Genomic DNA, 1109440 nt, shown 5'->3' with positions numbered 1-1109440 from the left:
TGATTTACTTTCTCAGAACTCCTTGTGCTTCCAGGATTGGAAATTTCATGTTGTTGTTTTTTTTTTCTTAGCCATTATTTTGGTGAATGATCCGTGTGCAGTTGAAATAAAATATGCAGTCTGACATGTGTTGTAATGTTCTATACATGTCAGCTAGATCAAGTTGTTTGATAATGTTGTCCAGTTATTCAATGATTACTAATGTTTCTATTTTTTCTCTCAATTTTTGAGAAGAGTATTAATCTCCAACTATAATTGTAGATAGATCTATTTTTCCTCTTAGTTTTGTCAGTGTTTTGAAATTGTTAGGTGCATATACACTAAAGACTTTTATGTCCTTTTTATAAACTGACCCTTTATATTATAAGTAAATACTTTTTATCTGCAAATTATTGTAACCCAAAGTCTAATAGGTCTATGTCTTATATAAATCAATGTTCTCATTATTAGTGTTTACATGCTATTTTTTTTCATCCATTTACTTTTAACCTGATTGTGTTATATTTAAAGTACATTTCTTTCCAACAGGATGTAGTTGAGATTTGATCTTGCTTGGGACAACCTATCTGTCATTTGAAATTGATCCAAAAGGTGTAACCAGTTTACCAGCCAGATGATAATCTTTTTATTTGGTGATTAGGAATTTGAGACTAGGAGAGAGAAAGTGACTTGGTCAAGATCACACAGCTAGTAATCGCAGGTATGAGAATAGATTTAGGTACATGATGCTCAACTCTGTGGTAATCTTGTTGCTACACAGACCTTGTCTCATTGTCTTCATTGATATTGGAGGGTTTCCTAGTTTCTCCACTTCTGATTTTCAAAGTTGTGTTTCAACATCATGGTCAGTAGGATGAAAGCCATTGTTCTGGATTCATGGAAAGCCTTTGGTTTTGCCTGCTTTAGTGACTTGTTCAGGATATTCAGTCCTTAGTATTAAGCAACTCCTCTTTCAGCTTCAAAGATTTTGGATAACTCCAAAACCTTTGTAGTATAAAACCATGCAGTTCAAAGGCCAAGTGTTCCTTTAAAGGAAGGAGAAAAGTCTACCCAGATGCACACTTGGCCCTTGACCTCTTTTGATGTTTCTCCTTTGAAAATGCAGATCCTATTGATTTTTCAGCCCTTCCATACTGAAAGGGCTGCAGAAATTTCTCTCAAATCCTCCATTTCTTTCTGCATCTATTTAAAATGAAAGAAAAAAAAACACTTTAAAAATCTTTCCTGAATGAGGTGTTTGCTATTTTTTTGTTAAAGGTTGTCATCATGGATATAAAAACTGTTGCCTGCCTTTTTGAAGTTGAAATTATGAATTGTTCAGAAATTAAGAAAGTTCACTTTCTAATTTACTTAAATTTGCATTTACTGTATCTGAGCTACAGTATTCACCTCCAGGTGAATATCAGCTATACATACACGTGAGATTCAACTGATACACCATATAGTCTTAGAGCTCAATCTTAGTGGAGAGACATCTCCTTTCTACTTTTGTCTTTGACTATTCAGTAGCCATTTGATCTTGGGCAAGTAACTTCACTTGGGTTAGTAACTTAATTCTTTGTCTCAGTAGCCACACCTGTTAAATAAAATGTTTGACATTTCCTGTCTGAGATTTCGTTCTTCAGCTGTATTTTATTGCTAAATGTTTAAAGAGCAGCACTTTTTTTGTATAACTATTTTTGTGCAACATATAAAACTGCAAATTTTGCCCCAATCTGAAATTATAAACATCCCAGAATCTCCTGTATACGTTAGCACGTAGTCTCTCCTAAACTCAACACATTGTTTTCATTATTTTTATACCATTGCTCAACTAACTTTGGGAATTTGGGGAGGGATACCTCATACAGATCAATGTGCATGCTTTTCAGAAAACATACTTCATTTTCTTTGTGTCATTGGCCTTTCCTAATCATGTCAGCAATGTACATGTAGACTATGCTACTGCAGTGGTGGGGCAGGAGTCAGTGCCACAGATAGTTTACTGATGGCAACATTGTCTGCATGAAATGGAATCTGCTAAGGGTGGGGGAAAAAAATCATGTCCTTCAAAATAATGCCTTATTTGGGAGAGTGTTCATGGTGAGCTTTGAAGTAAACTTTGATTTGAAACTTGGCTGCCATGAATTAGCTTTACATCCAAGGAATAGAGACTTGACTAACTTGACCAAGCTTTCATTTCTTTATATCCAAATAGGAATAACAGAATCTAATCCTGCATATTTGCTATGTGGTTAAATGACTTAATGTATGGTGAAGCACATCTTATGTCTGGTATATAGGTCACTTTCAAATGTTCATTCTTTTTTTTGTTGTTACCCCTTTAAAAAGTCACACATGGCTGTAGTCATCAATTATGATTCTCAAAAAGTTTTTTTTTAACATATGAATTACTGCTTCAGGCTATCTAGTTCCTTCTCTTGAAGCAGTGTCATAGGATTCATAACTATGAGAGAGAAATCTGCCCGGAATATGTGAAGGGAATTTGGAGGACATATTGGGAACTGCATGGATCTCAGTTATAGGAAATATTACCCAACATGACGGGGACTGAAAAGAAGCAGGTAGCGCCCACTCCTTTTTTTCCCCTGTCTTTTTCTGGGCTATCTGTGCTTCCATCTCTATTTCTCTTTGAGATTGCTCTATTCTTTTATTTACAGATCCGAGTTGGACACAACTTTATTTCCTTCTTGAGTTGCACATTTCTTTTCTATGACATAGCACTTTTCCATTTTTTTCCTACCTGACTTCATTTTCTCAGTATTGTCTTGCTGCTTTCTTTTCCTCTGCCAGACCTGCATGTTTATATGTACTAAGGGCTTGGGTCTCACCCCTGTTATTCTCCAAACACATGTTTTCCCAGGACGGTTTGATCTACTGCGTTGTTCATTACCTCTCAGATTGTTTTCTGCCCTCCCCAGTCTCTGAGCTCCAAGCCAACATAACCAACCTCATACTTGATATATGCAGATGAATGTCTAATAGGTCCCTCGAGTTGAACAGGCCAAAACAGAATTCTTGGTCCCCCAATCTCCTCCCATCAACTCTGTTTCTTGCTTGTAATTCAGAGAACCCAGTTTCTCAAAAGCCAGAGAATCATTCTTATTTATTTCTTCCCTTTACCATCACATGAAACTCACCAGCAATTTCTAATGAAAACAAATGTAATCTGAAGCCATTTTTACCTTTCTGTTTCTACTCTGGTCACCTATATGGGCAAAATTATCATCTGTCCCCTAAACTTTTACCATGCCTCTATTAATTTGTCTTCATATAGCTATTGCTGTCCCCTTAACAAAATTCACCCTCCATGTTTCTTACTAGAGGGATAGTTTTAAGATTGAAAACCTTCTCCGATCATTCCCCTGCTTAAAACTCTTCAGTTGTCTCTTATTACATTGAGAATAATGGCTAAGTTTTTTTTATGCTAGCACATCAGGCCCTACCTGATAAGATTTCTGTGACTTCTATAACCTAAAATGAATGGTGTCTTTCCTTTCTTCACTATAATGCTCTGGACACCTTCCGGGCTTTCATTTTATTCCTTTATTTCTCTTTTATTATTTTTAAAATAGGCAACACTCTTGAAAGCATCAAGGCATTTGTATTTTGTCTCTGGCTCAAGTCCCCACCCCATGGATCTTTGCAGAGCTGTCTTTTCATATTATGAGACCATTACCAGAAAACTCAGAAGAATCAACTAAAATGGTAAAGCTTAGCCAAAGGAGTTGTGTAAGGGTATGAGAGCATGAATGCAATTACTGAGTTTATTTTTAATATTCTTACTTTGAAAATATAAATGTAAAAATACAATTATGTCAATGATAAATGTAATCCAAAATTAAAAACAAGCAGAAGTCACTAGCAATACACAATGGGAAATGGAAATTAAAAAGCAATTTCAGGGACTTCTACTTACAGACATGATGGAGTAAGAAAGACCAGATTCCTTCTTGCTTTAAATAATAAGAAAATAGATAAAACATATAAAACAATGGTTTGCATACAATCATTGGAAAACGTAGTACAGGAATGTGATCCCAGAGCAAAGAGAAGAAGCCGAAGAGAGTCTATCAGCCTGCAGAGAGTTTCCAAGTAATAACACAGGAGACAGAATTCAAGAGGCCAGTAAGGCAGGTATTTGTTGAGGCAGAACACCAGAGAAGATGGAATTCATAGAGGGCATTCTGGTAATTTGCAGAAGCATCCCCTCTTGTTTTTGGCAGAGTACTGGTTTTAGAGTGTATGAAAGGGAACTCGGTAAGGGCAGCGATATAATTTTTGGGAAGCAGTTTAATAATGCTAGGAGCTCCTTGCAAGCTGGGAATATTTTCTGTTCTATTGAGTTTGGAAAGGCCTCCTTATACATGGGCATTGGTTCAAGTCCTCGCATAGTTACAACTTCAGTATTTGGGATAAGTTAGCCTTAGAGCAGAGGCTGCCTTAAGATCTGTCCCAACAAAGCTTAAATGCAAGCCTTAATAGATTAAACTGTTTCAGAGTAACTTAACTGAGTACTAGAAAAATTCTCATAATGTTTAAAGGAATAATAAAAAATTACCAGGTCAGGTGCAGTGGCACACACTTGTAGTCTTGGGAACTTGGGAGGCTGAAGCTGGGGGTCTTTTTATTATTATTTTTTAAGGTAGGGTCTCATGCTGTTGCCCAGGTTAGAGTGCAGTGGTGCAATCATGGCTCACTGCAGACTCAACCTCCCAGGCTCAGGTGATCCTCCCACCTTCGTCTCACAAGTAGCCAGGATAATAGGCACATTGCTATCATGCCTAATTTTTAAAATTTATTGTGGAGACAAGTATTGCTTTGTTGCCCATGGTGGTCTTAAATTCCTGGCCTCAAGTGATCCTCCCATCTCAGTCTCGCAAAGTGTTGCAATTACAGGCATGAGCCACCCCTCCTGGTCACTGGGGGATCTTTTGAACCCAGAAATTTGAGACCAGCCTGGGAAACATAGTGAGACCCTATCTCAATTTTAAAGAAATATCAGACATCCAAAGTAACAGGAAAATATAACTCCCAGCCATAAGAAACACTCAGCAGAAACAGACCCAGGTATAACAGATAACAAAATTAGCAGGCAAGAGTGTGAAAATACCTATTAGAAAGTATGATTCATATATTCAAAAAAAAACCAGAAAAATGTAAATAAGTTAAATATATACTTATCATATGACATCAATCCTACTCATCTACAAGATAAGTGAAAATTTATGTTGACATGAAAATCTGTACTCAAATGTTCAGTGACTCCATTGTAATAGCCAAAAAACCTGGTAACAATGCAAATATACATCAACTTGTAAATGAATAAGTAAACTCTGGCATACCTATACAATGGCATAGTACTCAGCAATTACAAGGAACATAATATGATACATGCAACAGCATGGATGAATCTCAAACTGATCATCTCAATGAAATAAGCCATTTCAAAAGGCTACCTATTGTACAATTTTGTCTATGAATTCAGAAAAAGAAAAAATGAAACAAAAAATACCTTATGGGAACACAAGTGGGATCAGTGGTTACCAGGAGCTGGGGGCAGGGCAGGGCTTAACCATAAGGGAGCCAAGAGGGGTTTATTGTGATGGAACTAGTCTATGGATTTTGATAATCCTATGATTATACCTTTGCCAAATGTAAATGGAATCCAAAAAAAGGTAAACTTTATGTAAACGGTATATCGTTAAATTTGATTTTGAAAAATACTGAAAATATCAAGTATTGATAAAAATATGGAGCAACTGGATCTCTTACTTCTGCAGGGAGTGCGTTAATAGCTACTTTGGGGAAAAAGGGAACATTTCTTTTTCTTTTTTTTTTTTAAGTTCCAGGAAAAATATGCAGATTTGTTACATAGGTAAATGTGTGCCATGGTGGTTTGCTGTACCTATCAACTCATCACCCAGGTATGAAGCCCAGCATGCATTAGCTACTTATCCTGATGTTCTCCCTCTTCCAACCTCACAGCCCCCAGTGTGTGTTGATCCCCTCCTTGTGTCCACGTGTTCTCATTGTTCAACTCCCACTTACAAGTGAGAATATGTGGTGTTTGGTTTTCTGTTCCTGCGTTACTTTGCTGAGGATAATGGCTTCCAGCTCTATCCATGCCCCCTGCAAAGGAGATGATCTCATTCCTTCTTATGGCTGCATAGAATTCCGTGGTATATATGTACCATATTTTCTGTATCCAGTCTATCATTGATGGGCATTTGGGTTGATTCCATGTCTTTGCTATTGTCAGTAGTGCTGCAATGAACAGACATATGCATGTATCTTTATAATAGAATGATTTCTATTTCTTTGGGTATATACCCAGTAATGGGATTGCTGGGTCAAATGCTATTTCTGGTTCTAGATCTTTGAGGAATCACCACATTTTCTTCCACAATGGTTGATGAAGGGGTGGCCTGCCCCTCCACATCTGTGGGTATTTCTAGTCGGGTGGGATGAGAGACTGAGAAAAGAAATAAGACACAAAGACAAAGGATAGAGAAACAACAGTGGGCCCAGGGGACCGACACTCAGCACACCAAGGATCTGCACCGGCCTCTGAGTTCCCTCAGTTTTTATTGATTATTATTTTCATTATTTCAGCAAAAAGGAATGTAGTAGGACAGCAGGGTGATAATAAGGAAAAGGTCAGCAAAAAACATGTGAGCAAAAGAATCTATGTCATAATTAAGTTCAAGGGAAGATACTATGCCTGGATGTGCACGTAGGCCAGATTTATGTTTCTCTCCACCCAAACATCTCAGTGGAGTAAATAATAACAAGGCAGCATTACTGCAAACATATCTCACCTCCCACCATAGGGCGGTATTTCTCTCATCTCAGAAATGAACAAATGTACAATCAGGTTTTATACCGAGACATTCGGTTCCCAGGGGCAGGCAGGAGACAGTGGCCTTCCTCTATCTCAACTGCAAGAGGCTTTCCTCTTTTACTAATCCACCTCAGCACAGACCCTTTACGGGTGTCAGGCTGGGGGGCGGTCAGGTCTTTCTCATCCCACGAGGCCATATTTCAGACTATCACATGGGTAGAAACCTTGGACAATACCCCGCTTTCAAGGGCAGAGGTCCCTGTGGCTTTCTGCAGTGCATTGTGTCCATGGTTTATTGAGACTAGAGAATGGTGATGACTTTTACCAAGCATACTGCTTGTAAACATTTTGTTAACAAGGCACGTCCTGCATAGCCCTAGATCCCTTAAACCTTGATTTCATACAACACATGTTTTTGTGAGCTCCAGATTGGATGAAAATAGTTGGGTCAAAGTGGCTGGGGCAAAGCTACAAATTAACAACATCTCAGCAAAGCAATTGTTTAAAGTACAAGTCTTTTTCAAAATGGAGTCTCTTATGTCTTCCCTTTCTACATAGACACAGTAACAGTCTGATCTCTTTCTTTTCCCTACAGGTTGAACTATTTCACTTGCCCACCAAAAGTATAAAAGTGTTCCTATTTCTCCACAGCCTCACCAACATCATTGTTTCTTGACTTTTTAATAATCACCATTCTGACTGGCATGAGATGATATCTCATTGTGGTTTGATTTGCATTTCTCTAATGATCAGGGATGTTGAACTTTTTTTCATGTTTTTTGGCCACATAAATGTCTTCTGAGAAGTGTCTGTTCATGTCTGAAAAAGGGAACACTTCTTATGAAGCTGCACATAAGCCTACCATAAAACCCCACACTCCCACATATAGGTATTAGTCCAACTGAATAAAAACATATATTCAAACAGAGACACTTATATGTAAACATTTATAAACTTATCCATAAAAACAAAGCAAAGTACACACACACACACACACGCACACACACACACAAACACGCACCAAAAACAACCCAAAACTAAGAAATCTCAGATGTTCACCACCTGGTAAATACACTGTCAAATAGCTATACAATAAAATACTACTAGTTAAGATACATTAACTGCTAATATAGGAACAATATGGATGATACTGAAGGGTGCCTGCCATAAGTTATATACAGTCGTACATATTGTACAGCTTTCTATATAAAAATATCTAGAAACTATAGAGCCTAACAAAAGATCAAAGTGGGGAAGGATGGAGTGTGCCTGCAAAGGAGCATGGGTGACCTTGGGTAATGAAATTAGTCTGTGTTTTGATTATGGTAGTGGTTTCAGGAGTGTTTTTATTTATTTGTTAAAACATATCAAATGAGTGAATTTCATTGGGTTTTATTTTCAAATTATATCCAATGTTGATTTAGAAAATATAAGCAATTAGAGCTAACTGTATAATAAACAGAAAAAACTTATATTGAATAACTTTAAATCAACTATATCACAAATTAATAGTATATTTTTAAGGTCTCTAAACTTAAAAACAAACTAGAATATATGAGCAAATGAATCCAAGTATATACAATATATCCATAAAGAGCTAGTTCAAATGATTTTGATGTATTACTGATTGCATCCTTGGTGAGAAATATTCTAAAGAGAAAAATAACTGCACAATTATTTAAACAACACGAGGTAAATTTAATTTTAGGAATAATGTTGGTTTTGCTATCTAGAAGCTGCTATATTTAAGCTACAAAGTAAATAAACAATTATGTTATTATAATTAAAAACCATGATTTCCAATGCAAGAGAAATGCAATACAAGTATAAAATGTTAAGTCAAATTATGCACTAAAAATTTACTTGTCTCAGTATAAACTTTATAATTTTTATTTTTTTCTTTAATTTTTTATTATACTTTAAGTTCTAGGGTACATGTGCATAACGTGCTGTCTTGTCGCATAGGTATACATGTGCCATGCTGGTTCACTGCACCCATCATCTCGTCATTTACATTAGGCATTTCTCCCAGTGCTATCCCTCCCCCAGCCCTCCAGCCCCTGACAGGCACTGGTGTGCGATATTCTCCGCTCCATGTCCAAGTGTTCCCATTGTTCAACTCCTACCTATGAGTGAGAACATGCGGTGTCTGGTTTGCTCAGAATGATGGTTTCCAGCTTCATCCACATCCCTACAAAGGACATGAACTCATCCTTTTTTATGGCTGGATGGTATTCCATGGTGTATATGTACCATATTTTCTTAATCCAGTCTATCATTGATGGACATTTGGGTTGGTTCCAAGTCTTTGCTATTGTGAATAGTGCCGCAGTAAACATACATGTGTCTTTATAGTAGCATGATTTATAATCCTTTGGGTATATATCCAGTAATGGGATCGCGGCATCAAATGGTATTTCTAGTTCTACATCCTTGAGGAATCGCCACACTGTCTTCCACAATGGTGGAACTAATTTACACTCACACCAACAGTGTAAAAGTGCTCATATTTCTCCATATCCTCTCCAGCACCCGTTGTTTCCTGACTTTTTAATGATCGTCATGCTAACTGGCATGAGATGGTATCACATTGTGGTTTTGATTTGCATTTCTCTGATGACCAGTGATGATGAGCATTCTTTCATGTGTCTGTTGGCTGCATAAATGTCTTCTTTTGAGAAGGGTCTGTTCATATCTTTTGCCCACGTTTTGATGGGGTTGTTTGGTTTTTTGTCTTGTAAATTTGTTTTTCTTTGTAGATTCTAGATATTAGCCCTTTGTCAGATGGGTAGATTGCAAAAATTTTCTCCCATTCTGTAGGTTGCCTGTTCACTCTGATGGTAGTTTCTTTTGCTGTACAGAAGCTATTTAGTTTAATTAGATCCCATTTGTCCATTCTGGCTTTTGCTGCTCTTGCTTTTGGTGTTTTAGTCATGAAGTCCTTGCCCATGCCTATGGCCTGAATGGTATTGCCTAGGTTTTCTTCTAGGCTTTTATGGTTTTAAGTCTTCCATTTAGGTCTTTAATCCATCTTGAATTAATTTTTCTGTAAGGAAGGGATCCAGTTTCAGCTTTCTACGTATGGCTAGCCAGTTTTCCCAGCACCATTTATTAAATAGGGAATCCTTTCCCCATTTCTTGTTTTTGTCAGGTTTGTCAAAGATCAGATGGTTGCAGATGTGTGGCGTTATTTCTGAGGACTCTGTTCTGTTCCGTTGGTCTATATCTCTGTTTTGGTACCAGTGCCATGCTGTTTTGGTTACTGTATCCTTGTAGTATAGTTTGAAGTCAGGTAGCATGATGCCTCTATCTTTGTTATTTTGGCTTAGGATTTTCTTGGCAATGTGGGCTCTTTTTTGGTTCCATATGAACTCTAAAGTAGTTTTTTTCCAATTTTGTGAAGAAAGTCATTGGTAGCTTGATGGGGATGGCATTGAATCTATAAATTACCTTGGGCAGTATGGCCATTTTCATGATATTGATTCTTCCTATCCATGAGCATGGAATGTTCTTCCATTTGTTTTTGTCCTCTCTCATTTCGTTAAGCAGTGGTTTGTAGTTCTTCTTGAAGAGGTCCTTCACATCCCTTGGTATTTTATTCTCTTTGAAGCAGTTGTGAATGGGGGTTCACTAATGATTTGGGTCTCTGTCTATTATTGGTCTATAGGAATGCTTGTGATTTTTGCACATTGATTTTGTATCCTGAGACTTTGCTGAAGTTGCTTATCAGCTTAAAGAGATCTTGGGCTGAGTTGATGGAGTTTTCTAAATATACAATCATGCCATCTGCAAACAGGGACAATTTGACTTCCTCTTTTCATAATTGAATACCCTTTATTTCTTTCTCTTGCCTGATTGCCCTGTCCAGAACTTCCAACACTGTGTTGAATAGGACTGGTGAGAGAGGACATCCCTGTCTTGTGCCAGTTTTCAAAGGGAATGCTTCCAGTTTTTGACCATTCAGTATGATATTGGCTGTGGGTTTGTCATAAATAGCTCTTATTATTTTGAGATACATTCCATCAATACATAGTTATTGAGAGTTTTTAGCATGAAAGGCTGCTGAATTTTGTCAAAGGCCTTTTCTGCATCTACTGAGATAATCATGTGGTTTTTGTCGTTGGTTCTGTTTATGTGATAGATTATGTTTATTGATTTGCATATGTTGAACCAGTCTTGCATTCCAGGGATGAAGCTGACTGGATCTTGGTGGATATGCTTTTTGATGTGCTGCTGCATTTAGTTTGCCAGTATTTTGAGGATTTTTGCGTCGATGTTCATCAGGGATATTGGTCTGAAATTCTCTTCTTCTTCTTTTTTTTTTTGTGTGTGTGTGTGTGTGTGTGTGTGTGTGTGTGTGTGTGTGTGTGTGTCTCTGCCAGGCTTTGGTATCAGGATGATTCTGGCCTCATAAAATGAGGTAGGGAGGATTCCCTCTTTTTCTATTGATTGGAATAGTTTTAGAAGGAATGGTACCAACTCCTCTTTGTACCTCTGGTAGAATTCAGCTGTGAATCCCTCTGGTTCTGGACTTTTTTTGGTTGGTAGGATATTAATGATTGCCTCAATTTCAGAGCCTGTTATTGGTCTATTCAGAGATTCAACTTCTTCCTGGTTTAGTCTTGTGAGGGTGAGTATGTCCAGGAATTTATCCATTTCTTCTAGATTTTCTAGGTTATTTGCATAGAGGTGTTTATAGTATTCTCTGATGGTAGTTTGTATTTCTGTGGGATCGGTGGTGATATCCCCTTCGTCATTTTTTATTGCATCTATTTAACTTTTCTCTCCTCTTTATTAGTCTTGCTAGCGATCTATCAATTTTGTTGATCTTTTCGAAAAATGAGCTCCTGGATTCGCCAATTTTTTTGAAGGGTTTGTCACTATCTCCTTCGGTTCTGCTCTGATCTTAGTTATTTCTTGTCTTCTGCTAGCTTTTGAATTTGTTTGCTCTTGCTTCTCTACTTCTTTTAATTGTGATGTTAGGGTGTCAATTTTAGATCCTTCCTGCTTTCTCTTGTGGGCATTTAGTGCTGTAAATTTCCCTCTACACATTGCTTTAAATGTGTCCCAGAGATTCTGGTACGTTGTGTCTTTGTTCTCATTGGTTTCAAAGAACATCTTTATGTCTGCCTTCATTTCATCATGTACCCAGTAGTCATTCAGGAGCAGGTTGTTCAGTTTCCATGTAGTTGTGTGGTTTTGAGTGAGTTTCTTAATCCTGATTTCTAATATGATTGCACTGTGGTCTGAGAGACAGTTCGTTGTGATTTCTGTTATTTTACATTTGCTGAGGAGTGCTTTACTTCCAATTATGTGGTCAATTTTAGAATAAGTGTGATGTGGTATTGAGAAGAATACATATTCTGTTGATTTGGGGTGGAGAGTTCTGTAGAACTTTCTTAGGTCCACTTGGTGCAGAGCTGAGTTCCAGTCCTGGATATCCTTGTTAACCTTCTGCCTCGTTGTTCTGTCTAATATTGACAGTGGGTATTAAAGTCTCCCATTATTATTGTGTGGGAGTCTACATCTCTTTGTAGGTCTCTGAGGACTTGCTTTATGAATCTGGGTGCTCCTGTGTTGGATGCACATATATTTAGGATACTTAGCTCTTCTTGGTGAATTGAACCCTTTACCATTATATAATGGCCTTCTTTGTCTCTTTTGATCTTTGTTGGTTTAAAGTCTGTTTTATCAGAGACCAGGATTGCAACCCCTGCTTTTTTTGCTTTCCATTTACTTGCTAGATCTTTCTCCATCCCTTTATTTTGAGCCTATGTGTGTGTCTTTGCACATGAGATAGGTCTCCTGAATACAGCACATGGATGGGTGTTGACTCTTTATCAAGACCCATCTTTGCCAGTCTGTGTCTTTTAATTGGGCATTTAGCCCATGTACATTGAAGGTTAATATTGTTATGTGTGTATTTGATCCTGTCATTATGATGTTAGCTGGTTATTTTGCCCGTTAATTTATGCAGTTTCTTCATAGCATCAATGATCTTCACAATTTGGCATATTTTTGCAGTGGCTGGTATTGGTTGTTCCTTTCCATGTTTAATGCTTCCTTTAGGAGCTCTTGTAAGGCGGGCTTACTGGTGACAAAAATCTCTCAGCATTTGTTTGTCTGTAAAGGATTTTATTTCTCCTTCACTTATGGGGCTTATTTTGGCTGGATATGAAATTCTGGGTTGAAAATTCTTTACTTTAAGCATGTTGAATATTGGCCCCCACTCTCTTCTGGCTTGTAGGCTGTCTGTGGAGAGATCTGCTGTTAGTCTGATGGGCTTCCCTTTGTGGGTAACCCAACCTTTCTCTCTGGCTGCCCCTAACAGTTTTTCCTTCATTTCAACTTTGGTGAATCTGACAATTATGTGTCTTGGGGTTGCTGTTCTCAAGGAGTATCTTGGTAGTGTTCTCGTATTTCCTGAATTTGAATGTTGGCCTGGATTTCCTGAATTTGAATGTTGAATAGGAAGCTAGGTTGGGGAAGTTCTCCTGGATAATACCCTGAAGAGTGTTTTCCAACTTGGCTCCATTCTCCCCATCACTTTCAGGTATACCCATCAAACATAGATTTGGTTTTTTCACATAGTCCCATATTTCTTGGAGGCTTTGTTCATTTCTTTTTACTCTTGTTTTCTCTAAACTTGTCTTCTCACTTTATTTCATTCATTTGATCTTCAATCATGGATATCCTTTCTTCCACTTGATCGAGTCAGCTATTGAAGCTTGTGCATGCATCACGACGTTCTCGTGCCATGGTTTTCAGGTCCATCAGGTAATTTAAGGTCTTCTCTACACTGTTTATTCTAGTTAGCCATTCTTCTAACCTTTTTTCAAGGTTTTTAGCTTCCTTGCAATGGTTAGAACACGCTCCTTTAGCTCGGAGAAGTTTGTTATTACTGGCTTTCTGAACCCTACTTCTGTCAACTTGTCAGTCATTCTCCATCCAGCTTTGTTCCATTGCTGGTGAGGAGCTGCGATCCTTTGGAGGAGAAGAGGCACTCTGTTTTTTAGAGCTTTCAGCTTTTCTGCTCTGGTTTCTCTCCATCTTTGTGGTTTTATCTACCTTTGGTCTTTGATGTTGGTGACCTACAGATGGGGTTTTGGTGTGGATGTCCTTTTAGTTGATGTCGATGCTATTTCTTTCTGTTGTTAGTTTTCCTTCTAACAGTCAGGTCCCTCCGCTCTGGTCTGTTGGAGTTTGCTGGAGGTCCACTCCAGACCCTGTTTGCCTGGGTATCACCAGCGGAGGCTGCAGAACAGCAAATATCGCAGAACAGCAAATATAGCTGCCTGATCCTTCCTCTGGAAGCTTTGTCCCAGAGGGACACCTACTTGTATGACTTGTCTGTCAGCCCCTATTGGGAGGTGCCTCCCAGTTAGGCTACATGGGGGCCAGGGACCCACTTGAGGAGGCAGCCTGTCTGTTCTCAGATTTCCATTGCTGTGCTGAGAGAACCACTGCTCTCTTCAGAGCTGTCAGACAGGGATGTTTAAGTCTGCAGAAGTTTCTGCTGCCTTTTGTTCAGCTATGCTCTGCCCACAGAGGTGGAGTCTATAGAGGCAGTAGGCCTTGCTGTACTGTGGTGGGCTCTGCCCAGTTCGAGCTTCCCTGTGGCTTTGTTTACCTACTCAAGCCTCAGCAATGGCAGATGCCCCTCCCCCAGCCAGACTGCAGCCTTGCAGGTTGATCTCAGACTGCTGTGCTAGCAGTGAGCAAGGCTCCATGGGTGTGGCATCTGCTGAGCCAGGCACGGGAGAGAATTTCCTGGTCTGCCAGTTGCTAAGATCTTGGGAAAAGTGCAGTATTTGGGTAAGAGTGTCCTATTTTTCCAGGTACAGTCTGTCATGGCTTTCCTTGGCCAGGAAAGGGAAATCTCCTGACCCCTGTGCTTCCTGGGTGAGGCGACACCCCGCCCTGCTTCAGCTTGTCCTCCATAGGCTGCACCTACTGTCCAACCAGTCCCAATTAAATGAACCAGGTGCCTCAGTTGGAAATGCAGAAATCACCCGTCTTCTGAGTCGATCATGCTGGGAGCTGCAGTCCAGAGCTGTTCTTATTTGGCCATCTTGGAATGGAAAAAAAAACTTTACCATTTTTATAAGATAAATATCTTAGATTCACATTGAGAAAACCAAGAAATAGCTTCCCAGGACCAGTGATCACTCCTGACATTTAGATTTTGTTCTCTACATATCATTTATCATGAAAAGAATTTGGATTCAAAGAAATGGCTGATTTTCAGGTGTGATGAAGAAAATGCCCTGGGTGTTGGGATATTCTGTTGTTCTAGAGAGCAAAGAATACTTAAAGACTAATATGGTCACTTAAAAAGGCACAGTCAGTTTGAAGGTGCTCATAATATCCACAGTTGTTATAATCCAAATCACAGTAAGAATGACTATAATTGATTAAAGCATAATTACTGTAAGGCCTCTGAGCCCAAGCTAAACCATCATATCCCCTGTGACCTGCACATATACATCCAGGTGGCCTGAAGCAACTGAAAGTCCACAAAAGAAGTGAAAATAGCTTTAACTGATGACGTTCCACCATTGTGATTTGTTTCTGCCCCACCCTAACTGATCAATGTTCTTCGTAATCTCCCCGACCCTTAAGAAGGTTCTTTGTAATCTCCCGCACCCTTAAGAAGGTTCTTTGTAATTCTCCCCACCCTTGAGAATGTACTCTGTGAGATCCACCCCCTGCCCACAAAACATTGCTCCTAACTCCACCGCCTATCCCAAAACCTATAAGAACTAATGATAATCCCACCACCCTTTGCTGACTCCTTTTTTGGACTCAGCCTGCCTGCACCCAGGTGAAATAAACAACCTTGTTGCTCACACAAAGCCTGTTGGTGGACTCTCTTCACACGGACATGCGTGACAACTACTATATAAAATCCATGAGCTCATAGTTATTCTCATAAAAGCAATCCACATTAAAAGCAAATAATGACAATTTCAGGAGGTCAAGACCATCCTGGCTAACACAGTGAAACTTCATCTCTAATAAAAGTACAAAAAATTAGCTGGGCGTGATGGCGGGCACCTGTACTCCCAGCTACTTGGGAGGCTGAGGCAGGAGAATGGCATGAACCCAGTAGGTGAAGCTTGCAGTGAGCTGAGATTGTGCGACGGCGTTCCAGCCTGGGCAACAGAGCAAGGCTCCATTAAAAAAAAAAAAACAAAAATACAAAACAAACAAGACAACAGGCAAATAATGACAGTTTAAAAATCCATCAGGGATTTAAAGGCAGAGGTAAGTATCTGCCTTTTCTCTGCAAACTGCATGACAGGGTGATCAAATAACCCCATTTGATGAGAGAAGGCTCTTTTTTGATTTTTGTTTTTAACAGCAGACTGTTGGCTAATAAACATAGAAGAAATAAAGGCATTAGAAAAATTGCTCCTTTGAATTCTTTAATGGAATAACTGAGTCAGTCAAAGATCATCAACTGGCCGGGTGCAATGGCTCACGCCTGTAATCCCAGCACTTTGGGGAACTGAGGTGGGAGAATTATGAGGTCAAGAGATTGAGACCATCCTGACCAATATGGTGAAACCCTGTCTCTACTAAAATACAAAAAATTAGCTGGGAGTGGTGGTGGGTGCCTATAGCCCCAGTTGCTCGGGAGGCTGAGGCATGGGAATCCCTTGAATCCAGGAGGCGGAAGTTGCAGTGAACCAAGATCATGCCCCTGCACTCCAGCCTGATAAGAGAGCAGGACTCCATCTCCAAAAACAAAAACAAACAAAACCAAAAACAAACAAACAAAAAATTAAACCATTTCAATGAAAGACTGATAAAGAATTGGATAGTTGTGTGGTGTCATACTATCTCTCCATATGTAATACTTTCTGCTTTCAAGTCAGGAAATGTTACTTGTTAAAGGCAGGATCAGTCTGTGACACCTTAACCTGGAAGGTTTAAGGTTGATGGAGGAGCATTTGAATGTGATATGCTTTATGAGGTGATATAACATGAAGTGCACAGAATTACCTATCAAATAGTCTTTCCAAAAATTTTTAACTTGAGTCAAATCAAGCTGCCATACCTAACTTCCAGTGTATATAAAATACAGAAGAAAGAACAGGTTAAATGGTACCATGGGAAACCACTGGGCAAATTCAAAGCTAGCCCAGTATTTTAACTAGTCAGTATCATGGGGAGAAAAGACAGTAGCAGGATTCTTGAAGAACAAAAGGTATAACCTGTTGTAAAGATTGGATCTTATTTGGATCCTTGAACAGAGTGGTTATAAAATATTTGGAGGGAACTACTAGATTGAATATGGTGTGAGAATTTGACACTGAGAAATTATCAATTGAGTCCCACGTGTTAATAGAACCGTAATTATGTGGGGAAATACCCTTGTCTAAGATTACAGAATTTAAGGAGTAAAATATCTGTAAATTGCTTTAAAATATTTAATAAAAATAGGAACGTACATAGCAAAATATTCTATTTTCCTGAATCTTTGAAAATTTTCTTAATAAAAAGTTGAAAATTACACTTATAACCTCAGAACTTTTCTGATTACCCTATCCATTACCCTGTCACATCACCTTATTTTCTTTATGGCACTAATCAAGATTATAAAATTTTTTATTTACTGAAGATTCTGACACCCCCCACTAAGAATGTTAGCTTGATCAGGGAAGGGATCTACTGTCACTAGTCACCAATGTTGTCCTAATAATGGTACCTGACACATAGTCATTTTAAAAATATTAAATAGAACAAATAACTATGACTAAGTAAGTTAGAAGATGATAAAATGCCAATAACAGTAAGACACAAGAATTAAACTGTAGTAATTAGGCAGTGAGAGGTCTCTGAAGATTTTCAGCAGGGCAGTGACATAATCCAAATTAGAACATGATTTTTTCACCCCTCCAGAGATTTTCCAATCATTGATCCAGGTGCTTTGCATAGGAAACATGGCAGGTAAGCAGCAAGTCTTCATGAATTTCCATCATGGCTTTGCAACAGACAAGTAATATTTTATGGGGCCATTTAACATTGTGTAGCAATTCATGTACCCATAACCCATGCAAATACCAAACTGAAAGGGACTTTTGCATTGCTGATTGAAAAGTTGATGTAAGAAACAAGTTTCAGTTCAAAATAAAAAACCCAGGTAGATTTTTTGAAGTTGTTTGTGAGTAGTTCTAGTCCTTTGAGATAGCTTCTCAATTTTTTACATTTTGTACAATTTTGTTCTCAATTGTGAAATGCCATGTACTCTTACCTCCAGTCCCACCACAAGGTATTTTTAGCTCTTTCAATGATTCTTCTGAATACCCATAACTAATTCTGTTTTGGAGTGAGTGCAAACTGTCTTCCTGCTCCCTTTAATTTCTCTTCTGAGTCTCCACCCTGTATATTCCTTGCCTGAGATGGTCGACATGAGCAGCAAACCACCAGGGAAGGGAAGGATACTATAGACTAGAGTTGGAAAAAACAATCTCCTTAATTTGCACTTTTAAATTGAGATGGGATAAATATTCCAATTTATTTCTGTAAAGCAAATCACTCTAATAGTTGTATAAAATAACTACTTAATTATGCTCAAAATGTGTGCAGATCAAGAATTTGAACAGAGTACAATAGGGAAGGCTAGTCCATGTTCTACATACCTCATCTGGAGCCTCAACTGAGAAGGCTTAACGGCTTGGTTATGGAACCATCTGGAAGTTTTCTCATTTACCTATGAAATCTGGGATGACTCAACAGCTCACCTCAGCTGGAACACTATTAAACACAGTGCCCACATGTGACCTCCTCAATTTCTTGGGCTTTTCCACAGCATGATAGTATATGTGTGGTTAGACTTCTGACACAGTAGCTCAGGACTCCGAGTGTTCCAGTGACCAGGGTAGAAGCTGCATGACTTAGGCACACGGCGTCACTTCCACTGTGCTATATAGTTGAAGCAATTTAAGTCTGCCCAGATTCAAGGGGAAGAGAGTTGAACTCTTAGTGGGAGGAGTCAAATTTGCAATCATGTTTTGCAACTGCTGTGACTGGAGAAATGGTATACAACCAGAAATACTACCCTGGAATGACTACTTAAAATGAGCACGGTTGTTCTGTTTCATGCAGATTTGCCATGAGGCAAAGCAAACTTGAAACGGAGCTGTCTTCAGAAAGTTTTAGTCCTTCTAGCCCTAGTTCCTATTCTGTTGATTCCTTATCATGCAGTGAAGAATAGTATATAAATTGTATCATGCTAACAGCATAACTAAGAAAATTTTCTAATTACAAATGAGGATGCAACAAATTCTGTATTGACAAAAGTTGTTAATGGATCATTTGATCCAATGACTAATGGATAATGGTTCTTCTCAGCTCTATTCTCATCTTTGAACTCACTTTCTTTAAGACATTTAGAATCAATTATAACAGCTCACATAACCTGGTATTTTGCTACACATGGTTCAATCATGATGCCTCTACTCTTGGCCGTTGGCCTCAAGAAGCATGGACAGTAAACAGGAACTTTTCAAATGGTACCAACAGTCCAGCCTAGTAAGTTAATTATTGAACAGTCACTACCTAATGCTGTAGATGTGTGCAGTTTGACAAGGCTGTTATAACGTCCAACCCTTTCAGGAAAGTAATTCTGTAAGGAAATTGCCTGCAATAGAAGTTATGGGACTCAGCTGGGTGACAGCCATGTCATGGCAATCAATACAAGAACAAAAAAAATCAAATATTAATGAAAGATGGATTTGTTCAGGCACAGGATTGGTAATTTTTTGTAAATGACATTTTACTTCCACTGTCTGTTTCCAGGGAAGGCTGAGTATAATCTCACTGACACTAAACTCAAGGTGACATTTCTCATTTCAATTATTTCCTAGTGTCTTCCTCCTTCTTTTTCTCCCACATCTTGTCAAGAACTGCAGGCAACATAATGAAATACTCCATCAACTATGGAGTCTAGGGTCTGAAGAAGCAGGAGAGAGTTTTGTTGTGCTTTCTGAATGTAGAATACATCCTAATTTGAAAGCCAGTGTGAGGCTTGGTGGAGGATCTTGGCTTCAGAAAAAAATTATCAGGATAATTTGAAAGAAGTCTGAATATTTAACAAGTTCACTGTGAATTACATATAAGTTGGCAGATTTCAAGTTAAGAATCATAGGGATGGCTATAATAATACTAGCTGAGACTTATTGAGCAATTATGCTGGATAGATAAAATCTCTTATTCTCTAAATAAACAGTGGCCATTTTTAATCATGTTTATGGGATCTGCCAAAATTTTGCTTTTGATTCTTTGTTCTACGTAACGTAGAAACAGCCAGAGAAAAAGTATGAAGGGGGAAAAGGCAATAGGAGTAATTATTTGATGTTTCTTAGGCAACATCTTGTTAAATAATTTCTGAATTGACTGTTTTGACTCAGCTGAACAATTATTAAGTAACTGTGTTGAAGGACTGTCTAAAGGAATTGAGGTGGTTGATTCCATTAAAACAAGTAGACGCCACCAACCTTTAGAAACATAGAATACTTGCCAGTTATTGCTATTTCTTTCTCCCTTCCTTTCTTTCTTTTTCCCTTTCTTTCTTTCTTTCTCCCTTTCTTTCTTCCTCTCTCTTTCTTTCTTTCTCTCTCTCTTTCTTTCTTCCTTTCTTTCTTTCTTTCTTCCTTTCTTTCTTTCTCCCTTCCTTTCGCTTTCTCTTCCTGAGTGTGGTAGAGAATGAATAATGGCTCATCGAAGATACTCACATTGTAATCTCTGGACCTGTGGATATGTTACCTTTCCTGGCAAATGGGACTTTGCAGATGTGATTTAATTAAGAATCTTGACATGTAGAGATTATCCTGAATTATTGAGGCAGGCCCATTGTAGTCACAATGTAACCAAAATGCAAGTTCATTGGCTCACTGCTTGCAGAATCCAATTGACAAGAATGAGGTCTGGTATAAAGAAGTAGCACAGGCTTCCTGCCGTAAGGGTGCCACCTTCCTTTTGGAGCAGAAGGCAGGTGCTTTTAAAAAGGGAGGTGGCATGAATGGCACATAGGAGAGGGAATGAAGAGGTGAGGATCCCTGTGACTTGCTTTGGTGCCTTATCTCCTGGGTGCTCAAGCTGGCACCATCCAGGCAAAACTAAGTTGTACTTTTGGTTGTAAATTGACTATTGTCTTTTCAAGGCAATCTCCTGGTGGGAGAGAGTTCTGCTGTGGAGCTTTTAAGTAAGCACAGTTAGATAAGCTTGTCCTGTAGGGAGTGTCTGGTGAGATGAAGGTAAAAGGTTATAATTGCATTTCTAAAGAGCTAAGTAGGAAGTCAGGAAGAGGAGAAAAAGGAAAGAGAAAAGAGAGCAAAAAATAAAACTAGCTCTTAGAAAACTGGAGTTACTTGATTACAACAAGTGTTCTTGTAAAAGCGAGGCAGGAGAGTCAGAGTTCAAGAAAGGGGAGAGTAGAAGAGGAATGGGTGGAATGGGCTATTGCAAGAAGCCAAGGGATGTGGGTGGCTTCTAGAAGCTGGACAAGGCAAGGAGCAGGGTCTCCCTTACAGCTCCAGAAGGAATGCAGCCCTGCCAACAGCTTGGTTTTAGCTATGACAGCCACTTTCAGACTTCTGACCTATAGAATTGCAAGATAAATCTATTCTCTCTTAAGCCTCCAAGTTTGTAGCAATTAGAGAATTACTAATACAATTTCAGTATCCTCCCTTCTCTTTCCTAGCCTACACCCTCTGCTCTCCTTCCTCTTCCTTCCCACTTACTCTTGCTCTCTTCCTTCTACCAAAATTTCTTAAAATATATACTAGTGGAAAAAAACAGCTAAGACCCAAACCTTTGTATGTAAATGAAGCAGAGTATTTAGACAATAAAAAGTCAGGAAGTATTACATTCTGCAGATGCTTTGAAGGGAATGAACAGTGGGGAGAGAAAATAGAGATTGTGCTTGCTTTATTTACATGGTAGTTTGTGAAGATCTTGTTAAGGAGGTGACATTTATGTGACAGTGTCAACAGTGAGAAGGAGCTACATACGAAGGAGCTATGAGTGGGTGGAATGGGCTGAGTAGAGGGTGTTGATCATCTGTCTTGAGAATCAAGGCCAATATGAATCAGGAAAGAGTAGGCAATGGGGTTCAGGATGCTTTCTAGGAGTGAGACTCAGTCTTGTTAATCTCTCTTTTAACCTTAGTAAGTGTAAAAGTCTCTCTCTCTCTCCTACACAGGATTTCAACATTAAGCTCAAGCTACCAAAATTCTTTTTCCTCAAGAAATGGAGGAGGTTTGATTAGACTGGCCCCATGTTCCATTCTACATTGGATAATAATGTCTAGTAACATAAAGGTCTAAGAGCAGCAGTGGAAAGCTGACTTGGCTGGCTTGGCTTTGAACTTCACTGTTAAGAAGGCTTTGGCTGCTAAGCATGGCCTCTTATCTCTCACACACTGTATGGTTAGGGGCTCAGTGGATGGTGCAGGTTATCTTTCTATTCTCTTTCTGTGTTTGAATTTTTTTGTTTTTAATTGTGTTTGAACTTCTTAATAGAACAATCTCCAGAGGGTTCACTTTCTCTTGATGAGAGTTTTTATTCCAATATCGTACTAGGTAAGGGTTCTGATGCCATTTCTTATTCTCTTCTCCACCTCAGGTCTTTTTTTTTTTTTTTTAAGACAGTGTCTTACTCTGTCACCTAGGCTGGAGTGCAGTGGCACCATCTCAGCTCACCGCACACTCTGCCTCCCGGGTTCAAGTGATTCTCATGCCTCAGCCTCCAGAGTATCTGGGATTACAGGCACACACCACCACACCTGGCTAATTTTTATATTTTTAGTAGAGATGGGGTTTTACTATGTTGGCCAGGCTGGTTTTGAACTCTTGACCTCAAGTGATCCACCCGCCTTTAAGTGCTGGGATTGCAGGAGCCACAGTGCCTGGACTTCACCTCGGTTCTTAATTTTACACCATAAAGGGAGATTTGAGGGGATCATGGATAATTTAGGTCACTGAATGTTTTCCTTTGTATTATTCAATTAATTGTAACCAACAGGCACTTTGAGTTGAGTTACATGGATAATAATTGCCTTCTTACTGCTGTTGTTTAATCCTATATTCCAGATTTTGACTTATGGTTAGAACAGATAGCAAGGTATTACATATAAATCATAAAAGAACTAGAATAACCATTGAAACTAAATCGGGTCATTTACAATGTAACTTTGCATTAATGCATAATTGCTTCATTTCTCTTATTATTAGTTTTGAAATTGTCCTGTCTTATAGTTGAATTGTCAGCCTCACCACCCACTTACTCCTTGACTTTTCCTGTTCACTCCAACTTCTTTCTCAAAGGTCTAGGATGCTCTCCTAGTAATAAAATTCAGTAATGTTCCATCCCTTAATTCTCATCATTTGTCTTACATGTGACATTACAGACATCCTTTTCTTCTTAAAATATTTTCTGCCAATAGCTTCTCTAATGCTTTGCTATTGTTTTGTGTTTACTTTTCTGGATTTTCTTCTTCATCTTTGTATGTTCCTTGTCTGGCTCTTCTTTCATCCTTAAATATAAGGATTCTTCTAGGATCTATCTTTGATTGTATTTTTATACCTTTGACCTACCAATTTCATAATATGGCATTTCTTTGGATATACCACATTGACACTTCTTATCTCCAATCTTAAGTCTCAATGGGGCTGCATTTCTAGCTGCCTGTAATACATTTCTACATCCAAAAGTCCTTCCGGTGCCTGTTAGGGGCTTGCAAAACCTCTTTCCATTTAGCCTTAAAGTGGATCTAGCCCTCTAAGCAGGCTATTCCATGTCGCAGGTTTGTGACTCTTCATGTGTACCTTAGGAGAGCCATGTGGCTTAAATTTTAGGGCTCCAAGCACCATGGCCTGGAAGCTTCATCTCTGGAAGCTTCTACAGTTTTCTCTATACTAAATTCTGCAAAATCACTGAAAATGATTGCAGGAGTTGTCCAATGAGAGTCAGACAGAAGCATATAGGTATTATGACATTCTGGGTACACACAAGAAATATATCATTTTACTCCCAAGGCGGGGAGCAATTTTATCTGGGCCCACCCTTGATAGGATTTTTTCTTTCTTTCCCTGCTTCATCTTCCCAAGCCACTTCCAGTGAGAGGCAGACTGTGTAGACATAAGAGAAGTCACACAATGCTCCTTTATCTCCTCTTTTCCTGTATCTTCCATTATGAATGAAGGAAATTGGAGTTTGCTGGAATGTGGTACATGATAACTTGGCCTTTATAGACATTATCCCATGGAACACAAATGGTCAGTCATACATTGGGTCTCTAACCATGCACTGCTTTAACTCACTATTCCTCTAAATAAATTAATGCTTTTATTTCCCAATAGACTCTCCAAGTGCATTTTATATTGTTGTCAGTGGAATCATTGACCATCCAACCAATTTCTCAAGCTGTGAATAGTAAAGCTGTCTATGTTCTCATTAGCATGTGATTGAAATACCATCACTGTGAGATAAGACTCTGTCTAAACTGAAGTCATGATTGTGGGAATGGAGAGGGAGGGACAAGTGCAGAAAATAAATTAAATGATAAACTTAATGAGACTTGAGAGTTCATTATGAAGAAAGGGTGAAGGAGAGGGTGGAGTTGGATAGCAATGATATTTAACAGTCATTGAACTTTTACGTACGTGCTGGGCATTATTCCAACTTCTACCCATATTATCTTCATTAAGGAATTGTAGATAGGTTAATGTTGAAGTTTTAACCTGAACCAGCTAGTGGTAAAAGTCAGTGCCACTCAAAAGAAGGTCCATAAATCAATGTAGGTCCATAAACTGTTTGCATTGATCCATGACATAATGAGCACAGAAACTGAAAGTAAGCATTAGAAATGTTTATGGCAAGTTGATGGAGTGACTTTATGTCTGTTGAATGTAATAGTAAAAATGTTTTATATTTTATGCTTTTGCTTTTGTATTTTAAGTTCCATGTCATTCATTTTTATGGCATTTCACACATGTATCTGTTATGTTTATATGCATATGATGTTCTGACAGGAAACGTGACACCTCTGGATCAGAGAACAGATGATTTATTACTCAGAGTATCTTGGCACAGTTCTCTCAGCCTTAGTCCTTTTTGGATGATACAATGAGAACAGGGGAAGAACCCTGAAATTAAGAGATTTAGAGCTTACATAGAGTGACTGGAATATTGGCCTATCCTCCCCCTCTAGGGAGAGAGAAACCTTTACTCTGGAATATAAACATGCTCCAGGGAGGCAAGAGGAATGTGGTCCATAGCTTCCCTAGCCTGGAATATAAGTCAGTGGTTCTAGGAGAGGTAAATCTCTATCTCTCCAGAGAAATATACTATCTTCAGCTTCCAATATGTACATTCCACTAAATCATCTTTTATTTAAGCTTACCAGTTTGCAGAAAGTTCAGACAAAATATAAATGTGAAAATATTTATGGAGAAGAAGCTCCTAAGAGTATATAAAAAAAGTCCTGTTCCAAAGTAGTTTGAGGAGCATTAGAGTAAGTGGCAGAAGAAAATCAAGATGTGAAGCTCAGTTTTGCTGAGGGGCAGGGTGAAGAGTTTGATTTAGATGACATTTCCTAGAAAGGTAGCCCTAGTGCTGAGAAGAGAGCAAAGACAGACTTTTACAAGTCATCCTTAGAATGACATTTAAGACCAGAATGAGTAGAAGATACCTCTAATATACAGAAGAAGAAAGAGAAGAATGTTAAAGAAGCAAAACTTGGATAAGCATTGGGGTTAATGGCAAATGGGGGGATTTTAAGAGGAGTGCCCAGAAGAGGTTAGGGTGGGCATCTAGATAAAGCCAAGGAAGGTTCAAAGAAAAACTGTGGTGTAGCGATTGTCAGGGGCCTGGGAGCAGTCCATTGCCTTTAGCCGGAAGACTCCTCACCAGATACTTTAAGATACCGGCCGGGGACAGTGGCTCACGCCTGTAATCCCAGCACTTTGGGAGGCTGAGTCGGGTGGATCACAAGGTCAGGAGTTCGAGGCCAGCCTGGCCAAGATGGTGAAACCCTTTCTCTACTAAAAATACAAAAATTAGCCAGGCGTGGTGGTAGGTGCCTGTAATTCCAGGTACTTGGGAGGCTGAGTGAGGCAAGAGAATAGTTTGAACCCAGGAGGTGGAAGTTCCAGTGAGTCATAATCACGCCACTGCACTCTAGCCTGGGCGACAGAGCTAGACTCCGTCTAAAAAAAAAAAGGTACCAATTGCAATTCCTTCAGCCCATTTCATGAAGTCCTCTCGTTTTTGAATGCTATTAATAATCCTTTTGAAAACCAAATGCCTGCCAGAACTAGCTCTCAAATTAGTTTCCTTTGGTTAACATTTGAAAACCTGGAGCTTTCTCATAAAATTTTACATTTTTGGTTTCTCTCTCTGAGAAAAGAAAGATCCATCACACTGAATCTGGATTTCTCATTAGATAAGATTTCTGTTATCCACAGTTTCATTACCTCTAAAATATTCACTCTCTCTGGCCTTGAACCTGAATGACTTTTGCCATAGGATAAGCATCATGTTTTCTTTCATGCTGACTTTACTTATATATGTGATTTACCTGGCAGCTTTAATTCATACTGTATTTTTTCTTAGAAATTTTCCCTTTAGGCCCAGCATGGTGGCTTATGCCTGTAATCCTAGCACTTTGGGAGGCCAAGGTGGGCAGATCACAAGGTCAAGAGATTGAGACCATTCTGGCCAATGTGGTGAAACTGATCTCTACTAAAAATACAAAAATTAGCTGGGCATGGTGGTGCATACCTGTAGTCACAGCTACTTGGGAGGCTGAGGCAGGAGAATCGCTTGAACCCAGGAGGCAGAGGTTGCAGTGAGCCGAGATCGCGCCATTGCATTCCAGCCTGGGCGACAGAGCAAGACTCCATCTCAAAAAAAAAAAAAAAAAAAGAATTTTTTCTTTTAACATACACATTAGTATCTTTGGAAGTATCCAAAACAGTTTAATGCCAGAAATTGATCTAGCAGTGACTTGAAAGGGCTAAGGTTTAAATCTCAGCAATAACACACCCCAGTTCTGACAGACAGGGTGGTATGTCACTAGAACTGGTAGCTTCTGCTCAGAGTGGCGAGTTATTTCTGGAAAGTGGTTGCCTAGCCAGATGTCTTTGTTTTTTTCTTTTGCTCTTTTGCATCTAGGGGAAACCATGTAATTTGTGCTGGGCAATAAAATGTGTGAGGCAGTCATGTGTGTCACATCATAACCTAGGAAGTCTAAAAATTAGGTTTGTTTTCTCCACACTCAATGCTTAGCTGTGGTGGTCTCATAGGCCATATTTGACATATGACCTTTAGCTTCATAAAGTACACCAAACATGCATCTCTGCGTCATTGCTTGCAAAAGAGCTACACAAAAGGGATGGAGTTTGCATGACCTGGAATATTTGAAATGGACCTCATTGGAGAAAGAAATACATGTTTAGTATGTTAAGTCACAGATTTTAGGATTGTCTCATACTGCAGTGAGCCTCTTGACTAAAATGCCAGTTATGACCTTGGATGAGTTAATTTACCTCAGTGCCTCTGTTTCCTCATCTGTGAAATTGAGAGGAAAAGGCAGGATACCTCATAGAGCTGTGAAGATTAAATGGGGTGATTTGTATGAAACATTTAGAAGAGTGCTTGCCAGAGTGTAGGCATTCAAAAAGCCTTGGCTGTTGCCATTCATGTCTGCCATTATTTCTGCTTCATTACTGTAGCCAAAGATGGTCTTTATAGAAATGGGACTCATTCTAATTCTTCCCAAAATGTGGTCAGACCATACAGCCAAATTAGGCAAAGCCTAACATTTCCCTTTAGAAATCTAAGTAGATATTTCCCCCAAGGAAGTAGAAAACTTTGTATTTTTAACTTGCCACAAGAATCTAGGTAATTGGATAGGATTTGAGATGGCCATCCTCTTTACATTCCTTACTTTCTGTTGGGTTGAGTCTATCTAACCACCAAACTGATGATGGCCAATGGGGAAAAATATGGCAGAGTCCGATGAAAATAGATGAAGCCAATTGTTATTCTCACTGTTTGGCAGGGACATCACCATGGTGAGAAATGGCCATTGTGTTGCCTAACTCAAATCTGATCCTCCTGTGCCAGGCACCTGTGTTTATGGGATAGGGAAACTCAGTGCAGAGAACTCTTCTCACTGGGATGACTGACTGAGGGTTTGGGCATCCTTGACTCTGGGGCTTGTAAAGTGTCATCTTGTCTCACACATTCTATCCTCCTGCCATCCTGGACAGTTCCCATGGTCCCCACAGGTATTGGCAGAGATGGAGCCAGGGGACAGCCCTTCATGAAGCTTTGTGCAGCTGGAATGCCCTCCTGTGATATGAGAAGACATGGGGAAAGAAGACGATGGGGACATTTAGAGCTACTTCTAGAAACTCCAACAGCTTGTAGGAATCTATCTCATAGGATAAAACCTACCCATTTTTCCCTAGTTAGGCTGAGTCAGGACTGTGATTATTCGAGCACTGATACCCCTTAACTGACTCAACCCTTCTCTCTCCTTCAGGTTGATTTGAATCCATGTTTCTTCTTAAGTGAATGTGCTTTTCCTTGCCTTAATTTAATTAAAAATCAACCCTGGCTTTACATAAGCTCATATGGAACTCATAACTGGTCAACGTATCCATCACTCCATTTGTGATTTGCTTATTTATTAAAGGACCCTGAGGAGTGCTCCTGGGCTGGTCAGTCAGCCTCGGAGCCCTGGCCCCAGCAAGCCCCCTGTGTCCTCTACCAACCCTCACACTAGTTTCCCCGCAGATGGCAGCTCTAGAAGACGCCTGTCAGCACTGGGAAGGAAACCAAGTAGATAATCAGGAAACCATACGTTCACCAGGAATGGGTATTTGGAGTGTAGCAAGTTCAATTTGCCAGATAATTTGCTTCCCACACTCAGCCTTACCTACAGCACAATGAAAGACATTTCAATTTAAATTGCTTCCCAGCTCCAATCGGCATTAATTTAATAATATATATTCAACAGTTATAAACACTTCAAATGGCTAGAAAATGTGAACAGATTCACGTGTTTATGCTGATATTGATGCCTAAATATATTTATTGGTGATGGCAATGGAAATGTTTTTCCTTTTAATTCCCCCCTCCCAAAAAGGAATATGAAATCACTTGCAAGCTGCTAAGGGATTTACATACTGTCTGGGTTGGGAGAGCTTTCAGCTACTTTGCTTTGCATTTCTGTGTGTTCACTAAGGTTTTGTCTGTTGGCCTTCACTCTGATGAATTTCTTCTCTGGTCAGGACACAGACTTTCCTCTTCTAGTTGGTCTAAAGTAACTCAGCTCAACCCACAAGGGTGCTTTTTCTTCCTTCTTTGTGGAATAAGGGAAGCTGTGGAGCTTTAGAACATTTTTACCACCTAGACAAGAGGGCCACACAATAGCCCTTAAGACAAAGAGAACATCCTGGAATAGACTGCAGGATTGTCAGAACTGGGGAAGATATCCTGGAGGCTGCACCTCTCATGTTGCAAATGGAGAAACTGAGGAAAGGAGCCTGGCTTAGAATGTTAGGCGAAGCGAGGACCAGAATTCAGGCTTCCGGAATCTAAGACAGCAGACATCCCCAAATACAGCTGTCACTCAGGTAAAAAAAAACAAAAAACAAACAAACAAACAAAAAAACAGAAAAAAGAATGCATGTGCAACTAGGGTGGCCTTTTTTTTTTTCTTTTTAAGCCAGGCTTAGAACAGTTTTGTTCAAAGAAAATAGTATAGCAGCTGAAAAAATAACTAGATTTGAGGATTTAATACAAAAGCTAATGGTAGTAATAATGGTGGAGGGAACTATACATTCATTGTCAAAGTATATTTTTCAAAAAGTTAAAAACATGATCCTGATACAAATATATAAACGTGTCAGTTTCAGTTCATCGATAAGGGAACAAATGAGATGATAAAGCTGGTTGCAAAAGTATTTGAAGAATCAGGAATTTATAGAAATTTTTAAAATGTGAGCATACATTTGCTTGGTTACATAAAAAACTGGTTAATATTTCACAGAGCAATAAAACTTAAAACCCTGACGTTTGGGGACATCTCTTTTACTAGACATAAATCAACAAATTAACATGTAAGTTCACACTGTCTGGGCTCCTGTCAAATACTAAATAGCTATGTCAAACGTGGGTACAGGCTTCTACAGAATTAAATAATCCTTGAGTAAACCTTTTAGGCGAAACCTCAGTATGTTATTGATTAAAGATGCCCCCTTCTTCATCCCACACCTACATCCTCGGCACCTTATTTCCAGGTGTTGGGTGATTATCAAAGCAGATTTCAAAGTTTTGGATCATAATTGCAATAGGACTGTATAATTACAGTATCTCTCATACCAAAAACTGCCTCCCCAGTCCCATGTATGTCATTCGTCTTTCTTTACTTTCTTTACTTTCTTTACTTCTCTGGACTTAAATCTTTCCTGCTTTATCTCACTGGGTCCTATCTCTGCCTCCTTCCAACTCAGTAGCTCTTTCTCTTTCCAATGTTATACTCTTACAGGATCCTTAGACTTTTAAAATTGCACCTGTTCTGGATCTTTCTAGTGATCATAAGGTCAACAACTGTCATGCTAAAAACAATTTTGTGGTAAAGGTGAACAGTAGGGTCAGACCTAAAAAGCAAACACAAATTTTGGGAGCTGGGGGAAGAAGGAAACAGTGGGGAAGAAGTTAACGATATGCAAGCATTAGATACCTTATTGCATTAACTATTTTATACCAACACAATTCCCACCCAGTAATGAGCCTCTCAGAAATGCAAGATTCTGGGAAGGATGCAAGATTTGGCTTTCCTGGGCCAATGTACTGATTCAGGATAGTATCAATCCTTCCCTCTCAGTGATATACCTTCTTGAATTATCCCTGTACTTAAAATCACTTTGAAAATTCTTAGCTTTCCAGAGTAGTTTTTTGAGCAGATTTTCTTTTACCACTCAGGTTTCATGGATTTATAGTTATTATTAACATTTGGCCCACTTATACAGGCACACAAATGTCAACGGCAAAAGCAAGTCCTAATATTTTTTAAAAAGGGGTTTTGAAGATGACATTTCTTTGGATTTCTTTCAGGATTGAAGACATGGAGTGCATTTGCTGGGTGTAAATAATTAAAGACATCTCTGCTTTCAATTGGAGTCAGTAAGTGCAGAATTTGTTTATTTTTAAAATAGATCAAAGAAGTGGAAGAGGGTGTGAGGCTTGAGGTTGGAAAACCTGGGTTGTCATCTGGAGAGACTCATAGGTAGCTCTGTGGGCTTTGCAGGCCCAAGAGAGGAAGTGATCATTTCCTTGAGTCACGCAGGGAATAAGTGATTGAAATTCTGTGTGTGTGAAGTAGATGGAAAGATGGGGGCGTTATGGAAACCCACTCTCCTGTTTCTCAGTGCATCATTTCTTTGAGTATTGCACGTTATCTCTGGAAAAGGAATATCAAGGATTCTCCTGAACTTTATATTTTTAATAAACTTAAAAGATATGGTAGTCCCCCATCATTAAGAGAGCTGTGTTTTGACTGATTTGCAAAAGCTGTAGGAGTAGGCAATGGCTATGACCTCTAAACATTCAAATACACAGTCTGCTGGAGGCCACTACCCAGTCCCTCTCCTTGTTAATCCTGATACCTGCCCCCTATGCCAAGAAAATGATGGTTTTGAGCAAGGGGACTAGAAAGAAGTTCATGGGCTCATTTCAGTCCATGAGTTTCCTAGACTGGATACCGTATTCTGGGTATATTATCAGGAGTCTCCCCACCCTTGGGATGTCCAGCCCCCCAGCAGGTTAATTCATTTAGAGAAGTTGTGGGGAGGGAATGTTGAAGTGCTCACTGATGCACCCACGGTCTCTGCAGCCTACATTCCTCATCCCCCCCATAGCAGTCAACACTGATAAGTGTGTTTTGTATTTCCTAAAAGGACCCTGCATATCCCTCAGAGGTACAAGTTATTGGGATTGTGATTCTGGGGATTTGCTGAGCTCAAAGAAGTGAGGCTCATATCTGAGCTCCATAATGGTGAAACCCACCTCTGTTCTGTGTTTTCTGCTATCTGATAACTTCTTTCATACTGGAGATTCTGCTGGCTCTTGACAAAATTTTGGTACAAATGGCATGAAGTAACCTCCCATCTCTGTGTTGCAACTATTAACGCATATAAGATGCATAGGCCACTAGAATTTGTACAGATCAGCACATCATGGCTTGGGGGAGCATGTCTGTGGTCTTTGAGATTTCTCTTGAAAGTTGAGTGGAAGCTGTCACATAGAGTAACATTTTTCAAACTGTGATAAATGGTCTTTTTGTTTTAAAAATTTCTAGTCCACTATAGGCTAACACTCTTATAAGACAAAAACACAAAAATCTATGCAAAGTACAAGTTCCTTATTTTTAGTAGGCATAAAATCGTTCTTTCAATCTCTATAAATTCTGATTTTTTTCCCTCAATGTCAGTACTTGCTGCAGACCAGTAATAAACAACTTATAGGCCAGCACAATGGCCCACACTTGGAGAAGCTCTTGTTGAGAGAGTATGTAGGAAGGTTCCATCTTTTTTACAGTGTAGGGGAAAGGTTGCCTAAAAGTCGTAAAGCCCTCTACCCTTCTCATTCCCTCCAAGGGTTAGGACCCATATACATAGAGTCTATCCTATGCAACTAGTGTGTAGAAAGATATTGTTTATAAACATGAAATCGAGCTTGAAGTTTCTTGGATTCTCTTGGAATCTTTCATAAGAACAAAAAGTGGTTTCACCATCCAGAGAACCTTTATTTTAAGTTACCGATTACAATCCTTCTGGAGAACCTGATTCTTTTTTTTTCATAGCCTAATTTCCATTACCTTAAATTACCTTACCCAGGACAAATGGCTTAGGTCTGAGCATTGAAGCATCAGTTTAGTGGCCACTTAAATGAAGGAAGTGGGAATGATTTAAGTCAGCATGTGTTTTCCAAACATGCAATGTAAGAAGGCTGCAAACAAGTAAGTGTTATTTAAAATGTAAAGAGATCTGTGTAGAAGCCAGGCACTTTGAAATGGAAATAAAAAAGCCAAAGACCTCAGCTGGGTGCTTCAGATAACAACTCAAATATTACATGAAAGAGGGAAGAAGGAAGACGAAAAGGGAGAAGCAGGATTCTGAAACTTTGCAATAGCTGATGTCCTTTGAAGGAGATGGATTTGAGGGGTCAATACTAATCTTTAGAATCAGAAGCATTTGCACTGTTAACTGTATCAGAATCACTTAAATTCTTTTGTTACTCTAATGAGCACTTCCTTGATGGTTAAAATATTGTATCATAGCATTAACTAAGTGCATTTGCCCTTAACCTGAAATTAGTGAGTAGTCAAGAAGATTGTAACTGGCTTGGTATAGAATTGGGGGAGATTTACTTCTGAGGCCTGCTGGAACTATGTAGACCTATTAAATGGAAAGATAATGCCATTGTGTGAAAAACTCACACAAAAGAAACTATCACAAAGATGAAGTTGTACAAGGAGGTTTTGGGGATTATCAGAGAATTATGTAGATTCACAAATTGCAAAAGTGTTGATCTTTATCTAACTAGCTATACTGAAATGGGAGAGCTCCCTGACCCCCCTCAGAGGACGTGTGACAGGGGTGTGGCTTGTTGCTGCTCAAACCCCTTACAGGAGGGGGAGCATGCAGACAGACAGGTGAAGGAGCCTAAGTGGGCGTGTGTTACACTGTGCTCTTTTAGGCTTACTGTCTGTGAATGGCTTAAATGTTACCCAGCTCAGTGGACCCTCTGCCTTTTTGCTAGGGTAGGGGGCCAGTGTGACAGTATTCTGTATCCCGAGTTCTTGTCCGGTATACCAGAAGAATCAGGTCACACACAGACTTGAATGATGGTGAATGCTGGGTTTTATTGGGTGGTGGAGGTGGCTCTCAGTGGGAGGGATGGGGAGCTGGACAGGGGATGGATTGGGAAGATTATCTTCCCCTGGAGTTTGGCCATCCAGCAACTGATTCTCTGACCATCCCCAGCTGAACTCCTCCTGACGTTCAGACGCTCCTTCTCTGCCATGCCATTCTTCTGTTCATCTGCTCGTCTGCTCATCTTCTCCTTCTGAAGTCTAGAGTTTGGGGTTTATATGGGTACAGAATATGGGGCATGGTAGGCCAAAGGCAACTTTTTGGGCATGTAAACCGGAATGCCTGATCTAATTTAGGGCTGCAGGTTTCCAGGCTTGAGGGTGGGGTCTTTGTCAGGGAACCCACCCTCTTCTACCCAGTATTTCCCTGTCTCCTGTCCATATCAATACTTAGCAAGACTTATTAGTACTGAAATACCTGATGCCTGCCTTTTTGATGCCCTGACCACACATAACTTATTCTATACTTAGACAAATGATGTGATGGAAATCATGCTATAAAATACTTTATCAGAATGAAAAGAAGTCGCAGTTGTTACTTTTACTGGGCATCAGAATCGCCCAAAAGGCTTATCAGTAATGTAGATTCCAGGGTGCAAAACCCCAGATATTTTGCGTCATCAGATGTGGGGCAACATAGACTGCCTTTCTAAGCATACCAGCTGGGTTTGACACAAGTGGCTCCTGGAACACACTTTCAAAATTCATGCAACTTCCTCACTGTATGAATGAAGAAATAGAAACTCCTTGGCTGTATGACCTTGGTGAGGCCACTTAAACTCTGAGGCAGAACCAAGATTGGAACTCAAGGATTCTGTCCCACCCCCATGCTGCCTTATAATTACCTGGATCTGCAGCTAACCTGTATTTCTGTGCAATGCCTTTGAAGCAAACACATCTTTCTCAATTTACAATTGGAAGGGTTTGTCCTAACCAAGGGTGACAAAAACAAGTCAAATGTTTAGTATGTCATTGAGGCTGCTTTTAAAATTCAGCTTTAGATTTTTATCATGGTGACTGCCTTGTATCTCCATAACCTCAGACACACCCTGAGGATAGAGGGTGCAGACAACCTTTCTTTTCTTGCTCCACAGGGGGGAATCTATTAATCACAAGGGGAAGTAGAGCTAGAGAGCTCTTACTAGCTCAGTTACCAACACGTAAATGAAGGCTCAAAATTAAAGCAACTATCTTCTGTGTCATCCCAACAGCAGCTTTCTGATACCAGCTGGAGTCTTACAGTTCAATTCCCTTCAGACAGTAACTACCCAGAGCTAGCACAGACCCCACAGGTTGAAGGGCTGAGTCCCACAAGACCACCCCTACTTCACATGCCAGCTCTCAATCCCAAATGCCCCCAAGCCCTCTGCACTTCTGCCCAGCTGGTGACAAATTTGGAAGTTTTCATGAAATTACGCCGTCAGGTTTGATAATTTGCTACAACAGCTCACAGAAGTCAAGAAACAACTGTAGTTATGATAACAGTTTTATTATAAAGGGTACAACTCAGGGAAAGCCAAGTGGAAGAGACGCAAAGGGTAAGATACGAGGCTGAGGGAGAGGCTCAGCACTTCCATGCCCTCTCCAGGTGTGCCAGCCTTGCAAACACATGTGGTCACCAAGAGGGACATTCTACAAGCCTTAGTTTTCTGAATTTTTATTGAGGTTTCATAATGTAAATGTGATTTTTGAAGTGACTGGCCATATGATGGAACTCAATTTCCAGTTTGTCTTTCATCCCCATCGACTAGAGGATAGGGTTGATAGTTCCCACTCTCTAAACATGTTTGGACTTTCTGTGACTAGCACTCATCCTGAAGCAATTGAGGGAGCCTTGCCATGAGTCATCTCATCAGCATAAATGCAGGTATGGTCTAAGTGTCTCATTGTAAATCACAAAAGATATTCCTACTGCTGAGGAAATTCCAAAGGAGTTAGGAGCTCTGTGCCAGGAACACTGGGACAAAGACCAAATATATATTTTTATTACACTACATCTTTCAATTGTATTTTAAATATATACTGTTGTCAGAGAGGGCTATTTGTCTTATTGGCTAATCTGTAGCTTTGTGCAAAGACATATTTACTATCTGGGTCTGGATTGTGATACGTAAGAATATTAGAAAGGATTATGTATGTAGTTTGCATTTCTTGTATTAAAAATGATGAGAAACAAGATGGCTTTATAGATCTTGTAACTGCCTAAATGCTATTATGTTATGTAAGGGAGAATAGATTTATATAGTATAGGACCTTGTTAGGAATATTAGGCTGTGGTAATAAGTAACATCCAAATGGCACTTCAGTTTATAATGTACTTTCATGAGCATCATAATCAACTGCTAACATTTATTGAACACATCCTTGGGTCAGATTCTGTACGAAGTGTTTATATGCATAATAACTCGAGCTTCTATGCTTCATAACTCTATTAGGTAGGCACCATTACTATCCCGATTTTGCTAATGAGGAAACCAATGTGCATACCAGGTTAAAAAACTTGTTCAAGGTCACAAATTAGCATCACAACTTGAACCTTCGTTGATTTGACCCAGAGCTGTAAACCATAGTTGCAATGCCTATACTATAACCAGAAAGTAGAAAGCAGAGGAGTGAATCCCAAACTAATAGCAAGAGTAGATTCTAGTCTTTGTTACAGAGACTTTCTATTTGACCTTGAGTTTCTGAACCTCTGATTTCTCTTTTCACTTTGTTGGGCCGGGCACAGGTTGAGGTAGATGCTCTCTGGCACTTTGAGTTTGTCATTGGTGATCTGATGCCTGAGTTTGGCTTCTGCTCTGGTTTTGGGGGTGATAGGGTAGCAGCATTGTTGTCTGGGTTAAATACTCGGGATTTATTGTCTCACAACCATGGAAAACTAGAATGCAGACACACAAGAGTGAGGTTCAGAGCAGAAATGTAATAGGCAAAAGAAAGAGAAAAGCTCTCTTGCTACAGAAAGGGGTCTCAGAGAAAATGGGTTGCCACTTCCGCAGTGAAGTGTAGAAGGTTTTATAGGTGAGCTTGAGGAGACGGTGTCTGATTTATATAGAGCATGAAAGATTGGTCGGACCAGGTGTGTCATTTGCATAGTGCGTGAAAATCTGGCCACCCCCACTCTAATCTTTTATCATGCAGATGGGTTCTCTACCTAGCGAGCTCCATGTTGCCTGTTTCTTACTGTACATGTGGTGACAAAGAAAAGAGAAGATGGAGTCTCCATGTTGAACATGCCTGTCTTCCAGGTAGCCCTTTTCTATTGGCACAGCTGCCGGCATTCCCCCATGCAAGCTTTCAGCTTGCTTTTCTATGTCTGTAGCTTGATTTTTCAGGCTGCTCTTTGTTAGAAAAGAAATGATTTTGGGGCTGCCTTTTGTTAAAAGGGAAATTCCACTGAGGAGTCTGTTGTCCTCCCTATCTGCCTCAATAATTTCTTTTTAGCTCCTGTATCAGTAACAGTTTATAAGTCTGAGAACTTGGAGGGTGAGGGGTAGGTTCCCTGAGAAACTCTAGAACCAGTACCCTATCTCCCTTAATGCCATAATTTCTAGTCCCAACATACTCTGCGCCAATATTTTTATTTTCTCTGCTTCTCTCTGAATACAGATGAAGACCATTTCATAGAGCCATATAGGCAATGTAAATGCACATTTCAAAATAAAGAGAGTCCTCGGACAAGACCTTCTAAACCCATAGACTCAATATCAGTTTTGATTTTTCACTGATGGTTGACATCTAGGGCATTTGGGCTTCTGTTTTTCCCTCCTGCTCATACAGAGCACTGGACTAGTTCACATAGATCTTAGGTTTTACTTTCTTGCTCTCTTTTACCAAGAGGCTTGATCTTGGGCAAGTAGCTTAGCTAATTTTAACCTCAATTTCTTCATGTGTCAAATGATAATAACATCAACCTCAAGGGATTACCAGGAGGATAAAATGAAAGAGCCTGCTAAAATAAATGATGACTTAAATCTGGCTTGACCCTTTTCAGAATGATGCTTTACAACCTCCTTCCCCCATTCTCCTAAGCCCATAAGCGGGAATATGCAGGGGGTCTTGGGCAGCCTGCTGGACTGAGGGGGCCCTGTGCTTGCTCCTGCCTCTTTTATTTCCAAACCTTCCCACACACATCTCTGCAGAATCCTATTTATAGATGGAAAGGAATATTCTTGAGAGTAGGTAGATAATTCCTCCTCTTCGGTTCAGAAGCAGACTTATTTCCGTTGTGGAAAGCTTTCCCCAGTGCCTTAAATGGCCTTGGGATTAAGAAGAAGCTCTCAGGGGCCCTGATGAAATATGACCCTGAATCGCCCATCCTTATGGTGGATGTGACCTCTAAGGAGAGCCTCAGGGACAGTACATGAACCTATGTGGACTTCTAGGACTCCAACACCCTCACAGGGAACTTTTTACCACAGCAGATAAGAGAAAGCCCAGATCCCCTTACTAAAGAAGGACCGATGCCTCTCCATAAGGCAGCGTGGTCTATCAAGTATTTGAACTCTGACAGACTCCCTGGATTCAAGTCCTGGCACTGCACTTGGGCCACTTACTTCACTTCCCTGTGCCTCAGTTTCTCATCTGTATGATGCTGATAATGGTAGCTCCCTCATAGAGTGCCAATGAAAATGTCTGACATGTATTAAACAACGTGTGTTTTTGCTACTAAATATTTACACTAACTTAAAGAAGGTAACCTATTTCCCTATTACTCTTGATACTTCAATAATAGTAACATTATCAAGAGTCAGAAAATTACAGCAAAGTGGAGTTTGTACAAGCTTTATTTGAGTTTCTCAAAGATGTTATAAAAGATGATTCTGGATGATATGAGCATAGACTTTGTTTTTCTTAATTTTGAATTTACTGTACATGGAAAAATAATATATCTAGTCCATGAGTTCATGGGTTTGCTCTGGACGAGGCCAAAGACTGGTGATGGGAATATAAGGCCCAATTCGAGTGAGGAACCGGAAGAGTTTCCTTTGGAGAATTTCAGGTTGTGAGATGTTCTTGATGGGAATTTATGGCTCTGTAAGTGCTTAGAAATCCTGTCATGCAAGATGCATCAGAGCCATGAATTTTCATTGACTTGTAATGAGATTACAGAGTTTGAAAAGTACTTTGAGAAGAAAAATGCCATCTTTATAGCTTAATATTAATCTTAGTTTTTGTTTCTGTTTTTTTTTTTTTTTTCCTTTGGGCAGTGTTTCAATGACACTAAACAGATTCTTTTCCCGAGACTAGTTCTCAATTTGCTTAACGGTGAAAACACCTAAGTAGAATCCCCTTCATTGTTGATAAAATCCTATTTCTGAGGATAAACTGTCATTTCAAAGGGAAAAATAATGCAGGCATGATTGACTGAAGGACACAGAACAGCTTGGTGCAGTGTCAGCCACATTCACTACTTGCTTTCTACCCATTTCCCGGAGGATGGCCCACCGGTGGGCTTGCTGTGATGTGCTGGAGGAAGAGCTGCCAAGAAAATTCATCGGTTGTCTGTTCTGGGGGCTGTGATATAAATATGGAGAGCATGAGGTTGACAGGAGACCTAAGTTCTCTTTCCAGTTCTGTCCCTTTCTAACTGTCTGACCTTGGGAGAGCCACTCAAATCTCCTAGGTGTCCATGCATAAGTAGGAGGTAGAGCTAGCACAGAGTTCAGAGGCATCCACATGTTGGGTCTTGGATGGTAGAGTTTTTTTTTTTTTTTTTTTTCCCTGTGCGGTGCTTCAGATAAGATGAAATGTCACATGAGACATCTGGAAGCTTTGCCTCTGTTTGAAACTTGGAAGATCCTATGACCTTGGTCCTACTCAGCAAAACCCCACTAGTGCTGAGTAGCTGTTGCTCACTTTAGATACCGTATCCTTGGTCACCACCATTCCCGTTGACTCACATAATTCAGGTGCCACATCAACTTGGCCTCCTTGGTCATGTGTGTTTGTGACTTCCAGAACTCTTTTTTGATTGATCAAATGTCTTTGTTTCTACCTTCCTGGTTGCTTCAAGAATAGACTGAGTTTGCCAGATAAGAAGTTTCTGGATAAATAAAACACTTGTATTAACTTTTCACAATTTTTCCATATACATAATACTGGTCTTCATAACTACGCCTATTTAAGATAAATTCAATTAGGTTTAGTATACTTTAAAAAAATCTGTAATTTTTATGATGTTGGAGTTTCCGCTTTAAAATGATTGTTTTGATATAACTTTGAAATAAGATCCAAGTTTCTTTTATTTTCTTAAATTATCAAAGGAATCAGAAATAACTTACAGAAAATGGTGGGGCGGGGGTTGGGGGAAGCGCTGGAGCTCACTGTTATTTGCTAATGTATTGCATTCCTGCTCTCTGTCTTCAGGGAGCCTAGGAAAATATAATTGTTGGGAAAAAAGAGCATCAGGTAGGAGAAAAACCTAACAGATTAAGAAAAATAAAATGAGAAGCACTGATTTAGTAATAGGATATTATAACAATATTACTATATAACATCTGTGCTTCTCATTTTATATAATTATATGCTGTATATTTTATATAGTTATAGATAATAGAGGGTTATTTTTAATCTTAATTGTAACAGGAAGCAAATATGGCATCTACCATGATTTTAACTCATTTCAAGGTTCTGAAATTTGAGCAATATACTATGTTATATAATTTTCTTTCAGAAATATCTTTAACTGTTTTAGAATTTAGAAGAAGAGAGTTTAATATTTGCCAAACTCCATATGTGGTACAAATTTGTCTCAACTTCATATTTGACTTTAGTAACCCAATACAACGCTCTTGGAGTCAGTACTGCTGGGTGGAGAAAATCACTGGAGTGGGTGTCAGATTAGACCTATTAAAACCCTAGCTGTACATACATGCTAGGGTCACAGAGACAGTTCTTAAGGTGCATTGAGCCTCAGTCTCCTCCTTTGTAAAAAGGGATAATATTGGGACTTACAAAGAAAGTTATGAAAACCAAATAAAACAATTCCCCTAAATCACTTAGCATAGTGTCTAGCATTAAAAAAAAAATCACCATAGATGTTTTTAGTTTGGGCCCAGAAAATAATTATTAGGACTTGTATACTACTTCAATCCTCACAAGTTTTAAGAAATCATCTTGTTCTATTTAAATATATACTTTGACTATTTTTAAGCAACAAATGATATCTGTTCATGATTAGTGCTTTTTCCCACCAGCAGTGCATCATCAAAATTTGTGAGCAGATGTAGGTTACATTTATCCTCACACCTGAACTAGGTTTTATTTAATACCCCCCACCTATTGTAGAAGTGAAATATTTTGCAGACACCCACTGCCAAATAACAGGTGCTGAGCTGCCTGATCCCACCTAGCTGTTATAATATCCAAGTGGCAAGGTCAGGAACGAGAGGCAGGCAGGATGCTTCTTCTGTTGAGGTTGTTGGTGAGATTGCCTCTTATACTGGGGAGCCCTTAGGCAGTGGTGTGATATTGTGTAGGCAAAAGACCTGCTGGGCTGCGTCTTCCACCGGCCATCTGGTTGTTATGGTGCCTTATTATTTGGCATAATCCCAGTCTTCTGGATTGTTGGGAAGAATTAAGCGCAGGAAGATCAGTATGCTATAGGTATGCAAATTGCTAACATCCTAAATCCAAAAAATGAGATGTCCTTTAAGAAATGAAAATTTAGCATGATGTTGCTCTTCAGGCTTACAAAGAGCACTTAGAAGTAAAGCTTGCAGAGAAAACTCAGAAAACAGCAAAGCCCATAAAATTCACTCTAGTGCAAATCAACGCTTTTAACTTCAGCCTTTTAAGTTACTCCTTCGTTTCTTATACAATTGGATTCCTAACTTGCTTAAAGAAGAAGAAAAAAGCGACAGTGAAACATCTATAGAGGCAAAGGGAACCATTCCCTCTTGGTTTTCATTCAAAGGAAGGCCACATATTTAAATATTTCCTGTTTTGGTAGAATTATTGAAGGTATTTCTTTATATTTTATTTGTTCGTTCTTTTGTTTTAACCTTTCTTTATGCTTTGTTTTAATTGTACTTATTATAGGTATCCTATAGCTAGCTATTATTCCATCCTTAACAAAAGGATGCAATAAAATGGCTAGTCAACATGATAGTGATTTTTTGTTCATATGTTTATTTTTGCATTTTTCAAACTTTGCATTCATAAGATTGATTAGTACTTTTTATTATCTACTAATATGGAATTTTAACTAGAGTGTATATTTTGCTAATGCTTTTATATTTTAAGTCATATTTAACCTGCTTAAAAACTTTTTCCAAGTTTTTATTTTGAAAATTTGTTAGACATATAGTATAGTTGAAAGAATTTATAATGCACATCTGTATATTCTCTACCTAGATTCTACAATTAACTTTTTATTGTACTTGCTCTATCAATGAATATATTCTCTTATGAAAGTTTATTTGCTACTGTTTGCAATGGTGCTTAAACATTTTTCCAACTAAAAGAAAAAGTGCATTCAGGCTTTTATAATTTCTACCCAAAAAGCGGTGGTTGGGTCACTGGCAAGATGGCTGAATAGGAACAGATCTGGTCTGCAGCTCCCAGCAAGATCAATGCAGAAGGCGGGTGACTTCTGCATTTCCAACTGAGGTATCTGGCTCATCTCATTGGGACTGGTTAGACAGTGGGGGCAGCCCACGGAGGGTGAGCTGAAGCAGGGTGGGGTGTCACCTCACCTGGGAAGTGCAAGGGGTCAGGGAACTCCCTCCCCCAGCCAAAGGAAGTCATGAGGGACTGTGCCATGAGGAATGGTGCATTCCAGCCCAGATACTATGCTTTTCCCACAGTCTTCACAACCTGCAGACCAGAAGATTCCCTCAGATGCCTATGCCACCAGGGCCCTGGGTTTCAAGTGCAAAACTGGGCAGCTGTTTGGGCAAACACAGAGCTAGCTGCAGGAGGTTTTTTTCATACCCCAGTGGCACCGGGGATGCCAGCTAGACAGAATCGTTTACTCCCCTGAGATGGGGGCTGAAGCCAGGGAGCCAAGTGGTCTAGCTCAGTGGATCCCATCCCCACGAAGCCCAACAAGCTCAGATCCACTGGCTTGGAATTCTCATGGCCAGCACAGCAATCTGAAGTTGACCTGGGATGCTGGAGCTTGGTGGGGGCAAGGGGCATCCGCCATTACTGAGGCTTGAGTAGGCAGTTTTCCCTTCACAGTGTAAACAAAGCCCCCAGGGAAGTTCAAACTGGGTGGAGCCCACAACAGCTTGGCAAAGCCACTGTCGCCAGACTGCCTCTCTAGATTCCTTCTCTCTGAAACAAAGGCAGTAGCCACAGTCAGGGGCTTATAGATAAAACTCCCATCTCCCTGGGACAGAGCACTTGGGGGAAGGGGCAGCTGTGGGCACAGCTTCAGCAGACTGAAACGTTCCTGCCAGCTGGCTCTGAAGAGAGCAGCAGATTTTTCAGCACAGCATTTGAGCTCTACTAAGGGACAGACTGCCTCGTCAAGTTGGTCACTGACCCTTGTGCCTCCTGACTGGGAGACACCTCCCAGCAGGAGTCAACAGATACTTCATACAGGAAAGTTTCAGCTGGCATCTGGTGAGTGCCCCTCTGGGATAAAGCTTCCAGAGGAAGGAACAGGCAGCAATCTTTGCTGTTCTGCAGCCTCCATTGGTGATACCCAGGTAAACAGGGTCTGGAGTGGACCTCCAGCAATCTCCAGCAGACCTGAGGCAGAGGGGGCCTGACTGTTAGAAAGAAAAATAACAAACAGCAAGGAATAGCATCAGTGTGAACAAAAAGGACATCCACAGAAGAACTCCATCCCAAGGTCACCAACATCAAAGACCAAAGGTAGATCAATCCACAAAGATTGAGGAAAAACCAGCATAAAAAGACTGAAAATTCCAAAAACACAGAACTTCTCTTTTACTTCAAAGGATCACAACTCCTTGCCAGCAAGGGAACAAAACTGGATGGAGAATAAGTTTGATGAATTGACAGAAGTAGGCTTCAGAGTGGGTAATGACAAATTTCTCCGAGCTAAAGGAACATGTTCTAACCTAATGCAAGGAAGCTAAGATCATTGGAAAAAGGTTAGACAAATTTCTAACTAGAATAACCAGTTTAGAGAAGAAAACAAATGAGCTGACGGAGCTGAAAAACACAGCACAAGAACTTTGCGAAGCATACACAAGTATCAATAGCTGAATCGATTATGTGGAAGAAAGGATATCAGAGATTGAAGATCAACTTAATGAAATAAAGCAAGATGACAAGATTAGAGAAAAAAAGAATGAAAAAGAATGAACAAAGCCTCCAAGAAATATGGGACTTTGTGAAAAGACCAAATCTACATCTGATTGGTGTACCTGAAAGTGACGGGGAGAATGGAACAAAGTTGGAAAACACTCTGCAGGATATTGTCCAGGAGAACTTCCCCAATCTAGCAAGGCAGGCCAACATTCAAATTTAGGAAATACACAGAACACCACAAAGAGATACTCCTCAAGAAGAGCAACCCCAAGACACATAATTGTCAGATTCACCAAGGTTGAGATGAAGAAAAAAATGTTAAGAGTAGCCAGAGAGAAAGGTCAGGTTACCCACAAAAGGAAGCCCATCAGACTAACTGTGGATCTCTGCAGAAACCCTACAAGCCAGAAGAGAGAGGGGGACAATATTCAATATTCTTAAAAGAACTTTCTACTCAGAATTTCATATTTAGCCAAACTAAGCTTCTTAAGTGAAGGAGAAATGAAATTCTTTACAGACAAGCAAATGCTGAGAGATTTTGTCACCACCAGGCCTGCCTTAGAAGAGCTCCTGAAGGAAGCACTAAATATGGAAAGGAACAACTGGTACCAGCCACTGCAAAAACATATTAGATTGTAAAGACCATCGACACTATGAAGAAACTGCATCAACTAGCAGGCAAAATAACCAGCTATCCTCATAATGATAGGATCATATTCACACATAACAATACTTACCTTAAATGTAAATGGGCTAAATGCCCCAATTAAAAGACACAGACTGGCAAAGAAGGGTCTTGATAAAGAGTCAAGACCCATCAGTGTGCTGTATTCAGGAAACCTATCTCATGCAAAGACACACATAGGCTCAAACTAAAGGGATGGAGGAATACTTACAAAGCAAACGGAAAGCAAAAAAAAAAAAAAAAAAAAAAACAGGGGTTGCAATCCTAGTCTCTGATAAAACAGACTTTAAACCAACAAAGATCAAAAAAGACAAAGAAGAGCATTACATAATGGTAAAGGGATCAATTCAAGAAGAGCTAATTATCCTAAATGTATATGTACCCAATACAGGAGCACCCAGATTCATAAAGCAGGTTCTTAGAGACCTACAAAAAGACTTAGACTCCCACACAATAATAGTGGGAGATTTAACACGCCACTGTCAATATTAGATCAACAAGACAGAAAATTAATAAGGATATTCAGGACTTGAATTCAGCTCTGGACCAAGCAGACATCTACAAAACTCTCCACCCCAAATCAACAGAATATACATTCTTCTCAGCACCACATCACACTTATTCTAAAATTGACCACATAATTGGAAGTAAAACACTCCTCAGAAAATGCAAAAGAACGGAAATCATAACAGTTTCTCAGACCACAGTGCAATCAAATTAGAACTCAGGATTAAGAAACTCACTCAAAACTGCACAACTACATGGAAACTGAACAACCGGCTCCTCAGTGACTACTGGGTAAATAACAAAATTAAGGCAGGAATAAATAGGTCCTTTGAAACAGTGAGAATGAAGACACAATGTAGCAGAATCTCTGAGACACAGCTAAAGTAGTGTTCAGAGGGAATTTTTTTTTTTTTGAGGCAGAGCCTCACTCTGTCATCCAGACTGGAGTGCAGTTGTGCAATCGCAGCTCACTGCAACCTCTGCCTCCCAGATTCAAGTGATTCTCCTGCCTCAGCCTCCTAAGTAGCTGGGACTAATAGGCACCCACCAACACACCCGGCTAATGTTTTGTATTTTTAGTAGAGACGGGGTTTCACAGTGTTAGCCAGAATGGTCTCGATCTCCTGACCTCGTTATCCGCCTGCTTAGGCCTTCCAAAGTGCTGGGATTACAGGCGTGAGCCACCGTGCCCATCCTAGAGGAAAATTTACAGCACTAAATGCCCACAGGAGAAAGCGGGAAAGATCTAGAATCGACACCCTCACATCAAAATTAAAAGAACTAGAGAAGTAAGAGCAAACAAATTCAGAAGCTAGCAGAAGACAAGAAATAACTAAGAGCAGAACTGAAGGAGATAGAGACACGAAAAGCCCTTAAAAAAAATCAATGAATCCAGGAGCTGGTTTTTTTTTAAAAGATCAACAAAATAGACTGCCAGCCAGAAAAACAAAGAAGAAAAGAGAGAAGAATCAAATAGACACAATAAAAAATGATGAAGGGGATATCGCCACTGATCCCCCAGAAATACAAACTGCCATCAGAGAATACTATAAACATCTCTACACAAATAAGCTAGAAAATCTAGAAGAAATGGATAAATTCCTGGACACATACACCCTCCCAAGACTAAACCAGGAAGAAGTTGAATACCTGAATAGACCAATAATAAGTTCTGAAATTGAGGCAGTAATTTTTTGGTTGGCCTACCAGCCAAAAAAAGCCCAGGACCGGACGGATTCACAGCTGAATTGTATGAAAGGTACAAAGAAGAGCTTGTAACATTCCTTCTGAAACTATTCCAAACAATAGAAAAAAAGGTATTCCTCCTTAACTCATTTTATGAGGCCAGCATCATCCTGATACCAAAACCTGGCAGAGATACAACCAAAACAGAAAATTTCAGGCCAATATCCCTGAGGAATATCAATGCGAAAATCCTCAATAAAATACTGGCAAACCAAATGCAGCAGCACATCAAAAAGCTTATTCACCACAATTAAGTCGGCTTCATCCCTGGGATGCAAGGCTGGTTTAACATATGCAAATCAATAAACGTAATCCATCACATAAACAGGACCAACAAATAAAACCACATGAATATCTCAATAGATGCAGAATAGGCCTTTGATAAAATTCACCCCTTCATGCTAAAAACTCTCAATAAACTAGGTATTGATGGAATGTATCTCAAAATAATAGCTATTTATGACAGACCCACAGCCAATATACTGAATGGACAAAAGCTGGAAGCATTCCCTTTGAAAACTGGCACAAGACAAGGATGCCCTCTCTCCCCACTCCTACTCAACATAGTGTTGGAAGTTCTGGCCAGGGCAATCAGGCAAGAGAAAGAAATAAAGGGTATTCAAATGGAAGAGAGGAAGTCAAATTGTCTCTGTTTCCAGATGACATGACTGTATTTTTAGAAAACTCCATCATCTCAGCCCAAAATATGCTTAAGCTGATAAGCAACTTCAGCAAAGTCTCAGGATGCAACATCAGTGTGCAAAAATCACAAGCATTCCTATACACCAATAGTAGACAAATGGAGAGCCAAATTATGAGTGGACTCCCATTCACAATTGCTACAAAGAGAATAAAATACCTAGGAATCCAACTTACAAGGGATGTGAAGGACCTCTTCAAGGAGAACTACAAACCACTTCTCAAGGAAATAAGAGAGGACACAAACAAATGGAAAAACATTCCATACTCATGGATAGGAAGAATCAATATCATGAAAATGGCCATACTGCCTAAAGTAATTGATAGATTCAATGCTATCCCCATCAAGCTACCATTGACTTCCTTCACAGAATTGGAAAAAACTGCTTTAAATTTCATCTGGAACCAAAAACAAGCCCGTATAGACATGACAATCCTAAGCAAAAAGAACAAAGCTTGAGGCATCACGCTACCTGTCTTCAAACTATACTACAAGGCTACAGTAACCAAAACAGCATGATACTGGTATCAAAACAGAGGTAGAGACCAATGGAACAGAACAGAGGCCTCAGAAATAACACTACACATCTACAACCATCTGATCTTTGACAAACCTGACAAAAGCAAATGGGGAAAGGATACCCTATTTAATAAATGGTGTTGGTAAAACTGGCTAGCCATAGGCAGAAAACTGAAACTGGATCCCTTCCTTTACCTTATACAAAAATTAACTCAAAACGGATTAAAGACTTAAACATAAGACCTAAAACCATAAAAACCCTAGAAGAAAACCTAGGCAATACCATTCAGGATATAGGCATGGGCAAAGACTTCATGTCCAAAACACCAAAAGCAATGGTAACAAAAGCCAAATTGACAAATTAGTTCAACCATTGTGGAAGACAGTGTGGTGATTCCTCAAGGATCTAGAGCCAGAAATACCATTTGACCCAGCAATTCCATTACAGGGTATAACCAAAGGATTATAAATCATTCTACTGTAAAGACACATGCACACTTATGTTTATTGTGGCACTATACTTAGCGAAAATGTATTGTACTTGGGTGGATATTTAGCTTGATTCTATATCTTTGCTTTTGTGAATAGTGCTGTAATAAACATGCAAGTACAGGTATTCCTTTGATACATTGATGATTTGATTCCCTTTGGGTATATTCCCAGTAGCGAGATTGCTGAATCAAATGCTAATTCTGTTTTTAGGATTTTTAAGAAATCTTCATACTGTTTTCCATAGTGGCTATATGAGTTTACATTCCCACCAAGAGTTCCCTTTTCTCCACATTTTCGCCAACATCTGTTATTTTGTCTTTTTAATAATAGTCACTCTGAATAGTGTTCAGTGGTTTTGATTGGCATTTCTCTGATTAATGATGTATTGCACATTTTTTATGCACCACTTTTAAATGTTTTTTTTTTCCTGGTGAGTTGACTTCCTTGTGTATTCTGAATATTAGTCCCTGTCTAATAAATAGTTTGCAAACGTTTTCTCTCATTCAACAGGTTGTTACTTTACTCTGTTATTTCTTTAGCTGTGCAGAAGCTTTTTAGTTTTATTCCAATTTGCCTACTTTGGTTTTAGTTGTCTGTGCATTTGAGGTCTTAGTCATAAATTATTTATCTAGGCTAATGTCCAGGAGAGTTTTTTCCCTAAGTTTTCTTCTAGTATTTTTATAGTTTCAGGTCTTACATTTAACTGGTCAATCCGTTTTGAGGTGATCTTTGTATATGGTAAGAAATAGTGGTTCAGTTTCATTCTTCTGTATGTGGCTGTCCAACTGTCACAGCATCATTTATTGAATAGTTTCCTTTCCCCAATTGCCAAAGTATAAATTCTTGTCAGCTTTGTCAAATACTAGTTGACTAAATATATGGCTTTATTTCTGGCTTCTCTATTCAGTTCCATTGGTCTATGCATCTATTTTTATACCAATAACATGCATTTTGGTTACTCCAGCCTTATAATATATTTCAAAGTCAGATAGTTTGATGTCTCTAGTTCAGTTCATTTTCTTCAGGCTTGCTTTGGCAATTTGGGCTCTTTTTAGTGCCATATGAATTTTAGGATTGATTTTTCTAGTTCTGTAAAGAATGAGATTGGCATTTTCATAGGGATTGCATTGAATCTGTAGATTGATTTGGGCAATATGGTGGTTTTAACAATATTAAATTCTTCTGATGCATGAGTGTAAGATGTTTTTCCATTTGTTTACTTTATCTTCCATTTCTTTCATCAGTGCTTTATACTATTCCTTGTAGGGATCTCTCACCTCCTTTGTTAAATTCATTTAGAGGTATTTTGTTTTTTGTCACTATTGTAAATGAAATGGCCTTCTTAGCTCCTTTCTTGGCTAGGTTACTATTGTATAGAAGCACTACTGATTTTTGTGCATTGATTTTGTATACTGCAACATTACCAGATATATCAAATCTGAGAGGTTTTTGGGGGAGTTATTAGGTTTTTCAAGATGTAAGATTATATCATCAGAAAAGAGATAATTTTATTTCATGTTTGCCAATGTGGATGCCTTTTCTTTCTCTTGTCTGATTGCTCTGTCTAGGACTTTCAGTACTATGTTAGATAGGAGGAGAGAAAGTGGACATCCTTGCCTTGTTCCAGTTCTTAGAGAAAAGGCTTTCAACTTTTTCAACATTTTTCAAATGTATTTTGTATTCTATGAATTCTTCAGTTCCAGAATTTCTGTTTGGTTCTTACAAAAAATCTATCTCTTTGATGAGTTTTTTTTTTTTTTTGGATTTTCCAGAATTATCTTGTAGCTTACTGAGCTTCTTAAAATCAATATTTTGAATTATTTGGGATTTTGAAGACTTCTTTTGATTAAGATCTATTGCTGGAGAATAATTGCATTTTTCTGGAGATGTCATATTTCTTTGCTTTTTCATGTTTCCTGTGTCCATATGTTGATATCAGTTCAACTGGTCTAACGGTTACTTCTTCCTAGTTTTGAATTTACTTTTGTAGTAGAGCACTTTCCTGAAGACATATCTTTGGTGTTGGTTGGGTAGGGAACTTTTTGATTCTCTGTGTGTGCAGTAGTGTAGCCTCTGTATGATTTATTTGGGTGTAAACAGTGTTCATGCTTTCTGTGAGTTTTTCTCACAAGGTTAGGGTGCAGTAATTGGTAGAGGCTATGGTGAAGCTACACTGGAGACTAGAGAGAAAAGCGGGCCAGTTATCAGCCCTCAGTGGCAGCAGCAGTTGGCTGAGCATGACTATCTTTGTTCCCTACATTGGTGAACACTGGCACTTGGATTGGCAGTTACTGGCAGGTGAATTATTGGGCCTCCACGTGGTTTGCTTATATGTGAGTAGTGGCAACAGTGGGCCAGGCAATTGAGCAGGTTCTTGGGTTTCTGAGCAGCCAGTGTGATGTAAGCAAGATCAGTAGCAGTGGTGGGAGGACCCTTTGAGTGATGTGGGTTGGTATTGGCAGTGGCTGTGGTGTGGGGTTGCAGTCACCACTCATAGCCCCAGACAGTTAGCCCACTGGCTCACCCATCCCAGCCTCTAGCAGCTGCAGGAGCTGGTGTGCACAGAGACAAGAGGGCGTTCCATTCTTTACTTAAGACCAAGCACAGAGGCTGCTCCGCTCATGGGAGGGGATTTCACTCTTTACATGCAAAGCCTAGAACAGAGCTTCTGCTGTTGGTGGTGGCAGGGTCACTTCTCATAGCTCCAGACAGGGAGCTCTTTAACTCTGCAAAGTGCATATCTTGGTTTCCTTTGTCCCAGAAGCTCACCTTGTTGGTGCACTGGACTATACCTTACTGAAGGATTATTACTCCCTGTGGGCTAGAGAAGCAGCCCCCAATCATTTTGGAACCAAGGACTGGACTGGTTTTAATGGAACACAGTTTTTTCACAGGCTGGGGGTGGAGTGGTTTGGGGATGAAACCATTCTACCTCGGATCATCAGGCATTTGCTGGATTCTCATAAGGAATATGCAACCTAGATGCCTTGCATGCACAATTCACAATAGGGTTTGTGCTCCTACGAGAATCTAATCTGACAGGAGGTGGAGCTCAAGCAGCAATGTGAGTGATGGGGAGTGGCTATAAATACAGACGACACTTTGTTCCCTTGCCTGTTATTCATCTCCTGCTGTGCAGTCCAGTTCCTAACAGGCCAGGATCTGGGCTATGCGGCCCAGTTCCTAACAGGCCAGTACCAGTCCACAGCCAGGAGTTTGGGGACAACTGTGCTAGAGAACTGGGGACCCTGTAGCAACTTTGGGTACGGCCAACACTATGCTGCTAAAGCCATCCCAGTAGATGCTGGGGAATGTCAGTGGGAACTCCCATTGTGTGGAGATACAGAGGCTGTGTTTCCCAGAACAAGATGTAGTCCAGTGACAGCAGTGCTCCTAAAATAGTGTCCTGCCACAGTTGCTCAGGTCTCAGGGTGGGGGTGAGTGGCTCAGGATAAGTTCCCTCTCTGATACAATCCTCTCATGGGGTCTCCAAATCACCACCCAAACTAGTGTCAGGGTTCACGTGGGTAGAGGAACTCTCCTGTGGTACAGTGCATAGCAGCGTATGGCAGAGATGTGGACCACCAAAGCGTTCTCACTTACGCTCTCCTTGCAATACTTTAGTATCTCTGGACTCCCAGGCTGAGCTGAATGCTCACTTTCTTTTTCTCTGCCTCAGGTATTTCCTGTAAGTTCTCTGTTATACTTTATTGTGCACTCCTAAATGTTCTATTTGAGGTATGACTGTCTATTTATAATTTTGATTCTTCTTTCTGGAGAAGGTATCTCATGTTTCTAGTCCGCCATCTTGGACCAGAATCCTCATGGTGCATTTCTTCAATGTTTTCCTGCATATCCTTGCTTACAGCACATCAAATTGTTTGATGTTTCCTGATGCCTTGTCTGTGTGTAACATTCAGTCAAACATTCTACTGATAATAAACTTAAAGACAGCAACTGCTACTAATGCTTACCAAATGCTTCTTTCAAACAAGCCTCTGTTCTCAGTGCTTTATTGTGTAAGGATTAAATGAATTAATATAACAACTATATATGGCAAGTGTGAATAATATTGTGCTACAGATGAAACAAGCACAGAATGATTAAGTCAATACCCTAGGGTCTTATAGCTAGAAGTGGTAACACCGGTATTCACACCCAGACAGCTGGACTTCAGGACATGTTTTAAGACTGGGGCCTCCATCTCACATGCAGAGACATACATAGGCTCAAAATAAAGGGATGGAGAAAGATCTACCAAGTGGAAAGCAAAAAACAAAGAAACAAACAAACAAAAAACAGGGGTTGCAATCCTAGTCTCTGATAAAACAGACTTTAAACCAAAAAAGATCAAAAGAGATAAAGAAGCCCATTACATAATGGTAAAGGGATCAATTCAACAAGAAGAGCTAACTATCCTAAATACATATGTACCCAATACAGGACCACCCAGATTCATAAAGCAAGTCCGTAGAGACCTACAAAGAGACTTAGACTCCCACATAATAACAGGAGATTTTAACACCCCACTGTCAATATTAGACAGATCAATGAGACAGAAGGTTAACAAGGATATCCAGGACTGGAACTCAGCTCTGCACCAAGCGGACCTAATAGATATCTACAGAATTCTCCACCCCAAATCAACAGAATATACATTCTTCTCAGCACCACATTGCTCTTATTCCAAAATTGACCACACAGTTGGAAGTAAAGCACTCCTCAACAAATGTGAAAGAACAGAAATCATAACAAACCGTCTCTCAGACCACAGTGCAATCAAATTAGAACTTAAGATTAAGAAACTCAATCAAAACAGCACAACTACATGGAAACTGAACAGCCTGCTCCAGAATGACTACTGGCTTAATAACAAAATGAAGGCAGAAATAAAGATGTTCTTTGAAACCAATGAGAACAAAGACACAATGTACCAGAATCTCTGGGACACATTTAAAGCAGTGTGTAGAGGGAAATTTATAGCACTAAATGCCCACAAGAGAAAGCAGGAAAGATCTAAAATCAACACCCTAACATCACAATTAAAAGAACTAGAGAAGCAAGAGCAAACATACTCAAAAGCTAGCAGAAGGCAAGAAATAACTAAGATCAAAGCAGAACTGAAGGAGATAGAGACACAAAAAACCCTTCAAAAAATCAATGAATCCAGGAACTGGTTTTTGAAAAGATCAACAAAATTGATAGACTGCTAGCAAGATTAATAAAGAAGAAAAGAGAGAAGAATCAAATAGATGCAATAAAAAATGATAAAGGGGATATCACCACTGATCCCAGAGAAATACAAACTACCATCAGAGAATACTATAAACACCTGTACATAAATAAACTAGAAAACCTAGAAGAAATGGATAAATTCCTGGACACATACACCCACCCAAGACTAAACCAGGAAGAAGTTGAATCACTAAATAGACCAATAACAGGCTCTGAAATTGAAGCAATAATTAATATCCTACCAACCAAAAAAAGTCCAGGACCAGATGGATTCACAGCCGAATTCTACCAGAGGTATAAAGAGGAGCTGGTACCATTCCTTCTGAAACTATTGCAATCAATAGAAAAAGAGGGAATCCTCCCTAACTCATTTTATGAGGCCAGCATCATCCTGACACCAAAGCCTGGCAGAGACACAACAACAAAAAAGAGAATTTCAGACCAATATCCCTGATGAACATCAATGCAAAAATCCTCAATAAAATACTGGCAAACCAAATGCAGCAGCACATCAAAAAGCTTATCCACCACAATCAAGTCAGCTTCATCCCTGGAATACAAGGCTGGTTCAACATGCATAAATCAATAAATGTAATGCATCACATAAACAGACCCAATGACAAAAATAATGTGATTATTTCAATAGATGCAGAAAAGGCCTTTGACAAAATTCAACAATCTTCATGCTAAAAACTCTCAATAAACTAGGTATTGATGGAATGTATCTCAAAATAATAAGAGCCATTTATGACAGACCCACAGCCAATATCATACTGAATGGGCAAAAACTGGAAGCATTCCCTTTGAAAACTGGCACAAGATAGGGATGCCCTCTCTCACCACTCCTGTTCAACATAGTGTTAGAAGTTCTGGCAAGTGCAATCAGGCAAGAGAAAGAAATAAAGGGTATTCAATTAGGAAAAGAGGAAATCAAATTGTCCCTGTTTACAGATGGCATGATGGTATATTTAGAAAACTCCATCAACTCAGCCCAAGATCTCCTTAAGCTGAAAGCAACTTCAGCAAAGTCTCAGGGTACAAAAATCAATGTGAAAAAATTACAAACATTCCTATACACCAATAATAGACAGAGACCCAAATCATGAGTGAAACCCCATTCACAATTGCTTCAAAAAGAATGAAATACCTAGGAATACAACTTACAGGGGATGTGAAGGACTTCTTCAAGGAGAACTACAAACCACTGCTCAACAAAATAAAAGAGGACAGAAACAAATGAAAGAACATTCCATGCTCATGGATAGGAAGAATCAATATCATGAAAGTGGCCATACTGCCCAAAGTAATTGATAGATTCAATGCCATCCCCATCAAGCTACCAGTGACTTTCTTGGGAAAAACTACTTTAAAGTTCATATGGAACTGAAAAGAGCCCACATTGCCAAGACAATACTAAGCAAAAAGAACAAAGCTGGAGGCATCATGCTACCTGACGTCAAACTGTACTACAAGGCTACAGTAGCCAAAACAGCATGGTACTAGTACCAAAACAGAGATATAGACCAATGGAACAGAACAGAGGCCTCAGAAATAACAGCACACATCTACAACCATCTGGTGTTTGACAAACCTGACAAAAACAAGCAATGGGGAAAGGATTCCCTATTTAATAAATGGTGCTTGGAAAACTGGCTAGCCATACATAGAAAGCTGAAACTGGATCCCTTCTTTATACCTTATACAAAATTAATTCAATATGGATTAAAGACTTAAGTTTTAGACATAAAACCATAAAAACCCTAGAAGAAAACATAGGCAATATCATTCAGGATATAGGCATGGGCAAGGCCTTCATGACTAAAACACCAAAAGCAATGGTAACAAAAACCAAAATTGACAAATGGGATCTAATTAAACTAAAGAGCTTCTGCACAGCAAAAGAAACTACCATCAGAGTGAACAGGCGACCTACAGAATGGGAGAAAATTTTTGCAATCTGCCCATCTGACAAAGGGTAATATCTGGAATCTACAAAGAACTTAAACAAATTTACAAGAAAAAATCAACCTCATGAAAAAGTAGGCAAAGGACGTGAACACTTTTCAAAAAAAGACATTTATGCAGCCAACAGACACATGAAAAAATGCTCATCATCACTGGTCATCAGAGAAATGCTAATCAAAACCACAGTGAGATACCATCTCACACCAGTTACAATGGCAATCATTAAAAAGTCAGGAAACAACAGGTGCTGGAGAGGATGTGGAGAAATAGGAAAGCTTTTACACTGTTGATGGGAGTGTAAACTAGTTCAACTATTTTGGAAGACAGTGTGGTGATTCCTCAAGGATCTAGAACTAGAAATACCATTTGACCCAGCCATCCCATTACTAGGTATATACCCAAAGGATTATAAATCATGTTACTGTAAAGACACATGCACACATATGTTTATTGTGGCACTATTCACAATAGCAAAGACTTGGAACCAACCCAAATGTCCAACAATGATAGACTGGATTAAGAAAATGTGGCACATATACACCATGGAATACTTTGCAGCCATAAAAAGATGAGTTCATGTCCTTTGTAGGGACATGGATGAAGCTGGAAACCATCATTCTCAGCAAACTATCACAAGGACAGAAAACCAAACACCGCATGTTCTCACTCATAATGGGAATTCAACAATGAGAACACTTGGACACAGGGCAGGGAACATCACATCACACACCGGGGCCGGTCGTGGAGTGGGGAAATTGGGGAGGGATAGCATTAGGAGAAATACCTAATGTAAATGACGAGTTAATGGGTGCAGCAAGCCAACACGGCACATGTATACATATGTAACAAACCTGCACGTTGTGCATATGTACCCTAAAACATAAAGTATAATTAAAAAAAAAAATAGGGCCTCAGCTACCTTATTGCCACTTCCTCAGTATCTAGCATGGCTCCAAGCACATAGTAGGAACTTGATTAATAGTTAATAAATGAGTGATGGTTTGGGGAAGAGTGTCCAAGTCATCAGAATTTACATACAAAAAAATTACTGCACACTATGCCTGGTACCTTCTTGTGTTACCAGGCTGCTAGGTAAAACATTCTTAAGCACCAGATACTATGGTTTCCTCTTGCTTCCTCCAAAAGCACATATTGTCCCATAGGAAACCGGGCAACTCTAATGGTGTGCTGGCACTCTTTTCCCTACCAAAATAATACTCTTATTGGAAAATCAATGAATCCAACTTTGATTTAATGAATCCTAAAAGGGATCCTCTTAGAAGGCTTTTGGATAGTACCTAGAGTCAATGGGAAGGTTTGCAAAACAGGCCATAACCAAGACATACTGGGAAAACAGATTATGCATTTGATCCCTCTAACTGACCAGTGTGTTCGTTCACTTAAATCTGCTGTTGCTGGCATCTTCTCTATTGACCTTTGTCCACCATAAGATACTCATGTGACTGAATCATCAAAAGATTTTTTAACCTCCTGTTGCCATTACCCTGAAAATCTTTATTGGAGATAAATATTTATGTCTATATGGATATTTATGTCTATCTCTATGATTTTTTAACATTCATTGTCTTGTTAAAGCACATATGATTGGCTACCATATTTCTCATGACTACCCTGCCCTAGTCCAACTCTCCCACATCCCACCTGCCACTGTTTTAAGATTCTCCAAATAAAGAAAAATAATCTGGATGCCTGATCATCCCACTCTATCCCCACCAAAATATGTAGGTGGAGACCATGCATTCTCTAACTTTGCAAAGAGAAAATGGTGAATTGAAAGAAATTTTACACTGCTACCAATTCTCAATTCTCCAGGTATTTGGTTTGGAACAGTCCATTCAGAGTGACATGGTCTTGTACTGTAATAAATGCTCCTGTCATTATTACTTGTATATTAAATAGCTCTTATGTGTTAGACATGACTCTAGATGCTTGGTGGAAAGGAAAGATGGTGTCCCTGTTTCCATGGAGTTTATATCGACCAATGGACAATAAAGTTCACTGTTAACTTCATTAGCCATCAGAAATCAAACAGGCTTATTAGAGAGCAGTTAAACCTCTCTCAGTGGAATGTAGAAGGTTCTGAAATTCAGAAGACTGGTTTAACAAAATACAATTCATTATTTTTTGTTTAAAAAGATCAAGAGAGAAAGTTATTAGATTTAGTCAAAGACTCTAGAAGCTCATTTTTGGCTAGTTTGCCTTGAGGGAAGTAGCTCACTATCTTCTTAGCAGGCTAAAAGCCATCACGGCAGATGGTCCTCAGCTGCATGTGCCAGCCACAGAACATGTGCCTGGTGTGTTTGAATATGGTCTTGCTCTGGTCTAAGCAGCAGTATATCCAGGTAGAATATTTTCTGGTGCTCTCCAACAGAGGATGGGGATAAGGAAGAGCCCATGGGAGTAGGTCCAGAAGTAGTTTTCTCTCATTTCTGGTCCTCTGCAAGTAGGCTCATGACTTGGCAAGCTCGAGGCAGAATGAAGGGATAAACAGAATCCAAGAAGCCCATGGCAATTGCAGAGCCCAGGACACAGCATCTGCTAGGCATATTTATTGGCAATGGATCTTCTGACTGTCCCTGCATCTCTGATATCTGTCTCACCTGAGGTCTAGCTAAGCATTTAAATCTCAAACCACTGTACAGTCATTGTTTATGCCTGACAACTCAGCATTACCACGCAGCTTCTGTTTAAAACCTAGCCTCTTGCCTATTCCACTGGACCTGTACTACAAGACTTAATTTAATAATAAATTAAACTATTATTTTTCTCTATAATATTATTGACTGCTTCTGATTCTGATTTCAGTCTCAATTGTTCTTGTTTGATTTAAGCTCTTCACTTAAGTACACTGAACTTCAGTGTCCACATCTATAAAATTGGAAGAAAAAAGCCTTTCTCATTGGCCATTGAGAAGATGGAAAGTATGCATAAAAGCATTTGTAAATGATAAACTGCTTTCCAAATATTCATGTTGCAACTATTATTATTATTACTATTATTTGAGACGGAGTCTCGCTCTGTTGCCCAGGCTGGAGTGCAGTTGCGGATTCTGCTCACTGCAAGCTCCGTCCCCCCTGGTTCATGCCATTCTCCTGCCTCAGCCTCCCAAGTAGCTGGGACTACAGGCACCCGCCACCACGCCTGGCTAAATTTTTGTATTTTTAGTAGAGACAGGGTTTCACAGTGTTCACCAGGATGGGCTCGATCTCCTGACCTCATGATCCGCCCGCCTCGGCCTCCCAAAGTGCTGGGATTACATGTGTGACCCACTGTGCCCAGCCTGTTATTGTTAATTATATGATGAAGGTGATATTTAGAAATGACATGACTAAAGGAGACTGTTTAGGTGAAAAAAAAAAAAAAAACAGGGCTCTAAGGTATGTATGCATCTGAGCTAGTTTTCTTTTCTGTAATATGGGGATGTTGATATCTAGGCCATTCTGAGTGACATGATTACTCAGAGGTTGCAGGGTTTATATGTGAGTATTAGATGAGATTATGGTTAAAACTAGCCATACCTGTCTACTCTCATTTCAACTCTGTCTCTGGACAGGAGTCACTTAACCTCTCAGACTTCTTTTTCTCATTTATTTATTTTTATTTCAATAGATTTTGGGGGGAACAGGTGGTGTTTGGTTACATGAATAAGTTTTTTAGTGGTGATTTCTGAAATTTTGGTGCACCCATCACCTGAGCAGTATACCTTGTACCCAGGGTGTGGTCCTTTATCCCTAACCCCCCTCCCACCTTCCCCCTGAGTCCCCAAAGTCCATTGTATCAGTCTTATGCCTTTGCATCCTCATAGCTTAGCTCCCACTTAAGAGTGAGAACATACGATGTTTGGTTTTCCATTCCTGAGTTACTACACTTAGAATAATGGTCTCCAATTCCACCCAGATTGCTGCAAATGCCATTATTTCATTCCTTTATATCGCTGACTAGTATTCCATGGTATGCATATAACACATTTTTTTTATCCACCTGTTGATTGATGGACATTTGGGATGGTTTCATATTTTTGCAATTGCAAATTGCACTGCTATAAATATGCATGTACAAGTTGTTCTTCATACAATGACTTCTTTTCTTCTGGGTAGATACCCAAGATTGGGATTACTGGATCAAATGGTATATCTACTTTTAGCTCTTTAAGGAATCTCCACGCTGTTTTCCATAGTGGTTGTACCAGTTTATCTTCTCACCAACCATGTAAAAATGTTTCCTTTTCATCATATACCTGCCAACATCAATTATTTTTTCATTTTTTGACTCCGGCCATTCTTTCAGGAGTGCAGTGGTATTGTAATAGCGTTTTGATTTGTATTTCCCTGATAATTAGTGATGTTAAGCATTTTTCATATGTTTCTTGGCCATTTGTTTATCTTCTTTTGAGAATTATCTATTCATGTCCTTAGCTCACTTTTTGATGGATTTGTTTGTTTTTTTCTTGCTGATATGAGTTACTGTAGATTCTGGATATTAGTCCTTTGCTGGATGCAAAGATTTTCTTCCACTCTGTGGGTTGTCTGTTTACTTTGCTGATTATTTATTTTTCTGTGTAGAAGCTTTTTAATTTAATCAACTCCCATCTATTTATCTTTGTTTTTGTTGCATTTGCTTTTGGGTTCTTGGTCATGAAGTCTTTGCCTAAGCCAATGTCTAGAAGGGATTTTTCTGATGTTGCCTTCTAGAATTGTTATGGTTTCAAGTCTTAGATTTAAGTATTTGATTCATCTTGAGTTGACCTTTGTAAAGGGTGAGAGATGAGGATCCAGTTTCATTCTTCTACATGTGGCTTGACAATTATCCCAACACCATTTGTTGAATAGGGTGTCCTTTCCCCACTTTGTTTTTGTTTGCTTTGTGGAAGAACAGTTGACTGTAAGTATTTTGCATTAATTTCTGGGTTCTGTATTCTGTTCCATTGATCAATATGCCTCTTTTCATACCAGTACCATGCTGGCTTGGTGACTATGTCCTTATAGTTTGAAGTTGGATAATGTAATGCCTCCAAATGTGTTCTTTTTGCTTAGTCTTGCTTTGGCTATGTGGGCTTATTCTTGGTTCCATATGAATTTTAGGATTGTTTTTTCTAGTTATGTGAAGAATGATGGTAGTATTTTGATGGGAATTGTATTGAATTTGTAGATTGCTTGTGGCAGTATGGTCATTTTCACCATATTGATGCTACCCATTCATGAGCATGAGATGTGTTTCCATTTGTTTGTGTCATCTATGTTTTCTTTAGTTTTTTTTGGTTTTGTTTTTGTTTTTCTTTGAGATGGAGTCTCACTCTGTCACCCAGGCTGGAGTGCAGTGGCACAATCTCGTCTCACTGCAACCTCCACCTCCGGGGTTCAAGCAATTCTCCTGCCTCAGCCTCCTCAGTAGCTGGGATTACAGGTGTGTGCCAACACACCTGGCTAATTTTTGTATATTTATTAGAGACAGGATTTCACCATGTTGGCCAGGCTGATCTTGAATTCCTGACCTCAGGTGACCCACCTGCCTCAGCCTCCCAAAGTGCTGGGATTACAGGCATGAGCCACCATGCCTGGCCATCAACTATGTTTTCTTTCAGCAGTATTTTGTAGTTGTCCTTGTAGAGATCTTTCACCTCCTTGGTTAAGTATATTCCTAACTTTTTTTTTTTTTGGATGCCCTTTATTTCTTTGTCTTGTCTAGTTGCTCTGGCTAGGACTTCCAGCACTATGTTGAATAGAAGTGGTGAAAGTGGGCTTCCTTGTCTTGTTCCAATTGTCATGGGGAATGCTTTCAACTTTGTCCCATTCAATGTAATGTTGGCTGTGAGTTTGTCGGTTTGTCATAGATGGCTTTTGTTACCTTAAGGTATGTCCCTTCTATGCTGATTTTGCTGAGGGTTTTATTAATAAAGGAATGCTGGATTTTGTCAAATGCTTTTCCTATGTCTGTTGCGATCATGTGATTTTTGTTTTTAATTGTGTTTGACATTTGACTTGCAGTTGTAAAACCATCCTTGCATCCCTGGTATGAAACCCACTTGATCATGGTGGATTATCTTTTTTGATATGCTGTTGGATTTGGTTAGCTAGCATTTTGTTGAGAATTTTTGCATCTATGTTCATCATGGACATTAGTCTATAGTATTCTTTTTTATGATATGTCCTTTCCTGGTTTTGATATTAGGGTGATGCTGGTTTCATAGAATGATGTAGGGAGGATTCCCTCTTTCTCTTTTGGAATAGTGTCAATAGGACTGGTACCAATTCTTCTTTGACTGTCTGATAGAATTCAGCTGTGAATCCATCTGGTCCTGGACTTTTTGTTGTTGGTAACTTAATTACCATTTCAACCTCACTGCTTGTTGGTCTGTTCATAGTTTCTATTTCTTCCTGGTTTAATCAAGGAGGGTTGTGTATTTCCAGGAATTTACCCATCCCCCCTAGGTTTTCTAGTCTATGTGTGCAAAGGTATTCATAGTAGCTTTGAATGATCTTTTATATCTCTGTGATATCAGTTGTATTAATATTTCCCTTTTGCTTTCTAATTGAGCTTATTTTAGTCTTCTCTCTTCTTTTCTTGGTTAATCTTGCTATTGATCTATCAATTTTATTTTATCTTTTAAAAGAACCAGCTTTTTGTTTCATTTATCTTTTGTATTGTTTTCTTTTTGTTTCAATTTCATTTAGTTCTGCTCTGATCTTGGTTATTTTCTTCTGCTGTTTTTTTTTTTCTAGTTTCTTTAGCTCCTTGAGGTGTGACCTTAGATTGTCTGTGTGTGCTCTTTCAGACTTTTTGATGTAGGCATTTAATGCTGTGAACTTTCCTGTTAGCACCACTTTTGCTGTATCCCAGAGGTTTTGATAGGTTGTGTCACTATTATCGTTCAGTTCAAAGAATTTTTAAATTTCCTTCTTGATTTCATTGTTGACCCAATGATCACTCAGGATCAGGTTATTTAATATCCATGTATTTGCCTGGTTTTGAGGGTTTGTTCTGGAGTTTATTTACAATTTTATTTCACTGTGGTCTGAGAGTTCTCAATATAATTTTCATTTTCTTAAATTTGTTGAGACTTGTTTTGTGACCTCTCATATGGTTTATCTTGGAGAATGTTCCATGTGCTGATGAATAGAATGTATATTCTGTAGTAGTTGGGTAGAATGTTATGTAAATATTTTTTAAGTTTATTTGTTCTAGGGTACAGTTTCCACTGTTTCTTTATTGACTTTCTGTCTTGATGACCTGTCTAGGTGCTGTCCGTGGAGTACTATTTTTGTGTTGCTATTCATCTCATTTCTTAGGTATAGTAGTAATTGTTTTATAAATTTGGGAGTTCCAGTGTTAGGTGCATATATATTTAGAATTGTGATATTATCCAGTTGGTCAAATTCTTTTATCATTATATAATGTCCCTCTTTGTCTTTTAAAACTGCTTCTGCTTTAATGTTTGTTTTGTCTGATATGAGAATAGCTACTCCTTCTCACTTTTAGTGTCCATTTTCATGGAATAACTTTTTCCAACTTTTACCTTAAGTTTTTGTGAGCCTTTATGTGTTGGGTGAGTCTCTTGAAGACAGCAGATACTTGGTTGGTGAGTTCTTATCCATTCTGCCATTCTGTATCTTTTAAGTGCAGCATCTAGGCCATTTACATTCAATATTAGTATTGAGATATGAGGTACTATTCTATTCATCAAGCTGTTTGTTGCCTTAATACCCTGGTTTTTTTTTTTTTTCACTGTGTTATTGTATTATAGGGCCTGTGAGATTTATACTTAAAGGATATTCTATTTTGGTTTATTTCAAGGATTCATTTCAAGATTTACAGTTCCTTTTAGCCATTCTTATAGTGTTGGCTTGGTAGTGGCAAATTCTCTCAGCATGTTTGATAAAGACTGTATCTTTCCTTCATTTATGAAGCTTAGTTTTGCTGAATACAAAATTCTTGGCTGATAACACGGAGGGTAAAGATAGGACCCCAGTCCTTTCTAGCTTGTATGGTTTCTGCTGAGAAATCTGCTGTTAATTTGATAGGTTTTACTTTGTAGGCTACCTGATGCTTTTGCCTCATAGCTCTAAATATTCTTTCCTTTGCCTTGACTTTAGGTAACCTGATGACTATGTTCCTAGGTGATCTTTTTGGAATAAATTTCCCAGGTGTTCTTTGAGCTTCTTGTATTTGAATGTCTAGACCTCTAGCAAGACCAGAGGTTTTCTCGATTATTGCCTCAAATATGTTTTCCAAACTTTTAGATTTCTCTTCTCCCTTGGGAACATCAATTTTTCTTAGGTGTGGTTGTTTGACATAATCCCAAATTTTTTGGAGGCTTTATTAAATTTTTTAAATTATTTTTTCAAAATTCTTCTTTCTTTGTCTGTGTCATGATGGGTTAATTCAAAAGCCCTGTCTTTGAGCTCTGAAGTTCTTTCTTCTACTTGTTCAGTTCTATTGCTGAGACTTTCCAGTGCATTTTGCATTTCTCTATGTGTGTCCTTGATTTCCAAAAGTTGTAATTGTTTTTTATTTATGCTGTCTATTTCACTGGAGATTTTTCCATTCACATCCTGTATCATTTTTTTGATTTCTTAAAGTTGGACTTCACCTTTCTCTGGTGCCACCTTGATTGGCTTAATAATCAACCTTCTGAATTTTTTTTCTGGCAATTCGGAGATTTCATCTTGGTTTGATCCATTGCTAGTGAGCTAGTGTGATCTTTTGGGGATGTTGAAGAACCTTGTTTTTTTTTCATATTACCAGAATTGTTTTTCTGGTTCCTTCTCATTTGGGTAGACTATGTCAGAGGGAAGATCTGGAACTCAAGGGCTGCTGTTCAGATTCTTGTGTCCCATGGGGGTGCTCCCTTGACCTGGTGCTCTCCCCTTTGCCCTAGGGATGGGGCTTCCTGAGAGCCAAACTGCAGTGATTGTTAGTTCTCTTCTGGATCTAGCCACCCAGTGGAGCTACTGGGCTTTGGGCTGGTTCTGGGGAGTACCTATAAAGAGTCTTTTGATGTGATTCATCTTCAGGTCTCTCAGCTTTGGATACCAACACCTACTCTGGTGGAGGTAGCAGGAGAATGAAGTGGACTCTGTGAGAGTCCTTGGTTGTATTTTTATATGTGTTGGTTTTTGTATTTTCATGTGTGTTGCTTTTGTGTTGGCTGGCCTCCAGGAAGGAGGTAGCACTTTCAAGAGCACATCAGCTGTGATTGTATAAGGAGGATACAAGCTTGCCCTAGGGTCACCCTTGGATAAGTATTCAGGTTTCTCAGGCAGTGGGCAGGGTCATAGAGCTCCCAAAAGATTATGTTCTTTGTATTCTGGCTACCAGGGTGAGTAGAGAAAGACCATCAAGTGGGAGCAGGGTTAGGCATGTCTGAGCTCAGTCTCTCTTGGGCAGGGCTTGCTGTGGCTGCTGTGGCAGATTGGGGTGTGGTTCACAGGCCAGTGCAGTTATGTTCCTTGGGGGATTATGGCTGTCTGTTCTGCATCACACAGGTTGCCAGGGAAATGGGGGAAAGATGGCAGCCACAGACCTCACCCACCTCCCACTCAGCCCATGGCCTGAAAGGCCAGTTTCACTCCCACCATGCCCCCAGCCCCACCCAAAAGCACTGAGTTTATTTCTAGGCAGCTGATGAGCAGGACCGAGAACTTGCCCCAGGCTACAAGCCTCCCAGCTGAGAAAGCAAGGGGACTCACAGTTCCTTGGCTGCCCATGGAGCCTGCAGTGGCAATCAACTGTCTTCAACGCATCTGTGGATTCTCTCAGCTTTCCTGGTATGTTCCTGGGATAGTTCTTGGAGAAAAGTTAGCAATGTGGGTCTCCACATGCTGCTCTGTCCCTCTGAGTAGGAGCTGCAAGTTCATCCTGCTTCCTGTCTATCACTCTCTCCTCTTTTTCTCATTTTAACAAGGAGGAAGAGCAGAATATCTATTTTTAATCGCTGTTGAAAGAACTAACCAAGATAACTCACAGAATATGTCTGGCCTAGAATAAAATTTTAATAAATATAAAGTATGTTTACCCTTCATTTTTGTTTATCAGAGGGAAAAACATTCCCAGAGTTTTCTGAGTGATCATAGCAGAGGTAGGCATATAACCTCATCTTATTTTTTAACTTTTATTTTAGTTTTGGAGTACATGTGCAGGTTTGTTATATAGGTGAATTATGTGTTGTCAGGATTTGGTGTACAGAGCATGTCATCACCCCAGTAATAAGCATAGTATCCAATAGGTAGGTTTTCCTTACCCTCTTCCCAAACACTAGGCACAGTGTCTGTTGTTCCCTTATTTATGTCCATGTGTACAGAATGTTTAGTTCCCACTTGTAAGTAAAGCATGTGGTATTTGGTTTTCTTTCCCTGTGTTAATTCACTTAGGAAAATGGCCTAGAGCTCCATCCATGTTGCTGAAAAGGACATGATCTCATTCTTTTTTATGGCTGTGTAGCATTCCTTGATGTATATGTACCACATTTTTTTAAATCTAGTCTACAATTGATGGGCATTTAAGTTGATTCCATGTCTTTGTTATTGTGAATAGTGCTGCAGTGAACATACACGTGGATGTATGTTTATGGTAGAATGATTTATAACCCTTGGGGTATATACCCAACAATAGGATTATTGGGTCAGATGGTAATTCTAAGTTCTTTGAGAAATTGTGACACTGCTTTCCACAATGGCTGAACTAATTTTCATTCCCACCAGCAGTGTAGAAAGTGTTCCCCTTTCTCCACAACCTTGACAGCATCTGTTATTTTTTGACTTTTTAGTAATAGCCATTCTGACTAGTGTTTGATGGTATCTTATTGGGGGTTTGACTTGTATTTCTCTCTGTGGAAGATCAGATGGTTGTAGGGGTGTGGCATTAGTTCTGGGCTATTAGTCTATGTGTCTGTTTCTGTACCAGGACCATGCTGTTCTGGTTATACTACAACCTTGTAGTATAGTTTAAAATCATGTAACATGATACCTCCAGCTTTTTTGTTTTTGCACTATTTGAGTTCTCTCTCGCTCTCTTTTATTTTTTTGTTCTGCATGAATCTTAAAATAGTTCTGTGAGGAAAGTCATTTTTAGTTTGATGGAAATAGTATTAAATCTTTAAATTGCTTAGGGAAGTGTGGCCATTTTAACAATTTTGATTCTTCCTATCCACAAGCATGAACTGTTTTTTCACTTGTTTGTGTCATCTTTGATTTCTTTGAATAGTGTTTTGTAATTCTTGTTGGAGAGATCTTTCACTTCCTTAGTTAGCTGCATTTCTAGGTATTCTTTTTGTGGCTACAGTGAATGGGATTTTGCTTTTCATTTGGCTTTCAGGTTGAATGTTGTTGTATGGGAATGCTACTATTTTTTGTACATTGATTTTTTTTTTGTATCCTCAAACTTTGCTGAAGTTGTTAGATCAAGGAGTTTTTGGGCAGAGACTATGGGGTTTTCTAGGTATAAAATCATATCATCTGCAAACAGGTAGTTTACCTTCATCTCTTCTTATTTGGATGCCCTTTATTTTTCTCTTGCCTCATTGTTCTGGCCAGAACTTCCAGTACTATGTTGAACAGAAGTGAGGAGGGTGGGCATTCTTGTCTTGTTGTGGTTCTCAAGGGGACTGCTGTGAGCTTTTACCCATTTAGTATGACGTTGGCTGTGGGTTTATCATAGACAGCTCTTATTATTTTGAGATATGTTCCTTCAATGCCTAGTTGCTGAGTGTTTTTAACCCTTTGAATTTTATCGAAGGCCTTTTATGCATCTATTGAGATGATCATGTCCTTTTTTTCTGTTTATGAGTCATATTTATTGATTTGTGTGTTTGAACCAACCTTGCATCCCAGGATTAAAACCAACTCGACTGTGGTGGAATAGCTTTTTGATGTGCTGCTGAATTTGGTTTGCTGGTATTTCAATGAGGATTTTTGCATTTGTGTTCATCAAGGATATTGGCCTAAAGTTTTCTTTTTTGTTGTTGTGTCTCTACCAGGTATTGGTGTCAGGATGATGCTGTCCTCATAGAATGGGTTAGGGAGGAATCCCTCCTTTTCAATTTTTGGAATAGTTTTAGTAAATCTAGTATCAGCTTTGCTTTGTACAGCTAGTGAAATTTGGCTGTAATTTTCTCTGGTCCTGGGCTTTTTATTATTGGTAGCTTTCTATTACTGACTCAATTTTGAAACTCATTATTAGTCTGTTCAGGGATTCAGTTTCTTCCTGGTTCAATCTTGGGAGGGTGTATGTTTCCAGGAATTTATCCATTTCTTCTAGGTTTTCTAGTGTGCATGCATAGAGGTATTCATGGTAGTCCCTTAGGGTTTTTAATTTTTTTAATTTCTCTGTGGTTGTTGGTAATGTCCCCTCTGTCACTTCTGGTTGTGTTTATTTGGAATCTCTCTTTTTTCTTTATTAGTCTAGCTAGCAGTCTGCCAAATCTTATGCATTCTTTCAAAAATACATAGAAATTCTTTCATTGATCTTTTTGATGGTTTTTCACATCTCAATTTCCTTCAGTTCAACTCTGTTTTTGGTTATTTTCTGCTGCTGTCTTTGGGGTTGGTTTACTCTTGTTTCTTTAGTTCCTCTAGGTGTGATGTTAGGTTGTTAATTTGAGATCTTTCCAATTTTATTATGTGAGCATTTAGTGCTATGAACAACCCTTTTAACATGGCTTTAGCTGTGGCCCAGAGATCCTGGTATATTGTTCCTTTTTTCTTATTAGTTTCAAAAAGCTTCTTGATTTCTGCCTTAATTTCATTGTTTACCTAAATGTGATTCTAGTGCAACTTGTTTAATTTTCATGTAATTGTATGGTTTTTAATCATTTATTATTTATTTCTATTTTATTGTGCTGTAGTCCAAGAATGTAGATGGTTTGATCTCACTTTTTAAAAATTTGCTGAGGATTGTTTTATGGCTGATTGTGTTGTCAATTTTAGAGTATGTGCCATGTGAAAATGAGAAGAATGTATATATTCTATTGCTTGGGGATGGAGAGGTCTGTAGATGTCTGTTGGGCTCATTTGATCAAATATCAAGTTCAGGTCCTGGATATCTTTGTTAGATCATCAAGGCAGAAAACTAATACTGTCAGTTGGGCATTGAAGTCTCCCACTATTATTGATTGATTACCTAAGTCTCTTTGTGGGCCTCTAAGAACTTTATGAATCTGGATGCTCCTGTGTTGGTGCATATATATTTAGGACAGTTAGATCTTCTTGTTGAATGGAACCCTTTACCATTATGTAATGCCCTTCTTTGCTTTTATTGTTTGTTATTGGTTTAAAATCTGTCCTGTCTGAAATTAGAAACCTCTGTTTTTTTCTGGTTTTCATTGGCTTGGTAGATTTTTCTCCATCCCTTTAGTTTGAGCCTATGGCTGTCATTGCAAGTGAGATGGGTTTCTTGTAGACCGCACATGGTTGTGTCTTGCTTCTTTATCCAACTTTCCATTATGTGACTTTTAATTAGGACATTTAACCCATTTACATTCAAAGTTAATATTGTGTAGGTGTGAATCTGTCATTGTGTTGTTAGCTGGTTATTCTGCAGAATTGATTGTGTGGTTACTTTATAGTATCAATGGTCTATGTACTTAAGTGTGTTTTTGTGGTGGCTGATAATCATCTTTCCTTTCCATATTTAGCACTCCCTTTAGGACCTCTTGTAAGGACAGTCTAGTGGTAATAAATTCTGTATACTTGGCTGAAAAGGATCATGTTTCTTTGTTTTTGAAGCTTAGTTTGGCTGAATATGAAATGCTTGGTTGGAATTTCTTTTCTTTAATAATGCTGAATATAGGCCCCAATCTCTTCTGGCTTATAGGGTTTTTGCTGAAAGGTCCACTGTTAGCCTCATGAGGTTTCTTTTGTAGATGACATGCCCTTTGTCTCTAGCTGCCTTTAACATTTTTTCTTTCATTTCGACTTAGAGAATCTGATGACTGTATGTCTTGGGGATGGTTACCTTATATAGTACCACACAGGGATTCTTTGCATTTTCTAGATTTGAGTGTTGGCTTCTCTAGCAAGGTTGGGGAAATTTTGGGAGATGATATCCTCAAATATGTTTTGCAAGTTGTTTGCTTTCTCTCTCTCTCTTTCAGGGATGCCAGTGTGTCATAGATTTGGTCTCTTCACCTAATCTCATATTTCTTGGTGGATTTATTCATTCCTTATTTTTTATTTTTGTCTGAGTCATTTCAGAGAACCAATCTTTAAGCTCTAAGATTCTTTCCTCAGATTGGTGGTTCTGTTGTTAATACTGCAGTTGTATTATGCAATTCTTAAGTGAGTTTTTCAGCTCTGTCAGATCAGTTTCTTTTTGTTCTTAAAATGACTATTTCATCTTTTATCTTTTGCATTGTTTTATGGTATTCCTTAGATTCCTTGCATTGGGTTTTGATTTTCTCCAGAATGTCGATCTTTATTCCTATTCATATTCTGAATTCTATTTCTGACATTTCAGCCATTTCAGTCTGAGTAAGAACCATTTTTGGTGAAGTAGTACAATAATTTGGAGGTCAGAAGACACTCTGGCTTTTTGAGTTGCCAGAGCTCTTGTGCTGGTTTACTCTTATCTGTGTAGGGCTGATGTTCCTTCAGTCTTTGAAATTGCTTTCCTATGAATGGATCTTGCTTTTATCTTCTTTCGTGCCCTTGGGGGTTTGATTATGATATAAGGTGAGTTCAGTCAACTGGCTTCAATTCTAGTCTGTTCCTGGGTCTTGGAGGAGTCCTCTGATTCCTATCTCCAGGCCACTGTTTTCTGTTTTTTTGTTTGTTTATTTGTTTGTTTTGGTGGGAGGGGGGTTGTTCTGGTCCACAGGGCTCCCTCAGGTTAGGGGCCACAGTTGGTAGATGGGCTATATCCTTGCCAGGTCAGTGCTAATCTGTTGTCCAAGTGCTTTCCGGGGAATACAGGGTTGTGCCTGCCCAGAGTTCAGGCAGAAGTAGAATTATGGAAGCTCTAGCAGTTGTAGTTTGCCTGGCTATCAGCGGCAGATGTGGTTGGGGGTTGCCCTCCCTGCTGTCCAGTTGCTTCTTGGGACACAGGAGGCTGCACCCACCTGTTGAGTTCACATAAAATTGGGACCACTAGGCTGGGAGCTCTAGCAGACATTGTCTGCTTGGCTACCAGTGGCAGGGGTAGGTGGCCTCACCCACCCTGCTATCTGAGCATTTCTCAGAGCCACCGGATAAATGTATCATCTGGCAGAATCCACACAGCAGCGGTACCATTAGGCTAGAAGTTCTGGCAAGTTTTGCCTGCCTGGCTACCAGTGTGTAGGGGTCTCCTACCTTGCCACCCAGGAACTTCCTGGGACAACAGGAGCCTGTGGCTGCCAGCTGAGTTCAGGCCAAAGTAGGACAGCTGGGCTGGAAGCTGGCACCAATCTTTTCTGGTAAGGGAATGGGGTGGAGCAATCCTGTTGTTCCCAGGCACTATGATTACAGACTCTAGTGAGGCTGTGTTGCCAGTGCTGGTCTACTCTGGGGCCCAAGGCTTGTAGAGATTTCCTTGAACTTAAGAGTTGCCCTCACAGAATGTCCAGATGGCTCTCTACCCCAGTCTAGAAGGAAGGCTGCAGGAGGGATAGGGGGAATCTCTCATTCCCAGGAGAGGTTCCCAGACAGGTCCCTGTGGAGAGTTCATTCACTCACCCTTTCCTGCTTTTGAGAGGTACTCCCAGCTCTGCACTAAACTAATACAAGCTGGTTTCCAGCCTCACTCCTCTCTGCTCTCTCTGTTCCCCTGCTGCCTTGATGGAACCCGATGTAGTTTCTCAGATGACTGGCCTTGCAGGGCCAATGTTCGCCAGCCCTCTTGTTTCTTCTCTGTGAGAGTGGCATACATAACTGCTTCTAGTTCACCACCTTGGCCTAACCCCCACCTCATCTTTCTCCTTCCCAATTTTTTCTTTCTTTCTTTTTTTTTAATTTTTTTTTCTTTTATGAGATGAAGTCAGACTGTCACCCAGGCTGGGGTGCAGTGGTACAATCTCAGCTCACTGCAGCCTCTACCTCCTGGGTTCAAACGATTCTCCCACCTCAGTGTTCTTGAGTAGCTGGGAATACAGGTGTGCACCACCACACCCAGCTAATTTTTGTAGTTTTAGTAGAGACGGGGTTTTGCCATGTTTCCCAGGATGGTCTTGAACTTCTGAGCTCAAGAGATCTCCCGACCTCGGCCTCCCAAAGTACCGGGACTGCAGGTATGAGTCACTATGCCCAGCCCTTCCTTTCCAAACTTCATAGAAATGACCTATCCCTAGTAAGCTGTTTACAGATAGAAATAACAGCTCTCAGCATTATTAACAAATTATTTTAAGGTAAACTCCATGAAGGGAGAACAATTAGATGTAAAAATAAAAATGGGCTGTTTGTCTATTTCACCACTATTTTTCCATACTCTTTCTGAATAACTGATAAATTATCTTGCTGTGTTTGAGCATTAGACTTAGACATTTGTGATTAGAAAACCCCTCAACTAGTCATATATAACCAACCCTGAGTTCTGGCATTTTTCACAGGTTACTATTGGCACTTTCATTTTCTTGTGTAAATAAACCCAAGGCAATTAAATGACATCTCCCTCTATCAGCTTAAAACAGGATGAAAGGCATGATTCAATAACTTCCTCCCTATACCCAGGCTCCACACAATTTCCTGTTGCTATTTTGTGAAGAGACTTTGATGTGGTTTGGTTCTATGTTTCCACCCAAATCTCATCTCAAATTGTAATCCCCCACATGTTGAGGGAGGGACCTGGTGGGAGGTGATTAGATGATGGGGGTGGATTTGCCTCGTGCTGTTATCATGACAGTGAATGACTTCTCATGAGATCTGATAGTTTCAAAGTGTGGCACTTCCCCGCTTGCTTTCTCTCTCTCCTGCCACCATGTAAGAAGATGCTTGCTTCTCCTTTGCCTTCTGCCATGATTGTAAGTTTCAGGAAGTCCCTCTAGCCAAGCGGAACTGTGAGTCAATTAAATCTCTTTTCTTTATAAATGACCCAGTCTCAGGTCACTTATAGCAGTGTGAAAACAGACTAATACAGACTTCTTAAACAATCTATTTTTTGTCATTTGTTCACCCACCACCCCATGCATCTTCATAACAAGTACCCTGTTCTTAAATACCCACATATCACAAATTTACTGCTTAAACATTGTTTTCTTTCAAGTTCCATGTGATTTATTTCTACAAAAGTGATAGGATTTATGAATCTTTATTTTTTGAAATAAGTGCAATTTAAGAGAAAAATGAAAAGAAAACCACATTTTTTGAACCATCTGAGAATAAGCTACATGTGATGTTTCCTGGAATATGTTGAATATTTCAGCCTATATTCTCCATGAACATTCTCTTTGTTTATAGAATAATCATAGAATTACCATCAAAATCAAGAAATTAACATTACTACATTACTAACAGCCATTCAAGTTTTGCCAAATATCCCAGCAATGTCTTTTATAGCCAAAGGAATAAATAAGAGTCACATTTGGCCCACAGTTTCATATTATTTTAGGCTCTTTCAATTTGGAATAGTTCCTAGTCTTTCCTTGAAACTTTTTGAAGAGTGTAGGAGAGTTATTTTTTAAAGAAAGTCCTTCAAGTTTATCTGATGTTTATTTCATGATTGAATTCAGGCTATGCCTGTTTGGCAGGAATATCACACAAATGACTCCACATTCTTCTTGCATCTTATCAGGGAGTGCATGATTTCAATGTGACTCATCAATAATGATATTCACTCTAATCACTTAAGGTAGTGTTTGCCAGGTTTCTTTACTATAATGTTTTTTCCCTTGCGTATTTAATAAATACAATCATTCTTCAGCAACCTTGGGTGACTGGCTCCAGGACCACCTGTGAATACCAAAATCCACTGATACTCAATTCCCTAACATAAAATAGTGGAGTGTTTGCTCATAAGAAGCTTGTCCAACCGGTGGCCCAGGATGGCTTTGAATGCATCCCAACAAAAATTCATACACTTTCTTAAAACATTGAATTTGTTTGCAATTTTTTGAAATTTTTTAGCTCATCAGTTATCATTAGTGTTAATATATTTTATGTGTGGCCCAAGACAATTATTCTTCCAATATGGCCCAGGGAAATCCAAAGTTTGGACACTCCTGGCTTATAAGCTGTACATATCTTCCTATATACTTTAAATCATATTTAGATTACTTATAATAGCTAATATGTCAAGGCTATATAAAATAATCATATTGTATTGCTTAGGGAATAATGACAATATTTTAAAAGTTTGTATGTGTTTAGTACAAATGCAACCCTCCATTTTTTTCCTGAATATTTTCAACTTGTGGTCGGTCGAATACACAAACGTGGAACCTAGGGATCCAGAGAACTGACTGTGTTTGGGAAAATATATTGAGACTATGTAAATACCCTGTTACCCATCAACCTTTTACCAACTACCACTGGCATTCATTTCTACATTAGTTAGAATTCAACTCTGAGGTAGTTGGTTTTTTCCCTTAGTTTTTTAATGTATTAACTTTCTTATATCCATATAGACTCATGGATTCCAATTTTATTTTCAGTTGATTATAAACCATTACTATAATTTACTTTGATGCTCAGATTGTCCCAGATTTGGTCAATGGGCATCACTTTGTTAGATGCAGTGCCTGACATGACTCCACCATTCTTTGAACACATCCTTACACTCTGTCATAGCAAGACGTTTCAGATTCTTTGTGTACTTTTCCTGTCCCAGGTCTAGAATTAACTCTATCTAAGAAATGCTGGTTCTTTTTAGCAAATAATTGTTTTAATAAACCAAGATATAAGTGTAAGGTATGCTTATTGCTATCGGGTTCTCCTGGTGGACAGAATTTGTACGTGGATATGTGTGTGAATACCCACATTAACGTCCATATTTCCCTATCTTTCTAATCTATCAAACCACGAGTTAATATTATTCAGTTCCAATCTAACAACACAGTGTTCATTCTAGTTTTTTCTCTGTTTGTAACTCCCTTCTTCAACAGTGAGAAACCTGGCTGCTTTGATCCTCTCCTCTATTTTCTTAACTTAGTCTTCCTTTTTGGAGCCAGTCTTCCAAATCTTCTGGAGCACCACCTTTCTCACTTCCTTCGCACAGGCTTTGATCCTAATAACTTTCTAAAGAAAAGACAGAAAGGTAGGCAGGCTAGCTGGCTTCTAGTGCATTTGTATGTCAGTATTTTGAAGCACTGCACTGTGGCAGATTTGACTGTATATATACATCTGGCTCTTTCCATCTCTTTTTTACTTCCATGCTATGATTGGGGTAGAAGAACCTTATAGTATCTTCTTCCCTTTTCCTTCTTGATATTGGCTTTTGGGTTTATACCATGCATGAGTCATTTCTTGGGAATCTAATGTTGCTCTCTTCTTTGATATGCGGACATTCCTGAGAAGGGTTTCCTTTATGCAGTATCTCATTCCATTTTCATGTCATAGATCTTATGATATTGCAACATCCCTCTTAAAACATTTAATAACTGCTCATTTAGGGTTTTCAAAGTTTTCTCTTAGAAGCAGGTGTTCTTTTTCAAATGACATCACAGGTGGAGGACCAATTTAAAACAAAGTCCTTTTCATAGCAAGGCAGTCTTTCATACCATTCTATGAAAACTGCCATCTATGTGAAAAAACTTTTTGCTTTTAAATTGGTCCGCAGTTGCCTGTAATTTGTTTAATCTTAAAAATTGGCTCACAACACACTTGTATCATTAGGTCTATACACGGCCTGCATTCATTCATTTATCTACTCATTTATTGCTTTTTAAAAATGATTAAGCACCTACAAACTCACCACCCTAAACAAAAGCTAACACAGTAACCTACATTAACCTCAGTCTCTTACCCCACTACATCCTTCTATTATTCCCAACCTAAAAAGTCGCTATCCCGAATCTTATGCTTGTCAATTGTTTGCCTTATTTTTAATAGCTTTAATGATTCTATATGCACTATTATAAAGTATTCTTTTATTGTAATTGCTTTTAACTTTATTAAACAAGGTATATAACTTTATTCAGTTAATATTATGTAGCTAAGATTCATCCAGCTTATTGTATATCACTGATTCATTTGTTTTGACTGCTACATAATATTCTATTGGGTGAATACATCACAATTTAGTCTGCCATTGAGAGGTGTTTGACTTATTTCTAGCCTTTTCTCTTGTAAGCAGTGCTTGTATAAACATTTGTAGTGTCTCCTCTTGTAAATGTGCAAGCATGTGCTGGGTACTTACTTAGGCATGCAATTGCCAAGCCATAAGATATATAACTAGTCTAGTTTAGTACAAGGTTTCTCAAACTTGGCACTGCTGAAATTTGGGGCAGATAATTCTTTGTCCCGGGGGCTGTTGTGTGCAGCATAGGGTGTTTAGCTGAATGGCTGGTCTCTATACACTTGGTGCTGATAGTACCACCTCCGAGTTGTGACAACCAGAAATGACTCCAGACATTGCCAAATATCCTGAGGCAGGGGGTACACAAATCACATCTGGCTCAGAAACACTACTTTAAAGAATAAAACTGAGGCAATTACAAAGTGGTTGTATCAGCTGATACACTTGCCAGGAATGTGAGTGTATCCTATGTATCTTTATTCTCTGTGACACTTAGTTTTGCCAGACTTCTGAATTTTTGTCAATATTCTTTAGCATGACAATTTATATTCCTAATCCTATGCTGTAATTAGTCAACTGTTCTTCTTTGATTCAACTAACTCAATATACTTATTTATTTATTCATCCTGCAAATATTTGAGTAGAAATGTCATGTCCAGTACTGGATAGGTGTGAGATAAAGTAATAGCAGAAGGCAATGCATGCCTCTTCTCTTACAGCTTGCACAACAGTGGGTGAAATGAGCATTAATCCATTTATCATCCTGTTCAATAGAAAGGGATGAATATCTAGTGCTGAAGACCTGTAATGGGGGAATTTGACCCAGACAGCAAAATCAGGAGCTCACAAGAGAATGGAAGAGCATGAGTGTTTCTGGTAGGTGAGAGTGAGGGGGATTATTTTATGAGGTCTTACAGGAGATGGAGGGTCAGACTATGTAGGGCCTTGTGTGTCAAATTAAGGAGTTTGGATGTTAGCATAAGAGACATGAGAGGCCTTTGTGTTAGTCTGCTCAGGCTGCCATAACAGAATACCACAGACTATCACAAATAATGGAAATTTATTTTCTTACAGTTCTCGGGGCAGGAAGTCCAAGGTCACCATGTTGGCATGGTTGGTTTCTGATGATGGTTTTCTTTCTCCTGGCTTGTAAATGGCTCTCTTCTTGCTGTGTCTTCACAAGGCCTTTCCTCTATGTGCACATACTCCTGGTATCTTCTTATTCTTCTTATAAGGACAGCAGTCCCTGTTGGATTAGGCCCCCACCCTGATGAACTGTTTAGCCTGAATCACCTCCTTCAAGTTCCTGTCTCCAAATACAGTCACATTGGGGATTGGGGCTTAAATACATGAATGACTTCATTCATTTTTAAAATTTATTCGCTCACTAATTTATTCATTTAATAATTCAGTCATTCAGTATCTACTAGGTAATGAACACACTTCTAGGTGCTGGGAATATGGCAGAGAAAAAAAAACTGATAAAAATTCCTGCCCTTGGGGGACAAACCAGGCCCCAAACCTGAGCAATGGTCTGTTAATGATGCCCAGTTCCAGATGGGTGAGGTTAGTAGCTTCCTCATTCTTTTATGCAGAATTTGAGAAGAAATAGGAAGGGATATGAGAACAGAGGGGTGGTGGTCATGATTTTGGAAGGAAAAGAATGCAGATTTTGGAGACAGAAAGATGTGGAAAGTGCATCTGTCCTCAGAAGTCATCACACAGGGCAAAAAGAACATGGTACCTGCCTACGGAGTGACTTTAGTGAGATGAACTGTTTCCCTGTCCTCTGGTATTGAAGACACTAATCTATAAAAAGAGGCCAGTCTAGCTGATACCTAAGGCACTCCACCTCTTACAATTCTTCCCGTGATGCCGTGAACTACGGAAAATAGGCATATATAAACCCTTGCATTATGTGACAAGAGCCTAGGAATCCTAGATAGTCATTAGTTACACTAAATTTAAATATTTACTTCCAAATAGCCAAACCAAGCTCACTTTCTTGATCGGTCCCCCCTCCTCAGTCCTTCTCAGTTAGAATAAAAGTCAGATGAGAGTTGATTAAATATCTAACATTAAAACACTTAGGCTTAAAAAATCCTCCTGCAATGATGTAATAAACAAGACAGGATGTATTTGAAATTCACTGAAGCATAAAACTAAATTAAGTAGATAAGTGCATATTTTTAATTTGAAGCTACGTAAAGACTGCTATTTAGGCATTAATTCTTAAACAAAGGGCTGCTGTCAGGGTCCTAAGATAAATAGCATATGTTCAGAGGTAAAAGGAAGCCCCAAATTAGACAAATTTAAACAATCTAGACTGCTCAAAGAAGACATAAATATGCATTTGCCTGCATTCCCTGGGAAGTGAAATGAATGCCTGCAAGCTCTGAATAAAGAATGTTGACATTCTCTATCCATTCATGTTAACTCAGATGTAATTTAATGCTTCACCCCTCATAGTATAAATGTCCCCATCTGTTTATTTACTCACTAATGTTGATTTCAAAATAATTCCTTCAAAAAATAAATAAAACAGGAAGCATTCTTTATAATAATTTAGGGGGAAAATCTTTTCATGAGTAAAATATATACCAGAAATAACAGATTTTTATGACTCTCTTTGTTGATGTTGAACTGGCGTTGGGGATCTGTACTGTAGCATCTTATTAACATAGTTTTTCTACTTGACATTAATCACTGGGGATTGGTGCACTTCCCCAAACTGACCTTCCTACCCCCAGAAACATGATTATTTCAGAGAAGATACTGATACCTCACAGATTGACTCTGTGGGTGATAAGGCTAAGATCATTTTGTGAAAAGTAATTAGGAAGTCCAAGTTCTTGCAGATCATAAAATCTACTTATGCTGATTGAGCAGAAACAAAATTACCACAGAGAATTAGGTAGCTTACCAAATTTTCTGGAGGACCAGGAATCAAGCTGAGATCTATGTAACCAAGAACATGTGGTCAAGAGAAATGCCCAACCATCGTATGAAATGTTCTGAATGAAACCCCACTCCTGACATTCATGTCACTTGGTACCAGTGATGTTGAGACTTCTTCCTGAACTGCCCCTGGAAGAGCTCTCCATCTTTCTCATCATGCTTGGCCAAAGCTCTACTCTCTCTTTGCGGACACCTCCCTGTAAGGCTCATACTGAACTTCCAAGTATCCTGGAGGTGTGTGTCTGTCTTGTGGCCCATTGGCTACCCATATAATTCTCTGCAGGGGAGACTGGGAAATGCAGTCCTCTCTGTTCAGGAAGGTGTTTCTGACTAGAGTAGGAGCCATAGGTGCCTACCTGCCACAAGGGAGTAGTTTCAGCATGCTGTTCACCTATTCTCAGACCTTCCTCCATCTTCAGGACCTCTTTCCAAAATCAAAAAACTAGTCAAGGGAAAAGGAAGAAATTCAGTGATGTTGAGTTTTATGGTACCTAATATACTTTGGGGGCATTTCTAAATGCATGAATAGTGTAGGTAAAATGCTAACTTCTTAGAACTCACCAGTTCTAGACTCAAATATGTCCCTTTCTAGCTACTGGTATTTGACATCCATTTATTCAACAAATATTTGAGATATTTTGCCAGGAATCACCATTAGACATATACAAATGAACATAAGTTTGTGTGTACTGATAGAGTGAATAAGTAATTTTGTATCACTGTGATGTGTGTTAAAGCCTAGAATAAGTTTGATGGCATAGAGCTATGCAGGAGATAAAGTTTGTGCAGGTTTTGAGTTGTGGGAAAGATTTTCTGATTCTGCTGGAAGTTATATCTAAGCTGCAAAAAACCCAGGTGCCAATGTTCAACAGAAGCTAAGCAAGGATGGGCTTTGGTACATACTATGGCTCTCTCAGAGAGTAGAAGAGAGGGTCCCAAGAGATTGGAAATAGTATATACAGATGCCTGCCCAATGTTGAGAAAAAGAATGTTTCGGGGAAGGGCCAGCACTTCCATGTGGCTGGTGTGCAGTGGGCTAGGGTGTCAGGAAATGAGTCTGGCAAGGCAGTAGGTTCAGTTCAGAAGGGACCTTTGTGTGTCAGGCTATAGAGTTCATTCTATATCAACTATTTAGCTTCTTCTGGAGCTAACTTTCATATTAGTTACAACACTCAATTCAACCAGCTTAAAAAGCAAAAACAGAACAAAGAGAATTTATTATATAGGTTGGAAAAGATACTAAGATATCTCATAGAATCTGAGGATGAAGTTTAGTAAGCAACCTTTGGAACTGGAGCTGGGATTCAGGATCTCTAGGATAGTTCTTATCTGCCCCCCACCCCCCAAACACTTCCTCTTTTCTCTCTCACTCTCATCTCTATTTGTTCCTACCTGGCTTCATTCTAAAGACAGGCTTCCTTCACATGAAACATTAGATCACATCTACCATCCTGGAACTCAAATTTCCCAGCTTAGAAACGCTATAGAAAAGAGTACCTCTTTCACTCTTTTCTCTGTAAACTGCATTTCAATCCCAGGCAAGCACTCTGATGGATCCTACTTGAGTTATATGCCCATCTAGTTCAATCACTGCTACCAGGAGATGGCCAACATCAAGTAGCTCTACCTGGATCACATGTCTTCCTTGGGGATGTGTGGGTGCAGTATTTTATGACTGACTGCTCCGTTAAAGCCATATTTTATAGTTTCTCTCTTGGTGGGTAATGTGTCTGTCAATAGTTCTGTATTTACATTCTCAAAGTGTATCATCCCCATCAGACTTTAATGGAGTACCTGTAATGCTTGTACAAGATATTAACTCTGAGAAGATTATACATTTTTCTAATCCATTAAGATCAAGTTTGGCCATTTGACTTGTGGTACCTTTTTCTGTGGAAGAATTATAATTTTTTACTTCATTGATATCATATTTGGATCAAGAAAGAAATCTTGACTGTTGAAAGCCATTGGGATTTGGTAGTTTGTTACAGCAGCATAACTAAGCCTAAGTTGACTGACAGAGACAACTTCTTTTTTCAAACCTTTCTTTATTAAACTCATAGAATAACATTGTTGGCTCTGCTGTCCAGACCTTGAACCAATCACTATCATTGGAAAGTAGCAGAAAATAATCGGCCAGCTCAGGAGGACACATGTAGATTCCTTTCACCAATGAGGAAAGCTTTAGTTGTGGGTGGGAGGTGGAAGGTGCTCTATTGACAGGAGCAGAACTTTATTGATTGAGGAGGGAAGTTATAAGATTCTTAATGGGAAAGGAAGCATTGGTGGCTAAATTCAAGTATCCTCTAGAAGTTCTTCCTTTCTCATATTTAAAATTCCAGGCCGGGCACGGTGGGTCATGCCTGTAATCCCAGCACTTTGGGAGGGTGAGGTGGGTGGATCACCCAAGGTCAGGAGTTTGAGACCAGCCTGGCCAACATGGCAAAACCCCCTCTCTACTAAAAGTACAAAAATTAGCCCAGCGTGGTGGCGGGCACCTGTAATCTGAGCTACTCAGGAGGCTGAGGCAGGAGAATAGCTTGAGCCCGGGAGGCAGAGGTTTCAGTGAGCTGAGATCGTGCCACTGCACTCCAGCCTGGGTGACAAGAGCAAGACCCATCTCAAAAATTCCAAAAACTTCTCACCTTTACCTCTGAGTTGCTAGTTTCTCTCTACCTGTTCACAAAGGGTCATGAACAGATTGTCACTGAAAAGGTTTTTTTGGGAATAGAAAGATAAATACTATTTTGTTTGGGGTTGGCCTATCCTGTGTTAAAAAGGCAAAAGTTCACTTGTTCGTTCTCTTTCAGGAGGCCAGAGCTATCCTACGTTTCACTTTCTGATTTATATCAAAGACTAAGTGACTGTTTCATCTTCTTTTATAAACAGGATCTCCATTCCCCATTTCAGTTCCCGGAAGGCTTGATAAAAGATAAAGCTTCGACCTCAAAAAATAAAAAAAATAAAAATTTTAAAAAGCTGTGGATTCCTCCCATCACCTTCATAAATATAACCCTGCTTTGTACCCTGTCCCGAGTGTGCCGTTACTTTGAGGAAGCCCTGAGACTGGGCCCACCTTGAGGAGGGAGTGTGTGCTATCAGCATATTTATGACCACCTTGCCTCTGTGGCAAACATTCCTTCAAACAATTGTGCTTTATAGAAGACTGCCAGACTGATGTGGGGCCACTAGTTTATGCTGGCATTTGTGGTCAGGGAGAAATTGTATGCTAACCCTATTGAAAACACCATTTTTAATGGCCCTTGTGACATAGGACTAAATGAACATCAACTGCTATTTTATATCATTGGAGCCTTAAGTCTAACAAATGCATTTTCTCGGGAGCCGCCTTTGGGATTTTAAATCTGAGTTGGATTATTGTTGGTAAAATGTAAATTTAGACTTTTTTCCTGCAATTTAGTCCAATATATACAAGATAGGTCTGTTTTCCTAGCAGGGTCAAGCCTATTCTTAAGCAGAGGCAATTGAATGGCATAGAGTCCTTACTACCTTCCTATATGTAGTCTGGAGCTTGCTCCTCTTAGAGCCAGGCAGGCCCACAAGTGCTTACAGAAGGGATGGGATGGAACACTTAAAAGATGGCATTATATTTTCTATTCTTACTGATGTTTATGTTCAATCCATATGGGAGCTAAATTTTTTCTTGGGCTGTGCCATATTTCAACTTATTTATCTTCCTTGGAGATCACAAATGTGGTGAGACACGTTTTTACTTGTGCGCAATGGAAAATAGTCTTAATAATTCCATGTACTTTATTTTATACATAAGGAAACTAAGGCCTAGAGGGAGGAAGTATCTGAGTGAGGTAGATCTGTGACTTAGCAATGGTGGAGCTGGTGTAGGTATCCAGTTATTTTGTCTCTTCTTTCTCCTGAACCAACATTCCCCAAAGAGCGGGGTTCCCAGTACTGGTAATCCTGTGGATTTAGAGAGTTCCATGCCAAAAGAGGCATTTTCTTTTCAGTTCTTTTCAGCCTTTCAGACTCCACTAAGAATGATCTTAGTTCACGGTCATACTTTATCCTTTTGTGAATATTTTCCAATCTTCATATAACAGAGACGGTGAGATTCATTAAATTCTGCTAGTTAAACAATATAGCTTTGTTTCTATTTATTCTCAGGTATGTTCTCTGTATAGGTGATACTGCTTTTTATTTTCGATAGCTATATAATGCTATTGAAATTTTAAAATACAAATAAGTATTTATTTTAAAATAAGATTTTTAAAATAAATAAGATAAATTTTATTTATCTTAAAATAAAGCAAGTTGATTTAAAGAAAAACATTAAGAAGTAGAGGTAGCCTGAAAATGTGGTATGGTAACAATTTAGTTTCCTCAGGGCTCAAGTTTAGGAAACACAGAGTGTTAACTATATTGCTCTTCAAATAGACTTCATAAATAATTGGCTATTAGTCCTTACCATTATGTATATCTATATATAGCTATAAAGATATATAGATATATTAAAACTTTTTCAGGCCAGCCCCAATTTTTTTCCTGATTGGATGAGTTTCATCCAGGCTTTGCTGCTTTGCATGGCAACCTTAAGGCAACTCACATATGTAATGTGAAACTTCAAGCAAATACATAAGCAAGAAAACCAACAAAGAAGCCCAATAACCTTGGTATATGATGGTTTTGCCTACTTAAAAGCATGTGCATGCTCATTGAAATGTAGAGAAAAGAAAATTTTGTGAGAACTTTGTTTCCCAAGATCTGCATTTGTATAACTTTAGGCCTGCCACCTCTTAGTACCTCCCTCATCAGATGGTTCCATTGTGAAGGATGACTGAAATGAATGATGTTCCCAGTATGAAACTCTGCCTGACTTCCTGAAGCTTTCAGTAATACTTACTCATCCCCCAGGAAATAAGGAGCTGCTCATCTGCGTTTGATAAGAACGGAGTTTTAGGTTGGCCCGTGTGATGGTGGCAGCACCAAGGTACAATTTTTTTTTTTTTTTTTTTGAGACGAAGTTTCATTCTTGTCACCCAGGCTGGAGTGCAATGGCACAATCTCAGCTCACTGTAATCTCTGCCTCCTGGGTTCAAGCGATTCTCCTCCCTCAGCCTCCCAAGTAGCTGGGAGTACAAATGCCCACCACCACACCTGGCTAATTTTTTTTTTTTTTTTTGGTATTTTTACTAGAGACAGGGTTTCACCATGTTGGCCAGGCTGGTCTCAAACTCCTGACCTCAGGTGATCCACCTGCCTCAGCCTCCCAAAGTGCTGAGATTATAGGCATGAGCCACCGCGCCTGGCCAAGGTACAATTTCTAATAAAGCCTATGTAGCTATAATTTCTGGAGTGCTTTACTGGTCACCATGCTCAAAGGTGAGCACTTGGCATATGTTGTCTTGCATAATCCTCTCAATGTATTTATGAGACCTCTATTCTTATTTTACAGCAGTGGAAATCAAGGATCCTCTTACTCATACTGTCTCTCCTTTTTTTTCCCCCCAAAAAACCATATTGTTACACTTAGATCATGACTACCATTCCTAGATTCTGTCCTAGGAATTTACCCATGACCCACATATGGGCTTTCACTAAATAGTTTATTAAACACTTGCTAAGTGCAAGTGGGCTGGGGAAACAGAGACAAATCCTGAAACCAAACTCTCAGAGACGACTCTGCTGTTCCAAGACACAGGAAAATAAACAGATCCATCACAATCCCGCTTGGGTATAATTTAACAAAGGAAGCCAAATTTGAACTTGATCTTGAGAGAAGATAGTGGATCAGGTAAAGAGAAAAGGACAAGCAGCAAAAGTACAAATTGACTTTGTGTCCAACAGCCACAATCATGCTGATAACAGCTATTTGTTGATTGTCTACTACTCTTCTAACCTGGCACTAGGTACATCACATTCTTTACCTCATTTAAGACTTGAACTACTATGGGGTAATATGTTAGCCCAGTGTGCATTGCTATAAAGGAATACCTGAGGTTGAATAATTTATAAAGAAAAGTTTATTTGGCTCACGGTTCTACAGGCTGTACAAGCATGGCACCAGCCTCTGCTTGGCTTCTGGTGAGGCCTCAGGAAGCTTTTACTCATGGAAGAAGGTAGAGAGGGAACAGGGATGTTACACGGTGAAAGAGGGGGCAAGAGGGAGAAGAGGCGGTCCCAGTTGCCTTTAAACAATCTGATAGGCTCTGAACTCATTACCATGAAAAGGCCACCAAACCATCATGACGGATCCCCAACCATGACCCAAATACCCCCTACCAGGTTCCACCTCCAACACTGGGGATCACATTTTAACATAGGATTTGGAGGGGACAAATACCCAGGCCATATCAGGTAGCTAGTAGCACACCCAACTTTTGAAGAGGAAAGTGAGGATTAATTAAGATAATCCAAAGGTGTCCTTTCAAAAGGGAGACACATGTGGGTGGCATCAAGAAGCTAAAATCTGTGTCACTAGACAGTTGATATGACTGAATGGGAATAGCTTCTGGAATCCTATATTGAGAGGTGTGGTGAGGCTGCATCCAGTTCTCTAGAAAGGGATGTCATAATTAATTACTCTCAGTTTGGGGAGTGAAGAGTAACAGCGTAAATGGTATATGATCCCAGAGAAAAATGACACCATGAATGGCTCATGCAAGAACCATGAGGAACAAACCTCCCATGAGAAGTTGGAAGAACAGAACCTCCCATGAGCTAACACCCCTTTCAGGCCTGACCATTTCATGCCCACATTTCTCTTCATCCACCAGCAAATCCCCCTGCCCTCCATCTTCCTTCTCCAATGCATTCTCCATATCTCCACTAGCTCATTCTTTCAAAAGTACTGCTTTGGCCAGGCACAGTGGCTCATGCCTGTAATCCCAGCACTTTGGGAGGCTGAGGTAGGTGGATCACTTGAGGCTGGGAGTTCGAGACCAGCCTGGCCAACATAGCAAAACCCCATCTCTACTAAATAGTAAAGTACAAAAATTAGCCATGCACACAGTGGCACATGCCTGTAATCCTAGCTATTTGGGAGGCTGAGGCAGGAGAATCATTTGAACCCAGGAGTCGGAGGTTGCAGTGAGCTGAAATCATGCCACTGCACTCTAGCCTGGGCAACAGAGTGAGACTTCATCTCAAAACAAAAAAAGTACTGTTTTGACCATTTCCCTTCCCATTGTCTAAAACCTGGACTTCAATCTTATGAAATGAACCTGTGGCCCTCTTTTCTTTCACTGTGAAATGTAGTTCTCTAGTACGTTCTTCAGACTTGGCTGCTTCTGAACATCTTCCCCCAACCACCCCAGTCACCATAGAAACACCAAGTCAAGCCTTATAAAAATCATTATCTAATTTTGTCTTATTTCTAAAGAGGAGCTTTTGGTTGCACTTTGTCTTGATGTGACAGACATTATAACCTGTGATTGAATGTCTGATCATTTTATACTTACAGTCCTCGAAGGTGATTTCTGTGATATTGGCAAAGATAGTGAATTAATTTCCATTCATTAGTCAGGAATCTTATGAACTGTATCTTTCTGACTAACATCAACAAAATGAGCTGCCCACCTCTGAGGGGGTGGCCTTTGCTGTCCTGTTCTGCCCCGGTACAGCATAGGTAAATCTATCTAACTGAGAGGGGCATTACAAGGAACAAGCTGGCTCACAGATTAAAGCGACAGTCTCCAAAGAGCTTTGTCAGTAATACATGAGATATTCTGATCTCCCTCTGTGCATCTCCTGTGTCTTTATCCTTATTTGATTCCTGCCCTGGTCACTTGCTTGTTTCCTCAGTTCCTTCTCTTGTGCATTCCCCCAGCTTCATTATAAGGGACCTGACCCTTCAAGCTACCCTTTCAGCTTTGTGGCCGCTGACTGCCTTCTTGTCAGCAAGAAGATAGATACCAGCCAAAGATAGAACTAGCAGGATGTAGAAGGACAGGAAAGGAGAAGCCATGGTATTTTTTCCTTTTTCTCTCTCACTGCGTAGGGCAGAACTTGCAGCAACAGCTGCTCAGATACCTTGGTTCCATCTCCCACCAGCCAGTCGCTCCCTCTAAGGGTTGATGCCTTCCAAGCTCCAGTGTGATTTCTAGAGCCCACTGGAGATGCCCACTCCTTGACTCCTCTAACACAGTTACTTCCTTTGTCTCTGCAGTCCTAGATCTAGTGATGGCTTCCTCCAGATGCTGATCTGTAGATCACAATCCCTTTCTGTGTCTGTTCTTCTTGCTCTGCAAAACATCACAGTATCCTTGTATAAAATTCTTTCTACCGTTACTTGGGTGGGTTTTGCTTTCCTGCCTGGATTTCCTGATGAATACAGTTTCAGGTTCAGGAGGAGGAAAAATGGACTCTGAACACTTAATTGACCACCTGTAACCCCATCAATATCCAATCCAAAGTCCAGACATGTCTGGTGTGGTATGATATCACACAACATTGGATTTATGACTAAATCCAATTATAGTCCATTTCTCATACCCTAAAAATGGGCCTGGAAAAAAATTGGTTGTATTAATGGTCCAAATAAAAATGTGTACATATACAAATAGTATGGGAGAAAATTTTTAAAATTTTGGCAAGAAGACCTGTAAATTTTTATCTCATTTTATAGCAGGCATTAAGACCCTGCAAAGGCAATGCTGGTCTCATGCATCATCTATTTCTAGAAAGAAGCATCAGGCTAAGCACAAGGTGATACAAAATATTCTCTTTGAGTAGATGATATAGTTCTGCATGTCATTACTTGTCTACCTGTAACCCTCAGGTGTCACAATAATGGAACTTCAATGATAGCTTTGAAACAGAAAGATAAACTTAAATGACATATTCCATTTGAGAGAAGAGAGGGACATCCTTGATTTTCTAGTAAGAGTCTTTCATCCTACATTTTAACATATAATTCATGACACTCCTGAATGTCTTCTTAATTTTTTATACCAATTTGGCTTTACAGGTGCTAGCTGACATTTATTAGGCAGTATTAGTTAGCATCTTCCTTGGTGCAATTGTTCAGTTTTATTCATCCCTTGTGAATGAAATATAACTGTATGCATATATTTTTTGATACGGTGAGCATGTGTAGTTTGCCAGCCTCTGTGCCAGCTCTGAAATGAATCAAATGCTTACTCTCAGTGAACAGTCTGTATTCTGGACATTTTGTTCTTGTCGCCAAAACATTCATTCTCCATCGAACAGTACATTGTTACCACAACACTTTACTTTTCCTTCATAAACATGTTAACAGCATTTTTGAGGGGTCTAAGTTATTTTCCCAGGGTAAGCACCAGAATCTGGGTTCGAGTGATCATCAAATTAGAGAGGTTCATCAAGTCCTCCATATGGCATAGCCAGGAAGTGTTCTTTAATCCTCGGACTTTTTAAAGGTAATGAAAGGACTAGTTGCAAGTGACCAAACCCTTAGCAACTATTGCCATGCATTATGTGATTATGATAATTATTTAGCTGTTCAAGAAACAACACTTTTACAATTTCCTTTTCAATAAAAGGTGGGGAAAACCTTTGGCATACACCAGTCAAACTATCTTGGCCAGATTTTTGTTTTCCATTGTTGTCCCCCTGCTGCTCCTTCACTGTGACATCACACCATCCTTGCCCTGTCTTCCATTCAGGAGCTACATTCTTGACTTGTAACCCTCCCCACTTTTTTTTTCTTCTTAAAAAAAAGTGATACATGTAGAGAAAGTGCAGGTTTGTTACATAGGAATATGTGTGCCAAGGTGGTTTGCTGCACCTATTGACCTATCCTCTAAGTTCACTCCCCTCACCCCCAACCCCCCAAAAGGCCCTGGTGTATGTCGTTCCCCTCTCTCTGTCCATGAGTTCTCATTGTTCAACCCCACTTATGAGCGAGAACATGTGGTGTTTGGTTTTCTGTTCCTGTGTTAGTTTGCTGAGGATAATGGCTTCCATCTTCATCCATGTCCCTGCAAAGGATATGAACTCATTCCTTTTTATGGCTGCATAGTATTCCATGGTATATATGTACCACATTTTCTTTATCCAGTCTATCATTGATGGGCATTTGGGTTGGTTCCATGTCTGTGCTATTGTAAAGAGTGCTGGAAGAAACATACGTGTGCATGTGTCTTTACAGTAGAATGATTTATATTCCTTTGGGTATATACCCAGTAATGGGATTGATGGGTCAAATGGTATTTCTGGTTCTAGATCCTTGAGGAATCACCATACTGTCTTCCACAGTGGCAACCCCCCTTTCTTAATCTCTGATTATTTATTTGCTCATGGCTCATTTTAAAGCAAATATTCTACTGGTTTATATTGCTAGAAAGGTTTGGTTTTCTCCAGTTGTATCCTGAGAAGTGCTCCCCAGTATGTACATATTCTGTGGAAATGGCTTCTCTTTCATTTTTTAACCTTGATTTTTAATTTTATTTTTATGTTTCTTAATACAATATTGGATATATTTCAGGTATATAACATCTTTTATTGTATACATAGTGAAATTAACATATCCATAATCTCACATAATTACCTGTTTTTTTGTGGTAAAAGTACCTTGATATGGTTTGGCTGTTGTCCCTACTCAAACCTCATCTTGAATTGTAGCTCCCATAATTCCCACATGTTGTTGGGGGCACCTGGTGGGAGATATTTGAATCATGGGGGTGGTTTCCCCCATACTGTTCTCGTGGTATTGAATAAGTCTCATGAGATCTGATAGTCTTATAAAGGGTTTCCCCTTTCGCCTGGCTCTCATTCTCTTTTGCCTGCTGCCATGTAAGACGTGTCTTCTGCCTTCCACCATGATTGTGAGGCCTCCCCAGCCATGTGGAGCTGTGAGTCCATTAAACCTCTTTTTCCTTATAAATTACCCATTCCAGGGTATGTCTTTATCAGCAGCATGAGAACAGACTAATACATACCTAAAATCTACTTTTATCAAATTTTTAGTGTACATTATTAATTGTAGTGTTCATGCTGTATGTTAAATCTTTAGGTTTATTTACCTCATAAAACTGAAACTTTGTATTCTTTTTTTTCTCCACGTGTATTAGGGTTCTCTAAAGGGACAGAACTAACAGGATAGATGTATATATAAAGGGGAGTTTATTAAGGAGTACTGACTCACATGATCACAAGATGAGGTCCTACAATAGGCCGTTTGCAAACTGAGTAGCAAGGAAGCCAGTCTGAGTCCCAGTGCTGAAGAACTTGAAGTCCGATGTTCGAGGGCAGGAAGCATCCAGCATGGGAGAAAGATGTAGGCCAGAAGACTAAACCAGTCTAGTCTGTTCATGTTCTTCTGCCTGCTTTTATTCTGGCCGTGCTGGTAGCTGGTTAGATTGTGCCACCCAGATTGAGGGTGGGTCTGCCTTTCCTGGTCCACTGACTCAAATGTTAATCTCCTTTGGCAACAGCCTCACAGACATACCCAGGAACAATACTTTGCATCCTTCAAGCCAATCAAGTTGTCATTCAATATTAACCATCACAGCACACCCCTACCCCATGAGTTGTTCAAGATACCCACATTAAAGGAATGGTTATGCACCCATTTATTGTGGTGAAAAGAGTAAGATGAAATTGGGTCTAAGCTGCAAATGTATTTCCCCCCTCACTGGGCAAAAGCAAGAGCACCAGTAAACACCTGACATATTATCCTATCTGGTGGCTGTAATTTACTGTAACCATTGCATGCCCATCACAGATCCACATGTGTTGATAATGGCACTACCTGGAGTTGGCTTGAAATTGGATCTGGGCTGCAAATGTGTTAATCCCCTCACTGGGCAAAAGCAAGAGCACTAGGGAAAACATGACATATTATCATCCTATCTGGAGGCTGAAATGTACTGCAAGTATTGCATACCTATCAAAGATCCGCATGTATTGATAATGGCACTGCCTGGAGTTGGCTACCCTGCAGTCCTGGTGCCCGGTGTCTTTTATACCACACATGGACTTATAATCAAGTGTGTGTTTGCATGCCCATACGTGTGTATATATATGTATACACACATATGTATGTAATATTTATATATATACAGACACATATATAGAAAGATTTTCTGATATTTACCAAGGTTTACTCATTTGTGATGGTTACAGAAAATTAGCAATTTGGCCCACAAATATGTACTATATATATTAAGCATCTGCTTTGTGCCAGGCTTTGCTATAGGTGATAGGGCCAGGCAGGGGACAGATGAGTCCCTCTTTTCATGGAGCTTACATTAATGTGCATGTGAATCAGCCTAATCTTGGAGAAATACAGGGCAGGTTGATGGGACTATGTTTGGTGTACTTTTAGTGGAAGCAAAAAGATGTGTTTACAACGTTAAATAGAAATGTAAAGAAAAGTTGTGGGAATTAGGACTGAACTGATTGGTTGCGAGTAGATTTTGAAGAGTCTTGAATGGTGTGAGAATCATTGGAGGTTCTCTATTTTTAAATTGTTATTAAAAGTATCAGTATTTTTAATATAACAAGTCATGGAAATTGTAACATAGGCATTTTCTTGCTCTTAGATTGAAATTAGCAGATCATTTTGACAGCTGTCTAAGTAACTACATTTTATTCTTGAACAATAGCATATGCATCGATTTAGGTATATTGGCATAACATGAATATTTGTGGTTTTGCATTTCAGGTATATGTTCAAATAGGCAGAGTTCTATATTAATTTGTCATCGGTAAAACAATTTGTTTTATGGTTGATCTTCCTGGAAATACCACTATAGACTTAATTTATTTTTAAATGAGACTTAAAAAAGAACCCCAAAACTGACATAATTTTGATAGAAAAATAAATGTATTCTTGTGGAATGATCTATTTTTTTCCAAGACCATTAACTAGGCAGTCAAGGCAGATTATTGATATATGATTATATGAGATATTGATATATGAAGCATGAATTTAACTGTCAATAAAACTTAAAACTGTCAATATCAGGATAGTAAAATAAAAAATCTAGGTACTTTCTCCTGCAAACTCTGCTTGTCAAAGGTTTATGAGCAGGAGAGTGACCTATTCTAAGCTCTCTCTTCCACATGATAGTACTTCAAATATTTGAGAATGACTGTCATCTGTCTTCAAAGCTGTAATGTCAAACTGAAACACACACACAGATTCACAAATTTAATCACTACTGCTTTGACTTACATATCCAAGACACCACATCATTAACATAGGTCATTGAATATTATCTGTTGAGATATTGGCCTTGCCAATGGATTTTTGTCCTCCACAGATGCTTCTCTCTACACATTTCTAGAATAGTCTAGTACTGTGAAATCTCAACCTAATTTCAGGTTTTCACCTTGTTCATAGGTTTCTTATGGATGAAGTACATTGGTTATGCTTTTGAATAACCATAATTTGCAGCAGAGGCATAAAATCTGTTTGGCAGGTTAAAAGTATCTGGAGAGCACTAAGACGCTAGTCCCTAACTGTGGAGGACTGAGAAGCAGTTATAAATGAGCAAACATAGACGTTCCAAACAGGAGCAAGTAATGCTAATCAAGAAATATAAATACCAGCTTGTTTTGGTGAGAGCCTGATTGATTTCTCCCCAGTCGCACAGAGGCAATTGGCCTGCAGTTTTCACACTGTATTTGGTTTGAATTGTTGAAGAAAAATAAAGTTGTTCATTGATTAGCATTTGAAAACCCAATTAGTACTTAGTTTGCTTGAAAGACAAAAGAAGTGCATGGTGTCAGAACCAGATATAAGCATTTCCAGGACTAACAAGCTCTCCAGGACTAATAAACTGGCCCTAAAATAAGGAAGAAACAGTATTCAAACGTGAACTTGATTTCAGCCAGATCTCCAGGGCCTGAGTTCACACTGGGGGCCAATTGTTGACTCTTTTCACCATATGGCTGTGCAGTTGATGCACTATGCCTGTGTCTTTGGGAAACACAACAGTTTTTTATTTGTTTTTATTATGACATATTTTTCTACAACACCCTTTGTCCCCTAGTCCCTATCTCAGTAGAACACTAGAGAGAAAATTACCATGAATGTGGAAAAAACCCGGAAATCAGTTTCTAAAATATAACACGTGAACACTAGTTCCAAGAGATTAAAAAGTTACGTGAAGGAGAGTTTGTAAACAACTGAATTTGAGAAATACTGGGTTAGATGTAGCTTACTAGAGAGCTTTGCTCAAATGCTTATAGAGAGCCCTTAATATGTTAATGTAAATGGTGGCTCTCAAAAAGAATTTAGGGTTTTCCAAAACATTCGAAGCTTCTTAGAATGCATGTGCCAAACATCTTATGGACCAGTGTTGCTAGGAAGCTGCTTTGGGTAATGCTGTAATATATCCCTGGATAATTTTAACTTGCCATGAAAAGTCTGGGAATGGGTAAAATGGACTGCCTTCTAGTTTATTTTCCTTCTCCTGGTCCTGTCTGTCTATCCATCTGTGCATCCATACATCCATTCATGCATTCATCCATCCATACGTCTATCCATCCAACAAATTTTGTTCAATGAACTATGAGAGACCCTGCGCAAAGGGTTGAAGTGACTTATTGTGGGGGTAGAGAAGAGGTAAAAGAAAGTTAGAAAACAAAACTGGGCCTAATCTTGATGGTATTCAGGACTTCTCTTTTGCAGAATCTGCCTGGTTATATACAACTTTTGTTGCCTGAGAATGTTAACATGTTTTTGTTGCTGTTGTTGTTGTTTAGATTTAGATTAGAGGTACCTTCCTGCAAGCACTACTGGCAGTGGAACTCTGAGTTGGGTGGGCCTGGAGGGTGGGCAGCCAGGGACTACCTCTCGTCTCAGTGGTGTTCGATAAGCAATTTAAGAGCCAGATCCTGGGGGTCTGAAAGTGATGAAAACCCAGCCCTTGCCCAAATAACAGAGCCTGAGGCTTTCTATTGCCCAGCAAGTTGAACTCAGCAGGGAAGTGAAAAGGTGTCAGAGAGAAACTCAGGGCATAAGTTCCCAGCATTTATTATTGTTTATCTGTGCATGTCAGATAAGAGTACAGTGGCTGGAGCCCCTTACCCTGTCCATGTGAGCAAGAACTGCATGTAAGGGTGACAAAGGAATGAATTTCCATATCCATTAGAAAACTCAGCTCCCAGATAGCAAACCCTGAAAAGAGACATGCATATTGATTCTTGAAATGAAATATTTTCAAGCTGACAGTTTGGTAGCAATAAACGTGAAAGTGAGGACTGAAGACTTGCAAAATGCAATACATTTGAAACTTCATTGTTATGAGCTTTAATCAGTAAATAGGGATCTTTCAAACTGGCCCAAACCTGAACCCAATTGTCCAATCTAGGGGCTAAAGCAAAACTTCCCCATATTCACCCAAAGCCTGGTTACCCAAAGACAGCTCTACTCTGCCTCAAGAATGAGAAGAGTGGGACCCTCGTGTACCAGGATCATCATCTCCTGTAAAAACAACATACTCCCTCTAGAATCAATTGTGTTTTGTCATTACTTTTTTGATTAGGTTTTTATAACTTGAGCTGTGTATGTTAATCAAATTAGCGCTCTCCAAAGAGTTTGGCTCTTGCTGAGCAGTTAACACTTCTGTGTCCTGCTGAGATTTGGAGGAAATGCCATCTTCTGAGGCCCAATGAGTGCTGGGGAGAAGGCAGCTCCAAAGGTTTCCAAATCAGGACAAATCTGACTCCAGGGTTTCGGTCTTGCAGATAGCACAGTGACTATGACCTCTTCAGTATTTTAACGTGTTCAGAGCCCCAGGACCCCATATGGCATCTTGAAGTGGGTAATTGCCTACTTGCTGTTTTTGCAGGGTTACCAAGAAAACTACCTTTGCCCCTCCACAAATCCGCTGGCTGACTCACATTCAATTGTCTTATCTTCAGTATTCTCACTCAAGGCTTTGGTCCTAGTGAACGTGAATATGCGCCATGGCTTTGGATGGAAACCTACTTATCAGTTCTTTACACTATAGTGTAAATGTGCTTCATAACACTTCTCCATGTCAGTGAACCCTCATTTGAAAAGTACATATTGATCTGTGCCAAGATACCTTAATAGGCACCTGGGGTTATGTAAAGAACCAAACAAATGTGCCCCCTGACTTCATAGGCCCTTCTATTTCAATGCTTTCATGATCCTTTAAAACCAGTCAGCAAACTAGAACCTCTGGGTCAAGTCCAGATGGCTTCTGTTTTTCTAATTGAATTTTACTGGAGCATAGCCAGAATAATACAAAACAAAACCATTTGTTGTGTATTTTTATGGCTGCTTTTGCAATGCAACAGTAGAGTTGAATCATGACAGAAAGCATAGTGCCCGCACAGCGTAATTTATTTATATAATATTTGGCCCTTTACAGAAAAAGTTTTCCAACTCCTGCTTAACGTTCCAGGTCTGGTAGCCCCATCCCAAAGTTTTTTGAATGAGTAGATCCACAGGTGTGTATCTGTTGGCATGCATACAACCTCATGCCTGCAGACCACCTCCACTGCACATGTTCTTTCTGTGCAGTGGTTCTCTGAATTCTCCATGACTGCCTTTGATTTTTCCTTCAGCAGCTTCTCCTCCCTAGCCCTCTACTTTCTAGGGTGAATGTTCCCCAGCAGCCTGTTGTCTGTCTTCCACAATTCTCCTTGGCACTTCATATGTCATCTTCTATCCTCCTGGCATTAAACTATTCCTTGGTGATCTCTCATAACTGCACATTTAACCCTCTTCTCAGAATTGCCTCCCTACACTTCTGGTTACCTAGATCAGAGGGTCCTCTGAGCTCTTAGTATGTCTGAAACCAATTCATCATCATTTCCCTCAAGCCAACTCACACTCTAGACTTTCCAATTTTCTGTTATTGGTAACATCAGTCTCCCACGTTGAGATCTCAGTCATTAATAATAATGATCATATTTGTTTCATATTTTACCTCCTGGTCCTGAAAAACAAATATAGCTTCAAACAGAATTTAACTAAAAATAATGAAGGGCAAAACTTTGTAAAATGTTCACAAAGCTTACCTGATATACAGACCTTTTTAAAAAGTTTTTTCCTAAGGAAGAAACAAGGAGGAAAGGAAATTGACCTTGAACAGGCACCTACAATGAGCTTGATGCTGTGCCAGCCACTTTTTCTACAAAATACCCATAATCCTTCCAATAATGCTTTGATAATTTTTATCATTTAATGAGAAAGCCAAGTCTCAGAGATTAAGTTACCTTGCCAAGTATCACATAGCTAGTGAATCATGGTACTACTATCCAGATCTAACTTTTATTTCTCATCCTCTTGTGGCATATAAAACACACATTCTAATCATGAAAAATATCTTGGTTTTATTGAATTTGTATATTGACTTGGTTTTTGCTACATTTTCTTTTTAAAAATATATATCAACCAAAACTGACTAAATTCAGTTAGCAGTGACTGTAATTTTAAGTATTTGTGTCCCTCACTTGTTCTCCACTAAGAAGTGATGATGATGATGATGATGATGATGATAACAGTTGACTTTTATTGAATGATACACTGTGTAGGCACCCTGCCAACCACATTATATGGATGCTTAATTTCTATTTTCATTTTTATCCTGTAATGCTGGCTCTTTTGATCAAGTGGAGTATGAACATGAGGGCTGATAGGCTTTAGTCTTTAACTTTGTTATCTGTTAAAGAAAGATATGCTGTTATGTGTTTATCAACTAACACTTTTTTTTGGAGGGAGGGCAACTTGTAGCACTTACCAACTTCTATGGTATAAATATTCCCAACATGGCTAATTTCCAGCTATAACTATAATATCACTGGTTCACAGTAAACCTCAAAATTTAACAATCTGCTCTTAGGATCCTGCCTTAACTGGCTCTGCACCACACCAGAGATATGTATTATAATGACTTATTAGGGAAATTTATTAATTTGCTTAGTGATTCAATATGCTAGGTGAGACAGAATATGCTTCAGTGTCATGTAGTTGGGTAATATTGGGGTGAACTGAGTTGGTTAGTCATGGAGTGAACAGTGGGAGACTTTTACAGAGGTAGAAAGGGTGTCCCAGGTGCAGAGTCATGAGTCAGTGGGAGATGTTTAGGAGACAGTAAGATCATACTGACCTAGAATAGAGAATGGCTTGGGAAGAAGAGTCTACAAAGAAGCCCATTCAACAGAAGAACATGTCATTCAGGGTCTTAAATGGGTGAGTGGCTGAGACCTTCAGCTTCTCTGGTTGGACTATGGAAGAGGTAGTGATATCCACCCAGGGCAAGCCCCTCTGAGCGTTGGCCTTTTATGTTTTCCTGTCGATCACTTTGAGTGCTCAGATTTGCAGCATCGCTTTCAACCAAAATCTTCATTTTTCACAGGGTTGCTTTTTATACACGTGAATAATACCCATTTGAAATTAAGACAAAAAGTTTTTAAAGATTCTCAGTGCCTCAAATTTCAAACAAAACAAATCCCTAAGTTTATTTTTTTAATGTGGTTTTAAAATTTTAAAGCCATCAGGCCACAGAAAATATAAATCATGTTAATGTTATTATCCCATGGGTGTGCCACTTGAGCCATTGAAGTGGAAAGAACCCATTTTCCTTTGTTGGAATTCTATGTATCACACTGTGGTTTATAGGCTCTGAATATTCTGCAAGCAATAATGATGTTTAAGTTAAAACTGCAGCAACTGTTAACATGGTCTTTGTTTTATGTAATAACAATGTCATATATGTGGTAGTATTCATTTCAGCATTAGACGATACATCCATAGAACTAGCAACCCTGGCCTGGAAGTTGAATTTGATAAATCAATATGCCATGGTGTTACCTGAAGAGCAAACAGTCTGCACAGTATAAGAGATGATGCTTAAAAAAAAACAATGCAATAAACATACATGTGCATGTGTCTTTACAGCAGCCTGATTTATAATCCTTTGGGTATATACCCAGTAATGGGATGGCTGGGTCAATATTGTGGCACTATTCACAATAGCAAAGACTTGGAACCAACCCAAATGTCCAACAATGATAGACTGGATTAAGAAAATGTGGCACATATACACCATGGAATACTATGCAGCCATAAAAAATGATGAGTTCATGTCCTTTGTAGGGACATGGATGAAGCTGGAAGCCATCATTCTCAGCCAACTATTGCACGGACAAAAAACCAAACACTGCATGTTCTCACTCATAGGTGGGAATTGAACAATGAGAACACATGGGCACAGGAAGGGGAACATCACACATGGGGGCCTGTTGTGGGGTGGGGGGACGGGGGAGGGGGGAGGGATAGCATTAGGAGATATACCTAATGTTAAATGATGAGTTACTGGGTGCAGCCCACCAACATGGCACATGTATACGTATGTAACTAACCTACACGTTGTGCACATGTACCCTAAAACTTGAAGTATAATTAAAAAAAAACCCACAAAAACAGAATTGGACAAGAAAGCAATCACGGTTACAGATTTATGCTCTGGGAAAATGTATGCCTAATTTTACCTATTTAAACTATTATTTAATAACAAATATTAATTTTGAATTAGAGTTGTAGATTATGTGAGATCCTGGGGAATGCATGGCTCATGTTGTGACCGCCACATAGTTTTGTCAAGTGGCGGTGCTGTGCCTCATAGGGACCACTCTGTTATTCAGTAGGAATTTTGGAGCTTTCCCCCAGGTTGCCTCTCTGCCGAGGAGAAGCTAATAAATGCGTGGCTCTATAATCCTTGCATATAAAACTCAGATGTCTATTATGAAAATGTTCATGGACTGTGACCATTCATTCTCTTCCTAAGATAGGTTTCTTGCATAGATCCTCTGATACAAAGTTGTCTGCAAGGTGCTAGGGAAGAGCTGGGCTTCACACACAGTTTGCAAGCACCTGCTGTGAATCCAATGCTACTTCACCCAACTGTGCTTCATGCTGGGAGAGACCAGTAGACAGCAAGACATTGTAAGGAATCTTCTCTCCCTCTTTGAACTCCTGGCACTCTTAATTATTTAAGGCACATTGTTCTGGCTTGTTAAGAGCTATTAAAAAACAAAGAATTACCACTGCCCCAGACTGGGTGATAAACTCTTTGAGGACAAGGAACCATTCATGTGTGAGTCTTTTTATCTGATCCAGCATTTAGCATGACGCCTACTCAAATACTGACTACCTGATTTTTTTTTTCTATTAGACATTATCCCCAACAGGATTGCTTACTGATACTTTTACTTCTTTACTTAAAAAATATTTCTTTAATAAAAAATCCAGATGCAAAGTTGATTATTATGAAACATTTTTTAGAGATTTAACCTCAGTTGCTAGCCATGCAGATTTATATAGACATCTAACCTATTTACAAATGGACCTGTTTACTCATTTGTAAAGTAAGGTGATAAAGCTTAGTATTGTATGAGAGGCTAGTTGGTCTCTAGAGTTACCCTGTGGAGCTCCATCTGCTCAACATTTTTCTGGCCATGAGGATATGGAAGGCATTCTAAAAAACACCGCAGACGATGTGGAGCTGGAAGGTGTGGATAATGTTGGAATGATAAAAGCAGAAGACAAAAAGATTGTGGCAGCTTGGAACAATGGGTTCAACATGCAAATTCTTCCTCTAAATATAAAGCCTTTAATGTCAAGCCTTCTATAATGGTGTGAAATGATTAAGAACAAGACAGGAAGTTCTGTCTTGTCCTTAGTAGTTTCAGAACAAGCATCAAAATAGCATCAATTGGTAAGACTTGGAAAAATTAGGCTACAAAGTCAAGGTGTAATAGGACTTCAACAAAAACTTCACTTCTGTGAGGACATCAGATCAAGGGCATAGGATGTGACCAGATCAAGTTAATCTCTCTGAGACTGAGTTCTTCACCTCTAAAGTACAGATGGGCATAATAGCCACAATTTTGTAACTATCTCCTATGAATCCTAAACACCTGCTAAGCACTCTGCTTTGCTTATTTCAGTAATCTTCACAAAAGTTCTGTGAGAGATAAATGCTAAAAAAAAAAAATGTCCATTTTATAGATGAAGAAACTGAGGCTTAGATTATTTAGGTAATTGCCCAATACCACACAGGTAGAGTTTGGACAAATGTCCAGCTCCTTCTGACCTCAAAGCCTCAGCTATGAAGTACTATTCTCCATCACATTTCTCCATACTGTTTAAAGCATAGAAGGATAAATGTGACCATACATTCCTGGCATATGGGGCCTTGTGTGCAAGTGTAAAGTCATTGCTAATATTCTTCACTTGTGCTCATTCCTCTCTCCTTCCATCCTCCACCATAATGACAGAATTCCAACCAAGCATGTACCTCTGGGGATTATTCTGAGTCTTCAAGGATAGAACCTTCTCACACACAGGAGCAATCTTTGCATGGCTTCGTCTACCAAGCTTAATTTCTCTTCCTACTTCAACACACATCATTTGCACCCAGCTATGTCGGAGACTAGCTAATTATTCAACAATAGCAGCAATACTTACCTCTACATGTTCATATTCAGGGGTTGCTGAAAACATTTGTGAAGGGTTTGAATTTGTGTCGCTGAATACATCCCATGGAGGAAGCTAAAACCTCTCTGCCAAAAGCCAAGTAAATAACCTCAAGAGAAAATAATTTGTTAATACCATGTCAAAGATACAGTTTGAGTCATAGGCAGCATCAATGTCCCTACAAAGTAGACCTGCTTAACTTTGAGGAGTATAAACTCTGTTCTTTTAAGAATTTTTGGCACTACTGATTTCGGAGAATTGATGAGATTGGTTTCCTCAAAAGAAGTGTAGTATCTGAGTGTCTGAAACAAACTTATCAGCTGCTATATTCCAAAGAAGGCCAAAATCTCTCTTACTCTGTCTTACCCTGTGGAGCTCCATCTCTTCCATCTGGTTTTAAAAAAAAGTCACAGCCACAGGTTTGTCCCAAATCCTACCTCAGTAGCATCTACCACTAAGGGAAGGGCGCATATGATGAGAGTGTATCCAGGAGTGAACTGGTCACTGTTAGAAACATCAGCAGAGCCACACCCTCTTGACAAAATGATCTTCCTCCAACTGCAAGAGATGTGCCTCCACCAGTAGCTCCCAAGAGCTACTGGAATCAAACATAGGGATAAATCAGAGTTTACGTCCTTCGGAAGATTGAGTGCTGCAAGACTTCCCTGTCCAGAGGTTGAAAAAAAATATTATTATTCCAAACATGGAAAAATTCCTATCTAATGCACATAAGGCAAATAATTTTTTAAAAAATAAAACAAAGTTATTAACAAATGAAAAAGAAACTGTCTTTCTATATACCTTAAAAAGACTATGGGAAAAGAGCAAACTGTTAGCAAGGGTTTCCTCTATGTTCAGAGATTGTAGGCAGTTTAAGATAGCTTTTCCTTATTTTTATTTTCCAGATTGTCTGCAATAAGAAAACATTCTTTTATAGTCACAAAATACAAATGTATTTTTAAAAATAAAGTCTGACGGTAATAAAACAAACTGCTGTACTTATGCCTACCTACAGAGGACCAAGGAAGTGCCCACAAGTGACACGAACACATTGGGCCTCTATGTATCCACTCTCTGAACCAGTGCTGCCTTTTGAGCAGGAAAAAGCCTTCACAAGGATGGCTGTGCCTGTGTGTGTGAAGTCACCTGTCAAAAGGTACTTAACAGTGAAGATATCTTTCTGTCTTTTGGAATACTATGGAGGCTGTCAACTGCTGCTGAGGAAATCTATTCACATTTATTCTTTTTTTTAAATAAATCATGACAATTTTTAAGGAAGAAGATTAGTAGGCTTTAAAGAAGAGATGCTAAAATTTCACAGTGTACCTAGTTTGGATGGTGGTAGAGAAATATCATTGAGATGCTGCTGCCGTTACAAATGAGTGAGATGAACCTCTCCCAAGAATGTTATGTTGATGGAGCAGGATACTTGGTACTGTATTACAGAAAACAAAGACCTTTTGTTGGGCAGCTCGTAGTCTGAGAAGTTAAACATGAAGAAAACTGCATTAAAATCGGATAGTTGCTGTGTGGGATAACAGTTGGCACTTAGTTCACAGAGCACGGTGACTTATTTGATCCCTCAACTTGCTTATCCCATTGACAGTTTACAACACAATGTTAGGAATTCGTAAAATTCCTAAGATTTTACGAATGATTTTTGAAATGTATTACCCCCATCCTATACAAACTTGAGGGGCCTGGAGTTATTACTGTCCCCATTTTACAGCTGAGAAGAATGACACAAAGGCATTTAGTCCTTGGCCCCGAATCACCCAGCTGATTAACATTGAAAGGAGGATATGAATTCAGGCTTTTCTCACTTCAGAATCTGCACTCTGTGCTATCTGCCTCCAGCTGAGAGAAGGGAAGTTTCTAGAGGAAAAGGGGCGTTCAAGGGCTTAGTATGCCTCCTCTCGAGGTCAGTCTGGTGAAGAAGAGCATAAACTTGAATCTGTCTTACTGTCTTTGACACATGCCCCTTCTGGAATGTTTGCAGTTTGGAGGAAGAAAGAATGCATTTGCTTCAGACTGAAATTGCCTGAAGGTTTGTGGCTTTTTTTTTTGTTAATTCTTAGCTTTATTACATTTCAGAAACAGACCAGATAGAAAAAAAAAAAAAAGGAGGGAAAGACAGAAAATCTAACTGTTGTTGTTTCCTATTCTAAATTAGAGTAAATCTTGCCATTGGCAGCTGATTAAGCACCTCCCAGGTTCCTCTCTTGATGCACAGATGAGAAATCAATGTCCAGCAGGAATTCCTCATGATGTTCTTTATGGGTTTTTAGCACAAGTACTCAGAGTGACCTTTCCTGCATTTTCTTCACTGACTTGCTCATTGCCTGCTATGGGACCTCCAGGCTTCTCTGCACAGCATGCATGCAGCAGGTCCAACTGCTGTTCTTACCTCAGCTCTGACTTCTCCCAGTGCATGTGGTAGATCCATCAGTCTCTGTGGCTTTGCTTGTGCCCTTTGCAGACGTGTCCACATGGCCATGTAGCACCTATCTTTCTCAATCTTTCTCCATTATCACCTCTATCCCCCATGGTAGCTTTTCTAGTGGAAATTTTAAGTTTTGTTTGATTGCCTCCTTTTGTGAGATGTGGAAAACACAGCAGGTGTTACAGATAAGAGCATGGAGAACTTACTGATAAAATGATCACTGAGGTATTATTGAATATATTTGGGATGAGTGGGGAAGTATGCTTGGATTTATAACTTTATGTGGAATGTGGATCATCTTATTCTAGTCGGTATAACCTAGACTTAAGATTTTCTTTCTTTCTTTCTTTTTCTTTTTCTTTTTTTTTTTTTTTTTCTTTTTCTGAGATGGAATCTCAGTCTGTCACCGAGGCTGGAATGGAGTAGCACAATCTTGGCTCACTACAACCTCTGCCTCCTGGGTTCGAGCGATTCTCATGCCTCAGCCTCCTGAGTAGCTGGGATTACAGGTGCACACCATCATGCCTGGCTAATTTTTGTATTTTTAGTAGAGATGCGGTTTCATCATGTTGGCCATGCTGGTCTTGAACTCCTGACCTCAAGTGATCCATCCACCTCAGCCTCCCAAAGTCCTGTGATTACAGGCGTGAACCACCATGCCTGGCCCAAGAACTTTTTGATATCTACATTATTTTTTCAGCTATATTTTCTTAGGTTTGTACATTAAACTCAACAATTGAAGTTCCATAAACTTAAAGCAGATTCTAAGAAGAAACAAGATCTAAGAAAATGAAAGAAAAATAAAACCTCTGCTTCTGATGCAAGAATAGTCTTAGGAAGGAGGAATCAATGTCTCCTCCAAATATAGATTTGGGTTAGTTTTTGTTTTCATTGGTTTTTATATGGCATGGTGTTAAGTGTATAATCTGATTTGTATCCATGCATTTGATGAAACCGATTAAAATATGTGGTCCTTAAGTTTTCTTGTTAAGGGTTTCTATGGATTGGGGGCATAAACTACTAAGGATATCTATGGAAACAGATTATATAACACTAACTCACATTGCAATATCATTTTTTTCAATTCTCTTTCCATATTTCTAATTGCTTTAAGAGGCAAGACTCTGATGCTAATATTTCTTTAACAACTTTAAGACTCAATCTTTTTGTAGCCAAGAGAGCCAGCCTCAAGCTCTCTTTAGTGAGCAAAACATTTGACTGTAAATTGATAAAGTTCATTCATTTTCATTTTTAAATAATTACCCATTGTGGCCTTTGATACTGGTTTTCCACTTATAACAGTGATGTAAAGTTTCCTTTTGAAAACATTTGTGGCAATTTGTGAGGTGAATTAAAGAAAAATATTGAGCCAATAATATAGTTGCTTAATAGATGTGGCAAAAATTGGACAGTGGTTCATGAGTGGATAAAGTTTGAGCTGGTCTAGGAAAGGTAGGGATTGTTCACTTAATCATTTCCCATATTATCCCTGAAAATCCCCCTCCTTGGACATCTCAAAGCACATGTCATATACACCATTCCCCAGAATTATATTTTGTTGTCTTGTATGTTAATTACATACACATGTGCATACTCATTGAGAACAGAAATTGTCTTTTCCTTGATTGTCTCATCCACTCAGGATCCATTAGTCACCAAGAAGGGTACTTTTACAGGCAGAACTAAGCCCTCTCATCTGTAGCCTCTCCCTCCTTGGCCATGGCTCATTGTCACTCAATGCCATGCTCTTATGCCATCCTGAACTAGATAAGAGGGACTCTGAAAACTTTCAGCACACTGACTTCTATATAGGGTGGAGTTCTGAATCTATTTGACCCAGGGCAACACTAAAAATAGAGATGCTATAGTAGAGAGAGTTGGGACCAGTTCAATCCAAATTGGCAGAATTGATTGTTGCTGTGAATAGACTAGGGGATGACAGTTTCTTGTGACAATTGAGTGTACCTATAAAATAAGTCCATGTTTAAAAAATGTGATGTTGAATAGTACTAGGATGGGATGAATCATGAAGTTGTATTTGCCACCAAAGGTTAAGTGATTAGTCAGTTTATTGACACTTGCCTCTGCTTTATATTAAAATTGTATCTTCTGGGTCTTGAGTAATTTTTTAGTAAAATTATTGATCAACGTCAGATATAAACCAGAATCTTGGACTCATAGAATCAGAACTAGATAAATACCAAACTATAATCCCATTGATGTTCTGGATTAATGGGTGGGAATAAAAAGGCCCAGCAATGCGAAGTGACCCATCTTGTATCACACAACTAGTTGTCAGCAGTAGTAGTGGCAGAACTTGAACTGGGGACTCTCCTCCCAACATGATATTCTTTCTTCTACCCTTACATTGTTATTACACAGATCACTATGTTTTAGTACATTTCTGCTTCAATTTATTTTATTTCAAATTCAATTTATCTTTATCTTACAGCATGTAATCTAGCAACTTGCTACTCTAAGGATGGTCTCCAGATCTGTCAGAATCAGCATTGCCTGGGAGATTTTTTTAAATTGCAGAATCTTGAGCTCTACCTTCTGAATCAGAATTTGCATTTTTTTTAACAAGATCTCCGGATGATTTGTATCATATTAAAGGTTGAAAAGTACTTTTAAATTATTTCCTGTAAGTCAAAAAAGTGTTCTGAACTGAATGAGAAAGGTGAGCAACCTTTAGCTCCATGGTTCTCAAATTTTATTGTACGTAAGATAAACGAGGGTAAATTTGAAGTGTAGATTGCTGAGTATATCGTTCCCACAGATTCTATTTCGTGTCCAGAATGAACACAGATGGAATGATTTTAACAAGATGTACAAGTGGTTTTGATGCAAGTGGTCTTTGAAAACTTCGTTTTTACTCCTTCTTAGTTGAGTGTTTATAAATGACCATTATTGCTTTGAAATGAATGCCTGGAACACATTTATAACACAGTTATCAAGACTAGAATAGACCTTTAAGATTCTGGGACAAATGCCTGAAACAATTAGATTAATAAAACATGGTATGTAAACTATTCTGGATAATGTTCCTGGTAGAGTATCATTGTACTTCCCCAAAGAAGTTGAGAGGCTATATAAGCTGTATAAACCTAGTTGAAACTACATAAATGGGAATTTATGTAGTCTAAGATAGCTTTGAGCTGGCTGGGTCCAGTTCAAGATTCTCAGAACACTCATCTTCCAATCATCCCCCAGTTCTGCTGCTCTATGTTGTTTTCCTTTCTCTTCTGCTGTAGAGATGTGTTTTCGTTTAAGTGGAAAAGAAGATTGCAAACACCAGTTTCACATTTTTCAGTCTTTTTTTTTCTTTTTTTTTTTTTTTGAGATGGAGTCTCATTCTGCTGCCCAGGCTGGAGTGCAATGGTGGTATCTTGGCTCACTGCAACCTCTGCTTCCCAGGTTCAAGCGATTCTCCTGTCTCAGCCTCCAGAATAGCTGGAATTACAAGCGCCCACTACCACACCCAACTAATTTTTTTTTTTTTTTTAAGTAGAGACAGGGTTTTGCCATGTTGGCCAGGCTGGTCTCAAACTCCTGACCTCAGGTGATTCACCCATCTCTGCCTCCCAAAGTGCTGGGATTACAGGCGTGAGCCACCATGCCCGACCTTCAGTCTTCATCAGCTCTGATCCAAAACACAAATCCTGGGGAATGTTTCTGATTAGCCTTCCTTGGATCACATGTTTATTTCTGGACTTCAAAGGCCAGAGAAAATGTATACTATTATGGTCCATGCTATACCACCTGTGGCCAGTCTGATGCTTGGAAGCTCTAACCAGAACTACATGTTTTCTGAATTGAAAGAAGCAATAGGCAGAAAAATAAAAGATGTCATCAAAACTTGAAATAGCATCAGTGCTTTGGAAACAACCTAAGTGTACACTAGTAGGGGAATCAGACAAGGATGATACGTACCTGGGTTGGAATGTTCTTCAGATGTTAGAACTGATGGCTATGAAGAAAGTGTAATAAAGTAATTAAAAAAAATTTTGATATCATGTAAAATGAGAAAAAACAGATCTCAAAATTGTGTTCTCCATGATGTAATAGAAATGTGTATGCCAGCAGGGTGTGGTGGCTCACGCCTGTAATCCCAGCACTTTGGGAAGCCAAGGCAGGCAGATTACTTGAGACCAGGAGTTCGAGACCAGCCTGGCCAACATGGTGAAACCTGTCTCTACCAAAATTACAAAAAATTAAATGGGCGTGGTTGTGCATGCCTGTAATCCCAGCTACTCGGGAGGATGAGGCACGAGAATCGCTTGAATCCGGGAGGTGGAGGTTGCAGTGAGCCGAGATCACGCCACTGCACTCCAGCCTGACAACAGAGAGAGACTCTGTCTCAAAAAAAAAAAAAAAAGTGTTTTTTTCCAGGCTTGACTTCATGGTTTTCAAGATCTAAGTTAGGATTGCTGCATCTTTTGACTGCCGCTGCAGAGGAGATAAGAAAGTGCCCATAATTGATGAAAGAAATGAGCCAAGTTCATGGACGCGTAGACCATCATAATTCATGTTGTTAACTCTTATAAGGCAAGTTGTTTCATATTGATAGACATGAGTAGATTTACAGCAGCCTTGTTCATCACTTCCAATGCGTGTTGTCCTAAGTACCATCATTTAACTTGAGAATGGAGAGTCTGTGGATAGACTGGAGCTGGTGGTATTTTCCCCAGTTGATGGGACAGTCCCTTTCGACTTCATGGTCCTGCAAAATATGGTTCTGTACCCTCTCTGGCAACTGGCAGTTTTGTTTCATACTAAGTAAATAGGACTACTTACTTTGTCTAGAGACTGCTTTCTTCAAGCTGCAAACAGAAGCCTTTTATGTCTCAGGAAATCCAAGTCCTAGTTTCACCAGGCCACTGACTGGCTGTGTGATCTTGGGGCTAGCTTACAACCTCACAGTGTTTGTATCTGCTGTGTTTAAAAAAGAGAGAGTGAGTCAAGGTACAGATTCATGGCTTGTGAGATCCCTTTCAGCTTTAATAAGCCATGAATCTACAAAATCTATGAATATGCACTGATTTCCCTGGAGCTGTGCAACATATGGTTCATATCCAGGGCATTGTTACAGCATGCTTACTGGCTTTTCCACAATGGGTCTTAGAGTGTCAGTGACTCCATGTTTATATTTCACACTATGATTAGATTGTAAGGGCACAAGTCCAATCCTGGTCAATGAACGTTGGGCTGAGTTTAGCTTGCAATCCACTCTGACCTCTAAATATTTCTCCAACCTGACCCATTTACTCAAAACTGGTCATCCTCCACCTTTACTCATTGTGATTTGCAACATGCAGTCTATTTCAGTGTATCTGGGAAGCATCATTTTGCCTTATTATTCAAGATTACTTTTAATTCCAGTCTTTTAATCTAAGCCCATACTTACAAAAATAGTGAAGGACTGGGTTTTCGGTTGTTTTTGTTTCAATTTTCAATCTATTATGGACCTATACTTATGAAATCTTGCATTTGGATATTGTAGCGGTGCCAAATTGCTATAAATCTTTCTAAATGCTTCCTCTCAACTTTGTGTATTTTCTACTTATACACATGGGTCTGTTGTTGGATTCTCTAATTCTATTCTGCTGGTATGTACCGATATTACACTGTCATCATTACTTTAGTTTTATTATGAGGCTTAAGATCTGCTAAGGCAAGCTCCCTCTCCTCCTAGCCAATCTTTTTCAGGAATAATCAGTTTTTTCTTGTTTTTGTCTCATCTGTGTAAAATGTAGAATTAGCATGTCAAGTTTCACAAAGAATCTTGATATGATTTACACTGGAATTTAATTCTTTATCAATTTGAGGAGAGTTTTGATATTTTTAATGTTTTCTTATCTATAAACATAGTTAATTTTCTAGTTAGTGAAACTTTCATAAAGTTTTATTTTTCTCCTTTAACATGCCCATGCATGTATGTTGTTTATTCTTAGATCACTTATGATTTCATTGCTATTACAAATGCTATATTTATAAAAGTTGTTAGAAAATACACTAATATTTTTGTGGAAATTTAATGAGTTTGTAATTGATTTCGGTAAATTAATTTTACATCCAACTCTGCCCAATTCATCTTCAAATAAAACAACTTTTCCCTAGGTGCTTTATTCATATAGTTGTTTTTTGTGAATAATAACAATCTGTTTCTTCCCAATCTTGGTATTTAAATTTATTTTCTCATTGCAAGTGTGTTAAAATACTGTTGTAGTGTTGGGTGGTGACTCATGTCTGTAATCCCAGCACTTTGGGAGGCTGAGGTAGAAGGATCGCTTGAGTCCAGGAGTTCAAGAATAGCCTGGGTAGCATAGTGAGACCCCGTCTCTATTTTTAAATAAATAAATTTGTATTAGTTGTCTAGGGTTGCCATCGATAATTTTGCCTCTATCTTTACATGACCTTCTCATTCTCTGCCTTCTCCTTCTCTGATAAGGATGCCAGTCGTTAGATTTAGGGACCACTCCAAATCCTGGATGATTCCATCTTGAGATCCTTAACTAATTACATCTGCAAAGACCCTATTTCTAAGTAAGGCCACATTCTGAGGTTCTGGGTAGACATGCATATTAGGAGGTATTATTCAGTCCGCTTACCAAGAATAACTTAAGATGAAAAATAAGAGGGTTTGGAGTGGGCATCCTTATCTTACTCATAAATCTTTTATTTTTATGTTATTTGTTTTTGTTTTTGACGGGACCATCACAGGTCACTGGAGCCTCAACCTCCTGGGCTGAAGCCATCCTCCTTCAGCCCGAGAGGATCTGAAGAGTATCTTAAGAATTCTGATCAGAGTTTACCACAGTTTAATTGGTAGCATTTTTTTTCTTTCTTTGTTGTATATTTTGTAAGTGGTACCTTAGATTTGACATAATACAGTTAGTTTTTCTGTAAATTTAGTAGATCAAGAAGTCCCCTTCTGTATTTCTTTTAATGATTGTTTTGTTTTCCCTTTTTAATCATGAGTAGATGTTGAGTTTTATTGAATGTTTTTCTCTTCTCCTTTTGAGGTTATGTGATTTTTCTCCGTTGGTTTGTTAATAGAGTAAAATTCATTAATAAACATTTTGATTTTAAACTAGCTTTGCATTCCTTTGGTAAGCCCCATTTGGTTGTAATGTATTACCTTTTTTTTTTTTTTCTCCGAGATGGAGTCTTTCTCTCCCAGGCTGGAGTGCAGTGGCGTGATCTCGGCTCACTGCAACCTCCGCCTCCCAGGTTTTAAGCAATTCTCTTGCCTCAGCTTCCGGAGTAGCTGGAATTACAGGTGCACACCACCATGCCCAGCTAATTTTTGTATTTTTAGTAGAGATGGAGTTTCACCATCTTGGCCAGGCTGGTCTCGAGCTCTTGACCTCGTGATCTGCCTGCCTCGGCCTCCCAAAGTGCTGGGATTACAAGCGTGTGCCACTGCACCTGGCCCATATTACTTTTTTACAGGCATTGTTGGCTTCTTTCTTGCCAATTAAAAAAGAGCTTTGCAACTCGTTCTTGAATGATATTGGCTTATACTTTTTCTTCATCTTGTTATTAATGACTGATTTTGCAATCAAGATCATACTACTAAAAGTAATTGATGGGATTTTCCCTTTTTATTCTTTGAAAAGTTTTGTATAGCATTGAGATTATTGATCTATTGACTTTCATTAGAACTTGCCTATGAAACAATCTGGGCGTGTGTGTGTGTGTGTGTGTAGTGAAGATGTTTAAATATTTGTTCAATTTTTGTAACAGATGAACTGTTGAGATTGTGTTTTCCTTTTTAATTTGGTTTTGTTAAATAGATTATGTCTTTTTTTGGTTTTCAAATTTGTTAACATCGAATTGGTCATAGGACTTGTGTAAGATTCCTGCTGTGTCTCTAGTGATGCCTCTGGTGGTTCCTGATTTAGTTGTTCATTTTAATTCATTTATTTACTTTTCGGGACAGTTTAACTTTGGTTTGTCTGCTACTTCACATCTTAACTGACTCCATGAAGGTTTAGCTCATTGGTATTACCTCCTCCTTTTTCCTTCTGTTTTGTTTTTGGTTATGCTAATAGCTACTTGTATAATTTTAAATAATATAAATATTTTACTTTTTTAGTTTTTGTTCTCTCACCTTTTGAGAGGGGTGATTTGAGACAATAGTCCTTTCTTATGTCCTTCACGTAGCTACTTACAGGTTAGTTGTCCAGTCCACCAACAATAACTATCTGTGTTCCCCTATCTTTTGTCTCTTTTAAAAGTACTCCAGATACAGCTAATGTGCAATGAAGGTTTCTACTTATTCAGAAGCAGGTTAAATAGAATCTCATTTTCAGCAACTCACTAGTTGTATGTCACAGATCGAGTTTCACCTCTTCAGGCCGTTTCCTCATCTGTAAAATGAGAATACAGCTAATTTTACACGTTTCTTGTAAGACTAAAATTAGGTGACAATTACAATACCCTTCGTAGAATAGGTGCTCAAAAAATGTTATTCCTCTACCTACTATAATATAATTTCTGCTATTACAACAGGCTAACATTTGTTTGACAGTAAAAATTGATCATGCACATTTTTTAACAGTACTTATTTAGTAAGTAGTCTAAATTTGTAGGAGTGAGTAAAGAGAGGTGTTTTCTCTGCCTATGCATATATATTTTATGTAGCAAAGGAAAAATTGTCAAAAATCTAAATAGCTCTATTACATATTTTGTAATCTTTTCCTTTAAGAATCATAGATTATAATATCTTTTGTATCACAGATGCCTTTGAGAATGAAGTAAAATCCATGGACACTATCTCTGTCAAAATGCAAATGTATACATTCTTTCACATACAGTTCTATATTTGATATCTGGAAGTTAGAAATACTTTGAAGAATATCCATGAAAGGAGGAGTAAGAATCCCTGTTTTTGGAAGTAACAATTTTCTTTAAGGTTATCAGAATGTCATATTTTTGACAACACCAATGTTCTCATTCCACACAGACTAATATATCCTGAGTTAGAAGATGAGTTTGAAATGGACAGGTAGATTTTTTTGACATTGTTATTCCTCATGGTGTCAGTCATCATGACCCTGAAAAGAAACTGGAAACAGGGAAACAGCTTATGAGCTTAGACAGAATGTGAAGACATTTTTCAACTCTTAGGATGTTCTAAAGAATGTGTCCCTTGTGAAGACCCAATAAATCTTAAATTGAATGCATTTAAAACTTTCAAAACTCTTCTTCTATTTTCCCTTCACTTTGAAATCCATGTTATCCTGGTATGACTTTGTATGAAAGCAGTATCTAAGTGAGGACTGTGCTCAGTATGTCAATAAATAAGTGCAGAATGTCCTTTATTTCTGTTTTAAAAACAAATTGGTTTTTGTTAGACAAACACATGTACATACATACAAAACAGAGAACGAAAATTGATAATGACACACATGTTGGCCTAATGCTCAGAAATAGAAAAAGTCTGAATCCAAAATGTTCTCAAATAGCTAAAACAATGAGGTATATACAATAATGTAAAATGCAGAAGAAATAGATTTGAAGCCTTGAATTTGTCTTTAAAAATGATAAATAACTGTAATATATTAATAGCTCCCGCTTTATAAGGTGGTGATTAAGATAATACATATAGATATCTGTAGCAAAGTACCTGGTGTGTAGACTCATCAAGAATGTTACTAATTCCTCTTATTAAGAAAATATTTATTTATAAATCACTAGGCTGTAGTTCCTCTTGCTGCTGCTTTTGTAAAATGAATAGTGAAAATAATTGTGCTGGAGAAGTGGTTAACCTTCTCAAGTGAGAAGGTTTGTTTCCTAGAATTTGATAGAATTCTGTTTGTTTTCTAGAATTTGATAGAACCATCTACTTATGAAAAATTATTTGCTATCTAGAAAAAATTCACATGAAGTAGTTATGAGCACAAATTATAGGCTTGTTTCATCTTTAAGGATGACTGGAGATAGGATCAAATCTCAGAATCTTCAAAGGCAAAATTAGGCTTAGTAGTGGCAGTCCTAAGTGTGGGCACAGGAAGATTGGCTGTTGGGGGAGGTGGAGGGGATAGGAAAGGACATACTTAACAAAAACAACCACTGATTTACAACTATCCTTTTTGCAATCCAGGAAACTTACAAGATTTAAAAAAATCTCATTCATGAAGGACTTAAATAAATGGTGGGCAGAAAGTCCTGCATTAAGAACAAAGTCCATTCCTAGTCACTAGATTGATCTGGTGTGCAAGCTGACATTCTTATAGCACTGTTAGGCATTTGTATTCTAAATTTATTAAGGCAAGTCCCTAAAGATGTTTACTCAGGGACTCCCTTAAAAGAATCAATGGTTATTATTGTGTAGTAGATAAGATGACAAACTCTGATTTCAGAACCAAAATCTAATCTTGAACTTTCATTTGGTAGCTGGATGCCTTTAGGTCAGTAGTTTAACATTCTCCAAGTCTGTTTCCTCATCTGAAAATGGGGATTATAAGATCCCTGACTTTATAGGTTTCTATAAGCATTAAATGTGGTTCTATATGTTTAGTGCACATAGCACAGTGTATTAATCTGTTTTCATACTGCTATAAAGAGATACCTTAAGACTGGGTAATTTATAAATAAAAGAGGTTTATTTGGCTCATGGTTCTGCAGGCTGTACAGGAAGCTTAGCAGCTTCTGCTCAGCTTCTGGGGATGCCTCAGGGAGCTTTCAATCACGGCAGAAGGCAAAAGGAGGAGAAAGGAGCTTCACTTGGCTGGAGCCAGGAGGAAGGGGGGAAAGGGAGGCAGGGGCAGTGCTACACACTTGTAAACAACCAGATCTCAAGATTACTCATTATTAGGAGAACAGCACAGAGAGGATGGTGATAACCCATTCATAAGAACTCTGTCCTGGGGATCCAATAACCTCCCACTAGGCCCGACTTCTCACACTGGGGACTACACTTTGACTTGAGATTTGGGCAGGGACACAGATTCAAACCATATCACACAGTATGTAGTACATAAAAAGCACATAGTATATCTTAGTTGCTATGGTTGTTGACACTGTTGTTGATTATTTTGACTTTAATGAATCCTTAGACCTCAAGGAAAGTAGTTGAGAAAAAAAGTAGAAGGGAAGATAGGTCGTAAAGGAGTAAATATACTTATTCAGAGATATCTAAACAAGCAAACAGGAGCATTGCGTACATGAATTACTACATACAGAAAGTGAAGTGCTCAAGTGAAAAAATAAATGAGGTGAGAAAATTCATAGTCATTTCTTGAAGTAGGTGGGAGAAAGTGAGGAACATTTCAACTTCTCAGAAGGTAGCACTGGATGCCTTTCCAGGAGTAGCATCACCATGGACAACCCACAACATTTCACCATTCATTTGCTTTTATCAGAACCACTTGAAAAAGTCATAACTGTATAATTATGGTGGCTGTAATAAACATTTTAATGCCTTCGAGATGTGTGCAATGGTATTTTCCAAAGGTCATTTCTCTGTTATCTTAAGAGGTAAACATAGGAAGATATATTGGAATACATAAATGATTCACTAACTCTCAAAAGAGAGTTGAAAAAAATATTTATATTGGTTATTTGCCATCCATTTAATACTAAAGCAAGTTACATTTATCTCACACTTCCCATGTTAAACATTTAAAATATTCCTATGTGTGCGATTTTTCTTAGCAGTGATACCGGGCGGGGGGGGGTGGGGGTAGGGTAAGAACCAGCTGATATGAGGTATCTCTGCACCTTGATACCATACTTGCGGAGCAACTGTCTCCTATATTTTACAAATATAAGTGTATGCTGTTATTATAGTAAACTTCTATACTGGTTCACAGATTGCTATGCCTGCTAGACCCAGAACCTAGTAGAAAATAGCTTGACCTTAAAAGAATAGTGCTTTAGGATAGTGAGAAAATAATAAAATAGGAATCATAGACGGTAGCATTGGGGCAATAATAGTCACTTTTGCCTCCCATACAGGACACACTTTGTCCAAAATCAATCATAAATTGACACATGAAGTAATTCAATCAATATTTATTGAGCAGCCAGTATGATATGTATAATCAATATACACGAATTATGTGGATAAATCATGTATATTGAAACATTATCCTTGTGTTTAAGTGTCACATAATGTAGTGGTGGTGACAACGTTATAAGCAGAAATTATGGAACACTAAGGAATGTGTAGTGACAGAGATGGGCACAGAGTATATCAGGAGTAGGAACATCTAATTTGTCCTGAAGTGGTCAAAGGTAGTTGCACAGTGGAGAGGAAGCCCAGAAATGATATTCAGTGCACATTGTTAGGGTTACCTGTTGTTTACAGATATATACATAATGGTGCATATCTGCCTATGCCACATGAAACTTGAAATAATTTGAATATCACAGACTAAATTTTATGGACTAAATCTTAAAGAACTTTGAGTAAGATTTAGTCAGGTTAAAAAAAAGTGGTGGAGTAGAAAGGCATTTCAAGCCAAGGAAATGGAGTGAGCAAAGGCTCAGAGCCAGGGACAGCAAGAGTGAGTACAGAGAATTATAAATCATTCTTACTGAAGATTGAAGAATTAGATTCAGATGATAAGGTTGCTAACATAGTCAGGGCAAGACGATGGATGTCCTTGCGAGCCATTGCCTCTGGTGTCGTTTCCCGAGTTTATGCTATTTCATTGATGCCAAGTCCATATGAACTGTTTTGACCAGTAAGAATGTGAGCAAGAAGTGAGGTGTGCCAAATCTGGGTGGAAAATTAAGAGCCATTGTGTAGTCCTGTCATTGCTCTTTTTTATATGCATCAAATCAGAAGGCAACCCATGATTAACATACATGTGAATAAGAAAGAAATGTTTGCTGTTGTAAGCCACTGAGATTTGTGGTGCCATTTGTCAATATAGCAAAAGTTGATCTAAGCTGATTATTATAAATTATTATAGTAATATTAGAGTATTAGACTCTATTGGGCAATGTAGAGATTGTTTCAATTATACTTTTTTTTTTTTTGAGAGGGGGACCAAGTTTCATTCTGTTGCCCAGGCTGGAGTCCAGTGGTGCGATCCCGGCTCACTGCAACCTCCACCTCCTGGGTTCGAGCAATCCTCCTGCCTCAGCCCCCCGAGTAGCTGGAATTATAGGCATGCACCAGCATGCCCAGCTAATTTTGTATATTTAGTAGAGACGGGGTTTCCCCACATTAGCCAGGCTGATCTCGAACTCCCAACCTCTGGTGATCCGCCCACCTCAGCCTCCCAAAGTGCTGGGATTACAGGCTTGAGCCACCATGCCCGGCCATATCTATTATACTTTTATTGAGATATAGCAATGTGCAGAATTTGAGTGTCCAGACTGAGGAATTATGCAGAAAGCGTATTTATATGATGTCCATCCTGGTTTAAATAAAAAGTGGAATGTTTCCAGAAGTCTGTAAATTCTACACACACCCTCCCCTTTACATTAACCACCTGTTCCCTAAGGATAACCATTGTCCTAACTTCTATGTTATAGACTAATTTCAACTTTCTATAAATATAAAACTTAGATTATCTACTCTCTGGATACTTTCACAAACATTTGTGAGATTTAGGTCTATTTCATGTAGGGCACATTGTTCATTTTATTCATATACGGTTTTTCATTTTATTAATGTATCACATTTATGCTACTATTCACGATTGTTTCTAGTTGTAATTATTTAAAATAGTGCTGTTATGAATATCCTTATTTGATTTTGGATGAATTTATGTAGGCATTTCTATTGTGAATATACTAAGGAGTATCATACAGTATGCCTATCTTCAACTTCAGTAGATACGGCAAAATAATTTTCCCAAGTGGTTGTACAAATTTCATTCCCATGAGCAATGTGTGAGAGTTCGAGTGGCTCTATAGTTGCCAATAGTTGGCATTGTTCATTTATTTTATTTTTAGGCAGTCTGGTTGTCATGCAATGATATCTTTTTTTTTTTTTCATTTCTCTGACGACTAATAAGTTTAAGGATCTCGTTAGCTCTTTAGTTGCCATTTGGATATCTACTTTTGTGCCATCTATTGTTCATTTTATTAGGTGTAATATTGTTCTTATTGCTCCTAAGAATTTTGGACATATTCTTGATATGATATCTTCATCAAGATGTATTAAAAACACCTTTCATTTTCTCTTTGGCTTGGCTTTTTACTCTCAATATGTTTTTGATAAGTATAAGTTCTTAACATTAATGTAGGAAAGTTTATCTACTTTTTTTCTGGATGACTATTGCCTTCTGTGTCCTGTGTAAGACATCTATCTTTGCCAAACGCATCAAAGAAACATGTATATATTACAACTCATCTTGAATTAACTTTTGCATATGGAGATTGAAAACTATCAATCAATATTTTTTATTTCCATAAGAATATCCAGTTGACTCAGTCATATTTGTCTAAAGTTCCATCCTTTTTCCACATCTCTATATCAGTGTTACTTCTGTCATAAATTGAACCTATCGATATGTATGGATTTATTCTTAATGGCTTGTACAAATTCTATTGTATCTAAATTACTGAAGCTATATAAGTCTAGTTATCAGTTAGTAAAAATCACCAGCTTTATTCTTGAAAATGGTTTTGAATCATCTTGGCCTTCTGCCTATCCACTAATGGAGTCACCTTTTCAATCTGCATACACAATCACACTCTGCCAAAATTTGATGGTAATTGCATTGTAACAATATACCAGCTTGAGAATCGATATGACAGTAGTGACTGTTTCAGTCAATAAACATGATGTGGCATAACCCTCCATTTATTTAGATATTTAAATCTCTTTATGTTTTACTTTTTGATTCGGTTTAATTTGGTTTGGCTTTCTATGTAGAGACTGCATATCTTAAATTCATTCGTAGTTATTTGATTAAAAAGCTTTATGGTATTAAAAGTTCTATATTTTTGTTGCTGGTATATAGAAATTATACACACACACACACACACATACTCTCTTGCCTTCAACAACCTTGCTAAATTCCATTATTCCGCAAGTTTATTTTTAGTGTCTCAAAATTTCTAGGTACACAAGGCTATTATCTCCAAATAATGATGATTTTACCAATTTTTAAACTTTTTAATTGGAAATAATTTTAAACTTACAGAGAAATTGGAATAATGAGTGCAAACAATAATTCTTTTTGTATAAATTCATTTCTTGTTAATACTTTATCCTATTTTATTTGCTCAGTTGTTCTCTGTCTCCCTTTCTCCAATATGGGCATGTTTCTTTCTAATCAAACTGAGAGTAAGTTGCACACATAATGGGTTTTTACCCCCAGGTTCAGTGCATATTTCCCAAGAGTAGGCATTATTGTCTTATATAACCACAGTGTAATTATCATCTTTAGTTAACTTAACATTGACAGAATATTTTAATTTACCAAATGATTTCAGTTTTGTTGATTGAACCAACTATGTTATTTGTAACAGTTGATTTTCCCTTCTAGTATAAGATGCTACATAAAATGAGAAATATTTTTGATTTCCCTGTCTCATTAGTCTTTTATGTGGAATATTTCCATAGAATTTCTTTGTCTTTTAGAACACTGACATTTTTGAAGACTGTATAGTTCCTGTTTTTTGGTAATAGGATTTTTGGCTTGCTTACGTTTTCTCATGATGAGATTCATGTTACATGAGGGAAGTTGTATCCTCAGAGCATCATATCAGGGGGCACACGGTGTTCATCTGCCTCTTGCTGGTGATGTTAACTTTATCACTTTGCCAAGGAATCCAATGTCTCTACTCTATAATGGTTATTTCTTCCCTTTTAACTAATAAGCATACTTTAGGGAGACACATTAAGGCCATTCAAAGTATCTGTTTCTTGTCACAAATTTTCCCTGGGGTCTATCCATTGATTTTTGCCTAAACCAGGCTTTCCTATGAAAACTGCAAAATGATAACTTTAACTTAGCATTGTCTCTGTATTTGCCAGTTGGTACTGAACATTCTAGTGTATGAAAGATCCCTTCTTCCTCCTTTTTAATTTATGTATTTAGGCGTTATCATTATGGACTTGAAGATTCCCATTCTCTCATTGGCTTAAAATATATTAGAGTATTTCATTATTTTGATGCTCAAATTATCCCAAATTTGGTCAGGGGATATCTGAAAGCTGTATTTTAAGTTCCTCCTATCCTGTAATGTTTTCTCTGTACATCCACAAGCTTGCTATGTGGCAAACAAGAAGGGGAACTCTGTTGGATTTCTTCTCTACTTATAGGTAGTTATTATCAAGACATCTTTTTAGTAAAATTGAAGGCAAAGCCCATGTGTGGTTTGTGTTCTCCTTGACTTTAAGATTCATTATGGAAGGGTGTAAGGCTGTTTCCAAATCAAGTTGCTGCCATTTTCTACAAATTTGTGTGTCCAACATTTGAAATATTTCCAGTAGTTTTATTTTTCAAGTTTAATCTATTTATTTTCTTACTATACTATATTTCAAATAACATTGTTAACTAAAAATGATATTAGATGCCTTCATCTCATTTCTTTCACAACCTCGATAAAGAAGATGTGCGCCAGACATGGTGGCCCACACCTGTATTCCCAGCACTTTGGAAGGATGAGGTGGGAAGATTGCTTGAGACCAGGAGTTTGAGGTTGCTGTGTGCCAAGAACATGCCACCACACTCCAGCCTGGGTGACAGAACAAGACTCTATCTCTTAAAGAAAAAAAATGGATAAGAAAGATGTAAATATTTCTTCATTAATTATAAAGTATCTTGTAGGCTTTTGCTATATAATCATAATTAGATCAAGGAGATATACTATCCAATGAAGCAGTTATTTGAACACTGGAGTTTAATTTTGATAGGGGTTTTTGTTGTATATTTGTTTTTAATTTTCTGATGTAATCTCTTTTCTATACATAGGTCTATTCAGATAGTCTGTTTCATGTGTCAATTTTAGCAAACTATTTTTTTCTAAGATTTTGTCTTTTAATAAAAAAAGTTTTTTTCAGTCATTTCTGATTATCTTTGTAATATCATTAGGATCCATAGTGGTATATCCCTTCTAATGTCTGTAGTTAATAATTCTTCCTTTTTTCTTCTATTGATACATAATAGTTATGGGACACATGTAAGTGTCACATGCATAGAATACGTAATGGTCAAGTCAGAGTATTTCAGATGTACGACACTGAGTATTTATTCCTATGTTTTGATATCAAGTTCTCTCTTCTAGTTACTTTGAAATGTACAAAATATTTTTGCTAAGTATATTTATTCTAAACTCGTGAAACTATTTATTCTGTTTCATTGCATGTTTGTCCACATTAATCTACCTCTCTTTATGCCCCTACCCACCCATCCTTCCCAGTTTCTGGTATATATCATTCAATTCTTTATGTCCATCTGATCAAGGTTTTTAGCTAACACATATGGATAAGAACATGCAGTATCTATTTCTGTGCCTCACTTATTTCACTTAATGAGCTCCAGTTCTATCGATGTTGCTGCAAATAATGTGATTTCATTCTTTTATAGGGGCGAATAGTATTTTGTTGTGTATTTCACATTTTCTATCTGTTAATAGACACTTATGTTGATTTCATATATTTGCTATTATGAATAGTGTTATGATAAACTTGTGTGTGTAGATATCCCTTTTTGATACACTGATTGCTTTTTCATTGGATAAATACCCAGTAGTGGGAATGCAGGATCACATGGTAGTTATATTTTTAATTTTTTGAGAAACCACCATGCTATATTCCATAGTGGTTATACTAATTTACATTTCTACTTACAGTATATGGGTTCCCTTTTCTCTGCATCCTTATGAGCATCTGTTACTTTTTGTCTTTTTAATAGCCATTCTAACTGGAGTACATTATCTCATTGCGGTTTTAATTTGCATTTCCCTGGTGATTAGTAATGTTGATCTTTTTTCACATATCTGGTTGGCCATTTGTGTATCATCTTCTGAGAAATGTCTATTCATGTTCTTTGCCCATTTTTAATGGGATTATTTACTTTTTTATTGTTGAGTTCTTTGTATATTTATATTAGTCCTTTCGCAGATGAATAGTTTGCAAATATTTTCTCTCATTCCAGAGGTGTTCTCGTTATTCTGATTATTTCTTTTGCTGTAAAGAAGTATTTCAGTTTAATATAGTTTCATTTGTCTGTTTTTGCTTTTGTTGCCTATGCTTTTAATTCTTAGCCATAACATTTTTGTCTAGACTAGTGTCCTGAAGAATTTTCCCTGTTTTCTTCCAGTAGTTTTATCATTTATGTCATTAATCTATGTTGAGTTGATTTTTGTATATGGTGACATATAGAGATAGAGTCTGGTTTTATTCTTCTACATTGGTTATTCGGTTTTCCCGGTACCATTTATGGAAACAGGTGTCCTTTCTCCAACATATACACTCGGCAGCTTTGATGAAAATCAGTTGGCTGTGAACATAGGGGTTTATCTTTCAGTTATATATTCTATTCCATAAGTCTGTGTTATTTTTATACCAATACCAGGCTGTTTTGGTTACTATAGATTTGTAGTAAGCTTTGAAGTCAGGTAGTATGATGTCCCCCGCTTTGTTTTTTCGCTCAGAGTTGCTTTAGCTATTCTTGCTCTTTTTTGGTTACAAACACATTTTGTAATTATTTCTTCTATTTCTGTAAAAATGATGCTGGTATTTTGATAGGGACTACCTTGAATCTGTGGATTGCTCTGAGCAATATAGTAATTTTAATAATATTAACTATTTCAGTCCACAAACACGGGATGTCTTTCCATTGTTTGTATTATCTTCAGTTCCTTCATCAGGATTTTTTTTTGTTTGCTTGTTTGTTCTTTTTTGATTTTGTTTTTTGTTTTTTGTTTTTTTCAGAAGTCTTTCACCTTCCTGGTTAAATTTCTTTCTATGTATTTTCTTTCATAGTTAGGGTAAATGGAATTACCTTCTTGATTTTTTAAATATAGTTTGTTTTTCATGTATAGAATCACAACTGATTGTTGTATGTAGATTTTTGCATCCTGCAACTTTACTGAATATTTATCAGGTCTAAGAGGGATTTTTGAAAGGTTTTTATGTTTTTCTATATATAATACCATTTTCCCTCCACACAGGGATAATTTGACTTCCTCCCTTCTGATGTAAGGCTGTTTATTTCTTTCCCTTGACTGTTTACTCTGGGCCAGTACTTCCGGAAATATGTTTAATAAAAGTGGTGACAGTGAGCATCCTTTTCTTGTTCCAGTTCTTAGGAGAAAAGCTTTCAGTTTTTCCTCAGTAAGTATGATGTTAGCTGTGGGTTTGTCATATATGGCCTTTATTGTGTTGAGGTACTTTCCTTCTATACCTAATTTATTGAGAGTTGTATTATAAAATGATGGTGAATTTTGTTACTTTTTTGCATTCATTTATATAATTCTGTGGTTTTACTGGCCTCACAGAATGAGTTAGAAAGAGTTCCTTCTACTTTGTTTTTTGGGAATAGCCTGAGATGAACTGGTATGTATTCTTTTTTAAAGGTATAGTAGAATTCATTGGTGACATTTTCCAGTCCTGGACACTTATTTTTTCGGAGAGTTTTTATTACCGACTCAGTCTTGTTATAGGTCTGTCTGTGTTTTCTTGTTTTTTATTGGTTCAATCTTGGTAAATTATATATATCCAAGAATTCATCCATTTTCTCTAGGTTTTCCAACTTATTGGCATATAGTTGTTCATTGTGGTTTCTAATGATTCTTTGTATTTCTTTCATATTTATTGTGGCATTTCCTGTTGTGTTTCTATTTACATTTTCTCACTTTTATTCTTATTAGTCTAGGTAGTAGTTTATTGGTTTGGTTTATCTTTCCAAAAAAATCTTTTTTCCTTGATTTTTGTACTTTTTTGTTCTCAGTTTTGTTTCTGCCCTGATCTTTATTATTTATTTCATTTTACTAATCTTGAGTTTGGTTTGTTTTTGTTTTCCTAGTTCCTTGAGATGCAGCATTGACTTTTTTATATGAAGTCTTTCTAGTTTTTTGAGGTAGGCATCTATTGCTATAAAATTGGCTCTTCAATACTGCTTTTGCTCTGACCCATAGTTTTTGGCATGTTGTATTACATTTATTTCAAGGAATTATTAACTTCCATTCTTAGTTTTTACTTTCAACCATTGGTCACTTAGGAGCATGTTGTTTAACTTCCATGAATAGTATTTGTATAGTTTTGAATGTTTCTCTTGGTATTTTTAGTTTTATTCCATTGTGGTCAGATAAAATACTTGATTTTTTAAAAATTTTTGAGGCTTGTTTTATATCTGAGCATATGATCAATGCTGGAGAATGTTTCATGTGCTGATGAAAAACAAATGTGTATTCTGCAGCTGGTGGGGAAAATGCTCTGTAAATGTCTGTTAGTTCTGTTCTCTGGTGCAGTTTAAGGCTGATTTTTGTTGTTGTTGTTGTTGATTTACTGTCTAGATGATTTGTCCAATGCTGAAAGTGTGAGCTCAAAAAATAAATAATTGGCTGTGTGCAGGGGCTCACGCCTGTAATCCCAACACTTTGGGAGGCCGAGGCGAGCAGATCACAGGGTCAGGAGTTTGAGACCAGCCTGGACAACATAGAGAAACTCCTTCTCTACTAAAAATACAAAAAAAAAAAAAAAAAAAAAGGGCTGGGCATGGTGGCGGGCCCCTGTAATCCCAGTTACTTGAGATGCTGAGGCAGGAGAATTTCTTGAAACTGGGAGGCAGAGGTTGCAGTGAGCCAAGATTGTGCCACCGCACTCCAGCCCAGTTGACGGTGTGAGACTCCATCTCAAAAGTAATTAATTAATTAATTTAAAAGGCCAGACATGGTGGCAAATGACTGTAATCCCAGCATGTTGGAAGGGTGAGGTGGGAGGATTACTCGAGCTCAGGAGTTCGAGACCAGCCTGTAAAACATGATGAAACCCTATCTCTATAAAAAATATAAAAATTAGCCAGACATGGTGGTACGTGCCTGCAGTCCCAGCTACTTGGGAGGCTGAGGTGGGAGGATTGCCTGAGCCTGGGAGGTTGAGGCTACAGTTAGCCAAAATCCAAAATTATACCACTGCACTACAGCTTGGGTGACAGAGTGAGACTCTGTCTCAAAAAAACAAAACAAAACAAAACAAAACAAACAAACAAAAACGTTGAAGTACCCAAATATTATTATATTGAGGTATATTTATATTTCTCCCTTTAGGTCTTATAATATTTGCTTTATATACCTGGGTGCTCCAATGTTGAATAAACATATATTTATACTTGTTATATTCTCTTGTGAGTTGATCCATTTACTATTATATCATTATATAATGTCCTTCTCTGGCTCTTTTTAACAGTTCTTGACTTTAAGTCTGTATTGTCTGATACAAACATAGCTACTCCTGGTGGCTTTCGGTTTCTATTTGCATAGAATGTATTGTCCATCCCTTCACTTTCAATCTGTGTGTCTTTACAGGTAAGGTTAGTTTTTTATAGGTAACATATAGTTATGTTTTTTTATCTATTCAGCCAATTTATATCTTTTAAATGAAGAGTGTAATCCGCTTACATTCAAGGTTATTATTGATAGGTGAGGACTTACTCCTGGTGTTTTATTGACTGTTTTCTGGTTGTTTAGGTATATCATTTTTTCCTTAAGTCCTATCTTCTTGTTTATTTTTGCAGTTGGGTGGTTTTCTGTAGTGATAAGGATTCTTTCTCTTTCTTCTTTTTGTGTATCAGTTCTACCAGTGAGTTTTATAGTTTTACATGTTTTTATGATGGTGGTTACCATCTTATCACTTCCAGATGAAAGAATCTTTTGAGCATTTCTTATAAGGCTGATTTAGTCATGATTAATTTCTTTTGTTTTTGCTCATCTGTGAAAAAATTTATTTTCCCTTCATTTCTGAAGGATAACTTTGCTTGGTATAATATTCTTGTCTTGCCACTTTTGTTTTTATTTATCTTTCAGTACTTTAAATATATCATCCCATTCTCTCTGGGCCTGTAAGCTTTCTGCTGAGAAATCTGCTGTTAGTCTAATTGGGATTTCTTGATATTTGATATGACACTTTTCTATGGCTGTTTTCAGAATTCTTTCCTTGTTTTTCGACAATCTGACTATAATGTCATTTGGAGAGGACCTCTTTGGGTCAAATTTATTTGGGGAGTCTTTGAGCTTCCTAGATCTGGATGTTCATATCTGTCCTACAACTTAAAGTTTTCAGTTATTTTATTAAATATGATTTCTATACCTTTTCCCTCTTCTTCTGGATAACCCACAGTGTGAATTTCTGTATGCTTTATTGTATTTCCTATATCCTGTATGCATTCCGTATTATTTTTCCTCTTTTCTTGTTTGCTTGTGTTTTTTTCAAAGACTTGTCTTCAAGTTTAGAAATTATGTCTTCAACTCGATCTATTCTGTTGTGGAAGGTCTCACTTGTATTTTTTATTTCCTTCACTGAATTCTTCAACTCTAGGATTTCTGCTTGGTTCTTATTATATCTCTTTCTTTTATTGAATTTCTCATTCAAATCATAAACTATTTTCCTGATTTCGTTGAATTTTCTATCTCTATTCTCTGCTATCCCAGTGTTTTCTTAGGATTATTTTTAATTATTTTTCTGGCATTTAGTATATCTCCTTTTCACTGAAATCTATTACTGGAGAATTGTATTCCTTTGGAGGTGTCCTGGTTCTTTAGTTTTTCATGTTTAATTTGTTCCTACATTGACTTCTACACATTGGGTAGGACATCTGCCTCTTCCAGTTTTATGAAATAGATTTTGTAGGGAAAGACTTCATATAGATGGATCTTGGGGTGTTGATTTGGTGGAGCGTGTTTGCTTTGGTTCTAAGTGGATGTAATAGTATATCTTCATGTAGTATCTTCAGCTGTAATTTGTGCTAGTGACATTTGTGAGTGTCTCAGTGGCCTAGGCTGAGAGATTTTGTGGTGGTGATGGTGTAGCTTTCCTGGAAGAATTATTTTCTGTGTTTTTCAGGTCAGGGGCACATGTGTGCACAGTGTGGGTTGGCCAACTTGGGGTCTGGCTTGCTGGGGTTAGGATCATAGGACTGTTCTCTGACGAGGGGCATGGGTATGTGGTTGTTCAGCAGGCCTAGGGGTCCACTTGCCAGGGGTGATTCACAGGGATGATTTTCAGGACGAGGACATGGGTGTACAGCTATTTGGCTGGCCTGGGATCATGTCTGTTGGAGTCAGCCCATGGGGTTGTTTCTCAGGACTGAGATGAAGGTGCATTTCTGTTTGGTTGGCTGGGGGCATGTCTGATGGGGACAGCCCACAAAGCTGTTTCTCAAGCCCTAATTGCAGGCACAGGGCCTTGGGCAGGCCAGGGGTATGCCCCTGGTGGGACAGCTGGGTGACATAGAGCTGTTTCTCAGGGGCTGGGGGGCACAGAGGCTGTGCCAGTCTGGGGCATATCAGCTGCTTAGTGACTCAAGAAACATTCCTGCTTTGGGGAGAGCACACAGTGGTTCAGCTGGCTCAAGGCAGGTTCACCTGCCAAACTGTTTCCCTGGCTGGAAGTGTGGGTGACATAGATTAGCTTCCCTGCTGTGCAAAATCAGAGTCACAGCTGGTCGTGGGTCCAGGTTTCACACAGCTGGGGTTGTGGCTTTCATCCACCTGTGTAGGATTGGTAGAATGAAGATGGAGGCCGCCTTACGCACAGTGTTGGAGAGGTGCGGTGGCTACTTGCCCCCCAGAGGAGAGTGCGTTCTAGAAGTGGATCTCATCTCAAGGTCACACCATATTGTAGCAGCTTGGCTCACAGGGGATGGGTAGGGAGTGGGAGTGCACACCTTGTGCTACTAACCCAGAGCAATACAGCTTTGTGAATTCCTAGCAACTCCCGTAAACTGGGTCCAGAGCGCATGAGGACTGTGTGATTCTTGTGCACTATAGGAACCGTAAGTGTTTACAGTGACAATGGGGGCTGGTGAGGGTCTTCTGATTAACTATTCTCTGCAACAGGAAGTCTCTCTTGACTCTGGGTAGATTTGATCTGGATGGGAGAGGCAGGATTGTAGGATCTGGGTGCCTCCACATTGTCTTCCTGGCTTCTGATCACCACAGGTGAATTTCCACTTTCCCACTGTACTCCAGCACCCTCCCTTCAGCACTCCAGTCAAATCTTAACTGTTTATTCATCGTCTTGGTCCTTTCTTGTGTGAGGAAAATGAGAGCCGAGGATCTCTAGTCACTCATATTTCTGATGTCCTATATTCTGTATTTTTGAAGGATGCTTTTGTGAGGTACACAGTTCTAGTTTGGCAGTTATTTACTTTCACCTCTTTTAACATAATCTTTGAAGATCTTTGCTTTTTGATTTCTGGAATCCCTGTTCAGAATTCATTTATCTTTTTTCATGTATTTTTTTATATTGTTTCTCTATTGAAGGTGATATATTGGCACTAGTATTTTAAGATTTTTCTTTGGTTTTTTTTTTGTTTGTTTGTTTGTTTATTTCCAGAATCTTTACTATGAGGTCCCAAAGTATAGTTTTCTATATCTTTATCAGCTTAATGGTTGTAGTGATTGCTACAATCATTCTTCATTCTTTTTTTACACTTTCTGTAAACCCTAATAGCATATAATTTTTTTTTTGCTAAATCCCTTATGTATTTTATATTTTTATTTGTTAAAAAGCTTTTTGCTTTAGTCTTTATTTTCTATTCATCGATCTTCTAATTTACATATTCTCTCTTCAGCTTTATCAAATCTAATTTCAGTTATTGTATTTTTAATTCCATGATTTCCATTTGAACCTTTTAAATAGATTACAGTTTTTTCCTGAAATTCCTCCTCATATCTTCTAACTATCAGGCATCAGTTATTTTCAGATACCTGATAGCTCCAATATCTGAGTCTCCTGTGAGTCTTTTTTTATATATAGCTATTTACTTTATTATCCTATTGACTATTCAACATTTAGTCTTGATTACTAGTAAGTTAAATAATATACATTTTTAAAACTTTTTATTTAATTTCAGATTTTTTGTATGAAGAATTGTAGAGATAATTTAATGGTCTGATAAGGTTATCTTCTTTGAGATAAGATTGAATTTTGTTTCTGTCAGTTGGGAGAATTGATTTAGTTTGATAAAGCTGGAAGCAGAGCTGTATATCACTTGTTTATGTGACACTATCAGATTATCATTTTGGAAAAGATAAGGCTGGCTAAATTTGTGGTATAAGGTGAGACCCAAATCAGCTAGAAGCATTCACAGATAGTCACATTGCATTTTAATTCATTAGCAGTGTTTTTCATTAAAACAAGGATTTTAAACCCTTCATAAGGTGAATTTTTTGTGTGTGATTCAGCATCCTCTTATTTTAATAAATCTTGAGACTTTAGATTTTCTTAAGTGAGACACACTTGTTATTTCTCTACCTCTTCTTGGTACCATTAGAGATTTAAAAATCTTTTTGAGTTTAAGAGGAGAACCTGATTTAAAGCAACAAAACCCACTCAAGCCTGTGAAAATATTGGAGAACCACATGACTTTCTTTTTTCAAATCAAGTGTTCCAAGAAAGATCCATTTTTAAAAGATGATTTGCTGACACTTCAGATCTTGAATCCAAGGTGCTGATTCATGCAGTTTGAAGTTCAGGGAATTGCTTAAAGTTATAGCTTCCTAGGAAATAATCATGTTGATGTCAGAGGAAGTTTGTAGAGCTATGAAGAATTGTAATTACATAGTCTACTGCTAGGTACCACAGTCTGATAGATAAGGGGCAGATTTAACAATGGTGCGGACAGCTGAGCTGTTATCGATGTTTTGTTTTTAAAGCTAGCAATGATGTATCTTGTGCTATACCTTCAATCTAAACCCACATAAATAAGAAATTGCTGAGGTGAGAAGAGGACACAGAGCCAAGAGGTGAGAAGAAAATGTGATCACCTATTTAAAACTACAAGACAAAAGTGCATCACTGATAGCTGGAATCAGTTATTGAGCTAATCTTGCCATATTAGATATTTGTAGTAAACTTTACAGGTTCCTGGGATGCTTTTTTCAAAAAAGCCAATACATAATATTGTTATATTATTAAGTTATACTTTAATCAATCAAAAATATAATCTTTGAGAAATTTCTGAATAATTCCCTGGATATAACACCTACCTAAATGCTTTAAAAATATCAAATATATAATATTTTTTTCTATTCTAAGGCACATAGTTTTCCATATTTTTGTCATCTCTTAAATTATTACATGTATTTATATCTGCTGTGATCTGAATTCACATATTGAAAACTTATCACCAATATGATATTAGAAGGTGGGGAATTTGGGAGATTTGACCCTGAGGGCAGAGACCTCATGAATGGGAATAGAGCCCTTACAGAAGAGACCCCTGAGAGCTGCCTTGCCCTTTCCACTATGTGAGGACACAGTGAGAAGACGACAAAGAGCAAGGAAGACACCTGATCTGTTGGCATCTTGCTCTTAAACTTCCTAGCCTCCAGTACTGTGAGAAATAAATTTGTTGTATGTAAGTCACCCAGTTTATGGTATTTTTTTTATAGCAGCCTGGGTGAACTAAGACAGTGTCTGTTCTGTAATTCTTTGGAAACAAAAGCTGTGAAATAAATTCTGCCCCACCAATGGAACAAATCGATATAGTATAAGAATAAGAGGGAAGCTTTGAGTTCTGCCCTTTAAAAATCATTTAATTTTGTTCATGAACCATTAGGTTGATTATCTTGTTAGGACTTTTAAGTTCAATAAATTTTTATTTTATTAAAAAGTTTGTACACAAAAATGCGCAAAGGAATGCATGTGTCACTCACCAACAAGCAGTTAAATGACTATTTTCCAATATTTTCTTTACAGCTATTTTATGAAGTAAAACTTTACAAATACAGCTATTCTTTCCATTATTTCTCCCTTTTTTGCTTCCCTAGATAGAACCTATTAAGGTTGGTGACCATAAATTATATATAAAATCAAATGAATTTTATATATTGTGTATATTACATAAACAGTATATTATTGTACTTTTACTACAGGCAGGTAGCTGTGCACAAGATATTGTATTATGTTGCATAGCTTAAAATTATGTAAATGGTATGATGCTATATGCAACTTGTTCTTCCATTTTATTTTTGAGATTGGTTCATGTAGATGCATGTATCTCATTAATTTATTGCCACATAAGATTGAATTTATGAATAAGCCTGTTTATTTTTATCTTCCCCTAATCATGGGCAATTAAGATCATTTACAATTTTTGATGTTTCAAACATTGTAATGAATATACTTTCACAGGTCTCCTTATGAACATTTGCAAGAGCTTCTCTAGGCTATTTACCTAGAGATAGAATTCAATTAGAAATTGCTTAACATGCTCTCTAAAGCGGTTGTGTAAATTCTCACTCATATCACTGTGAGATTTCTCATTTCCTTACATATTCACCAATGCATGGCTTACCAATATAAGAAGCTTTCAAGACCCCCGCCCTGCTTTCCCCATGACCAACGATCAGAATGACATTTCTAAACATAAAAAGTGGAAGAAACAAAGCCATATTCTTTAATTTTTATGTATTAACAGAAGACCACTTCTTTTCCCAAGCACTCTTTCCTGGTTGGAAACGCAACATCACATCTCTCATTGTTCGACAAATAGGCATTGCTGGCCTTCGTTCTGCCTGATAACACAATTTATCTCTGTAGTCATAAGAAATATTCTATCTGGAAATATATTTAGCCAGCGATTCCCCAAACATACAGTTTATAAGAATAGTCTAAAGAAATTTCCTCTGAAAAATAAATTCCACCTGGGAAATGATACTTGCTATATCCTTCTTCTTAAATTTAACAAAGACTCTGATAAGTCCCACAGTATGAAAACCTATCTTATTTAACCCAACATTTCTCAAATTAAAAAAAAAAAAAATCTAACCCCTGCTAATAGAAACACACTAAAAGACACTAATCTAACCTCCTCTGGCTGGCGTGAGCACAGAATTGAATATTAGAAACCTGGACTTAAATCCAGACTTCACCATGTTTTTTCAGTTTTCTTTTTTTAACTTTAAAAAAATTGACAAATAATAATTGTACTTATTCCTGGGGTACATAATGATGTTTCAGTGTAATTAGCCTATCCATCATCTGATTTATTGTTCCTTTGTGTTGGGAACACTCATTGTCCTCCTAGCTATTTGAAACTTATTGTTAACTACAGTCACCCTACAGCGGTATACAACGCTGGAGCTTATTCTTCCAATCTAGCAGCAGTATTGTATCCTTTAACAAATCTCTCCCTATTCTCCCCTTCTCCCTACCCTCAGACTTGACCATTTTTTGGTCCTTTAATCTTAGGCAGGTTATTGACTGTTCATGAAACTCAGTTTTCTGATCCATAAAGTGAACACCAAGTTGTCTTTACCAGTTAGGGGAACTAAGGTTCTACACAAGGCACCTAGAATAACCTGGCACATAATAGACACTCAGTACATGCAGAATTATCTCTATTTTCAACTTTCTGAGATAGCCTTGTGCATTTTGCTCTACATTGTGCAAAGTGGTCATTTCATTCTCTAAAACTACTTTTCTCATGCATGCACAGGCTGTCTCCTGTAAGTTAGCCAGGACTTAGAAAATCATAATGGGTTCATGATTATATAGACCTTGGTCACAAAAGCCTTAATTTTTTCAACCTGTCCTAGCAGGACAGACCTCAGGCTTTCCTGATTACAATTTAGCTTCTGAAGACTTTTTTTTGACTTTTTTATGGGTTGCTTGATCTGCAGCATTAAGGACTGCATTCAGTATTTAATCATTATACGATATTTTTCAAAGTCTCATCAGATAATAAAACTAAAATATTCCTGCTCTAATCCTTTCATTCCCATAACTCTCAAGAAGAAACTGAAGTTCAAACAAGTTAAATGAGAACATTTTAATAAGGAAATGGTATCTCATAACAGTTCCATGCCCAATAGCTGATTGCATGGGCCTTTGACTCAATCTTGATTTAAATATCAGCCCTTCACACGTGTGACCCTAGATGGGTTACTTAAACTCTCATAGCCTCGATTTCCTTATATGTAAAATGGGGAAATCAATGTATGGACTCCAGTTTTTGCTGCAAGGAATGGATCAGGTAATGCAGCATCAGGCATGTCAAGGATGCTTAACGGATATGTGTTACCCTATTGGAAGTGCTTAACTTGGGGTGGCCTCCCTGTGCTCCAGATGTCTGTTGAATTCCTATTGCTTTCAGACCCTTGAGTTCAAGTTCTGTATCTATAATGCTAGTTGAACGAACAAATCTGGCGGGGGTTTTGGAACAGAACTGATGATGTTGCATTTAAGTTAGAAGTGTGTTGTGGTAATTATCATAAAGCTTATCCTGATGTCAATAAGGCTTATTCTCAAAATAGGAGGAGGAATGCATTTGATAAGAATGATCATCAGAGCACTGCATTACCATGTGTAAAACAGCTGCAATTTATTGAGCATCTGCTATAGCCAGGCACTGTGCTAGAAAGTTTATTAGATTAGAAGTATTGTTCCCCATGGTTTTATAGAAATTAGGGGAAAAAAATCTCAGCACAAGACACTGTAATAGGGTAGGAGGGAGGGGTTAGTAATTCCAACACTACTGCATCTTAGTATTTATTCAGTGCTTGTTATTTGACTGTTATTATGATTAATATCTAACATACTTTATGAAATCTATTAATAATACCCAACACAACCTAAGTTATTACAGACGGGGAAACTGAGGACTAGACTGGTTGAGCAGTTGTCCAATGTCATGCTGATGCTAGCATTTGAACCCAGTTCCCTCTGACATGACAGAGGCAGCTGCCTCCTGAGAGTCCTTGAAATATGGCATCCACAGCCTTGATGCTTTTTTCTTTGTCCTGCCTTGAGCACTCAGTCCTATGAACTTGGAAAGGGGATTCTATTTACCCCATCAATTCAGAGACATACATCTTTCCCACATTTAACCTCTCCCAAATCAGTATGTGATTCAGTGCCTCCTGTCACCCCCACCCACACACACACCTGGTATATAAAATAGCAGTGCCTCTAGCATATTAGATCCAAAGAAATTTAGTAACTCATTAATCCTTATGTCAATCCTTTGAGAAGTACATATTATTATCCCCAATCTGAAATATGGAAACTCAGACATAGAGATGCCAGTGAGCTTCCCAAGGACAAACAGTCAATGAGAAGTAAGGTCAGGATTCCAACTCAGGCAGCTGAATTAGAAAGTCCCAGCTCTCACCAATACAACTGCAATACCTACAACATAGTGTTAATAATGTACAAATTAAAATTCATCAATGATAAGAACCAAATCTTTAAAGCTCGGCAGTTACATGCTATCTTGGTTTGAGCTCTGATTAACATCCCCCTTCTCTTCCTACCAAATACTTCCACTATGTCATCTTAAGACTGTGGAAGATTAACAAGTGCATGAAACACATTGAGTCTCAGAAGGTACAACTGGGAATTGAGTTCTTCTCTATCCATAATGTGATGGCAAATTTTCTGTCTTCACCAGTGATTAATTTATAATAATGGGGTCCACTGTCATTTCCTGCTTTAGATATTTCAGTTTAAGAAACCAATGGAGTGAATATTGCTTGCAAAAGAGATTCAGAACAGCCTTCAAGGGTTGAAACACAAATCTTGAAGACACTCCGGAGAATTTCCAAGGGTGATAAATGTCAAAACTCAGCATCTGTTAATGAGGACAAAAGGAAAGGTTATAATTTATTGTAAGGTCTTTGATGCTTCCTTTTTGTTAGGAACTTCTTGGCTTTAAACAACTGATCAAGACAACGAGGCAGAGGGAGCATATGGCAGAATAGAATGTAATCATGTCAGCAACTACTGTTGAAATGACCACTTGTAGGAGCCATCTTGCTTATAAGAATGCTCATTAACTCATATGATTTATTGAGATAATACTTTGGACCATAGCCATTTGTGAGGTCTTTAATTTTTTTTTCCTCTTATTTTGGGTAGCCTATTGTTTCCATTTTCTTAGCTATTTACAAACAAAAGTTAAAATACCAGTTGTATGTTATTACAGTAAGAGTAACATCACAATGTTTGTGATTGTTTTTTCAATTGTTTTGTTACTTTGTACCTCATGGTAGATTTTATTAATGCTGCATAGAGTTCCTTGAGATATTATGTTAGCTACAGACATAGTATATATTTTTTAGCTTTTAAAACTCTAATAAACTGCCCTAAAACTTAATGACTTTGAAACAATACCTATTTATTTAGTTCATGGCTCGGCAAATTGACAATTTGGGCTAGCCTTTGCTGGGTAGTTATTCTGGTCTCAGTTGAGTTCACTTATGTACCTGTGGTCTATTGTTGGGTTTGACCAGGGACTGGCTTATCTTAGATGGCCTCAACTGTAATAGCTCACCTCTGTTCCATGGGGTCTCTCAGGTTCTAGCAGGTTAGCCTGCAGTCTTCACATGGCAACTGAGCCAGTTTCTAAGATACCGAGTGGAAGCTTGTAAGCTTTTTTAGGCTTGTGCTCAGAACTGTAAAAAAATGTCATTTCCATCCCATTGTTTTGGCTAGAACAAGTCACAGTGCCAGCCCATATTCAAAAGGAAGGTAAATAGACTCCATTTTAATTGGTAGAGCTTCAAACACACATTCGCCAAAAAACAGGGATATAGGGAGATAGAGTCAAATGGCCATTTTTGCATTGTACCACACTTAACCTTTCATTTGTCCTATTCTTTCTTGGTACCATTCATGCATTTATTCTACCAGACAACCTACCATGAGATTTGTGTGTGTTGAGCAGAGGGAGTGGTAGGGAGGAAGGGTTGAAAAACATAAAGACAAGTTTCTCAAATGGACAACCCTTTCTACAATGCCTTGCTACCTGATGGTGTCAATGATTACATGATCACTACAAGTAATTCTATCTTAAATTCAACCTTTTCCTTCAACCTACCAGCGTAGCTAACAGAGTGTAGAAAAGCACTGTTTCAAAACGTAATTGGCACCCTATGGAAGATGAGTTCTTAACATGGCAAAGGAATTGGGGCCCATGAGATGTGAAGGGCAGTTGAAGGAACCTAGGAGCTAGTAGTTCAGGGAAAAGAGGTCTCAGGGTAAACACAGATATCCCAAGACATAAATTAGGCAAGGTGTAAATTGGTTTTATTTGGTCCCGAAATACTGAGCTAGTACCAAGTATCAGAAATAACAAGAGTCAGGCTTCGGCTTATTATACTGAGTGTTTACTTTAAACAATTAGTATTTTATAGAACTGAAAAGGATGGAACCGGCATTAGTTAATATCATGATAAGCCTGGAGACAGATTGATCTGGGCTCAAGTCTTTGTGCTTCTTAGGTGTGATATTGGTCATGCCGATTAACATCCATTATCTTTAAAATGGGCCTAATAACTGTTTGTACCTTCTAGTATTATTATGAGGACTCAGTGATTATGTATATGGAAATCCTCATTGTAGTCATTGGCAACATAAGTGCTCAATAATGCTTAATAGTTAACAAAAATATCTACATACCTAAAATTGACTAAAGCCTCTTCAAACAATGCACAGTAAGTGAAGTACCAGGCAGTCAACAATACTAGCACTTTCGTGCTTCCTGGGCAAATGACATCTGTCTATGTTATTGGAGATTTTCTCCTACACTGTTACAATTGCCCCTGGCAATTCAATAAAAATCTGCTTTCCTTTCCATCTATAAAAATACATTATTATTATTTTGGTCCAAGTCTAATTATTATGGACTGAACTGTATTTCCTCTTGTTGGAGTAATCGATAATTCCTAGTGTGCAAAGATATATACTACCAACCCTGACTTTATATTTAAAAAATCATTATTTTAATGATCATAACATTTTCTTCCTTTTTGCCAACATCATTCTTCACCAAACCATTGCTTTAGGTGACTTATAAAAATCAATTCAAGGGAGAGAATGCAGTGTCTGTAGGAGGGCAGAGTAATGGTGGATAGTGCCCAAAGCAACGGCTTCTGATTACCAATCTGCTAGAGTGGGCCTTGGGATGGAAACAGATTATTCAGCCAATGGCTGCCTTATCAGTTTGTTTGTAAATTGGGGCTATTTGAGTCACAGGACATTGCAGAGCTTCAGCTGTGCTCTTAATGTGCTTGGGGGACTTGGATGAAAGATGCTAATAGCATTACTAGGCAGGCCAGGGCATGTGAGTGATCACCTGCTGACTTTTGTTAATGTAGGCCAGCAATCAGGAGAATTCAGTTGCAGGAAAAAATCCATTTCCTGAATCCAGCCTACTCTGCTTAAAGAAAACTCCTGTGAAAATTTTCACTTCATACCAGCCAGAAAAATACCATAGCAAGACTTTGAATAACAGCTGCTATTCTGGGGTGTGTGTGTGTGTGTGTGTGTGTGTGTGTGTGTGTGTGTGTGTGTGTGTATCTTATATACATATATACACATTACATATATATGTGTGTGTGTGTATATATGAAAAATAGAGTGGTCGTCAATTTACAAGACATGCTACAAAAAGAGCATAATTGTTATATTGTCCTAAAGGTTGCTTATAAGAAATAACACTCAAGTTGAATTGCTTGAATAACAGCAGCCAAAAGCTTGGATTTTATAAGTGTAGTCTTAGTTCTAAGGCTGCACACCAGTGAGAGCCACACTGATACTGCTGCACTGACCAAAGTGGTATCCTCTAGCCATAGATAGCCACTGAGCACTTGAATGTGGTATTTCAAATTGAGATATACCTTTATGCATATAATGTATGCTAGATTTTGTAGATATAGCACAAAGCAAGATGGCAAAATATCTCACTAATTTTCTTATGTTAATATTGAAGTGACACTATTTTGAATATATTAGGTTAAATAAAATACTTATTATATTTCAATAGTTTCTTTTTTTAAAAAAAATATGGTTACCAGAAGATGTAAAATTACATATTTGGTTTGCATTAGTGACTCATGTTTGATTTCTGTGACACGGTGCTGGGCTAGAGCTTCATTACTCAATAAAGGGTCCTCAGACCAGTGGTCTCAGCATCCCCTGGGAGCTTATTAGAAATGTAGACACTCAGGCCCTGCTTCAGACCTATTGAATCAGAATCTTCATTTTAATAAGATCACTGGTTGATTCGTAAGCACGCATGTGAGAATCACTGGGTCAGAGTGTAGTGGGGCTGGTGTCAATTGAGAAGAGAGGGCCTCTTGAGCATCAGTCTCTGTGTCCTGGCTTCCTTTGCAATGTCATTCTTACTTCCAGTTTCTTCCAAGTATGTCCAGCCTTGTCCACAGAGATCTTCCATGAAACCCTGTTCACGATTTTATGATGTAAATCAATGGGAAAAAAATGAGGCTCAAGTAGCAGAAAATGAACCTTATGGCCAACTTTTAAAGAGTAGCTCTTTCAGAAAGCAGAATTGTTCTGTTGCTGATTTTGACTTGCTTTTTCGGGATTGTCCTGTTTGGTGGCTATCCAAATAAGGCAGGGCCCAGGTATCCTTCTTCATCCCTTTCATCTTTTGAGTTTCAACTCATGTCTAAAAGGCCTTCCCTGACCACACCTTCCCTTTCCCGCTACCCCGTCACTTCACATCCCATTAACCTGCCTTAGCTTTAAAGCACTTCTCTCTTGCTGAAATTCTTATTATTTCTTTACATGCTCGCCTTCTTTGTCTACTAGAATAGAAGTTTCATGAGGTCAAGGGCTTTTTCTTGCTCACCCCTGCAACGACTCCTGACGCTACCCCAACTTAGGGCATAGCTTACGGGTATAGTCCCCATAAACTGTCCTCCCTTCAGATACCAGCTGCAAGTTTGGGGGTCCCCAGGCCACTTCACTTCTGACCAGCTGACCCCAAATTTGGGGGTTCCCACTATCCCCTCAGGTTTGACACTGCTAAAATGGCTTGTAGTAACCGTAGCACTTTCCTGCGTTCTACGACGGTTGTGTTACAGCAAAAGGATACAAATTAGAACCAGCCAAAACAGACACATGAGTAAAGTCTGGGAGAATCCCAAATGTGAAGCTTCTGTTTCATCAGGAACATGTCACCCTCATGTCATATCAATGTGTGACAACACTCAATAGAATATTGCCAACTAGGGAAGTTCCCTTGAGCTTTAGTGTCCAGAGATTTTATTGAGGTTTTCTTATGTAGGCATGATGAATTCAATCAGTGGTGGTGAGATTCAACTTAGTCTTTAACCCCTTTCTTCCTTACAGCCTCCAGGTTTACTGATATTACATGGCTCAAAGCCCCAGTCTGCCTGTCACTCCCATCCTGATTCATCTCCTTAGCTTAAACTATCTAGAGGCCCACTGCAAGTCACCTTGTTAGCATAAAGACAGGCTCACCATGAACAACAAAGATCCTTCTGTCACTTAGGAAAGTTCAAGGATTTAACCTTCTTCCCAGGAATTGGGAACAAAAGCCATTGCCAAACAAATATTTTCTTGCATAAGAACCTCTCTATACCAGATGCCTATAACAGTGTCTGACAGATAGTGGGCACCCGTCAAATATTTAGATAAATGAGTTCACAGTGTCTAGCAGTGCTTTTCACTAAATGAGTGCTCAGTAAAATTCTGTTGGTAGAATGAGTATGCTCTTAACTCTTACAGTTAGACATACTGTCTTAGAGTCAGACCAAAGATTCAGTCTTCTTAGCAAGTAGTCTTCTAATGCCTCACAGAGATGCAGATTATTAAACAGAATTAACTACAATAACAGAGGCTAAGTATATAAATCTTTTACTACTTCTTTTAATGCCAGTACCATGTTAATGGAGGGAAATCAGCTCTATAAAGTGACTGCAGACTGGTATTTGAGCCTTTTTCTTCTGTAATTAATTATTGACAGTTTACGCTCATTACACACTTTCAGGGAGAAAAACACCACCAATAATTAATGTTTCAAGGAAACTCCCACAGATGAACCTTTTTTGATGAATATTTTGTTGTCCTCAAAAACAACATTGCTGTGTCAATAAATAGTTGCCGTTACTTTTTTGATGCGCAAATTATTGGTTGGAATTGCTAAAATGCTGACTCTGTCAGTAGAAGCATTAAGGGCAGATGGGAAAACAAGAGTTTTCAGTTGAAACAGGATTAAGCCAGGCATGATATTGAATCTGTGGCCTCATGAAGGTTCAGAACCCTCTGTGATTTCTGTGAAAGGAAAGGGAGTCTACAGAAAATAAGAGTGGATTTGGAATCAGGGCAAGGGCAGGATGCAAGGAGAGTCACAGCCATGTGGTTTGGGGAGCAACCTCCTACTGCTTGTTACTCTAGATCAAACCTATGATGAAGTTCAGGAAAAATAAACAGTTGAGTCCTTTTGTGTTTATAAATTTAAACCTTGTTTTAGCACCTGTTATCTAAGCGACTTGGAGTCAGCTACTTAAACTCCTGACACTGGTTTCCTCATCTGAAAAATGGGGAAAATAATTCCTATCTGAAAAAAGCCTCTGCCTGGCAGGACTGTGGTGAGAGTTCAATAGGCTGTACACGTGGTGTTCTTAAACAGCGTGTGGCACAGAGCTGCAGCTCCATAAACATCATCTCTCTCCTTTTTGATCTGCAAATTTTCTCATGTCTGGATTCTGATGGTAGAACTCAGCAGGACTTGGTGACACTTGGTGAGATGTGGATGGTGAACAATTCCCTAGAAAATTTTCTGCTTCAGACCCTTTTTTGCCTAGCAATGTTTCTTCTCTATATCCATTCTTCATCAAGCCTAGCATAAGATATTCAGGTTTACCTGTTTCTTCACATCTTTATTTTTTTATGAAGGTTCCTGTGTCACATAAAAATTGTATTAGATAAATGTGTATGCTTTTCTCTTACGAATCTATCTTTTGTTACAGGGGCTTCAGCCATGAAACTAGAATGGGTAGAATGGAAGCTCTTTTTCCTCCTCTGTAGTAGCTAATACTGGTCCACGGTGAGCTTTCCAGTGGTAGCATTAACCACCAAAAAAGGACATCATAACTGTGTTCACATTGGCTTATGCCAGTTCTCAAAAGCAGTGCTGAGAATGGGAAGGCTAACTGTGGAGGAGTTAACCTCGAGGAATCAAGATGCTGTGGTCAAGGTAGAGGGGGCACGAGGGAGGGGAGCGTGGCTGTTGGTCCCAGAATAGAGAATAGCACACCATGATGGACAAGGATGGTGGAGGCTGAAAGAAGTTTAGAATTGTGTAGAAAGTGAAGCTTTGCAAGAAGGGAGCAAGATTGGGGCCAGTAAGGGTGTGCATAGGTCAGGCTCACTGTAAGACAAATATCAAGTAAGACTTCAGTGGGCCCCAGAACTACATCAGGAGAATTTAGTTTATCTGGGGAGGAATCAGAAAAGCAGGATAGTGAGCAACCCTCCAGCCCTCCTTAATAATGGCACTTGATTATTGAAGGGATTTGTAGGACATGAAGCAGGGAACACAGAGTTTGGACCTTTACTAGAGCTCAGATTCAAGGTGAGACTCGTGTTCATGGGAAATGGTAGAGACTCAGTTATTATCTCTGTGTTGCCAGATCATAATAGATATTTATGTTGAGCCATTGAGCAAGGCCTCTTAAATCCCTCTCTGGCTATTGATCATATTAGTCAACAGGAACCAAGGGGACCAAGGGGACCAAGGGGTAAAGCCATTAGGTGGATTCTAGTGAGAACCTGTTTCCAGTTGCTTTTCATCCATGGATATCTCATGGCGTGGCTTGGTAATTTACTGGGATTTCAGTTTGTTTTCTCTCCCTGTGTCATCCTTCTTCTTAATGGACTTTTTAATAATTTTTTTGTGTTAAACATTATGTTGCTGACATAATAACATATATTACATGCTAGTATGTTCTCTTTGGGGCTTTTGTTTTCCTAAAGTTTCAAAGGGAACATATGAGCATGTAATGTATGTTATTATTTCAGTAACATAATTCAAAAAAAATTAGGTATGATCAAGGGAGATGCAAGCTAAGAGGATAGATGTTCCCAGAGAGAGGAGAGAATAGGAGTCTGCTATGCTTATGGGCCTTGAGGACCCACGACCTGCTCCCTGACACTGCTCTGAGGAGATATACAAGTCTCCACAATGAAGAAAATTTGGAATAAGCAAAAAAGAGTTCTGGGTGACTGCAAAGGGAAACAATGCATATAATTGTCCAGGTTATATGATTCCAGACTTTGATTGCTTTTGAGCTATTTTCCAAGTTGTAGATGATTAATAGTAATGCAAAAACTTTTCTATATGCATGCAAATAAGTTCTGTCCAGTGGGAGATCTATTGACTTCTCTTCCCATCCCTGCATCTATTTGTAAATTCACTTCAAAATTCCCTTGCTCTATATAAATGTATGCTTCTTTGACTTCTCCTTTGAACTTGTAACAGCTTCCCAATCACCTCGTTAATAATGGATTAAATACAATCTTTAACATGCCTTCATTTTATATCAGTTTAATTGGTAAATTCATGATTTTACCTTGTCTTAAATGTATTATTTAACAGGATGGTGGCATGATACAGCTAGTGTGTTTAGGTGGTATCCCACAAGGGAGGCTGTTCCTGTTTCAACCTTACTTCACCCACTTGCATGTCATGTTCTTTGGGATTATATCTAATTTTCCCCAACAATTACATGCAAGGAGTAGCTTACCTCTTTCCTTACAACCTAACTACCAGAGAGAATGGTTAATGACAACCAGTCCCAAAGAGACTATGCCACATGTACAAGTGTTGTAGGAAGACAGACTCAAGAAGCAATAGCCAGTTTCTAGAAACTCCGTGAAGTACTCACTTGGTGAAGCACCTTGCAAGATAGTTTCACATTGAAGCAGATGAACCAATATTCTCAAAGCTGGATCAATTGGCCTTTTGGTTGAATTTGATGATGTCTTAGTCCATTTGTGTTGCTATAAAGGAACATCTGAGGCTAATTAACAAAACAGAAGTTTATTTGGCTCTTGATTTTGCTGGTGAAAAGATCAGGCATGTGGTGAAAGCCCCAGCTACTTTGACGGAAGATGAAGAGGAGTCAGCCAGTGCAGAGATCACAAAGTGAGAGAGAAAGCAACGGAGAGGGGAGATGTCAGGGCTTCTAACAACCTGCTCTTGTGGGAACTCACAGAGTGAACACTCACTCATTGCCATGAAGATAGCACCATGTCATTCATGAGGAATGTGACCCAAACACCTCCCATTAGGCCCCATCTTCAACACTGGGGAACAGATTTCAACATGAGGTTTGAGACAGACAAATGTCCAAATGACAGCACGTGGCAAGAAGAAGGGACATAGGAACATATAGATTATTCTAACCTAGGATATTTCTCCAAAGTTAAACTACTGGGCTCACCGTATCCTTACACATTGCTCATTGAGGGCAGAAGTTCTCATTCAGTCTCTCTAGCCTCATGTGTTCTAGCACTACTCATTTCACCAAAAGTTACAACTTTCATACCCTATGCTACTTCTCAAACCCTTTATTGCCAATTTAGTTAGAGAGATTTGAAGCCCTTCCCATGGCTGCCCCTGGAGAGTGATGTCCTGCTCCTTCATATATTGATGATCTGTCTGTAAGGTATACAATAAAATGAATTGGCACACCCATATGCATATCACTTTGAACTGATGTCTGTTAAGATAAATTTCTGAAAGATTTTTTAACAGGAGAGTGGTATGATGTGTACTTTAGGGCAACGTTTGTGCTACCTCGATGCCCCCATGAATCTACTGAGGTTTTTATTAAAATACGTAATTGGATTCAGCAGTCCTGAAGTGGAGCCTGATATTTTGCAATTCTAGCAAACTTTCAGATGCTACTGATGTTTCTGGTACGTGGAGCACACTTTTGAATACTAAGAGTTTAGAATAGGGATCTGCAAACTTCTCTGGAAAGGTCCAGATAGTAAATATTTCCAGATTCGTGGATCATATCGTTTCTGTTGTTACTGCCTGCCGTTATAGCGTGAAAGCAGCATTAGACAATATGTAAATGAATGGACATGACTACGTTCCAACACAATTAAAAAAAAAACAAAAAAAAAACATGGGCAGAAGGCTGGATTCAGCCTGCAGGCCATAGTTTGTCAATCACTGGTTTAGAAATATCATTCTGTATGTAAATGAATTGGAAGGATGGCATGGGGATTGGAGACAGGTAGCCTACTTAAGAGGAAGGAAACGCTAATAAATACTTACAGACTAAGGCAGAAAGATGGGAAATAGAAAGTGAAAGGAGAATTGATAGGACTTGACAGGGATGGACAAAATATACAGAGTTGACATCAATCTTAGATGATTTTGGGGTCCTCAAGTAATAAAGCATGAATTTTCCTGGGCACATTTTTGGGGGATCAGTTTTTGGTCTGTTGCTTCCAGGATTTGACAGCTTCTCTTACTGATGTTGTTCTAGATTTACGAAAACCCAGAGAGCTTTATGCTCCCATGAATGACACAGAATTGGAAAATGTTTAATATGAGGTTTCAGGAGAAAAAAATCATTTCAATTATGTTATCTTTGTACTGTAATATAAACAGATTTGTTTTCTACATTAACTGCAGTTTTTAGAGTTCAACGATTTATGGAAGATTTTAAATAACAGAGGTCTTCTGTTTAGGGACTTCTGGTAGGTGATAAGGTATATTCAAAAGAAGCATGAAGTATTTATTGTGCTTCTGTAGTAGGTGCTTATGATTAAAAAGATGAACTTTACAGACATGCCCCAAACTTGAGAAATTTAGTATCTTTGTGTGGAGTGAGTATAAGGCAACCATCCTCAAGTCGAATAATAGAAGGACTGACTTAGGTTGCAATGCAGTGTTTCTCCAATTGAGTCTCACTGAATACTAGTCCTGAAGTTAAAAATTTAGGAAACACTGCTACCTACTTCAAATTTCAATTAAAAAAAATGACATAATTCTCCATGCTTGAATACTACCATCTACCCCATGAAAATTAAAAATCCCATAATATTTAACTTCCATTTTTTTTCAGATTTTCCCAATAAGTCCTTTAAAATCTTATAGTTTGTGTATTTTAAAATAAGTATCTTGTCAAATTTCACGTATTATATCTGGTTGTTACGTCTTTTTAGTGCAGTGTTCTCAGAAGTTAATCACTGGACCAGCAGCATCAGCATCTTCTGGAAACTTATTAGAAATACAAATTCTCGAATTCTACCCTAGATCTACTGAATCAGAAACTCTGGAGACTCAGCCAAGCATCTGTGGTTTAACAAGCCCTCCAGCTGACTCGGAAGCTAAAGTTTGAGAAACACTGCTTTAGTGCAATCTTGACTCCTAGTCTCAGCTGCTTAATAGAATTACCTAGAGTTATTTTAAGAAGACCCAGTATCAGGTGTATACCAGGCCAGTTAGACTAGAATCTCTGAGTGTGAAACTCAGGCATGCATCAGTCTTTTTTCTTTCTTTCTTTCTTTCTTTCTTTCTTTCTTTCTTTCTTTCTTTCTTTCTTTCTTTCTTTCTTTCTTTCTTTCTTTCTTTCTTTCTTTTCGAGACGAATTTTTGCTCTGTCGCCCACGCTGGAGTGCAGTGGCGCAATCTCGGCTCACTGCAACCTCTGTCTCCTGGTTCAAGAGATTGTCCCGCCTCAGCCTCCCGAGTAGCTGGGATTACAGGCACATGCCAATGCATCTGGCTAATTTTTTGTATTTTTAGTAGAGACGGAGTTTCACCATGTTGGCCAGGCTGGTCTTGAACTCCTGACCTCAGGTGATCTGCCCTCCTTGGCCTTCCAAAGTGCTGGGTACTTCTAAAGCACCCTAGGTGCTTTCACTACACAGCCAAGACTGAAGACCCTTGCCTAGTTTTTGTTAACCTTGAACTGTCCTCCTCCCCTTTCATGGAATCACATTGACATTTATCTTGCTAATTATCTTGTAGAAGGACCCATAATGTGTATTTGTTTGATCATATGCCTCGTTTTTGTACCCTATTGGGAATTACGTATCTCTTCTAGTGCCTTTCCGAAATAGATCTGGGCTTGAATATGCCTTGCAAGTAAAATAGATCATCTTCCCTCCATCTCTTTGTATATTTTTTTCCAACCAAGTGCGTCTCCTCTCTGCCACCTATTTGTTCCATCTTGCTAGGTCAGATTATTACCACTTTAGCTTTCAATTCTGTGTTTCATTTCCAAGTTGGTTTTTTTGTGGAACATGTCTTGCGAATTTTGCCCTTTCTAGGTTTTATCAGGTATCTCCTGATAGTGTACACTCGTCTGTTTCACTTACCTTATTCTTCTATTCCAAGCTGTGTTTTATTAGAGGATTTGTTTTCAATATCATCTGGCCATCCTGTGTATAAAGTGGAGTCTTTGTTCTCACAGGTTTTTGTATTTTCCTTTTTTTCTCCAGCTGGTCGGTACAGATTCGCTGAGATGCCCACTCTCAAAACTGTTTCTGGAGCATCTGTCCTGACAGTCACACTGAATTTCTTTTTGTTCAGGTTTGCAGGACAAAGCTGTTTAGAGTTAATATGTTTCTACATTCTCACAGGTCTCAGCAGTTGACCCACTTTTTTCCAACCTAAGTTGGAACAACTCTGCAATATTATATGATGCATGCCACCTGCCTATGAAAGTAAATCAAAGCATCATTCTATCATTTCATATCCACTATAATAAAGGTGGTTGAATGTAATGAAAAGGGAAATCAGAGCCTTTGATGCCTCATGTGCTGACAGAGTGAGTAAGCCAAAAAAAGTGAGTTTTTTTATTCTTTCATAGTAATAATCAGCAGCATTAAAGGATAATTTTCACACACCAAGATGTAAAATCATGAGTCTCTTACAGATATAAAATGAACACGTGTTAAAGATTTTACTTAACTCATTAGTAATGAGGAAATCAGAAAGATACTATAACAGGTTCACAGGAGAAGTCTAAGAAGCACAAAAGGATATAGTGTACAGGAGGTTGAAATGAATGTGCAAATGGATGCCAGACTGTTTCTTCCCCCAGTGGGAAAAGGGTTGAAGTTAACTGAACCCTCTAACAGATGTAATTTATTTGTAAATCTATAGACAAATTTCTTTGGGATTATTTTTAGTTATTTATAACTTAGAGTTGTAACAGAGCTCTATGGAAATGAAAGGCTAGAAGCAGATAATTTAGAAAAGTATGCTCTAAACATTGTTTGGTAGTCCATGGCAGATAACCCAGTAATTGTTTTTATATTTTCAAATGTCTTCCCAGTGACGGCATTTGTAAGAAACTTGATGGCTTTCGAAGCAGTTTGAAATAGATGCTTTTGACCACTGCTTCAACCTAATCAGATACTTTAGTGGCATCTCCTTATAAGTTACCTCAGGGAGGTGAGTGATGAGCACAGCTACCATGGTGCCAGGCACAGGATCGGTGCTCAGAAATTCGTAGTTGTCGTTATAATAGAGACAGTGTTGAGTAGGGGTTAAGAGTGAGGACTTTAAAATCATTTTGTAGATTGTACCTTATTCCTCTCATGTGTACAATGGTGACAATAATAATACCAATCTCTTAGAGTTGTTAAAAGCAGTACGTGAGTTAATTTGCATGAAGTACAGAGAATACTGTGTACACTGTGGCCCTGAAGCCATGTGAAGAGCGTGGGGAGCCTTAGCAGAGTTGGCGCCAGGGCTAGAGAAGCACGGAGGGTGAGTCCTGGGTTGCATGAGTCCCTACCACATCTACCCATCAAGCTGGAGGTCAGTGGATGTCATTGTGATGGAATGAAAGCCTGCTTTTTTCCTGACTTGTAGAACTCTGTTGCCTGTTTAATCAGAGTTTTGGGACCAGGGAACAGATATATTTTCTTTTTCCAGGAGAGGGTGCGATTGTGCATGGACAATGGCAGAATACGTTTGTAGGGTAGGAAAGGTTTGATTGATGCCTTCTCTCACCTACCGTAAGAGTCATGGCCAGCACTCCTATAACAGAAAACAGGTTAACGTGAGAAAAGCGTAACAAATTTATGTAACCAAAGTTTTTACATGGCATGTCTTAAAAACCCCAAGACTCAGTGAAAACCATCTATTTTTATGCTTAAGTTCAGTGTATAAAGGACACCCAGGTAGAAATGTGATTAGACAAAAATGGAATGTTCTAGTGGTAATAGACTGAAAGGACCCAGCAAGCCCATCTGTTCAGATTCATCTTGACCTCTCTGCACAGTATTCCTCACCCTCCAGCATGGAGCACAGCCCCTCTGGGAATGAGGTCTTAGGATCTACTGTCAGACAAGGTGGGTCAGAGAATTTCTTTATGGTCAGCTCCTACACAGAAAGATAGGGGTAGGTTAGAGTATAATTTCTAGTTTCTATGACTCACCATGGGGAAGAGAAATTCCAGTATCTATGACCTACCTTAGTAGAGAAAGGAGAGCAGGAGAAGGTCACAAAGAGACTGCTCTGAGGCCCTTTCAATCTTTCAATCTTTGAGGCCCTTTCAGTCTTTGAATTCAACATATTCCGCACAAACAGGAGATCCTGGGTTTGAAGAAAAGGAAACAAAGGATGCCAAAGGATGCCAAACTGCCATACTCTGGAGTATCATTTTCGAAGCCCCAGCATCTCACGGTATCAGTGCTGAGCCTTAAACTCAGTGTGTGTTTGATTCCAAAGCCTGTGTGTGTCTCCCAATCATATCCTAGCAACTCATTTGTTTTTTTTCCTTCAGGCTCCCTTTTACTTTTGAGCATTCAGATTTTTAGCATTTTATCCTAATTCTTTGTTCCTTTATCCACACATCCATCCATAATTTCAACCAAAATATTTTGTGGTTAGCTTGCTGTGTGCCAGGCGCTGAGCCTGTAATGGTGCCTGTGAGCGGACAGGGACCCGACCCTGATGAACCTTCTAGCCGAGGGAATGAGAGACAAAGTAAGTAAACAGATGGATGAAAGGGTCACAGACTGTACTTAGTGTGATGAAGGAAGGAAACAAGAGGTTGAGATAGGGAAGGAGTGGTGAAGGAACACTTAAGAGTAGCCAGTAAAGGTATCTTTGAGGAGGTAAAAGCTGAAATGAGACTTAAAGGATGTGAAGTGATGTCCATGGAGGCCTGGAAAATAGTTACATAGGCCAAGGGAATAGCAAGTGCTAAGGCCCTGAGGCAGGAACCAGCTTGGCACCTTTGAGGAGCAGGAAAGTGGCCAGTGTGGCCTGGGAGTTGGAGTCAGGCAAGAGAGACAGGGTTGGAGATTTAGATAGGCGTCAGATCTTGCCGTGCCATGGAGGAAAATTTGAATTTGAACTTATGTTAACACATGACATCTATTGTAAGACCAACAACATGTCATGATAAGAATTTATTATGCCTACTATATGCCTATCATGCAACCAGATACTTCTCACAAATCATGTCATTTTCTCCCCCAACTTTGAGAGGTAGAGATTTTGAGTTGTCTTACAGCATCTGTTTACTCTTACATTTATAGAGCAGGTTCCCTTTTCTTGAGGCAAAATGCTAGACCCTAGAAAGATGATCCCTATTCTTAGGGAGCACACAGTTTAATAAAAACATCTGGTAACCAAGGGTCATGCTAGTAGCTCTATGCCCTGGCTTCAGCTTTTAGCCACTCTGGGCTTCTCTTTACTCCAGTGGGGAAGTAATAATTTCCCCATTGCAGGTGATGGTGAAGATGAGAAGAGTCAACAGGCAACAAGTGCCTAGGCCAGGTAGAGGCTCACTCACTGGGGGATATTAGGAAAATCTTGATGGTGCTCTGATTGAAGCCTGCTCACAGTGCACATGGCCAGTGAGAGATGGCAAGATCCTCTGGGAAAGAAGAGACAGGAAAGGAAAGGCTTGGAAGAGGAGAGGGAACTGAATCTTGAAAGAACAGTGGCCATTCCCGAGGCAGACAAGGAGGAGGATGACAAAAATTCTATTTCTATCAAGCCTAATGCGAGATAGTCCTTATCATGAAAATTAAGTGTGAGGAACAAATGCACCTGTGATTTTGGTAAAAAGGGGCTACACATCGTAATTTAATGTCTAAAATTTGGACACTACTTTGTAAAAGTACTACTTACCCGTCACTGTTCTGCATGTAGTTTTAACCAAGATGAGAATCATGTAATAAATATAAGCTGATTCAAAGGCTTTGTTTCCCAAAATGTAGCACTATCTTTTCTTTCAGTAAAATAAATAAAGCATATGTCAACTTGCCCTCTAGTGACAATATTTTGTATTTCACTCAGGTTCAGAAAATAAGCTGCACATTAGCTCCTCCAACAATGTGATTTTCTTTTTAAAAGACAGAGGCTCATCCTGTATAGATAATACTCTATAATAAAGAAGTAGAAAACAGTAACCTCTGGGAAGTATCTTTGTGGTAGCCTATTGTGGTCACTTCTAGGCTGCTTACTCATGAAACTTTGGGCAAATTACTGAGCAAGTAACTTTGAGCAAGTTACTCAGGGATATGGTCTCCTCACCTCTGAAACGAGTTAGCCAGAATGCTGTGTATTTACTTCTCTTTTTTCTCTTTTATGCCTGCTAGAATGCAAGAATGCAAGCTTTGTGAGCACAGATCACAGGGATTTTGTTTTCTACTGATCCCCTAGTGCACAGAACAGGCTGGGCTTGTAGCTGGCACACAATGCATGTGATGTAAGAAAAATGAACAATGACAAGTATGAATATTGAAAATCATGAGTTATGGAAATTGCTGGAGTGTGGTCAAGCAGTTAGTGGATGCTTTACTAAATGATGACGTCCTGTCTTCCCTGGCTCTTGTCACTTGTGTTTTTTCAATTTTATATCAGTTAGATTTATTTCCCTTTGGGCCGTTTGTTTTGTTTTGCTGTTTTTTGTGGTTGTTTTTGTTGTTGTTTTGTTAAACTATCGTGAGCCGAAATTTGAAAGAGACACAGAAGAGGGAGTCAAGGATGAGGCTGGGTTTTTTTTTTTTTAGGTTTGAAAAACAGTTTGCTGACCTTTCCTTCTAGTTGATGACATTTCAAATTTAACCCATTCCACTAGACTATTTTTCTTCATGATGTGCTTTTGTACTAAATTATACACACATGCTAGATTCCGGAAATCTACTAAATCTGTCTCATGGCTGTTTACTGGTCAGTGTCCCTTAATTCGGCAACACCCTGGGTTTTTAGGAAGGATAATCACTTTTTTTTTTTTTTCTTTTTAGTCACTCCGTTCATAAGTGTTTTGTTCCTTTCACCACAGGTTTATTACTCACTTCTACTTTGAAAAGCAGGACCTGGGAGGCTGTAGAGATGAAAGAAATGCAATAACACTTTTGCTTGCTAATGGATGAACATGTTGCTACTTAGAGTTGAAAAGGCATCATTTTCAAGTGCTTTTTAGGGATGTTCATGCTATGGTGTAAAGGGGAGTGAAGAGAGGAAGAGAGCAGCTCTTCACGTGTTTTTTACAGGTCTTAAGTGTCCAAATCCTTCCTTACACAGTAACACCCCTGGAGAGAAGAGAATGTGTCTCTTAAGTTTCTACCCAACATCTAAAAACCCTTAGAGTTCTATCAATTTGGAAATGATGGTGAAAAGATATACTTTGAGAAGTAGTGGTGAAGAATGGATATTGATTTATCCTTTTGATCCATGACGGTCTCCAGCTCCGAAACAAGTAATGATTCCCAGTGGGTACAAGATGAAGTCCAAACTTCTTAACCTTGAATTTAGAGGCTTTTGTGAACAAGCACCAAATCTTTTTGACCCCCTCTTCTAAAACTCCCTCAATGATGTTCTGCTCAAATTATTCTCCCTCACTGACCTCTAGCTAGGCTCTGTGTTTTAGAATTTTAATTACATTTATTGGTCAGGGACGGATCATTTTAATTGTTGGAAAAGAAATCTAAAAAGTACAAAACAGAAGATGACATTCATAATTCTGCTATTTGGAATTAATCTTTGTTGGTAGTTAGCCAATCACTTCCTGTTTTTTAAAATACATAAGTCTATGTATAATTTCTACGGTTATAGTTTTTTTAATTACAAAAATGATATAGAAGATAGATAATCCAAAAGAGAAGACTATGAAAGATAAACTAAAGTTTTGTTTAATTACTGTTTCCAATCCTGATTCCCTCTCACGTTCCCCTGAAACAGCCCCTGTATTAGTATTGTTGTATATTTTTCCAGTTCATGTTTAGAGTACATAATTGATGACATTATTCTGTGTTTATTTTGGCTCACATAGATCGTGTCATAATGTGTGTATCTTTCCATAATTTGCTTTTTTTACTCCAAATCTGTTTAAATGTCTAGAACCAGCTTGCGCAACCCATAACCCATGGGCTGCGTGCAGCCCAGGATGGCTTTGAATGCAGCCCAACACAAATTTGTAAACTTTCTTAAAACATTGAGATTTTATGTGACGTTTTTCTTTATTTAGCTCATCAGCTATTGTTAGTGTTAGTGTATTTTCTGTGTGGTCCAAGACAATTCTTCTTCCAGTGTGGCCCAGAGAAGCCAAAAGATTGGACACTCCTTCTCTATAATTATTACTGACCATTGTAAGTTCTGTTTATCCATTTGCCTACTGACAGGTATTTGGGCTGTTTCCACATTTTTGCAAAGCTGCAGAAAAAATGAATGTGATGATTTTTATGCAGATGTGCAAATACTTCTACAGTATGCATTGAAGTGGTATTGCAGGGTCACGGTGTCTGCACATCTCAGTGTTCATGGATGTCGCTAAATTTTCCTGTCACTTTGCTAGCTTACATGCCCATATAGAGTGGGCTGAGGGAGAGACTTCTCAGGCTGTTCCTTCTTTATTCCCTCACATTTCCCCAGCCTAGAATTTCCTTCATTCTTCTCTCTTGTGGAAACTGTCTGTTTTGCAAGATTCAATAGAGATAACATTTGTTGTATATTCCTCTCACTTGACATTAACTCTAGATTTTGACTATTTTTATTTTACTTGTTTATGTCTCTGTCCAGGTGAGTAACTAAGCTTAGAAAGCACACAGGCTGCATGTTCCTTTGTATTCCATAGTGCCTAGCCTAGTCTCTTACCCATGGTGAGTGCCAAGTATAGCAAAGTCTGGTGTTGCTTGAAATTCAGGTTTATAGCCAGTTGAAATGTGAACATCCAATATAGTGAAAATTATTCTCAATTTTAAAAAATGCCTGTAATATTTTGTATCTAAATTAGCCACTTGGCACTTTTTTCCTGCAGCATTGCATTTAGTCAATGCAGTTAATTAACGCATAAAGGTGATAGACCTTATGTATGATAAATATGTCCTGTAATTTTTAAACACATTTCACATATATTCCTAATACACCTATTAGGAGAGGCATGCAGGAAATGTAACTGATAGCACATACAGCAGACAAACACCCATCTTGTCCTCCTGTAGAGATACTTACGCTTGCTGACTGGAGGAGAAGGAATCACTTGAACTATCTAAATTGCAAAGTCCCATTTTTTGCCTCTACATCCCAACACACATACACACACACACACACACACACACACACACACACATTCCTGTACTCAGTATGCTTTCTGATGTTGCCTCCCTGATCAGCACCACAACACGGGCAAACACACTTCTGCCTCCTCCTCCCTGCCCGATCTCTTTGCTCCCAATGAGAGAGAAGGAGGAGACTGAATCAAGCAAGCATGGCAATAGTGCAGCTCTTCTGTAATTAATATCCTAACTCCCTGGGACTTAATGGAAATAATTTGGTCACAAACACCTTTTTTAAGATACAGTGTCCTGCTATGTTGCCCAGGATGGTCTTGAACTCCTAGGCTCAGGTGATCCTCCTACCTTGGCCTCCTGAGTAGCTGGAACTAAAGGTACATGACTTTCTATCACCTTTTTAAAGGCCATTTTTCACTTGCTGTTGTAGGGACCATTTTCTGTGAAAGCCCCAGGAAGCAGCCTTGGTGAGGTGTTAGTGATGGAGGAAAAAAGTGTCCTGAACAAGAATAGGAATGTTCTTCTGTGCTTCCTGAACTCATAGTCCCAACTTATCCACACAGTATGGGAGAGATTGGTCATTGATTGTTTTAAAATGTTGATTTTTATTTTAGTATGGCAAGACCAGGAGATCATGAGATAACTGCTATTGAAAAGATAGCTCCTTACCCACAGATCCCAAGAGGAAGAGCACACCACACCAAACGAGCCACATGGGAAAGTACCAAGGTCTTTCAGGAGACAGGGGAGACTGAAGGGAAAATGGGGGCGAGAGCTTTTACTGTAATTTCCATGGGAAGGAATGGGCAAGACTAGGTATGCAGGATTAGGATTGGCTAGTGTGGATAATTCCACTGGGCTGTGGAGTGTAGGGGTTGTCTCTAGTTTTCTGGTACCTGGCCCTGGGGTGATTAGAGTCAGGGAATAGTGGCCTAGAGTGTGAAAGCCTAATCAAGGAGGTGGTGGGGATGTGGGTTGTGGATTGGTTGGTTTGCACATGACAGGCAAACTTCCAAGTGAGCTGTTTGCTATTTCTAGGAATTGTCTAACCCTGGGAGAGGCTAGTCCTCAAAGGTCAGTAAGGCCCCAGATGTCAAGGCATCAGAATACAGAAAAAAAAATCAATGATGTTCTCTAGGGGATATTTCCCTAGCTGTGACTTGGTCTCAGGAACCCACGTATTGTGTTTTTTGCCCTTCTGTGAATAATATAAGTTGTTCAACAAATGAGCAGTGTAAAATGCCACAAACTGGGTATCAATAATGGAGATATAGAGGCATGGCTAAGAGGGCAGGCAAAGACCCTGATAGCTACATAGGTTCTGCAGGTCTGTTCCTCCCCCAAGATGCCTTCCTTCTATACTTAACTATCAGAAACTTCACAAACCTCTCTGTTTTCATCCAAATTATTACGATTTCTAGACAGTTATTTTTGTTTTTATGAAAAGAGATGGCACACTAAAATTAGGAATGAAATCAGAGACATTACTTCCAATTCTACAGTAATTATAGGATGAAGAGGAAATTTTATGAAAAATTTGATGCTAACATATTAGACCATTTAGACAAAATAGACAAATTTCTTGAAATATACAAATCACCGAAAACATCTCAAGAGAAAACAAATCTATTCGTACTCATATCAAGTAAAGAAATTAAAAAAAAAAAAAACTTTTTGCAAATAGAAGTCTAGGCTCAGATTGCTTCCCTGGTGAATTCTGTCAAACATTTAAGAGAAAATAATACTAATTATATGCAAACATTTTCAGAAAAAGAAAAAGGAAACACTCCTCAATTAATTTTATGATGCCTGTATTGCCGTGAAATTAAAACTGGACACAAAAGTTCTTAACAAAATTAGAAAATCAAGTCCAGAAATATATATAAAAAACGTTTACCATGACCAAATGAGTTTATCTCAGGAGTTCAATGTTGGTGTAACATTTGAAAATCAATTAATGTAATATACCTTATAGATAGACTAAAGGACAAAATGCCATGTCAATACATGTAACAAAACACTTGAAAAAATCTTATTCATGATAAGAGAAAAAAATTCTAAACAATCTTAGAAGGAAACTTCCTCAACCTGATAAAGGGTATCTATGAAAAGACTGCAGCTAATATCATTTTTAATTATGAAAAACGAATCCTTCGCCTTTGATTAGAAACCAAACAAAGCTGTCCTCTCTCATGACTTCTACTCAACAATGTACAGGAGGCTCTAGTCAGTGCAAAAAAGCAAGAAAATAAATTAAAGCCATGCAGATGGCAAATTTAGAAACTATCAGTATTTGTAGATGACCTAATCTTGCATGTAAAAAATACTAAGAAATCTATAAAATTCCTGTAGTTAATAGTTACGTTTAGTAAGATAGCAGGATTCAAAATAAATAAACAAAAATCAGTTATATTTCTACATACTAAAAAAAGTCTGAAAATAAAACTAAGAAAACAGTTCAATTCACAATAATATAAACAAGGATAAAATAAACAAGAACAAATTTAACAAAATACATGCAAGACCTATACAGTGAAAATTATAAAACATTGCAGAAGAAAGTTAAGATTTAAATAGAGAGACATATCACATTTATGGATTGAAATACTCGATATCATTAAGATGGCATTTCTCAAATTTGTCACTAGATTCAATACAGTATCTATCAAAATCCTAACAGGCTATTTCTGACTATGGTAAGTTTTGGTTACATTTAATAGGTGTTCTGTAGGGACTTTTTTTTTTTTTTTTTTTTTTTGGAGACAGAGTCTCTATCACCGAGGCTGGAGTGCAGTGGCACAATCTTTGCTCACTGCAACCTCTGCTTCCCTGGTTCAAGGAATTCTCACGCTTCAGCCTCCCAAGTAGCTAGGACTACAGGTGCCTGCCACCCTGCCTAGCTAGTTTTTTTATTTTTTATTTTTTAGTGGAGAGGGGGTTTTGCCATGCTGGCCAGGCTGTTCTCAAACTCCTGGGCCTCAAGTGATCCTCCCACCTCGGCCTTCCAAAGTGCTGGAATTACAGGTGTGAGCCACCATGTCTCTATGGGCCCTTTTAATGCATGGATTCAAATGTTCTTATCTCTGGAAAAGTTTCTTGTAGCTTTAAATATTCATTGGGTCCCCAATCTTCATTATGTTTTCTATTTCAAGCTCAATTTAAGTATTTTTCAGCTGCTTATAACTTCATATTTTTTTCTCAGCACATTACCTAGTCTCCTCCTCTCAAATATTCCTGCTATGTAGAGCTGGCTAGAAGAATTACGGATCAGTCACTGATATTTCTTGGTTTCATTTGTGTTATTTCTCACTGGTAAATGATTATCCCAAAGAAAGCGTCCAGGAAACTGGAGATGGCATTTATAATCTTTTTTGACTGTATTAGTCAGCTTGGGCTACCATAACAAAATACCACAGACTAGGCGGTAGGAATTTATTGTCTAACAGTTTTGGAGGCAGGGAGTCCTAGATCAAGGTGTTGGCAGGGATGGTTTCTCCTGAAACCTCTCTCTCTGGCTGGCAGACAACCACCGTCTCCCTGCGTCCTCACCTAGACCTTTTCCCTGTGTGAGTTCCCTGGTGTCTCTTCCTCTTCTTATGAGGACACAACTTCTACTGGATTAAGGTTTCATCCTTACGACCTCATGTAACCTTAATTACCCATTAAAACTTAAATCTCCAAATCTAGTCACATTGCGGGTTAGGGACTCAACATATAAGTTTCGGAGGAAGACAGTTCAGTCCATAACACTGAAGATAACTGTTTTCTAATGAAAGCCTCAGTGTATTCATGACTCCTCTTTTGTGATCAATGGAGCCTTCAGCTGGCTCTCCTTCCCTTGTTATTCCATATAAGGGCGCCTTAGGTTTTCCTTAAGTAGCTAACATTCTGCTCTTATTATGATTGTGTGTCAGGTATTGCTTGAAACATTATCAATATCCCAATATATTAAATCATTTGTTACCATGGTTTCGATTTCTAGCATTTCCTTTAGATTTGTTTCTTTCCTTTTTTTTTTTTTTTTTTTTTTTTTGAGACAGAGTCTCTGTCTGTCACCTAGGCTGGAGTACAGTGGCACTATCTCGGTTCACTGCAACATCCACCTCCTGGGTTCAAGTGAGCACATTCAGCTAATTTTTCTAATTTTAATAGAGACTTTTTAGTAGAGACATTTCATCATATGGGCCAGGCTGGTCTTGAACTCCTGACTCCTAATCTGCCCGACTCAGCCTCCCAAGGAGCTGGGATTAGAGGTGTGAGCAACCATGCCCAGCTTCCTTTGGAGTTTTTCCTTAGCTTTTCCATCTCTGTTTTCATTCCCCATCTGTTCTTACATGTTATTTACTTTTTTCATTGGGGCCCTGTGTTAGTCTATCCATGATGCTATAAAAATGAAGACTGGGTAATTTGTAAACAATATTTATTTCCCACAGTTCTGGGCCTGAAAAGTCCAAGATCAAGGTACCAGGAGGTTCAATGTCTGCTGTGGGCTGCTCTCTCTGCTTCAAGATGTGTTGTTGAATGCTGTGTCCCTTGGAAGGGATAAATGCTGTGTCCTCATGTAGCAGAAGAGATGGAAGGGCAAAAAAAGGCCGAATGCTGTGTGAAGCCTCTTTTATAAGGGCCTTAATGACATGTAGGAGGGAGAAGCTCTCATGACCTAATTACTTCCTAAAGGCCCTACCCCTTAATACTATTACACTGAAGATTAAGTTTTAACATTAATTTTGGAGGGGACAAAACATTTAAACCTTAATAGGCCCTTACCATATGAATCACAGTTATTTTAAATTTCCTGTGTCACACAGACATTTGATTCTGAGGCTTGCTTTGTCTCTTAAGACTTTTGTTATTGTTGTTGTTTGTTTGTTGGCATGCCTTGTAATTTTTTTCCTGAAAGTCAGATACATTGTATCGAGTACTAGGAATTAAGGTAAACAGGCTTTAGAGTGAGATTTCATGTTAATCTGGCTAGGAGTTAGGCTGTATTTAATCTTTTTTGTTAACTATAAATGCGAGAGGCTTGACATTCCTCTTGAGATGCCTTTGTTTCTGTCTTCCCTATTGACTTTGAGACTCCTTACATTTACCACCTCAGACAGAGTCGGCACGGTACTCTATTTACCTGTAATATGGGAGACCTGTTGAGGCAGTGGTAAGGTGTGGGGAAGTAGAAGGTTTTTTAGCCTTCTGATTAAATCTCAGTCTTTTAGTAAGCCTGACACTCAGGGGTGTGACAGTAACAGAAGTCTCTCTAGCACTTCTGCCCCCATCCTGTACCCCTTCCCTGGCTGCAGTATTCTAAATGAATTTCCTTGCAGCCCTGACCCATGTTGACTACGTTATTTACTCCTTTTGATGAAACAGGATGGCTAGATGATACTTAACATGAAAGAAATGCCTTCTCCAAGCTGAGATAAAGCCTCCAAAAACTTTTCTGCTGTAGGGAAGGCCTTTCCTATGGATTTCATAATGGTTACTCTTCTCCTGCTTCTGTTGGAGCTCAGAGAAGAGCTTTCTTGGATCTTTAGCTTGAGAATCTCATAGGGTCCCTGGAAATAAAGTCCAGAAAGGTGCTTTCTGCCAACCCAGACTGCAGCCCTCAAGCAATTAAAAACACAAAAGAAATTTTCACACAAAAATGTCTAGGTTCAGATAGTTTCACTGGTGAATTCTGTCAAGGAAGAAATAATACCAATCCTACACAAACTCTTCAAAAAAAAATGAAGAACACTTCCCAACTTACTTTTTTTTTTGAAATGGAGTCTCACTGTGTCGCCCAGGCTGGAGTGCAGTGGCACGATCTTGGCTCACTGCAACCTCTGCCTTCTGGGTTCAAGCAATTCTCCTGCTTCAGTCTCCCCGAGTAGCTGAGACTGCAGGCATGCGCCACCACGCCCAGCTAATTCTTTTTTGTATTTTTAGTAGAGATGAAGTTTCACCATGTTGGCCAGCCTAATCTCGAACTCTTGACCTCAGGTGATCTACCTGCCTCAGTCTCCCAAGGTGCTGGGATTACAGGCGTGAGTCACTGCACCCAGCCCCCCAGATTTTTTTTTGTAATGCCAGGATCATTGTGATATATGCTAGTCCACAGTCGACCTCTAGCCATTAATCAACATGACCATTTGAGTGTTTCTACCAGTTTGTGTCTCCGTGGACTCCTGCTCCAGACAGGCAGATCTTAGCTGTGATCCACTATGTGAACCTGACTCGCTGGATTTCAGGATGGTAGTTTGCTCTGTGACCTCCGTTTTCCAACAGGTCCAAAATAGGACACTAATTTTCCATATATCTAGCTTTCTCCTGTTAGAAAGATGGAAATGTTGACTTCCAAGTTCTTTTCATATCAAAGTTGAAACTGGGAACCCACATATACTTTTTAGTCCTCTAACCCAAGAAGGTAGATAATGTTACTATCCCCGTTTTACGACTTGTGAAAACTGAGTGCAGAGAGATTGGGATTTTGCCCATGATGGTGAGAGGTGAAGCCAGCTAGACTTCTGGGTCAGGTAGAGACTTGGAGGACTTTTTTGTCTTACAAGAGGATTGTAAAATGGACCAATCAGCACTCTGTAAAATGGACCAAAATGCATCAATCAGCACTCTGTAGCTAGGATTGTAAAATGCACCAATCAGCGCTCTGGCTAGCTGGAGGTTTGTAAAATGCACCAATCAGCACTCTGAAAAAATGCACCAACCAGTTCTCTGTGGCTAGCCAGAGGTTTGTAACATGGACCAATCAGCACTCTATAAAATGGACCAATCAGCGCTCTGTAAAATGGACCAATCAGCACTCTGCAAAATGGACCAATCAGCAGGACGTGGGTGGGGACAAATAAGAGAATAAAAGCTGGCAACCCCAGCCAGCAGCAGCAACCCGCTTGGGTCCTGTTTTAGGTTGTGGAAGGTTTGTTCTTTGCTCTTGCAATAAATCTTGCTGCTGCTCACTCTTTGGATCCATGCCATCTTTAAGAGCTGCAATACTCACCATGAAGGTCTGTGGCTCCATTCTTGAAGTCAGCGAGACCACAAACCCACCAGAAGCAACAGACTCCAGACACAATGGCACAATGGTCAGTGGTAGAGTCAGGCTTTAGATTAATTAAATTTATTTCCTTTTACTAAGTACCCCAAATACATTTCCTGTTTTCTATGCACTAGATTAACTGCATTAATTCTTCCTGTGGTCATTAATGCCTAGTCAATGCTGTTTTCTAGTGAGCATTAAATATAATGTTTTTAAGTCACTTAACCCAGTACCTGACACAAAGTAAGTGATCAATAAATAATGGAAGTGCTGTCTATTGCTCCTATTATATCATTTATTCCTCACAGTGACTCTAGGAGATAGAGTTCTCTGCCTGCCATTTATAGGAGAGGTACCACCTCCAGGGTCTATTAGAATTGGGCTGAGATGTACCCTAGGCATCGCAATTTTTAAAAGCTGCTCAGAAACTTCAAATGGGAAGCTAAAATGCAGAAGCACAGCTCTAAAAGGTATGTTGATCACCTCATCCCATTGGTGCCATGAGGAAGGAAGGACTAATCTTGCCAGATTTATTTATTTTTTTCCAAAACAGAAGCTGAAAATTTGAGTCACAGTGAGAAATTTCCTAACTTAAGATTGTCTCAAACCTTATTTTTAACAACACATAGAATTATGGAAGCTCAATATGGGACCGATACTTGGCAAGCAATGTATTTGAAGTTAAGTTGTGGAGAACCAGTCGGCTCCCTGATTAGAACAGTGGTTCTCAAAGCGTGGAACATGGACCAACAGCATCAGGGTCACCGGGGAGGTTGTTAGAAAGGGAAATACTCAGATCCCAGCCCAGACCCGCTGAAACAGACACTCCCACTCCGGAAGTGAGGCCCAGAGCTTGCATTTCCATCAGCCGTCTAGGTAATGCTGATGCCCACTGAAGTTTGAGAACCACTGGATTTTTTATCATGTATCATTTTATCATGTTCTTCTTGCCTCCATAGTAGTAGAGGAAACCAATGAAAGAACATAATAGTCATCACAGCATCAAACTTCAACTGAGGTACGAGTTTGTGGAAATACAGAGTTTCAGGAGAGACAGATCCTCCCCTTTAAATCCAGTTTGAAATCGAAGGCAGAGAAAGCTGTACTTTGTGGCACTTTGTTTTGTTCAGATCCCACCTCTGCTATTTGCATCTCAAAAAACCTATTAAATCAGCCCAGTGCAAGATCTGCAGGAAGCACCCTACCATTTCAGCAACTTGAACTACAAAGGGAAGGGAAGGTGCATGACTATGGTTAGAGCAGGGAAGATTATTTATGCTATAAAGGAGGTGAGCCATGGAAAGTGTTTACAAGCTGAGTCATAAAATATTTTAAAAGATAAGTGATATGGAAATGTGTATGCCAGACTCCATAGTTTCAGTATATTCATTTCTCAGGTTAAACACACACACATACACAAGATCACGCTTACACAAATACACATATGCATTCATATAAATATATGGTGTGTGTAAAATGCACGTGTGTGTGGGGGGGGAAGCATATGGAATATGCTATAAGAACTATGAGCAGTTATGTAAACTCTTCAAGACAGAAAATGTTTCAGGGTACAGAATAAGAGTGCTGACAAAATCTCAAAATCAGGCTAGCATGTGAATTGAGAGGCTTGACAAGAGCACATTGCCATTGGCTGCTTACAGCCAGAGTGCAGTATTGCATAGTAGTTGACATTGGGTGCTTTGGATTCAGACATCCAGGATTTACCTCTTGCTTCTCTTTGAAGGGTATTTGAGTTTGGAACAGGTAACTTAACTACGTCATTGGTAAAACTAGACTAATATGAAGTTTTTGAAACTGTGTGTGTGTGTGTTTGTGTGTTTATGTGTTCATGGTAGCAGCCACTAGTTAGCACTTACAGGGAAAAAAACTTACTGAGTGCCTGTATATCAGACACGGTGCTAAGCATTGGGGATACTGCTTGCAATCGCTTATTCAGGAAAGACAGAGGCTAGGCAAAGCATTATAGGTATACAGAGTGTTTTTAAAAAGTGAGGCTGCTGTGGGATTGCAATAGGAAAATAAATCAGAGTCTGAAAGTGACTTAAACCTTAGCAAACAGTATTGGAAGGTAAATGAGAAATGCTAGGTGAGTTGCTCTCTACCTTTGGTGAGTGGCAGAATCTCCTGGAATATTTGTTAGAAATGCAAAGGACTGACTTCCTGCAGTGCAAGTGCCCACACCTCCAGCTGCTAACTCCTGACAATGACTCATCTAAGAAGGCAACAGGATTATTGAGGTGTTGGAGCTGATAAGAATCTTAGCTGTGGTGGTGGGTACACAAACCTACTCAGATGAAAACATTCTAGATCATGAAACACACATGCACACATACACGTTAGGACAAATACAACTGGAAAAATCTGAATAAGAGCTTAAAAAGGAATCCTGTGGGCAGATCTTCTTCCTGGAGATTTGGGAGTTAGAGTGGAGTGGAGATGGGGTATCATATTTTTTAATATCCCAGGTCATTCTAATATTGATCCAGAGTTGAGAGCCATTGTGAAGAGTAATGGAAAGCCACAGTAAGGTTTAACCAGGGATGTGGCTTGATCACATTTTCGTTTGAACATCACTCTGGGTATAATGAGAAAATGGAATACAGAGCAAGAACAAGGAAGGAACTAGGAGGCCATTAAGGTAATCCAGGGAGTGCTGATGTCTTGCAAAAGCAAAATGAGGGTAGGGATAGATACGTGGTTTTTAAATTTTATGACTGACACGATCTAGTAATTGACTGGCATAAGACTGCAGAAGAAGAGTTTTTGAGACCCACGTGTTCTGACACTCCAGAGGAGACTGGAAGTTAAAGGAGAACGATTCTGAAGTTAAAAGTGAAGCTTAATTAATCAATGAGAAACAGAATCAAAAAAACTCATTTGAGTCTGTGACTTGCAAAGTCCAGAATCAAAGGAAAGGGACAAGGATGCGCCACTGAGGCCTGAACTCTACAGCCAGAGGCCAAGACAAGTGTTTTAGGGGACTTAGAATGTGACTAGGGAGTCTTGATCCTATAGCTTTCCCTAAAATCAACAAGAAGAGGACACAGCATGGTGAAAATACTCTATTAGTGTGGCTTCTTAAGAGGTATGGTGCCCAGAGGAATGGAAGGAGGATAAATTAGAAGAGGGAAACTGAAAGTAATGAGAACTGCAAGGAGGATGATTATAATAGCAAGGTGTGGAGTCATTACAGGCCAGAATTAGAGGGATAGCAGTGACTGGAAGGAAGGGGGTAATTACAAGTGGAATTATAAGGGAAAAATCAACAGGACCAGATGGCTGATTGAAAGTGGGGAGCCATAGGAAGGAGGCCAAGAGCCAAAAGGACATAGAACCATGGCAAGAGCACAGAAAAACAGGAAGCAGGGTAGGAGTAGGTTTGGTAGGACAATAGAAGAGTTTGGTTTGTGATGTGTTAGTTGGAGGTGATGGTGGGGGAGAGACATGGAAGTGCCCATTCAGGATGACAGCTAGAGAGAGGAGGCATGGGGTGGTGGCTAAAGGGTGTCCTCAGGGCAATGGCCAAGCACAAGAAGCGCCCAGGTTGAACACGGTGTTTGCTCCTTGTATTCAGTGTTGGTGTAGCACAACATGAACTAGAGGAGGCTCGATTCACCAAGGTTAACAAAGATGAGGCTTTGCTAGCAGACTTCTGAGCAGTTGCAGGATGGCAGATGCTGAGGCAAACAAAATCAGAGGTGGTCATTTGCAGTGGAGGTCTTCCATGAATACATTAGGGCAAAGGCCGAAGAACTCCGGATACCCATTAGAAGTGGCAGGGGAGGGGGCTGGCTTACGCTGCTTCTGCTACCCACCCTTACTCATTACTGCAAATCACAAGTTTTGGTGTTCAAGTTCAGGGGTTGACAGAGGACTGCCGATATGCCAAATCCAGCTCACCCTGTGTTTTTGGTAAATTGTTCTTGGAACACAGCTGTGCCTGCTCATTTACATATTGTGTGTGGCTACTTTTATGCTACAATAGAAGTTGAAGAGAGGTGACAGAGACCATATTAGCCACAAAACCTAAAACATTTACTATCTGGCCCTTTGTGGAAGATGTTTGCTAGCCTCTCCTCTAGTTCATTGGTGTCCCCTCCAGTATGTGGCTTAGAGAGTCTTCAACATTACCAATCACCTCCGCCATCAGTTACCCCAGTACTATATTCATCTGTTCATTCCTGCCCACCAGATTATTTGCCTATATTAAGGATGTCCAATCTTTTGGCTTTCCTGGGCCACGCTGGAAGAAGAATTGTCTTGGGCCATACATAAAATACATTAACAGTAGCTGATGAGCTAAAAAAAAAAAAAAAAAAAACTGGTCAAGAAATCTCATATTGTTTTAAGAAAGTTTACGAATTTGTGTTAGGCCACATTCAAAGCTGTCCCAGGCTGCATATGGCCTGTGGGCCATGGGTTGAACAACCTTCTTGTATACAATCTTATTTAAAATTTTATGCAGACTAAGTCCCTCAACCTGTGTGCATGGAACAAGTGGCTGCCCCTCAGCCTTCACTCGTGTTTTCCCTACTTGGGTGGGATTGATCCTGTGACCTTTCCATTGTTACTAATTTAGAGTCAGCTCTTTTTTTTTATTATTAGACTTTAAGTTTTAGGGTACATGTGCACACCTGCAGTTTTGGTACGTATGTATACATGTGCCATGTTGGTGTGTTGCACCAATTAACTCATCATTTAACATGAGGTATATCTCCTAAGGCTATCCCTAGCCCCTCCCCCCACCCCACAACAGGCCCCCATGTGTGATGTTCCCCTTCCTGTGCCCGTGTGTTCTCATTGTTCAATTCCCACCTATGAGTGAGAACATGCGGTGTTTGGTTTTTTGTCCTTGCGATAGTTTGCTGAGAATGATGATTTCCAGCTTCATCCATGTCCCTACAAAGGACATGAACTCATCCTTCTTTATGGCTGCATAGTATGCCACGGTGTATGTATGCCACATTTTCTTAATGCAGTCTATCATTGTTGGACATTTGGGTTGGTTCCAAGTCTTTGCTATTGTGAATAGTGCCGCAATAAACATAACATGTGCATGTGTCTTTATAGCAGCATGATTTATAATCCTTTGGGTATATACCCAGTAATGGGATGGCTGGGTCAAATGGTATTTCTAGTTCTAGATCCCTCAGGAATCGCCACACTGACTTCCACAATGGTTGAACTAGTTTACAGTCCCACCAACAGTGTCAAAGTGTTCCTATTTCCCCACATCCTCTCCAGCACCTGTTGTTTCCTGACTGTTTAATGATCACCATTCTAACTGGTGTGAGATGGTATCTCATTGTGGTTTTGATTTGCATTTCTCTGATGGCCAGTGATGATGAGCATTTTTTCATGTGTCCTTTGGCTGCATAAATGTCTTCTTTTGAGAAGTGCCTGTTCATATCCTTTGCCCACTTTTTGATGGGGTTGTTTGTTTTTTTCTTGTAAATTTGTTTGAGTTCATTGTAGATTCTGGATATTAGCCCTTTGTCAGATGAGTAGATTGCAAAAATTTTCTCCCATTCTCTAGGTTGCCTGTTCACTCTGATGGTAGTTTCTTTTGCTGTGCAGAAGCTCTTTCATTTAATTAGATCCCATTTGTCAATTTTGTCTTCTGTTGCCATTGCTTTTGGTGTTTTAGACATGAAGTCCTTGCCCATGCCTATGTCCTGAATGGTATTGCCTAGGTTTTCTTCTAGGGTTTTTATGGTTTTAGGTCTAACATTTAAGTCTTTAATCCATATTGAATTAATTTTTGTATAAGGTGTAAGTAAGGGATCCAGTTTCAGCGTTCTACATATGACTAGCCAGTTTTCCTAGCACCATTTATTAAATAGGGAATCCTTTTCCCATTTCTTGTTTTTGTCAGGTTTGTCAAAGATCAGATAGTTGTAGATATTTGGCATTATTTCTGAGGGCTCTGTTCTGTTCCATTGGTCTATATCTCTGTTTTGGTCCCAGTACCATGCTGTTTTGGTTACTGTAGCCTTGTTGTATAGTTTGAAGTCAGGTAGCGTGATGCCTCCAGCTTTGTTCTTTTGGCTTAGGATTGACTTGGCAATGCGGGCTCTTTTTTGGTTCCATGTGAACTTTAAAGTAGTTTTTTTCCAATTCTGTGAAGAAAGTCATTGGTGGCTTTATGGGGATGGCATTGAATCTATAAATTACCTTGGGCCGTATGGCCGTTTTCACGGTATTGATTCTTCCTACCCATGAGCATGGAATGTTGTTCTACTTGTAACCTCTTTTATTTCATTGAGCAGTGGCTTGTAGTTCTCCTTGAAGAGGTCCTTCACATCCCTTGTAAGTTGGATTCCTAGGTATTTTATTCTCTTTGAAGCAATTGTGAATGGGAATTCACTCATGATTTGGCTCTCTGTGTGTCTGTTATTGGTGTATAAGAATGCTTGTGATTTTTGCACATTGATTTTGTATTCTGAGACTTTGCTGAAGTTGCTTATCAGCTTAAGGAGATTTTGGGCTGAGATGATGGGGTTTTCTAGATATACAATCATGTCGTCTGCAAACAGGGACAATTTGACTTCCTCTTTTCCTAATTGCATACCCTTTATTTCCTTCTCCTGCCTAATTGCCCTGGCCAGAACTTCCAACACTGTGTTGAATAGGAGTGGTGAGAGAGGGCATCCCTGTCTTGTGCCAGTTTTCAAAGGGAATGCTTCCAGTTTTTGCCCATTCAGTATGATATTGGCTGTGGGTTTGTTATAGATAGCTCTTATTATTTTGAGATACGTCCCATCAATACGTAATTTATTAAGAGTTTTCAGCATGAAGGGTTGTTGAATTTTGTCAAAGGCCTTCAAGACTAATAAAGAAGAAAAGACAGAAGAATCAAATAGATGCAATAAAAAATGATAAAGGTTATATCACCACTGATCCCACAGAAATACAAACTACCATCAGAGAATATTATAAATACCTCTATGCAAATAAACTAGAAAATCTAGAAGAAATGGATAAATTCCTCGACACATACACCCTCCCAAGACTAAACCAGGAAGAATTTGAATCTCTGAATAGACCAATAACAGGCTCTGAAATTGAGGCAATAATTAATAGCTTACCAACCAAAAAAAGTCAGGACCAGACAGATTCACAGCCAAATTCTACCAGAGGTACAAGGAGGAGCTGGTCCCACTTCTTCTGAAACTATTCCAATCAACAGAAAAAGAGGGAATCCTCCCTAACTCATTTTATGAGGCCAGCATCATCCTGATACCAAAGCCTGACAGAGACACAACAAAAGAGAATTTTAGACCAATATCCCTGATGAACATCGATGCAAAAATCCTCAATAAAATACTGTGAAACCAAATCCAGCAGCACATCAAAAAGCTTATCCACCATGATCAAGTGGGCTTCATTCCTGGGATGCAAGGCTGGTTCATCATACGCAAATCAATAATGCTAATCCAGCATATAAACAGAGCCAAAGACAAAAACCACATGATTATCTCAATAGAGTCAGCTCTTGACGCTTCAGGGTGAAGTTCTGTTTGAGGAGAGTAGAGAAACATTCTCTCTTCCCATGTATGTGCATATCAAAGGGTTTAGCCCCAGGAGCTGCTGAGAGAGCCCAGACTGAGAAGTGGGGAGGAAAGCACCAAAAGAATGTTAGGGAGATGGAGCCATGATTCCTAAACCATCAGAAACCTCAGATCAACCTGAATCCTGCCCAGCCTCTGGGCTTCATGGTTTTGGTTATGTGAACAAATAACATCCTTCATCATTTCATTCAGTTTGGACTGGGTATCCAGCAACAGGCCACATAATATTGAAACCACCTTTGCAAAATTATAACTGACAAAGTTATGACAGTGAAAGAAATCAGACCTAACCAACTCCATTTTGCTTCTAACCTTAAACTGTCCTTGTTTATTACCGGACATAGGCCGAACTAACTTTGGGAAGGAAATCAGTTTATGGTTTGACTCTGAAAGAAAATTGGTAAGAGTCCTTTCCTGAAAAGACCCCCTTCTTGCCTGGGGACGTGTCTGCCTTTGCAGGACTAACAAATTAGCTACAAGATTAGAAATTACAGTTTAGGGGTCATGGAGCCTCTGGCTCCAAGTGTCTGAACCTTCCCAAATTTCTCCTAGAGATAACATCACTATTGTAAAACCTAAGATCAGTGCTTGAGATAGTTTGCAGACCCTGCACTCAATGGATCAGCTGACACCACCCAGACCAGTAATCTGGCTCAATCATTTATGCCATCCCACCCAGAAACAGAAGATAGCAAGAAAAACTCACTTTGACCCCCTCTATGATTCCATCTCCAGCCTGATCAGTCAGTACTCTCTGCTTCCCAAGCCCCTACCCACCAATGTGTCTTTAAAAACTCTGATGCCCAAATACTCAGGAGACTGATTTGAGTAATAATAAAACTCCGGTCTCCTGCACAGCCGGTTCTGTGTGAATTACTGTTTCTCCCTTGCAATTCCCCTGTGTTGATAAATCAGCTCTGTCTAGGCAGTGGGCAAAGTGAACCCACTGGGCAGTTAAAATGAGTCTTAAATGACTAACATGGAAACATCTAACATAGATACATCTCAGTTTACCTTAGTGATGCCACTGGGGGAGCCCCATCCCCTCACCAGTGCCTAGTGGGGGATCTCGTAAGAGCCCTCCTCACAGTGCTTTTCCTGGGCTCAGCCCTCTACCAGCTGCTTTGGCCTCCATCCGTGCATGTCGCTCAGAATTGCTTGTGGCCTCTGTGCCACAGTGGGGTTTATTTTGGTCAATGCATGGATGTTCCTCCTGCAGATTGGTCTTATTGGACAGCTTAGCAACAGCCTTCACTGTTCAGGTACTTGGTCCTTTCGTCCAATTAAAATATCTTTGGTAAGTATCCTTTGGTTCTAAGGAGCAGCAACTGACACTGGCAGTTTTCAGGAAACAGAAAGGCTTTATTATGGAAGGATACTGGGTAGCTCATATGATGGACAGAAAAGCTGGATCATCACTACAGCTTGGAAAGGGCAGGATTCTGGAAGCTCTCAAGAATTAGTAAGCAAGAATTAAAGACATACTATTTAGGATCCAGATGTTGAAGCCACCCCAGCCTTCTTGTTCCCTTGTGTGTCTGCTCAAAATTCAAACTCCCAAAGGAAGAGAGGCCTTGGGTTACATATGAAGGCAGAGCTTTGATGGATAAACTCTCCTAAATCGTTTGTAGTGGAGGAAGGATGGTTAGCCAAAAGAAATTTTGCCATGACTACCAAAAGAAGGGAGGAGGAGGATGCACAGGAAAAGAACTGTCGGTAATAAAACTCTGCCTGATTGCACAGGGGCCACGTTCAGGGACACTTTGGTCACTTAAATCAGCATTTCTCAAACTTTAATATGCCTCAGGATGTCCTGGAGGGCTCATCACAACACAGATGCCTGGGCTTCTCACTTCCATTCTGATGCAGTTGCCCTGGGGTGAGAGCCTGAGATTCTGCATTTCTAGAAATTTATTAAAATGATACTGATATGGCTAGTCAGAGGCGCAGACTTTGAGACTCACTGTCTTGTACACATTGTATTCTTTTTCAGAATTTTAGTTAAAAAAACTTCCTAGGAATAATGCATCAGTGTTTGTGCTTGGAAGAAATTTAAGCTCTCTTCCTTGTTGTAGCTAAACAGTTTTTAACTCCATCTTTTACTTGTTAGTGGTAGTGGGTGGGTGTCTTTTAAATTTTCTTGGACTATACCTCACCTAATCTTTTTGAGAAGATGCCTTTGTTTTTACTCAGCTTTAAGGTCCGTGTCAAAACCTATGATGAAAATCAAGTCCTCGGGTGTGTTGAAGTCTATCCATTTTGACAGCTACAGTCAAACTCCAAATAACTTCAGAGGACTGAGGGAATTTGTTCCTGAAAATAGTTTGGCAGGTGCTTATTCTCTTGAAAAAAAAAGTCTTAACGTCTGAAAAATATCTCTTAACCATACAGATTATTTGCCATTGCTCATAGAAAGAGGGAAAGTAAGTTAATTTGAAAGTGCTGCAAATTTTAGTGAATCTCTAATAGATTGCTTGATTATAGAAGATATTTATGGCGCAGGAAGGATTGCTGAAGGTGCTCTGGTGACATCATCTTTTTAAAGATAATGTCCAGAGAGGGAAAGTAACTTGTGTTAGTTTGTTTTGCATTGCTATAAATTACCTGACTGGATAATTTATAAAGAAAAGTGGTTTACTTGGCTCAGGGTTCTGCAGGCTACCCAGGAAGCATGATGCTGGCATGTGCTTCTGATGAGGTCTCAGGAAGCATACAGTCACAGCAGAAGGCTGGAGAACAGCAGACATGTCACATGGTGAGAATGGAAGGAAAAAGGAGAGTGGAAGGTGCCGGGCTGCTTTAAACAACCAGCTGTCACCTGAACCCACAGAGCAAGAACTCACTCGTTACCACGGGGAGTGCACCAAGCTATTTATGAAGGATCCACCCGCCATGACCTTAATACTTCCCACCAGGTCCCACCTTTAACATTGGGGAATCACATTTCAACATGAGGTTCGGTGGGGCAAATATCTAGACAACATCATAACTTGACCAAAGATCACAGTAAAGGTCAGAAGTACAACAGGATTTCACATCCCTGGTTCCCAGCTTTGACGATGATGGTGGAACAACAACGGTGGTGTGATCACTGTCGCCACTATTAGCATTCTTATGGGGCACAATAGCAGTGGTAGTTCTGCTCTGAGTCATTTCTGACATCAGCCTGTGGAGTCAGCATTACTATGCCATTTTACTAACGAGGACATAGAGAAGCAAAGAGAAACTTGCCCCCAGATTACAAACATCAAGGAGATGGGATCCAAATTAAAGTTCATCAGCCTCCAAAATTTGTTTCCTGTATTTCTACACAATCCCTGATGAATTTGGCTAATTGTATGAACCATATCTTATTGTAGTAATATAATGGCTTATAATGTGGTGACATTTTTTTCTCCTCTGAACAAAATAAAGTGACATTTTAAAACCAAATAACAAGAATTGGCCTCTGCAGGATAATCACATCACATTGGCATATTTACTTTTAAAAGTAAATTATGTTTTATGGTGGTTGTTAAGTTAATGAAATTATCATACTACCAACTAAGTGGATTTTATTATCATAGGCTTTGCGCAGGGCACCTGAGCCTTGACTGGTGCCCAAGGAAATAACTGATTGCCAAGAGGGAATTTGAGCCCTGAGGCCTGAGTCGCCTCAGTAGCTGGATGCTTGCATGCAACTGGTGCTAATTACCTCATTCAAGCAGGTGTTCTGTGTTGCTTTTAAACTTTCTAGCTCGGTATTTTAATTCAGGGAATTTCCATCTTTATATTACTTCACCGTCATATAGGAATGCTTTACATATATACATATATATATGTATATATGTATATATGTGTGTATATATATATGTATATATGTATATATGTGTATATATATATATGTGTATATATATATATATGTATATATGTATATATATATATATATTTCTATGTGAGGCCAGTGCTGAGAAACACCATAAAGGATGTTTTAGGCTGGGCGTGGTGGCTCATGCCTGTAATCCCAGCACTTTGGGAGTCTGAGGTGGGCAGATCACGAGGTCAGGAGTTCGATACCAGTCTGGCCAACATAATGAAACCCTGTCTCTACTAAAAATACAAAAAATTAGCCAGGTGTTGTGGTGTGCACCTGTAATCCCAGCTACTCAAGAGGCTGAGGCAGGAGGATCACTTGAACCCTGGAGGCGGAGGTTGCAGTGAGCCAAGATTGTGCCACTGCACTCCAGCCTGGGTGACAGAGCGAGACTCTGTCTCAAAAAAAAAAAAAAATGCTTTTAGCAATGACATATTTGAAGTCCTGCGCCCTGGATTATGGTCCTGTTGGCAGCAGGCAAGTTAACAGTTTCTTACTTGAATAAGCAGCTGGGGAATTTAACATATTGTCGTGAAGTTTTTATTTCCCCCTCTGTGCATCCATTTCTATTTTTTCTTATCACCCGGTCCACATTCACTTGACCATCTTTAGGAAAAAGGACTACATAGTATAGATTGGGAATGTAAAGTAGACACAGTCAGACGGTAGTTATTGGGTGGGGGAACCCCAGGAAAGTTAAAACATTGTTTCTTAATTTGTTGGAGAGCAGCTGCTTCTAAATTACTAGGAGCCCTGGTTAAATTGCAGATTCCTGGGCTCTACTCCAGATTTACTAAATTAGAATTTCTAGGAAGGGGGCCTGGGGAGCTATATTTTTTAAATGCTGTAAAGGTAGTTCTTATACATACTAAGTTGTGAGAATGGAATATAGCAAGACATAAGTTTCTATTGCTGTGTGCATGTTCCTATGTTGAAAGAGGGAAAGTAAGAAAAGCACACAGGTATATTCAGCTCACAAAATGTTCCATTCATATGTATCATGTGTTATGTATTTGCACATACACATTACTCACACATGCATCTGCATGCATACACAAGTGTGTATTTATATCTATGTATAGATATACACACTTTTTTTTTTTTTTTTTTGAAACAGTCTCACTCTGTTGCTCAGGCTGGAGTGCAATGGTGTGATTTCGGCTCACTGCAACCTCTGCCTCCTGGCTTCAAGTGATTCTCCTGCCTCAGCCTCCCAAGTAGCTGGAATTACAGGCATCCGCCACCACGCCTGGCTAATTTTTGTATTTTTAGTAGAGATGGGGTTTCACCATGTTGGCCAGCTGGTCTCTAACTCCTGACCTCAGGTGATCCACCCGCCTTGGCCTCCCAAAGTGCTGGGATTACAGGTGTGAGCCACTGCGTCCGGCCACAACTATCTTTTCAAAAGGCCTCACCTCATTGCATCACCACATATATATATAGTTCTCTACTTCCTTTTCATTATTTGAGATTATTTTGTTTTTTTTTCCTGACTTGCTCTATAAGGATATAAAGGTATTAAGGATAGTCTCTAGCTTGTTTGCTGATAAACTTCCAGTGCCTAAAACAGTGTCTGGCTGATAGCAGACACTCAGAAAATACTTATTGAATCAATAAATGCTTTCATTTAGGCATCCCTGGCAGATTCAGCTTCCTAATTCTGTATTCATGTGGCTTACATTGAATTTACTCATGTGGGGTCTATAATGGGAGCTAATGGGAGGTTTTCATCTAGTATGCATATTGGGTTGCTAAGAAATGCCAGTTTGGAAGCCAGGTGTGGTGGTGCACACCTGTAGTCCGAGCTACTTAGGAGGTTGAGGCGGGAAGATTACTTGAGTCCAGGAGTTTAAGGCTGCGGTGAGCTTTGATCGCGCCACTGCACTCCAGTCTGGGAGACAGGGTGAGATCCTGTCTCAAAGAATGTGTATGTGTGTGTATATATGATATATGATATATGATATATATATATATATATATATATAAAATATAATACCTATATAAAAGAAATGCCACTTTGGGAAACGAAGTAGGCTACCCTCAATGCACAAAGTCTTAACTGAAACATATGTGCTTACCTAGTATCCCAAGTGGGTCCTGCCGTATTTTGTTTTAATCCCAAATTCTGCTGCATTGGCTTCTGTTGATTTTTCAGAGGTTGAGAAAATGTTTAAAAGATGTTAAATCCAGAGCTTTATGTGTTCCAAGAAACTCATTGTCAGTGATACTATGTCCAAATATTATATTATTTGTTTTCTGTGCATTGAGCAGAAAATCTCATGGCATGGCTTATCCTTGGCAAGTACATTAAATACTGGTCTGATTAAGCCCTTTTCTGCTGGCTACACATGTCTGACAGTGTGTCTCTTCTCTGGGATACATGACTCTCTCGCCTTCTCTTCCCAATCTTTCTTCTTCCAGACCTGAGATAGTATAATGGTTGAGGACCTGCACTTTACTTTGGAAGCTGATTTCCAGAGTTGACATAGGCATTCCACTGCTTACTCTCTGACCTCAGGCAAATGACTTAGCATTTCTGTGCTCCAGTGGGGTAAGAGTACCTACCTTATACGAATATTATAAAAATAATCTAATATATGTAAATCTCCTGAACTAGAGACTAGGAATATAGTAAATACTATGTAAGTATTAACTGGTGATATTATTTTTATTGACATTCCTTATCAGTCTTATTCCTGGAGAATAATTTGGTCAGAATTGGAAAATCAATCTTAGAATCTAAAGTTGATGATCACATTCCTATAGTGGGGCCATTAATCATGATTAATTTTAATAGTGATAATAATTACATTTGCTGTCTGCTTATCCTCTAATAGACTGGGGGCTGAAGTGCTTTATATTTCTACCTACTTGATCCTTTTCACAATCCCCTGAGGTAGGCAGGATTCTTGTTCTTTTACATATGAGACAGTCAAGGCTCAGATGGGCTAAAGAACCTTGTCCAAGTTCACCCAGACAGTAAGACAGGATTCCGACCTAGGCAGTCTGACTCAATACACCACCCAATCCTACCTACTTCTGACTACCCATAATGGAAATAAAATATATTAAGGTAGAAACTACCTCACATAAGAGACCCGTCTTACTGACGATTCTGTTTCTGTAGAATGCTGATTGTTTACCTTTACATAGGACTTTGCAGTTTGTGAAATGTTTCCCCATGTGCAATGTCATTTACTCCAGTCCTCACAGCAGTATAGGAAGTAAATGAGTCCACATTTTCAAAACAGAAGGAACTGAGGGCGGGAGAAACTCAGTCACTTAATTCCCCAGCCAGCAAGTGATAACATTTTGACCGTCATCTGGAGGCCCTACCTCCAAGCCCTGCCCTCCTTTGATGATGATGTGCTATGCTAATATGCTACCCGTGGCTATTTTATTTGAATTTCTTTTCCAATCTGTGAGATCAGGAGCATATGCTGGAATACAGTTTTATAATTAGGACAGCAGGCATTCTTAAAATGCATATAGGCTTAAAATATCACTCTAGAGGGGGGTTTAACCTACTGAGAAGTACAAAATATTTTGAGATACTTTAGATAACATGTTGTCTTTATCTAGCTAGCATTTTATAGAGGTCCATTTTAAAATCTGTTAATGAAGTAAAATCATTAACTAGCTCCTAAGTCTATTTCTTGGTTGTCACAGTCTAATTTCGTATGCTGCAAAGACATGTTTTCTCAAAGGCTGGTTAAAATAGACTTTAGGTGGGAAAAAATTAAGATAACTTGTTAGGATATGGTACTAAACACATTTCTTAGTATCTTTAAGAGCCTTTCCTACGTTAACGTGTGCTATGATGCTCTAGGAAGAAAATGTATGGCCTCACAAGTTTACTAGACCATAAAAATCCCTAGGATGGGGATTGGCAAACTGTAGTGTGTGGGCCAAATCCAGTCTGATGCCTGTTTTTGTTTAGTCTGTGAGCTGAACAAAATAACTTTATTATCTAATCAGTTTAGTTAAACAAACAATATACAACAGACTGTATATGGTCAATAAAACCTAGCATATGTACTGTGTGGCCTTTCATTGAAAAAGTGTGTCAAACTGAACTCTATCCTGGAATGACAATATCATCACCGTTGCCCCCATCATGCTAGTTAGACTCTAAAGTGGCCATCCATCCACCCTCTCTTAAACATGCATGTGAATCTTCCATCAACAGGTGGTGGCTATCCTCTCACCCCTTCAATCTGGGCTGGCCTGTATGTTCTTTGACAAAGTAGAAGAGTGACACTGTGGCAGTTTTGGATGTAGCCATAAAGAAACTACAGTTTTCACCTTGGTTTGTTGTCATTCTTAGTCACCATGTGAAAATGTCACTTGGCCAAGAGCAGCTAAAATCTACTTAGGCAACAGAAAGCCCTGGTACAATACAATTTGATTAACTCTGCTACATATCTGCTATTTTATATCTTTTAACCTATATCTCCCCATTTCCTCTCCCTGCCCTCTACCTATAGTAACCACCATTTCATTCTCTGTGAATTTGAGCTTTCTAAAAAATATTCTTGTTGCAAAAAATAAGTAACTATGTAAGATGATAAATGTGTTAATCTGTTTCACTCTAGTAACCATTTTACTATATGTGTGTATATATACATAACATTATGTTACAAACTTCAATTATACACAATAGTTTTTTAAGGCTATTGGAGAGGGAGAATAGCCTGGACCAACCCAGCCTTCCAGCCATTCCCGTCAATGTACCACCTGTATTAGTGAAACTAGCCTAGACCTTAAAGACCAGTGCAGATGCCAAAAGGTATCACCCAACTGGTCCTGCCTGAACAGACCTCCACGATTGTGAGATATGATAAATAAGTTGATATTTAAAGATACTAAGTTTGGGCATAATTTATTACATAGCAATAATTGAAGCAATCCTTATGTTCCTTCTCATCATTGGCTTCATCATCATTTTGCAGAGAATCTCTAGGGCTAGTATCCGATGGCACTCACTTTGAGAAAAATCTGATTTTGAGAGTACAGTGGTGCTGTCTTCAAAATTTGGTGTTTTTATTAATTTACATAGACTATTCCATGAAAGGTCTAAATTGGTGTAGGTTGGCCTAGTAATAGTCATTTTGTCAAATACCATCTTATGCAGGGGACTGTGTCAGATGTGATACACCTGCAGAGATAAGATAGCAGCCCAAACATCTGAACCCCTTCATCTCATATCTCCAACCATTTCTTATATCCTCAAAGTGGAGGATTTCAAAAAGTGAAACCTCTGCTATCTAGCTGTAGTACAATCTCTTTAGGGGGTTACAAGATCACAACATCAGGAGAAAAAAGGTCTCTACATATGCACCAAAGCCCAGCACATTACAGATGTTCAATGATAGTATCATGTGGAGGTTAATTTCAAATTCAGAAAAGCATCTTCCTTCACTCCTAGATGGTTGATATTTTCTCCCATAGCTGACAATTCTGCTACATAAGCCCTGCATAAGCCACAAGGTACGCTGATGGCTTGCTTCAGCTTGTCACACTCCTGATTACAAATCTTTAGCATCCCCACTGTTGGAGAACCTCTCATTTCTCCAGCTGTGCACATGTGCCCCCTACAATCTAGCCGCAGCTTATTTCCCCATCTGCTGCCTAAAAAGTGTCATTGAATTTTTTATTATTCCTAAAATGCACCATGTCCTCTCATAACTCCATGGCTTTGCACATGCTATTCCCTCTTCCCCGAATGCAGGTCCTGCTTTACCACCTAATCTATGTCTTCTCACCAAGGCACTACCATCTCCTACTCCATCTTGAAAGTTTTTCAGACTCCCCTGGGGGAAGTCTGTCTAGCTATTTATGTATACCTCTGTTATACTTCTGTTACAGTGTTTACCACAGTTGGTTAAACTTTATTTTCCAGATGTAAACTTTGCTTTTCTAGGCTCTAATTTTTTTTATCTGTGAAATGGGTATCCTATGACTTGCCTGCAGGCTTGTTGTGAGAATTAAACCTGATGTAATATATATTTAAGCACCTAGCAACTGCTAAGGAAAAGGCCCTTTATAAATCTTTGCTGTCTTTACTTTCTATTTATGGATGACAATCTTTCCCTTCCCCACCTCCTCCATCACACTCTGAGCTGCTCCGGAGTAGGCAAGACACCTTTGGTATTGTCCTATCCATAGTGCCTGGCAAAGACCACGTGCTTGGTAGGTAGGTGTTGAATGTATTGTCCCTTCTAGTCTTTTTACTTATCCTGACTGGTTACTGTATTTTGTTTAGGACAGCCAGCTACTTGTGGAGGAAAGTATTTAAAGAGGAAAAAAAAAAAAACCCACACTAAGTGCCTTCCATTTAGTTTGGGGGCATTATAATATAGGGAAAACACCGTGGCAGATGTGGTCATTTGTCCTTCACCATTGGTGGCAACCATGCACAACACCATTTTGGCTGTAAGTTTTTTCCTGTTGGAGGGTCAAAGACAAATCTGGGCTCAGTCCGAATTCCCAAAAATGATTCAGTGCACTCCTTACATTGGAAAAGCAACTGTGAAGACATTTGACACTCACATTGTTTGCAGGAGTCCAATTGAAGGATCTTCATTGTGATTTATCCTTTCTTGTTGTATCACTCCTTCCTACACAGGGTATATATTAGAACAATAGATGGAGGTTCAGCTTCATTTAGATGTTCTTGCCTTCCCTACTAATTGATTTTGAACTTTGTCTGGTTTCTTAATGTAACTTATTGTAAATTCAGCTGAGGTTTTAATCATGAAATTTTGTTCTTCATTGTCTTGTGAAATGACTTGGAACAAACACCAGGAGAGTCACCTGGTGCCAGTTGGCTCTGTGGGCAGAAGGCAGATAGTTAGCCTGGGCTTTCTGGTCCCTCAGCATCCTTCGGAGTAGATGGGTGGTTGGGCTGGAGAGCAGGGGGGTGAGTCAGGTGGCTGTGCAAAAGCAGAAGGACCTACTCTTTGTTGCTTTCCCTTTTCTCACAGGGCCAGAGACAAAATTGTTTGAACTCCAAGCAGCCTCAGCTTAGGTGGCATAAGTGTAAGTCAGCGCTAGGAGACACCAGCAGCAAAGCACCAGGAAACCTGGGCCAAAGTATTCTGCAGCAGGGAGACCCATTAAAGCAAGATGGATGCTTGAGGGGCTGCAGTCCCACGAGAAGTTGAATGTGGCCATGGCCCCTCCAGTTAAGGTAGGGTAGCGAACATCCCAAAGAGCTTGTTGCCAAGGATCTCAGAGAAGGGACCTGGGGTCATTCACTGGAGAATCCTGTTTGTCTCCATATGAATTTCTGTTGTTGTACTCCTCCATTTGTATATATAAATCCAAAACAAGTGAGTCTCTAAAAATCTGATCCTGTAAACACTTTCCACAAGAGCCAGAGTTTAAATAGCTTGTATACAGGTGAATACAAGTGAGAATTTTAATATTTTAAAGCTGAACAGGTACCACAAAGGGTAGGTGTAATGGAGATGAATTTGCAGGAGAAACTCCAATTTTTAAAGTCCTCTCTCCAATTTTCTTGTTTTTAGATTTCACTGTCCATGGTTATTGTATTGCCTTCAATTTCTATGATGTTGACAGGATAGTTAATCAATATGGATTTCTGAGTTCATATATTATAAAGTAGGATATTATTTGTAGTAGTAGAGCATATACAGTTACATCACTTACTGACATCTGTAACTAAGCTAAGGCACTGTCAGGAAAAGAGTGTTAACTGTAAATGTAGTACCCAGGAGCAGAAGGGATTGGTGCTTGGCCCATGTTCTCTGGGCCCTGGCATCATAGTTGTGATGGTTAATATTGAGTGTCAACTTGATTAGATTGAAGGATGCAAAGTACTGTTCTTGAGTACGTCTGTGAGGGTGTTGCCAAAGGAGATTAACATTTGAGTCAGTGGACAGGGAGAGGCAGACCCACCCTCAATATGGGTGGTCACCATGTAATCACCTGCCAGCATGGCTAGAATAAAGTAGGCAGAGGAACGTGGAAAGAGCAGACTCACTGAGTCATCTGGCCATCATCTTTCTCCCATGCTGGATGCTTCCTGCCCTCAAACATCGGACTGCAAGTTCTTCAGCTGTTGGACACTTGAACTCACACCAGTGGTTTCCCAGGGGCTCTCAGGCCTTCAGCCACAGACTGAAGGCTGCACTGTTGGCTTCCCTATTTTTGAGGTTTTGGGACTCGAACTGGCTTCCTTGCTCCTCAGCTTGCAGACGGCCTATTGTGGGACGTCACCTTGTGATCATGTGAGTCAATTCTCCTAATAAACTCTCCTTCTTGTATACATCTATCCTATTAGTTCTGTCCCTCTAGAGTACCCTGACTAATACAATAGTGTTTTCTGCCTAACTTCAACTTCATATGTCAGCATCTGCTTCTCTGCATAAAGAATTTTTTTCTACTGGGCAAGCCCATTCTGCGTCTGTGCATGGCAGACTGACGCAGTAGAAAATTAATGCGTCCTAAGAGAAGCTCTCAATAAATAAGTGGCAGAGACTCCCTTGCCTCTGGTGGGATATTTTTGAGGTACAAATCTATGTGGTTCTCAGAGATTGTAAATGAGATTATGCTCCATTAACTCCCAGTGGTAAGCTTCTTGACAACACCCTCTGTTTTCTGGCTGCTCTTGTTTGTTTCATCTCTCCCTTTACTACTGGTGTTTCATGAGATTCCCTCCTAACTAAACTATTAGTTTTCTTATTATTTCCTGAGGGTCTGGCTCTGAGAGAAACCAAACCAAGACATACTTAGTGAAAAATTATATTTAGGAGCCCATGTGCCTTGAAAGAGAGTCTAGAAGCTAAAAAAATTGAATGGAGTGGTCCCATGAAAAGACAAATTGACTGAAATACCAACCTTAGGAGGAAATCTAGGAACATGGACTGATGGTCCCAATGCACCCCAAATATACCCAATTGTGAAGAGAAGAGAAACTGGAATTACTCAAATGGAGCAGCTTTGCAGATAGATTCCTTTCTAGGATCTGGTTCACAGCCTATAAAGTCTGGATCTTTTATGTCCCCTAGTGTTGGGAGTGGCTGGGAAAACAGATTGCTTTCCCAGCATTAAGAAGGCTCAGAGCTACCCCAGAGCTTGTGCATTCTTTCTTATTCCTCTTCTCCTCTTGTTTTCAAGTCACATATGGTAGTGGAAGAAAAGTACAACAAACCACTTCTAAAGAGACTACATGGCCACTATTGGAAAAAGTTAAATAACACTACTTGTATTTTGGCATTTGAACCTAATAATAGGGATACAGAATTACAGAAACTCAGTTTTAGGAGGGATCTAGAGGCTCTTCCAGCCCAAAGCCTCATGTTGTACATTCATGCCTCTCTGATGGACTGTTACATACTAGGTAATTATTAAATATTCTCTAAGTGTCTATTTGAAGTAATTAAGTGTCCTTCTGACAAGCTTGAACACAGTCCATAACTGAGAGTTGGCTCCCTTCCAGGACAATGGTCTCCATCCCCACATATAGTAATCAGCAATCTTTCCTTTTGCTCCCCTGTGGTTTCAATTAATTCATCCTAATTCTACTACTTAAGATCCTAAACAAGAGAATTCAGTACAGCTCCATCCTTCGGTGGCATCCCTTTTAATCTGTTCTCTAAGAAACACATCCACTAATCTTTTAGTTGTTCATCAGGTGATCTGCTCATGAATCATTTTTGCCACATCTCTCTGAATATATCTCTCCATACTTAACTGCCCTTAAAGTATAGCTCCAGGTATTAAGTAGAGTGGAAAAGGCCAAGAATGATTCTGGGGCTCTGGATTAAAGGTGATGGAACTATTCACAGGGAGAGAGAACACTGAAGGAAGACCAAGTCTAGGCATTACTTTGATTAGTTTGGTTTTGGAGAGGTTGAATTTGAGATGTCTTGGAGAGATCCAAGAAGAAATATGACAGATGTATTTGGATATATTAATATCCAAGGTCTCAACTGAAGAGAGACATTTATAAATCATCTGCAAATAGGTGATAATAAGTATGATAATTGAGGAATACAGTATATAAGAGTGAGAAGAGCAGAGGCCCTTAGACCAGGCCTTGGTGAAATCTTACATTTATTTTCTGGGCAGAGAAAAATGAATTTATTTTTAAAATGAGAAACATCAGCCAGAGAAGTAGAAGGAACTCCATGAGATTTCTATATCATAGCAACTAAATTAAAAGATTATTTTAAAAATAAGGGACTGAGGCTGGGAGTGGTGGCTAATGCCTGTAATCCCAGCACTTCGGGAGGCTGGGGTGGGCAGATCATGAAGTCAAGAAATTGAGACCATCCTGGCCAACATGGTAAAACCCTGTCTCTACTAAAAATACAAAGATTAGCTGGGTGTGGTGGTGCGTGCCTGTAGTCTCAGCTACTTGGGAGGCTGAGGCAGGAGAATCGCTTGAACTCAAGAGGCAGAGGTTACAGTGAGCTGAGATCGTGCCATTGCACTCCAGCCTGGTGACAGAGTGAGACTCCATCTCAAAAAAAAAAAAAAAAAAAAAAAAAAAAAAAAAAAAAAAAAAAACAAGAAAGGGACTGATAAGTACTAATGAATATCCCTGAGAAACCAAGTTAGAGCTTCAAAGAATGCCCTTTGAATTTAGTGGTAAGGAAGTATTTGATCAGTTAAGCAAGGTCATTCTAGGAAGTGAATAAAAAAGTCCAAGCTTCAGTGTTTATGTATGTAAACTACTGGAGTTCTAAAACTGGCTCTAAAATCAGATCCCACAGAGAACTTTTCTGGATATTCAGACCATGGCAACACCATTTGAATAAAAATGCAAAGTGCTATGATTTCTTCAAAGGCAAGGAGGCTTTTGTTAATTATGAATTCTGGTGAGTTTAGGAATTTATAAATTTTCTAGCTAATTTCCCAAATCATGTTAGTCATTCCTTTGCTCAAAAGCCTCCTAAGCATCCCTTTTGATTATGATACAGCTTCATTTTATATAGATTTTGTAAGCTGCTGCTCACCTTTCTTGCCTTATTCACAGTAGTTCCCCAGATCCCCTCTATGGAGCCATACCACACTTTCTTATGACCCCATGCATTTGCTCTTCTATTCCTTTTGCAAGGCACTCATGTATTAGTCTGTTCTCATGCTGCTAATAAAGACATTCCTGAGACTGGGTAATTTACAAAGGAAAAAGATTTAATTGAGTCACAGTTCCACATGGCTTGGGAGGCCTCACAATCATGGCAGAAGGTAAAGGAGGAACAAAGTCATGTCTTACATGGCAGCAGGCAAGAGAGCTTATGCAGGGGAACTCCCCTTTTATAAAACCATCAGATCTCATGATATTTATCCACTATCATGAGAACAGCATGGGAAAAACCACCCCCATGATTCAGTTACCTCCCACCGGGTCCCTACCATGATACATGGGGATTATGGGAACTGCAATTCAAGATTTGAGTGGGGACTCAGCCAAACCATATCAATATGTATTAGTTTTTGCATTGCTGCTGTAACAAATTGCCATACATTTAATGCTTAAAATTATACAAACTTGTTATCTCACAGTTCTGTAGATGAGAAGTCTAGATACACTATACCACAACTGGGTCCTCAGTTTAGAGACTCACAAGGCTAAAATTGAGGCATTGGAAAGGGTCCATTTATTTCTGGAGACTCTGGGAATGAATCACCTCCAAGTTCATCCAGGTGGTTAGTCAACTTCTGCCTCTTAGAGTTGCAGGGCTGAGATCTTCATTTTCTTGTCGGCTTTCAGCTGGAGATGAGCTTTTGCTCCCAGATGCTGCCCAGATTCTTTCTCATGCTTTTCGTGCCCCCCTACCCCAGTCACCCAAAAATGTCAGCTTGAGCCCCTCTCTGGCTTCAAATCTGTCTAACTTCTTCTCCCTTCTCTCGTGGAGTCAAGCCAAAGAAAAGCTCTCTGCTTTTAAGGGCTTTTACGGCTAAATTAGGCTATCCAAGGTAATCTAAAATAATATCTCTATTTAAAGATCTATAGCCTTAAAAAATTTACAACACCCCTTTTGACAAGTTGGGTGACATTTGCAAGTTTTAGAGATTCGGGCATGGGTATATGGTTGGTGAGATGATTCTGCCTACCATAGCATGCCTTTCTTCCTCTTTCTCCCCTCATGTGCACCGACATAGCCTTCAAGTCCTAGCAGAAATGCCACTTCCCCTATATTTAAATTTCTACTGCTATCCCCACCTCCAGGAAGAACCCGTTGCTCCCTATGTGCGTCTCCTCAAACCTTTGGCCATACTTTCAATTTTATCTTATTGTATTATTCTTAAGAGTGCATTTGATCTACTGCTAGGCTATCAATGTTTTGAGGACAGAGAAAATGACTCATTTGTCTCCACACCTTAGTGCATCAGACTGGGTTCTGTGAGATGTGTGGGGAATCTTGGATGTTACTTCTTCATCTTTCTATTGTTCTCTGTCTTTTCTGTCTCCCTTCTTCCTGTGACTCCTAATTAAGCACAACTATGAAAATGCCTCTCTTCATACGCCCAGAAGGTATAAATCTGAGTGTTGAGTTTCCTTCTTGGATTTTTATTCAGCCCAGTATTTCATTCCATCTCAAATTCCCTGTAAGTCAAGTGACAGAGAATCAGGATCTGCAAATCACCATTGAGTAAGCTGTTGAATAAGGTGATTGTCCTTCTAACAACTACTTGCAATGGGTATAGGCTTTCCCTCCTCCTCCTTTTAGGTTAGGAAACTCAATCATGAACAGGTAAGGAGGTTTCCTGACCTCATGAGATATAGGTGAGAAAATAGGTGCTCTGAATCGAGGCTCCAGGCTTCTGGGTCCGTGACTCTTTTTTCTATCTATAGTACTTCAGCATGCATTATTTTCCTATTACTCTCTTAGCCTCAAAAAAGGCTCCATTCAAGTGCTCCCTGTCATGTTTGTCACTGTATCAGCCAAGTGTGAAGTTTGGACTTGCCTTCTGTCATCCTTCTTTCCCAGCTGGGCCTCATGACTTCTGGATTCATTGATCCAGGTCCTACCTCTCCATCCCAGCAGAGACTTTTAGATACGTCTGGTTTATTATGGTCTCCACACCTTGGTGCGTCGGACTGGGCTCTGTAAGATGTGTGAGGAATCTCAGATTTTAGGACAGAGTTTGCCAGAAGTGCAAGGCATGCACACCATCCATGCAAGGGCTTGCTAGGTCTCCTTGGAGAAAAAAGCCCTGGAAATGACCCAGAGCATTCTATACACACAAATGTCTCAGGGAGAGGGAAAAAAGGAAAAGAGTAAAAGAGAAAGGAGCAGATTTTGCCTTGTGTTATTAGGCAGCAAACTCCTGTTTGAGTCTAGAAGGAGAATGATGCCTTGAGTCTGTCATAAAAGTTTCATTATCACTTCAATTCTAAACGTCCTTTATCATAGACAACCTTGGGAAGGGTGTGTTTTTGTTTTGTTTTGTTTTGTTTGTTTGTTTGGTTGGGTTTTTTTTGCTTTTAACTTTCTTTTAATATAAGTAACAAATTTTCAGTTTTTTTAAGGCTATTGTTTTCAAATTTGATTAAGTTGTCCTTGAACTTATGTGCAAATTTAGTCATCATCTACATAGCATATTATATTTTCGTGGAATTTTATATCTGTTGGGCACCCTTTCTTCACTCCGTTTGGGGAAGTACTAGTGTAGTTTGCTTGGTTTCTCACTCTCACAGCCTATTGGTATTTTTCACATCAAGTTGTATGGGATGTAACACTTAAAAATTGCCTCAGAAATTGCATTAACTGGTATTTATGGCGTTAAAGGGAGAGATTAAATTTTTCCATTTTTTAATATAATTTTGCAATGAGTACAACCGACGGGATACAGTATTCATGAGTGCAAAGCCTCCTCCAGATAAATACAAAAATCCTATTGACTATACTGTGATTAGGAAGAACAGGAACCAGAAGTTTATAAATTCGATGCTTACCGAAGCAAGTTCTAAAATTTCTTTTTTGCTGCATATGCTCATTTTTGTGTGCAGTTGTCCACTATGGAAGAATCGGAATGCACAATGGGGAGGTAGAAGACTGATTCTTAGATCTGGTCTGTCACTAACTAGATGTCTAGGGCCTAGGGCTGGGGACATACAAATTGTTAGTGACAGAACCAGAATTAGGTTCTTTTGAGTCATAGGGAAAATGCATAAACTTTAGTGGGGGTTGGACCAAACCAGGGGTCTTGAATACTTACTGTAGTAGTCTTTTATTTCCCTGTCTTTAGTCTCTTCTTTTAATCTATCCTTTCTTCAAAGTAAATCTAATACATGCAGAATCTGTGAGCTGTTATTCATGGAACTCAATCCTTTTGCTTTTGGAAGGGTTTTTAAATCATATCCGACTTGCATCTTTGCCCCAGCACTACCGGGGCTTCTGGCTGAGGAGCCAAGACAGCTTTTGTGTATGAAATGAAGGTGACTTGGATTAGGAGAGTGTGGCTGACCCATGGCTCTGCGAGTCTCTTCACACTGCCCAGGGCACTGCCACAGGCAGGGACTCTGTGCACATGGATGAAAAGAAGCCAGCCTGCTGGACTACCCAAGGAACCAGAAGGCTTTTGTGCAGTTGGATGCCTTCCAGAAACTTGGTGACATGAAAGGATGAAACATTACCTCTTGAAGAAATAGCAGCTGTTAACATAACTTGGTGGGGAGTGAGGGTAACACAGGGGAGAGCACCAGCTGGAGCTGGTAGAGCAAAGTTGTGACCTTAGCATTCCTGATTCCCCCTCCCTTATAGAGATGCCCACCCAGATATCACCCTATGTGCTACATTAGAAATCCATTTCTTCTTGTGTCATATTCCAGATGTTATCTCTTGATGTACAGCTTCTCAGAACACCCCCAGATTCTTGAGCAAGTATCATCTGTCTCCTAACGGCTATGGTGGAATATGACACTTGATTTGGAGTTAGGCAGACCTGATTTTGAAGCCCCAGCTCTGCCATATCCCTAAGCATGGTTTTGAACCTGTTTCCTAGTTTCTTCATTTATAAGGGGAAGAAATGATAACCATGAGAGTGATCATAGCAGAAGATACCATTCATTAAATGATTACTTGATGCAAGGAATTGTATTAAGCAGAGTACAGAGGTTTTCATTTACTTCATTAAAACAAAATCTGTGTCACAGTAGATGGCATTACCTGCATTTTGCAGATGGAAAAACTTGAGGTTTACTATACTTAAGTAATGTAAGTATTACTTAAATTAAACTATTTAGGCAGCCTAAATAGTGGCAAAGCAACAACTGAAAGCCAGTGCCGTCTGAGTTTGGTTGTTGTGTGAGTTTCCTGGGGCTGCCTTACCAGAGTACCACAAACAGTGTGGCTCAAACATGAGAAATTTATCACCTTGCAATTCTGGGGACTAGAAGTCTAAAATCTGGCCCATGCTCCCTCTAAAATATGTGGGGGAGAATCCTTGGTCTTTCTTAGTTTTTAGGGTTTGCAGATAATCTTTGGGTTCATTGGCTTATTGATGCATAATTCCAGTCTCTGATGCTATCACTGCATCACTGCATGCCCACCCTCTCCTTTTGTGTCCAAATTTTTCTCTTCTTTTGAAGACATGAGTCATATTGGATTAAGGGTCCATTCTACCCTAGTATTACTTCTTTTTAGGTAATTTTACCTGCAACAATCCTGTTTTCAAATAGGGTTCCGTTCTGAGGTGCTGGGACTTAGGACTCCATATCTTTTTGAGAGACATAGTTCTTAAGAGTACAGCCTCTTGAAATGAGTGCTTGCAGGGTTGCCATGAGGAAGAAATGAAGTAATGGATGTAAAGTACCTGGTAAGCAGCAGAACTCAGGAAATGCTAATTTTTCCATTAAGATTATCTTAGGAGATAATGCCTTAATCCAAAATATATATTCAAAAGGTAGGAATTGGAGGCATGGTGGCTGGCCAATAGGGAAACATTTTTGGACATGGAGATTTTTGATCCCCTTAAAATGTAATGGCATGAGGAAGGAATGACCTATTTGATCTTTCTTTCATCTGAGTAGTTTAAGACACTGTAACTATTGAGTGCAAGCGCATTTCTTCTGTTGTCTTCAGAAACTCTCTTTGGAAAGTTAAAAAGAGGAAAAACAAAGATATGATCAATTTTGTTTGACCATGTGATAAAGTGGAGATGTAGACATTCCAACAAAAGGGAACATGTAAAAGCCAAGAATGTGTGTGACCAGTTTAAGCATGAAGTCATGGCCAAGGAAACATGGTCCAGCCATCAAAAGGTAATTTCAAAGTAAATTATTCTCCTGAGTTTCTAAATTATCGTGAAGGAAAGAAAGAGTCCATTGCATTATTTCCTAGAATCTCCTTCCATTTTCCATTTATTTCCCTCATGCCCCAAGCCCCCTTGCTCCTTTCTTTTCTAAACTCCATCATCACTTCCTCCCCAGGAGCTAGCCTGATGCCTCTTGTTCCTTCACTGCTGCCTCTCTGGTTTTGTCACTTTCTCTTGATTCTTCAGTTTCTACATCACAGACTCTCAAACAGCCAACCTAACAGTGACAGAGCCCTAAGTAAAAGTCCTGGATGATAAGAAACAAATTAGTCAAAATCCACAAGCCTTTTGAGTCAGCAGAAGGAAAGGGCGTGGGGGAAATAATTGCAGTTGTATCAGGGGACCCACCCCCGATAATTCAACGTGAGTCCTTTTCTATTTTCCCTAAGTGTCGGCCAGTCTGAGAAATAAAGGGAAAGAGTACAAAAGAGAGAAATTTTAAAGCTGGGTGTCTGGGGGAGACATCACATGTCAGCAGGTTCTGTGATGCCCCCTGAGCCGTGAAACCAGCAAGTTTTTATTAGTGATTTTCAAAAGGGGAGGGAGTGTACGAATAGGGTGTGGGTCACAGAGATCACATGCTTCACAAGGTAAAATATCACAAGGCAAATGGAGGCAGGGTGAGATCACAGGACCGAGGTGAAATTAAAATTGCTAATGAAGTTTTGGGCACACATTGTCATTGATAACATTTTATCAGGAGACAGGGTTTGAGAGCAGACAACCAGTCTGACCAAAATTTATTAGGCAGGAATTTCTTCGTCCTAATAAGCCTGGGAGAGCTACAGGAGACCAGGGCTTATTTCATCCCTTATCAACTACCGTAAAAGACAGACGTCCCCAGAGCGGCCATTTTAGAGGCCTACCCATAGGCATGCATTCTCTTTCTCAGGGATGTTCCTTACTGAGAAAACTCAGTTCCTTACTGAGTAGAATATCAGCGATATTTCTACTATTTGCTTTTGAAAGAAGAGAAATATGGCCCTGTTCTGCCTGGCCCACAGGCAGCCAGACTTTAAGGTTATCTCCCTTGTTCCCTGAACATTGCTGTTATCCTGTTCTTTTTTCAAGGTGCCCAGATTTCATATTGTTTAAACAATTTGTGCAGTTAACGCAATCATCACAGCGTCCTGAGGCGACATTCATCCTGAGCTTATGAAGATGACGGGATTAAGAGGTTAAAGTAAAGACAGGCATAGGAAATCACAAGAGTATTAATTGGGGAAGTGATAAGTGTCCATCAAATCTTCACAATTTATGTTCAGAGATTGCAGTAAAGACAGGCATAAGAAAATATAAAAGTATTAATTTGGGGAACTAGTAAATGTCCATTAAATCTTCACAATTTATGTTCTTCTGCCATGGCTTCAGCTGGTCCCTCCGTTCGGGGTCCCTGACTTCCCGCAACACAGTTGCTTTGCTTCCTCATATATAATAGGGAAATATCCTGGGCTGCAGACAGTGTTCAACTTGATTCATGTATCTGCCTTGCTCATTTGCCAGGAGGCTGGAAATAGAGGCATCTGTGGAGCATCAATTTGGTGGCCATTGGCATATTTTCTCTATGCAAGGCACTGTGCTAATCACTGAGGATGTCCAGAGACTTTGTATACTAGCATCACTGTTGTCAAGGTCTGAGGCTTGAGGGCACAGTGAGTTCCCTGAGCCTCCTGGATGTGCCAGCCCTTAGAGCCAGCTCAGAGCAGCATGACTCAGAAGCAACTATTGAGGTCAGTTGCAGCACTCTACCTAAGATTCAGAATGTAACATGAAGGGATGTTCTTTAGGTTTGTGCCACAGGGTCTTAAGTGAAGTCAGAGACTTCATGAATTGCAAATTTATGAATGACACAAGTTTTGAAGGAATTGTAAAATTATTAGATTCTAGAATCAGTTTTTAAAATGATTTCTACTGGCTGGAAAACAGGTTCAATGTCAGAAGATTAAATTCAAGAGGGATGAGTATAATTTCTTGAGTATAAGCCCAAAGAAAATTCTAACTACCAAGTCCAAGAATGAGGGTAGAAGACATAATTTGGAAGCATCCAAGGGAACAGTGACACGGAGTTTCTATTTGCTGTTGGTCCACTGAAATTCCTTCATCAGGGTTATGCAGAACAAATGTAAACGTTATCTGGGATGTTGTTGGTGCTCACAGAATGGACCAGCTCCTTCCAGAGTATTTTGTTTAGTTCCCTTTGTTGTGCTTGAAGAGAAACACGTAAAAAGCTGAGCTTGTTTGGTGGAGAGCATTCTAAGTAAGTGGTAGAGACAAAACCGTCTGTGTGGAGAGAGGATGTCTTGGCCCAAGAATAAAAGACCGTCTGATGGTTGGTCCAGGGTCATGAAGTCTGGCTTGATGCAAATTCAAAGTGAAGAATTAGTACCAATAGGAGATGATCTAGTAAAAGTAGACTTTAGCTTAGAGAGCAATGGTTTAAATGCAACCTCTATATCAACAAAGATTTTTCTGCCAACTCAGTGTGTCAGAAGCCTGTTTCTCTGCCTGTTGAAGCGTCATGTTCTCCCCAGAAGGTGTAGACTCACTCCTGTTTGGTTTCTGACAATTCACTTATGAGGCCTTGGTGTACATAAGATACTTTACTGGAGACCTAAAAAGATGAAGAAGTTTAAAGCACACAATTAAAAAATAATACTTGAAGTTCGGTGCTCTATTTCCCTCTTCCAAGTACTCCTCAGTCACTTCCGTGGGTCAGGATCTAGTACCCCACCCAGTTGCTCAATCTCCCTCTCTCCCCTGCTTCCCTTTTCTCTGTCCCCTGTCTCTTCCATGTAGAGATAGCTGGTGGTGTCTCTTCTTGTCTTATTTCTCGCCAGTCCTTGTGCACAGGATCTCGCCTGCCTCCTCAGGTGCGGCGCTTCTCAAGATTTTCCTAAAAAGAACATGACTTCCCTATAAGGATCGCTGGTGTGAGCCATCATACTAATCCATTGTTTCACCCATTCCATTTACAAGTCGAATTCTGTGAAAGTGAATTGAGCTGCTTCAGGAAGTTCCAGCTTCCTCAAAGGGGGACTGATGAGAAGAGCTTGTACATCACCTGAGTGACCACCCATCCAGAATCTGGTAGGTGTGCCTCAAGGTTCCATTGAATGGTGGGACTCAGGTGGTCTCCAAAATGACCCTTAGTCCTGACAGACCATTATTCTTTAATTTAGGTCTAAGTTATGAGTGACTGATCATTGCTTTGTGTGGACCATAAGGCAACTTGGTGGGGGCCACTGTTACATTGATTAGGATTATTCGTTCAACAGGTATTCATTGAGCCTTCCCATGAGCCTTTTATGGTTCTTGTAATGCTATAGTGTAAAATATTTTCTCATGGAAAATAAGGCCTGTGTGTCCTCTTATTTTACAAAACAACATATTGCATAGGAGGGATTCACATGGGGCTTTCGGAAAGACCCATGGCGGAAGTTTGGTGGGAAAGAAACTTACTTCACAGGAGCCAGGCTTATGTGACTTTTGGCATTGTTCATTGTGGTCATGTGTTTCCAGACTCCCCTATTCTTTCCTAGTGAGACATGGGATTAAGACCACTCTGGCCAAAATTTCTGTTTTATATCCTGTTTGTACTGCGCTCTGTGGTGACTTAGTGATCATTCAAGTTGTATCATTGTCAGTAACATTCACAGAGCCCATAGGTTGGTAGAATTGACATAGGTTGGTAGCCCATAGGTTGGTGGAATTGACAATGTCATCTTAGGAACCTCCCCCATGCAGAAATTACAAACACAATAGATTAATTCTCCCCCTTTAGAAACATGGCATATGTAGCCTGTTGATGACACAATTCCCAGAAGAAGTTGTTGGAGTACACTGTATTAAAGGAATGTAGTGAGGTGAAATGACAAACAAAAATGATAAATAGCCCTTTTGTTTCAGGTAGGCAAAGCATAACCAAATAGTTAATCTTTACGTTCCTAGCATGTAATAATGGCAGTGTTGTTTGACTGAAAAAAAGAGAGGTGGTAACCTCAGAAGGAGAAGTGGCTTTTTAAAGGTATATCAGTTGGGCTTTGGTGTGAAAATTCCTCTAGGTATTTTAGTAGGAAAAGATTTAATCCAAGGGCTTAGGTGCTTACAAACTTATGTGCTGGGCTACAGGAGTGGTTTTAGACTGTGACCCAAGAAAGATACCCTCACTATGAACCAGTGAACTGTAGGTGAGGGGCCTTTCACATTCATGGCCCCCTTCCTGGGTTCTGGGAGGTGTCCTGGCAGTTTTCTATTGAAAGTGTATATATATATATTTTTTTGCTTATAGAGAATTATACAAGTAAGCATTAGGCCAGGAAACTATGGCTTGGACCTTGCTCCAGGACAATAAAGAGTCAGTCATCTTGCTGCTATGTCTGGAGCCACAACTGAAGTTAGGAGCTTAAGATATCTCCTCCATAGTAACTAGGACACAGAAATGAAGTCTCCAGAACTAAAGAGTGTCCTCTGCTGCTATTAAGGCTGGCTCTTGGCCCCCAAGAAGGAGAAGAATGGACACTAAAAAGCTGCTTACAGATAACTTTGTGATCCCATGGCCTTACTTTCTAGGAGAAAAGACAAACAGAGCAGAAAAACAGCTGCACTTTCTTTTCCTTTTATCACTTTCAAATGACTGCTTCCCAGGTAAGAAGCAATACTAGAGATGAATATATAGTTATTCCAGCTTTCCTTTGGTTGGTTTTGCAAGGTATGTTATTTTCCATTTGTATTGGTTTCCTAAGGCTGCTATAACAAATTGACACAAACTTGGTAACTTAACACAGCACACGTATTTTCTGACAGTTCTGAAGTCTGAAATCACAGAGTTGAAAAATCAAGGTGTTGGCCTGGCTATGTTCCCTTCAGAGGCTCTAGGGGAGAATTGGGTCCTTGCCTCTTCTGGCTCCTACTGGCTGCCAGCATTTGACTTGTGGCTGCATCACTCCAATCTCTGTCACCATGGTCACACTGCCTCCTCTTCATCTGTCTATACACAGCAAATGTCCCTCAGCCATCCTCTTATAAAGACACATGTGATGGCATTTGTGGCATATCACGGAATGATGTGGTTTGGCTGTATCCTCACCCAAATCTCATCTTGACTTGTAGCTCTTGTAGCTCCCATAATTCCCACATGTTGTGGAAGGGACCTGGTGAGAAATAATTGAATCATGGTGGCATTTTCCCCCATACTGCTCTTGTAGTAGTGAATACGTCTCAAACAGATCTGTTGGTTTTATAAGGGGACATCCCTTTTGCTTTGTTCTCATTCTGTTTGCCTGCTGCCATGTAAGACATGCCTTTCACCTTCCATCATGATTGTGAGGCCTTCCCAGCCATGTGGAACTGAGTCCATTCAACCTCTTTCTCTTTATAAATGTTATATATAAAGTTTTGGTGCCACTAAATAAATAGCGCTCAAATATAAAATTTTCCTTTTAATTCTCAGCAACGCAAGTTACTTCTATAGAAGGGTGGGCCCTTATAGATGGAGCAATGGTGAGCACACACTTGGACAAGGGAGGGGAAGGGGTTCTCATCCCTGATGCACGTGGCCCTGCTGCTGTGTTGTTCTCCTGTTGGCTAGGGTTAGACCGCACAGGCTAAACTAATTCCGATTGGCTAATTTAAAGAGAGTGATGGGGTGAGTGCATTGGCGGGAGTCAGGGCAGAGCAGGTAGCAGGTAATCGGAATGAGTTAGGGTAGAGCAGGTGATCAGAATGAGTCAGGGTGGAGTAGGTAACAGAAAAAGGTTGCTTTACAAGGAAGTTAAGTTTAAAAGTAGAAGACAAATAATTGAACATACTGACATATTAATCCTTTGAAAAGAAATTTGAACTCATATCTAACATATATTACCCACTTTTGGGTATGTCTTTATCAGCAGCATGAAAACAGACAAATACGTAAAGACACATGTGATAGCATTTATAGCCCACCCAGATAATCTAAGATAATTTCCCCATTTTAAGAGCTTTAATTTACTCACATCTGCACAGACACCTTTTGCAAATAAGATAACATTTACAGATTCCAGGATTAGGACCTGATATCTTTGCAGCCATTGTTCAACCTATCACACCATTCTTTTATTTGTAGCCATTCTGTGCCCTGTATTTAAGGACCATCTCTTGCAAGCAACTTAAAGTTGTTTTTTTTTTAAAAAAAAAAAAACTGACCATCTCTTCTTTTAATTGTCATACTTAACTCATTTACATTTACCAAAATTACTGATTTACTTAGGTTTAAGCCAACCATCATACTAATTGTTTTTTGTCCTCCCATTTTATTTTTCCCTTCTCTTTTCTTGCCTTCTTTTGGATAAATAAAATATTTTTTATTATCTACCACACTTCCCAAAGTTCTATATGTGTGCTTTTAAATTATGATAACTAATTTGCATCCAGAGTCTTAGCTGCAAAGTCATCTGGGAAATGTATCATTTAACTTTTCCACCCAGAGGAAACATGGAATGTAGTTGAGAGACATTTCACAGCAGCCAACACACGTAGTGAGTGAACAGTGCTGTGACTTTTCCCACTTACCCCTCATTGCATAGCATGGGTCCCACTGTGTGTTTACAAGCTTTCCAGTACAGAATACACAGCTTGGGGGACTTAGATGGATACCTATAAGCCCAGGCATTGAACTTAGTGATAGATAGACAGAAGCATCATGATATCTTTGTATTTTCATAATTCTTCAGTAGTTTGCAGTGTGAAATGAACTGGGAAAATGATTGCGTGGCTTCTGTTTTGATTTCGAAGGACTGTCAAAAAGTCTAGCAAGGTGATTAAAAATGAGAACAGAGATCAGTAAAACAAATGTAAAACTCTTTCAATCAGTAGATGATCTACACAAAGACTGAGGTCTAGGCATCTGCTTGGATGAGGATAAAAATACAATTTCTTTATCATATCTTTAGTTCTGCCTCCATTTTGGATGAAAACATATCACCTCGATTTAGGATTATACCTAATTTTAATTTTGGTTATAAAGCAGATGAGAGTGGATTGCAGCAGGGAGTGGCAGAATTAGATCCATGCTCAGTTCTGTTCCAATACAGTTTGGCACAGAAATCACAGCCTGAAATGGAACATCTCATTGTGATTCCTCATGTGCTAGCAATAGAAGCTGAATAGAAAATTTGCCTTAAAATACAATCCAGAATGGGAGTGAATGTGGGACAGTTGCTGCTACCCACAGAGCGGGCAGGCTTCTGAAACAACCTAATGATCTATGCAACATGGATTGGAGTGGTCCTTGCCAACCCTGATGTTTTCCTGTGCTGAGTTTTAGTTAAACAACTCTGGGGATAGTATACATTTAAGCAGCCTTCCAAAGACAGCTCTGTGGAAAATACCCTGCCCAGACCATCCGCTCTGTGGAATTCTCATTGAGATTTCCTTCAGAGTCCACACATGAGCCTTCCTTTCTTTGCCCTCTGTTTAAACACTTAAATTCTGGGCAAGTTTTCCAGAATTTAATAAGTTGTTTAGAGATCTCCAAGGTTTTTCTTATTGGCATCAGTGACTGTGCTGAGTCCTTGTTACCTGCCAGTTTAAAGAAGTTGCTAGGCAGGAAAAGTTTATATGACATCTCCTGGGATATTAGTTTGAGAGTTTTCTCAGCCAAGATGCATTTTCAGTAACTTCTGTTATCTACTCTATAGTTGGAAGCAGCCGACATTCAGAAGGGGCTAGGCAATGTGCTTGGGGCCAAAAAATTATAAGGATTGTGCAAGAAGGGTGTCCCTTCCTGAATAAAAATATAAAGCCTCAGGAAGAGGGAGGTCTGTAGCTTTTTTTAATGTTTTTTGCTTGGATCGTGGGTGTGAAGTCTGGAAGTGCAGCAGTCATTTCATGAATCTGAGGATGAAAGTCACATGCATCAAAGGGAGAGCAAAGCAGGAAAATAAAAATAATCCAGGTTCTTGACATCTTCCTTAACCAGCTGCAATAGACCTCAACTGTTTGCAGACTTTACCTTGTTTCAGAAAAATAAATCGCTATATGTTCACTGAGTTTTCTGTTGCTTGCAGTCAAATGCAATCCTATTTGATACACTTTAATATTTTAAACTTCTTTTCCTATTTTTACTCTCCCATGTGGATACTTCCTCAATAACAGCTCCTCACCCAGTTTTCCCCTACACATCCCACCTGCCATCCCCACACTGACCCACTGACATAGCCATCTCCAACCCTGTAACACCCAATGTTTAAAATTTTTAACATCATCATGTGTGTCCGGTATATATTATTTCAATTACATGATTCCTTTAAAAACATGGGCTGAAAAATATAATTCATTTAAAATGAAGGTATTTCTGTGTAACTCCAAATATGCCTGAAAAAAAAAAATAGCTCGTTGGAGGTTGAATTTTTTTCTCCCTAAGATTTCAAAATAAAATTTTGAAGCATGTAAAAGTAGAAAAACTATACGGTGAATACTCATACATTACACACAATTTCCACAGTTTACATTTCACTGTATTCGTGTTACTGCATGACTCTCACTTAAGCTATCATCACTGGAGAGTTGATCGTCTAAGTGCCACTTGCAATGGATGGGTAGAACTTCATGTTTGTAAGTATTAAGGAATCTTTCAGAAGTATTTGGAGCTCTGCCTTCCAGAGATACATACTTGGACTTGTTTAGATGTAAGACCACTGAGCTTGGGGAAAAACATTACTTTCCTACCCCTTTGAGAACACTGTTTTCAAAGTGTGATCCTTCCTGAACAGGATCAACAATAGGAACTTGCTAAAATGCAAATGTTGGGTTCCATTCCACTGCTACTGAATCAGAAGCACTGTGCATGGGCCCAGCAACTTGTCTTTGAACAAGCCTTCTATCTTAGTCCATTTGGGCTGCAATAATGAAAAACAGTAGACTAGTTAGCTTATAAACAACAGAAATTTATTTCTTACAGTTCTGGAGACTGGGCAGTCTAAGATCATGACATTAGCAGATTTGGTGTCTGGTGAGGGCTCACTTTGTGGCTTAAGAAGTTACCTTCTCTCTGTGTCCTTATGTAGTAAAAGGGCCAAGACAGCTCTCTGGGGCCTCTTTTATAAGGTCATAATCCCAATCATGAAAGCACTCCCCTCATGACCTAATCACTTTCCAAAAGGCCCCATGTCCTAATACCATCACCCTGGGAATTAGGATTTCAACATATTAATTTGGGGAAAACACAGATAATCCAAGGGGATTCTGATATTCCTTAAAGGCTGAGTATTAGAAATCATCTGCACCATGGTAGGTGGTTGGAGGTAAATGGATGGCTTGTATTACCCATTCCTTCTATAATTAATAGTCTTTGATATATGCTACACAATTTTTTCCCTATAAACATCATCATGTCAGATAGCTTGTTAACATAATAAGAAAAAGACAGTGCAATCCTATTGGTTCCACTGGATTCTCTGCCTGTGTGGCTTTTGTAGATCAGGTACACCCCTATTGCAAAATCTTCCTGGATATTGATTATCTTCATTAGTGTAATTGATCTGGTTGTCTGCATAAAATGTAAGGCAACAGGCTGGTAAATATATCAACCACTTCCTCTGAATTGCAGATGAGCTGGGGACAGGTGTGGCCTTATTTTCCACATATGACAATTTAGGGGGAATTCCTGCTTGTATATCATTTGTCATTTTTACTTTTGAGCCACTGTGCAAAGAGGGTGAGAAAATGAACAGGATGTAATTCCAGGATATGGTAACATTTAGATTCCAGTTATTCGAATGTCAGAAATCTTGGTCTGAAAGCTTTTTGTTCCAAATAAATATACATACACCCTAGTGAGTCATGCATGTCATTGTCAATGTGAATGAGAATTTTCAGAAGGACAACACATAGATGAGCATGGGGAAATGAGAAGTATTAAGAAATCTTTGAGAAAAATTTATGCCCATATCTGCAAGTTCTCTCCAGAGACATAGACATAAACTTGTTCACATATGAAAGCCCTGGGCTTAATTTTGACCTATCCTAAATTTTTTCCATTCATGAGAAAAAGAAAAAGGTCTATTATTAGGTTAGTGCAAAAGTAATTGCTGCTCTTGCCATTTTTCTCTTTCGTGGAGAAAAGCTATAGCTTTCATTATTCATGGCTTCTTTAAAAGTAATGGCATTACTTTCATTACAAGTAATGGCAAAAGCAGCAATTACTTTTGCACCAAACTAATATGTCAGAATGGGATAATTGAAGGAGTCCAGGTTAGGGGGACCAACCATTGCAGTGTGCCCAGGATTGGGGGATTACTAAAAAGCTGGACTTTCACTACCCAAGCCAGGAGAATCCCAGTTAAAACTAGAATGTAGGTCACCTTTGTGAGGGTCAGAGGAGGAGCCTGATGTACATAACAATGGATGTTTCCTGGATCTTTCATTTCTCTATGGTAGGTTATTGCTGCAGACCTGAGGTCCTGCCAGTAGCCTGGATGTCTGACCTTAATTTTTTTTAACACTTATTTTCAATTCAGGGATACAATTTCAGGTTTGTCACGTATGTAAACTTATGTTGTGGGGGCTTACTGTACAGATTATTTCACCATCCAAGTATTAAGCCTAGTACCTGATATTTTTTCTGATCCTCTTCCTCCTCTCACCCTCCAAGAGGCCCCAGTGTATGTTGTTCCTCTCTACGTGTCCATTTATTTTATCATTTAGCTCCCACTTGTAAGTGAGAGCATGTTAACACTTGGTTTTCTGTTCCTGTGTTAGTTCACTAGGAATGATGGCCTCCAACTCCATCCATGTCCCTGAAAAGGACACGATCTCCTCTTTTATGGCTATTTAGTATTCCTTGGTGTATATATACCACATTTTCTTTATCCAGTCTATCACTGATGGGCATTTGGGTTGATTCCATGTCTTTGCTATTGTGAATAGTGCTGCAGTGAACATACATATGCATGTCTCTTTATAATGGAATAATTTATATTCCTTTGGGTATTTACCCAGTAATGGGATTGCCGGGTCGAATGGTATTGCTGTCTTTAGGTCTCTGAGGAATCACCACACTGTCTTCCACAATGGCTGAACTAATTTGCAATCTCAACAACAGTGTATAAGTGTTCCTTTTTCTCCACAATCTCATAATTTTAATCTTTTAGGGATCACCAGATAGAAGCACAGGATTCATGTTTCTATATAGGACAAAGCAGAATGTCAGGCTAATGAAACAGAAAGGACTGAGGCTTATAAAGGGTCATAATTTTCTCTTTCATGGAGAAAAGCTATAGCTTTCACTATTCATGGCTTCTTAATCATGAGAGTGAAAATGATACTAAAGATAAAATAGGTCCAGGTGATCTGCCTATTGTTGACCTGGTGACTCTGATACTCTTTCATAAATACACATAGACTCCTTCGAGCAACCCTCCCCCACGCCCCCAGAGCTTCTGGGATGCCTTAGAAAAGAGAGTTTATTTTGATTTGCAAGTCCTACATTCAAGCTTTGACTCTTCTACTTACAAGCTGTAAATCTAGGGGGATTGGCATAATTAACTCCAGTGTTCCTCAGTTTTCTCTTCTGATCAAATGGGAATAGAACCACATTTTTAACAGAATTGATGAGACAGAGACAGTGGCTGTGATGGAGATTTGTTAACTCTTAAGTCATTTATAGGAGAATGGCTCAGTAAATGATCCAAGAAGCACAATAATCATTATTTATAGATGTAGAGGAGGAAAATGAGAATCTTAGTTGTAATTATTATGTATGTATTTTGTGTGTTGCCTCAAAGGCATTTGAGGTAGACATTTCTTATGCGAAGGACTGTCATGATTGGTCCACACACACTCGCACTCTTTATGTTTTAATAATATAATTAGAACTTGCTAACCTATCCCCAGCCCAAGAACTATAATAGTACCAGTAATTCATATCTGTCTATGTACTTCTTTCTTATACCATCTTCTTTTTTTTCCCAAGAGATAACTATGCTCCTGAATTTTATAGACAGTCTTTTAGGACTTACAGATAGTCTTTTAGGAAATCCAATTGATAGTACTGGATTTCACCCAATACTATGTTACTATGATTTATACAATGATTGCATTGTTCCACTGCTGCATAGTATTCTATTGTATGACTGCACTGTGGCTTATCCATTTTCCTGTCAATGAATTTTGGGCTGTTTGCAGGTTTTTGTCATTATGAACAGTACTACTGCAAATACACTCATACATGTCTGCTGGGGCACTTAGAAAAAGCATCTCTTGGGTCAATATTGAGCAGGAGAGCTGAGTTGCTGGGACTTAGAGAACATGAATGTTCAACTTTATGAGATGGAAATTGTTTGCCAGTGGTGGTACTAATGAATACTCAGATAAGCACTATATGACATTCCTTTGACTTTATTTATTTATTTGAGATGGAGCTTGCTCTGTTACCCAGGCTAGAGTGCAGTGATGCGATCTTGGCTCACTGCAACCTTTGCCTCCTGGATTCCAGAGATTTTTCCACCTCAGCGTCTCAAGTAGCTGGGATTACAAGCAAGTGCCACCAAACCCAGCTAATTTTTTTTGTGTGTGTTTTAATAGATACAGAGTTTCCCTATGTCGGCCCGGCTAGTCTTGAACTGCTGGCCTCAAGTGATCTCCTTGGCCTCCCAAAGTGCTGGGATTACAGGTGTGAGCCACTGTGCCTGGTCTCTTTTTTTTTTTTTTTTTTTTTTTTTTAACATTGCCAGTTAAACTAGTATCAAATACTCTTTTACTGTGGTCTTGATTTACATTTCCCTGATTTCTAATGAAGTTGAGCATCTCTTTATATGTTCATTGATCATATAATTTCCTTTTCTGTGAAGTGCCTGTCCTTTTTTCTATTGAGTTATTTGTCTTTATCTTCCCGATTTGTAGGGGATATACACATATGTATTTCTAATATTTTATTTGCATATGTGTGTGTGTGTGTATGTGTGCATTCCATATACACACATAGTGTCTTTTTAGCCTGGGGGGTGCTATAACAAGGTGCATAAACAGGGTGACTTATAAACAACAGAAATTTATTTTTCACAGTTCTAGAGACAGTTAGTCTGCCATTAGGCTGTCGACATGGAGGGGTTCTGGTGAGGACCTCTTCCCAGATGCAGACTGCCTACTTATTGTACCCTCACATGGCAGAGAGCAGAACAGAGCAAGCAAGCTCTGTGATATCTAAAGGACCCTCATGACTGCATCTAATCCTAATCATGTCCCAGACAACCTGCCTCCTAATAACATCACGTTGGAGGGTAGAGGTTCAACACATGAATTTTAGGCGGGCATACATATTCAGTCCATATATATACACATATATATATACATATATATATATACACACACACACACACACACACACACACATATGCAACACACACTCCTAAAGCATATGTTCCATGAGCATATGTATGTTTAGTCCTAGCATATATCCCTAATGTAATCCTTTATTGATAGAGGTATTGCAAATATCTCCTGTATTAGTCCATTTTCATATGGCTGTAAAGAAATACCTGAGGCTGGGTAATTTATGAAGGAAAGAGGTTTAATTGATTCACGGTTCTGAATGACTCGGGGGCCTCAGGAAACTTACAATCATGGCAGAAGGCAATCATGGCAGAAGCAAGCTTGGAGCTTCTCATATGGTGGCAGGAGAAAAAAGAGTCAACAGAGAAGAACCCCTTATAAAACCATTAGATCTCGTGAGAACTCACTATCATGAGAACAGCATGGGGGAACTGCCCCCATGATCCAATCACCTCCCACCAGGTTCCTCCCTTCACACGTGGGAATTATGAGGATTACAATTCGAGATGAGATTCGGGTGGGGACACAGCCAAACTATATCATCTTCTCATGGGTTGTATCTTTATTTCCACTTTCTCCAAAATGTTTTTTGATGAACACTAGCCTTGATTTTAATGTAATCAAAATTTTCTGTTGTTTTGGAGTAAATAATAATTTAATGGAGTAAATAATAATTCATAATTGCGTAAACCATTTTGTATATTTCTTTCATGCTTTTTCTTGGCATGTATATGTGCATTTATGTAGTTGAGATCATCTTGAAAATAACTGAGCACTTCTCTATAACATTCATTCTTCTGAATCACTTTCAGTGCTGTTTAATAGTCAATCTTAGTATAATTATTATGTTCTGTCCACACATTTGCTTCTCTTGTAAAAAAAAATCTTATTTCATTCTGGTTAGGGGTTTATTACTTTATATATGTTGTCTGTGATTGCTGTTCTTGGGCAAATAAGAAATCATGTTCTGGGCATTCTAATTTAGTGATTAATAGTATAGAGTTCTGGGCCAATGATATATGAGTTCAAATTCCAGCTTTGCCATTTATCAACTGTGTGACATGAAAATTATTATGCCAATCTGTCCTTTTATTAAAATTAGGATAATAGTCCCCAAATAGAGCTGTTTTCTTTCAGGTTTAAATGGGGTGATGGATATGAATTGTTTGGCACAGTGCTGAGTACATTTGTCTCTATACTGTCTCTATGAACCAAATGTCTGGGTAGTTCCGAAGGCAGCTCTGCCCCATTGGCTCAAAGACCAGTCTGATTTGCCTGACCCAATTTTACTTAGTTATAAATGTTCACTGGGAGGATGGCCATTACTAAGATGCACTCGGTCATTGTTCAGCTCAATAGCCAGATGCAGATTTTGCAGGAGAGCCCTGTTTGTTAGAAGAACAAGGTTAAAAAAATATGCCAATTACTCCAACAATGGATGCTGCTAGCTGGCTGGCTGACTCAAAGTTAGAATAATTGCTCCCTAGGAAAACACTAGTTCCCTTTCTCATAGTGAATAGTTTTCTGCAGTTGAGAGACAAAGCAATTTCTCAACTATGGAGCCAGGTGTGTAGACAGCTGGGGATTTGCCTGCTTGGATCTTCATATCTTTTTGGAGCCCTCAGGATGGTGGGCTAAAGCATAAAGTAATAGCAAACAAAATAAAGCATTGGAACATCCAAGTTTTTTAAATAGAAGTGAGGGCACAGTAGAGAGAAGTGAGGGCACAGTAGAGAAACAGAAGAAATACAGTAAGGAAAGTACAACTCTGAGTTGGAGTGTTCTTCAGTGGATCTGATTGTGCATCTTGCAGCAGTAACCTCTGGATAAAAGTGGAGAATGTGAGAAATGCTGCCCATGTCCTTTAGAATGCCAGCTCCCCTATGGCAGGGGATTTGGTTTCTTATGTAACCGCTGTGTCTTCAGGGATGAAGAATGGTGCCTGGTATATTGTAAGTGCTCAACACATTTGTTGATTAAATATCCTTCCACTGTCTGTTATTATACCCAAGGGCCAGTTAAGAGAAAATAATTGCTTTTCTGAATCTTACTTGAGCCAGCAAGGAGGACCTAGAGAGGAGGAATCTTGGAGGAAAAGATCAATGTCATCAGAGCTCCTTAGCCAGGGGATAGTGGCCTGGACATAGCCAAATGGACAGGTGATGCTTTGGAGAGACAGATTTCAAAAAGGCAAAAGTAACTTTCTTAATGAACTTGAGACCAGAAGCAGGAAGATGGCAGAGCCAAGGGAAAGAGAAGGCACATAGGAGTAGAATTCTCAATCTCTAGTCATGACCCCAGGGAAGAAGAGCAGAGAAATAATTTAAAGAGATAAATGTGAATACATAGCAAACTTTCCATGGAACCACATCCTACAAAAGCTGGTGGGTGGTGGGTGGTAAATGCAGACTCCTGTGAAACAGTGACGAGAGACTACAGGGGTAGTATCAGGAAGCCTAAAGTCCCGGAGTGGAGGTTTGCAAGATGTTTGAGTCAATGAAAGTACTAGGTTTGGGTTTTGGTTTTCTTTTTTTTTTTTCTTGATTTTTTAAACCTTGTGTGCAAGGTAGATGTTGGAAGAGCAGTTTGGTTGCTTGGATTTTTCCAAAGTATGGTCTATGGACCACAAGCAGCATCACCATCATCTGGGAGATTGTTAGGAATGCAAATTATCAGCCCCATCCTAGACCAATTGAGTCAAACTCTGGGAATGGGACCAACACTGTATTGTTATCAACCCCCTGGGAAATCTTAATGCTCACTGAAGTTTGAGACCCACTCGTGTGGAATATTAATCCTCATCCCTCTACACATTACAATCACCTGGGAAGCTTTCAGAGAAAAAAATGTCCTGGCCTTATCCCAGACCAATTAAATGGATTCTTTGGAGTAAGGTCTAGCCATAGGTATATTTTAAAACTTCAAGGTGAATCTAATGTACAATCTAGGTCAAAAGCCAAACTCTAGTTCGGGGAGAAGCAGTGTGATCATCCCCGGAGAGCTTACTAAAAATGCAAAATCCCGGGCCCTTCTTGCTGCATCAGAATCTACATTTTTACCAAGATCTCCAGGTAATTCACAGACACATTAAAGTTTCAAAAGCATTTGTATAGATAAAAGTTATAGGGAAGAAATTAGAATTTGTATTTTCCCTCCACCTTCTCTTTATTGGTGGATTTACTGACTTCTTTTAAAGAGGAAAGGTACTAGACAGGAAAAGGAAAGACAAACTCAATGGTGTATAAGTCACAAAGCAGTGAAGGTTCCAGGTCAAAGAAAGGCAAGTAGCAGGTAGAGCACATGAAAGAGAGAACTGGGTGCTCTGTACAACTGACTTAGTCACTGGAATTGCCTACAGCTCTTTGGCCATTACTCACATTACCAGATAGCTAAGCAATATGCAAACAAAATAAACGCACCAGGTAAAATTCAGAGCCAGCAACCAATTTGTGATTTCAGGCATTGGTAAGTTTGTAAGTATGAAGATAAGTCCTTTCCCCTTCAGAAGTCTTGGAGAATGGGAGCTTTGCTCAGTCTGGAGGTGGGTACAAGACTTCAAAGGGGAAAGGCCTTGGGAATAATCTATGAACTTGATTTGATTCTCTGGCAGGATTCCAGTGAAGAGTATCAGGCAGATTATCCTGTCAACACTTGGAGAGAATAAAAGGGAACCCTGAGCCTTTCAAGGTTAATTGATAATATTATTGGTCTGATTTCTTCCCGTTTGTGATGGAAAATCAGAGAAATGTTGTAGATACCAGTGTCTTCATTTTCACAACGCATGATAGATGCCCCTTGTCTTGGCATATTTTACTATTATTATGTGCAAAAGAAAATAATAGACTGGTTGTTCCTGTAGTATTTTGGGTATTGTAAATGGCAAAATAACTAAACCTATACTTATCTAATGATGATGAATGCACCAAAGTCACTGGTCTCTGGTAGAAACTTCCAGGGCCCTATTCTAGGCACCATCATTTTCCAGAATGTTATCAGTACCTTAGCTGATGATTGGCAAGGTGGGTTTATCACTGGAACAGAGGTTGGAAGAGTAGAAAGTATATATGCATATTAGGATCTAAACAGACACTGCAGACAGAGCATGATAAAGCAAATTTTACAAGAGGATAAATTATAAAGGGAAAATGTCAAATGGAGAATGATATGGCAGTAACAATTGGCAGAGGGATTGTGGGATTTTAGTCCATTGGATCCTGGTTGTTTTGTTTGTACAGCTGCCAAGTGCACTGATGGATACCTTAGGCTGCCTTAACTGTGTTCACAGCAATAGAGTGATTCTTCTCTCTACATGGGGCTCCAGTTCCTGCCTCCAACATGCTTTACATTATTATGTTCAGTCTAGATTAGCACACATTGAAAGCAAAGCTAGCATTCTGGAACAAGTCCATATAGAGTCAGCTGGTTAACGAAAGTACTTGAATTCATGTCCTACTGCCATTGTAGAGGTGAATATACAGAGAATCCCAGGGATGCATGGATTACCTGATACTGCAGAGCTAGTAAGTAGTGGAGCTTAGTGCTCTAACGCAGGCATTCTCATCCTGAATCCAGTGCCTTCCTACTGTAACACCTCCCTGTCCTCTCCCTTCTTCCTTCAGATGAAAGTGTTTGTGATTCAGCATATCTATCAAGTTCCCACTGCACTTCTCAAGAAGTTCATTTTCCAATTAAAAGAAACCCCATCCAACAGCAGTAGCTTCTCCCTTACTACTGAGGCTGAGTGTAAAATGTGTACACCTTTTCTTTCCTCTTGGTTACCTGAGTCTTGTTGGCCCTTAATGTCCCAACTCTAGTCCTTCCTGATGTGGGGCTGGCTACAACTATTTGGCAGCACAGGCTCCCTCAGCCCTCCTTCGATATTCTTGAGCTCTTTCACTTCATCTATTCATTCTTGCTTGCACTGATTTATTTGTAAATATTTATGGAGTGCCTACTACTTGTGTTACAGGTAGTTAGACAGGCATGGGCTGAAGGAGAGGGGGCAGGAGAGGGCTTTCCCCCGACCTACCAGGAATAATGTCAGGCAATTATCAGGTTATGGTTCAATAGGTATCACATTGCCTCTCTAAAAATGATAATTTGGTAGCCAGCCGGCACCAGGGAAAGACTTATCTCCTGAAGGTCCGCAGCTGTCACAGTAAAGTGTTAATTAAATGCAGACACCAGGGAGAGGCAACTTCCCAGGCATGCAAATTAAAAGACAAAATGTTGGAGTATAACCTTCTGAGGGCACTCCACCAGAAAAGGGAAGAAAGCCTCAGAAGGGCATGCATACAACTTTCTAACCCAGTGCACATGCTCACTTCCCGTGGGCAAAGAGGGCACTGTGCATACAGGGAGCCCATCTTAAGGGAAGAATTATGGGAAAGGGTCTCAAGACACTGGGAGTGGGTCATCCAGGTTAAAGGCTGCACTTGACCTTCATGGTGTCTTTTTCCAAGTGTACTTTCCTTTCTTTCCTGCTCTAAAGCTTTTAAAAATAAATGTCCATTTCTGCTCTGAAAGTTGTCTTGGTCTCTTTCTCTACCTTATGCCCCTTAGTCGAATTCTTTATTCTGAGGAGGTAAGAACTGAGGTTGCTGCAGACATGTATGAATTTGCTGCTGGTAATTCAGATACCTTCCACCCCTAACACTTGTCAAGCATTGTTGTAAGTGCTAGGATATTACGGTGAGCAAAACAGAATATCTGATCTCCTGGTGAATACTGCAGAAGGAGGCTGATGAAAACAAGAAAGCAAATCTGAAAAGTCAGATAATCATAAGTGTTGTAAAGAAAAATGAAGCAGGTTAATGGATTCACTGGGGGGCTGGGTGGAGGACTGTACTTTTAGATATGGTCAGGAAAGACCTTAGACATGATGTTTTAGCAGAAACTGGAAATAAATGAGGATTTAGAATCATGCAGCTATTTCGGGGAGAGTGTGTTAGGAAGAGAATCATGAAATGCCAAGACTTTGAGGTGGGGTATACCTGGTACAGGTGAAGAGCAAGGAGACCTGCATACCTGAGGGAAGTGAGTATTCATTGTGCTGCCTGGTATTGATAATGTTACCCAATCTATCTGTTCTATGGCTACAGCCACACCTTAACTACTGGGTTGGAGATTAGCATTGTGGAAGATGATTAGAACTGCATTTTGAGGACTAAATAAATTGATATATAAGGTATACATTGTAATATATGTAGTATGCATAAAGTATGTAAAGTATATTATATATATGAGTAACAATTTCTTAAAAATTGTGCTGCAAAAGTTTTACTTTTTATCATTGTCGCTATCCAGATCATTATCTCAATTTGCCCCTGGGAATCCAGAGGAAAAGCAAAGGTCTTTGAAAGTAGCTCTTTCCAATTCTAGATGGAATTGCTTTTGCTACTTCCCTGAATGCATGGTTGTACATTTGAGTACTCGGGAAAGACTCTTACATAATTTCTTTTGAAAGAAATGATTTCTACCACATGCCACAACACAGTCTGGCTTGCCCATGTACTTTTTAAGTTTCTCTTTCCATGTCTGGAATGGAAAGCATAGCACACTTGATTTTATTTTTAAAAGAAAATATAGCAACCATGATGATGTTGATGCTGGTGGTCATAGCCATGTGGTCATAATAGCTAACATGTATGGAGAGTTAGCCATTTGCCAGGCACTGTTGTTATGTCCTACGCATGGATTTTCTCTTAGCCCTCATAACACTATGAGACTGGTAGCACGATTAACCTGTCATCTGCCTGAGGAAATGGAGAATTCAGAATGTTTATGTAACTTCTCCAAGGAGAGTTAGCAGGAGGAGGAGCCAGGTTTTATACCACTTTGGCCTTATGACTTGGAAATGTGGATCACCCAAAACTCATTTCTGCTTTGATTTGTATTTTCCTATGGTCTACTGGTTGAAGGGTATTTAAGGAGTAGGGAAAAATGGGGAAATACATTTGATTTTCTTTAGTCGGATATTGAAAAGAAATAATTTCTAGTGTCTCTAAGCACATTGCTTGGGCTGTGGGAGCTAAGGCACAGTAGGAAGAGTTCTGCAGATGCCAAAGATGAGATGCAGGTATGAGTTTTATTAGTCACAGCAGAAAATAAGTCACAGTTAGCTCCACCATAGAACCTTTAAATACATTTTACTGTTTGGGGCCCGGCCCTGAGTACTAGGAACCAATGTTCCCCTCTGCAAGTAGACAATCTTCTGAGTTCCTGATGGGCCAAGGTGCTATGAATTCATCCTGATGATACTTCCTGCAGTTGAGTTTTGAGAATCCCAAGTCTTAATCTCACTACTGATAATATGGCCACCATATTTGTTTGCAAATACAAAGACAACATAGTAGCTATTTTTACTTATGTCCTTTGGATAAATTTTGCAGAAATATTTATCTCTTCACTAAATTGCCCCCAGACTATTATTTGCTTAAGCTAATATTTCCTCTTCCCTTCCCACTTGCTGAGTAGACATCTGGAGTTATCAGGTCTCAACTTCAATTACGAAGAAAAAAATTGCATGGACTTTGTGATAGGACTTTTTCTATGAGACAACATAGCACCTCTGGGTTTTTAATATGCCTTTCAGAAATGGCTGTAGTCGTGAGCTAAAGCATGTTACTTGAAAAAGTTGGGCTGTCCATATGGCTCTCTAACTTAGGACTTTATGAAATAAACTGTAACTAATGGGAAAAACAACTAAAAATATTTATTGCAGAAAATAAAAAAGTTAACCAAAGTATTTTATTGATACATTCTTGGACAATATCACAGAATTGAAAGAGAATGGAAAGAGGGAATTTTTCAGCAAGGGTTGTTTTTTTCCACTAAATTGGCACATAAGCAGCAAGATTAACGAAAGTACTTATTACAAACAGTAAAAAACATACATGCTTTTTTTCCTAAAGTCCTTATCACACTGATCAGTCAAAGGGGGCATGAACAAAACCTCAAGACATGAAAAATCCATATTCTTTCCTTCAAACAGCTTAATAATTATTAAAATTATTGCAAAATATTCATATACCCTAATTAAAAATAACAAAAGAGAACACAAATACAAATATTGAACATAATAAACATGTACTGTAAAATACATTACTGGCATGCATTCCAAAGATCAAGACCTCTATTCAGTTCAGCCAATACCTTCCTTTTATGTAACCTATCATATACCAAAGATAGGTGGGGCATACTTTCTCAGCACAGTTTTTGGTCTTTAAACATCTTTTTTGTCTTAAAAAAAAAAACATGATGTGCAGTGGTACTATAATCGTAATTATACAGTCATGTACAGATGTACTTGTTTTAGTCTGCCAAGATTGCTTTAAAATTTTAATTGTTTTAAAATTTTTCCAAATATTCCACCGTCTGAGAGAATAGGGCTCTATGAAAACAAGGCATTCGAAAACAAACAGTGAACCGAGGTACGACATCAGATGGCAAAGTGCAAAGGTCCTCACAAACTGTACAGAAAATTTCAAAACCTTGCAACCTAGAAGTACATACGTAATAAGACAGGTCAGCCCCAAAACGGTCCTGTGGCTCTCAGTGGTCCATTCTAAAGAGCCAGGGCGGGACTTGAGTTTCAACACTCCCTTTGGTAGGGAAGGTCCACAATTGCAGCCGAGTTGGCAGTGCTGATGTCAGTGACTTATTAAGCCCAGATAAAGTAAGGATATTTCATAAAGCAGCTGTTTAGGTCGCTTGGATCCTCTAACACTGGTCTCCCGGCCGGGGAAGCTCCTCCGGTGATGGGAAGCGGGTAGGACCAAAGAGTCCTATGCCAGGTTGGGTGACAAAATAACTGAGGGTCTTCCTCCTCCATGGTTCCATGGAATGGAACAGGTTAGATAACCAGGTTATTATAACTGACATACTTCTTTTTTGCAGCAGGGCCTGAAAGAAAAATTAGAAAGTGTCAGTTGCAGTAATAACCCTGTTTGCAAAGGTAGAAATAGAATTAGAACTTTTCACTTGAGGTGCAAAGTCAAAGTGAGGTGATACAGCTCTGAAGAACACACACAGACAACTTTGGATTCCTCTGACTCTAAGGCTTTGGCCACCAAAATCTGTGGTTCCCAGTGATTCTCAAATCAATTGCGTTCTCTTCTCTGAGATGTCTCCAGCTTCCCTCTTTATACTCTATTAATAAATTTATCAGTGGTTGTTATGCTTTCTAATCAATCAACCCTTAACTTAAAGGGTTCACTCACACTGTGGTATATTTCGTTGTGTGCTCTTCTCACAGACCTTTTAATAATAACTGGCCTTTGCTTGGAAAAGGTCTGTCCTGGGTCACTGACATTAGTTGAGGTTGAATGCAGATTAGGTCAGAGTGTCTTCTTTAGTGCTGATTCACACAATCAAAAGACTACAGATTGACTTGTATAGTGTTAACTGTAAGTTATAAATGGTCATTTGCAGAACTATTTCCATTAAGATGTAAAGCTCACTTAAACCTGTCAGGTGTCTGACACATACACACTCTACATTTGTTTTCCCTAAATGTAGAAATTATTTTTCTACTTGGTACAGTGATTTCAGGACTCACCTTCACTCACTCACTCAGGCAGTAAATATGTATCTACTGTATTGCAGCCACAGGGCTAGGCACTGAAGACCAGCCAATGAGCACAGCAGATTTCATGTCCTCATGCTGGAAACAAAGACACCAGGATCCCAGAGTGTGCCTTTGGTTTAGGTTCTAGTCCTCAATACCAAGTCATACTGTTGCAATGATGTGATATATTCTTTATTCACTAAATCTTGGTAGTTTTGCATCAGTTTCTATTGGGCACAGAGTAACTTTTGTGTAGCATTTACTGATGGCTTATTTTGCTTACTGTTTTTAGATTCTAAATAGAAGTGTTCACTCAAGACAGAGAAATGTCAAGAGCTCTTCAAGAACTCTTAAGCAGGGATTCATATACAATTTTGGAGGAACGGAGAAGTCATATTAACATACTGAGAGTTTGTATTTAAACTTTGAATAATACAAGTAGTACGTTACAGGTACATACATGATTATAGATCTTACACAGGGTACTGTACACTATACAACAAGCCTGGTCTTCTTTTCTGGATTAAAAATTGGGATTCTCTGACAAACTTTGACTTGAAGCCTCATTTTTGTTTGAAACTTATTTCTATATTAAACCATACTGAATTTATTAACTAAAATACAAAAAGGTAAATAAGAATAGAATTTTATGAAATTCAGGGCCTCCTGGAAAATCTGGTGATGAGAACTGAGTCACCGTATGTCCTCATTTGATGAACACATGGCCTCAATAATGCCCAAATCTTCCAGGAAGTTTCCCATTATCCCAGTGTTGTCTTCAACAATACGCTTGGTTTGGGTACAAGGAGGAAAACTTTCAAAAGATGTTTCTTGACTCTGAATCTTATTTTCAGTGTCATAGCTAGAAGATCTCAGCTGACAGTTGCAAGCAATAGTCACAGCTTGCCTTGTCAAATATCAACACACTAATTATCCTCAGGACAAAAGAAGGGGAAAAAAAAAAAAAAAGAAAACCCAGAAGCTTGTACTGACCTAAATACCTGAGACCACCTTTACTGTGTGATTAATTAAGACTGTTTTCTGTAGCATAACTGTCTAGTAAAAACAAAAATGAATTTCCTTAAATTGATTACTATAAAACACTAATTTCTCAGGAAGAGTTTTTACCAAAAGAATAAGTAGGTTAGAAAATATGATCCCCAAATTGTAAAGCTGAGCATTGGCTGGGATTAAGTTAAAATCACGATGAGGTTATGTTTAAAAAAATTGGATATAAAAATAATGGCATTCCGTTGATGCTTTACTTAGATTATCTTCTTGTGTTCTCTGTGGCCTTGAGATGAGCACTGTTTATGATCTCCATTTTACATAGGAGGGGTCTGAGGCTCAGAGGAACAAGCAATCCAGAACTAGGCTGCCTGATGGTTGAATCTTTATTTCTGTCTCCATGCTATAATAGGAAGACAATACTGCAGTTGGACTCACCTGACCTGGGTTCTGATTCAGCTCTGTCACTTACTTGAATGTGACCTTGCCCAGTGTCTTGATAATGAACTCGTTGTAGCCTTTGTAAAATTGGGAGAGGCCGGGTATGGTTGCTCATGCCTGTCATCCCAGCACTTTGGGAGGCCGAGACGGGTGGATCATCAGAGGTCAGAAGTTTAAGACCAGCCTGGTCAACATGGTGAAACCCCATCTCTACTAAATATACATAAAATTAGCCAGGCGTGGTGGCGGGCGCCTGTAATCCCAGCTACTCGGGAGGCTGAGGCAGGAGAATCACTTGAACCCGTGAGGCAGAGGTTGCAGTGAGCTGAGATTGCACCATTGCGCTCCAGCCTGCACAACAAGAGCGAAACTTTGTGTCAAAAAAAAAAAAAAAAAAAAATTGGGAGAATAATTTTTACCTGGTGCACTGTTGATATCACCAATGTACAAAATACCCGTTTCTCATCTGGGAATATAATGTATAAATGTATTTTTAAATTACAGAGTTCTATGCAAATGATAAGGCTTAGTACATGCTTTCTTTGCAGAATTGCTAGGAACATTGCCCCAAAATTATAATGAAGTTTATGCAGGTCCTAGAAGGGCAATTTGTGTACTTTTCACAGCAATGTCCAATGTATTAGGTTTATTTTTAAACCATTCTAGTCCTGTGAGTAAATAAAATAAGTGCCTGTGGTGTCTGATAATTCCATTTATTTCACTAGAAATGTAGTTTATGGTCAGGAAAGAAAATTACTGAGCTCAAAATAGTTGCGCAATGAAGCACTTGCTAAGGAAATATACTTTTTATTTTAAAATAGTATGTTTTTCTCTTATAAAGTTACAGATTTTAAAGAATAATAGTATATGGCATTGTCCCTATTAACTTTTTAAAGTTATATCTACTTATCTACATAAGTAGTTCTCAAAACAAGGTATCCTGAAGAGTCAATGTTTACAGTGAGGTAGTGTTAAGAATACTGGTTTATGAAATGAATTATTAATACACCATTGCTACTTAAGAAAGGTAAGATATTCCAACTCATTCTTGATGTCTTGTCAAAATCAACACTCAATTTGACATTAACTTTATTGAGCTTCTTACTTTATCTTTGCTTTTCTCTGAGCTTTTTTGTCTTACAAAAATTTCATTCCTCAAAGTGCATTCTATGGAACACGCGTAACCCAGATTCAAGGAAGTGAAGAAAAATATAGAAAAGAGAGCCTCATAGATATTATGTTGAGAAACACTGAATAAGTGATATTAAACAGTACTCTTTCCTGTTGCCACCCCATATTTAATTTCTTTATATTTTAAGTGATAAGAAATACTGTAGCTTATTAACTATATACCATGTGTTCTCCTCAGCTCTTTTTGAAGAATGTGTGTATAGATGTGTATGTGAATAAGAACATACATGAAGTGATTTAAACATCCAAAAAGGATAAAAACAAAATATAACAAAATATTATATAAGCCCTGAATATAACACTTTGACATACTGACATCTTGATTCAGGTGCCCCTCCATCCACTCATAGGAAATAAGATGCAATCAAAGCCCTTTACACTCCATGTTCTTCCCCATCCCCCCATAGTATCTACTATCCTGAACTTGGGATGTGTGCTCTTGCTACTACAGTGTTGTCCATAAACTATAGCTATATGGATTTCTGTGTTTTAAGTTGTGCAAATTATTCCTTGCATATCCACTTGAAATCTGGTTTCATATAACATTGTGTTTTTAAGATTTACTTACATTGATTTAATAATCATAGTAACTATATAGCTTTCTATATATTAATGTTAGCATAACAGATTTTCTGTAACTCTTTTCCTATTGATAGACTCTGCTTTCTAATGTTTTTGAAATAAGCAATGCTGCAGTAGATGATACCTACAAAACAATATTTTTAACAAAGTTGAATGACAATGCTATAGGGCAGGATAAAACATTTGTCATGTATTTAACTGACAAAAGATTGATATCTAAATTTTTTTAACTTATGCAAAGGAATAAATAAGAAACAATCTAATTTTTAAAAACATAGATTCAAGATGAATAGACAATTTGTAGATGAAGAAATCAAATAAATGAAAATTGTTCAACCTCATCAACTAGAGAAGTGGAAATTAAAACATTAATAAGATAGCATTTAATGCCTGTACCATTACAAAAGAAAAAATGAACTAATACCAAGCATTGGTGGGTGTGAAAAAGTGAGAACTCTCAGACAACACTAAGGTATAAATATAAGTTGGTAAATTTATATGGGAGAGCCATTTGGAAATATCTAGAAAACCTAAAGCTATGCATACCACTGAATCAGCAATTTCACTTCTAGATCTAGACCTGAGATACTTTCATATGTACACATAGACATGCTTAGGATTTCAAAAGCCTTTAATATAATAATTTTCTGTGTGATTCTCCAAGAAAAAATTCTCTTACAGAGGCTAGGCACATAAAGGTGCAAAGTGAGCCAGGTGTAAGATATTAAGGAAGGATACAGACCATAGTGAACTAGAAATCACCTGCCCCATCTAAAAGGCATAATTATGTGGGATGTTACCACAATAGGACTTTATAGTACATTTTTTGAGGAGGAGCTTGACTGTATAATTTTATGTAAAAGTTCATTTTTTCACTCAGCCATCTAACAAATATTTATTGAGCATGTATTATGTGTTGGGCTATATTCTGAGCATTAGAAATACCTCAGTTTTCAATAAAAGTTTTAAGAGCATATTAAAACCATTTAGCAAATCAAAAAAGAAATAGAGACCAGAGGCTAGATAGCATCTCTAGGCTGCTTGTTTTCAACTCTGTAATCCTGTCTGCACCCTCTCCTGCTCCCCTTTTTAGTGGATCATTTTGCATTATGTAAGAACATACTTTTGGAAGTACATGGGGATATTTCTTAAACCTTAACCCTGCCTATCACTTTAGTCATTTGTAAATCTCACCAAACTTCTGCATGTTGGATTATTGCCTGATACAACTTTGTCCAAACTAACTTTTGTATGAAACCATTCAAAGCACTGTCTGTGCCTCTTCCCCCACCAACTCTGCCAACTAATGCTTCCCTATTAAACATGATTCACAGTTGTTGTTTACTTATAACTATTTCAACTGGGAGGGATTCTTTATATTATGGTTTGCAGTTACTAAAATAAAAAGAAGTACTTTTTTTTGTAATTACTTCTGTAGTCAATGGCCTGTTTCCTGCCTGTTCATTTCATTAGTAAATTGCCCTTAGCCCATCACTAAATAGCAAAAGAGTAGATGTTCTCTTCAACATCTCAATTCTCATTTGAGACTTCAAGAAAGCTACTAAACTTCCTGTATCTTACAAAGAAGAAGCAATTCATTTTATAATGATCTCTCTTAAATCCTTTTTTAAATTTACTACTCAGTTTAGCACATTCCTCAACTTGAGAAGATACAAAGCTAAAGAATGAAGAACATGACTACCAAAAAAATGGAGACATTCCCAATTATACCAGTTCAATTCTGAACTATAAAACAATGGAGACTTTCTCCATCTCCCAGGAGAATGTGAGGCTATTGCTCATATGTTTGGTACCTGGATTTGTTGACACAAGAAACTTGGCAGGGGTAAAAACATGATCAGTCAGAAAAATAACTCAGTATTTCAAATCACCATAATTTCCAATCCAGTGGCAAAAACTCCCAAATCTGGATTTCTGTTGACTACTCAGCCATTCATCTAACAAAATATTACTTAACACATATTAAACACCAGGAACTTTACTACATGCTAACATTGAAAGCAGACATGGGAATCTGTAAGCTGTTCACTTTAACATTTACTCACTTCTCATTCATTGTATATTCACATTTTTTAACAAATATATTAAAGCTGCCATGTGTCATCAGCAAGGGATTGGCATATCCTTTTTTTCTACTCAGTGAGATGAAGATAAAGCATGAATTTATAAACTAAACTCACATTGAGAGGAAACCCCCCCCCCGCCCCTGCCAAAGCAAATTGGCACCCCTTCCTAATGGTGAATAAGGGAGGTAGGTCAGTGGATGGTGAGGCAGCAAACCTGTTACCATATTTGGAGAAAATAGTGATCCACTTCAAGAGAATGGAGAAGCATCAGCCTAGATAACCTTAGAGAAAATGTGTGAAGTGTTTGCCCCATTTGTGCCAGGAACAGGGAAATGAGTCAGATACAATCTTTATTGTTATAGAACTTATAATGCAAAAAAACTATTACATATCTGTGATGAGTGCTTAAAGATATTTTACAAAGACTAATTTTGTCTTGGAAGAGGATGTACTGTGCTAAGCCTGGGAAGGCTTTTCAGTGGAAGGGGCATTGATTTGGACCATGCAGTGTGAGACAATTTAAGAAGAGGGCAGGGCAATATAAAGGTATACTTTGTTTCCAAAGGTGCGTGGAGAGGAGGGTCAGACAGTGCTGGAAGTCAAGGCTGGAAAGGTAGGCAGGGCCACATAAATTACTTCAATAAATAAAACTTCAATAAACCTGCAGATTGTCATAACAAATTCAGGGTAGTGTCAGAGGCATTTGAACCAGGGCAACTCCATCTTGAATAGGGACTGGGTAAAATAAGGCTGAGACCTTCTGAGCTGCATTCCCAGGAGGTTAAGGTACTCTAATGATAGAGGCAGGAGGCAGAGAAATGGCTAGGCAGATAGGGAAGGGTCCCCGGAAAATCTGACCCACCCCACAAGTGTTTACAACAGATGTTTTGTGCAGACAAGGGGGCAGTGGACTGGAGGCCCACATGCACTGGGGGAATGGGGTGGAGCCACCAGAAACAAACATCTTATTCAGGGGAAGAGCCTGGCATCTTTGGCTCCTGTGTGGTGACCCTGGTATTCAGTTTGTGAGGTGGAAACCTGCTTGCAGGATCCCTGTCTTTGCTGAGAGCTTTCCTTTCGCTTAATAAATTCTGCCCTCCTCACTCTTCAGTGTGTTCATGTGCCTAATTCTTCCTGGTTGTGAGATAAGAACCTGGATTTAACTGAAATAAGGAGTAAAAATCCTACATCACTACTTAGGATGACTACTCAGCCTAAGTCACAGGATGAGAGAGGAGGTTGGCACAAGATACAGGTCATAAAGACCTTGCTGATAAAATAGCATGCAGTAAGGCCAAATCCCACCAAAACAAAGACAGTGATGAAAGTGACCTCTGGTCATCCTCGCTGCTACCCTCCCACCAGTTTACAAATGCCATAGCCACATCAGGAGGTTACTCTATATGGTCTAAAAAGGGGAGGAATGAATAATCCACTCCTTGTTTAGCAGATAGTTAAGAAATAACCATAAAAATGGGCAACCAGCGGCCCTTGGGGTGCTCTGCCTATGGAATAGCCATTCTTTATTTTACTTTCTTAATAAACTTGCTTTCGCTTTGCACTGTGGACTAACCCTGAATTCTTTCTTCTGCAAGAGCCAAGAACCCTTTCTTGGGGTCTGGATCAGAGAGTACCAGTACCAGTGTGGTTCAGTAACAGTACCAGAAACAGAAGAATGAACAAGTCAGAATGTCTATGATTATTTAGCTTTCTAATGAACGTTCTCATAAAAAGCCTTTAATGCTAAAGCAGTCGTACTTGAGAAGCCACAGGGAAATATTCACAGTTTTGAAGAGGATCCTCACACTAGTTTTTCCCTCTCGGTAATGTCCTTCTTTGCCTTTTTTCCTTAACTGGTTTCCTGTTCTTTGCTCTGGTTGGTTTTAGTTTCTAGTCACTTGCTCCAAGTGGCCTTCCTATCCCTCCAGACAAGTGAGATGTTCCTGCTGCACCCTCTCATGACCTCTCTACTATTCCCTCCTCATACACAACCAGGGTGAAGCACTAATTTCTCATGTGTGTTTCTGACATTAGAACTTTAAGTATCAGGATGGCAGAGACAGTTTTTTTCTAGTGCTTGGGAAGTGTGCAATGTATAGTTGGCACTCAATATTTTTGGGATGTGTTACCATAGAGAAGCCTTTTGTAATTGCCCTTCCTGCCCACTGCATAAAGAAAGACCACAGCATTGTCATAGAGAAAGAGCTTAATACGGGAGGCTGAGGCAGGAGAATGGCGTGAACCTGGGAGGCGGAGCTTGCAGTGAGCCAAGATCACGCCACTGCACTCCAGCCTGGGCGACAAAGCGAGACTCTGTCTCAAACAAAAAAAAGCTTAATAGACACGAGGCCGGCCATACCACGTGGAAGATGGAGTTTGCACTCATATTATCTCGTTCAAAGCTCACAAGTTAGGGGTTTTTCAAAGACAGTTTAAGGGAAGGGGTGGGAGTGGCCAGGTAACAGATGCTTGCTGCTGATTGGTTGGGACAGAGATGAAATAGTGGGCCAAAGCTGTCTTCCTGAGGACTAAATTGCTTCTGGGTGGGGCCACAAGAGTGGGGGCGCTGGCGATCCACGGGGAGCCATGAGTGTCAGACATGCAAAACAAACAGAAAAGCTATCTCAAAAGGCCAGTCTACAATTGTGGTGTTATTTGCAGGTGTAATTGGGGAAATTGCATGTCTTAGAATCTCTGGAATAATGGCTGACAATCATGCATGTCTGAGCCTTAGCAGGACTCAGCCTCCTCTCCCTCTCCTCCTCCTAGCCTGGTGGCCTCCCTTTAGCTTTACAAAAGTGGTTGAGTTTTGGGCAAGGCCTATTATCATTTAAATTGTAGCCTAAATGTCTTCCAAAGTTAGCTTGGCCCAATAGCCCAGCAATAATTAAGGGAAAGACAAGATGGGGGTTGAGTTAGCTCGCTTACTGTTAGAATTTTCTCACTGATATAACTTTTGCAAATGCAGTTTCACTTTGCTCTCTGAAGTCATTGTCAGCTCTAGGAGGGTCTTAGAGATGAATAGAACAAAAGAAAAATATGTGGGAACTTCATGAGCTTTGCCATCCTTTTTTTCCATCCCTTTTTTCAGTATTCTCCTATGGGTTACTGTATTTAAAGCTAACCCTTATTATAACTCATCAGATTTCCTTTGTAACTTTTCAGCCACAGCATTCTTTTTTTCCCCCTCTTTTTGCATCTAAACATGGCCAAAACAGCCTGGCTAAATTGAGAAATCAATTTTCAGTTCTGTCATGAAAAGAGTACATGAACGTTCTAGTGTCTCTTAAAAAAAAAAACAAAAGAAAAAACTAATTTGTACTTTAAGATGTAAAGCATCAAACAGAGGTTTACGTCGTTCTTAAATGGCATATTTGAAACAAACAGACAAAGTCTCTGTCTTAAAACATCTTTAAGCTTGGCTAAGTTAAAATCTAGGTACTTTGATGGTGTATATGTTTTACTTTGGAAAAAAATAGATATGCATTAAATTACCACATCAGATTTCTACTTTTTCTTATGCACTTTGGGCACTGAAAAGCTTTTGTGCATTTTATAATTTCAATATATTATAGATGCAAGCAATCTGGAGCATATTATGAATGCAGTGCAATCATACATCAAAGATCGAAGCTGTGAACCAAAGTCTGTCTTAAGGCTAATGTTACAAACAAGGCAATAGTGACAAAATAGCAGCAGAGTAGTACTTAGTGTTCCTGGATGAAAAGCTCCTGCTGAAATCCAGGTCTTGCTATTTTTGGATAAGACATTCATAGTCTCTTCATTCATTCCTTTATACATTTATTGAACTTTTACTAAGAACTCACAGTGTACTAGTATAGCCTGGCTATAAACCAGTGGCACAGAAGCAAGGAAAAATAGTCCATATCCTCGAACAGTTTCTGGTTCAGTACAATTCAACATGTATCTGTTGAGCACCTACTATTTGTCAGATACTGTTTTAGGCAATAGGGATGTAGCCATGTTACTGTGCAGGTTCAGTCCCTGCTTTCACAGAGCTTAAATTCTACTTGGAAAGACAGATCTTAAAACAAACAAACAAACAAACAAAAAAACAGGCCAGGTGCAGTGGCTCACGCTTGTAATCCCAGCACTTTGGGAGGCCAAGGTGGGCGGATCACAAGGTCAAGAGATTGAGACCATCCTGGCCAACATGGTGAAACCCTGTATCTACTAAAAATACAAAAATTAGCCAGGTGTGGTGGTGGGCGCCTGTAATCCCAGCACTTTGGGAGGCCAAGGTGGGCAGATCATAAGGTCAACAGATCGAAACCAGCCTGTCCAACATGGTGAAACCCTGTCTCTACTAAAAATACAAAAATTAGCCAGGTGTGATGGTGGGCGCCTGCAATCCCAGCTACTTGGGAGACTGAGGCAGGAGAATTGCTTGAACCCAGGAGGTGGAGGTTTCAGTGAGCTGAGATCGTGCCACTGTACTCCAGCCTGGGCGACAGAGCAAGACTTCATCTCAAAAAAAAAAAAAAAAAAAAAAAGCCGGAGGTGGTGGCATGCACCTGTAATCCCAGCTACTCAGGAGGCTGACGCAGGAGAATCCCTTGAACCCAGGAGGCGGAGGTTGCAGTGAGCCGAGATTGCGCCATTGCACTCCAGCCTGGCAACAGAGTGAGACTCCGTCTCAAAAACAAAAAACAAAAGTAGATGCAGCCAATTCTCTTTATTCACGGCACTTATATTCTATAAAATCACCACAAACACTGAATTACTGAATACTGAACCACTGCTTCTAGAGCAAAATACAGCGTTAGTTACCTATACCCCTCCAGTCACAACATAACCTTATTTTGTGTATATGTTTGGTTAAAAACACTTTATTATTACATATTGTTGACTCAGTAATATTGAAATCAGAGCTGACAAATGCCTGTAAAAAGCGTCTCTAACACATGTACTTTCTCCTGAAGGCTGACACATCATAGCCTTCTTGCACTTAGGAATATGACACAGCACTTTAGTAATATGTATAGGAGTTATTTTAAACTGCAAAACCACCAACCAAAAGTACAGGTGTTAAATAGTCTGAGAAAAGGACACGTTCAAATATGAGAGCTGAAACCAGAAGGTAGGGCATCACCCTTTTTGACCTCAGCTGCAAATGCGTGCATTGGGTGATTCAAATAGTTTGGTGCACTGTATATTCCTGTGAATGACTGTGAAAACGCCATAAGTATTGATGTTGGGGTTACCAATCAATTTCAGCGTGTGGGTGAATTTGCAAATATAAAATTTACTGATACTGAGAATCAACTGTATTACAATGTCATGGAATCCCCAAAACTATGGGGAAAAAAAAAAAAAAAAAGCCTGAGGGCATTATGCTGAGGTTGCTGTCCAAGGTGCAGAGAGGATGACTTGTTTCTTACTTATCTCCATAGGTAGGAGGTGCCAATTACAAGAAAGAAGACCAGCTAGGAATTGATGGAATAATTAGCACTATGTGTTAGTGGAATTCCAAGTCAGTACTACAGTGGGATTCTAAACGAACAAGCAAATAGAGATGCCGCTGCTTTCACCAACACCATGTGGTGTGGCAGACCAGTTCTTCCTAACAGTCACACAGACAGGCCTCCATAGCACTCCAGTTATACAGGCAAACTTCCACAGCATCTGCCTTCACATTAAGTTAATAATTAAACCTAGGGAAATTGATGCCCTGGCACCAAAGCCAGAAATGAAACATGTTCCATAAGAGCCTTGCTCAGGCTTCTCCTGAAACCTGGGGTAAGTCAAGATAATAAAGATAGTCCTGTGCTCCTTGGGACCCATCTTGGGTTGAGTAAATTTCTGGGGGGTTTGAAGTAACTTTCCATACCCAAATTGTAGGTAAGATAAGATAGAAGTAATCACTCCAGTACCAGGGCCCTCATAGGTCAAGTAGATTTAGGGGATAATTCTGGCCTCTTACCTTTCAGTTACAACAAAATTAATCAGGCATAGAGATCGGCAAGTATGTTACTACATGTAGGTATATAGTTTGAAACATATATAAGCACTGGAAAAACTTTACAATTGTGAGTTGGTCTGGTGAATTATCTCTGACCTTCTCCCTTTACCTGGTTACAGACATAAACTCTCTTCTTTTCCAGTTTGTCTGCATCTTGTTATTGGGCCACAAGAACACACAGCCAGACCCGGTTCGGTCTGGGAACAATGTCCTCTTATGAAAGCATCCTTGAGGCTGGAGCTACTTTTTCTTTTCTTTGTTTTTAATGTGAGAAGGGTACGTGTGTGCCATCACAGTCAAGTCCTGTTAAGTTCAGTGGCTTCTTGTTTTGACTGCGGATCTCAGAGGACCAAGAGGGCTCAAAGGAGAGGAAACCAGAAAGATTCCTGGCTAGGAAAAGAGAAGAGATGAAGGGAAACTTAACTATTTTTTCCTTTCTTGGAATCCAACTAGGCTTAGCCTGACAGGCAAAAGACAGAATCGCAGAGCTGCAGCTCTGTCTAGGATTAAAGATGGCTAGAATGTCCCAAGGACTGTGTATGTTGGGATCTTGGCCATGGGAGATGGAAAGGTTGGGACCTAGGATAGATAGGAGAAGTGAGACAAAGCTCGACCAATATAAAACAAATATCTACTAAGTTTTAAGCACAGGTTGCTGGGGATACAGAGGGAGTAAGATGTCTTTGTCCTCAAAGATTTAACAGACCAGAAGCCTATGTGGTTAAATTGGGTCGGCATTGACTGTGAAGCTTGAGAATGTAAGTCACTTCTCATACATAGGCTTCTCGTGTGTATGAAGCTGACCAGCTCACACTCAGACTGGGACATAATGTGTCAGTCTCAACACTAGAACTCTGGAGTTACAGTTCCTTTTGTGTTCTGCTTATATTTCATATACATTTGTTAATTTATTTAATAGCAACTCCTCTGAGTCAAAGAAACTAAAATTAAAACACCAGTGAATTTCAGGGTGTCTTATTGTTTTTTGTTTTAATGTGAACAATAATCATTTTTAAAAATTTAGTCAATCTATGATTTAGTACAAGCAACATGCATTTGAAAAGCAGTATGTATTAAGAATGTGAAAAAAGGACCCTGTTAACTGCATTAAGATGTTCATGATGATGTACAATATAATTTGCAATTTTAAATAACCCAAATGCCTAACATTAAAGGGTGATTAAATTCTAATACATTCTTTTGATGGGGCATTTTAAACCTGTCAAAGGTGATAATGATGATTAAGATTATGGAGCAACATAGAAAATGCTTATGTGCTATATTGTTAATAATATTTAGTACAAAAGGACATGTTTGAAAATTGTGAGTATTCTGTAATTAAAACTGCATCAAAAATATGAAAGAAAATAAATCAAAATTTTAAAAGCCATAAGAAAACTGGTGACCTTTTCAAATATTTCAACGCTGTAAAAGACAAAACAAAATGTGATGAGACTGTTTTAGATTACCGGAGACTGAAGAAACAAAAAGATTAAAAATGCATGATCCTTGATTACAACATAGATTTTTTTTTTAAAGGAAACAGCCATGTTGGGAAAATCGTATCTTGACTTTATAGTAAATAATAATACATCAATATTAAATTTATTGGATGAGAAATGATATTGAGGTTTTGTAGAACAAAGTTGTTCTTAGGAGGTACATGCTGAATTATTCAGGAGTATTACAGTCATGATGTGTGCAACTTGCTTATAAACAGCTAATGGGGAAAACCTATATATATATATATATATATATATATATATATATATATATATATATATATAGAGGGAGAGAGAGACGGAGAAAATGAATATGGCAACATGTTAGTGAGTGGTGATTACATATTGTTGGTCCTCATTTCAATGTATTCGTAAGTTTTAAACTTTTCAAAATAAAATGTAGGGAGAAATGATTTATAAAGCTCTATTAGGGTAGTTGAATTAAATGTTTTTTACATTTTACTTTGTACATTTTACTTTTTAAGCTACATTTTCTATAATGCTATCTTTTTATATTGAAAGTAAATTAGTTATTTTTAACAACAAGATATAGGTAGATGACAGTGACCGTCTCTCAGGCCTGAGTAGCCACATCCCTTTTCTTCTTTTTCAAGGGTCTCTTTAGGATGAAGGGAATTTCTTGTTCTGCCAGTTTTGTCCTGTGAGCTCCTGCAAAATAGTCTCTGAAGAGGCCTCTAAGGGGTGACTCTCCTACGCAATCTAATACCCCCATTTTGTCTTCTGTCATATTTTTTGTTAGATTGACCAATAATTTAAAACCACTGTTATAGATTCTGACTCATTATTAATTACAAAATGACCCTTTCTTCCAGGCTTTTGGGAAAATAGCCCTAAGAATTTTGTCTAGTCTTCATTTTTCCCCCACACAATGTGTACCTACCTTATGTAATAAATGGCCTCCTAAAATATTTCCTGAGGCATTCATATGTTGAATACACCTATGAGAGACTTCTCCCCCTAACGTTGGAGTGGAATTTTTTTTTCAATAAAGTATCTCTATTTAGCTGTTTTATAACTTTAGCTTTTAAACTATGTAAATCATGATGTCATGTCCTAGAAGGAGAAAGTGCTGGAATGGATTGATAATGTCTGTTGAAAGTAGAAAGTGGACAGCCCCAGCCAGGTAATGGACTAATCTGGACTAAGTCATGCATCTCTCAATGCACTGGAACTTGTCAGCTTATCCTCAGAAGAAACCCCGGTGGGAACACCTGTCTACAGAGGGTTGGCTTCCCTCCCACAGAGGAGTATCATTGAGATGCAGTGATAAGTAGAAGCGAAAATGTAAACACCATGCCCTGGGTCAGAAGGATAATGCCTATGACCTTTCCTGGCTCTTCCAAACCAAGGCCTTTACTTCTGTGTGTGTGTGTGTGCCTGTGTGATGTCTCAGGAGTTGATTTATTCAAAGGATGGAGAAAATATAGAAATGGAAGGAAGAAGTGGGGAAAGAATTCTGAGTCTGGCCCCAAAGCTCATACAGAGTTACTTCTACATAAAACCCAGGCCAAAAGTATCCACAGGAGAGGAAAAGAGGCTGTGGAGGCAGTGATACCCTCTAACTATCTGTTCCAGAATTTTTTTTCCCAAGATATTCCCAAAGATGGCTGTTTCTCTTTCTTCAGGATTAAATTTCTCTTCCTTGGAGAGGCCCTCCTTCATCCCCTCTGTGAAACAGCACTTGCCAACCCCCAGTTGCTCCCTAGTTAACTACAGCTTATTTTTTGTCATATCACTGTCACTCTCGAAGTGTTCCAATTTGTTTATATTTCAATGTATTTTCTTGTCTGCCCTCTGGAATGTAAACTGCTCATGTCTTGATGAAAATTATATCCACAGGACTTAGAACTGTGTATTATTGCTTGAAGCTAGGAGTTTGAGAATAGCATGGGCACTAAAGTAAGACCCCATCTCTGTAAAAAATAAAAAAAAAATAATAATAAAACAACAGCTGGGCCTGGTGTCAAGCGCCTGTGGTCCCAGCTACTTGGGGAAGCTGAGGCAGGAGGATCGAGTGAGCTCAGGGATTCAAGGCTGCAGTGAGTGAGCTATGATTGTGCCACTGCACTCTAGCCTGGCAACAGAGTGAGACCCTGTCTCTAAAGAAACAAAAAGACAAAAATAATGGAATGGGTAAATGGTGAGAGGTCCTTGGTTTGGGATTAGTAGGAAATAATGACAAACAGGCCCCAACTCAACGTTCTGACTTGTATTCCTTAAAACTGGTGCCTTTGACTGTATGCTTTCAGCTGGTATTTTCACCTTCTTTTTGAGATAGATGCAAAGTGGTGAGGAAACTGACAGTGTTGTCCTTATCTGCTTCCATGAGTAGGAACAGCCTCTGATCCTCCTAGCTGTTGAGCAGTTCTTCTAGTTACCTAATCGGGAAAAAGTAGTTATTTATTGCAGGGAATAATGAAGAGTATCTAAACTTATTGAATGTGGGAAATAGAAAAGGGACTGTATTCTGACAAAGTATGGATGGAACAGGTCCCTAAGAATTCCATGCCTGAATTAGGAGAGTGGCTTCTACTGAATAAATGAAAGAGTACACTAGAAATCGGTTATGGCTGTGGATGTTTCAAGCATGGTGAGTTGAGGGAAGAAATTGAGGGCATCTGTGGCATGGGCCTCACTAACCAAAATGTCCTTGCTTCATTGTTGCTTTCTCATGGATAGGGAATTTGAGTGGTTAATACAGGCAGGCATGGTTCCGTATTACAGGCAGGCATGGTTCTGGGCACCTATGGCTGATCAGAGCAACACAGCCTGTGCCCAGACATATCAGGCTCACAACAGCTCCGTATTTTCCATCTTCACTATTCTCTGTGGACGTGCTTTCTGTTGTCTTCGTTTCTCATGCACACTGCCAGTCCGTTGCTTTGAAGCTAGCTTAGAATCCAGGTAGGAGATGGTGGATGGATACTGGCTCTCCAACAAGTATATTAGATTCAAGGAGTTTCAGACTACTTAAATTATTTTAGGGATATATATCAAGTTCCTTATTTTTTATTAAAAAAATGTTTTTGGGGTGGGGTGCTCTCACTCTGTTGCCCAGGCTGGAGTGCAGTGGCCCAATTATAGCTCACTGCAACCTCAAACTCCTGGGTTCTAGCCATTCCACCACAGCTTCCCAAATAGCTGGGACTACAGGTGCACGCCACCATGCCTGACTCATTTTTAAATTTGTTGTAGAGATGGGGGTCTTATTATGTTACCGAGGCTCGTGTTGAAATCTTGGCCTCAAGTCATCCTCCCATGTCAGCCTCCCAAAGTGCTGGGATTACTGGTGTGAGCCAAGTGTGCCATTGTGCCCTACCTAAATTCCTTATTTCAGATTGATGGGGTTATAGCCTTTCCTTAAACACATTCTGCTTGCTGTGGTGATGTCTAGTGGACCTGCACACACTGTCCATTCCTGTTTGCACTTAGACCAGACAACTTGTGATGTAATTTGAGGGGATCTAACAAGAGCCTGGAATTCCCATCACTAGAATTTAGCAGGGGTCTTACAGAGGTGAGCACTTAGCTGGAAGGTGTTGAGTCTGGAGAGACTAGATTGAGGAAGCTCAGGAGTTCCTTCCATTAGGAGCAATAAAGGGATCTCGAAGATGAGAGCACAAGCTGGGTATTAAGTGATGTCAGAGAATTACTGTTAATTAGGTTGGACATGATAATGGTATTATGATTATGTTGGAGAATTGCTGTATTTTGTGATAAGCTAAAATAATTTGGAGTACTGGTGTCTGTAGGTAACTCTAAAATGTTTAAAGACAAAAATACATAGGTATAGATGAAGCAAACATGGTAAAACCTTAACAGTTAAATCTTTGTGGTGGATGATACTACTGTTCTTTCTACTTTTCTGAATGTTTGAAGTCTTATGATAAAAAAATTTGAAGCCTCCTGTCTCCAAAGCAAAATTTATGCTTCACAACTTTTCTGGAGCTTGTCTCACTTTTATCTCCTAACATCTACCACCAAGAATTAATACTGTCAAGTCAGTCTTCTCTATGTATTTCAGAGTGCCACTGCACTCCAGCCTGGGTGACAGAGTGAGACCCTGTCTCTAATTCAGGAGTGATCATCAAAATAGCCACCAGCATGAAAAACAGAGCAGTGGGAAAAACACAAGGGGCCGGGCGTGGTGGCTCACACCTGTAATCCCAACATTTTGGGAGGCCGAGGTGGTGGATCACTTGAGCTCAGGAGTTTGAGACCAGCCTGGCCAACGTGGTGAACCCCTGTCTCTACTAAAATTACAAAACTTAGCCGGGCATGGTGGTACATGGCTGTGGTCCCAGCTACTCGGGAGTCTAAGGCAGAACAATCTCTTAAATCCAGGAGGCAGAGATTGCAGTGAGCTGAGATCGCCACTGCACTTCAGCCTAGGCAACAGAGCAAGACTGTCTCAAAAAAAAAAAAAAAAGACACAAGGATTGTCACCATTCAGCTGTATGACCCTGGCCAAGTTACTTTATCTCTTCATGCCTTGATTTTCTCATCTGAAAAATGGACAAAGTAATAGTACTATAGTATAACAACTCTAAGGTTTTTCTAAGGATTGAAGGAGTTACTGTATTTAACGAACTAGAACAGGACTTGGTAAAATTTGTACTCAATATATTTTAGCTATGCTTAATCTTCTGAATGCATATGGAAAATTTCTCTGCACACACATATAACACTGATACGTGTTTTCAAGTACTTTTCTCTCGACAGAAAGGGGTCCTTCCAAAGCAGGTCAGCCTGCCTATAAAATGAAACTAAATTCGTTGTTTGGTTTTTTGACACTGTTAGGGTGCCAGCAACTGTCCTTGAGAGGTTTAAGGAGATGTCAGAGCACCTAGTACATTCCATCCATTGATTGAAAAAGGAATCTGTCAAATGTTTGTCAACATATTTCCACTTCCATCCACGCATACTGTCATCATTAGCCACTGTTCCACCTCTGTGAAAGTGTGACCTCGAAATCTTGTGCTTTGAGAGGTTGTATGATTCAAGTGGACTCAAAGGGGAAAGCAGGGAATTGCCAAAAATGACAGTTTCTTATTCTATAGAATAGTATTGTGTGTGCACATAATCAATGGCCCCGCTAGTCTTGCATACAACCATGTCAACTCTGTGCAATACTGGAACTGGGAATCATTGAGTTTGAGAACCTCATTGTAGTGATGTGACACCATTTGCAAAATCAGTCACTGGAGACTATAAATGAGCATTTATTTATATATTTTATTCATTTTGGTTTAATAAATTGGATATCTACTGATTAGTGCTAGAAGAATGTCAGTTAGGTTAGCTGAAGTAAGTTTATTTATTCACTACTCAATTTTGCAGTGAAGAATTGATCTATGTCTGCACTGATCAAGTGAAGACTGGGAGAACTACCAAGCTGATGCTGTCAAAAAGACTACAACCAAAGCTATCCATGCACATCTCTGGCGTATGTCTGTACATACACATTGAGCCCATATGGCCCAGGTTGGTTATCAAACAGACTCAGCAGTTATCACTGAGAATCCCACATTCCCCCAGAAACGTTATGTATCCAACACCCAAAACAACTTGTTACATCTCAAAGAGGGGTCTACCTTATACAATTTGACCAAAAACTGAAAACTGTGTGGGATGAATCTTTATGAAAAAACCAATATTGCCAAAATAAGGAATACCAACAAAATTTTCTCTTGATAGTTTTTGTTCCTAGAAATTAAGAGGTTAAATATGGATCCTGTTAAGAACTTAAGCATGAGTCCTAGATGATGCAATAAACAGTACAAACACTTGTGCTCTGAATGTAGTAGCATCTGTTGAGCATTTACTATGTGCTAGAAATAGTGCTAAGCATTTCATATTCATGGGCCCTTTTAATCCTTCCAGCAAGCTCTATGAAGTAGGTACCAGCATTATCTCTACTTTACCAAAGTAGATCTGAGGCTAAGAGAGGTTAAGGAACACATCCAGTGCAATTTCAGATATCCCCGCCTTTTCTGAATCATGGTTTTGGTAAGACAAGAGAGGGCTATGAGAGGAGGGGCTGACATCAGGAGCCAGAGGTAATTCTCATTCAACAAACATTTTCCAGCTGTCTACTATGTGCCAGACATGGCTGGATAGTAAGTACCAAAAAGTTATGGACAACATCATTGTTGCTCAGTTCTTTTTATCTTTAGCACCTATCACCTCTTGATTTCTTTTCTGAAATTCTATCTCCCCAGCTTCCATGAATGTTCAAGTTGTTGCAGGAAGCTGCAAATGCTGTAAAGTGCTCAGGGAGCACTCATTCAGGGGAATTGTTAGCACGGATATTTGGATTCTGGGAGACTGAGGAGCCCCCTTTTAGGCAGTGATACCCCCTGGCAGCAAAGCCTGGCAGGTAAGATTCCACTATTCAACATCACCTTCCTTCTTCCTGAGGGGACCAGTGCAGGACACGCTTTGAAACATAAATGCAGGATTTGTTTGGGCTTGGAGGGAAGATCTGAAATAAAGAATGTAATCACAGGCCAATTTTACATTTCTCTTGAAATTTTGAGAAATGGTTATGGCTGGAGGAAAAAAAAAAGTTGAAGATTGCCTAACTTTTACATTCCTCAAAAAAAGGAGATGGTATTGCCCAGGTCACAATGTGAGAGGCAGTATGAAGTCATAGTTAAGGTGAGGCTGCTCATGTCAAAGTTCCTGGATTTAAATCCCAGCTTTGCTGTGATCTTGTGAGAGATTGTCAAGTTTCAGGTTTCTTGCCTTTAAACTGTCTATAAGATGAGGAAAATGATAATAGTGATTGTTGGGAGGATCCAGTGTGATGCTGTATGTGAAGTGTGTAGCACAGTGCTGGACATTTAAGAATATACTCTTATTATGACCATCATCACCACCACCACTACTACAACCATTATCTTCATTTACTTTATGATTCCACCATCATAATTATTATCAAAAGCTAGTCATCTGTATGAGACAATGAAATTCAGAAGGGTGACCGTATAAAAACTCAACTGGAAGTCCTTGTTTTATAGGCTGAACTCCTTTTGTAGGTTATCATTTCTGTGTGTGTGTGTGTGTGTGTGTGTGTGTGTGTGTGTGTGTGTGTGTTGCCCAGTGGTGCAATCTTGGCTCACTGCAAGCTCCGCCTCTCAGGTTTATGCCATTCTCCTGTCTCAGCCTCCCGAGTAGCTGGGACTACATGTGCCTGCCACCACGCCAGGCTAATTTTTTGCACTTTTAGTAGAGATGGGGTTTCACTGTGTTAGCCAGGATGGTCTCGATCTCCTGACCTCATGATCCGCCAGCCTCGGCCTCCCAAAGTGCTGGGATTACAGGCATGAGCCACCGCGCCCAGCTGTAGGTTACCATTTCAACATGAAATTGATGCAAGACATGGGATTGCCAGCCTTTGCTATTCCTTACTAGAGAGGTCTAAACTCTGAAATTGATCTTCAATACAATCCCTTAGGCCTTTAGTGAGGAGCTTTCCAAAACTGTGATAGTATGTAAGAAGACTATATTTTTGCAAAGAAAACGCAGGGGCACAATTAGATAGTAGATCTTCATATCACTTCAGAGAATGGCCATCTATCTCTAGATTATTGAGTTTGGATAAAGAAATATTTTACTTTTGGAGACACTTCCAGTTTTTGGTGGCAGCAACATGGATAATTCTTAATATCCAGGCTGTCTAGGACAAGCAGGGTTGTTGTGTTACTAGGGAGAAAAACACTGTATTTTCTGACAAGTACTTCCAAATAGCGTTCCCTGGGGTAGTCACCATACCCTTGGGTCTGTCACCTCAAGCCATCATAAAATTCACACCATTACCACAACCACCCATCTCATTGGGAGAATGAGGTAAAATATCAGGCAATAAATATTTACCAAATCTCCAATATGAATCATACCAGGTTCTAGTGCTGTGATAGATGCACAAACATATGAGACATTGCACCAGCCTTCAAGAGACTTCTAAGCTGGGACAAGAACTAAACCACTTATGAATATACCAAAGTCTCCAATGTCAGCAAGATCATCACCAAAGACCCTGCTGTTCTAGAGGCAGTGACGTCTGAAAAATCAGTCCTGCATGACCTTATGCCCAGGGAGTTGTTTCCTGAAGCAGACCTGGAGGCCAATATGTCAACCACCTCCCAACTAGGAAGTCTAGACTGTTGACTTGGCAGATGGTCTTTGGATAAGTCTCCTCCCCAGGTAGGCCTGGTCTTCTGACTGGGTGGCTTCTGGCTTTTTAAATTTCTATTTTTATGTCTGATTGTACTCTTGGTGTGCTGTGGGTGAGGTGTCTCAATTTCCAACTCCCTGCTATCTAAGTGAATAATTTTCTCTTTTTTGGCTATATTCTATTAATGCCGTATTTCCAAGTCTGAGCTCTCCTGGAGGCAGGGATTATTTTTCTGCAGTCTTTTTAGTGTTGCCTGGGTTCAAGGCCTTCTCTTTTGTTATACCTAAACCCTTTATAAACAGTCAGTGAGTTATAGGGTTCATTTGTTTATTGTGAGAAAAATATACAGGGGAAGGAAGAATGGGATGAAGCTGGACTGTTCTCAAGGACTATTTAAAATGGGAAGGGAAGGGATTATATTGCATGGTTGATGAAAGAGCGTTTGCTTAACAATAGTGATGGTTAACATTTACAGAGCGTGTCCTATGCTCAGACATGGTACTAAGTGCTATGCACAGACTGCCTCATCAACTCCCTGAGAAGATGCTTTCATTCTCCCATTTTGCAGATGGGAAAAGAGAGGCACAGAGAGGTTAAGTATAACTCCCAAGGCCCCAGGGTTGGCTGAGCTAGGCCATCTGACTCCAGAGTTCATGTGAACCCTGCAAACCTCTTCTTTTAATAGGCGATGTCACTCTTGCTAGTCCGCATCATCTTGGAAAATGGAAATATTGTAAGGCAGAAGGGTGAAGGAACTGAGCAGATTTAATGACATGTAAGGTCCTTTCTTCTGAAATGTACTACCATACCTCTGATGCCACAGTGAGTGATTCTGATAACACACAGGTATGGGTTTGAAAAGCAGAGAACAGAGTTTGTCCATAGTAAGCATCTCTGGCAGAATTGTCTATCTTGAATACTCTCTCCTTCCTCCCTGCCTCTGAAAGATCTCATACTGGGGCATAGAATCTCATTTCTGTCTAGTACTGGAGACTCTCCCTTCCTGTTGCTGGTGGGCCATTGCACCTGGCTAAGCTAGAGGTTGCCAACAGATATCAAGAAACAAAGACATATCAGTTGATGGGACAGGAGTTTGATTTATCTTTGGCCACTTTGTATTTGAATCCAGGTTTCCGTTTAGCTGGTTATAATTTCTAATTTCTGCTTTCAAAATAGTATATCCATTGCCTCCCTAAGGACCAGCTCACAGAGATGATGTATTTGAAAGCCCTGTGGCAGGATGGCTGACTCTGTTTTCTGGTGGAGAAAAAATATATACCAGCATTTTCTAGACCTTCCGCAACCACCTGTGCAATTTTTTTTTTAAATCAACCTGATTTTAGCTTTCTAAAACTTCAGTCAGCAATAGGGTTGTGCTGTGGTTCTGTCTACTGGAAAATAACTTTGTGTGATTTAATTTTTTTTAAGAAGTAAGTTTTGGAAGTCTTTTCTGTCTGTTTTTTGGTGATTTCAAAATGAAAACTAAAATTGACCCATCTATAATTCATCCATTTTTAGATGGGAAAGAAGAAAGTGTGTCAAAATCACCATTTTGAAAAAAAAGGAAGGGAAAAACTATCTAGTTTGAAGAAATTAAGACAATCCCAGGAAGATGTGCAGTATTCTATCCTTCCACACTTACAGTCTTTGTACAATTAGCACCAGTGGTCAGAAAAGTGAACCAGAGGCCCTTTCAGAATTCCCACCTGAGCAAAAATAGATAACACTCAGCCTGCCTCATCAAGTAAACAGAGTACAGTGATATATTTTTGAAAATAAGGATTTCAATCCTGTGAAATGAAACAAAGGGAGGATTCAGGTAACCCCAGGTCAACCAGAAAATTCAATAAATCTCAAGCACACAATTTCCCTTGCTCACTACTTAATCAAAATGTTATTGGAATTGGTTTGCATGAATCTGCTTACTTTTCAACTGACTGTACTGATGTCCTGTAAATACAGCCCAAATGTCAATTTCTGTAACAGAGCCAACCATAAAAACAAAATCAATCAGCAGCATCATTCAACCCATGGGAGTAGGATGTCCAAATGTTAGGTATTCAGGCTAGACTGGGGCTGTTAATTTCATTCTATTTTTGCATCCTCTGTGACACTGTATGAAAAAACTCAGTCACTGTTTTGTCCATGCCATATTTTCTTTCTCATAGAAACCTATAGATGCTTTCCCATTTGTTAATATATGCCCCTGGCTTTGAAATGTTGACAAGTACTAAATATTGGTATCACTTTTGCTGGAAATAGTATTGGATAATGTTCAATTTACAAACTCTAATCTATATTCTGAAAAGTATTATTTTCCCTGTAGGCAGAAAGAAAGGGAAATGAGGGCACTAATTGTATCCCAGCCCTTAGGTTGTGGAACAAGTTAGTTATGGAACGAGTGTGGGGAATTGCTGGCCAAAGGAGTAGATGCTTTAGAATGGATTGTAAGAAGGAGACAGCTTGTGTGCCATTAGCAGAATGCAAATGGACATGGATACATCCATCCCATATGTCTCTGAACTAGGAAAACACCCCCCCACAGCATGATTAGAAAGCTCTCTATTGGCCAAAGCTCCAGACCTTTGAATTAGATGTTGGGTTTTCTCAGATACCCCTGCATTCAAGACAGGTGATAGGTTCCTTGGGAGAGGAGAGCCTGGTGGTGCAGGAGAGGAGGCTGGTAAGGAATTAGAAGGGGGTGAGAATAACACTGGGGAGGAGAACCTGGCTTGGGTTAGGGAAGGGCTGCTGAATCCCTGCAGCCTCTTTTTAGGAGGAGGTGGAAATGAGCAGAGTGGGAGAAGAGACAAATACCTGCAGTAGCAAGTGAAGAAGAAATAGGAAGGAGACAAATGATTCAAAAACTAAAGAAGGCTGAATTGGAAACCTTTATGTTGCACTTATTTCTCTCTGTGTATGCCAGATACATGAGTGGAGTGTTCATATGTGAGATTCAGGAACCCAAGTGTGCGGGGTCTGAATCCCTGTTCTGTGATTTACTGTGTGACTTTGGCAGGCTGGTTAAACTCTCTGTACTATTCAATAAGAGTTTGTTTAGCTCTTTAATAAGAACAACAATGGAACCTACTTAGTGGTTCTGAGGATTATATAAGTAAAGTACTTAGTAAACACAGACACTTAGTAGACATTTAGTAAGCACTCACTATTAGTATGTCAGTCCTTAGTAAATATATGTTACCATCTCTTTCCTCCATTGCTTTATTTGTTTTGAGACAGGGTCATGCTATGGCGTGGAGTGCAGTGGCATGATGGTCGCTCACTAAAGCCTTGAACTCCTGGGTTCAAGTGATCCTTTTGCCTCAGCCTCCTAAGTAGTTGGGACTACAGGCACATGTCACCATGTCTGACTAAATTTTTATTCATTTATTTTTTATTTTTGTAGAGATGGGGTCTTGCTATGTTGACCAGGCTGGTTTTGAACTCTTGGCCTCAAGTAATCCTCCACCCTTGCCCCCCTGAAGTATTGGGATTGCAGGTGTGAGCCACTGCACCCAGCCACCATTGCTTTCCTTTTGTCATAGATAGAGTAGAAGATGTGATACAGATAATTTCCTATTGGGTCATGCAGTGAGAATTCCTTCAATCCTTACTAAAGCTGAAAGTGAGAAGAATCGGCTATTTATCTCCCAAATCGAAGGCATGTCTATGTTCCTGCAAGAGCCTTGAATGCCATGATTTTGGCAAGGAGAAGCCTTGGTTCAGCCATTGCTTTGGCTGGGAAGAGAAGCTACCAGATGGGTGACTGTTCATTGCCATTGGCATGAGAACAAGATCAATTTAGCATTTTGCACCTGCAAACCTTCATAGGTGGGAACAAAGCTATGTTCCAGTTCAACACTGTTGCACCAATAGACCTCTGGTTTTTGATGGTGTCCTTTGGTCTCGCAAGGAAATGGACTCTGTTACAGGACCCAAACTGTTCTTGGATAGAGGATTTATCCACAGAGGAAATTACGTGCTGGTGGGCTCTTGGCTGGTACAACCAGGCTGCTGAGTAGATATATGCACACAAAGTCAGCATTAGGCAGATTGGGAGAGCAAACTTGTGCCAAAGAGCATGTTTCAAACTGTAATGTGTAGAGGAATCACCTGGGGATCTTGCTAGAATGCAGATTCTGACTCAATCTGCAATGGAACCTAAGTGAATGCATTTCTAACAAGCCCCTGGTGACAATGATGCTGCTGGTCGACAATCCAAACATTCAATGTAGCAAGGTAATAGGGGACATTTCTAGAAATTCACGTCTTTGTCAAGTTCTGTTTATCACTCTTGGCCTTGTTGGCACACACACAGTTTAGAAGATAACTGGCACTTTTCACATGACTGTTTAAATCTGGGAAGTTGAGATAACTGAAGAGACCCAGTTGGATTTTATTCTTTGTTTTGAGATATGGAAAGAGTTGCCTCAGTTGTCCTACTCTTTACTAGATATGTGTGAAAAGGCCTTGTGCAAATATCTCCTCCCCCAGTTTGATTTGTTTAATAAAGCCTTCAGGTTAATTCCAAGCCTTCTGGATGGCACAGCTCTGTAGAGTGTTTTGTTCTCCATCCCAGTTTCTTTCACTAGATAACCTTGGCAATACATATTCATTGAAATGGGATTTTAAAAACTCAAAAACAAAAACAGAAATGCATGCTTAGCTGAGATTGGTTTTGCCTTTCAATTTTGCATCACAAGGCCTGATGCAAGTGGCTCTCTCTGCTTACTTTCAGTAAAGAAGAGACTCTGCGGATGGCTCTTAGGAATGCCCTTGTTTTTGTTCCCATCAGCTACTTAACTAAATGTGTGTTTCCACTTCCCAGGCAATGAGTGGGTGGATGTCTCAAGGCAAACTCTACCCATTGCTTTAAAAAAAAAAAAAAAAAAAAAAAAAAAAAGAAAGCATCCGTGGCTCTTCCAATTGAGAGCATCCCAGGAGCAAATTCTGTTTTATACCTTTCTTTCTGTTGCAGTTTTACAATTATTATGCTGTTAACATGCATTATTCAAATAATTTTTTTTGGTACTAATCCTTGAACTACTCTCTGAGCTGGCTATTATTTTCCCTGTTTTAAGATGAGAAAACTCAAATTCTGATCAGAGAACTCATTCAAGGGTGCTGTAGAAAGTGGAGGTAGAACCTGGATTTACACTCATATCTGCTCTAGAGCTCCGAACTCTTAATACTACTTGGAGTTTGACAGGGGCCACATTATAGATTGGATTGTGTCCCCTGAAAAGATATAGTGAAATCCTGGCCAGGCACGGTGGCTCACACCTGTAATCTCAGCACTTTGGGAGACTGAGGCGGGTGGGATCACTTGAGGTCAGGAGTTCGAGACCAGCCTGGCCAACGTGGTCAAACTCCATCTCTACTAAAAATATGAAAATTAGCCAGGCATGGTAGTGGGTGCCTGTAATCTCAGCTACTCAGGAGGTTGAGGAAGAAGAATCGCTTGAACCTGGAGGCAGAGGTTGCAGTGAGCCAAGATCTCACCACTCCACTGCACTCCAGCCTGGGTGACAAAGCAAGATTGTCTCAAAAAAAAAAAAAAAAAAAAAAAAAAAACAAAACAAAATTCGAATCCTCTCTATCTGTGAATATGACCTTATTCAGAAGTCGGATCTTTGCAGATATAACCAAGTTAGAATGAAATCATACTGGATGAGGGTGGGCCCTAATCTAGTGATTGGCATCCTTATAAGAAGAAGAAAACTTGGACACAGGCAGGTAGACACAGAGGGGGAAGGCCACATGAATGAAGACAGAAGCAGAGATGGGAATGATGGAGCTACAAGTCAAGAATCACCTGGGGCTGCCAGAAGCTGAAAGAACATGAAGGACCTCTACTACAGGCTTCAGAGGAGGCATGGCCCTGCTGCCACCTTGATTTCAGACTTCTAGCCTTCAGAACTATATCCAGTTCATTATACTTTCTTTAGGTAACACAGGGAAAGTAACATAGGCCAGGATTATACACTTGAAACTTTGCTAAGTGTGTAGATCTTAGCTTAAGTGTTCTTACCACAAAACAAAACAAACAAACAAAAAAAAGAACAAAGAAAAAATAAAAATCAAAACCAAATACTTAACAAAGGTGAGATTTAAGGAAACCAGTGGTGGTGGGGCCTGTTATTAAGTGAAAAGGTACTTAGATCTACTGTAATTCAGGAAAGAGGGAAGGAAAGAAAATTTAGATGTGAGGGTGGGAGGAGAGGGAAGGATCCAACAAAAAAGTGCAAGGGTAAGAGAGAGAAGGAGAGGGAGGAGGAAGAGAGAGAGAAAGTCATCTTTCCACAATAGGCCTTTGGGCTGGGTGCAGCTGAGGATGCCACCAGGTCAGAGCCCCAGCACAGTCCTACAGCCCCCACCCAACCTATGTTAACAGTGTATCTATGGCATATACTTCATAGGCCTTATTCATATCATACACATTATGAGAAAGGTGTGGTTTACTTTCATTCATTTTTATAATTGTGAAAAGTGAGGCCTAGAAAGGTTTACTTGCTCAAAGCCTCCCAAATGGCAGAAGATGGAGCTGGGTCCCTTCTGTCTGGCACTTCCCTCCACTGCCGCTGGCACGGGGAACAGGAAGGCATGCCCCGCTAAGGAGATTGAGTTTCTCCTGGAGTGCTCATAAGTCAAAGACAAAAGAGCTGTGATGGGTACAGCGCAGTCTGCTGTGGCTCAGTCATATGTCATGATGACAGAAATGCTCATTTTATGACAGTCACTAACTGCAAAAATCTTGAAATATCTTCTTGGGCTATTCATTGGTTTAGTTACAGTGTAGCTCAAGTGGGTACAGAAAGAACAGGAGGTAAGCCGACTGTGTTTGTGCTCACTGTTTTGGGAGCATATGAAACACCTTGGAGTGGCTTGTCAGTTTCTGCTCTTCACAGACATTTCCCCTTTGGAAGGAGCTGATCTTTGAAAGGCGCCAATGGTGCCGCGTGTGTAACACACAGGCGAGGCATCGAGAGAACTAAAAGAACGCGGATAGGGAGTCATGGCCCAAGATCGGTGGTTGATTCATTGATTCAGAGTACAAAGCTTTGGTGCCGTCCGAGTTCCAGGCAGCATGCCTTTGAGAAATGCTATAACGGGAGTTAGAGGTGGCTTAGGTCATGTTACAGTCTTGATTACGAGACTCCAATGGCTTCCCTTTAATCTTTGAAACAGAGACTGAATTCTTCTCACTGCCAGCTTCTCACTGGACCAGTGGACCAGTTTCTAACTGCAATTCTGACCTCATTCTGTTCCACTTTCCTGCTCGCTCACTACACTAGCCTCCTTGCCATTTGGGTGCCCACTAAATCTGTACCTGCCTCAGGGCCTTTGAACTTGCTGTACGTGAATCATATCTTCACTGCCTGAAATACCTTCCCAGGTATCTTCCCATGGTTTGTGCCTTCTCATCATTTAGTCTCATCTCAAATGTCACTTCCTTGGGGACATCTTATCTAAAATAGCAACCCCCAGCCACACTCTATCTTGATATACTGCCCTTATGATTTTCTGCATACATATTCTTTATCTTTCTTTTTCATTAAAACATAAGTGCCACTTGGGTAAAGATTTATCGTGGATACCACTGTGTCTAATACTTAGGGACAACTTGCCAATGATGGGTTGAATAAATGAAACAGAGCAACCAGAAAAACAGTGTGACAGAGGCAGTTTCAGGGCTGTGGGAGTACATAGGAGGGACATTCCTGTCTTAGGCAGTTAAGATCAGAGACATGCCCAGAAAACGTGACTCTAAGCGAAGTGCTGAAGGCAACGTGAGGTTGAGACAGGTGAAAAAGGTGGGGAGGATCTTGGCAGAGACAGTGGTACATTTGCAGGGATAAATGCTATTTCACATGATGGGGTGAAGATTATGGCATTGAGAATTGGGGAGATAAGACTAGGGCAAGATCTTTCAAGAGTTTTATACCCTGTGCTGATGAGTTTGGGTCAATATATTCTACACAGTGAAGGAAAGAGCCCAGCATCTTCTGGCTTGTGAAGTTTACCGGGGAAGGACTAATGCCCCAACTTTGCTCCACCCTGTCATTTCTTAGGTAGAAGCTGAGAAATGAGTGTCAGTGGAGACAGACAATCAGGCTGTATTTTCAGAAATACTCAGTGGAGCCTCAGATTTATCCTCTGGTATGGGGCTCAGGTTGGTTTCCTGATAATGCTCCTTTTACACCATCTGGCAAGGTTCCAGGAATGTGAGTGACAAGGCAAAACAAGGCACCCTGAAATTACCTATAATGAAAATGACTGGTAATCTCCAGCGATTACTGTGTTTGTGAGTGACAGGGCTGCACTTTGTGCAAAATCTTTTGCTACAGCAAAAACAGGTCCCGTGGCATTTTCATGTTGAGGTTTTTGGGGTTTTGTTTTTAAGGAAAATAGCTTCAGATCTTTTGCATTACGCATTCTTTTGCCTTCATAATGAGTCTGATTACAGATATCTAATGTACTTTTTGAAGAGATATGTAAGTCTTTAAAAATATAAACCCAAGTTAAAATGAAAGCAATAGTATAATTCTTATACTATTAAGAACAGTATACCTTTTATAGTATTGTTTATATATAATAATATATACACACATAATATACATACTTATGCATAGTACTTATGTACTATATTTATAATCCCAAGAAGTGGGGCAGCATTCAGATTCCAGAAGTCCCACCCATGACCTGTCCGAATTCTTGGAGCAACCACAAGTCACAGGAAAAAAGGGAGCTTGGGTCAGGAGGGCGCCTAATGTGCATTCCAAGGCTGACGTATGGGGAATGAAAGGTGGACCTGGGTAGCCTAATCATCTGTCTCCACTGGCACTCATTGTCTTCTGTGGAAGGCAGCTTCCTGTAATGGAGATAAGGAGTCTAGAAATAATCGGGCACATTCTCTGCTCCCCAACTCCAGAAACACAAGTTCTTCCAAACCAATGCAAGGAGTTTTGGGCTGTGTTTATTTTTCCTTGAGTTTGAGAACACTGAACTGCTTATTGAAAGCAGAAATCTTCACACTTGTTTGGAAATCTTACTCAAATGAGTCCTACTGGGAAACCCAAAATATACAACGAATGATGGGGAACTTGTGGTTGACACAGAGAGGAGGAGCCCACTGAGCCACCCACATCCCCTCACTCTCTGAGGCTCCACTTTCTGTATTCTGAAAATACAGCCTGATTGTCTGTCTCCACTGACACTCATTTCTCAGCTTCTACCTAAGAAATGACAGAGTGGAGCAAAGTTGGGGCATTAGTCCTGCCCCAGTAAACTTCACAAACCAGAAGATGCTGGGCTCTTTCCTTCACTGTGTAGAATATATTGACCCAAACTCTCTGTTCCAAACTATGCCATTTTTCTATCAAAGTTTGTAAACAAGAAATACATGCATGCATACACACAATTTTAAAATTATATGTAACATATTTTATAGAATTATATTCTTATATTTGTTTATACATTGTTTAATTTTGACTAAAACATAAATGCCACATGAGTAAGGATTTATCATGGATACTATCCTGTCTAATACTTAGGGACCGCTTGCTGAAGATGGGTTCAATAAGTGAAATAGGACAACCACAAAAAAGTTGAGATTTTTTCAGAGGATGGATGTTGACTTTGACTACAGAGGTGGTGGAAGGAAGTGGTAGGAGATAAACAATGTATCGGGTAAAAGCAACAAGACCTGGTGATTGAATTGACTTTCAATTCCACTTTTCTAGTCTTCAAAGTCTCAGTTGTGTGTGCATACACACAATTTTTAAATTATATATAATACATATATTCTATATTTCTATTTTTATATTTGTTTATATTTATGTATAAATTACATTTATTTTTTCTGATAAAGAAATTCCACCCTAACCCCAAGCCAACTCACATCTCATCGGAGGTACTTCCCTGGGATCCTACCCGGCTGCTGGGAGAGCTAGGGAAGATCAACCGTAGGATGTTGGGATGTCATGCTATTACGAGTGACTGGTTTCCAACCTCTACTACTGCCTTCAAACTCTTTCTGTCCCTCTTCCTGGAAAACTCCTTTGCTCTTATGAATGAAAGTTTAGGCTCGCTCTTCAAACCCTATTACCTTCCTGTCCCTGTACCTGTATAAAGTTAAATGCACCTTATACTTTATGTTGTCCAACAGACCATGACCTTCCTCTCTGGCAACCCCCGATCACTTCAAGACATGGATCAGACGTCACCTCTCTCAGGAAGCCTCCTCTGACTGCCTTAGGCAGAATGAGGACTTTTCTTCTTGTGCCTACAGCACTCTGTGCTTTCTGTGCAACCGGCCAGTCTACCACATTTGTGATTTTTTTTTTTTGCCATGTTTGCTTTTCTATACTATTATTTGATGATTGTTTTCTGTATATTAACCTTACATCAACTCATATTTTTAAGGAAACTAGGCTTTACTCTATATAACAAAGTACATGAAAGCACGTGTTCAAAAATAAAATAAATGAGACAAAAACCTCACAAAGCCAAAACCTAGCTAGATGGTGTTGGGACTGAAGGTTTGAAAGTAAAAAGAGAAAAAAAAAAGATTTGGAGAGGCAAATAAAATGACAGAAACCAGTTTATATCCTGTAAAATCCTATAATTATAGGAAATTAACCAAGATGAGTGTTCCATGATATTCCCAATTTTATAAGCACTCAAAATTCAGTCTCTGAGTTTGGAAGTTAAAAAAAGGCTTGCTTTATAGGGCATGGGAAGTAAAAAAAAAAAAAAAAAAAAAAAATTGAAAGCTTCACAGCAATATGTTCTATTGTGGTACCACAAAAGTGAACTCTGATAAGAATGAAGTTAAATGGCAAATGGGGCAAACTATGAGCATACAGCACAGTAAGTAGACATGTGCAATGGTTCTGGCTTGGCCAGAGAGGCCATAGTTAAAGAAAAGACAAAGGGAGCTTGGAATTTTTGTGGCAGAGACAGCGAGTAGTAGACTAGTTCCTGGGGCTGTTTTGGAGGCATCTGGCCTAAGAGATTTTGGAAATTTCTGGTGATCCTAAAGGCTCCACCATCTTCTGGTGTTTTGTAAATAGTATTTTCATTTTCCTTTAAAATAAATGGTTTAATTATTAAAAAAAATAGATGCCAGGCCAATGACTGTGCCCACTTAACATGGTGCTCTTGGTGATTGTGCTGTCACTTAAGCATTATTCAAGTGGCGGCCTCCATGGAAACTGCCCGATTGTAATTAATGGCAAAGCACACGTGGGCAGTCATGCTAAACAGGAAGTCATCCTGCCTCTCAGTTCCCTTGTGACTTTTCCTCAGATACAGGAAGGGAAGGCCTTAGAATCTGGCCCATTAACTGACTCAGTGGGCAAGAAATGACTAAACCAAGAAACTCAGACTATGGAGAAAGGTTAAAATGCTGAAATGTAGCCCAACTTCCTTTTTTGTCAGTCTTCTCAAGAAATGCATTTTTCTCCTAGTTGGTCACAGGAAGTAGGATTTTTGAAGCTAGCAAGGGAGGAAAGATAGAGAAAGCCGTTTTCTATCTAAGAGGTGCAAAACTTACTTCTGCGCAAGGTAGAATGTAACCTCAGTTAATTTAAGCTGCTTATTATGAGAAAAGTAGCATATTTTTCTATAAGCTTATACTCTCATTTCAATGCAGTATTGATTTTTAACTTCATTTCCACTACTAGTCACATAAATCATTTTTTTTGATGTTACTGGTATATTATACATAAAGAATTTAACCTTTCCCAAAGAGAGGTCTGGCTCCTTGGAGACGATCTTTGCTGGTCTGGGTGCCTCCTCCTAGCCAGATAGTGACCATGCGATTTAGGGTGGTGGTTGGTCATGCAAAAAATACCACATTGTGAGTTATGGCAGAGGCTTTGGGTCACATGGTGTCAGTCAAACTAAAGACTGAGTTCAACCACATAGGCAATTAATCAGTCATGCAAACATAATGGAGCACCAGTAAACATTCAGAACACTGAGGCCCAGTGAGCTTCCCTGATTAGCAATACTCTGCATATTGTCACACAAAGATACAGGAAAGTAACATGTCTATGACTGCATGTGGACAGGACTCCACATTTGACACTTCGCTTGGACCCTGTCCCATGCACTTCCCTTGGTAGATTTTAATCTATATCCTTTCCCTGTAGTAAATTGTATTGTTAGTATAACAGCTTTCATTGAATTTTCGGAGTCCTTCTAAGCAAATTACCAAAACTTAGGGTAGTTTCGAAAAATCTTCCCTCCAAACTTGCAGTTGGGGATGGTCTTAGGGAGTGTTCCTTTTAAAGTTTGCAGCTTGCCTAAATTCTTCACACACATACAAACTACAACATTCTGCATAGGGTCATACATATAATATATAGACAGATAGAGATATCTTTGTAAAGATCTCAAAATAATTGGCCTTGTGTATTGGAGAAATTTCACTCTACTCCATAGTATGGATAAGTGATCAAAAATACAATCAAGTGAATTTGGGCAATATGGCTCTATAAAGATGCAATCAACCTACTTGTTTTTTCTATGTCTAGGGCTATAGAAGTCAATCTGAGTATGTAGGTAAGCTCTGAAGTTCAAGTCAGTGGGATTTATTATGGGTGGTGAAGTGGAATTGAAAGTTAATTCATCTCCAGTGTTGTTGTTTTTACCTCTGATACATTGTCTCCTTCCACTTCTTTCCTGCTCTACCACCACCTCTGTACTCAAAGCCAACATTGATACCTCAACTTATGAAATATTTCCAAGCTGAATTGTTCCATGTGGCAGCTAGAGTGATTTATTTTAGATACATAATTTAGATCATGGTACTCTTTATCTTCTTACCTTCTGTGATTAAAACTCTTAAATGTCCTCCCAATGCTCTTAGAATAAAGTCAAAACATTCCTGAACTGGTCTGCAAATATTGGTGCCACTTGATGTATATTAATTTCCCAGGCTTTTTCTTGAACCACACTTCCTGAGGCTCTCTTATCTCTAGTCACACTGGCCTTTCTTCGATCTTTTACATTTACCATACTCCCAAAGCATGGCCATTGCACAAGTTCTCTTTGCCTAGCTTTCCCATCCATTTTGTGTTTATTAATGCCTACACATTGTTCACACAAACCTTTAAGAAAGCTGCTTTTGATCTCTGTAGCTTTGTTTCATAATTCCCTCTACTTCTTATTCAGAGGTTTTTCACAGTTGCAGTTTTGTATTTGTTATCAATTGGTAACCTGTGTCCCTAGCTGGAATGAGTGGTTTGGATTTGGGTGGATCCATAGTCCTGCACTTTTCACAATGACCTCATGCCATTTTGATGCAGGTAGGCTTCAGACTGGACTTTGTTTAGATAATGATTGTGGGGTAGGATGCTAGCAGCTGCCACTCTGAAATTTTAATTCGAATGAGTAATTGTAGAGTAAACATTGCCACCCAGAATAATCATTTGTATCTAAGAAGTTCTTTCAGATGTTTTGTGCCCTGGTTGATTTGTCCTGAACGTTTCTTTCAAAAAGGCCTTCACATTCAAGGATGACATGGGTAGGAGAGTTGGCCAAGGTGAAGCTATTTTGGGCTTCAGGGCTTCAGAAATGTGTAGAGTATATGAGATACTCTAGAGGGATCACCCTCTAGACCTTGGCACAGCAAGTCAAGACCTGGGGGGTAATCTTGCTTATCATGTCTAGCCAGCACAAGCCTTGTCTGGAGTCTTGAAGGCTTCTCGAACAGAGAAGGAACTGGTGATTTGTCCCAGGTTTTCTATAGTTAAGCGAACAATTAATGATATCCAGCTCTTGCCATTCTGCCGTAAAGCATGGCCAAGGAGGTTCTCTATCCACCTGAACATGAGGTTCAGTACATATGTTCCACTGCCCAGGGTGGACAAGAGCCCTGTGGAGCTCCAGGATATGCCCAGAGAGCCAGGCATTTGGGGACATCAGGGAAAGATGGCTGGATGGGCATTCTGGCAGGTCTAGGTCCAGCTGCCAGTCCATATATTTGTGTTCACGTATATATTGAATACTTCTTTCTATTGTAACTGATGTACCCTTTTGGTAGCATCCTGGCTAGCTGCATGACAACAGTGCAGTGTATTCAACAAATTAAAATATCGTTATTTTAAAAACTTAAAGCTTGGATAGGATTAAAAATTAATTCATATTATCAAAAGACATTTTAATATTACATTTTTTTCAATAAAAGAGAAGCTATTGGATTGTTCAAATATAAATTCAACTGTTACACATTTCTGAATTATAGAAAAAAATACTCTCAAACTTTTTATCATTCACTCAGTGTTTTTCATTTATGTTCTCTATAAAGAATTTGAAGAGAGTATCATCAAAAAGTCTTGACCAGGAATTTTTTTATAACTCTTTTATGCATATAAATTGATGTGAAATAGCTGTTCATGAAAGCAAGCCTGAGTTTTATTTTAAAACGTTGAAAATACTAGGTTTTGAAGTTTGATACAAAATAAACATTCAACCGCTTTAAAACTTTTGAATTTAGTAATCATACTTAAATAACAAGTGATTTTTTTCAGCAAGCTTTACATACATTTCCCTAAATCCTCTCCAGTTTACCCAGTGTGCTTTACCAATGTTATCATGTTTTATATGCACTAAGACATGAAAAATCACTGTTTGAATGGATGCATAGAATGGACAATCTATTAAGTCTATTTTGTGTGCTGGTCAATGGAACCCAGCAGAAATGATGGATGGGTTTAGAAATTGGCTGCAAGGAACAAGGGCTTCTTATTTTGGAGACAAGATAGTATGAAGGGACAGTTTCATTCTGACAACAGCTTATAGGTAATCATTTTTGAAAATGAATTTTGTATGTGGCCTCAAGATACAGAACTTGGTGCAAGCTTTATGAAAAGCCATGTGAACTTAGTAACTTACACAGTCTCTCTAAGCCTCCATTTCTGCAGGTATCAAATGTATATTATAACAACTAGCTCAAGGATAATTGTCAAGCATGAATGAATTATCTTTGTAAAATGCTCAGTATAGCACCTATGCCTAGTAAGCAAATGGGAAAGACTGGGCCAGATGGTAGTAGTTTCCCTATCACTAGAAGTATTCAAGCATATTATGGAAGATCACATTTTTAGATTGGCACAATTAAAATAAAATCTTTAATAACCCTAAGATCCCCTGTATAGCTGAAACTCCCGGATTGGAAGTGGCAGAGCCATCTCTAGAATAAACACCACAGCCCAGGGTGTAGGCCATCCACCAGATTAAAAAAAAAAGTCTTAATGTGAAATCTTTCAATGAACCCTCATAAGAATTTTTTAGTAAGAACATCGATGAGGACCCTTGTCTTTCTTAAGAAAGAACTTACAGTAGCATGCATCGGACTTACTTGGGGGGGTTGTTAAAACACAGATTAATGGATCTAAACCCCAGAGTTTCTGATTCAGCAGGTCTGGAGTGGGGTCCCAAAATTTGCATTATTAATAAGTTTCTAGACATTGCCGATGCTTCTGGTCCTAAGATCAGAGTGGAGAACATTAGAGCAATGCTACATTGCAGCAATGCTTCTCAGTTCTAGCTGACATTAGATTCACCTGGGGAGATATTTAAACTTATAGCTATATGGAAACTTACCCTAAACCAATTACATAGAATCCTGGGTGACAGATCCCAGGCACGGGTGTATGTTAAAAGGTGTCCAAGTGATTCAGATGAGCAGTCAGTACTGAGAACCATAGAGATAGAATATCCATATTTTAGCTAGTGATCATCTTGCTACTAGATCCTAATGTTGGATTAATTTTTTCATTAGTTTTTGTTATGACTATCTCCTCTGTATTTCAGTGTATTTTTTAAAATGTCATAGTGACATTTGAAAAAAGTGTTTTTGTACTCTGAGACTGTTCCAATAAGTTGCATCCCATCCTCTTCCTAATTATTCAAGAGCTGACTTACTGTTCGCAATTAGATGAAAATCTGTAGCCTGTAATTAGGATCAGTATATATGACAGTGCAAATGGAGTTTGAATATTTTATTATTTACGTGTTTAAGTGTTTCAAATCATTGTACTTATAAGAATAACTTAAAGCATCTTTTAAGTGAAATTATAACTTGCAGTATATTTTGTTTTCTAAGACAGAAACACCTTTAGATAACAATAGCCAATTGAATTGCATCAAGTTTTCATATTTAAATTTTAGTGTAGTTATATAATGGCTCTTTGAAGCCAGATTAAAATGTTTATGACTAGTGGACTCATATCTGCCATAGGGGTTAGGTTTTTAAATCAGCATGCATGGCAAAGGTTGTACATAGTCAAAATTTTCTTTCAGAATCCTTTAAATCTACATTATCCAGACTGTGCTCCAAAGACCAGCAACATGGGCATCACCCAGGAGACTGTGAAAAATGTGGAGTCTCCACAACTTACTGAATCTACACCCACAGTCTAACAAGATTCTTGGGTGATGGTATGGACATTAAAATTTGAGAAGCATTGCCTTAAATTATTCATTAATCACTAAGGCCTGAGACTTCAGTAGCTGAAGAGCCCACAATTATTTACTCAGTTTCTCTTTGCAGTTTTGTTGAGGCTTCATTTTTCCTTCTGAAGTGGGGGCCTGCCTCTAGGTTGAAGAAGGAAAGTAGGAAGAAGAATTTTTTTCTTTACTTCCTTCCCTGCTCCCTCCCTTTTCTTCTATATAGACTTCATGTGGTCCAATGCATGTTAGCTGAAAATGCATGCATTGAAACTCCATTGTATTTTATATGATAGTGTAAAAAATGGATTGCCTATCTACCATAGGCTTGGTGACGAAGATGCAATGGCAAAGAGGAAACAACGGTTCCCACTGTCATGGAGCTTAGTGTCTAAAAATGTCTAATTGAAGATCATCAGTGATTAGCAGGCTTTCAATGCATGAAGGATACTGTGTTCTGTTGAACTTAGTGTTCAGTTTCCAAATCTCTAGTGAAGAACATCTTCTCTTAGGAATCCCTGTGAACTGACCATCCACAGGGAGTTTTCTGAGTGAAGCTCCTACCATCCTACCACCCGTTTAATTACCCTCCTTCAATTCTTACTGAGGCCTGAAGGGATGACTTGAAATAAAGGCAGCTGGGCATGGTGGCTCACACCTGTAATCCCGCACTTTGGGGGGCCGAGGCGAGTGGATCACGAGGTCAGGAGATCGAGACCATCCTGGCTAACATGGTGAAACCCTGTCTCTACTAAAACATACAACAAAAATCACCTGGGTGTGGTGGTGTGCGCCTGTAGTCCCAGCTACTCAGGAGGCTGAGGCAGGAGAATGGCATGAACCCAGGAGACGGAGCTTGTAGTGAGCCGAGATCGTGCCACTGCACTTCAGCCTGTGTGACAGAGTGAGATTCCGTCTCAAAAAAAAAAAAAAAAAAAATGCAACCACAGGTATCTTCTGTATGAGCTTCCAAAACCAGGCCTCCAGTGGCCAAGGAGAATTAATGGCATTGGGAAAGAAAAGCATCTTTGGAGACAGACTGGGCAGCCTGCCAACAAGGTCCCCTGTATCGTTATGCCAGAGCTTCTCACTCATGCCCAATCCCAAGCATGTCTCAGGATGCTGGCGGTGCCAATTCCACATCATATATCGGCAGTCTCCAAATATTCTAAACAATTTCATGCATCTGTTCCCCTGGGGGAAAGGGTAAAAAGGGCTTCATTTTTCACTGCCCTCATAGGATTTTATTGATTCCACCTTCTGGATGCTTGCTTTCTGTTAACAACTGTCTTGAAGAAGAAAGCTTTTCACTTATGAAGGGAAGGAAAGAATGACCTGTGAGATGAGGACTGATCACCTAATCCTATGATCTGAATTTCTTTCTTACCTCTTAAAACTATTTACATTCCTGCCAGCTGCTGGCTGTCCTTAAAATGCCGCAAGATACTTGTAAGTGTCCTTTTTTTCCCTAACAATGCGTGGCAGATGTTTGGGGTTTCATGTCTTTCAATGCCTTTCATCAGTGCAGAAACTGCATTTCCTGGTGGCTGTTATCCCCATACAATGGCTGTTGTATAATGATTTATTGTGTTTAATCAGAAATTACAACTTGCTTCTGAATAAAGGGAACAAAGCACATATTACAGGATATTTATGACTAAATCTATTTACTATTTATGAAGAATCTAAAAGCTTAGCAATCTCCTTCAAAGACAAACTGTCAAGCTTGAAAAAATCTCCAGCTGTTTGAGATTTCAAATCCTTAGCAGAATGACCGATCTAGACTGAGGCACTCTATTTGAGTATCTTTTTTAAAACAAAGCTGTTGAAGACAGTTTTCTCTGTTATGTATTTTCTTTACTACAATGCAAGCTAAGAGCTTGGTGGCGTTCCCAGGAGAACTGCTGATGCTGAGATGCTTGGATCCTACAATTCCAGCTTCCACTGTCCTTCTGGCTGTCATTGAGACCAGAGAGATGTGTTGTTGGGAGAGGGAGGCAGGTTTCTGACTTGAGTTCAGGGACATCCACTGAGTCGCGGGGATGTGCCCTTGTTGAAAGCAGGTTGTTGTCTTATCTGAATACAGAAGAAATTTCTGAGAGGTTCCAAAGGAGATCTGATCTCCCAAAAGTCCTAGATGATTCTGCTAAATGCTAGTTGAGAAGGGACACCAATTTCTGAGTATCAGCTATGTATCAGATCACATCCTGGGACGTTAGCTTGTGCCATCTCACCCAGTCTTGAAATAACTTGCTTACAGAGGGTACTGTATCCCTGTGTTGACAGACGAGGCAGCTTAGATGGGAAGATGTTTGTTTCAGAGTTATGCCAGGTCCAACTCCAGAGCCTGTAACTCTGACCCTAGACTGGCTCTCCAGTCAAAGATGCCTCACTTCTTCTGGGATCAGATAACTTTTGTTAGGCAATCAGGTTATTTTTTTAAAGAAAAACTTGTATCTTCAAAACTATAAAGTTGGTTAGAAGCTTGGAACTGCACTAGATTCAAAATGCTCATAGCAGTCTTATAAAGAGGGCTAAGAAAATAATTCTTTGTAATCCTTCCCAATGACATGATAAAAAAAACCCAGTAGGAGCCAAAATAAGTAGCAGAAAAGAAAAAAAATTCGCTAATTTTTGAAAATGGATGAATTTTATGATTAGATCAGTGTTGTCTACTCACCAACAGAGGTGCAGTTCAAATTAGATCCATTCGAACCATACATTTTCAAATTTAAAAAATTGTTTCATAAAAGTAACTTGTTTGTTATAGAATTTAGAAAGTACATAGGCTTTTCCTTTCCTGATTATAAGAACTACTCTAAATACATATCCCCTGGTTTGAAATGTGTATGTAGAGAGTTGAAGGAAGAATACTTCTATTTTTTCCCATTGTCACCAACTGTCTAGTAAATATTCCTGTAGAGATGTCCTCTCTAAAGTTTATGTAATTATGTTCACATTTACAGGTGACCTGGGGTCTGATGACAGAGCTTTTTCAGAAAACTAGGTAGTCAGTTTTTCCCTAGATGTAGAATCTTTCTTACCTGAAATCAAACTTTGAGTTTTGAACTTTCAGGTCAGGATTGACTGTAACCCAGAGACCACTAAGGTCAACTTTTGCACTGTTCTGAGAGATTACCCTTTGCCATCTGTAGCTTTGAGATTTTTGAGCATAGATTTTTATAAAGTCTGCAGATATATCCTGTTCCTAAGCTAAGATGCCGAAAGCATGTAGGGTCTCTGACAATACTTCCCGCCCCAGTGTTTCTGCATATTATCTTTTCTGCTACTCCTTGGTTGTAAAACCTCAATTGACATCTTTCTCTATATAGAGTACATTCCCATAGCTTTCAGAAGAGAATTTGGGAATATTCACAGCTAAGTTCTAGTTGTTTTTTCTGCTCTTCTCCAGGCTTACCCATCATGTAGTAGCCCGGGGGTACTTAACTGAGAGTAATTGTGCCCTCAGAAAACATTAGGCAATTTCTGGCGATGTCTTTGATGGTCAGCATTGGGGTGGAAGTCAAAGATGTTGCTAAACATCCTCAGATGCAGAGGACAGCCCACTGCAACAAGAATTGTCCAGGCCCACATGTCAGTAGTGCCATGGTTGAAAAGGCCTGTGGTTTAGCTGTACTGGAAAACAGACCTTCCACAAACACACCATGTATTTACCTACCACTGGGAGGTAGTCCATTGGTTAGAGCATGATCTCTGGGCCCAAATGGCCTGGGCTTATCTCCAAGATCCTCTACTTATCAGCTGTGTGACTTAGAGAAAATTATTTAAAATATCTGTACCTCAGTTTGCTTATCTGTAAAAGGAGCCTAATGATGTCTATCACATACAGTTGTATAATTAAATGAGCTAATACATATTAAGTACACAGAATAGTGGCTGGTGCATGGGAAGAACCCAATATGTGCCACACAGCATGGCTGCCACTGCTGCTGCCACTTTATGCATTTGGACTTTATTGAGGACGATCCCTCTGCCCAGAACACTATCTCCCATATTGCCTCATCTTTAAGCCATAGTCAGACTTTCCCCTTGCAAATGGCCCCCTTCAGTCCTCTTTACATACATCTGGCATAAGTCAATGTATAATGCCTGGCAAAGAGTAATTTGTTCTCCTTTCTCCTTTTAATTGCAAACTCTTGGAGGAGCTACGGCTTGCTCTATCTCAGCCTTCCATGCAGAGTCCCTAACAAGAGTAACCACTCTGTAAATTAATAGCAAACTTTTCTTTCTTTTCAGACTTAATATAACCTTTTTAGTAAACCTCACAAGACGATTTGTTCGAACACAAGAAGCCTGGTTTTAAATTGGGCATTTGCAGTGTCTTTATAACCCCTACAGTAATGGTGGAACCTCCTTAATAGTTGGCACTGAAAGCCAAAAGCTGAGTGAAAGTGCAGAGTGGAATGCTGTCTCCTCCCTCAGACACAAGACAGACACTCATCTTCAGCTATGCCAGCCTTCTGGCCTTGGGGAGATATGCACCATGAACTGCTATGTAGCGCTAATAATTCACTCCTCCTTTTAAAGCTGTCTGTCTTGATTGATTTTCCATTCTGGCTTGAGCTAGATAAGGTGACAAGTGGCGACTCACTGCTCATCATCTATGAGTAGAAGAAACTAAAATGATTTTGTACACTGCATTGTAAATCTGAATCTTCTATCATGAGATAACTTTTGTTGTTCTCTCCTTGGCTTAAAATTAAATTTTTTAGTTCAAAAATATTACAGCTCTTTAATGAAGAAATGCTGAGGTATAAAGGGATCAGAACGGGTTCTAAAACTTCTGTCACTAATACCTTGGATCATTTTCTTAGCCTCTCTGAGCCTTACTTCAGGCTTTCTATAAATGAGGATAATGACACCTACCTCAGTGAGATACCCTGAAGATAAAAAAAAGATGCTGAATTTGCAAGCACATAATAAAACAAAACTATAAAATGTTACATAAGGGCAAGTTGATTACAATAGTTAATTGATGATGATGTAATTTTTAAAAATTAGGTATATTTTTCTTTTTTGCCTATTTTATACTTCTGGACACAAACTCATTGATGCTATTTTATTGAGAAGATTGAGAAGTCAATATTTTTAAAAATGTATAGCTTGTATGCAAGTTCATAGAAAGAAAGACATGGTTCTTTCTTTCTCAATCCCTTATCTGGCCATTTAACAGCTTGAGTTCTGTCTGGAATGAGCACCTGAGATGCTGAGGGAGGTTTATCTTTAGCTGTAGTGTACTCAACCCGATTGATAGAACTGGCCTGGAACTGGGATTAAATATCTTTTGCTGGCTCTTCTTACTAGCTTTCCATGCTAGTTTTAAATAAAAGCTCTCCCAATATATAAATTGACAGCAGAAACTCCTCTAGCTAATGTAAAACATTATTAACTGTTCACGATTCACATAAAACTTCTGATCGCTGAAAAATAGCCATCTTCAGTCCTTTGCCTGTACTGTTTTTTCCTTCTGAAACATTTACAAAGCAACTGTCAGACAATGTTGCCAAGGGCTAACCATGCACAGAAAAAAATAAGACACGTCAATTTGACTTTTTAGAAAAAGAGAATTTTCCAGCTGACAACCGAATCTCAAAGTTGGCCAATCCAAGTGAAAAGTGCTTGGAAGTGTTCTGTTTAAGGTTGGGTGAAGCCTCTGTTCATATCCTTGAATATTTAATTTGGCTTTTCTGTTACTAAGGAAACATGGCATGATGAGTGAATATGCACATTACTTCCATTTGGGTGGTGACTAAGAAAACCATCCTCCCTTAGATACAGGGCCTTACTGTAGTCATTATCCATGTACTGACCACAAACAAACTTGCCATCTTGCCTCCTTTTCAAGAATTAGGTTCAACTATAGAATGAATGAATAGAAAGCATTAAACATAGCTTGTGAAAGGAATTGGGGAAACCTTCTCAACTAAGAGAACATCATTTCTGGCAAACTATTTTTGTTAGCTCACAATATATGTCGTACACTCTACAATGTAAATGGCTTTTTACTAGAAGCTACAAAAGAAATGGGTCCAAACACTCCTGAGAGACCTATAGACAATTCTCATAAGCAATGGGGAGTATTAAGAACAACAGGAACTCTTCTGTAAAGGACGTTCTTATCCCTCTTTTTACCTTCTCTAAGCTGTGGCTCAGTGCTATTTAATTTTTTGTGATAATGGAAATCTTCTCTAACTTTGTGGTCCAATATGGGAGCTGCTAGCTACATGTGCCTGTTGAGAACCTGAAATCTAACTAGTGCAACTGAGAAGCCGAATGTTTAAGATTATTTAATTCTCATTAATTTAAATAGCCACAGGTATCCAGTGGCTACTGTATGGATTGACAACTATATGTCAGTTGATGATAGTCATTAAGGAGAAACAACAAATTATTTAGCATTCTATTTTATGCCAATCACTGTTTTAAGCATCATGTCATATATATTAACTAATCTAATCCTAATAACTGCCCCATGCGGTAGTTACTAAGATTATACCAATTTTACAGATGAGAAAACTGATGTGCAGAGTAGGCAACATGGCCACATCACAATCTGGAGAACGACAAAGTTGGATTTAGAATCCAGGTATATGGGCTCCAGCATCTTAAGTCTTAACCTGGGCACTAGACTGCTTCTCCACAAGATCATGGCTGATTTATTAACAGCAACAGTTATGGAAGACTATCCTGACCATTTTCACTACTTGATTGGGCAGAAACGCATAGAAAGCATAAATGAAGATTTAAAAATCATAATCTCTTTGAGGACTTCAGGGCTAAAAAAAAATGTAGACTTCCTCGGCTGAGTGCCTTGAAATGATTGCATAAGATGTATCAACACACTTTGCCTACAAAAGGCCAGGCCTTGTGGCTGACTGAGTGCAGAAAAAAGGAATATTGACCCAGCTTCTTATTGAGTGTTGTCATGGAGATTCAGCTTTAAACAAAGGTGATGCTATGTTTTTCTGCTCCAGTAACAGAGCTCAGCAATTAACTTCAGCTTTATTTAGTCTGCAACACCAGTCTGGAGAGTCTCTTGAGAGAGGACCTTGACATAGCTTCTCACAGTGCTAGCCTACAGAGGGGTGACTTCTTGGGGACATGGTAGATGCCACTTGTGCAATAAACCCAAATAACTTTTCAAAAATCAATCATTTTAATACCATGAAAAACACTTTGCTCTGTAAGTGATCACCATCACTTCAATGCCGTATTGCATGTGTTTCTTATCAAGGACAATTTAAAAAATAAGACTGTTTCCCAAACCTGGATGTGCATCAGAATCACTGGGAAGCTTGTTAAATACAGGTGACCTTTTGATGCCCACCAGGTTAGGGGAACAAATGATTTAAATTAGACCGAAGTATAAACTGAAATGTACTTTAGAAGGTTTGTTTTTGGCAAATTTTCTGCCATACATAGGACTTTTTAAAATTGGTCATTGGTGTTTCCTTAAATATCTGAGTACTAACAGGTACTAATTTTTAAACCATGATGGTGAAAATGTTGAATGTATTTATGCCTAGAGTCAGGAAACATGCGTTGTGTTATGAAATTAAATGAAAACTGAGTGTGTTTAAATGTGATTTCCCAGATAGCTCATTTGACAATACAGTGAAATTTTGGCTTTAAGGCATCATTGCTCCAAAAATGATCAGTACTAAATAGGTTGAAGACAAGACAGGAGATGTGTTGATATTTCAAGATGTAAAATCCTGCAGGTTGTTCCAAACAAAAATTAGATGCAGATGGATTGCTTGACATTCTTAAACTTTATTATGTGTGGTACAGGATGACAATGGGTACAAGAGACCAAATAGAAGAATATCAGATGGGAATCTCCAAAATCCTTTCCTAGAGGAAACAGAAACAGAAAATCCAGTTAATTTGAGATGACGCCATCACAACACTGATGGTTAACATTTGAACGGCTGTTGTGCCAAATTCTGATCTAAGCCCTTTACCTTTATTTATTTCTCACTACTACCATATGAGGTTCTATTTTGCAGATGAGGAAATTTAGACACAGAGAGATGATCTTTTCTAAAGAGTCAGCATTTTCTTGCTTGGCATTAATGATAAAGTTTCACCTACTGATCCCTTATTTGATTTTCTTTTCCTGTAAATGGGAATGGGTCAGAACCCCCCATGAATGCTACTCTTCCTGCATTCTTGACCCAGAAAAAACTGAGAATCCAGTACTCAGAAAGAGACTGGCTTTTCAGTATTGCATCACAGTAGAACAATAGATCACAGTAGGGATCTCTTCATCATTTGGTACCATGGATGTCTTCCTTACATAAAGCTCCTAGACAATATTCTAGTGGGCCATGATCTCAAGACATCTTTAGTGCAATTTCCTTAATTATGTTGGACTTTTAAGAGGATGTTGCTGGCATGTGATGAGAACTACCCCCGACTAAACTCATGCAAACAGGATAAGGTCTCTTTCACTCATCATTAAGTTCATTGGTGGGCTGGGTAGCAAAGCTTCCTTAGGACACTTAGAAGGACAGATACTTGCCTCAGACAATCGCTTGACTAGATGCCAGTGCAGATGGTCAGTAGCAGTTGCACTTCTCACCTGAATAAAAACAACAGCTCAAGTCTCAGTCTGGACTTTGGCAAACCACAGGAAATTAAATGCAAATGAAATTTGCAAACATGACAAAAATGAGGGAAAGAGGAATTAAGGTCCAAGAACAAAAATGTAGCATTTTTCATACTAACCCTAGGAGGCCAGCTTAATCAAATTTTCAGCTCAGACTGATAATGACCCTGGTGGCCAGTTTCTTTATAGGGCTTTGCTATGGCAAAAGCAGAGAGAGGAGCAGGTGATGAGGGGGTGGGGGGAATTAGCTTTTCACATTTTTGTTCCAGGAAATTGCCATTTTTTAATGTTAGCAAATCTTCTGAGTTTAATTACCTTTGCTCATGTTTCCATGCCAAACTTGATTACCTTAAGCAGAGGTGAGTCTTTTTATAACCATCTGTATATGAAGACTCATCGTTTGAACTCTGAATGGCTAAACTTCACTCAGGATGACCAGTAGATGTCAAATATGATCATCAATGGATTTCAATGAATTCTGAGAATTAAACATTTCCGTTCTAGCAGACCATGTTCTTTGTATAACAGGAAGTACAGTATTTAAATTTTTAGACCATCAAAAAAAATCCAAGAGGAAGTGAAATTATATCCAGTGGTCTTTGCAATATCGAAAAGAAAAAAAAAAAAAGAAAGAAAGAAAGATGCATCTCACTCCACAGTGGCCCTGAAGTTAGATTATGTTTCCCTCCTTGAAACCCTGGAGGACCTATCTAATCTTTAGCAAACTGAGGGCCTCTAGAATCAACTTACGAGAAGAAGAAATGATGATGAGATGGATGATGTAGACTGAGACATTTTACCCTATTCAATCCCATTTCAGAAAAATTCATTAGAAAGACCTCTGGTCATGAGACCTGAGTACAGGTGTCTACTCTGCCACTCATTGGTGTGTGTTACTAGAAAGTTAATTCACTGCTCTAAGTCAGTTTTGCCACCTGTCAATAAGACCTGCTTCAATGGATAGTTGAGTACATTCTAAACTTTGCAGCAATAGTGAAAATATGGTGAAAATTTCTAATATTATTATTAAATTGTTGCAAATGATCATGATAGGCCCTTTGAAGACTGAGATGAATGAGTCTGGCCCCCCAGGGTGGTCCCATATTTAATATAAGTGCAATAAAAGCCAAACTTCCAAGTATCAAGGAAGATCTCTGAGAAGTTTTGTTAATTGATTTTTTGGTAGGATCCCAGCTTCTGAAGGAAACCAAATGTGTTTTCATGAGCTAAAATTAAGGGAATCTGTTCCACTCAGTCATCATTCTATCACTCAAGACATACCCCAGAACTATTATTTGTACTTAAAATGCTCTTCAGCTTGCCAGCCGGCCAGGAGCTACCTGTCGAAGTTAATCACATGTAGTGGTTCATATATCAGGTGGTATGAGCCTATCTGTCCCATAGCAGCTTTGCTGAGTGACTGATAGCCTTCTCTCTCAATTTCACCAAGCCAAAAGACTACTAATGATGCATCAAAAGGCCACAGTAAACTATCTTGAAAATAGAGATTGTTGTACCTAGAGAAAAGGTTGCCTGACTTTATTGGCAATCCTAGATATCATGACTTCCAACTCTGAGAGTTTATGATAGACAAAAATGTAACGAAAACAAAAAAGAGAAAGGAAAGCCAGTTAAAATAAAACACAGGGCCGGCCACAGTGGCTCACACCTGTAATCCCAGCACTTTGGGAGGCTGAGGTGGGCGGATCATGAGGTCAGGAGTTCGAGACCAGCCTGACAAACATGGTGAAACCCCATATCCACTAAAAATACAAAAATTAGCCAGGCATGGTGGCACATGCCTGTAATCCCAGCTACTCGGGAGGCTGAGGCAGGAGAATCACTTGAACCCAGGAGGCAGACGTTGCAGTGAGCGGAGATCATGCCATTGCACTCCTGGCTGGGTGACAGGGCGAGCCTCCATCTCAAATAAATAAATAAACAAAACAGAATAAAAAAACCAGATGAGCAGAGACCAACAATGTTATCTTATGTACCCTGACATATGCACAGTCAGCCCTTCAAAACAGGGCTTTCATATACAGAATCTCATGCCACCTCCATGGTACCTCATCAAGATTAGCTTATTTCCATCTTATTAAAGAGGAAACTGAGGATTGAAACTTATCCACAATCAGAGATCCATTAAGTGATGAAGCTTATGCTACCCCAAGTATCAGAGCCAGGATGGGACTCCCAGTCCAGTTTTTCTTTTTCTTGACCAGAGAAAAAGATAGCACATGCCAGGTTATAACCAATACTTGGACCAACACTTACAGAAAATGGAGTTGCTGATCCATGTCATGTTTTCCTAAGTGTTGGGTCAGCTCAAGAAGAACAAGCTTTGGAAATGTTATCTCAATCCTCTTTGTGCAAGCTGAGGTCCTCAGAGGTTACTATGAAAAAGGGCAGAGATATAAAGGGAATTGAAAACTAATCTTCAACTTGAAAAAAAACATGAGAATAGTCATTTAGATCATAGAGAGAAATAATGATTACCTTTGATTCCTAGAGAAAGTTAATTTAAAGTGTAATCCAAGTTCCACTGTACAGCCAAAAAAAAAAATCTGCAAAGTTGAGATACATCTTTAGTAGATGGAAACGAGTCACAAGGGTCACCTCTCTTGAATATTGGGAAGATGCTCATTCACAATGATTGGGGGAAAGAAAGATTTTGGAGATTAACTGACCTTGGTTTAGGATACACAGTGTTTTTTAAATACAAATGATATTTGGTATCATGATAAAGACAAAATCTGTCCTGAATGACAGTCTCTAAGGAAATGCACTCAACAGTCAGAAAACCACCAATTTGATTGCTTATGTTTTTGTGTTTACCAAATTAGAATCTATAACTATTTAAAGCAAGTCCTTAGGATCCATGTCCAGTGGAATCTTTCAAGTTCATGTGCACTTTGAAAGTATAGATATCTGTGGCCCATGAAATAAAATAGGCATAAAACTTCGTTGGTTTATAAATGGGTTTAGCACAAGAAAAGAAATTAATTACACAAGCTGAGATGTGGCACTGACACCCATTTCAGGAGCTGTACATTACAACTACACCATATTTTTGAAACCTGTGACATCACGTTTATACATTGTATTTTTAGGGTGGGCTTTGTGACCTTAGAGGCTTTATCTGGAAGAATATAATTTCACCTGCTGAGGCTGTAGACTTATTATTGTTTTTATTTTTATAATATTTATTATTATTGCTAACAAATATTCACTTATAAATGTTTCCCGTGCATCTACCGAGTTCTAGGTAACAGGAGCCTTTGGTATGGGAAGTATTGTGCGCTACTCATTCCAAGCACATTTTCTCACAGCCTAGTACTTACTAGCCTTTGTACTTAAAGGCACAAAGACGAAGGAAACTCAGTCTTTCTACCCTCAGGCTGCTTCCTGCATTTCATTCCCGAAAACGGTATGCTTCAAAGCCCAATAGCCTCACGTAACTGCTTTCTAGTACCAGAACATGTCACATTCTCTTGTACTGCAGGTTCTTTGTGTATACTTTCCCCTACCTTGAGTGCCTTTCCGTTTATGGCTGCCTGGAGCCCTTTATCTTTTAAGAGCAACTCAAGCAAAACATCCCGGGTGATGGTCTCCACCTGTAGCTTGGTGACACTTGGCACATACCTTGAGGAAGAGCCCTTGTCACCTTTGAGTCTATTACTTACCTTTGAGTCTTCCATCAGATCTGAGCTCCCTGAAGGCATTGTCCCCTCCTGTCCCCCACTCCTAGTCAGTTCATGGATGGCCTAGAGGAGAGGTGCTTGGCAAATATTTCTTTGATTGACCCAATTTAAGGATACTCAGTAAAAAATCTTGACCAGATAGGGCAGTGCAATGCATATATGTAAAACTTGACATAGTTTTTGTGACTTTGAGATATGATGTGTACATTTCTTTTATGCAAGGAATGAGAGAAGTAGTAGCCATGTAAACATTCATCCAGTTCTTTAAGTTGAACTTAAGACGGCAGTTGCAGAACCAAGACGGCAGATATTAATTGGATTTTGAAGATATGCTGAGATATCAAGCCTTGGCGAGAGAAATGATGGTGTCTCACAGACCTCTTAGGCAGAGAGAAATATGCCAAAAAGATTTATAGCTGCATTTATTCCCAAGGTGATTTAGTGTCAAAGGTCAGATAACATATATTCTTTGCTGTATTTATACTGTTTCAAAGTGAATTTTAAGTGGAGGTGGTCTCCAGTTACAGCAGAGATAACACATTGAATGTTAAAGAGGGAGAGTCCCAACATGATACGAAAACTTGCACTGCACAGTTCCAAAAAGCTTAAAATTGCCAAATAATCCCATTCATTACAATAAACCAATATGATTTTTATAATATCATTCAATAATGGATGTCAATAATACAATTCATGTGTTTGGCATTCTCGCAAGGCTTAATTATACTCTCAAAGTTTTTTCATCCAAATACCATCCTAGGGTGTGAAAATTTACCTCCTAACAAAACTTATTTCCTGACCCAGTCATGGTGATGATGCCAGATTAATTGTGCTTTTTATTTTGTACCTAATTGCATTTCGACATAAATGTCATTAGGTTGATAACACTTTGCAGAGTTTTAAAATTTATAAATATTCATGTAAAGGATGCAGAAAGTATTGATTCTGCTGATGCCTGGCTGAGAGTGTTTGTCACCTGAGAGTGCTTTTAAACAGTGGCATGTTACAGAATGCATTTTCAAACCAGGCTTAGGTTATGTTCCATCTGAATTTGAACCTACTTCCTTCAAATCCCTGTAAGCAAATATTTGATTTGCTGTAAACAGTGTGGCTTTGTTGGAACATGATGCCTGACACTAAGTTTTAATAGCACAGTAATATGAAAATTTACTCTTGAATCTGTGGTTTTCTTTTTACTGTCTTGTCTCCCCAAAAGCAATCACTTAGAAATGGATTTGAACGCATAACCTTAAGAGACTTCTTTCATTGCCCTCCCAAGTTTACTAGTCCCATTACTGACCTGAACAAGTAAATCACGTGTTCCTTGAGTTAATGTAACTTAAACCAACTTATATCCCCAATTATTTTGAAGCAGTTCTACAAAATGTTTATCATTAATGTTTAAAGTCACATTTAAATTGGTCAGAAAAGGGAACCAAATATAATTATTATTTGTATTTGGAATACCATTGCGAAAATAAAGATGGGAAGAAATAGAATAATAAACTAATAAAAGCCCTATGATATTGACATAGGAAACAGACCAGTCCACATTATTAAGCAATTATTCCCCTCTCATGATGTGACCTCATTGCTTTATCTCATCAAAATCTTTGAAGTAAGACAATTCTAGCTACAAGTTTGAATTTACTTCTAATCTGTATATCCTAAAAGTGTTTTTTAACCAAAAGATTGACTTAAAATATTTTCATCTGACTCCCTTTAAACCCAAAGGCGTCAACTTAGACAGGAGCAAAAGGATTTTTAATGGATTGAGATTAAATCTATCATTTTTACCCAGGAAAATTCCTTCTTATTTATTCTCAGTCAGTCTCACGTAAAAAGACTATTAAAGTGTTGAGCTCCAGTGTTTTGACTAGCACTTGTACTACAAAAAAAACTTGAAATCTCACGGGAATACAGTTACATATTCACTGGGAGAAAGAATGGCCTATTTAAAAACTAGGACAGATCATGTTGATAGGGAAAAAGGAAATAACTATGTGAACAATATACCCTAAATTAAAGACCGAGTTACTGGCATCCATCTAAAGTCAACAGAAAATGTCATTACTCTTTGGAAGTACTCTTATGCTGTTTTACCATACTAAATGGATAAAAGAGAGAGAGAGAAAGATTTTATTTATATTCGGAATACTATTACACAAACAAGGATGGGAAGAACCAGAACAGTGATCTGATAAAAGTCCCATGTTATCAGTGTAGGAAAGAGAAAGGCCAGTCTACATCATTAAGCAATATTTTTCCCCTCCTGCGGTATGACCTCACTGCTTACTCTCTTGGAATCTCTCTAGAGACAGGTCTCTCTATTATATGAGTACAATAGGAGGTTCAGAGAAAATCAAAAGAGAACATTTTACTCAAAGCCACCACATGACTTTAATAACTTATTCCATGTTCTCTACTGCATATTTTTCCATAGTTTGGAATGCCCTGTTCCACGTGGATGAGGATGCTTGCCATAGCAAGTGTTGTTTTCCACTGTCGTGTAATATTGCTTAGGCTGAAACAGCGTGATGATAATATCCTTTCAGAGTATATTTTCTTTAGTGAGAGCCTAAAGCAATATAAAAGCATCTGTGGTGAATCCATTATTATTCTTATGCCAGCCCACTCATGTGGCCAGTTCACACATCACACAATACATCATTTTCTCTAATCTATTTATTTGAACACCTTTGGCATTTATTGGTATTTCTTGGGTATAACCAATGTTCAAACTAATCTTTAGACCCTTGTGGTCTTTCATTGACCCTTTTTCTGCTTTTGTGTGATGACTTGATGACTAAAGTTGGTTCAGTGTTTCTCAAAGGCAGAACTATGAGCCACAAATCATCATCAACATATTATCAATCCCGGCCAGTAAACCGATTTATTTTCTGCAGAGAAGGAACCAAGACAACTTTGAATTACAGATGGAAAGGCCATTTGTTGCTATTTCAATGGATACTTTTTTAGGAATGTGTACACTTCTTTGAATGTATTTACTAAAAATAAATTAGAACAAACAATTTACTAGGTCTGCATTTACTAAGCATCCCCCTTCTCTCCTTGTAGGTTTTCCACACTGCCTTCTAAGCCCACAGTAGGAAAACATACATTGAGAAATACTGAGAAATAGTTTTTCACCACTGGTAGTTTTAAAGTAGAGCATGTGTCGGAATGACCAGCAACAGTTCTCTGCAATTACTGGCTAGCTGTTCAGGAAGACAAATGTGTATATACTCATAAACGTGTTCCTTAGAAAATTAAGCAGGCATATGACCAATGGCAGCTGCTGGCACTAAGCTTATCAAATCGATCATCTTTGAAAATTCATTTCTTCCTATAGATATATTTTCAGGTAATCATGCACAGTTTCCATGGAAACATTTCTAATTCTCATTGGAGACAAGAACACATAAATAAATAAGAATTAGATTGTTTTCTTACCTTTGGGAAAGCAGTCAAAAGCTATACTGTTGGTGGGATAGTGTACCAAGTAACAGACTTTTGTACACTCTTTCTTACTGGTGGTATACAGTCTACAGGAAAAGTAAATATATAGGTATGTATAAAATAAATGTGCACACAATATTACTTTTTATTATTATTATTTTCCTTTTGGGAAAAGGCTGCGATAGAGACCATACACATCATGCCCACTCTTTTGGTGGGTTCAATATCCTTTGGTAGACCAGGTCACCTCAATTCAGGTACCTCTGAACATGGGAGTACTGGTGCCTCTTGAGTTAAGGGAGTTGGGTTTTACTTGCTTGAGTTAGAACAGCTGAGGGAACCAGCCCAAACATAATTTATCTATCTGCTCAGAGCATTATTTTCTTCTTCTTGCCAGCCCTTTTTTCTCACCCTAGTCCAGTCATGCTGTCCAGCCTGTGTGGTTAGTCCAAGAGGATGAAACAAGTAACATAATGTTGAGAATGTTAGGGATCCAAACAAATGGAGAAGCAAAACAAAACAAGAACCATAACAAATTAACACAGCACAGAAGTGTGTTCTAGAATTTTCTAGGCACCATTATTTGTGTAGAGTTTTGGTGCCCACATCCATTTTCCAGCAGTCTGAATTCTTTTTCTTTCTTTTTTTTTTTTTAAATAACATACCTCCTTATATTGACAGTCCTAGTTTATGTAACAAATTTATTTTGTTGAGAACAGCACAAGTTGTTATTTATGTATTTTCCTTATTGTAGATGCAAATATGGTAGCACAAGAAAAACACCATCAGAATACAATTCCATATCTTATTTTGTATTTCAGGTACAAATTGTTATTCTTCTAACATGTGGTTCATCATACAATGTGTTAATTGGCTTAAACCAGTCTTTTAGGTAGTCTATGTCCAGTCTCTATCCCAGAGTGAGTTCATCAGTCATACATCTCCACATCCAAAAAAAAGGGTGTGTCCCTCGCTGTCCACCCGCCTGCCATCTCTAGTTGCTGCTGACCTGCCAGAGTAAACTCTCTATATCTAGCTAAGGTCCTTGAAGTATTTCTCTGCACGGCTTGCGGGCATTAGCTTAGAAAATGGATGGTAGCTTAAGAGAAAGGTAGCTTAGGGCCAGGCCTCTCTTCACTGTGATCTTTTACTAAAGAAAGCATGAGAGCCAAAGACAATTTACAGAACATCTTCTGGTTGATACCAGTCCAGGTGAAGAAGGCTGCAGTTCTTATCCGCCCATCCCAATAAAGCCATGCTGCCTCTTAGTTAATATTATCCATCCAACTTGAAAAGGATCGTCATGGCCATCAATAAGCCATAGCCCAAGCACAACCATGGCATCTTGTTTATCTGGCATCTACAAGTTTGCCATGAACATACATCTGCCAAGTGAACTGTAGAAAGTACAGGGAAACATGCCAAATTCAGGATGCAGGTGGGAGAAACAGTTTGAGGTGCCCTTCTTCTTAGACAGGAATGTGAGAAGGCATCATCATGGCCAGATATAAAGCTATTCAAACGAGGCCAGGTTCTTTTACACTTTTAGCAATGGAAGTCTTATTTGCATAAATAAAATTTAGTAAGTAGCTGAGCTACAGCCCTATGCCCTCTGAGCTTGCTATTTTTCAATCTAAGTGCAGAGACTAGCAAGCATTGGCCCAACTCTGAATATCTAATATGCCAGCAGTGCGCAGATAAATTGAAATTTTGAGATTTACTTTTTGTTTATTCCACACATAATGGAGTTTTTCTTTCATACAATGGACTGTTAGCTAAGGAAGCAAACTAAGAGGATAATTATATTTCTTGAGGAAAAAATATGGTAGTATAAATGTCTTCCCATATTAAGTCAGCAAGCAAATTCATTTTTATGTAGACATGTAGCTGCAGTGTGGAGTTGGATGAGTAGAAGCATGCATGCACCAGATGGCAAACTGCAGTGATGGAGCAGAGCTGTTAAAAGTGAAAACACTGAAGATTGAAATACATTGAGACTAAGTGTTTAGAGCAACAATGAATAAGAGGACATTTCTGTTCCACTATTTACTTTGTAGCTCATAGTGTAAACTCTACTTCCTCTCAGACACCCTCCCTCAGAAAATATTGTACAGAATTTGCCCACTGGAGAGACAAATTCCTTTTTCAAGTGCATGAGCTACGTTTTTGTTTGTTTTTAACCAGTCAGCTTAAATTCAGAAAATAATGTCATTTATCTCTGTTACAAAAGTTAAGATATTAGAGATAATTTTAGCTATATTTGGCATTAAACAGAATATTATAATGTTACCTAGTATAGCATAGTCATATCTGTTTTTATTAATTGAATTTTTCACTATCGTTCTTTTCCTATATACATGCATTTTTGCATTGCTGCGGACTGGTTTTTCAAATGTCATTGCTGTCTATGATGTTACTTTTTCCCTATTAGTGGCTCGTTTTGAGATCATTTTAAATGACTATTTGTATGTTTGTCTCATCTCAAATGTTTTATTTCTTTGAGTTTTGACTTTGTCCTAGATCAGTATCAATGCTAAAACTTTGGGAGCTATATCCAATGTGGACTCAAATTGAGTTTCCTAGAATAAAATCCTTGTCAATTTCTAGAGCTACACTGTCCAATACAGTAGCCTCAGTCAAAAGTGTGTGCTTAAATTTAAATACAATGTAAATAAAGTTTACTTAATTAAAAACTAAGTAAAATAACAAATGTATTTCTTCAGTTGAGTAGCTATATTTCAAATGTTCAATAGCCACATGTGCTAGTGCTTACTCTATTAGACAGCACACACATAAAACATGATCGTCACTGCAGAAAGTACTGTTGGACAGCTTTTGTGCAGATAAGCTCTTTGGATTCTTTTTTGGGACTTTTGAGAGTTGGGTCATCAGAAACCCCAATGTTTGGAGGTACATGAATCTCCTCCTATGGTTTAGCCAATATCTAGTTAAGTTTTCATGGTGTTTTAGGGTGTGTCTACACAATAACCAAAGAGCTAAAGCAATTTAAAAAAATCTTTCCAGCTGGTGGTGAGAAAAAGACTCTATTTTATTTTATTTTTCTGAATTGTTTACCTTGGCTCTATGTAGACACTAGAACAACAACAAAGACCCAGTGAAACTTTTGCAAGGAAAGAGATACCAAATGAAATCATTGGAATACAATTTTTAAATTAATCAAATGAGGCCTCTACCTGGGCAGCCTTCTTTGAGCTCAGGTTACTCCTGTCTTTGTAGACAAAACAAGCAATAATACGTTACAGTATGTTTAAAGAATCTCCCACCAAACATCATTATATTCTGCATATACAAATGATATTACCAAATAAGGAAACCAAAAGCATAGTTCCTGCATTGGAATTTCGACATGCCATTCATATTCTAAGAAACAGAGGAGCAAAGAGGAACAAGCGTGGGTTGAAGAGTCAGACCTGGGCTTTAGTCCAACCTCTGCTGTTAACCACATGTGTGGCTTTGATAATGTTACTTAATCTTGGGAAGCCAAGGTTTCCTCAGTAAAATAAGAATAACAATATCTATTCTATAGATCTACTGTGAGGAGTAAGTGGGACATTCCACACAAAGCATTCCGCATAATGCCTATTTCAATGAGTACCTTATGCAAGCATTAGCATTAATGTCAGTGTTAGCATTTTAACAACCAATGTCATACCCAAAAAAGCCTCAACAAGGATTGCACCTCATCATTAAATAGCAACAGTAGTAATGTTTTTTGAAAGTTAACAATTCTTAAGTAGCATAGTATTGAATTGTCTAAACTCAAAACTTCTAATTTCGTCTTTTTCCCCAGTAAATATAGCCCTCCAATTATGTTTTCTGCTTATTGACTTTGAACAGTATCTAGTTAAATGTGTGTGTGTGTGTGTGTGTGTGTGTGTGTGTACAAAAATAAAGCTGTTATTGGAATATTTGCAAGAAAAGGTTTTATGAAATGCAAATTTGACAAGACAACCTATAATAAAAAGCCACTAATTATAAATATACATATATGTTTATCAATACAGGTATAGGTATAATAGATGCACACATATGTTCATATAAATTCTTCTCTTTTTTTTCTTTTTCTTTTTTTTTTTTTTTTTTTTGAGATGGAGTTTTGCTCTTGTTGCCCAGGCTGGAGTGCAATGGCACGATCTCAGCTCACTGCAACCTCTGCCCTCCTGGGTTCAAGCGATTCTCCTGCCTCAGCCTCCCAAGTAGCTGGGATTACAGGCACGCGCAACCATGCCCGGCTAATTTTGTATTTTTAGTAGAGACGGGGTTTCTCCATGTTGGTCAGGCTGGTCACCAACTCCTAACCTCAGGTGATCCGCCCACCTCGTCCTCCCAAAGTGCTGGGATTACAGGCGTGAGCCACCACGCCCAGCCATAAATTCTTCTTTTGAGGATTGAGTTTTATCTACCCTGTGGTGTTTAATCTACACTTAACTGCATCTTTTTAGCTACTATATCTTAATAAATTATGCTGAAACTTATTTCTAAGCAAAGCTTTTTGCCTCTTCAGGAAGGGAAAGACGTTGACATTTAGTTGATATAGTATTTTCTCAATATAGTATTTTGTGATACACTTATGACATAGTTATTATCTCTTTTATACATAATTATGTTGAGTTTTAGAAAAGCTCAGTGATTCTTAATGCCACATGGCTGGTAAATGGAGTGGTTTACATTTGAACCCAGGTATGTCTCAACCCAAAGCCTCTTCCTACATCACACTGAATGCCACAGCAAGTCACCATCCACTTGCCCTCCTCTCAATTGGCCACTTGCTCTGGAGACACAACAGAGCCTATATCATTCATTCTGTTCCTCCCTTCTCAGTATGTTCCTTTAGACTTGTCCTAGGACTTCTGTCACAAAGTCAAACTGGAGCCCACAATGTTGTTAATTAACCTTGTTACTTTGTCTACATATTTTCAAAGTATTTCACGACATTCACTCAACTATTCATAAATAGAGACAGGCCAAAATCACAGTTCTTTGTGTAGTGTTTGTCAGGATCAAACCCAGTTGGCTTCTTGGTTTTTATTAAAGATATCTCTCTTATTTGCAGAGCAAAAAGGATTTCTTCAAGAGTACTTAAAATTGAGACTTCCTTCTATTTGGCATTAAGCATTTGACACCAAGATCAGCTTCTAACTGAAATACAGTATGTCGTGAATGACTTAATGGATAACCTGAAATCCCTTCTGCCTTAAACAACAGGAAGTATCACAAATATTTGAATCTGCCTCATTCTAAATGCAACTAGCCAAAATATTCCTGGAAAACAAATCTTAAAACTAGTATTTTAAATCTGAAATTTACTCTTACCACCATATTGTTAGTAAAGTTAGCAATTGGGAATTCTAAGCATTTAACCTTTGAGCTGGTCTTGTGTTACTTACAAAGTGATAGCTATATGCCCATTTTACCTGGGGACATTTGCATGCATGACTAAAGGCTCCTAGAGTTTTGCAGATATGCCATATAATAGCATCTTAAATCCAATGTTTTTTTTCCTTGATTTCTTCCCTAAGGTTTGTCTTGCATAGAATAAAACTCTTCTCCAGTGGTATGGTAGATATGTTTTTCCCCACAGTATGATGCCGTTATCATGGTAGTGTCTGGCCCTGTGTACCTGGATTTGACAACTTTTTCCAATATTTTATATGTTTCTAGAAGACCTGATTAGTACAAAATAACTTTTTCAACATTCACATGCTAGAGGAAAAAAGTTTCGCTTCCAAAATCCTAATTAATTCCCACCGATACAGTTCATTAAGTATGGAAGTTTCCCTGACAAAAAGTTGTTGCCTTAGCAGGAAGGGTGCAAGAAAAGAACAACCTGATAGGTGCATTTGTCAGTTGGAGGATTCAGTACCAGAGGACAAGAAGCAAGGGAAGGGGGAGGCTTCACACTTCTGAAGCAGAGCCTCCAAAAGCTTCTTTCCAACAAGGAACAAAAAGAAAATGGTGGCAGGAATGAGTCAAACTCAAAAGAGCAGAAGCTGGCATTCACCAAGGCAACCCAGCCCATAAGACAAGAACGATCACAGTATTTCTCCAGAGAGGCAAGCACACCCCACATCTTCTAGAGCTTCCTGATGCAGGGTGGGAAGATGAAAGAAACGGAGAGTTACTTACTGTTTGGGTCTACGTTTTCACAGAGCTCGGTCTTTGCCTCACCGTTGGGTCTGTCACTGGGTTTGTGTGACAGCCTCGATGACATGGTGGCTGCTGTGACTACCGCCTTGAAGCTTCGCTTCCGTTTCTGGACATTGAGTTCAGGGTGGAAAATGATGATGTACACTTTCGGCATGTATAGCATCCCCAGCGCCACTGATGCACTTAGGTTCATGGAGATTGTAAGCGTGGTAGTTTGTATGTAGAGCTAGGAGACACAACACACAAGGCACTATTACAAATAAAATGACTGCAGTAGGGGTCTGAACACTTAAAGCGATGTCAAGAACGACTATGGCTAGGAGATAAAGCAATCTTCAGGGCATTTTGATAAATAAAGGAAAGCACAATAACTCTGCACAGTTATTGGAGAGCATATGCATGTATTAATTGATTGAATGCTATTGGGTCAATCCATGCACATGCTTGCCCTACAGAAGTCTCTTATATTAAAGTTCAGAGTAAACCTTTAATCATATTTGAAGGACTTCTAATTGAAGTGGCAGCTAAATATAAAGACATGAAGACCATAGAAATCTGTAATCTTGATTAAGGTGTGGTTAGGTTTTATCTTTCATACATGTAAAAGAGGGTTCACACTCCATGATTTCTTCCTACATTGAGATTCTGGGGCCTTTTGAGAAGTCTTTATCTTAATGTATGTCTCTTTTTATATTGTTTTCTAGAAAGGCACGCCTTTTCCCTATCTGCTGAATAGTGAGTTGACTTTCTCTGAAAACTAAGATCTTCTTGCTTAATTCTGTCTTATAAAACACAAGTGACAAGTGAACAAGATCTAGTGATGTTGGCTTGTCTACTCTATATTGTCAAATTACTAATGAGATGCAACGCCTTATTCTGGAGTTGTGTTATTTGCAGTTTGGATGGTTTGTGCTTGCCTACTGTTTTAGACTAATTGTCCACTATTTCCCAACTCCCTGACCCCCTGATCCCCTGTCTTGCCTTCCCAGGGTTCCGTCCATTTGGGCTGTCCTTTAGATCATGAATGAACTGTACTCATTCAATCACAGAACTTTTCTCCATGCCCCTTTTCTTTATTTTTGTTTTCCTACGTATGGAACGTTCCTCCTTTTCTTCTTAGCATGCCCATCCCAGGCTGCCCGCACTCACAGCCTCAAGTCTAGGCCAGCTTCTTTACTGATACACTCTCAAAGGACTTCTTTAGATCATTTGTCTCTGTTGTAATTATGCACTCAGTATCTTGATCATTTTTCTGCCCATTTTCCTGCTAGGCCTTAAGTTCCATGAAGGCAGGATCTGTCTTTCTGGGACATTATTATTGTCTGCAAAGAAGGCACTTGATAAACATACAATGGATAGGCTCATGTGTTTGTCTAATGGACACCTTTTTCCTACCTATAACTCACTGGTTAAACAGCCTATCGCTATACAAAAATTTCCATCAGACATATTGGCTGCCTGGACATTTCTGATCTTAATTCTTCAAACAGAGGCCCTAGTGAAATCAAAGACAACTTTGCCATCTCGTCTGGAAATAATACAGTTTTCTAGCCAACATTAATTTGAATATGTATGTCTCCAAACGGTTAAAAGGAGCTACCAGCTGCTGACTATAATACATAATGAATGTAACATAGAAAGACAAAACAATGTTGAATTAATGACTCTTTAAAGTGTAAATTAGTTCATATTTTTAAAGTTCATATTTCCCTACTAGCATACCTTTAGACTTTTAATGTCATTCCACCTTGCCAGCCTACACTGTTCAAGAAAGGCTTTACATGGTCACAGGGCTTTATAGACATAGACAATTTTTGTCACCACTGTCACCGTACTTATGAGAGATTTGCAAACCATGGCTTAGTTCAAAAAGGAAAAGGATGTCAACAAACCTATGGGATCTTAGGTTTTGTTTCTGTTTCTCTGCTTATGAGTGAATTTTGCAGTTGATGAAATTATTCAGACTTCTTGTTTTATTATTTATAATTATAAATTATACATGCATATATGCTTATGTATATTTGTATGTGTGTACACATATGTTTTCTTTTTTCAACTTTTAGATTCAGGGGTACATGTGCAGGTTTATTACATGGGTATATTGCATGATGCTGAGGTTTGGGGTATGAATAATTCCACACTCAGGTACTGAAGATAGTACCTAATATTTATTTTTTCAACCCTTGCCCACTCTTCTATTAGGCCCCAGTGTCTACTGTCATCTTTATCTCCATGACTACCCAATGTTAAGCTGCACCTTATAAGTAAGAACATGAGGTATTTGATTTTCTGTTTCTGTGTTAATTCACCTAGAAAAATGGCCTACAGTTCAACATGGTTTGTTCTTTTTTATGGATGCATAATATTTCATGGTATATATGTACCACATTTTCTTTATCCAGCCCACTGTCGATGCACCTAGGTTGATTCCATGTCTTTGCTATTGTGAAAAGTGCTGTGAGTACATGCGTCTTTTGGTGGAACAATTTGTTGTCTTTTGACTATGTACCCAGTAACATACATACTTTTTCTTAACAAAGACTACTTAGCAATTTAGGACTCTACAACTATCATGTTTATTTTATGAAGTGTTTAGTTTCATCATTTTTAAACTAGAGACCATCAAGACTTTGATTTTCATTTAAAAAATTTTGCAGTCTCTGGTGACACTTCGAAAGTATGTGAAAACTGAAATAAACTTCACTAATCATATTTTTTCTACAGCCCCTCCATCCCTGAATCCTCTTGACATAGCACAGTGGATAAGAATGCAGATTCTAGAGCTAGTCTATCTGAGTTCAATTCCCATTTACTAGTTTTGTGACCTTGGACAAATTACTTCTCCTCAGCTTCGGTATCTGCAAAATGAGCATAAAAATAGTACCTACCTCATAATGTTGTCTTGCTTGATGGTTAAATAAGTATTTGTAAAGTGTTTAGTGTAGGGCCTAGCACATAGTATTAATAAGTAATATGTAAGTTTTTTTTTTTTTTTTTTTTTTTTTTTTTTTTAAAGACAGAGTCTCCCTCTATTGCCCAGGTTGGAGAGCAGTGGTGCGATCTCAGCTCACTGCAACCTCTGCCTCACGGGTTCAAGCGAGTCTCCTGCCTCAGTCTGCTGAGTAGCTGGGACTACAGGCACGTGCCACCGCGCCCGGCTAATTTTTTTGTATTTTTAGTAGAGACGGGGTTTCACCGTGTTAGCCAGGATGGTCTTGATCTCCTGACCTCGTGATCCTCCTGCCTCGGCCTCCCAAAGTGCTGGGATTACAGGCGTGAGCCACCATGCCCAGCCTTATTTTTTAATAAGTACAGTCATGCATCACTTAATGACAGAAATGTGTTCTAAGAAATGCATTATTAGGTAATTTGTTATTGTGCAACCATCATAATGTACTGACACAAATCTTGGTGGCATAGTCTACTAAAGTCCTAGGCTAAACGGTTTAACCTATTGCTCCTAGGCTACAAACCTTTACAGCATGTTACAATACTGAATACTGTGGGCAATTGTAACACAGTGGTATTTATGTATCTAAATATAGTTAAACATAGGCTCACACCTGTAATCCTAGCACTTTGGGAGGCCGAGGCGGGCAGATCACCTGAGGTCAGGCATTCAAGACCAGCCTGGCCAACATGGCAAAACCCCACCAGGTGTGGTGGCGGGTGCCTGTAATCCCAGTAACTCAGGAGGCTGAGCCAAGAGAATCACTTGAATCTGGGAGGCACAGGTTGCAGAGAGCGGAGATCACATCACTGCATTCCCAGCCTGGGAGACAGAGTGAGACTCCATCTCAAAAATAATTAATTAATTAATTAATTAAAACAAAGAATAAGCATGATAAAAATATAATCTGTTTATCAAAATGTCATTATGTGGCACATGACTATATGTAGGTATGAAGGCTAAGAAGGCTTCAGTCCACAGAGATCTCAGAGGTATTGGTCCCCAGGGACCTGCTCCCACTAAGCCTAGCAGGGAAGCTAGGCTACTGACTCTTTGGCTTTTGGTGAGGTAGGAGGCTCACACTGAAGTTATGAGTTTTCACCCCACCATCTTCTTTAGTACATTCTTTAGTAAATTCTAGCATATCTATATTTAGTCCCATGGTTATTATTTTACCTGATGCTTATTGTATAATGCACTGCCCTGTTTAAGGTTAGGTATTTCACATCACTTTCCTTTATTTGTAACCCAGGAGGCGGAGTTTGCACTGAGCCAAGATCACGATCACGCCACTGCACTCCAGCCTGGGCGACAAAAAAAAAAGTCCGATGTGCAGAACCCATAGCTATAACTATTCTCTCTGTCTTTCAGTTTTCTGAACTGTAAAATCAAAATCATAATAGTTTGTACCTCATGTGGTCATTACGAAGAAGTAACCAATTAATATATGAAAATGGTTTAGCAGAAAGCCTGGAAAATAAGTACCCAGGAAATGTTATCTGTTAATATTTATTTTCTGCCAGGTTAGGTTTCTGGGGTTTAGATCTAAGGATACGGCTTTCACTGTAACCACTTTATATATTTTAAACTCTTTATGTATAGGTTGTTGATTAAGTAATAGTGTTTATAAAGCCCACTCCTATTCATGTCTAGTCAGATAGAAATGTACCAGCAAATATTCTATTAAAGTGCATAAATATGTGGTGAATTCAATGCCAGGCAAAGCTCAGTTGAACATGCTCCATGCCATTTTCTCATCTTGGCCTAAATAGTTCATTGTTGGATAAAATATGAATGCATATCACAAGATGCCTTTATTGCCTTATAAGATCATATAACATTTAGTGCTAACTGAGTTCCGTGTCTAATTTTCAATTGCTAGGATGTTAAGAAATTTGAAAACTTGTTACATAGTGCTCACAACCAACTCTGGAATTTGCCAGCTCTCCTGTGTAGGTTTCAAAATCAGTTTAATTGAAGAATATTCTGATAGATTTCAAGGAAAGCTGTTAATAGTTGTAATAATGATGGGTCTTCAACTTTGAAAACCAGAATATTCTCAGTACTGTTCAAAAACACAAAAGGAAGTCAAGAAAAATAATTCACAGGGCACAGGGATAGATATAAGACTAGAACTATCAGGAAAAACCCAATTTCACATTTTTGAGAAATCATCTTATTACTATTGATGTCTTTAATAATTCCATAAAAATGATGTAACAATATATGAATACTAATGAATCACCACTTTTATCTATATAAAAATTTAATTTACTCAGAAAAGTGTTATGCGGCTATTTCGTGGTGTCAAACCATTGGTTTAGGGGATGTTAATGCTTGACCATGTTTGGCAAATCACTGTTAGCTGTAGTTTTCAGATAGGCTGTATATGAAAAACCTTACTCTTCCACTACTTGTACAGTCATCCATTTATGGGTTTACCTATTTTTTAGTTTTGGTACTTTTATCTTTTTAAATCTGATCAAACTTAAAGCACACTAAGTTCGCCATTTTTATTGAGATACAAGTGCCTGGACTGGCGTATGTGCTGTGCACACAAGGGTGACACGCCAGGCATGCTTCCCGCCATCAGAAAGCTCCATTCTAGTTGCAGGAGGAAGGCAAGAAAGACATCTGTTGCACAACATGGTGACTATAATTAATAACAATGCATTCTATATTTGCAAATTGCTAAGAGAGCCATTTTTAAGTTTCCTTACCACACACACAAAAATATGTGAGATAAATGAGTATGTTAATTAGCTTGATTTAGCCATCCCATAATGTATACATATTATACAATTTGTATTTGTCAATTAAAAAATAAATATTCATCCGGGCACTGTAGCTCACTCCTGTAATCCCAGCACTTTGGAAGGCCGAGGCAGGCAGATCACCTGAGGTCAGGAGTTCAAGACCAGCCTGGCCAATGTGGCAAAACCCCATCTCTATTAAAAATACAACGGTTAGCTAGGTGGGGTGGTGGGTGCCTGTAATCCCAGCTACTCGGGAGGCTGAGGCAGGAGAATTGCTTGAATCCAGAAGGCAGAGGTTGCAGTGAGCCAAGATCGCGTCACTGTATTCCAGCCTGGGTGACAAGAGTGAAACCCCATCTCAAAAAAAAAAAAGAAAAAAATTCAACTACTAAAGAATTCATGATGCATTATTTGCCCACAAAATCATTTCTTCATAGTGTATATTGTCTCTTGCTTTTCCTTCCTCTGCTCACTGCTCTGCCCCTGATACTATTGTTATATTTGATGCTCAATCCACAGGCATCCTCTGCATAAACCATTCCCCATCTCCCCAGTCAGGATAATTCCTTTATTTGCCCCTTTCTGAAGTTATGGCTCATACAGTACTTAACCTGGTCTGCTTAGGAGAGGTCAGTGTGTGCTGTGTAGTTGCTTTGAAACTGCAAATTCATCCTGAAGAAATTGATCTATTAGGAAGCAATTTGAGTATACCACAAAGTTCATGTTTGTAAACATGTGATTTCTTCTGCAAGAAACACTAGGTGAACACGGTAAGCTGCTGCTTGCAGAAGTCAGCTATGTGGGAATACACAAAATGCACACTCACACCCATGATTCCAGCATCTGCCTGTAAGCCTGCCTCTTCCACAGTTTTACAATCAACCTCCTGCAGCAATCCTGCTGGCATCCACTTCCATGAAAAAAATTTCAGGTCACTTTTTATCAGGTAAAGTGATACATTTATTGTAGTATTCATGGGTTTCTTAGCTATTAAACATATGTAAAATCATGCCACTATTTTTATTAGGTTCTGGTCTTTTTTTTTTTTTTTAACTGTCACTGATGATGTTTCTTAGTGTTGTATCTCTAACCCGGTTTCCTGTAAGTCCTGTGTTTTTTCATGGGAAACTTTTGAATGGCAAGGTGACCTTTTAAGAACCTATGTCATGTTACAGAAGAAATGACTGGAAAATAAACACGATGTCTGCTGCAGAGTATGCACTTATGAAATTCTGGTGAATCAGAAAGTTCGACACTTGAAGCAAGTATTAGGTATGATCAATATTCTTGGCATTTAGCACTGTTTCAAGAAAAGCTATTATTTGTAGTCTATTAGTAGCATTTTTTCTATTTGTGTGCTTCTGTTTCCTCATTACTGGAGCGAGGATGACAGTAATACCTATCTCATAACGCTGTTGGGATCAAATGATGGTCTCTGTAAATACACAGAACAGTTACTAGCATGTAACAACCACTCATCAAGGATGTTAGAGTTATTGATTTATTTATTGGCTATAACATGAAATAATTTATTTTCTACACTGTTATTTTTCATTCAATCTTAATACATTTTAAAATGATTTTCTTCTTATGAAATCCACTGAAAAACAACAGCCTGTTTTAGGGGGAACATCTCGTTTAGTTTGCTTCCATTTTGTTTGAAAGTATATTCAAGGCTGGGCGCGGTGGCTCACACCTGTAATCCCAGCACTTTGGGAGGCCGAGGCAGGCGGATCATGAGGTCAGGAGATCGAGACCACGGTGAAACCCCATCTCTACTAAAAAATACAAAAAAAATTAGCCGGGCGCCATAGCGGGCGCCTGTAGTCCCAGCTACTTGGGAGGCTGAGGCAGGAGAATGGCATGAACCCAGGAGGCGGAGCTTGCAGTGAGCTGAGATTGCACCACTGCACTCCAGCCTGGGTGACAGAGCGAGACTCCGTCTCAAAAAAAAAAAAAAAAAAAAAGTATATTAAAACTCCTATTTCATCTGTCATTGACTATTTTATGAGAAATAAACCAGTTTTGTATGTTCCCAGGTGACAGTTGAGAATTAAGACAAAAAGGCTTTAATGGAGTCTATGGATGGGATCAGAGAAGTTTCACAATTCTTATGAAATCCCAGTGACTATGTAATAAAAATGAAAAATGTAGCCAATGTTGTCACAGTAAAGAGGAAGGGTACATTATTATCTGACAGATGTTTGAAACATTCACATTATTACATTGCAATGAAAGTTCCTGGCAGTTAAGACCAGTGTTTTCTGTCTTCACTACCTGTAACCATTGCTTCCTAATTGGAGTGCTCACATATTTGTGAAGTAAATGTCACATAGCTGAGAATGAGACAGAATGTTTGCAATTGGGATTCTTTCAGCCATCCTGAAGGTCAGTACTCTGAGGGTTTTTGCTAAAGTATGAAATAATACATGATGATGGAAGAACCCAGTATATAATGGAAAAAAAAAATACTGTTTCCCTCCCCCCGGGGCAGGGGAGGGAGTTTGCATCCTTTAGAAAGAGGATTCAAGGGAGGAAAAATATTTTTGTTGTTAAAACTGATTTCAGACTTTGGCCTTGGATTATTAGTGGGTGACTTTGGGCAAGTTTCTTTACCTCAGGCAAATGATAAAATCAAGATTCAATGCCAAGAAGTTTGTTACTAGAATGTCTGATATAAACTCCTACCTCATTTACCATTACCACAAAGACTTCCTCACAGTTCTGAATATGAAAAGAAATCATGTGTAAAGAGTAGGTAACACAGTCCCTGTCACATACTGGTGCCAGAAATTGCAAGTGTCATTATTAGATGGCCTCATACTCTGCAGATAATTTTTATGCTATTCTACTTAGATCTCTTAACTTTGAATAGATGCCAGATAGACAGATAGAGATACACTCACACACCAAATAGCGTGGGACAGGCATCTGGTCATAGAATTATAAATAATGGAGGCAACTAGATGAGTATTGGACAAGACCTAGTTTCACTGTGTTTTGTTTTTCTCATTTAACATCTCCAGGCAGACATGATATTAAGGCTACACACAACTGCATTCTTTATTTGGATAGACGTAAGGCGAGCGCTCCAGGTGAATGCAAATCAGTTTCTGGAGCATGAGATAAGTGATTATGTTCATGCTTGGAATCACCTGCATCTCAGTGCTGTGCTCTCCTGACTGGAAGCCTGATGCAGTGTCTATTCCCAAATAGTGTAATCAGAGAAATGCTGTTATTCCAATTGACCACATCCTTGGAAAAGTTTAGAGTTCATCCCCAACCCATGCCATCCTAATAAGCTGCAGACCGTCTTGGTGGCCAAGTCTTCCAGGAAAGTCACTACTGATTTTGCTGGGCATGTGCAAGCACAGCCTACACATTCAGTGGTACACAGAATTTCTCTTCCCTAGCAGCTCTCTGACTCCTCAATTTTGATTTCAAGATGTTTTCCCTCTCCAATTGCAAGGTAGGAATTTTACTCTCTTATGTAGCCAATACCAGGTACTATTTGCCCTGTTGTGTTATCTAAAAGGTTATTGACCATTCCTGCTGGTTTGAGAGCACTAAAAATGTTAGATCTCTGCCTTGCAGTGATTTAATGTACAAAAGCACAGCATTTTCCCTATAGTTATCCTGGAGAGACGACTCCTGCCAGAATCCATGGGCTCCCTTTAATCCTCTGCCATATTCATCAAAACGGAACTACTAGCCTTTTTGTAGGAAGCTATGTCAGATTCTGTCTTATAATGTGAAAATGCTGTCTTGTACCTCACTGGGGAATATATTGGGTAATACACCATGAAGTTCTGTGTTACTTTACAAGTCACCCAGTAGTTTAAAGAATTAATCTGAGCTTATCAGTTTCTAAAGATGTGAAATATCCATTGTATAGTACAATGCTGTCAATCTTGCCAAATTTTAAAGTAATCTTCATAGTTCTAATGAACATAAAAAGAGAAGAATCAAGTGGAAAACACTGATGTCAAATAAATAGTTAAAAAGCAAATGTCCTAAGCATTTCTTGGGCCTATTCAACTTGTAAAGGGTTCATTAAAACTAGATCCAACAGTGTCATCGACAAGAAGACAATGTCAGATTCTCACAGAAACAAAGTATGTTCTTATCTCAGTTTTCAAAGCCATCGACAATGGCTTTCTGATGAACTTTGACAGGTTTTGATGATCGGATTCATCCCAGCCTTCTCTTTCCTCTTGTTAATACTGGCTCTTATGTTTGCTGATCTTCCTCTGTTGCTGTTGGACTGCATCTTTCCTGTCCTGCCACCAAGCTATGATAGCTCCCTTCCTGCCCTTCAGCTTCCTCTTTTCACCTTGCACTAGTCCACACTTTTCTCTGTATATGTCTTTGTTTTCCTGCCTTTCCATGATCACCACTGTGGCAACATGGTTGTGGGTAGAGGCAGGCTCCCCCATTCTCCACCCTGAGCGCCTGGCACACTGAAGCACATCTAGGTAATGTGCCGTGTGTTGTCTCTGGATGATGGGCAAATCACTTCAACAGCTGGAACCTAGGCTAGTTGAATTGCCCATTGGGGTGACTGTGCACTCAAAACCCCTCATTACGCCCCTCTGCTATTTAATGGTTTAAGCCCAAGAAGAGCAAATAATTGAAATGACACTGTTGCACTGTTGACAAAAGTGTAAACAAGTAGTCATTCAGTCCATGCCTCTAAATGGAACAGTGAGAGCTTTGAGATTGGGCAGGAAAATGATGCCCATCCTGCCAAGGCAGATGCAGTGAGAGTAAGCCTGGCCAGGCGTAGGAGCTGAGCAGTTTATGACTTTGATCTTGCCTTCCCAAGACCCATTTCCCTTTCCTCTTGTTACCAAGGTGTTGGCTGAGGGATCTAAAAAGTCCTATTTCCTGACCACTCACTCTTTAGGGCCTGTCGTCAGGCTTCTATCCCCTGACCTCCTCTGAATTTGTCTTCCACATGTTCTTCGACTCCTTGCCAGACCCTGAGAGGCAGGATTCTTCTAGGTCTCATTCTTTTCTTCTTTAAAACTCTGTCCTGCTGCATTAGCTCAAATTTCTACCACACTTTGGATGAAGATAATATTCCTTCACATGGCCCAAAGAACTCTGTGGGGTCCTCCTTCTGACTTCCCTTACCTTCTCTAAATCTCTAAAATGAGCCATGCTCCATCCATCCTTAAGCCCTTTGCACATGTTGTTCCTTCTGCCTTAGATGCTATTCCCACCCATCTTTACCTAGCTACCTCCTACTTGTCTTTCAGGACTCTGCCTTACTTCCTTGGGGAAGCCTTTTCTGGCCTTCAAGTCTAAATTATGCCCATCTTGTTTTACTCGCTTATAGGATGTATTATTTTCCTTTGTTTCACTAATCACAATTTGTGATTATTCGCTGCATATTTCTTTTATACGTGTCCCCTTGCTAGACTTAACATTCCATATGTTCTATATATTGTACAGCAAAAGATATGACAAGTGCAATAGAATTGGCGTCAAGCATGCTGGATTTGGATGCGGGCTTATGCCACTTGCTAACTGTGTCATCTCCAACATTTTATTTAATCCTGTAAGTCTGAGTTTGAATACAAAATGAAAAGTAGTAACATATAATAGGTAGAGAACCAGAATACACTGTGGGAATCAGGGATTGAGGGAGCATCTAGAAGTAATGAAATCAAAGGCATGGGCCATATTTACATTATCTTGCATCTTAGTACCTGGAGCAAGAAACAAGTTCAATGTATGTTTGATGAATGAAGTGGTCCTCACTCATTTGAGAAATCCATGCAAAATTCGAAGTCACTCAACTTCTATCTCTCAGTTCATGATGGTCCCCACAGCCACTCTGTCTTCTTTCATATTCCTAAATATGCTGTATTTCCTTCTGTCACAAGGCCTTTGCCTGTGCTTTCTTCTTCCCCTAGTATGTTCTTCTACCCCACCCAGTTTGTTATCTTCTATTCATCCTTCAGAGAGCCACTTAAGCTTCACTTTCTCAGCAAAGACTTTTCTAACCAAGACTAGGGAATACTGTTCTGTTAGGCAAGTTCTCAAAGCAACTTTTGCCTCCATATTTAAATGTGTACATGTGCGTAAAAGAGAGAGAGAGAAAGGGAGGAGGAGGAGAGAGAGTAGTGTATCTCCTCCTCCAGGAAGCATAGCTAGTTAGCTCACCATTGTATCTCCAGTGTCTGCCACTGTGGGTGGCAAATAGAGGGGACTTAATTGGTGATGTTAAATAAGGAAGTCTTGGACACACAAAGATAGAGATTCCATTTCCAATCTTTGGCTCCATGCCTGGCATAATCACAGAAAACAGAAAGGCAAAAGGTACTCGGTGGGAAGGGGAAAGAGCCTGAGGCTCCCAGGGCACACACTTTCCCTGCAGTAAGTATTTCCTAAACTGGCTCAAGAGAGGAGGAGTGGACTCTGCTGTCCTGAGGGTGGCCACCTACATTTTCTCTAACCCATCTTTGATATATTCACTAAACCATAAAGCATAATTGTCAATAATAACTCCTATAGAGCCTGTGGCAACAATGAAAATCCAACAACTCTGCCTCTTTTGTAAAGATGGGAGCTTATCTTTCAAACAGCTTGTGCTAACACCCAGGTTAGCACCTAATTGTCTCCTCACAATAGAAAAATGAAATGGTTGCCATGACAACTCAGTGATGAGTTCAGGCGTTGAAGTTTTTTTTTTTTTTTTTTGACATAAATCTGCTGACTTTGACTTAACTGAGACCCTATATGTGTTTTGTTTTTGTAATGCTAATTTCTCCTAGAGTTTTAAAGAAATTATCAATAAATATTTTTAAAACCTACCCTTCTTTAGATAGTATAAAAGTGATCTACAAAATAATTAATAAGAATGTGAGTAAATTGCTGTCTTTCCACAACTCAGATCTCTCCATAATATCTAGGACCATGTTTATAATTTAGGAAAAAAAAATTCTTAGAAAATGTTCTATTGCTTCATCTGACTTCTGAAATGAAACTATATGAAACTTTGATATAATTATTAAAAAATTGATGGATGAATTTTTTAAAATAAGTAATTTTAATGGCAATTTCTCTATTCAAGTTTAGCTTATGGGATCACCATACTTTTTGTGTGTTGGTGGTTGGAGCAGGAAGAGAAATAAAATACCGAAGTCTCCTACATAGTGTACTCAGAAATGTCTATAGGGATGTCAGGCCCACCCATCCGAGTGCCTGCAGAAGTGCCTGAAAATGTTATTCTCATTTCCATGCAACTAGATGCTTATCTTTTCTCTCTCTCTCTCTCTCTTTTTTTTTTTTAACAGACAGGGTCTCACTCTGTCACCCAGGCTGGAGTGCAGTGGTAGGATCATAGATCACTTCAGTCTTGAACTTTTGGGCTCAAGTAGTCCTCTTGTCTCAGCCTCCCAAGTAGTGCAACTACAGGCATGTGCCACCACCTCTGGCTATTTTTTTTGTTTGTTTTTTGTAGAGACAGAGTCTTGCTGTGTTGCCCAGATGACTTCAAACTCTGATGTTTATCATCTCTAGTGTAGGGATGATCATCTCCAACCTCATAGGTCTGCTGAGACAATCAAACAGGCATCTCAATGTCAAAAATAGGGCATTCGCTGTGCAACATGCCTCTCCACAAATTTTCCTTTTCTTGGGAACTATTTATCTACCTGGTTGCACAAATTGGAACCTTAAGTGTTATTCTTTAATACTTGTATTTCCCTCACTTTTTATACTTCGTATCAGGTTTGTTTTCTGGTTGGCTAATCTTACCTGTAATATAAGTAATGCAATATATAATATATGTAATAAGAAGTAATAATAATAAAATTAATAATACCGGTAATATTTCTGTAATTTGTTCCCTTCTCATCCCAATGCCCTCACCTGTCTCAGATATGTTTAACCAGTTAATAACACCTAAAGCACAAAGACCAGTGGCTACCATTTTTAAGTTCTAACGTTTTGGCCGTTATCATTGTTATTATTGTTCTAATGGACTTGCATCGTGCAGAGGATGCCATGGTAGCATCTCAACTGGTTTCGCCACATCCATTTTTTGCCTCCCTCCAAATAATTCTGCACGGAGCAACCAGAACGATCTTTGTAGAAGCTGCAAAGCAGATTATGTGGTCTGATGTAAGACATCCTTCAAAGACTTCCCATGGCCCTATAGTATCTGGCCTGGCTATGTTTTGAATTTTTTAGCTAGTCTCTCTTGAATATGACTTATCTATCCTGGCATTCTTGGGGAATCCAAACTTAATTCCAGTGAAAGGACTTAGTGTATATTATTCTCTCTGCCCAGAATATTTTCTGTTTGTTTGTTTTGCTTCAGTTCTCCTAACTCATTCTTCAGGTTCAACCTTCTTGCATTTTCTCTGATGAAGAAATGTAACTCGAATGACGACAGACACACCACCCCACCAATTTGAATTTTCTCCTTCCGTGATGCTCCCTAAGAGCAGCCTGCTCTTTTCATTCACAGTATATATAATCATCAGTAATTATCATTGCGGTCATAGATTCAGTTATCTCAAGTCCTACTCTCCCACTAGAATTTAAGCTCTGTGATGGCCAGGGGAACACCTATCAAAAATGAAGCCTTCAAAAAATAATTTTTGAATGAATAAGGAGTATAATAATTCCAAAGTATGGTGCACATATAAAAGTCCTAATGAGTAAAACGGACCCTCTTTTTGAGGTGTAAATATATAACGGGTGGATTTAGAGTCTTAAATACACATAGAGAATATACATTAAAAATCCTAAGTTTGCAGAAAGGTTACATGACTTGGGAAGAGACACAGTAATCAGGAGCAAAGCTAAGAAGAAAGTTGAGGTCTTTGGGACTCTAAAGCTCACTCTACTGCACAGATACTCACTTTCAATTAAAAACTTATTTAATGAAAGAGTAGATTGTAAAGCTGTTTAATTTTTCATTCTCCACAGTTTTAATTGCCAGTACTTGGAAAAACAAACAGCTCTAAGTATTTCTAAAGGGAACTGACAAGAAAATTCTGATTCTTTACCATGGAGTGCATATTTGCCTATGTGTTTTATATTTAAATTCATATTTCCTATTAAGAATCATGGGCAAGGCCGGGCGCGGTGGCTCACGCTTGTAATCCCAGCACTTTGGGAGGCCGAGGCGGGTGGATCACGAGGTCAGGAGATCGAGACCATCCTGGCTAACACGGTGAAACCCCGTCTCTACTAAAAATACAAAAAAAAAATTAGCCGGGTGCGGTGGCGGGCACCTGTAGTCCCAGCTACTCGGGAGGCTGAGGCAGGAGAATGGCGTGAACCCGGGAGGCGGATCTTGCAGTGAGCCGAGATTGCGCCACTGCACTCCCGCCTGGGCCACAGAGTGAGACTCCGTCTCAAAAAAAAAAAAAAAAAAAAAGAATCATGGGCAAACATTCTCCGTATGCAGTTGAAACTGTGTCCAATTCCCTTACCAAATACAACCTTTTGTCAAGAGAATGTGTCATTGCTATCTTTTCCACCAATAGTGCAAACACACCCAGGCAGATGTCCCAAATGATAAAAGGTGTGCTTGAGCAGGCAGAAAGAAAAAAGAATGAAAAATAAATAATATACAAATTAAATATAAATATTGTCTGAAACATGAACAGGTTGCAATGTCTGATTCTGCTGATGTGTGGTTATAATATGAAATTTACTAATTTGAGATCAAGAGTAGACTAAGAAAACCAGCCATAAAGCAGGAGGGAGGAGCTTAAGCCACATAAGGAAAATGAATTGGAATTATCTGAGTTTCAAGTAAGCATTGAGTGCCCCAGTATCTTTATAATTTTCTTTCTATGGTAGAGCAGAGACTACCTGTCTTTATTCATTTTCTAGCTATTTAGCTTACATATAAGATGGAATAAAAATAGAAGGCATGGGGGTTGGGGAGGGATAGCATTAGGAGAAATACCTAATGTAGATGACGGGTTGATGGGTGCAGTAAACCACCATTGCACGTGTATACCTATGTAACACACCTGCACGTTCTGCATATGTACCTTAGAACTTAAAGCATAATAAAAAAGTAGAAGACATTTGGCAATTCCAAAGCACAGACTTTGCCCATAGTAACACATGAGATACTCGGAAAGGTACCCCAGATCTCCAGTGAGAAAAGTCTGACCCCTTTACCGACATAAAGAATTGATCTGAATCATGAAATACCCATATCAGAATGAGGACAAGGAGTGGAATCCTGGGAAGTGCAGTCAAGGGGATTATGGAGAGGACAAAAGATAATTTATTCCACGATTACAACAAAAGTGGAAGCCTGAGGGGTGGCCTCAAATGAAAAGACCCAGGCATGTCCAGCAATTGAGGGAGTGAGTTGATCTTGGGGGAGGAACACTGAACTCCATAGGAAAGAGGACTCTCATCTTGGGTTGAGAATTGTGGCTGTAACCTTAAAGAAATGACCATTTTACATACCCTTGTAGATTCTGGAAAGTTTGGCAGGGTAATTATAGGGTGTCTAATAATGAACTATCCATTCTGTTTCTTCCACTGTAACCCTGTAGCACAGGCTTTGCACGCATTAGAGATGTTTGAGACAAGCTTTTCTTGTCCTGTGGTCATAAAAGCGAGTCCAAAGTTTGCATTAAGGCGCAGTGTTAACAGACATGTCTCTGGTGTAGGGATGAAACCACTGGACTCAGGTGTCAGAAATTCTAAATTCTAGTTTCCTCTTTCACTTAATATTTGTGGGAATTCGTATAAAGGCTGTTTATAAATCCTTATGTGCCAATGTATTATCTTCACCTTGCCTTTGAGTCTCAGAAGCATATGTCTTCTTTCTCAAGTTAACTTATTTCTTTTTGATAAAATCCATGGTCTCCATAACATGCCATGAATTGAAGAAAGTTAAGACACATGCTGAAGAAAATTAGAATTTTGAAATAATGTGTTAACAATGTATAACATTTATAAATGATTATATGTCAATCATTATAGGCAATTATTTATGCATGCCTTGTATAAAAAGCATGAACAATATATGAAGGAAACACAGAAGCAGTGTGTTATGAATGTTGTGCTGCACCCTCCAGAGGCATTCCACCTTGAGGACCGAGGGATCTATTGGTGCAGATGCTGGAAAGTTCACCAGCTGACAGCTCTCTTTGGGAATTGCCTTGACTAAAGAGATTTAGCTTGCTTACGTTTATGCCCCCTTCCCCTGGGCATCCTGCAAATAATGACTAGGATATACTGGTAGATAAAGGCCCAGTTCCTTGTGCCGAGTGGGACAGCTCCATAAGGCAGCTTCTGAGCTCCCTGAGCGATGCCAGCTGAGACCAGTTGAGTCTGCATCCCAGCCCAACTTCTCCATCAGCCCAATCCTGATTCTCTCCCTTCTGCCCACTGGTGCTGATACTAAGGGCGTTTCCAAATACACCTCCTGCACTTGTGTTCCCTGGGAGTTCAGCCATAATCAGAGTATCACTTAGAACCCTCATGGGCATCTCAGTTCCAATTAAAATCAAGACTATTCTAAATGTAATTTATTCTATAACTCCTCTTCCAAGCACTTACCTCAATGATCACCTGAGCACCCTACAACATTTATAGCAAGTACTAAGTCACATCAGCATCTCTCAGAAAAGACACATCCTCTCCCCAGAACTTGTTTCTGCATTCCTATGACTATGAATTGAAACATCCCCATCTTACTTTTTGTGCCTAGATACATGTAAGCATATACAATACATATATTTTCCCCAAATTTTTATTTTGAATACTTAAAAATTTTTCAGAAAATTTGACATAGGACAAAGAACATCTGTACACTCTGCATGCAGATTCACCATCTGTTCATTTCCTGCTTATTGTTTTCTCTTTACGCTTTTTGCTAAACTATTTAAAAGTCATGTACATTATAATACTTCGCACTTTATTTCTGTAAGCGTCACCTAAGAAATAGACACTTGTGCATAACCACAGTATCATTGTCACACCTAAGAAATTTAACAGTAATTTCTATCATCTAACATATGATACAAAGTCAAATTTCTCCATTTGTCCCAAAAATGTCTCATATGATTTTTCCTCAATCCAAAATACAATCAAGGTTCATACATTGCATTCGGTTATGTCTTATCAGACTTATAATTTAGAACACTCTCCCTGCCTTTGGTTTTTAAACAGATTTGTTGAAGCATGCTCAATAAACTGTGCATATTTAAAGACTAGAATCTGATACATTTTGACAGATGTACACCAGAGAAATCACTATAGTCAAGATAGTTATCAGCATCACCTCCAAAAGTTCCTTATTCCTCTTTGTATTTCTCCCTCACTCCTTTCAACCTCCCCCATAATTCGCTTTTGCTCACTGCAAATTCTTTTCTGTTTTCTAGAGTTTTATATAAATAAAATTCTATGATAACTACTATTTTTTGTCTCGCATCTTTCATTCAGCATAATTATTCTGACATTCAACCATATTATTGCATGTATCAATATTTCATTAATTTCTATTGCTGGGTAGTTTTCCATTGCAAGGATATACTATGATTTGTTTTTCCTTTCATCTGTTACAGACATTTGGGTTGCTTCCAGTTTTGGCAACTACTGTCACTAATATTCATGTGTAGGACTATATACATATTTTTCATTGGGGGGGATAAATACTTTGGAGAGGAATGGCTGGATCATGTGGTAGGTATATGCTGAACTTGTTAAAAAATTGCCAAAGTATTTTCCAAACTGATAGTAGCATTTTACATTTTTTTTTTTTTTTTTTTTTTTTTTGAGACGGAGACCTCGCTCTGTGGCCCAGGCTGGAGTGCAGTGGCACGATCTCGGCTCACTGCCAGCTCTGCCTCCCGAGTTCACCCCATTCTTCTGCCTCAGCCTTCGGAGTAGCTGGGACCACAGGCGCCCGCCACGACGCCCGGCTAATTTTTTGTATTTTTAGTAGAGACGGGGTTTCACCGTGTAAGCCAGGATGGTCTGGATCTCCTGACCTCGTGATCTGCCTGCCATGGCGTCCCAAAGTGCTGGGATTACAGGCGTGAGCCACCGCGCCCGGCCAGCATTTTATATTCTTATCAGCAGTGTATGAGAGTTTCAGTTCCTCCAAATCCCTTCTAACATTTGATATGGTCAATCTTTTTTAACTTCAGCCTTTCTAATAGGTGTGCAGGAAAATTCAATTGTGGTTTTAATTTTTGTTTTTCTAACGACTGGTGATGTTGAGAAAATTCCCTGTTGCTATTTGTGGTATCTTCTTTGGTGACATATCTGTTCAAATATTTTTGCCCAGTTGTTTTTTACTGCGTTGTTGGCCTCTTGCTAAAATTTGAGGGTTTTTTGATTCAAATATAGGCCCTTTATCAGACACATGCTTCGCAAAAAATTTTCTCCTAGTCTGTATCTTGTCTTTTCATTCACTTAACACTATCTTTTGAAAAACAGAAGTTTCTAATTTCGATGAAGTCCAGTTAATCTGTTCACGTATAAATTGTGTGTTCGGCATGATACCTAAGAAATATTTGCCTAACCCAGTGTCACGAAGATTTTCTTCTATTCTGGAAGTTTTATAGTTTAGGTTTTATGTTTAAATCTATAATCTATGTTGATTTTTATATATGGCACTAGGCATGGGTCTGTGCATGTTTGTTTATTTTGGATATTACTATTACTCTAGAATCATTTGTTGAAAAAGCTATTCTTATTCATTGTATTGCCCTTCTGCCTTTGCCAAGACCAGTTGTTCACACATTTGTGGGTTTAGTTCTGGACTCTACTCAGTTCTAATGATCTGTTTTTCTTATACTCTGTTGTTCCGATTTCTAGAGCCTTATAATAATTCTTGAAATCAGATTATATTAGCCTTCCATTTTCTTCAGAGTTGTTTTAGCTAGGTTTTCTGTATTTTTGTATAAATTTTAGAAAAAGTGTGTCAGTTTCTATAAGAAGCCTGTTGGGATTTTGATTGGTATTGATTTGAATTTATATTATAATTTGGAGAATTGATATCTTAACAATATTGAATCTTCCAAACCATCAACAAAGCATATTTCTCTATTTATTTAGGTCTACTTTAATTTATTTCACAAATATTTTATAATTTTTCATATGTATACATCTATAATATTTTGTTGTTTCTCAAGACATTTGACTTTTTGGAAGATCCCAGGCCCATGCAATGTCTTATAAAATGTCCTGCCTTCTGCATCCCTTTGTTCTTTCCTAATTAAATTCAAGTCAGATGTTTTTGCCAAGAAAGCTTCATGGGTGGTACTATAGGCATGTGAATGCATCTCCTGTCAAGAGGCACCAATTGTTAGGCTGCCCTGCTACTGGTGATGCTAAATTTGATCATGTGGTTAAAGCGGTGACTGCCAGATGTCACCATTAAAAAAATTACAGTTTACCTTTGCAACTGGGAAATAATCTAGGGCTGATACATTCAGACAAAATATATTTTGAAAAGTTAAACCATAAGGTTTTATTTAATACTTTGCTTTTTAGCTTACATCCTATATTTTATCTACCTATTTGGTTTTCATCTATTCTGTCTTGGTAAACAGAACTTCAGTTTTCTCTGTAGATTAGAAAGCAGATGCTACTACTTCCCTAACCCTCACTCCCATGAAATAATGTACCACTAGAAATAATATGCCACTAGGAAATGTTTGCCTAGCCCTAGTACCAAACGCCCAGTGATTATACTATTAATGGTGGGGTTAGTCTGAAGGAAATGTGGGATGAGCTCCCAAGAGACTAGAATAGGAAAACAAAATCCTCACCCTTTTTAAAACATCTTACCGTGTTGAAAATCCACACTCTCTTCCTATCTCAGTGAGACCTTGTTGCTGTGGAGCCAGCCAGAGTTTGATCAGTTTTATAGATTTATAAGCTATGAACCAATCTGTTTACAGGCCTTCAATCAACATTAAACAAAACCAGATGTCTCACTTACATAATGGTGTGTGCTACCTGTGAACAGATGGGGCTTCCAATGGGTGATTACTTTTTCTTTTCACACAGGATGTATTTTATAACCTATGAGGAGAATTCATATCTATTGAGATTCTACTATGTGTCAGGCTTGGTGCTGTTGATTTACATATGTGATTGCTTTAAAATAGTCTGACCATTACCGAAGTTAAAAGAGATGCCTTTAAATGATCACTGGGCCCCTACTAGATTAATCCAATGGAAGCCTCTTTCTCTTTCCCAGTAGCTCATCTCTCATAGCTATAGACCATATTTCTGTACAATAACATTCCCTCCAACTCACAGGCTATCTCCTGTACTGCATGATGCATTGTGTCCCCATCCCTCAGTGTCCTTGAAAACAGGAGTAAACCAGTATTCTGCAAATTGTATGGAAGCAGTAATATTCATTTCTGCTCATGGGGAACATTTTCAAGATTCAGTAAGTTACAGCTAATGTTCATTTCATTTGGCTTAAATCAGAGCAGGTCTTGAAGGGAGACAGCTCAACAGAAATATGAGCAATTCAGACAAACGAATATTCAGTTACTGAGTTGATAAATAGGAATTGCTTCCACTATTTTAAAACTTTGGTTTGCAGAAATCTTAAAATCTTTGTGAAAAATGCAAAGAAATCTTTGGTATATAAATTCTCAATATTATATTTATGTAAAATGATAGTATTCACCTTTCAAAAACGTTCATGTTTTATTATCTTTTTATAAATTAGAATTGCAAATGTAAAAAAAGCTGAAAAGCATATAAACAAGAAATGGGTGGAAAATTGTTGGAAGAGTTCAAAGATTCAAATTCAATATAGATCATGCATTTATAGTCACTATCTGATGATTTCATTTTATTTGGTGTTTGACATTCTGTGGACTATTCTATAAACAATGGTATGGATTTTCCTAAGATATGTTATTCCTACTTACAGAATCTTTATTCCCCCCAAATAATCCCTTTAAATTGCCTAAACAGCATTTTTCACAGAGGGTATCGTTAACTTGCTTTACATCAGCTATCTCTCTAAAAATTGACTGTGAGTCAGTTTCACTGGATTTTGTACATGCTTGCTCCTGGGAATTCTTGCTGCAGCTAGCTTTCATTAAATGTCAGAGATTGCATGAGTGGGAAAGATAAGATGAGGCAAACTAAAATTATTGCCAACTTTTATCTAGGCGAAAGGCTACCAAAAAATGGCAATGGAACCAATTTTCATTTTCCCAAAACTAAATGGTTCAAGTTTCACGCAATCATCTATTTTCCCTCTCTGACTTTTTAGAACATTCTGTACTCAAAAGCTATACAGTGAGCATTTATTTGGAGTTTTAATACTGTATGCTCTAAATTCATTAGCAGTGTATTGAATTTGTCTTATAAAATTAACCATGATATCCATCAAGACTTGATGCTTCAAAGATTCATTTAGACTTTAGAGTGTTTACATGGATGTATACACACATCCCCATTCTTCCTCCATGCAGCCATAAGGAATACCTTTTGATGCACCTAAACTTGGGAATTAAAGAGGGAATAATTCACAATAGTGTTCTTCATTCTTATCAATTCTGGTTTAGTAATTAATCTATGGTTATGGTCTTTAGTGATTCAGTAAGAGTGGAGACTCATACCCAGGAGCAGAATGCTCTCTCTAAGCCTCACTTAATTGCTTAGAGAGATTCCTGGAGAAGTGAGTGTTTCCTTTAGCTGCCAGCCTGGTCAGTATATTGAGACCAGTGCTCCAACTCTCATTGGCCAGGACTGAAACTTAAAAGCCAGCTAAAGGTCACATTTTCTTGACTTTCCCAGGAAGAGTAAGGTTTTCCCTCTATTATCATTTCCAGAATTCATAATTGATGTATCTGTTTCTGCTCCCCTCCCAGCCACCACTACACTTAACTATGAGGCTCTCCAAAAACGTGTGATTCGTTCTGAGAGCTCAACCCTTCCACATTCATGACTAGCAAAGTGATGGGGACTAAATGTTTATTTTTAAAAAATGGAAATAAATTCCTACTGGAAAAAAAAAGAAGGGAATTCTTGTTCTCTTTGCTATATTTCATAACTCTTTTCTTCTTCAGTGGTAACTAAGATTAAATGAAACTCTTTCTCCTCTTCCAATAACATGTTGTAGCTGCTTCAGTACATTTTTTGGGGTTGAATTAATTGGATTGGGTAAATAGTAACACATGCACATCACACGTGAACCCTGTCCAGATGTTCATATCAGGGTTTGTATCTGATAATACAATTTCCTTTGGTTTCTAACCAGCGTGTTATGGCATGACAGGCATGACTCAAATAATTACCATTTATCTTTTTATTTTTCCCCAATTTAGACTGTTTCTACTTAACATTTTTTTCTCACTTGGGGAATGACAATGATATTAGAAGGCAGGAACTCTAGAATAACACCACCACTACAACAAGGGTATTTTGGGTTCTGCAACAATACTCAGGTCATCATTTCTGCTGAAGAACATCGGGATTGTGGAAAATTGGCTTTTCTTTCCTAGGCACAAACTTGCCATTCTCTTGGCACTCATTTTCTAGTTATTAGTCATATGAGTGTGTAGAAAAACACTGTAGATTTTCCTCTGTTGATTTAAAAATATGTTTGTACTTCACTCAAAGTAAATACTATGTTTTCAGTAGCATAAGTGTTCAAGTGGCAATCGTCAATGTGAATTCACTTACCTCCCCCATTGCTAAGGAATTATGACCATTTTAGGATCTCATACTTCAGTTGATAAAAATATCCTGATATTTAAAGGCACAGTGTGAAAACTCCAATTATTTTATTTGTTTTTCTAGAACCTCTCTTTGACCATATTTTAAAAAGTGCTTCACTTTTCAAGTGACATTCCTGAGGTAGGTGGTAATTGACACTTTTAAGTGGGGCCATCGAGTATCTTGACTCAGGTACAAATGAATGCTGATGTTCCCAGAGAGACTTTAACCTCCCTACCCCTGGGGACATAAAACACGACCTGCTTTTCCTCTGTCTGCCACAGCACACTTTGTGTGTGTGTGTGTGTGTGTGTGTGTGTGCGCGCGCGTATATATATATATATATTTTTTTTTATTTGTTTGTTTGTTTTTTGAGACAGAGTCTTGCTCTGTCGCCCAGACTGGAGTACAGTGGCATGATCTCAGCTCACTGCAATCTCCACCTCCTGGGTTCAAGTGATTCTTCTGCCTCAGCCTCCCAAGTAGCTGGGACTACAGGTGCACGCCACCATGCCCGGCTAATATTTAATAGCTATATTTTTGGTAGAGACAGGGTTTTGCCATATTGGCCAGGCTGGTCTTGAACTTTTGACCTCGGGTGATCCACCTGCCTTGGCCTCCCAAATGCTGGGCTTACAGGAGTGAGCCATCGCGCCCAGCCAGGAAATGCACATTTAACCACACACACTCACCCACAGGTTTTGATTTATGGACAGGATAGAAAGAACATCTGAAGTAAAGATACATACCCATGCACTAGACAGAACCCCCAAAAGATCTCTCTTCAAGTTGCTATTATATGCCAAGCACAGTGCCAGATGCATTTACATTTATTATTACTCTTAATCTCCTGAAATAACATCATTATTCTCATTTTATGGGTTGGGATGCTGAGGTTCTTTGTATTATGTGAATATGATCACATAGCATGTAAGTGGTAGGACCTAGATCTTTCTTACACATGGTTCCTTCATAAAGAAATTATGAAAATGGATGCATTTATTTTGGGTTTTTCCACACGTCCAAAATTCCTGAAAAGTGCATGGGTAAACAGATTTCCATTCAGGGTGAGAAGTTTTTTCTCCAGTTAGAAGCCAAATGGTGCTCTGGGGAAGCAGAAGATCATAGGGGGTTTCTTTCCTGTTATGAAACCCTCAGCGTCTAGGAGCCATGACATTTGACAAACCTATGTGAAGGTGGTAGTAAGGGAGATAGATGCCTCACCCTCAGATCCCTCTCTATGGGCAATGCACTTTTGCAAAGATACCTCCAAGGCATATAAGTGCATTCTCAAACCAAGAAGTCATTTGGAGGCTGGCCAGTATAGTGGATTAAATAGTGACCCTCAACTTCAATCCTGAATCTTTGAAAGTGACCTTATTGGGAAAAGGGGCTTTGCAGATATGATTTGGATTCATGGTTTTAATTTGCATTTCTGGGATGGGTTTTATAACTCTAATCCTCCATAGCCATCCTAAAGGATAGAGCCACATGCTTCATCTTGTTATTGGGTGAAGAGTTGATAACTTTGAACCTTGGGTTGTTAGACATGGCTAGCTTGATGGCCAATACAAAGTTGCTCTTTCTAGCTTTGAAGATTTTGCAAGAAATTGTTTTCTCTTCTGCCACAAATTCAACTATACATCTCATTTAGGCCTTTGACAACAAGGTAAAGCAAATTCCATTTCCTGGTGGAATTTTGACATCAATTTACCTGTTTTTCTACTTTTCTTTGAAATAACCCACCACAGATGTCCCTGTGGTTGGCAGGTCACAACCAGGCCTGAGCTGGGCTTGTACTTAGCTGACTTCTCTTGTTAAAATGGGTCTGTTCACAGAACTAGAACCACGGACAATTGAGGACACCGTTAAGAGAGTCCTCATGTAAGTGCATTGACTTCCCAGTGTAAGAGGGAAAGGGAAGAGAGGAAGGTAAGAAAAAAGGGTAAATTTCCAGTCTTCTTAGGTAGTAGAGCTGATCAGAAGTAAAATATATGTGTGGGCCACCCCAAGCAATTATTTCCTAATACAGAATTGGGAGTTAAGTTATGGATAGTATTTCGTAAGAACAAAAATTTGTGGCTACTATGCTTAACATTTACTATGTATAAGACACTGTGCTTTGTATAATGTACTTTATAGAGTAGCTAATTTCAGTGCTGTGATATCAACCTCAGGTGATTCTCATTTTTTCAGATAGACCCATAGATTTAGAAGTTCACAGAGCTGATTAGTGGAGAAGCTGGGCTTCAAACCCAGAGCTTCCTAGTTCCAAAGCCTATGTCTTAAGCTCTTCACTGGACTGGAAACAGTCAAAGTAATAAAATAGAAGTGTTCTTTATGAAACAGTGCAGCAGTAGTAACAAATCCAGGAAGGACAGCTTCTGATTCCCTCCATTTGAGGAGTTTCTAGGGCCATTCATTTATAAACAAAAGACAAAGTAAGGTAGAATGGTGACTGGAGTGGGTGATGCTTTAATTATAGAGATAGCACAGGGGCTAAAGATGTCACCCAACAGAAGTGGGAGTGACAGATGAGGCTAGTTACACTGTGCTTTGTCATTGTTATGTTGAGGAGACAAGTTTACTGAAAGGACAAACTCATGTCCAGGTTCTGTGGCATTTTCACAGTATCAATTACCTTGCAACTTATTTATGAACCCTCTCTACTTGCGCAAAGGTCTTTTTCAAAGCTGTTTTGAAGGGGCTTGCCATAAGACTCTATGAGCTCAGAGAAAGAGACCAGAAATCAGCAATATAGAGGAAGTGAGGGGAGAATTTGAAGAGGAACCTAAGGTAGGACAGCTATTAGCTATCAGCATTAGGGCATGATTATAAGTTTTCTGGCAAAAAATGAGAGAAGGCAAAAGTGCTGTCACATCAAGATGATTTAAGGAAGGGGGCAAGGGAGTAGCAGGGGTGCCAGCAGGATTTGGAAGCAGCACTGGTCTTAGAACCCTGGCCCCATCTTTTAGGTGAATTATTTGTCCTGTTTCTTTCTACATCTGTAAAATGGGTGTAACTTTACCTACCCTGTCTACTCCACAGAATCAAGGTGACGCTCAAAGGAGTCAGTATTTGTGAAAGCCCTGCTCTCAGGCAGGTTTTATTTGGCCAATGCAGTCTGTAAATTCAAATTTGAATGCCTTTCTTTGGAACATGCACCATCCACTTAATATTCAGTACTCATCTCATTTTACATCCTGCTGCTTCAGGAATTTTAGCTTGTGGACTCAAAACCCTTGGTTTAATGAGACTAACCAGCCATGTAATATGAGCACATTAACCTGTTTACATCTGGTGGCCATGGAGAGACTTGAGGGGCAGGGGTTAGAGGAAGGCTGGTTCTGGGGACTGGACTTTGAGATAGCCTAAAGTGCTAGGCAAGAGTAGACATGACCCTCAGAAACAGACCTTCCTCAGAGAAATCCAATGGCTTCTCAGATCTGTTACTTTGTGGATTTCACAAGTATCTGACCCTGGACCACATCTGAACACAATATTCTTACCTGGATCTCAACATCAGAATTATACATTTTCTGAAGACTAGTAGAGAGGCTTTTAAAAAATTAATAATACTAGTCATAAATGATGCCATTTATTGAGTGCTTGTCCTAAAAGCATTTACAGTTAGGTAGAGTAAGAGGGGAGAAAGATGTAAAGCAAAAAAAAAAAAAAAAAAAAAAAAGGATATAGTATGTTACAATGGAAAGTGCTATAGAATATAACACAAAGCAGGCTAAGGAGATGCTGGAGGGCAGAGGAGTGGTTTGCGGTATTCAGTAAGAGTAGGAGCTCATTGCAAAGGGGAAATGTGAGCAATGATGTGGCGGTGAGATTGTTAGCCAGGCGGGGAGCTGGAAGCAGGACATTCCAGAGAGACCCTATGGTTCAACAGGGATGGTGAGTTCAGCCTGAACCAGGGATGTGCCTGATGTGAAAAACTCCATTGTCCTGTGGTGAGGATGAAATGGGATCATAAATGCTACATACTTAGCCCTGGTCCTTGCCTTATGGAAAGGTTTCAAAAAGAATTAGATGTTATGCATACAGCTGGTCTCAGAAAACACTCTAATTTTTAATGATCTGGGCCTTATTGTCATCTTATAATTTCTGTAAATTTACTGAAATGGGTTTTGCTTATTTTGACTGGCATGGCCAACCATAATGGGTGGTTTCAGTCAACTTAATTCCTTGTGAAAGCGTATTCCTGCAAAAGAGCCATGGGGTGCAAACTGCAGGCTGGGTGGAGTCCCATCTAGGTTCAGCACTGAGGATTTCTGATGGCTAACAACAGCCTTGTGAAGGGAGCCATGTTTGTTCCCCTCACTGGACAAATGAGGAAACTGACGCTGACAGAGGTGAAGGGATTGACTTGCCCCACTAGAAAGGGGCAGAGCTAAGCAAACACACATCTTCTACCCAGAGTCCTTCCATGAGTCTGTTTATTGAACAAATGCTCTTTGCCGGGTACTGCTCTAAACCCACCCAAAGTGGCCCTCTCTTTCCTTCTGAGAACTTTCCCTATCCCTTCTCCCCTAACCAGTCCTTGGCCTGAGCAATTAGATTCATGGAACATAAGTAGAATGACCACATGTCCCTTTTTGCCATGGACGGTCCTGTTTTTACCTGTGTCTTGGCTTGATTATTACTGGTTTCCCCCTTCACTCTCAAACATGTACCAGTTTGGAAGACTAACTTCATAGTCATTCTGGATAAAATATCTGTATACTATTCAGAACAAGCCAGCTGCCATTCACTGATTTGGTGCCTTGGTTTAAAGCATGGTTTGCTCAGGTAAATGGACTACCCTTCAGGATTGAATGTTCCATTTTTTCCCCCCAAATGTTGGTCAAAATGTCCTGTTAAGAACTTGTTCAATTCCAAAGGAATAAGAGGTAGGAGAAGGCAGGGACAATATTCAAGATATTTGCCAACCTTGGCAGGGGCTGAGAGCTTGAGCTGTATGTGTGCAGCTAGGCTTGGCTGGGGGAAGGAAGAAATTCCACTCCCCACCTCCAATCTTTCTCCTGCTGGCTGGAGCTTTTTGCTATGGACTTCGGACCACATCCATTAAGCTTCCTCCTGTCTATGAATTGCTATTTCTTCTGCAAAATGAGGGATGGGACTCTGTTATCTCAAAACCCCACAGTGCTGCTTACTTAACAATTGCAGCAAGACAGAGAAGAGGACCTCTTTGGACCAAATGTTGAGATTTAGTTGAAATTTCCTGCATGGAACTGAGCAGCAATTCTTCTCACAGAGCCAGGACTGAGGATTCTTTGCCAAGGAGATATAATGAGATGTATGTAAATAGCTCTCCCCTTCTTGTTCTTTCTGCCTTCAGCCTCCTCAATTATAGAGCAAGAGCTTTGCCAGTTTGCCCGAGTTCTAGAAATTTACCTCTTCGGTCCAGCAAAACAGGCATTAAGAAGCCTATAAATAATCATCTTATTCTCACATCTCTGCAACAGCAGGGAGGCTGGTACTGCAAACAAATGAACTGGCAGTTCATAGACAACTCAAATGAATACTGAAGGAGGAAGCTTACAGGATGCATTTGGAAGTAAAAGCAGCACTTTTTTTCCCCAAGGAGGATCAAAAGCAATTCCCCTTCACTCCCACCTATCTTGTGGCTTTAATTCTTTTCCAGGATAAGGTCCACAGCTTGGTTTCTCTCTTTGAGATGCTGATGCTAAACATGAGAAAGGAGAAAGAAACCCTTTGGGTCCCTGAACTCTGGGATCCTGTCAGTTATCAGGAGAAGACGTGAACTGTATGAACACCCTGTGCTATTTAAGCTTCATGTGTTGAATAAGAAAAAGAGGCTGCCTTCTTTCCCCACAATTTTCCTTCAAATCAAAAAGTTACAGTCAGAGCTGGGGTTTGGGGGTAGGATCAGGAGGCAGTCTTCATGATTTTTCATTAGTGCCCTCACTATAATGTTTTAAGAACCCTCTGACTCTTTCTTTTTTAGAATGAGGCAAGCCGGATGCAGTGGCTCATGCCTGTAATCCCAGCTACTCAGGAGGCTGAGGCAGGAGAATCTCTTGGAGCCAGGAGGCTAAGGTTGCAGTCAGCCGAGATTGTGCCACTGCACTCCAGCCTGGGCAACAGAGGGAGACTCCATCTCTAAATAAATAAATAAAAGCAAAATATTGTTATGGACTTTGAATTTTCTCAATCTATTCCTAGAAAATGACCTTTGCTTGCCCTCTGTAGACAGAAAGGAATTCCACACTTCATAGTGCTATTGTAATCAATAATTAACCTCATCTGAAACAGAATTAGAACCAGAGCCTCAACAGCTAACAGAATTCCTTCTGCAAGGTAAATTAAAAAACAAAAACAACACTTTTTTTACCTTTTGAACCAGCAGCAAGAATTATTTAGAAACTTCCATTTGGCCTGACACAAAGTACCATCTTTTTAGTATAGTAACTAGTAGTGGGTTCTGTACACAGTGGCTTATACACAGCATCTCACTTAATTCCTGCACAGCATAAGAGACGGGTAGATGGGTACCATTACTATCACCCGGGTTCAGATCAGAAAGGGAGGCTCAGAGGACTTACATCCTCATTCAAGGCTATAAAGCTGGGAAGGGGCAGAGCCAGAATTCATACCTGAGAGTGTTTTCACTCTGTAGCTCATGGGCTTATAGCAAGCAAGCTTTTGAGAAACACTAATGTTACTTAATAGCATTAACCTCGAAACATCATTAAGTCATTTTTTAAATCACCATATTTTCCTTGCGTAGGATAAAAGGTTTTCTTCCTTTGTGGAATAAGCTGGATATCTAGACACAAGCATTCAAATACAAATAATGTAGAAAAGAACATAAAAACAAATAAGTCACCCTATAATTAAATCCTCAAATTTTCCATTTGAAGCCTAGATAATGATGTACTGTAATTATTATAAAAATAACAATCTATTATCACCACTATGAAATTAGCTGTTATTACAGAACTCATATTGGCTTTGAACATCTCTTCTTGTTAAAGAAGTACCCCCCCGCCCAAACCTGTTTCCTATTTTTTTTTTCTTTTGCCAGCAGTAGAAATAAATTTGGGTGGAAAATTATATAGGCCATGTTATATGATTAGGAATAGTTTTAGGGAGGAGGATGGTAAATAGTTGAAGTCAGCCAACAATCATTCTTTACCTAAATATCAATAAATCCCCTGCCGAAAGACAAAGGGACTGTGTTACAAAGGTGATGATGGTGTAAAAATAGTCAACTCACGCAAGTTAGCAAGGGGGTATGTGTGACACTGTCATATATACCAGTGTTATTCATATGTCTCTGCCACGTTGAACCACTGAGCAAAAACAACAAAAAATCGCAAGAGACAAAAATAACCACTATCAACAAGAAGTCAAGAAATTTAATATTTTTTGAAACCTTCATCAAAAAGGTTTATTTTACCATCCTGGCTGAATGAAACATACAGTAACTTAAAGAAAATTTGAATTTCGGCTGGGCGCGGTGGCTCACACCTGTAATCCCAGCACTTTGCTGTAATCCCAGCACTTTGGGAGGCCGAGGCAGGAGGATCACGAGGTCAGGAGATCGGGACTATCCTGGCTAACACGGTGAAACCCCGTCTCTACTAAAAATACATAAAATTAGCCGGGCGTGGTAGTGGGTGCCTGTAGTCCCAGCTACTCGGGAGGCTGAGGCAGGAGAATGGCGTGAACCCGGGAGGCGGAGCTAGCAGTGAGCCGAGATCGCACCACTGCACTCCAGCCTGGGCAACAGAGCGAGACTCCATCTCAAAAAAAAAAAAAGAAAATCTGAATTTCATCTGAGGCTGTCATTTTCCCTGCGGCATGAACTTGGTACTATCTGGCAGACACACAGTGCTAAGGGGCCTGGGGGGAAACAATGAGTGCTTCCTTCAGTTTGCTCCTTTAACCAAAGTCTCAGGCCACTCTGACTGAAATGTAGGAGACAATGGCCTGAATATTAGCAAGCCGTACTTGACTAAATCCACTAGTCAAAAGGAACGCCACAACGTCTGACTTTCGCCAAGTCCTAGAAGACCTATTTTTGTAGTCTTACCGTGGCTGTCACCTTGGAAGACAGCACACTTTATGTAATCTTTGGCTTTGCTGCATCTGAAGTCCTTTTGATATTTTCACAACATTAGACTTCTCTGCCCAGGTCCTAGGGGAAGTTGGCCTCTTCTTGATCCTTTTTTTTTTTTTCTTTTTGAGACGGAGTATCACTCTGTCACCCAAGCTGGAGTGCAGTGGTGCAATTTCAGCTCACTGCAGCCTCCACCTCCTAGGTTCAAGCGATTCTCCTGCCTCAGCCTCCTGAGTAGCTAGGGTTACAGGCACCTGCCACCATGCCCAGCTAACTTTTTGTATTTTTTAGTAGAGATGGGGTTTTACTATGTTGGCCAGGCTGGTCTCGAACTCCTGACCTCAGGTGATCCGCCCGCCTCAGCCTCCTAAAGTGCTAGGATTACAGATGTGAGCCACTGCACCCGGCCTTGATCCTTCTTGTGTCCCAGATCTTCAAGTCTTGCTTCAATTATCAATATGTTTTTTATTTTCCTTCCCCCTCATGGCCAATTTTTTTTTTTCTTTTAAAAACATAAAAAAAAAACTATTTATAGCACTAATTAAAATAATAGCCATATTAAGAGAAAGAAGTTAAGGGGTACTCATTTCTTTCTCAGAATCTTTTTTGGGAGCCCCCAAAACTCTTAAAGAAGAATGAAAGCTTTAGATACTGCTCTGGAAGTCACTGCCACACAAATAAGTTGTGTCCTGGTTTACATCTAGGGCCTCTACTGAGCACTGGGGGCATTGTTGTAAAATGCAGTTAGGCCGAGTGAGCTTCAAAGGCAAAAGACTCTTCTCTGGTGGAAATACTCTGTTTGTAGGGCTATGTAAAAACAAACAACAACAATGAAAATACAGATAATATTAATAATGGAAGTGGATAGCATCTCAAGTAGACTTGGGCACTTTTTATTTTCTTTCCTGCTAACCTCAAATCCATTTCTCCCTTGGTCTACCCCCTCCTTTAAAAAGCAAGACCATCTGCTCAAGTGACTCTTTCCATCCTCCATTCCTCTCCCTACCCCAGCCTGTAGCACATTTGTTGTCTGTTGACTGTTGATTCCAAATCCACATCTCTTGAGTCTGCCTACTTAACCTTCACTGCCACCATCGCTAGTCACCTAGAAGACTCCTAGTGGTCTCTATTATTACTCTTGTCCCCTCTATAATTCAGAGTGATTTTTTTCTTTCTTTAAATAAAATTATGTAGCCCTCATACTTCCAACTCCCCATTGGCTTTCTATTGTATTTGCCTTAAATTCCAGCCTCCTCAATATAGTCCACTTTGCTTCTGCACAATCTGACCTTAGCCTCTTTGGGTGCCCTTGTACCTGCTCTGTCCTAGTATACCAGCCTCCTTGTAGTTTCTTCAACAATTCAGTTCCTTTCCCAGTTGAGTTAGTTGGTCAAGGTAAATGTGTTTCATTTGTGGGCAAGGTGGGCTACAGCAAAAAAGAAAGCTGCTTTCTCAGGATTGGGAAGAAAAGGGAAGTGTCTGTACCCATTCTTTGTAAGAGCAAGGCAGGGGCCACTGTGAAGCTAACCAAAGAGGAAGCCAGAGTTAAGCTCTAATTCTTTGGCTCGGAAGCATGAGGAAAAAGAGGTTTTCCAGGCTAATTTTTACTGGCTGAGGGTCCACACCCACATCCTCATACCCACACGGGTTCTTTCCTTCCATCTACGTAATCATCCATTATCTATTTAGCAAATTTCATCAAGCATGGACTACGGCCCAGCAGGATAAAATGCCAAGGGAACATTATTAGGACAGAATGGATACAAATGGATTGAACTTTGGCCCTTGACCCAGTTCACCTCTACAAGTGTACCTGGTAATGCAGCCTTGTGACACAGACCCTGTTCGTGCCTCAGCCCCTGAGAATGACCTCCAGAATACAGACTTTACATGGCTACCTGAGGAAATGCTATTCTGATTAATGAAACAGCCCAGCTGTGGAATTACTTCCTTTAGACTAGGAAAGGGTTTTTTGGCCTGAAGAGGAATTGCAATCCAGAGCCATTCATTATCATCAAAGATGCTAACTCCATCCTCCAACTTCTCATACATGCACACATATACATATAACCTTCCCCCCCAAAATCACCATGAAGCACAGGAAGGTTTGTGGCTGTCTTTTTTTGGACATGAGAAACCAGGCAAAAGCTGTTGACAAAAAATTACAAGCATATCTTTGGGCCTATGTGTACTGCATGGCACTAACAAGGACCATCAAGAAGTTCAGTATTGGACCTGACAGGACTAACTGCACCATGATGGCTTAAAAATTGACTGTGGTCAGCGGGGCATGGCGGCTCACGTCTGTAATCCAAGCACTTTGGGAGGCTGAGGCAGGTGGATCATCAGGTCAGGAGTTCGAGACCAGCCTGACCAACATGGTGAAACCCCCTCTCTACTAAAAATACAAAAAAATTAGCCGAGTGTGGTGGCATGCACCTGTAATCCCAACTACTCAGGAGGCTGAGGCAGGATAATTGCTTGAACCTGGGAGGCAGAGGCTGCAGTGAGCCGAGATTGCACCACTTTACTCCAGCCTGGGCAACAGAGTGAGACTCCATCTCAAATAATAATAATAATAATAACAATAATAATTGACTGTGGTCCACCCAGGCAAACACATTAGAAGAAGGGAAAAAACCGGCGTGACCGCCATGGTGCATGGGCCCTGCATGGACACAAGACTTCTCTTTTGCATTAGATCGTGAGCTGCTCGTTAGATTTAAGTTCAAAACCAAGAGAAAGAGAAATGAAGAGATGTAATATTCTGATAGATCTTTAAACTTGTTAATGAGGGCTTAGCAAAAAGTCCTTCTGATTAAAACAACCAAACAGACGCTCCCCAAGTAATGACAAAATAAAATAGCTTATTTATGCAAGGACTGGGTGTGATAAGTTCTGTCTCAGTGTACTCCCAGGAGACTTTGGACATGGAAAGGAAAATTGGGGTCAGATTGGGGAAGATGACCACCTGTGGGGGCTAAATGCAAAGGCTGATAGCTCAGTCGTAAACAGGTCCACAAGAGCTTATTTTCAACACTTTCTCCCAGTAGCACACAGAACCACACTGCTGCTTCCAACACTGCACTCCAGGAGCCAAGTTAAGATTTTCTGTCTTATGACTCTGTGGCTCATAGAGATTAGCTTGTCAATTAGGTTTGGTGGGTTTAGGGAGATAGGGAATGTAGGCTTTTTTCTTTTCTTTTTTTTTTTTTTTTTTTTTTTTTAAGATGGAGTCTTGCTCTGTCACCCAGGCTAGAGTGTAGTGGGGCAACCTCGGCTCACTGCAACCTCTGACTCCTGGGTTCAAGTGATTCTCATGCCTTAGCCTCCCGAGTAGCTGGGATTACAGGCGCGCACCACCACACCCAGCTAATTTTTGTATTTTTAGTAGTGACGGGGTTTCACCATGTTGGCCAGGATGGTCTCAATCTCCTGACCTTGTGGTCTGCCCGCCTTGGCCTCCCAAAGTGCTGGGATTACAGGCGTGAGCCACTGTGCCCAGCCAACTGACAGTAGAAAATTCAGCTTCTTTGAAGTTTGCTTTCCATGACCTCTTTGATCCATCTACCTCAGTTTAGGAAAATGTGAGGTATAGGGAAGTAATTAGTGGTTTCTGAGGCAAGGTCTTAGTTATTCCTCCTGTCTGGTGGTAGGCAAGGCTCATTTTGGGGAAAATGGGCAGGACAGCCAGAGCTTTTGGGTAGGGATGTGAAACCTAGTTCTTTTCCATCTCCTGTTTGCATGCTCAACACACAAGCTGAAAGGGCATCTGCAGAAAGATGTTCCTGGTCAATGAAGCTTCAAGGGCAGTCTGTGAGTCTCAGTGGAGAACCAGCCAGGAGGCTGATGGGCAGGGAGGCTCCACTAGGACCAAGCAGAGGACTCTATGCTCTGGTCCTGACCTGGAAATGGAGAGTGAAGTCAATGCAGAATTTATATAGACTGTCCAGACAGTCTGGAAAATTGCCCCTAAGACTGTAGATTACCAAAGTCTTGGGGACAACTTTCCAGATAAAGTTGGCCTTAAAAATCTATATGGAAAAATCCAGATAATTGAGGCTAAAACATTTTCTATGGTAATTTGTCAGAATAATGGTTCACATTCTTATTTTCCCCAGCTAACATTCCCAGGACTACCCTTTCAAAGACTGAGAACTGAGATACCATGTTACAGTCTTCAGCATGGTGAGGAATAAAGATTGAGGAATAACATTTTTTCCTCAGTTTCTGCATCTTTGAATTATCTGAGAGGGAATTGAATTATTTAAGTAACTTGACAGAATAAAGAAAAATCATGTTACTCTCTAACATAATATACATCAAATGGCAACCAGGAGATAACTGAGGAATTAGGCCTGTGCCGTTAAAACTAACTATTTCTGCAAATTATATTATCAGAAGGTCTGTGGTTGTAGAAATATGTTTATGCATGTCCACAACTTCCTCTCCATTCTTTTTTGTGTTCTTTTGGCATCTTGTTAATCACACACTTTAAATCATGCCATATATATATGTACAGACACACACATATATATGTACAGACACACACATATATATGTACAGACATATATATATACGTACAGACATATATATATGTACAGACATATATATATATACGTACAGACATATATATACACACACACACACACAACATGCACAGTGTTTTAAAAATTGCAGATAAATGACAAGGTAAATATATAAGTATATATAAAAATATATACATATTTTATATATGGTGTGTGTGTGTGTGTATATATATATATACATGGTGCACACACATACATACACAATCTGATGATCTTCTCTCCAAGACCACATGTAGAAAAGCAAGACCATGGAATGGCCCAGCCCCTTAGATAACCATTATTCATATCTCACATACAAAAGACATGTTAAGGGAAAGAACATGCTGCTTCTACTGTGAATGGGTAAATGGATTTTAGAAAGAAATATCCTCCTTTCTCTCCTTCTCCACATGTAAAACACTTAGGCACTGTGGGACAATAATTGTGATGATGATAGTGATATTAATAACCTCTTATTTGGATGCTTGATGATTTATAAAGTGCTTTTCTCTGACATTGTCTCTGACCCCTGCCACACAATCCTGTATTGTAGGTGTTGTTAGCCTCATTTGACATTTAAAAGAAACAAAAAGCAAGGATTTAAGATAGAGTCCCTAACCTGTTGGCCAGTGGAAAGCTTCTGACCTATACAACAATATGTACAGTGTTTTAAAAATTGTGGATAAATGACTAGCATTTTAAAGTCTCAACTTTTTATGTAAAACTCTGGATTTCCAACTTCTCTTTAAAATTCTCAAGGCCTGGCCACCTTTATTTTAGAGGAATGACTCTTTTAAAGTAGGGCATGAGTACTTCAGTTTTCCAGAGTCCCACTGTGCCCTATCACCCATTAGTGCCCTGTTTTGTTTTTTTTGTTTGTTTTTCATTGGGCTCCCTGCGTAGCCCTTGTGAATACTGAAGTTGCAACCAGTTCTCAGAAAGCGTAAGAAATATGCTTAAGATCATGCAGCCAATAAATGGCAGAAGGAGAAATTGAAGCCAGAGCTCTGGTACCAGGCTTCTGTCTCTGACAGTGGCTCTCAAAGAGAATGACTTGAATTGGATGCTGAAATCCCAAGTATGGCGTATAGGGATCTGCATGTTGAACAATCACCCAGCACGTGATGTGATTAAAATCCTTGCAGTCTGTGACAAACTGCAAAAAGCCCCGTCTTAAGGACTCAGGAGACTTGGGAATCTCCTTGATTCTCTTACTAAACTAGCCTGTCTCTCAGTGTTGAATCATCAAGTATTTGGGCACTTACAGAGTTCTGTGTTCTCTGCTTGTAGATAACAATTGTTAGGGACCATAGATCCATTCATGATCTATAAAATGAGTGCATACCATGTGCTCATTTGTTTTCATGTTCTCATACATGAGAAACAGATTTTTCTGATTTATTCATCAAATATTTACTGAATGTCTACCTTGTAATTTGCATTATGTTTGGCTGTGAGGATCAACATGCCAGTTAAGACGTGATTGTTTGAGTTCTCCAACGAATAAATTCAAGTGAGACTGAGCCTGGATTACCCCAAAAGTACTTTGATACTTCACTTACCTTGGTAAGCACAGCCTTATTTAAAGCGTGCATGGAACTCACGTGGTTAATACAGTCCCGTGACCTTATTTCTTTCCTGGTGGCCACTGTATTTAGACTTACTTGACCAAATGTCTTTTACAAAAGCAATGTAAGTATTTCATTTTCTAGGCAAGGCATGATGAAAGCAGGAACCCACTCAAAACACCAGGTTTTAACCATCAATATTTCATTTGTTTGTATGAGATTGAGAATAGTTGAAATATTTCGTCTATGAGAGTGCACGATATGCATGTCTAAATTATGTCTTACCTCTCCCTCTACCACTTTTTTTTTGAGATTCTTAGGAAAATAAAAGGCAAATACAAACTCTACCCCTCTCTAAAGTTTTGAAATTTGACTAAGTATTTGGTACTCAAAATGTAGTCCCAGGACAAGGTATGTTGGTAGCTCCGGGAAGTTTGCTAGGAATGTATATTCCTAGGCAAAAATGTACATTTACGAAGACTCTCAGGTAATTTCTATGTACACTAAAGTCAGAAAAGCAAGCCCTTGGTTAAGTTCCTTGTTAACAGTTCACTAGATGTGGTTGTTTTGGTATATAGCCTTATTTTAGAAGGACTATTAGATGCAGAAAAGCTATGCAGTAGGAAACAGGTGGTACGATGTATTTACTCACTGAATGGTCTGGAATATGTTGATTTTTTTTTTAATGACGGTTTTCCCCATCTTGATTTCAAAGTAAACATGGTAGGAGAGTGTGAGCTCATAGAAAATACCAAAACAAAACAAAACGACAATGTAGAAAATGTGATCTTAAGAATTTACAAGGATTTCTTATGTATTAGACATTAAGTCCTTGTCTTTTATATGTATTTGCAGTATTGTCCCTGTTTTTGTTTTGTTTGTAATGTTTATCAGAATTTCATGTTGTTATGTAGTCACATCATTGCGTATTATTTTCCTTATTATCTCTTCTTTTAAGATCAATAATTATTAGCCTTGGCTGTACATTAGAATCATCTGGGAGCTTTGAAAACCATTGATGCTTGGATTCTCCCCATTCTCCCCTCCCCTGGACATCCCAATTTGATTAATTTGGTGTCCTACATGGGTATAAAGATTTTCACATGTTCCCAAAGTGATGGTATTGTGCCACCAGGGTTAAAAACCACTGCCCTAGAAAGTCCTTCTCTATAGCAAGATTAGATAATATTCAGCCACAAGTGCTTCTAAATATTCCATGGTTTTATTCTTCACCTGTTTCTTAGTTTGTCATATAATATGGATTTGGATTAAACCCAGGACACATTTGAATAATATATTGTCAGTTCTTCTTTCTGTCTGTAATTCCTATTTTATCTTTTCCTTTTAGTTCCAGCAGATAATTGGTCTCAAAATTAAATTTCAGATGACTTATTACTACAATGGCAGAGGGTCAGAAAGTAACATTCCAGAAGTAAAAAGTTCTAGAGGTTTCTGGAGTCAGAGTTTTTGGAAGAAGTAGGAAGAAATTGAGTTTACTGCTTCATTTGCAAACAATCACTAGGAAATTTTTCCTTTCACTAACTAAATTGGTTAATGATTAATTTATTCAGTTTAGATTGAGTCAACAACCATCTTAACAGTAATCACCAGAGAGATAAAATGGAAACTTCTGGGGCTCTAAAACTTTACTCTTTAACAGTTGCTCTATAATTATGACACCTCTACTGAGTGGTTTGTGAATGGAAAAAATAGCTGTCAGAGGCAGACATATCTAGTGGTTAGTCATTGTCATGGCTTAGTTGAAAGTCAGAGGTCTTGACATTGCATTATATCATCTTGACTTCAGTTAGGAGACAAAGCAATTTGTCCTTTACCCAAAAATGCAGATGATATCACTCCAGAAAGCTTCACATCATTTTCATAATTTTTATAGTTTTCCAAGTCCCATTAGATTGCCACTCAGTTCTAAGACTTTACAAGCTTAAAGTAAAGTACTAGGCTATAGCTATTGCTATAAATAGTATTTCTCAGACTTTCCTTAGATTCTCTTTACACACAAACTCAAAGAGAAAATGGAATATATTTTCCTTCTATATGCTTGACTGGCATCATTCAGATTTTAAATTTTCAACATGGATCACATTCCATTATTATTGGAGAACAAGTAGAATTTTTGACATTTTAGTTTAAAATTTGTGCTTATAAAATCCACAGAATTCAGAGCATGGTAGCCAATTCCAGGCATGTGGGCATGTCAAAATGCAGAATTTCATCACACAAGGCACTGAGCCTTTGCTATTAATTCTCACAGAATATAAAGTGCCATAGATATTGCACTGTCTTTCTCTTCGCATCATGCTTAATAAACCCTCATTGCTATAGAACACCTGTCCCAGTGGCATGTAGTTTTACACAGATCATGCTATCTTGCTTCCATGTGATCTTTCTAGCTGAAGTCATCTAGTGAGCTAAGAATGAAATTGATCATTTGCCCAACATGCGTTGGTCATCAACTATATGTAAAACCCTGTGTAGGGCATTGTGGCGGATAGGAAGATAAATTAGTGTGGAACCTTGCCCAAAAGAGGTCATTTGTTAGGCAAGGATGTCTTATAAAATGTGGAAACAAAGCATTTCAGGAATACAGGGCTGTATATATACTATGACATGATTGAATCTCAAAAAATAAATTGAGTATAATTATACAGACACAAAAGAGTATATACTGAATGATTTCATTCATATGATGTTCAAGCACAAACAGAACTAATCTATGATGATCAAATCGGAATAATGGTTATCTGAAGATGGGTCCTGACTAGAAAGGGACATAAAAAACTTTCTGAGTGATGGAAATCTATATCTTGTTGTGGGCGACAGTTACATAAGTGTACACATTTGTCAAAATGTATCCCAAACACATTTAAGACTTGTACATTTCACTGCTTTATGACATATATAAAATTATATGTATACTGCATACATATATTACATGTATTTTTCATTAGTGATGCTGCTTATGTAGCATCACTAATTTAAAAAGGTAGTAGGAGTTTAAAGGAAGGAGAAATTTTAGGGAAAGTTGTAAAGACTTAAAAAAGGTGATAATATTAAAATGGGCCTTGAAGAGTGAATAACACTTAATATAGAGGAGATCTATGGGAAGAAAGAAAACAAACTAGAGAGTGTTCACTGCAGGGTCAATAACTCTGTAAGCCTTGCACTTTCAGGGCAGTTGTGAAAGGAAATACTTGCAATATATTAATGGGAGAGATAGAAGGGCAGCTTGGGGAATTACACTTAGATCATCAGGTAAATGGGAGCCAGTAAATGTTTTTGGGTAAGGGAGAAGTGTGCTTGCGGCTGCGCATGGGCAAGATGGGTCTGGCCACACTGTGTCCACAGATAACTCACAGAGAGAGAGGGGAGTGACAGAAATGTATTAAACTCTAGAGAGGTGCTGGAGTTTCTAAAGAAGCAAAATTGGTGCTGGACATATTGAATGATAGTGGAGAAATGGGGAGATGTGACACATTTAATACACACCATGTAGGATTGTCTTCGAGTTGTCTGGATGTTGGAGGTGAGGGAGACAGAGGTGGAAGGTTTTAAGTTTGGCTGTCAAGAGGGGGTCAAGCAAATTAGGAAATGGAAAATAATAACAGGTCTATGAGAGGGTGTTGGACATCCCAAATTAGAGGAAAACCTGGGAAGACAAGCACATTTTGGACACATATTCAACAGCTGGCAAAGCTGAGAAGCTCAGACCAAAAGCATTTGGGAGATTCTGCCAAATCATTAGCTCTCTCTTCCCCTTGATTTCTCTTGACTTCCAATCCTTGACTGAGCCTTTAGATACAACTAATGCAGGGAGCACACAGTAGTGGTGTCTTCGTTTCCACATTGTCTTCTTTGTGCTGTGATCCCTGTTGATATTATGACCATCTTTCAAATGCTTCAGGGCAATGCAAATGTTTCTTCTAAGAGCATACCCTGAAATGGCCTTCCATTTGGATTATGGCAACAGCCCAAACTCATGGCAACAGCATGCCAATTTCAGAAAAAATATGGACAAATCCAAACACTAGATCCATTTTTCATTTAGAAAGAAAAGAGGTGATCTTACAGGAAGGCTTTGTTGCATTAGGGTGAGTGGGTGTGACTGACAGTAGGAATGTGGAGACCTTAGTGGGCATCCCACTTTTATTATCATCAAACTGGATCTAGAGCAATCTTTTACAGTCAATGATTTAGCTTCCTCTTTCATAAAAGGGGATACTGATGTCTTCCTTAGAGAGTTATTTTGAGTATCAAGTAAATTAATTGATGTCAAAATGCATTGCAAACTAAATTACTGAGTAAAATTGAATAGTGGGTATTCTGTTTTATAATGATGCAGTCCTTATATATTATGGAGCTTCTACTTTCATCATTGGATGCATTCCCAGGACATTTCAAAGACAGATTAATCTTTGCAAAGATTAATTTATGATTCTGGAACTTGACCTTACCCTCCCCTCAAACACTGTGGGCCTATTAAAGGAAGTGTGGAAATAAATGAAGAAGAAGTAGATAATTGTTGAACTCATAACCCAGGAAGATTTTCTTTCTCCTGGATTCTTATCTGGTGTCTCAATTCTCTTGGATATGCCAGAGAGAAATTATAGAAATTATAGAACTTTGCTCAAGGGAATACTCAGTACCTGGACACTGCCGTTCCTGTTGTGGGCAAACACAGCTTACTGAGTCTGCTGAGATCGATGTCAGAATTGTCAGATCAGATTCTGTGACTGCCGCCTGTGACTAAAGAATGCCGAAGAGGCTCCTGTGGGAGAGGCTGCTCAGAAACACAGCCTGCCAGTCTGTGTCTTTGCATTTCAGTGCTAATATTGCACTAGCTGTTGCTGTCATTCTTGCATCAAGTTCACATGACTCAGTGACAGGGCAACACCATTGTTCAGGTTGACCAACCTGTCACTACGGCCAGTGGTCTGCCATGAGCGTGTCCGCAGGTAGGTGTGTTTGTGTAAAATGACTCCATGTCATGTTTCAAACAGGTGTGCCTCCTCTTTACCTAACAGGCGATAGGCTCCTGCAAAGCCATGTTGGAGAGAATTTCTGTAAACCAAATTTTATTTTTCTATTGATTTCTTCTGGAAATTTAGGAATTCTTCGTGTCTGATGGATTTTTTAATAGAGGGTTGTGCCTGGCATCTCAGGATTGCGATCCGTCCTGAATGACAACAACAAAAACATCATTTGTTCCTTTGACTCAATGGCTGGCTTGACGTGATTCATTCTTTTGTAAGGAAACATATGATCAAGCCACCTTCTAATACACATCTTTCAGGAGTTTGGATGCTGTTTAAAGTGAGCATGGTGGCTCATGTCTAAAGTCCCAACACTTTGTGAGGCCAACAAGGGAGGATCATTTGACCCCAGGAATTTAAGGTTATAGTGAGCTATGATTGTGCCACTGCACTGTAGCCTGGGTGTCAGTATGAGACTTTGTCTCTAAAATTAAATAAGTAAATAAAAAATAAAGGGGACATGTCTTCAAATTTTCTTCTTCCTAATTGCAACATCTCCCCATGCATTTCTACCAACCACTCTTTTAAAAAATGGGGCAAAAATTTAGAATGCCTCAAATCATCTGGAGTATTCTCATGCCATGACCACGAAGTTAAAGGCTATTTCCATAATAAAGAGGGAAGACCATTTCACGGTATGCTTTTTGAGGAAATAATTGCATCTTATGAAACCACTGATGTTAGTAAACAGAATGCCTGGTGTTTCTATAATTTGCCAGTAACCCTGACAGGTCTGCAACACGAGATGGGGCTTGTCATTTTGCCACCATGCAACATTGAATCTTGGGCACTGAGAGCTTTGGGCATGATCAGTTAGGGCATGAGCTGAGCTTTTACCCAGCACTCAAAACACTACAACCCTAGGGTTCTCTCTGCATCTACACCCACTTGCTTTATGGGGAAGAATTTCATACTACAAAAGTGCCTGTGATCCGAGGATTCTCTAAAGCATCTGAACATTTCTGTCTTGAATGCCAATGATCAATTACATTTTTAAAATAAAAATTCTTGAATAAGATTTATAGGAACCTGCATGGTCTATCTCCCAAGTCACTTTCCTTATGTAGACTAATAGAACTCTCCTTATTACCTGACCCTTGGAATTTTTCTACCATGTTCTCATGGAATTATTCTCAACCGATGTTCTTGTAACTTTAGAGTGAACATGTACTCATTTTTCAAACAATGACAGTGTGTGTCCAGGCACCATTAGATGCTCAGGAAAATAAATAGGACAGAGGCCCCGTCTTCATTTAGTCCGGTCGGGGAGGATAACAAGAACAGTCATTGCTGCGTCTCCATTATCTTACAATGATTCAGGGAAAGCCTGAGACCTGGGAAGTGGGGTAAGAGAAGACATTACAAAGAAATTGAGGCTCAAGTTAAATCTTGAAGAATGAGTAGAAGTTAGCCTAGTGGACACAGTTTAGGCAAAAGATAAACATGCATCAAAATGAACAACCTCTAGGTAGAATTCACCATAAACCTATTTTAAAGAAATTTCTGTTCTAAAATTGGCTAGTTTTGATAATATAACATATTTTCAAAGTGATTAATAATTTAGATGTGCTTTTTTGAAGCAAAGTAAATTAGCTTGTAAAGATTTGAAACAGCCAGCTGCAATGGCGCACACCTGTAATCTCAGTTCTTTTGGAGGCTGAGGCAGGAGGATCGCTTGAGGCCGGGAGTCTGAGACAAGCCTGGGCAACATAGTGAGACCCTATCTGTATAAAATATTCTAAAAAGTTAGCTGTTTGTGGTGGCATATGTCTGTAGTCCCAGATACTCAGGAAGGTGAGGCAGGAAGATCGCTTGAGTCCCCAGGTTTGAGGTTGCAGTGAACTATGATTGTGCCACTGCACTCTAGCCTGGGCAACACAGCAAGACCTTGTCCCTAAAAAATAAAATTATAAAAAAGATTTGCAGCCACTTTGGCTTTGGCTCAGAGAAGTGTTCGATAGAGGACTGCGGGCCTCAGATCAGTGGAACAACTCCCAACAAGGGCTGAAGTAATTATCTACTGAAGAGACTACATGCAAAGGCAACAGGGCAGACTATTGCTTTCAGTGGACAAATGGTGAATTTCATCTTAAACAAGCAAAGTGGCATCATCTTGAACAGTTAATTAAAGATGCCATTTTATTAAGGAGTTAGGTTGGTTTGACAACTCCATGCTTCAAAGTTCTTAATGAAATGGACACGTTGTTGAACATCCCTCAAGTTCTACTTGCCTTCAGCCTAAGTGTTCTTTAGTCATAGGAGAGATTTAATCCACGTTCATCTTCCAAATCCACTTTTTGAGATTTTTCAAAGTCCCATCTACTCTCTGGTAGTTATTGCCTTAAAGTTCGAAGTTCCTCATTTCTTCCTCTTACTTTTATTCCAGGAAACTATTTATAGCTGTGCTGTTCCAGATGGCGGCCATTAGCCGCATGTTGCTGTTCAAGTTTAAATTGATTAAAATTAAGTACCTCATTCTTCAGCCCCACCAATCTCACTTCAAGTGCTCAATACCCATATGAGGCTATGGCTGCCACATGAGGCAATTCAGAGGACATTTCCATCATTACAGAAAATTCTATCGGGCAGTGCTGATCCATGTACCCTGTGGTTAATACTACCTGTCCATATGTAAGAATAGGTTTTTGGTATCATTATTTGATGATCTTTGAGAAAGCCTTTATATCTTCTGTTGGCTTTTGTGGGTAAAATATTCAAAATCTGGCCAAAGTACCATAGCCTTGAAAGATCTGCGGATTTCTTTTTTCTTTTTCTTTTTCTTTTTTTTTTTTTGAGACAGAGTCTCACTCTGTCGCCCAGGCTGGAGTGCAGTGGCGCGATCTCGGCTCACTGCAAGCTCTGCCTCCCGGGTTCACGCCATTCTCCTGCCTCAGCCTCCCGAGTAGCTTGGACTACAGGCGCACACCGCCACGCCCGGCTAATTTTATGTATTTTTAGTACAGATGGTGTTTCACTCTGTTAGCTAGGATGGTCTAGATCTCCTGATCTCCTTGATCTTGTGATCCACCCGCCTCGGCCTCCCAAAGTGCTGGGGTTACAGGCGTGAGCCATGGAGCCCAGCCCTTTTTTTTTTTTTTTTTTTTTTTGGAAAAAAAGTGCAAAGTTGGATTTCCATCATTCAACCCTTAGTGGAAATTTGACAATGTGTTTAATGGTATACGCTTTCAGTTTGCAATGGGAAAAACACTTGTCAATGTTTTTGTTGCTGTTTCTTCAAGAAATAGGCTCCTAATTGAGTTAGAAAAGAATGAGATGATATGTGACAATTTAGTTGATCAACAAGCAGTTGGTCAGGGTAAATAGATGAGGAGTTTTAGCAAACTACTTGCTTTAGCTAACTTTACTAGGATAATATTAGTTACACTGTTCTGAGTTCAAACTCACTTTTGAATTACTTTATCAGCCAAGTCATCCAAGCATAATTCTGAGCATGGAAAGAAGGGAAGCAGGAAATGGACATTTGGGCGAAATACCATGTGCTAAGCACAATGTTAGAATTTCCACATATGAGATTTTATTCCAGATGAAATGAGAACTGCAATGCTTTTTGAATACTAAATTAATAGAAGCATCTTGTGAACAAAAGGAAAGCATAACACACAAGATAAATTGGGATATTTCCTCTGAAACTGCTGAACAATGTCTGTTGTTATTTGTACACCCCAAGGTCAAGGTTAAGAAAAATCCCTATCTGTTGGGATGTAATTAAGTTAATGAAAATGAGAAGTAACCAAAGAAGAAAAAAATTAAAAGATCAGCTTGAACGGGTCTGATTTGTTGACAAATCAGACATTACATACAAAGAAATTAACGGTAATGCATTGCGGGGAAGGAACATCAATGATCACTTTGGAAATTTTTGTTATTATCTTCTAAGAGGCTATTGTTCATAGCAGACAAAATGGAACCATTTTGGCTTGGAATTAGAAGCTGCAGGAGTAGTGGAGGATAGAAGGGCTTCAGTATTTAGGGCTACCCTAATTCCAGTTTAATTCCTCCCTCCTCCTAAATACCCCTGCTTGTCCACACACACCCCGCTATGCACACCAGCCCCACTCGGCTTCTTACAGTCCCAGTTTGTTCGTCTCGCTCCTATTTTCCTCTTTTGCGGCAGTGTATGTTAATGGTTAAGGTCCAGACTCTGGAAAAAAAAGTTCCTCATTTCAAACTCTGGCTCCATCACTTGCTAGCTATGTGTTTTGGGACAAGTTACTAAACTTCTCTAGTTCCTCAGTTTCTCACTATAAAGTGAGGATAATAATACCTACCTCATTATGAGCATGGAATGAGTTAGTATCATGACTAGTTCCTGGCACATGGTAAGTGCCTTAAGAGTGTCTACCATTATTAGCAAAATGTCTTCAGTAATGCTTGGCAGCACCTGGCCACAAATTCACGTTTTTGTCCTGTGATGATTATAAGAAGGTATGCCTCCTCTACTCTCGCACTGGCCCAGGCCATTTTTAGAGTTTTATACCCATTACATCCCAGCACCAAATATGTACCTTCTTCAGAGTAAGCATCAATCCACATTTGTGGATCAATGACTGCTTCGGACACATTTCCTTTAGGTTCTGTTTCTATCAAAAATATAATCATGTTTTCTTTTATGGTTCTTTAAAACTGGCTATCAACACTATACGTTATATTAAGTAAAATTATTCCATTGAAGGGATTCTTTGCTTTATGACTACTTTTTAAAGATGCACTGAAATCTTTTTTTAATGTGTAAAATAATTAAATGCAAATTTTCATTGCAAAATGCAGCTGGGAAATAGATTGTAGGATGACAGTGCTCAGGAAGACATATAGGAAGTGAAATGTGATATTTACATGTAAGAAGTTTATGCTATTGTTATGGATGAAAACAATTAAAATAACTATATTCATAACTACCTTTTTAGGGATTTGCTCCCATCATTACAATAAGGCTTCACTCAATTATCTCAGTCTTCATTAATCCACATGTAATACATTCTATTTTGATCTTCATTTTACAGATTGGAAAACAGCCCCAAGGCAATATTCAGATGGCTCTTATCACTTTGCCATTTTGATTTTGTATCATCAGCATTTCCTTTTAAATAATGGTATTTAAGATTAGATTTTCCTGCACATTAATTTCCCCATATTGATGGGGCTCTTCAACATTATTCTTTATTCCTTTACTTTTTGTGTTCCCCTAAGGGTTCTTAGTACATATGCAAACATGCAAAGCACCATCACACAAGAGACTGAGAATAGTAATGGCTACTCATGCCCACTCCATTCCATTCTCGCCAATATAGTCTCTATACCACGGGGGAAATGTAAATCAAGTCATGTATCTTTCTTGCTTGAAATTGTCCAGTGCCTTCCCAAGATACTTCTGATAAAATCCACACTCCCTATCACAGTTTCTAAGGCCCTGCATGATATGATCTTCACCTGCCTCTAGCACCTCCACTTACACAAGCCTGCATTACTGTCCTGAGTGGATCAAACTCTGTCCTCCTTCAGGGCCTGTGTATTGTTCTTTCTTTGTTCTGGAACACGCCTATATTCAGTTGTCTTCCCTTAGGCCTCCTTTTAAATATCATCCTCTTAAAGAGATTATTTCTAACCACCTAACGTATATTAGTTCCACTCTCTGACTCTCTCTCACCTATTTTCTTGTTTCCCTAGTGATACTTGTTATAAGTTACAGATACACACACAGACACACACATTCTGTTTGTTAGTTTCTCTGTATTACGGCCTAGGTCAACCCAGGGCAATTTTGACCCTATTCTCACCCTGGGGAACATTTGGCAAAGCCTGGAGGCATTTTTAGTTGACACACCCGGGAAACGGGGGTTGCTACCAGCATCTAGTAGGTGAAGACCTGGGATGTTGTTATATATCCTACAATGCACAGGATGGTTCTCCTTCCCTCCCATGAATTATCTGGAGCAAAATGTCAATAGTGCAAAAGTTGAAAAAGCCTTGTTTATTTTACCACTTCCCCCATTATACTTAAAGCTTCATGAAGGCAGGTATCTCTTCACTGGTTCCTTAAACAGCATGGTTCCAGAACCTAGAAAAGAATCTACTGAATGAATGAGTGAATGGGATAAAGGAGGAAAAATATATAAAGTAAGTAACGTCCTTAACATCTCAAGGATCTCTAGGGGCCTCAGAGTCCACCATGGCTTCCATTCTCCTGTGGTGGTCTCTGTTGAAATAAACATCCTTCTGTGCGGCTCCTGAATACTCCCTACTGCCGGGCTACTTCTACCCGAGGCACCAAGTGTCCCTCTGTTGGAATCTTTATCTTTTACAAAGATTTGCAGCAGAAACAGGCTTCCCCTAAAGTGAAACTGCAAGGCATAAAGAGAAAGTACAAAGAGCCCAGCTGGCTGACTGCCCACTGGTGGTCTGGAGCAGCAGTATCACTGGAAGGGTGATTGTACTCCTGCTGTCTGGTCCCCACAGCTGAAATGACAAATGTTCTTTGACCCTGCGGCCACGGTGTTTGGCAAGCAGTCTGCTAGGAATCAGAACACAGATCCAGAGAGGACTGAAGTGATGGCTTCACAGTAATTTTCTTTTGTTAACATCCAAGGGTTACAGTGATAATTACAGTTGGCACTTTTAAAAAGATCACATCATCATTGAAAAAATTCATCCTGTATTCACTGGGTTCATCGGGCTTAACACTTAACAGCAATGAAGATTACCAGACACAAATTTAAACTATGTAACATCCACCAAATTCCTCTGAATGCTGACTAATGCTCATTTTGTACCTACTTCCTGGGGGTCAACTGTTTTCTCCCAAATCCATTTGTCTATGATCTAGGGAAGTGTGTCACATGCTTAACGGTTTTTGAGACAGTGTCATGCTTTCCTCTGATAAAGAGATGACTTGGTTTTGCTGATAACGTTAAATGCTCTCATGGGAAACAGAGGCAGTATGATGTCACCTTCTAATGGGTCCTCAGGACAAGCCAAACCTGTCTTCCCCATTCCAAGTGATTTCCAGAAGCCCAAGTGAGAGAAAACCTTTTGGGGTAGTAGCAGTCCCTTTCCCCTTGTTATCTTTCCTCTGATCAAGGAAGAGGTGCGTCTGGCAGGGATGACAACTTAGGGGTTGAGCTCAACAGAGATACAGGTCACCACTGACACCTGAATTGACAATCACAGTCATTTGTCCATTTGCACAACATTGTTGCCAGGTGTTGAAAATACTGTGACAGCTGGGATGATTCTTTCGTCATGCTTGTTTGCATCTAATCAGACAACTCAGGGAAGATTCCTTAGCTTAATAGAATGGGCAGAAATTCTTCTTCTATCCTGTAGTCTGTCTCCTAAGGGGGCCTTCTTTCATGAGTACCCCACCACCATCACCATCCCCAGCCCAAATTATTTAACCTTGAGCTTGGAAATCATTCTTGTCATCTGAAGTTTTAATAAAAAATATATGCAGAGTATCAAACTTATGTATGGCTGAGAGCCTCAGGCTAAATTTTAGATGTCGGATTTTACTAACAATGTAACTTGCTTTAAATACCACCTCGTTTCCAACTCTGAAGAGAGCCTAGTGATTAATTCATATTAAACTACTCCAAAGCCAAAGAGGTATGTGTTACAAAATATGAAAGCAAGCTGGCTGAAAAATTTTAATTTTCCCTACTTATTAGCTATCTGTTCTGGGAATAAATCGAAGGTGCTAATTTCCTGGGTTTCAAATCTATTTTTAAATGTACTAGGCTGGGAGATTTAAAAAAAACTTGGAATGTAAAACAAGTTTCTTATCTTTGAAACAAAATTAAGAAACTTGGTTACATTTTCAGAATTGTGCTTGCTTTTAAGACACTGTGTTAGGTTTTAGACGGCAAGCTCTGGCTACCTGGTCCGTGTGATACTTAGCGTAAGGCAGTTCTTAAAGCTTTGTATCAAATTGCTATGGATGAAGTTGTCCCCATACCATTTGTATGAGGCAGCCCTAACCCCCAATGCACGTATATTTGAACATAGAGCCTATAAGGGGATCAATGGGGTCAAAAGGGTAGGGCCCTGATCCAATATGGCTGGTGTCCACATAAGAAAAGGAGGAGATACCAGAGTGCTCTCTCTTTCTGCACTGGGGAAAGGTCATGTGAGGACATAGTGAGAAGGCAGCTATTTGCAAGCCAGGAGGAGAGTCCTCACCAGAAACCAACCCTGCTGGCATCCTCATTTTGAGCTTCCAGCCTCCAAAAGTGCAAGAAAAATAAATGCCTACTGTTTAAGCCATCCAGTCTGTGATATTTTCTATGTCAGACTGAGCTGACTAATATACAACTCTACCTACCTCTTTGCTTTGGTTATATAGTACTATCTATTACAGTAAAATCTCATGTATATGATCATTTCCTTGGGCAATTTAATCTATCAGGAAAACCCAATATTAAATGATGAATACAGCTATCCCAAAGCCCATGCATTTTAAGCTGCAGCAGTCAAGTTATCTCCTTTTTTTTACAGAGCCTTCATAAATAATATTACCTGTTAGGCTATTAGAATTATTGTGCCTTTTCTAGATTATTGCAAAGTTTGAGGATGGAGTAGGTAGAGATTTGCAATATGTATCCTCATGCCTACTCTAACCAGGATAGCAGTAGAGAGTGAACAAAAACAATGAGGACCACCTAAGGCCAGTGATCTACAGGGCCAATTGTGATACGCAGCTAAGCAGTCATTGTTCAGTGTTACCTCTGCATTTTCCTGGAGGTGAGCAGTCTTATGTTCAAATACCAATATGGCTGCTGAGACCTGGGCCAAGTGCTGGGAGCTCACTAGCATTGCTTTCACTTCTTATCCTTCCACTGCAAACAGTGCCCCTCTCTCAACTCTCACCTATTCTCGGAGATGACTCTCAAATGCCTCCTCATCTAGGAAGGCTTTTTGGACTCCCAAACCTGAGTTAGACGTATAATTATTGAATTGGAAGTAACCTTAGGGATTTCTGGCCCAAATCATATTATTTTACAATGAAGAAACAAAGATAAGTGATGATGTTGGCAATATAATATAGAACCAGGACTCACAGTTCAACATGTTCTTTCTCTCAATACATTGAAATAATTACATCCAAAATAGTTTTAAATATGTAATTGAGAGAAGGCAGGAGACTAGTTTGCAATGATTGCTAAGTAAATTCCAGGCACTGAGGATACAGAGATGAATGAGAAATGGTTCCAGTTCTTTCTGAAGTCGTGACCTGGGCAAGCTGTGAAATATAATGAAGGCTGTTAGAACAAAGATTTTACCTGAGGACAGTGCTGCACTCCCCAGGCTGGGCACACAGTAGGCCCTCAGGAAAAGTGTGTCAAATCAATTAGCTACTATTAATAATATAATTAAAGTGTGTGCTACCCATTTTAAGTGGAAGAGAAGAAGACTCTAAATATCTTTATTTCTAAGAAAAAAATGCCTCAAGTTTTTTAAAGATTTTGAGAGCTGTGCTTTGAAGTTCAAAGTAAATGGTAAATTATTTTGTCTGTGAAGAGGAAAGGGGCATGAGTTTGCACGGGTGGCAGGGGATGGAGTGTCCCAGGCTGATTTGTCTCTCTTGTCTCTCACACAATTCATAGGTTGAAGTCCTAACCACTAGTACCTCACCAGAATGCCATTGTATTTGGTGACTGAAATTTTTAAAAGGTAATTGAGTTAAAATCACTAGGATGGGCCCTCATCTAATATAACTGGTAGCCTTATAAAAAGAAATTTGGACGCAGATACACATAGGAGAAAGACCACGTAAAAACACAGGTGGAGGCAGCCATCTGCAAGCCAAGGAGAGCAACCTCAGAAGAAACCAATTCTGCTAACACCTAGATCTCAGACTTCCAGCTTCCAGAACTGTGAGCAAATAAATTTCTGTTGTTTCCACCACCCAGTTCGTAATACTTTGTGAAGGCAGCCCTAGCAAACTAATATAACAAGGAAAATATACTTTGAGATTCAAGTTCAAGTGTTTTCCAGTGAACTACAATAAGCTTTCAACTCTGGCTAGTTGAGAGTTCGTGGTTTTAATACCATGCGAATGTCTGTCATGCTGACCTTTCTGCACCTACAAAGGAAAATTCCTTACCATTTTCTAGGAATATGAAATGTTACTATTTCATATAAGAGTCATTATTTCTGAAAATTTCTAACTTTAATAAGCTAATGAGAACCTCTGAAACAGGGGACATGATCTCTGTTCTACATCTGCAGAAAGATAGAGTGCTAATTTGTACTCCAGGTAACATTTTTGAGATTAATTTGCCACCTAAGGCATGAGCATGATCTCAAACATGTGCTGATCAATAAGAGGAGAAATAAAAATCACAAAGTTTCTTCTTGCTTTTGTATTTGTAAACTCAAAGTGATTTAAAAAACACATTGCTTTATAGCTCTTCCAATCTCTGTTTGCATTTTATTTGGTTTGCACCACAATACTTTTGAGTTGGAAGGAAGAATTTCCAATGTATAGATGTGGAAGCTGTGACCCAAAGCTCAACAGCCTTATTATGGCTGAATTAAGGCTTCAGTGATATTTCTTTTCTACCCAACCATCAGCCCTTTTAAGGTGGCCAAAAGAAGGCAATATAGTCATTATGTAAATGTTTCTAGAAAATGAAAAAAAAAAAAAAAGAGGTGCTCATGTAGGCTTTTGGACCTGGGCTATTGCAAACATTAATAATGTTCGGTCTTGACATGACAAAATATTTGATCTTTTTTATGGGTTGAATTGTGTTGCCCCAAATTCATATTTTAAAGTCCTAACCCCTTGTGCTACAGAATGTGACCTTATTTATAAATAGGGCCATTGAATATGTAATTGGTTAAAATGAGATGATTAGGGTGGGTCTCTAATCCACTATGGCTAGTATCCTTACACAAAGGAAAACTTTGGACACATACAGAAGGATCACCACTATGCGATGGCAGATGTTAGAGTCATGCTTTTCATAAGAAACACCAAGCATTGCTGTCTGCAGCTTGGCAGAGGCATGGCACATGCTCTTTTTCACAGCTCTCAGAAGGAGCCAACCCTGCTGACACCTGAATTTCAGACTTCCAGCCTCCAGAACTGTGAGAAAATACATTTCTGTTGTTTATGCCACCCGGTTTTGTGGTATTTTGCCACAGTAGCCCTAGCAAATGAATACAGTCTTTAGAGAGGATGCCCACATGGCGATTTCAGAGCCTACAGAGAATCGTCCAGCCTGTGACTGAGTAACTCTAGTTGCCTTCTGGACGTTTCATGTTAGAAAGTTTAATGTATCTACTTACTCCATAGAACTGCTATTTCTAGAATGGCTAGCTTCTACCCAGTAGCAATTAGTGAGCCACGTTGTCAAAGTGAGGTTCTGGGAGGGGAGGGACGAGGGCTCAGGCTGGATGACCCTCAGAGTAGGAAGTGCTGCCTGCAGGAACCAGTTCCTGATATTCTGTCTTTACCTTTTGCAGTCTGGCCTCCGGACATACTAATGTGCTAAAACAGCTCCCCCTCTCCCAGAAAAATGGCTCTCTGATGCCTAAGAACATGCCTCCCATGTTTTTGAAACAGCTCCTTTCTCAGCTATAAGGACAATCTGTAACTTGAATGTTTACTCCTTTCTTGCCTCAATGGTTGTTCTCTTTTAACTCTGAGTCCTTTCTCACCCTTTTCTGTAATTTCTCCCTTTGCTGATATCTTCAGCAAAATGCCTTGATACAAATGCCCTTCTCCAGCCATTGCCTCTCTTTAGAAGTCCTACCTTTGAACTGCACATGTTACATTTCTACTTGGATATCTCATCGTCACTGCAACCTGCACCTATAAAGCCAGGCTGTGCAGAAGTCAGGGCAGAAGCAGACAGGGAATATTCTTCTGTCCCTGATTCTTTTCAAAATTTACTTATCTTAGAGGCAGGTCTTGCTCTGTCATCCAGGCTGGAATGCAATAGCACCATCACAGCTTACTGCAGCTTCCAATTCCTGGGCTCAAAGGATCCTCCTGCCTCAGCCTCCCACGTAGCTAGGATTACAGATGGGGCCACCAAGCCCAGCCAATGTCCCTGTTTTTTGACTCATGAGTTGGGCAATTCTTAGCAAACCACTTCTGAGACTCAATTTCCCCATCTATGCAATAAGCAAATAGTGTAGAAGGGCTTGTAAAATTTTTTCATTAAAAAAATATATCCCCTGTACGAGTTGCTTGCTTTTTGTTAGCATTTCACCCTTTTTTCTTGCCCTCTAGACTGTGAACTTTAAATTATTCCCATTGCTGCTTCCTCAAGCGAATCTTGTTTGTTACTGCTTTGAAAGGCCCTTTGCATGCATTGGCCTCAACATTCCAAATGCACCACCGCATTGCTGGCCTCAGTACAATATGACAGCTACCAGAGTGTTCTAAAGAGTTTCTCTCCTTGATTCCATTACCAGCGATCTAAGGGGCCAATTGTGATACACAGCTAAGCAGTCATTGCATAGTGTGAATATTGCCTCTGCATTTTCCTGGAGGTGAGAAGTCTTGGGTTCAAATACCAACGCGGCTGCTGAGACCTGGGCCAAGTTCTGGAAGCATATTAGCATTGCTATTACTTGTTATCCTTTCACTGCCAACAGTGCCCCTCTCCCAACTCTCATTTATTCTTGGAGATGACTCTCAAATGCCGCCTCCTCCAGGAAGGCTTGATATGTGTAAACAGCTCTTTCTAAAGCTTTGCTTTCCTTTCCTGCTCAAATCCTTCTCATGTTTCCAACCAGGTAACGTCTAACCTTTGAAAAGACACAGAGGAACAGCCAGAAGCCAGGAGATTAACACTAAGCTCACCTACAGTAAAATTTCTAAGATAAACTAATGTTTATTGAACCCCTAACATGCTTCATACCCTGATTTAGGCACTTCCCATATATTATTAAATTTTCATAACAACTCGGAGATGGTAGATTTTATCAGAGTTATGACAGAAAATTATGATAACTAAATTTGTAGAATTCATAATCTGTTCTAGCATGTGCCATTACATTACAATTTTGTAGTGTCTGGGAAGGGTTGTGCATCCTGGAAGCAATATATGGGTTTTGTAAAAGTATTGGAAATTCCTGTATTATCAGGTACTTGATTATTTATATGTATGTATAATTACGTAGTTAACGCAAAGTCAAATGTAAGTGACCTGTAGTTTTGGAGTTTCTCAGTATGTTAGAGGTGCTATTATGGTTTTCTCTGTAGAATCCTACTTCAAATCCTTAACCCCTGATGTCCACATGGCATCCCTCATGCTAAGATAGCATCTTTTTGGAGAGGCCTTCCCAACTCCATGTATGAAACTGTAACCACCCCATTCTGATCCTCCAGCCTGGTTTATTTTTATTCATAAGTCATCAGCTTACCTTCTACATCATATTTTGAATGTAACCTCTAACACTATTGACTTTGGTTAATTTTTATATCTAATTCTCAAAACAACCTTATCAGATAGAAATTAGTTCCTGTATATTATAGAGGACCTAAGTTCAATGCGTTTTAGTGACTTGTGCCAATTCTAAGCTCAGTCTGATAAACTAGGCCACAGATGTTCATCCATTGTACCATATGACACTTTGAAAAGTCAACAGGCTCTACTCTCCGGAATGCTAGCCAGGTTCTTGACTGGAGCTGCACATACCCACCTAGGAAATTTTGTACATTGCCCTTCTAGGTCATGAGGTTTCCCCTTCTTTTCTCTGTAGAATAAACTCCTGTCCATCTTGTAGGACCCTCAGTTCTGTTGGGACTTGTGGATTATGTATGTTATTTTATCATAGATACTGTACTGTGTGTAATAGTTTCACTAGTGCACATCTGATTATGCTGGCAAGTTGATAACTAACACCTTGAAGGCTGAACTCCCATGTCATGCTTGGTGTCCCCTCCCATGGATGTCCTGGTTGTAGGAGATGCTTCAAGACAGATGGTTGGCCTGATCTGCAGTCAGCCAAGTGGGCAGGTTGAGCTCATCAGACAGACTCACTGGTCTCAGTGTCAAACTTCATTGCTTCTTTGTGTGCATTCAGTAAATGTGAATTTGGTGCCATTCAGCTTACATGAGTGCTGATTCAATTTCACTTTGGCCTAGCTTTATGAAAATTTTGCTAGAGGGATTCTAAGACAGCAACTGAATAAATTGCAGTATTTTGTTTGTAGTTAAAAAATTTAAGATACATGAAGCAGAGTTCATTCTCCAAAATCTTCAATGAAGAGACATTGGATTGGTAGAAGAAACTACTTATGAGGACCAGCAGTCTCTGTCCCTCTTCAATTCTGCACACTGTTCTCCTTCATTCCCTCCATGGCTGCACATCATCCTTCAGTCTCCATCCCTCTTTAATTCTGCAGACTGGTCTCCTTCATTCCTTCCATGGATGCACATCATCCTTCAGGACAGAGTCTTGAACAAGTCATCACCTCTACTTCTCGTGTGTGCCTTTATAACATGTCAACTTAGCTAGGCTGAATTATATTTCCCAGATTTCCCTTTCCTGGATGTTTCCAGTTAAGGTAGATCACAAGAAAGACTGCCACATGGCATTTGGAGAGCAGGAGTGAAGCATTCACCGTTTCTTAGTTGACGCCCATAGTTACCTTATCTTCTGGGCCTGCAACCCCCCACTTTCCCCTGGAACCTCCTTCAGCTTCTTTGACTTATAGGCAGCAGGGTGTGTGGTTAGCACCATGACATACCATCAGGGTCAGAGGAAATAACACGGACACGGGTTTCAGTCTGCCCTCATGGACTCTGGTTTGTCCATGCTCTCTTTCACTTTACATCCCTCTTCTAAACTTCACTGGCTGACTTGTGGGCTTCAAGTTCCAGTGTGAGACACCGAGGCAGCCTTACACATACTGTTTAACCAGTTCCTGCAACCACCTACAGGTTCTGCCTCCCTTACTGAACCCTAGCTAAGCCTTCTTTGGGATTTCAGCTCCATCCCTGCTTGAAAATATGTCAATTCCACCGTATTCTCTATGCCACAGTGTCACATGCCTCTCGCCTCTCCTTTATGGCACTTAACACAGTTGCAATTTTCTATTTGTGGGATTATATAAAGAACAGCTGTCTCCCCCATCTGACCACAGCTTCTTGAAATGAGGGCCATGTCTATTTCACTCATCATTGTAGCCTTCCCACATGATAATGCATCTAACTGATATCTGTAAAATGTTTGAACACTGAAAGCAGATTTGTTCACAGCCAAGGCAGTCTGTTGCATTTTGAAAGAAAAGGCATCACAACATAGAGACAATATGAAGGGAAGGCTCAGGAGTGGAGTTTTGCTTGCCTTTTTATCCCATGTGCCTACCAAAGAGTGGGTGCTTAATGCAAAAGTTTGTTGAATGACTGAACAAACTGACACATCTACTATCAACCCCTGGCTCTTTACAAACTCTGGTCTGCAGCTTTTGGGACAGGAATAGCCCTGGAATGGCGATTTGGGTAAATCATTTTGCCTTTCCAAGTCTCAGCTCCGCCATCTGAAAAATTGAGCCCGTGACAACTTTTTTCCCAGGACTGCGAATGCTGAGAGATAATGGATGTAGACGTACACTTAGAAAGTCTGATGAGGATAGAGTTGTTGTTCTAGCATTTGCCCAGATTCACAAGTAGAATTTAACAATCCCATCTTCATGTATCTCAATCCAATCTATCATATTCTTGCTACTCTTGATGTAAAGCTCACCAGGCTTTCAATGATGTCAAAACATAGCTGGCTGCCACAGTTATGCCTGTGTCAGCTTTTTCCATTATAAACTCCTATTTTCAGGATCTCAGTGTGTTAGTGGCAAATCTGTTGTTTCATCGTTTTCTGTAATTGCTGTGAGCTACCACCTCCCTCCATGTGAAATTTCATATATTTTACTGGTCATAGCAGCAACAAAAAAACATGTCCCTTTGATCACTGCTGTTGTATTTCATTTGAGGATGCATCTTAAAAATAAATTATAAAGTGGTTCTGTAACTGGATATGGGTAAGAAAGACATGTTTAGAATACACAAGCATTTCAACTCCATCGTGCGTCCCCTCCCCCAGCTGACAGGACTAATGCAAGTCACATTTTACAGGTGCATTCCGGTAGATGCTAATTTCATCCATAATTCTTTTGGCAGGGTCCACGTTTGTGTTTAATTAACTAAATGACTTGAGACATCCAATTCTTGTTGCTACTAATATATCACAATTAGTGCAAATGGTAGCCATGGAAACCACTGGCTTCATCATAATTCCTAAAACAAGCATGGCTTACTTCTGAGCCCATGAAATTCTCGACTCTCCACAGCATACATTTACGGTTATTGCTAAATTGAGATTTGGTCACTTTGGAATGTAATGTGTAGCTCCTCATTTCAAACAAATGTCATTATAAGGATTCTGCCATTTCACTGATGTTTGCCAAGTTCCAATCATTCCCATATCCCTGGTAGTTATGTTCAATCAGGGAGACATTACAGTCTATAAAAATAGGTATGAATTCATGTGGGGTGGGAAATGCATCCCGTTTCTACAGTATAAAAAGGAGGAGATGAAAATCTGTGTTGGGCTAAGACTACGACACCCTGGAAATTAATTATTCACCCCCTCCTCTATGGCAGGCTTTTCTCCCCACTCTCCTGTGGCAAGAATATTAGTTAGGTTGGTGCAAAAGTAATTGTGGTTTTTACCATCACCAGGGTCTGCTCCATCACTGGAAAAAAGAGGTACACTATTGAAATTCTGGACAAGGCTGCTCTAGCGTAACAGGCAAGAAGATGGAGCTTGGTGCTCCCAAACAAGAGTTGCTAATGGTAGTTTATAATTTGGGTCATTTTAAAGCAATTTCTGTACTCTATAACCAGACATAAAAATGAAGAGAAAAGTAACACATGCCACATCTCCACCAGCATATAAAAGTCATTTTGGAAATAAACCCACACATATGTATTTATCTATTCCACATATATAATATTGGTTCTGTGCCCAAGTGCCGCACTGCCTGGTATGGTGTAACTATAAATTAAGACTGCTTCAAATATAAAATGAGGACTGCTGTTCTTCTCATTTCACTCTCCTCAGTGTAGCTTTCTTTCTGAAAGTAATATAGCTATGGCTATAAGTCATAATTCACCAAGACATTCACTTAATATTTAATCTTTCTAAAATCCTAAAACATAACTCTCTGTCCCCAACATAAATTGTATTTAGTTGAGCAAATAGATAAAATTCTTATTTTATTTGCCAGATAAAATAGTGGACAATCCATTAAATTAAATTCCAGATAAACAATGGATGAATTTTTAGTATAAGTGTGCCCCAAATAGTGCATATTTTACACTAAAACATTTTTTATAGTTTTATTTGCTAAATCTGGCAATGGAAGCAAAATTTTTGTTCAGATAATGTTTCTTTCAGTCCTGAAACACTGCTAATGAGTCTTAACCATCTTTCTAACCATCTTTCTTATCTTCTAATTATTCATACGATTGGTGAATACTCAGCGTTCCCCAGAGGCCAGGCAAGTAAGCACATGGACAGTTAGACTTGGTAAAGAAAGTCTAAGGAGTGGTCAGGATTTTTGGTCTATATTCAGTTCACAGGCTGTCATTTCTAAAATAAGGCAAAGGCAGAATTTTAAGAAAAACGTCATTGGACTGCAGAAGTATTTTGCCAAGAGCTCTCTCAGTCATCATGCCGAATTAAGGCCAGATCCCATGACTACTGAGGAAGGTGAACTTAGAATAGAAGGCACAAAAGGTTGTGGGACTGTTGACAAAACACAAAGCTTCAATAAGCCTTCCTTGTCCCAACTTCTTTATCAGATATGCATTCCATTGGTTTCTTTAAGTCAGCCTTCAGTAAGCACCCCACACTGAATCTAGCCATAAGTAGATTTGCTTCCTTCAAAATAGATCTCTGGATACTTCCACGTTCACTGATCTTCCTCAGAAGACATGAGGAAAACAGGGCAGTTAACAACTATCCTTGCAGGACCGTCCCCTCTACAGCTTTTGAAGTCACCTCTAAAGTTTGCATTTTGTTCGAAAAATCAACTGTTAACATTCTACAGTTTAGTATATAGGCCCGGAATGTCTTGGTTTGGGCCTTTGCTTAATCCCCCGAGATGAGGCAGATCCTTCTATGCCAAGGCTGACCTTTTTCTGAAATCCGCCCATTTCTCCTTAACTTGTAAGTGTACACAGTCTGACTTGCAGCCACTGTGCTGTCCAATTTAAACATTTATTGACACCTGGCATTTGAGTAACATCCCAATTCTTCCATTTCATCAGTTAGGGCCAATTTAGTCTTCACCTTATGTTGATAACCTAAATTGTTGGCAGGAGCTGTGTCACCACTAGAGAGGAGAAACTTGTCTTCAAATTACATTTAATTACCTTCATTAAGGACTACAGCATTTCGTGACACATATTTGCAAAATGGGCCGACTAAAATAAGTCTAGTGCATCTAATTTCCTGAACATCTCAGGCTCCCTTCCTTTCCTGTCCCATCTGTGTCTATCCTTGTCCTCTCTAGCATGATGGTCAAAGGAAAAGCCACCTATACACCCTCCACAGAAAGATAGAACTATTTTCTGAAAATAAATTCTTTTTTTGATCTCCGAACCTCTGGTGATAGGCACTTTTACAAAGCATCACTCATTAAATATTTACATTCTTCTAACAGTCTAGCAGTTGGCAGTTTCTACATGCAGGTCAATGCCTAAGGTCAACAGCACTGGACCTTCTGTATTATCATCAGGAAGCAGTTGTCAGCACCTCCAGCCCACTGTAATTGTCACCCTTCAAGGTGTGTTCTCCTAAAGGAGTGAGCAGATTGAGCAATTGCTTGACAGCTTCTGGGAAAGAGATGTGCCTTTGTGTTGGCTCGTCATAAGGGGAATTTTAGGTTACAGTGAAAAGAGACTTTGCAAAAGGACATTCATCCAGACTCAGTTTAATAGAGTCCACTCTCACTCAATTTGTGATGATTGGGTTCCTTAAAGTCACAAATGGCAACAGAAAATAAACTACCATTAAACACAAATAATAACAATAATTAAAAAAACCCAAGTTGTCCTATTCCTTTTCTTTAAGCACTTTGAGAGTGGTCACATTTACTAAATGTTCATTTTGGCATTTAAGCTCATATTTTTGATTGCTTGAAATATTTTTGGCTAACTAGACACAATATTTTTCTTTTAACAAACATGTAATGGCACTTACTGAATACCATGCAAATTCCAAAGGTAAAAGAACTTACTAAATATTAACTAATTTAATGATCACACTAACCCTACCTAACATTATTTCTCCATGTTACAAATGAAGAAACTGAAGCCCAGAATGATGAAGTGGTTTACTAAAACCCCCAGCTTCTTTATGCAGGAGGAGTTTTGGCTCTTGGCTCTAAGTAAAATGAAATAAAAAATGAAAGTAATAATTATATCAGCCAACAGTTATTACGCACTTGTTTGCCTGCCTCTGAGCTAAGCCTTGTTAGCTCTTATCTTCAATAATTCTGTGCTATAGGTATTTCTAACCACTGCTCCTCCAACTGTGTATGAAAACTCTAAGGCACAAGAGGGTTTAAGAGATTTGCCCAGAGTCTAAATTTGCATCCAGGCACAAGAATCCAGGACTGGCACTTTTAATTGCAACATTTGCAGCCCCTTCCTCCACATTGTCCTGAGCTATTTATTGATTGATGGGTTGAAATTGTTTTGATTGACTTAAAAACAAACCTTATTCTTTAATAAAGGTCGACATTTGGAATAGTTTGTTGGAGAGACTTCCCCAAGTCCCCTCCAAACTCTTTCCTATCTCTGGTAAGATATTAAATGTCTTGATACTTGCGCTGTTGTTTTATTCATAAGGCTATATCAATTCTGTTCACTCTGTCTCAGAGTTTTCTGTTTCATTTATTTACCTTCCGTACTGCATTTTGCTTCCTTTCCTTGCAGGAATTCTTTGTATTTTCTTGTTTCTTTGTTTGCTAACAATATTTTTGTTGATTCTGTCGATCTTTTGCTTTATGGCTTCTGGGTTATTGTTTTACTTAGAAAGTTCTTCTGATTCCAATGCTTTTCCAAATTTGTGTTATATTTATGGGATTTTTCTCTTTACTTTTAGCTGTTTTATCTAGCTGTAGTTTCCCTTTTCTGCAAGACATGAAGTATGGGTTGAAATTTTTCTCTCTTCCATAATGGATATCTAGCACACCCAACATTATGCGTGAAAATAAGAAAAACATCTTATCCTCATGATTTGCTAAGACACTTTTATTATAAACCAAACTTTCTCATATGCATGAGTCTGTTTCTATACCATATATTCTGTCCCGTTAACCTATTTATGCCTAGTGTTTCATTATTGGAACGTTAAGCTTGTGGCAGTTATTTATATCCTACTGCTCAAGGTCATTGCCAAGGTCTGATTTTTCACACACACACAAAGAATTGCAACCTCCAGCATAAATGGGTAAAGCCATTTATCCATCCTTACACCAACATCACTAGCATTCTAATTATGCTAGCTTTGATATATCTTGCCATGCAATACAGTAAGTCACTAACACTGTTTTTTCAAACTTGTCTTTATTATTTTCTTCTTCCCGGTTAACTTTAGACTTAGTTTAATTCCATTACAATTCTTATCAGAATTACATTGAATCTACGTATTAATTTAGAGCTAGTAATCTTTCCATCCAGAAAGCACAACTTTCACTTAATTAAAAATTTTCAGGTTTTTCATCCTGAAGTCATTTATCACAGTAAAACTGAAGTAAATCTATTATCTGAGGTGGAGTTTCTTTTCATTAGTTTGTAATTTTAGGATTTTCCATTGTGATCAAAAGATTGAGGACTTTTTATATATCTTACCTACTTTTTAAGAAGTTTATTATAAATCCAAAGAAAAGATCAGCTATACATATTTGATTGTTTTAAAAAAGCAAAACATACATACAGAAAACAACTGCATGATTCACTAGTGAATGAACAAACACTTGAGGGTTGTAGCAGGAAAGCTCAGTGTGTCTGGAGTCATGAAAGATAGCTGCATAGACAATGAGGAAATTAGCTGGATCCTGATGGACCTAGGGAAAGTTTTGAGCAGTGAGTGAAACCATCTAAATATTAGTTGGACCAGACACAACATGCATTCCAGATTAGCGTCCTGAGATTTAACATTTCATGAAGGATAAGTCTAAGTTAGGTGTAGGAAGCACACGAAGCATAGATTTATGCACTTGAAATTATTCTAACGGTAAAGAAAACTTCTTTGTCGGGGGGCAGAAGGGTGCATTTAGTGTTTAAAGAATTGTGTAGTTTTCATTTAAGAAGCTTCAAAAATATGTGCGAAATGATGCCGGCAGTAAAGTCTATTAGCATGAGACATTGTTTTGTCTACTTGGAAAGGAAACTTGTTTTTTCATTTGACCTTCAAATAAAATAATTTCTAAATAGAGCATTATTGAACATGGTAATTCAGGACACTTCTCCTAGTAGCCTGCTACCTACTTCAGATCAACCTTTCTACTGAGTACAACTAGAAACCTGAATAAAATTAAAAATATATCACTATGTATCTACTTATCTACTATATATGTGTGTGTGTTTATATATGTAATACACTTATAAGTATTCAAGTATATATAAATACGTTATATGCTTATATGTAATATATACTATATATACATATACACTCATACACACATAAAACCTTCTTCAAGGCATTGAGGAGTTAACAAGACAGAAAAGAATTACAGGGAAAAGGTACCAAGCCAAAAGAAAAATCAGAGAGAGGCAAGCCTGGTATTTTGAGTAGTCCCTCCTCCTCCCCTTTCTATTTTATTTTTCCCTAAGAGCCATCTGCTTATTCTGGAAAACCTTATAAAATTCAGGCTTTGGTTTGAAACCTCAAAGGGCCATAACCTAGGAAGACTACATAGAAATATACCCACCCTCATAAAAACCAGCCTTACTCAGAAGCAGAAGTCAGTTTTCCATAGGAAAAATATTATCCACTACCTCAAATTATCCATATTCAAATTATCCATATAACCTATTTTATAAGGTATTCAAGGTGATGTGATTAAAAAGAAACGGCAACAAATTTAGAATTTAGTGTAGAGGTTTTAATGGCAGAGTAAACAGACTTCAAGAGAAAATGACCAAAACCAGAAATGTATGGAACTGTAAGGGAAAAATAAGTAAGCCATTTTAATTTACCTAAACTTCGAGTCCCAGTAGAAACTGAAAGTGGGAATGGAGAAGTAATATTTAAATAGATAATGGCTGAGAATTTCCAAAACTCATAAGAGATGATGAAAGACAGTGACACACAGATTTAAAAAGTGTTACAAACTCTAAGGGAGGAAGAATACACACATATACACACATATCATGCATATGTACATATATACTCATGTATGCATACAAAAGAAGATGAAACATTGAAAATAGGTAAAGAAAAAAAGGCATATTACTTTCAAATAAAAAAGAAACTGAATTCTCAGTAAAAACAATGTAGTCAAAGACCGCAAGATGCCACCTTTAAAATGTAACTAAATTTACAAACACTGCCCAAAGGGTATGACACAGATAGAATAAAAACTGAAGTCAGATCACAGTTCAGAGATTCAAGAGGAAATGTGGAGAGTCAGAAAGAATAAATAGGTGGGTTAATACAAATGAATCTATTTTGCAATAATACTGACTTTGGGGTTTAAAGCATATGGCACAATGACATAAAAATAAGGAAGGGGGTTGACTAAATTACTCTTTCAAAATACTAGCATTATCAGAAAATTGATGAAAGTAATAATTTTTATTAGAATTTAACTCAAGAATGCCTGTATATTGTAATTGTCAGAGTAACTAAAAAAATTGTCTAACAGGTTAATGTGGAAGAGAAAAATGAACAAATTATATATTTGCTGACTGTTTCCTTCTTGCATTCTATTGGATTGATCAAGAATAACAAACTCAAAACCAAAGTAAAATATTAAGTTTACTGACTAGATTATAAAATCAAACCCAACTATATGTTTTAAGTAGAAGAACACAGTTGAAAGGAAAATGCTAGAAAGATATTCTTCTTGAACTTGGCCATTTCCTGTAAATCCATTTGAGGAATGGGCCAAGATTGAAGATTCTGGGTTGTTCCTTGCACGTGCATTCTTCTCCAAACTACAGAGGGATGGTGACTGGAAGTGGGGGAAAAGGGCACCTCTGGGATGTTAGTGATGTTCTGATTATTTACCTGGGTGCTGTTTATCAGGATATTACAATTTATTTATTTATTTATTTAGAGACAGAGTCTCACTCTGTCACCAAAGCTGCAGTGCAGTGGCATGAACTCAGCTCACTGCAACCTCTGCCTCACGGGTTCAAGCAATTCTCCAGCCTCGGCCTCCTGAGTAGCTGCGATTACAGGTACGCACCACCATGCCCGGCTAATTTTTGTAGTTCTTAGTAGAGACGGAGTTTCACCATGTTGGCCAGGCTAGTCTCCAACTCCTTACCTCAGATGATCAGCTCGCCTTGGCCTCCCAAAGTACTAGGATTACAAGTGCGAGCCACTGCACCCAGCTGACATTTTTATTTTTAAAAAATCCAATGACTGCCTTTAGGTTCAGGCACTTTCATTCAACAACTAATTTTTAAATTAACATTTGACCCAAGTTAAACAACAGTGGTATCAAAACTTCTACTAAAAATGTTTTCGCAGAGTTTCCCTATACCACAACTTACAAGATACAGTATGTATATCTGTCAAAATATTAAAATGTGAGGTCTTGATGTCAGAAATTGAGACTTAGTATCTTTGGAAATAGTTCAGAAAAGGCTATCATAAGATGATCATCTGGAAGGGGCCTTAGAGAGGAAATTAAGGCCCAGATTATCTAACTTCCACAGGAAGGGGTCATATGTGTTCAGGAGAATGCTCAGAGATATCTTCCCTTGTTGTTAAAGCAAAATGTCAGCATTCTGAAACTTCTAGGGGAAAACAACTCTGTACGTTGGGAAGATGTGAGCATTTTCTTCTCCACTTCCCTGCCCTGGGAGAAGTGGTACCTTATGTTTATTTTTCTGAGCGTCAGGGATGAATAATGCCACATATTTAGAGTGTTCATCAAAAGCCCAGCCACCATCTGGGCTAGAATCTAGCCGCCTTTACAAATGTTTTGTCAGCTATAATTGAATCTTGTTGAAATATGCATGACATATGTACGTTAGGGCTGGAATTTTGAATGCATAGACTAAATCCTATCTAGCAGTTTGAGAACAGCTATGGAGGGAAATCTCTTATTGATAAAATAAACCAAACACTTTCACTATTTATATGTTTACTATCTAAGTAAAACCTTATTAATCTGGTAGCCACTGACCCCAAATTCATGTCCATTGAGACTAAGTGAGACAAGTAGAATTTAACTTAACTCATGAAAAGTGTTTCCCAGGAAAACTCGAAGGGTAAATATGTTGGGAGATAGTTTTTACTGTCTTTACATAACATAAATATGTTAAAAAAAAAAAGACTTGGAAACACTATATATTCATGTTGCTGATAATTATATGTTCATATTATCTGCTCATTAAAGCAGCTCATTAGTTTACTCTGCAAAAGTAATTGGTTCAAGTTACTCTGCAGAGTTGAAAGAAATGAAATCCTGCTTCTTTAAAGATAAGCAATGGATCTTTCACTGAATCTAATTGGTCCTCTTTACAAACTAATTCAAATTCATGCAGTTTTACTGAAGCTGTTTCCAAGAATTCTTTCCTTGGTGCCCAAATCACTTTTTCTCCTCTAAAATCTAATTCTTCCCAGATATTAACAAATATGGATGGCCATTTCCCAAATCTTTACTAGTTATCCTTCCAAAATTCCTTTTAACCTTCATGCTAATTCTTCCCTCTGATGCCACGCGGAGAAGTCTGAACCTCAACTTCATGCCAGCCCAGTGTTTGAACACAGCTATTAGGTCTCTTTAGCTTCCTTATCTTCTCCAAGTAAAATATATCCCATGTCCTCTGTAAGTTAGAGCTTAGTATTTTCCTGATCCGCCTAAACATGGCTGGGCACTGTAAATCCAGACCTACCCTGATTCCACTCATTCCTAGGAGGTTCAGCTCAGAGTTTCCTCCTCAAAGGCAGGGACTCATCTTTGACTTCTCCACATCTTAGCCCAGGGCCTGGCATAGGAAATACATGTTGTCCAGTGGTTTTAAGCACTTTATGACATCTCAATTTAATTCTGAACATAAACTCCAGGAAGTAGTTACTATTGTTGCCACACCTATCTTATAGATGAGACAGGGAGGTTAAAGAAAAGTGACTAAGGGCACGTAACCCAAAAGTGATGAGCTGGTATTGATGCCTTTGGAATCTGGCTCTGGCATCCATGCTCCTAACTGCTGGGCTACTTTCTAGCCATTCTACCATGCTATATTATTAATACCATGACAACAGAATTACTAACCAAGACTTTCAGAAGGGTGTGAGAAGGCATCTAGTAAAACCATAGAGATACAGGAGAAATCTGAGAGGTTAAAGGACCTCAAGGTAACAAAAGTCAGAATCAAAATTCTGGACTATTGGTTTTAAGTCCATAGCTTTTCCTATTATATTCTTCATGAGAATTGTGAATTTTTACAGATTTGTTCATAGATTCTTAAAAACATGTATGATTTTTGTATTCTCATACTATGAATTAACTTCAATGTTCCACGTCTCCAGATTTCTCTTTGCAAGATGGAGCTGTCCATTTCTACCTTTAATGGGCATATGTAGGTCACCTGGGATCTTGCTAATATGCAGATTCTGATCTGGTAGGTCTGGGTGGGGCCTGAAAGTCTGCATTTCTACAATGCTCCCAGTTGATGCTAATGCATTCAATCCATCGGGCAACTTTTATGAGCAAGAACAGAGCTATTCTAGTTGGGCTCCAGTTTCCTTATCCAGTTCTTGGGAAGCTTGACCTCAACATCACAAAGGTCCATTTCAGCTCCAGTAGGTCTATGACAGCTGTCCCTGTTTCTCTCTGGCCTCTGTCTTCTATACCTTCTTGGCTGATTGTTAGGCATGATGATGATAGGTGGCAGCAGTGGAGACAGGGAGAACGGAGGGATGACAGGTATCTTGGAGGAAGCACTTGATACAAAGCCATTTCTTGTTTCATAAGGAGTCTTCTGCATCCCCATGTTTCTTCCCTAAATTCCTTGTTTCTCACTGCACATAGTTTATTTCTCTACCAAATTATAGGCCCCTTGATACACTACGGCAACGGTTTCATATAATAATTATTAGCACTCACTATTGGCCAGGCACTGTTCCAAGGTATTTAGGGGACAGATTCCTTAAATCTTTCGCAATAATCCAAGAAGATAAGTACTATTAGCATCTCCATTTAACAGGTGAGGAATATGAGGCTCAGCAAACTTAACTAATGTGCAGAAGGTCTGAAATACTCATATACATTAGAATTAAATTGGATGTGATCCATGAGGTAAGACACAAGGCTATTCAATATATTCTCTCGCATCACAGCCTATAAATGCTACCTAAATATTTAAGGACAGACAGAATACTACTGGCTCAGCTATGCCTAGGGAACCAAAAAAAATATTATACATTAACTATCGTTTTGTTGTTATTTGTTCTTGTTTTTCAGTTGGTCAGCCCAGGATGGCCAAAGTAATGTTTTCGCTAACCACATCCTGTTGGTTGTAGTTTTTCACTCCAGTGCATAGTGTGATGACTACGGGAAAACCAAAACTAAAAACAAACATCTTTCACCTCTAAGAACATGTGGCCTTGGGTACTATCGGGAGGCCGTGGAAGCCTAAAATTTGGATATAATGCCCTGGATCATGAAAATAAGAAACAAAATCCCAAGATGCTTCCTTTGGATATACCTCATACCTAATCCATTTTGCCACCTTTGCAATAGCTGATGTTTTTCCTGGTGTACTTCTTTTTGTTAGGTGAATTATCCATGGAAAACTAAAAATTCCCTCCAAAATTGTTAAATTCTAAGTAGTGATTTCAGGGCCATAGCTACGTATTTTAATAGAAATGAAAACATAAATGAAAAATACCTTATGACACCACAGCAATTAAAAAATCCTATCTATCTGGTTGTTTCATCGAAAGAGTAATTAATTACTTTGTTTAACTAGTCTGGAACCAATGACAGCAGGGCTGCTGGCAATGCCTGGTAATGAGCTGTCACATCAATTAGTGTTGGGGGGTCCAATTACTTTAAAAAGCATCTCTATTATGGCTAATTCTTTACTCAGCAGACAATTCATGAGTGGCTTTGCACATTTTTAAAGAATTGATTCCAAGAGATAACTGGACCGCTAAGGATTAAAGTCCTATGCTGCTGTAGACTTAAAGTTTAAGTGCCTTTTAGTCCAAGGCAGTTAACCAAGAATTCTTCCAAGCGCCCTACCTTCAATAAGACAGATGCTCAAAAGTACTTGTTGAATGACCACCCCTCTTTCCAAAATGGAAAATAAGAAAGTTAAAATGTAAACATCCAGCATAGGAAGGCACTCAAGTCTGTTTAAGTAAAACCACGTCAACCAAGAACCAGCAGCAAAACCTTGGGAATCTATTTGTCAGAAGTACCCAGCTATGAATGGGATGGCTATATCCAGAACTTAATTCTGTCTGGTGTCACTTAATTCTGTCTGGTGTCACTTGTTTTATTTTTCCTTCTTTAAAGGAGTGGTTGTCAAAGTAGGTTTCTAATGTTGGCTGGTTTTACTTTAAATTTACCACTCACTCCAAGTGGGCTTCTGATGTCACTCCATGATCATACTATATTTCTAGCCCTGCATGCTTTTATTCTCTAGGTGATGATTTCATCCATCATCCACTGTCCCCTCTCCTCAAAAGCTCAACATCTCCTTCCCTGGCCTTCATTTACTCCATTTATATCTCATAGAACAGAAGTTTCTCCACCAGCTTCTAACCCCACATTCACCCACCTACCCATACCTGTGCCTGCTCTGTTTTTTCCTCCTGCTAATGTGGAGGAAAGGCTCATCTTCTGTTCCACGAGCTCTGCAAGTTTCACTTGTGGTCTAGAGCTCCTCTACTCTGCCCTGTTCAAGAATATCGTTCCAGCAATCTCCAAGCCCACCCTGCAGCAACATTTGTCCCTCTCTACTGGATATCCCTATCTATATACTAATGTGCTGTTATTTCTCCCAGCATTGAATTTCATTTATGGACCCCACTTTCCTCATGATCTAAAATGTGACTTCCCTGCTTCTCTGTAGTGTTGGATGTCTACATCATTTCTAAGAACAGTGAATTACTGACTTAAGTGCTTTTGTTCCTCATTTAGAGGCTCTATCTTTGGTCCCTGTAAATGTTCTTTCTTGCCACTTTGAGGAGTTGTATGAGGGATGCATGCAGCAGTAGAAAGTTAAGTGTATAAAATGCTACAGTAACTAAAACAGCATGATACTGGTACAAAAACAGGCACATAGACCAATGAAACAGAATAGAGAGCCCAGAAATAAGGCTGCACATGTATGACCATCTAATCTTTGACAAAGCTGACAAAAACAAGGAATGGGAAAAAGACTTCCTATTTAATAAATGGTGCTGGAATAACTGGCTAGCCACGTGCAGAAAATTGAAGCTGGACCCCTTTCTTACATCATACAGAAAAATCAACTCAAGATAGATTAATGACTTAAATGTAAAACTCCAAACTATAAAAACCCTGGAAGACAACCTAGGCATTACTATCCCGGACATAGGAACTGGCAAAGATTTAATGACAAAGACTCCGAAAGCAATCACGACAAAAGCAAAAACTGACAATTGGGACCTAATTAAACTGAAAAGCTTCTACACAGCAAAAGAAACTATCAACAGAGTAAAGAGAAAACCTACAAAATGGAAGAAAATATTTGCAAACCATGAATGTGACAAAAGTCTAATATCCAGCTCCTACAAGGAACTTAAATTTACAAGAAAAAACCCTATTATAAAGTGGACAAAGGACATGAACAGACACTTCTCAAAAGAAGACCTAAATACAACCAACAAGCATATGAAAAAAAGCTCAATATCACTGATCATTAGAGAAATGCAAATCAAAACCACAATGAGATACCATCTCACAGCAGTCAGAATGGCTATTATTAAAAAAGTCAAAAAATAACAGATGCTGGCAAGGTTGCAGGAATAAAGGAATGCTTATATACTGTTGGTGGGAGTGTAAATTAGCTCAACCTTAGTGGAAAGCGATTCCTCAAAAAGCTAAAAGTGGAATTACTACTTGACCCAGCAATCTCATTACTGGGTTTATACATGGAGGAATATAAATCATTTTACCATAAAGACACATGTACGTGAATATTCATTGCAGCACTATTCACAATAGCAAAGACATGGAGTCAACCTGAATGCCCATCAGTGACAGAGTGGATAAAGAAAATGTGGTACATACACACCATGGAATACTGTACAGCCATAAAAAAGCATGAGTCATGTCTTTTGCAGGAACATAGATGGAGCTGGAGGCTGTTATCCTTAGCAAACTGATGCTGAAACAGAAAACAGAATATGGTGTGTTCTCACTTATAAGTGGAAGCTAAATAATAAGAACTTATGAACACAAAAAAGGGAACAAAAGACACTGGGGCCTACTTGGGGGAGGGTGAGAGGAAGGAGAGGAGCAGGAAAGGTAACTATTGGTTACTGGGCTTAATACTTGGGTGATGAAATAACACACACAGCAAAGCCCTGTAACACTTGTTTATGTATGTACAAAAGTTTCACATATACCCCCAAACCTAAAAAAAAAAAAAAAAAAAAAGGAAAGTGTGCTTACGAGCTCTGTGAGTCTGCTGAAATGATGGTAGACGACAAGCTGTCCTCAATCATTCGCCCCCCGCTCCCCAGCCAATTTTCTCTGTGCAACAGTGGCTATTTACTTTGGTTACAAGATAAAATTTATGTAAGTGGTTGAGCCTAGACTTAGGGGCACTAGTTTCAGAAAAAAATGAAACTATATATATTTCCATGTTTTTTCCAAGGCCAAGAGTAGTTTTGTCCTAAGACAACAGTAATCAGTATTTTTTGCTTTTGTTTTGTTTTGGTTTTCTTTATACTCTTTAACTACTTTTTACTTTTCACATACCTTACTCTCTTGTACTATGAAAACTTATTGAAGACTCCAAAGAGGTTTTACTTCTAGGTTGTAAATGTCAGTACTCACTGTTGGAAACTGAAACAGAACCACTACAATGCTTATTGAAACTGAAACAGAACCACTACAATGCTTATTTAATGATGCCAAGGAAGATAGCAAAGATAAAAGCATTGCATATTAATAACATCTCGGTAATAGGATGAAGTTATTTCTGGCCTCAGAAACAGCCCTGAGACCTGTCCGAAAATCAAGTGTCATTTTGTTCCACATATGAAAGAGCAGAACCACAGACACAACTTGGAAAGTAAAACTCATCTGCCTTGGTTTTTATAATGCCTGAATCTGGAAATCTATAAAACCTGTTAAGATACTAGCAAAGCTTTCTCAATTTTGATGAGCTTATTTTCTTTGTTTACTGACTAATATCTTCATCTGCAATATAAAGTGTTACCATTTTTGTTGTGTGTAATCTGTCTAGATAATAAAGATTTTCTTTTCACCAGAGTGACTTCAATGCTTTACATTGACATCATTATGTCCTTGATTATTAAGAAAACAATGCCGGGTGCAGGAGGCTCACACCTGTAATTGCAGCACTTTGGGAGGTCAAGGCTGGTGAATCACCTGAGGTCAGGAGTTCGAGACCAGCCTGACCAACATGGCAAAACCCTGTCTCTACTAAAAATACAAAAATTAGCTAGGTGTGGTTGTGCACGCCTGTGATCCCAGCTACTCAGGAGGCTGAGGCAGGAGAATCGCTTTAACCCAGGAGGCAGAGGTTGCAGTGAGCCGAGATTGCGCCACTGCACACTCCAGCCTGGGTGACAAAGAGAGACCTTGTCCCCCCAAAAAGAAAAAGAAAACAAGCAAAGTTTCCTCACTTATAAAACAGATAAGGTGTTCCACAATTGTATGACTTTCTATGCTTATTTGTGTGTTTTATTGTCATATCTTAACAGTCCAAATCACCCACCTCTGATTTTTTAAAAAATTTTCCTTTCACCTAATCAGATTTTTAATGTATAAAAAACCATAAGGCTTTCAGGACATCTGTTACACCTAAAACTATCTTTGAAGTTTCATAGAGGGTTCCTGGAAAATCACAAGGATTTGTTCTTTAGTCTTATAAAAAAAAAGAGGAGCTAGAAGTCATCTGGTTCATTTGCTCTGTTACTACTATGAGTTTTATGGGAAAAGTCAAATTAGAAGAGTTGCTCAGGCTTCCCTAGATAAAATTTGCATTGAAGAATATTAATTAATGTAAATATTCAGAAATTATATTCCTTAGGGGAAGTTCCAAGAGATCTGTCACTGTCTTCACTGCACATAACGTGTTTCTATTTGTCAGAGTCTTGGTTATGCTTTGTCTGATGATACAGGCAACAACAGTATACCTCAGACATCGGTCAACATGGCCCATCAGCCAAATAATAAGGCCGATTACCTGTTTTTATAAAGTGTTATTGGAACACGGAGAAGCCCATAGATTTACATATTATCTATGGCTGCATTTGCACTACAATAGCAAAGTTCAGTAGCTGTGATGGAGATGTTATACCTCACAAGCCTAAAATATTTACTAATTGGCCTTTTACAGAAACATTTTGTTGATGCCCCATACAGTGTTATCATACATAATTTTAGTTATTATTAAAATGCTTACTTGGCTACAACCTCACTTTTAAAATTTAAATCTAGCATTTTTTAGGCCAATAGATTTCAACTGGGGATGCACATCAATGTTACCTATGGAGTTTTATAAAACGGCAGTTATCTAGAATCTACTGCAGACTTATGTAATCTCTCTACTTGACATTCTTGCTGTATTCTTAGTATGCTAGGTATATTATGCCCCAGGATTATTACGTGCTATGTATCAAGATTTTTTTCTGCTGTGAAAATTATGTTCACTATTTGTATAAATCGTATATAGCATTCCCTCTGTTCTTTGAAAATAGCCTTAATCATTATTCTAAAAGACATTTTATCAAAAACATTTTTGATTGTCTTTATTATCTCGTTTTGCATGCCACAGAAACAACTACATTTCCTTGTCAACTGGATTATTCTTGACATAAACTCTCATTAGATCTTTCACATTTGCAAATTGCCAATAATAAAATAACCACAGCCTTTTGAGTCTCTGTCATCTACAGAGAGCTTTTGTTTTTCTGTGACTCTTCCCTGAAAGCTCTGCAATCAGGTATAAACCCTCTTATGGCCCTGAGGAAAAGGATTGAATCAGAAGGCATCATCTGGGCAGTTTTTCAGATGATACCAAAATTTTCAGATTTCTTTTTAATCAAAAACTCTACTCCATGATATTGCTACCCAAAAGTCCAGTGGAGCAAGAATTAATTACCTAGGACTGAATGAACTAATGAAAGAGATTTTATTGCATTATTTGTTTGCAATATTTATTGATGTTAGCCTAATATCCTATGTTTTGATTAGATAAGGAAGCACTTTTCTATTTTCTTAAGCTTTTGATAATTCATAAAACAATTTGGTAGGCTGTTGTTGTAAACTGAAATGAGACATTTGCAAAGGACGTCTGATTTCTACTTTTACCTGGACTCTCCTACCTTCAATTCAGAAACTCTTATTGAGTCCCTTTACTTTACATGACAGAATATGTATTTGTATGGTTTCAATGTATCTGTCTTCCTTTTCTACCAGAACGTAATAGGAAATATTGGTATGCCTCCAAAGCCTTGCCTGGTATATCATATTTTAGGATGATGTTCTGTTAATCAGGTATACTAAGCCACATGTAAGAAAGTAAGATGGCCTTTTAGGAAACCTTTGCAAGAAAACTGACCAGGTACCTGGCTTTACGGGGTCTGAGCATTATGGGTATGGAATGTCATTTTCTGGCAGGTCAAGAGTGTTGAGGTAATTTGGGAACCTTGAGAAGGGAGAAATTTGCCCAAATTCATAGATAATGCAGGGGAAACCTGGTAAAATTTGTTGGGCTTGGCCTCCTGGCCTTTGAATAGCAAATGACAGAGCCCTTAAAAATCCAATCTGAGAATCCTCATGAAAACTTCCAGCAAAGCAAACTTAAGCTATCCTCTATAGTAAATGAATGCTTGTTCCACCTATGTAAATAATCAGGCTAGGCCTAAGACCAGTCTTATTTTATGATCACAAATAACCTTTTTTGAGATTATTTTTGGTCAAAAGGAGCAAGACTGTAATAAGCATAATACTAATTACTAGTATCTCCAATGGAAAGTTATGCTTTTTTTTTTTTTTAAGAACAAACCCTTCTAAGTTATCTAATCTGTTCTCTTTCATTACTTTCAACAATTTTATGACTCTGTAACTTGCGACTAATTTACAGTAATGAAAAATAAGTCCTGTCTATAGACAAAAAGATAAATTCTACCCAGTATATTTAGAAAGTCCAATTGACTTCTCTGTCCCCTATCCCAAGGCAAAAGCCAACTTTTGTGTCTATTTACACATCCATTTCAGCGTTCTTTATTCCATACAAATGTGTGCTGCTTTTATTTCTCCTTTGAATTGGCTGTAACATCCTCCTGTGTTCTCATTAAAAATTAGTTAGTTATATAATAAAATCTTAAACATGTATTAACATTTTTTAAAAATTACCTCCAAAGTTTCTTTCCAAATTGTCAAATTAACTTGAGTCTCACCTCCCCATATGATTGAAACCTATGACAAATACAACTGTAGGAGGAAAACAAACAAAACAAAAATCCTAACACTCCAGATGTTAGGAGAAAAATGATGGAAAAAATAAGTACATAAGTCATACAGTGTATTTGAAGGTGATAGTGTTATAGAGATAAATATAAGTCACCAACTCTGTGAGCTGCTGTTCTGGAAATTTAACTAGCTTGCACAATTTTTCTCTGGGATGTAACAAAACCTAGAACAATAACCCTTGGAAATCCTCAGTGCTATTTATGGCCTATCAAGGGTCCTGATCTCTGTGACTTGTCATAAAACAGTAGAAATCTGGGGTCTGGGGGTACTAAGACAACAGCAACAACTTCTTTCAATAAATTACATACTGTACCAACTAGTGATCACCTTCCTCCCCTTAGGTTACAAAAGACAGCCTCAGGCATGTGGACTTGAGTGCTTATTTGATGGACTGATTTTTTTTTCTTCATTAAATGAGTAAAGGTTTATACTTCACCATGTTTGCCTAGCTCTTTGGGAAAGAAATCTAAGCTCACTGTATCAACTGAAAATAGGCAAGTTTGATCGAAGGGCATGTATATGGGCATTAGTGCAATATTCAATGGTGGTGGCTCTAACTAACTGGGCAGAATTTATTTTTTAAGTACCGTCTACATTACATATTTGTAGGAAATCAGAGGCCTGTGATTTTCTTTACCATTTCTCCTAATAAAATGAGTTTATAAAATATGACTCATTCTGTCAGTAGATGCTTTGCCAACCAGAATAACCTACAACTTTTAAAAGCTTAACTTACCAACTCAACTCATTCCCCACATGCCAGAAAGCCTCTGGAAATAGTGTAAATGGCTAAAATAATTACTAATCAGTGGTAGTGATGGCAGAATCTCCTGATTTTATACAAGACGCATCAAAGCACAAAACTTGCAAGCTTCAAAGAATTCCTCATTGACTACCAGCCTACCTTAGAGAATTCTAACTTCCAAAAAGGTAATTTCTTCTGAAATAACTTTCTTTATTATGAAACAGTAACAGGCAAATTACCTACAATCACATCTTCATAAAGAAAGATTTCTATTCTGAGAACTACATTTTCTGGAAATCAATGGAAGGCTAATTATGCCCAAGTAGTCGCTGATGCTGAAAGCCTGGGCACAGGGGAGAGCACGGAAGAGATGTGGATTGTTTCCTCTGTGAGATGGTATCTCTCCTTTTGGTGGTAGGCATATGCATCTGTAAGTAATTACAGAGAGAAGCATTCTGACTTTCAGTTCTTTCATCTCAGTAGATGATAATCAGAGAGATGGATACTAAATTAATATGAAGAACAAAACATGAGAAAACAGAAAAGAGCTGTGTTAAATTTTGGTGTTCATTCTACAGCCTTTATTTCACAGGTTGTAAAACCTGATTCACAAGTGTCACCTGACTAGGGGAGGGATGGGGAAGCTTTCTTCAGAAGAATGGGATGCCTCTACTTTCCCTGCCTCTTCCGTGTGCAATTCCATTCCAAGGGCACCAAAGCCAGGGCTGCTCATAAGCATCATCCCTTTATTTACAAGCTCTCCCCTTATCCTGTTTTCCAAAGATAAGTGTTTGTTTAACAAACAGAATGCCTTTTTTTTTTTTTTTTTTTTTGTCCTGGTAATATGCGTTCCCTGGTGAGCCTTCCTGAAAAGTTGTTGTGCCATTCACTCTGCTGGTTTTCTTCACAACATTTCGCCCTTCCTTCTTTTCCGCATGGCTTATTGTTCATGATTCTTCCTCTCCTCGGCTGCAGAGATGGACACTGATTGATTAGTCCTATCCAATGAACACATGGCATTACCCTGGCAACTACTATTGGTCAAGGAATGACACTTCTTCCAATTCGTCTCAAGGAAACTGACAGGATAAATTTATTTCCCCATGCTTGAGAGTTAGGGTCTCTCTTTCCTATCAGACCAAAACAAAGAGGTACATGGCCCCAGTTGCTCCAGTAGCATATTTTGAGCATGAATTCTTGATGACTCCTGGAGACACTGACCACATAGAACCTGAATCCTGACTTCCTATACACGAGAACACACACATCTCCTTGGTATTCAAGCCACCCTGAGCCAGGTTTTTGTTCTTTGCAGCCCAAAACATTTTAAATAGATACAAGATTTGCTGCATCTTTTCTTCTAAGCATTGAGCCTCAGAAGGTTATGTCGAGTAACCAGATCTCTGATTGAAGGGTTATCTATTCCAATCTTGTGGAGTTTTTTTCATTTATTCATTCAACATGTACTTATTTACTACCTGAAGTTTACCAAGAACCTTGATGAACACAGCCAGATAGAACCCCTGTCTCTCTCACTTATGGTCTAATGTAGAGGTTCTTAAGGTTTGTGGTGCCAAAGACCTCTTTGGAAATGTGGTGAAAGCTGTGCACCCCTTCTTAGAATGCCTTTGGATGCATAAGACAAAATGCACAGCATTACAAAGGAAGTCAGAAGTCAGAAGGTGAATGACAGTAATCAAAATGCTTTAAGAATGTTGACAGTTATATATACATGCTTCTCTATTAATGCCTTAAATAACAAGATCAAGGCAGCAGGTTTAATAACCAGCATAATTATAATGATGAACATAAATGATATTTTGAGATAGCCACAACAAGCATAATGTGATGGGAATCTGTGAGTTTCAACATGTGCAAAGACTCCATGGCAGGGCAAATCACGGCAAGTATTAGGGATTGAAGCCTGTGTGGCTGTATCACAGAGAGTGGCAATGAGGAATATGAATAAAGTTGCACTGGTAGACATTGCTATCTATTTCTGTCTGTCTTTCTCTCTCACACACCTCCCAACCCTAAAATAACTTTAGCAAGAGATTTGCATACAAAATAGCAATAAAATAACTGTGCAAGAGAAATCACAGATGTGGCTTTTGAAATGAATGTGCCTATCCATCAATTCAGTTAAACATAAATTTCCCCAGAGATGCTGTACACTCAATTATAATAAACTTTGGTTAAGATGATATGGGCAAACTATAAGGCATTTTAACAGGTAATTTAAAGGCATACATTAAGGAAGAACTGTTAAAAATCCATTTTATGATGGGGAAACTGATGCCCAGAGAGGAGGAGAAGAACACCAGAGGGCACACAGGTAGACAGGCAGAACTTAACCGCAGCCCTGGCTCTTTAACTCTATTTCACTATACTCTGTGGCTTCTAAATACCCCGTTCAACAGCACAGGCATAACTAGGTCATTTGTGTTGCTTACCAAGAGGTTTTTATTGACAACTAAGAGCTCTAAGGAGAAATCCAAATAGAATTATCAAATTCTAAACTTGTCCCTCTGCCAGCCCCATCTCACCACCTCAACCCCTGGGATCTAAAATGAGAATTTTATTTGGTGTGTGTCTCATTTATTCCACATTTCTCTGTGATAAAGAAAATCTGTTTCCCTCTAAATTAAAATTGCTTTTTCTTCCTAACAAACACTATACCCCTGGTACACACCAGAATAAAAATAAATTGATTTTTAAGTAACCACCGAAAACAAACAAACAAAAAAACAATAAGAAACATAAAAATCATGGTGCCTCTGTGTGCCTTTTGAACAATTTAGCTATGAAAATGGATGCCTATCCTGCAGATAGCAATTGTGTCTATGATGGCAACATCTTTGGACAGTTTAGTAGCTTCAGTAAAAACTTCAGTCTCTCAGATATTTTGCAGAATGATGCTAAATGACCTGTTTGGTTCAATTGTTGCTAAGGTGATAAGATAGCTAATGAAATAAACCACTGTATCACTCAAAAAAGAGCATCTTTCAAAGGGCCTCAATAGCCTATGTCCTCACTAGTAACCCCACCCCCCACGACCGTGTACATCTGAGTCTGAAAACCAAGCGTTCCATTTTGTGCTCCCGAATCAACAGCAGGTAATTGACAGCCTTAATTAGGGCTTCATGATATCAGGTTGTCATTAAGCCACCTGATTTTCAGGAGTATAAGATTCTTTGTCAGTTAATCTTATCTGTCTTTCTGACAATCCCCCCTCCGTAATAAAGCTGTAAAATACTTTATCAGTCATATAAACACTGCCTCTTTCTGCAATGTTTTACTAGCTATAGAGTGGACATCTTTGTTTGGATGCTGAAGCAGGCACAGATGTCCCTATGTCAAGCTCTGGATATAAGACCGGAGACAAACACCTACTTCTGAAACCCACATCCCAGGTGTTAATGTGAAAACTGAATACAAATGTTTTGAGGACTAGGATTTCTCATCACTCGGGATACAGGGACTAAAGCTTAAAAATATTTCCACAATATATCATCAAGTGATCTTCTGAACCTTTTTGGGGACCTACAATAGCCAGGGTGAAGTAAATGTATTTCAGTTTTATGAAAAGAAAAGAAACAGACTAACAAAAAGATATTTAAAATTCACAGTGTTGAATTTTGTATGGCAAACATTAATTTTACAATAAAAAATCAAGAACTAAAAATAATGGAAACGTCAATATGTAAAGACATCAGGGTACTCTCAGTGCATTATGGGAAACATAATTTGCATATATCCCATTAAATGAAATCAGTTGCTGCCACTGATGACAGGCCCCTAGGAAGGTCACTGAGATAGAAGTCTCTGTTCTCAGATCTGTATAATAAAAGGGCTTAACTACATCATTTCTACAGTCTCTTCCAGTTGAAATATCTGAGTAGAAATTCTCTTTCAAGAGGAATTTATGGAGATTTAAGAAAAGGATTCAAGTCCCTTTATCCTTGCCCTTTGGTCTCATTAACTATAGATATCAAGATATCTTTATATCATTATATTCAAGCTTGTAGTCCTTCTGGAAAGAAATTCATGTGTCAAGTCATCAATGGTCCATTTTTAATCCACCAAAGTCAATTACTGATTATTTCACTATTGACGCAAACACTTATTTTTTCATCATGGAGAAGCCCTTCTGTGCTGTCAAGAAGTATCTGTACCCAGCCCACTTTGAAGTGTACCTCATTAAACACAGAATTGCCAATAGGATTTTCAAAAGCTTAAGCAAAGATGGCAATTTTTAAAAAATTAATGTTATAATTGTTCCAAGAATTATAAAGTCCTACTTTATTTTCTTATAAAGGACAACTTCAAGACCCTTGCAATCAACCCTCACAAGCAAGAGATTTCTTTCATGATAACTGATAAATATTTTAAAGAAAGTTTCTTTGCTGTATTATATGGTTCCGAGTCAGTCATTGTATCTTTGCTGGGGAGAATGCTGGATAAATGGGTTAGATATGAAAGCTGAGTCTGCCTGTGTTATCAAAGGACAGGTTGTTGGTGTCAGCGTTCACTGTGGCAAAGAGAGTGCTCACCAGATATCCATGTGCTCCTCAACCTCCCCCAGGTATTCTCTAACTGTTCCCCTGCTCCTGCAAAGCAAAGGACATGTGTCCAAATAGCACAGCTAGAGGATAGAGAAGAGCTACCCAACTTTCATGAAACTTTACTTTGTTACCCACCACTGGGATGTGGGGATTTATCTCTTACTGCCTCATACCTATGCATCTCTATATTCCTTATCTGCAATATGTCAGATTATGATGACTGAAGAAGAGTCCTAAGATCCAGAGATGCTTCTAATTTGCATGCAAATTTCACTGTTTGCCAGGAAACAAATACCTGTATCCTAGGGTCAAGGAATTTGGTCCTTTTGTCTTCCTGAGAATGAAGCTTTCCCTCATTCTCTGCTTATGGAAGTAGGAAATGTAGGAGAGAAAGTGGAAGTAGGATGAGGAGAGAAAACTGCCTCAAATGTAACAAGAGATCTGTTGTCCATCACCAACTTCCCTTATTCCTCATTTATGATGTGTCTTGGTCAACCCGGGACTATGCTATTTCCTAGCCAAGCCTTCTTGCATTCTTGGTATCTGCCAGCACTATAGGATCTATTTGTTGAAACTTGTAATTCTAACTTCTAATTGTCATCCATGGTCCTAGCAAAAAAACATACTTTAAGATCTTATCCTCATGGAAACAAACAAACCAAAAATGAGCCACACCAAGAAACAAAGGGACTCTGGATCAGAAGCCTTTTTATGTGCACTATCTAATAGATGGAAACCTCATACCCTTCACGTGCACAATGACCCCAGGATTGATGTGCTAAATCCAGTATATTTGAGTCTGGTAATGGAAGATCATGGAACAGTCTGCTGGACTGCAGGGGTCAGCAAACTATGGCCCATGGGCAATTTATAGCCGGTTTTTGTGTGGTCTACAAGCTAAGAATGGCTTCCACATTTTTAAAAGGTGCTATAGTTTGGATATTTGTCTCCTCCCAAATCTCATGTTGAAGTGTAATCCCCAGTGTGGGAGATGGGGCCTGGTGAGAGGTGTTTGGGTCACAGAGGCAGATCCCTCATGGCTTGGTGCTGTCTTTGCAATAGCTAGTGGGTTCTCACAAGATCTGGTCATTTAAAAGTGCATGGCACCTCCCCCCACTCTCTCTTTTGCTCCTCCTCCTGCCATGTGAGATGCCTACGTCCCCCTCGTCTTCCACTGTGATTGAAAACTTCCTGAGACCTCCCCAGAAGCAAATGTTGCCATGCTTCCTGGAAAGCCTACAGAACCATGAGCCAATTAAGCCTCTTTTCTTTATAAATTACCCAGTCTCAGGTATTTCTTTATAGCCGAATAATAATGGCCTAAGACAGAAAATGTCACAAAACCAAACAAGCAAACAAACAACGAGCACATCACTGTAATAATGATCTCCTCACTCTTCTGAACTTTTAAGTTTCCTCTTCTTGGAGGTTACTGTCTTCACCAGACAAACATTTAAAGGCCCCCTCCCTTGATCCTATAACCCTCTCCACCTACTACCTGGGTCCTCACAGCTGTGCATGGGCTTTACGAAATCATGACAGTAAAACCCCTTGAGAGCCTTTATTATGCTCACAGAAGCTCTCTCTCCTCCCATTCTCCCTAGCACCACTCTAGCCAGGCTTTCACTGATACCAGTCCATCAAATCACTCTTGAATTTTCCAGTAGTGACCCCATTGCTCAATTGGATGCTCTAGTACTTCTAAGCAGCATTTGAAAAACAATGGTTCATTCCCTCTTTCTCCTCACCCTTTCCTCAATCACTTTTTGGGTAACTGTTCCCTCCCATTTACCCTCTTCTCTATTATGATATTCATTTTCAGCTCCTTTGCTACTTCCTCTTCTTCCCTAGTTCAAATATTGGAGTATCTTGGGCATCATTCTTACTTTTCGATCTACAATTATGCCTACATGATCTCATCTAGTCTCCAGGTTTCCTGTATCATTTGCAGTCTGATAATTCCCAGCATCTCTCTTGAATTCCAGAATTGTGTATTCAACTCCTAGCTGACATCTTCACCACCGTTCATAAGCATCTCAGTGTTACTGTGTCCGAAGTTGCCTCTTTCCTGCCAACCTTCCCTCTCCTCTAGTCTTGCCTTTTCAGAAATAACTCTACTGTTGACACAGCTGTCCGCACAACACGTGTGGAGTCATTTGGATTTGTCCCTTTTGTTTGTACCTTATATAGCATCAATCACCAGATTCTGTCTAGCTCATCTTCACATCTCCCTAATCAAACCATTTTGCAACACCTCTAACTCATTCCTCCAGCCCAGGCTACCATGGTCTTTTGCCTTGATTACTGTAACAGTGAACAGTGCCCTGGCTTATCTTCCTGCTTCCACTTTCACCCCTAGAGTCTGTTCTTCTCCAAGACAGAGTGGTCTTTTTAAAATGTTTAGTCAGCTCATGCTCAAAATCATCCAATGACATCCCATACAATGCAAAATAAAACTGAAATTTCCCCTCATGGCCTATACAATGTCAAGGGATCAGGATCCTGCCCCCTCCTGGACTCTTTCCTGCCTGTTCACTGCAGACACAGGGTCCTCCTTACTGCTCCTCTTGCCGGTCTTACCCCTGCCTTGGCGCCTACCTGCCCTTGCATTTGCTCATCTCTGGCCTGGGCACTCTTCCCTACCCCCACCCCCAGTTATATTCATGACTCCTTCTCTTGCTTTGTTCTCTATTCAAGAATACTCCCACCTCCAAGATGGCATCCCTGACCGCCCTCTCACTCTCCTTCCCACCATATCACAGCATTTAAGCAACTGATATATTACATACTCATATTTGATTAATTTAACCACTCTCTCACTCTCCCTCCCATCATATCACAGCATTCAAGCAACTGATATATTACATACTCATATTTGAATTGTTTACTTTATCCCATAATGTACATGTTCAACAAGGATTTGACAAAAACAAGAAAGAGGAAAGTATCTAGCAGATCCTTGTAAAGGAGTTTAACCAATTATGTTTGCTTCTACATCCTTCTCATTACTACTTCAGCTCATGTATTACCTCCTCACTGAAGCCTTTCATGACTACCAACCAATCAGAAGTAGCCCTGCTCCCTCCAGTCATTCTCTATTCCCATGCACCTGTCTTTGTCTCTTCAGAGCACATATCATTATCCAAAATGATGTGTAGCTTTATCCAATTACTATGTAGATTTCATGAAGCACTAACTTTGTCAATGTTGTTCACTGTCCCCAAGGCCTAGATAGTGCCAGGCACAAAGTCGATATTTGTAAATACATATTGAATGAATGAATCAATCAATCAACAATTGACTGAATAGATCATTTCTTTGCAATAGAAAGCACAAGAGGACATAGGATAAGAAAATGAGGATTGCCTCAGAAATACACATGTACAAACACACACACACACACACACACAGAAAGGAAGACTAGGGAATAGAAGGCACTTTTACCACACCCTTCCACAATGGTGAGTTGACATTTTCAACCTTGTAAGAAGTTGGGTAACTCACCATCTGCTGGCTTCTCCTAGGCCATATATCTCTCCTTGCTCTCTGTGTGGGGGCCCTGAGCTTTAAGAAGAGCCTGCAGATGCTTTTGCAGAGGCCCAGATGGTGGTCAGGATGTGTCTGGAATCTCAAATCATCCCTGGTTGCAGCTCACCTCTGTTACCTGCTTTGATCTGAAATGCTTCTGATGGGTTTCCAGAATGAATACTGCGGAGGCCTGTCGGGAAGACAGGTTTGGAGGTTTTGCATTTTTGGAAATGCACCCTGCTGTCAGTAATGCCACGTTTGTATTTACATAGAGGATGGTGAAAAACAAATGAACTCATTAGGATGCCAAGTAAAAGGGCAATCACTCTAACCTGGGCACATGGTTAACCAAAAATATTATGTCTTGCTTGTTCCTATCCCTAGTACCTAGCAGACTGGCAGGGCTACAGGGTGCAGTTATGCAGGCAACACACCGTACAACTCCATGGGGTGGCATTCTTATAACCTATGTGAATAGCAGCCCCTGGCATTACACACTATGCAAAATACAATCTGCATGGACCTACATTTTGGCTATGATTCATGGCATCTGGACACAACAAGGTGCTGAATAAAATTTGCTGAATCAATGAGGGATTTTTTTAAAAAGCCTAGGAGGCTAATTTGCTATCTGGGAACTATCTCAGATGGCCACTGGACAGGTGAATGAGACTTGGAATAGTCACATCATTTCAGAAGAAAGGAGGAAAGAATTGGGGTCAGCAGCCTTAGGACACCACCTGTAAGATTTTCTTACTTCCTGGAAGTTGTAGACCCTTGCCTACATAATTGATTTGATAAAATGAGTTCCCCAAAGCTAGGAAAGTATGATGCTTATTTTGTGAGTAAATCACTTTCAGTGTTTTTTTTTTTCCCCCTTCTGTGGATTGTGTCAAGGGTGTAATTTTGGAAGCTCTATCAAATGTGCAGGTGCTTGGGAAACTTCTATCTGGCCTCCCTGACCCTACTCTTGCTTCTCCACAGTTTTCTTCTTACCAACAGTCCAAGTGGTCGTTCTAAAACATAAATCAGTTTCTAAAGCTTCCCATTTTTCCCTTCTTGCTCAGAATTCCAAAGCCCTACATAAATAGCCACTGGCTACCCCCACCCCATTCCATTTTCTACCTCCATCCTCTACACTCCAGCGTCTGTTTCTCACGCCACTCACACTCTCCTCTGAGCACCTTTTCCCTTGCTTTTCCTTTTGCTATTTCATTTCATGCAGGTTTGTGCTTGAAGAGCACCTCCTCCAAGAAGCCCTCCTGACCATTCACATCTAATACAGGAGTCCAGGTAAGATCTATCTCCCATCTTCCTCTACCTTTCCTATGTCTTCTTGTCATTTTCTATTTGTTTGTTTGCATATTGTCTCACTTTTCAATAGAATGTGATTTCCATGAGGGCAACGAATTTGTCTTGTTCCCCTTTCCATCCCTGGCACCTAAATATGTACCTGGCACATGGTGGCTTTTTGTAGACATTAGTGGGATGAATCAATAAATGTTTGAAACTGGAAAGTGCCAAAACCCCGCAAACTGGATATAACCACAAAATCACTGGAAAATAAGGCTATGAATATGGGGCCACTCTTTCACCATCTGCTACCTGATAAAACTGTACTTTAACGATACCAAAAGGAGAAATTTGGTGAGGCAATTGCCAGAAGCAATGATCTCATCAAAATAGTATTTTAAATGCAGAAGTATTATTGTTGAGTCAGTGCTGTATAGAAGGATGCATTTGAAAAGATACTCTAACTAGCAAGAGCATTTCCATGCATGGAATATTGTTACATTATTGTGTAATTATGTGTGGGAGCCCCATTATCTTATCCATGGAAGAGGTTACCAGTCCACTCGGGTCTTCTAAGGTTTAAACTGTTCCTAGGCTGAGTACAAGGGTAGGGTTGGTGCTTGAATTCAGTTTCCCCATGTTTTCCAACACAAACTAGCTTCTCTCCAGCAGTGGACAAATGGCATATACACAAGTCTGTTAAGGGTATGAAGGAAAGTGAAGGTTTCTCGGTTCCATATATATATTTCCTGAAGAAACTGTGGAAAAAGTATGAAGCTAGAGGAAGATGATATTAATACTGCAAATAAAAATGTGTAATCTTTACTGGTCACTTGTCAGGTAGCAGACACTGTTTTGAGTACTTTACATGAAATTAATGTATTTGGGAGGATCAGCTTGATCCTTTTGAAATCTGTCAGATCATGCTGTGCCTCCATCCAGAATCCTTAAAGGCTCTGCATGTCGTCCAGTCTGATTCTGCATGCGCTGGTGCCCTGCCACCTGTCCTCCAGGCTCATCTCCTACCATGCCCATCCTAGCTCACACTACTCTTCTAGTCATTTCCCAAATAGCCTTGACATGCTTCTGCCTCAGCACCTGCTGGTCTCTCTACCCAGAATGCTCTTCTCTTAGATCTCCTCATGGTTTGCTTCTTTATGTCTTTGTTCAAAGGTTGTCTTCTCAGTGAGCCCTGCTCTGAGCCCCTATTCCTAATTGCAGACTGTATGCCCCATCCTGGTATTTCTTCTCTTATCTGCTTTTTTTTTTATATTTGCCACAGTCTGATATTCTCCTTATATTTCATTTATTCATTTAAAGTCTGTCTCTGGCTACTAGAATGCAGACTCAGGAATTTATCTCTTTTGCTTGCTCATGCCTCTTCTGCATACACAACAGTGGCTAGGATATAGCTACACACACATATATATATATGCATATTTTCATATAGATACATACAGAATGAATTAACTCATTCAATCCTCATGAAAACCTTATGAGACAAATACTATTGTTAATCTCATTTTATAAACAAGGAAACTGAAACCCAGAAAGATCAAGTAATTTGTCCAGGGTAAAAGAATTGATCCTTTTTATTGTCCGTATCCCAGAGCATTATGTGAGTCAGGTCCTGATAAGCAACTTTCTTTTTCCCTTTCTGGCTCTGGGACCTTAGAAAAGTCACTTAACTTTTGTAAGGCTCTATTTTCTACTCTGTAAATGGGGATGATATCAGTCCCTATTTAGAGTTTGCTGTGGCGTTTCAAAGAAGTAATCTATATGAAGTGTTTGGACTGGTGATTGATACACAGAGAATGTTCAACAATTGGTGTTCTGGACTCTGATTTGCACCATCATTTTTAACAATTCTAAGTACTATATTATGTAGAAGTTCTATAATGCACTGTCACCTCCCTTTTGTTAGCTACTTACATTCTCGTGAACATTCTGGTACCTCTATCTTTGAGGAAGTTTCTAATTTCTCCCCTTTCCAAAAATCCTAGAAATGGAACTACTGGGTGAAAAGTTATTCATATTCTAAAAGCTTTTGATATACAGCATAAAACTACCCTTCTTAAAAGATTTGATCACTTTGGACATTCATTTGTAAACAATAAAAATATTCGTTTTCCCACATCCTTACCATCACTGTGTATTACTGTATTTTTTTCATCTTTACTGTTCTGAAGACTGAAAATTATATATGAGATTGGACATTTTAATATATTCATTCATAATCAATTTCAATAAATAACTTCAAAATCAATTCCTTCACTTTAGAAAGTCTTTTTTATGTTTAACAGTGGTTGGTCATCCTTGACTATTAGCTTTGTCTGCGCAATCTTCATGACATACTCCCTCAGCAAGATTGATCTCGCTCAAGGCTGTTCTTGCTATAAACCTACTTTCTTATTTTCACAGACATTAGTGTACATGGCTCTCTCTAAACAATATATTGAGGGTAGAAACTGTATCATACTCCACAACAGATTCATTCATTCCTTCTTTCATTCTTCCATCCAATCCACAGGGATTTATTGAGCACTTACTAGGTACCAGTCACTGCTTAGAGCTCTAGGGATACAAAGTAGAACTAGAGACAGAGCAGGGCCTTACCTTTAAGGTACTTTCATTTTAATGAGGAGATACAGGTACACGTGAACAAACCAGTAAGTGACATAAGTTACTGAGGAATAGGAACAAACAGAACATGACTGGGGTGGAGCTCCCTTTAGCTGGGGTAGAGGAGAGTTAAGGAAGCCATGATATGTGTCTGTAGGCTGAGCTTCGAGTGGTGAGAAGAACACAGCATGGAAAGGTCTGCGTGACAGCCTCCTATAAAGAAGGCATATCCTGAACAAAGGTCCTGGGAAGGAAATGGCCCTGGGGTTTTCAGGAGCAGAAATACTACCAGCAAGACCGAAGAAAAGTCAGCAAGGATGAGAAGAAATTGGAAATGAAGGTCAGAAAGCTAAGAAGGCAATAGATTATCTAAGGCAGGTCCGGCAAGCTTTACTGGTAAAGTTCCGGTTTATAAATATTTTTAGCTTTGCAGGTCATATAATCTCTGTCACAGCTATTCAACTCTGTCTTTGTAGCAATAAAAGCAACCATAGGCAGTACGTAGATGAATGGATGAGGCTGTGTTCCAATTAACCTTATTTATAAAAACAAGTTACTCATTGGACAGGTCCATGGGCTGTATTTTGTGATCTTGAGTTAAACCTCCTGGGCTCTAAGAAAGAGTCTGAATACTGTCGTAATTGTAATAGTGGCAGGAGGCAATGATAATAATAGTAACAATGAGAAGCTGCTGGAAGGTTTTTGAAAAAGCAAGTGATGGATCCTCACTGGTTGGGGGTCACAGGTCATGTTACAGGTACTTAAAATTGATTGTTAAATAACAGGGGGACATTCTGAACAAAAAGGAAATTATTTTAAAACTTGATCTCCTAGAATATCTAGCTCGGGGTGGTAGACACTGAAGGAATAAAGATAGTATCACTACAGGGAACAAAAACCTTTCTTAGTTGCTGTTTCAGTACATCTACTAGTCAGGTTTTTTTTAGACCTGTATGAAGGGAGGCCTTGGATCAAAAAAATCACTGTTGGTTATAAGTCAAGGAATCAATTGGAACATAAAGCTGAATGGGAGCACACAGGCACATTAGAGAGACAATTTTCAATTTCAGGCATCAGAGGACCTGTTATAGACACTGGTGCTTCTGCATCAGCTAGACTGATTGTCAGTGTCACCATTAAGAAATCATTTCCTTACATTTTCTTTTCCCAACAACTGCAGTGGGAAGCTGGATTTCTGTGGGAAAATCCAATGATGATTCCTTTCATTTCCCAAACCCCTTCATTATGATCTAAAACTCAATAAGCTTGCTTACCAATCATCCACACAGCTCTCAACCCTGGAATAATATGGGACGTCTCCTCTTACACGGCCATTTCTAGAGATTTCAGTCCAAGGACTGTGCCATTAACTTGCCTCTACTGTTTATTCACTGTTGCCATATTGTCAACAATGAAGCATCTTAAGATTCTGACCCATTCCTAGTACATTGTAACTGGGTAATGTCCAAATTTAGAAACTAATACAAAGGTTCCAAGGCCTTATAAAACACTTATCCCTATGCAGTCCACTCAGTAAAGATTTGGGAAAAAAAGATCAGCATTTAAGTTGAACCTCAGTTTATGGCAGTAGAAACATCTATGTGGTTCTTTACTCCTCAGTTAATGTCTTTAAAAACATAATGCACAAGGTACTTCCATACCTCAAGATCTGCAACATGAAAATAAAAGACAATGATCTGATTGCTGGGTTAAAACCAAGGGCTCCATTCATCTGGCATTTGGTGTAACACCAGGCAGCAGCCTTCACCTCATCAACAATGTAATTTGGCCATGATGCCTCAAACTAGTCACTTTGACAGGGAACTGGGAAGGTTACCAGAGAAACACAATGGAATTGATAGAATTGGAAGGCAGATTTCGCCAGCCTAAATATCTGGCCTTGATGCTAAAACCCAATCATTACAATCTGATCTAGGGCTTTGGGTCTGTTAGCCAGAATCTCCCAGGTGTGAACAACTGACTCCTTATATATAAATCAAGCCTTTTTTGGAAACAATCTAAGTCCTTTGCAAGTGATAAATCACTAACGTGAGATCACATCTCAGTTGAAAGTGAGGACGAAGAGCGTGCAATATGAGAAGGAAAATGGGATGTTTTGTTTCAGTCATTCATTTGTCCACCAATACATTTCTACCGATGACTTACTGAGTGTGAGTTTCCTCCTTCAGGTATATAGAGACATCGAGAGCTTCAAGGAAGTGCTAGTGTAGTGGCATGAACTTGTCTTTTACATTCCTTGCCACAGTATACCTTGCTCTATGATCTCTCTATTGACTATTTGTGACCCGTTATCTTCCCCAACACCATCATGTACATGAGACTTAGATGGGAAAATGTGGCTTTTGTTGAGTTGGGATATTCCACAGGGGCCCTCCTTGAAACCTGCAATTAGATACCTATTTATTTGAGGTTGCTCACTTCTCAGTGCTTTATGACCTGAAAACTTTATGGCCAAACCCAGCCAGGCGAACAGAGCCGAATGTGGTCCTGAGCTGGGTGGGTAGAGAGCAACCAAATGTATTATAAAAGGTAACAAGCTGAGCCATCTGAAGATGCATAACTCCACAGCAGGTGGCATGTGCCCTGAACTCTTACGCCCCAAGTGCCAGTCATTTGAGGATAGCTTTATTCATTAGGAACTGCTTGCAGTTCAACAGCCAGAGATCCATTATACTCAGAAGAAACTAGTGTTGTGGTAACGTGCTAAGAATATACCAAAACAAGGAAGGCTGTATATGGGCAGTATTTCTAGTATACGGATACTCTTCAACAACAATTCTTATGATTACCCATAATATACATCCATTATTATGGTGTTGCAGTCTCATTCCAATGTCTCATGCTTTACTTGGGGAGGGAGGGTATAGACTGAAGCTAGTGTTCAAGTTTCCACCCCACCAAACATCCCACGAAGCAGAGATGGGAGGAGAATCATATGCTGAGTTCCCATCTAACGTTCTTTGGTATAAGGGGTTCACTGGCCTCTTTCTGAAGGGGGAAGTAAAGGTACCATAGGTGACTGCCAGCTCTGATCCAACTTTTGCTCTAAGGGATTCTTCTCATTCTTCTGCACCCTTCAGGTTGTGTGCTAACCTGGGTCTAAAAATATGAGCATTAGGAAAGTCCATTTAAATCACGACTGGTAGCCAGTGCCTATCTTCCCAGGGTAAAATTTCACGTCTTAACTGTCATGCAATCCATTACTTATAAGCAATGAGTAATTTTTTAAAGCATAAGCCCAAGCGTGTCACACCACTATCCTATAAACCATTGAAACACTTCTCTCCTTGTTTAAAAAACAAAGTGCATGCTCCTTAATAGGGCACACAGGGCCTTCTGGGGCTTTGCCTCTACCCGTCTCTCCAGTGTCAGCTCTTATAGTCCCGCTAATTTATATTACAGCCTCTCCTGACAGTTCCCCCAGATATGTGACTATTTTACCTTCTGGGGACCCTCCTGCCAATGCCCAGGTAGACATATTTTGCTAAGAGGAACCTAGGGTAGAAGAATAAAGTTATCCTTTACTGAGCATTTACCATGTGGTAGAGAGTGTTTAAAGAGCTTTACTTACTCTAATTTGCACAATTGTAATATCATTACAAATATATTTCTAGGTTCAGTACTGTGCAAATAGGCCAGTTGGCATAAGGCCGCTTAATGATTACATTTCAAGAAAAAAAGAGGAAGAGGGGAGAAAGAGAAGGGTTTCTGTAAAAAGCAATTCGTAATGGGTTTATGGAGATATAATCAATATATAATAAACTATTCATGTTGAAGTATGCAAATTGATCAATTTTGACTTATATATATCTGTGAATCCACCTCCACAATCAGGAGAGTGAACACATATTACCCCCCAAATTTTCTCATGCCTCGTTGTAATTCTTCAGCCCTTCCCTGCTTATTCACAGCCAACAACTTACTTTTCTGTCACTATAGGTTAATTTGGATATTTAAAAATTGATATAAATTGAATCATACAGTATATATTCTTTTATGTCTGGGGCCTTTTAATCAGCATTATTTTGAGATTTATCCATGCTGCTCAATGCATCAATGGTCCATTGCGGTTTTTTTGAGACAGAGTCTGGCTCTGTTGCCCAGGCTGGAGTGCAGTGGTGCAATCTTGGCCCACTGCAACCTCTGCCTCCTGGGTTCAAGCACTTCTCGTGCCTCCACCTCCCAAGTAGCTGGGTTTACAGATGCACACCACCATGCCTGGCTAATTCTTGTATTTTAGGTAGAGACAGGATTTCACCATGTTGGCCAAGCTGGTCTCGAACTCCTGACCTCAAGTGATCCACCCATCTCAGCCTCCCGAAGTGCTGGAATTACAGGCGTGAGCCACTGCGCCCAGCCTGGTCCATTGCTTTTTACTGCAGAGTAATATTCCATTTTGTAGATAAACCCACCCCAGTTTGTTTATCCATTTACCTTTTCAGGAACACTTGGGTTGTTTTCAGGGTGGGGCTATTAGAAATAAAGCTACAAAAAAAAAAACCCCTCATGTACAAGTCTTTACATGAATACACTATTTCCTTTCTCTTGGGTAAAATATATAAGAGGAATGGCTGGAGCAGTATGCTAGGTATATGTTTAATTTTTAAAATACCTGCCAAGCTGTTTTCCAAAGCAGTTGTACCATGTTTTATATTCCCACTGGCAGTATATGAGTGTTCTAGTTGTTCTTTATCCTCATTAGCATCTTGCATCATCAGTCTTTTAAGTTTGTATGCTGAGCAATTTAAATATTTTCTCTTAAACCTAGAGGTAGGAATAATTAGACCCATGGTGAAGATGAAAGAAGTGAAGACCAAATAAGTTAAGTGATACATCCAGAATGTACAATGATTAGGCTCAAAGCAGTATAGGATGGTGGAGTAGAAGAAAATGCCCAAATAAACCAGCTTCTAGGACCAGAAGAAGAGAGGGTAAATGAAGTTGGAAAGAATTCACAATTGGGCCAGTATTGTGACCTATAGTCTATGGAGCCGAGAATTTGGCAGTCCCCTGACTGCCCATCAGCACACCACGCTCTGTTATGGTTTCCTGTGCTTTGAGAAAGATTCTTTCTGAAAATGAGAGATGGTCTCTGATGCTTTGAGAAAAGCTAGGGAACAGAGATGTGTCAGTTTATCCTAGTTTGAGGCCTGGGTCCCTGTGGCTGTGTCTCTCAGTGGCTGAGGTCTCAAAGCGCAAGACACCTATGGGGAAAAGTGAGCTCCAGGGAGCTCTCCACGGGAGGTGGCAGGAAGATTCAAAATCTGTTGTTGAGTCTTCCCTTTTAGCAGGAATTTCTCTTTCTGAGTATCACTCTGTTCAAACTTCCAGTGATTAAAGCCTTTCTTTTAATGTAGTAAGCTATTCCCTTATTAGTTTTAGCTCAGTTCAGTTTTATACAGGCCCTTGATATTTACCTGCTAAAGTAGCTATTCTAGCTAAAGCAAGGGTCTAAGATGGTTGAGACTCCAATTATCCTAGGTGACTGCATATGAAATTAGCTGATTCATTATGGCAGGAAGAAAAACGACTGCACCATCCCAAGCGACTAGCTAACACCAGCCTTGCAAACAGCTGGTTTCTGACAGCTGTTTAGAGAGAAACTCAGTTATCACCAAGGTCACAGCAGGCAACAGAAAGGAAATAGTTTCATAGGCTTCTGATGGGAACGTGAACAGACAAAACCAAACAGCAGAAGCAAGACCTCAACAACCAGTATGAGTTCCTGTCACAGCATGAGTGCACAAATGGCATCAGCAAAAACTATGCACTGGGACACCTCTCTCTCCTGTGTTCCAAAGCAAGGTGAAAGTTCTTACTAAGCATGCTAGAAGAGAAAATATGGAGTTTTGTTTTAAAATAAGTTTGGGTATGTGTGTAAATGTGTGTATGTTTATATGGCTGGAAGTTACCACCAGATGATTGGACAATCATTGTCTTTAGGGTGTGGGATAATGAGAGTTCTCTTTCTTTGCCTAGTTGTTGTTGATAAAATAGATTAAATAGTCGGCAATGTTATTTTCTAAATTAAACAAATTTTGAAAATTGTATTTCTATTGAAATAACAAAACAACGTAACACAAAATAAAAGATAAAGCTTACTCTACTCGCATATTTTCTTAATGCTTAAAAAGTCCAAAATAGCTTTCAAACCTGCTCCATCTTTTCCAGTCCCTTAAGCTTTCTTCAAACCAGTGCCATCTTTTGTCAAATTATTGTAATACTCAACTAGTTTTCTTACCTCTAGCTGCTTTTCGCACTCAAGCACTATTTCCAAAATTCCCATTTCAAAATACCCTATGCTCACATTTCTCCCACATTTAGAAACTTCTGCTGACTCTTCATAGGTTCAAGGAGAAAATTCAAACAGAGCCCTTCACAATTTGGCTTTGCTGCTTTTTGCCATATCTTTGCCTCTGCTATAGAGTCCAGCCCTACAAAATGAGAGGGTGGTGGCATTGCATTAAAGGAAAGACCATGCAGAATTCAACAGGCACATAAGTCAATATTTCCTCTTAAGGTAGAACAGGCATTTCAGCTTACAAGCTACAATATTTCAAATTAACTTGACCCACTATATGGAAAAGATGTGACTCTTGCCAAAAGTTAATTTGGAATTCACATTGTTCGAAAATTTGCAGATAGAATGAGGTTTCATTAATTCTGATTATAATCTCACATTTTACAAGAGTCAAAGTTGTGTAAGTGCAATCTGTCTCTTCTCTATGTGCTATGTGTTGAAAACACTGTCCCTCACTTTTTAACGAGTAATATAATTTCTTACTACATTGTCATGCCACTTTTTCTGCCTCTAAATTTCAGTCCACTTGTCATATTTTCTGTGAAGCTTAAGTGGAAGCTCCTTCTCCATGTTCCTGTCCTTCATTCTTTGTGCGACAACTATCATATTTCTCACACTTATTCAATGTTTGTTTGAAGACCTACATTGACCATTAGTGTATGAGTTCCTAATGGAAAAGAACACTGTTTTATCTCTGCATCACAGTCCTTAACAGAGTACCAAGGGCACAGTACACGCATTGTAAGTTTAATTACTGAAAGACCATGAGAAAATTTTAAACAAATCAAATAGCACAGAAGCATAAACTAATATATAGCTTCCTAAGAGAACCAGGGCTGCTCCTTGCTGTATGGCATTTGGCAATTTAACAAAAAAGATTTGTAATTGGAGACGAAACCAACAAGAATTAAAGCACACCCCAATTCCTTGACTGTTCTTTAAGTCGATTAATCTTTACGAAAACTATCATTGGTTTTCACACAATGACAGCAAACAGCTGAATGGGAAGAGGTATCAAGAATCCGAAACTAAATCAGAAATAGCAATGGATTGCAAATTCATTCCAGTTCTGATGTGTTAATAGTCCTTGCTTTAAAACTGTATTGAGAAAGATTTCAAGACTATACCAGAGTACAGAGGAAGTGTGTCATAATTGATTAGTGATGTCTGCCTTGGGCGTGGATGGAGAAACATTTATCTACCTGCCAAATTTTCTGATCCCTCTATTAGTTCTAGGCAGATTTTACTTTGTGTTCAGATTCTGAGGGGCTATCTGTTACATGCAGAAGATCAAAAATTCTTGGTCGATATTCTCAGCCCCACAAAAATACCGCTGGGGAGCACCACTGTCTACCTATTCTATTGCTATCTCTGGTCCCAAGACCAGGGACTTGGTCCTGACTTTTTAATGGTCTCTGGCCCAAGCCTTGGGACTGATGCTTCATTTAGACATTCTAATCCTTGACTTTGTCTTTGTGGATTAGTGTCTTTCTGATCTCCTGGTTCCTTGATTTCTGGACCTCCCCTTTGCTTGAAATGGCAGTTAATTGATTCCCAAAGGTTCTGAAGTTAAGAATCAAGTAAATATTTACAGGATGTCTTCTGTAAATGGGAAGAAAGTAGTAAGGCTTTTAAAAAGTATGGTTGGCATCGTGTCCACTGGCATTTTTCCAGCAAACTTGAAAAGTGAATAGTTCTATGCCGCATTCCAGACCTGTTGAAGCAGTATGGGATTATAGGGTTGGGGAGACATGCAATAATTTGTTAAATTCCTCAGGGGGTGACCATGAACACAATTTGAAGAACCACTGAGGTAAGAATCCTGAACTGGCTCAAAGTTTGCCAATAGTTGCCCCAATTTGGTCATTTAGTGACCGAAGGCTCCCGTGGAAATCAAATTACTTAAGTTTTGTAATATAACCTTGTTCTGTTATAATATGCACAGAAAAGTGGCCTGTGGGTGCCATTTTAGAGGACACAATTCTTTCTTCAAGCCACTTTCCTTTTTAGCAATTTTCTCTGCCCTTCAATTGCCTCAATCTTTTTCTTTTTCCTCTTCTCACGGTCCTCCTATCTAAAGAAACACACTTATACACAAAGGAAGACCTTTGAGAACTTATGATCCCATTCCTTGTGTATCAAGATCATTTTCCCTTTGTAGAGTCACATTGCACAAAGCATGTCTCCCTGCCTGTGTATAAAGATATGTTAACTTACCTAGAAAGCTCTTTAGGCAATAACTGGCTACAAAGCTCTAGATGAACATATCACCTATAGAATTTTTCAGATTTTGACCGGGTAGCCTGTATGTTCCCTACCTGAGGCATACTTCTTTTCCTAGATGTGCAACTCTCTGAATAGACACAACCACAAGGCAAGCTTTTGCTTTTTATAGAAAACATTCTAGTCTTCAACAGATAGTGCCAGAACAAAATAATGGTATATTATCACATCAAACTGGGCCAGCCAGCTTCTACTGTGCTATTGATGTACCAGTTTTAGTGTGTTCTTGCATCATTACGCCACCTAAATATAATTCCTGAAGCTAGAATCATTCTCTTGTGGTTAAAGTTCACCACTTCCATCCCTGGCCACATGGCAAGATGCTCATTCTAGAAGTCATGGGATTAACAATGATAAAACAAGATAGCAGTGGTCTCCCATATCCTCCTTAACAAAAGCAAAAACAAACTTCATGGGGGTTAATATTTTGCAAAAAAAAAATAAGGAAAAGAACACTGCTGTCTCTTTATGTTGTGCTTATGAATTTGACAGAAATTTTTACAGATATTCCTAGCATACTCAATATAAATTCAATTTCTTGAAACAGTAAATTGTTATTACTGAACTCACTGCCTAATCTTATTTTTCCTGTTATAATATAATTCTTTGATTTAAAACACTTAAACTGTTTGTTAGAGCTAAACAAAAATGAAAAACTTGTGATTCTGTAGGTTGCTGGCTTGGCAAAAATCCCTTCTGATGTGATCTCTTTGTTACATTTGATAATTGGCCACTTTCCACATTTTAAATGCTATAGTTTCATGTATACACGCTGGTATTTTCTCATTGGTTGTTCATGCTTCTCTAGCCATATGCCTATAAGTGGATGTGCATTTTCATGTAATAATTTACTGTTCCCATTTGGCAATTTTGTGCCTTTAATTGTGTCAATCAACCACGTAAAACTTCATAACCTATTGAGAATACACAAAGAAAATTACGTGCCTTCTAAAACTCTGGTATAAAAAGCACACTGCTTGAAAGCTTAAATTTCCCCACACTCCAATTCTACCAATACATTGTTCTCTAGAACAACTAGAATTCAATTCCTGAAACCTTGTTTCAATTTCAGGTTTTTAAATGAATGCATAAATTATACCTGTGACCTTATTGAAAAGATCCATAGTCATGACTAGAAATGAAAAATGAAATGGTAGAGACATATATTGTCAAATAGGCATTGCAATCAGACTCATCTATAAAACCATTATAATTATTTTTCCTTTTTATGTTCCCCAAGAATAAACTTACGGGAAAGGTTTTAATGTCTTCAACCTGTTGCATGAGGTATTGAGTTGTTTTAATAACAAAATAATTATTATCTCCATAGGCTTTTAAGATACTCATCATTCCCTATAAAAAGTTCAATAGTTATCAACTTACGAGCACATATTTGGGGATTTTTTTTTTCTTCTCTCTATTGTATTTTACCACTCTAACTCATATTTTACTATTCCCTTGGCCCAGGAATACACAGAAGAAATAAAATGATATTCAAGTTGGTTTCACAGACAGTAAACATAGATTATGAAATTGAAACATGCTATGCTTATTGAGCGTATATTTTAGAAGAACTTTCTCTAAAATACTTTATGACTAAAACCATAATCTGGAACCATTCATTCTCCTTGGTTTTAGAATTCTGTGTGGTTTCATGAAATATTTACTTTTTTAAAAACACAGTTCAAAATTATAGCCCCTCTGAATTACACAATTTAGGTAAAATACATCTTTTCAGCTGGAAAACTAGATGCCATTAATCCTTTGTATGATTATATGGAGAACAGAGGTAACAAAGAAAAACTAGAGTAATCTAATTCCTGGATACACAGGCTGTTGTAAATTTTTAGACATTCTAAATCAATCCCTGTTTTTCCCATTTGAGTCCCTGAATGTTTCAGAGATTTGTCCAAAGTAACGTGGAATCAGACTAGACCCCCAATGTCCTCACATCTAATCAAGCTATCCCTAAGCCCTCTTTGCAGAGTATGTCAGTTAGAACTCTAGATCCCAGTTGTACTGACCTGCCAGAGCTGCCTACATCCAGTGAAAGACACCATATCTTATCACTATCAATATATTAGGGTTGATATTACATGAAACTATAGCCACGTGGGTGAGTATAGGAGTCAGATGTATAAGAATCATGTCTAGAATCAACACCGTAGAATTGTCTAAATCAAAGATTCACAAGACTTATAACTACCTGGAAGGTGCATGTGAACTAGCAAATATGTTGGCCTCAAAGTTTCACAGCTTGATGACACTAGCTCTGCACCAAATATTGACTCTTCCTCTTTTAGAAAGTTGCATCTCTGATCTCACTGTGAATTGCTGGATGTGATTAATGTCCATCTAGTTGTAGGGAGCCTATGCTGAAATGCTAACCAAATCTTTCCTATATTCACCCACCTGGGTATATATTGTGCATATACAATTGGGCAACTCTACTCTGTTGTAAAGCTTGAGTACTAAGTGCAATGGACAGCAATAGCCTAGGTAGCCACTTGGAAGAGCGAGAGAGCATTTACACTGGTGATAGTAATGACCATCACACACTCCCACCTGGAGAAGGTACTATGCTCCTCTTTTCCTACCCCCAAAAAATATGTGGGTAAGTGGAGAAGTTGAGGAATAAATGAATATGAAGGGTTATTTTAGATAGATAATTTTATGCTAGATAATCTCTCATTACATTTAATAATTCTATAATTTAATTGATTTGAAAAGGCTACATCTGGTTGGTTTCCAGTGGAATGAACGTGGCTCAGTTTTAGACTCTTGTAGCATTGAAGCCTACTAGACCTTGAATTAGTTCTCTACTCTTGGAAATACCATTCTGCATATACGAAACTTCTTACTTTATACAATCAATTTGGTTTCAGTACTTACAAAAATGAACACATTTTTAAAAAACATATTATGATGTGCATTTTCACTTACCTTTTCCGCTGATTGAGCGGTGCCAAAAAAAATTGGAATGAAGGCAAGCCATACTATACATGTCGTGTACATAGTGAATCCAATGGGCTTGGCTTCGTTAAAATTCTCGGGTACACCCCGAGTCTTGATGGCATACACAGTACATGTGACCATGAGAAGAATGCTATATCCCAAGGAGCAAATGATTTGGAGATCTGTAATGTCACACTTGAGAACCCCTCTGGCTTGCTCAGGGTTCATTGTCTTGTGTTCATCATAGTCTATGATGATGTTGGGTGGATCAACACCAAACCAAATGAACACCCCTAGAAGCTGAACTGATATTAAACTGGAAGTGATTGCCAGTTGTGATGTTGGGCTTATGAGTCTGGGAGCTGTTACTGATTTCTTGCCCTGCTCAAATATGCGATAAATCCGATTTGTTTTCGTCAAGAGGGCTGCATAACTGATGCACATACCCAAGCCCAAGAAAACTCGCCGGAAAGAACACACTGCCACATCTGGTTTGGCAATCATCAGGAAAGTGATGATGTAGCAAAGAAAGATGCCCGTCAAAAGAACATAGCTGAGTTCCCGCCCAGATGCCCGGACAATGGGCGTGTCATTGTAGCGGATGAAAGTGGCCATGACAAAGATGGTGGCAATGATCCCCAACATTGCCAGGAAGACAGGAATCACAGCCCAGGGGGAGTGCCACTCCAGTTTGATGATGGGAATATCCTGGCATCCGGTTCGATTTTCATTGGGCCTCTGGTCATAGGGGCAATGCTGGCATGTCATCTCATCAAACTGGTACTGGTAACCATCGCAAGGCTCACAGGTCCAACAGCAAGGAGTTCCTTTCTGTGTCTTCTTTCTCTGTCCTGGCTTACATGGTAGTGTGCACACTGAGGCGGGTATCTCTCGGACTCCTTTACCCCACTGCATGTCTTCTATCTGTAACATAAGAAATAAGAAGGTGAATCAGGCAGATTCTTCAAGAGAATAGAAAAAGAACACCAGCAGCAAACAGTACTCATGGCAAGTGACATATGAGGCATGAGGTTGAATAGTTTACCCTCAGCTTGCAAGAGTTACAAGTATGATTTGAGCCCATACCATAGGATTCCAGCATCCTCACTCTTCACCATTAGAGTGTTCTCAACGTGCCAGATCTTAAGAATTCCCTGAGGCAATACAAATTCCCTCTTCCCATTCCTGACATTCTAAATATGAATATCCTGAAAAAGAACCTTAGGGGCTGTATTTATAACAAGTGCCCAAAGGATTCTTGTGAGCAGATAACTTGAGAAAAACTGGCATGCACTCTACTGTCTTCCCCCCGGGTAATAAGTATAAATGTCCCAAATCAAGTAAAAAACAAAAACAAACAAAAAACTAGGACAGTATGAAAAGCTACACTTATCTCCTTTGTTAGGTGTTTTATTTTTTAAAAATGTTCTAAAATTATTTTGGATAATACTGCAGTGCTGGCCACCTTCTCTAAAATTCTCTAAGCATTACTGTCATTTTCACTGAGAACTTTTGCAGCAATGTGAATCTACTATCACAGGGGAGAAGTGGGGCTTACTAATGAAGGCTTTAATTGTATTAGACTATTTCCTATGAATTCAGGAAGTATTTGATAAGAAAATAATATGGTCTGGAAACCATTTGGCCATCCCCCATTTGCAGATGACATTTAGACTATCCTAGAGAAGAATGTATTTGCTTAATTGAAACATTGGTTTTCTGGAGGGGAACATACCCAGCAGTGTTCTGAGAAATAATGGCATTAGAAACAACGGGAAACTTTACTGTTGGGTGGAAATCTCCTTAGAGTAGGCATCTCTCCTCTTTGCCAGCACAGCATCTGCTCTTTCTTTTCTCTTCCCCGGTATCAGTTCCTCAGATTTCTTTTCTATATGCTTTCTGTGCGGTTGAACTTACACTGAAGCTCTTGGGTTGTGCACATGACCTAGGCCTAACCAATTAGTATATTGTAGTGGTTCTCAAAATTGAGAGTGCATCACCATCATATGGACTTGTTACAATAGAGTTTGCAAGATTTTCTGATTCATTGGATCTGAGGTGTGCCCTGAGAATATGCATTTTTAACACGATCCCAGGTGATGCTGCTGAGGATTGTTCAGGAACCATGTTAGTCAACTACTGATAACATTCCAACCTCCTAGCCACAGATATTGGGTCAGAGATGGCATCATTATGTCCCAGGTCATAGAATTTAATTTCTTGACTTTTTCTGAGGTCACATAGGATAAAAATATTTGTTTTCACTGGACTCAGAGTTTCCAGGATAAAAGATGGCTAGTGCTGATGGCTAAAAGGAGGAATTTATTAGAGAAAGAAGCCAACATAGAGGGAAGCTGAGTGGAAAGACAAAGATCACTGGTGAGCTTGTTTGAGCTCCTGGATATAGCTATCCCTGAAGCAAGAATTTTCCTAGACTATGACATTATGTAAGCCAGTAAATTTATCTATGTTAAAATACTTTGAAGTTTATTGTTAATACTTGCGACCAAGAGTCCTGAGCAATATATGCATGAAATAGTTTTAGTATCCACAAGTCACAAAAGATGTACTACGTCTGCAAGTTATTATACAGAATAATTCCAATTAACAATGATGGCTGATTTTCTCCATATGTAGTTAATTGAATTTTTAATACAATTGAACTAACCAATAGATTAGAAAGATACTGGAAAGTCTGAGACATGTTTTTAAGTGCATAATTTTAAGAGATAAAGGCAAAAGAAAAATAATATATTGCATATTGGAATTTCAGTGTTGTGTTAATATACTGAATGAAATGCATAGCAGAGAGTGATTCTTTCATCAACGCTTGAATGTGAACTACATTCAAATTCTGAATTGAATGTAGCTAACTTGGAAAAATAAATGGCTCAGGAGTTAAACTTGGTAAAATAGCATAACCTTTTAATGGTTGAATTTAAACTTTAACCAGAGATCCAAGCATCTTCAGATGACTCTTATTTGCCTAAGCAGAAAGCCCAAGTCAGCACTAATAAATCACTAACTATAAAGCACAATCTTCTCTTTCTCAGTATCATCATTTTTGAGACAATAAGTCACTGGAAGCCATCCCAGAGTCATAAAATTAGGGAAATAACTTATGACAAGAGAGAAAGATCGCATTAACTTTACAAATGTCAAATTTCAAGAGTTGGAACCTAAAAGAACTGCTGGTATTAATACAAGTGTTTTCAAACATCAGAATAAAAGGTCTTACTCATGGCTACCAGGAAAGATGAACAATAACAACAACAAAAATAAATACATTCGCTTGATTTCAACATTAGTGGCTACTCACGTGCCACATAATTAAACTTTATAGGAATAAATGTAGGGCTCATACAAATATATAAACAAATTATCATCATATGTAATACTTTACAGCCAGTTTAAAATGCTGCCAACTCATTATTTTTCCCCTTGGAATAAAATAAAATACCTGGCAATGCTGCCCAGCTTTTTTTTTCTTAACTTATCCAAATATATACAGGAGCTGTAACCACGAACATCACATTGACTGATCACTTAATTTGTTTTCAATTTTCGTTTAAAGCAGGTTTCAACTCAATTTATTTGTATTTGTTAAACCAACAAAGATTCCTCCTGCTCCAGATGGACAGAAGTCTAATTTACTCCTTTTGCTAACAAAAATCATTATTGAAAATATAATCTGTGTCCCATGAAGGTACTGATTAACATTTAAATGCTCTAGTAAATGAGAATTTTGTTAATGTGATGTATATCATTTGTATATATCTATACCCACCCACACAGATACGCTGCCTTGTTTCATAAGAAACAATCAGCTGAAAATGCCCATGGACATCTATTTTAAAGGAAGATAATTATTTAACGCTATGAAAAATCAAATCTAATGTCAATTTACTTTGCAAGAAGGCTAACAGGAATGTAAATTTCAAGTTTCTCCTGAACTCCGCAACAAAACTGTTTCAGTTAGCTGGAAAGCCAGATGTAAGGTGCAGAAAGATTAAGAAAAAGACTGATGTGTTTATCATCATCTTCATTAGAAGATGCAAGTTTACATTTCTCCATAAAGATGCATTTTCCTTCTGGACATCCAAGGTTTATGGTTTTGGGGTACCTGGTCTTAGTAGGTAGCTCCTGGGGAAGGGCTGAGATCCTAGCTTTTGGCAAGAGAACAGAACTTTACATCTCCATCTCATAGCAAAAACTGACACTCTACATGGCAAATAGACTGCATAGATAAATGGATCAGTAGTTTAGGGAAAGAGCAAATTATGCAGTTCTGGTCAAAGAAAGCAAAAATAAGCTTGTTGTAGAGTCCTAGGAAAGTGTTTTTCATTCTTATACAAGAGGAACAAAGAACGAATATGCCATTGTTAACTTAAAAAAAGAAACTCAGACAGACAGGCTGTCTGGAACAAAAGATTTCATTTGGGAAGAGCAAAGGGTTGTAACCCGGGGTGTACAGCACACCCAAGGAAAATTAAGACAAAGGAAAGACACCCACACAAATCGCTTTGAAAGAAAGCTCACTGGTCTCAGAAACTCACTGCAGGAGTTGCCATTAGTTCACTGGGGGAGATAGTCATTGGTAGGCAACTGTCCTGATCTGAGGTTCTTATCTGAAATACTGCAGGCCAGAGAAAATTCCTGTGAGAAGCTCTTCTTGCTGTTTGCAAGCTATGAGCAAGACATTCAAGGATGCAAGTACGTCAGCTTCTTTGTTCTGGCCCTCACTAACTCTATTTTGGTTAGCGTTTTGACACGTGACTCTATTTTGTACTTCTCACTTCCACACTGCCTTCAGCCTTTGAACTTTGATTTGTGCATACATGATGGTTAGAGCTATAGTAGCCATTTTTCAACAAGAAAAAGACAAGGCACCTGGGCACAGTGGCTCACGCCTGTAATCCCAGCACTTTGGGAGGCTGAGGCAGGTGGATCACGAGGTCAGGAATTCAAGACCAGCCTGGCCAACATAGTGAAACCCTGCCTCTACTAACACTACAAAAATTAGCCAGGCATGGGGGTGGGCACCTGTAATCCCAGCTAGTCAGGAGGCTGAGGCAGGAGAATTGCTTGAACCCGGGAGGCGGAGATTGCAGTGAGCCATTATTGTGCCTCTGCACTCCAGCCTGGGCAACACAGCAAAACTCCATCTCAAAAAAAAAAAAAAAAGCAAGCCTAAGACACAAAGCTCACAAGCTGAGGATGGCAAAAAAATAATAAAAATAAAATAAAAATAAAGAAGACAAAAAGACAGATTAAAAAGAATTTACATCTTTGAAGGCAAAATTATGTCACCAAATTAACTAACACTAATAAAACTCTACCCTGGAATTTTGAGCGTGAAATGATAAACTGTCTTTAATGGCTAACCAATTCTCCATGGCCATCTACTAATTGCAGTCACGCATTCTATCTAATACATTTTCTCTGCATTTGGTACATGCAAACCTTCTTAGTGTGTCAGAAAAATTCACCAATAATTCAAATTCTTACGTGGATAGTAGGCAACTCTAGAAAGAAATGGAAGTTTTTCTATTTGTCTCCTGAGAATGCTCAGAAAAAGGTGTGGTAAAGTACTGAATTCAGAAAATCAGCTTTGACTCCATTGCTTCTGACTCAGACAGAAACAGAGAAAAAGCACCACCAGCTAAAGTTTTCTAGCACACATGTTGGGGGAAAAAATGGTGTCTGGCTCTAGTAGAGAGACAAAGCTACTCCGCAAGGAATGTGCAGACCTTATAATCACTGGAATTTTAAAATAAAACTAAATTAGTTGCTGTCTTACTGCCAAACACAAAAACCAAAGAGATAGAATTGTTATAAACACTGTTCAGTGCATCCATTTTTATGGAGAAGAGATCTGTTCCTTTCCCCACGCAGACACACTCTATCTAAAAGAAAATTTTATCACTTCAGGGATATTTTTCTTGGTGAAATTCCATTTGCATATTTCCAAAGCTTACTCCATAGACCAAGCTGGCTGGTGCTTTTATTGCATAATTCTCTGCAATATTATTTTTACTTGTTAGAACCTTAATAGAATCAGCTAATTTAAAAAAAAGAACTTTTTTTATTAAAATGCCATTTGTTCATTAAAATACATTTGTCCTATCTAATTGATAGAAAAAAAAGGCTTTTTAGGAAGAATTCATAGGTATGTTGAATTTTCAATACTAGGAAAGCGCCAGGTTTTGGTTCTGATGAGGAGGGGTGAGGTAGAGGAGCTAGCGAGTGCTTGGTAAGGAATTCTGCAACACCTCAAGACATTTTTAAACTCAGCCTCTATTTCTGAACATTAAGTAGCATGACTAGACAGCGAACAGAATTTAGGGACTATATTACAATAAAAAACATTGCCAATTCAGATTCCACTTATTCAAAACTTATAAAAGTCAACCTTTTTTAAATGTACTCCACATAGAAAGAATTATTATAGGTAGAAAGATTATTTATATATATATATATATATATATATATATATATATATATATATATATATATATATATTTGAGATAGAGTCTCACTCTGTCGCCCAGGCTGGGGTGCAGTGGCACAATCTCGGCTCACTGCAAGCTCCGCCTTCCAGGTTCACACCATTCTCCTGCCTCAGCCTCCTGAGTAGCTAGGACTACAGGCACCCGCCCCCATGCCTGGCTAATTTTTTTGTATTTTTTTTGTAGAGATGGGGTTTCACGGTGTTAGCCAGGATAATCTCGATCTCCTGACCTTGTGATCCGCCCGCTTCAGCCTCCCAAAGCGCTGGGATTACAGGCGTGAGCCACTGTGCCCAGCCAGCATTATTAGAATTTTTTTAACTGCAGTAGACCCTGGGCATCCATAGAAGGATCCAGAACTGTATTTCACTGCAAAGCCCCAGGGGATCCTAGATGGATGAGACTTCCCTAAGGTTTCTGAGGCTCAACTTTGAATTGAAGCAGTAATTCCTAATTTGTTTGCACATTTGAATTACTTGGGGATCTTCTAAAAATTCCAGAGCCTGTACCACACCCCAGATAAATTAAATCACAATCTCTGAGGGGCAAGAAATAGGCATTAGTGTGTTTCAAAGTTTCTCAGGTGATTTCAGTATGTGGACAAAGTTGGGAACCACTGAACTAAGATCTCCAAAAGGCTGGAATGCAGAAGAAAATCTTTGTGCTGTTAAGTGAAATAATGACTACAAAACCACTTCTCTGGTGATATGGTCTGATTGTCTCTCCACCCAAATCTCATCATGAATTGTAACTCCCACAATTCCCATGTGTCATGGGAGGAACGTGATGGGAGGTGATTGAATTATGGGGGGTGGGCTTTCCTGCACTGTTCTCATGATAGTGAATGAGTCTCATGAGATCTGATGGTTTTAAAAATGGGAGTTTCCCTGCACAAGCTCTCTCTTTGCCTGCTGCCATCCATGTAAGACATGACTTACTCCTCTTTGCATTTCACAGTCTGCCATGATTGTGAGGCCTCCCCAGTCATGTGGAACTGTGAGTCCAATAAATCTCTTTCTTTTATAAATTGCCAAGTCTCGGGTATGTCTCTATCAGTAGCATGAAAACAAACTAATACAGTAAACTGGTACCAGTAGAGAGGGGCACTGCTGAAAAGATACCTGAAAATGTGGAAGTGACTTCAGAACTGGGTAATAGGCAGAGGTTGGAACAGTTTGGAGGGCTCAGAAGAAGACAGGAAAATGTGGGAAAGTTTGGAACTCTCTAAAGACTTGTTGAATGGCTTTGATCAAAATGCTGATAATGATATGGACAATGAAATCCAGGCTAAGGAGGTGTCAGATGGAGATGAGGAACTTGTTGGGAACTGGAGCAAGGGTGATTCTTATGGTTTAGCAAAGAGACTTGGTGGCATTTTTCCGCTGCCCTAGAGATTTGTGGAACTTTGAACTTGAGAGAGATGATTTAGGGTATCTGGCAGAAGAAATTTCTAAGCAGCAAAGCATTTAAGAGGTGACTTGGGTGCTGTTAAAGGCATTCAGTTTTATAAGGAAAGCAGAGCACAGAAGCATGGAAAATCTGCAGCCTGGCAATGCAATAAAAAAGAAAATCCCATTTTCTGAGGAAAATTCCAAGCCAGCTGAAGAAATTTTCATAAGTAATGAGGAGCCAAATGTTAGTCCCTGAGACAATGGGGAAAATGTCTCCAGGGCATGTCAGAGGTCTTCTTGGCAGACCATCCCATCACAGGACTGGAGGCCTAGGTGGAAAAAGTGGTTTCATGGACCAGGGACAGGATCCCTGTGCTGTGTGAAGCATAGGAAATTGGTGCACTGCGGTCCCAGCTTTTCCAGCCATGACTAAAAAGGACCAAGGTACAGTTCAGGCCATGGCTTCAGAGGGTACAAGCCCCAAGCCTTGGGAGCTTCCATGGAGTATTGAGCCTGTGCATGCACAGAAGTCAATAACTGAGGTTTGGGAACCTCTGCCTGGATTTCAGAGGATGTATGGAAACTCCTGGATGTCCAGACAGAAGTTTGCTGCAGGGCAGGGCTCTCATGGAGAACATCTGCTAGAGCAGTGCGGAAGGGAAATGTGGGGTGAGAGCCCCCAAACAGAGTCCCTACTGAGGCACCACCTAGTGGGGCTGTGAGAAAAGGGCCACCATCCTTCAGACCCCAGAATGGTAGATCCACTGACAACTTGTATCGTGTGTGTGGAAAAGCCACAGACCCTCAATGCCAGCCCATGAAAGCAGCCAGAAGGAAGGCTGTGCCCTGCAAAGCCACAGGGGTGGAGCTGCCTAAGGCCATGGGAACCCACCTTTTGCATCAGCATGACCTGGATGTGAGACATGGAGTAAAAGGAGCTCATTTTGGAGCTTAAGATTTGACTGCCCTGCTGGATTTTGGACTTGCATGAGGCCCTCGTTTTGGCCAATTTCTCCCATGTGGAATGGCTGTATTTACCCAATGCCTGTACCCCCATTGTATCTACGAAGTAACTAACTTTTTTATTTTATTTTACAGGCTCATAAGCAGAAGGGACTTGTCTTGTCTCAGATGAGACGCTGGACTGTGGACTTTTGAGTTAATGCTGAAATGATTTAAGAACTTGGGGGACTGTTGGGAAGGCTTGATTGGTTTTGGAATGTGAGGACATGAGATTTGGGAGGGGCCAGGGGTGGAATGATATGGTTTGGCTGTATCCCCACCCAAATCTCATTTTGAATTGTAAACCCCACAATTTCCATGTGTTGTGGGAGAAACTTGGTGGGAGGTGATTGAATTATGGGGGCGGTTCTTTCCTGCGCTGTTCTTGTGATAGTGAATGAGTCTCATGAGATCTGATGGTTTTAAAAATGGAACTTCCCCTGCACAAGCTCTCTCTTTGCCTGCCACCACTGTGGCCGGAATTGGTGGGTTCTTGGTCTCACTGACTTCAAGAATGAAGCCACGGACCCTCGCGGTGAGTGTTGCAGTTCTTAAAGGCGGCGTGTCCGGAGTTTGTTCCTTCTGATATTTGGATGTGTTCAGAGTTTCTTCCTTCTGGTGGGGTTTGTGGTCTCACGGGCTCAGGAGTGAAGCTGCGGACCTTCGCGGTGAGTGTTACAGCTCTTAAGGTGGTGTGTCTGGAGTTGTTCCTTCCTCTGGTGGGTTCATGGTCTCGCTGGCTTCAGGAGTGAAGCTGTAGACCTTCATGGTGAGTGTTACAGCTCATAAAGGCAGTGTGGACCCAAAGGGTGAGGAGCAGCAAGATTTATTGCAAAGAGCGAAAGAACAAAGCTTCCACGGCGTGGAAGGGGACCTCAGCAGGTTGCCACTGCTGGCTGGGGCAGCCTGCTTTTATTCTTATCTGGCCCCACCCACATTCTGCTGACTGGTCCATTTTACAGAGAGCCCAGTGGTCTGTTTTGACAGGGTGCTGATTGGTGTGTTTACATTCCCTGAGCTAGACACAAAGGTTCTCCATGTCCCCACTAGATTAGCTAGATACAGAGTGTGGACACAAAGGTTCTCCAAGTCCCCACCAGCGGAGCTAGATACAGAGTGTCCATTGGTGCATTCACAAACCCTGAGCTAGACATAGGGTACTGATTGGTGTGTTTACAATCCCCTAGCTAGACATAAAGGTTCTCCAAGTCCCCACCAGAGTAGTTAGATACAGAGTGTAGATTGGTGCATTCACAAACCCTGAGCTAGACACAGGGTACTGATTGGTGTGTTTCTAAACCTTGAGCTAGATACAGAGTGCTGATAGGTGTATTTACAATCCCTTAGCTAGACATAAAGGTTCTCCAAGTAAGTCCCCACCAGGGTCAGGAGCCCAGCTGGCTTCATCCAGTGGATCCCACACAGGGGCGCAGGTGGAGCTGCCTGCCAGTTCCCCAATGTGCGCCCGCACTCCTCAGCCCTTGGGTGGTCGATGGGACAGGGCACCGGTGGAGCAGGGGGCGGCGCTCGTCCGGGAGGCTGGGGCCGCACAGGAGCCCATGGAGGGGGGGCGCTCAGGCATGGCGGGCTGCAGGTCCCGAGCCCTCCCCACGGGGAGGCAGCTAAGGCCCGGCAAGAAATCAAGCGCAGCGCCAGTGGGCCGGTACTGTTGGGGGACCCAGTACACCCTCCGCAACCGCTGGCCCGGGTGCTAAGCCCCTCATTGCCCAGGGCCGGCAGGGCCGGCCCGCTGCTCTGAGTGCTGGGCCGCCGAGCCCACACCCACCAAAACTCCAGCTGGCCCGCAAGCGCCGGGGGCAGCCCCGGTTCCCGCTTGCGCCTCTCCCTCCACACCTCCCTGCAAGCTAAGGGAGCCGGCTCCGGCCTTGGCCAGCCCAGAAAAGGGCTCCCACAGTGCAGCGGCAGGCTGAAGGGCTCCTCAAGTGTGGCCAGAGTGGGCGCCAAGGCCGAGGAGGCGCCGAGAGCGAGTGAGGGCTGTCAGCACGCTGTCACCTCTCACCACCTTTGTAAGACGTCACTTGCTCTTCCTTGCCTTTCACCTTTTGCCATGATTGTGAAGCCTCCTCAGCCACGTGGAAGTGTAAATCCAATAAAGCTCTTTCTTCTGTAAATTGCCCAGTGCAGGTATGTCTTTATCAGCAGTGTGAAAACAGTCTAATACATCTTGTCTTTAATTCTTGATATTGTGATGCACTATTGAGAGTACACAAGGACCCTTCTGGGGCCTGCCAGGCTCCCCAGTTCCCAAGCATGGAAATAAAGAAAAGTTCTGAGCCCCATCAAGGGAAGTTCCAGGCACCTTAGCTAGCCCTGCCACCAGCAATTAAGGAAGTGAATGAATAACTTACTAAGCAAGAAGATAACAATAATCACCCAAGTAAGTCAGGGTCATGAGATGTTTGGTTCCCTATATAAACTAAAGGTAACATATTGACATACGTTCCTGAGTTGTTTTCATAAACTGGGACACCCTGCTAGATGAAAAATGCTGACTGCTGTCATGCAGACCTCACACAAACTGGAACTGGAAAATGAATGCGGAAGTTCCAAGAATGCCCCCTCCCTCAACTCATTTTGAAAACCCTCTCACCCCTGCCCTTAAAAACCCTTGCATATAAGTCATCCTGGAGTTGTGTCTTTTTTTTTTTTTTTTTTTTTTTTTTTTTTTTTTTTTTGAGATGGAGTCTCACTCTGTCACCCAGGCTGGAGTGCTGTGGCATGATCTGGGCTCACTGCAACCTCTGCCTCCCGGGTTCAAGCAATTCTCATGCCTCAGCCTTCCCCAGTAGCTGGGATTACAGGCATGCTCCATCATGCCCAGCTAATTTTTGTATTTTTAGGAGAGATGGGTTTCACCATGTTGGCCAGGCTGGTCTCAAACTCCTGGCCTCATGCAATCCACCCACCTTGGCCTCTCAAAGTGCTAGGATTACAGGCATGAGCTCCTGCCCCTGGCCAAGTTTGGGTCTTAAAACATTTGCTGAAACTTCTCCTCACTTGGTGCCCAGCAATACACATCTTACTTTCTATGCAAATCACAATGTCATTGTTTGGCTTTGCTGCACTGGGTGGAAAGCCCCAAGTTTGGTTCAGTAACACTGCCTCTTTTTAAAAGTCTGAATGGGGCACCTAAAATGCTTAGTTATACTCTATTATGATTTAATGGGAACATACAATATTGTAGTGGAATTACAACTTTTCACAGTCAGGAGGGTCTCTAGGCTTAAGTTTCATAATGTTATTGGTTAAACAACTTAAAATGCCTACAGAAGCTGGACATATAGAGTAAACAAATGAAGTGAGTGGGTGTAAGAAACATTTTTCCCCACCCCAAACAACCAAGTCTAATGGAACACAAGTTTGTTAAATTATACATCAAGAACGGATTTCATTGTAGTTCTCCCTAAATGACCTGTATTTACTATTTTAATGCTTGCATTATCCTCAAAAACAAAAAATTATGAGGGAGGTTCTTATCTTAAATTTGCAGAATTCAAAACTCCCAGAGAAATTGAATAGTTGGCCACAAAAGTAAATCTAGGTCTGTCTTTGCGAAACCTTTCTATACCCCTAAGTAAAACAGACCCATTTTACTTGATTTCAGAACCATTTTTTTTTTCCCCCTGGAAGAATCGGGACAGCCTTACGGGAAATCTTCAGAATTTTTTTTTTTAACAACCTCTATGCCTTTTTAAAAAATACCATATATTCTTAGATTGCCAAACAATATCCATCTACTGATACCAGTTAGCTATCTTTTTTTTTATTCAGTGTCACAAATTATCCATTTCTGAAATAGTTCTGCCAGTAGAAAAGCCATCTCCTTGTAAACAATTTATTTGCTAACTGCAAATGACCTCCTATTTCTTCTCACTCTGTGATAGTTTCCTAAAAGATGTTTAACAATCAAAGATAGATATTTTTATTCCAATTATCAAATACATTTGAAAATACTTTTTTAAAAGCCTGAATTTAAGAATAATATTATAATGTAAACATAATTCATATGAATCTCTCAATGAGAAAGAATGAGTTGGGTTATTTTAAATTTATTTCAAATTAAATTTGTTCAAAACTGGACTCATATTCTGTACCAGGGGCTGACAAGCTGGCCTATGGGTCAAAACCTGTCCGTTGCCTATTCTGAAAATAAAGTTTTATTGAAACACATCCACATTCATTGATGTACATATTATTTATGGCTGCTTTTATGCTAAAACAATGGTAGAAATGAGTAGTTGGCAATGCATAGCCAGAAAAGCCTAAAGTATTTACTCTCTGATCTTTTACAAAAAAAAAAAAAAAAAAAAAAAAAAAAACAGCTGATTCAGAGCCAAAGAAAACAGAAATACAAATCCTTAGTGCATGGTGGATTTATCTATTCATAAGCCAGAAGTTAGGTGTCATCTTTGATATCTCCCTTTCCCTTAACCAAACATATTTAAATTACCAACAACTTATGTCAGTTTATGTCATGCAGGAAATTATTTATATCATCCAAAAAGCTATATGTGCAGTACTTACTGAGTTCTGGACCTGGCTGACTTGCCAGGAGCAAAACAGATAAAGGTTACTTCCTTAGAGAGTTGAATCATCCTTTCTGATCTTTGCTACCAAACCCTCTTCAGCAAATCTTTCTGTCCAGTTTCCTCACCTCCCTTTCCTGCTGGTCTTCTCCTAAGCCAATTATTGCACAACATCCAGCACAATCCTTTTAATGTGCAGGTCTAATCATGTCATCCTTTCGGTTAATATCATCAATGACTTTTCATTGCTCTCATACCTCCCATATAACTGTGCACAATTTGGCAGAGATATCCGTCAGCTGGCTTCACTCTCCTGGATTTATCTGAATTCTATGAAGTTTCCTGGCCCACAGTGGCTTTCATGTCACAATATGAAATAACCTTTAGGCTTACCTAAGTTTTGTTCAGGAAGTCCCTATACCCACTGGAATGAGCATTGTTTTATTCATAAAGATACCTCTTCACAGCACTTTGTAATTACGATTTGTAATTATGCAAAAATGAGACTCGATTAAAGTCTATTTATTTTCCCAACTAATATGTGTATGCTTCATGAGAGCACAGCCTCCATCCTCTTTGTCCACTATTGTAATTCAATATCTGGGAAGAAATGCAATTGAATTGCTGGATTAAATGGATAAATGATGGTGTCAAGGAAAGAACAGACTGACCTCTCCTTTAGAAGTGATTTTTCTATACTCAAAATTTGAGTTAAAGTGTAATTAGAAATGATGAAAGGATCCATAATTACTTTTGTGAGTCTCATCAGTTTTCTGGTCATTTAATGCATATCTATGTATATAATGAATGTTTGCAGCTTAAATGTCCTTGATATTTTCTTAAAGGAAGAAAGGGAATTAAATATGGAGCACTCAGTTACTAGGTGGAGGACAAATGAACACAATTAGCACATTATGAGACGGGAGAAAAACAAGTCATGTGCAATCTGCAGCCAAGGACAGAACATGATTTCAGTAGTCCCTGACTTCTCTGAACACTCTCCTTCAGTAAGCTTAGGTACAGCTCAAAATAGAAAGAGTATGAGTTAGGAAGTCAGGCTGTCCTGGGTTCAAAGCCTGGCTTCATCGCCTCTAGTAAGTATGGCCATAAGCAAGTAGAGGATATGGAATCTCAGTTCCCTTAGTTTATTAGGTAGGAAGACTAAATAAGATGACACGTGTAAGGAATAGCATGATGCCTGAGACATGGCAGTTACCTAAATAACGATTAATTTAAAAATATATATATATTATGGCTCCAACGGTCAATACATTTCATGCAAAGAACTTTAAGATGAATATTCCCAGTCCTCCTCTCCCTCGAGCTTCAACTTTTCCAGCTGAACATTGCCAGTATTTAATGTCATAGTGGCTTTTCAGACCCTGCAGATGTAAAGTGAACACATCAACTTCCTTTCCTTTTTCTAGATCTCTCCACACACAGTTCAGCCTGTTTTGATGGACTAGATAATAACATGAGCATTGGAATCAGATGATCACGGGTTCAAATCCTAGCAGGGTGATCTTGGCCAAGTCATTTAAGCTCTTGAAACCTCATTTTTTTCATCTGTGAAATGGAGACAGTAATAATTACCTCCTACACTTACTGAAAAAGGGCATGTATGGAAGCATGTTGTCTGACACATGGTAAAACTTGATGAGTTCTGTCTATTACAATTATTAGTGACAATACAGTCATCTTTAACTCTTTACCTTGCTCCCATTGGAGAGTAACAATTGTGAAAGTTCGTTCCTGTTTTCTCCCATAAACCCTTTTCTTCTTTGTCCCCAGTGATGACCATCTATTAAAGTCATCCGTGTTGGGTCCACTTAATTGCTCTCTCTGATTTTGGGTCTTCCCTTCCTTATTTCTTATTCCTTTACTCTGCTTTCTCTTCATAATAATGGCTGGCTTAAATTAAACATATGGATGTTGACTTCTGTGTCCATCTCCCTCCACCTGAATGTAAGCCCAGGAGGTCAGAGACCACATCAGTGGTGTTTCCTAATGTTCATCTCTACCTAAAAACAGCAGCTCACAATGACTGTTTGTCTGAAGTTGACAGAGTACCTTCTTGGAAGGCAAGTGTGAGTTTACTGCATCCTGGATTAAAAACTGAAATGTCTCCATTGCCCACGTGAGACAGTGCAGACTTTTCATTTGATTGTTCATGTCATTCCAAAGCAGACCCCCGAACCTCCACTCCAGTTTCATTGGCCTCTTCTAACAAAGGGCAGTGATTGGGCTTCCCTTTAATACCAGAGTCCCTATTTATATTATTTTATTTACACTTAACCTTTCGGCTGTCATTTTTCCCCCTAATTCTTCCGCCATTATCTTAAATGTCCCAAATCTTTCCTGATGCCTTCAAGCTGAAATGGTCTTTCTCTTGTTTGAAATCTCTTAGCATTTCATCTTTGCCATCTTTCTCTTCCCTGTACTTACACTTTGAAAAGTAGGGCCATTATCTATTTTGTTTAATCTCCTACAGAGCTGAAAAGTAATATGGAACCTGGGGCAGATTCTATCCTAAGAAAGAACTTTTAGGATTAGGATATAAAAGGATAAATCCTTAGAGGAAAAAAATGTCCTCTTTTATGCCTTTGAACACTTGTCATTCTTCTTTTGCGCTTGAGCCTTCTGTATCTGACTAGCTTTAAATATAACAAACTGTACAAAAAAGAACAATAGAAATCCTTAAATCACTGAAACTAAATCTTCTTTTCTAACCAGCTCAGCCATTCATCTTAGATTTTCACACTCAAGACAACTTGCAAATTGCTTTTCACCCACTCACCTGGGGTGAGTCATGCTCTCTGCCAGGTAAATGGAGAAGAATGGCTTACTAAGACAAGAAAGGCTTTTGATTATTTTTTCTGTTATTCCCCTACTTTCTATTTTTATAAGTTTTGAATCTCTTGTTTCCCTTTTCTGAACTAAAGGATAGAAACTGTTTTTATACAGGTTATTTAGGATAGTTATCTCACATTTCATTATAATGAAAACTAGCCCTGCAACATAATCTTTTGAGAAAAAGAAACCACTCTATCCAATACAGACACATCAGGGGAGGCAGGATGCGTATTAGTGTACTGAAGACTTTGAGATGTTTTGCTCTTAAGGAAAAATGAGGCCTCCTTGATTTAATCTAGTGCTTTCTAATCCATTTGAGTATAGAACAAACCATTCTTTTTTTTCCTGTAATATCTATCTCTCAACATTCTGTGGAATCTGTATTCTTTCAATAACACTGTAGAAAACAGTGATGTTGCTTAACTAATACTTTGGTTGGGATTCTAGCATCAACTTTCAGGCTTTCTTTGTTCTTGGGCTAGAAGAACTCGTAGGGTCATTGCAAAACTTATAGAACATGAACTGGGTTGCAAACGCTCTCAATTCTGGCTAGATCATCTTGATCGACTCACTTAACTTCTGTGAGGTCAATTAATGGAGTTACAGAAAAACCAAATATGACTCTATATTTGAGAGTATTTTAGAGGGGTAATAGTCAATTAAAACTAGTATTTTTTTTTTCTTTTTAAAAAAATATAAGGGGGAAAGTGAACTATTACTTCACTTGGGTTTTAGCTTTTTTTCCTGGCACATCGTGTCCATGCCTTTGTTCATGCACCTCCTGCTGACTGGCATACTGTTTCTCCAGCTCAAGTTAGCAAGACTGAGCCAAATACTTCCTCCTGGTGAATAGCTGGCAAGAAAAACTAAAAAGTCAACCTCTGTCTTACAGGGCAATGGGTTAATGCTTCCTACAAAAAGCCTAAATCAAAAGCGTTGTATTCAAGCATGTGCTATCCAATGATGAATTGGAGAATCAGTTCTTTAACAGATAACCTGAGGAAACAACTCAAGCAGTTGGAGTTTCAAACTCAGTTGCGAGTTCAGGGGATGTGGCAGTGACATATTTGGGTAAGAGGCTTTCTGGTATCTTTCATGTCACTTCGATGTAAGTCACCACCCACTGCCACTGAATTCTGTCCCATGCCTTGTGGAGTTTGGCAGAAGGCTGTTGAAGTGTATGTTCATTGATACTGATGTCTATTTTACATGAATATATTTAAAAATTCAATTAGACTATTTAACAACAGAATCTACTATCTCACAAACTTATAAGTCCACAAAGCTAAGAGAGAAGTGGCTTCTAAACCAAACATGCATATCTGCTTATTTTTTTGCATTGAGAAGTTAGGTCAACTTCAGAGAATTAGACAAATAGAGTGCTTATCTGATTCACATTATCTTCCAAGACTGCTGGAGGACTAAAGGGATATGAAAAGTAGCTTTTTCCTCAAACAAAAATATGCTTACACTACTAAGGGTACTACGATGTCCTGGAAGGACTTTCCATGCCAACATTCTGTAGCAGGCACAAATGGTCTCTATCCCATCCTTCTAACATCATCTTGTAATTCTCCTATCTCATAATCAAAGGCCATTCACTGAGCAGCTTCTGTGTTCCATGCACTGTATTAAACAATAAAAATACAGACATGAGAAACACCTATTTTCTTTCCCTCAATAGGATCTCAGCATCACAGTATAAATTTGTGTATAAATCACACTAAATTCAATGTAATTTAAGATGTAAGTGTGACCCAGTTGGTCCTTAAGCATCCTTTTCTAGAATATTGGAGCAGAGACTCTGAGGATGAATATGAGTGCTTTAATGAAACAAGATGGCAAAAACGCATTCAGAAACAGTGAATAGCTTGAGAAAACGCAAGAAAGCATGAATGCACTAGATTCACAGATGGTGATGAGGATGAAGGTCTGTAAGTAGTTTCAGTTGAACTGCAATATAAAGTGCAAGCAAGGGAGGAAGAAAAAATGTTGGAGACTAAGACACAGGCAGGCAACAGATTATGGAAAAACAATTTGCTCATTATTCATTCAAGGGCTATCTGCCATCTATGCAGTATGTGCCACATGATATCCATTAGGATAAAATTGTTGAACGAATTGGATAGGACTTCCTGAGCTTAGAGTAGAAGAAACGGCCAAGGCAAAAATAATATAACAAATTAATAAAATGTATTATAATAAGTGTTAAACAGGAAATAAATAATGTGCTGATAGAATTACATGAAGGCAACCATTCCAATAGAAGATGAGAGAAGTAGCAAAGGTGATTCTTAAGCTGTGATCTGAAAGGTGAAAACATGAGCATGGGAAGTAACACGGCATGTATGCAAAGATCCTGAAGCAGGAAAAGCTCCAGGTATTAGAACAGTGCTTCTCAAACTTGAATGCACCAACAAATCTAGTGTGAACCTTGTTACAATGCAGATTTGAATTCAGTTGGCCTGGAGTGGGCTTGAGACTCTGAATTTTTATCAAGCTCCCAGGTAATGTTGTTGGTCTGGGGAACAAACTTTAATAGCAGAGTGTTAGAGAAACAAAAATCAGAGAATGCATCCAGAACTCAGTGGTAAAGATAAAACACTCTGCGTGAGAGTGGAGAGAAAGAAAGGTGAGCTGAGAACTATCACACATGCCTTTGGGAAAGATATGATTATCAACAGACTTGCAATTCATTTTCCTCCACAGGGGCCGGGAGTGAGGAGGATATGGGAGCATCCTCCAGAAAAGCAGAAGAAAGGTAGCTTGATTGCATTTCCTTTTTTGTATGTAGACAGATACATTACTTACAGATCTAATTTATTATTCCAGGTTAGACCAAAAAGGAAGTAAAGACCTAGGTGTCATATGGTACTTCTATGCCTCTCCCTACTTTGCCTGTGTCTCACAATTATCTGAAACTCTGTAATTAAGGGTAAAGCCTGATAGTAGGGATTATGGATTCAGTTGTGTCCTCCTACCGCAAAGTCATAAGGTTAAATCCCTAACCCCCAATATGACTGTATTTGGAAATGTCGCCTTTAAGGAGCTGAGTAAGTTTAAATGAGGTTCATACAGGTGGGGCCCTAATCCAATAGAACTGGTGTCCACAAAAGAAGGTGAGGAGATAGGAAAGGCCATGTGGGGACAACATGAGAAGGAGGCCATCTGCAAGCCCAGAGGAGAGCCCTCACCAAATACCAATACTGATGGCACTTTGATGTTGGACATCTAACCTTCAGAACTGGGAGAAAATAAATTTCTGGGTTTAAGTCACCCAGTCGGAGGTATTCTGTTATGGCAGCCCTAGCTGATCAGTGTACTAGGTAAGACCACTGATTTGTATAAATCAGATTTGACAATCAAACTCTTTGTGTTCATTCGCCTTCGCAGAGTTGAGAAATAATACTGTAGAGTGATTGATGGCTTAAAGCAATGCTCTTTTGGCCAGGATATATATTAGAAACATGTTGGGAGACTTTGAAACACATCCATACCAAGATTCTCTCAGAAGGGTTATCATTTTATTGGTCAGTGATGGTGCCCGGGCATTGGTATGTTTCCAACCTTCCTATGTGGTTTTTATGTGCACCCAGGGCTGAGAAACAGTGGGGGAAATTATGCTTTGAAAGATACTTCTGGCCACCCTAGAGGCAGCAATAGTAGATAATGTGCTTGTAAATAAATATAGGGTACACACCTTGGCATCTGTGCTTCTCCAGACCTGACAGGTGATAAATAAGAAGCAAAGTTTCTCCTCCCTTCAGTCCTCAACATGCACACATTTCTAGAGCATCTGACTTTATCTTGGATGGGAAGCCAAGCAGCTGTCTTGGGCCACATATCTTGTTGATGCCCTCAGTGCAAGGCCCCTTGGTAATTACTCATTTCAATGAAAAAAAAAAAAAAAAGCGACTGTTAATATATGTGTGTTGTTGAAATGCACTCTCCAATCTTTCTTGCCAACCTGCATATTTCTGTAATAAGCCATTTATTCAGAGCTCAATAATTTTCTGATGTTTGATTAAACAAAATCAACACCAAAATAATTCTATTAGGGTTAATTGACATCTTCTCACAGGAAAATTAGCCACTTTGCTGGTTATGCTTTTAATAACAAGCTTCCCAGATTTCAATGGCCATATTTGAACACAATTCTTGAGAACTGCTTTGAAGATTGAATATAACCTTACAGATTGCTTTTAACAAAACAGTTACCATGTCAACAGTTCAAACAATTATTTAGCCTTATGGATAGCACTACAATATTCACAAGACTTAGCAGCTAGGATTTAACTATTAAGGCCTTATAATTAGTTTCTTAATCTAGAGCTTGAAAATGATAAGAGTTTAATGCCTAGACTATGTCAATAACTTTTAGGCAATATTATTTACTAAAATATGTGGACCCCTAATTGTCTTATTAAATATATTGGGATAAAAATGAAATTGGCATGGGCCTAGGTCAAATAAACTTTCTGAGCATAATAATGAACCATTATTATTTATTATTTTGTTCCCTTCCCTCACACTGGGATAAATTTGCTACACTTGCAGAATTCTCCTACAGCCTAGAAGCACTACATCAAATCTACAGGCCCGTCTTTTCTTTTCCTTTTTGAATACTAGGTTAGTGTTTTACTTGGAAAACTTCTTCAGAACTAAAAACTTAGCCATAGCATTTTATTTCACCGTAGTATATCAAAAAAGGATTTGCTTTTCAATAATAATTATTGAACATCCACTCTATGCCAGGTATTAAATATATACTATCTCTAATCCTCATTAAAAACTACATAAGGTAAGAATTATTCCCCTGAACTTGGAATGAGCAAACCCAGGCTCAAGCATTAAATGTAAATTTAAAAGATGCATCCAAGTCATACATCTTATAAGATTTCAAGAGATACATTGTCATATATCATGGAAAATTAGCTTCCTTTACATCCTTGCAAACAAGTTATCCAAAAGCAAATGCTTTTACCAGTTTTCTATACATGTTTTAATGCATTTATGACAACATCTTCACTAATTGCATTGCTTATGTTAATTTTAATGTCACTCCCTCCACTCTCTCTTGAGGAGAGACAGGAGGAAATAAAAGAGCTCCAAGGCATTTGAAACATCAGTGATTTAATATTGATCCTGCTTATTTCTGAGGGTCACTCCCCAAGTTGCTCAACTCAAAAGTTCTGTGGGGTGATCCTGCCTTATTTGGAAAGGCTGTCTTAAGAGAACAAGGAGGGGATTTACATTTTCGTGCCTCCATTCAGAATTTATTTTTAATAATTTTAGTTATAAATTAAGATTGTTAATGAGTTTAAGTTTTTTACAATTGCCAGGTAGGTTTTTGTTTTATACAAGCCTGTAATGAAATACATATCTTCCTTATCATCAATTGTATGTTCTTAAGCCAGTCACTACATCTTTATAATCATTTTTTGATGTGATCCATGAGGACAGTGTCTGACTTGGAAGTTGATCAGAAGGATAAACCCTGAAAATCTAAAAGCACTCAAAACATGGAGGATGATAAATACATGGCAACTTATTTTTCTTTTCTTCCTCGCTCAATACATGTTTTTCACTTGACAAATACTTTCTAATTTGAAATTAACATTAATTTCAAAATATATTCAAACTGCAAAACTACATCATGATGTTTCTTCCCAGATATGTCAATATCTCCATGTGCCATTTAGAAAATCAGAATTTTAGAGTCTATTTTAACATTTCCTCTTGTCATCTTCCATGTCTAACTCATGACCAAGTCTTACTGATTTTATCCTCTAAGCACCTAGCATAGCCACCTACATTTCTCCTTTTGCACCATTACCTCCCACAGATTGAGCCCAGTGGATTCCTAAGGCAGGCCCAGAGTCTTGGAAGACCCTCCATTCTGATCCACACACATCCACTAGATTTCATCCTCCAGACACAGCAGTCTTTCCAGAAGGCAGATCTAATCATCTAATCTAGTCATAGTAACCCTACTCTTCACTGTTTAAAATTCATCAGATGGGTTTTCATTGCTCATAAGTTAAAAACCCTAATTCTTGGCATGGCCTAAAGACCTGCTTTTTATGCCTCATGCCACATGCTGCAATCCTATGAGCATTCTCCAGAGGTTTACCATAGCTGAGCTTTACAGCCATATTCTGCTCTCTCTCATGGATGGCTTTTCTTTCTTTTGCCCAAGTTAGCTCCTCCTCCATCCTCCAGCCTTCAATGCCTCAGTCACTTCTTCAAGGATACCATTCCTAATCTCTGATTTAGGTGAAACTCCCTTAAAATGGAGTCTCATTGTCAATGATTGTCAATGATGTCAATGATGCAGTTTCATACTGTACATGAGAGAACATTAGATTATCATCTATTCTCCTTGCTAAGTGCCACGTTCAGTGAGGGCAGGGACAATGCTTTGGTTCACCAGTTGAGTCCTCATCAGTTAGTACAATGCCTGGCACCAAACAGACAACTAATAAGTATCAGTCAAATAAATACCAAAATAATGGCTATTTACAACAGAGGGTAGTAATGACCCCTCATAGCAGGTAGCATAGTTTACTATGTGCCATGCAATTTTTTGGGCACTGCAAAAATGCAGTCTCACAATGAGTCTTTGCACTAAAGAGATGTAATAATATCTCTTAAGCCCCATTTTACAGAGGTGAAAATGATGAAAACATAGAGGTTACTATGGTCTGAATGTTTATATCCCCTAAAATTCACATGCTGAAACCCAATCACCAATATGATGTTATTAGGAGGTAGAACCATTGGGGATGATTAAATAATGAGGACAAAGCCCTCATGAGTGAAATTACTGCCCTTATTACAAAAGGCCCAAGAGAGGTGCCTTGTCCTTTCTACCACGTGAGCATGCAAGGATAAGGCATCATGTATGAACTAGGAAGCCAGTCTTCACCAGACTCCAAATCTGCCAGCACCTTGATCTTGGACTTCTGTGAGAAATAAATGCCTGTTGTTTATAAGCCACTCAGTTTATGTTTAGTTACAGCACCCCAAATCAAATAAGACAGGTTAATTGAGAGTGTAATCTATGCTAATCACCTAAAATGCTGGTTCCCCTTTAAACTTTAAAGTTAAAAAATAAGTTTTACTAAGATTAGCAATGCTTTTGGCCCTTCCTATAGGGTGTCTTTTAAGTAAGTAGATATGGTGGCTTCTCACTGCATAGTGAGACAGCTATACAGATGGCAGGAGTATGAGCTGGGACTACTGCACATGCAAGCAAAAAGTTAGCAGAGTAATGACTTGAGGTGCTGCTGAGTGTTCTACTGTTATGAGTAATGTTTTATGAGTTACTCCTTAACTGTAAGCATCTGCCTTAAATATAAGTGTCAGTGGGTAAAAATATTTGCCAATTCAAGATTCCTACTGCCAAACCCAAATCCTAAAATTCAGGCAGTTGTAACAATGTTTTAATTTGCCATTGAAAGGTGCACAGAATTGTTAGGACTAAAAAGAATATTGAAGAATAGCTTGTAGTTGAACACATCATTTGACAAAAGAGAAAAACAACAACAGCTATTGCAAAATGTGAGTTAAAATGAAAATCATGTATCTACCCCATTGGAGTCCTTGTTTGTAGGCTGTCATGGGAGCCCTAAACCAGAAAGTTAGGGGAAGAGATTCTATAGAGCCAGTTAACAAAGGATCAGGTGAAATTTTACATTGAGATGGCTTGTGGGGAATAGTAACAGAACTTAGACAACAGTGTTTCAAAATTTTAAAATTCTAATTCCTTCAGATCCCACCTTATTATTACTAGTGACAGCCACAATAATAATTTAACAGTAATGGTACACTTAGAGTGAACCAATCAGACCTATACTAAATGTTGCTTAAGGGTTGTACCAGTTATTTCATTTGATTTCTCACAAGTGTCATCCACATTTTACAACTGAGAAGAATGAGACATGGAGAAACCAGGCAAATTAACCCAAAGTACCCAGCTGGTAAGGAGCAGAGTCAGGAGGAGACCCTGGCTGTCTGACTTCAGTATCTGTGCTTCTAATCTAAGTTGATTCCTGGGAGATGCCCTTTCTGACCACCCTAAGAGATCACTCTCCCTATCCACTGCCACTCTCCCTTGGGGCAGGAGGCAACTTGGGACTCTATTTTAGACATCCAGCTGAACTGCATTTCCAAGCCCATCATGTATTTATGCTGTAAGCAGTAATGACATGGGCCACTGGCAGGCCATCCATAGGACTTTGTCCATCAATATCCTGCCTTATGGCTATCAACCTGCTGATTATAGAGAAGGGAGGAGGCCCTCAAAATGGCAGCACCAACTAATGAAGAGAGTATGGATCCTTGAAAGACTGAATGGAGCCCAGGACCTACCATCCTCACACCAACCCCAATCCCTACTGTCTGCCCACACTAGACTGTGACATGAGTATGAGTGATAAATCAACTTTTATTAGGCTAAGCGGCTGATATTTAGCGGTGGATTACTTACCCTAGCTAATTTCTCACTGTTGGTTTCCTCCATAGCACTGATTACAATTACACTTGTACTTTATTGTACATTACTCATTCGATGTTGTCACATTTGCTCAACTGTAAGCTTCTAAGGGGAGTGACTGAGTCTGTTTCATCTACCACCATAGCAAGCGACTAGCAAGAGTCCAGCCTGAAGTGCCCGTGTAGCGATATTTGTTACATGATTGTTGGGAAGATGGAAGCCAATGCAACAAAGTGAATGGGCATACACAAAGAGTTTCCTCCCCAGTGTGATGTGGCTACTTTAAACAGGGTTTAGGTTCAATAATCAGGAGTGCCAGCATCTACAAGCATATTCTTAAATAAAAGCTTTAGGTTCAAGGACTGTATATATTCTTCTCCATGATAGGTATTTCTATGGAATTAGAATGCAGGACCAAATTATGTTTCTGGATCTAGCAACGTTCTACTTTGCATAGCTTCGTCATAGCTTTGCTTCATAGCTTTGCACAGAGGGTGGGGCACTAGAACGCTGCACTGAGACATGAGACCCTTTACCCCTGCCCTATGGAGCTACCCCCCATTAGTTGAGTTCTTGAAAACAAATTGGGAACTTAATCTACATTTATAATATGTCCATGTCCCTTCCTGCTATCACAGCTTCTTCAAGAAGATACAATAAATGAAAAGAAAGATTTCCTAGGTAAGAACTGATATGGGTTAGGCTTTGTGTCCCCATTCAAATCTCATATCGAATTGTAATCCCAATAATCCCCATAATCCTCACGTGTCAAGGGAGAGACCAGGTGGAGGTAAATGAATCAGAGGGTGATTTCCCCCATGCTGTTCTCAGGAGAGTAAGTACATTCTCATGAGATCTGATGGTTTTATAGGAGGCTTTTCTCCCCTTCTCTTGGCACTTTTCCTTTCTGACACCTTATGAAGAAGATGCCTTGTGCTCCCTCTTCACCTTCCACCATAATTGTAAGTCTCTTGAGGCCTCCCCAGCCATGCTGAACTGTGAGTCAATTAAGCCTCTTTCCTATATAAATTACCCAGTCTCGGGAAGTTCTTTATGGCCATATGAAAATGAACTAATACAATAAATTGGTACCAGGAATGGGGTGCTGCTATACAGACACTTGAAATTGTGGAAGCAACTTTGGAACTGGATAACAGGCAGAGGTTGGAACAGTTTGGAGGGCTCAGGAGAAGATAGGAAAATGTGGGAAAGTTTGGAACTTCCTAGAGACTTGTTGAATAGCTTTGACAAATCTGCTGACAGTGATATGGACAATGAAGTCCAGGCTCAAGTGGTCTCAGATAGAGATGAGGAACTTGTTGGGAATTGGATCAAAGGTGACCCTTGCTATGCTTTAGCAAAGAGACTGGGAGCATTTTGCCCCTGTCCTAGAGATCTGTGAAATTTTGCACTTGAGAGAGATGACTTAGAGTATCCGGAAGAAGAAATTTATAAGCAGCAAAGCATTCAAGACGTGACTTGGGTGCGCTTCAAAGCATTTGGTTCTATGCATTCAAGAGATGGTTTGGAATTGGAACTTATGTTTAAAAGGGAAGTAGAGCATAAAAGTTTGAAAAATTTGCAGCCTGATTACAAGGAAAGAGAAACCCATTTTCTGAGGAGAAATTCAAGGCAGCTGCAGAAATTTGCATAAGTAACTAGAAGCCAAATGTAAATCACCAAGACAATGTGGAAAATGTTTCCAGGGCGTGTCAGAGGTCTTCACAGCAACTTCTCCCATCACTGGCCCAGAGGCCTAAGAGGAAAAATGGTTTTCTGGGCTAGGCCCCGGGCCTCGCTGCTTTGCACAGTCTCAGGACTTGGTGCCCTGCATCCCAGCTGTGACTAAAAGGGTCCAATGTACAACTCACACTGCTGCTTCAGAGGGTGCAAGCCCCAAGCCTTGGCAGCTTCCACATGATGTTGGGCCTGCGGGTGCATGGTAGTCAAGAACTGAGGTTTGGGATCCTCCATCTAGATTTCAGAGGATATATGGAAACACCTGGAAGTCCAGGCAGAAGTTTGCTATAGGAGTGGAGCCCTCATGAATGACCTCTGCTAGGGCAGTGCAGAAGAGAAATGTGGGGTTAGAGCCCCCACACAGAGTCCCCATTGTGGCACTGCCCAGTGGAGCTGTGAGAAGAGGATCGCTGTCTTCCAGAGCCCAGAATGGTAGATCAACCAACAGTTTGCATTGTGTGCCTGGAAAAGCCACAGACACTCAACACCAGCCGATGAAAGCAACCAGGAGTGGGGCTGTACCCTACAAAGCTACAGGGGTGGAGCTGCCCAAGACTGTGAGAACCAACTTCTTGCATCAGTGTGACCTGAATGTGAGACATGGAGTCAAAAGAGATCATTCTGGAGCTTTAAGATTTGACTGCCTGGCTGGATTTCAGACTTACATGGGGCCTGTAGCCCCTTCATTTTGGCAAAAGGTTTCAAGGGAGAGATCAGGTGGAGTTAATTGAATTATGGGAGTGGTTTCTCCCATGCTGTTCTCATGATAGTGGGCAAGTTCTCATGAGATGTGATGGTTTTATAAGGGGCTCTTCCCCACTTCACTCAGCACTTCTCTTTCCTGCCACCTTGTGAAGAAGATGCCTTGCTTCCTCTTTGCCATTTGACAGTATTGTAAGTCTCCTGAAGCCTCCCCAGCCTTGCTCAGTGAGTCAATTAAACTTCTTTCCTTAATAAATTACCCAGTCTCAGGGAGTTCTTTATAGCAGTAAGAAAATGGACTAATACACGAGCCTACCATGTACCAGGCACTGTGATAATATCATTCACATTTATACTTTTATTGACTTCCCAGGCAATCCTCTGACCCAGGAAAAAATAAGAAAAATTGATATTTATAGCTCTCATTTATTGTGCAACTATTATGGACTAGGCAGAAGCATTGTCATATGTGCTTTATATATAAAAATATATATAATTTTATATATTAATATGTTATATTTATTACAACAAATATATGAAGTAAATGTCAAGAATTGTAAAGGATCTGGGATTTTACCCTACTTGTACACTAACAAGTTAGCTTGCACAGTCTCATGAATGTTGGAAGAAGACACAAGACTCCTAGGTCAGAGACAAAGGACAGTCTACTACTCACAGGAATAGCAATAGCCAGTCACATCATTTGTCTTGGTTTCCAAAGTCTCAATTCCCACAGGGTGTGAAAAAGGTCCAGATGCATGCTGTACAACCTGTAGGTTGTTTTACACGTGAAAAACCCTGAGTTTAGGAAACCTCATTATTTTATAAGGGGTCTGTATGCAAAACTCTTCAATTTTTAATGTGGGCATTATTTTTATTATCCTGAGCAGAAAACAAATTTTCCTCTGCCCCTTAAGGAGAAACTTGCCTCTATTTTCCACAGTGTGTGCTATATAAATATTCTTGGAAAGATGGAGTTTTGAAACAAAAGCTGAATTTATTATTCATAAGACATGCAGAAATTTGAAAAATTGATGGAGTATTTTTCATATTTTATAAATGTGATAACAAAGCTAAGAATCACTAAGTAATTTACCTAGTTAACTAACCCATAGGAAGATGAATGGGGATTCTAACCCTGATATTTCTAACTCTAAAACCCACATTAATATCCACTGTGAAATACTGCTTCCACATTTTATTGAGTAGGAGAGTGGGGCTTAGAGAAATTAAAGATTAAGTCAATTGAGACTGAAGGAGCATGTAAGCAAGGGAGCTGGGATTTGAGTACGCACCATCCAACTACAGATCTGGTAGTCTTGCCACACACCACAGCTATAGACCAAACACCAGCGTACCTGAGTTTGCTGGGTGATCCAGGGCATTTCAGAAAAAGCATACACAGCAAAGAAAGGTCTGGAGAAAGCAGGAAGCCCAGTTGGCTCATGTGAGGTGAGGAGGCCTCAGTGTGGTGGAAGGAGAAAATACACACACACACACACACACACACACACACACACACACACAGAGAGAGAGAGAGAGAGAGAGAGAGAGAGAAGAAAAGGGAGAAGAAAAAAAGGAAGAAGAAGAATAAGAAGGAAGAGGAGGAGAGAAAGGAAAGGAAGGAAAGAAAGGAGAGAGGGAGAGAAAGGAAGAAAGGAAGAAAGGAAGGGAGGGAGGGAGGGAGGGAGAGAGAGAGAAAAGAAAGAAAGCAAGCAAAAGGAAGAGAGAGAAAGGAAGGAAGGAGGGAGGGAGAAGGGAGGAGGGAAGGTGAAAGGGAGGAAGACAGGAAGGGAGGGAGGAGGGAGAGGAAGAAGAGGAGGGGGAGGAGGGGGTTGGGAGAGGAGGAGGAGGAGAGAAAGTGGCTAGAAATGAGTTTGGAAGTTGCTTTCTACCTTTTAGGTTTTTTTTTGGCCTCTGGGCAGTTACCCAATTCTTAAAAAATGGAAAAGCTCTCTGCACTTACATGGACAGCACTTAAATCCATTACTAAGTGGGGGTGGGGGAGCCAAGCTAAAGGACAATAACTATATTACACTATACTTTATGTAAAGAGGGGGAGGATGATGGTGGTAAAAATCCAAATTTTATTTACTTGGATATGCAAAAAGAAACTGGAAGGATATATAAAAAGAGCAGCAGTGATACTGGTGGTGTGGGTATCAGAAAGAGGACAGATGTGTTCATTTCATAGCTTTCTATACCTTCTGGTTTTTTGGACCATTTGAATACATTTCCTTTGAAATTAAATTCATAAAACACAAGCATTACAGATGCATATCTTTTCTACAAGGTCAATTTTCAGAATTGGGAAAGTTTGTCTTCTCGTATTTTCACAAGCGATTTCAAAATCTTCTGGCCTCACTGTCACTTGTGAAAACAGACCTGATTTTGCCTTTAGAAAATAGAGCATGGACTCTGGCTAGTTGCTGGATTTTCTTTTTCAGCATCTTGCCTATTTTGAAAAAGATACGGGGAGAAGTTTTTTCTTCCCATGTGGTTTTCTAGGTAACTTTTGGGAAAATCTTCCAAGTCGTAACCTATTGATGTCTTTCCTGATAATAGTTAAGGTGCTTCAGTTGCACTCATCTCTTCTCCCTCTCCCCACATACAGGCTCAGAGGTATAGTGGTAAATGTTTACAACCAGTTATCTGACAGAAAACACAAAAATAAAAACACCTTGATTTGCAGCATTTCTTGATTTCCATACTATAAACACTATGATTGATTTTAAGGTGCCTATGTGATATTATGAGGCAATGTAGCATACAATTATACAGTATTTCCACCATACAGACCCAACAGATACAAATAAACTCAGATGAAAAGAAAGCAGTAAAATGTAGTGAAATAATTAGGAAGTGATGAGTTTTAAGTATTTATTGCTTTTGCTTTTAATTTAATGTATTGAATGTAAGTTTGTATTATTTAATTTTAATAATGGTTGTTTTTATAAACTGACTCATAACATTTGTAAAATTCTAATAGTTAGCTCTCTCATAGGCTGGCATGTGATGGTAAGAGATAGGTCCAGCCTACTACTGCCAGATCCAAATCTCTCCTCAAGGATACATACTCTCTCTCTCTACTCTACTTACCAAGAAAACTTTGGGAAAACTGAGTAAGACACCCCAGACAGGTACAGTGAATAATAACCACCACCATGCATTGAGTCCTGCAGAGTTCTAGGCTCTGTGAAAAGTGTCCTGATTTTATTTAATCTTTGCATTCACTTTGAAAAGCTTCAAATATTAGTTCCACCACAAAATGCAGAGAGTGAGGCTCAAAGTTCTTAGAAAAGGGGCACACCCAGAACTGCAACCAAAGCCATACACTTGCCTCTTCCTGAATGCCCACACACTAGTGCTTCAAAATGGCTGTAGGAGATGATTTACATTGAGTTAGATAAATGGGAGGTAGTCCTAGGGGATCACAATTGGAAGAAGAACCAAAAACATCTTTAGATGGTGTAACAGATGGCTCTGCTTCCCACCCTCCCCAGAAAACACATTTTTCCTATTTCTAGAAGAGGCATTTTGCCTGAGATTTTCCATTAAAATATAGTCTGGATTTTCCCTCACAAATATTTCTTTCAGACATTGTCTTAGTCTGTTTGTGTTGCTATAGAGAAACACCTGAGGCTGGGAAATTTATAAAGAGGTTTATTTAGCCCATCATTCTGTAGGCTATACCAGAAGCAGGGCACTAGCACCTGCTTGGCTTCTGGTGAAGGCCTCAGGCTGCTTCCACTCAGGGCAGAAGGCAAAGCGGAGCTGGAGTGTGGAGAGGTCCCATGGTAAGAGAGGGAGCAAGAGAGAGACTTAGGAGGTGCCAGGTTTTTCTTAACAACCAGCTCTCATGGGACCTAATAGAGCTGACATTCACTCATTACCTAGAGGATGGCACGAAGACATTCATGAGGAACCTTCACCTATGACCCAAATGCTTCCCATTAGGCCTCACTTCCAGTGTCTGGGATCAAATTTCAACATCATATTTGGAGGAGACAAACATCCAAACTACAGCAGTTATACTCTTGGGTGCCAGCAGTGTTGGCCAACTGTTCAAGATCCAAACTTGTCCTTGCCTGCCTTGTCTTCTTTCCCCATTCATGGCCACCACTCTGCCTTTTTTGGGCTTCATTTCAGAATCCATAGTCAGTCCTCTCTCTGTTCCAAACAAGTTCTTCTGGAAAGGATCTCCAGTTAGTGAAATGATTCACTTGCTGTTGAGTCCACTGTATTTTAAATATCCAAAGGAATGACACTTCTTATGATGATAGATTAGGGGAGAATTTATTCTTTTATCTGTTTCTTTGCTTTCGTTATTTTGCTTGGCTATTTTTTCCTTTTGTACATGGGAGAGTCAGATGGGTAAAAGGATCATTTTATAGGCCACCATTATCCAAATTTTGCTACATACTGGAATTATCTGGGGATCTTTAAAAATTACTGATATCTGGCACACACCCTGACCTGGACTTTCTGATTTAATTGATAAGGTGTTGGACCTGGGCAATAGGATTTTTTTGGAAGCACCATAGCACATTCTTACGTGCCCCAAAGTTTAGCACTCTTCTAGCTATTAATAATTCACTCTTGGCCTTGCGGTGGCCCACGCCTGTAATCCCAGCACTTTGGGAGGCCGAGGCGGGCAGATCACGAGGTCAGGAGATCGAGACCATCCTGGCTAACACAGTGAAACCCCATCTCTACTAAAAATACAAAAAATTAGCCAGGCGTGGCGGCGGGCGCCTGTAGTCCCAGCTACTTGGGAGGCTGAGGCAGGAGAATGGCGTGAACCCGGGGGGTGGAGCTTGCAGTGAGGCGAGATTACGCCACTGCACTCCAGCCTGGGCGACAGAGTGAGACTCCGTCTCAAAAAAAAAAAAAAAAAAAAAAAAAAAAAAGAATTCACTCTCTGGGGGCTGTGCTGAGAAAGGCCACTGTGCCGGGGCTTTCTCATGGATCTGGCATAGGACGGGTTCATTAGTTAACACTTCAATTAATTGAATTTTCATGGAGCCCTCCCGTCCTAGTTTAGGCCTTGGGGGTTCTGTAGGATTCAGATTGCGTTCTGATTTAGTTTCCCAAGGCCTCCCTGCTTCAAAACAAAAGAAAACAAGCATCCCACCTCCCAAAAAAGAGCTGTTTACTAAATAGAGTATAACTCAACTGGCAAACAAGAATGCTTTTTCAATGGCTTATTAAGTTACTCTAACATCGGCATTTACATGCAGATAATTAATGGACCAATTACAAATTATTTGGTTTTGTTCATTAAAGCAGAACCACGATTTATTAAAGCAGGAACCAAAACAAATGCTCTTATTGTGCAAATGCTACATAGTTGTTACAGAAAAACTAGAATATGGAAACTCAGCTTGTCTGTAAGAAAAAAAAAAACTCTAGGCTTTTCTGTATCCATTCAGTGGAAAATATGACTAATTCAAAGTCAGTGTTAATTTATGAATTTAAAAACTCTTGGGAGGAATTTACATCTGCTGCATATTCTCTTGGGCAAGCCAAGGTCAGGAGAAGGCTTTGTTTTTCACTTGCTTCTCTGTAGGGCATAGCAGCCTTGACGCTGTGTTACCTGCTTCTCCTACGGCAAGTTATCTTGTTTCTGGACTGCTGAGAAGTATGAATATGAAGACTTGAATTATTCAACACAAGGTGGCTCCATTGGGTAAGTTCGGCCAGAGACTTCCTGAAACTAGCACAATTGTTTTCCTTAGTAGTCCCCATCCTACTGCCATGGTCAGGTGTCCGTAACAGAAGTCCCTGAGGGAGGGATAGATGGATGGCTATGCAATGAAGCAAATCTAGCAAAATGTTAGGCATAGAATGCAGATGGTGACTCTAGGAGCATTGACTCTACCATTCTTTCCAACTTTTCTGTGTATCTGAAAATTTTTATGATGAAATATGAGAGGATAGGGGAGTGTCCTCATTTTACCGTTTTCTGAATTTAGACTCCTTGCATATGAATTAAAAGTAATGGACACTTTTAGTATGGTTTTAATAAATTTGGGCTGAGTTAATGATAATAATAACTAATTAGTAATAACTGATAAATAATGAACCAGGCACTACACTAAGTAATTTATATACTGTATTTAATACTCACATCAAACCTGAGAAGTAAGTACTATTATTAGGAAGAAATTGAGGCTCAGAGAAGAAAATTGACTAGCCTGAGTGTCTGATTTTCAAAAGGTTAAGTTTGTTGGCCTCATTATTCTTTCTTTTAATTGTGCCTCTAGAAAAATACACAAATTTTAAGTGTATAGCTTGTGAATTATTACAAAGTGAGCACACCCATATAATCAGCACACAGATCAGGAAATAGAACCTTTCCAGACCCTCAAAATTGCCTTCTTCTTTCTCTCAATCACTACCCTCCTTGCCCCAAGTCATCTCCTTGGCTGAATTCTACCTCCATATATTCAATTTGCTAGACCTCATTCTTCTCGTGTTCACATTCCTGAGGCAAAGCTCTCTTTTTGCAAAGTAATAGGATTCTTATCACAAAGACTTTCTGGTTAAAAAACAAGCTGAATAAGCCACTACTGCATTGTGCAAGGTTGCTTTCTCTTTTGCCTACAGAGGGCTTTCAGGTAGCAGAACAAAATCACTGTAATGAGACAGAAATGGTGCCTGTGAGCAAAGGTATCATGTCTCCTTCGCTAGTGGGGCAAGCACTAGACTCTTGGAATTGTTCCGATCAAGGATGAGTTAAACCCTACATTTTAATTCTTCCTTTCATTTATTCATTCATTAAATACTTAACGTAGTACAGAGTACACAGAGTATCAGGCATTGGCCTGTGCACTCAGTGTGTCGACAGTTAGGTTAGAGATAAAAAGAGGAAAATAAATCTCTGAAATAATTTTGATCAATGCTACTGAAAGGTTTTGACAAGTTTCAGAAGTGGAAGCAAATATATATTTTCTACTTGCTCTGTAGCAGGAATAAGACTAAGCAATTTTTTTACATGACTCTGTTAATCCTCAATCCATCAATTGATTCACTCAGTCACCCATCCAATAAATACCACTGCATTTCTTATGTGCCATGTGCTAAGGATACTGTTCAAACAAGATACATATTTCCTGTTGACATATAACTTGCAGTATTAAGCATGCATTTTTTAACAAGGAGTGATAATGCCCCTAAGGGGGCAAAAATTGATTTTAGAGGTTCGAAAATTTTTAGAACTTACAATGCTTTATGCCCTTCCAAGGAATCACATTGCAGAAATTGATATACAAATTGATATCTGTGGTATTTAAATCATAAGGAGAGGGGAGAACAATTAGAGAAAAAAGTGTCAAAAATACTTAAGGGGCAGTATTGAAAAAAAGTAAAGAAATACTTGTCTAAGGAGGAAAGAGACAACATAAAAATAGCATGATTATTAGACTCAAAGAGGTACAGTAACCAATGAAAACAGGTAGCTGTGAGTCCTGTATAAGTCGAGACTTGGGAGTGATCTTAGTTTGCCACCTGAAGGGATTCTTGGAATATCAGCAACTTTGATTTACAGATGGGACATAGGGCTTAGCCAGGCTGGGAACTACCCAGGATCTCCCATCCAGTAAGTCAGAGGCAAATCTGACTTCAAACCCAGGGCCCTGCAGGTTGGGTGCTACTTTACCTCCTCCTAATTTATAATCCCGGTGCTTTGCGAGGCTGAGGAGGGAGGATGACTTGAAGCCAGGAATTTGAGACTAGATAACATAGCAAGACCTCATCTCTCAAGAAATTTAAAAATTAGCCAGGCATGGTGGTGCACACCATAGTTCCAATTACTCAAGAGGCTAAGGCAGGAGCTTCCCTTGAGCCCCGGAGTTCGAGTCTGCAGTGAGCTACCTGCCACTGCATTCCACTTGGGTGACAGAGTGAGACCCTGTCTCTTAAGAAAAAAGTAAAAATAAAATAAACCCAGGGCTCTTTCCACATGATTTACGCCTAAGCGTGAGCATGCTCTCTTTTCTTAGAAGCAGTAGTACTGGGGTCCTATCTCATTTGTCTTCTCTGGGTACCAAACAATGAACTAGGTCCCTCCTGGCTTGAAATCAATCAAGAGCTTTATGTCTAGATTTCCTGACATAATTGTGGAACTTATACAACTGCCTTTTAATAGTGAAAAGCTCTGATTAAGGAAAATCTATTTTTCTTGCCCAGGGAGTACGCTCAGACTCAGCTTTTACTGGGTCAGTATAAGCCCGGGGATGAAACTGTGCCTCTCATTTAAAGGTAACTCAAGTGCAGCACCATCCCCAGACTTGTACTTTGTTTTCTGTCCCTTGAGGCAAGCGCTCACCATGGCTACAGGTTTTCATGTTGATTTATTGCTTTGGAAAGGTCTATCTATAGAATTCTCTCCTCCTATTAAATTCTGACAAAATCTTCCTTCACAACTTCTTGCTAAGTTTTACTCCATAAAATCAGAAGTATGGATCTTTCCCAGTTCATGGACTGCCGTCTTTTCACTTCAAGGATGTGAACTATTATCTGAAAGGGGCAGGTTTCCAGGCCTGCAGCCTGGTGGCAGAATTGCTGCCAAAGCAATTAGCTGAATGCGTGGCTGGAAAGTGAAAACGTGGCCTCAGGATGATGCTGTCCTCCAGGTTTTCAGAGCAGGCACAGAAGCTGCATAAGACAGGATTGGTCCTTTGGGAACTTCCTGGCCAGCCCATCTTATATCTTTGCTTTCTGATACATTGCCAAATATTCCCCTCATTGTCATCTCCACCACCACTTGTGCCCTGGCTACTTCACCTCCTCCTAATTTACTGAGCCAAATTGGTACTGTGATGAACCCTGTTTGACAGACAATGTAATCGAGACTTAGAAGAGTCAAGTACCTTGCAGTAGGCACACAGTAAGTGGTAAAATTTAGTGCTGTCTCCTATTAACCTCTCGGCTCTAAACCAGTTATTGTAAAACTGACTCCCTAATAGGGATGTATGTTTCAGATAGGACACACCATAATTGCTTCTGGCTTATTCATTCATTCATTTGTTCATTCATTCGTCCATTCAAATAAAAACTTCTTGTGATAAGCACTATGTGACAAGCACTGTGCTGCAATTGTGGGGAACCAGAGAGTCAGGATACCAGCCCTTCATAGAGTTTATGTTTGAGGGTATGGCGAGGGTGGGAGGATGGAGAGCAGAAAGTACGCAAGTCGATAATGAAATATTTACAAACAAATTTATAATTTATTTATAACTAAAAATTGCTACGCATGGGCTGGGTGCAGTGGCTCACGCCTGTAATCCCAGAATTTTGGGAGGCCGAGGCAGGCAGATCACGAGGTCAGAAGATCAAGACCATCCTGGCCAACGTGGTGAAAACCTGTCTCTACTAAAAATACAAAAATTGGCCTGGCGTGGTGGCATGTGCCTGTAGTCCCAGCTATTTGGGAGGCTGAGGCAGGAGATTCGCTTGAACCCGGGAGGTGAAGTTTGCAGTGAGCCAAGATTGTGTGACTGCACTCCAGTCTGGCGACAGAGTGAGACTCTGTCAAAAAAAAAAAAAAAAATTGCTATGCATGAAACTCAGGGAATTAAAAAGAAAAAGAATGAAAAAGTAGAATAAAGACATGCTTAAGAAAGGGTGGAATAGAAAACACATCTCAGAGGAGGTGAAATCTTAAATTAAGACCCAAAGACAGAGAGGGAGCAGGCTATAGGAAGTCCATGGAAGTGCATTATTCCAGGCTGAGAGCAGCAGGTTTAAAGACCATGTGGTAGAAACTAACAAGGCTGCTTCAGAAACTGAGAGAAGATCAGGACAATGATGGAGCGGGGAGAAAAGCACTGGATCATAGACAGCTGAGAAGGTCTTGAGAGGTATTTGTTATGGGTTGAATTGTGTCCTGCAAAAAGACATGTTGAATTACTTACTCCCAGTACTTCAGAATGTGACTTTATTTGGAAATAGGGTATTTGCAGGAGTAATGCAGTTACAATGAGGTCATACTTCATTAGGGTAGGTTCTAATGCAATATGACTAGTGTCCTCATAAAAAGAGAAAATAGAGACAAAGAGACAGACACACAGGGAGAACGCCATAAGATGCTGGAGGCAGAGGGTGCCAGGATGCAGCTGTGAGCCAGAGAATGCCAAGGATTTTCAGCCACCCCAAAAGCTAGGAAGAGGCAAGGAAGATTTCTACCGTGAGTTTCTGATAGAGTATGGCAATGCTCTTGATTTGGGACTTCTAGCCTTGAGAATTGTGAAATAATACATGTATATGCTTTAAGCCCCTCCAATTTGTGGTACTGTGTGACAACAGCCCCAGGAAACTATTGCAGCCTTGAAGACACCAGTAAGAAATGCAGATTTCATTCTAAGTGATTGAAGGCAAGCCAAGGCAGCCAAGGGAACACTGGAGATTTGTAGTAGCTGAGATCGTCGATTGGATTAAGGTTGTCACAATACAAATGGAGAGAAAGGGCCAGTTAGGTTTTTTATGTTGGAGCCAGTTTTCTACAGAAGACAGTGGAAAACACATGTAAACTACCACTAACCCACTCACAGTCACTTTGGGTAAGTTCTTAAAACTGAAGCTTAGATTTTCTCTGTAAACTGTGAATCATACAGAGTTGCTGTAAAAATTTACTTAGTGCCTGGTACATAATTCACATCTAATAAAAATGAGCCATTCTTGCAAATATTACTACTATTTTAATCTCACTCCCACCAAAATCTAACAAAGCGTGGTATAAAATACGGCCCCAAAATCATGCCCCGAGTTGAATTTAGTATAAGTTTGGCTCCAAATTTCTATTCTTCTTACTTAAAAAAAAGTTTGAATAATATGTAATTTCTGGTATTTGACTATTTTGACTAAGAAAAATAGCATTTTTACATGGTTTCACCTAATGCCATATTACATCTGCATGCAAAAAAAAGTACACTATGAAATGAAGCATGATAAAGGTTGATCTCTAGCATATTTACACTTAATTTAAGAACCTGAATATTGCCAAACTCCTGACTTTTCCTGGCCCCCATATCACTGTAATCACCAACCCTTGGTTTTATTTTAAATATACATACTTTTTACATACAAACATATCTGTGAATTTGTTTCCAAGCTTTATTAACATATTGAATAATCTATATGTACTTCTTCAACTTGCTTTTTCTTCTAATGAATATTATGTTTTAAAGATTCATCTATGCCCTTGCCTATACCTATCATTCTTTCCTTTTTACTGCTGTGTATTATTCCAGTGTCTGAATATACTGCAAATTTGTAATGATCCATTCTTCTGCCAATGGATATCACTTGCTGGATGAATTAAATAATTTCTCAGGGAGTCTATTTTGTCTTCTTTACATATCTTTTTGTAATTGATATATAAATCACATACATCAAATCTGCCATTTTAAAAGATGTAAGTCAGTGGCTTAAAGTATTTCCAAAGTTATGCACCATCACTACTATCTAATTTTAGAACATTTCATCACTGCAAAGAAAACCCCATATTCATTAGCAGTCACTTCCCATTCTCATTTCACCTTAGTCCTGCCAACCACTAATCTACTGTCTTTATGGATTTGCCTATTTGGACATTTTATATGAATGAATTCATATATGTTTTTTGGGTATCTAGCTACTTTCACTTAGCATAATGTTTTCAAGTATAATTCCTACTGAAGCATGCATTATTGGATCATTCCTTTTTTACCATCAAGTATTTCATTGAATGAATATGCTACATTTTACTTCTTCACTCATCAGTTGATGAACAACTGGGTAATTTCCACTCTTTGGCTATTATAAATAATGGTGCTGTGAACATTTATGTCCAAGTCTTGTGTGGACATATGCTTTCAATTCTCTTGGGTAGATACCTAAGAATGGAGTTGCTGGGTCATCTGGTTATCCCATTTTTAACATTTTGAAAAAATATAAAACTGTTTCCTAAAGCAACCGTTCAATGTGGCATTCCCACAGTGACATATGTGAATTATGATTTCTCCACATTCTTGTCAATACTTGTTATAGTCTGTCTTTTGATTAAAAACATGATCTTATTTTTATAATGGAATTATAATAAAATCTATTTTGCAAAGTTATTAAAAGGAACATTTAATATAATAGAAATAAAAGTACTTTCTAAATTACTGGTTAGCCTTGTTATTACTGATGAAGTCAAGGAAAGTCCATACAGAGAGTATTTCTTTAGTGTGCCACAGACATACACACAATATTTTAATGATTCAGTAATACAAGACACCTTTGAAATTCAATTCAGTGCCAATATCATTTACAATTCCCATGAACTCTTGAAGTTAAAAGAACCCTAGTGTTTAAAGACTTTAACTCCTCCTTCTGCATTTCAGTGGTCTGCTTTTCCCAGGTTGTCTGTGATGAGTGAGAGACTTTTTTTTTTTTTTTTTTTTTTGAGACAGAGTCTTGCTCTGTCGCCCAGGCTGGAGTGCAGTGGCGCGATCTCAACTCACTGCAACCTCCACCTCCCAGGTTCAAGCAATTCCCTGCCTCAGCTTCCTGAGTAGCTGGGATTACAGGCACCTGCCACCATGCCTGGATAATTTTTGTATTTTTAGTAGAGACGGGGTTTCACCATCTTTTGCCAGGCTAGTCTTGAACTCCGGACCTCATGATCCACCCACCTCGGCCTCCCAAAGTGCTGGGATTACAGGCGTGAGCCACCACACCTGGCTGAGAGATTGGTTTTAAAGAAAGCACGGAGAACTTCAGCAAAATGTTTAGAAGAACTTCCTGATCGTCAGGTGAAAAGCACATCTTTTTCATGGAATTACGCACGCTGTTCTCGTGACATTTTTTAAGAAACTCATAAAGCCTTGCCAGAGGCTGGGGAATAAATGCTAGGATGAGGGTTTGGTGGAGAGTGGTATAGCCCACCCAGCTATTGTAGTCTCACAGTTCTCTTCTGATCTGGGTACGATAAATCACCTCAAGAGACATGGTCTATTACCTTTGGGTATTTAGAATCCCAGATCTCATCTATAAGAATCAATCATCTGAAAGTTAATTTTAGAGGTCCATGAAGAGGAACCAAATTTTGCATCATTTGGCAAAGGGACAGTTAATTTTGGTGTGGGGCTGCTGAGAGTTCCTCTCAGAAACATAAATGCACAGTGCAGTAAGAATTTGGATTTTCTCTTACTAGTTGCAGTCCAGCACGAAATCACATCCTCTCTACCAAGTCCCTATTCTGATAACCTGCTTAATAACATAAGTTTATCTGGCATCTGTTCACTTGATTTTAACAAAAACAGAAATAACAAGATCCATGATAGGTTGCACCTGCGAAACAGCCAATATGCCTTCTGAATCTTCAAAAACCGATTAAACTGTGTTTAGTTGTACATGCTTTTTATCATTTTTTTTTGGTGGCTGTGGTACAGCATATTGCTATAATACTCAGACAACTTGCAGGCACTCAGTGATGTTTACTGATTTGAATACAATTTTACTAATATTTTAAAACTGCCAACATCTCTATAAGCTTTCACCAAAAAAGACTTCTGATTACATTAAACCTTGATGTTTTTCATCCTTGTGAAAAGAGAGAGTTTTGCTGATGCAGATTCCCTGGCCTGGTATGGTTGTTTGTAGCCCAGGAGCAGGAACAGCTAAAGCAGGCCATAGACAAAGTCATGAGTATCAAAATACAGTAACGGGCCGAACATTGTGGCTCATGCCCGTAATCCCAGCACTTTGGGAGGCTGAGGCGTGCAGATCACCTGAGGTCTGGAGTTTGAGACCAGGCTGGCCAACATGGTGAAACTCCATCTCTACTAAAAAAATACAAAAATTAGCTGGGCGTGGTTGCGCACTCTTGTAATCCCAGCTTCTCAGGAGGCTGAGGCAGGAGAATCACTTGAATCTGGGAGGTAGAGGTTGCAGTGAGCTGAAATTGTGTCATTGCACTCCAGCCTGGGCAACAAAACTGAAACTTCGTCTCAAAAAATAATAATAAAAATAAAATAAAATGCAGTAACAACCTAGGCAGAAACTCCTGGTTAATCATGGAATCAGCATAAACAAGTAGATGATAAGCTCAAACCAGTTAAATTTTGGATACTGCTGCTGAGAGCATTCCTTCCAAATACTATTTTCATCTTGCCCAGACTATTCTGGTGGGGAGCGGGGAAACAAAACATAACTCAGCTGAAGCTCTATTTTTTGCTATGTTGACTCAGACTGTAGACCATATTGGCCTACATCAGTAGTTCTTACAATTTAGTGGGCCTATTAGTCAAAAGCGATAGACTTTCTCATCTGAAGATATACATCTGCATGCCTAGTTGAATAATCTACACTAAAACACTCAGTTCCTGGGTCACCTTCCCTGCCAGCCTGAGTTCCAAAGGAGAGTAAGCTTATGCATTCCATCTTTGTAGAATAGGCCCTCCTAACCCAGTGCCTGCACAGATTCTAAGTATTTTATGGAACTGACCTAAAGTCTAATCAATGTAGCAATTGTTTTGGTAAACACAACATGAAAAATAAGTGCCTGTGGACCTTTACATTGAGACTGGGATAGTAGTTAAGCCTAGTCATTTGCCTTATTGATTGACTAGTGGATAGATTTATTTTCGGAAGATTTTCTATCAAGTTCCTTGAATCTGCTATGGTAGACACCCCTGTCTATCTCAAGCCACACAATCAGACACACTAAGATTCTAAAACAGCTTCTTAATAGAACCAAAGATTCATTGTCCCTTTGCTAAAGTAGCCCTTTTGGGTTAGCCTGAGCTGAGAGTTGAGAACCGTAGTTTTAGTTAAGAGGGTAGATACCTTGAAAAGTCAATCCATCAATAAATAAATAAAAGGGAGGAAAGAAGAAGAGATTAAAATCAGGAAGTGAAGAAGAAGAGTGGGCCAAAAGAGGAGAGAGAACCCAAGCTTAGAGGTGTGTATAATCATGCTCAAGTTTACACAGCTGGCCTGGTGCTCTGTCCTCACACACTCCTCCAGACATCACCTGCAGCTCTGAAGAGCCATTCTGGTGTGTGCTGTAAACTTCTTTCCTCAAGCATCTGTGCCCCTTTCCTGATGATTTTCTCTGGCCACAGGAGCTTGTCTTGCCCATGGAAGCAACATTTCAGAAATGTTGGAAAGTTAACACCATGTATGAGTTATCTATTATTCCATAAAAATTACCCCAAGTGTTGTAACTTAACAAATATTTATTATTATCTCACACTATTTATGAGGGTGAGAAATCTGGGAGAAACATAGTCAAATGATTCTATCTCAAATTCTCTCATGAGACTGCACCTTGAAGGGCTGGTCACAGCTACAGTCACATGAATGTTGAATTGGGGCTGAAGGATCCACTTCCAAGATCACTGACTCAAGGCTGTGGGCAGGAGGCCAATATGAGCCAAATGAGCCTGTGCATTTGGCTTCCTCAATGGCAGTTGGCTGCCCCCAAGCTAGTGATCCAAGAGAGAAAACAATGTAGAAGTCATGCTGTCTGTCATAACCTAGCCTCAGCAATGACATCCTATCACCTGTGCCATATTCTGTTGGTTGCACAGACCAATCCTGATATATTAGGGGAACAGATTACACAAGGGCATAAATACCAAATATTATGAGGCAGATATTTCTGAGGGTTATCTTGTTGGCTGGCTTCCACATGTCCCCAGAATTAGTCCTTATGTAATGAGAAATAGGAGTCATTGGATTAAATACCCCAGTTTTTGTTCGTTGCTGAGACAATTCCAAGTTGCTTCCTACAAAGCCCTTCATGTAGATCCTGGTGAACTGAAGTCCCAGCTACCAATACTGGTAATAGTTATTGGTTTTCTTCTGTTGTTCATTATCTTACCATGCTTCCTGGGATTATCTAACAAACTGATAAGTGATCTCAAACTTATTCGGAAACCCAAATTAAGATAGCTAAAAAGGAGCAGACTTCAGAAACCAAGTCCCAGCATTCTGATTCCAGAGCCCATCATCTGAGCCACCACACACTTTTGGTACTAGGAGTGGGTTAAAAAGACTTACAAACATATGCCTACCATTCTTGTATGCTGTCTCCCAAGAAGCCCTATTAGAGGAGCACCAGTTTCTCTCCTGAAACATCTTGAGGAGCAGGGCTCCTATGAAACCACATGTAGGTGTTTTGAAGTTACTTCCCACCTTACGCAGATGCAGACCCCTGGACTTGTTCTTGCAGGTGGATAATGTCCTTGTGGGATGATGCTTTCCTCAGGGTGGACACAAGTATCTGCCAAGGTGCATGGTTTGACAAGTAAAACATGGGCTGGATTTAAATCCCCTTTGGACTCTGTAGCTTGGGTAACTTACACGGTATCTTTATTGAGTAAAATTCCCCAGGTATGTTTTCTGCACAATTGTATGGTTAGAGCAATATTAATTGTTGGTCTCCCTGTGCATGAAGAGTAAAGAGTCCAGCTCTTCAATGCCTGACAGAGACTCTTACTATGAAGGGAAGGAAATTAGAGCATATGGAGGTTAAGTGTTCTTCCCAATACTGCAAAGGCAGTAATTGGAAGATCTGTCAGTTGAATTATGGAGGAAGCCAGGTGAATAGAGGTGCCTCCTGTGTCTATGGTTCTGAGCTTCCCTTGGGCCTACCATGATTTCTAAGCCTTCTCCACACCCAGTAGTGGTCACCTCAGCCGGCTCCTAGGACTACTTTATAACTATATTACATTTGTTTATTAAAGCAATCAATCCTCTTGGTTATCTTCCTAATGTTCATTATTTCCCCTATCTGTTCCAGATGAAACCCTGTTATTTTTTTCTTTTTCTTTTTTCTTTTTTTTTTCAGGTATCCATCCTCCTCCAGTTGCGTCAGCCCTGTCAGGTGGGTCCTGTAAGTCAGTCATGATTGTCTCATTTCCTGAGACACTAATTGTTTGGGGGATTGGTATGTACAAGATTCTAACAAAAGACTCCCTTAAACATGCAGAGAATATTTGGGAAATATTTTCCCACTTTAAAAAGACACATAGGAAGAAATGGCAATTGATCCGTCAGTGCATAGTCATTTCTGGATGTAACACCTGATACTCCCACAAATACTCTAGCAGTAAGAGAAGTTAGCTGAAGGACACATAGCAAAACAAGAGTGGAAAAGTGGAAAGAGGGCAATAGCTCGCATGTACATTCTCATGACACTGGAATGTGGAATCAACCACCCCCCAGAACACCCTATGATGTTCCCATTATATAAGAAAATGCATTTCCTTAATAGCCGTGTTTTTCTATTGCCAAAGATTTCTCGATAGATTCACCAGCTGTGACACCCCTGGATTTCCACATATTGCATTCTGTTTTTACTTACTTGTCATATTGCCAACAACTAGATATATACTCTGTAAAGATAAGGAGTGGGTCTTCAACTATATATTCCACATAGAATTAAGGGCCCTGTTTATTATAGCTCCTGAATAAATGGAATAACCACAACGACTGAAATTTAACTCACACTTTAAAGGGACTTTTTAAGGTGAAATGAGACACTTGGATTCTGGGTGGGGCCTTGGAAATGTTATTTCTGAGTCTTAGTTTCCTCATCTAAGAAATGAGGTAGTAAAGCATAGTGGTTAAAAACACAAGATATGGAATTACCCAGACATGCGTTCAAATCCTGATCCTACAGTATTCTAAGAGGGCAAGTTTCTTCACTTCTCCATGCCACAGTTTTCTCATGTGTAGAATTAGGCAATAGTACGTATCTCAAAATGTGGTTGTAAGGCTTCAATGAGGTTGTATATTTAAAGTATTCAGCACTTTCAGCTGGGCGCCATGGCTCACGCCTGTAATCACAGCACTTTGGGAGGCTGAAGAAGGCAGATTAGTTGAGATCAGGAGTTCAAGACCAGCCTGGCCAATATGTTGAAACCCTGTCTGTACTAAAAATACAAAAATTAGCCAGGCGTGGTGGTGTGTGCCTGTGGTCCCAGCTACTCAGGGGGCTGAGGCAGGAGAATCACTTGATCCAGGAGGCAGAGGTTGTAGTGAGCCAAGATTGTGCTACTGCACTCCAGCCTTGGTAAAAGAGTGAGATTCCATCTCAAAAAAAAAAAAAAAAAAAAGTATTCAGCCCTTTCTATGCCACATTTTAAATACTCAACTGATAAATCACTAGTTGGTTTGCTGTATGAGCATGGTAAAAATGTACAACATAACATCTACCATGTGGTAGGAACGTAGTAAATCAGTAAGGAAAAAATTACTGATATGAGTCTTGGCTATGAGGCTGAGATGGCACAGCTCCTATTACCCTTTTGAATTAGGGAAAGTTGGCAGTTGAACATAGGCCATGGCATTATCTCTTACCAGTGGGAATTAAATATTGATTTCATTTTCACTTCATTGAGTCTCCTATTGATTTCAACAAGGAAGATGACAGTCAATCACTAAACAGACATTCAGTAAATATCAGGAAAGTTTGCTTTTCCTTCAGGATTGGGGTTTCCTCTGGATTGCCAGAGCCCTTTTGTGAAGCTACACAGCTTATTGGAGAGCCTGGCTTGCTCCTTGGGGCCACAGGCATAAAGATGAATTAGCCATCATAGCTGCCCTTAAGCACCTAACATCCTCTAAACACTGGTTTAGTTGTGTCCCAGAGATTCTGGTACATTGTGGTCTTTGTTTTCATTAGTTTCAAAGAACTTATTTATTTCTGCCTTAATTTCATTATTTACCCAGTAGTCATTCAGGAGCAGGTTGTTCATTTTCCATGTATTTGTGTGGTTTTGAGTGAGTTTCTTAATCGTGAGTTCTAATTTGATTGCACTGTGGTCTGAGAGAATGTTTGTGATGATTTCTGTTCTTTTGCATTTGCTGAGGAATGTTTCACTTCTAATTATGTGGTCAGCTTTAGAATAAATGCAAAGTGGTGCTGAGAAGAATGTATATTCTTTTGATGTGGGGTGGAGAGTTCTGTAGATGTCTATTCGGTCTGCTTGGTCCAGAGCTGAATTCAAGTCTGGAATATCCTTGTTAATTTTCTGTCTTGTTGATCTGTCTAATATTGACAGTGGGGTGTTAAATTCTCCATTATTGTGTGGGAGTCTAAGTCTCTTTGTTGGTCTCTAAGAACGTGCTTTATGAATCTGGGTGCTCCTGTACTGGGGGCATATGTATTTAGGATAGTCAGCTCTTCTTGTTGCATTGATCCCTTTACCATTATGTAAGTAATGCCATTCTTTGTCTTTTTTTTTTTTTTTATCTTTGTTGGTTTAAAGTCTGTTTTATCAGAGACTAGGATGGCAACCCCTGCTTTTTTTTTTTTTTTTTTTGCTTTCCCTTTGCTTGGTAAATATTCCTCCATCCCCTTATAGCACTAAATGCCCACAGGAGAAATCAGGAAAGATCTAAAATTGACACCCTAACATCACAATTAAAAGAAGTAGAGAAACAAGAGCAAACAAATTCAAAAGCTAGCAGAAGACAAGAAAAAACTAAGATCAGAGCAGAACTGAAGGAGATAGAGACACAAAAATCCCTTTAAAAAATCAATGAGCCCAGGAACTGGTTTTTTGAAAAGATTAACAAAATTGATAGACTGCTAGCCAGACTAATAAAGAAGAAAAGAGAGAAGAATCAAATAGACACAATAAAAAATAATAAAGGGGGTATCACCACTGATCCCCCAGAAATACAAACTACCATCAGAGAACACTATAAACATCTCTACGCAAATAAACTAGGAAATCTAGAAGAAATGGATAAATTCCTGGACGCATACACCCTCCAAAACTAAACCAGGAAGAAGTTGAATCCCTGAATAGACCAATAACAAGTTCTGAAATTGAGGCAGAAATTAATAACCTACCAAACAAAAAAAGCCCGACCAAACGGATTCACAGCCGAATTAATTCTACCAGAGGTACAAAGAGGAGCTGGTACCATTCCTTCTGAAACTATTCCAAACAACAGAAAAAGAGGGACTCCTCCCTAACTCATTTTATGAGGCCAGTATCATCCTGATACCAAAACCTGGAAGAGACACAACAAAAAAAGAAAATTTCAGGCCAATATCCCTGATGAACATCTATGCGAAAATCCTCAAAAAAATACTAGCAAACCAAATCCAGCAGCACGCGCAATAAACTAGGTACTGATGGAATGTATCTCAAAATAATAAGAGCTATTTATGACAAACCCATGGACAATAACATACTGAATAGGTAAAAGGTGGAAGCGTTCCCTTTGAAAATCAGCACAAGACAAGGATGCCCTCTCTCCCCACTCCTATTCAACATAGTATTGGAAGTTCTGCCCAGGGCAATCAGGTAAGAGAAAGAAATAAAGGGTATTCAAATAGGAAGAGAGGAAGTCAAATTGTCTCTGTTTGCAGATTACATGATTGTCTATTTAGAAAACCTCATCATCTCAGCCCCAAATTGACTTAAGCTGATAAGCTACTTCTGCAAAGTCTCAGGATAAAAAATCAATATGCAAAAATCACAAGCATTCCTATACACCTAAAATAGAGAGCCAAATCATGAGTGAACTCCCATTGACAATTGCTACAAGACAATTAAATACCTAGGAATACAACTTACAAGGGATGTGAAGGACCCCTTCAAGGAGAACTACAAACCTCTGCTCAAGGAAATAAGAGAGGACACAAACAAATGGAAAAACATTCCATGCTCATGGATAAGAAGAATCAATATCATGAAAATGGCCATACTGCCCAAACTAATCTATAGATTCAATGGTATCCCCATCCCGCTAATATACTACAAGGCTACAGTAACCCAAACAGCATGGTACTGGTACCAAAACAGAGATATAGACCAATGGAACAGAAAAAAAGGCCTCAGATATAATGCCACAAATCTACAACCATCTGATCTTTGACAAACCTGACAAAAACAAGCAATGGGGAAGATTCCCTGTTTAATAAATGGTGTTGGGAAAACTGGGTAGCCAGTTGCAGAAAACTGAAACTGGACCTCTTCCTTACACCTTATACAAAAATTAACTCAAGATTGATTAAAGACTTAAACATAAGACCTAAAACATAAAACCCTAGAAGAAACTGTAGGCAATACCATTTAGGACACAGGCATGGGCAAAGACTTCATGACTAAAACACCAAAAGTAATTGCAACAAAAGCCAAAATTGACAAATGGGATCTAATTAAACTAAAGGGCTTCTACACAGCAGAAGAAACTATCATCAGAGTGAACAGGCAACCTACAGAATGGGAGAAAATTTTTGTAATCTATCCATCTGACAACATCCATCTGGCTAATATCCAGAATCCACAAAGAAACAAATTTACAGGAAAAAAAAAAACAGACCCATCAAAAAATGGACAAAAGATAAGAACAGACACTCCTCAAAAGAAGGCATTTATGTGGCCAAGAAACATATGAAAAAAAGCCCATCATCACTGGTCATTAGAGAAATGCAAATCAAAACCACAATGAGCTATCATCTCATGCCAGTTAGAAAGGCGATCATTAAAAAGTCAGGAAACAATAGATGCTGGAGAGAATGTGGAGAAATAGGAACACTTTTATACCGTTGGTAGGAGAGTAAATCAGTTCAACCATTGTGGAAGACAGTGTGGCAATTCCTCAAGGATCTAGAACCAGAAATACCATTTGACCCAGCAATCCCATTGCTGAGTATAAACCCAAAGGATTATAAATCATTCTACTATAAAGACACATGCACACATTTGTTTATTGCAGCACTGTTCACAATAGCAAAGTCTTGGAACCAACCCAAATGTCCATTAATGATAGACTGGATAAAGAAAATGCGGCACATATACAACATAGGGAATACTATGCAGCCATAAAAAGGATAAGTTCATGTCCTTTGCAGTGACATGGATGAAGCTGACAACCATCATTCTCAGCAAAATAACACAGGAACAGAAAACCAAACACTGCATGTCCTCACTTATAATTGGGAGTTGAACAATGAGAACACATGGACACAGGGAGGGGAACATCACACACCGGGGCCTGTTGGGGGGTGGGGGGGATAGGGGAGGGATAGCATTAGGAGAAATACCTAATGTAGATGACAGGTTGATGGGTGCTGCAAACCACCATGGCACGTGTATACCTATGTCACAAACCTGCACGTTCTGCACATGTATCCCAAAACTTAAAAGTATAAAAAGAAATAAATAAAATGTTGAACTGACAAAAAAAAAAAAAAGAAAAGGTCCTAACAGCCAGTGGTCTCCTGATTTAAAACAACAACAACAACAACAACAGCTTATTTGTTCCCCAGGTTGAGTCTTTTGAGAATGGCCATAATTTTTCAGTCATGCCAGGAGTGGTCATTCTTAGAACAGGGCTGGTAGGGGTACCAGGATCAAGGGTTTGATTAGACATTGAGGATGGAGAGTAGAAACAATAAAAACAATATCTTAAGGCAGGTTGATGAACCTTGAGCAAAATGCAAAGGTGTTCATGCATTCAGGGAATCATACAGGCAACGGGCTAGGAACCAAGTTATGAGAACAAAGGAGAGCCTATGAAAAAGCCATGGAGCAAGAACATTTGACAATAAGTGTCCGTTAAGAGTCTATAATGTTAATGATCTTGACCCAATAGTTCTACTCTTAAGACTCTCTCCTAAACAAATAAGGAATTTCTGTCCATATAACAGACTTCCCTTGCAGTGTCTCCTTGCTATGCCAAATCCCAAAACTTGAATGGATGTGCGAATAGACAGCTGGCTTGCTAGGTGAATAGATGGATTCTTTCATTCCAAAGTGCCTCTTAAGAACCAGAAGCTATCACAAAGATTCCTTCAACAAACCTTAACTGAAACCTATCATGTGTCAGTAATTAGGCTACATACTGGAGATGTATTAATTCACTGCAATAATTATTTGATGACTAATAGGAGCTTGGCACTATTCTAGACAATAAGACGCTCATAATAAAAGGCTCTCGAACTTTACCACAAAATATTTTTGAAAGATTCTTGCAAAAATATTCAGTTTCCAGACTTCAACACCCCATTGACAATATTAGACAGATCAAGGCAGAAAACTAACAAAAAAGTTCTTAAGTTTGACACTTGACTAATTAGACCTAATAGATATCTACACAACATACTACTCAACAATTACAGAATATGCATTCTTCCCACTTGCACATGAACATACTCTAAGATTGACCATGTGCAATGTCATTAAGCAAGTCTCAATAAATTTAAAAAAACTAAATCATACCAAGCATATTCTCAGATCACAGTGGAATAAAAATAGAAATCAATACCAAAAGGCACTCTCAAAACCACACAATTACATGGAAACTAAACAATTTGTCCTGAATAAATTTTGAGTAAACAACAAAATTAGGGCAGAAATAAAAAAAAATCTTTACAAAAAATGAAAATGCAGACACAACATACCAAAATGTCTGATATGTAGCAAAAGCAGTGTTAAGAGGAAAGTTTATAGTGCTAAATGCCTACATCAAAAAGAAAGATCTCAAATTGACAATTTAGCCTTGCATCTAAAGGAACTATAAAAACAAGAACAAACTAAACACAAAGCTAGCAGAAGAAAAAAAATAACTAAAAGCAGAGCAGAATTAAATAAAACTGAGACCCCAAAAATCATACATAGGATCAATGAAGGAAAATTTGGTTCTTTGAAAGTGTAAGCAATATCAATAGACCATTAGTTGAATTAACAAAGTAAAAGGAAGACTCAAATGAGCAAAATCAGAAACAGTGAAAGTGACATTACAACCAATTCCACAGAAATACAAAAGATTCTCAGAGACTATTATGAACACCTTTATAAACACAAACAAGAAAATCTAGAGAAAATTAATAAATTCCTGGAAATACACAACCTTCCAAGATTTAATCAGGAAGAAACTGAAACCCTCAACAGACCAATAATGAGTTCTATAATTGAATTAGTAATAAAAATATCTACCAACCAAAACAACGCCCTGGACTACGTGGATTAACAGCTGAATCCCACCAGATGTACAAAGAAGAGCTGGTACCAATCCCACGGAAACTATACCACAAAATTAAGGAGGAGGGATTTCTCTCTTATTCTGTGAAACCAGTATTATGCTTATACTAAAATCAGGCAAAGATGCAACAAAAAAATAAAACAATGTGTCAGTACCCCTGATTAACATAGATGCAGCAATTCTCAACAAAATACCAGCAAAATGAAACCAGAAGCACATCAGAAAGTTAATTCAACACAATAAAGTGGGCTTTATTTCTGACATGCAAGTTTACTTCAACATACACAAGTCAATAAATGTGATTTAACACATAAACAGAATTTTAAAAAACCCATGCAATCATCTCAATAGGCACAGAAAACAAATTTGATAGCATTCAACATCTTTTCATGATAAAAGCTCTAAAAAACTAGGCATCAAAGGAACACTCCTCAAAATAATGAGTCATTTATGACAAACCCATAGCCAATATCATACTACAACAGCAACAGATAGATAGAAGTATTCCCCCTAAGAACTGGAACAAGACAAGGATGTCTACTCTCTCACTCCCATTCAATGTTAATACTGGAAGTCCTATCCAGAGCCATCAGGCAATACAAAGAAATAAAAGGCATCCAAACAGGAAAAGAGGAAAGCAAATCATTTCTCTTCACCAATGATATTATTCTATACATTGGAAACTGTAAAGACTCCATGAAAAGACTCCTAGATCCAACAAACAACTTCAGTAAAGTTTTAGGATACAAAATCAATGTAAAAAAAATCAGTAGCATTTCTATACACCAATAACATTCAAGCTGAAAGCAAAATGAAGAATATAATCCCATTTACAATAGCCACAAAAGAATAAAATACCTACAAATACTTATAACCAAGGGGGTGAAAGATCTCTAGAAAGAGAACTATAAAAAATTGCTGAAATAAATCATAGAAAACAAAAGAAATGAAAAAATGTCCCTCTTTTATGGATTGGAAGAATGGATATTGTTAAAATGTTCATGCTGCTCAAAGCAATGTACGTATTCAATGCTATTCCTATCAAATTACCAACATCATTTTTCATAGAATTAGAAAAAAGAATTCTAAAATTTTTATAGAACTAAAAAGAGCCACAACAGACAAAGAAATCTGAAGTAAAAAGAACAAAGCCAGATGAATCACATCACCTGACTTCAAACTATACTATAAGGCTACAGTAACCAAAACAACATGGTACTGTTAAGAAAAAAATGCACATAAGCCAATAAAACAATATAGAAAACTCAGAAGAAAAGCCACACACCTACAATCAACTAATCTTTGACAATGTTGATAAAAATAAACAATAGGGAAAGGACTTCCTATTCAATGAATGGTGCTGAGAAAATTACCTAACCATACGCAGGAGCATAAAACTAGACCTCTACCTCTCACCACATACAAAAATTAACTCAAGATGAGTTAAAAACTTAAATGTTAAAACCTCCAACTATAAAAATCCTGCAAGAAAACCTAGGAAATACTCTCCTGGACATCAGCCTAGGCAATGAATTTATGACTAAGTCCTCAAAAGCAAACAAAAACAAAAATTGACAGTTAAGAACTAATTAAACTAAAGAACTTTTGCACAGCAAAAGAAACCACCAATGGAGTAAACAGACAACTTACAGAATTGGAGAAAGTATTTGTAAACTATGCATTCAACAATGGACTAATATCCATAATCTATAAGAAACTTAAATCAAGGAAAAAAACATTAAAAAGTGGTCAAAGAACATGAACAGACACTTCTTAAAAGAAGGCATACAAGCAGCCAATAAGTACAGGGGAAAAAAAAGCTTTACATCACCAGTTGGCAGAGAGACACTAATCAAAACCACTATGTGATACCTTCTCATGCCAGTCAGAATGGCTGTTATTAAAAGGTCAAAAAATAACAGATGTTGGCAAGATTGCAGAGAAAAGGGAACACTTATACACTGTTGGCATGATTAGTTCAGACACTGTGGAAAGTAGTTTGGAGATTTCTCAAAGAACTAAAGATAGAATTACCATTCAACCCAGCAATCCCATTACTGGATATCTACCCAAAGAAAAATAAATCATGCTATCAAAAAGACACATGTACTCATATGTTTTTCACAGTAGCAAAGACTTAAATCACTTCTGATGCCCATTGGTGGTGGATTGGATTAAAAACTGCGGTACGTAACATATATGCCATGGAATACTATGCAGCCATAAAAAAGAACAAAATCATTTCCCTTGCAGGAACATGGATGGAGCTGAAGGCTATTATCCTAAGTGAATCAATACAGAAATAAAAAACCAAATATCACATGTTCTCACTTATAAGTGAGAGCTAAACATTGGATACACATGGACATAAAGGTGAGACCACTAGTCACCAAGGAATCAAAAAGTGGGGAGGACGAGAGGAGAAAAAGGACTGAAAAACTTCCCACTGGGTACTGTGTTCCTTATTTGGGTGATGAAATCAATAGAAATCCAAACCTCAGCATCATTCAGTATACCCTTGCAACAAACCTTCACATGTACCCCCTAAATAATTCATTCATACATACACACACATGAACATAAAAATGTAAAAACTCTGTTCCCAGCCAGGCTCTGTGATGGATACCTGCAATCCCAGCTACTTGAGAACCTGAAGCAGGTGGATCACTCGAGTCTAGGAGTTTGAAACCAGCCTGGGTAACATAGGGAGACCCCATCCCCCCAAAAACAAATCAGTTTCCTATACTCCATTCCCAAAGATTTGGATTCAGTTCACCTGGGCTGGAACCCAATACACTGTATTTTTAACACCAGAGAATTCCGACACGTGTACCACAGATTTTTTTATTTTATTATTATTATACTTTAAGTTTTAGGGTACATGTGCACAATGTCCAGGTTAGTTACATATGTATACATGTGCCATGCTGGTGTGCTGCACCCATTAACTCGTCATTTAGCATTAGGTATATCTCCTAATGCTATCCCTCCCCCCTACCCCCACCCCTCAACAGTCCCCAGAGTGTGATGTTCCCCTTCCTGTGTCCATGTGTTCTCATTGTTCAATTCCCATCTATGAGTGAGAACATGTGGTGTTTGGTTTTTTGTTCTTGTGATAGTTTACTGAGACTGATGATTTCCAATTTCATCCATGTCCCTATAAAGGACATGAACTCATCATTTTTTATGCCTGCATAGTATTCTATGGTATATATGTGCCACATTTTCTTAATCCAGTCTATCATTGTTGGACATTTGGGTTGGTTCCAAGTCTTTGCTATTGTGAATAGTGCCGCAATAAACATACGTGTGCACGTGTCTTTATAGCAGCATGATTTATAGTCCTTTGGGTATATACCCAGTAATGGGATGGCTGGGTCAAATGGTATTTCTAGTTCTAGATCCCTGAGGAATCGCCACACTGACTTCCACAATGGTTGAACTAGTTCACAGTCCCACCAACAGTGTCAAAGTGTTCCTATTTCTCCACATCCTCTCCAGCACCTGTTGTTTCCTGACTTTTTAATGATTGCCATTCTAACTGGTGTGAGATGGTATCTCATTGTGGTTTTGATTTGCATTTCTCTGATGGCCAGTGATGGTGAGCATTTTTTCATGTGTTTTTTGGCTGCATAAATTTCTTCTTTTGAGAAGTGTCTGTTCATGTCCTTTGCCCACTTTTTGATGGGGTTGTTTGTTTTTTTCTTGTAAATTTGTTTGAGTTCATTGTAGATTCTGGATATTAGCCCTTTGTCAGATGAGTAGGTTGCGAAAATTTTCTCCCATTTTGTAGGTTACCTGTTCACTCTGATGGTAGTTTCTTTTGCTGTGCAGAAGCTCTTTAGTTTAATTGGATCCCATTTGTCAATTTTGGCTTTTGTTGCCATTGCTTTTGGTGTTTTAGACATGAAGTCCTTGCCCATGCCTATGTCCTGAATGGTAATGCCTAGGTTTTCTTCTAGGGTTTTTATGGTTTTAGGTCTAACGTTTAAGTCTTTAACCCATCTGACTTTCTTTGAGGATCAGTGAATAGTGATTGAGAATATCATCTGAATTCACTTAGGGCTCATGCTGAATTCTCAGATCCAGCACCCTCCTAGCCTCCGTGATCTCTCTAGGAGCAAGATAGAAGAGGGGCTTTTTGATGCTTTTTGGAGCTTATTACCTTGAAAAAGCATTAACAACAAAACCCAGAAAACTATGTTGAGAGACTACCCATACTTACCCTCAAAGTCTTGAAATTTTATAAAGTCCTCTATTTTTCTCAAAGTCCTATTTCCTGGAATCCTTCTTCTCCCCATCCCCGCATTTCCATATCTGTCCTTAATCCCCACTATATCCCGATCCACCTATATGCTAATGCAACAGTGACCATGCCAGTCACAAAGGCAAAATTTGATGACTAGCTTTTCTAAAACGGTCTCTGTTGAGATCTTGAAGATTTCCTCCCCTTTATTAATGGCTTTTCTTGATGATATCATTGTCAGGAAAGTACATCCCTTGTAGTCTTCCCAGATTTGCTCGTTTCCCTCAAATTTAAATGATGCATACCTTAAAACAGCACATTTATTATTTAAGTGCTATTAGCCCTGGCCTTTGATCCACATGATGGAATACAGCAGGAGTGTACACTTCTACCAGCTCGGAGATGCCTGCTTACCAGTCTGCATTAAAGTCCGGCCTAGCAAAACAGAGTGCACATTGCCAGCAAAACTTACTTCCACATTCTTGTAGGTTCCGTTTGTTACAAGCAACCAGGAAGCCTGGTTTCAAGGATTAATTAGGGACATAGGGGAGAGGAAATAGGCAATTTCACTAAGGAAAAAAATTTTTCTGTATATCAATTGCCCCTTCTCCTTTTCTGATCTTTTTGTTGAAAGGCACAATGTGAGACAAATGATGATAGTACCTTATCATGGAGTCATGGGAGAATATAAGAATGCGGTAAGTTGGAGAAAAAGGAAAAGAAACGTGAATGTCTCTGTTAGCTCCGCCTGCTGTAATAAAATACCATAGACTAAATACAATAGAAATTGCTTGAACAACAGAAATTTCTTTTTCCTAGATCTGAAGGCTGAGAAGTCTAAGATCAAGGTGCTGGCCAATTCATACAGGAGTCTTCTTTCTTTCTTGAGGACAGCTGCCTTCTTGCTGCATCCTTACATGCAAAGGGAAAGAGAGAAAGAAAGGGAGAGAGGAGAAGACAGAGCACTACCTCTCTCTTGTTTCCTTGAAGAGTACCAATCCCATCATAAGGGGCACAGCTTTATTACCTCATCAAACCCTAAGTACCTCCCAAAGACCTCATCTCAAAAATAGCATACATTGGGGGTTAGGACTTTGACGTACAAATTTCAGAGACACAACTCAGTTCATAGCCATGGATTTCACAGGCCATTCTGCCACGTACCAGCCTGTGATCTTGACATGTTACTTAATTCTTTCAGTCTTCTACAAATCTGGAGAAATGAACTTGAGACGAAGTGAAAGTGTTCTGGAAGTCTTGCGATGTAGACACAGATATACCTACATCATAAATGTATGGAAAGAAATTTTCTGGCTGCCAAGTATATGTGTGGATGTGGGGAGAATGTCAGGGGGTGAAGGCATAAACTGACCTCTGGAGGTGGGGAGGAGGGCAGGTGTCATAGCTCTACAAGGCAGTAGCAATGGGTGTGTTAATGGAAACGTAAGCATAGATAAGATGGTACATATGGAAGTACAAAGGAACATCTCAAGTTCCTGGGAGAATTGTTGAAGCAGAAAAAGAAGAGCAGGAACCTTTGACTGTTGTTCCTGTTTTTAGTTTGTTCAAACTGTAGTCTTCCTCCCCCTACCCCGAGTTGATTGCGTTTGTACTTAGAAAAAAGATGTTATAGAATGACACAAGATTCAAATTACCAGATTTAGAAAGGCAAGGTCCAGTCATGTTACAATGATTTTGATCAGAAAGAGCCAGCCTATTCCACCATTTTCCCTTTATTTCCAGGTTAGACAAAGATTTCAGAGGCTACGGTCTAACACAAACCTGAATAGGCCTATGAACCTCCAAAATGAGCTGGGAGAAAGGGCAGCTGGAACCCTATATGAGTCACTTTCCAGGGTAAAGCCCAAGGGAGAATGAGATTCTGAGTTCCACACTCCAACACAGAGAAGGAACAACAGAATAGAACTGTCCATGTGGTATGTGGAGGCAGGTGGGGCTCAAGGGACTTCATCTACCTCTCTTCAATCCATTCAGAATTGGGGAGCCATAAATGATTTTGCATGCAGAAAAGTGGTGAAAGACCTTGTCCCCACTGAGTTTCTACGTGTCTACTTGGGAGGGCTACTCGGCGTTCTTTTTTTATCTAAAGAGCATAGCAGTATCTGAGAGGCAGACCTGAGAATATCCCTTGGTGAGGTTCATCAGACATGAACTCATGTCTAGAAAGAGGTATTATACATCTCCAGTATGTCATGTGGAGGGATAATGATTGTCTTAGTCCATTAGAGCTGCCATCACACAATACCATTAACTGAGTGGTAATGTAGTTCTCATAGTTCCAAAGGTTGGGAAGTCCAAAATCAAGTTGCTGGCAGATTCAGTGTCTGGTGAGAGTCTGCTTTCTGGTTCTTAGATGTTGCCTTCTCTCTGTGACTTCACATGATGGAAGGGGCAAGGGATCTTCCTTGCATCTCTTTTCTAAGGGCACTAATCACATTCACAGGGGCTTGCCTTTAGACCCAATCATCTGGCCAAAGGCCTCACCTTCTACTACCATAACCTTGGGGATTAGGATTTCCACATGTGAATTTTAAGGGGATACAAACATTTAGACCATAGCAATGACCAAGAACTGCGGTTTTACCTGGCCATGCACCAAGGCTAGGGGAACATCGAAGGCACTGGGAACCTGGGAAAAGATGGGAAGTCAGGAGAGTGGCCTGCTCAACATCAGGTTCCACCACCCAGTGAAATAGTAAGCTCAAACTACAAATATACACTTAGTCATTCAAAAATTATTTGCACACCTGAGTTTTTGAACTGATACTTCTATGCACTGCAGCTGAACAATTATTATCAGTGTGACCCATTAGGAACAATAAAACCTGGATCCTAACCCACCTACAGCTCAGAATTTGAGTTGTGGGTTGGGGAAGGTATAGTAGGCGTCAAAGGAAAATGGAAAGAATCTGGGATATGTTAGGAGAGGAAATCCTCAAGCTTTAAATGTATTGCAGGGTGTGCAGCAAGGATGTGAAAACTAGAGTTGCCTTCACAATGAAGTGTCATACTATGTATGAGCTGACAGAAGCATTTCTGATGCCCCACTCAGGAAAATACACAAGTTGGATGATCTCCCTCAGGGAAATGGGATCTATTTTAAATGGGAATCTGAATGCTACAATTACAGCTCAGTTGTCTGTGTAACAACATTATGAGTCTTAAACAAGGGCACAGTGTGAATCAGGCTCCAGGAAACCTGTCTTCTATACCCTGATCCACCTTACAAAATAAAAGGGAAATAAATAGTAGAATGTGAACTTGTGTTAGAGTCAGTTCTGAGTTTTAGGTATTTTATCATGATGAACAAAATTAAAAGTCCCATGGTGGTGTTTTTTTTTTTATTTTTTTCAGGTCTAGAGAGTCATTTGAATTTAGAACATAAAGAATCCAGAATATAGGAGAATTAAATGATGCAAGAAAGACCAGAAGTTAGGAGAATTAATAAGGGCAAGATGGGACTTTTATATGCCTAAGCTGGATACATACCTGGCTGACCACAAAAGTGGCTCTTAAACCTATTAATTCAATAAGAACTTGCCTGCCTTTTTCTTATCTTCCTGCCTTTCCTTTAGGGCTCCAGCAACCATGGATAATGAGATTACCAAGCTCTTCTGGGAAGACAATGTGTTCCAACAATGGCCCGTTCCACATGCTTTCTTTATATGAGTGACACTCCTCTTTATCCACAAGTGAGATCTATGTACCTCTCCTTTGATCTGGGTGGGGGATAAAGATTATTTCATCCAATAGTCTATGGTAGTAATGATGCTATATTGTTTTCCAAGGCTAAATCCTTGGACCGTATCTTCCACCTGTCTCTCTTGATCGCATTCTTAGGATGTGTGCCCTGAGCAACAGCAACCATGCTGTGAAGAAGCACGAACCAGCCTAGACTGATAGATGGCATACAAAGGCTCACATGGAGTGGAACTGAGGTCCCCAGCCAGCAGCCAGCAGCCAGCAGCCAGCCTCAACTACCAGCCCAGTGAGTGAATGAAGCTTCAAATGATTCTACCACTCAGCTTTTGATCCACTTCAGCTGTTGCAATGTAGCGCTAAGACAAGTTATCCCCACTAAATCCTGCCCAAATTACAGATTAATGAGCAAAACAAATTTGTCTTGTTTGAAGTTACTAAGCATCAGAACAATTCTTTTTTATACTAAAGGTAACTGTTACTGAGAAACAGGTCTCAGGTGCCTGACATTACTCACACAAAATGATATAAATCTATTTTGAGATCATCAAAAATGACTCTAATTTTGCTTCGTTGTTAACTTGGAATTATCTATGACCTCTTTAACTCCATGCCTTCTGCCCCAGTAAATTGCAAATAAATGAATGGTATTATCTGAATTGAATATTAAGGTTAACTGAGAAGTCCCATGTAACAGCAAAAGTTCTAGACACAGCCTATGTCCCAGATCAACAGACAGATTTCCAGCAGGAATGAAAATATAATGGCAAATATGTTTGGCATTTTTTTTTTTTTTAGACAGGGTCTCTCTTTGTCAACCAGCCTGGAGTGCAGTGGTGCTATCTCAGCTCACTGCAGCCTCTACCTCCTGAGTTTCAGCGATTCTCCTGCCTCAGCCTCCCAAATAGCTGGGATTACAGGCATGCACCACTACACCTGGCTAGCTAAGTATGTTTTATAGTGAAAGTAAAAGCTGTTAAGTTCTACTAAGAAATGGCTTACTTAAGCAAAAAGAGCAGTAAATATATAGTGAAAAAAACTGGGTTGATATTTTCACGCTGTCATTTTCTAGCTGAGCAAGTCACTTAACTTATCCAGGCCTCAATTTCCTCAAATGCAAAATTGAGGGGAGAATAATGCCTCATTGTCACAGTTCTTGTGAAGATTTAATTCAATGGATTAACAGACAGAAAAGTGCTCTAGATTGTTACACAAAAGAAAATAATGAATGGCAATTTTTTAAATGTTATTTTTAAAAACGACCAGCTAAATCTTAAATGTTAAAACAGCCAGCTAAATCTTAACATTAATCAGAGGTCTAGTTTTCACTTAGGAAGATTGAGGACTGATTTCATTAACCTATATTTAGAGGTATTACATGAAATTTATTTTCCATTTACTGCTAACCTTCTTACTAATTTCTATTTGAGCAGCTATGGTTTTAAATTTGTCTGGCTTCTTAAGAGTATGATCAGCTGGTGCTTGGCTGTTAGCCAAAACATAAGCTACAGGGAACAAGAGCTGGCAGCTCTGGTATTATATTTTTGATGTTTGAAAAACCCAGCCAGTTTAGAGGGTTTTTTAAAAAAGCATTTTAATATCAGTGAATTAACAGCTTAATGTCAGGAGCAAGGTAAAATCTGAGAAAGAAACCTTGATATGAAACCTTTTCCTAGGAAGAGAGGAAAGATCACAGTAACTGAAACCTTCTTATACTCTTGTTTAAAACCTATCATACCTGAATTAAATAAGGTGTCATGGCAGACAGAATGAGAAAGCTTATTCTGTGATGCTTTCTAATGCACTTTACATAAGAACCTTCAAATGGCATTAACTTGCAGCTGCCTTCACCCTGGGCTTAATTTTGCAGAACTTCCATTATCATAGTTACAATTCCCTGACGCCTTGGAAATGCTGCCAAGGCCTTCCTAGTTGAAGACATTGAAGCCGCTTGCTGAAAAAGGAATCACACCACAGCTGTGCTCTCTTGGGGCTTGTGCTCTTTTGGGAACTAAAGCCCCACAGTTCTTACAAGAGAGGTCCAGGAGCCATGCCTATGAGCTTTGACTGTCTGAGAAATGAATTATCCTCACCGTAGTGGATAGAAGCAGGAGTGGAATCTCAGCTGACTGCAGCCACCCCAACCAAGTCCTCTTTTATGACAAAATGAGTGAAACATCACACATCGACATTTTAGAGGCTACATCTGGCTTTCACCAATTAGATGTAAAGGTCCTGAGCCGCTGTAAATATGCACTTTGGGCAACAGTTCAAATTCCACCTCTGTCACATGTCAGCTGGACGAGCTTGGGAAAACTACTTAAGTTAAAATCTGGTGATAAAAGAAGTTCAGATGTATTGAATCATTATGAAGATGAACTGGGATAATCCCCAGACAGTGTTAATACCTGGCCCGGATAAGACCTAAAAGGCAATCAGCAGCTAGTATCAAAAAATAATAACTAGGGAAGCATGGTGGCTCATGCCTCTAATCCCAGCACTTTGGAAGGCCAAGACAGGTGATTGCTTGAGGTCAGGAGTTCAAGACCAACCTGGCCAACATGGTGAAAACTTGTCTCTACAAAAAAATACAAAAATTGGCTAGGTATGGTGGCAGGTGCCTGTAATCCCAGCTACTCGAGAGGCGGAGGCATGGGAATCCCTTGAACCCGGGAGGTGGAGGTTGCAGTGAGCCGAGATCATGCAACTGCACTCCAGCTGGGGTGACAGAGCGAGACTCTGTCTCAAATAATAATACTAATAATACTAATACTACTACTACTACTAATAATAATAGTAACCACTGTTATTATTACAATAATATCACACATTTGTTTATTTATACAAACATTTTCTGTTTGACAAATGTTTATTAAATGCTAATTATGTATAAAGTGAGGACAAAGCAATTTCTAAGAAATTAATACAAAATAAATGACCAAAACTTCTCTGCATCTACCTCAATTTTACCAGGAGGAGAGGAAACAGGACATTTGGGGTGTCAGTGTGATTTGCGTAGCCTTGACTTGTCCACTTTCTCCTGTTTATTACCTCGTGAACATGATTCCAAGAGAGATGCAGAGTGTGAAAGAAAGCATGCCATAGCCCTGCTTGTGAAAAGAGTATTTGAAAGATCAAGTGTGCTGAGGGGAGCGGGGCAGCAGAGAGACTGACTGTCCAGAGGGCAGGTGGGGTCTACAGGAAGGTGCATCTCAGGAACCTAGAATTACGGTACATTTATAAAAATACCACCAGTTAGATTCCTATAATAATTCACAAAGCCTTGCCAATGCAAAGAGCAAAGCTCTGACAGGCCTGATTAAACTTAAATGAAAAAATGCTAAAATGCTTGGTCATCAGCAGAAGCAGAGTCAGGTTGCAGAGGCAAATGGTGGCAATAACCTTCAAAGAACTAGCCAGTGTGCCCCATTGGTCCACATCCCTATTTGGAAAGGAACAGCAGGCTCTGATAGCTTGATGCCATTCAATGCTCCAGCTCATACCTCTAGTCCTCGCTGAATGCTCACCAAGGACCTTCAGTGATCTGGCTTCCCCTGCACTTAAGAATCTAAAGTTGCTGGTTATACCAGTTTGAATGGAAGTACCCCTGACGTTCCATTTCTCTTTAAGAATTAATGAACTAACTATTTCTTTTTTTTTTTTTTTTTTTTTTTTTTTTTGAGAGGGAGTCTCGCTCTGCCGCCCAGGCTGGAGTGCAGGGGCACGATATCGGCTCACTGCAAGCTCCACCTCCCAGGTTCACGCCATTCTCCTGCCTCAGCCCCCCAAGTAGCTGGGACTACAGGCGCACACCACCACGCCTGGCTAATTTTTTGTATTTTTAGTAGAGACAGGGTTTCACCATGTTAGCCAGGATGGTCTTGATGTACTGACCTTATGATCTGCCCGCCTCGGCTTCGGCTTCCCGAAGTGCTGGGATTACAGGCGTGAGCCACCGTGCCCAGCCCTTTTTTTTTTTTTTTTTTTTTTTTGAGATATGGTGTCAACTCTGTTGCCCAGGCTGGAGTGCAGTGGTGTGATCACACTCACTGCGGGCTCTACCTTCCAGCCTCAAGATCCTCCCACCTCAGCATCCCAAGTAGTTGAGACCACAGGCATGTACCACCATGTCAACTTAATTTTTTTATTTGTTACTATTCTTATTTATTTATTTTTTGTAGAGACAGGGTCTCCCTATGTTTCCCAGGCTCGTCTTGAACAACTGGATTCAAAGGATTCCCCTGTCTCTGTCTCCCAAAGTGCTGGGATTACAGGTGTGAGCCATCATGCTTGGCCTTACCATTTCATTTTTATATCAGCCTCATGCAAAAGTCATTGTCCCCTAGTTTACACAGCAAGAGGCACTTGGCCCTAGTTTAGTAAGATCTGTGACATAAGCCAGCCTGAGATTATGGCGTTCTAAAGTCTGAGAATCTAACCTTAGTTGTGGCTCATGGATTACTTGTGAGTCCTCAAGGTGACAGGTACCTTCCTTTGCTATACCCTAATAGCGCTATGAGATTTCCCCTTTATAAGGCTGGGGAACTGTCAAAAGGATAACCATCATAGCCAGGTTAGTTTCCTTTTTGATACTGGCTTGGTAAAACACTGACAATTTGATTTCTTGGTTTGATTTTACAACTTAATGGCTTAAAATTATAGGGCAGGAACCAGGACAGTGCTCCTCAATGGGGTGATTTCTGCCCTTGAGGGAACATGGACAATGTCTGGTGACATTTTTGATTGTCAGCTCGGGGCAGTGCTCCTGGTATTTGATAGACAGAGGCCAGGGATGCTGCCAAAGCTAAACCTGCTACAATGCACGGGGCACCTGTCTCCCTTCCTCCCTCAAACACAAAAACTATCAGGCTCAAAACGTCCGTAGTCCTGAAGTTAAGAAACTGAGTTAAGAGAAAATATTTGATGTCTTTTTTTTTTTTTTTTTGTCCTTCTACATTCAACACTGCACTTGTGTTTTAAAGGAACAGGAAACTGGCATCTCTTGGGCATTTCACGTGTGTAACAGGGGCTCTCAAGTGTATTCCTAATTCTCACAACACTCTTTGAGGTGTTTATCAATATCTCCATTTTACACATGGAAAAACCTAAGGACACAAAGGCTGAATGGCTTGCCTAAGGTCACACAGAACCAAAAGTCAAATCCAGTTCTGTTTGAAGCACTAGATGTCTTCTGTGACTCAACAGTCATAACTCGAATTCAGAAAAAAAAAAATCCAGCTAACTCCCAAACACTATTAGGTTTTAGAGAAATTAAAATCTGAGCAAAGTTTCATCGAAGCGGACTCTGGAGAATAAAATCCTGCACCTGCGCTTTATGGAAAGTATTCTACTGAGCTCCACAGTGCGTCACTGTGACACTTAGATCAAGGTCAGCCTCACAGTGGATTTATATTGCACCACGCATTGATGTATGTTAATTATTCAGTTCTGCAAATGAAATAGCCCCATAGTTTTTACAAGGCAGGTCCAAGGAGCCATGCCCATGAGCTTTAAGAGACTGTCTGAGAAATCAGTTATCCTCACTGTGGTGGATAGAAACAGGAGTGGGATTGCAGCCACCCCAAGCAAGTTGTCTTTCATGATAAAATGAGTGAAACATTCCACATGGGCATTTTAGAGCCTACATCTGGTTTTTACCAGTTAATATATCCAGAGATGACCATTTTCCTTTGACCAAACTTCTGAAAATGTAGCTTGTGTCGGAATACTCTGGTAAGCTTACTGAAGATATAGGTATTTTGAGATTCTATCCCAGAGAGTCTTGTCAGGAATTTGCAATATTAATAAGCATTTCATGTACTTTTGTTGCAATAGGTCTTAAGCCAATCTATGCTGAAAGTTACCTAGAGTGAGCATCTATCTCCAACTTTTTCTTTTTGTTCCTCTCTAGGATTTCTCAATAGGAGAATTACAGATTTTTGTATAGGATGTGTTACAATTATTTCTTAAAAGAGACAAAAAGGATATAAAAATCATACTAGTAGTCAATGTCTGAGTTCAAACTACATGCCGGGTTTTTTCTGGAAGGTTCATTCTCATTGACTCAATACTCACCACAGAACTATAAATCGGATGCCATCATGGCCCCCAGCTTACAGCTAAGGAAATAGATTAAGTCACTCAAGGTACACACAGTTAGTAGTGAAGTGATGGGTTTAGCTCTGCTAAAGTGAAATATTGCCTTTGAGGAATTTTTATACTAGTTGAAAGATAAGTCAAATATGCAAATAGCTATAGCTAGGACAGATGAAGTGCAATAAAAGAAATACTTCCTTTGCACTGGAAGTTCAAAGAAACAAAACAGAAAACATAGTGAAGTGATCAGGTAAGAGGTGGTTTTGGGTTGTCTTTGCTGATGTTCTTCTCTAATTTTTTAAAATTTTTATTATTATGGGCATATCAGAGTTATGTATATTTACAGGAAACATTATGTTTTGATAAGTGCACACAATGTGTAATGATCAAATTAGGGTAGTTAGAATACCCATCACCTCAAGCATTTATTATTTATTTGCATTAAGAATATCACAAGTCCACTCTTTTATTTTGAAACATACAATGAATTTTTGTTAACTGTTGTCATCCTATTGTGCTATCAAACACTAGATCTTATTCCTTCTATGTAACCATATTTTTATATTCATTAGCCATCCCCTCTTCTTCAATGTGGAGGAGGCAGGAATACCAATTAAGTGAGTTTAGCATAATAGATAGAAAAGAAAAAAACAGAAAAAAAAAGGTTTTATCTTGGTAACACTGTTAAAGTGCTGTAATGAATATGTATTCCTTTTTCTAAGTTTCTAAATAATGAGGACATTAATCAAGGTTCCCCTCTTCTTTGCCAATGATTTTAATCCATGCAGTAACAACTATTTTGATGGTCCACTCCTCCTGTGAAAACACCAGGAGAAAGGTGAGAGGTGGAAATTGACGACACTACTAACTGCATAGTCCTAGAGGGAAACATTTTTCAGCCTATAATTATAGGGAATCTGTTTTCTCTGCAAAAACTTTCTTAGGCTGAATTCTCCAATGTCTGTCCTGCAATACTCCTAAGAATTGAAAGCAATTCCCTACTCCCTGGGCTCATTTATTTTCTCCAGGTACTACTGCCTGGCAGCCATCTGTAACTGTAAACAATAGTTCCATTTGGGACAATTAAAATTGATTTTCTATTATGCTAAACACTTAATTGGTATTCCTGCCTTCTCCATGTTGATGAATTTTTAAAACCTGGCATTGGGTGTCTGGGCAGGGGAAAGACACCATCAGAGTCCAGACTGGTCACCTCCTTGTCTCCCCTCCTTTCCCTTCTGCACTCCCCCAAAAACGTCTGTCTTCTCCTTCTCAAAGCACCAGCTGCTAGATCCTTTCCCAAGTGTCCTCCAGGTTGGATAAAAATGTTTTCCCCAGCATTAACTAAGGGCTTTTTGAGATAAAATGACTTTATTTCATAGCTTGACATGAAGAAAGAACACCCACAAACACTTTTGCACCAATCTCTCAAATTCCCAAATGTCTCTCTAATGCTCAAAAAAAAAAAAAAAAATCTAAAACAAAAACATAAACAAGATCCCTACATATCCATTTTCTTCCAAAAAGATTTCTAAAGTACTTCTCTTTCTCTGGAACTCAAAAATGAAGAAAAAATATTTTACCATTGCACACACACACAGGGGCTCATTCTCTTTACCCACTGTGTTTGGGCTCTCCAGAAACTGCATTTCATGCAGAGAAACTTTGACTCTCACACTAGAAGGTAATTTACCAATCTCTTATCTATCTATCTATTACACTTCACTTAAAAAATAATAACTGAATTTTCATCTTTTTTCAAGCTTGGAAATCACCTATATCTCCTCATTCTGCTTAGCATGAGCCTCCTACAGAAGCAAAAGTAAAACAGGCTTGCCACTGAAACTGTTGCTCGTAGATTTTCTCATGGTCACTGAATTGTCATTTCTTTTCTTTTCTTTTCTTTTTTATTTCCAGAGACAGGGTCTCTGTCACTCAGGCTGGAGTGCAGTGGTGCAATCATATCTCACTGTAGTCTCCAATTCCTTCCTGGGTTCAAGTGATCCTCCCACCTCAGACTTCCAAGTAGCTGGGACTTCATTAGTGTGCCACCATGACTGGCTAATATTTTTTATTATTTTTGTGGAGACAGTGTCTCACTATGTGGCCCAGGCTTCTCTCAAACTACTGGCCTCAAATAATTCTCCCACCTCAGCCTCCCAAAGTGCTGAGATTACAGGCATGAGCCACTGTTCCCAGCCCTAAATGGTCATTTTTAATTTTAGGCAATAGCTCCTGAGGAAAAAGACTGGACATATGCTGCTGATATGATACCAAGACATCCTGTTCTTCATGTTCTTACACCTATTTAGACAAGCACTAATGCCTTTGTGGTCTCATTGAGAAATCTCCAGGACAGCTTTATTAAAAGGTAGTTTACCATAGTTTTGAAACTAGATTGAGAAAATCAAAATGAATCCTTAAAACAATCCCTGGGGCTCCCAGGTGTTCAGTCACTTTGGCATGAGATGGTGCATGTCTGGGTATGACCATCTTGGGCAAAACGCAGCTGAAGAGATGAGAGGTAACACTCTGATGAATGCAAACACAGTCTGTAATGAGGGGTCCACTCAATCTTGATGGCAAGCAGTCACAATGTCTGTGGTGCAGTCACAATGTCTGTGGTGCACTCACCACTGTGCAGCAGCCTCTGTATGTGACCAGGTAGCAAATGGCTTCTGTTTATCTTTGAAGGGAGAAGGGAATAGGCTCAGGTGTGATTTTACTCAGGTGTGATTTTAACTTGGCATCACTGTTCAAGTACTGTAATGAATAACTGTCCCTTTTTCTAAGTTTCTAGATAATGGGGACCTTAATCAAGGTTCCTTCCCCACAACCCCTATAGTCGAGGGCCAGGCATGTAAACTAAGTCAAGCTCCTCAGGCTCACTTTTTCTGGAATTTGGAAACTGAGTTGAATGAAATTAGGATGTGGGTAATCAGAGTCACTCTGCTGGTGACACCCCAAGTAATTAATTGTCTCTTCCTTTCTGCTACCTAGAGTCCAAGTCTTATCTTGCTTTCTTAATTCCCTAAGGAATTCTGACCACCCTAAGGTCTTGTTGCCCAGTTGGAGTCCATGTGCTAAATTAGGGATTGGCAAAGTTCTGAAAAGGACCTGGGAGTAAATATTTTAGACTTTTCTGATGTGCGTTCTCAGTCACAGTTATTCCACTCTGCCACTGCCGCGCAAACACAGCCATAGAAAATATGTAAACAAATGGGCATGGCTGTGTTCCAATAAACCTTATTTATGGACACTGGAATTTGAATTTCATATAATCTTTATGTCATGACATATTATTCTTGTTTTGATTTTTTCAACTATTTGTAAGTGTAAAAACTATTCTTAGCATGTGGGCTGCACAATGATAGACAGCAGGACAGATTTGATCTGACCTCAGAGCTATATCCTCGAGCTGACCCATCTCCTTCCAATAACTTCTTTTATTTTACCTAATCTTACCCAAGCCAATTTTTGTTGCCTGCCACCGAAGACTGACTATAATGTGTCTTGAATTTGTTTGTATCTAAAGGAGATTGGCTACAAGGTTCCCCAACACTATTCATTCCTTATTTGTTCATTCATGCATTCAATATGTGTTGAGTACCTTTTATACTCAGGGGACTGTAATAGGCACTGAGAATACAGCTGTAATTTAGGCTAATACAGTCCTGCCTTCCTGAGGGAGCTTTCTCCGCAACAGGCACAGACAATCCTGATGAGAGACAAAGGAGGGTATTTAAACAATCATCTGTGGCTATACAGAATGTTCTCTGGGGAGCCTGAATGTTCAAAAGACAAGTTCTACAGAAAAAGAAAAAGTGACAAAGTCCAAGATGGTAATAATAGGGTGACCACAAACATGTAAAAGAGGACCAGAGAAGTTTGGCTCTGAAATAAGCTGAAACTTACTGGGGGAAAGGTAGGGACTATCAAAGTGGGGGTTTAAAGCTCTAGTTTGTAGAGAAGGAAGAGGAATAAGCTATTAAAATCTAAAAACCAGTGATGTACACATGATGCACTTGGTTTAAGGCAATTTTTGTTGCTTAAAAGTAGAAACAAATAAATATTACAGATAACACTGGCTTATGTTCCAAGTTTTCCAGGTTTAGCTCTCTTTTTCCAAGATGACAGGTAATTAAAAAGGCAAAATCAGAGTTCTTACTTTTCAAGCCTTCACTGGTGATTCTATATCCTTCCTCTCCTCTGTTATTTTTTCAATCCCCTGATACTTAGATTTTGGAGGTCTGTCCTAATATTAAAAAAAAAATTTCCCCAGCTGAAAATATAAGCCTTGGCCCCGCTTGTCACGTACTCAGAGAAAATGAGTTGTGGCTGCCTTCTCTACCATGGCTTTCTAAAGTGCTACTAAAGAAACATTGTTACTGGGTTGACCCTAAGACTGTCTTTTCTAGGCTTGACTCACTTGGGTGAATGCACCTCTTCCTAGAGGAATTATAGTGAAAGTTCACTATGAAGTGGCTTATCAGATTGGATCTTACTTAGTTCCTCTTTATCTTCAGGGGATACATATATCTGCAGAGGATGTATACATACATACAATACATCTTATTAGTTCCTCCTTATCTGCAGAGGATACATTCCAAGACCCCAGTAGACGCCAGATAGTACCCATCCTATGTAGCCCCGTTAGATTCCATGTCAGGGATTGGCAAATGTCTACTATGTTTTTTCAAACTGTATGTGAATACCTAAGATGAAGTTTAATTTATAAATTAGGTGCAGAGATTAATAACAACTAATCATAAAATAGAACAATTATGACAAAATACTGTAACAAAAGTTACATAAATGTGGTCTCTCTTTTGTTCTCTCTCTCTCTCAAAATATCTTATTAGACTGTACTCACCCTCTTCTCCCTGTGATTTGTTGATATGATAACTGAGATCGTTACTAAGTGATGAATGGGTGGGTAGCATACCTGGTGTGGCACATTGGACAAAGGAATGATTCACATCCTGGGTGGGATGAAGCAGTACAGCCCAAGATTTTGCCATAATATTCAGAATATGTGCAACTTAAAACTTATTATTTCTGAAATTTTCCATGGGTCATTGAAACTTTGAAAAGTGAAACCACAGATAAGGAGAAACAACTGTCATATGGAGCAGAGAGTTCCAAACTTCTGCCTCTTCTAGTCTTCGCTTGCCAATGCAGATGGACTTAGGAATGCCTATTTCATCAAATGAAGATGGTGCTGGACTCATAGCAAGAACTCAAGAAATGCATGGTAAATAAAAATATCTTGAGCTGACTCTAATAGGACATTGATACCTTCCCAAAGTTTTTATGAATGCTGAACCTCTTATTTCATCTTCCTTAATTTTCTTGCAGGAAATGCCGTAAGAACCGTTTTTCCAAAAACAATTTTTCAATGCCCTAAAGTGAAAACAAACTAGCTTAAATGATTGCTAAAGATACCCTTGGGAATATATTCCAGACTCACCATGATATTGCTCATTAATGGAATTACACATCTGTAAGAAAATCATTCATGAGTATTTAGCAGGTCATATAACCAATTAACCTCTTTTTTATTGTGACATATATATTCATATGTGTGTGCATGTGTATATAATTATACACTAATATTATTTACTCTATAAATGTTTATTGACAAAAAATTATTTTTGTTTTTAAATATAAGGTAAAATATCACTTGAAGGAGCATGAAGAAACTTAAATTTAAGGCACAGATTGGTGCCTTCTCTCAAAAATCTCAACTATTATTTACCACTCCCTGGCTTAATCTTTATTTTCTATTTTTTCTCACATGGCTAATTATAAATCTGATTTTCACCTCTAATGGTATTTTATCACTAAACCCTAGCCCATATATTCTGGTTTTGATAGGTTCACTACAGCTATTACCCTCATCATCTCTATTCACAGAATCAACCAGCACTAAAAAATTGGCAAGTATCTGAAGAAAACTATCTAGACCAGAGCTTTCAGCACACAGACATTGAAAATGTGACTTTAGTTTTTAATTCTCCAGGTAAAAGAAACAATATTATAGATTATCTTTTTCTGCTCTCAGAAGCCACATATTTATTCTTGGAGTAAGCATAGAGGAAGAGGAGTGATTGCCCAAAGAAAAAACTCAAGGTGCAGTTATCGGAAGAATGGAAATAAGTGTTGAACAAGCAAAAGCTAACCAGAACTTGTATATATTTTCAGACCACATTAAGGCATAAAAATATGTAAGCATTCTGTCTTGTTTGAAATAAAACTGAGCCCCAAATTTTACAGTGCAAATTATTTAAAAGAGAAATAAAATACACTGAATTATAAAAATAAGCAGTATTTTATAAAAGCACAACAGCTAGAATAATCTAGTTCTTCCTCAATCATAACTACCAGTTAATAATCAACTCAGGTCTATTCACTGTGTCTTGAATATCAAAAGTTAGTAGAACTATACCTGTTCTAAAATTGGACTATGCATTAAGAGAGGACTTGGCCTCGGCTTTTATCTGCTGATAGGTTAATTGGTTTTAATTAGCTTGCATACCTTATCAGAACCAAAATAGTTTCTTTAGTCTGACAAATCTTTGGAGCATAGAGAATACTTTTTTAGAAGAAACGTTTTCCATTAGTTACAAAATGCTATAGCTTCTTTCCTTCTCAGGACTCAGTTTGACTCCCATCTGTTTACACTTCTCTATGTGGAAACAATTCCAGAAGTTTCCAAAATATATAGTTGGTATTTGCTTGTCCCAGTAGCTGTGTCCTGACCAGACACTCTGCAATAAGCCCACTGCTGTGGCTCCTCTTTCCAAGTTGTCTAGACTGGATTTTTCCCTGCCTCTTTCTCAGCCTGGTTCTCTAGGCTCAAAAGAGAAAATTCCATTTAATCCCCTTTTCTGAAATTAACCAGAGTCAATTTCTGCTGTTTACAATAAAATATCCCTATCTGAAAAGCATTTATCCAACTAATGTTTTTTAAATGCCCACAATCTGTCAGGCATTTGTGATTCACTGTTGGGTAAACAATAGGTCTATGCTTGTAGAAGCTCACACTGAAGACATAATTATAAAAATGGTGATATGAAGGCTGTCTGATAAAAGATGGTAGGTGTGAGAGCTATGGTATGTTTCTTTAAATATGGTACAGTGGTTTGAATGTTTCCCCCAAAAGCTCATGTACTGGAAACTTAATCCCTCATCTCTCACTAATGGATTAATGTTGGCTCTGCCCTCATGAGTAGATTAGTGGATTAATGAGGGTTCTGCCCTCATTCATGTTGTCTTCACAGGACAGGGTTTATTATCTGGGAAATAGATTTGTTGTAAAAATAAACTGTATCTGACTCTCCTGCTCCTGCCTTTTTGCCAAGAGCCTTTATGCCCTGACATGTTATGACACAAGAAGAAGGCCCGTATGAGGTACAGGCACCGTGTTCTTAGACTTCTCAGCCTCTAGAACTGTGGGCTAAATAAACATTTTTCCTTTATAAATTACCCAATCTGTAATTTCTTATAGCAACAGAAAACAAATTAAGACAGAAAATTCTACTAAGAAGTGGGATTGTTGGTATAACAAATACCTAGTAATGTGGACATGGCTTTGGAACTGGGTAATGGGCAGAAGCTGGAAGAATTTGGAGGAGTAGGCTAGAAAAAGTCTTTATTATCATGAATGGGGCATCAAGAGTGATTCGAGTGAAAGCTGGGAATAAGAGAAGACTAGGGAATGTCTGGACCTTAGAGATTACTTAAGTAGTTATGACTAGAATGTTGATAGAAATATGGACAGAAAAGGCTATTCTGATAAGGTCTCAGATGGAAATGAGAAAGGAGGTGTTGGAAACTGGAATTAAGACCCCCTCCTCCACCTTGTTATTAGGTAACAATGAACTGTGCCTGTGCCTGAGGGTTTTATAGAAGGCAGAATTTAAGAGTGATAAATTAGGATATCTGGTCAAAGAAAATAGCTAAGCTACAAACCATGCAGGCTGCTTAATGGCTATTTTTAACCACTTACAGTAAAATATAGAAGAAAGAGTTGATTTAAAGACAGAATTTATAATTACAAGGGAAGCAGAGTGCAAAGATTTGGAAAACTAGCAGCCTGGTGATGCGGTAGAGAATGAAACAACATGGAACCCATTGAGAAGGAAATTAGTATGGATCAAAGAAAGCCAGAGGCTATTAATCAAGACATTGGGAGAAAAACTTGGAAGACATTTTAGAGATCTTTGAGGCTGCCTTTCCCATCACAGGCCCAGACCTCCAAGAAGGCAGAATGGTTAAGGGGTTGGGCAGCTGGCAAGGGCCACCTCAGGTCTCTGCTCTCTGCATTCCAGCACATGGTGGCCTCTCCAGCTATGGCTCAAATGGTCCCAGTGCTTCAGAAGGTATAAACTATAGAAGGTATAAGTCATCGAAGGCATAAGTCACATGCCTTGGCAGTGTTCATGTGGCTCTAATTGTGCAGGCATGCAGAAAGCAAGAGCTGTGAACACATGACTTCCTCCAATTAGATTTCAAAGGATATCACAAAAGTCTAGGGGCCTAGACATAGACCACACGGTGGTTTGTCACACAAGTAGAGTTACTGCAGAGAGACCACAGTCAGCCAAAGCTGAGCTAAAATTTGGGATTGAAGTCAAAGCTGCTGCTAAGAGCTCCCTCTAGGGCAATGCCCAGTAAAGCCATAGGGTCAGGGTCACCCTCAAGACTCAAGAATTGTAGAGCCACCAGTGTGTAACACCAACCTGTGACAACTGCAGGCAAGGGACTCAGTCTGTGAGAACTGCTACATAGGCGGAGCCCTCCAAAGTCATAGGGGTGGGGCTGCCAGAAATTTTGTGGAGGAGGGGGTCCAAATCCCCACTGTGTCCTGGAGGCAACACAGAGTGAAAAATCATTCTGAAGCTTCAATGAATAATATTGTTTCTCCTGTTAGATTTTTGACTTACTTGGAACCAGTTATGCCTTTTTTCTTGCTTCCTTTCCCTCTCCTGGAATGTGAATGTTTATCTTGTGTCTGTCCCACCATTGTATTTTGAAAGTAGATAACTTGTTTTGATTTCACAAGTTCACAGCTGGAGGAAATTTGCCATGGGATGAATCATACCTTGAGTCACTCATATCTGATTTAAATGAGACTCTGGACTTTGGACTTTGAGTTGATACTGGAATGGTTAAGACTGTGGGGCTATTAGGATGGAATTAATTATTTTGCATGTAAGAAGGACATTAATTTTGGGGGCTAGAGACAGAATGCTATGGCTAAAATGTGTATTCCAAAGTTTATTTGTTGAAAATTGAATCCCTCTATTCCCATGAATGAATAAATTAATGAATTAATGAGGCTCTGCCCTCATGAATGGATTAATGTTGCTATCATGGGATTGAATTCATTATCGTGGGAGTGCCTTTATTATAAAAAGCAACCTCTTTCTGGTTCTTTTGCTCTTGCCTTTTCTTATCATGTGATGCTCTCTGCCATGTTATGGCAAGCAAGAAGGCCCTTACCAGATGCAGACACCATGCTATTGAACTTCCCAGTCTCCAGAACTGTGAGCTAAATAAACTTCTTTTCTTTATAAACTACTCGGTCTGTGGTATTCTTTTATAGTAAGAGAAAGTAAACTAAGATATATGTTGATAGAGGAATTACTCTAAGATGGGGGAGTATAATCTTAGAGCTCAGATCTATCTAAAGAGAAGGAGGCAGCTGATTGGAGAACTGAGGCATGAATATGCTACCTAGAGGGAAGAAGAAGTACAAAGAAGCAGGAAAAAGCTTGGCAATTTCAAGAAAAGTGGTTCAGCCATCTGACCTATTAATGTGCCCTGGTCTCTCCTTATTCTCGTTCTTCTCAGTCACTTGTGATAATAAAATCCTTATGAGGTAATCCTACTCCAAAAATGATATTATCTTTCTCTAAAAGTATTATACCACAAAATTTTTTATTGAGTCTCAACTTTTTTTCATACATTTGAGGCTTGTTACCCAAGATAATTTTAAATCTTTTCAGAGTTGCAAACATGTCAGATATTTTGTTTATATTCTCATATATTAGGTACATGGGTAGGTATTCTATAAAAGTGCATCTGTTGATATTCCCAGTGTCCATCCACAGAGAACAGATTATTGTTAGTTTGGTAGCATGTGAGGCAATAATGCTATAACAATGTTGCAGCATTTTGACCTATAAGTTGCCTTAGCTCTGCATTCATTAATTAAAGCAGTTAGGATGAAAATCTTTATATATCTCGTCTGGCCTGAAAAAGCTGACAGTTCAATTGGAGTTATTGGTTAAGTCCCTAAAGTTACAAGCTTTTATAATTAGCAATTGACTTCAGAGGATTTAAAAAACAACAGTGACAAACATGCCGACATTTCCAATCCCTTCTAACATACAGAAGTAATCATCTATCATACACCACATTAGCACCATCTACAGACAGTGCATGTACAGAGTGGGCGATCCACTCTGTACTGAATGATTAGAAGATACTGTTTTCAGCAGAATCGATTTGAAAAGAAGGAATAATCACCAGAGAAGTGCCAAATAGTGGGTATGCAATCTGCCTGGAATAATCCTAGAAGTCAAAAGAACTGAAATATATTGCATTTGATGTGATACATAAGGAGGACTCAGGCAAATCCTGAGAAAGTGTGTGTGTGTGTGCATGTGCGTGCACATTTTATTCTCTTGGTGGAAAGGTCACTGTCATCTAGAAAAGAGCCATTCCCTGGACTTGTTCCCATGACACTAAGAATCTGGAAAGGAGAGATATGACAGAGGAAAACAAAGAGGAGAAACATTATCTGGTCTCTCTTTTATCAGGAATTTTTAATTTTCAATAAATTTTGAAATCCTTTAGAACATGTGATTTTGCCAGAAATACTGATATGGGGGATTTTCTTGCTGCTGGGGAAGCAATCACATCATCCTATATGGTTTTCCTCTGCCCAGCTTTCTAGGCGCTCCTTGTGATTGTAAGTAGACACAGTATAGTGACAGGGACAGTCATATCCCATAGAGCAAATTACATGTATAAGTTATTACTAAGTCTATTGTATACGCAAAGAAGTGGGGCAGAAATTTAAACTGAGATTCCTAAGTCACATTTTAAAACTCAATGGAAATCATCTAGGCACTTGGACTCACAGTTTCTTATCTGTAAAATGGAATTTATCACTCTTCAGGGTTGCGTTAGAATTAAAATGATGTTGATGAATATGCAAACAACAGCAACAACATAAACTACAACCTATTATCACTAATATCCTCATCCACTTAGGAAACAGTAGCTACTTATTGACCAGTAGAGAAGGATTTTAGTGTATGCTGGTTAATTGCCAAATTACAATCCATTTTCTCTGAGTTTCTCAGGACACAGAACACACAGAACATTCTGTGGGACAGAAAAAATAGTGAATCTATTAAGTAGGGCAATCATACATCTGTGCGTGTGTGTGCACACACACACATACACACACACACGAGAATTAACATTTGCCCAGATTTTTCATCTTCGAATTATGCTTTTATTTTTTTTGCCAGTTTTGCTATTGATTTTGTTCTTAGACTTGGAAGAAATCAAAAGTTTCTGATACCCAAATGTCTCATTTTAATGTTAGGAAACTGAGACCTAGGGAGAGAAAACAGACTTATTTTGTGTCTTGTGTACTTTCAACTGGTATTGAAAATCAACTAGAAGAAGGTGTTCAATTCTAAGTGTGATATTTTTAGGAGTAATATATTAAAACAGGAATATATCCAAATATAAATGAACATAATGTTGAGGGAACTGGACACAATTCCTTTTAAGAGTTGTTGTTGTTATATGACTTATTGACTGTTTATTGTGGCAGTCACTGAGATGAGGGCTTTAATACATTTCACCCTCTGCTCTGCAAGAGTGCGATGTTAGTTCTACACTTAGGATTTTATAGATAAGGATAGTGAAGCTTAGCAAGGTGACATAGCTAAGTGAAATTTATACGCAGCAGGCAGAAGGGCCAGAATTTCAGTCCAGTTTTGATTGAGTCCAAAGCCAACTTTTTTTACAAAGTGAAAAAGAACCACTATGTAAGGCTGCATTATCCATCAAATGAGGCAATAAATTCTTGCGTAGGATAGAAAACTCAACTGCAGGTTTTATATGACATCCCTTATGCTCTTATGCTGTATGACTGTGGGACAGCAGAACCTGGATTTTCTGACACTCAGTTCCAAACTGTTTCCAATTGTTTATTTCCATTGCATTGCACAGTGCCTTGAACATAGTGCCTTGTATCAATCTGTAATTGCAAAAGCTGTTCAAATAGCTCAAATATGAAATATATGCTTCCTACAAAGAAAATGGTTATGAACAACCTATAGGAATCATGGTAAATTGTGCAGCAAAGAAATAAGTACCATAATAGGTAGCTTAGTGTAGTCGATAAGAAGTCAAGTCCTGTGTTAGAATTCTAGATGAATCAGCTGCAATCTGTGTGACCTTAAACACATAGGCTAACCTCTCCAAACCTCAGCTGTCCGTCTATAATATAAGCTGATAAAACTAGTGCCAAACTCAGATGGCTATTGTCCATTAAATGTCATGATCAAAGCATAGAGTCTGACTCACGTAGTCAATAAATGGCAGCCTTAATCATGTCATGCCTACATGACAATGGCAAAATAAATTCTTAAAAAGCAGAAGCTGCAAGTGTTCCTCAAGAATTTCAGAAACACCTGCTTTTCTGATCTTAATAAGAATATCCAAATTCCACTTTTGTGCCATGTTCAAAAGGGTGAGTTTTGATAAATTATTTGAATCATTTTCATCAAAGGCAAAAACTTAAGCCTCTGAAATGAGGATAATGATATTATCTACTTTATGGGCTTGTTTTAGAATCAGAAGAAGTAATGCATGGAACATGCTTAGACAGTATCTGGCATTATATTTTAGGTACTCAATAATAAAGTCAACACTCTATATAGTCAATAAAGATCAGCTGTTACATTAGTTATCTTTTTACTTCATTGATACTGTGCAATAAAAGCCTAAAATCCTCAGTGTCTTGCATAGATGAACATTTCTTCTCACCCTCACAGATCTGCAGTTTGACTGATTTGGTTGAGGCAGGTTGCTCAGCAGGACAACTGCTTCATGATGTGGGATATCTGGATTCGGAAGTAGGCTGCAGCCTGGGCTTGAGTCTGTACCAAGTATTTCTCATCCTCCTTGTATCCCCAGTGCACGTCTGTCACATGGTGAATGTCAGGAGAGTAGACTTCAGCCAAACTATGCCTCTGCCCTAGTCATGCTTGATAAAGGTTCACTGACCAAAAGAAGTCATGTGGCTCAACTCATGTCAGCAGGAAGTGAAGTACATCTGCCCAAGGGGCTGAGGGATGTGAGTGAAGATTTGACAAACAACAATCCAATCCATCATAGTTGGATTTCAAGTGTTCATGAGCTAGATAAACAAATTTAATCAGTATCGTCCAATATCACATGAAGTTCCCTCCAGGCCTCTGGGCAACCAAACCATTAGGAATGGAGATGACTGGATAAGGTCAGGTTCAATGCTCCTTCAAGATCTTTTCCTGCAGACCAAGTTGAAGAAACTGGCCCCCTGGCAGAAGAGCTGAATTTGGAATTCCAAGTAAAGAAAGCTACAGCTTAGGGCAATGCATTGTGAAGCAAACACCGACTCTGAATTCTTATCATCATTGAAGGGGATGACACCTCTAATACATCTCAAACAAAAATAATTTTCTTCCAAATTTGATGATGGTTGATATATGAATAGAATGCATTTGATGCAATAGACTATTTTATATACAGTGGACCAAAAGGAAGCTAAAAACCAAAGAGACAAGAGCTTTTATGAGCTTCATAGTGAATTCAAGAAGATACCTTAACCTGGTATGTCAAAACAAATTTGGAAAAATAGCTCATAAGTAATAATGTAGAGTTAAAGACAAAAAGATGCTATGGTGGAGGAGAATTAGAAAGAATGGTGTCCATGCCTGTAATCCCAGCACTTTGGGAGGCCAAGGCGGGTAGATCACAAGGTCAGGAGATTGAGACCATTCTGGCTAACACGGTGAAACCCCGTCTCCACTAAAAATACAAAAAATTAGCCGGGCGTGGTGACGGGCACCTGTAGTCCCAGCTATTTGGGAGGCTGAGGCAGGAGAATGGTGTGAATCTGGGAGGCGGAGCTTGCAGTGAGCCGAGATTGAAACACTGCACTCCAGCCTGGGCGACAGAGCAAGACTCCATCTCAAAAAAAAAAAAAAGAATGGTGTCTAGGCCAACTCTACAATTAAACTGTGAGGTTTTTGCTGGATCACTGCTTTTTCCACTTCAACAGTTTTATCTTGGGAGTGTTCAAGAGTTGAACTTTAATTGCCAACTCTGCCTTTATACTCTGTGTAATCTGGAAGCATTTTCATCTTCCGTGACCCAGTTTCCTCATCTGAAAATAAGTCCCTACTCAGAGAATTTTGTGAGAATAAACATGTAAAGCATTTAAAATAGAGCCTACCAGAAAGTAATCTCCAAGTAAACATTAGCTTTTATTGATGTCAGCAGCATTATCATCATTAAGCATTATAAATGAAGTTACTCTATCAGGGATCTCTAGATTACAGCGTTTGATGGTTTTGTAAAGGTCTGCAAATTCATTGACTATCAGGAGGCAGTATCTGTGCCATCTCCGTTTAAAACTGGGTGGGCCTTTGAGACTACCCAGAGGAACAGAACATTGTGGAAACTCCATGTATCTCCCAAGGCTAGGTTAGGAAAGGCCTGAATCTTCTGCTGGTTTCTGCTGGGACACTTTCTGGGTGCCTGCAAGTGCCAGAAAAGAAGCCCAGAGATTTTGAGGCCACCATGCAGAAAGACTATCTATGGGAAGTTAGAGATATCCAAGGCATCCCCGTTCTTCCCATCTAGACAGACATGGAGCAAAGAAGCCTTTGAGATCTCCAGTCCCAGCCACCAAGTGATTGCAACTACGTGGCAAAATCTGAGCAAGAACTGCCTAGCAGAGCCTAGTCAACTCCCAAATTTAGGGCAAAATCAGCAATTTTTAGTGTTCCCAGTCACTGTTTTCCCATTATTTGTTACATAGCAATAAATAACCAGATTGCAGCAACTCTGCACAGATGACTCTGCATTCACCCCAGTGGAAGGAGGCAGCCAAGGACAACAGAAAGTGGAGGGCTCTGGCCTCATCCGCTTTAAGTTAATCAGAACAGGTCTCTTTTACAGATTGAAATTTTATATACATTTTTATATGGGGCAAAAAACTTCTTATAGCTAAAAGGAAATGTTTGAAACCACTGAACTAGGCGATGTCTCAAATGCCTTCTAGAGATACAGTTTCATAAAAGAAATTTATGTTAAAAACACTGAGAATCTACTGCTGGTCACACACACTGATCAAGTGCTTTATGTACACTGAATCTTTAAATCCTCATCATGTCCCATCAACCTAATATCAACCAAATGTGAAATACCAGAATCCGGATTCAACCCTAGGGAATCTGGCCTCAGAGCTCACACTCCTAATTATTAGAACACAAGAGCTAAACTAAGGTATTTTGCTTAACAAGAAACAATGTTCATGCTTCTCAAGGACAGTCGTGAATGAGGGTCCAGTCTACTTGTAAGTTGAGTGTCAGCCACATGGCACAATCGGCTTTTAAAACATTGCCCAACCCAAATTACTGTGCCCAACCCAAATTACTGTCCCCAACTCTAAACCCTGTAGGGTAAATGCATTGTAGGCTATTGCCCCTTGGGAGAGGTCATTCAATAAGTCACTTTCATACATTAACTTCTCTAGTGGACAAACAATTATCTGTGGGGACTTCGATAATAAAAAAAAAGGGAGGCAAGGTTTACTTGTGGGAAATGCTAGGGAAATATTTTCTCTGAGCAAGCTATAGAACCCCAACAGGCTATTTTTGTATATACTTGAAGAGAGGATACTTCTTTTGTGTTGAAGAAACTACATGATGAGGAAATCTGGGACTAATGGAATTAGAAAAGTTCTTTGAACAAAATTTCCTTATTGATTGTTTTCAAAAGATTGGACTTCCTGGAAGAAGAATCAATAATACAATTATTATTGATTGTTAGTAATATCTGTTGAGTTCCTATCACATCCCACAATTTTAAATATATGATCTTTAATCTTTACAGTCACCCTGTGATATGGGCATTAGTATTTTCATTATGCATGAGAGGAAACTGAGGCTCAGAAAAGTTAAACCTTTGCCCAGGCTACAGAGCTAATAAATGGTGAAGTTAGGACTTAAATTCAAGAATCAGTGACTGATTTCAAATTTATGCTCTTTTCTTAGAGATACCAAGAGTGAGATTATCTCTATTTAATTATACAAATGAGGCTCATGTATATGCCAGACACCCAACTCTCCTATCTCTTCTTATTAAAGGGCACAAAAGAATTACATGAAAAAGAACATGCAGACATTCTTTGCAAAGTGGAAGTGCTAACATGTAATCTGTAAGAAAACATAAATCTGAGAGAAAAAATAAATAAATCGAGCCACGCACTGAAACCTCCCATGTTGGTAGAGACTGTAGTAAATCTAGATAATTCTAGGATCAAAACCAGTTGCTTTTGATCATGGAAGGAAGAATTCATGGAACATAATGGGTGGGCTTATACTCCATGAGAGAAGTATATGTGGTTTCCAAAACCCCATGGGAAACGTTGCCACTTTTAGTCATGGCCTAATGTGACAGCTTGGCTGTGATGTGGTCACCTCTAAAACATCTCACTGCTTATTTATTGAGATGACATAAATTGTAGGTTTACACATGACTGAAAGTAGCTCATATCCCTATCCAGGGCTCTCAGACTTCCAAAGCCTGGCCCTAATCATGATGGCCACTTCATGACCAAGAGAGCCACTTCATGACCATGCTAGACATGGCCACAAGTTCTAAATAACCTGATGGCCTTCTCTAGTGGCTGGTAAATCTTAAGTGGACAAAGCAAGGGCCAGAATTCCTATTCCTAGATTTTTCTATAGTATCTATGAGAATAGATGTATTAGTATTAACCCTATTTTTATTCTTTAATTTTTATTTTTCGATATTTTAAAACTTACATAAAAGTTGCAAAAATAATACAGAAAACTTCATATATCCTTTCACCAATTAACATTTTGTCACATTTTTTAACACATTCTCCTTCTCTGTCTCTTTCTGAGTGTGTGTGGGTATAATCACACACACATACATCTATATCTATATATTTTTATATCTATAATTATATTTTTCTTAATTCGATGCAGTTGCTTCTCTTTATCCCTTTATATTTCAGTGTATTTTTCTTGGAAACAAGGGCATTATATTATATAACCACAGTAAAGTTACTAAATCAGAAACTTCAACAGTGACACTCCATGTTAATCTACTTCCATGTTACGAATATTTTATTTGTCCCAATAATGCAATGATGTACTTCTTAGCAATTTTTTTCATTATAAGATCTAATCCAGGACTGTGTTTTGCTTTTAGATGTAATGCCTCTTCAGTCTCTTTCACTCAGGAAAAGTTTCTCAGCTTGTTTGTGTTTTTTTATGACATCATTTTTTAAAAAATATATAGGCTCATGTCTAAAAGAATCATTTGTCCCTCATTTTGACTTTGTTCTAGTGTTTTCTGATGATAAGATTACAATTAAGCATTCCTGATCAGAGCACTATGCAGGTATTCTCAGCATATCATGTCCAGAGGCTCACAGTGTCTAGTTGTCCCCATTGATAATGATAACTGAGTCAAGATGTTGTTGGGTTTCTTCACTAGGTAGATGATGTTTTACTCATGCAATGAATACATGGTCTATGGAGAGATACTTTAGCACTGCTGACTTTTGAGTACAAGATTAAAGGTCAGACCACCTCCCCACAATATACACATCAGCTGCTTACAGGTCTCTGCCCAGAAGCTTCCACATTCTACTACTGATAAGAGGGACGCAGGATGAGTTTCATGGATAAAATATTGGGCATCACTTGATAGAGGAAAAAGGTGGCCATAAAAATATGTTTTATACTTTCTCTCTGGACAAGTGGACATAGACCCATTTTTCTCAGGTCTTCCTCATTAAGCACAGCTATAAACCCTTCAGGAGGTGCAATCAAATAACTTTAAAGGGTGGTAAAAGAAGGTGATCTGTTTTGGGAACCAAGGACTAGAGGAACAGCCAAAGGGCAGGCTACTTGTGTTCCCCTATCCAACAGAAGGTGACCCAGACTCAGTATGTCTAGACTCACAACCTAGCAACAGAAGACGTTCAAGGTAGGTTTATGCTTTCCTCATGCAGGAATCCCTCTGACAACATCAAGTGAGACTAACATCTTTCAAGGAAGACCTACTGGGAATCACATCAGAAATAAGCAATCGGGAGAGGGACTTTTTTTCCTTGCTGGCCCTGAGATTCTTTTTTTCTCTTGAGAGATACTGAGATGGGCAGGGAAGGCCAAACCAGTAAGAGAGACCCAGCTGTAGCAAGAGTTTGGTCCAGGAAGCCTCTTTGTCACCACGGGTCTGAGCCTTTTCTCCCTAATCCAGGGACACTAAGAAGGGTGAGTGAGGGGCCCAGCAATAGCAAGAAGCCTGGCCCCTTTGTCCCTGAGCCTCTTTTAACTTCTTTGTCCCTGCAGGCCCATGACTGTTGTATTTCTTTCATCCATTACCTAGAGAAACCAGGGTTTGAGGAGAAATAGGAAGATACCACCACAGTGCTCCTCCACCAAGCAGGCTGACCTGGGAAACTGCTCTTCTCCTCTCTTGGGTAGCACCATCAGGAACCCATGGGAGCCTGAGCAGCAACTTATAAACAAACCTAGCAAAAATAGCTCTGCAAAGACTCCAGAAATTAAACTGCCATTGGAATGGCAGTCCACAGAAGCAGGCCAACACCCACATGCCAAATTTTAACAGTGGCTACCTCCTGCTAAAATAAAACATATATATAAGACACAATGCCTCCTAACACAATAAATAAAATTTCAAGGATGCAAGTGAAAATCACCTGTCATACTAAGAACCAAGAAAATCACAACTTGATTGAGAAAAGATAACCAACTGATGCCAATACTGAAACAAATCAGATGTTGGAATTATTTGACCAAGGTTTTAAAACAGCCATCATAAAAATGATTTAACAATTAATTATGAGTTCTCTTGGACAAATGAACAAACTGCAGACTTTCATCAAGGGAAATAATATTATGAAAAAGAACCCAGTGAAAACAATATTGCTTAAAATTACAATGATAACAATAAAAATATTGGCTGGATGGGCTCAAGAGTATAGATGACAGAGATTAGAATCTGTAAAGTAGAGGACACATCAGAACTTACCTAATGTAAAAACAGACAACAGACTGATAAAAACGAAGAGAGCTTCAGTCACCTGTGTAATAACAAAAGATTCAATATTTGTATTATCAGAATCCCAGAAGGAGAAGAGAAAGAGAGTGAAGCTAAAGGGTAGTACAAGAAATAATGGCTGGACACTTTCCAAATTTTACAGACACAAACCTATAGGCTAAAGAAGCTGAACTAATCTCCAAAAGGATAAATCTAAAGAAACATGTGAAGATATACCACAATTAAACTTCTGAAAACTAATAAAGGAAGTATCTTGAAAGCAAAGATAAATGATGCAACCTGTAGGGAACATCAATTTACTTGACAGTATATTTCCTCATTGAAACCACACAGGCTAGAAGGACAACACTTTTCAAGTTCTGAAAGAAGATAACTGCTCACTGTAAAGTCTATATCCAGCGCAACTACCCTTCAAGGATAAAGGAGACATGGAAACCTTCTAAGACAAATAATAATAATAATGTATTGCTAGTATATCTCTGAAAGAGAGCTCTTTAAACAGAAAGGAAATAACAAAAGAAGGAATCTTGGAGCATCAGGAAATAAGTAACAACAAAGTAGAAATATGGGCACATAAAATAGTCTATCATTTTTATCATAAGTTTCTAAATCACATTTGATGACTGAGACAAAATGGTAACACCATCTGACACCCAAGATAATGATATTTAAAGTGGAGAAAAGAAAGGGACCTAAATGGAAGGTTTCCAAGTTTCACAAAAATAATAAAATGTAGACTTTAGTAGACTATTAAAGGTCATGTACATATATTTTAATACCCAGAACAACTATTATGAGAAATACAGATACACTCACAAACACTGTAAATAAATCAAGATGGAATCCTAAAAAATGTTCAAGTAACACAAAGGATGACATAAAAGAAACAAAAGAGCAAGTACCAGAGAAAACTATAAATACATAATAAAATGGCAGAATAAAGCACTAATATATTAATTACCTGAAATTTAAATGGTCTAAATATGCCAATCAAAAAACAGAGCTTAGTAAAATGGATAAAAAATATGACCCACTTATATGCTACTTAAAAAATGGAAACTCACTTCAAATTCAACTTACTAGTTAGGTTGAAGGTAAACAAGATGCAAAAAGATATACCATGTAAACATTATTTTTTAAAAACAGCAAGAGTGGCTATATTAATATTTGATAAAATGGACTTCAGAGCAAAGGCAATTACTAGAGACACAGAAAAATGTTACAATAATGAGAAAAAAAAAGGATCAATCAACCAAGAAACATTATGATCTTAAATGTGTATTCACTAAAACACAGAACCTCAGAATACATGAAATAAACACCAATGGAGCTGAAAAGAATAATAGACAAATCCACAATTACAGCTGAAGAGTTCAACATTTCCTGTTCAGTATTAAACAACTAGACACAACTCAGCAAGAATATAAACAACATGAACAATATAGTCAACCAAAAAGATGTAATTGACATATACAGAATACTTCACCCAATAAGAGAAACATACACATTTTTTCCCAAGTGCTCATAGAACATTCACCATGATAGAACATGTTTATCATAAACATACTTCATCAAATTTAAAAGAAATAAAATCATGCAGAGTGCTCTAGAACAGCAATGAAATCAAACAGAAAAATCAGTAACAGGAAACAGGAAAATCTCTCAATGTGTAGCAATTAAACAATACACTTGTAAATAATTAATGAATTAAAGAAGATTCTCAAGGAAAAAAAATATCATGGAAGTGAATGAAAACCAACAACATATCAAAATTTGTGGGATGCAGCTAAAGCCCAGCTGAGAGGGATATTTATATGATTAAATGACTACATTAAAGTGAGGAAAGTTGTCAAAATAATACTCTGAGTTGCTACCTCAAGAAATGAGAAAAAGAACAGAATAAACCCAAAGCACACAGAAGAAATATTAAGAGCAGAAATCAAATGAACCGAAAATAAAGATCTATAGGAAAAAAGATCAATGAAATAAAAGGTCAGCTCTTAAAAAATATAAAATAGATAGAATTATCACAAAACTCATATAGAAAAGACATACCAAATCACCAACATCAATAATTTACTATATTGCTATAGATTCAGCGGTCATTAAAAGATAGGTAAATAGAACAACAACCAACCAACAGCTTCATTCTCATAAATACAGCAACTGAAAAGAAACACACCAATTCCCTGAAAGCCATAGACTACCTAAACTCAATCAAGATTAAGTAGACAAACTGAACAGTTCTATAACTATCAAATAAATTAAATATGCAATTAAAAACTACAAAAAAAGTGAACTTTTAGGTGCAGATGGCTTCATGGGGAAATTCTACCAAAGATATAAATAAGAATTAATACCAATTTTGCCTGTTTTAGAAAGTGGAAGACAGGGAAGCACTCCCCAACTCATTTTATGAAAGCTCGTTTTACTCTGATACTAAAACCCAGCAAAGACAGTACACAAAACAATAACCACAGACCAATATCTCTTATTAGTTTACGTAAAAAATCCTCAGCGCATATTTGTAAATGAAATCTGACAATATATAAAGAGAATTATACACCATGACTATGTGGGATTCCTTCTAGGTATGCAAGGCTGGTTCAGCATTAAAAAATAAATCAATGCAGTCTACCATATCAATAAGCCACAGAAGAAAAACCATATGATTTCATCGTCACTCCTTGGTGCCTGGGTCCTTGCCGGGTAGAACAGGGCAACGCAAGAGACTTGCTGGAAAAGGGCATGTTCTGTTATATATGTAGCAGAATCTGTGAAATGCTGCTTCTCCTTCAGGTATTTATTATATACTCACCATGTACTAAGAACCATATCCAGTGTTTCCATGCTTTATCTTATTTAATCCTTCCTATTGTCTTTTCAAATGAAGAAAACAATTCAAAGAGGAGAAAATGATTTGCCTACGGACGTACAGCTGTTGTGTAGAGGAGCTGGCATCCAACTCCAACTGCCACATGAATCACAAGCTAACATATCATCTGGTAAGTTTAAAAGCTGAAAGGACATGTAGAGTTTAAGAGGCCCACCTCCCTCACCTTGTCAATGAGAGGCGGAAGCAAAGTCCCATGGCTTCCTTCCTGGGAGCCCAGGGCAATGCCATACACACAGAATGAACAAATATTTTATGCAAATTACAAACCAGAGGATCTTACTTTTAAAGGCCAATGTCCTAATAATCTCACTATATATATATATATATATACCATCTAAATCATTTTCCTTAATATTTTATTATGCAAATAGAACTATAAGAACTAGATAAATGGAAAAGTATAAAATAATCCATCAGTTGAGAGCTCCAACAAAAAGCTAACAAATCATCTCTCTTTATTTTTTGTATTTATTTCCACTCCTGATTTATCTAACTATACCATTTTTGTAAAAATTTTTGCTCATTTGATACATTTTAACTGAATACCTAATATAAGCAAATAATTTGCTGGACTTTAGGAATATAATAAAAAGCAAAAATAGATAACCTCTACCCTCATGAAACTTAGTGATAAGTAGATTTTTATTATTATATTATAGAAATGTTTTTATTTGTATACATGATTAATTTTGAACCATCAAAACATATTCCATTCAGGTAAAACAATTTTCTTGCTTATTTGTAATGTAAAATATTTTAATTATTTTCAGATTTTTTCTATTTTAGATAATACAATTTTTTTCTTGTTTTTCTTTTGTTTTAGATTATTTATTTACCTTAAACTCCAAGGAGTAAGGCTGTGGAATTTCAAGACTCTCAGTATCTTTATGGCATTTACATATATTGCCAAGTTTATTTCTGAAATACTTGTTCATACTTTACACAGCTACCAGGAAGATATATTGAGTCTTATCATATCTGTAGCAACTTTTGGTATTTTTGAAATTTCTCAAAACTTTTTTAACAGGACTTTTTAAAATATAAACAAATATAGATCGTCTAATAGATCCTCATGTATAAGACATTCAACTTCAACAATGATTAATAGCACTTTTTGAATGATTTCTTTTATATCGAGGGGCACTAAGGGGATACCATTTTTCCCCACTCAAATCACAATAAATATGCTACAACAAGTGATATTTCAACATTATAGTTTCAGGCTAACACAAGTGCAACCATTTACTCAAGAAGTCAGTTTCCAGTTAGAGAATATCACATGGAGAACATTTGAATTGCATCCCATTCTGGATGAATCTGAAATGGTGCTATGCTTATGTATGCCCCGGGGGGAGGTTTAAAGGAGAATAATGTGTGCCTCTTCAGTTCATATATTTCAGACTGTTCTTGTGTGTAGCTCATATTTTGCCCTAAAGCCTATACATTTTGTGCTATAACTTTATTTTTAAGTGACGTTTAAGTGCCAGATGGCTATGTTACCCCAAAGGTAAAAAACACTGGGAAATAAAATGGTTCAGAAAAAAGAAAAATAATAAATTTGTATTATATTATCTTTCATGTATAACTTTTGTATACTAAATTCCAATGGGCAGTTTATCAGTTATGTAAACTTGGATTTTAAAATTCAATTGATATCTTTTCTGTTATAATTGTATAAGTGTTCGAGAATTTTTAGTTAGGATGGATTTCAGCATATTTTTGTCAGATTTTCACCTGTTAATTTTATAGGGTATATAATTTTAGAGGGTATATACATATTTTAATTAATAATATGGAGTATATAGTGTTATGCTCCATTTAATATTATATGGTATATAATATCATAAATTAATGAATCTGTTATATGTCATATATTTATTATTTATAATATGCTGTTTTCTGCTGCCTGTATTTTGTCCTGAAGGTTGTGCATTCTTTGCTATAACTTTAAGTAAAGCTTAAATTTAAGAAAGCTGTGACCTCATTATATGAATATATGAAGAGCATATATTCATACTATATATACCTAATAAATTAATCAATGTATAATATTGTATTGTAAGCAATATTATGCATACACACAAAATGATGAGTCATGCTACTGTGCAACCATATCGTCTACTTAAAGAATCTGACTAAATCACAGGAACATTACACACAAGCTACGTAGTCACCTGAAGCACCACCCTTACAGATAGATGTCATGTCTGTCATGGCTTTACAATGCAGGATGAAAGAACCAGTGTTTTGAAATGGACAGATCTGGGTCTAAATCCTAACACTGCCTCCTATTAGCTGGTCAGTACTTGTGTGAGATTTAAATTAGTATTCAGAGCTACACTTGTAAAATGGAAATAACAATGTGTATCCCAAGGATACTGTGGATACTAAATTAGATGATGTAAACTGGTTTCAACATATGGTGATATCAGTGGAGGGGGAGGAAACGGAAGGAGAAGAAAGGGATAACATTTTCTAGTTCATAAAAAAATTTTTAAAATGAAAAAGAAGAGAAAATACTTTTCTTCTGATGTGTGTATTTGGGTCATGTTGTAAAATATATTTCTTATGGTGAACCACAGTCAAATACGTTTTTAAAAATATGTATCCATAGAGGCACTTTAATACTCTGAGGAGGGTAGATGTATCTCCCTCACAGAGTGGTTATTAAATGAATTTAACCAGTTGAAGTATTCAAAGCAACACCTGCACAGGGCAGATAACCAAAAAGAGTTAAGTAAGAATTACTACTTGTTGTGGACGGTGTTGGTATTAGTGACATCTATCACCCTGTCACCATCTATGTAAAAAGTGTCATTTGATACACAGTCTATGTAGTAGTGTCTTCTTCCAAAAATAAATAAATAAATAAATAAATAAATAAGACCTTACTAGATCAGTGGTTTCCAGAATGTGGAACAAAAAATAGTGAGGAGGAGCATCTGAAATAGACAACCAACTTTTTATATGACCCATAACACTGAGTTAGTCAGCTTAATGTTGTAATAACAGAACATCCGAGGCTGGGTAATTCATAAAGAAAAGAGATAATTTCTGTCATGATTCTGGGGAGTGGGAAGTCTAAGAAGTAACACACCAGCATCTGCTTGCCTGTTGGCGGGGGCCTCATGCTGCATTACAATGTCATGGAGAAGCGGAAGATGAAGCAGGAATGTGTAAAGAGAGCAAATACGAGGGCCAGCCTTAATTTGCTCTGCAGAAATGAATTCAGTCCTGTAGAAGTGAGGACTCACTCACTCCTGTGAGACTGTTAATCCCTTCATGAGAGTAGATCCCTCATGACTCAAACGTCTTTTAAAGCACCACCTCCCAACACTGTCACATTAGGGAGCAAACTTTAACTTGAGTTTTGATGGAGACAAACCATATCCAAACCGTTGCATTCTGCCCCTTGCCCTCCACTGTGAGGAAATTCACATTCTCCTCATAGTGCAAAATACAGTTATTCCATCTGAATAGTCCCCAAAGTCTTAACATGGTCTAGCATCAACCCAAAGGGTCCAAAGTCCAGGTGTGGGCCTGTGAAATGAAAAATAAGTTATCTAATTCCAAAATATGATCATGAAACAGGCATAGGGTAAATATTCCCATTTCAAAAAGGAAAGATAGGAATAAAGAAAGGAGCAACTGGAACAAAGTAAGTCCAAAACCCAGCAGGGCAAACATTAGCTCTTAAAGCTCCAGAATAATCTTTCACTCCATGTGCCACCTTCTGGACACATTGCTACAAGTGTGGATCCCCTAGGAATCAGACAGCTCCTCCCCTGTGGCTTTGCTGGGTACAGCCCATATGGCTGCTCTCAAAGGTTAGGGTTGTACACTAGAGCCTGTGGTTTTCTCAGACTAGCATTACGGGCTGCCAAGAGCTCTACAATTCTGGGGTTGTGAGGGTGACTCTGGCTTCAGCCTCACATATCCATTCAGCATTGTTTTAGTGAAGGCTCTCTGGGGTGGCTCTGCCCCAGCCACAAGTCTCTGCCTGGGCCCCCAGTCTTCCGGATACATCCTTTGAAATTTGGACAGAAGTGCTATGCCTCCACTTCTCTTGCATTCTGCACATGTGCAGAGTTAGCACCACTTGGTAGTGAATGGCAACAAGGCCTACACTTGTGCCCTCTGGAGCAGTGGCCTGAGTCACACCTGGGACCACTTGAGCCAAGACTGAAGTGTCTTGGATGTGAGTTGGACGTGAGGAGCAGCAACTAGAGGTGGTCCTGGGCAGCAGATTCATGGAGAACATTCCAAACCTGTCCCCTGAAACCATTTTGTTCTCCTAGGTCTCTGGGCCTTTTTCCCATTGTCCTGATGCACAACAACTGAATCCCTTTTATCCATGCTAATATCTAGCAACTTGTTGCTGGGCCACACCCACCCTCAGCATTCTCTTCAGGACATGCGTTTTTACTATTTACATGGTTAAGTCTGCAAATTTTCCAAATTTTCAGACTCTGCTTTCCTTTTAATTATAAACTTTGTCTTTAAATTACTCTTTTGCTCCTGAATCTCAGCTTAAGCAGCCAAAAGTAGCCACACAGTTCCTTCTATATTTTGCTTAGAAATCTCTTCCAGAAATCCTAATTCATCACTCTTACGTTCTGCCTTCCATAAAGCCCTAGGACAGGGAGGCAATGGTGCCAAGTTCTTCACAACTGTATTTTACTTCAAATCCCAATAAGATACTCCTTATTTTTATCTAAGACTTCATTAGAATGACCTTCACTGTCTATATTCCTATCTACATTTCAGTCACCACAACTTAACTAATCTCTAAGAAGTTCCAAACTTTCCCTAGTATTCTCGTCTTCTATGTCCTCACAAGAATCTAGGCTTTTTCTAGTCTGCTCCTTCAAACTCTTTAAATCTCTGCCAGGTACCCAGTTCCAGAGCTACTTCTACATTTTCAGGCATAGCAACAACTCCACTTCCCAGCATCCATTTTCTTAGTTTCTTTGGTGTTGCTGTAGTAGAATACCTGAGGCTGCATAAATTATTTTAAAAAACAGCCTTATTTGTCTCATCATTCTGGTGGCTGGGAAGTCCAAGAAGCATGGTGCCAACATCTGCTCTGCTTCTGGGGAGGGTCTTGTGCTGTGTCAACATGGCAGAGAAGTGAAAGAAGCAGGTGTGTGCAGAGAGAACAAACTTGTGAGGCAGACTTGCTGTATAGCACCCCACTTTTCTGGCAAATAATCCAGTCCAGGAAAGCAAAAACTCACTCACTCTCCCAGTGACTGCATTAATCCCTTCATAAAGGAGTACGCTTTATGACCCAATTGCCTCTCAATGGTATCATCTCCCAACACTGCCACATTGGAGACCAAGCCTCAACAGCAAAACTTGTCCTCAGTTTTGCTGAGGACAAGTCATATTCAAATCATAGCAGAGATAGAAACAAATAAAATAGTCTTCCTACCTTTTATCACCATCATCGCCATTATCATTACCATCATTTCTTGGGAAGCAAAAACACTTAAATACAAATAAAACAAGGGGAAATAGAAGGAACCAAAAAATTATGAAAACTCATGACATTTTACTTGTTCTTTTCTACTTTTAGAGCAAAATGAAATATATTCTAAGATCAGAGTCAGTTCAAGAAGCAGTATTTAAAATCCATATTTTATCTCATCCTTTGACTCTTTGAAGAACTTTAAAGTTTATCTCAACTTCTATAAGATGTGGTATGTAAATAAATACACATTTACTGTATTTGTTTATATATGTGCCCTTACACATTCATTTATGTCTTAATATGTTAAAGGCACCTTAAGTTACAGCTTCTGTCAGCTACTTTTTAATTGCTGGGGAAAAATTCAGTATTTAAGTACTTCAACTTTTCAGCTTGACTCTTACATGTGAACAGAGTTTGTGAACATGAATTATTAATCCATGCCATTAACTTCCATGCAGTGGCATCAGCGATTCTCTTGGTTTGCTCCAAAAGATAAGCAATATAAATGTTTTCTATGGTTTCTGTAAAAGCAAAAATTAAGACAGCAGAAAGGCCCTCTGGGAAAACAAGGGCTACTGCCACAACAATTGGAAGAATCACAAATTCCTGAACTTCCTTAAGTACCTTCTGATATTTTGGGAGGATTTGATGTTTATCTTGACTTTGAGTGTGAATTTAAATCTTTTGTGTTTAAATTTCTTGAAATTAATTTTTCCAACTTATTTCAAAAGGAAAAGGTATGTATAACGTGAATGACAGAATAAAGCTATTATCAACAGATCTATCTCCCAGAAACTTAGGGACTTGTGGTATTAGAACTGATGAGGTCCCTCAACCTATTTACACTGCATACTTCTCCAACTTGATGAATCTAATAGATATGGCCAGGTACTTTCAGTAGGTGAGTTGAGAAACTCCTTAAGGAACATTTCACTGATAAGCTCTAATTCTCCTGAGTGTATGCATTAAAGACAGTTAACTTAAATGAAGGCATATTAGTTATTGACTGCTGTGTAACAAATTACCCCAACACATAGTGACTCAACAAGCACTTATCTTCTCTCATTTTCTGGAGATTAAAAATCTGGACACATTTTAGTTGGGTTCTCTGGTTCACAGTCTCTTTTATGGTTATAGTCAAGGTGTCAGTGAGGTCTAAGTTTCATTTCATGGAACAAATGGGGAAAGATTGACTTGCAAGCTCACCATGTGGTTGTTGGCAGGATATAGTTTCCCACGCCTATTGGAATAAGTGCCTCAGTTCCTTGCCATGCAGATCTCTCCATAGGGCAAGTCACAATCTGGCAGCTAACTTCTTTCAAAGCAAGCAAGAAACAGTATAAGAGAAAGCACCAAAGACAGACACCACAGTCTTTTTGTAACCTAATTTCAGAAAGGAACATCCTACCACCTTTGTCTATTTCATTTGTTAAGAATGAGTCACTAGCTTTGGCAGACACACAAAAAGAAGGGAATGCACATGGGCATGCATCCCAGGAGGTAAGGAGCACTCAACACCATTTTAGAGGCTAAATCAGAAAAGGAGTTTAATGAGGAAATTATACACACATACTAATACCAGGCACATTTTATTTTCTGTTTTATTTACTATTGTATTCCAGTTCTAAGAACTGTGCCTGGCACAAAACTGAATAAAGGAATGCATGGAGGATGTACCAAGCCATATCCCCTATCTAGCCTCCCTTTCTTTGATTATCTTTACAATCAGGGGTTTAGAGTGATGTAATTTCTACTCCATGGTTCTTACAGCTCTGAGCATTGGAAGAAACATACTCTCACACTTTATGGGTATTGACACATATTCTACTCACAGTATTGATATTATCCAGTATAAATTAATCCCCACAGTATGAAGGAATGGATTTTTAGAAGATAGCCACAGTGGAACCTTGGAAATAAGAAAATATTACTACTGGCACAAGTGAACAATTAGAAGTGGCAGAGCCTCCACTTCTCTCATTTCTTCTCCAGCCTCATTGAAGAGTATATTCTGTCCAACAAGACCTGACAAAGTCTACCAAAAAACAAACCCACGTATGTATCAGAAATTGGAGACACAGATTGCTCCACTCTTGTTAAATGCACCTTACCATAAGTCTTTATTTTATATTTACAGATTGTTTCTTTAGGAGATGCTTTCTCAGTTGTGACAACTATTCAAAACTATTCTGGAAATAAACTAATTATAGAATCAGATCTTTGAATCTTTGCATCAAAAAGTGTGAAGCCAAATTTTTTTTAACAGAAGCATATTCAATTATATTAATCTCACTAAAATATTAATAGCACTTTCAATAGTAACACATTAAGCACACTTTTTTCTTTTAATGTGATAAATCATGTAGAGTGTGTTTTCTCTTTAGTTGACAATTTTTAATGTCCATTTTGCGTGTTTTATAATATTCCTAAATAATATAGTATTCCATATACAATATATAACAATATATATAACATATATACATAGATACAGATACATAATCATATCTATCTATATCTATCTCTCATCTGGAATAATAAAACCAACTGGCCTAACTGGCTTTCTTGCAGTTGCTTTCACCCCCATAGCTCAACCTCCATCCTCAAAACCACAGATTTAACTGAGATCATATTGCTTCCCTAATTATAATCACTACACGGCTTTCTATTGTCCTTTTAATAAAACCCAAACTCTTCTCCAGGCCCAAGACAGACTGGCCTTTGTCTATCTCTGAGTTTGTGACCTGTCCTCCTACCTCCTATTCACCTTCTACTGTCAATCACATTGGCTTCTTTCACTTCCACTCCCTAGGACATGCCAGGCCTCGAGGGTTCTGCTCCTCTGTTGCTTTCTGTTCCTTCCAACAAGTTCATTCTGTCCCCAGATCAGTATGGCTGGCTTCTTGTTACCCACATGTCAAATCAACCGTCATGTTCATAAAGGAGCCTGGCCTTCCAATCCAAAGTATCCTTTGGTATCACATCACCTTATTTTGTTTTCCTCACAGCACCTATGGCTATCTCTTTATTTATTTATTAGTTTATCACTGTTTTGTACACTCAAATATTATCCTCCATATGATCAGAAACCTCATGTCCAAGGTTGCATCCTCAGTATTTACAATACAACTTGGCATAGAGTAGTTGTTCAATGAATATCCATTGGGTGAATGGATGACTCATTGGATATGCTGAAAAGATACTCATTCTTCACCTCTTGTTACTTCTTTCCTTATTTGCAAAACGGGAATTCCAGAAAAACACACAGCTTAAAATTGTTAGGAGTATTGAACAAGACCATATAAGTAATTTTAAATAGTAGGAAAATAAATGTTAGCTCTTTCTTTTCTCTCCCCAAGGAATGTGGAATTTATTTAATGTCACTTATTTTAAAATTCACCAAATGACGCAACACAGCACATGAATCCTCAGAATCAGAAGAAGCACATCCTTAGTCTTTCCCTAGAACACTTCTGAAAGCTCCTTGCTTAACCTCACCCTAGTAAAGGCAGCTCATTCTCCCACTTTTCCTACTTAAAATTTTTCTTAAAAAACCTTTATCTCTAGATCAACTTTCTTCCAGGAAAGAACAGAGTCACCCACATTTGCTATAGAGGGTCTTTCACAATAGGGCTCAGAGCTGACCTATACATACCATTGCCTCCTTTATATCTTATAGCCTCTCATACCACTTGCTTTTCCACAAATCCGGGGGCACTTTATAACTCGCTCTCTAAGGACATGCCTCCTGGCATTGTCTCCCTTCAAAAAATATACCTCACATTGACTTGCCATGTACCTCCCTAGGTCCACCAGAGTTAAATTACTGGTACCTTAATGGGACATGGTTACCTACATATCAGTTTTTCCTCCTATCTGCAGCTACACTGAGGTAGGTACCTTTCTTCAGGTTATGTCAGTTTATTTGGAAGCAATCAAGTGGCAGATTCTTTGTCTAGAGTAGGGTTAATGTCTATGGGATTGAGACGCATGTAATCAAACTTACAGGGTTTATAGGATTTGACTTGCCTGCCATGGTGTGAAATATTCATTTCTGTTTTTTGTTTTTGTTTTCGTTTTTGTTTGAGATGGAGTCTCACTCTGTCACCCAGGCTGGAGTGCAGTGGTGCCATCTCGGCTCACTGCAACCTCCGCCTCCTGGGTTCACGCCATTCTCCTGCCTCAGCCTCCCAGGTAGCTGGGACTACAGGTGTCCACAACCACACCTGGCTAATTTTTTGTATTTTTAGTAGAGACAGGGTTTCACCATGTTAGCCAGGATGGTCTCGATCTCCTGACTTTGTGATCCACTCGCCTCAGCCTCCCAAAGTGCTGGGGATTACAGGCGTGAGTCACTGCACCCGGCTGAAATACTCATTTCTAATTAGCAAAATGCTTTGACCTCTGAGGTACATTCACACCTTCTATGCTTTCTGCAGTGCACAGCAGGACAGTTTGCATCGTTGAGGACAGATGCCCAGCTACATTGAGAATATCTCTATGTTCGCTAAGAACTTTACATAGGCATTGTGTACATTTAATATCCACATTAATAGGCAAGAGTTCTTTTACTTTCCTGAGAGAGGATTCTTCCCCCAAATTATCATAAAATGTACTGAGGGCTTGGCCACACATAGCAATAAGAGTTATCATTATCCTTAAAATAATCCTGCCAGCTAGGTCTTATTTCTCCTTTCTCAGCAGAGGAAACTGAGGCCCAGAGAGGCCACATAATTTGCTTCAGGCCTAATAGTCATTATTTAACAAATCTGGAATTCAACTCAAGCTTATCTTACTTGCTGCCTACCATTTGCATCAGATTAAAGGATGCATTGAACTTGCCTTGAGAATTATGGAGGCTGATATATAAAGACTTTATTGGCCAGGTGCAGTGTTTCATGCATATAATCCCAGCACTTTGGGAGGCCGAGGCGGGAGCCCAGGAGTTCAAGAGCCCACTTGAGCACAGGAGTTCAAGACTAGCCTAGGTAACATAGGGAGATCCTGTCTCTACAAAAAAATTTAAAAAAATCAAGCATGGTGGCGCATGCCTGTAGTCCCAGCTACTTGAGAGGTTGAGGCAGGAGGATCACTTCAGCCTGGGAGATTGATGCTGCAATAAGCTGTGACCATACCACTGCATTCCAGCCTGGGTAATAGAGCAAGATCCTGTCTCAAAAAAGAAAAAAAAAAAACCAATAAAGACTTTGTATTTACAATAAAATCTTGTAGCCCAATGGCCCTGTCCGTGTTTGCCCACCCACTTGCATACTTTCATATTACTCTCCTCTAGGTACTTATGTTGGACTCTAATATACTCCCATTTTTAAATATCTCCTTTTAAATATATTTTGTTTTTCCATGGGTAAGCACTTATTTCAAGATTATTAGCTGTATGTAGCTTAATTCTCAAAGTGTGGTCCACAACTCATCTGAACGAGGTTGCTTCAATAGAATCAGAATGTTAGCGGTGGTGGTAGGCTCTGGTAACTTCCACTTCAACACGTATCCCAATGATCTGAATGTACAGCAAAGTTTGAAACCCATAGCTTGAAGCCCTACATTAAACACTAGCAATACCCACAATTCAAATCTGCAATAGTAATACTCAACAATTTAACTCTGCAATACTTACAATGAATCACTACTCACAAGTGCATGCAAAGAAAGAGATATAATATGTATAAATATTGTATACCATTTTGCTCATTTACTTTTTATTTAATGTTTAAACACACTGGTGGGGTGGATATTATGGGGCCGATGCCAGACTTTGATGGTAAATCTCAGAGTGCTTCAGTCAACTTTAACACAGTTCTAAACCCAAAGTCTCAATTTTATTCCAATTGCTTTGAGGCTAGTTTACATATAACTAACTTTCCCTTCTGCAAGTGGGGAGCTTGGTCCCTTCCTTTTTCTATATATCACTCCCCTTAAGACTTCTTTTTCCTAAGACATTGCTCTAAATCTGCATTTCTACCAGCTAGAACCTGGAAAATACATTGCAGGAGAGAAGGAAGTCCCCAACTCTTCTATCTTGAGGGGCCTAGCGGAGTTGTGCATGCTTAGTTCTTATCTTTGCCACCTAGGTAGATAATTGTGAGCATCTTTCTTGTCTGGTTAGACTCTGTGATGGATAGGACTGTCTCCCCCACTTCTTCTGTGTCTCTCAACAGCTCTGAGAACAAAGCAGTGCACACAGGAGACCTTCACTAACTGTTCTTGACTAATGACTGCATCTTTGTCTGACAAGTGCGGTATCCATTGTGCACTAAAAATGAATGAGTTGATTTAAATTAAGAAAATGTCAGGTTGTTCCTGGGGTCATATAAGTTGCCACAGTAGCAAGGTAAAAACAAGAGTTAGAGTTAGTTAACTTTTATGTGAATTTAAAAATCTTTCCAGCCTTTTTTTTCTGTTACAGATGGAGAGTCAGCATGCATAGCAGTTATGACTGTGAACTACAGAGCCAGACAAACTGGGTTTATTCACCACTCCACTTATTTATTGCCTATAAACCTTGACCAATAGCATAGTTGGGGACCTCTGGTTTCTCATCTGTAAAATGGGAATAAAAATAGCACCGACCTCATAAGTGAGCTGTGAGAGCGACCTAATAAGTAAGCTGTGAGACAGCATAGTGACTGGCATACAGTGAGTGATTAAAAAGTTAACTCTTTTCACTTATTGTTCATCAATATATATTTAGAAGGCCCTATAGGTTAGACATCAAGCAGGCTCCTTTGGATACTTTAACACAGAAACTCTGGGAGGGAAGTATCTGTAGCAGGTGCTGTCATCTGGCAGGCATTTTCTATACAGGTCAACATACTCAGCATACGTGCTAACGTGGCGCACTCTTTGCCTCTCTGCTTGAGAGTGGTCTCTTGCTATTGTTAGGTATAAGTGCTGGGGAGATAACCTCCAAGGAGTATCCCTCAAACAGTGAGGCATGAGAGTTGTAGATGAGTACCGAAGCTTCCTCACCACCATTTTGAGGCTTTTCTAGACATTCCCTGTGAGTCACCAGTGAGATGTAGCTCTAGATGCCCAGAGTGATAGCCTCCTCATCCCCATGCTCTGTCCTGGCCTCTTTCCCTTTCTTGCCTGACTCGCCTACTCCCTTACATGTTTGCCAGGATCATCTGCCAAATTCTTGCCTTGGAATCTTCTTTTGGGGAAAAGCAGACTAGGACAGTATAAATGTCCCCACTTTACATATGGGTACACTGAGGTCCAGAGACTTCCAAGCCGGACTTCTGAGGCCACACTCTTTCCATCTCTGTACTATAATTGTCTTCTGGTTCTCAGCTTATACTCTTGAGTACTATAAAGTCATGTTTAGAGTGCTCTGGGGACACTGCATAGGGACCAATTAAGAATTAGGGAAGGTTTTATGGAGTCAGTAAAACAAAAGCTAACCCGTCAAAGATGTGCAGGTGACTGCATGCCTGGGGGGAGATGGGCCAAGACAGGAATAATAACTAGTCATGTACACAAGAATGACCTTTGAGTACTAAAATGCCTTCACACTAGTTGATAGCTAGGACTACTCATCCCTCTCCAGTGTTCCCTACTGTTCTACATACCCAACCTTTCCCTGGGATGCCCATGGCCTGCCCATGATCCAGTAACTTATGGGTTAATAAGACAGGAGGCTTCAGGACCCTATTTCATCAAGAGCTGTTGACCATACTCATTGATTGCTCCCTAACTCTCACTGATTATTAAATATTTGAAATGTAATGCTCTTGGCAAAAAGAAAGAGGACTAGCAAAGATATTTGCTGATTAAATTCCATGCTTTTTTCTCTCTCCTTCCTTTGCAAAATGTTCCAGTCGTCTCTCAGCTGAAAAATAAATGTCTACTTGATACGTGGGCCAACATAAATTTTTAATGGCATGAGCAATTACCCAGTGAGTACCTTGCCCATATCACAAGAAGTGATAAAACAGAGCCCAGCGCTCAGTGGGAAAGATTTCCACCTAAGACAGCAAGAACATACGGTTTTTCAACAGGTCAGTGGGTCCCCAGATTTCCCTCCAGTTGGCATGAGAAAGACTAAGCCTGTAAATTCACGGTTCCTGAAATGTGCTGTTAGCATGAGGTTCAGTGAGCAGAAGAAAGAAAAATCCCTATAAGGAAGTCATAATCACCACAGAGAAACAAGGACAGCCAAGTTCATGTTTCAAGCTGGGAGATAGAAGGGTCATTATTGGAGCTTTTAAAAACACCTCTGGTAGAAATTCAAAAAAATCCACTCACATTGATAAAGTTATCTTATTGAACTTGCTCTTCAGGAAGAGCAGGAAGATTGGATCATGATTAAGGACAAAGACAGTGTCACTTATAACCGGTCCTTATAACATGCAATTTCAAAGGGTCTTTGATACCATGCTTTAGAACAGAAATTGACATGGACCAAGGTATGCTGAATACATGCGTGTGTGATTTTACTTTTTAACTGGAGATACAGGCTTCACAAGGAGAGAGGGAAATTAACAATCCCATGAGAAATGGCTAGAAGAAAGGGTACAAAAACATTCAAATGATATTTCAAAAGACATATTTTAAAAAGAAACATATGGTGATGTTTCTTCGCGTTGATCACATCAAAGAGAAACAACAAAAGAATAAAGACGCACATCTCAGAAAGAAACAAAGTGAGATGCAGCCCCAAAGTCTGGTACTTGGTGGAGCCTTCACTCTTGAAGAAGTCACCTAACACAACTAAATCTGTTACCTCTGGTCACATACTCATGAATGTCTTTTTGAAAATAATTATCTTGGGTAGTAATTGATCTCTGCCTATTCATTCTGGAAGCCAGTTTGCGTCAGGGTTGAAGAGCTAAGATTTCTTAAGTATACACCAGAGTTGGGAAGGGTGAGAGAGGTGTGGTTAGTGCTTCCTTAGTATCTGTCTAAAGAAGACTTTAGACAAGATGGAGCTTTAGTAAGATCTAGTAAGACTTTGGTAAGATTGAGCTGTGAGGTCCTGATGAATGAATGCACCCTAGGCAGCTGAGTATCTTGCTCTTTTGAGTGCATTTAAAAAAAAATTCCACCAGAAATGCTTTTGAAATCTCTAATAATGTCTCTTCTCTCTCAACTGTAGTTGCAAAGCTCTCTGGAAAAGAAAAGTTAGTACCAAATAAGAGATTCAAGTTTTTACCACTTTACATTTTCATTTTCAAGCATCAGTTTGATGTCTAACACTTTGCTAGGCCCTGGAAGAGACAGTGCTCTGAAGAGCTTCAGGGAAGTGGTTAAAAAATAATGTTGACCTAGCAAGATGGAAATTTCCACTAAGGGGGTTAAGGAAGAGGCAGTGCTTTTGTGAGTCTTCACAAGTAAGGTGAAATGTGTCCAGTGGCCAGTATTCAGTTTGGTGGTGGAATATTGCATTTCAGATGGTGTGTACAAGACACAGAACTGTCAGACAGAATGTGACAGATTCAAGACAGTCAGAGAGGTCTTTGAGACAGAAGTGTGGGTATGAGCAGCAGAATAAGGGCAGAGAGGTATGAGGAGAAGCAGGAGCTGGGAATGGCCATCTGATTCTGGAAGGAGGGAAAACTGGTGTGAAGTTTTGACATAGAAGAGTGACATGGTCTTATTTGTGTTTCAGAAAAAGTAGCAACAACAATAATAGTAGTCCTAGCAAATATTTATTGTATCAGCCACTGTCCTAGTCACTTTTCTTTTTTTAAATTTTTTCTTATTTTTTGAGGTGGAGTCTCGAACTGTCACCAGGCTGGAGTGAAGTAGTGTGATCTTGGCTCACTGCAACCTCTGCTTCCTGGGTTCAAGCGATTCTCCTGCCTTGGCCTCCCAAGTAGCTAAGACTACAGGCGCTTGCCACCATGCCCAGCTAATTTTTTGTATTTTTAGTAGAGACGGGTTTTCATCATGTTAGCCAGGATGGTCTTGATCTCCTGACCTTGTTATCCTCCCGCTTCAGCCTCCCAAAGTACTGGGATTACAGGCGTGAGCCACGGCGCCCAGCCCCTAGTCACTTTTCGTGTTGTTAACTCTCACAATAATCCTGTGGGTTAGGTCCCAATATTACTCCCATTTTGCAGATGGGGGGATGAAGCCTGGAGAAGGGAAGCAAGTTAACTGGTAGAACCAATAGGTGGTGAAACATGGGATTTAAACCCAGGCAGCCTGCCTCCACAGCCCATGCTTTGTAACACCCCCATATGACCTCTTCTGAAATAAGTGTCAGTCTACACGTGTGAATACTGATCTACTAATTCCTCTCCATTTTTTTCAGAAAATAAAATGTAGGCAAAGAAAGCAGATTTGACTCGGGAAATTTTCACAGAAGGATCAATAGTATTTTCTGTTTTAAAATAATCCTACCAGCCCCATAGTAGCTCCAGATGGTTTTAAAACAAATTTAAATATAGAGCAGAGACCAGTGAAAGAAGGCATTTCAACAGGGTACCTAAATCTTGAATACTCCATGATAGAAATGCCCACAATACCGGATATGCCTAATAAGATGCTTGACAGTGAAATCTGCAAGGCTTCCAGAAAATCTTCAATGGTTTTGCCATAATGTTGTCAGGTAATGACTATAAAGCAAATCAGTTAGTCTTCTGCTCAAGCCTCCTCTCGTTATAGACAATCACCTCAAGTGGTGATGACACTCATTTGTGTAACAATAACAGTGACGAGAAAGTGAAGAGCTATGAATTCCACTCCTTCTCCCCAGACTCCTGACATTGTAATCTGCCATCCTTAATTGAATCCTGTAAACGGCACTTAAAGCCAAGGTGATCTATACTGTTAATGGAAAAAAAAAATAATTATCAGGAAATATGCACACGAATCGGGTAACTGACTACCAACATCAATGATAGCTTCTTATTGAAGCATAAATGATTTCAGGGCAATTTCCAAAAGCCAGTTACCTTTCCAATGCATACCCATCAATGTGTTAAAGCTCGCTTTCAGAGTGTGATTTCAAATGGCAGGCATCAAGTTCCCTGCTAAGATAAAGGTGCTGGTTTCCTATTCAGTCATTGTGAAGGCTCCCTTACAGTATCACCACACAATAAATCAAGAACACATTTGTTATAGATGAGAAACGTAGACTTCTTTGTATTTACCCACTACATCCTTTCTGTCTTCCTTGTTCAAAGCTTGTTACTTCTTTCTCATTGTCATCCTCAGGAAGACTTTTACGTAGGGCAATTGAAAACAGGCCCCTACAACTGAATAGTTGTGTATTTGTTGAGGAGTTTGTAAGGAATCCACACCTATTGGCCAGAAAGCTGTGTTTAAATGTGGGGCTAACTTCAATATACAAGACCAGTCACCACTTTGTATTTAACAATTTACAAAATCATTCCTAAGTATACGACTGGTTATTAGTTCTATCTCTGCCTGCTTTCCTGCAGGCATATAATTGCCTATACATCTTTTAAGGAGCAGCTCTTATTTCACTTACTCTGTAAAATCTTCCCGAAACATTCCCAATTGGTCCCTACTCATGTCCCTAGAATACTGTAAACGTGACATCATGACATTCAAAATTATATGTGAACCCATCTTTTAGCAGGACAGATACTACATTTTAGGCTCCACAATCAGTCAAATGCAAGAGTTTAAGATTTAGCTTAAAAAAAACTCTGATACCACTTTTGTGCTTAGCAAAGGGAAGTTAGCTGTACAGCTGTGCAAAGATTAGCTGGAACTTGTTTCCAGGAATGGGAGACTCATTTATGTATGTGCACAACTGAGGGATCAAGGGGGACTTTTCTCATTTCAGTTGTTTTTGGTGGGGGGTTACTACTCTCAATTGTCAATTTTTTTTTTTTTTTTGAGAAAAGCTATTTGTACACATGATGCCACATAAAATGGTAGAAAGAAAGGTGGACTGATCAAAGCATGCCTAAGAATAGTAGGGTCTACTTGAGAGGACAGGGTATAGGGTAGGGGATTCCAGCTACGGTAATGAGAAAAATGAATTCTTTCAGACTAAAGCCCCTACTTAGGACATGAACACTGTAATTTCAACAGAAGAATGTTGATAGCACCAATTATGGAATTGTCTTGCTTAAGCAACAACAGTATATTAGGATGACATGGAGCTCAGTGGTTGTGCTATTTTGGTTCTGAAAGTTATAGTACAAAAGACAGATAAATTTGACTTTTTATCATGGCCATAAGTGATGACACCAAACAGCCCCTCACTAGGTGTCAGAGAACTCTGTAGAAGCTGACCCTTCACAGAGCTGGTATCATAGATTAAAAGATTCTAACTTGGTCCATATCCTCAGAACAAATCCCCTGCAATCACCCAGCTAAATAGCATGAAGGAAACTAAAACTGTCTGCACTAACAGGATTTTACTATTGTAAGAAATTCTTACCCAAGAAGATAAAGTTACAAATAATTTAATGGTTTGTTGTTGGTCCTGAAAATCCATCTATTTGAATAATCAGTCATGAAAATAAGTTACCATAGGGATAAATAGTCCCTTTTCTGAAATACTGATCACTCAACTGGGCCAAGCTCTCTAATCAAACAATGGTTTACTCAAAACAACTTGTTTCAAAATCCTCTTTGCTGTATTCACCCATACAAAACTATAACATCACAGGCTTTGCACAATTCTGATCAAACTTCCCTCATTGAAAGAAGTGCCTTAATTTAAACCCCCAAATCTTAAAAAATATCTGCCCTTGACCTCCCTTTTCTGAGATGTTACAAAAACTCTGTCAAGGTGTTTCTCTCTCTCTCTCTCTCTCTCTCTCTCTCTCTCTCTCTCTCCCTCTCGTTTTTAAGAGACAGAGTCTTGCTCTGTTGCGTAGGTTGGAGTGCAGCAGTGCAGTCATAGCTCATTGCTTTCTCGAACTCCTGGGCTCAAAGGATCTTCCTGCCCAGCCTCCTGAGTAGCTAGGACTACAAGCATGTGCCATCACACCCATCCATATTTTTATTTTTTTAAAATTTTTGTATAGATGGGGTTTTGCTTTGTTGTCCAGGCTGGTCTCAAACTCCTGGCCCCAAGTGATCCTCCTGCCTTGGCTTCCCAAAGTGCTAGGATTACAGGTGTGAGCCACTACCCTGGGCCTAGTGTTCTCTCTTACTGCAGTAAGCAATCAATGTGACTTTGTTTTATCAATAGGAAAATTTGGTAGCTTTCTCAGGAAGTCAGCAATCGAAAGTCCAAATCCCAAGCTATTAGCTACTGTGTGCTACTGCTTCATTGCCTTTCGCAGCCAGAGAATGTGAGAGCTGGGTATATACCTAGAAGTGGAACTGCTAACTCATGTGGTCACCTTATGTTTACCTTTTTGAGATACTTTTTGAGGAAACGGTCTGCACGTATGCTTTGTCATTGAAAGAGATCTAATGCAACAAAAACAAAATATTGAGGAATCTGGGGACTAAAGGAGGAATAAAAGATCATAAGTGGGGGTAGGGGGATTGAAAAACATTAGTTAGCACGACTAAGTTATTATTCCACTTTAAATGGAAGAAGTAAATGAATTCACATAAGGTGGGATCAGGAAGAGAGATGAGTGAGTAGTGTTACATTGTCCTCCTGATTTTGACCAGATTTCTGGAAGTGGTGAGTTTGTTGCCTCATCTCTCACTACCCTCTTGGGAGCTCTACTCACTTTCAGTGGATGGGGCTATGCCATCTGCAAGGACCCTGAAAAACAGCTGGAGTCAACAGTCCTCTCTCCTCAAGCTCATCTAACTCTCCTATGATGTTAGCATCACTTACTCTTCCTATTAATCTTCCATCTTGCCCTGCTACTCAGTGGGGGATTCTATATGTTTATCGTTGAATCTAGAGTTCTTTCCAAGCTTCCCAGAAATGTGAGAGAGACATTTATCAAACAGACTAGCTCAATTACAGACCAAAAGTGTTTAAGTATAAAACTTAACATTCCTATTTACACATTCATAACATTCCTATTTACACAATTATGTGAACTCTCTTAGTCCATTTTATGTTTCTATAGAGGAATATCTGAGGCTGAGTAATTTATAAATTAGAAAGATTTGGCTCATGATTGTGATATATGGAAAAATCAAGACTGGGCATGTGGCAAGAGCCTCAGGCTGCCTGCACTCATGGCAGAAGGTGATGAGAAGCCAGTGTGTGCAGAGATCACACAGTGAGAGAGGAAGCAAGAGAGAAGGAGAGGGGAGGGAGTTTTTGGGCTTTTTAACACCCAGCTCTTTTGGGAACTAATAGAGCAAAAACTCACTCACCTCCGAGGTAGGGCATGAATCCATTCATGAGGGGTTTGCACCCATGACTCAAACACCTCCCTTTAGGTCCCCCTCCCAACACCACCACACTGGGAATTAAATTGCACCATGAGGTTTGGAGGGGGCAAACATTCAAACGATAGCAGTCCCCATTTAAGAATAATGGGAATTTAATATGGATGTTACAGACTTCCCAGAAAAACAAAGTTATTAAATACAGTAAAGAACTATGGTAGGCAAAATAATCCATTCTTCTCAACTCCCCAGAAAGATGTCTATGTTCTAATTTTTGGAACCTATAAATATGTTACATTATATGGCAAAAGGGACTTTGCAGTTGGAATACGGTTACCTACCTCAAAGTAGAGAGATTATCTTGAATTATCTAGGTGGACCCAATACAATCATATGGGCCTTTCAAAGTGGAAGAGGAAGACAGGAGAATCAATGAAACAAATGCATTGACAGAAAAAAAGGCAGAAGAGACTGGATGCTCAGAGGAACTTGACCTGCCATTGCCAGCTTTGAGGACAGAGGAAAGGGGTCACAGGTCAAGGTGCCAGAAGCTGGGATCCACCCACCACTGTCAGCAGAGAAACAGGGACCTCAGTCCCAAAACCAAACAGGACTAAATTTTTCCAGCAACGTGAATGAGCAGAAATAGATTCTCCCTAAGAAAAGGGAAACAAAGAAAGAAGCATAGCCCTGGTGCCGCCTTGATATTAGTCCTGTGAGACCTATGTTGGACTTCTAACCTAAAGAACTGTGAGATAATAAACTTGTACCATTTTAAGCCACTAAATTAGCGGTAATTTTTTTTTTTACAGCAGCAATAAAAAACTAATACAAGAAACATGACCACAAATATCATATGCATTCTTGTATCAGGGAAGTTTTCACTATTCATTTTCAAAGTGTTCTTATGAGGTGGGTATTTTGCTTGATTTGACTTTATTTTATTTTACTTTTTTTAAATAAAGAAGGGAATTGCGGTTCAGGAATGTTAAATGATTTCCTCAAGCAACAAGCAGAAAAGGCAGGACTCAAACAGGGGCATTCTGACGATGCCCCACTTCATGAGAGTTTCTCCCAATTGGATGGAAGCACTTTAAATCTACTTCCTGTATTTTCATTTGAACATAACCAGGTCATTCTAGAATTTTTTGGCTTCCCAAAGCAAAAAAGTTAGGCAGATCGTACATTAGTTGACTTTCTTTCTTTTCATAATTTTGGTTTGATGATAATGAGTTGAGTCCCTCTTACAAGAGTCCAGCTCTTTAAACTCATTTATCTTGTTGTATTTCTTTTTTCATATATATTTTGCCTGAGCCCAAAATGCAGATAGTAATGGCATTCAACAATTTCCACAGAGAATCTGGAGTCTATTATTAAACATGAAGTGATTTGCTTGAATGCCCAGAATGCAAACAAGAATTTATGGAGGTTTAGGCTCTCTAATGTACATGTTTGTGGAACCATATTGATAATTATAAATATTATTAATCTTGCAGACATTCATAGAAAGAACACAGTTATACACCATTGATTCCTAGGAGAGATGCTGACAAAAGGAAAATCTCTGTTTCTTTAATTTCCAATATGTTTCTGAATACACACAAGTACATGTTTCCACACAAAAGCATTTTCTTTACTAAGGCAGTCCTCTCTTTCAGACTGCATTTATCAACCCTTTTAAGAAAGTATTATTACATATTATGGAATGTTTTGGGATATTAACGGTATTGACATATTATTGCTGATTTTTAGAAACCAATTTCCAGAGACTATCAATAAAAAGTTAAGCATACATTGAAACTAATTTCTGAATTAGTGGAAATAAGTTAGAATCTACTCTAAGTCTAGATTAGGTGAATGAAATAAAATGCTAGTGGGAGTTAGGGGGATTATGTAAGAGAGTGGTAGGAGGAGGGGGATGTGTTGTAACATAGAGAGCGCACACCTTGTATCAAGTGGAAAGCTGCTCCTTTGATTTAGCCAGCTTTTGCTGCATGGGGAGTAAGGACACATCATTGCCAGATCTGATCTTTTAAAGATAAGTCAAAAACATTCTTATGTCATTTCCTGACATTTAAAATATTGGCAAGTAATTAATTTTTGAACCACACCTGCTGTCTGTAATCAGTTTGGGGTCTCGCATCTCAAGTTAACTGACAAATGGGAAGCAGTACTTAATTTTGATTTACAAATCAAAATAACAGTACTATTTTTGATTTATAAATATATTTTGTAAAATATCACAGATTCAGAGATGCTGACAAATAAAAATAACTCTTGTTACTGTGGTGTCAGGTTAAATGCCATCTTTTCAGAGAGACCTTCCTCATCCTGGTTCACAGATATGATCAGAAACAGGCAGGGTGTGATTAGAGACCCAATCCTAAGTCCTTTCCTGTTTTGATGCTTCCTGTAATGTAGCATTAAAGTGTAGAGAAGTAGGTGGCAGATGCAACTAGCTTCAATGGTTTGATGATTAGTTAACTTTAACTTTAGCAAATAAATGGCCAATGATAACTTCAACTTCATTCCTCAAGAGCAGCAATTTCACCTCATGCTCTCAAATAGCCACTGGTAGGTGTCTAAAATAAAAAAATCAACTGAAATAAAACAAAAACTAACTCTTCTATTTCTTTCCCTCCTTTTCTTCTGACTGGCCTTAACATAACAAACACCAAAATCATCTAACTTTGCACTTGGAACAAGCTTACAGAGCACTTAGGGAACCCTTGAGGAACCTATTTGGTAAACCAAGTTCTCAAATGAATCCCTGAATCATGTAGAATTGCTAACTTGGGTAGAAGTCTGGTTGCATCCTCTGATCCATTCATCCAATAGGCACTGGGACGCTAAGTCAACAATGACCTAGTCCCTGTCCTTAAGTAATGTGTATAGTTTAACTGTTGGTCTGTTTACCTAGTTATCCTTTTAATATTTAACAAGCCATTTCTATATGCTCAGCACTACGCTTGGTGCTTGGGGGTGCAGAAAAATAACCCAGCTAAATGCTAGTAATTGACGTTTTGAGCAATTATGGATCATGTGTATTAGTCTGTTTTCACACTGCTCTAAAGAAATACCTGAGAATGGATAATTTATAAAAGAAAGAGGTTTAATTGACTCACAGTTCCACATGGCTAGGGAGGCCTCAGAAAATTCACAGTCGTGAAGGGGTAGCAAGGACCTTCTTTGTATGGTGGCAGGAGAAAGGAGTGAAAGCAGTGGAAATGCCAGACACTTACAAAAGCATCAGATCTCATGAAAACTCACTCACTACCATGAGATCAGCATGTGGGAAACCACCCCAATGACCCAATCACCTCCCTGCCTTGACATGTGGGTATTACAGATGCCCCCTCAACACATGGGGATTATAATTTAAGATGAGATTTGGGTGGGGGCACAGGCAAACCATATCATCATGGGACAAACTAAGGATGTGAAATTATTGTTATTTTTGTTGCTGTTGCGGCTAACATTTGCTGAACATTTACTACATGCCAGACACTGTTTTTAGCATGTTATATATATTATTTATTAATATGTAATGCTAACCATAACTCAGTGAAATAGGTACTACCATAAGCCTGCTTTACAGCTAGTAATGGTAGAACTGAGACTCAGATCCATTTAATCAGTTCAGCTTTAAAGCCTACTGTTCTAATTACTAACAATAAAACTATAAATTACAAGAAAAGAGCTGATAATTATGATGGGCAGAAAGGTGGTTCCACAAAAGAAGCCTTCAAGTTGAAGCTGAAGAAGTACTAGATTTTGACACCTTACATATTTTTCTCTTTGTCAACATTGCCTTGATTGCTGCTATTACATACCTCATGTAATACATTGTAAATTATGAGTATAATAAGATTTCTAAAACATTTTTACTGTTGTAATTATGAAACAATAGAGTGATTAGCAGTTTTATAGGCAGGTATAAGTCCATATTGATTTGGAAACATTTAATTGTATTAAACAGATTTTGGCAATCAACTGCTTTTCTTATGTCTTAGGTGTCTGTGACAGCCAAAATTCTAATAAGTGTGAAAGATTCAATATGGAACAAACATTACAACTTTTGAAATTAATTTGAATCACCTCAGTTTAATAAAATCTAAAAAATTTCTGCTTAATAATGGATGGCTGATTTTTTTTTCTTTTCCATCCTGGGCACACTAAAACAAAAACCAATTCTTTTTTCTTTTTTTCCATTTTTGATTACTATGGTGAATAAGATTGTAAAGAAAGAGTATGTTACATAAATTGTCTTAATTTATTGATAACTAAACAATCCAGAGAGCATTATAAATGGCTTGTGGTAAGGATTTCCTAGGGCACAAACAATATGACCTAGATCTAGTTTTTCTTTTCAAGTTTTGAGTTCTCTTCCCTGAAGCTCCTACATGGTGGCCTCAGAATGACTCCCTAGGAAGCAACCGCCTCCAAGAAGAGCATGTTGATGTCTCAGATTGGCCAGCAGACATCCAGTGATGTCTTGATTAGGGAGACGTAGTACGGGTACCCATCCCTATCACTATGGCTACAGTGATTGGCTTAAACTGAATTACTTGACTTTCCTGGACTTGGGAAACACCCAGGGCAAACCACATGGCTAAAAAGGAAAACTTGGCGCCCGGCGTGGTGGCTCACGCCTGTAATCCCAGCACTTTGGGAGGCTCAGGCGGACTGATTACAAGGTCAGCAGATCAAGACCATCCTGGCTAACACAGTGAAACCCCATCTCTACTAAAAATACAAAAAATTAGCTGGGTGTGGTGGCACGTGCCTGTAGTCCCAGATACTCAGGAGGCTGAGGCATGAGAGTCGTTTGAACCTGGGAGGCGGAGGTTGCAGTGAGCCAAGATCGCGCCACTGCACTCCAGCCCGGGCGACAGAGCGACTCCGTCTCAAAAAACAAGAAAGAGAAACTTGTGTGCCCTTCTCAGAAGGAGGAAGAGGGACTAATGGCTGCAGATAACGTCCATCATTTTAAAAAGTACAGGTTCATTATACATGATTTTATATATTAACAAAAAAATAACAAATGCCTGCTGTGTGCTAGGTACCCTGTTTACAGGCATCCAAGCAATGACTAAAACATGGATTCTACCTTCAAGGAGTTTTTAGTCTATAGGTGTGAAGTGTAAGTTTTAACAGAGAAAACAAATCACCAGAAAAAGTCAAGAAACCCCATATACCTCAGAAGATCAGAAAGTTGGTCTATCGTAACCAATGGCAGAAAATTGAGGTTTGTAGAACTTCAGTTATCCAGAAAAGAGGAAATAATATTCATTCAGTCTTCTATTTAAGAGAATATGCAGTTCACTGTAGGAAGCTGCTATTAAGAATAGTTCCTTTCTAAAAATGCTTTAATTGACATTTTGGCATATTAGAGAATTTTGGTTATCTGGAAAATTAACATTTTTAACATTTCTGAACTTCCTAATTTCAGATAAAAGATGACAAAGTAACCATCATGGTTTCTATCACACATAATATATTTTACTTACAACATCGATTTAGAATTTTTTAAGCATCCACATTCCATTTCTTGCCTTTTTCAGAAATATACTCCTACCCTAATTTTTAAATATTACTGCATTATTTATTCTAAAGCAATTCTTTTCCACTTCCTCTTGGGAACTACTACTTAACCTTCAAAAGATCCAGTTCGAATATAACTTTGTGGTGGGTGTCTCTAAACCAGTGCCTGTCTGTAGCCCTAAAATGCCATATATCTACTACAGAGCCCTTACCCTACCTAGACTGTGAACTTGGGGTGCATGGATCTGCCTCTTGTTTATTCTAATATCTCCATGAGCTATCACCTCTCCTGACACACTGCACATAGACAATCATGTTTGTTGCATTGTCCCTTCTTCTCTCCCCCAGGAAGAGTATTTCATAAAGTTTCTTGGTAGAATAGAAACCTAAGAAATTAAATTAGGGTTGTTTCTGTAGAGGTTACAATCAGAAGAGTGAATGGTTTTGTTGGTTATGATTCCCTTCCACAGAATTCTTGTTCAGCAGAAATATCCTGGTAGCTAACCATGCAGTCATCTCTTGGGCCACAGAGGAGACAGAGTGTAGTGAGGGTACATGAGACATTTTACCGCAGACAGCACACTGCTAAGCACTTAAATTCCAGAAATTGCACAGGGAACAGCAGAGCAGTCTGATCTACAGAGCTGGGATTCTAAAAACCTAAAACTCTGATTTCTTGGCTCAGAAATTCATTTGCAATTACTGACCACAGAGAAAGCCGCCCTCGAAAATTTCATTTGCTTGAGATGATGTAACTGAGAATTGAAAAAGTACCCATGAATCTTTGTGAGGAGACATACACTTTTTACTTGAAATACTTTATTTTGTTCCATTGACTAGAGGAAAGCAAACCTACAAAACCGTTTGCCCAAATTCCACTCTCACAGAACATTTAATAGAATAATTACAGCAAAAGGAACTTCAAGGGCAGGATGATGTTGGAGAGAAACCAATCATTGGATAGGGCAACTGGGCTGTGGCTCTGGGAACCCAGGTGAGAGGGGTAGGGTGCCTCTGGGTACTCTACTTAACTTTTATTTTCTTTTTTAATCCCCCTGAACACAATTCAAATTAAATCTCACAATAAAAGGTGTCAACAGGGTGACATCCTACCAAGTCCCGTTATCTCAGTAGCCACACTAATTGAATTAAACCCAGCCTCTTTTCCCCCTAAAAATGACTCCCTTCATGGTTGTCATTCGCTCTTTTAGGTCCCATGCAATACCAAGTATAAACTACTGCATCCACCTGAGCGTGCCTGTTTTTCCTAACACATCACTCTTAGCATGACAAAGTAGAATAAAGAATGCTCCCACTTAGTTCCAAGCCAAGAACAAACCCCTGATTTAGCTAGCATAAACTCAAACAAAAATCGAAAGTATATGGTTAGCCCAATTCTCTGGACAAATTAAACAGAATATTTTAAACTGAGTGCTATTTGGAGTAGACGGAATGGAATTGTGTCATTTTCTTTTCTGAGACAGAGTCTCGCACTCTCGCCAGGGCTGGAGTGCAGTGGCATGATCTCGGCTCACTGCAACCTCCGCCTCCTGGGTTCAAGCGATTATCCTGCCTCAGCCTCCCAAGTAGTTGGGATTACAGGTGTGCGCCACCATGCTCAGTTAATTTTTTTTTTTTTTTTTTTGAGACAGAGTCTTGCTCTGTCACCCAGGCTGGAGTGCAGTGGCACAATCTTGGCTCACTGTAAGCTCCACCTCCTGGGTTCATGCCATTCTCCTGCCTCAGCCTCCCGAGTAGCTGGGACTACAGGCGCCCGCCACCATGCCCGGCTAATTTTTTTGTATTTTTAGAGACGGGGTTTCACAGTGTTAGCCAGGATGGTCTTGATCTCCTGACCTCGTGATCTGCCCACCTCAGCCTCCCAAAGTGCTGGGATTACAGGCATGAGCCACTGCACCTGGCTGGAATTGTGTCATTTTCTAGGAGGTTTTCAAGGCCTTGGGTTCTCTGCTCTTCTCTTATCTCTCTTTGTAATGAATTTAAAGACCATTTATAGGTTGTTTACATTGTTTTATAATTATGATTCACAACTGTTGTCTGAGCTTCAGACCTATACCCATTTCATTTTGGCTGTAGTATATTTAAGAAGTCTCACATATATAATAATCCCAATTGGGATTCTTGATTTTCTCCCTTCTACTCCCAGCTGCCTCCCTCATCTCATGTGTTGCCATCATCCACACAGTGCCTCACGTTACATATGTATCCCATTCATTTGGCTTCATCTTCACTATCACACATGTCCCTGAGCCAGTGGTTCTCAAAGTGTCATCAACATTGCCCAATGACTTCTGATAAAAAGCAAATATTGAGGCTTCCCGCACCTCTAGTTCTTCTGAATCAGGTTATCTGAGAGCAGGGCCCGGTAATATGTGCTGTTACAAGCCCTCCAGATGGCTCTGAGGCACACTGAAGTTTGAGAACCACCTCACTTAGCTCCCCTATTCTAGCTAGACACCTGCAAAAGAATCATAATTGGTCTTTCTGCTGCTACTTTTGCCCCCTCCATTATCTTCCCAGCAGCCAAAGTAATTTTATTCCTAAATCTGATGCAGCCACTCCCTCACTTCCTTGCTTAGTACTTCTTAGTGGCTTTTAAATGCACTCAGAATAAAATGTTTAAAATGTATCATGACATACAAGGGGTTGCATGAGTATGGCTCTTACCTATTGCTCCAACATCTCCTCTTACCCTTCCTCTCATTTTCCTTGCTGATTAAATCATCATCACATCAGCCATCTGACCTGCTGGTCACTCTAGTTTTCACTTTGCTGGCTTCTCTTGTAGTAGGTCCTTCCTTTTCTACCTCCATTATCCTCTCTACCACCTTTTCCATTATCACACCTCAGAATTTCCATGTACATATCTGTTTGCTGAGTACCATGTAACTCCATCCTAGATGCTGAATTGTGAAAGAACAGGGACCACATTTGTTTCACCTCCACTGTGTACCTACACATTGACTCTTGCAGTGCTTCTAACTTGATAGGTATTTAAAACCAAAACCAAACAAACAACAAAAACTTGTTGAATAGCTAATCAAATGCAGTTCTTACAAAGGATAAAATACAAACCAAACAAATAAAAATAAAATCAGTGTTAATGTTTGTTCTTAAAATAGTGTGCTTAAGAACCCCCATGTAAGACCCCATCTGAAGTTGGTGAATGCTACTTGGGAACTCTTACGGATATTGGACAAATTATATGTGCCAGAAATTTAACAAGAGTGCAGGGTTTATGCTGGAAAAGATTAATGAACCTATTTAATCCACTGGATCTTACAATAAGCCCTGAGCACTTCACCTATGTACCATAGACCTTGATTCTCTTACCTTTATTTGAGGCTGACCCATCTTCATATCACATGGCAGCACCCAGTAAAAACACACTTTGAGTGTGTCATCCAGGTTATACTGCTTTGATTCTGCTTTTGATTACTACTCCCCCACCTTGAGTTTACCTTTTAGGTTTTTGTTTGTGTTGTTTTTATTTTCTCCTTTCACTTGCAAGTTTAGTGTGCCTTGGATTCAGAATAATCTTAGCTTCTTTTTTGATCTTGGCCGTTTGCATTTATATAAGCCATGGACGGTACCTGTTGATTCCAACCATTCCCAAATGCCAGAGCATAATCTTTTGGACCCAATTTTAGTGCCAGTTCATGTGTATGGTGCACCTCACAATGGGGAGAACTGGACAGGTGCAAGCAGATCTAGGCTAAGGCTCTGTGCAAATGAGGTAACTGGCCTGTAGTGGCTTCACGGCTCCCTATGTGAATAACCCTTTCTTCATAGAAACCATGACATAACCTTCCACTTCCCAAGAAATGGATTTGCTTCCCACACCCAAGAAGCCTTGTTCTCAATAATTCCAAAAGTGCCTCCTAAGGTATAGATTAATAAAGGCTAATGGCATAATTTGTTGCTTTACAAAGGACATTAAAGGATTTTTCTAGGAGAGAGACTGTGATGGTTAATCTCATATTCTACTTTGCCATGCAGTGCCCTGATAGTTGGTCGAATATTCTAGGTGTGTCTGTGAGGTTTCTGGATTAGATGAACATTTGAATCAGTGGGTGAGTAAAGTAAATTGCCCTCCCCAATGTGGATGAGTCTTACCCAATTATTTCAAGGCCTAAATAGAACAAAAAGGCTAAGAGAGAATTTTTGGATTGTTTTGGAGCTGGGACATTGGCTGATGGATTTGACATAATCTTGTGAAGGAAAGTGGCTGCTTACTTAGGTCACATTTTATAGAAAGTGGGAGAGGTTACAGAAATGGAAGCACTGCAATTACTCAGATAATCCCATTACAAATCTCACATAAATACACTCAAATGTCTCAAAATAATAATAAAAATATCAGTACCATCAAATAAAGAAGAAAAAGGAAGGAATGGGGGGAGGCAGAAGAAATAAAAAGTTTAACCAAGAGAAGGATCTTGTGAAATTGCTAAGTAGTAACCTGTTTGCTAAGTAACCCCAGTCTCAGATTAAATGAGATAATTCGCACAGGTCATGAATATAATGCACAAAACTCAATGCACATTTCCCATCATCGTCATCACCATCATTATTATTGGATATCAGTTCCTGCTGATGCCCACAACAAATTGCATGCTCACTTGTATATGCACACAAACATTAAACAAGAAACATTTGTATAACTGAGCAAATTAAAAGTCTGTTCATTCATCTCAACAAGGGAAGAAGAGAAGCAAGCAGAACTCACATTGAGCTGAAGTTCGTCTGTCCACTGCCCGATCAGACGGTAACCCGGGTTGCTGGTGTTTGTGGTCTGGTACTGAAAGATGTCATAACGCCCAGGTGCATCCCCGTTCTTGTTAAACATCACTGGAGTGCCAGCACTACCTAAGGAAGACAGAAAAAATGAAAGATTCTAAAGTTAAACAAGATTCCTTATATCTCTTGTACTATGGGTGACAGGCTAGAGACTTAACGAGGAGAAAGGTAGTTACTAGATATCCCCTTTAATAGGTCCCCCCAAAACGGCCCCTGCAATTCATAGGCAAGTTATCACTATGGCCTATGAATTTTAATTATAGAAGGTGGAAGACTACTTCCCCTTTTGAATAGTTTCACTGTTTCTCAATATTTCTTAAAATTTTATTCTAGTATTTTCCCCTTTCTGAGGAATAAAACCTATATGCATTAATTTTAAGAGACAGCCTTAAGTTTTATTATGCTCCTGATGATGATGCTTTTAACTATTATTTTAGTTTCCATCTAACACTAAATTTTCGTCAGTAAAGAACAATTTCAAAAACAACAAATTAATGTTAAAAGAGAAATGCAATTTAGAAAACAAGAAGTAAATAAGAAAAATGTATTTAAATGTACTTTTCTACTCATTGTATTTAAAATGTTTTTGCTGGTTATTTCTAATTTATATCATAAGCAGGTAAAAGGTTTAGCAGTGTATTTGTCAGGTATTCAGTAAATATTGGTTTCTTTCTCAATCTCTCATTTGGATCTTCCTAAAATGTCTATCTTAAGACACAACCAATTATTCTGGCAGAATTAGACTTTGGAGTGAATTTTAAAGAACGAATATATTTATTAAGCGTATATACCTATATCTATATCTGTATCTATCTGTCCATACTTAATATATAACTGTGTATGGTTGGATGAGTAAAGAATCCTTAATATTAACCACATAGAACAACTGGAAAACTATGTACAAATAATGCAAGACATGAGTTTTTGTTAGTTTCAGCAATAGTTACAAACGAATCACAAAACATTCAGTAACTGAGTTCTGTTTATTTCATGATCCTCTGGATCTAGGAAAAAATACCACTGGCCACATGATAATATGATATATGACTGCTATCTGTCTATAGGCTAATACTGGACCAATATTCCCAGCGGAAAACAATGCTCTATTTCATGCCATTTACAAACTCAAATGGTGCTTTGGCCACACACAGATTCAGCCATTGACCCAAATTGATGGCACCAAAGCAATGCTGCTCTGAGAATATCAGTACCCTCTCCCAATGTGAGCCCCAGCTTGCTGTTTGGAAAATAAAAAAAAAAATTGTTTATAGTGACAGAGAAATTAAAATTAGATATCAGTTAGAAGAGGGCAACTTTGGTGCAATGAAAAATACATTTGTCTGGGGAGCTGAAAGCATTGTTAAGTCTGGTTTTGAGGTATAAGCAAATAAAACAATGATAAAAACTATAAAAAATCATTACCATCTATTGAACACATATTTTAGCGTCATTCTTGTGTTGAGTTAGTTGTTTGTGTGGGGACGTTCTCAACATCATGGCTGCTTCCTCAAGGTTTGGCATCTTTTTTTTTTTTTTTTTTTTTTTTTTTTTTACTATTTTAAGCATACTTTTCCCTGTCTGGTTAAGATGCTGTCATAACTCTCATTTGAATATGAATATTCAAATTGCCTCGGTATCCATCTCATCCTGTCTCTGTCTTGTCACTCTTGATCTATGTATTTGAAGGCAGTCTTCATCCATTTCCTGTTTTTGGGTTCTAGACAAACAAGGCTGTATAACCTGAACCACTTGAGTGGCTTACTCTGCTCCTGGAACTACCAAGAACGGGCTTACTGAGTTCCCTTGCTTATACTCACACACTCTTCAAGTTAACAAATCCAACTCTGTCACAGGAAACATATCCAGGTAATGCCCTGATACGGTTTGGCTGTTTCCCCACTCAAATCTCATCTTGAATTGTAGCTCCCATAATTCCTATGTGTTGTGGGAGGGACCCAGTGGGACATAATTGAATCATGCGGGCAGTTTCCCCCATACTGTTCTTGTGGTAGTGAATGAGTCTCACCAGATCTGATGTCTTTAAAAGGGGTTTCCCCTTTCACTTGGCTCTCATTCTCTTTTGCCCGCCACCATGTAAAGACGTGCCTTTTGTCTTCCACCCTAATTGTGAGGCTTCCCCAGCCTCATGGAACTGTGAGTCCATTAAACCCCCTTTTCTTTATAAATTACCCAGTATTAGGCAAGTCTTTATCAGCAGTGCAGCAGTGTGAAAATGGATTAATACATGCCCTGAACCCCAATAAAGGCTTTGGCACACTGGCTCCTTCCTCCCTCTCTGCTCCCCACCTGCTGGTTAAGTGTTCATACTTAACTGGTATCTAATTTAAATTTCTCCATCACTATAAACATTTTTTTAATTTTCCAAACAGCAAGCTGGAGCTCTGGGAGTGGACACCGATCTCCTGTGAGCAACACTGCTTTGGTCCCACCAATTTGAGTCAACAGCTGAATCTGTGTGTGGCCAAAGCACCATTTCAATTTGTTTTTTTCTGTCTTTTACCTAGACACTACCCCCATAGACCACAAAGGCACCCACTTTATCATAATAGGGATCTCTTAAGCCTGCTGTGTGTAAGAATCAACACAAGTCTTTCCAGTATAGGAAGAAAATAATGACAACAAAAACATCAATAACAACAAAAGATTTTTAATATTGGCTTTCTGATTTCAACAAGTCTTGCGAGCATATAAGAAGAAGAAATAAAATCTGGATTTCACATGTTATTAGCAAAGAAATGAGAATCCTGTCAGTTTGCATGAAGACATTATTATTGAGATACTCACCTTTTTCTTTCACATTGGATACTAGCATTCATGTGCTTTACTGTAATTCTATAGCTTCTATTCATTAAACAACATGATTTGAGATTTTCATAGTCTTTGAGAGGAGAAAGGAAGAATATGGGAGGCCTGGGGCTCCAGAGGAACTCAAGTGCACCAGCTACATATTCATCAGAATGGGCCCCATCACCTAATCTTTTTCCCTTCTTGCAATCTTAGTTAGAAGAAACGGTCTTGTCACGCCCTTTCCATTCTCATTAAAGTTCCGGTTTTAAAAAAATTAAGGCAGAAGAGCTGCATACTTTATCTAAGTGATGACTTGTAATAGCACATTGTGTGGGTTTGGCCTTTTTGATGGATTCTCTAATGCAGCTGTCTTATTATTTCCAGTTTTTAATCCCCACATCTCCTTTTTAACAGCATCCATGAACTTCTTAAAACAGAATAAGAAGCATTGTGTTCAATGAACTCTATATTTTAAAAAAGTCCAGAGGAGATAAAGAATTCACCAAAGGGGAAATGATTCCCCACAGAGATGCCCACAAGGCATTAGAGCCAAGATGCAGGTACACTAGGGCAAAAGAAATAGGGTCACCTGACAAGATGGGTAACAGACAGTAAAGGACAGATAACAGATTGTACTGAAGCCCGAAATCTCCCCTACTGGATGAGAGTATCTGAGTTTCTTTCTTCTTGGACAGAGAAGGAATAGAGATTCAGATAGCCCAGATAATAAACCAGTCTTCTGCATCAACGTATTTACTAGACACATTTTCTGTTCTCATTTTACCACGCCATGCACAGATTCCAGGAACGTTGCATTTGTTCGGGTTCCTGATATCTCTTTCTGCCCAAGAAACCACTCTGAATATTAGTACTCAAAACAGTGGCAACATATATTTTGTAATTTGGTCAGAGCTCTGTGGGGACAGCAGCTCTCTGGTCCACTCATGTCAGCTGGGGCAATTCGAGGCTCTCATGTCTGACAGTTGATATTGGCTAACCGGTGGGATACTCAACTGGGGTTGTAGCCAGAATATGTGGCTACATGTGGCCCATCAGTGGGGCATCTAAGCTTCTTCCCAGCATGGTAGCCATGCTTATAGTCCAAATGTTCTAACAAAACTAGACAAAAACATTTTGCCTTAGAAGTCACAGTGCTACTTCCAAATTAGTCACAGGCTCACTCAAAGGGAGGAAAAATAAATCTCACCTCTTGATGAAGGAAAGCTAACATCATATTGCAAAAAAAGCATGTGAGATCTGCCATCTCTACAAAATATAACCTACTCCAATTTGTTTTCTAGAAACTAGTAAATTGAAGTACAGACATGCTTCAGATGAAATCCTTCTTTCTATAGCTATTATTTGAGATTTTACAATCAAGACACCAAATTACTTAAATTTATATTTGATGGGCCAACATAAAGATAACTAAAATGAATTTAGGCTTGGGACTTTGCTTTGATTTGGGATGCAGGAAAAATATCTAGGCATGATAAAAACTAAATTACCCATTTCTTTCCTCAATGCATAAGAGGAGGCTAAATACTTGATGAAACTGTATCAATGCCTTTAGGGTACGATATTATCATTTCTTAAATTGCTACTTTGGCAAATGTGAAGACCAGAATTATTAAATTATACTCTGCTATCTGGAACAGAACTCCTACCTATACAGCAAATTTTGTACTAATGTAACAGTGAAACATAATCTCAAGCTTCTTGAAACAAAGAAAAATCAATATCCTCCTAAAACATGCGATATAAAGTTTAAATTTTTCACAATGGATTGGAAAAAGACTTGAGTTCTAGATCTGTCTCTGTCCTTTGCTAGCTATGGAGTCTTGGACAAATATTTTCTTTTCTCTAGGATTTGATTTTTTAACCGAAAGTCAGAAAATTGAATGAGTAAAACATGTCAAGTTTTTTTCCCCTCTAAGCTTTGCTCCCGTAAAGTGACATAGGACCCACTGATTAAATTTAGCACAGCTTCTTTGCTTTACAAAACTTTTGAGCACTGTCATCCATGAATACTGCAGTGTCTTGGGAGCCAGAAGTCTCTGAGCTGTCATATGGAAGAAAAATATATCCTCAGAGAAAGAAGATTTTGTTGACCATAGAGTGTGATTACAATGATGACAAAAAAAAAAAGAGAGAGAGAAAATTAGCCCTTCCTGAAATTCCCATGCAACCTCAGATCTAAGAGGAGGCAGCAGGAATGATGCAGGAAGCCCTTCCTCTCAGCAACTTGAAGAATAACATTCCAGGAAGCAGATTGTGGACTTAGTTGTCCTGTGTCTCAAGTATAACATCATCGCTACCTAGCTGTATGGATTTGAATATCGTAATTCTTAAATTCCCCATGAATCAGTTTCCTTATCTGTTAAAAAAAAAAAGGAAAAAAAAATAGCATCCTAAACCATTATGAGGTTTTAAAGATAAAATAAGCCAATGCATAAAATGTTTAGCAGTTTCTGGCACACAATAACCACTTAATAAACATAAGCCCTATGGATAGCTCAGTCATTTTGGCTTGTCAACAGACAAGACCATCTAGACAAAATGGTCTATAATCATTCTCTAAAAGAAGAATCAGGGAAGAACCATCAAGAAAACTCACCTAACAAATTTTATTTTTGTCGCTAGTGTAAGAATGTTCATACATATCCATGAACCAGAATAAAAAATCCAGAAACTGACCTCAGCAAATGAAATATGATGCTTGAAAAAAATAAAATTTATATTGTTTGACTCTGGGAAAATTGGTTATACAAGTATTAGGAAATTCTGCAACATCAAGAAAAAAATACAGAAAGAACATAACTTGTAGTTGACCTTCTTTCTCTCCATCAAAATTAGGAAACTAATGATCCCCATATTGAATGTGGTGCCTCTTCATTCAGATACTAGGCAACTCCTGAAGATTGATACAATGTTGTGCGTTTTAAATGAGTTGTTATTAAGAGAAAAAAGTAAAGAGTTTTTTAAAATCATACTATATCTAAACCAGTAAGTTAACACTGATGGAATGCTACTAAAATTAATCTGTAAATGTTATTAAAATTCCTCCACCTTCCCATTAGTGTTTTTTCTAGCATAAGATTAATCAGTATTTCCCCATTACATTTGACAGTAGTACTTCCTTGGTCTCTTTGAGTCAGAAACAGTTCCTTTATCTATTATTCTCATGACCTGGACACTTTTGAAAAGTACTTGCCAGTGATTTTATAGAACATCTTTTAATTTGGATTTGTTTGATGTTTCCTTAAAATTAGATTTAAGGTAGGCTTTTTGGCAGTAAAACCTCAGAAGCGATGCTGTAAGCATGCCAGTGTATCATATCAAAAGGCACACAATGTTCATGAGTCTCATAAGTGATGATGTCCACCTTGATTACCTCTTTTACGTGCTATCTCCCAGTTTTCTCCACCACAGAGCTACTATTTTGTTTTTGGTTATTCATATGTATCTTGGTGAAAGGTACTTTGAGGGCTATGCAAATATCTTGTTTCTCATCATACTGTAACCCAATACTTTTAGCATCCCATGATTCTTGCCTAAAAAAATTACTACTTAGGTCTTTACAAAAGGGCGACTTTGTATTTCCATCTTAACTTTATTCCATCATGCTGCCTATTCTCTTGTATTTGTTTAATTAGTTCAAGTGTTTACTGATATCAGTATGGACTCATGGTTATTTATTTTATGAGTTATAATCCACTGGGGTCCCAGAGTTGGCCAATGGGATCTCTTCCAATTTGGTTTCTGTGCCCTTTCAACATGACCACTTCAGTTTTTGAGAACTTTCTTATATTCTGGTACAGCATGTCTCCAGCTTATATTGGACTTTCCCTGCCCTAGCCCTGGTCCCAACCATTTTCTAAGGGTTCTTTTAACCTTTTTAATTTAACAATGGTATTTATAAATAAGATATGTGTGCTACATGTGCTCATTTTTACCAGTGTACCATTGCTCTCAGGCCCTCTCAGGGAACAGAGCCAGGCAGAATTGGTATATATAATATACATGTAAAATTTACTTCTATATTTACCCATTGCATGTATATTAAAAACCATACATATTGTAATCCAACACAACAGGGTTCATTCTATATTTCTCTCATTCCTTGTTAGGGATTTTTATCTTGGATAATGAGAAACCTGGCTCTCATTATCCGCAATATATATAATTATTTTCTCAGTCCCATTATATACATAGATTAGCTTCAGAATTGTGAGAAAAATACAGATTTACTAGATATTGTCTAATATATGTGTACAGTTATTTTGTCTTCAGCCTTATATAGTCAGATACTATTTTCCAAAATTACTTGCATTCATTATTTCTTCCTCACCCTCCTTCACTTCAGTTACACAATTTGTTTATAATATAATTATGATTATTTGTTACTGTCTGTGTTGAATGTTGCATTGCTCATACATTCAAGTTTACTTATTTAGCTGTTGGCATGTGAAACATTAAGATGTTGTAAGAGTTGAGACTATTCAAACAGACATTATCAGAGTGTGCTTTCTCCTATGTCTTTTATCCTATTGGCCCATTTTTTCACTTATCTCTACCCACCTCTTTTAGGAAACCTATCAATTTATAAAAGAGTTTTGTACTTTGAGAAATATGTTTAAAACTTGAAATATGGTTGATGTGGCAAATTACAAATATTATCCCAATTAACTTGAGTATTGTGATGTTAGTTTATGAGAGAGAGAGAGAGAGAGAGAGAGAGAGAGAGAGAGAGTGTGTGTGTAGCTTTTCATGTATGGTTCTTGGCTCATAATTACCATAGCCCTTGTTATAATGTTGGGGCACTTTAGGCCTCAGAAAACAATTTCTCTTTCTGACCTTACCCTGCCCTCCTTTTACCAGCCCAAGGCAGCATTCTAACCTTCCTCCACCTTTTTGTTAATACGCTATCAGCCCGTCATTTTAGAAGGGTCCTGCCCCATATCCTGGAGGAAGAAATGTTGCACAGATAGACCAAGAAGGATCTGGACAGACAGGCCTCACCAGGTATTCCCGCTTAGCCTATTAGTATTAGATTATACCCTTTGTGTACAGTCACATTTCTTCGTGGTTGTCGATCATGCCTATTCCAATGAAATCTTCATAAAAGGCCCAAGAGGACAAGGTTCAGAGTTGAACACATGGAGGCTGACAGGAAAGTGAGCAAGAACTCATCTTTGTGCAGGGGAGGCCAGCACACCCCAAATCCCTGAGGACAGAAACTCCTACTCTCAGGACCCTTTCAGACTTTGCCCTAGGATCTCTTCATCTGGAGGTTTATTTGTGTCCTTTAAAATACCTTTTGTAATAAATTTAAGTAAGTGTTTTACTGAGTTTTGTGAGTTGCTCTAGCAAATTAATCAAACCTGAGGAGGAGATTGTGAAAATTCCAGTTTATAGCCGGACCATCAGAAGCCCAGACAAAACAACCTAGGGTTTGCCACTGTCATTGCAAGTGGCAAGGGGAAGAGTCTTGGGAACTAAGCCTCCAACTTGTGGGGTTTCACAGCATGCCAGATAGATCATGTAGGAATTGAAGTAGAGGACAGTCAGCTTGTGTCCACTGCAGAATTTATTGCTAGCTTGGTGTGTGGGGGAAACCTCTCCACTGACATTTGGTCACAGAAGTCTTCTGTGTGAATTCCTGTTGTGGTATGAGAGCAGAGGAAAAATGACTTCAGTTTTTCCATATTCAGAGGTACCTACAGCAACTGCTCCTTTCCCTTCCTCTTCCATCCTATACCCACCTAAATTCACCAAAGAAGAATTTGGCATAGTGCAAAAAAAAAAAAAAAATCTCTATTTCAAGAAAATGAGACCAAACCATAACCCCCAAATATATCTTAACTCATTCTTACATTCATTTGCTCATTCATGCATTGATTCAATCATTTAAAGTTTTATAATCAAGCAAGTTTTGACACATATTTTAAAGTAAATAATAATAGACATTTAAAACTTATGAAACAGAATGCCAACACTTAGGATTCCAAAAAGGATGGATTTTTGGAGACTCACCATTGAAATTAACATTGCGTATATACTTCAGCAACTTCTTGCCTCCAGCTTGCTCCATCTCTGGGCAGACACCCCGGTAGTCAGCACAGAGATCCTTGTTCATGTGGTGAAGGGCGTGAGCCATAGCATAGACTGCGTCAATCACGAACTGGACTTTACCCTCCTGCTCATAGTTGGAATCTTTTCCAATTCTCTCCTGTCCTGCACATTAAAACAAGAAACACACACACACACACACACACACACACAAATTGGCATTGAGTAGAATGTCCAAATTTAAAAGTAAACTTTCAATTATGCTTAAAGAAAACACTGCTTCGATAAATACAGTAATTCAAGCCACATTTGCCTACCACGTGATAGCCAGTTGGTATCCATATCCAGCTACCATGTTAGGTTTCTCTAATAGCTTGTAGTATTTTACTTTGTGACACCTTACATACTATTCAAAATATAGTGGTCCCTTAGAATAAAAGGATCTTTGAGATCAGAAGCTGGGTTGCCACATTCGAACCTGAAAAGCTCGCTTACTCTAGAAAGGTCAAATGGATAATGACAGAAAACAAACTAAATTCCACACCTGAATTCATTACTTTCTACACACCTATTGTACCGTCTCTGTTGCCTGTCTCGATTGTTAGTATTACTGGAGATTCAGATGCTCAGGCTAGAAACACTGATGTCCGTTTTCTTTCTCTTCCCTTTCACAATCCCAGCTCTCACATATGTAAGTCTAATGAATTCTAGCAGTCCTACCTGTGAAGTACTGAACAGTGTCAAACACTCCACCAATGGCCTCTTTATGCCTCCCACCATTTTCCATCACGTGCAATGCTCAATGTCTCCTTTCATCCATTCATTCCTCCACGTTCACCTTTGCAAACTACAGAGCTAGTCACATCATTCCTACACTAAGAGTCCCTCAATGGCTGTCTGCTGACTACAGATTAAATCCAGATCCCTTTCACTGGTCACAGTAGATATTTACCATTTTGCTCCCATCTGCCTAATAATGATAACAACTGATATTGACTAAGTGCCCACACTGTGTTGAAAGCTGTGGATGTGGGATTTTTATGTCATCATCACTTTGTGAGGTAATTTTTTTTATCCTTATGATACCAGTGGGAAAGCTGAGCCTTATAGAGGTTAAATCACCTTCCAAAGGTCATTTACAGGTAGAGCAATGATGATGGCCCAGGCTTGTCAGACCCCAAAGCCCACATTCTTTTCATTACCTGGACCCTGCCTACCCTCTCACATTTATTTTCCTTTATTCTTCCAGATAGGTGTGACTATTGTTGCTGTTAAACTATCTTTGCTCATGCTGTTTACTTTGCCAGGGAGATCCTTCCTCTTTGCTTTCACCATCATACTTAATTCCCAACTGTTTGTCACACCGAGGCGCTCAGTCGCAATTCAACATTCCCGTAAAACATTTCAAATCTTGCTTATAGCACTGTCAATATAGAATCATATTTTAATGCTCTACCAGGTGTCCAAGACATTTTTCTTGTTTTTACCTTTGGATCCCCACCATTGAACATAGCCTTTAGCATCCAGTAGATACTAAATAACACTTGTTGCATTAAATTATGCATTCATTAAGTACACGACACCAGTAGCTCTCTCTAGACCTCTTGTCCCTCTATGAAGAAGAATTATCCACAAATTGCATTTCACTTTCACAGCAATATTTTCCAAATTGTTTCCTACGGCACATTTGTGTAGTGAAGAAACAATAAGAGTTCTACAACCTCACAATAAGAGTTCTACAACCTCAACCCCTTTTCCTGCAAAACACACAAAGGGTTCCGGACAGCCACTGTGCTAAAATGTTTTAGGTTGCTTCACTGACTTTTCCAGAACATTTAACATATAACATAAAATGTAACCTCCAAGAGGGAAATTCAGAATTTCCCAAATTTACTTGAATTTGTATTTTTCCATTTCAGAGCACCATTAATATCTCATATGCCAGAGAGTTGTGTTTTATATGTATCTCATTTAAATACCAAATCAACTTTATGCTCACTGCCTGTCACGGGATCTAGGGTTTTTCAGTGTATATAGTATAGGATTTTTTTTTAAAGATAAAATTTATCATGAATTTATGCAGCTATTTCCCATTCAAATTCAGGACTACAGAGTTTTTGCTTAACCTTGACACTCTTAAATCTCTACTTCCTTTCTCTCATGAGGACAATCTTGGTTCTTAATGATACTGTTATGATTATTCATTTGCTTTATCCCATAATATACAGATAACATTCTTAGAATAACAATCATGTCTAACAGTCTAAAAAGTATAGAACAGCCTTCTGCATATGCCTGTATGTGTTTTTCATGTTCTGCCTGAGTATTTTGGGGAAGAATTTTGAGAAGTGGAGGAGTTTTGTCAAAGGGTAAATTCATGTGTATTTTTTATATATATTGGCAAATTCCACTCTAAAAGGGTTGTGTCATTTTGCTGTCCCACCAGCAATGGATTTGAATGTTTGTTTCCCTGCAACCTCAGCAACAGAGTATGCTGTCGAACTTTAATTTGTGTCAATCAGGTACGTGAGAAAGGCTACCACAGTGTATTTTTATTTGCATTTTTCTTGTTATAAAGGAAAATGAGCTTCTTTCATGTGGAAAGATGAAACTTGTTTCTTTTTTTGTAAACTGTTCATAAATAAGCCATTCTGATAAAAAGTTATTGGCCATTCTCTTCTCTTTTTAAATTTAATTAGATATATTAACTCTTTGAGATTAAGTTGCAAATATTTTTCCCAGTTTGTCATTATTCTTTTACCTCCTTTAGGTATCTTTTTCCAAATAAAAATTTATTCATTTCTTTCTAATAAAATGCATTGATTTAATTTTCTGTTAATACTTCTGGATTTTGAATCATGGTTAGAAAAAAATGAGCCCACTTCCAGAGTACAGAAGTTTTCATCCATGTTTTCTCTTAGTACTCTATAATTTTTTAAGTTAAATATTTGACTCACTTGGAACGTATTTTGTTATGCAATGTGAGAAATGAATCAAAATTTTATCTCTTACCATATAGCTATGCAGTTATTGTAATACATGACAGTTTACCTTCTCTTGCTGATTTGAGGTTCTGCCTTTACTATATGTCAAATTTCCATATGCGACTGGGTCAAATTTCTGGATATTTTAAAATCTGTTTCATGGTTTACTTTCTCTATCCATGCACCAAACTAGAGTTTCAATTATAAAGGCTTTATAACATATTTTAATAACTGACAGAGCAAGCCCCTCTGTGCCAGATTTGTTGATTTTTAAAGATTTTTCTGAATAATTTATTTCTTCCAATAAAATTTATTAACCATTATCTTCAGAAAGAAAATCTAGCAACTTGGTGGTCCATTTATTGGGTTTCTGTTGTATTTAAAAATAAACTCACCTAGAACAGAAGCCTTGCTGAAGTTGAATCTTCCTATCTGTATCTTCGTTTGCTCAAGTCTACTTTTGCTTCTCTCAATAGTGTTTAAAGTTTTTCTCACATAGGTTTTGAATGTTTCTTGCAAAGTTAGCCAAGATGTTTTATTCATTTTTGCTATTATAAGTATGGTGTTATTTTTCATGAATCATTTTACTGGTATTTCATCTATATATAAAAGCTATTTTTTGCTACGTTGTGGCTGTTTTACTGTTTTCCAACTTTCTATTATGAAAAATTTCAAACATTGAGCAATGTTAAAAGAACTTTAGAGTGAACCCACTAACTAAATTCTAACATTACCATTTTACTATATTTATTTTTTAAGGCTATTCATTTTTAATATGAATTTTATAACCTGCTACTTTATAAATTTCTCTTATTTTTTATAGAACTTAGAAAAGGCAATCTCGGAGGCATTTCGACCATTATAAAATATATACTATGAAATAGGTTCAGACTAATAATTGAGGGGACCCATTTCTAAACTACACTAATAAAGACAATCATCCTGGAGAGAATGCCTTGAAAAATAATTGCATTATTTTACATAATAAAATATTTTATTATCTGTGAAACATTGCAGGCTTTATCCCTCTCTCAGAGAGTCTCCAGGTATGTTAACATATTAAAGGCTCTGAGAAGACTTACGTATTAAATTTGTCTTTGGAGCTAATAGGACTTGAAAATGTAGCCTTATATCAACAAAATCAGAAGTGACAAGTTTATGTTTTATAAAAAGGACTTAGGCTTTATTTTCCCTAGTGTGGCAGTCACAATTATTTGCCAACCTCTGAGTCTTTGACTACTCATATACCATCCCTACTCCTCCTCTCCCAACTGAAATCTGATTCTGTTCAGATATTGGAGGCCACCAATGTGAGTAAGGATTTCTGGACTTTTCACTGAGTTAATCCTGATTTGTCTAAGCCAATCCAATCTCCTCTGCAAGAACTGGTTTAGGAACAAGGGATAGGATACAATTCTAGCCAATGAGATATAAGGAAAGAGTTTGCCATTGTGGAAGTCAGTGTGGCGATTCCTCAGGGATCTAGAACTAGAAATACCATTTGACCCAGCCATCCCATTACTGGGTATATACCCAAAGGACTATAAATCATGCTGCTATAAAGACACATGCACATGTATGTTTATTGCGGCATTATTCACAATAGCAATGACTTGGAACCAACCCAAGTGTCCAACAATGATAGACCGGATTAAGAAAATGTGGCACATATACACCATGGAATACTATGCGGCCATAAAAAATGATGAGTTCATGTCCTTTGTAGGGACATGGATGAAACTGGAAATCATCATTCTCAGTAAACTATCGCAAGGACAAAAAACCAAACACCGCATGTTCTCACTCATAGGTGGGAACTGAACAATGAGAACACATGGACACAGGAAGGGGAACATCACATTCCGGGGACTGTTGTGGGGTGGGGGGAGGGGGGAGGGATAGCATTAGGAGATATATGTAATGCTAAATGATGAGTTAATGGGTGCAGCACACCAGCATGGCACATGTATACATATGTAACTAACCTGCACATTATGCACATGTACCCTAAAACTTAAAGTATAATAATAAAATAAATAAAATAAATATTAAAAAAAAAAGAGTTTGCTGGGGAACTTCTGAGAAAGTTTATTTATTCTTACAAAGAGATTAGTCAATTGTGTCAAAAATCCCCCACACCACACCCGGCCCACGCACCCCGCAACTACTCCAGTCATTTTGTAGTCCTGAGGAGACCATAGCATACCAGTGACAAAGGATAAATTCTTGATAGGGAAGTGAAAATGCAACTGAGCTGTGAGTTAGCCAAGCTTGAAATCACCCTCCACATGGTCTTCCGAGTAATACATGAAATGGTTCACCCATTTACTAAAGCTTGATCGTCAGTATTTTCCAGGTTTATTTAACTACTACACTTCTTATTCATATACCCATTTACAAAATTCTAAGGGACTAGCATTAAACACACCCACACACACACTGAAATACAATGTTAAGAGATATTTTCAACAACATAGCTTGAAGTGGACCAAAGAAAAATCAGCTTTTTTTTCAATTAATTCTTCATTAACAGGACGTTCTTTTGATCTCTGTGATTTAATAAGACATTATTATATTCTTTATTTGGAGGAGGTTCATCCTTTTCATCACGTTTTCTAGGAAAGAGTCTGCGGTTTAGATAAAATGAGAACTCTGAAGCATTATCTTTTACCTCTCTAGTATGCAAAGCTTAACTTTTCACGTCTCCCGATTTTCTTCTCATTATTACTTTTACCCAGAGTCCAGTATTTATCTTTAAAAGGCACACTCTTTTAACCTTCTGTTGAATAAATTGTCAGTTGCATTACACAAGAATAACCCATAAATTCTTTCACTCTCAGAATTTCTAATGGTCATGCTATGGGGAAGATCTTTTCTTTGAAAGACCTGTTTAATTTGCCCATTCAGCATACTGCTCCCTCAGAATATATGCCTTAGTTAAAATGTATCAGCAAATTATTAGGATAAAAAAGATATGGAAAATGAAAGATATAATGGATTTGAAATTGTTAATATAAAAAAAAATCCTGGCCGGGCAAGGTAGCTCACGCCAGTAATCCCAGCACTTTGGGAGGCCGAAGTGGGCAGATCACCTGAGGTCAGGAGTTCAAGACCAGCCTGGCCAACATGGTGAAACCTCGTCTGTACCAAATACACAAAAATTAGCCGGGCTGTGGCGTGTGCCTGAAATCCCAGCTACTCGAGAGGCTGAGACAGGAGAATTGCCTTGAACCCAGGAGGTAGAGGCTGCAGTGAGCTGAGATCGCGCCACTACACTTCAGCCTGGGCTACAGAATGAGACTCCGTCTCAAAAAAAAAAAAAACAAAAAAAAAAAAACAAGACCAAAAACAACAACAACAAAATCGTGTTTCAAAAGGAAAACCAAAAGAAAGAGATGGAGTTATGAGAAAACAAATCAAAGATGTTTACTAATGTAGACTGAGACACACAGATGCCAGAAAGATTCAGCAGATCTGAACAACCAGCATAAGGCTTCTCATGTGGTTTTAAGGGAGTGAATAATTGAAATTTTTATTTCAAACATTAATTGAAGTGATTTGCTTTGGAAAGTCTGATCTGAAGCTGTGTACACTTGTGCTGGCAGTGCTTTTAGACTTTGCATTACACAATTTTATTGAATGTAAAGCCTCAAACTTAAATATTTCTTGAGGCTGAAGTCCTGAGTAGTAACAGCATACAATTAACTTAAATATTGATGTTTGGATCTATTGTAAGTGATAAATGCTTCAATAAATAGTAAATGAATGTATTACAAGAGCTTTGAAAAAGAGAGTCAGGGCATATTTGATTTGTGACAAACTGCTATATTCTGGGTGAAGGGGACACAGGGACAGCAGGGTGAATATCCTGGAGTGTTACAGAATGTTGCTGGGTTCTGAAAGTGCTACAGTAACCCAGCAAGCCTTATTACAAAGCTGCTGCAGCTTTGTAATATTTAAAGATAAACAGATAAATAACTCTGTCAACTGGGTATTGTTCCCCCTCAAGGGTATGCATTTCTCTGTATAAAATGAATATTAATGTGAAACTAAGATTCTGTGTTATATTGAAGTTGACTTTGGTGCATCTTTCATAGTGTCCACATTTAGAGAATCCCAGAGTAAAATCCTATGGCCTTGTGAGAATTATCAGTAGAAGCAAAGTCAGGTCTGGAATGAGCCAAAATGTCTGCAGTATTGCTGTGCCTCTATTTGCAGGTGAAGATAAGTGAGAATTGAATGTGATGAGCGACTCCTGAAAAGAATGCTGGGGTTCACAGGGGGTCACAGCACCACCCGCAGCACGTGTTAATTGCGAACTTTCTGTGCACCAGGTCCTGTGGAAGCACTTTTCATGATTTGACTTTTTAACCCTCACAGCACACTTCTGGGATAAGTACTATTAATATTATTTTCTCCATTTGTCTTCCGTTTCTTGCCTCTCTGTTACTTCATTGCCCATTATAAAAAATGAGCCAAATGGTTTCTTCCCTATCCACACAGGGAAAAGGGACAGTCTTGTCCTCCTTTAATTCTTTTCATTTTCAATATTAGTTTAGAGCCATAAGTAATCTAAAAGTTCATGCGGGCCATGATTTTTATTTACATCCTCTTATACCTACTGAATGTTTCAGCAGAATTTCCTGCAAGGAGGAAATGGATGGTTTTGACAACCACCATTGTATTCTTGCTTGACTTCCCTTTGGGTGGAAAAGTTAACGCCCAGAACAACTGACACAAGGCCAGCAGAGGAAGGAAGAAAACAACGCAGAAAGGCCAGATGACTTACCCATTGATCGTCCAGCTTAAATGACCAAAATTTGATTGCAATTGAACCATTAACATCCTAATGTTCTGCAGAAGTACTGAGTGCTCTGTTAAAGACTCAAAAAGAATTACAGCAAAGGAGAAAAACTGTCTAGCCAAAACCCATTATTTCTAAGCATTTTTCAACTAGGATGCTTCCTGGGGGGCTATTCATCTTCACTTAAAACTGTGTTTTCTTCTGCAATTCCATTTTCAATTTTCAGGTAAGTGCAAGGAAAGATACATGCAGTGAATAAATGTGTGTTGGGAGCAGGGGGTGGATGGTGGGGATATGTTTAGGTACAATGCACACAGGGACTGAGGTTGAAAGGAGGAATGTTTCAGTCTCAATGTTTACACACTCCAAACATGTGAAAGGTGTCCTGAGAGACTCCACCAAGGACTTTATGGCCAAGAGCAATTTGTTGTGGGTAATGCCAATCTGTTCAGTAAAGGTAAAAACACCGTTTGTCACTAAAACTGACATAAGAAAACTTAATATACCTTGTTACCAGACAAACAAACAAAAAGATATGGTTTCCTAAAGAAGCACAGAGATTCAGTTTCAATGTCTTACATAGATTTCCTTCTCCTAAGCTTTCTTAAGCCAAATTTCTACTTCAACAATTTTGATTGCTCCTCTTCTATAAGCCATAGAATCATTGAAAAAGTATTCTTTCTAGAACAGACTTAAAGAAATGTCTCTATAGATGCCTGTCCTCTTAGCTCATTCCTCAACCAAACCTCCTTCAATAAGGAGGTTGTACCACTCTGAAACTCTGTTTATGCCATCCCAGGAGTTGTATTCAGGTTGAACTTTCAGGACATTCATGAATCTGTTTATTCACAAATGCATTAAGAAGCCAGATGAAAAACGAATCTGTGCAATTACCATCAATCGTTGCTAAAAGCATGAGATAAAAGGATGATGTGAACTTTGCAGTGAATAGATCAGGTTGACAACACTGGAACCATAGCTTAATCTTTTTTCCTCCTCCTGTTTTGTTCTTGACATTAGCAAGTTTTTTGTTTGTTAGTTTGGAAAATGGCATTGCATACGTATGTAGGCATGTAAAAAAACAATTAACAAAAATCTTCACAAAAACATAAATTTTCAGAGTAGAAAGGAAAATGTCACCTTGTAGTCTTGCCCCTAGAATAGTCCCTCTTCTAAATATAACTACTCTCATTTCTTATGTTAATAACACACAAAATTAAGAAACAGATTCTATGTGTTTTCTAAAGTGTTGCAATACTAAATGTATACCACCAAGTGGTAGAAATTCTGTCAAATACATAACCAAATCAACACAGAAAGAGAGAGAGAGACATAAACCTGATCAAGCTCTGGATCTATGTATTAATTTACAGGAAATGCAGAAAATAAAGAAAATGTCAATCAAAAGTAAAATTCAGTTCCCAATAATAAGCTGTTTTGACAAATGGCAAGAAGTAAAAGAACGGAGGGAAACATATTTAGATTACAAAAAAATTGAGAAACATATCAAATAAAGGTGGGATGTGCAATGTATTTAGATCCTGATGTGAAAAAAAAAATTTTATAAAGACATTTATGAGAGAAGGGAGAGACTAGCTATTCCATGATGATAATGAACTATTGTCTTTTGTGTGTATTGTACATTTTTTGAGAGCAATTATATCTTAAAGTTGCATGCTGAAGTGTTTAAAATAAAACCATATGTAGAGGTTTACTTTGAATTGGCCAATGGTGAGGAAAAAAATATGTATAGGGTATCTGTAAAAATAAATTGGCCAGATTATGACAGCTGTTGGGGTTCAGTGATGGATACATGGTGATTCATTACACTACTCTTTCTGCTTTTGTGTTGGTCTGAAGGATCACATGATGCTCATGAAAATAAAAACAGAAGAGGGAGAAGACCAGAAAAAGAGAAGGAAGTAGAATAAAAAGAGGAGGAGGAGGAGGATGGAAAAGAAAATGAGGAAAATAAAAAAGAAGATCAAGATGATATAAGGGGGAAACAGGGAGGGTATGGGGGGGAGGCAAGAGAGGAGATGAAGTTAGTTGCATCTAAGGATATCTACCATGTACCAGACAGAGACACTCTACTAAAGATGAGGGATACAGATATAAATAATTATACAACATGTTGTCAGCTTTCACAGTTCTACTCAAATACTTCTGCTGAAAACCAGGGTTTCCACTCTCATGTCAAGTCTTACAGATGCTCTTGGATTAATGTGCTTCCCATGTATCTAATTAAGGGGCACACATATTGCAGAAGCTATGCTATATGGGAAGGTTCATCTAACTCCCAAGGGACTTTAGTCCCTTCCTGGATGAAACCTAGGCATGTTGTGGGGATGGAATGATTGCATCTCACTGCTACCATGCCCCTTCACCTCCTTAAGCACACAGAGAAGACATAAGGGAATTAATCTCACTTCAGAATTTGAAAGGACATTTCAGAACCATCAGTTTTATCAAAGTTTATTTTTACAAAAGTCATAATCGCAAGTTCTAGTTAGAGCAGTCAGGCAAGAGAAAGAAACAAAAGGCATCTAAATAGGAAACAAAGTCAAACTATCTCTGTTTGAAGATGCTGTGAATTCATTCCTATAAGACCCATAGTCTCAGCCCAAAAGCTCCCAGAACAATTTCAGCAAAGTTTCTGGATACAAAATCAATATATGAAAATTAGTAGCATTTCTATATACCAATAGCATCCAAACTGAGTACCAAATCAAGAATGCAATGTCATTCACAATAGCCACAAAAACTCAGGAATATAGCTAACCAGGGAGGTGAAAGATATCTAAAACAACTACAAAACACTGCTGAAAGAAATAAGAGATGACACAAACAAACAGAAAAGTATTCTATGTCCATGAATAGGAAGAATCAATATTGTTAAAATGGCCATACTGCCCAAAGCAATTTGCAAATTAAATGCTATTTCTACCCAACTACCAACTACATTCTTCACAGAATTAGAAAAAAAAAAGCTATTCTAAAAGTCATATGGAACCAAAAAGAACCCAAATAGCCAAAGCAATCCTAAGCAAAAAGAACAAAACTGAAGGCATTATATTACCCAACTTCAAGCTATACTATAAGGCTACAGTAAACAAAACAGCATGGTACTGACACAAAAACAGACACATAGACCAATGGAATAGCTTAGAGAGCCCAAAAATAAAGCTGCACACTTACAGCCATCTGATCTTTGACAAAGGTGACAAAAATGACCAATGGGAAAAGGATTCACTCAATAAATGGTGCTGGGATAACTGGTTAGCCATATGCAGAAGACTGAAACTGTACCACCTCCTTACACCATATACAAAAATTAACCCAAGATATATTAAAAACTTAAATGTAAAACTTAAAACTATACAAACTCTTTAAGAAAATTTGGAAATATCATTCTAGATATAGGCCCTGGCAAAGATTTTATGAAGATAACAAAAGCAACTGCAACAAAAATTGACAAATGTGACCTATTTATACTAAAGAGCTTCTACACAGCAAAAGAAACCATCAATGGAGTAAACAGACAACCCAAAAAATTGGAGAAAATATTTTCAATGTATGCATCCAACAAAGGTCTAATATCCAGAATCTATAATGAACTTAAATAAATTAACAAGCAAAAACCAAATAATCTTATTAAAAAGTGGGCAAAGGACACGAACAGACACTTCTTTTCAAAAGAAGACATATTCATGACCAAAACACATGAAAAAAATGCTCAACATCACTAATCATTAGAGAAATGTAAATCAAAACCATAATTAGATACCATCTCACACCAGTCAGAATGGCTATTATTAAATGGTCAGATGCTGGTGAGGTTGCAGAAAAAAAAGGAATGCTTATACACTGCTGGTGGGAATGTAAACTAGTTCAGCCACTGTGGAAAGCAGTTTGGTCATTTCTCAAAGAGCTTAAAACAGAATTACCATTTGACCAAACAATCCCATTACCGAGTATATACCCAAAGGAACATAAATTGTTCTAACATAAAGGCACATGCACACACATGTTCATGGCAGCGCTATTCACAATAGCAAAGACATGGCATTGACTTGTATTTCCATCAATGGTAGACTGGATAAAGAAAATGTAGTACATATACACCATGGAATACTGTACATCCATAAAAAAAGAATGAGATAATATCTTTTGCAGCAACAAGGATGGAACTGAAGGCCACTATTCTAAGCACACTAAAACAGGAACAGAAAACCAAACATTAAACTTTCTCACTTATAAGGGGGAGCTACACATTGAGCACACATAGACACAAAGAAGGGGACAATAGAGGCTGGGGCCTATTTGAGGCTAGAAGATGAGAACTGAAAAACTACCTGTCGGATACTACGTTTATCACCTGTGTGACAACATAATATGTACACCAAGCCCCGACGACACTCAATTTGTCTACAGAACCAAGCTGCATATGTACTCTTGAAACTAAACTCAAATTAAAATTAAAAAGCCATGATTTCACTCCATTTTATCTCTAGTTGTATGTCTTATGGGTATATTGGACTAGCTCTAGTGATTGCAACTGTAAATAGGAAGGAAAAATAGTCATCCCCAAAGAGAAACATTATTTTCTCTGTGTGACTAGATGCTGTAAGAAATGTTGCGTTACTTCCAGTGTCTCCAAGCCCACAGTCAGAAATAAATTACCAAAATAAGGGCCAGATGTGTTTCACTATTGCTAGAGTTGATAGCTTTACACTTGAATTCACTTCCAAAGTTCACCTGCATTTTCCTAGGCTCAAGTGACTTCCCTCCTCTAGAACATTCTCAGAAATAAATCATTCATGCCTCCCTTTGAAGCTTTACTGCCCACTGGACAAGCCTCTCTGATCCTGTATCTGCTAAGCTCTCATCCCTGTGTGCCAATTCTCTATTGTTTAACAACCAGCTCCCTCCAGCTTTCCAAATACTTTGTGCTCTCTGGAACTCCAAATCCACACCGAGTACTCCTCAATGCAACTTTATCCCAGTTTTCACATACTTCCTTAACTAAAACCTGGAGGTTTGCTGAGAACACTTCTTCCCCTAAGGCTCTATTAAGCAGAAGTAATAGCCAGCTCCCTCTGTCTTTCCAAATACTTTGTGCTCTCTGGAACTCCAAATCCACATTGACTACTCCTCAATGCAACCTTATCCCAGTTTTCAAATACTTCCTTAACTAAAACCTGGAGGTTTGCTGAGAACACTGCTTCCCCCAGGGCTCTATTAAGCAGAAGTATTTTCCCCCTTGCATAGCCCCATGTATCAGTGTCCTTCTTACTTCCCAATGCCACTTGCATTCTCTAATTTGTTTCTCCCTGTGCAAAACAACAAAGAATAATACAGGGGTTATTCCTAACCCCTGTATGTCTTGACTTGTTTGTCACAAACTGTGAAGGGTCTGGGATTTTACCATATCTGCAGCCCACAAGTTAGCCTGCCACAGTTTTGGGTGTTGGCGGAAGACAGAAGCAGCATGGGCAGGGACAAAAGGTGTTATCTTTCACAGAAACAGTAGTAGCCAGAGTATCAACCTTTTCTGGCTCTGGTTCCTTGAGCTGCAATTCACATAGGCTGACAGAAAAAGTGCCAAGTGACACCATGGGCTACGTTACAGGAGAGGACTCCGACCTTAGAAAGCCTGGTCTTTGATTCCAGACAGTAAATATTGCTGACCTTTGCTCTAAAGAGAAACACTATCTCCAGCTTCCAAAGATTTTTTCTATACAAATGCCCTTGGAAAGGTAGTCTGGAAAAAAAGTGGTCATTGTCTCTGCTCACAAGATGTACAGAAACATGAGAGACCTATGGACAATTTTATTCCAACAGTGTTCACGTCCCTCCTTATGAGTCTCAGGGTTTGGGATCCATATTTTCCTTCTCACACTCACTCCTTCCTGGGCAATTTTATTCATTTTAATGACATTAACTATCAACCACTGATGAACTTATGCTTTGTATCTGCGATATAGACTTCCGAATTCTACATCTATACATTGAGTTGCCTTCATAACCCTTCTAGTTGGATGTCTTATGGGTATATTGGATTCAACATGTCTACAATTAAACTCTTGCCCCTTCCACCCCCGATATCTTGCTCACATAAATATGTGGCAGCTCCTGTGCTGTATATATTGTGTGTGTCCCCCAGATGAATCTGGCACCATTCTCTACACCTTGAGAAACTTACTCTGATGAACAAATACAGAGCTCTCTTACCTTTTGACATCTGGTTAATTTGGTCAATGGGAGCCACAGGCAGAAGACTGAAGGGCAGGAGGGTGGTTTGGTGTTGCTGTTTATTGGTCTGGCTACCTCCGTGTTAGGTAGCCTCTCCTTACATTTGTTCTCCCAGGTTTCTGGTAACCACTCTGTCTGCTTGCCCCTTCTGGTTTGGAGTGGTGTTTCTCTATGTTATTTGCCCAGAGGTACTGCACTGTCCTTCACTGCCTTAAGAAACTCTTCTGGCACTTTTGGACATCATCCCTTTGTGAGATTCTGTTTAAGTAATTCCTTTTGAATGAGCCATCATTTCTGCTTGGATTCTCACTGATACATTCAGCTGTGTACGCCAGAAATGGGGGTGTCATGATTGCTCTCATTTCCCCATATCTCACCCATGACCAAATTACAGAGATTCTGATTCCCAAATGCTTAGCACAGTTGTCTCCTTCTCTCCATCTCCACAACCACTGCCCTTCTCCAAGTTATTATCCTATCTCACCTGGACTGCTGTATGGCCTCCTCACTGGTCTCACAATGTCTATCCTGGCACCTCTTTAACACGATTTTCATACAGTAGTCAACTTACCACTAAATTGCAAACTAGGCCATGCCACTCCCCTGATTGAAACCCCTCACCTGTTCCCCACTTCATTTACTTGGAAATCAGAACCTCAGCATAGTCTACGAGGCTCAGTGTAATCTGACTCCCTTCAGTCACATCTTAGAGCCGTATTCCTTCTCATTATATTTAATGTTCTGTGACCTTTTTTTTTTAAACAAATTTCAAGCATATTCTAATTTCCTCTTTCTTCTATTTGAAAAAGTCTCATTCTGGCTAACTACTACTCTCAAATTCTAGCTTAAATGTTATATTATTAGAGACTTCTACTAATTCTCAAAGTTTGGTCTCTCTGTACAATTTCCCTACTTGCCCCTAGCCTAGCCTTAGGCTATGCAAAGATACAAAGAATTATATAGTTATATTATGGCTGTTGAGAGAGGCGGGCTGGATGTAGGATGGGGAACACACGAAGAGAAAGAAAAGGAAAGAAGAAGCAAAAGAAGGAAACCAGGCAGACGTGAATCAGCTATAAAAAAGAACATAAAGCCAGGCAAGATGCAATTTTAGAAAAAAAGAAATAATAGAGACAATAAACATTATGAGTTAAGAAATGAAGAAGACCATAAATTTATATATTTAATTAATTTAGGGTCTAGGACTGGAGGCAATAACTCTAGTTAGTACTATCTAAAAAACTGAGGCATGTGGTGAGGATGTCTTGGACTGCAGCGGTAGCAGTGAGGATTATCTGTTCCCCACAGAGTCTAGCACAATAAATAACTGATTTATGAGTTAGATTATTTTGTAGAAAGCTAAGTAGGACTTAGTGACAGAGTGGATAGGAGAGAGAAGTGGATAGAGAAAGGAGGGTGCAAAAACATTTTTAAAAATCTACTAAGAGAAGGCACCAAATTTGGAACTTTAAAATTGAACTCACTTAACTCATACAACAGCACTATGAAATAGACTGCACTATCTCACTCTTTTAAAAATAGGAAATAAAAGCTTAAAGTAGAAGAGATAGGCTTTGCAGTTAGTCTCAAATTTTGGTTCTGCCACTTATCAGCTGTGTGGCTAGTTATCTAGAAAACAAAAATGAATAATAAAAGTCATGCTACAGGGTTGGTGTGAAAGGAAATAACAGTTGTAAGGAGTATACATTGGACTTGATGTCTATTGTATCCAAAGAAACCATGAAGTGATCTCCAAAAACTAAAGCAAATAACATATATAAAGAGTGAAATGATGATGATGATGATGATAAAAGACCTGAGGCCAGAATATAGATTCCAAAGTCAACAGAGAAACTGGAAATAAGGGGTATTTCTGCAAGCAAGGAAACAACACAGAAGGTGAGCCCCATGTGTGCCCAAATACTTGACTGACTGCAAAGTTCATAGGCACAGGGGAGGGCCAGAGAAGTCCAGGCTGAAAAAAGCAGAAGTGTGAAATGGCAAGAGTTGGAGAGATATATAAGTAGCTGTAGACTGCAGGAGAGGCAAGTTTGCAGTTTGATTGTAGGTAACTGTCTTCTAGAAAACAGCACAATATTCAGAGGAGCATGACAGAATTCAGAGTTGCTTTAGCCACATCCCGTATCTTTTGATAATGAAAACAGGAAAATTTGTAGCATTAGTTGTTATATAATGAAAAAATGAAGGCTGCAAATCAATGAGCTAAGCCAGAGGTAGACAAAGTATGGCCCACGACATGTTTTTCTATGTCCTACAAACTAAGAATGGCTTTTAAATTTTAAACAATATGGTTAAAAAATAGAAGAAAAAGAAAAGAAGGTAAGACAAAGACTGTATGTGACCCTAATCCTAAACTGTTTATTATCTAGTTCAGAAAAAGTCTGCTGAACCCTAATCTAAGCCTGTTCTTAACAACCTGGAAAAGAAGAAGAAAAAAACTATAAACAAAAAGTTACCAGAAAGAGGGATATAAAGACAACAGTAGAAATAGATGAAATAGAAAACAACACAGACAAGAAAGAAAACAAAGGTTATTTTTATAAGGTTAATAAAATTGATAAGGCCAGATGCAGTGGCTCACGCCTGTAATCCCGGCACTTTGGGAGGCCAAGGCAGGTGGATCACCTGAGCTCAGGAGTTTGAGACCAGCCTGGCCAACATGGTGAAACTTCGTCTCTACTAAAAATACAAAAATTAGTCGGGCATGGCTGGGCCTGGTGGCTCACGCCTGTAATCCCAGCACTTTAAGAAGCCGAGGTGGGTGGATCACAAGGTCAGGAGATGGAGACCATCCTGGCTAACATGGCAAAACCCCATCTTTACTAAAAATACAAAAAAAAAAAAAAAAAAAAAAAAGATGGGTGTGGTGGCGGGCGCCTGTAGTCCCAGCTACTCCAGAGGCTGAGGAAAGAGAATGGCATGAACCCGGCAGGCAGATCTTGCAGTGAGCCAAGATCGTGCCACTGCACTCCAGCCTGGGGGAGAGAGCGAGACTCTGTCTCAAAAAAAAAAAAAAAAAAAAAAAAAACTAGCCGGATGTGGTGGCAAGGGCCTGTAATCCTAGCTACTCGGTAGGCTGAGGCAGGAGAATTTCTTGGAGCCGGGAGGCTGAGGTTGCAGCGAGCTGAGATCGTGCCATTGTACTCCAGCCTGGGTGACAAGAGTGAAACTCCATCTCTAAAAACAAAACAAAAAATTGATAAATCTCTAGGACAAACTAATCAAGAAGTAAAGAAAGAAAATAGAAGGCATAGCTGGGCACAATGGCTCATACCTGTAATCCCAGCACTTTGGGAGGCCACGGTGGGTGGATCTCTTGAGCTCAGGTGTTTGAGATCAGCCTGTGAAAACCCGTCTCTACTAAAAATATAAAAAAACTACCCAGGGGTGGTGGCACACACCTGTAGTCCTAGCTACCAGGGAGGCTAAGGTGGGAGAATTGCTTGAGCCCTGGAAGTCAAGGCCACAGTGAGCCGAGATCAAGGCACTGTACTCCAGCCAAGGCAACAAAGTGAGACACTGTCCCCCGCCCAAAAAAAAAAAGAAAATATAGAGAATGAAGGAAACCTCATCACTACAGATGCAACAGACACTAAATAAATAATAAGAAACATTATGAACAAGTTTTTGCTTGCCAATAAATTAATTTAGGTAAAATGAAAAAAAATTTAAGAGATATAAACTACAAAGCTCACTTAAGAACTAATATATACTCTGAATGTCCTTGTATATGTTAAATAAATTGAATATACATTCGAAAATCTCCCCAGAAAGTAAAGTCCAGGCTCAGATGATTATCTTTGTGAATTCTACTAAATATTTTAAGAATATATAACATTACTAAAATATGCATGAACTCTTTCAGAGAGTAGAAGAGGTGGGGACATTTTCTAACTCATTTTTTTGTGTCCAGCATTAATCTGATACCAATGCCAGAAAAAGACACTACCAGAGAAGAAAACTATAAACCAATACTCATGATTAAAAATAGGTATAATATTCCTTAGCAAAATATTATCCAATGAAATGTAGCATTATATAAAAAATAGATACATCATGATCAGGTATGGTTTATCCTAGGACTGCAAACTTAATATTTGAAAATGAATCAATATACTTTGTGATATCAACTAAAAAATAAAAATAGTATTATCATCTCAACAGATACAAACATATCCTTTGACACATTCATCCATTTGACACATTCACCCATAACAAAACTCAGCAAAGAAAATGGAAAGAAACTCCTTCAACATTATACAGAAAGTCTATAAACATTTGCAAAATCTCTACAGCTGTGATCATATTCACCGATGCCAGACTGATTTACGTTATGATTGGGAACAAAGTAAGGTACTCCCATTATTACTTCTACTCAATATTGTATTAGGAAGTCCTCATCAGTGCAATAAAGCAAGACAAAATGCACTGAAATAAGAAAGCACTGTGTCAGATGATGTGATCATCTATATAAAAATTCTAAGAAATCTACAAATGAGCTACTATAAGTAATAAACATTGAAAATTTATAATATTCAAGGTCTACATACAGAGTTAATTCTATTTCAGTAATGGTAGCGTTAACAATCGAAAAAGAATTACGATGATACTATTTTTACAATGACATGACAACATGAAAAACTTAGGGTTGAATTTAACAAAAATATATACACAATCTATATAATGAAATAAGAAAACAAGAGAGAAATCAAAGATTTAAATAAACAGAGAGGTATATGATGTTGATGAATTTAAAGTCTCCAATATTAAGATGTCCATTTTCTCCATATTGGTATAGAGATTGGATGCAATTGAAATAAAACTGCTGCTTCTCTCATTTGGGTGTGTACTAAAGAATTCACAGATGAGACAGGATGAGAGCATTTTTATCACAATACAGACAAAATTCTATTTTCAATCCCATTTTTTGTAAGCCTTCTACAGATATTCAACATTCCTTAGGGAATATATTTTAGTTGTGTCAATGAATTTGGCATGGATATCTTTTATCAAGAATAGTCCTGGAAGAAAACTGCTCAGCAGAAGAGATTGGAAAAGATACTTGGATCATGACCTATAGAATTACTTATGCTTCAATCACTTTCATGACATCATTCACATTATTTTTCACCATATAACCTTTATACTGAAACAAAGTAAGGCGATATGACAGGATTCACTGGTCTGTCTCACCACATACCCTTCTACCTGGCCTAACAAAAATGACAGGATAGCTTACTGAAGACTCAGTTATTGTGCCAGCTAGTAGACAACACATTGCAAAGTGGGGACAACATCCCACAAGAGGTGGTATGTGCTTTTAACAGGAACCAATATATAGTGCTGTTTCTCCATCAGAAAGAACACGGAGCTCTGGGAAGGAATGGAAGTGTAAACACGTGCATCACTATTATGCCAAATAACTCATGTGCAAACACAATGTTTTCCATGGGTGCACCTTTGATCTCTGCTTATGTAGACTTCTTGATTCTCAAGATAAGAATGTTTGAACCAGGCTACATAAAAATGATTCCAGTGAACTGGAAGATGAGACTGCCACCTGGCCATAATAAAATATTCTCTTTGTCTTCAGAGTCATGCATTTTCACCATTATTGTGTCCATAGAAGGTTTCTTCCTTCCTCTCTACTTTCCTTCTTTATTTTTTAATTCTGGTTGGCATAGTCTGGCTTTCCTTGATCTATGGATTATTGTCTTTCTTCAGTTGTGAAAATTCTTCAGTCATTATCTGTTTATAAATTCCTTCTTTTCCATTCTCATTATTCACTTCTGGGATCCAGGGCTGATTAGTGTTGCATTAACTCCCTTATCCTCCATACACTTCCATATTTGCTGTCCTTTATTGTCCTGTGCTGCATTTTCTTTCAGATATATGTTCCAGTTCAAGCATTCTCTCTTTGACTGTGTCTAATCTTTTTTAACCCATCCATTCAGTGTTTTATCATTTTTGATAGCCTTCGTTTGATAGAACACATTGGTAGGATTCCACATTTATTCATCTATTTCATGCATGGTTTTATTCTAAATCTATTATTTCTATTTTTTTTTTTTTTAAACTAGATGCCCGGCTGGGCATGGTGGCTCACATCTGTAATCCTAGCACTTTGGGAGGCACAGGCGGGAAGATTGCCTGAGGTTAGGAGTTTGAGACCAGCCTGGCTAACATGGTAAAACCTCATCTCTACTAAAAATACAAAAAGTTAGCAGGGCGTGGTGGCACATGCCTGTAGTCCCAGCTACTCGGGAGGCTGAGGCAGGAGAATCACTTGAACCCAGGAGGCAGAGGTTGCAGTGAGCCAAGATTGTGCCACTGCACTCCAGCCTGGGCAACAGAGCAAGAATCGGTTTCCAAAACAAACAAACAAAAACAACTAGATGCCTTGGTTTACTTACATATATTATGTTTGTTTACACTGGCGTTCACTCCTAGTGTTTTCTTTGCGTTTTATCAGCTTTAATTATCAGGTAATAAGGGTTGATTAATTTTAATTTAAAATTTTTGACTCAGGCCTAAAGAAGACATTCTTTTCTTGAAAATAATTCCTGCTGGAATCCAGAAGGCAAAACCCACCTGCTGCTACTTTATTTCTCCCAAAGCAGTTCCAGCTTCATGCTTGAGTCTCAGATTTAGCAACTCTACCTTGTAGCTTGTTCGGGGCCCTTTGGAGTATCTGGGAAGCCACACTGCTCAAAGTCAAGTCAGTCCCCTAACCTAACTTTATGGCCCATCAGGCTTCTTCTCAGGACTAAAGAAAAATAAAAAAACATCCTGCTAGGTATTTAAACCTTAATAGTTAGCATTTGAATGCATATTTATTTCTCTACAACGGAGTCTACATATTGCTCCACATACATCTGTTGGTACTCCCATAACTACCAAATTCAGGTTGTCCAATATTCATAGAGTGTACTGCGGTGAACAACAGTTCACATTCATGCAATGTTTTCTACACTCCCAAAACTGTCCTCACCACGTTACATTCATTATCTCACTTAATGAAATAACCATCCAATGAGGTGTTTGCTATTACTATTATTGACCCTTTATGGGCAAGAAAACTGAGACTTGATTTAAATAACTTACCCAAAGTTATACAGATAACAAGTGGCTAGTCAAGTTACCGAACTCCAGCTGTTTGGCTCTCAGTCCAATGTGTGAATATTTTTAATAGAAGTACATTCTGCATACAGCGTATGCCGTTCAGAAGTGAACTGTTTAATCAGTTTTGACAAATACATATCAATATGAAGAATATTTCATCCCCCAGAAATCTCCCCCCACTAAGAAGGAACTATTGCTTTGTTATCTAGCACTATAAATTAGTTTTGTCTATTCAAGACTTTCAAATAAATAGGATCATACAATATGTAGGTTGGGGGTCTGGATTCTTTCACTCAGACAAAAATTTTTGAGATTTATTCATTTTGTTGCATATATCAACAATCCATTCTTTTTTTAAATGATAGATATTATTCTACTGATTGTACAGACTAGAGTTTGATAATTCACTTTCTTTTTGATGCACATCTGGGTGATTTCCAGTTTGGGGTACGTGTGTCAAGTTAGCCCGACATAGTTTCATGAGTGCCGGCTGAAGATGTGGAACCCCTGGTTCAGAGCCAAGCACGGCAACAAGCACAGTCATTATGTTCGCACTGGGCCCCTCCCCACAACTCCCTCAAGTCCAGTGGGGGTAATGCAGAGTGGTCTAGGTGGATGCAGAAGGCATAATGGGTCTGTGTTACATCAGTCAAACTCTGGGCTTCAGAAACTCAAATCTTTTATAAAGGACTTTAAGCAAGCCTATTTGACCTTTGCTCCAGAGAGGATATTATCTTTATTATATTTGTTAGTAAGCAAACTTCCCTATACTCCATAGGGATACCCTATCTGTATCTTCTGAGACTATTTGCTACAGAAACATCTCGAAAAGATAATCAGTGCTTCTATTTGCAAAATAAGCAGAAACAAGAGAGGCCAATGGAGGACTGTCCCCCCAACTGGGCTATTATGAATAAGCCGATGTGAACATTTCTGCACAAGAGTTTTGTAGACATATGTTTTCATTTCTCTTGGATAAATGCTTAGGAGTAGAGCTGTATAGCACAGATCGGTATGTGCCTAACTTCTAAAGAAGTGTTCTAAAGTACTTATAGCATTTACATTCTAACAGCGACGCATAAAGTGCTGGCTCCTCCATATCTTCTCTGATGTTAGATGTTATCTATATTTTTCATTTTATGTCTGTGTAGTAGAATTTCATTGTGGTTTAATTTGGATTTCTCTGGTGAATTACAACAATGAACATTTTTCTTGTATGCCTACTGGCCCATTGTATGAAATCTAACAGCTCTCCTTGCCAAACATCTTAGAAGCTGAACATCCCAGGTGACCTCAATTTTCCACTGGAAGAACACAGAAGTTCAGAAGGCCACAGGAATATGGCCAAAATCTACTTATTTATTCAAAAAAGATTCTATAGGCTGCAACCATTAAATTATACTTTATAAGATCACAACTACTTCCAAGTAGTTTTTCATTTTTAATTTTATATTTACTTATTTATTTGAGATAAGGTCTCTCTATAGTATCCATGCTGGCCTTGAATTTCTGGGCTCAAAGTAATCCTGTCTCAGCCTCTGAGTAGCTGGAACTACAGGCATGCACCACCATGCCCATCTCACTACTTCCAAGTTGTAAACTGCAGCTAATTCTGTGCCATTTAATACATATTTTAAGGAGCCAGTTAGAGCATAATTTTTCTTTTGTGGTTTCTAAATGAGCTAAAGGAAACAGCTTATAAGATGTTTAAATCGTATTTCCCTAAGGGTTTAAACTTTTTACAAGGAAAAATTAGGCATTGCTTATGTTTTATTTTTAAATTGTGTTAACTCTTTAATGCCAGGGAGATGCCACTTCTATGTATAATTGTTTATTATTTACAAGAGTAGAGTAAAATACTTTGGTTCAAATTCCAGTGCTGCCAGATGCTAGCCAAGTGACTTTTCGGCAAGCCACTTAACAAACCTCCGAGAACTTTACTTTTATCTTTCTTTGTAGTCGATTGTAAATATTACCAGCTCTGCCAACTCTACTGAGTTGTAGGGAGGATCAAATGACACAGGGGTATTAAAAACAATTTGAAGACTCTCAAGTGCATCTCATAAAAAAGATAAATCTATACCCAAACATATGGAAAAATATTCAACCTTGCAAGTTTTCCAAGAAATACAAATCAAAATAGAGATAACATTTTAGTAGTTTTGCCAATGGCTGAATAAATTAGTAGAGTGCTTTCAGAAAACGGCTTAGCAATATATTTCAATTGTCCAAAAATGTTTGTACTCTGAATCAGTAATGATAAAAATAGGTAATGTGCATTTTATTGTCATTTACCACAGGCTTCCTATGTCAGGCATTGGACTAAGCACTTTACATGTAGTAACTCATTTAGTGCTTCTCCTTAAAACATAAAACAAAACAAAAAAAAACAAAACTCTATCATCATTATTATTATCGTCAACATTTTAGAAATTAGAAAACAGGCACAGAGATGCAAAGTCACTTGTGTCAGGCTTCATAGCTAATGAGGCAGGAATTGAAATTGATTTAAGGCAACTTAGTTTCCAAGTCTTTGTTCTTTACTACTCCATTTAACAACTTCTAGAAATGCATCCCAAGAAAGCAATTCCCCTCAAAAAGAAGAAGCAAGAGCTACTGAGTTATGTCCTGATGTGTTTTAAACATACCTGCAAACTTCATAAATAATTTTAGTGAAATTTCTGCAAACGATAGGATACGAAGTCACTGGCTTATCATATAATATTTTAATGAAGAAAATTAACAACAGATATAGTGTGTATGTTTCATAAGATAAAAAATACAGTTTAAAGGTACCTGAATTTCTTATTATTATTCTGGGGTCACAGAATTACCAGAATTGGGGGTTCTGCCTGTGCTAGCATTGTAAGTTCTCCCCTTTTGTGCTGAAGTGTATAGAAATCATTAGGACAAGTAGTTATTGGACACCTTATGTCTGACTGTGTGGCTGTTAAGGACCACACAGGACTATAAATGGTAGGCAAACATCTTCCCATGAGTGACAAGACCAGGACCACAACCCAAGTGATATCATGAGCAGTTCTTTCTTTTCATGAGTAAGCACTCATGAATGTACACTTTTCAAGAGTAAGCACTCATTAATAGTACAGAGTGAATGAGATCTCATTCACCATTTTAATGAAAGAACACACACTATTGTGTTGAAATCACAAGAACATTAAAAGCAGGTGAACAATCAAACAGGCTGTCCCAGGAGAAAAAAAGTTGAGCCACAGTTAGGCACTCTCCCAGATTTACGACCTCTGCAAATTTTCTCCACCAGAGAAGTGAAAGCTCTTTTTCAAGGACAGTCTTTTCTTTGCCCACATTCTTTCCCTACACTTGGATAACAAAATAACTAGTCATTGAATGGCAGAGACACACTCCTTGGTGGACCAACTCAAAAAAGCACAAAGCCTAGAGTAATGAGCTCCTTTTAGAAACAATGGTATAAGCTCCTTTCAGAAACCCGTGTTTTCTGTCCCAAAACACAGAAGCCTACAGACATATAGGTCACTCCGTATCTTTTCTTTGCTTCTGTAGTGGCTGGTGCTGGGTCCTAAATGTTTTGCACATCATTTTCCCTATGAGGGGTCTCAACCCAGGTGGACAGTTTGGAACAAAAGAAACAAAAAGAAACATAAGGTTTTGAAGTCTGCCAGACCTTGTTTTGGATTCTGGCTCTGCCATTTTCTAATCAGCGACTGACCATGAGCCTGTCATGTCATTAACCTCGCTGACCCTGAGCTGCCATTTTGTGCTGTGTGACCTTGTGCAGATTGCTATGTCTTCCTGCGCTTCCATTTACTCACTTATAAAATAGCAAAAATGATCTCAGAGGGGAGTAAAAAAGATCAATTGGGGTTTTACCTTTCTCAACTAAAACTGGTGGATAAAAGTGGGACTTTTGAAGATCACTATCATCTGTGCAAAGTGCTCAAGTGAGTGACCAATGCATAGCAAAGTGTTCAACAAATATTGCTTACTGTACTTTTTAAAAAGATGGACAAAATTAAAATCTTCAGTGTAAAACTTCCAAAAATATAAAAATTTTTATTTATTTCGATTTGTATTCACCTACAGGAATAGGTATTTGCAGGAAGAGACATCATCATTTAAGAAAGTACCCAGTAAGCATGGGTTATTTTATTATTTTTACTATTAGGGTTTTAACCCTTTATGCAATTTCTTCTTCATAACACATAAAATGCAATAATTCTTCATAACATAAGAGCATAAGAGCATAACATAAGAGCACTGAACGTAACAATGATCAATGCAGAGAAGATGTGGTCAAAGCTGAGAGACCAATACATTTCTTAGTTCTCTATTCCTGTCAATTCATTTTAAAGAACAAATGGCTAATATATTACAGTTTATTGAATTTTGGGATTTTCACATTTTTCCTTAAAGTGGGAACACTTGTCAATTCAAATATATGCAGATGTTGCTAATTTCCTTTTGTGTCTTGTGGAAAACAACATAATGGGCTTCTGAAACATTTATCACATGCAGCCCAAAAGATCCTACAAAGTCTCTGATTCAATCCATTTGCCCAGGATAGTCTTCCAGCAAAAGATGCTGCTTCAGTGTTCTAAGTGCAGCAAGCTGAGCACCTTTAGGGAAACACAAGCACAAATCATCTCCTTCTTCTCCTCCAATCTGATCAATTGCATTGAAATGTTTTATGCAAAGCAGATTTTTGGTTTTAAGCCTGGAAAGTAAAATTAGTAGTTTCTCAACAACCACTTGTAGTTCCAAAACAAGTAGTTCCTCAACAACTACTTGTTAAACTCCTACTGTAAGCCTGATACTGGCCTAGGGCTGGGGATGTGAAGATGGGGATCCACAGATATGTGAGCAGCTGGTTTTATGGAGCTTGAAGCCAAGTACGAGAGAGACATTCACCTCATATGCACACTGAGGAGCACAGTGTCACAAACAGGCAAGTGTCTCTCAGAAGGACAGGAAGGTGGCAGAGCAGACAGTAAAGAACCTGCCCTAGATCGTGATGGGAGCTTCAGTGGAGACTCCCTTAAAGAGGTGACACTGAGATGTGAAGAGTGAGTGATTGTCAAAAGTTGTATTGGGGGAAAAAAAAAATCCAGGCAGAGAAACAGCATATACAAAGGCCCTGTGGCAAGAAAAATGCAGACACCTCTAGAGAACTAGAACATCAGAGTCCCAGGAGTATGAGATAGGGCCTTGCTACCAGGTGCCCTACAGACCATGCTGAGGTTTTAGTCTTGTAGAAACCTGACCAACATAGAGAAACCCTGTCTCTACTAAAAATACAAAATTAGCAGGGCGTGGTGGCGCATGCCTGTAATCCCAGCTACTCGGGAGGCTGAGGCAAGAGAATCACTTGAACCCGGGAGACAGAGGTTGTGGTGAGCCGAGATCGCACCATTGCATTCCAGCCTGGGAAACAAGAGCAAAACTCCATCTCAAAAAAAAAAGAAAAAGAAAAAGAAAGAAAGAAAGAAAGAACGTATGATATGGCCACTGAAATGTCTTAAATGTTGAGGAATTAGTTTTACATGTTAAAAATAGCACCAATCTATACTTTTAGTGCCTCTTAAAGCTCAGTAACACTTATTTGGCAATCTCAAAACTCATCCAAGGAAAGAAAGAATCTATTGATATATACTCGGTGCTGGAAGCGTGATTTATAGTCATGTTAACAGCCACACAGGCAGACATTAGAAGTCCAATAACTACTTGTCATAGTGATTTCTGTACACTTCAGCACAAAAGGAGAACCATTTCAGCTTGGTTCTTGGCATCTTTTTCTTTGTATTCTTTTTTGTATTTTTTTAAATTTAATTTTAAAATGTAACTATTTATTATAAACTTGACCAGAACCTGTGTGTAACCATTGCATTTTTTCTCTAATAAAAAAGCAATAGCATCTTGTAATCCAACATTTTCCTTCCATAGTAAATTGCCCACTTCTGCCAGTGTGTTGGACCACTTTGGTAGCTCAATTTACAACTGCTACTCCAAAAGTCCTTTGAGTTTCTTAAAGGTATTATTTTGTACCACCTTGGTTTCACACTATTTCAGTCTCCACCATCTGCTTTAACAAGGCTGCCGACTTGTGTTTGGCCTACCCTAAATGGACAGAAGGTCCCAAGCAAATGAGATATATTCAGAGAGAATTTTATAGTCAGGGCTACAATTCCCTCTTGTGTAACTATGCTGCCTCTGAACAAGGAGTTTGAGCTCTGTCTTTTCTCTTTGTACAGACTGCTAGCTTTTTATCATTATAACAAAGTTTGAACATAAACTGGAAAATACTGCCCTATTTTAATTTCAAGAAAGGAGAAAAGAAACAAGGTCAGCTCACTTCTCCACTACAGCTGTTTATCAGTGCGGACCAAAAGGGATCAATCCAGGATCATTATCAAACATGTTCTACTACGAGCCCTTATGTGCCTGGGTGTCACAGACTGAGGAAATTGCTATAGAAGCAAAACTACGAAGTTACCGAAAAATGAGAAAGTATCTATTTGTGTTCAGTTTTCCAAGGGTCTTGGGAGGCAACTAGGCATGAGAGGAGAAACAGCATAGGGAGAAATAAGCTCTATGTACCATTGGGTTGATCCATCTGAACCACAATTTCATCACGTGTATAATGGAAATAATAACCTCTCATGGACAGTCAGGGCTGTTGTGATCATCTCTGCTGACTACACATTCCTGGAAAAATTGTCTACTGTTATTTTCTAGCTCAGCGTCTTACTTGTTTCTTTCACAGCACTAATCACAACTTGTAATTATTTTCCATATCTGCTTTTGGTTTTCTTTCTGCCTCCTGTACTGGAATAAAAGCTCCCTGAAAGCAAAGACCTTGCCTGTGTTCTCTGGCTCAGCACAGAAACTGGCCCAGTGCAGCTCACTTGTCATTCACTTGTTGAGTAATTAAATGAGTGACAGAGTACATGATTAAATGAGTGTATGTACTTAGTTGTTGAGATTATTAAATTTTTCTCGTTGGTAGCTATACTCTCAGAGAAGTCACAAAGTGTCTCCAAGGTTCTGGTCTTTTGTATTAACCTGTAAAAACAGGGCATTACTTACCCTGACTATCTCACAAGGCTGATATGGGGATCAACTAGAATAACGTAAACACATACAAGTTTTTGTTATGTGCCTAGCATGATATAAGGCAACAGGTATTTAAGGTAAAGGAAGAATAATGCTTTATATGAAAATAAAGGAAAGATGGGCTACTTAAGTCATGGAGGAGCCCTGACTTTTCTTTTTTCTTTTTCCTTTTTTTTTTGGTTTTAAACGAAGGCCAAAAGTAGGATCAATCACCACTATCAACAAAGACAACCACAACAATGGCACCTAAACCGGTTGAGCGCCCTCTATCCCTACCAGGTATTGCTCTATTTAATTCTTGTGAATGAGCCCATATAGTAGGGACTGTTGTTATCCCTCCTTTACAGATGAGGGGATGGGAAAGGCCGTTGGGAATGTCTGAGTAACTTGCCCATGGTGACACAGTAACAGAAACAGCTGGGATTCAAACCCAGGGAATCTGACTCAAGTCTTAACTTCTTTTATGAACAAATTAGTGAGACTGAAGCAGGCAGCTTGAATATTGTGTTTCTACAGCAGTGAGGCTGTACTTAAAGCCAGCACCCAGCTTTCAGTGCCCAGGATGGTAAACAATAAATACTATTTAAAGATGAGAATGAAAAAATTAGCAGCCTCCATATGTGTTCGCCCACATACCTGGATCTCCTCTTCACAGAATCAGGGGGACAAAGTTAGAATAGCTCTAGAAAGTTTTTATCTGGAGATATATATATAGTTGATATTTATTTTGTGATCACATTTTATTCTGTAGAAAAATAAATATGATGCTATACATCCCATAAAAACCTAAAATGCTTTTTGTATCCATATTTCTCTTTGGTGGGTGGGGGTGGGGGGCAGAAAGCCTCTATTACTAGAAACTCTTCTAAGGAAGGCTATATTCTACTGTAACTTGCTTGATGATACTTGATAAGTCATTCCACAACCCTTTCTTCTACCTACTAAAATGACTCTAAGCATCCGATTTATAATACTTCTATTGCTTATAAGGGCACTTTGTTTACGAGAATTGTTGCTGAGAAGATGCATATGAATTAATTTCCCTAGTTCAGGAATTCCTTCTCATTAACAGGCAAGCCTGACAGACTTTCTGAATATGGAAAGGCCATAACTCCCAATTTTAAAGACGTTGCCTGTTGGAGTTAATGAGAAAGAAATGACACACAGCTCAAATAATTATGGCTTCTAGCATTTATGGAAAGAGCTTTGCCTGAATACTCCCGGGATTTCAAGTTGGTGTTTCACTGTTTGGCTTGCTTCTGCACAGAATTAAACACAGTTGCTATGGGTGACTTAAAGTGCTGTATGGTAGGAAAAAAACTGAGGGAGTGTGCTCTGAATTAAAATGGCATTCAGTAGAGACCCCTTTTTATGCTTTGAAGAGTTGGTGGCTGAAGGAAAAATTTATTTACTGCAGGGTCCATCTATACACCTCTATTTCATAAGGCTGAAGATATTCAGCCTCCACTTGGGCATCTGGTCAAGATTTGGGAAAATGAGGTTTGTGAGTAAAATCAAAGATCTGGGTTGCCATCCATCTACTTTGCTTGTACTTCGGTTAGTGTCATATGGTAATATTCTAACATATTAATATATCAACAAATGTGCCTTTTATTTCCTCTCCACCATTTATTTTCTAACCATGGTAGTTTCAGAACTCTTCTTCATTGCTTTTGGGAAGGATGGTTATAATAAAACACAGAAGAACAATGGAAGTAAAAAAGAAAATAATAATAATAAATAAAGGACTGACCTTTGTGTTCTAAAAGCCAGTGTTATATGGTCAGTACTTGGCTCTGTGCTTCAAAAATACTGAAGTATTAAGGACATGAAACATATGCCATATACAAAAAATAATGGAAGGATATGAATGGATCTAAATTAGTCTCCTCGCCCAGCCTGTAATCAAGACATTCAGGAGTGACAGATGAGAAGGGAGAAACTAACGGGATATGTAAAAGTTAAATGCTGGTATAAGCTCCTGAAGAGCTCCTAGGCTCTGCAGAGCCGGTCAGTACAGTTGCCACTAGGCACATGTGGCTGTTTACGTTTTAAATAATTTTAAAAGTCAGCTCCTTAGTTGCATTAGTCATGTTTCAAATGCTCAGTAGTCAGAAAATAAAATATGTCCGTCATTGTAAAAGGTTCCATTGGTCAACGCTGGTCTAAAGCAAGGGATCATTTGTTTATTGTCCATTTGTTTACATATATTGTGGTTGCCTTGTGTTATGGGAACAGAGTAGTTGTGTCAGAAACAGCCTGACCCATAATGCCTAAAATATTTACTACCTGCCCTTGAGAGGAAAAGTTCACTGCCCTGATCTAAAGGGATAGAACACTGAGCAAAAGTTTACTGCTATGGCCCTGTTTTTTGAGTGTTTGAGGCAAGGTCTCACTCTGTCACCTAGGCTAGAGTGCAGTGGCATGATCACAGCTCACTGCAGCCTCAACTACCTGGGCTCAAGTGATCCTCCCACCTCAGCCTCCCAATGTAAGCAGCTGGGACCACAGATGTGTGTCACCACTTCTGGCTATTTTTTTTTTTTTTTTTTTTTTTTTACTGTTTGTAGAGACAGGGTCTTGCTATGTTGCCTGGGATTTGGCCCTATTTTTTAAAAATACAGTATTAAAAATGTATTTTACTCCTTTAAAACAAAAACGAAAACAAAAAACTGAAGAGCTCCTAGGCTCTAGAACCTCCAGCAACCATGGTCACAGGAAGGACCTGGAGTCATCAAAACCACAGTTGTACCTGGAGAAGCCCTGAGGTCAGGACCAAGAGTCCATGCTGCAGTAGCCTTCACATCTTCACTACTAAGGGCAGGAATGGACAAGGTGCATTCCTGAAGATGGATTCATGGCTAGTGAAAAATCATGCACGCCGAAGGATCAGAGCAAAGCCTCACAAATAATTTTCAAGTCCTGGGCTTTAAAAAAAAATCTCTTTGTAACTAAGGTCCAGGCCTGTGGACCATGTGGGATAAGGGGTTTTAAAAAGATTGAATTTCTACAAAACAATAGGATGGAGATTTGAAAAACAAAGTGAAGTTATAGAAAACAACCAAAAGTTCATTTTTTTGCACTAGCAATTTTATGATCTGAGATTTGTACCTATTACAATACACAACCATACAGAAGGCTATGCTAATTATTGCCCTCAGAATCAAGCATTGCCTAATCATCTTGCTTATCTTCTGTCAGATTTATCCAGTGGAATAATTGGCAATTAACATAGGTGGCGCTATGCTTCCCTTGAAAAGAGGTTAAATTTTTGTTCTTAAATGCCTTTACAAAATTTATTGATTTTTAAATAATACAAGAAGATAAACTTTCATATTTAAGTGACTTAAAAGCAAACCCATAGAGTTAGCATGACACTTACTATGATTTAATGTTACACTAAAGTCTATTTTTAACAATTACACATGAAAAACTGAAGTCTAGAAATATAATTACCTTTTATGGGCATGGCATTTTTATTCAATACCTTACATTCCAAAAAGGATTTAAAGAGGTGTCCCAAAAACAATGAGGATTTTAGATGTGACATTCAGACCATTTTAACTTGAAGAATCCTATATTAATTGGTATTCCATGTATCTAAATGTTATTAGCAAACTTACCCAAACAGTTGCTAGAGAATGCCTTACTAAATCCTCAAAGTTATATACCTTAGCCTTTCTGTAAGGATTTAGTATTTAACATTCATTTTTAAATAAATGAATTAATTAACCAGCAAAGATTCTTAATAATTTGATACATTTCCAGTTCCCACAATTAGAAACAAGCCATTTATAGAGGTAGGTAGGGGAAGATTTAAGGGTGATGGAAGCAAGAGAGATGTCAACCAAGACTCCGATATTTAGAGATGAGTCAGAGAACCAAAAATTTAACAAAGAACCACATTAACACATAATCCTATGCATGCTCACAGAGATGAAATCATCATTAATCTGTGGCAAGCCTCTGTTTAAGAAAGCACAAAGGTGTAAAAATGCATTTGACATTGCTTCTCATCAAAACGGTTTCAAAAAAAGTCTTAGAGTACCAAAGAGTTAGACACTATTTATCTATAACATTTTGTTGTGGATTCCTCAATCATGTTAAGTAAATTAGGTGCTGCAATAAAACATCTTTGTGACAATTAAAGGTCAATTCAGAATAGAATAATAAAATGACAGTGAGTATAAAAAAACTAATCAGTATAATCATCAATTATTTCTGCACATATATTCTGAGCACTTGACTTTAAGCGTAATTCCTTTGTCTTGACAGTCTTGTTAACGAATTATATAGGCTCTAATGAGCCTGGGTCCTGGTAAAAATAAAAGACTTAAGAAATACATGGTTTATTCATTAACAGCGTTTATCAACAGGCTTTTTGTTAGCTCCACTGAAAAGAGGACTTAAACTATTAGCTCTGAGAAGTGAGGTGTAAAGAAAAACACAGCTTAAGAATTCTGACCTTCCAAAATGTAGACATTTATCAGAGTACGCTCTTTAGCCCTTGATATCTTTCCACAGTAAACAGGGGCTGATTAGGGACACAAATCAAAACTGAATTTGCTTATTGTGTGACTTGAAAGCACTAGCAATGAAATATGAAGGCTTGTTACAAAAAATATATGTCACCAATTTATTCATCTTCTGTCATCGCGAAAGAAAAACAAATCTCTGAATGTTAAATTGTCCCATCATCAGATGATGGATTTGTAAATGCTGAGTTCCTGCTTTTCAGCAAGGAGGTAACTCTAATGAATCAGTATTCACCAAGTGGTATTTCATAGAACAGTGATATTAGTTAGACAAATGTTCTGGGTAAGTCACGAGTTATGACTGATAAGCCATAAGATGTTGCCCAGTCATAGGCAAACATATTCAGGTTCTCAGAACCTCCTTCTGAGTTTAAAAAATGCATTTGGGAGCTAAGATATTTGATGCTATTAGACATGTAAGGATACAGCTTCTCGGAAGAAGATGAGCAAATGTTGGGATATGAGATGTTGAGTGTTACACTCTTGGGGATGCCATTAGCTATGTAAGGACACAGCTCCTCAGGAGAAAATGAGAAAACTTTGGGATATGATGCTCTCTATAATGCACAGTGTGTGTCCAAATGTCACTGGGCCTTGGATACACACTCTGTGTCCAAATGTCATTGGGCCTTGGACACACACTCTGTGTTAAAGCACCGAAATTTCTTAAGCCTTGCGCTTCATGTTTCACTCATAGCATAACATTGCATGACGCCTGTCTGCAAACTCTTTGATACTCAATATATCACCCTATATAGTGTGCACCCCAGTAAAAATTCTTGTCTATACTTACGTACTTGTTTTCTGATTGGAGTTGATATACATCCTGATCTCTAAGGACTGACACAGACAAAAAGATCTTCATGAATTCCTCACAGGCCACTGAATTCAGCCCAGAAGAGCAGAAAATTTCCATTGTTAGCTACGACTATGTGCTAGTAAAATTTCAGACCCTTTATTTAAATTAACTGATTTAATCCACTCAACAATTTTGAATGTAAGGTTTTACTATTCTCACTTCAAAAATAAGAAATGGCTTTGAGAGGTTAAAAACATGTTATCCAAGCTCTCACAGGCATGTGTGGTTATGGATGTCCTTAGAACAGAAGCTTAGATCTTTTTGATTCCAAAACCAATGGTTTCTTAACCACTGTGGTATAATGTTCCTGACCCCAAGATGGCCTCAATCTCTTTTTGCAGAGATGTCACTTCATTTGTGTAATGTTCCTTCTTTCATTGACCCTTAGTATCTCCATTGAAACATATTATTCCCAAAGAGGTCATACTCTAAACTGGTCTTTGTGCCAGCAGCATCCTGGCAAGTCTCAAGGGTGAACACACTCAGCTGGTGGGCTGTGGGTAGGGGAACATAAATACAACGCAGAAAAAAATCACATCTGATCTTTCTGCCTGCAAATGAAAATGGTATGTGGTAAACTCTCTAGAAGAGATGACTATGTGTATATCTAGCATTGTCTCCATGAGAAAACATAGCTCTTCTATGAAGCAGCATGAATGGCATTAATCCTGTCAAATGGAAGTTGTGTTTTCTGTGATAGCTTGGACAACCACATACTTGCTGAACTGCATTTCACGCTGAGTGATTACACCCAATATATCCCATGAGCAGGATGGCTCACTGCGAATGCCTGATCTATATCAACGGTTATTAGGCTACTCTGAAGGAAGGTAAGAGGAAGAATGTCTAGCTCTCAGATTGTCACATCTTGGGATTTGGTATCAAGGAAAGTGGAAATGTTCTTGAAATACTAAAGAATGCGGTAAGATCCCTTTCTTTAAGACTTTAGGTGGACATGGATAATTTACAGAAATAAAGATTACATAGTTGTTCAGGTCATTTTCTATAAGAATTCATGCACATCTAGCCCCAAGTAAAATTATGAAGTATGAACAGCTTATCTCATGTTTCTTAATGAATATTTTTCAATAATTATTATTCCTCTCATGACTTTGCATTTTCTTGTGATTTTAGAACTCATTGCTATACTCTGACCTCAGTAATTTGCTCTCTCCAAATAGTATGGGTCTCATCCCTCATCTTTAAAACTTGTCAAATGGCTGATTCAGTGTTGGTCTACTTGCAGCTAATATATAACAAATATTGTTTAGTATGGCTAAGGAGGCTACCCAGCCCAAAAGAAAAAAAAATGGCCTACATTTTAATTTGTGCTCACATCTTAAGAGTGAATGTTATATTAATAAGACTTCCTTTTTCTTTAGCAGAGCCAAGTCACAGAGAGAGCTCTGTGAAGGGGGCTATGTTCTACAGTCCTCAGATAAAAACATTCATTGTATTCACAGCGCAGATCTTCAGTGTCAGACTACTCAGCTAGCCTGCTCATCTGGGTGCCCTTTCTAACATGCCTGTTCTAGTGTTTTAAAATCTAGTCACCAAAGCATGCAACCAGGTTACCTTTCCCACTGATTCTTCACTTCCAAATTGAAGTATACTTACATGTAAAGATTTTTTAAATAGTATTTTTTGGAATACTATCAAAGAAAGATGTACATATGGTTGGATTTGGAAAAAGGAAGGACAAGGAAAACAAACAAAATATGACCACCATATCAATAGGTGGAAGAGTAAGAGATACGGTAATGGTAACAGTATCTACCTCCATTCCATATGGTACAGCTCATCACAAAGAAAGTGATGAGGAAGGAAAAAGGAAGGTGAGAATATACGAATATTTTGGGTACACTTATAATTTAGTGAATGTGATTATAAATATTCACATGGAAGAAACATATTAGTTAGGAAGACACAAACACTTCTATTTCCATTTTTGTAAGGTAGAGGCTTGCATAATGACCTTACTAGTTTGTATAAGCCCAAATTCTCAATGATCAGCCTGAAGCATGGCTCCACATAAAACAGCCTGTGTTTAAGCTCATAGAAGTCAGAGGTGTGGCCTCAGAGTGGGACAATCCTAACGTCCATCAACCGATTCCACCTTCCAGACACTCTACAGAACACAAAATGTCAGAAAGAACCCAGGAAAACTGTCTTCAATCATCTACATACTTCCGGTGCACTTGAATGTACCCTGTCATAGAGACAAATTATCCAGATGTCAAGCTAATTTTTTTCAGTTTCCACTTGAAAGCTTTGTGTCGCCTAGGTCTAGTCAATATTAAATTAATATTTTCCCTTTTCCCCCACTATTCTAGGGACCATATCTCAGAACTATTGTTATATAGCATGATCTGGAGAATGTGGTGAATCCGATAGTCCAGTTGACTGAATGATACCTTTAATATATGCATCATACTTATTTTATATCATTATTGTTATTCATGTTTCTGGTCATATGTTGTACATTTCTCCTTTTTCACAGAAAACTTCTTGAGACTACATTTAAGCACCCCCAAAGACTTCATGGTGTTCCTGATACCATGTATTACCTGATTAACAGATGATGGTTGAGTGGATTAATCTACAACATGTGGGTGACCGGTATTCAAACAGCTACATTACAAAGAGAGACTAGAGGCAGAACTGTGTCCCACATGAATGTGTCTTTCTTGATCATATATAAAACATTTAGCCTTATTACATTAGTATACCTGAAGGTCATCACTACAAATTGTAAAGGCTGATGTTTAAAGAGGTCTAGTTGATAAGATGGTAGATCATGTCATCCGCTTGTGTAACACCCTTCCATGGTTACCACTGCTCTTAGGATAAAAGCCAAGTCCCACGTACATCCTAAAATGACTTAGTTCTGGACCATCTCTCTACACCTGCAGCCTTGGCTCACACATTCTCTCTGTTCTGTGTACTTCAGTCATGTTTTTTCTGTTTTTCACAACCTCAGAAACACAAAAACTCCTCCTACTGCAAGCCATTTACCGTGTTTAATCAGAATTCTCCAACCTATTTTCCTTCCCTAACCAGCCAATGTCCATTTCTTCATTTTATCTTGACTCAAGCATCATTCTCCCAAAAGGGTCTTTTGAGACAGCTTCTACCTTCAACATTAGTAAACTTCCTTAGTTATATGCCCTCATAACACTCAGAACATGGATTACAGTTTGTAATTATGAATTCGTTCGTGAGATCACTGGAATAAAGTCAAATTCCTTCCACCAGACTCTGGGCAACATAGAGGGAGGATTCTCACTTAGTTTGCTCACCACCAGATCCCCAGTGCCTAGCACAGTGCATAGCAGAAAGGAGTCACTCAGTAAATATTTGTGAGTGAATAAATGAATGAATGTGTGATTTTTCTTCTCACTTATTCACAGATATTTTTCATTTACAAGGTTACATATAAGGAGCCGTGAATATTTTAAATAATAGGTAACTCATTAACTTAGACATTAATGAAAATCATTTGGATTTTCATTATTCTAAACCCAATCACTCTGTTTCCTTAATCAAGTATACTGTCCATGGTAACAGTTAAATCCGACAATGGCATGGGATTTGTCAGAGAATTTTGTCTATGTGAAAATGACTTCATACTCCTGGCTGGAACTGAACAAGAGGATTCAAAGCAACATGACCCCTTCTGAATTCAAAGAATCACTGAAAATGTCAATTACTGCTAGATAGGCAGAAAAGAATACATTCTTGTCTGTATGTCTTTTGTCCTGCAAGACGTATGCTCCTGTTCCATTTTCTGAACAATCTAGTAAAATTTAATTTACTTTTTCAATTTGTCTCCAGCCAAGCTTCCTTCTGTCAGCTATGCAGACATGTCAGTGCTAGCCACGTAGAGTAATAGGAGAAGGACAACGAGAATTAAATTACCTGTGCATTTGCGATCTGTGTCTTCTTTTTTTGACCCACTAATCGTCAACTTGCAGTTGAAGTTTTCCTCCCAGTATTCGGCAAACCATACATTTCTTCTGTTGTTTTCAAGTGTACGGGACGTAAAGTAGGCATCAAACCCTAAACAGAGTTAAATGAAAAGGTCATTGCTTGCGGGGCACTGCTGGCACATTCAGAAATAAAAATAAAAGTGACTTTTTTTTTCTTTGTTTCAGTGAATTGGATCCTCTTGTGTGTCGACCGAAAAAAAAAAAAATTAACAGAAGGAGGAAAAATATTCTAATTGCATTAATCCATGACTAAATTCCTAGTTCAATCTGACAGGTAGGTAGTTACTAGCATAATTTCCATTTGTAGGTGAGAAAACAGAGTTATAAGAAATAGTAACATGCCTAAGGTCAACCATTATGCCACATTCTGCATCCCTAACCATGTCAGCTCCTGATCCATGAATATTATTTTAAGAACCTCCTTTCACTTAGCAATATCCCATTATGTAATTGACTTTCTAGTCAAATTAGAAGGAAAAGTTTTTGAAGAGGTTGTAGGTGAACTGAGTCCAATATAAACCTCAATCCAATGTATAAAGAGTGTCCAGATGAGCAGGGACGAGGACGCCAGGAACTCTCTAGCTTCCTCTTTAGGACAGTGTGACTTTAAATGTTCGTATGGGGTCATAAGATCTTGCAAGAGAGTCAGAGTGGAAAAAGATACGGGATTCAGTGTCCCAAGGCCTAGGCTCAAATCCCAAATCTATGAATCTCACTCAGTCATGGAACCATGAGCAGGTACATACTTAACCTATACGATTTTCTTTCAATCCACCTGCAACAATGAAGACTACACCATCTCCTTCCCCCACAGTATCTTGTTTGTGGCAATGGAAAAACTTTGGAAACTTATAAAGTTGAGTTCTATGATCAAGAACCATAGGAGAAAAAATGGACTTACTTCCCAAATACTTAAATTATTCAAAGTTTTCCCTTACCTGTAAGGCCATAAAAATGGAATAATCATTACAATTACAAAAATAAGAAGTATTTTATGTACATTTTCTCATAAAATGTCACATCAACCAAAGGAAGTAGGTAGTCTCAGATCCATACTCTAAAGTTAAAAATGAAGGCTTAGAGAAGAATTTGGACCTACATCTGCCTAATTCCAGACCCTGGTTTCTGACACCCATCCTATAGGGCAGTGAGTTTCACATTTTGGTGGGAATTGCATCATTTGGAGAGTTGATAAAGAATACAGAGTCCAGCTCATTGAGGTAGGCAGTATCTGAGTCTTATTATTATTATTATTTTCAAGTTCCCTAGCAGATTGTCTTAGTCACCAACAGTCAACAACTACTGCTATGAAGCTCTTCCATGGCCCACTTACCAAGCCATTTCCTCTCTTTCTCTACTAGACGCTCCATCACCAACTTACTGTATCAGCTATTGATTCCACAGGGCAACTGGGTGGTTCGACAGGTAGAAGAGCAAAACAATCATGTGTTCAGGTATTGGAATGGATAAGTCAATCAAAACGGTAAAACCCACTACACAGTCTGATAGTCCTGAGCCAAAGCCAGTTTCAAAAATGGAGCTCCTCTCAGACAATTCAAAGCAGCAGAAGCAGAGGTCAAATGGATATTATTCCATTTAGTTACTTCTTGCTGACTTGCCTCCTCTTAGCTGAGTCAGATTCTTTCAGGATCTAAGAGTCTGTTTATTCTTATAGCTAGGGCAAAAAATAAATTAAGTCTTGAAGTTTGCCTCTATTCAATTTCGCTCACAAGGAATAAAATTGTCCACGAGAGACTTAAGTTTTTAAGAGAGATCTTGTTGTAGCCATGTATTTACAATGCCTTGGAATATACTTGGCAGCTCTCTGGGTTAGGCACACACTATAGCTCTTCTTTATTAATGGCTATGGAGCTTCTGATACAGAATGGTTTAAAGTTTTCCCTCTGGCTGAAGTCATCAAGCCGTCACTCTTGGTCTGTCATTGTAGTTCCTGCAACCTAAAGATTCTACCTATCTTGTTTTAGGAATAGGCTGTCCAATACAAGACATACAGTTACCAAGGTGGAACAGAGGGAAAGTCAGGGGTAGAAGCAGAAATTAGAATAACTCTATTAATATAATTATGTGTGTGTGTGTGTGTGTGTGTCATAGTGAATTGAGGTTTTTTTCTAAACTTTCTACTAGAGCCAAGAAGAAAAGTAATCTGAACACATATAGCATTACTATTAGTTAAATTGTCAGGTATTTAAATATAAACCAAGGCACCAAGGCCAGAGTTTTGGTTCGCTGGAAACAGAATCAGAGTCATGTTAAAGGAAAAAGATCATTCTTTTATAAGGGGCAGATGGTATTTTTATTATGAAATTGTTCCTTTTATTAGACAGATAAATTTAATTTCAAAAATTAATCTCCAGGTGCTTCTGAAGCAAATGCCCCATTGGTTACATGTTGAGCAATATTCCTGTAATCTTGAAAGCAAACTTAGAACAACATAGAGAAAATGAAATGGACTTTAGCTGGTGTGAAGACCACACCAATCTGGTTCTTTCCTCTTTTAACTGGGTTGCTGCCCTCAAACACCCCTTGAAATTGGTGGCTGAGACAAGAGACTGCAAAACAAGAGAAACATTATTATCCCAGGCGTCTCATTTGGGAAGTGACCTTTCCAGGTGAGAGAGAGTAAAAGCTCTTGCAAGTGTGTGGTATGAAGGGAAACCTATCAGAATGTCAAGAGGGGGTCAGAGGACACAGCTGTCTGCTCTGCCAGGATAATGGGAGCTAACAGATATTGATGGCGCTTCCTGTGGCAACCAGAAAGTGACCAGGAGTCCTGATGGCTGCCTTCTCAACACTAGTCATGTATTGGAGATTAGAACATCTCTGTTGGCCGAGGTGCCAGGGGGCACCCAAGGCTTCATTTCAACCAGCCTATAAACAGAGGGTCTGCTTCCTTCTTAGTAAGAATGGCCCAATGATTCAGAAAAATAAAGCTCCTGGCACATCATAGGCATATGACACTAACAGAATCAGTGAATGAAGCAATTAATAAAAAGAACAAAAGGAAATGACAAGAGGGAGAGAGGGAGAGAGAGAGAGAGGAGAGAGGAGAGAGCAAAAAGAGAAAAGGGAAAAGAGGTGATGTTGGGAAGGGGAGGGGAGGGGAGAGAAGAGAGAAGAGAGAGGCATTGATTAGGGTGAGAAACAGGAATTCCCTGTTGCTGAGAGTGCAAATAAGTACAAAAATTTTAAAAAATAGGCCAGCATTATCTACTAACATTGCTAATATGCATTCTTCAAAAACCAGCCATTCTACTGCTAGGTACATGCACTAGAGAAAGTTTACACACATGTACCACAATATACATTCAAGAATGTGTAGTGTGGTAATACCTGTAATAACTACAATCTGAAACAACCCAAATGCCTATGAAATACACAGAAAAAAATGCTGTTCACAAAAACATGTATGAATCTCATAACAAATGTGCAAACCAGAAAATAAAGAATGCATTCGGTATCATTTATGTCACATAAAGTTCAAAATTGGGCAGAAATAAGCCACATTGTTTAATGAGGCAGTCATATGTGGTTCAACTACAAAGAAAAACATTGAAATTATTACAGTAAAAGTAGGATATTCTAAAAAAAATTAGATTATTTCTGGTGGTACAAGAGAGGAGACAGACATATGGTGGACAGAAACAGAGTGTTGGGGCATCTATCCTTCTGCTAGTATTCTTGATTGGGTGGTAATGTTATAACTATTTTTAAACCCTACATAGTTGTGTCATGCCCTTTTATATTTCTATAATATAACCTATGGCAGTGGTTTAAATTTGGCTCTTAAAAAATGTCCATGTCCTAACCCCCTAAACTTGTGAATTATTTGGAAAATATATTAATATTGTATTGCAATAAGTTACATCACAAATAAAATTAATTTAGGGATCTCTTGACAGGATGATCCTGGATTATTCGTGAGGGCTGTAAATCCAATGACAAGAGTCCTTATAAGATACATACAGAAGAGAGACACACAGGAGAAGGCGAGAAGGAGATGTGAAGAAGAACACAGATGGGGTATTGCAGCCACAAGCCTAGGAATGCTTGGAACCAGCAGAACCTGGAAGAAACAGGAAAGGCTACTCCGCCTAGAGCCTTCAGAGGGCAGTGGCACCAGCTGAAACCTTGACTTTGGATTTCTGGCCCCCAGAACCGTAAGAGAATAAATTTCTGTTGTTTTAAAGCACCAAATTTGTAGCCATTTTTTATGTTATCCTTAGGAAAGGAATACACCTTAGTAAATAAAAAATCCTGTTGTGGTATATACCTTACTAGCTTCTCTTTGGTCCAAATGATAACATTGTTCTCAGATGTCACAAAGTGGTGGCTTGTAGGGCATATTTAACATATAGACTTGTCTTGTCCTTTCTCTTTTGCCACAAAATGTGCGTGTGTGTGTGTGTGTGTGTGTGGTGGTGGTGGTTTTGTGTGTATGTGTGTATTTGTGTGTGTGTGTGTGTGTGTGTGTGTATATATATATATATATTTTGTTTTTTTGAGACAGGGTCTTTCTCTGTCCCCAGGCTGGAGTGCAGTGGCTCAAACATGGCACAATGCAGCCTCAACCCACCAGGCTCAAGTGATCCTCCCACCTCAGCCTCCTGGGTAGCTGGGACCACAGGTGGGCACCACCATGCCTGGATAATTTTTGTATTTTTTTTGTAGAGATAGGATCTCACCATGTTTCACAGGCTAGTCTCAAACCCTTGGGTTCAAACAATCCACCTGCTTCGGCCTCCCAAAGTGTTGGGATTACAGGCGTGAGCCACCATGCCCAGCCCCAAAATACTTTTAAAATCAGCTTCAAAGCCAGAAGATTTTACTTGAAAGTCCAGATTTCTAGTTTTGCTTATTAAGTTAGAAGATCTAGTAACACCGAACCCCAACTCCATGTGTTCACAAAATAGATATTCCTTTTAGGTAGGCCTGAGCTCTTCAGCTTACAGTATTTCCTCACCACCCGACTGCCTTTAACCTAGGCTACATTTCTCATTTTTGAGCTGTATGTGGTTGTCAGGGTGGACACAAGCTTCCCACCACTGAGAAATGCATCTCTCTCATGTGCTGTTGAGGCAATTTGAGGAATCTAAAAACTTCACTGAAATGAGAAATACTATTTCAGGCCTCTAAGAATATATCCTTGAAAAAGCAACTAAAAACAGGGAAGTTGGCCAGGCACAGTGGCTCACGCCTGTAATCCCAGCAGTTTGGGAGGCTGAGGTGGGCAGATCACAAGGTCAGGAGATCGAGACCATCCTGGCCAACATGGTGAAACCCTACCTCTACTAAAAATACAAAAAATTCGCCGGGCGTGGTGGCATGTGCCTGTAGTCCCAGCTACTTGGGAGGCTGAGGCAGGAGAACTGCTTGAACCCAGGAGGCAGAGGTTGCAGTGAGCCAAGATCCCGCCACTGTACTCCAGCCTGGGCGACAGAGCGGGACTCCATCTCAAAAACAAAACAAAACAAAACAAAACAAAACAAAACAAAACAAACACAAAACAGAGAAGTTGGGAAAGCAGCAGGATATAAAATTTACACAGAGAGATCATCCATCTTTATATACACAAACAATAACCACTTAGAGACACAGTGAAAAAGAGCACAATTAAAATAGCTACCCCCCACCCCCCAAAAAAAGAGAGAGAACATCTATCCAAGAACAAGTGATATCTTTCCATTTATCAGGGCTTTTGTCTTTCAGGAAAAGTTGAAGCTTTCACTTATGTCAATTCCGTTCAAGTTAATTTATAGATTTTGTGTGATCTCAATAAAAATACAAACTTTTCTTGCCTAGAGATAGACAAGTTGCTTTTAAAGTTCATACAGAAAAATATCAGAACCAAGAGAATGCTGAAAAAGAAGAGCAAGTATACCTGAGTGTTTGGTAGTTTGGGGGAAGGAAGTGAAAAAAACGAGAGCAAGCTCCAGGTTTTAAATTCAGATTTTAAATTCACTATTATTGAAAAACAGTAGTCTTGGCACATAAATAAACAGATCAATTTATCATTGGAACAGAACAGAAAGTCCAGAACTAGACCCAATTGCACATGAGAATTTAATGTAGTGGAGAATAAAGGTAGTATTTCAAATCACTAGCAAAACAATGCGTTTTAATAATTGTCTAATAAACAGCAACCAGTTGGATATTTGGAAAATGATCAAGTTGAATCTTAGTTAGGAATTTAACATATAATCCCACAAGAAATATGAGGAAGCACTGCATGGATTCAACCACAGCAAGTGCATTTGGGTTTTCTGTCTGCAAAATGGGGAATTTTGCATGGTTGTAGGAACTAGCTGTCCTGCACCCTCGACTCTATGCCATGTGCTGCGCTCTCAGGACATGTTCCGCAGGTAGCCCCGCTAGCATTTGCGCAGTGTTACAGGTGTCAGTTTCTTGTCTGCCTCTCTTGAGAATCTTTGAGGTCCTGGAGGCCAGGGACTCAGTTCTCCTTCCCCATTCCAGTTCCTATCAATATTAACTGATGTAAATTGAAGTTAAAGACATGTAAATCGGCTTGGCTAGATCATTATTGATCTAATGAGAGGAGTCTAGGCTCTCAGATGCACCCACAAATTATTTGGTGTGTCTATTGATGAGAGAGGTGGAAACCAGCCATTATTTTTGAGAAAACAAATAAGAATTATTGCAACGAAAATTATTCCACAAAGAACAAAAATCTCACGGGAAGTGTTTATGGATGAGGTAGAGGAAATAATGTCTGCAATGTTATTGCACAAAATGTCTCCAAAGGGCTGTTGCATATTATATAACACCAGAGTGCCTGTCATTTTTTATCCCTTTAAACTGCTTGGGAAACAGAAGGGCATTTATGTAATCCGAATATACTTATATGGGAATAAATATAGATATAAACAATACATATTAAATTGATAGTTTAACGGCTAAAAGCAGACTCTGAAACTAGAATTGTAGGGTTCAATTCCTAGCTTCGACACTTACTAGCTAGATGACCTTGAGCAAATGAGCTAACCGGTCGAAGTTTCTCAATTGATAAAATGGGGACGATGATAATATAGACTTCATAGGATTGTTCTAACTATCGGATGTGCTAATATATGTAGTTTTTAGAACAGTGTCCAGCATGTAAGTGTGTAAATGTAAGCTAACTTAATAGAAAATTATCTCAGACACACATATAAGGTGAGGAAAAGAGAGAACAATAACAAAAAATTTAAGAAACTTTGTACTTTAACACTAGGAACTATGCATGAAAAGCCTCGCTTTGCAGTCAGATAGACCTGAATTTGAATCCTGCCTCTGCCAACTACTGGCTATGTTATTTAACTTGACTTATGCTAAGTCTATCACTTACATTTCTGCCACTTTTGTTTTGCTATCAAACTATACTTTTTAATTTGCTTATTATTTCATTCATTCATTCATTTCTTCACATATTCCAAATGCGACTTAAAGCGGCACCTACTTTTCCTCATCTATAAATTAAGGATAGTAGGATACCTTACAGATGATTTTTAAAATTTTCAGTATGAAGGATAAACCAACATTTTAAAATGGTTCAGTAAATGCAGGTTCCTTTCCTTTTGTTAAGGTAAGCAGTTTTAATATCAGTTCGAGGCACTGTAAAGTAACAACCCTCTACCCTTGAAAGCCTCTTATCATTTTCCTATGCTATGTGCAGTCATGTGAGCTTAATGGCCCACATACATATTGTTTTGAGGCTGCTCAAGATGCACAAGGTCAGTAGAATGAAACATAAAATGACCATCCCTCTAGAGGATGATTTAGGAGGTGAGACTTGAAGAGGCATCTACCTGGAGGCCACAGGCTGCTTCCACAGGGCGTGGAACGGGTGATAAATAAGCGCACAGTGGAGGCTCCTGCTATCCTTCCTTCTACCCTACCTCATGGCAATGCCAACTTGAACCCCTGCCTTAGTGATTAAATGTTCTGTGCAGAAATGTGGTAAGGGTTTTACTCAAGAGCACTGGTCCCTCACAGGTATTACAACATTACTTCCAGGCTTGGGTTTTTATTGTTGTTGGTAGAATTTCTTGCCTTTCTAATCTCTTGCCTTTCTACCCTTCCTCCTTCCACACTATGCTGTATTAATGACATCCCATATTTTTATATCTTTTTTCCCTCTACTAACAGTGAGTGTAATTGTCACACTAAATTGTGCAATCTTGACTGCAATACATATTGGCACTTGCCAACCTATATCCAAAGCTATAAAAAATGTGCAAATTTTTTGATCTAGCAACATGTTTCAAGGTATTTATCCTAATGGAAAAAGGATATGCATTTTTGAAAAGGCATTTAAAGCACTAGGTGATTTTAAAAATTATTAGTTTTACCAGATATGTGAATAGCAATGTGAGATGCATTCTAAAATATTTTAGTTAAGAAGACATAATGTCTCAGCTTTGATTTAAAATGCCCCATCACAACAAAAATTCAGGAGAGAAAGTTAAAGCCTGATAGCAAAATATTGATAATGTTTGAAACTGGGTTTTCAATTCATTTGATTTGATTGTATCATTCTATTTTTATGTATGTTTAATAATTTTTATGATTTTTTTTTGAGACAGAGTCTTGCTCTGTTGCCCAGGCTGGAGTGCAGTGGTGTGATCTCGGCTCACTGCAAGCTCCGTCCCCCGGGTTCACGCCATTCTCCTGCCTCAGCCTCTGGAGTAGCTGGGATTACAGGCGCCCGCCACTATGCCTGGCTAATTTTTTGTATTTTTAGTAGAGACGGGGTTGCACCTTGTTAGCCAGGATGGTCTCCATCTCCTGACCTCGTGATCCACCCACCTCAGCCTCCCAAAGTGCTGGGATTACAGGCATGAGCCACCACGCCCGGCCGATAGATTCTTTTAAAAGTAGTTATTAAAGATAATCATTTGAGCACTATCTAGAACAATGAAAATGTAAAACCACTGCAAATGTCCCCAAAACACATGATTAAATACATGTGTTGAAGTAGTATGCAGCCATCAGACTACAGAAAGTATTCAGAAGTGTATTCTAGGAGCCAAAAAAATGTGTGTTTTTATGTTATATTTTAAAAGTTAAAAATACTTTGATAGTATTACCATTATATATATAATATTACATATATAATATTCACTACATTATCTAATATCAATGTCAATAGTAACAATGAATGTCAGTGTCAATAGTAATAACACACTGTTGACATATTAGATGATGTGATAACCTACTGTTGATATTAGATGATGTGATGAATAGATGATGAGTGATATTTTATTTTTAGCTCATTCACGTTTTTTAATTCCTTATACATCTATAAAGCAAAACACAGACACATGCCACATAAAACAAAAAATATGTATATAAAATATTATCTCTCCAAAATAAATGCTCATTCAATAGAATATTCAGTCTTTTGCAAATAGTAAAATTTTGTACAAGAGCCGTTCTCCAAGATAAGTTAATTCCTATTTCTAAACACACCTAATTTTTACAAATGTAATCTATAAATCTATTATTTATAACTATCCGAAGTAGGTATAGTAAATATACTCATGTCACCGCTCCCTACAACCATAGCAGACATCAATAATCAATTTTGAATCTTCCCAACACAAAGAGATGATACATGTTTGAGTGGATGAATATGCTAATTACTGATTGATCACTACATATAATGTGTATCAAAATATCACTATGTACCCCAAAATATGTACAAGTATTATGTGTCAATTATAAAAATAAATAAAATAATAATCAATCATAATACTCAGTCTTAACAAACCTGGTCTCCAGCCTCTTTCTAGCTTGGTGCTTTAAAAAGCTAATATTCTTCTGACTTTTTAAAACATACAACTTATATACTATCCTTGATATGACATATTTTCAAGAAATTATTCCTGAAAATTTACTGTATATAAAGTGGTATTCTCAGATAGAAACATTTAAATTAATTAATAGTAACAAAATCTCCCACTGTGTAGGTGACTACTATGCCCAGAGCTTTGGTTTAAGTGTTTTGCATGGATTTTAGCTACTGAACATAAATGTACTGTTCTCTGGTTCTCATAGAAGTTCCGGTTCAATATGCTCTCTTGGAAGACACCAAAGAAAAACACATGGTGCTTTAGCTTGATATAATATGTTCAGTATCTTCATAAAAGAAATATGGTAGGTGTTAGAGATTGTCTATCAAGAAAACCAAGACCAATAGGGTGTATTGCAAACATTTTTTATTGATTATATATAGAGTGTCTTTGGCTTAATCTTGTTTGCATTATTATTATTTTTTTTTTTTATGTAGGACTCAAAAGAGTTCAGAACTTTCTATGATCTCCAACTGGACCAACAAGATGCTTCCTGTTGGAAGAGATGGACAAGATCTTAAAGGGACAGTATCTGGAACACACAGTTGTTATTTCCCTATGCTAAATTCCAGGGAGCACACATCTTGGTATTGTGCTCCTGCTGCCAACCATGGCTGAACACTTACCGTAGGATTGGTAGATTCCAAGGCATTATATTTTTAAACTCCTTTTTATAAAAGCCAGGCCTCAAAGGATCAGTCATCCACCAGAATTTCTTTTCTCTGTTCCCTGAACTCCAATATGTCATCTTAATTTCTATTTCTTTCTCAACTTCCAGGAAGAAGCCTGATGGTTAGTTCTCAGAAAGGCTGTCAGCCTAATTAACTAGCTGGGGAAGACCATGGGAAATCTAAACCAATCACCAAGAATCTACCAGGGAATTCCCAAGTGAGATCTGCCTTTCTTAGAAGACAGCCTTTAGATTACAAGAGGAGTGCTTGCCAAGACCTGATGCCTACCTACAAATGCTCCTCTCCAGGAGAGTGCTGTAACAATCCACAACTACTGATTTGTATAGAGCCCCTCTTTCTAGGAAGTTATCCCTGACATAGAGGAAGTATATGCAGAATACTTATGTTTACAACAGTTTACACCCTGGTCTACACACTGGAATTAAGTATAGAATTTTTTAAATTACGTTTGCTTGGACTCCAAACCAGACCAGCTGAATCAAAGATTCTACTGTTGGGCCTGAGCATCCATGTTTTTAGCTTCCCAGGTGATTCAGATATGCTGTCAGGGTTAAGAATATCTACTCTATACGATTGTGCAATTTCATCGCTCATATATCCATTTTACAGCCCTGGACGAGCTATCCAAGGAGTACCAGAAACATGAGAGACAAGGTCCCCTTAATTTGAGCATATCTATCTATCTATCTATCTATCTATCCATCCATCCACACACACATATTCTTATATATATACATATATTCACATATATACACATGTATATTCTTATATATACAAATATATTCACATATATACACAGATATTCTCATCTATACATTCTTTTGTGTATATATACACATATATATGTGTGTATATATATGTAAAAATGTGTGTGTATGTACATATATATATATATATATATATATATATCAGAATTACTCAGATAATATCACATGTTCACGTCTTTGGAAACATCAAATAACGGACGTACATTTGCCATAGTTGACCGAATCTTGTTGCCATTCTTTGAATGTCATCATTTATTGTATGAAAGCTTTCCAAGATTTAATGAGTAATATTCTGCTACATAGAGATTATACATATGATTATTTCAGCTTGATGTCATCCTAATGAATGTAGGGTGAAATTTATGTTTCCACAGATCGTGGATATTGTATCTATTACAATACATACAATTATACATTTATAATATATAATTTTTTTAGAAATGTCTAAGCAAGTTTTTTTAGGAATTATAGCAAATTATCATAATCACTTTCATGTGTATATAACTGTCCAAGAATCATAATCTTACAGAATAATGTATTTAGCACATATCAATTATTAATCAATTCAGCAAATGGCACCTACCCATTTCTCCAGGCAATGACAGAAAGAAAGCCAGACAAACTTGTCAGAAAATTATTGTGCATTGTAGAAGCTTCACGTTTTATTTTTAATAACTATAGAAGAACCATGTTGCCTGGTTACCATCTTCATTTTGTACTCTGGTCTAAAAATGTCTCAGCAGCCAGAAGTTTTCAGTGAGCTCAACATCTAAACTTATATAATCAAACATCTATAACAATTCAAAAGGAATTTTACCAAAATGATATTTCATTTTCTTCCTAATCACAGATTCAGCCACCACCTAATGATTGAGGGGAAAAGAAAGCAACCTTTTGAAGGAAAGACTTTTCATATGCAAGTCTGAGAGGGGAAAAAGAATCTTAAAAAAAAAAAAAAAGGAAAACAACACTCAAAGAAAATAATACCAGTGTCCCGAATGCATGACCACTTAGTATTTGAATTCCTATGAAAATATAAATCAAAAGAAGAAATGTTTTGGACACCTAGAGAAGCTTAAATTAATATTTACAATATTTTTCAATTTCACATCAAAGGTCACTTTTATATGCAGGTATTTTCAGGTTTGAGAAGAACTGTCCAACGTTCTAAAACATGCTATTTTGATGTATGTTATTTCTCCATGTCTTTCTGGCATATTAAGACATCATATGTGCAGAAGTGTAAAAATGAGAATAGATGGCTCGTAAACAAATGTCTTCATGCAGGATCAAGTTCAAGCAGCAAACTCAGATTATATTCATTCTCTCACCACCTGAGTTACTAAGATATTCCTGAGAGGGAGACATTGCATTAGGTGCAGTAATAGGAAAGGTGAATTGTCCTCACCTCTGACCTCTTACACTTTTAGACAACTACATCTTGTTTTCTAGGAAATCACTTCCACATTTATAGGTTTGTAATGGTTACCAACTGACTGGGTTGGCAGTGAGCACGTAACCTTATCTGTGCCAACCAGATTCTCTTCCTTGGTAACCTGAAACTGGGAATAACCAATTCCTGTCAACCAGGACTGCTCACTTTATAGAAGAGATGTAAACTCAGGAGTTGCTGATAGCAGCCACATAGGCTGAGAAGTAGAAAAATTCAGTTTGCCTGGGGAGATGAGTCAATTAGAGTCCTAGAAAAAAAAGACATGGAGGGAGAAAAGAGTCTTACATTTTTAACAATGTTCAAGTACCTGATTCCAATCTATTTCTAAGGCCTTGATATATTCCTTGCTCTTGGATTCTATAGGACATCCATTTATTCTTATAATAAATCAACACCCCTCCTTTTTTACCTTAGGCAAATCCCAGTGTTTGTCTGTCATTGGCAACTGTAAGGGTCATAACTAATATTGACGTGGGGATAAGTCAGATATGGATCCTGTTCTCAAGGAGATGGCCAAGAAGTAGGACATACACATATAATTTTCACAGAAAGGGAAGAGATTCAGAAGTTAGAGAGATGCAATGATGGAAGTTTCACATTAAGAAGCAAACATTCCTGACTCTGAATAAGGTGAGTTCAAAAAGTTTTTGGAGGCAGTGATATTCAGTATATTTGGAAATGTTTAAAATGATGACTAATGCTTTATTTTTTTTTCAAAGTTTTTTCTAGGTAATTGGTGTTGCAGAAATATAACTTCAATCTGCCGCCAGATTGGTTCAGACACAGAAATCATTGCTTTTATCTCAATGTGGAGTGCTATTAGTAGGAGTACTTCATGCTCTGTATTTTAGAGAGAGCAATGGGATGAACTTGGTATTCAAGCCATATGGCAACATTATAAATATGGTCTTGCCTTGGACATGATGTTTCCAACAACAAAACGTGGTCAACACTGTTTGCACTACAGCCCTACTGACAACTTTCTGCTCCTCTAAGGAGCAGGCAGCACTCTGAGTGCCAGATGAGAGTTTTATGACAGTTACTGGCAGGGCCTGTGCTTGCTACCTGGGTCAGCGACAGTATCGAAAGAAAATGCAATCTCATTTTAGTCACCAGGGATTGCTTCTTCGTCATATACATTTAGAGTGTGTCTTGGATGAAATCAGAAAATGGCATAATAGAGCAATTAATTATAGCAGAAATTAATTAAAGCAAAAGGCCCCATGGTAGAGAGATTCTGAAAGTATGTAATATACAACTTCTGCTCCAAGACACTTTCAATGTTTGAGGGTAGATAAGAAAATAAAAACAATACCAATGATTCCAGCTAATGCTTACTAAAAAAAAAATTTAAATGATTATACTGGGCTAAGAATGATATATTATTTCAATTCTCACAAACATCCTAGGAGTTAACCATTATTATTATCCACATTTGGTGAATGTGCACACTGAAACTCATACAGAATAAGTAATTTGCCCAAAGGCTCATAGCTAAAAAGCAGAATCTGAATACAGTCTACCTGATTCCAAATGGTAAACCACAATACAAGAAGAAATAACGAAGCCATCTAAAAACTCAAAGATAGCCTATGAAAGTTACAGGATTTCAGAGATGAAGAAAAATGCCAGGATAGAATGATACACATTTATGCCATGGAAGAGCTGTGATTTGAGTTCAGCCTAGAAAATGCAGAGCTCATACAGATAGGAAGGACTGGAGAGAGTGGAGAATTACAGCAAGCACAAAGGGTGAGGTGGTTGTATCACTTGTGTTTCCAGGTGATGAATAGACTGATTTGACTACAATGGGTGTTTGATGTACAGAACATCTTTATAGAAAGGTATAATGGAGCCAGATTGTAGAGGGTCTGCCGTATAAAGAGTCAGGATGTTATCTCACAGGCATTGTGAAGTCATTGAGGGTTGGTTCTTAGAATGCATACTGTGATAATAGCTGCATTTGAGGAAGAATATACTAGCAGAATGGGGAGGAAGATTCCTATTTGTTGAGTGACATTGCTATAGAAGTATTCATGTATGAAGCTTTTCATAATCCTTACAACACTTGGAAATGTAAAACTACCATGTCCATGCTTAGATGAATGAACTGAGGTTCTGCCAGGGAAGATGCCTGTCTCAGGTTCACCAGATGGGAAAGATGGACACAATATTTTGTCCTAGTCTGTTTACTTCAAAGCCTATATTCTTAACAATTCAATGTGAAAAACAAAAGTAGTAAAGAGATGTTGCAAATATTGAGCCTTAACGATTTCTAGGTTCTAAGTAACCTTCATGTAATAACTTATGTAAACCTTCTAATACCTCTGAGGTAGGTACTTGTCTTCGTGCGTTTTTGTGTTGCTGTAAAGGAATACCTGAGGCTGCGCAAGTGATAAAGAAAAAAGGCTTATTTGGCTCATGGTTCTTCAGCCTGTACAAAAAGCACGGCTCACAGCATTTGCTTCTGGTGATGGCTTCAGTCTGCTTCTACTCACAGCAGGAAGGGACGGGGAGCTGGTATGCAGAGATTACAAGTGGTGGGGAGGAGGAGTGGAAAGATGCCTAGTTCTTTTTAACAACTCAGCTCTTGTGAGAATTCTGAGGGAACTAATGGAGCAAGAATTCATTCATTACAGTAAGGATGCCACCTAGCCACTCATGAGGGATCCGCCCCTGTGACTTAAACACCTCCCATTAGGCCCCATCTCCGACACTGAGGATCAAATTTCAACATGAGACTTGGTGGAGCCAAACAAACCATATCTAAACCATAGCAGTACTACCTTATCCCCATTTCACAGATGGGAAAAATGAGGCAGAAACAGCAGGGGTCATTTGCTCATTACCGGAGGAAATGAGATTTCATTCAGATCTTTGGCTCCAGAGCCTGGGCTCATGGTTCTGCTGTGAGGCCCTCAATTATAGCAGCAGTTGACTAAGAAGTAATAAGTGTGACATCTACAGTCTAGTTGAAAGTTTTACAGAACAGACCAAAAATGAGGACCTTGATAAAGAAAAAACTGAGATGGGGTGATTGGATCTAGAGCTTAGAGAACAAGGTAGAGGGTGGATTCCAGAAAATGTTGAGGACATTTTATTATTATTATTATTATTATTATTATTATTATTGTTCTTGTTGTTTTTTAAATAGGAAGATGTGTGATTTCCAAATCACTAAGCTTAAGTGGAAGGTGGAAGCATGAAGGAAAATGCTCTGAAGGGTAAAGCTGTAGATTCAGAAGCCAAGAAAATGCCTATGATGCTGGGAATTAAAAGGATGAAATCATCAATAGAAAATATATAAAGAAAGAATGGTGTGTGAAGGGAAGAGCTATTGGGAAATGCCCGCATTTGAAGGTGTCAAAGACAAACAAAGAAGCCATCAATGGAGATAGAAAGGAATTGTCAGAGAAGTAGAAAGAGGGAGGAAGGTACAGAATCATAGAATCTCAAAGCTTAGTAACAACCAGGGTTGGCTTCATGGCCATGGGACCTGAGCACTCAAACAGGGCCCCAAGTTCAGAAAATCCCCTGGATGTAGGTTTAAGGCTCTTATGTCATTCTTGAAACTCTTAATTTTTGAACAAATCAAATACCCTCATGCTTTTCTTTTGCACTGATCCCCCCAACACCGACACAAAAACAAGTGTGTGTGTATATATGCATATATATACATATATATACACACAAAAAACCCACCCACAGTCCTCCCAAGATTTAAGAGTCACCTTTTCTCCAATTGCCTTTAAAATTTTTCCATACGTAGGCTACCAAATTTCTCTATATGTGTATCTAGTACAAGAAACTTGCCATATCTTAGGGATAGCCCATTGCATTATCAGATCTAAACTTTAGGAAGCTCTTCCTGTAGTAAGCTAAGGTTTGTTTCTCTAATTTCTGTGCATTCATCCTGGTTCCCCTCTTGATGATAACAAAGAGTTAAGTATAATTGTACTGCTATGTTCTCTATAACTTCCATAAATTATCTGATTTCAAACCTTTCGTTTCATGGAACTGATAAACTGTTCACTGCCACATGCGAAAAATGTGGTTAGCACATAGTAGGCCGTCAGTGAATACTGATGTTTTGAAGCAATTCTGAGCCATATTTCCTAAGTGCTTTCTCACCTTCAGAAAAGACATTTTAAAATTTACTTATAGTCCCTCAACTCAATAATTCTGACTATGCAGTCATTTTAAAAGTCATTCCCACATGGCAACCATGAAAACTTTTAGAAGTTATGCCTACACTGAATCTTCTTTCTTTTCGTCTTTTACTAAAATTATAAGTTTTTGGTGGGGGGTTGGTGTTTCGTTTATATCACATGGGTCAATTTTAACTTGGGTGCATCCACGTTTTGGCTCCCTTTAAAGCAGTGTTTCTCAACCTCAGCACTATTAACACTGTGGCCAGAAAACTCTGTTCTGGGGATGCATTAAGGATGTTTAGCAGCATTTCTGGCCTCCACCTACTAGATTCCCTAACTGTACCACCACCAGCCCCCAAGTTGTGACAATGAAAAGTATCTTCATACATTGCCAAGTGTCTACTTAGAGGAAAATCTCCCTTAAGTGAGAACAACTGATTTAATGCTTTTTAATTTTTAGTTATTATGAGTACATAATAGTTGAATATATTTATGGGGTACATGTGATGTGATATGGGCATGCAATGTGCAATGATCAAATTAGGGTAATTGGAGTGTGCATTACCTTAAGCATTTATCATTTTTGGTGCATATTAAAAACACTCAAATTCCACTCCTTTAGTTATTTCAAAATATACAACAAATTATTAACTATAGTCACTCTATTATGCTACTGAATATTAGGTCTTATTCATTTTATTTGTATTTTTATACCCATTAATTATCCCTACTTCATCTCTGCCTCCCCGCTACCCTTTTCACCCTCTAGTAAAGCAACTCTACATAATGGCTTTGAGTCAAGGGATGATGTTTCCTTTATTGAATTACAGAACTTTCTTCTAATGGTGAAAAATTGATGCAAAAATTCATGTAAATTGTATGACACACTGTTCCTTAAGTTGTGTATGAGTATTAAGATGTCTGGATGACGAGTCACCAAAATTTCAATATGATAAACTTCCCTGGGTGATAAGTTTGTTTCTTCTTTATCTTGTTTTGTTTATTTAGTTACTCATTCACACTTTTCAAACTCTTTCCATTATTAACAATCAGAATGAATACTTTTTATAATCATAGTAAAATGGTGTTTTCAATCTGAAATCAAACAATGCACATGTGAGTAGTAGGAAAATGGAACCCATGGGCACAGAATGGGTCCATCTTCCTTGAATGTTCAAGGAAGATTCACAAGAAAGGCTCCTGGGGTACTTTTGTTTTCTTCCTTAAAAACCCATATCTTATAATTTATAGGAAAGGAGAATAATATTAGATGCCATAAAGTTCTTCTATTTTATGGTACGAAACTATTTTAATACACCATATAAGCCAGAGGTAGCACTTTAAAATGAAGTGGCTAAAACCAAGCACAGTTATTCCTAAGGAAGAATAATGATGGCACCACTTGCATCAGATAACATGCACAAAGAGGGTTTATGCATTCCTCATGAAACAGATCACCAGACTGAGCTCATTTTATACTCCCAGCTACCCATCCATCCCAAATGCGATTCTTAAATAACTACATTTCCAGTCTTAATGATACAAAGAAGAGAAAAATTGCATGAAACACTATTCATGCACATCCCAAAGCTTCCTTTAGGCAGTCATACTAAAATAATAGCAATAAAAATATAAAACATGGGCAAATCAGAATGTTTCCAACATATGTTAATTTAAGATGCAGAAGATGAAAACTTATTGAATTTTAGGGTAGGCTAACTGGAGAGGATTTAACAGATGTCTTTTTTAATTTGTAAAGTATTTCTTAAAAAGGAAGTAAAAATAAAATAGGAAGGGAGTTAAAGGGATACTTTTTTTTTGCTACCTCAGAAACCTCTCTTCAGATTCACCTTTTTAGTGTGTGTAGTTGCACTTTCACTTTATTTATTACAGCTTGAAAATGTAGGTCACGATAAACTCAACATGTCATTAGGAGGATTTTTTAAAGGTTCTTACTGGGAAATTTTTTGTTTTGTCCAAAATTTTCTCCCAGGTGTACTTGGGTCTCATTGATGATTTTGATATAATTTTGACAAAATGAACCCTCTCAGAGATAAAAATCATGAATTAAGAGAGAATATAAAATATTGGTTTTAATTTTTTCAATTTAAAAAAATTGGCAAATAATAATTATACAGATTCATGGGGTCCATAGTGATGTTTTGATACATGTAATATATAATTGTCAGATCAGGGTAATTGGCATATCCATCATCCCAAACATGTATCATTTATCTGCGTGAGAAGATTGAATATTCTCCTCCTAGATATTTGAAACTGAAAATATATTATCATTAACTACAGTCTTCCTACAATGGTATATGTATTAGTTCATTCTCACGCTGCTGATAAAGACATACCTGAGACTAGGTAATTTATAAAGGAAAGAGGTTTAACTGACTCACAATTCCATATGACTGGGGAGGCCTCATAATCATGGTGGAAAGCGAATAAGAAGCAAAGTCATATCTTACATGGCAGCAGGCAAGAGAGCTTGTGAGGGGAATTCCCATTTATAAAACCATCAGATCTTTTGAGACTTATTCACTACCATGAGGACAGTATGAAGAAAATTGCCCCTAGGATTCAATTATCTCCACCTGGCCCCACCCTTGACATGTGGGGATTATTACAATTCAAGGTGAGATTTGGGTGGGGACACAGCCAAACCATATTATTATATAACAATAGAAATTATTCCTCCTCTCTAGTAGAAATGGTGAGATGACATGCTATCTGAAGTGGAACTCCATACTAGAGTTGGAAAAGCAAATTAGTAATGTAAAACAGTTATTTTAAATTTATTATGAGAAAAAATGCCTATCCAACTTGAATACATGATCATAGATACATGTGAATGTAGATACATGTGAATCATCATAGATACATCATCATAGATACATGTGAATACATAGATACAATTTGGTGAATACATCATAGATGTAACTCAAATGGCTGATAGAATAAATGGAGCTGTTCAAAGTCTATTTTGGATCCATATTTTGGCTCTATAAACATATTTAAAGCGGAAAAGAAGAAAATAATCGTAACATGGGAACTGAATCTCCAGCTATAATTTGTAAGTTATAAGATACGCTTATAACTTTTTTTTTTTTTTTTTTGAGACAGAGTTTCACTGTTGTTGCTCAGGCTGGAGTGCAATGGCGCAATTTCAGCTCACTGCAACCTCCACCTCCTGGGTTCAAGCAACTCTCCTGCCTCAGCCTCCTGAGTAGCTGGGATTATGGGTGCCCGCCACCACGCCTGGCTAATTTTTGTATTTTTAGTAGAGACAGGATTTCACCATATTGGTCAGAATGGTCTTGAACTCCAGTCCTCAGGTGACCTGCCCGCCTTGGCCTCCCAAAGTGCTGGGATTACAGGCATGAGCCACCACATCTGCTGCCCTTATAATTTTTAATGAATTCAAACTCAGGTCTAGACCAATTATACTATGAATAAGACAATACGAAGTTGCTGAAAAATCATAAGAATTTGAGTGCTGCCTGCAAGATCCCACGTGGAAAAGTATTTTCCCTATTTTTAAAAGGGGAGGAAAAAAGAAGATGAAATATGGAAAAATCTTTATATCACCCTCAAAAAATTTCTATATATTTGTATAACAATTAGTATATGAGCACAAGTAAAATATGTAATAAACACTCAACGAGAACTATATGTCTTTAGAAAAACAAGGTGACATGAAGTTTCTCTTTCAGTGGCAAACAAGGTGACATCAAGTTTCTCTTTCAGTGGCCAGGCCAGATGATCTCACAAAAGATCGAGAACACTTTACATGTCCTCTCTGTATGTTTACTTCTCTGCAATCTTTTACAGTATCTTTGTGAACGAGCAGAAGAAATGCTGTGTGAATCTACCATTTGGAGATATCTGAGTAGGTGGATTTATAGCAGAACCAACTGAAGTCTGCTGAATAATGGTTCAAAACAGAGCAAGAAGTTAGGACAAGAGAGAGGAAGGAGAGCAGTTTTTGGAATCAGACATATCTGGGTTCACTTTCAGATTCTAGTCTCTTATAGCTGTGTGGACTTGGGCGTGTTATTTAAATTTTCTAAGCTGAGGTTTATCTCTAAGATGCGAAGAATGATAATGACTTAAAAAGGATTTAACATAATAATTGTATGGTAAAGATTATAAAAGATGACATAGGTAAAATACATACAGAGTGCCTAAGGTGCGAAAACTGTACCACTTAATTGTTATAATTACTACTGGTAATGCTACCACTTCAACAAGAATCTGATGGGAAGTCTCTACATGGACCACGTGGTGCTGGTCTCTTCAAGATTCTAATTAACAGCTTATTGAATGAAGACTTACTTGATACACTTACCAGTTTCCTACAAACTCAAAATTTGGGAAAAAAGCTACTAGTGTGATAAGAGACACATAAGAGTCTGAAATAAATGAGATGAAATTTATTGGAGCAATTGTGTGCATACATAAAACCATTTTTATTGGGAAGAGACAATCAAGATGGCTGACTACAAGCAAGTAGTATGTTCCTCCTCCACAGAAAACAGCCAGAATATAAGTAGATACTCATATTTCGAACACATTGTATAGGAGAGAATCCTCAGATTCACCAGAGAAAAGACAGGAAGCACCAGAAATAAGTAAGGAGAGGTTCCAGGTAGCTTGTCCAGCCAGAAACCGATTTGAGACCTGGGAGAGACCCCTGGACACAGGGAAACAGTGAGAGAGAAACATCCAGAGCTCTGACATGGGCTTTTACAATCTTGGCAATGGGAGAAACCCTCGACTCACTAGGGCCTCATGCCTGGTATACAAAGCCACCTGAAGCTCACACAGAGATGATGCTCCAGAAAGGGAACCCACACAGAATTCCGCAGGCACTTGAGCCTGGAGTAGCCTCAGCTGGGAGCCATTTTGAGAGCTGAGACACTGGGAACCTATAGACACAGCTGCAGTTGCTGCACTGCCCCGAGGAGAGACAGGGGAGAAGGGGCATGGCCATGCGTTCCTGGGAGGGTACTTGCTACATTTCTATGAGGTGCTCTTGAGAATGAGATATGTGTGGACCTCACTCCCCACCCCACAGCTTTGTGCTCACTCTACTTGCCTGAGTGGTAGCCTGCCCTCTCTGGTCTCGGCCCAAGGTGCATACTGAGAGTTTAACTCTGGGCTGCATCCTGACCTTGGCCTGAGTTCAGGCTGATGTGTCTGCAGCCGCTGCCCAGCCAAGGACCCATGTGGAAACCTGGCTACCCCGTATATGTCTAGGATAATGCCCACTGCCCTGTAACAGGCTGTGGTGAGACTAAGATGCAACTAGACTGCACTTCTCACAGCTTTTCACCCACAAAGTTTGCCCAGGTAGCACCCTGCCTTTCTGAGTCCTAGGCCCAAGACATATTTTGATAGTTTAATGCTAAGTTCCTCTTATCCTTGGCATGAGTCAGACTGACACAGATGCAGCCACCACTCAACCAAAAAGGAGTGGGGAAACCAGGCTCTTCTACACATATCTAGGACAATACCTGACACCTTGCTACCAGCTGCTGGGAGACCAAGACTCAGGCAGAATGCACTTGCCACAGTGCCTTGCCCATGTTTCTCACCTGAGAGGGATTCCACCCACCTCTGGTCACAAGCCCACAGCTGGCACCATTTTGGGAGTTTAGAGACATTATTTAGAAACCTGGCAGCAGTGGCCACAGCAGGCATTTTAGTCTTAGATCAGACATTGAAGGGCTTGCTCTGGAGCGTGGGAAGGGCCTCCATAGCCAAAACTGGGCAGCAAGCATGGAGAACACCCACAGCAGTAGGTGCTGGAATTAGACTCTTCCCTGTCTCAGGACTAGAGTGGGAGGAGAGTTGCTGAAGCCAAGGTTTCTTCTGTGTGGCCAGACATGCAGCCAGAGACAGCTTTGGGACCTGGAACTGGTCTGTGAGTGTCATTGCTCAGTGTTCTAGTCTGCTCCCTTGGTCAGTTGGGGGACAGTGCCCACCAGGTCTGAGAGGCAGAAGGGAAGCACAGTCCACTTACCTGGAGATCTACTCCTCAGTTCAAACCACACCAAAGGAGGGGATAGCACAGTCTGCCAAAGGCCCTCTTGGGTCAAAGAAAACGTGAAACTGCACCAGCTACTGAAGGTGGCACCACCAAAACTCAAGAATAGATGTAGAGAGGGGGTTATCTCTTGCCAACCCCCTCAGTGCATTGTCACAGACTTGGTAGTGCCTCTTCCCATCAGGGCCTGGGGAGCCTGGGCTAAGATGGTTGAGTTTGCTTTTCCAGCTTCTCGAGAGGCTCCACCCCCACTGAAGGCAAACATGCTCTGGGGGAGGGCATTTTTCATCGTTCTTCATTACCTCTCCCCTGACCTCTACCTGCCAGCTCTTGTTTTTTTTCCATGCACACCTTTTCATTCCCTTCTTAGCTCATTTCTTTTTTATATTTTTTTATTATTATACTTTAAGTTCTAGGGTACATGTGCACAATGTGCAGGTTTGTTACATATGTATACATTTGCCATGTTGGTGTGCTGCACCTGTTAACTCATCATTTACATTAGGTATATCTCCTAATGTTATCCCTCCCCACTTCCCCCGCCCCACGACAGGCCCCGGTGTGTGATGTTCTCCACCCTGTGTCCAAGTGTTCTCATTGTTCAGTTCCCACCTATGAGTGAGAACATGCAGTGTTTGGTTTTCTGTCCTTGTGATAGTTTGCTCAGAATGATGGTTTCCAGCTTCATCCATGTCCCTACAAAGTACATGAACTCATCCTTTTTTATGGCTGCATAGTATTCCATGGTGTGTATGTGCCACATTTTCTTAATCCAGTCTATCATTGATGGACATTTGGGTTGGTTCCAAGTCTTTGCTATTGTGAATAATGCTGCAATAAACAAGCTCTTACTCCTAAGTGCCATCTACTGGACTGCAGCCTGAATTATATCACTAAACAAAATTAAATCATAACAAGCAATATCTGAGAAAGCCACTGCCAAACCTATCTGCAACCAAGGAACCTGTACAGAGTCTTGGCACCCTGAAGGCACCCAGAATTGAAACCAATAGATCATATACAATATACACCACAATCATACCTCCAAGGGAAAAAAAAAGAAAAAAAAATCAAGAAGCCACATCCAAATGATAGCCAATTCAAAACAACAACAACAACAAAAAGTGTCAGCTCACTCAGATGAAAAGAAACCAACACAAGAATGCTGGCAATTAAAAAAATAGCCAGAGTGTTTTGTCACCTCCAAAGGATCCCAGTAGCTCTCAAGTAATGGATCCTAATCAGAATAAAATGTCTGGAATGACAGATATAGAACTTAGAATTTGGAAGGCAAAAAAAAACTCAACCAGACCCAAGAAAAAGTTGAAATCTAACACAAAGAGGACAGAAAAAGATCCAAGATTTGAAAGATGACATAGCTATATTAAGAAAGAGCTAAACAGAACTTCTGGAATTAAAAAATTCACTACAGGAATTTAAAAATACAATTGGACGCCTTAACAGACTAAGTGAAACAGAAGAAATAATTTTAGAGCTCAAAGACCAGTCTTTCAAATCAACCCAATTAGACCAAAATACTAAAAAAAGAAAAATAAAAAAGAATTTTAAAAGATGAGTAAAGCCTTCAAGAAATATAAAATTATATAAGGTGACCGAATCTATGATTTATTGGCATTCCTGAATGAGAAAAGAAACAACTTAGAAACAATATGTGAGGATATAATTTAAGAAAACTTCTCCAATCTTGCTATAGAAGTCAACATGCAGATATAAAATATCCAGAGAACCCCTGTGAGATACAAGACAATCAACCCCAAGGCACATAATGATCAAACTATCCAAGGTCAACACACAAAAAAACCTTAAAGCAGCTGGAGAAAATGGTCATGTTACCTATAAACATAAACCCATCAGAATAACGGTGGACTTCTCAGCAGAAACCTTACAATCCAGAAGAGATTGGGGGCGCATTTTTAGCATTCTTAAAGAAAAAAATGCCAGCTGAGAATTTAATATCCCACCAAATTAAGCTTCATAAATGAAGGAGAAATAAAATATTTCCCAGACAAGCAATCACTAGGGGAATTAATCACCACCAGACCCATCCAACAAGAGATGCTTAAGAAACTTATAAACATGAAAATGTAAAAACAGTACTAGCTACATGCAGGCACATAGCCCATGGAAGCCAACTGCACAAGCAATCAATACTGAAAAGTAACCACATGATCAATGCTATGAAACAAGTACTAACAACACCATGACAAGAACAAAGCCTCACATATCAATATTAACTTTGAATGCAAACAATCAAAACACTCCCCTTAAAAATAGAGTGGCAAATTGGATTAAAAAAAAAACAAGATTCATGCCCCTTCAAGACATCCATCTCACATATAATGACACTCATAGACTCAGAGTAAAGGGATGAAGATTTATCATGCAAATATAAAACAAAAACAGTAGGGGTTGTGATTCTTTTATCATATAAAATAGACTTTAAACCAATAACAGAAAAAAAGGACAAAGAAGGGTATTATAATAAACTCTGTAATTCAACAAGAAGACTTAACTATCCAAAATGTACACACATCCAACATTGGAGCACCTGGACTTATAAAACAATTATGTTTATACCTAAGAAAAGACTTCCATAGCCACAAAATAAGAGTGGGAAACTTCAACACACCCATCAAAGCATTAGACAAATAATCAAAGCAGAGAACTAACAAATTCTAAATTTCTCACTTGACCAATTGAACCTAATAAATACCTACAGAATATTCCACCCAACAACCAGAATATAACTTCTCATCTGCACATAAAACATATTCTAATATTTACCATTTTCTCAGTCATAAAGCAATTCTCAATAAGTTCAAAAAATCAAAATCCCATCAAGCATCTTTTCAGACCACAATGCAATAAATACCAAAATCAATACCAAGAGGAACTCTCAAAACCACACAAATTCATAGAAACTAAATAGCTTGCTATTGAATGACTTATGGGTAAACAAGGAAATTAAGGCAGAGATAAAAATTGTTTAAGACAAATGAAAATAGAAACACAACACACTGAAACCTCTGGTATGTGGCAAAAGTGGCATTAAGAGGAAAGTTTACAGCACTAAAAGCCTACATTAAGAATATAGAAATATCTCAAACTGACAACCTAAATTCACATTTAAAGGAACTGGAAAAATAGAACAAACTAATCCCAAAGCTAGCAAAAGAAAAGAAATAACTACCATCAGAAGAGAACTAAATGGAATTGTGACCATACAAAGGATCAATAAAATGAAAAATTGCTTCTTTAAAAGTATAAACAAGATTGATAGCCTGATTAACAAAGAAAAAAGAATACTCAAAAAGCACACAAAGAAATATAAAAGGTCTTCAGAGACTACTATGAACATCTCTATGTACACAAAGAAAATCTAAAGGAAATAGATAAATATCTAGAAACACACAACCTCTTAAAATTGAACCAGGAATAAACAGAAATCCCGAACAGATCAACGAGTAATAAAATTGAAGCAGTACTAAAAAATCTATGAACCAAAAAAAGCCTTGGACCAGACAGATTCATAGCCAAATTCTATGAGATGTCCATAGAAGAATTGGTACCATCCCTACTGAAAATAATCCAAAAAATTGAGAAGGAGAGACTTCTCCCTAACTCATTTTACAAAACTAGTGTCATTCTGATACCAAAATTTGGCAAGAAAACAACAAAAAGTTAAACTACAGGCCAATGTCACTGATGAACATAAACCCAAAAATCCTTAACAAAATACTAGCAAACTGAACCCAGCAGCACATCCGGAAGTCCCAGCCAGAGTGATCAGGCAAGAGAAAGAAACAAAAGGCATCCAAGTAGGAAAAGGAGGAAGTCAAACTCTTTCTCTTCACTGATGATATGATTCTATGCCTAGAAAACCCTTAAGACTGTGCCAAAAGGCTCTTAGACCTGATAAATGACTTCAGTAATCTCTCAGAATACAATATCAACATACAAAAAGTAGTAGAATTTCTATCCACCAATAACATTCAAGCTGAGAAAGACATCAAGAACACAATTCCATTTATAATGGCCACGAAAACAATAAGATACCTAGGAATATATCTAAGAAAGGAGATAAAAGATCTATATGAGGAAAACTATAAAACACTGCTTAAGGAAATCATAGATGACACAAACAAATGGAAAATCATTCCATGCTCATAGGTTGTAAGAATCAATATTGTTAAAATCTCCTAACTGCCCAAAGCAATCTACAAATTTACCATAGTTCCTACCAATTTATCAACATCATTTTTCACAGAATTAGGAAAAAAACTATCCTAAAATTCATATAAAACCAAAAAAGAGCCTGAATAGCCACGGCAATCCTAAGCAAAAAGAATAAAGCTGTAGGCATCACATTAACTGGCTTCAAGTTATCCTACAAGGCTACAGTAACCAAAACAGCATGGTACTGGTACAAAAATAAACACTTAGACCAATGGAACAGAATACAGACCCCCGAAATAAAGCTGCACACCTACAACTAATTGATCTTTGACAAAGTCAGCAAATAAACAATAGAGAAAATATATCCTAGTCAATTAATGGTACAAGGGAAAGTGAATAACCAAATGTAGCAGAATGAAACTTGATCCCTATCTCTCACCATCACAAAAATTAACTCAAGATGAATTAAAGACTTAAAAGTAAGACTTAAATCTATAAAAATCTAAGAGAGTAACCTAGGGAAAACTCTTCTAGGCATTGGCCTAGGCCAAGAATTCATGATGAAAACCCCAAAAGGAAATGGAACAAAATTTAAAAATAGACAAATGGGACTTAATTAAACTAAAGAGCTTCTGCCCCACAAAAGAAACTATCAACAGAGTAAACAGGCAACCTATAAAATGGGAGAAAATATTTGGAAACTATGCATCGAACAGAGGACTAATATCCAGAATGTATGAGGAACTTAAATAAATCAACAAGAAAAAAACAAATAACCATTAAATGGTGACCTTTAAAAAGAAGTCAAAGGACTTCTTTTGAGAAATGTCTGTTTCTCAAAGGAAGACATAAACATGGCCAATAAACTTATAAAAAATGCTCAAAATCAGTAATCATTAGATAAATGCAAATAAAAACCACAATGAAATACAATCTCACACCCATCAGAATGACTTTTATTGAAAAATCAAAACATAACAGATGTTAGCGAGGTTGCAGAGAAAAGGGAACACTTACGCACCATTGGTGAGAATGTAAATTAGCTCAGCCACTGTGGAAAGTAGCTTGAAAATCTCAAAGGACAAGAAACAGAATTACCATTTGACCAAATAGTCCCAATTACTGGGTGTATGCCCAAAGGAAAATAAATCGTTCAACCCAAAAGACACCCGCACTTGAATGTTTATCACAGCATTATTAACAATAGCAGGGTCATGCAATCTGTATAGGTTCCCATTAATGGTGAATTGGATGATGTGGTACATATACACCATGGAATACTATGTAGCCATAAAGAAGAATGAAATCATGTCCTTTGCAGTAACATGAATGCAGTTGGAGGCCAGTATCCTAAGCGAATTAATACAGAAACAGAAAACCAAATACCACATATTCTCACTTATAAGTGGGAGCTAAACATTGGGTAAACATGAACAGAAAGATGAGAACAATAGACACTGGAGATTCCAAAAGCGGGGAGGATGGAAATGGGACAAGGGTTGAACATCTAACTATTGGCTACTATGCATGCTACTTTGGCGACAGGTACATTAGAAGCCCAAACCTAAGCATCACGTAATATACCCATGCAACAAACCTGCAAAGGAACTCCCGAATCTAAAATTTTTTAAAAACATTAAAAAAGAACTTTAAAAATTGAAAATTACATACAATTTAGTTGCTGGTATAATTAATAAGTTTTTAAAAGCATCCATGTAACAAACATCTAGATCAAAAAAATAGATTTCTACACAAGAGCTATCCCCTTTACCATCAAATTCCTGCCTCAATCATTATTTTGGCTTGCATGGTAATCAGCTCCATGTTTTGTTTTGTTTTGTTTTTTCCTTTATACTTTAAGCCCATTGTATACATTGCTAAACAGTATAGTACATTTGTTGACTTAGTGTAAATGCAATCAGACTGTATGCACGTTTTGCTTTGCATCTCTTGGTCAACACTTTGTTTCAGTATGAAGCATCATTCCTATGAATGCATTCCATTAGAATTCATTCATTGTCATTGCTGGTAGTTTTCAAGATACGAATATACCACAATATCTTTAACCATTCTGTCACTGATGAAATATTAGGTTACTGTTAATATTTGGCTTCTGCCAACAAGAATGCTAAGAATGTCTTTATTCATGTCTTGCAATGCATTTGTGTACACATGGAAGAGTATTCTCAAAATATGTTAAAGTTACTACTTATTTTTCTATATTCCACTTTGCCAAGTACATATAATTTAATTTATACAAGTTAAATCTATTGCTTTGATACTTCTGTATTTAAAAATCCACATAGAGGGGCCGGGTGCAGTGGCTCACACCTGTAATCCCAGCACTTTCGGAGGCCGAGGTGCGTGGATCACGAGGTCAGGAGATCGAGACCATCCTGCATAACATGGTGAAACCCTGTCTCTACTAGCAATACAAAAAATTAGCTGGGTGTGGTGGTGAGCGCCTGTAATCCCAGCTACTCAAGAGGCTGAGGCAGGAGAATGGCGTGAACCGAGGAGGCAGAGCTTGCAGTGAGCCAAGATCACGCCACTGCACTCCAGCCTGTGCGACAGAGCGAGACTCTGTCTTAAAAAAAAAAAAAAAAAAAAAAAAAAAAATCCATATAGAAATAAGATTCCACAAATAAGTGCTTTTTTATCAATATGTCTAAAATACTCCTTTAAATAAATATAAATTATATTAAGAGAAATAAGTCACATTCTATATTGTCAAATATAATGACTTAATCTCCCGGAAATGCATTTTCCCTTATTTTGATGAGAAAGGCTTATCAAGTTATTGTTCGCACATTTTAAAAGGAGGCTTTAATTTCTTTCTTTAGCCCTAAGGGAAAATGTGAACACTGGATATTATTTGGAGTTTTTCACATGAAATATGTTTCATTTAAAGGCAGTTTACAAAGGAAAGTAAAATTGTTATCTTTTTTCCAGTATTACATCTATTGTTTAAAATGTATTTGTAAGATATTTGATCTCCATAGCACATTTCTTAAGTTTCTGTCACTTTTTGGAGGAAAGAGAGAGGGGAAGTGTGGCCAGTTTTTTTGATCAGGCAAAGCTGATAGATGCCCTTGTAAAAGCTCCCCAATCTCTCTGTAGCCAGGTAGAGCTAAACTGATTTGTGACTGTGTGTACACCTGCTGTATTCGACTTGATAGCCACCAGCCCCGTGTGGCTGTTGAACAACTGAAACGTGTCTTGATCAACTTAAGGTGCTCTAAATGTAGAAGACATCCAAGATTTTGAAGACTTAGTATGAAAAAAAGAATGTAAAGTATCTCATTCATAATGTTATTTGATTATATGTTGAGATGATATTTGGGATACATTGGGTTAAATAAAATATATTATAAACTTAATTTCACCTATTTATTTTTACCTTTTTAAAATATGGCTACTAGAAAATACTAATTTGTATGTATTATTGGATTATATTTCTATTGGACAGCATTGGCACAAACTTCAACAATTAAAAGATTCCAAATGTTGGTGGATGTTTTTTCAATTATCCAAATATTTAATTTATATTACTCCAAAAATTGATACAAATGTATTATTCGGCCAGGTGCAGTACCTCATGCCTGTAATCCCAGCACTTTGGGGGGTCAAGGTGGGCAGGTCACCAGAGGTCAGGAGTTTGAGACCAGCCTGGCTGACATGGCGAAACCCTGTCTCTACTAAAAATGTAAAAATTAGCCAGGCACAGTGGCGTGTGCCTACTGTCCCAGCTACTCAGGAGGCTGAGGCACGAGAATCGCTTGAACCCGGGAGGTGGAGGTTGTGGTGAGCCAAAATTGCGCCACTGCACTCCAGCCTGGCCAAGAGAGTGGGACTCTGTCTCCTAAATAAAGAAATAAATACATGTATTATTTATTTTTGGCCTAAAATGTCATTAAAATTTCATTTTACCCTTAGAGTAGGGTCCAGATGACTTAGATGGCTTGTTTCTACCTAGTGAGAATTTTAAATATACTTAGGTTAAAAAGGTAAACTCCACGAAGCTGAAGAGGGACAAGGAAAATTATAGTTCTACGTAAAAAAGTAAACATTAACGTTAATTAAAATAACTTTAGATAGATTTCATATACCCCAGGGTGGTATGGATCAATTTTTATATATTTCCTTGGCTTAATATTTGAATGACTTGAATGCAGATGTTTCTGTTTTTATATCCTTGCCTTCCAGTGTAGCAGGGAAAGCCAGAAGATTAGTTTAAGTGGACTGTTGCGGGGGTGGAATCTATGACATTTCCTTTGAAGGGCCTCTTAATGGTGTATCTCAATGTTATATACTAAAGTTTGTTAGTCTTTAGGGCATCTTATCTGATAGGTAAATATTACTCTGTAATAATTCAATAGAGAAGTATGTATATAAACAGAACTGATTTTGTGTCATTTTTTGGCATGGCTATGTATACAAGGTATTATTTCCTAATAACATGAAACTGCTCTACAAGTTTCATTTTTAAATATCTGTTTGGATCACAAAGCTTAATTTCTATCCCTCCATAAACCATCTTTATGTCCATCCCCACTTTCATTATCTCCTTTCAGATACCACAGTTCTATAAACCTAAAAGCCAGAAACAAAGATGAAACACAGGTACCCACTCAATAGTCTGAGCACTTCTTAGGTGTAAGAAACTGCAACAGCAATTGTAGGGATCCAGATATTTATTGTATCTAAATTAAACATCTTAAATCATTTTCCATGAGAACCTATGAAAAAGAAGAGAATACGATATTTCCTGCAGGATCAATGTCTTGACACCCAACAGCTTCACTCTGAAATTTGGATGTGGGGGCTAGAGTGTGGATCTGGGTTGTAAGGATATTCAGGATCACTCGCTAAGGAGCACGAGAAAAATCAATACAAACACATGGCCCACTTGGTACGGTTGAAAAAAATCTCAATTTCCTCTCCTTGAAGTCACAGTCTGTGGATAGCAAGGGTACAGCCTCCAGTGTATTAAGCAAAGTATGTGTGAAATGAGATGTAAATGATCTGTTCCAAAGTCCAGAGCCTACTGAGATTGTGCAATGTAGTTTGGCATTCAGACTCATTAATTTCTGCCATCTCCAAGGTCTGCTTCCTTAATATAACTAAGAGGGCAGTTTGCCCAACTTTCTTCAAATGTTGTTTTAGGTTACCCATATCTCAACTAATTAAACAAGATATATAAACACACTATCAGACTACTTTATTTTTTTCCTTTCAATCCTTACTCTTCCTATGTATTCTATTGTTTTCCCTTTTTATTCAACAAGCTTTTATGAAGTGTCTTCAGTGTTCCAGTTATTATTCAGAGTGAACTCAAACATGAGGGAACAAAACATGAACATTTATGCCTTGCAGAGTTTACATTCCCATAATGAGTCAGAAATGGGTTTTGTTACTTGCTGTAATAAAACTCTGATGGTTTGAGGAGCATTCCCAGTAAATTTCAGGAATAAAGCCAAGATACACACCATCGCAGCCCTGTTCTGCACAATGATGAAGAGCTTCTCTATCAAAACAAAAGAAGAAAAAGTAACAAGAGACATGGAATAGAAATGAAGATACAAAATCTTCATGCTTCCCATTTAATAGGCCTATATACATGGAAAATCTCTGATAATCTAAAGGCAATCAAAGCTCATAAGATTACCTGATAATTATCATCAACTTGGTACAGAAATAAACAGCTTTCACTCATAGTAAGAAGACTCTAAATCCACCAAAAGATCCAATAAAAAAGCCATAAGGTAAGCAGAATTTTTTTTAGAGACAGAGAGAAAAGAAGGATCATTATAAAGAATTTCATAAAATATTATTGATGAATGGCTGTTGGTTTTTTTTATCTGGTACAGCATTTGATAGTGACTTAACTCATTTTGGGTCATGGACTTTAAATAAAACAAACATGATTTTTATGTAACCCATGGGTCATCATCCTAGAAATAAATGCACACACATAAAACACTGTGGTGTGTGAGAGTGTTTGCCTAACACATGAAGGCCACTTACCCTGAGCTAGGTAACCTTAAATGTGCCTTCAACTCAGAAATGATTGATTCTCCCATTATTATCACTTTAAGATCACATTGATAGGATATAATCAAAACCAAAATAATAAATGTTTAAATTAATGAGATCCTACAATTTTCAAGGCACTCTGCTAAGCACGTTATTTACATTATCACATTTAATGTTCACAACAAACCAATAGTGTAGTCACTATTATTATTCCCACTGTATAGATGAGGAAATGGAGGCTCATAGAGGTCAACTAATCCCATACTTCAATACGGTCAGGCGGCTCTTTGGATATACATCTTTTCATAGAACCAACTGATGTATCATATTTTGCTTTTTTCTAGAAAACTTAGTTTATATTTATATACACCTTAGTATAAATGTTTAATGCTTGCCTCCCCAATGATCCATAAACCCCAAGAATAGAGACCTTGATGAGTTTCATTCACCAATGTAACCCCCATTACCTGCACATGATATAGGACTTAATTATCACTCAATAAATACTGGCAGAATATATTAATGAGTAGGGAAAAGAATGAATGAATAATGAATAAACTGTGCAAAATTGTGTAGCTTTTGAGTAGAAAAGCCTGGATTTTTGTCCAGATTTGCATGCCTTCAGAGCCCCACATAATGTAAATGAAGTTATACAACAAATAAAAAGAATAAAAATATTTTAAAATAGAGTTGAACATCAAAAAAAAACTAACTAAATAATAGCATAAAGTCAAGGAAGTAGATGATACTCAAATGTACTTGAGAAAGGTAGTACTGGCTTTGAGCCCTCTACTGACGAAACTAAGAGAAGAATGATAAATTTCTTCTGCTTCCAAATTTGACTTCCTCCACCCCATAATGCCTCTCTTATCATAATTCCTTATTTTTGCTTGACTTATGACTTCAAAACACACGGTCTTCCTTTTATAGTCTCCATTTTAATAGAAATTTTTCAGAGACTTGGATGTTACAATGAAAAACACCAGTTTCTCCAGGGTTATATACTGGAAGGAATATGTAAACAGAGGAGCAGAAATTGATTTGGCTAAGCAGTTCTAATGGGGTTTAGGGAATTCTTTTCTCAGTGCTGAACCTTCATGACCTGGCAGAGTGCAGAGGACACATTCCTTGAGTTTTAACTTTGCTACCTTCAGGATAGTTAGAATGTTCAAAATTGGGCAGGTCTTAAAAGGCTGTATTTTACCACCTGGTAGGCTAGGAGGGCCTGGAGCCCTCATCACCTCCTTCTTGCTCACCTTGCTTCAGTTTCTGATAGCCAAACAGTTAATTCATTGATTTCCAAAGAAGCTGTTTAGACTGCTAATATGTGCTCAATCTCAAGCCAAAGAATAAGGTTGAGAGAGAATAAATGTGTACAGAATCAACCAATGATGCACTCATTCACTCTCCCTCAGGAAATGCAACATTTCAACTCTAGTTGAAATATTGTGGTGACACAATAGATTGGTGTCACAAAATATCTTATGAACAGAAAGCAAATTTTGGTCCTCTGAACTAAATATGATGCGCAGAGGATAACTTCTGTGTTTTCTTATTGTTCTAAATTAATCTCATTGCCTTAATAACACAGATATTCCAAAATGGAATGTTAAAACTACTTGAGGGCATGGCCAAACTAGGTCACTCAAACCATTTTATTCATTCATGAAAGACACACTCAAGACTTCTCTGAACAATTCTTTATTTCTCCTGAAATGTCACCAGCATTTTTTTTTCTAGCAACTAAATATGGACCTCCCATATTTCAAGCCAAGCCAAGCCATTCTACAACTGCCTATTGTTCCAGTGCTTTCAATAGTTTTGAAATATCATTTCGAAATGGAGTAGAACCAACAAAAACACATCCAAGTTACCTTGCTACAGGGTTATCTGTCAGAGGAAAATAAAGGTAGTAAGAAGGTTTGGAGAATTGGAGACCCAGGGTGATGATGAAGGGAAGGCGGCAGAGTTTGAGATGACCCTGAGGAAGCAGGTAAGGAAGAATAATCAGCTTCACCCTCTGTGGGAATACTGCACCCTGGGCAACTAAAAATACAGATGGCAAGAAGGAGCCAAGCAAGGATGTAGGACAACATCATATTCCTACAAACAGAAGGAACATATGTAAAACATGTTCCCAAAAGTGGTTGGTTTTATATTTAAAATATCCACTAAGGGTATATTTTTTCCCCTGAAAATTAACATACTTGCATTCTTTATAGATTTATAAAAACATTTGTCAATTTTACACCAAAAAGATAAGAAAAAATATATAGGGAAAACCAAACATTCTCATGATTTCATAATTTTTAAGAAATTAAAGAATACAGATTTTACTAATAAAGGTTTAGGAAGAAATGAGGTGTTATTGTTAGCATACTAAGGCTCAGGATATTTAGTTTGGTAAGTCTTAGGCAAGTCATTAAACATCTCTGATCTTTAGAGGTGGTTATGATGTCGCTTGTAAAATTCACAGAAGAGTCTGGGCATGGTGGCTCGCACCTGTAATCCTAGCACTTTGGGAGGCCTAGGCGGTTGAAGTGCCTGTGCTCAGGAGTTTGAGACCAGCATGGGCAAGCTGGGCAACCTGGGCAACATGGTGAAACCCAGTCTCTACTAAAATACAAAAAAAATTAGCTTGGCATGGCCGTAGGTGCCTATAGTTACAGCTACTTGGGAGACTAAGGCAGGAGAATTGCTTGAACCTGAGAGGCAGAGGTTGCAGTGAGCCAACATCACGCCACTGCACTCCAGCCCGAGCAACAGAGCGAGACTCCATCTTCAAAAAAAGTAAAAATAAAAATTAATAAAATGCCCAGAAGACGCCTGGCACTTAATATGTGTTATTTAAAGCTGACGTTATAAAGGTATTTTCTAGCCACTCAAGGAAATTTGATAATGGGCTGGATAGTGTTTCTGTTAGATGTGATAATGGCATTGCAGTCATGCATTGCATGACATTGTTGATTCTTGGAGAAGCTGACTGAAACATGTGAGGGAGAAAAAGTAGGATGTCTGGGATTCTCTTTCAAACGCTTAAAGAAAATTTTAAAAGATAGATGAATCAAATGTGGCAAAATCCTGATAAGTGTTGAAAGCAGGTATTGTAGACATGGGGGTCTTCATAATAAAAATCAGAAGTTTAGATATTAATGTATATATTTTAAGATTTTATTATATTAATATCTAATGTTAGTTAATACAATATTATCCAAACACACAACTGGTTTTTAAAAGTCTCTAAAATATAACCTCTCTTGTCACAAAAAGTATTCTAACATAACATGAATTTTCTCATGGCATTTTGTATAAAGAGAAGTTCAAGAAGAGGCCGTCTTAGTAGTTGCTCCATCTGAATGACAGAGTAGTCCCTTAACTCCCAAGACTGTTGTAATACTTAGGACTTCTTTCTTTCAAGTGGTAGAAAATCTGACCCAGTTTAGCTTATGCAAGTAGAAAAATATTACTTCATATTAGTATACATATCTAGATGTCCAATTATTTTCAGGCTTGGTAGATTCTAGACACAAAATATCTTAAAACATCAGTGTTTCTTTATTTTTCATCTCTGCCTTTTTCTTTCAAATTTCAGACTCAGACCTCATGTGGTACCAAAATCAAGGTAGCCATTCCAGCCCCTACAACTTCTTCTTTGAGGACTAGAAGCTAAGAATATTTTTCTCTAGAAATCTAGGAGTGTATTGTCTCTTCCCGGGCTGTGCAGCCATCCCACACCGAGTCACCAAGAGGCTGTGTGGAGTGGCTTAGCTTTGAAGTCATATAATTTTGTCTAGAAATGAGATTAGAGTCAGCTCCAATAAAACTACATGAATTGGGATGGGGTCAGGGAGACTTCCTAGCGGGGGACAGATGTTGGTGACTACATTCTGGGAAATGAAAGGCACAGAAGTTCCATGTGACTGAGAACCACCGTGTCAGCTTCCACAGATACATGGAAAGATCAGGGATCTTTTTGCAAAGGCTTTTTAGCACTGATTAGTTAACTAAGTGGTAACCTCCAATAACTTTAAGACTAAATACATGATTTTTATGTTCTATGAACACTAGTATTCAGTATTTTGAACTCATATAATTTCCCATTATGTAAATATTTTTATGTTCTTTCCAAGTTGCTGCTTGAAGAATTGGTGTCTTTTACTAATAGATTTAGTTCATGTCTTGCAGGGACTAGAAGCCCAACAATCCCTGCAGGAGACAGCACAAAGATATCAACATCTGAGGTCACCTTAATGGTTTTTCAACCTTAACACATTATGATTTTAATGTTTCTTTCTAACACTCCACAGGGTGCTTTGTGAATATCAGTTTCTTATTTCTCTCCCCTTTCTTCTTCCTTCCCACCTCCATCACCACCACTCTCATCACTGATATCCCGTAAGCACCCACTATTGATTCCAGACGCTGTCTTAAGCAGTTTAGAAGAACAATGCTCTCACTTAATTCTAACATTTTACAAAAGAGAAGATTCAGTTTCAGATAAACAAAATAGTGTGCCCACACTTACAGAGTAGCATGTTGACAAGTCTCAGAGTTACCCTTAGTTCAGGCAAGTGTCACACAGGCTGTGCTCAACACCCCTGTGGTCACACTTCCACTCTACACATTTGACTTGAATTTATGGTGGAAAAAAAATATTAGGAACCCAGCCAATAAATCTCAATATGTTCTCCCCTCCTGACCATGCAGATTGAACAGTATTACATTTAGGTCAGTGAAATCTGTGCAATGAGTTTGCCAAAGAAAAATAAGTAGTTAGTGCATCTGACATCTTCATGTTTTTCAATAATTGATTTTTTTCTTACTTTCTTCTAAAGTGTATTTGGGTCTACTTTGTCTCCAGCAGTGGTTCTCAACTGAAAGTGATTTCGTCCCCCAGGGGACGTTTGGCATTGTCTAGTGACATTTTTGGTTGTCACAAATGGGGAGGTGGTACTACTGTAGATGCACTGGTAGGCAGAGGCATGGGATGCTGCCAAATATCCCATATTGTACAGAAAAACCCTCTTTGTCCCCTTACCCAGCAAAGAATTCTCCCGCTCCTAATGGCAGTAGTTCTGCCTCAGAACAGAGGTCAGCAATTTTCTTTTCTGTAAAGAGCCACATAGTAAATATTTTAGGCATTACAAGCCACACGGTCTCTTGTACAATATTGTAGGGCAAAAGTAGCCATAAGCAATACATAAGCAAAAGAGCATGGTTCAATAAAACTTATTGACATACACATGCATTCAGGGCAGCGGGTCACATGCATCCTGAGAGCTGCACATTGCAAAATTCTGGTCTAGAGTGCCCCTGAAGCTGCTTAACCTCAACCCACAGATTGTTGAAGGCTCCATATATGTGTTCTCAGGAAGACTTATATTTTGTGGTAAATAACCAGGTAGTCTCTACGGAGCAGGTCTCCTAGCTTGTTCCTCACCTGTTTTCCTTAAGGAACTCAAAGGTATTTTGCATAGGTGTGGGGTAGGTGCATAGCATTCACGAGGAGAACAGCTCGGTGTGAGGATTATAGCATCTATAAGAGTGGACAGTCAGCAGAGTACTTGCAGCCACAGAGCAGAAACTAGCAAGTGAGAATACAGAGAGGAGAGGCAACATCCAGTTTGAAATGAAGATGTCTGGCCCACATGGTGAGAAACATGCAGTCAGCGAGAACCATGGGTGTAAGAACACTGCTTGTCATAAAGTTGGTCAGCATGATGCAGACACTAAGTCAGCAGAAAAATTTAATTAAAACATCGCCACTTTATATCTCGGGAGTACTTTGCCATTTTGAAAATGCTTTCACCTACATGATTTCATGGTATACCTGGGACAATATCATCTACTCAATAAGGCTCTCTGAGCTGTAACTCATAGTCACTTGGGTTATAAAGCAAGTGAAATATATGCTTTCCTCTCAGGGAGATGTTGGTCTAGTAGGGAACGCAGATATAAGGAAGAAGAAAAGCCCAACATCAGCATGTGTTCAGTAAAAGAGCTGCACCTGGGAGAGGCTGGAGACTCACTCTGGTTTGGGAATTAGGCTAAAGGAAGTCATAGGCAAGGACATTTTTCTGAGGTTATTTTGCTTGAGTGAGTGCTAAAATAGAGGAGGATGAACCTAGAATTAGGGGCAAGGGTGTAGTTTTGCAGGGAGGGGCATATGAAGAATTAATCAATCCAGAGATTGGGGTTGGATGGAGGTGGAGCAAAAGAGAAAAGTGCAGGCACAGGAACAGCAAAGCCCATGGAGGTGAGAAAGAGCAGGGCATGGGCATGTGATAGGGGAATGACATGAAGTCTGGGGAAGCCCAAGAGTAAATTCAGAGAAGGAAACATATGTAAAGAAGGGGGCCGGGCACGGTGGCTCACGCCTGTAATCCCAGCACTTTGGGAGGCTGATGTGGGTGGATCACAAGGTCAGGAGTTCGAGACCAGCCTGGCCAATATGGTAAAACCCCATCTCTACTAAAAAATACAAAAATTAGCGGGGCATGGAAGCGCACGCCTGTAGTCCCAGCCACTCAGGAGGCTGAGGCAGGAGAATAGCTTGAACCTGGGAGGCAGAGGTTGCGGTGAGCCGAGATCATACTACTGCACTTTGGCCTGGGTGACCAGAGTGAGACTCCATCTCAAAAAAAAAAAAAAAAAAAAAGGGGATGTTTAAATGAGAGCCAGTTTATGGTTTGGCCTTGGTTACCATTCTGAGCAGTATGGACTTGATTGTTTAGTGATAGAGAATATGGAAATCACATTTCAAATTCAAGTCATGATGCACAGTTCATATTTGAGAAGAGTGAAGGCAAGGAGATCTGCTAGGAAGCTGATGTATCATCCACCTGAAAAATGAGGCAGTCACTGTGGGTGAAGAAAAGGAAATAAACTAAAGAAACACTTAGGAGGTCACAGTTTCAGAGTTTGGCAACATCCTAAAATAGGCAGGGCAGGAATTATAATCTCCATTTTACAAATGAGGTCACAAACTCAGAAAGCTGAAATCATTAGTTCACTATCTCACTTAAGGAAGCTTAGGTTTACTCCAAATTCTCTATGTCATGCTCATTAAAATAGCTCATACCGGCTGGGCATGGTGGCTCAAGCCTGTAATCCCAGCACTTTGGGAGGCCGAGGCAGGCGGATCACCTGAGGTTAGGAGTTCGAGACCACCCTGGCCAACATGGTGAAACCCTGTCTCTACTAAAAATACAAAAAAAAAAAAAAAAAATGGCCAGGTATGGTGGCGGGCACCTGTAATCCTAGCTACTTGGGAGACTGAGGCAGAAGAATCGCTTGAACCCTGGAGGCAGAGGTTGCAGTGAGCCGAGATCGCACCATTGCACTCCAGCCTGGGCAACAAGAATGAAACTCCATCTCAAAATAATAATAATAATAATGATAATAAATAGCTCACATCTGTAATCCCAGTGCTCTGGGAGGCTGAGGTGGGATGATTGCTAGAGGCCAGGAGTTCTAGACCAGCCTGGGCAACAAAGCGAGGTGTGGCCTCAATAAAAATATTAATATTAGCCAGGGATGGTACATGGGCCTGTAGATCTAGCTAGAGTAGAGACTGAGGTGGGAAAATCGCTTGAACAGCATAAAACATATATAATAAAAAATATATATGTACATATATATATGTTTAACTAATAGTCATAGAGTATCTATAAGTGCTGGACCTTGAGAAAGCCTGTTTCACTCATGTTATATCTTACTAATATTTCATGCAAGTAAGTTTTGTTACTTGGACTTTGTTTTGTGTGGAAACTGAGGCACAGAGACTTGTCTAACAAAGCTAAGATCCCAGCGATCATAATGGGAGAGGTTGGATTTCCACGACACTATGCTGCCTCTCCCATGGAACATGTCCTTGACATAATCACTATTCAGAGCTGCACTTCCCCAACATGGTAGCCACTAGTCACAGACGGTTATTTAAATCTAATTAAAATTAAGGTTAAATAAAAATGCAGTTCCTCTATCATACAAGCGACATTTCCAAGGTTTGATAGCTACACATGGCTGGTAGCTACCATATTGCCCAGCACAGATATTGACTATTCACCATCACAGAACGGTCTGTTGAACAGACTACTTCAGAATACTAAATCCCAGAGATGCTGGCCACATTCCAAAACTATCAAAGTAGAAACTTGGAGCAGAATTTTCTGTCACAAGCCCAGAACAATGGAGATCAGCTGTCATTTTATTTTCTTTCTCCTTATGCCTCAGTGGCTATTCCAGACCCATTTGTGGATACAAAAGTTCCACCTTAAAACAAGGAGAAAGAATGGGAGAAATAAGTAAGGGCTTACTTTTCCTCATGGAGGACTGGCTTCTTGGTGCTGCGTTTATTAATGTAGTTTAATACAAACTGGAGATTAACTGGAGAAGACTGATAAAGAAGCTAGACCTAGCAGGCACCAGAAGGGGGATTAAAGCTTAGCCTAAACATCCACATAATCTGATTTATTTATATGTCCACATGTAGAGAAATAAAATAAAATAAAATTAGCCAAGATTAAAATCATGTGGAATATCACAAATAAACTTGGGCTAACTAAATTAGGCAGTTCTAGAAAATCAGTGACCCAACTGTTGGGTACTGATTATAAAATAAACTTGTGATTCTAAAAGAAAAACTTAGTAAATAGGATTTAGGGAGCAGTGTATATCAGTGGTAACCAAGATAAGGTACCACAAATAATTAAGGTATTAAGCAGATAGTGGTAGCTTTCCTTTGAACTGTGTAACTTCATACTGAGTGTCCTTGAAAGAGAATAAAACAGTTTGAGTGCCTTCAAATTTTTCAATAAGTGGATCATAATTCCACATTTCAAAAAGATTTCAAATATGCTGTTCTAATTATGCTTTCTAAATGGCAACTTGAACTATGCTGGCTTAGTGGTATATTACATGAGGTTTCTCGTTTTTCAAGAAAAAATAAAGAGAGAAAATATACTGCTTTCCACTACCAAAGATAAGATTCTTGTAAAAGACCAATTAAAAAAAAAGCTTTCTGCTTTTTTCTTTCCTTACCCCCTTTCTCTTCCTTGACACACCCCTGTCACATACACCACATATAAAATTTGATGTTGTTCAAATTCCTGTGATAAGATATAACATGGCTTAAAATAAAATGATGAATTGTTCATTGTCCTTGACAAAGATGACAAGTATCGATCTGATACCTGTTTGGTGCTAAAGTACAAAATTCTAAAACACCTGCTACTTTTAGGGATCTTTTATTCTGAGTCCTCCTGCAACAGACTATAAATAAGATCAGAGGTTGAAATATCACAGTGTCTAAACTGTGGTCAAAGTGAATGGCGTACAATTAAGGCCTACAAAGTTGTCTGTACATCTGTAGACCCAAGAGTAATTGGGAGAATATTTTATGCATACAGACTGCCCTCTACAATTCTGGTTCTAAAATCCAGCATGTCTTAAGTGTTCTTCACTTAAGACTTCACACCTGAGTTTTCCAGTGTTTGCTCAGTGTTATAAGATTGTACACAACTGAGGACACAAAATGGATACTGCCAACACCTAGCACTGCCTGCCACAATTAAGGGTTCCAGAAAATACACACAAACGTCTTTACGTGATTGTTTTGCTAACATCTAAAACTCAACAAATCTCAATGTGAATGCCATCTTCTGCCACAAACCGTTCCTCCTTCCCTAGTTATTTCTTAACTAGTTGGCAGGAGCTCCTTCCCACAGTGCCCAGACTTCCACCCACCTCTCCCGCCCTACTTCCATAACTTAGAATGTAGCAATAGTTGAGGCCCTCATCTGTAGGTACAGAATGTCTGACTGGACCTCTCTCCTATCAGGCCCTGCTGTCTCTGCACATGGCTCCTCCTCCAGCAAACTTAATCCATCTCTCTCCCTTTGAGCATCTTTTACTGCTTTAAGATTATCTCCAACTGTATCTTTAGGGTCCCCTGTTCCGGAACACTGGTCTACACCCACCACGCCCACCCACTCACTGACTCACACCTCTGTTCATTCTGTTTGCTGTGCCTGTTAGAAAAGTATTCCCTTTTTACAGTTGGATTCTTCTTTCAAATCATTAGAGGAAAGAAAGGGATTAAACTCATGGGCTGTTCAAGTCACAAACCTGAGTGCAAATCCCAGCTCTACTACTTAATGCATATGTCCATAGAGGAGGAGAAAGGGGGTGTCAGAGAGACAGAAACAGAAAAGAGACTGAGCAAAGTGCTTATTCACAGAACGTACATCATTGTGCATTGCTCAGAATTAAATTACTTTATACTTGCAGAAAGCACTCAGTATTGGCCCTAGCACATTATAAACAATCAAGAATTATTAGCTATAACTATTAATAACATCTAGATTAACCAACCTCCATTTTGTTGCCTTTTTTCATCCTCATGCTTCTTTTATCCTAAGTTTTGTAAACCATCTATTACAATTATTATCTATTTTGGTTATAAATTAATTATGCCTAAGTCTCTCACCAAGCTATAAGGTATTTGAGAGGTGAAATATTTTACTTTTTACGTCTCCTAGGTTAGTGCTTTCTAAGTGTAGTCTGTCTGCAAACTGCCTGCTACAGTTGTCCATGGCCAGCTAACTTCAGAATTTGAGCCAGTTTTCAGAAGCTTCCATAGCAATCTGCCACGGCTACAACACTTTTCTTCTACGTCACTCTATTGTGGTCTGCAATCTATGTTTTTTTAAAATGGTCCTTTACTACAGAATTTGAGTTACACTGTCTTAGAATATATAGCCTGGGCAGTGACCTACAGTAGATTCCACTGAACATTCAATAGTCTCTGTACAAAGAAAAAATACTGAAAATAGTGTTTTACTGGGAACTTTTGCACTTGTTCAAGTTAGCAACATATACAGATAACCAACAAATCAGGCTCCTAAAATCAAATTCAAGACTTGAGGAAATGTAAGCATAGATTAATTTACTGAATCCTGAATTTCAGAAACTTTTAAGTAGTTCTAAATCATCTTCTACCACAGTTCAGGCACATTACCACACTGCTGCCTGAGGAATGGAAGAGGAAACATGAATTCTGATTTTTAATTTATCTTGCACCAAACATATTAAAGTACCAACCCTGACACTGATGTACACGATTTCTTCTATGAGGGAGGGTGAGGTCTGAAGGCAGGGAAGGAGGGGAGTCGTTTCTAGTCATATTTTTTAGACATTATTCTTTTTGTCCTTCAGTTTCTGGATATTTCTGGAGACATCTTTATCCATTTCCTTTTGTATTAGTCCATTTTCATGCTGCTGATAAAGATATACCTGAACCTTCATGAGTAATTTATAAAGAAAAAGAGGTTTAATGGACTCACAGTTCCGCATGGCTGTGGAGGACTCACAATCATGGCAGAAAGTGAAAGGCACATCTTACATGACAGCAGACAAGAGAGAATGACAGCCAAGTCACTCACACAACATGTGGGAATTATGGGAACTACAATTCAAGATGAGATTTGGGTGAAGACACTACGAAATCATATCGACTTTTCTCCAATCTGGATCCATATCATCCAAGCCTGTGGGGTACATGGATAAGAGAAAAGGGTCTAAGGAGGAATCACATCAACACTTAATACTGATGGGCATTGGGGATCTTATGAAAAGACTTTTAATTTACTAGTTTGTAGTAAAAAAAATTCTCAGTATCATTTATTTAAGTCTTGGCTTCAGATACCCAAAAAAACCTTTTAGTATTCTGAGAAAGCTAATTGAAAATTTTTATTTTTAACCCTGGAAAGCAAGTGCTTTTGACAGGATTCATTTCATATATTATGAAGTTACCCAATGGCCTGGGTGAGGCAAAGTGGCTGGAATCAACACTTGCCTTGCTGTTATTTTTTCCCAGAGAGATTTCCCATGAGGGATGCTTGCATCTTCTTAGCTATTTCTGTTACCTGTGGGATCCTCGACTAGATCGGAATAGAAGAAAAATAATAGAAAAATACTGTAAACCAGAATACGGTTATGCTATTCAAAAGAATCTTATTTTGCCACATTTCTCCAAGTGATCCACATGGATTCTGGGATTTCATGCATTTAACAATTATTAACTGAATACCTGTTCTGTGTCAGGGAGTATGATCAGTATTAGTAATAGAATGATGAATGAAACATATTTACTGCCTTCAAAAACTTCAGACTTTAGTTGGAAAAAGAACAAAATAAATTGACAATGACTCTTCTTGGAGAACAGTCTTACAAGAAAAAATTATGAAAACTCATATGACAATAATTGCTTATTGCTCTCTACCATCCATTCCCCTTCTTTCATAATAGAACTCCAAAGTTTTAGCTACAGACATGTCTAACCAGCTAAAAGTTACAGTTCTCAGCTTCCCTTGCAACTGATTGTGTCCATTTGGCAAAGTTATAGCCAAAGGAACATGAAGAGAAGTGAGACTCATCTTTCTGGGAAAAAAAAAAAAAATGAATGTGTGCCCTCACCTCCCTGGCCTAGGCCTCTGTTCTCCCTCCTCCTGACTCAGCATGAGACCTGCCTAGATATGGAAGACACGTGGTGACAACATCAGAGTCATCTCTTTAGGATCGCTTGAGGCCATGAGTTCAAGAACAGCTTGGAAAACATAATGAGATCGTGTCTGTATGAAAAATTTAAAAAGTTGTTTGTGTAGTAGCATGCACCTGTAGTTCTGGCTACTCCGGAGGCTGTGTCAGGAGGATCACTTGAGCCCAGGAGTTCAAAGCTGTAGTGAACTATGATCGTGCCACCATACTCCAGGGTGACAGAGAAAGACCCTGCCTCTTAAAAAAGATAAAGAAAGATTTCTCAGGTTGTGATGTGCCATAGAAAGGGAGAACAGTGTGACAGCAACAACAACTGAAGAATTAAAGGTGACTGGAATTGAATAAAATTTTTGAAAAGTAATGGGATCAAATAGGTGGATTTAGAGTGTGCATGAAAAACACTGATTTTAACCATCACTCATTTTTAAAAATTCAACATGTTTGTAACAGGCCACTATTATGTGCTAAGCGCTAAATTTGATGTTAGAGATACGATGGGAATCAAGAACAGATGTAGTCCCTGATGGTATAGGCTAGGAGATTAAGGGACTACTATACCAAGAACAGTTCAGCCCTCTGTGCTGTCCATCTGATCTTCACCACAACCAAACAGTAGTGTTCACTAGGAGACTAAGGCTCAGATAATTTTAAGTAAATTGATCTAAATCTGGCTTATCTGCTGTTAAAACTCATGCTCTCTCAACTAAATCATGCAGCTCCCTAAGGAATACCATAAAACAAATAAAACACACACTTCCTATTTTCAACAGTGAATGCTAAAGCAATCCCAAGGCATGAATTACATTTTCAATAGAAAAAAATGAATTATATAAAGTAAATTATCCATTACCATCAATGAAATTATGTGAGTCTCATTTTACCTATCGCCTAAGGCATAATCTCTAAGAATTTTACTACTGAAAAACACTTATAATAAAAAATAAACTTGACATTTAAATAGTGTTTAAAGAAAAAAATGGCTCATTTTGTGATGTGGTGAGGAAAGATAATAATATATCATTCCAGTTTTTAAAATTGCCTTCATTTTTTAATTAGTGGCACAATTATTAGTTCTAGCTTGATGATCTCACCTCTGTAACCCAGGAAACAAGTTCCAGAAATGCCTTTGTAGTCTTTGTAAACCAATCTCCCGGGCAGATAAGAAGTCCACACAGCTTAAATATTTTCCTAAGGTGTGATGGTCTTATACTTTATATGCATCTCTTACACTTGTTCTATGTCCTCTAAATAGACATTATTTCTTGGATTCTTCTCATAAGACTTCTTAGAATTTTTTCTTAAGGATTTGTATCATTGTATTTTTCATTGTCTGTGTAGTTGTTGTTGTTGTTGATTTTTTCTTTTTTTTTTTTTTTGAGGATTAATGTTTCTTTTCCCTTAATAGTCAGGTTTGGGGAATACTTATGGCAAAGGGAAGAATGTGGAATGTAAGGTTTCAGATGAATGCTTGGATCAGCTGTCCACAGGACCCCGTCTAGATGGTTGACAGCAAGATCACAAGGGAATTTTATTCTCTGGACTCTTTTCAGAACATTTTTCAATGGTCAGTACTAGTTTTTCCTTTTTTTTTCTCCTTCTCTCCTAGAACTACCATTCCACACTACACTGTTAAAACATATGAGTTTCTTAATAAGATATTGGAAGAATTATTTTTTGGAGGGTCAGATATTATTATTATGCAGGGCCCTCAACCCTCCCATGTTTATTCTCCTACAGCAGTTCAACTTGGTATAAAGAAAATAAGAGGAAAAGGGAAATAACAAATAATATTCATATTTTACCAAATATCCAAACATGTCCTTTCTAGTATCTTGTCAATAATTCTAACTATATTTTGTTTATTAAGGGAGTTGGAATATAAGAAATATTGCTTCTTGTTGGATTTATTTAGGTTTTAGACCATTACCATTCTTACAAACAAAATACCCTCCAACAAAAAGAATTCAATGATATTAAAATCCATTGTCAAGATAAACTAAAGGCAAAAAAAAATCACTGGAAATATAGCAATGGTGTCGTACATACAGAATAAGCAAGCTGAGAAAAAAGTGGGAAGGGGAAAAAAGGCACTACATTTTATTCTTGATCCTTCTCTAACAAAATTTTAGATGATTTTAGGATTCCCATCTAGAAAGAATATGGAACCCATACATCAATATTTCTGAAGTAAAGAAATAAATGATGTAAAAATTGACAAACCAACTCTAAGAAAACCTTAACTAGCACAACTTCAGAGAAGACCAGTAACCCATTGAGAACATAACTTTATTATATTCCTACAAGAATCCTTAGGGTAATTAATAGTCAGAGTATAGACAAAAGTACTTCCAAGATAATTTTAAGATTCATTAAATAATTCATTAAAAAGTATAACCATGACCAAGAATTATAATTTATCTCTACCAGTTCCTATTAAAACTTTATTTCTTATTAAATAGAAGTTTCAATGGCCCATGCCTTTTCATAATATATTACTTTTATAAGAAAAACTGATAAGAGAGTAGAGTGATAATTAATATACAGAAATCCTAGTTGCTGTGATTCAGAATTCATACAGCCAGCTCTCACATAGTTTTCTCAATCTCTTCTTTCTTTTAATATAGTGAGATATTGCAAATGGTATATAAGTGACACTGTAGGAACTTTCAATACCAGAGAAAGATTCAGGGTATTAAATTCAGGGTATGCACTTACAGAAAAATAAAGACAATCATTTAAATAATTTCTAACCATATTAAGTACTAGAAATTAATAAGAAAATACCAATTTCCAATTTATTTCTTAAATCTTAATTAAAGGTATTAATATACTTCACTCAAAAAGTATAAAGACATTGAGAGGACCTCTGCTTCTATTTGCAGCAAAATGGTGGACTGAGGAAATGCAAACTTTCCAATGATTATAATTTTAAAAACCTGGAAAGTGTCGATGACAAAAAATTCAACATTCTTTAAATACATACATAATCTTGAGAGAGTAAATGGAAAGTGTCAAGGTGTTAAAAATAAAGAGGAAAATTAAAGACAGGCTTGTAATTCTGCAGAGGACAGAAAAGAGTTACAGAAGATAGTAGAATCCAGATCTAGGCTATTACACATGAGGGTTGGCTGTTAAAGTCCTTTTGGGGATGGAAGGTATGATTTTAGATCTACAGGAAGTAAGGAGATCTCTGCATAAAGTTAGGACTCAGGAAAGGTAGCTCCCTCCATTCCAATGAAACAAAACAATTTGATCTCACAGTCCACAAAAGTAGGAATGGAAAAATGGACCATACATGGTTTTATAGTCTAAATGCACTTTATTAGTATAGTATGGGATTGTCACACTGAAAATTTAACATAAAGCTGGCCCCAGAATGTTGAAACTTCCAGTCTCTTGGAAAATTAAATATTAATCTGCTTTGTAGCCACAATTCCACAGAGAAGGGCATCCAGATCCTTTAGAGAAAGAGCTACCTCCTCCAAAGAGAAGTTTGCAAGCCAAATTATAAACCGCAAGTGTGAAAGAAGCTATAAAATATTGTGAAAGAGGCTATAAATTACTGAACTAAAATGATTAAAGAGATAAAGTATAAATTATATATACCCATATATATGTGTATATATATGTGTGTGTGTGTGCGTGTGTGTATATATATATATATATACACACACGCACACACACATGCATATTAAATCAGACTACTGTATGGACCATGAAAGACAGATTTTTATAAAGTTGATTATTGAAATGACAAATATAGGAAATAAAGTTTATTTGAATGAAGGAATCTATTAAAAAGAATTAAAAATCAGATTGGATATACGTAAAGAGATAATCAGTGAACTGGAAGACCATTTGAGAACACTTCATAGAATTTAGCACAAAGTGGTAAACAGAAGAGAAAATCAAAGTTATGTAACTAGGCATGGAGATGGAGAGACTGTGAGGACTTCCTGAAGAACAGATGAGAGAGAAGAGTGTGAGTTAACATTCAAAGATAACATAGCTGAGCCTTACTCTTAAATTTATACAATATGTCAATTTCAATATCAGCTATGTGTCTTTCTTATAGAGAAATCACAAAGAACAAAAGGGGAAGAGGGAGTGCCTTAAACAATCAGAAAGAAGAGCAAGTTACTCTAAAATAAATCTTTAAAAAATTCGTTTGGCAGCAAATCAAGTATTGGCAACAGAAAAACCAGAAAACTGTGGGAAAGTATCCTGAAAGGTATTGAGAGGCAAATACTGTCATCTGTTAACACTGATTTGTATGTCTAACTTAACTGTCAATCAAGAATAAGGGCAATTTTAGACAAAAGTTGCCACCTATGTATCCTTATTGAAATTAATGCTAAAAGCTTTACTTCAGGAGAAAAGAGAGCGAACCAGGTAAGTGAGTAGGATGCAAAAAGGAATGATGAGCAAGGAAATTTATTATCATGTGGGTTAATCTAAATTAACATAGCTATAAACACTAACCACAATTAGGACAAATAGTAAGCGATTTATAAGCACTTGCATTAAAAATAAGGAGAAAAAACTGTGAAATTTGGAACTCAGTGAGCAGGATTACAGCATTCCACAAAATCTGGTATTCTCCAAGATAAGAATAACACCAAACAACTTTTAATTTTTAAGTCAAACATGGATATTAAAATTTCAGAATTATCAGTATAAAAGAGGAAATAAAATGTATATTTCCTGGTAGAAGAAAAGGAATAAAAACAAAAAGTCAGTCTGATAGGAGGAAAAATGAGTAAAAAGCTAAATGAAAATATTAAAATATAGAAAAAAAGCAAATTATATAAATAAATACAAATATGTCAATTTTTGCAACAAAGAGAACATAATAAAACTCACCACTAGAAGATCAGAGATTCTCAAATACATTTTTTAGACATCCAGATAGGCACTGCTTATAAGACACTCATCATAAACTTAAAAAACAAACAAACATATTTATAAATGCCTCAAACCAAAACTGTGAGAGCCTGTATATAAAACAAAATCAAATTTAAGACAAAAATTCTTAATGGGGTAAAGGAGTCATTGAAACATTAAGAAAGGGAAAACTCAGGAAGAAAGATACCAATTCTGAATGTGATATATATATACATCTAACAAGGAAATTCTTTTTCTCACAACTTGATAAAATTATATAGAGGAATAAAACAAAAAACAAACATAATCAAGGTAGAACATTTTAATACACCTTTCTTAAAAACATGTAGATTAAATAGAATTATATCTATTAAGGGTAAAGAAGTGGCACAGTTTACAGGATATACCCATAATATACATAGCACCCAACTCTTAACAGTTGGAGAATAAACTTTCTTTTTAATCAGAAATAGCTAATCCATCAACAGAAAAATTGACAAAGAATGTAAACAGTAAATTTGCAGAAGAGAAAATTAGAATAACAAACAAAGATGGAAACTGATCATGCAATGCAAACTAAAATGGTAATAATTTTACCCATCAGAATGGTAAAAATATAAAAATCTAATGATATCAAGGGTTGAAGATGTAGAATTCGAGGAGCTCTTGTTAACTGCCGGTGGAGTGAATCATTTGACAGGGTCAATTAAGTTGAAGATGCTCATATTGGTGAAGGTGCTCATATTGGATGAGACCCAGTAATTTCCCTTTTATGTGACTTACCCTGGAGAAATTGTCCCATGTATATACATAGATGTTCATCATCTTTATAAGTGTTAAAATGAAATATTGGGGAATACATTATTCTTCCATTAAGGGTATAAACTTGTATATAATCATAAGCAATAATTGAAACGAGTAAAATAAAATAAATGGTCAGGTTTCCTAAGGTCTACCATGATTTTGGTTATTAAATAGTGTTCGTTATACTGCATGACCTGCTCTTTTGGTAATGCTGATTCAAATGGTAAATAACATAGATTTTTCTCTAACTTTGTTTTGTCTTGATCTCTGGATTGACTATTGTCAGGTGACTTCTTGTGATCTCATGATCTTTTCAGTGGTTAATGCAGAACAAATCATCTTAAAGCAACATAGCAACCATGGCTTTTGTGATTCACATAGACTGTTATTTAAATACGACAAAAATTCTGAGTGATACATTTTATCACTATTTATACTTAATTTTTATATTTATATATTTTATTTCAAAATTATTTATCATTTATTATATTTTATTTATTTTAGAGACAGAGTCTTACTCTATAGCCCAGGTTGAAGTGCAGTGGTGTGATCATATAGCTCACTGCATCCTCAAATGTCTGGGCTCAAGAGATCATCCTGCCTCAGCCTTCTGAATAGCTGGGACTACAGGCATGTACCACCATGCCTGGGTAACTTTTTATTTTTATTTTCTTGCAGACATGAGGTCTTGCTATGTTGCCCAGACTCTGGCTTCAAGCAATCCTTCCACCCTGGCCTCGCAAATTGCTGGGATTACAGCTGTGAGCCATCATGCCCAGCTGCAATCCCTACTTTTAAGAACAGGAACTAAAACTTGGAATGAAGTGGCATAATATTACTCAAGTATCAGGCAGTAGGACTGATATCTGAATTAACACCTCTTCACGCTACACCACACATAAACTTGAAAGTATAAGTCTAAGGTTATTATGCTTATTACACACAGTTTCAAAAGAAGCACGCATAAGGTATGTTTTTAATGAATCGTACAGCTAAAGAGCAGTTGTTATAGATCAGTTACTGTGGATCTCACCAATACCTATCAAGTAGACCAGATGCATAAGCTAACACGTGAAAGGCAGTCCATGTAGGAATCATACTTAACTTAAAATAACTAGCTGTGGGGAAAAAAAAAGATTTTTCTAATGTATCTTTAAAAATTTACATCTCATATCAATATTACCTTTAAATTCTGCTGAGATATTGACCAAATAATAATTATTTTCAAGAATAGTCATTTTCTCTCGTTTTGAATTTTGACAAAAGTGTGTGTGTGTGTGTGTGTATTCTTTAAAACATGAATACAGTTTTAATGGTGGAAATCTGCTATGCTGTGTTTCAAAATGTTCACACTATCATTAGTTTCTCCTCTCTTACTGGAGTGCTGATGATGTAGCTCAACTTTCACTCATCCATGTTCCCATGTACATTAATTACGCTGTTACAAATGACTAAAAAAATGACTATTATAAAGCAGCATTTCAATCACAATGACATGACATAACTCTTCATTTCTGGTTTCCACTTTTCATTTCCCAGGTCACTATGAGGCACAATAGTACTGACAAGGCTGAGACTTAAGACTTGAATAACCCAGTTATTAAACATTAGTCCAAGATGTGCCTGATGAATCAACATGGATCAAAGCCTTCTTATCCTTTAGAATCGGCAGAAATTATCCCTAGAGAGCCTCCAGTTCTATGGTTCCCAATCTTGAATTAATTGTACATTTCTAAGACTGCACATAAGTAATAGCTATCTAACTCTTTTCTCCTTCCTTAAATAAAAGGATTTGAGGAGCAACTTGGGGCCAGGAATGCATCAGCAGCCAGAAGAAAATACCCATTAGTTCTTACATTCAAGAGCTGCTTCACTTTCTGTCTTTGTGGAGTTTTTCTCTCACTTCTGTGAGCCATATATTTTCTATATAATTCATTTTCTTAAATTAGCATGTACTGGTTTCTTTTGCTTTCAACCAAAGAATCCTGAATGATATAGTATTCCTGAAGTGGCTCCAACTTCCACAAACAGGATAAGGTAATCTACAGGGGGTCTTCGGAACCACAGGAAAACACAAGTAACAAATAAAACAGAAATGTGAGTCTTAGCAAGAACTGTTTAGGAAACTGGAAAAGCAAACAGTTATGCCATGTAAAAAGAACAGGAATGAAACTATGTGCAGAAAATAGGCAGTAGGCTCAAGAGGACACTAGTTTGCAATAAAATATGGTTAGGACATAAAGCAAAGATGTCCCTGAGTGACCTTGTGTCTAGACTTGCTTTGTTCTTTTTTGCAGGCTGGTGTTCAGAATTCGGGATAATGTAAATGCATAGGGTAGAGGTGACTACAGATAAAATTCTGAGAAGGTACTTTCCACGTTAAAAATAATCTAGTTAAAAAAAAGAAACACTTATTGTTTGTAAATCTAACATGGCTTTTTGGAATGTCAAATCTCTTCTTGGATCCAGAAGACAGACAATAAATCAACGAATAAGAAAAGAAACACAAACATAAATAACTGTTAACACTGGTTAGACAATGGCACTTGGAAGTCCTAATTAATCACTACAATAATTCAAAGGGACTTTCTTTTTAGGAGATAATTTTTGGAATTAGGCATCAGTTCAAGAGCCACAGATTAGGCAGAGAATTTCAGAACCCCTGAAAAAGCATGTCCAAGATGGGACTGTCATTAAACATGAATGCAGGAAAACCTGACCTTTCAAAACGTAAGATTTCATGGGACAGGAAAAAAAGAGAATAAAGGAAGAAAGGAAGAAAAGAAGATCAAACTTGTGGGGACTAATGATTTAGTTCAACTCAGTATGCTACGCTTGAACATTCTTTATCACATTTTGATGATTATTTGCCCATAATCAGGCTACATCATCTAGCCATGACATGTGTCCCAACAGGAAACCTTACAGATTGATAAAACCAGCCTGAAATACAGTCCAAACCTTGCTAATTTATGTGGAGAAATAGTTAAACAAACTTCACTTATTTGGCTAGAATATTATTGGTCACAGCTGGACTGTAATTCCTGAAGCTGATAAATGAATAATAAAGATATTGATGAGCACAATACTTGAAAAATATTTTCCATCTACAACCAAAAAATACCGTTTTATAGAACCTTGGGGATAATTTACATAATCTTAATTGTTATGGTAACCCCAATTATTTTTTATCTGATGCATTATAGTTCAAAAGGTAATTATTTGCCATGTTTCATTTCCTTAGAGAATACGTTTTTATGACTTTTTACTAATTTTAATTGTCTTCCTTCTTTAAAAGTCCAAATTAAAAAAGACTTTTTAAATCATAGATTTCAATTTTCTGCATATTTGCTGATACTCTATTTCCTAATAAAAATGGCTTGCGAATAAACAAATTTAGGTTTATTCAAAGACCCATTTAGTCATTATTCTCTCTCTACACACATTTTCTTTCACACACACACACACACACACACACACACACACACAGAGGGAAAAAAAAGGGGGGGAGAAAGAGATACCCTTATGCTTGCCAAATTGCAAATTTGATATTTCAGGATAAAAATGAGTTTTCCCTAAAATCAGAGTGAAATAATCATGGTAAAACATTTCTCTATCAATAGCAAACTTTTGCTGGTAACTTATGTCTCCTAAAAAGCTTAGTAACTAATAGTCTTTACTTATCCTGCTGACTAATTTGCTTCTCAGTAATTAGAAACCTCAAGAACAATCTGTTTGAGACCCAATTCCTAAAATGAAATGACCGATAATGAGAAAACAAGAATTGTCGGTGTAAGCACTTTGCTTAACATTAAGTTTATACTTTGCTCAATACAATTCCACAAACGTTTTCTGCACACCTATCATGTGCCATGTGCTATACTCATTTACAATAATACAGAGTAAACTTTAAAACACTGGATCACAAAAATGAAAGAGAACAGAAAAGTCTGTTCCTTAGATAGAGACATTTAAAGGGAATAGGATTGACCTGGCATGGTGGCTCAGCGCTTTGGGTAATCCCAACACTTTGGGAGTCCAAGGCAGGTGGATCACTTGAGGTCAGGAGTTCAAGACCAGCCTGGCCAACATGGTGAAACCCCATCTCTACTAAAAATACAAAATTTACCCAGGCATTCTGGCACACTCCTGTAATCCCAGATACTCGGGAGACTGAGGCAGGAGAATCGCTTGAACCCAGAAGACGGAGGTTGCAGTGAGCCGAAATTGTGCCACTGCACTCCAGCCATGGGCAACAGAGCAAGACTGTCTCAAAAAAAAAAAAAAAAAAAAGAGGAGGAGGGGTGAATAGGATTCAGTTACTTTTTGTGAGGTGCCTAATGAAAGGGAAAACCTGAGTATAAAACCACAACACACACACACACACACACACACACACACACACAAACACAAACACCCTACCAAATGGTAAAGGCAAAGAAGTTATTTTAAAATAAAATACATAGACCTAGACCTAAGGCAATTCCTTTCTTTTTTTCTTTTTTTTTTTTTTTTGAGATGGAATCTCACTCTATCACTCAGGCTGGAGTGCAGTGGCATGATCTCGGCTCACCACAACTTCCTGGTTCAAGTGATCCTCCTGTCTCAGCTTCCAGAGTAGCTGGGATTATAGGCTTGTGCCACCTCGCCCAGGTAAGTTTGGGTATTTTTAGTAGAGACAGGGTTTCACCATGTTGCCCAGGCTGGTCTCAAACCCCTGACCTCAATTCATCTGCCTGCCTCAGCTTCCCAAAGTGCTGGGATTATAGGCGTGAGCCACTGTGCCCGTCCAGGAAATTCTCTAAGTTTATAAAATACTTACACACTATAGTGAGAGACAGGGTCACAAAAAATAAATTATGAAAAGGGGCAGTCACCTATAAAAAATAATATGTATTCAAAAGAGAAGCTTATCCCAAAAGGCATTCAGTGGAATATTAATTCCACAGGAAGTTAAACAGTTTTATTTGCAAAAAAGAGATCCCAGTAACATAAAGTTTGGAAGCACTGGATTAAAGTTAAATTGGTTCACTTATTTCGGGACTTCTCAGAACCTTTATGAGATTAAAATATATTGTGAATTTTTCAGAAAAAAATGATAGAATACATTTTCCAAATATATTTGGCCATGGGATACTTTTAATGCAGGACATTTTAACATTAGGGTTCCATGAAATATTATTAGGAAATTCTGGTTCACATGACCGTTTAATTTTGTCAACTTTTATGAATGTTTGTTATTTGTCAAATGACTATGGTTGATGATCTCCTGGGACTCAGTCCACGCCTTGTTGTTTGCTGGACCTAATTAACTGGATTTTTGTAATTTAGTCTGCCCTTGGCTTTAGTCTGCCCTTTCTTGCCTTACCATAACTTGGACTCTACAATCATAATTTCCTACAAAATAAAGGTCTCTCATTCTTACTTCTGGGATCTTTATAGACTTGCTTCCTTCTTCCAGCCTCCACATAGCATCCCTACATTGCTAACCTAATTTTCAACTACCAACCCCTCAGGAAAGTTGTTTGTCATGTGTATTCTTAGAATGGGTTGGAGGAGGAATGGAGCAACGGAGGAAAAGAGGGGATGAGAGGGAAGTAGCAAAATATTATGTTGCTCTATATTCAAGGTCATAATGTCACATGCCTGCAGGGACCAGGCAGGTAACTGACATGAGTTAAGCTCATGAGTCTGAGTATTGGGCTATTGGATTGGAAGTGGGTTTTTTTTTCCATAGCTAAAAATAATTGCTTATTTATTACAGGCAATCTTCTTGGTCAGTCTTTCCATTTCCCACTTTTGATAAAGACATGAATACAGAGAAATGTTTTTTTGAAGAAAATTATAGTGGAAATAGAGAATGCAAAAGCTATGACACATGGTGACCTGTCAGCCTGAGCATCAGGGAGGTCATAAAGGACAGGGAATGTGATGAGCTGCAAGGGGCATGCCCTGGCTAAACAGGGTAATTCCTTCTGCAGGAAGCTATTCGGGTCTGTCACCAGCTAGAAAGGTGGCAGTGTAATAAAACATTCTGATTTTGTTTTAAAATAGCCCAGCTATTTAGATTTTACAGGGTATCTTTTACTTTTAAATATTGTCTCAATATTTTTATAACAACCTAGAGGAAAAAATATGTCTGTAGGAACTGCCAGTTTGAGACATCAGGTATGACTATTGAAGGGGGTAAGAGGGGAAATGAGTTCTATGGTGCTGGGTTGCTGGGTAGGCAGTACATTCTTGGAAAAGTGATTGTAATTAAGAGGTTCTGAATTATTGGGGAGAAACAAAACTGGCAAGAAGGGAGAGAGAGTGGTGTCATGGAGCCTTACAAGCTGCTTTTCCTTGTATATCCTTTAAGGTCACGAGCAAAAAAAATACTTTTTTGTTTTTTTTGAAGTAGTAAAATTGGATTTGTCTTGGAGTTTAGATTATACAAATGCTTATGCTAGAAAACAGAACCTTTATAGTCCTAGTTGCCATTTAATAATTTTTTTGTTATTTATGTTTGCTTCCTTGGACAGTGTATAAGTCAGGGTTCTCTAGAGGGATAGAAACAATATTATATATATGAAAATGAACATATATATTATACAATTTATATCAAATATATATTATATGATATATAAAATATGTCACATTTGAAGTATATTACATATAACTGTGTGTGTGTGTGTGTGTGTGTGTGTGTGTGTGTGTGTGTGTGATCAAAAAGGCAAAGTTCCATGATAGGCTGTCTACAAGCTGGAGGATGAGAGAAGCCAGTAGGGTGGTTTTGGGAAAGTCAGTAGCATAGCTAAATCGAAGTTCAAAAGCCTTAAAACCAGGAAAGCTGACAATAGAGCCTCTAGTGTGAGGCCAAAGGCCTGAGACCCCTCAAAAAGCTGCTGGTACAAATTCCAGATTCCAAAGGCCAAAGAACAACATCAAAGACTCTGATAACATGGATGGCTGGGGAAAGAAGCTGAGTGGTATCTAAAAAAGGGTCAGCCTATCTACTTGATTATTAAAATCTTCCTCTGCTGGCCGGGAGTGGTGGCTTATGCCTGTAATCCTAGCACTTTGGGAGGCTGAAGTGGGAAGATGGTTTTGAGCTCAGGAGTTTGAGACCAGGCTAGGCAACATAGTGAAACCTCATCTGTACTAAAAATGCAAAAATTAACCAGGCGTGGTGGCACATGCCTGTAATCCCAGATAGTTGGGAGGCTGAGGCAGGAGAATCGCTTGAATTTGGGAGGTAGAGGCTGCAGCGAGCCGAGATCACACCACTATACACCAGCCTGGGCGACAGAGTGAGACTCTGTCTCAAAAAAAATAAAAAAAAAAAAATCCTCCTCTGCTGATGTCACCTTTTGATGAACATTCATGTGGACGCAAATACCTTCACATCTTTTGCCCACTCAGAGAAGTCTATTCATATACTTCTCCCAATTTCCTTGTCACCAATTTGCCCATCATGCTCCTTCTAAGTCCCTGACCATCCAGCTAAAGCATTAGCTACAGTCCATAAATCAGTATAAAATCACATGTGTCTGATCATTTCTCCTGCTAAGAAAAGTGCACAACCAGGTGCACTGGCTGAAGTTCTGCCTATGGGGAAGACTTCCCTTCACCAACATCCTTAGGGGATGTCACAGAAAGGGGCTATAGTGCTGCAGCGTTGACTTCTGGGTGGCACCTGCTTATCATGCAGAACCATCCCAAGTAAACAAGAAACCGAGTCTTCCCTTTCTCTGTCAGCTGATCTAGGAACCTCCCCATGAAACCACAGGTGCAGACTGGGAGAGAGAAGACAACATAGCAGGAATAAGAACTGTGGGCATTTGGGCCACTTCTTCATGTAACTTGCTTGTGCCTTCAGAACCTGCTCAGGCCTGATCACAGATACACGACTTCCATTTGATGATGGAGTCCTGCTGTACACATCCAACTTCATGTCTGTCTTGGGTGGGTCAGATAACACTCAGCTCATAACAGACAGCTCAGGTTTTATGGTAACTTGTTGGCCCACAGTCATGCGTTCAGTAAAAGACTTAGTAGAGTGCCAAAAGCTGTCTCTCTAAAGGAGAGTAGTTATGTGCAAATGACGGCAGTTCTTTGCTACGAAATTATAACAGCATCTGCTGCGATTCACCTACAGAAGCCTTCCAAATGCTCCAAGCAGCACCTCTATCTGGCACTGACACTACAAGCACCATGGGGTCTGGTGAATCATATGGACCAAGGGGCAGAACAGTTTGCACAGGTGCCTGGACCTATTGCAGAGATTTTTCTGTTCTGGGCCCCACTACAAACTAGCAGCTTTTCAGGTCACTTAATAAATAGGCTTAAGTAACACCCTCAAAGAAGCAATGTGTCTCCTCCAAAATCCAAATAGTCGTACTAGGCATTGTGCCTCTTCCTTGTTTGTAGGAGGGGCCAGATACAACAACTTATTCTTCACTTTATAGGAAATATCTAGGCAGGCTCCACACACCTGGACTCCTAGAAATTTGAGTGAAGTAAAAAACCCCTGATTTTTAGCCTGATTTATTTACCACCTTCTCATAAGCAAATGTTTTACCAATTAAGTCCACAGTGGCTGCTACTTCTTACTCACTAGGTCCAGTCAGCATGTCATTAATGTAATAGACTGTTGAGATATCTTGCGGAAGGGAAAAGCAATCAAGATCCCCGCAAACTAGACTATGACAGAGAGCTGAAGAGTTGATATACCCCTGTGTAGGACAGTAAAAGCATATTGCTGGCCTTGCCAGTTTAAAGCAAACTTCTCCTGATGCGCCTTATAGGCAGATATGGAGCAAACGGCATTTGTTAAATCAATAGTTACATACCAGGTACCAGAAGATGTGTTAACTTTTTCAAGCAATAAAACCACATCTGGTACAGAAGCTGCAATTGGAGTCGCCATGTGGTAAGGCTTTGACAATTCACTGCCATTCTTCAGGATCCATCTGTCTTCTTCACAGACCAAATAGGAAAATAGAATGGGGATGTGGGAATCACCACCCCTACATCTGTCAAGTCCTTGATGGTGACACTAATCTCTACTCTCCCTCCAGGGATGCAATATTGTTTCTGTCTTACGATTTTCCTAAGCAGAAGCAGCTCTAATGGCTTCCATTTGGCCTTTTCCATTATAACATCCCTCACTGTTAGGTGACCAATGTGGGGATTTTGCCAGCAGCTAAGAACATCTATTCCACTCATGCATCTGAACCTGGGAAAATAACCATAGGGTGGATTTAGGGACCCATGGGCCCATTGTAAGTCAGATATGAGGTAACACTCCATTAATCACCTGAACCCCATAAGCTCTACACTAATTAGAGGGCCATACTAACTTTTCAGGTCTCCTGGAATCAGTGTCAGTTCAGATCCAGTGTCTGGTAGTCCCCAAATGTCTGGTTATTTCCTTTTCCCCAGTACACAGTTATCCTGGTAAAAGGCAAGGTTTCCCTTTGAGGAACGATGGCAGGAGGATTGACAGCACAACTTTTTAGTATTATACAAAGGACTTTTCTCAAGGGAAACTGGCTTCTCTTTTATTCCAGGGATTCTGGGTCTATAAGCTGACTCAACACTAAAAATTCTCTGTTTTTATGATTTCAATTAGACTTTTGTTCACTTGACCTGGAAGTTTTCTGTGTATACAGATCAAGAAATAATGTAATAGCCTTCCTATCTTTTTCACTTATAGAAACACCATGATTAATTAGCCAATGCCACAGGTCTACACAAGTCACACTATTCTGATTGTTGCTTTGCCTCTGCTGTCCATTATAGTAACTATGTACACCTTGCTTTTGGTGGTGGAGTGCCACCACTTGGTGCCTGTCACCCCAGGATCCAATTCTTCTCATCGCATATATGTTTTCCAATTGAGTGACTGTGGTTCCCACCGTAAGGTCTGGAATGCAGACAAGAGCAATCACAGGGCTCTTCGAGAATGTTTGTGCTCTCTATTCAAATCTATTTCTCAGTGGATTGGTGAAAGGTATGTTTTCTGGAGCCTCCTAGTATGGGTGGTTTTATGTTACAAATCAACACTGTAATTCCAATCTTCTTAAGCCCGTGAATCCCTTTCTCTACAGTAAACCAAGGGAGATCAGGCATCTCCAGCTCATTCATGGTGGGACATCTTTTGATCCATGTTTCTGCCAACCCACTAAATAAACTAAGTTTTTTAACTTCCCCGGCTGCAACACTGATCCAGAATCTCTGTTTAGTGGGCCCATATCAATACATTTAGCCTGATCCAACTTTTGTTCCTTCCACTATTATCCCACACCCTTAATATTCATTCCTACCATTCCCACACAGGTTACATGTTTCCTGGATTTCTACCTGTATAAATTAGAAAAATCAAGTAGTTCTATTCGAGTATAGTATACTTCCTCATGAGTCACTCTTGGTACCTTACCTTTAGGGACCTGCTGCGTCTTGAGTCTAGTTAGAGGTCTGGAAGCAAAAAAGGCTGGTGGAGGTGGCTCCAGGGGACAATCAGCAGTGTCTTGCCTAGTGACCGCCTCAGAGGCAACCACTACTGCACATACACAGCCCAAAAGCTGCTAAGTATGTGCTAAAGAAGACCTTCTCTCCTGTAGCCATAGGATGGAAATTTCTGAAAATCAGACACAAGTCCTTATCAAGCCATTGGCTGGCTTACAATGAAGTTGAACTCTCAGCCCTCCAGGGTGTCTACTGTTAACGTGAGGACATTGATTGAGAAAGAATGGGATCCTGTAAGTTAGGACAGGGACATGTTGGAGGACCCTGATAAAGCCAGGAATATTGGCTTCAGGCAACACAAAGTTAATCCCCTCAGAGGTGAAAAGACTGATATCATATGGGTGGAGGTGCTGCTGCCACTAGGGGTGGGGAAGTCACTTCCCCAGGCAAAAACGACTCATCAGAATTTAAGAGCTCAATATTTATGACTTCATCAAGGTCCTCACACACATCCGTATTCTCTTGCAAGAGTCCATTCTTTCCCAATCAATGTCCTCTCTTTAACAGTAGAAACGCTTTGGGGCTAAGAGTTCACCTTTCCTTATAATCAGCCAATTGCATGATGAGGACTTGTGTTTGATTTTCAGTAATTTCAACATATAGTTACAGGAGCAGAGACTCGTCTTCAGGGCATACTTAGAAACATTTAGGCTATGTATGTGCATCTGGAGCCTGGAGTTCAAATCCCAGAGCTTATCCTTTTATTTTATTACTTTGTCCAGTGATGCTAGAAGCAACCAACTGACTTCATTATATTCCTTGGTTTTCCACAAATGTTTAAAAATGCCATGTATAGAGTCACTGAACTCCTTGCTTCTTATAAGTAGTGATTAGGAATATCAAATGCATTTGTTCTGTGTATCTCTATAAAGAGTTCATAACATGAACTATCAGTGCTCTCAGTACTATAAAAAGTAGAACCTTTTATATGTTAGGTCTAATCAGATTATAAAATCAATTCCAGAAACCCCAAATATTAGTCAGGGTTCTCCAGACAGACAAAATAGAATATGAGTGTGTGTGTGTGTGTGTGTGTGTGTGTGTGTGTGTGTGTGTGGTGTGTGTGTGTGTGTGAGAGAGAGAGAGAATGAACGAATGACTGAATGAATATATTTATCAGGGGGAATTGGCTCACATAATCGCAAAAGCAAAGTCCCATGATAGGCCATTCACAAGCTACAGAATGAGAAGCCAGTAATGTGTCTCCCAGAGAAGCTGTTAATATAGCTCAGTCCAAGTTTGAAAGCCTCAAAACCAAGGAACTCAGCCCTCAGTCTGAGGCTGAAGACCTGAGAGCCCCTGGGAGTCTGCTGGTGGAACTCTCAGAGTCCAAAGGCCAAAAAGCAACATGAAAGAGACTGATGTCTAAGGGAAGAAGGAGGAAAAAAAAAGGTATTCTGCTCCTGAAGAGAGAGCAGTAGTGCAAAACAGAAAGCCAAGCAAGCTGAATGCCCCACTTCTTCTGCCTGCTTTGTTCTAGCCATATCCACAGCCCATAGGATGGTATCCACTCATACTGAGGTCATGTCTTCCTTTCTTGGTCCACTCATTCATAAGTCAATCTCCTCTGGAGATACCCTCACAGACATACCCAGAAGCAATGCTGCATGCAACCTTCAATCCAGTCAAGTTGATACCTAAAATTAACCATCACAGACAATGTGACTTACAGCTTTTATAGGGCTGCAAGCATATGAAGATGATAGTTTTACAATGATGAAGGAGGGTTGGGTCAGTTTATAAGTCAGTTGTTTTTTTTTTTTTTTTTTTTTTTTCGCCTGTGGGAATAAGGCAACTGAGTGAATATTGGGAGAAAACAGCCTGAAAGTGGAGAGAGGGCAGCATGTAGCCCCTGCTATGTTTGTGTTCTCTGGGACACAAGATGCATGTCTTCCATCTACTCTGATATCCTTTGGCAATTATAGGGCACATCACTTTTGTCTGATGGGAACAAAGAACCTGTTTGCATTAAGAACTTCTTTCTATGAGAGAAGACAAATATCATTGGCTTCAGAGTGAGACCTGACTGGATCCTTTACTGGCAAAGCACTTTGGGAAACTCACTGTTTTAGGGTTTTAGCAACCTCGACAAATGCCCTTCTCACAGAAGTTTTGATATAAGAATAAACAAGTTTCAATGATGAAAGGAGATTTACTCTGATCTTCTACAGACCTCAGAGATCACCCCTCTGGTTGTATCATTTGGTCATATTGTCTTGCACTCTTATGCCTCATAACAGAGAAAGCTTGCTTATGATTTAATCCTCATGAAACTGTCCATGTGACAGGACGTTCTCTGGTTTACTTTGTTTGGAATATCAGAGCACCATCGGAGAAGACTCTAACCCAAAACAACCTCAATGGTAGTTTGCAGTATTACCAAGTTTCACTAAAAGGAGGAGAAAAAAAGATCCAAAGTAATATATAGTTATGGATTATCCTTGGTGGTATGACCTAAATTTTATAAGTATTAGTGCATTAGTCTATTCTCACACTGCTATAAAGAAATGCCTGAGAATGGGAAATTTATAAAGAAAAGAGGTTTAATTGGCTCACAGTTTTGCAGGCTATACAGGAAGCATAGTGGCTTCTGCTTCTGGGGAGGACTCAGGAAACTTGCAATCATGGAGGAAGGCAAAGGGGAAGCAGGCATGTTTTACATGGCCAGACCAGGAGGAAGAGAAGTGGGAGGTACCACGTATTATTAAACAACCAAATCAAGAACTCACTATCACTATGATAGCACCAAGAAGGATGGTGTTAAATCATGAGAAACCACCATCATGATCCAATCACCTCCCACCAGGCCCCACCTCCAATATTAGGCATTACAATTGATCATGAAATTTGGGTGGGGACACAGATCCAAACCATATCAATTAACAAGCTCAAAAACTTTTTCTCAGTAATTTTAGAAAACAATGCAGTATATGGTCATATATGTGGAGAAGCACCCTAAATACTTAAAGGATGAAGTAAAACTTGAAACAATACAAAACAACATTGTCCTTATGTTTTGTGATTAGGTACTTACGCAAGGGTCAATAATCCCAGCAATGACCTGCTACACGGATCAAGTGAGGCCTGTATTTCCAACAACACAGGTGGAAGTCAAGAAAATATGCTCTGGAAAACTACAAGATGATTCAAAAGCGGTGCTAGAGAAAAACAAAGGAATTGGGCTTAAAGATGCCTATCAAGCATTTGAATATAATTGCTTCATGAAAAGAAAAAAAAGAGGAGGAATCTAACCTAATATATGAATCCATATATAGTAAATACATATATGGAATAATTAGTAGTTTAAACTTCATGAATAGATATTTAATCATTTCATCTATACCCTTGACAATTACATATGCAATTGCTCAAATATAAACTTGTTTGAATCTTGTTATTGGTAAAAGGGAAGATTGCTTTATATCATGTAATAAATAATACACCTCGTTCCAGAATGATTTGGCCAGCCCGGTACTATCTAAAGTTCCCCAGGGGCTGCGCCCAGTCATGGTAATGAACATAACTTATTCAATTTTACACGACTAGGACACCCAGGGATGTTGCCCTTTATCTACTTCGACACCACAAGTTAAAATATATTCTCTTCCATCTATGAGTATCTTTGAGACTGAGTACCTACGAATTTCAGGGAAAAATACATGTGGAGAAGACAAATTCCAAATCAGAAATATTCATACTGTGCTTGAGGAACAGCTAGCCATTATATCCTGAGTTCTGCATGACAAGCCCATCAGCTGGGCCACTTTATGCTAATAGAAAATAAGCTGACATGTTACAGCAACCTGAAATGGAAAGTTTGCAGTGGCCAGTCTCTTAATGAATAGAGAAAGAAATTTATGTCAAGCTGTAAGTAAGTAAAATGAAGAGGAAAATCAAACTACAACGAGGAGGGAAAAGGAGTAAAAATGTTCATTGTGACGAGCTAAGCTGACAGAAGCACAGAAATCGACTGTAAGAGCCTGTCAGACTGCATGCTAAAGAAGTTTATGAAAACTAGGGAGGGAAGACAGTTTAAGAAAACAATGCTCTCATTTGTGTATCTATATATTATTGAAAGGAGGACCACAGGGACCACGTTTTATAACCCCTCCGTTGCATGAAGGCATGGCCCATCTAATTAGTATTCATCAATAAATTATGAATGAAAATGATGTACATCCCTCTTGATCAATGCTTAAAGAATTACATGTATGTTATTCATGTTCTCTTTGAATTTCCATAGGCTGGATATAGGGAACTAGGAGGCCACAGCATAGCAACTCTTAAACTTTAGTGTGCATCCGGATCACTTGGAGGGCTTGTACAAACACAGATTGCCAGGCCCTATTGCTATAGTTTCTGATTCAGTAGATCTGAGATGTAGCCTCATAATTTGCATCTCTGATCTGATAAGTTCCCAGGTGATGCCGATATTGCTGATGTGAGACTGAACCACTCTTTGAGGGATGTGGGAGCCATGTGATCAGAGGAGTCTGGGTCCTTGAATCATTGTGTGGACAAATGCCACCTGCTGATCATGGATGTACACTTCTACTATATTAGCAACTTTATGCACTTGGGGTCTATTTGGTAAAGCAGCTATCATTATCCCAAATAAAAGAGAGAGAAAATGAATAAGGAATATTCTGGGATAACATGAGCATTTAACTGGTACTTGAGAGAAAAATAAAAGAAATTTTCCTGGTGATATGGAGCAACAAATATAAGCAGGATATCAGTAGAAAGTGGGAAAAGGAGTAAATGAGATGTGACTATGGAAATTAGGATGCTGGAGCTGTTGGGGCATGCCAATAAGGCAACAGACCTAGTGGGAGAAAAAAATGGTATTAGCAAATAATGGAGATCAAAGTGTCAAGATACAAACTGAAGTCCATAGATATATGGCCTGGAATGCCAGATTGAGTAGAAAATTTAACCAAAAAGGCAGTTTCTAAGCAACAGATGACCTAGGCCGATAAAAGTCACTGCTTATGTTTGAGGGCTAAGGACACGGAAGGAGTCCATTACCATAACTCAGAAGCACACAGATTTTACCACTAGGCTGACCTTGGGATGAGTCATCTGCTAAGTGCCTCAGTTTCCCCTTCTATAAAATATAAATAATGGCCTTTCAGAGTTAGTATAATAATGAAATGGAATTGTGCATTCAGCACAATGCTTTGCTGTAAACTCACAATAACTATTAGATAAAAGATCAGAATTGAGGTGGAGGGAATCCAGAGAACCGACTGAAGTCCAAGGGACAATGTCAAAAAGCACTTTGAAGACCAATTATATGTGCTGGAGAAGAAACATGGAACTAAATTATATTTCTAACCTAGGATGCCTTGGAAGATTGGAATAGGAGAGATAAATGGTGAACATGGAAAGAATAATGAAGACGATAAAGTTTTTGCATTGTTTTTAATTTATGTATGCCTTACATTTGGTCAAAGGCAAATTTGGGAAAGCCTTAGAACAAAATTGAGTATTGAGATGCTGAGATACTGCAGATCTCCAAACAATTATGGCAAAAATATACTGTGGTCGTCAGTGAGTTTGAAAAAACTCAAACCCCGACAATCTGCACGGGTCCTGTGACAGAAACATTTTACTCCAAATTTAATTTGCAGCACTCAAAATAGAGTTTTCTAGTTAAACTGGCTCACTCTCATGAAAATCTTATTGGCATATCTGCAAATATCACAGGTGAACTAAAGCATTCGGAAAGTGGATCTTGTTGGATTTATCTATGGCTGGAGAGTAGGTTCCAAATATCCTTTTGCTCAAGAACATAAAATGTATAACAGAGGTCTAGGCATGTTTTCTCAAACTCTAAGGCATTATAAGGAGCAGCCTTGAAATAGTTTTAAGCATGTTGTGTTACCTCGGTAGTAACAACACTCTATTTAAATTTCGGAGCCATCTTTCTCTCTAAACATGCTTGAGGGCCTCTTTGGAACTGCGATGACATTTTATCGATTTCACTAAGTGACCTGGATTGATTGAAAAGTTGGAGAAGCTTAACACACTAAAAGTTCCTCAAGGGCATTTTTTTCCTGGTGGATGTTCTGTTTATATCTAATACAGTGTTTTCACTCCATAACCAATCTGCCTTACCATTTTATCTGTCTGGCTTCTTTTAGAAAGTGTAGGTATAGCACACGATCTCACTTGATCTGAAGTCAGAAGTCCCAAAGTAGGTATTAGAAGCTGTCTTACAGATACACAATCTTGTGGTAAGACTTATGGTATTTCTTGGTGCCAGAGCTCACTCAGAATTCTCATCTTATCATAAAGGATCAGAATAGATCTAATGGGTGCACTTCAAATGATGAGATCACAAAGAATTGGTAAAATATTTTTTAAAAACACGTATATTCTGTGACCTGAGTTCACTGGTAGTACGTTTTCCAGTGGGTGCTTTAATTGTTCACTTAGTACAATAGGAAGAATAAAGAAAATATGAATCTTATAATTACTCATTTCCAGAGGAAACACACATGAAAACATGGTTCTCTCATTTCTCCCACACCATTGCAGTTATAGCTAGGCATCCCTGGGAGTAATTGTTCTCTTTGCATCCCCCTGGAATATGATTCTTCTCACAAGGGAAATGATTCACTGGAGAAATCACAGAAGTGATCCCAATGAAATTCACTGGGTTTTCCTCAGTATTTCAGTAACTAGGTTAACTCTGAAGAAGAAATTCATGCCATCAGCTTTGTAAGCAGGCTGAAAACATGAAGACCTTCGGATGACTTTTGGAAATCACAAATTCCAGCATTCGGAAAACTGAGGTGGGTTATTAAAATTGATATAGGTCATGCTGGAACACATCAAATTGGTGAGCTGGTAACCACTTGGCTAATGTTGTTAAAATCTGAGATCAATACTTTTACAGTATTGAAATTACCTAGGTACACGGTAGACAAGTGCCCATGAATAATGAAACCATATAATAAGCATTTTCCTTCTCAATTATGGTTGCCGTCACCTAATTCAAATAAAACACAATAAGAGTATTTACCACAGGTCTCCTAGGTATATAAATAGCTTAATTAGAGACTAACTCTTAATTTGCACCATTTGCAATCTGAAATCAGTATATTTGGGGGAAAGAAATATAGTTTGATTCATAGTTTATGATTATTTTTCTGTATTGATATTGTTAATCATAACGTCTTTATACTCTGCTTGAAAGCTGCAACCATACCTAACTTACGTTACTACATCCACATTTTTAAAGCTTAAAAACATCTTCCAAATTGATTTTTTTTTTGAGGCTCTTTGAGTATGAACACACTTTACCCTCAGCTTCCTGCAGGTCTCAAGTTTACCCAAAGACTACAGGAATGAAAAATGGGGAGCATCTGTAAACAGGGTTAATATCCACCCATTGTAGTGACTGGCCAAGCACATTATAATCAGAGAGTTGACATTTATTCAAATATGTATTTATTATATGTGCCTAAAATAGGCTGCAAACAATTTCTGCCGGGCATCAGCAAGTCAGAATAATTGTTAAGAGGGCTGGGCACAGTGGCTCTTGCCTGTAATCCCAGCACTTTGGGAGGCCAAGGCTGACAGATCACTTGACGTCAGGAGTTCGAGACCAGCCTGGCCAACGTGATGAAACCCCGTCGTTACTAAAAATAAATAAATAAATAAGCCAGGCATGGTGGCGGGTGCCTGTAATCCCAGCTACCATTTGGGAGGCTAAGTCAGCAGAATTACTTAAACACCCAGGAAGTGGAGGTTGCAGTGAGCCGAAATCCCACCATTGCACTCCAGCCTGGGTGACAGAGTGAGACTCTGTCTCAAAGAAAAAAAAAAAAAAGGAATAATTGTTAAGATATGAGACAGAGTTAAAATCATTAACATTATTTTATAAACAACCCCATATAATGTGAGTTCAGATCAAGTTCAGACCAGGATATTTATAATGGAAAATTCAAACGTCATTTCTATAACAGGTCAGCTTCTTTCTATAAAAATCACACATTCTAGATTTTTCATCTTACCTTTTTTTAAAAAACATTTAAAAATTAGTTTTAATTGACACATAACTGCACATATTTATGGGGTACAGCATGCTACTTTAATACATGTGTATAATGTGTAATGATCAAATCAGAATAATTAGCATATCTATCACCTCAAACATTTAACATTTGTATAGGGAACATTCAAAAATCCTCTCGTCCAGTTTTTTTGAAAATATACAATGAATTGTTAACTACAGTAACCCTAAAGTGCAACAGAACACCAGAACTTGTTCCTCCTCTCTAGCTATAATTTTGCTTCCATTAACCAACCTCTTCCCTATTCTACCCTCCCCTAACCTTCTGAGCCTCAAGTATCCACTATTCTACTCCCTTCAGTGAAATCAACATTTTTAGTTTTCACATATGAGTGAGAACATGTGATATTTATCTTTCTGTGTATGGCTCATTTAACTTAATGTAATGCACTCCAGGTTCTTCCATGTTGCACGAATAACAGGCTTTTATATAATTTTTTACAACTAAATGGGCAAATTATCTGCATAGGCATTTCTGAAAAGCAGACATTACTTTTTATGAATTTTTATTATTTAAAAAAAATTTACATGCCCATAAATAACAGACTAGATAGAGAAAATGTGGTACATATACGCCATGGAATACTATGCAGCCATAAAAAGAACGAGATCATGTCCTTTGCTGGGACGTGGATGGAACTGGAGACCATTATCTTTAGCAAACTAACACAAGAATAGAAAACCAAATGCTGCATGTTCTCACTTATAAGTTGGAACTAAACAATGAGAACACATGGACACATAGAGGGTAACAACACACACTAGGTCCTGTCAGAGGGTAGAGGGTGGGAAGAGGGAGAACATCAGAAAAAATAACTAATAGATACTAGGCTTAGTACCCTGGTGATGGAATAATCTATACAACAAAACCCCATGTCACAAGTTTACCTATGTAATAAACCTGCGCTTGTACCCCTGAACTTAAAAGTTAAAAAAAAAAACATGATTTGATGAATACACAATTAAAGGTATGTATATCTTTTTATATGAATAATTTTACAAGTCAGAGAAAAGAAGTTTTTGCTGATTTGAGAGTTCTGATTTTAAGTTCAGACAAATAGTCAACCTTTTAGCTCTAGCCGCTACATCCAGGCACCAAACTCCTGGGCCTCATTCCCTACTTGCTGCAAGGAATTGCTAGCTGAAGGGCTCAGAAGAAATATGAAGGAATATCGTGGCAACTGCATGACTGTAGACACATGAAAGAACAATAAAAAGGGCAAAGTAATTCAGATGACAGATCTCAATCATCAGGAGAAACACCAGTCATAAAACCAAGCCACTGTCTGGTGACAACACAATTAATTCAAAGCTTTCTCAGTATTTCTAAAAAAGAAGCATTGTGTTGCAAAGTTAAAAAACATTGCTGAAGGAGATTCAGCAGTTTAGTCTTTCTTCACTATGACAAGTGTTGGCTTTTCTGAGCATCAATAACTGTGCAACAGTAGACCTCTGTGCATTAATTTAATAAAAAAATCAAGCAATTTGTACCATAGTATGCAAATAAATATTCTTACAGGCCAGGAGCAGTGGCTTATGCCTGTAATCCCAGCACTTTAGGATGCCAAGGTGTGAGGATTGCTTGAGCTCAGGAGTTTGATACCAGCCTGGGCAACATAGTGAGACCCCGTCTCCACAAAAATAAAAATACATCCCTGTAGTCCCAGCTACTCAGGAGGCTGAGGCAGGAGGATTGCTTAAGCCTAGGAGGTCGAGGCTGCAGTGAGCCATGACCATGCTACCGCACTCCAGTCTGGGCAACAGAGTGAGACACTGTCTCAGAAAGAAGAAGAAGAAGAAAAAAAACACCTCTTAAAAGATCTGTAAACTGCTATTACCTCTTTAATCTTATCATCTTCTGCTGCTAAAGGGGGCCACATGTCAGACATGTTATTCTACGTCTGGGTGTTGAATCCCAATACACTGAGCATTTGGGTAGCTGCCATGTACATAGCTCTAAACTGAGTCAATAATAAGCAATATTAGTTAAATAAGTAATATTAGTAAACATTTTTGGGTGAAGCTTCTAAGTTCTAGGTCCTTTTTAAAGTACTTAACATCTGTGAACTCACTGGGTCCTCACAAGGATCTCCTAAGAGAGGTTAACTATACCGCATTTTACAGATGAGAGATTGCAGTCCCCCAAAAGTTCAATAACTTGTCCAAAGCTACAGACCACATAGGTGGTAGAGCTGGCATGTCAGCAGGCTGCCTGGATCTTGATTCTATTATCTCAACCACAATGGTACTAATTAAACAGCAGCGGTTCTCAAAGTGTGGTACCTGGTCCAGTCGAATCAGCATCACCTAGAAACGCTTTAGAAACAAAAATTCCATGACCCCAGACCAGATATGTTGAGTTAGATTCTCTGTCTGGGATGGAACCTAGGAACCTGCTTTAACTTAACATTCTGTAGGTAATTTTAAAGTAGGCTAAAGTTTGGAAATGATTAGTACAGGGTAGACAGACTTGAACAGGATAGGTTCTTCCCTCGGTGTACTCTGGAGATAAAAAATAAGTTTCATTTTCTATGCTGATGGTAAAAATTGTGTTGAGAGGAACTCTGAAGCCAAATCTAGATGCAGCAGGAAACAGCACAGTAATTGATTGGTCATGTCTAGCATGGGCTTGGAAGGATGAATGTGTAGTGTGCAGACTGCATGCCTTCCACCCTGTAGAGACATCAGAGAATCCAAACCCTAGAACTTTTGATGTTTCTTGACAAGTTTTGATGTCTGGATTGAGATGAGGGTACAGCTAAGAAAAACAGTTGAAGCCAGACTGAATAAAAGTCATAGTTTTGTCTTGAAAATGCAATGGAGTCAGAAAAAATATCATCTCTGGGTCCCTGAGTCATTGGGACATAAAACAATTAATTCCAGTGTCCCTCAAGAAAGTGAGGCACAGACCTAGCAGGGAATTGACTTGGGAGCTATGAATTCTAGAGAATGGTGCACATGAATGGAATGCTGTGTCTGTTACATCCTATACTCGTGAATATTTATTTTTTAGGAGAACTTGTCTGATGTCATCTACCTTTCCTAAAATTATCCTATAATATGATCTATAATGTTAACTTTGTATTCTATGGGTATAGCCTTGTCTTCTGAATGACAGCAGCAATAGATTAATGGTTTAGACCCCAGGTTCTGAACTCAGACTGAGTTCAGGTTCCAGCTCATTTTTCAACTTAGCATGAAACTTGAGCAAGTTATTAAACTTCTTCTAAGTTTTAGGTTCTTTAATGTGGGGTCCTATCCAAATAGTTTTGTCTAGAATTAAACACATGTAAAACACATAGTAAACACCCAATAATAGTTCATTACTGGGACAAACTATAAGTATCTTCTGTAACTTGCTAAGTGCTATTGGAAAACAGTTTAAAAAGACAAAAAGACTTTTGGTAAAGGCAGTTTTTGCTTATCTAATCAACATGCAGAGTGCACTGCTTACAAAGTTTACCTCTATATACTAGACTGCAAGCTCTTGTAAGAGAGGGACAATTTTCTCAGTGGTACTGAGTCAGGCCGTGTGTGGGATTGCAAAGGCTCATAAAATAGTAATACTCTATCTAGTAGTACATGACTTCTTCTTTATTTAACAAACATTTATTCAACAAACATTGAATAAATGTTTGCTAAATAAACAAAAAAAAAACATGAGTTGAATTTTACCGTTATTTGTAACATTATCTTCTCAACCCCTGCACACACACACAATCTCCTTTAAATAATAGTCTCCTATCATTGCTTAAAGTTACATTTGTTGAATTTTCATCCTCATGTAAACTCTAGAAAGTACTCTGAAATTTGAGAAGTATTCTTTTCCACAGCATCAGTTGACTGTGACCTTTGACTTTCACTCAGAAATATTTCATATCTTTCGGGTAAATGATTCTTCTCTAAAGCTCTGTTCTCTTCTCTGAGCCAAAAGTTGTGCCAAAATTAACAATGCTAAAGAACAAAGAGAAGCATTGTCTGTATGGCCTTTCTTCACTTATAGCCTTAAGATGTGTTTGATCTTGTTTCCTCTTAGCTACAGGAAGCTGTGAGAGGCAGAGCCTGTCTCTCTGCAGGTGCCAGGTACAAGCAGGGGAAGCAATAAATACCAGCCCTCACTACCAGTTCTAGACTTGATGCAGACACGTAATTCCTACCCTTGCACTGTTAGAACACATTGCAAAGATAATTCAAGCTGGCTTTTGTGACAGAACATTGATTTCACTTAAGGCTCCTGGTCAGAGATTTGCAATTACTAATTCTTTTGCTTCTCATGGATATTTATTTGTTCCTTTCTCTAGAATAAAGTGGCAAAAGTGATTAATCCAAAACTGAGGTATTATGGTTGAGGGCAAGGGCACTTTCTTCTGGGGATGCCCTCTTTCTAACGAAGACTGGATATCACGGAAACCCAGTAATAGATGTGATATGGTTAGGCGTCATGTCTTCACCCAAATCTCATCTTGAATTGTAATCCCCAGGTGTTGAAGGAGAGACCTGGTGGGAGGTGACTGGATCACAAGAGCCATTTCTCCCATACTGTTCTCATGATAGGGAGTGTGTTCTCACAAGATCTGATGGTTTTATAAGGGGCTCTCCTCTCTTTGCTTCCCATACACACTCTCTCACCTGCTGCCATGTAAGATGTGTCTGCTTCCCCTTCTGCCATGATTGTAAGTTTCCTAAGGCCTCACTGGCCATGCGGAACTGTGAATCAATTAAACCCCTTTTCTTTATAAATTGCCCAGTCTCGAGCAGTTCTTAATAGCAGTGTGAGAACGAACTAATACAATATGTTTATTGAAAATGTACTATATTCATGGACACACTGACCCCGGACACCATAACACATTCAAAGAAGATAAATATGACACAGTTCTTGTTTAAAAGAACCTTATTATTTCACAGAAATATTAAAACTATCCTAGTGACTGTGATGTGAGATCAAATATTCAACATATAAGAGCTCTTGAACTTTTGAGTGTTAGAAGAAATATAATAATATTACTATACTCTGAATATTTAAAATGATTTTTAGGAAAGTTATTTCTTAGCTATGCAAGGATTCAGACTCCTAGATAATTACATTTAAAGCCAAGAATTTATTGTTCCGTGGATTACTTGTATTTTTCTTCTTCTGCTCTCTAAATGAACACAGTCAGCGGTCACTGGAATCCTTTCATACTTGGTAGAATGTGTTTTTTGCAGTAGTTGAAACAATTCAACCATCCATTTAGGAAAAAAAATCACAAAGCTCATTCCTCCAAACACCCAGAGAGCATTCAGCAAAGCACTTCAGTTCACCCCTCCCATACTTAGATATGATTGACTTTGTTCCTTGCCATGAAGAAGCAGGATTTCCCTTGGATCAATTCCTTTAAAACAGGGAACCTGTGCACCAGGAATGCTGATCTTCCTAGCAACTTCTGCTTAACTATTGCTCTAAGCCAACTTTAATGGAGGGTGGAGCTCAGAGGTCGTAGGAGGCCACCCCAAAATCGTGTCAATGCCCTGTGCAAAGGAACACTGTCCGTACTCCACAGGGAGTGTTATAGATTCTATCAGAGACCAGAAACTCTAGATAAGCTGCTGAATTAACATAGGATGCCCATTGCAACGGAAAGTTTGAACCCTGTGGTCAATTGCTGTACTTGGCAACAGGGTGTATTTCCCATGTCTTAGGCTGGCTTGAGAAAGAAAAAGAGGGGCAAACCAGCAATGAAACAAAAGAGCTGGCACCTACTGTCTTGGTTTTTGTTTTTTTGATTGCTTTCCAATCTCTTGCAGGTATATATTCCATCCAAGCAAATTTTGAATGGCCACTGCTACTTAGGCAATTCAGAGAGGATAAAGTGGATTTCTCTAGAGCTTTTCTTTAAAGAGATTCCAAGTGTGTAATCATATCCCTACCTAGAACATATTTGGGACATGATCCTTTAATCCAATTTGAATTATCAAACTATTGCTAAATATAATACTTTGTGGCTTGATGATTTCTGGTTTTAAAAGTCTGACATTTTTATGAAAGACACAGATATGAAAAGGTGATATTGTCAGGTGCTGATGCCAGGTAGGAGTATTGTTTTTTTTTTTTTCCCCAGCCTGGAAAGTAGTCTCTGTTTATGAAACTACAGCTAGCCCAGAATTTACATGATAAAAGGCCAAGTTTATAGGCCTCAATTTATTTCTATTATCATGAAACCAAAGGGAGATAATTTGTTGGTTTCAACACTAGTGTACCCCAAATTTATACGCTTGTTTAGGAGACAATAAGCTACCTTTATTTCTACAATCATGACAGCAAATGAAGAGAATTTTCCAGTTTCAATACCAGTGGTCCAGTGATCTCAATACAGACATTTTCACAGAGCATCCATGGTGTGAACTTCAAAGGGCGAATGTCCCCCATGTGGTCATGAAATGCTGTTTGAACTTCCAGAGAACCAGCTACAGTTGCTTGTTGTACTTAACGATTCATGTAAGAGGAACATGTCTTTTTTTAAGGTTAGTATATTTTTAATTTTTATTTTATTTTTATTTCAATAGCTTCTGGGGAACAGGTGGTGTTCAGCTACATGAATAAGTTCTTTAGTGGTAATTTCTGAGATTTTAGTATACCCATCACCCCTACAGTGTACACTGCACCCAATGTGTAGTCTTTACCACTCACTACCCTCTCACACTTCCCCCCAAGTCCCCAGAGTCCATTATATTATTCTTATGCCTTTGCATCCTCATAACTTAGCTCCCTCTTATAGGTGAGAATATAGAATGTTTGGTTTTCCATTTCTGAGTTACTTCATGTAGAATAATGGTCTCCAACTCCATCCACGTTGTTGCAAATGCCATTATTTTATCCATCTTGATGGCTGAATAGTATTCCATGGGGTGTGTGTGTGTGTGTGTGTGTGTGTGTACATAAATATATATGTAGATGATATATAATATATAAATGTATGCTTTAAGGGGGGATATATATATTTATATATATCCCACATTTTCTTTATTTGCTCATTGTTTGATGGGCATTTAGGCTGGTTTCATATTTTTACAATTATGAATTTTGCTACTATAAACATGCATGTGCAACTGTCTTTTTCATATAATGACTTCTTCTGGGTAGATACCCAGTAGTGGGATTGCTGGATCAAATGGCAGTTCTATTCTTAGTTCTTTAAGAAATCTCCATACAGTTTTCTATAGTGGTTGTACTAGTTTACATTCCCACCAGCAATGTATAAGTGTTCCCTTTTCACCAAATCCATGTCAATATCTTTTTTTAATTTATTTTTTAATTATGGTCATTTTTGTAGGAGTAAGGTGGTATCACATTGTGGTTTTGATTTGCATTTCCCTGATAACTAATGATGTTTAGCATTTTTTTCATATGTTTATTGGCCATTTGTGTATCTTTTGAGAATTGTCTGTTCATGTCCTTAGCCCACTTTTTAATGGGATTATTTTTTTCCTGTTGATTTGAGTTCCTTATAGATTTTTGGATATTAGTCCTTTGTTGGATGCGTAGTTTGCGAATACTTTCTCCCACTCTGTGGGGTGTCTGTTTACTCTGCTGATTATTTCTTTTGCTGTGTAGAAGCTTTTTTGCTAAATTAAGTCCCATCTACTTATATTTGTCTTTGTTGCATTTGGTTGTGGGTTCTTGGTCACGAACTATTTGCCTAAGCTAACATCTAGAAGAGGTTTTCTTATGTTATCTTCTAGAATTTGTATGGTTAGAGGTCTTAGATTTAAGTCTTCGATTCATCTTGATTTTTGTATAAGGTGAGAGAGAAGGATCCAGCTTTATTCTTCGACGTGTGGCTTGCCAATTATCCCAGCACCATTTGTTGAATAGGGTGTCCTTTCTCCATTTTATGTTTGTTTGCTTTGTCAAAGAGCAGTTGGCTGTAAGTAAGTGGATTTATTTCTGAATTCTCTATTCTGTTCCATTGGTCTATGTGCCTATTTTTATACCAGTATCATGCTATTGTTTTTTCTAGTTCTGTGAAGAATGATGATGGTATTTTGATGGGAATTGCATTGAATTTATAGATTGCTTTTGGCAGTATGGTCATTTTCACAATATTGATTCTACCCATTCATGACCATGGAATGTGTTTTCATTTGTTTGTGTTGTCTATGATTTTTTTTCAGCAGTGTTTTGTAGTTTTCCTTGTAGAGATCTTTCGCCTCCTTGGTTAGGCATATTCCCAAATATTATATATAGATTTACAGCTGTTGTGAAAGAGGTTGAGCTCTTCATTTCATTCTCAGCTTGGTCGCTCTTGGTGTATAGCCGTACTACTGATTTGTGTACATTGATTTTGTATCCTGAAACTTTACTGAATTCATTTGTCAGATCTAGGAGATTTTTGGATGAGACTTTAGGGTTTTCTAGGTATGCAATCATATCATCAGTGAACAGAGACAGTTTGACTTCCTCTTTACTGACTTGGATGCTCTTTATTTCCTTCTCTTGTCTAATTGCTCTGGTGAGGACTTCCAGTATTATGTTGAATAAAAGTGGTGAAAGTGGGCATCCTTGTCTTGTTTCAGTTCTCAGGGGAAATGGTTTCAACTTTTCCCCATTCTGTATACTGTTGACTGTGGGTTTGTCACAGATGGCTTTTATTACCTTAAGGTATGTCCCTTCTATGCCAATTTTGCTGAGGGTTTTAGTTATAAAGGAATACTGGATTTTGCCAAGTGCTTTTTTTTTGCAATTGAGATGACCATATGAATTTTGTTTTTAATTCTGTTTATGTGCTATATCAAGTTTATTGACTTGCGTATGTTAAACCAACCCTGCATCCCAGGTATGAAATCCACTTGATCGTGGCATATTATCTTTTGGATATGCTGTTGGATTCAGTTCACAAGTATTTTGTTGAGAATTTTTGCATCTATCTTCATCAGGGATATTGGTCTGTGTTTTTTTTTGTTACGTTCTTTCCTGGTTTTGGTTTTATGGTGATACTGGTTTCATAGAATGATTTAGGGAGAATTCCCTCTTTATCATTTGGAATAGTTTCAATAGGATTGGTACCAATTCATCTTTGAATGTCTGATAGAATTCAGCTGTGAATCCATCTGGTCCTAGACCTTTTTTTGGCAATTTTTAAATTACCATTTCGGTATCACTGCTTGTTATTGGTCTGTTCAGTTTCTTTTTCTTTCTGATTTAATCTATGAGGGTTGTTTATTTCCAGGAATGTATCTATGTCCTCTAGGTTTTCTAGTTTGTGTGCATAAAGGTGTTCACAGTAGCCTTGAATGATCTTTAGTATTTCTGTGGTATTTGTTGTAATACCTCCCATTTCATTTCTAATTGAGCTTATTTGGATCTTCTCTCTTCTTTTTGTGGTTAATTTCACTAATGGTCTATTGATTTTGCTTATCTTTTCAAAGAAACAGCTTTTTGTTTCATTTATCTTTTGTATTTTTTTGTTTCAATTTCATTTAGTTCTACTCTGATCTTTGTTGTTTCTTTACTTCTGCTGGGTTGGGTTTTGGTTTGTTCTTGTTTCTCTAGTTCCTTGAGGTATGAGCTTAAATTGTCTACTTGTACTCTTTCAAACTTTTTATGTAAGCATTTAATGCTATAAACTTTCTTATTATCACCACTTTTGCTGTATCCCAGAGGTTTTGATAGGTTGTGTCACTATTATTCAATCCAAATAATTTTTAAATTTCCATCAAAATTTCTTTGTTGACCCAAAGATCATTCAGGAGCAGATTACTTAATTTGCATAATTTGCATAGTTTTAAAGGTTCCTCTTGGAGTTAGTTTCCAATTTTATTTCACTGTGGTCTGAGAGAGTACTTGATAAAATTTAGATTATCTTAAACTTATTGAGACTTGTTTTGTGGCCTATGATATGGTCTATCTTGGAGAATGTTTCACGTGCTGATGAAAAGAATGTATATTCTATAGTTGTTGAGTAGAATGTTCTGTAAATATCTGTTAAGTCCATTCATTCTAGTGTATAGCTTAAGCCCATTGTTTCTTTGTTGACTTTCTATCTTGATGACCTGTCTAGTGCTGTCAATGGTGTACTGAAGTCCCCCACAATTAATGTGTTGCTGTCTATCTCATTTCTTAGGTCTAGTAGTAATCGTTTGATAAATTTGGGAGCTCCAGTGTTAGGTGCATATATATTTATGTCATATTTTCCTGTTAGACTAGTCCTTTTATCATTAAATAATGTTCCTCTTTATCTAACTGTTGTTGCTTTAAAGTTTGTTTTGTCTGATATAAGAATAGCTACTTCTGCTCGCTTTTGGTTTCCATTTGCATGGAATATCTTTTTTTAACCCACTTACCTTAAGTTTATGTGAGTCCTTATGTGCTAGATGAGTCTCTTGAAGACAGCAGATACTTGGTTGATAGACTTTTAATCTGTTCTGCCATTCTGTATCTTTTAAGTGGAGCATTTAGGCCATTTACATTCAATGTTAGTATTGAGATATGAGGTACTGTTCTATTCATCATGCTAGTTGTTGCCTATGTATGTTGTGTTTTTGTTTTTGTTTTTGTTTTTCTATTTTTTTTGTGGGTCCCTGTGAGATTTATGCTTTGGGCGGATTCTATTTTGGTATATTTTCAGGTTTTATTTTAAGATTTAGAACCCTTTTTAGTAGATCTTGTAGGGCTGGCTTGGTAGCAGGCAAAATCTTTCAGCATTTGTTTGTCTGAGCTGACAGGCTGATAATTATTTTGTTTAAGGAGGCTAAAGATAGGACCCCAATCCCTTCCTGCTTGGAGGGTTTCTGCCGAGAAATCTGCTGTTAATCTGATAGGTTTTCCTTTACAGGTGATACTTTTTATCACAGTCCTTAAGATGCTTTCCTTTATCTTGAATTTAGATAATCTGATAACTATGTGCCTAGGTGATCATCTTTTTACAATGAATTTCCTGGGTGTTCTTTGAGCTATTTGTATTTGGATGTCTAGCTCCCTAGCAAGACCAAGGAAGTTTTCCTTGATTATTCCCTTAAATACATTTTCCAAACTTGCAGATTTCTCTTAAGGAACAACAATTATTCTTATGTTTGGTCATTTAACATAATCCCAAATTTCTTAGGGGCTTTGTTCATTTTTTAAATTCTTTATTCTTTGTCTTTGTCTGATTGGCTTAATTCAAAAGCCTTGTCTTCGAGCTCTGAAGTTCTTTCTTCTAATTGTTTGATTCTATTGCTGAAACTGTCCAGTGTATTTTGCATTTTTCTAAGTGTGTCTTTATTTTCCAGAAGTTTTGATTGTTTTTTCTTTATAATATTTATTTCTCTGGAGACTTTTTCATCCACATCCTGTATTTTTTTTTAATTTCTTTATGTTGGTTTTCAACTTGCTCTGGTATATCCTTGAGTAGCTTAATAATCAACCTTCTGAATTCTTTATCTGGCATTTCTTCTTGGTTTGGATCCATTGCTGGAGAGCTAGTGTGATCTTTTGGGGATGTTATAGAACCTCATTTTGTCATATTACCAGAATTACTTTTCTGGTTCAGTTGTTTCAGTGGAAAGATCTGTAACTCAAGGACTGCTGTTCAGATTCTTTTGCCCCATGGGGCGATCCCTCGATGTGGTGCTTTCCTCCTTCCCCTAGGAATGGGGCTTCTTAAGAGGCAGACTGCAGTGATTTTTATTGCCCTTCTGGGGGCTAGCCCTACAGTGGGGCTACCGGGCTCTGGGCTGGTGCTGGCGAATGTCTGCAAAGAGACTTGTAATTTGATCCCTCTTCAGGTCCAGCACCTGCTCAGGTGGAGGTAGCAGGGGAGTAAAGTGGACTCTGTGGGAGTCTTTGGGTGTAGTTTTGCTTAGTGCACTGGTTTTCTCAAATGTTGGTTATGCTAGCAGAGAAGTTGTCATGTGGGCAGACTCAGGTTAGCCAGGGTGTTGCAGGCAGTGGAATTAGCTGTTGTTTTTTCATTCTTTGGAGCAGGGTTGTTCTGTTATGAGTTGCTATAATGGCTTGACTTGATTGACCTCCAGCCAGGAGGTGGCACTTTCAAGAAAGCACCAGCTATGGTAGTAGAAGGGGGATATAAGCTTGCCCTGCATTGGCTAGGATAAGTACCTGTGTTTCTCAAGTGATGGGAGGAGCCATAGAGCTCCCAAAAGTTTATGTCTGTTGCCTTTAGCTACCAGGGCTGGTAGAAAAAACCATCCATCCAGTAGGGGCAGGGTTAGGCAGTTCAGAGCTCAGACTCTCGTTGGGTGGGGCTTGCTGAGGCCAAGTTTTTCAACTGTCTCACAGAGCTTGCAGCAGTAAGCTGTTTCTTTCAAAGGTTCTGTGAATTCTTTCAGTTTTCCTGGTATGTTCCTGTCGTGGTTCTTGGAGCATAAGTTCACAATGTGAGTCTCCACACGCTATTTCTGTTCATCTAAGTGGGAGCTGCATGTTACTCCTATCTCTTATCCACCATTTTCCCCCTTAGAGAAACATGTCTTTAACTCAAGGAAAAGATCTTTCAAGACTTGGTTGTTATTGATTCTGATATTCATTCATATATAAACCAGAGGGGAATTAGGCAAAGACATACTCCATGATTTCAAAGCTTATGTATGTATGCTACTTGGAAAAACGATTTGATATGGTGAATATATTTCATTGCCTTTCTCAACACAAATTTTCTTTGATCATAGCTGTATGGAAACAGAAGGCTGCAGCCAAAGTCCAACCCTCACTATTAACCAGGTATATGATCTTAGTTCTATTTCTTTCCCTAAGATAAATTGTCTATTCTCCTCCTCTCCCCACACAAAGTTGTTGGGAGAATCATATTAGATAATGAGGAGGAATTAGTTATGTAAGTTCCAAACATTTGTGCAAACTCAGAAAAGCAGTAACCCATGGGATGCTAGGCTGATGTTCACTTTCCTCGTTTAATATCCTGCTCAGGTGTGGTGTCACTGTTATTTTACTTAGTGCTGCAAGGATGTCAAGTCTACTCTAGACGAAAGGAAAATTCCTCTTGTATACACCTATAAAATATACCTATAACTTGACCGTTTCCTACCATTACTTCTGATCCTATCACAGTCTGAGTCACACTCCTCTCTCACCTCCTTTAAGTTTCAACATCCTTTTCCAGACACGCTCAATATAATTACTTCAGGTTTTGCTACTTCTCAGTGTCAAACTGCATGGGAACCTTTAAAAAATATAATTGACATTGAATCCCTTGATTCTTCTCTAATTCTTTAATAATGGTAGAGCCCTTAGAGAGCTACCTCTGTGCTGTTTACCTAGGGGGAAATTGAGGCTCCGCAGAAAAGAGACTGCTTTTATGCCATACAACAAGTATTAAGCACAAGACAGAGCTCCAACACATGAGATACTGTGCTATGATATAGGTTTTCCCAAAAGCTCCTGGAAATATGTGGAATAATGAGGCCTGCATGTCCATGACTCAAGCTTCAGGGTTTCAGGTGCTTTTGGCTATAGGGTCCATGCTGCTATCTCACAGAGATTAGCTAGATGACTAGAGAAGAAAAATTGAATTATGCTTTCAGAGTGGAATATTTGTGTCTTACACAGTAATTTGAGCCGTGGTATGTCCACTTGGAGTCTCTGCTTCTGCTGTATTTTAAAAACATCCTTCAAATTGTTTGATTATTTTATCTAACCTTTTGATCATTTAATTCTGCTCTTCAAGGAAATTCTCCAATCTTCCAGCTCTGTCTGTTAGGATTCCACCAAGTTCCTTCTCCATCATGACACTCTTTTGATCACCCTTTCAGACACGCTCACTCTACTCTATAATGTTTTTGAGATTTGGCCATAAGCCTTCATGCCTCCTCTTTATTCATTCATTTAAACATATTTATTTAGTATCTAATGTGTGCCAGCCTTTATTTTAAAAACTTTAGTATAGAGGGAATACAGTATTAACTAAGAGAGACATGGATCCCCGATCTTGTGGAGTTTTTGTTCTCCTGGGGAACACAGGTAACACATAAGGTGATTTTCAGATATTCATAAGTGTTGTAAAGAAAAATCAACAAGGTAAGTAAGATAGCAAGCTCTTACAGGGGCTCAGGGTGAGATGATGTGGTGTTCATGAGATGCCTCTCTGAAGGGTGACAATTCAGGTGAGATAAGGTAATTGGAATAAATCAGCCCTATGAAAATAAAGAGAAAGAAGATTCCAGATAGAAAGACCATCCTGTCTCTAGGTGTGAAAGTAGGAACAAACATGGTGCCCTGGAGGAAGGGGTATTAGTCTGTTTTTACACTACTGGTAAAGACACACCCAAGACTGGGTAATTTATAAAGAAAAAGAGTTTTAATGAACTCACGTTCCACGTGGCTGGGGAGGCCTCAGAATCATGGTGGAAGGTGAAATGCATGTCTTACATGGCGGCAGGCAGGAGATAATGACAGCCAAATGAAAGGGGAAAGCCCTTATAAAGCCATCAGATCTTCTGAGACTTATTCACTACCACAAGAACAGTATGGGGGATCCAACTCCATGATTCAATGATCTCCCACCAGGTCCCTCACACAACATGTGGGAATTACAGGATCTACAATTCAAGATAAGATTTGGGTGGGAACAGAGCCGAACCACATTAAAAAGGGAAAGAAAGGAAGTAAGCCTGTATGGCTGTTACAAGGGGGACAGAGAGAAGAGGGCTAAGACTTGAGGATGGAGGTCAGCTTGCAGTCCCTGTAAATCAACACAGAAATGGGTTTTCTTCCAGGGACAGAAAGTCACTGGAGGGTTTTGTGACAGACTTTTCCTTATACCATTATAGAATCACTGAAAACGTCAAGTATATCTTGAACATGTCTGTGCTGCTAACATATCAAGATGATGCCTTAAAAACAGCAGGAATTCAATATATATTTGACAAACTGACTGAAGTGTGCTTTTACGAGACCTTTTGGGTTCATTTAGAGAGAATTCCTTCTATCTTTTGAAGTGGATACCCCATGCCTCAACCTCTGTGATTGGGTAACATGAACATTACCTTCTGTGTTGTTTAATTACCTTTCTTCTTCTCACTGGCATTCTTAAGAGTTGAGCAAATCATACTATTGAGTGACTCCCAAACACTAGTCATTCATGTAACATCCTCAAAATGTTTGTTAAATCCATATGCCATCTACACAACTGGAAAATTAATATATTTCTCTATAATAAAACACTGTTTACTCAAATAAGTACATTTTAAAAGGAAATAGATGCATATATGTTATGCATATCTAAGTATACATACATCCATGCATATATACCCCCACTCACAGATATATGAACATAAGTTTAAAGGAAATATAAACACACACACGTATACACACACAATGCTACTGAACAGCCATGAAATCATAGATGAGACACACCAGGTATACTTTTAAGTTACATATAGAAATATAAGACTGTTGAAATTTTTTAAATATTCATTTATATATAGCTAAAAATCACCTTTTTTATAGTACACATATCACTCTTTCAGAAATTCCAGTCTAATCCATTCACCTGGCTTTGCTCTAAAAAGGCTGAGTCTCAACTCCTCAAAGCAGGGCAAGGAGAAGTGCAGCCCATCACTGGGCAGCTCCACATACCCATTCACAAAGAATAAATCAGGCTGCAACTTCTCAATTACCGGCAATGCAGTCTTGCTCATTGTGGACCAAGTAGCTTATCCAAGGTCCAATGCAAGTGGGTGGAAGGGTGAACCAATTTATGGCGAGGCACGGTTGAAAGGACCCTGCTTGTTAAATGATGGATGGAACAGTTTCCAGTCTAGCTGTCCTACTAGAATGAGCACCTTGGGAACCTGTTTCTCTCCTCCTGGAAGCAGTAGTGAAGTAACAAGGTTTAGGAGAAAATTTGTCATCGGAATGTTCCTCTAGTGATTTTGTGGCCTTGGTTCAAATACTTTGATGATGTCTTTCATGGCAGAAGGCAGGTTATGATTAACACTAATGTCACAGAACTAACATCCTTAACACAGGCCAGGTTTTAAACTAAGGGGTGGTGGGGGTGGGGGCTGAGATTTGCTTTTATTTATGGTTCTTTATCAAAGCTAACTCTCAGAAAACGTAAAGTTATGTTGAAAAGGAAGAGCACCTGCAAAGAGACTAACAAGTCTCATAAGGCGGAAGGTAGACATACTGAAATCCATCAAAATCCATCCCACATATACTCATCACCATGCAAACTTACTAGGGTTTCTACTATCTGCAAAACTCGGCCCTGGGCACCACAGAAATAAAGAAAAAAAATCACCTGTGAGGGGTTTATAGTGCAATTTGCTATGTCTAGGAAAATTCATGTCAGAGAGGAATGCATTTAGCTACAAGAAATAGAATTAGTGACTCACAGACCTTAAAGAGGTGCATTTGTCTTGCCTAACAAGTATTCCAAAAGCAGAAAGTCTAGGGCTGGCACTGAGGCTCAACAGTTACCAGATACACAGGTGCATTCTGAATTGCATTCTCTATTGTCCTTGCCAGGTTGACTTAGTGACTCACAGGCAAAGGCAGCTCCAGGTATCACATCTACCAGTAAGGTATAGAGAAGGGGTCAAGGTTCAAAGGGCTGTGCTATTGCTAGCATCCTATGGGCCAGAACTCAGACACCTGGCCATCTCAAAGCAGCAGGGAAGCTAAAATACTAATTGTTAAGTACCTAGCAGTGAAGAATCGGTTGGAAATGGTTTGGGGGCACACAAATCAATAGTTTCTCTTACATCAAACCTTTCTTCAAAGATTCTAAACCAGACTACATTATCAGGGTATCCACAGTGTCAAAAACTTTTTAATCAAATGGTATAGGACACAAAAGCCATGACGATGAGTTAGAAAATTTTTCCTAATCTGTTACCTTGGTAAATCAGCCTTTTAAAATATGTCTTTTCATGGGAAAAATCTTTGCTAATTCTAAAGTTGAAATAAGCCGCAGTCACTGAATTTTAGTGCCATAGTTGGTTTTGCAGTGGGATGAAAAAAGCAGGGATTTCAGCATTAGAGGGCCCTGTGTTCAATTTCTGGCTTTGGAACTTGGAAGCTAGTAGCCCTGACCAAAATCATCACCTCTCAAAGTGTTGTTTTCCTCATCTACACAAAGAAGTAAATATCACTTATATTTTCATAAGTTTTCTGTAGGACTTACAATGTTCTGATACATTATTTAGAATAGCATCCTGCTCAACGCAGATGTTCAATAAATGGTTGCTTTTGAAATTAGGTGAGTTTAAGGTCAGCTTTGATTATACATCAGGATCACCTGAAGGATTTGTTAAACATGCAAATATTATGACATCTCTTCCCACCTGGTCCACCTCGTGTTATAGGGCTCAGGAATGTTTATATCTTAATAAGCTTCATTAGAGATTAAAGAGCAAAAGTTGGTGTGAAAATCAAGTCATCCAACTGCCTTCCAATTTTAGGAATACTTTATACTAGGGAGTGGCAATGGGATTTTTGGAGGCAAATGTGGAAAGATAATTTTGCACTTAGATAACACTATAAAGGTCAAAATGTTAAATATATGAATAAATACAGATATATAAATATGAATATGTTAACTGGAGTTTAGAATCAATATTTCTTTGTTGACCCCAATTGGATTACATAATAGAATTTAAATTGAGGAAAAGGATAGCAATAGTTCTTTTCTTTCTTATGCTTTCTTTCCTCTCCTCTCCTTTTCCTTCCTTCTGATAGGAGGCAGAGGGGAGTCAGCAATATTTTAGATTGGTAGAATGATAATGGGGAAAGGTACACCCTGAGATCTGGCAATAAAGAAATTCATGAATATTCACTTGGAGCCCATGTTTAAAATACTCAATATAAGAATATTTTTTCCTGAGTTATAATTATTTGATAAAATGCAATTTGAGCAATAAACAATAACTTCACAGGCATGCTCAGGATGAGTGTTAGCTCCAGAGATACTGGGCAAATACAGAAAAGCACTTTAATTAACCAATTAACATCTTCAATAGTTTCTTCGAGCACCTGTTATGTGCCAGGCACCATGCTAGTGATGAACAAGAGAGATGCCATCTGTAGTCTCATAAAGCTTATATTCTGGGAACACAGATATTAAACAAATATTTATGTAAGTATTTAAATATAATTTTGATAAGTGTAGTGAGGAGAAAATACAGGTATCTTTAAGGAATTATAGTGGTGAGGATAGATTGTGGGCAAAATAATTGGGATAAACTTTTTTTTTTTTTTTTGAGACGGAGTTCCACTGTGTTGCCCAGGCTGGAGTGCAATGGCGTGATCTCGGCTCACTGCAACCTCCACCTCCCGGGTTCAAGCAATTCTCCTACCTCAGCCTCCTGAGTTGCTTGTGCCACCACACCTGGCTAATTTTATATTTTTACTAGAAATGGGGTTTCGCCATGTTGGTCAGGCTGGTCTCAAACTCCTGACCTCAGATGATCCACCCGCCTCGGCCCCCAAAAGTGCTGGGATTACAGGTGTGAGCCACTGTGCCCAGCCCCCAGTCTCCTTTTCTAAATGTCCTTTGCTTCTGCTCAATATCTTTTCCTTTCTCTTGATACGTAGGGTGCTTAATTAAACCCCATTAACTAATGATATGGCCATTAACAACAAATACCACCTGAGAACACTTTTAACTTTCAGCTCTTTAAAGAAAAAATGCTATAATCACTTGCTATGTAATGCATCACCATCTGCAGTTTAAAAGAACATAAAAGTAACTCACCTGCCGTCCCACCTAAGATGTTCTCAAGACAAAATTAGCCCAACACTGAAGAAGTGAGACACCTATTCAATAATTATAATTTGAACTTTAAAGAGGCCTCCTTGTATAAAACCACAATTAGGGTGTTGTTTTTCTCTCAAAATAATGTGTTTTTTTTTCTTTTTTTTTTGCCTACTGTTGTTCAACAGATGTTGATACCTTTAATTACTGTGGTTGTCACTTAAATCTAATTTCAAAGCTCTTTTCACTTTGCCAAGAATCAAGTAGTGTTCATGCTTTGGGGCCGGGGGCGGGGAGGTGTAGAAGGGGTAGTTTATTTTCTTAGACAAGTTGGATTTATTTTTATTATGGATGCTTCCTTAAGTAGTTACTCATTACGATGAAACACACATTCAGGTCTGGCTTTGGTGCTGTTTCTCGCTCATGATCTGATGTAGGCATGCATTTCTTCATTGTCGAGAGAGAGACAAAAAAACTGTAAACTAACAAATTTGGGAGGAAGCTCATAAATACCCAATGTTTTAATTGGTACATCAATTGGAAGAATAAAAGTATTCATATTAATTTTGTTAACACTACAAATATTTAAAAGACTCAATATATAGAGATGCATATAGACATGCTGTTCTGAAATGAATTACCTTTGACCAGAATGGTTATGTCAACACCATTTAGATTTATGTGGCACTGGTTGTGCTGGACAGTTTGGTACTCCGCTGGTCTCCTTTCCCAGGCTGGGATATCTATCCCTCAGTTGCTGAGTGTGTTGGCTGCTAAATGGCTCAGGACTGCCCCTTTCTCCAAAGCAGAGGTTCTCAAAGTGTGGTCCCTGAGCTGAGCCAGCTGCATCAGCATCACCTGGGAACTTGAATGCAAGACTTTTATCCTACTCCAGACATACCAAATCAGAAACTCTGGATTGAGGCCCAGCAATCTGTGTTTTAGTAAGTTCACCCAGCAAGTGATTCAGTAAATGCAAACATTTGAGAAGCTTTGCTCTAGAGAATCTTTGGTCCTTTGGTCAAAATTTCTTTGTATTTTTGTTCACAAAATAATTCCCTTTAGGTAAAACAAGACCTAACGAAGGAAGTAACCATCTCCCTCACCTCACTTAGCATGGTGACAGCTCGGTAAATATATTTGAGAACTTTCAATACCCAGAATCCCCTGAAACCTCTGGCCCACTCTTCATGTTAGAAGACAGTTGAGGGGCTCTTGTTTGAAGATTCTGGAAAAGCTTAGAAGGAAGCAGGTGGTCTGCAAGGCAATGAGGCTCTGTCTCTTCTCCCATCCTGGCGACTGAAAAAATCCACTGGGTTTAAATCTCTGTGTGGCCCAACTGAGAAAGTGCTAGCCTGCTAAGTGAGGAGATAAATTACACGTTGGAAAAGCTGCAGGACCTGGCTGATATATACTGGAAGAAACTAGGAGAGTATGTTTAAAAATAGATTCTACAGGTGCTGGGCCAAGGTTAGAAGAGGCCAGACTATAAAGCTGGATACAAGAGAATTTGCTGATATTGGAGATTTGTCTATGACTCAACACTTTGTCAAGGATTCTGAGGGCCCCTCTATGCAGGGTTGAGATGGTTCCCGGGAACTTGAAAAAAAAGCAACGGCTTTAAATGAAGTCGAGATGCCAGAATTCCTTAGCAGAAAGTGAAGGAAGAAATAACAATGCTCAGAGTAAAACAAACCAACAAACAAAAAGACTTGCTAGTATGTGACTATTATGTGAGAAAGGAAAACACAGAGACGAACTAGGTCACTTGAGGGGACCCGTAGGTACACCTTTTACTCTGGCATATGGGGAATCCATACTCACTGAAAAGGCCATAAGAGGCTGTTCTTTGTAAGCTGTGACTAACAGAAGATACTGTTATAGAACTGGGCTGAGGTCAGCAGGTCCAGGGAAAAGTCAGAATTCTTTGCCCAGTTTCCAGATTCAGAATTCATTGACTGAAGTTCCCCGTGAGGTAGGACCTTGCAACATTATAAGTAAATAGAGAAGTGATTCCTCCACTTCTTCCTTAAATGAACCTATGACATTAACTTTGAAAACTGTACACTAAGGAGAGTAACTAGATTTTTCAAGGAATCTTTCATACACCTGAGTTGAAGCTCATACGCAGGGATGAAAATCATGATGCTGACCACCATTGCCTGAAAACACACATGAGAATGGAAGTTCTGGATCAGGAAATAAATGGAGTCCTGGTCCAGGTTTGTTTCACAGGTGGTTCATGGATTCACACAGTACTGGTTTCCTTGGGTCCTAATATATAATTAGAATGAACTATATTACACCTTTGAGGGAAGGCATGAGAAATTGGTGCCACCCGTAAAGATTTAAAGAAAGCAAGGGTGGTAATATCCATCATATCCATGATCTTACTAGCTTGCTCCTTATAAAAAACAGCTTAATTTTGATAGATTATAGTGGGCAAAGTAAACCAACTAGTAGATCAAATTATAGCTCTAAAGTAGTTCTTACTTTCAAGATTACATTTCATAATACCTGGCATATTATAAGTGCCCACTAGAAGTTCACTACTGTCATTGTTGTAATCATTAACATTGTTTTAGAAATATTTCTGTAACAATGTGATTATATTTATAGAGAAGATTAACAAAACCATGACACGTTATGTGGCCATTGACTTGGCAAATTAGTTTTTTGTATTTTTCTAATATCTCAAAGAAAAGAGTATAAGAAGCAGCTTGCTTTCACATGAGAGGAACAACAGTATATGTAAGCTACAGTATATTTTAACATTGTGGCCATTTGGCAGAAAATCAGATGAAACCACTATATTGATGATATCATATTAATCAGACATGTTGAACGATAAGCAGCAAGTTCTCCAGATGCCTTAGTAAGACAGATGTGCACCAGATGGTGAGAAATACACATTACAAAGATTTAGGATCCTACTATGCCAGTTACAGTTTGTTTTTAGTTTTTGTTGGTGTTATGGGGTGGAGAGGGGCTGCTAGCCTGGGACATGTCAAGACTAACCTTTCAAAGTAAAAGTAGTTATTGTGCCTTTCCCCTCTTACTCCTAAAAAAGATGCACTATGTGGGATAGGCTGCTAATGATTCACAACTATCTCCCTCTCCTTTGGCTGAACAGGAGCTGACTCCAAAGTTATTTATAACTCATTCCTAGAGACAGCCTGTGGCTAATGAATGACTGACTCTGGAATACACATATCCATCCCTCTTGCCTTTCAGTGACCAATTCTCTTGTACAATTCATGCTCCAGAGATCACCGTGTGTTCAGGGGGAAGCGAGACTCCAGTGGCAAACATACTCTTGCTTACTTGTTTCCTTTGTTCCATAAGCAATGCCTCAATAATGTATGCCCCAGAATCCCTGAGTTCGACTCTGCTTCTAAGGAAGTCAATCAGAGACACTGATGCCATTACAAAAGGTACATTTCTAACGACCATACGCCACTTTCAGTACTTCCCCTAGCTCATTTTCAAAAGAGGATAACGAATTTTGTGCTTCAACTCGTACATCTCCCACTCCCTATATAGAGTATAAAGTAGTAAAGAAAGTAGTGGTAGGTGGCATACTACTCAGCCATAAAAAGGAATGAAATAATGGCATCGTCAGCAACCTGGATGGAGTTGGAGACCATTATTCTAAGTGAAGCAACTCAGGAATGGAAAAACAAATATCATATTTTCTCACTTATAAGTGAGAGCTAAGCTTTGAGGACACAAAGACATAGGAATGATTTAATGGACTTTGGGGACTGGGGTGGGGGAAGAGGGGTGAGGGGCAAGGGATAAAAGAATACACATTAGGTACAGTGTACACTGTTGGGGTGACAGGTACACCAGAATCTCAGAAATCACCACTAAAGAACGTATCCATGTAACAACAACAAAAAAAAACCTGTTCCCCAAAAACTACTGAAATAAGATACATACATACATAAAAGTTTAAAAAAACAAAAAGGTGGTGGGGATCAGATAGCTCTTATAATGAAATCCAAATTTCAGCAGATATATTCTTATGTAACTTTGGGCAAATGTTTAACCCAAGTATTCATTTTTTAATCTATGAAATATCAATAAAGTAGTTCTTACTTTCAAGATGGTATTTTGTATACCTGGCATATTATAAGCGTCCACTAGAAGTTCACTACTAATATCATTGCTATTGTCATCATTAACATTTTATGGAAATATCTCCATGTAGGTATCCAACAACTCTATTCATGAAGGAAAAATAATTAAAAACTTCATATATTCCATTTTTATTTTTTACCCAACTAATTTCAAGGGAATCCTGTTTTTATTTTACCATTGACGATGTTCATAATATTCTGGGGTTTTTCTTGGAATCACACACTAATTTGCCAGAGGCCATTCACACTGATGTTGACATATGGAGGCCAGGTGTAACCTAACCATAGCATAAGTCATAAGCATCTGCATGAATGATGTCGATAGTTGAAATAATCAATTTGAGACAAGAACACTTTTTAGAATTCCATGGTACTTAAAAGTAAGTGCCAATATGCTATGCTTCACTTGGCTTATGTAGAATAAATTCTGTAAAACTTTTTTTAAAACATCAGACAGAAATTTTAATGCTCATTTTATTCCTAAAAAGCAAATTCCCTGAGGTTAGAATAAATTAGTGCTCCAAATATCAGTGTCAGAGTGATTGACTTTAGGAAAACTGGTATTTGACTAGGAGAAAAAAAAAACAAACATAAAACTGCCACAAACCCAAGAGTGTTAAACTATGAAATAAAATAGAAAAAGATAAATTTTGTTCTACTGTGGTTTGTTGTATAAGAACAGGGAAAAAAACACACAGCAGAGAGATCAGAAATAGCTAAAAAACTACCTATTTCCTTAGGAGGAAATTTACATGATTAATTACACTACTTTTTGGGACTGGTCAGAGGTTAGTTTCTATATTCATTGATTTCATCAAATAATTGAACTCTGCTTACATATAATGCCATGCCTACACATAGGTCATAAGGCACTTAAGTTTATAGTTAGAAGTACAAATAGGATTCTTATCTAAATTTAAAACTTGCTAGTATCATTATTAGTATCAGAACCTTATGAACTGTATATTTGTGTGACAAGTCAGAACAAAAATAATTCATTTCTAACACTGGCTGCATTATATAGCTATATCTTTCTGCATTATCTAACTTTTCCACTGCCTTTTATCCATATATATTATTTTTCTTTGTGACTTTACTGTATGTCTGTATTGAAAGCTCATCTAGGGGACTCAATAGCAGTGAGGCCTAAAGAAGATGGAAAAAAGCACTAGGATACTTTGTCAAAATGGTACATTAGCTGAAAAAATTGTGCAAAAATGTGAATTTACCCAGTAAGACATCTTCTTCAAAAAGACAGGAATATTTGTGTCTTAATACAATCTTTCACTTTAAAATAGAAAGTATCAGAAATTACATCTACAGAGCCCTCATAAAACAAATGTTTATGATGTATCAATGGATAAATACATCACGGTATATTTGCACAATGGAATATTACACAGCAATAAAAAGAACTACTATTATATGCAACAGTAAGGATCCATTTCCAAAACATTATGTTGGGTGAAAGAAGTTGCACACACACACACACACACACACACACACACACACACACTGATCACCCACTGATGGTGTTCAGGATATGCTACCCCAAAATATGGTACCTTGTCATTTGAGGAAACAGAAGAAGCAGGAAGGTTACTCTCTGGCCTTTTCCTGTTCTTCTTCTCTGAAGCATGTTATACAACTCTCACTCAAGAAGGATCCTCTCTATATCTGGAGGACACAACTGCCCTTATCTCCAAAGACAGGGATAGAGAGAAGAGTCTGAACAAACAGACCTTGCTATGTTTTCCCAGTTTATTACCATTAGATCATACCCCCTTTGTCCAATCATACTTCTCCACAACTGTCCAGTTCTTTATCATACTTAGCATAAAATATACAGGTTTCCCTTTTTCTTTTGGTTTTCATCGCTAAAGGCTTGTGTGTCACATAAAACTTTTATTAAATAGATTTGTATGCTTTTCTCTTGTTAATTTGTCTTTTGTTATAGGCGTCTCAGCCATGAGTCTAGCAATAGATGAGAAAAAAATCTTTACTCCCCTACTATGCACATAGATACACACAAACACACACACAAACACAGGTACTGTACATTTCCATGCATACATAATTCTTTGAAGTGCAAGAATAGAAAAAAATGTATTTACTGTATGATAAATAAATAATTATATTTATATAAAGTGAAAGATAAGTCAACAGTAACCTCTATGAGGATGGTAGAATTAGTGACAGGAAATGGAACCCTGAGAATCTATCTGGTGTGATAGAAATATTTTATGTCTTGATTTGTGTAGTGGTTACCTTGGTGAATACATATATAAAATGCCATTGAGTGGTACATTTAAGACTTGCATATCTTAGTCTATGCTAATTATACTTCAAGAAAAAGTTTAACAATAATAATCAAAGGCAACAAGATACAAAAATAAGTGTCTTTAAATCAAGAAATATGTCTAAAGAACAGTTGAGAAAAACAAACAGTATCTTTTGTCAGTTTTTTTCTTTAGCCCTAATAAATTAAGGAACCTGTTGGCTTTTGTGTAAAGTTTACTAATGGTATCAGGCAGGCTGAACCTAAGTAGATATATTCAAATAGTAAATCAGTCCTAGACTCTTTTGCCATACTGTAGACATTCTGGTTTCTAGGCATTCTAAGATAAATTCTCTACTCCACTAGAAATCTCAGAAAGACCGGTTTCAGCACTAGGTTGATATCAAATGCTAGAACCCATATTCCAAAGGCTACAGGTCTCAAGAAGGCATGAATACAGACCATGATGTTGTTCCTGCCAAAATCTCCATCACATATCCATCACAAGTCTTTCATTTTCTCCAGCTTGTCCTAACAAACATGTTAACACACTGTTTGATACTTTTGGCTCTTTGTAAATTCTGTCCCCCTTAAATGAACCCTTCCACCCTTATTTCTTAGTTCAACTACTATGTGTTCTTTAAGGCCTCACTCTGATGTTGCCTACTTTTTTCAGCTAATGCACCCTCTATCTACTGGTGTACACACAACCCCCTAAGCTTATCTCTATTATCACGATCCATCCTCTGACATTATAATGGTCTGATGTTTTTTGTCTGATTCCCCAAATTAATCATGGGTTCCTTTAAAACACGCACAGTATCTTATATCTTTTTTGCTAGGACCTACTGGTATTTCTAGGTTGAACTCAATTAAAGTTTGTTGAAGGCAAGTTCAATGAAACAACCTCAAAAACTCACAAGTTGGACCACTCTATGTCTCTTGCCAAAACCTCCTAAAATCCAAACGACAAATTGGCATTTTTGTCTGAAATGTGAATTCAGAGAAAAAAGCAGTCAGCTCTTTTTGCAATATTAAAGAGGATGGAGTATTAAGAGGTTAAGGAAGTAATTTTCTCAGACAAATTACAAATAGTACAGTAAATTTAGTCTTGGAAACAGTATGTAAAACATCCTCCTTTTACAATTGACTAAGGAAAAAACAGTTTCTACTTAAAGTTAGAAGAAGGTCATTTTAACTTTAAAATTTCAATTAACCTACAGCACACACCTAATATCAGGAATATACTGAGCCTAAAAAATGCCCATCTTATTTAGAGGGTTTTTTCTTCCCTTTTCCAAATGAAAAGAGATTAACCAGCATCTGATTTTTGTTAAAGGACATTTAAAAAACCCCTTCAACCTTCCAAATTTATAAATGACTTTTCTTCCAGCCATCCATTTGGCTAACTTAATGGCCCTTTCAATTCCCTCTACTGATTTGCTTTCATATTAAGCCCTGTATTTAATAGTTTCAAGCACTTCTTTCTTATTGTTCTCACTCAATCCAAACTAATAATACTTTCTTACTGCACTAGGTACAGTTCTTCACAGCCCATAGGTGAGTTTGTGAGCTCCTGGCATGATCTACTGCTTGCAAGGAAGAGAAGTCTTAGCCCCAGCCTTTAATTCCTTCTCCCCAGTGATGCACCAAGTTCCTGCTTTCCTAAATGGTAAAAACAGATAAAAACTGTTTTCTTGTCCTTGTGATAAAAAAACAAATAAATTGCTGATGTCCTGAAAAAGGAAAAAAGTTAGATTTTGGACAAGTTTCAGAACAATTTGTTTTGGCAGCAGTTGATTCAAAAGATAGGACGTTTCAAAATGTTAAGACGCCTGTGATTTTTTTCTCCTTTTTCTTACTCGGTTTGTAGATTTATTTTTTTCAGTTTCAGATTTTAGACTTCACCTTTACTTGGCTCCCTTTCTTGTTCTTCTTCAAACTCTCCTCTAATAATGCCATTCATTGTTGTTTATCCTCTACATGAATAAAATAGAGAGGTATTTCAAGATCTTAAATTTGTTGTTTAATCATTTTAACTTTTGTACCCATAACTTCAAGAAGCCTGTAATTCCTTCTCTTTATTCCCTCACCTCTTCTTCTTGACAGCAGTCTTTCAAGTTCTTTTTGTCTACCTTGCACAGTTTTTTTTTTGTAGAAAATCAGAGAATTCTAGGGCTAAAAAACATTCTCAATAACCTCTTAATCCTGTCCACTCATTTTCTATATGAAAGCACTAGAATAGACTATCAAAAACATCTATCCATGCCTACTTAGCACCCTAGCTATTTTTTGTCACAACCAACACTGTAACTGATGTAGGTTAACTCCAGAACCAATCTGTTTTCTCTATTCTTAGCAATACAGAGTAATTGGTGGCGATTATAGGACTAGAAGTAAATTGAATCATGCTGTTAAGATAGCAAAATACCTGCCTCATTTAAGTTTCTCTTAAGTTATTGCTCAATCTGTATGTCTCAACATGACCTCATATGCAAAATCAACTTGGTATTCTAGAGGACAGTATTATTATTTATTCTACATAATTATGACTTTTTGTCACTTACAATGGCCTATTCTTCGAAGATACTCAAAAGTTCTATATGACTATAGTTCTCCTTAAGGTCTGTGGTATGCTCATATAAAAATTGGGAAGAGGTTGGTGGGAATTCTAGGGGATGGTATTCACTATAGACACATCACCACGTTCGTTTTTGTATTCACTTCACCAGACTTTTTCCAATCACTCAGACGCAATAAGTCTATGTAAAAAATCACCAATGATGTAGAGACATTGTCAAATTGAATGGTCAATTCTCAGTACTTCTGCCTAACTTCGCAGCAGTACATTGATGAAGCTGATGAAATCGCTCCACTCTAAAAACAGTTACGTTACCTGGTTTCCAATAAATTATACTCATATTATTTTTGTTCTTCCTCACTGGCCAGTCTGGCTTCTCTTTTCTTATCCTCGTGATGACAGAATATTCTAGCAAGTGACAGAATATTCTAGCAAGTGTCCTTTGGTCCCCTATTTTCTGTGTTACTTAAAATACCATCTATATTTCAATGGCTGCACAAAATTGAATTTTGTTTCCAGATGTCTCCCATAAACTCCAGGCTTATGTATCCGGTTGCTTACTTAATTGCAATTGCCTACCTTCAGATACTGAGATACTTGGATAGATACTTGGATGTCTAATAAGTATCTCAAACTTAACACCTCCAGAATTGGCATTGCTGTTTGTTCCCTTAAAACCTGCTCTAATGATAGTATTCTCCATCTCAGCTGATCATAATTCCATCTCTCTAGTTATGCAAGTAAAAAACCTTGCAGTCATTCTTATATATTTTTTCCTGTTCTAAATCCCTATTGACTTTAGCTTCAAAATATATTTTAAATCCAGACTTATTTCATTATCTTCAGCATTACACCCTGGTTCACCCTACTGTCATCTCTCATTTGTTTTTTGTTGCGGTGGTTGTTGTTTCTTTGTTTTGGGGGGAATAACCTCATTACCAGTCTCCTAGATATTATCCTTCTTACCCTATATTCTGCATTCAGCCTAATAGCCAATATGATCCTTTAAGTACATAAGACAGATCAGGTTATTCCTGTGCTCAAACCCTACAATGGTCTCTTACTTTACTCGTAATCAATAGCAAAGTCCATGCAATCACCTGCATGGTCCCATGAGATCTGATCCTCCTTTTATATCCTGACTTCATCTCCCTCTTCCTCACTGTGCTCCGGCTCACCAGTTTCTGTGCTGTTTCTCACCCATGCCCAGTGTGCTCCTTCATTAGGACCCTGGCAGTGTTTTCTATGCCCAGTACACTCTTTCCCTGATAGATACTTGGATAATTCCTTTATTTATTCAAATCACTTATCAAAAGACATCTTGATGAGAGTATCTTGACCACTCCATTTAAAATTGCAACACCCCTGACCACTGATGATTTCCCTTTTCCTGCTCTATTTTTTCTTACTTTATAGCACTTGTCAGGTGTGATGTTAGCAAAATGGCAGAGTAGGCAGCTCCAAGCTCCTGTCCCTCCACAGAAATATTGAAAAGCAAGTAGAAACTGTCAAAACCAATTTTGTCAGAATGCTGAAAACTCAAAGGTTTACAGCAACCAAGTGAACATTAAATCAAGAAAAAGACAAATAGGATGGGAAAGCTTTGTGACATTTTTACTTGTCTTTGTCCCACCTCTTACCAGGCTTAGCAGTGGCCCTGAGAACAGAGGTCAATGTGCCTATTGTGGGATCCTCATATAGGGTTCCAGAGGGAATAAAGACGAATTTATTCACAAATTATTGTATTTGTCTGTTCTAATTTGTCTGGGGGCTACCTGAAGGATGGACAAAGTTTATTTGTTTCTTTTTCACCTAACTCAGAACTTCTCAGGGTGGAGAATAGGGAGGCATTGCTAGAAAACACTGTGAGGTGAATGAAAAACCCACAGCCACCTGGGGCAAAGGATTAAAGTTGAGGCATGCAATATACAGCATTAAGCCTAGGAGAAAAAGCTGGAAAGAGTTCTTTTGAAAAATGAGGGCATTGAAAAGTACCTATGTAAAATAGAGAATTTAGAAACCCACGGGCATGTCCAGGGCAGGGTGTACACTCAGAAAAGACCTGAGAAGACCTTAAGCTTTCACTGGTGACTGACCTAGGTCAGGGCAAGCAGGAAGTGAAAGATAAGGCACAGTTATGAGGGGCCTAACTAAGGGTTGACAGAATGTCCCAGCACAGGACCAATCAGCAAAGACTGGGAGTGTTTTTTTGTTTTGTTTTGTTTTTGTTGTTGTTTTGTTTTCTTTCTAATAGTCCTGACATTTAGAGAAATCTCTGACAAGACACTGGCTGAATATAAGGTTAAAAAAAAAAACAGATTTCAGTAATCACACATGACAAAGAATACAATCTTTGCAGAAATAGTATGGAAAAGTCACTAAACAAACTTGATTGTAGCCTTCAACAATCAAGAACATTATACTAAGGGGAAAGTGGAAAATCCTATTTCTAGAGCTACTACATCATAAGATTCCAATGCCAAGGATTTGACAACAGAAATTTTAAAAAATACAAATAAATAGGAAGATATGGCTTATTCAAAGGGAGGAAAAATGGACAGAAACTGTCCATTAAGAAGCCCAGACATTGGACTTACTAAACAAAGAATTTAAATCAATTATCTTAAATATCTCAAAGAGCTACAGGAAACCATGGACAAAGAACTAAGTGAAAATAGGAAAAAAAGACATGACCAAAATAAAAAGTATCAATAAAGAGTAGAAATTACAGCTTTTACCACCCCTATTATTGTATATAATTTACTTACTTATTGTGCCTATTGATTATCATCTGTCTACTTCTGCTAGAGTGTAAATTCATACGTTAGCAAAGATCTCTGTTTTGTGGTCACCAGCAATTGGCCATAGTCAGTGTCTGACAAACAGCAGACAGTTAACACTTGAAAACTGGATGAATGTTATCTTCCATATCCAACAGCCCATTACTTATAACTTTGCAATATATAGAGATGCTAATGATGATGTGATGACAGTGAAATCAATTTTTAGGGGGGAGGGAGAAAGACGGGGGATGGAATATTACAATGTGGATACGATAACTTAGGGAGAAAGTTGCTGCTGACATAGTTAGATGAATCATTTTATAATCCTGAGCACACATTATACACATAATCAGTTCTCAATTGGGCAAGGGTCACATGAAATTCAAGATTTTAAGCTTTGAGGTATTAAATGATTTTAAAGGAAAAATCTACCCAGTGTCAGATGTGCTTATTCAATGAAACCCTCCAATAATATAATTGATGTCTAATTTCCTAGACCTGAGAAATGTTTTATCAAGACACTGGCGTTCTGCTTTTTTCTTTAGAATTAAAATTCAGGATATCAATATTTATACATTTCTAATTTCAACACAAAGGGTATTTGTTTAAAATATTAAATCTCTCTCTCTCTCTCTCTCTCCATTTTACAACTTTGCTGCCACTCATGAACCACAAGCTGTACTGACTTCATGATTGTAAGAGCATTCGTTAGTTTATATTTTCCCTTAGGGACAATTCTTGCATGGATATTTTCACAAAGTTCATAATTTCTATAAAAAACGCATGTGAAATAGCTTCACCTTATAATAGAAATTTACCAAAATATTATTTCCTGTGGTGATAAATATAGGGATATATATTAATAGCAAAGGTAACAATCTGTCTTGAAGCTATCTGAACTTTCACTCTACAGTAATGACTTATACTCCTTATTTTTAAAAAAATCATCATTTTGTAAGGCCCATTTATTCAACAGATATTTTGTAAGAGTCCATTAATTTACAGGTAATATTCAAGTGCTGGGTATACAGAGGTGAATAAGAAAGGTATTTTATTAAGAATACCTTAGGTTGCATATAACAAAATATATAGCTTAAAAGGGGCTTAAAGATAACAGTAATTTTTCTAACATAAGAACAAATACTAATGTAGATAATTCCAGGACTGGTTTGACAGCTTAAGTAAGGTCATCATGGGCCTAGGCTTTTTGCTTTTTCTATCTGTCTTTTCTGCCTTCCTCTGGTATTAATATTTCCTTTCTGTGAAGATGGCTATAGCAGCTCCAAGTATCCTGTCCTCACATGATAACATTAAAAACAGGAGGAGAGGCTGGGCGCAGTGGGTCACGCCTGTAATCCCAGCACTTTGGGGGGCTGAGGAGGGCGGATTGCCTGAGGTCAGGAGTTTGAGACCAGCCTGACCAACATGGTGAAACCCCATCTCTACTAAAAATACAAAAACTAGTTGGGCGTGGTGGCAGGCGCCTGTAATCCCAGCTACTTGGGAGGCTGAGGTAGAAGAATTGTTTGAACCCGGGAGATGGAGGGTGCAGTGAGCCGAGATCACATCACTGCATTCCAGCCTGGGTGACAGAGTGAGATAAAAAAAAAAAAAAAAAAGAAAAAAAGAAAAAAAAGGAGGAGAAGGCAGGAGTTTCTCATGTGAGAAGGGTCACTGCATACCCTGGTTTGGCTGGGACAATCACAGTTTATGGCCCTTTTACTTCTAAGGTGTTCTGGTTTGGATAAAATGTTATATAGTTGCCCTATTAACATGACATTTTTTTTTTCTAAGGGAGGGAAATATCTCTATGAAGTTCCCTCAGATAATGTCATCATCCATCCCAATGGTCAGGATTAAGTCACTTGTTCATCCTCTAACTGCAGGGAAGGTTGGGTAAGTCAGCATTTGGCATTTTAAACCAACATATTGGGAGAAGTTTTCTGCTTATCAAAAAGGCCAAGAGAATGTCAAGAACATCAGTCACAAATGACAAATCCACAGTCTCCTTGAGGTAACTGGAATTTCACCAAGCTACAGTCTGCAGGAATAAATGGAATAATATCACTCGACCCTACCAAGCCCCAGGGACACTTTCCCACATGGCTCTTGCAGTATGTCCCCAAAGGTTGTCCACCTACTTCTCTCATATGAGTCTACTGATTGCCTCCCTTCCTTTTGAGGAACTGCTCTCTTCTTCTGGGATCCTCTGGCCACAGTAGCACTGCCAAGACACTGCCAAGTAGCATGTTTTCTACTGACCCTGGAAGCCCCTCCTTTGCATTGCTGCCAAGACACCGCATGTGGTGTCAGAGCTGTTCAGACATCTGTGGCAAAGTAAGGGACAGGGCATCGCTCATCATTTATTGCCCGCTGTTAAAAAGTTCCAAAGCACTGCTCCTAGTGTCCTAAATGCTACCAAAGGTTTCAGTTAAACAGAGCTTGAGGGAGACAGGACTCAGATTCATCAATATTCAGCTCTCCTTTATTTTCATAAACAAGCTCCTTGAAAGGAAAATTTGCTATGACTTTGTTATTGGTTAATGATAGAGGAGGAGAAATCATGGACATTTCTTACAGGTAAAAGCATTTGTGAGTAGTGTATGTGAATCTACCACTCTCTTTCCAAAGCTGTACAGTGGTGAAAGAAGAATGTGTTGAGGCCGGGTGCAGTGGCTTATGCCTGTAATCCTAACACTTTGGGAGGCTGAGGCTGGCGGATGACTTGAGGTCAGGAATTCAAGAACAGCCTGGCCAACATGGTGAAACCCTGTCTCTACTAAAAATACAAATATTAGCCAGGTGTGGTAGCACATGCCTGCAGTCCCAGCTACTCAGGGAGGCTGAGGCAGGAGAATCACTTAAACCCGGGAGGCAGAGGTTGCAGTAAGCCAAGACTGCGCCACTGCATTCCAGCTTGGGTGACAAAGCGAGACTCCATCCCAAAAAAAAAAAAAATGTATTGAAACACAAGTGCCATAAGATTGAGACGGCCCAGATTGCAGAACAATACAGGGAGGATAAATGCCCTGGGAAGTCTCCTAGAACCACAGAAGACTTTACATGGGTGAGAAATATTCATGCATTCCATTAGTCCATTGAGAGTCTATCTGTTGCCACTATGTAGCTTAGCCTATCAGACTGAGATCCTTTCTTATGTATGGTCTGCCTGCCTGTTCCCTGTGGGATTTCACCTATGAGTCCAGTGGATGCTGGCCTTGGAAGAGGGAAGTTTGTCTTTTCCTTTTGACAATGAAAACTTATTTACTGGATCTGGCTCATTTTATCATTCTTCCTGTAGAAGAAGTTGTCTCTCAAAGCTCTTCTCAATTCTCAATTAGATTTCTGGAGAATGACCGCATAGTTCATCTACATTTCCCAGGTATATTTGAATCTATCTTTTTTAAAAAGATTTTTCTCTTTACTATTTTATTCTTGACCTCTAGAACTTGTTCATAAAGGATATATGTATCATTTTGATCCTACTTAATAACCTTGATATATACAAAGAATAACTAATTATATGTGACAGATGCTTCAAAGTGGAATAGACACAGCACACCTGAGGGGATGAGATGTGGAACAAGGCTGATGTGATGAGGAAAGGAAAGTATGGAAGGGTAGATGAGACTTATAATGGGGCTCAGAGAATGCAGAGATCTCATGCGAGAGGGATAAGGGAAGAGAGAAAAAAGAGAGTGGAATGATGTAGGCTAAATGGCACTTGGATAGGGTATAACTCAGAAACCATAAAAAGTGGAACAAAAGGCCCTGAAGAAGCTTTCAACCATATTTTCAAGTAGTTTGGGCTCAACTATATTTTTTCAAGTAGTCTGGGTTGCAAGTGACAGAAACCCACTCTGCCACAAATAGCAGGAGTACAGGTTTATCATGCAGTATCTCATTGCTCTCTTATCAAACAAGGTGATAGGGCCAAAAGACATACGCATTGCTTAGAAGCAGCATTGTGGTTCAAGGCAATATTTTCTTTCTCATTTTTTTTCCCCATTCACCTAGAGAAACCCTGTGACACAGGTAGACCATTGCAGGTAATCAAGAGAAGCTAAAGTAGGGCATATCTAAATTGGAGCCAGGAATATTTTAGTTCAGATCTTCACAGCTTTGTTCTTTCCAGTTTTAGGAAAAATAAAGAATTCATTCAAATCATAAGTAAAAATTACTATTATTTTTAAAAAGCTAGCTCTTTAATGCTGGGTCCAGAGTATGTTTTGTCTATTCCTACATACATTGCAGATTTAACTCATGAACCAAGCTGTTCTACAGTCCCATTTGAAAATCATCACCAATTGTGAGAGTCATTATAGTTAGTTTTGAAAATCTACCCTTCATTATACTAGCTTCCTAATGTTAATGAGTATGGAAGAGATGAAATTATGCTGGTCCATGACCCTTGTTGGCCATAATTAGAGGATGCCTAGGACAGCCTCCTTTCAGAGAAGCAGAGCACTTTGGAGGATGAAGAGTTGAAGGCAACGTAGGCCATTAGTACTCTGCAGATTCCTTGGAGGCTGCAGAGGATTATTAAGAGTCTAGTTAATGGGGCAACACATGAGTGAGGAAATGCCAGGGATTCCTTGGCTCATCAGACAATGCAGACACACTAAAAATTACAGAAGTGTTTTGGCTCAGGAGCTGGAGGAGTGCTGCCAAGTTCTAGAGACATTCCCCAGATTTCCCATAAACACTGGGCAGGCAGCGGGACCACAGCCACCCCTCCAGGAAACTGGCTCCTTTCATCATTAAATCGAAAGGGGGGAAATGACACCCTTGGCTAAGAAACACTAAAGTTCCCTTTTTCCACAAATGGAGAATAAGTACAGATAGAAGAGAAAGGCCACTTTCAAAGAGGCAATAAATCTGCCAGCATTTTGGCCTAACACAATTTCTGCTTATTTTGAATGCATACTCAGAAAAATGCCGGCCGAAAATCCAGATGTTTGCTGAACGTAGTCATGATATGGATCTAAAGGGAAAAAAAGGTAGATTACTGATTGGCTTTTCCCTTCCATCTGAGGGTATAGCATTATACAACACAAAGATATAGGAATGGAGCAGTATCATGAATATTTGAAAAATATTCTACCCCAGCATAATTCAATATGAAACATCTGCAAAACAGGAAAAAGATAAAAGGAAACAAACAAGAAAACAAGCAAATGACTGTAGGGAAGGACAGGAAAACTTACTTGCCCACATAGGCTCTGCTCCATTTATAGTTTTATCTTAGATTATTTCATAGTTTTGTTCAGAAGCTTTGGCATAACTGAATGCATTTCTTCTTTTTTAACTTTCATAGAAGTGACACTGTAAATGCATAGATGCTATCTTAATGTTCTGTCTGCTACGAAAGTGAACAAAACTTGATTGTTCTTTATAAGAAATGTACCTAGGCAATATGGCTAGATGGAAGCCACAGCATTTTTGTACATGGCCACAAAAAATCTTCACTCTTCTCTGGGTGAGATTAGAAAATTTCATATGAACTCTTGCTATTCCATCACATTCTAACATTGTTTTTAAAACAGTGCTCTCCAATTTCATTCTTTGGAATCTTAATTTTTACTTTGCTAGTTCATGATGCTGTTCTTTGTCTGATTTTGTAAATTTGTATATTTCTATATCTACATGAAAATAATATTTTACCTCAATAATTTGTTAAACCTTTGAGATAACCCAGTAAGTTCCCTAAAATATCAGGCATCAGGGGTTAATGGCCATGGAATATGTGCATTGTGTCTACATGGCATCCACAGCCTAGGAAGAGAGGACCTCAGTTGAAGCCCTGAAAGTTCTTCGTTTTCCTTGAATCTCACCCAACTCTTGCCCTTCACCCCTCCTTACAGTCACCTGAGTGAACTTCTAAACCTTCCAATGCCACCACAATCACATCTCACACATGCGGATGCTCTTCAGATTTTCAGCATAAAGTAACAAACTCCTTAGTACAGTTTTCAAGACCCTTTGCAATGCAACTTCTGGCCCACTTTCAAACTGATTTTGTGCCATGTCCTTATATGATCTGCGATTCCTCCATCCCTCCAGACACATAATCACTTAAGAATGTGTTTGAGCACCTACAACTTTCAGCAAAGAACCATGTGCTGGGGGTACGATGGTGCATAATAGGGATATTTCTAGACAGAGACAAGTAAAGAGGTAGTTCCAACAGTAGGAGATGTGTGGGATGCCATAGAAGGAATGGAAGGGGTTTCTAACCCACACTTGGTTGGGGTGAGATGGCCACAGATGGCTCCCATGAAAAATTAACATCTGAGACCCCCAAAATAAATAGAAGTCAATCAACCAAACAGTGTAGCAATGATTAGTACTCTAGAAGAGGAAAGGGTCTCCCCAGTGTCTTGTAAATAGGAACATTCTTAAAGAACTGGAAGGATTTTAAGAAGGCAGGAGTGCAGGACAGTGCTGCAGAATGAATTATTTGTATTTTCCCTAATGTGTCCTGTTCCTTCATTTCCCTGTATCTCTGAGGGAACTTTCATCCCAGTTATCACTTCTCGCATCCAACGATATCTTCCCCAACCATATCACCACCACCCTAGGAAAGCCTCCATGGTAACTCTCTGTGCCCTCCATACTGTACTTACAATGTTTCCCATGTAGTCTCTGCCTGTTCTGACACCTGCACTCAGCTCTGTATGCTTTGAGGGTGAGAATTTTGAGTCCTCATCTTTTGTTTTCCTGACTCCTAGCACTGAGCAAGGCACACAACAGATACACAGTTTTTCCAGTGCAAGGAATGGAGAAGGTTAAAATATCGTCCTTTATTCTTGCAACCCATCTGCAAATGCATTGGTCTGGGTTGTAAGATAGGCAATCTTTTCTGGATATGTACTGGGGAATGAAATTAATTCAAAGCCTCCCAGTGAAAACATGGGTGACTCATGAGATTTTTATCTCCTCCAGATAACAGAAAGGAAACAGTGACAGAACCACAACCTGATTTGTCTAAAAAGCCTACACAGAACATGCAGCCTTCTGAGGAGAATAATTAATTAGATTTGAGTGGAGAGAGAATAGAAAATGCAAATATTTGATCCCTTTTTGAGTGAGAGGATAGAGTTCTTTTTAATGCGCAAAGCATGTTTTAGAGAATCTTTGGAGACATGGCCCATCAGAAAAGGAACACAAAGCAGGCTATCAGCAGAGAAGCTCCTTTTACACAGCGTCTTCTTTTAGAAACAACTTTTCTTTCCAAATTAAAGAATAACATAACTTATAATCGGCAAATTTTGTCAGATTACAGGGTGGCAACAGACACTCTTTCCTACTTCTGCCTCTCAAAATATCTTTGCAGTAGCAAGGAAGGCAAAGAAAGAGGCATAAGTTTAGAAAGGCAAGAAAAGGAGAGAGTGAAAACAAAAGGGACCTAGGAAGGTGAGGGGATGCTGGTGCCTGAGAGAGGTGGTGTGCTGTATTACAGCCTCCCTGAGCTGGAAGGGACCTTGAGAGATAAGGGGGGAAAGGGTTCTTGTACTTCTTCTAATAAGGAAATAATGGATGCGTTACAAAGTGAAAGGATTCTCTTGGAAAACGTAGCTCACTTATACACACTTGGATGTGTATACTTTACTTATTAATGATAATGCTCTCCTCTCAGAAAGTTCCTATGGCATGAATGAAAAAGAAAGAATGTTTTTGCTAATCGTGATATTATGAAAATAATATGATCTCCTCAAAAGAGGAATTTCAACTAAAAGAACAGACCAGGTGTGTGGCCTCATTTGCATTTCATGGCTATAAGTTTGAAACAACCCCACATGAGTTTGGTAAAAATGCCAAACCCCTAAAAAGTCACATGCTTGGCCATTCAGCATGGCACCAGAACTTCTCTCAGCAAACCTACTGCTGATGAAACCCATACCTTCCACCGTGGCTCGCTTGGGCTGAATGGTGATGGCCCCTTCTGCGATATCTTCATGCTGGTGCAGTGGGTTTATTTTGGATCCCCAGCTGTCTGATCCCACCCAAAGAAAATGGCCAACTTGGTCAGCTCTTTTGGCTGCTGCAAGGATCTGCCTGTGGAAAGAAATATGGAAAGTTATATTAATGATAAAGAACGTCAGCTGAATCCGTGTAGATTGCAAGTCAGCAAAAGGAAAGGTACTATTCTTCCTCAAAAAGTAAATAATTGCAAAAAACTTGATAAAGAATTTATATCCCTAATATATAAAGATATTTTGTAAACCAATAATGAAAAAGCATCTTCAGAAACAAGAGCAAGTAATAGTAATTGTTAAAAGATAAAAAGATAAATACAAATGTCCAATAAGGTAAAGACACATATTTACATATGTTAGAAAGGATGGAAGTGCAAATTAGACAAAGATACCAAATTCATTTCACATATTGGCCAAAATGTTTGTTTTGTTTTAAGAGTTTTGGCTTGGGGCTGGAGAAATGAGCACTCTCATTTACTGCTGATGGTATACACTATCTCTGAAAAGCAATATGATTATGAATTAAAGATGTTAATTATTTATTAAAATAAACAGAACTCCATGTGAAACATGAAAAATTTATAACTTGTGTATGATTGAAAGTATTATATATACATAATCAGGACAATGGGAGCAAATAAAAGAAAAAAGGGAACTAGCTATTAATGAAAAAGTTATTGCAATAGTACTTTTGGAAGAGGGGATTGATGAGATGTAACTGCATTGGTAGATCAGAAAAAGCTACAACTGAAGCCCCTTTGGTGGGTAAGACCACAGGATAAGTGGTTTGTTTGTCTCTTGGGACTTGGGAGTATCAGGCACCACAGAGCTACATGGCTAAATGCAGGAAGATTGGGTCAAAGATTGTGAATAAGCTGACAAAGGCCAGTTCTACTTTTTTTTCTTCCAGGCAGGAAATGACAGTTTTCTAAAGAAAAAAATCATTCTCAGTAAACTATCGCAAGAACAAAAAACCAAACACTGCATATTCTCACTCATAGGTGGGAATTGAACAATGAGATCACATGGACACAGGAAGGGGAATATCACACTCTGGGGACTGTGGTGGGGTCGGGGGAGGGGGGAGGGATAGCATTGGGAGATATACCTAATGCTAGATGACACGTTAGTGGGTGCAGCGCACCAGCATGGCACATGTATACATATGTAACTAACCTGCACAATGTGCACATGTATCCTAAAACTTAAAGTATAATTAAAAAAAAAAAAAAAGAAAAAAAAAAAAGCAGCAGCATAGGAAATAGGTTCTGATATTGTAAACACCAAAATAGTAAAAGGTGGATAAGAGATGGTAACAAAAAAACACCAAAATAGTAAAAGGTAGATAAGAGGTGTTAAAACTGCAGATGGGGATGGGAGGGAATGACTAAAAGTCAGTATAATAGAAATTGAAATGTTAAGACACTCTAGGAATTTTAAACTTCTGCTCACAAAATGCTGGGAACTAGGGGTTTGTCACCCCAGGTAGAAAATAATTTTTCTGTAAAAATCTGATACATATCAGAAAGTAGACTCTAGATATTGTTATAAAGAAGTCCTCTGATGGAATGGCCAATCTGATTCCCTGGGAACCCCATCAGTTGTCATGCACTGCCCGTGGGCACAGAGCTTTTTACTGCCTTATTCATATGTGAATTGCCAGAAGACACTCATTATTGAGGAAAATCTCCATTGCCAAATAGAAATATTAACAAGGAAAAGGAAATGTGTGAGGTGGAGCAGAGATAATATATGGGAAAAAAAACAAAATAATAAACACATTTAAATGAGAATGATCATATCTTTAATCAAGAACATGATACGAAAAAATAACAAGAAACAGCTCTTTTTGAAAATATGAAATGAAAATTAAATTGGCATAGATATAAAGTGCAGAAAATTCTCTAGAAAGCAAAACAACAAAAAGTTGGAAAATAAGAAATAAGATTCTTCTTCCTCTTACCAATAATCAACCCAAGAAGACCTATATCCAGCTAACATTTAGAGAAAAAAGAACGTACAGAGAAAATAGAGTAAATCTTTAAATATTATTTTTAATAAATAAAGAATCAAAAAATTGAAAATACAAATTTTCAAGTTTAAAAACTTAGCCGCATAATGGGAGGAAAATCAAGCACATCACGAAATATAAGACCTCTGTAAATAATGAGAATGTTCTAAAAGCTCTTCAAGAGAAAATGAGAAGACATGCAAAAAAAAAAAAGAAATGATATTATTAACCTCTCAAGAGGCAAAAAAAAAAAAAAAGGATGGATGATGGATGATGGAGCAATGGCTTCAATATTCTGACAAAAAGACTTTAAAATTTTAACATTTAACACACAAAGAATCTCAATACAAATAGAACTTGCATATTTGTTCAGTAGCTCTATTAGATTTTTCCCTCCGCAATTAGAACCCTAAGTTCCCTATAAGTTAAGAGTTCTGCAACTCATTAGTCACAACAGCTATTTGTTGTAAATCACTTCTTTACCACGTATGATGCATTGATTAATAAAAATAAATATGAGGCCGCACATTACCACCCTAACTACTAATTAAGGGTAGAGGCAGAATGAGAACATTTTTTAGATGTAAAACACATGAAAAAGTTTTCCCTTAATTTACTCTTAAAAAAAAAAAGAAGCTACAGGATATGCTCCAGCAAAATGAGGAAATAATTCAAGAATAAAATTCAGTTAGGGTCCAGAAAAAAGGAAGTGGTAAAACAAAGAGAGAGTGAGAGGAAGAAACTCTTCAAATGATAATAACTGATCCAGATTAAAACAGAATAATGGAAATTTCAGGAAGAAATATTCGGGAAAAATAAGGCAACTCAGATAATCTTATATATGAACATATGGAGAAAAGTGAAAGGCCTATAACAACAACAGAAAAAATATTAAAGATAACAATGAAAGTATGAAGACTGTCATATTAACTCCAAAAAACAACAAAATGTTTTCCAAAAAAATAACTACCATAGAAAAAATACTTGATGCTGTAGTGCATCATATTTATATAATCACAATAATGTAAATACTGATTTTTGTCAAATTAAAACCTGATAGATTATGACTATAGAGATAGGAATAAGTTCTGTTTAACATAAGAATTAGATAATATTTAAAATTAATAATTTAAAAATTGTAACACGTACACATTATGCAGATAAAACCAGAAGAAACAGTTTAAAGAGTTAAAGTAACTGCCAAAAGAGAACAGAACCAGGAAGCATGGTGAGATGGAACAGGAGACTAATGTTTTGCATCAAAAGTACTTTAGTCATATTTTAGTTTTTTTATGTATTTATTATTTTCATAAAAATAGAATAATCAGCTGGGCACGGTGGCTCACGCCTGTAATCCCAGTACTTGGGGAGGCCAAGGCAGGTGGATCACAAGGTCAGGAGATCAAGACCATCCTGGCTAACATGGTGAAAGCCCGTCTCTACTAAAAATACAAAAAATTAGCTGGCCATGGTGGCGGGCACCTGTAGTCCCAGCTACTCAGGAGGCTGAGGCAGGAGAATGGCATGAACCCGGGAGGTGGAGCTTTCAGTGAGCTGAGATCGCGCCACTGCACTCCAGCCTGGGCAACAGAGCGAGACTCTGTCTCAACAAAAAAAAAAAAAAAAAAAAAAAATAGAACAATCAAATGTTAATACTTCTGGCCTAGAGATACCACTTTGATAATGTATCCAAAAATGATCAAAGATGCTATCAAAATGTCTGTTCATTACTGGAGTTAACCTAAGTACAGAGCAATGGGAAACTGGTTTAAAAAAAAAGACAATACATCCAAAGGATGAATTCTAGAGCAATTACAAATATACTTAGTTTGATTTCCACAAGGTATCAAACTAGATACTACACATTAAAAAAGAAAATTAAAATTAAATACATGATAAAAGATTATTTAATTTTCACAAAATAAAAGCTGACCAAAAATTGCCTGTATATGTGTATATATGCATAGTTAAAAGCATAGAATCATATCAAGGCACCAAAAATATAAAACGACATACAATTTTTATTAACATGTTTGGGGAGGTGCTGACGAAGTTTGAAGAGAAAGGTAGGGATAAGCCAAGTAAAACAGGAAAAGAAAGTAAAAACTGATACAAACACAAAAGTATGTTCAGTTTAGTATATTTATGTAAAATTTGGAGGTTATAAGAATATAATTAAAGCATTTAAAAGTACTTGTGATATGAAATGATTAATCTATAATATGAATTGTAAAAGATGACAAAATTCTATGTGATCTTTATTCTGTTGAGGAAAATTTGTGTATGTATAAAAAAACTTATTGCAAAAATTAAACCAGAATTGTATTAGCAGTTATCTCTGAGTGCTGGAATTGCAGGTTTTATAGAAGATTATTTAAAATTATTGTTTGTGATTATTCTCCTTAACCTTTAATTTTTCTAGCAAACTGGAGGCAAAGTAAAATGTAAGGGTTCCTTTTATTGAAAAAAAACAATAAAAAAACTTTTATTTTCCAGTGGATTTACAATGAGCATGTGTTCCTTTTATAATCAGAATAAATTATTTTAGAAAAAGAATCCACGCTTGTCTAAAATCCAAATCATCTATACCCATGACTGATTTAGCACTTATCTTAGCTTTAAAATCTAGATATTAATGTCTTCTCACTGCTAGCCTTTGACAAAGTATCTGAAGTTAACGTTCCAAGAAACCTCAAATTTTCCCATCTACAATGTAAATCTTCCGAAGAAAGAAATAACGTAACATTATGGGTTATCAGTACACTTCACACACTGTTTAAGATCATGTTTTAGAATAAATTTTTATATGCTGTTGGCTTTTAGTACTGTGCTCAAGAATAATTATTGTCATCACTATTATGAATGACAATATACAATAATGTTTAACACACAAACAAGTCCAATGCAAAAAGAATGGGTATAATTATTGAATATCATTATTGAATACAGTTTACATCCAAATATGAAAAACTCACATTACTTGCAAGTCAACAGTATTATAACCAATTAGTTACCAGAACTAATTGCCATACATCTTTTATGTGCCTTGTGCAATCTATTTAAAAACAAACATGAGACCATATTTTACCAAGGTATTACATATTTAGCAAAAGTGTAAAATGGGTGTTAAAAGGACTTATAAGATGAATAAGAAGGGTATTAGCAGATATTTTTTAAAGTACTGGAACAGAAAGAGTAATATTATGAAAACAAAATCTCATAGAAACCTAAAATACGAAGTGAGGAAAATAATGTTGTAAGATAATTTTGTAAGGAGAGAAATAATATATTTAAGGGATGATCAGAATCAGGATCAGTTCTCCGGAACTGGAGAAGGGAATGCTTGAAACAGACCTTGAAGAAGAGACGTAAGTTAGACAGATAGATAACGAGAGAAAAAAACATCGTGAGCAAAGACCATGATGGAGAAGTAATCAGAACAAATCGGAGGATAAGAGTTATGCATTTTGGATGGAGAACTGGATGAATGTAGATGAGGCCTAAACCGTAAAAATGAGACCATATATTGAATCACCAGGAAGTTCAGAAAAAAAAGAAGCTTATTGTTAAATTATTAAATATGAAGCATTAGGTTAGGAATTTCATTCACTTGTTCAACGCCATTTATTGAGCTACTATGTCCTGAGCCCTATAATAGTTATTGACAGTACAAAAGCAAGTCGAAAGAAGCATCATTTCTGCCCTAATTTTACGAACTAGTGAAGAATACAGACATTAATTAAACAATCCAACAATAAAAATGGCACCATTCACATAAACAATGAAACTGAGTGAGTATGAAGAATTTTCCAAAGTGACATTGATCAGAGAAATCTTCCCTGAGAGGACAGCACTAGAGATAGCATTGAGGTGATGAAGCAGGGAAGGAAACATGGGCCAGGGAGGGGGAAAGAATGCATGCAGAATTGGGAGGGAGATCATACCACGGCAGTGTGCCTACAGTAGCAAATCATGAGGGAATTTGGAATAGAATAAGACTAGAAAGGTGAAACAGCCAGATCTCCCGAAAAAGAACTCCGAAGGATGTTCATTTGATTGGTAGGAGACTTGAGGCCCAAAGAACCTGGAAGGCAGTGGGAGGAACTTGCCCAAGGTCAGACAGTGCTCATTATCTAAGAAGCAAGTAATCCTCATTTAAAAATTCAAAACTCTTTCCATTTAATAGCCCTGCCACCACACCTGTGGTCAGAGCTTTATACTAGGAGATGGATGGATTCAGGAGCAGTGTCTAGGATACACAAAGCAGGGAAAGAGACAGGTTTGAGACGCTGGTGGTAAAGACATTGAAAAATCCAAGCAGGAACTTAAGGGCCCAGGCCATTAAACCTTTACCCTGAATAAAAGATTCACCTTCAAAGTCAATGATATATTATTTTGAACTATAAGATAGACAAAGATTTAAAACACACATAAACAGCTCTTTCACATCAATGGAAGTGTAAATTGGCATGACTTCTCTGGGAGACAATATTTATATATTTTTAAGAAGGGACATATTTTTGTCTTAGAAATTTTTTAATAGGAATTTATTTTATAAATATTTATAATATATATAAAAAGTATATTTGCATGTTATGTTTTTATCACATTATAAATTTATACATTGCATAACACATTGTAGATTAACACTTGTCTATTTATATTTATACACACAGATTTGTGCAAAAGGAAGTTAATTACAGCATTATTTATAACTTCAATAGACTGTAATCCAAATTACATGTCAATTAATAAGGGAGCAGTTAGATAAATTACAGTACCTATGTAAAATAAAATTCTGCCTGGCTATTGAATACTGAGTAGAAGTATAGGTACTAATATTCAGTGATCTCCATGATAAAATGATAAATAAAATGCTGAACAGGAATGCACACAACATGCTACCATTTGTGTAAAAACAAGCAGCACATCCCTCTAGCATATATACAGAATATCTCCACAAGGATATACAAGAAACTTTTAATTAGTTATTGTACCTGGAGAGAACTTGTTAGCTATGCGACAAGATGGAGATTGTATGTTTACTTTAAATTTTGTAATCAGGTTTATTTACTGTTTATTCTAAAAATAAAGATTACAAAAATAAATATTCTAAAAATTCTAAAAATAAGGACTCCGGACCAGGTTGGTAGTGATCAGAAAAGAAAGCAACAGACATTTACATTGTGGAAACATGTCAAAGCTTGTTTCTATGTGGCTTGGCCAACAATACAAGGAACCAGGAAAAAAGCAAAGTCAAGATTACAAGCAGATTTTTGAGTCCAAGAAAGATCAAGTTCTGAAAAGAAAAAAGAAAGTGGATTGGAGAATGTAGAGTTAAGACAAGTTTTTGATTTGAACATATTGAAGTTAAAGCACTAGCAATAAAACCAGAATTTTAAGACATTTTTCTTTTACATTAAGAGAACCATTCTTTGGATAAAAATCTGTTATTAATATATTTGGAAAAATTTTTAAATAAAAGCACCTTTAAAAGATCTAGAGTTTTTTTTCTGTTTTTACAAATAATTGAATACATTTATTTTGCTAACAGAGGGAAAACACGTGACCATAACATGCTACCACTGTATGTGTTGGGTAGAGGCAAGCACAGACTTCGCCGCTGTATGATTACAGCTTTGATCTTATGCTATCTTTTCCTGTCTCAGCCAGCAGCCTAATCTTTCTCTCTCCTAAAATTGCAACATGCATATTAACAATTGTCACCAGTTATTCTTACTTTATATCCTCATCGTTGGCAAAAATCACGACGGCCCTGGAGTTGGGGGTGTCCAGGAGCTGTTTGATAATTCTATCAAAGTCAATGGTCCTGTCTTTGCGTTCCTGGGGGATTCTCACGGACTGGGCAATGCAGAGTCCACCTGTTTAAGAGAAGAAAACATAGTGTCAATAATGTTTCCACAGAGATGTCAAAGGAGCCAAGGAAGGTAGATGAGGAGGAGATTCTGAATCCCGGATATGCAATACTTCCTTGATGCTGTTGCTAAGCGAGGACAGCATAAGACACCATGCTGAGTCCTGAGATGTTGTTCATACCTAATGCACTTTCCATGGTATTACACGACATCCTCTTTATAGTACACGTACAAATATCTAATTATTCCCAGCAATACCAATGATATTACTTCAGAGGAGGCAGGTTTAGGTAGGAAGAAAAAGTGGCTGGGTTGAAGAAGGTTTTTAAAATGAATGCAATACCCCTTAATAACACTACAAAAAGTAAACCACAATAAAGAAACTTGAACAGGTAAAGCTCTGTGTATCTCTGTTACTTTTGTGGCGTTTGCATTCCCAGAATTTTTTCCCTTTATACCCATCTCTATTTTTAAAGATCAATTCCAGTGGAATAAGTGGAATAAAACTAAAACCAAGAACATCAACTATACTAAATCATAGCAACAAACACTTATTGACAACATACTATGTGCCTAAGCCATCATTAAGTGTTTTACAGATGTTACCTCATTTAGTCTTCTCAAAAATCTTATAAAGTATTTCGTATTGCTCATTTTATGTTAGGGAAAGGAAGGAATAGAGATATGTTAACTCCAAACTTGTCAGAGCCAGTATAATATTAATTGGCATTATGAATTTCAAGATGGAGAAACATGCATCAGTTTACTAAGCAATGCGTATACATCTTACTTCCCTGCTTCTTGCTTAGCAGCTGCTCCTGGATCTAGCATTTTATGAAACACACTTAAAAGCCAGCATCGATGAAAAGGGTAGAGGAAATATTTGTAGAAAAGTCCTAATGGCCGTCCAAGGGGCACAAGACCCAGGGGCAGAGACAGGTAAAAAACCTTACTCTAATGTGTAATGTGTTTAGGAGATATTTGTAATCAACAAGCTCACACCTAGAACATGGACAACTGGGTGGAAGCTTCTAGACTTCCACAAACATAGACAAATATAAAATCAAATACAAAATTAAGCCTTCATTACACTGGAATCCCAATTAGTGTTAGCTCACTCTAAGTGGCTCTCAACTTTCAGCATGCATGAAATCACCTGTGGTCCTTCTTTAAAATATAAACACCCAACAAAACTATCAATCATCTTGACCTAATTGACAACCCACACAACAGAAATGCATTTATTCTTTTCAAGCACAAATGCAATATTTATTAAGATAGACCATATTTTGAGCCATACAAATAACATTTTTAAAGCATAGAAATAATATAAAGTATTTTCTCAGTATAACAGAATCAAAGTAGAAATCAATGACAGAAAGATAAAAATATCTCCAAACACTTGGAAATTAAACAACACACTACCAAATAACCCATGCATCAAAGAGAAGTGTCAAGGTAAATTTTAAAATATTTTGAGCTAAATATAAATGAAAGTACAATATATCAATATTTGTAAGTTACAGATAAAGCAGTGTTTAGATGGAAACATAGCATTATATGTTTATATTCAAAAAGAAGAAACATCTAAAATCAGCAACGTAAACATTCACTTTAAGAGAAAATTACTGAGTAAATACCAAAAAAAAGCAGAAAGCACATAATAAAAGGTAAAGCAAAAATCAATGAGTTTGAAAACAAATATAATAGAGAAAAACAATGAAATCAAAAGCTGCATGTTTAGCAGAGCATGATTGTGAAAACCTACAGATCCATTACTCAAGAGACTGAGGAGGGAGAGTCACTTAAGCCCACGAGTTGGAGACCAGTCGGGGCAACATAGCAAGATCCCAGCTTTTTTTTTTTTTAAAAAAGCTGTTTTTGAAAATATAAATAAAATTGATATATATGAAATGTAGACTGAGACAAAAAGGGAGAACTAACAAATGACCCTATTTAGGAATGAAAGAAGGGTAACCCTGATGATCTCATGGATATCAAAATATAATATGAGGATATTAGTGATAACTCTACATTAATAAGTTCAGCTATGTAAATGATATGAAAGAATTTCTTGAAAGATACAAAGTACCAAAACTGAATGCATAGTAATCTGAATAGTCTTATGTAAATTAAAAATGCCAAATTGGTCGTTTAAAAATCTTTCAGAAAATAAAGATTCAGGCTCAGATGGTTTAACTGATGAATTCTATCAGTGAATGAATACATAAAACATGATCTACACAATCTCTTCCAGAAAATGGGAGAAGAGAGAACATAACTCATTTTATGAGGTATTACCTAATACCTAAACCAGGAAAAGATATTACCAAACAAAAATAAAATATAGACAATATTACTTGGAACATATTTGCAAATATTCTTAAAAATATGTTAACAAAACAAATCCAGCAACAATTTTTAAAAAGATAATACATTAGGATTGAGTGGGTTTTATTCAAAGAACAAAAGGCTAATTTATTATTTGAAAAATCAATCATTATTATTTACATATTGTCAGACTAAAAAAGAAAAACCATGAGCACCTTAATACATGCAGAGAAAGTACTTAACAAAATTCTCTCTCTCTATATATATATATTTATGATAACAATACTAAACTCTGTAAACTAGAATTAGAAGAGAATTTCCTTAGCCTAATAATAGGCATCTATAAAAAGCCTACAGCTAGCATCACATTTAATAGTAAGAGACCACAAGGCAAGGTTGCCCTATCCTGTTCAATACTGTACTATAAACCCTTGCCAAAATGAGGAGGGGAAAAGAAACAAACTATATACATGTTTCAAAGGAAAAAGTAAAATCAGTTCTATTTACATATGACAGAGAAATCCCCCCCCCAAAAAAAAGCTATCAAAAAATCTCCTAGAATAAGTGCCTTAAACAAGGTTGCAGGATATGAACTCAATAAACAATAGTCGATCATAGGAAGGAACTACTGAATTTTACATTGAAACACAACGCCATTTAATAGTATCACCGAAAAACCAGTCCTGCTTAGGCAACAAAATATGTACAAGGTCTGTGTGCTGAAAACTATAAAACATGGCTAAAATACATTTTTAAACGTGTAAGTAAATTCTTCCCAAATCTATCTATAGATTCAATGCTATCTAGAGCAAACTCTCAGTAAACATTTTATTTTATTTTATTTTTGTAGACCTCAACATCTAACTTAACATTTATATGGAAAGGTAAAGGAAATAGTCAAAACAATTCTGAAAAGTAAGAAAATTAGATATTCACACCACTTAAGTTTAAGACTTACTTTCAAGCTACAGGAATTAAGCAGTGTAATGCTGGTAAAAAGTATAGACTGTTGAATCAAGGGAAGAAAATAGAGGCTCAGAAGTATACCAACACAAATACAGTCAACTGATTGTTGGCTAACATGCAAAGGAACTCAAAGGAAAAAGAATAGTCTTTTCAACAAATGATGCCAAAATAATTGGATTTTCTTATGCAGAAATAATAAATCTTGCCTTATATAGAAATTAACTCTAAATGGATAATACACCCAAGTGTAAAATATAAAGCTAGAAAACTTTTAGAATAAAACAAAGGGAAAATCAATATGACCTTGGGTTTGGCAATGAGTTTTTGAATATAATATCCAAAGTACAATCTATAAAGAAAAACGTGATAAATTGGATTTTATGAAAATTCAAACCTTTTGTTCTGTGAAAGACAGCATTGAGAAAACGAAAGCACAAGCCAGACACTTGGTTAAAAGTATATGTTTGATAAAAGAATGTATCCAGTATATATAAATAACTCTTAAACTCAGCAATAAACACACAAACTTTCAAACAGAAAAGATCTGAATTCACTTACAGAAGAGCTTGTGAAGCACATTTCTGATCCTCACTTCTAGAGATTCTTAGTCAGTTTGTGTAAAGCCTGTGAATTTGTAATTGGAACAGGTTCCCAGGTGATGCTGATGCTGCTAGCTTAGGGCCCACGCTGCTCTAGGTGAAACTGCTGCAGGTGGTCAGATTTTGAGGCATATTCACCTGGGTGTCTCCATATTGGTTGTAGCCTACTCAGGTAGAAGTAGAATTTGTTCAATGATATTCTAGCCAAACATTTTTCTTTTTTTTTTTTAGGGAGCTCTTAGGAAGGTGGCATAGAGAAAAGGAAGGAAAGGGTAAATTATTGTGCTTTGTTATAAAGCTCACAATGGTACAGAGAGCCAGCAACAGACATATCCCTGGGCAATGGCGATGACAGTCTCAATGCCATGATTCCTCCAAGTCTGGAAAGCATTATGGAGGATAGAGGGATGAAACCATCTGCAAACTGTCCTGGGACTCCTGGGGAGAAGAAATGGCTACTTTACCATCTTCTCAGCAACAGAAGGGGTATAATTTTGGATGGAAACCCAGCTTCTCATCAGGATTCAATTACAGCTGAGTGATTAAGCAAATTGGAGCAAACTCCATTTGGCAACATGTCTAGTGGAGGGGCAGTCTGCAAACATGGATTGAGGGCTCACCCGGTGTACACTAGGGGAACGGATGTGTGGAGTTTCATGACTGCAGAATTGAGACGCTCATCCCCTCTTACGGGGAATTGCCCGCAGGTGAGCAAAATTAAACACCTCAACAGAAGAGAGAGATTGGCTATTAACGTGGTAATGGGGATAAACCTGTTCATAAAGCTAAAATGTAAAAATGAAAGAAAACTGGAAAACAGAGAAAGAGAAATAAACATACTGTTTTGATCATCAGTTCTTGGAAGGCTTGAATTGTACCTGCTGGAAAGACAATCCATCCCTTATTTGTCTCAGATCCATAAAAGAATGTGGCAGGTTTAAAATTTCACTTATATTGTAAGTAGATGACTTCAACATAAACATTCAAGCCATACCAAGTGTGTCACTGTGAGACAATAATGATGGTCCCATGTACCTACCAGCAAAAAATGGAATTTTTCATGGCCCACAGACACACACATACCTGGTATTTGAATATCAGTTAGTTTATTTCTCAGTAATGGTGATAATTCAGCACACTACATTCTCCCTCTGACACACGGAAAATCTAATCAGAGTTTGATGCTGCCCGTTGGTATTGCAATTGCCAAATTAATTCACACTTCTGTGGGGAGCGAACAAGTAGGGAGAACTGGAAAGTCTCATCGTAAATGTGGCAACTGAAGAGCCATGACAGATAGGACAACTCCATTCATAGCACCTCAGCTTTCACTGAGAATGTCCGCTGTCAAAGGCTTGAGAGAGTGATACATACAAGAGAGATACATACAAGCCACTGAAGTAACGAAAAGAATTTCAGAGTCCCAGAAATCAATCTGCTTCTTGATTTAGAGCTGAAAACTGGTCAGTTTTCTGTCTGCGCATGGTAGCTAGCAATCTTTAGCAACAAGAAGAATCTCAGGAATCACACCACAGATGCTTTCCAATAAAATACTTTTATCTCCCAAATGATTATGAATTATTTTTAATCTAATAAGCAGAAACAACAGAAAACAGTTTAAAGCCTGAAACTCAATCCCGAGAGAGCTGATACACAATGCAGCTCTATTGATGATTCTATTATTTAGATATGCCAATTTTATTTAGCAAATATTTATTGAGACTATTATAAGAAAAGCTCAATTTTTTTTTTTTTTTTTGAGACCAAGTCTCGCTCTTGTCCCCCAGGCTGCAGTGCGATGGTGCAATCTCATCTCACTGCAACCTCCGCCTCCTGGGTTCAAGCAATTCTCCTGCCTTGGCCCCCCGAGCAACTGGGATTACAGGCACACACCACCACGCCCGGCTAATTTTTGTATTTTTAGTAGAGATGGGGGGTTTCACTATGTTGGCCAGGCTGGTCTAGAACTCCTGACCTCAGGTGATCTGCCCACCTCAGCCTCCCAAAAGTGCTGGGATTACAGGCGTGAGCCACCGCGTCCAGCCTCAATGGTTTGTTTTTTTTTTTAAAAAAAAAAGAAATAATATATGTAAGCAGTAGAAGAAGCCTTAGAATACCCACATCCAATTCTCCATTACACATGGAGAAACTGAGATCCAAAGAGTTTCACAGAGATAATATTCATCATAGTTGAAGGACTGGGTCTCATGAGTTCTGTCTACATGTTGATGCTATTCTAAGTACTGCTTATCTATTAACACATTCAATGATTACAGCACCTCATGAGTCAGGAGAAAAACAGAGGCATTCTGAAGTTAAATAACTCACCCCAAATCACAACTTGAATGGCAGAGTAGTACTGAGGTTTTCATCTTTCAATACTTTAAGCTAAATGACAAGATAGTTATCTGTCCTCACATACTCCACAGATTAAGAGGAGAAGAGGATACATATTATAAAAGGAGATAAAGGTACATACAACACGTCTTGTTAGAGGAATCATCAAAGGTTTTATAAAAGAAATTCAATTTCAAATGAGATGTTAAATGTCTGTGAAAGGAAGGATACTTAATGGAGGCAACAGAGGGGTCAACTTTAAAAGGTCAAGGTCATTGTGAATAAGACTGTCCAACCCTCCTGTATTAGTGTGTTTTCATGCTGCTGACAAAAACATACCCAAGGTTGGGTAATTTATAAAGAAAAAGAGCTTTAATGAACTCACAGTTCCACATGGCTGTGGAGGCCTCACGATCATGGCAGAAGGCAGAAAGCACATATTACATGGCAGCACACAAGAGTGAAAATGAGAACCAAGCGAAATGGGTTTCCCTTTAAAAACCATCAGATCTCCTGAGACTTATTCACCACCATGAGAACAGTATGGGGGAACTGCCCCCATGATTCAGTTATCTCCCACTGGGCCCCTCCCACAACATGTGGGAATTATGGGAGCTACAATTCAAGAGGAGATTTGGGTGGGAACACAGCCAAACCATATCACCTCCATTCCCTCTCCCATCTTTGCTGATAGATTTCTGGTTTTAGGGTGGTGAGGTATCCAGTCCCATACAACCACTCACCACTGATCACAGTCAAAAGGGGTCAAGTGTGTTTCCCAATCTCCCAGCCTCTTTTCAAGTACAAATAATCACGTGACACACAAAACAGGCAGAAATCCCCTGAAGTCAGTTCTGGGAAAAGTTTTACTCCCTTGGTAAAAATAGACAGACGGAGGGATTGAGAGAGAGAGAGAGAGAGAGAGAGAGAGAGAGAGAGAGAGAGAGAGAGAGAGAGAGAGAGAGAGCTGGCATGACTTTTCCTCTAACCCTGTCTGTACTGTGATGTCTGCACTATTACTGTCCTCTTGGCACCACTAGGCCACAGCAAAAGGATGACCTACTCCTTAAAAGTGGTAAACCAGAAAAAGAGAGAGAACCAGAGTCCCTGATGTCATGCATCACTGAGCAGAATAAATACTGTTAGCACCCACCTACTTTCTGATATGGGAGAAAATGAAACACCTTTTCGTGTCAGCTCGCGGCAGTCAGTTTTCTCTTATTTGCAACTGTACATTGTCCTAAATGATCTTTGCCTCAAAACATTCCAAGCTCAGTATAGAAGGACGAGAAAATTCCTGAATATTAAAAAAAAAAAAGTCAAGAAAATTACAAAGCTAAAGAGTCCCAAGGAATCACTGCTGCAGTGAGGATGCTGGGAAGAGGGTGTGGCTGGCACCTGCATGGATTTGTGGACAAGATTGTTAGGTGAGAGAGGGAGACAGAGTGGAACAGTGTAAATGGCCACAAAGAAACTGGAACAGCACCTGGGGGTGGGGAGGGGTGGACAAAGATTTTGGTGATAGAGGTACTGAGAGTTAAGATACAGGGTTCTTGATCTTTCTTAGCCTCTAGCTCTCTGCGTGATCTTTGACACATCCATACCCCTTTCTAGATTGCCAAGGGAGAGAGAGGAAAGAAAGAAGGTAGGAAGCAAGGACAGATGAACACCCCCAGAAGTTTTCAGCAGCCAGAATGTAGAGAGCATTTTGGGGAACATGGAGAGATAAGCATGGTTGCAGTAAAGTGTAATAAATAGCAGAGGTTATGCTGCTGGGGTTGGGGTGGAAGTACACAAGACTTCCTAAGACAAACCACAGGAAACTGAATGCTTAGATAAAAAATTCTCTGTCCCCTGCCAGTGAGGACCACACCTCTCATTCTGAGCAGAATGCAAGTGCTATCTGCACATGCTAATGAGGTGTGAATCCATCATATCTTTCAGCCAAGAAATGTTGAACAGCAAGTCTCTATAAAATGTATTCAGGAATTTTATCATTTTATCTCAGGCACTATTTTGCCTGAGAAACATTTGCATTATACTTTGGGACATGTTGAGGTTTAAAGCAATCTTGGACAAAGCTATATGCATGCTAGCTGACTTAACCTTAAAATCTAGGAACTAAAAGAATACTTAGAACAACGCTTCCATTTTGCAGATGGTGAAATTGTTCCAGAAAGGGGAAATGATTGAGCAACTCTGCATCAGAGCTGAGGCTGCCATTAAGTTTGATTGATTTCTGATGTCATACTCCTTTACTTTGTGTTGATACTTTGTGAGTTACTTTCTTTGCCATTTTTAGATTCATGTATTCATTTAAAAAATATTTATTAAGCAACTTTCATATTTCAGGCATTCTTTTAGTTGCTGTGAGGGGGATATAGAAATTAACATAAAATACTAATAAGATAACTTTTCTTTTTTTATTTTTATTTTTATTTTATTTTTTATTATACTTTAAGTTCTAGGGTACATGTGCACAACGTGCAGGTTTGGTACATATGTATACATGTGCCATGTTGGTGTGCTGCACCCATTAACTCATCATTTACATTAGGTATTTCTCCTAATGCTATCCCTCTCCCCTCCCCCCACCCCACAACAGGCCATGGTGTGTGATGTTCCCCTTCCTGTGTCCATGTGTTCTCATTGTTCAATTCCCACCTATAAGTGAGAACATGTGGTGTTTGTTTTTTTGTCCCTGTGATAGTTTGCTGAGAATGATGGTTTCCAGTTTCATCCATGTCCCTACAAAGGACATGAACTCATTCTTTTTGATGGCTGCATAGTATTCCATGGTGTATATGTGCCACATTTTCTTAATCCAGTCTATCATTGATGGACATTTGGGTTGGTTCCAAGTCTTTGTTGTTGTGAATAGTGCCGCAATAAACATATATGTGCATGTGTCTTTATAGCAGCATGATTTATAATCCTTTGGGTATATACCCAGTAATGGGATGGCTGGGTCAAATGGTATTTCTAGTTCTAGATTCCTGAGGAATCACCACACTGTTTTCCACAATGGTTGAACCAGTTTACTTTTCTTTTTAATTCCCTTTCAAGACTACAATGACCTCTGCAAATGACCTAAGCTTAGATGACAAACAAAATCCCAATAAGAAACATCACGTTCTTTTCAACAGCTGGTATCTTGGCAGGTCATGAGCTGGTTACTCAAGTTTGTGCTCTAATTCAAGAAGTCTTTGCAAAGCAAGCTGTTCCTTTCCCTGAACAAGAACTAAAAATTGGTTGAATTTTACAGTCACTGGTTTTCCCTGTGATTTGAACAGGCTTGGCAGTCAGAATCAATTGTCACTGGTCTCCAAGCAGATTCTCTGTAAAAATGTCCCACTGTGCATCCTTGGACAATAAAAAGGAGGTCAATTCATGAGGTTAAAACATGGCAGGTATTTACAAGTGACGGTTCTCATTTCTTCAGTCTTACCTGCATGTATATGGGGAAAAAAGCAGGCATTTTTATCATTCATTTTAAGTCATGAAAATTAGAGGATGATAGGATAACATGTCCATGTGGGATCCATCCAGAAAACTTCAAATCAGTGGGATTTTAGAGCAGGCATATATATACGCTATTTCATTACACTTCTAAGACAGTGGTTCTCGGGATATTATCAGACCTTTGTGAATTATCTAGTAACTGGTGTGTACATTTCTTACAGTACTATACCACAGTAGTTTTAAAAATCATCTATATACTACTACTTTCCATTAATAATTTAATAAGTACTTGTGTCATTCTTCATTGCTTCTTTCACTAAAGTCACATCTCTCCCCAATAATAACTGCTTTTATTGGTTCCAAAGCATTTTTAATGCCTCCATTCTTATTTGAACACTGCCACGTAATGCCAGAGATAGACAGAAGTGGGGGTATGGGTCCACTTTACGGATGAGAAGACTGGAGCTTGGAACACAGATTTGTCCAATGCTACAGAGCCAAACGCAGGACCAGGGCAAAAATTGAGAAACATGACCCTCATCTAGAGCTAGGTTCCTACCAGTTCTTATAAATTCTGATATGATTTCCTTCACTTCCTACCCCTCGCTCTTTCCTGCATCACATTCCTATCAATGAGTCAATAAAACAGAATAAACGGAAAGCTTGTAACTCCAGTGTGGTATTCTAGGCTATCAAAGTCATCTAAATGGTAAAAAAAAAATTTAACTCCTTTGTAATAGCATCTTTTCATGTGGTGAATTAGTGCCAGATATTTTACCCCAACTCATCCAGTGAAACAAATACATCTTCCTTTGTATATCCTTAAAGGAGAAGGATTGAGTCTTCATCCTGTCAGTAGGAATGGGCATAACATATATTCAGATCTCTAGTCTTGTTACGTATGGTAAATGTAATGTTTAAATACACAGAATTTAACTTTGTAAATAAATATAAAGAAAACATTACTGTCATATGATTATAATATCAATTTGGATAACAGCTTGCCACATTAGATATCAAAATTAGAGTTATAAAACCTGATTAGTCTTCATTGAATTAGGGACCTCTGCATGCTAAATGATAAATTGAGCTTTAAGAATTGTGCTATTTTTCAGCATCTTTATCTGCAGCTCTTTTTCCTCTTACCTTTAGTGTCTCTGCTAAGATACATTAGTCCCGCAGCAAACTATTACCTCTCTTAAGACTTGAAAGAGTACACCTATCAATTAGAGCAATTTTTTTTTAAATTTGAGATTTATCATTGTTAAGGAAACCTTGCTATTTATCGGTATGTATGTCCCAACGCAAATAAGTGGAAACAAATAAATCCAGCTTTTAGTGGCTTAAAAAAATGTGTCACTCTCATCATTTTTCAGAAAGTCCAGAGAAAATTATTCCCCTTCTTACTCAGGAGTGAAATATTTAAGACTTTTATCAGCTATGCTTCTTAAGTACAACAGGTAAACAAAGATGCTAGTTAACATCACATTCTTCACCTCTGGGATCAAAGCAGATGACTTTGGGTAAATGCTTCCCAAGTCCCAGAAGATCGACTGAGTTGTTAACAATAGAGGGCAAAGAGTTCATTGAGTTTTCTAAGCGTATGAGATAAAACAAGACATTTGAAGCAGATTTCTCCAGCTTCCAATTTACTGGCCTTCTCTTGAAGTCTTGCTCATCCTCTTTCTGTTTTCTTTAGAGAATTCCAACAGAAGTCAAGTCACAAAAGGGGCTACCAAGCTTAAGAATTCAATACTTAGGTTCTTAGATCACACCTGAGAGTTTGAAAGATTTTTCTGCAGTAAATATCTCCAGATGACGTTAGTATACTTATTTGCAAAATAGATGTGAGCTTACTGGCAGAATTATTCTGAAAATAGCTTTCTTTATCTCTATCTATGGGATCAACCATGCCAGTTTTTGGGGGTGGAAGGGGAGCAATTTTTCTGTCCAGGAATCAGGAAACAGATTCAGCTCCAGCCATCGCCCAAGTAATTTACCCCAAACTGTGCCTGATAAAGCCAAAGTCCTATCTAAGATGATGCTAACTGTTCATTTTAAGCCAATGTAACATTATTTTTGCCACAGGATTTGCAAATATATTTGTCTTTTGTGGCATATTCAATGATATTGTGTTTTGATAATAGACATGAAAGATTTTTCATTCTCCAAAACAGAGTGTACTCAAAAGAGGAATAAATAAAATCATACCTTTAATGACCTCAATATAAATTTGATCAACCATTTGCAACAGTCTTGAAAGAAGAGAGGAAGAGACATGCATGCAGAGATCCTTAAATTCTAGAAAGAGACACAAGTGATTGAATAAAACATGACCAGTTTTTAAGGCCTTATGTTTGGGGTCACAAAAAAATTCAGAAAGAAAGAATAAGGGAGGATAAGACATTATTTTCACCTCTGTCATTACATATTCAAAGGGTTATTGAAATTTAGTAAATGAAATAAAAATTAATGAGAAGGCTATGTTCTATGCATAAAAATAAAACCAAAGCTTTTGAAGTAGCTGAATCCGCAAATCATTTGCTCCTGATAAACAGCATTTCACATTAGCATCAGAGCAATACCCACAAGAAAAGAATGTGAGAGGTGAATATTTGTGGATATCATATAATTTCTCTCCAGAGTATAACAAGTCAGAAATTACATGAAGCTCAGGTTTACCAACTGGCCCGACAAATACCAAATTACATTTTGAAATGTAATTCCTCAAAACTGTATGTTAAATGTTTAATGCAAAATATTAAGAAAAACATGTAATCTTGTAACAATGAATATGGGTTTTAATTTAGGTTACACTAAGCAATCACCTTTATGATTATGAGTTTTGAGCATTAAGCTAGCTCTGGCAAATTTCCTTCCCATGAGGGGAAAGTACAGGTTTCTTCTCATTCAAATATCTTAATTAGAGACTAGGATCATAGCTGGGTTGCTACCTATTTGACAATGCTGTGAGTTAAAGAAATCAAAGGAATGCACACAATCATCCAGATTTAAAGTGATTTGCTATATTCATATGTGGTGTGTGGACTCAACCCACATTATCTGCTAATGATGCCCCATGAACTTAAGCTCCAAAAACTCTATCCACTCACATTAAAATCACGTTGGGCTTCAGAAATTAAGAGATAAATTAGAAGGAAAAAAATCATAAATAAATATGATAAGTAGAACAGTGGAAAGGCATAAAGAACCAAGAACCTTCTTTTCCTCTCAGATCAAGGTTAGAGGTTACTTACCAATAGACAATTGGCATCACAGTGCCACCAAGAGGGCAAAAAACTATTTGGTAGGTAGAGGCATCCTAGAACGCACACATTCTGGCCTGGCCCTCAAGGAATAGAAGAGTTTCTATGGATGTTGAGAGTCTACATACACTGTAACATGCAACATTTTATCCCCAGTCTGGAGTTCCTCTGTTACCTGTACTTTTTGGACAACCACCCCTTATAATTTATCATTTTGCGCTCTCAAAAGAGAAGGCACACTAATTTGGGAGGTTTACTACGTATTAGGCCCTATTTGATTGTCATGTATGATCTTCATTCAATAAAACACACGATAACAACACAGGTTTGATTGGAGACACACTGGGATGGAGGTGGTTAGAATGATCAGGCAATAAACGGTGCACTGTCTGTAGGGGGTTTTAAAAAGAAATAACTAAAAGCCATCTGCCTTTTATCTTAATCATATAATAATAATTCTAAACAACATCAGGGAAAAAATACTATTCTTCTAAAAATCTTTTGTTGGTCTAAGTTAGGAGTCAGCAAACTTTTTCTGTAAAGTGGTAGGTAGTGAATATTTGAGACTTTGCAGTCTATGGGCTCTTTCACAGCTACTGAACTCTGTTGTAGCCCAAATCTGCCAACTGCCCTTGACAACACAGAAGCAAATGGTCATTTCAAAAAAATAAAATTTACAATGATAAGCAGCTGGACAAATGTAACCTGCTGGTCAAAGTTTGCTCATTTCTAATATAAGTTCTAAATAACTGCTGCAGTAACTATTAAGTTTTAGTAATATATGCATAAGCTTCAAATTAGCATCATTTTTATTGGGTATCCTTTAATAAGCATTATATTTTATAGGGAAGTGAACTCAGAGAACTCCAAAATGTTTCATTTCATGATTATTATTGAAAATACTTTTGTAATATAGAGGGGGGAGGTGATATAAAATGACTTTAGTTCATAGTATGCCCCTAAGTAAACAATAGTTTTGTTATATAAATGAACATAGGAAAGTGAAAAATGATTTGCCCAAGACCAAGCAGTAGATAAATTAAGCCTAATTTCAAAACTAGTTTTAATAATAAAATAAAAATATTTAACTCCCTCATGATAAACAAAATATAACAATAGTCATGGCTTGGAGTAAACCCGAATCAGAGAATGAAAATTTAGCCTTAGGTTTCTTACCCAGTGCTCTACTGAATGTTGATTAAATCTACATTGCGATAAAGAGGCAAGATAAATTTATAATTCATCCCATCTAAATTTCCCAAACTATTAATAGATCTCTCCATTCATAGCAGATGACATATTTCATCCTATTCATTATGTGATATTCTGTTGACATTTTGAATTGATCTATTTATCTTGATTGTTAGTATTGATTGTCTGTACTAGTGTGCAGATCCAAGAGAGCTCATGTATATACACACACACACACACACACACACACACGAGTGAGCATGCACACCCCACACACCCCTAACTCCTGAAGCCAAACACTCTGGTACTTTGGTAATCAGCATTTGTAACTACACATGTATCTGTGATTATGAGTATTGTGATTTCTACTTAGCTAATTAAATCTGAAAAATTAGTGTGTTTCTCTCAATTTCCTTCAAACCTTATTTTTCTATCACAATTTAATTGAGTTATTAGGCTGCAATTGAGACAAATTAAGATTCTTGATGATGTTTTCCTCTCTCAGTAAAGATATTGACACTGCTGTTCCAGTTATATTTGAACTGTCACTTTGCAAAGTTATAGACAGCACTTTTAATTAAAACACCTAATCTTCTGAATTGGTTTGACATATATGTTGTTTGAATCAGCTTTCAAATGAAATTGGATTTATTAGAATTTTAAAATAAAATGTCGGGCCAGAAACCCCATTTATTTTCTTTTTAAATGCCTGCTTAAGTGTTTTATGTATGTCAATAATTCTTCTTTGTGAATTTTTTAACTGCCCGTAAAGTCCATGTGTAGAACTTCAAAGAATTTTTCAATGATTTGGCTCAAGTAGGAAATAATTGTGTAGTGATTCCTCTGAAATGATATTCTTGATGAAAGTATTTTTGTGCTGTATAATGCCTCCAAAGTCTTTAAATTCAACTCTTCTTTATCCAATCAAAACCCCCTCCAAATCTTTCTCCTTGGTTTACATTGAACGGAAAATCTTAACTTATAATTCTTTCAATTGTTTAGTGTCTATTTCAAAAGCAGTCTTTCATATCCATTAAATCAACATTCCCATGAGAGGTCTTATCTTTTTATACTATTTGTGTGTCTGAACGGAACTTTGGTACTTGCAGTTATTTTTAATAATAATAATAATAATAACAGCAACCTCAATCAAAACCTTTAATGAGCATTTAGCATGCCAGGCTTTGCATCAGCTACTTTATACGCATTATCTAACTTAAACTCACAAAAATGTTTACAAGGTTGAAACTACTCTTGCCTTCATTTTAAGGATGAGAAAACCCAAGCACGAGGAGGTTAAATACCTTTCTCTCTGAGTCACACAGCTGGGAAGTGTCCAGTGCCAGCATTCTAACCTAGACTGTCTGACTCTAGACCCATGGTCTTCACCATTCCCTACAACTCAGAACTTCGAAACTAATGTTAGAGAGATTAAAATCGAGGTCATGTCACTAGCAAGCAGTAGACTCAAGATGTGAAAATAGGTTTCCCAATAAACCAAGCAGAACTGAAATAGAAGAGTAATCTCATCTGCCTAAATTAAAGTTACTTACTATTAGGCCCAGTGATAAAAACTTAGTCCTAAATCTCGAAGCCGAGGGCTCCACTGTTGGTTAATCCTTGGATAGAATGGAAAGGATAAATGTAAATTCCTCTGGTCCACATTTTTCAAATGAGTTCCTCTCTTCTGGGAGATCTTAATAAAAGGGTACTGCAATCTAACACATTTGGGGAACATCCCACGGTATATATCACTGCAGATGTTTCATAATACAGCTTTAATATATTAAACATTTTGAGAAGCACTGCAAAAAAAACACAATCTTAATTAGGTCTAATCAACATTACCTACATTTGTTAAGTCACAGATCCTATTTGTGGTAGGCAGAATAATGGCACCCTAATGATGCCCACTCCTTACTCCTCAGAATCTATAAGTGTGTTACCTTACATGACAAAGGGGAAATAAGGTTGCAAATGAAATTAAGGTTGCTAATCACCCTACTTTGACATGTGAGAGTATTCTGGATGATCTAGTGATGACAAGTGTCATTACAAGTGAGAGAGAAGCAAGAGGGTCAGAATCAGAGAGACAGATTTGAAGATGCTGCACTGCCAGGTTTGTGGATAGGCGAGAGCCATGAGCCAAGGCATGGCAGCAGCCTCTACAATCTGGAAAAGGCAAGAAAATAATTCTCAAGAGTTTCGAGGAGGAATGTAACCCCACCGACATGTTGATTTTAGACCACTGAGGCATATTTTAGACTTCTAACCTCCAGTATAGTAAGATAATGCATCTGTATTATTTTAAGCCATTGATTGTAAGTGAATCTGCTGTTTCAAGATACATCTTGACAGTTTGGAGAACATGGGATTCTAATGTTTTAACATAGCATTTCTGAGATTGTAATGTGCATAGGAATTATGTAGGTACCTGTTTTTTGTTTGTTTCGTAGAGATGGAGTCTCATCCTGTCGCCCAGGCTGGAGTGCAGTGGCGCAATCTCTGCTCACTGCAACCTCCGTCTCTTGGGTTCAAGCAATTATCCTGCCTCAGCCTCCCAAGTAGCTGGGACTACAGCCTCACGCTGCCACGCCCGGCTAATTTCTTCTGTATTTTAGTAGGGACGGGGTTTCACCCTGTTGCCCAGGCTTGTCTCGAACTCCTGAACTCAGGCAATCCTTCCGCCTTGGCCTCCCAAAGTACTAGGATTACAGGCGTGAGCCACTGCGCCCCGCCATTTTTAAAGTACAGACTCTGATTCAGTAGGTCTGGGGTGGGACCTGAAATTTACATTTCTAACAACCTCTTAGAAGATCCTGATGCTGCAGGGCTGATGTTTATATTGAGCATGACAAAATTTAAAGGGAACATTTGGGAAACACCCCACAGTATATATCACTGTTGATGTTTATTTAAAGGGAATATTTAAAAAAAAATCTGCTTTCTTAGGAAAACTGTAGTAAAAGGAATCCCATGAAGTTACAAAAGGAAAATGATTAGCTGCAGATAAATGATCATTGAAATAGATTAGCAAGTATTGTCTCATCTGTCAATGTGACACAGATAAATTTCTAGGGAAAAGGGGATAGAAGGAAAATTCACAATTTATTGAGATCTTCCAACTCTAACATTTTAGGCACAATCTCCCTCACTAATAAGACAGAAGACATATGAAACACAAATGGAGGTTTTATGAAATATTCTCAATGTAATCACAAAGTCATATAAAATACCTGTTTTAGCACTGCAAAAAAAATAGATTTACATAGAATAAAATACAATATTTAAAAAAAGAATCTGGAAATTTCTGCCTTGTTCTCTCTTTCAAATGATATTTTAACATACACTTTATTTCCTACGTTTCATACTTATTTTAGAAATACCCGAGTGCATGGAATCAGAAAGCCTCATCAATTATCTTATTTCTTACCTGCTTGGAGAAGGAGAAAGAGCTTAAGAAAACTTGAGAGCACCAAAGAGAACCATTCCTGACTACCTCTGCCAGCACGAAAGAACAGACACTTTTTATTTTTTTTCTTTTCAGAGTAAATTTAGTGTCCATGGAAGGTGCCAAGTTAAAATCCCTAGAAACACATGCATTTCTCCTGACCTGAAAGTCTCGGGATGATGATAAAAGCTTTTTCATATACCTGTTCAGTGCCACCATTTCTACTTATCTGGTCTTTAAAGAAGGAGATAGAAATTACAGAATAAGCCATTAGCAAGTTATCAATTGTAAGCACTTTGAGGATTAACTCGAAACATATCATTTTGTGCCTCAAGAAACTTTGTTTAAACAGGATCACGCGTGTATAGTGCTATAGAATTTTACAAAGCACTTTATGATTGTAAACACGTACTGCAAACACTTTTCTGAGCTTGTACTATATGCCAGCGCTACTGGGCTTTGTATCAAGTGCTTTATATGTTTAATGATATTTACTTCCCGTGACAGCCTATGAAATAGGTAGCACTGTGATTTCAGTCTTACAGATGCATTAGCTAAAGTGCAAAGTCATCACATACACTGCATATGTTGCCTAGGGTCACACAGCTAATAAGTAGAGGAGCTGGGATTTGAATCACAATCCTGGTTCCAGAACTTGCTCTAAAAATTTTATGACACATTTCTCATCATAATTTTAAGAAGTTGAAAACTGCATTTACCAAATGAGAAAACTGTTACCAGGGAACGTGATATGCCAAATGTCACACAAAAAGTATGACAAGAAGTAATATTTTAACTCAGGTGTACTGTTTTCAGAGACCAAGGACTTTCCATCTAGTCCTGGTATTCCAGCTCAACATGCTACCTTTTACTGAGTTTTGCTAATGTAGATAAATTAAAGTTTGCCCCAAACAATAAAGAAGGGGTAAGGCCTTTTTATGATTAATGAGGGTATGAAATGCTAAATATCCCTGACTTTTCAATTAAGCAGTAATTTCACTTTAATTTTAACAAAGCAAATATGCCTGTTTCTGATAGTAATGTATCCAGACACTGGAAATAACACTGGCAAGAAAGATTCTCCTGTGGTCACCAGTCTCCCTTCCTGACACCCAGCACACATGGCAAAGTTTTGAAAGGAAGGGAACAGGCTACTGTTTTCAAAACCAGGAGATAGCTGAATATGACCATAGCAGAAAAAATCTTAACCATAACTGGCCGGGCATTTCAGAATAGCAGTTCTTTTGGTTTCAATGACTGTAAGTGTCTCTTTCTCACACACACAGACATAAACACAGACCATGCCCACAAGCACACACACCAAATAGATATGAGTCCTTGAAGAGCATGTAATGCATAGAAACAGAGTTCAGCTGTGTCTTATGGAAGTAGAGCTGAGAAGGCATGAAGGTCTCAGGTAGCTCCTCACCAACTCTTTTATTGTAGGGCTGTTTGGTGTCTTGCCTCTGCTTACCTGCACACATTTATTGAATTCTACTATCCACAGAGAACTTCCTCTGCTTACTCATGGATTCTGCTCCCTTATAACTTCAGTTTGCCCACATCTACTGGTGGATGTGGTGTCAACTCTCAGAGCTGACTCCATGGCTAACTGGCTCAGGTTCTCATCTGCTCCATATGGTTTGGTCAAATGTCCAGTCTTCATGCAATCAGTTGTACAGAGATCTTTTCCTCTCTGTACATTCTTTTCAACAGATATTGGTATCTGGACTTTCTATATTTGGAATTATGGATGAAGCGAGAGGAGATGTGAGGAGTACTGTCATGCCAAAATTACTCTACCCCCACCACGTTGAAATGCATTCACGCATGTTCACACCTTTATTATGTAAAATAAATGGAGGTTTGCTTAGATTTTAAGGCTTTTAGAGAATAAGATTTTGATACCTCTACTTAACAAATCACTCCAGTATTTGGTGAACATCAACCCAGCCCTTATGTCAACTGTGAGTAAATCTGTAATATACCGTTTTCTTATCTATGTTGAAAAACTAAAGCATTATCTTATATTTTATTCAATATTCACACCAAAGTGGATATTAGAGTCATAAATTCTCAAGGTTGAAAAGGAATTACAGAAATCATCTATATTGGACCTGTCACTGTTTTCCCTTGAGAACAAAGCAATAAGATTTCAATAACATTTAAATTTATAATCTCCAACCTACCAAAAAGCTAAATGATGATTGTGTTTGATGTTTCTTCTCTGCTTTCAAATTACTTAGTTTGTATCTATCCATTCAGTGAAGACCTGAGAAGTCTCTGTATTCCAAGCAGTGTTAGAACTCAGGTCTTTTAATGTTGTTGCAGATTCACTCCTATACTTGATCATGGTTCTTATCATAATTTCTGAACTTGCTCATATGCTTGTCTTCTTGACATTGAGTACCCGATTCTAAGAATCACATCTTATGCATGATTATTGCCTTAACACAAGGTAAATACCAAGTATAAACAGATGCTCAATATAGATTTTTTAGATCAATGAATATATGAATCAATTGAAACACCTATCAATTAAATAATGAATGAATAAATTAAAAAGAAGAAAATGTACAAGAAAGGAAACAAGATAGTCTTTGCTCTTAAGGATAAGAACATGAATTAATAAAACAATGACATCTTTTTAAAAACGTGGGCATACTGCACAGTTATTAATTTAATAACATGTTTTCTTTCATTTATCTGAGCAGTGATTTGCTCAAATGAAACAGATTCTAGAGTTTGGGTTTTCTTAATTTTTTATTTTTATATTAGATTCAATTTAACAATGATAAAATTAAACTCAAGGACAAAATAAAACTTAGGACCCAATACTAATGCTTAATAAATTAAGATTTTTGAGTTCAGAAATTGCTTCAAGGCATCTTCTATTAAACATGTCTTTATAGTTTTGAGTATATCTTAGGTAAAGTCTTTGTGCATCTTATCACAGCTAAGAGTATTTTTATTATGCTAACTAAATCAAACTCCCTATAAAATAGAAGAAATGCTACTGTAGACTTAAAATAAGAATTAATATAATATTCAACCGCAATGGGAAAGCAAATATTGAAAAGAGAGCATATCAATTCAGTATTTGTTCTCAGCAATAATGTATGACTTCAGAATTCTTAACATCTTCAAAAATTATCAATTATTACTTAGTCTCATAGTGGCCTAAGGAAGAAATATATTCAAAATATAAATAGGTAAAACAAATATCTTTCTTAGCTAATAGCTATAAAAGATGTTAAACATGACATAGTACACTTTCCTGTTTATTTTTCCTTTGTCTTCACTTTATTCTCTATCTTTCATTTCCATTTTAACATACCGTAATCCAAAAACAACCTGTACAAATACAGACAATGCAAAAAAAATTCAAAATGTACAGGAACAACTGTTTCTTCTTAAGGTAGCTCCATGAGAATGAACAAATTAAAAAGAAGAAAATGTGTAAGAAAGGAAATAGGATGGTCTTTGCTCTTAAGGATAACAACATGAATTAATAAAACAATGACATCTTTTTAAAAACGTGGGTATACTGCACAGTTATTAATTTAATAACATGTTTTCTTTCATTTATCTGAGCAGTGATAAAAAAGTGGTAGCTCCAAACAACCAGATTTATATCATCTGAAGCTGTACCCCATGCCACTTCTGATTGGTTCAAAATGGACATCTTGATAAAATTTGACCATTAAGTGACAGTTCCCTTTTATGAAATAATGAGGATAAAATTGATTTTTCCAAAAATTGTCTTACTTGGTTAAAAAAAAAGCATTATTAATCTTACGTTAGTCTATATATTTTCATTTTCTTCAAAGGTTTTTTGGTCCATGAAATTCAACAGTCTAGAAATAACTTACCCAGTTAAGTGTGAAAGGATAAAGTCTTTGTGAGAAAGCAATCTGAGGTTAAAATTGGACTCCAGGGCAAAGTAGATCAGAGATGAGTTCCCACGTATCTCCAAATTCTTCCATGCTGAAACCATTTAAATGGTGGCTATGTGCAATAGTTCCATCATGTGATGAATAGAACACTTGCTTTGACTGGATTAACTACCAGCTACAACACTGCTTTTAACTGGTTCAAGTTGAAAACAACCAACCAACCCTCAATGCTGTATCTGACTCTAAGGTGGAAAACACTTGGACTTTCACAACAAATCAACTTTTGTTAAGCAAAATGATAGTAGTAACAACTAATATGTCTTATTGGCATGTGGTCATAATAAGACTAATATGTCTTACTGTACAACAACATGCCACCACCAAAAAGGAAGGAAGGAAGGAAGGAAGGAAGGAAGGAAGGAAGGGAGAAAGAGAGAAAGAAACAGAAAGAAACAGGAGTTGCTGATCCCTAAATGCTAAGGCTATATTTCACTTAGGTGAAAACATGAGTTAGTAATCATCTGACATCATTCTTGGTTTGGGATCATCTGAAAAATAACCCAAAAGGAACCTCACAATTAGGATTTTAAAAGTATATCCCTTAGTTTTTATATTAGTCATCGACACCACCGCCATTTTCATCTAAGATCATGAAGCATGCTATAGTACTAAATCCTAGGCTAGAAATGAAAGTAAACTGAAGAATAATTCCTAATTTGTACCTTACAGAGTTCCTGGGGTAGGGAGGATCGCCATGCAATGCTTCTTTAAGTGGCCGCTGCATATTTTATCAGGGTATCAAGGGATAAAGAAAACAAATTAGCCTTTTGCAATTAACTAGATTGGGGATGGAATTCATGACTTTGGAATACTAAAATCAAAACATTCATTTTACCTTAGATCAAAGCAATGTTTCTACATTGAGAGGACAATTATATATACACACACACACACACACACACACACACACACACACACACACATATATATATATATATAATTTAAAAAATAATGGTTAAGTTTTCTGATTTCTTCTCCAGCATTCATTCTATCCTAATAACAAGTTATAAACTGAAACAAAAAAGAATAATGAAATACCAACAGCTCTTTTTAGATCCATAAAGAAGTAAGGTCATGGGACAAACTGCTGCCCCTAACATGGAGGGACCAACAGGTGAATACAGAGAATCACAGCTTACCAGAGCAAAAACTCATGAGCTAAACCTTCTGAGGGAATCAATGCTGGGATAGGAAAACCTGAAGTGTAATTACTGAATTGCTGGAGGGTCAGTGTGGATAAATCTGAGAGACAGACACTCAGGGGGGCCTTGCTATATGCCCACACAGCCCCTACCTTTGTGGGTTTTACCTTCTGGAGCTCTGTTTGGTTCTTACAGTGAATATATGTGAGAAAAATCCCCTCATGTCTCCATCTGGGAGTGGGGGAAAGGAACCATTTGGAAATACCACTAGAGCATTCTGTTACTCTTAAATCTATTCTCAGAAGAAACTAGCTAAACAGAACCTAACTTGCCGGGGTTTTATTAGAACCTACCTCACCTAGTTGGGGAAGGAAAATCCCCAACTACCGCCAGCTCTAGCCTTGGGAAATACCCAACTGTAGCTCAGGCTAGTCATCTTCTACTTAATGAGGAAGGGCAGGAGATAATGGAGAGGTATGCATGAAGTTCACAGTGCAGAGGCACAGGCTTCCTGAAAAACTGAGACATAATCATAGGATTATAAAATTCTTTCCCTCCCCTCACACCTTACCAACATATTAGTAAAGGCCTATTTACAGCTGTTTCTCTTAGCAGGTACATCATGCCTAGCTATCAGGAGAAAGAATTATAAGACAAACTGAAAAGCAGAAAACACAGTCTGAAGACACAGAGTGACTATCAGAACCAGACTCAGGTATTTCATTGATGTTGGAATTATTGAAGCACGTATTTAAAACAGCTATAATTAACTGAAGGTGCTAATGGATAAGGTAAACAGCATATATAACAGATGGGTAATATAAATAGAGAGATGGGAATTTTAAGAATTTTTATGCTAAAGATCAAAAACACTATATTAGATATGAAGAATACCTTTGATGGGCTCACTAGTAGACTGGAAGTGGCTGAGGAAAGAATATTTGAGCGTAAGCATATCTCAATAGAGACTTCCAAAATGGAAAAGCAAACAGAAAAAATAGACTGAGAAGAGCAAAATAGAATATCCAGGAATCACAGGAAAACTACAGTAGATATGATATACACATAATGCAAATACCAGAAGGAGAAGAAAGAGAAACAGGAACACAAGAAATATTTGAAACAATATATAATTATTGAGAATTTCCTCAATTTAATATCAGACACAAAACCACAGATTCAGGAAGCTTAAACACCAACCAGAAAAAATGACAATACAAAACAACAACAACAACAAAACTACAACTAAACATACGATTTTCAAACTACAGAAAATTAAAAATAAATAGTAAATTATGAAAGAATCCATGGGTGAAAAACAGTGTACCTGTAGAGAAATAATGATAAGAATTACAGACAATCTCTCCTCAGAAACCATATAAGCAAGAAGAACATGGAGTTAAATACTTAATTTGTTGAGATAAAAACAAAAATAAAACATCAACCATCAACCTAGAATTTCATAACCTGTAAAATTACTCTTCAAAAGTGAAGGGCAAATGAAGACTTTCTCAGATAAAAATAAACTAAGGGAATTTATTTCCAGTAGGCCTGCCTTGTAAAAAATGTTAAAAGTTTTTTTAGAGAGAAGAAAGGTGATATAGGTCAGAAACTCATATCTACATGGAGGAAAAAAGATCACTGGAGAAGGACTAAAAGTGAAGGTAAAATAAAAACTTTTATTTTTCTTATTCTTTATTGATCTAACAGATGACAGTTCAAAATAATAGCAACAATGTATTCAAATGTTTATTTATGCTTGTGTATAAGTAAAATGAATGACAACAATGATACAAGGGACTAGAAGAAGGAATTAGAATTATTTTGATACTATGAGGTACTTGCACTACCTATGAAGAAATATTGATAGTAATAGTGTTATTTGAAAATCAACTTGGACTAGTTGAAAATGTATTTTGAAAATTCTAGGGCAATGACCAAAACCAAGTAAAAGGCAAAAATAATATAATCAATATACTAATAAAGAAAATTGAATCATATAAAATGTTCCATTAAAGCCACAAAAGACAAAAAAAGAAGATAAAAATAGGAATAAAAAACAAGGGCAACAAATAAAAAACAGTGGCAAGCATGGCAGCTATTACTCCAACTATATAAATATTCACTTTAAACATCAATGGTCTAAGTGTACCAACTAAAAGCCAGAGGTTGTCAGAATGGATCAAAAACAAGATTCAACTATATGTTGTACACAAGCACACACACACAAACACACAAAACCCACTTTAAAGACTCGTATAGATTAAAAAGTCCATGAAGAAAGATATACCATACTAACACTAATCAAAAGAAAAGAAGTAGCTATATTAATCTCAAGACAGAAAAGACTTCAGAGCAAGGAAAGTTATCAAGGACAAAAAGGGTATTTCATGATACAGGAATCAGCTCTCCATAAAGACATAACAATACATAATGTGTATGTACCTAATAACAGAGTATCAATCTATGTGAGGCAAAAAATGATAAAACTACAAGTAGAGATAGGTAAATTCCCAATTATAGTTGAAGATCTCAATAGCTGTCTATTAGAAATGGACATATTTAGCAGGCAGAAAATTAGTGAGGACATAGTTGAACTCAACAATGCCAACAGTCAACTACATAGAATCGGCATCTGTGGACTACTTTATTCGTTAGTAGCAAAATGTACATTCTTCTCAAGCTCACAAAGGACTTCAACTAAAATAGATCATATTTGGGCCATACAAACACATCTCAACACATTATTTTAAAATTAGAAATCATACAATGTCTGTCTGTGTATTTAGACCACAATAGAATCAAACTTGAAATCAATAACAGAAAAATAGCTGGAAAATACCAACATACATGGATATCATATAACACACTTCCAAATAACACATGGGTCAAAGGAGAAATCTCAGGAGAAACTTAAACATATTTTGACATAAATGAAAATGAAAACACAACTTATCAAATTTTGTGGGATGAAGCTAACACAGTCCATAGAGGAACGTTAACAGCATTTAATGCATGTATTAAAAAAATAAAAATCTAAAAGCAATTATCTAAAATTTTATCCTAGGAAACTAGAAAAAAAGAGGCAATTAATTCCAAAGTACATAGAAGAGAAAAATAATAAAAATTAGAGCAGAAATCAATGAAATTGAAAACATATCATTGCTAGAGAAAAAGCAACAAAACCAAGAGCTGGTTCTTTGAAAAGATAAACAAAATTAATTAACCTCTAACTGACTAAGAAAAAAAAAGACAAAGAACAGAAATTGCTAGTATCAGATATAAAAAAGAGCACATCACTACGAATCCCAAGAACATTCAAATAATAATAGAGAAATTCTATGAACAACTCTGTGCCTAGAAATTTAATAACATAAGGGGAATCTACCAACTCCTTGAAAGACACAATCTGCCAAAACTCCCACAAGAAGAAATGGACAATTTGAATATGTACACATTAAGGAAATTGAAACAATAATTAATAGCCTTACAAAACAGAAAGCACCAAGCCTAGATGGGTTTACCAATGATGTGTAATTTTCTGCAAACAATCACCTAAAACACGTATTCCTGTTTCCCATGTATTCCATATATTAACTCATGACACATACTCAGCACTGACTCATAGGGAGGTTAAACTCTTTATTTATAGAAAAAAGATCACTAAATTGAGTGTTATAAGCCTCAGTTACTCTTGTGGAAAATGAGCATGCATATTCTTTTACCTGCATTGTATGGCAGGTGAGAGCCCAAAAGAGATAGTATATATTACAAAATAAGGCTGTAAAAATGTCAAAGAACATGACATAAAGAAGGGGTGGGGTTACGGAGGGAGAGAGGAAAAACATGTAATAGAAGGACCAAAAAGATAGCAACTGAGAAGTAAGATGAAGTTGAAAAGTAAAAATATAATTGTATCTTAACCACGCAGAAATGGATTTTTTTTCAATAAAATATGTGTACGATTTGAAGCCTCCTGATAGGCCTTTTCCTCCAAGAATCTGTCACAATGTTTCAGATTTCTGTTTCCTTAATTCTTTCAGACTGGGCTTAGAAAGACCCCGTTAAAACAGAAACACGGATCTTAGAGAAAGGGCACACTAAGCAGTTATCAGCTGTCAAGAGTGCAACACAAATGTGTTGATAGATTCAATAGTCACTCAGTTGAGAAGTACTTGCTTGAGGAAACAGGAAGCAGCTTTCTCAAGTGGCTTTGGTTTTGTATTTTCTTTTCTTCCTATTATTGTTTTTAATCCAAAGATATCAGCCTGAGGACCCATTTAGGCTGACAAAGAGAGGAGTTTTTATTGAACTTTAAAATGCAGAGGAATCAGCTAGGGACCTTGTTAAAATCCAGGTTCTGATCCACTGAGTCTGGAGTAGGGCCTGAGATTCTGCATTTCTTTTTTTTTTTTTTTTTTTTTTTATTTGAGGCGGTCTCTCACTCTGTCGCCCAGGCTGGAGTGCAATGACGCGATTTCAGCTCACTGCAAGCTCCGCCTCCCGGGTTCACGCCATTCTCCTGCCTCAGCCTCCCGAGTAGCTGGGACTACAGGCGCCCGCCACCACGCCCGGCTAATTTTTTGTATTTTTAGTAGAGACGGGGTTTCACCGTGTTAGCCAGGATGGTCTCGATCTCCTGACCTCGTGATCCACCCGCCTCGGCCTCCCAAAGTGTTGGGATTACAGGCGTTAGCCACTGCGCCCGGCCGAGATTCTGCATTTCTAACGAGTTCCAGGTTATGTAACCAAGCAGCTTAACTTCAAACTGCATTTTAAAACTTTTTTTTCCTCTTTCTGTTGGGTTTCAACATATAACCTTGAGGCAAACTGCAGAAGCCTTTATTCTTAGCTTAAAAATAGACTTCATGTCCCTCCTTTTCTCACCATACATACTGCCTTCGCATTTCTTTAACTGTGTACTAGTATCTAATTATGTGTCGTCTTAGAAGTTTCAAGGGCTAATCTTGAGACAGACAGCCAAGTCTAGAGACCTGGCTGCAAAATTCCAGAGATTACTTCAAGGCAGCTAGTTAACAACTAGGTCATTGTTGAGATAACACCAGCCCAAGATCCAGGTGGACTGGGACCAAAATAGCTACCAGAAGACACATTGTATTCAGCCCGATTCTGGTATGCCTTTCTCTTCAAGTTTTCCCTTTTTAAACCACCGACTTCCACCTCCAAAATCGAAGTGGTTACTTTGGATAGAAATTGACCATTTCCTCTTCACTACTTTTGATTAATAAAGTCATTTTCTTTCTACTAAATCTCGCTCTTGTTAATGGGCTCTGCAAGTGGCGAGCATCCGTAACTGCGTTTGTTTACAGTTATGCTGAAGCTGCTGGTCTTCAAACTACACTTTGAGGATGAGAATATGTAACTGGGACAGGAAGCCATTTTTAAAGCCAATCTAAGGTATCATGGAGAAGATCCCTGGATAGTAAAAAGCAACATAATACATTCAATATTGAGAAAAAATAATAATAATTCAAAGAAAAGGGAGAAAGGCTAAAAAAAACTATACATTTTCAGATGAATGCTTAACAAGAAAAAGTTTATCGACTATTCAATACTTATGGCCCATCATCAATACCATATACTAAAGATACTATGGTATACAAAAGACAGAAAATCTTTGTCCTCAATGAAGTTACAGTCTAGCTAGACTCTAGTGGAGCACTAGTCAGTTATCAAAACCATCAAACATGTAAGTGTTAACATAATTATAAGTGCACAGATCAGAGGTCCCTGGTGTGATAAAAAACTGGAAAGAGAACACAGACGTGCTTCAAGAAAGAAATGACGACATGCTAAGATTTAAAGCATTGGTTCTCAAAGTGTGGCTTTCCCAGATCAGCAGCATCAGCATCCCAAGAGAACATCTTAGAAATGTAAATGCTATGGCCTTTCTCCAACATCTACTGAGTCAGAAACTCTGGGCGTGGGACCTAGCAATAGGTGTATTAACAAGCCTTCCATGTGATTCTGATGCATGCTAAAGTTTGAGAGATATTAATCTAAAGGACGTGTAGGAATTAAAACACAAAAGATTAGGGGACAGGGAGAGTTAGAATGACAGAGGTGAAAAGGTGTTTCTAGTTAAGAAAACAGCAGGAGTAAAAATGCCAGTAGGGAAAGGGGGAGCTGCAGAAGCCCTCAGAGTCAAAGAGTGAGACAAATATAAGAGAAGAAAATAACACCAGATAGCCTTCAAAATGACAGTTGCCAAATGAAAGTCCAGAGACTGGATTTGCTCATAGTCCTGTCTTCCTTACCCAGCAGAAAAATAAACTTTAATTTGAATGACTAGAAGGAGCAGAATCTTCATGCATGTACATCACCAGCCTGGCACCCTAAGGCCTTTGGTTTTGCAGCCTTTGCTAAAAATCATCAGAGGAGGCGTAGCTGGGAGGTAGTACATGGCCCTTCAGAGTAATAGTTCTCACCCTTGGCTGCATATTAGAATCACCAGGGGAGCTCTGAAAAATTAAGATGCAGGAAGCCAACCCAGAGCAATTAAACATGCTCTCTGGGGGGGGGGTTCAGGCATCAGAATATTTTAAACCTCTCCAGGCAATTCTAATGTGTAGCAAGGGTTGCTTGAGCACCACTCAGTTTGGAAAGTAAGAGATAGTGAGGTCATAGTTCAGGTGGAATTTCTCTGATGATGGTTCAGGCAGGAAAGAACAAGAGAGTGACCACTTTGGCTTTCTTGTTTAAATTTCGTCTGCTCACATTGGAAAGGGTATCTGTGAAATTATATATTTGTTTTCAGGGGCAGAACAAATTATGGATTCCCACCAGATAATGATAGGCAAAACAGTGCTTCGATGGAAAAGCATGCCTTGCTTTGAGCACAGCCTTCCAGGTCATGTGGTTCTGATTCTGTGGGTCTCTGTTTTTTTATTGCCCTTGAGCTATTTTATAACTCTGTAATTGTAGATCACGGACAGCAAAGGGAAATTATTCTTGTCTAAAGACATGCAAACACATTCTGTCTGATGGAGGGTCTACTGACTACGCTCTCCCTCCCCAAAACAATTCTATATCTGTTAAATGAAACTTATAGGAGGCCATTGGTTTGGACTGAGCTCCTGGACTCGGTCCACCAAATCAAACCAAAACAGCACTTCATGCTGAAGTTCCAAGTCACTAAGCCAAAACTAAGTTATTTATCTGATCTTCCAAGAAATGAGGAGAGAAACAGAGATTACCAAATCCCCAAATTGGCCAGTTTTAGCCAGCATGGTAAGTCCCTTCTGTTTTAACCCTATTAGGACGGGAAATCTGAAACAACCAATCCTCTTTTTGTTCACTGTTTCTGCTTTTCTAGGCCCTTTTCTCTCTACAAAGCCCAGCTTCTCTGCTCAGCTCATCAGAATAAAACAGAATGAGGTGTTCCCTGATTCTGGAGTAGCAAATGAAGGTCAGTTAGATCTTAAAACTAATTTTGTTGTAATTTTATCTATTGACACATCCATTGTGAGTTTATTTCAATATTCCTGATCTATAAATGTGTCCTTTTTTTTTAAGACAGGGTCTTGCTCAGTCACCCAGGCTGGAGTGCAGTGGCTCAATCATGGCTCACTGCAGCCTTGACCACCTGGACTCAACTAATCCTTCCACCTCAGCTTCACGAGGAGCTGGGACCACAGATGCACATCAACACACTCGTCTATTTTTTTTTTTTAAGTTTTTTGTAGAGATCCTCTCTCCTTGGCCCACCGAAGTGCTGGGATTACAGGCATAAGCCACCTCACCCAGCTGTGTCTCCCCTTTGGATTCTCTCTGAACCAGTTTTAACATCTGATTCCTTTATTAATAATTAGTTAAATAAACATTTTAGCATGTTAATTTTCTATCTGTATGGGAGTCACGGGTTTCCCTTTCTTGAAAAATTATATTTGAACACGACTTTTATTCTAAATGAGTGCTGAGGGCATTGAGATGCGGAGGCCTGATAGGTTCTCTCTACTGTGACCAGTGCAGAGCAGCAAGGTGCGTTTCTTTCTAACGGCACTAACTGGGCCTTCTGAAACTGAACCAATTATCCCATGGAAATCAGATTTCTGGGCTCCTGAAAAAAAACATAGAATTTGACTCTGTCTTAAAACTAGAAACTTAGATTTGTCACATCTGAGTTCCTCCTCAGGAAACCAACCCTCAGGCAAAGAGCCAAAACTCACCATGTTGTTGCATCCAGACAATGAGACACCAGCCCCTCATCCCTCATGATTCCTTTCTCATCCCTCCCTATTGCCCGTTTTCCGTCTTTCCCCGCTATATAAAATCCCCAATTTTACTCAGTGGGAAAGATGGATTCGAGACTTTATCTCCTAACCTTAGCATCAGCACCTGATGAAAGCCTTCTTCCCTGGTTATACTCATCTCAGTGATTGGCACTCCGGGCTGCAAGCAGCAGGACCTAGACCCAACCCCCGGTGTTTCAGTAAAACCTCTACTCTGTTCTCTATTCTTTCCCTGAGTCTCCAAAACTAAGCCCTCACAAAGGTACAATTCTAATCCCTGCTTCCCAACTCCTGATTAGAATACCAATTGCTACAACTTTCTCATTAATTCATTCCAATAAAACAACAGTTTCAAGAGGGTCTTGGGGTAACAACTATGTGATTTCACTAGGAAAAATGCTTTTTCTTATTAGCCTTTTTGTTATTGGAGATCCTTGTTCACATATCTTCAGCTTTCTGTTCTTGCAAACCAAAGACAGTGAGTTGGGCCTAATCAATAGTTGCCAAAATATATAACACTTTCTACTTGGAGCTTTTGATTTCCTGTAATCAGTATCAATCAGTGAACTTCGATTTTCTACAGAGAAGCAATTTCCACCTTCTTCTGTGTTTTTGACTCAAAAAAATAGTTAACTACAAATTCCAAATACACAGAAATAGTTATGGTAAGTTTCTTCAAAACAACATACAAAAGCACCAGATAGGAAGATCAGCAATTATCTTTACTTTGTAAGGAAAACTGCCAACCACTGTTGCAAATTAAGATAAATGGCCCTTTAAGACGCTAAGAGGTCTCCTTCCAACCCTGAAGTCAAAGGGCAAGTTCAGTGGATGTGAAATAAGTTAAAGTTACATTTAAATACAGAGTAAAACTTATTTGAGAATACTTGGTAGAAAACCAGAAACCTGTTGAAAAATATGAATTATCCAAATTTAAAAAGCAAATGTGATTTTGTAAGTTTAGGTTCAAGTACATTCAGCAACTCAAAATTTGATACAATGCCCAGTTTCTGTTTGGAATGCCATAAAATAAATGTTTTTCTGGGTTATAGTAAATTTATATCAAAAATTGTGAGCTGAATGCTTTGCCGAGTTGAAAAATAAAAGAGAAAACATTTTGTTTGGTTAAAAAAAAAGGCATTTTGTTTTCCCTATATAAGGTTTTCAAGGGTGAGTGATAACAGTATTCAGGCACTGCTCATTCACAGAGATTTGTTTGTTGCATGTAATTTCTGGGTACAACTCTGGTCACACACAAACAGTTCTTTCTGATGTCACTTGAGTGGCCTTGTAAAAAGCAATTTCCAGCAACCTCTACCTACGCTGAGTAACTCCACATACCATGACGTGATTTTACGTTTCAGGACCAGCTCTTGTAATTTCATGCAGTAATTTAGGTGACTGTCAAGCATGGTATATTCAAACTCAATGCTTTCTTTTGAACAGTAACACTTTACTATACTGAATCCAATTTCTAGCCATAAAAAGTGGGTTTTAATAGCACTGGCTTGAACCTGTACTTGGGATTTTTTTTTCCCTTGAACAATGAACTAGTATTTTTTACCCCTACTGTATTATTGTACCTTCATTTGTTCATTTCATCATGGTGAGAAATATCAGAGGTTTTCTCTCTCTCGCTCTCTTCTGTTCCTTTAACCCACTTTTCTACTTCATTGTTGTAGAGATGCACCGGGGACTCACAGGCTCATACATCTCCCCTGAAATCGGGATTAAGACACTGCCTGTGCCCAGCACTGACCACAGTCTTGCTGAGCTCTCAAAGAAGCATCAGATGGCTGGGTACCCTTCCGTGTAACCCCACCAGGCCTCCCAGGACACTTAGGAGGATTAAGAAGATTATGCCATCAAAAGATGTGCATTTCCTCAGCAGGGCCATTTGTGGAAACTGAAAAAGAAGAGGGTTGAGGCTACTTAGAAAGGAACAAAGAAAGGTGGCCTGTCATGTTTTGTACTGCAATAGCAGAGCAAAGTGCAGCCCTAACAGGATGGGAAACAAATAAGAGGACAGGCTCCCCTCATACTCTTTAATCTCTGTCCACCCTCCCCACATTCATTCTGCACAGCACCAGACTTGGTAGAATCTTCAGCTCAAACTATTCTCTCTCCATTTCCTTTGCTTGCATTTTTGTGGATGAAATTTTAAATTAAGCATTGCTGCTTTCTCTTGGGACCAAACACCTCTGGATGACAGAACTGTGACATCACTTACAGTCCTCTCTCAAGGTCATGAGACAGAATTGCTTTCCCTATGACAGGAAAACAAAGTTATTTAACATTTGTCACTGCCACTCAGGGGCAAGATGTGGATAATAATATTATCCAACTTAGAGAATTATTATGAATTATAATGAATAAAGTTCTTAGAAATGAACCTGGCATATAGTAGGCATTATATGCATTTTCAAATAAGCAAATTACATAAAGACATTCTTCAGATTTCTACAATTACCTTAAAGTCAAGTCAGATCAAAAGTTGAACTGAAAGGTTTCCATTCCAAATATGTCCAGAGATAGCTAGAACATTAGATGGAAGTAGGGAGGTTGTTGGGCTATATCATTTCTGAAACCCTGCTAACATAGCATGTGTTTGAATGTGTCCCTAGTCCTTGGGGAAGAAATTACAAAAATCTAGCTGCCCTCTTTGCACAGAAAATGTGCCTGCTAAGGGGTGTACAAGTGATTTGAAATGTAACTTTGAATATCTGTTCTTCTACCAACTGGTAAATACAACCTTTATTGAGAAAGATGCATATAGGTCCAATGAAAATAGAATTATTCAAAGCAAACTAGTAATGCAACTTTCATTGACTCTCAACTCTATAGCAGGAAGGTGTAATGCATCTGCTTTAAAGATATTTGCTCTCTCTAGGAGACCCGAGGTAACTCTGGTGTAGTCTTTGTGGCCTGTACTGGAAGTACCGCAGTACTGGAAGATACCATAGAGAGGATGCCAGGACACCCTGGAAGCTAGGAAATGAAAGCAGATGTGGAGAGGTAGGCAAGATGGTCAGCTAGACACAACCACGAGGAACATCTGGCACCAAGGGAGTGGGACATATGGAATACCGGTGCACTCCTAGCAGATATTCAGAGGGAAGACATTGAGAGTAGATGGAGGGAAGACACAGATGCTGGGCTGAAGGGGAAGAAGCTGGCAACTCCTGCATGGGGCTACCATGTATGGGGACTTATTCCTGGCCCTGAATGACTGTTGGGGAAAGGGTGAGTTGAACAGGCAAGGAGCAACCTGCTCTTACTACAGGCCTCTGGAATCCTGGCAGGAGGAGACCCCATGACTACCACAGACACTTCAGTTGGCAGGGAGAACTGCTTGGAGAAGTGGTAGGGGCAGAACTCCAGCCTGGTATGGAGCCCAGAGGATTTGGCGCAGGAGTGTCTGTAGTGGAGCACAGCCAGGAAAGCACATCCCCTTGGCTCCACTTGCTCCCATAAGAGACTTTAACCCTAGAGAAAGTGTCGGATCTGAATTCTGCAGGGCGGTCTTGCCCATGAGACGGGACCAGTCTGGCCTGAACACCCCTCGGTATGTTGGCCTTTTCCAGGATCCCAGCCTGGCTGCACTTGCTTGCAGTGCAGCCTGGGGTACCCAGAGGGGACAACTCCTGAGAGCCTGCATCATAGCTCCTGTGCTGGTGAATTATGGCTGAACTGTGGACAGCTCCAGTAGAGCAGCCCCTACAGACACACCAGCCTGCCTGCGCCCTCCCCACAATGCAGCCTCTCTCATACCACTTTGCCTGCATGCACTCGCCCACGGCCACCCCCCACATCACTTTGCTGGCACGTGTGTATGCAGGCAGACCTTGCCTTACCTTCCCCACCAGCATGCCTGTAGCACGCACCCTGCTATGCCACTGCTGCCAGCATGAATGAACCCCCAACCTACCCTACCGCCATTGCTGTGGGACTATTGGTGGGCATAGAGAGCACCAGCCCTGTCCCTGGCAGTGCCCCACCCCTGCCGTCACACTGCTACCAGCACGAAACTAGGCATGGAAAGCAGCAGACCCAACTCTGCTCTGAGTAGCCACTACCACCCACATGAATGCACACAGAGGGCGCACAGCAGAGGTCACACAGAGGCCTGTGCCCACCAGCGCCCCACCCTCATGCTAACATGACCATGCACAGTAGCTGGTGAGGTGGAGGTGGAGCCGCCCCTGACCCGTGTTGCCACCAACACTGCTGCAAATGCCCACACAGAGGCTGGCACCACATCACCTGCTAGCACCCTGTCACAGCCAATGAGGGTGCACCCTGCCATGCTGCTGCTGCCACTGCTGCTGGCATGTGTGAACAATAACATATCCCACTGCTACTGCCCTATGAAGTGCTTTGTCTGGCACCACCCATCTAAGTGTTGTGACCAGTGGTCCTGTTGCACCTCTCCCTCTCCAGCGCAGCAGGTTATACCAACCTTGAGGAGTCAAAAAACAAAGCCAGGGCCCAATACCAGTCCCCCAGAGTAAGAACAGGCAGTCCAGGAGTTCTGAGCTGAGGCTCAGTCTCCTAAAATCTTCCAGAAACAAAGCCAGTTGACCGAATCCACCTTATACCACAACTAAGCCCCCAAGGACATAAAATAGAATAAAATAAAATAGGGCATCTAAAAGACAGCAACTTCAAACCTTGTTGGAAAATCAGCCCACAAAAATGAGTAATAACTAGAACAAGAACTCTGACAACTCAAAAAGCCCAGGCCAGGTGCAGTGGCTCACGCCTGTAATTCTAGCATTTTGAGAGGCATGGTGGGTGGATCACCTGTAGGCAGGAGTTCAAGACCAGTCTGGCCAACATGGTGAAATCCCATCTCTACTATAAATACAAAAATTAGCTGGGTGCAGTGGCACATGCCTGTAGTCCCAGCTACTCAGGAGGCTGAGGCAGCACAATTGCTTGAACCCAGGAGGTGGAGGTTGCAGTGAGCCAAGACTGTGCCACTGCACTCCAGCCTGGTGTGACAAAGCGAGACTCCATCTCAAACAAACAAACCAACCAACAAACAAACCAAAAAGCCAGAATGCCATCTTTCTTCCAAACAACTACACCAGTTCTTTAGCAAAAATTCTTAACCAGGCTTAGATGGCTGACATGACAGAAATAGAATTCACAATGTGAAAATGTACAAAGATCATTGAGATTCAGGAGAACACTGAAACTCAATCCAGGGGAGCTAAGAATTGCAATAAAATGATACCGAAACTGACAGACAAAAAAGCCAGTATAGAAAAGAATGTAACTGACCTGATAGAGCTGAAAAACACACTGTAAGAATTTCATAATGCAATCACAAGTATTAACAACAGAATAGACCAAGCTGAAGAAGTAATCTCAAAGCTTGAAGACTGGCTTTCTGAAATAAGACAGTCAAACATGAATTTTAAAAAAAGAAGAATGAAAAGGAACAAAGAAAACCTCTGAGAAATGTGGGATTATGTAATTATGTCACTGAAAGAAATGGGGAGAATGAATCAACTTGGAAAATATATTTCAGGATATCATTCATGAGAACTTTCCCAACATTATTTCACAAGAAGATGATCCCTAAGACACATAACCATCAGATTCTCTAAGGTCAAAATGAAAAAAAAAAAAGTCAAAGGCAATAAGAGAGAAAGGTCAGGTAATCTACAAAGGGAAGCCCATCAGACTAACAGTGGACCTCTCAGCAGAAACCCTACAAACAGCAAGAGATTGGGGGCCTATATTCAGGAAAGAACGAAAGAAAGAAGAAAGAAAACAAAGAAAGGAAGGAGGGAAGGAGGGAAGGAAGGGAGGAAGGGAGGGAGGGAGGGAGGGAGGGAGGGAATTCTGACAGAGAACTTTGTATCCGGCCAAACTAACTTTCATAAATGAAGGAGAAATAAGATCCTTTTCCTACAAGCAAATGCTGAGGGAATTTGTTATCATCATACTTGCCTTGCAAGAGATCCTGAAAGAACTACTAAGTATGGAAAGGAAAGACCATTACCAACAACTGCAAGACACACGTAAGTACACAGACCAGTGACACTATAAAGCAACTACACAAACAAGTCTGTATACTAACCAGCTAACATAATGACAGGATCAAATCCACAGATATCAATAATAACCTTGAATATAAATAGGCTAAATGCCCCAATTAAAAGACACGCAGTGGCAAGCTGAATAAGGAAGCAAAACTCCATAGTATGCTGTCCTCAAGAGACCCATCTCACATGCAATGACACCCATACGTTGAGAGTAAAGGGATGGAGAAAAATCTACCAAGCAAATGGATAACAGAAAAAAGCATGGGTTGCAATCCTAATTTCAGGCAAAACAGACTTTAAACAAACCACTCTCTTGGACCATAGTGCAATAAAAATAGAAACCAAGACTAAGAAAATCACTCAAAACCATAAAATTACATGGAAATTAAATAACCTGATCTTGCAACACAATGATACAGGAAGGTTTAATGCAAGCTGTTTTAAATATGTTTGCTCTCTCCAGGAGACCCTAGGTAACTATGTTGCAGTCTTTGTGGCCCTGTGACCTGCAGGTACTGGGAGATCCACAAGGAGGATGCTAGGACACCCTGGAAGCTGGGAAATGAAAGCAGATGTGGAAAGATAGGCAAGCTGGCCAACTAGACACAGCCAAGAGAAACATCTGCCACCAAGGGACCGGGACACAGGGAAGACTGGCACCCCCCTAGCAGATATTCAGAGGGAAGGCATTGAATGACTTTTGGGCAAATAATAAAATTAAGACATAAATCAAGAAGTTCTTTGAAACTAATGAGAACAAAGATACAACATACCAGAATCTCTGGGACACAGCTAAGGTAGTATTAACAGGGAAATTTACAGCATTAAACACCCACGTTAAAAAGTTAGAAAGATCTCAATTTAGCAACCTATCATTACAACTGAAAGAACTAGAGAAGCAAGAACAAACCAATTGCAAAGCTAACAGAAGACAAGAAATAACAAAAATCAGAGCTGAACTGAATGAGACTGAGACACACACACACACACACACACACACACACACAATTCAAAAGAACAACAAATCCAGGAGTTTGTTTTTTGAAAAATTTATAAAATAGACCACTAGCTAGACTAATAAAGAAGAAAACAGGAAAGATCTAAATAAACACAATTAGAAATAACAAAGGGGACGTTACTACTGACCCCAGAAATACAAATAGCCATCAGATACTACTGTGAACACCTTTATGCACACAAACTAGAAAACTTAGAAGAAACGGATAAATTCCTGGACACCTACATCCTCCCAAGACTGAAACTGGAAGAAATTGAATCCCTGGAAGGCAACCTAGGCAATACCGTTCTGGACATAGGAACTGACAAAGATTTCATGACAAAGACACAAAAAAGAATTGCAACAGAAGCAAAAATGGACAAATTGAATCTAATTAAATGAAATAACTTCTACACAGCAAAATAAACTATCAACAGAGTAAACAGACCTACAGAATGGGAGACAATATTTGCAAACTATGCACCTGACAAAGGTCTAATATCCAGCATCTATGAGGAACTTACATAAATTTACAAGAAAAAAAAAACATTGAAAAGTGGGCAGAGGGCATGAACAGACACTTTTCAAAAGAAGACATACATGTGGCCAAAAAGCACATGAAAGAAGGCTCAATATCACTGATCACTGGAGAAATGCAAATAAAAACCACAATGAAATATCATCTCACACCCACCCAGATGGCTATTATTAAAACGTCAAAAAAAAAAAACAGATGCTGGTAAGGTTGCAGAGAAAAGGGAATGCTTATACACTGTTGGTGGGCACGTAGGTTAGTTCAACCATTGTGGAACGCAGTGTGGCGATTCCTCCAAGAGCTAAAAACAGAACTGCTATTCAATCCAGAAATCCCATTACTGGGTATATACCCAAAAAAATATAAATCATTCTATCATAAAGACACAAGCATGCTGCATATGTTCACTGCAGCTCTATTCACAATAGCAAAGACATGGAATCAACTTATATGCCCAATGATGGTATACTGAATAAAGAAACTGTTGTACATATACACCATCTAATACTATGCAGCCATAAAAAGAATGAGATCATGTCCTTTGCAGGAACATGGATGGAGCTAGAGGCCATCATTCTTAGCAAACTAACATAGAAATAGAAAATCAAATACCACATATTATCACTTATAAGTGGGGGCTAAATGATGAGAACACATGGACACAAAGAGGGGGACAACAGACACTGGGACCTACCTCCACTGGGTTGAAGTTGGGAGGAGGAAAAGAATCAGAAAAAAAATAACTATTGTGTACTAGGCTTAGTACCTGGATGATGAAATAATCTTTACAATAAACTCCCATGACATGAATTTACCTATATAGCAAACTTACACATGTATCCCAAAATCTAAAATAAAAGTATTTTTAAAATAAATAAATACACTTGCTCATTTGATCACCATCACTTTACAGATGGCAAAACTGAGCCCAAAGTAGTGAATTTATCAATCAGCCAATGTGAGCTTTGGAATGCCAATTTACCAGTGTTTGGCATGCTGGCCAAATGGTCGATCAAAAATGGATAGAAAAGAGATTCCAAATGAGTCTATGAAAGGCTGTGATCACAAATCATTTATACCAGCCTTTAAGTGCTCTATCTGGCTCCAACCTAGCAGTAGGCCAATGCCAGTGCATTAATTTGGAACATACTGCAGAATGCACACCTTGATTTTCATATGCATCTTAAGTTAGTCTTGTAAAGTAGTTTACAAAATCCTTAAGGTTTTCCACGCTCATCTTGGATTGCCACATTTACCTGTCCTTTCCTTCAGCACTTGTGTACCTGCTCAAGGTCCTCACTTTTGCTATCTTCTTTCCTTCTGATTTGTCACAAGTTATTAGGGTGGCATCGATGTCCTCAGAGTTCACAACACAGCTTTCCTTGAAACAAATCAGAAGGAGATGATGGATTGTGGAAAATATTCCTAGGCCTACTATTTAAACCAAAGGCATAAACTTCTGGCCCATGGTCCAAACCCAGCCTTCAGGAATCTTCTTTATACAATGTTTAAAAAGATTTAAATTATTATCTACTTTTTAAAAATTGGAAATATCTCATAAGAATCAAGATTTCTGGCTTACCTTGGAGGATCAGATAATTTAACCCCAATGAAACCATTTGTCTGTGGCTACTACTTTTAGACGGATGTGTATCTCTTTAACAAAGATGTGTGCTCTCTGGTACCCTTATTCCTACCACTCTCTTCCTCTCTTGTAGCCTATATGTTTTCTTCAGTAATGTTACCTCTTTACACCCCAGGCCGTAGGGTTTTCAAATGTTGGCATAAAGCCTACTTTCTCAACTTGATCACCCATTCCATAGACCCCTACACTCTAGGTTTAAGAATGCTTCTGTCTAGTCTCCAATCACTCTAGAAGACATGATACAAATGAAGTAAGAAAAAGGGAACTAGCCAAGAAATGGGGCAGTGGTAGAACACTGAAGGATCAAGAGAGAAAATAAGGTTTAAATTTAAAGAAAAAAGCTGCAAGAAACACTATAGTGTGATGGTTAAATCATAGACTTTGAAATCAGGCTGTGTCACTGGGTGCTACTGTACTTCTCTGGGCCTGAGTAGCCTGAATCAAAAAAAAATATGATGCAAATACTACCTCACTTTTAGAGTTGGGGTATAAGGATGAGAATAAGTGCTTAGCCTTGTGGCCCATGCATGGATGGCTCAATCAATCAAAACTCATACATATGAGTAACATGAAAGTGACTGGAAAATATTCCCTGCAATTTCTTGAGGCTAATCACCCATGTTCCTATAAAACAAGGAATAAAAATTTTACAAACATTAATTACTCAGTGTAGGAATATCTCAGAAGGACCAAGGAATAAAAGTTAAGGAAAGATTCACGAGATCATGTATAAACTGGAAGATGCTACAGGTGGAAAAGTAAGATGCTCAAGGTCTGATCCATGCTGTTAGGAAAGGTGTAGCAAAAGCAGTAATTATTTTTGTTAATTATGAGGTAGAAATAAAATTTACTTGCTACCGCTAGGTTTCTATCCAGAATTAGTTGGATATGAATAAATTGCATCCTGTGATAGATTTGAAGACTTTGTATTCATATTCATGGTTTTGCCCTTACAGTATACTTGTGGAGAGAAAGAGAAGCGAACAGAAGCCAAATCAGAGCAAAAACAGCTTCCATCTCTGAATACTGCCATCTGGTGAGAAATTGAGCTTCTTAAGGTATTTAGTATGGGGTAAGCAGATTGTAATGGCTATTCAGAAAGATTTGGCCTGCTTCTTAAAACTCTAAATTGCTTTTTATTAAAATAACTCTTTTGATCTTGAATGATCAAGATATCCTCCAAGAATAACTTTCTGGGTGGATGTTGGAGGATATAATGGACAACATGTAGACAATGATGTCATAAAAAGGATACTTCCTTCTAGGAACACACACCTGTTAGCAGAGAGGTCTTCCATAGAAAACACCCTTCTTATAAGGTCCCTCACCTAACTTACCTTTACTTGAAAAGCCTCCTTGGATTAGTGCTCCCTAAAAAGGGAGAATCTGAGGATTAACTAAGGGTTGACCTATTTTAGTGAGTGTACTGAACCTTAAAATTGGAGGCAGGAAATGGGAAAATCCCATATATAACCCCCACTTTCACTTCTGAGCCTTGGCTTAAGCAGATTCCTCTGTCTGAAATGAAATTCTCATCTTTTCTACCTAGCAAATTCTAGTAATCTTTCGAGACCTGGCTACCTAACCAAGGCTTCTCAAATACCTCTGAAAAAATTAATCACTTTATCTTAGGTTCTCTCAGCAATTTTTAACAGTCTCTATTGGAAAATTGATTAAATTGCAGCTTCTTTATTAAACTATCTCTGTTTCCCCACTAGATGATAAAATTCCCCCAGGATATACACCATACTTATTCATCTTTGCATTTCCAAGGCCTAGAATATAGCAGATGCTCAATAAATAGTGCCTTGAGCATTTCCCTTTAGGGACTTGGTCTCATTTTTTGTGTGTGTGTGTATGTGTGTGTGTGCATGTGTGTGTGTGTGCATAGGTAGCTAGGAAGTCTATAGTTTCACAGATAAAATAGCCATATTACTACCTCGAAGTGGTTCCTTCACTATAACAACTCCCTGAATTGTCTTACTGGAGCATAACAGAAAGCCACACAGATACTCCAGTCAGCATCCAGCCTTTTTTCTAATACAAAAGTGATAAAATTGTGGGCTGCCAAGCTATGCTGCTTTTTTAAATATGTTCCTTCAAACAAACTACAAACCAAAAATTAATTTTATTCTTTCACTTATTTAGTCAATAAATGTTTACTTATTGAACACCTAATGGACATTAGACAATGTTCTAGATGTCAGGATGAAAAATACAATCCTCTATAGTGATTTCCTTCAAGTAGGGGAAACTATAAACTTATAAATAAAATAGAGAATTTCCTAGGGTAGTAAGTGTTATGTGATAGTTGAGAAGAGCCCTGAAGAATAAGGAGACAAGTAAGCAAAGCTCTGGGGAAAGTTCATTGCAATGAGAGGAAACACCAGACAAGGGCTCTGGAAGGGGGAAAGTGTGGTATGTGGACAAAAAGGCCAGCATTATAAATAAGGGGCAGAGGGGTGAGAGGTCCTACGAGAGTCAGGCAGGGACATTTGCCTCAGGACTGTGGGCTGGTGAAAGGCATGTATTTTATCTAAGTGTTAATGGAGCAATTTAAGCAGAGAGTGGCATAGTTTGATGAATAGTTGTGTAAGCTGTGCTACTTCCTGGAGAAAGACTGTATTGGATATCCAAGAGTAGATAGACAGAAACTCCTGAGGAGGCTATTACAGTAATCCAGTTGAGTATGACATGTTATTGCTGGTTAGTGTGCTTTGTGGAATCCAGATAGAATTCGTGTCAATTATAAGGAAATTATTCAGTTCTCATCAACATTGTCTTCAAAAGCAGAAAGCAAGCTATTACCGCTAGAAATTTCACCCAACTCACTTCTCTCCTCCATGCCTTCTATAAATAGGAACATGGTTTACACACCTTGAATGAGCAGAATGATTGTTTTTAGGTCATTTTGGATTTTGTTCTTATCTGAAAATTTGGAAGCAAATAAATGCTGTTGCCAAAGCATATAATTAAAATGGGAATATTTCTGAGCAGTCTTTTGTAACACATCAGCTTTAATTCAAAGTCGTGTTTGGATTGTCAAAGCAATGTGCTCATTCCTTACTTTATGCATGAAGGATCCAAAAACTGAAAAGGAAGCGGGGAGGCCATTTACTTTAAAAGCTAGAAAGACAACAACCCTTGTGAGATCCACTGAGCGTCACAAAGCTGTTGATTAGTCAAGATGAGATTTAAAACCTAATGCAGTTCCAGAGTCTAAGAGCACAACATGTACACTATTTAGCCTTTCCAATTTGTAAAAGGATTTGACCATTATTCTAGTGCAACCTCTTTATTTCATAGATGGGAAACTGAGGTCAAAGATGATAGATTCCTTGAAGAGAATCTACTGGATCTTTTGATTCCTTGTTGACTAATTTCAGTGAACATAGATCCTGTATAAAGAACAAAACCAGTACTTTCTTACCATGAAATATTTGCAGAGGAAAATGGAAAAGTCACTTGGGATACTTAACAAAATCTTTGCTCATCCCTCAAAACCTGTCTAGCAATACAGCTGATGAAATTGTCTTATATATGTTAATTATCTGTAGACCTCTGAAAGTCAAGCCGTTCTTAGTGATTATAGAAGTAGTACCAACAGCAGTTGAAAGGGTTATAATGTGTTCAGCTGTTCTAGATGTCTTTTAAGCACTATCTCATTTAATCATCACCATTGCCCTATTAGGAAAGCACTTATATTATCCCAGTTTTCCAGAAAAATAAACTGAAGCTCAGAGAAGTTAAGCAACTTGCCTGAAGTCAAAGAAAATGGTGGAGCCAGGGTTGAATCTGAGCAGTATGACTCTGCAGCAGAGGTCAGCAAACTACAGCCTGCTGGCCAAATCCAGACCACTACCACTACCAGTAAAACTTCCAAAAGTTTTATTGGAAGAAAGTGACACTCATTCCTTTCTCTACAGTTATTGCTGTTTTTGAGCTGCAATGGCAGATTTGGGTAATTACGACAGAGACCCACTAGCAAAGAGGAAATATTTGCTACATGGCCCTGTACAGGAAACTTTGCTGACCTACAGCTTGTACGCTGAACATTCTTTAACAAATGTTTACTGAATGCTTACAATGTGGGAGCCACAATTCTGAGTGTTCAGTAAACAGGAGAGATAAAGTTCTCTGCCTTTCTGGAGCAATATGCTAAGACATGCTGCTTCCTGATTAGGACTGGTTACAAAATTGGTGGGACCCAGTGCAAAGTGAAAATGGGGGCAGTTTGTTTGAAAAAAATATTCATACTTTCAAGGTGGCAAGAGCAGAGCCTAAACCAAGCACGGGGCCTTTGTAAAGCACGGGTCCTGTTTAATGGACAGGCTGCAAACCCATGAAACTTGCCCTGCTTCTGACATGACCTTGCTGAAGTTAGCTGTGAAACAAGAGTGCCCAAGAAGGCCTGACATGGTAATCCTGATGTATAAAGAAGATACCCTACCTCTCCTTGCACTTCTAGTCCTGGGTGACCTCCAGGGTTGGAGGGAGAAAGCTGTGAAGCCATCCACGTGGAATGCATCCCACAGGGGCTCACAATACTCAATACTCAAAGCTGTGCTCCTTACACTCGGCAGCACTAACTCTTCTGTCAAGGACCCGGGAAAGGGGATATCTCATCAATTGACTCTGAAATGATGCGCAAAATCCATGCATATATGCATAAAAGATCATTCAGAACAGTTTAAAAGCCCCACCTCTGCAGTCTACCTGCTTGCATCAGAAGACTTACTACACCATACCCTAGCACTGTGAGCTTGGGAAAGCTCTTAAATTTCTCTGTGCCTCAGTTTCCTGAGCTATAAGGTGGGAAAACAAATAGTACCTACCTCATAAGGATGCTGTGAGAATTTAGTGATTTTTTTTTTTTTTTTTTTTTTTAGATGGAGTTTCACTCTTGTTGCCTGGGCTGGAGTGCAGTGGCACGATCTTGGCTCACTACAACCTCTGCCTCCTGGGTTCAAGTGATTCTCCTGCCTCAGCCTCCCCAGCAGCTAGGATTACAGGCACCCACCACCATGCCTGGCTAATTTTTTTGTATTTTTAGTAGAGACGGGGTTTCACCATATTGGCCAGGCTGGACTCCAACTCCTGACCACAGATGATCTGCCCACATCAGCCTCCCAAACTGCTGGGATTACAGGCGAGAATTAAGTGAACTTAAATATGTAAAATGCTTAGAATAATGTCTGGAAAATGTTAAATGCATACATTGGAATATTGTCATTGTTAGTATTTTTATTATGTGGAGAGGGTATAAGGAAGAGATGGTAAACTACTGAGGACAATGTAAGTTGACGAAGGGTTGATGTAAATGAACAAAGTTGGTATTTTAAAATAGAGAGTGCTGGAGAGCATGTGAACTGAGGAGTGCATGGTGTATCCATACAGCCATCTACCCCTCAACTGTAGCTCCTTGCTGCCATGTCCACCATTATTCCTGTGAAGTCAACTCTCTCCTTTTTTTTTTTTTTTTTTTTTTTTTAAGAAAAGCCAGAAATTGGTATTGGCCAGAGGCAGTGGCTCCTGTCTGTAATCCCAGCACTTTGGGAGGCTGAGGCAGGTGGATCACGAGGTCAAGAAATCAAGACCATATTGGCCTACATGGTGAAACTCCGTCTCTACTAAAAATACAAAAAAAATTAGCTGGGTGTGGTGGCGGGCGCCTATAGTCGCAGCTACTCTGGAGGCTGAGGCAGGAAAATCAGTTGAACCCGGGAGGCAGAGGTTGCAGTGAGCCGAGATCACACCACTGCACTCCAGCTGGGCAACACAGCAAAACTCCATCTCACAGTAAAGAAAAGAAAAGAAAAAAAGAAAAGAAAAGAAAAAAATAGAAAAGAGAAAAGCTAAGCTAAGCCAAGCCAAGCCAGAAATCTAGATTTTGTTAGGAAATCTCCCAAGTTTTCCATGTTGACAACTAATTCAAACTTTCTTTAAATATTCTGTCTGATCAAACAATCCCTAACTAAATCCTCCAATCAAGCATCTTATAAGCTTTGCTCTGTAGCACCCATCAGATTCTCAAAGGACCGTGAGCATCAGAAAAGGGGGAGAACTGCCACTTTAAAGAATCAACAGGCCATCAACATCCCCAGACCATGTGCAGACCACTCTATTTTGGATGGTCTTCTGAGAAGTTTTGGGGCTCTGCATCTGGAAGGACTTGAGGGCTATGAGCGGAACAGGCAGACAGGAAAATAAAACTTTTCCTCCTCAAGGCAGCCTCTTAATTGCCCATATCAGAGCATTTTCCAACCACCTTACAGCACAATGAGCTTAGAATTAAAGCACTTGCCTCTCGGTAACAAATTCTGTTCTCTCTGCCTGCCTTTCTATTGGGATCTTCTCCTCCCTCTTTCGCTATCAAAAGCTACCCCAGGAAAGAGTTATAATTTAATGTGAATGTAAGTTGGATATATTCTATTTCATGAGGATTTTTTGTTTAGTGGGGGAAGGTGGGTGAGGGAGACAGAGAATGGATTCCCTATGTCCCAATCCCCACTTTAAATATTACTCCTAATAATTGGAAAAAAGGCTTTGTTTTCCGGCTACTGGAGTTTACTTATCCATTTTTGGCCTCATTTCCAGCAACAAAAATGGAATAGTAATAACTATCTTTGATAATTTGCTCTCAACATCAGGTTATACTTATGATTTTTAATTCACACAAGAGATTTAAATACCTTAAATCCCAGTTGCCAGAGAACATTTTGGGGGAGTCACTATATTTGCAGGATCTGTCACAGGGTTGGGCACACAGAATGAGTTCACAGAGTGGACTGAATATCTTGGAACTGAACTGACTGGTAGTTAATGTGCTTTGGGTGTTTTTGCACTGCCACCATCTGAACCATATAGTCAGTGGTCTATGACAGATCTGTCTCACAAGTATCACAGTAAAAATACAAGGATCATAATAGCCCAACATAGTACTTTAATGTAATTGTCTACTACCTATGCTATTATAGTGATATCATAGAACTAATTCAAATGATTCACGCATATGAAGTCTGAATGGCATTTTGTATTTTTATGCATATTTTCATTATATTCCAATACTTTTTTTGTGAAAAAAAAGTAACAGTACCTTCACAGTGATACTGAAACTATGAAACCTAAAATAATTTAAGGTTAGTCACTTCGGAGAATAACTTAATCATCTTCACTCCTAGCCTAGTACATTTTTTTTTTTTTAAGTAACTGAACTACTTCCCTTTTACCTGCATTGAAAGCATTAAAATTCTTTCTGGTTATTCACACTTTTAAGGACCACTTGTTGAACTGCATCAACCATGGCTACATCCCTTTTGGTACTCATTAGTGAATACTTAATCACGTAATATTCATTCACCTTATGTCTCCCAATTGCCTACAGAATAATAGTCCAATGCCTTACCAAGCCTTAGAATACACTTCACAATCTAACCAAGTCAACCCCTCCACTGTTAGAATCTTCCACCTTTCACTCTGTACCTCCATTCTAGTCACATTGATCTTTTCTCCATCCTTCCTTTCCTTAAGCTTTTCTAACTGGTTTCTCTAGCTAATAATCAAGTACCTTATCCAATGCACTCATAAGTGAACAAGATCTACTCTCAACTTTTCAAGTACCTACCATGCAAAGGCTTTAAAAATCTCACCAGTTGGCCATTAAAAAATATATATAATATTGGCTTGATGCGGTGGCTTACACCTGCAATCCCAGCACTTTGGGAGGCTGAGGTGGGTGGATCACTTGAGGTCAGGAGTTCGAGACCAGCCTGGCCAACATGGCAAAGCCCCGTCTCTACTAAAAATACAAAAATTAGCTAGATGTGGTGGTGGGCACCTGTAGTCCCAGCTACTTGGGAGGCTGAGGAAGGAAAATTGCTCGAACCCAGGAGGTGGCGGTTACAGTGAGCCAAGATCACGCCACTGCACTCCAGCCTGGTTGGCACAGGATGGGGATTTTTTTGGATTTTTTCCAAATAATAAATAAATAAATAAACAAATATAAATAAAAATAAAAATATATATGTGTATAGGCACACACATATATATATAATAGCAATAAATGTTTAGTTGGTAAATGAGTGCTTATTTATCAACACCAAATATATTTCTATAGTTAAATAATTTATAAAATATACTCACTCTTTAAACTACTTTCACATACTTCCAACCAAAATTGAGAAGAACAATTATAACCTCTGGCTCCCAATAATGATTATTACTAATTATAAGGAATGATGTAATCCTTTCAAGGAAATTGCATATAGGACAAGAAATCTTCTGAGGCATTTTGGTTTTTTATTTTTTATTTTTGGATTTTTGCAGCTCTGATTATTTAGGGATATCTGGTTTCAAATATGTTGTTCTGCCAATATCCACTCTTCTCTTTCTCAGTAGAATATTTAGATAAGCACCTGGCCAAAATAATAAAGCCTACATTTCCTAGCCTCACATGAGGGGCGGGGACCGTGCGACTAACTTCTAGCCAAGAGATGGAGCATAAGGATGCCCATGTCCTCTGACCATGTCCTTGAAAGGAAAGTGTATTCTCTTCCCTTCCCATTTCGTCCTTCCTGGTTTGAATGCAGACCTGGTATCACCTGGTACCAATCTCAACACACTTGAGATTGCAGAGAAGATAGTATTAGTGCAGGCCCCTGATGACTTGCAGGCAAAGCCACTCAGACAAGACAGATAAGCCAGTTTATTAAGCTATTTTTGGTCTCTCTCACATGCAGCTATATCTATATTGTAACAAATACAGATGGCTAATTTCTTGTTAATTTCCACAGTTTTTTTTTCATGTGGTAAATTCAGGAAGTAACTTCATTCTGATGTGATGATTTGTCTGTTTCAATACATTTCATTTTGCTGATGCAGTCATTTGTTTAGTCATGCTCTTTTTACTTCTACATCCAATTTTGTTTCCCTTATCAGAGACAGTTTCTGTCGTTAAACTATATGAATTTTCAAAAAATCATATACCACTATAGTTTTTAATATAAGCATTCAAAATATTTCCTACCCACATTTCCATGTTGTCTCTAGGTGTGTGGCTGATAAAGTAATACAGAGAAATCTTCAACTCTTCCTTCTTATTTACCTTCAACAAGAAATGATAAAGAAATTATAAAGGCCAAAGAAAGCACAATTAAAAAATGCAAAGAAATTTGCAGATGGTACACTAGCATTTACGTATATACTCTAGGGTCCTTTTGGCTTTATTTTCAATAGCAAAGTAAGCTACTTGGAATGTAAGTAAATTGTGAAAGGTAATTCCTGAAAAGGTATAATTAATCTTTTGGGGGAGGTCACAAAACCTCTTTGAGATTCTCAAGAAAACCATGGAAGTTTTATCCCAAACAATTAACATATAAATATACATATATATTTAACATATAATTCAACAAGGTCACTACACAGAGACTTCTAGAAGATTATATGTGAATTTCAGGGTAAAGTCCTCGAGTTAATGTAAATATCTATATCCATGTTCATATCTATGGCTGTCTACTGATCTATATTTATTTTCTCCTGGATTTTAAATATCTTTACTCTTTAACAAACTATTCTGTTCTCTAACTGATCTCAGTATGAGTGATGATAAAAGTGATAATAAGAACAATCATAGGAGCAGCTACCTGTACTGGTGACCTACTATTGCCCAGGTACCACACACTGATTGTCTCATTTAGTCTTCTAAATAAGTCTCTTATATAGGTGATTTGCAAGCGGCATATCTGAAGCATAGAGAGTTTGTATCCCCATAGAAAGTAACAGGGCCATTATTTGGCACTAATATTTTAAAATCTGGATCCAGAACTCAAAACCACATTATTATGCTGGAAAGAAATGAACCCTTACAAGTTAACTTCAATCTCAACAATCTTTTTTTTCAAATAAAATAAAAATTTGCATGTCATAAAATGCACGCATTTTAAGTAAAATGTTCAATAAGCTTTGACAAATGTGTAACCACCAACATAATGAAGACAAAAAGCATTTCTGTCATCCAAAAAAGTCCCTTTCTTAGTTAACCCACCCCTCCAAAGGCAAGTATTATTCCGATACTCCTCATACATATTAGCTTCAGCTGCTCAAGAAGGTCATAGAGATGAAATTATAAACTATGTTCTCTTTTGCATTCGGCTTCCTTTATCTGACATATGTTTAAGATTCATCTATACAGTTGTGTGTATTAGTAGTTCATTCCTTTCTACTGTTGAGTAGTATTCCCTTGTATGAACACAGCACAATCTTATTAGCCTTCCTCCTCTTAATAAACATTTGAGTCTCTTCTAGTTTGCGCTATAATAAATAGAGCTGCTATAAGCATTGAGTATAAGTCTGTAAGTGGACATGCTTTCATTATTTTAAAATAAATACTAGGAGTATAATTTCTGGGTTACCAACCAGATAGGTGATTAACTTTATAAAAAACTATCAAACATATTTCTAAAATGGCTGCACCATATACACTCTCACCCGTAAAGTGTAAGAGTTCTGATCTGTGAACAACAATAATATTACTGGTTTCTTGTTATTGTTGCTTCTGTAGCTGTTGTTTGTAGTTGTAGTTGTAGCCATTCTAGTGAGTATAATGTGGCATCTCATTATCATTTTATTTGGCACTTTATCACTTTTTGAAATGCTTATTTACTTTTCGTATATTTTCTGTTGTGAAGTGTTCACAAGGTCTTTGACCTTTCCTTACTGAATTGTGTTTTTATTTTTGATTTGTAGGTATTTTAATATATAAAACATTATGGAGATGGGGGTATATATTGTTTTCCTCCTAATTTGTGGCTTGCCTTTCTGAAAAGCAGAACTTTTAGTTTTGGCAAAGTTTTTTTTTTACTATTATTTTTCTTTCTTTCTTCTTCTTTTTTTTTTTTTTTTTTAAAAAAAAAGAGAGAGTGTCTCATTCTATTACCCAGGCTGGAGTGGCACAATCATAGCTCATTGCAGCCTTAAACTCCTGGGCTCAAGTTATCCTCCTGTCTCAGCCTCTCAAGTAGGTAGGACTACAGGTGTGAGCCGCCTGTAGTCCTAATTGTTTTAAATATTTTGCCCAACTAATTGTTTTAAATATTTTGTAGAGATAGGGGTCTCACATTTTGCCCAAGCTGGTCTCAAACTCCTGAGCTCAAGCAATCTTTGTGCCTCGGCCTCTCAAGGTGCTGGGATTACAGGAATGAGCTATGGTGTCTAGCCTACCAATTTTTTGTTTTGTACTGTGTGCTATTTGTGTCTTGAAAAATTTTTGCTCACCCAAAGTCATGAATATATTCTCATGTATTTTTTCCTAAAACTTCATAGGTTTAACTCTTAAATTTAATTATGACTGATTAATATTCATGTATGTTGAGAGGCAAGGGTTAAGATTTATTTTTTTAAATATGTAGATACACCATTGTTCAAGTAATATAGATTGAAAAGATTTTTCTAACCCTATTGGATTATCTTGGTGCCTTCATAGAAAATCAGTTGATATGTTTGGTCTGTTTCTGAATTCTACTGTGGTGAATTAATCTTTTTCTCATCGTTATGCCGATGTAATACTCTTTTGATTACTATAGATTTATGTTAAGTTTTGAAATCTAGTACTGTAAATCCTACAACAATGTTTGTCCTTTTCAATATTGTTTTGGCTAGTGACTGTTCTAGCTCATTTCCATTTCCATATACATTTCAGAATCAGCCTTATAATCTTTACAAAGAAAATTCTGATGGAAGTTTGACTGGAGATTTCATTAAATCTACAGATTAATTTGGAGAGAATTGGCATAGCAATGCCTACTAGAGAGACTTCTTAGGTCTATTCACGTCTCGCTCAGACACACAAGGCCCATATGGACGTTACCCAGTGCCAGTCTATTTAGAAGGATTTAGATCAGGCAAGAACTTGGCAACAGGGTAAAATCAGGTGTTTCTGCTCAAAGTAGTACTTATATCCATCTGATAGCCATCCAGGAATTTTCATCTTTGATCTACCAAGTGATGACAACTGAGGTGAAAAGGGACAAGGTCCCCATTGTGAATATGAGGTCTACGCTCTTGAGAAGCCCTATGCACACAGGAGCCAATCTCTCTTGTAAAAACTTCACAGACAAAGTTTCCAGGGCTCCTGCAAAAGATGTGCCAATGTGCAGAATTCATTCACTAAGGAAAGCCTAAATTTAAGGCTCCCCACCGGGTACTTATAGTACTTCCCAGGTAGATGCAATAGGCTAATCTGGAGCCACATTTGCCACATAGCTGATGTTTCATCTGTCTTTACATTTCCTGGGGAGAAGAGTTAGAAAAGGATTGTAAAAACCTAGTAATTGTGACTTCTACCAAAGTTCCATTGTAATCAGATACCATACTCTGTTTTTAGATGAAGTTCAGCTTCTCATGTCAAAGAAAAAAAATTGTGTTAAAGATGCAGTCAAAGGAAAATTAGTGATATTATGCTTTTCAAACTATGAATGCATTCTATCTCTTCAGTTATTTACATTATTTTAAATTCCTCTAATTAATGTTCTGAAATTTTTAGGGTAATAATCATGTTCATATTTTGCTCAATTTACTACTAAATGTTTTATTAATTTGATGCTATTTCAAATGGCATATAAAAAAATCCTACAAATGAACAATTTCTTCATGTAAGCCTCAAAATGCATCACTATTATTTATGCAGTCAATTATAATTTAAATAGTATAAGAATAGAAAAAAATAGACAAGGATTTCTATTTGTCCATATACTTATATTTCCAAACTCCATTCCTTTTCATGGATCCAAATCATCATTAGGCATCATTTCCCTTATGTTTTTCAAATTCCATTTGTCATTTTTTAGTGTAGGCTTGTTGAGATTAATTCTTCCAACTTTCATATTTGACAGTGTCTTCATTTCAACTTCATTTTTGAAGGATATTCTCTGTGGATATACAACTCTAGATCGATGATTTTACTTTTACTTTTTGTTTCCTTCTCCTTTTTCTCCATAATTTGCCATTTTAAGGATGTATCTTTATCTTATGGCTTTGTTTCTCATATGAGGTCCAGCATTGCTTATTGTCGTTATCTCTTTTCATTTTTCTGTCTCTCTTTTCTTGCCTACCTTCAATAAGTCTCATTTTCATAGATTTCCCCTAGTTTGACCATGATGTCCTAGATATGATTTGATTTTTATTACCCTGCCTGAGATTCGTTTGGCTTCTTTGATCTAGAGGTTCTTGTTTTCTGTCATTTTAAAACATTTTGTCAGTATTTATTTTAATATATTTTCTGTCCCTTTTATCTTTCCTACCCTTTAGGGAGTCCGGGTATGTCATGCTACTTGATATTATCTCACAGGTTATTTGTTTTTTAAATTTTTCAATCAGTTTGGGTTTCAGTTGAGATTTCTGTTTACCTTTCCTCTAACTCACTGATCAAAAGATGTTATATCCAGTACGCCATTAATCCCATCTAATAAATTTATGACATTAAATATTACATTTTTTAGTTCTAGATTTACATTTAGTCATTTTTAAGTTGTTTTTTACATCCCTACTGAAATTTGTGTCCCTTAATTCATTGTATACTTTCTTTCCCTGTAAGTTCTTAAACATAGTTATAATGATTATGCTTAAGTCATTTAAAGCTCATTCCAACATATGCAGTCTATCTTGGTTTGCTTCTATAGACTGTTCCTTCATTTGTTTTTGAGTCGAATGTTTCTCACTTCTTATGATGGATATTTTTTGATTATCTACTGGAAATTATGAATGGTACATTGTCAAAGCCAGCAAATCATTTATATTTTTTGAAGACTATTGTTTTGTTCTAGCAGTGGTGAAATAATGAACAGGTCATCTTAATCTTGTGGGAGTTTGGTTCAGAGTTCATTTTACCCTTAGTTTTGGGCATATTAGTTCTAAGGCATGATGTTACTTCTGGAGTTTAAAATAAGGTGCTTACCAAATCCTTCTAACTTGGTGGGATTTGAGCTCTAAGCCCTGTCTTCAAAAAAAATGGACAGTTGCTGAAATATCTGCTGAGACTTTGAAGTCTTTCAGCTGTTTTTTTCTATTGAATATTTTAGAATCTTGTCTCACACATTACATTTTAGTGATCAGCATGTAATTTAGAAAGATTTTTGTTGCTCCATGTTCTAATAATAATGTGCTGAAGATGTGGTCACCACCAGTCGATTGGGTGAAGTATCAACAGTTTTACCAAGTAATTTGAGAAATGTTGACAGAGCTGTACATAGCTGTACAATATGTCTGTGTTTTAAGATAAGTGTTATCACACAAAAGTCAAAAAGTTAAAAGAGTTAAAAGTTTATAAAATAAAAAAGTTACTGTAAGCTAAGTTAAACTTATTAGTGAAGAAAACATAATTTTCATAAATTTAGTGTAGCCTAAGTGTACAATATTTATAAAGTCTACAGTGGTGTATAGTAACATCCTAGGCCTTCACATTCACTCACCACTCACTCACTGACTCACCCAGAGCAACTTCCAATCCTGAAACTCCATTTATGTTAAGTGCCCCACACAAGTGTACTGTTTTTTATTTTTTATATTATATTTTCACTGTACCTTTCCCATGTTTAGATTTGTTTGAACACAAAAATACTTATCATTGTATTACAATTGCCTACAGTATTCAGCACAATAACATGCAATACAGGTTTGTAGCCTAGGAGCAATGGAATGGGCTATACCATATAGCCTATAGTAGGCATGTCATCTAGGGGTGTGTAAGCACATAGTATGATGCTCACACAATGATGAAATTGTCTAATGATGTGTCTCTTAGAATGAATGTATTCCTGTCATTAAGTGATATATGAGTGTATCTGGGCTTACACTGACACAAAGGTAGAGCACGTGACCTTAATCTAAGGCAATGAATGAACTACATTCTCCTGAGAATAGTGATTGGTTTAGAATGGGTTCATGTCCCATTCAGAACCAATGAGATGTCAGAAGAGTTTTTATAGAAACTCTAGGAAAGTTTTATAAAAACTCTCTCATTATTGTAGGATTTTAACCCAGAAGCCTGAACAGTCTGGAAGTGCTGAAACCATTTTGCCACCAGGAGATTGTCATCTTCCTGAGAATGAAGCCAACATACATGAGAGACAAGAACCAATTTTAGCTAGGAAATTAAGTTCAAGGTGAAGTTTGATCCACTGAATCAAGCCTCAACCTTACCTATATTGTATAAGGTAATAAATACTGTTTTACCTTAAGCCAATAGAGATTGGGCTACTGGTAGCTCTGCTACCAGTTGAATTTAGGTCAGAGCTTTGCAAATGGTATATTATGGAATATACCATAAATGAGTTCAAATATGTGCTTAAATCTTAATTTTTGGAGCCCTTCGGCTGTTCAGCTGCAGCCACTAACAACCTCAAAATGTTAGCCCAGTGTGTCTTAGAATGATCATCACCTTCTATCTTTGCCATGACATGAAAACATTTGGAAAGCATTGCCTTCAGCACACCACTGAATATTTCTGAACTTCATTTTTATCATTTGAAAAAGGAGAAAGCTATAATAGGTTACCTTTAAGGGATTTTTAATCTACACTATTTTATGGCTCCACATTGTCAATTTTGGCTGCAGAATTACAATAACAAAGTTCAAAACCATACTGTTCAGCCAGGAGGGGAAACGGGCTGTCAATGCTGAAAGAAACAAATGGAAAGGCATAATTAACAAATGGAGAGACACTTAACACACAGCTCTGGAATAGATCAGAGGCACTATAGATTGTTTTGCATAAAAATAATCTTAAAATGGACTACGTCTCTTCGTCTGAAATCTGGGTGGTTTGTGATAACACAAAACTTTAAGAAAATCTTACATTCAAAACTCCACACATGCCACAATTGATATAGAGATTGAGCCTAAAGGCCCTTACAATATTAAAGTCTTCATCACTTGACTGACACCCATCAATTTCAACAATTGCATTCATATGTGCAAAATAATTGCCCAAAGTTAAAAAGACAATGCCATTCAGTCTATTGCATAAGACAAAGCATAGTTTGAATGTGGGCAGGGCCAAATTTTTCAAAGCAAGATGCACTACACTGCAAGAGATCTTACACAACCTCTAGTCCAGCTCTGCCAATTTAAAGGTGAGAAAGACCATTCCAAATATGATCATTTTCTGATGAACCAAATGGGTTATTTTGCTACATTACACTCAACCACAATCATCTAATTTAAGGTACATACCCTGTAAAAATCCCGTATTATGAATCCATCGGCTCCCTGGGAAGTAAACAGCATGTACTATTTCTCTGGATCATTTAACTCTAGCCAGTCACAGGATCATTATTTAAGTTGACATCTTTGTTTAATCTTGTCCTGATGCCTAGATATATCCTGCAGGGAATCAGATAAAAAGATCTGGCACAAAAAGGGGTTATAAGTTAACACCTCAGTTGGTGGTTAACAGTGACTGTTCAGTTTCCTCAGAGATAAAGATGTTGTTTCCATCCCATTTCATTGAAGCTATAAAAGAAGTACTAAGGTAAAAACCAAGAATTTCAGCAGGAGATTTTTAAAAAACAGCTGTAGCTGTGGTCCCTCTGTGCCAGCTATGCTGAGAAACTTGCTCCTGGGGCATGATAACAGAACTGGGACCCTTGAAAGCTGGCAGATCTCTGAAATGTTTGATCAACAAACACACACATCTGTGCACAAATAAAAACCTGGAGATGTGCCCTGGAAAGCTGGTTGGAGAAATCACGGGACTTTGCTGGCAAACCTGAAGTATGCACCAGCTTCCTAATTCTCCCATTTTTCATGCTGATAGAATATTGGAACAGCTTTGGAAATCAACGGTCAGTCTCTTTTGTTCACTTCTGTACTCATCAGCTCACCCAAGCAGGTAGCCTGGCATTTAGGAGAGTATCTAGCATAGAGTCATATCTGATATATCTTGATTGATTTTATGTAATACAAAAGTAAATCATCTTTGTTTAAATTAGACTTTTCCTGGCGTGACCTCAGATTGATGAGATGGTCTTAATTATTTTATATATTTTTAATTCCTAATTTAAACTTTAAAAAAGTAAGTTCTAAGGATAAAAAATAATGCTAATGATGACTATTATATTAATATGTATGAAACATTCAAAGCAGTATATGGCATGTACATAGCATTAACGAGGATGATGATGACAACGCAGACAGTGACCACTACCACTACTACTATGCAGATGTTTGTAGTCCATATAGACACCCTTATCCACATTCCATATAGAAATTTACATCAAATGCTTTTGATCAAAGGAAGTTATGTTCTATCCATTGAATAAGGCTGCCTCACATTTGAGGTCAAGCAAGGAGAGGTTAACTTTAAAATAAACTTTGGCTAAGTCATATTTTAATTAATTCAGCAACCATATACAGCTAATGCATGCCTTATCAATGGGGGTATGTTCTGAGTGCTGTACCATGAGGGGATTTTGTCAAACATCATAGAGTAGAGTTACACAATCCTAGATGGCATCGTCTATTACATACATAGGCTACATGGTATAGCCTATTGCTCCTAGGCTACAAACCTGTACAGCATATTACTGTCCCGAATACTGTAGGCAATTAAAACACAGTGGTAGGTATTTGTGTATCTAAACATAGAAAATGTACAGTAAAAATACAATATTATAATCTTATGGGACCATCACTGTATACGCGGTCAGCAGATGACTGAAACATTGTTATGCTGCATGTGTCTACATTTGGGCTTACTTATGTGCCAGGCACTATGCTAAAAACCATGCTACCTTCATGTGGAAGAGGGGGAGGGAAGGGATTGACAGTCAGTAGAGAGACTGAAATCTTCCCGAAAAGCAATGGAAAAAAGAAACAGACTTTTAAATCCTATATCTGTATTAAAAATGGGAGATGAATATTTCAGGTTTGAAGCCTGAGACATATGCCTCTTCTAACAAGTTAGATCTTTGATATATGCCAATATTCAACCATATCTTAGTAGTTGTATAATTCCTTCATTCATATTTTAAATTACTCTAAACATATTGCAAAAATAAAAACTATTTTAGAGGTCACAAACCGTAAGTCATTTGGTTAAAATTATGCCCAATAGACATGTTTATTTGGTGTATTTTAAAATTAGGAGATTTCTGATTAAAAAAAAAACAATTCCAGGCCATGAGTTCATGTCCTTTGGCCCCTCACTATCACAAGTCCATGCAAGCCCTGTACTTAATTTTATATTTTTATATTCTTATTTTTCAAGAGACTTCACCACTGCACTGTGTGTTTCAGCCCCACACCTCCTATAGAAGCCGCTGCTTTCTCCATCAGATTGCCAAACCAGAATGAAATTAAGCCACTGGAAAAAAAAAAAAAAAAAAAAAAAACCTCACATGCTAAAAGATTACTGGTACTCCTTACTCATACACATTTGATGGGATTCCACAGGGGAAAATGGATATCTGCCTTTATTGGACATTATCTCTAGTAGGGCATGGAGAATTAATTGATAAAACGATAGAGTCCTTTTACTCTTAGGATGCTTTTTAAAATGCAGAGGAATGCTAGCAGCCAAAAGTAATTAAAAATATGATCAAAAGTTACAGCCAGACCACTTGGTACAGTGTGTGATTCTCTGATTTCAGGAGAAGGGCAGAACTAACTTGTGAAGAATCAAAGCCTTGATAGAAAAAACTCTGATGCTGAAAGAAGGAGCACAAGGCCTTAACTCTTAAAGCTTCTTGTTTGCAGACGTCTGCTTTCAGAAAACCGGTTAATCAAACAGAATGTTTGAGAGTCTTCAGAAAATTTTCCCAGATCAAAAATGTCCCCCTCTAGGCCTTTAATAGACTGGATGATGCCCACCCACGTTAGGAAGAGCCATCTGCTTTACTGAGCCCACCAATCCAAATGCTAATCTCATCCGGAAACATTCACAGACACACCGTGAAATAATGTTCAGTCTGGGCACTACAATGGCCAGTCATACAAAACTAAGCCTCACAGCTGGGTACGGTGCTATATACCCATTTTATGTTCATGGTCAGTCCATAAAGTAGGTAGGATTAGCCATATTTCATAGATGAGCAAACTATGATCCCAGAGCTTCCTGGATAGTGACTGATAAGGCCAGCTCCGTCTTTCCTCAAAGCCCACGGTGCTTTTACTACATCACATTTGGACTCTGCATTAGAAATGTGGATGTTAGACTGGGCTCAGTGGCTCACGTATATAAACCTAGCACTTTGGGAAGCCAAGATGAGTGAATCTCTTGAGCCCAGAAGTTGGAGACCAGCCTGGACAATATGGCAAAACACTGTCTCTACCAAAAAATGCAAAATTTAGCTGCAAATGGTGACACATGCCTGTAGTCCCAGTTATCCAGGAGGCTGAGGTGGGAAGATCACTTGAGCCCAGGGAGGTCAAGGCTGCAGGCTTCAGTGAGTCATGATTGCACCAGTGTTCTCCAGCCTGCATTACAGAATGAGACCATGTCAAAAAAAAGAAAAAGGAAAAAAGAAAAGAAAGGGAAAAGAATAATAAAAGAAAAAGGAAAAGGAAAAGAGAAAAACAAAAAGTAAAGGAAAAGGAAAAGAGAAGAAAAAAGAAAGGAAAGGAAAGGAGAAAAGAAGGGAAGAGAAGAGAAAACAAGTGAAAGGAAGAGGGGAGGGGAGGGGAGAGGAGAGGAGGGAAAAGGAGAGGAGAGGAGAGGAGAAGAGAGGAAAGAAAAGAAAAGAAGGAAAGGAAAGGAAAAGAAAAGAAAAGAAAAAAAAGAAAAGAATAGAAAGGGCTAGATGTGTGTTGTGAAGGGTCAGGGAGAAGGGGAGTGTGAGCAAGCTGGCCACAGTCCCACCTGACTTTTGAATATGTTAAATGGCTTTAGGCAATTCCTTTAACAAATATTTATTGAGTTTCTTCTGTATGCTAAGCCTGAGGACACAGCCTTGAAAGGAGAAAAGGTCCTCATCCTAAAGGAGTGTACATGTTAGTGGCAGAAGACAAAAAAAAACAAAGTTTATTAGACAACATGAGAACTAATATGAAGAAAATAAAACAGTGGGGAGTGGTGAAAAAATAGCTTTCTAGGCTCAATTTCGAACAGAGAAGCCTTCTCTGAAAAGGTAGATTCGGACTTGTCCTGAGTAACTGGAAGCATTAGCCCTGTAAGGATCTGGCAGAAGAAAATGGCATGCAGAGCAGAAGCAAATGTGATGAACCTAGAATAGAAATAACTGAGGAAAATAATGAATTAGTGTGGCCTGGGCTTGTTGGACAGGGGAGGAAGAGTTGGAGTTGATGCTGGAGAGGACAACCGAAGAGATTGGATAAGATCTGAGCTGTAATGAGAAGTGCTATTTAGAATGGTAGTCACATAACTTGAAGAGTACTGTTGCTGATATAATTTTGATTCAATACTATGGTGCATGCAATATATTCCTTAATGCTATGAGCTTTTGAGAGGTGAAGCCAGCTGGGCTTCTGGGTCAGGTGGAGACTTGGAGAACTTTTCTGTCTAGCTAAAGGATTGTAAACACACCAATCAGCACTCTGTGTCTAGCTAAAGGTCTGTAAACGCACCAATCAGTACTCTGTAAAAACGCACCAATCAGCACTCTGTGTCTAGCTAAAGGTTTGTAAACGCACCAATCAGCACTCTGCAAAAATGGACCAATCGTTACGCTGCAAAATGGACCAATCAGCAGGATGTGTGTAGGGCCAAATAAGGGAATAAAAGCTGGCCACTGGAGCCAGCAGTGGCAACCCACTCGGGTCCACTTCCACGCTGTGGAAGCTTTGTTCTTTCACTCTTCACAATAAATCTTGCTGCTGCTCACTCTTTGGGTCCACACTACCTTTATGAGCTGTAACACTCACTGCAAAGGTCTGCGGCTTCACTCCTGAAGCCAGCGAGACCACGAACCCACCAGAAGGAAGAAACTCCGGACACATCTGAATATCAGAAGGAACAAACTTCAGACACACCATCTTTAAGAACTGTAACACTCACCACGAGCGTCCACGGCTTCATGCTTGAAGTCAGCGAGCCCAAGAACCCACCAGAAGGAACCAATTCTGGATACCCAGATTTTAAAGGGAAGACATGGGGTTTGGTGTTATTTCTACCATCTGGGATGGGCCCAAGTGCAAGGGATATAAAAAATAATGATTATTCACTAGCTATTCTACAGGATTTCCAAGAACACCTAATAGAAGGACTGCTTAAAGTTAAGGGGCTTCTCAAGGCAACTGCTGAAATTCAACATCAGAAAGGATAGAGGTAACAGAAATGGAAAAAGGTAAAGAATATAGACTTTTGACTTGTGCTCAAATTCTGGCACTGCCACAATGACAGAGTGACTTGCTGGCAGGCACCTCTTCTGAGTTTCAGTTTTTTTACCTGTGAATGAAGATAAGAAATTCCCCCTGAAATTCACTGAGGACAAAATGGGTTTACATATACACAAGCACTGATGACCGGGCTGTATATACAGAAGTATTTAGTATTAATAATTTATTTCCTTTTTTCAATAACCACATCAGTATGCACGATGGCTGAGAAAGAACGAGTAAATAAAACGAAGAATTTCTTCTATATCTGAGAGCTATTGCTGCATAACAAATGTTCCCAAACTCAGTATACATTTATTGTTGCTCAGGAATCCATGGGTGGTTTTGCTGATCTGAACCAGGTTTGGTTGATCTTTTAGGGCTAAAGCATATGTCTGTGGTCAGTGGGCACAGAAACTGAGAGCTGAGTGCTCTGGAAAAGATATCATTCACATATCTTGTGATTGGATGGCTCTTGGTTGTGGTGAGGGTACTAACCTGGCCCTGGATCACTTATTATCTACCTGCTAGCCTAAGCTTGTTGCTATGGGCAGGATTCAAAGACAGAAAATAAAAGAGGGCAAGATCACTTGAGAGCTAGATTGGAAACTGGCCTATTGTCTACTTCCGCCACATTCTATTGGCCTGGTAAGTCCCAAGGCCAGCCCACATTCACACACTAGGGAAAAACTTCAGCTTTTGATGGAAGGAGCTGTCAAGTCACATTGCATAAGGCATGGATATAGGAAGCCATGTAAAATTAGGACCATAACCAATCTACTACTTCCCTTTTCTAAAAAATAGGAGAAAATAGTAACATCTTTTTCGGGTTTGTGGTAAACATAAAGTAAGACAAAGCACTGAAAAGATTTAGAATATTGTTTGGCACACCTTAGGCACCAGGCAAATGTTACTGCCTACTATGGTTTGAATGTATGTTTCTCTCTAATATTCATGTTGAAACTTAACCCTCAATGCAATAGTATTAATAGATGGGGTTTTTGGGAGATGATCACGTCATGAGGTCTCTGCTTTATAAATGGTATTAGTGACCTTATAAAAGGACTTGAGGAGGGAGCCAGTTAGTCCCCTCACCCCTTCTACCACATGAGGATGCAGCAAGAAGGCACCATCTTGGAAGCAGATAGCAACTCCCACCAGATGCAGTGTCTGCAAGGACCTTGATCCTGGACCTCCCAGCCTCCAGAACTGTGAGAAATAAATGCCTGTTGTTTGTAAATTACCCAGTCTAAGGTATTTTCTTATAGCAGCAGGCACAAACTAAGACAGTACCTTTGCTGTATTGATCTACTGTATGTACTATCATTTAGCCAAACATTTTTTTCAAAGCTTGTTTTATTTCTCTCACAAGTGAAAAATAGACTTAATTCTGGATAAAGAAAAAATTATATGTATGTTATATTCCTCACATCTTGTTTAGAAATGATGAATATTATCCATGTAGGCAGCTCAAAAATAAGATGTATTTCCGTTGTGAGTTGAATGCATTTGCATTTTTTCTGCAATGTGTTAAATAGAGAGGCAAGATATAAATGTATGATGGATGAGGAATGTGCTGCCACTCTCCGTAAAGAATTTCCTTGGTGGCTTAGATCAAATCGTCAGGAGGTGTTGGAGTAACTCTGCTCTATCATAGCTCCTTAAAGTTTGGAGACAAGGCCCAATCAATACGTGGGCATAATGGGGAACCTAGGGGTGCTTATCATGTACCACAGAAAATTCCTTATTGGTGGTGGCCAAGTTACTAGGAGAAACAGATCTTTTCCGAGATGCTTAAGAAGTGAAAGATTCTGTACTCACCCATGGTATGGAAAATGCTGTACCAAATACAAGGAATGACTTGGCATACATACCAAGAGCTGAAAAATGCTATTTATAGGAGCAGAAAATTGCAGAGGCACAATGCATGAAAGGCTCTGTACAAACACTCAGGACATCCACATGGAAATACAAAGGAAGGAAGGCACTCGCAGATCCTGCACTTTACCGTCTAGTTGATGGTAGTAACTAGTAAGGTAACATAGGTTTAATGTGGAAAGCTCTAAAACTTGGTTTCTAACTTCAAGATTGCTAGTTTACTTTTTTTATTCTAATGAGGGAGATGCTTAGATAATAATTAGGTATCAAAAGGGATCTACAGAGGGATGACAAACATAAATATTATAAAGAGTTAAGTTTCAGTACAGGCAAGAAAACGATGGATGAACATTATTTTGCAGAAGCCTGTTGTAAAATGGGTCAAAGGAAAAACTTTAATGAGTTTAATGAAGGACTTTTTGATCTGGCACCTTTCAAGAATATTAAATAAGTAAAGCAAAACATAATCTCTAATGGAGAGTATATTCTGGAAAATATCAGGAATCTTTTCCATATCTTGACCATGACATTAACAAATTATCTCTCCATAACAGTGTTTTGCAATTAAGTCTTTTTTTAAACTAATGATCACTCTCTCGAAACATAAAGAAACAATTTCCTTTGGGTGTTGCCAGAAAAATATCTGAAAAAATGCAACTCTTTTATTTTCTCAAAACGTTTAATCATGCAGTATGATCTCTAGAACCACTTCTTATGTAAGACAGATGATACATGTGCTATCAATAAATATTTGTTGAATGGAGATTTTATTGAAGGTATTTTATGGACCAGATCCAGGACTAAGAACTTCATAAACATTATCTTATTACAATCACACAATTCTATGAGGCAGATACTTTATTACTGGTTAGGGAATCAGAGGCCCAGGAGAGGGAAGTAACTTGACAGAGTCACAGTGCTAGTTAGTAGAAATAAATGGAAATCCAAACAATGCAATGAGAATCCACATATGTGAATTAATCACTATCTTCCTTTACCTAGTTGAGTCTAATAATTAACACCAAAGAGACAGGTACATGTTTTCCAATGAACCTCAGAAACTACATTAAAAGGTCAAATTTGGTTTTTAATTCCAAAAGTCACCTTATTTTTTAAGCATTTTATTAAAACATTGTTTCTAGGTAAATATGAAACATAATTTTGTTCTCTTAAATCCTATTACAATTCCTTGAGCATTCCTTTTTTGGTTATTATAAAGATTTATATTTTATTCATCTAAAGCTATATTAAAAACATTAAAGCCTAGGGCAATACAATTAGGACCAATGAGTAGCAGTTATAGGAAGGAAGTTTTTAATGTTCCAAACTATTTAAAAATGCCTTGAACCGCTTTAGGATATAATAAGTTACTCATTATGGGATGTATTCAAGAAAAGCCTAGGTTGCCACTCTGAAATAGTGCTTTAGATTAGAGGTCTTAAAGCAAAAGTTGGGGAGGGGAAGGATCAGTCCTCTTTTCCAGCCTAGACATTCCATGGGGATCCAAAAATTGGGTTTATTTATTTGCAGTTCGGAGTCATTTTGTAAAAGAAAAATTTTTACCTGTTCAAAAGTCACACTCCGTGCAAACTAAATAGAGCAGTTCTAGTCATCTGACACTTTTCTTCACTCAAACAAGGGGTCTTGCACAGAGCAGGTATTGAATAAATGACTATTTCTATGTTACTCATAGTTGGTACAATTACAAAAAAACCCATATAGTCTTTCAAAATAGCTGTTACAGACTTTTATTATATCTCCTCAGATTAAATAAGCTTCAAGGCTTTAAGAAACCTCAAAGTTACAATAGCTGGTACAATCTGATACCATAATCATAACTTTACATGATTCAAACCAATCTCTGCATTCTTATCCCTTTATTTTCAACCAACTATAGTGGTGGTTATTTCCCACTCTATTAGAGGATTAGTCACTGATATTTAATCAGCGAAATGATCATAATTAATCAAAATGCCCATTTAGAGAAACTTACCAGTGATCAAGAAGTCTTTTTAGCCTTCTGACAAATCTTATCTTGGAAAGCTGCAATAAGCAGATTACATAAATTGGGCTTCCTCTGTTCAAAATGTAATTCTGTAACTTCAATTACAAAGTTGCCCAGAATTCTAAACTAGGACATATATATTCTATTCTCTATTTCAAGAACATATAATCAGTTTTTGAAGTTAAGAAAAATATCCTTTGATATAATGGTCCAAATCAAAACTTGGTAATAGCTTTAAATGTATTCAACACAAAGAACTATTTTAATACCACTCTTCATATGGTCATGCAAATATTAAAAAGTCTGTGTTCAGACGAGCTCTTTATTAACTAAGTGTTCCCTTCAGGGTACCCATAAGTACCCATAAGTCTACATTTCATTAACATCTAAAGATTCGAAGAAAGAAGTCACCTGGAAGAAATCCTAAGAAGACTATGTTAGTAGACCTGCAAGCTCATCTTAAGCAACCCTAAATTGAGTGCATCAGATCTGAGTTAGAATCTTAGCTCTGCTACTTACTAGCTGTGTAAACTTCATCTGCAAGATATTGCTAATAAAAGTAACTATTGCAATCAGGCTATTGAATCAATAAGTTAAATCAAAGCTTGTAAAGCACCAGACACAGTGCTTGACACATGATAATGTCCCAAAATGTGAAAAAGCCTCTCATTACAAACTGCAAGAGTCCTCTTCTGTCTCTCAGAAGTTCAAAATTATGTTGATTGACTTGCATCCTTATCATACAAACTGATCTTAAGAAACAGTTTTCCCTCTTTCACATTTCTCATCCTATCATCTGATACTTCAGCCCATTTCCTCCCACTTCCATCTAGATTTTTCTAACTCGATCTGATCCACAAGGGAGCCTTTGATGGGCAAAATGGAACATAAATGCTTAGGGTCTTTCCAGCTCTTTATGGTATCTCAACTCCCATGACAACAGTCTCATTCCCACTTTGAAGCATTGACCTATGTTTTGTCAAAAGTTAATCTATATTTTGATTCAACATAGAACCAACAGAGTGAATTCAACTTTTTTTTTTTTTACAAGATCTGAGTGAGCAAAAAAATGTTGGAAGAGAGTTCACCCATATACATAGGACAGAGCTGTGTCAGGCCCCTAGCATACATGTGTGCTATTTCTCTCACTTGGAATATTTCTTCCCATCATTTGTCAAAACTGCTACTAATGCATCAAAAGTCATCTCAGATATAACTGCATCCAGGAAATCTTCTATTTCCTGCTTCTCCACCAGGAATTCATCACTTATTTCAATGTTCTTCTCAATGATCTGTGTACTTCGGTTCAGCACACTGCTATAGTTATCTGTTCACATCTCTCTCCCTCAGCAGCTTCCCATGGGCTGAAATGGGATTCTTTTGTATCTCCAGCACCTAGCATAGTGCCCAATATAAATTGGGTCTGGATAAATGTTGAAATGAAATACTGATCAGCTGGAGGGCAGTAAGGGGACACCTTTACAGCTGGACTGCTTAAGTTTTAAACCCAGCTCTGCCTCTTCCCAATTTAGAGACTGGACAATCACCTAAACACTAAATGCCTTGGTTTCCTCATCTGTACATTTATGGGCAATCTTATCTATCTCATAGAGATGTTGTGAGAATTAACTAAATCACTGCATGGAAAGTCCTTAGATCAATGCCTCAGACATCATAAGCCAGTAAATGCCAGCTGTTTTGATAATTGTTTACTGTTCAAGTGGTTTTCCTTCACACAGCTGTCAAAACATAGTTCAAGAACATTCTAGCAGAGATGCATTTGTTGGTTAGCTTTGAGACTTGACCAATATAGATTGTGTTTCTGGACATTATATATGTATATATATATGCTCCAAATTTTAAAAATAATGATTTCAGATAAAAATATTTTAGAATGCCATATGTTCATCTGTTGGAGATGGCCAATTTGATTAAATTTCAAAGAAACATATTTAAATGCCAACACCTCACTATCAAAGACACTTTTTGATTGGGTACTGAGTTTATTCAAATCATCTTTGTAGGGTACATGTTCTTTGGTTGGGTTCTATGTACAACGGGAAAACTGATTGAAGTCCAGGAATCACAATCTCACATGTCAAATGCCTAATTCAGTGTCCATAGCTCACTCCCAGAGCCTTCCAAGACGGGTGACACCTAAACTTTTTTTCTGCAGTTTGCCAGACAGAGCCCTCTTCTCTTTCTCTAGCTAATTCCCTACCACCCAATTCCTTCCCCATAACACAAACACACACATGCAATTATAGCTCCAAATGTAACCCTATTGGGCAGGTGGTTTTTCAGTGCTCCTGTGAAGAAGTGGCTGGATGGGTGAGTATGAATGCTGTTTCTGGTGGTCCAATTGAGATGGTAATGACCTATAACATTATCTTCCCACTCAACCTGCCAAGATTCATGAATATACTAAAAGGGTTTTATGCAATAGCTGCTTCCCAGAATTACTCGTACCTTCACAACCCTGGTTCGCTCCATTATTTCTTCCCTGAGGCACACTTAATGCTGTTTGCAAAAATGTCCTAACACATCAGATTTTAAAGTCTTTCCAGATCATGGCCAATTCACAAACGCTCCTCACAAGAAAACTCATTCTTATACAAACAAAGTCTCTTTGAAAGCTGCATTAAGCCGCTGACCCATACCCACCTTCTAATCTATGCCCTAGTTTCTACTTAATTTTTACACTTTTCTCTTTGACGTTGAAGGAATCTTAGACATTTGCAAGAGAAGAATTAAAGTTATACTAAATGTCTCTTTCCTTAAAAAAATGAACCTTCACTCAGAGCTGAACACTAAGAAACAGTTATGGGCGTATTCCTAATCAGATGATGAGAATTCAAGGCACTTACTACTCAATAGCAATCTGCTATTGACAGATGACACCTTGACAGATGAGATGAAAACCTAGCAGTATGTGACCTTGCTTGCTCTTGATATTCACATTCCTACAAAACAATAAGCATATCCATGATGCCTACTATATTAGAGTTTTTAACTCCTTCCAAGTGTTAGGTATACAATTTTGTCTGTTTTGATTCTAAAATTGTTGTAAACATAAATGTGTTTATTTCACTATTAATTGAATCTGTTTGAGGAGGTAATTTCTTTCTGATATAAGAGTTCAACTGGAAGATGGAAGAGGCCAGGCGCGGTGGCTCATGCCGGCAATCCCAGCATTTTGGGAGGCCGAGGTGGGTGGATCACAAGGTCAGGAGATCGAGACCATCCTGGCTAACACGGTGAAACCCCGTCTCTACTAAAAACGCAAAAAATTAGCCAGGCGTGGTGGTGGGCGCCTGTAGTCCCAGCTACTCGGGAGGCTGAGGCAGGAGAATGGCGTGAACCCGGGAGGCGGAGCTTGCAGTGAGCTGAGATCGCCCCGCTGCACTCCATCCTGGGCAACAGAGCAAGACTCCGTCTCAAAAAAAAAAAAAAAAAAGAAGATGGAAGATTGCTGACCCATAAAGTCAGAAAACATATGAAAGCACTCAACACCTGTCAACCAAAAAAAAAAAAAAATATATATATATATATATATATATATATATATATGTGTGTGTCTATGGAGAGCGGGGTTGGGGAAGGAAAACAGCTCATTTGTTTTCTGTCTCTCCTACCACTGTTTTCTTCTCCAGAGAGTATTTCCCAGGGAAATCCATTTACCCTTCCGTTATTCTTGCAGAATAGTTAAACTGGCTCAGTGTTTGCAAACTCCTGTTGAGCCTTCTAAACAAATAATGGAAAAATCACTAGTATCTTCATATACAGATGAGAGGTAATTTAACGTAATACTCATAAAGCGCTTGGGTTCTTGGGTTTGAGGTCCCCTTCTGCTACTTCTAGGTAAGGCGTTGGACCTGTTACTTAACTCTATCTGCCTCATCTTCCTCAGCTATAATAAGGAAATAATAAAAGAGCCTCATAGGGTCATTATGAGAATTAAATTAATTAACATGTGGAAATAATTTGGTGCTTGTTAAATGGTAAATGCTCAAAAAGTTATCTAATGATAAGAATATTTCTACAGAGTAAGTATTTTGTTTTTGTTTCTTCTGTTTTATTGTCATGAATGTTAACACTGGAAATGTTAATTGTAAAGTTACTCCGATAACTACCTCCACCCCACCCCTCAATTAAATAGCTAACATTAAGAAGATTAAGTAACCCCTTCTAATTTGACATATAGTTGATCACAATGGACATTAGAAATAAGCACTGAAGTCAACTGATTTCACTGTATGATTCTTTCCACTTTGTGATAATATGAGGTTTTGAAAGAAAAAGCTTGATATTTTCATTTTGTGTAAAAACACACGTTCATTTCTATGTCAACATTTCTCAAGTTATTTAATAAAACTATTAATGCTTCACCCAATCCACTGGTGGTTGACCACATCTTCATCACATCATTATCAAAGCTATTATACTTTCCCATATGAGATATCTAAAATATAGGAACCAATTTTATCTACAATGGAAAAGCAAATAAAGGGAAATGTTAAGTAATGTGCCCAATATCCCACCTCTGGTAGTAGAACTATGATTAAAACCCACAACACTTGATTCCAAATCTCATAAATCTCTACCAAATCTCATAGTAGAGTCTCTTGTGAAAGAGACTTTTATTGTTAGTAGGACTGTCACAGAGATAACCCCAGAATTCTCTTTATCCGTATACACGGGATATAAACATGACTCAAGAAAGGATAATCATTCACTCTTTCTCTAGATTGTGGTTTTTCATTCAAACAATACAAGATCTGGAACAGATTCTCAAAGGTTCCTTAAGCCAGGACCCAAGAGCGTCTTCTTGGATTTCTGAAGATGTTGTGTTCTGAAATTCCTGAATCCTGTTTCTCCACCTGTTTTATCGGATTTTGTTTCCAATCCTTTATTCTTCCAATAAATTTGATTTTCATTAATGCTATGAGAGAATCGATATCTATTTCTTCCTACCAATGAACTATAACTAAAAAATAAACGGCCGTTTACCTTAAACATATCTGTACTGAAAATGTGCTCTTTCATTTATTGATGCAATGCCTAGCTTTGCCCAGTCCCTATGACATCAGCACTTTCCCTTATCTGTTCTCAGTTCATGTGCCTCAAATTTGGGGTCACCTTACCCACAGGTCTGAAGGTGGGGCAATCCTAGCAGGAAACTTCACTCACCAGATTTATGGACTCAGCAATGGGTATAAGACATACATTGATAATATTAGAGCTAATCACAGACATCTTATTAGAACTAATTGAAAAGAAATAACTTTCTGGTTATATTCTGAGAGAAGAGTACCTGAATGAAAACCATTAAAGTAGACATATGACAATGGAAGAGACCTAATTCTGACAAGTGCTTGGGCCCAGGGATCCAACTATCCCTAACCTAGGGACTACTCCTGGAATTACAATAATCTAAGCCATTATGTTGCCTTCCTCTCTCTTTTTTATGTTATATTCCTATCACTTGCAGCCAGAGAAGTCTTATTCAATATAATACCCAGTGAAAATCCTCTCACAGTTTGGTTCTAGAGATAACCAACATGTGGAGATAATGCTGCCCCTTTATGCTTTAAAAGAATAGCTGTAAATTTTTTTGAAAAGAAACCTTCCATTTGTTGACTTCTTCTTATGTGGTTTTTATGATGATAAGCACTTTATGTTTACCATTTCATTTTAACAGTAATAACAGCCACATGAGGTAGGCAGTGTTTTTATTTCCATTTTGCAGATGAATAAAAAGGAAATGGTCAAGTATTTGTGCAAAGATGTACTGAAAAAAGTAGGCATGCGATACAATAGGAGGTCTCTCTGAGCTCATTGTGGCTACCTTCTGCGGTACAATATGGTGAATAAACTGGAATAAAAATGTTAAACACAGTGGGGTAGGGTAGACATTCCCAAGGCAACAGTTATTCCACTTTCTGCTAGACCTCTAATAAACATATTGTATACAGATGCCAAATTATTCTAGAATAGATTGTCCTTTATTTTATAAATGCCTAAACTATGAACTTCTTGCAATTTGCCATTGATTCATATAAATGATGAAAACACAAATGGTCAATGGTAATCCAAAAAGAAATTCTATCTACTATAGAAAAATGGTTACTATATTACATTCAAGTAAGACTTCTACAGTTTAACAGGCTGAATAATGCAAGAGAGGTACCTTAATTAATATTAAAATAATTTAAATAAAAATTACAACCAGGTATTCCAGTTGAATTCTCTTTTCTTCTAATCTCTAGTTAATTTTTAACCTCCAGTAAATCTTAGCAAAATCAGAATGTCCTTGGAAATGCCCTTTGAAAATGCTTAATGGTAAGTGACATTTATTTATGGGAGCAAATCAGAGCAATGCCATTCTTAGGCTTTGTGTGGTTCAATTCTGAAACAATGTTTGTAACGAAATAATAAAGACCCTTAAAATAGAGTTTTATTTTTATGCAAATTCCCCAGGAGCCGACTATGGAGTGTAACACAGCATGAGTACATTCAAAATAACAAAGTAGATAAATGGGGAAAGCAACTAAACATGAGAAAGAATAGGGAAGGAAGTTTGATTTATTCAATTTCAAAAAGGAAATTCAGACTTTTCTCCTTATCTTCTATGGTGGACACACCTAAGGTGGCCCTGTAAGTCCCACCATAGTATAATCTCTTCCTGTTGTGCAGGTAGATCATGTGACTTGCTTCTAACCAATAGAATGTGGCAAAGTTAATGTGATGTCACTCCTATGATTGTGTTATTTTATACAGAACTCTGTCTTTGACTGGAGTTCGAGACGCTTCTGCTGGCTTTAAGAAGCAAAAATCAGTGGGAAGACAACACGATAGGGAACTGTCGGGGCCTCTAGGACCTACAAAACCTCCAGTCAACATGCGGTAAAAAGCCAGAGCCCTTAGTCACACAGCCACAAGGAAATAAATTTTGCCAGCAACCTGAAGGAGCCTGAAAGTGAATTCTTCCTCAGTCAAATCTCAGATGAGATCCCAGCCAGGCTGACACCATGACAGCAAACTTGCAGTTTTGCCTTGAATTCTGACCTATAACTGTCAGATAATCAATATGTGTTGTTTTAAGTTGCTAAATGTGCAGTGATTTGTTACACAGCAATAGAAGATGAATAGACCTGCTCTAAAATTCATATTCTGCTACATACTTGATGAGACTCAGCACCTATCAGAGAGTAGGCATATAGTAAATATTAATTAACTAAAATAAGTGAAAATTATTTTATATAAAGACAGAATTGTGAATACTCCCTTACCAAAGAAAGGGACTAATGTTCTTTATTTCACAGAAAATCATGATGATCTGAGGATATGATATAAAAATATTTAACTGTTCACAACTGGTTTTGTTATTCTCATAAAAATCCAGATCAAAAGTCATTATAAGTGGATTATTAAATGAGGTGATATTCCAGGTACCATTTGCACACTAGCATTTGAATTTCAAAGATTCAGAATCTTCCCTGAAATAGTTTAGGGGACATTACTAACTTGTAATTGAGAGACAAAATATACGTATTAATTTATTAAAACTATTGTACTTCTACTTAATGTACAAGCAAACTCATAACACCTGATAAAAATAATCACCTTGGCAACTTGGAGATGCCCATTTACAATTAATTTAATTCATTTAAAATATTTTAAAAATTATAGGTTAATTTAGAAAGTATATATTAATTTCTTTAATATTGTATATATAAATATATTTATATATCATATATAATTTCTTATTATAGCTATATGGTTTCTTAAAATGCCAAAGAAATTATTTATATTTACATTTATTATAATTATAATTTCTTTAATATATCAAGAAATTACAGATATAACTATATTTATATTTACATTTACTATACATATATAAATAATATCTATATTTTAAGAAATTACAGATAAAATAAGAAATTGTATATATAATAAGTTATATATTATAACCCAATGCTGCTGAGTTTGAGGTGAAAATGATATAGTCACATATTGCTAAAATATTGTAAATTGGTATCAGTCTTTAAAAAAGCAATTTGAAAGGTATGAGTGAAGGATACATCCATAATTTATAATGCATTAATCCTACTCCTTCTAGGAATAGATATGAATTTTTAAAAGTCAGGAGATATTAAAAGTAAGACATATATTTCAATATCCTTTGTAACATCAAAGAGAGTAAACAATCAAAATGGAGTCAGCAAGGAGGTAGTTTAGTATATTATGCTGCACAGACTAAATATTATATTAAATAGCTATAAAACTAGAGCTGTAAAAACTAAAGAAAAAATATTAACAATTCTTACTATCAAAAATATGAGAATACACAAGGCACAACACAAGGGTACATGCAGCATAAGCAAAACTCTTGGTCATGGGATTCATGAAATGCTTCATATGGTAGTGGGTGGTGGGTAGTGACTTAGGTGCACGCATTCAACTTTTGGTATGACCTTGCACCCCTCCCACTACACATGACACATCCACAATTCTGTCAGTCTTTACCAACATGATCAAAAGACTATAAAGAGACAGAACGGTTCTCCATAATTTCTTGAAATGAAAGCACATGCCATGATTATCCCCAAAGTTTAAGATATTTTGCTATGAGTAGTGGTTTGGAGGATTAATTTGAAAGAATACAATTTTCTCAGTGAACACCATCCACTAAGCTCCTCATTTCTCTTACATTTCTTAAATAGGACCTAAAACATGGGTCGGCAGTTAGCAGTGGCATCTACAAGGGCCATGACTGTGGAATTGTGTTCTATTCTAGAACAACAGTAATATCGTTTGGACCTGTGTCCCCACCCAAATCTCATGTTCAACTGTAATCCCCAATGTTGGAAGTGGGGCCTGTGGGAGGTGATTGAATCCTGGGGGCGGTTTCTCATAAATGGGTTAGCACCATCCCCCTTTGATACTATCCTTTTGATAATGAGCAAATTCTCATGAGTTCTAGTTGTTTAAAAGTGTATAGCACCTCGCCTCCTCTCTCCTTTTCTGACTCTGGTCATGTAATATATGCGCTCCCCCTTCCCTTCCGCCATGATTGTACGTTTCCTCAGGCTTCCCCAGAAGTGAGCAGATGCTGCCATGCTTCCTGTACAGCCTGCAGAACTGTGAGTCAAATAAACCTTTTTTCTTTTTAAATAGCCAGATGTCATGTATTTCTTTATAAGAGTGTAAGAATGGACTAATACCAAGTTGGATATAGCTTCTCTAGGATGATTAATGGCAAGAAAGACACCAGAGAGACTTCCAATAGGTATTTTGGATAATCCCTTAGTCAACAGATAAGAGCAACAAGAAAGATTCCATACATAGCTATGCTGTATATTCAGAAACAGAGACTAAGTGGACAAGAAAAGTGAGTGATAGAACAGCTTCACCAACGCTAAGAAACCATAAAGAGATCAAGTTCCTCTGCATAGCAGCCTGCAACTACAGATTCTGCCCCACAGTTTTCCATCTAGAAAATCTCTAGACTGCCCATACCTATTTCTATTATTCGGCTCTCCAGATTAAGATTTGAGATTTTAAGATAATTTTAAGAGTGTCCCTGTGAGAATGATATAAGCATAGGAGGTTTTTATTGTCATGTTTGTAGACAAGATCAGGCCAAGGGTAGACTCTCACATGTACAGATGAGTATATAGGAAATACCCAAAATAAAATATAAAACATTTCTATAAAAAAGGAAAGATGAGAACATATAATTCAGGAGAGGAAAGAGGAGCTTTTTTTGATAAAGAACTCTTTAGGCAAAGAAAAAAAAATATTAGAGAAATTATGCCTGGTGATTTCCATAAAATTAAATACAGGTATAAAATGAGAAATGAACTAGAAGACAAAATCTACTGATGACATTGCAGAACTAAAAGTAGCCTCAGAAACTGAAGAAAAAATAATATTGTAGTAGTAAGAGATGAAGGCTTAAAACCTGTTTCAGCATTCAGGGGGAAAAAGACAAAAAAAATACAATCAAATTTATGAAATTATAGGATGTATAATAAGACAAAACAAAACCAGATAATTTGCAATCCCCAAAGAACAGAATGAAAGGAAACCAAATATTTAAAGTCTAATATAAGGAAATTTTCTGAATGCTGATGCAAAGATCTTACTAAATAATTGGCAAGGTTAACAGGGAAAAAAAAGCACCTATATATAAGTTAGTCAACATATACATTTCAAGAACAAGTATCTAAATATGAAACTATGATTGTTGAAGGGAAAAATATATTTTCCCTCCAACATTAGTTTAGTAACATGAATCAAAATATGAGAAAGAAAATGTATAATTTCAAAACTCACTATCCAGATATGCTGTCATTTATGTTGATGGCAAGAGATAAATATTCTTACACAGTCCAGTGATAGGAAAACAAACTGGAATTGCTGAAAAGACTGGCACTAAAAAAGAAATAATTTAAAGACACAATTATTCCAAACAAACACTTGAAATGTAATGCAAATCTCAAGAATAAACCAACAAATCTAGGATTGTGTATAAGGGAAACTGAGATTGAGCTAATTTCATTGCCTTTTAAATTAATTTCTTGCTGCCACAAACCATCACAAATTTAGAAGCTTAAAAAACCAAACATTTACTATTTCACAGTTCTGTAGGTCAGAAGGCTGTCAGGCTCAGCTAGTTTCTCTGCTGAGGGATTGCACAAGGCTGAAATCAAGGTGTCAGCAGGGCGGAGTTCCTTTCTGAAGGCTCTGAAAATGAATTTACTTCTAAACTCATTCAGGCCATTGGCTGACTTCAGTTCTCTGTGGTTGTGGGACTGAGGCTCCATTTCCTTGCTAATGTCAGCTGGGGGATATCCTTAACCTCTGGAGCAACCAGCATTCCTTGGTACATGGAACCCTCTATCCAATCTCAAAGTCAGTTCGCGGTGGGGGTTGGGAGTCAGGTCCTTTTCACCCTTCAAATCTCTCTGACCTGCAAAATATCTTCACAGCACTACCTTAATCTAGGTAGTGTTTGATTCAATGATCAGTGGATGGAATCTTGGGGTGACATCTTGAGAATTCAGCCCACCATACCTGACAAAAAAGGCATTCAGACATATTGTCATTTTGTTGATGATGATTCACAAATATACTTTCAAGGAAGAGGGCTGGTTTTTTTTAAGACTTAAAGATAATTATTGGCTGGGTGCGGGGGCTCGCGCCTGTAATCCTAGCACTTTGGGAGGCTGAGATGGGCAGATCACTTGAGGTCAGGAGTTCGAAACCAGCCCGGTCAACATGGTGAAACCCCGTCTCTACTAAAAATACAAAAAGATTAGCCAGGTGTGGTAGCGGGTGCCTATAATCCCAGCTACTTGGGAGGCTGAGCCAGGAGAATTGCTTGAACCTGGGAGGCAGAGGTTGCAGTGAGCCAAGATTGCACCACTGCACTTCAGGCTTGGCGACAGAGTAAGACTCCATCACAAAAAAAAAAAAAAAAAAAATACAAGAAATTAAAAAATACAATGTGTCATCTCCAAGTACCTCAAGACAAAAGAGAAACTAAAACAAACTACATAGCAAAAGATACAAAGAAAAGAAAAATGGAAGGAAACATAAAACAGAAGGAAATAGCTAGATTTAAAATTAATATATCAGTAGAGACAATAAATGAAAAGAAGTATAAAAAAGAAACTATACAATATTAGATTAAAAAATAAAATCATGGTGGAACACCCCTACAATATAAAATGCAGAACCCTTAGAAGAGATTGACTAAGTCAACTAAATAAAAAGCAAATATTTTTACATATCAAGAAACAACAAAGTCAGAATATAAATAAAGTAGAAAACTATGTGCTGCATGGCTCCTATAAATGGAAGAAAAACAACCCAATGGAAAAATAGCAAACAATCAGGTTTGAGAGTTGAAAGAAAATCACACAAATACTTCTTAAAAATATCTGAACAGCTGCTCAACTCTAGTCATAGCAAGAAAATAAGAATAAAAATTACACTAAAAATCTTCTTTTAACCTATCAGAGTAGCAAAAAACCAAATGTTTAACAAACATTTGGTAAAGAAAACATTTTTTACACTGCAGATGAGAGTAAAGATGCACATAACCTCAATGGAGGGTGATGTAGAAAAGTTTCTTTGGTTTTTGTGTTTTTTTGTTTGTTTGTTTTCTTTTCTTTTGTTTTGTTTTGCTTTTTAGACAGTCTTACTCTGTCGCCCAGGCTGTAGTGCAGTGGTGTGATCTCGGCTCATTGCAACCTCCGTGTCCTGGGCTCCAGCCATCCTTCTCCCACCTCAACCTCCTGAGTAGCTGGGAACACAGGTGTGTGCCACCATTCCCTGCAAAGTTTTTGTAGTTTTGGTAGAGACAGGGTTTCACCATGTTGCTCAGGCTGGTGCCAAACTCCTGAGCTCATGCAATGAGGCTGAGATGGAAAATGCTGGGATTACAAGTGTGAGCCACCGTACCAAGCTGCAAAATTCTCTTTTTAAAAATAAACTATATTTTAGAAGGTTTCAGATTACAGAAAAATTGTGAAGACAATTACAGGCACATCACACCACCCAGTCTCCCCTACTATTAACATCTAACATTAATTAATATGCAGCACTTGTCACAATTAATCAACCAATGTTGACGTATCATTAACTAAATTCATACTTTATTGGTATTTCTTTTTTTTACCTAATGCCCTTTTCCTAATCCAATTTCCATCCAGGTGAAAATGTTACAGTTAGTGATCTTGTCTCCTTAGGCTCCTCTTGGCTATGACAGTTTTTCCAACTTTCCTTGTTTTCTATGCCTTTGGTAGCTTTGAGGAGTACTGGCCAGGTATTTTGGAGAACGTCCCTCAATTAGGATTTGTCTGATGTATTTCTCCTGATTTGTCTGGTCTGGCATTTTGAGGAGAATAGACACAGAATAAAGTGCTATGCTCATTACAACGTGTCAAGGGAATGTAGCATCAACATAACTTATCATATGGATATTAACCTCATTCACCTCACTGAGATAGTGTTTGTCAGGTTTCTCCACTGTAAAGTTACTTCATCCACCTTTTCCAGGCAGTCTTCTTTGAAAAGAAGTCACCATGTGTAGCCCACAATTAAGGAATTGAGAAATGATGCTGTAACTTTGTGAGAGAAGAGTATCTATATAAAGTATTTGAAATTCTTCTGTATAAGAGATTTGCCTAGCTTTCCTTTATTTATTAAGTCATTTATTTATATCAGCCAGGGACTTATGGATATCCATGTTATACTTTGAATTATAGTCCAATACTACTTTATTTATTTTTTTGTTTAGATCAGTTCTGCTTTGGACATTAAGAACCTTTAGTTGGTCCTGCATCCCTTTGACATACTTTTACCATCATGGGTTTTTATTAAGCACTTTTTAACTTTCTAGCACCACAAGATACTCCAGAATCATCTTGAATATTTCCTGCCTCAATCATAAGATCAGCCATTTCTTCAAGGAGCTCTTCAAGGAGTTCCACTCATTGGATAATGGTATTAGATACCAAGACCTGCATGCCAGGTGTGCTTGCTGCTACTGATGTATACCTGCTTTAGGCCTGCTAGGCTGACACTAACAGCAAGAAAATATGCGAACACTAACCCATGCACACAAAAGTACCTATAAATATTTCTATATGTAACTACCTGCATATATATTAAACTGAACTTGAGCTCATATTAATGTCCCTAATTCCAATCCATAACCACATAGATCATGAAGGTGCCTCCCATTACTTACCTGTAAACTCCCACTCCAACAGTGAAGGCAATGTCTTTTAAACAAAGAGTACACTCAACATTTTCACTTCACAGACTTATTTATACATATACAAGGCTATTCACTGTAGTAATGTGTATGAAAAGTCAAGATACAAAAATAACATAACCATTAATAGGTGACTAACTAAACACATTTATTCCAGATGCAGCCGTTATATGAGCTCTGTCTGTTCTGATGGGAACAGATCTCCCAGGTGTAGCGTTCAGTAAATGAATGGTTAGACGTGTGAACCAAAGACAACAGAAATCAAAGAAAAAATATAGAACATTATATGAAAAATCTAGATTTAGAAAGACCTTTTAACTAAGGTAGGAAATTTAGCAGTCGGGAAAAAAACAAAGCATCTCCTCACACTGTATGCAACAATGAACTTCAGAGGAGTTAACGACTAAATGGGAAAAAACCTGTGTGACCTTATACATATGTTTAATGATCAAAATAAAACATAATTCATACCACTAGTGGCAAAACACCATACAATCAATAAAATAAGCACCATTAATTTCATTCAGTGGCAAAAATAACCAATATATTATCAATAAATGATGGGTAGTTTTGAAAAATGCATATTTAAATTTAGCCATGTAATCACAAACTACTTGTACCCCAAAAGCTATTGAAAGAAAAATGTTAAAAATAATAAGTAAAATGTATGTTACAAAGAAAATATATATATTTGTAATGCACATGACAAATCAATATCTATAATATTAAAATAAAGCTAATAAATTGATATGAAAAGACAATGAAATAGAAATGTAGAGATTATGAATAGAAAATTAAAGGAAGGGCACAGTCAAGTAGCTAATAAACATCGGAAAACATCAACCTTCCCAATTAATCAGAAAAATGCATTAAAATGATTTATCGCTTTACACTAAAGAATGGGTAGAAATTGAAATATTTATGCAATTACCTTATTATGGGAAATTACAGGTAAATTTTACCTTTCCTTTTAAGCTTTTATATGTCATCTATTCCCACCCCACAATAAACATGTATTATTTACATATCAGACAGGCAAAGTTATTTTTATTTAAAAAATTAGAAATAAAAATAAAACATGGGCACATGCAATTCACAAAAGGAAAACACAAATTGAAAATAAATGTATAAAACATTTTTAATTTTACTAGAAATAAAGGTACTATAAATTAAGGCAACGCCCTTTATTGCCAAACAGGTTTTCAGTTCTGAAAAATATTGAGAATGGTAAACAGATGTGATGTACACCATTTAGTCAGTAAGTTAGTAGAAGCTTTTTATAGTAACTTTCAAATATGTACGAAATATTTACACATGCATAGTTTTTAATCAACAATGGAACTTCTAACAATTGAAGCTAAAGAAATCATCTGGGATTTTTGGTTTAACCATAAGATTGATTGCTACACTGTTAGTCATATCCCAGTCACTACAGAGTCATAATAAAAGATAACCTTGTTATTTAACAGCAAAGGTTGGCTAAATATATTTTGATAGAGCCATACAACATATGTAACACTATCATATACTAAAGTCATAATATTAAGAGAAATCAACATCTTGACTAATAAGGATATGGGAGGATAACCACGGTGTTACAAATAATAAAAGAAAATCACAAAATTATAAAATGTAGATTTTATTTTTAAACATAATATATACACACACATATACACACATCTATACATCTATATCTATATCCATATCCCTATGTCAATATGAACAATGGTTATCTTTCAGTGTAAGAATTTTAAAATGTTTTAAAATAATTTTATATTATAATTAGTAAATATAATATTTTATATTATAAAATATTTATATTCTAGCTTATAAATACCTTCTGACAGAAATTGGAAAGATTTTATAATGCATTTTTACTACTTTTGCAATTAGCACATGGGTGTGTGGACAGATGAGGAAAACACAATAAAACATGAAAAAAGAATTTTAGGTAATTATTATTTTCACTATTTTAAAAATTATTATTGAAATGCATTCTAAGTGAAATAGAAGGTATAAGAGCCTTGGTAATTTTTTTTCCTTTAGACTTCAGGTTTGGATAACCATTTCTGTTTTAAAAGTCCGTAGTGAGACTCTGAACCAGAATGGAAAATCAGTTGTAGGTAATAAAGTTGAAGAAGACATCAGCATGCCATAGGGAAACTATAACAACTCCGTACTTTGCCAGTTGAGTGGGAATTAGGTCAGTCAGTACACACTTTAGTGAATGTGCCACTTGGGGCAAAACTATAATTTGCCTGAATCACATCAGCAGACTCACTGGTGGCCCATTTGTAATTCCGTAAGGTCTTATCACTTCCTCTCTGAATCTGGGCATCCTAATCCCTCACTCCTCTTTCAAATTAGCTCCTTTTTTATTAAAAAAGGCATTTTGTCTTTTTTGCTTATTTTCCCCTTCTTTCAATTTCAGCAAAAGGTAAGCAGGCAAACTACCTTCAAGGTATGCCAGCTCACCTAAAGGAGGAAAACGATTTCGTTGGGATGAAAAAAACTAAATGATGTGATGACTTAAATTACTACAAAAACTTCCCTTTAGCTGGTTACAGGAATGCCTGAATACCATCACATTAAAGATGGATGTCTGCATTTACACAAATACACTCAAACATGTTGACATAGCAGAATTTAATGTATATCCAACACCATCCATTAAACAATCATTTGGTTCACTATGTTTCTAATGAAAGCAACATCAACAGGGAGAGCAAAACAAACAAACAAAAACAAACCTTAAACAGGCTTCAGAAGTATATGAAATACTGTCAGTTTGAGTAACAGAAACATTTGCTAATATAAGAAATGTATGCAATAATAGAGAACAGTTTATTTGGGGAATTTTTAGGGAGAGTGAGGGTGGCAGTACTAGTAACCTACATATTGAAAGATGTGACCACAAAAGATGTGTTATTTTCCAGTTTTGCATAAATCTCTAAAGCAATCTCAAATTGTTATGGGTTATATAAAATCTCATATCTTCAGCTGATGTCAAATCACCATTAAAATATTCAGTTATCAGTTTGGGGATGTACTACTTTATTTTGAGGAAATGAGAATTATAAAATATGTTTTAAAATCTCCCCTTAAAGCCTATCACAGATACAGAAACACAAATACATATAGGTACATATACTTGCCTTTAGTCAATTATCAGTAGAGTCCTCTCATTGTTTATATAATTATACCAACATGATGCTAATGATGATGGTGATGTAGCAAAGACACGAGACATTTACATATTTTGCTTTCTGCAGCTTCTAAATTCCAAAAATACAGGCATAAAGTCACCTGTTCAATTAGGCATATTCCTACTGAAGTGACAGAAATAGCAGACAGAGATAACTTTCTGAGGCATTTTCAAAAGCTTTTGGAAATAAAAATAGAATCAGAGCTGGAAAATAAATTCACTTTATTATTTTTAAAAGATTAGAAAAATTGAAACTTTTACATAAACATGAGACTATATATTGTTTTTTAAATAGTGAATATTTTACAGTTCTTATTCCTGTCCTCTGACTTGGGGTATCTTTGCCAGGAAGGTTTTCCAAAGAGAGACGACTGGATGGGAATCCCTCAGGAGATGCCAAGTATTCAGTTGGCGGGAAAGTTGAGTTTTGTCCAATTTTCTAAGACGTTGTGTTGAAGATAGTGACTAAGAGAGCAAATGTAATGTTTAGTTCTTAAAAATTTCATTCACAACTACATTTGTCTAGCCTTTAAGACCCATAAGACATTTTTATGCATATTCACTTTTTATATACATATTACAACTTTTCAGAGTAGAAAAGAAATTTATTTATTTATTTATTTATTTATTTTTTTGAGACAGAGTCTCGCTCTGTCGCCCAGGCTGGAGTGCAGTGGCGCGATCTCAGCTCACTGCAAGCTCCGCCCCCCGGGTTCACGCCATTCTTCTGCCTCAGCCTCCCGAGTAGCTGGGACTACAGGCGCCCACCACCACGCCTGGCTAATTTTTTTGTATTTTTAGTAGAGACGGGGTTTCACTGTGTTAGCCAGGGTGGTCTAGATCTTCTGACCTCGTGATGCACCCTCCTCCGCCTCCAAAAGTGCTGGGATTACAGGCGTGATCCACCGTGCCCAGCCTCCAAGAAATTTATTTTTAATATCACTTCAAACAAGTGGGGAAACAGAGTCACAGATAAGCTATGGGATTTACTCAAGTCATGAAGTAAGGGCAGCATCAGAACAGAAATTTATCTTTTAACTCCTAAATATCTATTCGTTCCAACATATTAACCAATTTGTAATGATCGGAAATGATACATTACTAGGTCTTGCCCCATATTTTCTAAATCAGAGTTTCAGGGGATAACGTTTAGGGAAATACATGTTATAGCAAACTCCCTATGTGATGCTTATGCACAACTAAATATGTCACCACCTTGTCATCTCATTCACCCAGTGTTGTAGAGGTCGCTTTTTCAAATACATAACAAGTATATGATTTCATCAAACAGAAATAAGATATATTTCTCACTTTGAAAGAGGTTTAAATAAAGACATGTCATTATTTGTGAATGAGGTTTTTAGGTCTTTCTAAATACTAATCTTGGAAAAATCCTGGAATATATAAAGAATCCAATGTTACAAACTCTGTAACCTTCTTAGGAAAAATCTCTAGGTGTCTGAATAACCATGCTCAGATAATGAGGCCAACAACAAAAAAAACAAACCCAAGATTATTTATTCCAGTCACTACCCAATTGTATTCTTTTTCTCTGAACGTATTTTTCAAACCTGCCAGCATTTTCCTTCCCTTATAGTCTGCCTCAGGAAGATTTATGACATCTCTGAAATCTGGCTGGAGATAAAACAAACATTTGTTCAGCAATTAAATATTTAGAGGTGTGATGGCTGTAGCTCAAGTACTTGTCTACATGTGTAAAAGAGTTTATTACATTTTTCATTCAACAAACATTTATATGCCAGGCATGAAGCAAAGCATTAGAGATATAAAGAAAAGTAGAACATAGCTCCGTTATCCAGAAATCCACAATAAGATGCTAAAGATGTGAAGAAAACCAATAGGATGAACTCTAAGGGGTCAAGCCTTAGGGGCTTTGTCTTGTTTGCTTCTGAAGCTCGAACACTTAGAACATTGTTTGGAACACATGAGAGGCTCAATAAACATTTGTTGAATTAAGAATTTGAGAAACTAGGTTTTTGTTAATCCAATTAACAGGCTCTTTCTAGAAATGTTGTTTTCTCACTTTCCTGCAGATGCATATTCATGACTTCTACATTCATTATATTGCATCGTAGGTGACCTTCCAAAACGGCAATATAAGATGCTTCATTTATGAGTTCTTATCCCCAAGAATCATCACTGTGTTGTCTTTTTTTTTTTTTTTGGCTGATTAGTTCAGATGAGCTCTGTGAGCATCCAAAACTAACATTAAATAAAATTTTTCAGGCAAACGTATCTTTTTCAAGTAGTACTTTTTGTTTAGAATAAGAGAATTTAAAAAATATCCAGTAATGAGATACTTAGCAAGAAGTCAAATATAAAGCCCTTTGCTGTTCTTTACTGGGACATACTTTTTATGAAACTATCCTCATCTATTAGGGTAGATGCTGCAGTGAGCTGCCCAGATCCCCTTCAGCACCAAGGCCCTAACTCTCCCAGCTGCTGGGAGTACTGGCAGCTGGTTTTTCTCCTAGAATTGCCCCTGTCCAAAGCCATGCTCCGTCTCCAGGGGCAGTCCATTTCTAGTGACTTGTCCAAGTGCCTCAAGGCAGGGCAGCTCTGGAGATGAACCCAACCCAGAATCCACTATGGGCTCAACTGAGGCCTGTGTTGTGACTGCGTAGAAGTTCATCGTCTTCCTCTATCCTCCTGTTCCCGCCATTCCCTCACAAATGTTTTCCAGAGTTCTCCCCAGTAAACCTCCTGTATATACATCTGTGTCTCATAGGCTGTTTTCCAGAGAACCTAACTTCAGACATCGTATATGAATGCCTATGATGTATTTGCGTAACTATGATCAAGTCAATTAACATCCCTGAGCTTCATTTTCATTCAGTCTGTAACATTAAGAGATTGAAGCGGGTGATCTCCAAGGGCCTTACTACCTCTTAAGTTGTATGATTTGCTACTCAATAATCTTATTATGAGATAAATGAGTGGTATACTCCTTAGATATTTGAAAGAAAGAAAGGCATGATTATCATCAATCTTGAAGAGAAGGATTTGGATAATACTGTTCAAATCCAATTTTCATATCAAGATGATAAAACAATACCTTCTTTCTTAGACCTCTGGAAAAGAATTGTCTAAGAATTTTGTTTTTGACTGGTTAAGTTGGTATCTAAAGTACAGTCTCTGTTGCCTTGAGCAGGGATTGAAAGAAATAGTATTTAACTCAGAGCTCAGTGAGAGCATGGGGGAGGTAAACGCATAAAAATAGAACAGAATCAGGATGGTAAAAATCTGAAAGGGCCTCCAAATAGTTGTGCATTTCGAACCAAGTTTTACAAGACCAAAACAACATGCAGTAACAGTTGCAGCTACAATAATGCTATTAACACCTCCCTCCACTCCAGCCACTATTCACTGGGCTTTACTAGGGCACACAGGCATACATGAGCAGTGGAAACTCAGCATGCAGTGTCTTCTCAATGCCTGACAGGTGATGAGGATGTGATAAATATTTGTTGAATTGTTGAACAATAAAATCTCACTTTTAGTACAGCACCAGGCACAAAGTAACCACTCAAATATTTGGTGATTGGGTAGTGGATGAATGGATGAATGAATAAAAACATAAATAAAACTTTATAATGTTATTTTCTTGCTCCACTCAGCTTTAGCCAGATAAAGTTTTCTTTCAGCTGGAAGCTACATTGTACAAAATTACCTTCCTTCTTCTCTTCCTGTATTCCCGAGAGACCAGGTTTTCCAGTTATTAATTCTGCAATATCCTGGGCATTTCTTTCTCAGTCCTCATATGAGTTCGCAACTATATATTTTTTGTGATTATTTCACTAATGTCTCTTCAAAGTTTCCCACAGACTGGACTCTTGCTATTTTGTTTTGTTTTAATTATCACTGGACTTAATATCTATTTATTGGATAGATGAATTGATGGATGAATGAATGGATATTGAATGAATGAATGAATGAATGAATGGAGAAAAAGAAATAAATGAGAGTGAGAGAAGAATTAGGAAAACCAGGTAGATATTTCCATTTCCTTACCATTAGGCAGAAATGAAATACTAGGCCTGGATCTAAAGCTCAGTCCAAAAAGAAAAAGGAAAAAAAAAAAAGACCCAAAGGAATGACAGAAGCCAAAAAGCTTGAAAAACTATGCCTCATTTAGAAGGGGGATTAATACTATTTTTGACATATGAATGTGGTACTTCAACTGGAAATTGTGTAGAATTTTGGTGTCAGTGAAGTAAAGGCTGAGGAGGTGGTTTGGTAAGGGATGTTCAGGCCTATGCTAGTTGATGCTATTTGAAGAAAGAGCTACGCCTGAGGGAACTGCATCAGTTAATTGGAGAAAAAAAAAAAGGTGCCAGACAAAAACGGCCACGGAGCTAGGGTGACTGAAGAACACCAAGTCGGGGAAGTCAAAAGTGAAAAAGTTTTAATGAAGGTGGCTGAGATTGGTACTGTCAGCTGCAGCAGAGGGGTCAGGAAAAAGAGCTGGCTCCCTTACATTCCTCATTAATTATTTGTGTCATTAAGTCCGATGTGAACCCTAAAGTGCAAAATGAATTTCTTCTGGTACTTGCCTTTTGTAGCTATTCCTGTTGACATCCGCAACAAAGAATTTTTTCCCTTCAGTGTGATTTTTTTTTTTTTTTTGGTTGGGAGAACAGAAAGCTAATTTTGAAAGCTGGGAACTATTTGGCCCTTTTTAATAGGTTTATATAAAATTCAACCCCCAAAATAGATCTTATCTGCTGATTCTCAAAAGGTAATGGGTTGACTTTATTTTACCTGGTAAAAACCAGAGCAAGGCTTTACCAGGTAGGGTTTCAGGCTACAACACTCCCACTCAGGAACCCTAGATGATCCATCAACAAATCCGATGTTTATCATTGTCTGGCTCTCTTTCCACCTGCATCAGAATCCCAGAGGGTGCTATTAAAGGTACACATTTTGGTGTCTTACCTGTAAGAAATCTGATTTGAAGTCCAAGAGGAGTTTCTACAAATTTAACAAGCAGCTCAGGTATTTTGGATGCACACTGTAGTTTGCAAAATTCTATTAGAGTTTATGCAGAATTCATCTTTTTGCATTTGGCATTTACAAGACTTGTTCAAATCATACATATATTTTAATCAAAGGTGGGGTACTTTAGTCAAAGGTGAAGAAGAAAAGTCTACTTTTTAAAGATATGCCAAATATCATACTGTCAAGAGGTCTGAACACGTCAGTAATAAACAAAATAATAAAAACCTAGTTGGTTGGTTATTTATTTATGGAGTTGCCTTTTCACCTGGGAATGAAACTGGTGGATAATATTACTTCCTATGACTTAGCACCACCAGGGATAGAGACTTCTTCATTTAATAAGTGATTTTCATTTCTAATATTGGGTAGTCCCCATTTTATGAATTATTCATCATGCCAGCCTTCCACCAGAGTAACATCAGTTTAAAATTTACAAGGCACAAAACAGAACATTATAATTCCTCAAAAAAAAAAAAAAACAATACACAGCATGTTCATAATTGTCTTTATCGCTGTATCTTTTTGTCTTTCCTATCACATGCCCAGAGCGTGTGAGGAAAGGGTAGGGTAGTCACAGAGGCTTTCTTGGCGAACATTATCCTGAATATCAGCTTAGATGCTGACACAGTCAGATATTTTGTTTTATATATTTCTTGAACATTTCTTTTATTTTTGAAGGGTGCAGGATCTTAAATTACAAAAAAAAATTTCCATTAAAATTCCATCTGTGGTGCTTTTGGCATTTCTTTTCTTCACTTGATTCTTAAAAACACATACCTTCTGTAACACCTGGCCTTACACTTTCACATCCCTCTTCTCCCTACAGTTTATCAGATTTTTTTGAACTAATATTAAGTGTTTTCTTTAAGGATAACAAATCTTTCAAAGATATTACAAGCCTCATCAGCATGCTGAATGGAAGACTAAGGCTTTATAAGATAGCGGTAGGAAAGCTTCTTAGGGTATGTTTCTAATGGCTGTGAAGCCATGTAGCTAATAGATGGGAACTGAGTAAATCCTCCATTTGTTTAAGCTGATAATACTTTTGCCAGCTTTGTGCAACAAATGTTGTGTGGGAAGTTTCTTAGCTAAGATTTCTTAACTCAGCATCCAAGCCACTGCCCATTACCATGAAGAATGTGGCAATAGTTGAGCACAAAGAGATATTTTATGGGATTGAACTGTGAACAGCTGATGAAGATGAGTCTCCTAGATAGACTGAACAGAAACATTTTATTAACATGCCTAAAAGATCCTCTCTGCAAGAATGGTAATGAGTTAGTACATGCTGCCAGACAATCTTGCTTAAATGTTTTACGGCTTGGGTCTTTTCACTTCTTGTCTTTACTTCCCTCTCCCCTTGTACTTGAGAGGTGAGACAGGCCTCTCTCCTGCCGAGACCGTTGATCCTTTATCCTCATGTAAAAAAACAAAATAAATTAAAAATTACCCTTTAAGGCCTTCTCTACTTCTACCCACCTCATCTCTCATCCTTTCTTATGGCTCTTGGCTAATCTGGTCTGCTCTACCTTCGTTGAACACTTTGCATCTGGTTTGTATGCCTTCTCTTCAGTTTTAAGCCCTTCCTCCTGCAATGACTTCCATATGCCTTTGAGCTACCTCGTCAACAGACAGCTTTTTAGTTCCACACGTGTTTCTCGTACATTCCACATTCTCTATGCCTGCCATAGTGCAGTCTCTACCTGGCTCTTAACATTTTCTGAACTGCATCTTCTTTTAAAGCTTTCAATCAAATGCCTGATCTTCTGGCAATGACCTCCATCACTCAGAGCACATTGTCTCTGGATGTTTAACTTCTCAATTTTCTCTCTCTGTGGGTCTCCTTCTCTTATGTCCTTATTCATTTATCTATCCAACTTGGATCCTCCACTTCATTCATTTCTTCACTCAAATATATCTCAAGTTCCTAGGGGTTTTCCAGGCATTGGTCTTTCTTGGAAATACAGCAATAAACAGTTCAAACAGTATTCAAGTTACAGTGGTTTGACCTAGGATGTGACAAATTTATGATGATGTGAAAGTGTTACATATTCAGGAGAAACTATAGTTTGAGTCACCCTAAAACCACTCTGATTTGTACTTTCAGTACAGCATTCAATAAATTATATGAGATCTTCAATACTTTATTTTACAATAGGCTTTGAGTAAAACAGATAACTTTGCTCAACTGTAGGCTAATGTAAGTGTACTAACATGTGTTAAGTAGACTAGGCAAGGCTGTGAGATTCAGTAAGTTAGGTGTATGCATTTTCATTCATGATATTTTCAACTTATGATGGTTTTATCAGGACATAATCCCATCGTAAGTCAAGGAGCATCTGCACAGACAGTATTACTGAACTTGTGGAAGGTACATTCAACTATGCTCTTGCTGAACTCTGAAATCACGTGATTGCTTATCTATTATACCCTCTTGGGAAAATTCTATCCAGGATCATATTAGGTGTTCACCACCTTTGCTCTTACACTCAGACACTTGCTAGAAAAGGCAAATTGCAGAGCAGTATGGAGTAATACCACGATTTGGTTAAATGAAAGAATGTGTTTTATGGAACTACAATCAGATGTATCAGTAAGCACCCATGATGGTCTGAACCCCCACAGGACCCAACAGAGTCCCGTGATAATACTACGATATCAGCTAGTGTTTATTATACTTGGTGCTGGGTATATATAGGCCCTCTGAGCAAACCTCCCTTCCATCTTGCTTGCTTTTGTATCTCAACCACCCAGCACAGAACCTGATACACAGAAGGGGCTCAATATAGATTTTTTAAAATAAATCTGTATCCCGCAGATGAGAAAACCAAGGCTGAGAGAAGCGAAATAACTTGACTAAGGTCACGCACCAGCAAGGAGAACAGCAACATTACCAAACTGAGAACTGTAGCTCCAGACCATCTAGCCCCAAGCCCACTGCACTGAACTCACCTTTCTGTCTCCTTATGGCCAGTCATTGCTAAGGAAGACATTGAGGTCAGTGAAGGCCAGGTCCATATCTATTCTTCACTCTCTTTTAGTATTATTGCCACTGAAAAAATTATCTGAAAAAATAAATGAGTGAATGAATGAATGAACAAATGAATGAGACTTTTGGAGAGGTATCGAATGGGTGGCTGAAATGTTTATCCTCTCTGATTCTGAAGAATAATAATGGCTGAATATGCTGCTGTAAAAAGTACTAATGTCTTTTTCTAAGCACCTTCTCAATTTATCTTGCCACATTCAATCTTAAGGCAGCTGTACTAAATATAGAAGGCCTGGAATCTCTAAATGATCTATTTAATAGTATTTCTCCTTTGTGCCTCCGACATTTCATTTAAAAAGAAACAAGTTTGAATAAATATATTCCACTTTCACGGTTATAATTACAGAGGCATATGAAAGATAAAATGTGCCATTTTCATTTTGCTTTTGAACAGATGTAGCAAAACCAGTATGATTTGGAAAGAAAGTAAAATAATTCTGAAAGTTGTGCTAGTAGTGTTTTAAAAATCTGATATATCTACTATTGTTCTACTGTTTCTTATTCCAGAGTCTCACATCCTACACAATTAGTGTCCTAAGCTGAAGCCCAGGAGAGAGAATCCTTCACTTGATATTGAAATCTCGGTTTATGAAGACACTAGTATTAGGAATTTGCTTCTAGCCCTTTGCTTCTCTCTCCCCTTGTATCTGAGAGAGGAGCTACATGTTAGATGAAGACTGGGTGTTAGGGTATTATATCATGCTATTCGGGTTTCTGTTGAGGTTAAGACAGTGTATGTGAAGGGGATAAGGTGATGGGAAGAATAGGAAGAGTCAGCCTGTAGATGAAAAGGAAACTAAGACACAGTGAGGGAAGATGGCATTAAATGAAATTTGCATATTTCACAGAAACACTTGGCAAGCTCAGTCATTTTTGAGAGGCATCCGGGCCACTTTGCAAGCTCCTGATGCAGAAGCCCTGCCCTGTCTCCATCAACTCAGAATCTCCAGGAATGAGATGCAGGCACGAGTATATTTCCAAACTCCTCGGGCATTGCCAACTCTCAGTCAAGGTGAAGAGCCACTGTCCCCATGTCTCTAATGGCGGAAGGCTGTGAGAAAGTTAGCATTACAGAAGCTCACTTGGGCAGTAGTGAATGCATTCCTTCATCTTTTGCATGCTTCCCAGCGAACATTGTTTTCCTTCTGTTTTCTTCTATTTCTCTTTCAGATTACATTTAATTTCTCATGCTAGCTTTCTTTATTGTTACTTATTTCCATCCAAACTGTCTGTATGCAAATCATCTTTAGCCATAACTCCGACTTCATTTTACATATATATATCTTGTCCATATTTTCAACAAAAACTTCTCTGACACTCCATCCACATAAGCATCCCCCAACACCTGGGGGTTCTGAGTCTATTGTAAAGCCAGCTCTTCAGAAGAAAGCATCCATTAGAACCCGTCGAATAATAAGGGAAGGCTGAAGTGGCTTCACATTTCCTTTACATCACCTTGTTCTTAAGACCAATTATAGTCACATGATAATAAGCTGGGCCCTGAATGCTACCAACACCTCTAACTTTTCTCAGGTGCCATCTCTCCTTTTGCTTTCCTTGCAAATATTTAGCAGATATAAATATAGGCTCTCCTGTCTTGTACCTCAGAAACAACAGGGTTATTTTTTTCCTGGTCCAAGATGATACAATGTAGCCATTGTTAGCACTGTCAAATGTCCCAGGGAATAAAGGAGGTTGGCTTTGTGAGGTCATGGACCTTTCTTTATTAAATCTGAGGTTTATTAAACTTACAATACTTGATTTCCTTTCCAGAAATTTTTTTAACCATCAGTATCTCCAAAAAAGGAACATCTGACATCATTTAGTTGTGCAATAAATTGGTTTGCCTAATTATCAATTATTAATGAATTAGCAACAGTTAAATAAATTCCATAGATTATCCCTCAGCTTCATTTTAGTTAGTCGTAATAGCTCCTTCTCCCACTGAACATTTAATAGGAACTGCTAACAAGTTGCAGAATTAGCAGATTTAAATTTCATTACCTTCTGATTTCCCTATCTGCCTTCTAATGAGCGATCTAATAAGCAGGGAAGTAGCCAGAAGCAGGCAGTGAAAAAGAGAAAGAGAAAATGAAAGCAAAAAGACTAAGGAACATAGAACCAAATGCATTTTCATCCCCGCTTACCACAACACAACAGTAATGGCATGACAGAGGCTCCTCACCTGAATATCAGACTTTAGTGTATATTTGAGTTACGACCAGAGTATTGATACAATGTCATGAATAAAGAGAATTATGTCTAACACACTGAGGTACTTGAGGGAAATTTTAAGAATGACTTAAAGACACATAGCTCAATTCTATTAATTTCTAATTTGAGCCAGGTTGTTTAAATAAACTTAACACTTAGATGGTTCAAAGGGGTCTTCCCTCCATGTGGTTACGATTAGCATATTATCAATACACATTTCTCTTTTGAAATCCCCTTTATGGCCAGTTTATCAGCCACACGTAAAATGAGTGTTATTTTCTGCATTCACGTCTGGGTGTTACCTTCCCTGCTTCCCCGTGGTGAATCACCATACCACATAATTACCCAGACACTGTACTGAACAGCTTTGTTGTATTTTCAAATGTTAAATTCATCCTCAAATAGAGACTTGCCATCTCAGAGAAACATTGAAATCAGTGATTCTTATTATTGGAAAGCAATATCAAAAGGAAACATTATATAAGAGTATTAAACAAAAATGGCACAGCCTAATAATCACACTTGGTGTATGGTTCTGAATGAATTATGTGCTTCTGAATTAAGGCCAGCCCTTGAAGGCAGACTCTGTTCCCTGGCACCATCAGAAGTCTATGTTACTCGGTTGACTGAGTTGAAATAAACAATTTCATGGTCCCACCTAAAGATCTTTCCCAAATTATTAATTCACAGTTACAAATTGCACTAGACAACGTGACATTAAATCCAATGCACCACCCACGACCAGATCTTCAGCCTTTTGCAGTTATTATTTTCAATAAGTTTCTGAAAGCCAAGACCAATTTACCCAGTTCATATGAACATTGCTGTTAACTTCTACAGACTGCATGTGATGTTTGGAAACAACTGTCTTAAATTATGAAAGGACAAAGGAAAACTGACATTGTCTGAAGCCTAAAACCCTAGTCTTCATATGCTCATGCTTCAATCCCAATGTACAGCACAGTCATTCTTCCACACTGCTACCGTCCTTCTGTAGTTATTTTTAGAGATAATATTCAAATAAGTCACCCATAAAGCAAGCTAGTTATTAATTATTTACATATCTGGAGCCAAGCCTTTTGAGTTTTCATTGAGTTACTTATTTACAAATGAAAAACAGCTCAGAAATCCCCAACATATTGACCTAAAACATAAATTTCACATCGTTTTTCTCTTACAAAGCTATTTTTAATGTGAGTAATCACACATGCAAGGAGGCAAAAAATTGCTCTACAAATTAATGCAGTACTGGATCCGGTATTTTCCCACTTCTGTTAAAAAGCAATGGTCTGTCTGGCAGTCCCAATGGGGAAGTCAGAATGTGATGGTACTGCAGAGAACACTTCTAACACTTTACCCAGGTCTTCCTATTTCTGCAGTGGTTATTTGCCCACCTAGCACTCATTTCTGCTATGTTTCCATGTATGTATGCATCCTTCCCCACAAGGTAGCTGTGTGCTTCAGGGAGAACCAGCCTAACCTCCAGAGCTGACTAAGCTAACGGAATCATTTTCCCTTTGTCCACAATGGACTCAGGAATGCAAGGCTAAGCCAATAGATTTCATGACATTTTCTTGACCAAAAAGACTGGTTAAATAATTGATGGGTAACCCAATATTAGCTGACAAAACTCAGTAGATTTTTGCTCTGGGCATGAAAAAGAGATGCTCTTGCTCCTAAGAGAGAATGTCTGGAAGAGATAATCTCAGTTCCTAAGAGAGAACCACTGAAAGAGATCATCTCTCCTCCTCTGAACTTTAAATACTGACACGAGGCCTAGATTTCCCACAACCATTGTCTTTCTGTCTGACAATTAGGCTGCCACATGTTCGAGTGGGTGACCCAGGTGGACAGGGCCAGAGTCCTTGTCAAAACAGATCTGACCTCGGTCCACACCTGAACTTTTTCTTTTAACTGAAGCAATACTATGCCTATATTGCTTGAGTCTGAATTTACTTTTCTAATATTTATAGAAAATGATATTTGAAATGTTTCCAATCATAAATATTATATCTCAGCTATCACATCTTCCTCTAGATGTTAAAAAACCTGTTCCCATATAACTGACTATTTCTGTACTCTTAACATAGTTAAATTTTCATCTTCTCTAGAGAATCTTTCCTGGTTAGCCTGGAATCAATCTAACATCAAATATCTAAATTTGTAGCGATAAGAATATAAACACAAAGGAATATTTATTTTCTGTGTATCTGAGAACAAAATGTTTTATATAGCATAAGATGTTCAATATATTCAGAAGTTTCATAATCTTATTAAAGTCTAGGCAAAACACACATACACACATTTCGTGGGAATATAAGTTAGTGCAACCACTATGGAAAACAGTATGCAGATTTCTCAAAAAACTATAAATAGAACTAACATACGATCCAGCAATCCAACTACTGCATATTTATGCAAAGAAAAAAGAAAGCTGTATATAAAAATGATGCCCACACTCACATGTTTAGAGCAGCATTATTCACAATAGCCAAGATATGGAATCAACCTAAGAGCCCATCAATGGGTGAAAGATAAAGAAAATATGAGATATATATCTATATCTATATATACACACACAAACACACGTACACGATATGGAATACTATTCAGCCATAAAAAATAATGCATACATGTCATTTGTAGCAACATGGATGAAACTGTAGGTCATTATGTTAAGTGAAATGAGCCAGATACAGAAAGACAAATGCTACATATTCTCACGCATATGTGAGAGCTACACTTGATCTCATGGACGTAGAGAATAGAATGATAGATACCAAAGGCTAGGAAGGGTGTGTAGATGGAAGGAGACATGAAGAGAGGTTGGTTCATGGGTACAAACATAGAGTCAGATAGAAGAAATAAGTTCCAAGGTTTGATAACAGAGTGGGTGATGATACTTAGCAATGATATTTTGTGTATTTCAAAGTAACTAGAAGAGGGGACTTGAAATGATACCAACACATAGAAATGACGAAAGGTGATGGATACCTCCTCTACCCTGACTTGGTTGGAACACATTCTATGCATCTAACACACACTCATATGTACACCATTAATAATAGAAAATGTTATGTGTCAATGAAAGAATACATTTTGAAAGAAGACTTCAGTAAGAATCATTTTGAAAAATGCTGGTGGGCTTTTAGACAATTGTAGCTCAAAGTCCAGATTGTGAAAGTAGAGGTAAATGTAGAGGCTCAAAGTTTCATAAAGATAAAAAGACAGTTTTCTAAACCCCTTCCCTGGAGATTTTGGCTCCGAAGATCTAGGACATGTTTGAGTTAATGATTATATCTTCAATAAAGTTCAAAATAAAGAATGAAATTCTTTAGGTCAGCACATTTTTGCATGAACGCTATTTGTTTTTAAAGATTTTGTGCTGGCCAGCTGCTGTGGCTCATGTCTGTAATCCCAGCATTTTGGGAGGTTGAGGTGGGCAGATCACTTGAGGTCAGGAGTTCAAGACCAGCCCAGCTAACATGGTGAAACCCCACCTCTACTAAAATTACAAAAATTAGCTGGGTATGGTGGCAGGAGCCTGTAATCCCAGCCACTTGGGAGGCTGAGGCAGGAGAATCACTTGAACCCAGGAGGCAGAGGTTGCAGTAAGCCGAGATTGCACCACTGCACTCCAGCCTGGGCAACAGAGTGAGACTCTGTCTCAAAACAAACAAACAAACAAACATACAAAAAACAAAAGATTTTGTGCTTTGAATCGGGAATATGAAATTGAGGAATGGCAATAAACAGGCTGCTTGAAACTTTACCTAAATGTAGTATTTAATGAGAGAAGATAATAGGTAATAGGGAAAACACTTATCTTCTACATATATCATGGAAAAGAAAACCAGATAACCCTGAAAATAGCCTTTAATTTGAGACAAGATGACTATAGACTTTTTTGGCTAGCCAAAAATGCTACTGGAGAATAGATAGCAGCATCAAGAGCACCAGATCCTAATAGAAGGATAAAAATGATGCATTAAAGTTCCTGTAAGGTTGAAAAAAAAATGCTGGTAATGTAATTAATACTAAACAGATAGCAAAAACGGTCAGTCATGGCCACATCCTGTCAAGGCAATACATTAAATCTTGTTCCGAAACATTCCCTTTATTCATTATATAAAGAGGGCACTCCATTTGAACTATTGTTTTAACTAAGAATTAGTTTCATAGAGCCTAATTAAATACAGATGCCCACATCCTATTTCCAAGGATCAACTGTTTATCAAATCAGACAGGGTGAAAATTCTGGCTGTGATATTAACTAGCTATGTGGTCTTGGTTAAGTGTCTTAAACTTAGTATGCCTTAATTTCCTCATCTATGTGTTGAGGATAATAGTAGCTGCTTCTGAAGGGATTACTTAGTGTATTACAGGAGATTGAATTGGGAAAATATTTACATAATACCTGGTACATAGCAAACCTTCAAGACAGTATAGCAATGGCCATTACTATCAGCGTTTTGTCTAAATTGGCAACAGACTTCAACTTGTGGCCTCTATAGAGGATGTAATAACACAAACTCAAAAAGAACTGAGTGACTGACCCAGGAAGAAAACAGCACTTTTAAAAGTAGTACTTCTGATTCTAGTATATACACATCTAGTATATAAACACCTTTGATAAGCATAAAACTATCTTCCACTATTTTCATGTTATATGATATTTGAAAATAATTCAAGATGACCATTAGAAGCAAATCAAACTCATGAAAAAATTAAATGTGTTTTTTCTAAACGACACAGTTTCCTCCCTGAAACTCAATATTCTAAAATGTTTGGGAGGCCGAGGCGGGCAGATCACGAGGTCAGAAGATCGAGACCATCCTGGCTAACATGGTGAAACGCTGTCTCTACTAAAAATACAAAAAATTAGCCGGGCGTGGTGGTGGGTGTCTGTAGTCCCAGCCACTCGGGAGGCTGAGGCAGGAGAATGGCATGAACCCAGGAGGCAGAGTTTGCAGTGAGCCGAGATCGTGCCACTGCACTCCAGCCTGGGCGACAGAGTGAGACTGTGTCTCAAAAAAAAAAAAAAAAAAAAAAATTCTGAAATGTTTCCCCCAAGACAGTGTTTCCTAAAATGCAGTCCTGGGCCACTGATATAAGAACCACCCCAGGTGAGGCAATTTATTAAAATAAAATCTACTAGGTTACTAAAGGAAGAAATACGGTGAGGAGGAGTGACAGGTTTGAGAAACTGCAATTGTTGCAGTCACTTGAGATGCATTTCTATGTGCATTTAGGTGTACAAAATAATAATCTAAGGCAGTGATCCACAAAGTGTGGCCTCTGAACTAGTAGCGTCATTATCACTGGGGAACTTATTGGAAATAGGAATTCTCATGCTCCACCTCAGACCCACAGAATCCAATTCTGGGGGTGAGTGCAGCAGTCTGTTCCTTTCACGTGATACTGATGCATGCTAAAGCTTGACAACTACTGCTCAAGAGCCAAGAATGATCCAAGGAGCAATGCTTTGGCGTCATCTGGGAGCTTGTTAGAAATCAGAAACTTGGGCTTCACCCCAATCTAAGTGAATCACATTCTACACTTTATCAAGATGCCCACATTATTTCTAGGCACATTAAAATCTGAGAAATCCTGGGTAGGGCAGAGTTTTTGAAACTTTCATGAAAGTAAAAACATAACTTCCCAACCCCCTTCCCTGGATATTCTGATTTCTTTAAAGGTGCTATGATTTGAATGTGGTTTGTTCCCATCAAAAGTCATGCTGAAATTTGATCCCCAATGTGGCAGTGTTAGGAGGTAGGGCCTAGTGGGAGGTGTTTGTATTATGGGGGAAAATCCCTCAAGAATATATTAATGCCCTCCTGCCAGGGTGAGTGATTTCTTGATTTTCCAAGAGCATGTCGTTAAAAAGAATGTGGCTTCCTCAGTTTCTCTGCCACCTCCCTCACCATGTGATCCCCTGGCATATGCCCATTCACTTCGCCATTTTACCATGTTATGACCCAGCATGTGCCCTCACCAGGAACCAACCAGGTGCAGCACTATGCACTTGAACTTCCCAGCCTGTAGAATGGAGGCTAAATAAACCTCTTTCCTTTTTATAAATTACTCAGCCTCAAGTATTTCATTATAGCAACACAAAATGGACCAAGACAGAAGGTCTGGCATGATGTTAAGATTCCATATATATGACATGAATCCCAGGTGACTAATATGATCAGTAAAGTTTAGGAAATATGGCTTTAGAGAAAAATTATTGGGTACCACCTAAGTTATAAATCATGGCTCTATGTCAGGGTTCCTCAACCTTGGGACTATTAATATTTTAGGCCAGAAATTATTTGAGGGGGACATTGTAGGACGTTTACTAATATCCCTGGCCTCTCCCAACTAGATGCCAGTGGAAGCCTCTACAGTAGTGACAATTTAAAATGTCTCCAGACATTAACAAAGACCCTGGGCTGGTGGGAGTGAGTAAAATCTGTTCATCCTCCATAAAAAGCCACTGTTCTAGAAGACAACTGCTGCAGTGATTGATTGCTGCATAGCATGATACTCCAGAGCTTAGTAGTTTAAATAAACAACCTTACGGAATTTTTTTGTGGGTCAGGGATTCAGGGAAAGATTGGCTAAGTGGTTCTTCTGCTTCATGTGGCATCAGCCCTCAGCACTCACTCTGTTGCCTTCCACTAGCAACTGAGCTGGAAGGCCCATGAAGGCCTCACTCATATATCTGGTCATCCAGATCTCTCTTCATCCATGTCATGTCTCAGCATTTGGCATCCATCTCAAGGTTCTTTATGGCATGGTGAACAGATTCCCAAGAGAGAAAGCAGAGGCTACCAGGCCTCTTAATGGCTAGACCTGGAAATATTAGTGTTATTTCCACAACCTTCTATGAATCAAAGCAAGTCTAAGGTCAGCCTAAATTTAAGGAGCGGATCAATGGACACTTCCCACTGACAGGAAGGGAGAAATTGATAGCAGTAGCTTTTGAAGACTACTTACAACAATGAACCTTGCAGATACAGTCCACTTTAATAACAGAAATGGCCATACCTTGTTTATGAATCCCATTAAAAAACTTTTAAAGATACATCATGGAAATCATTTTTTCTGTCTTTCTGATTTCATTGCCTCTGTTCAACCTCACCACCCTTTTGAGGAGTAAACTTTTTGAGTTAAACGTAACACTCTAAATGTACAGGCAGTCCCCAACTTATGATGGCTCAACTTATAATTTTTGACTTTATGATGGTGTGAAAGCCTTATGCAGTCTGTAAAAACTGTACTCCAAGTACCCATATAACAATTCGGTTTTTCACTTTGTGTACATTATTTAATAAATTATAAGCTATTCAACACCTTATTATACAATAGGCTTTGTGTTCCATAATTTTGCCCAACATAGGCTAATGTAAGTGTTCTGAGCATGTTTAAGATAGGCTAGGCTAATGTATGGTGTCCAGTAGGTAAGGTTTAGTAAATGTATTTTGACTTAAGATATTTTCAGACTTACAATGGGTTTATCAGGACATAACCCCATTATAAGTCAAGGAGCATCTGTGCATGTCTCAATTGTAGAGCTAGATGAGTTTTTACATCCTGAATCAGGATATAGAAGGTTATCAGTACCCTAGAAGCCTCCCAGTCATTAATTCTCTCCAAAAGTAATCACACTGAATTCTATCACTATAAATTAGATTTTCCAACTTTTCAATTTCACATAAATGAAATCAGAATATTACTCCTTTGTGTACGGCTTCTTTTGCACACCATGATGTCTGGAAGATTCATCTGTGCTGTTGCATATATAGCCAGACCAATTATATCTCCCTTTAGCTAGTGTGCCTGTTTTCCATCTCTCTCTTTTTTTTTTTTTTAACATTTTATCCTTTATTCCTTAACTTCATTAATCTTCTTTAAAAGCTGATTCTACAGCAGTTTTGATTAAAACGATTAAAACTCATCATCAGCTCTTGGCTCTCCACTACTTCCAAAACAAAACCTAAATGCACAGCCTCCACAATCTGATACCAATCTATCTTCAAATCTTAAATTACTCTCCCACCAGAGTACCCAACTGGGTCCCACTTAATCTTTAACTTCCACCATATTTTCATTCAACTTTACTGGGGCCCTGGAATGAAGAAATTGGTCTTCTCCCAAGGTACTATGTTTTGTTTTTTTGTTTTTCTTGCTGACATGAGTTGACTGGACTTTTAATTATGAATTGTTAAGCATGACAGTAACTATATACACCACTAACTGGCCTATAAGATATTCTCTAACACCAGAAACTTGAAGTTGTTCCTGGTTAAACTAGAAAAAAAAAAAAACTTGTCGTAAAAAGTATTTTTTCCTTGGGATGTTAACTCACTTAGGAGAAATCTAATTGAGCTCTCTAAAACACAAACTGACTAGAAAAAAGTAAGCTAGAGGGAGTAGAAAAACAATTGAACAGAGGTCTATATGAATGGACTACATTATCTTGAACAATTAACAATCTTTTAGCATTAGGAACATGTCAGGATAAAGAGTATTGCTTGAATCCAGTGATCACAGCTTTGGGGAAACCATCTATTAAAGACCTAAAGGCAGCAGAGAAGGATAAAGGTCTGAAAGAAGTAACATTGAGAGAATTGGAATTATTTTGAACATGAAAGAATAGTGAGGATAAAAGATGTCTTTAAATATTGAAAAGAATGTTATTTGCATCTTTATTGGATGTAACTGGTGAGTGTCAAAGTGGCATAAACAACATCAGCAGACGATGAGCACCCAGTGCCAATATCATTGGAGTTGGGAATTCGGTCTTAAGCACAAGTTTGGGCTAATATAAGTGGTTTCCAGCTATTTGTTGGTTAACCAAAAGCATCAATGTCACCAGAGCATTTGTTATTAATACAAAGCAAAATCATCTTGTCCTACTTCCTAATCTGCTGAATCTTATGGGACATTGTGGCTAAGAATGTACATTTGTAAGAAGTGCCTGGTCAAGCTCTAAGACCTCCTTTAATTCAAGAAAAGTCTACCTTTGGTAGAAAACCATCTATTAAAGTGTTTCAAATTGCCCCTGATTAAAAAGAATGTTTTCAATGATCATGAGCTTCATTTGTTTATTTGTTTATGTATTCAGTATTCACTGGGTAACTTTCATGTGTACTGACATAAAGTGAACACAGTGACTCAGGTCCCTGAATTCATGGAGAATCCAAATTAAAAGATAATGAGGATATTAAACTAATAAAGACAGAAGACAAATTTGAAATTATAAATATGCCAAGCCATATAATTTTGACAAGTATAATGAGAGAAATAAGGGTATTTGATGCAAAAATGCTAAGGGGGCCTGATAAGACTGGAAGTCAGGAACATCTTCACTAAAGAAACGCCATCTAAGCTGAGATTGAAGGATGAGAAGAAACTTTCCAGGCCAGCAGTAGGTGAAAGGCCATTTCGGGCAGAGGGAACAACATCTTTAAAGGTCCAAAAGCAGGAAACAGAAATTTGTGTTTGCTAGGACTGGAAAGACGGTCCCTGTCTTTGAAGCAGGTAAGTGGTCCAAGATGAAGCTGAGAGTTAGGCAGGGGCCAGACTCTACAGTGAACTATGCAGTGGCATAGTTCACTGTATGTGTCAAGTTGGCTGAGCCATGGTGTCCAGATGAGTGGCCAAATATTACTCTAGATGTTTTTATGAGGGTGCCTTTAGATGAGATTAACATTTAAATGGGTGGACTTTGAGTAGAGCAAATTGTCCTCCACAATGTGGGTGTGGCTTACCTAATCAGTTAAAGACCTGAATAGCACAAAAAACTCTTCTCTGGAGCAAAAGGGAATTCGGCTAGAAGACAGCCTTCCAGATTTGAACTGCAACATAGCCTTTTCCTGGATCTATAATTGGCTGACCCACTCAGCAGGTTTGAACTTGTTAGTCTCCACAGTGCATGAGCCAATTCATTAAAATAAATATCTTTTTCTCTGTAGGTGGGTAATTAGGTAGGTACATAGGTAGGTAGATAGTTAACTAACTAGCTAGATAAGAGATAGTCATAGATATACAAGTATACCTGTATATTTATCTTTATATCCACACATCCTATCGGTTCTGTTCTCTGGAGAACCCTGACTAACACAACAGACCTTAGAAAGTTTATACATTTTATTTTTCCCAAGGTTAAAATGGGAAGCCACTGTAGGTAACTGCCTTTAGCAAATATTAATTATTATGTATTTAGTTCTTATATTTTTTAAACCTTTGTATCTCAGTATGGACTTCTAAAATGGACTACCGGATTCACAGCCTCCCCAAAGTCTATCTCTTTAATATTCTCTGCTATACATTCTATATCTTTTCTTTTCCTCCCATTATTTATTCATTTTCAATCTCAAAAGTTCTACAGACTCCTGCTTTAAAGATTATACTGGAGAAATCACTAAAATAAAACACTTTTGAAGCCAATTTAATTCCATGGCTCCCAGCATACCAACTACATATAGTCCAAAATCCCAAATTTCTCTTACTTTAGAACTTGCATGAAGAGTAGAGTTGAATGACAAGAAAAATTCAGTCCAGATTCTGAAGTTAAGAAAATCATTCATTTCTTTTCCTTTCCCTTTTCTGAAATAAATCTGTGTCAACCTTTCTTTGAATTGGGGTGCCTGATAAGGGGTTCTATTGCAATTTGTTTTCATGGCTCCCATCCACAAGAAGCCACCAAACTAAATCAAGTGAGACAGAGGCAGTCTTGCTGGCTTACTGAAGCATGGAGGGAAGTCAGAATCCTTCTCAAGAAATTTACACAATTCAGAGAGCAATTATAAGTGCTCAATTTTCTCACTATGCAATGCCTGCAAGACTTTTGTTTAAAAATAGCATGAACAATATTGGGGTTTTATCATCATCATGTATATTTTGGTAACCTATTATGCATAATGTACTAGGCCAGGTATTAGGGACCGGATGACTGATTGCATACATCAGGCACTTATTTAACAATAACTTAATAAACATCAAGCCTTGTTCTGGCCTCTGGGATATAGCAGCGAATAAGGAACCAAGAAGGATGAATCCTTCCCTCTTCCCTCAGGTCCTCTTCCATTAGTCTGTTGAGGTAAGATAGACTATCATAGAATCCCTGAGCAAGACAATTTCGTAAAGCAGTAAGTGCTGTGACTGTAATCAAGAAAAGAACAAATGCTTACTATATATTTTGTGCCAGAAACTCTGCTAAGTATTTTACCCATATTAACTCATTTTACCCTTACAACAACGCTGTAAGACAGGTACTAACATTACCTCTGTTTAATAGATTAAGACATTGAGTCATCAAGAGGTTAAGTAACTTGGCTGAAAGCAGGTAGAGCCAGGATTGCCTTAAGGCATCCTAACTGCACTGTCTCTGCTTCTTACTTCCCACGTTATGCTGGTTGCTGTGAGAGGAAGGCGTGAAGGGTCCACTTTAGATGAGACCGTGAGAAAGGCCTCTCTAATTATTAACATTAGATCTGAGACATGACTAATAAGGGGGAGACAAGGATTTAAAATATTCCAAAACTCCGAGGACTTAAACTGTAGGAGGAATAGGATATTTGAAACAATAACAACAACAATCATAGTATCATTTAATGTTTTAGTAATGACCCCTGTATGTCAAACACTGTGTTAACACACTGTATGCTTCACCTCATTTGGCTATCACAACATTCCCATGAGATCATGCCACAGATCTCTATTTCAATGAGGAGAAATTAGGGACTTGGAGATAATAGAGACCTTGTCTTGGATCAGCAAAAGAAAGGATTGACTCTGTGTACAGATCTCTGGGAAAGTTTGGTGAGTGTTTATGTGAGTAAACCGGAAACCACAAACTGGAGGAGGAAAGGTGATTTACATCAGAGAAAATGCATTTTATACAATATTTTTTTTCTAATTAATGGAGATAAAATATTTGGCTTACTAGAGGATGTGTAAAGAGAGCATGTCTCTTTGAAAAGTAATGAGAAAAGAACTGAAATTTATTGTGTATTATGTATTAGGCACTGTAGTCAGTACTTTTAGAGCCAGTGGATTATAATTTTTAATCTTGAAGTAATCAAGATATCTGTTGTCAGCTCTAGGTCTGGAGGTGGTATCCACACTAATGGATGTCATCTCACTGACGTCTGGTGCTACAAGGTTTCTTCCAGTTGTCAGTCTGTTCTCTGGTTGTTTATTTGTGTGAAAAAAATTTCTATATGTTGTAGCTTGAGCTTATATTTTAAAGTCCTTCTGAAAATACTGTTTTTAACTTAATAAATCACCCTAATATCTGTCCTATGTGTATGTGAGTGAAAGACAGAAAAAGGGAGGGGGAGAGAGAGAGAGAGAGGAAAGAGAAATACAGAAATGACCATGAATGAGTATATCATGAAACATCTTAGACATCATAGATGTTTTAAAGGATGTGATGTTCATGCATTAATGATTACTATTTATTATCCCATTAATTCTGAGCTTTATTGTTTTGAACTTGCACAATGGAAATCAGATTCTCACAAGAAACAGAGGGAGTGAGAGGTCCATGAAATTCTTAGGCCTCCCACAGAGGTCTAATGGCCAACAAGGTTTTATGTTGCATCCTGGAATTTCTAAGCTAAACACAACTGAGTATTCTGATTACTCCTAAGTGCTTGGTAGAAGGTGAAAAAATTAATGAAATCCAATAAGCAACTATATGGATGTCTCTACCTATAAATTAATCCACACAATCAGAGATCAACAATCTATTTCCTTTTGCTGTGGTGTTTTTCTAGTTCACTGCCACTCATTCATTCAGCTATCTACCTATCCGTGCACCAACCCATTTATCCCTTAAAGAAACATCTACTGAGCATCTATGATCTTATTTGAGGCCTATGACCCTAACCAGAGGTACTGGTATAGGAATTATGAGTCTAAAGGTAGTAGTTCAAGTCATGGACATGAAAGAGATTACCCCACCAAAACAAACGAACAAAAAAAGTAAAAAGAAATGAAGGCCAAAGATAAACCCGTGGAGAATGCAGGCATTGAAGGGGAGGAATGTAAGGTTGGAAATGGAAGTTTAGAAGAAATGATCAGAAAATTCGGATAGATCCAGGGGATTAGTACCCAAGAGGTTATTGGCAGGATTCACCAGTGACATCTCATTGCAGGGTTAGAGGCACAGGCCTCATTACATTGGATTGAAAAGTGAAAAATAGGCACTCAGTACAAAATGTCATCAAAGATTACCTGCTTGAGGAATCTGGCTGTGAAGAAAAGCAGAAAAGGTGAGAAATAAAAGAATATTCTAAGTTAAAGGAGAGTTGATAGCATAAGATGGAGGTAGCTTGAACACATTACAGGCTGCTTGGAAGGAGCCAAGATAGAGGGACAAATCGGAACTGAAGGAAGGAGAGAGAAGAGCGTCAATGGCCACTTAGGCACAACTTCTTCCTCAGAAGCTGGAAGAAAAGAACAAAACTCAAGGCAATGCCATATTTTTTAAAGTATAAGAACAGCAAGTTGAAGGAAAGAACATCTAAAAATGCATTTTCCTAAGTGACAGAGTCGAGGTCAACCAACTTCTGGGGGAGTGCAGTAGAAAATTTGAGGAAGTTGGTTCAGGGATAAAATACATATCTTGGAGAATTGGAGAGGAGGCCAATCCAGGACATGCAGAATTACTGGGTGGACACAAAGAACAAACTGACTCTGCTCTTTATTTGATGAGCCAGAGTGGCATTTCTCAAAATCTATTCCTTGTACCACCTAAATTAGATGTTCTTCGGGTCCTTGGTAATAATGCCAATTTCTGGATCCCATCCCAAGCCTTACCAGGTCTTCTCAACTGATTCTGGCTCACACTGAAGTCTGAAACCACGGACCCAGAGCAGTTTCTCAAACTTTCTCTATCCCCCACATCATCCAGCCTTAGCTCGCATTACAATTTACATTCTTAAACTTCAGCCAGTCTATGAAATGAACATTCTCAGTAGAGAGTTCTGAGAATCTGTACTGTTCACAAGAGGCCTGGGTATATCTGGTGATCAGTAAAGTTTAAGAATACTGATGTAAAATTCGGATGTACCTGGTAAGAAATATTAATAGGGGTATAGGAGTTCACCAGAGATAGGTTTTATAAAATTTATTTTTAAATATATAGTAACGTTTATTTGTGCATGTATAGTTGTATGAATTTTAGCACACATAAAGATTTGTAGAATCACTACCACAATCAGCACAACTCCTCATCCAGAAAAACTCCCTTGTCCATTAAAGTCCACTTTACCCTTGATCAGTAACTTCTGGCCACATCTGATCTATTTTCCATCATGCCTTGTCGTTTCAAGAATGTCATAGAAATGGATTCATCTAGTATGTAACCTTTTGAGACTGGCTTGTTTCATTTAGCATAACGCATTTGTGATTTATCCAAGTTGTAGCTTTTACCAATATTGTGTTCCTGTTTATTGCCAGCAGTATTCCAAGTTTGTTTGTTCATTTATCCATTGAAAAACATGGGTTATTTCCAGTTTTTACTATTATAAAAAACACTGCAATAAATATGTGCATAGAATTTTGTATTAACATAAGCCTTCATTTGTTTAGCATAAACACCCAGGGGTGGGATTTCTACTAACGGTGATGTCTTAATTCATTAACAAATAGTTATTGAGCAGCCATTGGATATAAAGGGGAGTTTTGGTTGTCTCGGTATAAAGGAATTGTCACAAAATTAAATAAGATGCATAATGGGTTTCAACATGAAGTAGAAGAGAAGGACGTATTCACAGTTATTACAAAGGAGTGAAGGATGAGGTAAAAGGCAGAGACTCATGGAGGAAGCACTGACTGCAGCTTGAATATTAACATCTTCAATTTCGATTATCCTCTCATTGCCATGGCTAATATTATAGAATCCTGTGGACTCAAAAGCAATGGGCAATCTAAATAAAATTTTTAAAAGCTTATATTGATATTATTGTCCCCTGTTATATTGAAAAATTAGCATATAGTAAGTAGTCAATAAATGTTTGGTGAAGAAATAAACCAAGAATCATATATATATATTTATGTAAGGTGGAGGCCAAAGGGTTGGTGGTTAGTAGTACTGTGGGAAATGGTTTTAGATGCTGGAAAATGGATTTCTCATACCTGGGACAGCTTTTATCTGATGCCTGCCTTGTCTCTGGCTAGAGAGTGCCAAGAGGGGCACCTGCTGTTCTCCCTGTCTAACAACTCAACTCAATGGTGTGAGTTAATTGAGGCTTCAAACACACTGGGTGCTCTCTGCTTAAGGACACCATGATTTTAAGAAAAAATATATATATATTAAACTGCTTGTAGGAAGGACAGTCCCAAAACAGTAATGTGCTTGCAAAATGATGGCCCCTAGAACCTTGTTCCAAGTCAGAAATCAAAAGAATTGGCAAAAGCAAAGCACCTCGTTAGTAGGAGTTGAACAACTTGACAGAATAAAGCTAAAGAAAGAAGAAAAGATCAAGATTTGTCTAATCTTGCCTCCAAATTCAGGCAAACAGAGGACTTTAGAATCTCCCTTAGCTTTAAAAATAGGCCCAGGAAGCCCATGAGTCTAAAACCAACACACATCTGTTTTGAAATCTGCTTCTGAGTCTTATTTTTGACTAAGACAACATCCGTTTGGGCACATTACCAGAAGAAACACTGTACGCTGAGAATAACTAACAGATAAGTTTAAGGTGGTTAAGGAATAACTAGGCTTACTAATATAAAATGAATGCCAAATGCCTGCCTTACTCTGATCACCATGCTTCTGAAACTGCGCATACTAAATAAGACCAGTAAGAAAGCACAGAGAGAGGATATTTGCAGATAGTGTCAATGGATGTGTTACTTGACTAGCGCATAATCACCACCTTCACCATGGCTCCTGGCTTAGGACACAAGACAGAATCAACACAGATAGGAGAACTTTATAATTGTTCAACTACCTTGCAGAAAAGAACAATTTGCTTATCATGAAAGTTGTGTGTGGAATATGTATGTATGTATGTATGCTTCTCTGTGTGGGTCTGTTTGTGTGTGTGTGTCTACATTGCTTTTATATATATGTGTGTAGGTCTGTGTGTGTAAATAATGCAATAGTCTCAGCAAAAGAGGCAACGTTTAGTCATTCTAATATAGGGCTGGAAGAATAACTATTCCTCATGTTGCAATGTGACATCTCTATGATGCTTTATGTTTGCAAGATGATTTGTTACCATTAAATTGCCAAGTCTCTGAAAAAAATATAGGTGTCAAGAATTATTTTTATTACTGTTTCTCCTTGCTTATAGGTACATATTTTAAATTTATCCTGCAAACCAGCTCCTCCTATCTTCCCTGGGTCTATTATCCCATCATGTAAGACAAAAGGTTGAGGTCACCTTACTTTGGGTCTCTCTTCTTTCTATCTATAATCAGCTGTTGCTAAGCCCCATAAATATCTCTCAGAATATTTTAAGAGCATAACAACAGTAATAGTGATAACAGCAGCTGTAGTTGACAGTTTTTATTGAGCATTTGCTATATGCCAGGCAATGACCTAAAATATTTACAGCATTAATCTTCATTATAAACCCAAAGCCAGATCGTCTTCATTTGATAGATGAGAAAAATAAAAGCACATTCATTGGAAAGGATAATACTTTGTTCAGTGCCACAACTGGAAGATAGGAGACCCAGGAATTGTACCCAGGTTCTCAGTCCACTAATTCTCTTGATTTATTGCTTTCTCACGTGCGTGTGTGTGTGCGTGATATATGTGTATATGTGTGTATATACATATGCATATATGTATGCATATACAGGATATATTGAGATACATGCATACATGTCCACATATATACATACATTTGTATCTCAATATATAAATATATGGCTTCTCCTGTCACTGCTATGGGAAGCAATCAGCTCCCGGCTGAGTTAATTGCCACAACTACCTCTCACTCTGGCAGCAATGGCTTGCGTAGAGCTGGTGGCCATACAGTAAGGCTGCAACAGGTCGGAGACCACTCACTCAGAAAGTACAGCTCCTAGGCTCTTTGTTCCTAGATGAGTCCACACACATCCATCCAGCTATTGACAATAGAAACTTAATACAATATTTGTGCATTTCTTTAAAACCGTAGGTGTTAAGAAGCAGGTGTGTCTTTTACTCTGTCTCTCCCTTCACTGCTTGGATGCAATGATCATGAGTCACTACAGAATATCAGGGCCACAGGAGGAAAGGAGGCTGAATCTCAAAATTGCCACATGGGAGAAAGCTGTCCACCAATAGAAAACAGATGCCTTGAATAGTACAGGAATGAGAAATAAACTCCTCTGCTACACTGTTGAAACTGAGAGATCTATGTGTCACCACTGTCTCCCCAACCCTTATACACTCAAGTAGATCCTTTATTCCAATATCTTTTCTCATTATTCCTTACATCTTTCACCTGCAGGGATCAGGCAACATTTTTTGTAAATTTCTAGATAGTAAATATTTTAGGTTTTGAGGCCTCTGATGGGTATTTTACTTTACTTTTCAAATTACTTTCTTTAAAATGCTTTAAAAATATTTTCACTGGAGCACCATAGAAAAACAAGATATGAGCTGGATATGCCATGCAGATTATAGTTTGCCAACACCTAGAATCTTATTGTCAGACTAAAGTTTTAATTACAGATTATATTATATAACATACCTACCTATAAAGTTCTTTGGGTCTATAATTTCTATTTTATAAGCTATAAAGTTCTCTGCCTGGAGTTTTGGCTCTTCTGCAGGCTGATAATGCTGATCTTCCCTCTTGCTGCCAGTGATTCTCTGAAATAAAAGCATCTCTTCATTCCTCACTTCCGACAGGTCCCTTTCTCACGTCATAGCCCTTCTCTGTCCTCCTGCCCAAGTATAATGCTAAGTATAATAGCCAATACCCACCCCACATCATTCCTCCTCTATTAAACTCACCAGGGAACTCGAATCCTTCTAGGTTTGCCTTTCTTTTGAGCTCCCGAAAGGAATTTTTAAATCACATTATTTGGCTTTTAATGATATCCTTGGACATCAACTCCCAGCTACAGTACTAGGCATTGAGACAACTGAGGTAGGAGGTGGGACTCACTCTGAAGGTAGGGCTTGGACACCGAACCACATTGAAGACTAGCTAAAACAGGGCTGGGAAGGAAGAAGATTACCATAAGACACACCCACCAGTGTGCCATGTCAGTTTACCATTGCCATGACAACACTTCGGAGTTACTGCCCTTTTCCATGTCAATGACCCAATGACCCCAAAATTACTAATCCTTCCCTAGAAATTTCTGCATAAACTGCTCCTTAATCTGCATGTAATTAAAAGTGGGTTTAAATATGACTGCAATTGCCCTGAGCTGCTACTTTCTGTCTATGGGGTAGCCCTGCTCTGCAGGAGCAATCACGGAGCTGCAACGCCATCAGACCTGTAACACTGTTGCTTCAATAAAGATGTTTTCTTCTATTCTACCACTGACTTGCCCTTGAATTCTTTCCTGGGCAAAGCCTCAAAGAACCCTCAAAGGCTAAGCCCTACTTTGGGGCTCACCTGTCCTACATCACAACTACAATAAATATATCCTAGCCTTGCTAAACTTATGGAGGGTGAGAGAGACAAACAAGCGATGATAATATAAGGTTACATGTGCTACTTATAGAAATCTGAGCATGGAATGGGAAGCAATAGGGAATATTGTGTCTCATGACATTTTTTATTTTGTTTCAAAGGCACATCTTGTTGCGAGCTAGAGAAAAGGACAAGATTTTGTGTGTGTGTGTGTGTGTGTGTGTTCTCACTTCCTGCAGTAGCATGGGCATATTTCAGAAAAGCATTTAATTGATGAAGATCTGAAAACTCAGATCAAATCAATTGTTAATTTTTTTAAGAGATGGGGTCTCACTATGTTGCCCAGACTGGAGTGTAGTGGCTATTCACACTGGAGTGATCAAAGAGCTCACTGCAACCTCTGGAGTCCTCTGCCTAGGCTCCAGTGATCCTCCTGCCTCAGCCTCCCAAACAGCTGAGACTACAGGCATATGCCACCACACCAGACTCCAATTATTAACTTTGACATATGTATATGAAACGTATTGTCTTAGACACTTGGAGTTAATAGACAAAAATAAAACCTTATTTGTAATTGTACTAGCCCCAAGAGAACTTTGAAATTACTAACAATAGAAGACTAATTAACACTGGGATCATTAAGATAAAAATAAAAATGGAAAAGTAATATATTACAAGGGAGACTATAATTACACCAGAAAGACAAGCTAAAGACGGTTATGACAATGACACATTAAATGTGTTTTAGAGCTACATGATAACACAAAATCATGCAAGATAGATAGATTAGATAGACAGACAGACAGACATTATTGTCTGATAAAAACAGGGAATCAGTTAACCAGCACAGTTGAATTATCTGGTGAGATATTTATTTTTACAAATAATTATGCCCTGGCCTTATTCGTTTTAATGAACAATCAGGATTAAAGCCAGGGTAATCAGTACAAACAAATTTTTTATTCCCAGCAGTAAACTTTAAACAGAATTTATTGCAAGTTCTTGTACAGGAAACATAAAATGTTTATTTGTAACATTTTTTAATCCACTGTATGAACAAATAACTTTAAAGTATAGGTCTGTATTTTAACATCTTAAGGGGAGAAGAAAGAAGAACTATGCCCATGTGCTAAGCACTCAAATTTTATTAATTTATGTTGATACAGGGTTACAACCAAAAGAAAAAATACACGCAACTTGAAATATGGGTGATTACTTAGTTCATTGCACTGCTTCTCTTTAATGGCAATGGACATAAGAAGCAGGTGCTAAGTAGCTAGTGTTTACACAGTCAGCTCACTGTAGAGTGCTGGGAGAGTAGGCTTTGTCTGCTGATGACGGAAGACATATCTATGCTAAGCAGCCAGACATGCCCATGGTGAAGCTGACATTTTGGTATGAAAATTGTAGATCTTGACATGCAATTTTAGTTAAGCTGGAGGCCATATAATTTCCACCTGAAGATGGCTTAGAGAAAGCAGGAATAAAATGAGCTTACAAACAAAATTTGCTCAATTTCTGGGTAAAGTATATGGATGTAACCACAGATATTTAAACCTGGGCATGATTTGGAGACTTTGAAGGGCAAGAGTTCCCAATTAGCTATGCAAAGCATCAGGTATTAGTTCTCCCATGTTGACCTGTACCAGAATCTCCTCAACAGTTTGTTGAAACAGACTGCTGGATCCCCTTCCCAGAGTTTCTGAGTTAGTGCACAGGATGGGAGGCCCAAGCATCTGCATCACTTACAGGATCTCAGGTGATGGTGATGCTCTGGGTACCACTTCTTAAGAACTACTTCAAGAATGGAAGAGAAGGGTGCCTAGACAACATCTAATATTGAACATCACTACTTTCTAATAGGCTCACCATCATTGGTTGGCAGCAAAATGGCCTCATAAATCTAATTAATAGGTCCATATAGATAGAGCTACATAGTGGGGTCCATCTGAAAATTGAGAAAACCTGGCCAAAATGGTTATTTAGACTTGGGTATAGATTGTCTTGAGCTCTTCTTTGAGGTTTGTAATCAGCCAATAGGAGCACAAGAACTTCTGGACATAATAATAGATAATAAATAATACAACCAAAGCCAAAAAAACCCCATCACTTCTCAACTCTCGTTGGCAGTGGCACTGGAGCACACAACCAGGTCTTCCAAACTCCCTGTGAAGGTGTTGAGGTCTATTTTGGAAGAGGTGAATGTCGGGGGTCACAAGTATAAGCTGCTTTTTTTGCCCTCATATAACATGGCCTAGTAATTAAGGCCATGGTGGTCGCATTTGCAGAAATCAGGGTTTAAATACTGGCTTTTGCACTTACTAAATATATTACTTGGAGCAAGCCATTTTGACTTTCCAAACCTCTGTTTTCTTACCTATAAAATGCTGATAATGCCACCTAACTTATATCACTTTTAAGATAGTTACATAATGTGTAAAAATACTCAGCATGGTGGCTAATACACAGAAAATAATAAAATTTGCCACTAATAATATTAATATTTTCTTTTTCTTCTGATCATTATTACTATTACTGGCAATTAGGTGAGCATAGAACAACAATCATTATAAACACGAGAGTGAAATGGAAATATATCAACAATAGTGAAATCAAGTCAGCAAAGGGATGTCAAATGAGTAATGTAAGGAGTATCCGCCACAACATTGTTCATAAAAATAAAACACATTTGAATATATAAATATTCATTATGAGCAGACTGCTTAAATATATTAAGAGTTCATGTGACAGAATATCATCTGGTCCTTAAAAATGATAATATATTTCTAATTATATGCATGGAAAGTACCATGACACATTCATGGAGAGAGAAAGCAGTTTACAAAATAGAGGAAAGGATACAAGTTGAGGGATAGAGAACAGAAAAGAATTATATCTGAATAGAGCTATATACCACAATGTTAATAGTATTTATCATTAAGCAGTGGAACAATTAATATATTTTATCAAAATATTTTTGTATATATTTGTCTCATATATATGGAACAATTTTAACATATTTATTTTTATTTAGAAATATAAAACTAGTACTACTTTAAAAATTGATAATAAATTTGATTAATACATCTAAGGCAAGGAGCTATATTTAAAAAACAGATCACAGTAGGGGCAATGTCTAGGAAAGAATAAATGGAAACTAAACTCACAAATTTTTACTTTTTCGGAGAAGGGAATAGCTTATTTTTCATATAAGCTGCATTTTCTGCTATAAAAGTATGCTACATAGTATATTATGTACCTAATAAAATAGCTCTCTCTAGTCTTCTCATTCTCTCTCTCTTTCTCCTGCCTATTCACACTCTCTTTTTCTCTTTAATCATCCTCCTCCTTGTCATAAGACTAAAGAATTCCAAAACATACATTTCATTTCACCTTTTTTAAGTGGCATCTTCCATCAGGGCTATATTTATGAACATGGCACTCAGGATGACCATCTATACTTTGTCTTCAAAGTATCATTTTTCTATCTGTTCAACTCCTAATGCACCCTCATGTTCCAAATTAAATCTCTCTTCTTCTCTGAAGATTTCTTCAATGTTTTCATACTGATTTATTTTATTTCTTTGAGTTTTACAATACTGTGTGTGTGTGCATGTATCTGGAATAGTATTTATGATCGTCTGCTTTGTTAATAGCTCCAACAGCAACCACAATGAAACCAACAGTACAAATATAAGTGAATATTTACTAAGCACTTTCTTTATGCCAGACTCATGAAAAGAGCTCTTCATGCATCATTATTTTTTTCATTTTATTTATTTGTTATTATTATTATTTTTGAGATGGAGTCTTGCTGTCACCCAGGCTGGAGTGCAGTGGCGTGATCTTGGCTCACTGCAACCTCCACCTCCCGGGTTCAAGCAAGTCTCCTGCCTCAGCCTCCCGAGTAGCTGGGACTACAGGCATGCACCACCACGCCCTGCTAGTTTTTGTATTTTTAGTAGGGACGGGGTTTCACCACATTAGCCCGGCTGGTCTTGAACTTCTGATCTCAGGCAATCCACCCGCCTCAGCCTCCCAAAGTGCCGGGATTACAGGCGTGAGCCACCACGCCCAGCTTCATTATTTTTTCTATCCTTATTAAATATAAGTGACCAAATGCTAAAGGCATGAGTTATTTTGCTCCCCTGTACACAGCTAGATAATGTAATAGGACACAATTGTGGGTTCTTTCTTAACTTCCTAGTCTTTAAAGTTAATGCCCATGATATGCAAATTTATCCTTTGTCATTTGATATATACGTGAAACTTTGAAAAATATGCCTACTTAGGCACAACCTGGAAATAGAGAACCACAATGTCTTGAAACAAGACGAGGGCAACGATATACTTTATGAAATGTTCATAATTCATTTTGATGCCCAGCGTGTTTAAAAGCCACCCCCACTATGCTATTCTATCTGTACTCACCATGCTGTGATGAGTTGCATTATGAGTATAGTCTGCTCAAAAACTACTAAAAGTTCCAGTCCACTGTCTTTTTCATTGAAAAAAAAAAAAAAAAAAACACTTTCACGTTACGCCTAAAACCTAGCACACAAGGTCACAAGAAAATCTTCAAGATAAAATTGTATATGAATTCATGAGATAGTCTATTTCCCTTGTGGACTTCAGTAATGGAAGAAATCATCAAAGAAAGATTTCCAATCAACTTCAAGGAGAATTTGTTTACCCTAGACATGGCTTCTTACTATTGGTGAGATTAGGAAAGGTTTTTCTTCAGAAGAAATTCTGGTTACGATTAATTGAATCTTTCCTACTTGAAGACTTGGGAGAAGAAATAAAACACACAAAGCCACTTTGATGGAGTTGGTTTCTGAACCTGATGTTTAACAAGAGCTAAGCGTAGAAACATAAACTGCTAGATTTACTGTGTTGTAACTTCATCTTTTATTTTTTTGACTTTCCTCCTTTATTATTGAGAGAAAGGAAAGTTAAAAAAAGAAACTAAGGAGAACAAAATACAATCGTCTCCCAAAGATTTTTTTTGAAGCAATAATGTTTTAAAAATATCCATAAGATATCAGAGGGAGAAAAATTTGCAAACTATTCAAAATAGCTAATTACAGAGCAGCTGATATTACAAAATGCTTGAATACTGGCATATTAATGAGTGAAATGCTTAAGGCTATCTCAAGGTTAAAAGACATTAGGATACTCTTTTATTTTAATAGTTTTTTTTGCATTATCAGTAAATTCTGAGGGAAGCTTTTTTTAATAAGCTGCATAATTCTCTGAACTTGAATGTTGAAGGTAGGTAAGAAAAAGGACAATGAAATAAGTAGAGAAAAGGAGTCAAAAAAGAAAACAGTTATAAGAGGAACAAGACCACACTGTTTTTGGTTTGTACTATTCTTTAGCCTTGAACTTGAAAAAGAAAGTAACAGACTGATATTGTACCAAGGCCATTGTTAATTAGATTTAATTATACTTTTAGGCATTAAACTAAAATTCTACTTCTTTTTTAAGTTCTATGTGACTTCACCTTATTTTAGCTGAGAGAGGTGGCTCACACCTGTAATCCCAGCAATTCAGGAGGCCAAGGAGGGAGGATCGCTTGAGCTCAAAAGTTTGAGACCAGCCTGGCCAACATAGTCACCTCATCTCCACAAAAAATAAAAAATAAAAATAACTGGGTGTGCTGGTGCATGCCTGTAGTTCCAGCTACTGGGGAGGCTGAGACAAGAGGATGACTTGAGCCCGGGAGGTCAGGGCTGCAGTGAGCCAAGATCACACCACCGCACTCCAGCCTGGGTGACAGAGCAAGACTCTGCCTCAAAAATAAATAAATAAATAAATATTTTAAATCATTATTCAATAGTGTTTCTAAAATATTATTTTGAAAGCTGGAGGAAAGGATACTTCTTCTTTAATAAATGTCACAGCTTGTAAAATACAGAGATTTGCCTTCTTTGCTATTTTTAATGCCTTAAAAAAAAATGAGAATATGGAATACTAACAACTGACCAACAAGTTAGTGTCAAGAGATGGTGCCTGGATTTTTAAACCCTAGGGAAGATTCCAAAATAGTAGACTACAGAGAGGAAAAGAGAACCCTTACAGACTGGTAAGAATGAATCTGCATTGAAGGGAGACAAATCTAATTGAAAGGCCTTTAATAGAAACCTAAAAAATAGTATGGAAGATATGGCATTATAAGTGATGGGATGCCATATGTCCCCTCATTATGAAGGCCATTGGGTATGGAAAGAAGAGAAGGGTAATGGTTTAAGAGCTTAATTGTAACATATAACAGAAGATTGGGAAGAACCGGAAAAAGCATTTGAAATCTTCTCCGTCTCTATATCTATGATAAAAATATGGTTAATGAGTGGACACTGAACCTGTAGCAGAGAGGGAAATAATCTCAAAAGTCGCCAAGATTTAGTGGAATGAAACTCATTATTGCAAAAATGAGCATGGGATGTTTTACCCAATTCCAAAGTAAAATGACTTTCTAGAAAGGGAGGTAAATCGGTGTGTGAATTAAGGATAAAAAGGACTGGCTTAAAATTTGAAAACTCAAGGGTTGCAAACTATGATAGAAGAGCTCACTAGAAATAAAAAGTAGGAACAAAAGGAATACAATGGTAGGTGTTAGCAGCAAATTACTGGTCAGATGGAACATTTCTTTGCTGCATTTAATTTACAGAGGTCTTTATAATCGGCATAGAGACAAGATTTAGGGACTTAAGAGAGAGGAAAGATGTAAGTTTGTCAATTACCTGCTAAAGTACTTCTTCGCTAAAAAGAGGTATCTGGTAAATTCTTCCTTAACTTGGGGTCTATTTGAAAAACAGTATGAATTTTGAGGTCAAAACACACTAGATTTGAACCCAGCTCTTCAAATTAGACACTGTGATATGAACAAATTATACCCATTGAAGGTGACTGCTGCAGTTGCCGGGGGATATTAAAATGTAGGTCATTCTGAGCACCACCCTAGTCTGTACTCTTAAGCAGCCAGTCTAATACTGCGGGTCCACAGATTGCTGTTTGGGTGTGTTAGGCTCTTATGAAAAGTGAGAGATGTAAGAAGTATGAGCCTCCTGCACCTAAGAATGCAATGCACAGTGATTCTACCATATTCTTTGCAGACAGCAACACAGTAGCTATTAATATCAATCCTGGCCAAAATTTTAGCACAAATTAACAAGAGGATGATTTGTCAACAGTTCGAAAAGCAAGTGGTGGCCACCAGATTCTAGTGTGGCTTATCACTTAGCAAGTTGTACCAACTAATTTCTGTGATAATTTGTTTTAAATTGATTGATGTTATTTGCACTGTTTCTATATCATCACTTTTCAAACAATGTTCTGTGAAAGTCAGATGCTAATAAAAGAAGGTTGAAAGAAAATTGGAAGGTGGTAGATTCTAAGGTCAATTAAATTTTGAAATTCCCTGTTAACCAGTTTAAAGCGTTTCTAACTCTGGACTTCTTAAGGTCACTGATACGCTAATGGAAGTAAATCTCTGGGAAGGGAAAGAAGTCTGGGAGATTTCTCAAACTTTCACTTTTGTGTAAAATTTTAAAAGCCAAGGTAAATTGAGTGTTTCCCCTATACTATTTTTCAATTATTCCTATATCAAATGCACTTAATTCCTGGCCAGATTGCTCTCCCTTAAATATGACTTAGTGGCATGTACAAAGTTTAAGACAAGCATTGCACTTCTTACTCAATGCTATATATATTACAACTCCCACATCAACAAGCTGAATGAATCAAGTAGGAGGCAAGTTACAAGGTGTCTGTAGGGCAGGAGAGGTCAACCGACTCCTGTTAGTTCAAACAAGTCTCTCCAGTATAAGCCAGTAGGTGGATAAAATCAACCACCTTTTTTAAGGTACGCATATGCGGCTCCTTCTGCTGCAGTGACTATTTTGAATCTAAAATATAGAGTAGAAAAGCAAACCAGTGGTTGATGTCTATAATCTAAATGAGAAAACATTGAAAAAAATCAACACCAAAGCAAGCTGTGACTATCCAGAGAGAAATCCCGGCTGTTGTTCTCCTTTACAGATGTGCAGTAGTAGAGTCACTTGCATATATTAGAGGTTTATTTTTGGAAACAAACAGAAATGATTGGGAGGGGGACAATTAAATATTTTAGATGCTTCCACTTGCTCATGCCCCATGGTGTTTTGTGTCGGTGCAGTTGGGAGTTAGGGAGTCAAGGAGACAAGGACCTGACAATACCTCCAGAGATTTTAGATATCAAAGATCTCTGCACAAAGTGAAGTTTGCAGTGTACTATGTTTGTTTCTAGAGTACCAAGATAACATTTTTTTATTTTTTTAAATAGAGTCTGGCTCTGTCACTCAGGCTAGAGTGCAGTGGCACAATCTCCGCTCACTGCAACTTCCACCTCCCAGGCTCAAGCAATTCTTCTGCCTCAGCCTCCCGAGTAACTAGGATTACAGGTGCATGCCACCACACCCAGCTTGTATTTTTTTTTTGTATTTTTTTGTATTTTTGTATTTTTAGTAGAGATGGGGTTTCACCATGTTGGCCAGACTGGTCTCAAACTCCTGACCTCAAGTGATCCACCCACCTCGGCCTCCCAAAGTGCTGGGATTACAGGCATGAGCCATGGTGCGCAGCCTAACATTTTTTTTTTCATATGACATACTTGACATACAAACCCAACATACTTATCTGGTTTATCACTACTGAATAAGTATATCTACTTCAACATTGGGGAGAAAACCCAACTGTGTTAGGCCAGTTGAGAGGGACACCCATCTGCAATTTTGCCTTTCCTACAGTTTTCAAGATTAATTTTGATGATGTTCAATTTCTGCTTTATGGGTCGACTCTTGAATCTAGCCATCACATTCAGCGTATAAACCTATACAAACCAAACAGCTTAGAAGACAGAAATTAGAGGTGAGCTGAGGTGTGCAAGGAGCTAAGCAGTGAGCTCTGCTAATCACACAGCATTGATAGGGATCTACATGGATGCCAAGTGTTTAATAGTAGGGCAAGCTCATTGGGTCATTTATAATACAAAGTGGAAAAAAAAAACCAAAATCTGATTACACAATGTAAAACAAATAATGAAAAATAAGTCAGGAAGAGAGTGGCAGAAACAAGGCAATGAAAAAGACCTAAAAAAAAGCTTCTAAGTCAATTTTTATCTCATATGTTATGTCTAATATATTGGAGATGTTACTTTCAGAGTAATTTAATTAATGCATACATATTCTTAGATGTTTTGTCCAGACTTTCTGAAGCCATGATATGACTTTGGCTTTAATAAAACACAGAGAAATGATTCTTTAAGAAGTCTTGCTTTCACCTTGGCCAATAGATGTGCTTAACCAATACATTAAATTCATTAAAGAGTCATCTGCTGATACAAAAGTCAATTAATCAACAAATCTGAGCAAAAGCAAGAAGAAAAATAAGCAAGAAAGCAAGTTTTCTAAACATCTAACATAGGACTGGGTATTTTGAACAAAATATTAGAGGAGTTATTTCAGAAAAGCAGTGAACATTACTATTGAAATTTTAAAAATTTATTATAAAAGCATTTTCATTTGTGATAGGATTTAATCAGACTTGAGGTCTTAATTAAGTAATAGTAAGTTATAGGTAATGATAAGAAAGTGTTGCTCTTCGTCCTAAGCACATACATTAAGAAAGAGGTTTAATCAGTTGTAGCATTAAAAACACATTATATATCATGATTCTCGATATTTAAAAACAAAATAAAAATTAGGTCCTTCCTCCCTCCCTCCCTGCATTTCATTCCCTTCTTTCTATTTCCTTCTTTTCTCCCACCCCATCTAACTCTCCTGTCTCCTCCATGTCACTCTGTCGCCCGCCTTCCTTCCTTTCCTCCCTCCCTCCCTCCCTCCCTTCCTCCCTCCTTCCTTCCCTCCTTTATTCCTTCTTCTCTTCTTAAGTTTATTATAGCTAATAACTACAAGATATCAACTGGTTACCTGGATGAATCAAATACTGCTCTTTCGTCATTAAGCGCAGCAGCAGAAGAGATACAAGATGACTTCAACATAATTACTGATTCCTCAAAGAGCTCATGTTAGGTAGTAGAAATAATACCAGTGCATAAAATAAGTATAAAGTGGTGCCTGTCATTCTAGACAAACAGAAGATGTGCCTTGATTGCATGGAGCAAAAAGATGTTATTTTCACTTTGATATTTCAACCTCTAAGAGCCTTAAAGGCTATGCATTTTGGAGCCTATTTTAATAATTAGAAGACAGAGGCTCCAGAGTTTAAATCACTTCCTCAATACTTTGGTTTAAAAAAAAAGGCAGAGTTAGGATCAGAATTCTGTAGAAGTGATAGAGAATGGGAACAAAATGAGCAAAGATAAGGATTCAGAAAAATTTGGAGTCTATGTGAAAAGACTGACAAGCTTACTCTGGCTGGAACTTAGTTTGTACTGAATGGCACTGATTGTACTACTTGTATCTTGTGGTTCTTTAATTCCGCTTCACATGAAGGTTAACTTATATTCTTTTACAGGTAATGGTGACTCCTAGGACTTTGCATGACATGAATAAAGCTGATTCCTGAAGTCACAGGTATAAAATAGAAGATGGATGAGTTTTCTGGCTATAATAATAGTTGAGGTGTGGACCTCAGTCAAGATAGAAACTAAGAGGATGGAAGAATGGAATGTAACCAAGGTGTAATTAACTCAAAGCCTTGGCCAACAAGAGTTCTAAGAGACAAGGAAGAGACATGAATGAAAAAGCCACTACAAAGTTTCCAGTATGGGTGCCTGGAAGGGTAAAATTCAACTACTTAGCTTACCTTTCTAGGCAATATTAAAAATTACTTAATATATGCCAACTCTTTAAAAGAGGAGTAGATTACTCAGTTTTTGCAGATAAATGTAGCAGGTCAATTGCGTATATTTTCTGCACTGAATGAATAAAGACGAAAGGATGAGTTTGCAAAATCATAATATAAAGTGCCACATCTTGGGATTTATTTGCTCTTTGTTTTTTTCAAGACAGGGTCTTGCTCTGTCACCCAGACTGGAGTGAAGTGGCACTATCACCACAGGTCACTGCAGCACCGACCTCCTGGCAGGCTCAATCAATCCTCCCACCTTTGCCTCTAGAGTAGCTGAGACCACAGGCATGCACCACCACACCCAGCTATTTTTTTTTTTTTTTTTTTTTTTTTTTTTTTTTACTTTTTATAGAGATGAGGTCTCCTTATGTTGCCCAGGCTGGTCCTGAAATCCAGGACTCAAGTGATCCTCCCACCTCTGCCTTATAGGCATGAACATGTTTCCTTGGCCTATTCTACAAATGTAAACGTAGCTCTCTTTAAGGTTCTATATCACACAGTATTATTTTGAACTGGATAAAGTAGTCAAAATTAGAAATCACATGAAACTATTGTATGTAACGATGCAGGTGGTATGAGCTCTTTAACATTTACATACCCACCTACACACAGATAGATAAAGATTAATCAACAATGGAGATATCACTTCAGCTTTTGGTGGGTTTGTACTGACTCCTCTAGCAGAATTTTTGTTTTACTTTTGATGATGCTTATTAATAAAATGCAAAATTTTGGATGGGTGCAGCGGCTCACACCTGTAATCCCAGCACTTTGGGAGGCCAAGGCGGGCAGATCACTTGAGGTCAGGAGTTCAAGATCAGCCTGGCCAACATGGTGAAACCATGTCTCTACTAAAAACACAAAAATTAGCTAGGAGTGATGGCACCTGCCTGTAGTCCCAGCTACTCAGGAGGCTGAGGCAGAAGAATCGCTTGAACTCTGGAGGCAGAGGTTGCAGTGAGCCGAGATCACACCACTGCACTCTAGCCTGGGCAATAGAGTGACACTTTGTCTCAAAAAAGACAAAACAAAAAGCAAATTTTCAAGTTGATTCAAGTTGTTACTCATCATTAAATAGTTTTCATACATGCTCTATACTCTGCTTTAGGCACCAAATGAAGAAGTGACACAATAATCTCTTCCACATTCTAAACAAAGTCTTTGTTTCATGGAGACATGACAATGGAGTCAGCCAATCTTAAAACATGAATAAATAACTCAGAATGTAAAATTATTAAATATTATAAAATCAAGGCAAGCTTTGAAAACTTGATGGTGCTCAGTTGATGGATGGAGACTATGGTATTTGCACAGAACAGGACTGCTACGAGCAGCTGCTGGCTGCATTGCAGAGAGCTGTCTCTAGCAGAATGTAGGAAAGTTATCATTTCCATTCAAGTCTTCAAGAGTTTAAATACATGTTCCAAAAGCAAAACTGAAAACATCAATTTAGAACCAAGTAAAACACATACTTTTCTTGGTTTTTCTCCATTCATCTCCTTTTCTATTGCCCTCAATGGAGTTTGGGCCTGATCTCGCTCCTTAATCCGAAGGAGGGACCTCTTATGTTCTTGACTTTGTGCTGGGACATTTAATGTATTACACCATTATTCATCATAATCAGTCTATATATTAGCTGCTATTGTCATTCTCATTTTACTGAAAAATAAATTAAAGCTTAGAGTATGTCACAAAATTGGCTGACTACCTACCAAAAATTCAAACTTCTCTTTCCATTGAGTAAAGTTGCCCTGGAAGGCAGCTACCCAGCCAAGAATTTTATCAGTACCCTTTGCCTCTAGGCAAAGCCACATGACTAGTTTTCACCCATAGAAGATGAAATTGGAGTTTTTGTGAAGCAGATAGCACTTCCCTATCTCCTCTCCTATTTGCCAGCCAAACTCAGTGGACTCTGAAGTTTTAGGGTGATTGTAGAACAAGATACAGGGAATAAAGACCAAGGACTACTGACCAAGGCATCCCATATTGGACAACAACTAGAAATAAACTTTTATTGTAGTCAGCCACTGAAACTTCAGGATGTGTTTGTCATAAAAAGGACTGCCCTAGATAATACAGTGCTTAAATAAAATGTACAAGGACAAACAGCAATTAAAGATGAGAGCTGGGATTGAAACCTAGCATGATGATTCTAAAAAAATTCTATTTTAAATGTGTCTCTGTCAAATAATTCTAAATCACTATGATGTCACTCTTATCTTTAATATGTTTTTAGTGGTTTCTTTTTCTTTACAGAATAAAAGTATCACTCTAGGCTCTCCAGTTTTATCTGAGCATAATTATTCAAAATTATCTTCTGATACTCACGATCTTCTAATCTGTATTCAAATGAATCCACACTCTTCACCAGCTACAAACATTGTGTTTTTCCATCACTAAGTTTTTTAAGTGATTTCTGCTACCTGGAAAGACATCATCCATACTCCCACCCCTAGTCTTATTTAGAAACTAGCCACCCTTCAAAATAGAGATTAAATACCACCTTCTCAATGTGGCCTCACTTTCTGCCTCAAAAGAAATATCTCTCTTACTGTGGGCATTCAACAGAAATTCAGCAATTTGACCATGCACGATTTTATGTGGGAAACAAAAGGAAATAAAATTCCTACTCTAATGAGCTTGCAATTTAGAGGATAGAGATAATCAAAAGCAAAATAAAAAATGTCTTAATGGCAATTAGGGATAAAGACCACACAGAAAAGTATAAGCTGTTAAAATAAGCTATTAAAGAGGAAACTATCTCATTCTGGGGGAGGAGGTTAGGCTTCTATGAAGTAGTGAAATCTGAGCCAAGCTCTGAGGTCCAGGAGTTAACTGAGTAAATGAATGTGGGGTGGGGCTGGGGACGCCTAGGAGAGTATTTTAGGCAGAAGGAATAGGATGTGTTTGAACCATGAGTCTAGAACATCAGCATGTATTTGAGGAACAGCAAAGAACAGTATGTGTGGTACCCAAAATAGGCAATGTGGAAAAGGGCCTTCTAAGAAGCAATGTTGATCCAAGCAGGGCCAAGTTACTTAGAAGCTTGCAGAAATATTCAGGATATTGTTCCTCATCCAGTGATAAATGACAAACCACTGGACAACTTTAGAAACATGTAACATATGAAATGCATTTTATAAGACTGTTAGGGCCACCAAAAGAGGGATGGGGTGGAGCCGGAGAGGGGTGGGGAGAGCAGTTGGTAAGTTTTTTCTGATGTCCCTGTGAGACATTACATTGGTCTGGACCAGGGGAGTGGCAGCAGAAATGGAGAGAAGTGGTGAAATTCAGGATTGTAAGTAGTAAAGACGAGAGAACTTGGTGATGAATTTGAATGTAGTTAACTTCATTCTTAAGGAGTTTAGTCATGCCTTAGAGGGGCATTGTGACTAAAACAAGAATTATGAAGTCAACTTACCTGCCAGTGTTTAAATACTGGCTCTGTTACTTCCCAGCTTGGTGACCTTGGACAAGTCCCTGTACCTCGGCGTCCTTTTCTGGATGATGGAGAAATTAATAGTACTTACCCTATAAGACTCTTCTGAGGTTAAATACACATATATAGTAATATATAGGTGTATATCTATATATACACATACACATACATATAATAAATTATGTGTATCTGTTATTATTATTATAATAGCATAGATATGTATATGTGTATCCTCCTCTGGTAAACAATATTCTTGACAGTGGGGCTGACATAGAGCATAGTATCTGTATCCATTAGAGACTCAATATATGTCTATTAAACATCCATAGTTCACTACTTATCTCATTCATCATTTTTAAAAAGTTCAGTTTCATGGGACCACTGGATGTAATCCTTCAAAGGAAGTATCAGTTTTCAAGTAGAACTCCAAAGATCTTTTATCTTGCCAACAAATACTCAAAAATTGTTCTTTTCGGAAATTCAACATCAGAAGTTAAGTTTATAGCCATTGACACCATGTGCAATGATGCCATTTTTGGGACAAATATGTAATATTTATATATAGATATATGTGGGGGGGGCGGGGGGGAAGACTACATATGGTCTTTCACGGATGTCCTGGGGTTGGTGAGCTCTAAAAGATGTGAGCACTGTTTGGGAAGCTTCTAGCAAAAAGAAATAGATGAGTCCAGCTCTTGAAAATGGGCAATGATTGGGATTGCTATTGTCAGAGTTAAGGCCACAGTGTCATAGATACATGGCTAGGAAATCATCCTGTTCACTTCCTTACCTTTGGAAGAACTGTTGCAAACATTTAAAACCTAGAGGAATGTGGTTTATTTAACAATTTTAAGTGTCTACCACATCACTTTGCTAATTCCCTGCCTCCCAGATTTAGCTCTCATTTTTGTTACTTAAAAAAAAATTATCATATAAAACCCCAGAGGGCATCTCATATAGTCTTTTGGCAAATCCTTTGGGTGTTTAACAGCTCATATCTTACTGACACTGTATTATTTTGAAAATCCCGTGCTAAAACAATATACATGGAAATGGAACACACTGACAATTTCAAATGCCAGCATGGAAGTCCCTTTCCCACATAAGCGCTGACGGACACACATATTTCTAGCGAGATTATGTTCTAAACCTACTTCTGCAGCCAGAGAATAAATGCACTGGGAAACTGCATGCTGTTTTCATTTCACTGCTGATGTATTATTTTCCTAGGGGAAGCTGTAGAGAGAATGCTTTAAACTGTGAAGCTTTCTAGACTGCACACAACCCTCACCCAACAGCATGTGATGCACTTGGCATTTACTTGGTGCTGATGTTTAGGGAGGAGGTGGTGTTCTCATTTTCTAAATCGAAGTTCTCATCAAGTCACGCCTCTATGTCTCATGGCCCACGTGACAAAGACCAAACAACTTAGGCAGGTGTGTAGGACGGTTTACCTTTTGTTTGTTTAATACACATACACTGGCACCTCTAAGATGCTGACCTTGCCATCTTAGAGAGTGATTTAATGGAGGAGGTAGATATCCACCCATATTTATTTATGCAGATAGACATCACTGCACAAATAAGAGTAAAGTTATAGCTGTAGTATATTCTGAAAGTGGAAGTGTGTGGTGCCATAAAATCTATAGCTGTGAGTTGAATTATGACTCCCAAATAAAGACACATTGAAGTCTTAACCCCCAATATCTCAGAATGTGATCTTATTTAGAGATAGCCTCTTTGGAGAGGTAATCTCTCCAAAATTAACAGAATTAAGTTAACATAAGATTATTAGGCTGGGCCCTAATCTGGAATGCATGATATCCTTATAAAAAGGGGGACATTTGGACACAAACACAGACAAGCAGAGGGAAGATAAGTGAAGAAACACAGGGAGAAGAAGTCCATCTACAAGCTAAGGAGAGAGGCCTGGAGCAGATCCTCCTGTCTTGGTCCTCAGAAGGAATCAATTCTGCAGACATCTTGATCTCAGACTTCCAGACTTCAGGAATGTGAGTCCATAAATTTCTGTTTCTAAGCCTTGCAGTCTAGAGCACTTTGTGATAGCAGTGAGGTAGGTAAGGGAAGGTCTGGAGGAGGAGGTGAAAACTGAGCTGAGAATTAACCTAGAAAAAAAGGAGGATAAGAGCTCCAGATGTGATGAGCAGCATGTACACAAGACATGTGTCTGCATGTATCATGCTTTGAAAGGTGGCCTGTACATCTGGAGTTGAAGGACCAGGAGGAAATGAATGGCAAGATGAGCCTGGAAGGAGATCTTGTAGCGAAGCCAGGTCATACAGAATCATGTAGGTTTCATCAAGTATTTCCTTTGTAACTCAATCTTTTTCCCATATCTTCTCCTAATCTGACAGACTACCCTTACCCTTTTCTTCTGAATGGAAGCATCCAAATTTGTGTAAAATCTCCTGCAATGGACACATCTCCTGCATGCACAGTCCCTTTTGAATAATCTCTCTATGTGTGAGGATATGTTAAGCCTTTTAGTATCACCTCCCCAGCTTCCTTCACATCTAATTTATGTGATAGGAGATAGGAATCCACCCACCAAATTTCACCATATGACAATTTGCTTCAAAATTAAACCACTTGAAGTAGAAGGCTCCAGATCAAACCCAAGAGTGGGGAAAAACAATCTGGCATTCAGGGAAGATAGTCATCCTAAGAAGTGGCATCAATATTGGCACAATCAGAACTGCAGCAGAGTTATGTTCCTGGCAGCTCTGAAACTGTGCTAAGTACGCCTTACTCAAGTCTTGGTGGCCCTTTAGTCATCAGGCCACTTGTACATGGCTTGGGGCATTGTTTCTGGAAAACTGGCCTCCACGATTTGCCCATGAACCACCCAATACCCACTTAATGTACTCCCATTCTACTTAAATGGCTAAGAGCTGCTTTTTGTAATTAAGAGCCCTAACAATCGATTTACTCCCCCAGTTCTCCTCCAGATGGAGAGAACATGCTTCTGTCGTGACTTCACAGGTTGCTATGCCAGTGGCTCTCAAAGTGTGGTCCCCAGAACATGAGTCTCAGCAACACCCAGGAATGAGTTAGAAAAGCAAATTATTAGGCTCTGCCTCAAACTAACTGAATCACAAACTCTACGGATGAGGCCCAGGGGTCTGTATTTCAGCAAGTTCTTTAGGTGATTCTGATGCAGATTAAAGTTTCAGAACCATTGTCCTATATATACCTCTATTTTTAATATTTTAACAGGTGTTAAAAATGTTTGTCTCCCTACAAGACTCCTGAGCTTCTTATGGGAACTATTATATCTTGGGTAGATCTTCAATGCTCAGCTCAGGCTGGTACAATTGCTTAATTATTGGCAAAAGTACGTCTCTATTTATCTCCTATTTATCAAAATAATAATGTCTCCTGTTTATCAAAATAAGCAAACCATTGCCCCAAAACCTTGTCTACCATGTTCGTGTCATAAGGGGATGAAAACAAAGAAGCTCTCTCCCCAAGGAGCATATGTAAGATGAAGCTAACTTATCGTTTTACCTGGGATTCTAGCTGCCTTCATCGCTATGTGCTACCCTTTTATCCCATTTCAGATAAAATTACACATTTAATTCAATGATATAATTTTCACAGTGTTTCCCACTATCCCACATCCCTTCTGTGTTTTTAGGTGGTCTTGACATTTAAAATTTATGTGAGTCCCATGATGGCACCTCTGAATTGAAGATTAGAGTGTCACCTGGCCACACCAGCTCCTCTTAGCACTACAGGATTAGCTGGGCAAATTGCAAGAGCCGTAGTGTTGACTGGAGAGAGTAACCTTTATTAACAAAGGGACAAATGGTATTTCTACAAAATGGATACACTGTGGTATAGAATGAAATTAGGGGCAAACTTTTGATATTCTTTTGTTTCCATCTTCAGAGATGAAAAATTCAAAAAAAAATGCACCCCTATGCATTTGATGACCCCGGACAAGATGATTTCAGTCTAGGAAGATTTGAATGAAAGCAATTCCAGGCAAAAATATTGAAGCCACTGGAACAGCAAAGGACACATAGATTGGGTCAGGTGAGGGAGGCTAAATACAAGTTTGACTTTACGGTTTATGAACAGTTTATAAAGTTTCTAAATGCATACATACATTTAGACAAAAATAGTATGTGTACATATTTATGCACATATAAGAATGCAGATACCTTTTCTGGTCTGTTCTCATTCTTTTCTTCCTTTATTTGATATGAGTAATGTAGAGGTGATTAAATTGGAGATTTATCCTCTATATGGTGAATATCAAGACAAGATGAAATCCTTTCATAGAGAAGTTGGCCATTACCTTAGGACTAGTCTTGGTAGTTACTCAATGACACTTCTGAATGCTGAATGCAGTCTCTGGGTATAACTACGCATTCCCTTCCATTGTAAATGGCAGCTAAATTGTTAGTGTTGTATGGTATATTTAGATTATATTAACAGGAATATATTTGAATGGGGTCGTCTTTGCTTGGGCTGCTATAACAAAATGTCATACATTGAAGGGCTTAAACAACAAACATTTATTTCTCATAGTTCTGGAAGCTGGAGAGTCTAAGATCAAAGTGCTGGCAGATTCAGTGTCCTGCTCTTTTCCCGGTTTGCAGGTCACACCTTCTTGGTGTACCTTGCATGGTGGAAAGAGAGAGAGATCTCTCCTGTTTCTTGTTATCAGGCCATTCATGTCATCAGGAAGTCCCGACCTTCATGACCTCATCTAAACCTAATCAACTTCCAAATGCCTCACCTTCAAATACCACCACACTGGGGCAAGAATTTCCATATGAAATTGGAGGGGAAAGAATTCAGTCCATAGAAGGCATGAAGAACCTCAACAATGGGAATTATATTTACAATCACTGAAACAATAGTTGAAACATAATTGCACATTTGCAAAGTACCAGGCACTGTGCTAAGTGTTTTCTACGAAAAGGCAATGCTTATAAATGCTGAGAAACTAAAGGGGTGGAATGTGAGAGGAAGCTCTTGGGTTGACTGCTTAGCACACAGATATCCCATTCTCTGAGAACTGCCACTATGAGCTCATGAAAGAGTGAGTCTCAGACTTTAATTGGGACAGATTTTCTCAGAAATTTGGAATTTTTTTTTTTTTTTTTTTTTTTTTTTTTTTTTTTTTGAGACAGAGTCTCGCTCAGTCGCCCAGGCTAGACTAGAGTGCAGTGGCGTGATCTTGGCTCACTGCAAGCTCCACCTCCCGGGTTCACGCCATTCTCCTGCTTCAGCCTCCCGAGTAGCAGGGACTACAGGTGCCTGCCACCACGCCTAGCTAATCTTTTGTATATTTAGTTGAGACGGGGTTTCACTGTGTTAGCCAGGATGGTCTCAATCTCCTGACCTCGTGATCCGCCCGCCTCGGCCTCCCAAAGAGCTGGGATTACAGGCGTGAGCCCCCGTGCCCGGCCTGCATTCTTTTTTTTAAAGAGACAAACTGACTTTTGGAGTCATTGGAGTTGAGCCATTTTAATGACTGGAACCTAGAAAGAAGATTCCGAAGGACCCATTGCTAAAGGATCTGATGTATTTTGATTTTGCATTTTCCGAGGCTTACTTGTTCTAGTCTGCCTTGAACACTGACACAGGCCAACACCCTTTTAATAAATTCAATGTTTCCCTTAAGCTAGGAAGAATTAATCTCTTATTTGGCAACCAAAGGACTCTAGCCTAACTATAAAATGGCCCTCTGCAATGGCACATGCAGGGATGTGTGGAAACCCAGGTTGACTGTCAATCTAAAGCAGAGCTAGGAAAAGTGAGGCTATCATCACAACATACTGATGAGGGCCCTGTGTCACAGGCTCCGTAAGAAACTAGCAAGCTTCCAAATTGAATGCTGACAGCATGGCCTAATGCAAATGACACTTATTAGAGATGGTGCTTCTTATTTTGGCGATAATAAAAACAAGAGAAGCTGCCACAGTATTTTTGCTTAGAGTGCTGATGAGGAAATATTTGATTGATTGGAAACAAAATCACTTTGTTAAGGCTCCATTACCAATAGAACAGTGAATATTAAAATACAAAAAGCCATGTTGTCTACGTTATTAAAATACTATTCTATCTTTTATCACCTCATTTGAGATATAATGAGTTTCCATTTCATTCAGCTGGGCAAAGCTTACCTTATTTCATAATAACTGAAATATACTAAAATACAAAGGTTGTCATGATTTACAAGACATTGTATTTAAACACAAATAGTCAAATTTTATTCATTTCCTAAAGCCAGATAAATGCTAAGGCAACATGGGAATTTATTATTAATAAAGAAGTAAGCAGGAATCCTGGGACGAGGCTACAGTGGTGACTTCTGCTCTGCCCAGGGACTGATTCAAGCAGAATCATTTTCTCTGATGGATGTCAGTGCCATCAAGCGGCATCTGTTCGTTAATAAGCAGCTGCCCTGGAATTGGCTTAGACAATGCAGGGATTTGGTGTACATGGCCTAGTGGTTACAACAGAGACTGAGCATCCACATTTCTGGGCTAGAGTCCCAGGTCTGTCACTGACACTTCAGGCTGTCTTGGAATGAAGTTCAGTCTATATGACACCAAAATAATCTCCCAGTTGGGGTGGAGACAGTGGCTGGGGAAGGGTAAGGGAGGGTTCACGTGAGTTTGATATCTCAGAAAGAGTATCTCCTTTTAACAAGTGGATGATTCATTCATCAGCTTATTGGGACAGAGGGAAACAATCCTATCATGGAAAAAGGTTAACAGCTATTATCCAAAATGCCTGTTTAGCCTATTGGCTAAATTTGGTATATAATGTTTCTGTTCTGAAAAATATCACAATGTTACAGGTATAAGATCAGAGAAAAGAATTCATAGACGCCACTATTAGAAATTCAAAAAAAACTTTATTTAAACCTGGAAATAGCTCATTTTCCTAAAGAAAGTTCATAATTTAAATACCGGCTCAAGTACTTTGCTCTCCGTACAAAGAGGAGAGACTATTAGTTATAAAATTATACATATCTCTCTGTCCCAGTTTCTTTAATTCTGAAACTGACACCATAACCCTTAGCCAAATCAATGAACTTTCAGGAGAACATATTATAAGTAATAGTAAGATAAAGAAAAGATGACATTCATATTGATGAAAGTCAAGTTTTTCTCTTTAACATTAAAGAAATAACATATTTCGAAGTACTTGAGAATTTAAAGCTACTTGAAAAGCAAAATTTAATTTACAATTGCTGAACTAATTTATTGAGAAAAAATAATGGATTGTCAATGCCAAATAAATAATACAAGTATTGTTATTAGAATGCAAATGATGAAACCCAGATAGTACAACTGAAATTATAAACATGTAAATAGAGCTTTAAAAAAGTGCAACAGCAATATATGGTTAAAAGGTAAATGTTTTCAAATAAAATCTCCTGAAGAGACTTGTCCTAGCTAACATTTTTTCCCAAATGTCATGATAGTAAGTATTTAAGTCCTAGTATTTTGATTAGCTGTATAGATATCGAATTAGCTAAGTGTACCCTATTGGAATTATTCAATATATATGGCAATACCAATGTTACATTCTGTTAGTGGAAATTTTTCTTCTTTTCTGACAGAAAGCAGAAAACCATATAGAAATTTGAACCAAACATTTAAACCAAACCTGACCCAACTAAAAATACACATAAAATATATTTTCAGACAGTAAAGTGAATAGACACCAGGTGATAAAACACTTGATTCTATATTACTCTGATAGTTTAATTTTTCTTCAATTTTTTTCTCCCTGTATCATACACAGCCCACCAGGGGGCCAGAGGCTGGCCTTGTATGAGCAAATCTAGCTTGTGATTGTCCTGTACTGTATACTTTAATTCTGGGATAATTGAAGGTGTCTACACAAGAAATGCAGTTACTGGGATGCGCCATGGGGTGGTTAACCAGAAACAGAGTTGCGGATGGTGAGGAAGTTAGGAAGAGTGAAAACAGACAAACTTGGAAAATGCTCCCACAATATCTCAAATGAGGAATAATAAAAGTCTAAAATGGGTATCAGTTACGTGTGGCTTTCTGGATTCATTCCACATCTCATAGCATTCTTCTCTCTTCATGGTGAAATGTACAGTGCTTCTGGGCAGTAAACACAGATGCTGATTTTTCCACTGTGGAAGACATATGAACCCCTGAAGACTCCTTTTTAGTTTCTGTTCTCAGCTTCTTCATATATTACACTAGTCTCAACCCAGAGATGGGCAAGGGATCTGGTGGACCTAACCAGATCTTCTCTCCTAGACTCTGCCTTTGAGTCTATCATTACAAGAACTGAAGAAATGCTTGAATTTATTCATCCCAAATGCAAGGTCAGCAGGAAGTGGCCAACTTACTAAATCTTTCAGCAGCTATCTGATTCTTTTCAGCTATTTCACTCTTTTTATTTCCAGTTCATTACTTTATATTTAGATTAGTTGGTTTCTGTTACTTACAACCAGAAAATATTGTCTGATTTTTATGGCAGCACCAGTGAAAAGAAGAAAGATAATCCAGCAACTCACTGGACTTGAAAGGAAGAAGTCAATGTGACTCCAAGTTAATGGTGAAGTTAGAGACATAGTGGGGATGTCATGTGGGACAGATGGTTCAAGGTATGAGTGACAACTCTGAAGAAGTGAAACTTTGAGAAGTCTTAGCATTCTTTGTTCCTTCACCAATGCAAGTGTCCAGAGCTAGACATAGGCTAAGTTTGACTCTAGGTTGTGATTTTTATGTTTTTTAATTTTTTTGAGAGGGAGCCTCGCTCTGTCGTCCAGGCTGGAGTGCAGTGGCGTGATCTTGGCTCACTGCAACCTCTGCCTCCTGGGTTCAAGTGATTCTCCTGCCTCAGCCTCCCAAGTAGCTGGGACTACAGGCTCATGCCATCACACCTGGCTAATTTTTGTATTTTTAGTAGGGATGGGGTTTCACCATGTTGGCCAGGCTGGTCTTGAACTCCTGGCCTCAAGTGTTCTGCCCACCTCAGCCTCCCAAAGTGCTGGGATTACAGGTGTGAGCCACTGCATGTGGCTATGGTTTTAATTTTTGATAAACATAGAAACCATGGATGGAAGAATCTGTGAGATGGTCCCTTGCATGTTTATCACAGGGGCTTTACAAAAGTTCTCTGATAGGGATGATGTCAAGATGACTTGAACACTGGAAATGAGGTTAAATTAGTACCTCAGGAATTAGCATTTTCTTTCAAATATTCAAAACACATTTTAAAAAGGGATCCAAGAAACTTTTTAAAGAATGGGGCATAAGCATGACTTCAACTAAATCATTCCACATAATGAGATACTTTCTTTGAAAGTAACAAGACACGCTTACATCAAGGTCTTGGAACATTGCTTTTCCTTCTATCTGGAATAATTTCTCCCAGTTCTTCACATAGTTCAGTTCCTCATTTAATTCATCTCTTTATTTAAATATCCCCTCCTCAAAGAGGTGTTCCCAACCACCCTGTCTAAAATAACATCCAACACACAGCACTTCTACTGTCTCCCCTTAAGCTGCTTTATTCACTTACTTATTTATTGTCTTTGCCTGTTAGTATAAGCTCCATGAGGATACAAACTACTCACTATTGATTACTCAAAACCCCTAGCTGCAATGAGGACAGAGTAGGCACTCACAAAGTACTTGATGAATGAATTAATAAAAATTTTTCTCTTTCTTGGGTGGTGCACATGTTTTCTTCAAGAGAAAGCGCTTCTGGTTACATTCACTGAGCAAGATTCTTTCCCTTTTCCATTGAATTGGTATCAGGAAGCTAGCACTCCTCAGAATTCACTGAGACAAACACCCTGGATGCCATTTGGGGGGCCCTGTCTAGCTACCTCTTCTGATATTTCTGTGTTTTCTAAAGCACAATATGCTGTTATACCATTCACATGGTCTGGCTCTAGACAACAGCTCTGTGTGAGACAGGCCTGAGTCTTTTCATGTTTGTATTCTTAGTCTGATATAGTCCAGAGCAACAGAAGACTGGAGGAGGAGGAAGATGCAGAATAGGCACGAAAGGAGTAGAAAAAACTAGAAGAGTAGGCTGGGCATGGTGGCTCACACCTGTAATCCCAGCACTTTGAGAGGCCAAGGTGGGAGGACCACCAGAGGTCAGGAGTTCAAGACCAGCCTGGCCAACATGGTGAAATCATGTCTCTACTAAAAATACAAAAATTAGCCTGGTACTGTGGTGCACTCCCGTAATCTCAGCTACTAAGTAGGCTGAGGTAGGAGAATCGCTTGAACCCAGGAGGTGGAGGTTGCAGCGAACTGAGATCACACCACTGCACTCCAGCCTGGGCAACAGAATGAGACTCCATCTCAAAAAAAAAAAAAAAAAAAAAAAAAAAAAAAAAAAAAAAAAAAAAAAATGAAAAATGGGAGTAATGGGAGATTGCAAGTAGATGCAGAAAACAAACATCCTCAAATTGCCTTTTTAAGCCCCTCACACCTGACAGTTCTATTTCTCTTATCTTTATTAGCATATTCTCCTATTAAATTGTCTATTCACTATTACCAATTTCTCACCTCCCATTCTTTCTTAAGCCTACTCTATTGAGGTTTTTGGCCTTAACATTTCACCTAAAATTATCTTTCAAAGCCATTGATCATCTCCATGTTGCAAAGCTCAATAATTAGTTCTCAGGCCTCACTGGACCTTCATTTCATCTTCATTGCTTCTTTAAACACTTTTTTACTTGGTCTCTGGGACACTTTAACTCCTTGTTTTCTTTCTACGTCTTCAGGCATGCCTTAGTTCATCTTACTAGATCACCAATTTTAGAGTTTGAAAAACTCTTGTTGGTTCAGTTCCCAGGCATCTTCTCCACTGAAGTAATCGCTTCCCATCTCACAGCATTTTTGTCACAGATCTCAAATTTAGGTCTCTATTGTGGACTTCCCCTCTTAACTCTAGATTTATACATCTAACTACCTGTTCAACTGCTTCACTTGGATATACTGTAGGCATTTCAAGCCTCACAAGTCTAAAATAGGGCTCTCGATCCCTACCCCATTCTTTAAATCTGCTCGTAACAACCATCACCATCCAATTAGTTGTTCACAACCTAAATATATACATCTCCTTCAACCTCTGCAGCCAAGTAATTAGCAAGCTCTATTGGCATTACGTTGGCAATATCATCAAATGCTTGTTGCCATCTCAGCTCCATTCGCCCTGTTTCTAAGCCATCTGGATCTGCCAATATAATGTAAGCAACACAAATAAAAGGACATCGTTTTTATTGGGCACAGATATTTGCCTAACGCTATATGGTTATTTGTTTACTCCCGTTCATCTCACCTAAATTCACAGGCAAGGTCTATTTTGTTCACCCCTAGGATCTAGAATAGTGCTTGACACCAGTAGGCACTGAACAGATATTTGTTGAATAAATAATAGAAGTAATGAGCAAGGAAGGACTAGTAATATTGTTACTAATATATTCACATAATTAGTGTAATAGTAACCATTATAATAATCATCACAGTAGCTAATGTTTATAGATTTAATCTATGATGGGTACCATGCTGAGCATTTGCATGCATTAGGTATCTTACTTGTTTCTCAAAAAAGCCTTCTAAGGAAGGAACTGGTTTTATTCCTGTAGTATAAACACAAAAATGGAAACTAGATTAGAGTAAGTGACCCACACATTTCTCTTTTTTTTTTTTTTTTCAGGTCATTACAAAGAAAAAGTGTTATTTCACGTAAGAGTTAACACCTTTTTAACTACTAGCGATTTGACCCATGCCACAAAGGGAAAGGATTTCTTGAGAAAACCCCAATATCTAAGGAAATGGCCCCAATTTGTTTATACTTGGAGCAGGGTAGAGATTAAGGGAACCGTGGACACCTACACTGGAGTTGTCACTCCTGGATCTATCTTGGTGGTGCCTTCAGATCGTGAAAAGTGAACTGTACAGTAAAGATGGGGTCAGCATGAGAGGAGGACCACCTTATAGGAGTTACCAGCCTAAGGCTGTCTGGTTCTTAGCTCAGGGGAAGACAGAACCTGAGAGTAGAAAGTAGTCTTCTAATTTTAGAATGTTTTCCTCCCCTGCATTTATTTAATTTTCCCATGGTGGTTAACAATAAATCCCTAAAAGACTGATTTAGTTCATTCATTTATTCCAGCAACAAATATTTGAGAACACACTGTGTCCCAGGCACTGTTCTAAGGACTGGCAGCGAAGTCCAAGACAAACAATACCTACCTTTAGCAAGTTTGCAATCAAACAGGATACGGATGCTGAGCATTACAAGGGAAATGATTATTCTGAAAGAGGAAGTATGGGGTGCTATGGGAACATATAACCAGGGACCTAATTAAATGGGAAAGGGACCATCCCAGATCCAGTACTTGCTCTCCCAGTTTACCTCCAATAGGTTCTTTTTAACTTGAACTAATCTTGTTTGGTGGGGTACACAGTGAGGAAAAAGAAGAGCTAGTGACAAAATCTAACTCCTTTCTCAGTCTTAAGCAAGGTGAAGGCAAGGGAGTAGAAGATATCAAGGGAGTCAGTGGTGGTAGCCACCAAAGGAAATAGCAAACTGAGGCCCTTAAAAAAGAAAGGAAACCTAAATCTATCCAGCAGGACCAGAGAGAGAGCACTGAGGGTGATCAGATGGAATCCCTGCATGCACTCTCCTGGCATTCTGAAAAGGAGCCAAAACAAGGACGAAACTGGGGTATCTAGTTAAGACCTCACAAATCACTCATCCATTCCTCTGACATGTTCATAAACTTTTTATAGTGGTTACAAACCAAAAGCTTGGTATTTCTTGGCACTTTTCCAATAACCTTTACCAGCTCACATTATCTGGGCTCCCACCCAGGCTACATAGCCTGGCTGTTAGTACTTCACAGAAGGAATATAGACTGGCCCAGGTTCAAGAGCTGTCCTTCTCATTTACCTACAGTGGGTTTTTAACTTTGAGCTCCCACATAGAGATGGGGCAGCCAAATATCAAGACCAAATCCCTCACTTCACCTACTCAACAAAATGACTCCCAAAATGTAAAGTTTGTGTGCCTTTAATGCTTCCTGATCCCTAAAAGCCCAACTTTTCCTCGAAGCTGGGCACCTGACCTTTAGCCAGATTTCTTAATCTTTTCATGCTTTTCATAATAGCATGGGTAATGCTTTTCATAATAGCAAATTCCACTAGATCTCTTAGAAACTCTAAAACCAAAGCTTAAGCACTTTAAATAAATAAGTCCTCATGTCACCACTGATTTTGAACTTTTAGTTTTTAAAATAAGGCTAGCTCAACTTTTGAGTCATTTTGAAAAGTAGGAGACGTCCTGGTTTAAAGGTACCAGACTAGACATGGGCTTCCTTACTACGTCCTGACACAGACAGATAGGCATCACTATTCAAGAGGACAGGGCGACCCACACATTTCTAATGTGAGTAGAGCTAGTATTTAAACCTAGGTATATCTGGCTTCCAATTTTGCTTACCAACCATTAGGAAATAGTCATATTCAGGTGTTCGATTGATGTTTGGAGAGATGATGAAAATGGAATGAAGAATGAAAGAGGGGGAAGGTGGGAAGCAGGAATAACAGGTATTGAACATCTATCCACCTCCTGCTAGCAATCTCTGTCTTTCTCCATAAAACATAGAATGAAGCTTGATCTCCCTCCCAGGCTCATCTCTTTCACTCTGGGGGAAAATAAGAATAAAGAAGTTAGTCTCACCCTTGTTCCCTATCTGATGAACTTAGTCCTTGCATGCTGCAAAAGCTAAATAAAGCAAATTGATCTTGAGCCAGGTAATATTCTTGCCCTTTAGAATACATATTTCACCTGAATCTTCGTGTTTTATTGTATTTCACGTTAACAGATCTTTAAAATTTAGGGGGAAAATACTCATTTTTCATCTCCCAATTCATTAAAATCAACATTTCTTTAATGTTTTGGTTCAAATTATGTCTCATCTCTCTATTTTAATCTTAATCTTTCTCACACACACATAACTAATCTATAAAAATCTACTTCATGTATTGGATACATAAAAGAAACCCTTTAATATATGGGCAGAATTAGTGTAAGCTTCAATTTTAAAACATAATTACATTAGGTCTTGCTTTAACAAGCTCAACAGAACTGACAACAAGAAAATCACTACTATTGCAATCTGAAACCTAGCATTAACATTATATACATTTATAATCTGTCATAAACTTGTAGCTAAACTACCTTTAAGGAATTAGGAAATACATGTTTCTCTACCAGGTTACTATAGCAGTTTGTCTCTAATATAACACAGCGTAGGCTAAAAGACTCTCTAGAGAGGTGAGATTTATAATAAAATTTAAATTAAAAAGGCAAGTAGATTTATGGACTGGAGATGCCAGAATTTTACTACATCAACAAATGTTTATTTAGTATTTAATATTTCCATGGGACTGTATTATAAGCTCTGATCAGCACCTGGACTGGGAGAGATGCCCGATAATGTTTAGTTCATCTTCCCTATTTTTAATATCTGTAGCTACTCTGAAGGAGTGCATAATCTTTCATATTACAACAGTGACAAAATTAAATGTGTGGCCATGGATATATGTATTAATGGCAGGAACACTACATGGAGTAGGGTGGGGAGACGGGGACATACTGGAGAAGCGTCACTAAGGGGAGGGTTTACCAGGCAACTGAGCTTCAGAGGGGATGTTCTAAGCAGAGGACACCGCTTGAGTAAAAGCCTATAGAGATGCAAAGTTTGTTGGGCAGGGACTGGCTTGTCCAGGAAAAATAAAAGACAAAGGAAAATAACTAAATGGCCAAACAGAAGCTGAGAGAGTGGGGAAGAGATTTAAAGCAGAGGTCTTCAATCTTCTTTCTCTGTGTTAGCCTACTTGTGGAAGTTTGTTTTATGACAGAATAGTAACCCTTACCTACGTTTGCATTTCAATTCTATCCTTTGCATTCTCTTACCTATTCATATCTCAGAAAAAATGAAGATGTGTGTTAAATAAGTCCTCTTCCTACAGTTTGCATTTTCCCAACTGAACAACAAACAGTAGACTCTATAAAGCTAGTTTTGCTAAAAGCTTTTCTTTCTGCAATGCTCTCCCACACAGTTTTTGAAAAGAGCTTTTATTAGACTGCATGGCAAGCACTACCAGGAGATTCTCATCCTTATCCCAGCGTGCGATGAGCCCCTGTCATTTTCCTTCTTAAGGAGTCCTGGCTCTCCTGGGCTTCAGCACAGATTGTTCGGCCACCTTATTAAATCCATGTGTGTGCAGGGAAGAATGCAGGAACAAGGCCTGTCTTCTGCCGCTTCTACATTTCAAGGAATGTTTGCCTACTGCCATTATCAAAAATCCACAGGGTGCTTGGAGGAATTTGGGGATTGTTAAAAAAAAAAAAAAATGAAATAGCATTTGTTTATACAAACTGTCCAGCACAAAGAAGCAAAAGCCATTCTTATCCTGTAAAAAACTCTTAACCATATCACAGATGTAAATCTTGGAAAATTACATTTTGTATCTTTTTAGAAAGCTAGTAGCTTGAACAGTCCTCTACGTGTATTTTAAGTTGTGATGGTTTCTTTTGAGGATCTAGTTAGAGGAAAAAGAAAAAAGAAGAAGGAAAAAAAAATCCCTTCATTTCAAATTTCAAAATTTCAACAGAACTACTTTAACTAGAAAAATTTATATCACTATTAATTTTTTTCTTTTTTTCCAAATGTGCACTACAAGAACAGAGAAGAAAATCTATTTTATCACATTTCATCCTGTGTGTTTATCATTTCTCCCTTGCTATTTACTCTTTGGGTATCAAGATTCTATGTTTATCCTGAAATATCTACAATAACCATCTTATGGAATCGTCAGTCAACTACCCCACATACCTATAGCCAATGGATGACCACATGATCAACTGCAGACAATGGGGTGCTTTCTTACTTGATGCTGAGTTTGGAGCCCAGAATTGAAGGCCTCCATGGAGTTGGAGCTGACTCATCCTTCTGGTGGTACCCTGAAGACACAGTCTGTCATCTTCTGCTGCTTGTGTCACTAGAGTAGCCTCTTTTCCCATCCAGTCCAAGCTTCTTGATTCCTTACATCTTCCTCAGTATTTTTTGCATTGCCTAATAATCTTTCAAAGAATTCTGATTTTTTTTTTTTCTGCTTAAGTATCCCACGTTGGTCTATCTCACTTGCACTTTTAGGGGAGAGGTTAATTCTCAAAAATGTTTTGAAAAAGTGATTTGAATATCCAATGAAGACTAAATAAACAAGTGAAAACAACAATGAAAAAAATTCACGTTGATTAAAAAGAACTTTCAAAATAACTAAAAATTTTGTTGTTGTGATGCATAGTACCAGTTCCTCCCTTCCGCAGCATAAGACAAGGTCATGATACAAAAGGGCAGGTCTTCATTATTTAACTGTGAACTAATCCATGCAGTTTACACTTAGGAGACTGACTTCAAGGCTGAAGTTGTTTTTTGTACACAGTCAACTGTAAACAAGTTTTTATGTTTTCATATAACAGATATGGGGATGCGTTCTCCCTGTGAAGGAAGTGAACACAAGCCAAGGAGCAAATAATAATTATCAGTCAAAAGCCGGTCAAAGTGAGAATCAGCTCAATAGAAGTGTCTTACGTTACTGATCCGGTTGCCACCCAAAGCCATTACTCTATCTAAGTGCAGTCATCTAAGGCTAAGCGAATTTGTTCGGAGAAAATAAGCTCCATCTAAACTTTACCCACATTGCATGAGGAAATGGAAACTTTTTGTTCAATAACATTAAGGGAATATTCCAGAAAATAGTGCAATATAAAGAAAACACATAAAGCAGTTGATTACTAGGACCATCCTCTCCTGACTGTACTTTGCCCCATGGCTTTCCCCCCATACTTAGCATCCTGTGATCGAGACTCTACTCTCATGATCTTTTTGTTTCATGACTAATACTTAGTCTCCTATGAGCACCTTCTGTCTGCTCTTCTGTCTTCTCACAACCTACACACTAGTTCCTCAAAGGTACACCCTAATATCATTGCTTTTAGAGTGTAATGATACTTGAGGATTGCCTATTTAAACAGGAGCTTGTTTGACAACTAATGCCAAATGTAAAATATTAATGCAATGGAATAATACTGTCCAGTGATTATGGACAATGTGGTTTAAGTGCTTGCTTTTAAGTCATCTAGGCAAAAGAGTAACAAGCAATATGAATAATTGGAAATAGACAAACTTGGAGCTACGCAAGGTCAAACTATTATTTGAAAGTCAGTCAATGCAGTGTGTTTGGGACGGCTACTATTACTGCCGGATATGTTTATCATCTGCTCCCCTTCAGCTTGACTGAGAGTGCTACTGCAATTAATGTGGAGCTTTGTAGAATTTTCTATAATCTCTTGAGAGATTTAACAGCAGGAATTCGTTTGCCAAATTAAAGGAAAACAGATCCCTTTGTGCAGGTCTCAAAGAGGCTGCATTTACACATATCAGGTTGTTCAAAATACAAAACAATTTAGGAAGCAGTTGAAGTCCAATAAATAGATATTTTGCAAGCAACCATTTATTAATTTAATGTTTCTTGGATTGGAGTATCTACTTGTTTTTCAGAACTCTCCATTTGACTAATTCCGATGCCCACTTTCATGCCTCTGTTTTAATGAATACTACATTTCTTGTGTGTGGGCACAGTTAAAGCCTACTCCTTTTTACTTGTGTATTCCAGGGGTGGGGGTGGAACAGTGGGGAGCCTTTGGTAAGGGCAACCAAAAAGGTAGCATTTTTTTACACTGTGACTACCCAACTTTTGGTTACAACACTAAAATTACATTGGGAAATATATCTTCCCTATTGTTTATGGCCTTGGAGAGATTCGAAATCAAGGTGTCCTATTTTCCCAAAAGCCAAACATAGGCAAGTGCCATGAGTCACTAGTTCACTTTCTCTGATGAGATACCGAAATTTGAGCACCATGATATGAGTGGAGGACGTATTGGATATGCCAGACTTCAGTAATGACACTAAGCATTTAAGTAAGTTTTACTACTCTGAAATTTTTAGCTACTCTAGATCTGGCTATCCTTGAAACTTTTTCTGGGTACTTTCCTCCAGTTCTATACACTAATCAATATCTTTCCAATATACATATAAAATTTTCCTACTGAAATTTATCTCTCTTGCTGACATCTATCAAAACCGATGAGATACAGAAGTAGGAATCTCTGAACATTTTTGTGAAGACTAGGAAGAGAAAGCTTCACCTTGAAGGCTGAATGCATCTTCCTTAAAAAGGGAAGACTAAACATTTTGCCCCTAAAGTTTATTGATTATAATGATATTATTACAAAAGTGTGGCTACTTCCCAATGTAAACTATCATAGAACAATAGTGCTCTTCCCCCTCAGCCAATTAACCAAGAAATTCCATGGCTCAATAAAATTCTCCATATTTGAGTCTCTACCCCTCTATGTAAAGATGAGCTATGTTTCCTTACACTGCATCTTTAACCTCTCTGCCAGAATCCCATCACCTTTTTCTCCTTAGCACATGCATCCTATGGCAGTCATTTCTACATAGGCAAGTAAAGAAAGAGTTCACTTCACCTTCAGATCTTTTCATACCCTCTCAAATTTATCAAGTGCAATGATGGCAGGCAGAAGAGATGAGGAGGAATCGCTGAGACATGATTTTTCACTATTTTCTCATCCAGCAAAAATACCTTGTCACTATCTATTTCTAGTCCCATGGCAAAAATGACAATCCATAGCCTGGGAGAAACCCATCCTTTGTAATTAGGAAGATAAACATCTGAGATTTGTCTGACCCAAGAAAGACTAGTTTTCTCCATTAATATGTGATGACTTTCCAACCCAGAGAAACAATATGGTAGTTCCCAGTGAGTTATTGGAGGCATTAGGGCCAGAACCCGATGTTCTTGGTTTAAAAGCCAGAAAGTTTTTTGGAATGGCTACCACATTGCTTGGAAGACAATTTTCCATCACATTAATTCAAGATTCACACAAGTTTTCAAAGCAATAGTATTTCTCTTGCAACATTCAAGTATTTAAACGCTATCAAGCAATTTTATTTTGGACTTTTAACATGCTTCTCTCTTCCTAGTATGTCATCCACAAACCACTTTAGGTCAGCTTTGTCTGGTTAACATCTACTTACCTTTGGGATTTAGTTAAGATCTACCTTCTTTCAGAATCTTTCCTTGTAGTATGCCCTAACCAGGCTGTGTTCATTACTCTAAATATGTAATTCTACTCTTTGAAAACAGAGGGGTTTTTTTTTGTCCTATTGTTGTTTCTACTAGAATTATTATTTATCATTATTACCCTGAAATAGTACCTGCTATAAAGAAGGTACTCTGAAATAGTACCTACCATTCAGATACATATTGCATAAGTACAAGTCATATCACCAGATTTCTTGTCCCTTTTTTCCCTCCTATAAAGTTAATTATAGCAGATCAATGATCACTTCAGAAAATTCAAATTAGAAAAACTTTCAACTGCTTTACTGTACCCACTACAACCTCAAAGACATAACCACTTGTATCATTAACACATTATTTTTAAATTCAACATGCATTTATTAAACCTAGTCTGTGTTGGGCACTGCTCTGGGTATCGAGTGTTGAAAGTCAAATGTAGCATACTGTCTAGCCTCGAGAATTTTACTCTCTAGTGAGAGAGGATAACTAGGCAGATGATTACAATGAAATACAACAAAGTCCATGATAGAGTTTAAATAGGGTGCTGTGGAACTCATAAAGAGACAACCCTGGTTATATTCATGAAGGTTGAAGGCAAACAACAGAAGTCAATTCTGTCTAGGTTAAGCAGAAAAATAATTTAAGTTATGAGGGATAATAAACAGAATCCCTCTGAAGGCCAGGGAAACAAAATCAGAAAATAAGCAGAAACAAAGGAGGCTCGGTGGTCAGAATCAAAGCCAAAAAAAAAAAAAAAAAAAAATCCACAGTACCAAGCTTACTGGGCAATGCTGCAGTTTCTTCTGAAAGAGGGAAGCTGGAGATTGTTCTACTGCACCCAGCTGATGCTGGATACCACATCTATCTGTGACAAGTGGTTTTTACTGCTACTGCTGTTACTGTCAACAAAATGGGTTTTCCATCGCCCCAGCCTTTTTTGTGTCCCTAGATCTTGTTTCATTCCTGATAGGTATGTCTGATTAGCCAAGACTGAATTAATGACTGTACCCTAGCTTCAAGGCAGGCTAGGAACATGAATATCTGACTGTTTTAGCTCTACAGCGATGCAAAAGCTTTTTCTTTCATCAGAACTTACACAATTAGTGATCCTCTATTAATTTATCAATGGAAATAGATGTAAGAATATTGTGATGTTAAAAAGATGAATGTATACATCACAATCCAAAAGAGGACCATGAATTCCAAAAGAGGAAGACTGAGTAAGAGAGAGCTTTCTCCAAGGTGTCATGTTTTGAAAAAATAAATTGAAGTTAGCTGGTAGTCCAGACAGAAAGCAGAGCCTCTGCAAAGGCAAAGAATATCCGCAAATCCACAGAAGGTTGAATAAGTGGGGTAAAGAGTATATGTATGGGGGCTCAAGGTAAATATGAAAAAGGATAAATATGGGAATGAGACTGGAGATTAAAGCAGATGTCAAGTCATGAAGGACCTTATGTTTCACGCTAAACATCTTTTACTTGATCCTCTGTGGAAGAGGAAACCAGAAACAGATACTGAAATGACTTTATTTATGTTTTAGAAAGATTATCTAAAAAGCTGAATGGATACTATATTGGAGGGATTATTCTGGAAGAATGGATAATGATAACTATAAATCAAGGTGAATTAAGTGGGTCTCAGAGGTCACTGTAATGATGGGGGAAGGGGACATACTCAAGAGGTGCTAACAAATGAAGCATGAGTTAAAAGCTGAAATGTTGTGCTAATCACTGAGGATCCCAAAACAAATGAAATGCAAGTCTTTCTTGAGGAACTTACAGTTTAGTTTTAAATGTACCTAAAGATAAATGACATTATAAGAATTTTGTGATTTTGTGTCTTAAAATTGAGTTCTCAAATGTTTAGTATCTATATTTAAGCTGGAACCACCAAACACCTCATTAGGAAAATAATCTACCTAGTTTTAAAATGTGTCAGAGTTTTCCATAATCACCATGACATAGACAGAAAGAAAAAAAAAACAGAATTCAATATAGATGGTGGTATTAGGAATTACAGCCTGGTTGCACCATACTGCTATCAGTTTTATATAGGAATGGTGAGAGGAAATAATGGTGTAAATTCAGAGTGAAAGCAACTGTACTAAACCACAGCAAGCAGATCTAGGATGTAGTATTTTATGGCCTTCTAGCAAAATTACATATCGTAAGGTGTTTCTCTACATGCTTCCTTTTTTCCTAAAGGGCAAAGGGGAAAAACACAATTCTTCCTTCTGTTAAGAAATAATGATTGACTGCTTTCTATGTACTAGGAATTATCTTAGATAATAGAAACACAGGAAAATGTCCTTGCCCTTATGGAGCTTAAAGTAAATTGGCAAAGACTAACAATGGGCAATGCACACCACAAGATAGAACATTGTATCTGTGAAGGAGAGAGGCACACAGTGCTCTGAAATCCCATAGTAGGAAAATCCATCTAGCTCTGGTTTTTGTTTGTATGTTTGTTTGTTTGTTTGTTGTTTGTTTTGAGACAGAGTCTTGCTCTGTCTCCCAGGCTAAAGTGCAGTGGTGCAATCTCGGCTCACTGCAACCTCCGCCTCCTGGGTTCAAGCAGTTCTCCCGCCTCAGCCTCGCCAGTAGCTGGGATTACAGGTGCATGCCACCATGCCAGGTTAATTTTTGTATTTTTAGTAGAGCTTGAGGTCTAAAAAACTGAAGGCTGAATAACAGTTAATAACAGTTAATCAAATCTTCCTCTAAGTATTTTAGGAAAAAAATATGCTAGGCTATGATAAAGTATTAATTAAAAATAAATTCTAGAGTTTATCTGAATAATAATAATTACTTTATAAGAACAATTGAAATACAACTATGTTAAGTGATCACTGTAAAATATCAAATGGATAGATCTTTTAGGTTTTGAGAAGTCGACATGTATGATGGTAGCATAGCAGTAACAGTTGTTACTATTTGTGCTATATTGTCAAGCAGTATTCATGAGATTTTCCTGGAAATAGTCTGATGGACTGTAAGAGTCATATATGTAGTCCTTAGTCTTATAGTGCTTGAATCAGATTTGGTTAAAAGGATCTGGAATTTATTAGTGCCACATGCTATCATAAACATTTACCTTGACCCTCACTTTGATAAAGGAGTTTTAAATGTCTAATTTAGGTCATTTTTGCTGACCTGAATTTTAAAGCACATAGAGAGTGGATTTTCTTTCCTTCCCTGCAATATTAAGAAATAAATTGCCTTTGTTGCTATTGCATGTGCATTCATTCAAATAAACAGGGCAATTTATGCAAATATAACTGTTTTACAAAACCTCATCGTCTGAGAAAATCATGTTACAGTTCTCTTTGAAAGTTCAACAAGGAAAAGTATCCACACATATTTAAATCTGCCGGACTCTACTTGAAAGAATAAGTATTGAGGTTGTCTTTGACAGTTTAGTGAAAATGTGCTTAGACTTCCATGTTTTAAACAATTACATGGCCTCTGTTAAAGGATGGCTTATTTTCTCTGACATCATTGTCTTGGTTCGTTCTATCAGTAAATAATGAAGAGGCGCTTATCGGTGCACTGTGACGGTGAGCATGGTGGAGATGCTTTAGGCTCTGGTTTATAAGTAGCCTCTGCCTCAGGATTTAAGTCTAAAGTAAATTTTGAAGCTAAAGCATTTTAAAAGGGTGAGGCCATTTATAGAGGAAAAGAATCACAACCTTCAAAGTCAAACTGTTCAGAAACAATGGAAGTAAATCCTTCCAACCTGCCAGCAGTACACTGAAACAATGCCATTGAGTCTATGCACCCCCCTCTCTCTTTCTTGCTCTCTCTCTCTCTCACACACACACACACACATATATGTATACACATACACATATTCTACATACATAGGACAATGCAAATAGCTCACTTCCTTTTCTTCATATCCATCTTACATCATGACAGCATGTTAATAAGAATAGAAACAGCTTAAAAAATAACCCTCTAGTTACAACTCAAGGCAGATAACATCTATTACTCAAGTTATTTTCAAAGTTTTCAGACTCAAACAGTAACTCTACTTATTTATAGGGAGCCATTGTGATTCAATGTAATCAGATATTGTTGGGTATTAAATGCTTCCCCATGCACCATCTTATACATTCTACCAATCTGGTGAAGCAGAAATCATTAATTTCATTCTTTCTATGAGGAAGTTTAGGCTTGAAAAGTTAAAGCATGTGTCAAAATTGTTAAAATAAGAGAGTGATGGAGTCCATCATTCAAATCCAGGTCTTTCTGACAGCATAACCAGTGTGCTTATTTATTTTTGTGCCATATCGCCTCACCTACCCATACACATTGGGTTTGTATCTTTTGTGAGGGTGACTTTTTCGAGCCTGCAGGTAAAGAAAAAAGTGAACACATAAAATTACCTTGGAGAATTCCCTAACCATGTATATGCCCAGAAATTCCAATAGATAAATTTTTCTTTTATTTTCTTATTGTTTTGGAATGAGAATATATGATTATTTCTTCAATTGAACATCAGAGGAAGGAGATGGATTCTTTTTAGAGGTCATGGGATGTGTGTCTTTAAATACCAGAATCACCTTTGCAGCAGCAAGATGCGCGCCTTATGAGAGGCCCACAGAAATAAAACTCACTGAATGAATTTCATGTTTTCTCTAGGCCATACCAAAACTGAGTAGACTTACTCCACACCATTTAAGCTAATAATCTTTCTTTCTTCCTTTCTTCTAATTGAAAAGAAGGGGTGTTTGCTAATCACATAAGTTCATGCAACTAAATCACTTGCACATGTGATATAGTTCCAATGCATTTTGTTATAAATACGTACCAGATACCATAATATGTATAAAAGAAGGATACTTATTAAATACTTATTATAAATACATGCCAAATACTATAATATGTATAAAAGAAGAATACTTATTAAATACTTATTATAAATACATGCCAAATACCATACTACTTATTATTAATACCTTGAAGAGGTATTAATTTTCAAGACATCACCTAAACATTCACTGTTTCCTTGCATTTCTGCAGCACCAGCTGGCTTTTTAGCTACTCCCGTCCTCAAGGGGAAAGGCTCTAGGATGGAAAGATTTCATCCAAAATGGCTGCCACTGACGGAATCCTTATTTTTTAGCTGGGGCTTTTCAATGTAGGATTGGCTAAAAATATGAGCTGGGGAGTTCAGATCATATTATAAGAGCATCTCCTTTTTGAAGAGTCATTATATATAATAGCAAACTCAGATATTAATGTTTTAAGTTTCCATCAAATGACACCAGGAATAAACAACCATGTGAAAGTCACCATTGACCTGTCTATAGAATATAGTTTTTTATAAAGACCCAGAGCAAACATTTATCTTGATCCCAAGGCAAGGAAAGCTGCACTTTACAGAATAATCAACATGATTTTGACCTCATGAACACTGTAAATCCTGTAACAGAATGGGCAGTGTTCTTCCTTTGCTTCATCCAGTTTAAAGTTCAGTGTTAAATTTGAGGCTCACTTTTAACAATGATATAGTGCAAACTGGCATCTGCCCTTTGTCTCTAAGCTTTATCTTACTATTTTACCCATATGTTCTTTTCATCTTATTTTATCTATTCAATTCTATCCTGAAATTTTTGATATGTTTCTAAGTCAGCCTCCAGCCTTAGTTTGATCAAGGCAGGATTCAGAAAAACAAAGAAAGAAAGAAAAACATAGTCATCAAAAATGATTAGATACCTCTTTGGGGATTTATGAAGTCAATAGTTAATGAGTCCTATAAATCACAGCCTGCCACAAGGCCAGAGTTAAGATTTCTTTCCTAATCAGAAAGTTTCTAACTGAATTGTAGCCTAAATTTTTCCTTTAGGAATGTAGCACCTGGGGCCATAGTAGAAAATGAGACAGACATGGTCTCCTATAGTCATGAAGATTAGATAGAAAAACAAACAAATAGGAAATTATACTAACCTGTGATAGGCGCTGTGGGAGAAGACACTAGAAGTTTAAGACCAAGCCAACAAAACAAAGGAAGTTTTTCCGAGTGTTGCATTTTAACCCAGAAATAGTGGTTAGAGCGAGACTTGACAATGATTAGAAGCTATTTAGTCAGCTTTGTTAAGTCAGAAGGAAGAGAATAAGAATCTCACAGATCTTCACAGATCTCCTGTGAAGTTTTGAAATTACAGCTAATGATGCAGTGAATTAAAAACATGAGATTTATAAACAAGTCCTAGTTTCTCTCTTCTAGCATCATCCGTATCCGGAAGCGCTTTATTTCTGAGTATATCTGTAGTCTGACCGTCAAATACTCAAAGCTGTATCTTCACAATTTATGACATCTTTCCTCATAACATGGAGCTCTCTTTCTATTGCTTTGCTTGTTTGTTTGCTTTTATGGTCAGTAAACTGTTCTGGTAAATAACACTTTAAATTGCATGAAATGCTTACAAACAACACTGAGCACCCATTTCAACATAAGAAGAGTGTGGGAATATCTAAGCATGCATATTGGTATGTATTTACCATATCCAATACATCCATATGGGGAAACCTGAATACTTATTGTCAGAATTTCTAAGTGTAAGAATTTTGTCTCATTTTTCAAAATCTGCCCACTGGAAGACAGCTGGCCAAACATTTGAACCCATTACTTCCAATCTGAGCTAAATAAACAAACGTAAGAGAATCCTCTCCAAGGGCTGCTGAAGAGAACTCTCTCAAAATAATCTCAAGTTTGAAAGACTGTTTGTCTAAATACATTCTACTGCCTGGATAATTTATTTAATTTTGTTTTGGCCAAGTCATTCAGAGGAATTCCAGGTATTCTTCAAATCAAAGTTGGCACAGTGATTGCATTCACGTAATTCTAAATTATTCTCTCCATTTTGGAGAGAGGCAGAGAGGAAGAGTCTTCATGGGGAGGTACATCCAGCCACATTTTCCCACGTTTTCATACACAGGCTAGAATCTATCCTATTACCCATTAGGCAGAAGTAAGATATTAACTTTAGTACATATTTTTTTTTCTTCATTTATTCTATTAGTACTCAAGGGATCTCAGTTTCACAACTTCAAAAATCTCTCCAAAAACAACAAAGTCATACAGATGAAGACATCACAGGTGTACTTCACAGGACTCTGGGAATGTAAGAGTCTGTAGTGTTTATTTAATGAAGTTTGAAGAGAACTCTACAAGCCACAGACGTTTGAAGAGAGCCAGCTTGATCAGAGCAATCTCATCCTACCTGCCTCTTTGGAAATCTGCGTGAAGGACTCCACACCTTTCTCTCCATAACTTCCTTCCGATGCGAGGGTAGACACATAATTCCAGCCTAGGGCCTTTACAATGTCTACCATGGCCTGGGCTTGGAAGGAATCGGGTGGCACCACGCGAGAGAAGAAGTCATAGCGCCGGTCATCACTTAGCTCGGGTGCCGTTGATGCATAACTAATCTGGGGGATCTGCAAAGACAAGAAAGCACCACGTGAGAGTGCACCGTCAGGATGTAAGAGACTCATTTATACTTATGACAGTTTACTTAAAATACAGGGTTTGAGCTGCAAAGGAGATACATGTTTTGCCAAACACCACCATGTAATTTTAGACCACCTAAATGCAACCATCTACTTCTTCGCAGCACAAAAGTATTGACTTCAGCGTCTTGCCTTTTTATTTCCTTGTCTTAGGAATAAGGGAAGGAGGTTAGCATGGGAATTCCAAGGTCAGGGTCATGGTTGTTTAGAAGAAAAAGATTTATGACCATTCTACCAAACATGGTGAATCATGCTTTACTACTTATAAACCAATAGAAATAAAAATACAACAACCTGGCTGGAGTGTATATAAAGATTGGTTTAGTTAGCACAGCTTGTGAATACTGGGTGGATATCATTAGCCATCTAACATCGATTGATTGTGGATAGTCTCCAAGGAAATAGCTAAGTAAGTCACAAGCATTATCTAATTTATTCTTCACAAGAACATTTTAAAGTAGCTCTGTAATACCCTTTGCCCCAGGGAAGAGAAATTCCCCACCCCCTTGGCATTTACTCTAGTGGTCTTTGCACATTGACAGGCTTTCCTCAAAATTTTCCAAATTCTCTTTTGGATTCTGGGAGAGAGCTGGCAGTACTGTCTGAGTGGAGGCCACAAGGGCCTCTGATTTCTATCTTTTCCCTTCAGGGAACCCTCTGACCTCTACCCCACATGGCATTCACCAAATGTCCTGAAGAGCTCTAGAACTTTTGCCTATAAGGATCATCTTAGGACTCCACAGGCCCCTTGAAAAAAAATCACATTATCTCCCTCATCTGCTGTAGTATTTATTTCTTAGCATCATTGGAAATTGGGCTATGTGAGTAGTCCTAACACATCTACTTTGCTAAATTAAATTATATACATGGAAAGAGCTGCAAAAAAATGTCTGCCTGGGATTTCAGGTAGCCTAAGGCCAGCCCTGAAGTAATCACAGATGAGAAATCTGGCTTAGTCCCTAACTTCAGAACTCCTATGCTAGTTACCTCTTCAAAGCACCGTAACATTTGTTCCCTTCTTTGTCTTGATTCTATCAAGCAATAGAAAATGAGTGATACAATTAATTTTCACGTAAGAATGATCAACTCTGACAAAATTCTGCTTACAAACTCTCCCAGGTCTTATCCCTGCTTTATCACAAAAGGTTTCTCGGGTGTCCAAAGGCCAGTTGATCTTTTCTCAGACCAAGCCCAAAAGTCCAGTGTAGCTCAAATATGGTAAAGCCACGCTCAAGTTGATTCCTCGAGCCCTGAAAACTCTACTCACTATTAACCCATTTATTTCCTTCCTTTGTAGTTTGCCTAAAGTATACCCATTTGCCATAGTTTAAGGCTAGTTATCGCCTCCGTAAAAATCATTTCTCCACCAACATTTCTAGGTCAGCATTAGAGTTAAGTCCTGTGGCCCTGAAATCAGACGACCCACCATTTTCCATGCAGCCTGTCCACGATGCACTTCTGCTCTATGACCATTGGAGGGCAGGCTTTCTGCCCCTGACTTAATTCAAAGCCAGTGTGAGAAAGCCTGCATGTCTCCTGATGGGTCCTTCTACCTGAGCAACTTGTCAATTATAGTGAGGTTTAATGCAAGTAAAATAGGATTTGGTATTGACAAGATGTAGGATCAGAGTCTGGCATTTCTGTTTGCTAGTGTTTAATTTGATGAAGCTATTTCACTTGAATGAGTTGGTTACATCACTAAGATCAAGTTCTGAGAAACAGGGAAAATGAATGTGCATTGCTTTGCACGATGCCTGGAACAGAGGAGTGCTTAATACATGGGAGTAATAATCATCGAAAATAAAGAATGGTATGTTTTTCCTTACTAAAGTTATCGATTCCCCACATTTGACTTTCAAGTCCTCTGCTGCACGTCATCACGAACATTCTCCACACTGTCCTATGGCAATAAAATGTTTTTACATATTCCTTTCATTACTGCTTTCAAAGTAATATGTACTGTTTATCCAACTCTTTATTTTGTACCAGTCATGTTCTAAAAGTTTTATATGCATTGCCTTATCTAATTGTCAGCAAATACTCTGAACCGGACTGTACAATATTACATTAGACTATATTATAGTATTATTAACTTGTTTTACAAGGGAGAAAATTGAGGCTTGGAAGAATATTACCTTGCCTCAGGTCACAAAGCTATAAACACTCACAAGTACGATGCTTTGCTGAATTATTACTAAAATATTTTTTAAATAAGCATTAAAAAGGAAGGCCAGTAGATTAATGGAATCCAGGCTGACTTCTGTTCACATCACTGACTACATAGCCACTAAAAGTTATTTTACTGGTCACTCTCAGACTGCTGTTCAAACACCTTATATAAGCGCCTCAGTAAAGCCCATACAAATATCTTTATAGAATGAGTTACCTACGTGTCGATTGTAGTTTGGAGATTATAAGTTTTAGGTAACAAAAATATCAACTGAATAAAGGCTTTGGACAGAAAAATAGAAGAGGGAGGAAAAGAGGGAGAAAGAGAGAGAGGCTTTCCCTCACAAGAAATGAAAAGGAAAGAAGCCAAACATGTCAATGCATTTCCATCAATTTCAACTTGTGGAAATGTAAAAGCTTCATGCTGTTGCGCAGATGCCTTTCCTGCCAAAATCCCTCTGTACCTTTGAAAGGGTGCTAATAAAGATACATCCAGCCCTCTCCTTGAATTTGCATTTATGTAGCTACTGTAAAACATCAGAATTGTGAAGTGCCCCAATGCAATGCATTTTCTACACCATGCCCCATATTTTAGTAATGAAAATCCTGAGGAAACAGATTTCTTTCCTCATTACTGTGCACCCTTTGAAAATGGTTACTATCTGTGGTCTATCCCTTCCGGTGTAAATAAGGAATATCTCCTGGCTTAAGACCCATATTTCTCTTTAGGATCATGTGTATACCCTCTATCCAATGGTACTTATTTTGACACTATGAATATAATGATGCAAGAATAAGGAATGAAAGACAAAAAGGATTTTATTCTGAGATAAAAATACGGCTTTATAAGGATATCCCTTGTAGCAATAGAGGTGAAGGACTGGAAGAATTTATGTAACCTGTGAAAAATGATGTTGCTTATTGTCCTGGCTATTATGCTTCATGTTTAGTTACTTGCTTTCAAGTTAATGTTAAAGCCTACATAGTTATTATTTTGCGTGCTACTACTGGTACCTACAACTGATCAAATGATAATTAGGCATCTTTAGCAATTAACTTCCATTTTCACTCAAATATCTAGATATACTTTCTCTTGCTGCTATTGGACCTTTTCTCTCTTGCCAGTCTTCTTTGGAAATGGAGACTTGATCTTTTGATAAAGGCAATTTAGTGTGATAACACTGCAGCTATATAAAAAGAGAGATTCCATCTCTTCTTAGGCCTTTTTTCTTGAACTTAGAAAACTAAAATATTTTTAATCTGTATCACAGGACCATATTGTCATCTTATTATTCTTTTCTCCTCATAAAAATTTGGCTATTGCACAGGAATGGTTTTGTTAATGAGTTTCAAATAGGATTTAAAAACATCTATAACCTATTTAAAATAAGTGTATGCGTTTTAATGAAAATTAACAACATATGCTATTTATAAAAATGTAGAGAAACAAACACAAGAAAACAGGTTAATTTTAATACCTTGATCCCTGTCAACATTTTGTTGTACCTTCTTATTGCCTTTGTGTGTATATTTGGTTATGCACAGATACTGATATGGTTAGGCTTTGTATCCCCACCCAAATTGCATCAAGAACTATAATCTACATAATCCCCGTAATTTCCACATCTCCAGAGACCAAGTGGAGGCAATTGGATCATGAGAGCAGTTTCCCTCACCCTCTTCTTGTGATAGTGATTGAGTTCTCACAAGACCTGATGATTTTATAAGGCGCTCTTCCTCCTTTGCTTGTCACTTCTTCCTGCCGCCTTGTGAAGAAGGTGCCCTGCTTCCCCTTCGCCTTCCACCATGATTGTAAGTTTCCTGAGGCCTCCCCAGCCATGCTGAACTGTGAGTCAATTATAGCTCTTTCCTTTATAAGTTACCCAGTCTCAAGCAGTTCTTTATAGCAGTGTGAAAGCAGACTACTACACATATATAGTTATTAATTATTGCTATGAGCTTATAAATATTATTTATTATTAAAATATGGGTCTTAGTCTCCCCTTCCCTTCCTTCCATCCTCCCTTCTTTTCTCTCTTTCTTTCTGGTTGCATAATATTCTGCTGTATGAATATTTGACCTAACCTAAGCCTAACATTCATTGTTAAATATTTAAACCTTTTCAAGTTTTCACTGTCATTATAAGTCAAAACAAAATCCTCAGAGCTAATGCAAGCCTTTATACATACTCATGAGTATTTCCTCACAATAATGTTTAAGTCGCTCTACCTCAAAGTAACAAAAATATTTGAGGTTTACATTTAAATCTTTCCCTACATGGAAATTACTTTGGACTTTTAAATACAAAAGAACAGTAATCTATACTTTTTTCCTTCCAAATGGTTAACTACTTGATTTAGCACCATTTATTAATTAATAATTCTTTAATGACAGAAAAGAACATCTTTTGTTCTATATTAAATTCTTAAACATCCTTAGGTCTTCAGGGTGTATCTTCTACTATTTGATTTTTTTTTTCAAGTCTTGGGCCAGTGTTTTACTATTTTAGCTGTTATGAGCTTAGAGTATTTTGAGGCTATCTTAGTTGTAGCATACTCCCTCTTCATAGCTGTCCTTTTAAACATGATCATGGATAATCACGTTTTTAATTTTCCTTATTAGCCTTAGGATAATTATTTTTAGGTTAACAATAAAATTCCATTAAGATTTTAATGAGAATCATAGTATAGCTATAAATAAATTTGGGTAGAATTTAAATATTTACAACATTTTATCTTCCCGCATGGGAAATTATCTACTTTTATCTATTTGGTTGTTCATTCTTGCTCTTCCTAAAATCTTATAATTGTCTCCATGTAAACCTTGCACATTCCTTAACTTTGTTTCTAAATAATTATTTTCATTGCATTATGTATGAGACAAAATATTCATTTTGTTATCTCTTTATTGCTGCCATATAGGAATCTATTAATTTCTGTAGATTTTCTTTTTGTCTTCTACCCTTGTTATAATTCTTTTTAGTTGTAATAGCTTTTAGTTTATTTTCTTGGGATTTCCATGTAAGCAAGTTATAATGATTCAGTTAGTTTTCTAATTACTTCAGCTAGAGTTTCCAGAAAAACAAGAGTGATAATAGGAAAAATTCCTTTCCCTTTTGTTATTTCTGAACAGTGAGCAATTAAAAACCAACTAGTATCATTCTAATTTCTTATCTTGAAACAAATATATAGTTAAATTAAGAAGCTTATCTTTAAATTTTTATTTTGTCAATATAAAGTCTTAGCTAGAACTTGTAGGACATTTCTTTAGATTTAGAAGGACACTTTTAGAATTGAAAGGGAACTCCTAGATCATATGGCCCAAAGTCTCCCTCTCTATATAAGTTTATGACTTGCTTCAAAAATACCGTGGGGACCCTTACACAGTCTCTGTGTCACCATCTACCACCACATTTCTTGAAAGCATTTTCTTTATATTTGCTATTGATATAGGATGCTCTTATTTTTACTTGAGACACAGAACCGTACTTCCTCAGGATATCCAGGTAAAGCTATTCTATGAACAATAACAAAATAATGATAATATTATAAATTATAATTTAGTGTCTTCCCATGTGTGAAACATCATGCTAAGAGCTGTAATACATTATTTTATTTTAATCCTCACAACAGCACATTAACACAATTTCTGTTTTTACAAATAAAGAACCTATGACACAGAGAGATCAAGAACCACTTTGAAGGTTACGTATAAGTAAGTGGCAAATCTGGAATTCACTTTAAGCACATCTCTAAATCCTTTACTCGTAAGCCCTGTGCTACAATTCCCCTTTAAGAAAACATCATTCTGGTTAGAATGGCTTACAATTCATTTTTTTCCCTTCCTTTATAACATGTTTTTCCTCCTGCATTGTGTGATCCTGGTTAAGCCTTTCTCTCCCCTTACTTGGAATACTCAACCACTTCATGTTTTTTCTGACATACTACCTACCTTTAGTCTTATAACTTCTCACTCTCTCTCATGAGAAAGATGAGACATCCAAAACCTTTTATCACCTATTCAAGGGGGACCTTCTCTACACATCCTCACCAATGCTTCTTATATTTTGTCTTTTTGATTATAGCCACCATAACAGATGTGGGGCAATATCACATTGTGGTCTTGATTTGCATTTCCTTGCTGTTGTGCACCTTTCCATGTACCTGTTGGCCATTTGTAGGTCTCCTTTGAAGAAATGTATATTCAGATCTTTTCCCCATTTTTTAATTGAGTTGTTTTCCTGATTTTGATTTGTGTGAATTCTTTGTATATTTTGGATATTATCTCCTTATCAGATACTGGTTTCCAAATATTTTCTTGTATTTAGGTGTCTCTTTACATCATTGATTGTTTTCTTTGCTATACAGAAACTTTTTAGTTTGATGAAGCCTCATTTATTTATTTTTGCTTTTGTAGCCTGAGCTTTCAGTGTGATGTTCAAAAAAATCATTGCCAAGGCCAATATCAAGGAGTTTTTCTTTTCTAAACCTCTGCTGACTCATCACCTATGAAAGTATCTTTATAATCAGCTGTATCGACATATCACTCTAAACTATACATTGATCTAGAATCCTGTTTGGAGAAGAAAATGTATTTATTTCCTTGAAGATAATTTATTATAAGGTATTCCATTCTTTCAGAGAAAAGATCTATGCATGAATTCACGCTCTCATATGTGCAATACATTTCCAAACATCCAAGGTGTCTCCTCTACAAAATCAAAATTTCCCCTAGGCATTTTTTAAATCAGTACTTTTTAGAATGCTACAGACCTTTTTGCTTCTCTAACTAAATAACTTTAAGCAGTAATTAAAACTAAGTTTTTCATTTTTATATTGATGCTTCAGATTAATTTACAAATTCTGAATGCTGTGTGTTGCTGTGTTATGCTAGATGTTGTGATCATTCTAATATCATTGTAGAACCAACTATTTCCAGCATCTTTGAGGTGTTCAGTACCGTAAAAAGAAAATATGACAAAACGTCCAAATCTCTGTGGTGTTCTTTCTTTCTCTCTTTACCAATTAAGAAAATCAAATACCTATAGCCTTTAATCCTTTAAGAGGTTCATATAGTATCTATATAGTATAATATATAGTATATTATATTATAGAGTATAATATAGTACATTATATAATATTATATAATGTACTATATATTATAAAGTAGGATATATACTATATATAGTAATATAGAAAAACTAAAAAAATATAGTAAAGGTGAAATTTTGGTCAAACTTAACAGTAGTAGTTAATTATCTATAATGTGCCTACACTTGTCATTGTATGCCTTTAATATCTTTTTGGGTCTTAATGAGCAGCTAAGTCTAAATGTGTACAAACAACAGAACACATCTTAGGAATCTATTCTGCACTTCCTGTGATTTCTTTCACTGAATTTAATAAATGTCTCCATTGCTTTTATAAATGAAGGCTTACCATATAGATATATGGTAACATATATTTACAGTTTACTAATAATGTAATGTATATCTAAATTAATTTTCCTTTTGCTGATTTAAAGAAATTGTGAAAAAAAACTAAACTTTATGCCAGTATTTTTCAATCTTTAGTCATTTGCAAATGTGTCTGTTTTTTTCCCACATGCTGTAACACATTAATGAACACGACAATATATTCATACTACCAAATCCATTATTTATTTAATATTTTAACTTCTCACTCTTCTTTGCTTAAATAAAGTACAAAGAACCTTCTTTTCATGTCTACCAGTATGCCTATAAAGTGATTATGTATTTATTTTAATGTGAAAGAGGAATATGTAACTATTAGTATTATTCATGGTATCTTTGATATACAAAAACATTTTCTTCTGATCTACTTTATCTATAGAAGATCTACCACATCTATAGCTTCTTAGCTCTCAGTGATAAAAAGGGTCTAACGTCTTGTTGATTGGGCATATTGTCACCTACAGTTTATGATTATATATTTGCATAACTGATCTTTAAACATTTTAATGCATCTAGGATCTACTTAATATATATTATCTGTTATGGGCTAGGACTTTGATTTTGTTTTTTGTTTTTGAGTAGATAGCCAAGTGAATAGCCAGTGTTTTAAGAACAAAAAATATTTACTGGCATGTCATTATCACTTTTATGCATTTTTATATAAAATTATATCTATAGAAACACAGGAATATTTTTACTTCTACCACTACATAGATATTATCTCATGCACTTGGATGTCTTACGAAATTCACTATTAATGTATAAAATATTTACATTTACATTTCTTAAAGAAGCTCAGTCTTCTCTGATGTGTTGTCTTCAAGTTACTATGTTATTTCTCAGTTTGAATGAACTGACAGTAATTTGACTTATTAGCTAAAATGGCATGTATTTATTTCTCCAGGAGTCTATATGGCATTCACACTCCTTCTTAATGACGTTCCAATGAAGAGAAGACATTATGTGGGTTTTTCTGGTCCTGAATTGCACCACTCCAAATATTGGGCCACCACCACCTGCATGTCCATAATCCTCTCTGCTTTTTCTGCCTTTCACAGTTAGATGCCAAACTAATTCCACTTCTCTATGTGGGTCTCCAACTAGCTGTGAAAGCATCTCTCTCCCCCAAGTTTTTTTCTCAACTCAAATCTTCTCAATCTCTCCAATTATTTCTCTCAAGGCACTAGTCAGGTGACACTGATGACAAGACAGAAAACTCATTTCAAGTAATCAAGGTTTGAGAGCAATTCTCATGCCTCAAAATTATCATATAAATTTTATGTTGAAGTCAACTTTCCTGGCCATTGTTAAAAATAAACAAGCAAACAGGGAATAAAAACAGCAATAAAAATCATACTCTTTCAAGTCATCAGATGTAATTTTTCCCAAATTCAGATCTTACTTTCAAGATAGAAAAAAAGTGCCCAATTCTCGGTTTCTAATTTTACCTTTAAAATATTTATGCAAATTTATGGTTCTAAGAATTCCTGTAACTCTAGGAGAAACAATGCTAGGGGAAAAAACAATTTCAAGAATAGTTAAAATGGACACATAAATAACATATCATATACAACCTATATATACCTTTGAGACATAAATATTCATATCTCATCAATAAAATGTATTGTGGTGGTTGAATTATTTTGGTTGACTGAAAGAATGATCAAAAGTTAAGTTATATCCAATAAACAGCACACATTAATCACTAAAAGGTGCTCAAGGCTCTGCCCTAACCTCTACAATGTTTGCCCCAGAAAGCACAGTGAATTTAGAGGAAGGTCAATTGATGGGTTCTTCTGGAACATGGTAGTTTTCTTTGGTAACAAGTGCCACAGTTCTAATTAAACAATTATCTGTATCATTATCTGTTTATTCTTCTCCCCATTCCTTGAGAGTATTTACCCTTATGGAAGAAAAAGACCTTGCTCATCATTGTTTCCCCATTGGATACCACTCTATTGGGAACAGCATAGGAACGGATCAGTATTCATTGAAGAAATGGGCATGCCAGGAAATGGATAAAATGGAATAAGCTAAGAGAACAGATTTCTTTGACCTGCTCCTCATCCACAAAGTTGGTGTGGCCAGAGACACTCACAGTATTTGGGAGTTTTTCTTGTCCTGGGTAGGTCTCTGATGGGCTGCTTTAGGCTCCAGGGCAAATACTTTTTCTCACCTTTTCTTTTCCTCGGCATACTTTTTTGGGGAATGTAGGAGAAAGAAAGCTATCATTTGGATGGAAGATCAAAGGTAAAGAGACCAAGGAAGTCATTTAGGAAGCTGCTCACTCTGTTTTTGTTTTTTTTTCTTAGGCCTTAGTTCCTGACAACCTAGGCAACATAAACTATGATGCCTCAGGATTCAAACTTTGCCAGACATAACTAGGATTTGTCATTTTAAAGAGGCAGTTTCTGCCCTGCCTTTTCCTTAACTCCTCTCCCCTCAGGAACCAGGCTGCCAGGCCCACATAGCAAATACAGTGTTTATGGTCTTGGGTCCTCATTTTACTTGATGTTAACATTACTACTGCCAAGTTAAAATAGAAAAAAAAAATGAATAAAAATAATATATTAAATCCAGAGAAAATAATTATATGTCATTTCTAATAAAAAAAGAAATATTATGCATGTATGACGCACTTTCACTTTCTAAATGTTGACAAGATTGAGTCAAGTTTAATTTTATCCCATAATTATTACATAGTAAACTGCTACTAGGCAGAAGGATCTCCTAGGCTTGGAAACATACTCCCTTAGGCATCATCTTACTGTCAATAATTGTCACTGAAGACTCAAGTACAGATGTCTTCTAGAAAACATTAATAGAAATGTTTAAAAATCCAAATTTCCACCACTGCTCCACTGCAAGCTTAGTTCTCATAAAAATAAATTTCTAAATATTTACATAAAGGAAATTATTTTATTTATTCAGAACACAATGAAAGTTCTGAAATTGTTTCCATGCATGTTAACTTCCTCCCTTTTTGTATTATTCCTCTGTATATTATATTTTTTTCTCTATATTACATTCTTTCTCAGTATATTTTTTTATATTATATTCTTCCTCTCTTTATTGTATTCTGCTTTGTATTATAAACACATTGCCTGTAGCAAGGACAGTCACCTGAGGAGTATCTTACTTTTTGGAAGGCGAATGTGGTTCATTTGTTCCTGGGGGATTTGCATATGTGGGCAGTACAAAACTGCAATACAGAAAGGCAAAACAAAATTCACTAATGCTAGTTCTAGAGGGTAGTTTCCACAAAACTTGTAAAAGGCGAATTTTTGAAAGTATCATGTGCAATTAAGATAATGCTTCAGTGTACCTGTTGAGATATTAATGAACTCCCAGTGGGGCATTATTAAGTTCACAGTTAGTAGTAATTTCACTCTTAGTTCTTATTAAGCTTTATTGATATGGATCACCCAAAAGGGAAAATCATTGAAGAACCATTTCGGGCTTATTCTTTGAAACATCACTCCCTTTGATTTATACTTATCTCCTTTCTAGATATCATCTCTGCTCACATAGGATGGTTGGGCAGGAATTCTAATTTGGGGGTAATTTAATTTTTATTAATTTATTCCAAACTACTGAGAGATAACTAATAATCTTGAATTAGCTTAAAATCTGGAGTTATACACAACTTTAAATTACTCATGATGGAAGTTATCATCAATTATTGCAACTCTTTTTTCCTTCACTTTTCATCTCTCTAATTACATAACACCAAACACCTTCAGCATTCTGTGAGTGGTTTGTAACCATTTTCTTGAAATCCAAGTAGTTTTGTGTGTGGATCGCAAGTTATATTTGTTATAGCATATGTTTAAAATAATGCTTATTGCTTTACTAAATCTTTATATGTAGTGGGTATTGTTATATGTGGTATTTTATATGTACATATAATCTCATGTATTTTTGCAACAACCTGTTATAGGTGGAAATATTATTGTCATACTCACTGTTTGTGCCCATCTAGCATATGTGTACCTTTCTCTTGGTTACAGTTCCCAGATTTGCCTGAGGAACCACCTTTTCTCATCCCTGAATTCCTGCGGTTTAGGGAGACATGGCTGTACTTCAGAATCCAGATGCTGGTCCAAGTTGACCAATCAGAACACAGGATCCTTTTAGCTTCAAGAGAAGTAATATGGCCTGATCCAGACCAATATGAACAAGGAATTGCAATATCAAGGTGTGGTCAGAATTTCTAGATGAAAGGAACTTTTTTTAAAATAAAATATCTGAGAGGAAACCATATAAGTCTATGGTTACTGATGATGATGATGATGATGATGATGATGACGATGATGATGATTTTGCCAGGCGACAGTGGGGAAACCTAGTTATCTTACACACCTCATATTTTGAAAATATTAGGCTCAGGAATAGAGATAGACTATCACTTAGAACTTGTCTCATCCCATTTTTTTATGGAACATGGAAAATAAGGAAGAAGCTGCAAATTTTGTCTTATGGTTAATAGCTGCAAAAATAGCAGTAACATGCAGTTCTCATCAAGCTAGACAAACTCCTCAGGACTGTTTCTCTACCCAGAAAAATGACGCTAATCTTACGATCCCAAGACACATCACAGGGTTAAGATGAAATACCTACAAAATGAAAGTTGCACATTCCATGCTAATATACATTGCTATTTTGTCTGGTGCTATTTGCTTAAATAGACATCTTAGTTATAAGTATGGGAGGGGTTGCATGTGTGTGTGTGTAGTATGTAACGAGGCTTTCTGAGATCATCTGTAGATTAGAGAAATACTTTTTTCCATATTCCCACAGCATTCAATGACATAATACAATGAAGGCCTTTCCATCCCAACGTGGTATCCCAGAAACCATCAGCATACACTTACCTAGAGTAACAGAGAAAAGCAAAGGAGAAATATAATTTTTATGACCTCTCCGCCTCCTTCCTAATCTTAATTGTCTATGAACTCTTGCCGGTCAGTAACCTAGGATTAATCCCTATAGACAACCATATATTAGGAGACAAAAACTAAACAGAGTAAGATTTTTATTAATCCTTTTTATATTGATTAAATATGATCCTAGACTTCTTCCAGGCCTCAAGAGCCAGCATCTCATACATAGAAGTTTGGCTTACCAAACACTAAAGGTTGACTTTTGAGGTATTTTGCTAGCAATATAAATGTCAAATCTCTGTAGAGCAGGATTTCTCAAACTTGGTGATGTTGACATTTGGGCTAGGTAATGCTTTGTTGTGGGGGCCACAGGAGCCATCCAGGGCAATGTAGGCTCTGTGGCAGTACCCTGGCCTAGATGCCAGTAGCATATTCCCCAGTTGTCAAAACCAAATAGTTCTCCCAGCAATGCAAATTATCACCTCATGTGTGCGTGGTATTGGGGGTGGAGGAACATTGTCACAGTTGGGGACTACTGGGCCGGAGGTCTGTCTGTGCAAAAGGGGAATCTCAACCATCACTCTGTAGTCACAAAATGAAAATAAAAGAAAAAGCTATTTTTAACATTTCATATTCTCTCTCTGCTTTTCACATTTTGCTTTCTACTTGCCAAACTTTCCCCATTATCAGAGCTCCTTGTGTTTCCTAGCCACCTTCAATCATCTCGTGTCTCAGTAGAATGCACAATGACAACACAGCTGCAGTGCTGAGTCCGTTACATGGACACAGCCAGGAACTTCTTAAAGTGAAAAGATACTTTTCCAGGACAGAATGAAATTAAATCCACATGATTTTTTGAGAACCATCACCACTTGTATAAGTATGTTCTAGTAAAAAAAAAATCGATTATTCAGAAGGGTTGAAAATGGAGTGTTATGGTTTATTGAATAGTCAAGTAAACTACATGGTATGCTGTATGGCAATTCCAGTTTTCAACAAGTTAGTGAACAATAAAGTGCACTTAACAGAAATGCTATGGAACATGGTGAAATCTTCACTTAATGATTCCGAAGCCACTTTCAGCGTCAAGCAAGCCTTGGGCACATTCTCATTGTAAAAGACCACAGATGTAGATGTTTCAGAAGGTGAAATTAAATCTGTGTTGATCCTTTGATTTCCTGAAAGAGGCTTACTTGACAAAAAATTTTTATTTAGTTCTTTTATTCTTATAAAAGGAGGTAAGCTATGCTTTCTTTCTTTTTTCAACCTTTGATATGCCTCATAGTCTAAGAAAATGAGCATTTAGCGTTTCCTACTACCAAAAAAAGATTTATACGATTTCTGCATGGTAAATAATTCCTTACCATTTAATTCAGATAATACAATACCCCATCAGTAGCATATGACTTTTTTTCTTTTTAAAATTTGTATATTTGAGGCACTGCAGATATAGTAATTAATGAGGTAGGCCAGCTCTACGTATGCTTGTGGGTACCCAGGAATTATTTAAATAATGAATACATAACTCCATGAGCGTATTTATGTTTTGTTACATACCAAGTAAGGAATATAATATGTAGCTTGTACAAAGCATATTTGACCCATAATCCCTTCCCCCCAGAATGTGTATTTTAATTTTATATGGTTATTGTTTCTCAGTAACCATATTGTTGGGGGGGCACCAGTCTACATAAAACACTAAAAGGTCACTGAAGAAAGAACAACTCTTTAAAACTGGAAGTTTAGGAAACGTATGAGCAAGAGGTGTTGTTTAAGCTAATTGGGAGAGAGGAGGCAGATTTCCTTTAGCAAAAGAGCAAATGAAAGCCTTTCCCAATGAAGAGAAATGGTAAAAGCAAATTCAAAAAGTAATGAAGTAGGTGTCCTTTGAAGAAATGAGAGACACTTTCCTAGCTTGAGGGTAGAGTCCATTGTCCCACCTGATTTACAGCTGGAGAAAATGATGTGGCAAGGTGATAAAATAAACAAAATTGATCCCCGTCTAAATTTACTTTGTTTCTTCTCCTATTACAATAATTACTTTTCTGGACTAATAAAATACACAGAATAGCCTGGGTGCGGTGGCTCACGCCTGTAATCCCAGCATCCCAGCATGTTGGGAGGCCGAGACGGGTGGATCACGAGGTCAAGAGATCGAGTCCATCCTGGCCAACATGGTGAAACCCCATCTCTACTAAAAATACAAAAATTAACTGGGCATGGTGGCGTGCACCTGTAGTCCCCGCTACTCAGGAGGCCGAGGCAGGAGAATCACTTCAACATGAGAGGCAGAGGTTTCAGTGAGCCGAGATCGTGCCACTGAACTCCAACCTGGCAACAGAGTGAGACTCTAACTCAAAAATAAAAAATAAAATAAAATATACAGGATATTTATAACATATGTTACTGCACTCTTAGAAGGATAGATAAGAGATGCACAGACACCTCAACAGCTACTGAGACCCAAATACCTCTAACAGAATATCTAAGGGGCCCTTCCATGAGGATACCGGCATCACTCCCCAAGGATTCAAGTAGACGAAGTGTCATTGATTGTTTAACGAGGGCCCTGTGACAAAAGGTTTTCATGGTTCCATTTGACATTTGAAGCAGGTCACTCCCTGCTGTTAGAGGGAGTAAGAACTTTACTCACTTTGGTAATAAGAATCACTTCTGCCTACAGATCACAGATCTTGGTGGAAGAAGCAAAGCTGAGCATTTGCCTATTTTTTTTGTCAGTCCTTCCTAGCTCCTGGATGAATATATGAGAATAGAAAAGGGAAAATAAATAATAAAGCTTTTGGAAGGGAAAGTCTTAGCGTTAAATTCACAATGCTAGTGAAGTTTATTCAGGACTAATAAATCCTGATATAATTCCTTGCGCACGTGTGTGCGTGTGTGTGTGTGTGTGTGTGAGTGAGTGAAGAAATACCTCCTGTAAAATTTCCAAGGTATTTTCAGGCTGGAGTAGCCTGGTAGGTTCCCTTCATTGCACACTGTTGGAAATATTGATTTGTTCTAGAATCTAACATTTTCAATATTCCTTCCTACATCCAGAAACTGACTTTTGCTATCACATCACCTGCCACCATATCATCTTCCAATTACCATGACTGAAACTTTTTTGCATGTAATTGCATTTTAGGTTGACTGCTTCCTGGGGAGATTGAGGGAGAGAGAGAGAAGGTCATCAGTGCCAACACCACTAGCTGTATTTTAACAAGTTTGCTTCAGGGAAGATTTTGAGATAGAGCTACTAATCCTCTCCATGGGCCATTAATCCTTTTTTTTTTTCTTTTCTTTTTTTTTTTGAGACAAGAATCTCGCACTGTCACTGGGGTTGTAGTGCAATGGTGCGATCTCGGCTCCCTGCAACCTCCACCTCCCGGGTTTACATGACTCTCCTGCCTCAGCCTCTCAAGTACCTGGGATTACAGGTGCCTGCCACCACACCTGGCTAATTTTCTGTATTTTTAGTAGAGACAGGGTTTCACTATGTTGGCCAGACTGGTCTCAAACTCCTAACTTCGTGATTCGCCCACCTCGGTCTCCCAAAGTGCTGGCATTACAGGTGTGAGCCACCAGGCCCATCCCATAAGCCATGAATTCTTATTAAAGGTAAATCTCGACTGGACTTGGGAATTGTGTTCTCTTCCTGATCATAGCCTTTAGACTCAAGGTTATAAGGGACGTTTTAGTCAGGACAAGGTATCTCAACAGGTCAAAGATGGAATGTTAGTGCTAACCGAGTCAGATCTCTACTTTTATGGAAGAAAACAATGCTCAGAGAGGAAAAGTTATTTACCAAAAGCCACATGGCCATAGAGTTAATGAGAAACAATTCGAATCACATCTCTTGACTAGGTCGTGTAGTGATGTTTCCAAAAATCTATACTGCTCTGCTAAAGTGTTTAGTCCCTCTGTATATGTGATTTCAAAATTTTAAAGACTCATTTTGATGATTAAGCAATACCAATTATTTACCGGTTTGCTTGCAAAAATAGAAAATAAAAATAACAATTGCTTGAAAATATGTTTTTGTCTTTCTCACATAGTAAGTTGACAGGTAAAGAATTCAGAGCTGGTATGGAAGTTTCAGTCACCAAGGACCCAGGCTACTTCTGCAGCGCTGTCCTAGAATGTCAATTCCATTCTCAGTGTTGTTCATAGTTTCAGATGTCTGCTGAAGCTCCAGCACTCATGAACTCATCTCTCAAGCAGTAAGAAAGGGGATATGGAAAAAGACAAATGGGCAGTTGTTTTTGTTGGGTGAAGTCTTTCCATGTTACCTTCCCAGCTTGGCATACAACACTTGCACCTATATACCATTGTCCAAAATATTCTCATGAATCACACGTAGTTGCAAGAACTGATTTTTTAAAAATGTAATTTTTTAGCCAGTATATTGTCACCTCGAATCAAGCTTAGTTCTTCGACTAAGAAAGACTAAGGAATATAGAAGGAATGGACATTATCTGCCACAATCATGGACGGATAAGTGTTGATCATGTGCAGCTTTAGGCTAGAGAACTTGTAAACGGATAACGGCTGATCATTTATGTGTGGCTAAATCAATTTTTGAAGTATTTGTGTAGAAGGCAAAGAAGACAAAGTAAGTAGGCAATAATTCTCTAGTAGGATATCAATTGTTTGTTGATCACAGGTAGCAAATGATGTCAAAAATACAATTCCATTAGGGTCACCTACAATGACCCCAAATAGTGCTTCTGTTTCCATGAAAGCATCCCAGCTACTAAATTGGTGCACTCCTAACAGTACTGTCTTTATAACATACCAACTCTGCTATGAACATCCGTGAATGTGCACTAAACACGTTCAACTTTCTCCTACCAAAGACTCTCTTGAATTTTAACATGAGCAAGTTTAAGAATCTTTCAGAAAGCAACATTTTCTCCCAACTTCAGCTTAAAAGCAACTTTATGATAGTTTATTGAGGTTCCTGTGCTCTTTTCTGCCATAATGTTTCTCCATGGATTGGAAAGATAGCTCCCTTAACCTGCTCCAGTTTGGGCAATTAAGAAGTCTGGGTCAGGTGTGGTGGCTTACGCCTGCAATCCTAGCACTTTGGGAAGCGAAGGTGGGTGGATCACCTAAAATCAGGAGTTCAAGACCATCCTGGCCAACATGGCAAAACCCCATCTGTACTAAAATATGAAAAAATTAGCTGGGCGTGGTGGTGGGTACCTGTAATCCCAGCTACTTGAGAGGCTGAGGCAAGAGAATCGCTGAACCTGGGAGGCGGAGGTTGCAGTGAACACAGATCGCGCCACTGCACTCCAGCCTAGGTGACACAGCAAGACTCCATCTCAAAAAAAAAAAAAAAAACAAGGAAGTCTGATTTTTAAAATTTTTCTGTTACTAAGGGCAGAAAAGTACCTAGAGCTGTAAAACATAATCTCAAATAAGAACCCATGAGATTCTAGATGTCATCATGATCAGACCTTTCATCGTGAGGCAATGAATTAAGGGTATTAGGTGTCTGGTTTTCAGCAGTCAAACTTGAGTCATGTTTATATTCATGCATAGAAAATGAATAGGAAGAATAAAAATATAACTTCCCAGCTAAAATATCAAGCAAAATGATGAGATGCATTTTATTTTTTACAATGAATGGCTACACTCTGAAAAACAAGTGTAGGAATCAAATTTTAAATGGACTCTGGAAGATCAATACTTTATATCCACCAGTTTTTTAAAGTAAAGGGACCCACATAAATATTATTATAAGTATTATATATATTATGAGTAATCTATAATACATATATATTTAATTTTGAACTCTTCTAGTCTTTTACTGGCCATCTTTTACCTTTATCTCTCTAAAATTATAGTGTGTGTTTCCTACTCGAAATAATTCTATTTCCCCAGGCTGGCACTATTATGCCACAGAAAAGGTCTACTTTTCATTCTGATCTTAATCTATTACCAAAAGCAAGTCATTAAGCATATTAAAAAGCTTTGACTTCACATCTCACAGATAAGTCTCTTAAAATTTTCCAAATTTGAAAATCGATCATTGGGGTTAGGCTAACAGTATTGGAAGTAAAACAAACAAAAAAAGGCAAAATATCCCAAACCAGTTTCTTTTAGATTTGAAACCAATGCATTTGTACATGTCTCATTTATGGGTGTGTAGCATATACATAAAATTTACAATTATACTCCACACATTACTAACTACAAAAATATTATATATGTTATGTATAACTTTTAAAATGCACCTTCCCAGTTAGTATTAAGAGAAAAAATAAAACCAAAATGTTTATATATCCTAAGGATTATCCTAACTAGAAGCTTTGCTAAAGAATACTAACAGGGAGTAGAAAGCAGCTGCTTTGAATTTAGCAGATATTGCTAAACAGAAAAGTGGATGCTGAATTATTAACTCAAATTTATATAAGATACTGTCATTCAGGTTATTAGGGTTAGATGCTATCAATTATTTTCTTTGTAGTGGTGGGGAATCTATCCCCATTAACTCATCCGATCTTTTCTCTGCCCAGTCTGTTTCCTGAACACTTCATTGGAATCATCTTGCGGAAGATGTTAGAAATCAAAGAGAAGTAATCTCTCTTCTCTAGGTGTTTAGGGGAGAGAAAGGTGTGACGCTGTCAATATGGAGTAAATGTGGTTGCTGTCTAGAACTGTGAATGGAAGACTGTCTCTCCACATATATCCTTCCACCTTTCTGGAAGAAGAGTGTCAGATAATTTTTTACAACTGACATTACTTTTTAGTAGAATGAGCTGTTTTTAAGAAAGGCATCATTCCAGTTTGGGGATGTTTTCAGCTACTAGTCAAGAGCTCATGATTCTGGCCACTGGCCACCTTTGCATAATTTCCATAAAGTAGAACATTTAAATAATTGAAATTTACTCAACTTTTTAAAATAGATTTGTGTGCACCTTGTTCTCAATATCTCAGGGACATAGTGTCCAAATGATTTCTTAACAAATTTAGATCATTGGCTATGAGAAAGAATGGAGAAACATCACAGCAGTGAGCCAGGGAGATAGAGATATATGATGGGCCATGAAGAGATTAACAAAGTGAAAGAGGTAGAAGGAAAAGAGACTAAAGAAAAGGAAGGAGAAGCAGAGAGGAGGGGGCAACCTAAATGGTTTCTCACGACAACAACACATTTATCTTGAGATATTTAACTTTTTGTTAAAAAGAACACTTAAAATTCCCCATAATATGAGTGGTAGTAGCTAACTCAGTCCTTTCCCTCACCCCACATAGCCCAGGAAATAGTAAAAGCTCATACATCAAACAACAAAATGAGAAGCAAAATGCCTAGGCATTTCCAAGCATTATCAGTCATTCAACCACCGGTTCATACTCCCATGGAAGTTGACAAACCTTCGGGGTTTCATATGTCATATGTGACTAGGGTTTATTGAAGCATGCTTTCTGGAGCACGGCAATTAACACATTAGGGGGGATTTTCAATGTACTGCTCTATGCCTGAGTGCCACACATTTGACCTCTGTTGATCTACTTACAAGTCAGTGTTTCTGTGCAGAGTTATGGTAATAGATGGCATTTTCAGAAAAGTAATTTCAAATTTTAACAAAGTACCAGAGCAGCAGCCTATTTTGGGATAGAAATCACTGGCCTATTATTATTCAAGTTCACTTAAGGCCCTAGGCAGTTTGAACCACCTGAATAACCTTCCCAAATAGCCCATCTTTACAACCCACCAGGAACTTTGAGCTATTTCCAGTGTGATTTTCCCTGGCTCCCAGGCTGTCCTGATCCTGTTTGCTTTGCAGCAAGTAAAAAAGATTCTGATTTTCTATTCTTCTGTTTCCTGACACGGCAGAGAACAAATTATAATTAGGAAACCACCTGAGGGGAAGGTGACAATTCAGTTGTCAATTTTCACGGATAAATCCCATTTCTATCAACAGAAGCAAAGCAAGCCTCTCACCCTCAAAATAGACACTCAGGAGATGGTGTAGTTAGCTGGTTCACTGCCCTGAGAAGAAAAGCAGTTGCAAAGATGACAGCAACTACATCAGAAAATGTGAACAAAAAAGACAGCCCTCTCACTGTAAATATTTTTACTGCCAACAAGTCTCTAATATGGGTATAGAGTGATGTGAAACAGTCATTTTGCAAAATATCCCTTCTAAAGCTGATGAAAAGCTGTCACGTCACAATATGGAATGTAGCCCAACAGGGTACCCAGAGATAAATAAATGTAAGTGTTCAAAAGGTAGAAAATAAATAAATGTGCAGCTTGTTGTGAGAACGGATTAACTCAGAATGAATTAAGAAGACATCATAACCTTATCTTTAGTCATCTGGATGGCAAGCTCTAAAAATTTGTTATGCAAAGGGATTTTTTTAAATCTCAGATTATTTTTTCCCCAAACAAGCAATCTTGATCTTATGCATACTCTATGAAAGACATATGAGGGGAGTGGGATGAAACCAGAAATAAGGAAAATGTTCTAAGTTTTGTTTTTGAGACTCTTCTTGCTATGTTTCCCAAACTGGCCTCCATCTCTTAGGCTTAGGTGATCCTCCTGCCTCAGTCTATTGAGTGACTGGGATTAGCCTCCCTGTGCAGCTAATAAAAAACTATTAGGCCGGGCATGGTGGCTCACGCCTGTAATCCCAGCACTTAGGAGGCCAAGAGAGGCGGAACACTTGAGGTCAGGAGTTTGAGACCAGCCTGGCCAACAAGGCGAAACCCCATATCTACTAAAAATACAAAACTTAGGTGGGCATGGTGGTGGGTGCCTGTAGTCCCAGCTACTCAGGAGACTGAGGCAGGAGAATCACTTGAACCCAGGTGGCGGAGGTTGCAGTGAGCTGAGACCCGCGCCACTGCACTCCAGCCTGGGCGACAGAGTGAGACTCTGCCTCAAAAAGAAAAGAAACTATTAATCTTAGACTAGCATAGTAATATTTCAGATGCAAAAGGCAACATTAGATGAGTATGTGGGACTGGAACATGGCTATATTTCATTAATGTTTTAAATCATGAAATATAAGATATGAAATATGAATACAAGACATTATATTTCATGATATCCCTTTCTTGGGTCCATTTTCTTTCCCTTTACAAAAAGTTCTCATTGTGATGGGGAAAAAGCCCTGGATAGAAGTAGGTCTATTAATAAATGACTGAATCACCTCTCTGTTAATAAGAAAAAAGTATCATTGTTCTAATCTAAGAAATTTCTTAAAAAGCTAAATTTTGTGTCTATCCTGGCAAAATAATGAATCTTTTATCAATTATTAGGAAACTTTATATTCTGGGTTTGCCAGGTTCCAAATCTGGTTTTCAATCATCCCCACCACCTAAGTGATATTTTCTATATCACTCTGGATATCACTCCAGGTTGGAGCGCAATGGTGCGATCTCAGTTCACTGCAACCTCCGCCTCCCGGGTTGAAGCGATTCTCCTGCCTCAACTTCCTGAGAATCTGGGATTACAAGCGTGAGCCACCATGCCTGTCTAATTTTTGTATTTTTAGTAGCTCTACTCTGTGAGATAAAAGGACCCGCTCTATCAATATGTTTAAATCTAAGCATGCTATGCTCCACATTTGAACTTTCCTGAAACTGGAATGTTTCTTCAACTAAAGTATTTTCAGAATCAGGGAGTACCATTATTGGTCAGAATATAGAATTTCTGATTTAATGTCTTTTGCTTTGACTGTATCCTTAGGAAAAAAACAAACATAAAAATAAACATACCAGTTACAGTTCCATCAAAGATGATTCTGGATCACACCAAAGTCTAAGCAAGGTAAGGAATGTGAAGAAAGGGAAGAAAGAGACATAAAATTTCTAGACTAGAAAAAGGCACTAGATCAAGATAAAGGCAGGCTGGCAAGGGAATATAATTAGGCAAAGGACAAAATTTATTTTGAAAGGGGCAGAATTATATTGTTGTATATTCAAAATACAACTGAACACAATGGAGACCCCAAACTCAGGAGCGGAGAAGCAGCAGACCAAATTGATCTGCAGGTCAAGAAAGATTTTATCAATGAGGCAAAGTGAGAATTTCACACAAGCATATTTATATTGTTCTTTTAGAAGCATAGGCAAATCCAGGAAGCGTTGACCTCCAAGGCTGATGACAGAAATGTTTGAGAAGCCCCCATTGGAGTAAGCAGGGAGTGAGTGAGGAAGGTAATCTCTGATGTAGTGCATTCCTGAACAATGCATCCCACTTTTTTTTTTTCTTTTTTCTGAGACAGAGCTTCACTCTTGCCCAGGCTGGAGTACAGTGGGGCAATCTCAGTTCACTGCAACCTCCGCCTCCTGGGTTCAAGCGATTCTCCTGCCTCAACCTCCCAAATAGCTGGGATTACAAGCGCGAGCCACCACACCCATCTAATTTTTGTATTTTTAGTAGAGACGGGGTTTCACCACATTGGCCAGGTTGGTTTTGAACTCCTGACCTCAGGTGATCCACTCACCTCGGCCTCCCAAAGTGCTGGGATTATAGGCGTGAGCCACCATGCCTGGCCCCACTTTCTTAAAAAGAGTGCACAGAAGCCAGTCAGGATGGGTGGCCAATTGCAAGCCACCATTCTGGTACTCTGACCTCCCCATCATTGGTCACCCTCATCAAGGCAGCTTAAAGAACTGCAGAATGCATTTAAACATTCTCAACACACATTACTGTGAAAATAAATAGAAGTGAATTGTAATGGAGAAAGGAAGAAATGAAAGGAGCAGAAGATGGATACATTATTTGCATGAATCGTGCATTTACCACTGACATGTTCAAAGATGAAATGTTTCTGATTATAGTGATTCTAATTTACCAATTTCACTGTAAGTAAGGGTGCATAATTTTCATATGTGTCTCAACAGGGAAAAGGAGACCTTTTCAAAAATTCTCAGGAATGCTTGTTTTATAGCTGCAGGTTGTTCCCACCCTGATATTCAAGGTTAAATGGATTCCCCTCCCCACAATAAAGTGCCTGTTAAGAGCTTATTAGTTGCTTTCACCATTTGCTTTTTCTTAGACATAAAAGGGAACTATTCTTTTTGAAAAGTTATTTGTGTCTGATGGGAGGTATCTACCCCAACAGATGTTTGTTAAATAATATGTGCTAGATGCAGAAAATGTTCTTTTCCTATTTTCAACAATTTAAAATGTTAGCACTGAAATATCTTTTGCTAACAAGTATTATCAAAGTAGAATAAAGTTAGGTAATTACTGTGTAGGTAAGTCAGCCAAATTTTTCAGAGCATTTTACCACCATTTTTTGCAAAAGAAAGTCAACCTGGTAAAAGCTACAGTTTTATACAATTAGTTCATACCATTTGAAGAGCTAATCATATTAAAACACAGATAAAAATATTTTAATTAATTTTTAATATTTGTTTTAGTAGTCATTTTATCTTTCAGAATTAGGGTTTCTTAAAAAAATCTTTTTTTGACAACCTATAAATTTATTACATACAGTTCTCATTACATTTTCAATCATTATTTAATCTTCAAAATATATGTAATACATTCATTCTTAGGGCTTTTTACCTCTTTCATCATGACAAATAAATATAGGTTTGGGGCAAAATGCAGTAAATACATCAGGATGCCTGCCAAGATGTCTGCAAATAGGCTGCTACCAGCCACCTTTCCAGCCAGGCACAGCCACAACTACAGGTGAACAACTGCTTATCAAGCTTAGGTTTGGTCACTGTCTTAGTCTATTTTCTGCTGCTATAACAGAACACCACAGACTGGGTAATTTATAAAGAAAAGAGATTTTATTTGGTCCTTAGTTTTGGAGGCTGGAAAGTAACAGAGCACAGTGCCAGCATTTGGTCACGGCAACCCTTGGCAAAAGGATGGAAGGTGAAAGTGAGCATGTGAGACAGAGAGAGCATGAGGGGTGAACTCTCTTTTGTAATATGGTCTCATGATAACTAGCCCACTCCTTCCATAATGACTTTCACCCATTCACGAGAGCTCTGCTCTCATGGCCTAATCACCTCTTTTGAGGCCCCACCTTGCAATATGTTGCGTTGGGGATTAAGTTTCCAACACATGGATTTGGGGACCACATTCAAACCACAGCAGTCACTATGTATTGGCATTGTTTTCAGCTTTATCCATAAAACCCATCTCTGCTTCCTCATTGATATTTGCAGTATAGTAACCCCCAGTGGCTTTACATCTATAGATGTGTAATATATGTTCAGTTCTTCTTTGAGAATGAGTTAATCTTTCAATTAGACCAAGAGGGAGATAGAAAAGAATCTAAATTAGGAGGAAAGGGGGATAATGTTGAAGCTTTGGTTGTAAGAATCTACGGTGGAATTTGGTTCTTGAATACATTAGAATGGGGCATAGGTTTCAATGAAGCATAGATAACTCATAATAACTTCAATAATGTATTTATACATTCATTAACAAATTCATGTGGCATGTAAAGTACCATAAACACAACGCCTTACAATGAATAGAGGGGATGGATGGATGGATGGATGGATGGATGGATGGATGGATGGATGGATGAATAGATGGATGGGAGGATGGCTCAAAAAACATCTCAGAGAATCTAAAACCACAGCAAAAGTCAAATGGTTCTTCTTTCTATCAGTGAATATGGGACTAAAGGTCAATTAGTCACTTCTTTTTAATGGAATCTGCCGTAGGAGGATACATTGAGTTGTTGGACCAACTTTAAATGAGTGTTCCTGGCAGTCACAGAAAGTTCTCATGATAATACTCTTTCATCTATAGTTCAACAAACAATTATTGAAATCTATATATGTCAAGAATCCTGCTAGGGCCAGAGGCACCATGATGGATAAGGAGATTATTGACTGGATTTGGAGAAAGAAGTTAGAAGAAAAAAACCCCACAATAATAAAGTGTTGTAAGTGATGCGATACAGGTAAGTGTAGGATGCTAGTGGGGACATGTGTAAGCTGTGACAGAGCTTGGTGACAACTTAGGATTCCCTTTAACTTGAATTTCATAATTCCAACCCTTCTAACAAATAAAAACTATTCTCCAGAAAATTATAAAGTAAACTTGTTATGGTCTATGTGTAAAACTGTCTCCAGAGAGGCAGAAAGTTATGAGATTTTTAAAACTGTTACGGGTCAAACATTTTCTATCCAAGTAATTTAAGCATTTGTGATTGTTGTTGGTTTCACAAATGGCAAATGGCCTTTGATCCACATTTGTTATTTTAAATGATTGCATATTTAATGTAGAATATATTTTTGGCAATATATATAACTATATGCAGTAAAATTTGGGTATAATCTTGTATAATTTGCTCATGGAGCTGATTATTACATGGATCTCACTGTGTTCACAAGAAAGTATAAATGCCTGATACAAAATGTTTTTGTAGCTACCTAAGGGGATTATCATTTCTATAACAAGTTTATTGTTCAATCAATCCTTTAGAAAACATTAAAATTGATATTGGCAGTACTTATGATAGAGAGTGGGTACCCCAAATTTTTCCAGCTTCTCACTCCCTAAAAATATTATGTAAATTAAGGTAGAGTTTCACAATTACATCTAGTGTGGATTTGGGAGACAGATTTTAGATGTGACAAACTTTAGTCTCCTATACATCTCTCTTTTCCCGTTCTTGACTAATAGGTTTTTACTTTTGTTTTAGGCTTTCTGGTACATGAATATTTCAGTCACTGTGTAAACCAGCTTTTTGTAATACTCAGGATTACCTCCTTTTTCTAATTTTCCTCCTGAAGACAAATGTCTCAAATGTCTTCAGTTTTCTTAATATTCTGAGACTTTTTGTGCTTGTTTATTTTATCTCTCAATCTCCTAGGATTTATTTGTAGGACTGTGAGGAAAGAAAAAAGTCATCATCTGCTACATTAATGAAAGATTGCCATCTCTAGAAAACCTTACAAGGAAAAGCCATATTAAATCAAAGCAAGACAAATACCACGCAAACACATATTACAATGGGAGGAAATGAGCTATGTAAATCAGAAGCGCCCATAATTTTAAAATATGAGCTGAAGTCATCTTCTAAGATATTGACCTGATTTTGTTCTACGTTGAATAAACCTAATGCAAATTCATCTATAAAATAATCAACAGTGTTTGTGTATAGATGCCTAATTTCCAATTCTAACTGGAACAGAGGAAGAGCTCACAGAAACAATTAGGTTAATCCTTTAATATACAGGATTTGGCCTAACGTGAGTTACTACAAGGAAATATCCAGTCCTAGATTATGAATGTTAGAGCACATTTCAAATGATTCATTGAAAGTACTCACTTTATAGCTCAAACTTCAAATAGTGATGAAAAGTGTCGAGTAATGTATTTGAGAGTGTAATTGTTTTATGTTTGTTCTGCTGATGTTATCACAAGCACTTTGTAGAGTTTACAAAGTATATGGACTACGAATCTAGTCATGTGTGTGAAATCTCAAGAAGGCATCATGAACTGCAATGACCTAGCAAGAATAGATCATTGATACCCAGCACGTATACAATTTCCAGTAGAGCATGTTCAGTAAAATCATCATGCAATTTTTTTTCAAGGAATCAGTTTTGAAAGGGCCCAGGGAGGTAAAAAGAAATTACAGACAAAAACCCATCTCATAAAAATGTGAATGTATCATATGGGAAAACAATACTGAGGAACGTTTAATAAAATGTGGAAGCAAAAGCATACAGACTATTGGAATGCCAGAATAATCTGATTGGTCACAAACACGCACACTCATAGTTTCTAAAAAGGGGTAAAATGTATAAAGGACAGAAAAGAACTGAAAATTTAACTGATTTTTAAAATGAGAATTCTGTAGGAAATTTGTTGCTACGCTTTAAACCCAAGAAATTAGAATGCTCCTAGTTAATTAAAAGAGAGAAAATAGAGATTAATTATTATTTTAAGGCAAGTCAAGATATGCTTTATAAATGTCACACTTCCAAAATGTAAGTGTAACCACCTAAGTAGGACACAGTGTAAATGTGGAAAGATTTTGGAAGGTGAGGATATCGATGTTCTTGTGATTGGAAAAAACGAAACAAAATAAAACCTCATTCAGTGTTTTGATTCTCAGTATTTTCAGATCTAAAAAGACAAAAACATTCTGTAGGAAGTTTCCAGAGGCACTGGCTCATTGTCTTCCAAGATAACATCAAAACCATGTGAAAAGGGGTGATTTTTATCTCACTACTAGAAAGGAGGAATCAGATCAGTTTTTAATTACTTTCTTTGGCTCTTCTTTTTTTTTAGCAGAAATTGGAAAGATCGAGCCTCCAATTTTCAAATTAACCACATATAATGCTACTTTATGCTATATCAACAGCAAACTATTGTTTTCTGTAACTTTTTTTTAGAGGAAAGTTCAAAGGACATACTAGATTAAATTTTATTCTTTCTCTAAAAAGGATTTTAGATAATGGTGAAGTTTCTTATTTTTTATTCATTTTTTCCATTTATACTTACATATTTTGAGACTGGGTCTCATGCTGTTGCCCAAGCTGGAGGATGGTGGTATGACCACAGCTCACTATAGACTCGACCTCCCAGGCAAAAGGATCTTCCTACCTCAGCCTCCGGAGTAACTGGGACTACAGATGCATACAACCATGCCCAGCTAATTTTTATTTTTTATTTTTTGTAGAGACAGGGTCTCACTATGATACCCAGGCTGGTCTCTAGCTCCTGGGCTCAAGTGATCCTCCCACCTTGCCCTCCCAAAGTACTGGGATTTCTGGCATAAGCCACCATACCCAGCCTTCTTTTGGGTTTTTATAAATAATTATGCATAGGAAAACTATCTTTCCCTTTGACAGAAATTGTCCTTCTATTTTTGTAACTCACAGTAATAGTTAAGGAGTTTTTTGTACTCCATAAATAATTTTCTACAAGGCCCCCACCCCCAGAACTTGATAAAAGATAAACCAAAATGGTCCTATAGTTCTTCAGATGGCAAGAAACTGGGATTCTCATTTTATGAAGAAAACAAGGGAAGCATTCATTGCTGAGGAACTTCTATGAGCCTGGAATTTTGAGAAACATCATTTAATCTTTACCACAAATGTGTAAACAGTTACTACTGCCACATCTTACAATGATGACACGGAGGCCTCGATTGACTAAGGATTTGCTCAACTTCACATGGCCCATAAGGGTAGCATTCCAGATTTTAAATGAGGCTTTTTATCTGAACTGTCGTGTTCTTCCGTCTTTGCACTCTGAGATAACTGAATAACTGACTGGGAGAGCATGAGGATAACTGATGGTAGGCATTGGACTCAAGTGCAAGTCTTCTGATACCCAGGAGGGCCCCAGAGTCAGGGGATAGCTTAGACCACTTGATGCAGGAATCCAATGTCCCCTTCCAACTGGAGCACGTTCTACAAGGAAAAGATGATCGCTTAAGTGATCCACAGTTTCAGAGATACACGTGGGTTAGTCTATGGGTTCCAAGGGAAAGAACAAAGGTGAAAGTCTTGGTTTAGAATGTTGTGGAGGCCAAGGGCCTACTTAGGCAAGACCTGTATTATTTGCTCTTTTCAGATTCTTCAGAAAAGAAAGGGAAAGGAAAAAGATTGGGTATCTTGAATTGGACTTTTTTTCTTCAACATCTGACTCATGAGGTGGTGGGAATCTTAGTGCCAGGACACAACACAGCACCAGATTAAACGGCCTGGCTCTTTTCTTTACAAGGCTGCCACTGCGGGGTTTCCCATCTCCTCCACTCTTTGAGGACTGGAGTTTATTTCTCTGTGTATTCCTGGAGCTAACCCCTTTACTTGGCGTGTGATGAAGTCAGTGCTTAACCCCAACACTTCCCAATCTACTCCTAATACTTTCATACACTTTCACCTTTAAAGCACAAAATCAAATTGCCTGAGTCAAAATTTTATTCCCTAACTTGATTTTAAGCTCTAATTTTATACATTAAGTGGTCAAATATTGCCAAGTAGAGCAAAGGATTCATTTCCTCAATCTATAGCAATTGAAACTTGAACACTGAGAGAGAACTCATTTAATGCCTGATCCCTTTCTCAAAACACACTAAAAAATATGAGTATTAAGCTGTGTGGATGAAGTTATTTTGCAACAAAATAAACCTCAAAATTTTTTAAAGGAAGAAATAAAATAGAGCAACATCTAAAAAGGGAAGGTTTAGATTTTGAGCAAAATCTTCATAGTACGATAACTATGGGAGAATTATTTTTTCATGGTACCACTCCAGTAATTTATTTTGCTTGGTACAGAACCTGTTGCCTTCTTATAACAGTAAAGTAATCATATGGGTTTTTTCTTTTACAAATATAATAACAGTACACTTTTTAAATAAGGGCATAAGTAGAGACAGACAGTATGTGACTGTGGTGAGGGACTGAAGCCCCAGAGGCAAAACACTTGGATGAAAATGTGTGACTTTCCCACTGATCAGCCAGATTTCTCTGGGCCTCAGTTTCCTCATCTGTGGGCATAATGACAGATGGTTTTATATATTCAATATGCAAATAGAAGTGTCTACAATGGTGCTTGGAAATAATGAACTTGGATCCATATAGCTGCACCTCAGTTGTTATAATTCACGATTTTCAACTTATGGTAAAACCAGTAATGCCTGGAGAGAAATGGCATTAGACAATTGTTTCTGTGGTCACTAAGCCTAATAACTACCAACTCTCAAAGGAAGAAATTATTTTTGCCACCATCACCAGACTCTGTTGGTACAGTCTGAGTATTTCCGTCCAACACAACAGGTATGCACCCCTGAAATATGCTGATAATGAATCCAGGAAAACAAACCTCCCAATTTAGAGCATCTTCCCTGTAAAGTTTGCAGTTTTATTGCCAGGGTCTTTGCATAAGAGCCCTCTGGAAGAATCTAAGGTTTGAGAGTGGCAGTAATGAGACATCTGAAAGGCAATGTCTATAAAAGGTAATTTTCTGATCCTTGTTTTGTACCCAAATGCAGTACTGCCAGGTTGTTGATTTGTGAAACCTAGACTGTTCCAGGAGGATGAAAGATTCATTTCAACCCTCTGACACATATATGCTTATTGATTCAGGCTCTCTCTTACTAAACCTTCTATTTGTACAGAATAATCAGGAATTAATCTGGAATAATGTGTCGCCTTCCCTTCTAGGCCCTCTCCATGATTAGTGAGGGCAGGCGTCATTTAATTAGATGATCTGAGTGACACCATTACAGCTACCTGTCCTGAATGACTTCCCATAGAAGTCTCCAGGGAAGAGTAACATTTATAATAGATTAGCCCTTCCCTTGATTTAGAAAGCAGAGATGGAGTTATCATCCACCAGCCTTTTATAGACCTTAACTTGAGAAAAAGGCTCTTGTCAATATTCCTATAGCATCTATCTATATATCTATCTCATTGGCAGGAGCAGCAAGGAGATACTGGCACTCACAGCAACACAGGAAAAGGGGGATTTGAGAAAGAAATTAGCACGCTCAGAGCACCTAGGATTTTTTCAGGTGCTTGACATATGTTATTTTGCATCTTCCTGGGACAACTTCAGCAAGTCTGTTATCACTAGCAAAGAGAAGCTAAGAAAATTGCACACAGAAGCAGAGTGACTTTAAGCAGATGGAGAACCAACATTGTCCTAAAGTTTGTACTTATTAAAATATAGCATTATGGTTCAGATCATGTGCTCTGGAATCTAAAATCATTAGATTTAAGTCATCTCTTACCCAAGTATTTAGCCATCTGACCTTAGATAAGTGGCATAGTTTCTCTGTGACTTAGAATACATATCTATGGATTGAAGTGAAAAGACTGAATCACAGAATAGCAAAAATGACACATGAAAATCATCTTCATTCAGTGATTGGCACACAGCAAGTTTTTGTCAAATAGTGCCTTTCACTACCTCATCCGAGCTCCTTCTCATGAGGGCCATTTGCAGAGGAGCAAGGGGTGATAGCATGCCATGCTGCCACCAGGAGAGGGCAAAACATGGGGTGGGCAGCAGTGATGATCTCCAATTGTTCCTGAGATCAGCGATGAAAGGAAAACACCACGAAACTGGTCATTAGAAACTGGAAAAACTTGGTCCAAACCTGTTTCTGACTTTTACCCCAGACCTGCTATGTTATACTCCCAATTTATTCTAATTAGCTATGTACTCCAGGCTTTCCAAAAGTGCAGCGTTTGGATAGTGCCAAGAAACACAAGTTCTGTGGTGATTTCAACAGAACCAGGTACGCAGAGGAAAAAAGTTTTCTCAATTGGACCTGTGCGTTTATTTCAAAGCAGCAGATTAATTAGCTTTATTGATCCTTTTTGTGGCTGTATTAGAGGAAAGAGGAGACTGCATTTTCCAGATGTGCATGTTTAATCCTTAGTAAATTTTATGTATTAAAAAATGTATTCTGTTGTTTTAGAACAAAGCCCCTCAGTTTATCAGGGGGTCACCAGATGTGAATGTATAAACCAGAGTTAAATAATTGGAGAATAGATTTAGTAGAAAGTTGACTGTATTTTATAATGATTATTATTTTTAACAAAGTAGGTTTTGAAGTAAGGTATGTGAAGGGACTGAGCATCTTCAGAATGGGTTGCATTTGTGTAATAACCTCATTGCTCATTAAACCATTACAATGTTAAGTAGCCTGACAGCAAGTTCCACTTCTAGTAAGTATGTGCTATTGTTCATATCTGCACTAGAGTAAACCAAGGATTATAAAAGTCATTGAACTTACACGTTTTCCCCAAAATGTTAAGCTTTATCTCCATTAAGTCACACATCTTTACTTGCCATGACACAGCTGATTTTAAAAATTTCAGTATCTATTATCTGAGAGGCAATATGCATAGTAGCTGTATTTAGGGCAATTGAAATCAGATAAATATCTGTTCAAAATCTAACTCTGTCATTGAAGTCCCGTGTCATCTTTGAAAACTTACTTAATCTACAAAATGAGATAATTTATAGAGATGTTACCACTAAAAATAATACAAGTAAATCACTTGTCAGTATACCAGACGCAAACTAAATACTCAAATGACAATTGCTATTTTCACTTCGGCCATAGAAAACCATACCGTTGAGGGTTTGCACCAGAATTCTGGTGATGGCTCATGAGTTGGGAGTGGAGACAGATACCATATTTCATCACATCTTATACCATCTACTAATAAGATGCACCATTATTTAATATGCCATGAAGAACAACAATGACAAAATACAAAAATAAAAAACACTGCAAATATAAATTTGTCCAAAGCCATAGAATGGGCAACACCAAGAGTGAACCCTAAAATAAACTTATGAACTCTGGGTGATGGTGATGTGTCATTGTAAGTTCATCAAGAGTCATGCCTGTAATCCCAGCACTTTGGGATGCTCAGGCAAGAGAATTAATTGAGCCTTGGAGTTGGAGACCAGCCTGGGCAATATGTTGAAATATTATTTCTAGATAAAATAATACATTGGAACAAATGTACCACTGAGGTGCAGGATGTAGATAAGGAACGAGGCTGTGTATTTGTTGAAGCAGGGGAAATATGAGAATTCTCTGTACTTTCTGCTCAATTTTTCTGTGAATCTATACCTGCTCTAAAACAAAGTATTAATAAAAATAAAATAAAGTCACTATAATTAAACTATGACAATGCATTCTTACCACTTAGAATTGTTTCGTACATATTTTTTAATTTTTTTCACGTATTTTGAAAGAAACATTTCAAGTACACAATGATTTTTAAGTGTGTTTTATAGTGTTAAAAAAAAGCAGTAATGGTATTACTAAAAGTTCATCAGGACCCAGCTCTTCTCAATCACTTTTTTTCCCTTGGAATCATCAGTCTATGTTTCATTACTTTTCCTACAGAGTTTTCATCTAAGCTCATTTTGAAAAGTTTGATGCTAGTGCTGTCTAACCTGAACCAACTCAGTTTTGTTTCTTTCTCTATGGAGTCACAGGCTGCTGAAAGGGAAGGAGCTTCTGTTCAAAGTTAACAGGAAGTGGTAGTCCTATTGTTTGATGTGTGGCCAATACACCTGCTGAATCAGTCATACCAGTCACTCATGACCTTGAAATTCCTTTCTTCTATTCTGAGGGATAGGAAAATTTCTCCTGAAGCTGGTAGCACAGCTTGGCACATGGCATCAATACATTTACCACTAGTCATGCACATGGCTTAATTGAAGTGATGACAGTCATGGCCATGATGGAGCACAAGCCAAGTGAGGACAAAAACAACCGAGTGGGGGCTGCCACACACCAGGCTGATGGCACACCAGGCTGATCAGCATCCATTGCAAGATAATTCTCAAAGTCAGAGATATAAAAATGTGAAGCAAATGCATTTTAAGAATCATAAGGCCAGGTGCAGTGGCTCATGCCTGTAATCCCAGCACTTTGGGAGGCCGAAGCAGGCAGATCACAAGGTCAGGAGATCGAGACCATCCTGGCTAACATGGTGAAACCCCATCTCTACTAAAAATACAAAAAATTAAAGAAGCATGGTAGCACATGCCTGTAGTCCCAGCTACTCAGGAGGCTGAGGCAGGAGAATCGCTTGAACCTGGGAGGTAGAGGTTGTAGTGAGCTGAGATCGTGCCACTGCACTCCAGCCTGGGTGACAGAGTGAGACTCTGTCTCAAAAAAAAAAAAATCATAAAATATGAAAACTCAATAGACTAATTATTAAGGAAAAACATACCCTCTCTCATAAAAATAGCTAACCAGGTCCCTTCTGCTAGGAATTCATGAATTCACTGCATAACCCCTGCTTTCTTTGAGAGGTGATCTTTGCCACATGCAGTGTTAACAGCTCTGAAAAATCTCCTGCCTTTTACACTTCTGCCAACTTAAATTCCAACTTCATCAATTATTGCCTTTTGCCAAAATAATGGGCAGCTAAGGAATACAGTTTTCATAGATAGTCAATCTCAGGCTTAATTTTAAAAGGCCCTGAAACGGGACTCTCTGAGGGTGGGGGGGTGCTGGTAATATGTTCTTCTTCTTGATTCAGATGTTGGTTACATAGGTATGTTCACTTTGGAGAAAAAGAAATGAGGCTATGTACAAATCTTAAGTTTACATAGAAATGATTTTTTCCCAAAATGAAGACAACCAGGTAGCTAAGCTGTGATACATGTACTTTACTGCATGCATACTATAGAATTCAATTAATAGTTAAAAATAAAATGTGAAGAAAATGCAGTTGAAAACAAACGGCAATAATCAAATAATGAGTCTATCCAATTATCCTATGTTTTAATCATAGATTGAGTCACAGCTCAAGTTATTCTTTCAGCTGAACCTCTGCTCCTCAGAAACAGTCAGTTGGAGGCAAGACCATCTCTTAACGACTCATGCTAGAAATGGGTTCCTGATGCTTTCTTCCATTCTCCTGCCTCTTTATAATTTGAATCAAATACTAAGACTTACTGATTTTACTTCCTAAATGCTTCTTGACTTGGTCCTCTTACATGTAACATACTCCTAGTACCAGGCCCTCACAAATCCTTATCTGGACCTCTGCAATATACCATTAAGAACAATGCTGGCCTCTAGCCATGCCTACTTTCAATTCATTTTTTCACCATGTATATCCTAAAGTAACCAATTCAAATGCATGTGAGGCCATGTGTCATCCTGCTTAACATCCTAATTTAGGAATCCATCCTCGTGGCAGGCTCTGCACCTGAGTATGGACATACCAGCACCTTCCGTGAGGGGCTATGATCAACCCCTGCAGCCTATCTCTCATCACTTCCTGCTTCAGGGTTTAAACTCTGACACCTGTTATTGACCCCACATCAGTCAATTTCTCCATTCTGTGTCTCTGTCCAAGTTGTTTTAATGACTTGAAACACAGCTCTTTCCCTTGTTCTATGCCATCTCTCCTTCCCCTCCACCCATTCTGTCTTCCCCTGGCTCACAACCTGTACTTCAACTTGTATCTCAGACATCATCTTCTGAAACAATCTTTCCAGGACTCCCTGCATACATGCTGTGTTGAATGTTCCTCATCTGTGTTCATCTGCTTGGTATACACACCTCCACTGCAGATCTTGTCAAACCTTGATGTTGCTAATTTACACATTCTTCTCCCCTCCCAGACCACTCATCAAATATTTCTCTATGCTTTATCCATGAGCCTTTCAACCTAGCATCTGGAAATTAGTAGGTAATCCATTAAAGTTTTATGAATGGAAATGAATGCCAAAGGACTTAGACTGGGAAGGCACCTCTAGCAAAAAATTATATATATATAATTGTGTGCGTGTGTGTGTGTGTGTGTGTGACAGAGTATCGCTCTCTTGCCCAGGTTGGAGTATAGTGGCACAATCTTGGCTCACTGCAATCTCCACCTCCCAGGTTCAAGCGATTCTCCTGTCTCAGCCTCCCGAGTAGCTGGGATTACTAGCCATCACACCTAGCTAGTTTTTTTATTTTTAGTAGAAATGGGGTTTCACCATGTTGGCCAGGCTGGTCTTAAACTCCTGACCTGAAGTGATACACCCACCTTGGCCTCCCAAAGTGCTGGGATTACTGGCATGAGCCACCGTGCCTGGCCTGAATCAGTATTATATTTTACATTATAGTTTCCTATAAGGAAAGGTACATAATCAATGTTTATATAATGTGATTGGGTTGGACATCTGGCATTAAAGGCTTTAAGAAGTTTTCACAGAAATTAAAACCTCTTGAAGGTTTAGGTGGTATAGTAAATCACTTGGCTATTAAATGATTTTCCATAGTAGGTAGATTGAAGTTTTACATCTTCAGTTTTTAAAATAAATAATGAAATTGTATTTTGAGGCAAAATTTCATGTTATGTATATTTTTTAAATTGTCATTTATAGTTAGAAATGTACTGAAGTACATTTGTAGGTTAAAATGGTTTGGCTTTGATTTGTGTTCATCTAATTTAAGGGAAGCTAAACATATTTAATTTAAAAATACAAGATTCAAACATATAAAAACAAAAATCAACTCTAGATGAGAAGATTGGATTTATGGCAGAATCATGAACATACTATCCACAACAATGGATATAATGGAGAAATTGTAATAATTACTTGCAATGGTATTGCTGTTCTCTAAATTGGTATTACCTGCACATAATTTTAAAAAAAGAAATATACAGATGGAAATGTTCTTTTACTGGCAAGTGAATTGATTCATTTGATATCATCTTTTATTTTTAGTACATAGAACTCACTATAGCGGACGAAATGAAAAGGAGTCCAGCTTCTTCCATGCTGGACCGGAACAATGGAGGAAAATGCTAGAGAATCTCCTAATTAAGCTGTACCATTTGGTGCTATCATTTACCCATTCCTGGACAGTAAGTCTACTGGCAATGATTACTTTTCCTGCAGGTATCACATGTCTTAGCACAAAATAGCAAAGGGTAAAAATGGTGAGAATTAACTAAACCCATACCGTGGACAATGGATTGGTAGGGTGGAGGGAGGAGCACAAAACATTTGTCAGAGTTGACGCAGAGTTTGGTAAAAGCTATAGTCTTATAGAAACATTAAAATAACCTGTAAGAATTAAAACAAAGACTAATCTTTTGGCTTCTGACTCTTTTTATACTTATTTATCTTTGTAGTTTTTCTTGATGATCAAATTCACAGTACCCTCTTCCTTGAATTCAACCTTTCATCTGAGTTCTGGTTCCAATTAGACATAATGATCAACCAAAAAATGAACTAAACTGTACCTCAACTAAAACAAAAGGAATGAGGGAAAAGAAGGAGTGTATCTTTCTTCTCATTTCATATCAGCCTCTTTTATGCTCAGCACTCGGCCATGGACACTTCCCTGAGGATTCTATTTACTCAGATTTTCATTACTTACTCCATCCCGAAAGAATTTTCTAAATTAAGAAAAAATAAATAAAAACTTAACATTACTCTGGGAAAAAATAAATTTTGAAACCTCCAATTGCATGCTAACTCTGAGACATATCTGCTTATAAATCCTGCTGGTATGTTGAATCTTATCACACAGGAGAAAATTGGAAACTTTATCTGCATTGAAACCAAGCGCCTCTATGACTGCAACCTTCTTCTGCAAAAACCACCCCTGGTTGTTTCTTTCACATAAGTGGTCTTTTTGTATGTTATGTGATTTATTATTTTGCCTTTCATGGGTTGACCCAGGAGGCTACTTACTTGCCCGAAGTAGCTGTCAGCAACCAGTGGCCTCTAATCTGGTGTGGTGTAAGATGTCAAATGAGATGGTCCATAATGAATGGGGACTGACTGAACCATTCTTTCTCTTGTGTGGTCTTGAACGTGAGACACAGAGAAAAGAGTGTACGATGACAGAGCAGCAGAAAACTCAAGAGGGCAAGAATCAAAGAGAAAAGCAGCAAAAAAAAAAAAAAATGGTTGAGTCCAAGGTACTGTAAAGTCACAGTTGAAGCAAGCACCTGCTTTTAAGGAAATACAAGATCACTGGTTCTTCAGAGCCATGGTAGTGGACCTGTGTTCAATAACAAATCGGTACCATTCCAATTCTTCACAAAGCCTGTCCATACATGTGCCCAGACTCTTTCATCATCTGTCTTGCCTAAGGCCACGCAACCATATAACTTCTTCCTGCAATCAGACAGAACCTAACACAGTTCCCTCACATGGATGCCGATGTTCATTTTGACTCTGAAATATATAATGTAGAAGGCTCTATGGTTTGTTGAATACTTGAATACTCTATCGTGCAGCACTTACTTATGAAGGTAAATGATCTCCAATCATAGCACAGACACCATTTTCACTAAAAATGGCATAATGTAGGCAAACAACCCCATTGCTTGGTACAGTGAATTACAGTTAGTACTACTCTGTAAAGGCTCACATATTTCCCTTTTCTGCTTACACTCAAACTGCTGCTCTCTCTCCCCATCTTGCTTTTACTCTCAAACATTTTATGAATGCTCAAACATCTGCCTGTCTCTTTTCTCGTCTTTTTTTCCAGTTCTCTGAAATTGGCTCTTTGGCAATGTCCTACCTCTTAAACCAGGATACTAAAAGGCCAAGTAACTTCTAATTAACAAATCTAATTTTCCTTTCTTTAGTTTCCATCTTACCTGACCTTTATGTAGCATGGTAAAAATGACTACCCTTTCTTCTCTAAAGCTCTTTAAATAACAGTTAACTTCTTGAAAAACACCTCCTGCCAATCTATTTTTAATCAAGTACATTATGAACTAAACTTTACCGGCAACTAATTTTACAGGTATCTCTTCTTGAAATATAGATCCTCAAAACCACTTGCTCTACTGGAACTTTTATCCCAGCATCTGTTTTGTAATATTTAGTTGTGATCAGCACTATTTTACTTTGTGTTTTTCCAGGGTTAGATTCTACTGGGGCTAATGTCCTATCTGGTACACATCTTTGTTATATTACTCATAGAAAAGTACATGGTAATTGTCAACTTTGTGATTCTTAAGAAGATTCCCACTTAAAGAATGTTCATCCATATAATAGATTTATGGGACAGGACCACTTGAGAAAACCAGTCTAGACTTTACTGTAGAACGTATTACATAAATATCCACTCAGCAAACATTTATTAGGCTCCTACTAGGCATCAGACACCTATCTAACTGGAAAAAGAAACTAGACTGTATACTCCGGAGGTGAACAGAAACCGTGCGTGTCTGTTTTGCTCTCCACTGTTTTCCCAAGGCTTGGCCGAGTATCTCTATCCTGATGAGTGCTCAGTAACAGTTTGCTGGATGAAAGAAAATAAATGTTACATGTTTTGAGTCTTTCCTAGCCTGTCAGTCTCAAGTCAGGCTATCCTGTCCCTCAGGTGTCATAGCCCCCTAGGTTTTGTGTGAGTTTAAAAAGGTATCTTTTTTCTAAGTCAGTATCTTACAATGTTTTGATTTGGTCATCATTATATTGCTAGCATACCAACTGGCACAGCACTATGCACTCAATACATTTGTGTAGTGAATGGCATGATTTATTCTTCTCATTTGCTAGATGTTATCTTGGGCAGGCAAAACTGGGCAGGGCTTCCTTACCTGTCAGACAATCTGTCTCCTCATAGCCATTGTAAATAGAAAACGCAATATGCATTTGCCTTAGTCCAGATCACTGTTCCAAGTTTATCTCACAAATAGTTTGTCCAGCAACTGAAAGCAGTAGTGACAAATGCAGGTGGAACTAGGTCACTAGCAGAAATAAAATGTGGTCCTAATGCCAGGACTAAAATGGACCTAGTGCCAAATTAGTCCAATTGTAGCCTTTGCTTCAGCTGGATCATCCCGTGTTTGTTAGAGCTCAGCTGTGGCCATTATTCATTTGTTGATTGCTGCCCCATTCTTGGAAGTGCATAGGCATCCCATTCATTTGAAGCTGTTTTCTTAAAAATTATCATTCACATTTGATTTTTTTTTCCTTTTTGGCTGCCCAAGATAGCAATCCAAGATGTTTAAAAACCCAGCATGTGATTACAATATAGGGGGGACTGGAACATGAATTGGGTCTATAAGGAAGCAGAATGATCCCAGAAAATAAGAAAAAAAAAGGCTGCATACTATATGCATGTTGTGCACATGTACCCTAGAACTTAAAGTATAATAAAAAAAAAAGAAAAATGAATTGCTTTATTGAAGTTGTTCCTGACCTTTTCAAATTTTGCTTCTAATTTAATTTTCTCAGAAATTTCTGTTTTAAAGAAAATATCTAATATTTTTCTTTTAGATATTATTTGGCACTATTAGCAATTTAAAAGCTTGCCACTTTGTAAACATTAGTTAAGTGAATAAATAAACAAAGAAGAAAATGGACTGAATTAAGTTGAATGGTTAAATAAAGTCTATGTACCCCCAACAGTTTTTGAGAAGTTAATACTTCTCCAGGTGAGATTATATGATACTATTTAATTTGAATTGTGAAGAAAAAGTATCAATAAATACCAATATAAATTCCAAATGGGGACATTTGAAAGAAAGTTTAAATTATTCAAAATTTAAATTATTTTTCTACATAGAAAATAATTTGCATATTATTGTGTACATTCAATAATAACCCAACTCTTTCATCTTAAAAATCTCAAATACCATATATAGAAAATAATTTAAATTTATCTTTTCCACTGAATTTTCATTTTTGGACATAACTATATATTAATAATTCCACCCATCCCACAAAATACCTGAAAGAACTCAAAAGAAAGAAAGAAAATTAAGGGAAAGTGAATATGGTAACTAACAAAAACAATAAATAAGAATCATTAAAATTTCCAACATCCCACAACAATTCTTAAATAAGTAAGAAAGGGAATAGTTTATACAATATTAGTCTTAGAAAGATTTAAGAGTGAAGCTATTGTTCCCCAGCACCGTAGATGTCTGATCAACTTAGTCTACTAAGGTATGCAGGAAAAAATGCCAAAATTCATGAAGATCTAACACTGCTTAAACAAAAACTTCTATAGGAGAGACTTAAAGAACTTGCTACCATTGTACTTAACAATAGGCAAAGCTTCTGATGTCTTGCAACTTTGCAGCTGGATCCCTGGATAGATGGTTGTAGACAAAGAATATGAGTTATTTTTCATTCATTTTGGATAACCAACCTCTGGAACACATTTGCTGGATTGTTCTGGGTCAACATTTTTTGACCATCTTAAAACAGGAAAAGTCTTCACTTTCTACACATTAAGTTTAAAAAAAAAATTCATTACCACATTATGACAAAGAACATTAGGAATGAAGTCAAGAATATATTAGGATTTGAAATCTGAATATTTCAGATATAGGCCTAAAATGAAACATGTAAATATTTACTGGGAATCTTTTGTACCTACTAGTAAAGGAGAATAAGATAATGCCTTCATGCTCAGGGAACTATTCAACCATGTATTACTAAATGAGAATATGTTAAATTTTACAACAGTGTTTGAAACATAATTAATGCCATGTGTATATTAATCTATATATTTTGTATTATATTGTATTATATTGATTAACATTCTGGATGCCAGACCAGAGAGACATGACTTTGAATCTTAGATATGCCAATTTTTATCTATGTATCATTGTAAAAGTTGCTTCATTTTGTGAGCCTGAGAAGTTTTCTCTGTAAAACAGGGATAACATACCAGCTCTTATCTCCTAGGATTGTCAGAAGAATTAATTAATGTTTTCACCGGGCTTGATGACTGATAAAAATGATAATGATGGTAACAGCTAACAATATGAGATGTTTGATGAGTTCCAGGCATAACACAAAACAAACATCAAAAATGTTTAACAAAAAAAACTGGCAATTACTTTTGCTAGAGATAAATTGTACCATCTTATGATGTGAAGTCACCAAGATTTGAGAGTTATTTCTGTAGCGCTGATAATGGATCCTAACTGATAAGAGTAATAATTTATAAAGAGAAAATATTCATAAGCAACCAGATTATGGAAGTGGAGTGTCTTAGTCACTTCAGTCTAAGACAAAATACCTTAAAATTGGTGGCTTAAAAATCAAAAATTTATATTTTCACAGTCTAGAAACTGAAAGACTGAGATCCTGGTGCCAACATGGTCATGTTCTGTTAAGGCCTCTGCTTGGTGTGCAGAGGTCAACCTTTTTGGTCTTTCCTCACATAAAAGAGAGCAGAACAGAAAAGAAAAGAAAAAAAAAGGCACTTTTTGGTGTGTCCTCTTTTCCCAATAAATACTTAGTGTGTCCTCACATGAAAAGAGAAAGAGAAAGAGAGAGAGAGAAATTTTCTCACATACCTTCTTATAAGGGCACTAATCCCATCATAAGACGACTACCCTCATGACCTCATTTAGACCTAATTATCTCCCAAAGGTACCATCTCCAAATGTCTTCACATTGGGGTTTAGGGCTTCAACATATAAATTTGGTGGGGACAAATTCACAATGGTGCAATGAATGAATGATTAACAACATTGTCTACAAACATTCTTAACTGGTGGGTTCTGGATTTACAGACCTAAATACAATGATGGTCACTTCTCAGAAATGGGAAAGAAAGAAAGAAAGAGAGAGAGAGAGAGGGAGAGAGAGACAGAGAGAGAGAGAAAGAAAGAAAGAAAGAAAGAAAGAAAGAAAGAAAGAAAGAAAGAAAGAAAGAAAGAAAGAAAGAAAGGGAGAGAGAGAAAGAGAAAAAGAGAGAAAACAAAATAAGACTAAGCATTAGTACACAGTAACACTGTAAAGAGGTCATGCAATCAAATGTTAGTATATAATTAATTATGGAAGTAGAGATAGGAAAATATAAGAAGCTGTTAGACAAACATAAGACCCAATGTTGTAATTAAAAGCCTACAGCAATCAGAACAGAATGATGCAACATGTAAGTGCAATGGAAACATTGGCCCAAAACAATTTTATTTTGGCAATCTCAAATCCTGGCTGATTCCTAACCTAAATTTGTGTGGGGGGAACTCCAGTGATTCCAGCAGAAAGCAACAGCTCGAAGTTTGAAAAAGCTGAGCAGAGATTTCAGCTTCTGCCCACTATCAAAGAGGCAGAATTTAGAATCTGACTCCTACCAAATTAGAGAGGCTTGGTAGCCACTTTTGGACCAGACTTCAGAAACAAATACTAAGGTCTCACTCTCAGACTAAAAGACAGAAAAAATGCATGAAACAAAGTTTCCACAATTCTAAGCTAATCAGCCAGGATTTTTACTAGCATACTAGGACAAAAAGCAATATTCTTAAAAGAAAGATAATAGAATCTGGAACCCTTACAGCATATTACTCTTAGTTTTTAACATAATAAAATATGAGACATATAAGATAAAAACAGTTACATTATCAAGAGGGAAAGAAAATCAGTGGAAACGGGCTTCTAAATTACCCAGTTGTTGCATTAGCAAGAAAAATGTGTAGAGCAGGTATTATAAATATATTGAAGCCTTAAAGGAAAAGATGGTCAAATAAGCAAAGAGATGGAGAATATCAGCAGATAAAACTATATAAAAGAAAAAAAGAATGGAACAAAAATTCTAGAACTGAAAACAAAACAAAACCAATATAAACAAATGTACTGGAATGGCTTAACAGAACATTGTAGATAGCCAAAGAAAGGGCCATTGAACTGAAAAGCAGATAAATAGACTTTATTCAATGTCAAAGAAGACCAGAAGAGAGAAGGATGACTGAGCAGAGCCTTAGTGACCCGTGGGACAATCTAAAACAGTCGAGTATGTGTGTAATTGAAGTTTCGGAAGGAGAAGAAACAGAATGGTGTAGAAAAAATGTGGAGAAAAACTAGATAAATGTTCTCCAATTCGAGGACAATACCTCGACTTGTACATCCAGGGAGCTCAACAAACTCTAAGCAGGATAAATACGAAGAAAACCACACTTAGGCACATCATACCATAGGTATGAGGGCACATCATAGCCAAACTCCCGAAAACCAAAGACAAAGAGAAAACCTTGGAAGCAGCCAGAGAAAAACAGCACTGTGTATACCAATGAACAATGATTTGCAGATACACTGACTTCTCTTCAGAAGCGATGGCAGCCAGCATACAATAGAACAATGTTGTTAATGAATTATTAACCAAAATCCCACATCTAGGGGAAAAAATACATACGAAGGCAAAATAAACACACAAACAACAACAACACTGAAAATAAAATATCATCAGACAAATAATAAAAGCTGAGAAGGTTGGCAGCAGAACTGCATGCAAGAAATGCTAAAACCACTTTTTTAGGCTGAAGGCAGCATGAGGACTGAACAGAAATGGAAATGGTAAATAAGTGGGTAAATAAACTTCTTTTTTCTTAGTTGCTGTAAAATATAACTAAATTTTGAAAGAAAAAAATTTTACATTATATTATGGGATGTATAATATACATAAATGTAAAATAGTGACAACAATATCACAAAGGACAGGAATAAATTAAATGAATTTATAATTTTGCAATTCTCTTACATTTTAAGTGAAGTAGTACAATGCCATTTATGAATGAACTGTGATAAATTAAGGATGCCAATTGTCATCTTTGGAAGCAACACTAAAATGTGTATATATACATATACCTTTATATATAAAGCAGATATAAATATATATTTATATATAAAGTTTTATATATTTATATATTTTAATTAATTAGATATTTACATGTATATATAAAGCTCTCTCTGTAGATATATAAAGCAAAAACTATGAAAACAATTTAGTCAAAGGCCATGAAAACAGTTGAATAAATATTTAAATGATCCAAAAGAAGGGATAAAAGGAGGAAAGTAGAATTTTTAAAAGTCAAATAGAATAAATATACTAATAAGAAAATGGCAGACCTAACCGTGATTATATTACATGTAAATCTACTAGATGTTCAAATGAACTGAGTACAAAATAAATGCAAAATTATATCCTGTTTACAGGATATGCACTTTAAATATAAAAACACAGTAAAAAAGTGGGAAAAGATACACCACACAAACAACAAGCATAAGAAAGCTGGTAGCAATATATTGATATACGACAATCAAGTCTTCAAACACAGAAATGCAAGTTATAACCAAAATGTGATACAAATACACACCCAAATGAGATATAAATATCCACCCATTGAAAAGGCTAAACTTTAAAAAATACTGGCAATATCAAAAGTTAGAGAGTCTGTGGTGCAATTGGAACTCTCACGGATTGTCTGCGGGAATAAAAAAATGGTACAACTATTTTGAATAACAGTTTGGGAGTTTTTAATAAAGTTAAACATAAAAGCTACCCTATGACCCAGCAATTTCACTTCTAAGAATTTTCCCAGAAAAATGAAAACATATCTCTACAAAAAGACTTGTACAGGGATATTCACAATGGCTTTATTCACAATAAACAAAAACTGTCAACCACACAAATGTTCCATCAACTGGAGAATGGATAAAAAATCTTTAGTATATTAATAAGGTGGAATGTGACTCAGCAACGGAGGAAACAAACTGCTAATGCACACAACAATATAGATGAATCTCAAAAACATGTTAAGCAAAAAAATCCAGATACAAGAGATTGCAAGACTAGGCAAACCAAATCTATCACAGTGTCAGAACACGATTTGCCTTTTTAGGAGAAAGGGGTGATCAGAAGGGAAACACAGGAAAGGTTTTTTGTGTAGATGGAAATAATTCTATATCCTGATAGGAGTAATGATTATATGGGTGTATACATTTACCAAAACTCTTAAAATTCCTCTCTTAAAATCTGAGCATTTCACTGTATGTAAATTTTTCTTCAGTTAAGAAAAGTCGCATTTCCAAATAAATGACAGAACTGAAATTTTAAAGCTCATAAAAATTCAAGCCCCATGTTTTTGTGGTATTCCACAGTACACTCATTAACATTAAACTGTGCAGGGATTTTAGCCTATGATTTAGGCTGGTATTTTTGCCTATGAAAAACTATCCAATTTTTGTTTTTCTAATAGCAGCATCTTCTCTTTGTACCATTTTCTTTCTGAGGAGGAAAAAATAAGTTAGCCTCTTGGGGAGCTGCATCAAGCTCTTTAAAACTGCAGGGGTGCCAATTAACACAGTTTCAGGAAGTGCCTAAACTGAAATCCCAGAGAGACAATCCTACATTACCAAGTACACAGCCCATGAAACACCATGTTGTTTCATAAAGCCTACATTTCAACAGTCATTTAAAACAAACGAGAAGTGCACAAGAAACATAAAAGTTCATGAAGTCAACATGTTATAAAAGTTAGGTTCTTTGTTTCTGTGCCATTTTTCTATTGCACTTTCAAATCTACTTCGAAGATTTAAGAGGTGAGTCAGTGCCTACGATCTTCTGTGGGGAAAGTAAATTACATATATATTATATGTAATATACATATGCATATATATGTATATTACATATATGTACATGTGCAATTATATATGTACATATGCAATTATATATGTATAATATATGTATATATACATAATGTATATCATAATATATATAATATATTAATATTATATATGTATAATCTATGTATATATGTATAATGCGTGTACATATACATATATGTGCACATGTATAATGCGTGTACATATACATGTATGTGCACATGTATAATGCGTGTACATATACATGTATGTGCACATGTATAATGCGTGTACATATACATGTATGTGCACATGTATAATGCGTGTACATATACATGTATGTGCACATGTATAATGCGTGTACATATACATATATGTGCACATGTATAATGCGTGTACATATACATATATGTGCACATGTATAATGCGTGTACATATACATATATGTGCACATGTATAATGCGTGTACATATACATATATGTGCACATGTATAATGCGTGTACATATACATATATGTGTACATGTATAATGCGTGTACATATACATATATGTGTACATGTATAATGCGTGTACATATACATATATGTGTATATGTATTTGTATGTACATGTACATATGTATAATGTATACGTATATACATGCATAATATGTATTATGTATGTATATAATGTATATATTATATATGTATATATGTATACATGTGTACATATATACATGTATAATACATGTGTACATATATACATGTATAATACATGTGTACATATATACATGTATAATACATGTATTCATATATACATGTATAATACATGTATTCATATATACATGTATAATACATGTATTATTATATGCAATATAATAATACGTATATATATATATGCAATTAAACCTGCGAACTTCTTTGGGCCTAATGTTTTCCTTCATTTCTTGTGCATTCATTCAATCATTGATTCAATCATAACAGTTAAAGAACATTATGCCTGAAACAAGCTCAAGCACAAATAAGATATAGGTCTTGGCTTTAAGGAACTTAGTAACAGTGGTTAAGGATAATTAAAAAGATAATGCTAAAACTTCATAAGTACTGAAATAAAGAAAAACCCACAGGCATCAGAGAGCATATTTGATAGCCACTAAAGTATGCTTGTGCATATATATTATTTCTCAATGGGAGAAAGAAAGAATTATTTATCTAATACAGATGCACACCAAGTCTCATCTCATCCTTAAATGGAAAATGCATCAGACGCATAACCTGACATTCTAATGAACCAGAACAGATTGTGACACCACCTTGCAGTAGAAACAAATGGAGTCCCTCATATGGTTATTATCCATCATCGATGTTTTTTATAAATGGCACCGAAAAATATTTCTTAACAGCTTTCTCTGCTAGAGCTATAATTATAGTCCTACTGAAGAGTAAAATAAAATATTAAGGACAAATATTTTCACCTTGAAGTTTTATTTTTTTAAATAATGTCTTCATTACTGTTGGGTAGAATGCATAAATATGTGGGACAAGTGATATATGAAGTTAATCCACAGATGAGGAAAAAAATCTCATATCTGATTCTATAGTTTGCTGTTGTTGGACATTTCTTAATAGCATTATCTTCATTTGTTTGATAACTCCAAAGTGACCCTATGAGTCACTAGTTTATCCATGGAATTGTGTCATATAATTGTAGGTGAATTAATTATGTTATCAAGTTACCCTAACCCATATTTCTGGATTCCTAGATCTAGGTTTTACTGTAAATACTTTAACATGCAAGGACCCAACAAATAACTGTGTATTGGATTTCAAATGGTTAATTCATTTATCAAGTTATTCAAAATGCTATACATTATATTTCCTGGCCGATCATTTCAACATTCATAACACACAAAGTTGAATGATCAGAAGACAGAAACAGCTGTTACTAGGGAAATAAGGGACCACTGTAAGGAATTTAAAAACCATTCTGGGTAATCAGTTTCAATTTTTAGAAATTAACAGCTGCTTTGAAAACACAAAATCCATATGTTTCAGGATTTATTTTACTTTTGTCCCTTTGTCATTTTAGTGTGTGTCATCAGGATATAATAGCTGAGAATACATAGTATATTGGACTTTCTTAGACACTCATCTCCTCAACGAGATTCAGTGGATTCCTATAGCTTTCTGCAAGTCAAAGGTATGGCAAATGTAAACACTGTTGGTTAATAATTAAAAGAGGAAAAGTTCCAATTAGAAAAGCATGGCTTCGAATGTCAAATGAGGCAAAGGAGTCAAGAATTTTGATATGTGAGACAAAACTATTGAATTTGCCAATCTGGAAGTTCTGGTGACCTCACAGCGAAGTTTTTAGCAGTGTCGAGAGTATATAGACCAAACTTGTACGAGTGATGGAAAAATGCAGACAGTAGAGAGAATTCTATTTATTAGTCACATTTAGTCAAAAATTAAAGATTCTTTATTCCAACACTCATTTTGGAAATTCTAATTCTCTTATATTTTATATTATTCTTTTGTTAGTGGAAAAGTTCAATGCCATCTTCAAGTTTTCATAGAGTAGACACATTTAGATTCCACCCCACAGGATAAAATGTTTCAGGAACTATTATGGATCTCCATATAATACTTCTTTCAGGCCAAGGTTTATAATCAATACACCTACTTTTTAATAATCAATTCAGTTAATTGTTACAAGAAACTAGTATCCATTGGCTCATATTTTTTGTTCCTGAGTGGATAGTTATTGCATTGAAAAACACAGCACTAGCCATTTTCTGGTTGTCTCATATCCTCTTACACATGCCTATGTGTAGGCACAATATTCACCTAGATTATCAATTTAAGTAGTGACAGGGACAGGGCTCCCCATCTGGGTGAGGTCAGTCTACCACTCTCCATCTGCTTTACCTGCTCCTGAGTAAGTGATCAACTCAGTGTTGACCAGCATGCATGGGTGACTTCAATGTCAACAGAAAAGTGTGGGAAACTAAATTGTGCCCCAGACTCGGATTGTATCCTCAACTGTTTCATATTTAGGCATTTTGTGTTTATTATTAATCAGCTACAATTCAGTTGGAAGAAAAGGTGAGAGACTGATGTTTCACGTTTCTACTATTAATGTTCACTTGTTTTTGTTTCCATTTCACAACTATGTAATGATTTTAATGAAGAGTATCTATAGCATAATAAAGAATATATCTGGTCTTTGTCCTTGGTTCTTACCATAGAGCTTCAAAAACCACTGGAATTTCCTGATTGATAGGAGTGTCTTTGTTATCTTAATGAAGTAACTTCTGATAGGCCCTTAAACAGCTTTCATATGGGATTGGTCAACAGAAAGAACAACCGTGAATAGAGCATTGGAATTTTGAGCCATTCTGACCTCCTCAGAGGGGACAAGGGCTGTAAGTTGAGTTGACTCATGTGGCCAATGATTTCACCAGTCGTGCCTATGTATTAAAACCCCCATAAAAACTCTGGACACCGAAGCTCAATGAAGTTCCTGCTTGGTGAACACATTGATGCACTGGAGGGTGATGCATCATCACAGTGGGGGGAGAGGGCATGGAAGCTCTGTGATCCCTCTTAGACTTCACCCTAAGCAAATCCTTTATACTAAAATTATAAGGATAGCACTTTCTTGAGTTCTGGAATCATTGCAGAGGATTGTCAAACCTGGTGGGATTATAAGAACCTCAAAACTTATAGCCAATCTATCAGAAGTACAGGTGTCCTGGGGACCCTCAAAGTATGGCTATTGAATTAAAGACAGTCTTGTAGAAGACTGAGTCCTTACCTTGTGGGGTCTGCACTCACTCCAGGTGGTTAGCATCACTAGGTGTACTGCCATACACCCAGCTGGTGTCACATTAGTGGAGTTTGTACAGGGTAAGGCTTTAAGGAGCAAACTGGCTTGAGTTAGCTTTAGGATAGGGGAGAGCAGAATATTTTCACTGGCATGATAGAACTTCATAGAGAAGATACTTGAAATATATACATAAAACAATTGATTCACATAACTGTAAACATTGTATATTCAATATTTTTAGTTTCAAACAATAAAAGCAGTAAACTGTGTGAATATGTGTATCTATACACACAATGTATACCTAAAATATATATGACATATATTTTATATATGTATGTGTGTAAGGTGTGTGCACTATTTTTCTCATAGGCTTCTTTGACTAGTAATTCACATTTTCAACAAGGCTGCTACTTTTTCTTGAGAAACTGAACATCTTAGAGATTCAAAATAAGAGTTGGTGAAGAAATTTAACCAGCAGACTAGAAAAAAATATGGCTACATGGGCACAGAAGTCATAATTTTTTTAGAACAAAATACTGATCCCACTCTCTATGATGCTTTATATTTTATGTCATCTCTGTATTCCATGAAGATAACATACAATATTTTACCCAAAAAACAATAGTTATAGAATATGAAAATGTCTATCCCTGATATAATAGAAAACATTGACTTATTTTTTAAGAAATCATTGGGAAAGAATGTGGTCCTAATATTCCAAAGCTCCAGGTCCTCCGGAATATGTAATCTCAATGTCAATGGGTTTTTATTGTACAGAATAAACATTCAAGGCAACGGAAGGAAAAGCAACATGACTTGCCAAACCCAATCATTCCTTAAAGAAAGGGCATTAATTAAGTGATGAATTGCTCACTGAGTCATTCCAAAGAGGGATGCTTGAAAAAGAAAGTAGGAAGTATCAAGTTAATGAGTTTACAGATGTAGTCAAGCCACTTAGTAATCTGAGCAAAAGAGTGGAACTGGAGACTCATTGCTTCCATTTCCCCATCTGTCAGATAATTAAAGCTATTTACCTTCTTTTCAGAGGTTTAGGGAAGATTAGTTAATTTCCTGAAGTATGTTGAAAGTGAAAAGTCCTTTTACTTTCACCAAGTCTCTTTCTTACATTTACTAGGTTGGGCATTGCTGTAAATCAACACCAGAGACCAAGAGATTCTATTATAGCAACCTAAGAACATATTGTAGGAGAGGGATAAGAAATTAATGCAACAGGGATGGGCCACAAGACTCCCCAGGTTAAAAAAAAAAAAAGTCTATCAGCCCTCAGTTCAAGTAGCATTTTTATATATTTTTCATCAAGTATTAATGAATGTCTTCTATGGGCTAAATACTGTAATGTATTAGTGAAGTGTCCTTGATTAAATAAAGATGTAATTTTTTTAACATTTACTTTATACTAGGCTATATGCTAAGTGATTTACATGCATTAACTTATTTAATTTCTAAAATTATTGAACACATTTTATTATTCCCATTTTGCAAATTAGGAAATGGAGGCTCAGCAAATTTAATTACTTTTCCCCAAGTTACAGAACTAAGGGGTAGCAAAGCCAAAATACAAACTCTGTAGCCTGTCATCATAGTTCTATTGCCTATGAAAGCTATATAATATGTTTTCATGTGATAAGTGAATTTTAGGCAAAAGTATTGCCCAATGGGAGTGCAACTAGTACAGGGAAAAGAGTATAAACCTGGCAGTAGGTAACGTATCTCAAGCCCAGTTTTGCTGTTACTTACTTTTCTGGTTTTGATCAAGTTATTCTTAGCTTTCTGGGTGCAAACTAACAAGAATGGCCTGGAAAACTTGCTGTTATTCCTTGTTCCGGCCTCATTCTTCTAAAGGCCAACAGTCAATTCCCATGTGAAATGATATTGTGCCATAATCTGACAAAATCCTGGAATGCATGAACTCATTTATTATGGCCAATTATGTCGGTTGGATGTACAAAATTAAACAAGATAATCTCTTATACTCATTCTTTATTTTTATAAAATTGTGGGTTTTTTTCCAGCTTGCTTCGCTTAGCTTCAGAAACATTCCCACTACCTGACATTAAATCAGTTATCTGTTTATTGTCTGTCTCTTTCACTGAAATATAAACTCTTTGAGAACAAAGGACATATTTACATTATTCTCTGCTGTATTTCTAGTACCTAGAATGGTGCCCACTAGATGCTCAATAAATAGTTGTTAAATCAGTAAAAGAGAGTAATTAAAGAGTCCAATAGCAAGATGGAAAGATGGCTACCTAAACTGTCTAATTAGTTTATAGCAAGAAAAATACATATGCAATTTAATCCCATAAATAGAGTTTTCTAACTCCTGCATTTGTTCTCTGGTTGTTAGTCTCGAAACATACTACTTTAAGTGAGAAAACCTTGGTGACAACATCTATAAAAGCTTCCACTACATAGTAAGTATTCAATAGGGGAGCTTAAGTATTCAATTGAAGTTTAACAGAACTTTCTGCTTCCTTCCAATGTCTTAAATGTAAAAGAGCAAAGGCCACTAACTACCTTTTTTTTTTTTTTTTTTTTTTTTTTTTTTTTTTTTTTGAGACAGAGTCTTGCTCTATCGCCCAGGCTGGAGTGCAGTGGTGTGATCTAGTGTTACTGCAACCTCTGCCTCCTGGGTTCAAGCAATTCTTCTCCCTCAGCCCCCCGAGTAGGTGGGATTACAGGCATGCGTCACCATGCCCAGCTAATTTTTGTATTTTATTAGAGACGGGGTTTCACCATATTGGACAGGCTGGTCTCGAACTCCTGACCTCGTGATCCACCCGCTTCGGCCTCCCAAAGTGCTTGGATTGCAGGTATGAGCCACCATGGCTGGCCGGCCACTAACTACTTTTATGGAATAGTATAAGAATTTCCTCTTTTCCTCCAGCACACACACACAGACACACACACACAAGTACACGTCATGAAGCCAGTAATACTTGCCTCCTCCATCACAGTCAGTCAGTATGACTTTGAAAAGTCAATTAATCAAACTGGGCCTTAGTTGCCTCACTGGAAAATTTAAAGTACATATTTTAATTCCCTGAAGTCTCCAAGTGGAAGAGAGTGAATGGCAAAGGTCTCTGCATCTTTCCTAAATCAGAGTTTAATGATTTGGTAATTTCCTTTTTATTGTTGTTGTCGCTGTTGTTGGTGTTGGTGTTTTAATTGAGACAGGGTCTTGTTCTGTTACCCAATCATGGCTCACTGCAGCCTTAACTTTCTGGGCTCAAGGAATCCTCCTACCTCAGTCTCCCAAGCAGCTGGGACTACAGGTGCACACCACCACACCTGGCTAAATTTTGTATTACATGTAGAAATGGGGTGTCACTATGTTGTCCAGGCTGGCCTTAACTCTTGGCCTCAAGCAATCCTTCTGCCTTGGCTTCCCAAAGTGCTGGGATTACAGGCATGAGCCAAGGTGCCCAGTCAGTAATTTCTCTGAAGTCTAATATTGGCAGACAGTGGGAGAGGGTCCACCTTCTGGCCAACCCCAAATATCTCAGTGAGATTCTGATAAATATGACCTCCCCCTTCTCAAAAATAGCAGCAGGTCTTCTGACTTGAGCATACCGGAGCCCTCTACTGCTTCAGGATCTCAAGTGACTTTTAATCTAAATTGCCCCCCCCCCAATTCAAAGAACATTTTTACAGCTGAAAACATCAACATAAAGAACAAACAATAAGACCTAACTCTGAATACTCACTGTCAGTAAGCATTTGACTATTTAACATTGATTAGCTTATTTAAACCTTCCAATAAACCATTTTGTAGAAAAGCAAACTGAGGTACAAAATGATTGTCAATTGCCCGAGACTCATTAAAGTACCAAGTACAGGATCCTGGATTAAACCAAGAAGTGGTAACTAAAATGTTTGCTCTTAACATAATGGATAAAATAAGAAATGTGTCAGATTTATGATCAAATAAGGAACTATCTCTATTTAGAAGTTCTGTCATGAAGATAGCTAATCAGGCATGGAAAAAGTTAATTCAGGGGCTTCTAACTAGATTCTGTTCTGACACATCATTAATTTCTTTACTTCACGGATTAAAAGAAACTTTAAAAATGGTGAATGCCTGTAGTCCCAGCTTCTCCGGAGGTTGAGGAGGGAGAATGGCTTGAACCCTGAAAGTGGAGGTTGCAGAAAGCTGAGATCACGCCACTTCACTCCAGCCTGGGTGACAGAGTGAGATTCCATCTCAAAATATTAAAATAAATAAATAATAAATAAATAAAATAAAAACTGAATACATCCTTCCATTTTTCAAATGAGAAAATTAAGGTTGCAAGCAGCAAAGTTATACCATGTGATTCCTTACAGTGTGATCATTGCAATGTCACTCAGGAAAGAACTGTCCTACATTGTGTTAAGGCAAAAACTTCACATAAAGTACCATGTAGCATAAGGTAGCTACTGTATAATTCAGGGTTTCTAAAATTATCCTGAGTTTTAAAACTCAGTCCGCACCATACTGTCAAAAACGCTCATTCCTGACATTCAATGTCTGGCTTTAATTAAGTTATTTATATAGACTTTACTCCAAATATATTTGTTGAAAAGGTAGAGCATATCAAAAACAAATCATGGGATTTTGCTATTCACTACAGCATCTCTCCTCCTGCACATAAATGATTTAATGAGATAATGGGACTCTGGAAGGGAGTGAAAATCCAAAAGGGAGTAGACACTGCCAAAAAGGTCATTTCTTGATGCCTGTAGCAAAGGGAAATGTTCAAAATGGACTAGCATAAACACACCAGGAGGCACTTCATAATGTGCTTTGCAGCCATTTACAAGGTATTTTATGTGTTGTGTTTGATGGAAACAATAAACATCTTATATCAAATGGTAGAAATGATGTCTTATAGTTCTGCTACCTGCTGTGGCATCACTTTAAGTCACTGGAGAAACCTAGAGGATATTTAAGTCCCAGAAGAAGGCCTTTAGTTATCAACATTTAGCAAGTTCATGGGTTGCTCTAGCATATAATTTTTCTTTTTTCTTTTTTTTTTTTTGGTACTTCACTGCCAGGCCTACAAATCAATCCTTTCGACACCTATTAACCTATAAAATACCTCTATTCTTCTGCAGAGCTAAAGAATTTATATCACTCAACTTGTACAAAATGCAAATTTGAAATAATTTTCCAAAGTAGAAAGTATAGGATATCAGTTTGTTGGGACAAATAAATCATGACAGATACATTTAATATGTTAATTATTTGGAAACAAATTTTTAATGTTCATCACAGCATGTCTTCTCTATTCTATTTCTTTCTTTTTATGTAATTTTCTTAAATGGCTGTTTTTAAAAAGCTCTGCAATAGAATTCCCTAATAGTTTAAGATATTTTATTAAGAAGCTAAATTCATTTTCTTAAGCACTTCAAAGACTCATGGCTGACCTTGAGTTAACAACCCATGTATGATAGAGGATCCCTTTCTAAATTTTCGAGTTTCTGCTCTCTCTTCTCTATCTTATCTATCATTGGTTTCTAGTTTGAGTTCCTTAAATATAACCAATGGCAGAAACAGAGTTTTCTGTATATATGCTCATAGAATCTAATTCTTTTTCTTTGGCCAGGAATACTATCAACTCTCTATGGCCACACTAATCAGAAGTTTTGTCTATTGACATTTTAAGAATAATTCAGGTAATAACAATGAATTAGGCAGTTATCAGGGCTCAGTGTTAGCTGGTTGAAGCCTTCAATTTGGGAAGGGGGTTGGAGGCCTCCAGTGGCATCACTGTGTGGGAATATTCTTGCATTTGAAAGAATGCTATGTGCAAGAAACTCTTCCTTCTTTCATCCATTCATCCCACTATCTCATTCTCAGTGTCACTTATTCAAGACAAGATCACACACTTACAGCCACCTAATAGGTCTCTATCTCCAGAAAGGTGCTTCCTCAGTTCATATTTTTCACACTAATCTTTCTTGGTGGCTTCCCATTGTCACAAACAAATACCCAAATCCTCATTTTCACATCACTGTTCTCAAATTCTACTTACCACATGCTTATTCCTTTTTAAAATGTTTTACCCTTCTTTTAATCCATCTATTTTTAATTCAATATTAATTTAAGGCTGGGCACGGTGGCTCATGCCTGTAATCCCAGTACTGTAGGAGGCTGAGGCTGGTGGATCACCTGAGGTCAGGAGTTCAAGACTGGCCTGGCCAACATGGTGAAACCACGTCTCTGCCAGAAATACAAAAATTAGCCAGACATGGTGGTGCGCACCTGTAATCCCAGCTACCTGAGAGGCTGAGGCAGGAGAATCACTTGAACCCGGGGAGTAGAGGTTGCAGTGAGCCGAGATCATGCCACTGTACTCCAACCTGGGTGACAGAGGGAGACTCCATCTCAAAATAACAATAATAATAATAATTTAATCATTTAATGTGATCCTCTCGCATTACTCTAGTCAGGGCTATCTCACAACATCTCTTGAAATGTAGTTATTCCCTAACTACAAGCTCCTGCCTTCTTGGTATCTTTCTCTTTGACAACTAAAAATGTAAGGTTGTCAAAGATTGTAGCTTAGTTTACAAACTCTTGAACAACATTTTTAAGACAATTCACATGTTACTGTTTTTCCTGAATGTCTATATAATTCCATGCTTATGTTAACTGTCATGGTGCTTAGTCACTTACTGCCTTCAATTTTAATTTTCCTATGCATGTTCCACCACATTTCTGCTTGAAGAGCAGCAGATGAAATATATACAATCCTTCTGCTTCTCCCGCAGCTCATAGTCAGCATCTTGGCTGAATGAACACAATTAAATGAGAAACAATATCCCTTTACAGTATGTTTGGAGAATTATGGAAGAAACACAAACAGCCTTAAAAGAAACTGGATATACAAAACAACTCTATTATATGGAACTATAGCTGATGCAAGAAAATTACATAATATTATTAACTTTCTACTTTTATACCTTTCTCATTGATTTTATGACTTGATATTTTATGTATAACATTTCTTTATCCTATTTTCTCTTCTATAGATTTTATGCTATCCCTGGTACTACTGAATTCTGTAAGGCACTCAGTGCAAGCTCTTTGAAATAAAATAAACTCTACCCAATAAAGTTGGAATTTTCCAAAAGAGATACTTTTAACAAAAATGATTAGAAAACAGAGAGATTAAAACAAAAGTAATGGGAAGTGTCCAGACCTTTTGTTGTTGCTGTTTGGTAATCGACATTTGCTTTTGGTTGGAAGAAACTGGGCTTTTCTCTTCTCAGCTTGAGCAATAACAAATTGGGAACTGAAGAGAGCTCTGTTTTTAAGAGGACAGCTGTATGTATACCCTCACAGGATGTCCTCTTTGCCAGAGTAGTCAGTTTAGACTATTTAGAAAAGTTCTAACTAAATTCTTCTTACAAATTCCTGTGTCATGCTTTATGCGTTCCTCCACATAGTAGTTGTGAATCCTTAAATCTTTGGGTCAAGAGGTGGAGGGCACTGTCACACAAGCCTCTTACCCCTGCCGTTCCAACTCGCACCACTGGTGCTTCGATGAATAAGAAATCAGTGAACCTCCAATGTCCTTGTGGCTTCAGATAATTTTAGAGGTAGAAAGAATGAACAAAAGGATTCATTCAACGATCCATGTTTGTTTTTAAAGTGGAGAGGTTGTAACCAAGTGTTTCCTGAGGCCACGCATTTAGATGATCTCTGGCCCCTATCTCTCATCCCTGGCACTGCAAATGTAGCCATTTTAAAAGAAAAAAAAAATTTAGATAATATCCCATCTAGAGTCAATACACTATTTTTCTCATTTAAAAATTCCACTTACAACCCAAATTCTTCACTTCATAAACTATTTTAGATTCTTGCTTACAGATGTTTTGATTGGAAGATTCTCTTAGTTCCTCCTTCAAGGCATATTTGAGTTCATTGCCCCTTTTTACAATCAGTTTCACGTTTACTTCCCTGATTCTGGCAACCATGAGGAAAGGAAGGACTGACTTTCTCTTCCAGCAGGAGTGTCCTCTGTGGGACAGTTCAATCCCATGTCCCAGGAATGGAGAAAAGGTACTGAAGCTTAGACGGCTGGAATAGGCATTAGTTAACAACTCCTATGGATCATCCGCAGGTTCATTGCTAAATACTTCACAGTAATTTTCATGGTATAACTGTTAACTAAGGATGGTCATTCTCATTTTATGGATAGGAAAAGTGAGGTTCAGAAATGTTGGCTACTTTGCCCAGTGATTCACAGTTATAAGCAGTAGAAAACCCAGGCCTGTCTGGCTGCTAAACTTATTTGTTTATTCCATTGGTTTGCCCTCTAAACTACGTTGTCTCTCTTCTAAGTATTAGACAAAGATGGCAATGCTGGTGTTTTCATAACAACACTAATAAAGTCATTACACATCTATATAATGACTTAATTCTCACTACCTTTGAGATAGGTAGCAAGGTATCATTGGTATGTTACAGATAAAGGAATTAATTTTATAAACCCTTTTGCTACAGAGTCCTCGTACCACAACTATAAAACACCTGCCCTAGAGAGCTTTCAGCTCTCAGAACATGTACTCATTTACTTCCTCTCTTTCATCTCTGTACTGAAGGCTTTAGAACACAGAGTATTGACTTATAATAAAGCTTAAAATGTTAGTTCTGGGGAACAATTTTATCAGGGAATAAAGATATTTAAAAGTCTATGTCTTTCTTTTCCTTCAGCTGCCTCTCAAGTCCCTCGGTCCTGAAAGTTATTTTCTTTCAGCTGCAAATAAACTTGTCTTTTCCCTAGCTATCACCTGAAAAAAGGTCATGAGACCTACAAGTAATTTTTCGGTTGGGGTAAAAAAAAAAAAAAGAGCATATTCTAGAATAGAAAATATACAATAACTTAGCAGAGAACTTGGCACAAATTAGATATAATCATTAGTTGCATCCAAAAACTTTAAGTACTATAATGTAATTAAGATAAACATTTATTTTCAGGAGGGGAGTGACGTGTTCCACAAAGTTTAATATTCCAGGAACATTCCTTAATCTAGCAATCCAAGAATAATAACCAAATATCTTAACCACTAAATAAATTTCTTAATCATAAGAAGAAAGCACATGCTTATCAATCATTTGGAGGTTGTTTTTGAAACATTACCCCTAAAAAAAGTGAGAGTTTTTCACTTTCTTCTGTTTATTTTTATTGTGGCCTCCTGTAATGTCTTCTTTTATTTGGCACTCATAGCCTTATCCAGGAAATGTGTCTGTTCCATGTCCTTATTTACTGCTGGAAGGAAATATGAGAATGACAGCTACACAAAATGAAATTGGAATTAGACACAGAAACAACAGCATTGGCTTCTCCATTTGACTATAGCCAACAGCCAGAGAGTGACCTCTAAGTGAAGCAAAGTTTCCAGTCCTGAGATTTTGAGCCTGGATCTCTCCTCTTTTTTATCTGTTATCTTTTTCTTAAGCAACTGTAACAAGAAAGGACAAAAATGAGACTAGCTCTTTATTTTCTTTATTTCATGAACACATGCTAAAGTCTTGCTGCTTTCTGCTCTTCCAACTCGCTGGAAGCTTTCAGAGCTCCTCTTGGGAAAAAAAGATGAACAAAGCACTGAGCAGGATACGTTGATGTGGAGCTCTAGAGGCTGGCAAACATCAAGTTGCACAGAAGTCACCAGGGTGTTAAGCAACTATCACTAAGTTTGTGAAAGATATCTTTGGAAATATTTTTTCTTTTTCATACATTCTTCACTTTTGCCTTCTAGAAACCCAATGTTCTCACTTACTACTTTAATATAACAAAACTCTTGAATACTCAAATTTAACTAAGCTTGACTGACCTGTGGTTTAACAACAAAAAAAGTGTGTTTAAAGGAATACTAACTTGTATTTCTATAGGATCTTTTTTATTTTAAGATATATATTTATAAGTGGATACAGATTTATACACACATATACCCTCATGCATATTAATTTATTCTGATAAAGGGTTATTTGACATGGTCATGCTAGATAAATTCAAAACGCAAGCAACTTCAAAATGTAAGACAGTGATTCTATAGACTCAATATAGCTCCAGTGAACGTAACTAGAATCAATCCAGTGATGCTAATGTGCCTAATGACTGCTAGTGTCTGTGGTTGTGCTTAGCAATCATTAGACATATTAGTATCACTGAATCTTTCTTCAAAAAAAAATAATTTTTGCAAATTTTAAACCAGGAAAGAACTTTTACTGTCCTTATCAACCCAAAGCCAAGTCATTAGTACTCAAAATTTGCCATTATTATTTCTATCACATTTTATTTTATTAACTATACATCACCAATTGTTTTTAGAGCTATTCACAAATTTTCATCTTTAAAATATGTTGACATTTCTATTGGGTTTGAACAGCCCATAATATTTTCCAACAACTGAATAAGATCAATATTCCAAGAGGATGGGGGTAGGTTCCACATCCAGCTGAAAGGGTGTGCATATTTTTCTAGCTACACATTTCACCAGCAAAAGGCTTAAAAGAGCCACTGAAGCCCTCCAAGTATGTTTAACTTGATAGTTACCTACCATGCCAACCACTCAACTCCTTCTTAACTTTTGAGTAAAAAGTTAATTGAACTGAACAGATCTTTGCTCGCTTTTGAAGATACTAAGAGTAATTATCTCTAAAGTTATTCTAGTTTCCAACTCTTCCTTCTTAGTTTGCCAATATGGAAGCTCTAGATCATCGAAACATACCAAAACTATAATTCAAGACAGAGCTATACAACTACAATTGTTAATAATTAGGTAGAGAATAATGTCATTACTTACATTCTTAATTCTATACCAAGTCGAATAAAACTACTTATCCCATTATAAATTCAGGCATATTGTTATTTGAAAAATAAAGAACATTTTGATTCTTTAAATAGAAAGATGTATTATATTTCAAACAATGGGGAAATAGATAACATGATATATAACTCAGGTATCTGGATTTTTATAAAAGATGAAGTTATGTATCAGCAGCCAATATAACTTTCAGCCTAGGCTGTTCAAAATTAAATTAATAGGTGCAAATTAGGCTGAGCCAATTCCAAAAAGGTCTAATGTGAAACAGATTTCACAGACTATTAGGATCCTTGGTACCACTGCCATTAAAATGCCACTCAATGGACTTCTAAAGCAACCCAGCCCCTCAGCAAGCTATTAAATCAGATATGGAATACTACCTGAGGATATGAAATGCTCATGACACCTTTGTCTTTCAAGGTAATAATGGAATGATTTTTAATTTCTGGGCTCATTAAAATACACTTAGTCATTTAAGAGATTCTATTAGGTGATCCACAGCATATGACAAGTTGAAGGAATTAGTCTTGGGAAAAAATTAACAATTCACTTTTCTTCTTGAGCTAATTTTTTAAATGCTGTCCTAAATAGTTCTTTAATCTCTACAGGTCCTCTTCTAATTTCATTTCCCGAATAAAGAAATCCTGAATAACAATATATAAGTCTACGTACAACAACTAAAACTGATTTATTAAAGAGTGACTCCAGACTTGAATATCTAATCACCTGCCCAACGGCTCTACTTGAGTGACTAATAGACACATCACAATAACTACACCTAGAACTAACCTGACTCCCATTTCAGCAGCTCCTCCCAGGATCTTCTCTCAGCACACAGCAACTGGATTCCACCAGTTTCTTAGTTCAAAGACCTCAGTGTTATCCCTTTTCTCATACATACCTCACACATAACCACTGGTCAATCCCATGAGCTCTAATTTCAACATATATCCCTAATATGACTACTTCTTATTCCCTTCCAAGCTACTGATGACCCAAAGCATGATTCTTAAACTTTGATCAGCATCAGAACTTTCTGGGAGGCTTGTTGCAACACAGATTCCTGGGCCCTACCTACCTCTACAGTCTCTGATTCAGAAGGTCTAGGATAGAGCCCATGTGATGTTGCTGTAGCTGCCCCAGGAACCATGCTTGAGAAATGCCATCCTGTACTAAGTCACCATTGCCTGTTGCCTCTACTATTTCATATATGTCCTTCTGACTTCTCCTTTTCAGCCCTCGCTCCCTTGGAGTCTGTTTTCCAGAGAGTAGCCCAAATGATTTGCTTTAAATCGAAGTTAAACTTTGTTACTCCTCTGCTCAGATCCCTGCCCCCTGCCCCTACGGTTCCCATCTTACCCAGAGAAGAAACTGAATTCTATATAATCATCTACATGACCTTACAAAATCTACTTCAGCTTTTACCTCTCTAAAATTTCTCATTTTTCCCCAGCTACACTGAAGGATGCTTCGTGAGCATTCAAACACATTCCCACCTCATTGCCACTCAGGTTGCTGGTGTTTCTACCTCGTAACACTCAGCCTCCACATTTTGGAAGGATGCATTACCTCAGCATGCTCAAGTGACACCTCATCAGAAAGGCCTTTGATTTTCGTCGTAGCACTCACAGAGAATACGTCTAAAATTTAGTAAATGTATGTGCTATTTATTTCTTGCTTGTGTCCTCCTATGAAAATATCACAAGAACAGAGACTTGGCCCAGTTTGATCATCACTAGATTCTCAGCACCTGGAACAGGATCTCACACAAAGTAGCTGTTTATACACTATTGGATGAATCAGTGAAAACATAAATGAATGCAGGCCTACAGAAAGAGTGATGAATTAGCAAGAGCACCTACTGTGTTTCTTTATCAGGAACTCTTAGATAATTACTATATGGCATTGTAAGCATGCCTAGGAGATATTGTAGAATTGGCTCCAGACCACCACAGTAAAGCGAGTCACATGAGGTTTTTTTGGTTTCCCAGTGCACAGGAAAATTGTGTTCACACTGTATTGTAGTATATTAAGTGTGCAATAGTACTATACATAAAAAATATGCATCCCTTAACTTAAAAATACTTTATTGCTAAATAATGCTAACAATCATCTGAGCCTTCAGCAAGCTGTAATCTTTTTGCTGGTGGAGGATCTTGCCTCGATGTTGTTGGCTGCTGACTAATCAGGGTGGTGGTTGCTGAAGGTTGGGGTGGTAGTGCTGGTTTCCTAAACTAAGGCAACAGTGAAGTCTTCCTTTCACAAAAGATTTCTCTGTAGCATGCAATGCTGTTTAATAGCATTTTATCCTCAGTAGAATTTCTTTCAAAAGTGGAGTCAATCCTCTCAAAGCCTGCTACTGTTTTGTTAACTAACTTTATGCACTATTCTAAATCGTTTGTTGTCATTTCAACAATGTTCGTAGCATCTTTACCAGGAGTAGATTCCATCTCAAGAAGTCACTTTCTTTGCTCATCCATAAGAAGCAATTCCTCGTTCATTCAAGTTTATTATGAGATTGCAGCAAAGAAGATTAGCCACATCTTCAGGCTCCACTTTTAATTCTAGTTCTCTTGCAATTTCCACCACATCTGCAGTTCACTTTTTCCATTGGTGTCTTGAACCCCTCAAAGTCATCCATGAGGGTTGGAATCAATTTCTTCCAAACTCCTGTTCATGTTGAATTTTGACTTCCTCTCATGAAGTATGAATGTTCTTAATGGCATCTAGAATTATAAATTTATTTCCAGGGGGTTTTCTATTTACCTTGCCTAGATCCATTGAAGGAAGCACTATCTATGGCAGCTATAGCTTTATGAAATGTACTTCTTAAATAAGTCTTAAATAATAACACTGGAAAGTCAAAATTACTCCTTGGTCCATAGGCTGCACAATGGATGTTGTGTTAGCAGCCATGAAAACATGAATTTCCTTGTACATCCTCATGAGAGCTTTTGGGTAACAAGTGCATTGTCAGCGATAATGTCTTGAAAGTAATCTTTTTTTTTACCGAGTAGTAGCTCTCAATAGTGGACTTAAAATGCCGTAAACAACTGTGCTGTCATCCAGGTTTTGTTGTTTTATTTCTAGAGCACAGACAGAGTAGATTAATCATAATTCTTAAGGACCCCAAGATTTTCAAAATGGTAAATGAGCATTGTCTTCAACTTAAAGTCAGCAGCTGTATTAGCTCCTAACAAGAGAGTCAACCTGTCTTTTGAAGCTTTGAAGTCAGGCATTGATTTCTCTATACCTACAAAAGTCCCAGATGAAATCTTCTTCCAACAGGAGCCTGTTTTATCTGCATTGAAAATATGTTGTTTAGTGTCGTCATCTTCCTTTATTATCTTAGGTTTTCTGGATAAATTGCTGCTGCTTCTATATCAGCACTTGCTGCCTCACCTTGCATTTTTATGTGATGGCAATGCATTTTTAAGATCTTTTTCTTAAACTTTAGGAACCAACTCCTGCTAGCTCCAAACTTTCCTTCGGTAGCTCTCTCACTTCTTTCAGCCTTTGCAGAATTGAAGACAATTAGGAACTTTTTCTGAATTAGGCTTTGGCTTAAGGGAGTGTTGTGGCTGGTTGGATTTTCTATCCACACCACTCAAACATTTTCCATTTCAGCAATAAAGCAGTTTCACTTATTTATCATTTGTGTGTTCACTGCAGTAGTAGTTATAATTTCCTTCAATAACTTTTCCTTTGCATTCATAACTAGACTGTTTAGTACAAGAGACCTAGATTTTGGCCTATCTCAGCTTTTGACATGCCTTCCTCACTAAGCTTAATCATTTCTAGCTGTTGATTTAAAGTGAGAGATGTGTGATTATTCCTTTCACTTGAATAATTAGAGGCCATTGTGGGGTTATTAACTGGTCTCTCTTCATTATTGCTGTCTCAGAAAATAGGAAGGGCCAAGGACAGGGAGAAGTGCAAGCAGAACCAGTCAATGGAATAGTCAGAACACACACAAGACTGATTAAGTTTATTGTCTTACACGGAGACTGTTTGTGGTGCCCCACAATAATTGCAATAGTAACATCAAAGATCACTGATCACAGATAATCCTAACAGGTATAAAAAATGAGAAAATTTTAAATATTGTGAGAATTACCAAAGTGTGACATAGAGACATGAAGTGAGCACGTGTTATTTTGAAAATGGTGTTAGGAAATGGACTTGCTTGACACAGGATTGCCAGAGACCTTCAATTTATAAAAAACAGTATCTGAAAAATGCAATAACGTGAGGCATAATAAAACAAGGTATGCCTGTACTTATATCCTACAAGGACTCTGTACCATAACTATTTTTATAAATGGTATGGAGACAACGAGGGGAGACAACAAGGGGGGAGAAGCTACACAAAGTAACTTATATCTTCGTTATTTAAACACAGGTATAAGGAGATGCATAGAAAACCACCTGAAGTCTTTATGACTGTGTAGCTGAAGCCTATGCTGTTTCTTACTCCATTATACAATGAATGAATGAATTGAACTAGATTAATTCATTTGCTAAATATTTTGAGCATCAATGATATATCAGGCCTTATCTAAGTATAGGACACGCAAGAATGATTTTTTTAAAAAGTCCTTATTTATAATCTGCCAGAGGAAAAAGACAATACAATTGCCATATATGTATGTCATATAAGTATGGCAATTGTATTGTCTTTTTAATTTATGTATGTATACATAAATACGTAGTTTGTATATATATATACAAATATACACACATGTGCGTGTTTATATATATGCATACACACATATATACATATATGTCTACTTGTGTGATGAGGTGAAGCTTAGAATAGAACAGTCCTAGAAGAATACAGTATATAAGAAAGGGCATTGTGCTAGATTTGGGAATTTAGTTTGGACTTCTTTCATATCCGCTGACTATGAAACATATAAGAAAATATGCCAAGTAAATCCTTTTTCCTATCACTTTGAAGCTCAGAATGAAAACCTCACTTGAAGGTCCACATTTTGGATTTGTGGTAGGAAAGCCGGTCAATAATTTCATGACTATGAATCACATCACCAAAGCGAAGAGTACACAGCGAGGAGACTGGACCAAATGTGAAAGGGAAACTCTAGGAATATAGAGTCCATAGGAAATATGTTTCATGAAAAGTATGTAACAGTCTTAGAAGTGCTTAGTAATAAGATTGAGACTTTGGAAAAAGTCCCTGAAACTTAAAAACCCTGCAGTAATTGATGACCACATATTTTTGGATTAGTTTTCTGGGGGAAAGACAGTTCGGAGAGGTTTGTGGAGTGAGTGGGAAGGAGAGAAATAAAGACACTATAAAAAAGATGCTAATGGGGAAGCATAAGGAAGTTGCAGAGAAATTCTTTTTAAAAGGTTGGCTGTACTGAGCAGAAAGAATTGAGGTGACTGTATTAAGGAAAACCATTAACTCTTTGTTTCACATCAATGCCATTCATTAAGCAAACTCTGGCATCAGAATTTCCAGCTAGAAAAACAAATGAACAAACACTTATTGAGCACTTGCTCCATGTCAGGAATTATACAAGGTTCTGTTGTAGGCATGACCACCTGGGATTCACACAAGACACCACATGTGTGCAGTTATCAAAACCATTAAATAACATAACTAAAATTACTTTTCTAGAAATTATGATCCAGGGCCTCTATTCAACATATATCTCAAAATTCCTATTCAATCAACCCTGCTAAATATCCCACCATCACAGGTAAACTCACCCTTATCCAGTTCTCTATAGCAGTTACATTATTCTGCCCACTCCAGTCCTTTCCTTGATACTTCTATTCAACTACTGTCTGCCTACTAGGCATGGTGTTTAGTTACCCATCTCTGATTCAAAGTACTCCAGAGTCAATTTGAATTATTTTTAAATAAAAAAAAAGAAATGTTTCAAACGTACCAATCATTTGTACAGTTCTCCATTTTTTATTCTAACAGTCATTCCTACCTACTTAAAAGGTTGAAATAAGATATTTCGGTTTTAATCCTATCTTGGACTTCTGAAGTATCATTCTTCTAAAGAGCACAGTGACCTTTATTGTCTGTCCTCACAATATCTGTAGAAGAACCAGCATTATTCTCATTTAAGAGCTGACAAAATAGATACAGAAGATGAAATGACTCTGTTAGACTGTGTTCCTTTACTCTTGCTAAGCAGTGACCTTACACTGTAAAATTCTTTACACAATGCCAGCCTTTTAGAAAAAAGAGGTATTCTAATTATGGTTAACAACCAAAATCTGGGGGTCTGGGCCATTGCTTTAACATAAAACAGAAGGATAAATGAACGTAGAGAACATAATTCACTTTACTACTAATATTACACGTTATATAACAAATATTAAAAGAATGCAGCATTCATGTTTTCTTAAATTTCTGATTAACCAAGAATATGTTTTTGTGGCTTAGGTCTTTAAAACAAAATTTTCTCAAAAACGATATTGTATTTCTTATACCTTTCTCACTTCGAAGATAGTCCCTACCTCATTCTAATATCATCTATTTACTCTACTTACCACAGCAAAGAAATGAAAAAAAAAAAACAAACTCAGAGTTCCAAAAGGACTCAGAAAATGCCAATAGGAGAGAAGCCTACATTTCCTCCCCACTTGACTTCACAAAATTCCTTTACTAAGTCATTCATTATTCAGAATATGGCTACACCTTACAAGTTAAACAATTTGCAATGACCCTAGTATGCTGTAGCTCCTGTCACTCCATGAATAAATCCTATTCATCATCCCATATGGTTTGGCTTTAATTTTAATTAAATGTGACTTGGTTTGGTTTTAATTTAATATAAAATCTTCCTAGATTCCACTTAATTCTGAGTTTTCTGACAAATCCTAATACAGGCATGGGTGAGCAAAAACATGATGGAGTGATTATTCTAGTTCTAGTACATAAGTGCTTTGAGGGCAGCATCTCAATTAACCACACAATTCAGTAACCCTATACATTGATGTACTAACAACATCATCATCAGCAGCAGCAGCAGCATCTGTCCCCGTGCTTCTCCAACTATGATACGCAAATACCCCAAGGGGCTTGTTAGAATGCAGATTCTTGAATCAATAGGCCTTAGGCAGGGCCTGTGGTTCTGCATTTCTAACAAGTTTCTGGGTGATGATGATGTGTAGACCACAAAGTGCACTTGGCCTATCTAGGCTGTCACTGAGGAAATCAAGCCTAGGAGAGTTTGTATACCTGATACATGGCTGACAACAGAACTGATATCAATACCAGAATTCATCACCAGCTTTAATTGCAAAGCCTTCTCTTTTCATCAGGGTTCAGCAAGCTATGGCCTGCAGGCAGCACTGAAACACAGTCAGGCCCATTCATTTACCCAATGCCTGTGCTGTTATTTGTTCACGCTACCTGAGGGCAGAGTTGAGTTGATTATGACAGAAACAGTGTGGCCAGCAAAGCCTACTATATTTATTATCTGGTTCTTTTCAGAAAAATTTGCCAACCTCTGCTTTAAATCATAGCACTGTATTGTCATATTAATTTGTTTTAAATCCCCAGAGCCATATATAAAGTGGTATGGAACAAATGTTTAAAATCCATTAGTTAAAAATAATAGCTCCCATTTGTCACTTCCTATCATTTCATCTACAACTTTTATAACACAATTTTCTTTTTTTATTTATAAAATCTTTATTTTTTATTATTATACTTTAAGTTCTGGGGTACATGTGCAGAACGTGCAGGTTTGTTACATAGGTATACACGTGCCATGGTGGTTTGGTGCACCCATCGACCCATCATCTACACTAGGTATTTCTCTTAATGCTATCCCTCCCCTAGCCCCCCACCCCCCGACAGGCCCCAGTGTGTGATATTCCCCTCCCTGTATCAACATGTTCTCATTGTTCAACTCCCACTTATGAGTGAGAACATGAGGGGTTTGGTTTTCTGTTCCTGCATTAGTTTGCTGAGAATGATGGTTTCCAGCTTCATCCACGTCCTGCAAAGCACATGAACTCATCCTTTTTTATGGCTGCATAGTATTCCATGGTATATATGTGCCACATTTTCTTAATCCAGTCTATCATTGATGAGCATTTGGGCTGGTTCCAAGCCTTTGCTATTGTGAACAGTGCTGCAATAAACATACGTGTGTATGTGTCCTTACAGTAGAATGATTTATAATCCTTTGGGTATACACCCAGTAATGGGATTGCTGGGTCAAATGGTATTTCTGGTTCTAGATCTTTCAGGAATTGCCACACTGTCTTCCACAATGGATGAACTAATTTACACTCCCACCCACAGTGTAAAAGCTTTCCTATTTCTCCACAGACTCTCCAGCACCTGTTGTTTCCTGACTTTTTAATCATCCCAATTCTAACTGGCATGAGATGGTATCTCACCGTGGTTTTGATTTGCATTTCTCTAATGACCAGTGATGATGAGCATTTTTTCATATGTTTGTTGGCTGCATAAATATCTTCTTTTGAGAAGTTTCTATTCATATCCTTCGCCCACTTTTTGATGGGGTTGCTTTTTCTTGTAAATTTAAGTTCCTTGTAGATTCTGGATAGTAGCCCTTTGTCAGATGGATAGATTGCAATAATTTTCTCCCATTCTATAAGTTGCCTGTTCACTCTGATGATAGTTTCTTTTATTATATAGCACAATTTTTTCTTTATGATATATTTACCTAATAGCTTCATGATCTCACCTTTGAACAGTGATCTTTAGAGTGGAACATACTTGCCTAAGGAGTGTTTACAGCGCTCCATTGGGGTGCTGCATTAGTCTGTCACAGTGCTATAAGGATACCCAAGACTGGGTAATTTACAAAGGAAAGAAGTTTAATTGACTCAAAGTTCTGCATAGCTAGGAGGCCTTAGGAAACTGACAGTCATGGTGGAAGGTGAAGGGGAAGCAAGTGCATCTTACATGGCAGCAGGCGAGAGACAGGAAAGCAGGGGAAAAACTTCCACTTATAAACACATTAAATCTTCTGAGAACTCACTTTCACAAGAACAGCATGGGGGAAACTGTCCTCATGATCCAATCACCTCCCACCAAGGCCCTTCCCTCAACATGTGGGAATTACAATTGGGATTACAATTCAAGATGAGATTCAGGTGGAGACACAGAGCCAAACCATATCAGGTGCAGGAAGAAAACAATGGAACTACTATTTTTATTTAACTTTACATTAGTCTGTTTAAATTGTGTATTTGTATGTGCTCTAGGATTATTCTTAATGTATATTACAGTGACCTTCCCAGTAAATATCGAATGAGGAAATAACCCATATTTGCACTCTCCCCATGCCCAGCAGAGGGCCTCACACATGGCAGGAACACAGTAAATTTTTACAAAGTATTTGTTCATTTAGTAAAAATGTTTTTTTCTTTTTTTCCCCTCTAAAAACCTAGATGAGATAACTTTCATTAAGGTTTCAGAATTTGGCATGGAGGGATATAGTAAAAAAAAAAATTAAAAGTCAGTTTTGTGGCACAGAGGATTGCTGAATAGGCTGGCATTTGAACCAGAATATTCTATGAAAGATTCCTTCTAGAATATCCTATGACAAATATATGTACATCTAGCCAGGCACAGTGGCTCAGGCCTGTAATCCCAGCACTTTGGCAGGCTGAGGCGGGCAGATCACCTGAGGTCAGGAGTTCGAAACCAGCCTGGCCAACATGGTGAAACCCTGTCTCTACTAAAAATACAAAAATTGGCTGGGCATGGTGGCGGGCACCTGTAATCCCAGCTACTCAGGAGGTTGAGGCACAAGAATCGCTTGAACCCAGGAGCCGGAGGCTGCAGTAAGCTGAGATCATGCCACTCCAGCCTGGGCGACAGAGTGAGACTCCATCTCCAAACACACACACACACACACACACACACACACACACACACACACACACACATCTGAGAAGCAAGAAGTTTTGGATAGTGAAAAGAGTTGAAAAGGAACTTATCCACGTGGAGTTGAAGGAAGGCAGTGAAGAGGCCTGGGAGGTACAGAAGTTATAGAGAAGGAAGAAAGGTTCCAGAGAAGAGCCTGGCAAAGCCACACAGCAAACTGAAAGCAGCACACAGCTGCAAGCTTCAGGCAGCAGCTGATGCTGCTTCCCATTTGTTCAAATCCTCCCCTGGGTGTTCAGCACCAAGGTCTTTACTTTGACAGTTGTAACCCTCTGAGTGCCTGAATCAACATTCTATAGCATCAGTTTTCACTGTAAACTACTGTAGAAGATTCATCTGAGTCCATACAGACTCCAGGACCTTCTGAGCAAATTCTTTTTTGCATAAATCCCCTGACCTGCACCTTTTTTCATCTAACTTGCCTCTTTATTCTAGAACTGAATTACAAAGACAGACTGACCGAAAGAGACCCTGATAGAAGAGAAGGTTTGACTTCAGTACTGTTCCTCAGACTAAAATGATCACTGAAGTGAGATGCAGTGAAAATGCTATTAACCTACTCTTGGTTTTTATTCTCATGGTTACAAGTTCAGCTGGCTTTGATTGAAAAATCTACCATGTGCTAAGCACAGTGGGAGATGCTAGCTAATATGTCCCTGCATTTAAACTTGGAAGCCATCCTACTAGGTAGATATTAAAACCATTCCAAAAATCATATCTGCAACTAATAGAACCAGGATGGTCTTTATTCTACATTGGTATTTCTCAAACTCTTTGCTGGAAAACACCAGATTTTTGTTCTTGTTTTAAATTCTCCAGCCTGTCACTGATTATTATAGAACAAAGTAAAAATACAATTCTAAAAATATTAAATGTAAAACATAAAAAATACAGTCCCTTTTTTTGTGGTTATTAGTTTCAACAGAAAAAAATACTATCAAATTGCTGTAAGAATTTTGTAGGGCTAATTCTTAGATTTTGTATTTATAATGTCGCAGAACAGTAACATAAATAATTCACAGACTAGAAGAAATTCATGGACCACACTTTAAGTAATGCCCTTCTATACCACACGTCTTCTGAGAGCAGTGTTGCACAGAGCACAGCCCACATAGAATGTTTCCATTCCTGTCTCCTGTTGGTAAGCTTGCCACATCTTATGGTTCAACCTAAATGAACTTAACTCTGTGTTGATGCTTACAGGGTTTACTGAGTTGGAATCTGAACTCTACCACTCACCGCTAGTGCAACATCTAAGCCTCATTTTCCTTGGCTACACAACTGGAATAATGACAGGACCAACTCCACAGTGTTATTTTGAGGACTGAGTGAGACAACACATGTAAACTCCTGAGAACACATGAAAAATATTTAGATATTTGTTTTTGCTACTCTTATTAATATAAAAACATTAATATTTTATTCTTGTTCATATCTCTTTTCTTATCCTCTTACTATAATGTGCATTGCTTAAAAGATTTCCAGCAATGTTTTGCAAGTAAATTATATTCAGTGATGTTTTTGTTTCACCCTCCCCCCAATTAATATCCTCATTTATATCTTTGTGATTTTAAAAATCCAGCAATAAGGGAATGTTTATGAAATGATCAATCTCCATGACATTTGTTTCCACCTTCCTCAGGATGCTTACTTAGGTAGCTCTACTCTAAGACCATAAACCTTATCTATTTCTCCAGTTCTTTGTACATGAGGGTCAGAAACTCTGACTGCAACCTCTTCACGTTAATCAGAAGTACCATATTATAAACATAGTCAGGTCTCTATAAATACCTGTTAAAGTCCCAATAAAATTCAAAACTAGAATTTTTAGCATAAACTATCAGCAGTACTCATCGACAGCAACAGGTGTTTCTATGTTCAACAGATGCAGTGTTTCTTTTTCTAAAATAAACCCTAACTCCAATAGTCACTTAGGAATCAAAGAATTCTTGAAATCTGATCTGAAAATCAACTATCAGGGAACGAGTACCTTCCCTGATATTTTTTTCCTTCAAATATAAAGCAGACCATCTGCTTGTTTGTAATATAATACTAAGGCACAGTGCTGCCTTGAAACAAGAGGCCTAATCAGACACTGTGAGTGTCTTCCAGCTTGAAGGATTTCAGGGAGTATGTGAACCATTATTTTCAAGTTATAGTGCCATTAGCTAATCACATCCATTTTAACAAGGCAACAGGTGTGGCACAAAGAGGAATTATTTTGAGATATAAGAAGTAAGGTATGCTTTTTTTGTATCTTGGATGCATTTAACTATTTTATCACCATATCAATCTGAAAGGATCTCTACCTCCTTGGAAATTAATTTTGAATATTTGCCTTTAAAATTAAATTAGTACTACTTGACCATTTGTTGCAGGAAAAAAATGAAACATAAAAAATAAAAAGATTTTCTGAAGCCCTGGTATCACATGAAAATACATCGCATTTCACTAGGTTAACTTCCTTAAAGGTTACTTAATATAGGGTCCACTAATTTCCACTTTTCAACCCATAAATCCTTACAGATTGTCCACAAAAGCAATAAGACAGCATGGAGCTTGAGGAGTGCTCAATGTCATGATCTGAATCTATTACGACTTTAGCCTGGGGGCTATGATTCAGAAAGACAGCAGCCCCTCAAACAAAGAAATGTATTTTAAAATCCTACAGCAAACATCAATATCCTTTCTATCAATATCCTTTTGCAAACACATTACTGTGTTCTGTAATGTTCTGCAATGTTGAGGGATATTACACAACTTCAGTACCTTGAAGTGAGACCTTTATCTTATTTTTTTTAATTATTTTTTTGAGACAGGGTCTCAGTCTGTCTCACAGTGTGGAGTGCAGTGGTGTGTTCAACGGCTCACTGCAGCCTCAATCTCCCACTCTCAAGTCATCCTCTCACCTCAGCCTCTGAATAGCTGGGACTGCAGGTATGCACCACCACACCCAGTTAATTTTATTATCTATCTTTTTGTAGAGACAGGGTCTCACTATGTTGCCAAGGCTAGTCTCAAACTCCTGGGCTCAAGCAATCCTCCTGCCTCAGCCTCCTAAAGTGCTGGGATAACAGGCATGAGCCACAACACCTGGCCAAAGTGAGAACTTTAGATATGACATATACAACAGATAAATGAGCATACTGACAATAACTTACTAAACTATTTAAACAGACAATGACTTACCAAAAGTATTTAAGGTCTCAGAGTTTCACAGAACCTCATGTATGACAGATGTCCTTTCTAGCTCCACTGTAAGAGTTTGGGATAACTAATGGATCGTGAGGGGAAGGGATTATACAACTACACCATATTCACCTACAAGAGATGCTGCAGGTTATGCCCATAGTGAAAATCCCTCCTCAGTATGAACTGGGCATATTACGGTCACCTGGAATGATCCAGGACTACCAGGGGGAGAAATGCTAAGAGATAATGTGAATCCATCCATGAAAGGGAAGACAGATTTCCTTGCTTCCTTGCCATTGTCATGGTAATAAGGAAACTGAATTTAACATTTTACTCAAGCATTTCTTTTTTTTAAATTTTTTTGGTAGACCGTTCTCTGAGATTAAGAAAAATGGAGTAAATATTAGATATTATTGTAAATCAGCAATAATACTGGTATAGGTTTAATGCTACTATAGACAAAACAAGGTCTATTTTTATAGGACTTCAACACTAACTTCACCAATGGCTTATTATAAATATATCTTTTAAAAATATTGATTGATACCAAAAATAATATTTAATCCAGTGATTGTCAAGAAAGTAAATTTGAAGTGACTCCAAATCAATAAATGTTTTACATACTTAGTGAAAATAATTTAGCCTCACTCAAATTAGCCTCACTAAAATATCCTTTCTTGTTTTATGGTTCCTTTGGTGACACATCTTTCTATCCTCAGTTTGGGGGACAGTAGCTGTTAATCTATCTCTTAGATATGGCTCACCCGAGAATGCAAAGACAGCAAGTTTTTAAAGCATGCCAACAGTGAGGAGAAAACATGAAGGAAGCTGGGTAAGAATGTTTAGAAAGTGGAAGACAGCATTTCTTCACCTCTGGAATGGCTAGAATGGAATATTTTTCCTCTTTAAAAGCAGGGATGGAGCCTGGAAGTTTTGTCCCAATAAAACTAGTTGAATCCCTCAGGCTCAGATGTTCCTTTGAGAGAAGTCAAAAGTTATTCTAAGAGTGACCAAAAAATGCTGCCTATTTCATTCCCATCAACTCTTTCTATGCCCTTTCTAAGACTGAAATAGTCTACTCCAAAGTGGAAAGCAACTGAAAAACCAATACCACCTATTCACAGAAAAATTGGGTTAGGTAAGAATCAAACAGAAGAAAGCCACCATCCCCTGATGAGCTTGACTCTAGTGGAACCTACTAAAGGAGTTTTGTTCACCTCAGAAAGGGAGGCTGAGCTTTTCAAAGGAACACACTGTGTTCACTTCTTTTATGGAAAATAAACACTGTGTCTCTCCAGAGGATCTGAAATGAAAAACCCCAGTGTGCTCTTGAAAAGTCTTAGATAACAATTTTAAAAAGCAAATTAAAGTAAAAAGAACTCTTTTTAGTGAAGTTGAACCAGTTGACCACCCATGAGCCAGCTGATAGAGTAGAACTCTTAGAAATGCTTCTTAAATCAATAAGCTTCTAGCTTCTATTTGATGTGCAAAATTTGCATTAGTTCTGTCTACAGTTCTCAGTTCTTCCACCCCTCAATCATTTCAACTTGCATTGTCACAAAGATAAAGAAAAAAATGTCATATGAGCAACCGACTGTACTAAGACATTCAAAACTCTCTCACAGTACAAATTCTTGTGGGAAAAGGGAAGGGACAGGAAAAGGAATCACCTTGACATCCGTTATATCCCCGTAGTGACTTTAAAAAAAATTGTCATCCGGATATTTCCATCAAATCAAAGGAACAAATCCTACGTGAACAATAGTGTCTAATGCACTCACATTAGAATAGTATTTGAAAACTGCCATTACCCGTTTCTGAAGCAAAAATGATTAAATAAAAATAAGTTTATTAGGAATGAAAAAGTTTTGTTTTTAGCATTCATTTGTAATTAATGCAAATCATTCAATCAGAAGAAAAGTGTTAAGCATATGGAATGTGGATTATGAGACTACAACATTGAGAGCAGGTTATTTTTTTATTTTCCTCAGCTACCTGGAAAATTCTAAACAAAATACACTTTGGAAACTGTTATTCTGATAATTATCCATTTCATTAAATATTCTAAATAAAATACACTTTGGAAACTATTATTCTGATAATTATACATTTCATTAAATATTCTAAATGAAATACACTTTGGAAACTGTTATTCTGATAATTATCCATTTCATTAAATATTTACTGAGCAGCTATCCTTTTCCAGATTTGGGGTTAGACTTAGAGGATATAAACATTTGTCAAAGGATGAGGATGAATTCTCTTCCTCCACCTCATCCATCTGCTTCCCTAGAAGGGGACTTGGTTTATTTTCTCAAAGGAAAATACTATATAGTAAATAGGTGGATTCACCCTCAGTATTTATTCCTCCTCCAACTCTATGGAAAGTGAATCATTTGACTGGGATGAGTGTAAAGTACTTAAAAATCTACTGGGTTAAGTCACCACTAGGAGAAAATTTGTGTCTGAAAGCCAGACCAGAGTATACCATGTTGCTCTTCACTTTGTCAGCTACACAGATCTATAAAAGTATTTTGACTACTCCTCCCCAACCCATGTGTTGCTGGTCAGTGTTGTTAATCACACTATTCAGAAATCCACACTGTACAACCAGAGTTATATAACCAGAACACAAAATTTCCCTGCCTACTGTGTATGGACATATGATCCAAGCCAATGAACACTTTCTCTAAAAATCATAAGAGGCCACTGGAAGAAAAACTATCTCTTTACTCAAGTGGATACATTGATGTCATTGGATATTCTCCCTTTTCCCCTCCATCCTTAATTCTCACCTTGCTCTGTTGAAGCTAACCTCTATGGACTGCCTTAACTCAATTCTCTTACTTTCAATTAGGTTTGGCCCATGGGAGGCAATATTAAGATCAGAGAAAAAGAAGAAAGGACGGAGTATTTGTTCTCCTGGTTCTCTCCCTTCTGGGCTCCAGGTTGGCAGTAGCTGTGATTTTCTACTGAAGGCCACAGCTCTAGTTTGGTAACCCTCTCCCACAACTGCACTACTCACTGGTTCTGGTGACCTGTCGTTCCACTTACTCCTTCAGCCTAGCAGTGCGAACAATCTTCCTTCTACTATCCCAGAGTGTTTCATTACCCCTCATAGCTGTCTCTTAACCTGCCTGAAACTTGCAAATAGTTTCAATATTAAGGGTTCTTTAATTATCCTTTTTGACTATGCTCTTTTTTCTTGCAATGTATTCCAGATTAATATATGATATATATATATATAAAATTATGTATATCATCATCGTATATATAATGAGAACAAGCCTTAGGCTGATATTACCCACTTATCTACCTCATAGGGAAAGCCTGCAATTCAAACTGAAGTCCATTGAGAAAAGCAGAACTAAAAGTAAAGAAATAGTTACATAAAAACTGTCTTTAATTCATGAGTAAAACTATGCTGAAGCCAATGAAGCCACTAGGCTTTCTAGTTATATAATTTAATATATATCAGGGGTTTTTTTGAGGCAGCTTATACTGGGTTTTTCACAGTTGAAACTGAAAAGAGAGGCATACCTTATGGAATGAAATATATGCATTGCTAAGAATTTCAAATTCTGAAACAGTATTAAAAGTAATAGGGTTCAGGAGAAAACTAGGATTGAGAACAGAACATGAAAACCCTATTCAACTCTGCAACTTACTAGCAAAAATAATCCTAATATACTATCTCAGTTTAACAAACAAGCCAAAAAATTACATTTCCAGTGGAAATCAACCACAGTAAACAATGTTGTACACAGCATGCTCAAGATAGAGTTTAAAATCAAAACCGGTTCTTATAGAAGATCATGAAATACATGGGTATTGCAGACAGTAGAAAAACAGTTTGTTGAAATCAGCTGTGTAGCGTACTTTGTGCGTAACTATTACTTGATGGTGCAGGCCTTTATTGACCTGAGCAAAACAGTGTTTAAATCGATGTGATTCCCACATTATGCTGACATCATTACCCTATTTATAAATAACATGTGAGTTAATTCACATCATAGAAGTATGCATTGTACTAAAACAGACTGTAGTCCTATATAGCTATCATTTTTCCTTTGCTCAGTTGTTCCACTGGTGATTTAGAAAGGTGTACATGTTACATTTATTCTATCAGTAATCACTTCTAAGTATTTTAAAACACATCTAAGTCTATTTTTCATTTCCATGCAATCTCCCAGTCTCAGATGGTTTGACCTAAAGACTTCTTGTTTCAGCATCATGGATGGAATATCTTTATACACGAAGAATTATCTAAAATGTTCTCATTTATTGTAATAACTACATTACAGGATGGCAGTTGTTCTGAATAGTTGTTCTGAATATTCGGCTGGGATGCAAGGTGAGTTCTTTACGTTTAATTGAAAGAGAATGCATGAATAATATATTTATATGTGCAGCAATATATTTCAGGTTAACAGAGAGGATATTTTAAGGTAATCCAATACTAAAAGGTGGGGTATTATGGTACAAATTGGCTAGCTGTTCTCCAACTTTTTTTCCTTCCTCATGGGCACATAGCTAGACTATATTCCCCAGCCTTATTCAAGTCAGGATGACCCTTACGACTAAATTCTGGCCAATAGTCTTTAGACACAATTGGTTTGCAGTCTTCCCAGACTTGACCCATGGAGCCTTGTTTGTAGTATCCCAGTTCTCTCCTCCCCTTGACTCTCGGCTGCCTGCCAACAACCAGAGTATTCCTGGGAGTCATGCATTAAAAACAGCAAATCCATGAGCATGGGATGTGTTTCCATTTGTTTATGTCATCTGTGATTTCTTTCAGCAGTGCTTTGTAGTTTTCCTTGTAGAGGTCTTTCAACTCCTTTGTTAGGTATACACCTAAGTATTTTATTTTTATTTTTTGCAGCTATTGTAAAAAGGGTTGAGTTCTTGATTTGATTCTCTGCTTGGCCGTTGTTGATGTAATAGAAGAGCTACTGATTTGTGTACATTAATCTTGTATCCAGGAACTTTGCTGAATTCTTTTATCAGTTCTAGGAGCTTTCTGGAGGAGTCCGTAGGGTTTACAAGGTAAAGATCATATCATCAGCAAACAGTGACAGTTTGACTTCCCCTTTACCAATTTGGATACCCTTTATTTCTTTCTCTTGTCTGATTGCTATGGCTAGGACTTCCAGTACTATGTTGAAGAGGAGCGGTGAGAGTGGGCATCCTTGTCTTGTTCCAGTTCTCAGAGGGAATGCTTTTAACTTTTCCCATTCAGTATTATGTTGGCTGTCGGTTTGTCACAGATGGCTTTTATTATATTAAAGTATGTCCTTTGTATGCCATTTTGCTGAGAGTTTTAAGCATAAAGTGATGCTAGATTCTGTCAAATGCTTTTTCTGCATCTATTGAGATGATCATATGATTTTTGTTTTTAAATCTGTTTATGTGGCGTGTCATATTTACTGACTTGCGTATGTTAAATCATCCCTGCATCCCTGGTATGAAACCCACTTGATCATGGTGGATTATCTTTTTGATATGCTTTGGATTCAGTTAGCTAGTATTTTGTTAAGGATTTTAGCATCTGTGCTCACTGAGGATATCAGTCTGTAGTTTTCTTTTTTGGTTGTGTCCTTTCCTGGTTTTTGGTATTAGGATGATGCTGGCTTCATAGCTGAATTAGGGAGAGTTCCTTCTTTCTCTATCTTGTGGAATAGTGTCAAAAGGATTGGTACCAATTCTTTGAATGTCTGGTAGAATGCTGCTGTGAATCCATCTGGTCCTGGACTTTTTTTGTTGTTGGTAATTTTTAAATTGCCATTTCAATCTTGCTGCTTGTTATTGGTCTGTTCAGGGTATCTAATTCTTCCCGATTTAAGCTAAGAGTGTTGTATTTTTCCAGGAATTCATCCATCTCCTCTAGGTTTTCTAGTTTATGTGCATAAAGTTGTTCATACTAGCCTTGAATGAGCTTTTGTATTTCAGTGGTGTCAGTTGTAATATCTCCTGTTTCATTTCTTAGTGAGGTTAGTTGGATTTTCTCTCTTCTTTTCTTGGTTAATCTTGCTAATGGTCTATCAGTTTTATCTTTTCAAAGAACCAGCTTTTTGTTTCATTTATCCTTTGTAAATTTTGTTTGTTTTTTTCCATTTCATTTAGTTCTGCTCTGATCTTATTTCCTTTCTTCTGCTGGGTTTGGGTTTGGTTTGTTCTTATTTCTCTAGTTCCTTGAGGTGTGACCTTAGATTGTCTGTTTGTGCTCTTTCAGACTTTTTGATGTAGACGTTTAGGGCTATGAACTTTCCTCTTGGCACCGCCTTTGCTGTATCCCAGAGGTTTTGATAGGTTGTATCATTATTGTCATTCAGTTCAAAGAATGTTTTAATTTCCATCTTGATTTCATTTTTGACCCAGTGCTCATTCAGCAGGTTATTTAATTTCCATGTATTTACATGATTATGAAGGTTCCTTTTAGAGTTGATTTCCAGTTGTATTCCACTGTGGTCTGAGAGAGTGCTGATACATAGATGGGTAGAATCAATAAAGTGAAAATCACCATATTGCCAAAAGTGATCTACAAATTCAATGCAATCTCCATCTGAAGACCACCATCATTCTTCACAGAATTAGAAAAAACAATTCTAAAATTCATATGGAACCAAAAAAGAGCCCACATAGCCAAAGCAAGACTAAGCAAAAAGAACAAATCTGGAGGAATCACACTACGTGATTTCAAACTATACTATAAGGCTATAGTCACCAAAACAGTGTGGTACTTGTATTAAAATAGGCACATAGACCAATGGAAGAGAATAGAGAACCCAGAAATAAACCCAAATATTTACAGCCAATTGATCTTTGACAAAGCAAACAAAAACATAAAGTGGGGAAAGGATACCCTTTTCAACAAATGGTGCTGGGATAATTGGCTAGCTACATGCAGGAGAATGAAACTGGATCCTTGTCTCTCACCTTATACAAAACTCAATTCAAGCTGGATTAAGGACTTAAACTTAAGATCTGAAACTATAAAAATTCTGGAAGATAACATTGAAAAAACCATTTTAGACATTGGCTTAGGCAAGGACTTCATGACCAAGAACCCAAAAGCAAATGCAATAAAAACAAAGATAAATAGCTGGTGCCTAACTAAACTAAAGAGCTTTTGCACAGCAAAAGGAACAGTCAGCAAACTAAATAGACAACCCACAGAGTTGGAGAAAATCTTCACAATCTGTACATCTGACAAAGGACTAATAACCAGAATCTACAACCAACTCAAACAAATCAGTAAGAAAAAAACAAACAATCCCATCAAAAAGTGGGCTAAGGACATGAACAGACAGTTTTCAAAAGAAGATATACAAATGGCCAATGAACATATGAAAAAATGTCCAACATCACTAATGATCAAAGAAATGTAAATCAAAACCACAATGCAATACCACTTTACTCCTGCAAAAATGGCCATAATCAAAAAACAGTAGATGTTGGCATGGATGCAGTGAACACAGAACACTTCTGCACTGCTGGTGGGAATGTAAACTAGTACAGCCACTATGGAAAACAGTGTGGAGATTCCTTAAAGAACTACAAGTATAATTACCATTTGATCCAGCAATCCCACTACTGGGTATCTACCCAGAGGAAAAGAAGACACTATTCGAAAAAGATACTTGCACACACATGTTTATAGCAGCACAATTCACAATTGCAAAATCTTGGAACCAACGCAAATGCCCATCAATCAATGAGAGGATAAAGAAACTGTGATATATATATATATATATATATCCATACATGATGGATGCGTGTGTGTGTGTGTATATATATATATGTGTATATATATATGTATATGTGTGTATATATATATATATATGTATATATATCCATACATGAGGGAATACTATTCAGCCATAAAAAGAGTGATTTAACAGCATTTGCAGCGACCTGGATGCGATTGGAGACTATTATTCCAAGTGATATAACTCAGCAATGGAAAACCAAATGTCATATGTTCTCACTGATATGTGGGGGCTAAGCTATGCATACACAAAGGCATAAGAATAATACAATGGACTTTGGGGACTTGGGGGGAAGAGTGGGAAGGGGCAAGCGATAAAAGACTATAAATATAGTATAGTGTATAGATGGGTGATAGGTGCACCAAAATCTCACAAATCACCACTAAAGAACTTACACATGTAACCAGATACCACCTGTTCCTCAATAACTTATGAAAAGAATACATAAAATAAAATAAAATAAATTATAAAGTAAAATAAGTAAATAAATAAATAAAAACAGCAAATCCTCTGTCAGCTTAGATCCCTAAATGACTGTGTGGATCAGAAGATCCCACGCTGCATACCCACCACCTTTTGCTCTACACGAATTAAATTTTCATTGTGTTAAGCTGCAGAGATTTCCAGATTTGCCTATTATATTAGCTTGTGTTGCCTTAACCACTATGGACAGCTTCTGTTGGACATTACATACATAAGTTCTTATGAAAAATATGCAGACTCAGATGGGGAGAAAAGGGCAAGTTAATATTTTTTCTTGTGTTACTTTGCAAGTAATACAACACTCCATTGGAATAGGGGGTGACCTTGGGTCTCTCCCAACTGGGAGTTTCACCTATGAGCCAATTAGTTTCTTTTTCCAGTTGGTGTATGTGTTAGCCAAGATACTTTCAGGTGTGAGGATTATAAACCTAGCCAAATTATTTCATGTAAAAGAAAGTAATTATCTGAGAGCTTATAGATTTTCATCAAATTCTTGGGCAAGAAAATGAGCTTTGTACAAAGTAATTAGGATCCTTCAAGAACTGGGAAATTAATTGAAAGTTAATTAAATAAAAAATTAAACTGCCGCCTCTGAGGTGTAGCTAGTGTGTTGTTTCTGCATGTCCAGCTTATCCTCTCTCTAACCCCAGCTTCACCTGCTTAGTCTTCATGGTCCAATAACTCAATAGTCACCATCAGGGAACAGCAGTCTGTGAGCTCAAATTCTACACAGAGTGAAAATGAATGAATCTGATAAAATTAAGATAATCTCTGATTCACTGAAGCCTTGTATACCAAGCCTTACTTGTGTCTTGATTGTCTTTGGATTGGCGATGTGGTATCCTCTAGGCTGATTAGTTTGGGCGGGAGAGGGCTGTGTCACAAGACCCATACCCATGCATCAGGGAGTATCTTTAACATTAGGCAACAGTGGGCATGTTTAAAAATATGACATTCAGCTGAGCTAACCTTTGGCTTGTGCTACTTGGGGAAGGAAAGACAGGAAATAAATGCTGCTCAGTGGTTTTCTTACAGTATGACTTTCTGGTTTCTACCAAAGCTCCCTCAAACACCAGTGGGAATAAGATGGTCCCTTGGAACTTATTATTTCCTTCAACTAGGAGTTTTATTACAGTTCTTCTAGGAACATAGCCAGCCAAGGATAAGCTACTCCTCTGACAGAGCTATTCTACTATGAACAGGCACAGCTAAGATAAATACTTTGTAAAATTCAATCTCTTGTGCACTATATTTGGCCAGAATCGCCCAAATTTTTAAGTGTGTTGATGACAACCATCTAATGTTGATATGGGTTATCACCATTTTTGCATGAATTAACAATTTAATAGAGTACAGATGTGGAAAGAGAGGGTTAGACAAATATGCTAAAAGTCAACTTTTTACATGGAATTTTCCACTGCTCATTATCACTGTGAAATTATGCCTTGGGTTGACCCATTTTGTGAGTCACAGTTTTTCAAAATGGCAAACTCCCTGGGGGTGATTGGAGAAATTAAATGTATTAAATTGCAGAGACCACTTCTTATATTTATTTGTATTTATTGTTCCTTTATAGCTAAATACACATTTATTAGGTGCTATATTTTTCATATTTATTCTGATTCTTAATTCCTGGAATGAAACTCCCCCTTTTGTCTTGGCTCCTTGTTTCTTCCTTCAGTTGCAGATGGGTGCTCCTTTTACAAAACTCAGTTCCACACACTACGATTGTACACCGTCTCCTTCATGTTCTTTGAACAGATACAAAATCCTCAGTGTAATGCTTTATCCGTTCCATTCACTACTCATCTCCTTACTCCCATTCGTCTCTCCTTTCATCTCCTATGATCCTTGTATTCCAAACAATCCAAGATGCTTAATGCTTACCATGCCAATTTCTGTAAGTATTCCCTTTTATTTTTCTTTTCTTGAAATTTTTTTAACAGTTTCTAGCGGAGTGGGCTTACTTTGTGTCTCCAGTGGGTTCACTGGGGAACTTTAAATGTCTAGTGGGTATCCAAACAGGAAGCTGATTTTCTCCTGGTGAAACACAAGCAAAGCCTCTCCCATATTCCCACATTACTCTCTCTCCTGGAAGGTCCTTTTATCATGTTGATTAGATAAGAAGTTAGGGGCAGGGAATATGCTATTTTGTATTTTAAAGACCTGGTTCAAATCCCAGCACTTATATCTACTCTTAGTTGGACAAGAAAGTTACTTAAATTCCTTGAACTTTAGCTGCCTTGCTTTAAAACTCAATGATAGAACCAATTTTGCTGGATGGTCTTGCAGGTTATTACATGAGGTTGTGTATGCAAAGCACTCGACATGTAAGCTTCTGTTCTTACTCTCCTGTCAGTCCTTGCTTATCCTATCTGGTACCCAGGTCAAGTGTTACTATTTCTCCTTAATTTGCTCTTTCATTATTTTCTTTGTTGAGACATTTATCTCATGTATATGCCTAGTTGTTCCCAAAAAGAAAGGGTAATATATAAATGTTTCATTCTTTCCTATCACAATTTCCAGATCTTAATTGCTAGGTACAATGGCTACAAACAGTCAACTCCGGGTTTGAACACCAGCTTACTACCATGGAAGCTTAGGTATGTTTCTTAACTCCCCTGTGTCTCTTTTACTCATCTGTAAATGAGGGCAATGTAAATATCCTACCTCATATGTTTTCTATGAAGATAAAATGAGTTATGAACTTTAACATTATCCAGCACATAGTAAAGTCTAAAAAATATGCTGGCTATTACCATTGTCATTGTTAGTAATACTATTCCAGCCATATTTATAACCAACAGTTACACAGCAACTACCTAAGAACAATTCAACCAATATAAAACAAAGTCACCCATGTTATGCTGAATTGTATGAACAGCCTTATGGAGATTTATCTTATATACCCCAAATCTTAACACAAGGAGTATGGTCTTCAAGAGTCTGCCCACATATAAATCTTAATAGTTTTATGAAAGCACATCAAAAAATGCCTGTACTAACATGAGAGTGAATTGCAAATAAACCTAAAAGGGCATTAAATTGCATTCACAGAAATAGCTTGGGAAAAGGCTTATGGATTCAACGGCAGTGTGTTCTATAAATCAGTCACCCAGTATGACTGTGAAAGAGGAAGATGCATCTCATGTGAGGTAGGAAAATTGTTTGAGAGATAAACAATGATAGGACACAAAAACATCAACATATGCTTCAAAGACACTGTCTTTACCTTTCCCCATAATATTTTATTCTTTCCTACCTTTCTCAACAAAAATAAGGCTGTTTCTTCATTTATAGGCACAAGGAAACATTTCTAGGCGTTAAAGAAACATGCATTTATTTTTATTAGACATCATTAATCCAAAAAGCCATTTGAGTCAGCATAATGTTGGTAGCTATATTAAATAAATGACCAAACTTGAGTGGCTTAACATAACAATAGTTAATTTATCATTCTTGTAATAGTTCATTAATGATGTTCCTGACTCATGATCAGCTCTCTTCCCCAGTGTTTCCTTCTACTGTATAGATTGGTATCCCCATAGCCACTGATTTCCCTGCACTGCAGTCAATAAAGAGGAAAAGGGAAGGTAGAGAATGGTAAAGACAGCATATGTTTTTTTCACCATCTTGTTCCTACAATGGTGTAACATTTCTGCCCCTACTCAGTCAGTGAAAACTAGACATATAGCCCCACCCAAATGCAAGGAGGTGGTGGTGGAGGCTATGAATTCAAGATCCTGTTAGAAAGCCGTTTCCAATAGCTTTATACCAAACCACAGCAAACTGAATGCAAAGATCGGTAGGATCTGGGCTCCTTCTGCCATATTTAATTTGACTGGATACACTGAAGGAGATACTTGAAAAATTAACTCAAGGGCCTTGCCAATTATTTAAAGATATTAGTTCTAATGGACAGAAAGAAAGGGCAAGTGGATGGAATCCCCAAAGAAAAATCGGTCTATCTTCCAAAAACCTCTGCTTCTCTGTACTCCAGCCCAAATCATTACAGGATACACAGAGGGAATAGCCTTTGGACTTCGCCTGGAATATGTATACTCTACTCCATTCTAAGAATTGTGCTGCAGTCCAGCTGGGCTGCTATAACAAAATACATAAACTGGGTAGCTTATAAACAACAGAAATATCTTTCTCATAGTTCTGGAGGCTGAGGAGCTCAAGATGAAAGAACTAGCAGATTCTGTGTCTGGAGAAGACCAATGTTTTGGTTCTTAGAAGACATCTTAATGCTGAGTTCTCACATGGCAGAAGGGGTTAGGTAACTCTCTAGGGTCACTTTTATAAGAGCACTAATCCCATTCATGAGGGTCTCACCCTTATGACTCAATTACCTTCCAAAAATCAAACCTCTTAATACTATCACCTAGGTATTTTAGGTACTATATAGGGTTAAGATAATAACATACAAATTTGGGGGAGATGAAAGCATGCAGAACATAGGAAATGAGATAAAAAATGATTTTAGAAAGATTTAGGTTACCTTTCAAGATCTCTAGCAATTTTCTTTGGAAGATTTAGACTAATAATGATCAAAGAACAAATATGAGTGAATCTTTTAATGTGTTTAGATACCCTTTTGTTTTTACATATAATGAAAGTATTGAATAGAAACTTTTATAAAGACCTTTCTAGTTTTAAAAATCTGTGGCTTAAACAATGGTAGGGGGAAAGAAGAAGGAGAGACAGTGTATAAACAAGTAGTAAAAAGTGGCTCTTTAGATGTGGTTCATTGATAGATAATTTTTGCTTAGGAACTTTCAAAAAGTAAATCAATTTCTCTGTCCTGTGTAGATTTACTTTGTCCTACTGAAAAAATATATTGATGAAACACTGTTACATATATGTGTAATACATATATATATATGTAAAATGTAAAGTAGGGGATCCTCTTCAAAGACTTTCCTCCCCATCTAATTAGGAATAAATAGTAACTTCTCTTAGAAGCAAAATGTATTCAAAGACCTGTACTAACATTCTTAAATATCTGCTAGCGTTAATAAGGAAATCATTGTACTTTATGTTCTTAGCTCCCACAGTTTAGCCTAAATATTTGCCCTGGCATGCTTATACTAGTCCAAGCAAGCATTAGGTCATAGCCTGTTCCTCTTCCTTATTTGAAGATGTTTTTACCTTTCTTAGCATTCTACAAGTTACTTCCTCCTTCCTTTGTTCTCCTCTGCCTTTGCCTCTTTTAGAAAGTTCTAAGTTGCTAGCCAATCAGGACAAGGACAGAATGTGAAGTCCCATTCCAGGGAATGGAAACCAGACACAGCAGTAAGATGACACATCAGTTTATAAATGACCCTGTCTCCTTTGTTCGGTATACTCTTGCAAAACAGCTGGCGAGTGTACCCTTTCTGCAGAAAGTAAAAATGGACTTGCTGAGGAAATTAAATTTATGTTCAAGTGCTATTTATTTATGGCACTGAGGAACAAGCATTTCTAACAAATATAAATAAAACACAATGATATATAAAATAAACACCATTAATATATTAATGAACATAAACTCTAACCAGATGAATGACAATATTGCCAACAATCAAATATTGACATCAACATCTAGAAGCATAAGTAATTTGTTCCTCTCTGTAGAAAAAAATTGAGCTAATTCTTCCAAACCTAAACATAATCAATGTGATATTCTATATTAACCAATTAACATGGTTAAAAAAACTTTAGAACAATATTTGTGTTAAATACTTTCAATTTTGAATACATAGAGCATAAATATGTGAATTAAAAATATTTGTTTGAGACTTCATATTTGGTTGACTTAGAGAGGGAATTCTATCTAATTATGTGGTTATTTTATAGAACTTTATGGAGCTAGTTTCCTAGAACTATAGGTAGCCTAGAAAAAAAATGTAATATGGTCAATCATCTCAAATAGGCCGAAAGTCTGTTTCTGGATTTCAATAAAAAGGCATCTGAATTTATAAAAGATAAAATTCTGCATGTGTTTATACACATAAAAGTTACAGATTGTCAAAAATAGCTCCAGGAAATTTTACTGGGTCAAGAGAGAAAAAACTGATCAAAGACTATCTGAATGCCTAAGAACCGAAAACCACATATTATACAAAATATGACCTGTCTAGATACCTGATGAATCCATGTTCTTGCTATATATGCTTCATTTGCCTAAGTAGATCATTTGCCTACGTAGATTTGTAATTTGCAAATAAACAATAGAGATAGAGTGTGCACTAGATCGAGAGATCATCCTGATATATGAAGAGGTGCCAAGTCCCAAGGTAGTCACAAGCATTAAACTACCTCACCCATCCTAAAACATTGAGCCTCCATTTCTCCAGCTGGAAAACAAGATTTGGAAAATGTTTCAGAGCTTAGTTCATCTAACTCAAACATTAAGATATTCTAAAGTAGATATACTCTAGATCTTTCATTTTCCAGAAGTATGAACTGATTTTTTTTATTTTTTAAACGCAATGATTTGCCACAATTCAATTTTGAAGAAAAAACATTTGATTTGTTGAAAAGGCAGCTGTTGCGTGTTTTTATCTGAGATTCAGATGAAAATTATTTGTTTAGGGAAAACGTTATTAGATGTATAAAAAAGTAAAATAACATAAGAAGATGAAAATTGAAACGTCTCATATTTTTACAACCTAGAGATAACCATTGCATTACTTTGTATCTACTAATTTAGAATAGGTTAGTTGAAAAAAGGATGATCTATAAAACAAAAGATATGTATAAATACAGGGGTAAACAGATATCAGAGGTAATATTCGTAACTATTGTAATTAAATGAACTTCTCCAACATTCCCTTAAGCACTCTGAAAACCTTTATTTGCACAGAAACAAGCCATATGTTAATTGAAAACCATTACAATCTACTAATTTCAACAAGTTTCTAGGAATCTATCACAGGCAACACTTACTTTGTTAGCCTAGCTTTTCATACCAAATGCTCTTGAAATGAACCTAATTTAATTTCTTCCAATATTTGCATTAATTCACACCACATACATATACAGACTTCCCCTACAAAATCCAAGTTAGTATGTTTAGTTGTACTGCAGAATGATTTAGAAAATTAAAGCAGATAAGAAAAAGAAAATGAGATTTTTAAAATCTTTAAAATTAATAAGGATATCTATGAGGACTACAGCAAAATCAAGCACTAAGTTATAATATTAATATTACAACCCAAATTCAAGTTAATAATGTGACTAAATATTATACTACTATTAAAAACGAAATACACAAGGTTTTTCTCTCTGTTATTCCACTATTTGAAAATGGGTACAATAGTTTAACCAAATTTGGATGGTATAATAAATATAGGTAATGTGGCAAACATACAGTTTTTTTTGGAGACCTCATAATGATCAGGATGGTAAATAGATCTCAGAGAAATGAGTAGTTATCTTCCGTAGTAGCTACAAAACCTGATTCACCTCTGAGCTGCTTCTCACTTGCACAACTGTGTATACTTATTCCAAAAAGTGGAACTTTATTTAACAAAGATGATATATAATGTTTTGTGGTCCTAAATGTCTCAAAATGGAGTCACTTATGACAGGTAACTCAGCTTACAGTGAAATTGTTGACCTCGGAGTGAGAAGCATATACATGGTGGACTGAGGTGATAAGCCAACCCCGGCTGTGGCCAGGCACCCTGAAACCTGATGAGAAAGTAAACCTAAAAGGCACCTGAGGATAATGGCCATGGATACTCCCAGGCATTAAAAACTGCAAAGAAACTGACCATGGCCACGATGCCTGTAGAAGCTCTGCCATTGAGAACTCTAAGTCCTCTTTTCCAGAAACTGTGGCTGCCAGAAGCCCTGCGTTGGGGAAAAGAAAGGACCTCCACTCTGGCTGGCCTTCCAAGGGAAAATCAGAGCTGCTGGTTCATCAGTCAGTGTGCTGGTCTCTGAAACTACTTGCTGTGTTTTTTTCTCCCTCTATCTTATTACTGCCTGTGTTATTGAATATATTTGCATGATTGTTGTTGTGTGAAGGCCTCACAATAAACTGTGAATTTGTAAGCATTTAACTGGCTACTGAGTCATAGGGAAACTTCCCATGTCCCCATATCCTCTACAAACCCTGTGGAGTTAGCACAACTAGGTTGATTCAAACCTGACACAGGAAAAGCCTAATACTTCTCCTGATCAATACTGAGAGGGCCATGAGTGTGTATATATTCAGTATATATTTAAAATATTTGTCTTTAGGCTGAGTGCACTGGCTCATGCCTGTAATCTCAGCACTTTGGGAGGACAAGGCAGGCAGATTGTTTGAGGCCAGGAGTTTCGGATCAGCGTAGCAAACATGGTGAAATCCTGTCTCTACTAGAAATACAAAAAGTTGCTGGATGTGGTGGTGCACGCCTGTAATCCCAGCTTCTTGAGAGGCTGAGGCATAAGAAATGCTTGATCCAGGGAGGTGGAGGTTGCAGTGAGCCAAGATCATGCCACTGCACTCCAGCCTGGGTGACAGAGTGAGACTCTGTCTTAAATGTGTGTGTATGTATATATATATATACATACACACACACACACACACACACACACACAGATATATAAAATATTTATATATAAAATGTTTAAATTCTTGATTTTCATAAGAGAGGAAATCGTTAGCCTGACTCCAACAAAACGGTTCTCCACCTATGAAAGAATTGATTTGAAAAAGAACAGATTTGAAGAAGGATGTTGCAGCAACTTCTCTTCACCCAGCTTGTTTGGAAACTTAAGAATAGTTATTGGTATTAACAGTCTTGAAAAATAGCTGATTTAAAGCAGCAACCCTCTCCAACTTTAAAATAAATAATAAAAAGAGAAGAAGAAGAAGAAAATGAAGGAAGAAAATCCCAATAGATTGTTTGGTACATTAACTAGAACGCTAGAAATAAATTAAGACATCATCCAAAGGCAATAGATTTGCATTAGGTCTAAGCAAAAACAAATAAATAGGAAAAGGACACACAAAAAAAGATTGATACAAAAACCAATAGCAAGAGACCAGATTTACACACTCATCTTAAGCAACGGGAAAACTGGAACATACGTATATTTCCAGGAAAACAAATTAGATGAGCCTTGCAATTCCCCAGCTCACTGCCACTGCCTGGAGAGATTCTAGAACATACCACAAGTGGGAGAAACCTAAGGAGAGCCTGGTGATCTTGTTGTAAAGAAGAGTCAGAATTTGAGTTTCAGGGAACCCAAGGTGACCCAAATTTTGAAGACAGAAAACAGTAGCTTTGCTGTTAAGAGGAGAACGATGGGTAGAGAGAGAGAAAGAGAGAGACAGACAGAAAGAGAGAGAGAGATGAGAGAAAACCAGTAAGAAAAATACTTGATCAATTCCATATATGCAGAAAAGTTTTTGACAAAAATTTAATATTCCATTATGATTAAAAATAGAAGGAACAGAAGTGACTTTCTTCAACCTAATAAGGACTTGCGAGAAATAATAACAGTTAATGGTGAAAGACAGAAATCTCTCCCACTTAAACAGGGACCAATGCAAGAATGACTACTCTCATTATTTCAGTTTAACGTTGTACTTAACATTGCATCCCAGTGCACTCAGACAAGAACACACACAAAAAAATTAAAGATACATATATAGCCATTTTAATCTTATCTTTTATGATATATATATCATAAAAGATATCATATATATCATACATATATCATATATATCATCATATATTAGATGTCATATATATCATAAAAGATATATATTTTAATCTTATCTTTTATGATATATGTATATCATATATCATATATATCATAAAAGATAAGATTAAAATGGCTTCATTTATAGAGAATCTATTTTGAAAGTCTTAAGGAACCTACAAAAAACTATGTTTACTCATAGCAAATGATATAAGTTCAATATAGAAAAATCAAATGAACTTATATATGCTAGTAATTTAAAAATTGAAAATTAAAATGAAAATACTTATAGTAGTAGCAAAATATAAGATAGTTGTAGCTTGAAGAATACATATGAAAAAACTGTAGAACAAAAATTACAAAATATTGATAAAATTAAATAAATCCCATATACCATGTTCAATATTGTCACAGTAAGAGTTTGTATGATTTACAGATTTATTATAATCCCAATCAAAATTTGAGAGAGAATTCTATAGAAATTAAAAAACTGATTTTAAAATTTATATGGGAAAGTAAAGGGCCTATAATAACCATAACAATTTTGAAAAAGAAAAATAAAATTGAAGGACTTACATTAGCTGACTTCAAAACTTAAAGATGTAGTAATCAAGACAATGTGATATTCTTGTAGAAACAGACATATAGATCAAAGGAACAAGACAGATGGTAGAAAAAAAAAGCCTTCATACAAGGTCAATTCATTTTAAAAGAAGGCAATCAACCAAAACAAGGATAACATTTTTAACAAATGATGCTGAAACAACTTAATATCAATATAGAAAAAATTAACTTCAGCTCTCACTGTACAACATACATAAAAATTGACAAAGTGAATTATAGACATTAATGTAAGATTTAAGACTATAAAATTTCTAGAGAAAAGAATAGGAGAACATTAAGCTAGTAATGATTTCTTAAACAGGACACAAAAGAATAAAAGACAGAAACAGGGATAAATTGGACTTCTTCAACATTTTTTAAAATGCTCTTTTTCATACATCATTGAAAAACTGAAAATAACAGCTACACCCTGGCAGAAAATATTTTGTAAAATATTTAGCCAATAAATGATTTATATGGGGAATATATTAATATAAAGAGCTCTTATTCAATAATAAGATAACTAAAGTAAAAAAAAAGGATTTGAATAGACATTTTACCAAAAAAGATATATAAATGTAAATAAGTGCATGAAAAGATTTTTAACATTAAGCCTAAGAAAAATGCAAATTAAAATGACAATGAAATATCAATACACTCCAACTAGAATTATTTTAAAAAAAAAAAACCCAAGAAAAACAAAAGACTAAGTGTCATTGAGAATACTGACCAACTGGCATGCTAAAATACACTGGTAGAAATATATAAAATAATATAGCCACTTTGGAAAAGAGTTGAGCAGTTTCTTATGAAGTTAAACATACCCTTACAATAAAACCCAGCAATACACTACTAGGCAGTTATGCAAGAGAAATTTAAGGCATATGTCTACTGAAAGCCTTGTTCATAAGTGTTTATAACAGTTTTATCCTTAATAACCCTCAATGGGAAAGAACCTAAATGCCCATCATCTAGGGAACAGCCAAACTGTGATGTATTCAAACAAAAAAATACTACCTGGCAATGCAAAAAAAAAAAAAAAAACTACCGATACTTGCAATAACATGCATACATATCAAGAGCAATAAACTGAATAAAAGAAGTCAGACACAAATATTACATACTCTTTGAATCCATTTATTGAGAAGGCAAAACTATAACAACAGAAAGTAACTAGTGGTCACAGACTTGTCTGTGTGTGTATATGGAGGTGGGATGATTAAATTCAAAGAGGTACAAAACAAATAAAATTGGAGGACAATGGAAGAGTTCTCTATCTTGATTTTGGTGGGTGGTAAATTAGATTTTTAAAACAAGAGGATTGCACACTTAAATTGATAAATTTTATATGTAAATTAAACCTCAATTAAACTAACAAAAACAGAAGAAAAAAATCAATGCCTAAAAGTTAATTGTTCTTAAATGCTTAGATTTGGGCAATTCTCAAGGAGTTCAACTAACAAACTACTGTATGGAACTTTTTCTGATACTACTGTGAAGCAGAGAACAGGGCAGAAGGGATAAATAGTTTTTACCAGCATGGAATCTTTAAAAATGAAAATGATCAAGCTCAAAGACAGATAATCACTGATTCATAAATACATTTTCAGTCCAAACAACAAGTGTTACTTCTCTGTCATTTGGAAGCTTTAAAATTAAACTCCTGGAACAAAGTATAAGCAAAATGAGAATTTCTGAACCAATGAGATGACTTTTTCCTAACATAATTTGTTATTTTATTACATTATGACTCCCCAATTCTGTGAAGAAGGGCATCATCTTATCTTCTGGCACAAAAAAAAATTAATTAATGTAAATATATTTTACAGCTAAAAGAATTAATTAGATTAGCTTTATTTAGTTTCTAAACTATTAAATAAAGTCACCCATTGATGTAGAGATTACAGGTTGATCTACCAGGTCAGCTTCTCTTCCCATTTTCTGTATCCATGTGGAATTCTTTTAAAAATATTGTTCTGTTCAAAATCAATAGGAACTACTGCAGAATACAAGACATCTTTTGCACTTTAAAAGGCATTTTAGGTTGCTGACTTCATTTAGATCTCTAAAACCCTAAAACCAATCTTTTAAATTACAAGCATGGGGAGGTGGGAGAAAAGAAGAAAACATCCTGGTTACCAATTCCTTTGGACACTTTATAGTCAAGTCAACTTTTCCTAAGGATTCCTTCATCAGTAATTTGAGTTAAAAAGAAAAATCAGTTCAAGATTCAATTGATAGCATATGTTCCACAGCTAGAGTCTCTTTAGACTGGAGAAATGCTACCTAAGAAACAGAAAGACAGAAGTGATGGTTCTCATAGACTGCCATTTGGATTCAGTTTCACAACTTTTTTTTATTTTTCTGACAGTTTGTTAGGAACTCTGCTGTCCTGCCCAGTTGAGCAGGAATTTTTATTCTTCTAGTCATTAGACATCCTCCACCTCAGGCCAACCATTATTTTCAACCAACCAATTATTCTCACAGGCTGTGGTGAGGATCAAATGAGAAAAGAGTTTGAACGTTTTTGTAAAATTAAAGCACCATTCCTAAGGGACCTTTCTCTACAAGATGAAGCATTTGATTCTGCACACCTTATATTGTAAATCCTGGTTTCCTCAATTGCAAATATTTCTCAGATTTTTACCTTTAATTCAAGCAGTGATCCCCAAACTCTAAGAAAATATGTTTGTGAGTGTTTAATTAATGTATGAAATATAGTATAATACATATTTTAAAATATAAATTAAAAATAGTGAGCAAACTAAAGCTCTAATACTGTTACTCACAGTCCTGTGGAGCTTACACAATGTAAGCATATTTAACCAAGTACAAAACAAGTAGACTTCTGATTTCAAGACAACTGCAAATTTCATTCAACTGGCATCTAATTGGTTTTGAATCAAACACTGTGGGGAAAGGAGGAATAATTTATAGGTTGAACCTAACTATTACATCAAGACATTGCAAGTACTTGTCAATATGTGCATTTCCAAATCCTGACTGATGACCATATGAAACAACAGCATTCAATACAGAAACATTCCTATAAAATTACCTGTATTGTCAATTGGAATAAACTTTTGTGGCTCCCCACTTCCCTGCTTTTGCAGCATTTGTGTAGATTATGGTTTAATTTGGCTCTGAGGATTGTGACCTTTGAAAGTAAATGCATGGATTTATTTTTCAGCACTTTAGATTTTATTAAATATGCAATCTACTTGACCAATTACATCATTAAACTGTTTACATTAAGAGAAGTAACCCCAAGTCTGGGGTGACTATAGTGGATATAACATGTGTTTAGATGTGAAACTGTCACAGATTTAAATTTTGTTTCCAGGCTACGAAGCTTATGACTTTGAGTCACTCAAGCTTTGCAAAGCCTGATTTCTTCACATGCAAAATGAGATTCTTATAGGGTGTTTATGAAGTTGACACTGAACAGTTGGATGTCTGCAAAGCTTTTGTTTTAGAACAGACTTTTATGTTAGTTATTTTCTTCCCCCTCCATTAAAACAAGTCTTCTATTTTACAAAAGTTCATGAGATCACTGGGAAATTTCAAAGTTATGAATGTGTGGAACATGTAGTTTGTGCTTGTACAAATTTGTAATTTGTACATATTCCATTGAACATGTGACTTTCCACAGACCTCCTCATAGCCTTGTATCCTTCCATTCTTACCCCTCCATTCATTACTACCCAGCAACAGGAGTGATATTTTCTGTTCTCAAATATAGCCATGATACTTTCCTGATTAGAACTTTACAATGACTGTCTATTGCTCCTGGAGTAGAAACAAAACTCTTTAATATGGTATGGTTTTTGCTTTGTCTGTCAGCTTCCTCTGATAATAAACTAGGTTCCAGTTCCTTGAGTAAGCCTTGCTCTCCACTCCTCCATGACAGGATCTTTGTACTGGCAGTTTACTTTGTTTGGGTAATCTCCATCTTCTCCCCCATCCATCCCTAACTAACTCTTTTCTCTTAATCTGTTAGTTCTCAGCTCAAATACATTCTGAAAACATAAATTGATCCTGAATCCCATGCCTATGTTGGGCTTCTTTTGCAATAATTTTTCATAGAACCATAGAACCATGATTCCTTCCTCACGAACGCTTTTCTCAGGATACAATTTTACTTTTATTTTTTGTGGAAATGTTTTGTTAATAGCTGCCTCCCTTGTTATATATACTGCATGTGATATGGTTTGGATTTGTCTCCCCACCCAAATCTCACCTTGAATTCTAATAATCTCCATGTGTCAAGGGTAGGGCCAGGTGGAAATAATTGATTCATAGGGGTAGGCTCCATTATACTGCTCTCATGGTAGTGAATAAATCTTACAAGATCTGATGGTTTTATAAAAGAGAGTTTCCCTGCACAAGCTCTCTTGCCTGCCATGTAAGATGTGACTTTGCTCCTCATTTGACTTCTGCCATGATTGTGAGGCCTCCCAGCCATGTGGAACTGTGAATCCATTAAATTCTTTTGTTTCTAAATTGCGCAGTCTTGGGTATTTATCAGCAGCATGAGAATAGACCAGTACAACGTGCTACATGAGCCCAATTATAGTATGTGGTTTGGCTCTACATTTATTTCAATGAGAGCATAGGAATATAGTGAACTCTCAATAAACATTTGCTTAATGAACTAACGTGAGAGGAGTGAATGGACATGAGTGAGATGTTTTGTTTCAACATTTTAATATTGATTGAATATAATTTATTTAATCTCTGGATGATAAATAACACTATGACAATTCACTTATGTAACTTCTAGAAATGCTTTATTTTTAACCAAGGAACAAATTCTTAAAGGAAAGAGATGGCATAAACACAGGAAAATAGAAGCAGAATTGATTGAAGAAGAGAACAGAATGGTGGTTACCGGGGGTGAGGAAGTGTTCGTCAAAAAATATGAAATTTTAGACAGGAAGAATAAGTTCAAGAGATCTATTGTACAGCATGGTGACTATAGGTAAGGTATTATAATCTTGAAAATTGCCAAGACAGACTTTAAGTGTTCGTACCACAAAGAGTAAGTATGTCAGGTAATGCATATGTTGTTAGCTTGATTTAACCATTCCACAATGCATATATGTGTCCATATATACATATCAAAACCTTTATGTTGTACAATATAAATAATTCTTGTCAATTAAAAATAAATTATGAGAAAAATGGGGAAGTAAAGCTTGTCTTTCTAAAGCTATAAATCTGTTACTTCTAATTAAGTTAATAGGCCCCAGTAATGCATCTTTTTTTTTTCTTTAAACATGACAACCTACATTTTCTTTGGTCAGCAAAACAAAAATACAAACATCAATTTAGCACACATTTTAATTTACTATTATTTAATGTGAACACTACAAACACTAATTTTAATAACAAAGTATTGTTTGTGTACATTGTATTATAGACAAAATTGCAACAACCAAGAAAAAATAAAAAATCTAAATATTTAATTCCCCAATGTCAGATGGTAACCCAACTCTGAGCTTGGTACTCCAACTTATAAAAAGGCCATGACTCAGTTATGCTTGGATAAGGAGAAAGAAAATTTTGAATACAATCTGTTACTTTGCTTATCTCCTATGCTTGCCAATGTATGTCAGAAATAATTAAAAATATAGGAAATCAAACTTTTATAGAGAACTGTAATATTCTAAAAACTCAATGTGCTAATTTGACCTGTTCCATTCCATCGCAATGTTGAACTGAGACTAAGAATTATTAACTATATTCATGTCAGAGGAAGTTATTTAACATCAAAATCTTCACATTGTCAATACCTAACATTACGAAAGTGCAGCTAAACCGAATTATAATAAAGCACCAGGCATCTAATGACATTAGTAGAATTGTGAAGTTGAGGTCTCACGGTAATTTTCAAAATAAAGAGGTTTTTGAGAGAAAACCATTCTTGGAATCAATAACCAAACTCTCTGAAAGATTACTCAAGCTTTAGGATAATGCTGACCCAAAAGTCTCTGCTAGGATTTGCATTAAACAATGAGTGAATGTTCTATCGAGGTCTTCCTGTTACTACTAGAGATTTAACTCTTTGCGTAGAATCCAGGACACTGGAACATTCCTCAATGCAGCAGCTCCCTGGACTGTAAGGAATTCATGTCAAATACTAGACAATAGGGACCACTTATCCATTTTTAATCAACTTCTGAAAATAGTACTGGCTGGAACTACAGAGGCCTGGAAGTTTATTTTGACTTTGTCATTAATTTGCTGTGTGGCCTGGGGCAAGACACTTCACCTCTCTTTCTCTTGGTTCCCACTGGTGAGAGAGATGGTGGTTGGACTATACGACTCCATTAAACCACTAAGCTCAATTTTAAAAGCAAACACATATTTCCCAGTGGCATGGTAGCTCTAACCATTCACACTGCACTTGGGTAACAACAATTCTAGTCTAGTAATATGTTCACTGTGTATAGCAAGCACTGACAAACTTTTTCTGTAAAAAAGCCAGATTCTAAGATTGTAAAATATTTTCAGCTTTCAGGCCATACAGTCTGCATTACAACAGCTCAATTCTGTCACTGTAGAGCAAAAGCAGCCATAGAAAATACAACAATGAATTATTTTCCAACAAACTTTATTAAAAAAAAAACAGGTAGTGGGGCAGATTTGACTCATAGACTAAATTCTTCTGGCCCTTGGTATATACTATTGCAACTATGACTATAGATTTTGGATAAGAAACCTCCTAATTTCATCCTTGGATCTGCCTCAATGGCTCAAATGTATTTAACAAATATCCCCTTCCTGTTTTCAGTGTTTATTTTCTTATCCTTCATTTACTCTTTATTCATGTACAGCTCTGCTTTCTTTCTTTATAAGAACTTCTCTATTGATCTTCAGCTTTGACTCCCCAGAATTTATTTAGAACATAGTTCATGGCAAAAATGCAATACTTTGTGGGAATGACTGATGCAGGCTTTCATGTGACATTCTCTTTTCCAGAAACTGAAGCGCTATCCATCAGAAAAGACCCTCTGGACCCTCAAAAATGCATCCATTGTCCTTCTTTTCAGTTATCTCACTGCTTCTAGTCTCACTCACTCACTTAACTCTTAGAGTAAACCTCTCAGAGAGGACAGCTAGTTACCCATATGAAATGTCTATGCCTCTTGAAGGGGAATGCCTCCTGTAAATAGCCTGGAAGTAACAAAACTACAAACCAGAAAATACAACACAACTGGCTGTTGCCAAATTCTCAAAAAGATAAGAAACAAAAGGAAGTTCTGAAAAAGATGAGTTCATTGTCCCACTATATTAACATTCAATTGCAAGCAAAGTGCTAACAACTTTATGTGGTTTTCCATGTTGAAGAAATGATGGTATTTTTGTTTAGAAGCCATAAACATCATATGTAAGACTTTGGCACAAGTCTAGCTCCAGCTCAGCAGACTCTTTAACCTTGCCAACTACTCACACTTGCTACTTTAAGCGTACCTGGGAGCCCTGTTTAGAAATCTATAAAACACTCATTCGATTCAATAGCAAACAAACAAACAAAAACACACAGATAATCTAATTACTGAATAGACACAGAACCTGAATGAACATTTCCCACAAAAAGCATAACAATGGACAATAGAATACGAAAAGGTATTCAATATCATCGATTATCAGGGAAAGTCAACCCAAGCCAATATATATTACCTCACACCTATTAGAATGACTATTAGCAACAAAAGGTAAGTGCTGGCAAAGATATGGAGAAAAGGGAGCCCTTGTACACTGTAGATAAAAATGCAAATTGGTACAGTTATGGTAGAAAATAGCAAAGTTTCTCCAAAAAAAATGGCATGTAGAACTATCATGTGATCCAGCAAATCCACTTCTGGGTATATATCCATAGAAAATGAAACCTGAAATTCAAAGGAATATCTATGATTCTGTATGCATTGCAGCATTATTCATAGTAACCAAAATATAGAAACAACCTAAATGTCCACTGACAGATGAATAATGAAAATATGACATACACAAATAATGGAATATTATTCAACCTTAAAAATGGAGATCTTGCTATCTGTGACAACATGGATAAACCTAGAGTCATTATGTTAAGTGAAATAAACCAGACACAGAAAGACAAATAGTTCACAATATCACTTATATGCCAAGTCTAAAATAAAATAGTAAAGCTCATAGAAGCCAAGAGTAAAATGGTGCTTATCGGAGGTTTGGAGAAGGAAATTGGGAGATATTAGTCAAAGGGCACAAAGTTTTAGTTTTACAATACAATGAGTTCTGGACATTTAGTGCACAGCATTATTACCACAGTTAAAAATACTTTAGGGTCATTGCTCCCTCTTGCCTCTTCTTATCCTTAAAGAAAGAAATACTAGATCTTCTTCCATGCAAAGTGAGACCTTGCAATTTTACTTACTCTATCTTTGCTTGTTGCCCAGGCAAATGCAGAGGATTCAGCAACAGGTCTTATAAAATGCCCATACCACAACATAAAGGGAACTTCAAATGGAAGGCTGTCTGCCAAACATCTGACTAGACTACCTACACTTTAATGTTATACCATGGAGATTTTGTACAATTTATTACCGCTGATACTAACAGCCCTAACACGTCAACTTATGAAATTCAACCTTGTAACATTTCATAGTCATGAGCAAGGTCAGGCTGCAGCTCAAAAGCACACCACCCTTCATCACATTAACACAGAATCTTCTACACTAAAAGCAAGAAACAGAAATAGAAACAGGTCTCTGTGCCAATCATTCAACAGTACATGTCAACAGAATAGAAATGAAATGCTTTAACTAATTTCACCTCTAAAGTTTCTGTCAAAAAATAGCAATTTAAAAAATGACCTGCAAATTGAGCAGGATAAAATAAACACCAAAGAAAGTTCAGGGACTAAGTGGGAAGAAATTAGGATCTCTGTGAGTGTGGGTAAACTTTACCAGGTGAAGTTCACTCTGAGAATATTTGGAACTTACTACTGAAATTGCCCAGCCTCAGTCAGTGCAACTTAAGAAAGAATACTAAATGAAGAGATGAAAAATCGGCACTACACCACATTTCCATAGGAGAAAAAAAGCCGTAGAAAAGATTCTGAAATGGCTAATTAAGGGCTAAGTTGTAAGTCTTTTAAATTGAAAATATGATCATTTGGAATTAGCAAGAAGTAACTAATAAAACGTCACTGCGGCTTTCTTTTCTATTATTCTGAAAGAACCATCTAATAAGTAGATTGGGAAGTGTTGAAAACTGAGACACAATATTTAAACTTATTTTCTCATATTTTAAAAATATAATCCAATGTAAAAATTATCTCAATGATAAGCAATAATAAAATATAAAGATCACCTCTCGTTCCACCACCAGGAAACAATTCCATTAGCATTTTCCTTCAATCCATATTTTTAAGCATTTAAAACACAAAGCATTTCTCAATATCATTAAAGCTTTTGGTATAGACTTAAGGTATCCGTGTATACAAATACAAATTGAATGGTCATACAGTAGGTGCATGTGTGATTTGGTTAAATGACTCTCTGCAAAATATTGATTCATGGATCCATGCCAGTCTGGAAGATAAACAGAAGAATGTCCCCTGCACTACTCTGATCAATATTTTTATCAGTGACTTGGATGATGATATGAATTGGTGACTGCTTATAAGTAATTTCTAAAATAAGGTGATGTGATATTTTTCCAAAATGTATTGACTGCTTTGAGTGATGAGCTAAAGTTAATGAGATGATAATTAATCAACATACAAAATGCAAAAGCTTGAACCAGGGGGGCGGTACATGCCTGTATTCCCAGCTACTCAGGAGACTGAGGCAGGAAGATCACTTGAGCCCTGGAGTTTGAGACCTGCCTGGGCAACACAGTGAGACTCCTCTGGGAGGCGGAGCAGGGTGCTGGGTAGGAAGTCAAGGCTTGTATTTGAATTCTGAAAACCAACTGCAGAACTACTGAAGAGGGGATGTGGTTAAGCATTCATTCATTTTTTAAAAATTGATGCACAAAGGCATAGGGATCATGCCAAGAGAACATCAGGTGCATTATGTGTGGGATGTTAAAAGATTCAGAGAGGTCAGGAGAGATGCTCCATGGCAGAGCACTGTTCTAACATTTTAATATGCACTATTTCTGCTTCTGGCCAAGATGGAGCAACAAACACCAGATTATACTAGTTACACTTTCAAATGAAACAATTAAAAGCTGGAAAAATATCCGAGAGAACTTTTTCAAGACTTTAGATATCAGGCAATAAAGGACAGTGAACTCTAAAAGTCAGGAATGAATGGGATGAGTCTTATGGTTGCCCCCAGTTTGCTACATGGAAAGGGTGTCTAAGCTGTGACACAAAGAGGAAATGCAGGTGGAGCCCAGAAGACTACATGCATTGGGGAGACAAAGCTGAGAGTCCAGGAAGACCAAGGCAGCTTGAGTTCACAGGGCAGAATGCCATACACAAAGAGAAGTCCAAGAGAGAACTCTGAAGATTTTCATTAGGATGCCCCCTCCCCCCGCTTCAATATATGGCTGACCACTGCTCAGCTCATGAGTGTGGGGTAACTGCCTGAAGCCAAGAAAGAATCACTTGAAAGTATTTGAGAGAACAACAGCAGGTCTCACAAAGCTGGAACTAGTTCCCGTTAGCAGTAGCCGAAGTGGAAAACCTCATAATGTATGGAGCATTGGAGACAGTACTCAAAACAGTGTTTTCCTCAGAAGTGGAGCAAAACTTAGCTCTTTAACACTGATCTAGATCGCCTGTCAAATCTTAAAAGAAAGATGAAAAAGGATGAAACTGTCTTTAAGTAACTTGAGTACATCCTAGAATAAAGCTCAGAAATACTTGTAAAAATATAAAAATCTTCAGTAATCAACAAGGTAAAATTCATAATGCTCAACAATCAAAAATTATCAGACATAAAAAATGACCAATATTTGGGAGGAAAATAAATCAATTGAAATGAATCCAGGAGAAATATAGATATTAAAACAGAACTGTATTCCATGTGATCAAGGAGCTAGAAACAAAATTCTATGTTAAGGAGAGATACAAAAAAGTGTTTAAAAGATGAAAATATAACTTTTAGAGAGCAAAACTAAAATGCCAAAGAAAAAAATACTCCAGATAAAATTAAAAGTGTATTAGACATTGCAGATGAGAATATTGGTGCATTTGAAGATATAACTATAGAAATGACCCAAGAAAACACAGAGAAAAAGAAAGAATGGGGGGAAAACAAGCAAACAGAATGAGTGAGGTATGGAACAAAGGTCAGGCAGTTTCTTATAAAGCTAAGAGTATTATATGGTCTGGTCTGATGACGTAGGAATAAAACCAAAGCTTATTTTCTATTCTCTCATTAAACATCAATCAACAAAGTATACTTCTGTGCCCTGTGATCACCAAGAAGTGTGTGGGGATTTCAACCCACTAGCAAGCAAGCCATTAATTCTGCAGTGGACACAAGCTTGTTGCTCCCACCCCTCCTCCAATTCAATTCCTATGCTTTTACCTGTGTTTCTGATTGACTGGCTATAAACCAGAGCTCCCACAACCTCCCCCTACAACTCCTTGGATTGGATTAATTTTCTGGAGCAGCTCACAGAAGTCAGGGAAACGGGTTCATTTGCTAGTTTATTATAAAAGATATTACAAAGGATACAGATCAAGAGATGCATAGGGCGAGGTATGGGAGGTAGGGAAGCTTCCATGTTCTTTCCAGGCATACCACCCTTCAGGAGACTCCATGTGCTCAGCTATCTGATAGCTCTCTGAATGCAGTCCTTTCGTGTTTTTCATGGAAGCTTCATTATGTAAGCAAGATTGGTTAAGTCATTGGCCATTGATAATGAACTAACACTTCTGCCCCCTTGCCCCTCCTTAGAGGCGAGCAGAAGGGGCTTAAAATTCCACCTGTCTTGTTTTTTTCCATGGTGATCAGCCCCCACCTCAATCTACCTAGGGGCTGCCACCCATCAGTCAACACATTAGCATTCCAAAAAATCACTCTGGAGATTCTGAGGATTTTAGGTGTTAAATTCCAGGAAACAGGGAGGAAGACCAAATCTATATTTCACAGTATCACAATTGAGTATTCTACTCTAGTTGTTTGCACAAAAGAAATGAAAACATATGTTCATAAGAAGACCTGGACATAAATATTTATAACAGCTTCACTTGTAATAGTAGAAATATACAAACAATACAAATGTTCAGCAAGCGCTGAAAGAATAAACAAATTGTGGTATGTTCATACAATGGAATACTATTAATAAAAAGAAATTAACTATTAATACATGCATCTGCAGAGGTAACTCTCAAAAGCAAAGAACCAAAATTATTTTTTGAAAGTACATGTTATGTAATTTCATTTATTTTTAAAACTAGAAAATGCAAATTAATTTGTAGCAGAAAATGGATCAGTGGTTGCCTGGGAATGGGAAGGTGGAAGGAGTCAGGAGAATTAGAGGGAGACAGGAGGAAACACTTGGCAGTGATGATATGCTTGTTATCTTGATTGTGGTGATATGTATACACCTAAGAATCAAGATAAACCTTTATTAAAGTGTTCACTTTATTTGTGCTTAATTTTATGTGGACTTGATAAAGGTGGTTGAAAATTTTTAACATGCAATCACCACATAATTTTTTTTTTTTTTTTTTTTTGAGACAGGGTCTCACTCTGTCACCCAGGCTGGAGTGCAGTGGCACGATCATGGCTTGCAGCCTTAACCTCCCAGGTACAGCTGATCCTCCCACCTCAGCCTCTTGAGTAGCTGGGACTACAGGTGCACACCACCACACCTAGGAAATTTTGTTTGTTTTTGTAGATACTGGGTTTCACCGTTTTGCCCAGGGTGGTCTTGAACTCCTGAGCTCAAATGATCCACCGACCTTGGCCTCCCAAAGCGCTGGGATTACAGGCATGAGCCACTGCACCTGGCCTGACCTCATCATTTTTAAAATGAATATTCTGAGTCAGGAACTTGGAGTGGCACCTAAGGATCTACATTTCTAACATGCTCTCCAGCAAGGCCCATCCTGCTGGTCCCAAGACACACCTATAAGTAGCAAAGGACCAGATTCATACTTGGAATCCTAGACAATAGGAGTAGGCAATACAGTTAAGAGTTTATAGAGACAGGCCAGGTGTGGTGGCTCATGCCTGTAATCCTAGCACTTTGGGAGGCCGAGGTGGACAGATCACCAGGTCAGGAGATCGAGACCATCCTGGCTAACACAGTGAAACCCTGTCTCTACTAAAAATACAAAAAAATTAGCTGGGCATGGTGGCAGGCACCTGTAGTCCCAGCTACTCGGAAGGCTAAGGCAGGAGAATCGCTTTAACCCAGGAGGCAGGGGTTACAGTGAGTGGAGATCGTGCCACTGCACCCCAGCCTGGGCGACAGAGCGAGACTCCATCTCCAAAAAAAAAAAGAGTTTACAGAGACAGACAAGGGTCTAATCATGAAACGCACTCCACTGTGTAGCAGTGAGGTTTCTGTTACAAGAGGTGATGAGTTATCAATGTTCAGCTATGTTGTAGAGACGCTGGAACTAGAACATTTCTAAGCTAAAATCTGATGATTCACTAAATTTGAACTTCGAGTAAATGTGTTATATAAACTGGCAGTCTTGGAATGGGGCCCTGCAAAGGGTATGCTGGCCTAGTGAGAACTACACAAGGGCTATGGGTTATGGTATAACCTAACTAATGAGAAAAATACTGGCCATTTGTCCAACAGATAATTGCCAAGCAATTGCTAGGTGCCGAGTACAAAAGATACAGTTCTGAACTCGGCAAAAATCATCATTTTTAAAATGCCTTCGTTTTGTTTTAAAAATGCCAAGGAAATTAGATACTTGCTCCTACTCATAAACATTCTAAAACATTGAAATGGGAAATAAGCATTCTACCCATTCACAAGAGCCACATAGCTACAAAAAAACCGATCGGCAATAATAGATCAAATCCATCGCTGGTGGAACAGAGTCTCACTAATCTAGGGATTCTGAGAGATTTTTTTTTTTCTCAGTTACTCTGCCAGAATATTATAAGAATGACATTTTCCCTGAACTGCATTTTAGCTTTGTATTGATTGACACTCCCTAGATGGAAATTATGGGTCCTCTGATTTTTCTTATCACGGCATATCCAATATTATACATGTAACATGCATTTGATACACTGTCATATTCACAAGCAAAATGTTGCCACTACAGGCTTATTAGCATATGCATTGCTCTAATCCCTTGAAAGGGAATAAGCTGTCACAAATTCTTAGGATAAGGAAGGTTACTTTTTACCTCTGTGCACTTCATTAGAAGAATAAAGACATAAATAGAATTTCTTAATCCGTGATACCTGTCACAAAACATTAAAAATTTTTTTAAAAAACACTTTCTCATTTAAGACTAAGCCAATTTTCTCCATATCATCTGCCTGCTATATGGTTAGGATAGTGACAGGAATTCAGAAGTCGGATCTTCTCCAAGTTTTTCTAGACAACTTATACTTTCTTGAAAGGAACCATGCAAACTCCACAATCACAGGCTTGTAAGAAACAGCAAGCTCAGCTAGGTTGTTTGAGATCATTTTCTGAGTCTCAAACTAAAAGTTTTTGCTTTATTATTATTTTTTAAACATGAGGTAGTAGGTATAAAGCAGTGGTCCTCAAACTTGACCATGCATCAGGATGGCCTGAAGAACTTATTGAACCATAGGGTTCCACTCCCCGAGTTTCAAATTCAGTAGGTCTGGGATGGAGCCTGAGAATTTGCATATGTAGTTTCCAGGAGACGATTATGTTGCTGCCCTCTGATGACCCCACTCTGAGAAACCTATCGGCATAAAGGTTAAGTACATGGGTATTATAATTTTTTAAAAAAAGGGGTGGAAGCTTTATTTACTAACTTATGAGTTGTTTACAAGCCCCTTGAAAACGTTATTAAAATCCTCTAAGTCTCACCTGCCTCAGCTTCCTCATCAGTAAAATAAAATGATAATTGTATCAACCTCTTTTTACTGTTCACAGCATTAGAACCATGCTTGTAACAAATGTATCATTGTGTGGCAGGCTCCAGGCACTAAATAAACATTGCAGAACACATCATGATGAAAGTAATTGCAGTAATAGACTCACGTAGGTAGCACCCTTTTGGAAAGTGTATCCAAGGTCTTGTTACCCAGTGAGTATTTTCCTAGCTCTTTCTTCCTTATCCGTGAGCTCTGACACTTAAAGCTGAGGATTTTCATAGGCAGCCGCTAAGTCAATGAACTCTGCCTTTGCTGTCTCTCATCTGTTGATAAAATCTGCCTGAGTTCAGTACCAAGAGAAAGGGAAAGCGGAATCAAGCAAGTCTGCAGATAGTTTGTAGGATACCAAGTATTTTCAGGGTAGAGCAAGAATCCTGATTCTTAAGAAGCCCGGTCAATAAGGCTATGTATTAATGAATACCTTGGAGCCTCCCTTCTTGGTTAGCTGTAGAAGAAGGTGGTTGAACAGAGATCTTTCCTGAATATGCTTCAAGAGAGTTTAAGACTTTCAAAACAATACCTTCAATCATGTTGTAAGGGTACTAGGCATCAGCTTTGTCGCTGAGGTTGGAGCTAGGATTCCACTGCAATGGACTAACCTGTCTTTAGTCAATAGAGGGGTCTCTAAACATGAGAAGAAAACTTTTATTCATTTGAATGCCCTTTTTATTGACTGAAATGATGCTATTTATTATAATTCATCAGAAGAAAAAAACTACCTCTTTAATATGGCAAGCAATTAGACTATTTAAATTATTATAGAAGTTGAGTACTTTATGTTTAGAATACATTTCCATGTTTATGAGATCTCAGTTTATTATTTAATAACTAGGGACTTGGAAATCTGCTCAGAGTATAATTTCCCCTTTGTGGTTTCTATGACTACTCTCTCTTTCCTTTTATTTTATGAACACATTGTAGTCAGATGTGTGACTGTTGCTGCAGTAACAGGTTCTATTTCTTGAGGAAATTAAAATATTTGTACCAAATATATTTTCCTTGTTCCTACAGGCATTCAGCACACTATCAAATCCATCACATGCTTGTTGGTTCCTTCCTTCAGTCAGACATGGTATATTTAAAGTTCTTTGCAGTTCCTCAAGAGGTGTGGAAAAATATTTTATATCTCTGTAGAAAAGCACCTCAGTTCCAATTAAGGTGAGAAAAGTAATAACTAATGTTCGTGGAGCACTTCCTATGTGCCCTTTACATGAATTCACTCAATTCTTAAAACAATTCTGGATGCAGTGTCATTATTCTTGTTTTTAAGATGAGGAAACAGAGACACAAGCAGATTAAGTACTGTGTCCAAAGGTATACTGCTAGTAAGTGATACAGCTAGGTTCTAACCCTGTGTAATCTAGCATCCTGATTCTTTCCTAACTTTGTAATGTATTAAGTGTATTAAAAGTAACGACAAAAGCCACAATTACTTTTGCACTGGCCTAATATAATGTGTATTTCTTTCAAACTGACAAACAAGTCTTTTTTCTAAATGAAGCTAATGGAAAGCCCATTAGCAGCCAGTCAGTTGGGTCAGCTGGTATCCTACATATAAATCACTGAAAAACCTCATACAGCTGTTTAAATATTTCTAAAAATTCACCGAAGGCCAAAGGTATTCCTAAGTACTTGATGAAGTATTATTAGAAACATTAATAAATATTTCAATGTCCTAAGACATCTCTTGACACAGATGGAGAAATCAGAGATTCAAGGCAGACCGCTGATCCATTAATCACTCATTATGTCATGCCCTCTTCTTTGCGTAAATTGCTGGGACAGGGTGGCCAGACTCATTTTGTAGATGGAGCAACTTGAAACACAGGGTAATAGTTCACGATTTGCCTGAATCTTATTCAAAAGTTGTGACTGAGTTTCTAACTGCTATAATAGTTATATATAGCAAGTTATATAAAGCAAGAAAGACCTTGCTAATTTTTAGAAAACCAGTGCTTTAAAACTGCAAAATTGCCATGCAGTAGCAAAGAAAATAAAATTTTATATAATTTCTATGTTAAACTGGGGACCTTTTCTATTCAATCAGTGAAACTGAAGCATATATAATTTTAACGAAAAAAACCCACGTGAAATAAAATGTCAATTTCACAGTTAAAGTAGCTCTTCATTGAATTATAGTTGGACTATACCCCATCATTTCTCCTCCCCTAGATGATATTTTTAATGAATTAGATGTAAGTGTTGGAGATTCTATAATCCCATGTAAGCTTTGTTATCTAGATGTGATTCTCAAGATGATGACCCTCCATATCTTTCTCCATTTTCAAAATTACTGTTCATGCCATCGTCAAACAGAGACATATGAGGCACATCCCCACACCCCACAAAGCCAGTAAGGTAAGCCCACTCCCATAAGTTAAATTAGCTATAGGAGTTATATTTTAATTTCCTTATTCTGTAGGATGTTTCTTATTCTTTCCTCTTTTCTTCAACCTACTTCAAATTATTGGCCATGATTCATTTATCAGCCTCTCTTTTCTCTCTCCTTTATAGAATTTTTATTATACAATTAATGAATCATAATGCCATAACCTCTATAGTGTAGGCTGTAAGAACAATTGGTTTGGAGTCTTCAAGATATACATTTATGTCTCTGGTTTGTCCTTCTCCAGTTCCCTGACCTTAAACAAGTTAATTTATCTCTCTCAGTCTCAGTCTCATTCTCACTGGCAAAGTGGGAGTAATAAAAACACTATCATTTGTTGTCAATAATAAACAAAATGGTGCATGTCATAACTTTAGCAACAGAGCCTGGCACATAGTATATGCTCAATAAAGGTTAGCAAAGATAAAATACCAATTTAAGTTTAAGCCACATTTGTGTCTTGGCTGTGCTAAAAGTGTCCATAATTATTTCTAAGACATGGGGGCTGAGAAGGGAAGGTAACTCTGAGACTTGTCTCTGAGATGTCCCCAAATCTTTGATACATTCTCATATAAGCCACATTTGTGTCTTAGCTGGGCTAAACATGCCCATGAATATTTCTAAGACATGGGGGCTGAGAAGGTAACTCTGGGACTTGTCTCTGAAATGTTCCCAAATCTTTGATACATTCCCATTTTCACTTGTCTATAGGCTTAACGGAAGGCAGATCATTATTATGGTCTGATATCTCTTTAAATTACATCTAAAAGGAAGTATGTCCTTCAAATTGTTTATTTCGGATAGCCACCCCTCACGTGCAGCTCTTTGTATAGGCCTTGAAATAGTATTCTCTCACTCTTTTTAAAATTTCAGTCTTGCTCCTTCTGTATTGAAATAGCATTCTCTATTCTCTATTTTCCCCTGGGCCTTTTATACTTTCCCTACTCTCACGTGACCATATTTTATCTCAGCAAAAATTCTAAAGTACTGACTGACTAAATCACCTGAAATATTCTCTTTCCTAATTGAGCAGGAAGAAACCCTAATTTGGCTTCTTTGCTTCCATTTTTGCCACAGCCATTTCAGTAGACAAGAGCTCAGATGTCTCAGGCGGTGCACATCTCTGATTTCACAGAGAATATTTTGTCAAATTATTTGACAAGCAGCCCTCCCTTTCCTACCACAGGGTAAACCAACAGTGCTCTTGGGGGTGCAGCTGCTTAGTCCCAAAGAGGTAGCCAGTGCAAAGATGTATACCTCCACCTGCTCTTCCAGACCTGGCCCACCCCATATCCACAGGCCTCCCCAAGAACCTAGAAAAGGTCAAATCTCACGAAGCCATGTTCTCTGTACAAGCCTGACTCATCCAGGCCTTCATCCTCGGGATCCTTCTCCTTCCTCCAGGGTCTGACCCTTTCTGAAAGTCTGAGACTTCCTTCTCCACACTGCCACCCTGTCCTGGAACTAACATTGCAACACTTTCACTCCTGAGCTAGTGGAGTCTGGAAGGACAAGGAATTGACATGACTCCAGCTGTGTCCAGCTGACATGGATTGCACCAGTCACCCTTTAACTGCTTTGGGTTCTGGCAACTATACACAGCTCATGTGACTTCTTACTGATCTTTATCACAAATATCTGTTCTTGGTTCCTGAGTCTATACTTGCCAAAGCTGAGAAAAAAATCATAATTTTTGATAGGACTTATAGTTCTCAAATTACATGACTACTAGAGTCTGGAAAAAAGTAATAATGAAGTTCACATGTATGTGTGTACGTATATGTATGTATGTATGTACATATACACAAACATATGTATGAAATTGCTTTATCTTAAGGTAGCTATAAATCAAGTAGCCATACTTCTATTGGTGGGAGTTATCATCTAGTAAATGCTTTGGGAGAAGTGGTTCTTTTTGATAATTCATCTGTAGCCCAGGTATTACAGTAGTTTAAAACTGTTCCTCCCAAAGTTGGTTAATTATCAGAATCACCTGGGGTAGCTTCTGATGAACACAGATTTTTTTTTTTTAACCCCCACCAGAGACCAATTAAACTTCTGGGGATGAGATCAGAAAAGCTGTTTTTCCTCAAAATGTTTAAAGTGACTCAGGCAATGACAGCAATTTAGGAACAAAAGATCAATGATGGAATGAGATCATTCAAGGAACCTAGTATAATTTTACCCAGAGGATATTTTTTCCCTTAGCCTACCCTTGACCAATTTCTATATACTTTGTATGTCTCTTCAGCTTTGAAAGGTATCTATAATCAGATCCATAATGACCATTAAATGAAAGATTCATACCATAAGACCTGTAATTGGTGCTTAGGCATAACTGCAGGCAATTGCACTTCAATATTTGAACCAATGTTCTATTGTACCTGTAACCTAAGGCCAGAAGGAAAGAATCCCAGAAATATAATAAATTAGCAAATGAATACTACTTGGTCCTCTTCTTCACTTTCACACCCTCGAGTCACTTTCCCCTGAGACCCTCTGCTAGGGTGACCAACTGTCCCCATTTTCCTGGGATTGGGGAGTTTCCCAGGATGCGGGATTTTGAATGCTAAACTCAAGACATCATGTTCAAACTGGGATGGTTAGCCATCCTGTTCTGCTTATTGTTTTTTAGGCATAGAGAAAGGAGACTAAGAGACTTGAGAAAGTAAAAAGAAATTAGTTTGACCATAAAAAGGACATTTGCAGCTTTAGGGGGAAAAAACCTTTCATAAACATTTTGTAAGTGGCTAGGTTTGGAAGGAAGTAGGTTTCAAGAAGAATGAACTTGAGAATATATATGTTGAGCATGAGAAGAAGTTTTACAGTTATATTTTGAACGTGTTTTTATAAATGTTGTTGCTTTTCATGTTTATCCCTAAATAGCAACACAAAACAGAGAAAACTTGATTTTAGGTTCTTCATATTATATTTTAATAAGTCAAAATAATTTTATATATATTGTGAGTTGAATAGCATAATCCCGAATTCATGTCCACCTGGAATCCATTTGGATTGTGACCTTATTTGAAAATTGGGTCTTTGCAGATATAATCCGTTATGATGAGGTTATACTAGATTAAGGTGGACCTTAAACTCAAGCACTGCTCTCCTTAAAAGAGAAAAGACACAGATATATAGACACACTGAAGGGTGAAAGTGACGTGAAGACAGAAGCAGAAATTGGAGCGATGCATTTACAAATCAAGGAACACCAAAGACTGTGGCAACCTCCAGAAGCCAAGGAGAGGTATGAAACAGATTCTCCCTGAGAGCCTCCAAAGGACCCATCTCTATTGATGCCTTGATTTCAGACTTCCAGCCTCAAGAACTTACAGGAAATACAGTTCTACTCAGTTTTTGTTGATTTGTTATGGCAATCCTTGAGAACTAATAAACCATAGAAGGGGGTAAGTTAAAGGACATTAGAAAGGCTCTTGGAGTAAGAGGTCAGAAGTCTAAATTCTAATCCTAGGTTTGTCTTTGACTCAGTTGGTATCTTGGAATATGTTACATAGTAGATTCTAATTTCCTTGAGAACTAGAAGATTGTCAAAGGATCCCCTTCCCTCCCATAATCTATGGTCTGAGTAAAAATTAATGTACTTTTCTTATTTGTGTATTATCATTGTGTGCATAGTTTTACTAGTCACTTCCTATGACAAACTCATGCCATAGTATCTTCCAGCAATTTGAGGTCCTAAAGATCTATTAGCCCCTATCTGAAAAAAACGCCCTGGGAAATTTGACTCAAAAAATGGTAGGGGAACTTATCTTTGCTTGATGTGAAGAAGAGAGGATCCGTCTCCAAGTACACTTCTGGCTGATTTTCTCCTAAGCACGAAAACAATAATAACAACTAACATTTTTTGAACACGTATTAGGTTCTACACTCCTAAGTGCTTTTGTCTATTATTTCCTTTAATGCTCACATAACCTTATGGAATTGGAGTTAAATAGAAAGTTGTCTACCTATACTACTCACATCTAACCAAATAACTCACAGGATAAATGTCAGAGCATATAAGAACAGTTTGGGCTGAAAGCCACATTTTCCCACAGCTACTTAATCAGTTATGCATTTGGGCAAGAAGTATAGATTCTACATTCCTCTCCAGCAGAAGGCCTACATACATTTTAGATAGCAAAATCATCACTTAAAGTATAAGAGCATGTTGTTCCACAAGCTGGCTTACCAAATTAACTTCCATAGTGACTGACATCTATGTGAGATGTCTTTGACGTGTTTTAGGATATTAGGCACTTCAAATGTAATATTAATCTACAAATCCTTCCGTTGGACATAAAAGCATAGATTGTCATTTCCCTTAATGCCTGATCAATGCTAGAGGACAGGTAGGTTAAGGGATAGGGCACAGGTCAGAAGACTGTGTTAGCATTCATAGTTGATTTTTCTTGGCCAAGTCACTAAGTTCTTTGTCTTGGTGGGATTTGTTTTCATATATATTTACTACATGCCTGTTTGTGCTTGGCCTTGTGCTACACAGTGGGGATAAAAGTGAACAAAATCAAATCACAGCATACGTTCTACATGGGACACAGGAATTACACAAATAAAATCATCTATGAATATGTTATTAACACCTGAACATACAATCAACGTACAATAGTAGCAATGACAAGTATAATAAAAAAAATGTATCTGGAGTAACATCATGAAAAAGTATTTGGCCCTGGCTAACATGGTGAAATCCCTGTCTCTACTAAAAATACAAAAAATTAGCTGGGCGTGGTGGCGGGCGCCTGTAGTCCCAGCTACTCGGGAGGCTGGGGCAGGAGAATGGCATGAACCCGGGAGGCGGAGCTTGCAGTGAGCCGAGATCAGGCCACTGCACTCTAGCCTGGGCGACAGAGCAAGACTCCATCTCAAAATAAATAAATAAATAAATAAATAAAATTTAAAAAATTTAAAAAAAGTATTTGGAGTCCAGGTTTTAATGGGATTCAAGGAAGTTCACGGTGGGGACATGAAGGCAGCATCTGAACTAAATCAAGGGAAATGCATCCTAAGCCCACAAAAGAGCATTTCAAGGGAATTTTAGGTGTGAAGAGACTTAGTATTTTGATTGTAGCAAAAGACAGCAAACATACTGAGTATAAAACAAGGAGAGAAATGCATGAGATGAAGTGACTGGATTTTATCCTGAGTTATAATTGGCAAATATTGAAAGCTTTACATTTGTAAAATGAGGAGAACGGTATTTATTTCACACTTTTTTTCTACCTAAGGAATAATGTGATAGTGTTTATGAATATGCCTTATAAAAATGTCAAAGTATTTCTTGCTACAAACATATTTTTTCAATAAGTAGAGCATATACTTTATTCTTTCATCTATTCCAAGATTTGTCTAAGGAGGAGCAAGAGAGGAGGATGTTTTAACATTACACTTCAAGAGAGCCAGAGTTTTAGTAAACTTAATTCTGAATCATTTGCTTTTAAATAATAGATGTTAGACAATTTTATGGCAGACATATTAATTATTCATTCAGATAATTTAAATTGATTTCAAGTTATACTATATAATTTTCTATTAAATTTCAATACGACTGCAAGGAATCCATTAAATTCCAAATCATTATCATTCATTTTCATTAAGATACATGGACACCAAACGAATGCATTCTATCTCCTAAAGCCGGTGATTTCCAGGATCCATTTGATCAAATGACTGTGAATATGAGCCAGGTCTCAGATTGTGCCCTTCATAAATAAAAACAGCTTTTGGATCAGAAGGCCAGCCTATACATATAGATATTGTTGCATTGGTACTGTGTCAGTTTACTATTTTTAAAAACTCTTCATTCAGGTATAATTGAAATCCAACAAACTTCACATATTTAAACTATTCAATTCAGTGAGTTTTGATTTATGTGTGTATCTGTGAGAAAATCACCAAAATCAAGATAATGAACATATCTCCCACCCCCAAAAGTGTCTAGGGGCTCTTTGGAATACTCACAACCCACCATGTCTTATGTCATCATTTCCTGCAACCTTCTGACACACACGTACAAACCTACAAGCCACCATCGAACTGCTTTCTGTCACTACAGATTAGACTGCATTTTCTAAAGTTGTATAGAAATGTCATGATAGAGTGTACTCCTTTTTCATTTGTATTTTTTTCATTCAGCATTATTATCTTAATATTCCTCAAAGTTGATGTTTGCCTTGATAGTCCATTCTTTTTCATTGCTGGGTATATTTTATCTATGGACATATCACCATATGTTTATTCATTTACCTGTTGGTAGATATTTTGATTGTCTCCAGTATTTGGCTACTGCAAGTAAAACTGCTATGAACATTTGTGTACAAGTTTTTGTTTAGATGTATACTTTCTTTTCTCTAGGATAAAAACCTAGAAGTGGAATGAATGCTTAGATATTATACATAAATGTATAACTTTTTAATTGTGGTAAAGTATACACAACATAAAATTTATAATTTTAATCACTGTAAGAGTATAGTTCAGTGGTATTAAGCATGTTAGCACGATTGCGTAACCATCACCAGCATCTATCCACATAACTTTTTCATCTTCCCAAACTGAAATGCTGTGCTCATTAAAAATAACTCCTCGTTCCTCTCTCCCTACCTCCAGCCTCCAGCAACCATCATTCAACTTTCTGTCACTATGAATTTGACCACTCTAGGTATTACATATAAGTGGAATCATACAATATTTGTCCTTTTATAGCTGGCTTATTACCCTTTGCAAGGTACTTCAAGGTTCATTTGTGTTGTAGCATGGCTCAGAATTTCATTCCTTTTTAGACAGAAGAATATTTCATTGCATAGACCACATTTTGTCTATCCATCAATTGACATTTGTATTGTTTTCATCCTTTGACTATTGTGAATATTGCTGCCATCAACACTGGTGTACAAATACCCGCTTGAGTCCCTGCCGCCAATTATTTTGGATATGTACCCAGAAGTATAACTGCTTATTCATGTTTTTTTTGTTTGTTTTTTTTTTTTGTTTTTTTTTTTTTGAGGCAGAGTCTCACTGTCACTCAGGCTAGAGTGCAATGGCGTGATCCCAGCTTACTGCAACCTCTGCCTCCCAGGTTCAAGTGATTCTCCTGCCTGAGCCTCCCAAGTAGCTACGATTACAAGTGTGTGCAACCACACCAAACTAATTTTTGTATTTTTAGTTGAGACAGGGTTTCACCATGTTAGCCAGGCTGGTCTTGAACTCCTGACCTCAGGTGATCCGCCCTCCTTGGCCTCCCAAAATACTGGGATTATAGGCATGAGCCACCGTGCCCAACCCTAATCATGTGGTAATTTGATGTTTACTTTTATAGGAACCAACATACTGTTTTCCACAGCAGCTGTACCATTTTACATTCCCAACAGCAGTGCACAGGGTTCCAGTTTTTCTTAAATGTCTAACTTCTAAGGAACTGTCAAGCTGTTTTCTAAAGTGATTGTATTATTATACATTTTTCTTAGCACATCTTAATTTGTTTGTATCAATGTAAACACTTGGTGTGGTCAGTCTTTTTTATTTTAGCAATTCTAATAGGTCTGTAGTGATATTGCAGGGTGGTTTTAATTATCATTTCCTACTGACTGAGATCATGTTGATCATCTTTTCATGCATTTATTTATGTAGTAAACTCACAGAATCATAGGGATCACACTGTTTCCCATCCCTCAGGAACTTATGTCCTTAACTGCCTGATATCCAGTGTACTGAAAATCATTGTTTCATATATTTTATCTGTTATTTTTTTAAAATGGTAGTTTTAGGCAAGAGGATAAATCTGGTACTCTGTCTTAGCTAGAAGTGAGTTCAGACTTCCTGTTTTTGAGCCAAGGTTATTATTATCTGAAAGTTTTAAAACTAACACACAGATTCCCTCATTCTGGCTTTTTAAATCCACTCTTGAACCATCCAATAAAGATATTGCCAGATCTGTACTATACATCTATAAAAAGCTAACTGTTTTGTACTTTTAATGGGTTTAGTTAAATGTGCAAAGCGAGGTATTTATTTACAAGATGCTTACAAACTCATTGGGCAGAAAAAGTACAAATGTCTATTATATGACATTATAAACCAGGAGTCAGGCAGATGCACACATTTATTAAATAGTAAGCTGACTTTGTAAATGTCCACTTAGGGTTGCTCTGCACCAGGCTAAGCACTGGGAAACTGGTGAAAAAGACAATGTTCCTGCCATCCTGGAGCTTCCACTCTATTGAAAGGAAACAGGAAAAACAGGTAGTCAAATACCTAAGTAGAATCATGTTAGATAAGCAGTAGAAGAAAATAAGATTTACTATCAGTCATTACATTAGGTATGTAATTAAGCTGATGGGACAAAAAAATTCTTTTGAGGCTAAGTACCTGGCGATTTTATATGGGGTGGTCAAATAAGTCCTAAGACCTAAATGATGGAAAAAACCATCCATGTGAAGATTCAGAAGGAAAACAAATGTCTAAGAAAAAAATGAATAAGGAGTGGAAAACTTGGCATGATCAAGAAAAAGAAAAAGAACGATGGTTGAAACACAACGCATAACAGGGAGGGAAGTCTCAGGTGAGGGAGGCTAGCATAGAAATACGTAATTTCTCTAAATTCAAAGAAAAATATTTAGAGGGTTTTAACCAATGAAGTGACAAAAACCTCTTACAAGGTTTTTTGCCTTTCTTGTTTTCTTTAAGATCATTCCAGTATACATGTGGAGAGCCAGCAGAAGAGAGGCAAAAGCAATCAGTAAAAGAAAAACAAAAAAGGTAAAGGCAAATTTGTAATTAATTGCAGCGTCCCCAGAGAAACAATAATGAAATGACATAAATGAGTAAGCTCGTTGGATGTAATCAAAATGTACAATGTGATCGTTAGCAAACTGAAGAACATATTTCCTAAATATAGAAATGGCTACTGCTCAGTTTTAGCCAATTGTTGCACCATTAATTATAAGCACAATTTTGGTAGCTGTTGTCATCTTTCAAAGGTCTAGATGTTTAGATTTTTAAGATATTCTAATTTTACAATCCTGCATGGGATGCCTCAAAACGTCTGTGAGATAGGTTTATTCTGTGAGCCAGCAGTTTGTGGTCCCTAGCATCAGCTAACAACACAAAAGAGGTTGAAAGCAGGATGTGGGTACCTGGAAAAAGACTGGAGGTGAAGTGTTGTGATTTTCACAGATTAAAAACTTGCCACAAGAATATAGGGGTCAAGAATAACTTCAATAAGAGGTGGAATTTGTGGTGACCCTTTAAAGCTATGTGAGCTACACAGGCAGAACACAATGGGGAGGGCATTTTAGGGCAAGAGGATGGCATGAGCCAAAGCAATGAGGCTTGAAAGCTCAAGAGATAGGAGAAGATGAGTTGATTGGCCAGCGCCAGAAATTTGGTAATGGAACAGAAGTAAATCAAGCTGGAAAGGTCACTGTGGTCAAATATGTTAATTTGGGTAACTTTGAAATTCAGTCCAGAATTACTGCACTAAAACCCCATATTTTCTGGTGTGATAAAGTCAGGGAGAAGTGGCTCAACAACTGTGTTTTATTGTGAGTCATTACATTAGGTATTTACACTAGCAGAGTGAAGAGTAAGAGAGAACCTAAGACTGGAGAAGAATTGAGTTGACATCATCAGATATTATTCTTACATGGGTAAAATTTCTGGGCATGCATTTGCATAATTGAGCATTTTTCCCCTCTCTTGTGTGCCAGGAAGATGTTTTTCTTTTACGTTGGTGCCATGATAGTAAGTATTCCATAGTGCTTTATTAAAGGCAAATTTAATCCTCTTCTTACAAACACAGCAGAGAAAATTCCCGGGGATAGAAAAGTCCTTGAATATTCAACACGGCAAATTCTCTTATCCCCGCAGCATTTATAATCAAGAGTAAGTGATGGGGACCTCAAAGAGGCATTTTATTAAGGATTTGGTCATTCTCCCTTGAATGTGATGAAGAAAGCTATTCATATGATGGTATTTCTTTTAAACAGCATAGATCTGTTAAGCAGAATCCTTACTACTGGTCCTAGTGCCCACAGGGTGCTGGACAACTTGTAGGTGGCTCTGGTAGTTAACAACCTCAGCTGCTGCCTAAGGTGCAACCCAGTTTGTCTTAGACAGTAAGGCTGCATGAGTCATGGTTCCAAAACCACTGGGTTATGTCAGGTCCCAACATACTCTCAAATATGACTGGCATGACACTGCCACAATCCACTTCTTTTCCCTGCACCTCTTGCTTAGGATATAAATTAGGTGATTGGCTCTAAGAAGCTGCAATTGAGTCATTGTCAGGGGTGTTGGGGGATGATAGTCACAGGTAGTCACCTAGCTGCATTCTATTAGCCATGTATGGCTTTGCAGGGTAGGTGTCATGAGCTATAAAGGCTATAAATATATTGCTGCATTACTTCTGATGCCAGACACTCCTGCTACTTGTAACTAAATGGTAGCTCCCCATGCACAGTGGAATTTACCTTTTGAATAAAGATGCTGCCAGTGCCATTCTCTCAATTGTGGTCACTTACTAATCCCCTCTAATGAGATCTTTGGGTAATGAGGCTTCTAAAAGAACACAAGAGGCCAATGTTAGAGTAAGATGTAGGTAAAGCAAGACACACGTGTCAGAAGGCTATCAACGGAAAATACCAGGGAAGACACAAGAAAGATAGGGCAGAGGAGTGCACCAATAATTCTGTTCTTAAAAAACCTGCACGTCTGCAGGCATGACTCAGGGATTTGATGTCCCAGCCTTTACAGAGATGATTGAGAAGAATTCTGGGGAAGCTGAAATGTCATACTTTGAAGACACTTCTGCAGATCTGTTCCCAGATCTGTACAATGGGATTTCTATAGTCACCTACTCACGCTGTATATTAAATCCTAAAACAAACTACCCCTTAACGTCTTCACATGGCAGAGATGCATTGGCCTGAAGTTTCTATTTTATTATTTCTTCCTGGCGGACAGAATAATGCTTCATCCCCAGAGATGTCCACATCCTAATTCCTAGAACCCATGAGTTTGTTCATTATATGGCAAGGGAGAACTAAAGTCATAGGTGGAGTTAAGATTGCTACTTAGCTCACCTTGAGATGGAGAGATTATTCTAGATGATCCATCTGGACTCAGTGAAATAATATGGATTCCCTTAAGTGGAAAAGTGAGGCAGGAGAGAGTGTCTGAGTGATGCAAAGGAGGAAGAATGAACCATCCATTGCTGGTTTTGATGACAAACAGAGGCCCATGAGCTAAGGAATGGAGCAGTCTCTAAAACTTGAAAAGGGCAAGAAAACAGATTCTCCTCTAGAGTGTCCAGATTGGAACACTGCCCTGCCAACATGTTGATTTAGCACTATGAGACCCATTTCAACTTCTAACCTCCAGTGAGATAATACATTTACATCGTTTTAAGCCACTAAGGTTGTGGTAATTTCTTACAACAGTCATAGAAAACTAATAGGCTCCTACTTCTACCTGTGAAAAATCTGCATTATAATATCAATTTAACCAGGTGAGTTTTCTGGGACAGAGACAGTTCTAGGAGAAGATTTTCAGTAAGCCCTTGTTTAGAGTTACGGGAAAATGATATCTAACAAGCAGCCCCTTCTAGGCTCAACTCTTGTTCTGCTGTCCCATACACCCTAGTCCTATAGCTACACTAGACTGCGATTTTGTGACCAAGTCATGTGTCGTCACACTCGGCATCTCCATGCCTGCTGCAGTTTTGCCTGGAAGGCTCTCCTCATGCACCTGCCCCAGCAGTTACCTCTCTGTGCCCAGAAATTTTCTATTTGCTCTTCAAGGCCCAGTTCAAACACCACCTCCTACTATGTTTACCATTTTTCATCTTGGGGAAAAAATAACTTTTCTTTCCTCTATGGCATGGTGCTAATGTCAAAGTGCACGTCATCCATTTGCTTCACTTGAACGCAGCAATTGCATTTGGTGTGGTTGGTTTGACTGGGTTTGGTCTGATTTCCTTTCCTTCATTGCATAGCAGGATGGCATATATTACCCCTCCCTCTTGCAGAAGGTTTAGACATTAAGCCTTCCCTGACCTAGATAGAGGAAACGAGTTTTTCTGTTACTAAAGATGCTGGCTTTGAGTTAAATAGGTCTGTTGTAAATAAGATGAAAGGAGGATTTGAAGAGAAACCACTGCTGCCTGAAAGAAACAAGGGGGGAGGTAAGATTTCCCCAAAACTGAGGAGACTGGAAGAAAAAGAGAAGTTACCGGAGCCACTTGAACCGAGTTGTCCTGTAAGGGAGTGGGCCTGCTGCCCTGGTTTGCGCCTCTTCCATAAGATTTCAGAGCCTGCCTGGAGAGAACAGGCCTGGTCTCCATCACCCACCTAGGAAGACTTTCATTAGCATCACGCATTCTCTGCCCTGAAGAGCGATAGAATCCATGCCATCACACTTTGTTTAGTCCTCTCCTGATGAACTTATGTAAACAATCTCTTGTAAATTGCATGATGTCTCCCCACTCCAAGATAAGTTAGACCTGTGAATGTGACCTTACTTGGAAATAGGGTCTTTACAGAGGTAATTAAGATGGGTCTTTAGAGAGACACAGGGAGAACACTGTGTGATGACAGGCAGGACTGCAAAGGTACAGGTGCAAGCCCAGGAACACCAAGGGCCTCTGGCCATCCCAGAAAGCTGACCCTCCCTCAGAAGGAACCAGCATGGTTTACTCCTTGAATTTGGACTTCTAACCTCCAGACCTGTAAGGAAATAAACTTCCATTGTTGTAACCTGCCAGTGTGTGGCAGTTTGTTACTGCAGTCCTAGAAGACTCACGCGGTGAGTGCCCCTTATGTTGGGGCACAGAAAATGATGCCCCAACACAAGGCACCTGGGCATGCTGAGTGCCTTTGAAAATCGAAAGGCCCTAAGAAGTAAGCCTCAGAACCAAGGTCCCTTTCTGACCTATTCCCCTCTACCTGACTCTCTGATCTTCTTTCCAGAAGCATCAGGAGGGACTCTCTGGAATTCTTTTTATCTGACCAGCAAAGCTTCTTTCCAAAAGAAATGCAATTGTCTTGAGATCTCCTCCCTTGGGGTCTCATCAAATAACTAGGAAAGATCAATAACTAGAGAAGAGACTAGGGTTAGTCATCACCAGGCCCGGACACTTTTCATTTATTTTTCTGAGGGCAACTCCAAGAGATGACATGGAGGACTCTATCTGCATAATGAGACAACTTTTGTTCCTGTGCGACTCCACCATTCGCCTTCTCATGATATCTGCCTCCCACCTCCCATGTCCATCCATTCTCCCTCATGATTTACTGCCCCTAAAAGAATTTTCTACACTCCCCATCTCCACTCTCCCCTGTGAAAAAGGGTATATAAGCTTCCTTCTATAATACACTGGGTTATTGGATAATTACTCTGACTACTGCCTGCCTCCTCCATGTACATTAATAAATTTTGTATGCTTTTTCTCCTATTAATCTGCCTTTTGTCAGTTGATTTTTCAGCAAACCTTCATAGGACAAAGGGGAAGTTTTCCTTCACCCCTGCAACAGGGACAAAGACGACCCCTGTTTCTGCTGCCCTGGCTATAAGAGAACCCTCAAGGGCTCAAGACACTTTTGCTTTCATGGGCTCTTTCTTCCAAAAAAAAAGTTAAAAATTACATTTTACAATTGCATTTACAATGCATTTACAACAGTATAAATATAAGGATGCACATATTAATATATATACTTAAACATTTTCTTCAACCTGAAAGGTCAGTTTTTTTTCTGATTTTAAAAGAAAATATTTTTTTGGGGTACTAGAAGTATTGTAGGCTATGCATAGGGGGCCTCTGCACCCTATGAGATAGTCAGTACTGGCTGCTACAGAGGCAGAAAGACTGAAGCTCCCTGAGATGATATACATAGGCACTATATGGAGATATCATTGACCACTGGTGTGTGTGTGTGTGTGTGCATGTGTGTGTATATATATATATTTTATTATTTTTTTTTTTCTGAGCCAGAGTCTCACTCTCTCACTCAGCTGGGGTGCAGTGGCACAATCTCGGCTCACTGCAATCTCTACTTCCCAGGCTCAAGCAATCGTCCCACCTCAGCTCCTGAGTAGCTGGGACTACACATGCGCACCACCATATCCAGCTAATTTTTGTATTTTTTGTAGAGACTGGGTATCACCATGTTGTACAGGCCGGTCTCAAACTCCTAGGCTCAAGCAATTCTCCCAACTCAGCTCCCAAAGTGCTGGGATTATAGGTGTGAACCCCTGTCCCCGGCCTAGAGTGCATATATTTTTGTATGTCTATTTTATAGTCTTCTTTTATATCATATTTGGTTGGTTATGCAGTTCATACTGTGTGTAATTTATTTCTATATGAAAAAGCCCTTAGTGTAGTAACGCATTAGGCAACATTTTCACACCAAGTGTCAAGCAGTGCTATGTGCTACTGAAACAACAAATGCCATAAATCTTATTTTATATGAATTGCTCAGTACCTAAGCAGTGTCTTATACATAGTAAACATTCAGAAAATGTCAGATAAATAGGCAAATGCATAAATGGAGCATGAATATTTCTAATTTATATACAAGATCATTAATAATTCATCAATAAATGGTAATTGCTAACCATATTAAGAAGCAAAGACAAGAATACTATACAATTAAAAACTACTTTGTCTTAATATTGTTTAAGGCAAGGTTTGCTCTAAGATATTCTAGGTAGGGTTCACCTCTTTAGTTCATTCATCAGAAATGTTCTTTTCCCAAGTGAGTCCTGGGCAGAACTGAGATGTGAGAATTATGCACCACAGTTTTTAGATGTTCAGCTTCACAGTCTTCTAGCAATTACCACATAAGTGACCTTTTCTAGGTGAGGAAAGCACTTCGATCCCTCAAAGTCCAGTATAACTTAAAGTTCCTTCACATAACCTTCTCTTCCATGTACTCAGTAGACAGTTATGAGCAAGTTACATCTTTTCTCACCCCAGGGCAGGGTGAGGGGAGGGTATAGAATCAATTCAAATCAATTGTTTCTGCTCCATTAAGACAAAAGTGTTCTACTGCATATACAGGATCACATACTTGAGTCAGCTGAACAATTACTGCATTTATATATGTTGCCTGAATGTCACTGGGAACATACAAAGGAAATAAAGGGTTGATCAATTTAAGGGGCATCATTTGCTGGGGAGGAGAGAGAAAGTATATTTAATAGCTCAAAGATAATAAGGTGTCATGAATCATTAAAAATAATGTGTATAGAAAACATAATCTGGCAGGGTTTATTAAGGTGACCTAACTTCTTTGTGTGTATTATATTAAAAATGATTTGGCCTACTTCCTTCCTAAGAGACCCTATCTACAGTCATAGTCAGGGATGTCTTCCTCTTGGCTCTCAGAAACCGCTTTACATTATGTAACTTGACTGTCATCAAGCTCAATTATAACTACATTCTGTCAACTGGACTCAGCATTCTTAGACAAGAGATTGCATCTTATTTTACAATGAATTGCCCAGTAAGTAGAGGATTGTGCATAGTAGGAACTCTAAAAAAATTTGATAAATAAGCAAATGCATAAATGAATCATAAATTAAAATTGTAAATATACACGAGATTACCAGGATGATATTTATAGTGTTGTAGTCACCCTATAAAAGGAGGTCTTCTGCAATAGATTTTGCAATTACATTCATTCGAATTGTGATATCTTTATTAAGTATACTAATTGTGTGGGTACCTTGTATAAAATTAAGACTCCCAGATTCTCAAACATTATGTCAGTAGGTATGGGTTGGACTCCAGGAATCTGCATTTGAACAATGAAGCCCAATGTTTGATGAACAATTGAGAAACACTGCTCTAAATAGCAGGTTCTGCCATTTTGCATTTGATTGAACATTTGGTTATGATTTACCTTTTCACTGCTATAAAAATCCCCCCATGTTCTGCCTATTCATCCCTCTCTCTCCCCTAACTCCAAACAATCCTTGATCTTTTTACTGTCTCCATAGTGTTGCCTTTTCCAGAATGTCACATAGTTGGAATCATACAGTATACAGGCTTTTCAGTTTGGCTTCTTTCGCTTAGTCATATGCATTTTCAACCTACCTTTTAACATATTATCCTATAGGGTATTGGGAGATTTGCACATTTTTTAGAGAAAAATCTATCTTGGCAGGGTGCAGTGGCTCATGCCTGTAATCCCAGCACTTTGGGATGCTGAGGCGGGCAAATCACGAGGTCAAGAGATCAAGACCATCCTGGCCAATATGGTGAAACCCGTCTCTAATAGTACAAAAATTAGCTGGGCGTGGTGGCATGTGCCTGTAGCTTGATGAACAGGTTTTATTTTTCCTTTGCGGACTTCAGCCAGTGATAGAAACAAAATCTTTTCCGGTGTCTTTTTAGTAATTGTACCACCTGACCATATAGTAGGTGCTCTAAAAATAGTTGTTATTGTTTTTCTGAAGCCTTTCATGGTGAAATTGTGCATTTGGATGATTCGGTCAAATTGGGTTTTTTATTTCTATGTTGAAAGGGAGATTTTATTTACGGATGTACCACAGCTATTTCCAGTTCTTCACAGGCTACACTTTCACATCACAGGTTACTCTTTACCGTCCTGCAATTAGTCATAATCACATGACTGGCTTTGGCTAATAAAAAGTAGAAGAGATGCATTTCAGAGTTGTTACACCACTTTCCATGCACTCTTATTCATTGGTAAATGCTTGTTGGCATCACAAAATGATGGCGACTCATTCATCCCTGATCCCTAAGGAACATAATCTTTCTCAGCCAATCTATATTTGTCGGGAGACATGAGCAATAAATACATTTTATTTGTTTGGATTTAGGGGAGAGAGAGGGATGGATAGGCAGAGCATGGGGGATTTTTATAGCAGTGAAAATACTCTGTATGAGACTATAATAGCGGACACGACATCATGCATTTGTCCAAACCTATAGAATGTATGACACCAAGAGTGAACCCTAACGTAAAGTATTGACTTTGGGTGATAATGATGTATCGATACAGGTTCATCCATTGTGTGACTCTGATGGGAGATGTTGATAGTGGGGGAGGCTGTACGTGTGTTTTTCTGAGAAACTACATTGCTCTCAAAAGTAAAGTCTTCAAAAAAATTGTGACAATTCATGCAATACAGAAACTATACATTTTCACAAACTTTAAATTCACAAAACTTATTCATTTTTTTCTGAGATGGAGTCTTCCTCTGGAGAGGGAGGCTGGAGTGCAGTGGCACAGTCTCAGCTCACTGCAACTTCCGCTTCCCGGGTTCAAGCGTTTCTCCTGCCTCATCCTACCAAGTAGCTGGGATTACAGGCATGCGCCATGACGCCTGGCTAATTTTTGTATTTTTAGTAGAGATGGGGTTTCACCATGCTGGCCAGGCTGGTCTCGAACTCCTAACCTCAAATGATCCACCTGCCTCGCCCTCCCAAAGTACTAAGATTACAGGCGTGAGCCACGGCGCCTGGCCCACAAAACTTACTTTTTAAGCAACGCTATTAACTTCCTAGAGAATTGGCATTGCCTAATATATAGGACATCTCTTGTGCCACTCAGATCCTCACAGTTCCACTCCTATTCCAGCCACTGCTGCAGCAGCAAGTATTTCCTCTTTGCTCTGACTAGCTTCCCTCAGGTGCACGTTAACAGCTCCAAGCTTTGGGGCTGCACCACTTCCCCACTCACTTCCTACGCTCAGCCTTCTTTGATGCCTCTGCAAGGGACCCCCGTGGGACTTGCTTGGTCCTTAGAATGAGCAGCCCAAAAGTACAGTATGGGGCAGTTAGGGCCATGGGGCCACCTTTGCACAAAGGGTGATAGATAAAAGTTTTCTGTGTTCATCCCTAGGTAGATAGTTCTCAGACACTTAGAAAGTTCCATGGGGCCAAACACCAGACACCTGCAGGTGTGGACAGTGTGATAACACATCTCTTCCCACTTCTCTGTAATTCTACTCTTTATTCCAAATCTCTGGAATCACTTCCAAAGTAAACTGACATGAAATTGGCTAGTCTGAGTTTAGTTGTGTTTAAAAATAAAATATGCACCGAATTTCAAAGACTTCATATGAAAAAAAGAATGTAAATACAGTACTTCTTAATATTTGTTATACTGAACACATGTTAAAGTAATATAAGGATATATTCAAATAAAATGTACTATTAAAATTAAAATTTCACCTGTTTCTTGGTATCCTTTTTCTTATCATGGTTACTAGAAATTTAAAATTAGATCAATGGTTCACATTTTTATTGGATAGTGCTTTCTTCAACTTTATGGAATAACATACTTTCTTTCAATAAATCATCTTTCCCTTTTATTTGGCTTACAAGTAATTAGGTGCTTGGAACTAAAGGACCTAACCAGTAAGTCTACCAGGACAATAGGTAAGAGGTGATTATATGTCTCATTTTATCTTCACTATGCTCATTCAGTTAACATTAACTGAGAAATCAAGAAGTACAAAGACAAACCATAGCTCACAGTAATTCTCTAGGTCAGTGGTTCTCAACTCCAGTTGTAAATGAGAGCCATATGGGCAACTTTTTAAAAGCTTGTGAGGATGGGGCTTCACTGCGTACCATGAACTCAGGATTTCTAGGGGGTTAGGCCCAGGTGTCAGTATAGTTTAGGACCTTCCCAGGTGATAATAATGTACAGCAGGTGGAGAATCACCAGCACAACTTATCGACATCGGATTCGGGAAAATATATCTATCAATGAAAAATGATGGCCACAGCATTACTTTTTACATACTTACTTCTGAGCATCTAAGACTATAAACTTTACCCCAGTTTCTGCATTATTCCGTTCAATACTGTTTAGCAAAATTGACTCGCTTGCCCAGCTCATGGCCTGTTGATATTTTTTGGGTTTTAACAATAAAACTTGTTTTCTTCTGCATGTGGAGAAGACAAATTTTCCCAAACCTCTTTGTGGCCCAGCTTAGTTGCTTATTAGTCTAATTATTAAAAGCACAATCTAAAACTTTCCTTTTTAAAGTCTGACTGGTTCTTAATTTTGTTGAAAATTGTCAGGAAAAGGGAGGTGTGGAAACACCAACAACCTCGTTATATTAACGAGCCCAAAGTTCCCTTGTCTTTTATGTGCATAGCTTTCACATGGTTATTAAATGTACAGAATTTAGAATTATTCTATGACTGGAAGTCTTCTTAGAGACAGCAATAGCATGTGTCATTAGAGCAATGGCTCCCAAGTTTTAAGTGCCTCTGAAGCAGCTGGGGCTCATGTTAAAATGCAGACTCTGCTTCAAGAGGCCTGGAGTGCGGCCTAAGACTCTGTTTTCCCTCCAGGCTCCAAGGTGATGCTCATGCTACCAGCCCCAAACAACAAGTTAAGGAGCAAGGGTTTAAAACTGAACTATAACATGAAATTGCAATTGCCAGAGTCTAGATTCTGTTGCCACCAGTGGGTGACATTGGGCAAGTTACTTAATCTCCTTAGGTCTCAGTTTCTTTGTCTCTAAAACAATACTATAGTGGCAATCATGAGGATTAAAATGAATACGTCACATATTGTACTTCGAATGTTGGCACTATACCATGTATTTAATAAAGGTGGTTTTATTTTATTATTACTACCATTATGCACAAGTTTAATCCTCTACTTTTAAAACTGGCCCAACTGTTCCACGGAACCGATATTGACAGTTTTAAATAAACAAGACATTAACCCTCTGTAGTCTTACAATTTGTAACTTACACTTGCCTTGTCTGAGTTCCTTCCTCAGAAAAGGAGCTGCTGAAACTCTCTAGATCACAGCATACAAACAAGAGGCAGACCCCTCATCCATCATGATGACTTCCTCACCCCTCCTCAATTTCTGTTTCCCCTGCACGCAGCTACATCACCTCTCTAGCTATATAAACCCCGAATTTCAGTCAGCTGGGAAAGACGGATTTCAAACTGATCTCCTATCTCTTTGAGTGACTTCACCCAAGTAAAACACCTTCTTCTGTGGCAATACTCATTGTCTCAGTAATTGGTTTTCTGTGTGGTGAGCAAGGAGCCCTAGACCGACCTCCTGGTGTTTTGGTAACACTTTTTCAGTTGTCAAAAATGTGACCCAAAGAAAGAAAGTAATTTACCTAAGGCCATGCATTCAGCTAACAATAGAACTAGCTGGGATTTTAGCCCAGATAGATCAAAGCCCTTAATAAACTGCGTATTCCTCTACAGTAGCATTCCATTTACAGCTAAATGACTTTGGACAATTCTTTACTGTAGTCTTTGTTGTACTTTGTGGTAATTATTACCTGTGGTGTTTTAAAATATATCAAAAAATCCTTTAGAACTCCTTTCAAAGGGTGTAGCCTGATTACCCTCCCATTGAGTGTGGGCTGGAATTAGTGACTCATTTCTAATGAACACAGTAAGGTAGGAGTAACATGCATGACTTCTGAGACTAAGTTATCAAAGGCACTCTGGCCTCCTTCTTGCTCTCTCTTACATCACTTACAATGGGAGAAGCCATGTTGTAAGGACACTCAAGCATTCCTATGCAGTGGTTCACCTGTCAAAGAACAGCTGGCAGGGAAAGAGGGCTTTCTGCCAATAGCCACATGAAGGAGGAATGTTGGAAATGTATTCTCTGGCTCTACTCAAGCCTGAAAATCGCTACAGCCCCAGCAGACATCTCAACTGCCACCTGATGGACCTTAAGCCAGAACCAGCTAGTTAAGCTTCTCCTGAATTTCTTGCCCATAGAAACTGGGATATGTTTTCATTATTTTAATCTGCTAATTTTTGCATTAATTTGTTATGTAGCAAGAGATGACTAGTGCGTTATTTACTTATCTGTGTACTCCAAAAGATTGAAAGCACAGCATCTGTCATAGCATGCATTAATCCATTTACTCATTAAATTACTCATTCACTCTCACATTCATTCATCTACCCATCAAGTATCTATCGATATCCCACTGCATCCACAGTTGGTTCCTTCTGGTGGGTTCTTGGTCTCGCGGACTTCAAGAATGAAGCCACGGACCTTCACAGTGAGTGTTACAGCTCTTAAAGGTGGCAGGGACCCAAAGAGTGAGCAGCAGCAAGACTTATTGTGAAAGAACAAAGCTTCCACAGCAGGGAAGGGGACCCAAGCAGGTTGCCACTGCTGGCTTATGGGGGGGTGGGGTGTAGGGCAGCTTTATTCCCTTATTTGTCCCCGCCCACACCCTGCTGATGGGTCCATTTTACAGAGCACTGATTGGTCCAGTTTACTGAGTGCTGATCGGTCCATTCTACAGAGTGCTGATTGGTCCATTTTACACACCTCTAACTAGCCACAGAGCACTGATTGGCACATTTTACAAACCCCTAGCTAGCCACAGAGCACTGATCAGTGCGTTTTACAATCCTAGCTACAGAGTGCTGATTGGTGCATTTTACAATCCTCTTGTAAGACAGAAAAGTTCTCCAAGTCCCCACCCGACCCAGAAGTCCAGCTGGCTTCACCTCTCACTACAACATCTCAGCTGATGCTTCTAGATGTTGGGGATACAATGGTTAAACTTGATACAGTCTCTATTCTTAAGAAATTTACAATCAAGGAGACAGATATATAGTCAATAAATGACAAATGACTTGAGGCAGAACACAGTAAATACGGTGAAATCTTAGTTATTATTGTTTTCAAAATATGCTAATTATGGCCAGGTGTGGTGGCTCACATCTGTAATCCCAGCACTTTGGGAAGCTGAGGTGGGCAAATCACTTGAGGCCAGGAGTTCAAGACCAGCCTACTAAAAATACAAAAATTAGCTGGGCGTGGTGGTGCACCTCTGTAATCCCAGCTACTCTTTGAGGCTGAGGCAGAAGAATCCCTTGAACTCTGGAGGCTGAGGTTGCAGTGAGCTGACATTGCACCACTGCACTTTAGCCTGGGTGACAGAGTAAAACTCTGTCTCAAAAAATTATTAAAAAATAAATAAAATGAATAAATAAATAAAATATTACTAATTTTGCTGATTTAATCCCACTGAGTCACACTTTGCCTACTCCCTCCCTGGCTCAAAGCAAGAAAGTCTAGGGTAGAGTCATAAGCTTGTGATGATGCTGTCCAGAGATATTTGTTTTGGTTTTGTTTTTTATTCCCTAGTAAAATAACAGACAATGATCATCAGTAGAGGTAGCATTACTTTAAGACAGGCATCCACAGCCCACATGCATCAAGATAGAAGTATACAAAAGCATTGACGGCTGTACACATATTCTTGCCCCCACCAAAAAATCTATCAGAATTAATTAAGCCTTTATATCTAATTGTTTTTATATACTGCAAATCAAGGGAAGGGCAGATATGTCAGTTAACACCAAAAGAAGCAAAATCCAAATTGTGAAAAAATTTACGCAAAATGATGCAGATTCTTTAACAAATTAATTACCAAAGAAAAGAGAAATAAATGAGAAAAGATAGGACATATTAATAGATTAAAAATAAAAGACCTGAAAGACATAGCAAACAATTGCAATTGCTTTTAGTAGGATTAAAAAAAAATTGTAAGAGATAGGGTTCTCACTATTTTGCTCAGCCTAGACTGGAAGAACTCCTGGCTCAAGCAATTCTCCTGCTTCAGCCTCCTGAGTTGCTGGGACTGCAGGCACTCACAGGCACGCACCACCACGCTAGTTTATTTGGATCTTAATTCAAACGAACTCATATAAGAGAGAGGATAAAGGGAGAAATAGATATGTACTTAAAGAAAATTATAAAAGCATTAAGAATATGTGAACGTTGACTAAAAATTTAATAATTAAAAAATGCAGTGTTTTGCTTGTTGTTTTTTCATGAAGAGAGCCTCCGACATTTAGAGAAATCTACTGAAATTATTATGGATAAAATAATATGATATCTGGAGTTTGCTTCAAAATAATCAAGGCAGAGGGGAGGAGTGAGACAGGAAAAACCATGAGTTAACAAGTTTTGAAGCTGGGTAATGAGGGATGGGGAGAAAAATATTTTTTCTTACACCCTTACCTCATGGCTAAGGTCCTTATAAAAAATGACAGATTAACAAGAGAAGAGCATACACATTTGCTTTTTGCAATATAATTTTGACATGTCACAGGGGCCTTTATAAGGACATTTATTTAAGTTTCTTTTTCTTACTGTTTCTGAACTTTTTTTTTTTTATGGTAGGGTTGATGAAGAATGGATTGTCATCCAGAAATATGGTAGGGCAAAAGAGGTGTGGTCTAATGGTAAAAAACTGGGGGTTGTCAGGAAGGTCAGGTGCCATTGCTCATACCTGTAATCCCGGCGTATTGGAAGGAAGACGCCAGAAGATTGCTCAAAGCCAGAAGTTCGAGACCAGCCTGGACAACATACTGAGACCCTGTCTCTACAAAAAATAACAAATTAGCTGGATATGATGATGCACACCTGTAGTCCTAGTTACTCAAGGGGCTGAGGTAGGATGACCACTTGAGTCCAAATGGTCCAGGCTGCAATAAGCTATGATAGTGACACTGCACTCCAGCTGGGTAACAGAGTGAGAACCTGTCTCAGTAAACAAACACACAAATAAACTGGGGGAAACTTAGCAAGGCCTATTTGTTCAGATTCTTCTTTGTCTGTGTCTCTGCATCTTTGGAGGTAAGGACGTTCCTTTTCTATGGGAAGGCACCTCTTACTTAATAAGAGTCTTATGGTCCTCCAGGGAAAGGTCAGAAAAATCTTCCTGGTTTCTATGACCTCTTCAGGGGAGAAGGATGGGGGAAGGTCAGAAAGGCCTTCCTGCTTCTGCCTTTTTCTTAAATATTTTCAGTTTAAAATATTAAATATGTCAATGAGGGCTATTCTGGGGTAGTGTTTCCGGAGCCCCATCATAGGTATATGAGGTTTCATTGAATACTATTTTCTGCTTTTAAATATGTTTGAAATTGTAAAGAACAGTTTTTAAAATGCGAAGATTTTACATAATTGAAAAAAGATTTCCAGGTTTTCAAATGCCCTTTAAAAACCAAAGTATCAGGCAAGGATGTGGAGCTGAGAGCCAAGATTGTTTCCTTCAGATAAACCATGCTGCCTTGAGTGAACTAGGATCCTCACTCCTTCCTATCCTCTTTACTTGGCTGGCGTCACTCATGTACAGGATTCTCCTGGGCACTCAATCCATTTGATCTCTAGGGAAACAGACTTTTACCAAGTACCAACTAGAAAACCAAGAGTCAGGGTACTCTAGTGACAGGGAAAGAAAATGGAGCCCAAGAAACAGCTCAGAGGCAGGCTTAATCTGATTCAGCAGTTTAACCTGTTTCTGAGGTCAATTCTAAAGCTTATTTTATTTGAGAAGAACACTCTCTTCTAGGAACCTTCATTTGCAAGACAAAGGACAGAATAAAAATGAACCACCTAAACCCAAATGGCTGATTTGCTATTTCCTAAGGCTTTTGTAGGAGCTCAAATATAAAATGATACCTTTCCCACTGTTTCTATTACAAATTCACTTAACATTTTAAAATCTCTTTTTAATCCTTCAAGACTGAAAAAAAGAGACTTCCATTATCATACACATGGTTCTCAGTATAGGTAACTCTGCCTCTTTCTGTTCCCAGGTTTGCCTTCAATTGTTAGTCAATTATACAAATAAGTTCTTGGTGTTATTAAATGGATTCCATTTCAGATAAAACAGATTTTGTACTGCTAAAACCACTGGCATTGAGTGATAGCTATGTAAATGAAAAATAGGAGATAATTACTCTGGCTCTGTTCTCTGCATTAAACTGAGTATAAAAAGTGCATGCAAAGAATAAAAATGGCCACCACAATCACCTCCTGATGGTAAGATACCACCAAAGGCATAAAATGCTCATTTAAAATTAAGGCTTTTGGTGGAACATGAGCATATAAACTTAAAAATGCTATTAAAAATAAAAGGTGGCATTAAGAGCATCAGGGTAGAGATTTACCAATTCACTAATGGTAATAAAGGTTATTTTCTTTTATTTACAGAGAGCTCTTCTACATATAAAGTTTCCACTTATGTCTACATTAATAATATTGATTGCTGTTATTATTGGTAACATTAATGTATGTGCCAGGTACCATTCTGACGTGTATATGAGTCAGCTCATTTAATTTACATAACAATTTCACAAATTATTTATGATTTTTGTCCCCTGTCCCCCATTATTTTTGTCAGGTAAGAGATCCAAGGCTGTGAGAGGACAAAACCTTCATATGTTGTAGAGTTAGCCAGGAGGGGAACCAGGATATAAACCTAAGTATTCTGACTCTAGTGTCTTGGCCTGGATCCACTGCACTGTTTCTCAAGCTAGTTCTCAACTCATGCACTTTGAGAGAACTGGAAGTCCCTACTCTTCCCCCGACTCTGCTTCTGCAATTCTTTTCCTGACTGGTCAATGCTACAGGGGAAAAAAGATTTGTTTGCTTTTTTCCCATTTTCTGGCAGTTCCATGGTATCAAGCTCTCCATGATCTTGCCCAGACAGTTTCCCACAAAAGGGACTGAACCTTGGAGGATGGTTTCTACACTCTGGCTCTCCACCCCATGCTGCAAGTCTCTCCTGGACAAAATCCTCATCGGCCTCCTCTGAACACTCTTCTCAACTAGCTCCTGATTTTTAGGTTTCTGTGTTTGTCTCTAACCTATTCTACTTAAGCAAAAATCCTGCTAAATCAGTTTAGCCTTGATCTCCCATCTTCAATGTCTTATCACCCTCAATATCTGATTCGGTTGTTTATCTTTCACTGTCCCCAGGCAATGTCTGATCACCTTGGACTTGCCTTCAGCAAGAATCCTATTAGATCAGTTTAGCCAGAATCTCTCCCTCCCACTTTTCTTTTTAGAGAGAGGGAGTCTTGCTCCGTCACCCAGGCTGGAGTGCAGTAGTGTGATGTTGGTTCACTGCAACCTCTGCTTCCCGGGTTCAAGCAATTCTTGTGCCCCTGCCTCCTGAGTAGCTGGGACTACAGGCACACACTGCCATGCCTGGCTAATTTTTTTTGTATTTTTAGTAGACACAGGGTTTCACCGTGTTGCCCAGGCTGGGTTCCAACTCCAGAGCTCAGGCAATCTGCCTGCCTTGGCCTCCCAAACTGCTAGGATTACAGGCGTAAGGCACCATGCCCGTCCCGAGCTACTGGCCCGGCCCAGAATCTCCCCTTGTCTGTGATGTTTCCTTTTAGTAATTTTCTATCTACTGGCCCACACCCTGCTCCTTAGCTGTAAGTCTCCCTTTTTCTTGTTATATCTGTAATATATTAACAGGTCTGATTTTGAAGGTATAGCTGAAAAGTCAATTGTTATTAATGCCAAGTTTAGGGAAAAGGTTGCTTTTGATAAAGATCAAAGTTGCTAAATGTACTCTAGAGTATCTTCTTGGGTCTTAACATTTTGGAGTCTGATTCGAGAATCTGTGAAACATACTCAGCCACTACAATGTATTGCACTCAATTTCAGGGGTTTCTCAGATTCCCAAAGCCCATCTCAAGGATCCCCTGGAGGCTAATGGACCCTAGTTAAGGTCTCTTTCTGTGATAACTATCCAATAGACACGCATCTGAAAGGTGACAGCTACTTCTATCAACTGAAGGCAGACAGTGCGCACAGAATCAGACAAATAAAACTGCATATTGACCTGGGCCCTTAACAACCTTCCTCCCTCCTGGCTCCCCTCCAAATCCATTATGTTTGTTGATCTGAATTTCAAAGGAGTAGGACTTTCTATCTATATTTTGAAAGAGTCCCCCAGAAATGGAAGAACCACTGGTCTACTTTATATCATACTTTATATCTACTTATCATTTTTTAGATACATAAGAAAATGGATAGAAAACTAATTAGAATCCTATTCTTACTGCAACTCAGTCTCACCAGCTGTGCGACCTTGGGTCAGTACTACAAACTTCAATTTCTTCATTTTTAAAATGGGTTTATGAATAGTTCTTGTATTATAATTGTTGGAGGAGTTAATTATATTAAGTAGTACAATATTTGGCACCCAAGAAATACTCAGTACATGTTTTCAAAATGTATTGATGTGAAGATACAGTGATACACATATTCTTATTATCACTGTGATATGAAAACTTACTAAATTCAAGGCAAAGATGAGAAGAAGTTTAGGCACCAGTTGTTTCATATCTGAGGACAGACTGGTAGGAACTGGCTTAAATGAATAAAGCAGATCTATTTGTCTTGAGATAAAGAAAGGCCTCCGTGACAGCAAGAATTGATAATTTTGAAATTATTTCTTTAAGGATAAGTCACTAGTTCTATTCATAAAGAGGCAACTTTTCGGAGAAGATCTTTTTATATTCATTATTTCATCTGAGCCTCACATACATTTTATGAGATAGTCATTATCACCTGCCATTTTCCAGATTAAAAAAAATAGTTTGACAGGAGTGGAGTGTTTTAAATTTGTGCTATTAATGTGCAGTACGAACAGAATTCGAGTCTCATTCACTGGCTCTAAGCTTCTTCCAAGAAAAAAGGAGAAAGGAGAAAGAAGAGGAGGAAAGGAAGAATAAAACCACAGAGGAGATTATTGTGTGAGTCTACTCAGGCTCTGAAAGCCACTTCTGGCCCCAAAATGAGGTAAAAACAACTAGTACTTCATTTGGAATTGTAGATATAAACTTGAATTTGAGAGAGACACAAAATCATCATCAAGTTGTTTTCTTCTTTCTTTGCAAACCAATTTTCTTTTAAGAAGATGGTATTTAAATTTTGTTTCTTTTTGTTTGTTGGAAGAGATGCAAATTTCCAAACAATTGAGTTTCTCACTCAGCAACTTTCTCCTGGTTGAAGAGAGTTTTCTTTAATTAAATGTAAACACATTTAGCAAATCAGTGTAGTAAGTGTAAAGGCCTCCTAGGATGATGTGAATTGTCATCAGACGTTTCCATCAGTTATGAGTGTTTGATTTGAATGCCAAATAATTTCCTTAAGGACCAGGTCCTAAACAAAAGATGAGCTTGAATCAACAACAAACTAAATAGGCCATTCTTGACAATTTCTACTGATGCACCAGGATGCTGCATAAATGCTGCACAGCCAATTAGCCCTATAACTCCTTCTAGGTCAGAGACAGGCATTGACACAATGAGAAAATTCATCCATTTTAGGTGACCCTGTTAAAAAGGCCAAAGGACACCAATAGAGGAATACACTAAAAAAAAAACGCATTCTCATTGTTATCTACAGGCATCATTCAAATAAACAGTGTAGGGAGTCTATACCATCTTTTACTTGCTTGTTAGATGTTAGGACATTTGCTTTAGAAAAGAGTATAATTTACCTTAATTTCAATATGAGACAGAATGAGAGGGAACGTTTTGAACATTTCTTACGTTGCTAGTTCTGCAGGTACAGTTGGGCCAAGAACCAAATGTCCCTGGTGTCAACAGTCAGTTAATGGGTAAATGGCCTATTTCCCAGTACTGAAATCTCTCAAACCTCTGTGCAGTTTCAGAATTTGGGATAAACTGGAAGCTACTGCTGACTATTTTATGTCACATATTTAGTGTTTTCTTCTTCAAGAAACAATCTACAGATGAACTTGAACATTTTGTGGGGCATCAGATCATTTAAAACTCTTTCATAAATAAATGAAAATTTATAATAAGAGGAAAATACAAGCCAGATATTCCAGGGCAGAGCAAACTCAGACAGGAGTTGGCAACTGAGAACTTCCCATCTTAGGCCATGAGGCTACATCCAGGCATTGGTGCGGTGTCTGGGAATGGAGAAAGAAAAGGGAATGTAAGATAATATGTTCTTAGAGACTCTGAGCTATTCCAGATATTGAGAGATATTTGCTAATAGGCCTTCCCAAATCTCTGAGAATGAGTGAGATAACAGATATTATTTCTATTTTTGGGGATATAATATCTGCTACAGGAGAGTTATAGGGAAGATCTTGAAGGCCAAAAAAATATGAATAACACACATTCTTATTGATGCTTCCACTCTTTTATAGAAACCGTTCCATTTAATCCTTATCATCACGATACAGGTTAGGTGTGGCCATCATCTCCGTTTGATTGATGGAGAAAGAGGGTGGAAGGGCCAACGGAACTTGCTGAAGGACCTACAGCAGTTGTTAAATGGCAGAGCCAAAAATCAGGAGTAGGGCCCCTGCCTCATCCTGAGCTTTTTCTTCATTAGCCACGCCATCACTAATCATTTAAGAATGCTAATTTAAGCTGGAGACCGAAGGAGAAATACCTTGAACCAATATATTCAGCCTATCCAGAAGTAATAACCAAATTAGCTCTAGGAAGCTGTCTACCAAGGTTTGTTGTTTTGTCTAATAAACATATCCTTTTATACTCATTGAGATATTCTGTACTGTTTGAAGTTATTTTCATATGCTTTATTTATCGTTATTATTTGTCAATCCCTTTGAAGGAAAGTCACCTTTTTTATCCCTATATTTCCTTCAGATTCTAACACATAGTAGGTGCTCAGCAAGATTTATTTAACTTAATTCATTAGAAATACTTAAAGATTGTAAAATGAAATCAGTGTTCTTTTTGCCTTTCAGTTATACACACAGCTCTATGTGATGATATTTTATTTTTATGAATTCATTTCTCAATTATGAAAATTAATTAAAATTTTCTGATTTCTCCTCCCAGTATGATTTAGTGTGGCTTATACTACTACTGCAAAATTACACACTGAATAATAGTCATAAGAAAGGAGAAAAAGGATTTGTTAGCCACAAAGACTTATATTATTACTATGGCAAAACAATAACTTTTTCTTTGGGCTTCCCAGCAGCCAGAGTAAAAAAGGAAAAATAATTAGATGAACAGTCTTTACAATCTGATGGAAGGAAGAACATCAACTTACCAAGAAATGACATTAACAAGAATTTACTCTGTGGGCGTTCCCATTGAGTGACACTACATTTCTTAGATGATAGTTCCCTTCACATAAAGACAGTTTTTCACACACTTTCTGCTAGTGATCTTGGTAGTATGACTATGAAGCTCAGTATATCAACTGAGTTTCAGTAAGAGAAGAATTCTAATTAGTTTTCTATCCATTTTCCTATGTATCTAAAAATGATAAGGCTATGATATAAAGTAGACCAGCGGTCCTTCAATTTCTGGGGGACTCTTTCAAAATATAGATGGAAAGTCCTACTCCTTTGAAATTCAGATTAACAAACATCGTGCATTTGGAGGAGAGCCAGGAGGGGGGAAGGTTGTTAAGTAACCATTTCCCTTTTGATTACAGCATCCCATTTTTCTTTTGAGGCATTATACCTCTCCTCTATCTTAGCCATATGGTTTGAATGAGTTTGGCTATATCCCCTTCGTTACCTGAGTAGGGATATGACACAGTTCTGGCCAGTCTGAGCATTCCTCAGAAACAGGGCAATGAGACTCAACACTGAGCCTTTTGTTGAAGCTATTGAAAAAGAGGCAACCTCTCCATGCTAAACATAGTGTAAAAATAGGTAGTCAGCCTTGACTCCCTATAAAAAGAGGCAGCAGAAATATAGAGAGAGTGCCAGCCAATAACTTGATGTCATTTTCGGTGCATCTGGATTTTTCTGTATCTGAAGTAAGCCTGGATTTTTGAATTTAAATTAAAATTTTGATTCTTGCTATTGCAAGAGGCTTACTAACAATGGCTAACTATCAATATCTAAAATCATACAATTCTGCCCAGAGGAGTTTCATGATGAGCCAAGTTAGAAACCCACTGCATGAAATGTTCTTATGAAGTATGTTTTAAAATACATCTGCAAATACCTAAATTAACATATGGTACTATTGAACATAAGTTTATTCATAGAATTCAGTATTACTGAAAACTTTGAGAGGCTTTCAGAACTTTAAAGGTGCCAGGATTATAGGTTAAAATTGATTTATCAGACTCTTAAAATAAAATGTTATTCATGTGATATGAATGAGTTATAGATTTGACAAAAAATATGAATCCCAGGTAGCTGGGGATAGAGGTAGAGCAAACCAATGCCTAATTGGCCAGAGTCCCCGGATGGCCACATCCAGCTATGAGCAGAGACTCTGGGCTTTCACAGAAGGTAGCCTAGCCCTGAGAGGAACTACTGAGTAGGCCCATGGTCCTTAATGGCTGTGAAAATGATGACCAGCATCCAGTATCTGCTGCTCCACCTTGACGCGTGACTTGTTCGAAGACAAGAACTGCCATCTGGCCATATGTCTCAAGAGCCAGCAGCCACATACAGACCTTCCCTTTGTGCATAAGGTGCACCACTGAGCTTCTTACAGGGTGTGATGTAGAGCTAAAGTGCAATTTGTAGAGGGTGCTGTGCCTGGCAATGACACTCAAGGATTCCTGACATGCACAAGTCCAGCCAGCAGCCTGAAATCTAAGTCTCATATATTGATTTGCCTGCCTGTTGTCTGTGGTGTTTTTAGAGAGATTTGTCGGATGTGCTTTTTTGGAGTCATCCAAGCTTCTTGTAGGGGCCTCTAATCCAATAAGGCAGTGCATTTTGTAAATTAGAGCTTCATTATTATTTTGAAACACCTGACGGGAAAAACATGGATTGGATTTTTAATCCATTCACATTTCCACAATAAATTGAAAAGAAAGAGCTGTTACAATCTTTGAACATAATTTGGTATATGTTTTAAATTGTTATAAAATGATTTACATTATTTTATTACCTACTCGTATGAGTGAAGTTTCTCGTTAAAGATGTTTATCAAGAATTTGAAAAGATCATCATTAAAAAAGTCTTGATCAGATATTTCACGTAACCCTTTCAAGCATAAGATGAGTTCTTAAAAATAGGTTCCTTCTCAATGGGAAGTTCAAGTTTCTCACTAATCATAACCAAAGAGATTGTATTTGAAAGTTTTATCCAATTCATATTTGTCCTAATACTTATATAATTATATCCAAAGTTATATAATATATAAAAAAGATTGTTTTCACCAAACCTCATTTGTATACTTCCACATTTTTCCAGTTCATCCCAATACATCATATACATGTAATTCTTGTGTTTAAAAAATTTTTACTATGGTTGCCAGCCTCTAAAATGGGTCCAAATTATTCTCACCTCCTGTTATCCATACTAATTATTTATTCCTCTACCACACTGAGTTTGGCTTACATGTATAATCACGAGATATTGCATAAATGATGGAGTATGACTTATCAGGTTAGATAATTAAAGACCATGCAGCTTCTGTTCTGAGCCCTTTGGGATCACTTATTCTGGGGGAAGCCAGCAGCCATTATGCAAAAACACTCAAGCTTCCCTATGAGAAGTTTCACATTGCAAGGAACTGAGGCCTCCCTCCTGCAACCACAGCTAACTTGCTTGATATGTGAGTGCATCATGTAGGAAGTAGAGCCTCCAATGCCAGACAAGCCTTCCAATTACTTCATCTCTAGCTGGCATCTTGAGTAAAATCTCATGAGATACCCCAAGTTAGCTAACCTGCTAATTATTCCTAACTCAAACAAAGTATATGAAATAAGTGTTTATTGTTGCTTTAAGCTGCTACATTTAAGGGGAACTTCATACATAGGAGTAGATGCATGTACCACTGAATTTTATCACTATTAGAGTAATACATTGCATTATTTACTACTATAGCAGCAATCACTCTGCACTTAGCTAAAATTGCAAAGTAAAACAAAATTAAAGCACATGTTTAACATAGACCTAGACTCATCCACTAGCTTAGTGACTCATTTCCACCTATCACTCTTACAGTGGGCAAAAGTCATAATGTAGACCAGCAGCATCTCATCATCTCATCAAGTTTTTATGGTATAATCTTTGAGGACCATCCAAATATGTTAAATCATTATGCTGTGATAATCAATTGCATGCGCTCCTTATAGAGCATTAAAACTTTTTTTTTTTACAAAAAAATACCTATTTATTTATCTTAAAATGACAAACATTAATTGCATATATTTATGGGGCACAATGTGATGTTTTGATATATGCATACATTGTAGAAAGAGTAAATGAAGCTAATTAACATATCCTTTACCTTACTGACTTATCCTTTATTTTTTGTGGTGAGAACATTAGAAATCAATTCTTTAGCAATTTTGAAATCTACTATATGTTATTATTAACTGTGGTCAACATGCAGTGCAATAGATCACTAAATTGTGTTCCTTTAGTCTAACTGAGTACTCTTTGATCAACATCTCCAGATTCCCCATCCCACTTCCCCTCAACCCGCAGCCTCTGTTAACACTTTCTACTCTGAGTTTTGTTGAGATCTGCTTTTTTCAGCTTCAACATATAAATGACATCATATGATATTCATCTTTCTGGGTCTGGCTCATTTCACTTAGCACAATATTATCTAGGTTTATCCATGTTGTCGCAAATGATAGAATTTTCTTCTTTTTTAAGGCTGTATAGTATTCCATTGTGTAATATACCACATTTTCTTTATCTACTTATCTGTTGATAAACAATTAGGTTAATTCTATACCTTGGCTATTATCAATAGTACTTAAATGAACATGGGAGTGGAGACAACTCTTCAGCATACTGCTTTCAATTCCTCTGGATATACACCCAGAAATGGGATTGCTGGATCGTTGGGTTGTCCTATTTTTTAATTTTTAAAAGACTCTCTATATACTATTTTCCAAAAATCCTATACTATTCACATTCTCACCAAGAATGTACTGTAGCGTTATAACTCTTTATGCCTCTTACATTAGGCTAGGGACCATCTCTATTTTTACATATGTCCATATCCCCAGTGGCTAGCAGAGTGCTCAGGATACAGCAGGTGTTCAATAATATCCTTTCAGTTATGTATTCTAATATGTATTTAAGTTTCTCATATGTATATATTAGTGATTCTTTGTCAGTAATAAGCATTTTTGAAAATGATTCAATCTATTAAATGGTACATAGGAGCTATTCTTTAATGAATCTGTTAGGCTCATAGTTCTAGTAGAGAAGCCCTACGGTTATCCTGTTTTTTAGTAGAGGAACCCAAGTCTAATAAAGATTATACAAAATTCCTCAAACACAAATCTAAAAAGCTTGGGAGACCTTTGTGGCAGGTCTGTTTGATTCAGAGCCTACGTAGCTAACCACTATACCCTTAGATAATACCTTCTCTTAATAATTCCTAATAATTCAATCTTCAAAGAGGATTATTTGTCTCTTTCCTACTTCCCAAATTTTTTAAACTAAAGCAAGAGATATAAGAAAGTCTTCCAAATTGTCTAGAAAGTTTCCCACTAATTAACATGGAATGTTGCAGCTATAACTTACGGTTATTTTAACCATTAATCAAAAGCATATAATTAAAGATTAAACTGAATTAAATGTCTCCACTAAGTAATTGGCTTAGGGGACTTAATGCATACTACAGTAAGAGTCCATGCACACACATGTCATTGGCTGAAGTGAATCGATGTGCAGATGGGACTTCTACCTGCAAGTGGTATATAATTCATGTTTATTGTAGATAAAAATTTGATGCAGGGCTGCCAATATGAAAAACAAAGTTTTATAATAGATTTTGTTTTCATTCAAAGAGTTTGTCCAAAGAGAAATTAATAAACAAAACTTAACATTGAGCACGTTCTGTTCAAAAATAAATTAATTTCAACGTCCTTAATTCAGTTTTTAAAAGTGAAATCACTTTCCTTAGTAACTCAATTTATCTGTAACTTGCTGTTTTCTCAACTCAATTTAAAAGTTAATCTTATTATATTTTAAAACCTGAAACAAGCTGTTCTTCATATGTGGAAAAGCTTATTTGCCAGTTTACAAATAGGTGTGTTTTCCATTTGGTTTTAACAGATCTACAAATAAGCTCATAATTAAGTAGCTCATCTATACATTACCCACACGTAAAGTTAACATTTATGTTTCCCACCAACTAGAGCATATTCACGTGCACAAACAGATAGCCTTTATTTTTAATTTTTTTTTAGTTTTGGAGACAGGGTCTCACTCTGTCACCCAGGTTGGAGTGCAGTTGCACAATCACAGCTCACTGTAGCCTCAACCTTCCAGGCTCAAGTGGTCCTCCTGCCTCAGCCTTCCAAGTAGCTGGGACAACAGGCATGTACCACCATGCCCAGACAATTTTAAAAAAATCTTTTTGTGGATATGGGGTCTCACTATGTTGTCCAGGCTTATTGTATTTAAAAAGGCTTTGCATGATTATAAATTCTCAAATAGTTTTCTTCATTTTGGGTTATGTTGGATGGCTAGGTTAGCAGCTATCACCATTCCCTGACTATGATTTTCAGCAAAAGGCTAATTACACTGCTGAGTAACCCTCCAATTGGCAATATCATTCAAGCATACTATATTTTTTCCAATCTTCGTTTCCTGTTTTTTCTGTTCATTGATGTATGCCTTGAAGGATTCCTATAGTCAGAGTTCATTCACATCTCTGTCCCATTGTCTGGCTCTATCCTCTGACTTGCTCTGGCCAATGGAATGTGAGCAGAGATGACATACACCGTGTTTGAGCCAATGTGTGGCTCTGTCTCTTGCTTTTCCCCATTCCAAAGTAATGGCTGTCCTAAAGAGTAGCCACTCCTTTAGCCTGAGTCCCAGAAAGAAAAGAAATGCCAAAGTGCATCAGTCAGTCCACACATGCTGACATATTTCACAAAGGCTTGTGGTTGTGAGCCACTAAGATCTGGGGATTCTTCATTAAAGCAGTTCAAGAGGAAATGAGGGACAGAGATGGAATTTAAAATCAGTTATAATGGACTCTACTTGTAGTGCATGTTTTTCCTATTACACTTTGAAACCTCAGAATGTGCTTTTTAAAAATGTCACATGCTCGCCCGGGCGAGGTGGCTCATGCCTGTAATCCCAGCACTTTGGAAGGTCAAGGCAGGTGGATCACCTGAAGTCAGGAGTTCGAGACCATCCTGGCCAATGTGGTGAAATCCTGTCTCTACTAAAAAATAAAATAAAATAAAATAACATATTAGCCAGGTGCAATTGCAGGCACCTGTAATCTCAGCTACTCAGGAGGCTGAGGAAAGAGAATTGCTTGAACCTGGGAGTCAGAAGTTGCAGTGAGCCAAGATTGTGCCACTGAACTCCAGCCTGGGTGACAGAGCGGAATTCTGTCTAAAAAAAAAAAAAAAAAAAAAAGTCACAACCTCTGACATTACTGTTGTCATGGCATTTATATTGATGAAAAAAAGTTACAAAAAACTTTAGCATGAGAGAACAAATCTTGAAAAATATTATGTAAACTCCTGTGTTATATTCATACAGCATATAATGAATCCAATGCCATTTATTATTGAAGGTACATATTATGTTCTAAATCTTAATTTGAAAATGAAATTAATACATCTTTTATTTAAAATGTAATAATTATATTCATTTATGCTACTAAAATATTGATATGATTTGGCTGTGTCCCCACACAAATCTCATCTTGAATTGCAATTCCCATAATCCCCAATTGTCTTGAGAGGCATCCAATGGGAGGTAATTGAATCATGGGGTCAGTTACCTCCATGCTGTTCTCGTGATAGTGAATGAGTTCTCATGAGATCTGGTGGTTTTATAAGGGGCTTTTCCCTTCCTTCACTCTGCACTTCTCCTTGCTGCTGCCACGTGAAGAAGGTTGTGTTTGCTTCCTCTTCCACCATGATTGTAAGTTTCCTGAGGCATCCCCAGCCCTGCAGAACTGTGAGTCAATTAAGCCTTTTTCCTTTATAAATTACCCAGTCTCAGATGTGTCCTTATAGCACCATGAGAATGGACAAAGTAAATTAGTACTGCAGAGAGTGGGGTGCTGCTATAAGGGTACCCGATTGTGGAAGCAACTTTGGAAATGGGAAACAGGCAGAGGTTGGAACAGTTTAGAGGGCTCCAAAGAAGACAGGAAAATGGAAAGTTTGGAACTTCCTAGAGACTTGGAAGGCTCAGAAGACAGGAAGATGTGGGAAAGTTTGAAACTTCTTGGAGACCTGTTGAATGACTTTGACCAAAATGCTGACAGTGATATGGACAATGAAGTCCATGCTGAGGTGTTCTCACATGGAGATGAGGAACTTGTTGGGACTTTAATGAAGGTGATTCTTGCTATGATTTCGCAAAGAAACTGGCAGCATTTTCCCCCTGCCCTAGAGATTTGTGGAACTTTGAACTTGAGAGAGATGATTTAGGTATCTGGCAGAAGAAATTTCTAAGTGGCAAAGTGTTCAAGAGCAAGCAGAGCAAAAAAAATTTGGAAAGTTTGCAGCCTGACAATGCAATAGAAAAGAAAACCCATTTTCTGGGGAGAATTTCAAGCCTGCTCCAGAAATTTGCAGAAGTAACATGGAGCCAAATGTTAATCACCAAGGCAATGAGGAGAATGTCTCTAGGGCATGTCAGAGACATTCTTGGCAGCTTCTCCATCACAGACCAAGAGGCCTAGGAGGAAAAAATGGTTTCAGGGCCTGGGCCCAGGGCCTTGCTGCTTTGTGCAGCCTAGGGTCATGGTGCCCTGCATCCCAGCTGCTCTACCTCTGGCTAAAAGGGGCCAAGGTACAGCTCAGGCCATGGCTTCAGAGGGTGAAAGCCACAAGCCTTGGCAGCTTTCATGTGGCGTTGAGCCTGCAGGTACACAGAAGTCAACAATTGAGGTTTGGAAACCTCCACCTAGATTTCATAGGATGTATGGAAACACCTCGATGCCCAGGCAGAAGTTTGGTGCAGGAGCAGAGCCCTCAGGGAGAACTTATGCTAGGGCAGTGCAGAAGGGAAATGCAGAGTTGGAGCCCCCACACTCAGTCCCCACTGGGGCACTGCCTAGTGGAACTCTGAGAAGAGGATCACCATTTTCCAGACCTCAGAATGGTAGATCCACTGACAGCTTGCACTGTGTGCCTGGAAAAGTCACAGACACTCAACACCAGCCCATGAAAGCAACTTTGGGGGGGACTGTACCCTGCCAAGCCACAGGGCCAGAGCTGCCCAAGGTCATGACAGCCCACCTCTTGCATCAGCATGACCAAGTTAAAGGAGATTATTTCTAAGCTTTAAGATTTAATTACTGCCCTATTGGATTTCCAACTTGAATGGGGCCTGTAGCCCCTTTGTTTTGGTCAATTTCTCCCATTTGGAATGGGTGTATTTAACCAATGCCTGTACCCTCATTGTATCTAGGAGGTAACTAACCTGCTTTTTTTTTTTTTTTTTTTTGAGATGGAGATTTGCTGTTTTTGCCCAGGCTGGAGTGCAATGATGCAATCTTGGCTCACTGCAACCTCCACCTTGTGGGTTCAAGTGATTCTCCTGCCTCAACCTCCCAAGTAGCTGGTATTACAGGTGCAGGCCACCACACCCAGCTAATTTTATATTTTTAGTAGAGATGGGGTTTCACCATATTGGCCAGGATGGTCTCGTACTCATGACCTTAGGTGATCTGCCCTCCTCAGCCTCCCAAAGTGCTGGGATTACAGACACCTGGCCCTAACTTGCTTTTGGTTTTACAGACTTATGGGATGAAAGAACTTGCCTTGTCAGAGATTAGGCTTTGGACTTGAACTTTTGGACGAATGCTGGAATGAGTTAAGACTTTGGGGAACTGTTGGGAAGGTGTGTTTGTGTTTTGAAATGTGAGGACATGACATTTGGGAGGTGCCAGGAGCAGAATTATATGGTTTGGTGGTGTCCCCACCCACCTCTCATCTTGAATTGTAGTTCCCATAATCCCCACATGTTGTGGGAAGGACTAGGTGGGAGGTAATTGAATCATGGGGGCAGTTACCTCCATGCTATTCTCATGATAGTGAGTGAGTTCTCACAAGATCTGATGGCTTTATAAGGGGCTTTCCCCCATTTTGCTCTGCACTTCTCCTTGCTACTGTCATGTGAAGAAGGACATGTTGCTTCCCCTTCTACTGTGAGTGTAAGCTTCCTGAGGTGTCCCCAGCCCTGCAGAACTGTGAGTCAAATAGACCTCTTTCCTTTATAAATTACCTAGTTATGGGTATGTCTTTATAGAAGGGTGACAATAAATTAATACAAATATTAAGCCGAAGTTTCTATTAAAGATAATAAAATAAATTATCACTTTAGAAAAGTCGCCTCTGTAATGGCACCTGACCAAGAAAATATTAATTATTGAATGTAGCTAATAAAACCAGCTTGGAAATTAAAAAAAAGAAAAGAAATAAGAGGCCAAATGAGCTATGGAACAATTAATTCAGCGTATCCATATTAAATGTTTATCTTCTCTCACAGAGAGAAAAAATAAATACAGGATTCTAAGATTACTAACATTTTTCTTGCTTTTTAATCATAACTTCTTACTACACTGCAAGTACCTGACACTTTTCCATTCCGAAGCATTTCATCTGGATTCCGTATGTTTGTAGGTAGGACAGGGAATTGCATGGATGTTTTTCCTTCCAGACTTTGTTCTGTGCTTGTCAATTCACTAGCTTTTTGTTGAGCTGCAGGGATTGGTTTGTCAGGGATTTTGATTCTGGTGAGTAAGACCCTCCAGCTCCCATAAGGAATCCTTGGCTCAGGTTTCTGTTTACAGGAAGAAAGAAATCAGCAACATGAATGACAGAAGGGAGATAAGAAATAAAGACTAAAGGGAAGGAAGATACCCTTTGCTTTTGTGACAGAAAATTTGAGGGATGCAATAAATTTGGCTGAGATGGCTCTCACTACTCATGGGAGAAGTTGGGTCATTTTATCTTCAAACAGATATCCATAAGTTGTGACGTTTTACCCAAAAGAAGCATGTTTTTAGAAAACAGCGTTCAGGAGCAAACTCCCAATAGTATGACATTGTCCAGAGAACTCCTGACTGGATCACAGGATGCTGGAGTTTACTGACATAACAATCACACTTTACAAATTACTCTTAAAACTAAATCGTTCGTTTGTTATGAACACTTCAGAAATGATTTCCTTCACTTTGGTTTTTGAAATAATTCTATTAAAAATTTGTAGAATTAGGCCAGGCATGGTGGCTCATGTCAGTAATCCCAGCACTTTGGGAGACCGAAGCAGGTGGATCACGAGGTCTCTGCCTCGAGATCATCCTGGCAAACACGGTGACATCCCATCTCTACTTAAAATACAAAAATTGAGCCAGGCTTGGTGGCGGGCGCCTGTAGTCCCAGCTACTTGGGAGGTTGAGGCAGGAGAATTGCTTGAACTCGGGAGGAGGAGGTTGCAGTGAGCCGAGATTGCACCACTACATTCCAGCCTGGGTGACAGAGCAAGACTTTGTCTCAAAAAAAAATATATTGTAGAATTATAAACACAGAAAAGGACATGTCATCAGGCATATGTATGGCTGGATGCGTTTTCATGAAGTGAGCATACCTATGCAACAGTACTAAACTCAAAAAATAGAAAATCAGTAGTGTACAGAAGCTTACCTTTCACATCTTTTTAAACCTCTATAATTAAAATTTGAACTCAATTACTATTAAAATTAGGGTTTAAGTGATAAGAAGTCAGGAAACTTCTTCCCATGGTCCCTTGCTTATATGTGTTCTCTTGGTACTACTTCTGTGGTGATCACTATAGCCTTTCAAAAATAATTTCTTTTCTTTTTTTCTGTGTTCAATTTTGGGAAAATTTCTAAATGTTCAGCCTGCTTTAAAAATAGCTGTTCCAATTCAATTTTATGTGATTATTTCTTTGATTCTTGATATGATTCAGTTAGATTAAATAAAGCTCCAAAACCAAATCAATTTCACATGGTCCTATTTTAACAAATATTTTCATAGCAAAGTACAAAATTGCCATTGCATCCATTCAGTACTCTAACAAATTTCCTTTGTAAAGTGTAATAGTAGTTAGGCAGTATAGTCTAGGTTATACTGCTGTAACAACCTCAACACCTCAGAGGTTTAAAACAGGTGTCAGTACATTATGGCTCATGGGCTGAATCTGACCGCCGTCTGCTTTTATAAGAAAAGTATTCTTGCAACACAGACATGTCCATTAATTTAATTTTTGTCTATGACCATTATTTGTGCTACCCTAGCTAAAATGACAAACTTGAGTAGTTGGAATAGAGATCATGTTGCCTACAAAGCTGAAAATATTTAATATCCTGCCTTTTACAGAAAAAGTCTGGTGACTATTACTTATCCAAATAAAATGCATTTATCACTCATGTCTCGTGACAAAAATAGATTGGCTGAGAAAGATTATGTTCCTTAGGGATCAGGGATGAATAAGTCACCATCCTTTTATGATGCCAACAAGCATTTACCAATGAATAAGAGCGTGTGGAAAGTGGTGTACCAACTCTGAAATGCATCTCTTCTACTTACTTTTTATTAGCCAAAGCCAGTCATGTGATTCTGACTAATTACAGGATGGTAAAGTGTAACCTATGATGTGAAAGTGTAGCCCGTGAAGAACTGGAAATAGCTGTGGTACATCCATAAATAAAATCTCCCTTTCCGCATAGAAATACAAAACCCAATTTGGCCGAATCATCCAAATGCACAAGTTCACCATGAAAGACTTCAGAAAAACAACAACAATTATTTTTAAAGCACCTACTATATGGTCAGGTGGTACAATTACTAAAAAGATATTGGAAAAGATTTTGTTTCTATCACTGGCTGAAGTCCACAAAGGAAAAATAAAACCTGTTCAGCAAGCAATAAATTGTCTCTAAGAAAAAAAAGCTGTAATAGTTTAAGGAATCACCATGTCCAGAATAAACATCTGACCAACGTTCTTTTAAAAAAAATTCAACAACAAAAACCAGCTTCAGCTTTCTACCTTAAGCATTGAGATATTGTGGCAATGTAACTACTCATAGGGTCAGTTTAGAAAGTAGTGTCTCCCTCCTGTGGACTCTTTGAACATTGTTACTACAGTTTATTAAGGGCAACTAAGACTATGTTTCATTAACATGAAAACAGGGAGAAAATATGACAGTAAGAGAATTGTTTCCCCTCTCCCAGCTAACATGCTCAGGTTTCCTTTATCGGAGAAACAAAACCACATTCCTTCCCATGTCACCTCCCTGCATAGGGTCTGTAGATCTCTACCCACATTGCTCCTTCACCATCAAAGTCTCTGAAATAGTAATTTACATAATTGCACAATCCAACAACCTTTCTCTGTCCTGATTCTTTTTAGAAATATTTTACCTTGAAAATGCCTCTTTCGATGGCCTCTATTGGCTCAATATTTTCTTCCTTTCTTCTCCTACTTCAATATCCCTCTTCTATATCTTGAACTGATCCCTTTATATGATCACATTACTAAGATGTTATTTGCCAAATTTCCACTAATAAATCAATTATCGTTTTCTATTTTTGGCAACTCTAATCTCTTTTAGGCAACTATGATCTCTATGCAGTTGAGTCCCAAATGTACAACTTCAGCCTGTGCTCCATTCCCAAATCCTGCACCTCCCAGCACAAGTAGCTGAAAATGAATTCATCCCTTCTTCCCTCAGTTCTATTTTCTGCTGACTTCCTTCTGTGTGCCATGGAAGAACATAAATTAAAGCCCTTATTTTTACATCTCCTTCTATATGTAATCCATCGTTAAGCCCTGTTTGCTTGAACACCATAATTTCATTATTTCTTTCCATTGCCAACATCCTTTTCAGACCAACATAGTTGCTTAGCTTGAATGCTGCAATATGCTCCTAACTGGCTTCTCTGAATAGAGTCTCTACCACCTCCAGGCTGTCTTTTCTGATGCCAGATTAGTTGTTTCAATATGCTTTTCTTTTCAAGTTAAGACCATTAAATCACCAACTACAGTACAAGCCACCCAACTGGGCATCTAATGCTTTCTTCTACACTCTCTTAAGACCACTTACTGGACGCACACCATGTATTTGAGCTAATCTGAATTACTGTCTTTGAGTTTCCACTTCTTTGCTTTTTCTCAGTCTGTCTACACCTCTGGGAATGCCATAACATGGTATGTTATATTTGTTCGAAGGCTTGTATCATACCTGCTCCTTTTTGATACCTCCAAGAAGGGGTCTAATATGGTTTGGCTGTGTCCCCACCCAAATCTCATCTTGAATTGTAGTTCCCATAATTCCCACATGTTGTGGAGGGACCTGGTGTGAGGTAATTGAATCATGAGGGCCGTTTCCCCCATGGGATTCTCATGATAGTAAGTTCTCACGAGATCTGATGCTTTTATAAGGGGCTTCTCCTTCACTCAGTTCTCATTCTTGTTTTCTTTCCTGCTGCCATCTGAAGAAAGACATGTTTGCTTTCGCTTCTGCCATGATTGTAAGTTTCCTGAGGCTTCCCCAGCCATGCTGAACTGAGTGAATTCAACCTCTTTCCTTTATAAATTATCCGGTCTTGGTTATGTCTTTATTAACAGTATGAAAACGGAAATCTCTATTTGCTTATCCTCAGGTCTCTCTCCTATCTTTCTCTGCCCTGATCTGTGTCACAGGGTGCTGCATTGTCTCATTGACTGGGCTATCTACCTTCTCAAATGAGCTGACTTCACATTTGGCTTGACCAATGGGACCTAGCAGTAAGACATCAGAGGGTGGGAGGAGAAGGAGCTGGAAGTAACTCTTTCTCCAACTCTTGTTGTTCTAAGCCATTTTTTTCTGGCAGTGGCTGCTTTTCTTCATGGTTATGGCTCCTGTGGGGCAGCACTTTTCCATGTCTCTATCCCTTACTGGGTTTCAGTCACACTATTTCCTCTTTTGGCCCCTGTAAGCCCAAGGTTGCTAACAGCTTTCTTTAATTGCTAGTCTCATCAACTTCATTCCATGTTATCGCCCTTGAACCTATCCACAGCTCTGTAAATAGTTCCTTTATTAACGTTTCCTGAATCATCTAAATTGGATTCTGTTCCCTGCAGGCAGCATTATTGATATGAAGGAGTGGCCTTACCCACTTATCAGCTCACAAAGGCAATTTGTTCTTGTTTTTGTGATTTGTGTCCAATTCTGCATTACACTGCAGTTAAACGTATGTGCATATTATCTCTTCTACTTGACTGTAAGTGATTTCAGGTTAAATATTTATCTTTAAGGACTCCTAAAAATCAAAGCACAGGCTGGTTTATGTAGAGATGCAATAAGTACTTGTTGAATTGAGTGTATTGAATAGTAGTAAATCATGTCAAAGAGCATGTAGCACAATAGACAGGCCCAGAAAGGAATACTAAGAGTCATTTTCCTGGACAAAAGCCTACTTTTGAGATTACAGCACCCTCAGCCTACGGCTACACCTCATCCTCTCTTTCTCTTTCCACTTCTGCCTTTCTTCTTTCTTTCTGTGACTAACGTATAAATTAGTTTTTTCTGTCCTTACGTGACTTCTCTGTGGCAGATGGCATTGATAGTTTTTTTTTTTTCCTTTTTGAACATAAAACAAACTGGTTGCAAGGAGCTGCGAGGTAGGGAATAGGGAGATGTTAGTCAAAGGGTACAAAATTTTGGTTAAAAGAGGAATATGTTCTAGATATCTAACGTACAGCATAGTGACTGTAATTAATAATTCTGTATTATATACTTGAAATTTGCTGAGAATAGATTTAAAGTGTTTTCACCACACACACATGTGCATGCACAAATGGTAACTAACAGAATGGATGTGTTAATTAGTTTGGTTGTGGTAATCATTTCACAATATATATTTATATCAAATCAGCACTTTCTATACCTTAAATCAAGAGAATTTTTGTCAATTATTCCTCAATAAAGTTGGAAAAAAATTTAAAACTCCATTCTCTTGGCTTGTGGGGTATGACCCATTTTTCTTCTTCTTTCTCAAATCTTGTTTGTGCCTCTTCTTCACTGACTCTTAACTTTAGCTGTATTTCAGTGATTTTTTGTCTTCTCTCCTCACCTTACATATCCCCTCTCTACAATCTTATGTTCTCATTTGCTTCGAATACTAAATTTGTTCTTGCAACGTTCACATTTTTTTGCTTGCAGTCAAGCGTTTCTCCTTAGCTCTAGGGATTAGGTCCAAAGGTTGCTGAAAGCAATCAGTCCGGTGGGAAAGGGTGGAGAAAGAAGTTCCCCCAACTCATCTGGGAGTAAAGAGGAAGAGCAAGTTTACGTGGTGTAAAAGTCTCATTCATAGGTTCATTCATTCTTTATCAGCACTCACACATTGGCTGCTTTTGTGGAATTTCAAATCTAGAGTAGCAGACAGGGAAGAAGTAATCTCATGCACAATGGGAGTAAACTAAGGGTGCAGGTTGGTAAGAGGGCATCCGTGTGTGTGTGTGCATGTATGTATGTATGTATGTATGCATTAAGACAGAGTCTGGCTCTGTCACCCAGGCTGGAGTGCAGTGGCGTGATCATGTCTCACGGCAGCCTGGAACTCCTGGGCTAAAGCAATTCTCCTATCTTTGCCTCTCAAAGCGCTGGGACTATAGGCTCCTACCACCGCTCCTGGCCTCTTGTGACCTTTAAGCAGTCCTGGGCCACAGGAACATAAAGCTCCAAGGAAGAATCCCAGTCAGTCTCTCAAAGAGATTTAATGAAGACTTTGGAGTTGATTAGCTTTTTCAAACATTAAAAACTAAAGAGAAAGCACATCTCACTAGGAAAGGAGGAATGTTGGGGAGAAATAAGCAAATCCTGCAGAAAGAACCTGTATTTTATGGCAGATCATGAAGAGAATGAGGTACTAATTGGAGAGTGTGAAGATAATGAATAGATCTATGTAAAGAAAAATGAAAAAGCAGGTTTGACAGATAATGAAAACCCAGCATTTGTTAAAAATTCACAGTCAGAGACATCTCACCCCAAGCCAACTCAGCCCCCGTCCATGAAACCCTCTCCCTCCATGGAGCCATGTCGATAGTAATAACTAAAAAGCCTGGATGCCTGATGATTTGCTAAGGAGAAGAAAAATGAACAAAAAAGGTTTATTTTGTATTTATATGTGATTCCTAACACCCATCTCCCAACCCAGTATTAACAGACTTAGAGAAATTCAAAAAATACCATTTTCTAACTCCCCTTAAGAGTCCATGAAATACTGCCATTAGATTTATTTGCTTCCTTTTAAAGTTTTTCTTTTCTTCTCATGGAATTTTCAAATGTTAAGGAAGCAACAGACTAAAATACAAGGCTGGGGGACCAACATCTTTCCAAGATTTGGGAAAAAATAGCTATCATATTTGGAATTCCATTTTCATGTAATTCAAGATAAAAGGGGGAAATTGGGAAGGGCTGCCTGTCTCTAACATCCACAGGGAGCCCCTGCTGGCATAAATAGTGAGCAGCCCTCTTAGGCACAGCCCTTCAGGAAGGGAGGGATATAGGTAATTCAGAAAGAAAATGCAGAGTCAGCTAGCATCCTGTGTTCTTGAAAGTCACAAAATCAGAGCAACTGAGGAAAGAGGAGCCCTGAAGATAAAGGGAAGCAACAGCTGTTCACATTTCTGAATGTTTTGTCAACATCCAGGAAAAGAACCATTAGCACATAGTAGAGAGAGGCTGCTGCCTCTTTCACTCGGGAGATTATATTTCTCTTCATGGGTCCCAAGATAACACTAGCTCTTTTCACACAGATGTTAGTTACACTGATGATTCATACTGAGTGATCAGTGAAGACACTACGTCCCTCTAACCAATAACACTGCGCAAGCCATGTGAATTATCGGCTCTTTGGACCTAAAGGTTGTATTTTTCCATTACTCCCATTTAGTCTTGGCTTCTTAGGTTTATCAGTTTATTTTACAACACTCTTTCAATCTAGATTCAGATGTCTTATATATTTGTCATTATGGTTGTTCATAGTTGTATGATCAGGATTGACAATTTGGAAAAAGAAAGAAAGTTTGTGAAGGAAGAAAGTCTGAGATAAGAGTAAGTTTTCTATTTATATATGATAGCCATAAACATATAAGTTAAAAATACAGAATACAAAATAGAAGACTGGATCCATCCCCTAACTATGTCATCTTAAGGAATTCACTGTCCTAATGCTTCTGAGTTTTCTCATTTATAAGCTTAGGATAACCTTTAAAAAAATGCAGATTTTATGGATCTTTTATTCTTTGTTGATCTGTGTTTTCCTAATAGCATTAGCTAAAGTGTTGACATACATAAAATATATGAAAGGAAAAAAGTACATAATTTCTTTTGAACCAAAGAATGGCCTTCCAGACTGCTATTTGAACATCAAAATACCTTTAAAGGAAATCTCTTTGTGTAAAATGCTTTGTGTAAAAAGGTTCTGTTGTCAATTTATAGTTGCTTTCAGAAATGTGATATATCCTGCTCACCATTGGCCATTTAAAGAGCTTGATGGCACATTTTTATGCTGAAAGATTTAAGAAATCCTACCCTAAAGAAAACTGATTTTGTTTGACCAAGCATTTAAAAGTGATAGAAAATAGGAGGGTTTATTTATTTATTTTTTTGACAATAATACCGATTAATTTCTCACAAATCAAATTGAGCCTTTGAGAAACATTGCCTTAAGAATATTTACTTATGTGGCCTACAAATAACCCTACCTTTGGTGTATATGGAGTGAAGACATAGCCAACTTTCATAATGGTTTGAAATTCAAAAATATAAAATAAAAATGATTTGGAAATTATACTTCTTATGAAAATTCTGGCATAGTCAGAGTACATGTTCTTCTGAATATTTGCAAATGACAAGTAAATTTTAAGGCTTCAATTTCTATTGCTGTGGTGTGAAATAAGAGAAAACAATGATGTGAAATATCACACAATTTTAATAGGGGGAAAACAACAATAACCAGTAAGCTTAGTTCGAAGTAGCTACTTCAGTTAGAGCTGAGAAGCACTGATACTCACAACTTGCAGTGTTAGTAATCACAAGGATAACATTAAGACCTGCCACTATGGGACCATCAGTAGAAAAGCAAATGCATTACTCTGAGAAAGATAATGCCCTTAGTGATTGAGCAGCATTCTTGGAGAACACTGGATGCATCTGGTATCTGCTGGAACTCCTGAGAGCCACCCAACAGATGAGCTGTGAAGTCCCAAAAGAGTGGTCCATGATGACCTGCAAAAGCTAGAGGTGGGCTGGGCGCAGTGGATCACGCCTGTAATCCCAGCACTTTGGGAGGCCGAGGCAGGCAGATCATGAGGTCAGGAGATCGAGACCATCCTGGCTAACACGGTGAAACCCCATCTCTACTAAAAAAAAAAAAAAAAAAAAAAAAAAATTAGCCAGGCGTGATGGTGGCCGCCTGTAGTCCCAGCTACTCTGGAGGCTGAGGCAGGAGAATGGCGTGAACCCAGGAGGCGGAGCTTGCAGTGAGCCGAGTTCGCGCCACTGCACTCCAGCCTGGGTGACAGAGCAAGACTCCGTCTGAAAAAAAAAAAAAAAAAAAGCTAGAGGTGATGTGGCCTGCCTAGATGTCATACTGATTCTCAGGGACAGTTCATGCAGAGAGTCTAGCTCCATGGGCCTGAGTTTCTTTTTAAATAATTTGCTCTTCTTCTGGAATGGCCTCCATGGCTACCATCCTGGCCTAGACCACTGTCAGATTTCCCCTGGGCTAGGTCCAGAACCACCTTCCTGGTCTCTCTGTTTCCAGGAATCTTGGTCCTCAATACTCCACTCTTCATACAGCAGCCACTGTGACCTCTTAAATATAGTAAGCAGGTCATACAACTTTCCAGTCAAAATCTTTCTGCTGGCTTCCATGTGACTCAGGAACCAGTGGCTTACAAGGAACTAGCATGATCTAGCTTGAATAGCTCTCAAACTTCACCTCAGCATATTTCCTTCCTGTCTGCTCCTTGAATGCTCACGTTCACTCCTGCCTTGAAGCTTTTTGCACTTGCTCTTACCTGTGCCAGGCAATACTGTTTCCTCTCATTACCGAAGTCACAACCCATGTCTTCGAGAGGTCTTCTCTGACCACCTTGTTTAGAGCAGTACCAAATATTTTCTGTAAGTTTATCAGGGATTTTTTTTTTTTTTGTCCTTCAGCACCAATAATTTCTAAATCTGTCTAATTTACTACTTGTTTGTTGTCTTTCTTTCCCTATCACAAGAATGTTAGGTGCTCTGAATGCAGGAAAATTGTCTGCATTTATTCATTATTTTATTCTTGCAACACTTCATTGTCTCTGCCAAGATAGCAGTACATGCCAAGCAGTGCATGCCTGTATCTTGTGCCATAGTAAGTGCACAAGAAACAGTTGTCAATAAAGCACCACAGAAGGCTAGAAGAAAAAAGAGAAAAGGCAAACAGGGAGGGAGCTAAAGGGAAGGGGATTAGAAGGAAACGAAAGAACAGAGGAGAAAAGAAACTAGGCAAGAAAGGGATTAGAAGAGCAGTAGGTAGAACTACTGTTGAATAGTGTGAATTAACTGAGTAACAGAGGCCAAGATCCAATTTTGGAAAAAATGAATCATTTCTTCCTTCCTTCCTTCATTCATTCCTTTAGCATTTACATGCTTTCTGAGTAACAGGTACTATGCTGATAGCTGAAGGTATAGAGATGACCAGATTCATCCCTCCAATCATGCAGCTCACGTGCTCAGAGGAGAGAAGAAAAAGTGAGGGGCAGAGTGCTGGTGGGGCTGAGACAGAAACATGGAAGGAGGGCTGTGGAACTTAGAATGAGAAGCCACTGCTTAGATACAGGGGAAGCCAGGACAGGATTAGAACAGTGGCATCCTAATGATCAGGCCGAAGTTAGCTAAGTCAAAAAACACAGCAGCCTATTCCATACAGAGAGCTAGAAGGGAGAGAAGTAGAGAGAGCTTAGAAAATCATCACAGTTAATTCCAAGATTATGAAATACATGAGGGTGTGAGGCAGAAGACCACGTATGAGCATTAACAGAGTGAACATTAGAAGTTAGGAAAACAATCCATTTCAAGATGTAGAACTGGAACTAAATGAATGCTTACAGTGGAATTACTAGGAGATGAGGTTTTTTCATTTTTGTTTTTCAATGTTCATTATTTTTCATTTTCATTTTATTGAGGCATAATTGATATACCAAAAACACTGCACATATTTAATTTGTACCATCTGATGAGTTTGGACATATGCATGTACCTGTTATACCATCACCATAATAAAGGTGGTAAACATGTCTATCACCCCCAAAGGTTTCCTTGTGTCCGTTTGTGTTTTTTGGGTTTTTTCATTTTTATTTTTGTTTTTGTGGTAGGAACACCTAATGACTGATTTATCCTCTTAGCAAATTTGTAAGTGCATAATACCGTGTTACTAAGAATAGCTACTATATTGTACAGCAGATCTCTAGAACGTATTTGTCCTGTATTACCGAAACTTCATACCCACTGTGGCCACCAGGTACGTGCAAAGGCTCTCATCATCACTAGTCACCAGGAAAAGGCAAATCAAAACTACAATGAGCTGTCACCTCACACTTGTTAGGCTGGTTATTCTCAAAAAACCCAAAAATATTAGTGGGAATTTTTAAAGACTTCAAATAAGCGAATTTAAGTCTTGAAAACATCCTCGGGAAGGTCTTTTTGTACATTATTTTAGACAAGTATTAATACCTTAATATTTGTCTCTATAGTTTACCCCCTTTACAGTCAAGCTCATTTCCAGATTTAATAACACGTTTTTGTTCCTGCTAGGCCCAACTGCTTCAGCCAGTATTATCATCCTTTTCTTACTACCTCAGCACCAGCAGATGTGGAATAGTGAAAAGAGAAGTGGAGCTTAGTTGGAAAATATGGATTCACATCCAGCGTCTACCTCATATTAGCCATGTGACGTTGGGCTATTTTGCCACTTTGAGCTTCAGTTTCTCCATCTATAACACAAGATCCATCAGGCATACCTGCAAGCCTGTGGCAACAATGAAACAACATATTTGTGAAAGTGGCTTGATAACCACACATTGAAAATGTGATAAATGGCACAGACAGACAAACATCACATGTTCTCACATATTTGTGGGACCTAAAAATCAAAGCAATGAACTCATCAATACAGAGAGTAGAATGATTACCAGAGGCTGGGAAGGGTAGTGGAGGGTGGGTGAAGATGGTTAATGGGTACAAAAAAAAAATAGAAAGAATGAATAAGACCTACTACTTGATACCAAAACAGAGTGACTACAATCAATAACTTAATTGTACATTTTAAAATAAACAGTGTAATTGGATTGTTTGTAACTCAAAGGATAAATGCTTGAGGGATGGATACCCCATTCTCTGTGATATGTTTATTTCACAGTGCATGCCTGTATCAAGACGTCTCACATACCTCATAAGTATATATGTCTACTATGTACCTACAAAAATTTAAAAAACGAAAAAAAGGAAAGAAAATGTGATAAATGGCGGAAACACCAGGAGGTGTGAGCCTTGTTTATAGAGGTAATCTCAGCCTCGGTGCTCTGTCTGACGCTGAAGAAAAAGCTGAGGAACTGAAATGGACTGCTTTTCCGAGCTGCACTGATACACAAACTGTTTTGGCACACGCATATCCCACTGGAATAATACATTAAGTCAGCAGCCTCCTCTCTCAGTTCCAATGGGAAAAAGCTTTATTCTGCCCCAGGAATGCCTCCTTCACAATCTAGGACCTTACTTTTCTTGCACCTAATTTTTCAGGAAACTCTGACCTCATATCACTGGATGTATCAGTGCAACTGAAGGATGGTCAGCCAATTCCCCTCCATAAAGGCTAAAAAAAAACATTCAGGGTGAGTGCAAGATCCAGAAAAACATCTGTGTCACTAAAAGGCATGTGTAGATGCCAGTCATGTTCAGATAAACTCTACAATGTTCACAGGGTAGAGAAAAAAAGGTGATTCATAATAAAAATTAATTTCTGGTAGCAAATGTATATCACCTTTTGCTGTGATTACTATTAAGAATAATTCTTGAAAAAAAATAGATAACACATAAATCCAGTAACCATTGATGGAATAAAGTCTACGTAATGAAATCTATGTAATTATTACTAAGGACTGCCATTGTAATGCATCAGCTTTCAAAAGAGTTTAAACAGCAGTTGGAGAGAGTTTGATGAAATATTGTTTCTTCTCCCCAACACTTTTGCACTCTGCTTTTTGTCACCAGATAGGTGCTGGCTGGTACAATAATAAGGATAATAATAATATACAACATTCATTGAACTCATGACTTTACAGCTCATCTTCTTAATAACAAGTTTCTACGGCCTCCAAGACGATGTGCAAATAAGTTTCTGTGTATTTTAGCAGGGGCTAACTGAACATGTCTTAATTCAGGGAATACCTAAAAGTCCTCAAAATTAAAAGTGGCAAGGTAATTAAAAAAATGTTTTTGAGTATGTGAGCTTTGATTTGTTCTTCAAGTCATTCCACGGAAGTGGTCCCCTGTCAATGTCCTATGCCTGGCATAAGCTCTTTGTTTTATGATGACAGAAGAAAACAAACCACATGGAGGGTTATTTTGATTGTTTTGTGGCTTAAAACCACAGATACATTGTTAAATATTGTTAAATATCTAATTGTTAGATGTAAAGATACTGTTAGATATCTTTAGTAAGATCTATTAATATTTTGGCACTCAGAACACTGAAAACAAAAAAAAAACAAAACAAAAGGTCATCTGAGGTTGGATTGTAGAAAAAAAATAATGTGCTTAAGTTTGTAAATAATATTATTACAAAAGCCAGGTTCTGCTATAATGTTTAACTTATAGATGAACTGCATGGTTCAATGTCAAGCCAGAAAACAAAAATATCTCATAATAATTTATTAGTTTGTAGGGCTCTGGCAAAACATGAAAGTTTATGTTTCTTAATTAACCTTGAGTTCATTTTATGTAAGAAAATTATTAGGAACAGTAACTAGACCCTCAGTAAACATATAATTCACCCAATGTCATTGATGTATCCCTTTCTGACCCTTAAAAAAAATCAATTAACTTCCTGAAATCATTAAGGATAGTGACCCTTTTCCCCATTCATCCCCTGAAGTTTCCTTACCACAGAAACCCGAGGAGCTTTCCTCAGTGGGTTTATGTCAGTTCCTACTCTACCTCCAGGCTGAAAATATCAGGCCTAATTTTTCTTGCATATGAACTATTTACCAATTATTACCATTGCTTCCTTTCTATTTAGTCTCCCTGCATTAACGAACTTGGCAAATTTTCACTCCAAACAATCTTGGATAGTCAGAGATGTGTGGCCTTTTAGTAGTTTGTGGTTGTGCCTAAATTTTCCAGCCTATGTTGCTTTTACAATCCTTCACTTTGCTTATTGAATACAAAATAAAAATCAATTAAAATACATTTCTAAAGGAAAAGCAGAGACAATTTTATAATTATAGACAATTCAAAAATATCTTCGCCTACTGCATATTTTTTTCTTCAAAAGCCATGGTAAGCAATCCCATTATTTGGCATTTACTCTAAAAAATGAAAATCTATGTTCATACAAAATTCTCAACGTGAGTGCTTTTAATAGCTGCATTTGTGATATCCAAAAACTGGGAACAGCCCAAATGTCCTTCTCTGGGAGAATGAATAAACTAACTGATGTATCTTTAAAATAAAATACTATTTGACAATAATAAAAAATAAGGTATTAATATACATGACAATTTTGATAAATCTCAAAGGTATTAAGCCAAGTCAAAAAAGCTAGTTTCATACTATATGCTTCCATTTATATGATGGAAGTCTCAAAAGGACAAGACTATAGTGATGGTGAACAGATCAGTGGTTTACCAGCTGGGGGAGACTCTGACGATAAAGTAATAACATAAAGGTTTTTTTTTTTTCTTTTGAGTTGATGAAACTGCTCTGTAGTCTGATTCTGGTGATGTTTACATGGATCTATACATGTATTAAAATTTATAGAACTGTATGCTTTAAAGGCAACTTAAAAAGTAATATCAGAAAAAATACCTATGTGTCTCATAATTGATTTTTATATTCTATCTTCTATTTTCTTCCCACTGGCTCCTTTGTAACATGTATTATGACTGATCAAAATGTCACTGAGGTTTGGTGTAGCAATAATCCTGTCATCCAGTTGCTGAGCATAGTGCCACACAGGTAGTTTTACAACTCTGGCACCCCTCCTACCCTTCTCCCTCTTGTAGTCCTCAGTGTCTACTGTTGCCATCTTTATAGCCACGTATACCCAATGTTTAGCTCCCACTTACAAATGAGAGCATGAAGTATTTGGTTTTCTGTTCCTGCATTAATTTGCTTAGGACAATGACCTCCAGCTGAAGCTATGTTGCCACAAAGCACATGATTTTGTTCTTTTTTATGGCTGTGTAGTATTCCCTGGTATATATGTACCACATTTTCTTAATCCAGTCCACCGTTGATGGGTACCTAGGTTGATTCCATGTCTCTGCTATTGTGAATAGTGCTGGGATGGGCATACGAGTGCATGTGTGTTTTTAACAGAATGATTTATACTCCTTTGTTTATATACCCAGTAAAGAGACTGCTGGATCCAATGGTAGATCTGAGTTCTTTGAGAAATCTACGAATTGCTTTCCACGGTGGCTGAACTAATTTACATTCCCACCAGTAGTGTATAAGTGTTTTTATTTTTTTTCCTACAGCCTCGACAGCATCTGTTGTTTTTTTGATGTTCTAATAATAGCCCTTCTGACTGGTATAAGAGGGTATCTCATTATGATTTTGATTTGCGTTTCTCTGATCATTAATAATGTTGAGCAAATAGTGATTTCAATAGAAACCAAGCAGTTCTCTCCCTCCAGCTGGAAAAGTCAGACTCGGAGGCTATCAGTTTGAGGATGATCCTGTGGCCAGAGCTTCACCTGTGCGGAAGGTGCCTTCCCTCCATCAGCAGGAACCGCAGGACACTCAGTAATTCTCCTGCATTACAAGTCTTGTGCTCAAGGTAGACAACCTATGCCAACATCAGCCTCTGGATACGAGACAATTATTTAGAAAAAGAAACGAAGATACTCATGGAGCCTCATTTCAGTATTTTTTTAGCAGGGATGGGAGATTCCTTTGTCCTCTTCAAAGCCCTTTGTTCACCTTCAACTGCTGGCAAAAAACATCAACACCAAAGAAAGCCCACAAGTTGTGGTGAATTCTATAATATGCCTAATTTTAGACAGTGCGTGTAACTATAACAGAGTTCTTAAAGCCAAGATATTTTTTCTTTATAAGAGCATATCTAAATTATAAATGATTCAAACATGTATAATTTAAGTATCAAAAAGATGCAACCCAGAAATCAGTTGTGTCTCAATATCCTTCAGGGTTTTGGTTAAACCTTATCTGAACTTCATTCCATGGCCTTTGCGAATTTTACAAACTTCTGAAAATTCTTGGCAGAACCCTTGTTTTCACCTCTTCATCCATTTCCTCTACCTTGGTTCTTCCTCAAGGTAGGCTAAAGATAAAGTTTAGTTCCTTCAAGACTTTGCACTGGGAAAAAAACATCCCTTCTAGTTTAGCATTTTGTAACTTCAGTAATTTCACCAGTTTACATTGGATGGGTTATGAGGAGGGATCATCTCACCTAATCTATAGCCTTTTCCTATTTCTCTAGCTTCGCACTTTACTGTCCATCTTTTGTCATCTTCTCTTTGTGGTAATAAGCAAGTTCTTTTCTTCCTTCTCTAGCAGGGAAGCTCACTCAAGTTCCAGTGAGTAAACAGTTTTCCTAATTTCACTCTAGTAAGAACTTGCACGTGAGTGGCTAAGAGACCTGTGAACATCTCATTACATGTATATCAGGTGTGTATTTGCTTACCACTTACGGCATTCAAAGTATGTGTTCATACTGCATTTATAAAACTAATTCAACAAATATCCTTATAAGAAAACAGTGGAAGTTCTCAAGTATAAAGATCTGATCTCTTTAACAAACTAGTTTAATTGGATTTCACAGAGGAGAGCTAGAGATCTAGGCTTCCCAAGTATGCAGTAAACAGGGAAACTTATCACTGGAGTCTTTCATTCATTATAAAAAATTGTTGGGAATACAAAGAACAAATTCACCCATGGCTCCATTACCACCTTCTCCCAAAAATTATATATGAAATGTTGCATAAGTACATTTTTTGGAGAGAAGATCAACAGTTTTCAGCAAATTCTGTAAAGGTCTATGGCCTCAAAAATATTAAGTATTATATAATCAGTAAGTATTGTGTAATCATTAACATTATGCTCTGATTATTCAGGTAAGTTTTATTTGTTTTTCTTTCCCAAGGCCTCTTCATTAGAACTCAAGAAAGAAAGAGTGAAAGAATGAAAGAATGGAAGGCAGAAAGGAAGGAAATATATGAAGTTAGAAAAATATATGCCTTTCTAACATTTAACCTTAAAGGCCATTAATTCTAACATACTAGAAGGTAGATGGTAAACAAAAAAAATTCCAGTTGAGATTTGGGGATTTTTCAACAAGAATTAGCAATTATATGTTTTATTCATATGTCTTTATAAAGTAGAATGTTACCCCTCACAGAATGACATACACATCAGTATATATTGGAGAAAAAGAAGAAAATGGCAATCAACTGAAATTGGCCAGATTGATAATCACAGATAATAACCTATTATATTACTTTCTTCTTCATTTTCTCTACATGTATTATGTTGATGCAAAAGTGATTGCAGATTTGCAATTAAAAGTAATGGTGAAAACCGCAATTACTTTTCCACCAACCCATTTTTATTTATTTTTTACAAAATAAGATAATGCAATAAACAATGATTTGTAATCTGTCATTTGGTTATATCAATAATAGACCTTTGTAATCTTGTAAAAATTGTAATCTTGTAAAAGTACTGTTATTCTGTGATCTCCATGGGCAATTTTAAATTAATTTCTATATTTGGATATTGTTTGACTTTTTTAGCTGTTAATAAATATCACTGAGATCCTCACAGATAAATCTACGTGCATTACTATGATTGCCATGAGTCCTAGAAACGTGGTTGTTGGGTCAAAATGTCTGCAAAGCACATGTCTATGGGTATGTTTGTTTCTAAGTTTCTAAGCGTCATGGTGAACACCAGAGATACCAAATGTCCTCCCCTACCAATCGGCAGAAAGACCTTGGCTTGCAGGGTAGTCCAGGCCATTCTTCTTCCCTTGAAGATTTTTACTGAATGTAGCGTGGCTTGAGATGATCATGGCTGACCTACCCTGCTGTAGAAATCACTCCCTTGTTAATGTTTACATTAATTTCCTTATTAACTGAAAAGAGAGAATTCGTGGAAGCTAGAAAATCTTAAATCAAATGGTGGGTCTTTTGATTAATCTTACTGGGAAATATTTTAGTGTCGATACTTACTGATCAATGAAAGAGGTTTTTCAAGAACACAATAGGTTTGTTGGAAGGATCTGATTTTGTCTTTATCTCCTTACTCACTATTTGGCTGAGGGCTACTCTGAAACATGTATACACTCTCCCAGCCACTTCTTTCTATCATAACTTGGATAGAATGAAAAACAAAACTTTATGAATGTCCATACCTCTTCTCTCTAGGGACTCCTTTATTTTAAACCACTATCAAGGATGAATGATTATTCTGGAAGTATTTGGAAGTCTGCCTTCTCGACTTGGAAGAGCAGACACATGTCCCTGGGTTAATACATCTCCACTTGTTAACAAAGTCTTCTCCATTATTTTTAATTAGGAAAAATGTTCCAAGAGGTCCTTTCCTTTCCCGTTATGCCACTATGTTCTCCTTTAGTAGAAATAATGTAGATAAGTCATCATCTCCCCCACTCACTCCCATCAAGAAAAGTGGTAAGATAAAACAAATCCTCATTTTGCAGTGCAATTTTGCCTAACCCAGCATTCATTTGACTAAATAACTTCTCTTTTTATAGTAAATTATTTTGGAAAATAATGGCGATCAGTGCCCAAAGCAATTTAATTGTTTGGATCAAATGGGGGGGAAGTACTAAAACAATAATTTCCAGTGCCCTTGCTATATTCATTTCTTACTGTTGCAGCCATTTAAAAAATTACCACAAACTAAGTGACTGAAGACAACAGAGATGTGTTCTCCAATAGGTCTAAAAGCTAGAAGTTTATAATCAAGGTGTTGGGGGCATCACTCCCTCCAGAATCTCTAAGGGAGGTTCTTCCTTGACTCTTCCAGCTTCTGGTGGCTCCAGGAGCTCCCCAGCTACTGCTGCATAACTACACCATCTTGCCTCCCTCTACACATAGCCTTCTCCTTTTCTCTGTGTCTCTTCTGCTGTAACTATTTCTACTTGATTTTCTCTTCTAGGTACACTCATCATTGGATTTAGAGTCCATCCATATAAACTATGATGTTCTCACTTCAAAATCCTTAATTATTTCTGCAAAAACTCTATTGTGAGCCCAATAAGCTCACGTGTACAGGTTCTGGTGGTTAGGACATGAACATAGATTTTGAGGGGCCACCACTCAAACCACTACTCTTGCTCACTTGAGGTCTTTAAAGTAAAATGTAATAAAGTTATTAACATAGGGCAAAAACAGAATTTTATTTTCCCAGTTCATTTTTAGGGAAACGTTCTTATTTTCATGGAATCACTCCACTATTGGCCAAAATACTATCAGTTAGGACTACTTTAAAAAACACTTTTCCAAGAATTTATGATGGCTCCTTAACCCACTGAAGTCATGTTAAGCCCAACATTTGGCAACACCCATATATTTCAGTGTTATTAATGTCTCCTCTGTCAGTCTACACATTGGCCCATTCTAGTAAAATCCAGCAAGGTACTGATCCACATTATAAGGGATACAACTTAGATTGTTTTAAATAATATTTCTGATTGGAGACTTAGTTTGCTTGCTTGTTTTGCTTTCGGTTATGGGGATGGCAGGGTCCTGCCACTTAGTGGGGGGTTGGCATTGCTGAATCTAAATTTAGACGTCCCATCTTTTGTGACCTCTGACATTGAAGAAAAGAACAGTTTAGGCAGTTATACTAATACCTTAGGGAATAACGATTTATTTCAATCATGTGTCTAAAACAAAACAACACACCAACACACACGCACACAGACACACACACACACAGACAAACACACACACGCCAGCTTAACATCTGCCATTATAGATAAGGGAATAGTAAGTGTCTCAATACAGGATATCAAAAATAAGGATAAATTGTACACTGAAAGCACTCTCGTTTTTGGTGAAGATAACATCTAATCTGCCATGCTTGCTTGTGATGCCAACTAAAGTGGCAAATGGCATCAACTAACCCCCAGTCCTCCTGGTAGCTTCATATTTGGCCAACACTTGGTTTCGCCACAACTTCCTGGCTTGCCAGCAATTAGAGGAGGAAATATGCCATGGTGCTTGGACAGATTAATCAATAAATGGCCAGCAGTCATTCTGAGTAGTAGCTGTCCAGTCAGTAACCATCAATTCTGATCACTTCATATCATAACCCAAGCCTCTGCACTGATTCTCTTCACTGCATTCTAGGGACCAGATTATTTACCTTTGAAAGCAACAATGGGGTAGAACTATGAGTTAAAAGGAGAAGACCCTGAGAGCCTGAGTCTGTCACAGGCTGGATATTTTTCCTGCTGTCAAGAATATCTTTTTAAATAGTGTTATAACACATCTTACTTAAGTATTTGGCAGTGCAGATGGTAGATTTTGTTTCAGCACACTTGAAAGAAAAAGTGAACTCATGGGTTGTGAAGACAAAAATTCTGGTCAAATAATCAAATTAGGACCCCATTTTTTTTTCAGTTAGGCTGTAAATAGACAATAGGTGGTGAGCATGATGGAGGCTCCTATGGCCAACTGCATAATACAGGGACTAAAGCCACAAATGCTGTTTTAAGAATTGGTGCTCAAAGAAACAAAAAATAAATAAAAAGATTAATTAATCCTTAGTTACAATGACTGTATAAGTTATTGCAGAAACCAGGTAACACTGGAACAATAAAGTGCAAACTGACTCTGTCCCTGGAAAAGTGGGATGCAGGGCCTCCCCACTTACAGACAGGTTTCTTTTTCTGACATTAGACTTTCACATGGGTGTCTGATTTCTGGTCATCTGTGAGAAGTCTATGCTTATTAAAATATTCTAAGTGAACTGGAATCTTGCAGAATGAAGTCACTGAAAGTTTTCATTTTCTCTACAACATCTAGTAAAATGTTGGGCCTTTTTCAAATGCTCAATAAACATTTACGTATCATAATTTGGTTAAGGAGATGCCTCAAAATTGGTATTGTTCTTAAACTACAGCATGGGTTCCTAACTTCTACGGCTATAGGGGCAGAGCTGGTGACCAAAATGAATGAAGTGGGCCAGGTGTGGGGAGGGTAAATAAACCGGAAAGCTCAGTGAGAGACCAGGCCAACCGTGCCAGTTCTGACTTTTTCAGAGGCACTAGAAATCCAAATTGTAGAATCACTCCATCTTAAAATCTTGGTAACTAGCTTGTTTATTTTTTTCAACAAAATCAGTGTATGGTCCAGCTCTTGATTCTGATCACATGTTCATAATATGCCTTCTGTGACTGAGGTCATTTTAGCCCTTATGTTCTCCCTGAGAGTTCACAGAATCTCATAATTAAATAATAAGAGGCACTTAAGGAAGTGACTTTTCAAACTGTGAGTGCTTTTCAAATTGTAGATCATGTCCTATTTGTGGGTTGTGAACCTTCTTCCTAATCAGATCAGCCAGGCTTAAAACAAACAAGCAAACAAACAACAGCAAAATAAAATATATTAGAATAAATCTATTAGCCTAGAATAGAAAACATCAGAGAGCATCGTAAGCACATATAAAATAAAGGTAAGCATTGTTTTTTAAACTTCAAGTTTGCAAATACATAGGTGTGTACTTCATTTTGTGTGTTTAGTGGGTCATGATATAAAACGTTTTAAGGAGACTCATGCTCAAATAAATGTGCATGCCCTGATTTTGTCTAATTCCTAAAAGACAAGTAAATGGAAACCTAGAGAAGTGAAATGATTTTCCAAATCTTGTACAGGTAGAAAGTGGGGAACTTGAAACTCAAGTTACAATTCAGGTTTCTCTTGTTAAAACTTTCTTATTAGACAGAGCCATCATTTGGAAAGGAACTATAATCAGAGCAGTTACTTTGTGACCTTTCAAGAAAGGATTTGACAACTCCTGGTAGATTTTAATCTGACCATTTCTCGCTTCTTCTTTAACCCCAAGTTCCTCTTCTAAGACCTCATTATCCGATTGGGAATTTTTACTGAGAAAATAGAAGACCTCAGGAGATTCTCCACATATTTTCCCATTGCAGCTACTTACCTCCACGCATCTGCAGGCTCAAAGCATGTGTTTCTACAGATGTTCTACCCTTGCTCCTGATGCCAACCCTTCTCTGTGTATTCTATCCCACACCCTTTGCTTGTTTAGTACTTCCTCTGCTAAAACTGCCCAGTCTCTCCTGAATCATGATATCTGCCTCTACTGGATCAAACACATCAATACCTAAGAATACTCTCATATTTCCCAATATGCCCCCAAAGCACGATCTATTTATTCTATATCTCCTCCACCATGATTTCATTCCTGCCTCTTTCCAGAAAAACTCTGTGGTAATTTTTCTACACAACTCCCAAATTTTTCCTCTACTTTTCTAAAAATCACAGTTCAATCAGGTTTCCACCTCTGCCTTCCATTTCTCCCCAACAGCCCTTGTTATGTTCACAAAATAACTTTCCCTTGATATGTCTGATGGGCCATCCTCGGTCCTTATCTTACCCCATCAGGCAGCAGCTCTTAACACAGTTGATCACGACCTCTTCCTTGAAACATCTCATGCACCTGGACTCCAGGAGACTACTTTCTCTTTTTTCTTTTCCTACCTCACAAGAGGCTCCTCTTCAGCAGCCTTCCCTGATACCCTCGCATTCTACAGGCAGCTACATGTTGAGTTCCCAAGCTCAGTTCTCACGTGTCTTCTATTTTCAACCCAGACTCACTCCCTTGATAATCTCAACAACATCTCAACAAAAGCATTCTCTTGGCAATAAATGTTATTTCTAGGCTGACAGCTCCCAAATTGATGTCCTCAATTGGACCCCCAGAACCCTTTCACTCAACTGTCTATTCAACATCTCCACTAGGATGATGAACATAACATGTCAATTTTTTTTCTCCAAAACTCAGACCCTGATCTTTCCCCAGTTGCTACCCCCACTGGCCCATCAACATGCTACACATTTCGGCTTTTTCCATATATGCCAGTGGCTTTCTCTCTGTTGTTCAGGCTGATGGCTTTGTGGAATCATCTTTGCTGCTCTTTTACTTTCATGTTTTGCATCCTCTCTCTTGGTAAATACTGTTAATCTTACCTTAAACATGTGTCCAGAATCCAATCGCTTCATTTCAAATTTAAAGTTTGCACTCTGGTCTGAGCTACCATCATATCCCTCCTGGCTTTTTATAGGAGCTGGGTAACTGGTCTCTCTGTTCAGTTTTCCCTCTCATACAATCAATTCTTAACACACCAGCCTATCAGATAATGCCAGCTATGCTCAAATTTCTACCATGACTTTCCCTCTTATCAAACAAAACTCAAGTCCTTACCATAGCTGCTAAGGCCCCATGTGAACTGCACCTTGACTGCCTCTCTGACTCCATCTCCTTTCACATTCCCTTAGCTCAAGCACTCAAACCACATTTTATTCCTTGCTGCTCTTTGAATATTCTAGGCACATTCATACTCAGGGCCTTTGCAACTGCTGGCCTCTCTGTCTAATGGTTCCTCCTGCAGTAAGTCTCTTGAATCACTTTTACTTTCTTCCTATCTCACCAAAATATCACTCTATCAGTGAGTTCTGCCTTGGTCATGAAACCCACATTCCTCCTTTCTCTTGCTTTGTTTCTTCCCAGGCACTTATCATCACTTGATATAGTATATGTTTATTATTTTACTATATATGTAAATATACACACATACATATATGTGTACACATATATACAAATTTACATGTGTGTGTTTGTATGTGTGTATATGTATACATTTTCCCTACTACTGGCATGCAAGCTCCTTGTAAATAGGGATGCCAATTATTTCACTAATCTTTAGTACTGAGATCGGTGCTAAGAAGGAACATGGTACATAGTAGATGTTCAATTAAGAGTTGCTCAATGAAAGAAAGAAGGAATGAATGAATGATTGAGTGCCATTAGGGCATAATAACAATAATAATGATGATGATGCTGATAATAATAATAATAATAATAAAACCATCATAATAAAATCTCAAAGCACTTCTAAAACTAACCAAAACATCTGCGTATGCAATACCTTATTTTTGCCTTACCACCAGTCTTTATGGTTGATATACATTATGTTCCCTGTTTACCGAGGAAGAAAATAAGGCGTAAAATGCCCAAAGTGCCATAGCTAGTAAACAGAAAAATCAAAACTGACTCTCATATTATTTGACTCTAATTCCAGTTCTCATTTCCCCATGAAATATTCCATGAATATATCACTCTGTGTCAGGCACAGAAATGTGCCACTGAGATTCCTCAAGAAATGCCTTGCTGCCCAGCTGTGAGAGTGTGGTTTGCTAATGGCCTCAGCTGTTAGCCCTAGCAGGATTCTCCTCAGCTTTTGAGATAAAGTCAAGCTATTTTGGGGGCCCATAACTGAGCGAGGTAGTGGCACCTACCTTTCCTAACCATCTCTGCCTAACACAAGACGATTCTAAGGGACCGTCCTTACCGCAGAGCTCTCCATTGGCCTGGCAGAGACTCTGTCAGTCCTAAAGCACAGTCTAATGCCCCATTCACCGCAATCCTGCTTCCTCTCTTTTCCTTTCACAAGTTCTTGCCAATAGGCCTTTTGACATTAGTATCTAAATCTCGGCTTTCACCCTCTAGAAAATCCAAACCAGCAATGGACGATACACAAGGCACGCTGGAGATGGCCCTGGATGAAAAGAAAGTAAAAGCGAGGAACCTCACATGATTTGTATCATTATGGATTTCTGAGCCACCCTGCAAGAAAGACATTTTCTCGTCCTTTACCCTTACCTTCTGCGCTCTATCAGAAGACGAAGAAACACGGACAATCAGAACTCTCTCAGTGGAAAAGCCAGTACTGCCGAGGTTTGAGGAAGGGCCAATGTATTCAAAATCTAACTCAGAGAAAATTCACAGGAGTCTTTTTTAATAAATTGAGTGCCTTCCTGCCCTGCATTTCAAAAGCAAATGGCACTGTGTGTTCTGACGTCAATGAAGTGAGAAAATGCCACAACACAACTCATATATCTCTCAGAAATTTGTGCTGACACTACAAATCCCCTTTTTACATATTTAACTGGAAATGATGACAGACATTCAGCTATCTCAACTGCAAAACAGAGAAAATAATAATAATGTCTGCTAAGTTGTGTGAAAATTAAGTTAGATACATTATAAAGAGTAAAATGCTCAATTAATATTATTTGCTATTATTATTTCTAAAATGCTATTATTAATCATTTCTTTAAAAGAAATGCAATAAATATTACCTTTTAAAAGTCATATTTATTTCTAAGCTTTACTTTTAGTTTTAATAAAACAACCATGATGAGCTCTGCAAAAAAATTAGTTAAGTGCCACTTCTTTTATTTTATTCAATGTGACTTTCTCCATCACTATAAGGAATTTCTTAACCCACATTATCTACCTCAATAGAGTGAATAAAACAGTGAATATAAATAAACTGTACAGGAAGAAAAAAAGGAAAAATTTGAGGCTAAATATAAACCCATACAAACCTGAATAGTAGTTGATATTCATCGTGATAAAGGGTGTCAAAGTCAACCATTTAGCAATGCATGATGCTATATTACACTCTTTTACTATAAAGAACACCTTTGGAACAATTGGTGAAACTGGAATTGGGTCTGGGATTTAGACAGTAGTAATCTAGAAATATCCGTTTCTTGATTTTGATGGTTTTATTGGGGTTTTGTAGGAGGGCTATCCATGTTCATAGGAGCTGCACTCTAAAATATGCAGGGGGTGATGGGTATTAGGTAGGCAACTAATTGGGAAATTGTTCAGGAAGAAAAGTTCTTCGGACTGTACTTGCAACATTTCTATGAGGTTGTAATTGTTTCAAAATAATTTTTAAAAGTTAAAATATTCAGCTAGTTGTTGACTTTTATTGGTAGGTATGGCTTTTAAGCTACTGGTTTTAAAATATGCATTCTGATTAGAATCAATTAGCAAAGTGCTTTGTTGTTATTTTTAATTTTTTTTTTTTTGTGGAATCATCTTTGCTGCAGTTTTACTTTCATGTTTTGCATCCTCTCCCTCGGTAAATACTGTAAACCTTACCTTAAACATGTGTCTAGAGTCCAATCACTTCATTTCAAATTTAAAGTTTGCACTGTGGTCTGAGCTGCCATCATCTCTCTCTCGGTTTTGTTTGTTTGTTTGTTTGTTTGTTTGTTTTTGAGACAGAGTCTCGCTCTGTGGCCCAGGCTGGAGTGTAGTCGTACGATCTTGGCTCACTGCAACCTCAGCCTCCCGGGTTCACGCCATTCTCCTGCCTCAGCCTCCCGAGTAGCTGGGACTACAGGCGCCCGCCACCACGCCCGGCTAATTTTTTGTATTTTGTTTAGTAGAAACGGGGTTTCACCGTGTTAGCCAGGATGGTCTCGATCTCCTGACCTCGTGATCCGCCCGCCTCGGCCTCCCAAAGTGCTGGGATTACAGGCGTGAGCCACTGCGCCTGGCCTCTCTCTTGGTTTTTTTGTAGGAACTGCCTAACTGGTCTCTCTGTTCGGTTTTCCCTCTCATACAGTCAAGTCTTAACACACCAGCCTAAGAGATAACGTCCAGCTACGCTCAAATTCCCACCACGGCTTTCCCTCTTACCAATCAAAACCCAAGTCCTTACCATAGCTGCTAAGGCTAGGTGTATATTTTAAAGTTTAAAATATTTTAATGTTTAAAAAGTCAACAACTAGGTGAGTATTTTAACTTTTTAAAATTATTTTGAAACAATTACAACCTTACAGAAATGTTGTAAGTACGGTCCAAAGAACTTTTCTTCCTGAACCATTTAAACACATCAATTAGCTCTGAAGACACAATAGTAAGTTTGAACCCAGTGATTTAGTTGGGAGGCCGAGCAAGCTGTGGTTTGATAGTTTAGCAGCTTCTAATTATACTGCAGACACTTAAACATTAGCTGCAACCTGTAGATCGGAAGGGAAAGTCTTGGAGCAGTTTTCAGGAGAGGCTAGCTTTTTGCACTGGAAGATGCCCTGAGTCACTCTTGGCTGGGAACCAGGTTAATCAGAGTAAACTTCTTTTTTGGAAGATGTACCTAGAAATGTAATTTTACAAAAAAAGATGTACCCTCTGGCCCAGTTCACTTAGTGCAGGCAGTCGGGTGGTGTGTGGGGTTAAATGTTTCTTGTGCTCTTTCACATCTGAGGCAGGAGAAAATTGCCTCTAGGTCTTAGGAAAAGGCACATGCATTTCTGCTTTACACACTCTGAAGGTGGCAGTGGGGAAACAAGAGTTGACAATTGCAGTCACAGCCAGTACTCTGCTTTTCCTGGTGACTCTCTTGTACTCTGGGAACATACGATGTGTCAAGTCTGTCTGGGGATGGAGATTCCCTGTACCCCTAACCAAACCACCACCACTCTCTGTCTTTAAAGGGCTGGGCCTTAGATATGGGTGGAATTGTTAACTTCCTAAGAGAAGGAGCAGGCAGGGCAAAACCATGGAGATCATGTGATGGAAATTTCCCATGAACTCTCAAGAACTGATGGATAATGGATTTGCTTTATCCTGACCCATTCATTCATTAACTATTCATTAAGGCGCTACTGTGCTAGGTCACGAAACACAGATTTTGGAACCTGACAGAGCTCTTTATAGTGCCCTAAATATGAAAGGAGCCACAGTGGGGGCACACAGTGAACTGAGCATCAGTAGAGTTGGATTCAAATCTATTTACTGATTCACTAACTATTCACTGATACACTATGCGACCTCAGAAAGTTTAATTAACTTCTCTGAGTAGTTAGTGTCTTCATTTATGTAATGGGGATAATGATAACTACCTGCTATTTTGAAGATGGAAACAGATATTATAGCTAAACATATTTCTTTGAAATGTAAAAAACCAACTTATGTGTGTAAAATGACCTATATTAGTCAGGCAGAGATAGATAATTTTCAGGACATTATTAAGTCATACTACCTAACCTGCCCTGATGGGGCCAACTTTGAAAACTATAAATTACAAAAATTAACAAAAAAAGCAAGCAAAATAAAAAGGATGTGCTGGTAGTTTTTAAATTACTGGCTCACAAGAAAGAAAAAAAAAACACCCTGGTTTGTAGAGCTTCCTGATTTTAGTGGTGTAACTACTCCCAATATAACCAAATTTATGCTACTAACATGACATCATTGAAATTGGAGTGAGTTAGGCAGGAATGAAATTAGTTGTCAACATTCAATTTTTGGTAGATTTTACACACAAATTGAATTTCTGGTGTACTCAAAGAATTAGAAAATCTGACAACCCTGGGCTCATATTCTACAGAGCGGTACACATGTGGTAATTCTGGTAAATGTATGGAATGGGTAACAATGGTTAAGTGCCTTGCTTTCAGACACTTTTCATGATGCCTTGAAAGATATGGAGGGGAACTGTCTTGAGTCAGCTTCTACTTCTTGACCCTGCAATAAAAAACTCTCCTGAGCCCAAAGGAGCACAAAAGTCTTGGGTATTCCTCTGAAAAGGAAGGGAAAAATAAAAGATCATAAAATAAATAATGATAATGAGAACAAAATATTAAAATAATGATCCTGATACACAGCAAATATTAAAATAGCTTATTTCCAACTTAATGTTGCAATAAGCATTTTAAGTAAATGATCCCACTTCATTCTCTCAATAAAATGAAAGAAGTGCGATTATTATCCCCATTTTCCAGATGCATATAGTAACTGTCATGTGTTGAATTATGTCCCTCCAAAAATATATTTGAAGTTCTAACCACCAATATCTCAGAATACGACCTTTCTTAGGAATACGGTCCTTACAGAGGTAATCAAAATAAAATGAGTTCATTAGGGTGGACTCTAATGAGACTAGTGTTCTCATAATAAGAAGAAATTTCGACACAGAGACAGACAGGCACAGAGGAAAGATGATGTGAAGAAACAATGGAGAAGATGTAGCCATCTAACAGCCGAGGAATCCGAGAGACTATCACAAGCTAAGAGATATGCATGAAACAGATACTTTCCCTAGAGCCTTGGAAAAGAGAAAGACCCTGCTGGCACACTGATTTTGAACTTCTGGCCTCCAGATATTTGTAGACAATACATTTGTTTTTGTTCAAGCCCACCCAGTTTGTAGTGCTTTGTTATGGCAGCCCTAGGGAATACACAAGTCTCAGGGTAAATCAATGTCCCTAATTCACACAGCTACTAAACTCTCAACTTGATTTCAATAACTTGTTTGTTTTTGTTTTTAACAAATACCAATGCCCAGATCTCCTTGCCCTCCTCCTCTCCACACCCCAGAGGCTGATTTAATTGAATGGACACCCACAGGGCATTCTGATGGGCAGCCAGGTTTGAGAACCACTGTATGAAATGGCAGAATGAGGATTCCAGCTCATGTCTGCCTAGTCCCCAGTCCTGTATTGAAATAAAGCACTGAGGTTCAGCATTTCACATGGGACATAATAGTTTTTGTTTTATATTTGTTCTGTATCAATATATAACGTTGTTCATCCTTATTGACTACATAGGAAAAATACCCTCCAAAAGCTGTATTCTTCTTCATAAAGACTGAAAATATATGATAATTTATGATGTATATTACATAAACTCATCCCAACTTTAATGATAAAGTAAGAAGATATTGTGTGAAACAACAGAGCCGATTAGGGTAAATCAGTAAGTCCGAGCCAGGCGTGGTGGCTCACGCCTGTAATCCCAACACTTTGGGAGACCAAAGTGAGCCGATCATTTGAGCCCAGGAGTTGGAGATCAGCCTGGCAACATGGCAAAACCCTGTCTCTACAAAACGCACAAAAAGGAGTAGCTAGGCTTGGTGGGGCATGCCTATAGTCCCAGCTGCTCTGGAGGCTGAGCTGGGAAGATCACCTGTGCCCAGGAGTTTGTGGCTGCAGTGAGTGAGCTGTGATTGTGTCAATGCATTCCAGCCTGGGTGGCAGAGCCAGACTCTGTCTCCAAAAAATAAAAATAAATAAAAATAAAAAAAGGAAGTCTTATTAAGGCCTTACTATAGTTTGGCAACTCAAAGCAAATTCCATAATGGTTACCAACACTGGTTGAAAGTCAATAAAATACTGAGGTGGGAGGATCACTTGAGGCCAGGAGTTTGAAAGTCAATAAAATACTTCAGCAGTCACTGTGCTATAATAGAGTCACATACCTGATATTATTTAATCAACTCTAATCTTCATCATTATTTTGTAAGATATTATTATTATTCCCCCTTATAGGAGAGATACCTGAAGGTGAAAGAGGTTAAGCCTCATCATGGCCAAAGATCACATACATTATAAATGGTAGGACCAAGATTTATACTCCCAGATATCTGCTCCAAAACTCCTGCTCTTACCACCACATCTGGGCTCAATAAATTGAGTTTATTAGCAATTACAGAGACTCTTTTGTTTTACTAGTCATTTATTGCCAAAGTTTTTATATCTGACTTTAAGCCACCATCCTCTTTGACCTATTTTTCATTATGGCAACATTTGGAACTTTCTAATAGATACACTGATTCATCATATACATTAAACATAGGCCTTTCCATCTTTTAAAGTTTATTTGCAAGGTAAGTATAAGAAGACAAGGAAATGATTATACGAATTCATGCCTGAATGAGAGTTAATGGGCAATCTTAGGGAAGTTCACCTTTTGGTAAACACTGTTTCTGCTCTCTAAGAATATGTATTCATTGCAAGAAATATAAACTGCAAAAATATAACAGCTTCTGTTTATTAGCTGGAGACCCCAGAAAATCCTCAGCTTAGAAGATCTCAGAAGTACTAGTCCAACCTTGCATCCTTACATTTTTCTCCTCCTACTTGATTATTCTGTTTTGATCTCCAAAAGAGAACAACCAAATGTGAAGGAGTATTACATTGTCACAACTCTTTCACCTCCTGCCTACACTAATTATGTGGTCTGATAAGGAAGAAGATTAAAACGATGCCACCAAAATACATAAATTCTGGAAGTATAAAAAAAATTCCATGAATCTAGCTCATACTGATGGAGTCACAGTAAATTCTTTGTTAACATCGGAAGGACCTGGGCTGGGAGAGAGCCCCAAGGGCATTTCGTATAGCACTCGTGATATGTGCATTCCTTCTGAAACATTCCTGCAAAGTAATTATCCACTCCAGATCTGAAAATCTTTCAGATCACCTTGGCACAAAGGATAGGGTGTTGGTGACAGGGATGACCAAAACACCGTTTCTTTTTGGTGTGGATATTTCTCAACTTGAGTGTGCCTTGTTTGTGGAACTGCTGAGAGGTTGCTGAACTTCCTACTCCTGCCTATCTGTAATCAGCAGACCCCTCAATAGCACCACTCAGATGGATGCGAGCAGAACCTTGCTCATTTACTCCCCAGAGAGCATTGAAAAGTCATTTACTCATCTGTAGGCGGAAATTGAGTTGGAGACAATTAAGAACAACCTAAGATTTTAATTTTAAAATAAATGTTACATTGTCTACCTGACCTATCAGGTGCAGGCAGGAAGTGCCTGCCAATAAGATGAAAGGAGAGGCCAGGTATGGTGGCTCACACCTGTAATCCCAACACTTTGGGAGGCTGTGGCAGGAAGATCTCTTGAGTCCAGAAATGCAAGACCAGCCTGGGCAACATAGTGAGACCCCCATCTCTACAAAAATAAAAACATAAAAAAATTAGCCGGGCATGGTGGCACATGCCTATAGTTCCACAAGTCCCAGCTACTGGGGAGGCTAAGACGGGAGGATTGCTTGAGCCTGGGAGGTTGAGGCTGCAGTGAGCCACGATCACATCACTGCACTCCAGCCTGGGTGACAGAGCAAAACTCTGTCTCCAAAAAATAAAAATAAAAAATAAAAAGATAAGAGGAAAAATGAAAGGAGAGAAGGTAACATTGTTAAGCAAATGTCATCTGACACAGAAGACTGGATTGTTCTTGAACAACTTTTCTCTGTCCTCTCTGTGCTTCAGCTGCATTAGTTTTCCATCAGTTCCTCTTCAGGGGGAAGTGGCAGGCTCTCTCCCACCTAGGGTCTTTTTGCTCATCATTTATTTCTGAGTACCAGAGAAGCAGCATGATGTCACCCAGCTCTTGACCTTTACTTGCTGCTTCCCTGGTACCCACATTTCCCACAATGGTTAATTGGTCAGAAGCATGGATCTGGGCCAGAGTGGTGGCAAAGAAAGCAGAAAATGAAGGCCAGATAAAATAGACATTTGGAAGAAAGCACCCAGTCAATTATCAAACATAAATTCAAGGGACAGAAAAAAAGAGACAAGTGAAAGTGACACTGAGATATTGAACACAGAAGACAGGGAGAACGCTAACGGCATTGCTGTCAGATACCAAGAAATCTGGAGGGGCAGCTGGTACAAAAGAACAATCATGAGTTTGGTTTTCTGCTGATGTGACAGCAGAAATAAAAAATTGCAAATATGTCAAAATGGATGGTCATCTGAGAGAAACTATCTTTGAGGAGAGGAAACTGATAGAAATTAACCTTTTAGGATTATTTACATACATGGAGACTATAATTGCAGATGGGAGACTTGTTGATTTCTGGGGGAAGTGTAAAGAATTGAAGGCTGAATCTTAAACCACGTTTATATTATGAAGGCATGTGGAAGAAGTAGAGTGAGCAAAGAAGGGACTGGATATGTCTGAGAAGTAGGACAAGTCACCATGGGGGGCAAGAAGTTTGAAGAGGAGGGATGTTACGGACTTACTGTTTAAGTCCTTACACAATGCGTAATCCTCATGAATGGGATTAGTGCCCTCATAAAAGGGACCCCAGAGAGCTCCCTAACTAACTCTCTTTCCACCAAGTGAGGATACAATGATAAGTTCACAGTTTGCAACTCAGAAAAGGGCCCTCACCAGAACCCCAACCAGATTGGCAGTCTAATCTGGGACTTCTAGACTACAGAACTGTGAGAAAATTTCTGTTGTTTATAAGCCACCCAGTCCATAGTACTTTGTCATAGCAGCCCCGCTGACTGAGACAGGAGAGATATTTAACAGCGTCAAAAGCTATCAAGAGGCCTTTAAATTTGTTGATTAAGGGGCTATTGCTGATCTTCAAAATAACAATTTCAATTAAGCATTGAGTAAGGAAATAGGGGTGGTGGATGGTGGTGAATCAGTGGTGAGAATATGGAGGCAGCAAATGTAGATGGTCTTGTATGGAAATTAAGTTGGTGAAATGAAGGCAGTAGCTTGAAGGCATTAAAGTGTCAAAAACAAGCTTTTATCAAGTAGAGAAAACTCCAACAGAACTTCAGCATGGCAAATCTGATGTGCAGAGTGGAGACGAAAAAAATAAGCATATATTTCTCACTCATACTGAGAGTATCCTTAATATTTGTGTATAAATCTCTGAAGCTAGGATGCCATTCATGTAAGTCACACCACTATTTTACATAAGAAAGGAATAAAATGTTACCAATTAAACTATGACCCACATTCATTGTAAACTGTACCATGATTTTAAAAATGCTAAACATATACACACATTTTGGAATGAATGATATGTATTGGGATAAAATTTCCTTTATTTAGTTAGAGGCAAGCTCTGGCTCTGTCACCCAGGCTGGAGGGCTCACTGTAACCTGAAACTCCTGGGCTCAAGCAATTCTCCTGTTTCAGCCCCCAAAGTTGCTGGGACTACAGATTGCACCGCCATGCCCAGGTTATTAGTGCATTCTCTTCTTCAGTTAGTGTTGGTTTACATCATGAGCAGAGATATATTTTTTATGCAGTAATCTATACATCTTTGTGCATGATAGAGCTCCATAAACATCCAGATGCTGACAGTAGTATTACTCGGATGTTGTTCTTAATTATATAGTAGATATTTGGGGTTGCTGAGCTAAAGAATGCAAAATGTCAGCCCATAAAAGTTCTTCAGAACCTAAAACTTCTGAGTTTTCCACATGGTTCTATTTTGGCAAATAATTTACTTCTCTCCTGGCAAAATTGCAGAGCTTTGTGTTTATGCTGAAGCAGCAGTTATACCCACTTTGCAGAACACTGGCCACCTGGAAAACATCTCCAAAGAAAATAAGGGTTACCATAGACCACCAAGGCTCTTTTTTAATCTTATTTATAAAAGCTGCAATTACACACTGCAGAGAAATGAACTATACATGGGCCCTTTGGCAGTTTTCCAGAAATGAAGGCAGTTTCCCCTTGCATTTAACCTTGAAGTATACTTCCTCACAATCACTTCATGATTGATGATAGCCAGAGACAAGTAAACAGCTTAAAACTTGAAATGTAACATGATTACAGCATTTGTTCCTTTTCTTTTTTAAGAAAAAATTATCTCCACTTTTCTCCTATTGGGCTATTAGTCTTCTTGATGAAACCTGGAACTGTCCCCCTCCTTCACTGCTTTGGTGGTAAAATTCACACTGCAATGTAGCATTGTAGTTAAGAGCAAGACTTTTAGTCAGTTCTGGGTTTGAATCCCACTCTTGGCACTACTAGTTGTGTGACCTTAACAAACTACTTACACTAACTGAACCTTGTCATGTTTAACCACTTCTCACCTGCATTATTTGTGTCACTGATAGGAATAAGTATATGTCATCATTATTCATTATTTTCATATCATTATTGTCCTCATTGACTGTTGAAGAAAATCTCATTATATTCATGTTCCTCAGGTTTTATCTTTGTAGTGCTAGTGAGTTTTCCTTTCTCATTTTGTATGTGGGCCACCTTTTTTTCTCCTTTTGACTGATTCTAACATACTGTTTCCTGCTTAGCTTTCTTCACTTTGCTATATTTCTAGTGTCAGTAGATATAATTCATAGCTCTAGTGTCAGTAGATATAATTTCCTCAGATATCACTAACCATGATTAATTTTGTCATGCATTTATTCGACAAAAAATTATTCAGCTGTATACCAGGATTGTGCAAGGCTATGCAAGTGCGGGGACAAAAATGATAGTCTTCACGTTTCCTAAATTTAGGTGGGAGTAGACAAACAAGTACAATACAGCAAAGTAAATGCTAAGGGAGATCTAGCTCATATGGTATCAAAAGTATGCATAAGGTAATGAATGAGGACGTACCATAAAATTTAGCAAGATGGAAGATGTGGAGATGAAACCTCAGTTGCAGTGAATTAAGGAAAAACTGGAAGTTGAAGTAGTTTGGACTATTTCTTTCAAGGAGTTTTTCTAAAAAGGAAGAAAAGAGATATGGAACCCTGGCTGTAGGAAGTTTGTAGTTAGTTTATTTTATTTTTTTTTAGATGGGATGGTGTAGTGTAGTATGTTTATACCTCAGGAGGGATAATCTAGTACAGATCCATATGCTGAGCATACAGAAAACTGAAGAAATAACTGCATGAGGACAGGGCTCCAGTGGGACAGAAGGGAGGGTCTACAGGACATGAGTGGATGGTTTTGCCCTAGTTAAGAACAAGGAGGTATTATCCATGGGAAAATGCAGCTGGGCCAGTAGATTTGGTTGTAGGAAGGTAAGGCGTTTTCTTTTGATTGTGTCTATGCTATTTTTAAATGAAATAAGTAGAATCAATGGAAGTAAAAAGAAGACAGATAGGATGAATGGTTAAGTGGAGAGGAGAAAGTGCGATTGATGGAGGGTGTGGAGTAGAATTTCTGGTTGGTGTAAAGGTCCATGGAGACACTCAGGAATGACCAGTCAGTACTGCTTGTGCATTTTTCTCAAGCCATATTCTACCTCCTCAATTCAGCAGTCTAATAGGTGGAGAGTTATGAGAGGGTTTGCCAGGAAAGTCAACAAATGGAGAAGAGGCAAAGGAGTTGAAGGTATGAGCAAGGGAATGATTATGACAAGAAGAGTAGCAGTTAAACTGCGTAAGGTGGAATTGACAGGGTTTTCAGAGATCTGAAAGGGGCCTGCAAATTGTCAGACTGGTATCTTTAGCGTGATATTATGAAGAGAAGGAGGTGGCTGTGAGAACACAAGATGCTAGTGATTGAGATTTCGCAAATTTCACTCTTACTGATAATAAGTTATAGGATATTTCCAAAGGAATGAGTGGCTGAAATCAGGTGGAAGAGAAGATCTCATATGTACACAGGTCAAGGAAGTGAGAGAGACTGGGATTTTGGGCAAACGATCAGTGTAAATTTTGAAATCACCAGAAATAAGGACAAAAATAGTGAGAGAAAAACAGAAGGCTGCAAGCAAAAATATTCAGAAAATAAGGAGAAATGAGTAAAATTTAGCAGACAACTATGACAACCAGGATAGTACATTTTGTTGGCCTGTGTTTTTAATACAGTGAGTTTTTTGAATCAGAAATGTCTGAGAAACAGCAATAAGAGAGAAAGAGAATGACATCCAACCCCCAGGCCCCACCATAGGTAGAAGGAGCAGAAAAAGGCATTCTCCTCTTAGGGGAAAATAAGGGAACCTGGGTCATCAAGGGAAGTCAATTTTCTATTCAAGTCAGAAGAGGAAGAAAACAATAAGAGAAAATATTGGAGATTGGGAATTTTGCTAATGACAGACTGCATGTTCCAGGGAATACATTGAAAATGTTTTGGAGAGTGAGGAATTGGAAAGAAATGGAAGATTATGTTAGTTAAGGGATATAACGGGTTATAGGGATAAATTCTGGGTATTTAAAATCCTGGGATGCTTGGATTTTTTGGTGGTTACAGAGTAAAATGGGAATAAAGGCATGATGGGATTAATCTGGTAGTATTTTGGTGGGAGATAAATTAGTGTCAGAAGCATAGGAAGTGTGGAGAGATGTTGATTTGGATTGGGTTGGGGGTTGGTGATCATTGGTTATATACATTGATTAGTGGGCTTCAAAGGTGCTAAAGTGATGTCATAGCTGGAAAAGAGAGCTGGAAAATCTTTATCAGGACCACAAAGAATTCTTTGCAAATTTCTTAAATCCAAAACAGTGAAATACAAAGAAGAAGGCACACTGGAAAGAGGTCGGGAAGAGCAGGGGAATGGATTGGGGGTGGCTCAGCTTGAGTCATTGCCTGGGATACACACTGGGGCTGGAAGCTTCCCTTAAAAGAAAGGTCTGGTTAGTTGATGTTTGCCTGATTTAACACTAGAATTAGTCTTTAAGCAAAGTATGTTTAGGATTATAGTTGTTATTGGTTTGGAGGACCTATTGATATAAGCAGAAACTTCCTAAATCTAATCTTCTATTAGTCTGACCTCCTCCAGTTTTTAGATGTTCAGCCTCTTTTCTGGTGCTACAGAAAGAAACACCTTCAGATAAGAGTCCAAGAGACAGAGAGAAACCATACCTCTCCATGAGTTTCCATTTGTTACTCACAAGTGTGAAAAAAACTAACCTCCCAGTAGAGACACCACATTTTAAAATCACCATACGGACAATGAGCATTAATAGAGTCTGCATGATTATGGGCTGATGATCCATAATACATATTGTCATAAAGATAAATGGATTCTAAATGAATCTGGTGATCGATCACATGTCTGGGACTTCCTATTTTAAAAAACTGTGGACTCATTTGAGGGATATATGTGCTTTGTAACTAAACATGGTAACTGCAACCCTTAATGAGGTCAGATGGGGTAATATATTGTCTAGTATTAGCATTAAACTCTTGCCACTTTTCAGGAAGCCCAGTTTCCTAGAGTCTTTTCATAGCCTCACAGAGCATCACAAAGGGTAATGTAATTATTAGAAAGCATTTATAGAAAAACTTCATTTATTTTCCATGATTAGGGAATGGATGTTTCTACTTTAACTGCTATTTTACATACCTTAACCATCTTCCTGAAGAATTCCAAATTTGAAGGAAAAAAAATCTAGTTTTGATGGAATTCTTTTAAAATTTATTATTATTTTTACATAGGTAAAAATAACATAATTTAATCTTTTCTTGATTACTTAGAGTAGGCAGGCTAGAGTCATGGCCATGAGCCATACAACCAAAGCAAAGGTACTTAACTTCTCTAAGCTTTCCTTTCTTCCTCTGTAAAATGTATCAATACCTACTTCATAGGGTCATTATGTGAATGAAATGAGATCATGTGTAGAGAGAGCTTAGCCTTAATTCTGCCACATATTACACAATCAAGCATAGCTATCACTTTCAGATTAGCATTTTAATTTTCACCATCAAAAATTTCCTCCACTTTAATCAAATGACGCCTACAGGGCCATATGCCCCTGGACATCATGGCCTTAAAGTACCATTTTGATTATGGGTTTTGAGTTATAATTTTATGTTTTTCAATCTTTTCACTTTTTTTGCTGTGGTATATGCTTTCACTTATCTGCATTAATTCTTCTCTTCAACCACTGGATTTTCTGCTTCTAATATGCTCTAGTATGAGAAACTTGGTACCTGGATTTATTTGAACTGTATAAAGTAGGTATCAAATAGATTTTTGAATGAGAGCTAGAAGGACTCTCTTATAATCCAAAGTCATGGATTTTAGGGTATGAAATTGGTAACATCCATATTAGTTCTTAGGAAAGTTTTTTTGTATTTAGTTTAACTCAGCTTCAACTCTCAGATACATGTCAGACATCGGTTATGTAAGGTCTAGACCACCGTCACTGCCATTTATTCAATGACCAAATGTCTTAGAAAATGAAATTATGTCCCAGAAATTCCACTCCTAGATATTTACCCAGGGAAAATGAAAGAATAACATCCACACAAATACTTGTAGACAAATATTTGCAACAGCTTTATTTACAAAAGACAAGCCTGAAAATTTCTCAAATGTCCATCAGCAGGTGAACAGATAAATAAATTGTAGTACACCCTCACAGAAGATTACTATTCAGCAACAAAAAAGTAAATAATTTATCAATTAGTCAACCAATAAGAAGAGTAAACTATTGATAACACAAAATAGCACAGATGTATCTCAAACCATTATGCTGAGTAAAATAAACCAGACTCTTCCAAAAAAAAAAAAGCCTGATACCATTTTTATAAAATTCTAGGAAATGTAAACTAATATATAGAGAGTAACAAAGATTGCATAGGGGCACAAGAAAACTTTGGGGGTGGTAAATTTGATGTTTTGATTACGATGATGGCTAGTGGGTATATATATATACACACACACACACACACATATATACACATAATGAAATAGTGTGTGTACATGTATGCCGTGTATTACATGTAAATTTTACCTCAACAGAGTTATTTAAAACATCCTTCTGTGTTCCCCTGATCACCTGCTTCCAAAATAGGTGAGCTCCTGTTTGCCATTCTACGTTATATTATAACAGTCTGTACTTTATCTTTGTAAAATGCATCCAAGTGTCTTTTAGAGTTAGTGGAATACCTGTTTATATAATGTCTTTCCTCTGGATTGTCAACTCCAAGTCGACCAGAAATATATCCCTCTTTTTCACTGTGTTTTCTCACCACTTATTACATTGAATGAATGGATGAAACATTGAAGGTGTTACTTGTGCTGGTAAATATCTTGGACAATAGAGCAGTAGGGGATGGGCTGATGGTGGATATGAGGAAAGGTGTCCCCTTGCTATGTTACAATGTGCAAATGAGAGGAGGGTAAATCGGGGTGGGAATGAAATTGGTCTGCAGCAATGCTTTAACTTGGGACATATGCAGAAACCAGTAAAACAAACCTACACGAAGGTGAAATACAGTTTAAAATATTTTATGCAAGATGTGCTGCCTATGGGACACTACAAAACAAGGCTTACATTTTTGTGTCAGTGTTGAGAGTGCAAATGCAGAGGGAGCGTTTTGCAGATGTCAAATGCAGCCCTCAGGGAACACTCGTTCTGGAATGAAGCAATGCCACACATCACACCGGGGCTTCGGCTGCCATTGAGCTATGCTCTGAGATCCCTGCCCTCAGCAAGCTGACAAGTGAGACACCTTAATCAAGAATGGAAAGCTCTGAGTCCTGGGAGAAATTCCTTCAACAGAGAGATTAATTTTAACTAAATGGAAACACCTTGTGAAATAAAAGCAAGAGTGAATCTTTATGGAAAATTTTAGGATTGCACTTAGTGGCAGTCCCAAAACGACACCAGGGTCCAAAGGCAATCTTAAAAAGACACTCATAGGGTCACTGAAGGCACTGAAAGGGTCTATAATATAAAATTAAATTCTAGTGGGAAAATTATAACGCTATATCTATACATATAAATAGAAGGTTAAATAGTCATCTAGCTATTTTTAGATATTCAGCATGATGTAAACTCGATGTTCTTCTCAGCAGCATTTTTGTAAAGTATCATTGCATGTTATTTTAATTGAGTTTATATTTGTTTAGCCTATGTGTTCATTACCATGGGGTTGTAAATTGTAATTTAAAATACAATCAATGACTGCCTTTAAAGATTAGCCTCTCCCTTCAAATTGTATTTCCCGGCCCCTGTGCTACTTGAACAAGACATAGTAACACTCTAAAGATATATAAGAGACATTCTACAACGGAACACTCAATTGTGAGATATAAACCTTTTTTCAGGCGTTTGGAGTTGCGAGAGATTCATGTGAGCAGTACTGAGCAGGTAAACATGCACAGAAAAGATGAGCTTGAACTTACTTTTGAAGGACGTTTAGGATTGGGAAACTGAGACAGGATAGAAGGGCATCTCCCTAGGAGAACAGAAGAGAGAGTGTGGAAAATATGCCACAGAAATCTCTCTGGTTTTCTTCTCATACAATAATAAGAGAAAAGAAAAAAATGAATGAAAAACATGGTGCCGGCGTTTGCCCAAAGTCTTAGAGAGAAAGGTCTGAGAGGAGCAGGGCTTCTCTGTAATGATTAATCCTCTAATGTGAATTAGAAACCACATCAGAGCAGAGGGAGGGTGAACAGGCAGCACACTGTCATCTCTCCCCACTAACACCCATAGTAGAATATTATTTGTAGATCAGAACCCCTTTCGACTGTTGACTTCAGACTTGACCTCAGAATCTTTCCGACTACAATGCAATGCATGAGAGTTGGCCCATACGGCAAAACTCATGCGTGATCCCTGCCTTAGAGAGTTATTTTCCCGCCTGAATTGCAATAAGCTAGTTGTATGTGTTGCTGAATTTATGGGTATACTTTGCTAAACCTTTGTATTGAGATTCTCTAGCAAGGCACTCAATAACCCAATGGAATTTGTCTTTACTAATAACTTTAAAATTAACTTGGGGTAGAGCTTACAGGAGCACAGATATTAATATTTCTCTCCTTTGTGATTAAAGCAATTTATGCCATATACAATGTGTTTCAGAAATGTCACTGCACAAATCCAGCAGTGGTCTTTCTTCATAATTTCAACGGTCACATTCTTTCAGGAAAAGAATGTCATTCTATTTTTTTTTTTTTTGAGATAGAGTCTCACTGTGTCGTCCAATCTGGAGTGCAGTGGCATGATCTCGACTCATTGCAATCTCTGCCTTAAGGGTTCATGTGATTCTCGTGCCTCAGCCTCCCAAGTGGCTGGGATTACAGCCATGTGCCATGACACCCAAAAAATTTTGTATTTTTAGTAGAGAAGGGGTGTCACCATGTTGGCCACGCTGGTCTCAAACTCCTGACCTCACAATCTGCCCATCTCAGCCTCCTAAAGTTCTAGGATTACAGGCGTGAGTCACTGTGCCCAGCCCTGTCATTCTATTCTTCTTTTTTTTTTTGATGGAGCCTGGCTCTGTCACCCAGGCTGGAGTGCAGTGGTGTGATCTCGGCTCACTGCAACCTCTAACTTCCAGGTTCAAGAGATTCTCCTGCCTCAGTCTCCTGAGTAGCTGGGATTACAGGCTCCCACCACCATGCCCAGCTAATTTTTGTATTTTTAGTAGAGACGGGGCTTCACCGTGTTGGACCAGGCTGGTCTGGAGCTCCTGGTCTCAGGTGATCTGCCCGCATCGGCCTCCCAAAGTGCTGGGATTACAGGCGTAAGCCACCAGCCCCGGCCGTCATTCTATTCTTAAATAATGATGCTGTATGCAGTATTATTCTTTATAATTGTTTACAATCTTGTTTTGTTTTGTCTTGTTTTGATACTAACTACAGAAGGCCAAATAAAAGACATAATTTATGTGAAAGAAAGGTCAACTTGCCTAGGGTGACAGATACTATAAATGAAGTAAAGAATTTTTACACGCAATTAAGATTTTATGGGTTTGAGGCAAGGTTTTATTTACTTTCACATACTTTATAATACAATCACTCCTTCAACCCCTGGAGGGGAATATTATTAACCCCACTTTATTGGTGAGAATACTGAGCCTCAGCAGTTAAAAGCAACAAAACCTAGACATAAATTTGAGTCATCTCCCTCCAATCTCAATATTCTACCTACTACATTTTACTGCCTCTTCTTTATAATCATATTAATTATAATAACATTTATTAGGCACTTACTATACACCATCTTCTCTGCTAAGTACTTTACATATATTATCTCTCTCCATTGATAATGTTTCTATGAAGGAATGTCACTGACTAAATTTCACAGATTTGCAAAGAGGTTGCTAGAGCTCACACAGATAGTAAGTAATAGACCTGGACCTTGAATTCTGAATTGGAGCTCACAGGGCTAGTAAGTAATCAATAGTAAGTAATTCAAGCTGGGCCTTGATTTCAGAATTCAGAACCAAAGTTGTTTATTGGTATTCTTTGCTGCCTCTTTCTGGGTGGTGAAAACTTATAAGGGGATTCAGTTACAGGTGTTCAGACCTTATTTTAGGGATATGTCAGAAGGTGAGGGGGAAAACCCATTTTCTTGAAGAATCAGACAGCTAGCACATAATGAAAGCTTATTATGCTTTCATTGCAGCATAAGTTCTACTGGTTAATAGAAGAGTAGGGTGACTATAGTTAAAAACAACATAAGTTAATTGCAGAAAAAGTTTGAATGTTTGATAGAAGAGTAGGGTGACTATAGTTAACAACAAGGTATTATATCTTTCAAAATAGCTAGAAGAAAGGACTTGACATGTACACAACACACTGGTAGGATAAATACTTCAGTGATGTATACCCTGAATATCCTGACTTGATCATTACACGTTCTATGCATAGAACAAATATGCATATATTATGTTTGTAAGTATTTGTGGGGTACATTCTATGCATATTTGTTTTATATATACATAATATACCAATTTTTTTTGTTGAAGAAAACAATACGAGCTTAACTTTTTCAATATATTATCGCCATCCACAAGGAGGGCACTTAAATATTTCCTTAAAATCCTACCATTAACTAATAATTACAAGAGCTTTGATTATGAATTGCTTTCTATATGTGCCTGGGACCATGTTTAGCACCTCACATGAATTATCTCATTTAATTCTCATAACTTCCCTATCTGGCTTATGATTTTTTTATGTCACTGGAGGGAGCAGTCTACTAATCCCAAAGAAGTCCAACAGGTACTAGCCTACCTGGCTGAAAGGGAGCCAAGCAGGTCTACTTCACAAATGCTTTGAAGCTAATCATGGCTTCCTTTTGTATGGACTCCACAGTCCCTGAGATTATTCAGCAATCACCTGGTGAGATGTGATGTGTGATTTTGATACAAATGTGGGGATTGTGCTATGAAAAGAAACCTAGTGTGCTTTTTTAGTTATACAAAAGAAGAAGGCTCCCTTAAGAGCGTGAGTGGATGAAAGAGACATTGAGGCTACTGCACAGCATCAGAGTTGGAGGCATGGGGGGAAAAATGAAGCATATATTTTAGAAGGGGTTAAAAGACCAAAGAGTTCTTTATGTTTGTCAAGAGATGGTGAGCAATTCAGCAGAGAGCTTGCTTGCCTTTTTGGGGTACAGCTGTTGCTATATGTTGGCTTGTCAGGGCAACAGTTGCCAGAACCTCCTGCATCTAGATCTTGCCAAGGCATGTGAGTTGAAGTAATGAGTATCATATCTGGGTTTAGGTGATGGAGAACAATGTGGCTTCTGCACCCTCTTCTCTGTCTTCTAACTGTATTCAAAACAAAAACAAAACAAAAAATTCTGAGGCACTGGGAAATGACAGAGACAGGGGATGAAAGAATCTGGGTCCCCAAGTTATTTCATCAAAAAAAGTCTGCAGCACATTGGAAACATCATGTTCTACTCCAATGTGAACAAGAAATGAAACTTTTCTTCACGTTCAGTCACTAAAATATAGAGAACTGTTGTTACACCAGCTCATATTGCCCTCACTAATATAATGTAGGAATGTGAATCTTCTTTATTTCATTAAGAACAGTTGTTGTATTGTGCAGTCAACTATCCATTGTCGTTGGAATTTTGCTTCATGACTACATTAGAAAAATCCACAGGGAAACCTAAAGTTTCATTTTAACCACGAGGATGTTGGTAACAAACTAATATAGGAAAGAAAGTCATATGGTACTATTAATTCAATTTTGCATCCTTTTGTATTCCCTATTCTAGCTAAATTAGAGTAATAGGGGCTGGATTTACCTTCTTACCTGAAACGCTCAAAAACAAAACAAAACAAAAAGCAAAACAATAAGCAAACAAATACATGAAACAAATTTTTAAGAAATTAGATCATTAAGGATCAGTTTTCCCCTGAGAGATGGGAAACAAACAAAATGAGTCCTATGACTGCCCCAGCTTATCGCATTCATAGAGATTTTAGGCCAAAATGCAGGAGGGGAAATAAGACAGAGCCCAAAAGACTTCTTCAGTTGAAGAGTCACAGAGGCAACTGGAGAGATTACTGCAGCCAGAATTAATAGGACAGAATACCAGAAATAATAGAGCTGCACACAAAGAGACCTCCAGAGATCCACAAAGGGTTTCTCCCTCAAGCATTTAGCAGAGTGCTGTTTGGTGCATGCATGCAAAGAAATCAGAAAAAACAAGGTTTAGAGGTAATAGGCGCACACAGGCCCTGAAATCATGCCTGTTTCCACTACCCAGACAGGAAAACCTCATAATTCATGGGATAGTGGGTTGAGGACTTGGAAGGGTCTGGCCTAGGTTGTAGGGAATAACCTTAGACTAAATATGATTCTGTTCCTTCCTAACGACCCTTGGAAGGAACACCAGAATGAATGAAACTGTTTCCCAAGTAATATCACTGCATCCTCAAATAAAGCTCAAGAATATTTGAAATCTGAAACAAATAGAAAACAAATAGCAAGATGATAGATGTAAACCTTACAATATCAATAATCACCAGTTAAAAAAAAAGGTAAGTGGTTACATTAAATCAGGCAAAGTGGATTTCAGAAAACAAAATACTACCAGGGATAAAGAAAATCATTTCATAATGATAAAGGGGACAATTTATCAAGAGGACATAATAGTTCTCAATCTCTAGGCAAAAAACAGAGCTACAAAATATATGAAGCACAATAATTAAGAGAATAAGTAGATAGAAAAGTGAGTAAGGGTACACTGGACTTTTACCCCACTATCAACTAACTTGACCTAATTGACATTTATAGAACCTTCCACTGAACAATAATGGAACACACATATATTTTTTTCTGAAAGGGGACTTGGAACATTTACCAAGATAGGGCATGTTCTGGACCATAAAACAAGCCTCAGTAAACCTTAAAAGATGCAAGTTCTGCTAATTAGAAATCAATAACAGAAAGATCTCTAGAAATATCCCAAATACTTGTAAACTAAATAATGTACTGCAAAATAACCTAGGAATCAAAGAAGAAATCACAAGGGAAATTAAAACTGTTTTAAACTAAATGTTAATGAAAACACAACACGTCAGTATTTGTAGAATACCACTAAAGTAGTACTTAAGGGGAAATTTATAGCATTAAATGCCTATATTAGAAAAAAGAAGAAAGACCTCAAATCAATTACCCCAGATTTCACACTAAAAGATCAGAATAAAAAGAGAAAACTATACCCAAAGTAAGCTGAAGAAAAAAATAATAAAAATCAGCCTGAAATGATAGTATAAAAATTTTAAAAAGGAGGAAAATAATTCAGGCACAAAGCTGATTCTTTGAAAAATTAATAACATTCGTAAACTTCTAGTCAGACTGGGGGTGGAGCCAAGATGGCCGAATAGGAACAGCTCCAGTCTACAGCTTCCAGTGTGAGCGACGCAGAAGATGGGTGATTTCTGCATTTACAACTGAGGTACTGGGTTCATCTCACTGGGGAGTGCCGGACAGTGGGTGCAGCGCACTGTGCGTGAGCCGAAGCAGGGAGAGGCATCACCTCACCCGGGAAGCGCAAGGGGTCAGGGAATTCCCTTTCCTAGTCAAAGAAAGGGGTGACAGACTGCACCTGGAAAATCGGGTCACTCTCACCCTAATACTGCACTTTTCCAGAGGGCTTATCAAACGGCACACTGGGAGATTATATCCCACACCTGGCTCAGAGGGTCCTACGCCCATGGAGCCTCGCTCACTGCTAGCACAGCAGTCTGAGATCAAACTGCAAGGCAGCAGCAAGGCTGGGGGAGGGGCGCCTGCCATTGCTCAGGCTTGAGTAGGTAAACAAAGCGGCCCTGAAGCTTGAACTGGGTGGAGCCCACCACAGCTCAAGGAGGCCTGCCTGCCTCTGTAGGCTCCACCTCTGGGGGCAGGGCACAGACAAACAAAAGACAGCAATAACCTCTGCAGACTTAAATGTCCCTGTCTGACAGTTTTGAAGAGAGCAGTGGTTCTCCCAGCATGCAGCTGGAGATCTGAGAACGGGCAGACTGGCTCCTCAAGCGGGTCCCTGACCCCCCAGCAGCCTAACTGGGAGGCACCCCCCAGTAGGGGCGTACTGACACCTCACACGGCCGGGTACTCCTCTGAGACAAAATTTCCGGAGGAACGATCAGGTAGCAGCATTTGCAGTTCACCAATATCCACTGTTCTGCAGCCACTGCTGCTGATACCCAGGCAAACAGGGTCTGGAGTGGACCTCCAGTAAACTCCAACAGACCTGCAGCTGAGGGTCCTGACTATTAGAAGGAAAACTAACAAACAGAAAGGACATCTACACCAAAAGCCCATCTGTACATCACCATCATCAAAGACCAAAGGTAGATAAAAACCACAAAGATGGGGAAAAAACAGAGCAGAAAAACTGGAAACTCTAAAAATCAGAGTGCCTCTCCTCCTCCAAAGGAATGCAGCTCCTCACCAGCAAAGGAAATAGCTAGATGGAGAATGACTTTGATGAGTTGAGAGAGGAAGGCTTCAGAAGATCAAACTACTCCGAGCTAAAGAAGGAAGTTCGAACCAACGGCAAAGAAATTAAAAACTTTGAAAAAAAATTAGACGAATGGATAACTAGAATAACCAATGCAGAGAAGTCGTTAAAGGAACTGATGGAGCTGAAAAGCACGGCACAAGAACTACATGACAAATGCACAATCCTCAGTAACTGATGTGATCAACGGGAAGAAAGGGTATCAGAGATGGAAGATCAAATGAATACAATGAAGTGTGAAAAGAAGTTTAGAGAAAAAAGAATAAAACGAAACAAACAAAGCCTCCAAGAAATATGGGACTATGTGAAAAGACCAAATCTACGTCTGATTGGTGTACCTGAAAGTGACAGGGAGAATGGAACCAAGTTGGAAAACACTCTGCAGGATATTATCCAGGAGAACTTCCCCAATCTAGCAAGTCAGGCCAACATTCAGATTCAGGAAATACAGAGAATGCCACAAAGATACTCCTCGAGAAGAGCAACTCCAAGACACATAATTGTCAGATTCACCAAAGTTGAAATGAAGGAAAAAATGTTAAGGGCAACCAGAGAGAAAGGTCGGGTTACCCACAAAGAGAAGCCCATCAGACTAACAGCAGATCTCTCAGCAGAAACTCTACAAGCCAGAAGAGAGTGGGGGCCAATATTCAATATTCCTAAAGAAAAGAATTTTCAACCCAGAATTTCATATTCAGCCAAACTAAGCTTCATAAATGAAGGAAAAATAAAATACTTTACAGACAAGCAAATGCTGAGAGATTTTGTCACCACCAGGCCTGCTCTAAAAGAGCTCCTGAAGGAAGCATTAAACATGGAAAGGAACAACCGGTACCAGCCACTGCAAAAACATGCCAAATTGTAAAGACCATCGAGGCTAGGAATAAACTGCATCAACTAATGAGCAAAATAACCAGCTAACATCATAATGATAGGATAAAATTCACACATAACAATACTAACCTTAAATGTAAATGGGCTAAATGCTCCAATTAAAAGACACAGACTGGCAAATTGGATAAAGAGTCAAGACCCATCAGTGTGCTGTATTCAGGAAACCCATCTCACATGCAGAGACACACATAAGCTCAAAACAAAAGGATGGAGGAAGATCTACCAAGCAAATGGAAAACACAAAAAGGCAGGGGTTGCAATCTTAGTCTTGGATAAAACAGACTTTAAACCAACAAAGATCAAAACACACAAAGAAGGCCATTACATAATGGTAAAGGGATCAATTCAACAAGAAGAACTAACTATCCTAAATATATATGCACCCAATACAGGAGCACCCAGATTCATAAAGCAAGTCCTTAGTGACCTACAAAGAGACTTAGACACCCACACAATAATAATGGGAGACTTTAACACTGCACTGTCAATATTAGACAGGTCAACAAGACAGAAAGTTAACAAGGATATACAGGAATTGAACTCAGCTCTGCACCAAGCGGACCTAATAGACATCTACAGAACTCTCCACCCCAAATCAACAGAATATACATTCTTCTCAGAACCACACCACACCTATTCCAAAATTGACCTCATAGGTGGAAGTAAAGCACTCCTCAGCAAATGTAAAAGAACAGAAATTATAACAAACTGTCTCTCAGACCACAGTGCAATCAAACTAGAACTCAGGATTAAGAAACTCACTCAAAACCGCTCAGCTACATGGGAACTGAACAACCAGCTCCTGAATGACTACTGGGTACATAACAAAATGAAGGCAGAAATAAAGATGTTCTTTGAAACCAATGAGAACAAAGACACAACATACCAGAATCTCTGGGACACATTCAAAGCAGTGTGTAGAGGGAAATTTACAGCACTAAATGCCCACAAGAGAAAGCAGAAAGATCTAAAATTGACACCCTAACATCACAATTAAAAGAACTAGAGAAGCAACAGCAAACACATTCAAAGGCTACAAGAAGGCAAGAAATAACTAAAATCAGAGCAGAACTGAAGGAAATAGAGACACAATAAACCCTTCAAAAAAATCAATGAATCCAGGAGCTGGTTTTTTGAAAAGATCAACAAAATTGATAGACTGCTAGCAAGACTAATAAAGAAGAAAAGAGAGAAGAATCAAATCGATGCAATAAAAAATGATAAAGGGGATATCACCACCAATCTCACAGAAATACAGACTACCATCAGAGAACACTATAAACACCTCTACACAAATAAACTAGAAAATCTAGAAGAAATGCATAAATTCCTCGACACATACACTCTCCCAAGACTAAACCAGGAAGAAGTTGAATCTCTGAATAGACCAATAACAGGCTCTGAAATTGAGGCAATAATTAATAGCTTACCAACCAAAAAAAGTCCAGGACCAGATGGATTCACAGTCGAATTCTACCAGAGGTACAAGGAGGAGCTGGTACCATTCCTTCTGAAACCATTCCAATCAATAGAAAAAGAGGGAATCCTCCCTAACTCATTTTATGAGGCCAGCATCATCCTAATGCCAAAGCCTGGCAGAGACATAACAAAAAAGAGAGAATTTTAGACCAATATCCTTGACGAACATTGATGCAAAAATCCTCAATAAAATACTGGCAAACCGAATCCAGCAGCACATCAAAAAGCTTATCCACCATGATCAAGTGGGCCTCATCCCTGGGATGCAAGGCTGGTTCAACGTATGAAAATCAATAAACGTAATCCAGCATATAAACAGAACCAAAGACAAAAACCACATTATTATCTCAATAAACGCAGAAAAGGCGTTTGACAAAATTCAACAACCCTTCATGCTAAAAACTCTCAATAAATTAGGTATTGATGGGACATAGCTCAAAATAATAAGAGCTATCTACGACAAACCCACAGCCAATATCATACTGAATGGACAAAAACTGGAAGCATTCCTTTTGAAAACTGGCACAAGACAGGGATGCCCTCTCTCACCACTCGTATTCAACATAGTGTTGGAAGTTCTGGCCAGGGCAATCAGGCAGGATAAGGAAATAAAGGGCATTCAATTAGGAAAAGAAGAAGTCAAATTCTCCCTGTTTGCAGATGACATGATTGTATATCTAGAAAACCCCATCCTCTCAGCCCAAAATCTCCTTAAGCTGATAAGCAACTTCAGCAAAGTCTCAGGATACAAAATCAATGTGCAAAAATCACAAGCTTTCTTATACAGCAATAACAGACAAACAGAGAGCCAAATCATGAGTGAACTCCCATTCACAATTGCTTCAAAGAGAATAAAATACATAGGATTCCAACTTACAAGGGATGTGAAGGACCTAGAACTACAAACCACTGCTCAATGAAATAAAAGAGGATATAAACAAATGGAAGAACATTCCATGCTCATGGGTAGGAAGAATCAATATCATGAAAATGGCCATACTGCCCAAGGTAATTTATAGATTCAATGCCATCCCCATCAAGCTACCAATGAATTTCTTCACAGAATTGGAAAAAACTACTTTAAAGTTCATATGGAACCAAAAAAGAGCCTGCATTGCCATGTCAATCCTAAGCCAAAAGAACAAAGCTGGAAGCATCACGCTACCTGACTTCAAACTATACTACAGGGCTACAGTAACCAAAACAGCATGGTACTGGTACCAAAACAGAGATATAGACCAATGGAACATAACAGAGCCCTCAGAAATAATGCCAAATATCTACAACTATCTGATCTTTGACAAACCTGACAAAAACAAGAAATGGGGAAAGGATTCCCTGTTTAATAAATGGTGCTGGGAAAACTGGCTAGCCATATGTAGAAAGCTGAAACTGGATCCCTTCCTTACACCTTATACAAAAATTAATTCAAGATGGATTAAAGACTTAAATGTTAGACCTAAAACCATAAAAACCCTAGAAGGAAAGCTAGGCAATATGATTCAGGACATAGGCATGGGCAAGTACTTCATGTCTAAAACACCAAAAGCAATGGCAACAAAAGACAAAATTGACAAATGGGATCTAATTAAACTAAAGAGCTTCTGCACAGCAAAAGAAATCACTGTCATAGTGAACAGGCAACCTACAAAACGGGAGAAAATTTTCGCAACCTACTCATCTGACAAAGGGCTAATATCCAGAATCTACAATGAACTCAAACAAATTTACAAGAAAAAAACAACCCCACCAAAAAGTGGGTGAAGGATATGAACAGACACTTCTCAAAAGAAGACATTTATGCAGCCAAAAAACACATGAAAAAATGCTCACCATCACTGGCCATCAGAGAAATGCAAATCAAAACCACAATGAGGTACCATCTCACACCGGTTAGAATGGCGATCATTAAAAAGTCAGGAAACAACAGGTGCTGGAGAGGATGTGGAGAAATAGGAACACTTTTACACTGTTGGTGGGACTGTAAACTAGTTCAACCATTGTGGAAGTCGGTGTGGCGATTCCTCAGGGATCTAGAACTAGAAATACCATTTGACCCAGCCATCCCATTACTGGGTATATACCCAAAGGATTATAAATCATGCTGCTATAAAGACACATGCACATGTATGTTTATTGCGGCACTATTCACAAGAGCAAAGACTTGGAACCAACTGAAATGTCCAACAATGATAGACTGGATTAAGAAAATGTGGCACATATACACCATGGAATACTATGCAGCCATAAAAAATGATGAGTTCGTGTCCTTTGTAGGGGCATGAATGAAGCTGGAAACCATCATTCTCAGCAAACTATCACAAGGACAAAAAACCAAACATTGCATGTTCTCACTCATAGATGGGAATTGAACAATGAGAACACATGGACACAGGAAGGGGAACATCACACACTGGGGACTGTTGTGGGGTGGGGGGAGGCGGGAGGGACAGCATTAGGAGATATAACTAATGCTAAATGACGAGTTAATGGGTGCATCACACCAACATGGCACATGTATACATATGTAACAAACCTGCACATTGTGCACATGTACCCTAAAACTTAAAGTATAATTTAAAAAAATAAAAAAAAAATTCTAGTCAGACTGATCAAGAAAAACAAGGAAGAGAAAGTCACAAATTACCAGTATCAGAAATGAGAGAGGCAACATAACTATAGATTCTACAGATATTAAAAGGATAATAAAGAAATTTATGAACACTTTGTGCCATGAAATTGATATTTTAGATCAAAGACATGTTAAAAGGGCTCACTTAATAAATAGAGAACCTGAGTAGGCTGAAAATGAACTTGTGATGCAAAACCTTCTCACAATAAAAACTCCAGGTCCAGATATATTTACTAGTAAATTCTACCAAATAAGTAAGACAGAAATAATATCAATTCAACATGAAGTTCGAAAACGTGAGGAGGGCAAATCCTTCCCAGCTCATTCCACATGGCTAAATTTATCCAGATAGCAAAAGTACGGGGAAAAATGCATTATAAGAAAAGAAAACTACAGAACAATACCTCTCAGGAATACATATGCAAAGACTCAACAAAATTTAAGGAAATCAAATCCAACAACATATAAAAATGATCATTTGTCATGACCAAGTAGGTTCATCCTAAAAATGTAAGGCTGGCTCAGCATTTGGAAAGCAATCAAGATAATTTAACATATTGACAAACTTTAAAAAGAAAAGCCATATAAGTAATCTCCATAGATGCAGAAAAATCAGTTAAAACCAACATCCATTCCTGATAAAAAACTATGAGAAAACCAGGAGAAAAGGGGAACTTCCTCAACCTCATAAAGGGTATCTATGAAAAAATCTACGGTTAACAACATACTTAGTAATGAAAGATTGAAAGTCTTTTCTCTAAGATGAGGAACAATACAAGAATATCTTTTCTTGCCACTTCTATTCAATCTTGTACTAGAGATTCTAGCCCATGCAATGAGACTAAAAGAAAAAAGAAAACCATGCAAATGAAAAACAGAGATTAATTTGTCTTTATTTGAAGACGGTATGGTCACATATATAGAAAATCAGGTGGAATTCACAAAAAAAGTTTATAAAACTAAAAAATGAGTTTATGAGAATTGCAAAATAAAAGGTCAGTATACAAAACCAAATGTACAATATTTCTATATGCTAGAAATAAAGAATTGAAAATAGTTTTCAAAAATATCATTTCCTATAGCATCAGAAATTTAAAATATTTAGATATAAAAAGCAACAAAAGATGTACAACACCCGTACACTTAATGAACAAACATTGCTGAGGAAATTAAAAATTACCTAAATAAACTGAGTTACCTTTTTCATTAATCAGTAAGCTCAGAATTGTTTAGAAGACAATTTTGCTCAAATTGATGAATACATTCAATGAAACCCCAAACATAACCCAACAGGTGATTTTGTTAAAATTGACAAGCTAAGTCTAAAACGAATGTGGACATGCAAATATTTAGAATAGGCAACATAACCTTAAAGAACAAAGCTAAATGATCCATATTACTCAACTTCAATATGTGTTATAAGGCTACACTAATTGACAAAGTAGGATATCGGCATAAAGATAAACAGATATACAAATGAAGCAGAATAGAATCTATAAATTGACCTATACATACACTGGCAACAGATTTTATTTTTTTGGCATCAGATTTGTAACAAAGGCAATTCAATGGAGATGTTGGTGCTGAAATAATTGGATTTTCATATGCAAATAATCAACTTTAATTCATAACACACATTGTATAGAAAAATTAATGAAAAATAGACTATAGACCTAAATGTATAAAACTATAAAACATCTAAATCAAAACATAGAAGAAAATATTGGGCAAAGATTTGTTAGACAACACACAAAAATTTTTTCTTTTATGGTCCATAAAAGAAAAAATATATATAAATTAGACTTTATCACAACTGAAAACTTCAGTTTTTTGAAAGACTCTGGTAAGAAAACAAAAAGATATGCTGCCAGCTGAAAAACAACTTCAATGTATGTGTCTGATAAAGAACTTGTCTCTAGAATATATGAAGTATTTTAAAAACTTGACAATAAGGAACCAACTTACCAAAAAGTGGACAAAGATTTGAACAGACACTTTATCAAAAGCATAAAGATGGCAAAATAATCCAATGATATAATAAAAATCATTCATCACCAGAAAATTCAAATCAAAATCACAATGAGATATCACTCCATGCATACTCGAATGGCTAAACTTTAAACAGATTGCCGACACAGTTTGTTGGAGATAAAGAATAACTGGACATCTCATACAATGCTTATGGAAATGTAAACTGGTACAACCGCTTTGGAAAACAGTTTGGCAATTTCTTAAAAAGTTAAGCATATTCTTACCATATGATCCATCCAGGTATTTACTGAAGAGAAATAAAAGCAGGCACCCACACAAAAGCTTGTACACAAATATTCATAGTAGCTTTAATTTTTTAATAGCTAAATTAACTGGCAATAACCTAAATTCCCATCAACAAGTATATGGAACAAACTGTGGTGTGAACTATACAATGGAATAGAATTTAGCACTTAAAAGGAATACACTATTAATATAGACAATAACATGGACAAATCTCAAAATTATTATGCTGAGTAATGGAAGCCAATAGTGACTATGTGAGCTCTTTTCAATAACATTTCAGAAGATGTAAATAAATCTGACGGAAGCTTAATTAACAAAAAGAAGACACAGGAGGAAGTTTTGTGAACATCAGATATTGTGGTGATGGGTTTTACAGATTTACACATAAGTCAAAACTTATATTGTGCATTTTAATTACATGCAGTTTATTTCATGTGAATTATACCTCAAAAAGCTGTTAAAAATAAGCCCTTTAGATATATTATATCTTTTAATCCTCACAATTTACTGGTAGTAATTATGGCAGTATTGCCACTTTACAAAAACAAAATCCATACTTACAGAGAAGGGGAAGGTAGGGAGGGATAATAAAAAAAAAAGAGCTGAAAATACATTCAATAAGGTATAGTGACTTCTATCCAAAGCATTTGATAATACAACATGCTTAAAATAAAAGTGATTAACACTTGGATTTACCCTTCAATATTACAACCTTTATTGGAAAGTTTTGCATGTTGAACAACTAAATAGTCAAATATATAACAAGACTGAATGAAATTGTTGTTCCTGATATTCTATTCTGTTCATACGACTAAAACGGTACTTGTCAAATTTTACAATAGTTATGTGATAACCTACAGGATTCCACACAAGACTGACAGGGCCTCCAAAGTAAAGGTAATGACTTGTTCACCTATCTAGCCCAGCACCTAGATCAATACCACACCAACAAATGCCTCATGAATATATGAATTGATACTTAAATGAATGAAAATAAGAATGCAAGTACAAATGAATGAATGAATGAAGAGACTGAAATATACAAAGAATAAAACTATTATTTCTACATCAAGACCACTCGAAACCAAATAATTTCCATTTGACTTTAGAATGCCTTTTTGACCTGTATTTAAATGTGGCTTTGTCTAAATCAGTTGAAAATCCTTCAAATAGTGGAATTAAGTCACACGATTAGAGGTTAGATCTAGCAGATAAAGCTCATCTATTTTGTTCTTCATCCTCAATTTCTCTTCATAAACCTTTCTGACTAAGGCAAAGCACCAACCTAACTTGACTTTTTCATCCAAAGTTTGTTACCTTCCTGCTGATTGTTTTGAATAAAAGACAAAGAATAAGTATCTATTCAATATAAAAAGTCAATGTTTTCAGCTCCCAAAGACTTCAGGTTCAGTGTAGATAAAGAAAGGGTAAAAAATAGAGACGTTTGCCATTTTGGTATTACTTTAAAAGTTCTTCAAGACAGTTCTAAGTCGTATACCTAAAGCAGAGGGTTCTAGCCAGTCTGCTGAGGTACACAGTTTGGAAACTAATGTGTGTAAGTGGCACATAAGATAATGACTCCCTTGGCCTTTCGGGTTCCCAGGCGGGGAGGCTAGTTTACCTGGAATGCTGGAGCTATTGACGTCCAGCCATGAGTAGCAACTCCAGAGTCTTCTGGAAAGGTGACTCAAGAGAGGCAGGGACTGATGGAGGCTTAAGTGGCCACAGGCGGCAAACACAATGAGCAACATCTCCACCCATGGGTTTACCATAATTTGCTCAACGTTCAACCCATGTGGACATCGATTTCTGCAGCAGCCAGCTGCAGTGTGTGCCAGTGCTCACTATGAAGAAGTGACTGCAGGAATTTCTAGGAAAACTCATATTGCAGGGTAGAGTAGGTGAGGAAGAACTTAGGTGGTTATTCCATATCTCTATCTTCACATGAAGATGATATGACTGTTAAATAGATGTCCAAGCTACATAGAAAATGGGGGTTCAAATATAGCCTTGTTCCTTCTACAAAATAGAGCACCATCATTACTATGACATACTTGTAAAAACAAACTTGGATTGAATTTAATTTGATACACATTATCAGAAGTTATTTCAATTGCCTATGTGTGTGAAAGAAAGAAGAAACTGTAGGTTCTTTTAAAAAATGAACTTGTAAATTTCTCAATGGTTGTAAAAATGATAAAAAGTTTCTTATTGAATATGACTATCAAAAATTGGAAAATAGCACTATTGAAGCATATTGACCAGAATTATAGGTGTGAGTTAAAGCATAAGATCTGATAGAAAAACTTATGTTTGTTGAGTAAGAACAAATTTCTCACTTAAATTAAAAACGGGCCGGGCGCAGTGGTTCACTCCTGTAATCCCAGCACTTTCGGAGGCCGAGATGGGCAGATAATGAGGTCAAGAGATCGAGACCATCCTGGCCAACATGGTGAAACCCCATCTCTACTAAAAATATAAAAATTAGCTGGGCATGGTGGTGCGCACCTGTAGTCCCAGCTACTTGGGAGGTTGAGGCAGGAGTATCGCTTGAACCCGGGAGGCGGAGTCTGCAGTGAGCCACGATTGTGCCACTGCATTCCAGCCTGGTGGCAGAGGGAGACTCCATCTCAAAGTAAATAAATAAATACATAATAAAATTAAAAACGTTTCAAAAGTGCTATGTAAATTAAATATTTCATATATTTCCAAATACCCTATATTGTATTCTTATTATAGTTGTTTAATTTTAAAAGGTATAATAAGATTTTCACCAAACTTCATTTAAACCCCCTCTGGTTCACCCCAGTGTGGCATATGAATATTATCATTTTGTAAATCATGAAATGAAAACAGTAAGCAGTAGTAGCCTAGAATATGGGTAACATGTTAACACTCACAGCCAGAAACTTTGCTCTAGATTTGAAGGGGATAGAAACCAGAAAACATCCTTAGCCTGCTGATTAGGTAAATATTCAATTTAAGATTATATCTTTCCTAGACCACACAAACAAAAAATAAATACCAGGATAATGATGGGATTTGAGGTCTGTAATTTCATCTGGCAATGGAGGCTTTAGGGCAGCAATCCCTGGTGTTTTATGCATTAATTGCCTACTGTGGAGCTTTTTGACACAGAGTTGAAATTAATTTCATACATCTCACTATCTAAAACTTACATTTTTCATGACACATACAGAATCTAAAGATTTATAAATGTGAAATATATATGCTTTCTATTTAAATGTGGCATTCAACTATTCCTCTGTGCCCAAAATAACAATGTGAATAACTGTTTTTTTTTTTTAATCCAGATTTACTTAAAATCTTTGATTATCTTTTCCCTCACCCACATGTTTGGAGGTGGTAGGAGGTGTTATCCTATGAAGTCAAGACAAAGTATTCTGTATGTGAAGAATCAGATTTATTGATTGATAATGATGTGAATCACTACCACATGACTCACAAAACTGGGAGGGAGTACAACTGGATATTTCTTATTACAACTAAAGCCTAAAGCCTTAACAGATTTGTTTTTTTGGTTCTATATGTATAGATCAAGTAACTTTTCTTAACTGAGCTGGAGTTTTCTCATATCTAAAAAAAGGTTGCATTAAATATTTATTGAGTTCTGTTGAACATCTTGTGATTTTGCTATCCTGTATAACTTGTGCAGAAAAAATCAAAATGAAACATATAAAACTCTAGCAGTTGGTATTCTGCTTATACATTTAAGCAAGAGATCGAGAGGGGTTAGTTTATGCACTGAATTAATTTGATTTTCTGCCACAATGCCTACTAAGAAATAAACAGCAAGTGCCTTAACAGGCATTTTATAATAAGAAGGAATATCAATGGATTTCCCAAGTTTTGGGGTTCAGATGTGAGCTTGACCTTCCCTTGTTGATAAGACACAACTTCATGATTTTCTACCTGTCTACCTCCATTACAACCAGTCTCCTTCATTTTTTTGTCAGGCTTTTTAAGCTCTGAACAAAACCTTCATGGTCCAGAATTTCCCAGAAGTGGCTCACCTTTAAAAAGCAAAATTCCAATTAAGAAATGTGAGAATGGGCCCTGCTAACACGTCCCTCTCCTCACCTCCCTCCTTTCTTCACTGCCTTAAGATTGAAGTGATTTTGTCAATGGTGTCAATGCCTGTCTCTCTTAAGCTGTCTTATTATTTTTAAATCCCCTCTAAGCCTACCGCAGTGATCCAGACTTTTGCACGTTAATGGTGCTCAAGATATATTTGTCAAGCCAGCACATCTTTCTCAATTTTACCGGACTGTAGCTCCTCAACTGAAGACTCTAGGATCAGTGGGAGACAGAGCAGTGGAGTTACAGCTGGACTGGAAGACACTATGCAAAAACTACAGACTTTGACTTTGTGTAATACTTCTGGAAAGCCACATGGTAGAATATGATACAAGTGAATTTTATTTGTCAAATGTGTTTATGATGGGAAAGAAGTTGATAATAACAATGCCAGACCATATAGCACTATAATACATTTGAGAAATCCAAGCAATTTCAGTTCAAAATGGTGAATGAAGGGGAACAATCTAATCATTTGACTTGATAATAATCCATAATCCATTGTTTCTTAGAGACTCTATTGGAATGAAGGCCTAAAGGAGTTGAATGAAGGTGCTCAGGCTGTTGTCATTGGAGTCAGACAACCTAACTTGTGCACTGGCTGAACAGATGGGTAATTGTGTCATCATAGCCAATTTCTTAACTTTTCCCCACTCAGCATCTTTATCTGTAAAATGAGGATGTCATCAGTATTTACTTATTAAGAGACTTGTGAGGATTAACTAAATAAATCATAGACAAGAGGCATGTAGTCTACATAGTAAGTGCTCAATAAGTGGCAGTGTGTTATTGATGATAATGATCATGACCACAACAACAAGCTTGCCACGTGCCTGTTTTTATGATTACATTGTGATAACAGATAATAGAAATTACACCTCCTTGTTCTGAGATTAGCACAGCATTTCTTGCAAATCTTCCAGTGGCTGACTAAAGACTGGTGTTTCTACAAGCTCATTCAGAAAACCCCTGTAAGCAAATCACAGACATAAATGTTGAATTAAGATGACCACTTTCAGGAAGAGTGTCTGAGGCTGTTTGGTTCCTTCCCTGTGGGAGAGAATTTTCAATGGTTACCAATCAGGATCATTCCTTCATTTGTTCAAATTAACCTGAAACATCCTTAAATGTTTAACTCAATATTAAAGATTATTTATACTAGATGCATTCATGTCAAGAAAACAACAACTGGGCCAGTGGATGAGGCCTTCCAGATGAAGCTATGGGGATCTTTTCTCTAAGCACAGGAAATCAGCCAAACTCAATTTGTTTAAGATGCTGAGGTTAACAATTTGTTTTCTTTCTCAAAGCACTTGCTTCTAAGAATAACCAAGATACACGAAATCATTTCATCCTTTCCCATTTTCCATTCTTCTGATGAGGTGGAATTCCCAATTGTAAAACACAAGGAAAACATTTAATCAAAGCAGCAGCAAGAAGTGATTTATGATAATTGATATTTAATGGCTCATTCTCAAATCTTGTTTCAGTTCTTGTGTTACAGGAGAGACTTTTCGAATTCCTGCTATGAAAGTTTGGCAGGAGAGAATAAATACCGTGACTTTCTTTCTTCTTATACTTCTATCTGATGTTACATTATACCCCTAAATAATATGTTCAAAATTCCCCTGGAATTACATAAAGCACTTTACAAAGTGTGTTCATCATTTGCCATTGACTAAAATGTCCAAATGACTAAGAGTTAATTGCAAGGAAATCATTATGGATGTCAACAAAGATTTAGGTCCAAGGGTGAACACCTGAGCATTGTTCACAATTTGAAAGCAGTATATATGTCTAATAATAAAAATAAAACATTTTATATGTCTAATAATAAGGGATGGAACAAATGATGAAGTATCTACTACTATCATGGATTACTAGGCTGCCATTAAAATAATAATGTAGAAACTCATAGAATGTCGTGGAAAGGGGACTTGTGATTCTTTTAAACATTAAAATAACACACACAAAGATTAGAAGACTAATCAATTATCATCCTGGGTCCAATCAGGAGAGAAAAATCACATAACAACTCCAGCATAAACAATTTAATAAAAAAGAATTTTTAAGTACATCCAGGAATTAGAGTAATGAGAGAATGAATGGTGATAAGTAAAGAGAACTCAAAAAAATAGAAGAGTAGCAGATATGAGGAATAACAAGTTACCCTCAGGCTAAGAAGAAATCCAGGCCTAGTTGGAGAGAGCATGACTGTGGCTCATTGGATAACACAGAAGTTTCTGTGGTGCCACACCGGTACAACTGGGATCCAGAAATAGGCTCTTTGGAACTTATTGGAAAACCACCCTCTAGGCTTCCAGGAAAAGCTGTTTATGGGGAGGTGTCTTACCAAAGACACTCTATTACAGAACCTCTTGATGGGACCTGTGAGAAGCTGCTGGCTGCCCTCTACTGCTGAAGCCAGCTATGGGAGTTGTGTGCACTGCAAGAGCAGAACACCGAGGGAGAGACCTCAGAGCTGAGACAGCTGGGTGCTGGAGGAACCTTGAATGCTGGAGAAATCACAGGTGTTGCAGAGCTGGGTGCTGGGAAAGTCACCGAGCTTTGTGAGCTGGACACTGGAGAGGCCTCTGGGAGACTTCCAAGCAAGCACATTAGAAACAGAAAGCAAAGGCTGGGAGTGGTGGCTCACACCTGGAATCCCAGCAATCAGGGAGTCCGAGGTGGGTAGATCACCTGAGGTCAGGAATTCGAGACCAGCCTGGTCAACATGGCTGGCCAACATGGTGAAACCCTGTCTCTACTAAAAATACAAAAATTAGCCGTGCGTGTTGGCACACACCTGTAATCCAAGCTACTTGGGAGGCTGAGGCAGGAGAATTGCTTGAACCCAGGAGGCGGAGGTTGCAGTGAGCCAAGATCTCACCATTGCACTCCAGCCTGGATGACAGAGCGAGACTCTGTCTCAATAATAATAATAATAATAATAATAATAATAATAATTTAAAAATAAGAAACAGAAATCAAAGCCTTTCCTTCTGCAATGTCTCTCCAGTGCCATCTGTTGGTAAACCATAATATCATGCCAGCTGGCAAAGGAAATACTATGTAAAAGGCTCAGATCTGTTTTCACAGAGCAGGTAAAAAGGGTGAATTTAGACCTTGAGGGGCAATAAACCAGAAACTGTCACAAAGAATATATATTAAAATACTATCAATGTTTCTCTTAGGGTGGGAGATTTCAGGTTAATTTTTCATTATTCTTTGAGCTTTGCCATATTTCTATGATGTAAATGTTAATACATAGACTTCCTTTTCAAAAAAAAAAAGCCTAGCAGCTTTACAATAAACTGAATTTTCATTCAGTGAATGTTGTTTTACATTTAATTAGTCATAAAGTGAACATAAGTACAATGTGGATAGTACACATTTAAGGCATAATCAATAACTCTTACTGATTTTGTGGAATCAAGTAGAAGGAATCATTTAATTGTTCCTAACAATTTCTCTTTCATTCTACTACATGAAATGCTCCCTCTAACTAAGGACATAACATGAATCATGTTCTAGTTTTCCAAATCAACTGTGTTTTCATGTTTGTTCTAGGGTTAGTGCCGAGGGCAAGGGATGCAAGATGAAATAAGTTTTGGTAATGATCAATGAACCAAAAGGGAACAAATTTAAATGTTACTGAGTTTCTCAGAACTTCTAAAATGTTAGTGTTCACTGAGAACCTTGAAGAGGGATGATTAGCCCATTATTGTTTTCGCAACATAATTCTGTTTGGGGGAAGACTGTCATCTTCCAATATTCTTTTTTTTCTCAGGGCATAATGTAAACATCATGTGAGGCAAAAATCTAGGAGTCCTTCTCAAAATTCCCCTACCAATCCAAACTTCATCTAGTTCTATTGATATTTTCATCCTAAATATGTTTCTGAACTGAAAAGTATCTCACCTTGCCCTGCCACCGTCCTCATTTAAACTAGATCATGTCTCACCTGCACCACAACAACCGAGTCATCTCCACCCCTGCTCTTCTCTCCTCTATATCTGTTCTCCACTAGCATGGTCTGTCAAATCTCTTCCAAAAATATATGCAGTTATACCCTCCTATAGATACATACAAATACTCATATACACTCATTCTAATGTCTTCATGGTAACTTTGAGCACCATAATCTTTAAGATAAACTAACTCCGAATTGTAATGATATACTCTCTAGTTGGTTTTGTTTTCTAATATTATTCTTTCCTAATGTAATGAAGAGATGGGGCAGGGTGGGGGGCAGTTTTCATGGTACCTTACTATTGTATCTGTGCCCAGTACAGCCCTGGTACAGAAACGATATTAAAAATTGTGAAATGGTGAATGAAAAAAATAAATAGAAAATACCACTGTGTGTCTCCTAGTAAACAGATTTTCTTATGGCTCATCCATTCATTCAAGGGAGATTTTCTGAGTACCTAAATACCACACTGAAAGTTTCAAGGCCTTCAATCCCTAGTGAATGGATGAATAATAGATTATAATTAATCTAGACATAGTGGTCAATTCTACCCTGGTTTTATTGAATGGACCATGGTGTATACTGGCAGATGTGAAAAATGAACCTCCCCATACTCATGAGTGAGTTTGTCAGTCACACATTGGAACTGTCTTAGCTCGGAAAGCTCCTTACTTTCCCTCACTTAGCCCAACCTTGTCCTCATTTAACTTTCCACCCTGATCCTGTTGGTTCCTTCTCTAGAGAATCACTTAGTTGAACAAAAGTTTATAAGTCAATATTTCCTACCATTTGTATTGGCTAACTAAAAAAGAAAGAAAGTTACTATTCTGGTTTATTCTTTCCTGAATAGTAGGATCAAGCCCTGATTACCACTCTGGCACAGTTTTGTACCTGACTCAGAATAACTGGCAATGTTTTGTTTTGTTTTTTTTTTTAATTTTCTTTTCTCGCCAGATTTGGTAAAATGTGGCCTGATTACAAAACAAGTATTAGGCACATAACTGATCTTTATTCTTTCAAGGAGAGGACTTAAAAGTTCTGATTTGATCTTGCAAGTCATGGCTTGCAGTTATCCTTGCTTCTATTTTAGTTTTATCTTAAACAAGTTGCAAGTTGCATTTTATATCAATGTCCTCCCGTATTTCAAATACAATAGGAGTTGACTTTGCATAAATTTTTCCACTTTAAAATTCATTAGATGTCTTTCATCTTAAAGTAAGCAGCATCTATTGGATTTAAATACTGTTTCTGCTTCTATGTATACATGATGTGTAGGTTTATACAGAACTACAATCAGTTTAGAGTCCAATTAAGCCTGGATATGATCCTGTTTTACCAACCTAACAAGGAAACTCTCCTTTGAACATGATTGAGTCAAGGAGAATGAACATGTTTTGGGGAAATCATAGGGGCCAACAAAAAGCACTACTTCTCTCTCAAGTGCTATAATATAATTGTAAAAGCTTTTGGCTTATAATAACTATTGTCTTTCAGCCTTCCTTCCTGTATTTTATTAAACTCCACCTTATTTTAAATGTGATTTAAGGAAATGTTTTGCTTTATTCTTTCTTCATTCATCCCTCCCTCTCTTCCTTTCTAACTTATAAAAACATTAAAGGCTAGGCACGGTGGCTCATGCCTGCAATCCCAGCACTTTGGGAGGCCAAGGCAGGTGGATCACCTGAGGTCAGGAGTCTGAGACCAGCTTGGCCAACATGGTGAAACTCCGACTCTATTAGAAATACAAAAATTAGCCGGGCATGGTGGTAGGTGCCTGTGATCCCAGCTACTCAGGAGGCTGAGGCAGGAGAATCAAATGAACCCAGGAGTCGAAGATTGCAGTGAGCCGAGATCGCGCCATTGCACTCCAGCCTGGCTGACAGGGCGAGACTCTGTCTCAAAAAAAAAAAAAAAAAAAAAGAGAGAAAGAAGAAAACATTAAAAAAATAAACAAAACAAAAAATTCCAGCCAATTTCTAAAAAACTTCAACTGGAAAGTTATATGTGACCTCCCGATATGATGAACATAATATCTAATAATTTATCATTGAAGCTGTAAGAAAGTTAGCAGCGTACATAAAACCACCTTTTATTTTAAATATCCCTTGCTAGACTAGTAATGATGTTTCCTTTATTATCCCCAAATTATGTTTTTAAATCTAAAAGACAAGTCCAGTTTCATTTATCTAAATTATTTCACTATAACTACATGTCCCCAAACTATAAGAAATGCTTGGGCCATTTTTTGCTTAAAATTTCAGCAGACTCATGCTCACATAACCCCCACTGACCTTTGCAAATGGACAAAAAGCTTCCATCTGGGCTACTCGATCAGAATAAATGGGGATATATCAAGTACAAAGCAGGATAAAGGGTTAAGACTAAGAATATCCTTAAAGGAAAAGCCTAATTGTGGGCCCTCGGTAGGCAAAGTATCCTTTATATTTCTTTTAAAATGCATTTAGGATGCTACTATAGGTACATGTTAAAATATCTAGTCATTCGATTCACAAATAAAACTTCAATGGTAGAACATAACATTCAAATAGAGAGCAGTTGTTGCAGTGTTTAACTTTTCTTACACAGAAATTTTATTGAGGTTTATTTTTAAGTCTTACTCTTCAAAACCCAACCTTACCATTACATCTGTGATGCTATCTCTACACCTGTCACCCTACCCACGCAGCAATATTCCCTTATGCCTGTATTGCTTTTGTCTCATTGCATCATAATAATTTACTTAATCGACTTTCTTCTTCACTAGAATATGAGATGTAGGAAGTCAGGAACCTTATTTGATTAAGTTGGAATCCCCAAACTTGAATGCATTCCAGCGTTTCAAATGCCTACTGCCTTCCAGGCATCTGTGCTGAGTATGAGGGAATAGCCAAAAAGAGAGACACGGTTCTTGAGCTCACTGAGTTTAGCATTTGGTGCAGGGGGTAATAAATACACAAATAAACATATCAAGGAATAATTACAAATTTATATAATTTCTATGGCACAAAAGAGGGGAGTGCTACAACATACAACAAACTGGTGTCGTTTCTTAGAGTAAATAAGGTAGAGCCTTCTTGCAGGGGGCACTTTGGAGAAGGGATCCTCAGCAAAGCATCCAGTCTGAGGGAACAGAATGCATGAAGTTTCTGAGTCAGGAGGATGGGCAGGAATTAATGGGAAATTGAAGGAACAAATGAATAGTTTGGAAATGGACTCTACAGCCACGTAATGGAAGGTGGGAACATGATCCCAGTCTCCAAGAAGGGCACTAAGAGCAAGGATGAGAAGCCTGAGAGTGGCCATCCTTTCAGTCCTCTATGTCACTCTTCCTATTTCTATTATTTTCTCTTTTACCAAGGGCAGACATTGCTAGTAAGTCACGGCATTCTCCACTATGGCTAGACAAAGCCTTGACATGTTCTGAACTCTTCTCTTATGAGTGTTTCTGGGCAGCCACCACTAATCATTCAAAAAAGGCCCTCAAGATGATACTGTCTTGCACTTCCTGATTTAAGTGGTTCATATTTTTAACTAATGAATGAAAGATTGATATCCATTTGACAGGGGCAAGAGCTAGTGCAATTTCAGCTAATATAAAGTGAACAATATAAATGGATACAAAGCCTGGCTCCTTTAGGTGCTAGAATTGATAGAAGCGATTATGAGTGTGGAGGTAATGACAGTGGGAAAGGATGGGGCATCCCAGTAACTGGAGGCAGTTCACATTTGAGGCTACTCCTGAAGGTGAGAAAAATGACCAGGTGGGAAGCATTGAGTGTCCTTTAATAACTTCATAGTTTTTACATGGGCCAGCAGCTAGTATATTCTCAAAAATATAGGAAAAGACGCATTCTTATGCTCAAGAAAATGAGACTATCTGCAAGTGCCTATTGCTGCTGGAAATTGACATCTTGATCTAAACCAAGTACACTTAGAAATGATCAACCTATCAGTCTGGCTGACGATACTCCTTGGTCTGTGAACTGAGAACAGAGCCCCAGCAAGCCAGAGTCAGTCTGCCAAAAATGTTTGTTTTTTTCCCCACCTGCATTGGGTGAACCATATATTTAGGTCTAAAATGAGTGCCTTTATAATTTAGTAAGAGCTAAACTCAGAGGCACTCTAATACATTATTAAGATTAAAAAAATCAAACACTAAGACACCAAAAAATTATAAAGGCTTAGTTCTTATAATTAATTGGAAATGTGTTGCCTACACTACATATTGAGAACCTATTTGGATATAATTTGATGTGTTATAATCATAGGATATAGACACGCAATCGTTTGACCTCTTGCCTACTCTATGTTCTTCCAGTAAGTTTTATCGAACATTGTTTCACTTTAGGATGGTCTATGTCAGATATAACATTTTTCCTGAATTATAGAAACAGCTACCGCTTTTACTGTCTTTTTAATATCAGTACTATGCTTGGCTTTTCACATATATTATCTCTAATACTACATTAACCCAGCAAGGACTGACCCTATTTCCACCTACAGACAAGGCAACTGCAGTTCAGAGAATATAAAGAACTTGTTCAATTTACTGAACTAAGTCAACAGTAGGGTTGGGATTGCCACACAGTCTGTCTCACTCCAGAACATGTATCATTTTCAATACCCTTTGTTTGCCTGAACATTAGCTTTATTTCATTCCACAGCCACATATGGGTTGGGGAAAATCAAATGATTACTCCAGACACCACGTTTGTGGGGTCTGCCTTGTAAAAATTTGTATGAGGTATTGATCTCCGGAGGAGAAGCGTTGTTCCCATCTGATGTGGAAAAGATCCATGGCAGGGCATATACTCTCTATCAGCCCCTAAAACATTCTGACAGCACCTGGACAGTGTGTGCCGTCAGCATCTTTCACCTTCCCTACACACCTCCAGGCCACTTAGGATTGTAATCAATTTTTAATGTTCTGATAGATGCTCATTTTAACAAGTCTGTCATTGTAAACAGGGCTGGGTGTAGGCCCCATTTTATCTGTTATATGCATCTTATTGACAGTCAAAGACTGCATCAATACCTGTCCTCTAGTTTTATCTTACAATTGTAGACAATATGCACTGGTAATCCCAAGCATGAACAGATAGACATAATTCTATTCTCTTGTCCCTGGGAAAAAAAAATAAAGTAAAAAGACAGCATACCTACTGTGTGATATACAGCAGGCAGTCTGCTACTGTATCATCTTCATGAACACGGTACCACCTTATAACTATTCAATTTTAGTTCCCATACCTTTCACTAGTTTCTGGATTCTGAGTTAATTTTGGGCACCTCAGTGCTGTCTCCAGTAGATATTCCAAAGCAAGTCCTGAAATGAGCAGCTGCTAAGAGGGGAGAGGCAGTTGGGAAGGCATGGAGGTCTAAACAGAATAGTCATGGGGACAAGGAGCAGGGGTGGATGCTCTGTGTGTTATTAAAAAATGAATATGCGCCCTCTTGCCAGCTAGAGGAACCATCTTTATAAAACTGAAATACTCCTTTCTCACACCTCCGTCAACTACTCAGAATGCTTTGACTGTGATTTTTTACTGACAACTTGGCTTGTGTTATAATACCAATATCACACTGAATGGAACAGATTGAAAGTCTTACAGATATTACTGTCCTTTTCCAATTATTTATCAGCTTTCCAAGCAGGTCGTGGGTGGAATGTTCAGCTCTCTCATTTGCTTACAGAAGCCAAGTGGTGCAAGATATTAACTAAGCACTGACCCAAGGCATCTAATCAAAACTGCCGAGGGAAAAATCACTTTAAAACACTATGACTGGCATTTTATGTACCAGTTCAAATATGGGGGAACCTAATCATCATGAATGACAAACAAGTGTTCACAAACCCACAGCGTGCTCAATTTAAAAGAACATTTTCTAACAGTAAATATAGCAGAAGGCTACAATTACAACCTTTCAATGATTGCAATCCATGGAAAAGCCATTTAGTGATAAATTGGAGGCCAAGAGAAGATTATCACCTGCTTAACTAAGCTTCTATTGATTCTATCAAGTTGTTTGCCTGGCAAAATCTGGGCTATAATGAAAAAGTTGAGAAAAACTTATTTTCCCCCTATCTAAATGTTATTAATTACAAACATTTATTTTAAAAGGTATATGGCACTTGGTTAGGAAAAACATCTGCTTGGCAACTATTAATTATACTTAATAATAAATAATATTTATCATTTGCATAATGACTTTCACATTTAAATCCTTTCTCAGATTTTGCTTCCTCATATGCCATGATGCCTATATCGAATATCAATGCAAATTCACTGTGTGAGTAACATTGCCACCTTCCTGCAGGACCAGTGCCAAATAGTAAACTTTCATGGGAAAACTGTGGGGCTTAATCATATCTACAAGTTAACAAGTCATTACAACTGCATTTTTTAGTACCTGGGAAAGAGAGTGGTATTGAGCAACTATCTTTGGGGGAATTCCAAGGGACATTTTGGGAAAATGCCCAGTTAATGCAAACCAAGCAACGTGCTTGGAAGAGGCAACAGGATCAATGAGGGATGTGTTAAAATACCTACCTCAGCAGTGTAGAAAAAAAAAAAAGGAGCAAAACAGATAAAAGGGATATAACTGAAATAATTTCAAATGTGAAGGTCTAGATTTAGATTTCTGAAAAATTGCCTATGTGAGTTACAAGTGGATTTGCGACCTAGTGATTACATATTTAGAAATGTGTTCTAAGTGTGAAACCAGAAGAAGTAACAGAAATCTATGTACAATGGCACTAACTGGAACATTGTTTGTAAAACGAAAAACTTGGGAACAACTTAAGTGCCGAATAATAGGAGATTATTTAAATAAGTGACCCCATATATTGGAATATTCAGCAACTTACAAATTATCTAAATGAAGAACACTAGATCATATGGGAAATGGCCATGTTATGATGTTAATTGAAAATGTAATATAGATAAAAATGACATAAACAGCATATCTTAACATTATTAAACTGTGTATAAAATGAGTAGATTTACATATGCATATGAACATAAATGCATGTAATAGTGGAAAAAATAGCAATGATGATATTTATTCTCTCTAAAGTATATTTTTTTCTAAATTTTTCTGTATTTAATAATTTTCCTAATTTAACTACTAGATTTCTTTCTTTCTTTTCTCTTCTTTCTTTCTTTCTTTCTTTCTTTCTTTCTTTCTTTCTTTCTTTCTTTCTTTCTCTCTCTCTTTCTTTCTTCTCTTTCTTCTTTCTTTTCTGACAAGAGTCTAGCTCTGTCACCCAGGCTGGAGTGCAGTGGCATGATCTCGGCTCACTGCAACTTCTGCCTCCTGAGTTTAAGCACTTCTCCTGCCTCAGCCTCCCGAATAGCTGGGATTACAAGCATGCACCACCATGCCTGGCTAATTTTTGTGTTTTTAGTAAAGACAAGGTTTCACCATGTTGGCCAGGCCGGTCTCAAACTCCTGGCCTCAAGTGATCCGTCTACCTCAGCCTCCCAAAGTGCTGGGATTACAGGAATGAGCCACCATGCCCAGCTTCATTTTTCTAACAATTCTACTTACTTATTTTATGGCACATATTTAAATTGTATAACATGAAGTTTGAACAATTCTATGTTTTACCTATGTCTACATATACAGTGGTCAAATTTTGCTTAACACAGTGCGAGTGAAAGATGCGGGCTGCTTCCATGGACCTGACTATGATAAAAAGAAGAAAAGTAGTTCTAAAAGTCTATTTTGGCTCAATGATTTACATCCAGTGTAGAATTTCATTATAATAAATTATCAGGTATCTGGGTAAATATGTTGTACAAAGATGTTTGCCGCAACTCTATTCACAAAACGGAAAATATGGAACCAACATTAAGGCCTATCAAAAGGAGATTTATGAAATCAATCCTGGTTTATCCCTTGCATATAGTTCTACAGTTATTAAAATGGTGATGTTCAGGGGACACTAACTCAACCCGAGGGGTGGTTGCATCGGCTTTTTGCAAGAAACAGGCCAAGCTAATGGCTAAGCTGTTTGGGGAGCACCTGCTCATTGTAGAGGAGACACCTGCCTTTCAGTTTCCATCACATCCTTGTAAGACTACAGACTCAATATCACCAGATTATCCTCTTCGCAGGAGAAGCTGCAAAATGTCCTGGCTTTTAAAACGTTGTGCAGGTCTTGGAGGGTAGAAAGAAAGTATCTGTGGGCTGCATTTTAGCTAACATTCAGGAGTTTTGCAAACTTTAATGTGGAACTAAAATTATTGTCAGGTAATAATGCTCAGTACTTATAATCAGTCTTAAAACATAAGATTAAAACACTATATTTCTATTTAGGTAAAATTATGTACATATGTTTGCATGTGTGTTTATGTGATGTTGACACAAATGAATGCACAAATGATATATGTAGAAAAAAGCAGATAGATCAATGGATATGAAAGAATCTGAAAGGGCTTGTCTTTAGCTAATGAGCTATTCTGAAGGATTTTTGTGTTTTTCTTTATGCTATTCTATATTGTTTTTATTTTTTAAATAAACATATATAGATTTTATGACATAAGAATTACATTTAATAGAAATATAGTTTTCCTTGGGTGTACGTGCATGTGTGTGGGAGGTTTTGGGGGGTCCCTCTTTCTCAGATGGACCACATTTGAAGCACGAAATCCCAGTCTGAGCACAATTTGGGGGAAGTAACTTTAGAAAACAAAAGCGAGTGAAAACAGGGATAAACAAAATGGTGAGGAGCCTAGACATACTCTCACATGATTTATAGGAAAAACACTACAATATTTGACCCGAAGAGAAGACTTTAGGGATGTGATGATGGGCTACAAATATCTGAAGTGCCAATGTATGTATGTGAGACTGGAATATTTTTCATTCCAGTTCCACCAGGACAAGGTAGGATCAATGGGTAAGATGCTTCAGGGAGGCAGATATAAGGAAGGACTTCATAGCAGCTATAGCTATTTATATACAGGATGAGTTAAATCATCAACTAGAGCATTCAGATCACAAGAGCTCTCAAAATGAGACTAGATGACCACTACCTGGTTTATAGAGTGAATTCCTACATTGTATGAGATGATAGAAGAGATGACCTCAAGTTCTAAAATCAAGATCCTGGTTTCTCTTTTAGACCTAATGATATGACAACATAACCTTCTTAAGTATGGTATAAAGCAGGTAACTCATCTGAGGAGGGTGCTGAGTTTGAAGTTAAATTGATTGATTGATTCGATTTTGGCCTAATGATAAAACAACGTAACCTTCTCAAGTATGGTATAAAGCAGGTAACTCTTTTGAGAAGGGTGCTGAGTTTGAAGTTAAATTGATTGATTCATTCATTCATTAATTCATGCATTCATTCAACAAATGCTTATTGAGGGACTTTGCTAAGTGCCTGGAATCCAGAAAACAAAATGCCAGCAGACATCAATCTCCTTAATGGAACTTAAAATATGTGGAAGACAAACTATTAAATGCCTATATAGAGTAAAGCATGAAATGGAAGGAAGAAATACACATGATTATACGATGAGGGATTGCCCAAAAGTAAGTCTTCTCTAGATGGATTACTTTTGCTTTTCTCTTTCTTTACTCCATTCTCCCCACTCATATCTCTTTTTCTTTCTTCAGTAAAAAATATTTGTCCTTTCCACTTCTACCATATAAGAAGCCTCAGGTATAGACTTCGTATGTAACTGTGGGTCCCTATATTATGAAACAAGAGTCAAGGGTCATGAGCCCTAATATCATGACTCCCAAAAGAATCACAGGCTTTTCTGAAAATTTCAGTGATTTGGAGATATTTCCTGTCTCTCTCTCAATGATCCAGGTATGGAGGCATCCATATCACAGCCCCAGAATCCCTTCCATCCCTTCTACTGACATTGTGTTGGAGATATGCTTTTAATGCTAACATACTCTGAGTTTCTTTAATTAATGTCTGGTAGCCTCTTACAGTGTTTATATATATCTATAAAACTGGCTTCTATGTAAAATTTTTAAAGAATTCATGTTGCTACTCATTGGCATGGAGTTGCCCATGTAAGAAGCAGAACTACCCTGTGACAACATCCACTTTTGTGATACTTAGCCACAATATCTTAACATATGTAGAGTTCTCAATCTTCACTGCATATAGGAACCATCCTGTGAGTCTTAAAATATACCAATGTCTTGGTGCAACTCTCTAGCCCCAGAAATTCATATTTAATTGGTGTAAGTAACTGTCTGGGCTTTAAGATTTTTTAAAGTTCCCCAAGAGATTCTCCATCTATAGCCAAAGTTAAGAACTACTGAAATTATACATCATCTGTCTCCTGATGAAAGGTCAAAATGCTTCTCATTTTATCTTTGATTTTGATGATCTTGGAGATATTTGTCTATCTCTTTGAAGTGCCTTCAGAGGGTCTTCACAGTATCCCATTTAGCTAATATTTTCAAACGGACCATTGCAAACTTCCAAATCTGATGAAAGTCAGTTCAATTATTTTTCTCCAACACGAGAGCAGATGGGAAGAATTTCTTTTCTGTTTACCATTCTAACTACATTGTGTTATAGGCATAATTATTCACATTTTATAGAAGAGGAACTGAGATTCAGAGAAAACAAGTGAGGTACACATTGCTATAAAGCTAGCAAATCTAAAAAGTTAGAGAAAGCTCAAGTCTTCTGACTCCAACTTAAATAAGTATCAGATGTCATCATTTTATTTCTCCACTGACACTATTGTCATGAGTGAACAGAAGAAAAGCAAATAAATGAAAATGTGAACATGTCTGTGAACAGAAAGAGAAATCACATCCTTCACTCAAAGACATGATATGTGTTCAGCCATTAAAGAGGTTTAGTCAGCTGCATTTATAGTCCCATAAACGGGAAGAAACATCATGACAAAATGAAATTTTATGAATCCAGGGAAAAACACATCAAATGAAATAAATAATTCATGGATAGAGCAAAGTTCACAGAATGGGTCTGATAACAAAGTATCTAAAATAAGTGTTGATGTGTTTCTTTAACCATTCCATCTGTCAGTCCCAGTGCAGGGGGAAAAAAACCCTATCATAGATATAGTAAAAGTTAAAACAAAAAATAAAAACCAACAGAGGAGATGAATTCTAAATTGGTGACCCTTTGAACAATCCTCAAAAGATTTCATTTGCTATGTTAATCCAATGTTACAGACATTTTAGAAATAAAAGGACATTTTTTTCTTGTGAGAGTTTATGCATAAATCAAATCAAGATGCTTCTAAAATTACAGAACTAAAGATAATCAACTATTATTTTTTAAATGGCCACTTCTTCATGTTACAGGTGAGAAAACTGAGTTAGCTTTTTTTTTTCATGTTCGTGTGGGCTGGGCGTGGTAGCTCACGCCTGTAATCCCAGCAGTTTGGGAGACCGAGGCAGGTGGATCATCTGAGGTCAGAAGTCCGAGACCAGCCTGGCCAACATAGTGAAACCCCATCTCTACTAAAAATACAAAAATTAGCCAGGCATGATGACACACACCAGTAGTCCCAGCTACTCGGGAAGCTGAGGTGGGAGAATCGCTTGAGTCCTGGGGGCAGAGGTTGCAATGAGCCGAGATTCCGCAAGTGTACTCCAGCTGGGCAACAGAGCAAGACTCCGTTGCAAAAAAAAGAAAAAGATAAAGAAAATAAAACAAGAAAAGAAAAGAAAATGTTTGTTTGATAGCCTAAAAGTCAACTTTATTCCTGTCAGTGGCCAAGATAAGATTAGAATGCAGTTCTCCTATTTTCTCTTCACTTATTCAACATTCTTTATCCATTTAAGCACAACTAATGCATTGCTGTTTGAAATCAGACCATTCCAATGGCAGTCAAAATACCATACCTTTAACAGTGTTTTCATTATCTTTGAACAGAACATTAAATAACTGACAATCATAATCTGAGCTTCTTTTCAGATGAATTATAATGTGTTAAGCTCTATTTCAATAATGATTTATACTACATTTTCTAGTAACTTAGCTTCCTCTAATCTCTGTTTAAAGTTCTGTTCTATATGTATGTTATAGGTTCTAAAATTTGTGATCTAATGAAGTATTTCCCATATCTATCATGTCCAACAATTCAAAAAAAGCCACTGCAAGAGTAAAAGAAGTGATAAATTTAAAAACCAGAATCTTGTATTTATTTCAAGAAAGCTATTTGACAGCATCTAATCTCTAGAAACATGCATAGGACTTAGGGAAATATAACAGCCAACTTTCTATGAAGTATTACAGTTGGAGAATGCTAGGCCATTTTAATCAATTGAAGCATATCATTAGTTACTTATGACCACGAAAAAGCTAGAAGACTTCACTTAAAAAAAGTGACTATCTTCGGTAATGGAAAAATAAGAGCATTTCAAGCGTCTTCCTGGTTGTTCATTTCTATCTGGAACTGTGTTCAGTTTCTCAGACTTCAAGAGAAAAAGTAAACTGGCAGGTGAGGAAGTTTAAGTAGTATGATAGGTTAAAAGCATGGGCTATGTGATCTGAGGATGTCGCTTAGCTTCTGCTTCAGTTGCACATCTATAAAAAAAGGAATCAAGCATGTCAGAAAGAGGCGTGCTCGGAACATGCTTAGTCGTCAAATGTTTGCGAGGGAATTGAAAACCTAACCCCACGGCCCTCCAACCTGTTCCTGGAAGAAGAATTGTGATCTTTATTGACCAACAACCATGACGTCTATTGAGCAGTGAGAGGAGTTACTGTATTAGAAAGTGGCAAGTGTGCTACACAGTCAGTCCCAGCATCTCGGTCTGTGATTCTGAGTAAATCATATTAGCTTAGGCTTGTCCTGTGTTCTAGTCATCTGTGATTTGGGGGGAGAGGAGAGAGAGAGAAGCCATTCTGAATTCCAAAATGAGATAACAGGGCCAAGCTCACTTTTAACAAATAATAATTTGGTCTTTCCTGGCTATGGTTTCTTGTACACAGATCCCTTGGTAGGAACCTTCAACACCCATTTCGGAGGTCTATTACTCAATAAGACACAGTATGGAAAGCAACACAGTGCAGAGCCTGGTACACAAGAAGTTGTGAAGGAATACTAGATAGATGGCTTTGGATTTGTACTTAAACGTTTGTTGTTAAATCAGTTTATATGAGGCTGGGCATCCTGAGCCTTAGGATAAAATGGATCCACACGTTTTAATAGATGTAAGCTCTTTGAAATTCTAATTAGTGTGTCCTACTATTTCAGGTAAATAGAAGCTGTTGGCTGCGCTTTCCCTCGGGGCACAGGTACTGACAGAAAAAGGACTTGGCTTATTGAAACCAGCCCGGCATTAGATGGTAAACTATCTCCCGGGCACTGCTGCCTCCTGTTCAGCAGAAGGCTCTCATGGAAATTGCTTTCTGAATCATTAGCTGTCACCTACCCCCATCTCTCCTCTTGCAGCTGCTCTTTCGGATTCTGCCTGCAAACTTTTCACATTGGGCATGCTCCCAAGCCAAACAAGTTGCCTCTCGGCAGCTTTTGTTCCTGCTGGGAGCTAGAACCAAACCACACAGATAAGCCAAAGTGGGGATGCAGCATGGACTAATACATTTGCTGAAGGAACAGACTTCTCGAAGCCAATGTGACGGATGCCTTCAGAAGTCATTTTCACACTGGTTCACATAAGAGTGTCAGCCAGTCTCCAGAAGCAAATGCTGCTATTTTAAAATTATTTGCCTCTTTAGATTTCTCTAAGGTTCTGATAATCTAAGATGTATCTTTAGATCATGATCTTCCTATTGGCTAGAGACATGCTGGTGATATTTTTGGAAACATACAATTCCAAGAGCATGTCTGGGTCCAGTGAAGCAAAATGAAATAATATATGAAATACAAGAAGCTCATATAGAAGGCCCTTCTCAGGTAACTATCAGCAGCTCGTGAAGTACAACTCAGTCAAACCCAGGCATCCAAAAGGAGAAGGAGACCCAGCCCCAAGCAGTGGAAATCATGGGTATTAGAGTGAATGAAAACAGGCTGGGGATTTAACTGGGCAACTCATGAGAGTAAAATATAGACACTTAACTAATTTGACTTGATCTGCAGAGGTATTATCCAATATTTGTGGGAAAAGTCATCAATCATCATTTTTTTTTTTTTTTGACATGGAGTCTCACTCTGTTGCCCAGGCTGCAGTGCAGTGGCACAATCTCTCAGCTCATGCAGCCTCCACCTCCCAGGTTCCAGCGATTCTTGTGCCTCGGCCTCCTGAGCAGCTTGGATTACTTGTGCATGCCACCATGCCCAGCTAATTTTTTGTATTTTTGTAGAGATGAGGTTTCACCATGTTGGCCAGGCTGGTCTTGAACTCATGACCTCAAGTAATCCTCTCGCCTCGGCCTCCCAAAGTGCTAGGATTACAAGTGTGAGCCACTGTGCCTGGCCCATCAATCATCATTTTTGTTAATTTAGGGATTGATAAAAATTTATTATTGCTATGTCACTAATTAAAGCTTAGCAATCTCAAAACTCTTCTATAAATAATAAAGAGTATAAATGCATTTAAGGTGAAATAAATGAGAAAATTATGCCTTACATTTAAATCATACTTTACAGCTTCTGCTGGTTATATGTATTATATATTAATCAATTGGCAGAGCAAAAGAATACAAGATAGCTTTGTCTCCCTAAGTCTTAACCACTGTGTTATATTCAACTTTATAAAAATTGTATGGCAAACATTTGCTTAATAATTGCCATCTCATTCAGATAGAATGAATAAGCAGAAACTAAGCTTCACCTCTAGTTTTAGCACCTCACCTGGTTGAGCATCTCAAAGTGGAACAGGCACATTCCTGTATGAAAAAGCTAAGGTACAGGAAAAGGAAGGAGTATGTTTTAGTCAAATCCTAATTTCCTACCATGGTTAAATATAATATCAAAAATTAAATAATTTAGAATCTTCGATAGTTATCTTTATCCATATTAAAACCCTAAAGTTGATGATTCCCATTAATCTAAGTTGAGTAGGGAAAGAACCCCATGATCTTATATTTGAAATCAAAATTTTAAAGTGTTTTCTTCAGATTCTGTTTTGCCTGGCTGCAGAGGAAAAAACTAGCTGATCAGCGTGTCCAAAAAAAAAAAAAAGATGAACAATACAATAATGTTTTTCTACGTTTTGAAGCATAAGATATAAAATATATTTCTGGCCAGGTGCGGTGGCTCACTCCTGTAATCCCAGCACTTTGGGAGGCCAAGGTGGGTGGATCACCTGAGGTCAGGAGTTTGAGACCAGCCTGGCCAACATGGTGGAAACCCCATCTCTATTAAAAAAAAAAAAAAAAAAAAATTAGCCAGGCATGGTGGTGGGCACTTATAATCGCAGCTACTTAGGCGGCTGGGGCAGAAGAATCGCTTGAACCCAGGAGTTGGAGGTTGCAGTGAGCCAAGATGGCACCACTGCACTCCAGCCAGGGTGACAGAGTGAGACTCTGTCTCAAAAAATAAAATAAAATAATAAAATAAAATACATTTATTTTAAGATTTCCTTTACTTATGTCTCCATACATAAAGAACCAAAATTAAGTGACATTAGACCAATGAGGCAAGAATTTTCCATTGATTCAAAAAGTAAGATCTGCCTGATGTGTCAATGTCAGGCTCAACCAGAAAATTAGAGTGCTGTGATCACTTGCTATGCAGCGGGGCCATAAAGATTGATTTTGTTTACAAACATACTCATATGTAATAATTTATCCACTGCTTCCTGTGTCACATCCCATATGTTCCCTCATTTAATCCCTACCAAATTAACTCTGTGAGGTATGTTGAATCAATCCATTCTCTAGATTTGGAAACCGGGACTGGAAGTGCAGTATGTCCAAAATCACAACGCACCATGGCTCCGAATACCTCCAGGCCTACATCCTGGAAGTGTGTGAGAGTCATTTCTCCTATTATCTGAGCCTTTAATCTTCTCCTAAGGTCAGTTTCAACCTTACTTCTCAGCTCTACTGACTTCTGCTATCCACTGAAAAGTGTTTCTGGCACTCTAGGGAACTTAACTATTCTTGGCAGAGTACTTGACATGTAGTGAGCTCTTAGCCAATATTTGTTAGATGAATGAATGAATAAACATAGAAGATAATATTAAAATTGACACTTAATGGAAGGGGAAACAGGCATCAAGAGGTTAAGAAACTTTCTCCAAGGATACACAACTAGTAAGTGATGGAGCTGGGATTCAAATTCTAAAGCACATGGGATCAGCCATCAGGATGTCAAATTTATCTTCATTAGAACAGAATACGTCCAACCTAAATACCTCACCAGACTCTTAAGTAACACGAAGGAGGAACTGGGTACCTAATACAGTTTATTCCCTATGTCGTCCTACAAGGCGATAGGCAAAAATTCTCGTGTAAAAATGAACTGAAGGCTTAAGCTTTCCCTGCTGTATTCCCTCCTGAACTTTGAGTCATTCCTGTGATGAAGTCCTTGTCTAGCTCACAGAATGACCTTGAGCAAGAAGCTTTCCTTTACAGCCTTTGTTTCCTCTTCTGTAAAATACTGTTGACAGGACTTGTTTTACCTGACTCACAGAGATGCATTTAGAAAGCACTTTGGAAAGTACAAAGCTTTCATTAAAAGCAAGCAAATATTTTAAATGTCGTTGTTATATGACTGCTTAAAAAGGACCTTTTATATGGTGAAAAGAAACCTTAGCTTATCAATTGTGCAGCTAAACCATACAAAATTTAAGGCAGGATGGTATTGGTGCAATAATAATTCCAAATTGATCCCTTTAATGAAGAGGTAAAGAATAGTCAAAACTTCTTTCTGTACTATTTTGATTTACTATGGAGGGAGCCCCTTAAGGAGTTATGAAAATATAGATATGAGCCTCAAATCCTAGTTTCCAATGTGACATTTTTTTCTGAACTTCATCTGCCAGTCTTGCTATCAATTCAGTTGCAATGTAATATATTACTACATTTCATTTCTAGGCAAGAACATTATTTACTCACAGGAGAAATACTTTCCTGAGGAAAGATTGTCTTTGGGAACTTTCAAGGACATTTGAGAAATGCTTTAGCCCAAGCCACAAAATTATGAGCATTTGTTTGTGCCTCTGCATTCCCAGGGAACCATTTTTAAAACTCTTTCATTTAAGTTTATTACAAACATCCATCTTCTCTTTCCAAAAAAAAAAAAAAAAAAGCAATTAACAAAACTTCATTGATTTCCAGTTTTCCTAGGTGCTATTTTATAATACATATATTTCAATCAATTTGCATCATCATTTTTGCCTCTTCCAACATTTTTGTCTCCCCATCTAAATTTTATTTAACCTTATATGAAAAGTTTTATCACTTACAATTTACTTAAGTAAATCTACAGTCAACATTCACCATTATTTAATTACATTTATTTTTCTCAATCTATATCTAATTTAGCAAACTGAGCAACAATACCATATAACTACAATATATAATATTTATATAGACGCTAAATGCTGGGTATAGTCCTAACCTCTTACCAAATTCTCACCCAAATCTATAATGAAGGTATTATCAACATTATCAATGGACAGTTGAGAAAACTGAGGTACAAAGACTTTAAGTAACTTGCCTGAGGTCACACAACTAGTGACTGGCATGGCTGGGATTCTTCTGAATAGAATCGCTAGGCAGTATCTGCACCTCCTCCTCCCAATAAAAAGGAAACATCTATATCTGAATTTTGAAAACTCCTAAGGGTTACTTAACAGTGATTGTTTTGAATCCATCTCAACCTGCAACATTTTCTGCCCCCACCCAGCCACCATTTCAGTTTCTTAGAAACATTTTTTTCTTCTTACATATCAGGATTGAGAATAGTATAGACACATAGTAGGTTCTGAATGAAAAAAAAATGAATTAATAAAGTTTTACCTCTGCTATGATCTGAATGCTTGTGTCTCCCCAAGATTTATATGTCGAAATCGAATCACCAGTCCAATAGGTAGGGTCTTTAGGAGGTAATTAGATAATCAGGGCAGAGTTCTCATGAATGGGATTAGTGTCCTTATAAGAGGACTGAGGCAGCTTGTTCCCCCCTTCCACCATGTGAGGACACATAGAAGGTGCCCAAGATGCCGAGAGCCCTCACCAGACACTGAATCTGCTGGCACCTTGATTGTGGACTTCCCAGCCTCTAGAACTCTAAGAAATGAATTTCTGTTGTTTATAAATTACTTAGTCAAAGGTATCCCTTTATTGCTCATTTCAGTGACTCCCCCTATACTGCCACTACTTGCTTAATGCATTCCTCTGGTCTCAGTTCAAATAGCACTTAGAAAAGTCTTTCTTGGAACTCCTGATAATGTTGGTTCTCCTTTCACTTGCTTTTATGGCATCACATATTTATTTTATATTTTACATTTGTGTGACTGTTTCATTAATGTCTGAATCGGTCCTTCCTGTGGGTACCTTTAGTACCATCAAGCTTTCCAAAACAGAAGATTCATGACTACATGAGCTCTGTCTGTTTTGCCCATTATTGTATCTTTAGTGTCTGACACACAGTAGCCTTCAGGAAATTTGCTGAATGCACAAAAACAGGACTTTGTAAGAACAAATAAATATGTAACCAGATCAATGATTTTGGTTGGCTGCAACATCAACAAAGATAGTGCCTTGTTGAAAGTTTACTCTGAGTCTACTCCCAGAATTCTTCCCAAACTGAGTTCTTATTTGTTGTCTATACCACTGATTAGAACAGACAGAAAACAATCAAACTCTGACTTTGCCATTATCCACATAGGCTGAAGCTCATGGGCTAGGAAAGAAAAGATGGATTAAGCATAATATTTCTTCTTGGAACTACACATAGAACTCAGTCTTTGGTTAAAAAAAATTTACTGTTATTATGTTTGGGTGAAAGGTAAAATAGAGTATCAAGCCCATTAGTTGTGATACTGAATTCTGTTGTCCCATTTTCACATTCATTTCCATGAATTTAGATGCCTTTTGGTCAGCATCACCTAAGCATTTATACCACCTTGATGAATAGTGAAAGTCAATGAATACATAGAAAGAAAGTTTCTGTATTTTGCAAAGAACATATTAGCATGAGCTTGAAAATGTAACATGCAGGTTCATTGGTATGCATAGAACCAAGCGATTTTTGTTAAAGTAAGAAATTTGATGACAGTATGAAAAGATGAACGTTGAGAATGTGCTTCCCATTTTAAAATCAAGAATTTAGAAATATTGTAAGGATTCACATTTATTTATATCTGCCATCCAAGTGACCGTAAAAACTCAATATTTATACATGAGATTTTAAAAGCCCATCATCTCCAAGGTACAACATGGGATAAAACAAAAACATAGCAGAGCACAACAGCAACGACAACCACCAAAAACTGTTATTTTGGCTCTTTTTAATTGTGAAATGATTGTTGTATACAGAGGGGTAAAAATAAAACTTTCAAAAGAATTGCACTCTGAAAAGTATTTGTAAATATGGATGACTATTTTATATAAGATTCATCACAAAATCATAAAAGCGTGACTCTTTATTACATATGTTTAAGAATACATTTATAATGCTGAATAAGGACCATGCAGTCCTGGAGCAATAAGGACCTGGAGCAGTAAGTCCTAAGTAAGGAATATTTAGTCCTGGAGCAATAAGGAATAAGTCTTGAAGCAAATGCATACATCAGCTTCAGTCTCAATACATGCAGAATTTTCTTTTTGTCCTCTTGAGTTCCTGTCAAAAATATCGGCCTAGCTGTTATAACCAAATAATGTTGTGCAAAGAACGATAGGGGCCACACTGGTCTTGAATAGAGATGGGGAGGATTGAGGGAAATTTTCTTTGCTCTCTAAAATTTTGAAGTCAACTTTATTGAACATCCACTAAATGAAAAACATGGCAAAATACTAGAAAACTGAAAAAAATTGTTAATAAATACTTTATGTCTTCAAGAGACTGGTATCATAGACATATCAAAATGTGAAAATAGGGCCGGGCACGGTGGCTCACACCTGTAATCTCAGTACTTTGGGAGGCCGAGGCAGGTGGATCATGAGGTCTGGAGTTTGAGACCAGCCTGACCAACATGGTGAAACCCCATCTCTACTAAAAATACAAAAATTAGCCAGGCGTGCTGGTGCATTCCTGTAATCCCAGCTACTCAGGAGGCTGAGGCAGGAGAATCACTTGAACCCGGGAGGCAGAGGTTGCAGTGAGCCAAGACAGTGCCATTCACTCCAGCCTGGGAGACAAAGCAAGACTCGGTCTCAAAAAAAAACACCTAAATAGCTATCATGAAAGCTATTGTGAAAATAGCTAAAACAATGAAGAATATTTTAATATCATTTTAGAGAGCATAAAATGAAGTAAGTTATTTTTAGAATATATGACTGTGGAAGCAATATAACCATCACTACTAAAGATTGACAACTTTATTTTTAGTAGTTGAAGAACTTCATTGAAGCAACTTATGAACCTACTAATGGTTTATTGATTAATTGACATGTTGATCCTGGAAAGAATAGCATTTTCTAAAGTACTTGAAGGCAAAGGAGGATTCAGTCCTGTGAATAACATGAAGGAATTTTCTAGGCAGAGAAATGGGGATACTTTGGAACAGAAAAGGAGAAAACAATTCGTACCACAGGTAATTAAATGTAGTTCAGGTGAATGGATGTTCAGTGTGTGAAAGAAATAAATGAGGAGTTATAATGGGAGGGAGTTTTTAAAGACAGGAGTATGTAGTATCCTGAATACCAAGAGAAAAAATGATATTTTATCTGGCAGACTGTTTTTGAGAAGGCATGGCACGCCAAGAAGGCCAAGGTCACAGATTGTTGGTCAAAGTTATGAACTCTATCATTCTGTCTGGTTGTCTATCTATCTATTGCATCAAGCTGATCAGAAGTAGGGTTAGGTGGAAAACTGAGTGGTTGCAAACAACCCATACCTACTTTTGCTACTAAAACTGTGCGTACTCTAAAACTTGAACAGAACAACCTCTGGCCGGACTAGAAACATCACTTTATGAATAAAGAATGAAACCAAAAGGTTTATTATAACTAGACCCAGAAATGAGGAGGTCTGCAAATAGTCAGAAATTCAGTATTACTGGAAAGTTAAGAACTTCGTAACCAAGAACTAGAAAAAGATAAGAATAGAGTACATCAAATTGGCAAAGTTCCCTGGTAAGTATTTTCACATAACGGATTTCTTGTCATCCAAGTGTTCATTATTCACATCCTCACAATTTTAAATTGCCCCAAAATTCCAACTTTTCTAAGTTGGTAACCTACCCATTTAGTTTTAGTTGATTACTCATTGATGAATGCAAGATATGAACATCATACCACACAAAAGAAATAAAATGCAAATAAGTGCAATGTGAAATCCTAAATTTTGCAGATTGGATATCATCTAGCTACCCATTTACACTGATAAAGCCAATGAAAATAATATCAGAAATCTTCCAGAATAAATACACGAAGCCATTGCTAAATGGGGATCTGGCAAAGACATATAGCTACATATATTAAAAGATAAATGGACACAATAGGAGTTACAAGATATATTTCTTTGAGTATCAAATGATTAGGAGAGGGCTTAGGAAAACTGATGAACTCCTTCAGTGAATTTTTACCAGAAGAATCCTGTTTGATTTGAACTGCTAATGTTGAATATTCAGTGGAGGGAAGGGAATAATGCTATAATCCAATTTTGTTGGAATAATCACTCAAAACAACATGTAATTGTTTTTTAAATTATTACAATTGTGCATAAGTGCTATTTAGCTTGAATTTATGAAACACAACAGAAAATGTGGTTTTATTCACTTAATAACAACCTATTTTGACATAAATTTCAAATCACAATTTATTCTAAAAAATTATTTTAAATCAATCTTTGATCACTATTTATAACTTATTTTAGCATTTTTTCTAGGTAGAATTTGTCTATGATTAATAAAAATTTCTTAAGTGGGATTTTTTAAATCCAGAGATCAGATCTATGTCCAATAAGTGAACTCTTAAAAGTTAAAATTTTCTAACTGTAAAAAAGACATTGAAGTTAAAGCTTCCTAACAGAAAAGCATTCCAACCATAGAATCAGCTGATCTGTATGGCATCGAACATTCTGTTATCAAAATATTCATCCACAGCCAAATGAGAGGATAGCACGGATATAGTGAAGATTTCTATATTGGAAATTGGATGAGCTTGTTGGTGGGCCTCCCTCCAACTGCTAAGATTTCAATGGCACAGCTGAAAGTAGGACAGCATTTCCCAAAGTTGCTAGAAACAAGTTTCCTTTAAAACGTTCCACCAACAAAGGTTTGCATAGCCAAATGAAGTTTAAAAATTCTTCACACCAACACCTACTTCACATGAAAATTCACAGGGCATATTATAGCTCATTCTACATCTTAGAAGTCCTGTAGTGAAGAAACATATTTAATTTTATCTAATGCAGCATTTCCCAAACATATTTCACTAATTATAAAATTCTTTTTTATTACTTTCCTTTACTTGATATCAATTAATGTCCTGTGGGAGCATAGGTGATATTCAAAATACTTAATAACCTTAAGAAGAAAGCACTAAACAATCAGATGGCTGTCTGATAAAACTAGTGTTCTTTGGAACATGGTTGGGAGAGGGAGAATCTGGCTTAACACTGAGATCTTATTTAGTAACCAAGTGTAATCAATCTTCAAAGCCAACTTAATTACCGAATCATTTTTCTTACAGTCGATGGACTTGAATGTGGCTGACACGATGCAAATCATTTTGAAAACGTCTAATGCATATGATTATCATATGTTCTTAGCTTCATATCAATTCCACTAAGCCTAAATTAATCTCTCTTTTAAGAATGATATTTTTTAACTTTGGAAGATTTACTCTTCGCTTAAATAAAACTAAAAACAATTTTTGAAACTAAACAAAAAAGTTTTAAAACATAAATGAATGGAAATAAGCAAGAGCTAAAGTAGAAGTTTTCATTAGCCATGAAAAATCCCTTCTTAAATCCGATTTGAAAAATAAATAGCAAAGATGGGTTATTTGGTTACTTTCCCTAGTGGCTACCACTTGTCTTGTAGTACAAACATTTACTGAGATGACTTTTTCCAGTTTCCTGCTTCTGTAATTTTATTATATAATAACTTCTGAAACATGCATATGTGTATTTGCATATATACACAGAAAACTCTGATGGACACATAAGAAACTAATAACAGTTGTCAAGGGGTAAGGGCTCTTAAACTGGTTGGATGAAGGAACATAAGTCCCAGAAGAAATTTCTACTATTTATCTTTTTATATTACATGATTTTCAAATTCTCATTAGGTATTCTAAAAAGTAAATAAGCAAAAGAAGGATTCTTTTAAGGGAATGGCAAAAGAAAATGTGGTTATATATTTTGGCCAAATAAAGGCTGAGGGAGAATTTAATAATAGTATTAAGTAGGCCAAGAAACATGAAGAAAAAATTATTTGAATGTGGCAAAAAAAAGTGCCAGATTATAGAAGGTACTTTCTCATAAGCAGAGAAATAAATCTGCCCTCTTTCCTGTTGTTTTTGGTTAAGGATGATTAGAAGCTCCTATGAGGGGGCTAATGCCCACATCAAGTTAATTGCTCATGTCTTGATACCAAATACTAGAAATCAACCAGGGCCCAGGAAAAAAATAGTGGTAGGTTGCAGTTGCTATTACAGTGCTTGGTAGATACAAATATTTGTACTGGATTGGTGGTTTCTAGTGGATGACTTAATTTATTGCAATATAGAACTCTGTTAGATGGGACAGTGCTCCTCCATGACTAAGAAATCAATCTTTCTCAATCTTCACTTGTCACCATCTGCAAACATTGCTCTTCTTTGTCACAGATTACCCATCTTCAACTGTGTCCTAGAGAATGAGATGCTTTGGTTTCCTCTTCCTGGGCAGAGAACAATCCTTTGTTTGTTAAGAGGTGGGTTCTTGCTATGTTGCCCAGAACATTCTCGAATTTCTGGCCTCAAGCAATTCTCTTGCCTCAGCCTCCATGTAGCCAGGCCTACATGTGTACAAACTAAAGAGAACACTGAGCCCAACTAAAGAGAACACTCCTTTTATAGGCTCACTGTATTTAGGTGGAGGTCATGATTTTGCATTCTGGCCAAAAGGCTATATGTCCTCCACTTCCAGACTTGGCCAGGAAACCTTGCACACTGCCTGTGTCCCCTTCTGTTTTAACTCAGGAGGCTGTGTATTTAAGACACCAACATTCCAAGATGGAAGAGACATGGGTTCCTGATTGACTACTTGAAGGTGATCTGTTAAGAAATAATTGCCTGAACTACATTTGCCTCCACCATGTGAAATAAACATTTATTAAGTCATACCACCTGGATTTAAGGAGGGTTTGTTACAGTATCTAGCATTGAATACCCTAATTCATTGCTACATTGGCACACTGGTGATACCTATGGATTAGTGATGAGTCTACTCAATGTGAGACCTCTCCATTTCTCATTGTCCATTTACCCTATCTACTAAATATTAATTTTCACATACTACTTATTGATGATGATGCCAGTTTTTAATTATCCCATGTACCTCTTGATTTTTTTCCTTCAGCCCAACTCCCCAATGAGGAAGCTGACATCATGTATCTTATATAGATAAAATCCTATATAAGGATTTAATATAGAATTTTTATATATGGAGGATCAGTCCATTGAGGAATCATATCTAGAAAGGCTCTCAATTAGACATAAATTTGCCCCCTAAAGTCTGTATTAGGTCAGTTCTTGAAAACTACTTTTTCTATTCTATAAATCTAAATTTTTACATAAAAATTTACTATTTTCCTTAATTTATATATCATGGATAGAAAACAAGATTTTTCTTGTGTCCCAATTGAAATCAAACAGGAATACGTGATTTATATTGTGCAGAAGGATCCTGATATCGAGTCTAGACCCAAAGGGAAAGAATGTCATGATAGACTGGGGTAATTACTGTAATGAACATGGGAAGGAAAAGTAGTGGCATATTTCCCTGACTTAAATCATTTCTTTTTTATATACAGTGGAAATCTCAGTACTTTTAGTTAATTTCTGTCCTGCAAGACACCAACAATTGGACCAACAATTGATCCACCCATCTAACTAACATTTCTGAGATCTTAATCTGAGTCAAGGAATATGCTGTCTGCTGGAAAGATAGTGAAAAATAAGGTCTCAGGTCTGTCCTGAAGGAGTTTATAGGGGAAGATTTAACTTACTCCAATTAGTAATTGACACCAGATAATTAGAAAGGCAAATGGGTGGTTTGCTTTATTATACACGTGAGGGATAGAAGGCAGAGAGAAAAACATCTTCAAAGAGTTGGACAGTTTTACTATTATTGATTTTGGAGTAACCACCAATCAAAGGGCAGGCTTAGTAGTAATAAATGATCACCTCCTTAGATGACTACAAGAGTTGGATGCAAAAGTTTGCCCTAACCTCTCAGTTCTATTTTCATTTTATGAAGAGACAGGTAAATCAGACGTCATGTTCTTGTATGTCCATAACAGGGGTAATTTAATAATTCTAGTAAACTACCTGCTGAGCTAAACCTAGGGTCATAAGTTTTTGAATTCATGAAAGGATTTAATGACTTATGCAACTTTCTTTCCTGGACATACGTGCAACATGGATGATGAATGGTACTGAATTATAATATATGATGTCGATCATGAATTTAAAGTCTCTAAGAAATGGGGAGAAAAAATTGCAAAAGGGCATTCTTGACTTACCTAGCCAGAAATCCATCTCTAACTCCCAAAGCATTCACTTCAGCAGTCAGACCACAAGACATATCTTTAATCTCTGCAAAATCTAGTTCTTGCTAGTTCTAATAGGAACGTGATCTTAACAGACATCTCATGTTTCTCATACAGTGTGGCTGAGAAATTTTATGGGATAGAGTCAACAAAAAAGACTGGTCTTTTTATATAGTATTCTTTGTGTCTGATTACTCTTGCCATAGTCTTAGTGTCCTCATAAAAGGACACTTCAAGGACTCTGTGCGAGGACAGGTACAGTGAATTTTAGCAGTCAGAGTGGACCAGTGGATAATCACCTGTGAAAAGGCAAGCAAATAGGGGAGTTATTTCTGGTGTTGGCATCACCACAATGAATGACCTTGACTGAGTCATGTAGCCTCTCTGAACCTCAGTTTTTTCATCTGCGAAATGAGGGAAAAACACATCTGCCCTTTCAGGGCACTCTCTCAGGATTGCCGGAGAATTAAACAGATCATTGCTGCAAGCTTAAGTGCATTGAGTCCATGAGACGAAAAGAAAAGAAGACATCATCTAAGTACACAGTATTCTTTTCATCATTATTAATTTTCAAAGGTGAAGATAACTGTGAAAGAACCGCGTAAGCAGATTGTTGTCTTGGAAACAAAATAAAGGCTCAACCGGCATTCCTACATTAGAAAGAGAGCTGCCACCTTGGTATCTACTTTTCACATCTACTCAAAGACAGAAAGGACCCAGACATTCTTTCCACTTTCTCAAGATTCTGTAGCTGGAATATTTTCTTGCTTGCTTTGTCTTTTTATTTTCTTTGTCTTCTTTAACAAAACGATATTAGCTATTTTTTTAGTTTTGTTATTGCATAGTTTAGCGTATGTACAGTATATGTAATCTTCTTTCCTACTGGCTAATAGTAAGGGAGTAAGGGAGGGAAAGCAGAGAGGGAAAGAGAGATCAATACATTAAGAATAACCCCACATGGCTAAAAGAAACTGACTTCTAAAGACAAAGCAATTTTATAATCTAAAATACTATGTAATACAAATAAACTTAAAAGTGTGCTTGCCCTGAAGAAGGTTGAATGAAGAGGACTGTTGTGGTTTTCTAAATAATGTCCTATATTTCCCTACTTCAATGAGACATTTGTTTCTAAAAGAACTTATCTCTCAGAAATGATAAAATCAATAATTTTTCTCTCTCCGTGGTTCCTTAAAACAAAAATGGCCTTATTTCTTTTCATTCTTCTTTCTACCTCCACTCTTTATCATGGCCAAACTAGGGGAAAGTAGCATTGTGTAATTACTTAGAAATAAGTAGAGATCACTTCATGATTTATGATTTTCAGGTTCCTGATACGAAAAATGTGAATTTGGACCCAATAATCTCTAGCTTTTTCTTTAGTTTTAACTATAGTTCTTTGATTTTAGACCTTGCTGTTAAAGCACCGCTTCTTGCCAATAATTTTGAACTAGAGATCAGACTGTTACTTATCTTGTTCAGCATAACCCTTTAATGATCACGTCTCCACGGTACTTTTTCAAACCATTTTCATCTCATGTACTTTTTACAGTTGAAATCCTAACTTTACAGTAGGTTCACCTGTGAAGGTGAGAGACAGGAACGATGAAGAATTTCCCCTTTTTACTTTGTATTTTTATTTTTTCAAGAATTTAGTATTTTTTAACTAAAAAACAGGCCAAGCATAGTGGCTCATGCCTGTATTTCTAGCACATTGAAAGGCTGAGGTGGGTGCATCGCTTGAGCCCAGGAGTTCAAGACAGCCTGGGCAACACGGCAAGACACTGTATCTAAAATAATAATAAAAGAATACATCTCAAGAAATGTACCCATCTTTAGTTTACTTTTCATACTATTGATTATAAAAAAATGCATTAAGGGAATATTGGGAGGTGTTGAATTTGTCTATTACCTTGATTGTGGTGATGGTATAATGGGTGTTCGCATATGTCCAAATTCATCAGATTGCACATGCTAAATATGTGCAGTTCTTTGTATATCAATTATACCTAAGTAAGGATGTTAAAAACTGCATCAAGGTAAAAATTTAATTTATATTTAGAGAAACTTTTTTTTCAACCCTGGAGATACTTTCAAATTTAATTCTTTGTACAGCAGCTAAAAACATAAGAAAAATGCTGGTATGGTATAAATGAGACACACTGTATATTATACTCCTTGAAAATGCTTCATGCATATATGGGTTCAAGAGGCAGCTGGGAGATCAGAGCCTTCTGAACATCCTCAGTGCATGATAGGACCCATTTGTCTAAGTCTATGTGATCTAAGATGTAATATTCATTTCTATTCCCTTCAATTATTTTAAATGCCCCCAGTCTGGAAAGAGAGAATTGGAGGTTGAAGAAGGACATCAAACTGAATAAGAATAAAATTTTTAAGTCAAATTGTTCTTATAAGATAGAAGCCAAAAATCTGAGTATAATATTATTTCACAGAATTTTGAAGAATATTAAAAATAATGTGATAGGATGTTTCAAAAATAATGGCATAATCCCCCCTCCTGCAACCTCATCCCTGGGCCACCCACTTCAGCACTGACTTAGCTTCAGCATGTAACTTGTTCCAGCTGCCCAGTGAGATAACAGCAAAGGAGCTTGACCTGTCTTGCTGCTGTTGGAACCCAGCAGCCTGTCAGATCCTAACGATATTATACATGAATCAAGTGCCCCCATTGCCCAAGTCAACCATGAAAGATGTAAGTGAGGCGTCATCTGACAAGATCTCACCCTGCTGATTCATCAGCTAACTGAAACTGTATGAATTATTCCAGGAGAAACCAGGAGAAAAATGTTCCCAGTTGAACCCACCCCAAATTGTCAAGTGATTGCTATCTTAAGCCAAATAAAGGTGAGGTGGCTTATAATGCAACAAAAGCTAACTTACACAAAATCAATATGGCCACTTAGGTTTATCCCTCAGAATGCAAGTTCAGTTCAATATCAGAAAATCATGACTATGATTGACTACATTAGTTAAATCAAGGAAGAAAATCATACCATCATTTCATTAGATATAGGGGATAAGAACCACCCAATGAAGCTCAAAACTTTTTGGGCAGGAAACATTTTATAAATATAGATCCAGATAAGAATTATCTTTTTTTGACCAAGGCCATATACCAAAATTATGTATATGTGTAACACTAATTAAAATTACCATGCTAATATTTTTAAAAATCTTATTACTTCCCTGAAGGAGAGAAACAAAATAAAGGTTTTCAAAATTACTGTCTCTGTTTAACATTATCTATTGGAATTGGCCAACAGAAGACGGAGAGGGAGAGAGAAAGAGGAAGGGATAAGGTTTCAAAGAATATAGATTGAAATGTCATTTTATAGATGTTTTGATCATTCATTTATTTGGAAACCCAAGAAAATAAGCTATTAAATCTGATTTTAAAAAAGTCTTAACATGGTGGCTAGACAAAAGATCAATATACTAAAATCAATAGTATTTTCCAATAGCATCAATAACCAGATAGAATATAAGATACACTTGTAATATCAACAAAAACTATAGAGAATACAGAGCTTCATATAACAAATGGTACAGAAAATCTTCCTAGCAAAAACTTTAACTCTGTATGAAAGGACACATGAGTAAAGGAAATACACACTAGTTAAGGATGAGACAACGTAACACTAATAATATCAATCTCCTTATATTAATCTATAAGTTAAATGCAATTCCAATACAAATCCAACCTTTTTTTAAGGACAGCGTGAAAAAGCGATTTTGAAATTAATTCTGGAAGAATGAAGTTCTCCAGACAACTAAGGCAGTTTGGGAAAGCAAAACCAAGACGGAGAACTTGCCCTGCCGGATATTAAGATATATTAGGAGCCAAGTGTGATAGCTTGTGCCTCTAATCCCAGCGATTTGGGCAGCCGGGACAGGAGAATTGAGGCCAAGAGTTGAAGAGCAGCCTGGGCAACATAGCAAGACCCAGTCTCTACAGAAAAAATACACAAATTATCCAAGGAGGGTGCTATGTGCCTGTAGTTCTAATTATTTGGGAGACTGAAGGTGGAGGATAACTTGAGCTCAGGAGGTAAAGGCTGCAGTGAACCAAGATGGCATCACTGCACTACAGCCTGGGCAACAGACTGAGACCTCATCTCAAAAGAAAAAAAAAACACACATAAGGAAGTCATGATGATTAAAAACATTGTGGTCCTGTTGTGAGAAATGGAAAATGCAACTAAACAGATGGTCTAGAAATAGAACTATATAAAGATAGGAAGTACACAAAAGAGGTAGCATCATAGTCCTGTTGAGAACGTTGAATTACCAACTTTGGGGAAAGAGGTTCATTATATAAAGAGACACAGAGCTGAATCCTAACCTAACGATACAACTTATATTGCACTGTCTTATATAGCTTGCTGAATTTTCACAAAGAAATCCTATGAGACACAAACTAGTATCCTACTTTACAGGTGAGAAAACTGAAGCATGAGAGTAGAATGACTAACCTAAGAAGTATGTGGCAGAACTGAGACTTAAACCCATACAGTTTTTCCTCAGAGATCATTCTACTAAATACTATAAATACAATCCTGCACAGTGTCTGAAACTAAAATTCAATTAGTTTAATATCTAAATGTCAAAGACAAAATTTAGAGAGAATAAAAAACTACAAACAAATATCTTTGTGATTTCAGAGTAAGGAATAAAATAGATTTTTTTAAAAAAACAAATAAAAGCATATATTGTATAAGCAAAATGGATGAATTTGGCTACATTAAAATTATAGATTTATGTACAACAAATGGAGCCAAAGTCAGATTTAAAAAGAAGTGACACGTAGACGATATATACAACATTAAAAAATCAATAATGGATTTATATCTGAACATAAACGAACACCTACAAATCTAAATGAAAACACATAACATTTATTAGAAAAATGAGCACAGGTCATGGATGAGCAATTCACAGATGGGAAAATAGAAATGGCAATATTGTATATGAAGACTCAACCTCATTAGCATCACAAAAATGTGGAATTAAAACAAAAATTACATGTGAATTTCTATATGCCAGATTTCCAAGAGTTAAAATGTGAACTAATATTATTTGTTGGTTAAGGATACGGTTAAAGAGAAACTGCTAGTGAGAGATAAATGGTGAAGCTATTCTGGGGAATAATTCGTGAATTAAAGTACGTATACAACTTCTACCTTAGCCATTCTATATCTGAGTATAAACCAGAGAGAAACTGCCTGTTCCTAGAGGGGACATGTAAAAAGAGTTGATAATTGCTTTATAATGGAAGTGAAATGTTGAGAACAGCCTACGTTCTCATCACTAGGGTAATGGATAAGTAAAACTTGGTATTAACTTATGTGAAAATGTGAGATGGTGTCAGAAGCAATAAATTAAGTTCATATGCAGCAACAGAGATGTATTTTAAAACTATAATTATATCATGAAAAATTAAGACCTAGGATGTGATTTGTAGTCACTACTATTTTGTACAAATTAGGAATCACAAAACAATCCAGGCAGTTTTTCAAAAATCCATACAAATAAATATTAGAGATGAGTTGGGAGATTGCATGTGAAGTGACTCAAAGAATGCAATAATGCTACATAGGAGAGAAAAAAGGAATTAAGCTGGCACAGGAATGGGAAGACCAAAAAAAAAAAACCCTATAAAATATTGGGAAATAGATGGATCATATACATTGTTGATAGGGTAATATTAATAAGGTATATGGTCCAATTTGTCTAAGTATCCTAAAAACAAAATAAAGATGCACAATGTGTTAAGACTTATAAGCATTATAAATATATCATCATTGTTCTCATGTCACCCATGCAAAGAAAGCAAATAGAAATCAGCTTTTAAGATAGAGGCTGGTTTTTAATTGTTTTAGAATCATTAGTTAGCATGCCAAGTAAATAATAGTCCATCTGTATCCAAAACATATAAAAAGTTCTAACCCTTAAAATTCCATTCTCTAGAGTAGGGGTGTGTGTGTGTGTGTGTGTGTGTGTGTGTGTAGGAGTCTGTTTGTGATCGTGTTGTTTAATAAACTCAAGGGTACATACTATACCTTACTACACTCTTAACGACTCTTGAGCAAGTCAAATTGAAGGTCAAGAATAAACAAGTAGACACTGCTTGGATGACACTCCAAATTATCTTAATAGTCTGCAGATCTGGCTAGACAATTATGTTTTGCTTTCAGAAATAATATATTTTTGTTTTCTTATAAAAGTCTTTGAAAGACTAAATCTTAGAAGCATTTGTAATTAATAGACTACAGGACACAATAGTAATTTAAGAGATAATAGAACAAGTTTATTCAGGTGTCTGGGGCAAGTTGACTCTTAGTTCTAAACGTTAAACTTATTTAACTTGGATTTTCTGTAACTCAAATTTTTATCTATAAAATGGAGGAATATACTTCAATAACATTAAAAATCTATAAATTTGGGCTTTGGGTTCCAAATTCTTTCTCCAAATGATAAAAAGGTTTAACCCAGACATTGTGGTTGCCTAAAATTTTTCATTTTCTGTATTCATACACAATCTTCCAGCTTGCAATTTGGATAGCTGTCATTTTAAAAAATTGTGCAAAAAGCTAATGCTTTTTTGCCAGAAGACAAAACAAATTTCTGTGGACCTGAAGTAATACAAGGCAATGCCATGTATTAGAAGTATGTGCTTCACGGTAGACATTAATCCGGAGGTTAGGTTAGGAACAGGGTGGTCTGGTTGAAGTGAATAAATTATTTCAAATGTACATATAACATTAACTCACTTCGTAATAAAGTCTTTGTCTTTTCATATAAAAATTAGGTTTTTTTCTCAGTTTAAGCTCAAGGAAATCCCCATACATCTTATCTTCATAGGGCAAATAAAAAAAAGTTCTTAAGACAGACAAGTTCTTATCAAACATGTAGAAAATTAAAAACATACAAAAATGTATAGTCAAGGAGAGTTCAACAAATAGAAACTTAAGAGGACTTCACTGATATTATGATGCTTAGAAAAATACATTATTCCTAAATAAAAAGATAAATGGAAGCAAAAAAGATTAAAGCTAAAATAAAAATTTAAAAATAACAAAAATACTAGTCAACACAAAGTTAAAAACTCATTAATCTTGGTGTATTACCAAAGGCCTCAAAAAGATTTCACATATATTACAAATCAAAACAAAACAAAGAAAAAAATGAAAAGATTTCTCTCTTCAAATTATTCTACATATTTTTTTTTTTTTTTTTTTTTTTTTTTTTTTTTAGACGGAGTCTTGCTCTGTCACCAGGCTGGCCAGGCTGGAGTGCAATGGTGCAATCTCGGCTCACTGCAACCTCCACCTATCGGGTTCCAGCGATTCTCCTGCCTCAGCCTCCTGAGTAGCTGGGACTACAGGCACGCACCACCACGCTCAGCTAATTTTTGTACTTTTAGTAGAGATGGGGTTTCACCGTGTTGGCCAGGACGGTCTTGATCTCTTGACCTCATGATCCACCCACCTTGGCCTCCCAAAGTACTGGGATTACAGGCGTGAGCCACTGCGCCCAGCCTACATAAATCTTCTTATTGCTAAACTGGTAGGAAGAAAAACTCTTTTTAAGCAACCAAATTATATCTATTAATATTTGTACTTCTCAGATGGATCTTGTTGTATAATATGTATGATTAAAATAACTTGTCTGTTAATTATTCATATTTTGGCATCTGTCATTAACTCTTATTTAATTACATTGTCACCCCTGGCTAACTCCTAAATAAAAACAAATGTAAATGTAATATACATCCAATCATTAATTTTAGAGCTCTAAGAGTTAGGAAAACTCAACCTGGAGAATAAACTAAATGAAGAAAACTATTTTCCAGTTTTTTAAATGAGGGGTTATTCAATCTGAGTAGAGCAGGCATCACAAAAATGCAAACAAAATGATCTGTGCCAGGTTCTAATGCCAGAAATACTGTGAATGTTGCACTGGATCTTGTAAAAATAGCCACAGCCTGGTGCTTGCAGGGCTAGGTCGTGGTGTGTTAAACAATAATACCTAGCCCTGATGGACCTTATTTGGGCCAAAAAGCTTTCACCTGCATTATTCTTTTAACCTCACTGCATTGTTATGGGAAATGTGTTTATTTTTTGAAATGACATTCAAATATATCCTTAAAAGAACCCTTTCGGTCTCTCTATAAGCTTCTTCTCTCTTTCAGCCAACACATTCCCTTTTAAAAATCAATAGTAGACTTCTCTTTCTGTATATCATCGCATTTCAAATCTGATGTAGCTAACAGATGTTAATATAATTTTTTTCAAGAATACTCTCCTTCTGAATATCTTTGCCCTCATCTTTATCCTGCCTATTCAGGGCAAAGGTTATCTTTCCTTTTTTTATATAATAATATCAAGATTATGTATTTTGTTCAATTTTAGTTTTAAGTGGTGTCTAAGTGCATAAATTAACGTCTGTGCAAAGAATAGCTTGTATTATTCGCCAGATGGTTGGATTATTTATTGTGCTTTTAAAACAACTGATTTCACGCCCTCCAGTCAGTCCAAATATACAGAAACTGAAGTTTAGAGTGATGTGGCTTTTCTGCAACACTTTCCAGGCTGCTGTTCACATGTCAGCCCCTTGTTTTATTCTTAAATTGTTGTTCAATCTATAAAATCTCTCTTAAAGGTCCCCAAACTGCTTGTAATTTGATCTTTTACTTTTGAGGACACATTGTTCCCAAATTGCCATCTCTAAACATATTCCCCTTTTAGTAGACTTCCAGATTATCTTAACTAATAATTTCCTTACTTTTCACCTTTATTTTGGGATTCTTGAATTAGCTGTTATATCTGTATCCATTATTGCTCCAATTATTTTGTTTTGCCTTTTTCCTGGAAGTAAGTTAAAGCTATTTTTGACAAAGACGTATTTGACTTCTGTAAAGATACTGACTTGAGAATTTTAGAAATGGGTTTATGTCACACACACACCTCTAATTAAATGTGTGACCTTGGATAAAAGCCCCTTAACTTTTCAGATGTTCTCTTTGCTCACCTCTGAAGTTGATTAAAAGTATGAACATCTTGATGTTTAGGCTTTTTAGTCTTAGTTTGGTCAATGAAACTGTCAAAAGTCCATCATATTGTCTTTATTTTTATCATTAGTCAGTTTGTCTAAAATAAATTACAGTTTATGAAGCCAGAGATTTTCTTTTTCTCTGGCATCCAATCACTGTAAACATTTCTCATGGACCTATTTTAAGAAGGCCTATGAGTAACTTGACCTTTTACGACTTCCCATTTTGTTGTCTTAACAACCTGGTTTCCCCATAACTTTCAGAGAAAACTTTTCACCTTTTCCTGCCTCTCCTTTTGACCTCTAGAGAACTTAGCACTTTCAAAAGACATCACACTAATACTATTATTATCACATGCCCTCCAAAAATCCTCAACCTATTTATGCTTATTAAGTTAATATTTTATCAAAAGTTGTCCAATTAAGTATTTTATGCCCAGCTCTTTGTCAGATATTTTACATGCCCTGTAATAAAAAGCTGACAGATTCATTAAGAATTAATTTCCTAGTACATTTTCACTTTGATACTTTCCTCATTAATGAGTCATCAATTGGGTCTTCCCTATAGAAATAGATAAAACTAAGTGAGAAAAGATATGTAAAAGAACTAGCACAGTATCAGGGATATAACAAGCATTCAATGGATGATAGCTATTATTCTTATTATGATCATTATCACCTTAGCTCATGTGTTTTCCGACTTCATTACTGGACTCAACTCTTACCTCTATTTCTTATTAGATCCTCACAGCAACACTTGAGGAAGCTAGATTTTGCCCCTATTTTACTGATTGCAATATGGAAACCTAGAGCATTTAAGTAAATTGATGGAAGTCAAGAGTCAAGAACCCAGCCTGAATTTGTCACAACCACTTGCCCATACTCTACTGTGGCAATACCACCAGTCATGCACCCAGCTTCACCAAGGTCTTATCAGTGCTCCAGTGCTCTTTTCTTTTCTTTCTTCATTTTTTTTTTTTGTTTTTTTGAGATAGAATCTCATACTGCTGCCCTGTAGTGCAGAGGTGCAATCATAGCTCCTGGGCTCAAGTGATCTTCCTGCCTTCGCCTCCAGAGTAGCTGGGAGGTTGGTACCACCACACCTGGTACCCCTCCAAAAAAAATAGCCAAAATAGGTAACCTCAGCCAACCTATTTTTGGGAGGTATCTTTTTCTTGACACTGTCATCCTTGGCCCCCAATTTAAGTTCACTTTTATTTTCCTAGTCTTGGTGAAGAGAGTAGAAGGTGGAAATTGAGGTTAAAGGAGGGAACTCTGATGTTATTCAAATATTGACTTTATCTTAACTTCCAGCCTCTGCCTGTTCCATTTCTGCTCAGTCACACACAGAACATTCACTGTTTCTACCACGTGCTCTGCCCTGCCTTTTTTTTTTTTTTTTTGTCTTTGTGCCATTGCTTTATCTCTATTTGGAATGACACTCTTTCGTCCTTGGTCTCTCACCAATCCCTACTTCATAGTCATCATTAAAACCCAAATTTTCCTTTCACGCCCAATTCAAATGCCAGTTCTACCCTGAAGCTTTCTGGGTCTGCCAAATAAGCACTAACTACTTGTCTCTCTCTGTTTCTGTAATGGCCATCACATGAGAACGACAAGTGATTTTACAGCTGACAATATATATCCTATCAGCCCTTTCGAATTCTTTCTCCATCCAGCTCTGTGCCCTGGATGTCTCGCATGGCCTAACTTGATGGATGTCCTTGCCTTCTAGCTTCTCACTGGGTTCACCAATGGAGAACACCCATGGGAGATGAGAGAAAAGGTGAAAGAAGAGTGAGGTCAGGTGTTTATTCCTTTGGTTTCCTCCCTGCCAAGTTGCTGAGTGATGGATGGCGGCATCCCTCAACTTAAGGCCACAGCCTCTATGGGGAGGCCCCCACTCTCCAGCAGTGCCTTTCTTCTCCTTCCCTGCTAGACCAAGAGTGATAAAAGTGGCCAAGCTTTTGCTGACCCACTAATGCTACACTATCTCTGTTTCCCTACATCCTGCTCAAATTGCCCTTTTCAGAGTACCACAGATTTCCTGCTGAAACCTTGTTTGATGAACTTCTTAATACATTTCTTCTAAGCTGCTAATTTTACAAACCACATTATTACCTTTATGTGAAATGTGTCTTCAGGATGAGTTAATACATTCTGAACGATGATAATGGTAACAGCTAGCATTTATTGAACACGTACTGTGTTTCAGGCACTCTCCTGAATGCACTAATCTAATGTAATTATCCCAATAAGCTAAGCAAGACACAAAAATGGTGAGAAGGTACCAGGAGTAACTTGCTCAAGGTCACTCTAATGGCTGAGTGGAGTTTAAGAGTCAGGTCTGCTCCAAGCTTAAAGCTTAAGCTCTAGATCTAAACTGGTGGTTCTTAAACTTGAGTAGGCATTGAAGTCACCTGGAGCATTTGTTAAAACACAGACACTGGGGCTCAATCCCAGAGTCCCTGACTCTTTCCGTCTAGGGCAAGGCCCAAGAATTTGCAATTCCCCAGTGATGCTGATGTGCTGGTCTGAGTACCACACTTTGAGAACTAGCAGGACAAGCAGTACTGCTTCCCATACACAATAACTAAAGAAGCTGTTCAATAGTATGAGGTACAGAACTTTTAGGGTTCATTTCCAGCTGATTTCCCAGCTGGAATTCAAAAGAACAATGAGATATTATTGTCTATATGTTGGCAATAAAATGTAATTCAATTCAGCCAGTATCCTAGGAGCACCGACTATGTGTTGGAGTAATTTGCTCAGGATAACTGTCAAACAGAAATACACCACACTCAAGAATTCTTTCTGATCATTCAAACACTTAGGCAAACAAATAACCATGATACAATATGATAGCTGTTGTAATAGAGCACACACATACATTCACATGCACACACAATTGTTGGAGCACAGTTGAAGACGAAATAAATTCTCTTTGTGAGGAAGTAATAAATGCAATCTCAAGCAGTCAACAATGGGACTAAGAATTCAAGAAAGAAGAGTTATTTTCCAGGAAAACAAGTGGAGATAGGCATTTTAAGAAGGAAAAAAAAATCTTCAGCCTGCACACAAAGGGAAATGAAGAATAATGTAGCAAGATTCTTGTATCCAGTGTTCACCAGACACAAGAGTGAGTGAATACCCTGCCTCTCTCTAAAGTGGAAAGCAAACCTCACTACCACTTATTGAACATCTCCTAAATGCTAGACGTTGAGCTCAAAATCAGGCCACACTGATGATGCAGGTGCAATGCTTACCCTGCAGGGACTTGCATTTTAGATTATGCACATCAGCTAGGCAGACTGAATTGCAGTTAATATATTGAGTTACAAGTTATATCAAGCAAAATCTATTCATGAAAGTGATCCAGGAGTCAAATGACCTAAGACTTCACCTGAAAATCAAATGTTCATTTTATGAAATGATAGGTAAAAATTATTTTATATGCCAAAACAGGCTTGGCTTAGAAGACACATAATTCTTTCATTCATACTATATGAGCCAGCCCATAAACATGTTACTTTTTACCAGAAGAAACTTTCCCTTCTTTCCTAAGAAGCTAGAAGTAAGGGGCAGGCGTGGGAATACTTTCATCAAAAAAGCAGAATCTCATTGCAACAGCACAGCACAGCTCCAATTCACATCCTTTGGAATGGCTTCCAAACTAAGTAATTTAACAAACTGATGAAGAAAAAATGGCCCATTAATCTTATGCTGCATGTTATAATTTAACTCGGGTTTAGCATAGGAAAATATTTGCATTGATTAGAAATATGCTTTATGGGTGCATTCATTATAGACTCAAAACATTTTAAAATTATTGGCTGGGCTGACATGATGAACTACATAGGAGCACTACTAGATGGCATCTCAATGTCGTCTGCACCTCATGTCATATTGGGTGAGGAATAAATATATATTTTTACTCAATGGGCAATCTTATTCCAAACAGCAAAACATGTTCATTTCCATTCAGTTGTTGTAATCATGAAGCTATCAGCTAAATATTATGTGGATAACTTAGATGCAAGTAAATTCTTGTATTTACAATTCAAATATTCTTATGCCATTTTCCCACTTTGCTTAACCTAATATAATGGCCTGATCAATCTGATTAGGAGGACTTTTTAAAATTAACTTACTCAAATGCTCTGAGATAGATTCTGAAGGACTAAAATTGTGGTCTTTGGTATCCAACAAAAAGGGTTCAGACTTATCTCTTACTAGCTGTGTGATCTTGGCCAAATGACAGTATCTCTGAGCTTCACTTTCCTAATTTGTAAAATGAAAATAATAAGAGAATTTGAGTTGTAAAGTTGAAGAAAAAAATAAGTTTGGTAGTGTTCTTACCATATGGCAGAAAACAGCAGTTATTCTGATGGTCATTATTACAAGTGTGGTTGCTAAGATTATTGAAAACGTATTGTTTGTTCCCTGTTCAAAGAGCTAGAATCTTAAGGCAGCTTTCCATTCTTTTCCTTAATTTCACCCCTCAGATTCTGTCACACACTGGCAAAAACATATTGGCATTTTGGGGGAAGGGATCCACTGAGGCGACACTTTTGGTGTATCAAGTATATAAGGTATAGAAATCTTTGGAGTCTTTCTTTAGACTTCCATTTACTTTCCAGTAGATTGAGTGTTAATAATCGTCCTGTCTCCTGCTGTGGATAGCTGTGACCTGGTTCATCTATTGGCACCTTCTCTGGTTCATAGACAAAGAGCAAGAACCCAGAAAGAGCGGCTTTTCTTTTCTACTCCTATTGCTAAGAACCCTCTTGGATAAAGACAATCTTAAACAGATTATGAAATTGTTACTTGTTATAGGATCAAAGCAATGTCCCAACAAAGAGCACTGGCCTCTGTTTATTACACTTAGACTTCACTTGAGATACCTTTCCATCTCCTAGAGAAAATAGATGTTTCAATACCTTCCAGGCACTGGAATAATACAGCCAGGGCATCTCTACAACTGCATGTTTAATTATAGTGTTCCATCCAGATGAATGCTTTTCCATCAAGGTCAGACTGACTGACCAGTTGAAATGCTTGATTTTATCCTAAAGTCAGAATCGAGTAAAGCTGCTGGAAGCCTACCCAGTTTACATCCTATCTTCCCCACAAAACCTGCTCTGAGGATGCAAGTTGAAATTTTACTTATATGTGTGCACATGTGTGTATGCAATATATATGTGTATATATTTGTATATACATATATACACACATATGTATATATATACACCTATAGAGATGTATGTATATATTACAATTACAATGTATATATTACAATTAATTTGGCTTATTTGCTCCCATTCTAGCATTTTTAGGATAGAAACAATAGATGACATAAATCCCTTTTCTGCCACAATATAATATCACCTAAAGAATCATGTTTCATTAGCTAGAAGTGGGATTTGCTTTCATTATTGCAGTACATTTGATAATATAAAAATATTTCTGATGATTTTTTCTTATGTGAATTTCATAGCATCTTCATCTAAAATTTACTTTGGAGATTCAGACCAAATGTCATATCAATTTCCTAGACTGCTTAATATGTAATTCTGCTACAGATTTTAATCTCAATGTAACAAGGGGGAAAAGCAGAGAGAAATGAACTAGGTGTACTCAGGATCACTATCTGCTATTGAAATTTCCCCAAACCTAAGAGGTTTCATCTGTACATAGAAATATTTTCACCATGGAATGTATAGTGGTTGAACTTTTGAAGAAAAGTTGACTTATTGTCTAAAAGTTTTCCATTTGCCCTCTTCTAGGTTTGCACTCAAGACTGACATTTACCGTAATGGAAGCTGTTCATATGCCCCCAGGAAAGAATGAACAATTTAATAGAAAATGCTAAAGGAGTGATATTAGGTGAGCATCTCATGTCATCCGAAGAAAAACATAGGCAGATTTTCTACTCTTTACCTTATTTCCCACTTTATTTTCAGGATGTGGGGATAAAAATGTAGGGTCTGATGAATTTTTCAACAGCTTATAATTATTAGTGTTATTGTTAGAATACCAGAATATAACTAATAACCAAATGTAAAATGTTTGGTAAGGAAATTGCTTTATTAAAAATATAAATTGTGTGGGTGTTAGTAAATGTTAAAAGGAACTGACAATATAAAAGGCACAAAAATTGATGACTGTATTTCAAATGCTGAGAGGTGTATTTTTGTGTCTTTTTCTCTTTCTCCATCTTATTGAGCACCTATAAAACTAATGGCATATACTTACAAGATGGTGGGCATGTTTTGGATGCTCAGTTTATGTCTGTAGGAAAGAAAACAACACAAAGATAATTGCCTCAATTAGGTCAAATAAACGATGAGTTAGAGGCCGAATTAGGATTCACGTTATGAGTTTCTCAACAGTTACCAATAGAACCAATGACAGATATGAGAGTAACGCAATATATGCCAAGATACTTTAAAGTAATTTACTTTATATTAATATTATCTATTAAGACATCTTAGTTCAACCACACTCAGCTGCTCTACAATAACCCCAGAGCTTCTGAGTTACAATATGCCAGAAATAGGTAAGTGGCTCTGCTCACACAATATAATTCAGGCAGATCCAGTGTCCAGTCATTGTTGTTCTACCACCCAGTTGTGAGCTAGAATAACTTCCTTAATTTTTTTGACCCTCGAGGATATTGAAATAATATAATGCTTACTTCATTAGGTCATAGTGGAGATTAAAAAATGGTTATTAAGATGATATGCCCTTCATCTAGGAAAAAATCAATAAATGTTACTGATGCTATCGTCATCATCATCATCATCATCATTATCATCATCATCAAGGTCATGACAGAAAGAGGACACATTACATGAAATCTCAACTTCATCCCTGGGCCATGCACACCTGTAGCTAATTTTTGTATCTTTCTATTTGAGTTCGGGTTTCGCATCGTTTTGTCCCACACAACAGAAGCTGATCTCCAAAGAGAGGAATGATGTAGCCTCAAGTAACAAAGACATTGAGGGAAGTCTTTCACATCCTGGGATGCCTGTGGCCCAGCACAGAGGGCTGTTGGGTTGCCAACACAGAGTTTACCCCTCAGGTGTCTGTAATTGGGTAAAGAGAGGTGAAGTTTAGCATGTGATATGTAAAACGGGCAGCTACAAATACAATTCTAAAACAAGCAGAATTGGCTCCAATTCTTCCTTCTTTTTCCTCACTCTCAGATGCTCAGGAAGCTTTCCTGCTCTTGTCCCTGACAGGAATATATTATACCTTCCTGGATATGTAGGTGGATATCAAGAAAGTGCTTATTTGCAAGCAACAGGAGCCAGATACAGCTGATTTGAGCAGAAAATGATTTTTGAAAGGTTATTGATTAAGTTTCAGTAACTAGAAGCAGACTAAAGAACCAGAACTTAGGGCACGCTATCAAAATTATAGAATCATGCAAAATTAAGTGTATGTGCAGGCCTGCCTCGCTGACCCAACAGGAGCAGGATACGGGATGCTGACCCAGGCACTGCTGCCTCCTCAATTACTCCTGGAAGGGCTTCTCTGAGGTCCTTGCTTCCTCATATCATTCATTTCTAATTCAAAATATAGGACTTGAGTGTAATTGACCAATCCTAGGTCATCTGACTGTCTTCCAGTTTCAAGGAAGACTGATAAAGAGAAAAAAATTTAGACGAATGTATAACTAGAATAACCAATACAGAGAAGTGCTTAAAGGAGCTGATGGAGCTGAAAGCCAAGGCTCGAGAACTACGTGAAGAATGCAGAAGCCTCAGGAGCCGATGCAACCAACTGGAAGAAAGGGTATCAGTGATGGAAGATGAAATGAATGAAATGAAGCGAGAAGGGAAGTTTACAGAAAAAAGAATAAAAAGAAATGAACAAAGCATCCAAGAAATATGGGACTATGTGAAAAGACCAAATCTATGTCTGATTGGCCTACCTGAAAGTGACGGGGAGAATAGAACCAAGTTGGAAAACACTCTGCAGGATATTATAAAGGAGAACTTCCCCAATCTAGCAAGGCAGGCCAACATTCAGATTCAGGAAATACAGAGAACGCCACAAAGATACTCCTCGAGAAGAGCAACTCCAACACACATAATTGTCAGATTTGCCAAAGTTGAAATGAAGGAAAAAATGTTAAGGGCAGCCAGAGAGAAAGGTCGGGTTACCCACAAAGGGAAGCCCATCAGACTAACAGTGGATCTCTCGGCAGAAACTCTACAAGCCAGAAGAGAGTGGGGGCCAATATTCAACATTCCTAAAGAAAAGAATTTTCAACCCAGATTTTCATATCCAGCCAAACTAAGCCTCATAAGTGAAGGAGAAATAAAATACTTTACAGACAAGCAAATGCTGAGAGATTTTGTTACCACCAGGCCTGCTCTAAAAGAGCTCCTGAAGGAAGCACTAAACGCGGAAAGCAACAACCGGTACCAGCCACTGCAAAATCATGCCAAATTGTAAAGACCATCGAGGCCAGGAAGAAACTGCATCAACTAATGAGCAAAATAACCAGCTAATATCATAATGACAGGATCAAATTCACACATAACAATATTAACTTTAAATGTAAATGGACTAAATGCTCCAATTAAAAGACACAGACTGGCAAATTGGATAAAGAGTCAAGACCCATCAGTGTGCTGTATTCAGGAAACCCATCTCACGTGCAGAGACACATATAGGCTCAAAATAAAAGGATGGAGGAAGATCTACCAAGCAAATGGAAAACAAAAAATGGCAGGGGTTGCAATCCTAGCCTCTGATAAAACAGACTTTAAACCAACAAAGATCAAAAGACACAAAGAAGGCCATTACATAATGGTAAAGGGATCAATTCAATAAGAAGAGCTAACTATCCTAAATATATATACACCCAATACAGGAGCACCCAGGTTCATAAAGCAAGTCCTGAGTGACCTACAAAGACACTTAGACTCCCACACAATAATAATGGGAGACTTTAACACCCCACTGTCAACATTAGACAGATCAACGAGACAGAAATTTAACAAGGATACCCAGGAATTGAACTCAGCTCTACACCAAGCAGACCTAATAGACATCTACAGAACTCTCCACCCCAAATCAACAGAATATACATTTTTTTCAGCACCACACCACACCTATTCCAAAATTGACCACATACTTGGAAGTAAAGCTCTCCTCAGCAAATGTAAAAGATCAGAAATTACAACAAACTGTCTCTCAGACCACAGTGCAATCAAACTAGAACTCAGGATTAAGAAACTCACTCAAAACCGCTCAACTACATGCAAACTGAACAACCTGCTACTAAATGACTACTGGCTACATAACGGAATGAAGACAGAAATAAAGATGATCTTTGAAACCAACGAGAACAAAGACACAACATACCAGAATCTCTGGGACACATTCAAAGCAGTGTGTAGAGAGAAATTTATAGCATTAAATGCCCTCAAGAGAAAGCACGAAAGATCCAAAATTGACACCCTAACATCACAATTACAAGAACTAGAAAAGCAAGAGCAAACACATTCAAAAGCTAGCAGAAGGCAAGGAATAACTAAAATCAGAGCAGAACTGAAGGAAATAGAGACACAAAAAACCCTTCAAAAAATTAATGAATCTAGGAGCTGGTTTTTTGAAAGGATCAACAAAATTGATAGACCGCTACCAAGACTAATAAAGAAAAAAGAGAGAAGAATCAAATAGACGCAATAAAAAATGATAAAGGGGATATCACCACTGATCCCACAGAAATACAAACTACCATCAGAGAATACTACAAACACCTCTACGCAAATAAACTAGAAAATCTAGAAGAAATGGATAAATTCCTCGACACGTACACCCTCCCAAGACTAAACCAGGAAGAAGTTGAATCTCTGAATAAACCAATAACAGGCTCTGAAATTGTGGCAATAATTAATAGCTTACCAACCAAAAAGAGTCCAGGACCAGATGGATTCACAGCCGAATTCTACCAGAAGTACAAGGAGGAACTGGTACCATTCCTTCTGAAACTATTCCAATCAATAGAAAAAGAGGGAATCCTCCCTAACTCATTTGCTGAGGCCAGCATCATTCTGATACCAAAGCCAGGCAGAGACACAACCAAAAAAGAGAATTTTAGACCAATATCCTTGATGAACATTGATGCAAAAATCCTCAATAAAATACTGGCAAACCAAATCCAGCAGCACATCAAAAAGGTTATCCACGATGATTAAGTGGGCTTCATCCCTGGGATGCAAGGCTGGTTCAATATATGCAAATCAATAAATGTAATCCAGCATATAAACAGAACCAAAGACAAAAACCACATGATTATCTCAATAGATGCAGAAAAGGCCTTTGACAAAATTCAACAACGCTTCATGCTAAAAACTCTCAATAAATTAGGTATTGATGGGATGTATCTCAAAATAATAAGAGCTATCTATGACAAACCCACAGCCAATATCATACTGAATGGACGAAAACTGGAAGCATTCCCTTTGAAAACTGGCACAAGAAAGGGATGCCCTCTCTCATCACTCCTATTCAATATAGTGTTGGAAGTTCTGGCCAGGTCAATCAGGCAGGAGAAGGAAATAAAGGGCATTCAATTAGGAAAAGAGGAAGTCAAATTGTCCCTGTTTGCAGGTGACATGATTGTATATCTAGAAAACCCCATTGTCTCAGCCCAAAATCTCCTTAAGCTGACAAGCAACTTCAGCAAAGTCTCAGGATACAAAATCAATGTACAAAAATCACAAGCATTCTTATACACAAATAACAGACAAACAGAGAGCCAAATCATGAGTGAACTCCCATTCACAATTGCTTCAAAGAGAATAAAATACCTAGGAATCCAACTTACAAGGGATGTGAAGGACCTCTTCAAGGAGAACTACAAACCACTGCTCAATGAAATAAAGAGGATACAAACAAATAGAAGAACATTCCATGCTCATGGGTAGGAAGAATCAATATCATGAAAATGGCCGTACTGCCCAAGGTAATTTATAGATTCAATGCCATCCCCATCAAGCTACCAATGATTTTCTTCACAGAATTGGAAAAAACTACTTTAAAGTTCATATGGAACCAAAAAACAGCCCGCATCGCCAAGTCAATCCTAAGCCAAAAGAACAAAGCTGGAGGCATCATGCTACCTGACTTCAAACTATACTACAAGGCTACAGTAACCAAAACAGCATGGTACTGGTACCAAAACAGAGATATAGATCAATGGAACAGAACAGAGCCCTCAGAAATAACGCTGCATATCTATAGCTATCTGATCTTTGACAAACCTGAGAAAAACAAGCAATGGGGAAAGGATTCCCTATTTAATAAATGGTGCTGGGAAAACTGGCCAGCCATATGTAGAAAGCTGAAACTGGATCCCTTCCTTACACCTTATACAAAAATTAATTCAAGATGGATTAAAGACTTAAACGTTAGACATAAAACCATAAAAACCCTAGAAGAAAACCTAAGCATTACCATTCAGGTCATAGGCATGGGCAAGGACTTCATGTCTAAAACACCAAAAGCAATGGCAACAAAAGACAAAATTGACAAATGGGATCTAATTAAACTAAAGAGCTTCTGCACAGCAAAAGAAACTACCATCAGAGTGAACAGGCAACCTACAAAATGGGAGAAAATTTTCGCAACCTACTCATCTGACAAAGGGCTAATATCCAGAATCTACAATGAACTCCAACAAATTTACAAGAAAAAAACAAACAACCCCATCCAAAAGTGGGCAAGGGACATGAACAGACACTTCTCAACAGAAGACATTTATGCAGCCAAAAAACACATGAAAAAATGCTCACCATCACTGGCCATAAGAGAAATGCAAACCAAAACCACAATGAGATACTATCTCACACCAGTTAGAATGGCAATCATTAAAAAGTCAGGAAACAACAGGTGCTGGAGAGGATGTGGAGAAATAGGAATGCTTTTACATTGTTGGCGCAAGTATAAATTAGTTCAACCATTGTGGAAGACAGTGTGGCCATTCCTCAAGGATCTAGAACTAGAAATACCATTTGACCCAGCCATCCCAGTACGGGGTATATACCCAAAGGACTATAAATCCTGCTGCTATAAAAACACATGCACACGTATGTTTATTGCAGCACTCTTCACAATAGCAAAGACTTGGAACCAACCCAAATGTCCAGCAATGATAGACTGGATTAAGAAAATGTGGCATATATACACCATGGAATACTATGCAGCCATAAAAAATGATGAGTTCATGTCCTTTGTAGGGACATGGATGAAATTGGAAATCATCATTCTCAGTAAACTATCGCAAGAACAAAAAACCAAGCACTGCATATTCTCACTCATAGGTGGGAATTGAACAATGAGAACACATGGACACAGGAAGGGGAACATCACACTCTGTGGACTGTTGTGGGGTGGGGGAAGGGGGGAGGGATAGCATTAGGAGATATACCTAATGCTAAATGACAAGTTAATGGGTGCAGCACACCAGCATGGCACATGTATACATATGTGACTAACCTGCACATTGTGCACATGTACCCTAAAACTTAAAGCATAATAATAATAAAATAAAATAAAAAGACTTTAAACTTTACTTCTAAAAAAAAAAATAAAGAGAGTCAACTTTCCTTCACATTGTTTACATGTAAATGTGTCTGGTATTTTCAGTTTAAACAGTGGGAGAAAGGCACTGTCCCTCAACAAGACTCATAAAGTGAAAAGGTCCCCAAATATATAAAGGAATTTCAAATCAGATGTATGGAAGTTAAAAACAACAACAAATTCAGAGGTAGAATGATAGACATTTTGTAGTTAAAAATTATGTTTGGAGTAATTCTGACCTGAGTTCACGGGTTAAGCAAAGTACTCAATCTTGCTGATCCTCAATGTCCTCTGAAAAAAAAACTTGGAAGATAATATCTATATAAAATAGTGTAGTATAGATTAAATGAATTATATATACAAAGTGCTTAGGACATCCTAAGCATTTTATTAAACTGTTTATTATTATTATTATTATTATTATTGTTACTGACCAGTTAAATTACTGCAAGAATTAACAGAGTAATGATATATGTAACACAGTGCTAAACATCACATTTACCATCTCGCCTAAGCAGGTGTTCATTCAACAAATATTCTATATATCAGACAATAATTCATTAGTATTTTTTTACAGAAAAAAAATCATGAGGAATATGAAGCATAAACAATGGACCAGAAGTCACTCAATTAAGACATAATGGAAGTGAGATTCCAACCCAGAATTATTGAGCTTGAGAAACTATACTGTTTTCTTTTACTATTATTATACTTTAAGTTCTAAGGTACATGTGCACAATATGCAAGTTTGTTACATAGGTATACATGTGCCATGTTAGTTTGCTACACCCATCAACTCATCATTTACATTAGGTATTTCTCCTAACGCTATCCCTACCCCAGCCCCTCACTCCCAAACAGGCCCCGGTGTGTGGGTGTGTGATGCTCCCCTCCCTGTGTCCATGTGTTATCATTGTTCAGCTCCCACTTATGGTGACAACATGCGGGACTACACTCTTAACCATAACAATGTAGTACCCTTCAGATCGAATGTACAACATGGTGACTATAGTTAATAATACAGCACTGGTTACTTGAAATTTGCCAAGAGAGAAAATCTTAGTGTCCTCACCATACACACACACACACCCACACACACACACAATGGTAACTATGTGTGGCAATAGATGTGCTAATTATTTAGATTGTGGTAAACATTCCACAATGTATACATATATCAAATCATCTTGTGGTACATGTTGAATATATACAAATTTTAACTGTCAATTATATGTCAGTAAAGCTGAAAAGAAACTCAAACTAACTTGAAAACAAAATATAGCATCCATCAATATGTTAATAATTATAAAATACTTAATAGACTGGAGACCTTCAATAAGTGATATTTCTTGTAACTATTATTAGTTATTAATTGTGTGGCACTGTTTACTTGTAATGACAAGGATGTAAGATGAGGTTGCTGCTACAAAACTTCAGAGCCCCTGCGGGCATTTGTGGGGTAAACACAGAAGGAAATGAGGTCTCTCAATTTCCAACACAGAAACTCTTTAAGTTGGTTGGTCTTCATAATACCTCCCTTATAATAAGAAAATAATGCTTTTCCTACATTTGCACCGGACATGGGAATAAATCCATATTTCTGGGTGTGTGGTAGGAGGCAGGACTAGGCTTTGGGGGTCGGGCTTGGATACCTGACCAAATGATGGACTAGCTCAAACAGGTCAGGGTGGAAACACCTCCGCATAAGACACTCCCACCAATGTGCCATCTTGGTTTATCATTGCCATGGCAATACCCATAAATTACTGCCCTTTTTCACGGCAACAACCTGGACAACCCGGAAGTTACAACCTTCATCCTAGAAATTTCTGCATAAGTTGCCCCTTAATTTGCATATAATTAAAAGTGGGTCTAAGTATGACTGCAGAACTCCCTCTAAGCTACCTAAGCTGGGCACGCTGCCTAGGGGGTAGCCCTGCTCTGCAAGAAGCAGTACCTCTGCGGCTGCTGTAGGCTACTGCTTCAATAAAAGTCGTTGTTTAACACCACTGGCTTGCCTTTGAAATTGTTTCGTGGGTGAAGCTAAGAACCCTCTCGGGCTAAGCCTCAATTTGGGGGTCTGCCTGTCGTGCATCAGGTGTGTATAGAACCTTCACTTAAATTCTCATCTGCTCAGACTTATTATACTAAGAATGCTTTATTTCATTAATGCAAATTTTCCAGGGATAGAAATAATGTATATATGTGGAGTATTGGAAGAGTTCAAGAACATCACCACTCATCATTCTGCAGTCCTTAAAGGCATGTGTTATTTCTACCTCACATGAAGAAAACTGTGTCTGGCCGGGCGCGGTGGCTCACGCCTGTAATCCCAGCACTTTGGGAGGCCGAGGTGGGTGGATCACGAGGTCAGGAGTTTGAGACCAGCCTGGATAACATGGTGAAACCCTGTCTCTACTTAAAATACAAAAATCAGCCAGGTGTGGTGGTGGGCGTCTGTAATCCCAGCTACTTAGGAGGCTGAGGCAGGAGAATTGCTTGAACCCCAAAGGCGAGTGTTGCAGTGAGCTGAGATCATGATACTGCGCTCCAGCCTGGGTGACAGAGCAAGACTCTGTCTCAGAAAAAAAAATAAAGAGGAAAAGAAAATTGTGTCCAAGACAGTGTAGTGACTTGCCCAAGACTACACAGCTAGGTTACAAGAGAAAATAAAGGCATATTTAAATGGTCAAAATGGTGATGTTTTTTATAACTAAAAGATTGTGTCTAATCAAATTAAAATATTTAAAACTGTCCTAATATATTGTGAGGAATTCTTTATACTAACCTGAATGCACTAGTGTGTACAATATTTTAGAAATGATAAATAGGCTCTTTAACTTGCTGATCATACAAACCTACTTAATACTCCCAATGACAAGAAATTAACTACCTGATGAGGCAGCTTCTTCCATTTTTGGACAGTTCCAGGGGTCAAACATGATAACATCTCACTGCCTGCAATGTCATCTAGTTCTACCTGGAGAAATAAAACAGAACAGGTAGCTACTGTACTTGACAAATTGATATAATTTCATTTTTTCTAAATGTGAGTGCCAGATTCATTCATTGTACTGAATAGATCTGTCAAATGGCTCTGCCTATTTACCAATGGATGGCACACTGCAAAAACATGTTGGAATTTTAGAGGACTAAATGTCATCTCACTGATACTGTCATCAATATAACTTATATTGGCATTTTTGTCTCACACTGACTTTAATGGCTATAGGGGGAGTTCCATGTCTCCAGACCTTGTGCTGATGATCTCTGCCCTGCACAGTACGTTGCTGCTCATTTCCAGAAGAGACCAAGATAACTTCTCAGACTTCTCAAATCTACTTGCCCTACTTGACAACACATGTTGGCTGGGCTGACTGGATCAAGATTCTATAAGCAGGATCCTCACGGTTTCAAGTCCTTGCTGTTTTGGATGAGACAGAGGCTATTTCCTGCTCCCATAACCACTCACTTCTTGCTGTGAAGCTTTCCTAGGCTGTTCTTGCTAATACTAACAAAATTAATTATGCTTATCTGATGACAAGTATACAACCTAAAATGCCATCTTTATAAATAAGGCAATATTCAATGGAGTGTGATTTATGGCCTTTCATTTTTCCTATACACCCTATGTGCCATATAAAATCTGGCTTTACAGTTTCATAGAGGCTATAATCCCTTTCAGAGGGAATAAATCATTTCCAAACATAATATAAAATAAGGAGTTATATTCACATACTGGCAAAGGAAATAAATTGATTATAAAATGTAAGAGAGTGACTGATGATTTCTCCCTGTGTCTGAACTATTAAAGTGTTTTTGAATAGACTAGACAATATTAAAGAATTTCTATAAACATGAGATTATAATTTATAAATTAAAAAAGAAAAATTACATTGAAAACTATAACAAAATAATAAACATTATAATATATAAAAAGTTATTGTAAATCAATGTGAATAAATGCATAAAGGTCATAAAGTCACAAAAGAAGAAATACAAACAGTCAATAAATACATTAAAATAAGTTTAATCTCACAATTATTAACCAAAGAAATATAGTTAGAATCATGTAGGTCTCATGTTTTACTCAACAGAGTGGCACAAATGAAATAAATGGCTAATGCTGGTACTGTAGAGAGTGTGAGAATCTACACACGATGTTAAATTGCTGATAGAAAGGTAAGGTAGTGCAACTCTTCCATAGGCTCATACGTCAATATGTACTCAAATTGAAAAGTGGCCCTTCAATTTCTAAAAAGTCATTCTAAGGAAATGAATAAATGCAGGAAGACATATGCACAAAGATGTTTTTCTCATTTTTCTGTAGTACCAAAGAAAAGAGAGAGGTAAACCTAAATTTTGAGTGGCAGGAAACTGGCTACGTAAATAATGAAATGCTGCTGAGCTATTTAAGTTTGTGATATAGCCTTATTAAATGACATGGAATCATGCTCATTATATACTAATAAGCAAAAAAGATACAAAACATTTTTATAGTTTGGTCTAATAATTAAAAGTATTATATATTTGCTTGCATTGTGCCTGTGTGTACCCCCACAAACAAAAATATCTCAAGAATGTTATGAAGATCATTTATTGGAAATGGGATAATGGGATTTTAAGTTATTTATACTTTTTATTTTTTTTTTGGGAAACAAGGTCTTGCTGTGTTGTCCAGGCCGGGGGGCAGTGGTGCAACTATAGCCCATGGCAGCCTGGAACTCCTGGGCTCAAGCAAACATGCAGCCTTAGGCTCTGGAGTAGCTGGGACTAAAAGCTAATGCTACCATGCCTGGCTTATACTTTTTCTTTATGCCTTTTTAATTTTTGTAGTTTCCACAATGAGTTTATGCTACTTTTATAATTAAAAGTATTTTAATTTTCAACAAGAAGCTTTAGATTTCCCGAATTTTCCAATTACCCTGCAACATGGCTCAGAGTATTTGTACAAAAGAAAATCAGCCTTTTTTTCTGCATTAATTTTCCACAAATTCATCATTTGGAATTGGTAAAAGTTGTACAGAGTAAAACTGTTAGGGTCTAGGTATGCTATACCTTTCAAAGAATTGGAGATCTTGGAATAATTTCTTTCAGTTTTTACCACACTGATACTAAGGTGGATGAGAGGTAGAGGATGAAGGAAAACAGTAATCAACTGCAACCAGGAAAGATAACAGTGAACCACAGTTGGATTTATCTATATTTTTAAGGTGGACTTCCACAAGTTTCAGCTCATACTAATACACACACACACACACACACACACACACACACAATTCAATTGCCTTAGACTAATCGATCATTGTGGCAGAAATGAACACCTATTGACTAAACATTTTTAGCCCCTCCAGATTGTAGCAGTGTTGAGATAAGGCTTAGGATAGTATTCCCCATGTCTATGCATCTGAGTGTGGCCACATTACTGCTTACTGGCCCACAGAACGCTACCAGAAATTTTATAAGAATGTATATTTGATTTGCATTTCTCTAATGATCAGTGATGTTGAGTTTTTTTTCATGCTTGTTTGCTGCATGAATGTCTTCTTTTGAGAAGTATCTGTTCATGTCCTTTGCCCATTTTTAATGAGGTTTTTTTTTTCTTTAAAATTTGTTTGAGTTCCTTGTAGATTGTGGGTATTAGACCAAATGCCCATCAACAATAGACTGGATAAAGAAAATGTGGTACATATAAACCATGGAATATTATGCAGCCATAAAATGAATGATATAATGTCCTTTGCAGGGACGTGGATAAAGCTGGAAGACATTATCCTCAGCAAACTAATGCAGAAACAGAAAACCAAACACCGCATGTTCTCACTTATAAATGGGAGCTGAACAATGAGAACACATGGACACAGGGAGGGGAACAACACACACTGGAGACTGTTGGGGGGTGGAGTGAGGGAAGGGAGAGCATTAGGAAACATAGAAAATGCATGCTGGGCTTAATACCTATGTAATGGGTTGATAGTGCAGCAAACCACCATGGCACACATTTACCCATGTAACAAACCTGCACATCCTGCACATGTACCCCAGAACTAAAAATAAAAATTAAAAGAAAAAAAGAATGTGTATTTGAGGAATAATGAGTTTATAATTGAGCTTGCAATTTCCTGTCTCCTTTCCTTTTTGAGACAATGTACAGGCATATAATTGAAACGGTAGGCTCTTGAATCACTGAGCAGAAAACTGATTGCTAAGCCAGTGAAGTCCAAACTGAACTACAGAGTAACTGAGAGATAAACTTATAATAAATTATAATAACATACTGATTATAATAAACTTTTAATAAATTATTAGAAGCATTACACACATTGCTTACCTTTCAAGTTAATTAACATCGCTACCTTTTTTTGCAAAGGGAAGTTCTCCAAGCTTCTGGAGAAACCATAGCCATCTCCTTTTTCAGTTTGAGAGATGAGTCCAAATACGAGACGAGAAGGAATAAAGACACTGAGAAATGCTTTTGACAAAGACGAGTGAGAGATGGAATGCTGAAGGATTCTTAGTAATAAAGAATTCAGACAGGAGAAGTGGATGGGGTGATATCAAACAGATTTGCTCAAAGGCATTTTGGAAAGGAAAATTTGTGAAAATTTGGTGAGAGGGAAAAAAAATCAGATATAAAGGGGCTTTTGGTCCCTAAATGAATTTTTCTTCCAAAAGATTCATATTGTTTATATGTGAACCATAAGAATTCTCTGTCCACTTCTTCCAGAAGTTTCTAAAGCCCGCCAGGACATCTGCAGAGAAAGAGAATGTCATTCCAGGATAATCAACTGCAAGTTACTAAATTAAGATCAAAATATCCTCAACCTTGAACATTTTTCAAAGAGTTTTTAGAAGAAAGAGGCTCTCTAGGGGGTTGTATAATTATGTAATTGCACCCTTTGTAGGAGGCTATTTACAGATAAGTAATTTTTCCCCACTATTCAAGGTAAAATGCATAAAATAAAGTAGAATTTGGGGTTCTTTGTCGGGGAGACTGGGAATGAAGTCTGTGCAGACTCTGTGAGCCATCTGATTAATTACCCATTCTCCCCTCATTCCCTGCTATCAAAACCCTGATTGCCAAATCCCTAATATCCTCAAAACTAAGGTGGCCAGTTTAAAGCCCTAGCTAACGAGATCTAAGTGAGAGTCTGATGATGAGTTTTGGTAAATACTTTCTTTGCTCCACATCCCCTTTTAAATGTTCTTTCTTCTGGGTTAAACATTGGGAATGCAGCTGCAGATTCAGTAGCCGTCTTGCAACTCTCTTGTAACACAGTGACACACCAGAGGTGAGGGGACAGGAAGATAAGAGAACCTAGTCCCTCATGGATACCACTTAGTGGCTGAATTAACATAAAAACAATCTCCAAACTGTTACATGAGGAAAGTTAGGTAAGTAACTCTTATTCAGGTTCTATTATTGCAGGTAAACTCATTATAAATCGATACTGAATTCTAACCTCAGGTTCCCAGAATTCTTCCTAGCATCCCATAGTTATCCTCCTATTCTAGACTATTAATCATCAGATTTGCTTGAGGTAACTGTGTGGTGAGGTCTGGCTCTTTTAGAAGTCCTGATACTATTCACAACATCTTTTAAAAAATGGTAATATTTTTATGTCCACTCATCTTTCTAAAAATTACACTCAGAGGTCAGTTCCTCCAGAAAGCCTGGGCTGACAACATTTTACCCCTGTATATAAGCAGAATGATTAAGCAAAATAAGTAAAACAGAACAGGTAAGGGTGTAGTGTGTTATATCTTTCAAAATAAGAGAATAAATTTCAAATGTATCGCCACAAAACAACGTCAAGTAAGTGTGATTCCCTTGATCTAATCACTCCACTATGTTCATATATCAAAAACATCACACTGTATTCTATAAATGTAATACAATTATAATTTGTCAATTGAAAATAATATAAGTATAAAAGTGTGTGGGCTCTGGAATCAGACTTTCTAGATTTGAATTTTTAATCTACTACTTACTGGTTGTATGACTTGGGTAAATTAATTTATCTGTAAATTGGGGACATTAAGTAGGACTTACGTATCTTATTGAAAATATTAAATGAGGTAGTTCAATTAAAGTTCTTATAATCTTGCTTGGTTCAATAAAAATCTAGCTAGTTTTTAGACTACCTTTGGCCAATTTAGGGTAGAGGCCCTTTGCACTCCTATGGGTCTCTGTAAACTCATCTTTCATGAAACACACATCCTATACTGAAGGTATTTTCTGTAAGCAATGGGTTTTTAAAGTGTGGTCATTGGACCAGTGATAGCAGCACCTGGGAACTGGTTAGAAATGCAAATCTAGTAATCCAGAAACTCTGAGGGTGGAGCCCAACAATGTGTGTTTTAACAAACTTTCAGGCAGATCTGATGCAGACTTAAGTTTGAGGGCAATTGAAAACACCAATCTCAGAATCTCCTGAGAGCATTCAAGAAAAATATAGTTTCTAGAGCCTTACACCTGGAGAAGGGGCCCTGGAACTTGCCTGCTTGGCATGCTTGCCATGTGATTCTTCAGCACATTGATGTTTGAGAGCCTTTGCTATTTTATTAGTGCGTGATGTATTGGTCCATTTCTCAAGTGGAATTTTCTTCCATGTCTGAGAGGATGTGTTGTTGTTTTTGTATTATTATTATTATTTTATGTTAATCTCTTAAATATCTAGTGCATGCTGCAGTCCCAGACACAAAGCATTTGCTCATTAAACTAGATGTCCCTAAAATCTTAGTAGAGTTTCAAGATCAGTTTCTTCAGAAGAAAAAATACTACACACACACACACACACACACACACACACACACACACGCAAACACATAAAAAATCACCCTTTGAAAGTCTAATCATTTGAATTTCTTGGTCACTTATTTAGTTTTGATAATTTTGAATAATACATATTTAGTTACAACTTTTTGGTCTTTAAGTCAATGTTTGCCATCTTCAATCAGAAGGACAGCAACAAACAAAGTACAATTAAATATTGATTTTTCAAAATCCACAAATGTAAATACAAAGAGAAATTTAAATAATTAAACTTTCAAATGATTTTTGGGGGGCATGTTTGTAATTTCACACTTCTGAAGCTATTAAAGATTAAAACTGGACTAAGACATTTGGGACATGCTGTATTGGTCTTAAATGAATGGAATTTTGCTGTGGAAGGTGGAAGAAATATTTTCTTCAGCAAATATATCTGTAGATAGAGTTGTAACCACAGATCTGTAAAAAAAAAAAAAAGTAAGTTATTGAGTTAAATCTGATCAGCTACTTTCCTGCTTATGTGTATACAGAGCTACTAACAATTTCATTTGTAATTTACTAGCAGAAGTCATATGTGTGTGTGTGTGTGTGTGTGTGTGTGTGTGTGTGTGTGTGTGATATCTGTGTAGGTATATGTGTATATATATCCTCAATTTAAAATTTTTCATGTCCATCTATATGAAAATTTTTTAATTGAGGAAATTATATCCAGTGGCCTATTTTCTTCCCGATGAATTATAAACGAACACCATTTTCTACTCATACAAGCGGAATGTCAATCTACCTCATGGGCCTATCAAAGAGCGAATTTGAAAAACCACTGGTTTAGCCAGTGATATGGTTACTAGGTGATGCTAGGCCCCATTGCCACTGTTAAAAGCTTATCCATAAGCGAGATGAGAAGGCCCTTGCTTGGCATGTAAAAGCAGGAGTAGCAGGGGATGGCAGGTAGCTGCAGGTTGATGACACATGATGTGTCTACATATCTATATAGAACCATGAAGTCCATGAACATACCCACTTTTCATAACAAATCCAAAGCTATTTTATCATCAATCCCAGTCAACAATAGTAAGATCCAAGTGTGCTGCTGTATCCTGGCGTCAAGGTGCCTATGAATTAATGTGAGTTTGTCTTGGTTTTGACACTGTGGAATCAGCTAGGCTCCCTGCATCAAACCCCTCCGTATAGCAGGCAAACCAGTACCAGACTTCTCTGCCTGCTGTGGGAAGTTTAAAAAAGAGAAGCTCACTAACATGATGCAAGTGCTGAGAAATGCCTTTGCACATAGTAGATACTCAATATATTTTGAATGAATGGATTTATTTATTAATGTCATAAAACAGCCCTCCATCCATATTAAGGAAAATTCCATTCAATTGGCTGAAATTCCTCCACACACTCCTCACCTCCTGTAAGCTTGCAATCAGACAAAGACTTCATTACAAAAAGAGCTGAGGAAATTATAGAAGCTACTTAAAATTGTGTCACCTTCGTAGGGTTACACAACTTCAATTTAGTGGTAGGCCGGGGTTGGTGGCTCATGCCTGTAATCTCAGCACTTTGGAAGGCTGAAGCAGGTGGATCATCTGAGGTCAGGAGTTTGAGACCAGCCTGGCCAATATAGTGAAACCCCGTCTCTATTAAAAATACAAAAATTAGCTGGGCGTGGTGACGGGTGCCTATAATCCCAGCTTCTCCAGTGGCTGAGGCAAGAGAATCGTCTGAACCCAGGAGGCGGAGGTTGCAGTGAGCCGAGATGGTGCCACTGCATTCCAGCCTGGGCGATACAGCGAGACACCTTCTCAAAAAAAAAAAAAAAAAAAATTAGTGGTAAAAACCTCTGACTTATCAGTCACATTGACCTGAGTTCAAGCTCTACCATCATCATATTTTAACATGAGTATATAGGCACTTCAAAGCTCTGCTCCATGTGTGCACTATGGGGGTCATAATAACATACATTCTCACTGTATGACTCTCAAAAAACTTGGATGAAACAATCCATTTGCCACAGCCAGCAAAGTTTCTTACACCCAGCAAGCACTCAAGGCATTAGCTAATATTAACTGGGGAGAAGCAAACAAACAGGAAAGCCCAAGGCCCTGACTCCTACCCAGTGGCCCTTGATTCATGCCATAATAATTTTTTTTTTTTTTGAGATGGAGCCTCGCTCTGTCACCCAGATTGGAGTGCAGTGGTGCGATCTCGGCTCATTGCTACCGCTGCCTCCCGGGTTCAAGCGATTCTTGTGCCTCAGCCTCCCGAGTAACTGGGATCGCAGGTACCCGCCGCCATGCCCGGATAATTTTTATATTTTTGGTAGAGATGGGGTTTCACCATGTTGGCCAGGCTGGTTTTGAACTCCTGACCTCAGGTGATCCACCTGCCTTGGCTTCCCAAAGTGCTATGGTTACACGCGTGAGCCACTACGCCCGGCCATGCCATAACTTTCTTCCATTCAACCTACCAGCTTCCCATCAAGACTGAGTAGAGAAAGATGAACAAATTGAGATTAAACCCTTTTAAGATAGTCTGTAAGTAAGAATGAATAAAATTATAAAAATATAACAATTAATGAGTTCTGCAAAAATATGAGAGAACTCCAGTTCTTTATGTTACTTTTCTAGAAAACCAATTTATGGTTCTAAGATGCACCTCCCCACCCTACTTCACCCCTGGCATGATCAAATAATATTTTTGTAAATGGATAAGTCAACGACATAATCAATAAGCTAAGTTATAAGCAGGTAAAAATGTGTAGGCTTGATAAAGAAAACTCAGGTGATTGGTCTGTTCTCACACTGCTAATAAAGACATACCCAAGACTGGGTAATTTATAAAGAAAAGAGGTTTAATTGACTCACAGTTCCACACGGCTGGGGAGGCCTCACAATCATGGCAGAAGGCGAATGAAGAGCAAAGCTACACCTTACATGACAGCAGGCAAGAGAGCTTGTGCAGGGGAACTCTCGTTTATAAAACCATCAGATCTCGTGAGACTTATTCTCTACCAAGAGAACAGTATGGGGGAAACCACCCCCATGATTCAATTTACCTCTACCTGGCCCCGCCCTCAGCACATGGGGATTATTACAATTCAAGGTGAGAGTTGGATGTTGCGGACACAGCCAAACCATATCATCAGGCTTATCAACACATGTTAAAATAAGGTAATATGAAATAATCTAAAAAAAAAAAAAGTGCAGAACCAAGACCTCTGTGATAATCCTATTTAAAAAAATAGCTACAATTTTAGTTAGAATGTTTCCCTTATGAGAAAGCATTTTCTGCATAACTTTTAATGTACTGTTGATAAGCACAATTCAACAAAACTGAAATAAATATTTGCAGAAGTCCTGCCAGATGAAAAGCATAGAGTTAGATGCTATAGAGGATAATTCTACCTCAGGATGAGTAAGACCCCACACTTGACCTCAAATAAATTAACTTTAAATAGAGTGGATGAGTCATGTGTAGAATGTAAGAATACTAAGAGGTCAAGGTAACTAACAGAAAGGAACATGTGGGGATTCTTAAGAAGGAAATAAAATATTAGTTGATTCAGGAAAGGCTGAAAGGAGTAAGTTTTCCTTGAATGGTCTTTGAAGAGGTCCCCTTCACTACCTCCTAGTACTGAGGCTAGGGTGTCATAGGGAATAGAAAGATATGGAAATCAAGAAGCTTCTCTACTCTCACAGGAGTGGCTGAAAGAAAAATTTCTTACCAGGATATAGTATAATAACATTCAAGGGTTCATGAAGTCAGAGAGACAGGGGCTTGAATATCCTAGCTCCGTCTCTCTCACTAATGGTCAAGTTGCTTATCCTTTCAACACCTCAGTGTCTTTATCAGTAAAATGATAAGAATTTTTCCTACCCGAGTGGGAGAAGAAAATGATGTAATCCATATATAGGGATAAGCTTGGTATCTGGCACACAGAAAGTACTGAATATGACCAGTTGATCAGTAAGGATGGCAATGATGATGGTGGTAGTGGTGGTATTGATGTGGCCTGCCCGGAGCTGGCTCTGACTGGGGGTACAGTTTAAAGACTTCTGGGCTCCTGAGGCTTTTCATATAAACGACACTTGATAAATGTAAACTGGTTGTCCCAAAGATCATGTGCAATTTAAGAAAAGGAAGGATCTCGGAGTTGTTCAGCTACTTACTGATAATGAGTTATTATAAGCAGTTATGGCAACTAACCTTTATTGAGCACTTGCTATATGCCAAACAATGTGCCTAGTGCTTTAGAAGGATCTAGTCATTCATTCTTCACAACAACAGTATGCAGTACATCCTAATATTATTATTTCTTTCTTTCAGAGGTAGACACAGGCTTAGAGAGGTTACAATAAACACCTAAGTTCCCCGTCAGTATGTGCTGGAAAGGAGTTAAAATTCAGTCTGCCTGGCTTGGTCTCAATTACTAAACTATATAATTAAGCATTTTGCCCATTGCCTGATTATCCTTCTGATGTATGAATATTTCACTCAATCCCCTAGGTGAAGAAGAGATGAAACAATCTCTCTTTCACCCTGCTTTGCCTTAACATCCAACTTCCCTTCTTCAACCAGGGATTGTTTCAATGGGCAACAATAAATGCCAGGAACTGGCCCAGCCTCAGAGATGACTAGGGGTCAGATACCACCATAGGCAAAAGCTCTGTGACAACCCTGCCCTTATACAGGGTGCATGACAGGAACTGGAGTTAGGGGATAATGGAATAAGGCTAGGAAAGACAGTACCTGGCATGCTGAAAATACTGACGCTAATACTATTAATAATAAATAATAGACCTCACTGTGTGGTAGGCATTGTATTAAGTGCTTGCCATGAAGAACCTCATTTAACACTGAAAACAGGCCTATGCAGACGGATCTATTGTTAACATTATTTCACCATTGGGGATAGTGAGACCCTGATAATCAGGTAAATTGCTGAAGCTCACATGGTTAGCAAGTGGAAAGCAGGAATCTGAACTATGTTCAGCACCTGTACTCTTAACCACTATGCTATACTGTATATATATTTATATACAAAAATTACTGGCTGGCCAAGGTGGCTCACGCCCGTAATCCCAACACTTTGGGAGGCCAAGACCAAAGGATCACCTGAGGTCAGGAGTTCGGGACCAGCCTGGCCAGTATGGTGAAACCCTGTCTCCACTAAAAATACAAAAAATTAGCCAGGCCTGGTGGTGGGTGCCTGTAATCCCAGCTACTCAGGAGACTGAGGCGGGAGAATCGCTTGAACCTGGGAGGTGGAAGTTGCAGTGAGCCGAGATCGCGCCACTGCACTCCAGGGCGTGACAGAGCAAGACTCCGTCATCCCAAAAAAATGTTGGTGGGAGTGAAAATTAGTTCAACCATTGTGGAAGACAGTGTGGTGATTCCTCAGGGATCTAGAACCAGAAATACCATTTGACCCAGCAATCCCATTACTGGGTATATACCCAGAGGATTATAAATCATTCTACTGTAAAGACATATGCACACATATGTTTATTGCAGCACTGCTCAGAATAGCAAAGACTTGGAACAACCCAAATGCCCATCAATGATAGCCTGGATAAAGAAAATGTGGCACATATACACTATGGAATACTATGCAGCCATAAAAATGGATGCGTTCATGTCCTTTGTAGGGACATGGATGAAGCTGGAAACCATCATTCTCAGCAAACTAACACAGGAACAGGAAACCAAACACCACATGTTCTCACTCATAAGTGGGAGTTGAACAACAAGAACATATGGACACAGGGAGGGGAACATCACACACCGGGGCCTGTCGGGGGTTGGGGGGGCTAAGGGAGGGATAGCATTAGGAGAAATACCTAATGTAGATGAAGAGTTGATGGGTGCAGCAAACCACCATGGCACATGTATACCTATGTAACAAACCTGCACGTCTGTACATGTATCCCAGCACTTAAAGTAAAATTAAAAAAAATACAACGATCTTCTCCCGTAAGCCATCCTTGCACTCCAGACTGAAATAATCCATGAAAGAGAGAGAGTGAGATCAAGGCAAACAAAGAGCAAGACTGAGAGTAAGAGAGAGAGAAATGGAGCATGCAAGCTTGGAGAGTGGCAGTTGAGGAAATGGCAATCATTTAAAAACAATGTACTTTGCCTCATATAATAGAGTTTTTGTGATAATCTTCTCAATGAAACAGGGTGCAATGATTAGCATATAAGTATGTCCCTCCTCATAAGGATGGCGGGACAGCATTTTTGACCTTTAGCTTAACTGTTTCAGAAATTGTGGTCCCAGTAGGCATACAAACTAGTGGATCTTTCATACCTCCCAAATCCAAAAGTAACATTTCCTTTCCATGTCTCTTTCCATACTCTTCTCATGCCTGTCATTCATTTACTTGCCTGTTTTTTCTTGATTTCTATACAGAAAGATGCTAACTATGTGTTCTCTGATGTGGAAAGGAGTGGAGGAGAGGGAGCTAGGATGCCTCAATGGTTTGGGGATTTTTTTTAATCTTAATTTTATTATGCCAACTCTACTGAACTTAATTATGGTAAATACAGAATTACACAATTACCCTCTGTTCCGTTCTTCAGAAGCTATATTTTGATAAAATTTACTACACGCTGCTTTCCCCCTGAACACTAGAAATGTATGTGTGTTGATATAAAATGTGTTATAATTACAATTAAAATATAGCTTACATAATGATAGTGTTAAAATAAAATCATAGATGTGTTGAGACAACATGGTCATGCATTTTTATTGTAAGTACATGCTTGGACCAATATCTGGTAGCCAAATGAAAATGGAACAGAATTTTGGTTAAGCCACAAAATCTGTTTAATGGTTTTCAAATACCTAAACGGAGATGACAACCTACGAGATAAAATTTCCCGTCATATTTTTAATTTAAAAAGTCAAGGAAATACATGAAATGCCTGGTGAAATTGTTGAAAGTAAGTATGCATAGGCATATTTTAAGATAAGCCCCTTATTTTTTTCTTAAACACCTGGGTAACTACCTAAATTTCATCATGCGTATCAGTGATGACAAATTTTCAACTAAGTTTAATGAAGAACATAAAATAATAATAATAAATAGTATATTATTGCATTAACTAAGTAGCTCAGAATTGATTGTCATTAAAGAGCCACCCTATCCAACTAATTTAAACCTTACAAAATATGGTTGCAATTATAACATCAGGGAGAAACATAGGAAACTGAAATGCTTCCTCTAAATGTTTATAGTTATGGTGTCTGACCAGAATAATTGTGTCACAAATGTTATTAAAATAATGAGATACTGTTTTGTTCAGTTTTACTGCAGAAACAAACTACAGGATTTTCTTTCATTTCAGATAATTATTTTTCACTAATTACTAAGTGTTTTGAGAACCTACAGTGCTAATTCCACTTCCTCATTCAATCTTTAAAATAACGCTTTCGGATAATTATTCTTAATGTCTCCATTTTACACAATGTATCTCTAGTTCAGATCTTTCTTCGGACCTACAGACTTCTGGAACCTTCTGTCTCCAAAACTGATCCTTAACCCCTAACCCTGTTCCACCCCAATTGAATCTTTTCAATTTCAGATGATAATAATCTCAACTTTCCAGTTGCCCAGGCCCAAAATCTTGGGTTAAGGGGTCTTGATCCTGTTCTTTCTTTCACATCCCACATTCTATCTGCCTGGAAATCCTGTTTCAACCTTCAAAACGTATCCCTTCTTAGAAGCTCAAGCCACCAAACCATCGATCTTACCTGGAAATGCCTCTTCTCTGTTCTCCCAGATACTACTCTTTGCCCTTACCCTCAATACCACAGAGCATTGTCCTTTTAGAACAAGAGACAGCTCATCTCATACCTCTGCTAAAATCCTACCACTGGCTGCCAACATTTAGAGTAAATGACAAAATGCCTGCGATGGCCTTGCATGAACTAGCCCCGTCACATCTCTGACCTCAAGACCTCCTGCTGTTCCTTCCTCCTCATTGACTCTACTCAGCCACAATGGCCTCTACAATATTCTTCTAACATGCCAGGCCCATTTTTGCTTGGAGTTTTGGCACTGGTCATTCCTACTCCCAGGGAGTGGTCTTCCCCTAAATCCACTATGCCAACTCCCTTGCTTCAAGTCTTTGCTCAATTGTCACCTCATCAAATCTACGCTATTACCCTACTTAAAAGTAGAGACCACACTTATAGCCCCTAGCACTACCAACCCGACCATCTTCAGCAAGTTCCACATTCTTTTCCTTATCCCATAATGTTCACCAACTTGTAACATCCATAGGATGTATTTATAACATCCATCTGTTTTCACACATGAGAATGTAAGCTGAGAGAGAGAGGAGGGAGGAGAGAGTGGAGAAGGGAGAGAAGAGAGGGAGAAGCAAAAAGAAAAAAAAAAGAAGAGGAAAGGAGAAGGAGAGAGAGAGCTTTTACTTTTTTACTGATGTGTCCAAGCATTTAGAAAAGCGCACATGGAAGGTGTTTAATAAGTATTTCTAGGAAAAAACAAAGATAAGGAAAGAAGGAGTAAAGCTTATAAAAGTGTAACTTTCCCAAAGCTCTGCAGGTAGAAAGGGTCCACAATGGAATTCAAGCTCAAGGCTGCCAGACTTCCACTGCTCTTAGCCTTGCTGTTATCTTAAGTCCATGGAATTCATTATTTCCTTTAATCAGTTCCATAAAAAGTTTCATTCCACTGAGTAACGTCACTAAAATGTTCTCTCTGTGCACGTGTGTGTGTGTTATCTCTCACTCTCTCTCTCCTTCTATCTGTCTCACTGTTCTCTCTTTTGCTCTTTCTCTCTCTCTGTCTCCATAGATAGATAGATAGATAGACAGATAGATAGATGTAAATTATACATATGTATGTAAATTTTCAATTCAGCAGAAGAAACAGAGAAGAGTGTAATCCAGCATAACTACTATGGTAATTAAACAGCAAAATTCAAAATTAGCAATAATGATTAATTAAGCAATATTGACACTTAATGTCCATCTGATAACTTTAACATAGCTTTTAAATGTATTAAACATGCTAATCTCAGTGGCAAAATATTTCCATGCATACTTCATGCAATCCTTGCAATTACTCTATCAGACAGGTACATTTTTATTATACCCATTCCAAAGATAAGAAAATTGGTGAAAGGTGTGGTACCTTTTTGATCAACGTCAGACAGGCAGTAAGTGGAGTGTGTGGATTTAAATCCAGGCCTGTCTTGCTCCAGAATTTGATTCTTAACCCCTACATGGAAATTCTGATAATTCCTTTGATAGAGTGTGTTTTCTCCTGGGAAACCTTCCCCCTGATGTCTGCATGAGCTAACCCCTTCAGAACACAGTCAAGTTTAAAACATAATAAAAATGTTTAAAGAGCCCTTTAAAAATGGAAATATTTTTATTTAAACAATAATGTAGAAGACTACACTGAGCCCTTTAAGTGACTTTCTTGCTACTTTCCATCAAGAATAAAAGAAAGTCAGCAGCCGTGGAATGACAAAAGCACAACACCCAAAGATGGAGAATTCTGCAAATGACCAATTATAAAACTATTAAGCTGCAGCTCTTTTACAGCAAGAGGCAAAATAACCCATTAAACTGAAAACTCTCCTACCCTTCCCTCCACGGCCCACACAAACATTAATGTTGCATTTATTAGGATGTACTTCCTGTGCTCTATCAACTTGACTTTCAGCAATTGTATTAAAACAGTCCTCTCACTTTGCACATATATCTGAATGATGGATTTCCCTACTTGAGGTTTGTAGAAAGGGTGGAGTGAACGAAATGAAGTTTAGAAAGAGCCATCATAATCCATAATGGTGGGTACTGAATCAAGACAAGATGAAACATCTTTTCTCATTTATTTGAATGAAAAGTCTACTGTATATTTATTTCCTGCATACGGGGCTACTTGTTGTATAAGGGAGAACAAGCATTTTTCATTTGGAGGTAAGGGTTTGTGTGCTCAAGTTTCTATGGGCCTACAAAATTAATCTTGTTGTAGGATTAAAATAAAACATATATTTCTGTAAATAGATACGCTTAAGCAATCAGCAACTGTGATGTCTTTAAACCACTATAAATTCAGGATAGGAAAATCTGCAATTACTTTAAGCATTTATGCATTTGTGCAACAACTGAGCAGTATACGTAGTGGTTTGTTGTCAGACAAATCTGACAAGTTTGAATCCAGACTTTGCCACTTACCAGCTATGTGACTTTGGGCTATGAGAATCACTTTCCTGAGCTGAACAATGGGATGAGAATATGTACATTGCAGGACTACTGTGAGAATTAAATGAAATGAAGTACTTTTAGCACGTGGCACAGTGGCTTATGGTAAGGACTCAAATTATTATTATGGTTACTACTACTTTTATTGAAAAAAGATTAGAAAGTCGGTTTGCATAAAATGTGACATATATCCTATATCATTGAAATTCATATATTTGATTTTTGATTTTGTAATCTAATAATGTGATTCAAAAAACATTTAGTTGTAAATATAGTTGAAAGCAGGTTACTTGTCAAACATGGAAATATAATGTGAAGAAGGTTGACTCAACACTCTTTCAGACAGATATTTACCTGTACATAGGTTTTATTGTTTTGATTTTTTATGTGCAGAAAACATATATATTGACTGTGTCAATTCACAAAAGGTCCATTAATTAACCAGTCAGACTATATGTTGCATAAATATCATTTTACATAGAGATCATATATGCATTTTAGTGGTTGGGAAATATGTTTGCAGCTGTTTTTAATTGTCTACTTAATGTAAAAGGGGACAAGAAGCAGAGTTAGGCTTGTTGCTTACTGTAGAGTGACCCAGGAGTTTAATGTACTTTGTATTCCATTATACCATGAAAATGTTTCTGTGCCCTGGGGATATCAACAAAAGATTTGCTTTAATGAAAGGAACCAAGTGTGGTTCCAAAGCTTTCAGATAGGAGGCCTATACATCCTGCAGTTTACATCAGAAGTGTCTGTCTTCCCTCTCAACTGCATCGAGATAGGGAAGATGTGATCACAAAGGCTGAAATCAATTACAGTAAATGTTGGGAAGAGAAGGACATCGAGTCTTGAATGTCCCGAAGCTGGGCTAAAAGAATTATGTTTAAAGTAAAGAAAGTGTTATCTACAGCCTGATTTTTCACTGAATGAATGCCAGTTAGTGAACCTTACATTAATGCAGAAAATCAGCTGCTTTTGCTATAATGCTTTCCACTGCACATGGCTAAAATCAAACTCAAAATAGTAAAAAGAAATGTGTTTCAAAAAATAACACGTCCTAGAAACTCACAGACATATCTAGATTCAGATATAGTTGAATGTAGGAGTTCCAGAATATCAGCAGGGCTCCCCTCTCTCCCACCACTCAGCCCTACTCACATCTACTTGACTATATGCTACAGAAAGTCTCTCCTTGTGTTGGATGGCCACTGGGAGCCCCAGAATCACATCTCCCTAGCTTAAAAATTCCAGAGAGAGGAGATAGTGTTCCCATTTATCTCTGAGAGAAACATCTTGGGGAAGATTCTAATTGGCCTGGATGAGGTCAAACGATTACAAAGGAACCAATCACCTGCTTCATTTGACCTGGCCACGTACCTCATCCCTGGGGCCAGGAAGATAGGCAGGATGTCATCATTTCTCAGTTTTGGGAGAGAAAAGTCTGATATTTTTGCAAGATGAATGGGAATACTACATGGAGATACGAAAGCTATAGCTTGCTGCCACTGTAAATTCCACAGTTCTCACTCCCTGCCTTGTGTCTTATGATCATTCAGTAAGCTGACCTGAGAGATCATTTTCCCTACCAGTAGCCTTGATATATATGATTGAGAAGTAAATTGTAAGATAATACAAAAGCAGTCTGAATACAGGAAATTAACTTGACTAGTAATGACCAAGAGAGCTGTGTGAAAATATATTTTAAAAGTTCCCACAAACTCACCAAAAGTGGGAGCTGGAAATGCAAAGACAGTTTTGACAAGACAAAGTTTTTTCCAAGCTAAACAAAAAAGATTACAGACTTTTAGAAACTACATTTTTAAAGAAAAAAAAAAAAGCAGATAAGGCAAATGAAGCCTAGAAAAATTAAGAGATTTATTTAGGGTAACTTAGCCAGTTAATGGCAGGATTGAGACTAAAACACACTGTAAAATCCAAGTATGGTCTTTTATATCTATGATATAACCTGTATATATGTAAGAAATATAGCACTTGTAATTTGTTAATCTCCAAATGTTCATGAAGTTGAAGTAAATGCATTCATTGTTTCAATTATTCTTAAAGAGAAAAATGCCCAAAGACATCTTAATTGCATGGGTATGTATACACGAAATACACATGGAGATGTCTTCAAATATAATATGTGCATGTCTTCATTCCTTCCCTCTGCTCTTTTTAAAAATGCCCCTTTAAAAATTTCCCACTCACCATCTGTTAGGTAAATTTCCTAAAACACAGTAAATGTGGAGGCAGAGATTGTTATAGAGACTATTCCAAATGGCAGTGACACCTATACTTATTAAATTATAAAAAGTGTAGGTTAAAGTTGCCTTTCTAATAAATTTCACCACCGTAGTAATACCACACCACCCTATGTGCTCAGCTCTATCGGATTACGATGGAGAGAGAGAAAAGAAAAAAAAATCTAGGTATTTCTGTATAAAATATTATCCCAAAAGTTTGATATTACATTCAAGTTTCAATTAACAGAAGGAAAACATTGACACATTTACTAAAGCATTTCATTTATGATACAAGGTCCACAGACTTAGATTTGCATTATGCTCCGACAAGGGTAGAGTTGACCGCTTTTTCCATCTACTTGCTTTGGGAGGAAAAAAAAAAAAAAATCCACCTGAATCAGATGCCATTCAATTCCAAGTCTATAGTGTAGAGCATGTCACTACACAGGAAATATTATTCATTCAGAGTCAGAATGTAGCAAGGGTAATTTATACTCTGGGAGTGTTTGCTCTCAAGTCAATAATGGAGAGGGTTTGAATGAAAATGTTCCCATGACTTTCCACTGTAATATACCTTACTTATTGCCCATAAGACAGTGGTCAGAGGAGATTTATCCATTGGTCACCGTATTATATAACCTCTCTACTTCCAGCCATCCCAACTCTGTGATGATTTTTTTTAAATATGTTACTTATAGTCAATATTAATTTACGTTTAATCTTTCTTAGCATTAGGAGAGTATTATTTTGCGCAAGCTTAGGAACAAATCTCCAGAAATTCCTCCCTGATGTTTCTTTGAGGCTGAAAATGCATTGCAGGGCAGTTGCAGTGATTTAATTCTAGTTGGCAGAGCCCTGGCCACACACTAATTTCATTAGCCTCAAATTCCTGGATTGATTTGAAGACCCACTGAATATGATTCCTGTCCTCAGACATGTCATCGTACTAACCCACTCAGTGTGTAAAGAGAGGAGAGAAAGAGGACTTGCTAAGCTTATGTCTTCAATCTGGTACACCAGCAGTCAAATGAAAATTCAAAGTCATAGACACTATTTACATCTGAGGAGTCATTCTTGCCCAGGTCCAAATTTCCAGGAAGGAATTTCATTCCTGACTTTGCTGGGGGCAGCAGCATTTGTTACATCTGTTACCATCTCATTTCTCCCTCCTTCCCTTCAGTGCTCAGCACCCCCCATTTAAGTCGCTAAGTATTCCTTCTTCTAGCCTACAGTCTTATCTCACTATAAACGTATATCTCAAGTGATCGGTTTGGCATGGTCCCTAAAGCAACCTGCAGGGAACAGAGGAAAAAGAAAACTCAAATCACTGGAAAGCTAGAAATTCAATCATTTGGAGGAGTTTCTTTTATGTAGGACAATCTTAATTGAACTGAACCTAGAAATCCCCGACAAGATTCACTATATCCTTTTTCTCTCCCTCTAAGTGTGCCTTTGAACAATGGGTGTGTATACCATTATTCTCTCTACTCATTTTGCAGGCTTATAGACACTGGAAACCTGGGGACTGGAATTACATGACAGGAGCGTCTAAGATCACACGCAAAAAGGGCTACTGGAAGAGATTGTTGGTATATGAAACACATATTCCAACATGGGCAGTGATTAACCAGGACACATACAAACCAACTGTTTTATCTAGCTTGCATGCATCCCAAGCTACAAGTTGGTGCATTCCTCAGACTACCAGCCTCTTCTCCATAAACGCAGGTGAAAACTAGGGGCTCTTTTTCCCTCAGCTATTCAATCCAACATGAATAGCTGCAATTTGCAAATTAGAGGAAAATGACAGTGTTTTCTCTGAATGGTTTTACTCCCCAGCCATAACGCTAACGCTAACATTGGGTTACTTTCTCCTCAGCTCAGGGAATGGAGAAATTAGTGTCAGGCCAGCCCCCCACCCCTTTTTTCACCACTAGCAAGTTGCCTCAGGTTCACACACCAGAGAAGGAATCAGCTCCCCCTGGAATATTTTTCAGCAAACACAGTCCCTCAGCCTAGTCTGTAACCCCTTTCTTGACTTTAACATTTCACTCTTTTTTCAGACAGAGACAGGCTGATCCGCAGTACTGCCCAGGGTGAGTGAAGAAACAGGCAAAATAATTTTAAAATACTAAACACAAAACGTTTTGTGCCTTTAACCCCACAGGCTAACAGGGAAAACACTGTAACCTACCCCAGCCCCCAGTGGTTCTCAGGTAATGTCTCTGACCTCATCCTCTCCCGCTGCACTGCTACCTCAACTTGTCTAGCTTTAAGCTCAAAGATGAAGGAAGGGCTCTGGGTTTCAGCTACAAGCCAGGTTCTTCCCAAAAGCAAGGAACTCAGAGTGATGGCTAGCCCCGAAGCACTTTTGGGTTTGCAGACCTGCCAGGATTTCCATGATGGCACTCAGGAAGTGTCAGAGATGCTCAGAGGATCAGAGGGGCCATGCAAGCTGCAGCCTTGGATGGGCACTCCTCTTTCCTGAATGCAAACTTCACACTCCTGGAGGTGATGTGATGACAGCCTGGGTCTCACAGAGTCCCCTTCTGAAGCCCAACACCTTTTGGGAAAGCACTTGAGAGGGGCCGGTTCTCTAGATATGAGGAGCATAAAGGTGCCAGGATCAGCGTGTACATCTGCGGAAGAGATTAACTAGGTTTGGGTACCACCAGCCAGGGAGAGAGCCGCTATGCACTGGAAAAGGGTCATTTTAATACGGAGATGAACCAAGAACTTGGGAGTGAAGACAGAGGAGGAAAGGAGGGAGAGATTGAAAAGGAGAGAAAAAACAGAGAGAAAAAAAAAACAGCAAGGAGACAGAGACAGAAAGAGAGAGTGATGCACATATAGGGAAAGACACAGAGGAGGGAACCTACAATCACAGAGACCCTGAAACTCAATTTCCAAACCCCAAAGCCACTCATTCCTACCCAGTGCAGCTCAGGAGCCATGGGGCAGAGGCTGCTGGAGCAGGAGGCGAGAGAACACTGCGGCAGAACCCACCGCTCAGCGGCCCCGGATCCGCCTTCCTCCCATTTTTTCTCCGTCTCCCTCCGGCACCGGAGCAGGAGGACCACGGGGCCCCGCTTCACGCACCCCTCTGCCTCCCAACGGGCGCCTTCATGCCTCGCTCCGGGAATCGTCCTCCAAGCCGAGGATTTGGCTTGGGGTCTGCGTCAGGGAGATAGTGGGTGAGGGGGGCGGGGGGGAGGAGGGAGGAGGCAGGGAGAGCGATTTCGTTTCGCGTGAGCTCATCCCTGGGCTGAGGTCTGAAGTGGCAGGAGTGGAAAGCTGATCGCCCAGCTCCGGCCAGTGGCCGGATCGCACATGTAATTTAGACGGTGCAAAATATTGCCCGGAGCAAACCAACCGGGGGTCACGTCTGCGGGCAGCATCTCTCCACCTGAGGAAGGTCCCAGCACCTCGCGCCCTGGGCTCTCGCGGAGGCTGGCTACAGGTCGGGAAATCAGCCCGAGGGAGATGCGGACTTAACATCCACATCTAGGTTAAGACGGAGCCCTCGATTTAAGAAGTGCCTCCTTAAGGCTGTCTCCAAATTTTTCAAGGGAGTGCAGGTTGGCAGGCTGGCTTGGGGGTGGGAAGCTGGGGAGTTGGGAAATGCCCGGTTTCCAGGCATCGTCTCATCTTTCCTATTCCATTCTCCTAACCAGCTCTCCTAGGAGCCTGGCACTTTTACGAGCCTGTTTTCGGACCATATTTCACCCTAATGCAAACCCATTTAAATCATCGCCTTGTTTTTCGCAGATTGCTTCTTGTAAATGGGGCCATAAATCCAGATGTCAAGCCGGATGGAGTGGAGCGTGGACAGGGGAGAGATGGAAGGGAAATAAACCAAGCAGGGAAGGTATCTCCTCGAGCGGGGTGGGAGGGATTCGGCAGGATCTCCAGGGAGGAAATGAGCGAAGGCTGACCTGACCCGCACCACCGGAGTCCAAGCCAGCTTTTAGGGTTAAGGGCGCAGGTAGCCACTGTGTGCTCCGCCCCGGAGGGAGCGCATCCCTACCTGGAAGAGCCTCAGGATGTTGGCTACCATGATGGAGACCGAACTCCCCGAAGCCCCAATCACTCCAACTACTTTCTCCGGCTTGACGAAAACCGGCGGTTCGCCGTTGGTGCAGCGCACGTCGGAGGTGTCCTTCTGGATGAGCGCCTGGACGAAAGTAAGCGACTGTTCGAGCGCGTAAGTGTCCCTGGAACAAGTGTCCAGGATCCGCGCGCCCAGCGTCACGTTGGGCAGTAGGTTGGGATCACTGTTGATCTGGTCCAGGGCGTAGAGCATCGCTTCCAGCCTGTGGATCCCGTTTTCCCTCTTGATGTCGCCGCAGGGCACTCCGCTGGGACCCTTGGCGTGCACGGGGAACAGCCCCCCGAGGGTGACGTCCCCCTCGATCCGGATTGAGTGCGGGGCGTACATCTCCTGGCCGCGCGCCGCCGCCGCCAGCGCGCACAGGAGCACCTCCAGCACGCAGCAGGGGAACTTCATCAAAGTCAGGACGCGGAGCAGCTTCCTCAGCTGGACCATGCTGCTCCGGCTGCTGCGGTGGCGGCGGCGGCGCTGGAGGGAACGGTGGTGGGCTCGCCGAGGTCCGGGCCCTTCAGGGCGAGCTCCTCCGGGAAAGCCCAGGGGCTCCTGCAGGCACGGAGGGTGGGGGAATCCGGGGAGGGGCGACCAGAGAGGGTGAGGGGTCCCGCGGCGCCTGCCAGCCTGGGGCGCCTCGCGCTCTCGGGTTAGCCGGCCGGCGCGCCGCGCTCGCGCTCACCGGCTTGCTGCTCGCTCTCTCCAACAGCCCAGCACTGGGGAGAGGGCAGGGACTGCTATCGCTTTAAATGGTCGTTCGGCTCCCTCTCCTCCTCCTCCCACTCCCTCCCTCCCTCGCTGGCTCTCCTTCTCTCCCCACCCTTCCCAGCGCCAGCCCTCCCCACTGGTTTGCATCATCACGCAGGGAGGGGCTGCGTGCTGAGGTAAGGGGGGGAAACGGGTGGGCGGCTGGGGAATGGGGGGAGGTTTCCTCGGAATGGGAGTTTCGTGGTCCCCAGGGAATCTAGGGATTGCGGGGAGCAAGCGAGAGCCTAGCTCTCGACCCTAACTCACTGTGGAAGCCTCCCTACCCACACCCACGTTCTGGGCACGGGTGTCATCAGCCGCGGGATGGGGCGAGGACGTCGTGCTGACTGCTCCCAAACCCTAGGTCCGGAGCCTAGGCTCTTAGCTCTGGGAGAAAGCGAGGCAGGGGCAGAGAAACCAGTGAGGGAGGGGCGCGGGAAGACCCTAGCTAGACTCTACTCCTGAGCCGCCTGTGCTAGTTTTTTGCTAAGAAAGCCACACGTGCACACAGGAGCCTGATTCTTGACTTAAAGACGCTTTACCCAAAGGGGTTTCCAGGGCCAGGAGCTGAGCTTGGCTGCAGGGAAACAGAAGTCAAGAGGAGATGCTAGGCATGGGAGTGCATCACTGGTCTTCAGTAGTCACTAGAGTCAGAGCTCCTTGAACTGACGCGTTTCCCCAGCATGTCTGTGTCAAAAACCTCGGACGCATCCCTTCTTTTTACTTCGTTGCAGAGAGGGAACAACTGAGAACTCCGCAGAGCGCACTTTCTAGCACTGACAGGTGTAAGACTCCCTCCTACCTATTTCCAGAGATGCATCTGGTGCACCTGGTGGCAGTTTTTGCCAGTAAGAAAGAGCAGGAAAGAGGTGATGGCAGGAAGAAGAAAGAGGGGGCAGGCACAAGTGTCCCCATTGATTGGGAATGCCTTTCTTTGTCTTTCTCTGGCTGGGGTTTGGGGGCAAAGTCAGGATGCCAGTACAGGTTGCAGTGCAATTGAGAAGCTCTTTATGAGCGGCGTCTCCTCCTGCAGGTCCAGACCGCATTTGGCCCATTAAAGCAACAAGTGGCTCTACTTCCAATTCAAGGAAAGTGAATGTCTGTCCTTGGGGATGGGAGCGGACTTAAGGAGGTTAAACCATCTCTTCCTGAGGCTTTCTGTTGGAGGGCAGCAAAATCATATTATACAGATTTTAGGGCGGAGAGAAAACCAGAAACAAGACTATACTTTTTGTTTTTGTTGGCAATGTAACGAAGAAACCTATCATCATCGTAGGGGGGAAAACGTCAAAAGGCACGTAGTTGGTTGTCTCCGCCACCGAATACTTGTGTGCTCTCAGCACTTCTGTTCCTCTGTCTGGGTTTTAGTTTCCCCATCTGGAAAATGATGAGATTGAATTGGATGCCCTCCAAGTTATCTTTTAACTCTCAAATCATCTGTTAAAATAGGTCATGTCCCTTCGGCCATGGTGCTCTTTTTAGGCCAATATTTTCTATTGTATTATGTGTAGACCAGTTTTTGTATATTCAAAGAACACTATGATGGTTTCCTGGTATAGAAGGTTTTTGGTTTTTGTTGTCGATGTTGTTGTTGTTGTTTTTCCTGTCAGGGACATCCCATCAATTTTTTTTTTTTTTTTTTTTTTTTTTTTGGATATGCCCCTCTTACTTGTTTCAATGTTCATGGTTTCAGGAGAACTGATCCCACTGCCTGTGATCAAGTCTTGGCTAATCAGAACATCAGATCCTTCTGGCTGTAGTGCTATTCCAGGTTGGGCAGAAAGTCCAACCAGAGCCATTCAGGGATAATCCCTGGACTTTCGCTGGGGCAGCCAGGATGGAGACATAGGGTTATCACTACCACATAGGCCATCTCTGTATAAGTCAGATACAAAGGGGCCCCTTCCACAAAATACTTTGTTTCTTTTTTGGAAAATTGTTGTGCTATTCTGATTTTGTCAAAACAAGATATTTTCTAGTCAGCTTCCAGAAAACAGTGCTGTAATTAATATACAAATCTACTCTGTGCGCAATGTGCCTATGAATCACCTTCAGACTCAATGCCTTGCTACACAAATGCACAAGTTGAATGACCATATGCCATGATGGTACCTGCTCCTTCCTGCAAGTTGTGGAGCTATGAGAATATAAGCCTGAAGCTGTGCCAGGGGCTTCCACAAGAACAGGGAGATATATGAACCCCAAAGTAAGATAAATACATGGAGATAGAGAAAGATAAAGAATGAGAGAGAGATTGAGGCTTAATTAAAACATTTGCATTCCTGGATCCAAACATGCTTGAAGAATTGCCTCTGAACTTTTTAAATTATATAGCACTTTCTTTCTGTTTGAAGCCAAAAGAATCCTCTTCTAATTCACCTGTTCTAATACACAAGACCAAAAAGGTGAAATAGCTGAACAGATATTCTGTTAGGGCAGCATCAACTCATTTGGAAGAAGATATAAATAAAGCAATAGAGAGGCATACTTAGGAACACTCATACTATGATCCTAGTGTTTAAGCATTAGCACCTCAGGCTGTCTTTGACAGAGACTACTATATCCTTATTTCATTTTTAATTTCAGGCTATTTATTACAAACTTGGTGACAAAAATATTTGGAGAGTTGGAGTAACAAGTAATGTCATTTGATTTTTCACCTGCACATGTCTCGGCTCATGCTCTGTGCTTCCATTTTCATTTCCCACCCAATGATTGCTCAATAAATATTTCTTGGCTGACTGTTGAATGCTGCCTTATTCTGCGTTCTCTCTTTGCTCTGCTCCTTCTCCCCAAACATCTGGTAGCAATCATTATCTTTCCTTTATTGCTGTCATCTGTGTGCATGTCTTATTTCCCTTGCCAAGTTGTAAGATCCTTGAGGGTAAGGGCTGGGTATTATTTATCTTTTTATCCGGGACCATGTTTCAAATAATGTTTTGTGCCTAAGAAGCACTCATGTGTTGAATGACACAGAACTGGTTTTGCCATTCTCTACTGCTTTATTTGACAGTGACCAAAACTTAAAGTGGGCAGAGCAGAAATGTTGACAGATAAATCATTTTCCTCTTAGTCGCTATAGACAGTTTCTGGAACTTAAAGATAATTAGTAAATTTTGAAGTGATTTTCTTTTTTAAAAAATGTGCAGGACTAAAATATTCTAACCTTAAAGAACCTGATTAACTCGCAGGTAAAGCTTTGATTGGTCCTTCCTGAGTCAAATGCTCACTTAGGAATTAATAACTGTGGCCATGCCCGTAGGCTGGTTAGAGGAGCTAGGAAGCATAGACCTATTTTTCTAGCCAGGCACCAGCACCACTTAAACTACATGGAAAGAGAAGTCTGTTACCAGACGAACTGGAAAGTGATGCTGAGCTTGCAAAATCACTACACATCTATTACATATGATTTATAATTCATCTTTATACCTTTAACCATGGCATAGGATGTGGCACTTGATAAGGAACACGGTATTCGTTTTGTTTGGTTTTCTGAGATTATATGGACAGAAATCTCTGTTTAAGACAGGTTTATGTAAAACTGGGCCAGGTTCTTTAAGGTTAGAAAATGTCAGGTTTAATTGGAGGGGAACCTAGTTTTAGGCACAAAGATTGTAAGCTATAAAATGTATTCACAGGCTTGATTCTATTTAGTAATCAATCTGTCCTCACTCTGGGGTTAGTAAAAAATAACTAACTAAAGGTCTCAGTCTTACTTCATATTCTTTTGTTTTCTTGATCATCTTAATTTTACTTATTTTCTTTGTTGTTCTGCTGCTGGAAGATGTTCTACTCTTCAATATCTTCTGCATTTCAAAATACAATCTCACATTTTATTGTACTTTTGAATGGGTGTTCACTTTATCTTGGAGAGAGAATATTCCATTTTTGTCTGTTATACTTTTTTGCTTTATCTATTTGTAATAGACAACTTTCGTCACTTAACTAGCATCCATTCATCCATTTTCTGATCCCATTTTGTTAAGAAACCTTGGTATTGTGCAGAGAAATTCACTCCACAGAGCCTGCAATGGGTGGATTGAAATTGATCCCTACTGGTAATCCTATCTTCCTTTCTATTAGTTCACTCAGGAATTCAAGGCAGTGACATCTAGGGAAAGGTTTGATGGGGGTTTCTGAAAGCACTTCTTGCATCTGGCATGATTCTGCGTAGATATGAGACCCAGGATTATTGTAGTTCTTTCGCTAGCTGCCTGAAGATGAGTTCAATACACAGAGGTTCCCTGTACCACTAGATCAAATTATCCCCAATGCTTCCTCTTTTGATTTCCAGTTACATAAGCCAAGAAATCTGCTCATTGCATAGGTAAGTATTAGCTGTGTTTTCTGTTACTTGCAGCCAAATGTATTTAGGCATTACTAAAAGTATTTATATTATTATTAATAAATAGTATATGAATATATTTATATTAATGTACATTTTATATGAATAATGAATATTACCAAGAGCTTATATTTTTCACTTGGTTACTAGGTACCAGGCACAATAGATATCAATTCTCAAGATAACCTCATTTGATATATATCATTATTATTAATGTTATTTTATAGATCCGAAAGTGGAGGCCTAGGAAGGTAAAAAGTATAGTTTAATCAATATGCTGCCATTTGTTACTGCTTCTTTAGTTTATCTTCCTTACCATCTTGTTGCCTTGAAGCTTACATATCTTAAGTCTGGACTCCAGATGCTCTATGAGTGCTCTGTCTCATCGATTGCACTCAATTCAGAAAGACCTTACTTGTTACATCCCTCAGATCTCATTGCCCTTTGGATGCAGTGTCTGGGTAGCCACAAGGAGAGTCTCACCTAAGGACCAAAGGAAACTCACTCCCCAGTTTTCTTTCTTCTGAGGTCTCAATGTTTCCACTCTTTTCTTCTCTCAGTACACAGGCAGGACTGTTTTGTCCTGCCCTTTGGGTAGGTATATGAAACAACAGCTTTGGGGCAAGTCACTCATACAGTAAGTGATTCTCCAGGTACAAATCTCTCTCCATCATATTTTGTACTACAATTTAAAAAAACCAATTGTTCCTTCCAGAGCTGTGACTCAGAAAACAAAATGGCTTTGACTTAATAGGCAAAAACTGTTCTCTGCTTTAGGCCCGTCCAGAAGGTCTTGTACCTCACCCTACCCCTATAATCCTTTCAGTCTCCCTACAGTGCCCCTTAGACGTGTAGAGCACGGAATGTCCCTTCCCTTCTTTTGGTAACATCATCAGCCATTCCTTTGGGAAAGCACCCTTCTCCTTTTTCAGGAGTTGAGATGGATCCTAACGCTCCATCTACCCAAACTCAGATACAGGCACACATCTAGGGTTGGCTGAACTGAGCTCTTTCTTCCCCTGGTGGAGCTGATGAGTCCAAAGATAGATAAAGAACTTGAAATTTTATGTATGAATACTGGAAGTCAGATGTACTCCTCCTAGCTAAATATATATGAAGATAGAGACCCGGTGCTTCTAGCAGGTGTTGTTTCCACAACATGAAGAAAGCCTGTCTGAGAATAAAATCAACCTACACCACGGGGCGTAGTGGCTCACGCCTATAATCCAAGCACTTTGGGAGGCCGAGTCGGGTGGATCACTTAAGGTCAGGAGTTTGAGACCAGCCTGGCCAACATGGTGAAACCTTATCTCTACTAAAAATACAAAAATTAGCTGGGTGTCGTGGTGCATGCCTGTAATCCCAGCTATTCGGGAGGCTGAGGCAGGAGAACTGTTTGAACCAGGGAGGCGGAAGTTACAGTGATCCAAGATTGTGCCACTGCACTCCAACCTGGGCAACAGAGTGAGACTCCATCTCAAAAAGAAAAAAAAAAAATCAACCCTCACAACGAAGCAAATCCAAGATATGAAAAGAAAAGCAGAGCTCTGACAAAGTCTCCCAAGACAGTGGATCCAGCAATGTCTCCAACTGTACTTGCCTTCGAACATTTCCTTTTGTCACCCAATATATTTTATGCTCTGTTTAAGCTAGTGTGAGTCCAGTCTCTCAAAATTGAGGGTACTAATTTAGATGGTTACTGCTTCAAGATAAGCAGCTATTAATTCTTAGCTACTGATTCTTATACTCCTCTGAGAATGAACTATGGAAAGTTTAGAACTCTACGACATAAAAGCGTAGTAGCCCTGGAGTCAGTTCTTGATTTGACTCTAGACCTTGAGGATATACTATCAAACTCCACGTTACACTGGCTTTAAATGACCAGTTGAATGGGAAGTAAAATTAAAACTTAAAAAGGATTGAGTATAACTGATGGACTTTTAAATTGTCTTAAAAATACACTTTGTCATGTTCAGCTCATGATAAGAAACGTAGCAATACTACAAAAAAATACAAAAATTAGCCTGATGTAGTGGCATGTGTCTTTAGCTCCAGCTACTTGAGATGCTGAAGTAGGAGGATGGCTTGAGCCCTGGAGGCAGAGGTTTCAGTGAGCCATGATTGTGCCACTGCACTCCAACCTGGGAGAAAGAGCCGGACCCTGTGAAAAGAAAAGAGAGGAGGAGAGGAGAGGAGAGGAGAGGAGAGGGGAGGGGAGGGGAGGGGAGGAGAGGGGAGGGGATGGGAAGGGAGGGGAGGGGAGGGGATGGGAAGGGAGGGGAGGGGAGGGGCAGCAATAGTATAGATTTTTATATGTGTGTTAGATATGTGGGATATGATATTTTGCCTATTTAGGGCTAGTAGTAATTGTAAAGTAGTACAGTTCGCTTTATTGTAAGAATCAAACCACATCGCCCTTGCATTCTAAAGACCTGCTTATCTATGGGCAATGGAGGCATTTGAATATGCTGGTTGAACCTCATGTATTTCTTGAATCAACTCTGACCAATGTGTGAGGCTTATTCTGTTTATTGGAGACCTACTCTGTGTTAGGCACTGAAATGGGCAGTTTATATGCAATGCATCATTTAATCTCTGCAATGAATCTATGAACATGTTTGCTATTATTGACATTATTCTAATTTAAACAGAAATAATGATGGTAAATAACACTTTTCTGGTAGTTTCTTTGATCCAGGTACTGTTCCAATGACATACACATGCTGATATATTTAATCTTCATAGTAAATTAGGAATTTATTTAATTCCCCAAATATATAAGGTAAGTACTTTTATAATTACCTCTATTTTTCAGATAAAGAAATTGAGCTGCAGAGTTATTAAAAATGTTGCCAATCTCATCAATATAATAAGTGCCAGAGCTTAGATTTGAACCCAGAAAATCTGTCTCCAAGGTCTGTGTTTCAGTCACTGTGCTTCCTAGCTTGTGGATACAGAAGCAGAGCACACTTGTGTCTGTGTTCCCCAGACATGCTTTTAACTACTGTACTCTATTGCTTGTCTGTGTATCAGTAGATGCTGATTTATATCAGCAGGGGGTTCCTGAATTTTTACTCTTTGGGAAGGCACCTTCAGGGCATGTCTAGTGAACCATTGGTACCCGCTTGTTCGATTGCTGTTTTTTTTTTTTCCCTCTTCCCACAGTCATATGTATGGTCCATATAAGAGGTAGAGAATGTCTGTTCTCTATCTGTCTTCTAGACCTGCATATGCTATGAATACCTCTACTGTATCTTAAGGTCCTGGACAAGCTGCTTTGCTTTGTTAGGACCCTCTCTCTGTGTGACGTCCTGTTGTAGCTTATTGAGATGCTACTGTCAACCACCCCTAAAACCCTGAAACTGCCAAGTTCAAAGCCTACCTGCATCGAGCTCAAGTTCAGTGCCTTGCTTGAAGTGAGTTGAGGGTATGTTTTCCTTTCTGGTTATTACTTAATTCAGTAAATATTAACTGAGTACAATAACGCTATTTTCACAATACCAAAACTTGGCCATCCAAATAAGCTTTGTGTCTTTCAGTGTAGTCAACTTGGATATTATAGATCTATTTCTAAAATGTTCAAAATATTGGGTGATTCCCTCTGGGAAATGTCTTAATATGTTTTAATATGTCTTATGAGACCGTCTACTATATTGTTTAATAGTCACCTCATTTAAGAGTCAAACAATATTTCTTTAGTTATTCATGTATGTTCCTTACAAGTTTTGATTCTTTGTGATTTTGGCCCATTTCTCATTATCCTTTCTCCATAGAAATTGTGTAAGACAAGTTGATGCTAGTATCTTAGCCATACCAGTTCTTTATTTTATGACTTTGTTCAGTCCCTCAGATCCCCACAAAAAGAAAAAAAAAACAAGGTATTTATAAACCATAAAAATTGAGATCTAGCCTCATTTCTGTGGGAGATGGTAGAAGGTAAGCTCTTGTGCACATTCATTCAGCCAATCAACCTCGATTGAGAATTTTTGCTTCCTCATGATGAACTAATTGGTCCCAGACTTCCCCTCTCACTTACTCCCAATCATTAGAAAATCAGACAGAATATATGAAAGAACTTGTTTAAGCCATTGGGTAATTAGCAGCTCCAGACCATGATTCCCAAAGAAGGGGAACAAATTAGGAGAGCTCTATGAATGTCATGACTTTCTGCTTCGTGCCACTATTCAGACCCAAGCTGACCATGATAGATTGATAAATTTGAGGAGATAGAGATCAGAGTTCAGAGAGGTTAAGGAGGCTGTCACCTGCATCTTGATGAAGGCTACACACAAGATACGCAAGATGAAGGCTACACAAAAAGAGGACCAGAAACCTGTATGAGGTTCCCTTGAAGTTTATCTGAACAACTAAACTGTGAAAACATAGGATGAGGATCTGGGACATCAGGAAAATAACAACTATTTGGGAAGGGCATCAGAGTTCATGCAGTGCAAGGAGACATTTGCGCTCTGACCCTGGCTGACCAGGAGACATTTGCAGAGCCCTTGTTGAACCCTCAGAGCATTTAGTAGAGTCTCTAGAAAGATTATACTTTAATAGTAGGGCTAAACACCTACCCTAAAACATCTTAGAAACAAGTCTGGAAAGCTTCACGCTGATCTGCAAGTAACTTAAGCCTGCTAAAACAAAATTTAACAATTGTTAAAAGTAGACAGTGAAATACTGACACTTAACCCTGTTACATTTACATTGTGCAGAATCCAGTGAAAATTATAAGGCATGTAAAATGCAGGAGAAAAATAACAGATTTTGGAATTACATATTTTCGAATGAGCAGACAAATATAATAAAACAGCAAGGTAGACAGAATACTAAAATAACCCCAATGGTTCTATTATATTACATGACAATAGGGCTTGTGCAGACATAATTAAGGTTATTAATCAATTGACTTAGATAGAGAGATTATCCAGATAAGCCTAACCTAATCACATGAATCCTTTAAATGTAGAGGCTTTCCTTTGGTTGGTTGCAAAAGAGGAAGTCAGAGAAATTCGAAGCATGAGAGAGATTTCACTCTGTAGTTCAACCTACAGAACGGTAAGATAAATGACTGTTGTTTTAAGCCACTAAAACTAATATAAACGGCTAATGTAAATATTCTCAAGAATTTGAGGAAAACATGAGCATAATGGGGAGAAAAGTGGAAAACACAAAAAAGAACCAATTAGAATGTCTAGAGCTGAAAAATACAATATGGGAAATAAAATATCTGAAATTCATTGCCTGTATGTAATAGCAGTTGCACACTGCAAAAGAAAACATCAAAGAACTTGAAGACACATGGAGCACTGATCAAAATAGACTCCATAGTATTCCATAAAATAAGTCTGAATACATTAAAATATATTGAACTTATTTTGACATGAGAACATTAAATTAAAAATAACGAAATGTCTGAAAATCACCTTGCATTTAAACATTAAACAGTACACTTTCAAATAACATACCGTTTAAACAAAAAATTTATTTATTAAAAAAATACTAGGAAATATTTGAAATGACTGACAACAAAAGCAACCTGTTGAAATTTGTAGTGTGTAGTCTAATGTAGGTCTTGGGAAGATATTGAAAGCTTCAATCCTTATATTAGAAAAACATATTTAAATTTAATGATCTAACCTGTGCATTAAGAACTAGAAAAATATAATGAATTTAACCCAAAGTAGGAAAAATAAATAATAAAAAGCATAACTCAATAAGAGAAAACGTGTAAAAATTGAGAAAAAAATCAATAATACCAAAGCTGTTATTTGAAAAGACTAGTAAAAGTGACAATGTATAGCTGGACATATTAAGAAAAGAGAGAAGACAGAAATGACCGATATAAAATGAGTGGACATCACTCTAGACCCTATACTTATTAAAAAGATAAGAAGGCGGGTGTGGTGGCTCATGCCTGTACTCTCAGCACTTTGAGGGGGCTGAGGCAAGCAGATCAAATGAGGCCAGGAGTTCGAGAACAGCCTGGGAAACATGGCAAAACCCCGTCTCTGCTAAAAATACAAAAATCAGCCAGGCATAGTGGTGCATGCCTGCAGTCCCAGCTATTTGGTGGGCTGAGGTGGGAGGTTCACCTGAACCTGGGAGGTGGAGGTTGCAGTGAGCTGAGATCACAACACCGCACACCAGCCTGGGCGACAGCAAGGCTCTGTCTCTAAATAAATAAGAAAATGATATAAGCAATTTCATGTCCAAAAAATGGATAACTAAATGAAATGAACAAATTTATTAAAAGGCACAATTTACTAAAACCACCACCAAAAAAAACCCAGATCTGAAAATGTTTATGTCTCTTAATTACAAACCCACTGTTTGTAATCATAAAGTACATTAAAGAGACAAACCTTTTCCCACTGTTGCCTGGGGCTGGTGGCAGGAATTAGAATTAACTGTAAATGGGCATGAGAGATCTTATGAGGGAAATGAAAATGTTCTAAAACTAACTATGGTGATGGTTTCACAACTTGGTAACATTAGTAAAAATTATTAAATTGTACTGTTTAAATGAATGGGCTTATGATAAGTGAAATAGATCTCAACAAAACTGTTTAAAATAAGATAAATAAAATTATAAATATATATATTGTTTCCACAAAGAAAATTTCAGGTCTGGATAAATTTCATCAAACATTTAAGGAAAAAATATCAATCCTGGACTCGAATACTTGACCTCAAGCAATCCTCCCACCTGGGCCTCCCACAGTGCTGGAATTACAGGCGTAAGTCACTGCACCTGGCCCATCCTCAAGACTCTTAGAAAAAAATAGAAGAGAGGACAGCAGGAATGGAGAACATTTCACAAAACATATATTTGTTCATTATTGTGTACAGTTAAGTTATATAATACACACACAGGCACACATGCAGAGAAAAAGAATGTTTATGTTTACTATGCAGATGATAATAGGCACACAAAAAGATGTTCAACATCATTAGTTATCAGGGATAAGCAAATTAAAACCATGAAGAGATACCACTACCAGTTAGAATAGCAAAATCTAGAAAAAAAGACTCAGCATCCCAAGAGTTGGCCAGGACTTGGAAGCAATGGTAGTTTTATATACTACTAGTCAGAATGTAAAAGGGTATTACCGCTTCAGAAAACCTTTTATCAGTTTCTTATAAGGCTAAACACACACTTGCTATGCAACTCAACATTTTTGCTTTTACTCAAGGACATAAAAATGTGTGTCAACACAGGTTTCCATTTGAATGCTTATAGCAATGTTATTCAAAATAGCCACAAAATGGAAACAACGAAATGGCCATCAACAGTACAAACACATTGTGTTATATCCTTACAATGGAATATTACTCAGCTATAAGAAAGGAACAAACTGTTGATACACACAACATAGGTAAATCTCAAAAATGTTATAGCAAGTAAAAGAACACAGACAAAAAAGTATGTGTCATATGACACCTTTTATATGAAATATTACAAAAGTCAAAATTAATGTTAAGTAATAGCTTATCAGTCCAGGTCTGGGGTTAAGAAGTGGATTGAGTAAATAAGGGTATAAGACACCTCTATAGGAATTATTCTGTACCTTGTTTGTGGTAGTTGTTATGATATAAAGTTTTACGTTTACTTTATATATTATAAACTCATCAACCCATATTTTTAACATGTGCATTTTTATCTAAATTATACCTCAATAAAATTGATATAAATGGCTAAAAAAATCTTGTAGTCTTATACATTTCTCTCATTTATAAACTAAAGGAATTTTTCTCTCTGAGTTTTACCATTTATTTCAGCTCTAATTACATGCCATGATTCTATAACTATTGATAAAATATAAACTTGTATAATGTCTCCTCATGAGCTTTTATACTTATATTTGTGTTGCTTCTTGTAAAACACATTATTTTCCCATAAATCTAACAGTGATTAATGTTATAACTACAACTTGCAAGAAGGCATTGATAAAAACTGCTATAGAAATCTCTTTCCAACATTGACAAAGTCTTACTTAGGAAGTTAGGATCATATATGTCTTGCTCCTACTTGAGTGGCTGAAGTAAAGAGCACACCTCAGAAATCTTTGAATATAAAATACCATTTGATTCTCTTGCTTTCCTTACTCTTTAGAAGGTAACATTCCATAATTTTATCCCAAATAGCTTGCTCTATGCCATATTTGCCAAAGTCATGCCAGCTTCTTCACATCTTGTCACACACTCAGCAGTTATGAGGTAAGCTATTGGTTCCTGTGACATCTTTGGTTAATCTTTTTTTTTTTTTGAGAGTAGAGTTAAACTTTTGCTTATCATCAATTGATTTTTCTTTTCTTTTTTTTATTTCTTTTAATTTTTTAAAGAGATGGTGTCTGTCTATGTTGCCCACACTGGGCTCGAATGCCTGACCTCAAGCAACCCTCCCACCTGAGCTTCCCACAGTGCTGGGATTACAGGCATAAGTCACTGCACCTGGCCCACCCTCAAGTTTTTACACATGGGACAAAGTTTAAAGTCCCTGGGATGGTAGAGCTGCATTTCCTAGTTAATCCAGTCAGGAAAAATAGATGCAGAAACAACCAATCTGTTAAAGGTAACCCAATAGAATCAAGCAGTTAACAACCAGAATACTTATTTCCAGAGAAACTCAAAATGTGTGATATACCTGACAGAGTTTGGGCATTTATGACTCAATTATAACTAAATGGATTCTTTCGAGACTTCATGAAATCAAAAGATTGAATTATGGGGAGTTAAAACAACTTTAGAGGGTTGATAGAAATGTTCTACGTTTTGATTGGGATAGTGGCTACGTAGGTAAATCTATCTGTCAAAAGTAATGTCTTCATACACTTAAAATGTATGCATTTTCTTCATATAAACTATACTTCGAATAGGTTAGTAACCATTTTAAAACAGTAACAGTGGAGAAACATGACAAATACTACCTACCTCAATCAGGTGACTAAAGTTAACATAAACAGTGGTAAACCAGGTCGATAGTACATACCCTTGATACAATGTGATAAAATTGGCACACTACTTCTGTCGTCTTCCTCCTACAAGACCATAACCCTATTTTAATTATGAGAAAAACATCAGTGAAATACAAATTGAGGGACACTCTATAAAATACCTGATCAACACTTCTCAAAAGAGCCCATGTCGGCTGTGTGCAGTGGCTCACGCCTATAATCCCAGCACTTTGGGAGGTTGAGGCAGGTGGATCAAATGAGGCCAGGAGTTTGAGACCAGCCTGGGCAACATGGCAAAACACTATCTCTGCTAAAAATACAAAAATTAGCTAGGCGTGGTGATGCACGTCTGTAGTTCCAGCTATTTGAGGGGCTGAGGCAGGAGGCTGGCTTGAACCCGGGAGGTGGAGGTAGCAGTGAGCCAAAATCATACCACCGCACCACTTTACTCCAGCCTGGGTGACAGAGTGAGACTCTGTCTCAAAAAGAATAGTAAAAATAAAAAGAGCTCATGTCACCAGAGACAAGGAAAGCCTGATAATTTGTCACAGCTAAGAGGAGTCTGAGACATGATGACTAAATGGAATGTAATTGTTTGGGTGGGATCCTGGGTCAGAAAAAGGACCTTAGGGAAAAATCAAGAAAATTTGAATAAAATATAAAATTTAGTTAACAATAATGTATCAATATTAGTTCATTAATTATGATTTATTAATAAAAATGTTAATAATAGAAAAATCTAGATGTGGGGTATACTGGAACTCAGTGCTATCTTTGCAACTTCTCCATAAATCCTAAGCTCTTCTCTTAAAGTAAAAAAAAAAAAAAAAGTTTATTAAAATTGCCTTGAATAGACATATGTAAAACATCTGCAAATTCATATATGTATATGGAAGAGGCAGTATTAGGGTAATCATATAATTATTGTCCAAACCTGGGCATGTTTTAAAGTGGATGCTGTTAATAACCATTTAAGGATAGGAAGATAAAGTATAGGTCACCCTAAGTGGAAAGCATATTAAATATTCAAGTTTTGATTTTACACTTCCTGTGTTTCAGTCCAATCTCTGCCACTTGCTTGTTTTTATAAATTACTTTACTGAACATTATTTCCAATTTGGGAAGGACAGTAATATTTTCCTTACCACGTTTGGGAGGATTAAATAAGATAATTAAATTAAAGTGTTTAGTTAACACAATTACTGGCACATAATAAATGCTCAATAAATCATAGATGGCATTTATGCATATCTAGACCTTTGTACATTTTGTTAAAAGGTACCTACATAGTTACACAGAATTCTACACTAATGTGTCCTCTTGATTTTCATCCTAACCCAACAGTGGTCATACCAATACTTACTCTTTGACAGTTAGCATAGATGTCACCAACAACATACATGTTCCACTGAGTATTTGTTAGGAGATTGAAGGACATTTGCAGTAATGTTAATGAAGACAAAAAATAATAATAGTAAATAATGTTGGTTACATGGCCTTTTTTCCTTTGAGTAACTCTCCCCATCTTACTTCTCCTGATCTTGTTGGATCTGACAGTCTGAGTTCCAGCACCTAGATGCAGATGTAGCTCATGGACGTGACTGAAGCACATCCTCTTAGATACAATGATTGGTTCAGAAGTAGACTTAAGACTACAGCAGAGTCAATCAGACTCATGTAGGGAAGAGAGGTAACGCTTGTCATTGCATTCATGACTTGTAATGATGTTAACCCCAGGCTGACAATAGTCTTCTTTGCCATAGTATGAAAAGACATTTCCTGAGGATGAAGCCAATTTAGAAGCAAGCAAAACTAAGAGGTTAAGAGAAAGATAGAGTGGGCTGGGCACAGTAACTCATGCCCATAATCCCAAGCACCTTGGGAGGCTGAGGCGGGCAGATCATGAGGTCAGGAAATCAAGACCATCCTGGCCAACATGGTGAAACCCTGTCTCTGCTAAAAATACAAAAATTAGCTGGGCATGGTGGTGTGTGCCTGTAGTCCCAGCTACTCAGGAGGCTGAGGCAGGAGAATCGCTTGAACCCGGGAGGCGGAGGTTGCAGTGAGCCGAGATCATGTCCCTGCACTCCAGCCTGGTGACAGAGCAAGACTCTATCTCAAAAAAAAAAAAAAAAAAAAAAAAAGAATGTGCAAACAGTAGGTGAAAAGAAGGACAAAGTCTTCGGTTTGATTCTGGACATTTTCCTCCTCCATTATCGTCTCTATTTCAATCTGCTATGAGGTCATTTTTCTCTGATGCCTTGTTTGTCCTTGAAGAACAAACTTGCAAGATAACCCATACACTCCCTCTTTATTTGTTCATTATTCCTGCATTAAAATTCAAGGGGATTTCTGCCCCCTCCTTGTTGTACCTGTTTGTCTTTTATCTGTATATCTGTCACTTTGCTGTCTCTTTGCATTTCTAATTTCTTGTCCACATTTGCTCAATGAGAATATTCACTGTAATCACCAGATCTCTTTCCTCTGCAAGTGATAGAAACCTAGTGCAAACTAGATGAAGCAAAAATGGAATTTTGTTGACTCATCTTACCAGATAGCAAGAAAAAACTAGCTTCAGATATGGCTAGATCTAGGTGCTTGAAAAAGTCACGAGACTTTTTTTCTTTCAGAGTCCTCTTACCTTTGCATTTCTTTGCTTGTTCACTTTATTCCTTCTTGCTGTGTGGCCAGGCTCTCTGCACCTGCACACAAGACAGACAAGCATACTACCATCTGCCTTACGGAATCCTTAAAGGTTAAAATACAAAGTAATAGAGAACTCTATGCCAATGTCCATAGAACAAATATTAAAAATATCATAAACATAATCTGATTGGACAAAATTGAGCCATGTTTTCTTTCAGGAAGTGATCAGCCATTGTGGTTGAGACACTCACCACAACTATGCTCATGATAGAGGAGCAATTCCACACTGAAAATAGCAGGTGTTTACTCAATATAAAGTAAAATGTGACTAAAAATAAATAAATAAGCCAAAAAATAACATTTTTATTATAACAATGGGAAACTGATTCATGAATTTCTCTAGTTTTAGGTAGTAAAGGAATAGGCTTGAGACAGAAGCTACATAGAATGCTACAGTGTTCTGTAAAATAGTCCTTTCTTCATGAGGTTTTCCATTTTTCACTATAAAACATGTCTTGCCAAACCATCAAAGATAAATATTTAATTATTTTCTGCCCAACATTTCTAGGGTCACATATAGAAATTAGCAAGAGCTGAGTTCTATTAAATTACAGTACTAAACATTTTTCTTGACTCATCACACCGACTAGGCATATAGTCAACTCACATTCAGCCTGCTTTACCTCTTTGCATTAAACTATGAACCCACACTTTCCTCACTTCTTACAGTCCCAATTATAATTCTTAGAATTCCTAAAATAGCTCATTGTATTCCTTAAAACCCTGGAACAAATGGCCATAAATGAAAATTATCATATGGTCAGATACCTTCAGTCAGGTCTCTCAGTTCTAATTTACATCTTACATCATCAAGATTAGTGATTCTCAGCTAAGATGATGTCACTCCCCAAGGATATCTGGCATTATGTGGAGACATTTTTGATTGTCATGACTGATATCTCTTCTGTTATCTAGTGGGTTGAGGGCTGAGATGGTGCTTAACATTTTATGAAGCAAAGGACAGCAACAACAACAAATTATTCAGCCCCAAATTTCATTGGGGCTGAGTCTGACAAAACCTGGTCTAGATTAATAACTCTCCAGGGATTATGAACAAAATCATCACATCTCCATCACTTTATTCAACATGCACAATATATTCAAATAGGTGGATGAATAATTACATGAAGGCAACATGCAGTAGAAAATAATAACCATTAATGATCTCAGCCTTCTTTATAGCTCATTTCTTTCATTTTTTCTATTTTTGTCAAGCCTTCATGTTCTTTATGGCATTCCAGTTGAGCTCTTAGATCTTCAACAGAATATAAAAGTGAAATAAAAAACATGGTGCACTAAAACTCAAGAAACCCTGGTACTAGTTCCAATTATGTCTTGTATTAGAGTTATGACTTCGTAAAATAATTTACTTCCTTAGAAACATGATTTCTACTTGTTTAATATAAAATATTTAGATTAAATCATTATTTTAAGTACTTTTTCATGTAATAAAGAAAAACAAAATGTAAAAAGAAACCTACAGAAACACAAAGGTGAAAAAAAAAAAATTCAAGAAGCCAGGACCCCTACTGATTCAGCTTGTCTCTCTTTCCCAACAATGGCACCAAAAGGGAGATTCTTCTAAATTCATTTTGTTAATCACTGAATTCGTTGACTTCTATTTTTCTTCCGAGTTCTGTGTTTGATGAATAAAACAAAATTTATTCATTGTAGGTTCCATTTTTTTAATAAAGCAGGAAATTTCCCCTGACTCCTTCACAGATGGGAACTGGAGTGAGGGCAATGGGGCTAGCCCACTGCTTTGGTGCCAGCAGGGTCAAACTCCACTTACTTGAATCCATTGTGTTCAACTCCTTGCAGGAGGGAGCATTTAGGTGAGAGGGTGCAGGATCCAGGGCAAGTGCCTTTGGGCACGGCAGGTGCAAAAATTCCATGTAAGGCCTGTGGCAGTGTCTAGCAGGGAGTATCCACAATCCTCAAAGCCCCCAGAGGGCATGTGTTACAGTGCTCTTTTAGTTTTGCCATCCACAACAGCTTAGGTGTTAGACAACTCAGTGGGCCCTCTGGCTTTTCACGTGAGGTGGTGGTTCTCCACCAGTGAGGGCAGAGGGTCAGGATAACAGCCTTTAGTGTCCATACCTGTGACACTGAGCTCTTATTGGGTGTCCAGGAAAAAATAAGGTCACACAAAAGAATTGAAGGGTTGTCAATGTGGAAGATTTTATTGCTGATGAAAATGACTCTCAGCGGGAAGGGGAGCTGGAGAGGGAAGGAAGAAGGAAGGTGATCTTCTCCCAGCATCCAGCTGTCCGCGGCTGGACTCCTCTCCAAAGCAACACCGGCAAGCCAACCCTCTGAAGTCAAGCTGCTTGTCTCTGACGTCAAACTGTAGTTTCTGACGTCTAGCAGCTTCTCCTCTTCTCTGCCTCTCTTTCTTTGCTGGTGGAGCCTGGGGATTTTACGGTTACAGGCTTGGGGGTGGGGTGGGCCACGGGTGGTTTTAGAAAAGTCAGCGTTCAAGCAGGAAAACAAGAATGCCTGTTCTCACTTTGGGCTGCGGTTCCAGACTTGAGCATGGCGTCCTCACCAGGGAACTGCCCTCTTCTGCCCAGAATTTTCCTGCCTCCTGTCTCTATCAATAACACTTTGTTCTCTATTGAGAACTAAGGCTTACCTAATAAACTAACTAAATGATCTTAGATACCATAATATGGTTACATTTCTGAGGTAAATACATAGGGGCTTCTTCAGAAATGATTCTGAGACCTACAGTCTCACGCACAGTCAATATAGTACAGGTGAGATTTTAGGTGACAACACCATTTTGTTTCTGTCAAATTATTTGAGGAGAAGGCTTATTCAAGGTTTGCCTAAAAGGGACAGTTCTAATATGCCAAGCCACAGAGAAAACCATGTTCCAGAGACAGGGAAAAGAGATGGAAGATCTTTCCCAGCAGCAATCACTTGATACAGGAAAAAATATGTTTAGCAAATAAAACAAAATACTTCTAAATTCTAAAATAATAAAACAAAATTAAAATTACAAAACAAAATTTTCTTTGTTAACCAATGGATCCTTTTAACAATGTTTACACAAAAATCTGCAAAAGAGATTTTGGAATGCCAGAAAATGAGCAACAGTATAAAACTGGCAAGAGTATTTACTAAGATTTTTTTTCTCCATGTTTTCTCTTCTCTTAATCAGCCTTAGCAATTACATCTAACTTAAGACTGCCTGTTAGATTTTCCCTTTGTTGCATCTTTCCTTGATGTTTTGGTGAGGAAAATGAAAATCAATAGAAATTCTGTGGCATGGCCCTGACAGTATTTGACTGTATGCATGGCTTCAGAAGTGCTTTATTTAGACTGAGTTAAAATTGATAGGGTTCAGAACATGCTTCACCCAAAATATGGTGCTTTGGCATATTGAATGTTTGAAGCTGAAGGAATTTGAGAAACAAGAGGTGCAGTAAGGACCTTTTCACCTTCCCATGGAGCAAGTTGGAAGACCCTCATTTGAGAAGTGTCCTCCTTATCTTTAAGACAGAGGCTGTTCCCCTAGCTCACGACTCATGGCTCCTACAACTTTGTCCAATCACATTTTTTCATGGCTTTCTACTGTAACTGCCCAAAGGGTTTTTCATTGCCCATTGCCCAGATAGAGCCAATTTATCAAGGCAGGAGAATTCCAACAGAGAAAGAATTTTGCACACATTGAGTAGACCAAATAGAAGGCTGGAGTTTTATTATTACTCAAATCAGCCTCTCCAACCATTTGGAGGCTAGGTTTCAAAGGTAGTTTGGGGGAAGGGGCAGGGGTGCAGGTGGGAAGTGGTCTTCTTGTGCATTGAGTGGCTTCTGGAGTGGGCCACTTAGGAGCAGTTGGCAGGTGCAGGTGGAGCGATTGGTAGAAGGATTTGCAAAAAAAAAAAAAAAAAAAAAACCTGAAAAGCTGTTTCAAAAGGCCAATCTTAAATTCTACAATAGTAATGTTATCTGCTTGAGTAATTAGGGAAATTGCCTATCTTGTGACCTACAAAATAATGACTAGCAATTGTTTATGTCTATACCTCAGCGGAATTCAGGCTCCTCTATTCACCTAGCCTGGAGGTCTCTCATTAGCTTTACAAAGGCAGTTAAGTTTTGGGGAACGGCTGTTATCATTTATACTACAAACTAAATGTCTCTCATTAGTTTGCTTGGCTTAATCTCAGAAATAATTAAGGGTATTTTGAAGGCCAAAGGCAAGATGAGGATTGACCAGATCAGATCTCCCCCATTGCCATAATTTTCTCACTGATATAATTTGTGAAAAGGTGGTTTTACTACTTTGTTTTTCAAACCTAGTATAAAAACATTCAGGTTTAGCTGTTTATTTGGGTCTTCATTTCTTTATGAAGCTCCAGTGCTACATAAAACCTATATTAAATAAATTTGTACCCTTTTTTTTCATTAACTCATCTTTTATTACAGTTCCCAGAAGAGAACCGAGAAGGGTTGAAGGAAAATATTTTTTCTCCCTACAGTTTCTGGTAATAAGGATGAGATACCATTGTCCAGGACATCTTTCTCAGTCCAGAAGCTGCAGCTGAAATCTGGAAACTTGCCCAGGCGCCGTGGCTCACACCTACAATCCCAGCACTTTGGGAGGTGGAGGCAGGAGGATCACCTGAGGTCAGGAGTTCAAGAACAGCTTGACCAACATGGTGAAACCCCAGCTCTACTAAAAACACAAAATTAGCTGGGTGTGGGGTACATGCCTGTAGTCCAAGCTACTCGGAAGGCTAAGACAGGAGAATCACTTGAACCCAGGAGGCAGAGGCTGCAGTGAGCAGAGATCACACCACTGCACTCCAGCCTGGGTGACACAGAGCAAAACTCAAAAAGAAAAGAAAAGAAAAGAAATCTGGAAACTTTAACAAAGTTGGCAAAAGGTAAACATTCTTTAAAGGGTTAATTGGGCTTGAATTTGATTCACAATTGGAATAGGTATACTTTGAAGATTTGGACTTGTACATCCAAAGGATTTTTCTTTCTTGAGGGCTCCCATTCTAAACAAATGTCCCTTAAGTGTCTATAGAAATATCAAATTGAAAGAAAGGAAAAATGAAAAAGAAACAATTTCTTAACTGGTCTGAGAAAAACACATGAAAACACCAAAAAACTCCCTTAAAAAGATTAGGAGGTAGAGCTCAGACTTAGAACAAAAGTTATGAATTGCAAAAGGCACTCAGAAAGGCTGAGACTTAGGTTAAAAGGGATAGCCAGCAAATAGCTTTGAAAAAGGCCCCAGGGAACCCAGCAAGGCTGTTTTACAGTCCCTTATAAAGTCCACTTATTTCATGAGACTCTATAATCAAACTTTTTCAGCTCTAGGCCTTCCCATTCAAATTACTTTGTAAATGTATTTTGGACCCCAATCATAAAAATGTACTTAATG

General features: G+C 38.1%; 1 protein-coding gene and 4 long non-coding RNA genes across 11 annotated transcripts in view, besides 9 other annotated features; 3 read left to right on the top strand and 2 right to left on the bottom strand.

The window, feature by feature from the left end:
• Positions 32657–33328: an enhancer, noted in NCBI's record as "NANOG hESC enhancer chr3:7957473-7958144 (GRCh37/hg19 assembly coordinates)". NCBI's record gives its function as "activates a minimal SCP1, AML or CMV promoter by ChIP-STARR-seq in naive H9 embryonic stem cells {active_cell/tissue: H9 hESC(naive)}" and the evidence as "EXISTENCE:reporter gene assay evidence [ECO:0000049][PMID:30033119]".
• Positions 64509–65398, top strand: LOC124909342 (uncharacterized). The gene is made up of 2 exons (XR_007095813.1): positions 64509–65160; positions 65298–65398. It is a non-coding gene; the product is annotated as an uncharacterized LOC124909342 (long non-coding RNA).
• Positions 159672–160420: an enhancer, noted in NCBI's record as "OCT4-NANOG-H3K27ac hESC enhancer chr3:7830381-7831129 (GRCh37/hg19 assembly coordinates)". NCBI's record gives its function as "activates a minimal SCP1, AML or CMV promoter by ChIP-STARR-seq in primed H9 embryonic stem cells {active_cell/tissue: H9 hESC(primed)}" and the evidence as "EXISTENCE:reporter gene assay evidence [ECO:0000049][PMID:30033119]".
• Positions 160421–161171: an enhancer, noted in NCBI's record as "H3K27ac hESC enhancer chr3:7829630-7830380 (GRCh37/hg19 assembly coordinates)". NCBI's record gives its function as "activates a minimal SCP1, AML or CMV promoter by ChIP-STARR-seq in primed H9 embryonic stem cells {active_cell/tissue: H9 hESC(primed)}" and the evidence as "EXISTENCE:reporter gene assay evidence [ECO:0000049][PMID:30033119]".
• On the bottom strand, positions 207581–1087999 carry GRM7 (glutamate metabotropic receptor 7). Of its 7 annotated transcripts, none has more exons than NM_181874.3 (11): positions 1087207–1087999; positions 802446–802662; positions 650289–650430; positions 642462–642616; positions 533951–534091; positions 496307–496507; positions 487392–487531; positions 369757–370692; positions 268819–269065; positions 262666–262757; positions 207581–208757 (listed from the first exon to the last, which is right to left on the bottom strand). In NM_181874.3, exons 1-10 carry the CDS (start codon positions 1087723–1087725, stop codon positions 262687–262689), a joined length of 2769 nt encoding a protein of 922 aa, NP_870989.1. In that variant the 5' UTR covers positions 1087726–1087999; the 3' UTR covers positions 207581–208757; positions 262666–262686. The 7 variants fall into 7 exon arrangements, 6 of the variants coding, with proteins under 6 accessions (NP_870989.1, XP_016861761.1, NP_000835.1 ...); XM_017006272.2 differs by lacking the exon at positions 1087207–1087999 and adding an exon at positions 1086113–1086446; XR_001740135.3 differs by lacking the exons at positions 207581–208757; positions 262666–262757 and adding exons at positions 254651–255481; positions 257786–257904.
• Positions 248087–248637: an enhancer, noted in NCBI's record as "OCT4-NANOG hESC enhancer chr3:7742164-7742714 (GRCh37/hg19 assembly coordinates)". NCBI's record gives its function as "activates a minimal SCP1, AML or CMV promoter by ChIP-STARR-seq in naive H9 embryonic stem cells {active_cell/tissue: H9 hESC(naive)}" and the evidence as "EXISTENCE:reporter gene assay evidence [ECO:0000049][PMID:30033119]".
• Positions 265918–266485: an enhancer, noted in NCBI's record as "OCT4-NANOG hESC enhancer chr3:7724316-7724883 (GRCh37/hg19 assembly coordinates)". NCBI's record gives its function as "activates a minimal SCP1, AML or CMV promoter by ChIP-STARR-seq in primed H9 embryonic stem cells {active_cell/tissue: H9 hESC(primed)}" and the evidence as "EXISTENCE:reporter gene assay evidence [ECO:0000049][PMID:30033119]".
• Positions 413830–429373, top strand: GRM7-AS1 (GRM7 antisense RNA 1). Its single transcript, NR_046606.1, has 3 exons — positions 413830–413867; positions 428834–428950; positions 429099–429373. It is a non-coding gene; the product is annotated as a GRM7 antisense RNA 1 (long non-coding RNA).
• Positions 660200–660369: an enhancer, noted in NCBI's record as "experimental_71094 CRE fragment used in MPRA reporter constructs". NCBI's record gives its function as "activates a minimal promoter by MPRAs in K562 erythroleukemia cells, with activity observed for the non-introgressed 3:7330517 variant allele {active_cell/tissue: K562}" and the evidence as "EXISTENCE:reporter gene assay evidence [ECO:0000049][PMID:34662402]".
• Positions 716549–716718: an enhancer, noted in NCBI's record as "experimental_71090 CRE fragment used in MPRA reporter constructs". NCBI's record gives its function as "activates a minimal promoter by MPRAs in K562 erythroleukemia cells, with activity observed for the introgressed 3:7274168 variant allele {active_cell/tissue: K562}" and the evidence as "EXISTENCE:reporter gene assay evidence [ECO:0000049][PMID:34662402]".
• Positions 1028484–1028685: a silencer, noted in NCBI's record as "fragment chr3:6962116-6962317 (GRCh37/hg19 assembly coordinates)". NCBI's record gives its function as "represses an EF-1alpha promoter that drives an FKBP-Casp9 reporter gene in an ReSE screen in HepG2 liver carcinoma cells {active_cell/tissue: HepG2}" and the evidence as "EXISTENCE:reporter gene assay evidence [ECO:0000049][PMID:32094911]".
• GRM7-AS2 (GRM7 antisense RNA 2) lies at positions 1055097–1056477 on the top strand. Its single transcript, NR_131906.1, has 2 exons — positions 1055097–1055194; positions 1056066–1056477. It is a non-coding gene; the product is annotated as a GRM7 antisense RNA 2 (long non-coding RNA).
• Positions 1086885–1087876: an enhancer, noted in NCBI's record as "H3K4me1 hESC enhancer chr3:6902925-6903916 (GRCh37/hg19 assembly coordinates)". NCBI's record gives its function as "activates a minimal SCP1, AML or CMV promoter by ChIP-STARR-seq in naive H9 embryonic stem cells {active_cell/tissue: H9 hESC(naive)}" and the evidence as "EXISTENCE:reporter gene assay evidence [ECO:0000049][PMID:30033119]".
• LOC105376945 (uncharacterized) overlaps positions 1101290–1109440 on the bottom strand; it is a 19196-nt gene continuing 11045 nt past the window's right edge. The window contains exons 2-3 of the long non-coding RNA XR_940582.3: positions 1103975–1104035; positions 1101290–1101417 (exon numbers count right to left, since the gene is read on the bottom strand). This is a non-coding gene — a long non-coding RNA (uncharacterized LOC105376945). The remainder of the gene's footprint in view (positions 1101418–1103974; positions 1104036–1109440) is intronic.

Source organism: Homo sapiens, chromosome 3 (genome assembly GCF_000001405.40).
Source record: "Homo sapiens chromosome 3, GRCh38.p14 Primary Assembly".
NCBI classification, from domain to species: Eukaryota; Metazoa; Chordata; class Mammalia; order Primates; family Hominidae; genus Homo; species Homo sapiens.
The sequence above is the reverse complement of the archived record's forward strand: the minus strand, read 5'-3'. Positions and strand labels throughout refer to the sequence as shown.

Coding starts and splice junctions, on each gene's coding strand:
- GRM7 (NM_181874.3), bottom strand. CDS start 1,087,725: ATGGTCCAGCTGAGGAAGCTGCTCCGCGTCCTGACTTTGATGAAGTTC. Junction 802,663..1,087,206: donor ACATCCTGAGGCTCTTCCAG/GTAGGGATGCGC, acceptor TTGTCTTTGCAG/ATCCCCCAGATTAGTTATGC. Junction 534,092..642,461: donor CAAGCGAGCCACGGTGGAAG/GTATGGGTTTCA, acceptor AACTCTGTTTAG/GGTTTGATGCCTACTTTACG.